Source organism: Colletes latitarsis, chromosome 10, assembly GCF_051014445.1.
Source record: "Colletes latitarsis isolate SP2378_abdomen chromosome 10, iyColLati1, whole genome shotgun sequence".
NCBI classification, from domain to species: domain Eukaryota; kingdom Metazoa; phylum Arthropoda; class Insecta; order Hymenoptera; family Colletidae; genus Colletes; species Colletes latitarsis.
The window spans coordinates 7,763,998-8,809,795 of NC_135143.1; the positions used below are offsets into that span (position 1 = coordinate 7,763,998).

The 1,045,798-nt window shown below is 35.1% G+C and overlaps 22 protein-coding genes and 1 long non-coding RNA gene across 50 annotated transcripts; 11 read left to right on the forward strand and 12 right to left on the reverse strand.

The window, feature by feature from the left end:
* Positions 1-13,633: 13,633 nt before the first annotated feature.
* Positions 13,634-36,376, reverse strand: Cad (homeotic protein caudal). Its single transcript, XM_076774164.1, has 3 exons — positions 35,691-36,376; positions 15,697-15,842; positions 13,634-14,665 (listed from the first exon to the last, which is right to left on the reverse strand). The coding sequence occupies exons 1-3, from the start codon at positions 36,307-36,309 to the stop codon at positions 14,378-14,380; spliced, it is 1,053 nt and encodes a 350-aa protein (XP_076630279.1). The 5' UTR covers positions 36,310-36,376; the 3' UTR covers positions 13,634-14,377.
* An 18,494-nt stretch (positions 36,377-54,870) lies between these two features.
* Snap29 (Synaptosomal-associated protein 29kDa) lies at positions 54,871-58,439 on the forward strand. Its single transcript, XM_076774449.1, has 2 exons — positions 54,871-55,495; positions 55,833-58,439. The coding sequence occupies exons 1-2, from the start codon at positions 55,211-55,213 to the stop codon at positions 56,349-56,351; spliced, it is 804 nt and encodes a 267-aa protein (XP_076630564.1). The 5' UTR covers positions 54,871-55,210; the 3' UTR covers positions 56,352-58,439.
* Positions 58,440-58,593: 154 nt separating this feature from the next.
* LOC143346394 (uncharacterized) lies at positions 58,594-60,642 on the reverse strand. Its single transcript, XR_013080410.1, has 3 exons — positions 60,285-60,642; positions 59,310-59,481; positions 58,594-58,767 (listed from the first exon to the last, which is right to left on the reverse strand). It is a non-coding gene; the product is annotated as an uncharacterized LOC143346394 (long non-coding RNA).
* Positions 60,643-61,540: 898 nt separating this feature from the next.
* Fkbp59 (FK506-binding protein 59kD) lies at positions 61,541-64,323 on the forward strand. The gene is made up of 6 exons (XM_076774448.1): positions 61,541-61,680; positions 62,139-62,494; positions 62,581-62,701; positions 62,775-63,022; positions 63,099-63,611; positions 63,878-64,323. The coding sequence occupies exons 2-6, from the start codon at positions 62,159-62,161 to the stop codon at positions 64,043-64,045; spliced, it is 1,386 nt and encodes a 461-aa protein (XP_076630563.1). The 5' UTR covers positions 61,541-61,680; positions 62,139-62,158; the 3' UTR covers positions 64,046-64,323.
* Positions 64,324-76,377: 12,054 nt separating this feature from the next.
* LOC143347045 (hydroxylysine kinase) lies at positions 76,378-490,474 on the forward strand. Of its 2 annotated transcripts, XR_013080542.1 has the most exons (3): positions 76,378-76,723; positions 78,569-79,715; positions 490,461-490,474. XR_013080542.1 is itself a non-coding variant. In XM_076775881.1 (2 exons), the coding sequence occupies exon 2, from the start codon at positions 78,582-78,584 to the stop codon at positions 79,656-79,658; it is 1,077 nt and encodes a 358-aa protein (XP_076631996.1). In that variant the 5' UTR covers positions 76,378-76,723; positions 78,569-78,581; the 3' UTR covers positions 79,659-80,259. The 2 variants fall into 2 exon arrangements, 1 of the variants encoding a protein (XP_076631996.1); XM_076775881.1 differs by lacking the exon at positions 490,461-490,474 and having other exon boundaries at positions 78,569-80,259.
* On the reverse strand, positions 81,610-662,890 carry Nolo (ADAMTS-like no long nerve cord). 2 transcript variants are annotated; one of them, XM_076775875.1, is made up of 24 exons: positions 662,380-662,890; positions 331,893-332,009; positions 255,320-255,372; positions 245,920-246,019; positions 181,673-181,999; positions 155,851-155,992; positions 153,103-153,235; positions 129,821-129,923; positions 123,793-123,891; positions 103,313-103,454; positions 103,072-103,165; positions 94,125-94,516; positions 92,786-92,915; positions 91,835-92,048; positions 88,878-89,188; positions 88,074-88,201; positions 87,831-87,998; positions 87,297-87,466; positions 87,019-87,108; positions 85,419-86,454; positions 84,989-85,071; positions 84,365-84,751; positions 83,791-83,944; positions 81,610-82,722 (listed from the first exon to the last, which is right to left on the reverse strand). In XM_076775875.1, the coding sequence occupies exons 1-24, from the start codon at positions 662,401-662,403 to the stop codon at positions 82,622-82,624; spliced, it is 4,698 nt and encodes a 1,565-aa protein (XP_076631990.1). In that variant the 5' UTR covers positions 662,404-662,890; the 3' UTR covers positions 81,610-82,621. The 2 variants fall into 2 exon arrangements, with proteins under 2 accessions (XP_076631990.1, XP_076631991.1); XM_076775876.1 differs by lacking the exon at positions 87,019-87,108.
* Positions 662,891-714,988: 52,098 nt separating this feature from the next.
* On the reverse strand, positions 714,989-718,156 carry Gata (glutamyl-tRNA(Gln) amidotransferase subunit A, mitochondrial). The gene is made up of 2 exons (XM_076775877.1): positions 716,213-718,156; positions 714,989-716,158 (listed from the first exon to the last, which is right to left on the reverse strand). Exons 1-2 carry the CDS (start codon positions 716,739-716,741, stop codon positions 715,128-715,130), a joined length of 1,560 nt encoding a protein of 519 aa, XP_076631992.1. The 5' UTR covers positions 716,742-718,156; the 3' UTR covers positions 714,989-715,127.
* A 146-nt stretch (positions 718,157-718,302) lies between these two features.
* Drat (Death resistor Adh domain containing target) lies at positions 718,303-742,898 on the reverse strand. 3 transcript variants are annotated; one of them, XM_076775880.1, is made up of 3 exons: positions 742,734-742,898; positions 721,705-722,430; positions 718,303-720,519 (listed from the first exon to the last, which is right to left on the reverse strand). In XM_076775880.1, the coding sequence occupies exons 2-3, from the start codon at positions 722,418-722,420 to the stop codon at positions 720,084-720,086; spliced, it is 1,152 nt and encodes a 383-aa protein (XP_076631995.1). In that variant the 5' UTR covers positions 722,421-722,430; positions 742,734-742,898; the 3' UTR covers positions 718,303-720,083. The 3 variants fall into 3 exon arrangements, with proteins under 3 accessions (XP_076631995.1, XP_076631994.1, XP_076631993.1); XM_076775879.1 differs by lacking the exon at positions 742,734-742,898 and adding an exon at positions 722,804-723,172 and having other exon boundaries at positions 718,303-720,501; XM_076775878.1 differs by lacking the exon at positions 742,734-742,898 and adding an exon at positions 722,804-723,172.
* A 1,826-nt stretch (positions 742,899-744,724) lies between these two features.
* On the reverse strand, positions 744,725-751,400 carry LOC143346536 (uncharacterized). Its single transcript, XM_076774701.1, has 4 exons — positions 750,955-751,400; positions 750,745-750,807; positions 747,981-748,143; positions 744,725-747,714 (listed from the first exon to the last, which is right to left on the reverse strand). Exons 1-4 carry the CDS (start codon positions 751,023-751,025, stop codon positions 745,129-745,131), a joined length of 2,883 nt encoding a protein of 960 aa, XP_076630816.1. The 5' UTR covers positions 751,026-751,400; the 3' UTR covers positions 744,725-745,128.
* Positions 751,401-751,899: 499 nt separating this feature from the next.
* Positions 751,900-753,879, reverse strand: Rps30 (ribosomal protein S30). The gene is made up of 5 exons (XM_076773976.1): positions 753,809-753,879; positions 753,314-753,395; positions 752,388-752,523; positions 752,243-752,298; positions 751,900-752,089 (listed from the first exon to the last, which is right to left on the reverse strand). The coding sequence occupies exons 2-5, from the start codon at positions 753,386-753,388 to the stop codon at positions 751,958-751,960; spliced, it is 399 nt and encodes a 132-aa protein (XP_076630091.1). The 5' UTR covers positions 753,389-753,395; positions 753,809-753,879; the 3' UTR covers positions 751,900-751,957.
* A 2,252-nt stretch (positions 753,880-756,131) lies between these two features.
* On the forward strand, positions 756,132-766,150 carry Eif4a (eukaryotic translation initiation factor 4A). Its single transcript, XM_076774407.1, has 7 exons — positions 756,132-756,282; positions 757,465-757,582; positions 758,307-758,454; positions 759,106-759,215; positions 761,494-761,769; positions 763,896-764,347; positions 765,009-766,150. The coding sequence occupies exons 1-7, from the start codon at positions 756,260-756,262 to the stop codon at positions 765,151-765,153; spliced, it is 1,272 nt and encodes a 423-aa protein (XP_076630522.1). The 5' UTR covers positions 756,132-756,259; the 3' UTR covers positions 765,154-766,150.
* Positions 766,151-768,480: 2,330 nt separating this feature from the next.
* On the forward strand, positions 768,481-769,935 carry LOC143346736 (RNA-binding motif protein, X-linked 2). The gene is made up of 4 exons (XM_076775150.1): positions 768,481-769,158; positions 769,251-769,403; positions 769,482-769,611; positions 769,700-769,935. The coding sequence occupies exons 1-4, from the start codon at positions 769,145-769,147 to the stop codon at positions 769,820-769,822; spliced, it is 420 nt and encodes a 139-aa protein (XP_076631265.1). The 5' UTR covers positions 768,481-769,144; the 3' UTR covers positions 769,823-769,935.
* A 182-nt stretch (positions 769,936-770,117) lies between these two features.
* Kat60 (katanin p60) lies at positions 770,118-773,436 on the reverse strand. Of its 7 annotated transcripts, none has more exons than XM_076775148.1 (11): positions 773,320-773,436; positions 772,407-772,675; positions 772,198-772,333; positions 771,937-772,081; positions 771,770-771,860; positions 771,574-771,695; positions 771,324-771,503; positions 771,010-771,152; positions 770,802-770,938; positions 770,591-770,717; positions 770,118-770,500 (listed from the first exon to the last, which is right to left on the reverse strand). In XM_076775148.1, exons 2-11 carry the CDS (start codon positions 772,672-772,674, stop codon positions 770,302-770,304), a joined length of 1,548 nt encoding a protein of 515 aa, XP_076631263.1. In that variant the 5' UTR covers position 772,675; positions 773,320-773,436; the 3' UTR covers positions 770,118-770,301. The 7 variants fall into 7 exon arrangements, with proteins under 7 accessions (XP_076631263.1, XP_076631264.1, XP_076631262.1 ...); XM_076775149.1 differs by having other exon boundaries at positions 773,331-773,428; XM_076775147.1 differs by having other exon boundaries at positions 773,184-773,421.
* A 961-nt stretch (positions 773,437-774,397) lies between these two features.
* Positions 774,398-777,371, reverse strand: LOC143347168 (uncharacterized). Of its 2 annotated transcripts, none has more exons than XM_076776116.1 (3): positions 777,011-777,371; positions 776,747-776,858; positions 774,398-776,677 (listed from the first exon to the last, which is right to left on the reverse strand). In XM_076776116.1, exon 3 carries the CDS (start codon positions 776,569-776,571, stop codon positions 774,874-774,876), a length of 1,698 nt encoding a protein of 565 aa, XP_076632231.1. In that variant the 5' UTR covers positions 776,572-776,677; positions 776,747-776,858; positions 777,011-777,371; the 3' UTR covers positions 774,398-774,873. The 2 variants fall into 2 exon arrangements, with proteins under 2 accessions (XP_076632231.1, XP_076632232.1); XM_076776117.1 differs by having other exon boundaries at positions 776,743-776,858.
* A 173-nt stretch (positions 777,372-777,544) lies between these two features.
* Positions 777,545-781,038, forward strand: Tasp1 (Taspase 1). Of its 7 annotated transcripts, none has more exons than XR_013080559.1 (10): positions 777,545-778,153; positions 778,242-778,309; positions 778,379-778,650; positions 778,724-778,803; positions 778,864-778,931; positions 779,005-779,121; positions 779,258-779,448; positions 779,564-779,715; positions 779,776-779,870; positions 780,910-780,928. XR_013080559.1 is itself a non-coding variant. In XM_076776123.1 (10 exons), the coding sequence occupies exons 1-9, from the start codon at positions 778,114-778,116 to the stop codon at positions 779,866-779,868; spliced, it is 1,071 nt and encodes a 356-aa protein (XP_076632238.1). In that variant the 5' UTR covers positions 777,545-778,113; the 3' UTR covers positions 779,869-779,870; positions 780,910-781,038. The 7 variants fall into 7 exon arrangements, 6 of the variants coding, with proteins under 6 accessions (XP_076632238.1, XP_076632236.1, XP_076632240.1 ...); XM_076776123.1 differs by having other exon boundaries at positions 779,258-779,438; positions 780,910-781,038; XM_076776121.1 differs by lacking the exon at positions 780,910-780,928 and having other exon boundaries at positions 777,545-777,916; positions 778,008-778,153; positions 779,258-779,438; positions 779,776-780,874.
* Sotv (exostosin glycosyltransferase sotv) lies at positions 781,013-784,716 on the reverse strand. Its single transcript, XM_076776115.1, is given in 9 exon segments — positions 781,013-781,409; positions 781,480-781,608; positions 781,839-781,982; positions 782,066-782,232; positions 782,329-782,810; positions 782,899-783,038; positions 783,223-783,406; positions 783,483-783,689; positions 783,769-784,716. Coding segments are annotated over 9 exon segments (2,202 nt in total). The 5' UTR covers positions 784,296-784,716; the 3' UTR covers positions 781,013-781,187.
* Positions 784,717-784,760: 44 nt separating this feature from the next.
* On the forward strand, positions 784,761-788,530 carry LOC143347170 (GDP-D-glucose phosphorylase 1). Of its 3 annotated transcripts, XM_076776119.1 has the most exons (7): positions 784,761-784,833; positions 785,152-785,305; positions 785,751-786,031; positions 786,288-786,390; positions 786,627-786,933; positions 787,693-787,829; positions 787,902-788,530. In XM_076776119.1, the coding sequence occupies exons 1-7, from the start codon at positions 784,808-784,810 to the stop codon at positions 787,974-787,976; spliced, it is 1,083 nt and encodes a 360-aa protein (XP_076632234.1). In that variant the 5' UTR covers positions 784,761-784,807; the 3' UTR covers positions 787,977-788,530. The 3 variants fall into 3 exon arrangements, with proteins under 3 accessions (XP_076632234.1, XP_076632233.1, XP_076632235.1); XM_076776118.1 differs by lacking the exon at positions 784,761-784,833 and having other exon boundaries at positions 784,843-785,305; XM_076776120.1 differs by lacking the exon at positions 784,761-784,833 and having other exon boundaries at positions 784,843-785,305; positions 785,751-785,923; positions 787,902-788,377.
* Chchd3 (Coiled-coil-helix-coiled-coil-helix domain containing 3) lies at positions 788,518-790,444 on the reverse strand. Of its 5 annotated transcripts, none has more exons than XM_076776132.1 (4): positions 790,068-790,283; positions 789,291-789,509; positions 789,011-789,149; positions 788,518-788,818 (listed from the first exon to the last, which is right to left on the reverse strand). In XM_076776132.1, the coding sequence occupies exons 2-4, from the start codon at positions 789,423-789,425 to the stop codon at positions 788,643-788,645; spliced, it is 450 nt and encodes a 149-aa protein (XP_076632247.1). In that variant the 5' UTR covers positions 789,426-789,509; positions 790,068-790,283; the 3' UTR covers positions 788,518-788,642. The 5 variants fall into 5 exon arrangements, with proteins under 5 accessions (XP_076632247.1, XP_076632243.1, XP_076632245.1 ...); XM_076776128.1 differs by having other exon boundaries at positions 789,011-789,509; positions 790,068-790,125; positions 790,209-790,226; XM_076776130.1 differs by lacking the exon at positions 790,068-790,283 and adding an exon at positions 790,317-790,444 and having other exon boundaries at positions 789,011-789,509.
* Positions 790,445-791,123: 679 nt separating this feature from the next.
* Positions 791,124-794,648, forward strand: Rpp21 (ribonuclease P protein subunit Rpp21). 2 transcript variants are annotated; one of them, XR_013080560.1, is made up of 6 exons: positions 791,124-791,826; positions 791,906-791,967; positions 792,045-792,136; positions 792,321-792,615; positions 793,607-793,972; positions 794,437-794,648. XR_013080560.1 is itself a non-coding variant. In XM_076776133.1 (5 exons), exons 1-5 carry the CDS (start codon positions 791,819-791,821, stop codon positions 792,930-792,932), a joined length of 474 nt encoding a protein of 157 aa, XP_076632248.1. In that variant the 5' UTR covers positions 791,124-791,818; the 3' UTR covers positions 792,933-793,001. The 2 variants fall into 2 exon arrangements, 1 of the variants encoding a protein (XP_076632248.1); XM_076776133.1 differs by lacking the exons at positions 793,607-793,972; positions 794,437-794,648 and adding an exon at positions 792,912-793,001 and having other exon boundaries at positions 791,124-791,822.
* Positions 794,649-798,152: 3,504 nt separating this feature from the next.
* On the forward strand, positions 798,153-816,586 carry LOC143346661 (uncharacterized). Of its 4 annotated transcripts, none has more exons than XR_013080458.1 (6): positions 798,153-798,319; positions 798,616-798,860; positions 799,186-799,563; positions 799,646-799,840; positions 814,507-815,211; positions 816,372-816,586. XR_013080458.1 is itself a non-coding variant. In XM_076774977.1 (5 exons), the coding sequence occupies exons 1-5, from the start codon at positions 798,279-798,281 to the stop codon at positions 814,629-814,631; spliced, it is 984 nt and encodes a 327-aa protein (XP_076631092.1). In that variant the 5' UTR covers positions 798,153-798,278; the 3' UTR covers positions 814,632-815,227. The 4 variants fall into 4 exon arrangements, 1 of the variants encoding a protein (XP_076631092.1); XR_013080459.1 differs by lacking the exon at positions 816,372-816,586 and having other exon boundaries at positions 814,507-814,921; positions 815,006-815,227; XR_013080460.1 differs by lacking the exon at positions 816,372-816,586 and having other exon boundaries at positions 814,507-814,917; positions 815,006-815,227.
* Positions 799,953-806,184, reverse strand: LOC143346663 (uncharacterized). The gene is made up of 4 exons (XM_076774978.1): positions 805,995-806,184; positions 800,920-801,261; positions 800,620-800,840; positions 799,953-800,542 (listed from the first exon to the last, which is right to left on the reverse strand). The coding sequence occupies exons 2-4, from the start codon at positions 801,144-801,146 to the stop codon at positions 800,367-800,369; spliced, it is 624 nt and encodes a 207-aa protein (XP_076631093.1). The 5' UTR covers positions 801,147-801,261; positions 805,995-806,184; the 3' UTR covers positions 799,953-800,366.
* A 245-nt stretch (positions 816,587-816,831) lies between the features above and the next one.
* LOC143347202 (radial spoke head 1 homolog) lies at positions 816,832-820,491 on the forward strand. Its single transcript, XM_076776199.1, has 6 exons — positions 816,832-816,996; positions 817,617-817,836; positions 818,644-818,870; positions 819,281-819,397; positions 819,631-819,777; positions 820,336-820,491. The coding sequence occupies exons 1-6, from the start codon at positions 816,937-816,939 to the stop codon at positions 820,489-820,491; spliced, it is 927 nt and encodes a 308-aa protein (XP_076632314.1). The 5' UTR covers positions 816,832-816,936.
* A 65,186-nt stretch (positions 820,492-885,677) lies between these two features.
* On the forward strand, positions 885,678-889,582 carry LOC143347203 (uncharacterized). The gene is made up of 3 exons (XM_076776200.1): positions 885,678-888,072; positions 889,139-889,405; positions 889,524-889,582. The coding sequence occupies exons 1-3, from the start codon at positions 885,678-885,680 to the stop codon at positions 889,580-889,582; spliced, it is 2,721 nt and encodes a 906-aa protein (XP_076632315.1).
* Positions 889,583-1,045,798: the final 156,216 nt, after the last annotated feature.

Below are 1,045,798 nucleotides of genomic sequence, written 5' to 3' on the forward strand. Positions count from 1 at the left end.
CGCCGAAAAATTTAGGCACCTACCCCCTGTCGATTTTTCTTAAAAATTCCTTTTTCATTTTTTGTAATTTTGTTTGACGCCCTACAGAAAAGTTGTCTAATACTTTTTTGTAGGTACCTACGAGCTCTACTTCAGAAAAAAGTTTCATTGAAATATATTCACAATTGTAGGAGTTATGGCTGTTTGAAAATTGGACCATTTTTATGGGGTTTTTCTCATTTTGCGGGGTCAAGAACCAACTTCTCGAATATTTTTGCGATTTGTACATATTCTCCACCAAAATACGCGTAGTTTGCTTTTTTAAACATTAAAATCGTCCAATCCGTTTACAAGTTATGACGTTTTAAAGATTCGCATGAAATTTCGGGGTAATATTTCTGGCCATACATTATATTTTCGGTTAGGAATTTTTTTCTCGAAAGTGCGTAGGATTTCGGGGATATGTCTATTCACCAAAAATGATTGTAATTGACCCCCGCAATCGAAAATAATTTTTTCAGGATGATTGGAAATTTTTTTTTTTCGTCGAAAAATTTAGGTACCTATCTGCTGTCGATTTTTGTTAAAAATTCATTTTTCATTTTTAATAAATTTGTTTAAAGCTGTACGGAAATGTTGTCTAATACTTTTTTGTAGGTACCCATGAGCTCTACTTCCAGACTAAATTTCAATGAAATACATTTACTATTGTAAGAGTTATGATCGCTTGAAAATTGCGTTTTTTAATCTCTTCCATAGTCAACTCACATGTATTTACGCGCACACTACGGCTGTCTGCCCATCAATACTAATTCAGTGAATAGTTTCTCAACTGACCGCCATCCAATAGGAAAGAACGCTAAAATCACCTTCGAATTTTCAGGTCGGTATGGCAGTTAGATTGGGCCACGAAAGTCCATAAGATTAAAGGTCTATTCGTATACTTCCCTTATTTCCCATAGTCGCAAGATGCGCAAAAGCTTAACACGCGATTGAATTTATTTCTACAGCCTCGGTAAAACTCAAGAATCCTATCTAGATTTATTTTCTTCAGTATCTAATCTTGAGAATGAATTTTTTGAACTCGTTAGTGAAAAGCCATGTCACCCATACATGGCAGTCAATGCGTTAACGTCGAAGTTTCGTCATCGAAAACGAATCATGGAAGCGGTCGTTTCCTATTTCCCAGTAACTCAGCGGCCAGGAACAGGGATTCTACCTGGGGGCCCGATGCGTAAAGTAAGGGCGCGCGTACTCCAAAAGGATTTCAGATACGTACGCAGAGAGGACGTTTTATTACAGTTTTCATCCGCAGATTAGCCCCTTTGGAACCATCGATACTCGATTCAGGACTTTTATAGCCCCCCATAAAAGTATCTATTTGGTGTTTTCGACTGGACCGAGCAACTCGAACAAAAAGGTATCCCTCCACCCCGCTACCAATGTATCCTCCGGAATTTCTCGGTATACGTGAAACGTTGTTGCGTCTCGGGGTCCAATTACGTACGGGTTTGCCGACCCGGCAACGTTCTTTCAGAATTCAAGACGCCGTGCATCCCTTTCTTTCATACTTTATCTTCGTTCTACTGATCTTGATTCTCACCAACCCCGCCGCGACGCTGTAACACGCTTTACAATAACAAGTCGCTCGTTTCCATCGGAGTAGAAGTGAAAAACACTTTTTGAGTTCTTTGTCGCAGTTGTCGGTGTCGTGGATCGGTCAAGATCCCAGTTCGCGCTCTTTTCTGAACCACTTCCTGCGTTCGACGTTGTAAATCCTATTTCATCGCACCTCTTTCCCCCACGCATTCTTCGAAGTTGTTATAACTGCCTTCCTCTTGACGTTCGTCTTCTCACGCCATACTTGTTCGAACGCCATACTTCGATACTTTTGCATTCTATTTCGAGCAATTATTTAGAAAATTCGTCGATATCAGTGATATTGAAATATGTAATGATGCAATGTAATTCCTATCATGACATGATAATGGCCCTCGAACAAAGAGGGAAATACTTAACACTCAAATACGCCTTAAAAATTTCTACCACTCCGAACAACCCGACCTTCAACCGTATTTTCTCTGATAGTTTCAATAAATTATACTCCAATAAACCAAAGCTCCCACAACCGCTTCGTATTAGACTCAACAAAATCCTGAAACCTCCCATCGAATGGACCCCTACCATTGAACGCAAAGTAAAATAGCTCCTTGGACTATTAAGACACCACCCATCAACTTGAACCTAGCGGACCTGCCAAAAAATCAAATAGACCGAACAACACATAAAACCAAATTCCTAAATATAAAACACAGCTTCTCCCATTGTAACCAAATCTATACCGACGCTTCCAAATCCGATTTAGGAGCAGGATACAGCATCGTCATCGAAAATATGACAATAAAACAAAGTCTCCCCAAAGCGACATCAATCTTTACCGCCGAGGCATACGCAATACTTGAAACCCTGAAGCATGCCAGCATCAACAACCTTAAAAACGTTGCCATCTTTTCGGACTCGTTGAGCGTGATAAAAGCCCTAGAAACCTCAAACAGCAACAGTAGCCATGAGATCATAACAAAAATACAGGAAGCATACACAGAATTAGACAAAAATTGCAACACCGATATAAATATTATTTGGGTTCCCTCACATTAAGGCATAACGGGAAACGAGGAAGCAGACGTGACAGCAAAAGAAGCAACAACCCTAAGACCTCATAAACCATATAAAAAAAAACTACAAAAGAAGAATGGAACAGAATTTGGACCACAACAAAAAGAACAAAAATACACGATATAATACAAAATTTCTACCAACCAATTCCTACCTGCAATTTAAATAGGAAAGAAAAGTCCATAATGTCTCGATTAAGGTCAGGTCACACAAAGATAACGCATGAACATCTAATAAAAAAAGCTGATCAACCTTACTGCAACTACTGCCCTACTGAAACTCTCACAGTAGACCACATCCTATACCAGTGCAGAAGAACTGAACTTCAAAGACAGAAATATAGTATAAAACCGGACACAGCCCTTACAGCTCAGGACAGCATAAGAGACACTATAAAATTTCTCAAAGAAACAAACATGTATAACCAAATATAGCGCTGAAGCACACATCCGCCGCCAATGACCTTACAGTCGACGCGGCGTAAAAACACCCATGAAGAAGAAGAATGATATAGAAAAAATTGTAGTTTAGAAGGAAAGATAAATGCTCGAGTTTACTACACCTTAATGAAAGAAGTAATAATTCCCAGAGGAAAAACGACTTGTATGAGAGGATAAAACATTTAGAATGGTATCCAAAGTACTCAGTTAACGTATTAAAAGCACTGTTATGGCTGTATCTCAACTTTTACGCACTCATGTGCTTCTACCTTATAATATACACCTTATTTTCTATTGTCGAGTAGTACAAATGTTTATTATCATTATTATAAAGTATAGATACACATTAGTCCTTAAAAATTAGAAGACTGAATAAAAATCGAAGGATTAAGATTTTCGACATCTATTGTGCAAACATCATAAGTTGCTCAGTACCCACAAACTTTTTAGCAAAGGGATGAGGGGATAGGTAGCCACACCCTGTGGCTAATCCCCGCTAGAAATCTCCATTTTTAGATCCTTATCGATCACGCTCAATGTTTCTTTTTCGCGACTTTTTTCGTGCGATATAAGTGACTTAATCAATACTGACAATCTGTGTGACTGGAGATGGTACAGCTAATTTGATTTATTGGTAACTTAAGATCACTGTACATTAACATAAATGTACCAATAACTGACCAAATAATGCCCCAATACTTGATTTTCAACTTTTGATCTCAATGAAGTAAAGATACAATGGAGAAATTTGTAGGTCTCCATCTTCACCAAATAATTACAGTGATCCCTTGTTAATGTTCGCGAACGTTATCGAGGGAGCTACTATTCCAGGAATTGTCGACTCTTTGTTAGGCTTGATCGCATTGCAGACGAAAGTGAGAAACACTCAAGATGAGTGAAATGGAGAGAAATGTTCAATGTTTGTTTATTCTACAGATTCTAAAATCGTTCAGAAAAAGTACGTACAGTTGCGCACAAAATTAAGTGGACAGGTAAAGGAAATAAGTATAAATTAAAACCAAAGTAGTATAACTATAATGCACTTAAGTTTTATACATATATTATACAAGGTGTTCGGCCAACCCTGGGAAAAATTTTAATGGGAGATTCTAGAGGCTAAAATAAGACGAGAATCAAGAATACCAATTTGTTGATGAAGGCTTCGTTAAACAGTTATTAACGTTTAAAGTTCCGACTGTACTGAATTTTTTTCTAGAAAGTGGGTAGGATTTCGGGGGTATGTCTATTCACCAAAAATGATTGTAATTGACCCCCGCAACCGAAAATAATTTTTTCAAAACGATTTGAAATTTTTTTTTTCCGTCGAAAAATTTAAACACCTACCCCCTGTCGATTTTTCTTAAAAATTGCTTTTTCATTTTTAGTAATTTTGTTTGACGCCCTACAGAAAAGTTGTCTAATACTTTTTTGTAGGCACCTACGAGCTCTACTTCAGAAAAAAGTTTCATTGAAATATATTCACAATTGTAGGAGTTATGGCTGTTTGAAAATTGGACCATTTTTACGGGGTTTTTCTCATTTTGCGGGGACAAGGAACAACTTTTCGAATATTTTTATCATTTCTACATATTCTGCACTAAAATACGCGTCGTTTGCTTTTTTAAACATTAAAATTGTCCAATCCGTTTAGAAGTTATGACGTTTTAAAGATTCGCATGGAAATTCGGGGAACGATTTCTGGTCTGAAATTAGATTTTCGGTAAGGAATTTTTTTCTCGAAAATGCGTAGGATTTCGGGGGTATGTGTAATGACCAAAAATGATTGTAATTGAGCCTAGCAACCAAAAATAATTTTTTCAGAATGATTTGAAATTTTTTAATTTATTTTTGTTAATAACTTTTTAATGAAGCCTCAGTCAAGAAATTGATATTCTTGATTTTTGTCTTATTTTGGCCTCTAGAATCTCCTATTAAAATTTTTCCCAGGGGTGGCCGAACACCTCTTATAATATATAAAACTTAAGTGCATAATAGTTATACTACTTTGATTAAAAATTCATACCTATTTCCCCTAAGAGTCCATTTAATTTTGTCTGCAACTGTATGTAGTTTCTTTTACAAATGGCACGATTCTCGTATCGTAGCTCAATATTAAAATAGCGAAGGCTAATTTTTTAATAACATTACACCTTACAACATATTCACCAACCATTGTCAGTCTTTGGTATAGTATTTTCAATTGCATTGCACCTTTTCAGTGCGTTCAACGTTAGGTCCTTGTGTATTTCGTCTTTCTTATTTTCGAACTTTGTTTTTCATTTAATATTTAATCGCCAGGATTGTAACGTTCACCTCGTCGATACAATTCCAGGAATTGGCGAGAATGGCTCCGCGAACAATATCGAGAGAAAAAGTAGCGAACATTAGCGAGGGACCACTTAATCCTTACGCGAAACATTTTTAAAAACACTCGAACGAACAGAGTTCGTGAGACACACTGTTTATTTAAACAAAGGAACGCTTATTCGCAACTTGCTCTCATTATTGTTACATCGAGATAACAAAATCCAAGCAAGCTTACTCCATAGATCAATTCACAACTTCTACGGCATTAAAACAAACCCCACATTCAATAGAAAACAGCAAGTAGCACTAACGCGGATCTGAACCGGCCACAGCAAATTATCACATGAACACCTCTTGAACAATAGTCCACATCATCATCGAATGCAGAAACTATGCGCAAACAAGGAGAAAACTGAACATCACGGCTAACCTCGCGGAACTACTTGCATCGCCATCACACCAAGACGTAGTGATAAATTTTTGCAATATCATCGGATTACTAGACAAACTATGAAGACTCTTTTGGCATCACAGCACCCAATCGCCTACCCCTAACGTCCCGCAATTCTTAGTACAGTCGCTAATAACCTTTGCAGTTGATGCGACTACAAACTTTCAATAAAAACAAAAAATCCAAGTAATCCGTGTAAAAGAAAACGCCGACAATTTTTTTTATCGATTTTGACAAAATTGTGGAACTGCTACAGGGCTGATCTCGTTCGCGAGTGCAACTTGACGCACAAAACAACCGTTTCTTTCGCGTTTCCGGTTGCCGTCCGACTTGCCCAGACGCTGTTGATGTCATCGTCAACGGAGTACGTTAAATTCGCGAAGTTGTTCTCCGATCGACGGTTCAACAACGTTTGGGGGGGAGGGGGGTGAAGTTGGCCAAGGTACAAGCTCGGTTGCGTGCAAGTAGCAGGGGTTGTTTTCAGGAAACGAAGAGGGGCTGGGGTCGGACATCGATCTGGTAGTTAAGTTCAGGGCTCCCGCGGGACTCGTTGCCGCCGTCGCAGCTTCGTCTCCTCTTTATCCGCCATTGTGTATGTGGGAGTCCTGCGGATCCGCTGGCATCGGTTACACGGCCCGACTCGCTCACATAAACCGCATTACACGTTTTTATGCTCGCATTTATGTACGATCTAACGAGACCCATTCGAGCACCGTTCTCGCGAAGACATCGAGAAACTTTTCCCCGAGAAAGGAACGGCAAACAAATCGCGAGAACCGGCTCGTAACAGTCTCGCCCCCGAACCGTTCTAACGATTTAATCGTTATTGCACTCTCGTACAATCTTATCGGTCTTTATTGTTTGTCGTTTATGGACGATTCGCGCGAATATCGCGAAGAGTGAAAACCAATCGTTTGAGTACACTGTTTTCCTCCATGATCGTATGGGGAAGTTGTTTTGAACGGAATACGAATGCTCTGGATTTATACATAGTCTACCATGCAACCGGAGATAAGCTATTTAAAGCCTATCTACATTTGAAAACAGTATATGTGTCACGAAATTAACAATCAATTATTTCATCCTTTGCGGCCCACTGGCTGTTTCATTTATGATAACAGAAATTGAATTTAGGAAATGTATGAATAAAATTTAAACTGTAGCTGTTTATGAATTTTTGTGCTAAAGGGAATATTTTTCTATTTTTAGGAATCGTATCACGAAATTGCATTGGTATTGTTAATCGTTCGTATTAATAAACATTCTTAGAGTGCAAGGGGTTAATAATAAACTAAATACACTATTTATAAAACAAAGATAAAGAACTAGTAAAATATTAGTTTTATTTATTTCAACTAATTGAATGTAAAAATCAATTATAAAAATAATCGTTTTAACATGTTAACTGTCAGACTAAAACTTTTATTATAGACAATAGTAAACTACATAATTAAAAACTTGTCTTAGTACTTATTTTCGTAACCCCGTTAAAAATAATATTTCCTTTAACATTTCAACGTGAGAATTAATTGCTTTAGTTCCATAGTGAGAAGTCCTGTTACCCTTTTATGTAGATGTGACGTAGCAATTAAAATATTAAAATGCTTATAGAAAGAGAAAAATGTGCTTAGGGGGATTCTCATGTAATAGGTCTAAAAAATCAATTTTGCTTTCTTCTTTAAAATTTAAGATCTAATTCGTGAAAGAACAGTGTTACAGGTCAGTTTCTAAGACGTGTCAAAACGTTCATTAAAAATTTTAAACACATTTTTCTCAAAAACATATTCTTCGAATTAAAAAGTATCTTTGGTTTAGTCTGAAGCAAATGTCTATACAGGGTGTTCGGCCAACCCTGGGAAAAATTTTAATGGGAGATTCTAGAGAGCAAAATAAAACGAAAATCAAGAATATCAATTTCTTGACTGAGGCTTCGTTAAAAAGTTATTAAAAAATTAAATTAAAAAATTTCAAATCATTCTGAAAAAATTATGTTTGGTTACGAATATCAATTACAATCATTTTTGGTGAATAGACCTACCCCCGAAATCCTACCCACTTTCGAGAAAAAAATTCGGGAATGTGCCTAAATTTTTCGGTGAAAAAAAAAATTTCAAATCGTTTTGGAAAAATTATTTTCAGTTTCAGGGGTCAATTACAATCATTTTTGGTCAATAGACATACCCTCGAATTCCTACGCGTTTTCGAGAAAAAAATTCCTAATCGAAAATATAATGTATGGACAGAAATGTTACCCCGAAATTTCATGCGAATCTTTAAATCGTCATAACTCCTGAACGGATTGGACGATTTTAATGTTTAAAAAAGCAAACGACGCGTATTTTAGTGTAGAATATGTAGAAATTATAAAAATATTCGAAAAGTTGTTCCTTGACCCCGCAATATGAGAAAATCCCCATAAAAATGGTCTAATTTTCAAACAGCCATAACTCCTACAATTGTGAATATATTTCAATGAAACTTTTTACTGAAGTAGAGCTCATGGGTACCTACAAAAACGTATTAGACAACTTTTCTGTAGGGCGTCATACAAAATTATTAAAAATGATAAACGAATTTTTAAGCAAAATCGACAGGGGGGTAGGGTAGGGTGCCTAAATTTTTCGGCGAAAAAAAAAATTTCGAATCGTTCTAAAAAAATTATTTCTAGGTTCTAGGGTCAAATACAACTATTTTTGGTGAATACACATATTCCCGAAATTCTACGCACTTTGGAGAAAAAAATTCAGGAAGGTGGACAAATTTTTCGGCGAAAAAAAAAATTTCAAATCATTCTGGAAAAATTATTTTCGGTTGCGAGGGTCAGTTACAATCATTTTTGGTGAATAGACATACCTCCAAATTCCTGCGCATTTTCGAGAAAAAAATTCAGTACGTGCTGAATTTTAAATGTTAATAACTTCTTAACAGAGCTTCCATCAACAAATTAATATTCTTGATTTTCGTCTTAGTTTGGCCTCTAGAATCTTCCATTAAAATTTTTCCTAGAGGTGGCCGAACACCCTGTATAAAGCTTGCTATTTCTGGTGTTTTCTCTCCGTCAATCAAATTCTAATTGAAATAGATATTGGTATCGAGTCGAAGGACAGAAATGAAATAAACGATGTAATTACTAAACATAAGACCGTGTATTTTGAAATTTAAAATGCGATCACATATCGATATAATACTAGGCTTAACGATCGTCTAAACACCCATAGTGTTAATAATATTACTAGTTAATAGAATAATAACTTACGGATTGCGGTACTTATATATATACAATTTTCACGTGAGATTTTTCGGTGTTGGTTACGATCTGTTTTCGTTCACATCCACACACGTTCACAAAGAAAATCATAATTCGCGTGTTACGGGTTGGCAACGCTCAAGGCACACGGCGCGAAAATAAAACACTGGCTCTCGTTCTACATTTCGCCTCGTAAACGTGACTTTTTTTTGTCCTTTATTGTCATTAAAAATTCGAAAATCGAAAGAAAGCTTTGCACAGCGACGCGGCCGCGAGAAATCGTGTTTGCACCGCGAAGGAAAATGGAAAACAGAGAAAAAAGAAACACGTTCAGAGAGCAAGCCTAGAAACGACAACGAACATTCGAAGATTACAATCGATACGATTAAAACTCTGACAGTGCGCGATGACTTTCTTTCTGGTCGAATAAGGCATACTTTTTTACGTACAATTTTCGTTCATCTAACTATAATACTTTAACACGAACGGTAAATGTACAGGTTCTGCGCTCTAAATTAGCCCTTTCACAGATCAAATTCACCGTGTGGGTGACTCAAAAGTGAAGTCATTTTGTTGTTTATTTTGAATTAGTGCTCAAAAAGCGACCAATTCATATTTTGAAACAATAACTTTACATCGAATTTTATTTTCATTATAATAGTTAAAAACGCATTTCTGAAAAAAGCTTGATTTGCAAAAATTGAGAGTATGATCTGCAAAAAGGTCAGTTTGCAAAACCTGTATTTCTTCCTGTTTTCGCAACTGTAAAACTGCAGCTCTAAATGACATCGTACAATTTCACTTCGATCTTTTATATACATATATTACGTATATACAAATTAGGTGGCGGTGTAGTGTTTGGATGACAATAGAATCGCGATTCGAATGTCTGTTCGTGAATTATACGTCGCTCGAAGGAACCAAAGTCGAGAGAAACCCATATTCTCGTACTCTTGCATTGCGCCCGCGCAACAATAGCAATTGGGCATTCGGCGTAGACGATTTTTCAAAAAATCTTCGCGCGTGTTCGAAGCACGCAAATCGATCAGCGTTTTCATGTGAACCTCGAATCATCGTAACGTCGGGAACGATTTCCTTTCGATTGTCGAACCGACGGGCTGCAATCGTGAAAGAAAAGGATGTTCGTTTCCATGAAAGCCTCGTTTGTTTTGAAAAATCGATTCTATCGCAGCACAGACACGCTTCGAGCCTATATTTCACGAGAACGATTAATTCTGGCGTCTCGTTCACGCCAAAAATCGCGTAAAACGCTTGCACCGCGAACCATCATCCAGAATGCCTTTTCCTCGCCATAGTTTATGCTATCTCCACGATATATCAGTTGAAGTGATTAACTCCGCTTTTTGAATTTCCTAAAATTTTGGTGTCCAAACACTTGTTATATTTAAAATTGTATTCAACGCTATAAACTGACAGAAAGAAATTACAATTTTAAAGGGAACCTTAAGAAAAAATATATATCATTTTATCAATTTCTTTCCTTTTCCTGTTATGGAGTTAATTGATTTGGAAAATGAGCACATATGGCAGGCTGAGAATTATAGTGGTATATCTTACACTCTTTTGCTCTGAATTAATTAGAAATAAAATTGCTTCGTTATCGAAAAGATAAACCATTCAGTACAAGTATAGTAAATTAAATATCAAATGCAATAGGGAGCATCAATCGAAATGTTTAGTCAAACTTGTCGATGAAAAACTTCACGATAGACTGTGTGAAATAAATAATCGAAAATACAAGGATATATCGTCCCTAATAAATCACTGATCCAACATTCCTACTTCAAAACTATTAAGAGATGGTCAACTTTCTAATAACGAGATACACGATTGCGTGTAAAAATGAATAGCTCTGCTGTCATGGCACATCAAACTTTTAATATCGATGCTATTTTCTGCCGTTTTGCAATACCAACAAATTTTACATTAATTCACGAAAAAGAAATTGAAAATTTCTTGAAAACACCACAGTACTTTTTATTTGGACTTACCAAAACATTCAGGCACTCAGTGATGTAAGTTTATCTTAATCAATTCGCTTCTAGATTGCAGTAAAATCCTCTTCTGTATTTCAGATTGCGCACACAGACAGTTTTAACGGTTTTCTGAACCTATAAACGCGTGTTTGCAACTTCTACAATTCTCAACCCGCCGTATTGTCCTCGAAATAAAGCTTATCTCGCGATGCCTTAGCAATCTTCAAGATTAACCCTCGTATAACGGATACGTAGCCATTTTAACCCAAGCGAAGATGATTCCATATATTTCGTTCGCGTACGAACGAATGTTTACTCCAAAAATGCACAAGATACAGAAGTATCTTATTTTTACTAGACCTGTATCGTCAGTTATTGATAAACGTATGGAATTCTTTCAGTATTCCACAAACCCAGCTCAGGATCTATTCAACGACAGCCGTTATATACATGTTGTTGTATGTAAATCTAATATATTCAATTTAAAGTATATACTAAATTTTATTTCAATATGCCCTCTCAGCCATTCATCCGTCGGGACCATCTTAAACCATCCGCCATTCGAGGGTTAACGGTTACTGAAAAATCTTACGAAACGAACGAATTTTCTACGATACTGAAAAGACGAACGAAAAGACATTGGTTACCGATGAATTGTTGCATCGAATAACATTGTTGTTCGCGAAATTGTCGTTGAAACGATGCAAAGAAAAATTGAAATTGAACTATAGCGGAGAGTTCGACGCGCGCATCGACGTTCGTAGCGCGAATTCCGATTATGAAATTTTCGTTTTTAATCCCTTACCGTGCAATGACCAAACGAATCTGATCTTTTTTGTGTGCATTGCATGTATGAACAAATTCAAACAAAATTAAATAGTATATGTTCGAAAAATTGTTATTAAATCGTACATCAAGGGGTTTCATTAACACATTCCGTGCCAGACTAATTTTCGACGACTTTCCGTTCGCGCCGCCGCGTAGGTCTTGTGCGATCCACGCTCTCAAATGTAATGATTTTACATACGATATTCGTGACTGCAAAAAATCATTATTACAAAAAGAAGGATGCAACTGATAACGTTACTCTTACCGTTATACTTTTGCTTGTCCTTTGGTTAAAATATTTATCATTAAAAATGTATAAACGATCATTTACAGAATCTATAAAACAATGAACTTCTATAGTACAATTTTTTGCTCATGACAAAATCTTGAAACCTGAAGAAACATAAGTAAATCGAAAAAATTCTGTTCTTAGATCGAAAATGAACTCATTTATTATTCATTAGTTTGTAAGATCATAGCAAATCAAACTAGAATTTAATTTTTCATTTTAATGACCAGTCTACTCCCAGTAATTAAAACATCGATGAATAAAATTCTAACAACGAATTAGTAATACAGTTTTTGAAAATGGATCTGATCGTATTTCTTGTTCTACGCTGAAAATAATGATGACAATTATTTCTCAAAATTATAGTGCCTTCGAAAGCTATGGTAATTTATACGATACGTTCGATAAAGAAAATATCAAACGGCGCGAAGGAAAAGTCCACCGTGGGTCGTGTGTGACCCACGCGACAGCAAAAGTGTTAACAGGGAACTCGTGAATACTAATGCAGTACCAAGGGGTTCCAGCGTCATATACTTTATTCTATTTACAATTCGTAACGAAAGTATCGCGTTTCGTGTCGTTCCTCGTCCAAGGACTGCCTTCGAAAACGTTTCGAAAATACTGCAACATCGTAATAAACATTATCAACACGCTTTTCGACAACGACGAACGAACGAAACGGAAATGAGATCTTCGTGTCGCGATGCTGATCGACGCGTGATATCGGTGGATTACTTTTGCATTTGTCCCTTCCGGTTGAAAACACGTCGCGTGGTCGCGAACTCTACGAATTTTTTTATACGTATACGTTTAAAGAGAATATACAGAGTTGTTCGATACCATCCGACGTCATTCCTCGTCGAAAACGGTTCTGCTGGAAAACTTCTTTCCGTCTTAAACGTTATATTTACAGTAATAATCGACCAACCTGCGCTTGTAAAATCTCCGAGACGCCTTTGTTTCTCGACTCGACACACCGAAAACGAAAATCACGTTTCTCCGACAAAATCAATATCGGGACATCTTAATTTATCTAATTTGTACATGCTACACTTTAAAAAAATATATAAAACAGTCTGCTATGGCGCCCCCTTGGATCGCACGAGTGAAGAAGAACCTTAACCGAGGAAAATATTTCCCCCTCTCTCTCTCTCTCTATATATATATATATTTATATATTTTTCTTTTTCTTTTTTCACCTTTTTAAATCTAACTTAACTCAACCGTTAACTTTCGCTATTCGTATTCGACGCAACCACTCGATACTAGCGGTTTAAGGCAAAGATTGCACGTTTTTTTTTAATGTTCTGTTTCAGTTTGTCTTCATAAATATCTGCAAATCGGAGATCTCCGATTGTTGGTCGGCGATTGTGTGAATTCGCCCGTAAAGATCGTCCCCCGAAGACGTTTAAAATTAAAACTATATATATATTACAAAAAAAGAAAACAATTTGTAACCAGAACTTCGTTCCAACGAAACTGAAAATAATACTGTATACAACATTTATCGCAAACTCTCGAAAATAGTCGCGCCGCGCTTAATAACGAAAACTACGTAACAAATGATCTCAACAGTCGATCCAAAACAAAACAAAAATTATCCGCGTCATTCGTCACTGTTACCGATCTTCGAACGTTCGAGGCCTCGTCGCAGTTCGCGAAAAAATTTCGATATACGGCGGTGGTTCTTTAATTTCAATTACAACCGTACGGACGATTTATCGTCTAAAAACCGTTTGAAAATGCAGAGCAACTCGTTCACTTCTTCCCTGAGATAATCGATTTTGAGTATACGCGGGACTCGCGAAATAGAAATACTGATAGCCTGTCGCGATTAGAAAATGAAACGTTTTAACAAACTTTCGGTTTATTTTCAACGTCGATTATCTGCAAAACGGAGCCACGCGTAAATTATTTTATTCCACGTTTTCGCTTTATTTTTTGACATAGAATCGTCCCCTCGTTCGGTTGTACCGATAATTAGTGAACACCCCGTAATTACCACGGACAATAGGCAGGAGATCGCTCTTAAACGATCGATCGACGACGATGATCGAGCGTGGTGTCTCTGATCTTCTCGTGATCGCGGATTCAAGAGAGAGAGAATTAAGCGTTACGAGGTCAGCCGTGGCTGGACCACGTTTCCGTGACCGGTTCCTCAGGTCACAAGCCTAATACCGTGTGAGGATGAGCGTGTTGATGGGCGTGCAGATGCAAAGAACTCGGACCATGGCTCAAAGACAACGTGTGAGCCGAATGACCGAGACCAAGGGGCGGTGAACCGCCATTGTGCATCAAACCACCCAACATTCCCATCTCCTCGATCGTCAGATTGGCCATCGCGCGAGTCGGAACGTTCTCCAGCGTCTTCGTGTCCTTTTTGTCTAGCTCCTCGCGTTTCTTCATCTGTTTCCGTTCCTTCGCCCGTCGGTTTTGGAACCAGATTTTCACCTGCAACACGCGCAACAAAACATTCGGCTCCGTTAAACACTCAGCTCCGTCGATGCAGCGATTCTCGAACGAACAGTTTGGTAACAAAATGGCGGACGTTCGAAGTGCCTTTTCAAGCAAAGGAAGCGACGCATATTTTGGAATACTGCGGTCCGTTCGCGTTTATAAGAGTATTAAACACTGACAATTTTATATAGAATTTGTGTGATCAATGATGTTCAGTAAACAGCATAATTAAATGTTAGAAATCTTTTGTACATATACAGTAATGAGCAAAACTGAACACACTTTGTACAATTTCGTAAACATAATATATTTTCAAATTGTAATATTGTAATATGGATAGTTAAATGATCCTGCAGGAATTAGTCTATGAAAACCAAAGTAATAAAATAACAGGAAATAAAATAATTTACAAAAATAAACGTAATGCAAAAAGTAAATTAATAATTCTTGGATTTAGTTAAGTTTCGTATTTTTCCTAAAATTAATATTTACAAGGTATCCAAGTTGAACTGCTCAAAATGGAGAAAATAGTCCAAATTATATAAGCTTGAATTATTAAATATAGACTCATGTCTTGCTTCTAATGTAGGTATCGCGTAATTGATTTAAAAATATATTAAAAAGAAATTTCAAACAAATGTTACTTTTTCCTTTGTCCCTAAAATGCATTCCTGATGAACTGATAAAAACGTTTTCCAAACAAAAGCTAATCCGTAATTATTATGAAGACGTTAATTTTGTTTAGTAATCTTGTATCTTTTCCTCCATAAATCACTTTTACATATTTTTAAAAAAAATATTAGGAGCGTTAGGTCGAAAGCGGAATAGCTTAGAAGTTATGAATTTTATTAAATTAAAAATGTTATGGAGCAGTCTTCAAAGTTCGCCACAGTTTCGTATACAATTTGAAAACTAATAAAGCGAAACGGAGCATACGTGGTCTACGAAACGTTGACCTTGACAATGCATGTTAAGGACCTATTCTCAATTATGTATCAATTAGCGTATTTTTCTTTTAAACTTACCTGTCGTTCAGAGAGCGCAAGAGCGGCGGCAAGTTCAGTCTTACGACGAATTGTGATGTAACGGCTGTAATGGAACTCTTTTTCGAGCTCCAACCTCTGTTGATCTGTGTAGACCACTCTGTATTTGTCTTTTGTTCGAGTCTTTCCTGAGAAAAAAAGAAGACAAAGATAACGCTCGACATTATTACACGTTTAATATCTACTTCTCTAATTCTCTTGTCAATAACGCGTTAAAGAGATAACGCTTTTGACGATCGCACTCGTAGGCACATCTCGCGATGGTATTAATAAAGTAACTAAGCGAGATTTAAAAAACATTACACAGCACGACACAGAACAAGCATCAAGACGAACGAAAAATAAACGATGCGACGAAAAATAAGACGAAAATTCGACGATCCTTAACACCAGAACTACCAGCCTCGGGTGTATAGGGTGAGAAAGTATTTGCTGTATGAAATAATGTTCCAAATAAAAGTTACGTATAGTACAATAATCAATCTTCTGTCGCTTTGCTTCTTTATCGAGATACAAAGACCACCTTCAATTTTCTAATTGCCCAATATTTCTTCTAAAATTTCGACAAATCATTAAATTCTATATATAAAAATATTATACCATGTATGGTATAAAATGAATGGTTATTGAGATATTATTAAAATAAGTTTGTTATTGGAAAACACCTTCAACGTGATCGTCAACGTGATTTGTAAATTAACTTTGTTTACAAAGGATGGTTACGTTAGTAAACACAGTCCTTATTAAATTTTAGATATTATCAAACATGAGACAGCTATTAAATCTGGTAAAAGTAGAAGACGTTCACGAGGAAAACACGTAAGAAAATTATTTTAATATCTCAATAATCGTTAATTTCAGCTCGTATATAATATGATAAATTTTTACGTAGAATTTGATACTTTATCGAAATTTTAAAAATTAAAGATGGCCGTCAACTTACTATGGAAAACAATATAATGAAAAACTGATTACTGTATTATGCGTCTTCTTAAATAACATGCAAACTTCATTTGAAACATTTTTTCATACAGCAAATATTTTACGAATTATTTGATATCATCGCGTTACTCACTCCTCGATTTGATGGGAATTTGAAAAACATTCTTTCACATAGTTTTTTTTTAAATAAAAATTATAAATGAAAAGATTAAATATATTAATATATTAACTGCTTAGACGCACCTATTTGCTGTTGACTAGTCTAATTCAAACACTTGAAAGGAAAAAATCAAGAAATAGTACCGTTGTTCCATCTTACTAAAAGTAATCATAAATTCCTACATTTATACCAGCACGGTATTGATAATTTTAAATAAAAATATTTGAAATCCGTCATTTCAATGGACTTGGCAGTTTTAGTGTTGTGTAAAAGCACACATAGAGAAGGAGAAATGTTCCAGCCATAATGAACGATCTACTAAGCTGTAATTAATACGATCAGTCTTCGGTTTTATGTTTATCGTGACACGATCGTTCGTATTTTACCGCGGGTTCTGTAATAGATAAGAGAAAGCTATAATAACGTCTAGCATAAGCAATCTCATGCATCAATTAGAAATTACCTGTCGACGAGCAAAATGGACGACGTAATTTGTAGGGACAAACATGTGTTTAATAAGAGACAAAAATACAGGAAATTATAATGTCAGGATCGTTTGTTCTGAACAACTCGGAAGGATTTGTATAAACACAGCTGAGAAAATAGATCTGCTGTTTCATTCTGGCAAACAACGTACAACAAAGCCAACTCATAGTGACTCGATTAACAGAATCTGTAACCTAGCAAATAGACTCGATCGAAGCACGAATTGTTTCTCAGATCCAAAGCGTTTAAACATTAATTAACGCTATTTTTATGCATAGCTACTTATATTTTTATAAAGTCAAACAATCAAATAATTATATGTAGAAAATAACTTTTAAAAGCTGTCTTTTGACACCTTTGGTAGAAATAGTGTTGAAGTATACCAATATTAATGATTCGTAAACGTTTAAACATAAATAGAGGTGGTGTTTTTTAAAACATTTTGCTATTTTTAATGAAAAATGAAATTTGTACGGCAATCTTCGACGAGAACGTTGCTTGAGAGATCACTGATAGAGAAACACCACCACGATGGTACAAAAACCAAATTTATGTTCTTGAAAATTATTCTATGCCTTTACTGGGATCGTTAAATCCTTTTCTATTTTGAGTTGTGGTTAACTTACTATTACGTGTAATAAATATGTATATTCTTTGAAAATGAACTCTTATCTAGGTCCTATCGATATTATCTTTAATTTTAGATTCCATATAAGCGTTTACATATGTTTGTAAGATCCAAAAAGGGATACTTTTTTATAACTTTTTTTTACAGCAAGGTTCATTTTCGTAAATAAATTATACACAGATTACCGAGGAATCGGTAAGGAAACATAAATAAGAAAAATTCTTGTCTAAACAGAAATGGCGAACAACGAGCAAAAGATAAATATTTATCCGCAACTCGTTAAATAAAAGTAACAATGTCAGTGACAAAACATAAATGGAAAAAATTCTTGTCTAGATACAAAAGTGGAACAACGAATGAAATGTTTATCCGGTGACTCGTTGAATGAAACTAAAAATTTCAATTCCGGGACGAAAAACGTTTCGTAACGGACAAAGAGAAATTCGTTCGATCGGAATACGTTTGTCTTATCGATTATTTATTGTTCGAATAAAATTTCGCCCAAGTCGGCAACAAAGGAACTCGAGAAAATGGCAAAAGGAACCGACAAGCGTATCGGCGATGGTGTGAATTCAACGTGGCATTCGGAACGATTACACGCGTACGAAATACAAAATGAGAGGGAACGGGACGGAACGAAACCGTGAGACGCGGAGGGGAACGGGGGGAACGGAACGGGAGAAAGGAAAACGATTAGATAAGGCTGGCCGGCGAGATCAAAGGCGTGCACGTTAATCCACCACTCCTCGATAAGAGTGCTCGAGGCCTTCGAGACATCACGAATAAGCTTCGACCTTAGACTTTTCGATGGTATATACGGCCAGATCCAGCATGGCTGGCAACGAAATCTCGAAGATTACCCACGCGTCGCACGAAAGAGAAAACCAATTTAAAACAAAAAGAAAAAATAATAAAAAAAAAACCGTACGTTACGACCCGCGAGGAATCCGAAACGTTAACCGTTCCATAAAACGAACCAAACGATATTAGACCGTACGCGTAAATTGAGCCACAACTATCCGTCGTATAAATACGCCCGTGTGTGTTCACGGGATTTGGAAATACACGTATCATGTCTGTACAAATATTAGAACAATATATTATGTTCCGTCGAATTTCGAGTTTTCGTTCGCTCAGATTGCAGCCGATCCTTATCGGCTGAGCACTTCTGGCTTTTCGCACCTGGAAATCAAGCGTTCGTTGTTGCGAATATAAGGTATCGTTCTATGAAACCGGACACATTGCAGTTAGATATGAAAATCAGTTACATCGCTGATGGATTCTATAGAGAAATTAGACCTGCATACGTTCCTCGATGAAATTAAAAACTTAATTTAAATTAACTGTTCGGTTATCTTTAAGCTAACCGATCTCTATGCTACTTTTCTCGCGAAATTTCTAGAAAAACGCCATGATTTACAACCGCTCATTTGTTCGATAGATATATGTTAACAACCTTATGAGCACTGCTGTTCGTTGCATTATTATCGTGGAACAGTGCATGTAAACAAACTCACGTGTTCTCGCTTATGTATATTTGCCTCGAATATAAGAAACATTATTTTAAAAAGAGTTTATGTCGAAATCGATATACAAAATTTTATAATATTGAAAACAGTTCCTTTTGTATCAGAATGTCACGAGAAAATAAACGATGCAGGATTCTCCGTTAATAGATCGAGTGTTTTCGTACATAATTTTCCACGATTACGTGGCAAATATGGAAAGAATCACTATGTAGGTGCGTGCTCGGTCTCGTATTTAAACAAATATAACGATTAATAATAAAACCGCTGGTTGCAAGTTGCACGATTGCGTATATCTATGTAAATTATCGATGAGCAAAAATTTAATTTACACGGTTCTGATGAATGGTTTACGCAAAATTGAAACCTTAGACATAAATAGAAAATTCTACAAAACGTTTTGATTTGTTTTATAGAAGAAAATCATGAAAACTCAAGAGTGATTTGAATAAAAAAGTTTACCATTTACGAAGTAAGCATTTTCCCAAACTTAATCCAATAAAAAAATGGGTAACATTTTTATTGCGTACAATATACAATAAGTAGGGGGGAATATAACGATATTAAAGGGCTAGAAATATGCTTTGAAGAATATATAGATCTCTATATTAATTCTATTTTGTTCTATGCGTATTTCTGTATTATATTGTTTATCTATTGTTCTCTGCCTCAATTTTAAAAACACCACTATATTTTCTCTTGTACACTAATGGGTTTTTACCCGTATAATAAATTAATAAATAATCGTAAGGAACATATTACACTTACTTAACGATTTAGAGATACACGACAAATCAACAATCCGAAGTTCCTCTTCTACTTGATTTAAAAACTCACTTCCCGCGTTGGATTCTAATTCAGATATTACTTCCGCGACACATATCATGGACACCAACTGGTATTTTTGTTTATGCTATATTATTATAATCAATCATTGTTCGAAGAAACACGTAAAATTACGCTGGAATAAATTTTAATTCGCGATCGTAGAAGTCGACGATACCAGAGGTTCCGTGAGGCGATAAAAGTCGACGATCGTAAATAAAAAAAGAGTCATCGCGATCGCGTATATGTAGTTCGTTTCCGACGTGCCGCGCATTGTTTGCGTCCGCAAATATTTGCCATGCTAAGCATAATCGCCGTTCAAACCCAATGCACGTAAACAAACATAAAACATCATTAAATCTTATCGACAGGCATTTTATCTTTCGAGATTGTCATCGAGTCAAAAAAATTCCAAACCCTATGGCGGCGTAATTTTAATTGCGACAGATCTTCCTACGCACACAAAACGTTTTAATCCCGATGATAATTTCGCGACGCGTCGCGACGCTTCGTGATTCGACGAAACCGATTCGCGACCGATATCGTTCGAACCAGCCTTTTTTTTTCGGCGCTTTCGAAAGACGACGGGGACAAAAAAGTTTCACCCCGTTGTACCGTCGAATCGAACTCGCCGAACAGTGTTCCCGGTGTAATTCGACGTGTCTTGTCTGTTCGATTTTTAGCCGCGCCAGTTGTAACCACTCCAACTTCTCGATCCAAAGAAGTCTATCCCGGAATCCCTGAGGAAGGCGTTGTTTGAAGGGGGAGAATGGTCGGTTTCACGATCAACGAACCGCGTAGCTGTGTGAGTCGGCAAGGATTACCGTCGGCCTTTTTCATCTCTCCGATACCGGAACTCGCACCTACGATTATCCCGCCAGGCACCTTGTCAACACTCGATCTGCTATAATACTCTGAATAACGTAATTGTTACACCAGGTCAGTCAACATGTCAGGCCAGTGGTTCTTAATCTTTTCAACACTATACTGACATTATTTTTACAATTACAACCTGAAACTTTATAAAAATACTTTTTTTTACTCATTCCCGCCACAGTTATTTGTATATAATTTGGCAACTCCATTGAATTTTTCATTTTATACAAATATTTTCTTTCGATAATTCTTTCCATAGTTGTTTACATCTAAATGCAAAGGTAATCTGGTAACTCCTTTGAATTTTTGACTTTATAAAAATACTTTTTTTTAACAATTCTTTCCACAGTTATTTGTATATAATTTAGCAACCCCATTGAATTTTTCATTTTATACAAATATTTTCTTTCGATAATTCTTTCCATAGTTATTTGCATCCAAATGCAAAGGTAATGTTCATTTATTATATAGGTAAAAACCCATTAATGAACAAGAGAATATATAATATTTTTACAGTTGAGGTAGAGAACAGTATTATATAATATAGAAATACACATAGAATAAAATAGAGTTGATATCGAGACTTATAATTTAATTATAAATTGTAAAAAATAGTGAATAGTAAAAATAGCGTTAATGAAATGTATTTTACCTGAAAGCTAACTTTAAGTTCTGAACTCTCTTTCGTGACCAACCATTCTTCCCTAAACAAACTTATTATTGTTTAAATTAACCGAATTGTAGTGTATGGACCACTGACAAACACCAATAATTTAAAAAATTCTGATATCCATACTGTTAATTAATATATCAGTTATACTCCAGTGGTTCTCCAATGGATTTAGATCCCTGGATCCTGGGTCACTGCATTAACTAAATATTTCTTGTTTCAAATCATTGTGTAGTTGGGCTTGAAATATAAACGCATTATTATGTTGTAATATGCGTTTTAAACGTTGTTCACACTATCAGACATTCTCCAAAACGCTAATGTGTATAATCCCGACACTCGTACGCTACCGGTGTAATAAAATTATTTCGATAATCGTAATACAACTTTATTATTTTAAGCATTAAACCTTCGGTTTGATAGCGTTCGAATGCTTTTATAAGCCCGTGTATCTATTAATACATTAATGAAAAGCTCTTTTTGCGCTGATTACGAAAATCTGGTATTTATTTATATTTCGTGTTTATCTCGCTGCTACCTTGAATCGATTCACTTTCGAGCAGTACTTTTCCATGGTAATTGTTCCAACTTATTTACATTAAAAGTTGACACTAACGAATGATTTTTAAATCACAATATATAGACATTTTCTTCTCGAATTATTGAAAATTTAAAGTAAGAGAAAAATTTGATTCTTTACGACGAAGTAATTTTATCCGTCCCTTGAAATTTATTATAACCAACTTTAATCGTATATAGTTTGCTTTTTACGATATTCGTGTATAAAAAATTACTGTTCAGCAAAGAGAAAAGTCGAAAGAAAAAGTTTCGCGAATACGAATCATCCGGTGCAGCGTTCGGCAAGTGGAAAACTTCGGATGCAGCAACGTGTCGTAAAATATTTGTACAAAGATTACAAGGAACTTATTGGGAACGTTCTAGTTTCTACGATACGCGAAAGCCGTCTAGATCGCGAGATCCCGTCGCCAGAGTTCACTTCGTCGCGGAAGATCTATACACATTCTCTACATAGGCATAGAACTTCATAATTGAAATAAATAAAACTCTAACTTGTAAAATTTTTAGGCGTTTTCGACTCGAACGTGTACTTTATAGTGGCTTTTAACTTTTTTTTTTACTACAGACTTATTACGGACTGGATAAAAATCGTTATAAATTTTCATTTCAGACGTGCAGGAATATTTCGAAAACGACACGTTTTCAGGAACAATATTAAAACTTTTTCAGTTTCAAAGGGAAACACAACGGTCCTATTTGTTTTTTACTTGTCGAACGTTTACAAGATTATCTAGGAAGATTTTTATTTCCAGGTTCTTATTTTAAATATTTCGAAAAAAGAGCAGAAAATTTTGTAGGAGACATATTTTTAAGAATCGTTGCGATTTCATATCGGTTTCGATGAAATTAACATGGGGTAGGGAGGGGGGAGGGTGACTGTACACGATCTTCCGTCTTTAATCAACTGAAACGGGTGGTTCTCCGTTCCGCGACACAATTTCGTCGTTTCGCTCGCCTATTTCTCTCGGGTACGTATCTGCATGTTCGGGGGAGCATGAGACGACGAATATTTTGCGTACGAGCCGTACGGGAAGAGAGACAAGAACCGGAGCAAACCAAGGGAGCAAAGAAACTGGACTCCTGGGACTCGTTGCCACCCCATTACAGCATTTGCTCTTCCATTTCGCGTGGTGAAATGGTGAAAGCGCGTGCCCCGCTTTTTCCGTCGGTGTGCGACGCCCTCGAACTCCTCCGCCAACCCCTAAACCGACAACCCCACACAGATTTCACCCGCTCTAACCGACGCTTCTGAGCCCGCGCGGGTACCATTCGTCAGTGGCATCACAATTACCTCTATTGTGCCGTGCAACATTTGTATATTGCATATCAAGTATCCACCGTACGTCTCGCGAGAAGAAATCTCGTTTGGCTGCGACTGGAAACCGGATGCAAGGTAACGAGTAATGCAAAATATCGTCAGACTCGAGGTACGAGAGGAACGTGCCACCATAAAACGTTTTCTCCGGATGTATACTTGCAAACGTCTCGTTTAAGAGATATTACTATACATAATAACATCGATATATCTTTATTTTCATCATAAAAGGTTACTAGTAACTGTAAATAAAGCTGTTTTCTTGTTTGTTATCGAGAGATGTAAAGCTTGCCTGGCTGGAGGCAGACATTTTCCTTTGATTCTAAATTGATTATAAATTCGATTATGGAAACTGAGATACGTTTTTTGATGTTAGTCATTCCTAAGTCTCGTACAGTAAAATTCAATCAAATATTTTGGATAACTGGACTATATATACCTACATATAAAGTGATAAAAACGAGGAATATAATCACAGACGAGGTATACGAGTAGACCTTACATTCAATGTATTTTTTCAGCCCATTTTTCTCGGGCTCTAGAGTCCCATTACCATTTTCGTGTTACTCGCAACACTACCAACAGGTTACAGAAATTAACACAAGAGGAAGTGAGACAGAAATTGAAATTACGGAAACATATCAGGCGTCAGATTATATTTTCGGCAAGGAATTTTTTTCTCGAAAATGCGTAGGAATTCGGGGTTATGTCTATTTACCAAAAATGACTGACCCCTGCAACCGAAAATAATTTTTCCAAAATGATTTGAAACTTTTTAAATTTGTCGAAAAATTTCACACCTTCTCGAATTTCTTTCTGGAAAATGGGTAGGATTTCGAGGGTATGTATATTCACCAAAAATTATTATAATTGACCCCTGCAACTGAAAATAATTTTTTCAGAAAGATTTGAAATTTTTTTTTCGTCGAAAAATTTCACACTTTCTCGAATTTTTTTCTCGAAAGTGGGTAGGATTTCGGGGGTATGTCTACCCACAAAAATTTATAATAATTGACCCCCGCAACTAAAAATAATTTTTTTAGAGCGATTTGAAATTTTTTAATTTTGTCGAAAAATTTCAAACCTTTTCCTTGTACACAGTATTCTTTCACAAAGTTTCAAAATTGCACGATTCTTTTTGTAAATAAAAGACTTTAAATCAGTGTTCCTCAACACTTCGACACTTTAAATATTTTTGTACCCCCATGTCCGTATGTGAGAGTCTGATATGTAACCAAGTTCTGAGAAAGTATAATATAAATAAACGTTTTAAACAAAAGAAGAAATACATATAGGTAAAATCGCTTTTAATTTGGATATAAATTTTATATTATCTTCAAAACAAATTTTGTGGCGACCATTAGTGTTTAATTCCCTTTACATCTATCATATTTTTATTCAAGGCTCTTTTGTCATTTATAAATTTTTCACTCCACATATCGTTGGTGAAGTTAAGGAATAGAATTTTCTACCCCTCGAATAATAATAATTGTCCATTCGTTGAGAAACGCTGCTCCATACAAACATTGATGTCTTATAATTCTTGAATTGCTATAACTATTAGGTTTAGGTAGTAACTAAGTCTTCCACGAGAAAAATGCACAACGTGTTTACATCCCCACTCCTGTTGCAGTCCGTTGACTCTCCTATTATCACAGATATTGGTCGAAAACGGTGACGAAGATCAATGACAGCCAATTCGCGACTGAGTGAGTGAGAATACTCGCCAATGCTGCTAACAATGAGTGAATATTTTGTCTCACTCAATCTCGATATGACGGGTGTCGATCTTCGTTACCGTCTTCGACCAATAACGGTCATGATGGGAGAGTCAGCGGATTGCAGCTGAAGTGGGGATGTAAACACGCTGTGCCTTCTTCTCGTGGAAGAACAGTACCTTAATACTCTTTTGCAAAGATTAAAAAACTCCATCGAACGGTGTAATAAAAACTGTGAAAATAATACGTGAAACTACATTTAGTTTATCAGCTATTTCTGGGCGAATTAGTACGTAAGTTCCGGAGTATGATTGCACTCCTTCGACAATATCGACCTCTGGAAGTTTCTCATAACGCGTGCTGGTACACGTGCGAAATAGAGATTTGAGCAAACTACCAACACACAACGAATCGTAAAAAATCATTCGTTATCGTGACGTGTTGCAAGTTCTACACGAGAATGCACTATTTATCTCGGTTACCAACACTAACCAGATTCAGATATCAGTGCGATTACAGTTTATAGAAGTTGCATTGGAACTAATCTGAAGAAAGTTTAAACAGGTATAAAATGAAGAGCATAATTGGACCGATACGGATTCTAAAAAGAAAGAATGGATGAACACGTATGCAAAGAAGCTAGAGAGATACATCTATGCAAGATTGATTGTAATCATGGCCAGTTTAAGTTCTGCACTGATCCAGATCTAAACCACATAGAAAATCTATGCATAATATTAAAAATAGTTTTGTATTATTCCAGCTATAGGGGCTAGCTTAAGAACAATAGCATTTTACCTTTGTAAAATGATGTAAAAGCCTAGTTCGAAGTATATCAAAACAAATCACAGCTGTTATAGTTGCTGAGAGATAACTGACGAATAGAATCTTATAACCAGCATAAAATAAAACTTGTACATTTTTTAAAACAAAGTGGGAGTACAATTTTGTCAAATCTTAACCAACTATTCAAACAAATTATTTTTTAGGAAAGTATTAATATCGATTTTGTTTTTCGCCGTGTCTTCAGCGTTACACGCGCGCTTTATGATCGTTAATGATCGTCTCGTGGAAAACAGGTCAGGATTCACTTTTATTGGACGGTTTAGAAAGAACGGTTAGTCTCGTGACGATTGACCCGGGACAATATTCCGAAAATGCGTACCTAGACGGCTAGAAACAACGTTTACCCCTCGAATCGAGAGGGGTGCTCTGTCTTGTCTTGTCTGTGTTCGCTTTCGTAGGTATTCAGAAAAGTCCCCGAATCCTCCTTTCGCCTTATTATTATATTACCTTGCGACAGCCACTTATATTGTGGGTCTCTCGAGTTGCGGGCAAAACCGATCGAACAATGCAAAAGGGTCTTGGGACAGCGCGTACCGCATCAGAATCGAAACGATCGTAACCGATTTGCTGGAAACGGAGGCGTTCTTCCTGAAATAATCCAAGCACACGAACGTTCCCCGGAAGAATTGGCCGCGTCGAGGCACCCTAGGCAGGCAACTGAGTTCAATTGTCTTTTATTGTTGGCAAAACAAACCGTAAGAACTTTTACGATGTAATTGTAGTACCCAATGAATGAACCCAATTCCTTCCTATTGACGTTACACTTTGCCCTGGAAGAACTATCTCGGTTAACGATTGTTTTCGAATATGGGACATTCCTAATGATCTGATTGCCGAATAAAATAAATAACGTATCTGAACCGGTTCACTGGACACTTTGCGACAAACAGAAAACTTCCTTGACTGCTGCAACGTAAGATCACGGTACAAACAGTAGCCCAGAAAGTTCTTATTGTATTGTGTTAAACGGTTGTACGGTTCATATAAAATAAAAATGGCAAAACATTAAAATGGTAGCCGTCGTAAGAACAAAATTCGTACAAATGGCGGCGAAACGGCAGGATATTCTTTGCAAAATAATTTTCGAAATAAATTCGTTCGAATCAAAGAAATGGAAGATCGCAGAGAGATCGTTTCCGTCTCGATCGCGATCCGCCTTCCCGCGCGGAGTAAAAGCAACCAAAATGGCGGCGGCAATAAAATCTGGAGAAATCGCGTGCCGCCATTGCGAGAAGCGAAGCAAACGCGGTCGTTCGAGGGAACACCAACAAATAATGACGAGAAAAAAAAAGCCGCACGCCTGCACGCCGACAGGAATACGCGAATAACGTGGCTTTCGGCACGAAAATGTAATACCTAGTCTGAATCATGCGAGGTCGTCGTTATACGAGCAGCGGCTGCCTGCAATATAACCATAAAATGCAGATAATAGCCGCTAGAAGGTATCGGAGGGTCGCACGGTCGCGAAACGGTATAAGAAAGAGCAATACGGCGTGTAACTGAGCAGCAGGAAGGAAAAGGGTGAGAGAAGTTTAAATACTTGCCGCGCAAATACCTGAGGAATCGTTTCATTGCCATGTTATCGCGAACGTTTGCTTCTAATTAGATAGAAACGAGATCGTTTCCACTCACTTTCAGAGTTTCCAATTAAAAAGACGCGCATAAAATGGTAATATTGACATTAAAACGAAGATATTCTTCGTAAATCGAAGCTTAGTTCCTTTGTAAATTCTGATAGTGGGACAAGTTGAGTGAGACAAATTGTTTTTTTATTTACGCAGGCACGCAAAAGTATTCGAACGATGACGTGTTTATAATTAAAATGGACACAGATAATATTGTGGGGTGGATATTATTAAATTGTTGCACGTACGAGAAACATACAAGAATAAAATGTAGAAAGTACGTTAAGATCGATTTCTTTTAAAATGGATTGGAAACAAGCAAGTTGAAAAGATAATCGCTGTTCTGTCTGAACTGTTTAATTCTTTAGAGAATAAAAGTAAATAACTGTGAACAAATTTGTACACAGAACTAACAACATCAAAATACACTTGTTTTCCATGGTTTTCTTATCCATGGCTGCCATGGACAATAAAAAATCGAAATGTGTTCAAGTTATCGCTGAGGAATTTGTATTATTTATCGAAAAATAAAATGTTTTTGCAGTAAACATGAACATGTAATTGACTAAAAAAAAATTAAAATTTTGTAGCGATGCACCGAACGGCATTTAATCATGCAGAAACAATATCGTCGATGTTCTAATTAATAATTGAAATTCTATGGAAACGACATGCCCAGCTTCGTATGCGACGCGCGACAGTTAACCGACACTCGGTTATCAATCAAATATTTGCATGCTTCAACGATAATAGACGAACAATTGTCGCATGCAGACCACTGAACAATCCAAGATATCACATACACTCATCACGAATATTAATATAACGTAGGAATGACAGTAATCGAGCGATAGTAATTGTTATCGTACCAAGGGCGTCGAGGGTGCAGAGCTCGTGAATCGTTGAACCTGCACTTGCGTTGCAGTTTGCAGTTATGTTGCACGCTGCAACAGTAGAAAGAATACGAGTGCTTAATCAGACTATTTTCGTGTTTACTTTCGTTTACTTCAATCATATATCACATTTTCGAAACGACACTCAGATTTTAATTTTCTTGAAAACGAAGGCTCAAACGAATTCTATTTCCAATTTTTAGTCTATCTTTTCGCGAGGAAAATTACTTAATTTTGAGTTATATTGCTTTTTTGGGGGTGTTTTTATACACTGTGTAACGTGAATATCTTCAATTTTGCTATTGTAAAGTATTCCCGTTCGAAGCCGTTGCTTTTAGAAAGATTTTTTATAAGTATGAATCAACGTACTAGGTCATGTTTCTAAACAACACAGTCAAATATGTATGCCATTATCTTTATTACTATTTAAATATTCGCATGTAGCCTGCGGTTTGGTATTTTAAACGATTGCCACCGATTTGTGTTACACTCGCCTAAAATAGAAAATTCGAGAACGATTTTAATTTATGTAACAGTCGATATTGTCTGAATTAAAAGAAGGTAAAATTTAAAGTCATACAAAAACAAAAGTTATACAATTTTAAACGTTTCCATTCTTTTTAAATATCATGGCACCTATTCGAAGCTACAGACTACAGAAATGCGATAACTCGAGTAATAATACAAATTATTTAATAAAAATTGTACTGTGTTACTTTGAAAAACAACTAAATCGTTGCTTTATAATTATATAGTGATTCTTTACTTACAAAATTGCCTAAAATCAGAGAAATGTGACAAATATATTGAGAAAATAAGACTAACAAATTTCAGTAGTAAAAAGTAATAATATAAAAAGATCCAAATAGTGATCCCCCATTTTGTAATCTTCTACGTTCGAATAACAGTCTTCGTCGTTGTTTTCGACACTTTTCTTTCCGATAGGACCTCTCCCGAGAATCAAAACTCACGTCACAGTTTTCAAAGCCCTATAAATCTTTCGTAATGTTCGAATAGTAATACGAAACTCAAACGATAAACTGTACACGAGGAATTAGCACATTTCGGGAACGTTTACCCAAATAATCAAAATCCAAGTTAAGGAACGTGCTTAAACTCCGTAAATCCACATTTGCCAATTTGTACGACGGAGATAACCATAATCGGAAACGTTGTTTCGCTTGTTATTCGATAGTTTTTTTTTTCTTGGAAATTTAAGCGCACAGCCTACACGGCACGGTTTGGAACGGTTGAAAATTCGAGACGACACCGAGAGGACGCGGAGATTATCTCACAAATATTTGAGAGCAATTAGATGTTTGCTCGTCTGTTACCGTGTTTACATTGTTCACCGTATCTAGACCGCAGAGACGTGTTTATAGTCGGAGCACGATGTAGCACCGAAATCTCTGCACGGTTGTTTCTTAAAAATGCTTTTCGTCTACGATATTTTTCGACGAATTGAGCCACGGTCTAAACCATCTAGATTATTCTACGCGAATCAGCTGTTAATATTACGTTTGAATATTTTCGGTACTCCGAATCCAGAATTATCGATGTCTCCGAATACGCGTCGACTCGAACTGAAATTATCTTTCTACCTCGAAAACTGTATTAATGAACGAACAGCTTTAATTTATCATGAAACTGGATATTAAATGCACCTAATTTCAATACTAACCCATCGATTTTATTAATTTTACCAATACGGTCGTTTACAGTTTGATAAAAGCATTGTTTCCTATTTTCAATACACCATATAGTTCGTAGTAGCATTCGCGACAAAATAGAAAATTTCAAGACGCAAACATAGTGATCTTACTATATAATTAATATAATTACTATGTATCTTAGTACGAATAAATGGTGCAAATGAAGAGAAAATCGTACAATAAAGTCATTACAACGCTCAGTTTTCGAGAAGATCGGATTTAAACTGTGCTACGCGGTCGTTTTGCTAAAATTCGGTTCAACTCGAGTACAAACGAATCTTGTTCCATAATATTTATTTACTTCACGATATGTCTGTTAACACATTTTACAAGATTCTAGAAAACAGATCTATGCGCGAAAGACGTCCATGTTTTTGATTTGCGAATAATCGCCCAAAATCTCGGTTCTATCCGTAATTGCAGCACACCCTGTATAATGTATACTTGAGATAGTTTGGTCAGAAGGGTACAGACATACTCTTCGAGTTATAAACAGAGCATGTTGGTATACACTAAATCAAACGTCCTAATATCTCACGATTCTCGCATGAGTTTCGAAATCTAATTCCTCGCGATTCAAAATTCGCAGATCATAATTTTCCAGAAATATTTCAATCGATTCTTTGTTACGACAGTCGTGAATTAGAGCACGTTTGTTATTCGTTGGTCAGTGAATGGTTGAATCGCGATCGAACGTTCATCGAAACGAAAAACCTTATCAGTATTAACAAGAAACGTTTTAATTCGTCCCATCCATCACGCGTCGTCAACCAATTTAATGCAGGGTAATTAGAATTTTGTGTTCGACTGGCTGAGTCGCGAACACGGACCGAATTAAACATCGAATTTATCGCGTTTCTACGCACGCAATCGTTCCCGACATTGTTTCGGCTATTATTATTGGATTTCTGTTTTAGATGCAAATCTATCGATAAATGGTATTAAGATTTTAACCAATAACTTTACAGGATCGTTTTGTCAGCGTTTCCTCGTACACGCAGTGGACGAAATTTTTTAGGAGAATATCATACTTCACTACCGAAAGTTAATTTATTACATATTACCTCGGATAATCGAAACTTTACTGTACGTATTTTTTTTGTAACAGAAATAAGACTTTTCTTTTTAATTCCACGTATTGGTTTACTACTACTTATTATTTGTTAAAAATATTATTAAAAATATTGCCAGTTTTGTACAAAATAGTAGCGTTTTTTCAGAAATTTCATCTACTGTATCTACATGAGGCGATTATTTATCGATGCTTTCAATTTTTTTTCAATTTCAATTTTTGCAACTCGATTTTAAGATCGAGATCTAATCTCCAAGATATTATAAAACTGTGGGGTAGCAATAGAAGTCTGATATCGACGATCTGGATGTGGTCTTAATTAATAGCTTTCCGTTAAATGAAAGATCCCAGATTGGAATTACCATCCAACGATCGATTCTTTGTTTGTCTGCATATCTTATTAACGTACTAAAAGTTCTGTTTTAGTTCGTACTTTCAAATAATCTGGAAACGCGATCTCTTGATTCAGAATTTCCGAACCACCATACTTGGAAGCTGGTTGTACTATACCATAAATGATCGACAATGAAATTAATGGGGCGTTGAAATTCTTTCTTTGACAGTCTTTATGTACAATTGTTACGATAACTTTTCCTTGACTTTTTTCCTTTGCATTGCATTCTAAGCATAACAAGATTTAGAACCTTCAATAAAGTTTGGAAGATAGCTTGAATGAAAGGGTGTGGATCAAATCCCTCAAGCTTCATTTACTAATAACGTAAAATATTCAACCTCTTAGTTTCGGATCTTCATAAATAGTAATATTAAAATCGACAATTAAGAACGCATAAGCAAAAAAGAATGTGAATAAATGTTGTCGATGAGTGTGTTAAATTAATAGAATAAAGTAAATAGCGTATTTAACAACCCTGTATTGTTTCAATGTTGCTCTATTCCTATATTATCGCGAAAAAGATGTAAGAGAGATCGAAAACGTTATATCGATAGCAAAAGGGTAAAACTTGTCAAGACAATTTGTTCAAACTCTTATTATGAATCTTCTTTAAAACTAATGTGAACTTTAAAATATTAAAAACCGTCTCTGTTGCTTTGTTTATTATACTTAAGGGTATAAAGGAAATTTTAATGTGTTTGAATATTACTGGACGCGTGAATTTTTAACAGTAAATATCTTGATGGTTTAATTAATTAGTTTACAGGTAACATTAGAGCTTTTTCGGTAGCTGGTGATTGGTTTCCAGAGTACGGTCATACATTTTCTATCTTCGAAACGACAAGAAAACGTAAGATAGAAAATGAATGTTACCACCAGTCATCAGACTGTGAACTCATCTGGAAATATCCCCAATTTAAAGTTTGATGCGCCCCATAGGCGCAATTAGACAGCAAGTGGTTCACGTCACAAGAATTTACTTATTATTGAGAGCGTAATTTAACGATAAAACGATTTTAAACGCGCTAAAGAAATTAATTATTTAATCTTGTTGTTAGATATAAAATTTTGCGAATAAAGATCCTAGAACTTGCACATAGAAATTTTAAATATTTATTTTTGTTGCGTACATTATGCAAAATTTCGTTACAAATCAATCTATCCTTCAAACACTTGCAATTGGTTTCAAGGACGGTGGAAAAATTACGATCTACGAAAAGAATTCTATACTTGCTAATTTTTTAAGAAATTTCTTTACGTAAAATTAGATTCTTTATGTTATTGTATAAAAATCAGAAAATTTTATTCTCCATTTCATAAATTAATACAATATTCTCGATATTACCTGTTGGCTTATAATAATTTCGTTGTCATTTGAATAATTGAAACTAAATTAACTCCAGAGTCAAAAAATTCCTCCTCAAGTGAGTAAAGAAGCGAAAACAAAATGGCTCCAAAAGAGAGATAAAAATCACTATAGATTTAACTGGAAATTTATCTTTAATACGTATAACCGTTTTCAGAGGAAGAAACAATTTTCTTTTTTAGCTAATTTGTGAGTTTATAAATTTAATGATACCTTTAATTCTATCGATCGAATAGCGATTTCTCCCATTTATGAGCAAACCAGAAGATTCGATAAAAGGAAACAAAGAAGTCTAAGGTGTTCAAAATTCTTAAATCCAGATCTTTCATTTATCAAATAGCATTTTTATTGATTGATTCATGACTTTTTCCGTCAAATCTACCTCTATATTAAGGGTAGAAGTATCTAATATGGCTACTCGTAATATTTTGCAAAGTATGAGTTAAAATTTATCGTTTACGAACTAAATCATTATTTTCTGAAATAAAATTTGTATCGTAACCGACCCAGAGTCTGGAACGGTTGCAACACTTTCCACATTTCCCATATTTTATTAATAATTTGGACATTCTTTCATGCAACAGTAAAATGACTCAATAATATCAAATGAATATGTAACAGGTTCATACAAAAATTGTTATTGTAAATGCAATAGTTTTTGTGTAATCATCAAAGTCTAAAATCAAAGTGCTACTACCCATTTCCTAGATGTTTCGAGAATTCTCGATCGAATATCAAAATTCAGGTTGTTTTGCGCAATTGGATCAATAATAAACCAGTATTTTATACTTATAGACAGAATGAAAACATCTCTAGAGCATTTTGGATAAATATGTACGTTTGATGTCCAATAGATTTACTTTATTCTAAGATCAGTTTCACTAATTTTATTCTTGTATCTACAATTTTAGTAGACTATTGCTGGAAACTAAAGTACTAGGTAAAGGGTATTAACAAAACAACTTTAACTTTATGCAAATATAGCATTTTTAAGGGTTATTTAAGTCTCAGATCTTATAATTTGTGATGGGTTAACAGTAGGGGTGTACGAGGTCTTGAAAATATCGAGATCTCGAAAATTCAAAGGGTTTAAATGAATGGTAACTGGAATATAAGAAATAAATGTCAGACATGTAATTAACTATATAATATTTTATTTAGAATTTACATATGAAAGTGCTAATTTTTCTATATTGCCTGATAATGGCATATGTATTAGAGAATCTCGATATATTCCAGATTCTCGAGATTCTCGGTATTTTCGATTAACAAGATACTTTCGAGATCTCGTCTCTATATTTTCGAGACCTCGAACACCCCTAGTTAACAGTCAATGTCATGAAAACTCTATATAGCACATTGAAACAGAAAAATACCTTTTATTTTAACCCACGCATATTTTAATGTACTGTACCTCGAATTAAATAAATTCAGACTTATGTTGTTCAAACTACAGCTAAATAATTGTATCCTTTGTTCCTTCTCATCTTAGTATACATAAACAAATAGAAAAACAGTTTAATGGTAAAGAATACAAACTACTGTTTACAATTCCTTAACCAGTAACAGTCGCTATTGTCTGAATTAAAAGAAGGTAAATTTTTGAAGTTGTACAAAATCAAAAATTATACAATTTTAAACGTTTCCATTCTTTTTAAATATCATGGCACCTATTCGAAGCTACAGACTACAGAAATGCGATATCTCGAGTAATAATAACAATTATTTCATAAAAATTATACTGTGTTACTTTGAAGAACAACTAAATTCGTGAGAGAAGTTGTAAAATCGTTGCTCCGTAATTATGTAATGATTCTTTACTTCAAAAATTGCTTAAAATCAGAGAAATGTGGAAAATATATTGAGAAAATAAGACTAACAAATTTCAATGGTAACAAGTAGTAATTAAAAAAAATCTAAATAACGATTCCCCATTTTGTAATCTTCTACGTTCGAATAACAGTCTCCGTCGTTATGTTTTCGTCACTTTTTTCTTTTGATAGAACACAACAAATTAAAACAGAAAAATATCTTTTATTTTAACATACGTATATTTTAATTCGCTGTATGTACCATAAATTAACTAAATCGAGACTTATGTTGTTCAAACCAGAGCTATTATTAAATTGTATCCTCTACTACTTTCCATCTCAGTCCACATAAATAAACAGAAAAACAGTTCAATCGTAAGGAATACAAACTACTGTTTACAATTCCTTAATCAGTCGGACAATCGACGTTCTGAAGTATTCAAATAAACATTCCAATCCCCCCTTTGGACAAACTACCAAATTCCTTCGTATCAAAATTTAGCAATAACCATAATAAATCAGTACCACTAACCTGGATTCGGTTGACTCTGATACGACGTCTTCTTCATCCACTCGTAGGGGCTCCTCATCTGCGTGGGTCTCATGGGCGTCGTGTTGTTGTTGTTGGCGGTGGTGGTGTTATTGTTGTTAGCGGTAATAGTATTGTTATTGTTGGAGGGTGGAGTGGAGGGTGTTCCGGGGTTGCTGATCTCGCTTCCGCTGACGGTGATCGGCGGACTGGGCTCGCCTGCGCCGACCGCGGGATTAGCTTCGTCTCCGCTCCAGTCCGTCACGCCGGTCAGCTGCTGTTGCTGCTGTTGCTGGTAGGCCTGATGGTGCTGATAGTGGAGGTGCGAGTAGTGGTGAGCGTGCGGATGGGTCCAGCCGGACAGAACGTCCGCGTGATCCAGATACTGTTGGGGTCCACCGGATTGATGATGGTGGGCCCCGTGCGTGTATCCGTGCGGGCAACCGTACCAGTATTGCTGGCCGCCCTCCGCGGCCGCGTGTTGCTGCGCCTGTTGCGCCTGGGCGTGTTGCTGCACCTGCTGCGCCAGCTGCTGCTGACCGGTGGTCGGTTGCTGTTGCTGCCGGTACATCGCGAGCGGATTGTAGTAAGAAACCATACCGATACTGCTGATGTCCGTCATGTGGCCGAGCGATACCGTGCACCCGTCACGGTTGCACGTCACTGTCGACGACTGATGCGCAATACGAAGAGGGTGGACGTCGTTGAACGGGCGTAACGCCGAGGTCCTCGGCCAGCAGCATGCATAGACACTCGTAGAAAACTGTCGCGACGTTCGACGCGTTGGTTTCGCCTCAACGGAGCGACGCGCGGATCATGACGGAAATGTCTGCGATCGGATAGTCTCCCCACTGTCACCGGGCACCAAACGAAGAACGTTTCCGAATACACGGGACACTGACGGGAATCAACGAACGCGCGACGAATACGATTCTCGGTCCTTTTCGACCCGTTCACGGAAAGATACTGACGGATCGACGGTAACGGCCGGGCGACGTGACTCGGATATTCGCGATGTTGTACCGACGACTGCTCGCTCGTCTATGATTACGAAGGGTGCGACCGCTCGTCGACGTTGCGTCCGCCTACGACCCGGCCGTTCCCCCACCATCGGTGTCGGTCCGCCAATCGGCACTCGTCTCGTCGCTCGGCGGCCGTAATGGCGCCCGACGAGCGTCCCGACCGCCAGAGATATCGCTTCCCGATAAAAAGAACACGAAAAGGCGTCTCTCACGCCCCCGTAGACGCGATTCCCGTGTAAAAGGCCGCGAAATAGACAACATTTTTCGCACTTGTCGCGTTTTACTCCTGTTATGAAAATATATCTTCCTTTCTGCGTGTTCTTCAGTCCGCGTCGGTGCTGACGTTCGAAAGACTACAAGGGGGGATGTCGTGACGATAGTATGCACGTAAGAAACTCGACTGTATTTAATTACTGTTCCGATTTGAAAATTTTATTTTCCGTCGCTCGATGTTGTAATGCAATTTTTTAATCGAGAAATGCGTCGGAGCCAGATATAATTTCAATGGCCGTGGATGGAAAATTTACGCCATTCTTAGAATCGATGCGTTTGATCGTTAATTTCGTTCGAACGACGCATATTAGTGTAATTGCACCGAAAAAAATCGAATTATGCATTTAAACCTTATTTCTTAATTTGATATAGTTACCTATACATATTTAGTGCAAAATAATAAATAAACGTGATTTAAAAAATTTCGTTTGATTAAAAACTTATGAAAAATAAGAAGGTTACAATTTTAATTATAGTAATTTCATCTTTGTTCCTCGTATTTTTCTAATTAAATTTCATCCTCTGCTTTGTTTTCTGAACGACAACGCGAAGTTTTGAAATTTTACAGAATCTTTTAAAAGGAGTTGCTCCAATTTCGAATAATTTAAGTATCAACTATTTTACGAATTTCTAAAGTCTATACAATTGTTCAATTATTCAAAAAGTCTTTATCCAATCATAATGAACCTGCATCTTTAAGGGTTGGAGCAACGAGAAGTAATTTTCTACAAAAGAAGTATAAAGAAAGAACGAACAATTCAGTTACTCATGTATAAAATTTTAAACATAACACCTTCATTTTTAAATTTTGTTCTTATATTTTACGAGACGTGATATTCGACTCTCGATGCCTTGTGATCAAAAAATTAATGCGAATAGCCTTGATTTTTTCCAATGGCTGTGCCGTATATCTTCTAGAAATGTTTACAGATTTATTAATAACTGTTAATTACTAAAGAATGTTTTCGAAGCCGTTCCTTTCAATTTCTAAATGCGATTGAATGAAATCCAATGATTTTGTATCCCAAACACGAATTAAATCGAGGAAAAGGAGTACAAATTCACCTACTTTGCCCGTTAATATTCAATTGTATATATTATTTGTACTAAAAATTCATTTTATGTACTATTTATTCAAATATTGTTCAGATTACATCGTTCACACTGTAATAGTTACAGAGTCATTTACACGAATAACTTTATTGTTCAAAAAGAATTCAATATTTAAAAATCAACAATAATTTATTTAATCTATATTAATAGATATTTAAATATCTATACATATAGTAGGTAGAGTAATATTTTACATTTGGTAAGTATATTATTGTATGTCCAACACACGGTACGTCGTTCATTTATGATCTTTGATTTATGTTCCTAAATACTCTGCAATGTAATCCCCTAATTATTTTGGACCTATTTAAATATGTGATCGAAATAAATAAATTGGAAGCAATTGAACTACTGTTGACAATAATAATATTATTAATAATTACAGTAATAGATCTTTACTATATCACGCTTGTAAATATTAAGAAATTAGTTTGAGCGAATAGAAGAAAGGGGAATAAAAGCGAGGTACAACTGTACGCTATTATTACCCTAATCTTGTAGAATGTATTACTATCGTAGTATCTTCGGCAATTAAAAACAACAAAAAACATCGTATCTGTACGTGCATATTTTTAAAGTACGTTATAATGTGCATCGCGTTCATTGCACTCGCACAACAGACTTGTGCGATATTTAACTGCCTCTTCGTGACAAAATCATAATTAACAATGTATAACAATTATAAACTGCACCATCAGCAGTCCATAAATCATCCTCGCCACGGAAATGATTTAAAGCCAAAAACTCAAGCCTGCCTCGTATATGATTAAGATCGATCGTCGTCATTTATTGCGTTTACATAAGTGTAAATGAGAATTAAACATTTACACGCAGTGATTAAACCTAACCGCGGACAACACTCGGAACTATTCTAATACTAAGCAATAATTAAGATACTCTGCTTATCAACTCTTCTTTCGAATATCTTAAAACGCATGTTCGTCACGCTTCTCGCGTGTGCGTTTTTCGTTTAAAAATTTTGAAATTTCCAACTAAAACTATTCAGAGAATAATTCCTACGTTCTAGCTTTAACCTCTTGCGATGCTGATAGATTAAAATTTTTTTTAACGAAATACATTATATTTTTAAAATAGCGACACAACATTTACGAGTAATTTAAAAAAAAAAGTTATAATAATCGTCGGTTCGCGAACTTCTTATTTTCAAGATAGAAGCGACTTAAGTTTCAGTACGAACGCAGCTTATCGTAATTGCACAAATAATCATACGAGGTGTTCAAAATGGCCTCCACACGAGCATTCGTAGATACATCGTATCGACGATCGTTCAACGAGTTTAATTCCTAATAAATATTCCTCGTGTTTTTAATTAGTTACATACATATTAAATAAGTATTTGTAACGCTTTTCGGTGGTCTAAAATACGATAGCATTAAAACGACGAATATATAGATTCGAAACGACTCCACAAATAATCCAAGGTATTTAAATCGGATGATCGAAGCAGCCATGCAATTGGTCCACCACGACCTACCTCGACATTTCTTATCTGATATACTTAAGACGTACTTTTCTGCGTCAACATATGGGCACGGTGAAATTTAAATCTACTAGATATATCGTGAATAGAAGTTTGGGAACCTATGTTGGTTAGAACCTTTTCTTAAGTTCAAGGTACTGAACAAACTTATGAATTGTGTCGCCTTATACATTCTGTATAAGTTCGTATCATCGATAACATCGTTGATTATCAACAATTAATCAGAAAACATCGTTTCTCGAATGGACACACCCCAGAATGATTTAACATTTCGAAACGTAGCAACCAAGACCGTAAGGCCGGGGGCACACGAGTGTTAAAACGACATGCGTTGCGACGGACGTCGATTTCAACGGCCATTACGACAAGTCGACGCTCGTGTGACCTGCTGCGATAATCAGTAATCATTTGCTTTAATTGTAATCTTCCTAGCCTAAGTTTACCTTACGAAATATCATGGTGTTCGAATATTAATGCCAATCAGTGGAAACACAAGCGAAAGGAGCTCGTTTGAATCGTCGAGGATAAGATGTTCCTAATTTCAACGTTCGAAACGGACCAATAAATTGTTCATAAATCGATGGAGGACCCTTCGAATGGGTATGGTAATCGTTAATCGCAAATCAAATGCTTTCGCGTAATTCGTCAAGTGTCAATAAGTTGCCAGGAAATCACGCTGACGATGACCCCGTTGGTCGCAAGGTCGATTATATGGGTAGAAGGCAAGGATAATCTCTCGACATAATGGCAGCTGCCTGGGGCCCACCGACGGCGACGTGTGTCACAATATTGACTCGTTTGCAGCCAACACTCGTGGTCCCTTTCGTTCGCCGCTTGGAAACGCTCCGCCTACGGATAGGACGGTCGTATTCTCTCTCTCTCTCTCTCTTTCGCTCTTTCTAGGTTCGTTCTCTACCATGGACTTTCCAGTCTCGTCTTCTTTCCCAAGCTGTTCGCCCTGAACCCCATTTTTAGTCCCGATGTTCCGTTCCAGCGCGCCAAAATCAACGATGGGGCAACACTTTTCGTAATAGCTCGCGAAAGTAGTCAAACTCTATTAAAATTTTTAATAAGAAAAATATGTACAGATGCGGGCAAAATTAAGTAGACAGGTAGGGGAAATAGGTATGAATTAAATTTAATCAAAGTAGTATAACTAGTATGGACTTAAGTTTTATATATTATACAGGGTGAGACACGAACTAGTCCCCGCGATTTTTCAATCGCTTTCGATAATCTGACAAAAAAAATGTTTCCTATGGAAGCTAATCAGTATTTAACTGACAAGAAATTACAGTTATATATGGGTGACAGAACTTTTAACAATGGAACTAAAAGAATTAATTCTCAAGTTGAAATGTTAAAGAAAATAAATTTGAATAGGCTTCATAAATTTTAATGAAGTTACGAAAGTAAGTACTACGACAAGTTTTAAGTTATGTAGTTTACAATTGTCTAAAATCAATGTTTTGGACTCGTAAATAATTTTACGGTTTTAGACTGGCAGTCAACGTGTTAAAAAAAAAATTAAAGTTACCGTTATATTTTTAAATGGAACTAGATATTTTTAACTTCATAGTATTCGAGACGAATTCAACGACCTGCTATACTATGACCTTCAGATGACATTGAAAGAAAAATTACCATGAATCGATTACCACAATATTTGAAATTATTCAGCGATACATAACACTAAGACCTCGCATTACGACGTAAACAAATGAACGTAAACATTACGAGTGCTTTATTAATAGCATAACATTTATTCAACATCAGAACTTAACACTCAAAATAAAAGAAAAGTTTATACAAAACCATACTGAAAACACGCATATTAAAAAGGTGCATGTAATTGGTAATTACAAAAATGTCTTCCTATGTTTCACCATTTTCGTCATAATTGTTCCAATATTTTTCGGAACCCAAAGTAAATGTTTAAACTTTTAAAAACGGAATTAAGCCTATGGAGCAATAATGAGTGGAATACTGCATACATATTAGAATACAACTAATTAAAAAAATACGTATGTATATATTTTGCACGTCGAAAAGTAAATTTTTCTTCGATCAATTGATATAACGCGTAAAATAGAATGGCGACGCGCAGCTTTTAGATTTTGAAAAAGAAAGAAGTCTCGTTATTCCTTTACGATCAAAGAAACGTCCAGCAATAATTCATTCTTCCATTCACGTTGTGATTTAGGTACGTAACACCGTGCAATACCATTTGCGTTGAAAGATGAATGGCGTAAGTACGCAACAAAAGCCGTTTGTCGTTGCTATCGATGGCCAATGAATTGCGCAATTTGTCAAAGGTGTCCTCGTGACGCTTCTTGCAAGAAGCCCTTCAGTTTCCCTAAACCCTGCTGATCGGTACTTTGGGTCCACAGCGGCTGCGGTAGCCGTAATTACTCGGTTAGTTTACGACTTTCGAGATGCGAAAACGCCGTGGTGTTTCGACAATGACAAACTGCCGAGAAGAAGATGCCTTAATACACGGGCAAACCGCGTCTTTTCTTCGGCCAGTCAACAATCCGTGAACCTGGCATGCATCAACGCGTCGATTGCCCACACTAACCAACAGCAAATATGCATTTAAGTAGCCAATTCCCCATTATGTCTCCAATTACCAAAATAAAAGTTAAACGAAAATATTAGCTCTAGTTTTGTCGAAACACAAGGGCCATTTTAAATACAGTATTTTCAGCTCTGTTATTTTAGTAAATTTATGATTGGGTTAACAAAGTAAAATTATATTTTTCAAACCAGAACCAAATACACTGCGATTAAATTTTAATCCTACCCTTAAAAAACTTAGTCTCGGAGCCGTTAATATCGTCGACTTAATACCATTGACTTTTTCAATTTTTACAGTAATCGAATAAAAGTAAACACGTTACGTGTTTCCCCATGAAAGAAAAAAGAGAAATCTCAGTTTTCAAAAATGGGATATCCGGGATATTAAGAATATTAGCGACAGCTTGGAAATGGGGTACTGGGGGTGGCCCTAAAACGTTACCGTTTTAATTAAAAACGGGACGGAAATAGGGCTGTTATTCAGGACAGTTTGACCATTTTCCCTCTTTGTCTTGTATTGTCTGCCAGCAAGGCTGAAGCACGATGATTGCTCCACATTGTAGTTACCTCTTTAAAAATTTCAGACCTAACTGTAGTGAGATTGCCCGCAATAGAACACTCATAAAGACCTGTAAGAAAGTGGCCCAGCACCTCTTCCAAACGTTCTGTAATACCCATCATGGTTCACTTTCGTCGTTGGACCCCAACCCCCATCCCCCATATTTCCCTTCCTCGACTTTTCACCATTCGGCAATTCCTTTTGTTCTCTATTTTGTGTTCCCTTTTTTCCCTTCGACAATGTTCGTTTTTGCAGGATGAAAAAATGTATCAAAATTTGTTCGATACAATAAGTATTATATTAATTACACTTTGTCGAGGAATATATTACAAAAGACATGGTGAAATAAAGTTATATTTGCGGACCAAAAATTCTTCGCAACGACAAATGTTTTTTGGAATGCAAGAAACGATACCATTTGCAAATTATTAAACGTCTCCTCTGTACAAGAATAAATTGTTGTGCTGACACAATTAGCAAACTAAACAGTATACATCCAAAAGACTTATTAGAATCATAATATCGATATATGTACCTACATATATTTCATGTAACTTATTCTACTCAGACTTCGGTATCATTTATTTTATTGTTTGTTACGCAAAAAGCTATGTGCACGGAATAAATAAAATTTATATTTCTACTAACTACGATAAGTATTTAAATATCTTAAAAAACAATCTCTTCGATACCTTTGGTATAAGCAAATATAGAGAGCAATAATGTAGTGTCTTAGTAAATTACATCGATTTGAATAGACTCAGCATTGGTTTGAACGTTTAGGTTGACGAGTTTTCGCATAAATTTTCCTAGATTTCGATCGAAGTTTTCCCGTCCTTTAAAACTCGGGATCTCGGGGAGGTTGTTCGAGGATACGGCCATAATGGTCGGGTAACAGCGATATAATACAATGTTCGCTACGTCGGGAGAACAGAAAACTCTCCAACTTAATCCTCAGTCCCGTTCCAACTTTTCGGAATTTTTTTTTATACCGCCATGGGCCCAGCACACTCCTTTTCTTTTCGTCTCGCGTTCCTTTCCAATGCCGAACCACGCTTTCGAATCTACGCCCGAGGCTCCGCCAAACGATAAAACCCATTTTACTATTCCGTTATCGATACTACGCGCGGAATCGTTTTACGGTTAAAAGTGTTTCTCTGCTTACGATTCGAATCACGATTCTCGAATGTAGATCAAAATCGCGAGGAAGATTTACGATAACACCGAAAATCGTATACTAATAACAATACTAATAAAAAAAAACTGTGAAAGGTATACACGTTGAGTAAAATGCAGAACAATTTCCTATTGAAGACGTCGTTTGCCTGAAAAAGTTTCGCGAACCGTAATGGAACAAAAGCGTCCAATAATGGCGGCCCGTTTTACGATAGAGAAACAACTCAGGTAAACTAGTGGTGTAGCAACTAGACTCGAACGCAGACAACAATGAGAATTGGTTTAACGCAATTTTATTTAATATTTGAGCGAGCAAACAGACGATCGAAGCTTGTTAGCGTGCAACAAAGTTTCCGTTATATAATTATTTTAATTCATAAAATGTAACGACAGTAAGAACAGTGACATAAAATTTGTTTGTTTCGTTACCTGGATAAAATAAAATTAAATTTTTAAATATTCTTTACCCGATTTTAAAAAATTTTGTCTTAGGGTCCACGAAGGTTTAACTATTGTTTAGACTATCACTATTATCGAGTGGATAGCGTGAAAAAAGAAGATATATCGCGCAAAGCACATAAGTAAGATATACTCCTCTAAAACGCTCGTAAAAATGACGAAGGCTTAATTTCAAAGTGAACGCAGCACCGCGTGTGCGTAATAAACTCATTAATAGATCACTTACAGCGTACAAAGATATCTAACTCTTTTACCGAGCTGTCCATATTTTTTACGAGGCTGAACCGACACGTTTCGAAAACGCTTCGAAAGGGTTCGAACGGGCAGAAATTTAGAATTTATTGACGCCTATAAAAATGGCGTCCGATACTCGCGGACGATAAACAGTTGATTTACCATGCAGTTGTCCCGTTTACGAACTTTATTAAAGATCCACCTTGAAGATTACAAAAAAAGGAAATACGAAAAGAAACGATAGAAATCGAGCGTTCGAAATTTTTCAAAGCGTAACGTTTGCGTCAATAGTTGATTTACGTAAATTACACGCAATCGTTCCGAATACAATTAGAGAACGATATCTACATGCATACTTACATAGGGTGTTCGGCCATCCCTGGGAAAAATTTTAATGGGAGATTGTAGAGACCAAAGTAAGATGAAAATCAAGAATATCAATTTGTTGATGGAGGCTTCGTTAAAAAGTTATTAACGTTTAAAGTTCCGCCCGTTCTGAATTTTTTTCTCGAAAACGCGCAGGATTTCGGGGATATGTCTATTCACCAAAAATGATTGCAATTGAGCCCCGCAACCGAAAATAATTTTTTTAGAATTAATTAAAAATTTTTTTTTTCGTCGAAAAATTTAGGCACCTACCCCCTGTCGATTTTTCTTAAAAATTTCTTTTTCATTTTTAGTAATTTTGTTTAACGCCCTACACAAAAGTTGTCTAATACTTTTTTGTAGGTACCCATGAGCTCTACTTCAGAAAAAAGTTTCATTGTAATATATTCACAATTGTAGGAGTTATGGCTATTTGAAAATTAGACCATTTTTATGGGGTTTTTCTCATTTTTCGAGGTCAAGGAACAACTTTTCGAAAATTTTTGCAATTCGTGCATATTCTCCACCAAAATACGCGTAGTTTGCTTTTTTAAACATTAAAATCGTCCAATCCGTGCAGAAGTTATGACGTTTTAAAGATTCGCATGAAAATTCGGGTAGACATTTCTGGCCAGAAATTATATTTTCGGTAAGGAATTTTTTTCTCGAAACTGAGTAAGATTTCGGGGGTATGTCTGTTGACCAAAAATGCTTACAATTGACCCCTGCAACTAAAAATAATTTTTCCAAGACGACTCGAAAGTCTTTTTTTTCATCCAAAACTTTCAGCACTCACTCGAATTTTTTTCTCGAAAATGCGCAAGATTTCGGTGGTATGTCTATTCACCAAAAATGATCGTAATTGCCCCCCACAATCGAAAATAATTTTTCCAGAACGATTTGAAATTTTTGAATGTAATTGTTAATAACTTTTTAACAAAGCTTCAGTAAAGAAATTTATATTCTTGATTTTCATCTTATTTTGGCCTCTAGAATCTCCCATTAAAATTTTTCCCAGGGGTAGCCGAGCACCCTGTATGTTTGTCGGAGTGACTGGCGACTTTTATTGGAAACGAAACTTTAATATCATAATAGAAGTATATTTACCGCTCAGGATCGAGAGAATAAAGAAGACGAGAGACGTTCGTTGTGCTATTTTTTCACCCACCGTTTTGTTTTCTTCGTTTTCTTTTCTCTCGTCCGTTTTTGTACGCTCGGGAATCATAGTCGCGCGAACCAGCAGACATTAATCGACGGACATCTTCGTTTCTTTCGTCGAGTCGACTTTAACGTTCGGGCAGCGTAAAAATGTTTTCTATTTTTATTTTTTTATGGCGCCATAAACTCGTCGCTGATGAAGGCGTTCGCGCGCGTGCGCTCGCGCTCGCTCGATGCACTTTGTGCAGGCTCCGACGGCGATTTACACTGTTCGAAGCCAAATTGTAAAATACTTAGACATTTTTTTAGCGGTAAATCTATTCGAAAGATATAGGATTTTAGGATTATCGTATTACTCGCTGGACTATATTGCTTCTATTGGATGAACCGGAACCCCTTCTCATTTGCAAATAGAAAACTTTATAGCATATTTCATTAGTGACTTCAAACTGCAGCATATTTGGAGTAAGTTAATTCACAGCGAATTAAATGTGAATTACTTTCTATTGGTGAAATATATATCGTCTCTTATCGGTTCTTATTCATAAAATATATTAATATAGTTAAACTTTATCTAATCAATATTATTATGCAAAAGATATTTTCGTTCTATTTATTTACTGCTAAAATATATATTAGTAATTCCTTTCCTTATCACTAGAACTACCGACACTTGTGGTGTATTTATTTGTACCAAAGAAATGAAAACGACAGATTAAAGAAATGTATAATGCAATGGAAATAAATATTTATCCATTCTCTTATAGAAAAGTACAGTAAATTGTCGAAATTCCAGTCGAGTAAATTTTTATTAGAAATTAGTAATGTGTAATTTTGACCACTTCGGTAGTTCTAGTGTTTTGACTGTATATTTTATAAATTGCATAAGCAATAACGAAATTGTGGGAAAATGAAAACAATGCAAAAGAAGAGGAAGAAGAATATAATTATAGTTCAAACTCTAGTCCTGCACACAAAAGTATCTATTGATTCGGAAATAGTTTTAAGATGATTTGAAGCACAGAAAACATGGCTTGCGAAATAATAAGAAATTAATTGGTGAAAGGTTTAACGTAACGTGATAGGTGTCATAAAAATCAGGTTACGATTCACAATATTAAATTGCAAACTACTACCAGTGGAAAGTATAATATAAAGCGTTTCTCTTACAAAAAGAGTAACTCTGATGAGTACGCATGGATCATTTCGCCTAATCTTTCTGTTAGATCGCAGTCAATTCGAGCGTCGCGAGCGAAATACAATCGACAGAGACGGACAATACGCCCACGCAAGGGATTATCAGCGAGTCGTTTGTCGCTTTGTTCGGTGGAATAAAATATGCTTAGCCGCTTCGTTTTCGGCTTAGTACCTTTAGGCGAGCGCAGTAAAAACGACCGAGTGACGTCGACCGGGACGGCAGAAAATGTTCTTTCTCCGGGCAAAATCGGTCATAAAGTTTTCGAGCCTTACCTGCAGACTGTGGAGACGGAAAACCGAAAGTACGTCGGGGCCCAACGGTTGCGAATTACCGCGCAATAAAATTAATATTGTTTAAATGCGGTTTGAAAGCGTACCCGCGCACAACTCGGCCCCCGGAAACGCACGAAACGTGGCGGGCTAAGCCCCGAATAAACAGGGCTTAATCTTTTACCCCTGAACGCGTAGCTTTCACAAATTTCTTTCGGTCGTTTTACCTAACTTTTTGTTTTCTTCCACCTTGCTGTGCCCAGCGACATACGCATGGCTATTTTCACCCAAAACAAAAACGGAAGGAAACTTATAACGACTATAATTATACAGGGTGTACGGCCACCCCTGGGAAAAATTTTAATAGGGGATTCTAGAGGCCAAAATAAGACGAAAATCAAGAATACTAATTTGTTGATGGAGGCTTCGTTAAAAAATTATTAACGTTTAAAGTTCCGTCCGTACTGAATTTTTTTCTCGAAAATGCGCAAGATTTCGGGGGTATGTCTATTTACCAAAAATGATTGCAATTGACCCTCGCAAACGAAAATAATTTTTTTAGAATTAATTAAAAATTTTTTTTTTCGTCGAAAAATTTAGGCACCTACCCCCTGTCGATTTTTCTTAAAAATTACTTTTTCATTTTTAGTAATTTTGTTCAACGCCCTACAGAAAAGTTGTCTAATACTTTTCTGTAGGTACCCATGAGCTCTACTTCAGAAAAAAGTTTCATTGAAATATATTCACAATTGTAGGAGTTATGACTGTTTGAAAATTAGACCATTTTTATGGGGTTTTTCTCATTTTTCGGGGCCAAGGAACAACTTTTCGAATATTTTTGCGATTCGTGCATATTCTCCACCAAAATACGCGTAGTTTGCTTTTTTAAACATTAAAATCGTTCAATCCGTGCAGAAGTTATGACGTTTTAAAGATTCGCATGAAAATTCGGGCAGACATTTCTGGCCAGAAATTATATTTTCGGTAAGGAATTTTTTTCTCGAAACTGAGTAGGATTTCGGGGGTATGTCTGTTGACCAAAAATGCTTGCAATTGACCCCTGCAACTAAAAATAATTTTTCCAAAACGATTCAAAAGTCTTTTTTTTCACTCAAAACTTTCAGCACTCACTCGAATTTTTTTCTCGAAAGTGGGTAGGATTTCGGAAGTATGTGTATTCACCAAAAATGATTGTAATTGACCCCCGCAACTGAAAATAATTTTTCCAGAACGATTTGGATTTTTTGAATTTAATTGTTGAATACTTTTTAACGAAGCCTCCATCAACAAATTGGTATTCTTGATTTTCGTCTTATTTTGACCTCTAGAATCCTCTATTAAAATTTTTCCCAAGGGTGGCCGAACACCGTGTATTAACTTATGATAAATAAGAAAGCTGTTCCTCGTATTCTTCTAAATGAATTTCATCCCCTTCGTTTCTCGTAAAAATAATGCGACCATTTCTTTCTTGTGAATAAGGTTTCACTATTTATAGTAGTAATATATTACTTAATTTGTTCATTTAAATAAATTCGCCAGTAACAACTAGTATTCTTCATTTTTAAATAAGGCTTCGCTATTTAAAGTGCAACCAATACCATTGAATTCCACTGAAATTATAATTAAAAAATTGAATGGAAATTAAACATATTCATATAACTGCATCAAAGTCACTCATGTAATTTCAATCTAATTTCGATCTAAACTGTGTTGCGTTGGCATTGCATTCAAATACTTAGAGAATAAAAAATAAGACTTTTCTTTATAAACGCAAAGAAGCGATGAAATCGAACGTTTACAAGGATTTAAATATTTATAGAATAGTCAAATATTTTCCAATGGTTCGAAGCAAATTTTGAATATCTTTTCTTTGTTTCTTCTCTTTTTAAACACCGCTAAATACAATTGTTTTAATATCACATCGCGTAATATTATCGAAACAGTTGTAAATTACGATCGCCGAAGGGACTTCGTGTTGATGCAATGAAACATTTCTCCTTATACCTGATTTTATAATCACGTCCATAAATTTCCTCCAGATCGATAATCCACTCGATTATCTACCAACAGATTGTAATTCAAATTGCATTTAAACTTAAATAAATAGTGTACCAACGACGGACTCATCAGCATTGATGCTTTTACGATTCTATTGTTTTATTTTCTTCGCGTATTCGTCGCGAGACCCTCGTAATTGTATTGACCACAGTAGGTTGTTATTTGGGAATCCAATGTTTTCTAATCTTACAAATCTTTAGGGAAACAAACGTAATAGAAATGGAAACGGAAGCTCTAAAAAACGAACCAAATGCTGGGAAATTTAACATTCTTAATACTTGTAATTACCAAGATTTCAAAATGTTTGTGTCGATGATTCTTTAATTTGCATTGATCGATACCTTTCATGTTGACGGTTACCTTAAAATACGATTCTTCTTTTAATTAGAATATGCATTCATACCATTGCATCAAACAAATTCAACATAAATTGTTAAAAAATAATATTTACGCGTTCTGTAATTTTAAATATGGAATCTGACATCCGTCAAATTGACGGCTTCCGTAAATCTAGTATTAAATAGTTCGAGCTTTGCTCAATATTTAATAATGATCCGTGGTTTTAGAATACTCGTAATGTCGTTTCTGTATTCTCGACTGTAGTTTGTTAAAGACAGCTTCAACTTTGGCATAGTAACGATAATTTGGTGTCTCCTGTGCTTTGGTAATCCAACGTCGAATCGTACGTTTGCCTGATTTAATACTAATGTCCTTTGATGAACTGTCGTAGCCGGTGCGTCGTAACGCTAGCCTGGCCACGGTTATTTCATGGTCTCCATGAAGACGAAGAGCTTTTAGGTACTAATTTTATGTAAAGTTACGAGACGTTGCGGTGCCCTGATGTGCTATCATGCTTCCCGCAGGTACCATAATCACGAGGTTGCGATTCACAGTCGCCGAGCTGCAGTATAACTAAATGTTCTGCCAGGAATTCCGAGTAACCAATTCTTTCGCCAACATGTTTTCTCGCGCAATTAACTAAGAAAAAATAGGCTACCCGTCAATTTTAATTGTAACAAATACAATTACAAAAACAAAGGAACGTCCATGCACGTTAACGAACGAGAACATAATTATGAGTTTAATTCAAGTGTTCTGTTTATAATATACAAAACATCCGATAAATAATTTTTATCGACATGTTTTTGTAGACTTTTCTTAAGATTGTACAAGTGTATTACATTATTAATGCGATAATGTTAATATTGATTTAAGGGAGTATTGCTGTCTAGGCTGTCATTTATTCGGCCTTTTTTTGTAATTTTGTTTTTAACGACAGGTAGGTTGTTTTGTAGTGACATTTTGCAGATATATTTATTCGTCTTATAGGTATGTACAGTATTTTTTTCATCAAAAAATATTAAAAATTGCGACAGTTATAGCTTCTTGTTTAAAGAAACGCATTTAAACTGGCTTACATGATATTTCAAGATCTAGCAAACCGATTGACTTCAAATTTTGAGAGAATATTCAGCAGACACGCCTTTATAGCTGGAACTAGAGATTTAAAAAAATATTGAGTTTTACTATTTTTTTTGATACGCTAAAGACAAAAGAACGATTAACAAATAGAAATTCGAAACTTGAAGCGTCGCCATTTCTTTATTTATCAAGATTTTGACTTCTCCCTAGTTCCTGTTATAAATACAACCTTCCTTATGAAGATACTTTAACTCCCTCTGTTTCAAATTATCTGGAATCCTGGAAGCCATTGGAGCACCTTTTCCAAAAGAGCCATTAAATAAGAAGTTATAATTCCCACGATTTTTAATATTTTTCCATGAAAAAAATATTGTACGTGCTTATAAGATAAATAAATATATCTACAAAGTCTCAGTACAAAATAGCCTACCTATCATTAGAAAAAAAATCACAAAAAGGGCCGTGAAATTGACAGTCTAGACAGCAATACCTCCTTAATAAGGATAGTTAACGAATGAAACGATGATCCTTTGACCCGTAAATTGTGTAGTTTCTTGATCATAAACATTTACTACGAGTAGTTAAAAGGAATAGTATAGATTTAACACATCTCATCCCACGGTAAATGCGAATAAAACGTAAAAATATGACATATTTAGAGAAATACAAACATCGTATTACGATCGAAGATAGAGTTCTTTGGGCGAAAAATTATCAAAGGGCATAGACGAATATAAATGATGAGATAACTCGTCTTCCCCTGTTAATAGGTTAATTGTTATCTAAGGCGCGATTATATTTATACAGACTTTGCATACCTGTTGCACTCGTCTAAATAAAATACCACGGTGTTACGTAAATATTGGTCTAAAAACCAATGTTTCACAGATTGCAAGGTACTTTTGTTACGTCTTATTTATCAGTGTTTAGTCGGTTCTTTATTTTTATTATTGTCTATTATTTTTATGACTCGATATCGCTTATTACTTTTACTAACATATTAATAAAAGATTCTGCAAGGAGTCAAAATACCAAATATTGATACTAATTAAATTATATTAAGACAATAAAACTGTACTTTGTATGGTCACAAATCATAGTTGTTAAAACTGTGTACAAACGAAAGAAAGAAACATGTTTCCTAAAATTTTTCTCGGTGTCGTGTTCTGCCCAATAAATGTCCCTCGCGCTTAAAAGAAAATTCATGCTGCAAAAGGGTTAATACCCTTGGCCGTTGGAGCCAAAAAATGCGGCCATCCCAAGCTCGATTTGATCCGAAGCTCGTAATAAGACTATCCCCTTTGATTTATATTGACGTTTTATGTTTTGAATCTAAATGCATACACGAAACGAGCCACAATATCGGCGGATCGTTTTTAAGATGCGAGGAACTGTTATTGGAGGCTCTACCATTTCGCTCCGCCTATGAGGACACAGACGTTAGAAGATCTTTTGATCCTTTTTGCCCGCGTACCAGTGCAACGCCACGGGAATTTCCGTGATGGGCAGTCCTAAGCCAAAGGCATACCCCGGAACAACCGGTTCGACCACTCTAAAACGAAACCGAGACTCGTCCACGAAACCCCAACCTCGCAATCGCCACGGAGGATCAAACGGGACGGATTCAAAGATGGCGGACGGATCTTAAACGATTCATCAGTAGTGCATTCGATCGTTCTTTTGTTACTTACGTAACTTTTTGTAACGGTTAAACTAAGATAATTGGAGCTAATATTTAAATATTTATAAAACGTTGAATTTAAAAATTTCGTGTAGAAAACTGATCAGGGAGCTTTTACCTGATCGAATCTCTCGAAATATTAAGCCATCGATGATTTTCTTTTACAAAATTTTTGGTAAATATTTACTCCGTATTATGTTAAAATAAATTTAAAAAAGTATGTAATACGATATTTCGACGAAAATCACGTTTCGGATAGTAATTTATGCTTGTAAATGAATCGTTCGAATATTTTTATCCAATAGTATATAGTATAGATAAACGTACTTTATGCATCGCAATACGTAGATAAGTACGAACCTTCGTCTGATCTTTACGGCATTAAATATGCTTATTACATTACAATGTAATGTATACTTTGCAATGAAATCTCTTTTAGATACACGTTATTTTTCTGCTTCACTTTCACAATAACCGACATGTTTCAAATATGAAACGCGATAAAAAAACTAGGTACACCTTTTTAACTCAAGATGGCAGAAAAATACGAGGACTTACCGATAAATGGTAAAAACTTTCAGCTTTAAAATTCATCTAACAATTTGCCATTTTTTTTTACAAATAATTCAATATATTAATGATACCTTAGATGAAATATAAAATAGACTATGCATCTTATAGGAGTTTGCGTCACACCAATTAAAATACCGACTTGGTAAAAAAACCAACCGTTTTCGAGCGAGTTTAAAGAACGGAGATCTTTAGAACTATAGCCAATTGAACCTGTCGTTGCATAATCACAGACGAGGTATACGAGTAGATCTTGCACCTTATGGACTTTCGTGGCCCAATCTGACTGCCATACCGACCTGAAAATTCGGAGGTGATTTTAGCGTCCTCTTCTCATGGATGGCGATCAGTTGAGAAACTATTCACTGAATTAGTATTGATAGGCAAACAGCTATAGTGTATGCGTAAATGCATGTGAGTTGACTATGGAAGAGATTAAAATTCATTTCTGAATCTGTTGGTAACGTTGCGAATGACGCGAAAATGGTAATGGGGTTTCGAGACCCCATAAAAATGAGCCGAAAAAATACATTGGTTGAAAGATCTACTCATATACCTCGTCTTTGACAATACTCTAGAATCTTTGATGAATCAATGGGAATCAAAAATAATCTAGCGAAGAAGCTCTATATTTATGATGACCTATACAAAGCGGATCGCAGCCAATTTGCTAATATTATTTAGCTTTTAATTAATAATTGCATTACCCAGCTAAGAGTGATACGATTATTAATTAAACGCTAAATAATATTACCCAGGTTTCACCACGTGGAGATTGCTGCTAATGGAGATCCGCACTAACCGATTCCCAACCACCCTCCATTAATAAAGATCTTCTGTGACCAACGATCGTTGGTCGAAGAAGAAACAAACGAAAATGCAACCAATGAAAGATGCACAACCAACGAAGAGAGTTGAAAGAGTTTTCAAAAGAATTTGTCTTCAAATAAAAATAACCTGCCTAACATAATGGCTAACCAAACACCTGCCTAACTATAAATCTAAATTCGTTTATTATATCAAGAAACAATTCTAAATTCGCAGCCATTAGCTCGGTGTCACCTACGAAGAATAACTTTTCTATCATGGGTGCCACCGATTACCAGGTCTCACCACGAGGAGGTTGCTGCGAGCAGAAACCCGAAGGGAAATAGATGGAATTCAAGTTTCATCGATCTCTCTTTCACATTCTTATAATCTAGATTACTAAACTTACAAGATATTATACATATATATAAGTCATTTACAATTCAGAGTGATTAGTTCCACTGTTAGAACTTTTTAAAATTTTGTTAGCTATTTTTAAGCGGCAAGAAGACTGTGCGCAGTCGTCACTAATACGGTACGTTCTTGACATACATAAAGGGATATTTACATGCAACAGCTGCTACACCTCGTCTGTGCCATTGCATTTTCACAAAGTTGGTACATCAGTTTTTCTCATAGAACCTTAATAAGATGTTATAACTATCTTATATCTCATCCGTGACCGAACAATGGAACTCAAATAAAGCTTTGATGTTTAAACAACATACATCATTTTAAATCATTTTAATTTCTACGAGAGTTAAAATTAATGTCGATCATGATTTCTTATCATTAAATAATTTTCACATTTCATAAAAGAAAAATAGTAACCGCTTAAGATAGTTGAAGTCGAAGTTATTGAAACAATCTTATGGCGTCTACCCTACGTTGTTCTTTAATAAATGATTTGAGAGTCACTGACGGTATCTCTTGTACGTGTAGTGTATCTAGTGTCAGTTGATGTCTGTCAGTTGCGAAGTACTTGCATGTTGACTTGAGTTTTACTAGTGTTGAAGTGTCGCGTGATTTTAATCAGACTTTTTAACAGTTTTTACACAAAAAACCTTAAGTTCACGGTATATGCTACAAAAAATGGCAAGTCAGAATTATTTAAATAACCCAAAGAATCCGTTTTTCTCTCTGGAAGACGACATCGACGACGAAACCTTTCTAAACAGTGCTCCACCGAGGTCTTCTGGTCGTACGACTTACAATCACTATACCAATTTTGACAATGAGATCGAACAAAAGCATCAACAATTATTGCAACGAAGAAGAGATATTGAAGAACGTACGTTACAATCGTCAGAAAGATCTATCTCATTGTTAAGAGATTCTGAACAGATTGGAGCCGCCACTGCCGAGGTAATTCTTAGAAATGATCATTCAATTCCAATGACAGCTAATAAATTCAATGATTCTCGATTATTTATTGTGTCACCGCCTCTAGTTAATAAATATCAGTTTATTACATTTTGTAGAAAATATTACTATTTTTCATTGAGAGTCTTCATGTAGTCAGCAACTACATTAAGATCAAATTAAACATCTATGATTAGTTTATTATCTAATTAATGTATATGTATATACATTGTTCTTATGATTCTGATCATAAATAACAATATATATGATATATTGATTTTTTTGCTATTTGCAGTATCTTTATTAATTATTACACTTTCATAATTTTATTTTATTTCAGGAACTCATCAGACAAAGAGAACAATTAGAAAGAACAGAAAAAAGATTAGATGATATTAATAGTACTCTAAGATTTAGTCAAAAACATATTCAGGGAATAAAAAGTGTATTTGGGAGTCTTAAAAATTATCTCAGTGGTAAATCATTAGATGCACCCATACCGTCTACTAAATTATCAGAGTCGTCTAGTTCTGAATCTATGACATCTCCCGCATTATCTAACTCTTTAGAACAAGTACAGACTAATATAGCTAATACTAGTCCAGCGCTAAAGTTACGTGGCCTAGATGACGAAGCAGAGAGTAATGTTCCTGTGCGTAATAACACGAGTAAAATTTTTGAAAAAAATTTAGATGAAATGAGTGGTTCATTAGCTAGATTAAAGGGCTTAGCAATAGGATTATCAGAAGAAATAGATTTACAAAATGATTTAATTGATAACATAACAGATAAAGCAGAAAAGACAGACGTAATGCTTCAGAAACAGAATAAAGACCTTACTCATTTACTGAAGAAGTAAGTAATATGTGCAATTCGTATGGTAAAAGAAATGCTTATTAGGTCAAGTTTCTACATTTTAAAATTGTAAACATATGGGTAATGAAATGAAAATTTTATATTGCTGTATTTAGTTGAATCTAAAAAATGTTACATCTATCATTTATACTGGACATTTATTTTATAAGCACTCTGTAATATATAATTTACAAACATTGTAAATTACAAAAAATTATAATGCCATTATTGGTAAATTTAGTTATTTGTACTTATACTTAAAATGCAATTTAAGTGCAATTTAATTATAAGTAATTTGTACTTATACTTAAAATACATGGTATAATATGTTTAAATCTAAAATTAAATTTAATATCTCTTTTTTAAACAATCAAATTACCTTCAATTTTTCCTAAAAAACAATTATTAAATCAAAAATTTTTAATGAACTGTTCTTCTATTAAAATAAACTAATTTTTATATATGTTCTTCTTTTTATACCTTTTTCTAATTGGACCTAAAATGATGAAAAATGTTGTAATAAAAATGCAACTACATTTAATATATAACACTGATATTTTAAAAAGTATAATATTGTTATTGAAATTTATTAAAGTTATGGAGAAATACGAATAATTAAGAAAGATACTGTTAAATTTAAAAAAGGTTTGTAATATATAAACTGATTTTCATTAAAATTAATGCCTAGAATATATGGAAATATCTCAATGTTTACACTTAGCAGTGTAATATAATTTATTGAAAAATTTATAACAACAATATTCAAAAATAATTATAACAACAATGTTCTTTGGATTCCAATTAATTGCTTTAAATGTAATAATTGTTCCAGTAATATTATCATGCATTTTATGTTACCCATAAATATTACAGTATAAAAATATGTATAGTAATGTACCATCCAGAAAATTGTGTTAGTAAAGGATACTTTAGAAATAAAGTATGTTTATTTTCATTTAAATTAATACAATTGAATATAAAAATATTACTTCTTTGACCTATACATATCTTTCTCTTATGATAATTGATTATAATAAAAAATGTACAAATATTTATACAATGTATAATGTTATTTATACAGACATACGTTTTATTGTTTCCATTAATATTCAGGGCTGCCATGAAACTCTAAAACATTCCCATTGTTTATGGCAATATGAAAAGAGTTAAAGGAAAAAGAAATATTTGATTTAAAGAGTCACATAATGTAAGATCATTTCTTCTTCAAACATAATTTTCAAAACTTTAAGATCACTTACATTTTTTTTAAATAGAACCAATATTTTTATTACATAAGGTTATTTACCATTGGCCTTTTTCACACCACCCAAGATACATTATTTTGAAATCAAACCTTGTAGTTACTCATTCTATGTATTAAGTTACAATAGATAATTGTAAGGTAGCAATAATAATAAATATAAACATAATAAGATAAATTGTATCATTTATAAATGCAAATATGCATTATTACTGAAAAAAGTTCCATTTAAGTGTTTGATACTGTTTTATATCTAATTAGTATAATGTAAGTTACAATTTCGTATAGGCACAATATGTATAGAAAACAGGATTAATAAGCAGGAATACCACTATCAATGTTGTTCAAAATAACTAAAATATATGTATGTGTAGTTACGAAACTTCATTTAAATTATAAAAATTATTGTTATTGAAATATTTCATATAAACTGGAATCTCGCTATACATATATATTTATATATCATTTAATAACGTTGTATCGTTAGTCAGAGATATACAAATGTATCAAATTGGCATATACTCCCCTGAAACGATAATCTGCCCATACTAATCAATTGTACGGAAGGCGATAAATACGTTCTAACTTCCGTTTAATGAAATCGAACGACGAAATCCGTGTAGCATTTCCCGTGCATTTGTGTAGTATCGACAGAATAGTTTTAATTGAGTGCACTATTATGTTTAGTTCGTTTTAAAAAATTTCGTTTGTTATAATGTAAAATCAAATTATTCAAATTTTTAAATGTTTCCATTTTATTTTGTGTTTGAAGTATGTACTTATACTTTTGTTTTTATTCATTATTCTTCGTTAATTTTAATACGCTTCTAATTTGTTATGCAAGAAATACTTATGAAATATTAGAACAATTGTAAGTATGTAATGTATTGAAATATAGATATTGTGCGAATTCGTTATACTGTGTAACTGGTGAAACAGCTATAGATTAATTAAAAGGATTGCTGACATTCACAGAAATAAAATATGAAGAAATAATACAGTTTTGTTATTACATAATGCTTTGTTTTTACATAAAAATATAATTACACAAAGTATACTTTGAAATTTCTTAATTATTGAATTTCATTATGTTAAATATATTTTTTCTGAATCATCTTTGTCCCAACACCTGATTATCTTTGTCCAGTTTATCCAGTTCCTGCATTTATTCAGACAAACAAAAAATTTATACATATATTTACATTTGAAAAACTAATATTACATAAAAAAAAAAATTAAATTCAGATATCAAATATTAATTTTTTGTCGTATAATGACATGTCCGAAACGTTAATAAGTTCTTTGTACCAAATTTTATAATGGCGGGGTTACACACGTCATGACGTCTAGTTGTACACACATTAATATTTGGCAACATTAACATTTGGAAGGTATTCATAAAACAAATCTGTTTTTTTTCCATCATTACATATATGAACAAATTTAAACAAAATTAAATAGTATATATCTGAAAAATTACTGTAATTAAATCGTACGTCAAGAGATACAATAGTGTAAATATTCTCAATGTTCAAATACAATGATTTTATAATAAATCAATTTGAAACATAGAAATACTTTCGATGAAATTCATTTTTAAAAATAACGATGATATATTTATAAATGTAAAAAAAAAACGTAAATATTGGAATTCCTTAATTAATTTACTATTAAATTCTGACGTAAAAACTTTCAACCCACCTGATTGAGTACTGTTTGATCCACTACCTCCAGTATTTCCGTTACTGTTTCCACCATTGTTACCGTTATCGTTTGGTTGTCTTCTTCGACCACCTCGACATGCTATTCCTGCTTCTGTATTATGACGTAGTCCAAATTTGGCAGATTCAATGTTTATGGACATCACAGATGTCTATCAATTAAAATAAAACATTTGAAAGTTTATTGAATACAGAATAGAAAGTTATTAATATTATAACGTGATCAACTGTAGCACATTATAACTAAAAAAATTCAAAGTGACCTTTGTATCTTGATATAATTTCTAATTTTTATGTACAGGGTGTTCGACTACCCCTGGGAAAAATTTTAATGAAAGATTCTAGAGGCCAAAATAAAACGAAAATCAAGAATACCAATTTGTTGATCGGGGCTTCGTTAAAAAGTTATTAATGTTTAAAGTTCCGCCTGTAGAACGACAATCTGCGAACAGCTGCGTGTACGAGATAGTGGTTCTCACTCAGCATGAGAAACTCTACTTAGTGATGTATCGGCAGCTATACAGTTTTGTGAGTGAGAACCACTATCACGCGTACGCAGCTATTCGCAGATTTCCGTTTTACAAGCGGAACTTTAAATGTTTTTAACGAAGCACCGATCAACCAATTGGTATTCTTGATTTTCGTCTTTTTTTGGCACCTAGAATCTCCTATTAAAATTTTTCCCAGTATATAATACGAAAATGAAATAAGAAAATAGTTTCTACGATAAAAATTGTAAAGTTTACAATCCTGAACGGAACAATCAACGTATTATACATCACTATGATTATAATATCAGTAATAAACTAACACTATCGCTATCGCTGACTATTTAATTTAAAAATAATTTAATAATATTCTACGTATTCAACATTAATGTTAATTAAGAAATAAAACAAAAGTAATAATAATTGACAAATTATACGTGATCGTAAACTTGTTATTAAAATCATACCGCAAAACAAAATATTAGGAGCAAAAAGATTTGAATGTTAAACAACTTCATCTTATGAGAGTTGTGTTAAAGAAAAACTGTTGTATTCTGAATGCGCCTTTATTTATACTCGTTACGGTGCTATTATAATTTTTATCTTAAATCAGAAAACTACATTTGTGCGGTAACATTTCCTGTAATCTTTCAGTCATAATAATTGTTATGTTTGCTTAATTGTAACATAATTCTAGGACAATTGTGAAAATACGCATTAATTTCTTTGTCATACAATTTATTCTCAGTAAATACACATTCCTCTGACGCATCGAAATATTTTCACAAGAAAAGGAAATTACACTTTAATTTGGTTTTGTTTTTACATTTTCAAATATCATCATTTACAGCTATAAATTGATGTATAAAATGTGAAAAATTTACAATTCCAAAAATAATGTTATTAATCTTACTGTGCTTTCCATTAATTATTTTTCAATTTTTTACATCTCATTGTATGTAATTACAATTGCAACATATAATTATGTTGTTACAAAGTTTCTACTTTGGCATCAATGAATTCTTAATTGGATTATAAAATAAATTAAGATTTAATTGTAATTACTCGTTCAAATTTGTCAAGCTACATAATTATTAATTTTTTACTATATTTTGTATGGTTATAGGGCTATATTAATGAGGTTAAAACATTTACTTAGGTAGTAAAACAGAATTAAGTTGTGGATCATAGGGCTGAAATTTAAAATAATATTTTGAATTAGCCAATCAAAGCTCAATACAGTCCTTGTGCCTTTTCGTTTTTAAATTTTTTAATCAGAGGTGTTGTAAGTTAATAACAGTTGCTTGAATGCTTTAGCGACATTGAAAGATGACATTGCAAAAAGCACCTTTAAGTAATTATAATCAAATTATACAAAATTTATGTAATACTATATTATCGAAACAATTTTTAATTCCATCTTTATTTAAATGTTAATTTATTATTTCAACCTGATTAGTATTAGTAACGTACGATATATATTATTACGCAAATGGTCTATGAAAATGATTCATGTATGTAATATGCAATGAAAAATTAGTAATATTTTATATTCAAATATGTAAACAGAAAGTTCTGATATATGTTTAACTCTGTTGATAGCCAAAAATGTGGTATCAATTAATTATAATAAAACATATCGATATTAAAGTCGAGATGTACTAGTTAAAAGCCGATAATCGATATAGAAACGATGTCTTAGCATTTGCATGCAATGATTTGCAATCTATATAGATAGAAGCAGGCAGAGTGCGAGTTGCGAGCGAATTTCTGGAATCATCTATGTGAATTTAAACGGACGCTTACAGTGTACACATAAAACGTTATTTTATTACTGAAATATTACACACGAACATAAAAGATGTACGTATTTTTTAATTGTATTATGAATTAAGAAATATATTTGTATTAATATTCTTGCTTTCTATATTAATACGTTTGTTAACCGTATTAAAATTATTTTCATTGAAAAGCGAATGATAGAAATTACTTTATTATGTTTTTTCTTCTCTGTATTTTGAATAACAAATTGTTATCTATTTTATATTTATTTTTCAATTGTTTTTATTGCCATATTCATTATTTGCGGTAGAGTAAAATACTACGAAAAAAATAAATTATTATACAAGACCATAAAAGCGACAACCAACTAACCCAGAAATTTTTCATATACGAGTTAGTGAAATAAAATTAATGTAAGTTTACGAGTTTCTGAAAACATCGTATTTTTACATGTGATATCACTATATAGACCTTACTAATGTAAATGTTGTAAATGATTAATGCAAAGAATGTTGTTCAATAATCATGTTCATGCTTAGTTTGAAGCGACAATATCAGAATGGCAGAAGTGGACATATCTCCCAAGAAGGATGGAGGTGTATTGAAGGAAATTATTAAGGAAGGTATTGGAGATGATACTCCACCACCTAGAAGCAATGTAAAAGTACATTACACTGGTACCTTGTTGGATGGAACAATATTTGATTCAAGCAAAGTCCGTAATAGTCCATTTGAATTTGAATTAAAAAAAAGAAACGTCATCAAAGCTTGGGATATTGGGGTGGCTACAATGAAAAAAGGTGAAGTTGCGCTATTAACTTGTGCTCCTGAATATGCGTATGGAAAGGTTGGTAATCCACCTAAAATTCCACAAAACGCAACACTTAAGTTTGAAGTAAGTTACTGTTTAATCCAGTTAACTTAATCAAATAATTATTCTTGTTCAATATTGCATGTACATTGTTTATGTCCTTGCTTCAGATTGAAGTAATCGATTGGACAGGAGAAGATTTAAGTCCTGACAGAGATGGAAGTATCGAAAGGTACCAAATTATAGAAGGAAAAGACAATAAGACACCACAGAGTGAAGCTTTAGTAAATGGTAAGTGTAATTGTACGATGTTTGACTTTTAATATGATTGATACTTAAGATTAATTTTTGTTTTTTTTTACAGTACATTTAACAGGAAAGTATAATGATAAAGTATTCGAAGACAGAGATGTTCAATTCTCTCTTGGAGAAGGAGAGTTATGTAATATTATAAGTGGTGTGGAGAAAGCTTTAGAATCCTTCAGTACTGGAGAAAAATCAAGACTTATAATTAAGAGCAAACATGCATTTGGAAATGCGGGAAAACCAGAATTTGATATTCCACCAAATGCAACTGTGGAATATGAAGTAGAGTTGAAAAGCTTTGAAAAAGTAATTATTTTAGTAAAGACTAAACAATAAGTTGAAAATATTTTATCTTAACTAACATTTTTTATATGCGTTTCAGGGTGTAGAATGTTGGTTATTAAACAATCCTGGAATTATAGAGCAAGCAAAGATTTATAAAGAGAAAGGAACAACTTACTTCAAAGGAAACATGTACAATTTAGCTATTAAAATGTATGAAAAGGTCATTTCGTGTCTGGAGTTTGTAGATTCTCCTGAAAACACCACAATTTCTGAAACAAAAAATAGCCTTATTTTATCTGCTCACTTAAACCTTGCTCTATGTTACTTGAAACTAGATCAAAACTTTGAAGCAAAAGATTCGTGTAATAAAGCTCTAGCGTTAAGTCCCCAAAATGAAAAAGCACTGTTCAGAAGAGGACAAGCCTACCTTGGACTAGCATCGCCCGAAATTGCAATTAAAGATTTTCAAGAAGTTTTGAAAATAAATCAAAAAAATACAGCAGCTGCCACACAAATTGGAATTTGTAGTAATCTTATTAAGAAACAGTTGGTAAAAGAAAAAAAATTATATGCAAATATGTTTGACAAATTTGCTCAAGAAGATAAACAGGTTTGTGGAAAACAACAATAACCTTACTTTATACTGATGACAAACATTTAATTTTTCATTAGTGCACATTTATTTAATGTTTAGTTCTTCGTTATATAATTTTAATAATTTACAGTTTGCTTTTGTTTGTATTATATAATAAATAAACCATATAATAAATAATATTGTTGATTTAACTTACATATGACCAATATATACTTAAAAACTAGTCTTCTATTTCGTTGTCGCACAATATAGTTTATCATACTTTGTTATTAATGTCACAGAAGGAGGAGAAAGAGATGCAAGCGCAACCAGATGTAATGAACGTGGCTCTAGGTGAATGGGGGCAAGAAGAACGACCTGGAGGTAGAGATGCAACTGCTTTTGAAAAGGAGAATCCTAACATACTTATGCTCAATGCTAATGGTACTGGTGAATTTCAGGATATGTGAAAAACTCTTTCTTTTCCTTGCACTGCCCCCATTTTTAACTGCCAATGATTTGAAACATCATCAATTATTATTTTCTAATGCCTTCTAAGTCATTATTTTCATAAAATATCACATAAATGATTATTAGTATTCTATGACATACGATACAGCCTAGTCATCAAATTTCATATCTCATGCAAGTCATGAATTTTATTAAATAAAACTTCTATCTTCAGTGTATTCGTGTTTTCTATAAGCTGAAATCGTTTATAATAATAAAAAGATTACAATAAAGTTTATCACTATGATACGTTTATTTTATACTATTAGTTAGTGTATTTAATAATAACGTACATTTAAAATTGTAATGCTTTTATTAACAATACTACAAGAATCTGCATACATACATACATACTTCTTGAATAAGTAACATCCTTTGTTTATTTTTTAGCAAACATCTGCAATACAGATTATTATTATTATTATATACTAAGTATGCAACAAAACATGTTGATTATATTTTTATATGTTATTTTGCTTAATTAATGAAATTCCAAATTAATGAAAAACCAACACTTTTGATTATAAAAAAAAACTTATGAAGCAGTAAAGTCTAAACCCTAAGTAGGTCACTTGAAAATCCAAGTGTCATTTCCTTTGTGGTATAAACTGCACAGTGCTAAAGTTGCTAAAGTTCATTCAAATGTAATTTCCTAGTTAAAATGCAAAGTTCATAATTTTACAAAATACCAGTTAAGAACTACTGCTTTACAGGATTCTTCCCTCTAAATCTTGTACAATGTTAGAAAACAATAAAATAGTATCTGTGATTCTTAAATAAATATAACCAACAAAATCTGTAAAGTAATATTTATTAAACGAATGTTTACGTATTTCTGGTAAGACAATTACAGGATATCCCCCTATTTATTACAAAATTTTAGATATGTATTCATAAAAGTGTGTATAGATAGGAAAAATAATCAGAAATTAACTAATATGCATTATGTTTAGTCTTTGTTCGTTGTTAAACCGTAGCCGAATTCGAAATTGTAACTTGCAACCAGTGTGACTAGATTTGGTATAACTGAGTACATCGATAGCAATACTAAACCCGATTCGGGTTTAGTCATAACCCGATTCAACGAGAACTGGCAGGAAATATAAACAAAAAGTTCACGTGACACATGCTCTCTTTCTTGATTCTCCGAAGCTACCCGAAGTAACTTCGGACCGTCTGTCTCATGGGAGTCGAGAGAGCCTCCCAAGTTTGCGTGGAATAGTTCGTTATTTTCAACGATAGATGGCGCTTATTTTCGACCTCAAACCCTCTGGTGCTAAAACGCCCAAGTTTGTAGTGGAATAGTTCATTATTTTCAACGCTAGATGCCGCTTATTTATCGACCTCTGGCCCTCTGGTGCTAAAACACCCAAGTTTGTCGTGGAATAGTTTGCTATTTTCAACGATAGATGGCGCTTATTTTTCGACCTCAAACCCCCTGGTGCTAAAACGCCCAAGTTTGTCGTGGAATAGTTCGTTATTTTCAACGCTAGATGGCACTTATTTATCGACCTCTATGGCAGACTTTGTGCCAAATTAAATAGAGACGTTAATTAAACATTAAACATTGAACATTTATTAACAACAAATGTATATGAGCTTGTACATCGAGAGCTTGTGGTAGACTGAATTCAAACTTTTATTTTAATTAATAAAAAAGAATAAATATCAAACAGGTGAAATAAATATATAAATCTTCTTCACCAACAGTAACTCGTAAAATCCTAATTTCCGCAAGTTTGTATAGATGCCTCCAGAATCATTATTTTTTTTTTTTTTTTTTTTTATTAACGACAGCTAAGCCTCTCTCAGGCTTATGTGTCCCTTTGGTTGATACATTGCTTATACATTGTTTTTAATGTTTTAGTAATTGCACTTATGAATGTATGTACATGCCTTGAAGTATTAGCCTACTTAGCCTAGTCAGTCTTAGATTATTTGTACTTATTTTACTACTTATGTCTAGATTATAATAACAGTCTATGGTGGAGTAGGAACGCATCAATAATAAGGAGCGCCTTAATATTGGGTTGTTGTAAATATGTTTGAATACGGTGAGGTGGTTTCCAGGTGTTATATTCTAGGTCTCTTGTCATGTTTTCCCTCTGCTCTTTCGTCAGGGGGCAGTCCCACAGAATGTGATTTAGGGTCTGCTCACTATACCCGCAGGTGCAGGCCGAGCTTGCAGTGATGTGGCACCTTGCGAGAGAAGCAGCAAGATTGTAGTGACCAGCCCGAGTTCTGTTTACCCAGACTGTGGTCCGTCTTGGGAGTCTCGTGTTATAAAACCAGGGGTGTCTTGATCTGTGGTAAAATTCTCTGAAAAATAGGGTCCCTTTATAGATTCCCTGCGCTTTCCACTCCTCCTCTGAAATACGGTCAATTTTCTCTTTTATGTGTTGTGTGATGTCTGTGTATGGGATGCAGCAGTTTGATGGGGAGAATGAGGCAGTTTTGGCAAGTGAGTCAGCAAGCTCATTGCCTTCAATTCCGCTGTGCGAGGGAACCCACATGAGTGTGATCTCCCCCTTTTTTGTTTTTTCACTGAAAGTTTTGAGTCCTTGTTTGATTTCTGCTATATATTTGTTGGATTGAGGTGTGAGCGGAACTTTTTGCAGACTTTGTACCAAACTGAGCGAGTCAGTGCATATTAAATATGACTTTGTCGGGTTTCTGAGCGCATATTTCACTGCCATTTTCATGGCTGCACATTCTGCCGTGAAGACGGAGGCAGACTTTGGAAGTGTCGTGGCTTCGCTGTAGCTGTTTTGTGGCACGACGCAGGCGGCGCCAACAGCGGGGCTATCCTCCGATTTGGACCCATCAGTAAACATCGCTATGTGGTTTCTAAAGAAGGTATTTATGATATCCAAAAAGACTTCTGCCGCTCTTGCAGTGGTTTGAAGAGATCTGGAAAGGGAGGTGGCTATTTCTGGCTGAAATACAAGTGTGGAGTAGTCTGTTGTGTTAGGTAGAAAGTCAGGTAGAATATCTATGAGAGGTATAAAGTCTTCTATTGCTTTTAGGCTTCTTACTAGAGGTCTGTCCTTATGTGGGTGCGGGTTACTTCTACGCTGCTGCATTCTGTAGACCTCGCAGAATTGCAATGCAATGCTGAGGAAGGGGTGTGAGCTGTTCGAGATATATTTAGTGAGGTACTTGGCCCCTAGGAAAGTAGCTCTGTCTTTTAGATAGGCTATTTTGGTTTCTGCCATTATTACGTTTTTTGGAGTTGAGATTCTGTATCCCATTGCAATTCTTAAGGCACTGCTTTGGATGCACTCTAACTGTCCTCTCGTCTTCTTATCGCGTGGATAGTACCACATGATGCCGTACTCTATTTTGGCACGTATTAGTGATCTGTAAATCATAAGTAGGGTTTCAGGATCACACCCCCACCATGTTCCTCTCAGAAATTTTAGTATATTTAGCATTTTGGAGCCTTGAACGAGGATTTTTTGTGTGTGTGCCTTGAAATTTAGGTGCTGGTCAATATATACTCCTAGAAATCTTGCTGCCGGTTTACTTGTTATGGTATGGTCGTCTATGGAAATATCAGTCTGTAGAGGTCTCGCTGGGGAGTTGTTGAATGATAATATTTCTGTTTTGGCCAGTGAAAGCTGTAGTCCTATTTTCTCCAGATTGTTTTTTATAGTAGTGATGGCTTCTGTCAGTCGTTCTTTGGCACTTTGAAATACGGTGTCCTGTGTGACTATTGCAATATCATCTGCATATTGGGTGATGAACACACTCTCGTGGAGGTTGTCCATGATGCTCCCTGTGTACAGGTTAAAGAGCAGGGGACTGAGAACCCCCCCCCCCTGAGGGACGCCTTTGTATACTTTCAGATTCTTGAAGTTTTTTTCCAGGTATTCGTTTCCAATGAAGCTAGTTCTTCTCTCATACATCCACTGTGAAATAAAATGCAGAGTGTTGCCCTTAATATTATGTTCTGCAAGTTTATGAAGGAGGATGCTTCTTTGCACGTTGTCAAATGCACTGCTGACATCCAAGAGTGCTGCAAGGGTATATTTTTTCGTCCGGTGTCCTATGTCTGCTAATGTGGTGAGTATACCTATGTTGTCGAGACAAGAGCGACCTTTTCTGAAACCAGATTGATAGTTAGGAAGGATTTTATTGTATTCGCACCACCAGTGTAGCCTATTGTTGATAAGTCTTTCAAAGAGTTTGCAAGGATTGGAGGAGAGAGCGATTGGTCTTAGACTGTTGCTGTTTGGTTTAGGTATTAGGAGTGTATGGGATTCTTTCCAGTCCTCCGGCACGAGCTGGTGTCGAAAGAGTTCGTTGAAAATGTCAAGCAGGAGCAGTTTGCATCTGGTTGACAGGTGATTGATCATTGTGTACTCAATTCGGTCTGGGCCTGGAGCAGACGCCTCTTTGCATTGACTAGCTGCAAGTAGAAATTCCGTGAAGTTGAAGGGTTGGTCAAGAAATATGTTTTCGGCTGGGCTGTAGTCATCCGGAGGTCTATCTGGAACCCATGGTGGACATAGTTTCTGAACGGCAGCATCCTCGTTTATCCTTATCTGCTCACCTGATACGTCTGAGGCAGTCGCGTTCACCCATCTGTTTTTAAAGTTTTTAACTATTCTCCAGAGATAGGATAGATTGGTTCTATGGCTTAGGCTGGCTGCAAAGTCCATGAATGACTGCCTTTTCTTGCTCTTCAGAACCCTTCTGGTGACAGCGACTTGTTTTTTGTAGCTGACCCAGTCTTGCAAATTTAACGTGTGTCGCCACTTTTTTAGGGCTGCCTTCCTTAGTCTGACGGCCTTGTCGCATTCTACGTCCCACCATTTGGCAGGGTTGCTGCGGTGAAAACGTGCTGCTCTTTTTGCTGGGGTATGGTTGATCGTCGCTTGTTTCACGTGGTTGAAAAAAATGTTGTATTTTAGGAGTGCGTTAAGAGAGTCAAACTCCTGACTTAGGAAAAAGGGGAAATGAGAATCCATTTCCTCCTTATACCCTTCCCAGTTGGTTCTGATTGAGGAAATTTTATTGCTTTTGGGTCTGTAGATTGCCTTTTGTATATTGATTTGACAGCTAATTGGGAAGTGGTCTGAACCGTATGCGTCTTCTAGTTGTTTTGCTTGGATGAGGTATGTTATTTCCGGATTTGTGACGATCAAATCTAGATTGTTGCTATATTGATTAAAGCCACCGATGTGGGATTGACTGTCTACGTTGTGGATTACTAGGTTGTGGTCGCTAATAAGTTTAAATAGTTTTTCTCCTGAGGAATTGGTGTCCTGACAGTTCCACATAGGGTGATGGGCATTATAGTCACCTCCGATGACAAAGCTTCCTCTGCTGGCTAGCCTTTGGAGGAACTGGTCCCAATCCTTGTAGGGGAGGTTGTCATAAGGTGGTCTGTAACAGGCCGCTATTGTCAGTTCTGTAGAAAGGTTAGTGATTTGGATGACTAGTGTCTCTGTGCTTCGATCCTTGCATTCAATGTCCCTTAGTGTGTTGAATTGAAGGTTGTCTCTGACAAGCAGGGCCACACCACCACCTCTGCGACTGCCTGCTCTGTCTTTCCTTATCGTTGTAAAATTCTTTTTCTTCAGTGCATGGTTTTCCCTGAGCCAGGTCTCTACTAGAATTATGACGTCGTAGTCATTGATAATTCTATCGAGATCGTTGGTCTTATTTAATATGCTTCTGCAATTCCACAATAGAATTCTGAGATGATCCATTGTTGTTTTTGATCTTCGCTGATCCTTTGTACTGCTTTAGGTTAAGAGTGGAGTGTGATTTTGGCATTACGGTAGGTGAGGTTGATAGCTGGTTCTTTAGAGAGTCGATTCTTACAGGATTGGAGGACGTTGGTGAGGTTTTTACCTTGATTGGTTCCGTGCGCTTTAGGCTTACGAGTTTTTGGAAATTCAAGCCGCTGGTAGCAGCTCTTACCTCAGGTATGTTTTCTTTGTCTTGTTGCTCAGTGTTATTCGAGCTATGGATACTAGTTTTGGCTTTGCTACTTTTTATATTAGATTTTCCTTGTGTCCATGGTGTGTTTGTAGGAAGGGGCCTGCATTGGCCGCCAAAAGATTTGAGGTGAAATTGTTTATTCTGTGATATTTCTTTGAGTTGGGGAAAGCTGGCTGCAGTTTCTGGAAAAAATGGAGAAGTACTTGCCTGTTTGACGGTGTGCTTAGATCTAAGAGAGTCAAGGGGCTCGTCGACTAGTTCTTTGGCCTCCCAGAAGCCCAGGCTGTCGTAGGCCATGATTTCTTTAATCTTTTTGTTTTTAAGGTAGTTGGGGCACGACTGATCAAAAGTTCTATGATCTCCTTTGCAATGGTGGCATACACTCTCTTGGGAGGTAATGGGGCACTCATGTCTGTCTTCTGTGGCTTGCTGGCCGCAATCTCTGCATATTTTATGACCTCTGCAAAACTTGGTGGAATGACCGTACCTGAGGCAGTTCCAACAGGTTTTGATGGGTTCTACATATGTGTGAACTTTGACATTATAGAGACCGAACAACTTAATGTAGTCTGGGATTCTCACACCCTCAAACGTTACCAAGATGGTCTCGGAGGGGGTCCATTCCCATGCTTGGGTTTCTTTGTTGACGATTTTTCTGTTCATCCGGTGGGCTTTTAAGATTCGGCAGGGTGAGATGGACTGCTCCATGAACTCCTCCATGGTGACATCCGTTGGAACACCTCTGACAAGACCTGTTTTTTCGATTTTGAATTTGGGAATGAACGTTTGAAATCCTTCATTGGCTAGTGAATTATTGAGCACAAAGTCATTCGCGAGGTCTTTATTCGGAAATTTGAGTTCAACACCTGCTGGGCCTCTTGATTTCAGGTCAATTGCCCCAGCTTTGAGAGAGCTCACCGCCCTTGCGATGAAAATGAGGTTATGTGCCTTTGTGTTTACAGACCTTTCCTTTGAGATTTTTATTTCTACTGTGGCGGTCCCTTGGTGATTTCCAGGATATAGGTTCGGTGTAACGTTTGACCTGGGGCCAGTGTTTACTAATATTTTTTTTTTCTCTTCGCTGGGTGTAGGATCAGCGTCAATAGGAACTTTACGTTTCAATGCAGCACTGTGCTTCCGTGGCTCCTTTCCGGGGCCTGCTTTCCCCCTCCATGTTGGCGGGTCGACGTCCATGATGGCGTCGTTTCTATGATTCCCCAAGCCCAGAGGGCTTAGGAATGAAAAACTCCCCTTATCCTGAATAGACTCTATTCTGTGCACCAATTTAACCGTGAAAATACTCCTCCCCCTTGCCTCCAGACGTGGCGAGTCACAAAGTGTACTTTTTGAGTATCTTAATTAAAATAATCAGGAAACACAGACACAAACTCTGGCACGCGTGCAATGAACCAGAATCATTATTCTAACAAGCACCACACCTCTCGCCCTCTGGTGTTAAAATGCCCAAGTTTGTCGTGGAATAGTTCATATCGTCCACGCTAGATGGATTTCTCGACAAGCTTGGACGTTTTAGCACCAGAGGGTTTGAGGTCGAAAAATAAGCGCCATCTAGCGTTGAAGGTAACGAACTATTCCACGACAAACTTGGGCGTTTTAGCACCAGGGGGTTTGAGGTCGAAAAATAAGCGCCATCTAGCGTTGAAGGTAACGAACTATTCCACGACAAACTTGGGCGTTTTAGCACCGGGGGGTTTGAGGTCGAAAAATAAGCGCCATCTATCGTTGAAAATAACGAACTATTCCACGACAAACTTGGGCGTTTTACCATCCGGATTTCCAAAGTGCCCGGAATATTTCGAAAATGCTGGCGGCCTTGCGAAGAGGTGGCATGTATCTTATAGCTAAGGGAATAATGGGGAGAAGAAAACAAAGGTAAAAATGGGGAGAACACATAGAATTCTTTGAAATTATATCATTTATTGCCATAGATTTACATTACTCAGAGTTTCCGATTGTCCTTTATATTCTTCAGTAATTAAATTCACTTTCATAATTGATTTGACGACTTTGGGTACCTTCGATATCGAAGATATTATATAATTAGATATAGATATAATTGGAGTAACCAATCGATTAAGATTATTTAAAGATTTCAATATTATTAAAATACGTAAGGATGTACCTCAGTGATAAGTACACCGCAAATCCTCTATTTTTTATTTTAAATTGTAATACATCATTTATTTAAAAAATAACTCGGTATGGCAATCAGATTTGGTCATCAAACTCCATAAGGTGAAAGGTCTATTCGTATACCTTGTGTGTGTTTCGCATAGCATCAAAAGAAAAACGGTAGCTGGGAATATTTATTGTATTTCTTTTACAGTTGCGATTTCTACATAGGGTAACCTCGACAAATGAACAGCATCGATAAGGAGTCGTACGTATACGTCATAATACACGCTGATAGCGATACGCACTTTCGTTCGAGAGGATGTCACCTTCCGATAGGTTGAAATCTGTCTATTTGCTCGTAAAACGCGATTTCACGATGGTAATGCTATTAAACATTGATTCGTGCGATACGAAATCTTGACAAATATTTAAATAATTTTTTACGAGAATGCCAATCGCTGCATGTGAACACAGACGAGGTATACCTCGTCTGTGGTGAAAGGTCTACTCATATACCTCGTCTGCGATTTAAGTGGGCAAGAATGCAGTTACTTATATAGATATTACTGTAGTTATTATAATAATAATAAGCTTTAGATACTGTTTATTAATTAGACTGAAGTACATATAGTCTCAAGTTAATGTGTATTATGCTACAAATATGTCTTTCTTTGTAAGCCTAAGATCTCTATTCGTTTAATAAATACAATGCAATAGTATCCTCGATATCTAATTATTTGATCCAACAAAACAGTATCAAAATACTATAATCAAGCTGAGTCACTGGCCATTGTTAAAATCATATGGGATTCATCATGCAATGTGTAGAAGTTCTGTTCAATTCTCATAATCCCAAAAGGACTAAGTAACGTATGATTGTCTCGCGGTTACTTTGTATTCTAAGGGATCAATGACTTTTTCTAACAACAAGTTATAAAAATAGGGATAACAAACATTCTGTGTATATAAATTCCAAGCGTATAAATTTATTTTAGTTCTGGGGAGGACGTATACATATATATATTTACAGTGTATATATACAGTGCATTACTTTATTATTATAATAATATTAATCTTTAGACACTATTCTTGTCAGAAGACACCGTTAACCTGTGTTTTAGGTTAGCGATGTCTTCTGACAGGAATAGGACTGTTTCTAGACAAGTTTGGGCCTTTGGCGTTAATAGTGAAGCATTTACAAGTGATCTAAATTATTGAGTACTCGATTGTTGCATTAATAAATAAATTAAAGTTAAATTTCGATCGTAAATAATTGGGACGCCATCTAGCGTGCAAAGAGGTGAATTATTTCTCGACAAACTTGGGTGTTTTATCGTAGATGTCGTCTTGATATATATAGATATACAGTGAATTACATAGTTATTATAATATTAATAAACTTTAGACACTGTGCGCCTACATAGGTCGGAAAGTAAAAATGCCTGGGCAGTCGAGAATCTCGACTCGAGACTCCAAATAATATGCCGTTGACGATAGGTCGGATTTCAGTTGTTCAAGAGCGAGAAGGCAAATGTGAGCCTTGCTCTCTCGACTCCCACGAGACGGTTCGAAATTGGGGTAGCCCCGAAGAGTTGAGAAAGAGAGCATGTGTCAATTTGCCTTTGTCGAAACTCTACGAGCTTACGTACGCATGATTTGGTATAGTGTGAGTAGTGCACCCGGTGCTCAATCTAGCATCTCCGTAGTTTCCTCTACTATCACTTTAACGGCCTTTAATTCCACATTTGGTCCGGTAAAAAAGATGTGTAAACAAAACCACGTGTCTGTACAATAGTTACAATAACGAAGTTACACAAACTACTTTTTATACAAGTTTCTGAGTGATTGCATAGTGCCCAACAATTCGTTATATTACAATACTTCCTTGCTTGCAAGTGTAAGTAGAATTTTAGCATGGCATAGAGAAACTGAATCACCTCTACCCCTATTTATGTTTGTTAAACTCAAATGACAAGTTGCATCTTGCAGCCAACAGCTGTGAAACTAAAAAGTCCCTGGCTTAATGTAAAGCATATACATGTATATTTAGTGTGACAGCCAGGGCCGTTTCTGTATTGTTGGCCACCTCGGGTGTAAAAACGATATTGTCGCCCTAATTAATATAATAGTATTTAATGACGAATTTAATATTCAATACCTATATATACATAATTTTAAATAGTTATTATACAGGGTGTTCGGCCACACCTGGGAAAAATTTTAATGGGGGATTCTAGAGGCCAAAATAAGACGAAAATCAAGAATACCAATTTATTGATGAAGACTTTGTTAAACAGTTATTAACGTTTAAAGTTCCGACCGTACTGAATTTTTTTCTCGAAAATGTGCAAGATTTCGGTGGTATGTCCGTTGACCAAAAATGATTGCAATTGACACACCCAACTGAAAATAATTTTTCCAAAACGATTTGAAATTTTTTTTTTCCGTCGAAAAATTTCACACCTTCTCGAATTTTTTTCTAGAAAGTGGGTAGGATTTCGAGGGTATGTCTATTCACCAAAAATGACTGTGATTGACCCCCGCAACCGAAAATAATTTTTTTAGAATTAATTAAAAATTTTTTTTTTCGTCAAAAAATTTAGGCACCTACCCCTGTCGATTTTTCTTAAAAATTCGTTTTTCATTTTTAGTAATTTTGTTTGACGCCCTACAGAAAAGTTGTCTAATACTTTTCTGTAGGTACTCATGAGCTCTACTTCAGAAAAAAGTTTCATTGAAATACATTCACTATTATAGGAGTTATGGCCGTTTGAAAATTGGTCCACTTTTATGGGGGTTTTCTCATTTTGTGGGGTCAAGGAACAACTTTTCGAATATTTTTATAATTGCTACATATTCTACACTAAAATACGCGGCGTTTGGCTTTTTGAACATTAAAATCGTCCAATCCGTTCAGAAGTTATGGTGTTTTAAAGATTCGCATGAAAATTCAGGCAGACATTTCTGGTCAGAAATTATATTTTCGGTAAGGAATTTTTTTCTCGAAACTGAGCAGGATTTCGGGAGTATGTCTATTGACCAAAAATGCTTACAATTGACCCCTGCAACTAAAAATAATTTTTCCAAGACGATTCGAAAGTCTTTTTTTTCATCCAAAACTTTCAGCACTTACTCGAATTTTTTTCTCGAAAATGCGCAAGATTTCGGTGGTATGTCTATTGACCAAAAATGATTGTAATTGACTCCCGCAACCGAAAATAATTTTTCCAGAACGATTTGAATTGTTAAAAACTTTTTAACGAAGCTTCCATCAACAAATTGGTATTCTTGATTTTCGTCTTTTTTTGGCTTCTAGAATCCTCTATTAAAATTTTTTCCAGGGGTGGCCGAACACCCTATATAGAAAAATGTTTTCTAATTATTGTATTCATAAAATGACACATAGTTACATGGTAGACTACTGAAATGGTATTTAAATTTTATGCTAAATTTACATTTTTAAACATTTATATTTTACATATGTTTGCTTTATAAAATATATATTTGAAATATGAGCTGATCGGTCGTACAGTGTTAGTAATAATGATATTATAGTTGTATATTAATTATATATTTTTTATTTAAATATGATTTAAATAAATTTAAAAATAGTCCGTATAAAGTGCTGTTTAGATTTTTTTTCACCGGAATAAACTTGTCAGTCGATTAATATTACTGTATATAATAAAGATATAGTACAAAATATGAATAATTTTAATATGCATTAGTGTTGATACATCGATACTTTTACGTTGTTCTATCTCGCTCGTACTCGATGTCGTATTCCATTTATTGGCGTCTTTGAGTTCGACCATTTACGAGAAAAATTTTTGTACCGACCTCCGATTAATTATAACTGGCGATTCTAATTTTCGATCTTTAAGCAAGGAACTACGTGTCATTTATTCTGCAATGTATGAAATTAAAATTCTTTTGTGCAAAGTTTCAATCGATAATTTCATTCTGCATTTTTTATATATTTCTGATTATTACCGTCGATTGTTCTATGAAATACCAAACACCTTGCGTGAAGTTAAATTAACCGAAAATGTTAGGAGTAGGAAAAGGAAAACAATCTGACAATTAATAAGAAGTATCGATTTAGTTAATGGCTATAAGATCAATTTTCAAATGCCTTTGCTTTTGTTATCATCACGATAAGAGACTATTTGCTGTTCCGTGGTAACAATCTACGTATGTACATAAAGAGATATTTTAAGACATTGTACTCGAACACAGGCAATATAAATTTCAATCATCGTGCATTTACGCCCTACCAGTGGAATTGGTTGAGTGTCAACTGCATTTATTACGTACACGATCCTACAGTTCACTTCCCGATCTTCATTCGTGTTGCGGTGTCACAGCGTTTCTATTTTCGGAGCAAAGTTATATACTCTGGGAATTTTCCTGATATCGATGAACAAATTATTTTTTTTATTTTTAATGTAAACGAGAAATATCGTTCTAACGATTATTCGGTCAATTTTTCGATCTCGTGATTGTGAATTCGATGCCGTTTGTGATTTTGGAGTAAAATACTGGATCAGGTAAGAGGGAGATATACATACATTACATCATATACATATTTTATTATGTACTAATGCTAATATACAGAGTACTAATATATTAATATACAGAGCACTTCAAATAAAGTGTTACAAGCTGTTTCTTTGAAAAGTACTAGTCATGGAGATAAAATTCATTTTTATTTTGTAGGGTTCTCGGGATTCTTTTACGTGATATTATGAGATATAACTGGACACTTTAAAGGGGACAGTGTGGAGGGATGTCGTCTATAATTTTTTAAATCAATTATTTTCATTCTATTTCATAGCTTTTATTTGATATTCTTGTAAATATTTAGTAAATAAAATCGTCACTGAGAAATGGATGCCATGGCAGTCAATGCCTTGAAACGTTTCCAATAAATCAGATTCTCTCCTATGGATTTATGCGAGTTAACCATATCCGGATGAAATGGAAGTAACTATGTAAAGGAGGAGGGGTAATTGAATCAGATAATTTTTCCTTCACGTGGATACAGTATTAGGATATCTTCTAAATTACTATTAACAGTCAGATGGCGTGGGTCATTTCTGACCCACGATTACAAGTTTGTACGTTAGAAAATAAGTTTAAACACTTTTCTGTCTTTCTACTAAAATCCACATATTTATGAAGTATAAATTTAAATAATAAATTTTCAGAAACAGGGTGTCTCCTAAATTACTATTAACAGTCATTTCTGACCCACGATTACAAGCTTGTATGTTAGAGAATAAGTTTAAACACTTTTCTGTCTTTCTACTAAAATCAACATATTTATGAAGTATAAATTTAAATACTAAATTTTCAGAACCAGGGTGCCTCCTAAATTACTATTAACAGTCAGATGGCGTGGGTCGTTTCTGACCCACAATTACAAGCTTGTACGTTAGAGAATAAGTTTAAACACTTTTCTGTCTTTCTACTAAAATCAACATATTTATGAAGTATAAATTTAAATACTAAATTTTCAGAACCAGGGTGTCTCCTAAATTACTATTAACAGTCAGATGGCGTGGGTCATTTCTGACCCACAATTACAAGCTTGTACGTTAGAGAATAAGTTTAAACACTTTTCTGTCTTTCTACTAAAATCCACATATTAATGAAGTATAAATTTACGATTTGTTTACAAAATTATACTTTATGTTTACGATTTGTGTGCAAAGTATTCCGAAGTTTTGATTGGATAGGATTGAAGGTTTCAAGCTCGTTTTAGGTACTCGATTACTGGGGGCATCTTAGTTTTTCTAAAAAAAACAACTGTTTTCAATAGATGAGTATTAATGGTAGATATACAAGGTGTTCGGTCACCTCACGGAAAAATTTTAATGGAAGAATCTAGAAGCCAAAATAAGATAAAAATCAAAAATACCAATTTGTTGATTGAGGCTTCGTTAAAAAGTTATTAATGTTTAAAGTTCTGTCTGTAGAACGACAACCTGCGAACAACTGCGTGCGCATAATAGTGGTTCTCACTCACAAAACTGTATAGCTGTCGATACATCACTAAGTAGAGTTTCTCATGCTGAGTGAGAACCACTATCTCGTATACGCAGCTGTTCGCAGATTGCCGTTCTACAGGCGGAACTTTAAACGTTAATAACTTTTTAACGAAGCTTCAATCAACAAATTGGTATTCTTGATTTTCGTCTTACTTTGGCCTCTAGAATCTCCCATTAAAATTTTTCCCAGAGGTGGCCAAACACCCTGTATGTGTTCCGGGGTCTCTAAAAGTTAACCGTTCGATTATTAAGACTGCTATCGTTATCAGATTCCTATAATCATCGCAATGTTCTATTGTTAAATAAAAAACTCGGTTTGACAGTTCTTTAAAACGCTTTCAGAAATATACCGAGAATGGAAGACTTGGTGCTAACACCTGGTCAACGTATACGACCACCAGGCAGCGATCGATTGGCCTCGGACCTCCTGGAGAAACTTTACGGCCTGAAGGCAACACGCGTGATCGAATTGAACGCGTACGATGACAGAAACTACCACGTGGTTTGCGAGAACCTGTCCCTGAATCCTCACGCGACCACCATCAGCGAGCACGGTTACGTGCTGAAGATCGTGAACTCTTTAGATTCCCGGAAGGGTCACGTTATAGACGCGCAGACCGAGATGTTGATCTTTTTAAACCAACGGAATGTCAGCTGTCCCGATCCCGTAAAAAACGTGAACGGGACGTATCACTCCTTGGAGAAGTTGGACGTTGATGGTTTCACGGGCAGCTATGTCGTGAGATTGCTCGTCTATCGTCCAGGCGAGCTTCTACATCGCGTGCCTATCACCGGTGAATTGCTACGAAACGTGGGCAGTTTCACCGCCAAGCTGGACGACGTTCTCACAGGCTTCTCTCATCCCGCGTACGACGACCATAACACGTTATGGATGTTGACTTCCGTGCCGAGGCTGCGTCAGTTCACCTATGCCGTGAATAACGCGCTCGAGAAGACGTTGGCGAACCAAGTGATACAAACCTTCGAGCAAGATGTTCTGCGGGTGACGTCGCAACTCGAGCAAGGCATCATCCACGGTGACCTGAACGAACAGAATATCGTGATGAGCCCGAATGGCAGGGACATAGCCGCGGTGATCGATTTCGGTGATGCACATCGAACGTGTCTGATCTTTGAGCTGGCTATCGCTCTCTGTTACATGATTCTGCAGTCTGGTGACGTGGCGATGGGCAAACACGTCATCGAGGGCTACCAAGTCGTCAGGAAGCTGACGGACTTGGAGAAGAGCATCCTGAAGGTCACTGTATGTGCGAGAATCTGCCAGAGTCTCGTTATGGGAGCTTATTCTCATATTCATGATCCGCAGAACGAATACCTGCTGGTTACTCAGAAATCTGGATGGAGTTTATTGAAGAAACTTTGGCCCCTTGATCGGGATGAAGTGCTACGTATTTGGGGTTTGTCGGATTGAAGGGAATATAATTGCTTATACGAAGAACATGAACTTTTAGGACAATGTCAAATGGTTGTTCAAGATTACTTCTTCCTTCATTAATGATGCTAGTTTCAAGACTGAATTATTTCTGTACCTGTAATTTTTTGGTGAAATTACAGTAGACATTAGTATAACGCAAAGATATAGAACTGTATAATTTTCATTGAACTATTCGATGCAGTTTTATAATCTCTACCTAAAAGTATTAGGTGCTTATGCTCTAAATCTAATAGTTTACGAATTATACTTAAAAATTTTTAAGTTTTGAGAATCCTATGATTATTGACATTGTAAATATCCCTATTAAGAATCTTCAGAAAGGAATAGGATTAGGTATAAGGGGAATATGATTTCATGTAGATGATTTATTTATTATTAACAAGTCTAATGTGTTCGAAAAGTCAAAGATATATGGTATTTATAAACTTTCAGGAAAATCATTTGTCTACTTTATATTTTCATTTCTGTTAATATTTTCATTACTTTATTTCAAGTATGAACTAAACAACGTTAGGAAAGTAGTCTAATGTTACGGTCGGGTGACCTTGAACGGCCAATTTGCTTTAATGCGACTATAGCAATATAAGTATGGATTTATTGTAGACATAACGTAACGTAGAACTGCTGACTTTTTATACTGTTTATATTGTTATGGTGAATCTTATATTGTCAATTATTGATGACCTTCAAATACCATTGTCAATTTGTCGAGCAATAAATATAGATTGTACACAAGTTATTTGCGGTTCTATTGAATCGAAGTTGTCGAGAAATTATTTAAGGTACTGTGCAGTGATATATCCTCTGGTTTTATTCGTATTTAGGCAGTTACATATTTACATAGATATAATGAACAATAATGCTCTTCGTATAATAGTGTGAAATAATTTTACATAACTATATCGTGGTATATACAAAAATGTAGGTATAGGAAATCAATTCTCGGAAAATCGTGTTACTGGCAGACGACATTACAAAAATGCATACATTGTGTGTAATTGGATCGAATAACAATTACCGTGGACTTAAATACCGACTAAAATGTTCGTCGAAATATATCGATAATGTACAGAATTTGCACGTAAGTATACCGTAAGACAATATATTTCGATCCTGGATAATACGCTCATATCTGCGCTTAAGGTGTAGAATTTTAATTTTTTTAATCCGCGTGCGCTTTCATCTTATTTACGTAGCTTGTAATATATATATATATATTTTTTTTTGTTTAATCTCGATTTCAATAATATACTAATTTATTTATATCTCATTTCATTTACGTCAGCTCGTTTTGGCAAACTGTCTAGCTGTGTTGAGGCAAATTCGTTGATAGCGAAAATCTGTTTACAGTACCGTACGACCATGACTCAAATAAACGCAAGAAATAATCGTATGGATTTGAGTTTTATATTTAAACAAAGTAGACATATCTTTTTTTTAAATATATGTATATTCTCGCTGACATTGAAGAAAATTAAATAGCACAAGAAGAATCAGATTATTATAATCAATTACAAATAAATGCGATCGTTCGCGCGGTTAGCCGCGCGCGACCAGAGGCACACAAGTAAAGTTGTTTAACTGTTTCGATTAACAATGGAACGTCATGTTAACGAATTTTCGCCAGAGGTTATTAACAAAATAGTATATTACAGTACCTATATAATTTTATTGCTTAGAATCTATTGGCTTACGTTCGCCCGACGAGGCGTTCGTAGGCGCTTAATAATTCATTTATTAACTTATGTCGTTAGTAACTTCAATAACTTTTATCATCCGTTAACTTAACATCCGTCGATCATTAATATAATTTATACTTTGCATCGTCGAAATCAGAGGTAACGTCGCAATAAATACGCATACATTTACTCCGAGGAAATGTAACGAAGTAACAAAAACATGTCCAAAGAACGATACGCGCGGAATGTATGAAGACTCTTTGGAAAAATGAAAAAAACGAAACAGAGAAAATATGGTTTTTGACATTCGCTGGTGCCTGATGGGGAACGGTGAACACCGAGAACAGTTTACAGAAGAAGCGTAGCGTTTCAGTCTTCGGGTAAAAATGATTTCACCGCGCGTTTTCAAAAACCTAACCGAGCGGATCGATCGATCGATCGTGCGTGTCGTCGAAGTGTACGTAAAAAAATAAAGCCTCGAAGAACGAATTTTTTGTGCCGTCCTTTACGGGAGCGCGGTCGAGAGAGAAACTGTACCGTTCAGCGCCTCAACCCCTCCGTAACAGTTTCATTCTAACATTTGAATAGCTTCAAAGCTCGTCTTTCGAAACACCAACACGAACCGCGACGATCTATCGTTCGCGACAGCTTCCTTTCAGGATACAATTACGTTTTCTACTATTCCGCTCTCGTTGAACTTCAACAATATAATTTCTGAAACTTCTTTTTTTTTTGTTCCGTTTTGGACGAATGCCAGGATTCTCTCGTTCTCCCCTGGGTCACGAGCATGGACAATTAGGAACGGTGCCAAACTAACGCGTTGCGCACGTTCGAAAATTATAGCTTTAATTAGCACACAATTAGGAATTAGATTCTTATTGGGGCACGAAGAATCTCGGTGCTCAGACGCGAGTAGGTTGCTTCGAGAGCACAGAGAAGCGCGAGAACACGCGGGAAAGATTGGGGTGGAGGGGGATAATTACCAACGGAAATAATTTTGGTCGCTGTTAAATGTTTCTTACGTATAGCGAGACGAACATGCTCGAAAATTCGAACGCGTGCGTGATCTCCCCATTTTTCTTTTCTCTATTCGTTCGATTGACAAACATGCGTTTCAGGGAGCGTTCCAACAAACGACGCGAAGGTAATCTTCGGACTCGTTGCCTCGACCGACATATTTCCCACGCGTGTTTCTCGACGCATCAATTTCGACTTAATTTTATTTTTCGTGCAATAACAATTGCTAGCAACTTATCGGGCTTAGCGACACGACTGACAGCACTGCTTCTGATAGAGGGGTACCCTGCACATGTTTAACACCTTCACCCTGCCGCACAGCTGTGAGTGGTCCTTGCAGTCGTCTGAAAAATTGCAAACAATGTTAGTATATTTAATGTTGGGCATTAACTTTTAATTCTAAGCGTGATGCGTTTTAACATTTATTATATATTTAATATGTAACTTACAATTATATATTTGGATTAATAAACACATTAGTACGTTTTACAAAATATATCAAACCGGAAAAGAGGGTAACCAGCGCGGGGTATCGTTGACAACTTAAACTATCTCTAACATTTAATTTAAACAGCCCAATCTTTCTTGGTTTGCAAAAGCACACAGTAGCTAATGAAAGTATTCGTACGCTTAGATTTATGATTTTTAACACATTAAATACAATGGGTGAAATTTCTATAAGGGCACTACTATTTTTAATAAAAGTGTTATAGTCCAAATTATGTTTGCCTTCTGAAAACAATTATACGATATTTCCATTGGTAGACACTAATAATAAGATATAAATTGAACGGTTTCAATAAACACTTTACAACTGTTTCCACCCTAGTGCAAGATGGTGTAACATAGTTGTATATTGAATTTTCGTAGGTTTGTCATTGCTGTAAAATCACAATTAATACACATTGGCTGTTGATATATTGGAATACAATGTTGGTACCACTTGTAAGAGACAGACTTGTAATCCTTTCACATCCATGTATGTATACATAAATACGGAGTGCATATTCTAAACCATCATTGGCAATAAGATTAGATCAGATTTCAAAGATTTTAGTCTTGCAGTTTTGTGCTTTTTCTAAGATATGGATAATGTTACTTGTACTTGTGATGAAGCAAAACTGAGGAAGACATATTCTTTTTATACGAATTTTGTTCTAACTTCGGTCAACATTTTAATGTTTCTCTTTCTAAAGTGAGAACACGCGAGTTTGTTCACGTGCATTATTTTGCATAGACTTTTGACAGTTTTTATAGAAATTGTGTCCATTTTTCAATAAGTAAAGAGATAAACGTTTGTAGTTAAAAACATATTTAAATGAGAGGTTCGATACGATTAAAATAATAAATTGACATCTTTGTCATCAATTTAAATTATTGGATGACCTCATATTTCAGTAGGAATATCTTACCAGGTGTCTGAGGACACGGTGGACCTCTACACGTCTTCATAACAGGTGGTCGCGGAATATCTCTGCACGCGTTGCCAGCTGGTTTTTTCGTTCCGAACCAAACGCACTGCAAGATTCTATATTTGATGCCATCTTCCTCGCAGGATGCTGTGCACTATTGAAATTGGCAAGTGACAATTTTAGCAAACTATACATTTTATAAATGTCTACAGAGCCAAGAAGATTAAACTCTTTAAGCACTTAATACCAAATATTATCCATAATTGTGAAATCAGAAACGGTTACAGATCAGTAAATATGAGATGCTGGAAAGTACCTAATTTAAGTAGATGAATGTTACCCTTAATCTAAGCTCGGCTTCCCTTACCAAGGTGACGAAAACGCGCAGCGCTAATCGGTGGGAGGATCGATCAAGCCAATCCTCAAAATCGTCACCTTGGCAGGGTTACCTATCAAGCTGATCCTAAAAAATAACCGTAAGTCACATCCGCATTGTAAACCCCGCGATGTTAAGGTTCCTTAAGAATCCTTAACAACAATAGAACTTAAAATGTAACGATCACATGGAACATACATCGGACCATTCGCCGACTCTCCACACTCCCTTGCAGGCGTCGTTGTAGCACTCTTGCCTTTGCAGAGGTTTGGTGGTATCGTCGCATTCGTTCAAATCGAGCAGTGTGACGTTTTGCTGACTGTCGTTTGCGTCATCCATTAAACGACAGGTAACGTCGCGTTTTTGCATCGCGGTTTTCCAGTTGAAACATCTGGACGTCTCGCAGGGGGTCCATTCGGTCGTGTGCCATTGGGGGCATTTGCCGAAACCGCATGGTCTGACTTTCTGAGGTACAGAATGTCCTGCGTCCTCACACAGTGTCGCTCCTATCACTGTTCGCGGTGCTACGCGAGAAGAATTTCCAAACGGTTTTGACGAACGTACCGTACACTGGGCCCCACGCATCTTAACACACGCAAAATAATTTTTTTAATTAGCTGTAACGTACTTTAGGAGGATAGGTGACGGGTGGTTGGTAAAGTTACGTATACGTGATTGCGGTTATCAAAGTATTAACTCGGGTTTGATCTTTCTTTCTCACTGAGTTGATGGATGTAAATGCATGTTAAGGATTGAACTCGAATAGTTCTAGAAATTCACATAGAATTCTGGATATAAAAACCTAACCAGGAATTTCGTTACCTGAAATCCACTTCCTCCGCAAGTCAGAGAGCACTTCGACCAATCTGTCGTCACCCACTCGAACACGAGATCCTCGGTAGTATCTGTTTCGAATAACATGGTAAAGTCAAGTTAACTACGCTTCGATGAGTTTGCATTGCTCAGATATAAATTTTGAAAACAGTTATTTCAAACAAAAATTACGCCAAAAAAGAAGTACAAGTACTACAATGAAAAAATTGTAGAACTTGAAATTAACTTACATAAACGTGAACAAAATTACCAATATAATTCATAAAGAGTATGAAACTGTGAATTTTGGATCATACTACAAGATCGTATGGCTTGAACGAAACGTGGTATTAATGTATAATTGACTCAACTTTGCTGCGTTTTTCGATGAATTCAATCAATTATTTTGCACAAGTATACACTTGTTTGTTGTACCCACCTAAAATAGTGAGTGACGCAACTGTAGAGTCCACGGTGTTGTTTGGTGCAATCGTCGTATTAGCCGTAACATCCAAAGACTTGTTCATTTTCTGTGTTTCTTCGTTCGTTGATTGCTCTCGAAAATCAATCGCGTCCTCGGACGAGTTGTCGCCATCTTTTTTGTGCAAGTTTTTCGAGTACTCATCCTTCTCCGTTGTGGTGGATTCTCGGTTTTCGATCGATGTCAATTCGCTGAGATCTTCCTCCACGTCTCTGGTACTTGATGTTCGACCGACATCATCAACTACGGTATCATTTTCCATGTGGACCCTCCGTTTCGTCTTTTCCTCTTCTAACATTGTCCCGTAATCTTCTGTCCTGTTCAAAATCTCCATTTTTTCGTCTTTGGTATTCGGTTTCCTCGAAGCGTCGTTCAAACCTTTCAGCGACATCGTAGAGAAAACGTGTTCAGTTTCAGAATTATCGTAATTTCTACGATTGGTCCCTTTCCTGAAAGATTTCACGGAGCTGTCGTGGTTGGTATTCGACTCTGGAATATAATAAACCTCTAAGCCAATGTTGTCCGAAGTGGTTTCTGGTTTTGCGGTTTCTTTGCTTTGATCTTTGGACGTGGAGTTCCAACGGCTCTTAATATCCGGGGTGTTCTGCCATTGTCTTTTGACGTTCTTAAGGGATTCTTCGATGTAGTCGTTGTCGAAGTTCGTAGACGTTCCCGGATCGTTATAGCTAGCAACAGGTGTGATCTTCACTGGGTTACTATGCTGGAGTCCGAATATAGATTCGTCCAAATCGTAGGGATCAACGTCTATGAATATCCTTTCCTCGTCTGGTCCGAAGGTCTCGTCCGGAATGACGGTGTTGCGGTATAAAGTGTCCAAGTTCTCCTCTACGTTTTGGTACCTCAAACCGGAAGTTTTGCCTGGCATGGTACGTTTTGTTACGATTGTTTCCTTTCGCGTGCCATCGACGAACGTCAACGGTGCGGTTTTGTGAGATCTTCCGGCAGAATTTTCACTGTGGAACGGCCAATATTCCTGTTGGATAATTAACAATTAAAACACTCATTCTGCGCTTTTCGTTAAATGCACGACTACTGAATAGGAGAGATACGCGTGTTTTCAGGTGAGAGAATGATTTGTCGAGATATGAAGATGTTCGGTGATTTCATAAATCTTTACGTATTTAATTTCCTCGATTTTTAAATTTTTTATTTACTTATACTTAATGTAAAAAACTAATACGTTAGGTTATAAATTACAGATTTGTGTGAAGAATACAATACGAATTATTATTAAAACAAGTCTTAAGTGTTTCTTAACTTGCTTTTTATTTTATAGACTGGAGAAAATCATATAAGAAGCTGATCACTATGTGAATGGTTGATAGTTTGTATGCATCTATAGATATTTTCCTCGAGTACAATTTACTTACCTATAAATACACAAAGACTTATGAAATTACTTTATAGAAGTAATTGCAAGAGACAGTTAAGAAAAATATGAAAATATTTTGAGTTTCATTAAAAGAAATCTGGAAGAAAAGGAAACTTAATGTTCGACGATTAATTCAGCTGGTAAATGTGGCGCAGATTATCTCACCTTTAAACTCGATATAAAATAAGTTAAGTGCGGTACGAGAGTAGATGCACTTGACGATGCAGTCGACTCCACAGATTCGTGATATCCTGGCTGATATATTTACACCGGGAATATCCACCATCACATAAAGTTAATCCATACATATAGGTAGCAGGAAAGTAAAGAGTTGTAGACGAAGAATTAGTTCACCATGCGTTCATCCAGGTTTTCAATAATATTTTTCGGACAGCGGAATTGAGGAAAGAGTACGGCTCGGATTTTTGATCTGGTGATCTTACCTGGTTTTCTGAGGTTACAGTATGCTCTTTGTGTATGAGCGTCGAATCTGGTGGTGTCGGGCTAGTTTTTTGTTTCCTCTGATGCGGCTTCGTCGTGGGTTTACTTGGGAAAGCTCGTTCGTGGCTTAAATCTTCGCTGTCTATAGGTACGAAGAGGTTCCCGTAGGCGGCTGTAGGAGATTCAAAGTCGTTTATGGCAGTGCTTCCATGTCAATTTCTAATTTCTCTTATAGAGTAAATATTTTATTATATTAATATTAAGGTAAAACTTATTAGGAATAAATTTTGTTCTAGTTATAACAAGTCATTTAACGAATGGTCGACAGTTTCTGGTCATCACCAAAACTATCAAAAAAGAATATTAGAAATGAAAGAGAAGAAACATAAGTTACATAGTGAGAAATTACTGAACAGAGATGTACATATGTGTTCAATTAATTCTAAATATCTTTCTTCTTGTTTTGAATTTAAAATAAAACAAAAAATAAATTGTGATCGTATTAATTCCATAAAAATGTTAAAATACGCTTTTACCCGCGCGATCAGTGTAGAGACTCTCTCCAGAATTCGCCGGCGCGGAGTCCAAGTTTGCGTTTCGTTGAAAGTGGACGGAATTGCTCAGTCGTAAATATTCCTCGCTGCTAATCTGTTCTTTGGAACGAAATTTTACGATCAGCTGCGTCTCCGCGTGCGAATTTCCCGCTGAAACAAAAATTTATACGATACTCTATCGTGTTCGATCAAGTTCGTTCGATAGGAGACATGCTTGACTTTTACCTATGCACGCGTAGATACCGGAGTCCGCGTCCGTTATGACGTTTATCTTCAACGCTCCCTTTTTGCTGATCTTGTACTTCCTTGATCTCCTTAATTCCTTGTTATCCTTGGTCCATTTGATTTGCGACCTGAAAACGTTTCGATTTTAACAGAGGCTCGTGCAATTTTCATGTTCTAGATATGGAAAATCTCCTCCTTTCATGTTAAGCTGTGACATTTGCATCCACCAATAACGATTCACAACTTGTTGAAACCGACGTTTTGTTAAAGGTTACGCTTCTGTATCGAATAGTTTTATTTTAACGCTTTACTAATTATATTATAAATTCTCAACCATTGCTACCAGTTTAGTCTCAGTTTATAATAAATAGTTTCAACAGTCTTAAACTTTCATTGACTCAACAAAGCGTATCTACCTCACAATAAAGCAGCTCTATTAAAGTAAAACATAATAGAGCTAGAAACAAAAGTGTTGCATGGATTAACCAACAACTCTTTGTCATCATTCAACACGATAAATGTTTTAAGTTATAGGTGTCCACATATACTGGCGATTGAGTAAATGCAAAAAATAACGATGCTATAAACTTTTCTACACGATCATGTTTCCGAGCAAAACAGACAGTGTTTTCTTTACTTGTTTACAAGTACTTTAAGTTAAGCAATTAAGTGGTGTATTCTTGTAGTGTGTTTAGAGGCATCGATTGGCATTAATTCAGTCCTGGTTAAGTCTATAAATTAACAGAAACAAAACCAGGTCCATGACCCGGATTAGTGTTACATAACAGTGAACAGTAAACTCACTTGTCGAATTTCCTAACGGGACAACGGATTTTGATGGAATGCGTGCCTTGGAACACCTTTGCGACGCCACCGATTTTCAGATTCACTTCCGCAGTTAGGTCCGTCTGATTGTACGTCGTGTTTTGGCTAGAGATTATCGGAAAAAGACCAGCCCCCATGTCGGGACAAGCTCTGGTGTTGCAGGGCATCTCCGTGGCGGGCTTCTCCGACATGCATTCACGATCCTTGCGACTCTGTCTACGTCCCTGGGCCATTACTTGCTCGCAGACCACTTTGCGCCTCATCACGCCCCCATTGCAAGTCTTCGAGCACTGCAACACGTCGTCGATCGTATCTAAATCTCTTTTCTATTTTCCGTTTCGATTTTTGCCATTGTTTTTCGATAGCGAACGAATTCCATTAAACTAACGCGATTTGTATTTGTGATAAAACTTCTTTCACTTCAAACTTTTCATTTACAAAACATATCAAACATATTACATTATTGGCTTCCAGTTCTCTTGGCTTTATCAGAAGAATGTCAACACATTTCAAGAACTTTAGCACATTAAATATCCTCTTTAACTTTCTAGTCCTTTCTAATCTTGAATATTGTTCAATAATAAATAAATTCCTACGCATCGTTTCTTATAAGTTGGACAGTCCTATTCCAATTACTTGTTATCACTACGACCCAATTTTGTCAAGATCAGGATTTCTTACGCTTGTACTAGTTTGAACTAGTTTTTAATGCTACGACAAGAACTACTTGAAATACGGAATTATTCTATATTCTATCATTTAAATGTCATTATACATACAACAATTGGATTAATCGGATTCTTGTATAAGTTAATCTGTTTAGCCAGCGTCTTAATTTCTTTAGCGGCTCTCTGTACTTCCTCAAAAAAAAAAAAAATCGCTAGTGTTGCACGCATCGTACCTTACAATATGTATAATTGATGCAATTTCTATACATATTGTGTAAGTGTTTTGTAACAAAGGGTGATTAAATCCATAAATAAATAAATAAATAAGATGAAAAAATAATATGAAAAAGATCCTGTTACAAAAAATTTTTTTTTAATTTTATATTTATTTACAGAAAAAAACCGAGTGATTTACAAAAATGATTAGTCCATCGTGCGTAAATTATAAAATTACATAAGATTGTTTGACCTCGAAATTTCTCTAAAGATACATTAAAAAAGTCACCAGATATAGAGTATTTATTAGCAGTAGTGCTAGTGCGAGTAATAGTACCTGTATTAAGAAAAGGAGATGTATAGTGCTTTGAGACGAAAGTGCGAGTAAACCTGAAGGATTTTAAAGAAAATTATGATAAAAACAATAAAAATATGACGCTTACAAAGTATTATAATTACCGTAAAATAATTGAATTTTTCCACATTAACGTTTAACACTAAACCTGCCGACACTTCATATCTTTCTCTTTTAAGTCGCATATTTTTAAAATCTGTACAAAAATATCCAATACTTTTACTCAAAATATGCATGCTTAGTACATTAACTTAATCCAGAAAATTTACGAACTACCTCGAAATTTTTATCGGGTAGAAGATAAAACGCCCTAGAAAACGATTTTTGTTTCAAGTCGATAACATAGTTAATTCCAGAGAAAACAATTATTTACAAAAGAATGGTTGGATAGTAATTAAGCAAACATCCTGTATTTAAATTTATTTTCGATTAAATAAATAATTTATAATCCAGTTTTATCGCACACCAGTCATAAATATCAAAATAAATATAGAAGACAGCATAAATTATAGAAGTAGCTACATGCATTAGATAGAGAATGAAGAGCCCTTTAAAATGAAACTTATTTCAAGTCGATAGCTTAATTAATTTCAAAAATATAACGATTTTTATTTCAAGCCGATCGCGTGGCTGGTTCCGGAGATATAAGGGTTCGAAGCGTTTGATTACTTTTCATTGTTGACATCGGCGGGAGGTCATTGACCTCACGCGCTCGAAGTGGTCGCTCGGTCACGTGCGGGAAAGAGAGGTCCGATGCGTTAGACGGAGATAGAGACAGTTAAATTAAAAAAATTACCCCTTCACATAAATTACGATATCTCCAAAATGGAAAATCAGATCGACATAAACCAGAACCATTTCAAAGAGGAAGCGTTGCCGCTTCTAACAGTAGTTCAGTCATGGACAAAATACTAGTCATTTTGGAACTGCACGCGTGTAAAATTTTAATATTTACAATACGTGTTAATAGTCTTTCGTTTAAATTACGATATTTCCAAAACGGAAAGTCGGATCGACATAAAACGAAAATCATTTTAAAGGGAACCCTTGCCACTTTTAACAGTAGCTCAATTATAGAGAAAGTTTAACTATTTTTAATATGCGTTGTTAGATTACGTACGTAAGACAGTAGAAACTGAAAATTCTCTCCTTTCATCTTTGCTATATGTATATTTTCCATTTACATCGGGAGCTAACTAGAATTTGATACCAAAGTTTGTTCGGTATTTTACAAAAAAATATAAATCGTTCAACTAGTTAGATGACCGGTCGTGGTAGGCAAGACAAACTACATATTTTTCTCAGAAAACAAACAATAAGAATAGAAGTGAATATTGAAAAATTCATTGTACGTATACTATAAAAAAAGTCGTGAAGTTAAATGACGCTAAAATAACATTGTATGCTAGAAATTCTAAACGAAATTTAAAATACGGTGATTTGACCGGTCGTGGTAGGTTTAGTGTTAATGTAAAACATGAAAAATATTTTTTAAAAGCTTATTGTATGTTTTATTCGTAGAAAAAGATTCTTTTTATTGTTTCCTGTAGGTTTGTGATAAAAAATTGATGAAAATACCCTCTGCTTTGATGTCGCTACGGTGATATAACCCCTTAAGGCGAAACCAAAGGTAATCGCGATAATTCGATTTCGACGCTCTTTCGGATCGTTTAATTCACTGAGCAGAGAGAAAGTACCTTGCCCCAGTCTCCCGCACTCCATTCAACCGGGCAATCCAATACGTTGCAGTATCGTCGGTCGGTTGGCTGCGGCTGTGGGCACATGTGGTTTGGCACAGGGACTGCCTTACCTGTGGAGCCGCGTGTCACTTCGTGTATGCACGTGACATCGCGTGTCTGTATACCGATCCCGCATGGGCTCAAGCATTGCGAGAATTCACTGTAATTCCATCTGCAGATGGAAATTAATTGCAATAATTAGCCTTGCATCTAATGATGCTTGAAACGATACGAACAAAGAATTTCTAGAATAAAAGACATACAGTTAATCCCACAAGTATTCGTACTTTCATTGCTTATGGGAGAAATTTGTTGAAATGAAACGATGCATATCAAATTTTGCAATAAACTTTTTGCTATAAATGAATACATGTGTAAAGGCTATTTATATCAAATTATAACAAAATTGATTAACTGATAAAAAAAATATATCGATTTCACTCTACATAGTACGTAGTAACAGTCCACAAAAGTATTCGTATCATTTTTAGCAAAATCAACAAAATAATTTCTACAGTTCACAATCGGTTTAGTGAGTTGTTATACATTTATAAAAATTTGTAATATTCATTTCTTTAAATAAATATAGTAAGTCATAAACGTTAATCCCTAAAACCGTGTTTCATTATTCAATGTATGACATTAAGTGCAATTTTTTCCCGTAGGATGATTTTGATTATTGTACTGCAAGATAATTGCAAATAAAAAGGATTTTTAACTTTTCTTGAACATTCGAATTTTATACTTTTAAATTACATCCTTGAAAATATTATACTTATATTCTCGAAGTATGCGAAGATAATAAAATATTAGAATGTATACCCGTATATGTATAATATTCTAGAATTAAATGAGATAATTTAAAATGTTGTCAATGTTAATTAATTCTGTGATCGATCGTTGCGTTACCTAGGAGGGCAAGGATGATCGTTGCAGACCCTTATCCTGGCTTCTGGTTTCGTTTCAGCAGTGCACAGCAACGGCATTACGGTCTTGCCTGTGTCGTCTCGTACGCAATTTATTATCAGGTTCTGAACACCTAAAACATCAAAGGAACATCGATATCGTGATCCTCGAATCGATCGTCGATTCGTATGTTGGGATATCTCTATCTCTGCTTTGGGCTAAATCGACGACGTAATCGTTTGACTTTAATCTATTGGTTCGATGCAATTCAATCGGCTGACTCGTTGCTAAGCACTGCTAATTACATAATCGCGTTTAATTATCCCGGATAATTAAACGCGCTATGCAAAACGAACGCAGATCCGTTCCGTTGATCCTTTCTGATCTGATCGTTGATAATTCCCTGACTTATGCTTGCAGCTGATTAGCGTCGACTAGAATGCAGTATTCACAGATTAGAGATTGGCAATATATGGCTACGTATCAAGTAGATAAATCCATTAAAGGATTCTTTAAATGTTGATAACGTCTCTCGAAGGAGTACCTTGCGATTCAACGAATGGTTCATGAAATTAATAATAATTCGCGAGGCAAAATAAGCTCAAAATGTGGAATGAAATTATTTCTTATAATGCTTTGTTTTTGAAATAATTTAATTCGAAAATTTGTCGTATATTTCAATACGATTTGCCTGGTGTGTACGTTCTCTACTCTGTTTCTATAAGTTCGTGCCGAGTTCTGTAGTAAACGGATAAATATTGTTTTTTTAGTGATTAACTCTACTATTTGAACTTTCAAAATGTTAGTGTCAAAGCATTTGATTGATACAAATTTTATATTTAAAATAAACTCTCTTAATAATGATGCTTAACACTAAAATTTGACAAAAAGTATCCAAAGAAATAAACTCATGTCTGAAAGTGCTTTGTTGGATAGATATAAGTTTTTAAAGATATTTATGATTTATCGTGACAGTTATAAGAGATGTTCGAAAATTCTCCTTCTGCAAGAATACAGGCTTCCATTCATCGAATTGGACGAACTCCTTCAAACATTCTATCTGTATTGGAAATAGTAGTAAATGTATTTTGAATACGATCGAACATTTCTTACAACTGCCACAATAAATCATAAATATTTTTAAAAGCTTATATCTTTTCAATGAAGCTTTCTCGAACGTAATACGAACTTTTCTTATCCATTTGACCTCAATAACACGTAGTATCAATTTGGTCCCTTTTTGGTCACCCTGCGTATAATTACAAAAATTTTCGACGAAGCATAGTTTACGAGATAGTTCATCTTGTCTCATAACGAGACACTCTGTGCTAAGATCTCTTACCTCCGAGGCAAGTGGCGCTGCAAGGGGTGTAACCAGACTGCTTCCACGAGTAAGTGGTCTGCACGTCGCTTCCTGGGGCGACCTTGATGCCACCGTCGTAACTGCTCCCACCGGAACCGCCAGCCGAAGATCTGTAGGTGTCCGTCAAGCTGGGTTCGGCGTATCCGCTGTCACCGACTGTGTCGATGCCGTAGGACAGCCTGTTCTCTATCACGGGGCATGGCTCCATCACGCACTTCTCTATTTTGGTTGGTTTCGGGCCCGAGCATTGTCGGTCCGGCAGATTGGCGATGGTCCGACTGAACTCGAGGAATATCTTGCAACGGACGTCCCGATGCCTGGTCCCTTCTCCGCAGGTGACGCTGCACGGCGACCATTCGTCGGCGATAAACCTGGAGGGTCGTTCGTTTGATGATTCGCGTTTAAAATCTCGCTCCTTTCGTTCCTGAATTCCTTTCGGAGCTCCTCGGTAACTCGCGGGTTCAACTTGGGGCTTATTCGGGATTCGAATTATTTAGAAGTCTTCGATACTTCGATAGTCGAGGAGTCGATCGAGACTCGAGAATAGACTTCTAGATTAGATTCGTGGCAGAGAATATTGGTCAAGGTCACTGACCGATTATCCCTCGTTTTGAAGCTATTTGACTGCTGTGCGTTAAATCTATTTGCACCGTCCCCTTGTTGTATTTAATTTTATTGTAAAATGGTGGAGAACGGTTTAACCCACGATCAATATGGATTATTCAAAATATACAATATTTTCTACCGTATGCAAATGTTTGATGTATTACAGTAAGATATAATCTTAGTAGTCTAAATCAGGAGATTTAAACCTAGGATTTTCATAACTGAGTTTAAATAAATTAGTCCAAGAAATATTACGTAGAATTTAGCAGATCTCAAAAAAAGTCGTGTTACGATAAGGTTAAGAACTCGTATTCTGTAGACGGGACTCCAGAAGTCGTTCAGAGTTCAAGAAGTTCTACGGCGAATGCAAAATGCAGATTCGAATTCCGGACGGAATAGTCGACCAATTCTTTCCTTTCCAATGGTCTGACAAGACGAGGCAAAATATGAAGGAAATTTGTACGAACGAATCCGGGTATCTACGTTTTCTTTCTTTATTCTCGAATCAAACGTCGCATAAGATACAGAATTTATCGGATTCTTTAGGTTATTCGTAGCTCATAAAGCGACGTGCACGTCTGTCCAGTCATCAATTGGATCGTATAAATAACGGTCGATTATTTCAGAATTACGTCCGAACCTTCGTCTTTCGTTCGCTTTCCCCTCAACGCGACTCGAAACCGGACTATTCAAACTTATTCACGAGCACCCAATTTCGTCTACCAATCAACGATTTCCTGCCGGCAACAACGCTTTCAATTTGCTTCCGCCCGAAAGAGTGTTTCGACCTATTTGTGCGCCATTCTGATTATCGTAGATATTGTATTTTTGCAAAATAAACGAACGTAGATGATAAACGTGTTTTTTTCCACAATTTTGCTGGGGTCAAGGCCACGCAAATCAGATCATTCACCACCCACAGTGCCACGACACATGATTAAAAATAAAAATATGTTTTAATATGTAGGGTGTTCGACCATCCCTGGGAAAAATTTTAATGAGAGATTCTAGAGGTCAAAATAAGACGAAAATCAAGAAAATCAATTTGTTGATTCAGGCTTCTTTAAAAAGTTATTAACGTTTAAAGTTCGGTTTGTAGAACGGCAAATTAAAAAATTTCAAATCATTCTAGAAAAATTATTTCACGTTGCGGGGGTAAATTACAATCATTTTTGGTCAATAGATATACCCCCGAAATCCTACGCACTTTCGAGAAAAAAATTCCTTATCGAAAATATAATTTCTGGCCAGAAATGTCACTCCAAAATTTTATGCGAATCTTTAAAATGTCATAACTTCTGAACGAATTGCACGATTTTAATGTTTAAAAATGCAAACGACGCGTATTTTAGTAAAGAATATGTAGAAATTCGAAAAATATTCGAAAAGTTGATGCTTGACCCCGCAAAATGAGAAAACCCCCATAAAAATGGTCCAATTTTCAAATAGCTATAACTCCTACAATTGTGAATATATTTCAATGAAACTTTTTTCTGAAGTAAAGCTCATGGGTACCTACAGAAAAGTATTAGACAACTTCTCTGTAGGGCGTCAAACAAAATTACAAAAAATGAAAAAGGAATTTTTAAGAAAAATCGACAGGTAGGTGCCTAAATCTTTCGACAAAATTAAAAAATTTCAAATCGTTCTAGAAAAATTATTTTTAGCTAGAGAGGTCAATTACAATCATTTTTGGTCGATAGACATACCCCCGAAATCCTACCCACTTTCGAGAAAAAAATTCGAGTATGTGATCGAAGTCGACAAAATTAAAAAATTTCAAATCGTTCTGGAAAAATGATTTTTAGTTGTGGGGGTCAATTACAATAATTTTTGGTCAATACACATATCCTCGAAATCCTACGTACTTTCGAGAAAAAAATTCTTTACCGAAAATACTCTGTGTGGTCGGAAATGTTTCATGCGTACGTTTAAAAAATCATAATTTCTAGACAGATTGAAGGATTTTAATGATTCAATAGTCAAACAATGCGTATTAATGGAGCTCTAGAGCTCCAGAAAAATGGGGCGAAAAAATGCATTGGATGTAAGGTCTACTCAGGTGTTCGCGGATTGCCGTTCTACAGGCGGAACTTTAAACGTTAATAACTTTTTAACGAAGCCTCAATCAACAAATTAGTATTCTTAATTTTCGTCTTATTTTGGTCTCTAAAATCTTCTATTAAAATTTTTTCTAGGGATAGCCGAACACCCTGTAAACTATGTGTTAACTATTCAAGCTTGGGTAGTTTTTATACGTCTTTGAACGTAATTATTAACCCCAATCTGTTCTTTATGTTATTTTTCACCAATTTGCGCACCAATGTGACTATCGTAGATATTGTATTTTTTGCAAAATAAACGATCGTAGATGGTAAACTGTTTTTCTATTCAATTTTGCTGGGTGTCAAGGCTACACGAAACGATTCTTCTTGTCGAACCAAAATTTGATTTTGACTCGCGTACAATTCTTCTAGCAAGTATAGAGACGGGACATTTCTACGCTATAAATTATGCATGCTAAGCCTAAAGAGAGGGGGGAGCGGGTTATCGAGGAATAACGGAAACCGGAAAATTGGGTAAAGGTGGGCGGAGAAAGGAACGATGGTAACCGTCTACGTAACACTATCATCGTAAGTCTATTCTAATGCTTGTTCTATGGCATTCGCGTTATGTGCTAATTAAATCACGGTAAATCTCGTGATCTCGTAAATGCATTAGGAGCAAGAGCTAGGAAAAAGTTAGCCAAAAGAACGAATAGGGATGGAGAGGGATTAAGTTCCCTCGAATTTAAGCGGGGACGAGATTCAACTTGGAAAACTCTCGTGCATCAGCAGAAAATGGAGCCCCGTCGCCGCTGGTGAAACTATTTTTCGCGGATCGTGGAGATTCCATTCGCCTCGAAACGAACGAGGAAGAAAACATCGCTGGCGAATTATACATCGCTGGCTAATCGTGCTCTAACAATATTCTTGCTGACGCACGACGCGATACCGAGAGGAACGAAAATGGAGACGCTTCGTTAAGAAGTATTCGTTTTCCTTCGGTCAAAGAAATCTGTAATTTTTCTTTAGAAATTCAGCACTTTTTTCAGTCGTCTTGAACATGTTCTATTATTGTCCCTGTGATATATTATCGACTTCCAATTTTTTAATCGATGAAATATGGCTGACAAAACATGGAATTTGGTGAGCTTTCGTATAAATTTGTATTGTATTAAAATACTTAAAAATAAATAACAATCCAAATGTATTAAAAAAGCAAAGAAATTGTATTTGCTTCTACGCACCAAAGTTTTATGAAAAGAGCAGTATGAGTCGCGGAAGGCGACATGCAGTTTGACTACTTATTGAGTATTAAATAATAGTGCGATTACATATCATGAACAAGAGATTAAATCCATAACAAGTTTCTGTACTCGTTACATTTAGTTACAAAGTGTTATTAAATGATGTTGTTTTACTTACGCGTTAATAAGGAATCTTATTACATTTGATCCTAATCTTACCAAGAAGTATAACTTTCGATCAGATAACAAGTTTGATTAATTGTAGGGTCTTTTAGTAAAATATATAAATGATAGTTTATGTATTAGATTGTAAAACATACATCAAATGCCATATTATTGTATAAACTTATTTACAGACGCCACAATTAATCAAACATTCGGTAGCATTAGGATTAAGAATAATTTTCAAAGTAAGTTATTGAAGTAACTCTATCAGACATGGCTGAATTATTCTCAATGTCATCCACAATAAAGAACAGAATAAATTATATGATGTCTTTTAAGCGAAGCTAAACCTGATTTTGTATAGAAGAAATAACATTTTGGCAATTTTTAATATTGTACCTTATTGTCGTGTATTTTGTCAGATTATAAAAAGAAATTCTACTCGCATTTTTCTCAAAACCACGTTTTAGAAAATGATTTTATCCAATGGTTTTACCCCAATCAACTTAAAATTGTATACTTGATATTTTATGGATATCCCTTTGCAGCCTGAATCAGGATTATAAATATACTTGTCACAGTTCATTTACAGTAACAAATTATAATTGAAAAATCTATATTTATTATATTATATACATGTGTAGTATTTCATTTTGGTTAATGATTGTGGTTCTCGCTATAAAGACAATTTTATACGTTAGAAATAATTTTGTATCATTTATTGTAAGTAAATATTAATTTTCGTTTAATATAAAAATTTGTAAATCTTCTTCGAAGATGAATAAATGTGTAAAGAAAATTATATGTCAATGCATTATAGTTTCTTAAAAAAACTAATCATGAGTATCAGTTATTTTGACTTCAGAAAAACGAATACCACTTTAATCAAAATATATACGATGAATAATGAAAGTAGAAATTGTGTAATACATTATCTTTTATTTGAAAAAATTGTATATATATTAGTAAACATCTATTGGCGATAATGTATCTAACCTTTCTAATAAATTGAATGCTAGAGGCAAGATTTATAAAATACTCGTTGCAATATTGGATTCATAAAGGGTAACGAAAGTATTCGAACTTTATATTAAAACAAATCAATGATTATTTTAAACGTAAAATGCCACAGATCATGTGAACTAAAGAGGTTAAAAAAAAGCATTTTTTCAACTGCAGAGAGTTTACGTCTTTTTCGATATTAAAAAATTTAATATAAAATGACATAACAAAAGAAAATCACATAGAAGCGTCGTAGATGTTTTAAAACAAAGCTAGTCAGCATTTCATTTCATACCAGAAAAATACAACGATGGAAATATTACAAATAGACTAGAATTTGGGAGGCAAGAGTACATAATGCCAAGGGACGATATATTTATTGTATACAAAATAACAAAACAAATCAAACGTCATTCGTGTTATTGGTAAAATAGAAATTTATTGTATTCACTCCACTAAATGGTGGTGGTCACTTAAATGATTTGTATTAAAATAAAACAATGAGCATTATCTTTTATAGTTTTCACTTTATTTCAATTCAAAGTTCTATTTTATTGGAAAATGCTAAAAATTTTTTGAAAATCCGAGAAGAACCTCTAATGTAAATATTTTCGTTCGACCACAGCGATTATAAACTTTCACGTAGCGTGGCTTTCTTTATGTCGTTCGAATACTGTCGTTTTGCATTGCGAATGTAGTGGGAAAGGGTGCGAGAGCAAAGCTTCAGCGTTCGATGGAGAGTCAACCTGAAAACTGGCGAGAATGTGACGGGCCAAATGCTTCTAAAACTCGCTTAGCCCTGATTTTGCTCCAAAAAGAGGAGCTTCGATCGGACTTTGCTGTTCTGCGGTGAATTACACAAGCGTGCGGGGAATCTACGAATCTATCGACACGCGGTGGAGGAAATGGGAGGGGATTAGGTAACAAAGAAAAACAAAGAAAAATTCGCAAATCCTGGAAAGGTGGAGAGCAAACGTCGGTGTGCTTCGCACCGTCTGGAGGCAAGTGGCGTTAGGAATTCGGGGCGGGGGTGGAGACACAAAAACAGAGCGAGACGAAAGTAAAAGAAGAACAGAGAAAGTGAACTGGGCCGGATTTGGTGCAAGTGAGAGAGGTATCAAAGAAGAAACGAAAGGTAGATAAGAAAAAGAAGAAAAAGAAGAAGAAGTAGAAGTTAAAGTGATAGAAGAAAGAGACACAGTAATGGGATACCTCAGATACAACCAGCCACAGGCAAAGTAGTTCGTATATCTGTCAGGACAGACCAATTGACGTCAAGAAATGAATGCTTTTAAGACTGAAAGATGTCTATCTAGCTGTTTGAACGAGTTTCGTGTGTAAGGGCAAGCGATGGAGAAGCTCTAAGACGTCTATGCACGACGGTAAGATGAGCGTATGTCGCGTAGCTATGTGTGTACAGGGCGAGTCGTTTCTACCGATCCCTTCGAATAATTTCGAAAACGATTTTTGGAAGCGAATCCGTAGAAGACGTCGAAGGTCATGTTCGATTTTTAAATGGGTTACCATTAAATGGTAATTTTCTATAAAAAAATGTTAAGCTGTGAAAAACGTAAGTGTTGAAAAACCATCCGTTTGGAAGGTATTGGGCTGGTCAAAAAGTATATGCATGTCTTTAGACGTTCTGAAACGTAACTTCAAATCTTAAAAGCACATGGTTATTCAATAGTTAACATTTAACCATAAATAGTAACAAGAATATATTATACATACAGGGTGTTCGGCCACCCATGGGAAAAATATTAATGGGAGATTCTAGAGGCTAAAATAAGACGAAAATCAAGAATATCAATTTTTCGACTGAGGCTTCATTAAAAAGTTATTAACAAATTAAATTAAAAGATTTCAAATCATTCTGAAAAAATTATTTTTGGTTGCGGGGCTCAATTACAATCATTTTTGGTGAATACACATACACTTGAAATCCTACTTACTTTCGAGAAAAAAATTCCTTACCGAAAATTAATGTCTGACCATGAATGAATGATTACCCTTAAATTTCATGTGTTTCAAATCGTTCTGGAGAAATTATTTTCGGTTGCGGGGCTCAATTACAATCATTTTTGGTGATTACACATACCCCCGATTTCTTACGCGTTTTCGAGAAAAAAATTCCTTAACGAAAATCTAATGTGAGCCCACAAATGCTACCCTGAAGTTTCATCTGTATCTTTAAAACGTCATAACTTCTGAACGGATTGGACGATTTTAATGTTCAAAAAGCCAAACGCCGCGTATTTTGGTGGAGAATATGTACAAATCGCAAAATTATTCAAAAAGTTGGTCCTTGACCCCGCAATATGAGAAAACCCCCATAAAAATGGTCCAATTTTCAAACAGTCACAACTCCGACAATTGTGAATATATTTCAATGAAATTTTTTTTTCAAGTAGAGCTCATGGGTACCTACAAAAAAGTATTAGACAACTTTTCTGTAGGGCGTCAAGCAAAATTACTAAAAATCAAAAACGAATTTTTAAGAAAAATCGACAGGGGGTAGGTGCTGAAATTTTTCGGCGAAAAAATAAAATTTCAAATCGTTCTGGAAAAATTATTTTCGGTTGCAGGTGTCAATTACAATCATTTTTGGTCATTAAACATACCCTCGAAATCCTACCCACTTTCGAGAAAAAAATTCGAGAAAGTGTGAAATTTGTTGACAAAATTAAAAAATTTCAAATCGTTCTGGAAAAATTATTTTTGGTTGCAGGGATCAATTACAATCATTTTTGGTCAATAGACCTACCCCTGAAATCTTGCGCAATTTCAAGAAAAAAATTCAATACGGGCGGAACTTTAAACGTTAATAATTTTTTAACGAAGCCTCCATCAACAAATTGGTATTCTTAATTTTTGTCCTATTTCGGCCTCTAGAATCTCCCACTACAATTTTTTCCCAGGGGTGGTTGAATACCTTGTATATTATACAAGAATAGATTATACGATATTATATTATATATATTGGTAGAGATGACTACCGTTCACTTATCCAATAAAAACTCGCAGTGATCCAAGCATTCCTATACTGATACTAGTAAAGTACAAAATTTTTTAAGTAAAATAATGTTACAATTTGCACCGTAAACTTAAGCCAAGACTGTTTAAAAATACGATCTTCAGTCTATGAATGATCCATCAACTGTTTCTAGAGATAGAAAGGATTATTTTTCTTGGTAAACTCTTTAAATATCCCCACAAAAAAATCTAAGGGAGTGATATAGGGTGATTTCGATAGGAATTTCATATGACTAATCGAGCAATTGGGAGATTTCTCATTTAATGTAGCTCGAATTGCACGATGATAGTGAACTGGAGCACCATCCTGCTGCAACCATGTTTGTTATCTGGTTGCTAAATCGACGCCACGCAGAGATACTAGTTTATTTCGAATGAAATCTTTGTGTTTTGTTCTAGCGTACTATCGAAGGAATTTGGACCGATAATGTACCGATTAAGAATATCACAGATATCCAAGCTTGCAAGTACAGAGCCAAACTTAATTTGAATCGTTCAAACCAAATCAAATACTTGACTATTCAAGTAATATTAATTATTCATGCGAATTTGTTCGTTGATGTTAAATATATTACTCCGAGGAAGGTCTTTTTTTCATAGAAAGCAGCTGAATCGATTGGTGTATTAAAAAATACATTCCATTCAAAAAAATAAATATGATCATCGCACGTTTTCCACGCGTTCACGTACAAAAAACCAAATTACACCAAATTAGTGTAACTTTTATTTAAGACACTTTTTGTTATAATTAACGGTTTCGAAGCTTACTTGGGGGAGGATCGATTCAAGCGACTTGTCTTGTATGTTTAACGATTTTCTTCAGTTACTCACGTGGATTCCGAAGGTATCGGTTGGTCTATCAGCTTCTCGGACACCGGAGGTGGCGGGTATGGCTGCATCAGGGGCTGCGTCATTTCTTCGCTATCTGAATGGAAAGGTTCGCGTAATCTCGTTCGAAGCATGGTTGACATTCGCGCGAGAACTCGATGGTTCCCGACGAACGCGCGTCTCGAATGGGCATAGGAATGGCGCTCGACGCTGGTGCATGGGAATTGTAACTTATAGAACTTACATATCGGACAGATGATGTTTGTCTTGCACTCTTGCTCGGTGTGGGGCCGTTCGGCGGGATCGCAGTCCTTCGAGGTGGAGCCAACCGCATCCCTGCACTCGATCGTCCTTGTTCTGATACCGGTACCACAGGTCACAGAACACTATCGATCACACAAAAGAGAAAAGTAAATTTCATGCCGGCGATGAATTGCTTTTAAACGATCGATGGAAACATGACACGGTGGAAAATAACGGGGAGCAATTGAAATCGGAAAAATCGGTCGGCGTTGGGCAAAATGGAATTTGATTAACGACCAACGAATATGGTGGTACCATGTAACCAAACCAGTGATTAATGATTATACCGAGTAATTAGTAATCGTAATAAATGGATAATACAACCATCGTTTGTAAAAGTAATCGAAACGCAATGTAATTATCAGAAACAGTTAAGTTATTTATCACAAAATCATTCTATTTTTGATTGGGATTGAATCAATAAAATAATTACATTTTATAAACAACGCGAATTAAGCGTGAACTGGAATTTAACGAATTATAAAACGAATGTAGAAATATAATTTGCTTTTAGCATGACTCTTATTTCGAACATTTTATCTATTGAAAATAAATTTAATATATAAAGAATATTAAAGAAATGTCGGATAAAGGTTTAGTTACAAATATTATTAATTTTATAATTGGAAAGTGATCCAAGTTTGATTGGATTTTGCATCTTTGAATGTCGTTAGATAACAATGGTGATTATATTCTAAACTTGGTTCATGAATGCGAGTTATTGTTTAGTTTAACAATTTCAGAATTCATCGAATTGCACGTCTATAGTTCTGGTATAAGCACGATACGAGTTTCTATAATAAATCATTTGACTGATTCAAAATAATCGATAAAATATATATTTCTTTAATAAATTGTATTTAACGAGAGTTATTAAAAAAAGATTCGTTAAGAATACGGACATTAACGACACTTATCTTCTCAAACAATTCTTCATCCCCGAAAATGGTCCAAATTAAATATCTCGAAAATGAAACATTGTACACATTGTTCAATTTTCGACCCTTTATTTCGTTTAATGTGAACAGTTTAACTCGAGATGTATCTTGTAAGGAACGGTCGAGTAAGAAGGACAAGGGATGAGAAAAGAGCCAAGATAATACATTCGATACAAGATAAAGTCTATAGAAATAGAGTACAGTAGAACGTAAAGAAAAGGCAGAGCGAAGAAACAATACATTTTCGCGACGCTTCTGCGGAATCTAATTTCGTATACTAAGTGGTATTTGCAGGGTTCCATTCTAACATTTAACAGATTTCAAAGATCCTTCCGGGACAACTCGAAACTTCGGAGATCATTATCGTAGCGAGTCATGTCGAGGGAAGTTGAAAAGAAACAAGAAAGAACATAGAAAAAGCAGAAACACGAAACTTACGCTCTTGTAGTTATTAAACCACGAAGACAATATTTAGCAATTCTATCTTAATTTTTATAATTTTATTTTTAGCAAACGAGTAGCGTATTACTTTATTTTGATAATAAAATCAACGACACATTATATAATTAAGTTCTTCCTTTTACATTATTTTATCTTTTGTATATAATTTTGTAGAATATGAAAAGGGCTATCGATTATCAAAGAGTTGATATTTATTATAATTCTTTACACAAGTTTCGATGCGCTGTTGCTATTTGTACCAAAAATACATTTTTCATTTATCAAGAAGTCTCCAAGAAAGCAAAGAGAAATTCACATCTACTTTTTACAAATTTATTCTTAATTCGAGTTGAATTTTCGTTCCTCGGAAAATAATCTTCCAAAGAAATTTTCTAGTTTAGAATGTTAAAGGAAGGCGTCTTTGCATGAATTTTTTTTCACATATTATTGATAATAACTTTTCAAAACTTAGCAAATTTAATTATGTATATTTTTTAGAAACATGTATTTTATCAAGAAATTAATTCGTTAAAGGAACCAATATCACCTATATAATTATTTACAAAGACGATGTATGAACAACAATCCGTCAGCTTTTCTCATAGAAGGCAACAAATTTTTACCAAAATGGAATATATAAGCTTGCATTGTTTTGGGAACAGGTTATCGAATATAATGACGATTACAGAGATTGAACATTGGTATTAAAATTGTTTCTAATATACAGAACAAGATGCAGAAAATTGCATGAACTTTTTGGTACACTTAATATATAGGATGCTCGGCCACCCCTGGGAAAAAATTTAATGGAAGATTCTAGAGGCCAAAATAGAACGAAAGTCAAGAATACCAATTTGTTGATGGAGGCTTCGTTAAAAAGTTATTAACGTTTAAAGTTCGGCCTGTACTGAATTTTTTTCTCGAAAGCGGGTAGGAATTCGGGGGTATGTATAATGACCAAGAATAATTATAATTGACCCCAGCAACCAAACATAATTTTTTTAGAACGATTTGAAATTTTTTAATTTTGTCGAAAAATTTCACATCTTCTCCAATTTTTTTCTAGAAAGTGGGTCGGATTTCGGGGGTATGTATAATGACCAAGAATAATTATAATTGACCCCAGCAACCAAACATAATTTTTTTAGAACGATTTGAAATTTTTTAATTTTGTCGAAAAATTTCACATTTTCTCGAATTTTTTTCTAGAAAGTGGGTAGGATTTCGGGGGTATGTCTATCGACCAAAAATGATTGTAATTGACCTCTCTAGCTAAAAATAATTTTTCTAGAACGATTTGAAATTTTTATTTTCGTCGAATAATTTACGTATCTACCCCCTATCGATTTTTCTTAAAAATTCGTTTTTGATTTTTAGTAATTTTGCTTAACGCCCTACAGAAAAGTTGTCTAATACTTTTTTATAGGTACCCATGAGCTCTACTTGGAAAAAAAATTTCATTGAAATATATTCACAATTGTCGGTGTTGTGACTGTTTGAAAATTGGACCATTTTTATGGGGTTTTTCTCATATTGCGGGGTCAAGGACCAACTTTTCGAATAATTTTGCGATTTGTACATATTCTCCACCAAAATACGCGGCGTTTGGCTTTTTGAACATTAAAATCGTCCAATCCGTTCAGAAGTTATGACGTTTTAAAGATACAGATGAAACTTCAGGGTAGCATTTGTGGGCTCACATTAGATTTTCGTTAAGGAATTTTTTTCTCGAAAACGCGTAAGAAATCGGGGGTATGTGTAATCACCAAAAATGATTGTAATCGACCTCTGCAACCGAAAATAATTTTTTTCAGAAAGATTTGAAATTTTTTAATTTAATTTTTTAATAACCTTTTATCGAAACCTCAGTCAAGAAATTGATATTCTTGATTTTCGTCTTATTTTGGCCTCTAGAATCTCCCATTAAAATTTTTCCTCTATAATATTTTTCATGGTCCATTCTGCAATTGTAATTTTCATCCAGTACGAAACGCTTCTTTCCTTAATTTCTTTTTTACTCTCTTTGGAACGACGTAAATAATAATTTATTTACGACTCGTCACAAACGTTCGAAGGTCTAGAAAAGGGGGAAATTTTCACAGCTATGCCGCTGGAACATATTTTTAAGCATCGGGACATCCGCGCTTCCAATATCCGTGGAACGTGCGAGTCTAACGTATATGCGGGACGTGACATGCAGAAACATCGAACACAAATTTCCTCCGCGGTGTGTTGTAAATCCGGAAACAAAGCGCACGAGAGCCTGACCTCTTTGCTTCCCGTCACGGAAGACACGAAGTAATTGCTTCTGTTGATCGCCTCTGACATAGAAACTCTTCTTTTATGTCTTCGAGTTACGGTTACGAACTTTGTGAAACGGAGCGGCCCGCGGTTAAACATTCGTTTGCGGAGTTGGGGCGACTTTGACTTATACTATTTCCTATAAAAATTGGGATAAATACGGTTTTCCGTTGTTCATGGAACCGAGTCTCCCATCTGCTAAGATATGGGCAAAATTATTTCCTAAATATAAATTTGTTGAGCCGTTCATAATCTCGCGGCAATAAGCACGCGACCAAATGGCGACACCTATAATAAGGCTGAAGATCGCGCGGGGATTTCGGTGCTTTTTTTCGAGTTGAGTCGAGTCGAGTCGTTTGTTCTAGCCGCATGGTCGGCATCGCAGTTATTGCAATTTATTTATATTAAACTATGTAATACCTAAAGAATAATTAAAGTGGTTGTGTTTAACATTTAAATATTGTTTATATATATTTATTCAACCAGTTCCTATGCAAGAGGACCTGATATTTTTCAACAAAATTTCAAACGACAGATAGAAACAAGTAACTTCTAATCTACAGTTTGACATAATTTTGCATGCCTCTGTATCTAATTCTTCTCTTTACTGTTACGGTCACGATTATGTAGACTGTATTTCTAGGTTATACTCATTCTTTTATTCCAATCATAAACTACAATTAGTATGGTTTCAGGAAAAAATGAGTGCAAAATGAAATTTAAGGTATTAAGGTAAAACTTTAACGAGATTATTTTTGGAGCTAGATACTGAGACACTAGGAAGAAATAAACTATTTTTGGCTACTTATCTATTTCGATACATCAAATTAAAATTAATATTTTTATACCATTTAATATAAAAATTCGCAAATTATGTAGGTTCTACTTTTTGTCAGAACATGAAGAGCAACTAAAACAAAATTTCACCCGGATTATAAAAAGATAGTAGTAGTTATAGAAAAATCACAAACCCACAGATTTTTAAAATTAACTTTCATTCAGAAACGGGAAAATTTTATTCGTAACAAATGAAAGTTTTTAATTTATTCGTAAGCTAGCTTTCGTTCGCCATATTGTTCGTTTGGACGTCACATTAAAAAAGTTAATTCACAACTGTATAATTGTTATTCGTTATTCGCAAACACAGCCCTGTCCTGCCTTTGACCGATTGGAATACTGTGCACCGTACAGAACTGTAAAATTATGATATCGAGCAGCGTCCGACATAGGCTCGGAATGGGTTAATACAATGAAAAGCCTCTGATTAAGTTTCATCGCGTGCGGAATTAACAACCAGAAGCCAAGTAAATTCCAATCGGACGGAGCGTTCCGCGTGTCCCGTGTTACGGTCGGAATTGATTAGCATGGAGGAAGGGCGATCGAAATCTTCCAGCGACATACTGATTCCCCGGTACCGTGTGCTGTTTTATCGGGACCGATCAGATTCGCTTTTATGTCGAGCAGAATCGGAGTCGAATCTCGAGTGGCAGGGTACCATTTTCAGCACGCCGGTTCACCGGTACCGGGACCGTCTTGTGCGAGACGCGTCCTGGCCTCAAACTTCTCTCAGCCAGAATAAAGTCTGCTTGATCGGGAAAGTAGGAACCGAGGGGTGGGCTGAACGGTTTAGAAGCGAGCAAGTGAGACGGACGGCGAACAAAAAGCCCGGATGCCGGAGCTATCGTTCAAGACGTCGAAGGTGGAAAGGTAACATGAACGGAAAAGCAGAAACCCTACTTAGGCACTCTGCCCTCTCTTTTACCACTTCCATCGCTGTTTGCTTCCCCTCTTTTCCGTTCTGTCTCTAACCCAGATCAACCCTTTTTTCTCTTTGCCTATCTTCCTTTCGATTTCTTCTTCTCCACACCGTCTTATCTTCGTCATTTTATTTCTATTTTATCTGTACACAGTGATATGGGATTTGAAGCATTTCGAATCGGTTACATGATTCAATATCTTGAAGGTCTAACAGATTTGGAAATGTTAAGATTTCCCATAGAGCTATATATTTTTAAAGAAGAAGTTTCTTTTATATTTAAACCACCCTTGTATTGTACACAATCATTCTTTAAGACAATTATATATGTCTCTAATCCAGATCACCTCTTTTTTCTCTTTGCCTATCTTTTTCCTGATTTTTTCCTGGTTAAAATATAATTTAATGCTTAGAACTCTTGAAAGTCTTGAGTCTTGAGCAACATATTTCTAACACTAAACCTACCACAACTGGTCAAATGGTCGTGTTTATAATTTCGGTTAGAATTTATAACATATAATTTATTATTTTTCAATATTCATTTCTACTCTTATTTTTTGTTTTCTGAGAAAAAAACTATGTAAACCTGACTACATAATAAAAGTATGTAGTCTGTCTTGTCTATCACGACCGGTTATATCACCGATTTATAATTTTTTGTAAAAACCCGGACAAAATTTGGTATCAAGTTTTAGTTAGCTTCCGATGTAAATAGGAAATATACATATAGCAAAGATAAAAGGAGAGAATTTTCAGTTTCTACTGTCTTGGAACAGTCGAACAACTACGAAGCTGCTACGTGTCAAGCGTTCCATGAAAACCATATACCAAAGAAGTAATATTGTTTAGCTCTTTTATTTTGATTAGCTTTGAAACCCGTGTCTGCCACTAGGGCTTCATCTACATTTAAACAGAGAAATAAATCTTCCTCGTTCAAATAGTCACTATTACAAATTAATTAATTCCAACTGTTCAAAAATTGCGAGTACGGTTACGACGAACACTTCTTACTTCTTTACTTCGCCAAACGATTCGCCCTCCTTTTCAATCTCTATTTTTGCCTTTTCTCTCTCGTTTCCTTCCACTGTTTTTCAACTTTCATCTCAATGTTTCCCCTGATATTCCCTCTTCTCTTCTTCGCCGTCGTTCCTTCTTCTCCCACGTCTTTCTCAGAGCTACCCATTCCTCAGAAGTTTGAGGAGGAGGTCCGATATCGCAGGGAGTGCTTTAAGGAGCCCCGTGCTTTCAGTTCAATATTTGCATGGCTCCTGAGCTCACAAAAGAGAGAAATCTATCAATTCCTGTCTTCCGGGGGCGGTTCTCCCCCTCTCTTCGCAGCTTCGGATGAAATCATTACCGTGCTGACGGGTATAAGAGGCTGCCTTTATGTATCGCTAGCAAAAGGATACCGACGCCATCTCATCGCTCCTGGCAGCCTGCACAGTTTCCTTCGTCAAGAGGAACGGTGGACCCCATTGTGTATCGATCAAGTGCGAGATGAGCCGTAAATCACACCACGCAAACTTTTGCTTACACGTGACTAGGGATATTTTAGTACCCTCTTCCAAAGCATCCTGTTTACTACCTTTGTTATCGGACCTGATAAAAACGAGGATATCGTCGAAAAGTCTTAGTCGCCAACTTTCGAAATGCTTAAAACTTCGCTTCTCGAGAAGTTATTAGACACTGGTTAGTTTATGATACTTTTCTTTTCTTATTTTATTAACAAAAATATGATTTTTCTATGTATAAAAGTTCATCATAAAAATTGCAAAACAGAGACGCATTATACCTTGCAACAAAGTAGAAGAAAATGAGATTTACATCTGATAACGTAATTATATTATAATTAGTTATAACGTATCTTTCAGTTTTTCTTTCGTGTTTCGTACATTGTACATTCAAGCCTCTGAGAGTTTTCCTCTCTCATTGCAGCCCTACACTCTTTTAATTATTTCAACTGTTCCTCCGTCTTTTCGTCCAGTAAATGCAATCTCATTTTTCTCCTGGACAGAAAAGTAATTTTTGCGACAGAAGTCTAACTCGCGAGTGCGTGTAGCGAAAAGCAGGTCTGTTGCTGGTATCCGTCGAAAAATGAAACGTCGTAAATCAAACGTACCGCGCTTCCTTCGTACGCGACTAGGATTTTTCAGCATCGGTGGCTATGCGCGTGATAAACCTCCGACGTTCTCCCAGTGATTTTATTACGAGCATCGTCGCACGATTTTATTACTGTTCCCGTTTCGCGGAATCAATCTTACCTTCAATCAACTTTTTCGAGCCCCTTCGATCGAAATTTGCATTCTATGACGGGTGTCATCTTCGTCGCAAAGTTCTAGTTAACTGGAATTGCTTGAAATTTCTGCAGAATCTTCAGCAGACATACTGCTGTTCTGTGAAACACGGATGTTTAAAAATATTGAGTTCTTATTTTAGTACGCTATATACTAAGAAAGATAGAGAAAGTCGGTATGGAAATTTTATTCCATTCGCTGTCAAGCCTAAATTATATGAAATTATTCCTATTGCCATTTCTGTTTTGAGAAAGTACACATATTTTGTTATAAATAATTGTTTAGATGCATAAAATCAAACACGAGTATACTTGTGCTTGGCAGCGAATGGGTTAACGTGGGTTATTTTTAATTTGAAAGGATAGGTTTTGGGATAAAAAGTTATCAGTTTCTAATACGTTAAGGAATTTAATATTTTTCGAACGTGTTGGAATACGTTTCAAGAAAGAACTGTATTGTTTATATGTATTAATATTTACTATTATTCTATTACATGTACAGTGAACGCGTTAACGAGCGTATCAACATGTACCATGGGCGATGCACTTTACGAGTGGAAAGTCGGGGGAAAAATGGCGTGGCATTCGACGCGTTAAAGCAGGTTTCTCGCTAACAGGAGAAACAAACTGCTCGAGGCGCGAGCGGAGACCGGTAATCTCCCAGCGGGCGAGGGAAAAAAACAAAATTTAACTTTCAATTTGCAGGCTGAATATTTCTTTCCCCCGGTTTCTTTCCGATCCCGTCCCGTTATCGGTGGTCGTGGATCTTAAAATATTCCAAACCGTAGAATGGACGACCACGATCCGTCGTTAGGCGTCGCATTATGAGTCCGCACGATCCGCGAAATACCGGCATTGGTTTTTTACGTACCGCGGCATAACAGTAATAAATACGGTATCTGGGATCCACGAGTGCATTTAGCGGGCTCATGAATAAAGCATAACTTCGGGGTTGGATCCCGCGGGAATCTCCCGTTGATTTTTCCCACTCGTCGTGTACCAGTTGGGAAAGTTCGCTGGTCCTGAACGAGGAACGAGAGGTTGCTTTTTCGGTCCCGACCTTCTTCTACAACTTGTTCCTTATTGTTGCGTCTCTTTGCACCTCTTACTGCAGCCTCGGTCCCTGCACCGCTGCGAGGTTGCATCAACAGCCCGGGACCACGAGTCACTTTTACCCATTGCTCGTTGCATACGGAACACGCTTCCCTTGTTTCTCTCGTCCGGGCGGCTGAGATACGATGCTGTAAAATTTTATTGTTCCCAGAACTTTCTTAGCGTTTCCAGTTTGTCCCTGAATATAAAGGAAAACACGTCTAGCGCGCCAAGTTACAGAGAAGTTACTTTAATTCCTTCCACCGAAACACCGTCGTGCCGTTCTCGTCCCAATGATGATGGTTTGTTCTCGGGGACGCGTCAGAACGTCTCGCGGAGGATCGCGTAAACTGTACACCGTTATGCTAAATTAACCGTGGGCGACTTTTTACGCGTTGTTGCTTGCTAACAATCGCACTCGTAGACACCGACGTTTCGTCTTTGACCATTATTGTCAGCCGTGTTTCCTGCTTTCGTTTATACGGAAAGCAGTCGCAAAAATTGTAGTTTATGAATCTATTCATACTGCAGTTTCTTTTTATGAAATATAGAAGAATGATATACGATGGTTAATAACTATGTTCAATGTTCATAGGAAGTGTATCTACATCAACTATGTAAGAGCCACAGCCTGAAGCTTAGGAATTTAAACATCTAGTTCAAATTTAACAATACTTAATCGCTATTTTTGTAAATAATACTAAAAGCGGATTATACCTAGATGATAAGAGTATTTGTGAAAAAAAGACAAGGAAAGATGAAGACCTATTAAACAGTCAGGTCTGTTTGATGACTATGTCCGTCATGGAGAAATGGCAGTATTTTGTGTCAACGATTACTCCCGTCATGCATAAAATTAGTTACCATTTGTTATTTAAATTGTAATTTTAGCGAAAACTAAAATATATTCGTAAATTTCAATATGTTTAGAAACATTGGAGGCCAAAATGATATAAAACAAACAAGTGCGCGCTCTGAAAAGAGATCGCCATAGCTGATTGATTAAATATATTTTAATATTTTAAAAATCTATTATAAGATGGTATACGGGCTCGGATTGTGAGTCCAGCATTTATATTTTGTTTATCAGTTGAGTCATTGTTATTATTGTATACTTTGTAATTAGATCTATGGGCTCGAAATGAGAGCCTAAAATCTTTAATTTTCTTTCATTCATCTGATGTGAAAGTTGTAAGTATTGTGTGTCCGCGAAAAGTTAACTAGTGAAAGGAATGCAAGCCTCATTGGTTCCCCACTCTAGTTTAGAGTTTAGCGAATCCATCACACTGGTGATCACTGAATCGCTGGAACGACGAAAGTGGAGATAAGTGGAGTAAGCGAAGTACTCCCCCCCCCCCCCCCTCCTGCTAAAGCTAACACGTTAACTACCGGATCAAAACTTTGATTGTAAACAACTGTAGACTACATAACTTAAAATTTGACTTGGTACTTATTTTCGTAACCTCGCTAAAATAGATGAGTCCTATTAAAATTGATTTTCTTTAACATTTCAACCTGAAAATTAATTGTTTTTAGCGAAAAGTCCTGTCACTCATGTATGGATGAGGTGGCAGTTAAAACGTTAATGTGCATTCAGTACTCCACTATACTCCTGTGCGAGGAACAATATTATTCTAAATACTAGAGTAAAAGAGAAAATATAAGCACTCTAGGTTTGTAGACGCTTTTGTAAGGCATTTCATTTCTTTCTATTTTACATACATTTATAAATAAAATATCAACGAATTGTGAAAAGATTCAACAAGGCGAATTCTGAAAAACTGTTTATCAGAAATATCGTTTATTTCAGTTGCATAAAACTCTTTCCTGGAGTTAATAAATTTTTTAAAGGTATTTTCAACAATGCGGGTTTCCTTTGAGAAAATTTTCCAGATATTTAGAAACATGAAAATCTGTTCGCTGCGAGTCCAGAATGGACGAGATGAAAATTTGTAACCAAACTGGGTTATTCTCTGAATAGTGATGTGTGAGATGGGTGGTCGAGCGTTTGTTACAGAGTAATATAGATCCTGTTCTATTGTCCAACGCGGGTTGTATTTAGCTTAGTTTTTCATATATCTGGTTTAACAGTGCACAATGCATACACCAGTATTCAAAAAACTGTAGTGAATAAACTTCGATTGAATTTCACCACAGAGAAACCGTAACTAGTTTTTGATAAATTTTCGGTTTCGAAAAATGTTTGTGTTGTTCTCGTTCTTCTGCTTGTTGTGACGGTCGATTTTTCATCGTACGTGCGTAATAATTCGACCCGGAAAAAGATCGTTTTCGAAAAAATAATGCGTCAAGACACGCGGGAGTTATCACACTAAAAATGGTGAAGAAAATCCACAAAACGGTATTAGACGATCGTCGACTAAAAATGCGCGAGCTTGCAGATATGGTAGGCATTTCAAAAAGTGCTGTACAACGCATATTGATTGAAAATTTGGATATGAGAAAGTTGTGCGCAAGATGGGTGCCGCGCTTGCTCACAATACAACAAAAACAGCGTCGCGAAGATGTTTCAACCGAGTGTTTGGCGATGTTTCACAGGAATAAAGCCGAGTTTTTGCGTCGATTCATAACCATGCATGAAATCTGGGTCCTTCACTTCACACCTGAGTCGAAGGAACAGTCGAAACAATGGACTGCAAGAGGAGAACCAGCTCCAAAGAAGGCGAAGACAGTTCCATCTGCTGGCAAGGTGATGGCGTCAGTTTTTTGGGATGCGCTGGGAATAATTTTCATTGATTATCTTAAAAAAGGAAAAACAATCAATGGCGAGTATTATGCGAATTTTTTGCAGCGTTTGAGTGACAAAATCAAGGGAAAACGGCCGCATTTGGCGAAAAAGAAAGTGTTGTTTCACCAAGATAATGCACCAGTTCACACATCCGTTATCGCGATGGCCAAAATCCAGGAGTTAAAGTTCGAATTGCTCCCTCACGCACCCTATTCGCCAGATTTAGCCCCCTCGGATTATTTTCTCTTTCCAAACTTGAAAAAATGGCTCGGTGGTAAAAGATTTTCCAATAATGAAGTGGAGTCTGGAGTATCGAAGCTATTGAACACCGCTGGGAAAAGTGTACCCAGCTAAAAGGAAATTATATTGAAAAATAAAGATATTTGTTCCCAAATTTCTTGTGTTTTTTTTGTTAGATCGGATACTTCTGGGACCATCCTCGTACGTGTAAGTATTCGGTCACCGTCCACTATAACGTTGAAAACGATTTGCACAGAGTGCATCAAAGCATCGAGTAACTGGTGCATTCTCGATGCATCGAGCAGGAATAAAATAAAGAGGGGAAAAATCTAAGAGTCTCGAGTGAGCTTAAATTTCCATAAACGCATGAAATCGGACGTCCCCAAAACCAAATGTCTGGAACGTTTCCAGCAGATATCGCACTTTCCAGGACACGGTCGTCCGGTCAGACAAGAAATGGCACGAGCGCGAGTCGGTCATCGAGCATCGTGCCAAAACGAGCGCCCAAAACTCCCACGGGCGCCACCGAGTCGTTCGAAGCTACCCGCGATGTGCATCCCCTGTATCTCAAATCGCATTCGTTACGACGACGCACGCGAAAATTCTGAGGAAACGTCGACGAGCTGCATGTGCATGCTGCAACGAGGACGCACTTGGCGGCAAGCCTCTTGATGCCGCGTTTCGAATCGATTTGCGTTCTTCTCCGCGAATGTGTGCGACCACGCTCGTCCAACAGTGTACACCAGTGGTGCCCAAAGTCCAGACACGTGGACATAAATTTTATTTACGAACGACGAATACAAATTTTAGATTCGTTCGTAAACTAATTTCCATGTTTCTTATTTTTTGGGCCTGCCGTTCCGAGCTGGACCCTTGCTATCGGTTTCAACAGGCGGAGTCAAACAGCGCAACAATAGGACCGCTTTTATGAATTGCCACTCAAGCCGAGACGTCTTCGCTGAAAATCAGTAAATTTCTAAGTGTTATATCTTGAAAACTAATAAAAATTGTTATATCGCATGATCCAAAAAACAATATATAGTTCCATTTAAAAAACGAAACTTCACCATCATATCTTTTAAATTAATAACATAAACAAAATTTTCGTTTAGGCCAAAATAGAGATCCTATTTCATCCTGCAATTTACATATAAACAATTTTTTCGTATCATCGATAGTTATTGAAATATCGCGACTGTCACACTTTAGCGTGGACACCCTGTATACAGGGTGTCCCGTAAATAGTGTAAGAGCCGGAAATGTGGGGTAGCTGAGACGATTCTGAACAACAATTTCCTTTGCAAAAATGTCGGATGGAGCTTCGTTTTTGAATTATTAACGAAAAACACTGACGAATCACGGCGCGCGCCTGCCGCGCGCTCAGGGCCGTCCGAACTAAGAGAGCCACCGTGTCGGGTAGGTAGCAAGATGTGCATCGGAGATACGTCGAGGAACGAATACAAATAATTAAAAATACTACCACTGCAACTGTTACCTCTACGGATTGGATAAATCAGCCAGCTAAATCGAATTTATTAATTATTTGTATTCGCTGTTTCCAAGGAAGAAGGAATAAAATGTGGGAAGATGCTCTCGGAATTTTTAGGAAATTAATTCTTCGCACCTGAATGACGCTTCTCGCCAGAGTGTGTTAAAATTAAAATAAGAATTATTTTCAGAAAATTAAAATAAATACGGTAAGAACCATTTGTAATCGTTTGTTATTAAAAACTGTACTGGAAAAGCAGGCTGGATTTGTGCGTACCGAAACATTCTTCGCATGCAAGGGATTAATAGAGAATTGAATTAATTGAAATTCGCCTTACCCATTTACTTGCAAGTTGCAATAGGGCCGGTTAGTGCACCCCTGTCAATCATGGAAAGGTCGAAGACCCCAATAAAAATCAGCTGATGGGACGGCCCGGTCACTGCACTCGCTTCTTACCCCGAAAACACTTCACAGCACGGTCACTAGCACTTTTCACTTTTACATTTTCGGGGTAAGAAGCGGGTGCAGTGACCGGGCCGTCCCATCAGCTGATTTTTATTGGGGTCTTCGACCTTTCCGTGATCGACAGGAGTGCACTAACCGGGCCTTATTGTCAGCGCAGCAGAGCAACTTGCTAGTAAATGGGTAAGTCGAATTTCAATTATTTCTCTATTAAAGCCTTTGCATTCGAGGAATGTTTCGGTATGCACAAATCCAGTCTGCTTTTCCAGTACAGTTTTTAATAACAAACGATTACAAATGGTTCTTACCGTATTTATTTTAATTTTCTGAAAATAATTCTTATTTTAATTTTAACACACTGGCGAGAAACGTTACTCAGGTGCGAAGAATTAATTTCCTAAAAATTCCGAGAGTATCTTCCCACATTTTATTCCTTCTTCCTTGGAAACAGCGAATACAAATAATTAATAAATTCGATTTAGCTGGCTGATTTATCCAATCCGCAGAGGTAACAGTTGCGGTGGTAGTATTTTTAATTATTTGTATTCGTTCCTCGACGTATCTCCGATGCACATCTTGCTACCTACCCGACACGGTGGCTCTCTTAGTTCGGACGGCCCTGAGCGCGCGGCAGGCGCGCGCCGTGATTCGTCAGTGTTTTTCGTTAATAATTCAAAAACGAAGCTCCATCCGACATTTTTGCAAAGGAAATTGTTGTTCAGAATCGTCTCAGCTACCCCACATTTCCGGCTCTTACACTATTTACGGGACACCCTGTATACATATAGCAACCGAGGGCTTGTGAGAGCGCGACCCCTCTGGTGGCGAGCATGAGAGGCGACGCCACAGACTTATATGAACCGTTTGTCGGGTTCATATATGGAGAGAATTTTCTCCTAAGATTACGTTGTAATAGAGGAAGGTACAGCCTAGTTTTTTACATAGAATTGATCTGTTATTGTTGGAAAATTTAGGTTTTACCGCTGTCAAAATTTTACCAAGCAAGATTAGATTTTACAGTGTGTTAAGTAATTTTACCCTATGTTCCACTCGAATATTTACTAAATAATTCTCTCAGTGATAGAGTCCATTGCCTAGTTTTGATTTTATTTCGCCCACTGAAGAAAATAGTTGTGCACCACTGGTGTACACCGTCCACCACGAACGCAATCGGCAACGACGAATTCGTTGAGCGTTTTCCGCGAGAATGCACTCTTCCGACCTCCTCCTTGCTTTCCACCATGCTCTTTCTTCCGCCTCTTCTCTCGAACCTCTTATCGCGCTTGTATTTTTTTCTACACGCCCATTTGTCTACTACTCGGTCGTAGCTTTTGTAAAATGTCCCCTTGAAGATCGCAAAATTGCCTCTTGCGCGTCGAGATCCCACGGTCCCCTTTCAACGTCGCATTCCATACCGCGCTTTGAGCTTCATATTATGATTTCGTGTTTACGAAGCGGAACGATGAAATTAAATTACTTTAGGTCACTTGTAATTTCAAGTATCTTTAATAGCGCCGATCTCAACGCGTTTCATCTCATTTTACGTATACGCTTTCACTATATGAAATATAATTTCAGTTTATATAATAGACTTCTTGTTTCTAATTTGCGTCTAATTTTTTTTCGTTGTTTCACGTCGTGTAGAAAGTTTTTTATTAATTTTTGTTACGACCACGCAGTAATTTATAAGGAAATGCTATAATTTCGTGGATAAATCGTAGATCCGTTTACATGCCAAAATGATCCACTGTTTGAGCTTTTTTAACATTTTAGTGACGAAGCACTTGTTTGGTATATAATTTCTCATTTTTTAAATAAATTTTCTTGATAATTATATTCGACACTACAAATTAACAAGAAATTTAAATTTTAAAAGGAACCTTAAGAAAGAAGGTGTATTATTTTATCAATTTCTTTTTTTTCCTTTTGGAGTTAATCGAATTGGCAAATGAGCAGCACAATTAATACTTCATAAATATGCGTGTTTTAATACAAAGATAGAAATTTGCTGATAGTAGAAGCGATCCGGCTTTGCCGTTTGCTTATCAGCCATTCAATTGTTAAGCAACAGTTCATATCAAGAAATTTTCGCTTCTACGAAGAAACTCACGAAAAGATAATAATTTCTAAATTCAGATACAATTATACATTCCACCTCAAATCATGCGCAAAGCATATGCAATTAATATGAAACAGACATGTTTCCAGTAAAATGTTTGAGTATGTATGAAAACAAATTTATTTGTTTGAATTCTATCAATATTTCAATAAATATAAACAAATACTGTCACGAATTCTAATTTGTTCCGATATCTCAACGTAAGGTTTGGTAATTGACGCGTTTCGCTATTAATCCATACAAGATAAATTTTCATGCCCAACACAAACGAACAACATCCGTTCTAAATGGGATAAAGAGTATACTGGATTGGTTCTGTCACAATATGTCTGTCTTTTGTGCAAAAGAACGAATAGGCGATGCGTGTGAGACGGGACCGCAGGAAGCCGGATACGAACGAATGGAGGCTATAGCGGTTGTTTGACGACCAAATTATCCTGTTTGATGTCGACGATGTGGTTGGGACTTCCTCAAAGAGCACGAACGGAGGCCCGGGGAGACGATGAGAGGAATTTCACGTAGACACTTCGAGATGAAAATTAAACGAGTAGACGCTGCGAATGGGCGCGTCGCGATCGTGAAAATCTATCCCCATTTACTCCTTTGTAGGTTCACACGTATGTGTTGCCTTTCCTGTGGGTTATTGGTGCGGTTTTCGGAGCAGCAGTTATGCTTGGTCGATTTCTTCCCTTCGAAAATCTGATTTCAGCGAGTCTTAGACGTTTTGGACGGGGGAGGAGTTTTGGGCTCGCTTTTTGGCTTCAGCGACGATCCAGTAGAGCGTTAACGTTATTGAAGAGAGACACAAATGTTTGGGAAAATTAAGAGCTAGGTTAGCAATACAGAAATACGACGGAGAACCTCGATTATCCGAATCGATAAACTGGGATCTCAATTAACCCCTTGATATACGAATAAAATGTAATTTGATGTGACTCTTAAAAAATAACTATTTAATTTAGCTCGATCAATACCAACGGGTAATTATTGAGTAACATTATGCATTAAAACATTAGGAGTTCAGCAAAGTATGAAATTTTGGAAAACATTCTAGTAAACGTAGGGAAATCAGACATTTTTTACACTGCCAAGTTGTTTCGTTTCTTTTACATACTATTTTTTTATATTCAATATTTAAATCGTCGCTTGAATAATCTTCTTTAATTATTGTATTTTTCAAACTGAGCTTCCACGAATATGATAGTTGAGGTTTGCAAGTTCTCAGAAGGAAAAAGAGAACCGTATTTTATAGAGGAGTAAAGAAAAAAATACTCCTCGTAGTACTTTATTTTTATTAAAAAGCCAGATTAAAAAGTTCTCTGCCGTCAGTGGTAATACATTCAAAAAGAAACTAAAATCTGACAAGCTGAAAGATGTGGAACGACTACAATTTCCTATTCATTATTATTTTTCATCCTGTTTCTATTGAAGGCTGAATTTATCGTTTGCAACGAATCACTTTTACCAAGTTTTATTTTGTCGTGTACATGTAAGTAAATATAAAAATTGTCTAAAATATGAATTGTAAAAATTGAGTGCTTCGAAGACGTGAAAATTTATTTTTAATTTCAGTTGTAATTTCGGAACAAAATAATTTAGTACGCGAGCGGGGTTAAAAGGTGTCTAAATTATGAAAAGAAAAGTAGAAACTACGGGACACTTTCCCAGTGTTATTCTCAGGAACGCAAAGTTCTGGTACCATTGTTTACGTTTATGATTCCTTTTTTGTTCGCAAAATTTCTGACACCATTTTAGGGACAGCCTATATAATCGGTCGTTTACACAATAATATTGCGGAACATCGTCTTTATTACAGTTTTAACGGTAGCAATATTAGGAAGTAGCGAGAAATTTTCTTCTTTCCGACGTTTCAGCTTCGCGAGTTGTTCCTTTCTACAGAGTGCACGAAGTTTGTGGAATTACTCAATTGCTGAAGTTTGCTGTCGACCTTAGTTGGCGAAGTTCGGTGCATGTACAGGTACTCGACGCTTTGCCAGACTTACCAATGCGACAATTCAAATTTTCTTCAACATCGATACATCCATTCTTGAACAGTGTCGCAGTATATTATGCGAATGGACGAACGCGACAAAATAACGGAACGGAAGCTTCCCACTGTATTTTCGTTGGGCTTCGTACGGAAGAATACAAAATGGCTATGTTAAATTCATACAAATTTTAACACTTTGACTGCTACGCCATCCATATACAATAACTAAAACAATTAATTTTTAAGTTGAAATATGGAAAGAAATAAATTTGAGTAGGATTTAGAAATTTTAGTGAAATAAGTATTAAGACAAACTTCAAGTTATGTAATTATATTATCTACAATTGTCTAAAATCAAAGTTTTGACAATTGTAAATGACAGTCAACGTGTTAAAAATGTAAACTACGTATACATAATTGGATCGTAGATTTTTATGCACCCAAGGTAACCGAAAAATATAAAATTCATAAAATACATAAAATATGCAAGTTGTAACATTTTGTTGTATAATATTTCGTTTTCGAGAAAATGATATTTGAAAATTTCTCGTATATTTATTTATATCGATGGTGACTCGAAATCTTCGAATGAAAATTTCATTTTCTTCCATTTGCGCTAAATCTGAATATAGAGTTCATTTATTTTTGCATTTTTCATTAATCCTGCGTGTGATATCGATGCTTTTGCGCGATCCCACTTTCTTTTTCGACCGTGCCCGAGCATATCATGCATCATTAATTCGAAAGAATCGTCCTCGTTGCTAGAAAATGACAAATTTTATTTCGACAGTTTCGAGTCCTCGAGCTCAAAAATTCTCCAGCGGTTAAAGAAGAAACGGAAAATTGCATTCTGCGGTGTCTGCGCGGGCCGACGTTAACCCCGACGAAACGCGATAACAAAACATCCACCTCGCACAAAGCAAATTGTAGAACGAGTTTCATTTCCCTTTGCAACAATCAGCCCGACCTGTTTACTGTTCCCAGAGGAAATCGGATTTCCTGATACGAATAGACAGATATAACTGGATAGAGAAACGTTACGCGTTCGTCCGCCTCATCCTCGAAACCCGTTAACGTCCTTTTAAGAGACAAAAGGTACGTCTGAACTCGCGTAACGCTGTTAACCCCTGCCGGATAGAAATTGTTACTCGCTGTTTATCCGACGCGAAATTGCGCGGGAAAGTGATTAATTGAGTCGTTCATTACGAAGATGATGGGAGGTAAGTGCATGAATAATTCACCATTTAACGTATTGTTGACTGAATAAGTATATTACAAATTATTTCTGGCTATTTTCTGTTTAATCTGTTTACTCACGTTAATATTAAAACATCTGTGTAAATATCAGTAACTTCGACATTAACCTGGAAATGGGAATTTTTGTTTTACTAGCACACTATACATTGTTGTTATTCAGGTGTGCCGTGATTTGCGTATATTTACACACATTTTTACACCAACAGAATTACGTTGAAGTATGCAATTTAAATCCATAAAATTCGAATGTTCAGAAAACATCGAAGAACCATTTTATTTGCAATTATTCTGCAGGAATAATTGCAGTATTGAACTTTTGATTTTACAATGTATCGTATCACTCTACATATTATTTACTATCTTTGGTGGAATGTTCATTTTATTGGAGAACTGAATTGAATTGGACTGAACTCATGTTCGCCTCTTTCGTACTGCAGTTTAAATTTTCATAGTTTTTCTTCTTCCATTTTATTCTTTCTTACCCTCTTCAAGTCATTTTTAAAGGATTGAATTAGAAAATGGAAATAAAAGAAAATATAAAATTACATTCTACACCGTGATTTTTAATTTTTAGGGCCTATGTTAATTAAGCATTTTTTACACCTCTCGATGAGAACTGTAAACCTAAAAAATTTTAAATTCTCTTTATAAGTGATTGCGAAATGTCCACGAACTTCAAAGGTTAATGATATGTATAAGAATGCGCAAAGAGGTGCACCTAATTTTCGTAGAAATTAGAGATAGAACCCAAGTTACAAGATGACACAAAAAATTTGATGGATCTGGGTCGATTCGTTTACTTTTATTCCAAAAACTGAAATATACGAAGTAAACAATTAGCTACACGTGAATCTACTTTAAAAAAAATCGCTGGCTAGTAATAGCGCGAACACTCTATATAGACTTCTTATATTACCCTACTCAAAAAATTTTCATAGGTAAATGGCATTTCATTTCTAGACCCGTAGGCATTTAGAACCTTAAATAAGCTAAAAACTAAGTTGGTAAGCGTGAGAAACAAGTTCAGGAGTCCACGATTCCAACGATTCAGCGACTAACGGAGGATCTATATAAAACAATAATAAATATTGGTATCCAGAACCCAGTCGAGGGACCGTCACATTAGGCAATAAATACTTCTCTATTCCCCCCTTGGTATCTCGTAAAGGCCTAAATTCCTGTGTCAAATGTATGTCTCTTCCATCTGTCTGTACGTGCAATTCCTAGTCCCCGTTTTGCATGTTCACGGGCCGCGCAAGGATCGTAGTTCCTGTACTTGAGATTGCCTTTTACTCACCTCGCTCCATTTATTGGTCTCCCACATGGGACAGGAGATGGTGTTGCAGGTCTCTTGGTTACGTGGTTTGTGTGTGTTGCTGCATTTATGGTCGGACAACTGTAACGAGAAAGATTTAAGGCTTTCGTGCGATTCGTCTTGTTGTCGAGACGTTGCACGCCCCGTGTGTCTCAGCACATTGATTCTGAATATTTTTAGGTCCACGGCATAGTCCAGGACAATGACGAAACAATATATAAAAATTTTCAATCTCAATATTTAATAAAAATTCAATCAAGTGTCATTTTTTGCATATGCGAAAATTTTCATCAAAATTCGAATATTGTTTGCATATGCAAAATGTAGTTGTGAGAATTTATATAGAATTTAATTTAAAAACTGTTTTTTGTAAGTCTTTATTGCTTTTTATAGTAAATTATATTGGCCCAACAATTTTTTTTTTGGCACACTCCTAAAAAAGTTCATCACAGGTGTAGGAGAAACATAGATCTTTTTGGAAACATAGTTTAAAGCAGAGATAAGTCAATTTTTTTTAATACTAAACCTACCCTCAATATTCATTCTTACCATGACATATGAAATATCTTTTATAATATAGAATGGAGATAGCAGCCAATTTGATAGTGCATAATATATACTTTCTTTTATTTAAAAATAAATAATGTATATTTTATTCCTTGTCGCCACATTTGTTAGAAATTACAGGCTTCGCGATTGCACATTTTCCTCATATGTAGTTTTATTAATTTCAGAGTACCAAACTATCCAAATGGAACTGAAGATTCTCTCATTTCACCTTTGCTATGTATTTGCTATTTACATCCGGAAAATAACGAGAATTTAATACCAAATTTTGTCTGGTGTTTTTACAAAAAAATATAAATCAATTGATCGACAATACAAGACTATATGTTATGCTCAGAATACAAACAATAAGAAAAAAGTGAAGATTAAAAAATTCATTGTACGTATATTATAAGGAAAATTGTGAAAATGGCGTTAAAATAAAATCGTATGTAAAAAATTCTAAATGAAATTTTAAAAACGATTTAAGATAGATTGAATGATGCAATTGTTATACATGTATACGGTGTGTTCGGCCTCTCCGGGGAAAACTTTTAAGATGAAAATTAAGAATATCAATTTGTTGATTGAGGCTTCGTTATTAAAAAATTAAATTAAAAAATTAAATTAAAAAATTTCAAATCATTCACGAAAAAATCATTTTTGGTTCCTGGGGTCAATTATAATCATTTTTGGTGAATAGACACATCCCCATAATTCCACGCACTTTCGAGAAAAAAATTCTTTACCGAAAATATAATTTCTGGCTAGAAATGTCACTCCAAAATTTCGTGCGAATCTTTAAAATGTCATAACTCCTGAACGGATTGGACGATTTTAATGTTTAAAAATGCAAACGACGCGTATTTTAGTGAAGAATATGTAGAAATTGGAAAAATATTCGAAAAGTTGGTCCTTAACCCCCTGAAGTGAGAAAAACTCCATAAAACTGGTCCAATTTTCAAACAGCCATAACTACCACAATAATGAATATATTGCAATGAAACTTTTTTCTGAAGTAGAACTCATGAGTACTTACAAAAAAGTATTACACAACTTTTCTATAGGGTGTCAAACAAAATTACTAAAAATCAAAAACGATTTTTTAAGAAAAATCGACAGGGGGTAGGTAGGGGTGCCTAGATTTTGCGGTGACAATGAAAAATTTCGAGTCGTTCTGAAAAAATTATTTTCGATTGTAGGAGTCAATTACAATCATTTTTGGTGAATAGACATACTCTCGAAATTCTACGTATTTTCGAGAAAAAAATTCAGGAAGGTGGACAAATGTTTCGACGAAATTAACAAATTTCAAATCGTTCTGGAAAAATTATTTTTAATTGCAGGGATCAATTATAATCATTTTTGGTTAATACACATACTCCCGAAAACCTGCGCACTTTCGAGAAAAAAATTCCTTACCGAAAATAAAATTTGTGGCCGGAAATGTTTCTATAACTTTTTAACGAAGTCAACAAATTAGTATCCTTGATTTTCGTCTTATTTTGGCCTCTAGAATCTCCCATTAAAATTTTTCCCCGGGGTGGCCAAACACCCTGTATAAAACAGTATTTTACATGGTTAATATTCCAGATTCCAACAAGATAGAGGATGTACTTAACTCAAAAAGTAACGACAACAAAATAAGGCATACTTCCCAAATAGGACCAACTTGAACGTTTGTGCAAAGTATCATTTAAGATTTAACAGTTCACTTTGAAGTTCCATCTTTCCTGCAGTGTGCATCTAAATCTTCTAAAAGCCAGCACGTTTCGCGGTACATATATAGTTTAGGTACATATATTTTATCACAAAGGTGTCAGTATCGCGCCTTCGTCTTCTAATAATTACCCGAGCTACGAAACATTATTACACATATTATATCCTCCATTACCGTCTCGAGAGTTATCCAACCGTTTCTCGAGACCGGGGCGCATAATCGAGGGAAGATGCAAATCCTCGCTATGCACGGTACACGTTTATACAGATTTCTGTCGTACGCGTGTTTCAGGTGCTCGGAGAGTCCCGGATGAGAGGATTTTACGGTGGCTGACAGAGAACCGCGAGCGGCTCTCCCGGTTTAAACGAACCGAACTGGGTTAGGGTTCGTGGGTTTTGCGAGGTTACCGTAAGCACGGAATGGATGGACGGATGGATGGGCCTGTATCTGTACGACAGTTCTGGAGACACGAGCACGTCGTAAAGCCTCAAAGATGGAGGAAATTATTAACCCATTTATGCGACAAGTAACAAGGGGGACAGATTCGACGAGGTTTACGGAGGTCGCAAAATTATTGCCACAGGCAAACGTCTGATAGTATTATGTGAAATAAAAATAAAATAAGTAGGTTTTAATATCTTTTGTGTTAAAAAAGGAACCATGGCAAACTTCAGTCACTAGTAATTAGTGAGACGAAATTTTAAAAATGTTCTCTTTTATGTAATTTTTTAACGAGCGTAAAAGAGAACGAAGATTTGAATTTTTCCGCCAGTTCGACGAAAATAATATAGCGCGTCCGTGCGGGGAAATGATATTTCTGTTCTGAACCTATGTATGAAATTTGTGCAATTTATTTGTAAACTAAATAGTGCGGAATAATTGTATTCTTGTAATGCAGTTTCGTATATATCGGAACATTTTTATGTATATGTAGAAATTATATATTTATTAGCCAAGAAGGAAGTCCAAAGTAAGGTTTTTAAGAAAATTAGATAAATGTCTCAATAATTAAACAATTTATTTCTACTTTAAATTTACTTTTGTGTTGAATACGAGCAACTTGAAAAATCGAACGTTCGGTATTTCTTAATAATTTGGTAAAAAATTTGCATAGTGTTTCAGAGGTATAAAACGAACAAAATACAATTGAAAAGATTGTATAAACCACATTTCCAAAATTTTGTTTTAATACCTACTGATAAATGACGGTTATTGTAGTGTACTCTTTTAATTGCTCTAAGAAATTAAATCTAGGATTAATAAATTAAGGTGACGAATAAGAAAATATATTAAAAATTTCCTTATCGTCTTTTTATTTTGCCTGATTCTATCAAATTATTGTCTGTGTCAATAACTCTTGCAACTAACAAACTATGTATATGCAAACGTATTAACAAATTCGAGCGAGCACCAGATTATGAATCGTGGAAGTTTGAAATTGTGAGACGAACAAATTTTCGATTATAGTAGAACGTCGATTATCGGGGCATCCAATATTGATCTTAGGAGAGTCTATTATTGGAAAATTATTGGAACTAACGGGTCACAAAGTCCACTTGATCTACTTTTAATATGTTTGAGGTTGAAAAAAATCAGTTTTCTATGAACATATGCAATAGATATGAATCCATATTACTATATTATGATTTATAAAAGAAATAGGAATCGTGAAGCTCATATAGGGTGGTTCATGTAATTTGTGCCCCCTATAACTTTCAAACTATGCGTTGCTCAAAAAAACTATAAAAATTTGCATGGTTTGAAAGGGTACACTATGTAGTGCATTCGTTTTTTTTACAGGGGAAGACGTATCGGAGATTTGAAGGTCGACTTCGTTTTTGTAAATGGAATACGATACTTTTTATAACAAAATATGGACAAATATTAAATCCTGAGTAAAAAAGTATTGATCTATATTACATTTAAACCTGATAACAAATCAGTAATTTAACTTTATTTCCTGACAATTTTCACTGTTCTGTAGAAATCCATGCAACTTTTTTACACAAAAGTTTTTTGAGTAACTCATACTTTGGAAGTTGTAGAGGTGTACAAATTGCATAGACAACCCTGTATAACACAGCGCATCAATGATTAGATATAAATCTTGCATAGTTATTTCAATATACAGGGTGTTCGGCCATACCTGTGAAAAATTTTAATGGGAGATTCTAGAAGTCAAAATAAGACGAAAATTAAGAATATCAATTTGTTGATTGAGGCTTCGTTATTAAAAAATTAAATTAAAAAATTTCAAATCATTCTAGAAAAATTATTTTCGGTTTGAGGGGTCAATTACAACCATTTTTGGTGATTAGATATACCCCTGAAATCCTACGCACTTTCGCGAAAAAAATTCGAGTAGATACTAAAATTTTTCGGCGAAATTACAAAATTTCAAATCGTTCTAAAAAAATTATTTTTGGTTGCGAGAGTTAATTACAATCATTTTTGGTGAATAGACATACCCTCGAAATCCTAACCATTTTCGAGAAAAAAATTCCTTATCGAAAATATAATTTCTGGCCAGAAATGTCACTCCAAAATTTCGTGCGAATCTTTAAAATGTCATAACTTCTGAACGGATTGAAGGATTTTAATGTTTAAAAAAGCAATCAACGCGTATTTTAGTGTAGAATATGTAGAAATTGGGAAAATATTCGAAAAGTTGATCCTTGACTCCGCAAAATGAGAAAAACCCCATAAAAATGGTCCAATTTTCAAATAGCTATAACTCCTACAATTGTGAATATATTTCAATGAAACTTTTTTCTGAAGTAGAGCTCATGGGTACCTACAAAAAAGTATTAGACAACTTTTGTGTAGGGCGTTAAACAAAATTACTAAAAATGAAAAACGAATTTTTAAGAAAAATCGACAGCGAGTAGGTGCCTAAATTATTTGGCGAAAATAAAAATTTCAAATCGTTCTGAAAAAATTATTTTCGATTGCAGGGGTCAATTACAACCATTTTTTGTCATCAGATATACCCCCGAAATCCTTCGCATTTTCGAGAAAAAAATTCAGGAAGGTGGACAAATTTTTCGACAAAATTAAAAAATTTCAAATCGTTCTGGAAAAATTATTTTCGGTTGCAGGGATCAATTACAATTATTTTTGGTCAATATACATACTCCCGAAATCCTACGCACTTTCGAGAAAAAAATTCCTTACTGAAAATATAATTTGTTGCCGGAAATGTTTCTATAACTTTTTAACGAAGCTTAAATTAACAAATTAGTATCCTCGATTTTCGTCTTATTTTGGCTTCTAGAATCTTCCACTAAAATTTTTCCCAGGGGTGGCCGAACATCCTGTATACTACATATTATACCCAGTACAAATGAACTACACAAATGTAGTCGCTACTACTCCAAAATGTGACATAAAATAAATGAATAAAAAAAAAATTGTTGCTATTCCTCGAATGTTTAACCTTTCCAATTTTATTTTCATCGATCGATTATATGAAAATTCGTTTCTTAGAAACGATAATTGATAGTTATTATGCAAGTTTTCGAGAAATTGAATCGAATCTTCCAGCGGCGCGATAAAATTAAATGATGGTAATTTGCATGAACGTTTTATTTTTTTTTCCTCGTTGTCCTATACACCGTGAGTCGGGAAACACTGTGCCGTGATTTTCACGGTAACCAAATGGGGTCGGTTTCGGGTCGAAATCCCAGAATTTAATATAAGGGGATTCCGCGTATTTAAATTATCTCTGTTCCGCCCCTTATTTACCTTTGTAGTCTCATTGCCATTCTCCTCGGTGCAGAAAATGGCTCTGGTCCTGGATCCACCTCCGCAGCTAGCGCTGCACATACTCCAGTCGCCGGTTACCCATCTAGAAACGTAAAAAGAATCAATTGAAACGCAGCGCGACAAGAGCATTTTCGTATCGTGGCACAGAGCCACGATGTTACGTAACGTCTCTTGAACTCTGGATATTTCTAGCAGAAAATATCCGGAAAAAATAAAATGAATCGTCTTTTTTGCATCTTTTTTGCAGTTTCGTGAGCTCTTTTAATAACCCTTTAACACTAGATTTACGGTTATTTATTGCACATACACCCTTTTACTTCATTATATAAATGCTACAAAACAAATAATACTGTATTACTTATTTATACTGCGTTTGAAGAGAACCAAAATAAAATTTTCGGAACGTAAAAAGTGCATAAAGTGACCTTATAATAAAATAAAAAATATTTTGATGAAAATTATAATCAAATTTATCGATTTTTTTATATTATTTTTATCGCATTTTATATATAATGAAATTATCTTTATATACACTATCGTGTATAAGTATTTCGACACTAGGCACGATACGATTAAAAGTTTTAGAACTTTATTTTATTTCTATATACTCACATACAATGAACATTTATCAATTCTATTAAAGCGTTGATAGTGTGCGACGTAGATTGATAAATTTCGTAATAAATTAGTGAAAATTATTAAATATTGCATTCATCTATGTGACCGTCTCTCTGAGCGATACAGTAATGATTCTTAAGATGAACATCGCATCAGAGTTGACATGTTCATCTTTCGTACAGCAGAGACGAAATTCGACACCAGGAGATATTTATATCGTTTTTTAAATGTCGTCTTTCTTTGAAAAGGATAGACATGTTCAACTTACGAATCACGTGTTCATTTTAAAAATCATGACTATAGATGGCGACACGTTAATTTACAGAATACAAATGTATGCATTATCTAATACAAATGTACATGTGTTAAATATTTTTTGGCGTTGATAAGCATCGTACGACAGTTTAAAATGAAATCTTGAACCAAATTTATAGTAGAGGTTTGTATTAATATTATAATTTACATTTTTACAATAATGAGCAAGTGTTCCAATACTTATGCACGGTGGTGTATTTTTATTGAAAGCTTTCACGTTAACGATTAATAGAGGACTCATAAACTCTATTTCCAAGTTTTAATTTCTGTAAAATAATCAATTTATCAAAATTCGCCATTTTTCGATTCGTTAACCTTGTCTGGCTTATAGTCCTTTATCTCGTTTTATAACCACTTGAACATAATACACAATCCAATACATTTTTTGTTAGTTTGACTTTCTTTTACTTTCATAATTTGAATCATTATTTTAACTTTTCCGATTGCACCTTTTCATTTAATAATTAACTAAAACACGTTTAAATATACTAGGTTCAACAACATGCCATCCGTTTGTTATTAAAGATAAGAAAACAAATATATTTTTGTTACTGTAGAGTAGTTTTCCTTGAAAAGTTACGTGCGACAGAATTATATTTTCGTTCGTTGCGGGTTCCTCCGTCGCAAAATCGCGCGGTTCGATAAAAAGTTATTAACTTAGTGACCCCGTGGCAAAGAAAAGCTTACGAGCGCTTGTTGGGAATGCTTAAAATTCATGTATGCCCTCGGTAATCCTAATATTTGCATGCCTTTTTACGGAAAAACGAATATTTTCATCGGGCGGGGATCAAAGAACCGTGGAACAACCCCGACAGACATCGTAATCGTTTGAATATTTTCGAACCTTTCTCCCTTAGCAATCCGGAAATTACACAACTTTCACGAGGTTTTCGAAATCGTTCCATCTGCTAATTAAAAGGGAGCACTCCGCTCCGGCAAAAGTCACCTTTGACACCGACAATCGAACTCCACGTGGTTTGACCAAATTAGTGAATAAATTCTATCGGTCAAAGCAGCCATGTTGAATTCATTTTATCTTGAAGGCCAATTTAGACTTTGCTGGTATGTTTCGAACCTTGTACATACAATTATTTTACAAAAATCAAAATTAATTTATCTTTCGGTTACATCAATTTGTATGTTACCTAGACCAATTATTTCATTATATAATTTCTAAGTAGAATACTCATTTTAAAGCTACTTTTAACGTCTTATAAGACAATCTCCTCATTTTACTACCATCAATTTCAGTGAAAACGCAGAAGGAGGCTGTGTTTCTTGATGTTTTCTTCTGTAGACAATTCAACATTCTTGCGAGACGAATTTCTGGTCATGTTAGACTCAATGAAGAAGGAGCACAGATAAACGATCGCCTCTTTATAGTCAAAATGATGTCTTTTATTTATAACTAGCTCACCCACATTTCATGATGTGCTCATATATGCGTGGCAAAGCCTGGTTATTGCATACATGAGCCAATTTTTAGTTTAACCAAGTTTTATGGGAGTTTTGAAGATTAATTTTAAAACGAATTATCTCTATTTACACTAGTGTAGATTGGTTTACAAAGGAAGGTGGTAAAAATAGGCCGATTTTGGACCATGCTACCAACGAAAAATTTTATCAGGGAAGTCATGGGAAAGTTATTAAAAATAAGCGTAAAGTGCCTAATCTCCGTAATACTTACCCAGTTAATGCATTTCGATATTTTCTTTTTTTGATGATGGTTCATCATCAAAATAATCATTTAGAAATTTAGGGGGCAAGTTCGTCGTGGATTTGTGTCAAGCAGATTCAAAAAACCACAAAATATTTAACAGTGTTCGAATTACGTATAGTATATATATCGAAACATGTATATTTTTAAATGAGTTAAAATTAAACAATATTACCTTTTAGTTAAACGTTTAAACATTGCATAATGTTGGTGCATGGGTTGACGATTCCTACTCTTACGTAACCATAATTTTATAATTTTTATAATATACTTGACACTAAATTATGAAGAATTTACCTTCTATTATTTAAAATGATTATTGATAAATCACCTTACAAGCAAGAAAACATCAAAGTATTTAGTGAATATTACGGACGGCAATATTTCAAAGTTTACGTTTATTTTTAATAACTTTCCCATTGCTTCCCGAATTTCCGATAAATAATTGTGTATTTCATATTTTTTATTGGCAGCACGGTCTAAAATCGGCCCATTTTTACCATCCTCCTTCCTGTCAAAACGTTTACAAACCCCAGTTTAAGAAACGCCATTTCAGAGTACCACATTCTCATTCTTATCTTTATTAATCACTATTGTGAATAGTCAATCGTCAATGTTTGAAAAATCATTTATTTTGACGGTCTCTGTGAGTGAAATGTTTTGAAAGTACTCAGACGTTTATCGAAGGCCCAGAAGTTTGATCGGCCGTCTTTCTCGTGAAAAAGATGTATGAAAAAAGACGGTCGATCAAACCTGTCGGTTGACTTTCAAGAAACCTCTGAGTGAACGGAGCTACTTAGAGAGATGCCACGCAACGGAAACAGGAAAAAGGTCTTCGAGCCGATCGAAGCAACATTAATCGTCGTGGACTGTTACAATTTCCAGTAGGTTGCACAGTTTCCGGATGAAAGTGTTCCCAAGTCACCGGACAAATCCATCGATCTTGTCACAATGTCATTTGACAATTTTGCCCGATGTTCGGTGATACGTGTGCACACAATAGGGTGGCCCCTACTTATAGATTATGAGTAATTTTCTGTCGAATTGTTTTTTCCTTTTGCTCCCTAGGATGGTTATGATTCATACAAAAATAATATATGTGAAACATAGGCTCGATCGAATAACGGGAAAATTAAAATTTCACATGTTAAACCCCTTAACACGTTGACTGCCACGGTGGCCACCGGTGACCGGCGCTTCGAGTTTAAAACTTTTCTGTTAAACACTTACAAGGTTACGAATTGCACGACTTCGATTTTTGCTTTTGTAGTCCTTCAAAGCGGAACAAAATATTAAGAAGATTGTGCATCAAATTGTAAGGGGATCCTTGCAACAAGGCTTTAATCTTCGACTTTGTGATGGGTTTACTGACTTGTGAGTCATTCGATGGTCAAGAATGGTTGGATTATAGTCACAGATAATGAAGTTGACATCAAGGACAATGATCCAGTGAAAACCAGGAGAAGATAAAAACAAGTATCTTTATTCCTTTGTGAAAAGAATTGTTACATTAACCCACAATGAACTCAATTTTTGTTATATGTAAGTAAAAATTGTTTGAAGAAAACCTAGCAAAAATTTACCTTCGAATAGGGATTAATAATTAATATAGAATTTTTAAATATTCTATTATGACAACAATGGTTTGTAATTTTGAAATTACATGATCATTTATAATAATATCATTATGAATTATAATTTCCTATTTTAAAACTTGTTAACTACAGGGTGGGGTAGTAACTATTAGCACCTCAGATATCTTCGAAACTATAAGTTTCACAGAAATATTTGCTAAAGTAAAATGCACAGTACGAAGGGCGCTATTGGGTGGCGATAATAGTTTTTTTTCAGGTGGAGGTACTTCGGACATTTGAAGGTCACATCCATTTTTTTAAATGGATCGGTATGTTTTTGCTTCCGTATTACGATAGAGGATCTTAAAACGAGTTCAACGACCTATTACACAAGGTCATTGAAGGTCATAGAAAGTAGAGAAAGGCGATAATACTTACGGTTTTGGTAGTAAATGAAACATACGTATTGCCAACAGTAGAGGAATGCGTAATGCTTACCGTTTACTTTACTGAGAATAAACACTGCTTGAAGGACACTTTAATAGTTTGCAGAGTAAGATAAACATCATAAGATTAGTATCGATAAATCGGTCAATCCGGCACGATGTATCCGTTTGAAGAGCAGGTTGATATGCTTCTTATTTATGGCGAATGCCAACAAAATTCTGTAAGGGCGAAAAACTTGTATGCTGAACGATATCCACATCGGTCTCAGCCTTCGCGTCAAACATTTAAAAATGTGTATGATAAACTTAGGCAAACCGGTAGTTTAAGTGTTCGTAAAAGTGAATGCTAGAAACGAGTAATTAACGAAGAAATGGAAATCGGTGTGCTCGCTAGTGTGTCTAGAAATTCTCATATTAGTTCGCGACAAATTGAACGCGAATCTGGCATTAGTAGGAGGAGCGTACTTCGCATTTTGCACCGTCACAAATTTCATCCGTATCACGTTAGTCTTCACCAAGAATTGCATGGGAACGACTTCATGAATCGCGTTGAGTTTTGTCGATGGGCTATACGTCAGATTCAAAACAATGAGTTTTTTTTTAATACCGTCTTATTTACTGATGAAGCAACATTCACAAATCACGGGAATGTTAATTTGCATAACATGCATTTATGGGCAGCGGAAAATCCACATTGGCTGCGACAGGTTGAACATCAAAAACAATGGTCTGTGAATGTATGGTGCGGTATCATAGGTGATAAAATTATTGGACCTTATTTTATCAATGGAAATTTGAATGGCAACGTCTATGCTAATTTTATTAAGGATACATTAGGTCTTTTGCTAGAAGAGTTACCTTTATTTACACGACAAACCATGTGGTATCAACATGATGGATGCCCAGCACATTATTCATCGATTGCGCGAAGGGAACTCGATGAAAAATTTCGAAATCGTTGGATTGGACGCGGCGGTCCAATATCGTAGCCAGCTCGTTCACCAGACATAACACCTTTAGATTTCTTTCTGTGGGGAACACTGAAAAAGAAAGTGTACAAAGAAGTACCAACTACATCTCACGATATGCAACAGCGAATTATTGCAGCCTGTGCATCAATAAGTTCTGACGCTGTAAGACTTGCAAGTCAATCAATCGTAAAAAGAATCCAACGGTGCATTGAGAGTGATGGTCATCATTTCGAACACCTACTATAAACATGTTTCATTTACTACCAAAACCGTAAGTATTATCGCCTTTCTCTACTTTCTATGACCTTCAATGACCTTGTGTAATAGGTCATTGAACTCGTTTTAAGATCCTCTATCGTGATACGGAAGCAAAAACATACCGATCCATTTAAAAAAATGGATGTGACCTTCAAATGTCCGAAGTACCTCCACCTGCAAAAAAACTATTATCGCCACCCAATAGCGCCCTTCGTACTGTGCAATTTACTTTAGTAAATATTTCTGTGAAACTTATAGTTTCGAAGATATCTGAGGTGCTAATAGTTACTGCCCCACCCTGTATATTAAAAACCATACTATTTGTAATTCTTATTGACTACAGCAACTATCTACAGTTTTGAAGTCTGATTTAATTCTACTGTCAATATATAATATCAATTGTGATTTCAACATGTTGACTACCATGGTGATCACTATTGTTTATAAATTTTTAAATAATGCATATCAATTTTCTATGAATTATAGCCATTCTAGATGAGAGTGAAAAATTACATAATGCTCGTAAAAATCTAAGAAAACTATCGACTTTGAGATTACATATCTTATTTAATTTCAAAAACAAGAAAACTCTTATTTTCACATAGAATATAACATATTTCAATAAAACGAAAACTCTGACACGCAGTACAAAGGCGATTGATTTGCTTTGAAGCGACCTATACACGGATGTCTCGATACGTCCGGCCTTGCTGATTATTTTCCCTGATGTTGTCTCGACGGAAAAGCTCCTGGAATACCAGGAAAGCAGATGCTCGATGAACGCGTCCCATTCGATAAAGTCTCGTTATTCCTGTTTTTCGTTCCTTCACTGCAATTTTCTGACGCTCATTTGTCGTCCGGAGATAATTGGGACAGATCGTTGCTCTTCTAAAGAGCAACATTCGTGAAAAGGGAAGCACAGAAAGGTACAAACGAAATAAGTTCATTGGCATAAGATGGACCATGGTCAAAAGTAACGGGCTTGACTTTGGAATACAATTTCGTGAGAACTGTTACAGTTAGAATAAAATTATTTATACTTCAAGTTAGCTCACATCTGTAACAAATTATTCAAATCGTAAGATTAGTCTCGTGATAATGAAAATGAAGAAAAACTAACCCTTATTTTGGGATAGTCGTAACTCTGAACATGTCTCTGAACTCTGATTAAAAACGTTCACCGATGAAATGCTTAAAATTGCTATCATTGTAATACTCGAAAAGGCTAGATTAAAAATTGCAAACGAGGAAAAGCATATACTGGCAAATTAAATTATTTTTATTGCAATTTTAAGTCGCTAAAGAAGAGAAACTTCGTGTATCTAGGTTGTTAGAATATCGATGTTTATTAATTGTATTATTTATTCTAGAACCAACAGTTGCCCGAGCATTCATGATATATTTTTAAACCTTTAACGGTTTAGTCTACCAACAAAATGGTCTAGAATGATATTGTTTCAAAGGAGAGTATCGAATTCCTCTGATAGAAACAGAGCTTTGTTAAGATTGAATAGGAGAGTTGGATCGCAAGATTAATTACCAAATTTGTTGGGAAGGTGTTTAAGGACTTGGGAATATGCCATGCAAGTCGTACCCGCCCCTTTAAAGCGAGAGACATTAGCTTCTCGCATGATTTAGTACAAGATGGATTGCTGGATTAATTACTGAATCTGTTGAACAACTGCGAGTATTATGTATAAGTAATGACAATACACATTTGTTTGGAACACTGCAAGTGGAAGGATCATGTAAACATTTAGAAAAAGTCGCAGAAAAGTTCCAATAATATGAAATAACAGCGTGTTGTGCATTTTCTTCTTTTATTTATTAAATATTTCTCAATGCCGACTTTATAAAAACAGTCTTAAATAAATCTTGGCCGATAAAATTAAATTTTTTCTCAACACTCAACAGCACGCTTCTCCATTTCTTCGTCCAATGCACATGTTGCTTCACAAATTGCCACTTTACCTTTTTATGTGTCTTTATTAAAGGTGGCTTCTTCTGTAGTTTCTTTCATTGAAAATGTTTACATTGTTGCAGGGCACGTTGCACATTTCTAACATTTGTTTATATCCCAGAAATTTCAGCAATCTCCCTTGAATTCACCTATGCATTCGATGCTGCTTTCATAATTACACGTTTATTGCGTGTTGTTAAAGGTGTCGGTCGTCCAGAGCGACTTTCTTTTCCATAACTTTGTGGATTTTTCAGTGAATTGTGAATAAACTTTCCGGACTTCTATTATCAGCTCTGAATATTTCCGAAACTAAAATTGTTTATATTTCTGCAACTGTTAGCTTTTTCCACGACCCATCTTTCACAAATATTTCAAATAAACTATATACTATGTGTACTACACTTTGTTACAAACGATTATTCACTGTCACTTGTTCATGTTCAATTGAGAAGTAAAAACATGTGACGTGTGTTATTATTTTGTTCGATTAGTTTACTATGAAATGTACAATCACAATATCAACAAAGAGGGGCAGTAGCTCACATTTACATGTTAATAATAATTGAAGAGGTATACGGAATAGTTTTCTCATGAATATTACTAAATTTACAAAGTGCTATTCTTGTGTCGCGGACTGTAAGTGCTGTCTTAAACGTTGGGATATTGAATGGGCTGGCAAGGAGCGTATAGCATATAGAAATAGGTGGTCGATCTGTACAAAGCATAATTAAATCAAGTTATTTGCCTACCAGGCTCTGCCTTAGACGTCGAGACATCGAGAGATCGGTGGAGGAATGTGTATGTATATGAGAGTTGGTCGAGTACTTGTGAGAGAGCGTAGCGCTCTGTTGGCGAGTGCTGGAACTGTCTCCGCGCGCGACAGTGGCTGTCAAAGTGTTAATGTGAAAATTAACACGCTTGACGCCCTTTGCTCGCAGCACAATGTCACTAACATCTAGACACGTATCCGTTTTCTTTCAATTCCCGTGACAGGACGGTTCTGAATACTGTTTCGATCATCGATTCCGCGCTGTCAGATCGCAAGATTAACCGTCAAATTTGCCGGAAGGCGGATAATGGAATTTAATTGGGAGTGTATCTCTAGCGCGACACGGAATAATGGCCGCTGAAATATTTAGTGGCTTAATACACAGTTGCGGGTAGGCAGCGGTTTAGGATTCCCGGCCCTCTTGGGGGATGGCTGAAACGCCGACCACTTGCCTGGCCTGCCTGAACCAAATTAAACTAAATTCTCGGCCGTGGCAATTAGCGCCAATTTACCGTTGACGAGCCCCACTCCACCGGTGATTTATTAACGGTCGTACCCGTTAACGTTGCAATCACCTCCCGCAACGTCTGGATTTTTAAGTACCGAACACCGATCGATCGCGGTCTTTTGCTTTGCAACGCAAATATTCGTAATTAACGACGAACACCGGCTGTTCAATTATTCATATTCCAATTACGACTATTGTAGCGGAGTAATCTTATTTCGTGCAGCGTTTCGGGCGACGTTTTTATTTGAACCCTACTGCGCATTCGGCGGCCATCTTTCACTTTCAGACGCGTTCAACTCTCTCGTTCTTACTATTTTTTCTAGACTATATCGAAAAATGTCATTCAATAGAGAAAGGCAAGCTCGAGGATCCTCAAGGGGATATTCTGCTGTAAAACACAGTATTTTTGAGTCTTTGATCATTTTTTGGCAAAAAATACAACTTTCTTTGTTCGTATTCCACAGACATAGTTATTGATGTTTATGGAACGTGCAGAAATATTTTCAAAGTAAAATGATCGTAATTCTGTGTGTTTTAAAACATAATAATAGAACAAAATCTTATGGTATTCATGGTTTCAGTTATTCTATGTATTGTAAAATTATGCAATAATTTTTACAATTCTTTTTAACAATTATATCACGTACTTGGCAAAGTAATAATTCTTATTCTTAACCTTAGGGCACATATACTTAGATTTAACTCGAGTAAAATTTTCGTGGTTAGAAATAACTATTGTTTATACTATTCCAAAAGGCAATAATTTGTATTGAACAGCAGGTCATAAAACATCGATTTGCTAATTCCTTGTGCGCTTATTTAAGAATTGAATAACATAATGAAGATTGACAAGGTAAACGATAGATAACAATGAAAACACAAAGAAAGTTTTCCAACATGTTTCGAGTATACTCGTTCAGCAAACGAATCGACTTCTGCTTGTTCGAAAAGCTGGCGATCTCGGTTGACCAGCTCGGCGCTTCAGTCAGTACACATCGTGTACCAGCCACAACTATACTAATTAATTATTCGAGCTAGTATTTGTGTTTCAAAGGTTTCGAAAAGCATCCCTGGAAATTCGACCGGATAAAGAGGAAAATGTGTCGCGAATCAGTCGCGTGACTTACCTTTTGCAGAAAGTTAAACGAGAGTTCGAGTAAATTGAGCCACTCGAGATTCTGGCTGGAGCGGTGTTAATGTAGGAGTTCTTGGATACGTGCGTTATCGAAGTACCAAAGTTTTCACGCCTTGGACGCATATAATAACGTTAAAGAGTCGGCGATAATAGAGAACTTCTACTTTGTGGAATTTTCATACATCAGTCTGCCAAGTCTTTGTCGCGCGCTGTGAACGTATTCTAGTGAGAAGTGCGTGTTTTTAAACTTTCTTGGGGAATTTTTTGTAAATTAACATCTTTTATTAAATTTTATTCACGAATAACTAATAAAAATTTTACATTCAATTTATTGAAGGTAGAGGTGTCCAAGTGCCACTTGAAAATACAAATCGAATCAGGCTTAGCTTAATTGTTTAAGCAATCTCGATTGTTCAAAAAAACTTGATCATCCAAATAAATTTGATTATTCAAACAAACTTAGTAAATAACTCTAGAAATTAAAAAAATATCTTTTTATTTAAATAACTTGGGGAGGTTTGATGTTTGAATAATTTGTTTGCTGGAAAGTGAGTAAAAGTTAAAAAATGATTTAAAATTTTTAATTTCTTTGAGTTTAGAATAAGATGATTTTGGAACAAGGGTGAAAATCACATTTTGTATAAACAATCAAGTTGTCCAAACATTTGAATAGATTGAATTTTCTCAAGATTGATCAAATATTCAAACTGCTTGAGTAATAAAATACTTGACTTGGTTTGAAGAAATGAGTTTTATTTTGGTTTAAATTTCAAGTACTTGGATAGTTCTAATTCAAGGATTTTTTAAATCCCCATCTTATCGTAACTTTTTGAAGATGTGTTCTCGTTTTTCGAGTCCATCTCTAGGTCATCTTTGGGAATATTATACATAAAAATAAGCTTTTAATGTAGATAATTGGTCATGTAAAATGTAATATTCATTCTTTAACAAAATAATAATAATAGTAAGTCACATTTCCTTTTAATATCTGCAAACTTTCAAATTAATCGGTTCAGCTATGCTTGATAAATCCGTGTCGTCATCTCCAAGAACATAATTTAATAGAAAAATGTATTTCAAACATTGCATGAAGTTAATCACCGTCTCGATACTGCGTTTTCTGAATCTGTGTAACTTAAAAAATTTCAGAATATTTATCTTAATATTCCACCGAAATATTCGTAAACTCTTGAATTTTTCCAGTATGTAATAAAAAAAATCGAGTTTTTCGTCCCGAAAAATGGGAATACTTAAGAAGATCTTCTAGAGTCAAGTGCGTTTTTTAACACTAGGTTTACGGACACTCGTTGCGCATATTTTTATTATAATTCGCTACGTTGACAGTTGCATTAAAATGTAGGTTTTCTTTTAATTACAGGATACATCCATATCATTACATCAATTCAATTCAACATAAATTGCTAACAAATAATATTTATGAGTCTTATAACGTTAAGTTTAGAATCTGAATGCGTCAAATTGACGCGTACCGTAAACCTAGTGTTAAACTTACTTGGAGAATCTTTTGCAAATAATCTATAACACTTTTTGTAATCAAATATACAAGATTTATGTATACATATGTTTTAGTGACGCTTAAAAATTTGTTGAGAGAAAGAAACTTAAAATTGCTAGCAGTGCATATTTTTTTTATCTTTCATACGAGTACTCAAAATAGATCACTTTTTTTCCATAATTGCTCTTCTACAGCAACAGAGGTTTATGAGTTCTCTATTTTTGTTAGATCTTTCACAGGCATTCTGAACGATTTATTGAACAAATTCTTCAGAAATAAGTACGTGACCGACGAAAACAAGAACGATTAGAACGTGTTCGTTACAACTTTTCTACGCGTCGATTAAATAACTATTGTCTTCTAATTATAAAAAAAAATGTCAACAGTAATTTTTTTGGATCGACGTAGGGTTATTACGTGACGCGAGCACCTATGTCAACAAGATACATACTAAAAAGCAGGGAGAACACAGAAACAAATTTGTTTTCCGCCTCTCTTGAAATTCTCCAACGCTCTGAAAAGCACGAATGCGAATTGATAACGGAAATTTCTACCTCGTAGAATGAAAATGTCTGCTTCTCGTTTGTTTCGTTGTGTTTCAGCCTAGGGATTTTAAATTTGAGGGAATGGAGGAACATAACGACCGTTGATTATAACTTTTCGGTAGAAACTCGTGAAATTAGAGTCAACATTAACTCGAAATTAACATCACGTGCAACCTGTTTTATTAATATCAAAAATCACTGTGCCATGGCCCATTACTCGAATAGCAATCTCATATCTATTTAAATTTTGTTTTGCTAATGATGCAAGTTTCACTATCGATAAATTTTCTCTTAGTATGTCCTGTTGTCTTAAACATGGAACAGGATGGTTCAAAATCGAAACATCTTCTATATGGCTAATTTTTCAGCGATTGTATCTGTCTCGATCTTCCTATTATTTTCAGATAGTCATTCTTGCATGTTAAGTTTATGAGTATGAACGAATGAGATTGTTTATTAGTTGGAACAAGGATTAAAAACTCATTAAATATTCTATATATTAAACATAGTTTATATTATAAAGTAAAGGATTATTTAAAAATTCCATCATTTTCTGGCATTTTTCCCATTTACTGAACACTATGTATTGCAACAGATTAAAATTTCCCCTCTTCCTTACTTTTCTTACATTTCTCTACTTTTTGCGGAGCCTTGAGTAATTTTCAAAATTCTCTTTATACAGGGTGAATCACCACAAATTGCCATCTAGAGTCACGTCATTCTTATTAAGGGTAGCAAAAAATGTTTCAGATAAATTTGAGTGGTTTTGCGAGGGGCATATTCTGACGTGTAAAGTTAACGTAACAAATGTTAGTCATTGCAATAGTCGATGCATCTTGATATCTTTGATAAAACAGTATTAAGAGTTTAGTAAAAAATCGTATATTTACTATAGGAATTTCTCCACACGAAGCATTGAAATTTTTGGAAACAAAATTTAAATTAACTGTTTTCATTAATGGATTATCAAAAGCGAACAAACTCGTCAGGAAAGTTCTGCGTCGATCAAACGATAGAAAGATATTTTCGAGATAAATAAACCTCACGTGGATTCCCCGAAAATAAACGTCGAGGCTGATCGGCGAGACTTTCGTGGACATCGAACCATAATTTCGATCACAAAGGAACAGGTCCTATATACACACGCCTCTGTACGATTCAACGACGTGCTGCGTTTTCAGCGCGGCTGTATATCCAGTAAGAATGGTTTGCGGCGAGTTTTTGCCCGAACTTCGTCGCCGACGTAGTGTCTGCTCGTCCGGCGAACGATTCTCATCGGGAGCGAGCTTTAAATCGTCGCTTTTTATCCCCCTTTCCTTTATCTCGACAAAGAACAGGCCGTATCGTTCGGAGAACTAAGATTGTTTCTTCGAAAAAATATCCTCCGGACGTATACCCCTTCCTTCTCGTTATACCGCCCGATCGTTACGTTTTATCGAGAACGGTTTAGTCGACGACGACATTCGCGTTATAAATCGGGAAAACACGCTTTTTTCTCGAACACTGTGTATAATTGGGCAGCAAGCGATTACTTTGCGACCACTTTCGAAGTTTATTATTAAACGTAAACGCGACAAACTTAACCCTTCAATTGTTTCTTTATTAAAAACACAGTACGCTCATGTAGGATTTAACGAAGAGAATTGTATTTGGAACAAATGTACAAATGATATAATTATGCAGGGTGTTCGGCCACCTGTGGGAAAAATTTTAATGGAAGATTCTAGAGGCCAAAATAAGACGAAAATCAAGAATACCAATTTGTTGATTGAGGCTTCGTTAAAAAGTTATTAAAATTTAAAGTTCCGCCAGTAAAACGCTAACTTGAGAACAGCTACGTGCGCGTGATAGTGGTTCTCACTCAGCATGAGAGACTCTACTCACTGACGTATCGACAACCTTACAGTTTTCTGAATAAGAGCCACTATCGCGCGTACGCAGCTGTTCTCAAGTTGCCGTTCTACTGGCGGAACTTTAAATTTTAATAACTTTTTAACGAAGCCTCAATCAACAAATTGGTATTCTTGATTTTCGTCTTATTTTGTCCTCTGGAATCTTCCATTAAAATTTTTCCCACGGGTGGCCGAACACCTTGTATAAACGAATTTGACACACACGAAGCACACAATCTTTTTATACAAATTAATATCATACAAGTTTCGTTCTTCCTGTTGTCTCGCTGTCCCTGATTACCCATTCCTTCACGAACAAAACACTTTCAACCCGTTTGCAGATAAATTAACATTCAACAAAACTATAGCGCGGCACAAATATATTCAATACAAATCTCCTACAGTAACAAATATTAATTTCACGTAATCTAATCGAATTGAAATGTTCATCTTTTATTCGATCGAAATTTTTCATTCCTTTCAATTTTCATGAATCTTTAACATTTTCTGATCTTGAAAACTTGCACCTGGCCTTGCAAACAGATCCTTAAATTTCTATGGAGCAAAAATTAGACGAGTTTTTATATCAGATCAATTTATCCTATTTTCTTGAAAATGCTGCTGCATAAATTTTGATATGTTGCATGGAGTTCTGATGGAAAATTATTTCGCCATTAGGCCAAATTATTTTGAAATTTTCGAATCGTGTAAAATTATTAAAGGAATTAATCAATTTCCAAATCCTTCGATTATAAAAGATATACAAAAAAATATATAAAAAAGAGCTATTAAAAGAATTATAGTAAATGCACGAGTAGTAACAACTGAATTGTAAATTTGTTCGTAGGGGACTAGAAATTTTAACTACAAACATTTCCATACATTTTGACTTACACAATGATTCAAAGAAAAGTACAATATAGTACAAAACTTCATTTATTTCTTTTTTTGTAAGATTTCTATATAAATTTCCAAATACCAATTTACGTGAATTTTAATTTTTGTACACTGCCTTTTTAGTATTGCACAAATATTCGTTTATTCTACAAATATTTGCACTTCGAGATTCGTTACTAATATGAACGACTAGCAAATGCAATTTTATAATGTGACTTCTAAAAAAAAAAAAATAAATTATAAATACCTATAATTTAAAATTTATTTATATATTTTCTAAATTCAATTTGTGTTATTGCAAATGAAAATTGATTCCTGCTATAGTATGTATTATGTTTGTTGTCATAGCGATACCAGTGGAGTGCAAAGGATTAATAAAATAGATTAAATATTTTTGTAAGTAAATGTTAAAATTTAATCTCTTATTTTTATTATTGCACATAAGTTCTACGAACTAAATACTGTTATTTGAGTATTTATACAAACTTATTTTCAGGTTCATACTTTGAAATACCTAATTTAGTTCATTTTGTTCACTTTTTTGTTCATTTAAATTGTATTGTGTTTCAGTACATTTAGGTATTGATATTTTATAAAACGAGTTTGTTTCTGACAAAATAGTTTTTAAAAACACAAGGAAAAAGTAAATATACAGATTTCAGTCTGCGTTAGATTTGAAACGTCACGCGTTGCTGAAATAATAAATCATTAGAGTTGTCCCCTTGCAGCTACGTAAGAGTTCACGATTGTTTGAATTTTCGGGGTTGGAAATCATCCCTCATCCGCCGTAAATTGCCGCGAATTTTCTGTACCGCGCGAGGATCGAAGGAAGAACAAAACCATATTCCGCGGGCGTGGGAGATAAACTGTCCTGGTTCTTGGCTGCAACCAGTCGTAATTTCCAGTCGGAATGTTACAACAAGTATCATCGAGTGGAACAGGGAGTTGTTCTAGAGCCATGAATTCGCATTTCGGGAAACAGTAAAAGTCGAGGAATTCCGTTAAATAACTTTTTCAGGAGCACGATGCCTCGGAAGAACCGGTGATATACCTTTCCCCGTCCGATCTCTCCGTGACTTCTACTTTATGGCCAGCACATCGTTCCGCAGAGTTTTCTTACGACGACTCTGATCGCAACGAGCGTAAGAAGCAGCCTTTACGTCCTCGTAATCCATCCCCTCGGAAAAAGAGTCATATCGTCGGACGAATTGTTTGTCCAAAAGTCAGCCAGTGCTCACTCGTTTCCTCCGGCAGCTCTTTTGCCTTTTTTTCGGTGGTACGCGAATCGACCTAGCGATAAAAAATGAAAAATGCGCGGAATAAATCGCGGAACACGCCGCTAATACGGAACAGGGAGAAAACGTTCCGTGATATACACTTTTCCATGTATTTCCGACGGGATTTAACGAGGATCCAGGAGAAGATGGAGTGTCACGATAAAAGAACAGATTTTTCTAATTATTTCTAATATAATAATAATAGTGGAAAAGTGGCATAAAGGAGAAGGAAACGTCGATCAACTATCAGAGAGATTTTCTTGGTTTTAATGAATTTAAAATTTTACTCGAGAGGATGTCGAGAATCTAAAGTGGTAATTTGAAAATTTTTTAAATATAATTTAAGAAATTATAAAATTCCTACGGTGAAATTAGATTACTATTTCGTTGATATATTCTACAATTTTGTTTTAGACGTGTATATTTGGAGACGTGTAATTTAATTTAAATGATTTAATGTTTTTACGAAAGGAATGTACAGAAATTACATAATACAATTACATAAATATTAGTAAAAGTTTTAAGTAAGTATTTTGTTTTACATGAAAAATCCAATTTGAACATGTTGTCATTTATGATGTATGTTATTTTGGAGGTTAAGAATTATAAATTTTATTTATTTTTAATCAAGCTGAGCAATTTTCATAAATTTGTCTATCTTGCAAAAATTAACATTTCTGCACAGATTTTAAATTACTGTGTCTCTTAAATACAAAGCGACCCCCTGGAGGAATTTTTACGACCATGATCTCTACAGAGTTAATTTCGGTATGTTCACATTCCAGAAAACACCAAGTATGACCTGCATTTCTACTTGGTTGAGAGCAATAATAAAAAGCAATAATAAAACGAAACTCGAGAATATCAATTTCTTGACTGAGGCTTCGTTAAAAAGTTATTAAAAAATTAAATTAAAAAATTTCAAACCGTTATAAAAAAATTATTTTTGGTTGCAGAGGTCAATTACAATCATTTTTGGTCAATTGACATACCCAAGAAATCCTACGCATTTCCGAGAAAAAAATTCCTTACCGAAAATATAATTTCTGGCCAGAAATGTCTGCCCGAATTTTCATGCGAATCTTTAAAACGTCATAACTCCTGAACGGATTGGACGATTTTAATGTTTAAAAAAGCAAACTATGCGTATTTTGATGGAGAATATGTACAAATCGCAAAAATATTCGAAAAGCTGGTCCCTGACCTCGCAAAATGAGAAAAACCCCATAAAAATGGTCCAATTTTCAAACAGCCATAACTCTTACAATAGTGAATATATTTCAATGAAACTTTTTTTTGAAGTAGAGCTCATGGGTACCTACAAAAAAGTATTAGTCAACTTTTCTGTAGGGCGTCAAACAATATTACTAAAAATCAAAAATGAATTTTTAAGAAAAATCGACAGGGTGTAGGTGCCTAAATTTTTTGACGAAACAAAAAAAAATTTCAAATCGTTCTGAAAAAATTATTTTCGGTTGCGGGGGTCAATTGCAATCATTTGTGGTCAATAGACATACCCCTGAAATCCTACGCATTTTCAAGAAAAAAATTTATTACTGAAAATATAATGTCTGACCATAACTGTCGGTTACCCTGAAAATTGAAAAATTTCAAATCGTTCTAGAAAAATTATTTTTAGCTAGTGGGATCAATTACAATCATTTTTGGTTAATAGATATACACCCAAAATCCTACCCACTTTCTAGAAAAAAATTCAGTACGACGGAACTATAAACATTCATAATTTTTTAACGAAGCCTCTATCAACAAATTGGTATTCTTGATTTTCGTCCTATTTTGGCCTTTAGAATCTCTCGTTACAATTTTTCCCGGGGGTGGCCGAACACCCTGTATAATCACGTTACAAGTTACAATCAGGGCACTTCAAGTTACACAACAACATTTGACACTTCAAGTTGCATAAGAACATTTGACACTTCAAGTTACACAAGAACACTGAAACGTTAACACCTGTACATATATTTGTTAATAAATTTAAAGTATTTGTAATTAGATATTGGACTTATCTATTACTAAATAACGCGGCTCCACGAATCTTGGGGGAGCCTACAGATAAAGACAGTTTTATTGCTAATAGTAAAAATTTTCTTGACATCACATTGTGGTGGATATAACTGAGATTTTGACAGCTGTCTAGTGAGTCATGGTGCTTACAAAAACAAACCATTTCCGATGCTCATTTTCGATGCTACGTGCGCCAGGTCTTGGATTTTCTAAGGACTTATTGGACGACCCTCGTAGCTTGATAACCAAGCGAGCATATTTCTGTTAATACCAAAGGAAGATAATTTGTTTCGATACATCGTCGTTCCAGGGTGCATCAACTACGACTAGTATGACTACCCCGCCGTTAACAATAATCATCCAACTTGAAAACATGGGTTGCAACGGGTGAAAAAAGCTAACCGAATACTAGAAACTCGATAGGGAAACGAGATAAAAACAACATAACCCGTGTTCCGCTGTTACGAGGCGATCGATGCCTCCAGTGTTCAATAATTTCGGTACACCGACATTCCAGGAAGTGCCAAGTACGACCCTCTTCGATATTCAGCGAGCGATTGTCGCTGCCAAAGTGTTCGCAATCGGTGCTCTCCACGGCGCGGAGCGGGTTGTATCTCTATAGAAAAGGACCGGGCTTGTTTTTCCAGGTCTCTTTCAGAAAGAGGCCCGCCGGGCTTTTGCTCTTTCTCTTCCGTTTTCCCGACTAATGGCCGTTCAGTCCGCTTGAAAGCTCCGGCCCATCGTTCCCAGCGAGCGTTTCGAGTCTACACGGCCACCGTATCCATTTCTACGCGGTTTCGTGCACCGCTCGCGCTCACACATACACGGCACCGTGTACACAGAGCGCCTTGTACAACAATAATCGGGACTGGGTTGCTTTGTTCGCGGCCGTGCGAGGAAATTGGCCAGAGAAGATTGGCCGGCGTTAATCCCAAAAGTGGGAATTCCGATTTCCATGGCGGAGAACAGGCCAACTCCGAGTACCTGTGCGTACGTGCGAGTCGAACGCAAGATGGGTTTCCTTCGAGGAACCGAAACACGCTCGATCTCGACGATCTCACGATTAAACAAACTTCCAACTAAGTCCGAACATCCGAATGTTAATTCTTTTTGATGCTATAGAAACTACGAAAAATAAATAACGTTACATTTTTGCTTTAACACTAAACCTATTGCGACTGGTCAAATGACCGGTTGAACGATTTAAATATTTTTGTAAAAAACTGGAATAAATTTGGTATCAAATTCTGGTTAGCTTCCGATGTAAATAGGAAATATATGTATAGCAAAGACAAAAGGAGAGAATCCACAGTTTTCACTGTCTTAGAATAGCTAACAACGCGTATTAAAAGTACTAAAACTTTAGATGCGTACAGTTTCGAAACTACTAGTGTTCTATCCATAACTGAGCCATCATTGGAAACGGCAAATCTTCCCCTTTAAAATGGTTTTTGGTTTTTGTCGATCCGACTTTCCATTTCGAAGATATCGTAATTTATGTAAAAGGTAATGTAGGAGATTTGTATTGAATATTTGTGCCACGCTGTAGTTTTGTTAAATGTTAATTTATGTGCAAAAGGTTTGTAAGTGTTTTGTTCGAGAAGGAATGGGTAACCAGGGACAGCGAGAAAACGAGGAGTTGGAAACGAGTGATGGTGAAAGAGAGACGTGATTATAAGTTGTGTTGCCAATTAATGTGATTTGAATTTGTGTTGTTAATTGTTAATTGCTAATTTGTGTGTTCCTAATTCGTTTATTAAAATTATATTCTTTGTATATTTGTTCCTCAAATATATTCTCTTCGTTAAATCCTACAGTAATATTTTTAATTCGACTAAGATCTCGCTCGGCGCCTCAGAAAGACCTATTAATGCGTAATAAAAATCATAAAACTTTAGACACGTGCAGTTCCGAAATTATTAGTGTTTTATTAATTATTGAGGCACTGTTAGAAGTGGCAAAGCCTCTCCTTCAAAATGGTTTTTGGTTTTTGTCGATCCGACTTTCCGTTTCGGGGATATCGTAATTTATGTAAAAGGTAATTTTTGTAATTCGACTAAGATCTCGCTCGGCGCCTCAGAAAGGCCTATTAATGCGTAATAAAAATCATAAAACTTTAGACACGTGCAGTTCCGAAACTATTAGTGTTTTATTAATTATTGAGGCACTGTTAGAAGCGACAAAGCCTCCCCTTCAAAATGGTTTTTGGTTTTTGTCGATCCGACTTTCCGTTTCGGAGATATCGTAATTTATGTAAAAGGTAATTTTTGTAATTCGACTATCTCTGTCTTCGTCTAGTGGAGTCGGACCTCCTTCTCGCACGTGCGTGGTGCTGACCTAGCCCGCGTACGTGACTGTCGTGACCTAGTTTCCCGTAGTATTTCCAAGAATTCACTACGCACTGTTTACTATCTACGCGCGCGGGGGATGAATGAACTCGCGCGAGCGCAACATAAAACGTAAACAAACCCTATCTCCGAAACTAGCCACCGCATCGACTTGAAATTAAAATCGCTATATCTCCGGAACTAATAAAGCTATCGACTTGTTCGAACGCTCGTTTTAAAGGGCATTTCATCCTCTACCTAACGATCATATCATCTACTGTAATTATTGCTATCTTCTATGTTTATTTTTATATTCATTTTGACACTATGCGAACAAAAAAGTTTCAGCAATTTCTATCGATTAAACGACTTGTGTGCGATAAAACTAGATTATAAATTGATTATTTAATTGAAAATTAATTTAAATTTGTATACAGGATGTTTGCGTAATTACTAGCCGGCATTTTTTCGTAGATAATTGTTTTCCCTGGAACTAACTACTGATTTTTTTGCTTATTCTGATTTAAAATTTGTTTATTTTGAAATTTACTTTGACGCTACATACCCAAGGAGTTTCAGCAATTCCTACTGATCGTACGACTAGTGTACGATAAAACTGGACCATCAATCGTTTATTTAATTGAAAATTAATTTAAATACAGGATGTTTGCGTAACCACTAGCCAGCACTTTTTCTTAAATAGTTGTTTTCTCTAGAACTAACTAAGGTATCGACTTGGAACAAAATTCGTCTTCAAGGGCGTTTATCTTCTATCCGATGAAAATCAAAAAATTTTTTAACATAAAAGAGACGGATACCTTACGAATAAACATCAAAACACAACTTTCTATACATATAATGCAAAAATTAAAAGTACGTTGCCTCGTAAAAGAGAAAAATAAAGACTAGTCATTTGACCAATCATGGTAGGAATGGGTATACATGAAGTGTCGGTAGGTTTAGCGTTAATGGAATCTTCTTCAGGTAGAGATACGAGGATCGTTCAATAAGTCCTTAGAAAATCCAAGAGCTGGCACTTGTAGCATCGAAAATGGTTTGTTTTTGGTAAGCATCATGACTCACTAGACAGTTGTCAAAGTCTCAGTTATATCCACCATATAGTTTCATTTTTATTGTCGATTGAAGCAAGAAACTTTCTCTTGCATCAAGACAATTGACGGGTGCACACCTGTGCAGTTTCGACGGTCAAATTCATGAAATTACAGCTCGAATTATTACAACATCCATTGGGTTTGGCCCCCAGTGACTCTTTTTATTTCCAAACTTAAAAAAATGGCTCGAGGGGGAGGCCATCGCTCAAACAGATACCTATTTTGAGGACCTTCCGAATTCTTACTTTTTAGATGGCTTAAAAAAGTTGGAGAGCCCCTTGGAAAAGTGTATAGAGCTAAAAGGAGAATATATTAAAAAATAAAAAAAAATCTACCTAAAATAATTTGCTTTTCTATCTTTTTTATCTAATGATTGTGTACGTATTTAGTAATAATTTGGGCAGCCGTTAATAGTCTCTTATTTATGTGTTGTAGTTATAAAACTGAAAATTTTGCAAATGGTCCTAATTCGATTGCCAGGGGCTGTAGTACATAAAAAACACTAAATAACGTAAGGGTAATACTAGTAATGAACTAAAAACTTCTATCGTTACATATAAACTTGATCGATGTGGTTTAGCGCAATTGTGCAAAATCCAGGTCGTCGACTTTCAACATTCTTCGCTGGTAAATAATGGTGAAAAGCCTGCTGACGTCGTCGGAAGTAAGACCTCGTCTTCTTTCCACGACGACGTCAGACAAATGAATAGAAATCACCATCACTAGGATAACCGTCGTTCTCGATGGAGTCGAGTTCTTGCCAAGCGGTGATTCGTGAAAAAAATCTACGAGCGATCGCATCTGAGTCGGGAAAATTTCATTCGCGACTAACGAGTATCAATTCCAGATTCGTTCATAAATTTCAATTTTGCGTATACCATGATTTTCCAATAATGAGGAGGTGAAGTCTGCGGTTAATGGCTATTTTGAGGAGCTCGATGGTTCTCACTATAAACAGGGTATTGAAGCTATTGAACACCGCTGGGAAAAGTGTACCCAGCTAAAAGGAGATTATGTTGAAAAATGAAGATATTTGTTCCCAAATTTCTTGTGTTTTTTTTGTTAGATCGGGTACTTCTGGAACCACCCTCGTACATTATGTACCTCTTCGAACCATGTAACTTTTTTATATAAAATTTTTTTGAACAACGCATACTTTGGAAATTATAGTGGTGCACAAGTTGCATAGAGCACTCTGTATAAAATAACGATATATTATTATTACTATTATTGTTATTTTATTCATAACCTATTATTCGAATGAAAGCTTGCCCGTCTCTGCTGTCCGCCGGAGTTCGATGGGAAAATCCGCGCCGCGAGCGCCAGTAGTTTAACGTTCTTTGACGCGGATAATGTGCACGCAGACCCGATGGAGTTCCGTTTGTCAGAAAGTACTCACTTTGCAGTGCAGGGGTGCGTGTTGCACGGCATCCGGGTCTTCTCCGGTCTGCTGTCCGGATCGCAATAGCTGTCGTCCACCACATTCTCGTCTGGCCCGTTGCTCTTGCACACAGCCATCGCCAACTTGAAGCCTAATGGAAAAAGCCGTCTGTTCACTTTGTGATAACGATTAATGTTTCTGTGGAGATTTCTCTTTTTTAATTCTTCGGGTATCCTTGATTCCTTCTGTTGTGAGATTACTTTCATATGATATATCTATACAGGGTGTCCGGCCACCCCTGGGAAAAATTTTAATGGGAGATTCTAGAGGCTAAAATAAAGCGAAAATCAAGAATATCAATTTCTTGACTGAGGCTTCACTAAAAAGTTATTAACAAATTAAATTAAAAAATTTCAAATAGTTCTGGAAAAATTATTTTTGGTTGCAGGGGTCAATTATAAGCATTTTTGGTGAATTGACATATCCTTGAAATTCTACCCACTTTCGAGAAAAAAATTCGAATAGGTGCTGAAACTTTTTGGCAAAAAAAAATTTTTCAAATCGTTCTAAAAAAAATTATTTTCGGTTACAAAAGTCGATTACAATCATTTTTTGTCATTACTCATACCCCCGAATTCCTACGCATTTTCGAGAAAAAAATTCCTTACCGAAAATCTAATTTCTAGCCAGAAATGTCACTCCAAAATTTCGTGCGAATCTTTAAAATGTCATAACTCCTGAACGGATTGGACGATTTTAATGTTTAAAAAAGCAAACTACGCGTATTTTGATGGGGAATATGTAGAAATTCCAAAAATGTTCGAAAAGTTGGCCCTTGTCCCCGCAAAATGAGAAAAACCCCATAAAAGTGGTCCAATTTTCAAACAACCATAACTCCTATAATAGTGAAAATATTTCAATGAAATTGTTCTTTGAACTAGAGCTCATGGGTACCTATAAAAAAGTATTATACAACGTTTCTGTAGGGTGTCAAACAAAATAACTAAAAATCGAAAACGAATTTTTAAGAAAAATCGACAGGGGGTAGGTGCCTAAATTTTTCAGCGAAAAAAAAAATTTTTAAATTGTTTTGGAAAAATTATTTTCAATTGTAGGGGTTGATTACAATCATTTTTGGTCATTACACATACCCCCGAAATCCTACACATTTTCGAGAAAAAAATTCCTTACCGAAAATATAATTTCTGGCCAGAAATGTCTGCCCGAATTTTCATGCGAATCTTTAAAACGGCATAACTCCTGAACGGATTGGACGATTTTAATGTTTAAAAAAGCAAACTACGCGTATTTTGATGGAGAATATGTACAAATCGCAAAAATATTCGGAAAGTTGGTCTTTGAGCCCGCAAAATGAGAAAAACCCCATAAAAATGGTCTAATTTTCAAACAGCCATAACTCCGACAATTGTGAATATATTTCAATGAAACTTTTTTCTGAAGTAGAGTTCATGGGTACCTACAAAAAAGTATTAGACAACTTTTCTGTAGGGCGTCAAACAAAATTACTAAAAATCAAAAACGAATTTTTAAGAAAAATCGACAGGGGGTAGGTGCCTAAATTTTTCGACGAAAAAAAAATTTTTCAAATCGTTCTAAAAAAATTATTTTCAGTTGCGGGGGTCAATTACAATAATTTTTGGCGAATAGACCTACCCTCAAAATCCTACCCACTTTCTAGAAAAAAATTCATTACGGGCAGAACTTTAAACGTTAATAACTTTTTAACGAAATCTCCATCAACAAATTAGTATTCTTGATTTTCATCTTATTTTGATCTCTAGAATCTCCCATTAAAATTTTTCCCGGGGGTGGCCGAACACCCTGTATAGCGTAATATTGTAATGATATTTATTCATACGTGTTATCACTACAACGGCTCGATCGGGAGTGGAACCGTAGAACGAAGGTGTCGCATGCGCTCTTTAGTGACGCAAGGGCTATCTGTGGTAAACTACACGTAGTCGTTGGTAGAAAATACAGTAGAACTCTATTTATACGAACCTAATGGGGAACAAACAGTTCTTATAACCGAGTAGATTCGTATAATGAAAGACCATCGATTGTCTCACTATTTTTCGTTCATATGACATGAGCTTTAGATCACATCTATGGCTCATTCGTCAGAATATAGCAGCATTACAATATTAATGAACTTGAAAATTACTTTTGAGGACAGTAATTTGGTTGAAAAGTATAGATAATAAATATAAACATTATTAGAATCTTGTTAGTTATACAAACTCTCTTGTTAGTCTAATACCATTAATATTTAAAAATGATTAATTAATACTCCGAAACATAGCATACTATGTCTAAATAGAAGATTTCAACACGATTGCTTCATCCATTCCCGATGTATAACAATATCGAGTATTCACATAATTTTGTAACGGTTTGTATAAGGCAGAAAGATAGAAGTTCTATCGTCCACAACTTTCTGACTCGGGTCTCCCCTATTTTCTTCGCAGAACAAATAGAGACCAGAAAGGGAATTTGTGTGGTATTCGGTTCCAAGGAGCAAAGCAATCTCGACTCAAAGTGCAACAACCCGATAGGTGGAAACCGACCCGGTCTAAGTAGTCGTTATTAATTTCGGGGAAAGGGCCTGGGGAACGTTTAACGATTCGCGGGCTCAAAGTTCATTAGAATTCATTGCTCCCAGTGCCGATGTAAATGGACTAGCAACGCGCGCGCACCTTCAGAACCAAACGCTTCAACCAAATGAACTTGGTAACCGCTACTAACCTCCGCCGCATGATTTCGAGCAGGCGGATATCGATTCCAAACTCCAAGAGTACCGGGATTGGCAGCTCGATCCGTTTCCACCGCACACGCCGCACGCGTCCGTGTTCTTGTTGCTTCCGACTCGTGAGTCGCAGCCGACCTTCTGAAACAGAAATACCGTACGCTCGATTAATAAAATGTTCCCATCCCCTCCACCTCGACGGTACAAATGACACTTTTAACATACCCCTGCCGCCATCGTTACTCACGTCACATTGAATTAAGAGAAAAATCGAGTACCTATCAGCAACGATCGAAGAAAACATGTTCAAATTCGGTGGACCATAAACTGAAAATTTCCTTCGATGGTAAAACTGATAAATCTATGACAGGCATACGTTACTTGAATTATAAATATACGTTTGATGTTGATCGATACTTTCTCAGTGTACTTTTACTGACGCCATTATTCACGTTGCCTCAGAAAATTAATTTTTCTCTGTTAATTCAACTTAGAAGGATTAAAGGAAACACGTACAAACGTTAAATACTTTCTATTTAAATATAATACAGTAAATAATTTGCATTTGGAAAAAATTGTTTCTTGTTTTTTTTTAGTATTACAGGAAGAAAAATTCAAAGACAAGTAATAGTTGCTTAAAATTAGAAACGAGGTAGATGTTGCACAGGGTGTTCAGCCAACCCTGGGAAAAATTGTAATGGAAGATTCTAGCGGCTAAAATAGAACGAAAATCTAGAATACCAATTTTTTGATAGAGGCTTCGTTAAAAAATTATTAATGTTTATAGTTCCGTCGTACTGAATTTTTCAAAAATGATTATAATTGATCCCTGCAGCCAAAAATAATTTTTTTAGAACGATTTGAAAAATTTTTTTTTCGTCGAAAAATTTAGGCATCTACCCCCCCTTGTCGATTTTTCTTAAAAATTCATTTTTCATTTTTAATAATTTTGTTTGACGCTCTATAGAAAAGTTGTATAATACTTTTTTTGTAGGTACCTACGGGCTCTACTTCAGAAAAAAGTTTCATTGAAATATATTCATTCTTGTAAGAGTTATGGCTGTTTGAAAATTGAACCATTTTTATGGGGTTTTTCTCATTTTGCGGAGTCAAGGATCAACTTTTCGAATATTTTTTGAATTTCTACATATACTCCATCAAAATACGCGTAGTTTGCTTTTTTAAACATTAAAATCGTCCAATCCGTTCAGGAGTTATGACATTTTAAAATGAAATTTTGGAGTGACATTTCTGGCCAGAAATTATATTTTCGATAAGGAATTTTTTTCTCGAAAATGCGTAGGATTTCGGGGGTATGTTAAATGACCAAAAATGATTTTAATTGACCCCTGCACCTGAAAATAATTTTTTTAGGTCGATTTGAAATTTTTTTTTTCCTCGAAAAATTTCACACCTACTCGAATTTTTTTCTCGGAAGTGAGTGAGATTTCGGAGGTATGTCTATTCACCAAAAATGATTGCAATTGACCCCCGCAATCGAAAATAATTTTTCCAGAACGATTTGAAATTTTTGAATTTAATTTTTTAATAACTTTTTAATGAAGCCTCTGTCAAGAAATTGATATTCTTGATTTTGGTCTTCTTTTGGTCTGTATAACCTCGCATTAAAACACCCTGTATATTTCGAAAGTGATAATTAGTGTAAATTTGATGCAAGGAATACCAAAGACAAGTATGCAAAAAATATTCTATATGAAAATATTATTTATGTATACACTACAAAGACTAGATATTGTTTTTTATATTTTTCTTTGTACATTGCTTATGTTCTATTTCAATTTTTCTTTATTTTATTCAAATATTGTATTTATTTGTGTTATTAAAAATAACATAGCAAGTTCTATAAATGTATTAATTTAAAAGTATTATTTACTATACCATACGAACTATAAACTCGACATTTATTCAAAATATAATGTGAAAAATAAAAATATTTGATACTTCAATGGTGTACCTATTATTTTATAGCATTTTCAATGACTTCTTTCATTGTAAACGATCTTGTAACACGTAAGTTTAGTGTTGGTTACCATTTTACAAAGAAAAGTAAGATTTTTACAAAATGAAAATACTTTTATTTCATAAATTTAACCTCCGAATCACATTTAAACATTTGATAAAATTTTGTCCTCGTTTTGTGATGTTTCTCATTTCGATCGAGCTTTTTTAATTCCTTGTCATTCAAACTATAGTAAAGGTACTACGGCAAAGGTCGCGATGCGTCCCCAATTTGGATAGACAGTTAATAACATATTATTTTCCTGTAGCAGTTTGCAAATGCTAGGCGAACTCGTACTGTTGGCAGATATTTCAGTAAACTTCAATCGTATTGCTCGAGCCGAAGTACGCAGTTATTATTACGATCCACCCGTTTGTTACATATCATAAAATAAATTCAGAACTTTAGAAATGTAATTCTGTTATAACCTCTGAAGGATTTAGATACCACAGCGGTGAATTTATATCCAGGATATTTAATTTCATATTTGCGTAAATTTAAATATATTTACTTTTCACAGTTCAAATTATAGCTTCTAAAATAACATAATATAGCTAACCAAACACAAACACGAATAATATATTAATATAAGTTTCAATGTACAGAAAAGTATAACTTTTTCTAAATACAAACTGTATTTAGGAGCAAAACTGAACACACATATGACATTTTAACAAAAATAATTTTGTATTCAATATTTGCACGTAGAATACAAAAGAAACAAAATACTTACAATTAGTATTATCTATAATCTTCTGGCTTCTCAAACCAAATTTAACATTTGTGATATCGTTATTATTTCATTTTGTATAATTTTTCTTCGTGTAGTCGGTTTTGCATCGCATTAAGATTCTCGGTATTAGAAAGTGTAAACACAGATTTTCTACCTTGATAGTCCATCACTGGTTGTTAGTTTATCATTGTTCGCGCAATAACACGCATCAATATAACATCATAAAACCATTATTTAAAGATATAAAGAATAATATTCTTCGCTTTTCAGAAAAAAATGAAAAAATATTTAGACTCCAATGAAGGACAATTTGACAAATTTTGTTTCTTTCTTACTAATTTACAAACTTAGTCCTCGTCAATTTAAAAATGTCAATTGGCACGAACGAGACAATCGAATAGATATTTAGAAACATTATACAATACTTTAAACATTACCATGAAATTATAGTCATCGATTATACTGATAGAGGATTAGGGATAAAAGGGGTCTCCGCAAACTCTCGAACAACAAATAGGAGAAGTCATGGTACGATTTGAGGGCGTTATCTCGTCCCACTTTACAAAGTGATTTTATAGCGACATCAATCAGTAAACGATCAGTGTAAAGATTTATCCGAATCGACGTCGTTCCGCGAAATCTTGGATTATCTTTATACGACAGTCGGTCGTTCCAAGGATCTCGTTAGACTCGTGTTTTTCCTCTCTATTCCTCCCCTTTCTCCCTCTTTGTCCCATCCATATCCTTCTTTGCTGGGTCCCCTCTTCGCTTGGCACCTTTGCCACCAGTTTGGTTCACTCTTCTCGCCCGGATAAGGGATGAATAATGTACTCCCCGACCTCGGAGCAAACCTCCATGCAGCCTGAATGACAAATCAGTTTGCCGTCCGAGCCAGGTCACGAATCGACGTCAGCTTCTCCTTCTGCCTTTTTCCATCCTCCCAACGAGGCTTCTGAATTTGTACAGAACGACGACGAGTTCTGTAGTAGCCCACATCCGGATTCTACGTCAGCGAGGTCGAGTGCCTCCCACTCCTTTTTTCTTTCCCTTGATTAATCTTTAACGCTTTGACGCTTTGGCACTCGAAGTACGCGAGCCTTGGAATTATTTGTTTGTTTTCAACGAAATTTGTTTTCAACACACATACGACATTTCAACAAAAATAATTTTTTATTCTATATTTTCACGTAAAATACAAAAGAAATAAAAAACTTAGTATTATGTACAATCTTCTGGCTTTTCAAAACAAATTTAACATTTGTGATGTCATTATTATTTCACTTTGTACAATTTTTTTTTTGTATAGTCGGTGTTGCACAGCAACTAATTTTTAGTAAACATTTTAGATTTTGGCACACTTAATACTTCGTCCTTAAACCTTTAACCTTGATAATTGTTGCAATACGTTTATACATACTTAATACTACATTTTCGCAATATTCTGATGTAATAGAATACCATTGTTCTTGCTCTCTGCCCCAAATCAGTTATCGTTGTTTGTGGAGCATCATATTTATTTTCTAACTTTATTTTTGAATGTGATTTTTGATTCGTCGGAAAAAATTACTTGTTTTCATTGCTCCACATCCCAACTTAACGCTAGAAACTATCGACAATTATAGTGTATTTATTTGCACCAAACAAAATAAAAAGATAGATACTTGAAGAAATATATAATGGAATGAAAATAAATGTTCATTCATTCTCTTATAGAAAACTACGGTAAAGTTTTAGAAATCCAGTCGAGTAAATTTGTAACAATTTTTATTAGAAATTACGGATGAGTCATTCTCACAGTTTGGTAATTTTAGTGTTAAGTTTTTTTCTCAATTGCTGTAAAACTAGCTTCCTTTAAGGCACTTCCAACTGTTCTTTTACTAATTTTCTTTCCAACATCGCTTTCTAATAGTTTTGTAGCCACTGATGCTGTTGTTGCAATTTCTGAAGTAATGTATCTTGTCAATCTTCTCTTATTCTGGCAAGACAACAATTTTGGGTGGCTTGCAAAAGATGCAGGGACTTCATTATAGCATTTTTTTCCGTATTTTATGTGCAACTCCCTGACTAACAGTCTACCAATTACTCGCGTTGATAAATCCAATTTTAATTGAAAAATGATCAAGTTGTTCACAAAATCTATGTTCACAGTTCCTAATCCTGAGAATTTTAATGCGTTGTAAAACCGATTACACGAAAAAAAATTATACAAAGTGAAACAATAATGATATCACAAATGTTAAATTTGTTTTGAAAAACCAGAAGATTGTAAATAAGTATTTTGTTTCTTTTATATTCTACGTGTAAATATTCGATAAAAAATTATTTTTGTTAAAATGTATGTGTGTTCAGTTTTGCTCTTTACTGTAGCATATGTATACTGAGATATGTCCTTTTCTAAAATTCGAATGCAATATACGAGGTCTATAAAATTAAATTAAACAAGGAAGACTCATAGATTAAGATATCTGTCATCTTTTTTAATACAAAAAATCGCAGTCTACCTACGCTTGGCTCGTTTACGGGCGACTATTTCTTTTACCGGTAGACATTGGAGTGATGTTCTCCACGTACCTTCTTCAAATTTTACATCCGTGAAACGGTACTTCGCGAACTCGAAACGGTTAATATTAAATTCCCGTGCCTTTGCGCGGGAATATTTCGAAAAATTGTGTCAATCTTCTGTCTGGCTTTGGCGAAGGCGCATCGCCGCATCGCGTTTTTACATCGAGAACACGTTCGACTCTTCGTCAGCGTTTAGAAACTACGTTTATACTTCAGTGAAAATTCTTCGACAGTTGGAAACGCGCGCCGTCTGCGGAATTTACGTGGGAAGTAACTTGGGTGAATCATGCTTCTCGACCAAAAATAAAAAAAAAAAGAGAAAAAGAAAAAAGTGAAAAAAGCGAGCAGAGAAGAAAAACGTATAAAAGGGATTTGAAGTTTACTCACCTGTGCGAGCTATGATTTAACGGAGCCACTGACAGCATAATAATTCCGGGGATAAAAGTAGCTCGTAAAGCCTCGAGAAATCGAACGAAAAGCGTGAGGCGGGAAGGACGAATTGAGATTTAATTTTACACGAGGCCGGATTCGTTTCGCGACGTTTTTCTTTGTTTTATGCACCGATACACCCGCGCAACCGTTGCAGGCGTGTAGAAGGCCCGCTTCGAGTGCACCGCAGGGAGTTCGAATGGAGTTTAAATCTGAGATATACGATTTTAGTAATGAGTCGAAACAACGCTTGTAGTTTTCCTTTGCTCCCTTTTTTACGGCTTGACTCTTTAATCTCGTTCCCGAAACAAAAAAAATAATCCTGTGGATTCGTTATTTCGGAACAGTTTCGACGAAGGATTCGAATGTCATTTCGGGAAAAATATGAGAAGCGTACGTTCGAGGGTGAAATTTGTAATAATTTTTGTCTGCTCTGAAAATGGTCGAGATTAAATAAGCTGCACAGCTTTAGTTGGAAATATCATAGGATATTTATATTATAAATCTGAGATATACGATTTTAGTAATGAGTCGAAACAACGCTTGTAGTTTTCCTTTGCTCCCTTTTTTACGGCTTGACTCTTTAATCTCGTTCCCGAAACAAAAAAAATAATCCTGAGGATTCGTTATTTCGGCACAGTTTCGACGAAGGATTCGAACGTCATTTCGGGGAAAATATGAGAAGCATACGTTCGAGGGTGAAGTTTGTAATAATTTTTGTCTGCTCTGAAAATGGTCGAGATTAAATAAGCTGCACAGCTTTAGTTGGAAATATAATAGGATATTTATATTAAATGTACTGGAAAGGAGACAACAATAAGCATACTAGGAGAGTTCATAGAAATATATACAAGGTGTTCGGCCACCCCTGGGAAAAATTTTAATGGGGGATTCTAGAGGCCAAAATAAGACGAAAATCAAGAATATCAATTTGTTGATGGAGCCTTCGTTAAAAAGTTATTAACAATTAAATTCAAAAATTTCAAATCGTTCTGGAAAAATTATTTTTGGTTGCGGACCTCAATTACAATCATTTTTGGTGACTAGACATACACTCGAAATCCTGCGCATTTTCGAGAAAAAAATTCAGTACAAGTGGAACTTTACTCGTTAATAACTTTTTAACGAAGCCTCCATCAACAAATTGATATTCTTGATTTTCGTCTTATTTTAGCCTCTAGAATCTTCCATTAAAATTTTTCCCAGGGGTGGCCGAACACCCTGTATACATATACAGAGTGATTAGGAAATTTCTAATTACGGAACATTTATTCCACTTCTTTTATAATATTAGAATAGAAGGTTCAGAAAAGAAAGTATAATGGTTCGACTGCGGATGTTTATGCATTTATGAGAAATTTTTATTCTCAAAAAGCTACAGTATGCACTTAATATGCAAAAATATAAGAAACACGAATTATTATATTTAGGGGTTGAGACAATCCTCTACAAAGCTCTCATTTCATTAACTCTATTAATAAACGTATAAATTTGCATAAAGATCCGCAGTCTAATGAAGGTTTGATTAAGGAGTTGACAATAAATGATGGCTGAATGTATAGTACATTTAGAGGAGAGTAGAATTAAATTATATTACTCTATTAATACACATGAATGCGATTCATACGACGACATTTTCAAAACAAAAATAATCCAGCGTATTTGGGGTAAAATATGAGGGGTCTATAATTGAAACGTACGTTCGACACGAGATTGAAGTTCGTAATAATTTTTGTCTGCTCTGAAAATGGCTGAAATTAAATAAACTCTACAGCGTTGGGTGAAAACATCATGGTGTACAGGGAACTTATCTTAAATTGTATAGGTTCGATTATTTTTTAAGTAGTTGAAGGTAGAGGATTGGAAGGAAAAATACAATGATTCGATTTAATATTTTACGAAGTAGATTTTAACATGAAATGGTAGATGAAAAGCGCATATCACTTAATCCTTTCGAATTCAGCAGTAACGTATTCATACGTCTGACAGAGAGTTGAATGAAATTAAATAATTATTTTATTAATACGGTGGAACGCCATTCATTCAAACCCGTCGGGACAATTCGTATAACTGGATCGTTCATATAATAGGAGCGTACTAATTCTTCCCGCTATCTATTGATTTTTCGTTCAAATAAATTCATGTTCAGATAAGTGGAGTTAGTTAACCACGTACTGAACTTATACCAAACCGAGTTCTACTGTATATTTTAAAGAACTATACATGTTTAGAAATGACGAGCATAAGAAATTGTGTATTATGATTTTTCTAATCTTACATTTCGATTATTAGGTAGCGTGACCTTTCAGGAAAAATTAAAAATATATTAATAGATTTTTCCTTTAATTTTCCAAAAAATAAATTAGAGACGCTGTTTAAAAAATATATACTTATTTAAATTTTAACTGGTATTGTGAGGTACTTTGATACCCCAACGACTAAACTTTATTTTATTTGTAATAAGACAGTTGTGCAAGGAGGTTAGCTGCTTTTTATTTTTAATAGTATGTTTTTGACTAGAGAATTGCCCCACGGTGCAAGTTATTGTGAATATACGATAAAACGGTTGGCATTTTGCAAAGATTAGGAAAATATTCAACCACAAATGGCGTTTTTCGAGAAATATCATTTTTAATATTGGCAATTTAGAGGCACATATAGTAAGACTATAAAAATAAATCGTATTGTATAATATTAAAAATAATCAGGATAATGGTATGTATCGAGAAAGGCCAATAATACGTAGAGTTCACAGTTTAACGAGTATATAGAGAAAAAAATTAATTTTTCATTAAGATAGTCTTATTTACATATGATTGATATGTTAGTCACATTTATACACTGCAAATTTAATTATGAACATAAAATAATTAATTAAAATAAATATGTCCCTGAACATATAATAAAGGCGAAACAAACTATACATATTTTTAAATACATTTAAACAGAAACAGATAACAAACAGATAAAACAATTACAAACAAATAAAATTCATTGTTTAAATAAATTATCTCAAGAAAGGGCACTCAGATGTAGATGAAATTTATACCAATTCAAAGTACATAAAAAGAACTAATTTTAGTACAAGAATAAAAGAATAAAAATGTTTCATTTTTTTGTAATCCTCTCTGGAATTTGAGGAATACGACAAAAAAGTAATATGATTAGAATCATTGGAAATTATTCATATCTTTAAATGCGAGAATTCTCATTATTAAAACTAAAACAGAACATTTTAAAGTTATTTTTAAAAAGAACACAAAAATAATAACTTGTAAATGCAGCAAAAATATATTAGATAAATATATGCTATCTGTTAACTTGGTGGCTTTGATACGTCTTTGAATACAATTATTAATCCCAATCTGCTATTTATGTTACCAAGTTACGATGTTCACACACTAGAGGGGTATGTACTGATCAATTTGATGAAGCAAAATACATAATTAAAACGTTCGATATTTTTATTTTTGATCACTGGTCGTGACATTGTGGGGCTGCTCGGTTATTGGAGGAGAATCGCGTGTATTTACGAGCCAAAAATTGAACGGGGGTGTTTTTCGCGCGACGGGAAAAGGGGTAGCGGGATAAATCGTTCTTATCTCTCGAAACCCCATTTCAGATTTGTAAAAGATTCATAGAAATTTCCTGGTCGGAGTGTCTCGACGGGCTGGACGGTTTTTAGATCCTGTAGGGATCAAAAATGTGAAAAGGGACAACCCGCACATACGGCTGGCCTGTGTCCACAAGCACAGGGTCGCGCGCGCGCAAACAGAACGGAAGAGACACACAATACGGGCGTTCAGGATTAGGTTTACTTTGCCCGAGAAGTGGAAACCTGCAGCAGAGAGCTCCCGTAATTGAAGGATAGGACCATCGAAGCAACCGGTTATTTCTCTAGGTAAACAAGCCAAGAGAAACGGGCAGCCGGTCGGGCGTGCAAAATGAAATATCGCGGAACTTAACGGTACCGATCCTCTTGGTTGCGCGATCCCCAACTGTCCTCGCCCCGATCCGTACAAATAATACCTCTGCATCCACTAAATGCCTCTCCAAGACGAACAGCGGCTTACGTGCGAACGGGGATGGTTTCCACCTTCGAACGCCATTAGTTTTGGACGGAGGAAACGCTGGCAGGGAAATTCGTGAATAAATTAATTCCACAAACGATGCTTTTGAAAGAATTAAGCTCTCCCGGACGAACAGAGGATAGAAAATATTGCGTTTCTCTCAAAATACAGGGTGTTCGGCCATCTCTGGGAAAAAGTTTAATGGGAGATTCTAGAGGCCAAAATAGGACGAAAATCAAGAATATCAATTTGTTGATTGAGGCTTTGTTAGAAAGTTATTGACGTTTAGACCTTACATCTTATGTATTTTTTTAGCCCATTTTTCTGGGGCTATAGAGCTCCATTAATACGCGTTGTTTGCATTTCGAAACATTAAAATCCTTCAATCCGTCCAGTAGTTATGATTTTTTAAACATACGCGTGAAAATTCGGAGAAAATTCTGGCCACACAGTATATTTTCGGTAAAGAATTTTTTTCTCGAAAGTACATAGAATTTTGGGGGTATGTGTATTCACCAAAAATGATGGTAACTGACCCCCACAACCAAAAATAATTTTTTCAGAATGATTTGAAACTTTTCAATTTGCTGTTCTACAGACCGAACTTTAAACGTTAATAACTTTATAACAAAGCCTCAATCAACAAATTGGTATTTTTGATTTTCGTCTTATTTTGACCTCCAGAATCTCTCATTAAAATTTTTCCCAGGGATGGTCGAACACCCTGCATATTAAAATATATTTTTATTTTTAAACACCCTGTATACAGGTTTTAATGTTCAAACTTTGTCGGTCTATTCTATGGCAATAAACGATGCAAAAATATTTATAAACGTAGGTCGTTTAAAGCTTTATTAAAAAGTTATAACACAAATACGGAATGATTCTTAAAATGAACGTCGATTCAGGGTTGGTCTGCTCATGTTTCGCACAACCGAAGAAAAGGACAGTTAGTAAGGGAGAATGAGAAAAATGCATTGTCCTTTATTGTCGTCTTTCACGCTTCGCTGACTCGAAGGGGAATGCTACCAATTGGGTGGGATAGAAATGTTCAACTTACGAATCACGTGTTCATTTTAAGAATCATTATTGTATACGGTTTTCGATTAGAGCGACAAAATTTTTGTTCGATTCATGGTTAACACAATTCGTCGTTTAATGGAAAAATTCTATAAAAAATAACGTTTTTGTTTTTTTTTTATGTGGAAAACGCCCTTTCTAATGTACAAGATATTAAAAAAGAAATCGTTACATTTGGTAATTTTATTCCTACATGGAGCTTATTTTGAAAATGAGCGAGGAGAAGATGTACTTTTGAGCAATTATGGTTTATCGTTTTCTGTTTTGAACATTTCCTAATATAGTTTATTAGATTTCCCAAAAAGTTATATGTTGGGGATTTGGAGTGTAGTCGGTGATAATCGCTCTAGTAGGCTTATCGAGTTTGGCGGCGACTAAAGATCCATTGTAACTGAAGATAATCCACGTTTTACAACACTGGAGATTGCTAGGACATAGGAAATATTGATCTACAGCGTTGAAAATATTTACTCCAACTTACTTAGTTTGGTTTCTAAATACGATGTTTTAGATCCGCATAATTTGAGCGAAAGAAATTTAGTTGATCGAATTTAAACTTGAAATCCTTTTTTGAAACGTTGTATTAATAAAACATTTTTTAATTAGATTATTGAATCGTCTCACGGGTGAAGATAAATGGATTTATAATAATGTGAACAAAAAAACATATTGGAATAAGCTTCAATGATTTACAAGTACGATAACACATCAGATACACAACAATTATCGTGTAATTACAATCTTATTACAGTGTAATTATTTTGTAGAAGTAATTGTGGCGAATGTAATCAGATTACATATTGCACAACACTTTTAAATCTCCATAATGTTCGCTCCTAAAGCACAGTTGTTTCGACAAATTTTAATAATAACGAGTTTCGGGTTTGAAATATTAAAACAAAATTTATTATAATAATTAGGTGGCATTCTGTTTGGAGTTTTGCCATTTCGAAAAACATTAGCACGATGCTTACGACTTGATGCATCAAAAGTCAAAGATCGAATTTCGATTTTTGTGAGAATTTTGTTTTGACCTAGAATCCATTCTTATTAAAATTTATCAGAAATATGACTCTGAAGCAAAAAAAGGTTAGGTAAGATCTGAAGAAGGTAGTAACCTACGCTGTCCTGAATTTTTCTCTTTGAGCAAAGAAAACATTCTTCACTAATAAGTTACCTGGGGTTTAATAAATGCTGAATTAATGAATTATAATTTCCTGTGAATTTTTTAGATTGCAGTGACGTTTAATGATAACATAGACAATAATTTTGCAAAATAACAAACACACGTCAACAATTTTTTTCATTTCTATGTGTATATTAGGTTCAATACCCATTTGTGTTTTTATTTACACGGAGGAGCGATAGTAATAAGAAATCCGTAGATATGAGACAAATTGATAGAGATAGAAGTAACGATTTAAAGAAATTGCAAACAGATATGAAATTTCCATTACGAGAGCTAAAAAGATACGTGACAAGTACAACAAACATGGCATAGTATATAATTTGACAAAAACGGGTAAAGCAAGGGAAATTTCAAGAAGAGAAGAGAGAATGATAGATTCTTCCATATCAGCACGAGTACTAATATAACTTACTAATATTCGTGAAAGGACAATGAGGAAGGAGGAGACTTAATGAAACTGGTTAAAATATGATACAGCAAAAAAACGCTTCATTAATCCTAAGTATCAGAGGAAACGTTTACAGTTTGTTAAACAATAAATAAACAAGTCACTGTCATTTTGAAAAATGAAACCTGGTTCCATCACATGTTTAAAATATTGTTACAAGTTGTAACACAAAACTCAGTATGAACATGTGGCGCGACCTCATATTTACCTACAATATAGTGTATTCCGAGGGCACGAGTAGTAGGATAAAGAATAATAAAATAAAACATCCTCCCTTTATTAAGCCCCTCCTTATCGTGTCTTCTATTCAGCAGTTAGATAACAAGATCCCAGTTGAAAGTAAATCGACGATCTCCGCGACTTTCCGTCCCTCGGTTATTTCGTTACGTAAATTTGACTGGCATTCAATTATTCAAACTGGCTTTCAAGGTTCCATTCGACAGTCGGTACACCTTCCGTAGACCTTACCGCCCGTCGGAGTTAGCCCATTACGTTCAATACATCTTTCCACGCCACGGTTCCCCCATCCCTTAACCCACCTTCAACCCTCCTCTCGGCCTTCTTTTTCTCTACACTCGTTTCTACCTTTTAACATAGTTCCTCGAAGAACAGGATTTGCCCGGCTACGAAGAGGGCTTTGCCTCCCGATCACTTTGTCCGCCTTATTCCGGCTGTTTTCACTGAAACGACGGAACCATATTGCACAGCCGCCGAAGCTCGCTGTACCCCTAATTTTTTGCGTACTTTTTTCCGGTATCGAGCCCCTACTTCGAGAGTCGAATGCAAGCGGATATTACGAGAATTGTATTACAGCCGGGTACCTGAAAGGAGCCGGGGATAAGGAGGTATTTTCATCGATCTCTCCAAGGATACTCCTGGATTCCCGTGGAACGATTATTTACGACGTTTGGGTATTATATTTATTATGTTCCCAGACGTTGCACGAACAAGCGAAAATAAATACTCGAAGCTACGAGAGAATGTTGAATTTGCTAGGGATACTGTGCACGATAAAACAATCGCGTCGTTTCTAATAACGTTCAAAATTTACTTGGATGCAACTACTAAATTAATAATCGGACCCAAACGTAAGCTCGTATCGTATTGTGTTTTTGTTTATTTCTACGAGTCGTTACGTAAACATTATCGTGTATGCGAAACTCTGAATGTTTTTGTATAAAAAGATTCATGTAACTTTGGAAGATGCGTGCAAACAATGGTGCAAAGTGTCAAATCAATATTTAAATAGCTTTTTTTTTAATAAACTTCCAAAGATGCACTTTTTCTGCTTCCAGAATAGATTACCCCTAAGGGGGTATTCTAGAGTTTCATTTCTTTGGATTTTTTTTTACAAAGAAAGTATAAGTTTCTCAATTTCGACATTTTGTGTACATATTTATTTATGTTTTAGGAATGTTCACAATTTTTTTCAAGCAAAAATAGTTAAAACTGATTGAATTAAAAAAATATGTCCTACTGGTTGAAACGATTTCGATCGTTCTGCTTATCTGAAATGATCGAAATCATGTCAGCCAGTAAAATATTTTTTTAAAAAGGAATCTTGCTCAACAATATACAATTCAATCAATTTTTATTATTTTTATTCGAAAATAATTATAAACATTCTTAAAACATAAATAAGTATGTATACAAAATGTCGGAATTATACCTTTTTCGTAAAAAGGTACAAAAGAATGAAACCCTAGAATACATTCTTAAGTGTGATATTTGAAGAAAGTATGTTTCGAAGAATTTTGCATAATCGTTACGAAAAAAGCAAGTTGTATTTAGGAGTCCTTTGATAGCTTTCGATCGCTCTGAACAAGCAAATATATCGGAAGGTGCTCAAACAAACGCCGTTTCGAGATACATGCCATCCGATGGCACAAGTGGAGAGGGCCACAGAATGAAACAGTTGGAGGAATTTCACGGGGAAGACAAACTCTAACGAGTCGTGATAGTACAAAAGCGTTGCCCACTTATCGAGCGTGTCCGACGCGAAACGAGAACTTGCCCAGTTGGTTTAATAATGCAAAACCAGTTTGCGTTTGCCGGTGCTCGGTTAGTGCTTAATTACGTGGACTCGTCTGCTGATTAGATATTGTCCTTCCAACTTCACCGTCACTGTCGTCGCTATGAAATCTCGTTAATTATTTCTTGACACCCCAGCGGACATTCCCGCGAATCGTTCGTGCTCAGCCAGTTTCTCCTATGTACAGCATACACCCACCATACGTACATTGTCTTTCGTGGTAATTGGTAATAAACCTCGATAATTGCACAAAAAACAAAAAATGTTTATACGATACCCTCGAAACCTTAAAATTTCTTGAAATTCTGAACTTCGTGCTATTTTTGTAATTTGAAACTCTTAAAACTTAGGTAAATAATAATTTCTATAAATGATTTAGGAGAATATTGTGTTGATATGGAATCATCAACTATATAGAGAGACTACTTAATACATATCAGGCATTGTTGATAAAACAAAGAGTTGGTTAGACGAGAAAAGAATTTGAATGTTAGAATTTTTAAGAAGTACATAAACGATTTATTGTATCGCAACAGAGTTACCTTCTAATTGTTGATCCATAAATATTCTAAACTCGATGTCGGATTTGGTAATTATAACTATATCTGATTCAATTATATGGAATAAATCATTTAATTTTCTGCAAAAATTGGTGAAAATTTTACTGCAGTTCCTATGGAAATAGATAATCAGAAATAAAGAAAAATATAAGAAGTCTAGCTTTTGTATTCGTTATATCTTGGTTGTAAAGTGTAGAGCAATAAGTTAAAAATAGATTTGAATCGATCCTTTCCATTTAAAATAAAACTCCAACAAAATTTAACATATGATTATAAGTGCAATTAATATAATGAAAAAGGCAATTTATTTGTCATTAATTTTTTATATGGAATAATGATCAAAGCAACGTTAATAATTTGTCCAGATATATGAAATTAAATTAAAACAATGGATTTAGGTACAGGATCTTGATAAGCACTTTCATTGGATCGTACTAAGTGATAGATTCAAGAAAAATTTACTTCAATTTTTCCCATTAGAGTGGTTATGATATAGATTCGAACCAAGGGTAGATCGGATACAAGATATCGTACAACGTAATTGATTGAAGATTGAAATCAAGTTACGTCGAAGGAAGGTGGAAAAGCGTAGCGAATAGCAAGGCGTTTCTTGGAACCGATGGCGAGTTAAGATATCTGGATAAGTACAAGTAATTGAGAAACGTTTTCCATTGAAGGCCACACATTTCAAGCTAGAGCCATGCAATAATAACTATCCGATGTTTGCAACGTGTATATTTATTTCGTCAGGTTCTTATTACCAGTTTAATATCATATATCAATGTATATGATACTTTATGCTAGTAAATGTATGTTTTCAACTTCCTATATGTGCACTTTGTAATATAATTTCGTTTCAACTCTGTCAAAATAAACAACTAAGTATCTTTAATTCAATTCTTAGTCGTCATCTTTGACCAGGAAAAATACTAGTTTTTAGGAATAACTAGTTAGTTAAATAAATCACCCTTTCTTAGTCTTTCTAAGGGTAATTCCTCATTAAAGATTGTTATGATGGAATACGTTTTCTAATATAAAATAAAAAATAGAAACAACACACGTAAAATTCAATTTCGTTTCGTCTCTGTCAAAGCAAATATCTACATATAATTTAAAAAATATATACTTTGCCTAAGAAAATGTTCCGATGCAACCATGGAGGATCGATTCGCGGTGATTGCAACCCTTGGTCGTCATCTTTAATTGTGAAAAAAAGTTTTTAGAAATTATCTAGTCGGTTGGCTAAGCCACCTATCTTTAATATTTCGAGGGTTAATCCCTCATTATAGATTGTTAGTAGGTTTTGAATTTGGAACCATGGAGGATCGATTCGCGGTGATCGCAACCCCTAGTCGTCATCTTTAACCGTGAAGAAAAGGTTTTAGAAATTAGATGGTTGGCTAAGCCACCCTTTCTTTAATGTTTCGAGGGTTAATCCCTCATTATAGATTGTTAGTAGGTTTTCAATTTGGAACCATGAAGGATCGCTCCGCGGTGATCGCGACACTTACGATGTTAATCGAGGAAGCAGGCCTTTAAAAATTCCTTGTCTCTCGGTACACAGAGGCACTCGCGGTGTAAAGTAAGATCGAATTAACTTAATGGACGAGACGTGCGGGCGTCGCGACGCACCCACGGTAAATATTGGCGGAAGACGACCGGACGCGCGCCTCGTTAGCTCGCATTTTCCATGGCCCGAAGAAAAACGCGGTCGCGCTCAATCGTAGCAGAAACCAAAAGTTATAAATAAGTTTGGACTAGTCTGTCGGGGAACAAGGGCAAGGGGGCTCTGTGTGCATCCACCTGAGTAAATCTACGGGCCTCGAGTTCCCGACGGAACTTTCTTCCTCGAGTGGCGACAAGGGATGCAGCGATTGCGACTTAATTCTTAACCAACGCTTTCGTAATCCTCGGTCAGTAGAGGACGAGCGTTTAAGGATGCTTCCACGATTTAATGGAGACGGAAGATCGATTTAAACAATTTCACTCTCATTGTTTGTAAATCTTAAGAAGACCTCGGTAAAATTTTAGGTCGAGATTCGAAGAATTGACAAAGTTAGAAAAGTTTGAAGAAGACAATGTTCCGCGATGGGACGGCGATCTTTATTGAAACTTTGAACCCATTTTTCTCGAAACTACTTTGTTCAGGTTTACGGAAGCGATATCTCTAAAACTAATAACGCGATCAGCTCGAAACTTTCCTAGTATGTGAATAACATATTTGTCCATAGATTAAATTAAAATTATAGCGTTAGCTGTCATCGTTCTTTTGTTATTAATTAAAACATTTGTTCCTTCTTGTGCCTTCAAAGTCATTTCGTGAATTTTTATTTTTTTTTCATTTCATTTTAGTTCGATGGATGACTATTGGCCAAATTTTATTTTATTTTTCTTCCAGTTGATTTATTGTCGAAATTGAAACTATTAATTGTATTGATCTACAAAAATTTTTTATTATTGACTCGTGATGTCTGTCAACTTTGTAACAATATTGCTGTGTTATATCATTCAGAAATTTAGTTAGAATATTTTTTCACAGTTATAGTGATAGCGAATAAGTCGAAAACGTGGAATAAATTTCGTTTACAATAGTGTAGATATACAAAATTGTAGAGGAAAAGTTTGTAAGATTTAATGATTTTTATAACACAATGAATTAAGTTTTCTTTTTCAACCTATTTTTTATATCCGTAATTTAATTTTTGATCATTATACAAAAAATTTTTGTATAATTCTATTTTAGATTTATATTCTACGTTGAAACATTTATCATTCCAAATAATAATATTCCTGTACCGACTATTTTCTTCCTCGATTAGGTCTTGCAATTTCATCTATAAACTCTAATTTTAATTTGATAATTTCGAAACATCGAAATATATTCGTGGAATGTGAAGAAGTTTTTAAAAAATGTACGATTTAATGAAAAACACAAGTCTCCTGTTTGCGTCCCGTTTTATATTTCAAATTCACGAGCTGGTTGGCGATAAATTTCGCAGACACCCACTATTCGGTGAGAAAATAAAGTCCAGCTTCGAACACAATTGAGCCACGTATTCACACATACATGGCTCGTGTGTTCGTTAATCCCGTATTAACAGCGCAATGAAACGTGCAAACGAAAACTTAAAAATTTCATGGGTGGCCCACGAGCGTGAATGCAAAATCGAGGGGACCAATGAAAAATATTTTTCCGCGTCGAAAATTTCCAGGAAACGGGTATTTTTTTTATGAGCCATCCTGGTATCGTAATTTGGTGTCGTGTTTCTGAAATTAACGAGTCGAAATTGGTCCGGTAATTGAGTCGGTTGTTTTTGGAATTGGCTGAAACGTCACGCGCAATGACCGCTTTATACGCCTGATTAGAGACCGACCTCTATCACTAATGAGAGCAGTTGCAGTATTTTTGTTCGAATATATCCGACAAAAACGAAATTACTATTTATTTCCTGGGAATATCAACTGTTAGAATGTGTAATTGTTTCGTAGCACTCGTTTCAGCTTTGGAATTAACGAAAGACAGAACTAGAATCGATAAAAATTTAGCAATATAGACTATAGAAGAATAATGAAGTTGTATTATGTAAAAAAATTAGACGTTTTGATTCTAGTTTTGTGACTTTGTCGGTATAATAAGAATTTATAAAAGAGAGAAATATATTTACAATTAGTAATTGAATAAACAAAAGGACAGATTTATGATTGAAACGTGAATTTTGTATCTTCTTATTGGACTCATATGTATATTAAAAAAATTGTTTTTATTACAATTTTATTATTGTTTTTATTGTTTTATTGGAAACATTTATAGAAACCCCAATAATTGAATTTCAATTTTTTTCAATACGGTATTTAAAGGACAAAATGTATAATCAGGCATTTATTTTTATCAATGATATTAATATCAAAATTAAAATTAATTCCTTGAATATAACTACTATACAAATTAAATATTTAATGAAAAGTGACGTAATTTTTTAACAAAAACAAATATCTCAAAAAATACTACGTTCAAAATACTCGTAATATCTTTATATGTAAAACAATGAGAAAAATCGATTTATGTAAAAAAATGTTCTCTTACAAAAAAAGGTCCATACTTCAGTTACTCGGTTGCACACATAAAATTATGTGGTCAAAATATAGTCTCCCTTGCAGGATTCAACTTTTTCCTTTAAATTATTAAAAATTGTTTTCTTATAAAGATTTTCGAAATATCCAGATTTTCTATCTGTACGATATTAAATTCTTGCATATGAATTATCAGATTTTGTTCAGGAACTATAAATTTCTGTAACTATGCTCCAAATGAACTTATTTAATCAACGAGATAAAATGTATTTATTGCTTGGAACTTTATAAATATTTAATGAAATATAAATAAAGTGAAAGAACTGAAACGTCATTTCTTGGAAGAAGAAAATATTAGAGAAAAGTTCAACTATATAGAAATAGTCCAACATATTTGGCAAAGAGAATAATAAACTAATCAGTATTAAATGAAGTATTTGATCAAATTCGTTTGTTGAAAGACTTAGTCTAACATTTCTGGTTATATTATATTTCCAACACAATTGTTCTGTCGAATCAATAATTCTCTTTGCAGAATTATAAAAATATTGTTAAGCAGAGGCGTATTTAATTTAAATTAGACCAATTAAGAATATAACACCACACTTTACTAATAACACACTTTATCTGAATATTAGTATAAGTAAACATGTGAGCCAAAAATTACATAATGTGAAATCGGACAGTTCTCGTTCTAACATAAAAAAAGAGGATAAAATAAAAGGAAATACATGTACAGGGCGTTCGACCAATCCTGGGAGAAATTATAATGGGAGACTCTAGAGGCCAAAATAAAACGAAAATCAAGGATTCCAATTTCATGATGGAGGCTTCGTTAAAAAGTTATTAACGTTTCAAGTTTCGCCCATAGTGAATTTTTTTTCTTGAAAATGCGCAGGATTTCGGGGATATGTCTATTCACCAAACATGCTTGTGACCGACCCTCACAACCGAAAATAATTTTTCCAGAACAATTAGAAATTTTTTAATTTTGTCGAAGAATTTCACACCTTCTCGAATTTTTTTCTCGAAAATGATTAGGAATTCGGGAGTATGTCTATTGACCAAAAATGATTGTAATTGACCCCTGTAATCGAAAATAATTTTTCCAGAATGATTTGAAACTTTTCAATTTCGCCGAAAAATTTAGGCACCTACCCCCTATCGATTTTTCTTAAAAATTCGTTTTTGATTTTTAGTAATTTTATTTGACGCCCAATAAAAAAGTTGTCTAATAGTTTTTTGTAGGTACCCATGAGCTCTATCCTAGAAAAAAGTTTCATTGAAATACATTCACTATTGTAGGAGTTATGGCTGTTCGAAAATTGGACCATTTTTATGGGGGTTTTCTCATTTTACGGTGTCAAGGAACAACTTTTCGAATATTTTTAGAATTTCTACATATTCTCCACCAAAATACGCATTGTTTGCCGTTTGAAACGTTAAAATCGTCCGATCCGTTCAGGAGTTATGACATTTTAAAGATTCGCATGAAATTTCAGGGAAGCATTTTTGGCCTCACATTAGATTTTCGGTAAAGAATTTTTTTCTCGAAAGTGCGTAGGATTTCGGAGTTATGTCTATTCACAAAAAATGCTTATAATTGACCTCTGCAACTAAATATAATTTTTTTAGTATGATTTGAAATTTTTTAATTTCGTCTAAAAATTTCAGTACCTACTCGAATTTTTTTCTCGAAAGTGAATAGGATTTCAGGGGTATGTATACTCACCAAAAATGATTGTAATTGAGCCCCGCAACCAAAAATAATTTTTTCAGAATTATTTCAAATTTTTTAATAACTTTTTAACTAAGCCTCAGTGAAGAAATTGATATTCTTGATCTTCGTCTTATTTTGGCCTCTAGAATTTCCCACTAAAATTTTTCCCAGGGGTGGCCGAACACCCTGTATATTGTTCAGCTGGTTAGTGTATCAGCCACATATGTATAACATTACGAGTAGTATATCCACGTTGATACATTATTTTAAATACGTGCATCTTGTACCGCATAAATTTGAGTTCGCGCTAACAAATATATTATTTCCTCAACTGAGCTATCTCGTGAAGTAGAATAAGAACAATGCATTGTGAACTTTAATAAAACTATATAGTTTTATTGACTTTCTGTTTTCTTTTTAATCGAAAAAGCTACATTTTATATTTGTAAATGCAAGTGGAAGTTCTCTTTTGTTTTTTTATCGAGCTTATTATTCTTGTTTTACTGTTCAATAATTTCTAATTTATATATTAATTTATTTTATTATTTCTGTATATAATTATTCCTGATAATTTTATTAGGCTCTTCTTCACAGTAATAATAACAGTAAAAATAAATTGTGTATCGGTACTTCCAATGTCAGCAATTTTTTCAATTATTTATTGTCATTGTTGATTTTTTATACTGTCAAGACGCATACGGTATGTCAATCATTTGTAGCTTGGAATATAATTAATTAACTAATTTCCATTCCTTTTCATAGCTAATGAGACTTTTACTAAAAACAATTCATAAAGAAACCCTGATTGTTTAGTGTTAAAGTTAGAATATAAATAAATTATTACGAGAAATATTTTCTCTATTTTACGATGTAATATGCTGTTTTCCCAAAGGGCATTTATTAAAAAAAGATCATTTATCGGTTAGTTTAGCAACAACAGTATTAGATGGTTGCTTCAAGAATCTACAAACTTGAACGAGAGATTTTCATTAACAATATGGCAGGCACGTTATTCATCAACCGTAATAAATATTTACCAGGAAATGAATTGTCTCCATATGTATAGAACAACGTTATATAATTTAGCAAATTGAAGTGTTCGCTAATGTTTCGATGCCATAAATAATATTTCAAGTAGAGAAGAGAATTTGTATCGAGCGATTGTCGCACGAAAACATTTTTAACACATCCTTCCCTTCCTCTCGATATCGATTGTTTAATTCCTAAAACGAACGAGCGGATGTACTTTCGGTTAACGAACGCCGGCAGCTTAAAAAGTCGACGTTATTTGTTTGTGTAACTTTGTTTCTGTAACAAACGTAGATCTTCTAACAATGATACTGCACGTGCCGGTCATAATTTGTTCATAACAAAATTTAATAAAGTACAATAAACGCGCCCATAGGGGTTGCCCATTATTGTTAATCAATTTGAAGATTATAACACGCTTCAATTAATACGATATGAAGTTTCATTCCGTCAAAGTAAATTACATCGAGCTTTAATGGAGAAACGAGAGATCGATACGAGAATTTCAACGTGCAACGTCATCGAGAAGGGTTGCATTCGTTATAAACCTTAAAATGGAACTTCAAGGCTCCAGATATTCCAGATTACGAGTATCTGGATTCCTGTTTAATTAAAATCACTACTCCACAGCTTTTTATTTCACCCACATTCGACCGAATATTTAACGAATCGATAATTCTGTTTAATTATGCGATGGCAGTGAAGTGCTATTTATTTATGCATGTTGAATAATTTTTCGTTTATCATTATGCAACGCCAATAACGAGTCGATGAGAGGAATCAAAACATTTTGTTAATTCATGTTTTTATCTCCGCGTAGATCCATTTTAAAATAGGAAAGATTAATTTAAATCTATAAAAACATGTACATTATTAATTGAGTACATTTTCTCACCCACGAATATAATAAAGAATATAATAAATTTGTAACCTAATGTTTACAAAGCAGAACAAAAATTTGTTGATGCCAGCATATGTTTTTTGTAGAAAAAAATATTTTGAACGTCCTAAAACAGTCAAACATGGAAATGGAAATTGGCGATTTTCATATTTTATGTTTATCGTCGCATTACTATCTGAATAAACTGAATTCAACATAATAATATATACACATATATTTCTGTAGTATAAACATTATCATTCAAAGAAATCTCTGGGTAAGATTTCTTCTTGGTTATATTGAAATATTTTCCAATCTGTTTTATGAGTGCATTAATCCGGAGATATAATCTTATAGATTATTTTATTTTATGTTTGTTCGTCCTAAAAAAATAAATAATTTCATTCATATTACATACATGCATTAAATTAGATTAGATTATATTCAATTTATTTGATTTAGCAGTGCAATATTAAATAGAAAAAAGCATGGAAATTACCAATTTCGTGTATATACAATCAATCATTTTTTCGACAGCAAACACTACGTGTAATTTATAACTATAATGAAGTTTTATAAAATACAATAAGGCAACTAATAATAAAAATATCCAATACTAATCTACTTGGATCCTTTTGCAGGAATCCTTTGTAAAAACAACAATTTTGTTTCCTCCGATTTAACTAATTATAATAATATTGTAGAGATTTCAACGCCTCTATAATCATTCGTATTCGATGATTTTGTTCTTTAATCCTCGAACGGTGGGCCGTCTAGGCGACAAAATGGCGAGCACAACGTCCATTTTGAACTTAACCTAAACTTCCTTATTTCGCGTTTCAGTAAATGTTTTTGATTTAAGTTTCGTTTTATTGTATTTGTAAGCAGTTTATTCACTATACAGGGTGCACGGCCAACTCTGGAAAAAATTTGAATGGGAAATTCTAGAGACCAAAATAAGACGAAAATCAATAGTACCAATTTGTTGATTGAGGCTTTGGTAAAAAATTATTAACGTTTAAAGTTCCATAACAACCGGAAAATTTTTCGGCGAAAATAAAAAATTTCATATCATACTGAAGAAATTATTTTTAGCTAGAGGGGTCAATTACAATCATTTTTGGTCAATAGACATACCCCCGAAATCCTACGCATTTTCAAGAAAAAAATTAATTACTGAAAATATAATGTCTGACCATAACTATTTGTTACCCTGAAAATTGAAAAATTTCAAATCGTTCTAGAAAAATTATTTTTAGCTAGGGGGGGGTCAATTACAATCATTTTTGGTCAATAGACATACCCCCAAAATCCTACCCACTTTTGAGAAAAAATTCGTGTAGATGGACAAATTTTATTAATAATTTTTAACCATAATTTTTTTAATAACTTTTTAACGAAGGCTCAATCAACAAATTGGTATTCATGATTTTCGTCTTATTTTGGCCTCTAGAATTTCTCATTCAAATTTTTCCCAGGGTGGTCTAACACCCTGTATATTGTAACAGTAATATATATTTGTATCGTTATTTATTAAAAATTAGAATATTGCAACGCTGAAAATCGAGTTCTCTGGGTGAGGGTTAATCTACATTATTTGTTTCCCTTTTCTCTTTTTTGATCCGCAAACCGCGGATACGTGAAATCGCAGTCACTAATCGTGGATACGGTGGTTTCACTGTAATTACTACTTCTTTCTTTCCCTTAAGTCACCGCTGACATTGTAACGTTCTTCGCGACCATTTTGTCCACGTATTCTATAATTAATTTGCATAATTGAATGTCTGTCGGTGCCCGTGATGCACTATGCCCGATTAAATGTGAACCCGAAAACGACTAGGGTGGGAGTAAAACACAAGATTGGATGGAACGAGGTTTGGCAGACCAAACTCACGAACTTTCGCGCGTGTTACAAAATATGGCGCATCGGAAGCTATACCGACGCAGCGCAAAAATTACGCTTTCCCAAGAGATGAACGGTTCCCGGCTCGTTGGCGCCAACTTCCCTCAAATCGAATGAAGTACGGTTCACTTAACAAATTGGATTTTTAACTGAATTTTTCACCGGAGCATCTTTCTTAGTTTGGCGCTTCGAATTACAAGCAACAACAGTTTCTCGTTGACAACGACAGATTAGGATTACGGAACAAACATTACAGCATATAGACGCACGCTTTATTTGTTTTGCGAAGAGTACGTTCTGTTGTCACAAAAAATATCACGTTTCCATTTTCTTCGCGAAAAAGACACGGTTTGCTACGAAAAGAAGCGTGTCTTTTGTCACGAAAGCTAATAAGTTTGAATGATACGAACATATTTAATTTTATACCTCAACAATCGAGATGATTTAACTTTTCATATAGGTACAAAACTAATAAAAAATAATATCTTGTTGTTGCTGTTATGAAGACCCTTGGTTAATCTTATATATGAGATTTCTTTTTGTAATTTTTCGATTTTCTTCATCGATTAATTTAGTAATTTTATTGATCAGATTATTCTATTTGACAACAGTTAAAAGACTAATCAGAGTCAGAAAATAATCGTAAGAAACAGTTTCAAGCGGTGGGCAAAGAGTGTAATTTCCCATTTGAAATTTAATAACGCAATAAACGTCGTCGAAGGAAATTTTTTTCATAAACTGGTTGAAGTTTTTAGAATACCGAACTATTAGATGAGAACGACATGGCTCGAGTGCTATACATGCCAAACTTTAAACGCGTTTTCTACGAAAGTACGTCCACACGTACATTTTGTTTCAATGGTAAGCAAAATAACCAATTAACAGCGTAATTATTAATACCAAATTTGTAATTTGTGTTTCATCTTAATTATAAATAAATCATTTCTACCTTGCCACCCCATTTGCTTAACTTTAATTAAAACACAGTCTACGTCAGTAGCGTGTAATGCATTCCAGTGGGAGTTTTGATAGACTTTGGCAAGCCTATTTAAAGGTTAATTAAATTGGGTTGTGACAGAAAGCGTATATACCCACCATACATTCTCCGGTGATGCAAACGTCGGTGCCATCGGTGTAACATTTGGTGCCGTCTTCGACTTTGTCCGCGAGTTGGACGACGATGGTCTCGTCGCTGTCGAGCTGCAATGCCTCGGTGGCGTCGTGCGGAAGTGTCTTTTCGACGGACGTTTCCTCTCTGAAACGATTGCCAGTGTTCTCCAGGGATTGCTCGCCACGACAGATCAAAGCACAGGGCTTCGCTGGATCGTAATGCGGATACCATTTGAGTAGCTGCCCGCTGTAAGGTACGTCGTCGAATGCCGCGCATTGCTCCGCCCGGAAGTCGGTCGGTTTCTCGCAGGGCTGAAATCAAAGGCGTGGATTCCGTCTTGAAAAGATCCGATCGAACAACAGGGGAAGGGAAGATTACAATCGGGAATTTTGGTATAAGTTGCTTTACTTATCAACCCTCGAACGGTGATGGTCGAGTCACTTTTAATCATAATACAGTAAGGAGCAAAACCGAATACAGAGGAAAGAAAATAATTAGTATTATGTACAATATTCTGGTTTTTCAAAACAAATTTAACATTTGTGATATCATTATTATTTCACTTTGTACAATTTTTTTTCGTGTAGTCGGTTTTGCACCGCATTAAAATTCTCAGGATTAGGAACTGTAAATATAGATTTTGTGAACAACTTGATTATTTTTCAATTAAAATTGGGTTAATTTTAGTAAATTTGTAGTAAACATTTCAGATTTTAGTACACTTAATATTCTGTTATAAGTTGGTTATAAGGCCCACTGAAGGGATATGGACTGTGAGAAAAATATTGTTCAATGTCACAAGTGAATATTTCAAACAAATTACTATTTAACAGTGTTGTAACACGAGCTACAACTTCTCTAAAATGTAAAGATTAAAATTTGATTAATTTATTGAAAAATTTCTTGTTTAAGAATGTATGTTTGAAGAAAATGAACATCGATTTTAAAAAAGTAATAGATCTTCGTGGTTGAGAAGCTTTGAAAGTTTCGTGATAATGAAAGAGTGAGACAATAACATAGCCAATTCATAATACAAATTGAGTGCTATTATTGATTGCATTTGCTACGCCATGATCCTGAGTGGGGTCAAAACATGTCACGCACAGGCAGTGACGTTGCTTCAAAGTTACCCTCGCGCAAAGTGGTTGGTAAACGCTTTGGCTTCTGAATTGTGGCAGATGTAAACTTTAACTTTTGCAAGCAGTATTATTACAGCCATTGTTGGCGATAGAAAAATTAATATTCCTGTCGCCAAAAATAATTCTAAACTTTCACAAAAATGAGAACAATAATTAATACAAAGAATTTCTTGGATGACTATTTTCAACTTATCAGATTTTATGGAGGATTCATAACAGTTTATCCATGAGACAAAATTGTATGAAAAATTTGTTACGAGTTTCAAGTAATAGTTTAATCCCGAAACAGTTTAAATCTCTATCAATTGCAAAATTAATTTGTATAATAGTATGATGTCAAAGTTAGAAACTTTTCAAAATACGATGAACACTGATCTTGTTTTATTAACTCTTATACGGAAAATTTAACTCGTAACAGATAGATTATCATATTATTCGAGAGTAACTTGGAAGTAACAATATCTGGTAAATATACTGAATCGTTTAATTTGCTTTTAAACTGTGTTATTGACGTGACTATAGAATCATAGTAGATGGTGGAACGAAATTTTAACTAGTCTAAATTATTTACAATTAAAAATAAATGACATTCAATTCACCAATCCACTTTTAATTATTAATTTTCTATTGAATATCGGAATTGTGGCGCAATAACAACATTCCGCGATAATTACAGATATTAGTCGGTTTTTATTAAATAAAAACAATATTTTATCTCCCGTGTCTACCTCTTAGATCAGTCTAATCAGACTTTATACCTCTCTATCCTGAATTGGAAGTTGTAATTATTTGTAAGAGAAAATGCGTGTGTAATTTTGTGTAACTATAATATAAAATCGTTTTAACAGTATTAAAATAATTTCGTCCGACCGTTCGTTGAAATGCACACGAGTGCTTCGCCATTATTTCCGTGTTAGTTATCCGTAAGCTGTTAAACGAAGCGTGCCGGACGGCTTGGAAATCGCTTGAATTTTCACAAGGACCAAAAGCAAAGGCGTAGATTTCGTCGGAGCAGATCATTAACCAATTAGGTCGAACCGTTATCGATATTTTAAGATGTCCGCTTTCGCCGCTAACCGTAATCGCGTTTATTAATGTTCCATTTAAGTTACTAAAACGATAAAACGCTGATGGCGTCCCGGGCGGACTATGTTTTCCGTGTAATTTGCAGGCCGCCTGTAATTTAACCTCAAATTATTTAATTGGAACGATACGTGCTTCCACTGAATTACTTGCACGGTTCGCGTGCTTCTGTTGCATTTCGAAAACATTCCATTCTGCACCGTTTCGTCATTTTATACTCGATGGTTTAATTGTATCACCGATATTTCTGCGTTATCACTGTTTAATTGGCTTATTTCCACGATCGAAATAGTTTACTGAATTATATTTCAATGAAGACCCTTCGTTTCACTTACGTCTCAACTGTATTTAAATTCTGATTATAATTTCGTATTAAAATCCGTCGCTTCAAATAAGTTTGGAAGCACATTTTCAAATCATTTTTTTAATTATACAGGGTGTTCGGCCACCCCAGGGATAAATTTTACTGGGGGATTCTAGAGGCCAAAATAAGACGAAAATCAAGAATACCAATTTGTTGATGAAGGCTTCGTGAAAAAGTTTTTAACGTTTAAAGTTCCGACCGTACTGAATTTTTTTCTAGAAAACGGGTATGATTTCGGAGGTAGGTCTATTCATCAAAAATTATTGTAATTGACCCCCGTAACCGAAAATAATTTTTCCAAAACGATTTCAAATTTTTTTTTTCCGGCGAAAAATTTCACACCTCGAATTTTTTTCTAGAAAGTGGGTAGGATTTCGGGGGTATGTCTGTTGACCAAAAATGATTGTAATTGAGCCCCGCAACCGAAAATAATTTTTTCAGAATTAATAAAAAATTTTTTTTTCGGCGAAAAATTTAGGCACCTACCACCTGTCGATTTTTCTTAAAAAATCCTTTTTCAATTTTAGTAATTTTGTTTGACGCTCTACAGAAAAGTTGTCTAATACTTTTTTGTAGGTATCTCTGAGCTCTACTTCAGAAAAAAGTTTCATTGAAATATATTCACAATTGTAGGAGTTATAGCTATTTGAATATTGGATCATTTTTATGGGGTTTTTCTCATTTTTCGGGGCTAAGGAACAACTTTTCGAACATTCTTGGAATTTCTACATATTCTCCCTCAAAATACGCGTAGTTTGCTTTTTTAAACATTAAAATCGTCCAATCCGTTCAGAAGTTATGACGTTTTAAAGATTCGCATGAAAATTCGGGCATACATTTCTGGCCAGAAATTATATTTTCGGTAAAGAATTTTTTTCTCGAAACTGAGTAGGATTTCGGAGGTATGTCTGTTGACCAAAAATACTTGCAATTGATCCCTGCAACTAAAAATAATTTTTCCAAGATGATTCGAAAGTCTTTTTTTTCACCCAAAACTTTCAGCACTTACTCGAATTTTTTTCTCGAAAATGGGTAGGATTTCGGAAGTATGTGTGTTCACCAAAAATGATTGTAATTGACCCCCGCAACCGAAAATAATTTTTCCAGAACGATTTGAAATTTTTGAATTTAATTGTTAATAACTTTTTAACGAAGACTTCACCAACAAATTGGTATTCTTGATTTTTATCTTATTCTGGCTTCTAGAATCCTTTATTAAAATTTTTCCCAGGGGTGACCGAACACCCTGTATAGGATTTCATGATAACAATTCTTTTTTGGGGGGAATTATTTACTTTGTTTATTACTTGTTTACGAACTATTAACTTGCGAACGTATTATACTTCGTTTCGATGTGTTGTATGTTTGGTACAGGAATCTAACGTTATGCCTGTAAATTCGAAACTTTTCAAACATTAATAGCACGAGTTAAATTACAGGCTGATTTACGGTGGTATTTTCAAATTAAACGTTTATCCACTTCAAAAGAAAGAGAAGTAATTTAAAAGGAATAAAAATATTTACTAATTAGGTTCCATAACCAATAGTTGAAATTAGGTTTAAAAATAATGTTTAGCTGTATTTTACCCCTTATCTTATTTTCTTATTTTAATCTTATTTTACCCCTTATCAATATCTTGCACACTCCTGTACTTTATTTTCTTTTATTTCTGTACACATGTACATGCTTTCTTTAAAGTGCAATGAAGATGAATAAAAAAATAAAATAAATGAAACGAATGAAACAAACGAAATTAGTGAAACAAATGTCATAAATGAAACAAGTGAAGTACGTGAAACGAATAAATCAAACGGAACAAATAAAATAAATGAAACATATGATAGTGAGACAAATAAAAAATCAAAAACAATGAAATAAATATTCGAATTCAATAACGTGTGGCTGATGTGTTTTATTTTCATTAATTCAATTTACTGCTTACGCGCGTGATTATAAATATATCTTTTACATTAATGAATTATTTACGGATTTTTATTCTGTTGTCAAGCTAAATTGTTGCGACATTTTGTACAAAATTCTCGTAATTATGGAACGTATTCCCGACATTGCGTTACTTATCGTTTGAAATTAACGTAGAGAGTAAGGAAGAAGAAATTATTGGATGGGAAAAATAATTTACAACATTGTGTAATGAGGAGCGTACGGAAAATAGAGAAACTAGATTAAATCGATAGGTGTCTCCTTTACGCTTTCAAATATTCGATCATTCATAGTTCGCAGAGGTGAGTCAGTCAACAAACTGAACCGAACCAATGGCCGCTAATTATCGATGTAATTAACGGCTTCGTAATCAGATCACATATAACCTGAGGGCATATCGATTGTACGTTTTTCCTAGCATCCCGAGTTTACCTGGTTCGCTATCAAGTGAATGTTCTACAATGTAAAGTGCCTACGGTGGAGTATAATTCGACAGTTTCATCCATTTTCCCAGCCATTCGAACGCCAACGGATGCAGTAATTTTAAAACTAACCGAAGAAGCTTCGGTTAATTACGCAACTTAAAGTAATTTCACGGCAACGTAGATTAACGACGAATATTGTTGGAAGGTTATTCGACTCGTGGCAACCTTGAGAATTTTCCACCAAAGGGAGAACTTAATTAAAATTTACATTCTTTAATTTTATATCTGATTGCCTTTATCATTGAATTTCTTATTCCCGAGTCCCCTTTATTACTCTCCGCTCCAGTTATTTACTCCCCCTATTTATGTTAAACTTTTTATTTCTTAATAGACCAAACGGGAATTCACTTTTTTCTCTTTGATTATTTCCTAAAGTAATATCTAGAAAAGAAAATATTTCAATATTTCGACGTTCCTATCTTGCAAATTCTTTTCGGAAAATTATAACATATTAAAGTATTTTCTTTTCTATTGAATTTAGTACCAATCAATTTACTCACATGGATAATTACTCTCAAGTTTTTATTTTATTTTTCCTTATTTTAAATTCTTCTTTTCTTTATATTATTTTCTAAATTTCTTTTCCTGGGTGGATTACATCGCTCGAAGAAGGAAATTCTGCAGTATTACGGCACCACTTTCGAGCGATTAGTTTAAAGTTTATTCCCTCCTGCATCAATACTTTCCTCCGGGCGGAATTTAATAAATATTTCGAGTCGTAAGCTGCGCGTTAGAACGAAAGAAGACGTCGAGAAAGAGGATATAATTCGCTCGAAGATAGGATTAAAATAAATTTTACGCGAGATATGCAACGGATCGACGAAATCACGACAAAGTCACTGGTCGTGTTCACGGATCGGACGGATCGCGCGTCTGCAGTTTTAATTCCATTACAGAGTATCGAATTCTCTCGGGATACAATTAAATTATCCACCGATAGATCTTGATAGGGTGACAAGTTTCAGATTCGTGGAACAGAACTATGTTGCTATTCGTGTACAGGGGGAAACTTCAATCCATAGACGAAGTTAAAACTTTGTCAATGGATGTAAATACTAATCCGAGACAAATCTCTTCGAACTCGTGTACGGAATATCTCAACAAAAAACTAGTCACTTTCTCGTAGCACGATTCTAATAATTGTTGGAATCGATGGTAAAGAGAATAATTGCTGTTTTCGCTATTCAATTTCAATAAATAAATGTTAGGGTAATGTTCTTTCTTTGGCAATAATTTCTAACTTTCTTTCAATTAGTATTTTTACCACCTTCTGAAATTTACAAAAATTACATAATTCATATTTATTTCTAAAGATCAGTTATGTTATTTCTATGAAATGAGACTATTGAATTTAAAACTTGCCCTCTTTCTTTAGTCTTTGGCATTGTGATATTATTTTGTAAATAATCCTACTTCTTATAGAGTGGAAACACTTGAAAGTTTGTATTTATAATATTTGGAATATTTCAAAACTGTTAATTCTGAACAGGATGTTTTATTAAATTGTTTATTTAAGTTTGTTTCAATCGGTTGCCTCGTTTGTCGAATCTATTATACATACACAGCAATGTCGATACTAATTTCAATTATTCATTGAATATTCTATGCACCACGATAATATAAATCAAATTTAAGTTGGCGCCGATGTATACATTTTGATTAAATGTTTGCAATACGCGTTATCATATCTCCACTTGATACTGTCCTTCGATTAGTTGCTTTATTCGTTAAAAACAATTTACGTGTTCAGTGATGTTAACGTTATAATGCCTTCCATTGGACGGAAAATGAATTCCAATGTATGAATACACATTTTTCAAATTAAGGATGTAATTTTTCGAGAAAAACGTCTGAGACAAAACTTTTACATTTTTTGCGTAGAAACCGAATATGCAATAAAAAGTACCAGGTCCCATTAAAAAAAAAACGACTTCTGGTTTGAAAGTCCTATTTCCGGTTAGTACCATTCCATCATCATTCGATAGAGCGTACTCGAATTAGTTACTAAAATTTGTTATGTTTTCAAAAAATCACTCTCCAATATTTTAATAGGGGTGGACGGGTGGTCTAGGACACCCTGTATAATCGAAGATAAAATTAAGTGGACAAATGGTAGAAACGTTTGTCGAAACGTACTATCGGTGTAAATTTCAATTTTATTTATTGTACAATATGTATTCCATTGGTACGTAGCACGTTCAATTACTAATTTAAATTAACGTTAACATCACTGAGTACGTAAATAGTTCTTAACGAACAAAGCAACTAATCGAAGGACAGTATCAAGTGGAGATATGATAACGCGTAATGCAAACATTTAATCAAAATGTATACATCGCTGCCAACTTAAATTTGATTTATATTATCGTGGTGCATAGAATATTCAATGATTAATTGAAATTAATATCAACATTGTTGTGTATGTATAATAGATTCGACAAACGAGGCAACCGATTGAAACAAACTTAAGTAGACAATTAAATAAAACATCCTGTTCAGAATTAACAGTTTTTAAATATTCCAAATATTATAAATACAAACTTTCAAGTGTTTCCACTCTATAAGAAGTAGGATTATTTACAAAATAATATCACAATGCCAAAGACTAAAGAAAGAGGGCAAGTTTTAAATTCAATAGTCTCATTTCATAGAAATAACATAACTGATCTTTAGAAATAAATATGAATTATGTAATTTTTGTAAATTTCAGAAGGTGGTAAAAATACTAATTGAAAGAAAGTTAAAAATTATTGCCAAAGAAAGAACATTACCCTAATATTTATTCATTGAAATTGAATAGCAAAAACAGCAATTATTCTCTTTACCATCGATTCCAACAATTATTAGAACGACCGTTTTGAAAATGGGTGACAATATCTGTATCAAGTGATTATTAGATTCGATGAAAAACATATAGGCAGAGGAAAATCGGAGCATCGGAGCCACGACCTCGCGGCAACCCGTGAAACACGCGCGTGCTTCGATGTTGACATAGCCGGTCGATTTTCAACAACGGGGCCATCGAGGTCCCGTGTCACTTTCCGTGTTCTAACGAAGCTGATTAGCAACGGTGCCAATGGTAATTAATTAACGCGATGCGCCGGCTGTAATTTAGTTGGATCAGCAGCCGTGTGTTTCTGTTGCGATTACACAACGGCGCGGTGTTTCTTTTTTCGCGGTGGCAATTTCAAAGCAAACTGCAAATCGAGTTTGACACTCGATTATAACTTAACCACTCGCGTTTCAACGAAACGCCGTGCAACCCGTTGTTTGTTTGTCCCAGAATCGAAAACGCCGCAGAATGTCTTAATAAATTGCTTAATTGACCGAATTCAAACATTCTACGAAGTCAGTTTTTATTAAATTGGAACTAATATGAGGTTTTGCAGACCCGTCCGAATTCACGGAATTTCGTTCAGATTTATATTTGTCGGAGAAACAGTTTTATCAACCATTGCTTTTGAGCTACTTCTATCAGATCTATTTTAATTTATTCCTACACAAACCCTTAAATATCACAAATACTAGTTTTAACAACAACAACGGCTCAATTCATAAGAAACAAGTTCTTTTTATTTACAGTGAATCATTATAGTGTACGAATACAAGTGGGCAAATATTCTGGTTTTGCCCTTCACAGGGATCAGATTCATTTTCAGATCTTTTTCATTTACTTAAATATGCAGATATGAATTTTAGCTTCTAACACAAAATACAGATATTTTTAAATAATCGTACTTTACTTGCAATTTCTGCGAATTAATTTTACAAAACTGTGTATTTTTTATGTTTCCATCATCCCATTATTATTAGTTCTTTTAGTAAAAGAATATGAATTTGAATATTCAATTCAAACATTCAATACTATATTTTACAATTTTGTCTAAATGTAATCTAGAAGTTTGCGGACAATCTGTGAATCAATATCGTCTGTTTGTTGACTATACGAGACTATCTGCAGACTATCGGTGGTTTACATGTGGACATACGTCTATCAAATTTGCAGATATTTAACAAAGGAGTCGCTTCAGATCTATTATATGCACGTGGAGTTAGTCCAAAGTAAATGAACGATGTAGAATTCGTTCACCAAAGAGAAACGAGAGTATGGACTTTAGAATTTGGTATTTACATTTTACATCTAGGGATTGAATGCTTCGAGTGCATTTTACACTTCGTATATAGACTTGAAGCCGAAGATCTGATGGGCGAAAAAACTGATAGAGCAAGTGGATAGCAAGAAAAAGCTTTCGAAGAGAAACGAGTTCATTAGTCGACGTTCCAAAACCTAGATCTCGTACAATGAATGATGGTGATACATTTTACAGATTTTTTCACAATATTTTACTGATTGCAAAGTTAATAATTAAAAACTCTCGAGTAAAAAGAAAATACAGCAAACTAATATTTAAAAACGTATCTTCCATGCAAATAAAAGTTTAATATTACTTGTAACTGTAAAATTTTAGGATAATTTTGATTTAGACGCATAGTTTATATTATATCTAAGAAGTCCCACATTTTTAAAATTGGCATTTCTGTTTGTTTATTCCATGATAATTAAAGTTCTACCGAACAGTCATTACTATTTTGTTTCATATAATTTTTCACCTCAGATTCCAATATATCCTGTTCTATGCACATTTCTTTCTTTGAATAGTCTATCTTAACGAAGATCCTTTTTTCAATTTTATTCGTATCTCTTTTACCGAATTACAGTGACAGGAATTCGATAAAATGATTTAAATTTCAGCTTATTCGCGCGCGACGAAAATCGAAGGATGCATTTTCCGTAGCATGTTTTGTCACGCTAGCGCGCGCGCTATCGGTATGACAAAGGGAAGCGTGTTTATGAAATCGATAGCTCATAACATTTCCGACGGCACAGGAATCGACAGATTGCCAGGGGCAATATTTTTTTTAATCCGACACACGATCGTGTACTTCACGCTCGGCAAAACAGTCACCGTGTTTTTTCGTGTTATTTAATTTACTACGGATTCGTTCCCAACGAACCGTCTAATTCGCGCGTTCGCTGCACCGTTGCATACATTAAAACAGTACCTACTTTCGTCATTGTTATTATTGCGAGCGAAACGCAACTTTAGTATACTAATTCCTTAATGGTTACGCGATTCCAAACAACTCGTAAACAATTGACAATTGAAAGTACCATAGAGGTTAATTAGATTCCCAAGTATAGAGAGAAAACATTGGATATCTATTACATACATTAATATATTTTAAAAAATAATACTACTTCGATATCGTTGCAAAAACAAGCCTTTGTTGAGAAAGATAGAATTGTACGAGGTGCTAACGTATTTTTCCGTTGTTATGTGGCATGTCTCCCATGCTCGCCACCAGAGGCGCTCGACCCACCGCTCGGTTGCTATATGTATATACAATCTTCGATCGACTTCCCAATATCCGTTCGATGTTCGTACGGTTAATGCACGTACTTTACAAAATGAATGGTATTCCTAATTTTTGCTTAAACAAAGCGATTGGATTCTTGTTTATGACAAGAACCAACGAAACGAAATGTATTCTGTGAAATGTATTCTCTAATCCCCGACTGTCCTTTCTTTCTCCCTGCAATACTTCCATTCTGCAATTATTAATCGCTCGATCCCCGAAGTAGCCGAATAAAACTTATTCCACTGTTACGGTGAACATTTCCTGATGAAATTGACTCTGTCAATGGGAAGCCTTTTTCCCTCTGGCTCGTCGTAGAGTACATAACCTGGACTGTGCCTAGTCGACCGGCTTTTGCAATTTTTTCGCTGGTTCGTTTTTCCGCGGAAATCCCTCTCGTTTTATTCCTCTCTACATCTGTCCTTTCCAGCGTTCTTGTTCCCTCCCGTGTACCCCTCTCGCTTTCCAACCTATAACTTTTCCGCGGACAGTGCCGTTGAATTACCCGGCGATCCATCATTTCTCACGTCCGGAATGCAAAATGCTACTTACGGGACACCTGTTACTGAACACCATCCACCGATACAAAAACTCGATATCTCGCCGAAAAAGTTATCGATACCGCTTTGCACGGGATACGGTTAATAAGCACTAAGAACAGACCACGGATGTGCAAAATTCTTATCTGGATACAGTTTTCGATCAACGAACAAAAGGTGAACAACTGTTTATTTGTTGCTCGTTAACCGTCGCCCAAACGTAATTCGAGTCCATTTTATCGACAGTCTGTTTACACCTCACACTAATATATTTATCTCACACTGTAGAGATCATGTTGAGTTAAGGAAAAGAAATGCTTTAAACACGAACTAAATTTGTTTATTAAACTTCAAAGAATAACGAAATATATCACTGCACAAAAATGCGGCACACACACATATAACAAAATATATATATTTTAACTTAAAGACTGTATTTTAATTTAAAGGCATATGTAGCGCCATCTCTCGAGGCCCAAAGCAAACCGATAACATGGCGGCTGATTTTAAAATTGAGAATCGCGATTGTAAGTCACGTGATAAATGAAATCGAGATTGTTAATTGTTACGAACCAGGACAGCTTTATCTCGCCGGAACTGACTCTACATTCCAAAGGGTAGATAAGTAAGTAGCAAGGTGATTTCCTAATGCACGTAATTGGAAAAGGAAAAATTGAGAAAACGAAAACGTTCGGCATACCTAACACAATAAAGAATAAAAACCGAAGGAAAACCTCAAATCAGTTGTAACAATTTTAATCCTATTATTTCGTCAATTCTATTAACAAAAAGAGAAATATTTGTTTTTTTCGCCTCTATATAATATAAAAAATTCTTTTTATATTATCTTCATTCTTCTATAAAATATAAAAAACCACATACTTGCAAAGGGCATTGTTTTATTTTTAATCTCCAGGGAAAAGAAATTTTATGACATCGAAAAGTTACTTTGCTAACTGCACGTATCTACTATACATCTAGACTATTACAGCGTATTTCAAAGTTTTAGGTCTCCGGAGCCCTTTACATTTTCAAAAAATTATGCGAAGCCCCCGAAGAATATCAATGACCTTTCCATGTCCGTTTACGTTGAAATTGATCGATCTATTCTTCACAATAGATCTCCCAAATGTGTTTTCAATTGTATTCAAGAAATACCCTTTTCTAATAATTGAATATAATTTGTAAAGAGAATCATGGAAAATATGAGCCTTTGTATCTCTTCACAATTTAATTTTCAAAATATATGGCAGATTAAAATTAATCATATAAAAAATAATTAAAGTTAACATTGCGTCGAGTATTACCTTTTTTAAAAGTTGGTCCGTAAAAATGGTAAATAGAATTACATTTTTAATATTTTTTGAAATTTTCACAATTTCTTCAATTGTTAAAAGGAAATATTTTTAAAAAATAATGGTAAAAGAATTTTTACCTTTGTTGACTATCACTTCAACAGTAATAATTTATTAAATAAGAAATATTACAAAGAGTTGTCAAATAAACGGTTCCCTCTAAATTTAAACAACGTTACAATTGGTACGCAACGACCAATTTTTAAGATGGACTTTCTCGAAAACAAAAACCCCTGTCGAGTCATTTTTGCACAGAGTTAATTTCTGTAAAACAACGCAGAAACGAATTGAACGTTCTTTGTCGCACGAAATTTATTCCGAACTCGATTCCCGTTCGAGATTGGAAGTCTCGAAGGGACGAGAAGAATGTTTGGAGGGTAAGAAAGTCTCGACTCTCCAGGAGGAAGATATTTCCATGCCCGAGCGAGGGGACAGAGAATATTCGTGGATTAAACGCAGTACACGAGCGTTATTCAAGCTACGTTTTCTAGATACAAACTCGCTATACCCCGTGTTATCTTTCAGCTGTTATTTCAAAGAATTTCCGCTCCGAGGGCGTTGTTATTTAGCTCGCGTCAGCGAAAGTAGTTTTCGCAGACTGAAAGAGGGTGACTGACAGTCTCCTCCTTCCGGTCGTTCGCTTTGCCTGCGTTTACGCAGACACGCTACTGCTATTTCACTGCGGTCGAGACGCGAGAGCTTTAAATTCTTAATCTCCTAGGATTACATCACAATTACGACAATGGGATTCAAGCCGCTTTTACTCCCTGCTAACGTACTATTAACATCACCGCCAGGATAATTACTAAATACCAACATGACAGCGCGAAACGAAATCTCACGAGGTCGTGCAAACGTCAAATTAAAGAGGAAATAAAAGATCGCATGAAATTATTCTCCGTTTCAGCGCCGTATCCGGTTTTCAGAAGCTAGTTAATTTTGAATCTGCCAGCAAAAAATCATTCTAAAGATTATTTTTTAGTACTTCAAATTCAAATTAAGGCAAAAGTTATTTTTTCAAACCAAGTCAAGTACTTAATTATCCAAATAGATTGAATATTTAATCAAGTTTAAGGAAATTCAATCTGTTATTAAAATTCGATTAAAAACTTATATGTTGATTATAAGAATTATATTTATACAGGGTGTTCGGCCACACCTGGGAAAAATTTTAATGGGGGATTCTAGAGGCCAAAATAAGACGAAAATCAAGAATACCAATTTTTTGTTGGAGGCTTCGTTAAAAAATTATTAACGTTTAAAGTTCCGATCGTACTGAATTTTTTTCTCGAAAATGCGCAAGATATCGGGGGTATGTCTATTCACCAAAAATGATTGTAATTGACCCCTGCAACTGAAAATAATTTTTCCAAAACAATTTGAAATTTTTTAATTTTGTCGAAAAATTTCACATCTTTTCGAATTTTTTTCTCGAAACTGAGTAGGATTTCGGGGGTATGTCTATTCACCAAAAATGATTGTAATTGAGCCCCGCAACCGAAAATAATTTTTTCAGAATTAATTAAAAATTTTTTTTTTCGTCGAAAAATTTAGGCACCTACCCCCTGTCGATTTTTCTTAAAAATTCGTTTTTCATTTTTAGTAATTTTGTTTGACGCCCTACGGAAAAGTTGTTTAATACTTTTTTGTAGGTACCCATGAGCTCTACTTCAGAAAAAAGTTTCAGTGAAATATATTCACAATTGTAGGAGTTATGATTGTTTGAAAATTGGACCATTTTTATGGGGGTTTTCTTATTTTGCGAGGTCAGGGACCAACTTTTCGAATATTTTTGCGATTTATACATATTCTCCACCAAAATACGCGTAGTTTGCTTTTTTAAACATTAAAATCGTCCAATCCGTTCAGAAGTTATGACGTTTTAAAGATTCGTTTGAAAATTTGGGCAGACATTTCTGGCCAGAAATTAGATTTTTGGTAAGGAATTTTTTTCTCGAAACTGAGTAGGATTTCGGGGGTATGTCTGTTGACCAAAAATGCTTGCAATTGATCCCTGCAACTAAAAATAATTTTTTCAAGACGATTCGAAAGTTTTTTTTTTCACCCAAAACTTTCAGCACTTACTCGAATTTTTTTCTCGAAAGTGGGTAGGATTTCAAATTGAGTGTCACATCTTTAAATTGAAATGAAACACAAACTATTTGAGATATTTCAGGTTTCTTTATTTTAATATGAAGTCCACTTCATAACATTAATCATGGAACACAATGTTGTTAAAACGATCGCCTCGACTTTCCCTTTGTTTTACCCAATTTTCTATTACACTATTACATAATTGGAGTTCTATTTCATTAATGGTGTCTATAATATTGTTTTTTAGCTCGTCAATTGCTTGTAGTTTATCGACATAAATTTTACTTTTTATAAAACACCATAGAAAAGAGTCTAACGGAGTTAGCTCGCGCGATCTTAGAGACCACTTGATGTCTGCTTGAGAAATCAGGCGTCACAAACAAGCTCGAACAGAACTAGAATGTTTCTAATAATTTTCAACAATTTGTACACGTTGTTGCATAGTGTAGCGTTCCATAACGATTTCTTTATGTTTAGTAATGACGTGTGTGAAACATAACAAAGAACAATCAAACCGTTTAGCTCTTTATTCCCATCTGTTGAAAGGTGCGACACTCAATTTGGATAACCCCATATTACGTATTAAAGTGTTTATTCTTATTACAAAATTATCTTATTCTAAACTCAAAGAAAAATTACAAATAATCATTGCATTCATATTAATTCGCACAATATTAGCTCTTTAAGGTACACGTATGGTGTATAGCGGAAGGATTCTCGTAGAGGGTTCGGAACGGATGTGCCCTATGTGTTTAATTCTGTTGGCGAGGCTTCGGGGGAGATGACGCGGTTGTTCACGGTGAAAACAGAAAGGGGAAGAAACTATGCGAAACGCTGAAACCGGTGAGGAACCACGAAAGCCGCAGCGCAGAGTTCAGACGCTCCTTTAACAAGGAATCTCAACTACTCATTACGAGAGAACGTTTCTACATCTATCGTTTCCTGGGATCCCCGGCGGCCATTTACCAGACGTTTCAGCCGATTGCGGTGCCGACGCCAGGAAACAATGGATTATACCTTCCTTGCGACGTCGCTGTCGCCATTCTTGTCAAAAAAGTCCTTGACCAATGGCGCTTGTCCCAGTTTAGCCAACATTATCTATTACAGCGTTTCTCGAACTTCACTTCACCGTCGATCACTTCGATGGAGGAATAGCTTTGGTGGACGCCAAAGTCTAATTTTGGCACGCGATAAAATTTTACCGACATATAATTTTTACAATAAATTTTATGAAACCAGAGACTTCATCTGTGCGTGGCGATTTACGTTACGTCAACCCCGCAAAGACCGGCGACGCTAACAAATAATGAAAAATGAATACGGACACGTTGAAGAAGAAAAATGTTACCCAAGGAAAAGCAACGCGAGAGCAACCCTATTTTTCCGTTATGAAATAACGTATAAACCAATTATTCTTAAAATTGACAATATTCAAGATTTATAAAACCAGATTGAAAGAGATGGATTTCGTCGATTTTGAATAAGTAATAAAATAATAATTATTCTTATTTCAATGTGGGTCGGTATCGTAGCATTTTTATCTTTTGTTATTAAAAGATCTGTCACGAATTTTCTGCAAGAATTTGAGGATAACTCGAAGCATTCTGGAACTGATTTTCCTATTTGTGCGGTCTTTTATAACATCATTTTTCTAAAGTTATGTCTAACGGGGCTCGTTCGTTTCACATAGATCACAAGTCGTCAAACAGATGTTCTAAGATCGTTGTAAGACTATTACTGAGACTTACTGACCATATCACAAGACGTCATGTAACGTACACAGTACAAAGATTGCCAGTTCTGTTGCTAAATGAAACAAAAATTGCTTTCTAGTGATATTTCTGTAAATGAACAAAATGATACTGACTTATACATTTTAGTTTAAAATTCATTTTATAACTTATCTTAACCCTTAACGTGGGGTATTTTAACACCCCAGTCACTACATTTATTTTACGTAGAATTATTATTGTGCTGTATTACTTTGCAGTAAAATGAAGACAATTATACAAGAAAGTCGTAGCTTTCTACAGGCGGAACTTTAAACGTTAGTAACTTTTTAACGAAACCTTAATCAACAAATTGGTATTCTTGATTTTCGTCTTATTTTGGCATCTAGAATCTCCCATTAAAACTTTCCCAAAGGTGGCCAAACACCCTGTATATTAGGCAAATAATTAGTAATTAAAACATTTGAAAGAAACAAATAAAGAAATGTAACCATTGTTCCGTTTCATTAAAAGTCATCATAAACGACATTTATTCCGAACATGTCGTCCATGATTCTGTTGGCTCCCACAAAATTCGTGGAGCCGATTGATGTAGCAAATAGATAATTATAATAACTATTTACAAACACATTAAATTTATTAACAAATATATATACAAAGATAACGTGTTAACAGGAACTGTAACAATTATACATATACATATAACTGGTTCGTAAATTTCTTGCTATCTAATCCGTTCAAATTGTGTCCTATTGCACTCTTGTATACTGTTCGTAACTCTTGTAACTAGTGTAACTGATGTAACTATTCTCCTGTAGCTATAACTGGTATAACTGATGTAATTGTTCCCTGTTCTATTGTAGCTGAGTTCGTCCGGTTCTGTGGCTCCATTAAATACCGAGTTCAAAAATAGGAGGTGATTCTATTTGCAAATCAGAAGTTTGCCCATCCCTCGAGGGCCAGTCCTCCCGAAACTTCAAATCCCACCCATTGAGAGTTTGTACGGGGGTAGTTGTCCGTGGTCCCAAGGGGCAGGTAGATGGGCCCAAATTACCCCTTGAAACTCATTAAGTATGCGTTGGTTTATCGCTATGGCTATGGCTTTAGGGTACGGCAATTCCTATTGTCAAAACAGGTACAGTTGCCAGATGACCAAATTAAGTAATTTAAATAATATTGAAAAGAAATGACGCGTCCTACAATATACTACGTTTGGAATTTCAAACAGATTCAAAAGTCCATCGTCTTGACTTTGGAGTTCCAGCGTTAAAAAGAATAACTAGCGCGTGCCGAAACAGATTCCTCCGTGGCTTTTAAGGGTTCGTTTTAAAGTACACACAGCTTCCGAGCGGACCGCAGCGAAAGAGGACGCACAATCGCGACGTAAATTACTCGAGGAGCGTCGGCCATCAAAGCGCGGGAAACTGCAAGAATCACGAAAACCATCGTCCAGGCGTGTGCACGGCGTAAAAGAGAAAAGAATATGTTTCACCTTCGACGATGTCAAAGTCGCGGAGCCGCTCATGAATAGCCAGCTCGTTGAAGCGCGGCAAAAATAAAGGTTGGACGGTCGAGGGCGCGTCTCATCCCGAGAATCGGACCGTATCTCTCGAGATGATGGAAGCTGGTCCGACGGAAGGCCATTTTCTCCATCCGGCGACCAAGTGACGTCTCCACGGCGACGGAGTATAAAGGAAAACACACGGTCGCGGTCGCCTTATTCCCGCGATAACACCGGCGCTCCTTTTTCCCAAGGATCGAGAAGAACCCGTGGCAGAAACGGAGCGAGGGACGCGAGGCTGTTGGGAAAACGCTCCGCGAAAATAACGTTTTTGAAACGTGGACGGGACAAGTGGCCCGAGCAATCCTGTTAGGTCGCGGGGATGATTCGGGAAATTTGCGGAAATACGGTTTCCTTCGAGTGGCCCTCGCCCGAGCACCGTACACCGCCGGAATTTCGAGGTTGATTTTACGCGGTCCAGGAATTTCGACAGCTGTATTCCGGGGCAAGCTCGCGAAAGAATTTTTAGTTTTACCCTTTGTCCCGCGCCGCCGTATTCCATTTCCCATAATGCCTCGCGAGGGAAGTTCCGGCAATTGATGCACCGCGAAAAATCTGAATTTTTGCAAAAATAAAGCAAGTTTGGAATTAGTCACGTTGGTTTCAATACGATACAGAGATATCGAAAATGATCCAAAGTTAGGTCGGGATATTATCAGACTTACAGGTAGTTTAATTATCAGATTAACAGGTAGAAAGACACATCTTAAACTGTAAATAATCAAGACAAAATTTAACGAAGGAAGTTCAGTAACCCGTTTCAGAATTGGACACTCAAAATTAACACATTTGTATTTGATGTCGAAAGAAGAAAAACCAATTTGCGAAAACTACAACTCGACCCTAACAAACGACCACAGTTTAACCGAAAGTCAAAAATACGAAGAAGCAAAAACAAAACAACATTAAAACTTACATAACTCACGGATTCAATAATTCAATATAAAACTTAAGGTACTAGTATAGGTAAATATATACATTCTATACAGTAGAAACGAATAAAACGATAACATAAAATAAAATAAAGAAATAAAAAATACATAAAATCAAACTGTAAAAGAATGTTTCTTTTCCGTTGCGTTGATATAGGCAGAATTTGCCTATTTTTAATACTGTCTTTCGATATCGTTTTCGTTCCATTTCCCGAGACACCGAGTCCAAGGCAAGATCCTCGAAATAGCTTCTAAAAAAACGAAACAATGTCGATCACCAGCATCGATTCGTCGTTCGAAACAAGGAGATCGAGCTTTGCTCGGAAATCCTCTTCGACGACCTAGATTACGTCCTGCGATCCCGGTCGTCGATCGATAGTCCACGACGTGGAATCCGTCTGGCCAAGAAGGGGATGGCCCCGAGGAAGAAAGGGAAACAGAGGAAACCGGCACGTTTCTCGATTATCCGTATTTACGGAAATTCCGTGCACGTTACACCCGATAACTTTCGTAACGGATTACTCGTCGAAAGTTTCTCCCGGTTGGCTCACCCCGACAAACTACACCGAGCGAATCATCAATGCAGTCAAATGGACCCTGAGGGTTGCCGTCGGCCCGAACGGATGAAAACGTGTCCGTTCTCTGGAATTTTCGTTCACCGGAATTTCCCAGCGACTTTGCTTCCGTGCAGTTTACACGGGCACCTTTCTCCTACGGAAGGGTTGTGACTGCAAAAACCTTGACTCAGAATGTTTCTCTTCGGTGAATACGAGAGTCGCCTTCGATTACGGAATACGAAGCCACGTTTCGTACGTTTCCGGCCTTTTTCGTCCTGTTCTTCCCAATACTTTTCGATCAGACGCTTATTTTCTACCCTTAATAAATAGAGTGTAATCTTCGCGGGAAATATTAAGACGCGTCTATAAATATACAGGGTGTTCGGCCATCTCTTAGAAAAATTTTAATGGGAGATTCTAGAGGCCAAAATAAGACGAAAATCAACAATATCAATTTCTTGATCGAGGTTTCGTTAAAAAGTTATTAAAAAATTAAATTAAAATATTTCAAATCATTATGGAAAAATTATTTTCGGTTGAGGGGGTCAATTACAATCATTTTCGATGAAGAGATATACCCTCGATATCCTACGTACTTTCAAGAAAAAAATTCGAGTAGGTGCTGAAATTTTTGGGTAAAATTAAAAGATTTCAAATCGTTTTAAAAAAATTATTTTTAATTGCATGGGTCAATTACAATCATTTTTTGTCAATACACATATCCCCGAAATTCTACGCACTTTCAAGAAAAAAATTCTTTACCGAAAATATGTTATGTGGCCAGAAATGTTTTCCCGAAATTTCATACGTATGTTTAAAAAATGATAATTTCTGGACGGATTGAAGGATTTTAATGATTGATTGATGAGTATTAATGGATATAAGATCTACTCGTATATCTTGTCTATGATAAGAACTACTATCATGCGCACGCAGCTGTTCGCAAATTGCCGTTCTACGGGCAGAACTTTAAACGTTAATAACTTTTCAACGAAGCCTCCATCAACAAATTGGTATTCTTGATTTTCGTCTTATTTTTGCATGTAGAGTCTCCCATTAAAATTTTTCCCAGGAGTGGCCGAACACCCTGCATATGTAATACTCAATTGTATTATTGTTATAAATAAATATTAAATCACAACAGTAACGATGTAGACAGTGTTAATAGTATTACAAATTTAACACTAGATTTACGGACGTTATTGCACATATTTTTATTGTAATCATTCATATTGCATCAGCTAAATTCATCATAAATTGCTAACAAATAATATTTATGAGCTCTGTAATGTTAAATTTAGAATTTGAAACCTGTCGAATAGACGCGTCCCGTAGACCTAGTATTAATAAAATATGAAATATTGATATTTATAACTGTGCACAGTATTTACAACCGGACCCGGAGAAACGTAAGAATATGGCAACGACAGAGTTTTATTTATAACTTTGTCTATCGGTACGATGCAGCAGAAGTCTGGACAAGATTGAAAAACTTCTGGTATCATACCTGTCCGACTTGCTCCAAATAAAACAGACGGTCGTTACAAAAGTAAAATGTTGTTAATAAAGTTTCCACGAGAAGACAGAAATGTGTATACTGGTTCTACGATATTTTTCTCGAACGTTATCGTATGAATCGACCCACCGTGGAACGAACAGGGTTGTCGATATTATCGCGCCGAACGAGTAGGACAAACATTATATAAGGAACGAACATACAAGGAAGGAAACGGGGCAAATTTATGCATTTACGTAGAACGCAATTTCGTTATCGTTGATTTCGATGCCGATCGCTCGACCTTCCACGTTTCGGCTATTACGTATCGAAAAGTTCCTTGTGTCGTAGCAATATCCGAAAACGACACTTATTGCCCAAGGATTGAAGATCAGAACGTGCAAACCCTCCGCCTGCTATTAAAGCTACTCGACTGGAAAAGGAATGAACTTCTACAGAAGACTGATCTCCACGGTTAACAAAATAAAAGGTGGAAACCCGTGGAATAAGACATTTTATCCCCTGTGTATGCCTCAACTTTTGTTTACTCTATGACAATTTTGAAAAAAAGACATGCACGCTGCACGCGCCCCCAACGGTGAGAGTGGGTACCTGGACCTGACATGGCGTCTGTGTTCGAAAAGTTCGCTCTATGTAAAATGTGCATTGAGAAATGATGAGATATTTCTCTTTTGTAAAGTTAATATTTAACAAGTTGAATTCACATGTATCGCGTGATAATAGTATAACACGTGTATGAGTTCTGTGAGATTTTAGTTTCTTCGATGTGACTCAACGTGACTCCTTCCTGCTACCGTAATAGGTTATGGGTTTAGAAGCCACGTGCTAAATGCGCAGCTCCACACAACTAACAAGTTTGTATATTATTAAGAAATTTTCTACCACTTAAATAAATTTCTGTTTATACTCAAGTTAATCTTACATATGCCATTCAAATAACCAAGAGAACTCTTTCTTTTGTGGATGTGCACCGTATACTTGGAATTTTTAAATTAATAATTATATTCTCTACTTTTTTTTATAAAATATTTTATACGATTTTAAGTTTATTCTTCCATCCTGTAGGTTGTCATACTACTTGCAACTTCATACTAATCTAGGCAGGAAGAAAGTTAATTATTACATTATTTTCCTAGACCCAACAACTACTTCACTACATGTTGAATTGCAAATAATTTGGGAAATCTTTTTGAATAAATTTTGAATTTTAAAAACTTAACAATGTTTTTGCAATTAGCATAGGGCACTATTCATCTCCATCGTCTTAGATGCCAGTATTGTGTTTCATCTTATCTCATTTGATGGCTAGTTGTTGGTTTTAAGTTTTTATGTCTACTACAATGACTCTGGATACTTAGATCATTTTTATTTGAATACATATTATTTTTTTCCAAGTTGAAGTATCACCTTATACCCCAACTCATGGTTTAAACATTTATATTGTAGACCTTAAGAGAAAAGTGTTTTAATTTTTGACAATTACATCAAAGAATAAAATCCATTATCTGAAACTATATGAAGTTCTGAATTGATAAGTTTTATTTCTGTTATTATTTGTTCCTATATTTTTATACATTCAACTAAGTCAATCTTACACATATTTTACTCTTATTTATTAAGTATATTCATTATATATATTTAATTTATTCTCACAGTATTACTAGGACTTTGTATTTATATTTTAAGAATAATGCAGTATTGAAGTAGACAGAACGTATGTTTCTACTTTTTGCCTAAAACAAAAGGAACATTTCTTTTGATTTCTTCTACTACTGTGTATTACTTTCATCAAAACATTTATTATATTTTCAACAAAAGAAAATAACAGTAGGTTGTAAACTTAAAATAGCATTCTATTATCAATTACGTTCAGTAAAAATTGAGTTAATCAAACAAGAATATAGTATTATATAAGTACTATACAGTACTAAGTTTATGCCCTCCCTGTTACAGTTATCTGTTATCATATTCTGGTTTCACGACCCTTAATAAAAAATACCGTTCGTTCGACAAAGATTTATCCTCACAAAATATCCCTACCAAAAGAAACAAATATTTCATCCCTTAAAAAATAAAGGGAATCCACGTATTGTAATTCAACAATTAAGAATCTCGAGACAGTTGCAATAACCGTGAAGTCTAACGAAGGGTATCTACATTACTCGGCAAACAAGAAACAGAACGATGATGCATCCAGCTGGTGTTGCTAAGTTTACACTAGCGAAACGGTCGCGTTAATTCCAAAGACAGATCCCCTCGGATAACAAGAATCGCCGATGCAGACCGTAACACGAGCTGCCAGTTCTTCCGTACGCTCAGAGGTTTCCACGATTTTAATCCTGAAGGCCCCCGGATTCGACTTGATCCACCAATTCCCACCGGCAGCTCGCTACCCTCAGCGCAAACAGATTCAACCCCGTTTTCGGCCACGTTCTAATGGCCGTCCTGCTTTTCCTCCAATCTGACCCGATTCCGTCCAGTGATCTCCATTAACTAAGTACTTACTTCGTGCCGCGAAAGATGTTTCGGTCACTGACGTTGGTTAGGTCCGAGAAAGGATAAAATTTTTGATAATACTTTGTAAAAACGCTTCGTAAAAACAATGGTTCGCCTTATGTTGAAATTATCTTTCACCTGCAATGTACCTACTGCTCTTAAGGTGCCATTCCACCTTGTAGGCAAGAAAAAAAGATGTTTCCTTGGGATTTTTTTTGCGGGCTATTAAAGAGCGATTAATTCCGGATTTTGTGGATATATTTATTATACAGGATGTTTGGTCAACCCTGGGAAAAATTTTAATGGGAGATTCTAGAGGCCAAAATAAGACGAAAATCAAGAATATCAATTTCCTTGACTGAGGCTTCGTTAAAAAGTTATTCAAAAATTAAATTAAAAAGTTTCAAATCATTTTGGAAAAATTATTTTCATAATATCATGCATAATATCTATTGATTACGCAGTTTTTGTTGATTAACAAACAACAGATTTTACGTACAGCGCCCGACGGATGCGTGTAAGATAAATCAACGAAAGCCAAATGGAAATGAGAAGTTACGAAGAAAGGATAAGGTATTTGCGATCGAAAGCAGATTGGGTTACAGGGTAGTTGAACAAAGCTTTTTAATTTATGGCCCTTCAGATTCGTCGACTGGTGTAAGAACACTGTCGTTAATGAAAAATCTCAAGGAACATAATCCTTTCATTCTTAGATACATGTTTTTTAGAATATTGTCAAATGTCATCCAAATACGGGTTTGTGACGCGTAAAAACGCGAGGAGTGGAAGTTTTATTACTGAAATAAAATATAATATACTTGGCAATAAAATGTAAAATATTTTGTAGAGTATCATGTCTTCGATGGTCATATTTTACAAATTCTATACGTATGCAAAATGACAAGAATCGGTTTATGCGCATTGCACTTGTATTGTTCCATCAACGATACATAAAACATGTTGATATAAATGTAACTTATCGTTCATATTGTTATATATTATTTATTGTTTACAAAGTATGTGGATTTATGGAGATTGGCATTTGTTGGTTGTACATCGGGCAACTAATAAACCGAATTAGAGTCGCTTTTGTTACGAGGGGTTCGGACGTGTTCTATTTTTTTAAAAAATCTGTGTCCTTTATTAAGTATATTATTCTTCAAAACCTTGATGTACGATTTTATTACAAGCAATTTTTTAAATGTATAGTATTGAATCTTTTTTCAATCTGTTTATGAAAAGGGAACAAATTTGTTAAATTTCATTGTGCAACTTTGAGTAAATCATAATATTGTCGAAAAATAATCCCCATCGAGGGATGCAACATTTGACTTTAAAACGTATTCGTCTCTTCGTTTAGAAAAAAGACGATAGCTCATCCCAATCTTTGGAATCACAGTGCATAAATTGGGTTAGAAAGAGAGGCGTGATTAGTTGCAAATTTAATCTCGTAAATCACTTCTTCTCCAGCTCGTTGGCTGGTTCACGGGTTCAGATTTATTAATTGGATTAAGAGGGTCGTGGTGCAACAAGTTCAGCCTCCATTTTAGGCTGCGGTGTAATTGCCCCTGGTTTCATCGAATTTGACCCGATTCGCTCGATACTCTTCCCCAGCTATTGACGTCAAACGATCTACTGCGTTTCGATTATGTCAATTATCTATCAACCGCAGGACCATTTGCGCTCGAATCCTTCAACCATGAATCCCTCTCGCGTTTCCTCTAAATTTCACTTCCCGTTTCGTTTATAAAACTGCTTCGTCGATTGAAAACAAAACCAATTTCTTTTTTCGAACGATTATTCGTCGAGCTTTCACGAAAACTTTTTTTAATTCAAAACTTTCAAGTCGACCACAAACGCAATCGGTTTCGATCGATCCAAGTTTCCGGTGCTTTATTTTTCGAAAAACAAAACTGACTTCCATTTAGTTCTTCTTCGTTCATCGGCCGTGACAGGATCGTTTGTTTCCATACATGCATCGTCGGTTATGAGAAATTCGTTCCCTCCGGTGCTGCGAATTTTATTTGCGGATAAAAACTGGAAACTCACTTCCATAAATTAGAAACCATTATCGGATATTTCAAATTGGCATCCATTATTCGACAGTAAAAATTGCTCGACTCTGCTTTTAGCTTCTGACCCACGCGTCAGATGTTTGCACAAATTTGGGACGTCGTTAAGCGGCGAAAAGTCGACCAACGAAATCGATCTCTAATTAAAACTCGAGGACGTCGATTAAAAGATACCCACATTAATTCTGAATGCAACTTTATTATTGACCGGTCAGTAGTTGGCCTTGGTTCTATGGAGACTGACCTGATTTTCCATCGCGTTCTTCGTCAGGTATTGACGTCAAGTGACCTTTCACGTTGCACCGCGTGGATGCTTTAATAGTATGTTTATAGGCCGTGGATGCATAAATAATTTTCCTGGATCGATGCTGCGCCAATCCCATCAGTTTTAATCAACAAAAACTGTCAAATACGAACGTGTTACAAATATAAGTCTCCGTACACCTGACGTTGCAACTTTAATCTAATTCGTCGTTTAATTTAAATCGCGCAATAATACTTGGTTCCAGATATTTTACCTGGTTTTAGTTGAGGCTGTTCATGCTTCACTGATGTCAGATTACCTCGCACGAATCAACGAAAAAGTTAACACGGACCTAATTTTTCCTCCGTGGAAGTCGATCTTAATCGAGCTGAGAGTATTTTTGGTATAAAGCCTGCATATTTAGTACGTTGGCCTTGTTATTTCGAGTCAATGAGAATCCATTTTATGACGAATATTAATTAGTGGGAATTCTGTTCATTGGACGAGGACTGTTCTGATGTACGGATGTCGTAGATGAAATTCCTATTTTGATAGCGGAACCTTTTCTAGTATTTTCAGTATTATTTTGATTTAGTACAATGTAAAGTATAAATAGTGGAGAATTGAAGATTTAATTTTACTTAAACTTTACTTTAGAAAATGTTACTGCTTTCTTAAAGTAGATTTACTTATGCGTTTTCATGTTTCCTTGTGACCTTCTTGCGAGTATAGAAGATAAGTTTTATAAGAAAATTGTGCATTATTTGGTTTCAACAGTTTCAACAGTTTCATTGTACATCATTAAATTTTGTTATACCTGAAGGTCGTGATAATTAAGTAAACTATAATAATTTTCACTCTTCGATCTTCACTTCGTGAAGATGTACAATTATCATAAATCTCAATACATCCAATCATCTTCAAATTAGCAACAGTCATTATTGTCAATTTTAACTTCGATTCCTTAATTCTTCAATTACCAACGCTAACAATTATACACAAACTTGAAGATCTTTTACCTTTATTTACCTTAATTTTACATTTATTATTCTATCTAGAGGGTGTAAATAAATATATTTTTCATAGCTGTCAGGAGTGAATCTATAGATACGGATCAGTAAACGTTATTAAAAAAAAATTTGCCACAAAATTCACCTTTATTTTAGAATTTAAGCTTCACGTTTAATTCTACGTATTTTTCTTGCCAAGAAGATAATGAATTCAAGAGAATATTTAACTTCTTCGTTACGTATCGATCAAATTTTTATTTGACACATGTTATACCTACTACAAATTTTAGTTGGGTGATTTGGAAGTCACTCAAGAAGGTTGTCCTCATTTGATGAGTGGATTTTGTTGAAGTTTGTTGATGCTTAAATATCAGATTAAATTACAGCAAAGAACTAGCTGATCTAACGACTCCTTCAATTAAAATAAAATAAAGTATTAGTGTATCAAAGTGACAATAACAGTTGTCCTTTGCTTGGATTTCAAAATAAGGAGCAATAATGGCGTTTATTGAAAGTTATATAAGATTATTATACAATCCTACTGTGTTTGTGTCCTCATGCCATTACAAGAGTAACTCCGAGTTTGAAAATGTTTATATCTTCATATTCCTACTTTCTGCCCTATGGGTTGGCAAGTATTTTTGGTTGTCACACACAGAGAACGTTGTAATTGTTTTGAAAGACTTCTGTTAGTGTTACGTTTCTTTCATTTTGACATTTGATATCAATCACATTTAGGTTACTTTGGAAGCAAGTTGTGCATAATTTTGTTTGTAGTTGTTAGTTTAGGGTCAATTTTAACATGGAGTGTAGAAACGAACATTTTCGGTATATTTTACTTTTTTATTTCCGTGAAAGAAAGAAAGTTGCTGAGGCTCACAAAGAGATATTAGAAGTTTATGGCGTTGATTGCATAACAGAACCCACGTGTTAAAATTGGTTTAAAAAGTTCCGTTCTTGAGATTTTGTACTCGAAGATGACCAACGTTCTGGCCGATCTATTGAAGTTGATGACCAAATTAAAGCCATAAGTAAGGAGAATCGTCATATAACTGCTCGAGAGATTGCAGGGAGATTAAATGTATCGCACACAAAAATTGAAATTTAAAATGTCTTGGACTCGCTAAGAAGTTCAATATTTTTACAACGAATCAATTTCAAATTTGCGACATATGTCAAGTGCAATGAAACTGATCTTTTTTGAAAAGAATCGTCACCGGTGATGAAAAATGGGTCATCTACAGTAATACCATTCGAAAACGATCATGGTGCAAGCGTGATGAACTAGCATAAATCACATCTAAAGCTGAATTGCATAAAAAAAAGGCCATGCTGTAAATTTGGGACTACAAAGGTGTTGTGTATTTTGGGCTGTTTCCAAGAAATCAGACGATCAATTCAAACGTTTACTCTCAACAACTAATGAAACTGAATCGAAGGCAAATCACAAAGGAATTTGTGCTCCATCAAGACAATGCATAGTCTCACACATCTTTAGTAACTCGTGGGAAATTATTGGAAGTTATTTCGAAGTTTGCAAAACTCTTTGAATAGTAAAACTCTCACAAATAATGATGATCTTAAATCGCACTTGGTTTAGTTTTTTTGCTGATAAGGACCAAAATTTCTATAAGCGCGGATCTATGAAGCTGCAAGGAAGATGGCAAAAGGTCATTAAGCAAAGTGGAAAATATATAATTGATTAAAATTTATTCTTTGCATAAAAAAAATGAGTTTTGTTTCGCACTACAAAACTGAAATAACTGTTTTGCCAACTCAATAGTTACCCACGTTCTTTCGCGTTGAAATTTGTTTCGCAAAGACAACCAAAGCGCGCAATATTTTCTGGGGCGTAGGAGTATAACGCTACATCGAAGAACAATTTTCTGGAAAGACGACGAACGAGATAGGCTCGGTCAGGATCCCGAATCCGCGTTTCATTCTGACAAGCAACGGTCCCGTGTCTGATGGCAATCACAGAAATGCATTCAGCGAACCGTGCGGAGTGGTGCATTTCCGTGAACCAGACGTTCGCGTTCTGCCACGTGAATATCCCTTTGTGCGTGCATGCGTACGTGGTCGATTGCATGGGAGAGGCGCGTGTGTGCGCACCTGCCCGCACGGGCGCAGCCAACATCATCAGCACTCAACAAAGGACCGAGAGCGCGAATTAAACGGGAACTGAAAGAAAATGACCGAGGCCACCCGGTGAGCCAAATTGATTCCATTTGGAACCGATACTGGGACGATTCTCGGAGATTCTCAGAAAATGTGCGTATAACGCTCGACGTTGATTGTTCGAGAATCGAAGGTTCAATGGTAACATTAACTTTAACCCTCGGGTGGTCCTCTGTTTTAGTATACAGTAAGCAGCAAAACTGAACACATATAGACTGTTCGGCCACCCCTGGGAAAAATTTTAATGGGAGATTCTAGAGGATAAAATAAGATAAAAATCAAGAATATCAATTTTTTGATTGAGGTTTCGTTAAAAAGTTATTAACGTCCAAAGTTTCACCTGTAGAACGGCAATTTGTCCACCTACCTGAATTTTTTTCTCGAAAGTGCGAAGGATTTCGAAGGTATGTGTATTTACCGAAAATGATTGTAATTGACCCCCGCAACCGAAAATAATTTTTCAAGTGAATTTTAAGTGAAGTGAAATTTATTGTAATTTGTAAAGGTGATAAGTATGTGGGGTAACAAATATAATACATCAGGATAGGTGTACATTTATTTATAAAGGAAAACTATCGTGACACTGGTCTTATGACTATGACATGAATCACACGTTAATGGTTACTTGATTTACTACAGGAAAATAGTACTTCGTTTGTATTTCCACCTTCTCTATCTGTTTTGGTTATTGGACAAAATGGTATCTGATTACATTTCCCAAAATTAATTTCACAAAGTAATTATACTGTAACTAATACATCGTAATTACACGATAATTATCGTATAATCATAATCGTACATCGTGAAATCCTATAATTATCGTATAACCATCGTGTAATAACGTAATTATAGGGAAGTAATATAATTACTTTGTAGAAATAATTTTAGCAAATGTAATCAGATCAATGATAGACCAAAAAATAAAATATTATGTACAAAAATTTAAGAAAAATTTGTAGTATTAACTTTTCCTTTCTTTTTCAAATGACGTTTGAAATCACATTACCTAGTAATACTATTAGTGGGTTAACATGGATCGATCCGAGTAAATTAATCAGGTTGTCCTTGACGTTTTATTTTCTACTTTTCTGAGCTTATTTCTGGCATACGGTAATTATGTGATCGAATGATAAGTTCGAGTTGCGTGTCGCACATGATAGGGCTATTATTCAACATATGCGAGTGACTCATTTTGGCATGTCCGGATCGTATTCTAGCTATTACGACTCGCTGCTTAAGAGTTAAATTTGCATATATGAACGTTAAACCACAGAAATTAGGTATTAGTGAAGTGATCTTGGTTTGCATGTTTTCTAAATTAGATACCATTTATATTTGTACATTAGTTCAATGTACTTATCAACATTGACACTTATCAATGAAATTCTGTTGTATTTAGAATGATAATGTGTCTGTAGTTGTAGAAAGTTTTGCTTTGAAATCGATCATGTTGTTCCTATAGATATTTTTGCAAGATGAAATCCCAATGATAATGCCTGATTTAATGCCTTCTTATATACATAATTCTTAGATTCTTTTAATAGTTGAAAAGAAATTAGAAAATATTATAAATATGGCATCATTAAAATCACTATCAATTTGAAGGACAACGGCAGTTTTTTCTGATTAACTATAAAAATTTGTGAAAAATAGTAATATTTATGACACAAGATTTCGGTTATAATCTAAAATTGTAACTATATGATTTTATTTTATTTACTACTTTCCGATATTTTATATTAATTCTTATTTTTATTTTGACATTTTTCTTTATTCTAATTACCAATATTTGAATGATCAGCATATTCAGAAATTATTTTTCGAAGACGTCCCTAAGAGATTGAAACATCGATAAAAAAATATTTTGCTGAATATAAGCTGCTTATTATACGATCTATCTAAGAATTGTAGATCTATTTCTTCCATCGAAGAAATCATTGTAAATTCAAATTGGGTAGACTCATTTACTTCGTAAATTACAAATGTTCAGTTCATTTTCTGCCAATATAAAGTAACTTTTTTTTAACAATATAACGTGTACGTACATTTATATATTTTACTAGCATATTATAATCTACAGGAAAATATTTTTTAATATCACATATTGTAAACTGCAGAGTAATTTCCAATAGCGGGCTATTATGATATTTGTTAATAATTAAAAGCTCTTTGTACCAGTTTATAAAGTTACTGTCAAATTTTTGTTGGCTTTGAAATAAAGAGACACAAAAATATTTGTAGAAGCATCGTTTTGTCTAAATAATTATTTTCTTCGCGTGTTGGAAAACATTGTGATGTATTCGTCCCTGTCAATTCCTTCCAAGTTTGTTTCATTTTTTTCATGTCTCGTTAATTTATACATGTATTTCTAATTCTGTACTCAGTGGGTTACTTTTGGAAAGTATCGTGACGCGATTACCTTTGTCAATTTATCTTTTCGTTCCGCGGGACCACGCAGTTTTAAAAACAACGCGTTCATGGCGGAATCTGTGGCTCTCGATTCAGCGATGACGCGTCACGGTGCCCCTAAAAATGGTTGTTTATCGATTTGCCGGACGGAAATGTTTGACGGGACGCGCGGCGTCCCCGTAGGAAAATAATATTCGTTGTTTGTGCACGGGAGAGCGCGACGCCGGTAAAATATTTATTTTCGTCGGGCGGCGTGGCGAAAATATGGGGGACATCCTGGAATATTTTCCTCGGACGTGCATAATAATATTTTGGCGCACGGGGCGGTCGCGAAACCCCTGCGGATATACTCGAAGCAAAATCGGACCGTTTGTCATAGTAACGGCCGAGTTTCGCGCGAAGTAGAACGTTTCTTAGTGTTTGTTGAAATTGTGAATGAATATTTTGCATCGATGAGAAAAGAATACGTTGTTTTTCTGGGGAAACGAGTCGTTTCCAAATTCACAAAAGCCAAATTTCTTATTTTATAGACGATTAAATGTTGCCTCGATAAGTATTAACACAATTAACGTAAGAATATAATCGAATTGTTCAACGAAGGTTATATTTTAAAAAGAAAATAATTATGGAATTCAAATTTTTGATATATTATTATAAAAAATGGTATTTTTTCAAATTCCTTCAGTGACTGAATTGTCCATTCAAAAACATACAATTTAAAAAAAAATCGTGCCTTTAGTTACTGAGATATTAAGAGAAATATTATTTCAATCCTCAACTTTGAGGGCTGTTTTTTACTTCTGTATTGATGATTATTAATAAAAAGAAAATACATTGTATTATATAAATTATAAATTTTATTAAAATCGACTTGTACGGGGTGCTTTGTTAGTTCGGATCGAATTCTTGTTTTTCTTTCGAACTCTTCCACATACAATATATCTTCTTTCTTATTGCAATATGAGAAAGTACTTTTTATCGGAATTTGTACGAGTTTTTCATTGAAAATTACGAACAAAATTATTGGAGAGATTATATATATGATTATTACTCATTTTTCAAAAATAAAACCGCGAGTCTCTTAATAGTACTGATCTACCAATTAAATTATAAATAGATCTAATTTTATCTTGTACAGGATGACGAGACTGTAGGTTTGTAAATCAATATATTAGAAAAATTGAAAATATAAGTAACTAATATATCAATTTTGTCTTTGAGGTTGTTGAGGAATGATTATTGCAAAATCGAACAAGATGGAGTAGATGTGAAACGGAAGGTTACCAGTACAGTTCCACACAAAGTGTTGCGATATTCAAATGTTATTGTTTATGCCAGTTATTTACACTTACATACATGTCGTACAGAATTTCAGCAATGAAAACGTTTGAGAAAGCGGAGTTGATTTTGGTACGGTTTGATTATATTTAGAACACGGTAATCGCGAATTATTTCCTTTACTGTTAATTGTAATGAGAATTTTATATTTTGATAATTATATTACATGACATACGAAAAAAATAGAACTTATTTCAAAGCATACTTTAATGTTTCCAAATTTTTGTTATTTCCTGTATTTAATATCCAGGTTAAAAAGTACAGTTTGTAAAGGTTGTAAAGTTATTATACCAACCTAATATTGAATATATTAATATTAAATTTTCTGTACCTTCTCTAATAAAATTGTTTAAAGTGTCATGGAGCATTGAGACGTATTCGTATCTGTTAATTTTAAGATGCATTTCCTCTAATTATATTTCTACGCCAAAGGACTATTAAGAGTTAATGTCAGGGCTCAGGAAACCGTACTGCAAGCGGTAGCTAATGAACCTTCCATTAGCATCCGTAAAATCGCAAGGCGATTACGGTGCTCGCAAAATTTTGTTTAACGTACCACGCATGCTGACCGTTTGCATCCCTTCCACCCACAGCATAAGCCCCACAGGCCATCGACCCCGAGCAGTTCGATATTATAAAGTGGATAATTACCAGCAGTGTCAATTACCATTTCATTTGTAATGTATCGTACTTCCGATATTTTTAGCAATTTTTCAAGGACAGTTTAGCCTGGAACTAATTCCTGGTGTTTTTTAATTTTGTCAACTTTCGAGTTCCAACTCCAAAACAAGGATTAAAAGTGCCAAGTATGGATAATTGCTAGTACGGTCAATTACTAACATTTGCAATGTATTTTCGATATTTTGAACAGTTTTACACTGTACGTGTCTAAAAATATATAATAAATATTAACACAAATTTCAGGTCTATAATGTACAATAATATTAAGAACACGCTTGTTCTTTTGGAATAGTTCGTACAACGAAACTCTGATAAAGAAATTAACAAAATCATAGATGCATATAATCATATAGAAAAAAAATCGATTATCTATTCGAGCCAAAAATATGATTTATGTCGCTATTTCTTTCAGTATACTAAGAAAGGTCTCAAAATTTAAAAACATGGCACTAATATACCTGCAACAATGGGATACAGAACATGGAACAAAATTTTTCACGACAGAGCAAGTAAATTCCACTGCAAAATATGTAATGAAAGTAATTGTTTCCAATGTTCAGTTTTTGTTTCTAATTGTTTTAACTTTCTATGTACCAAAACATTAATTCTGTCTCTTTTAAGTGCACTTTAATTCGATAAATATCTTGATTTTCTATAATTAGACTCGCGTGTACTATCGTCCTTATGTTATACTTTAATAGAATTAATTAAATAAGTAAATGATGAATCTTGAGCGAAAAAAATGTTCGAAAAGTATACTGCGCGTTGTGGTAATAATTTCCCGCGAATGGCGATGGTTTCGACGAATTTCCTGACACCGCAGTGCCCTTGAAATCTAGTCGAGCCAAACCGCAATCTTCTGTCGTGACCGAAATTGCGGTTTCGCGGCATGCATGTGCCTGCCCCAAATCCGTTCCTGACGGCGCTTGTACACGTTAGGAAAGACAAAGGCGGTCGATTATCGAGCTATCGATGAAAAATACGGTCGGGCAACGTTCTCGACACGGACGATGCCTCAACGTCCCGTCGATGCGTGGGCGCCATGTTTTACCGGGATTTAGGAATCGCCAAGTCGCTGAAACGCGTCAGTTGCGATCGTTTCATTCCTCGCCATCTTTCACGTCCGAAAACCTTCCTTTTTCACTCCTATTAAATCCTCATCTCCACTTGATTTTGCTTCTCCAAGAAGTTTGTTTACCTTCCGTTTCGCTTTTAAGTGGCATCATTTTCAAACTATTCTTCGAGATACTTTATTTGTTACGAAATAAGATCAAACTAAAACCGATAACATGCTGTATCGATAATAAGTTGAGTCAACCATTTGATTTTTTATTTTTAAAAGACGTAATTTTCAAGCTATTTTCGAGAAAGACAGATTTAACAAATTTGTAAATTTCTGTTTAGCTTTTTGAACCTATGCTTTCCAAATTATTTTTCGAGTTTATATTTCATTTAGAAAATACAGTGGAAGTGGTTCGATTATAACGTGCATCGGGGGATCAACAAAATTTGCTCGATAGAACCATTATACCGGAATTTCCCAATGTGGTAGCGCTCTCTAGGGGTGTTCGAGTCTTTTAGGGGACGTTAAAGTGGCAACAAACTTTAGAGGGGGTTTAACATTGTAAGCCCAATGCAATCAAAATAAAGGTTTGGTATTATCAAATACGTAAAAAGTTACTTTAAGCACTGTTTACGAGAATGTATTTTAAAACGGGCGTTGTGACATAAAATGAAAACACAAGGAAATGTATATCAAAATTTAATGTCGAAAAGTTTATTATATTTTGAGAAATCGTGACAAAGTGCTTCATCCATCTGTTATCCCTTTTCCCATATAAACTAAAAATTGTTAGAAATCTTTAACATTAAAAGCAAAAAAGATTTGATATTCGATATTTTAGAGACGTTTTAAATAAGTCTTAAAGAGAATAAAATTTTGTCTATTTTGTTGCTTCGATTCTAGTTTTCTACGCTTTCTATTTAGACTTCGTTTTTTAAAATTTGTAAACCATGGATGTTTTATTTAACACTTAAAACAATTAATTTTGAAATTAACACGTTATACGTAATAGTAAATAAGTACTAAGATAAATTTTAAGTTATATAGTTTACAATTGTCTAAAATGAAAGTTTTGGTCTCATAATAAATTGTACGATTTTGATTTGGCAATTAACGTGTATTTGTCTCTGTTAATTTTTAATTAAATCTCCTTCCTTCGGACGTGATGTAAGCAAAATTTGTGCGCATTTATCAACTTCGAATTGCACGTTCCTCTTCAGAAATTCACATTAGCTCTTACGAAGTTATAAATAAAATAAAACAGAGTTTCAAACGCCTACGCGACGACGCGACGGCTCTTTTTTCGATATCGTAATTCAGCGATCGTTTGAATCCCCGGAGAGAGTCAGAGGTTACATGTAAACGGGTCAAAAGTCGTCGCCAGCCTCTAGACATATCGGATTCGATCGTAAAAAATTAATCGCCCGGAAAGCGGAAGTACGAGCACACAAGTCGGTCGTAGTCAGTCCTCGCGGAATAGCTAGCTATACGCGACGTGTCGATGTGTTATCGGGGTTATTGCACCGATTCAAAGCCCCGTTGACGGGTGTGTTTAGGAATAATTTTCAACCGTATTCGATCGACTGTTTCGATATATTCACCACACTCGCGAAAACAAACTGAAAATGTGAAATTCGCACTACCTTTTCTTCGTGACTTTTTGCTCGATAGCTAACGCGAATAACGTTATTCCGTTTCAAAGGCTATGTTGGAATTTAATTACAAATTCGATAGCATTGGGACAGCTTTCGTTTTTGTATTAAATTTAATCGAACTTTATCATTTCTCGATCAGCAACGCATATTTGACAATTTTCGCTTTGAATAATAACAGAAAAGTTTAGCTATTATTCCTTGCCTGCATTATTCTATGTGAAGGTTATTTCGAAATAATTATAAATTTTATTTTCCTTAAGACCTGTAGAAACGTATTCTATAAAATACATAGTTAGTCAAGTCCTTTGCCCTCTTATTGGCACAAGATTCATAGAAATCATTTTGACGGGTTTCAGATTCTATATTTAAAATCACAGAACTTGTAAATATTATTTGTTAGCATTTTTAATTAAAAGAAAAAACGTATTTTAATGTAATCGCCAACGCGAAAGGTTTCATCAAAAATATGTAGAAATTCGAAAATCTAGTGTTAACGTAACGGCTTGTGCAATGATTCTAAATAATTTAACCAATTTCAGCCAATTAGCCAAACGAAATGTCGTTTTTGCCGCGCGGAAACAGTCGAACTGTTTAATTAGCAAAGCTCACGATTCGACGATTTCAATCATCGTTTCGCGTAGCGGTCGTTGATTGACAATAAAGATTAACCGACAAACAGCATTCTAATTGAGTGAAACTAGTACTTTGCAAATCGTACGAACGCCGTGCGACCTGGCGCGGGTATAGTGAACCGTCTTCGTCCCTCGCCCCTTGGCGTGAATCAATATGTCGATGTATTATTATCAAGGAGACGAGTCGTTCATGGCTCATTATTGTAAAGCCGGGCGAACGTTGTCATAAAATCATTGCTAACCAAATTACCAGCACTCGATAATGCTCGATTCCGCGACGTTGCGTGCACGAGTACGAAATTAATTAATGTCTATTGCGTCGTCGCTGGCTTTTGTACGCGTCGGTTTATTTGTAATTCTCGCGGTCTCATAAAAGACGATCGGTGAAACAAAGCGGGAAACGCAGAATGTCGCGCGAAATATTATTCGTTCGCGATTGTTCCATTTTTCGGCCGCAATTTCACCGTTGACCCTTCGATTATAATTTCGTGCTATATATTTTTCGAACGTCACGGAATTCCGGGATTTCCATAATGTATCTCTCGTTAAACGCGCTTGTTTTCTCGGGGACACTTGAGAACGCCGGTGATTTCAATGCCTGGCGGAAAACCGCGCGTGTTTCATTAATCGCGCGTCGACGTTTAATTAATTTCTGGCAATCGAACGTTTCTCCTCGCAGTTTCTATACGAGCTGCCGTCGCGAGGGACACTATTTCTGTAAATGTATCGCAAACGTGTCTCTGCGAAATAATATTAACATAAAATCCCTATTAGCGCGCAGCAGTGTTTTCTATTATTGTTTCAGTCGCTGCGATGTTTGTCTGAATTTTGGGTAAAATTAATGTCACGGTTTACGAAAATGATTCGACACAATAATCGGTGGAACGATATGTACCGAATGCATTAACGACAGATGTTTTAGAATTGGTGTCCGAATAATTATATAAAAAATTCGTTTTGATCCTAATAAAGTTTAAGGAGCGAGGCGGAATGTAACTTTCGTGAAAACTAGAAAATGTGTTGGTTGAAGATTTGTATTACAAATGAAAAAGGTGTTTGTAATTTTAATTAACATGAGAACAGTTTTTGAATTCGTGTTTTCACTCTTTTGTTTGAAATCTAATAAGCATGAGCCTCGTTTTTCATGTAATAAAGTAAGTCAATTTTACGAACCGCATCCGAGAGTTTCGTAAAAATTTCATTCACACGGCGCGGTGGGAGCCGGCTACTCCAGAAACTGCTTTAATTTTCCTTTAAAATTCATACACTAAATTTCCCGCTACTAATTACGAGTTACGTACACCATTTCGCGAGAACCTTTAGTTCCGCTTGACAAGCTCCTCTCTCCTATCTCTGTGAACCATTTAATTTGAATGAACTTTGTAAATTATAAATTATCAAGCATGCCGTAACGTTTCAACACCATTTTGAATATGGATTTAACATACAAGAATAATTATTATATATCTTATCAGACTTTATTCACAAATATGCTTTAATGACATACGATTAAATAAATTTCAAAAATTATTTCTCAATGATTAAATACAGAGAACACTTTTCTACTATTGTATTATCGTCTAATATTACAGAGGTGAAAAAAATAAAAATTTCTAACCTGTATATCTCTTATCTTCGTTCCATTGTAGAATGCATATTTAAGAGCAAAAACAATGGTCGAAATGCAGCCAGTCTACGAGTAAATAGTCGTACGCTATTTTCGCTTGATATCAGAGGGCGAGATAAGTGAAAATTTTATTCGGATATTAAATTATTCAAATCGTCCCGGTTTTTAGCGAAGGTGCACCACCGTTTCACGGAAATATTTACTTTTCTAAAATCTCTTTTCGTTGTTTATCGTTTTACGCGCGACGTTAACAGAGATTGTCGTAGATTTTTGTTGTGGGGTCGCAAACGAATTTCCCCTATTTTCACCACGGGCAAAGTAGAGGGGAAGTACCAGTCACCACGACGGTGAAATACACACTGGGCCATTACGAGTGTTAACGGAGTACTGCTCGGGACTGGAGACAGAGGGAAACCAGAGGGCTTGAAATCTGAATTCGCTGCACGCCTCTCCGTTTCGTTATGCTAATGGTGTTGTGTTCCCCTTTCTTGCCGCTCGTTTCATCCCCCCGTGATTCTTCCGCGAAGCGGAGTTATTCGGCACTTCCTGTCTGCACTCCGATGCGTATTTACGCTTTCGACTTTTGTTAGAACTGTTTAACCCTTTCCCCGTCCAGATTTAACTACGACAATTTGCTAAAAATTTTTAAAAAGTTTAAGAACTTTCTCCAAAGAAATTAATTTGTATTATCGAGTTTGCACTACTCTTCTCCATTTAACCCACCTTTCAATTTTTATTTCTTTATATTTTGGATTTACCAGTAATTGATTTCCTAATCTCAATATTGAAATGTTAATTTTTTCGTTTAGTATGGTTTGTAAGTAGATCTGCTTTTTGATAGTTCTGGTCTCGTTAGAGTTATGCTTAAAATAATTGTTTCGGTTGCTGAACATATATTTTATTTTAAAAAGTAAATTGTAAATTTGTCTGCATTTTGTCTGTATCTAATAACTATAAGTTTTGTTTCATTAGTTTTATACTTTTATTATCAATGTATGAAATGGACATATATATCTTATATTTGTTCTTATTTATTAATTATTTTTTAATAATTATTATTAAAATTATTATTATTTTATTTATTATATTATTTATTAATAATTTACACTTTCATCGAGAATGCGAATTTAGGTTCATTTACAAGGGAGTAATGTGAATTGTCAAACGTTAATTTTCATGAAACTTGACACAAATGTTCATTTATCATTTTATTAAGAATTATATCATATTTCGTTAACTTTACTTCTTGATTTTAAGGGAGAAATCACCTACATAATAATTTTATTATGACAAACATTAAACTGTTAGTTGTGAATTACATCAAACTCGTTTAAAAACATATGATTAAAATTAAATTTTTAGGGAAAAAATTGATTTTTCAACACACTTTCCTAGTACTTCACAGACCTCCAGAAACAGTACTATTTGCATCATTCTGTAATATTTTTTATAATTTAAAATCTATACATAAATAAGTGAATACACAATTTAATTTTTTGTTTTCTGCGTTCTGTCCATTGATATATTACACACAATTTGATTGGTCTACAAGGTAGTAAGTATAATTGATAGTTGTTTATTTCAATTCTATACTTTCTTATACCTTAATTGTTATATTTATGTAATAATAGATCCTATGTGTTGGAAAAAATTCATTCAAAATTAATTTACAAATGAAAATTTATTCAAAATTTATCTTTTTAGGCGAAAGTTTAGATAATGAATAATGTTCCATTAGAATCCATATATCAAGTTTTAGTAATTATAGGGTCTGTAAAAAAAAATGAGTATATTAATAACATTTTATGTATTATTAAGTTTTAATGATTACTATATAAACTTCCAGGCCCTATAATTACTCGATCTTGATACGTGATCAAAAATCACATACCAATATGATTAGGGTTAATGATCGATCAAAAATAAAGGATGGTTGTAGGAGCACTTTACATAAATCGTTCCCTTTATTCCAGAACCATGAACACAAAAACTATTACCTTTCTCGGTAAAGCTGTATTTTGAATCGTTGAATGTCTGTTTTTGTTTCTAACTTTATACTAAAATCGCAAATGTGTACGTTGGATAACAATTGTGATCATACTCTAAGCTTGATTCATGAGTGTGAGTTATTGTTCAATTTAGCAATGCAAGAACTTCGAATTCCAGAATTAATCCAATTGCTCATTCATGGTTCTGGCATAGAGGCCATATTAGGAACACCATTACGCTTCCGCAAATTTTGTTAAAAAGGCTTTCCTACACATTTCGTAATTAGTTTCTTTAACGAAAGAAAAGATTACTTATTAAAAGTTATCATTTTTCTAACCTTTTCTTCGAGGTTTCGAAACGTAGACCTAATCGTTGCATGTATTGAAAGCATGGTTCATTTTCTGGAATTTTTATTAAAAATTTCGAAGACGTAATCGTGTTTCTAATAAAAAAAACTCCTACAGTCATTTCTTCTTTAATTTTGATTTTAAAAGATAAGTACTGTATAGAGTCAAAGGCTATGTAATTTTTGATTACCTAAGAAAATGTTTAACTTTGTAGAATATTTTACAAATATTTGTTTAACACCGAATGTCATTGCGTGCGTAACATTCGGGCTTCGAATATTAATGGCTGGAAATGTGTTTTTCGGCCATTTGTACCGTTTTCGCTTAATACTGGCGTCCTCGAGTGTTTCTGCTCGTACGATTGGGATATTTCAATGTTATTTATGGGATTGCTTCGGAAGAAAGTTTGAATATGAAATTTAAGCGGTAGGAAGAATATAGATGAGAGTCTGATGCTGTGGACGTACTTGCGTGACACGAGACGCAGTTTTCAAAGTTATTTCCGAGGGACAATGCGAATTGGACGCGTTGAATTTGTAATCGCGAACAGGCTAATGAACATAGAATGCTCCTTGCGACTGAATATTTCAGTTTATGCTAATTTCTGCACGGGAATCTCTGTTAATGAGATTATATTTATCGAAGAAGCTTCGTGACTAGCTTCGATTCAACGATAATAATAAATTCAGTTACTAATAATTATTTTAACACATTTCACAAAGGGTTATAAATAGAGCTGGGAGAAAGATGACCACTTCTGACCATTTCTGACCACTGATGACTCCTTCTGACCGCAGTTGGTCACTTCTGATCACTATTGATTACTGCTGGCCAGTGGTAAAAACTATTTAAAAATCCTTTCCCAACTTCTATTTTATTGTTTGATTTCAATTTACCTTTATTTAACTGTCTAACTGCTTTTGTTTAACTTCATTTAACCGCCTAACTGCTTTTGTTTAATTTTATTTAACCTTCTAACTGTTTTATCGTAAATATTTTTTTATGTTGCAGCTGAGTGTAACTTGATAACTGTTTGCTGACAATAAGTAGTAAGTCCACTCTACTCGTTTATATTATCAACACAAAATTTACCTGTTTGTATTACTTGATTCTTTGGTCCAAATTTAACTTTATCTAATTGTCTGAATTTTCTGAGTTTTCTATTTCTACTTTCGTATTATTCTTTGAATTGATACGACTGTTTTAGTACGAATAACATTAGAAGAAAATGATATACAGGGTGTTCGACCACCCCTGGGAAAAATTTTAATAGAGGATTCTAGTGGCCAAAATAAGACGAAAATCAAGAATACCAATTTGTTGGTGGAGGCTTCGTTAAAAAGTTATTAACAATTAAATTCAAAAATTTAAAATCGTTCTGGAAAAATTATTTTTGGTTGCGGGGGTCAATTACAATCATTTTTGGTGAATACACATACTTCCGAAATCCTATCCACTTTCGAGAAAAATATTCGAGTAAGTGCTGAAAGTTTTGGGTGAAAAAAAAGACTTTCGAAACGTCTTGGAAAAATTATTTTTAGTTGCAGGGCTCAATTACAATCATTTTTGGTGAATAGACATACCCCCGAAATCCTACTCAGTTTCGAGAAAAAAATTCCTTACCGAAAATATAATTTCTAGCCAGAAATGTCTGCCCAAATTTTCATGCGAATCTTTAAAAGGTCATAACTTCTGAATGGATTGGACGATTTTAATGTTTAAAAAAGCAAACTACGCGTATTTTGAGGGAGAATATGTAGAAATTCCAAGAATGTTCGAAAAGTTGGTCCTTGGCCCCGCAAAATGAGAAAAACCTCATAAAAATGGTCTAATTTTCAAACAGCCATAACTCCTGCAATTGTGAATATATTTCAATGAAACTTTTTTCTGGAGTAGAGGTCATGGGTATCTACAAAAAAGTATTAGACAACTTTTCTGTAGGGCGTCAAACAAAATTACTAAAAATGAAAAAGGAATTTTTAAGAAAAATCGACAGGGGGTAGCTGCCTAAATTTTTCGACGAAAAAAAAAATTTTTAATTAATTCTGAAAAAATTATTTTCGGTTGCGGGGGTCAATTACAATCATTTTTGGTCAATAGACATACCCCCGAAATCTTGCGCATTTTCGAGAAAAAAATTCAGTACGGTCGGAACTTTAAACGTTAATAACTGTTTAACGAAGCCTTCATCAACAAATAGATATTCTTGATTTTCGTCTTATTTTGGGCTCTAGAATCCCCCATTAAAATTTTTCACAAGGGTGGCCGAACACCCTGTGTAGCGAAATGTTGTTGACTCGTGTACTATTTTTGTTCCCATATTATTTCATGAATTTTTATGACACTAATTGGAATAAGATTTTTATTTTCACATTAATTCTTAAATTTATATAACATTTTACTACGATACTTTGTTTAATTCTTTAGTATTTATACTTTCCTTATTATTTTATAAATTTGACGATAAAGTTATTTTTAATACCTTTAGATTTAAGTTTAGTTAAGTCACGAATGTATTCTGACAGGGAATTATCGAATCTAAGTAACTTCTTTTTTGCTACTCGTTTTCTGGTTCCTAGGCTCCTAATTTTGCCTAATTTTCGTTGACGAAGTAATTGCTTGGCAGGACTAAACGAGGAGATCGAAGGAGCTTTAATTCCTTCTATCTCCTTAGTTTAGTCGTTTCTGTTCGAGGTGCAATGTATGTAAAGCGAAGCGAGATCGAAGGAACTTTGGATTCCTTCTATCTCCTTAGTTTAGTAAGTTCCATTGTAAAAGGGAGATCGAAGGAACTTGGATTCCTTCTATCTCTCTCCGGGTCTCCGCCAGCAGCAATCTTCAGCAGTAACATCGAACTAATGGTTGTGATTTTTGTAAAATATAAAAATATTTCATGAATGTTTCGATAAATTCATTCTTATTATTAGTAACGCGAATCTTTATTCTTTCTTTGCCCTATATGACTCTAAATCGCGTGGAAAGGAAAATCTTACTGTACTACAATATTTCGTTCCATCGTTCTTCCATTAAAATATAACAGAGTGAAGTAGGTGAATTGTCCATATGGTATATTTAAGATAGAAGAGAAAATTTTATTCTGTAAATTGTTAGAAGGTCGAGGAATACATGGAGCTTTAAATGCATTAAGTACACTAAAAACTCTGCGTATGTCTGAATGTTTCGATAAAATTCTTATAAGGAGAGTCCACGGGTATGGAAATTGTTTTTAGTATACTCAGTCACTGAAGTCGTCAAATAGGGTATTTGTTCTTTGTTTTTGAGAAATTTCATTTCAAAATTTTATTATAAATATAAGTAATGTTGAACGTAGACATTTTGTTAGTCGTATGTACAGAGGTACATTTCCAAAGTTTGTTGTCCGTGCTTTTATAATATTTATTATTCTAGTAGTTGCATGGAATTCTCCAAACAGTTGATCTTTTTCTTTTTAATTTGATAATAATTGCACAGAAACATTGCAAGTAATAGTTCAATATCCACTTTTCGCGGGCTAAGTTATCGTAATATTTTGACCCCGCTGATAATTGACAGATACATAAAACAAAAGCATTAAAAGAATGTTCATCGCCAGGAAGAAGAGTTTTGTAGTTTTACGACACAACGATGTAACGACACTCGTCGTTACGATACGAATACTGAACGTGACATTTATGTCCCTATAAAGTTTCGATTGCACTAATAAAAGTTATAACGATATCACTTTCGCGTATTCGTACAATTTTATTTGAAAAATTACGAGTGTTTGCAACGCGTCGCTTTCGGTGAATCATGTTGTTCATCGCGATGATCGCACATTCTATTCCAAGTATCGAAACGTGGGTTTTCTAAATAATTCATAAGCCAGAGTTTCATATTATGTCATTTCATATTCCTCATTTAATGTTTTGGCATGTTTTAAAGATAATTCTGCAGTTTAGCTGCTTTACTCAATTTTCATTATTTAGCTCTGTTTTTAAAAGTAAACTTTATTTTACTAGTAAAACGAGAAATCAATAGAGAGAGTTAAAAAAAGTACTTGTTTAAAGAAAAAACGATAAGTTTCAAAATTTTTTTTTTATCGTAGAAATAAATAAAAATGTAGAATTTGAATAATAATGATAAACGATGGTCTTACGGAGATCGGGATTAAAATCTAACCCAACAAATTCATGCAGTACAATTCGTGCCAACCCTCTTTATTAATCCATTTTCCTTTGCGTGTACGCCACTATCAGATTTTTTGTTATTTTTCTCACTATTCCCTATCTTCCAATAAATTAGATAGGTTGGATAAAAATGTTTCCGCCTACGCCAGACTCTCTATGCTAAAAAATCGAAATACAATATATATTCTTAAAAATGTACATCTCTACAAATATAATATTTTTTCAAGCTCCCCACTTATTTCTCGTTTTAATCACAAATTGTAGAATTACCATTTTTAATTTTCAAACAATTCTAATTCGAAACGTACATTTTCTTTGGCTCTAAATATAACACGAAATAAAATATTTAAGAATGTTTTGCATTACTAGGTCAAAGGAAAACTTTGCTCTCAGTTTGCAGTAAAGTGAAGCAAATTTTATTCACGAGTGACGAATACAAATTATAGATTTATTCATAAACTAGCTTTCGTCCTGTGCTGTAATGGATTCCAATTTACGAACGAAACCTAACAAATCTAACATTTTTATTCGTTAATCTTGAATAAAACTTGCCCGACTCCGAATCTAGGGCAAGATCCAGGTTATCTGAAAATATAATGGCGAGAAACTTTCCAATCTTCCTGGGAAAATATACGAAGATTGAACGTTAAATTGCAACTTGTACGCAAGTATATGGCTACTAGTGTACGTTGAAGCAGGTGACTCTGAAAATTACTATCCATCGGATATCAACGAACGATTCACTGCCTCGAGGTTCGCGTTTGCGTCGGTTGGAGCACGTGGGGGCGATTGATTCTATTTTTTTTTAAGTATCCACCGCCTCCGAAGGCTCGAGGAGGTCGAAGATAAAAATCCGCGTTTTATTGTGGCACGTGCGAAGGAATCGAAATGTTTAGAGCGTACTCGCTCGGCTACGGGACCTCCTGCACGCTTTTGTTTCCTTTTATTTTATGAGGTGGAGGCGGCAACCCTTCACCGAAGCTTCAATTTACACTCTTCAATATTCTTCTATGTTCCTTAAACGAAAGATCGCGACGCTGCATCCCTGAAACACTACCACGATTCAGAATAATTTATCGCACATACAACGTAGGTCCACCATTTTCTATTTTTTATTCATATCTCTGTACAGTCTCATAATATTTTAACGGTTGCAATCACAACACACAAATTTTCCAAGTTGCTTTTCTCGATAACAAAAGCTCATACGAAAGATTACTCTAGATTCTGATTTGTTTTTGAAAGGATCATCCACTTCTTGATTCGAATATGATTATTGTAATACTTTGTACCTCGCTTTTTAAGTCTACATGTTATTATGACGATACATTTAATTTTAACTACACGCTTATATACTCACATCCAGAAATTATAAAATGAAAACAACAAATGTTCTTATCAAAATTTGAAGATTCTTTCCTTCATCAATAAAGTTTGATTATCTTTGTAAAGACCTGTGTTAAAGACAGTTGTTTTATAAAATATGATATTTCGTATAGAGTAACTTCTTACATTTGCTGCACTCGTAGATTTGTCACAGTCGAAGCACGTATATTGGACTAATTTTCTAACTAGAACTCCTAACAATTTAACACAAATGCTGTTCACGCTTGGCGTAAAGATATGAGGCAAAGCAAACGGAATGAACGGTGAGAGTATGGATCAAACACTTCGATACGACTTTTCACTCGATCAGCTAAATTCTCCGAGACCTGGTTTACTCAAAGGATGAAGTATTCGAGCAGTCTTTTTTTTCGAGCCCCTTATTCGTCGATGAAAAAAAGACAAAAATAAAGCACGAAAGACCCTCTGGATAGACGGGAATAAAGAATTTGGAGCAATTTGCGGCTGACTTGTGAAAAGGTGGAAAATGGAAGGCACTCTTTTATTCTCTCGTTTTAACTCATATTCTTTTCTCTTGTTTCTTTGATTTATGGGTAGAAAATACCATATTTATATTACATGTATAAGTGGCACAATCAAAGATGTCAGATTTTTTATCAGAAGGGTAATAGTTTTTTCGTACGAAGCACTATTCCAAATTTACTTAAGGTACGCGCAAATTCTATTAAAATTTGATTTAATGATTATTGCTTCAGATGTCTGGTATATAAACTTTTATTCGAACAACTGATAACTAATAACATCAATATACAGGGTGTTTGGCCACCTCTGGGCCGAAAATTTTAATGGGAGATTTTAGAGGATACAATAAAACGAAAATCAAGAATATAAATTTTTTAATTGAGGTTTCGTTAAAAAGTTATTAACGTTTAAAGTGCCATACCGACCGAACAATTTATCGGCAAAAAACAAAATTCACATCGTTCTGGCAAAAATATTTTCAGTTGCAGGGGTCGATTACAATCATTTTTGGTCATTACAGATACCCCCGAAATCCTACGCATTTTCGAGAAAAAAATTCTTTACCGAAAATCTAATGTGAGGTCAGAAATGGTTCCTTGAAATTTCGTGCGTATCTTTAAAACGTCACAACTTCTGAACGGATTGAAGAATTTTAATGTTTCAAAAGGCAAATAACGCGTATTTTGATGTAAAATATGTAGAAATTCCAAGAATATTCGGAAAGTTGTTCCTTAACCCCATAAAGTGAGAAAACCCCCATAAAAGTTGTCCAATTTTCAAACGGCCACAACTCATATAATAGTCAATGGATTTAATTGAAATTTAGTGGTGATGTAGAGCTCATGGATACCTACAAAAAAGTATTAGACAACATTTCCGTGCAGCGTTAAACAAATTTTATTAATAATTTTTAAGAATTATTTTGTTAATAACTTTTTAACGAAGCCTCAATCAAGAAATTGGTATTCTTGATTTTCGTCTTATTTTGGCCTCTAGAATCTGTTATTAAAATTTTTCTCAGATGTGGCCGAACATCCTGTATAACAATTTGTTCTTAAAGTTTGAATAGTTAAATTTTGATTCATTAGTTGAGAAATGTTGAATTTCATGTGCTTCCAGATTAAATGGCCAAATTTAAAAAATTAGACATCCAAAATTAAAAAAGATTTCATACGAAAGTTTGCTCGCAAATGATTCATTCTGAGGATATTAACTTTGAATGTTATAACTATAGGAATAATGTCAAAATAATTTAGGTTTATCCCATTTATTGCTGTGCAAGAACGAAGTATAATTATTAAATATTTTGTTTAAAATGATAGCCTGGAGTAGTATAGTATTATGTCTCTATGCGTCAGTAATTTCTTCTCCATTTTAATGATTGAAGAGCCTGACAGGCACTCGATACGAGACACGATTACAATCAATTTATTCTACAAAAATATTTAACTAACTAAATCAGTAATTTTCAATGACACTTCCAAAAGAAATTTCATTTTACCTCGTGGTCTTATAATTCACATTTTAAGTTTGGCCATTTAACCCAGGCGTACACTGTATAATAAAAATTTTACTTTTTATTTAACGGGGACAGGATAAACATTTGTTTGCCTTTTATCTATCATTTGAAACGTATATCTGGATAAAAATATTTTCTAATAATTGATATTTAAAATTTCACTTTTCGTGTAACTAATTTCACAAACTTCATGTATGTATTAGTTTAAAAAAAAGTAATCTTATCGAGTTGTTTTTCTCCAGTTTATGATTCTTCTTACTCTTCTTCAAACTCGGAGCGAGCTGATTTCGCTCGGACCAGGAAATCGTGGAATTTCACGGTTCGAATTGCGTCATCAATGAACGTCGAACGATTAATCGGAATTCTGTTAGATTCTTTTTATTGGCCACGATTATCACGGGCGCGTATTACTCGTGAAAATGAAACAATCCTATCAATATTCACCACGACTACTTTCATTTCTTCTATCTTCTTTTTTTTTTTAGGGAGGGGGGGGGGTCACATGTGGATCTGCAATATTGGAATTTAAAAATTCACTTTCGCCGTTACGTCGCCCCGTAGATTTCATATAACCGACAGTCAGCTAACGCTGAAGCACAAAAAACAGCGAGAATTATTTAACGGACCGATATCTGAATATATACTTTTATGTCTTTTTATTCGGTGCGAGACTTCAATGAGTTTGTGAGAGTCAGCCTATAATATGAATAATTTTATGTTTCATTTCTATTTCGTAAATTTCATAAATTTCGTTTTCAGTTGACAATTACCTTTTTCTTTGTATATTTTATATTTAAATTTCATTTTATATCAAGATTTCGTAGAACATTTTTAATAAAGTTCTTCCAGAAATATTGTGTACGTCAAAATCTTTATTTATTCAAGCATAACGATCGTTTCGAAAGCAGTTACACGCATCAATTCTTGTAGATATTTTATACATCCACGTTAAATATCGTCATCATTGTGAAAAATCACAAAAGTCGAATCAATGGAAAGTTGATTCAAAGTTTGAACTCTACGCTAAAAGAATTAATACAATTATATTTTTAGAATTGTAGTTTTATTTCCAATTATGTAATTCAATCCAAAAAATACATAAACAAATATACGATATACTTTTGTAATTAGCACCAAATAAGTTTTACTTGCAATAAGTGGGTTCACGCACATCGAAAGTCAGATACTGATTTCTCTGCGATTCATTTTCAAAATAAACGAAAGAAACAGAAATAATGTAAACGAATTCCAGACATATCTTCGTAATTACTACGTATTAATACGTAGACTAATGTGTGTAGAGTTTCGATAACCTGTAATAAGAGCGACCGAAACCGAATCAAATCGTCGAGAACATAAATTAGTCGGAATGAGAGATATCGGTAATCATATCGTACCAGATTTCCATTAACGCGATGTTTCGCTTACAATGAACAGAAATCCAAAGGAGATGGCTCGAGTTGTCGAACGGATGGAAGTTCTGTTACAGTACTGACATACTGCTTCGTGACTAATTTTTCTGAACGATTGCAACGTAGCAAAAGTAATAATAATAATATTACAACCCACAGGTACACGACACTCAACAAGGAAAAGAGCATTCTGTCGAAAAATGTGAATAAAAAACCGTAGAATAAAATTTTGTACACTTCCGTTTTCGTATTCCGTGGAAATCGATTTTAAATTAGCTCGGAGCACGTATGTTTCATTAAAATTTAGTTTTATTCCTGAGTCTTTGTTCTTCAAATTTAATCTATTCTTAAATTAGTCCAATAATATAATAGCACTCAAGTGACACACAAGTGACAGTGAGTAATCGTTTGCAATAAAGTGTAGTGTTAGTGATATTGTGCTAATTTTCCCATTAATACTTTGACGGCCACTGTCACTCATGGAGACACTTCCCGCGCTCGCCAACAGAGGGCTACGCTCAATCTGTAGCTTTCTCACAAGTACTCGATCGTACCACCTATTCTTATATACAGGGTAAGGCACCAAATTAATCCCTACGATTTTTCAGCCCCTTTCGATGGTCTGACAAAAAAATGTTTCCTATTGCAGTTCATTAGTAGGTATTCAACCGACAAGAAATTGCAGTTGCTGAAATTTAAAAACAAATTGATTTTCTATAAAAAATTAAGGTTGCTGTTATAATTTTGAATGAAACTAGATATTTTTAATTTTCTAGTATTATAGGCGACGTCGAGACGAATTCAACGTCCTGCTACACTATGACCTTTAGATGACATTGAAAGAAAAATTGCCATGAATTTTAAAAACTTCGATTTACATACATTGATAATAAAAAAATTATTTAAATAAATAAACTATTTCTAATATTTTTTCTCCCTATTCATTTTCTAATTAAATAATATCACACAATTACACACTGTGTCATTTTAATTGTAATTCGTTGCATCGAAGTGGTCAAAATTGTTTTGGCCAGCTTTTCCAGACAAATAGTCCACTGTGCATCGAAAGGATGCTGAAAAATCGTGGGGACTAATTTGTGTCATCGAATGAAGGCAAGGTCTGGTAGAGTTGCCTTTACTGATGACGAGTCCACTAAGAAGGTCCAGAACAAAACGCTCCCCTTCCACCAAACTGCCACAAGACGATTTATGAATAAAACCAATATTACTTATTTTCTGTCTTTTGACAGTTTCCTCGCTTCGTCGAAAGAATAATTCATGAAATTATATGAAAATTGTAAGAAGTATCTAGAATGCAAAAACGCTTTGGGGGCTCCCGGCCCACCACGATGGCGTAAACCGTGAAGGTATGTAAGACACGCTATAAAAACGTGCGGAAGAATAAAAACGTCCTGGAGTAAAATGAAGAAAGAGGGATCGGAAAGAGAGGAAAGTTTGGAAAATGCAACGCACAGGATGATTGAGATAGGAGAGCTTGAAAGAAGAGGGAACGGCGGTGGAAAGAGTGGGGAAAAACAAGGCGCGAATAAAAGTTTCCAGCGGCAACCCGCGGACGTAAATTCTTCCCGGCTGGATTTTAACGTGAAATTTATCGTTGCGCTGGTAAATTATTGTCCGTCACGAGATCGCGGAGGACTGTCGGGGTTAGGAGAGCCCGTACGATCGAACCTCTGCACCCTATTAATATTTCGCCAGGCTAACGTGTCTTTGATTGCTTTATAAATACTCGACGGTACTGGTCCACCGTTGCGAACGGACGGTCAGGTTTTCATAAATTTTCCAATTTCGCGGTCGTCGGTCTGCGTAATCCCTCCTTTCAGCATAATCCTTCCCTCGGTTCTGTATTAACCGGTGGCCCGGTCAGTGCTTCGCGAGCCAAATTTACATTCGCGGATTGATGAGTCCGTTGAAACGTATAGCTACGCGGAATCGTGCTCCGCGAGTTAAATATTTTCCATTTTTCTTTACTTCTACCCTTTTTTTTTTAATATTTCTACTCCCTGCAACTATCAATGCTCCGTTACTCTTTGTTTTACTTGTATCTTCGCTCGTTTCCTTTTTTCAGTAACGAGCTTCGTAAATCTTCCCGGGTTCACGAGTCCACGTAATCTGGCGTTTCATTTGCCGTCGTGACGATGGATTTATTTCCCCATCCCTTTGATCTCGAGCTTTGCTCGCGTTCAGATGTTCCCAGATTCTTCAAATATTTTCGATGAACGTATGTGTTTCGATATTTTTGATATTCATTTTTTTTTCTCCATATCTCGACTGCCGCGTTCTTTGTCGCTTTTGTAATTTTTTTTATTATCAGTGTCAAACGACTATTATTGTAAATAATTAAAATTTTTTAATTTTGTATAAGCTTTAGTTTGTATTTAAATGAGAAACCAATTACTTTTACTATATGCCAAGATGCATATTTTTCAACTCTCCAAAGTTATTAAAAATTTAAATAAAAAAATTTCAAATCATTCTTACAAAATTATTTTTGGTTGCGGGAGTCAATTACAATAATTTTTGGTCAATACACATACCCCCGAAATCCTACTCACTTCCGAGAAAAAAATTCTTTATTGAAAATCTAATGTGAGGCCAGAAATGTTCCCCAAAAATTTCATGCAAATCTTAAAAATGTGATAACTCCTGAACGGACTGGACGATTTTAATGTTTCAAACGGCAAACAATGCGTATTTTCGTGGAGAATATGTAGAAATTCTAAAAATATTCGAAAAGTTGTTCCTTGACTCCGTAAAGTGAGAAAAACCCCATAAAAATTGTCCAATTTTCAAACAACCATAATTCCTACAATTGTGAATATATTTCAATGAAACTTTTTTCTAAAGTAGAGCTCATGGTTACCTACAAAAAAGTATTACACAACTTTTCTATAGGGCGTTAAACAAAATTACTACAAATCAAAAACGAATTTTTAAGAAAAATCGACAAGGGGTAGGTGCCCAAATTTTTCTAAAAAAATCGTTCTAAAAAAATTATTTTTAGCTACGGGGATCAATTACAATCATTTTTGGCGAACAGACATACTCTCGAAATTCGACGCAGTTTCGAGAAAAAAATTCAATAATTGGTCGAATTTTTCGGCGGGGGAGAAATTATTTCTAGCTAGGGGGGTCAGGAAACGAAAAGATCTCGGAGGTTCACAGAAATTTAGTGACTCTGTATCTCCTCCGATTAAATTGTAAAGAAAAAATTATACAAAATGTCCGTTGTTAAAGAGATACTTGTGGTAATCGTCTAATGTTAATCGCGATTAATTTTGACGATTAAACTTTTTTTAAATTAATTATTTGAGATGTATCGATCGATTAATATTCGATTATGATTTTACCCATGAATTTTTAAGTCCTCGTTCGCCTCGCTGTTTCGGCACGATTTTACGATGTTGCGCGAGCAGTTCATTTTTCACGCGTCGCTTGCTCTCGCACGAATCGCCGTGTATACGCGTTTGAAAAATGACGCGATAATAAACGGAGAATAAATTCATTTGACCGAGTCACGCCCCGTGTAACGATGCATGCGATACGAAATGCAACGAGCGCAGACTGCCAGCATCGCAACACCGATGGGATGTGTCAATTACGTTTAGTAATATCCGTTCTTTATTTCGCGGGGGCCAAATCGATCTACGCGTCGCATGAGTGATAAATCTCTCTCAAATACACGACGAAAACAGCCAAACAACAATACAGATTTTACTTAAGAACAGTTACACATTATCTATTATCTAAAAAATTTATTATACAGAAATAGCGTATCCTTGATTAAAAACCAAGTTGACTGTTGATTTTTATTCGGCAGGTTTCCTGTAATCGCCCGTAGCAAAATAATTAATTCATGTTGAAAATTGGCAAAATGGTGAAAATTTAAATAAAAAATTGTAAAATTCTGTCATTTTTTCCGCAACTGTTTAATACAAGAATATGATAAACTCATTATAAAAATATAATTTTGGTTCAGGCGAGAGCTATTAGTATGTGGAACAACGTGTAAAAATTTCAGAGCAATCGAAGGTATAGTTTTTGAGATTTTACCTATGCCAGTTACGAAAATAACATTTCGAGAGAAACATATTAAAGTCTGCAAGATCATACTAATTAATCCCAGCTCCATACAGAATTCCTTCCAGAGTGTTGGCACCCAAATGGTACAAACGCTAGAATTTCGACTTTTAAAAACAGCAGATGTCTCTTGACCCTGTCGTAAACCTTTCGAAACAGTAACGTCTGGGCTGTACAAGCTAATCACCCGAAGTAATAAGTATACAAGAAATGTTCTACAATCCACAATACTTGACATTTATTTCTAAAAATTTAACAGTACATTCTTAAATAATATACTTTCAAAAAATGAAATAAAAAAAAATTGAATTTTTGAGGTCTCACATGAAACTGCTTCCTTAAACGATGTCGATCTAAGATTTTATCTCTCAAGCTTTAAGAAATGCACTTCTTGCTTTAGAAAATCTAGAAACCTTCAACCACCAATGTTTCCAATCATCGTTGTGGACGCGGCCATAACTTTCCCGAAACTAAATCGCGTAGAACCGTGTGTAGCGATATCTAACAACGAACGGGACGGATAGGAGGATAAAGCTGTTACCGATGGAACGAGCCTCCGTTTATTTGGGGTCCCATCTCCGAGGATCGTTGACAAAATTGGCGGAGACCTTTTTCCGCGGGACGGCGTAAAAACGTGTACACCCCTCGTTATTTCCTCTATATCGATAGAAATCGCTGTCGATGCGCCGGTGTCGCTTTTCTGTAGCGTTGGGGGAACGAATCGATGGGATAAAGGGCGACGTTCGGCGCCGTCAGATTTCGTCAGGCTCAACGTTGACTCGTTTACACCACGAAGAATGTGCGCGTCGATCACCGTTGACCAATCAGGGCCGCCAGATTGGATGCGACGTCATAAAAAGCTCAGAAGCGGACAAGCACTTATCGCGGCCCACGGAAAATTGTCCATCGTGTCGAATGAGAGATGTCGCGAGAACGTTGGAAATCCGTGTCGTTTTGGCGCCAGCGAGGAAACGTGACGAAACTTTCCAACGAATCTAGTCGAGCGCTTTTTCCGTCGATAAACTAAAACGAACCCCCTCGCGGGAAGTTTGAGACCGATTCGTGAATCTCTTCGATTATAATCGAGGGGCTTACGAGGAGGGCTTTCTCGATGAGTCCGCAGATATTCGAACGAACTTTTTGCGCAATGACGAAGCTTGAAATGCTGGAGGTAATGATGCATGATTTTATGTGCTTTGTGTGAATAGTTTAGAACATATTTAATGTTAAAGTTTCGGGGGAGTCACGACGTGGGTGGGCAGATGGCTTTGGATGTGCAGCATTCTTTTTAACACTAAACCTACCGACACTTCATCTCTATCCATTCCTACCATAACTGGTCAAATGGCTAGTATCCCAAACAGATGCCTATTTCGAGGACCTTCCAAAATCTTACTTTTTAGATGGCTTAACAAAGTTGGAGAAACGCTTGGAAAAGTGTATAGAGCTAAAAGGAGATTTTTCTAAGGACTTGTTGGACGACCTTCGTAATATAGATAACCTAATACAGAACGACAACAGGAATTCCGTCGAGCGACAATTTCGCAGAATTAATTCCGCCATTGTGGAACGTTCCAGTGGCGGAGGATTTCGTGCGTTTATCAGAAAATTCCGTTCGCGGAATTCCCGACGAGTCGTACTTATTTCTTTCCGGCTTCTCTGTTCGCCGGGTATAATGGACATCACGTTTGCAGGCCTGGCAAGAGTAAGCGCGGGAAAGAGAATCGGTCGGTGCAGCAAAGCCCCAATAAAGCTGGTTTCGGGCCGGTTAAGCGAAAGATATCGCGCGTTACGTATGCGGCCGCCGTAGCCGGAGAAAAAGGGCGGCTGGATCGACGTTGCCTTTGTGAAGGGAACCTATCGACAGCTTTGTTGGCGGCGCATTTACGAACCGTCGTGTGCAGGTCTCCCTTCTCGAAGGAGAACGCGGCGACGCGACATCCGCCCCCACAGGCGAAATGTCACGTCGTTCGCACGGGGACGACGAAAGCGTTCTCACCTGGGACTGAGCGAGACCGATTCCGCGACCCTGCACAAACTCGAGACGCAATTTTGCACCGCGTGCCGTGTCCTCCATGCAGGAAACGGGCCAGAGATTGTTGACAGGATCCGGAAACGACTATCGTGAAAGCATCCAACACCAAATTCGTCCGAGTTCGACGGCCAGAGCAACGACTTTTGCAGACTACAATAATGATCAGACTGCGGATCTTTGTACAAATTCATGTTTTTTATTAACCCCATGACGTACGATTTAATTTCAAATAATTCATCAAACGTATACCATTTAATTTTATTTAAATCTGTTCGTACAAGGAACGGCCACGAGAAAGAATAGATTTGGTTTACAAATACCTTGTGAATGTTAAAATGTGTTAATTTCAGTATGTAAGACTTCATGACGAGTGAGTAGCCTCGTGATCGTGAAATTTTACATGAAGAACTTTTAACGAGTCAGACTCGTCATTGTACGGCAAGGATAGAATTGTTGGTTATTACTTTATTTTTGAAAGTGCAAATGGTTGGTTATGAATACAATGTATAATGAATACTGCTCTGTATTTGGATGTTGTCTGTACAGAGGTAAGGATTCGACTAACTCATACGATGTGTAATGACCTGCCACGGTATACTAATTATGTACGAAGGATGGCGTTGGTGCTTCCTTTTTTCAATAAGAATTAATGAAAGCGTTGTAGAGGATTGTCTCTCCACCCCTAAATATAATAATTCTTATCTTACTTTAAATATTTCTTACATTTTTGCATAGTAAGTGCATTCTCTAGTTTTTTTAGAATTATAATTCCCATAAATGCATAGAAATCTACAGTTTAGTAATGCTTCTTAAAATGAGCCCCATACGTGATTCGTAACTTGAACATTTCCATTCCCTTCAATTAGGAGGATTTCTCTTATTGTTAGAGCCCAGTGAAGCGTGAAAAACAATTGTTTGTGAGAAGTTTCTTTGTCAGATTTCGCAAAATATGCTATTCAATTATTTAATAATTTAATAATATGATAGTATATGGTGAATGTGTATGCATTAAATTTTAATTAAATTAAAACAAATAATTACAGTAAGGTTTTTTCAATGTTATATAATTTATAAATTTTTACTAATACATATTTATGGATTTTCCGGAAAGAAATATTGTTTTAATGATTGACAAAAATCACGTACTCTTTCAAACATAATATAAATTTGAATTTGAAACCTATGTCTTACTTTTCTAATAAATGCAATTGAAATCATTACCCAATTATTTCACAGATGTATCATTATTCGAAAAAGCCACAATCACGATTATTTTGTTATATTTATATTAGTTTACTATCATCTGACGTGTTGAGTTATATTACTGAGAAAATTAATTATGAATTACTCGTTTCAACGTTAGTAATTATTTTCATGTTTATGACATTTTAAATAACTTAAAGAGTAAATACGCACATATGTATTAAAATCTTTGAAAGGACTAAGGTATGCAGTCGCTGCTCATTTTTAGATAACACGACCAGAACTGTGTTGAAAAAGTCGTTTTATCCAACGGTTACATTTGCTACCGTTTTTATCGTCTTGGCAAAAAGTTAAGTACTATTTCGCGTGGTTTCTAGGCGAGAGTCCAACTGAAACTTTCGAGCCAAATATGTGTTCCCTTTTCATCGTTCACGCGAGATAATAAACTGGTACACTACAGAAGAATATTCTGAAAATATTCATAAAGCATGCACAAATACTTGCTATTAGATTTTACAACAGACACATTCCATTCAATATTAGCGTTTAAAAAATGTGTTTAGTAAATATTTTCTCACTTGTTTAGGAACGTATTTTTTAGTTCGTAAAATAATTAGTGTGTTTCATTTTGAACATCTTTCATAGTCTTAAATCCAGAATTGTAAGAAATATATTGCATCGTCTTCACAAACGAATATCGTCAATTTTTATGCCCAAAGCACTCGAGACCAGTTATTCAGGAATTTAAAGAACAAACAGTTGCGCGAATGATTGGTCACGGAAATATAAACAGAGGCTCGAAGGGGAGAAAACGAATATCGAATCGTGACGTGCATCGGAAGTGACTGATTAACCATCGAACAATGATAATTTCCATCGAGCAATATTCCGCGGGTAAAAGTACCTCGTTTCATTACGCAATATTCATGAGACGATCGATTCAGTGGAAGGAATCGAATGAAATACAAACAACTGAATGTAGGAATCATAAATAACGAATGATTTATTCGTTCTCCAGTAGAATAAGACCATTCAGCACTCGCAGTATAGACTGTAACAAAATATTTGTCATTGCTTTTCAGAGAATAGTTTATATATCTGAATTGATGGATGTTTAGAGTTTTATTTTGTCACATTCATACTATGCTAGAAAAGAAGATAACAAGTTTAAAAGCAACCATCCATAGCAAAGGAATAATTTCTTCATAGGAAATTATCAAAATTTTAACGCAAACTTGATCGTAGAAAGCAGATTTTGACAAACTTAATTAGAGTTAAACGAAATACATCGCAAAAGAACAGAGTTTTCATAGGAAATTATCAAAATTTTAGCACAAATTAATAGCGGGAAGCAGACTTTGATAAATATGACTCTACTTTAACAACATAAATCGCAGGAGAACAGGTTTCTATAAGAAATTATTAAAATTTTAGCACAAATTTGATTGCAAAAACCAGACATTGTCAAGCTTGACTCGACTTTAACAAAATCAATCGCTGAAGTATAGTTTTTCATAAAAGACTATCAATATTTCAGTACAAATTTTATTATCGTAAGCAGACTTTGGCAAACTTGACTCAACTTTAACAAAATAAATCGCAAAAGAAGAGTTTTCCATAGGAAATGATCAAAGTTTTAGCATAAACTTGATCGTAGAAAGTAGACTTTGGCAAACTTGACTCAACTTTAACAAAATAAATCGCTGAAGAACAGTGTTGCATAGGAAATTATCAAAGTTTTTGCACAAACTTGATCGTAGAAAGCAGACTTTGTCAAGTTTGATTTGAGTTGAACGAAAATTACGTAAACGGCAAAAATATCGTCAGGGATAAAAGGATAAAGGTGATACATTTACGGCACGCTAAGCGGAACAATGGGGGGGGGAGATCGATTTTTAGCCTCGAATTTACGATCTGCAGGGGAGGGCAACTGTTCTGCGGTTGGTGCCCTTTTTTCTCGTTTTTTAGCCTGAGGAAATCGTGTCGCCCGCCGCGGACAGAGGTAACAGGCAACGAAAGACAATGCTGGCTGTTCGCGGGAGGATTTCGAAAATAGCGAGGGTAAATTCGGAAGAGGGTGGAATATCGAGTTGGCAGATATCAATGGGGGTTGGCCACGTGTCCATCGCGCGGGTCGAAACTCGGCCCAGATCCGAATGTGGGTCGGGTCACCTGCATCTCTACATCCCCCGGGGGTTGCGTCCGGGTGCACCGGAGTGCGGGCGTATTCGATGCACTTGCAGCTTGGGACACGGTCGTATGTGACAACCGCAGCTGACCGTCAAGCGTCGAATTTGAATTGATAATACGCGTAATTTCTGACCGTCGTGTTGGCAGCCGTGATAACGGTGGAATAATTAATTACGGAGCCGTGCCGCGTGTTGTTCTTTGACGTGGATAACCGCTCGTCGTGTTGGCAGCGACAGGCCGTGTGTTCCGAGCTTCTTCAGGCTTTGGTTTGTGCAAACCAGGAAGCCTAATGGCCTTGGCTTTTCATACCTTTCGTTAATTATTTAGTCATTTATTTTGCGATTATTACGAACGAAAGTACAGTTCGAGTTACGCTAGGTGTAACAAGTATTCGTACAGCAGTCAATTGCAACAAAAACTTTAAAGCACTTTGTTTATTATAAAAAATATATACATATTCTTAGAAATATCAAGAACAAATTTCATTAAAAATGAATTGTTTATTTAACGAAAGTAGAGTTCCACTTACGATAGGTGTAAGAAGTATTCATAAAGCAGTCAATTTCAACAAAAACTTTATAGAACTTTGTTTATTATAAAAAATGTATACATATCACCTGTCCACTTGCTTTTGTCCTCAACTGTATATTCATAAAAATTACTTTTATTATAAAAATCTTGAATATTTGCACTAGATCGTACAATGAAACATCAAATTGGTCCAATATTCCGTAACGTTTCCAATAAACCGGAGAACATCGTATCGCCAGAAAATTATCATGCTTCCTCCAAGACTTCCTTTTGGCGTAACATCAGGAGAAATAAAAACGTTTGCGTTTTGCATAATTTGGTGCAGTTTATCGGAAACTGGTGGTTCGGTTGGCGAAAAGGCTGACGAAAAGAGAGACGTCGCGACGGCAAACTGGCATGGCGCCTCCCGTTTCCAGGACCTGAGCGAACCGCGGCAGACGAAGCGAATCGAGGACGGCTATCGCGGCCGGAATACTGCGCGGCAGCTTCAAAAGTTGTCTGTTAAACGACGGAGTTAACTTCGTTTCGTTGTTTGTCGGGAACCACAAATTTCCTCCAGTTACTCAAACCCGGGTGCCGTTATAATCACGCAGATGTACGCGTTGCCAGGGCGAGCGAGAGGGGACGTCGTTTCGTCGTCTCGTTTCTCTTTGCGTGACAACTTGCTTGCCGTACGCTTCATTCGTGATAAAGGATAGCGGGAAACACGGGGCACAACTACGCCGCGGCTCTACAGTTCTATCTCTCGGCGTGGTTGTTTCCTATAGACCACTCTGTCTTCCACCAGCGAATAGAATTATATTGATAAGGGCGTTGCTTTCAGTGGAATAATTGAATTTAGGATGTACACGAACTTCAACGGATATTCCCTTACGCGATCTTACGGCTGTTCTTTTGTTATTTAACTTTAGACGCGATAGGGAAGAATGGGATAGGTACGATTGGTGGTTCCTTATTTTTCATTCATTTTCTAGTCTATTTTCAATATCGGTAGTGATACTCCTTTAAAGTATACAGGGTATTCGGTCACACCTGGGAAAAATTTTAATGAGAGATTCTAGAGGCTAGAATGAGACGAAAATCAAGAATATCAATTTCTTGATTGAGGCTTCGTTACAAAGTTATTAACAATATTAAATTAAAAAATTTCAAATCTTTCTGAAAAAATTATTTTTGGTTACGGGGCTCAATTACGATCATTTTTGGTGAATACACATACCCCTGAAATTCTACCCACTTTCGAGAAAAAAATTACTAAACCAAAATATAATGTATGGCCAGAATGTACCCCGGAAATGTTATATGAATCTTTAAAACATCACAACTTCTGAACAGATTGGACGATTTTAATGTTCAAAAAAGCAGACAACGCGTATTTTAATAGAGAATATGTAGAAATTACAAAAATATTCGAAAAATTGCTCCTAAACCCCGTAAAGTGAGAAAAACCATATAAAAATGATCCAATTTTCAAATGTCCATAACTCCTACAATAGTGAATATATTTCATTGAAATTTTTTTCTGAAGTAGAGCCCATGAGTACCTACAAAAAAGTATTAGACAACTTTTCTGTACAGTGCCAACCAAATTTAATAAAAATCAAAAACGAATTTTTAAGAAAAATCGACAGGGGGTAGTGCTGAAATTTTTCGGCGATAAAAAAAATGTTCAAATTGTTCTAAAAAAATTATTGTTGATTGCGGGGGTTAATTACAATCATTTTTTATCATTAGACATACCTTCTAAATCCTACCCACTTTCGAGAAAAAAATTCGAGAAGATGTGAAATTTGTCGACAAAATTAAAAAATTTCAAATCGTTCTGGAAAAATTATTTTCGGTTACGGGGGTCGATTACAATCGTTTTTGGTGAATAAACATACCCCGGAATCCTGCACATTTTCGAGAAAAAAATTTCAGTACGGGTGGAACTTTAAACGTTAATAACTTTTTAACGAAGCCTTCATCAACAAATTGATATTCTTGATTTTCATCCTATTTTGCACTCTAGAATCTTCCATTCAAATTTTTCCCAGGGGTGGTTGAACACCCTGTATACTTTTTACTAAACTGCGGAGCATAACTATAGCATCATTAGAATTTTCGAGAATTACCCAAATCAGGCTAAAATGAAATTATAGTGACGAAAAAAGGGCGAACATAATATTTACTTAAGACAAAATATAACAATAATATAAGTATTTTACTCTATTAGCTGCTGCCACAAATACTTCCAATTTCGAACCATTTTTCTGTAAAACGTTATGTTACAGCTACCAATATATTGCATTAATGAATAATGAAGTAAATCAAATAATAGAATATGTCCTCCTCCTTATGTAACAATTTGCCCTTTTTTATACAGTTACTCTCATATTCGTGCACTATAATACTTCACTATAAATGAGAAGAAACTTATTTCTGATGAATTCGTTCTACTTATTCTTACCAAGTGTTATTTATTACACTGTGTTACTTTTAAGCAACCACAGATTATGCAGAAGAATAGGTGTCTTTAAAAAGATAAAATGATTTATATTTAATGTATGTAAATATAGTAAAGAAATTTTAAATATACGTTAGAAAATCGAAACTTCGTAAAGAGCACAAAAAATCATAGAATATAAGTTAATTTCGATATTTCGTTCACTTTTGTATTGCTATAATTAATTCAAATATGTGCGTTCTTTATTGTTACTACTGATGTAATTTACAATGGTTAGTTGTAACCAAAATCGATTAATTCTTACGCTATAACTTAAAAAATTCTAGTTATGGTCTCAGCACGAAAGGCAAAATTATAAAAATGCAGGAGTCTTTTAAATTGCCTCTTGGAAATTTCGCTCCTTGGGAACCGACTTAAATGAAATCGGCCAAAGGGGTCAACAAGTAAGAGGTTCAAGCTTTAATTTAGTTTCTGTTGCAATTTCGGATAAATTTTAACAAGGTCGTGGAACTTCTCATCCCAGAAAATGTTGAGCATTTTAAAACTCAAAATTTAGTAGTAGTAATTACAACGATATTTGCTTTCCTATCATTTTTCTCAGAGTAATTACATTTCATTAGGACTATAAAATTAATTTTCAGTCAGCGTACATTTTCAAAATATAAATTAAAACATGATAACGACGATTTTAATCAACAGAAGCCCCAGTATAAGATACATAAATTAAATTTATTTAATTTATTGCACTGTAACACCCTGCGGGTTCTTTGGATGCAAAAAACTACGAATTTGGTGTTATCATAATCTTTATTATAATTGAAAAGGTGAGTACTGGTCTACATACCGGGCGAATTAAAGATTTAATTATAAAATTAGTTTCGTTAGTGGTAAAACTTTGATTTTTGTGCAACTTTAAAACAGAGGTTCTCAAACCTTTATAATTATGTACCACTCTGCATTATTTATCTCAGTCGATGTACTATGAATGATCAGCAACTTCGGTGTAATGGTATTAATAAAACATTAAAGCATTTAACAAACGAAAGAAAAATACACAAATTGATCAAAAGAAAAAAATAAGAGAACAATCGAAAAGCGATCAAAACTCAAAGTAGTCTGAGGGACTTTAATGCGAGGAGCGTGTTGGTCTAATTAAATATAATTTTTCTACTAAAATACTATGAATCTACATTTAACCTATAGCAATTTCTTTTCGCTGTTTAAAATTGCTTATCGGAAGTGACGTAATTAATTTATCCAAGTGTTCATCAAATGTTCCATTTCCTGTTCGTACCATTTGTAATTTATGCTCACCTCACATATTGTTGCATGCGTTTTCATCTCAAGTTCGTCATAGAGTACGATACAATAACAATTTAATATTTTTACCAAATTTTTAATTTTCTTCACAATTTAGAATAATCTACTCCTTTTTGATCTTCTTAGTATTTAGTTTTTATTCTATTGATATGTATTGGACCTGAATTTTAACTGTTATTATATTTTTACCAATGTATAGCTTTGTATTATACGAAGATTTCAGCATTTAAAAATTACGAAGAATGTTTTTACTTTATTTTTGAATTTATCGATTTTGTTATCAAACTAAATTTTAAGGACCCTTAAATTCGAAATAGATTTGTCTTTTCTAGTCGAAATATCACGTTTATGGTTTCAAAATAAATATTTCTTCCTAGAAACAACGTATATCAAATAGAAGATTCTTTTATATATTTTAAATATTTGTCAACAATTCAAGCCATAAATTCTTATTCGTCATGAAATAAAAGATCGTAAATTTTTATATTTGATTTCCTACCACATTCTGTACCATATTTCGTGAAACCATGTTCTAAAAACAAATGAAAAGAACAATGAAAACGCCCAGGAAATGCAAGATACATTTTCACAATCAGCACAAAAAGAGTTTTTCAACGTTCTATAAATCCCTCGCCGTAAGAGTTTTTCAAACTACCGAATAAAAAATCACGAGTACGTACAATACGTATATTACAGAACGTTGGAAAAATGTTAAAATCGAGGTTTGAATAATTTAAAGAGGAAATGATTGAGTTTTAATATAACATTACTGTTCCGTTTTGTAAATGGGAGAATTTTATGATGTCAATGGTAATTGTATAACAAATGTAAAAATAACCAGAAAGTATAACTAAAATGTGCGACGTTTTCTGGGACAATTTAACAGTAGCAACGATCTCGTAATAACACCGAGGCACAGAAAGAATTTTTGCATCAGTGTTTATACTTTGAAAATAATTAAAAATTCTAACGGTCACTTTGCGACTCACCTCGGGATTGCAGATCTTGTATTTCGTGCTCCACGGTCTACCTTTACAAGGTTTCTTCCTGCATCGCCTCTGCTGCCGAGAAATTCCACCACCGCAGCTCCTGCAAAGTGGGACGGGCATAATTAAAAAAACAATAAACTATGCACTAACAAGGAGCATACGTGAAATTTCTAACGCCGGGCTTCACGCAGCGGGCGAAAATCACGGGATACGAATTCCTTCGCAATGACGAGGATTTTAATAGAATGTGTTCAAATTTCTCGAAAAATAGTAACGAACACGAATATCACGCTATCTAGTGTCCTTATTAAACGATTAATTAAATTACAAAATTTGGAATAGCAAAGTCAACAACACTGAGGGTAAAGTGTGAGATTTGATATCCACTATAGTGATTATGGCGACTTACTATCAACGTCTTTGGGACACTAGAACACAATACAGATATTTCTATATCAGTGGAACCTGTTGGCATTAACAATCTATTTCAGTACGATATCAAAAATTCGAGAATCACAGAAATTAAGGCACATATTCTCCATTGTATAAGACACAATTTCAGATTCATAGAAATGCATGCAGTATACAGAGTGTTCGGCCACCTCCGGGAACAATTTTAATGGGAGAGTCTAGAGGCCAAAATAAGACGAAAGGATACTAATTTGTTGATTGAGGCTTCGTTAAAAAGTTATAGAAACATTTCCGGCAAACACAGTATATTTTCGGTAAAGAATTTTTTTCTCGAAAGTACGTAGGATTTTAGAGATATGTGTATTCACCAAAAATGGTTGTAATTGATCCTTGCAAATAGAAATAATTTTTCCAGAACGATTTGAAATTTTTTTTTTCGTCGAAAAATTTAGACATCTACCCCCCTTGTTGATTTTTCTTAAAACTTTGTTTTTCATTTTTAGTAATTTTGTTTGACGGTTTACGGAAAAGTTGTTTAATACTTTTTTGTAGATATCCATGAACTCTAGTTTCTCCAAAAATTTCAATTAAATATATTCATTATTGTAGGAGTTATGGTTGTTTGAAAATTGGACCATTTTTATGGGGGTTTTCTCACTTTACGGTGTCCAGAAACAACTTTTTCAATATTATTAGAATTTCTATATATTCTCCACTAAAATACGCGTTGTTTGCATTTTGAAACATTAAAATCTTCCAATCCGTTCGGAAATTATGACATTTTAAAGATTCGCATGAAATTTCAGGGAAATTATTTCTGGTCAGACATCGTATTTTCGGTAAAGAATTTTTTTCTCGAAAGTGGGTAGGATTTCGGGGGCATATCTATTCACCAAAAATGATTGTAATTAACCCCCGCAACCAAAAATAATTTTTGCGTGAATGATTTGAAATTTTTTAATGTAATTTTCTAATAACTTTTTAACAAAGCTTTAATCAAGAAATTTATATTCTTGATTTTCGTCTTATGTTAGCCTTTAAAATCTTCCATTAAAATTCTTCACAGGAGTGGCCGAACACCTTGTATATATACGAATTCTTGTGACTTCCATAATATTTAATATCTGGACAATTCTGTGATCTTGGAAATTCTGAAATCCTACTGATTCTCAGAATTTTAGTGCACTCGTGATCTCAAGAGCTTCTAAACTTTTGTAGCCTCTAAATACTTGTGTTCTCTGGTAAATCTGAACCCTTGTGACTTCTAGGATACTCGAACATTTGTGGCATCCAGTTTAAATAATTATTATCTTCGATGAAAATGGTATCAAAGCGAGGGGCTGGAAAATATTGTAACGTATTCGTCTCTGTTAGTTTGATTTCCAGATCTTCTGAACAAGATGTATCGAGATTCAAGGGTCGTGGCGTCTGTATTTTAATCTCCTTGCTTTCAACGTATTGATTCTCACGAAGTGCTTTCCCCAAGAAACCATCATAGTAGTAAAGGAGCAGCGACAAATTAGAAGGAAATTCAAGGCACCGAGCGAAGTTACGTCATACGGTTTTCTTGATCACGAACGACTCGCTACGGGAGTTTAAGTGGCACTCATGTTTTCGGTATGTGCAGCTCGGTAGTTCGCAGTAGTGACGTTGCTGCTTAAAATTTGTTTCAGATGCAGCGCGTTTTAATATTTAAAAGCGACGTAATATAGGGAACATGCATAACGAAGAGCGTTGACTAAACGAGGAGGATCCTTGAGTCTGCGACAACGAAACGTTTGTAAGAAACTGCTTTCAAAAACTTCGGTCGGTGCATGGAAACTTTATTTCCAATTGCCGTTTGACGGTCGTGCTTGCCATAATTTTCAAATTAAATCAGGTTAATGGTAACTGGTTGACATTTATCGATGTAATATTATCAAAAAAATTACAATTTCATTAAGAACTGACAGAATTCACGGAAAGAATATCTTAGCTGTTTAAAATTATCTACGTAATATTAACGACACTATGCAATCTCGACAGCAACACTTGGAAATTTCCAAGTTGTCTTTTCAGCGCCGAATAAACATCGTTTCTAATTTTCACCGTCGAGTTTATTAAATTCCCGAACAAACTCTGGCTTATCCGATAGCGAATAACATTCGCACCGTTCTTCAGCGAATGCGTTGCAGTTTGCGAAATCCTGCTGAAGTTTCGATTCGGTTCCCGTTTACGCTTGAAATTAAAATCCGAAATTTTGTCTTTCGCACGCATAATTTACGTTATTTGCAGTGGCACATCGTGGTCCAAATTGAAAACACGATATAAAGCAAATCACATTGATTTAAGAATTCTTGGGATCGCAAGAGTTAAACTCATAAAAATACTCAGGAATTTTGGAAATAAAAAGGGTGAAGATTCTTCTATAGATCGCAAGTGTTGGAGGTTCGAGAAATCATGAAAAGTTGACAAGATCTGGAAATTATGAGGGCTCAGATTTTTTGGAAATTAGAAACATTCAGGGATTTAAAAAATTACAAAGGTTGAGATTCTCTAGAAATCATAAAATTTTGGAAATTCATAAATCGACGTTTCAATCTAGATAAATGCTATATTATTAAGTTTAGTAATAAGACAAATAATATACAGAGTGTTCGACCACCCCTGGGAAAAATTTTAATGGGGGATTCTAGAGGCAAAAATAAGACGAAAATCAAGAACACTAATTTGTTGATGGAGGCTCCGTTAAAAAGTTATTAACAATTAAATTCAAAAATTTCAAACCGTTCTGGAAAAATTATTTTTGGTTGCAAGGGTCAATTATAAGCATTTTTGGTAAATAGACATATCCCTGAAATCCTACCCATTTTTGAGAAAAAAAAATGGGTAGGTATTGAAATTTTTTGGCAGAAAAGAAAATTTTTCAAATCGTTTTGAAAAAATTTTTTTCGTTTGCAAGAGTCGATCGCAATCATTTTTGGTCATTACACATACCCCCGAAATCCTACGCATTTTCGAGAAAAAAATTCCTTACCGAAAATCTAATTTCAGGCCAGAAATCGTTCCCCGAAATTCCATGCGAATATTTAAAACATCATAACTCCTGAACGGATTGGACGATTTTAATTTTCAAAAACGCAAATGACGCGTATTTAGATAAAGAATATGTAGAAATTGCAAAAATATTCGAAAAGTTGATCTTTGACCCCGTAAAACCCAATAAAAATGGTCCAATTTTCAAACAGCCATAACTCTTACAATAGTGAATATATTTCAATGAAACTTTTTTCTGAAGTAGAGCTCACGAGTACCTACAAAAAAGTATTACAAAACTTTTCTATAGGGTGTCAAACAAAATGACTAAAAATCAAAAACGATTTTCTAAGAAGAATCGACAGGGGGTAGGTGCCTAACTTTTTCAGCGAAATTGAAAAGTTCCAAATCGTTCTGGAAAAATTATTTTCGGTTGCGGGGGTCAATTACAATAATTTTTTATGAATAGACCTACCCCCGAAATCCTACCCACTTTCGAGAAAAAAATTCTTTACCGAAAATCTAATTTAAGGCCAGAAATGGTTCCCTGAAATTTCATGCGAATCTTTAAAATGTCATAATTTCTGAACGGATTGGAGGATTTTAATTTTTCAAAATGCAAACAACGCGTATTTTAGTGGAGAATATGTAGAAATTCGAACAATATTGAAAAAGTTGATCCTTGACACCGTAAAGTGAGAAAAACCACATAAAAATGGTCCAATTTTCAAACGACCATAACTCCTACAATAATGAATATATTTCAATGAAATTTTTGGAGGAACTAGAGTTCATGGATATTTACAAAAAAGTATTAAACAACTTTTCCGTACACCGTCAAACAAATTTACTAAAATTCGAAAACAAATTTTTAACCCATTAACGCTCATATTTTTCGGGTTAACCAAGAATGATCAGTTTTCTTTATTGGATTTGTTTCTAAGAATGCAGTTTTTGTTATTTACAATGTTGTATCCAACGTATAATTTGAAGGAAAACAAATATTATCATCCCTTAAACCATTAGATTAAACAAATATCGTTTTTCAAAGCAGTCAGACTCGGGCATGAACGTTAAGGGGTTAAGAAAAATCGACAGGGGTGTAGTAGGTGCTTAAATTTGTTAAGGAAAAAAAAAATTTTAAACGACATGGTTAATAACATTCTTGAATATTATTATCCTCTTACTTTTCCATCGACCCAACAAAAAGAAACGCTTTATTTCAGGTCTTTACAGTGGTCTTACCCCTTAAAGTCGCGCCATGAATAATGGCCCATTTTGTGGGTCGTTGCGACATCGTCGTGTCGCGAACAAATTTCCAAAGCGACAAACGTAAATCGACGGCGCGTTTGCGGCAGGAGGAAAAAATTTTAATAATTGTATCAGGTGAACGCGAACGAAGATTTACCGGTTGGTGGGGTGGCTCGAAGCGTCGAATGTACGGCCCCGTACATCATACAATAAGCTTCTCCGGTGCAATGGGGAGAGGGAGGGGAGTGCAGTTCACCAGTAGTAAGCGTCATAAATTATTTGCCGGCACAGTCTGCGCCCGTTTCTGGCCAGCTGAAAAACGAGCTGGCCGCCATCGGAACTTGCCGCTACCGAAATGAGTTCTGAAACGCTTAACATTCCGTCGGTGTACCAACGACTCAATATTAGACACTGCGAAACGACTCTGTAAACGGAATACCGTGGTATCGAACCACGATTCTGACGCGAATTCCTTGGTTGAAATTTTCGCTCTACTGCTACACCCCCGCGCAGTGGGCTGGATCGAAAACTTTAGAGACGTTTTACCAAAAAATGAACTTTCACATATCGATTTTTAATCAATTGCTATTACCTTTCAAATATCTACTGGCCTTAAAAATGAAAGAATTGGTTAAATTAATTATAAATTATAGCTGTATCGAACTGTTAAAGTTTAACATTTTCAAACGTACGTTTGACGCTCGAAAAATGTACTTTCGTTTTTACAGTATTTTGACGATCTCGTTTAATTTCTTTTCTACAATAAACAGCATTATTTTCCATTAAAACATTAATTACAGCTGAAGTTATTGTATTTACTGTACTAGGAACGTAACGTTGAATGTACTACAGAAAATTGTCAATATTTTTACAATTGACAAGGAATATCTTTTGAGTCCCAAATTGTTCCACGTTCGAACGTATCACAATGTTTTCAGGATGCTTTTTTTTTAGATAATATACAGGGTGTCCCGTAACTGGTGATACAAGCGTGATTCTACGTGAAAAATTGAATCGAAAATGTGAAATGAAATTTTTTCATATGACTCGTTATTTTCGAAAAAAGTAAGTTTGAAAATTTATCGAGTACGCGTGCACTTGGACCAGCTTCAGCTCGACGGATTTCATTGTAGATCACCTCCATTCTTGTACGTAAACGTTGTCAATGGATCGATGAACAGATTTCCAGAATTTGTCTAATTTATGAACTGTTGGAAGTGATGTCCACGTTTAGAATTTCTAACACGCAATATTATTTTAGCGCCGTTTAACTTCACGACATTTCTTATAGTATACGTACAATGAATTTTACAATATTCACTTCTATCCTTATTATTTTTTTTCTGAGAAAAATATGTAGTCTGTCTTGCCTACTACGACCGATCATCTAACCGGTTGAACGATTTATATTTTTTAAATAAATAAAAAATAATTTAAATAAATAACTGTAAATAGGAAATATACGTATAGCAAAGACGAAAGGAGAGAATCTACAGTTTCACCTGTCTTAGAACAGTCTAATAACGCGTATTAAAAATAGTTAAACTTTAAACGCGTGCAGTTTCAAAATTATTAGTGTTCTGTTAATAATTGATGCATTATCGGAAACGGCGAAGCTTCCTCTTTAAAATGGCTTCAAATTTTTGTTGATCGGACTTTCCGTTTTCGAGATATCATCGAGTAAAGACAATCGTAATTTTTAAAATTCTGCTACGTCTGACTTTCCGCCTTACGAAAGCCTATTAACGCTTATTAAAAATACTAAAAACTTTAGATGCGTGCAGTTCCGAAACTACTAGAGTTTTATTAATAATTGAGCCACTGTTAGAAGCGGCAAGGCCTCCCCTTCAAAATGGCTTTTGGTTTTTGTCGATCCGACTTTCCGTTTTCGAGATATCGTAATTTATGTAAATAGGTAATTTTTAAAAAATTCTCTTATGGCGCTTTCCGTGTTACGGCAGACTACTAACGCGCATTAAATTACTAAAAACTTTAATTACCTGCAGTTTCGAAATTATTAGCACTTTCTCCATGATCGAGCCGCCGTTAGCAGCGGCAAACCTTCCTCTTTAAAATGGTTTTTTGATTTTGTCGATCCGACTTTCCGTTTTCGAGATATCGTAATTTATGTAAAAAGGTATTTTTCTTAATTTGACTATCACTGTCTCCGTCTGACGCGTCGCGTCGTACCTCCTTGTCGCGCGTGAGTCGAGACAGTCTCGTGACGCGGAAGCGTAGTATTTCCAAGAATTTACTACGCACTGTTTACTATCTACGCGCGCGGGGGATGAATGAACTAGCGCGAGCGCAACAAAAACGTAAACAAACCGTATCTCCGAAACTAGCCACCGCATCGACTTGAAACTAAAATCGCTATATCTCCGGAACTAATGAAGCTATCGGCTTGTTCGAACGCTCATTTTAAAGGGCATTTCATCCTCTATCCAATGACTATACCAGATACTATAATTTTTGTTATCTTCTATGTTTATTTTCACATTTACTTTGACGCTATATACCCAATGAAGTTTCAACAATTCCTAGCGCGAGAGAAACGCTTGTGGTATTTAGAAATCGGTCGATTATCTCATTCGTGTAAAAGTTTAGACCGTGGGATGCTCTCTGGAATACTATGGATGCTAAGGAACATTTGAATTCTAGAATAAGAAAATGTTCTAGTTTTTAGTTTCGATTCAAAATTTCAGTCTTCGTCGGTACTGCGAATGAGAATATTAATATCGATATTACACAAGATTGTTATAGAGACAAATTAGTTTATCGATTATATGAGTGGTGTGCGATAAAAATGGATTAAAAATTGTTTATTTAATTGAAAATAAATTTAAATTTGTATACAGGGTGTTTGCATAATTACTATGTCATTTTTCGTAAATAATTGGTTTCTCCGGAGTTAACTACGGTATCGACTTGAAAGAAAATTCGTTTTTGAGGGCGTTTTATCCTCTATCCGATGAAAATTAAAAAATTTGTTAACACAAAAGAGAAGGATACCTTACGAATAAACATCAAAACACAACTTTCTATACATATAATGCAAACATTAGAAGTACGTTGCCTCGTAAAAGAGAAAAAGAAAGTCATTTGCATAAATTATTTACATAATTATTGTTTACATAAATTATTTTGTCCGTATGAATTAATTGTAATATTAAATAATTAAGAAACTATAATCTTGATATATACCTACATCATTTTAAAGTATTTTAACTTCAAAATATGAAGTCAAAGACGTAACAAAATTTTAAAAAATCACTATAAATATCTTCGTTATTTATAAACATAGAAAAAAATGTTATGAGTAAAATTTGTACTATTTAACGAAATAAATATAATGCGAAAAAGTATATTTTTGTTCCGCAATAAATTTTTGAAATTTGAGAAACGCGATTTATAAAAAACAAAATTCAAAATTTTGTTTCTATACACTTATACAACGCAAAAAGATGAATTCAAAGATGTGCTAAAATATATGATAGCGATACACTTTAATGGAGAAAAACGGGTTACAAAAATACGAAATTTTCAACTGCGATGTGCCATGTTTTCCCGTTATCCGATCAATTTTAGATTTGTCACAGGTTATTTTTTCATTTAGTGTTATAATTTCAGGAGGTGTCCCAAAAGAAATTCGAAAATTGAAAAATAAGGTCCACCCTAATGCACACGGAGCCGCTAGAATGAATTATGCGAGACCACGACAGAGCGTGTTAATTAAGGGTCCGGACTAGTTTGCAAGGCTGAAAAAATATAATTTGTTTTCTGCATAATTTGGGAGCCCAAAGCAGAATATCGTGTTGAAGTCACAAAGCGTAACTCTGAAATGTGGAAACGTTATGAGAGACCTAAGGTAGCACGAGTCAGTAACGCTCGACTCAAAACTTTAAATGTGTTTTTCTTCAAATCATGCTTCATGCTATTGCAGGCACGATTGAAAAGAAAAATTACGAAAAATATTGAAACTTGATTTACTTGTACAAGCTATAAACAATAGTACTTTCTTTAAATACAAAAAGAAGACAATGCATTTAGAGATGAATTGTTTGGACTTTAAAACCGTCTATTTATTGTTTGACTTCATAAATATTCTAATACGAAAGTTCTTCATCGTTTTCGGTCATATATTTACAAGAAAAAAAATGTTTAATGTTAAAAAATATATAAAATTATAGTGAAATGAATTCACAATATACAAATATTTTCTTTTATTTCTACAAATTATAACTTATATAAATTCATACACTGAATTAAATAGTATTCTCTTAACTATTAGGTCCAGTATACTTTATAATTTCATGCATTTTTATAGATTTAAAAATTTGAAGATCGAAAGCTATTGAAATTCGACATTTTTAAGACAATAAATACATAGATTCTCGATGTGCAAAAGAATTTGTCTCAGATTCTAATTGTTATGTCTTAAAAAGATAGAAAGTAGTTAAAATTTAGAAAATCAGTAATTTTTCTATTTTTAAAATTGTAAGCAGCTAAAATTTAGCAACTCCCTGCAATTTTAGTTACAACAAAGTTTTTCCAAAATGATGAAACAATTTTTTGTTTCTCTTGTAAGCCTTTCTTGGTAAATCAAACTTACTCTACGACTAATTTTCAAGCCCCTAAAATCCAACAACAGGACAAATTTTTAGATTTATTTATACGTAAAATTTACGAATTAACTGGTAAAAGAAAAATGTTGTGTACTTACTTGGAGCAACCGGACCATTTGGACCAAGGTGACCATTCGCCCCACGCGATGCTCTGAAAACAGAGAACAATTTGTCATGCGATTAAATTGTATAAATAAAACACTGTCCTAGAAACGGCGGCGCGTGTTTGTCACGGGACGCAAAAATTCGGACATTCAATTATCCCGCGTGCTGAATTAATCAGAGATAGTATTTGCAGAACCACCCCGTTGGTTCGACGCTACTTTTAACGAAATTGGAGAATCCGCGCAGAGCGAATAAATTTGTTAAAACGCCGCCCAGAGGAGAAATATTCGAAAGGTAATTGAACCTGCCTCCATGAAATTGTTGAACGATTTGTTTGTGTAATGAGAAATTTCATATTTATCGTGTGCATGGATTTGTTAAACAATTCACTGCTGATTCAGTATTGCGTATGTTCTTCGTTCGATAGGACAGCTTTTTGAAAAATAATTAATTATTAGGTTTCAATGTTTATTTACATGTGTAATATTTAAACGGTTTATAATCATACAATTCTTAAATCTTATGAATCGATGAAATAGAAATAGCGGATAGTTTGAAAATGCAAAAGTACTTTCAAATGTTTGCTTTCGGGAAGTTTCAGTCGAATACAACTTTTTCATTGCATGGATCTTTCCTCAATAAAACGCTTGTAAACATTGACAAACCGATTTCTACTTGGTTGTATTTTATCCGGATATCTTTGACTGTACATCAATTTATTTTGCCACTTACTTTTATTACACTCAAAAAAAATATTTAATATATCTTTTCCTGGTTGGAGTAATGATAGATAGCTATAAAATAGTATTGGACAATTTAAACATAATATTCTTCGCTGTATCATATACAAATAGGTATTGAAACTATGCATTCAGGATAAGGCTTACGTCTGTAATACGAGAAATGTAAATAAACATTGAAACATTCAATAGAAATCACATTGAACATGATACATATGTAGTTTCATCAATACAACAAAGCAGTAAAAGCACAATACTCAGAATTTTTCAATTTATTTTCTTCATTCCTGACCTTGTGTGACCTTAAAGGTCAATGACATGTTTGAATTTGTCTTGACAACCTCTTTCATGCCGAGTAAAAACATGCATATCCCACAATTTAAAAAATTGTCACCTTCGTTTTTTGAAAAATATTACGCATATACAAAATCGATATCATTCATCTTACAGTGCATAACAAATATTAAAACTTTTCCCTCTTTCGTTTTTTCCATATACTGTATATTGTTAGATTCTCGTGCATTAGTGTTTCGTTGTACCACTTTTGGCGTTGATAACTTGGGAGAATGTTAGTAATAAAGTGGAAAGCTCGAAGATAGAACTGCAGCGGTAAGAACGTCGATATATCAAAGTATTTAGCGGTCCTGCGCTATACGGAAACAGAAAAATCTCGTCCGAAGGGCGGAATGGGGGTTGGCTTGCACATCGATATCCCTCTCCGTGCAATAAGTTCGCCGTGAGACGTGATAAAAATTTCGGCGCCCCTTCAGGACCCTCGGAGAATGCTCGGCACGTCCGCCGGCCGAACTGAGCGGATTTCGAAAATTCACTTTTGCCAGTCGGCTCGAGACTCGTCGAGCTGAATTCCTGGCTGGATTTTTCGCCACGCAGAGGGGTGGCCACGATGACGACTAGCCAGCATTCGAGAATCCATTAAAATAAACCGAAAAGATTGATGAAACTGGTAGAGGGATTAATTACGTAGCTTGATAGATCCTCCGACGATCTTGGGGGCTCTGTTCTTCTTCAAAAGGAAAACGTTAGGTTCCTTTTATGGGCTTCTCCGAGAACAGAGGGTGTAAACTGCGTTTGTCTTGTTACAAGGGATGTTAAAGGACAAGAAAATTGAGAAACTTTAGTATCGCGTGTCTACGTTGCAATGAAATATTATTTTTTCTTTGTCAGGAAGAACTCTTATCTAGACAATAGAAAGATGACAGAACTGAGAAAATTGTGTAATGTATATTTAACATTGCTTTAAAACGTTGGTTATTTTATTTATGCGTATGTTACTGTGTTTAATTTTATTTTTTACTGCGCTACATTTATAATTATGCAGAGCTAATGAAAATATGCTTCTTGTTTTTTCGAACGCAGCTTGTTTGATCGAGTCAGTCGCTTTAAATTGCATTCAGTTGCTTTCAATTATTTCACGACGATCCATTTTCAATTTCCAAAAAAACTTTCACGCTCTCCAATCCACCCTTTCTGTTGTCGCGCAGTTTTTATTTAACGAGAAATTCGAAGCAGGTAACGAAAATAAATAAAGGGTATTCCCAATTGTCCGTGCGAAATTTAAAAATCGTACGTCACTCGGACGAATTTAATTTCTCCGAATGGCAAACAAAACGACAATCAGAGAGATTTTTGTATCGATAAGGTATGGACAGAAAAATATATTGAAATGGAGCTGTGGGAGACAATTTTACGAATGTTAGTTATTTTCGTTATTTCTTTGGTCAGCTTTAAGATTTATTCTAAATTGTAAAACAAGTGTTTACAAATGTGTAGATATTCTGTAAGTTGTGTTTCATTTAATGTTGTGATTCTTCTTTATTTATTATTTATTCTTACCATTAGAAGTGGCAACGCTTCCTCTTTGAAATTGTTTTTGATTTTTGTCGATCTGATTTTCCGTTTTGGAGATATCGTAATTTACGTAGAGGGGCAATTTTTTTAATTTGACTGTCACTGTTTCTGTCTAATGCATCGGGTCTCTCTCTTTCTCACACACACATGTGAGTCGTGACTATCGTGACCAAGAACGTAGTATTTCCAAGAATTTACTACGTACTGTTGCACGTGCGGTCAATGACCTCGTGACGTCACGAATGAAAAGTAAACAAACACTTCGAAGCCTTATATTTCCCGAACTAATCACACTATCGACTTGAAACAAAAATCGTTATATCTCCGGAACTAATTACGCTATCCACTTGAATGAACAATACTCGTTTTAAGGGCATTTCATCCTCTCTCCAATGAACATACTAACTGTTATAATTAACGCTGTCTTCTATGTTTATTTTGAAATCAACTTTGACGTTTTACGCCCAAAAAAGGTTCAGCAAATCCTATTAATTATTATTAGTAGTAATAGGCGTTAATTGCTTCGTAGAAAGGAACATCCTCATCTATATTAGTCTTCTAATGATTCTTAAACGATAAATAAATAGAAATGAAAATTCTTTACATGCCCCCGTAGCGAAGCCTTACATTTTCTAAGGTATATATTATGACATCCTAATAGCAGAGCCTTTCGACCGTTAAGCATTAATTATAAAACAAATATTAATTTATTTTATTAATATCTATCAAGAAAGAATCAGTAGCAGTGGATTAAAATTAATTTGTTGTACCAGATTCGGTACGCTACAGAGTTAGTTTTATTTTGAATACTTTGTACAACTATTGTATGCCATAAACTTCGCTATGGTAACATTATCTGAAGGTGTAAAATGTCGATATTATAAATTCCAAGATGTTATTTGATATCCGGGCATAAAACTATATACGATACTAAACAAATATTGATTCGACATTTTGTACTCCTCTCGTTGAGTACTGTAAATCCTTAAAGTCTCGAAACACTTCTTTTCTAATAGCATACTCAAATGATGTTATTCGTATAATAAATTAACATTATCATTATAAGAATATTAGAAAGAAAGAATATATTAGAAAGTGCCGAAAATGTACCAATGCTGGTAAATTTCGACTATCACAAGATTTAATGGAAGTAATAATAATAATATAAATGATAGAATGACAATACGTGTATTAAAAAATAAATAGTGCATGGTATTAATACCATGAATCCATGCTTTTATTAGAAATCTTCCAATTATTTATGGTACTAGAAAAAGAGTTTCGATAGTTTGAGATACAAAAGGAACGAAAAGAAAATTTTTTAAATTCTAGCAATGCAAGAATGTAGGATTCACAAACTTGGAAGAAGACTGTTTGTATTACTTGTTCACTTCGATTGTTATTAATTTTGTTAGTTTACGTTGGATGCAAAATACTCGATGTAGAAGAAATAAATATTCTGCTATTCGAAAATTCGATATTAATGGTGGCTGTGTCGTATACCTTTTTGCATCGCAATTGAATCGTCGTGTATGCTCCGTTCTGAAACTATTTGTCGTTGTGAGTGGATAACTGCGACTTATGATATTCACGGTCCCCGGGTGGCTGTACGGGACAATTTCTGAAGCACTGCAAGCTCCAACTAACCCAGACCAGTAATTCTTGAATTTTAGGGCGAGGACAAGGCATCTGAGAATGACGTGGATAGTCGCGTTGGCAGATTGTTGTCCGACCAGGGAAGGATTTAAACTCTGATCCAACGACCCTGCCAATTTTCCCCTTCTACGGGGAAAATTAAACCTCGACTGCTGGAAAACCTTCCAGTCTGATAGTGAGATATCAGATTGTATCGTTGTACGACGCTGCTAAAATATAAACGGTTAAATTTTTCTACGCAAATCCATTCAAGTCGATCCAAATAATTTATTGATGCTTAGTCTTTGACTGTATTTCGAGTTATCTGCGATATAACATTACTTATCGTGAAACCGATTATTTAGCAAATAGAGAAGATAAAAATACCTATTTAACAACACAATAATTTATAAACAATTCGAATATATAAAGATAAAACGTGTTAACAGGAAATGTTCAGTGCGGATGTGTAAACGGTTCAATTTTGTACAAGTTCTTGAAATTCTAATCTAATCCTTTAAATCTTGTATTCTGTTGCATTCTGCATTCTCTTTATTGCTGACAATGTTGTTTATGATGCACATCGATAAAATAGGGATAAACATAGCTTTTCATCTTTTAAAATTTAATGTGTATTACTTAGAATTATAAGTCAAATTGAAAATGATGCTTTATTTGTATGTATATATGTATATTAGAGAATATATCAAATTATGATATATCAAATAATACATTTTTGTTTTATGAGACATGTTAAAACATAGCTTCAATTCTTAATAAATTATTTTTATTAATACGGAATAATTACGAAAAATAAATTCCAACACCGATAAAACTGATTAATGTAAATAATAAGTATGCTATCGAACAATTAAATATTGGTACCTGTAACACAATTTATTTCAGTAATTTATATTTCGATTCACTGAAACAATCCTGTATGTCAATTTCTATTGTTGAACTAACTACTAAGAGGTAAAGTTGGAGGTAGTCGCCAGACGACCAAATTCCGTGCAGTTAAGTAATTTGGATGGTCTTAAACCCAGTTAACTGTTTCTGACGAGTATACTCGTCATGAAAAAAGTGCAAAATTTTGTGTCATGACGAGTATATTCGTCACGAGTAATAAGTAGTGACAATTTAGTAGTTAATGTGTTAACTGTTTCTGACTACTCGTCATGAAAAAAGTGCAAACTTTTGTGTTATGACGAGTATATTCGTTACGAGTAATAAGTAGTGACAATTTAGCAGTCAATGTGTTAACTGTTTCTGACTACTCGTCATGAAAAAAGTGCAAACTTTTGTGTTATGACGAGTATATTCGTCATGAGTAATAAGTAGTGACAACTTGCAGTTTATATTGCAATTTTAGTGAAAACTAAAATATATTCGTAAACTTCAAGATGTTTGAAATATTTTGAGGCCCGTCGAAATAAAAAGAACAAATAAAAATTTATAAATAATTAATATAAAAAGAAACCGCATATAGTATGAATTATTTTTCGTGAAGCTAATCCTACACGAAGCTGTGCACATTGGTTTAAAAATAATATTCGGAAAGAATCGCGATATTGGTGTTCAACTTCCGAAATTCCACTATGCATTGTACCATGCTTTGCTCAATACCATTCTCTAACAGAAAATTAAAGTAAGAAATTGATATTTCATGCTTTTTTTCGATCGTATGCAAAATATTTATGTTAATTTAAGTGTGAGTAATGAAATAGAAAAGTAAAAGTCATTTTATTACAGGCTAATTTCATATTACACATACTCTTTGTTTGACGAGTATACTCGTCATCGCTAAATTTCTGCGACGCAATTTAGATACGGATTTTCCAAAGAGGTCGAATCAGTTAGCTGGTTAATATTTCAAAAATAAAAGACGCGTCCTAAGCTGTCCGATAATAAACGATGTTTGGAAATTCAAACAAGCATTGTAATACCAAACACGATCAGAAGGCGTTTGAATCTCGATGTTCCCTCAAATTCTGACTTGCGATTCCAAATCTTGAAAAAATCAATTTCTTTTACCAAAGACACCAAGAAACTCGCCCCAAATTGCGTCATTATACACCGATTAATCGTAAGTTGCGCAGAACGGTGAAAGAAGAGGGAAAACACGACAGAAGTGAAGGATCGGCGAACACCGGGCGCCGAAAATAAATTTCACCGTGGGAGTTCATGAAAAGCACCAACGGCCATTAACGTTACTCCCGATCACTTTTGCACCCATCTATTCTAGCTTCTTTTTTCTGTAACTTCCATTCCTCCGTATTTTTATTCGTTCCTTTTTCAGCGCATTTTTGGCGTCGTTCCGCAACTCTCTCGCTATTTTCCCCCGGTCCTCTTTCCTTTTAAGGGGTGCTCGTTCTCGCTGAATCTTTTCCATTCTTCCTCGTTCTCCCTCCCTCCCCAGGGACGGTAATCGGATAAAAAGGATTAATTGCCAGCCTCGTGGACCCCCTTTCGGCGGAAAACCGATACAACAGCTCATTATCAGGCAGCCCCGGGTAAAGAGAGCGAACGAACCGCGTACAATCGTTGGGAAGGAATTCCATATTTTATTCCACCCCGTGCCGCTACCCCTCGAACGGCAAGAGTGTTAACGATTCTGCGTGGATTTAGCGGATTGTAAATTTTAATAGTCGCGCCGAGATAACCGTGTCCGTTAATTGGAGGTAGCTGGGGTTTCTTTGTCGGGAGCTGGGGTTAACGTAATTTGTTGAGAAACTATGCACTACTCCCGAGTTTTGAAATATTTAACTTTCACGGCTATAATCCAATAAAGAGTTATAATGCTGAAAAAGATGTTTTCACGAGAGATTATGGTACATCGAGTTTCGTATAAAATTACACTCATACTGGTGGGCACAGAAATTTAACAAGGTGTAAATAAAAATCAGCAGAAGCTGTTGGAATATGGAAATTCGAGTATGGGGGTAATCGCGACATTTGTTATCATAAAATAGATATTGTATCGGTGCCCTCTGGGCTTTATGAGTGCTGTGCTCGTTGTCGGCCTCTCTGTACAGTCTTGTATCGATAGCTAAAGCGAGCACGTCTTATTTTGTATAATATACAGGGTGTTCGACCACCCCTGGGAAAAATTTTAAAGGGAGATTCTGGAGGCCAAAATAAGACGAAAGTCAAGAATACTAATTTCTTGACTGAGGCTTCGTCAAAAAGTTATTAAAAAATTATATTAAAAAATTTTAAATCATACTGAAAAAATTATGTTCGCTTGTGGGGCTGAATTGCAATCATTTTTGGTGGATACACATACCCCCGATATCCTACTCACTTTCGAGAAAAAAATTCGAGTACTGAAATTTTTAGACGAAATTGAAAAATTTCAAATCATAATAAAAAAATTATATTTAGTTACAGCAGTCAATTACAATCATTTTTGGTTATTACACGTACTCCCGAGATCCTACGCATTTTCGAGAAAAAAATTGTTTGCCGAAAATCTAATGTGAGGACAAAAATGCTTCCCTGAAATTTCATGCATATCTTTAAAACATCATAACTTTTGAACGGATTGGACGATTTTAATATTTCAAACAGCAATCAACGCGTATTTTGATGTAGATTATGTAGAAATTGTAAAAATATTTGAAAAGTTGTTTCTTGACCTCATAAAGTTAGAAAAACTCCATAAAAATGGTTCAATTTTCAAACAGTCATAACTTCTACAATTGTAAATATATTTCAATGAAACTTTTTTCTGAAGTGGAGCTTATGGGTACCTATAAAAAAGTATTAGACTACTTTTCCGTAGCGCGTCAAACAAAAGTACTACAAACCAAAAACAAATTTTTAAGAAAAATCGACAAGGGGTTAAATTTTTCGACGAAATTAAAAAATTTCAAATCGTTCCGGAAAAATTATTTTCGGTTGCGGAGGTTAATTACAATCATTTTTCGTGAATATACATACTTCCGAAAGCCTACCCACTTTCGAGAAAAAAAATCTTGTAAATGCTGAAAGTTTTGGGTGAAAAAAAAAGACTTTCGAAACGTCTTGGAAAAATTATTTTTAGTTGCAGGGGTCAATTGCAATCATTTTTGGTGAATAGACACACCCCCGAAATCCTACTCAGTTTCGAGAAAAAAATTCCTTACCGAAAATATAATTTCTGGCCAGAAATGGTTCCCCGATTTTTCATACGAATCTTTAAAACGTCATAACTTCTGAACGGATTGAACGATTTTAATGTTTAAAAAAGCAAACTACGTGTATTTTGATGGAGAATATGTAGCAATTCCAAGAATGTTCGAAAAGTTGGTCCTTGACCCTGCAAAATGAGAAAAACCCTATAATAATGGTCCCATTTTCAAACAGTCATAACTTCTACAATTGTAAATATATTTCAATGAAACTTTTTTCTGAAGTGGAGCTTATGGGTACCTATAAAAAAGTATTAGACAACTTTTCTGTAGGGCGTCAAATAAAATTACTAAAAATGAAAAAGTAATTTTTAAGAAAAATCGACAGGGGGTAGGTGCCTAAATTTTTCGGCGAAAATGAAAAGTTTCAAATCATTCTGGAAAAATTATATTCGGTTGCGGGGGTCAATTACAATCATTTTTGGTCATTACACATACCCTCGAAATCCTACCCACTTTCTAGAAAAAAATTCGAGAAGGTGTGAAATTTTTCGACGAAATTAAAATATTTCAAATCGTTCTGAAAAAAATGTTGTTAGCTGTGGGGGTCAATTACAATCATTTTTGGTGAATAGACATACCCCCGAAATCTTGCGCATTTTCGAGAAAAAAATTCAGTACGGACGGAACTTTAAACGTTAATAACTTTTTAACAAAGCCTCAATCAACAAATTGGTATTCTTGATTTTTGTCTTATTTTGGCCTCTAGAATCCCCTATTAAAATTTTTCCCTGGGGTGGCCGAACACCCTGTATATAAATATGGACCGCGCTGAGAGGAATGTTCCAGAAGAGAAGTGTGAACCGTAGTCCAAGCGAAGAAGTAATTTGTAATAATCTGTTAGTCATCTAAAATAAAACCCTAATATAAAATTAACAACGCCTTTCTTTAAATTACGATATCCCCAAAACGGAAAGTCCGACCGACACAAAACACAAAATCATTTTTAAAGTGGAAGCTTTGCCACTTCTAGTAGTGTTACGGAAAAAACACGAATAGCTTCGGAATTGCACGCGTGTGAAATTTGTGTGCTTTCAATTTGTATTGCTAAGACCGCCCGTTTCGCTGATCAAATATGCCGACAAGGAATCTCCAAAAATCGTTCAACGTTTCCTCCGAATTCCCATCGCTAAATCTTCGTACGTCGCGTCCCGATCTGATCGTTGATTTATGCGATCGGTTCGAAACGAAACGAGATTCTTATCGGGCACGCACACGTCGCGGCTAACGGTATCACCTCGAGCTGCGAATCTCTCGCAAATTGGCAAACGAAAGAGGAACAGCGCGAAAGGGTTGAGCCGCGAACAGAGACGGAAGATAGGAACAGACGGCCAGATACCGAAAACGAAACGGACGGAGATAGACGAGCAGAGAGGACAGGCCAATAGGCCGATAGACGATCTCTCATTCCGCAATGCGGGCTTCTGCATTGCCCTATATGTGTATGTAGGTGTACACTGACGACAAAAAGCTTCCGATCACTTACATACTTGTCACAGATCTGTCGAATAGTCAAAATAAAAATCAAATCTGCACGGCCATTAACCAGTATCTGATTTTCCCACCTCTTTTTTCGTCCCTAGAATTTGAGATAAAATGTGACAACTGAGAATTTTTCTAGTTTTCACGTAATATATAAAATTCGTAGTATTTAATTCTTTAAGTAATTTTCTCTAATGATACGAAAAGCTTGTCGTGTAAATATTAATGATTTTTAGAGGATGTTCGACTTTCAGCTCTTGAGCTATACAGGATGTTTACGCTATTATTAGTTAGCAATTTTTTTGAAAACTACTCTAATTAAAAGAGAATGAATCAGTGATTTTATATTTTTTAAATGAAATGTCATGTGTTTTTTTATATTATCTGAAATTTGAATTCACTTTGAAATTTCTAAATATGATTTTCCTTAATTAATAATTAATTTTCTTTTGGTTATGGACACTTCACTGCATTTTCGACTCATTTTGCAATATTATTCGATTATTTCAATGTAATAGCATGTACTAATATCAAATATATTATGAACTTTGAAACTGTGTAATGGACGTTGGAAATTTCTAAATATTATAATTTTAAGTATATCAATTTTTGTCACATAAAATCACTGGAGATTTGTTTAGATTTCCAATTAGATGACAATGAATTGTGATTTTCTAATAAGTACATCTATAAGTATATAATTCCAAGAATATTCGGAAAGTTGTTCCTTAACCCTGTAAAGTGAGGAAACCCCCATAAAAGTGGTCCTATTTTCAAACGGCCATAACTCCTACAATAGTCAATGGATTTAATTGAAATTTAGTGGTGATGCAGAGCTCATGGATACTTACAAAAGAGTATTAGACAACATATTCGTGCAGCGTCAAACAAATTTTATTAACAAGTTTTAAGAATAATATTTCAGGTTTATTAATATCGGATGAAAATGTAAGTAAATGCCAAGAAAAATATTAAAACTCAATGTCAGAAAGTCTGTTACACTTCGAGAAATCTTGACAATCGGTTCGAAAGACGAGGTTTCGAGAAAAACTCGTTCGAAGTTGTTGAAAAGTGAGCTTCTGCCATCTGTCAAGGGTTCAACAATATTCTGCATATATTTTGTCGTTTCCTCGAATTTCAAAGTCGAATTTTAAGAATATATTTTCACATAGTTAAACTTTAAAAAGGAAGTGTAAATTCATAATAGAGTTTGGACGTTAGGTCGAAAAGGGAAAATGGTGGTCTAGGATAAATATTATTATATTTAAGCTCTTCATCTTTTGTTTGTGAACGTCTTGTGTCCTACAGGGGATCGTTTTTGAATTGTACGGCAGCGCTATTATAGTTCATCACGCTACTGGGACCCTGTTATATTTCGTATCGAAATCAATGTGAAGCGAGGTTCCTCTGCGTGCTCGTTTGTTTGTAGGTAGATGTACCGGCGAAGCTAGGTACATTGTTCTCTGTGAACCCTTAGCCTCTTAACGCTCGTACTCGAGTATACCACGAATACGTATATCTGTTCTCTGTATGTTCGTTGTTAGTTGTTAGATTATTGCAGCTGACGAAACGAACGGTTGGTTTAATACTTTATTCTCTTTGCATTATATTTTATATTTTAACCCTCAGGCTCCTCTGTTTTATTATACATTGACGGTCTTCGGGACAAAAATATAAATATATAAACAAAAATATGTTGTCAAAGAAAGGAAAATAAACATACTGATATAAATTTCGTTATTCCTTTGTTCATAATTGCATTCGTTCCTAAATAAGAAGATACGTCTTGGGTAGAAAATGACCGAAAGAATCCCCGAGGGTTAAGGAATCCTTTGAAAATTGGATTCTATTGACTTGGAACGATTAAAAGGTATAAATATTAGAAACAAAATGGAATCAATTTAGTTCGGTTTTAATTATGCACTCTCTAGGTCCGTGGGAGATTACCCAGAGAGAGATTATCTAGAGAAGATATATGGTGACTTATTACATAATTATTCTTCCAGATTTGTAATATTATTTCAATGCCACTAACGAAGTTTCGACTAAAGATAATTTATATTATACGTCGTGAATTTCGACAAGGTTACAAAAATAACTAATTTTAGATTGTGTTGTTCCAAATCAAAATTTTGGCCTAGTAGAAAAATTCATAAATATTGTGCTGGCAATCAATGTGGTAGCATATTCTAAAGGTTTGTTTCTAAGAGGTACAATTACCGAAGAAAGTGTCCATACACCGCAACACGTTCAGTTTAAACAATAAAAACTTTGATTATAGAAAGCTAGTTAATTATGGAAGGCACACATGCAGTTAGGGAATTAACTCACCTTTCAGATAGTATGAATTTTATTGTAACTTAAATAAAAATACAAAAGACAAATCTCAAATGCAGAATGAAGTAAGAAAATCAGCGAGAAAAAAGTATTCATACAGAATTTTGTTTGTATGTGAATCAGTCGTATTTATAGTAATTAATATTTTGCAGGATATCCGTTATTATCAATAATCGCTTGTAATCGCCTGGGCATAGATTCAATTAAATTATTTGTTACATTTCCCTCCATTTTTTGCCATTCCTCTTGCAAAGCATTTGTTAAATCATTTTTATTTGAAATTTTATATTTTTGCAAACGATGTTTCAATTCTTGCCATATATGCTCAATTGGATTTATGTCCGGTGATTGCGGAGGAGTTTCCAGAACGTGAGGCATATTGTATAAAAGCCATTCTCTAATTAAATGATTCTTGTGGATGAGAGCGTTATCTTGCTGAAAATAGTAATTATCAGAAAGACCTAACTTCCGTGCGCTGTCTTTCAAATTTGATTTTAAAATATCTAAATATTTATATTGGTCTACTATTCCATCAACGAGATGCAAGTTTCCCAGGCCATTTGCGGCCATACAGCCCCATACCATAAGGCTACCTCCACTATGTTTGACTGTAGGTTTAATATTTTTGGGCCTTAAAGATTTAACCTTTTTTCTGTACACTAATTTTCGTCCATCTGAACCCCAAGTATTAAACTTGCTCTCGTCTGAGAAAATAACTTGCTTCCAAGAATCTAACGATTTATTTATGTAAATTTTTGCGAAATTAAGTCTTTTTTCTCTATTCACCTTATTGACATAGGGGTTTTCCTCGCTACTCGTGTGAAATACCCTGATTCTTTAAGTTTGCTTGATATCGTTTTTGGACAAATTTTGTTACCAGTTCTTGCTTCTAATTCTGCTGCGATTTTGGGTGCATTTTAAAATGGATTTTCTTTTATTTTCTTTGTAATAAATCTTTCATCCCTTTCAGTTAACTTACTCGGTCTCCCGGAACGACGCATATTTTCAATCAATCCTGTACTTTTGTACTTATTAACTATATATTGTACACTAGCATGACTCCTTTTTACCATTTTATCAACCTCGCGAAGTGATTTCCCACTTTTCCATAATTCAATTACAATTTTTCTTTCCTCTATTGTAGTTTCCTTATTTTTAGCACTCATTATGATACAAACTATGATTCTTTAACAAACCACGCTAACAATTGACGAAATGCTATGAAACAAAAGAAACATTTCCCAACATTTTGAGTTTTATTGGTATATTTCGCCAATAGATATCACGCATACTATCTGTAAGCTGAATTAATTTTCCAACTGCATGTGTGCCTTTCATAGCTAACTAGTCTTCTATAATCAGAGTTATTGTTTAAACTGAATGTATTGCGGTGTATGGATACTTTTTTCGGTAACTGTATAATCTGCTAGACCTGCTAATAGGTCTCATTAATATGGCTTAGCAGACTCTGCCTTTGATGCACTTGGATTATAGTTAGAAACAGTTTCCTATACGTGGAATTTACAGATATATTTTGACAAGTTATCAACTAAATTATATTTCATATAGACAAATACAGCCCAGTTTTCTCCCGCAGAATTTTGCCAACATATTCTACAAGCAAACTTAAGAAAAAAGTGTTCAAAAAATATAGGCTTTCAAATGCTTTATTGTAACAAAAAGACAGCGTACGAACACAGTGTCGATATTTACGTAACATAAATTACGTTTTACATAAACTGTAATATTTACTTGTGATTTCGACGTTCAGGGCGGAAATATGTAAAATATGCTTATGCACACACAAGCAGATTTCGTTTAGTTATCATTTCATATTTTTGTTACAATTTCCTAATAAAACATTCAAGAGCCTATGTTTATATAAGATTTTTTCATTAATTTTGTTCGTAGAATATATTGGTAAAGTTTTGTGGGGGAAAATTGGTAAATCCTGCATATATTTTTGTTAATAAACATACGAGCCCATAAATTCAAATACTCCAACTCCATTCAAACTCGATAAACTTTTTACTGAAATAATCCTCAAGTGCAACTTGACATTGCAAATTCGTTCGTTCAGATTTTACAAGTGAATATACGAACGAATCTGTACAGAGTGTTTGGTCACTTTCGGGAAAAATTTTAATGAGAGACTCTAGAGATCAAAATAAGACAAAAATCAAGAATACCAATTTTTTGATTGAGGTTTCGTTAAAAAGTTATTAACGTTCAAAGTTCCGCCTGTAGTTCGGCAATCTGTCTACCTACTCGAATTTTTTTCTCGAAAGTGAATAGGATTTCGGGGGTACGTCTATTCACCAAAAATGATTTCAATTAACCCCAGCAGCCAAAAATAATTTTTTCAGAACGATTTGAGATTTTTTAATTTTGTCGAAAAATTTAAGCACCTACCCCCTGTCGATTTTTCTTAAAAATTCGTTTTTGATTTTTAGTAAATTTGTTTGACGCTGTACGAAAATGTTGTCTAATACTTTGTTGTAGGTATCCATGGGCTCTACTTCAGAAAAAAGTTTCATTGAAATATATTCACTATTGTAGAAGTTATGATTGTTTGAAGATTGGACCATTTTTATGGGGGTTTTCTAATTTTACGGGTTTAAGGAGCAACTTTTCAAATATTTTTGGAATTTCTACATATTCTACACCAAAATACGCGTTGTTTGCCGTTTGAAACGTTAAAATCCTCCAATCCGTTCAGGAGTTATGATGTTTCAAAGATTTGCATGAAATTTCGGGAGAACATTTTTGGCTTCACATCAGATTTTCAATAAAGAATTTTTTTCTCGAAAGTGAGTAGGATTTCGGGGGTATGTTTATTCACCAAAAATGATTTCAATTAACTCCAGCAGCTAACAAAATTTTTTTCCTGAATGATTTAAAATTTTTTAATTTGACTTTTTAATATCTTTTTAACGAAGTCTCAATCAACAAATTGATATTCTTGATTTTCGTCTTATTTTGACCTCTAGAATCTCCCATTAAAATTTTTCCCAGGGGTGGCCGAACACCCTGTATAAAATTTACTCGAGTCTGAAAGGATATTTCTTAGTTTCGATAAATGACGTCCACTGGCATCGTTCATATAAAAATGTTCTTCCAAAAATGTACTTCGAGACAAACGGTGCACCTTTGTCGACATTTCAAGCCTCGATTCATGTTCTGTATCGTCGTCTCACAATTTGACGAGTGCAACCATCTCTCCAGCAACAAAAGTCTCGACGATCCAGGGGGCTGTCGTTTCGTTCGTCGCGCCTTAAAACCACTCGCGGCACAACTAGATTGAAACCGAAAGAAATAAAAAGGCTATAAGAAAGAACGTGGCTCGCATCTTTAATCAGCGATTCGAAAAGCTAGAAAACGCCCGGGAACATTTAACAAATGAGCGCCGGACGCCCTTGTTTCATGCCTTTTTAATGGACCAACTCCCAACGAATGTTAAAGCGGGGCACGTATCCACGACCGATGTCACCGTGTTACCTCGTTGCATCCTAGAAAAGTTGGTCCAGTGACACGAGCTTACGCGAAATAACCGCGGTAGAAGATAAACGAGGCGTTTTTTCATCGTGAACTCATCAAGAACGAAGAAACTGATACTCGCACGACTATGGTTTTCGATCTGGACCACCCCCAAAAGGTAAACGTCGAAACAAAAGCTAGTTTCGAACAATTTGAAGGATTTTTAAAAGAATTCCTTTCCTTTTAATATATTGACTGCCATACCAAAACTGTAAAATTGTTTACGAGACCGTATCTTTGATTTTGTGCAGTTGTAAAGTATGCAATTTAAAATTTCTCGTAGTACTTATTTCCGTAAGCTTATTAAAATTCATGAATCATACTCAACTTTATTTCCTTTAACATTTCAATTTGAGAATTAATTGTTTCAGTGAAAATTTGCTAATTTTATCATTCGAATCAAAGAAGCAGGTAGTATATTTCAGTGGACTTTAAACTTGTATCAGAAAGTATTAAGTCTATAATTTAAAAAAATAAATGAAACCTCTAACAAATATTATAAAGCAAAAGAAATTGTATTTTATTTATTTTCGAACGCTTTAACCGTTAATATTCCATATACGAAATTCACTATACCGAATTTTTGGGTTTTCATAAAAATAATACGAACAATGTCTTCAAACGTTTGCGAAAGGTCAAAGTATTTTCGTATGTAAATTGATTGTTTGTCATTTAATATGAACGAAAATACAAACAAATATTTTCCCCTCTGACTTTTTAATAATTTGAGATTGAAAGGGTTGAGAATTGTTTAAATGTTCTGCTATTCCTTTGCTGCGAGACTTTGCGAGGGAGTCATCATAAACAATTGTATATTTTAATACGTATAAAATATTCTGACATTTCGAAATAAGAAGAAACATATTCCAAGTTCTTAACAAATTTCTACAACTTCAAAGAATTTTAACTCGTCCCCTGGGGCATCGCGACTCATAGTTTGAGGAACTCTTCTCTATTCCAGTGTTTCGTAAACTTCGCTTTTCTGCAGACATCTTCAATAATGGAAAAGTTTCGACGATCCTTTATGGTAGAATTAAATTATTCTTCAATATATTTTTAAACTGTTTTTAAATTTACGTTTTAAAAATTTCAATTTAATGCAGATGGTTTCGTGTCTTTTAAAGTACACTCTGTATACGTATTTTAGTAGAGAAATGCACAAAAATAATTTCATGGAATCATTGTTCTTCGTAAGATTGATTCAGTCCTACTTAAGAACAAATTATTTTTCGTATTGAATGTTACAAAATTCTTATTACTTGGATTTCGGGCAAAACTATTTCATTAAAAACGAAAAAATACAATTTTGTATAGTTTACTTTGGTGTAATGAATATATTATAAATAGAAAATTAATCTTCGTTTTTCTACGCAGAAAATTGAACAAATGTATATGTAATGAGATGGACGATGTTTCTTCTCAAATATTAAATGGGGTCAAAGTGTAACTCTGGAAAGTAGTAGTTTCTATTGCATAATGAGCCTGATCGAAAACCTAATTACAACAATCCCTGTAAAGTTCGTTGAGGAAGTTTCATGGGATTTGCATATAATGTCTTCTTATGGAGCCACTTAACAAATCTGTAGATTCCAGTTATTTGTAGTTCAATTACTAATTAATCCACGAACGTACAAATAACTAAGAAACAATTTCTTTTTTGAAAGAGAACATTGAAATTTTCTCAAGCTATTTATTACAACGACTACAATCGTAATTTTAATTCTTTAGAATAAATAATATAGTTACGTAATACAAACTCGATATCGTTACACAATTTTCAGTTCAAACATAAGAAATTAGTTTGAACAATTGTAATAGAAATCACACGTGTCCAGTGAAAACTGAATTGAAGTGCTATTGCGGAAATAAAAATATAATATAAAAAAATCGTAGCTATATAAAAAAGAAGTTATCGCTGAAGTTCTCTTCCATGGAACAATATAAACAAGACCAAGCGAAAAAAGAGTTAGTCATAAAGAAAGTATAAAATGAAATTCAAACAGGAGGTAAAAGACTAGCTTGTTCTTACGCTTGGAGTAATTTATGGAACAGTGGAGGATTGTTACGTTGTATGTATTATAGGAGAAAGAAAAGTCAGTCCTGAAAGAAATTGTGAGTTTTACTAGGTCAGACATTTTAACCACTGTTTACTTTTGCTCTATAGATATTAAAGAAAATTAAATTTTACATAAAGAAGTTGAATAAACTGTTCCTTTATTTTTTCTGATAAAAAAAATTCAACGAAATCTCACTCATTATACATTTAAATAATAATCTACATCATAAATGTCTTGATCGATGTATTTATGAAAATATCCTTTTGCTTCGATTAAAATAGTATTAATACTTTGACTGCCACGTCACTCATACATGGATGTCAGGATTTTTCACTATGGAAATAGAGAAATTAATTGCAAGTTGAGATGTCGAGGGAAATAAATTTGTATATGATTTGCGAATTTTAGCAAGGTTACAGAAACAATTACTGAAACAAATTTTAGGTTATATAGTTTAGAATCGTCCATATTTTAATCTTGTAAAAAACATATAATATTAATAAATCTCATACTTCAAATAAAGAATATCATTTCTGTTAAATATATTCCGAACTAATCGTAGAATTTGCTGAAGTTACCTGGATCACTTAAATAAAATCATAATTGTATAATAATGGAATAATACGAATTAAAAGTAAATCGAAATTAAAAATAAAATAAAAATTGCACTGTTAATAGAAAGTCCTCTTGAAACTCCACTATTAAAGCGACGCGTGGTGAAAGTATCGCGACGTGTTCGTCCCTGTTAATGTATGTTTTTATATTCCGTGCAAGAAGGGGTAGCTACCCTCGTGCGTGTGTTGTAGCTCGAACAGCTTGTTTCACGCGAAGCAGATTGAAACGTTACAAGCTAGAAGAGGAGATGTGAATCAGCGGTAATGGCTAGTAGGTAATTCGGTAATTAATTTGTAACTTCGCCCGTAACCGGAAGAATGCGAGTTACTTGGCGCGAAAGCAAACATCGCTCTTCTTTGCATATTGCGCGTACGCCTCGGCCGCGCGGTCAGCGTTTTGCATCTGCGGCCGCGATTCCGCGTGCAGTTATGCATGCGAATCTTCGCGGTGGCGTGCAACTGTGCTCAGTTTTACGTCTGCCGTTTGCTATTTTGCATATGCATGCGTAAACGTGGCTACGGCTCGGCGTGTTAAATATACGGTTAGCCACTGATATATTTATTATGGGAAACTCGTTTACGCAGTTCAAAACACTCTTTAAAAATTTTAGGCTTTCGTAGTAGCCGGAGGTCGCCTCTAACAATTTTTTAGATAGATTCTACGCAAGAAAACAGTAACAAAAGTTCGTATAAACGACGGTCCTACCTGACATTGTTTTCAAGTTATAGCGAGTTGATTCTTGAACACCTTTCACCTTTACAATTGTCCTACATTGGCTCTCTTGCACTCTCAGTTTATCAAGGTATTATTTATAATAAGCTCATACTCAAGGTTCATATATCTGTCATTTGTTGACTGGATGACTGGGCAAATTTCCCATTTTCACACATGGCGTATTATAATAATTTGGCATACTCTAAGGTTCACAGGAAGTATTTACAGAATTAAAATCCAGGGTTTAATATCAGATAAAAATAAAGATAAAGAGTTGAATAGAAGTATAGTTCAACTATCTTCAACTATTGAAAGAATTATTTCCAACGCTAACTTTGCTATAACTTGAAAACAAAGTCAAATATGATACATGTTTATATAAATGTTATACAGGGTGTTCGGCCACCCCTGGGAAAAATTTTAATGGGGGATTCTAAAGGCCAAAATAAGACGAAAATCAAGAATACCAATTTGTTGATGGAGGCTTCGTTAAACAGTTATTAACGTTTAAAGTTCCGACCGTACTGAATTTTTTTCTTGAAAATGCGCAAGATTTCGGGGGTATGTGTAATGACCAAAAATGATTGGATCGACTCTTGCAACCGAAAATAATTTTTTTTAAAATGATTTGAAATTTTTTTTTTCGCCGAAAAATTTAGGCACCTACCCCCTGTCGATTTTCCTTAAAAATTCGTTTTTTATTTTTAATAATTTCGTTTGATGTCCTACAGAAAAGTTGTTTAATACTTTTTTGTAGGTACCCACAAGCTCTACTTCAGAAAAAAGTTTCATTGAAATATATTCAGAATTGCAGGAGTTATGGCTGTTTGAAAATTAGACCATTTTTATAGGGTTTTTCTCATTTTGCGAGGTCAGGGATCAACTTTTCGAATATTTTTACGATTTCTACATATTCTCCACCAAAATACGCGTAGTTTGCTTTTTTAAACATTAAAATCGTCCAATCCGTTCAGAAGTTATGATGTTTTAAAGATACGCATGAAATTTCAGTGAAACATATCAACGCTATGGTCAGACATGAAATTTTCGGTAATGAATTTTTTTCTCGAAACTGAGTAGGATTTCGGGGGTATGTCTGTTGACCAAAAATGCTTGCAATTGACCCCTGCAACTAAAAATAATTTTTCCAAGACGATTCGAAAGTCTTTTTTTTCACCGAAAACTTTCAGCAGTTACTCGAATTTTTTTCTCGAAAGTGGGTAGAATTTCGGAGGTATGTCTATTGACCAAAAATGAATGTAATTAAACCCTGCAACCGAAAATAATTTTTCCAGAACGATTTGAAATTTTGTTTTTCCGCCAAAAAATTTAGGCACCTACTCCCTTTGTCAATTTTTCTTAAAAATACGTTTTTCATTTTTAATAAATTTGTTTGACTCTCTACAGAAAAGTTGTCTAATACTTTTTTGTAGGTATCTATGGGCTCTACTTCAGAAAAAAAGTTTCATTGAAATATATTCACTATTGTAGGAGTTATTGCTGTTTGAAGATTGGACCATATTATGGGGTTTTTCTAACTTTACGAGTTTAAGGAGCAATTTCCCAAATATTTTTGCAATTTCTACATATTCTACGCCAAAATACGCGTTGTTTGCCGCTTGAAACATTAAAATCGTCCAATCCGTTCAGGAGTTATGATGTTTCAAAGATTTGAATGATTTCAGACCTCAGATTATATTTTCGGTAAGGAATTTTTTTTCTCGAAAATGCGTGGGATTTCGAGGGTATGTCTATTCACCAAAAATGATTGTAATCGACCCCCGCAACTAAAAATATTTTTTCCAGAATGATTTGAAACTTTTTAATTTCATTTTTTAATAACTTTTTAACGAAGCGTTCTATTTTGGCCTCTAGAATCTCCCATTACAATTTTTCCCTGTGGTAGCCAAACACCCTGTATATATGAACATTACATGATAAATTCGGAATACCTTGTACATTCAAAAAGCCAACGATTCAAACCAATCGAGATCAGTAAAAACAGCTTAATTTTGATCTGTAGTGGCTCGCTGTTTTAGAAAGAAGTGAGCGAGATAGCACGAGAAAAGTGGCCGAATAATATTTCTAATATATTCAATTATTTCTATAAAATTTATTATTAACATTGAGCAAAAATATTTTAGAAGTTACATTGCTTTAATTTGTATAGCTGAATATTTAAGCCATATACAATGGCCGCTCGAGGAGTGCATTATCGGTGGAGCACTTGTGAGAGAGCGTAGCCCTCTGTTGGCGAATACGGAAGGCGAATTAAAATAAACGTAGTATGATTGTTTTCTTATAGAGAGAGCTTCCAAAAACATAGAAAATTACCCCAAAATAAAACTTCTTGTTAAGTCTTATAAAAATATCTATTGCAAACGGTTCTTCATTTCTAACCTCGAATCTAACGAAACTCTACCATATTCGGGCAACGTCGAAATAATTTAATAATACTACGATACTAATGCGAGAAAATGTATATTTAAATTTTCAATTTCCCCCGTGAACCGAGCCATTTCGAATTTCCCAGCTGCTTCTTCGCTAATACGATATTAAATTCCGTCACTCGGCGCCGCGATTATTACTTTCATACAATCCCAACTAAAATATCACGTTAAACAGGATTGAAATCCCACTAGAACCAACGCAAAACTGTACGCAACTGCGTTGTACATGCACTTCGGTCTTTCACGGAATCTTTTAGCGAAATGATTTCACGCATTCGCGGCTCCTTCCAAAGCATTCCACCAATTTACATGCATACAAGCTCATACCGCTGGCAAACGGGAACTTTAATAAAATCAACCACCAGGGAGATAAAGGCATAGAAGTGGAAAGAAGGGAGAAAGAGAGAGGGGTGGGAAAAGTGTGTTGCCAGAGAGTAACGGGCCAGCTATTCCCAATTCCCACCCAATCTAAAATCAATCTTAGTTCGTGCTCTTAGACGAACTGGAAGTAAGATTCTAAAGGGAAACCGGTAAGGCTACGAAGGGGAGGGGGTTGGAGCGATCACTTTTAAGCAGGCTTGCAAGTCTGCATTATTCAAACTCCACCGCCAACCAAACTAGAGTTCCTAACGGCACCCTCTAAGGAACCACCTTGTGTCTTTCTGCGAATCCCCTTCCATCCCCTCGACGTTCCACACCCTCTCTTTTCTTGCCATCCATTTTCGTTCCGGTAACGCGCGGGACTGCGTTTTTAATCGCTGTTCCATCTCTGTCGAGGCTGTTGCCTTTTCTCGAAAGATGTTTCGGTCTCTTCGTCAATTTAAACCCTTAACGTACGTCCATCGTTATCAACTTTTTTTTAATTATTTTTCAGTAATTTTTATAAATGACCATCAAAACTTCCAGTAATTTTGATAAATGAAATAACTCCTTCCTTCCTCCGTTGATTTCCTTGTGGAGGTTATTGAAATGTTATTAGATCATTTGGTTTGCTCCTCTTAAGGGGGTATTGCTGTCATTTTTTTCGACCTCTTTTGTGGTTTTTTCTTTTAATGATAGGTAGACTGTTTTGCACTGAGATTTTGCAGATATATTTATCCATTTCATAAGTATGTACAAAAATATCAAAAATTGTGAAAGTTATAAGTTCTTGTTTAAATGTGTTTTTTTTTTAAACTGACTTCCATGATATTTCAAGATTTAGCAGATCGATTGACTTCAAATTTGGAAACAATATTCAGCAGACACGCCATTATCGTTGGAATTAGAGGTTTTAAAAAATATTGAGTTCTAATATTTTTTTTAATATGCCAAAGACACAGGATAGATCAAAAAATAGAAATTCGAAACTTGAAGTGCCGCCATTCCTTTATTTCTCGAGATTTTTACTTCTCCCTACTTCCTGCTATAACTACACCCTTTCTAATGATGGTACTTTAGCCCCCTCTGTGTCAGATTAACGGATTGGCTGGAATCGTGGAAGTCAGTGGAGCATCTTTTGCAGAAGAGCTATTAAACAAGAAGTTATAACTCCCACAATGTTTAATATTTTTTGATAAAAAAAAATACTGTACATACCTATAAGATGAATAAATATATCTGCAAAATCTCAGCACAAAACAGCCTACCAACCATTAAAAAAAAATCACAAAAGCGGTCGAAACAATGACAGTCTAGACAGCAATACCTCCTTAAGTCTTCTTGTATTACCATTATCGTTGAGTAGTTTGTTTGACAGTTCGTTGGGGTGAGATTGCAATCTATTTGTGCGTAATTTGGCATACTGTTTAATTATCGACCGCTACAAATATTTTAAATGCCTATATTGAAACAAGAGAGTGAGTAAATGGTATTTTCTTTATTTTTTCTCAATCCTCAGGAAAGTAAGCAGTTTGCTACTCTAAAAGGGATGTTAATAATAAGAAAAAAGAAGTTCTCGTGTTTTTCCTCGTTTTGAAACTCATCACGTGTAATAAAATGTATTTCTTTTTAAAACATATTTTCCAAAATAAAAAAAAATTCCAAAAATAAAAATATCGTTAAAATCGAGAGAGTTGGATATAAGTCGAATTAAAAGTTCTACGAGATAAAAACAAACGATTCTATTGCCCGATTTTTCCAAAACGAAAAGAAAACTTCATATTGACTAAAAGAGAATTTTATAGGCATCGATACTTTCGAACCTATTTTCTTCCGAGAGCTTGGAAATTCTAAATTTGAAGAACCTTCCATTAAGCAATCTTCCGTTCGGCCATAGTTTTTTTTTTTTACAAAAACTCAGTTTACTTTGACCCGTTAATTTACTCGCACAAATGGAGTAGAGTTCCAGAAATACGCATGTATTATTTTCCCCCCCGGCCACTCTACGATCCTGCGAAGTTTCGTCGAAATCAGAACAAATACTTGGCGGATGCTCTTTGTCCTCATCATCCCCTTAGACTCTTCTGTTGTCGACGCACCTACCGTTTCTATCTGATTAAAACGAATAGTCTCGCTCTACGACAATTGCTCCTTCAAGCATATTCAATTATTCAACCAGTGAATTGCATCGCGCGGGGCGTTATACCGTGTGTTTCGAAACAACGCGCTCGTCGCGTCGAGTTCAACCCCGAGAGAGTTCTCGTCGTCGACGGCGCTAGGCGTGGTTGCGAGAGGCGCGAGCTACTCGTTGCGCTTCGACGCCTTTAAGCGCGAACTCGAGCGAGTTGTTCGTATGCAACGGGGTAGTATTCATTATTCAATGTTCTTGCGTACTCTCGGTTAAGGGGGTTGCGAAGGGAGCATCTCCGACAAGTCAACGGACACAGTCGGGAACTAGAAAAAATTAGAACGAAAGGAGAAATATTAGGTCGTCGTGAATTATTATTACTTATTACTCTTTCCATGAGTGTACATAGAGTGGAGGTAGGGGTTATAGGTCTATAGTTTTCAGCTTTGTTAGGTTTGAGAACAGGGATAACCATGGATTCCCTCCATTTGTCAGGAAAAGATTTAGATACCCACATCTCAATGATTTCAAATATTTGATTTTTGTTGATGTTTATTAAATTTCTTATATCCAACATTGTCACGATGCTAAATTTGTTAAGGTCTTAGTTACCGAGCAGTGGATTTTGTTTGACTTAAAATTAACGAATTGTAGTCAAGAATGAAAGATGTTTACGTAAGAACACGTGTTAAATAGAGGCTATCTTAAATATTTATTTAATAAGAATATATAAATATTTAATTGTTATTACTTAAGCATGATTATCAATAATTATTTAGAGATTTATCAAATCAATAATTGATCTACTATAATATAACTCCCAATTAATATAGATTGAAAGAAGCTTCTGACTAAATTTTTTTTACTAAAGAAAGAAATTAAGGAAATCTTAGTTTTTTCATGTATTTTCTTAAATTGATAAGTCCCAAACACAATTTGATTTACGTTGTATTTTGGCAGGTAGAATTACTACTTAAAAGATTCCCTGTAAATGAGTACACTGTACATGATAAGTATTCTTTTCAATTTCTTAAATTTTTAGATGCACATTAATTTTTCGTAGAATTGTGGTTGGTACTTCTATTTTCCTGCATTTTTATAAATATGTTGAAACACAAAATGGAACACACATCGAATGTTCGTCTCAGTTTCGTAGAATTTAGGGCCTAGATGACAGTTAATCGAGGTTTGGATAATCAAACTTTCGGATAATCGAACGCTCGGTTAAACGATACTCGAGTAATTGTGCCTCTACTGCACCACAAATGTTGTGTGGTCTGTGGTGAACAATGTTCCAACTGAATGGTGGTAGCATGTGTTAACATGTTGGCTGTTACATCGCCCAACCTGGGTGACACGTGATCCTCCGCGGAGGTCTCATCCCCCAAATTGTGGGCGACAGTTTCACTTATCCGACTGGACGTATATTTACTAAATACTTATAAGTAGACTGCGGATATTTATGCATTTTTGGGGAATTTAAATTTTCAGAAAAGTACAGAATGCACTTAATACACAAAAATATAAGAAATTAAAGTAGGATTATTGTAATACACAAAGCTCCAGTTTCAATAATTCTATTAATAAAAAATGATTCTATTTACTACTTAGAAGAATTCTCAATGAAAATGACAAATTATTATAAAATTGATACAACAGGTTTTTTAAAACTATAATTACTTCACAGCTATTTTAAATATTTTTGGAAATAGGTGGAAACTGTGGAACTTAAATTGTAATTTTTTTGATACTTTTCTTCGCTTCGTTTTCTTTCCAATTAGAGAATACTTTATATTTTGGAGCAATTTTTCTTAATTTTATTCTCTCTTCCTCCAATTTTAATTGAAACATTTGCGTTAGAAAATCAGTTAAAGAACTCAATTACAAAAGATTTTAATTCCAAAACCAAAGCTTAAGCTTGACCAACATAGTCGAGCATTTTTAAAAATTAACGAGCAATCGATATTTGTTAGATTTCCTTTTGTAATAGATAGTTTTGAACGAGGAAACGTAGACTTTATAGCTTACACACTGATTAGGATTTGATTGCGGTTCTAGCATCGAGTGCGCGAGGGATAGAATGTCTGAATGCAATAAATCCTTTTATTAATTAATCCGACTGCACGTACGTCATACGCGCGTGTAGATTCCAGCAAATTATAGTCTGATTTAATAACGTATCAAAGGGATCGAAATAGTAACGCGAGTTACGAAAGCAAAAGAAAAATTTGCCAAAATTAACGGAAAATATATCGTGATATATATTATAATGTTTCAACTGCAAGATTTCTTTTGTCTGTGTGTTTATTTCTTCACACGAAAGAAGATATTTCAGATTAAACTTGATAAGGATTTTTTTTATTCTTCAGGACTGGCAAATCTAGTTTTACTTTTGATTCAACATGAATATGCAAGGAATTTGAACGAGTTCAGTGATCGTTTTTTACAAGTTAAGGGAGTATTGCTGTCTAGGCTGTCATTTCTTCGGCTTTTTTGTGATTTTTTTTTTAACGACAGGTAGGTTGTTTTGTAGTGGCATTCTATAGATGTATTTATTTGTCTTATAGGTATGTATAGTATTTTTTTCATCAAAAAATATTAAAAATTCCGGGAGTTATAGCTTCTTGTTTAAAAAAACGCATTTAAATTGGCTTATATGATATTTCAAAATCTAGCAGACCGATTTACTTCAAATTTGGAGAGAATATTCAGCAAACACGCCTTTATCGCTGGAACTAGAGATTTAAAAAAATATTGAGTTTTACTATTTTTTTTGATACGCTAAAGACAAAAGAACGATTAACAAATAGAAATTCGAAACTTGAAGCGTTGCCATTTCTTTATTTATCAGGATTTTTACTTCTCCCTAGTTTCTGCTATAACTACAACCTCCTTTATGAAGATACTTTAACCCCCTCTGTTTCAAATTATCTGGAATCCTGGAAGCTATTGGAACACCTTTTCCAAAAGAGCCATTAAATAAGAAGTTATAATTCCCACGATTTTTAATATTTTTCCATGAAAAAAATATTGTACATGCTTATAAGATGAATAAATATATCTACAAAGTCTCAGTACAAAACAGCCTATCTATCATTAAAAAAAAAATCACAAAAAGGGCCGTGAAATTAACAGTCTAGACAGTAATACCTCCTTAAAGCTTGAAAGCAGAAACTATCAGTATTTTCTCTTTGTCTTTGAGAAACTGGCTAAACATTGTCGCTGCAAATCGAGCATTATTTTAATAAGAGAAAATTAAATATTATTTATTTGCTGAATTTTGGATTTTTTTTATTTTCTTCATTTTAAAGGAAATAGATTTGGATAGAATTTATGAATTTTAATGAGGTTAAAATAAATAATACTTCAAATCTTAAGTTATATGATTTTCAATTACTCAAAACTAAAATTTTGGACTCGCTTGACAGTTAACATACCAAGGGACGTGTCAAAGGAATTATCCCGAACTAAATATAATAATTTAGTTTAGAAACAGTTACTTATTCGATAAGTTTCGTCGAAGTAGTTGAAGTCGAACGTAAAAGTTCTCACACTATAAATTCTAATGGAACGGATAAACACAATTTTCAGTTTAAATAAAATTTATGAGAAATAGAAACAAAAATAAAAGTTCTTATTTAACAAGGGCAGATAGTTTCTAAATTATACTTTATTAAATATTCCAAGGCATTACAAACTACGTCTTTCCACTCATTCTATTTTAAGAATTCTAAAATATCTGTTTCATAAGACCCAGTATAAAAAAACTTTTTCCCTCGAAGGTATCGCTAAAAAAATTTTTTTAAAAATAAGTTGAAACAGAGTTTTCTAAACACAGAAATTAGTAGTTTATACGGTCACTGCTTTACAAGCAATGTGATAGCCTAAGATCCCAGTCCCAAAGCGTTTACGGCGATATTTTCTGCTTTTTGGCGCGTCGTCGTGCGTAAAGAAGCTTAGAGAGGCTCTTGGGGGATGCGCGTCGGCGAAAAACCGCGCTGAAAACGGCAAGGGCGAAATAAGGGACCGAGACTTTGAAGGTTCCCGTGACCGTGGTGATTGTAAAATATTTGTATTGGCCCGCGAACGCGTGTGTTTGTTCTAAGGCAACGATAATCCGACGACGACGTAATGCGCGGCGAAATTTCTACCGACTGGAGCGCGAGGGCAAATATTTGAAGCGCGACACGCTTTAACTCGTTACTTCCACGGCTACTTTTTTCGCGAACGACCGAAAACATTGGAAAGGGAAGTAAAGCGCGCTTTAAACGACGACTCTGAATGCGCTAGACATTCCTGCTTCAAATCCTCTGTCTATGATTGCACAGAAAGAGAAAGAAAAATCGTTTATTGGGGGGGGATATTCTAGTTTAGAGTTTCATTTTCTTGGCCTATTTTTCTATAACAAAGTATACGATTCTTAATTTCAATATTGTGCATACATATTTATTTATGTATTATCTTTGCAATTTTTTTCGAGTGAAAATAATGTTTCATTTAATCAAGAAACGCAAACTCGAGAGGTTCCTTAACATTCAATATATTTGAAGTCAAGGTTGACGCCATTTAGGTACTTTCTTTCGATGATTCATAGTGGAAAAAATTGGTAATTATGAGTCATAAGCCTTTGATGTTAGAGTGACTATGGGACGGATAATATGTTTCTGATCTTTCGGTCAAGTAATTATAAGATACAGTAATTATTCTTAAAATGAACATCACTTCGGTGTTACCATGCTCATCATTCGTACAGTGAAGGCGAAATTCGATACCAGAATCACTGGTTCTAATAGGGATCCCCCTAACTGGAAGGGATGGAAGTGTTCGACTTACGAATCACGTTCATTTTAAGAATCATTATTCTACAAATCTAGATACACTGAGCGTCGCTATGCGGTAAAACATTCACTGCTGATGGAACAGTATGGATCTAATGGAAAATTGTCTCTACTCACAAATAAAGACTCAAGAAGTTTGTTAGCATCAAATATACTTGGAGTCAAAATTGACGCCATTAGACTACTTTCTTTCGATGATTCATAGTGGAAAAAATTGGTAATTGTGAGTCATAAACCTTTGGTATTAGAGTGGCTACGGGACAGATAATATGTTTCTGATTTTTGGGTTAAGTGATTATAAGATACAGTAATTATTCTTAAAATGAACATCACTTCGGTGTTACCATGCTCATTATTCGTACACTAAAGGCGAAATTCGATACCAGAATCACTGGTTCTAACAGGGATCCCCCTAACTGGAAGGGATGGAAGTGTTCAACTTACGAATCACGTTCATTTTAAGAATCATTATTCTACAAATCTAGATACACTGAGCGTCGCTATGCGGTAAAACATTCACTGCTCATGGAACAGTATGGATCTAATGGAAAATTGTCTCTACTCACAAATAAAGACTCAAGAAGTTTGTTAGCATCAAATATACTTGGAGTCAAAATTGACGCCATTAGACTACTTTCTTTCGGTGATTCATAGTGGAAAAAATTGGTAATTGTGAGTCATAAGCCTTTGGTATTAGAGTGGCTACGCGACAGATAATATGTTTCTGATTTTTCAGTCAAGTAATTATAAGATACAGTAATTATTTTTAAAATGAACATCACTTTGGTGTTACCATGCTCATCATTCGTACAGTGAAGGCGAAATTCGGTACCAGAATCACTGGTTCTAATAGGGATCCCCCTAACTGGAAGGGATGGAAGTGTTCAACTTACGAATCACATTCATTTTAAGAATCATTATTCTACAAATCTAGATACACTGTGCGTCGCTATGCAGTAAAACATTTACTGCTCATGGAACAGTATGGATCTAATGGAAAATTGTCTCTACTCACAAATAAAGACTCAAGAAGTTTGTTAGCATCAAATATACTTGGAGTCAAGATTGACGCTATTTGGGTACCTTTCGTGGAGGCGTAATATGTACAAATAAACCTTGTAAATTTAACTGCAAACCGTTATACAGTATACTTGCGAATAATTCCCGAAGAAAGTCTTAAAAAATGCCCCCTTAAAGCAGTAAACTATGATAATCCCCCTGCATGAACAATGTGAAATTTAAATTTTCAAATAAAATGTCTCCCGTCAGTTCGAAAACCGTCTCACCGTGTCGGATACGAGCATCCAGGTCTCCTCATTTCCGCCTGCTCGTTTAAGATCTGTATTATCCTCGAATCCTCTTTCGGGATGAATGAGTCATTAACTTATGCGTGCGCCAAATTTACGGGCCGTTTCCTTTCCACACCTCCAATATTCAGACTTCTATTGTTATTAAAATCATCCCATTATCGTTTACCGTAGCGCCAATTTAAATATCACCAAGCCGAAAGATCCCCGTCACGTTTAAACGGTCGAGCAAACGACTCCGTTATCTACTATCGAGGCATTCATTTTCAGACACCCGAGACTCATAAGCGTTTTCGAATATCATTACGCCGGATAACCGGTCCCACGGAACATCGAACGGCCTCCTTCCTCTCGAGAACCGACACGAAATGCAGCGAGATTTATTTCCGCAGCTTATTCCTTATCCCGCTTAAGACATCAGTCTTTTTAAGCCTATTACGCGTCCCTTTTAACCCGACATCGACCACGAACGACACTCGACTCTTTCACCTTCGTTGCCGTCTTTCGGTGAACTTACGTTATATATACACTACCATAATCCCTCGTTACTCTCGACGTCGTTATTCGTCTCCGACAAAGGTCTCTGAAAATAGTCTGGCAATACATTAACGTTTTTATCTGGAAACAAACGCCCGCGCGGTGAAACGGTTGATTCTAATTGAAAATGGCCATTTTTGATACTCTGAGGAGAAGAGAACACTTTGACTGTCACGTTATCCATATTATTGGTTTGGCAACTATATAATTGCGGATTTCTTTGACAGATGGATTTAGTTGAATTGTTAGGTATTTGTATCTATTCGAAACGTCAAACCCACATTGTTGTCTGATAGTTAGTACTCTAGTTGTCATTTAGAAAAAATATTGTATCGATCGATTGTATAGTTTTTTTTTTGGCGTCGGTTGAACAATGAAAATTTAAAACGAACATTTTCGTCATTATTGTTGCATTACTTCCGCAAAGGAAAAACGCATCGTGAGCTCACAAAAAGTTATTTGCTATGTGTGGTGACGAAGCCTTAAGAGAACGGCATTCTCAAAATTGGTTCGCTAAATTTCATTCCGGTGATTTTTCACTCAAAGATAAACAACATTCAGACCGTCCAGTTGAAGTTAAATCATAAATATGACTCCAAGTATATTTGATGTTAACGAACTTCTTGAGTCTTTATTTGTGAGTAGAGACAATTTTCCATTAGATCCATACTGTTCCATGAGCAGTGAATGTTTTACCGCATAGCGACGCTCAGTGTATCTAGATTTGTAGAATAATGATTCTTAAAATGAACGTGATTCGTAAGTTGAACACTTCCATCCCTTCCAGTTAAGGGGATCCCTATTAGAACCAGTGATTCTGGTATCGAATTTCGCCTTCACTGTACGAATGATGAGCATGGTAACACCGAAGTGATGTTCATTTTAAGAATAATTACTGTATCTTATAATACTTGACCGAAAGATCAGAAACATATTATCTGTCCCGTAGCTACTCTAATACTAAAGACTTATAACTCATAATTACTAATTTTTTCCACTATAAATCATCGAAAGAAAGTACTCTAATGGCGTCAATTTTGATTCCAAGTATATTTGATGCTAACAAACTTCTTGAGTCTTTATTTGTGAGTAGAGACAATTTTCCATTAGATCCATACTGTTCCACGAGCAGTGAATGTTTTACCGCATAGCGACGCTCAGTGTATCTACATTTGTAGAATAATGATTCTTAAAATGAACGTGATTCGTAAGTTGAACACTTCCATCCCTTCCAACTAGGGGGATCCCTATTAGAACCAGTGAATCTGGTATCGAATTTTGCCTCCACCGTACGAATAATGAACATAGTAACTAGTGATGTTCATTTCAAGAATAATTACTGTATCTTATAATCACTTAACCCAAAAATCAGAAACATATTTTCTGTCCCGTAGCCACTCTCATACCAAAGGTTTATGACTCATAATTACCAATTTTTTCCACTATGAATCATCGAAAGAAAGTACCTAAATGGCGCCAAACTTGACTCCAAGTATATTTGATGCTAAGGTACCTCTCGAATCTTTCTTTCCAACCGGTGACAATTTTCCATTAGACCTGCGCGACTTCCAAGAGCAGCAAATCGATCAGATATCGATCTTCGTTCTCCATCTTTTATGGCTGGCTCTTAATCGAAGTTCGCCGTGGTACGATCGGCGCTAATGTCGCCAAGTATTTTCTTTTTCGGGTTCTCTTCGGCGACGGGGCTCGAAACGCTGGGAATAAAACGGATGATCGGACTTTTAAGCAGGGATCCTCGCGTCGACTGCATTATTCAGGCTCCTCTTCCTTCGTCGATTCCTCCGTTTTCGCGTGCAGGTGTCAATTTGTCTCTGTCCCTCTGCCCCGCTGTTTTCGTCCACGGGCTGCCTTTCTCCTTCGATCTTCGATCTTTCGTTCCACCATCGAGACGACCGAAACGCCCTTCCCCGTGACGGCAGGCCTGGGGCGCATTAGACTCCCAAATTATTGAAAGCAACAGCAGGATAGCGAAAGATCTTCTCTGTATGTCTCTGATGCTCGCCTCCTCCACCATCACGGTTCCTTTAAGCACGCTTGTCCTCCCGTCATCTTAGCGATTCCATCTCCGTCGGTCCATTGCTAATGGAGGTTCCAACACTGCGACCGAATCCGTGATCGGTATCTTCGGGGGCGCACTTTCGTGGCCGTTTCCAATAATCGCGTCGCTGGAAAAGCCAGTTCGTGGGTGTGACTCGATGAACATCCTTGCTGCGGTCGATTCTACCACCTGTCCGTTCGTTATCGATACAAGAGCGTGTGACCGACATAGCTTCCCCATCGCCGTCGCTAATGCTTCGAGGATCTACTCCGAGAACAGGATTCTCGAGATCCTCCTGCGACGACGTTTGTAACGGACGCAAGAAAATTAAGGTAGGATTCTGGTTTATAGACTCAAAGAAAAGTAAAGTAAAACAGACCATGTGGAGATTCAGAAGGACTTTCTATTAACAATGCAATTTTTATTTCATTTTTAATTTTAAATTTCATGTAAAAATTTGGGATAAAATAATTTCTATAAAAATAAAAATTGCATTGTTAATAGAAAGTCCTAAAATTCCACATTGATCTTCGTTTTATTTTCATGATAATAAGAATTATTGTATTATTATATAATAATGCAATAAAACGAATTAAGGGTAAATGAAAATTAAAAAATAGAATAAAAATTGCATTGTTAACTGGAAATTCTCCTGAAACTCCACATTGGTCTTCGTTTTATTTTACGAAAATGCAAGGTCGATTTTTGTACAATTATAATTTTATTTAAGTGATCCCGATAACTTCCTTTCAGCGAATCCTACGGTTACTCCAAAACATATTTAACACAAATGATATTTTTTATTTGCATATTCTAGTTCATGAGCAATTCCAAGTAAATTAGGAGTTTTATTAATATTATTTATATGTTTTTTAATTTTATATATTTCTTTTTGTTTTATATTCCCATACAAATTCGTTTCTGCAAAATGAAGTATATTGACACATTCACTGCCAGATCAAAACCGTGCAATACTCTGCAAAACTGAAATTTTGATTTCAGACCATTGCAAACTAGATCATAAATTTATTTTTATTTATTTCAGTATTTTCGTAACTTTGCTAAAATTCATTTCCCGCAACATCTCAACTTAAGAATTAATCTTTCTACACCCACAGTGGAAAATCCTATCACTCGTATGATTGTCTGACGTGGCAGACAAAGCGTTAAATTAACTCCGAAGTACACTCGTTACAGCAAAAAAAAATCCCACTGCTAATTATTCTATATTTAATTTAATTTTTCAAAAATTGTGAAATCATTTCTTCGTTATTCACCCAATACGTAAACTAAACAATATGGAGGTTGAATCTGCAGACCTACTAGGTGTCTCCCTAAGAAAACATACGTAAATTCATTAAACTTTACTCTTTAAAAAATTCTTTTCGTGATTCCCATACTGAAATTCTTGCAAGCCAAGTATATCTTCAAAAATATTTTAAGGGGGCAGTCTCATGTGTACGTTGCAAAATTTAACCATCTTTATTAATTTTTTTCAACTAAATGTTACATCTAACGCTATAATTTATTTTTGCAATTTACTTAACCATCCTTAGGGAATACAAAATAAATTTCTCAATAATTTTCATTGACTTCTCATGTTTTTATTACACTCACAATAAACATGTGTTTAAACCACTGGCGTAGGAGATTACAGCTCTGAAAGTTGACTAAATCAAAAAAATCAAAAAGATTTTTATTCGGTAGGTTTCCTGTTATTGTCCGTAGCAAAATAATTAATTTATGTTGAAAATTGGCAAAATGGCGAAAACTTAAATTAAAAATTGCATAATATTGTCATTTCTTCCGCAAACTTTTTAATAAAAATATATGATATATTCATAATAAAAATATAATTTTGGTACAGGCGAGGGCTATTAGTATGTGGAACAACGTGTACAAATTTCAGAGCAATCATATCGTTATAATTTGCGAAAGACCACCATTAACACGAACGTATTTGACGTAGTTATTATTACTTTAATAATGCCTCAATACTACATAGTGTAACTTTTACGGAAATAAAAAAGGGGCGTGATGTTTCACCATATTTATCATATATTTTCAAAAAATGATTTTTCTAAGATCTCACATGAGACTGCCCCCTTAAAATCTCCAGGAGCTGGCCCATCGTCAGGAATGTATGTTTGAAAGTATTATTTCGAACATTAATTGCCAGCCGTAAATCAAGAAAGTAATTAAAAATGTTCCTTTTAAAAAGTCCATTAACAGTCGACGGGAATCTCCAGAATTATCGTTTATCAGAGAGAAGCCTGGTTGCTAGCGCAATTTCTAGCCGATAGGTAGGATCGACGAGTCCATTCGGTGTCTAATGGAGGCTCTAACGAGCATCGAAGGACGAGCACCGTCGCGACGACGTAAAACACAGATTTTCTTCCAGTAACAGATACGATACGGCGGAACAGGGTCGACCAGGTGCATGTACGTTAAATACAAAATGATTCTCCAACGAGAAGCTTTATGGGCCGATAAAAACGAGAGGGCTGCGAGTTTGCTGGTAGCTCAGGATTAACGTCTTATATTTATGATTATTCGTAGCTGCTTTCCATTACATCTGCGATCTCGACTTCGTTAACTTTTTTCGACGATCATTCTGCGTCGAATAAAGAAGTCTGGGGGCCATTGAATTTTTTCGTGGCACTGCTTTAATCGGAGATAATATCTGATACTAATTAACGTTTGGAAGAAATTCGCGAAGAGAATTGGAGCACCGAATGCAACGAAAAGGAATCCCTATAATGCTATGTGGATGATTAACCAGTTAACTGTTTCAACCTCTTTGGAAAATGCGTATCTAAATTCTCGTCAAACACAGAATATGTGTAATATGAAATTAGATTGTAATGAAATCACTTTTATTTTTTTATTTCATTATTCATATTTATTTATTTACTTAAATTAACATAAATACTTTGCATATAAACGAAAAAAAAAACATAAAAAACGCCGCCTTTTGAATGCATGTAAAAAGGAAACGAAAGGATCTTCATCTAGTTTTTTAGCGTTTGGCATAGTTTAGAACAATATATGAATCCGTAATTGCTTCTATAATGACTAATAAAAGACAACGATACATTTACGAAAAATAATTCATACTATATTTTTATATTAATTATTTATGATCTTTTATTTGTTCTTTTTATTTCGACGGGCCTCAAAATATTTCAAACATTTTGAAGTTTACGAATATATTTTAATTTTCACTTAAATTGCCATTACTTATTACTCATGACGAATATATTAGTCATAACACAAAATTTTGCACTTTTTTCATGACGAGTATACTCGTCAGAAACAGTTAACTGGTTAAAGCAATGCATTGAAAAATATCTTAAACTAGCTTTTGCTCGCAGCTACGTTTCTGTGGATGATACTTCCTGTAGAATTTGTTCGTTCTGAGTTAATGTAATCATTATTTGAAGCATAAGATCATATTTAAAATTTTTAGATGTGTAGAACAAAACCTAGAAATTAAATAAGAAGTGTGTAGATTATTAGTTCTGGACAGCATTTGTTGTTAATAATCTAGATTATCCAAAAAAAAAAAGTTTTCGTTTGGTGCTGCATTTGATACATAGTTTCTGTTTAAACTAAGAGCATAAACTATTTAGCAGTCAATGTTCTATTAAACGAACGCTTCACGTGTGTTTACGAATTGGTTTTTTTTTTTAACAATAATTTATCGAAACACTGTAATTGCATTGATAATTTTTATTTCATAAAATTCTGCATCAATTGGGGTGAATTCGAAACGTGTGTTACAATAATTAATTATTAAATTACGTTTCGAATTATTCAGTCACGTTCGTCGATAAATTATTAATTACCGCAACCACGTTCCAAGATTATTGTATTTCAACAAACAAGATCTTTCGGGAAGTATATATTTATTTTGTGGCGGATACTTCATAAAGGTACGAAACAAAATATACAGCGTGGCTTATTACGAGCAGAAAACTTAATTAGATCCCTTGAAGTCGAAAATAAAAATTTTCCTAGGCTAGTTTCTAGACGAAACGACCGAGCTGCTGCAAATAATTTTCTTGAAAAGTAATTCCTCTCGAGGTGAGCGAGGTGAGCAGTATTTTTTTTCAAACTTTCATGCTAATTTTCTTCCACACAAATTCAACCTGAAGAGTATACATTTTTCAAGAATCTTTTCTGCGATTAATTCTTTATCATCAAATTTTAGCAATGAGAAGTGATAAACATGTATATGTATAATGCATATGTATAAAGAATGTTTACACGCAATTACTCTTATATTTTATAAACATTTTATACACAAAAACAAATAAACTTTAGATGACATGATATAATTTTGATAAGCATGGCAATTTGAGGCATACTGAAGTATAAAATGTTCTTGTATATATTTTGAAAATCTATAAATGTGTGTGAATCCTTTACAGGGATTCGAACAATGAATCGAAAAAACTATGTTTTAATTTTCAATGTTCTGTAAGTAAATTTTAAGATCAATTTAAACGTTTCGATTTGAAGTTAGAGTCTTCTTCGGTTCTACGATTAAATATATTAACAGAAAAAGTAGACAAAGTTATTATAGAGTCAGACAAATTAGTTTAGTGTGGATCATCAAAATTAATCAAATTCAAAAAAGAAGGTTTGAGAATTCTTCGAGATTGTCAAAGTTTAAAAAAATTCATAAATTTTTACAAAACGAACTGAATGTGACTTTAAGAATAGTGTTAAACTCACGAAAGATGAAACAAATTGTACGTCTAAAATTTTTCTCATATAACTTTAAATTATAAATCAATCTAGCTTAATATAGAACCAAGAATTTAATCTACTTGGTATTTTAAGTAGACGATATGGAAGAGCAACACCCTTTTTTTGATGATATTATGAAGTGTGGTTTCGAACAAACAAAAACAATTTAAAAAAACGTTTTTGTAGTGTAACAAAATGATCTCCTTTATAAATTTAGAGATATAAAATGAAACTACTCCCAGAAAAATTGTAGCCTTTTCTACTTTAATTGAATTAATTGTTATCGTTCATAGGCAATATTTATATCATTAACACTAAACCTAACGACTCTTCATGTATACCCCTTAGGGTGGTCTTTATTTTTCGTCTTTCGATTATTTTTTGACGCCCCAACCCCCCCGTTTGTGACACTTGGTGAAAAAGAAACCCAGACCTAACCCATTTTTTACCATAAGTGATGCAATAAATGGTAATAAAAAACGGGATGAGGATCCTTTTGTTTCCTTTTTACATGCATTCAAAAGGCGGCGTATTTTATGTTTTTTTTTCGTTCATATGCAAACTATTTATGTTAATTTAAATAAATGTGAGTAATGAAATTAAAAAATAGAAGTCATTTCATTACAACCTAATTTCATATTACTCTGTGTTTGACGAATATACTCGTTATCGCTAAATTTCTGCGACGCAATTTAGATACTCATTTTCTAAAGAGGTTGAGACAGTTAAGGGAGTATTGCTGTCTAGGCTGTCATTTCTTTAGCCTTTCTTTGTGATTTTTTTTTTAACGACAGGTAAGTTGTTTTGTACTGACATTTTGCAGAAATATTTATTCGTTTTATAGGTATGTGCAATATTTTTTCCATCAAAAAGCATTAAAAATTGCGAGAGTTATAGCTCCTCGTTTAAAAAAAACACGTTTAAACTGGCTTATATGATATTTCAAGATCTAGCAGACCGATTGACTTCAAATTTGGAGAGAATATTCAGCAGACACGCCTTTATCGCTGGAACTAGAGATTTAAAAAAATATTGAGTTTTACTATTTTTTTTGATACGCTAAAGACAAAAGAACGATTAACAAATAGAAATTCGAAACTTGTCGTCATTTCTTTATTTATCAGGATTTTGACTTCTCCCTAGTTTCTGCTATAACTACAACCTCCTTTATGAAGATACTTTAACCCCCTCTGTTTCTGATTAGCGTTGGAATCGTGGAAGTCATTGGAGCACCTTTTCCAGAAGAGCCATTAAATAAGAAGTTATAATTCCCACGATTTTTAATATTTTTCCATGAAAAAAATATTGTACATGCTTACAAGATGAATAAATACATCTACAAAGTCTCAGTACAAAACAGCCTACCTATCATTAAAAAGAAAATCACAAAAAGGGCCGTAAAATTGACAGTCTAGGCAGCAATACCTCCTTAACTGGTTAACTGTTAATCCAGTTTTATCGCACACCAGTCATGTAATCAACAAACTCATTTGTCTTTGTAACAATCTTGTGTAATGTTAATATTAATATTTTAATGTTAATATCATAGTATTCCAGAAGTTATACTGTGACCACATGCACCTTGAAACTATCCCACAGAGCATCCCACGGTGTAAACTTTTACACGAATGAGATAATCGACCGATTTCTAAATACCACAAGCTTTTCTCTCACGCAAGGGTGTGGGGAGTTAGCTGACCTGATTACATTTGAAACATAATTCCCATCGAATATCGCGTTCCGCCGTTCAGATTGCTTGATTAAAAGCCGTAGTTTCCACGGTTTAATGAAACGCGGGGGAGCAGATATTATACCCTCGCGCTTTTAAATAATGGTTTCCGATGTTTTACCCGTGAAAAGCACGATGGCGGTGAACCGGTAAGGGAGAGTAAGACTCGTAGAAACGGCCCAGAGAGAGAGAGAGAAAGAGATAAACTTTCACCCCCTCCATCGTGAGGTTAATTTAACTTGTTCCCATCGAGACACGCTCGGTGCCTCGAGAAGGACGGAGGAAAAAATGGCTCCGCTCCGGGGTTAATTTGTAAGCGGTGCTTCGGTTAAAGGTAGAATCGATGTTCGGGCATGAATTCGCGGCGGTTTGAAAAGCGTGGCGTCGGTGCCAAGGGGTGGAGAAATAGTCTCGAAACGGGGCTTGCTGGTGGCACCGGGTTATTACACGTCAGTCACACCTCTCTCAAAATTGCGAAAGTTTTATAAGACACAACGATCCTCGTCCGATTACGTCCCACGCGACTTATGACCAGGACTTTATTATTGCGCGGAGTTTCGTCTTATATTACAACGCGAGAAAAAAATTGCTGCAAGGTCGTCGCGTACCACGACGAAGAAATTTGAATCCAGAAGCTTAAGGAGGTATTGCTGTCTAAACTGTCAATTTTACGGTCCTTTTTGTGATTTTTTTTTTAATGATAGGTAGGCTGTTTTGTACTGAGACTTTGTAGATGTATTTATTCATCTTATAAGCATGTACAATATTTTTTTCATGGAAAAATATTAAAAATCGTTGGAATTTTCTTTTCTGCCAAAAAATTTCAATACCTACCCGATTTTTTTTCTCGAAAATGGGTAGGATTTCAGGGATATGTCTATTTACCAAAAATGCTTATAATTGACCCCTGCAACCAAAAATAATTTTTCCAGAACGGTTTGACATTGTCAATTTGACGCATTTAGATTCTAAACTTAATGTTATAGGACTCATAAATATTATTTGTTAGCAATTTATGTTGAATTGAATTGATGTAATGATATGGATGTATCCTCTAATTAAAAGAAAAACTGCATTTTAATGCAACTGTCAACGTGGCGAATTATAATAAAAATATGAGCAACGAGTGTCCGTAAACCTAGTGTTAAAATTTTACTCAGGGGTGGCCGAACACCCTGTATAGCAAGTGGGCATAATACTTCGCGGCCGAAAGAGAAACAGACGATTTATAATTTTTGAGATATTTAACGTCAAAGTTGTTATCGATCTGTATTTGATGAAATACTACTTCATGTCTTGGGATTGAATGTAACAAACTTGATACGCTACTTGCCTTCAAATACTGTGGTAGGTTCGAGTCCTGATCAAAAAGTTTCTCACAAATTTCTTTCTTTTTGTCCTTTGGGTTTAATTTTGCATCGACTGCAAGGTCATTAGCGACGGGTTCTATGCGGTTATTTTTTGGGTCATTAAATTTTATTGTATAATTTCTCTCAGATAGTTCAAGGTGTTGTTGACGTGGTCCTCTGAAGTCAACGATGTTTCTGGATGGAGTTCATATTTTCTCCTTTGAACAGCAAATCTTTGGCATTCGTACAATAGATGGTGTGTTGATAGTTGGTTACAAGGATTGCAGATTGGTGGGTTTGATTTTTGTAGCAAGTATTCGTGAATAATGAGTGTTCGGTTCTGATTCTTGCTAGAATTATTCTATCTTTTCTGGTGACGTTTCTGGTTGGTACTTGTTGAAAGAAGTCCTCTATTATATTGTGTATTTTCGTACAGTTTGTCGAGTTCCACGTTTCACCCATTTGTTTCTCTCTACTTCATGGATCGATTTAAGGAGGTCTGCGTAAGGAATTGGGTGATTGGATTCGATGAAAAGGGTGGTTGTTGCGCCTTTGGTATTAATATCAGCTCTTTCGTTTCCAACTATGAGGGAACCCAGGTCAGAATTATATATTTGTTTGATTTAACGTGTTTCTTTTTTGCTGTTGTGATTTTTATAGCTTCGATTGCACTCATCGAGTTGGATAAGTGAGTATTCTCACGAAATTGTTTCTCAATTTATTTTCATTCGTAAGCATCAATATAGTGTACTGTTTTCGATCGATGTTAAAATATATTTTTTTAGACAATGAATTTAGTGTATACTTTGAGTACATATGAAGTGCATGCTTGCATGACCCAGATTTTCTTAGAGGGGGAGGGATACGCACGAGCAAATATTGTTTTGCAAATCTTTTTAATGAAAATTTTTACGGAAGTACAGTAAAAATGGCGTGCTCGTACAGGATTTAGAAATCTAAATTAAACGAGATCTTACGTGTACGTATATGTGTGTGTGTCTGCGCGCGCGTAGGTGGCTGTTAGGCGACGAGTGCTCGTATAACGAGAAGCGAAAAAAGGTAGAAGAGCAGTAGAGGAGTAAACACTCGTGACGCGATCTTCTTTTTCTTCGTAATTCTGTCAGATTCTGCGAGAGGGCTGATTAACTAAATACTCCTCCAATTTGAATTTTTACTTTAACAAAAACGCGTCTGAATATCCGAGTTTCGTACAGTTTACGCGTCCAAAGGTGATCTTTTTGGAATCTCGCGCGGTATTTGCGATTTTGATTTTTATTCGTTAACGCGGAGAGGGTGTCCTGAAAGGGTGTCAGAGGCAAACGGTGCTCCTGAAGAGGATGGATGTTACAAGGTTTTACGACGGGTAATGCTCGAGTTTTTCCTTGCTTGGTCTCGTTTTCTCCTACCCAACACATGTGCTGCAATTGACTTTTATTGTACTATTTTTTCGACACATTATTTTAACCGTGTCCGAATATACCAGACGAACTTAATAATAAACTGATCAAATATCAGACAAATGTAATAAAGTATACTTTTAAAGGGTTGGGTAAGGTCCAATTTCGACTTTGACACTGTCGGTGACATTTTTAATTTCTTTTATCAAGACGATTATTAGTAACGCGAGAATGACATTATTTTATTTTTTGTGAACTCTATATTTTACAGTAATTGATATTGTGAACATCGAGATCATTATCAGTAAAATAAATTTTGAATATCAACATAGTAATCCATTTATAATAAATTATATAAATTGATTGTATACTTATTAACTGTGCTAATTTTAACATTAGAGATATTTAAAAATTGATATTACTTGTACTCCATACAAAATTCTGTTTTTTGTTTTTATATACAGGGTGTTCGGCCAACCCTGGGAAAAATTTGCATGGGAGATTTTAGAGGTCAAAATAAGACGAAAATCAAGAATACCAATTTGTTGATGGTGGCTTCGTTAAGAAGTTATTAACGTTTAAAGTTCCGCCAATACTGAATTTTTTTCTCGCAAGTGGATGCAGATTTCGTGGGTTGGTCTATTCACCAAAAATGATTGTAATTGATCCCCGCAAACCGAAAATAATTTTTTCAGAACGATTTGAAATTTTTTTTTTCATCGAAAAATTTAGGCACACCCCCTTGTCGATTTTTCTTAAAACTTCCTTTTTCATTTTTAGTAATTTTGTTTGACGCCCTACAGAAAAGTTGTCTAATACTTTTTTGTAGGTACCCATGAGCTCTACTTCAGAAAAAAGTTTCATTGAAATATATTCACAATTGTAGGAGTTATGGCTGTTTGAAAATTGGACCATTTTTATGGGGTTTTTCTCATTTTGCGAGGTCAAGGACCAACTTTTCGAATATTTTTGCAATTTGTGCATATTCTCCACCAAAATACGCGTAATTTGCTTTTTTAAACATCAAAATCGTCCAATCTGTTCAGAAATTATGACGTTTTAAAGATATGCATGAAATTTCAAGGAAGCATTTCTGGCCTCACATTAGATTTTCGGCAAACAATTTTTTTCTCGAAAATGCGTAGGATTTCGGGGGTACGTATAATGACCAAAAATGATTGTAATTCACCCCAGTAACTAAATATAATTTTTTTAGTACGATTTGAAATTGTTTAATTTCGTTTAAAAATTTCAGTACCTATTGGAATTTTTTCCTTGAAAGTGGGCAGGATTTCAAGGGTATGTGTATTCACCAAAAATGATTGTAATTCAACCCCGCAACTAAATATAATTTTTTTAGTACGATTTGAAATTTTTGAATTTAATTTTTTAATAACTTTTTAACGAAGCCTCCATCAACAAATTGCTATTCTTGATTTTCGTCTTTTTTTGGCCTCTAGAATCTTTCATTAAAATTTTTCCCAGAAGTGGTCGAACACCCTGTATTATGATGCAGGATAAAAATAATACCCGAAGTTTTCCATTAGCATTCAAATTGACAATTATTAATGAATGTGTCATTGATTAAGACAGGTGTTTACTTTAGCATCTGGAAATTCTCAACAAATCTATAAATGAACAAAATGTTCAATTCAACTATTTATAGGATTAAAATAAAGCTGACATATTGTCTAACGTTCTTAGTTAATCATAAAATTAATTGTTCAAAATATAAGTAATATATCACAAGTAATGATATGAAGAATTCAAATTTATGTATGTAATAAATAAATATTGACTTATTGACTGCCTTCAGTGAAGTTTAAGTATTGAAAATAATCATGTTTAGAATGAATAGAAATATTTTTGAATAAACTATCAGAACAAAAAAGGTAGATTAAATTGACAATTGTACAACATTTTCATACTTAGATAATTATTGTTTTCTCTTGGATTTGTTTATTACTTTTTACCATTTCGTCTCCTTTAAATACAAGAATTAACTTTGTATAGGACAACAGCAATGTAGAAAATGTAAAATATTCTTGAGTACTATTATTTCCTTCCATCATTTCTGTCTAAAGTTTCTAATTACTATTCAAATTTCATATAATTTTATTTTAAAACGTACGAGCCGGAATGTTGCAGAAAAATAGCTTGTTCAAGACCCACAATCGGTGGTCTCGATGCATAAAAGTTTGCAGATACGACAAACCGTTGCCTAGCTGAAAGGTTCTTAAGAATAAGATAGTTACCTCTCCCTCAAGATGAAAGTTCGCGTCTTTGAGAGCTTGTCACATTTATTGTCGTGGAAAATTGCGAAGTGGCTTTAACAAACCGTTTAAAAGCACGGCAGAGCTTTAACGATAAATGTTATACTGCTTGGAAGGGAATCGCTTTGTATTCAGAAGGATGAAGACGATGCAAATAATAGTCTCTTTGTCAAACTACAATTGCTCATAACGTATACATGTACACATTCAGTACTCGCATCCAGGAACTGAGAAAGATATAACGGATATAGCGTGTGCATAGTACAGCGAGGTTTATCGTTCGGTGATATGAACTTGGCGTACGTGAAGTCTGAAAAGAGAGAGCAGACAACGTTCGACTATGAAACTTGAGAAAATTGAAAGCACCTCGAAAGGAAAAGTAGCGAAACGATAGAATCATGCAAACTGATACGACTTGAAACGATGGTCTTCGATAAAACATACCTTAATTGTCTCTTTTGCCCAGTATTTAACCTTTCGGTACTCGTGCCCTATTTTGCAACTGTTTTCCCTTGGAATTTGTTTATTCTATTCGCTCAAGTTGTAGATTATTTGATTGATAGAGCAGAAACCGAATATATTGAAATCGAGATGCATAGAACCGAAGATAAGATTTTTATTTTCGAGTTTATTCAATTAATTTGTTTGATGTTTATTAATTATGCAATTATATGAAAAATATTTACGTACGAGTAATTCACTTAAAGTCAGTGAATATGCATATGGTTAAAAAAGTAGTCAGTATTTGTATGGCTAGAATCGTAAAATCTGAAGCAAATTTTTTAAACCACGACTAAGAAATATTGATTTTTAATTCGATATTCAATATAGTTCACACAGTAAAATTATCGTTATAAAAAAAATAATCATTAATCGTTGTTAGCAGTAAATCAAGGAATAAATTTGGCACTTTGTGATTTTATTACTGTTATTCTAACATCTATCGAATGAATTAGCAATATGTTTTATAACACCTATTTAAATTTAAGTCTTTTCAAACTATCAATATCCATACATGGTGACACAAAGTTTGCTATAATGAAAAATCAAATAACCTATTTCTGATTTTTTGCTAAAATAAAACTTTCCACAATTTTTAGTAATACATATTGTCACTTGATACATTTACCTACATGTAATATTTTCTATTACATTTTTGATCGTAATATTTTCTCCTGCTACCATTACAAAAATTAATTCTGGTATGTAAAGGAGACGAAATGGTAAAAAGTAATAAACAAATCTAAGAAAAAACAATAATTATCTAAATATGAAAATGTTGTACAATTGTCAATTTAATCTACCTTTTCTGTTCTGATAGTTTATTCAAAAATATTTCTATTCATTCTAAACATGATTATTCTCAAAACTTAAACTTCATTGAAGGCAGTCAATAAGTCAATATTTATTTATTACATAGATAAATTTGAATTTTTCATATCATTACAAGTGGTATATTACTTATTTTTTCAACAATTAATTCTATGATTAACTAAAACCGTTGGACAATATGTCAGTTTTATTTTAATCCTATAAATAGTTGAATTGAACATCTTGTTCATTTATAGATTTGTTGAGAACTTCCAGATGCTGAAGTAAACACGTCTCTTAATTAATAACACATTTGTTAATATTGCACCAACACAATTTATAGAATCGAATAACAATTACAATACTTCGAGCCATCGAAAAGTAACTGTAATATATTCGACGCGACAGCGGGCCTCGTTATTTAACAGAATCGAAATAAACTGATGAGAGAAAACGTTACACGGGGCTCTTCAAAATTCAAGGAAAATAGATTCGCGAGGCAAGTGGTCCGCGTTGACGTTAAATTAGTAGATGTACACGAGAGGCGGTCGTCCATATCCGCTGGCAAATTGCAATTATTCCGTGGAACGAGGCGTCGTGTGATTCGCAAAATTATTGGATCGCGGATGAACCTGTCGAATCTGCTCACCGTAACCTCTGGCCCCTTGACACTCCCAACTCTTTTCCGGTGAGCGCGCGAGCACTCGCCCTAAAATATAATTAACCCTTAACCCTTCGCAGTCCTTCGTCGAACTGGACTCGACATCGTTTTTATTTCGATTTCAATATATCAACGTGTACGTTATTAGAAACATTTTTACATTTCTGCAATTATACAGGTTGCTCCGCATTTTCCGTACACATTTTAGCAGTGTGTTTTATAAGTAAAACTAAGATTAAAATTTTATATAACAAAAAATCCATGAATGTTAAGAAGTTACGACAAAAATATGAAATGTGATGTAAACGCTGTTGAATATACCTATGTTTCCACACTTTTGGCATCGACGTACTATTGAATTTATTGTTGAATTCATATTGTATACGAAATGAATATCTCCATACACGAGATTTGAGAATACTTTTGGTATTTTGAACACTTTAATTCGTTCACAAGACACAATGAAACTAAAATTACGTAGTACAGTGTATGACTTCCCGTTATAGAGACTCAACATTACAAAAACAGTAAACATATCCTAATCTACATGTTTATGTTATTAATATCGACACTATATACGTATCACGTCTTGTCTTGTATGAAACTGAGAGAAATAGCGTTATCATATCTTTCACAGTTCATATTTTAACTTCTTAATAAAACATTTATGGATTTTTTGTTATACAGAAATAAAGTTTTGTTATACAAAAAAGACGAAAATCAAGAATACCAATTTATTGATGGAGGCTTCGTTAAAAAGTTATTAACAAAATTATTCTTAAAAACTATTAATCAAATTTGTCCACCTATACGAATTTTTTTCTCGAAAGTGCGTAGGATTTCGGGGGTATATCTATTCGCAAAGAATGATTGTAATTGACCCCCGCAAACAAAAATAATTTTTTTAGAACGATTTGAAATTTTTTAATTTTGTTGAGAACGTTCATATCTTCTCGAATTTTTTTCTCGAAAGTGAGTAGGATTTCGGGAGTATGTCTATTCACAAAAAATGATAGTAATCGACCCCCTCAACTCAAAATATTTTTTTCAGAATGATTAGAAATTTTTTAATTTAATTTTTTTAATAACTTTTTAACGAAGCGTCAATCATTAAATTTGTATTCTTGATTTGCGTCTTATTTTGGCCTGAACACTCTGTATAATATTTTAGGCTTAGTTTTACTCGTAGAAGATACTGTTGAAGTGTGTACGGAAAAATGCGGAACACCTTGTAGATATTATTCATTGCGTCCAAAGATGATTCATACTTGATTGAAATTATTTATATGTATAGGAATAATTCACTTAAAGTCAATGAAGCAAATTTTTCAAAACACAACAAATATCGATTTTTAAACGTTTTTGTTGTGCAGCACTCATTATTTATGAAAGATATTTTCTTTGGTTGCTCGTAATATAAATCGACGAGGAAATTTCATTCGGTTGCATTCGACCAATCAAATTTTTTCTTTCGCATTGTGATCCATGTTTTACTAAGTCTAAAGGATTAAAATCTGATTTCTCTGTTGGCAATATGCTTCCAAGTTTCTGAGAAGACTATAAATCGAAAATTCTGAAATGTGATTTATTAAATAACACAATATTGGTTTGCAATATTAGAAGCAAAAGAAAAAATTGTGTGTAAAATGTCTGCTTTAAATCCATAGAATTTTCTTTTAATCTTGCTGTTTTTCTAGCATCAGTATAACGCAAGATGAAATGCAAATATTGTGTTTCGTAATATTTGTTTCTCATATATTTTTGGTGTTTCCCTTTGCCTATTTCGAATTGTTAAAAAATACCAACGAATTAAAAGGTTCACAAATGGGTACAAGTAACTCATGGAAACAGCAAGATTAACACTATTTATCAACGTCTAAAGAACGAAATGACTACCATTATTGTTCTCTAAAATCGACACGAAGGCAAGCCATCCTGGAGAATTGAATAACCGAAGAAGTATAGCAAATAACCCATCTGTTGCAAGTTACTCCATTCAACGGCACCGATTTAAATTCCAGGCGGCTTTCTGTATGTAAAATAAGCACTTCCGGTAACGACGTTTTCCGTGTGATTTTCATATACAGCTGTCCCTGGAATACAGCAACCCCTGCGTTGGCGTTCGTAATTTTCAGTGGTACGCTGAAATATACTGCAAAAATTTTGACAGCGCGCTATAAAGTCAATGAATATATCGTGAAAAGTTCGCACTTTTTTTAAACTTGTTGCTAATAAAAATACCAATAATTAGTAGAATAAAAGTATAACTGAAAATCCACATGCTTTTATGAAATATATTCATAGATATTTTCTATTTTTTTTTTTTTTTTTTTTTTTTACAGAAAGAAGAAACTCAGAAAAATCGGTACTGAAACATTAAAGTAAACTTCTTTAAACTTGAGAGATTTCTGCTTTTCGTGGTGAATTCATACTGATGAAGATGTTTTTTGATTTTTGTATTAGAAATATTACCTAAAGTATCTTTAAAACAAATATTAAGAAACACAATATCTATGACAGTTTAAATTTGATTTTAAATTCTATAAACTCGAAGACAGCAGCAGTTTTGATTGTTTTTGAAAAACGAAAAATTATGAATATTGCGTAAACGTTCGAAAACTCTATACTAAAAAGTTTTACGGTTTCTTTGGTAAAAATTCTACAAAAACCTGATTGTCTGTTCACTAAACAATTTATGTCTCTAATCATTCACTAAATAATATTCTAAATTTACTAACGAGACAAATTGTACTTTAACTAAAAATTCTATAATAATTTGCGGTGCAAAGTTTGCTCTTCACTGATCAAATGACGCACTAATATCGTTTAAAACTATTAATAATTTATTGGGCGAAGAATTGAGTATTCATACTCGATTGGTAAAAATTTGTAAAGCGAGATCGAAGATGCACGCTCGAGTAAGCTTTGTTGCGAATCTGGCCAAGTTTCATGACAGGACAGCTGGACGAGAAATTATTCAATGATTTTCCGGATAATGCAATAACGTAGCCCGTTCACAGCCCTGAGAAATTAGCGACATGAATTATGAATGAGACCGTACTTCACCGACCGTTTATCTTCTTCAATGTTTCTTGGCGTCTCTCGGTGGACGAGCACTCTCTCAGTATTCGGGTATCCGACTGCACGACTGTGTCGTGATTTTCGTGTTCCTCCGCTCGAGGTTTCGAGGATGGAACCAGTGATTGGACGAAGAGAAACGATGAATAGGGAAAAGGGTAGTTTCATATCGCGACGCGAAGTTTTATTTAAAGGGGGATGGTAAGGCAAGATGTTCGATGATTTTTGAGCGGTTAATATGGAAACACGAAAGACAGAGAGTGAACTATCGCTTATACTATACTTTGAGATGGGATTTTTTTAATAAGGGAAGGTCTTTCTCTGATTTTAATCTGCGTCGAACGCACAACTCTAAAGTAATAAGGGAAATTCGGATAATACGCTACAAAAAATTTGAAATTTTGAACAAATGAAGTACATCTGAGCCCAATCACATTGATACTTTTCGTTTCAATACAAAAGTGGTTCTAAGGGTGTTTCCACCCATCAAAGAAATTGTGATAAAAGATTACAGAAAAATCTCATTCATCACAAACTTAATTTCGAAAAATTAATATTATCCAGATTGTATATTTATAATTTCTTCTTAACAATTTTCATTTTGCTTTCAGGTATAAAATAAGAGATGTTAATTTAGAATTTATAATCACATTGGTCTTTTTAATTTTTACCCAAAATATTGTTCTAGGGGTGTGCTCAACCCATCAAAGAAATTGTGATTTTTCAAACGTTTGCTAACGTCTTTGAAACTAAAAGAGATATTGGAAAAGAATTAAATACAAAATACTATAGAGTCTAATGCTGTACAATGTGTTGTGTGTAATGTGTTGTACATGATTTCTAGTAGAATTAAAGTTATATCTGTATAAAATGAAAGAAAATAAATTTTAATATTACTCACATCGTACATTTATAGTGTCTTCTTATTAATTTTCATTTTACTTTCTAGGTATAGAATAAGGGATGCCAATTTATAATTTATAATTTACTTTATTGTATTTTCGGATATTAAGACATTGATATTAATATTACTCTTTGACAAAATTATGACAATCAATTTATATACACTATTGTAAAGAGTTTAAATAAATCTTCCTGTTTTATTAATATTAAGCATACAATTTTTCGAAATTAAGTGTGTATGATAAGGGAGAAAGTATACAATCGAAATCTTTTATCAGAGTCATATTTTCTGTTTTGTGTTTAGTAACTTTTGGTACTTTGTAACTAGATCACTTGTAGTTACAAAGATATTAACAAATATATGAAAAATCAAAATTCTCTTCGAAGTAGTGATAACACTATCAGAACCGTTTTTGAGCTAAAATGAACAATATTAATGTAATTAAGGTCACATGTATTTGATTTATATAAAATTTTGGATTTTCTTGAGTTTATCAATTTCCTTGTAAGGCAACAAATTTATTTTCGCGTTTTAACCTAAGAAATAAACAAAATTATAGATTGTAATCTTGTAACATTGATCAAATCACCCTTTCCTTACAATAACATTTTAAACTAAAGACGGAGATGAATTATGAAATTAATAATATTATATTATCCTATGAAATTTTCAAGTGTCAAATGTAACGAGTTTTTTTAATATTAGAAAGAAAAAAAAACTATACGAAGTGTTCGATAATTGAGTTGTCTGATTATTCGGATACGTATCGAAAATAAAATCTATCGAAGCTATCGAACTACGTATATTTCTAGAATTTTGTTCTATCTTAATTCGATGAATTATTCCGTACGAATTAGAGAAATGAATCTTTTATGATTTCTGGTGACGAGGTTGTAGAGAATTTCTTGAAGTTCACAACGAAAGAGTATACTGATTCTATAAAGTCGATTTTTAACCATTTGCTGAATTTTAGCTCCAATGTAAGTTTAAGCTTAAAAATTAGGTCAAGAGTTATTCACGTTGACCTCCATCTAATTTCATTTATAAAAAATGCAGAAAAATAGCACATCGAAGACTGACAAATTAGTTATTTCTTACATTGGCAAACACATTCTTTGATACTTCATATATTACTTTTGGTATACTATTTATTTTATTTAGCAAACAAATTTATGGTTAAAATTACTTTATCCAATATATAAATTGTGTTTTAATTTAATAAATCGCCACATAGTATTAGGGAAATATAGTCAATTTTTTATCTCTTTCCACATCGTTAGAATTTCATCCCTCTTCTATAGTATTTTATTTTTAATGTAGTTTTAAGTTTGCTTAAAAATTACAGGATGGACGTTGCGGAATATTCGATCTACTTTTTATTCAAGTCGTACTACCTACTTTTTATTTGCATTCGAACGTACACGAAGTATGCGATCTTGGGGCGTTGCAGAATTACCGATCGAGCCTCGACCAAGTGCCACTCGAATCTTTCAATTTCCCTCTCCCTTTCCCCGACAGGCAGTTCGCGTTTGCCAAAAATGCTGAAAATCGATATGCTCTCGTCAGGTAGCTCTCAGTCGTCGAACTCTGTTTCTCCGAAATAAAACAGAATGTTCCTCGAGAAGCGAGTGGTTCGTTTAACGACGCGACGCTCGCTTCCGAGCAACCGCTCTGGGAACAAGTGTTGTATACATTTTTACGCTCCTGGAACGATTATTCGAACCGTAAACGTAATCGAGTTAGCGAGTGTTAAGAAACACTGGCAGAGATCGGGCAACGTTTCATTCGAACGATGATTACGTATAAAAACAATTGTCACGTTTAAGGAAATAAAAGATACAAGTATGGTATAATATTGTACTATTTTAAATGTTCTTGTTCTTGGAAAATAAGTTTTTAAAGTTAAAAATCCGCAGTGAACTAGATCTTTTAAAATCTTGTTCCCTGACACCGTAAAGTGAGAAAAACCCTATAAAAATGGTCCAATTTTCAAACGACCATAACTCCTACAATAGTGAATATATTTCAATGAAACTTTTTTGTGAAGTAGAGTTCAAGGGTACCTACAAAAAAGTATTACACAACTTTTCTGTAGAGCGTCAAACAAAATTACTAAAAATAAAAAATAAATTTTTAAGGAAAATCGGCAGAGGGTAGGTGCTTAAATTTTTCGACGAAATTGAAAAGTTTCAAATCAATCTGGAAAAATTATTTTCGATTACAGGGTTGAATTGCAATCATTGTTTGTGAATACACATACCCCCGAAATCCTACCCAATTTCGAGAAAAAAATTCGTATAGGTGGACAAATTTTATAAATAATTTTTAAGAACAATTTTGTTAATAACTTTTTAACGAAGCCTCCATCAACAAATTGGTATTCTTTATTTTCGTCTTATTTTGGCCTCTAGAATCTCCCATTAAAATTTTTCCCAAGGGTGGCCGAACACCCTGTATAAATAAAACTTTATTAACTAGACCTTATGTAGTAATAGATTCAATATTTTCTTTCTTCGTCGTGAATAAAATTACAATGCGATGATATAAAAATTGTATAGTGTCCTAATATTAATGTTACTCACTGTACATGTCCCTCCTTTTTGAACATAAATGTTGAAGTGTCTAGCAATGGAGACTGACGATGCAATGTATCAAAAAAGACCCAGCGTTCGTCTGTGGAGGATCAACCGTATGCGTCGTATTTCTCCCCCGTGTCAAGGGGTTTGTCTTATGCAGTAATAACGAGAGGCAAAAAAAGGAGAAATTAGCTGGTCACAAAGAAAGTGCAAGAAGGAGGACCGCGAGCGTCGAAAGGTCTACGACGAAAGACCGTGCGTGCTGTGACAATGAACAGTCCTATCTCACCCTTGGCGTCGCGACGCGGAACGTCGGTCGGCCGGTTGTAGTGGCGCTCTCGAAGAACAGAAGGGTGAAAAGCGTCGACGAAGCACTCGCTGGCTATCGTGCTCCCGAGGCTAATTGTCTAATTGCATTTAACGGGTGTTCGAATTCAAAGGCGGCTGCTTACAGACAAAACGTACCTCGCTGTGGGTACGAGCGTTCCTATACGTAATGGCGGCCGTTCGACGCGAGCTACAGGTCACAAACACCATTGGAATTATCGTAATCCACGCTAATGTCGTTTACCGAGACAGGGCCGATTTTACGCGATAACAAACTATCGTATCCCGGACGCTTCGCGAGACAATGAAGACAGAACGATTGAACAGTTCCCTGAAAAAGGGATATTACAAATTTTCGAACGTCATTTTATTGTGGAATTGTGGTCTGCACGATGTGATGTTTAGGACTAGATTTACGGAAGCCGTCAATTTGACGGATGTCAAATTCCATATTTAAAATTGCAGAACACGTAAATATTATTTTTTAACAACTTATGTTGAATTTGATTGATGTCTTGGCATGAATACATATTCTAATTAAAAGAAAAATCGTATTTTAAGGTAATCGTCAACATGAAAGGTATCAATAAATATACGTCCTATCAATGCCCGTAAATCTAGTATTAGTTAATCACTTTCTCCATAGTGGATTATTATTTATTTTTTAAAATGAAAATGTGACTTATTAGTGAGCAATCAGGATTATCTGATGAATTGATGCACTATAAAGTCTGAAATTTTGTCACTTTATTGTGGAATTGTGATCTGTACGATGTGATGTTTAGTTAATCACTTTCTCCATAGTGGATTATTATTTATTTTTAAAAATGAAAATGTGACTTATTAGTGAGCAATCAGGATTATCTGATAAATTGATGCACTACAAAATCTGAAATTTTGTCACTTTATTATGGAATTGTGATCTGTACGATGTGATTTTTAGCTAATCACTTTCTCCATAGTGGATTATTATTTATTTTTTAAAATGAAAATGTGACTTATTAGTGAGCAATCAGGATTATCTGATAAATTGATGCACTACAAAATCTGAAATTTTGTCACTTTATTATGGAATTGTGATCTGTACGATGTGATGTTTAGTTAATCACTTTCTTCATAGTGGATTATTAGTTATTTTTTTAAATGGAAGTGTGACTTATTAGTGAGCAATCACAATTATCTGATGAATTGATATACTACGAAATTTGAAATTTTGCACAGATCAAATACGATCTGAATTATACAACCAAAATATAAGTTTCATGTTAAACAACTAACCATAGATGTTGCACATAAATCCTTATATAGAGTTCTTATTTGGTATTTATTATTATTCGAATAGAATTCTGCTCAAAACTCTGCCTGTAGCTGAAATACTATTTCCACCCTAAACACAACAATTTAAAATTTTTACTTGAAATTGTTTCCTAGGTTATTCGTTTTTCCACCCGTTCAGGAGACCAAAGGCCCACACGTTGATTTACTATACGATTTTGTAGTCGCCATAAATAAATATCATAGATATAAAAAAACATTTAAATCCATTAACTTTCATTTTATATTAAAACAGAAAACGTCTTCGTATCGAACGAAAAAAAAACGCTTTACATTTTCACTAAAAACCATACTGTGGAGCACGAAAAACCATTGAATAAATAATATTTTAAATTTATAAATGACGCTGATTGTACTTTAACTATCAGCACAGGTACACAGAGAAGCTATTATTATTTTATTTCAAACGTACGTTATCGTGATTTCTACCTCGGAATTAGTTAATTGATGGCACTTGCTTCGCAAACGTTTGATAGAATAGATTTAAATGCCGTTGAAGTTTCACGTAGTAAAAACTCCCGGTGGAGAAGAATTCAGTTCAATGGTTACCTCTCAAGCATCGATTTTGAACGTTGATTGCGTTCTGCGAGAGTGCGTCGAATTAAAATCGCGATGAAAGAAAAAGTAAACGGGTGATTTTATGGGAATAACACGGAATAATTCACAATGCGAAGCTAACGATAATTTATTAACTGAGCCAATTACGCAACCATGATATTCAGCAATGATCGGGTGAAATGGAGAGAATTGTTATCGGGACGAAGAAAATTTAATCGAGAGGGTGGTACGTATAATTATCGTCTTCTCGATCGATTATTTATGTTCTAACGAAGTGCTCACCGCATTGCGCAATGGTAACGAAAACGTAGCTTCATTATTGTTTTATAAAAATTCAGGTCCATTCGTTTTATTCGCAGATTACGTTTCATACTTTTATTGAACTACAGCGTGCTTAATATCCACGTTAGAATTATTATATATTAATTCTAGAATATCACGCTCCATTTTTGGGTTCAACAGACTTATTGTAGCATAGTTGACCATTTAAATTCGTTTACAATAGAAAATTAATTCGAAATTAAATACATTCAATATTTTTTCTTTAAAAATGTCTAAATCGAATCGATACGAGTAAAACACTCGCGTACGAAAATTTCAATTACAAATTACATTTTGCTCGTTATAATTGTTTACACAAAACGTGAAAAATTAAAGAAATTAACAAATTTCAAAAGTCATTGACTTTTAAAATTGATCACGCATAGTAATAGTTCTGCCTCGATTCTGCAATAAATATTTCCAGAATGTTTTGACCTGCTATTTTCGTTTTCCATTTTCCAGGTTACATATAACGAAAACTGTATATTTGATGATACTCAATATACCGATGGCAAAGTTCGATATGCGATCGTGCCTAAGATTTAAACGCGATATCTTATTTAACCTGAATAAATACAACGTAGAATGCAAACAGTTCCATATAAAATGTCGTTTCAGTCACATTTTGAAGTACTATGTATTTACGCAAGATTCTCTGACTTTAAACAATACAAGAAATGGTACCGAGTTCCAATAATGTCTGTGTACCTTCACGTATCATTCCTTTTCGCTTTCAATAATCGAAACTTTAAACAGAAAGTATTAAAACTGCAAAGAATTAACTTTTGTCGATTTTTAAAAATTTATTCGAATTAATACCTCGCATGCAAAAATCAGATTTTTCGATAAACTATTCAAGAGACAGAAATTAAAATAGATGACAACATACACATAGAAATATAAAATTCTTTATACAGGGTGTTCGACTACTCCTGGAAAAAATTTTAATGGGAAATTCTAGAGGCCAAAATAAGAGGAAAATCAAGAATACCAATTTGTTGATGGAGGTTTCGTTAAAAAGTTATTAACGTTTAAAGTAACGTTTAGTTAATCGTACAATTCGTAGTTTATAGTCTTGCATAAGTTTGATACGAACGGTGATAGTGATTATGGAAAAATTTTTTAAATTATTATAGTAGTTTACAGATGCAATAATTAAAACTATGACACAAAGATAAAAGACTTGCATCGTGTAATAAAATACAGACACAAATATTAATTTAATAGAAACATTTTACAAATAGTTTAACACTTAAAAATAAAATGAAAATGTATCGAAAATGGTGAAAGTGTGTCTATTGTCGGAGGATTATGCTCGTAGCTCGACAATGAAGCAATTACAAATTCGACGCGGGTACTTTTATCGAAACAATTGCCAACCAACGGGCAACTACTCCCATCGATAACTATTCTGGCAATTATCCAAGTAATTCGTGTTAACGCGGACGTTCGTCAGTACTTTCGACGAAGTTCGAACATTCCTCCTGGGTAAGTTGGATAAAATCATAGCGAATCGGACAGTGAAACGTTACAATTCCAATTACGATTTGCTATCCTTTTCTATTCAGTTTTCAGACTTGGGAGTTCTGAGCTTTGAAAATTTTCCCAAGCTTAAGATAGCTCGTTGGAAAAATTGCAGCCATTTGAGGAATGAACCATAGCGATTCCAATTACGTTTTTTTTTTCTCGTTTCCCCTCGCGAACGCGTGTCTATACGGTTACCATTCAGAATTCTGCACTTTCGAAGCCACGTATGAGGGAAATGGAGTTGGCAAATTTTCCAACCTTCAGGAAGTTCGCCACGAACATTGGCAATCGCACAATGGACCATTGCGATCCCAATTATGTCCTTTTCCTCCTTCTCTCCGCTCGTATCTATTCTTCCGGTTTCGTTCAAAATGTAATGGCTGGATATCCCACAAATGTTAATACATCAGATATACATTTAAGAAGATGCAGCTCATTTCGTGACGTAGGGAATTTAAGGAAATCCAATAACTACGTTCATCCTTTCCATTTGTGCAAGCAATGTTAACATAAGCTTTAACAAATTAAGTAAATTAATAAATCGATCTTCGGTGGTTTAAGATGCTAGAATGCCAAAGAGATTTAGAGCTTTAAGGTTTTTTTTTTTCATTGCGAGAGAGCAAATAGAAACTATTTTTATTTATCCGTTAGTTTAAAATAAACTGTTAAAATCGTAGACTGAAAATTATACAGGGTGTTCGGCCACCCCTGGGAAAAATTTTAATGGGGGATTCTAGAGGCCAAACTAAGACGAAAATCAAGAATACCAATTTGTTGATGGAGGCTTCGTTAAAAAGTTATTAACGTTTAAAGTTCCGCCCGTACTGAATTTTTTTCTCGAAAATGCGCAGGATTTCGGGGGATGTCTATTCACCAAAAATGATTGTATTTGACCCCCCTAGCTAAATATAATTTTTTTAGAACGATTTGAAAAATTCTATTTTCGCCGAAAAAATTAGGCACCTTTTCGAATTTTTTTCTCGAAAGTGGGCAGGATTTCGGGGATATATCTATTCACCAAAAATGATTGTAATTGACCCCCGCAACCGAAAATAATTTTTCCAAAACGATTTGAAATTTTTTTCCCCCGTCGAAAAATTTCACACCTTCTCGAATTTTTTTCTCGAAAGTGGATAGAATTTCGGAGGTATGTATAATGACTAAAAATGATTGTAATTGGCCCCCGCAACTGAAAATAATTTTTCCAGAACAATTTGAAATTTTTGAATTTAATTGTTAATAACTTTTTAACGAAGTCCCCATCAACAAATTAGTATTCTTGATTTTCGTCTTATTTTGGCCTCTAGAATCCCCTATTAAAATTTTTCCCAGGGGTGACCGAACACACTGTATACTAGTAATTTAAAATTCAAAAGCTAGATGAAATGCCGATTTTTCATTCTTATTTTCGTAACTTCTTTCATTCAATTTCTCAAATCTAGAAACGGAATACTTAAGATTTTGAGAGGGCGTGTGGTACTTTTGGAATTTGATGTAATGCTCTTGAAAGCCATTAACTCTTATAATAATAATAATTGTTAAAGGTACAGAGATATGTCGATATAGAAACGAACCGACAAAGGCTCGTTGTCAATGGCTGAATGCACTTCAGTAAGAGTTAATGGAGTTTTAAGGGTTTTGGAGTAGGAAACTAACAGGATAGGGTAGAAGTGGAGAGCCTTTTGATATTGGAAGGTCGCATGTCGCTTCACAGACTTCTCACAATGCTGCACACTTCATGTGCAGTTGATTTTGCCAAAATTATAAGTTGGTAAAATTGTAAAGAGACACTTAAATATAAATTAATCCCTTTTTAGAAATCCACGCATGAACGATTTTTTTTTATACATTTTGTTGACGAATCAAATACGAAATTGATGGAAACACTAACAATAGAATAGTGAAAAAACACGTAAGATTAACTTTTTCATATTGTGTTTTTTAAGTAAAGTTCTTTCTCTTTCAATTAAGATTAATATTCTATTATAGATCAATATCTATATATTTTTTGTTCTTAATATTAAGTAAACAGTGAATTTTGCAATATCTGTGGGTTTTATGGGATAATATAATAATATTAATTACCACTATGTTTAAGTATTTTTAACGATTATAGTATGAGCGTCTCAGTTTACTTTGATTACTAGGATATATAAGAATTCTCTGATTAAATTAATTTTTTAACAGCAGAATTTTAACCAATTGAATGTTGAAATGTAATGTGGTAAAAGTGAAAGTAAAAAGATGAAAGGTAAAAACGATTCCTTTGATTAATTTTTATGAAACAAAATGTCCCATTGCATAAAGTACGCAAAAATATGCGAAAAGAACGTATCGAACACTTTAAAAAGTTGCAGATTCATGGCAGAAAACTTTCTGTTCATCTCTTTCTCGACTACTGACGATTTTAAACGTCTTACGTTTAATATTACTGGACAGTTTTAACACGGCGTTATTTGGAACATTATTTTACTCCATAAATATTGTTGAAAATACAACCGTGTTACAAAAGTAGTAAATAATATGAACACAGTTGTTCACAATGCCGTGTAAAACAATAAAAAATTTGTTTCTAGGAACATTTATTTCAGTGAAAAATCATAAGAACGTAAGATAGAATTTATATTATTGGTTAAACTCTGAGAATATTTTGGATCAGAAAAGTCAAGTAAATAATTATCGACTACAATTTTTCTATTATTCATAATATATTACAAAAAACATTGCACAAAACTGAAGTGCATTCTATGCGAAACATTGGTACTTGAACCTTCTTATGCGCATGACCTATATACGAGATGACAAATTTCTTTGTAACAGATCATCATACATTTCCATAGAATATTGTCCTGTACTCTAAAAATATATTAAACTTTACCCAACCATGCCCAACAATCTCAATTATTTCTTTAAAATAAACTAGATGCCAAATTTCTTTGCAACAGACCCTTCAAATCATCCCCAACAGTCTCAATTATATCTTTAACACTAAACCTACTGGTACTTCATGTATATTCATTCCTACCATGACCAGTCTATATTTATTCGAAAGATATCCTTCTCTTCTATGTTAAAAAATTTTTTAATTTCCATCGGATAGAAGATAAAACGTCCTTGAAAACTAATTTTGTCTCAAGTTGATACCGTAATTAGTTCTAGAGAAACCAACTATTTAAGAAAAAGTACTGGCTAGTAATTACGCAAACATCTTGTATTTAAATTAATTTTCAATTAAATAAACAATTTATGGTTCAGTTTTATCGTACACTAGTCGTACGATCAGTAAGAATTACTGAAACTTCTTTGGGTATGTAGAGTCAAAGTAAATGTGAAAATAAACATAGAAGATAAGAAAAATTATAGTATCTGGTATAGCCATTGGATAGAGGATGAAATGCCCTTTAAAATGAGCGTTCGAACAAGTCGATAGCTTCATTAGTTCCGGAGATATAGCGATTTTAGTTTCAAGTCGATGCGGAGGCTAGTTTCGAAGATAGGGTTTGTTTACGTTTTTGTTGCGCTCGCGCGAGTTCATTCATCCCCCGCGCGCGTAGATAGTAAACAGTGCGTAGTAAATTCTTGGAAATACTACGCTTCCGCGTCACGGGACTGTCTCGACTCACGCGCGACAAGGAGGTACGACGCGACGCGTCAGACGGAGACAGCGATAGTCAAATTAAGAAAAATACCCTTTTACATAAATTACGATATCTCGAAAACGGAAAGTCGGATCGACAAAATCAAAAAACCATTTTAAAGAGGAAGGTTTGCCGCTGCTAACGACGACTCGATCATGGAGAAAGTGCTAATAATTTGGAAACTGCAGGTAATTAAAGTTTTTAGTAATTTAATGCGCGTTAGTAGTCTGCCGTAACACGGAAAGCGCCATAAGAGAATTTTTTAAAAATTACCTATTTACATAAATTACGATATCTCGAAAACGGAAAGTCGGATCGACAAAAACCAAAAGCCATTTTGAAGGGGAGGCTTTGCCGCTTCTAACAGTGGCTCAATTATTAATAAAACTCTAGTAGTTTCGGAACTGCACGCATCTAAAGTTTTTAGTATTTTTAATAAGCGTTAATAGGCTTTCGTAAGGCGGAAAGTCAGACGTAGCAGAATTTAAAAAATTACGATTGTCTTTACTCGATGATATCTCGAAAACGGAAAGTCCGATCAACAAAAATTTGAAGCCATTTTAAAGAGGAAGCTTCGCCGTTTCCGACAATGCATCAATTATTAACAGAACACTAATAATTTTGAAACTGCACGCGTTTAAAGTTTAACTATTTTTAATACGCGTTATTAGACTGTTCTAAGACAGGTGAAACTGGAGATTCTCTCCTTTCGTCTTTGCTATACATATATTTCCTATTTACATTGGAAGCTAACCAAAATTTGGTACCAAATTTTGTCCAGTTTTTAACAGAAAAATGTAAATTATTTAACCCGTCAGATAACCGGTCGTGGTAGGCAAGACAGACTACATATTTTTCTCAGGAAACAAACAATAAGAATAGAAGTGAATATTGTAAAATTCATTGCACGTATACTAGAAGAAAAGTCGTGAAGTTAAATGGCGCTAAAATAATATTGTGTTAGTTTAAATTTTAAAAACGGTCATTTGACCGGTAGCAGCAGGTTTAGTGTTAAAATAAAATAAATACCAAATTTTTTTTGTAGCAGACCCTTGATCTTGATAGATATTGTCCTATTCTCCAAAATTGATTAAACTTTATCAAATCATCTCCAACAGTCTCAATTATTTCTTTAAAATAAAATAGATGCCAAATTTTGTTTGCAACAGACCCTTGATCTTCATAGGTGTTATCCTATACTCCAATCATCGATTAAACTTTATCAAATAATCCCTAACAGTCTCAATTATTTGTGTCAAATAAAAAAAATGCAATCGAACCTTAAAAAAAAATAAAAAGAAAGAAGCCAAATCGGGAACCGAGTTCGAGAAATCAACCACGGCTATTCCAATCGCGCGTTTCCCGAACGCGAAACATTTCGTCTCGCCCCTTTCTGTTGCGTGTATATTCGGTTGATTCGTTCCGAAGTCTAGCGTCTCGAGGCCGTGTATCGGAGGAATCGAGTTGCCAAATTTTCCAAGCTCGCGAAACTTTGCCCAGACCTGCCCTCATTCGGTATTCGCAATGCGGCAAAAGGAATTCTTGAAAATACGCGCGGTCCCGAGACAAACGTTATTTCGATACTCTCGCGACATCCTAATTCGCTTGCAAAATCCGGCGTGCATAGCCAGCCGTAGGGGAGAGGGAGGATCGTACGGGGATGAGAGGGTAGGGTGTAGGGCGCACAACTGTATTCGCGAAGTTAGTTTTACGCTCGGGGCTGGTGCGCAATGCAATCACCGCGAAACAGTGAAATATCCGAAAGGAAATGTACAGTAGCAAAAGATATATACGTCGAGCACGATTTCCTATACAGGATATGACCTTGTTCGCCTTATCCACTATTGCGAGCGTGGTATGTTCCTATCAAAGATATTTTTCCATGCGCCTGCGAAAATAAGTTACGGTTGTCTTGGTGTATCGGTCTTATTGCTCGCCGAATTTCCCTGGTCCATTTTCTTGGGGAAGGACCTGTACCCTCAGATTATGCTGAAATCTGATCGCTGATACGTGACAGCCAGCGAAACGAGGTCCTATGTATTTTCTTTCCATCGAAAATATTCGTAGGAAATTTTGTTTTCCAGGTAACGACTCGGTAACGCCATCGTGGAATGTATTTTTGTATATCAAGTGACAATCATCGAATTATATTTGAATATCAAATGAAAAATATATCAATAATGATGAATACTTAATATGTGAACAATAATGTCGACAGTATAATCATTGTAAAATGAATGTAATTAAAAATAAAAATATTTTCATTTTCGATTCGTACCATTAGAAATAGGTGGTGGAATAAAAAAATAAACAATTATAAAAGGAATAACTTTTAACTAAGCAATAGGTCAGTGACGAAAAATTCGTACCGTACCCTCAGACCCAATCGGTCCTATACTTTGTCTAAACAAGCCAAGCTAGGGACACAGTTGCACCCTCTTGACTTGTATTTCGAGACGCTAACCCAAACCAACACGTACTATAAACATTATTGTGTAATTTTGTTTCAATATTACTTACAAGGAGTGTTTTTTAGGTGTCCACCTCCGATTGTTTTGAATTTTGGATATGTTTTAAAGGACCGAAAAATAAGATATGCGTATTTTTTTTATACCGGCCCGTTTTCATATTTAGGAGATGAAACGACCCCCTAAAGTTTCAGCTATAATAAGCTATCTCAAAAACTAGTAAAAACTAGGAAGTTTTCCTGCATAAAATATCGGAATTTCTACACTATGTAAGATCTTTTTACATTTAAATTTTATTAATAGTGTAATATCGAGTTCATTTATTTGAAGATATACAATATATAAAATATTTAATCCTTCTCAACGAAAGTGAAATTTGTTTTCTAGATAAAAATTTCGAATAGCATGTAAAAGATAAATAATTTCTTATTTTGTTACTCGACGAATAACAATAAATATTTGAATTTTAGAATCTAGTATTTTGCAATGAACGAATAAGAATATAATCTTTTAGCTCATATTTCACTATTTTTTATAACAGTTAATACATTTCATTTATCATACTTAAATAAGTCAAGATTACATTATTAATATAAAACACGACACAAAATTCAACTATTTTCACAACATTTACCCATACCATACTAAAAACACATAAAATTTTTAAATTAATTTACGATATTTAATTTATTCGAAATTAAATATTTTCAATCACAATACTTAATAAAAAATAAATTTGTTCTATTATGTCGCAACGATTAAAAATTAAAATTTTTGGAGAAAATATTATTTAGTATACGTACGTAGAAACAGGTTATCGTTTACAAAACCAGTTTATTATATTTGTACGGACGTTTGCAAAATTGGCTGGAAAAGTTGCATCGATAGACCACCTGGAATGCTCTTTTATATTTGTATATTTGAACGTTAAGATCGTGTAAGTAATGTTTGGAGGAGAATGGAGGGAAAATAGTATCGATGAATCATACGAATATACGCAACCCAAAATTACTCTATTTGTACTGTTCTCTACAATGTCAGTTCATATACAGTATTATATGCGGATACGATCCAGTTTCGAATACGATACATGCATTCGTGATGCGTTTCCACGAGTATCCTACGGTCATCTTCGAGAATAGTATCGCTTCTTACAGAAAGCCCAGTATCGCGATACGAATCGAATTCATAAATTTTGATTTGCGTATTCAAAATGAGATAACCACACATTTTCGACGATGCATGCACGCTAAACCGGATATTCGGAATTTTTCGTAATCCGTAGTTGCGATCTAGTTTGAAACTTGCGATATTATCGATCCTTTGGGTGCAGTTCTTTTCCGTGATATTTATCGATACGATTTGATTAATTAAAAGAATTTCAGCCATTGCAAAATAAACGTACATTTTGAAAATCTCAAGAGGAGCAACATTTTTGAAGCAACCATGAATAGTCAGGAAATTTTTTACATTGAATTGTGCCGAGTTTCTATTAGTCACGATGACTCTGCGTCTTTTCAACGGGGAAAGAATTCAGTCAACTAGCGAGGGAATACTCATTTTTTGAACTGAAAGCCAATACTGTAATCTAAACATTCATAAACTTTTGATTCATATCGAACTGCACGATCCACGACCTAGAAATATCTCTGATATACAGGGTGGCTCGCCACATATTGTCCAAAATATTACAGATGAAATTGAATAGTTTCAACAGGGGCACAATTTGATAATACTAGTTATCTCGTAGGTGGAACATTAACGTTTTCTAAAATGGAATCATATTTTATATCGCATCAGTCGAAGCACCTTGATATTACAGGAAATATTTTAATTTCAATGTTGTTAGAAAATCCTTCTTTGTTAGTATTATTATGACCATTCTGTATATATTAAATAAAACTCTTTTTCTATTCTTTCTCGCCGAAGGAAATTAATTCCAACTACCACAGTTATCGACATCGTCCCCCTCGTAAAACAAAGACAAAGAGATCCACCGTCATCGAAATTTTACAACAGTATTGTTGCAGTATCGATAAAAAAACAGTTAACTGATTGTCGATAAAAAAAATCACCGTAAAACTGTGAACACGTTGGGGGAATCGAGGTTCACCAGGGGTTCTCAACAGCACTTGGGGATCCAGATCGTTCCCTGGAAACGATCGCGAGGACGAGAAGCAGCAGTTCAGCGAGTTTTACGCACGACGCGGAGGACTTCCGGGGCTGGCTGGCGTAGAAAATGGCGGGTTAAAATAAAATCGTGGAGGCGGGGAGCGGTGGTAGCGATCCTCGGCCCCCCGGCTGACGGGGCCATAAAATCGGTTGCACGTTTTTCGGGCGTTTCGCGTCGCTTCGAGTATTTTACGAATGCACGCCGCGACGCCAGGCGCCGGGGAACAGCGTCCGCGACGACTCTCGACAATTTCCGGCCCGAGGAATTTCAGGGGAATAACAACGATTACGGGTTGAAAAAAATCAAAAAATTCTTCCATTTATCAATAAATAACACGATAAAATACAAGTATAGTTTATCTTCATTTCTATTAAATGTTTTTCAGTAAAATAATTGCTTATCTGTCATTTTCAATAATTTACTATTTAATGTTTTACTGTTTTATATTATCTTTGTTGTTTCTTTATACTACATTTATTATACTCGGATTTATTCTAAAAATTATATAAAGATTTAACAGGAATTTGGTTATGTTTGTATATAATAGTAAAATCTATTTTGTCAAGTTACATATTGGTCGTTTGAAAAAACATGTGTTTGTTAATAATTTCATCTGTTTACAAGTTCAGTAAAATAATTGCTTCCCTGTTATTTACAATGTTTTATCATTTATTATTATTTTTCTCAACGTTATATCTAATATTTTACTACTTAATAATGTTCTTATTGTTTGTTAATGAAACTTGAAATCTAAAGATTTAACAGTAATAATGTTAAACTATGTTTGTATATGATAGTAAAATCTATTTTGTGAAATTATATATTGATCGTGTGAGAAAACAAGATTTTGTTAATAATTTCTTGCGTTTACAAATCTCGTGTAAAATTTAATATTGCGTTGTTCGTATAATTCGAACTGTTTTGGGTGGTTCCAAACTACTGTCTTGAACAGTTGCGTTATAAATTACTAAAATGCACCAGATTCTCCATGTCCGATCTGGGACATCGTCTTAAAGGTTAATCGCGAGTGACATCGATGCTCGAGTGGGTTGCACAGGAGCTTTCTCGCGAGGCATTCTTTTTACTTTTGATACAGCCTGGAGAACGTGGAAAAGTTTTTATTCATTTTTCCGACGGATCGAAAATTGGTTAAGCGCCTAGCTGTTAAGATAGGGGAAGTTTTAGCGCGAAATACGCGAAGGGGAAAAATTGTTGGACTGACCTACATACGGACGAGTGTTCTCTGTTTTTGCTTCGTATAATTTTATTTTCCGCGCAGCTGTGTGCGTGCGCGTATTTTTTTTCGAACAAGTGTGTTTAATTAAAGCAACATTTTCCGGAGAGGATATACATTAATTAACGGTATGAAGAGACCATAGTTAGAAAGTATTATCTCTCGCGTAAATTGAAATATGAGTTACGCTCTTCCCCTGTAATTTTTTACTATACATCTATTGCTTGTTATTAAAGAGAATTATATAATTTTTTTTCTGGACCCCTTTAAAAGGCAAAGTTCATCCAATACAGCGAAAAATAGAAAATAATATGAAAGTTTAAAAACTAAAATAAAATTAATCAGATTTCTTTTTGTACCCAGGATACCCGTTAACGATTAATAACACGAAATAATACAAACGCGCGTGAGTTTTACGCCCATTAATTTTTCGAAACGTTACCCACACAAAATATCAGTTTTCTTTACAAAAACATTTTTACATTGTGCTCCGAAGAGAAACAAAATATAAATGGTTGAAACATTTAATAAAGACGTTAAACAGTGCTCGTACAGCTATGAATTATTGATGCTATGATTAATCTCCTGTAATTTCGTCCGCGTGAACAATTACCGTCGTTTACGAGTAATGTGTTTCTGTAAGTATTTTTCTTTCTGCTTTACTCGCGCGTTAAACGTACGCTGCTGTGTGCTCGTGATCGATGCACTGGCTTCCTGTCGTCGACGCTGCAGGAAATAACAGCGACGAAGTTTATGCGTCGAAAGTGCTGAAGTTAAGCGTCACGATTTTTCTGGTTTTATTTTTTTCGCGCGCACATATTACGCGAAATTACGCGCGAAAACGCTTTGAAATTTTAGGATTCCACGACAACGATGCGCAAAATGGGAAAGAAGCGAAACAGAGGGAGGAAAAGAGACTACCCGTTGTATAATTTACAGTACATTCGACGCGGAATTGAGCGCAGACGCGCTTAACTTTCGTGCTCGTCGATGCATTCACAGATGCACGCGGTGAGAAAATTTTTTCAGGATCATCGAGCTCGCCCAGTCTCACGCTTTGCAGTTTTATAAAAGCCAAACAACCGAGCGCCGTTGCAAACTGTGTTTAGCAATAGCGAAATCGGGCTTTAAACAGCGGGATACGGAATAAACGAACAGCGAAACTTGGAAAATTTCATCGAGAACGTAGAATAACCGATCTTGATTTTTGAGTTTTAACTTGACGAATTCTCTGCGAAGTTTATTAGAAAGAAATCAATGTTTCTACTCTCGCTTAAATTTTTTAAACGTCTAAAAAGAATTTTGAGCCAAGAAAATAATTATTTTAAGAGATCAATTCTTGAAATAAAAGTGAACGAAGACTATTAATTGTGAATTTATGATAGATAGAAATTAGTTATAAAAATTTTCCTGTTACAGATACATACGTGATTTTGTTACATAAATGTATGGATTTGTTACAAAGAAAATTTCAACTTCTTTGAGAATATTTATATATTGTTTAATTTCCTTCTTTATACAGTTATGTATTTTACTTTTAATTAGTATTCGATAAATTTTTTGAAGCTTCGGAAGTTTTATTTAGCTTAAGCTGAAACATCAATAAATGTTTCAATATGTTATAAGGAATTATCCACTCTTTTTTTTATTTTTTATTCATTAAAACGAATATTATTCAAAATAGTAAAGATCGGCGATACCAAAAGTACAAAAAAATAATTTGACATCAACGGGATATAACGGATCACAATAAAAACGATGCAGTCAAGAGCATTTAATACAATGATTTTATCGTGAAATGTGTCACGTTTTATATGAAACGTCCAATTTATTCAACACACGAAATTTTCATTCGTATTTTGAAATGTGTTAATCTGCATTTACATGGACTTTTGCATAGATGAATAAGTCAATGAATATCATTGTAATTATTAATAAATTACAGCTCAGTTATTACAATTTACGTATATACTGCAATGTTTTATTTCATTTATATCCATTGAACTCTAAATAACTTGTTTTTTTTTTATATAAATAAACAGTTCGAGATCGAAGAGAAAACATGTAGTTTCAAAATCGAATTTCTTGAAAATTAATTCTTGCACAAAAGAAGTTTATTCTACATGTTCGATTTATTTTTGTTATAACTTATTGGTGAGGGTATTCTGTGCAGTCTGAATCGGGGAAGGCAATTATTATAAATGAAAGTGGAGGTCTTAGAGAACGAAGTATCAAAATATTTTACTTTGTATATTTAAATGAAAAATTTAAGATCAAAGAAATAAAAATTCCCTAAAGGAACAAGTAATTTCGAAATCTGGTTTTTCGAAAAATAATTTTATTCTACGACGTTCTGTGTAGTGTGAATTGAAAAAGGTAATTATTATAAATAAAAGTGAAAGTAAAGAGCTAGGAAGACAAGAAAATTTAGAAATTTTTCCATAATCTAATTACGGTGGAAAATTGAAAATGATCTATAAAAAGGGATCAGACTATTTCCCGATTATAAATGAAATGAAAATGGAGATTTTAAAGAACGAAGAATCAAAATACTTTACTTTGTATATTTAAATGAAAAATTTAAGATCAAAGAAATAAAAATTCCCTAAAGGAACAAGTAATTTCAAAATCTGGTTTTTCGAAAATTCATTTTATTCTAGATAGTCGATTTATGTTTATTATATTACTTAATCGTAAAGAGCAAGGGAGACGAGAAAATTTAGAAATTTTTCCATAATCAAATTACAGTGGTAAATTGTAAACGATTTATAAAGAGGGATCAGCCCTTTTCTGGATTTATTGTTTCAGTAGAATTAAAATGGAGGCAAAATGAAATTCGCAAGAGCGTGAACTTTCCCAATCGAATCGTTCCACACACATTAGTCGTCGTACTTTGAAAGCAATCTCGTGTAAGTCTTCAAGGGTATTGGAAAAGTGCGCTCTATCGTCATTGCGTAATGTACCATTATAGCCGCACCAGATGCCAAAGCGTATCCACTTTTCTCGCGCGAAAATTTTCGAGCCTGTTTCGTTAAAGGGTTTCAAATTACGCTCAAGCGTAATACGGGACAATACAGGATGTTCGGCCACCCCTGGGAAAAATTTTAATGGGAGATTCTAGAGGCCAAAATAAGGCGAAAATCAGGGATACTAATTTGTTGATTGAGGCTTCGTTAAAAAGTTATACAAACATTTCCACACAGTATATTTTCGGTAAAGAATTTTTTTCTCGAAAGTACGTAGGATTTTGGGGGTATGTCTACTCACCAAAAATGATTGAAATTGACCCCCACAACTGAAAATAATTTTTTCAGAATGATTTAAAACTTTTCAATTTTCAGGGTAACAGACAGTTATGGTCAGACATATTTTCAGCAATGAATTTTTTTCTCGAAAATGCGTGGGATTTCGGGGGTATGTCTATTGACTAAAAATGATTATAATTGGCCCCTGCAATCGAAAATAATTTTTTTAGTACAATTTGAAATTTTTTAATTTAATTCAAACAGATTGATATTCTTGATTTTCGACTTATTTTGGCCTCTAGAATCTCCCATTAAAATTTTTCCCAGGGGTGGAACTCCCAGGGGCTCCCAACTCAAGATCTCAGATTATATCTGCAGTCGTAACACCAATGAAAGTCAATTTGAGGTCAATTTTTATTTTATTTTTAACAATTCTCACTGACATAAAAAATGAATTTAATCCCCACGCTGTCTTTCGATAAAAGAACTCGTCAAAGTTTCATCGGTAGAGTGACAATCGTGATCGATTTATTCTTTTGAAGATCAAGTAACTTGATATTAAATATTAATGTAAAGATAAGGTAGGAGACCTACAAAAATAGTTTTACAATCTCATTTTATTCTATTCTACAATGGTAATAACGTTAATAGCCAACTTTGATATACTATCTGCAAATAAAGTATATTATAAAATTGAACAGATTTAGAGGCAAAATACAATTAAATTCGAAAAATATATTAAGTAGTAAAACTTTAAATAATAGTAAATATTTTCAAATTTCCAGAAAAATCGTGAAGACATTTTATTACGGCGTTTTAACTGTTTTGTTTGTTGTCCTAATAAGGCAATTAATTTTATAGTATTTTGTAACTGAATATTGTGGTACACGGAGCCGAAAGAAATTGCAAATTGACAAATGGGGTCTGACCATCATATACAGGGTGTTCGGCCACCCCTGGGAAAAATTTCAAGGCCAAAATAAGATGAAAATCAAGAATACCAATATGTTGATGGAGGCTTCGTTAAAAAGTTATTAACAATTAAATTCAAAACTTTCAAATCGTTCTGGAAAAATTATTTTCGGTTGCGGGGGTCAATTACAATCATTTTTGGTGAATACACATACTTCCGAAATCCTATCCACGTACGAGAAAAAAATTCGAGTAAGTGTTGAAAGTTTTGGGTGAAAAAAAAAAGACTTTCGAATCGTCTTGGAAAAATTATTTTAGTTGCAGGGATCAATTGCAAGCATTTTTGGTCAACAGACAGACCCCCGAAATCCTACTCAGTTCCGAGAAAAAAATTCATTACCGAAAATATAATTTCTGGCCAGAAATGTCTGCCCGAATTTTCATACGAATCTTTAAAACGTTATAACTTCTGAACGGATTGGACGATTTTAATGTTTAAAAAAGCAAACTACGCGTATTTTGGTGGAGAATATGTACAAATTACAAAAATCTTCGAAAAGTTGGTCCTTGATCCCGCAAAATGAGAAAAATCCCATAAAAATGGTCCAATTTTCAAACAGCCATAACTCCTACAATAATGAATATATTTCAATGAAACTTTTTTCTGAAGTAGAGCTCATGGATACCTACAGAAAAGTATTAGACAACTTTTCTGTAGGGTGTCAAACAAAATTACTAAAAATGAAAAAGGAATTTTTAAGAAAAATCGACAAGGGGTAGGTGCCTAAATTTTTGGACGAAAAAAAAAATTTTTTATTAATTCTAAACAAATTATTTTCGGTTGCGGGGGTCAATTACAATCATTTTTGGTGAACAGACATACCCCCAAAATCTTGCGCATTTTCGAGAAAAAAATTCAGTACTGTCGGAACTTTAAACGTTAATAACTATTTAACAAAGCCTTCATGAACAAATTGGTATTCTTGCTTTTCGTCTTATTTTGGCCTCTAGAATCCCCCGTTAAAATTTTTCTCAGGGGTGGCCGAGCACCGTGTATAATTTTTATTACATAAAATAGAGGTAGATTAAACTTTTATCTTAAACTATTGTGCATCGAATAAATAATAAAGAACGCATAAAAATTGGCGTTTTGCCTTAGATTTAGTCCAACTTTTCCCTACATATTCGACAAAAGTTTCAATTTACAGTCAAAATAATCTCACGAAATTTTCTTTATTCTTCGTGTAGCAGGTCACAAAAATTAATAATTAAAACAATAAATTAATAAAAAAAACAAAAAAAAAAAAAAAAAAAATTCTTTCCCCATTTTTCTCGATTACAATATCATTTCTTGTCGTTCGAGAAGTAAAAATGACAAAAATTAAGATTCAGAAAAGTATTGGAGCCCGATTTTTCTTGCTTAGTGCAATACAACCGTCCCAGAAACCTAATCCAGAACGGGGATCCATTACGCCATATGGAGCAACGAGACGCTAAAAGCGTCGGTGGACCATCGATCCAGCGAGTTCGGGCACGACGACGATATTCAAAATGCGTTCCCCATCTAAGAGGAAATATGAAGAAGTGTTACACGTGTATCGACTGCGATGCATCGCGGTGCATTCGTGTCTCGCCTTACCGCCAGCAAAAGTAGGCCAACGGAGCTTCCTGGTCCGCTCGTACTCAAAGCTCTCAAGGAAAGTGGAAATTCCTCGACGACGGGGTGAAACGCCCTTCACTGCTGGCAAAAAAATGTTCCCGGGATCGCGATCGAAGGGGAAAAACGAAACTACTCGCGAATTTCTTTGGGCAAAAAACAGAAATTACTCGCGCAAAACTCTGGTGAGTGGAGATCAAAGAAAAATTTCGAGGGGAAACGCGACAACGATTAACGACACTAGAGGTGTCCGACTGATTTTCGCGAGAAGTTTGTCAGCCATGCTTGAAGAGAGGAGGAAGATGTTACGCGAGTGTGTCTCAACATGTTTAAAAAGTTTCTTCTCGTTAAAAAGTTGCAACGAAAATGTGAGACGAGAGAAAGAGGAGGCTTGCTCTTTAGCTCAGTACAGGGTAGAAAGGTAGAGCATGCAATTTTTATTTATGTTTAAATGTAAATAGTATTCCTTTCAAACAAATAATGTTTTCCTCTGACATATTGTCTGTGTTTTTCATTGTTTATAGAAATATTTTTTATGTGTTCTGACTTTTCGTGACTGATTTTATACAAATTATTTCCTATTTTGAATAATTTTGTCAGAAGAATATACAGGCTGGTTATAGTAATGTTGTTATAATATAATTGTTGTCGCATTTTCAAAACTTTCAAGTTCATATTCAGTTTGTTTTAATACAACATATTATCTTCTTTTCGTTTTTCTTTCAGCTGTAACCCACTATAAAATGTTTTCGTTTTCTGTTAAAACTTTCTTTATCTAAGAAATAACGCATTAATAACAACTATTAATAATCGTTCCATAACACCGTCCAGTTTTATAAATATCTTGTCAACTGTATTAAGAATATTCTAACTCTATAGAATTCTGTAATTTTATGAAAATATATTTCATTTATTAATACAAGAATACCTTTCAGAATGTTTAAAAATAATTTTGTAAAATATTTAAAGAATATTTTATAGAATAATATAAGAATACTTTACAGGAGATAGCAAAAATATTTGAACAGTATTCTATGAAAGTATGTTTTACAGGATAATCTAAGAATATCTGATAAAAGTACATGATACTCGAAGGACATTTTAAACAAATTTAATCTACAGAGTAGTTTGAGAATATTTTATGCAAAAATATAATACTACATCTATAAAAAAAATGAATTAAACTTTTGCCTGACACTTTTAATTTATAAGTTTCAAGTGTCTCAGCTGACGCTGATATTTGTTGTGATACAAATTTCGATATAAGCAATGGGTTTAAGCTGTCGGCAGACTATGCAGACAATGAGACTAGCGATGGATCTAAACGAAAACGCGTTGTTTGTATTTTGAAATATTAAACTCCTCCAAACTGTTTAGGAATTACGATGTTTTAAACATACGCATGGAATTTCAGGGGAATCATTTATGGGCAGGCATTATATTTTCGGTAAAGAATTTTTTTCTCGAAAGTGACAAGGATTTTGGGGTATGTATATTCATAAAAAGTGATTGTAATCGAACCCTGCAACCAAAAATAATTTCTCCAGAATGATTTGAAACTTTCCAATTTTCAGGGTAAGAGACAGTTATGGTCAGACAATATAGTTTCAGTAATGAATTTTTTTTCTCGAAACTATGTAGAATTTCGGGGGTATGTCTATTCACCAAAAATGATTGTAATTGACCTCCGCAACCGGAAATAATTTTTCCAGAACGATTTGAAATTTTTTTTATTCGTCGAAAAATTTCAGCAGCTACCCCTTGTCAATTTTTCTTAAAACTTTGTTTTTCATTTTTAATAAATTTGACGCCGTACGGAAATATTGTTTAATACCTTTTTGTAGGTATCCATGAGCTCTACTTTACAACTAAATTTCAATGAGATATGTTCAGTATTATACGAGTTATGGCCGTTTGAAAATTGAACCACTTTTATGGGGGTTTTCTCACTTTACGGGGTTAAGGAACGACTTTTCGAATATTCTTGGAATTTCTACATATTCAATAACATTTCTGGCCACACATTATATTTTCGATAATGAATTTTTTTCTCGAACATGTTCGAAAGTGATTGCAATTGACCCCCGCAACCAAAAACAATTTTTTCAGAAGGATGTGATATCTCTAATTAAATTTTTTAATAACTTTTTAACGGAGGCTCAATCAAGAAATTGATATTCTTGATTTTCGTCATATTTTGGCCTATAGAATCTTCCATTAAAATTTTTCCCATGGGCTGACCGAACACTCTGTATAAATTATGTTTAGGGCTAAGTTATGCAAAGCAAGTCCCGAGAGAGTGGTACGAGTGGCACCAGGGTGAACGTCCACGAAGAAGGGTTGGCGCGTCAAGTCACGGACCCTTTTCGCGTCGTTTCCGCGACCGAATCCCGGAAAAAAGAGTTTCCAAGAGCGTCGTCCGCAACGTCATCTTGAGATTAGTCGAGTCGCGCGGAGACCGAGCAAGACGTCGGAAGTTGCGCTGACGAACCGCCGCGCCGGGCTAAACAGAGCACGAAAGACCAACGAGGAGGCCTCGCGAGGCGTAAAAGACTTTGCACGAGTCGTGCACAGTGTTTTCCCCAGGAGAAAAAAAAATAAAATGGTAACAAAAAGAGAGATGGGGAGGGGGGAGGAAGTTGGTCGCCGGTGTAACGATTTCCGCGACCTATTTCCGGCTGGCTGGCACGAATGAAGGTGTTTATTTCTCCCGTAACTCCAGCCTTATTCGTTTTGAAATCCACAGGTACGAGCCTGGAAACCGGCGAAATACGAGGTGTGGCTATTAAATAAAGGGGCTGACGCTGTAAAACATATTTACTTATTATTACCTTCAATATACACCCCTCCTTTATTCCATCGTTCAAAACAGTGCTGGAAGTCTTCTTCCGTCAGCTCCTTCAGGACGCGTGCTGCTTTTGCTTTCACGGCTTCAACGGACTCGAATCTTGTTCCTTTTAATGCAGATTTTACCTTAGGAAACAGATAAAAGTCGCAAGGCTCAAGATCCGGCGAATAAGGCGGATGGTCTAACATTGGGATGCTGTACTTAATTAGTTGTCTTGGTGGAGAACCCATGACTTGCCCTTCCACAATTCGGGTCGGTTTTTCCTTATTCTTTCACGGAGTTCAGCAAGAACGTGAAGGTAGTAATGTTGATTAATAGTTTGATTTTCAGGGACCCAGTGAAGCTACACAATCCCATGAATATCGAAAAGCAATCATCGTTGCTTTGAATTTTGATTTGCTCATTCGTGCTTTTTTGGCACTCGGTGAATTTGGGCTCTTCCAGTGCATAGATTGGTGCTTCGTTTCAGGATCATACGAATATCTGTTTCCTAAGATAAAATCTGCATTAACACTTTGACTGCCACGTCATCCATGTGGATGACAGAACTTCTAACAGTGGGATTAAAACAATTAGTTCTCAAGTCGAAATGTAAAAGAAAATGAATTTTAATAGGGTTCATAAATTTTACTGATGTCACGAATGTAAGTAGTACGACAAGTTCTAAGTTATGTAGTTCACGATTGTTTAAAATCGAAGTTTTAGGCTCGTAAACAATATCACGGTTTTCGACTGGCAGTCAACGTGTTAAAAGGAGCTGAGAGAAGACTTCTAGCACTGTTTCGAACAATGTAAGCTTCGCATGGAGCGTTGTAGGGATAAATGAGAGGTGTATATTAAAGGTGATAATAAGTAAATATGTATGAAATCAAAATAAAATGTTTTACAGCGTCAGTCCCGTTATTTAATAGCCACATCTCGTACACAGACCGTAACGTGTGTGAGACGTTAGCGCTCGGATGGGATTGATGCTTCAATTTGCCTCACTTCAGCTGTGAGAGGGAATTATATTGGGAGTCGAAGGGTTCAAGCGATCCCCTGTCGTTCAGCTTATCGAGTGGCGATAGGGGTGGTTTCGCTTGGAACTTGGAATTAAGCTTTTGACTCGGCGGGAACGGTTAGCTTATCGTTTTTGTGGTAACTGTTTGTTGGATATAGCACGCTGTTGCTGTTGGAATCGTGTTTTCCGCGGTGCTGGTGTTTATCTTTTATCAATGACAAACTGCATCGAAAAAGCAAATTATGAATTGCTACTGATAGAAAAAATGTTGACTTCTGTTTCTGCGTGAAATTTATTCACCAATATGGGTCGAGTTTGACTGTCATCGGATAAGAACGTGGATTGAAGAGAATGCCAATTTCAATAAATTTTGAACTTAACGTTCTTTTGTAATCTTCCATGTGTGCTTTTTATTACTGGAATAGAAAGGTGGAATGTTTAAAATACTCTTACCTGTTCTCCTGAATCTGCGTCAGGGTTGCTGCCTGTATTCGTGACCTCTGAAACGTCTTCGATGACCGAATCGTCGATAGTACTGTTGTCGCTTACGACGAGGCCCAGTAGGCATATCTAAAAGAATCACACAAAAATAATTGTTAGTGATACGATACGATATTTTTCTCCTCGAACATTTCAGTTAAACTTTGCAAGTTCTTTAAACCAGGTATATACAGGGTGCTCGGCCACCCCTGGGAAAAATTTTAATGGGAGATTCTAGACGCCAAAAAAGACGAAAATCACGAATATCAATTTCTCGATTGAGGCTTTATTAAAAAGTTATTAACAAATTAAATTAAACAATTTTAACTAGTTCTGGAAAAATTATTTTTGGCTGCAGGGGTCAATTATAAGCATTTTTGGTGAATAGACATATCCATGAAATCCTACCCACTTTCGAGAAAAAAATTCGAATAGGTACTGAAACTTTTCGGGGAAAAAAAATTTTTTAAATCGTTCTAAAAAAATTATTTTCGGTTACAAGAGTCGATTACAATCATTTTTGGTCATTACACATACCCTCGAAATCCTACGCATTTTCGAAAAAAAAATTCCTTACCGAAAATCTAATTTCAGGTTAGAAATCGTTCCTCGAAATTTCATGCATATCTTTAAAACACCGTAACTCCTGAACGGATTGGACGATTTTAATGTTTAAAAAAGCAAACAACGCGTATTTTGGTGTAGAATATGTAGAAATTCTAACAATAATGAAAAAGTTGTTCTTTGACCCAGTGAAATGAGGAAAACCACATAACAATAGTGCAATTTTCAAACAGCCATAACTCCTGCAATAGTGAATATATTACAATGAAATTTTTTTCTAAAGTAGAGCTCATGGGTACCTACAAAAAAGTATTAGACAACTTCTTTGTAGGACATCAAACAAAATTATTAAAAATCAAAAACGAATTCTTAAGAAAAATCGACAGGGGGTAGGTGCCTAAATTTTTCGGCGGGAAAAGAAAATTTCAAATCGTTCTGGAAAAATTATTTTCGGTTACAGGGATCAATTGCAATCGTTTTTGGTGAATAGATATACCCCAGAAATCCGGCATATTTTCGAGAAAAAAATTCAGTACGAGCGAAACTTTAAACGTTAATAATTTTTTAACAAAGCCTCTATCAAGAAATTGGTATTCTTGATTTTCGTCTTAATTTGGCTTCTAGAATCTCCCATTAATCACTTCCCGTACCATTTAACTCGACGAAATCCGGGCTCAAACGGCAGACGTCAACGCGCGGTAAACAGACCAGACTGATGCTAAACTGCTGTGTATACATATAACAGAGGTTATAAGAATCGTGACCGACCCTTGTGGCGTACCGATAGGAACTAAAACTCAATCACGATCGTGATTTGCTGCCCGCGAGTCTGGCTCGTGATGTTTACGTTTGGGTCGACTTTCTGTTCGCGAGTCTGGCTCGTTATATTTATGTTTGGGCCAAAGTCTTTGTCAGGAGTCAGACTCGTTAAAGTACGGAAAGGAGTTAAAATTTTTCTCAGAGCTGGTCGAACGCCCTGTATAGTTTTACTACTTAAAAAAGATCCTTGAGGATGTGACCCGAGTGTAGTGGGGATGACTTTCTGCTGTGAAGTTAAAAAAAAGTGGATTTTTAAGAGACATGGTTTTAACAAAATTACAAAAATAAATACTGCACTAAGTGCAAAATTTTAGAGTTAAATAAATATTATATATTAATCCAAATTCCATATAATACAAATCATGTAAATCATGTTAACTGAATAATAACAGACAATCAATTATCAATAACACTTTGGTTACTAATGAAATTACTTCACTTGATACAATTACACGCACGGATTATAAATTCGTTACCTAACACAAAATGAGACATTGAAAAACAAAAATAATAAAACTGGATTGAATTCATGGTTTCTATAAAGGTACAAAAATACGTACTGCAATAACTGCAAAATGAGACGTTGAAAGAAAAAATAAAACTGATTCATGGTTTCTCAAAATCAGAAAAATAATGTCTTTGATAAATGTTATGTTATGCTATTCTCAATCGTTTATATATCGTCGATCGTAAATAAAATTATGACTTTTACAATCTAATAATCTCCATCGTCCACCAAACGATATTTTTAAACTACTTAATTTTTAACTTTAAGTTATTTATAATAATTTTAATCTACAATGTATCGGTACGGAGCTAAGAATAAGCTGGTACTAACATACTATGATTTTAATGCTGATTAAAGACTAAGTTACATAATTCACAGTCGCTCGACTAATGCGAACAAATCCCGCGCAGCGTCAGTCCGTAGGGTGTTAATTGAGGCCATGAAGGGTAAAGCAGACTAAGCCTGCAAGCGTTTACTTTCAGTGATGGCGTAATTCTTGAACAGCTTAACTCTATGCATTAATCAACCGTAACATTTACATTACCAACTACTGTCATTTAAATAGTAATTTTTAAAAGATTTCTAGGTACCTGTCGTGCAATACTAAATATGTCTACTTCCATTCGCAGGTCTCTTACGTCGACGCTGAAACTTGCGATATTAATGGAAAGAAATCTCACGTTTGACTTTAATTTTAGAAGTTTTCGAAGAAATTTTAGAACTTCGAAAATGTTGAGAAAAATAACCTTGGGACTAAACATTCTTTTTCACCATTAAAATTGTCTATAAAATACCTTTGCTATCATTACAAATGAAAGAAATATACAGGCGTTAATATATAGGTTAATATAAAAAAAAGATCCAATAAAGAAAAATAACCAGTGTTGGTAGGTTAGGTCGAAAACTATGGGGATTAAAATGTTTTCAAGAATTTCTTACAGTATACGTGCAATTAATTTTTCAATATTCACTTTTTTTCATATATATCATATATCATATATCATATTATAGGGAAATATATATACAGGATGTTCGGCCACCCCTGGGAAAAATTTTAATAGGGGATTCTAGAGGCCAAAATAAGACAAAAATAAAGAATACCAATTTGATGATGGAGGATTCGTTAAAAAGGTATTAACGTTTAAAGTTCCGCCCGTACTGAATTTTTTTCTCGAAAATGCGCAAGATATCGGGGGTATGTATATTCACCAAAAATGATTGTAATTGACCCCCGCAACCGAAAATAATTTTTTCAGAATTAATTAAAAATTTTTTTTTTCGTCGAAAAATTTAGGCACCTACCCCCTGTCGATTTTCCTTAAAAAATCGTTCTTTATTTTTAATAATTTTGTTTGACGCTGCACAGAAAAGTTGTCTAATACTTTTTTGTAGGTACCCATGAGCTCTACTTCAGAAAAAAGTTTCATTGAAATATATTTACAATTGTAGGAGTTATGGCTGTTTGAAAATTGAACCATTTTTATGGCGTTTTTCTCATTTTGCGGGGTCAAGGATCAACTTTTCGAATATTTTTGCGACTTGTACATATTCTCCACAAAAATACGCGTAGTTTGCTTTTTTAAACATTAAAATCGTCCAATCCGTTTAGAAGTTATGACGTTTTAAAGATTCGTATGAAAATTCAGTGAAACATATCACGCTATGGTCAGACATGAAATTTTCGGTAATGAATTTTTTTCTCGAAACTGAGTAGGATTTCGGAAGTATGTGTATTGACCAAAAATGCTTGCAATTGACCCCTGCAACTAAAAATAATTTTTCCAATACGATTCGAAATTCTTTTTTTTCACCCAAAACTTTCAGCACTTACTCGAATTTTTTTCTCGAAAGTGGATAGGATTTCGGAAGTATGTGTATTCACCAAAAATGATTGTAATTGACCCCCGCAACCGAAAATAATTTTTCCAGAACGATTTGGAAGTTTTGAATTTAATTGTTAATAACTTTTTAACGAAGCCTCCATCAACATATTGGTATTCTTGATTTTCGTCTTATTTTGGCTTCTAGAATCCTCTATTAAAATTTTTCCCAGGGGTGGCCGAACACCTTGTATAGTAGGCTATTTCCCTACAAAAGCACGCACACGACACCTTCGTTCTATGGGCCCATTCCTGAACGAGCCATTGTAGTGATAACATGTATTAATAAATATTAGTACAATATTACGTTCTATAGATATATCATGTGTAAGTAACCCCACAACAGTTAACTTTATATTGACGCTCGCTGTATTTATGCTTAACCAAAGAATAGAGAAACAGCTTCGCCTGGGTAAAAATGATCTCTGTTGTCGTGTACATCGCGACAACGTTGAAATGGTTGGCTCACGACGAAGTAAAAAATGCTGGTTGGTTTAATAATTTATTTATTTGTGAAGCGCGATTGAATTTAGTCCTCGACGAGGACCTTCACAATAATCTGTCTCGGATTTTTAGACTAATCTCGCTCGGAGTTTTAGAGTAAACTATGTCGGATTTTTGGAGTAAAAAAATCTCCCTCGTTGCTCGCAGTCACTTTATATATCTAATTTTAGTGGGTGGAGACGCCGGAATCGGAATGGAAAATTGGGAGTGGTTAGTTGGGCATTGGCTAGTTGGGAAAAATGTAGGCTGGGGCCTGGGAAAAGGAGTGGAGGTACGCATAAGGCTGTTTTGGAAAAGGAAAGTCGGTTGAGAGGGCACCAAGGTGAATCTAAACATATTGGAAATATGGGTGGTCGAGCGGCGCCTTCAACCACCTAGCAGACGTCTGGCCTTAGGAATACCATTTGCCTAGACGACGAAAAATACCTAATAAATAGGCGAGCAAGTGGTTGGGCCTACCCTAAGTGTTATATTGCAACACCTGTATTCGCTGTAGCAGCGTCGAAAGGTATAACAACAACGAAACGGGGCATAATTCTTGGGTTGGATCGATGAACGTTTGTGCAAAGTTTAATCCGAATCGACGTCTGACAGTTCGCAGGGCTCGTCGAGAAAAGCGGGGCTCGAAATTTCCCGAAACGAGGTGCACGTGCGCTGGGAAAACGACCGGCAGGCGGGCTTGTTATAAAAGTTCCGCCTCGGAGCGGTAACGCCAGAAAGTGGGTATCCGTTTTCGGACGGAAGTGCGGCTACAATTAAATTGCGCCGTCCCCGTTCTCCAGAAGCGCGGCGTCCCTTTTATTTCGACGGTGCAACGCGAAACCGCCCGTCCGATTTTCGGTCCCATTGTCCCGCGATCGATCCTCGAACGAGCCGTTTCTCCCCGCCCGAATTATTTGCCCCAGTACTTTTAACCCTTCGCCACAGTTCTGCGATTCGTCAGTATCACATTTTATATTTTACTATTTTAGATATTCGACTATTGTTTTTAAAACGATCCAAGGGACACTCATTTATTTATTCGTTTGTCGAAGAAACAACTCCATCAACTATTGCGGTATATTCCTAACAAACGGACCGTTCACCGATCGGGGTGAGTTATACGTCATTCGATTCGTCTAATTCAGTACATTATTACAGTGAAAACTCGATAAATGTTACTACTCCAGGTCTGGTCAGGAACACTTATGGAATAGGAGAATCGTTTTTCGAATTTGATCGTAGTTTGCCGACGCCTCGAACATAGAAAGAGTTTAAATATTCGTTACACGTTACATTTCTGAAAATATTTCAGTTTGCACAAAATCTGAAATTGTGTGCCAGAACGTGTTCAATTTCGAGTGAAATGTCTCAGTGAAGTTAGGGAAGGTTATTTAATGGCACCTCCGAAACATGTACTATATAGAGATGACTTGTTGGCTAGGCACGCTGATTGGCCGTAGCGTAATTGCATAGTATATTCCTTACAAACGGACCGCTCACCGATCGGGGTGAGTTATACGTCATTCGATTCGTCTAATTCAGTGCATTATTACAGTGAAAACTCGATAAATGTTACTACTCCAGGTCTGGTCAGGAACACTTATGGAATAGGAGAATCGTTTTTCGAATTTGATCGTAGTTTGCCGACGCCTCGAACATAGAAAGAGTTTAAATATCCGTTACACGTTACATTTCTAAAAATATTTCAGTTTGCACAAAATTTGAAATTGTGTACTAGAACGTGTTCAATTTCGAGTGAAATGTCTCAGTGAAGTTAGGGAAGGGTATTTAATGTCATCTCCGAAACATGTACTATACAGAGATGAATTGTTGGCTAGGCACGCTGATTGGCCGTAGCGTAATAGCAACGCCCATCCTCACATGAATTATCGTTATTGGCTGGGCCGCTCACAACTACAATTCCATCGCGTGACAAAGGACGTGAACGAAACGTATAGGGACAAAGTAAGATAGGACAAGACTGAGAAGCATTGGCGTAACCGTACGCTCAAAATACTAGCCATGAAGAACAAAAATGTATCCCTCGTGGTTATGGAGACCCTACTATGCAACGTGACGTCAGAACGGGCCTCTGTAGTGGGAATAAGGCAGCGCGGATATCTCCTCTCCTTGCCCTTGTCCCGTTTAGTTTGTAGGTGCCTAGCCAACAAGTCATCACTGGATAGTACGTGCTCGTATCTTCGCAAGGTCAGTGGATAGTAAGTAGATTTATCAAACAGAGGTAGCTAACGAAACCTCCCTTCTCATAAGTGTTGCAGTTTCTGATCACTTATGGAACAGTGGAAGCGTTCCGTTTGAAAATAGCTACCTCCTATTCGATAAATGTACCTAGCACCTCGATCCGTCGTTCTTTGATGTTTCCAAAGATAAAAAAGGACAGCACAAAAAGGATAAACAAAGAGAGAAAGAAATCGAAACTATTGAATACCGCTGGAAAAAGTGTACCCGGCTAAAAGGAGATCTTGTGTTTTTTTTGTTTGTTAGGTCGAGTACTTCTGGGATCACTCTCGTACAGTTATTAAATTTACAGGTTCGTTTCAGTTCTCGCGCGAAGGAATATATTCGCAGGTGTGAACGTCGTTTCGACGGCGTCCTGCGACCAGCAAGATAGAACCTAGAATCTGCCACGCGTTATTAGCGATAAATTTAGACGCCTGGTCCGCCCTGTAATTAGAGGTTAACGATAGACGCCTGGGGGCACCAGAAAATGAACTCGTACAGGTTGGGATTACTATGACGAACTAAACATACCTACGGCTTATAGATTTTACGATCACGACGCTGTGTTTACAGGCTTGTTATTAGTCGGCTCGATTAGATTCTAAGCTGCGTCGAAATCATTTACTGTGCCCGATTTCTAATCGTGGCCTCGCAAACAATATTAAAACACGCGTCTAATTAAATAAATCTGCGACAGCAAGTTAGTTTAAACGATGCAACATGAAATATTTGTAATTAAATCAAACTAAACGATTCAATCCACATATTCATAATTTGAAACACTGACATTTGTCAATAATATTACTGCTAGTATCATAAAAAAATTGTTGCATTTAAGAGTATTTAAAATAATATTTTTAAATTTATAATTTACGTATACCATTAATTCATAATTTGAAATGTGCTAGCCTGCAATTGTAACAATTGTACAATTTATAATTGACGTAGACTCGTAATTTGAAACGTAAGCTAACACATTTCAAATTATGAATTAATGGTCTACGCAAATTATAAATTTAAAAATATTATTTTAGATACTTTTAACTGTAACAATTTTTTTTTGCATATAATTATATGCAATTTTATAATTGATAAATATTACTCGAAGCATTTGAAGAATATATTTCTTTAATGAAAGAAACTTCAAGAAATTTTATTACTTTATTGCAAATATTTCTTCTCGAAGCAAAACTGTGTCAATATTTTCAAAGCTACTGATATGTACGTGTATTTTAAAAATATTTTAAATATTATAACATGAAAGCAGGCGAACAAATATTTACAATTAAATCACTCGATAATATATAACTCGGGACCATCGTTGCAAGATTGACAAATGTTATTGATCAACATCAGCTTTGATTTTTGTCGATAACAAACAAAATAATTTATATGTATACGAGATTCAATTCATGTAGTGTAACAGCAGTCTACCGGGCAAATATTGGCGAACGTATTTTTTGATTTCGATTCTTTGGAGTCGCCGTGTTTGTCAGCTAAATAAATTAACTACGAGGATGATAATATGACTGTGAATATTCTTACAAATTTTATAGAAAACAGATAAAGAAGTGGATTTCAAACTGAAATTTATTTCGTCATTAGAGAGTTTAAAAACAGATTTCTTATTTTACATATTTTTTCAATATGTAGCGTATTTGTTTAAAATTCAGAAATCTCTAGCAATTTGAACTGTAAAAATGTAGAAATGTAATAAAAAAGTCAATTGTAAATTATACTTATGAGTATACTGTCGATCTTTAGGCAAATTCATATTTTTATTAATAGAATTAACGAAATCGGAGCTTTGTAGAGAGTTGTCTCAACCCCTAAATATAGTAACTCGTATTTTGCTTTAAGTAGATTTTTGAGGATTAAAATTTCCCATAAATGTATAAACATCCGCAGTCTACTAACTATTGAATTATTCAAAATATCCGGTGATGTAAAATGTTTCTGTTCAAAATATAAAAAGAAATATTTTGTGATTCAAAAAATGTAATTGAATTAAAAAATTACAATTGATACGCGAATTTTTAAGAATTACAATTACATTTATTGACCAACTGCTTGTACAATAATTCATCTAAACATAAAAGCATTCAGAGATCAAATTCCTGTCACGTGGAATTTATTATTTTAAAGGCATAATAAAATTAAAAAATATTATTTGTCACAAAATTCAATTCAGAATAATAAGTGTCTTGAATATAAAAATTTGATTGCAACTGCTACGCTATTCGTTCGAATAAATTATTTTTAAACGAGAAGCAGAAGATTAAATCGAAGTTTGAATTTCAATCGTTTGGTTCCTCCTACGCAGAGTTTGATAATTATTAATTACCGTTCGATGAAATCGTCGAGATTGCGCAAACGAGCACAGATACTTACGCGTAATCGTACAAGCCGATCATTAAAGAGCTATCGAGCGAGAAAGTTTCAAAATATTCGGGATCGTAATTCCTGTGAAATTCATCAGACCTTAATACGTGGCGGGGCTTCCCATTCAAACTGGAAAGTCGTTACTCATTCTCTAGTACGATCATTATGATTAGCCAATCGACCACCTAGGGCGTTTGCCGGCGAACCTCTGCACCGTGGCTATGAAAAAGGAGAAAATTATAGTGATCGGGGCTGTTGATCGATTAGGTCGATCACTGTTATTATCTCGGTGGTAATGCGTGCGCCTAACTGTCGATATCGTTTAACCGCGACAAAGTACTCGTTGTCGCCAGCCTGTTTAGAAAACTAATTATATCGAACAAAATTACCTATAAACGTATCAATAATTCGTTCACTTTTCAAAAGTATTTACGGAAGTACAAAGAATAAAAAAATAGGTAAAGGATCTTTCCTTTTTGTTCAATATTTATCGCAAAGCATATTGTTATTTTGACAGAAATTCTATGCAAAATTGATATATTCGAGGGCTTGTTAGGAACAGCTAATGCTCTAGTAAATGGCGAAGATTGGCAAACTCTAAACAGAAAAATTTCCAATAAAATATAAACGATTGTTTATCCGTTACTAGTTAAATAGAAATACAAAATTATAGAAACAAATATTTCGTAACGAACAGATCATTTAATCGATTGAATTAAGGTCAGGAAAAAATTGCAATACGTCTTATTAAACTAATTAAATTATTACACTTCAACTTATTTCTAGTGAGTGGAGATGTCATTGAACCATCACGTATTGCTATTGATGAATTAAATAACTCGTTAAATAAATATTGTGAATGAAAATGATCAAGTAATCAGAAGAAAAGTATAGACAAATATATACAGGGCATTGAAATAAGTTGCCAGCATAGGATTAGGATATGGATATATGTATAGGATGAAACTTGGACCAAGCGCCATATCACTAAAAGTTTTAATTAAAACATTCAAAGATGGAAAGAAATTTCAAAAGAAATAATGAAATTGTTCCAAATGACGAATCACATGCTACAAGTGTATTTTCCATAAATGTTGTTTCAAAGATTATATATTTTTCATGTACCAGTCGATACGTTGTTCTATTCTCTACAAAAAAGTACTTGTGTCGAGAAATGATTAATCTGAAGAATATTTTGCGAGTAAAAATATAAACATTCACATCCAGATTTGAAATACAATGTTGTCGAATCAAAGCTAAAATATCTTTCGAATCATTTTTCGGCCCAAATATTTTAATGCATTGTTTTTAAGAATGAAGAAGTGTTTAATGTATAAAGAAGATGTATTTAATTTTATTTTAAAAAATAGAAATGACAGGAAAGAGTGTGATGTATTATTCGATTTTAATATTTCCTAATGAAATTTTGTTTACCGTTTTAACGCAATGGCTTGGCCTGGTTTCAGAAGACAGGCTGCACATAATATCGATATCTTTGGATTTACTACTCTCGAAACAATTGTATTTGCATTCCTCTGTTACGTGTTTCTTCAATTCTCCTGATTGGCAGTTGAATCTTGGAGTATTTTCGGAATTCGACAGAAGGTTTATTATCTGAATGCCCTAGTATCCTATTTTATCATTTTAAACGAGAATATTCTAGCGGAATATCCATATATTATGGAGACATCCGTCTATAACGGTCGAAAGTAGGTGGATAATAAATTAGCCTCTTCAGGGACGGATTATTTTATTTAAGATGAACGGAAACTGAAATTGATATTGATTCTAATATTATCGATCCTCTGACAACAAGGAAAAATAGATAAATTTTATATTGTCGGTAAATTTGGTTTGGAATATTTATTCACAATTTTAGTTGTTATTTTCATGTTTCAATATTTAAAATAACTCAAGCATCTAAATATAATTAATGTCTACATTATCGTTTCAGTCATTTATTAAATCATATTGTATTCATTAATTTTATAATAACTACTGTTATATTCAGATTTTCTGTTTTGTTTTAAAATTATCTTAAAAATTAAAATGAATAAGTTGCCAAGAATAATATATATTCCTTCTTAGTGTTTACAAATTCAGCGAATTATCTTTATTTTTTATTCAATGTTTCGGCCATTAGGATTATAATATTGAAATTAAATGGCTAATATTTATCTTTTAGTATTTTTCTTAGCTGGAATAGTGCTAAATATATAAAAGGACATCAATTGAAGGATGGATAATAATAACACAATATGAAACTTTTTTATTTTCTATTTTTTGCTAGTGGGACCGTTATCGATATATTCATAAACTTTTTCTGATTAAAATAGAATCAAACAAGATATAATTTGAATTATATTTGCATACTAAATGATTGGGATAAACAATTAATATTAATCTGTAAATATTATATAAATTATATCGCGTTTTTTGATCATTTGTATCATTTTAAAATGAAGTATCTCATAAATACATTAGTAAAAGTTTCATTAAGAAAAAAACAAAAGTAAACTAATTTCCTAATCTTTTTTAGATCATGCCACACCTCAAATATTTTGGTGCTTAATCAATATAGCTCCCAAAATTAATAATTTCGGAGTAAAATGTAATTTTATATTTTCTCGTATTTTCATTTTGTTTAATTTTGTCTTTTCAAACATTAAGAATATCAATTTCTCGACTGAGGCTTCATTAAAAAGCTACTAACAAATTGGATTAAAAAATTTCAAATAATTCCGAAACAATTATTTTTGGTTGCAGGGGTCAATTATAAGCATTTTTGGTGAATAGACATATTCCTGAAATCCGACCCACTTTCGAGAAAAAAACTCGAGTAGGTACTGAAACTTTTTGGGGAAAAAAAATTTTTTAAATCGTTCTAAAAAAATTATTTTCGGTTACAAGAGTCGATTACAATCATTTTTGGTCATTACACATACACTCGAAATCCTACGCATTTTCGAGAAAAAAATTCCTTACCAAAAATCTAATTTCTGGCCAGAAATGTCTGCTCGAATTTTCATGCGAATCTTTAAAACGTCATAACTTCTGAACGGATTGGACGATTTTAATGTTTAAAAAAGCAAACTACGCGTATTTTGATGGAGAATATGTAGAAATTCCAAGAATGTTCGAAAAGTTGGTCCTTGGCCCCGCAAAATGAGAAAAACCCCATAAAAATGGTCCACTTTTCAAACAGCCATAACTCTTACAATAGTGAATATATTTCAATGAAACTTTTTTCTCAAGTAGAGCCCATGGGTACCTACAAAAAAGTATTACACAACTTTCCTGTAGGGCGTCAAATAAAATTACGAAAAATAAAAAACGAATTTTTAAAAAAAATTGACAGGGGTGCCTCGATTTTTCGGCGAGAAAGAAATTTTTCAAATCGTTCTGGAAAAATTATTTTCGGTTACAGGGGTCAATTACAATCGTGTTTGGTGAATAGACATACCCCTGAAATCCTACCCACTTTCGAGAAAAAAATTCGAGTAGGTACTAAAAGTTTTCGGCGAAAATGAAAGGTTTAAATCATTATGAAAAAATTATTTTCAGTTGCGGGGGTCAATTATAATCATTTTTGATGAATACATATACCCCCGAAATCCTATCCACTTTCCAGAAAAAAATTCAGTATGGGCGGAACTTTAAACGTTAATAACTTTTTAACGAAGCCTCCATCAACAAATTAGTATTCTTGATTTCGTTTTATTTTGGCCCTTAAAATCTTTCTGCTTGACACCTACTCGAGTTTACGACCTCGCTATATCGTGGCCCTGATTATACATTCCTCGACCGACTTCCTAATATCCCAGTCGTCTATGGCAGGGCCTGCTAGGAAGCCTTACTGACAAGTCCACTAGTAGGCCCGGACGAAACGCGGCCCCCTCTCTTTCTTTTCTGTCCTCCTACGGTGTTTGGGCTTCGGTGAGTCGACCAGATTTATGACACAGGACCGCGTTTGTACAATTTAGTCAAGGCTAGCATGGGCAAAAAATGTAGAGTTTTCGTTAAGCAAAATACAAAGTGTCATAAACTTGGTCGGCGAAGGCAGTCTCGAGTGGTTGCAAGCCCAACGGACTGTCGGATGGCCCACACGTGCTTGGTTTCGTATACCTGGGCCTCCCTTGTTTTCGTAGCTTGTTTGGAAGGCAGGCCTAGGGACTGACGCATCCGGTGGAAAATACCCGAAGTTGCCAAACATAGCACCTCCTACTTTGAACGCCAAGCTACGTTGACGTTGTTGCAACCCTGCTCCGAAACTCTTGGTGGAAGGGGGTGTAAAGTCAAGGCGAAAGAAAAACGACGACCACCATCAGATCAGTTTTAGACGTCAACCAAAATACGCCTGATTAGATTCATTTAGACAGCTCGACTCGAGCACGCTCATGGATATTGTTACGTTTTTAAATATAACACAGACAGAAATTAGTCTTTTTGTCCCCTGAATAAGGGGTGGTCCTTCGAGCTAGTTAGTCGGCACACTTCGTGCAAGTTTACCGATCAATCGAATCGATATACCTCTTGATTCCGGATTAAACATACGGGATTTCTCGAGTTCCTACACGCCACAATGCAGCGCCACATGTCTCCCCTTTAGTCGAGCTTCGTCGCGTGTCAATGGGCGTCCCCTGTCAGTAGTGGAGATGAGTACTGTTCACTTGTACAATTGCAAACGACTCGCAGTTATCCGAGCAATGCTGTATTTCGAATAACGAAATTCGAACTTGCAACTCTGTTCGTCCTCTCTGTGCCAATGCTTGAGCAGAAGACACAAAAGCGTAGCGTATGCGCGTCACGCGTGCGAGCGTTCGACGAACAATAATATCGATGAATAACCCAGATTACAATTGAAATACGCGCTGCTCGAGAGATGCCTGCCGATACGGAATTCCATAGGACATCGGCGCAAACGCGTTCCAACGGGCCAGCTTAACGCTGAATTTATGTCCGACACGGTACGACTAACGAGGCGTCTGTTCGATACCATTTAATTCTTATCTGGCACCTTGATTGGCTCGCGTGCCGTGCCTGGATTAACGCCGCCGGTCCACATTAATTCTGGTAATTAACTTAGTAACGCCTCGACACGACTTGAAACGCGGCATCGACACGGGAGTTCAGAAACTTCCGCGGTTCGGGTCAAAAACGTTGTCATGATTTAATTAATCACGCATCGATTGCGGCCATTGATACAGTTTCCACGGTTTCGCGAAGAAATGGATTTTGTAAGTTTCCAAACCTCCATAACTGCATTCAGGCTTTAATTTGATGAATAGTATTTCCCTGTTGACTGAACGAAATTCTATTTTTTTTTTTATTTCAAGCAATTTTAATCTCGCTCGAGACTATTTTGCAAATTCGATTTAATAATAGCACGGTCTTGTGCTTGAAAATTGATCTTGTTGGTTAGTCCTCGCTTGCAATAATTTATGGAGAATTGATTAAACTAATTTTTTAATTTGCATGAAAAAATGAAATTGTGTATTGTAATATTTCTTATTAATATACTACCTTGAAATAGAAATTTTGATCAAACGTAAATGTGGATTTTTGGCAATTCAAAAAAATGTGCAATCTTTTCTAGTTTTCTAATAGAGATTTTCATTAGGGTTGTATGATATAAGATTTACGTAAATAAAATTAAATAAAATCATTATTTTTTGGGCCAGTTTATACCTGTGTTATCTACCATCATGCTAACAATTAATTTTATTTATTTATTTGTAAGAAGTCAATTCTACATAGAATACTAGGTATTTCGAAACGTTGGGAGAAACTAAAACAATTATAATACAAAATTAGTTTTTTGAGCTTGGATATATATTTTGAAAATATAGGAGTTGAAAACATTTGATTTTGAATAAATTTTCTATTGTAAATTAATGTTAAATGAATGTTTCCTGAACATAGGATTTAATAGGTTAAATATCCATTTTATTCATACAGTTAAATTATTATTAAACATGTTTTAATTTCAAAGATTCTTCAGATGCTATAAATCAATTGCCATTAAAATAGGAAATTGTCTTAAATAATAATGGAGATTATACAACCAATTCAGCATAATTCTGTCACTTGTTGATAGATTTAAAAAAATATTCAATATGACTGAACCAATTTATGTTACAATCAAATATATTTGGGGCCTTTAAATTAGCCAGAGAAAAAGAAATTGAAATAACAACCATCTAGTGACTGAATTGTAATTAAATATTTCAACAATATTTACGGTGAGAATTCAGGACAATTTGGTAGCAAGAAAAGATGCTGAAGATGGCCATTTAATGAAGATAAAAGGGATTCAGAGTTTTAAAATAAACCTGAGAATGAATATAACTACTAAAGATTTCTCATCCATGCTTGAACTAGACAAAAATTAATTTCATACATTTGCCTGTCATACAGCCACTAAATCTTGTATATTAAAATTAATATTCTTAATAATTCATCTCTGTATTGAGTTTGATTTAAAGCCATGTATACATTCTTTTTAAGTTCTTTCCAAAGCCACTAAATCTTGTATATTAAAATTAATATCCTTAACCATTCATCTCTGTTCTGAGTTCGATCGAAAGGCATATTGTATATTCCTTTTAAGATTCTTCCAAAGGGGAAGAAAGAGAAATTTCACTGTATATTTATTCATTTTTAAGACTAAACGGACTTCTTATTGTCCTCGGAGCTGGGAGTGCTTTTAATTGTTCCATCTATGGAGGCGCCTCCCATCTTCGCCACCAGAGGGGCAGCGCTCTCACAAGCGCTCGACCGACCCCTCGGTTGCTATATACAGGGTGTTCGGCTAACCCTGGGAAAAATTTAAATGGGGGATTCTAGAGGCCAAAATAAGACAAAAATCAAGAATGCCAATTTGTTGATGAAGGCTTCGTTAAACAGTTATTAACGTTTAAAGTTCCGACAGTACTGAATTTTTTTTTCGAAAATGCGCAAGATTTCGGGGATATGTCTATTCACCAAAAATGATTGTAATTGACCCTCACAACAGAAAATAATTTTTTTAGAATGATTAGAAATTTTTTCTTTCGTCGAAAAATTTAGGCACCTACCCCCTGTCAATTTTTCTTAAAAATTCGTTTTTCATTTTTAGTAATTTTATTTGACGCCCTACAGGAAAGTTGTGTAATACTTTTTTGTAAGTACCCATGAGCTCTACTTCGGAAAAAAGTTTCATTGAAATATATTCACAATTATAAGAGTTATGGCTGTTTGGAAATTGGACCATTTTTATGGGGTTTTTTTCATTTTGCGGGATCAAGGACCAACTTTTCGAACATTCTTGGAATTGCTACATATTCTCCACCAAAATACGCGTAGTTTGCTTTTTTAAACATTAAAATCGTCCTATCCGTTCAGAAGTTATGACGTTTTAAAGATTTGCATGAAAATTCGGGCAGAAATTTCTGGCCAGAAATTAGATTTTCGGTAAGGAATTTTTTTCTCGAAAATGCGTAGGACTTCGAGGGTATGCGTAATGACCAAAAATGATTGTAATCGACTCTTGTAACCGAAAATAATTTTTTTAGAACGATTTGAAAAATTTTTTTTTCCGAAAAATTTCAGTAGCTACTCGAATTTTTTTCTCGAAAATGGTTACAATTTTGGAGCTATGTCTGTTCACAAAAAATGTTTATAATTGACCCCTGTAGCCAAAAATAATTTTTCTACAATGATTTGAATTTTTTTAATTTCGTCGAAAATTTGTCCACTTACTGAAGTTCTTTCTCGAAAATGGTTAGGATTTCAGGGATATGTCTATTCACCAAAAATGATTGTAATTGACCCCCGCAACCGAAAATAATTTTTCCAGAACGATTTGAAATTTTTGAATTTAATTGTTAATAACTTTTTAACGAAACCTTCATCAACAAATTGGTATTCTTCACTTTCGTCTTATTTTGACCTCTAGAATCCTCTATTAAAATTTTTCCCAGGGGTGGCCGAACACGCTGTGTATAGTCCAGGCCACGATATAGCGAGGTCGTAAACAAAACTCTTGAGAGTTGGGACCGACTACTAAAGACTTGAGTAAGACCTTTACTTGTCATGATACCTCTAAAAATGGCGACACTAGATAAAACATTTCTTCGTACGGCCCTGATTATGGTCTAAGGCCCTTAGATGCTCGTATTTCTGTCAATTCACCTGTTTCGGGAGCTGATACGTGTAAACTTTGACACCTACTCGAGTTTACAACCTCGCTATATCGTTGCCCGGACTATACACTCCTCGACCGACTTCCCAATATCCCAGTCGTCTAAGGCAGGGCCTGCTAGGAAGCTTTACTGATGAATTCACTAGCAGGCCCGGACGAAATGCGCCCCCTCCTTTCCTTTTCTGCCCTCCTACGATTCTCACGAGTTTCCACACCGCAGTGACGCAATGCCACACATCGAAGCTCGAAGTGTTTCAAGATAAGTGTCCATTATAAAAATTTCGATCTTTCTAGACGCTCTTCACAGATGCCAATATTCCTATTAAGACATACGTGTGTCATCAACGATGTCAAGAATGTACCGATACATGCATACTCCTCCCTCACCGAATATCTGCTGCCCTGTTTGTCCAGCCCCGAGGGAGGAAAGCGTGTCAGGATAATTATGATGAATGTGAGTGGCCTGTAATTATATTTCGCGTTAACGGAAATTCGACGCGTCCTGGTGGCAAAAGGACTATTTTTAGTTGTCTCCGCCATTAACTAAATTCAGTTCTTCGCGACTGAATGTCGAGGTCAACTTTGCCACTTGCAGCACTATAGAAGACGAACTTTTTTAATATTTTAAAACTATAATAGAGTATAAATTCTATTCCCATTTTTCCGTAACCACAAAATTAAAATTTGTAAAAGTTACTCGATGCTAAGAGTTTATTAATCTCTTCAGGAACGAATTGATTTGTTCGAAGTAAACAGAGATTCTTTATATGCCATCTATGTTATATCACAGGGATACTTAATTATGAATATTTATCTGCAATTTTTTAAAAATATATAATTCCATAGCGACGTTCGAGACAATCAAACTTTTTAAATATTTTTAATAACGTTTAAAGGTCGCTAAATATTTCAGGAAAGGAATGATCCGAGCGTTTAAAAAATATTTCTGAATAATGGTTTCCCCTTCGGACCACAAACTAGACGTTTTGTAAATGAGCTTGAATTCTATGAAGAATCTCTCGAATATTTCATAAAAATATGATAACCCGGAGAAGGAAATTTTCCTTGGAGGCAACTGATTCGCGTTAACGCGAATGGAGGAACGTATGCATTCGGGACGCGCCAGGGATGATCGCGGATCGTAAACGTTCCACGGACAGAATCATTTTTCAGTCTCTGGGAGGAAGCATCGCGACGATTTATTCTGTCAATCGAGGTGTCGCTTTATCTCGCGAGAAAAATTGACGTTCGATTACGTGGCTCGTGCTCCCGGCGAGAGTACTTTCGTTTCGAACGTTTATACGATTTCGTCGGCGGCCGAGGGGGAAAGGAAAGGGCCCGGGCGCGGAACACGAGACGCTACTTTGTGACCGAGTGTGAATAAAATTAACTTTCCCGCCCGTTAGAATTAATATCGAAGTGTTCCGGGTGGGTTTACGCGGCGATGTGTGAAGAGGGGCCTCGCTAAAAGGTGCGTCGTGTAAGCAGATTAGAACCTCCTCGAGCGGCGACCTAATCTTCCTTCGGGGAGATCTCTGGACAACGCGTTGAAGCCGATATACACGGTGTATCGCTTAAGATAACTTCTTTATTTATGATCCCGGAGCCTCCGCGTATTAGGTAGTCGCACCGGTGGTCGTATATTTGCGTCGGGGTTGCTGAACGACGTCAAACTTTGACGGCCGCCATATTTCTTCGCGGTGATTTTCGTAGACCCGTAAAATCGCTGTTGCGTGGAACCTTGACACCTCTCGTTGTGCTCGCGAGGATTATCACTTTTAATCTATCGATTTCTTCCAAAAGATAAGTCGAAATACGTTATTTATCAAAACTGTTAGCATACGTAATCTCGAAACGACAAGTACGTGGGGTTAATCCGAGCGAACCCGAGTGAAGCCGAGTGAAGCCGAGCGAAGCCGAACGAAGTCGAAGAGAAGTCGTTGCACACCGAATGCCCACTATAGTGTTACTGCCCATAAGTTATAATAAATACTCAAGCCCTAAACCTAGTAATTCGAGAGTTATACCATTTTAAAGTTTACTGAACTATTTTGGTGTACTTTACGGATTTTATGGTATATTCACGCCACAATAACTGTTCAAATGGTCTTCCATTTCAGTCTGAACATTTTTCCAAACATTTGTGCAATGGAAAGGAGAGTTTTTAATAAATGAACGCGGTTCCATTATTGTTTCTTTATTTCACCCTGGGGCAACACACTTACTAAATAATAAAACGTTATATTTGCGTTCGCATTCCTCGCGTTTTATCAATTCAATCACGAATACGGTACAAAACAAAACCAATTGCATTATGTATTGATGCATTCGCTCGCTCAATTCTGACCTAATTTTTGGACAAATCAATTGATTAAATCATGAAACCAGGTCCCTCGAGTTCTATAGCAACGAGCTTTAAAGAAAATGAGAATAATCCGACTTTACGGCCATAAATTGTGTTTTTATGACAGTAATATGACCGGTTCCATTGCTTCACCGGTAAATGACGAATATTCAATTGAAATTTTTTATCGGTAATTATGCATTACAATACCGTTAAATGCAAAAAATTTCAATAAACAATAAACAATTATCAAAATTGCAAACGTTTTGTACGTGTTATGCGAAATAATATACACGTATTAATATTATTATTTATCATTGCATTTGTTATATTATTTTGTATTGTTCATTTGTGTATCCATATACAGGGTGTTCGACCACTTCTGGTAAAAATTTTAATGGGATATACTAGAGACCAAAATAAGACAAAAATCAAGAATATCAATTTTTTGATTGAGGCTTCGTTAAAAAGTTAGTAACAATTAAATTCAAAAATTTCAAATCGTTCTGGAAAAATTATTTTCGTTTGCGGGGATCAATTACAATCATTTTTGGTGAATAGACATACTTCCGAAATCCTACCCATTTTTTAGAAAAAAATTCGAGTAGCTGCTGAAATTTTTAGGCGAAAAAAAAAATTTCAAATAATTCTAAAAAAATTATTTTCAATTGCGTGGGTTAATTACAATCATTTTTGATCATTACACATACCCCTGAAATCCTACGCACTTTCGAGAAAAAAATTCGAGAAGGTGTGAAATTTTTCGACGGGAAAAAAAAATTTCAAATCGTTTTAGAAAAATTGTTTTCGGTTGCGGGAGTCAATTACAATCATTTTTGGTGGATAGACATACCCTCGAAATCTGGCGCACTTTCGAGAAAAAAATTCAGTACGGGCAGAACTTTAAACGTTAATAACTTTTTAGCGAAGCCTCCATCAACAAATTGTTATTCTTGATTTTCGTCTTATTTTGGCCTCTAGAATCCCCCATTAAAATTTTTCCCAGGGATAGCCGAATTAAATTCATATAATATAACATAAAAACGATGACATTTTTTGAAACGATAGTCTATTCGATTGGAAAACTTTTCTGTGTGATTTCAGCCTCGAAACGGAACATAAAAGCGGAAGTATTTCCTTTACGACCATGTATACTTTTTGATAGTATTTGTTAAGCAACAGGTAGTTACGATAGTTTGTAAAAACTAATATATTTGACTAAATTTTCAAGGTGGGGTATCCTTCAGGATGTCGTTTATAACTGAAAGAAAGTTTTACAATTTGAAATAAGTAATAATCGAAGTCATTATAATTATATTAAATGTAAAATATAATGAACGTTTTTAATATTTGAGAAGCTGTATTGGCTATTAGATTTGAAACTGTGCGAGGATAATAAAATAGAGACGATGTATATTTATATTAATGTTTAGCAACGTATTTCAAAGAGAATATAATCGATTCCGCAGATTAAAATAATGTTGCTCGTATGATAACTACGGTGTTTATTTAGCGCGTTCTGTGAAATACTTTGGTCGCAATAACAATCCCGACGTTGTCTCGCATAATGAAGACGTTATTTCAACATTTGCCGACGAACAAAACCGTATTGAACGGAGAAAGATAATATTATTCTTTGTTACTTTTCATACCTTCCTATTGAATTGATCGCTCCGTGAACGACAAAAAAGGAGATCATGTTTCGCGAATCAAATACACAGAGACGTTTTAAACCGACGCTTTTCCATAAAGACTGGAAAGAGTATTAAAACAATTCCTCGTGAAACATTCGAAACCAATATTATTCTTTCAATGTTGAAACATTTCTTAACGATATTAAAATTTCTTTGAACGTAAAAAGATTTCTATTAAAAATAAAACTGTAGCTCGAATAAAGGATACTGTAATTTTTTGTAACCTCTATTAGACAGGGTGTTCGGCCACCCCTGGGAAAAATTTTAATAGGAGATTCTACAGGTCAAAATAAGACGAAAATCAAGAATACCAATTTGTTCATGGAGACTTCGTTAAGAAGTTATTCAAGTTTAAAGTTCCGCCGGTACTGATTTTTTTTCTCGAAAATGAGCAGGATTTTGGGGGTATGTCTATTCACAGAAAGTGATTTTAACTGACCCTCGTAAACAAAAGAATTTTTTTAGAACGATTTGAAATTTTTTAATTTTGTTGAAGACTTTCATACCTTTTCGAATTTTTTTCTCAAAAGTGTGTAGGATTTCGGAGGTATGTGTAATGACAAAAAATGATTGCAATTGACCTCTGTAATCGAAAATAATTTTTTCATGGTGATTTAAAACTTTTCAATTCCGCTGAAAAATTTCAGCACCCCCTGTCGATTTTCCTTAACAATTCGTTTTTCATTTTTAATAAATTTGATTGGCGTTGTACAGAAAAGTTGTTTAATACTTTTTTGTAGGTACGCATGAGCTCTACTTCAGAAAAAAGTTTCATTGAAATATATTCACTAGTGTAGGAGTATTGGCTGCTTGAAAATTGGACCATTTTTATGGGGTTTTTCTCATTTTGCGGGGACAAGGACCAACTTTTCGAATATTTTTGCGATTTGTACATATTCTCCACCAAAATACGCGTAGTTTGCTTTTTTAAACATTAAAATCGTCCAATCCGTTCAGAAGTTATGACGTTTTAAAGATTCGTATGAAAATTCGGGCTGAAATTCTGGCCAGAAATTAGATTTTTAGTAAGGAATTTTTTTCTCGAAAATGCGTAGGATTTCGAGGGTATGCGTAATAACCAAAAATGATTGTAATCTACTCTTGTAACCGAAAATAATTTTTTTAGAACGATTTGAAAAATTTTTTTTTCCGAAAAATTTCAGTACCTACTCGAATTTTTTTCTCGAAAATGGTTGCAATTTTGGAGCTTTGTCTGTTCACAAAAAATGATTATAATTGCCCCTGTAGCCAAAAATAATTTTTCCACAATGATTTGAAATTTTTTAATTTCGTCGAAAATTTGTCCACTTACTGAAGTTTTTTCTCGAAAATGGTTACAATTTCGGAGGTATGTCTATTCACCAAAAATGCTTATAATTGACCCCCGCAACCAAAAATAATTTTTTCAGAATGTGTTGAAATTGTATAATTTAATTGTTAATAACTTTTTAACGAAGCCTCCATCAAGAAATTGATATTCTTGATTTTCCTCTTATTTTGGCTTCTAGAATTTCCAAATACAATTTTTCCCAGGGGTGGTCGAACATCCTGTATACATAGATACACATTGTTTATACGTTACTTGTTATACAAAACACTATAATTTTAAAAGTTTGGAAATATTACAGGCTTCAGGATTAGACTACCAGGCTTCGAATAATAATAATACGTAAGATGTATTATCCAGAGATCATAAGTTGCCAATATGTACTATCTAAAGATCGTAAGTTGCCAATATGTACTATCTAAAGATCGTAAGTTGCCAACAGGTCAAATTAGTTATACCACTTCCAGTTAGATGGGTCGTCATTATTAGTTAAATTGATTAAATTCACGAATATATTATATGAAAAGGCCGAGAAAAGCAAATATCGAGTCAATGTGATCGTTAGGACTCTAAAGTTGAGGTTTTCTGGAGAGGATTAAGCGAATTCAACAACTTGTACCCTCGCTCCCCCGAGTTGAATGCAGTTGGCAGCTTATCCTTTGCGCGCAATAGGTGTATTTCTGTTTTTAAGAAATTTAAAAGTTTCCGTGAACATAAATTTACCTTTAGTGTCACTATTCAATAAGTTCAAAATTGAGTTAACGAAATCTTTCTATGTGGTTACATTACGATTCCTGAAGAGGATCCAATGTAGGCTCAAACGTCGAAAAAATAAATACTCCATCCAGGATGGGAAAACAAAATTTCTATATTACTTTGAAATTATTCACACGAACAAAAAAAAAATATGTAATAATAGAACAAGAAACGATCCAACGATACTTAGAAATAAAAGGAAATAACGTTTCTCATATTCAATACAAAAAGTAAGAATATTAAACGAAGTGGATAAAAATAAAAATAGAGAGGGTAAGTACGAAGCAAGGTAATAATGCACCATGCAAATGAGAAATATTGGAAGGAGATGTTGAAAGGAGATACAAATTGTCGATTAAGAAACGGTGCAGAACGTGAAAAAATAGTGAAGCGAAGATGAAAAGATAGAAGAGTAAAAAGATTGTGAAAAGGGATGACGAAGAAGAAATGACAGATAGGGGTAATTTGGGAAAAATAATATTACGGAGGTTGGAAAAACGGGTTAAAGAAGGTAAAGATTATTAAGCGAGAAAAAGAATCAACTGCGAAACTCCCGCGTCTATGTGGAAGTGGGAAAATTGGGTTGACGCTGGGGGAAAAACATGGGATAAGAGAAACGGAGGGTGAACATTATTTAGATTAGGTTTCAGATTTTAACGATAGCGTTTTAGGTGTACTTCACATTTTTGTATTTCTTGTTTTATTTTCTTCTATTCGCTTGTTCGTAACACATACGTAATCAAGACGTTTCATAATAATTATTGTAAAAGGAATCAGTAGTTTTTTAGATTCGTTGCTCGAAACCACACAATTAAAAATTAGAAATCGAGAAAGAATTCCTTTTCTATTGATATCTTCGAGCAATAAACTTTAAAAATCTATATATTCGTATTTACCAGTCTTAGATGCTACATTATCGATAGGTTATTGCACATACAATATTTACATACTTTTATATCAGTCAGTACCATTTTACCTGAAGAGGACTCAAGCAAGAGAACCAAATGTTCTTCTGCAAAGTTTACTGGTCGAAAATATAAATAAAAAACGAACTGACGACTGTTTGATCTCTAATCCTTTAATAATAATTTCTATTATTATTAACATGTGCTAGGAAAGTCTAATTAAATAGTCAAACCAGCAGCTCCAAAACGAAATATAGTAATATACCTCCTTGCAATCGAATAAATATTACTTAAATGAATCTTTGTCGATAATTGATATCATTAAATTGAGAATACCTGTTTGAAAAGAAATGATAAAAGACACGAGAGATCGCAATAAAAAATAGTGGTTAGGTTGTGGAAGGATCTGAAGATTGTTGACTAAGAAGGCGTATCTAAGACGTTAAAAAGTCACGCAAGAAAGCGAAGATGGAAGAATAGAAAGACTCTGAGGAGGGGTGATGAAAGAGGAATGAAAGATGTGGGTAACTGAGAATTAATATTTGTAGGAGGGGAAGAGAAGCAGGATAAGAAAGGTGAAAATTATAAAGCGAGAAAAAGAAACAGCCGTGAAATCCTTTCATACCCTAGCAAAGTTGAGGAAAAAGGGGAGGGGGGTTGTGAAGGTGGATGACGCTAGAAAAACCGAAAGACAAATGAAACTGTGGGTGAAACATTATTATTTTAGTTAGGTTTTAACAACCATATTTTAGATGCATCTCATTGGTTCCTTGCGTACCTTTTCTTTTACTTTTCATTCCTATGTAAGAAGATGTTTATATCATACATATATATTGAAAACGTTTAATAATTGTTGGTATACTCAATAATAATAGTCCGTTGCGACTAACAGTAAAACAAAATCTGTTGGGAGAATTTTTCTATGTAACCATAAAAATGGATTAGGTTGTAAAATAGGCTCATTTGCTGAAACTCGCCCTTTCACCCCATTTAATATATTTCTATGTATACTTATACTTCTTTTCGTTTTTATTTCGCAATTAAAGTCATTAAATAAATAAAATGAAATATATATATCCAGTAAAACTAGAAACATTGATTATTTATCAACTACAAAAGTTTCGACCATCATGGTGCAAGGTTCTTTTCAGATACAAAATATAATTAAATAGAAAGATGTTTTAAAATAATTAATTTTATGTCCCTGTTATTGTTTAATACAGTCGAAAAAGATTTTGCTTCTCTATCGTACGTACCTTGGAAGAGCAAAAAAATTCAACTTGTATTCTGTTGTTTTAAAAAACTATTACTTAAATAAAATCAAAAACGGATTTTGCTCACCACTATTTCAAATAAAGCAAAATTACCAGCCTAGCAAACTTAACATAATATTCACTGACAGTATAATTTATTACATTAACGTTTTCCACTTTGAATAAGTTACACATTTATTATCTACATTTACATTTTACAATTTTTTCTTTGTATTATCTACATTTTTATTTTACCATTTTCTGATTAAATTGTCAGTATGTATCAGTTGTGGTTTCGAAGCAATAATATAGGTCACAAATAATCTGTATACAACCATTTTGCAATATCTCCGAGTGGATACAGTTGAAAATTTGTTTATATTAAAGTTATATTCCAATATATAATTATCACTGTGATATAATTTTCTTTAAAGGTTTCATGTATTTAATAGTAAAACAAACTTAGTTTTTAATTGTATTTAATAAGATATATACGATTCTATTCAGTTACAAATGTCGAAAAAGGAAAAAGGATTACCTCCTTCGCTAAAAACTCGTATATTTAAATCTAATGACTGTGACATTATACTTGGGGTAGATCCGACAACTCTCTTCAGAAGTTAAGCATGATTTAGGTTTTACGGATACAATAACTATAAAAAAATATTAATTGCACAAATTTTCTATAGTCTCAATGAATATTAGACAGAGCTTCAAGGACCAACAATTTTGTTTCGCGGCCAAAATCATTTTTTTCTAGTAATAACTGTTATTCTTGAAAAAAAACTACAATATAGAAAGAGGAGTGACATAAAGTCATAAAATAAAAAAAGAAAATGTAGATCCGACAACTCTCTTCAAAAACTATGTATAATTTAGGTTTTAGAATGACAACAATTTTGTTTCACGACCAAAATTATTTTTTCCTAATAACTATTATTTAAAAAAAAAAACTATACTATAGAAAGAAGAATGACACAAAGTCATAAAATAAAATAAGAAAATGTAGATCCGACAACTCTCTTCAAAAACTATGTATAATTTAGGTTTTAGAATGATAATAATCACCTCTGAATACAGTAATATTTAAAAAAACACCAATGAAGAAAAGAAATATTAATTGAATTTTTTTATAATCTCAATTAATATTGCACAGAGCTTCAAGAGCCAACAACTTTGTTTCGTGACCCAAATTATTTTCTCTCAATAATTATTATTGACAGAAAACTACAGTATGGAAAGAGGAATGGCACAAAGTCATCAAATAAAAAAGTATAATAAATATTAATTGAATTTTTTTATAATCTCAATCAATATTACGCAGAGCTTCAAGAGCCAACAATTTTGTTTCGTGACCCAAATTATTTTCTCTCAATAATTATTATTGACAGAAAACTACAGTATAGAAAGAGGAGTGACATAAAGTCATAAAATAAAAAAAGAAAATGTAGATCCGACAACTCTCTTCAAAAACTATGTATAATTTAGGTTTTAGAATGACAATAATCACCCCTGAAGACAGTATTATTTGAAGAAACACCAATAAAGAAAAGAAATATTAATTGAATTTTTGTATAATCTCAATTAATATTGCACAGAGCTTCAAGAGCCAATAATTTTGTTTCGTGATCCAAATTATTTTCTCTCAATAATTATTATTAACAGAAAACTATAGTATGGAAAGAGGAATGGGACAAAGTCATCAAATAAAAAAAATAAAACGAAGTGGCGCTACGAAAAAGTGCTTCTAGAAGTAAAAAAGATAAATTAGCAAGAACCTCAGGAAACGTAAAAAATGGCGAAGCGTGGATCAGAAATCAATGTTCGTTGCCCATTATTTCTCCCTCCTGTTCTTCGCGCGTTCTTCCTGCGGAGCGTAACTTCGAACGTTACAACGATTTGTGCGTAACGAGGAAGATCGTTGTCGATAGGGACTAAGAGCTCAAAGTCCACGAACGTAGTCGTTATCGTGGCGGATCGGTCTGTGTAACAGACGAGATAAACCGATTTTATCTGTACGAGGATCAAAGTTCCCCGTTCTTTGTCTTCTTCCCCGCGACACGCTGTGAAATTTATCGCGGGTCTCCGAACACATCCGTTTCTCGTCGAAATTTCCTCGCCTTCCTGTCTCGACAGAAGGATCCTGACCTTTCGAACGATTATCTCCACGAAAGGGTAGCGCTCGAAATTCGCTGCGGTCATTCCAGTAACGTAAAGTTTGCCCTCGTAACGTAATGAAAACCGATACTCCTTGAATATCATAAATTAAGCGAGTTTTCTTATCCCCGGCACGTCTTCTTTTCAATCTCTCCCACACGGTCGCGAGGGCTTCCCTTACGACTTCTTGGTTCCGCATCCCCCTGAATAAAGATTTCTATCTCGCTGGAATTCTCCTCCCCGACTTATCCGCTATGCAGAATTCGTCTAGATAACCGAACCAAAGCGGAAACGGCGTACTCTTATTCCGTTTTCGCGCTGAAAAGCCAGCTAGCGACGTCTCGCGAAATCTTTCGATTACTCCGGTTCGCGGAATAAAAGACACATAGAGATTACCAGCGAAGTTATAATCGCAACCTGGCGCAAGTATGAAACACGATTCCACGCCTTTGGATTGGTGGAGATCTGTTTAAAGGGATGTTCCAGCGTGATGTTTTCAAAAATTTTTAGCGAGGAATTTTTTACAAATAAACCGTAACACCTTTTACTGTCAAATTTACAAGATTTATTTATGCATGTTTCGATGACATTTAAAAAAAAAAAATCGATTTTCTCAAAGGATCACACTGGAATACCCAATTTAAAAACTGGTGGCAAAGTTATTTTTGATTGATCATCCATGGATCGTAATTCGTCAGTTTCCTTGAAAATGGATGTTGAAGTTTTGATAATTCTTAATTTCATTTTATTTGAATCATTTACGAATTGACACTGTCGAAAAACTTGCCAAGATTTTATGTTGATTTATAGAAACTTGTTTTCTGTAATTTAAGGATGGCTTATAATTTAAAAAAATTAAAACCAAGCAGACCTAGCCGCTTCTAAAATAACGCAATAAAATATGTTATTTTTACAACACAATTTCGAAAATCCGAATATTATATTTAATTTCACAATTGTTTCAAATATATATGATATAAAAGAACATATTATTTAAAATAATGTTATTTCAAAAGTGACTACACCATGGAAATAATTATGGAACAAAATAACATATTATGTAAAATACTATTTTATTTCATAATTATTTCCATGGTGTGTTCACTTGAAATAACATTGTTTCAAATAACATGTTTTTTTATATCATAATCACTTGAAATAATTAGACCTGTTTCACAGTCTTTCGGATTATTTCTTTGCGAAGAAAGCATTGCATTAAACAAATTGTTATAAAGATTTCATAAAATAAATTTATTTGTTAATTATTATTTTCAGGATTATTTCTTTTGGCCAATCTAAGATAAACTGAATTCGTTTTATTTCAAATGAATCGCTATTATTTTTATTTTCAGATAACGACACTAAACATGACGGTCGAAAATACGTTATTTCAAATAGTTATTTTTCGTTTGATTTTAAAACGAAATTTGCCACACGGTATAATAATTTCCTACGCGAAACGTAAGAATACTTTTCTCATAGGACACAGGTCACACGTGAAAAGGCAGAGACGAGCAAAATGTAAGCTGATTACATTTCCTGCCATACGATTACACGTAATCGCACAGTAATTGTATCATAATCGCGTGGTAATTACACGTGAATTAAATAGTTATTACATCCTTTAAAGATTTACGATTATGACTCCGCCGCAATTAGACGGCAATTACCGTGTGGTTACAGCGTAATTACAATCTGATTACATATAATCGTACAGTGGCACATGTAATCAGATTACATTTTGCCCAACTCTGCGGAAATTTCAACCAGAACCAATTGTCACGAAAGGCGAAAGCCTTAAATATCTTAGGAAGTGTTCACGGTTATTCTTTTTATAAATTTACATATGAAAGTTTTATGTCAAGGAACAAAACATCAACAAAAATATGCTCCACAGGTGGATTCTTTGTTAAAAAATCTGTAGTTTCCCAATTTACAGTTTGTTTACACTCGTTAATTTTCGAAATGTTACATTGTATACCAACTCTAATTTTAGGGGCGGTGTACACTTATTTTTTACACTTCTATCTAAGAAAAACTTATATTAAATTATGTGCTCTTTGAAACTATTTAACTTGTATCTAAAATATTTTGAAAAAAGAAACGACGAAGATACTCGTCTAATTTTTGGATTGCAAATAAAATTACATTTTTATGGTTTGTTGAGAGGGGCATTCTATTTATTCTAGTAACTTTAACTCCCCCAACAAGAATTTTCGCCATCGCTTTACTGGTTTTCGGAGAAAACATGAAATTACTTTCCCTTTGACATTTTCTCGGTTTTAACAATCTTGATGTGGTATAAGTATGCAATTTTATTCGCCAATTAAAAAAAAAAACAAAAAAGGATTTCTTCGCAAATATATATAGATTCTTAATATTACAAAAATTATTCTCGTTAAAGTCTCTGTAACCTTTGCAAATTATCACAGATTTCTTTGTCCAGAGAATCTCAACGTAGAACCAAGTGGGACGAAACGCATGTCCAGACACTATAGACATGGGACCGCAAAGGGTTAACTTAAATGGATTAGGACAAAGGTTCTACCAGGATGTGACTTTAATTTACATACCAAGTTTGAGTAACCGTGGGGTTTGTAAATAAATTTATCTAGTAATGACATTATCTCCTTTCAGTAATACGCAAATTGTCATTAATATAGAAATTGTCTGACGGATCCTATAGTTATTTGAACTTGGTATATCACAAAATGGCATCTAGGTAGAATTAGGGTCAATATTAAATAGATTATATTGTTCTTTGTTGCACAAATTGACATTCTCAAGATTCTTTTTCTTGAATCTGCGTTCGAGATCGCCTAATAAGACGCAAATAACATATATATAAACATATTTCATTCAATTTAACTTAATCTCTGTGTCTAGCGTACCTTATATTTCTATGTTAGCGTATAAATTTTGTCATTTAATTTAACTTAATTCTATATCTAACGGTTGTAAAGCATTGTAGTTGCTAATTACCCTAATGGGTTGATGCAACAGTAAAAATTAAATAAAAAAAAACAAAGACGCAAATAAATATACTGTCAGAGAATTAGTAATACAAAAGGGAGTAAAAATCTACATGAAAAAATAATTTAATTTAATAAACTTGACTGTTGTAAACTAGTTTGCATTTGAGTTTATAAACAGTACTAACGACATAGGGCGTTATCATTTGCCAAGTAGGAATTTAATTTTTCAACAAAATGGCGCATCGCCACATTCGATGGGTCTGTAAGAAATTTGTTCAGCATTAAATATTTCAGTCAGATCGGTCATGAAAGTAAAGTAACGTGGCTAGCATGATCTCCTGACTCGATGCCAATGGTTTTTTTTTTATTTATGGGTGCCATATCGTCCCCTTTATGCCAGAACCATGAATAGGAAAACCTTCGTGTTCTGCAATAAAGACGTATTGCGAACGGTCGAGTGTCTTTCTTCGTTTCTAACTTTGTGCCAAAATTATAAACGTGTATGCTAGATAACAATGGCAAGTATACTCTAAGCCTGATTTATGAGTGTGAGTTATTGTCTAGTTCAGCAATGCCAGAAGTATGAATTCCGGAATTGATCGAACTGCACATTCATGGTTCTGGCATAAAGGGAACGATATCAAGTACCTTGTTTACGATGAAATTACGAACATGGAATACTCCAAACAGAAAATACCCTACAAATCGTTCACGGAACAATAATACACAGTACAATTATATTGCCAAACACAGGAGACATTTGTCACAATGTTTAAATTAGTAAAAAATTCTTGATCGAAGAGAAACTTTATTTCAATGTTCATCCCTCAACCCTTAGGCCCTGTTTTACTATACGCAGACCGGTCTTCGTGATAAAAATGATATAAATAAATAAACAAAAATATGTTGTCAAAGAAACAGACCAATATTCGTTATAGTCTCTTTCGTAATTCCATTCGTTTCTAAATAAAAAAGTTTTGGTTAGCAAAAAAGGGTTAATGTAAGAAATCGAAACAGCAATTCGAACGCCACAGTGATATGTTTCAAACACAGACACGAGATCGTGCAAGCGTATGTGTGCTCTATGAATATTTCAAACATCGATTTATTCGAGAAAGTGTCGCTCTACATTTTTGATTGATTTTTTCATGCAAATTCGACCCCTTTCGGCTTGTACCATCAGTTCGATAACTCCCTGTATATTTAAACAACTTCCCGCCGGAAAGAATTACATTTCTTTCGCGATCATCCCCTCAGAAACGATGATTCTCACCGACAGGAATGGCGGATTTATTTTTGGAAAATGTCGCGCATATTGTCGAGAGTATTAGAACCCGATCGATACCAGAGAATCCAGACGCAAGAATGCCAGGAAGTTTGACAGTGAATAGACAACGATCCCCCCCTTCCCCCTCCCAAATGTATTATTCAGAGCGAGCTGGCTCAATTGACTGTAAAATTCACATGCCACTTTAATTGGCTTAGTCTGAAGAAAGATAAGGGTAAAGACATAGTCGAGGAATAACCGGGATCATTGCACGTCTCCGTGGAATAAAGATTTCTGCTCATTCCAAGATTAGAATCGAATAAATCATACGGGAAGTTTCGTGCGACACGTTTCATGGATTTATTTGCAATTGAACGGAACTTCGAAACTGTGGCCATGTTTTGAGAAAATATTTCAATTCTCCGTTTAATGCAAAAAGATATAGATGGGTTCCACTCCAAAACGCCGTTTTCCCCCGATGTCTGGGATTTTGTTCAAAATTTAATATTAGGGGTAGTTTAAGTCATCACTTTGCTGGTTTCGAATTTGTTAAAACAATGGGCAACTCTGAAGTTACGATTTACGACTTGTTTTGAAAATGAAATCCTTTTCTCAGTTTTATTTGAAAAGGATTGACCTTACTAAATAAATTTTGTCTCGAATGAAAGATCGATTTTGCATCTATGAAACTTGCATTCTCGTTTATTAAAAATGATTTTTGACTAGATGCATTCAATTACCGTGGAGAGTGTAAGTAATTTTCGTTTGTTTTGCTTCGAATGTGTCGTTTAATTTTCACTCATTTACCTTTGATTACATTCAATTTTATTTTCATTTTGTTTGATTTTTACTGTTTATATTTCATTTTCTTAATCTGGTATTATTCTTATTCGAATTCTGTATCATATTAGATACATCGATCTTACTTAATAATCTACCTGTTCGTATATTTTTCCTTTTCAAACGTTACTCCCAAGATTAACTTTGTTTGACGATATTTAGAACTTGTATACTCTTCCTTAATTTATTATTGAAAGTAAGTTTCTATTTTGACTATCTTCATTTTCACTATTACTTGAATATTTTATTTCTCTTTTTGTAATCATAAAACAACAATCTTTTTCATATTTCAACATTGTTTTACCATGTCTAACCATTAGAACCTTTTATTGTCCTATCTTTCCATAACAGCAAAGATTTATTACGATAAGAATTTTCTAGAATGATAATAACATAAAAATGATGTACTGGCAATGATTACATTTAAAAATAAAAATTACAAAACCGCTATTACGGGAATTAAAAATATCTTTAGTAGAATCTCCATAACAATCGTTGTATTAGAAAAAAGCTTCAGATGATTTCAAGTATTAAAGGAATTCCAATCCATCCAAATGTATCGAACATAGCGCACAAAAAGATGTTGAATCTATGAACTTTCAAGAAAATCGAAAGTTAAGAATGTAATTGCTCTAGGTGCATTGCATTCTGTTTTTTTATTTGCTTTAAAGTTTATACATTTGTACCGTGATTGCGGATCTGAAACTCTCGTCAAGATTTCTCAGAGCACACGTATGCTTCCAATACATTAACTGATTGGTTCCGAGTTTGGAACATCAAATCAAAATATTGCAAAAATAAAATGGACTTGCACAGAAAATCTGTTCTTAGGCCCAAATAGCTTATGACTGACTACAACTTTAGAGTAATTTAATGAAGCTTCAACGAACTAAAAATCCACGAACATGCAATTTAATAGTTAATGTATTAAACAGAATAATTTACCCAATTATTGATATGCTATGATTTTTGATATTGTATTATTCATTGGATAATCAATTAGATAATAAACCTTTAATATTAGAAGAGAATCGTCCATTTATAATACTCTTTTCTTTTACGTTATTATTTTTGGGATTTTATCTTATATCTATATGAAGTTCTCGAAGTCAGAAATATTTTGCATTTTGTTAGTTTTAGTAGTAAAATTCTATTGTATATTTGAAATACAAGAACAAAAGAATTCAACCTTTACATTGTTATAATCAGATTTTCATAGTTTATTACAATTTTGACTCTAAGCCCTTCGATGTCAAGAATTATACATGTTATAGTACATAACAGAATCTTTAAATGAAAACTGAGACGTTTAATATTTTCAAAACGATTAATTTGTGGATCAACGTTCATTTAGACTTTCTTCTTAGCTCTACAAATTTTATTAGCCAATTAAGACTTCATCTATGTATAATTCTGATACATCTAGAACATATCCTTACAAAAACCATATCTGATGGAGTTTTCAGTCTCACAAAGCTAATACTTAGCTCTTATGATTAGTATCAATTATACTTTATACTGTGTTATAATTTGAGATATTATTTAAGTCTTTTTCAGTACACACTTAACTAAAAAAAGAATAGTAAGGCAAACAATTTTGTATACTATTAACGAGAAACAGGGGAAACAGTAAATGTGAATTTAATATTTAATTAAAACAAAAATTCTTTTTCTTTTTCTCATTCACAAACAGAAATTTAAATAAAATACTTCGCATATCTTCATTTTGCCATATCTATACAGGGTGTTCGGCCACCCCTGGGAAAAATTTTAATGGGGGATTCTAGAGGCCAAAATAAGATGAAAATTGAGAATACCAATTTGTTGATGGAGACTTCGTTAAGAAGTTACTCAAGTTTACAGTTCCGTCGGTACTGATTTTTTTTCTAGAAAATGAGCAGGATTTTGGGGGTACGTCTATTCACAAAAAATGATTTTAACTGACCCTCGTAAACAAAAATAATTTTTTTAGAACGATTTGAAATTTTTTAATTTTGTTGAAGACTTTCATACCTTCTCGAATTTTTTTCTCAAAAGTGTGTAGGATTTCGGAGGTATGTGTAATGACAAAAAATGATTGCAATTGACCTCTGTAATCGAAAATAATTTTTCCAGGGTGATTTAACACTTTTCAATTCCGCTGAAAAATTTCAGCACCTACCCCCTGTCGATTTTCCTTAAAAATTCGTTTTTCATTTTTAATAAATTTGATTGGCGTTATACAGAAAAGTTGTTTAATAGTTTTTTGTAGGTATCTGTGAACTCCAGTTTCTCCCAAAATTTCAATGAAATATATTCGCTATTGTAGGAGTTATGACTGTTTGAAAATTGAACCATTTTTATGGGGTTTTTCGCATTTTACGGGGTCAAGGAGCAAGTTTTCCAATATTTTTACGATTTGTATATATTCTCCATCAAAATACGCGTAGTTTGCTTTTTTAAACATTAAGATCGTCCAATCCGTTCAGGAATTATGATGTGTCAAAGATTCACATGAAATTTCGGGGAACCATTTCAGGCTTCAGATTATATTTTCGGTAAGGAATTTTTTTCTCGAAAATGGGTAGGATTCCGGGGTTATGTCTATTGACCAAAAATGAATATAATTGACCCGCGAAACCAAAAATAATTTTTTCAGAATGGTTTGAATTTTTTTAATTTAATTTTTTAATAACTTTTTAACGAAGCTTCAGTTAAGAAATTGATATTCTTGATTTTCGTCTTATATTAGCTTCTAGAATCTCCCATTAAAATTTTTCCTAGGGGTGGCCGAACATCCTGTACGTATGTGTATGTATATTTAGAAATAATTTTCCAGACATGGATCAATGAAATTAATTTTATCTTACGTTATTATAATCGTTAAAAAGAAATATTTGCAGTAGTTTATAGTACAGTTGTTTGATGAATTCCTATTTATAGCACATTTCGTAATTTCGAAGAGAATTTTTTTTCCATAAAAAAATTATTTTACTTATTTAACGAGGTATTTTTAAGTACAACGTTTTGAACACAAAGATTAGTTTCGAAGAAATTGTAATTTGGTTCGTAACGGGATTACTACAAAATCATTTTTCGTCTTTAAACACGTTTCTACTTTCAAGATGACCAAAATTCTAAAATTGTTCAAGGAAATGATAATAATCGAGTGCTTCTGGATGAAAAGTAAGTGTCCGAGCATCGTTATGGAATTTGTTTCGTCTTCAACGAGATTGTCCGCAATCAGTTCGACGACGAGGAGGAAGTGGATCGACGTTCCTCGAGCTTCTCCAAGTTTTAAAAGTCACCGGAAGTCGGCAACGGAAACTACGTCGAAATTGTAGCGTCGTTGCTGGTCTTTTCGGACCGGAGGACAGATTTTCCCCAGAAGATTGTCCTCTTAAAACGACATCGACGCCTCCCGAAGTCGCAAAGAACACTTCGATAACTCCAGACGGTTTATTATTGAAGAGTTTTGACAAAAATGGCGGTCAGTGTGAAACGACGTCAAGCGTGAGACGTTCGTTTCTTTTTATAACTTCCTACCCGTAACTTTTAGGTCTTTATCGGTAAATATAACTGATATAAGATTTTAATTAAAATATTAATTTTGTTATATATGTATGTTTCTTTCATCCCCAGGCTCACATCTTTTTATCCTTTCTGTTAACGTCGTGATTATTTAAGTTTGCATCGACTATTTCCCCAGAAAAATACCTAAAATTTATAGTCGAAAGTTCGAATAAAATACGTGTAAATTAATTTTTAACATTCCTCCTTAAACTCGCGAGTAACGCGCAGACAGTTCTTTCAGAAGATATCAAAATGGCGTCAGGGATTGAAAGACACGAATGAAACCACGAGGAAAGATTGTTTCGACCGTAGATACACAAACTGAGAGATTACTCTTCCCTTTGATACTTCGTTCATCGTTGGACGTCTTTATTCGCGGCAGTGGAAAAAGCGGTACTCACATTTTCATCCCAGTTTTTAATGAAATATCGTCGGGGAAAGTTAATCCGCGGTTACTTTGCAAATTCTGTCTGGCCTACTTTCTCGTCGAAATTGAAATTAAAATTAATCAAATCGCAACGAAGCACGTTAGAAATAATTTCCGAAGACGTTTCGAAGGAACAAACATTTCGACGTAAATTGGTACTGTTTGGACGATTTTTCTTTTGAAACGTTCATGTTCGTTCTTTAGAAGGAGAATAGTTTTTTAGTTGCGATTAGAGCTGCCCATCAGCTTCTTTTACCGCGAATTTATCAGCGGAAAGTCTCTGCCAAAGAAATTCGTGTTCCAGCAACGAGTCATAAAAGAAGATGGCTCTATTTACTCGGCATCATGGCAGTTAGATACGCGCTCGTATTAAGGCAATGTATGCTAAACTGCGTCGATGTTTGTCCACCGTAACCACCCAATAGATGGGCGATAAAATCTAAAACGTGGACCACCCACAAAGGTGTTTTTCTCCTGCTTAAATGAAGCTAAACTCGCTCACCTATCTGCCAGTCGTCTACAAACCTAAACACTTCTCACTCCATAGCCCTCATTGGTTCGTCTGGGGCCTAAGTTTAGTCAGACCTTCCTTCTAATCTGCATCAAAAATAATATTTCTTCTCCAGATTCTCCTTTCGCGTTCCAACTTCGCATTTTCGAATTTAGTTAATTGAAATCGCCAGTATCGCTTCGTTTTATATAAATATGTAATCTTTAGTAAAAATAACAAAACATTTGTGGGACAAGGATTCTTACGCGATTTGCAAGGTTAACGCATCGAATGTTCTGTGTCCTTTTGTGGAATGCTTTGCAGGATTTTCGTTATAGTCTCTTGCATGTATGGAATACTGCCATAACGCTTTTATGGCCTCTTCATTTTGTCCGAGGATCACAATGAAAGCACCGTGTAGTGTAAAGTCGGAATATTTGAGTCTGCTAAGCTCCAACATTTGCCTAAATTTTTCGACAGAAAAACAAAATTTCAAATCGTTCTGAAAAAATTATTTTTAGCTGCGGAGGTCAATTACAATCATTTTTGGTGAATACACATACCCCCGAAATCCTATCCACTTTCGAGAAAAAAAATCGGATAGGTGTTGAAATTTTTCAAATCGTTCTGGAAAAATTATTTTCGTTTGCAGGGGTCAATTATAAACATTTTTTGTGGACAGACATACCCCCGAAATCCTACCCACTTTCTAGAAAAACATTCGAGAAAGTGTGAAATTTTTCAATGAAATTAAAATATTTCAAATCGTTCTGAAAAAAATATTGTTAGCTGTGGGGGTCAATTGCAATCATTTTTGGTGAATAGAGATACCCCCAAAATCCTGCGCATTTTCGAGAAAAAAATTCGGTACGGTCGGAACTTTAAACGTTAATAACTTCTTAACGAAGTCTCCATCAACAAATTGGTATTCTTGATTTTCGTCTTATTTTGGCCTCTAGAATCTCCCATTAAAATTTTTCCCAGGGGTGGCCGAACACCCTGTATAAGAATTTTGTCTGTCCTTGCTTCGCAACATCATACGTCGTGTTTCTCCACTTCTGCACCCTTTCCGGCCACTTTCCACCCTATTTTCTATCTCTACTCGTTCCTCACCGTCGTTGCGCACGTCCGCCTGCATTTTTCATCGCTTCAACCTGCCAGCGCGTTATTTCTCCGCGATGGCGCTCGCACGTACCGGGGTCCGTCTTTCTTCTTCAATCCTCTTCTGCCTCACTGTGTCTATGGACGCGGTCGCGCGGAGAGAGTGGAACACCGTGGAAGAAAAGCGTTCCGTTTAATCACGCTGGCACCAGTAAATTGAATTATCCCAAGGAACAGGGGGTGTGTGTGTGCGCGCGGAGTGTGGAGAAAAAAATGGACAAGAACGTCGGCCGAGGAAGGTTTGCAAGGGGTAGGTTTATCGAGGAGGTCGCGCAGACCAGATCCGCTAATGATAGGTTATAATGGACCTGCCTACACCACTGGTTAACCTCGAAAATGGAACGACGAGGAATTTAAGTGGAGCGCCCCGGTACGGAATTATTTCTCGGGTAATCGGAAGAGTCAATTCCAAAGTCTCGGATAATGTAATCGATCGTCCGTTGGAACGAGCCCTGTTTTTCAATTTTTTTTTTTTCTCTTCGCGGGCGTCGTAACCGCAATCCAGGTTCGAAGCGAAAGAAAAACATTATGTCGGTTAAAATTTGACGTCAGATTTAGTAATTGCGTTTATGAGTTTTCTCAAAAACTAACGAAGATATTGATTTCATTTTTTTTTCTATTTAAATTATCCGAAAAGAGAGGTTAATAATCATATACAAAATATTCTCAAAAAAGAAATAACGTATAATTATACCACCCATGAGGGAAGTTTAACTTTCCTCACACAGAAGCTCGCCATTTCCAGATTTATGAACTTGTCAGGTATCAACCGATTTGTCCAAATCTCATCACGACATATTTTTTTTGAAGTAGTAATATCGTCAGTTGATGGACATTGTGACTTTCGAGTTGCAGAGACTTCCTATAATTCTTGAGCCATATGATTTGACCTCAACAATAACATGTAGGCCCGAGTTTTGTGACCATTGAGTCTTAAGTGTCTAATTTTTGTGACCATCGAGTTGTCAATTTGTTTTCTAAACATTCAAATATAAAAAAGACGTAATACTATTTTTTTTTAATTTAGTAGTACTGTCAGTTGATGGACATTGTGACTTTCGAGTTGCAGAGACTTCCTATAATTCTTGAGTCATGTGATTTGACCTCGACAATAACATGGAGAACCGAGTTTTGTGGCCATTGAGTCTTAAGGGTCTAATTTTTGTGACCATCCAGTCGTCAATTTGTTTTTTAAATACTCAAATATAAAAAAGACCTAATACTATTTTTCTTTTAATTAGTAGTACTGTCAGTTGATGGACATTGTGACTTTTGAGATACAGAGTCTTGCTATAATACTTGAGTCATGTGATATGACCTCGACAATAATAGGGAGACCCGAGTTTTGTGACCATTGAGTCTTAGGGGTCTAATTTTTGTGAACTTCGAGTCATCAACTTGTTCTCTAAACATCCAAATATGAAAAAACAGTTTACTCAAAAATTAACGAGGATATTGATTTCATTTTTTTTTATTTAAATTGACCGTAAAAAAGTGTTAATAAACTAGTGCAAAATATTCTTAAAAAAGAAAAAACCTATAATTACACCACCCATGGTGGAAGTTTAACCTTCTTCACCCGGAAGTTCGCCATTAGCAGATTTATGAACTTGTCTGGTAACCACCGATTTGGATGTTTGCCTAACCCCGTTCAATGTCGCAATCTTCCGTCGAGGAAATCCTCGGCGAATTTCGTTTCAAAGTCCAAACCTCATCGCGACCGTCGTAATTACCGATTCAAAGTCAAGATTCAATTTCGTACCGTTTAAAAATCGATTTCACGCTGCGTCCGACGTTATAAATTTCTCCAAGTTCGAGGAACGATTTCGTCGGTGGTCCGACCGTAAATTTCGTAGCGACGGTATTTTGAGGGATGCCGTGAGAATCGAAACAAATCTTGCTGGTCAATTAGGTGTCCGACCGAATCCATGAGACGTTTCGGTCTCCTTTTGTCCTTTCACAGTGTTCTCAGTTTCCGCTTGGGTCGGTCGGATCCCCCACTTGGATTAGAAATTTATTAGAGCCCCTTGGCACGAGGGCTCCGCGTGGGCACTACGACGGGTCTTTTACAATTTTCGGGAAGAAAATGGAGGGCGTGGCGCGAGTCGCTTCCTTTGAGTGGACTAGCGGGGGAGAAGAAACGCGGTCGAATTTATAACCTGCCCTTTTGTCACTTTTCCGTGCAACAGGGTGGGTCCGAAGAATGCACGGTGGGCGTCTAATAGCTCTCAATTTTATTTGTTCACTACTTTTCAGAAAATATAAAAGTACATAATTTTACGAAAGTTCATACCTGTGTCTAGAAATTCCGAGATTGCAATTTATACCATGCCATAAAATTATTTTCATTTCTCTTTTTCTCGGATCGGTCACATAAACACACGGTGAGCGTAAAGGAAGTTGAATTATGTATCTAGTCGAAGAATAAGTTATTAATTCTTTTCAAAATTTACTGACATATAATTTTAATCCAAAAATGTTTCAAAAAATATTATTAGTTTTAGTTTAATGTTTTACTCACAATATAGATTTTCAATTTTGTTGAATTAGATTAACATTTATAGTTTATTTCTTCATTTGGCTTACTAATTGTATTACTTTACTATTACATTCTCTACTAAAATATCAAACGTTAAATATATGTTTTTAATGTACTACCGATCAGAAAGATTAAATAAAAAGTAAAATTTACGTCTTAATTATTTAAAAATCTTCGAGTAAAAAAGCATATCATTATTTATTTACATTTTATGAGAATTGCAAACTAATGACAAAATTGAGAGATGAATTTCATTACAGAAAAGAAATATATTTAACAAATAAATTAAGTCCTAGAAGCATCAGAAAGGAAAGTTGTACGGATACATGCCAATCAAACTCGAAAGGAAATCAAGTACAAGAAATACAACTATAATCGAATTCCATCGACTGATCGAAGTACGATCGAAGCAATGTAAACTAAATATACCAAAACTCTTAATCTAAATTTATGAGCATCCGAGTCTGTCGCAAGAACATCTTATTTATGAGGATGTCCCCTGCTAGGCTATCGAATCGACCCCGAAAAATAAATGGCCGAAATACCATGCGAGTGGCTCGTACAAGAATCCCATCAGGATAGGTTCGAGGCTAGAATCGACTTAAATACGAAAAGGTGTTAAGGCGCTTAAGTCATCAGGCTTTCGTCGAGCGATCAGGGCCAAATCCAAGAACGTTTTGTTCGAACCGGAGATCAGATAAGGTAGAACGATGAGCGCGGTATTGCTTTCAAATTGGTTTTCGATTCGAGCGTACGATAGTACCGACCCACGCCCCCGCTAAACTCGCGTCTATTCATCTACTCGACCTCACGTTATTAGAGCCTTGTCCGTTTTTCTTCCCCTCTGCCCCCTTCTTTTTTCGGTTCGTGCTACGATTCGATTCATCGCACTGGTCGATTAGCCGGCGGATCGATCTCGCCGATCTGCTCGACTCGTTGGCGATCACTCGTAGCGAAGAGTAACGCTGGAGAAAGTGGGCTATCACTGTGAATTTTCTGCCTCGACGACTTCCAGCTCTCTATGCCGTGATTTACACGACCTTCGTTCAACACGACCATCAGGCCGCCAATCTGCAAATAATTAAGGACAGTGGATTTCCTCGAAGACCATTCAGTCGTGAAGGTCTAATTTTTGTGATCTTCGAGTCGTCTATTTGTTCTCTAACCATTAAAGTATAAAAAAGACGTAATACTGTTTTTTTTAAATTAGTAGTACTGTCAGTTGATGGTCATTGTGACTTTCGAGATGCAGAGTCTTCCTATAATTCTTGAGTCATGAGATTTAACCTCGACAATAATATGTAGGCCCCAGTTTTGTGACCACTGAGTCTTAAGGGTCCAATTTTTGTGACCATCGAGTAGTCAATTTATTTCTTAAATACTCAAATATAAAAAAGACCTAATACTATTTTTCTTTTAATTAGTAGTACGGTCAGTTGATGGACATTGCGAGTTTTGAGTTGCACAGTCCTCCGGTAATTCTAGAGTTATGTGATTTGACCTCGACAATAACATGAAGAACCGAGTTTTGTGGCCACTGAGTCTTAAGGGTCTAATTTTTGTGACCATCGAGTCGTCAATTTGTTTTTTAATTACTCAAATATAAAAAGGACCCAATACTATTTTTTTTTTTTAATTAGTATTATTGTCAATTGGTGGACATTGTGACTTTCGAGATGCAGAGTCTCCTATAATTCTTGAGTCATATGATTCGACTTCGACAATAACATGGAGACCCGAGTTTTCTGACCACTGAGTCTTAAGTGTTTAATCTTTGTGAACTTCGAGATGTCAACGTGTCCTCTAAACATTAAATCACAAAACAGACGTAGTACTATTTTTTTTTTAATTAGTAGTACTGTTAGTTGATGGACACTGTGACTTTCGAGATACAGAGTCTTCCTATAATTCTTGAGTCATGTGATTTGACCTCGACATTAACATGCAGGCCCGAGTTTTGTGACCTCTGAGTCTTAAGGGTCTAATTTTTGTGACCATCGAGTCGTCAACTTGTTCTCTAACCATTAAAGTATAAAAAAGACGTAATATTATTTTTTTTAAATTAGTAGTACTGTCAGTTGATGGACATTGTGTCTTTTGAGATACAGAGTCTTCCTATAATTCTTGAGTCATGTGATTTGACCTCGACATTAACATCCAGGCCCGAGTTTTGTGACCTCTGAGTCTTAAGGGTCTAATTTTTGTGACCATCGAGTCGTCAACTTGTTCTCTAACCATTAAAGTATAAAAAAGACGTAATATTATTTTTTTTAAATTAATATTACTGTCAGTTGATGGACATTGTGACTTTTGAGATACAGAGTCTTCCTATAATTCTTGAGTCATGTGATTTGACCTCGACATTAACATGCAGGCCCGAGTTTTGTGACCTCTGAGTCTTAAGGGTCTAATTTTTGTGACCATCGAGTCGTCAACTTGTTCTCTAACCATTAAAGTATAAAAAAGACGTAATATTATTTTTTTCAAATTAGTAGTACTGTCAGTTGATGGACATTGTGACTTTTGAGATACAGAGTCTTCCTATAATTCTTGAGTTATGTGATTTGACCTCGATAATGACGTGGAGACCTGAGTTTGCTGACCACTGAGTCTTAAATGTCTAATCTTTGTGAACTTCGAGTTGTCAACGTATTCTCCAAACATTAAAGTATAAAAAGCCATAGTACCACTTTTTAAGGAAATTAGTAATATTATTAGTATCCCATAAATCACTGTATCCGCCGATATGATAACGTTGATAATAAATATCCAAAATTTGTCGATAATTGGGACATTTATGTAGCTGCTATTTAAAAGAGTAGAAAAATTGAACGAGGCTTGGTCGTTTTATGGAAGATTACAATTGTAATTTTCTGGCTAAGTTCTGTGCGCAATAAACCGTTCATTTTCATTGTTTCGAGGCTGTACCGTGGCATTCGTGCGAGGTATCGATAGCTTTATACCGACTACGATCGAGAAAACTAACGAGCGCTTTAATTGCATATCGACCACGGAATTCTTCGGAAAGGTTACGGAAAGCAAATAGGCTGCAGCAGACCGTTTTCCAGCGTTAAAAAAACTGATAACGATCTAACGAGGTACGTGTCGTTGATATGTGCTCATCAATGTTCTATTGAATTCCCCCCCCCCCCCACCCCCCTGTCGACAAAGGAATGTTTTTTCATTGAACCGAAGAATTTGTCTTTGGCGCAGCTCGCGCGTTTTGCGATTTTCTTCCGCGCGGAAACGCGTTCATATAGCTGTTAGCGATACGTGTGCAGTTTTTATCAGTTTGCGGATTCTGTTTCAGAGGACAAAGGCATTTTTCATCCTCAAAAAGGAAAAGCTTCAACCGTATTGTCGAGAAACGGAAATTTTTAACTGATCAAATTAATGTCTACGCGGATATCACGATTACAAGTTCCTGTAAGTTTGATTTCGCAACATATTCGTATCAAATTAGAAGAAACACGCTGAAAGGAGTTTTACTGTAATTAGAGTGGCTTGAATATCGACCAAGCCTAAAAGATAATTTAATTCTGAATAAAGGAAATGATTACTGATGGCAAGTATTAGAGTAGAAATAAACTGAACAGATAAAAGCCAAATATAAATAGAGAATAATAAATATCAAATGTAAATTGAAATATTCGCGAGTGAATAATCTTGTAATTCATTTACTACAATTACATTTTAAGCAAAAGAAAGTGAATATTTTATTCGAAATGATAGAATATGTCTTTTACCTAATTTAATATACATATAATTGTACTGATATAAATGGGTGAATTAATTTTTCATAAAACGATGAAATAGAAAATCAACGTGAATAATTTCTCGTGAACCGCTTGAATTATTTGCACGATATCTTGTAATTCAGCTATTTGCATCAACAATATCTCGACAAAGGAAATGGGACATTTAATTACTTCAGAACGATGGAACGTTCCCTTTACCCAACCGATTATATAATTATACTAACATAAATGGTGGATTAATTTTGCGTGAAATCATAGAATATTAACGAACCATTCTAGTTACTAGTAAAATATCTCGAAATTCAGACGATTTTATTTCTTCAAAAAGGGGAAATTTTCCCCATAGCTAAATGGGATAACTTTTTTGTAAATAAACCATTCGCGATATTTGTTTTGACAATACAAGCATACGTACTATTTGCAAAAAACTAAAAAGATAGATTGCACAAAAGTTCAATTATCAGAATGTGAATTATCAGAACAATTTAAAACAACAGAATCATTGAACATTCATTGAACCCATTTTAAAATACGGTTTTCCTTTCAATTAATATATACGTTTAAATCATTACATCAATGAAATTCAACACAAATTCCTAAGAAATAATATTTATTAAGTTAAATTGGAATCTAAAACCCATTAAATTGATACGTTCCGTAAATCTACTCTTAACTCCATCGATCGAAGATAAAGTACGAATAGATTCGAATGGCTGTTCAAGGCCACCGTCCCCACCACATCGTTTAACTACCCCCACTTTACTTCTGCGCCACCTCCGTTGCTCTACATCTTGTCTCGCGACGCAAACTTGCAGGCACACTCCATTTCTCAGAGAAGCCAGCATAACATAAAAGTAGGAGTCGTCTGGCGTAATTCCTGAGTAGAGAAAGTGGTCTCGAGCCGCCAGTTGATTCTAGTGTCTTCACAGTAAACAAACGTCCCATTCTGGTTTCGTTCTTTCCAACTTCTACACGATGTTTCTTAACCCTTTCAGAACCCGTGCAAATTAAAATGTACATAAAATTCGTCGAATTAACAAACGCATGTATTCCATGCATATACAGGGTGTCCCGTAAATAGTGTAGGAACCGGAAATGTGGGGTAGCTGAGACGATTCTGAACAACAATTTCCTTTGCAAAAATGTCGGATGGAGCTTCGTTTTTGAATTATTAACGAAAAACACTGACGAATCACGGCGCGTGCCTGCCGCGCGCTCAGGGCCGTCCGAACTAAGAGAGCCACCGTGTCGGGTAGGTAGCAAGATGTGCATCGGAGATACGTCGAGGAACGAATACAAATAATTAAAAATACTACCACTGCAACTGTTACCTCTGCGGATTGGATAAATCAGTCAGATAAATCGAATTTATTAATTATTTGTATTCGCTGTTTCCAAGAAAGAAGAAATAAAATGTGGGAAGATGCTCTCGGAATTTTTAGGAAATTAATTCTTCGCACCTGAGTGACGCTTCTCGCCAGAGTGTGTTAAAATTAAAATAAGAATTATTTTCAGAAAATTAAAATAAATACGGTAAGAACCATTTGTAATCGTTTGTTATTAAAAACTGTACTGGAAAAGCAGACTGGATTTGTGCGAACCGAAACATTTTTCGCATGCAAGGGGTTAATAGAGAATTAATTGAAATTCGCCTTACCCATTTACTTGCAAGTTGCAATAGGGCCAGTTAGTGCACCCCTGTCGATCATGGAAAGGTCGAAGACCCCAATAAAAATCAGCTGATGGGACGGCCCGGTCACTGCACCCGCTTCTTACCCCGAAAATGTAAAAGTGAAAAGTGCTAGTGACCGTACTGTAAAGTGTTTTCGGGGTAAGAAGCGAGTGCAGTGACCGGGTCGTCCCATCAGCTGATTTTTATTGGGGTCTTCGACCTTTCCATGATCGACAGGGGTGCACTAACTGGCCCTATTGCAACTTGCAAGTAAATGGGTAAGGCGAATTTCAATTAATTCTCTATTAACCCCTTGCATGCGAAAAATGTTTCGGTTCGCACAAATCCAGTCTGCTTTTCCAGTACAGTTTTTAATAACAAACGATTACAAATGGTTCTTACCGTATTTATTTTAATTTTCTGAAAATAATTCTTATTTTAATTTTAACACACTCTGGCGAGAAGCGTCACTCAGGTGCGAAGAATTAATTTCCTAAAAATTCCGAGAGCATCTTCCCACATTTTATTTCTTCTTTCTTGGAAACAGCGAATACAAATAATTAATAAATTCGATTTATCTGACTGATTTATCCAATCCGCAGAGGTAACAGTTGCAGTGGTAGTATTTTTAATTATTTGTATTCGTTCCTCGACGTATCTCCGATGCACATCTTGCTACCTACCCGACACGGTGGCTCTCTTAGTTCGGACGGCCCTGAGCGCGCGGCAGGCACGCGCCGTGATTCGTCAGTGTTTTTCGTTAATAATTCAAAAACGAAGCTCCATCCGACATTTTTGCAAAGGAAATTGTTGTTCAGAATCGTCTCAACTACCCCACATTTCCGGCTCCTACACTATTTACGGGACACCCTGTATTCTTTCACTATGCGCTCAGGTGTTCGGTGTATATTATATCTGAATTATTGATTACAACAACTAAATCGCTTGAGACCATATTTCACTACCGCAAAGAAAGTGACAGGACTAAAAAAATGTTTGCTATAAATGGATAACTTTTTATTCCTTGAAATTTTCGTTCACCGAGACTATATTAAAAAATATTTCAATCAGTCTTATTCATGGAAGATCAGGTTCCATCGAAAACATCAACTGTCGTGTCCATTTTCAAGGAATCAAAATTTCAACCAGGGAAGATATTCATCAATTCCATTACTTCTTCAGGAAATTCGTTTCGACCTTCGCGTTTGGCAGTTCCGGGGCAGAGGAACGTCGATAAATCGGGAAAAGGAACAGGCATTGTTGCACGTACGTAACAATGACTACTTGACAGCAGTAAAGATTCGAGAAGTTTCGCAGCTGCAGTCCCTCCAGCTTGCTGCTCTTTTTTTCGTCCCCCATCCTCGCAGCCGTTGGTTTCTCCTTTTCATTCGTCGAGGAAGTTTCCGCGTAAGACCTCGAGAGGGGGTCGGAGATCCGGGAGCCGATGCTTCTCGTCGAAAGTCTTAACGATCTCCAAGATTCTGGACTCCGAGTTCCTACGGGTTCCTCCGGGCTCCTCCTCGAAGGTGGTTCCTGCACAAAACTGGAGAACTGCCACGTTCCAAGTTTTTTTTTCTTCTGCTATCTCCAGCGCTGTTTAGTTTACAGTGGTCGTGACTTCAAAGCGACCGGGATACAGCTTTCACGGGTTATTCGAATTTTCGGATCGTTAACGACTTTGCTGAGACTCGTTCATCCATCCTTTATTCAATGACGGATGATAGAATTTTTTAAACGTGTGCAGTTCCGAAACTATTAGTGTTTTATTAATTATTGAGGCATTGTTAGAAGCGCAAAGCCTCCCCTTTAAAATGGTTTTTCAATTCTTATGAAATTTCTCAATCTGTTTTCAAATATGATGTTTTAATATTTTGGCAGGAAAATATCTTGTCATTCAGAAATGGTTATCGTTGGTTTCCATTTGTGGATCGCCAAGTAACGTCTGGTTGATCACGTTTGGTCCGTATTGAGAGCTTCAAATGGTTATACTATATCAGTTGAGGTAAACTCAATGAAATGAATTTCATATTTTACATCTTATACCATTTTCTCCGACGGTGACCTTGAATGACCTTGAATAATTATAGTCACTGAATTCCTAATCAAAGAGACTATCATTGTAAGTGTTTCAAAAAGGATGATCCCATTTAAAAAAATGAAGGTGACATTGATTTCTTTAAAAGAAATTACATAGAAGTAAAAATATTTTCGACATCGTGTGAGCCCCATTGTACCATTCAATTTTGTCCTCAAGACATTTGACATATCTTTAAAAACAAAAAAGATATTTAAGGGGCAAACCTTAGGTGACACACCCTGTATAATAAATATATCAACAAAACCCAAAATTAATCGCTCTTTAATAGCCCGCAAAAAAAAAAGTCACAAAGAAATATCTTTTTTCCTTGCCTACAAGATGGCCCCTTAAGAAAAATCTTGAAAATTCTAATGCGATCAAATAACCGAAAAGATCACCGAGTAAATATACAGGGTGTTCGGCCACCCCTGGGAAAAATTTTAATGGGAGGTTCTGGAGGCCAAAATAAGACAAAAATCAAGAATACCAATTTGTAGATGGGAGCTTCGTTAAGAAGTTATTAACGTTTAAAGTTTCGCCAATACTGAATTTTTTTCTCGAAAGTGGGTAAGATTTCGGGAGTATGTCTATTCACCGAAAATAATTATAATTGACCCCCGCAACCGAAAATAATTTTTCCAGAACGATTTGAAACTTTTCAATTTCGCCAAAAAATTTAGGCACCTACCCCCTGTTGATTTTTCTTAAAAATTCGTTTTTGATTTTTAATAATTCCGCTTGACGTCCTACAGAAAAGTTGTTTAATACTTTTTTGTAGGTACCTATGGGTTCTACTTCAGAAAAAAGTTTCATTGAAATACATTCACTATTGTAGGAGTTATGGCTGTTTGAAAATTGGACCATTTTTATGGGGTTTTTCTAACATTACGGGGTCAAGGAACAACCTTTCGAATATTTTTATAATTGCTACTTATTCTACACTCAAATACGCGGCGTTTGGCTTTTTGAACATTAAAATCGTCCAATCCGTTCAGAAGTTATGACGTTTTAAAGATTCGCATGAAAATTCGGACAGACATTCCTGCCCAGAAATTAGATTTTCGGTAAGGAATTTTTTTTTCGAAAATGCGTAGGATTTCGGGGGTATGTGTAATGACCAAAAATGATTGTAATCGACTCTTGCAACCGAAAATAATTTTTTTTAAAACGATTTGAAATTTTTTTTTTCGCCGAAAAATTTGGGCACCTACCCCCTGTCGATTTTTCTTAAAAATTCCTTTTTCATTTATAGTAATTTTGTTTGACATCCTACAGAAAACTTGTCTAATACTTCTTTGTAGGTACCCATGGGCTCTACTTCAGAAAAAAGTTTCATTGAAATATATTCACTATTATAGGAGTTATGGCTGTTTGAAAATTGGACCATTTTTATGGGGTTTTTCTAACATTACGGGGTCAAGGAACAACCTTTCGAATATTTTTATAATTGCTACTTATTCTACACTCAAATACGCGGCGTTTGGCTTTTTGAACATTAAAATCGTCCAATCCATTCAGAAGTTATGGTGTTTTAAAGATTCGCATGAAATTTACGGGAAGCATTTTTGGCCTGAAATTATATTTTCGGTAAGGAATTTTTTTCTCGAAAATGGTTAGGATTTCGAGGGTATGTCTATTGACCAAAAATGATTATAATTTGTCCCTGCAATCAAAAATAATTTTTTTAGAACAATTTAAAATTTTTTTATTTTGTTGAAAAATTTCACACCTTCTCGAATTTTTTTCTCCAAACTGGGTAGAATTTCCGGGGTATATCTACTCATCAAAAATGATTATAATCGACCCTTGAAATCGGAAATAATTTTTTTAGAACGATTCGAAAAATTTTTTTTTCGCCGAGAAATTTCACCACCTACCCGAATTTTTTTCTCGAAGAAGGGTAGGATTTCGGGGATATGTGTATTCATCAAAAATGATTGTAATTGATCCCCGCAACCGAAAATAATTTTTCCAAAACGATTTGAATTTTTTAATTTAATTGTTAATAACTTTTTAACGAAGCCTCCATCAACAAATTTGTATTCTTGATTTTCGTCCTGTTTTAGCCTCTAGAATCTCCCATTGAAATTTTTTCCTAGGGGTGGCCGAACACCCTGTAGATAAATACACCGATATTAAAGAATTTCGAATAAAGTTACCGGCGTTATTTTACGATAAGCATCCCTGCTCTTTAGACGTTTCCCGCTATTAGCTATCTAACGGAAAATTTCGCGATCAACATCGACCGGCATTCGACGCATTGAATCGCGTATCGAGTTTCGAATCTCACGGAAGCGTAATCAAACGATCGCGGTGGTTAATGGCATTCGAGAAACAGGCCTTCGGTCTACGAGAGTCCAAGGATCGAAACGCGGGCCAGCTATAGTTCCCCCGTTCTAGCGATGCACGCCGTGGCAATAATCGCGGCGTCTGTATGCACGGTTTCGCATTGATAACCGGTACGTGTGCACACGTGCGCGTACGGGTACATATGTATTGGACGGGAAAGGGAAAATAATCGTGGGACCGCGTACATCATCCAAGAAACTAGAATAGGAAGGCAATGCTCCCCCGTCGGTGGCGCGCCGCTGCCTACTCGACTCGAAAGCTAGATGTTCCATATTTTTATCGATTTCGTGTAAATCCAGCGAAACAATGGCCGTGCTTCTCGTAAAAACCGCGAGCATCGTTGCTATGACATTTGTTGTACACGATGGAGGCGCGTGCTCCACGATGGATCGTTCTCGTAAAAGCACCCGGCTGACCCGACGTTTACTTCCTTTTCTCCGTCTCCCTTTTACTCTTTGTTCGTTGCATTACACTCGTAAACGCACGGTTCCCAGATCCATTCGCGGTAACGTTCGTTGCTGGGTTGCCAAAATGAACGTTCCGACTGTCGATCGCAGCCGCGAAACGCTCTGTCCCCCTTGGAAGGTGCATTGTCGACGAATTTTCCCCAATAGGGTGTTCGCCCACAGGTGGGCGATCTTCCACGGGGCTAACTCTTCGTGTCGATATAAGACGAAAATCAAGAATAAGCAACGGGCGAGAGACAAACAGTTACGAGCGATAAAAGTATAGCAGTATTATTTCAAATTAATTTTATTTTTAAGGGGGTATTGCTGCCTTTAGCGCATTAAACAAAATAGTAAAACTCGATATTTTTAAAAATCTCTAGTTCCAGCGATGATGACGTGTCTCCTCAATGATCTCTTGAAATTTGAAGTCAATCGGTCTTACCAGCTAAAAAAGAAACGCATTTAAACGAGAAGTTACAACTCCCACAATTTTTTATATTTTTTATAGAATAAACCTATGTAAAGGAAGAATACTTTCGATATACAGGGTGTTCGACCACCCCTGGGAAAAATTTTAATAGAAGATTCTAGTAGCCAAAATAAGACGACAATCAAGAATACCAATTTGTTGTTGGAGGCTTCGTTAAAAAGTTATTAACAATTAAATTAAAAAATTTCAAATCGTTTTGGAAAAATTATTTTCGGTTGCGGGGGTTAATGACAAACATTTTTTATGAGTACACATATCCCCGAAATCCTACCCTCCTTCGAGAAAAAAATTCGGGTAGGTGGTGAAATTTCTCGGCGAAAAAAAAATTTTTCAAATCGTTCTAAAAAAATTATTTCCGCTTGCAAGGGTCAATTATAATTATTTTTGAGGAATAGATATACTCTTGAAATCCTACCCAGTTTGGAGAAAAAAATTCGAAAATGTGTGAAATTTTTCAACAAAATTGAAAAATTTCAAATCGTTCTAAAAAAATTATTTTTGACTGCAGGGACAAATTATAATAATTTGTGGTCAATAGACATACCCTCGAATTCATAACCATTTTCGAGAAAAAAATTCCTTACCGAAAATATAATTTCAGGCCAAAAATGCTTCCCGTAAATTTCATGCGAATCTTTAAAACGCCATAACTTCTGAACGGATTGGACGATTTTAATGTTCAAAGAGCCAAATGCCGCGTATTTTAGTGTAGAATATGCAGCAATTATAAAAATATTCGAAAGGTTGTTCCTTGGCCCTGTAATGTTAGAAACCCCCCATAAAAATGGCCCAATTTTCAAACAGCCATAACTCCTATAATAGTGAATATATTTCAATGAAATTTTTTTCTGAAGTAGAGCCCATAGGTACCTACAAAAAAGTATTAAACAACTTTTCTGTAGGACGTCAAACGAAATTATTAAAAATCAAAAACGAATTTTTAAGAAAAATCGACAGGGGGTAGGTGCCTAAATTTTTCGGCGAAATTGAAAAGTTTCAAATCGTTCTGGAAAAATTATTTTCGGTTACGGGGGTCAATTATAATCATTTTTGGTGAATAAACATACTCCCGAAATCTTACCCACTTTCGAGAAAAAAATTCAGTATTGGCGGAACATTAACCGTTAATAACGTCTTAACAAAGCCACCATCAATAAATTGGTATTCTTGATTTTCGTCTTATTTTTGCATCTAGAATCCCCCATTAAAATTTTTCCCAGGGGTGGCCGAACACCCTGTATATCGATGCTCAACGTGGGAGATAAAAATATAGAGAGATGACGTAAGAGAGCACATGTGCAAAGATTAAAGTGATAAATAATTAGCGATAAATAAAATAATAGGTCTAGGAGTAATTGAGGAGAATAGACTTTAATTGTCGTTTCTCTTTTTCTTAGGTAATTAATAAACCATGTTGCATATCTGTAAATATTGTATATACATCATGTTTAAATTATAATCTCTTTTAGAGCAACACATTTTGGTTATTTTCCTGGAAAGTCCTCAATATTATCCTTTGTCTCATTATATCTGCAAAATCTCAGTATAAAATATCCTACCTATCATTAAAAAAAAAATAACAAAAATAGCCGAAAAAATGACAGTCTAAACAGCAATACCCCCTTCGTTTAATTTATTCGAACGATGTATCAAACTACTTGATAGCATAGCTGTTTCTGAGAAAAATAGTTTGTCAATGATAGCTTTAAAATTGTGACCAACGAAACGATAAATTCTTGACAAATTTTATTTTACTTGGGTAAATATGATGAATTTTCTTTGATTTAATAATTGAGCCAGGCAAAATGTTTCTATTCTTTTTCTAATACAACTCTATAAACTTGGTATCTTCTAGAATAAATGCTATTAATTGTTCAAACTTCTGAAAAAAAAAAAAATGCATAACCATCTCTTCTCATATTTTCTTATTCGATGACTTTACTTAGAAAATGAAACAAAAGTAATGTGCACAGGAGAAATATACCAAGAAAACATTAGAGGTTCAGTGAATGAGGTTGCTTCGAATTCTAATTTAAATTATATGGATAATTTTGTTTCCGAAAAATTCTGTGGTAATATTTTTACACGTTTTTCTGGTGGGCGCCACGCGTTACTATGCCCCCTGTGCAGAGTCGATTATGACGAACCATGAAATATTGAACGAGCCGCGACTTTACGATTTCCAATAGGATTCCCAATAGGTGGGATTAATATTGCCGGTTATAAAGCGGAACACGCGTTAAAGTGGATTACACGCACGCAATAACCGGCCGTTTATCAGCTGTCCAGCGAGAATGATGATCGTCGTTGGGGGATTATGGCTGACAAATAACGTCGAACGCCGAGAATCGGAGATGACTCCTTGTTTGAGATCCTCGAAGCCCTTTCATATTAGGCGGTTAATGTTCTTTGACACTACGGACCGCAGTCTTGTCCTGTTGGAATTGAAACTGGAATTGCAACTGGCTTCCTCTGATATCTCTGGTCGCGCTAACAATTGAAACGTCGATCGAAGCGTTCGCGCCATCGATTACTAACCACGAGCTCTGCCTTTCGACTAGAAAACTAATCGCGTGTGGGGAAATTTAAAAGGTGAAAGACAAATGTTTTTAAGTGAACTGAATATACAGGGTGTTCGGCCACACCTGTGAAAATTTTAATGGGGGATTCTAGAGGCCAAAATAAGACGATAATCAAGAATACCAATTTGTTGATGAAGGCTTCGTTTAAAAGTTGTACAAACACTTCCACGCAGTATATTTTCGGTAAAGAATTTTTTTCTCGAAAATACGTAGGAATTCGGGGGTATGTCTATTAACCAAAAATGATTGCAATTGACCCCCACGATCGAAAATAATTTTTTTAGAACGATTCGAAACTTTTCAGTTTTCAGGGTAACAGACAGTTATGGTCAGACATTATATTTTCAGTAATGAATTTTTTTCTCGGAAATGCGTAGGATTTCGGGGATATGTCTATTCACTAAAAATGATTGTAATTGACCCCCGTAACCGAAAATAATTTTTTTAAAATGATTTGAAATTTTCTTTTTTCCAAAAATTTAGGCACCTAATTAGATTTTCGGTAAGGAATTTTTTTTTCGAAAGTGCGTAGGATTTCGGGGATATGTGTAATGATCAAAAGTGATTGTAATTGACTCCCGCAAACGAAAATAATTTTTTTAGAATTAAACAAGTAATTATTCATTGTTTTATTGGAATAATGCAAAGCTAATTTATAACAAGTACTTTGCTGTCTGTTTGCGCCAAGAATACATCTTTTGACCTACAGAGATTATTCGTAAAATGAAGCTGTTTTGAGCCGTTGAGCCGACCGCTCCACAGTTTTTATCCAACTTGAAGTGATTTTCATCTTTTTGGCCCATTGAACGAAAAGCCGTGAGGAAGGAAATTTAAGTCCAATGAACGAGTAATTGAAAGCAAAGTTAGCTAACCACGAGGTCGAGAAGTTCCTTCCAAGAATTCGAAAGCTTGTTAAAAGAGGAACAATGTGCATAGGAGTAGAAGTAATTATATAAAGAAATTACGAACCTTTTTTAAGTATAAATAAAAATATCGATATCTCAACCGTGAAACACTGATTTTTACTTCAGGTTTGACACAATTTCTACACATTTTGAGTATGTAAAAGATCCTTTAAAAATTCAAAGAAATACATTCAAGCATCCTGTTTAAGATTGCGAAATTCAAATATGAAAAAAAAAATTGAAGAACTCAATTATTTACATTTGTAAATGTTGTAGAAAAAAAATGCCGCTTAAACAAAGTTTCAAAAAATTATATTCGTTCGAGAAATTCATTCTTTAAAAGAAATGAATATTATTTAATAGAGGTGCAGGCATGCAGCCATGAAATGCCCTGCAGTGTCGTTCCAGGGTCCCTTCGTTTCTTGACTTTCGCTGGTAGATTATGGCTTTGAAATGCGTAATATTTTCTGACACGCCTTAATATTCCTCGTCGACTATCATTAACAGCGATTATTTGTCCATCGCGAAACCGTTACCGCTTCGAAATTCGATCGTATCAACTTCCACGCAAGCTAGAACGAGACTAGTTGCGCGCCGTTCTAAAATAAACGCGCCTAATTGTCGCGTATTGAATATGTGGACCGGGCAAATTCGCCCGCACGGCGTCGAACGTATAAACACTAATTAGACCGACGCGTCAGTAAATTAAGGGTAATTAAATGGTAATAACTATCGCGCGATAACTGCCATTAGGTATGCATGGTTTGTCATCGAACCGCCAATATCTGGGTATAACGAGCGCTGGTAACAGTTATGTTGTCTTTATTGATGTTTCCTACAGAAGAGACAGACCTATGTTGCCACCACTGCTACGTTTACGTTTGAAATTAATAATCAATCTATTCTAAAAAATGTTTTATACTATATACAGACGAATCACGCAAATGGGACAGATATACAGGGTGTTCAGTCATTCCTGGGGAAAATTTTAATGAGAGATTCTAGAGGCCAAAATAAGACGGAAATCAGAAATATCAATTTCTTGATTCATGCTTCAAAAGTTATTAACAAAATTAAATTACAATATTTCAAATCATTCTGGAAAAATTATTTTCAGTTGTGGGGGTCAATTACAATCAATTTTGGTGGATAGACATACCCCCGAAATCCTACGCACTTTCGAGAAAAAAATTCGAGCAGATGCTGAAATTTTTCGGCAAAATTAAAAAATTCCAAATCGTTCTGAAAAAATTATTTTCGGTTGTCGGGGTCAATTACAATCATTCTTGGTCAATAGACATATCCCCGAAATCCTACGCATTTTCAAGAAAAAAATTCATTACTGAAAATATAATGTCTGACCATAACTGTCTGTTACCCTGAAAATTGAAAAGTTTCGAATCGTTCTAAAAAAATTATTTTCGTTTGTGGGGGTCAATTGCAATCATTTTTGGTTAATAGACATACCCCCGAATTCCTACGTATTTTCGAGAAAAAAATTCTTTACCAAAAATATACTGTGTGGCAGAAATGTTTTCCCGAAATTTCATACGTATGTTTAAAGAATCATAACTTCTAGACTTTAATGATTCAAAATTCAAATAATGCGTATTAATGAAGATTAATGGAGGATACAGGCAGAACTTTAAACATTAATAACTTTTTAACGAAGCCTCAATCAACAAATTGGTATTATTGATTTACGTCCTATTTTGGCCTCTAGAATCTCTCATTAAAATTTTTCCCAGGGGTGACCGAACAGTCTGTATAGAATTTAGGAAATGTTAATAATTTTTAACGCATTGACTGCCACACCAAACCCCTCAAATTGTTCACGAAATCGAAACTTCGTTTTTAGACATTTTGAAACTAGTCACAATTTGTCATAGAACTTATTTTTATAGCCTTGTTAAAATTCAAGAATCCTACCTAGATTTATTTTCTTTAACATCTAATCTTGGGAATTAATTTGTTTAGTTCTTTAGTGAAAAATCTTGTTACTCACATGTGGGTTATCAGTCAATGTATTAACAAGTTCATAAGAACGTCCAATAATGTACAATTTGTACAATCCAAACGTTAGATTATTTTTTAACAATTCTCAATTTTATAATATCATAATTGTGATATGGGCAGAAACTCGATTGACAAATTGGAGCTTAAATTCTTCAGGGTCCTATCAAATATTGGAGAATCAAGAATACACGAAAATTTTGCATTGTTTAACACGATCTTTGTCGTGCTATTTTTTCTGGTAATGTATCGATGCAGTTGCAAAGTGAAATTATGTTATTTTATTTGATAGAACTTTAGAAGATATTTTGTTTTGTTTCAAATATTACAATGTTACTTAAGCACTCATAATATTAGAAGTCCTTTCAATTAAAAAATTTCCTTTTACATGTTCGTTCGATGTAAGGAAGTCGAAAAATAAAAACTTGTTTAATTTTAATTTTACTAATTTAATATAAAAAAATTCGTAAGTTTGACCAAGGAGAAAAGTGCAATTGTATTTTGTAATTGCACCGATGCACTTCTAGAAAAAATTACACTCAAATTAAATCAAATAGAATTTTCATATTTATCCTGTATATTATATACAGATGATTTGTCAAAATATTTTTGATAGCTTTACTTTAAAGTGTTTGAAGATGGTATACAAAATTTTCCAACCTATTTAGAAACTATTACTCCTTGCAAAACTCATAGGATACGACCCAGGTTTACAAAGGAAACTTTTACACGATATGGTTTAAATTCATAGATATTGGTTGCAATTGTTTCTCAAAAATATCGCGTATTGAAGTCTTTAACACATTGCTCTGACAACGTTTTGCACACAGAAAAATCGAGATTCTTCGATGGTTGTTTTGTAACTTATTCAACTGTTTGCTCCCGTTGTTCTTTCATGTCCCAAGAGATTTTTTCTCGACACCAATCTGTTCTGATAACAATCCCCGACGCTGGTTGAACAGATTGAAAACCAGTCTCGAAATCACAACCCGATTCAGTTCCATTTCGAAACGATAACTATTATTTACGTGCTCGTCGGCGGCCTCCGACGGGAGAAAAAAAGGCGAAGCCACGCGACGCCGGCCGAGCGAACGTTCATCAATTAACAGGTTCACAGGGGATTATCGACAAACCGCAGCGAACGCATCAGCGTTCCTCCTAACTCGTATTGACAAACCATTTCAATTTCATCCGGTTAGTCTTCCGTGTGTAGGCTGTAACATAATGCGTCGAACCCGTTTCGAAAACGAACTTAACGTTAAAACAAACGAATTTTAATCTTTCCCGATCTACCAGTAGTGATTCTTAAAATGAACATGTGATTCGTAAATTGAACATGTGCTTCGTAAATTGAACATTTCTATTCCTCCTAGCTTGGGGGAAGACGACATTTTAAAAACGATACGAGATGTGTATAAATGTATATAAATATTTGCTGGTGTTGAATTTCGCCTCTGCTGTACGAAAGATGAATGTAACAACACCTTGGAGCGATGTTCATATTAAGAATCACTGCTGTAACGTTCAGACACGATTTTCGACCAGTTTACACTAATAATTGTTTCATGAGCAATTTTAGACAAATTGTAAATTCAAGATGTAAAATATTAGATCGTTGTACATGATCTCTTGTTGAATAGACGTCATCGTGCTCTCATGAATAAAAATCGTTAATAGATGCAAAATTAAAGCTTACAGTGTATTGTTTTCCGTAACGAAAAAATAACGTGCATTTGAAAATGCATTGATTTTCATGCATTCAAATACTTTCTACACTGTAGAAGTACAGATTCAGTTACAAAAAGAATTAAATTCACTTGTGACTGTAAACTATTTTGATTAAGAAAATTCTAGTAATTCAACTATTTACTTATGGATACGCAATTTCACGTGTGACAGCCTAATACATTAGGAAAGATGATTAGTTACTTTCATGATAATTAATAGACTTGTAGCTTGGGCTAAAAAATAATAACAAAGGAAAGTTTTGCTTCGTATTTGAAAAGGACAGAAATAAATTGCGAAAACGTAAACAGTGTGTAAACGACCTTACAATAAAATAAAAAATACTTTGGAGAATATTATAGGAATGATTAGTCCCATTTAAATTACAATATGAAGCACAATATACACATGAAAATGTTCATGAACTATCTGAGATGTATCAGATATTTTAAAAATTATTTCCCACTGTTATATTTTGTTGATCCGGCAATATAAATAAAAACAATTATATAAGAATGTGCATTGTTACTTTGGTCTTTTATATTATTATTTTTATATTATATAAGCGTGTCTAGACTCGTGTGACTGAATGTACTTAAAAGGACCAGTATATTACACAAATGCTATCGCAAATTTCCAACACGCCATGCTCTTATCAACAGAACTGAAATGATTCATAGAGTGCTGTAAGTTAGTGTTCAGAAAATAGCCAACAAACCCGTACCTGAGATATCGAGCGTTGTGAACAGTGAAATAGAATTAGAATTCCTAACAGTATTAATGCTACACGAACCCACTCTAACTCGAAAACAACGTGAAATCGGACATACGCACGTTTAAACGAGTCAATTTATTAATTTTCAACTGTTTTAATATACGTCCGTGAAGCAATAGTAGAGTTCCGTTTTCGAGTGACAGAATGGAGACTGCCAATTCGCGTGAAAGCGAGTTAAATATTAAATTTTATTAATGGTGAGGTTTGCTCACTAACTGAGGAAACCAAATAGCAAACAAATAGCGATCCAAGCAAAAGCTGAACTTTACTCGTTGAACGGTTTGATCCTTGTTTGAATATTCACGATAACGTAGTAATTAATTATGGAAACCAAGGGCTGAATTTAAGATGGGGATGAAAATGAAAATAGTGAATATTTAAAGAGTCACCAAACACACTTGCAATATCATATATTTGAGTATTAAAATGTTTCTGTTGGCGTATGAATAAAAGAAACTTCCAACTTTATCCAAAACGAATCTTTCGCCAAAAAGCCGAGTTATTTTATGCGATATAAAGAAAATGATTCTTTTATGAGACACACTGAAAAAAACCTGTACGTTTTAAATTTACTTTCAGTACAACAGACAGTGATCTCTATTCTTACTTTGGCTACAAAGAACACAGTATTTACGAAACTACTTTAGAATTTTGTATAGATACCCATAAAACTGTTATTTAAAAGTTTATGGTAGGATATTATAACTAAGAGCACACAACCTCGGTTTCCTCCATATTTTCCCATTAGCCTTAGAAAGACTAGGAAGTGGTGGGGAAAGAGAAGATTAGCTAACAGAGCACACCAGCCAGGAAGATCTTGAAAATATGCTTTTTTCATGCTGATAAATATTCCCAAAAAATTATTTATCGACACTTATGTATTTAAGATTGATGTTTAGAAATCAGTTTTAATTCAGTGAAAGTATTAATTTACGTTCCATTGTTTCTTAATGTTTAGTTTTGTCTCCTCGATAAGATAAGATCATCTTAAAGATATTCTAAAAATTATTCTTGACCTATATCGACGAATAATTAATTTCCCTTTGAATATCTAAAATATTTAAAAATGACTAGATAGTATAAGGCTACAAAAATCAGAAACTAAATATAAACTAGGAAAAAGTGAAATGATGAAAACCGTTTTCATGGCTCACGTCCGTCGGAAGGTTAATTAAAAAAAAAGTTCCAAGTTCCCCGTTTAACCCTCGGGCAGTCGACCCTGAGTTATTTTCGACCTATCTCTTATATAACATTTATGCACCGCTGCATAGTCGCTTGTATACACATATACACAATGTTATATTTTTCGAGATATTACTTCCATATATACAGGGTGTTCGGACACCCCTGGGAAAAATTGTAATGGGAAATTCTAGAGGCCCAAATAAGACGAAAATCAAGAATACCAATTTGTTGATGGAGGCATCGTTAAAAAGTTATTAACAATTAAATTCAAAAATTTCAAATCGTTCTGGAAAAATTATTTTCGGTTGTGGGGGTCAATTACAAGCATTTTTGGTGAATACACATACTTCCGAAATCCTACCCACTTTCGAGAAAAAAATTCGAGTAAGTGCTGAAAGTTTTGGGCGAAAAAAAAGACTTTCGAATCGTCTTGGAAAAATTATTTTTAGTTACAGGGGTCCATTACAACCATTTTTGGTCAACAGACATACCTGCGAAATCCTACCCACTTTCGAGAAAAAAATTCCTTACTGAAAATACAATTTCTGGCCAAAAATGTTTCCCGTAAATTTCATGCGAATCTTTAAAACACCATAACTTCTGAACGGATTGGACGATTTTAATGTTCAAAAAGCCAAACGCCGCGTATTTTAGTGTAGAATATGTAACAATTATAAAAATATTGGAAAGGTTATTCGTTGGCCCCGTAATGTTAGAAAAACCCCATAAAAATGGTCCAATTTTCAAACAGCCATAACCCCTACAATTGTGAATATATTTCAATCAAACTTTTTTCTGAAGTAGAGCTCATGAGTACCTACAAAAAAGTATTAGACAAGTTTTCTGTAGGACGTCAAACAAAATTACTAAAAATGAAAAAGGAATTTTTAAGAAAAATCGACAGGGGGTAGGTGCTTAAATTTTTTGGCGAAATTGAAAAGTTTCAAATCATTCTGAAAAAATTATTTTCGGTTGCGAGGGTCAATTATAATCATTTTCGGTGAATAGACATACTCCCGAAATCTTACCCACTTTCGAGAAAAAAATTCAGTATTGGCGGAACTTTAAACGTTAATAAGTGTTTAACGAAGCCTCCATCAACAAATTAGTATTCTTGATTTTCGTCTTATTTTGGCCTCTAGTATCTCCCATTAAAATTTTTCCCAGGGGTGGCCGGACACCCTGTATTGCGTATTATTAACCATTTAATCTAATATTTAAAGAAACTATTCTAGAGTGAAAATTCGCAGCCATTAGTTCGGTGTTTCCCACGAAAAAAAGTTCTTCTTTTAACACCGATTTCCAGGTTTCACCGCGAAGGGGTTGCTGCAACCGGAAACCCGAAGGGAGATAGATGGAATCCAAGTTTAATCGATCTCCGTTTCACATTCTTAAATTACTAAACTTAAAATAAAGTTCGAAGGAACTTGGATTCCATCTATCTCCTCGTTTAGTTCTGCCAAGCAATTATTTTATCAAAGAAAACGAATTGAAATTGGGACATACGCGAGGCGATGCTGCACCGTACTGCGGGTCTTACGATCGAATCGTCTGTTTATTGGTAACCCGATTTCCATAGAAAAATGAGTTTGCGTCCCTGAAACTGATCTCCATTCCGTCGGTGAACCCCGCCGGGAGCCAAAAGGGTCGACATCTCCCGCAATATTCTCGTAATGAATCCGAAATCAAACACCTAATCTGAAATCTAATTTAGGAGTATAGAAAAATAATTGTATTGAACAAAACATCACATTACAAGTCTCTTAATATTACCCAAAATGAAAAACACATGGAAAAATAAAAGTTCAATTATATCAAACGATATTAAGCAAAATATCACATTATAAATCTCCTAATATTACACACTATGAAAGTATACAACAGTATAGTACACAAGAATTTCTAAAATAACATGAAAATAGAAGTCTTCGGAAGAGATCAAACGAAATATTCTATCTGTACCTCTGCAACGAGAGATAAAAATTTGCAGAATAATGTGAAAACAAAATAGTTAAAGAGATGGTCAAAATGGAAATAGTAGGAAAGTGAAGAGTGAAAATATCAAAGGATTGAACATGGTACCTCAGCAAAATGTTACAAGAATACAATTTTATTCTAATTAGTATCGTCAAAATTCATGAAATAATATGGAAACAAATATGGTACACGAATAGAATAAACAGAGAAAAGAAACATTCATAATGAACAAATAAAATTAGATAGACGGATAAAGCTAAATTAACACTAAACAATCAAATAAAATAAACAGGCAAATTTTCTGTTAATAACATAAATGAGTGACAGCAGAAGTCCGTAGAGGTCAGTAGTGGACAGCAGTGGTCAGTAGTTCACTAATGGCCACAGGTACACCCCACACAGTAACGAGGAATTCGGTGACAGTGGCTTTATATTACCCCTTTGTAAGATAATGAAAGTGGGGATAATGGGCAAGGAAACGCAAAGGCAAAGTTATCAGTTAGGACTATTTGGTATACGAAAGAATTATTTCGGTTAATCATATCTGTTGACCATTCCTGGATCTTCACTGGACCACTGATCTTGATGTCAACCTCATTGTTGGGCATTGATGACCATAATGTGACCGTTGTTGGACATTGATGACCATAATGTGGCCCTTGTTGGACATTGATGGCCATAATGTGACCATTGTTGACCATAATGTGACCATTGTTGACCATCGATGACCATAATGTGGCCATTGTTGACCATCGAATAACCTATTAACCCATAACAATGACCCATTAAGACCATCACGAAATAAAAAATAAAGGTCTTTTCACAATTTGACGGATGATATTTTTACCATTTTGTTCCACTTTGAAGGGGTGTATTTTATGATCCTTGTGGTCACTATTGATACCAACTGACCACACCTAGCTATTGTTCATCACTGTTACCTCTTCTTTTTGTTTAACTGTGGTATATACTCATAGTTATTTGTTTCTTTAATCACTGAGTCCTGATTTAAATTTGTTTAACAAATTGACTCGTTCGTTATGAATTATTATGAACGCCTTCTTACAGTAATTGTAATACAGTAAGTATTACATCGAACAAAGATAATTTGTACCATCGTATTTAATGTAACCATTTACTATTTCTTTTCTCCCTTATTACACGAGGTTCTACAGTTCTTCCGACAAATATGTTTACTTTGAAACAAAATTAATTAGAAGAAAATATTTTATTTTGTAATTAGCATTATTTCAATGGTTGTTCATTAGTGTACATAAGTGGAGGGTTAGTTTCCTCTAGACACCCATATGTCGTCTGGTAACACTGAATGGGCCAGTCGTTATTAAAAGTTACGGGAGATCATACCAAGAGTGTGACAGAGAGAGTAAGAGTTTAAAAAACAAAAACATTTAATGCGTATTAATTATTTAATCATTGTATAATATCTTAAGGAAGATCATTTAACACTAGAACTACCAAAGCAATCAAAATGACGCATTCGTAATTTCTAATAGAACTTGTAAAAAATTTACTCGACGGAGTTTTTAAAAATTTACCGTAATTTTCAAAAACCGCTTCAATTCCTTTGGTACAAATAAATACACTATAATTGTTCGTAGTTCTAGAGTAAAATGTACCAATTTTCTTGCATTATCCACCAAGAATAACTCGTTTAAATCATAAATCTGTTGCTTTAAAAAATGAGTTTCGGTGTTCCTGTATTCTCGTCCATCGTGTAGCATAGCAACGATACATCAACGGTGTCCTGCGAGCAACGTTGGCCTGAAAACTCGCGTCTCCCAGCATTTACCTGATTGCTCGAACCGGCTCGTATTATACCCGCATTGAATTCGGTATTACTATCTACCCCTTCGCGTTTCCATCTCCCAGCTACGTGAAAAGCGTATCCATACGTGTATCGATATCAGTCGGCGCGAGAACGCGACGAGAATTTCGTATATTCCGCTAGATACCTTAAAAATTATATTCGACTCAATTTACCAAAATTGACGTCGTTCCTGGACCCGTGCAGTAGATGTGCCGGTGTGTACGATTGCAGAGCATCTCGAGATTCCTTGCTGTCCTCCTCCGCGGTATCCTTTTGCAACCCCCGTCGCTTGGTCCTTTTCTTACCCCAGCGGGGATCCCATCTCGCGCGCTGATCAACGAAACGCGCGCTCGCGCACCCCCCCCCCCCCCCCCCCCCCCGAAGCTGTTCTCTACGTGAACGATTTTCGAAATGAACGGGAACGCGTTAATTCACCATCCGTCTCCTTCGCTGGAATCGATGATTCCGATACCCACGAACGAGGAAAAATTCCTTCCGAACGATTTCTTCCCGTAACTAGATATTACGTGCCACGGGTTGATGCGAACGCTGTTGGTTTCTCGCTCTGAATCGACTCTCGGTCTATTTTTAACTTTGCAATTTTATTTAACTGAACCGTGAGTGATTCTCATTTATGAGAAATTTTACTTCTCAAAAACCTATGGAATACACTTAATACGTAGAAGTACAAGAAATACTACTTCAAGTAAGATACGAATTATTATACAGGGTGTTCGGCCATCCCTGGGAACAATTTTAATGGAAGCTTCTAGAGGCCAAAATAAGACGAAAATCAAGGATACTAATTTGTTGATTGAGGCTTCGTTAAAAAGTTATACAAACATTTCCGGCCACAGAGTATATTTTTGGTAAGAAATGTTTTTCTCGAAAGTGGGTAGGATTTCGGGGGTATGTCTGTTCACCAAAAACGATTATAATTGACCCTCGTAACCAAAAATAATTTTTCCAGAACGATTTGAAAAATTTTTTTTTCGCCGAAAAATCGAGGCATCTACCCCTTGTCGATTTTTCTTAAATATTCGTTTTTTATTTTCAGTAATTTTGTTTGACGCTCTACAAGAAAGTTGTATAATACTTTTTTGTAGGTACCTATGAGCACTACTTCAGAAAAAAATTTCATTGAAATATATTCACTATTGTAGGTGCTATGGACGTTTGAATATTGGACCATTTTTATGGGGTTTTTCTTATTTCGCGGGGTTAAGGATCAATTTTTCGAATATTTTTGCAGTGTTTACATATTCTTCGCTTAAATACGCGTTGTTTGCTGTTTGAAACATTAAAATTGTCCAATCCGTTCAGGAGTTATGACATTATAAAGATTCGCATGAAATTTCAGGGAAGCATTTCTGGCCACTCATTATATTTTCGGTAAGAAATTGTTTTCTCGAAAGTGCGTAGGAATTCGGGGGTATGTCTATTCACCAAGAATGATTGAAATTAATCCCCACAATCAAAAATAATTTTTTTAGAACGATTTGGAATTTTTTTATTTTGCCAAAAAATTTCAGCACATACTAGAATTTTTGTCTCGAAAGTGAGTAGGATTTCGGGGGTATGTGTAATGATCAAAATTGATTGTAATTAACCTCCGTAACCGAAAATAATTTTTCCAGAACGATTTGAAATTTTTTCTTTTTCGTCGAAAAATTTCAGCACCAAACCCCTGTCGATTTTTCTTAAAAATTAGTTTTTCATTTTTAGTAATTTTGTTTGACGCTCTACAAAAAAATTGTATAATACTTTTTTGTAGGGACCCATGAGTACTACTTCCGAAAAAAATTTCATTGAAATACATTCACTATTGTAGGAGTTATGGCTGTTTGAAAATTGGACCATTTTTATGGGGTTTTTCTCATTTTATGGGGTCAAAGAACAACTTTTCGAACATTTTTGGAATTTCTATGTATTCCTCATTAAAATTCGCGTTGTTTGCATTTCGAAACATTCAAATCCTCCAAAGCGTTCTGGAGTTATGATGTTTTAAAGACTCACACGAAATTTCGGAGAACCATTTCTGGCTTCAGATGATATTTTTGGTAAGGAATTTTTTTCTCGAAAGTGGGTAGGATTTCGGGGGTATGTATATTCACCAAAAATGATTGTAATTAACCCTCGCAATCAAAAATAATTTTTCCATAATGATTTGAAATTTTTTAATGACTTTTTAACGATGCCTCTATCAACAAATTCATATTCTTAATTTTCGTCTTATTTTGGCCTCTAGAATCTCCCATTAAAATTTTTCCCAAGGGTGGCCGAACACCCTGTATATCATAAATTGTAGAAATACAATATGTATGTAATTTTTATATTTATTTATTCCATGATTTACTTACTTATACTCCGGCAAGAGTCTATCTTATTATTAACAATTATTAAACACAGGTAAGGTTTCCCTTTTAGGTAAGGTTTTAGTCAAATTTCATTAAAATGACATTAAAGTCGGCGATTCTCACTTCCGAAGCTCCTGATGCTTCCGCTGTAAGTCATTCGACTAATCGCAATTGATTTAGGTATCGCTGTAATGTCGAAAAACAGATTCTACCGGTAAAAGTTGTTCTATTCGGGATTGACGTCGATCGGATAGTCGTATTTTCCTGTTTTCATTCTCACGAACGCATCATTTCGCAGCTGGTGTCCAACATAAAGGACCGCAACGTGCTCGCGAAACATCGAACCGTTGGCGATCGATTTCCCGTGGCCGCGGTTTGTGAGCCGGTGGGAATTCGATATTAATCCAAGATGGAAGCCTGCGGACGACAGGCTTGATCTCGCGTTAATCAACCGCGTGGAGCGGCCGTAGAGCATCGACGTCGACGATCTGTGCGGGATATATGGCCGATATATCAACGAGCATCTGCCCGCGCGATAATGTAGCCTTAAGCCTTCGCATACGATTCTACGTGGACGCTGGAAGGTGCAGGGAATTGGGATTCTAACGTGAACGCCGCGTGCGAACCACTGTAATGCGTCCTTAAACCTTCGAACTGTGTTGCGATTCATCCGTGGATATCGACCGGCTGATCAATGTAATTACCCGGACCGGCCGTTATTTGCGTTGTTACCTGTCATGCATCCCATCGATGATAAATTCGCCGGAGATCGCGTTCTGGTTAATTGGACGAACGAATTATCGGAGACGAACTCCGGTGACGATCGGCTGAACGCGAAATGCTTGAAACCTGGCTGGCTTGTATAAACGAAACTGCGCGTGTTTGGGCATTTGATTATCGGGCCTTTGCGTAAGCAAGAGTATGCGGAGAACGGACGTCATCGGAAGATTCGATAAAACGTTCAGGACTGTGTGGGCATGTTGACGTCTTAAAAGCAATCTATTTCAATTTACAAAAGTTCGTGGCTGTGTCGAGAGCTGAATAAGTATGTTATGCTTGAAATGAGCTTGTGTGTGAAATTTGCAGTCAAACAGTTATAGTTTTTAACAATCCTTGGTCGATGAACGTAGGATTTCGGGGGTATGTGTATTGACCAAAAATAATTGTAATTGATCCCTGCAACCAAAAATAATTTTCCAGAACGATTTGAAATTTTTTCATTTTGTCGGCAAAGCCCATCTACACGAATTTTTTTCTCGAAAGTACGTAGAATTTCGAGGGTGTGAATAATTTTTCTAGGTTGATTTGAGATTTTTTAATTTAATTTTTTAATAACTTTTTAACGAAGCCTCAATCAAGAAATTGATATTCTTGATTTTTGTCTTATTTTGGCCTTTTCCCCAGGGGTGGCTGAACATCCTTTATAAGCAACGCAAACTGCATTAATACAAACGTAAATTATGTGACTAGTAATGTGGCTAGTATGGGATTGAAGTTTAATCCCGTACCTACTGAGATGTGAAATTAGGTGTTTCCGTTGCCGCAAATGTTTTCAAATACCTCGGCCCGTATATCAGTGACACGTCCAATGAAATAATTTTTGCCATTTTGCCAAGTTGAAAAATTCCATTAAAACGTTCGTGTTAGAAGTATTTTATGAAAAGATCTATTTTAAAAAAAAAGTGTCTCTGAAAAAATTTAATGGGACTTTATACACCTTCCACGATCCGCCAAAAAATTCTCGTGACCCAGATATGGTTGAAAAATCCTGCCACAGACCCGCGTTTTCCGAACTTCTTTGTTCCCGGAATATTTTTCATCGCACAATACATTTCCGAAATACTCAATATTTTCGTAGATATTTTCACTTTAAAATAGAAACCCAAATGAACTTCATCTTTTAATAACAAAATTAAAATATAAATATATTTATGGAAACGCTAAAATCAGTCGGAAAGTTACTTGCGTAGTAAAACGGTATAAATGATTTTTAAAAGTAAATTAATTAAATATATTAGTTTTTACTATATTAAATGTTAGCTTTTTTCAAATTCTGATAAAACATTTATATCTCTATTCATTCTGTAATTGAAAATTCTTATTTAACGAATACCAGAAAAACACTTGTCTATCTTTTATTTGGTATCCGAAATTAGTATCCAGATAAGAAATTTGTCCATTGATTTCCGCACGAGGCTCGATCGCTTCGATTAACGTCAGAAATTTCGAGAAAATTGACCGTTGAAGTTTCGACAGCCGTCAGTCGGGATAGCGCGCGAAATTCAATGAAAAACATCGGAAAAAAGATACTGCCTGGAATTCCATTCGACGTATGTAGTTGCATGCTTCGAGATATCGTTTGAAGCGACGCTAGCGATAATAAGATTTGCCGCAGTCGATGATTCGCGATGACTTCTCGCGTTTTCATCGAGTTCGAGCCGACACGCCCGGCTTCCATGCAGTTTCGTTGTCGATAAATCGATTAAAAATGGAAACTGCGTTTAAAAGGTGCAGACGATGTCACGGAATTCGATCGAATCTCTAAAGTTTCGTTCTTTGTACTGTTTTGTACCGTTAAAAGCTTCGATTACCCTCTGACGCCCTTTATTTCCATTTACCCTCGAGAAACGTATAATTTCCGTTGACAAATCGTGCAGAGTACCGACACTTGGGATTAAATATTTTCGTTTTGAGGGAGTTTCTCTCTGTTATCCAAGAGCTACGTAATCCGAAACCTGCGTCACCGAATTCTGATTCATGTTTCGTGACACTTTGAGTCTTAGTTTATCTTGTTACCTTAGCTGCTGCTCCAGCCCCAAAGAGCTTCTGCAAGGATATTCTATCTCTATCTTTATAACTTTGTTTATGTATGAGCATTCTACCTCTTGTTTTATATTCGATCATTTGGCCACTAAATGGCTGCCACTGAATCTCAATCTTTCAAATTCGTGTTATCCAATATTCATTTACGAAGCAAACTATGAGCAATATTTTTCGGCCAAAAAGGAAACATTCGTAAGTTTTAGTATTTAGTGTAGTTAGCACAGTTTAAAGATGTTCTAATCAAAAATCAAATTTATGTATTAATGAAGTTCGACGACAATTTCATGTTGCTCGTTTTTATTAATGAAAACAGATATTACAGAATGTAATATTATAAACACTGTACAAGTAATATAGAAATAAAAAATTAGATTAGCTAACAAAAATACCGTAGTTTCGTTTCTATGAGCAACGATTAAATTATTAAATAAGAAACTTCATGAATCATTTTATTAGTATTACTATTATGTTCCCTAATGTTTCTATAATATGAAAAAAATTACATTATATATATACAGGGTGTTCGGCCACCCCTGGGAAAAATTTTAATAGGAGATTCTAGAGGCCAAAATAAGACGAAAATCAAGAATACCAAATTGTTGATGGAGGCTTCGTTAAAAAGTTATTAACAATTAAATTAAAAAATTTCAAATCGTTCCGGAAAAATTATTTTCAGCTGCGGAGGTCAATTACAAGCATTTTCAGTGAATAGACATATATTCGAAATCTTACTCAGTTTCGAGACAAAAATTCGGGTAGGTGCCTAAATTTTTCGGCGAAGAACAAATTTTTCAAATCGTTCTAAAAAAATTATTTTCGGTTGCGGGGATCAATTACAATCATTTTTGGTCATTACACATACCTTCGAAATCCTACCCACTTTTGAGAAAAAAATTCCTTACCGAAAATATAATTTCAGGCCAAAAATGCTTCCCGTAAATTTCATGCGAATCTTTAAAACACCATAACTTCTGAACGGATTGGACGATTTTAATGTTCAAAAAGCCAAACGCCGCGTATTTTAGTGTAGAATATGTAACAATTATAAAAATATTGGAAAGGTTATTCCTTGGCCCCGTAATGTTAGAAAAACCCCATAAAAATGGTCCAATTTTCAAACAGCCATAACTCCTATAATAGTGAATATATTTCAATGAAACTTTTTTCTGAAGTAGAGCTCATGGGTACCTACAAAAAAGTATTAAACAAGTTTTCTGTAGGACGTCAAACAAAATTACTAAAAATGAAAAAGGAATTTTTAAGAAAAATCGACAGGGGGTAGGTGTCCAAATTTTTCGACGAAAAAAAAAATTTTTAATTAATTCTGAAAAAATTATTTTCGGTTGCGGGGGTCAGTTACAATCATTTTTTATGAATAGACATATCCCCGAAATCTTGCGCATTTTCGAGAAAAAAATTCAGTACGAGCGGAACTTTAAACATTAATAACTTTTTAACAGAGCCTCCATCAACAAATTGGTATTCTTGATTTTCGGCTTATTTTGGCTTCTAGAATCCCCCATTAAATTTTTTTCTAGGGGTGGCCGAACACCCTGTATATGTATACAGGGTGAGTCACCTAACGTTTGCACCTGAAATAACTTTGTTATTTTTAAAGATACGTTAAATGTCTTGATGGCAAAATTGAACGGTACAATAGACCTCACACAATGCCAAAAATATTTTTATTTCTATGTCATTTTTTTAAATAGAATCACTCTTTTTGAAACACCTACAATAATAGGTCCTTTCATTAAAAATTCAGTGACTATAATTATTCAATGTCATTCAAGGTCACGATCGGACAAAATGATATAAGATGTAAAATATGAAAGCAGAATAAATATTATTATATATTTGTATTTTATGCACATATACGAATACATACGTTAGAGTGAAATATGTTAGATGTAACAAGAACATAAATTTATATTGTACCAAGGAACTTTTCCAAAACTATATACTTATTTTTCTCAAAATTGGCCGACCATCTACAGCTAAAAAGTTACGCTTACATTAGATATACATCTATCATCCTGACAAATTTCGTTAAAATCGGCGACGATTACTTGCAAGGCTCCCCTTATTAGTTTCAAAGTTATGGAAATGAGAAAACTGGGCTCGCTCTAAAAAAAAAAATATTAATATTGCAAAGAAATTCGTGCACGACAAAAATTGATTAAATAAAGAAAGCATGGAAGACGCGACGATTAAACTCGAACATAGCCGTTGACGTCGTAGAGACGAAAGGCGGCGCGTGATAATTCCGCGCGAAGAAGCGTATCGTTTCGACTTTTTTTACAAATCAATTCGAGGAATCGTCGCATCGAACGGGATCGCGAATTAATTAGACGGATTGCGAGGTCGCGTTTGTCGGGTAAACTCCGTCCCGTGCGATCCAATTAAAAGTTAAAAACGGTCGCGCGCTGGCAGCTTCAATTTGTTTTCTTCCGTAGCTAACGAACAAAATGTTATTGTACTTCACGGCGTAGCGCGCGCGCGGCATTTTAATAAGTCCACCGCTTCCCACCCTCCCGCCCACGAACGATAATACGCTCACGCGTTCTCGTAGCGTGAACCACCACGTCGCATAAAACCGAATGCAATTAGCAAACGTTTTTCTCGCCTCGAAGCGTCTGCAATGGCGGCCCGTGTGCTCGCCAATGGACAACTTTACGCGGAGAATCTATCGAATTCCGAACGAACTTCGAAGTGCAGCGGAAACGGAGAACGTTGGAACGTAAAGAGCGCGTGAAATGTACAGAGTGTTGAGAAGAACCTATCTAACGGAGCCGATCTAAACTTAATAGAGGTCTATCGAGGCCTAAGATCGATGTAACAGATTCTAATATAGAGTCGACCAGACGTGGATAGGCATAACTAGACCGAGCATGGATCTGGCAGACCCTAACATAGATCTGACATAGAATTAGTCAGACATAGATGGACGCGACCGAATCTAAAATAGATTTAACCCAAACACAGTCCAAATGTCGTGTACACCTAATTTAGAGCTAACGTGGATATCGGTTGGACGTAACCTAGTTCTATCCACTTATGGTCATATGTCTGGTCTCAGCTATTATGCTCCTTGACAGTGTTTGTTCAAACAACGGAAGATTACTTCAAGTTTTATATTTAACATTCTTCTATTAGTTCGTTTTAAATTAATATGTAAATTTTATTCGTTAATCTATTTTTCACTTACTTTTAATTTTTCTAGATTGGAAGCTGTGATTTTATCGCGTATGCGGCGCTGGTCGTTCAGAATGGCGGATCAAGGGACCCAAGATTCCGAAATTTCTGACAGCTGACAGAATTCTAGAGGGCGACAGTGGTATGGACCGCCCAGGAATTCAAATTGAATAATCCTTCAATATCGATCGGATTAGCTGCAAATATGCAGTACACGCGCAGCCTCGTTGAACACCTCATACTCCGCGTTGGTACACTTCTACTGACCAGTAAACTGATAAACGCTGTTTGGTGTCCACGGTCCGAAGGGGATTGACGATCGATGCCAATAAGCCAATGTACACAACGATCAATCAGTTTGGCGATCACTCGATAATCTACTTTTACTTTTTGTTTCCTGAAATTCGACGTTACGTTTGCCATCGTCCAAGCGATACTTCGTTTCATTGAGTTTACTTCAATTGATATAGTATAATCATTTGAAGCTCTCAATACGGATCAAACGTGATCAACCGGACACAATCGGTCCACAAATGGATAACTATTTCTGAACGACAAGATATTTTCCCGCCAAAGTATTTAAAATATATTTCGATATCATATTTGAGAACAGATTGAGAAATTTCATAAGAATTGAACTGGGTTAGTTTTGTTTAATTATTTTAGAAATTTTGTTGAAAGATGGGCATATTACTGCATTTCTTCCATCATAACGACAACGATATCAATACAAATTAAAAGCATGATTTTTATATTCCATATCATTTGGTCATTAGATATTTTTCCTGTTAAATCAGACGAATGACAACATGTGATTGATCATACGTTTCTATATAGTAAATTTCTTTTACATCTTCAAGCAAAAAATTTTTAAAATCTATTGTATATATTCGTATTTACGAGTCTTAGATGCTACATTATCGATAGGTTATTACACATACAATATTTACATACAGGTGTGTTTGGCCACTCCTCGGAAAAATTTTAATGGGGGATTCTAGAGGCCAAGATAAGACAAACATCACAAGAAACAAGACAAGAATACTAATTTGGTGATGGAGGCTTGATCAAATTAACGTTTGAAATTCTGCTCGTATTGAATTTTTTTTTCTCGAAAATGCGCAGGATTTCGGTGGTATATCTATTCACAAAAAATGATTGTAATTGACCCCCGTAAACAAAAATAATTTTCTTAGAACGATTTGAAATTTTTTAATTTTGTTGAAGACTTTCATACCTTCTCGAATTTTTTTCTCGAAAGTGAGTAGGATTTCGGGGATATGTGTATTCATAAAAAATGATCACAATTGACACCTGTAATCGAAAATAATTTTTCCAGAACGATTTGAAATTTTTTAATTTTGTTGAAAAATTTAAGCACCTACCTCCTGTCGATTTTCCTTAAAAATTCATTATTAATTTTTCAAAAATTTGTTTGACGGTCTACAAAAAAGTTGCCTAATACTTTTTTGTAGATACCCATGAGTACTACTTCAGAAAAAAGTTTCATTGAAATATATTCACTAATGTGGGAGTTATGGTCGTTTGAAAATTGGACCATTTTTATGGGGTTTTTCTCATTTTGCGTGGTCAAGGATCAACTTTTCGAATATTTTTGCGGTTTCTACATATTATTCGCCTAAACACGCATTGTTTGCCGTTCGAAACATTAAAATCGTCCAATCCGTTCAGGAGTTATGACATTTTAAAGTTTCGCATGAAATTTCAAGGATCCATTTCTGTCCTCACATTAGATTTTCGGGAAATAATTTTTTTCTTGAAAATGCGCAGGATTTCGGGGGTATATCTATTCACAAAAAATTATTGCAATTGACGCCCGTAAACAAAAATAATTTTCTTAGGACGATTTGAAATTTTTTAATTTTGTTGAAGACTTTCATATATTCTCGAATTTTTTTCTCGAAAGTGAGCAGGATTTCGGATGTATATGTATTCACAAAAAATGATTGCAATTGACCCCTGTAATCGAAAATAATTTTTCCAGAACGATTTGAAATTTTTTAATTTTGTTGAAAAATTTGTCCTCCTTCCTGAATTTTTTTTCTCGAAAATACGCAGGATTTCGGAGGTACGTCTATTCACAAAAAATGATTGTAATTGACCACTGCAACTAAATATAATTTTTTTAGTATGATTAAAAATTTTTTAATTTCGTCTAAAAATGTCAATACCAACTCGAATTTTTTTTTCGAATGTGGGTAGGATTTCATGGGTATGTGTATTCACCAAGAATGATTGTAATTGAGCCCTGCAACCAAAAATAATTTTTTCAGAATGATTTGAAATGTTTTAATAATTTTTTAACGAAGCCTCAGTCAAGAAATTGATATTCTTAATTTTCTTCTTATTTTCGCCCCTAGAATCTCCCATTAAAATTTTTTTCAGGGGTGGCTGAACACCCTGTATATGTCCTTGTATTTGCAAACGGAGCAACGAGACACTCTTCGAACCTCCATCCCAGTTTCTATCATCAACACCGACATTCTACACTCTATTCTGGTGAAATCGTACGGCGATATTCTTGCTCGCGTGCAAGGCGGCATCCATCAGGCGCGATGTCAGCGCGGTACAATTCGAAAGAAATCCCATCCCCTATTGTCCAGGACGGAGAGGGTCGCGAATCGCGGCAGGAAATCGGATCTGCGCGAATTCAATCGCCGTGGAAAGGGTCAAGCGAACGGGATCCAAGAAGCTTTTCATGGGTCCCGCACGTACGATGCAGGGATGAAACGACCGCCCCCGCGTGGCCGAAGAAACTCGAGAAGCGTACGGGCTTCTCGCAGCTGCAGGTGCAACAATACACCCGTATACAGGAATCGAGACGAAGGTTAGCGAACAGTATTAATCGCAGGAAAGGCTAAAATGGTTTCTTTCCGTCGAAACGTTTTCCCAGTCAATTATCGTCGACCGTTATCTTGGCTATTTGACGTGTCCAGTCGCGAGGGTAAAGGGTAAAAAAAGGGTGCAACGTGATCTCAGAATACTGTCATACACCATGCTTTGCATTGTACATGAACGCAACATTGGAAGCTTCTGTTTCATTCGTTGTTTCGCGTAGATTGTATTCATCGTGATAAAAAATTAATTTTTTCTATTATTCAGTAATCTTTTTACGAATGTAACAAGAAGTAAATATATTTTTTTTGATGCAATTTTATATTCTTATTTACTCGAATCGGTTCCTCAGGTCATTCTGTGTACAAAATCATGAATGAAAAAATGCATTGGATGTGAAGTTTACTCGTATACCTCGTTTGTGGTGAGTTGTTCGCAAATTGCTGTTCTACAGGTGGAACTTTAAACGAGAACAACTTTTTAACGAAGCCTCAATCAAGAAATTTATATTCTTGATTCTCGTCTTATTTTGGCCTCTGGAATCTCCCATTCAAATTTTGCCCAGAGATGGCCGAACACCCTGTATAGTAATTTGTATTTAGGAAGAGGGTGGCATTACTTTCATTTTTGTTGTTTTTATTACAAGAGCAACTTCTGATATTTAAACTATCTTTTATGAATAATGCAAGGCCAAATTTATCCTAATTATATAGAAACTATAAAATCGTATAAACTTCAGTACAAGTCGCGAAAGTCTAGACTTTTTTTGCATCTTTCACACATAACAACGAATTATCGAGAAAATTAACGACCGATTCAGTCAAGTTGCTCAATAGCGTGATAGGTAGCGATTTTTATTTTCAACCAAGCTTAATAAGTAGGTAATCCACAAAGCAACACTTGGGAAATCGAGTAGAACATCACATCATCGAGAAAAATAATTCTTATCTTCAACCGAGCCTAGCAAGCAGCGGAAAGTCATTCTGTTTCTTGAATCCGGGGTGAAAATTCAGTCATGAAAACGGGTAATACTGAACCGAAATACAGAACCATAAGGTCCCAGAATTTACAAACGAAACTCAGGCTACATCTGTGGTTCCCAGCTGCCAAACATACAAATTATAACGTCTCATAAACATTAGTATGAATCGCGAAAGTGTGGACGATCGAAGTTTGAAGACTTCGTGTCACGGTGCTTCGTTCACGGAACTCCTGCATCTTTCAATCAAGGAAACGACACGCGGCAAACCGAGCGGAACATCGAACCGTCGAGAAAATTGGCCTCGATCGATTACGTTTAAACGAGAATTTCGCTGGGGTCACGGGTAGTGTGGGTGTCGATTTTCGTGGAATCGGTAGAACGCTTTGGCGCCGGTCCTTTCCGTTCTCCTCGAGCGAGCATCCGTGATTACGCTAAGCCTGAGTTCGCCTTAAAACACTGCCAGTCGCTGTGGAAACCTTTGAACGACTCCGGGGGAAAGGGGGGCTGTCTGTCCCAGGCGGAATACGACGAACTGCAACGAGAAAAAGACATCGGGGAAATCTTCCGAGATGAGCCCCTTTTCTCCGCTTCGCACGCCTGGACAACGAGTTTAAAGACGAGATTTCCTATCAGCGCGAGACGCATTCGTTTCAGAGCAACACGTACTGGAGAACCAGCTATTGTTTTCCGATATTCGTCTAACGCGCTCGGTTAGTGTAATTTCATTAGCCAATCCGAAATGATTTCGAGCGAGAAGAAAGACTCGGGTAGCTTTAAAATTGACAGTGATTTATTGGCGACGATAATAAACGAGCTGAAATCGTCTGCCATCGTTCATGACACTGAAGGAAATTAAGTTAGTTAGGTATGTTTACACAGGGCAAATTGCGCAATTGGGACGGGTTATAGATAGAAAAGTGTGTACAAAGAAAAATTCAATGGTATAATAGTGTCTATTTTTTTGTGACTTTGTTTCTTTGAAACAGATGCATATTTTTATATTTACTCTAATCGATGCATAAAAAATTATTAAGGCATAAACGCGGTGTACGAGTAGACCTTGCATCTTATGGACTACCGTGGCCCAATCTGACTGTCATACCGGCCTGAAAATTCGGAGATGATTTTAACGTCCTCTTCCCATGAATGACAGTCAGTTGAGAAATTACAATTAGTAATGATGTACAGACGTATATTATACATGGTGTTCGGCCACCCCTGGGAAAAATTTTAATGGGGGATTCTAGAGGCCAAAATAAGACGAAAATCAAGAATACTAATTTGTTGATGGAGGCTTCGTTAAAAAGTTATTAACAAAATTATTAATAAAATTTGTCCACCTTCACGAATTTTTTTCTCGAAAATGCGTAGGATTTCGAGGGCATGTCTATTCACCAAAAATTATTGTAATTGACCCCCGCATTCGGAAAAAATTTTTTCAGAATGATTTGAAACTTTTCAATTTCGCGCAAAAATCTCAGAAAAGTTACCTAATACTTTTTTGTAGATACCCATGAGTACTACTTCAAAAAAAAATTTCAGTGAAATATATTCACTATTGTAGGAATTAGGGTCGTTTAAAAATTGGACCATTTTTATGGGGGTTTTCTGATTTTGCGGGGTCAAGGATTAACTTTTCGAATATTTTTGCGATTTCTACATATTCTACGCCAAAATACGAGTTATTTGCATTTTGAAGCATTAAAATCCTCCAATCCGTTCACGAATTATGACATTTTAAACATACGCGTGAAATTTCAGGATAACATTTCTGGCAGATTATATTTTAGGTAATGAATTTGTTTCTCAAAAGTGCGTAGGATTTCTGGGGTATGTCTATTCACCAAAAATGATTATAAATGATCCCTGCAACCAAAAATAATTTTTCCAGAATGATTTGAAATTTTTTAATTTCGTTATTATCGAAAATCACAAAAAATATTGGTTATTTTTTTTAAAAACCGTCGATCAAAATCAATCCCTATCATTTCTGACAGAACCGAAACCGAAACCGACGCTAACCGAATTTTCAAGCTGGACTTTTTTTCCTCAGTCCGGCCCACGCGCGGGGAATATTTCTAAAAGGATGGCTGCACTTTTTAGTTTGCGTTGATTCAACGTAAACATCGATACGTGGTGAGTGCGGGGGAGGAAGGGGCAAAACGAGTTCTCGCAACAGGCCGAACAAAAACGAGATCGAGTGCAATCGAAAACGTTTCGGGTTCCGACGAACCGAGAACTACTCATTCGAGCGTCCTTCGCGATTATCCGAAACTTGTGCACCGACAACAACGTGACACGTGCCAGATGCAAATCGCTTGAAACGAAAATAACGGTCGTCTCTCGAAAACGCGGAAGTGGACGCAAATTTTCATTCGACGGGACCGTGTCCAAGCTCGGGAGCCAATTTCACGCGTTCCCGCGTCGCGTATGTTAATCGATCCCGATCGACCTATCGCGCATTGCCGTTCGATAATGCGGACAGTCGATCGTCGATCTATCGTATGTGTCCGGGAATGTTCTGCGTCGGTCCTTGAAATCGAATCGTTCGATGTTACGTTTCATAAATTTTCTATGAAATGTATTAAGTAGCACGTGAAGCGGACGATTTTTTTAACACTAAACCTACCGCGACCAGTCAAATGACCGTTTTTAAAATTTCGTTTAGAATTTCTAACATACAATATTATTTTAGCGCCATTTAACGTCACGACTCTTCTTATAGTATACGTACAATGAATTTTACAATATTTATTTCTATTCTTATTGTTTGTTTCCTGAGAAAAATATGTAGTCTGTCTTGCCTACCACGACCGGTCATCTGACGGGTTGAATAATTTACATTTTTCTGTTAAAAACTGGACAAAATTTGGTACCAAATTTTGGTTAGCTTCCAATGTAAATAGGAAATATATGTGTCGGAATCCATTAAAAAGTTTTTGTTTTATTGTTCTTAAATTGTATATTACTTCACGTTGTGCAAATAAAGTTATATTGGCTCTAATCGATATTTAAATGTAATCGATGCAAAGAATGTCACCGAAACGCAAACGTGCGTCTGGTTGGCGTCGACGTTTGGATGTGGCCTTTGAAGGTAGTCGAGTTGGTTGTCTGGTTACCGGAACGTTTGAAAGAAGAAGGATTCGAAAAAGAAACGAACAGATTTGAAAAGGTTTCCAGACTGTAAAGACGTGCGGGAAAACAAAAATTAGTTAAAGAATCCCTGCAAAGGACTCATCAGTTATCGTTGCACATTCTTTCGTATTGTTTAAGTGTTTGTGTTTGTGTTATAGTTATCAATTATAAAAATTTATTTAGCTAAAAAAGAGTTTTAAAAAAAAATAAGATATGCATAGAGCGACGAGACAAAGGCTTGGTCGCCCGAGAGGACCTAATGCTAGTCGCACTAGGGAGATTGTGAACGATAATGTTTCTCCGACATATGTATAGCAAAGACGAAAGGAGAGAATCTACAGTTTCACCTGTCTTAGAACAGTCTAATAACACGTATTAAAAATAGTTAAACTTTAAACGCGTGCAGTTTCAAAATTATTAGTGTTCTGTTAATAATTGATGCATTGTCGGAAACGGCGAAGCTTCCTCTTTAAAAGGGCTTCAAGTTTTTGTCGATCGGACTTACCGTTTTCGAGATATCATCGTGTAAAGACAATCGTAATTTTTAAAATTCCGCTACGTCTGACTCTCCGCCTTACGAAACCCTATTAACGCGTATTAAAAATACTAAAAACTTTAGATGCGTGCAGTTCTGAAACTACTCGAGTTTTATTAATAATTGAGCCATTGTTAGAAGCGGCAAAGCCTCCCCTTCAAAATGGCTTTTGGTTTTTGTCGATCCGACTTTCCGTTTCGGAGATATCGTAATTTATGTAAATAGGTAATTTTTAAAAAATTCTCTTATGGCGCTTTCCGTGTTACGGCAGACTACTAACGCGCATTAAATTACTAAAAACTTTAATTACCTGCAGTTTCGAAATTATTAGCACTTTCTCCATGATCGAGCCGCCGTTAGCAGCGGCAAACCTTCCTCTTTAAAATGGTTTTTTGATTTTGTCGATCCGACTTTCCGTTTTCGAGATATCGTAATTTATGTAAAAGGGTATTTTTCTTAATTTGACTATCGCTGTCTCCGTCTGACGCGTCGCGTCGTACCTCCTTGTCGCGCGTGAGTCGAGACAGTCTCGTGACGCGGAAGCGTAGTATTTCCAAGAATTTACTACGCACCGTTTACTATCTACGCGCGCGGGGGAAGAATGAACTCGCGCGAGCGCAACAAAAACGTAAACAAACCCTATCTCCGAAACTAGCCACCGCATCGACTTGAAACTAAAATCGCTATATCTCCGGAACTAATGAAGCTATCGGCTTGTTCGAGCGCTCGTTTTAAAGGGCATTTCATCCCCTATCCGATGACCATATCAACTATTGTTATTTATGTTGTCTTCTATGTTTATTTTAACATTTACTTTGACTCTACATACCCAAAGAAGTTTCAGTAATTCTTACTGATCGTACGACTAGTGTACGATAAAACTGAACCATAAATTGTTTATTTAATTGAAAATTAATTTAAATGCAAGATGTTTGCGTAATTACTAGCCAGTACTTTTTCTTAAATAGTTGGTTTCTCTAGAACTAATTACGGTATCAACTTGAGACAAAATTAGTTTTCAAGGACGTTTTATCTTCTATCCGATGGAAATTAAAAAATTTTTTAACATAGAAGAGAAGGATATCTTTCGAATAAATATAGACTGGTCATGCTAGGAATGAGTATACATGAAGTACCAGTAGGTTTAGTGTTAAAGATATAATTGAGACTCTTGGGGATGATTTGAAGGGTCTGTTGCAAAGAAATTTGGCATCTATTTTATTTTAAAGAAATAATTGAGATGGTTGGGCATGGTTGGGTAAAGTTTAATCTATTTTTAGAGTACAGGACAATATTCTATGGAAATGTATGATGATCTGTTACAAAGAAATTTGTCATCTCGTATATAGGTCATGCGCACGAGAAGGTTCAAGTATCAATGTTTCGCATAGAATGCACTTCAATTTTGTGCAATGTTTTTTATAATATATTATGAATAATAGAAAAATTGTCATCAATCAAATGAAAACCGATGTTTTCAATATACCATGACCATAGACAAGTTATGTTTTTAATTTTTTCCAATTTGAACAACAACGGTTTAATTCATAAGAAACAAACTTTTTTTTCATTTTTAGAAAATCACCATTGTAGTGTACGAATACATGTGGAAGTAACTGTATGTATCATATTTCTTTATATATCTTTATTAAATTATAGTAACAGTTTTAAAAACTGCAAGAATTAAAAGGTCTGCTGGTAAATACTCACAATGTTCCATATTTAAACCAAAATAAATAGAAGTAACAATGGTCATGCGTGTCAGTCATGTCATATTCGATCGCACGCTCCCCAAACGTTCAAACTCAATTTTCTTAAAAACGAAGCCTCGTACCAAAAAATTTATTCTACATTTTAAACTTATTTTTAAACAAAGAATGATCCCTTTTCCGGTCGTACAACGAATTCAATTACTATATAAATGAACCTGACCGAAGTTTTAAACAATATAGAAAAAGGTACAATCTTTAAATTGTTAAAGTTTGAATCTTTCATAAAATATAATATTTCCGCTATATTTCACCACCATCCATAGTTCCGAAAGATGTATAACAATTTATAGGAATTATTTAACTACTTTTAATAAATACAAGACGTTTAGCAATTGCAAGTGGAGTGTACTGATAATTATTAGTACGAGAAACAGGATTATGGAAAGAAAATGTGTAAATGTGAGTGGAACGGTAGCATGTTGGGTTGGGGCAGCGTAATCAGTAATGGATTATCAAATAATCCCGAAAGGGAAACCGGGACTAAGCACTGGCTGTGATTAGACAACTATCTGTCTTGATTTATCCTACGCCGTCTGTTTCTCCGATTCAGCTGGAGGCTACTTCGATAATTTGGATCGAGGGTAAGACCACGATTGTCCCAGGATCTACATTACCGCGATACAATTATCGAGAAGTCCATCCTGATGGATACGTAATCGTTAGTTGTAGTAATGCCCTCTGACTTTGCGTCGTCAAATCCGCCCACCCACCTAAGAGTTTCCGATACGCTGTCTGCGTGTCTATCGACGAAAGCAGAATAATTATCGTTGTTAATTAAATGTTATTGATTTAACGAGATTCGAAGTTGCAACCTGACCCAAGGTGAACATGCCCCAGGGTAGTAATTGTATGATATCTGTAAATAAATTTGTAATTGTGTGATATCTGTAATAACTGTGTACAGTGTGGCCTAGTTAACGCAGTCGAAAATACTGATATTGCCGCAGGTAGAGTTGGACAGAAATTGAACACTTTTGATAGGGATCTTGCATAATGAATGCGACTTCTGCAAATGGAGCAGAGAATAACTTATTCAATTACAAAGATATGCATAATTGCTGTACAGTAGGATTCTATTATTAGAAAGTCTATTATTGCGGAGTGTTCCTTTTCTCGTTAAAACACTTTTATATAACGATTAAAAATTAATGAAATTAAATTCTAAAATTATTAAATCCAATATAAAAACAAATACTTTTCTATCGATTTCTTCTATCATTCTTCTGTTCTCTTACCTATTAATCAATCATCCGAGACTCGGTAAGTTAGAAACAAAGGCCTCGAAGTTTTCGTTCGAGAAACTTCGACAGGACTTACAAACAAGGATCTGTTACACGTGTTCCTTATTTCTTCAGGTACTATCATAAGTAGTTTACGTTCCACTTCTACGCAGCATGAAATCTCGGATTATGTTGCTACTCGAGGAAGCATTATTATCTTCTCGTCAAACTAATATACGAGACAAAATAAATTTCACTGTCTTAGGAAGAAATAATGAAGAAACACAGTTCCATTACTTTCTCAATTCTTCTCAATCGATCAGAATATGTTATTTTAATCACACTTAGCTTCTGCTGTAAGATCTCGAACAGTACGTGGATTATCTTAAACGCATTTTTTTTAAATGGCGGTATCAACGAGAGAAATACGTTCCCAAACTTCTTTACTTTATTTATATCTTTACTAAATGCTTAATAGCATGATAATTCTGCTATCTTATGTGCCAATTAGAGCTCTATAAAAATATTATACGAATTTACTTTCCTTCCATGATTACATTTATTGGTTACACTCACATATCTATAGATGTACTATGAACATCTAATAAATCTAATTTTTCAATAATGAATCTATCAATAATTAGATAGAGACACTTAAAAGGAGCGAATGCACAGAAATTGTCACAGCCAAGTTAAAAGTGATCCTGCATCCCGTAATGCGAAGGTTAAAGTTCTCTTAAGGGGATAGTCTCATGTGTACGTTGCAAAATTTAACGATTTTTATTAATTTTTTTTTAACTAAATGTTACATCTAACAGTATAATTTATTTTCGCAATTTACTTAGCTATCCTTTGGAAATAGAAAATAAATTTTTCAATCATTTTTATTGACTTTTCAAGTTTTTATTACGCCCACAGTAAATATGTGTTTAAACACTGGCGTAGGTGATTGCAGCTCTCAATGTAGACTAAATCAAAAGAATCAAAAAGATTCTTATTTATACTTTCAAAAAATGAAATAAAAAAAAAATTGATTTTTTTTAGGTCTCACATGAGACTACCCCCTTAAGACTAAATCTACCGGCACTGCATGTATACTCATTCCTACCATGACCGGTCAAATGACTAGTCTCCCTTTTTCTGTTTTACGAGGCAACGTACTTCTAATTTTTGCATTATATGTATAGAAAGTTGTGTTTTAATGTTTATTCGTAAGATACCCTTCTCTTTTATGTCGCACAGTTGTTCTTAAAGCATTGAATTCTAAGAACCTGCATAAAAATATTCAATACTTTTACTCTAAACGTGCAATAGTACTTCAATAGTATCAGTAAATTAGTAATTTTCATCATTACAAGTATTTAGAGTATGATACTGTTGAAAATTTAATCGGTTGAGGACGAAAACATAGCATAAATTCATACGATGATAGACAAATTGTAAGAGAAACTCAACGTAATCCATCGATATCACGAAATATTGTTCAAACTCTACAATTAAATATTTCTTGAAGAACTGTGAGACGAAGATTAAAAGAAGTAAATCTGAAGAGTTGTTTAGCTAGAGGCAAGCCACGCATTAGTAAAGTGCATAAAAAGAAACGTTTGGCTTTTGCAAAAAAATATGTGAATAAGCCATTATTATTTTGGAAAAAAATTATATGGAGTGACGAGAGCAAATTTGAGTTATTAAATAAAAAAAAAAAGAGAACATGTGTGTGGAGAAAACCAAATGAAGCTCTCAAGAAGGAATATGTATTGCATACTGTCAAACATGGAGGGGGATCCATAATGGTATGGGGTTGGAAATTTAGCACCCATCCATGGCATCATGAATGCAGATAAGTTTATTGACATTTTAAATGAAAATATGGAAGAGTCAATCCTAAAAATGGATCTCGATGAGGGATGCATGCTATAACAGAATAATGATCCTAAGCATACGGCGAAGAAAACGAAAAAATTTTTACAAGATTGTGGGATAGATGTTCTCGATTGGCCTCCACAAAGTGCAGATCTTAATCCTATAGAAAATTTATGGAGCTTATTCGAAAATACCATTAGAAAAACGTCATAATAAAACAGTATTTTTAAACGAATTGCAATTAACTTCAAAAACTTGTGGAAAGCATCCCACGACAATTAGAAGCAATAAGTAAAGCAAGAGATTATAATACCAAATACTAATTGCTTTTTTTCTAAATATTTATAAAGTGTCCACTTAATTTTGACCATCACAAAATGTATACAATTTTGATTAATGATGTTATTGTTTATTTCATTAAAGTACACTTTGTTAACTTAAATGTTCCATACAATTCTGGTTTATTAAAATTATGTTTTAAATTGCATTGATTTTTTGTTGATCGTTAAACCTGTCCACTTAATTTTGTCCACGACTGTCTATTATAAGAAAAGTCGTGAAGTTAAATGGCACTAAAATAATATTGTGTGTTGGAAATTCTAAACGAAATTTAAAAAACGGTCATTTGACCGATCGCGGAAAGTTTAGTGTTAAAACAAGCGCGAACGAATAGTTGCGTTTATTTTGGGATGATCGCTAGGATCACGGACGCCATATTGACTTTGGAAGCATGGGACAATGTTGGAGACTCAGCGTTCCTGGCTACGATTTTGAAGTGCGACGCAGCGACTCGCGGTCTGCACGGCTCGGAACGCCGAAACGGAAAATTGAGAGTAAAGTGAGGAACGACAATGGTGCTCGACCAGGCTGTACACATCTCTCGAGGCGAACGAGTGGAAGGAAAATGGCCAGGCGGGGTTGGAACGAGGACGATCGAGAGAACTTCGCGACGTAGGAAAGTTTGGATCGGACCGGATATAGGAAGAAAGGGGCACGGACGGTGGCTTGGGTCGGAGGAAAGACTTTTGGAAATGAGGGCGTTTGAATGCCGCCCTGAAAACGGGTTATCTCGTTATCTTTAGGAGGTTGTTTCACAACCTTCTCCCCACCACTGTTCTCTGCTCACGCGCGGAATAAACGGAGGACGAAAAAGTGTATTAGTTCTCAGCCCCTGTTCCTCAGCTTTACGGTCGGAGCAGCCAATCTGAGTAGATCCGGAGGAATCTTCATCCGTAGGCTGCTCCAGAATGGTATTCTACCCTGTTTTCTCTCCCGATCCGCAGATGTAAATGTAAACATTGTCGTAAGGACCGACTCGTCCGAATTCAGATATTTGCAGACTCGCGCAGGTGTGCGCTATCGTTTCTGTTTTCCCTTTCTTTCCTCCGCGTTTTGGATTCTCCGCGAGTTGCAGAACCTTTGAACGCTTGCAGAGTCCGGGGAAGAAACGGCCATAGTCTGTCCCAAATCGAAATTGAGGTTTTGATATTGCGAAAACATACAAATTTATTCGAATAATCAAATCCACGTGTACAATTTTCTATATTAATTCCAAAATCTCTTCGCTTTTACTAATAATGAGTAGGGAAAATCTATCTCTGAATCTGATCAAATTTTCTGACTATAAACATTACTCTATGAGACCTGTTTCGAGATAGATTGAATAACGTATTTGTCTGCATTTGCAAATGACTCGAGTGTGTGCTTAGTTGTCGATTGAAATTAAACTATTCGTTAGTCTGTAGAAGCGTGCCTTTATTTTCACAGCTTTCGACTACAGTATTTTGATCCTCTTTGGCGAAATATAAGAATAATATAGCCTTTGGTACTATGAAAAAAGGTTATATTATTCTTATATCATACTCGAAGAGGACCAAAATACTGTGAACGAAAGTTCTGAAAACAAAAATATACTTTTATTTTCTAGGTGTATGTTTATCGATTAAATTTTTAAAGCATTTATTAATTTTGTAGACGATGAAAATATTTAAAAAATAGTGCCACATTTCGAATTATTAATGCACAATAAGGCTTCTGCGGTAACTTTGTGTTAGATCTGATTATTTTAGGAATAAATTCTGCATGCAAGAATGCTTGCTTATTAATATCTTTAGCATATTATTTATGTTAACTTTTTCTAGAACTGCTTGTTTCGAGGTTTATAGCCTAATACAATATTCCAAATGTAATTGCATAATGAAATAGAATTAATGGGACAAACCAAACAGAATTAGAGGCACGAAATGTTCCCGTAATTTATAAGGCCAACATTGCTTTGAAAATTTAATGGAATGGAAATTCGATAAAGGCGTATTACAACGTTGAGGGAAATAGCCGTACAAAATTCCAAATATTACTGTCTGAATCAATTTGGTTTACAACAAAATGTGTTTTTATTCATTAAAAGAACCTAGTCGTATCTTTGAATTTTTATATATTTTTCTTTATAATTGTTTATTGCTATGAAAATAATTTTAACTCCTAAAAGAATAGTAATTTAACTTTTACTGCTTTATCAAACGTACTTTCAAGCAATAGTGTGTACTTTTAGATTTATGTGTTATGTTCGCTTATGTAGAATATATGTAAAAAATCAATGGGTTCAGCGATTATGCGCTTTATTTCGTAATTTTTACAACTTATATCTCAACTGGAGCCGTGAAATGTTCGTAAAAGATGGGAAACGATTTGACTGAGGCAATTTCAATTAGCAGAACAACCTGAATATAAATTTAATGTTAAACTTAAAATTCTTCATTTATACTTAATCTTAATTACAAAGATTAAGCAGCACTGGGAAATTTTAAGTTTATTCTGAATTATTATTTTCGGGAGCATACTCTCTCCAGACCAATTTAAACTACTAATGGCTGTTTTAAAATCACAAGTTAATGTATTCTTGTATATACTCTTAAACAATTAAATGAATTTTTATATATTATCAGTGCTGGATCGTCTGTATTTCTGAAGAGTCGAAAACACCGAAACCGCGTTTGTATCGAGTAAATTACAAATAGAAACGTTTGAAAACCGCTAACGTGTACTTCCATCTACTTCTTTACATTCTTTTTAAAGTCTTCATTAGTTTCAAACTAGTGGCTTTGAAGCATACAAAACAGCTCATTTGTGAAAAAAAATATAAAAAACGCAAGTTTTATGCGGGGAAAAATCATGATCATGGTCTTTTGAGATACAAAACATTCTATTCATATCGAAGTCCTGGCACAACCATAAACTCATATAATGCATGATTAAAAAGAGCTTTCGAGAAATAAGAAACAAATTTTTGAAATATACTAATATTTTCACTCATCTGGTTGCGCGAATACTTATTTCGAGACAAAAATTTTAAGTTCTTTCCACTGTTTTCCTTTCATATTTTTTTATATTCATGTAAAAAAACTGTTTTTGTATAAATATTGCGCTATAGTTTTAATTCTAGAGATTCATTAATTATTCGAGGTATCGAGGAAAGTATGTCTTTCATCCACAACTTGGAGGGTTATTTTTTTAATAGTGAGTCTTACGACAGTAGCATAGAAAATATTAGATATGAATTTTAAATTATAAAAGAGGAGTGTAATAAATATTTCTCTAAAATCTATTCTATATGTAAATTTAGTAACAATTGATGCGTACACTGAAGTGATATTAGTCACCAAAAAGAAATAATTTATTCATGACCTCTACTAATCCTAAATTAAAATATTTTGATTTTTATAGAAGTTGATTTCTATAGAAGCTGATCTCTCTTAATTCTGCATCAAAATATTATAGTTTTCATAGAAGTTGACCTCTCTTAATTCCCTATTACAATATTTTGAGTTTTGTAAAAGTTGACCTTTTCTAATTCTCCATTAAAATGTCTTGATTTCTATAGACATTGATCTCTCTTAATTCTCCATTAAAATACTTTGATTTCTATAGAAGTTGATCTCTCTTAATTATCCATTAAAATGTTTTCAGTTCTATAGTAGTTGACCTATTTTAATTCCCCATTAAAACATTTTGATTTTCCTAGAGATTATAAACTTTGACATGTTATTATTCTATTTGATCTTGATACGATTTAAAGTCGAAACAAATCTTTTCGATGTACTTTTCGGCCCTTTTGGTAATTAATTTTTGTTCCGTGCAGCTACATCTCGTTTTTTCCTTGTTCTTCGTCTTATTTCTTTTCCACTCGACGCAACCATCGATTCGCCTCTTTTTGCGCCGGATATCACAGTCTGGTAGATTGAAATCGTGGACCATCCGCTCGATTATGGTTGAAAGGGATGCCGTTTCTCGTCCCGGCCGATCGACGCGATCGATGCCAGGAATCGTGGAACTGATTAGATTTAAGGCCGTCGCGTGGGCGTAAGGCGAATAAATTTTGGAGGCGTTGTTTTTAAAGCAGCGGACGGATTTCTTTTTATAGGGAGCCGTGTTTTTGCGAGCTCGATTCCGCGGAATACCTTGTTTCGAGGATTTATTTAATGCGGTCTCTTTCGATTCGGAGTCCGTTTCGGCGCCCCTTTTTTCGGCTTACCGACTCCCGAACGTGACGAAAATAAATTGAAACGAACGTTGGAATTCTAAATCTAGGGTATATCGTAAGGGAACATCGCGGAGGAATTACAAATTTTGAAACGTAACGTAAACATTTATGTACCTTGAATTGATAAATATTTGGTTGAGAAAATATTACACGTTCTGAAACTTTGATTTATTAATCGACGATCAGCGACAATATTTAGTATAGTGTTCGACCACCACTGGGAAAAATTTTAATGGGAAATTCTAGAGGCCAAAATAAGACGAAAATCAAGAATACCAATTTGTTGATTGAGCCTTCGTTAAAAAGTTATTAACAAAATTATTAATAAAATTTGTCCACCTTCACGAATTTTTTTCTCGAAAGTGCGTAGGATTTCGAGGTCATGTCTATTCACCAAAAATTATTGTAATTGACCCCTGCATTCGGAAAAAATTTTTTCAGAATGATTTGAAACTTTTCAATTTCGCGCAAAAATCTCAGCACCTACCCCCCGTCGATTTTCCTTAAAAATTCGTTTTTCATTTTTCAAAAATTTGTTTGACGGTCTACAGAAAAGTTGCCTAATACTTTTTTGTAGATACCCATGAGTACTACTTCAGAAAAAAATTTCAGTGAAATATATTCACTATTGTAGGAATTAGGGTCCTCTGAAAATTGGACCATTTTTGTGGGGTTTTTCTCATTTTGCGGAGTCAAGGATCAACTTTTCGAATATTTTTGCGGTTTCTACATATTCTTCGCCTAAATACGCGTTGTTTGCCGTTTGAAACATTAAAATCGTCTAATCCGTTCAGGAGTTATGGCATTTTAAAGACTCGCGTGAAATTTCAGGAAACCATTTCAGGTCTCAGGTTAGATTATCGGTAAGGAATTTTTTTCTCGAAAATGCGTAGGAATTCGAGGGTATGTCTATTCACCAAAAATGATTGAAATTAATCCCCGCAATCAAAAATAATTTTTTTAGAACGATTTGGAATTTTTTAATTTTGCCAAAACATTTCAGCACCTACCCCCTGTCGATTTTTCTTAAATATTCGTTTTCGATTTTTAGTAAATTTGTTTGACGGTCTACAGAAATATAGTCTAATACTTTTTTGTAGGTATCCGTGAGCTCTACTTCCAGGCTAAATTTCAATGAAATCCATTGATTATTGTAGGAGTTATGGTCGTTTGAAAATTGGACCATTTTTATGGGGGTTTTTTCATTTTACGGGGTAAAGGAACAACTTTACGAACATTTTTGGAATTTCTACGCATTCTTCGCCTAAATACGCGTTGTTTGCATTTCGAAACATTAAAATCACCCAATTCATTCAGGAGTTATGATGTTTTAAACATTCGTATGAAATTTCAGGGTAACATTTCTGGCCACAGATTTTATTTTCGGTGATGAATTTTTTTCTCGAAAGTGTGTAGGAATTCGGGGGTATATCTATTCACCAAAAATGATTATAATTAATCCCTGCAACCGAAAATAATTTTTCTAAAATGATTTCAAATTTTTTAATTTAATTTTTTAATAACTTTTTAACGAAACTTCAATCAAGAAATTTATATTCTTGATTTTCATCTTATTTTGGCCTCTAAAATCTCCCATTAAAATTTTTCCCAGGAATGGCCAAACGCCCTGTGTATAAAATTACTTGATATACAATTTAATGCAGTCCCAATAAACAAATAAAAAGTTTAGTCCTGCTCAGTTTAGATGAACTGTAATCATTATAACAGAAAATAATACAATTCTTAAATTAGACATTGCATAGAGGATCTGATAGATACTATCTGGAAAAATATTACAAAATAATTAAAAAATAGTTGATGTAACGTCAAATATTTTTAAATTATATACGTTCCTTGAATCTATGATTTAAAACCATGTGAATATTCATCTCAGTAGTCTTGAAATAAAATAGTATTCGTACGAGTCGAAATAATGACCTAAATAAAACATACGCTTAACGTACGTCATTACCTTAATTTTCCGCAGTACATTATCTTAAAATTTATCTACTGATATTATAAAGTTAAAACAGGTAGAATTTTTATTCCCTTTATCGTTCATTTTTTAGCTTCTTTTAATGTGAAATTTATAAGCAGGAAAGACATCTTCTTTAATTCAGAAACCGCTTCGTTAGCACACCCTTTCATCCCTTGAACGCGAGAAATATAAATTAAAAAGGATCTCGAATGAATGGGAAAATTTGGCCGTTCGCGGGATCTTGAACTACAAAGGGTATTGTTTGAAGAGAACGTATAAAAGAAATATAAATTTTGGGATAAGATACCGTGTCTGTGAACACGTTTATTAAAGAAGTAACGATAAATTTTCCCTTGGTATAAAATTCGTATTCAAAGAAACATCTCATAATTTCTATGATGCTAAAATTGGATAATAATTGTTTCCACGACGTTACTGGAGAGTCACCAATGATCATACTTTATTATTTCTTCTATATTAAGTCCCTTTATTTATATTTATGTAAAAATGCTATTTTTGTATAAATATTGTGCTATAGTTTTAACTCCCGAGATTGAATAATTATTCGAGATGAAGTTATACACTTTCAGAATTTAGTTTTGATTATTTCAAGATAATAAGTTGCTTTTCAAAAAATTGCTCAAAAAATTTAAGCGATAGTATACTAAAGGTTTAAACATTTGCCTACGAATAAACAATGTTAATTTATACAATAATTATTTGAAAATTTTTTTTTCTAGTTTTCTTCATGAAGAAAATAGTAGAACAGATATTATAAATAATAATCGATTAACTAAAAATCCTTGTTTGTTTATTATTTATGTCTACGTCTATAATATATTGTAATTTTGCTCGTTTGTACTCTTCTTCATTGTACAGTAATGGGTTTTATGCTCATTTAAAAATAAATGAATCTATGTTATTTGTTTTACAATCAAGTTTCTTGTTAATTCGGTATAAAATTATTTAGAGGAAAAGGGGAATGAAAAGTATACTCGTCGATTGGTAAATTATAGTCGTCCATTGTGTCTCGAATAACGTCAGTGAATAAATACCCTTGTTTCTCGGTCTAATTTCGACCGATGGAGCTATTCTGTAAGATTATCGAAGTTCTCACGCGGACGGGGCAGACTTTTTGCTGGAATTAAGTGGCGCCGCGGCGTTTGTTCGTGGGCCAGGTACCAGGAAGAGAAACGACCGAATTTGCATTCGATCCACTTCTTCGTGGAAATGCGTGGTAAGAATACGGCGGCGGAGAAACAATACAGAGGAAGAACGAAAGAGGTATCGAGCAACATTAAAGAGGACGACTCCTAATGATACGGCCCTGTAGCGCAAATGGCCAGTATCGGAAACATCGATGTAATTTTGTTACGCAACTGGTACAAACAGCTCCCCTAATTGCTGTTATGGAACAGAAATACTTTAACGAAGACTCGAGGATTAAATCGAACGTCTCATTTTCAGAATTTCGTATCAATTTATGCACCGTTATTTGCAAGTGATATTCCATTTTAAATAAATTATAAGATACAGATACGGTTAATACTTTCGAAACTGATCGTTGAAATTGTCAGTAGTCATAATAAAATTCTCTACTGATATAATAAGGGTACAATTGTTACACGATTGATAAATGATATTGGTGAATGTTTTATTTTTATTGCAGATATTATAAAAATTCGGCAGTGAAGGGGTTACGGAAAATTAACCAGATTTTAGTGTGGTTATACTACTGATATAATAAGGGTACAATTGTTACACGATTGATAAATGATATTGGTGAATGTTTTATTTTTATTGCAGATATTATAAAAATTCGGCAGTGAAGGGGTTACGGAAAATTAACCAGATTTTAGTGTGGTTATACTACTGATATAATAAGGGTACAATTGTTACACGATTGATAAATGATATTGGTAAATGTTTTATTTTTATTGCAGATATTATAAAAATTCGGCAGTGAAGGGGTTACAGAAAATTAACCAGATTTTACTGTGGTTATAAATTCGAGTCGATTTAAAAATGTTTTGAGATTGAATGGCATTTGGAAATATTGAGATATTCTGTTATGTTGGAGGTTGCAAGACAGAACATTACCAAGCAGTATTATTAAAGATTAAAATATCGCATGAAAAATATGAATAAAGTATATTATGAAGACTTTTACATTAGTCAAAAAATTAGAAATAGGTTAAAGTGCTTATTTAAATGTCACAAATTATCACGCTCAAATATTTCCTCTATAACGTGTCTCAATTTCATTCGTTATTAAATTAATTATGAAATATATTATGTTTAAAGTGCACCTACAATAAGGCTTTTTTCTGTCTGAAAAAAAAATTAAAACTGGTACGATACTTTACTATTATACTAATGGTACTATGAATTTTCACCCACATACTATAATTATAATAATATTGTTCAAGTTGTAATATTGGAAATACAACGAAAACTGAAATTATATTCTCTTTAAAACACAGGATTATCTGTAGGAAAATTAAATAGAGTAAAATTTAATTAATAAAACGATACAACAAAATTTCTCTCCAGTGAATTCTCACCCTTTTAAATTAGGCAAAATTCTAACCCTCAACGGCCAAGCAGTATTTCAAGTTCACTCACTATTTAAAAAAAAAATGATCTACTACATATTTTTCATACCAGGTATAGAATAAAAGATATTTATTTTCAGTGAAAACTCTTGATGTATTTAATAATAAATATTCGACATAATAAGCAGTTTTTGTATAAATATTGCGTTACTGGTTTAATTCTAGAGAATCAATAATTATTCGAGATACTGAGGAAAGTATGTTTTCCATCCATAACTTAGAGGGTTGCTTTTTGAATGGTGATGATCCAACTATTATGATAGTAGAATAAAAAATATTAGATATGAACTCGTATATAAATTTAATAACAATTGATACGTACACTTAAGTGATGTTAATCACTAAAAAGGAATAATTTATTCATGGCCTTTATTCATTGAAAATTAAAATATTTTGATTTTTACAGAAATTGACCAATTTTAATTCTTAATTAAAATGTTTTGATTTCTATAAACGTTGATCTCTTACTTTGAAATTAAAATATTTTACTTTTTATAGAAGTTGATCTCTCTTAATTCCCCATTACAATATTTTGAGTTTTGTAAAAGTTGACTTTTCTTAATTCTCCATTAAAATACTTTGATTTCTATAGAAGTTGACCTCTCTTAATTGTCCATTAAAATGTTTTCAGTTCTATAGTAGTTAACCTGTCTTAATTCTTCATCAAAATGTTTTGATTTCTACAGTAGTTGACTCATTTTAATTTTTCATTAAAATATTCTAATATATTAATAATATTAATATACTTATAATGATAAATAATTATATATTAATAAAAATTCGTCATAACAAGAAAAAGTACTACTTACATGGCGAAATTAAACCGTTAAGGGTTAATTATTCCCGATAAAAAATTAAACTCAATTTCGATCGAGATATTATTTTCTACAATATTTTGGGGGTCGGTTTCAAGACCCACGTTGAATAGACGTAATAAGAGAAAGTGTAGTGTACATGGCGAAATTAAACCGTTAAGGGTTAACTATTCCCGATATAAAATTACACTCAATTTCGATCGAGATATTATTTTCTGCAATATTTTGGTTGGTTTCAAGATCCACGTTGATTTAAGCCTTGGACCTTGCCTTTTAAACACTTCGTACGACCTTCCTATTGACCTGCTCGCTAAATTTCAGCCGTAGTTCGCCACACTCGTCTCGTAAATATCCTCCCCCCTCGGAAAGAAGTAACCGTGACGTTGAAGCTGGTCGAAAACCCAGTAAAATCGAAGGTGTTAAGAACAGGCTGGCAGGGTCGTTTCGCGTCCACGGTTCCACGGGCGTGAATTTCAGCCGGTGAAACGAACGACGGACGCGAATAAGGGAGAAAAACGAGCACGAGGGAACCGGGGCTCGTCGATGCCGACGAAGGAGGTGTCTGCGGTCGGCGATGCATCGCCGCGAACGGCGAAGCCAACGAAGCGTCAAAGCCCGAGAACAGCCTCGAATTCTCTAGCACGCGGCATCGGTAATGCCGTCTGCCTGCCGGCCCATCCGTATTACGATTCGAAAAGAAGGAATCCGCAATAAATCTGACTCGCGGAGGCCCTCCCCCTCCTGGGGTTGCTTCACGCATGACCGCCGACTGTGGCTCCTTTTCGCCCCCAGACCGCGTTCCTCCGCCTCTCGTATTGTTTCTCCGCTCTTTCCTCTATTTGTGGCTAGGTGGAATGGATTTTGGCCACTACAGACCTCGTTCGCGGTTTGTCGAGTGCAGAGATTCATCGTTAGCTTTCGAGTAATAGCTTGGCCCAACGATGGGGAACCCCTAATTCCGAACATCGACTTCCTTTGAAGACGCTTAGCTATCCTTAAACGGCAACGTTACTCGCTTTTCAACTTAACTGTTTGATTCTTTAATCATTCTTTATTCTTTATTCCTTTCAAACATTAATAGCACAGAATTTACCGGACTTATTTTAATTTAAGGAAATGTAACTTTACCACCTCACTGCCTCACTCGACAATAGGAAATTTACATACCAAAGCCATTTACGCGACGCACACAATAATTAGTTCTCAAGGGGTATTTTGTTAAATTTTTTAATTTTGTATCTGTTCATAGTTCAATATTCCATTCAAAGTTTTGTTCAACGAGAATAATGGCTACAGGTATTACAACCTAGTCAGTAAACAAACACATGCTTCAGGCATACCACGATACATCGAAACAGAATTTCAGTGTGCACAATATATGTATAATAAATGAAAACTATTTAAGACTTGATAAAATTTGATGATAGGGGCGTGTTCTTCATTTTTTCATGTAACACAAAGGAGAAATCGGTAGAGATCGGTTCAATTTTCCGTTAATGCTAATAAACGACGTCGAACCAAACAATAGAATCACGTGCCGCGGAACAACGTCCAGCCACCCACAGGGAAAATAAGAAGCCCGGCGAACGATAACAAAGTCGAACCAATCATCCGCAAACAGCTTAACGAACTGACTAGACGATACGCGGAAGATTGCTTCGATAATCTTGCCAATAATTGCCCCGACGATTCGAGAATGTTCTAACATAAACGGTGCACCGTAAGGGGAAGGAACGAAGGTACTTGCAACGTGTCGAGCAGAATATCTTAATTGCTGGCAGGCAGAAATTGCAGCGCCCGCGAGCGCCGGTAGATCGCGAAACAACTGGTTCAGCGTTGGAAATTTGTTTAGCCCGCAGTGGCATTAATTTCTAGAACAGAAAGCCAGGAACCGGTGCTCCCGCCGGTTTTCTTGTTCTCCTTCCGGCGTCGTCTGGTTACGCACCATGTAGGACGACGCTAGATAAGAACTTCGCAAATTATTCAAAGTTAATGCAGGCATAAACGCCGCAACTTTCGGTTGTTATTGCGAGCTAGCCGGCCGCGAGCAGACAGAAAAGAGCTTTGGGGCCGCACGCCCGAGCCCAAAACCGGAAGACATCGAGAGAATTATGAAGTAGACCCGCGAGTCTAACGTGGGTCGCTGCGGTGCGTCAGGAACTTTGCTCGTTCCGCGATGGAGATTGTTTAACGAGAAGGCCTGATGGTTATTGTCTCAAAAATGCAACGGGTCTGGCCCTTGAACGAGTTACTGGAGTAATATAGCAATGCTTCTTAAAATGAACGTTGCTCTGGGGTTGACACATCCATTTATCGTGCAGCGGAAGCGAATTTCGACACCAGCAGATATTTATACAGAGTGTTCTAAAAATTTTAGCGGATGATTCTAGAGGCCAAAATAAGACGAAAATCAAGAATATCAATTTTTTGATCGAGGCTTCCTTAGATACTTATTAACGTTTAAAGTTTCATACCGATGAGAAATTAAAAAATTTCGAATCATTCTGAAAAAATTATTTTCAGTTGCGGGGGTCAATTACAATCATTTTTGGTGAATAGACGTATCTCCGAAATCCTACGCAGTTTCGAGAAAAAAATTTCTTACCGAAAATATAATGTCTGACCATAACTGCCTGCCACCCTGAAAATTGAAAAGTTTCAAATCATTCCGAAAAAATTATTTTCAGTTGCGGGGGTCAATTACAATTATTTTTGGTGAATAGACATACCCCTGAAATCCTACTCAGTTTCGAGAAAAAAATTCGAATAAGTGTTGAAATTTTTCGGTGAAAAAGAAGAATTTCGAATCGTCTTCGAAAAATTATTTTTAGTTGCAGGGATCAATTACAAGCATTTTTGGTAAATAGACATACCTCCAAAATCCTACGCACTTGTGAGAAAAAAATTCGTGTAGATGGACAAATTTTATTAATAATTTTGTTAATAACTTTTTAACGAAGCCTCAATCAACAGATTGCTATTCTTGATTTTCGTTTTATTTCGGCCTCTAGAATCTCCTATTAAAATTTTCCCCAACATATAATCTCTACTAGACTATCAAGGGGTATCCACTCAAGAAGAAGATTAAGAACAGCTATAAATGGAGATTAATGACGATCTATGTCTAACAAATTCACAATTTGCTAATATCCTTGTACAAACAAACCTATATGATTTTATGTTTATATAAGCTCTTTCATACTATCAAGGGGTGCCCATGCAAGGAAAAGGTTAAGAGCGCCTATAAACAGGAGTTGATGACTATCTATCTCTAACAAATCCACAATCTATCAATACTCTTACCAAACTACTCTACAGTTATATAGAAAATTGCTGACTTTCTCAAGACAAAAGATATCTATCATCGTCGTACGAATGTTTCAACTAATTCAAATCTGCCACATAGCCGTGAGATTATAATTTTTGCATTTGCTCGTTTATTCGCAGCGTGAGAACACTTTCCGCCGCTGTAACAATTTATTCAAGAATACTTTGGTCGTGAAGAGAGTTTAGATAAACGCGATCCGGGAATATAAAGAGTGCTGGTTGCATGGTCCCACGGTTTCGGTTACGCGGAGCTTGTAAAGCTCTTTCCTTCCCATAAACTCGACGCTCTCTTTCGGTCATTGCCGTTCCTGCCATTAAAACTCCCAGGCTCGTGTCTTCCCGCGACGAACACTTGCATTCTCGTCGAAGTACCCTGTACTCGGCGTGGTTCCAATCGAACGAATAGTTACTGTTATCGGTAAACGATGCTGTAATCTCCGTCGCCAAAGTATCGGCGGGCATAAAACAAATGGATTCCACGGGGGGTGGGACACGACGCCTTAATGGGGTATTTACGATATTGTTTTCGACGGAAACTGCTGGCCCGCAGTCCTTCGCGCGACGCTGCGCATCCCCGATGAGACAATTGCTCCATTTTCGTACAGAATGTAGTGGCAGGAATCTTGATACGTTCAAACAATAAACTGCGATAATCGTTAAACGAGAGACAAGGAAAGATAGAAACTCGACATGAGTGTCAGAGAATATTTTGATCAACGCATTCGATCAGTAGGATATTGAGAGGGTGGATAAAAGTGCCATCGAGTGATTTACTAAAATTCAAGAAAATTGTTTTAGACTAACAGCAAATGTATTGAGCTCTTAGGACTTGCACTTGGGATTTGGTTATTTGGGTAGGTTTGTAATGTATTTCTCTTGTTTTTGTCTTTGTCAACGCATTCGATCAGTAGGATATTGAGAGGGTGGATAAAAGTGCCATTGAGAGATTAACTAAAATCTAAGAAAATTGTTTTAGATTAACTGCAAACGTATTGAGCTCTTAGGACATGCACTTGAGATTTGGTTTTTTGGCTAGGTTTCTAATGTATTTCTTTTGTTTTTGTCTTTGTCAACGCATTCGATCAGTAGGATATTGAGAGCGTGGATAAAAGTGCCATTGAGAGATTAACTAAAATTAAAGAAAATTGTTTTAGACTAACAGCAAATGTATTGAGCTCTTAGGACTTTCACTTGGGATTTGGTTATTTGGGTAGGTTTGTAATGTATTTCTCTTGTTTTTGTCTTTGTCAACGCATTCGATCAGTAAGATATTGAGAGGGTGGATAAAGGAAGATGCCATCGAGTGATTTACTAAAATTAAAGAAAATTGTTTTAGACTAACAGCAAATGTATTGAGCTCTTAGGACTTGCACTTGGGATTTGGTTATTTGGGTAGGTTTGTAATGTATTTCTCTTGTTTTTGTCTTTGTCAACGCATTCGATCAGTAGGATATTGAGAGGGTGGATAAAAGTGCCATTGAGAGATTAACTAAAATCTAAGAAAATTGTTTTAGACTAACTGCAAACGTATTGAGCTCTTAGGACATGCACTTGAGATTTGGTTTTTTGGGTAGGTTTCTAATGTATTTCTTTTGTTTTTGTCTTTGTCAACGCATTCGATCAGTAGGATATTGAGAGGGTGGATAAAAGTGCCATTTAGAGATTAACTAAAATTAAAGAAAACTGTTTTAGACTAACAGCAAACGTAATGAGCTCTTAGGACTTTCACTTGGGATTTGGTTATTTGGGTAGGTTTCTAATGTATTTCTTTTGTTTTTTTCTTTGTCAACGCATTCAAGCAGTAGGATATTGAGAGGGTGGATAAAAGTGCCATTGAGAGATTAACTAAAATTAAAGAAAATTGTTTTAGACTAACTGCAAACGTATTGAGCTCTTAGGACTTTCACTTGGGATTTGGTTATTTGGTAGGTTTCTAATGTATTTCTTTTGTTTTTGTCTTTATTAACGCATTCAATCAGTAGGATATTGAGGGAAAGGGCAGAGGGTGACTGTTAGAATGCATGTCCCATTAAAAGATTTAGTAAAATTAAAGAAAAATGTTTTAGGCTAATAGCAACCATACTGGGCTATTAGCACTTGCATTAATGACTTGATTATTTAGGTAGGTTTCTAGCGTATTAACCATTTGTTCGCTGCAATGTTTACTCTAATGAGCATTTGAGAACGATGTATTTTAATGAAGTCTTTCATAGCATTACAGAAAGTAAAACTCAATGAATTCTCTATTTATTTTTAAAAAATGGGTCGAGCGTTGAAGTTTTGTTTACCTTCTTTTAATTGACCTATTACCCGTTCACTGAATTATCGAATGCGCTGTTTAAAAATTTAGAATTTGTTCACAGTGACAAATGAAGATTAAATATTCTAGATACGTTTCTCCATTGAATACGAGCCAGAGAAAGATGAAGTTTTATTAAATTTTTATTTTTTAAATTTCAAGTTTCATGCAATACTTTGATACAAAATAAACTTTTCTAGGTTAGTGTAGTCAATGTTTTAAATTAAATTAAAAATTAGATTTTAAAGAATTGAAAATTTTTTTTCCTTTATCATATTTATTATTAAAATAAATTATTTTAAATTTAAAATAAACCACTCCCACTCTTAAAAAAAGAGAATTTTTATACCCTAGTTAAATAACTTTGAAAAAGAGTTTAGTTTCCGAATAACGAATGAAAATTTTACACTCATTCGTGAACTAGCTTCCGTTTACGTTTCATTCGTGAATTAAAATCTATGATCCAATATCCAGACGAGCTGCGAGAAAAGGTCAGTTCGCGTGTGATCTAAAAATTTCTCTCATTGCTCGGATATAAAATTTTCCCAGTTCTGGTTTAAAATGATAAAAGTTAAATATACTGGAACACGTGTTAAAATTATAAAAAAAATTGAAAGTAACGATGAAAAATATAAAATACGATAATTCAAATTTGCAAGTTTGTAGCTTATTTAATCAACTGACACGAAAATTGAATATATCGAAGAATACTTTGTTTTGGCGAGTTTTGCGTAAACTTTACACATTGTAATAATGTTAAAAAATATAGTGTAGTTTGTAAAAATTATCATTTTTAATTTGTTTCCAAAAATAAAAACAATTTTAGAATTAAGTACGTGTTCTTTAAATTTTATAAATATATTCGTAATACGAGACGAGAAGAGCTTCGTGATTGAACAATTTTGGGTTGCATTACAACATCTAAAATTTTGCATACACGGTAGAACTTGATACGATCGAGGTTCATCCGATAATTGAGGTAATACTATCGTAGTATCAGTTACGCTCCTCCTCAGCTTCAATCGTTGCGAAGTAACCTTTCCCTTTACTAACAATTATAATAGAAACACTTACCCTATGTTATTTGGATATTATTGAGACTGTATGAATTGTCATATACGTACCTGCAACAGAAATAGAAAATATGATTAAAATCAAATACTGATAAATAAAAGCACAAAGAGCGTATTAATTAGACATTTACAATACTAGCCAGCATTTTTTCGTAAACAATTGTTTTCTCCGGAATTAACTACGCTATCGACTTGAAACAAAATTCGTTTTCAAGGGCGCTTTTATCTCCTATACGATGAAAATTAAAAAATTTAATTTGTAAATTCTAAGTATGCACATTTAGAGTAAAATTATTGAATGTTTTTGTATAGATTTGTTAAAAGGCATGCTTTAAGAAAGAATATGTGACATAAAAGAGAAATATATCCTACGAATAAACATTAAAACACAAGTATAATACAAAAATTAGAAGTACGTTTCATCGTAAAAGAGAAAAAGATTGATCATTTGGTCTTGGTAGGAATTAATATACATGAAGTGACGGTAGATTTAATATTAATGATAGCTTTCATAAGGCGTATAAGCTTGGCTCAATGAATACTTACTGCTCTTTAACACATTTGAGAATGTCGAAAACTTTCTGCCGTAATTATAATGCGATTAATGCTACAGAAATCCATTGAAGACGTCACGAAAGTGATCAAAAATAAAGAAAACTGACGGGCATGTGTTGGAAATAGCATCGACAGTTTGGAAGCTTAAATCAGGTCACAAAACGTCAGATGCACGACAGGTATATTTTACAATTCAGAATTTGATCGAATTATCGTATTTCCTCCAGCATGTGTTTCTGTGACTGATTCGATTACGCAGATTCCAATGGAAGCGAAATCTAATTGTTCAACTTAGTAGAAAATAAAGTCACAGAAACGATACAGCGAATTTATCCTCCACGAGTTCCAAGAAGAGACTAAGCACATTTCTGCATTAAATACTGTTCATCAGTGCCTTGCAGAGAGTACGTGTGTCTTACGTAACTTAATATAATTACACGGACGAAGAAAGTGGATAAGCGAGCTGGCTCGCGTCCAATTGGCTACCTGAGAAAGAAACGACATTTACCGATACTTTCGAGTGTACTCGTTGCCTGGTCGATAAATTGGACAAACCCTTAATTGTGAGTCTGAATTGCAAAAACGAACACGTTAATCCTCTTGAGTATCGTTACACAGTATTTTAGATACAGCTTTCAACCCTTTTGCAGTGTAATGGAATGCTACACTAGTTTTTAATTATTTCAACGAATTTCATTAAATTAAGCAGTGGATTCTTTGTTTTTGTAGATCCTTAATACACGAAGGCGTGCACAGTGGGCCAGGAGTCCCCAAAACGTGTCCAAAAATGAATTCTCATATTCTCTTATATTAAAAATGTTACTGTATTCTAGACTCCTGAGAGTAACTTAAAGTTTGTATAAAGTTTCGTGAATTATTATTCTTTTTATAAAGAGTCAATACATACGCTTAATATAATTTATTCAAATGATAACAATTGTCATATTTTTGTTAAATATATTCCATTCGCATTTATAAAATTCAAATTTTGAATTTAGAATCTATTTGGATTTACAATTCATGTTTTTAAAAAATTAAAGGAATTTTTAATCTACTATATTGTCTTAATTTTGTATTTATTCGTTAAAGGATAATCATTTATGATGTTTGTAAAACTGGCGCAACAGTTGGAAAAATTGAAAGAATTGCGATTGGAAAGCAAGAAACGCAGTATCTCTTCGCGGCAAAAAGATTAAAATCCAATCCAGCACAAAGCTAGAAATCAAATAAAATTCGTACGTTTTCCGATGTACTTGGCAATCCAATTTGAAAATCGACACAAATTTTCAACCAGATTGGAGATTTTCATTCGCTCTCGCTTACTCAATCCGATTCCTGCATTCCGAAATACTGGGTATTATACAGGGTGAGCGACCACCCCTGGGAAAAGTTTTAATGGGAGATTCTAGAGGCCAAAATAAGACGACAATCAAAAATATCAATTTTTTTTTCGCTAAAAAGTTATTAAAAAATTTCAAGTTCTACTAAAAAAATTATTTTCGATTGCAGGGGCCAATTATAATCATTTTTAGTCAATAGACATACCCCCGAAATCCTACGCATTTTCGAGAAAAAAATTCATTACTGAAAATATAATGTCTGACCATAACTGTCTGTCACCCTGAAAATTGAACAGTTTCAAATCATTCTAAAAAAATTATTTCCGGTTGCGGGGGTCAATTTCAATCATTTTTAGTCAATAGACATACCCCCGAAATCCTACGCATTTTCGAGAAAAAAATTCATTACTGAAAATATAATGTCTGACCATAACTGTCTGTCACCCTGAAAATTGAACAGTTTCAAATCATCCTGAAAAAATTATTTCTGGCTCCGGGGGTCAATTTCAATCATTTTTGGTGAATACACATACCCCCAAAATCTTGCGTACTTTCGAGAAAAAAATTCTTTACCGAAAATATACTGTGTGGGAATGTTTCTGTAACTTTTTAACGAAGCCTCAATAAACAAATTAGTATGCTTGATTTTCACTTTATTTTGGTCTCTAGAATCTCCCATTAAAATTTTTTCCAGAGGTGGCTGAACACCCTGTATATTAAATGCCAGTCTACGTAAACGAGTACTTATGCATTTTCAGATCTAAATCACGAGCAGTGGAAATCTGAACTACATGTACTCGATGTCATGTTCCAACAGTCGAACACAGAACCCTGTTCTACACGTCAATTTCGAGTAATAGTGAAATTCAATCAACACCGGTCGAATTATTCCCCAATCACTCCAAATACTAAAAAATACCTTGAGAATTCTTAGAGCCCATTAACTTCTTCCGGGATAAATTATTTCTTTGCAATGAGTACAAACAAATTATTAAACTGTAAATTACGTGTTGATCGATCTTGCGACTATACTGCTGATATTCAATGATGAATATTTTCGCAAACAAAATATTGTAAAGGCAACAACATCGTCAACATTTTTTGGAAACTAGTATTATAAACTGATGATCTTGTTAATTATGATATATCGCTACGACATTTAAGGACGAGTATTTCAGCAAACGAAATATTTCTCCATAGCAAACATCATTGTCAACGTTTTTTAAACCAGGCATCGAAGCAATCATAGAACTTTTTCAACAAGTTCCATCGAACTAGTTTAAATGGAATTTTTACAACAAATATTTACAGAATATAATTTCCAACGAAAACGAATAAATGGAATCCCTAGTTCTAAATTTATGAGAAAAAGGATAACAGTTTATATTCACTGTAGAAAACGACTGAAAAAAATACTAGGAATTTAATTTTTCGCGTATTAAGACACTGGGAAACGTTTCCCTTTGTTCTTTGTAACTTCAAAAATCCAACGGAGAAACGAATCGTATAGAGAATGTAAATGTGCTTTTGTGGTATTCATCCAAGCAGCCTTCGTAACATTGATAAAGGCGGACGAATTTTCATATTACCTTGCACCACGGTAAATTTGTCTCGAAAGCGATCTCCATACATTGTCGGTGATATATTAATTCAGAGAAACGGAAGATAAAAGCTTTATTACATCTTTTATAATATAATTGCTTTAGTACGCATGCTAAGTGCATTGTAGTATTATCGCAAGTAGAAATGTAAGTTTGTCATCCCTGAACGTGCTCAACTTATTCCAATACGTTTCAAGACTATTTAAATGCTTTTCTGAATTTCGTTTTCTTTCTTTAATAACTGTGTTGTACTAATATAGTTACATCATTTATTAATAATTTTCCGTCGTGTTGGTTCCCGTTTTTGCAAACGATGGTAATAATATGAAAGTGAAAAGTGCAAATGAATGGGTAAGTCAAATTTCAATTATTTCTCTATTAACCCTTTGCATTCGAGGAATGTTTCGGTACGCACAAATCCAGTCTGCTTTTCCAGTACAATTTTTTAATAACAAACGGTTACAAATGGTTCTTACCGTATTTATTTTAATTTTCTGAAAATAATTCTTATTTTAATTTTAAAACACTCTGGCGAGAAGCGTCAGAATTTCCTAAAAATTCCGAAAGCATCTTCCCACATTTAATTCCTTCTTCCTTGGAAACAGTGAACACAAATAATTAATAAATTCGATTTAGCTGGCTGATTTATCCGATCCGCAGAGGTTACAGTTGCAATAGTAGTATTTTTAATTATTTGTACTCATTCCTCGACGTATCTTCGATGCACATCTTGCTGATTCGTCACTGTTTTTCGTTAATAATTCAAAAACGAAGCCCCATTCGACATTTTTGCAAAGGAAATTGTTGTTCAGAATCGTCTCAGCTACCCCACATTTCCGGTTCTTACACTCTTTACGGGACACCCTGTATATGATATTGGTAAATATCTTTGGGAGATTTCGAGAATCGATTAGCGCTAAAAAGCTCGAAATTTCGCTGTATTTCAAAGTAGGAAGACTTTGACTGATCTACTTTTGGGTTGCTGGGAACTAAGTTGGAACAGCTTCGCGCGAATTCGTCGATCCTCCCGATGGAAAGATTATAACTTGCACACCGCGAAAAAGCATCTACACGGAACCTCGAGAGGCGATTAGGTTACGATCTACTTTCAAAACTGCTAGCCATTAGTAAACCGATTTACCATCCAATCAGAATATCCATCACACGGGCCGGGGATTATAATATAATTTCGATCCATCAGGTAGATAATATCGATGGGGAACTTACTCCGCGGCTGATCAGTGATTCGATATTTCTTGCACGGAACGAACTCATCCACGGGTTCGTCGCTCAGGGAACTTCTATCCTCGAATTTACGTCGACGGAACGACGCCAAAATTAAAGCTCGCTCGCGATTCCGACGGAACGCTTGTAAGCGAATTGCTTTCGGCGCTTTCCAGCCTCGATTCCTGAATCAATTTCTTCGCACGCGATGATCTATCGTTCTTCCGCTCGCGAAATGCTTCAGACGATCGTTTAATGAAACCTCGACGGTTATGAAACCGCGACAGAAATAGAGACAGACATCGCGTTAAATTGTGTTTTATCATAATAGTCTTTCCGTTGTAACAACTCGACCTGGATTCGATAATACAACTTTTGTTTACTGTTATACGTGTATACAAGGTGTTTGGCCACCCCTGCGAAAAATTTTAATAGAAGATTCTAGAGACCAAAATAAGACATAATAAGATAAAATCAAGAACACCAATTTGTTGATCGAGGCTTCGTTAAAAAGTTATTAACGTTTAAAGTTCCACTCGTACTGAATTTTTTCCTCGAAAATGTGCAAGATTTCGGGGGTATGTCTATTCACCGAAAATTATTGTAATTGACCCCCGCAACCGAAAATAATTTTTCCAAAACGATTTGAAATTTTTTTTTCCCGTCGAAAAATTTCACACCTCGAATTTTTTTCTCGGATGTGGGTAGGATTTCGAGGGTATGTCTAATTAAATTTTTGAATTTAATTGTTAATAACTTTTTAACGAAGCCTCCATCAACAAATTGATATTCTTGATTTTCGTCTTATTTTGGCCTCTAGAATCCCCCATTAAAATTTTTCCCAGAGGTGGCCGAACACCCTATATAGGAATAGGATAACGGTCGAGCACTTGTGAGAGGACGTAGCCCTCTGCTGTCGAGTGAGGGAAACATCATCACAGTTTCGAATAAAATACAATTATTCCATATTGAAGAAAAATATAAAATTAGTGCAGTATGAGTTAACAACGATGTTTGAAGAGGAAGAAGAGAAACGTGTAAGTTCACGTTGAAATGAAAGTTGACTTTAAATTTGTTATAAAAATTAAACTGCCTTCGATGTTATAGTCTATCAGTATATAATTCAATATAGTAAAAAATATAGGTTTTCGATTAAACACTGAGTCTAGAACTTATTTTCCACATATGTCAATTCAACAAGTGTCTCAAGTCATATTAATGTATACATTGCAATTGTTTAAATATCGCGTTAATTCGACAATCGAAAAACGTTGGTTAAACCATCGCGTGATCGATAGAAAAACGGGCCATTTCTTGTACGGTGTTGTTCCTAGTTTATGCGACATTCCTGAGTCTTCTCTGAGGCGTAATACGTTCCGGGAACAATACTGCATAGAAAAACTCCGAATTTACTTTCGATAACAGTCACGCGATCGGCCCAGTAACGGTTCCTAGAGAACAGGTCTTACTACGCCGAAACGAAGAAAGGATACGACGATAATAAGTGATAGACAACGAAAATCTGGCAACGCTGCGAGACGACAATTTTCCCTCTCGTGGCCGCGATTAAGAATGTCTGTCTCTTCAGACACCCGCTATTTGGTTCTCGACGAGAGCGGACCTCAAACGCCGACCTCGTCTGAAGACGGAGACCGATTCTCGACAGGTTAGTTTTGTCTAACTTGTAGAATCACGTGAACGAAGTTGCACGGAATTGAGACTGCAGCGGATTAGAAATAATCCTGCCTTGAGTCGAAATACACCGGCCATACGTTCACGTGCAGAAATCGATCACCGCGTCGAACGAACCATTTTGGAAAGTAATAAAATCAAACTGATTTTCTTTCCACTAAATTACAAAGCAACCGATGGCTGACTATTACCAAGTTTACACTCTTATAGTGATTGGTTACAGCCATCGGTGCTAAATAAACACGTACCGCTTCAGTCAGCGATCGTGTAGAAGTGGAAAGGATTAAAATCAGACTGATTATCTTTCCAAAAAATTAAATAGCAACCAGCGGCTAAAGATAAACGAGCTTACACTTTTATAGTGATTGGTTACAGCCATCGGTGCGGGGTAAACACGTACCGCTTTATATTTCTGACAACGTATAACGATTACTACTGACTTCTGTCTGCCTCCGCTGGACTCTGCTGACCGCTACTGACCACTCCTGATACTTCTGACAACGTATAACGATTAAAACGTGCTACTGCCTGCCCCTGCTGGACTCTGCTTGCCACTGCTTGCCACTGCTAGCCTCTACTGACCACAGCTGACCACCCCTGATGCTTCCGACAACGTATAACGATTACTACTTGTTACTGCTTGCCCCTGCTGGACTCTACTTGCCTCTGCATGCCGCTGCTGGCCTCCGTTGGCCTCTGCTGACTGCTGCTGACCACTGCTGACCACCGCTTATATTTCTGGCAACGTACAACGATTACTACTGGCTACTGCCAGCCTCTGCTGACCTCTGCCAGCATTTCCCGACCTAAGCTGGCCTCTGCCAATATCTCCTGACGTCAGCTGACCATCGCTGACCACTGCTGACCGTTGCTGACAACTTGTGACATGATGTAATATAATATAATATGTTTATATGTATTAAAGTTTTGTATAACGTAACTCTATGGCAATAAATGATATAATTTCAAAGAATTCTATGTATTCTCATCATTTTTTACCCTTCTTTCCCTCCCCAAATTTCCCGCCGCGAGGAATTTCTGCGAATTCCTGGAAATGACGTCATTTTTAAGAATTCCTGAACATTCTCGGAATCCCTGAAACTTACTGGTGTCCCTGAAACTTCTCGGAATCCCTGAAATTTCCAAGAAGTTTCAGGCAGCGGCTAAAATTCCGGCCTGAATTTTTCGGCAAAAAATGTAAAGAGCTATTACGTAATATTACGTAATATTATATAACATTACGTAATAGCTCTTTAAAATTTTTCGCGGCCGGAATTTTTCGGCAAAAATTACGTAATATTACGTAACATTATGTAATATTACGTAATATTACGTAATAGCTCTTTAAAATTTCTTCTGTCGGAATTTTTCGGCAAAAATTATGTAATGTTACGTAATATTACGTAATAGCTCTTTAAAATTTTTGCCGAAAAATTCAGGCCGGAATTTTTGCCGTTGCCTGAAGCTTCTTAGAAATTTCAGGGATTCCGAGAAGTTTCAGGGACGCCGGTAAGTTCCAGGGATTCCGAGAATTTTCAAGAATTCTTAGAAACGACGTCATTTCCAGGAATTCGCAAAAATTCCTGGCGGCGGGAAATTTGAAATCTTTCCAGGGAACTTAGAAAATTTTAAAAGATTCGGAGTGTCTTATAACTAAGGGAATGATTTCGATAGGAAAAGAAGGGTAAAAATGATGAGAACACATAGAATTCTTTGAAATTATATCATTTATTGCCGTAGATTTACATTATACAACACTTTAATACATATAAACATATTATATTATATTACATCGTGCCACAATTTGTCAGCAATGGTCAGCGATGGTCAGCGATGGCCAGCGGTGGTCAGCTGTGTAGTAATCGTTGTACATTGCCAGAAATATAAACGGTGGTCAGCAGAGGCCAGCAGTGGCAAGCAGAGACTACCAAGGGCGAATAGTAGCAAGTAGTAAGCGTTATTTGTTGGCAGAAGCATCAGAGGTGGTCAGCAGTGGTCAGCAGAGTTGAGCAAAGGCATGCAGTGGCAAGCAGAGATCAGCAGGGGCGAACAGTAGCATGTAGTAATTGTTATACGATGTCAGAAGCATCAGGGGTGGTCAGCAGTGTTCAGCAGAGGCCAGCAAAGGCATGCACAGGCAAGCAGAAACCTGCAAAGGCACGCAGAGACTTGTAGGGGCATGCAGTAGTAAGTATTAATCGTTATACATTATCAGAAATACCTGCAGTGGTCAGTAGCGTTCGGCAGAGGCCAGGAAAGTTCAGCAGAGACAAGCACACGCTGACAGAGATCAGCAAAGACCAGCAGAGGTTAGCAGAAGTCAGTAGTAATCGTTATAGGTTGTCAGAAATATAAACGATGGTCAGCAGAGTCCAGCAGAGACAAGCAGTAATCAGGAGCAGTCAGTAACAGTCGCTGTATGGTGTCAAAAGTTGTCGGGAGTTCTGTACTTTTGTCAGCACTGGTCATCAGAGGTCATCAGAGGCAAACAGAAACCAGGAGTAATTTGCAGAGTTCAGTAATGAACTCTAGGAAAGGCAAGTAAAAATACCTGGGCAGTCGCGATTCCGAATCGTATGCCGTAGACGGGAGGTTGGATTTCAGTTGTTAAGAGCGAGAAGGCAAATGTGAGCCTTTCTCTCTCGACTCCCACGAGACGGTCCGAAATTACTTCGGGCAGCTTCGTAATAATCGAGAAAGGGGGCATGTGTCACTTTACCTTTGTCGACTTTCCGAAACTCTACGAGCTCACGTACGCGTGATCTGGTATGTGTGAGTAGGGCACCGGATGCTGAATCTGGCATCTCTGATCCCCAGAGGCACGCGAACAGTCGCGAATCAACCGGACAAAAGATACTCGTCCGGAAGCATCACCTTCGGGAAACGCACATGCGCAATAAACCACGGATTAGCGCCAAAATTCAACACCTACTATTCAAAGAAAATGGACAAATTTAAATGAATGCAGTAATAAAGACGGATTGTCATTATTATAATTATTATATTTAACAACCTATTGCTCTAAGATGAAAGTAAAGTCCCCAGATTTTTCTACTCCGCGATGATGAAACAATGTTTATAACTTTCACTTGTATCGAACATGTTACTCTAAATTATAATTCCATTATTACAATAAAAGAGTACACATAAATAAATGGAAATAGCTGGGTCGTTTATAAGTCTGTTAAAACGAATTTTCACAAATGTCTCAAGCCACAGAGGGTTAAAACATCCGCGAATTCGAAACGCAATTGTTATTAGAAGATGAGATATGCATCTCATAAATAATTCAACGATTTTCCAATAGAAAATTGCACGTAAAGGTGCACCTGCGGTTGCGTGGCCGGGTAAAGAAAAAGAGGCGAAAAAATGCTGACAATAAAACGAGCTTTATCTTCGAACTAGCTTGTAGGAAAACAATTTCGCGTGGGTAGTGGGTGCTCGACCCTGATTACGATACAAGCATAACACCGTACTTACATGAATGGCTCGTACGAGGAAACGGCTGTCGGTCGTAGTTCGAATCGATAAGTCGATTTGAATATACCCGGAGACGTATAATGCGACGCGCGTGTAACCAGCTGTGAACGCTTCAACTATTTCAAAATTTGTTAATTTTACGCCCCAAATATTCAACAGCCCATTTCTGTCTGCGCAAGCTCCTACGGGGGCTCGTTAATCCGAAAATGGCATAAAAATAAAAGAAATGATTGATGACCAACGATGACCATGCATTTCCTACAAAATTGTTCAGTAATTCCTAAACACGATCGCGTTTTTGATTTTCGACGACAAACGCGAAGTACAAAATTTACGCGACGTTTTAAGTAAATTCGAAATACGTTTTAGCTGCTCCTGCGATGAACGTGCAGCGTTTGTAAGATAAGAACGAAAGGTTGCTTAACGAGACGCGTATACTTTTAATTAAGCGTAATTTAATCGACTGCTTTCGGACGCCATGTTGTTTCTATTCGATGAACTTTTGCATTATGAAATCTTTACCCGAGGGAGCGTTTACGAACGAACGCGGCGATATATCGCGTGGTTTTACGCGCGAGCGTCGTGTAAATGTCACGAGTCCAAGGAAATGAAAGCAAACGAAACGAAAACGTGTCCCGGCAATCTGTAAATGGCGCATATTAGAACGGAGGAAATCGAAACACCTAAATCGAGCCCCTAAAATATCTTAAACTCGACTGTGCTAGCACTTGGAAGAAAGGAGAAAGCACTTTGTATCGAGGAACGAAGAAAATGCTGTAGTATTTTATTCTTGTTAGGAACACTACTTAAAAAGTTTTTGTTGTCAGCAAGAACACGAAAAAAAAACTGGAAAGCAGCTTGAAAGGTTTAGAACAACTGAAGTTATTTACTACTTTTAAATCTATTTCTGTTAAGAGTAATGAAAAAGAAACAACTTTTATTACAGCGATATTATCTGCTAAATAATAAGGATTTCTCAATTTTATTCTATAACGAGACATTTATTCTATAGGAATAGAAAGTTTGAAACCTCTGTTTTATTCACAATTATTAAGAATTTTCATATATGAAACGTACATGTAAGTTAAAAGCACAAATCCGCAAATTGAAATACTGAGAATAATTTGTAATTAGTAGTTTGAGCAAAAATAAGTCAATTAAGTGTCCCAATAATGGAGCCTTGCATAACACAATTTCATTATGTATTGTCAATCCATTATTTGACGAAGATTCTATAAAATTTGCAGGAAGAATGCAATTACAGAATTCTTTTTAAGTAACGTCTAATTATTTTTTAACGCAACACGTATTAGATGAATTATACGTAAAAAAAAATATTTTTGTATCAGGTAGAGACTGTTTCTTCCATTCTTGGTACTCGGTTTGTTTTACAGTATCACACCAAAAAGCAAAGTGGAAATGCTAAATATAATATGTTAAAATTAAAATTCCAATTGTGTGAGTAATTATTCCTTATCCATTGTCCTATTTATAGGACACTTACTGTTATAAAAATTTACTCAGACACCAAGTGCTTTCCGTAGAAAATAAATATTAACTTGAACAAATACTCTTTTAAACTTAGAGGATTAATATCCAACGAATTAGAAATATTCAGTAAATATTATGTTAAATATGCAATTTTCTAGTATCTATTTTAATCTCCAGAATTTATCGACTAGTTTATTCTCCAAATACACTAATATTTCGATCAGTATATTTTCATCACTGTTCACCATAATTTTTCCACATTTTTCTATCGTTATTCGACATTTTTCATTAAATAAAAATAAAAGCAAGAGTAGAGTAACTATTTCAAAACAATCTGCTCCACATTCGATACTAACCGCAAATATTTTACTTGGGACGTGAAAAAGATACCATTATACTATTTTTACCGAGAAAAACGAGATAAGCTCGATCGCTTAAACTCTGCCTCGCGTTTCGATTGTTCGGAAGACAAAGCTGGGCAACGTTCTTTTCGCGAAACACGCCGTGGTCAATCCTTTAAAGTGGACGCGCGGAAATAACCGTGTTCTCTGTCCATTTTTCGATATCCTTGAAACGCCAGCTCTTTTATTCCCGATTGTCACGGTCGAGGACAACGGGGTCCCAGGGAAATTAAATCTCCGTGACTCGTACTTTACCAAGCAGCGAAATGAATCTGTCGTTAATCGAATGAGAGTTCCCCGATGACTTGCTTTTTCTCAAATGAATCTGAACGTCTGGATTCGTCTTTGCAAAATGGCAGCTCACTTGTGGCCGTACACTATCGAGAGCTCGATCCAGTCAAAATAAATTGGTTGCTCAAGGTCACCTGAGTTGTTGATATTAAATAAAATAAAATTTGTTGTGAGCTATATTCTGGACGAGTAGTAGAACGAAATAATGTATTTCCATTTCACATAATATCGAGTCTTTCAATATACAGGGTGTTCGTACACCCCTGGGAAAAATTTTAATGGGAGATTCTAGGCGCCAAAATAAGACGAAAATCAAGAATACCAATTTGTTGATTGAGGATTCGTTAAAAAGTTATTAACGTTTAGAATTCCGCTTGTAGAACGGCAATCTGCGAATTTTTTTCTGGAAAGTACGTAGGATTTCGGGGGTATGTGTATTTACCAAAAATAATTGTAATTGACCCCCGCAACCAAAAATAATTTTTTTAGAACGATCTAAAATTTTTTAATTTTGTCGACAAATTAGTCCACATACTCCAATTTTTTTCTCAAAACTGGGTAGGATTTTGGGGGTATGTCTATTGGCCAAAAATGATTGCAACTGACCCCCGCAACTGAAAATAATTTTCTTAGGAATATTTTGAAATTTTTTTGTTTGCCGAAAAATTTAGGCACCTACCTCCTGCCGATTTTCCTTAAAAATTCGTTATTGATTTTTAGTAATTTTGTTTGACGCCCTACAGAAAAGTTATCCAATACTTTTTTATAGGTACCCATAAACTCTACTTCAGAAAAAAGTTTCATTCCAATATATTCAATATTGTAGGAGTTACGGCTGTTTGACAATTGGACCATTTTTATGGAGGTTTTCACATTTTACAGGATTAAGGAGCAAATTTTTAGATATTTTTAGAATTTCTACATACTCTTGATTAAAATACGCGTCGTTTGCATTTGGAAACATTAAAATCCTCCAATCCGTTCAAATGTTATGATGTTTTAAAAACACGTATGAAATTTCGGGAAACGATTTCTAGCCAGAAATGATATTTTCGGTAAGGAATTTTTTTCTCGAAAGTACGCAAGATTTTTGGGGTATGTGTATTCACCAAAAGTGATTGAAATTGACCCCCGGAGCCAGAAATAATTTTTTCAGGATGATTTGAAATTTTTTTTATTCGTCGTAAAATTCAGGCACTACCCCTGTCGATTTTTCTTAAAAATTCCTTTTTCATTTTTAGTAATTTTGTTTGACGCCCTAGAGAAAAGTTGTCTAATACTTTTCTGTAGGTACCTATGGGCTCTACTTCAAAAAAAAGTTTCATTGAAATATATTCATAATTGTAGGAGTTATGGCTGTTTAAAAATTGGACCATTTTTATGGGGTTTTTCTCATTTTGCGGGGTGAAGGACCAACTTTTCGAATATTTTTGCGATTTATACATATTCTCCACCAAAATACGCGTAGTTTGGTTTTTTAAACATTAAAATCGTCCAATCCGTTCAGAAGTTATGACGTTTTAAAGATTCGCATGAAAATTCGGGCAGACATTTCTGGCCAGAAATGATATTTTCGGTAAGGAATTTTTTTCTCGAAACTGAGTAGAATTTCGGGGGTATGTCTGTTGACCAAAAATGCTTGCAATTGACCCCTGCAACTAAAAATAATTTTTCCAAAACGATTTGAAATTTTTGAATTTAATTGTTAATAACTTTTTAACGAAGCCTCCATCAACAAATTGGTATTCTTGAATTTCGTCTTATTTTGGCCTCTAGAATCCTCTATTAAAATTTTTCCCAGGGGTGGCCGAACACCCTGTATAAAGTTTGTCGAATATATTTTTTTAAAACGTGCAATTTTTCTTGTGATTTAAAAATGTGAAGTTAGACTTTGAATCTTACGTTGAAAAGAATTTAAAATTGTTAAACTAGCAAAAGGAATTACTACTACTAGCACTATATAAAGTTTTTACAGTAATTTGTAACTTATTTTTTAAAACATTAGTAATGTGGTATGAATCTATAGATAAATTTGAATAAACTTAACCCTCCAACTACATTTACCTTGGGGTGAAAATTTTTACTCGATGAATATTATAAATAGAAAGTTAAAGTTTTAAAATCACATTTACAGATATTAATAAAATAACGAAATCTGATTTGAAAAATACATAATACACGGTTATGTAAGCTTGAAGTTAGAGTTACAGCTATATAGTTATATGTCTATCATATTAATAGCGAATTAGGATGACCCACAAACGAGTAAAAATTCAATTCTCCGTAAGAACAGTAGAAAATAAATCGGAGGGTGGGGGATTGAATAATAGGCCAAAGTAAAGCTGAAAAGATATGTAACCTCATTATTGAACAATCGCGATTCGTCGATTGAGAAAACAAACCCAATTATTCGCCCACACTTTCCCCTTCCCCGAAGAACATGACAAATTAGTCGTTTTATATGCAAATCAAGCTTCTTTACGTTGCAATCAGTCTACGTGCTTGTAATGACACGTGTCACTAAACCGGAAGAATTGTTTGCAACAGGATATTCGGCTCTAAACTTTCAACATGCTTGATTGCTCGAAGCAAGATCGAGTCGTATTCTGAGTAACATTTTGCATAATGCGTATCTTATGAGTACACAGACCGCGTCTAATCAGATACAGACACTGTGAATCGTACGTAGGAGACACTTATGCATCATCGTATTCTTAATGATCTGTCTTTCTAGCTGGAACAAGATGAACAAGTCTAGTTCTGTTGTTCCAGGTACACTTCAAAGTACGCGTGGTTCAATTCCTTGACTCTATTATTCTATTGTCTAATGGAATACGAACGCAAGTCTCATTTGCTGCTTTCCAGAAATCCTGGCTGCAGAATCTTTAATTCGAGGAACTCTACTCAGACAACCTTATTATTCTGTTTCTGCGACAGAATGTAATAATAAATCAAAAGAATTTCCTTCGTCGCTTTAGAGAATTCCCATTGTTTTAAAGTGGAATTTCACTATCCTATTTCATCATCCCAGTTTTTTATAAAATTTATCAGTTTAATATATTTAATAAATAAATCTGACTACAGATATTATTTCACAAAAAGTTTTAATCATTCTATTATTTCTATCCATATCAAATCCTATGTATTGAGAAAAGCTTGTTTTAAATTAATTTACAATAGAAAATTTATTCAAAAGTAAATATTTTCTATTATTTAGTCATTTTTTTACGTATATAAAACTATATAATTATTAGGTGAAAAAATGTTAGGTACGATGTTTGAAAAGTCAATATCTCGTGAAATGTTCCACACATTTCGTACGATAAGTTGTAAACATTTGATAACAAAAGAGATGAATAACAGTGTAAAAGCTGAAACTCTAATGATCGATAAGATTCACTTACTTACTGACAGTTTATTTCAAATATCCTTTATAAAGGAAGAAGCTTATAAAGAATATAAAGTGACTTCAAACAATAATAGCATACAAAATACGCGATTCCAATTAAAAAAGTGTATTGGAACCTTTCTGCTACATCGTTTCAGTTGTCTAAAAAATGAAGCCGTAGAAATACGGGTACCATAATACCATTCAACATTTCACTGTACAGTTTTTTTTTTACCATTCGTCAAATTGAAATATAACCTGACTCAATTGCGTAACTCACCCTGCATACGTTACTTTTAATCGCCTTTTATTTTAAATAAAATTTTACTTTATTAAAGGGCATCTATGCCAATAATTTTTCAGCATTCTGAGGATTCGTTGATGCCCTGTGATCTACAGGGTGTTCGGCCATCCCAGGGAAAAATTTTAATGAGAAATTCTAGAGGCCAAAATAAGACAAAAATCAAGAATACCAATTTGTTGATGAAGGCTTCGTTAAACAGTACTGAATTTTTTTCTCGAAAATGCGCAAGATTTCGGGGGTATGTCTATTGACCAAAAATGATTGTAATTGACTCCTGTAACCGAAAATAATTTTCCCAAAACGATTTGACATTTTTTTTTGCCGTCGAAAAATATCACACATTCTCGAATTTTTTTCTCGAAAGTGGGTAGGATTTCGGAAGTATGTGTATTCACCAAAAATGATTGTAATTGACCCCCGCAACGGAAAATAATTTTTCCAGAACGATTTGAAATTTTTGAATTTAATTATTAATAACTTCTTAACGAAGCCTCCATCAACAAATTGGTATTTTTGATTTTCGTCTTATTTTGGCTTCTAGAATCTCCCATTAAAATTGTTCCCAGGGGTGGCCGAACACCCTGTATATTGTATTTTATTCAAATTGTTTTCTCTGAAATTATGATAGCTAATCTCATTGGCTGGGCAAACTTTGTTTTTAGATCAAATCATACTTCTCGCTTAGATCTATTCCTCTGGAATTACTTAATAATAGCCCAATCATCTAATTTCTAAAATGGACATTGCAATATGTGTTGAAGTTTTCAACGTAATCTGTTGCCTTATTGTTTACAAAATTTACGCGGTTTCACTGACCCTATTTGAATGTTGCAATTTCATACATGGTGAAGTACATCGCTTAATTTGGAATCTCAGAAGGTAGAAATCTGTGACCTATTCCTATAATTCCTTCTCATGAAAGCGAGAGATTTCATGTAAAAAATTATAGACCGATTGCAACCCTTAAAATTACTTAATATTCAATATTAGTACTTTATTTTATTTAATATTTAATATTAATACTTTACTTTTATCTTATTCGTACATAAATTTCTTTAGAAACCGTGGCAAACTTATACACAATCGGCCAACTGTGCAATAGAGTTCATAATAATATGGCGTTGTTACAATGAAAAGTGCAGATGATAATGGGGGCGATTGCGTGACAATGCAGGTAGCATACCCGTAATAGTACGTCATTCTCGTTATTCTATCGTGTATAAAAGGTGTTTGTTACTTTCTTATTATATAAAAGTGTTTAACTTTTGCATCTCGTATAAATTTTTAATTCTTTATTTGAATATTCTGTAGAATCCAATAAGTTCTTTAAAACATTATCAACGATATATTAATATTATTTCAATTTCTCTCATCCTATTTACAATATACAACGCATTTTTTATTTATAGTAACTGAACGAATACGGATCTAATAATATTTACTAAAATTCTCAACGTTTAATGCTGAATAACTGCTAACAAATTGTCTTTTCGAATTTCAGAGGAACTTTCAACACAGCAAACTACACTATTCCTATTTAACTAGTTATATTTCATTGGTTTCCCAGGTGATCCTTTGTCTTAACTACGCAGCTGTATAAGTGACAGGACTCCCGGTTGTTAGGTTTCTTAATCCTTACTCCGATAATTTCAGCGCTACTTCAGGCTTGCGCGAGTCTCCCATTTAGAACCATTACACTTTCTCTCGCATTCATTAAATTATTTCATGAACAATTATTTCCTGTGTAAACGATCCGTCGTGCGACGAGAATTTAAAATTATTCCTCAAAGTTAGCGATGGGAATTCGAAGTTCGAGTGCTGGGGAATTCCGATTTACATGTACTCGAAAACTTAGCGTAGAGTTAAGAATCTTCAACCGAACATATCTAAGTGTCATGTAATGAGATTCTGTCGTAACTTTAGCACCTACCCCTCTATCTTTACGCTACAGGTGATGACACTCCTTTCATCCAGTGTCAGCAAAGTAACCAATCTTGGCACGGACTCTTCTGACATTTCATTCGACCTTCTTCTATCGGATCGTCAAAATCTGTGTATATAAATCTAGAAATTTAGGAGTTTCGATGTAGTTACTAATTATTTTTCTTATGGATGGCTGCATACAGGGTGTTCGGCCACCCCAGGGAAAAATTTTAATGGGGGATTCTAGAGGCCAAAATAAGACGAAAATCAAGAATACCAATTTGTTGATCGAGACTTCGTTAAAAAGTTATTAACGTTTGAAGTTCCGTCCGTACGGAATTTTTTTCTCGAAAATGCTCAAGATTTTGGGGGTACGTCTATTCACCGAAAATTATTGTAATTAACCCCCGCAAGCGAAAATAATTTTTCCAAAATGATTTGAAACTTTTTTTTTCCGTCGAAAAATTTCACATCTCGAATTTTTTTCTCGAAACTGAGTAGGATTTCGAAGGTATGTCTAATGACCAAAAATTATTATAATTGACCCCCACAAACAAAAATAATTTTTTCGGAACGATTAAAAATTTTTTTTTTGCTCGGAAAATTAAGCACCCTGTTGATTTTTCTTAAAAATTCGTTTTTGATTTTTAGTAATTTCATTTGACGCCCTACAGAAAAGTTGTGTAATACTTTTTTGTAAGTATCCATGAGCTCTACTTCAGTAAACAGTTTCATTGAAATATATTCACTATTGTAGGAGTATTGGCTGTTTGAAAATTGGGTCATTTTTATGTGGTTTTTCTCATTTTACGGGGTCAAAGAACAACTTTTTCATTATTGTTAGAATTTCTACATATTCTACACCAAAATACGCGTCGTTTGCTTTTTTAAACATTAAAATCGTCCAATCCGTTCAGAAGTTATGACGATTTAAAGATTCGCATGAAAATTCGGGCTGACATTTCTGGCCAGAAATGATATTTTCGGTAAGAAATTTTTTTCTCGAAAATGCGTAGGATTTCGGGGGTATGTGTAATGACCAAAAATTATTGTAATCGACCCTCGCAACTGAAAATAATTTTTCCAAAACGATTTGAAATTTTTTTTCTCCGTGGAAAAATTTCACACCTTCTCGAATTTTTTTCTAGAAAGTAGGTAGGATTTCGGGGATATGTCTATTGACCAAAAATGATTGTAATTGACCCCCGAATGCAAAAATAATTTTTCCAGAACGATTTGAAATTTTTGAATTTAATTCTTAATAACTTTTTAACGAAGCCTCCATCAAGAAATTGATATTCTTGATTTTCGTCTTATTTTGGACTCTAGAATCCCCCACTAAAATTTTTCCCAGAGGTGGCCGAACACCCTGTATATGTTTTTTGAAAAGTGACTACTAGTAATATTTATTATTCTTAGGATAAATCATTGTTTTACCAGTTCTGTTCCAGAATTTTTGTTGGAATTTGTTTGAAAGATCAAACAGAAGTTCTTTCTTATGTGATAGTTCGCTGTTGGGGGAAGAAGTAGACGCCGGAACATTCGATGACCGATCGAGGTGTATGTAGAAATAGGTAAACGGTCAAGCACTTGTGAGAAAGGTACAAAAAGGGTTGAGCGCGTAAGACCTCTGTTGGAGAGCGCGGGAGAGATCGCCGTGACTACCCCCGTACGCACCCACAGTGGGTGAAACTTAAAATTTAGGAAGGACTGCCCCATAAAGGATGGGCCAGATCCAATTTGCTAATCAAGACACTTCCTATAATAGAATTTTTGTATTTAAACAACGACCGAACAGGACGAACGCATTTCAAAATTGCAAGATTGAACTCCGTATTATATTCAGATTTTCAAAAACTTGTACGAATTGAACTGTTTATACAGGGTGTTCGGTCACCCCAGGGAAAAATTCTAATGGGAGATTAAGTATAATATTATTATAATAATAATACTATAAAATAAAACAGTAAAAAATAATATACGATCTGAGTCAAAAAAATGCTTTTCATCGTGTTTTCTAGTTGACATCCAGTGACACCTAGTTTCAGAAATTATGTTTCGTATTCAGCAAATACCATATCGATTCGGGGCTACCATTTCTCATTTACCTTCCAAGGTGGGTGACATTTCCGACAAGGGTAGTTCTCCCCATTTCGTTGATTCCCCATGCAGGACGCAGTAGACGGATTTCTTGCGGCGAAAACGCCAATAATCGTCGACAAAGAGAAACAGAACGAGACGCGAGAAGCGTAAAGGCGGACGTTCAATAACGAGGAAGGGCCATGGCAATAAAGTGCAACGATGGAAAGATATCTCTTCAGATGTAGCGGAGCCTGTTGGTCGTAAGTAACTGCGTCGTAGGAGGAACGGAAAGATGAGAAAGAACCCCGAGCCAGAAGTCGGATATAAAAGAAGAGGGCAAACGTAGAAACAGACGGTCGGATAAGGACGGAGTCGAAAAGATGGGGATGGTGCGTGGAGCGAGCGAAAAGTGGAAGAAGGAAACGGGGGGACAACCGGCGCCAGAACGGCGGTCGCGTCCTCGTGCGCCGTCGGCGAAACGCGACGACCGAAAACCAAAGGTGCATTAAACTTTGGCAACCGTACCGGGGGTAACGTCGCCACCCCCTGCCCCTCCGGTTGTGTGTAAAGGCGACGCGGAGCCGCTGTACGAGCACCAGAGCAGACGACCGTGCACACCGTGAGACACGACTTTGCTCGTTGCTCTTCTGGGGGCTGTGACCCTACTTCTCTGCTCGCGAGAACGATCTTACCCCCTTGGCGATCGTTTCTCCGATACGACACGCCAAGTAATTCCGCCCCCCCCCCCCTACCAACCATTCACCTCTACCAAGGACGTTCTCTCCAGGCTACCGACTGACCTATCCGATTAAACGGCTCGTTGGTTTACTCGTGTCCGAATCTCGAATCGGGGAGCTCTGTTAATCGCGACCAGAGGGTAGATACAACTTCCACGATGCTCGTCAGGGGACGGGGAATACTTGGCGAAAAGTTTGATGGGTATTTTCAGTAGCTTCTTCTCGGTTAGTTTGCCTCCAATTGTGTTGTTCTCCGGATGATGGCTCGCGGGAAGATTTTTTAATAAATTTATGGAGGACCTAGCCACCAAAATGTGTTTATTCGTAGGGTTCTTAATTTTACCAAGTATATTTTTATATTATTAGGTGTACAACTTTGCTTTCGCCGTTTTTCCCCGACATCTCTCGGCCTCGACTCGTATGGCACCCAATTGTCTTGCTTCTGAATCATTCCCATGGCTCTGAGGCGTCTTGAAATGACTTGTTGACTCACAATGATCGTGCCAATTCTTCTTAACTTTGACACGAGTCGTAATTGAGTAATGCTTCCAATTCTGCATCTTCGAAAATCTTTTCTCTTCCATTGCTATACCGCTTCTCAACGTCAAAATCACCGTTTTTTCACTAATAGCGGCCTCCCCCTAAGTATTTGAGAGCAGTCGATGAGCCCAGAAAATTAAAACCTCCCGCAAATGACGAGAATTAGGCTCGTAAACTGACATTTTCAATCGAAAATAGCTTTATGATGGAGACACAAATCGAATAATGTTTCGACTATTTATTTCGACCATCACTTGCCGCTAAAGTCAGTTATCAGAAAACGGCGGAAGCAAAGCTGTACACCTAATACAAAATCAGTAATTCGAAAATATTGAGATACTCTAATGTAGAATCCAGTCGAGATCGACAAATACAAACCGTGGAAGAAGTCGTTAAATTCAACACAAACTATATGAACAGTTTAAAAACACATCCGAATCTTCAGCCTATTGGACAACAAACGACAAACGAAACTTGGATCTGCCTTGTTGTTCTAGTAACAACACTACATAGTACACAAAGAAGAAGCACGCTTTTATTAAAAAGTACTGTGCGTCCCCGGGAAGTTGGCTAGCTAAAGAAATGTGGATCTTATTGGTTCCTCACTCTAGTTTAGTCCCATCACACGCCGCTATTGGTCGAAACAATAGACGGGGCCAGCAAAGTACTCCCCTGTCCCCTGTGTTATCCCGCTAGCCAACTTCTCGCGGACGCACAGTACTTACAGCTTAGATTGAAAATATACTTGGACGTTATCATAAAAACATCAAAGAATTGAGGTTTTCTCGATCTTTGCTGTCCACCTTGTCCTCTACATTTGTTATTTTTGGTACTCTTCGACGATTGCGACGTGCAATCTGAAATTACTTGACACTGATTGCTAAGAACCATTCTTTTTTTCTGGCAGCCCCAAGAAAGTTTTTGGACTTCTTCGGGAATAATAATACCTGGCACAGTCAGTAAGTTAATCTCTCATAAAAAAGTATTCCAACAGACTCTCACATCGAACTACTCGCTAACGCAGTTTCAGATTGCGTCGTTAGACAAATAAAAAGCATTTACTCGAACGTTTGCGATAATACGTAGCGTTCATCTCGCCTTAAAATCGAGAGAACGTTAAAAGTGTCTTCGTAGCGTTTCCGTCTCCGTCTTCGCCTTCTTTGCATTTACAAGCGTACGTGCACCTGAACGTCGGTTCGTCTGCCAACACTCGACCTCGGTAATTTTCATCTCTGGCGCTCGCTCGTCGTCATCTACTTCGTAACCGGCGTCGTATTTACGATTCCTCGCCGATTTACTCGGCGAAAGCGCTTTGTAGAAGCCCCACGCGATGTGTAACGTCGGGCCGAGTGGGCGAGGTACTCGTGTCGGGATACCACGAATACCCGCGTACTCGACGGCACGAACATTCGCCGGCTATGTCGGACCGAGTCAAGGCACGCGTGAACATCGATTCCTGATCGTTTCGGTGCCAGACACCAGAAGGTCCTGTCACGTGATCGTATATTGCACGGAAGAGGCGGACGGCGAGAGAGGACAGGGTGATTTCCATCGTTCTTGATAGGCGTTCGTAACTCAGCCGAGTCCTCGATACGATATCACATATCGAACAATGGTTTTTCCCTTCGTTACATACGTTCGAACGGAGTATTGGACGAAAACCTGTCGGCGGAATTCGGCGTCACTAAATCCGGAATCGATTACATGTATCTCTAATTTTCAAATCCTCCAGAAAATTGCCTATTGTTTAGACTTCCAAACAGTGTTATTGTCGAACAGTTTAAGACGCGTTCTTTATTCCTTTCAAATATTAACAGTACGAGGGTTTAAGACTCCGAATTATTTAGTAGCACAAAATGTACCGGACTTATTTAAATTTAAGGAATTTGCAACTTTACTATCTTCCTGCCTCACGCGACAATAGGAAATTTACGTATACTAAAGTCATTAACACGTTTTATGTTTATATATTCGAATTGTTAATAAATTATTGTGTTGGCAAATAAATGTTGTTTTCTTTTCTATTTGCTAAATAATCGGCTTCACGAACTTTGTGGGAGTCAACACCTATATAAAACTTTATTCTACTACAGAATATAGTACTCCATGAAAAACGTACAATTACATTCATCGTACAATGCAACTCTTAAAACTATACACTGATTAAATATTATATTTGCAATTTCAAAGGGGAGAAATTTCAGATAGTATGTCGAATTTTCTTATTCATAGTGTCCTCTGTAATAAAATTTATTTTCACGCGGAGGAAGCTATTGAGAAAGTCTTAATTGTTGCAGCGATTACTTCGACCAGACAATTGTTAAAGAGACAAAAGATTCGCAAGAAACAGCACGGACGAATCTGAGGAAACGTGCTTCGGGATGCAATCGTGTCCACTTAACCTGAACCAATTTCCATTGCGTGAAATAATGCATAGCGTCTGAACTGTTACACCTGGACCGTAATGCATCGTGTTGTTAACCCCTTATAGAGGTCAGCTCTAGATCTGTCCGAATCTATGGTGCTCCAGGGACGTTTACTTACGATCCAAACGAAAACGATCACGTCCGCAGGGACTGAACTATGTAACAGTTGATTTTAGAGAATCAATGACACGATTATCCGTTTCGCGTTGTGGATTCCTAGCAACGAGTAATTGGAGCTCACTGCAAATGTACCAGCTGAACACAAATAATTACTTTACACTGCAGTATCTGAAGTTATTCTATCGTAGATAGAAACAATTGGTGAAATCGTCCAGTTGTTTTTAATATTTAACCTTTTCGATATAGTTTAATTTTTAAATTTGAAAGGGACAGAAAGTGATTTCATGATAGGTAACGATCCAAGTGCTAATTTTTCGACTTTGCACAGTATATCGACCCAATAAGTGACACTGTTCATGTGTCTGGCTCAACACCGCTGTAACAACAGTGTCAAACATTCTAATACAACGTAGAAAGTCTACCTCTCTTGTCTCTCCAATGATCCAAGCGTCAACTTTTCAGCTTTGCATAGTACATCGACCCAATGAATGGCACTGTTCATGTGTCTGGCTCAACACCGCTGTAACAACAGTGTCAAACATTCTAATACAACGTAGAAAGTCTACCTCTCTTGTCTCTCCAATGATCCAAGCGTCAACTTTTCAGCTTTGCATAGTACATCGACTCAATGAATGACACTGTTCATGCCTATGGCTCAACACCGCTGTAACACGGTGTTAAACATTCTGATGCAACGTAGAAAGTCTACCTCTCTTGTCTCTCCAATGATCCAAGCGTCAACTTTTCAGATTTGCACAGTACATCGACCCAATGAATGGCACTGTTCATGTCTATGGCTCATTCTGATTCGACGTAGAAGATCTCTTTTTCTTTTCATAATACAGGGAACACGCATCTGTGAGGACTTAATCTAGAAATTTCAGACGCCTATCAGCCTATCCACGCGATTCTCAATTAGAATTCGATGTCCCAGTTCCCTGGGCGGGCCCGTTGTCGTTGCAGGCCGCGTTTCGTTCGCACGAAACTTCCCCGGGGCAAGATAATTACGTGCAATTTTCGAAGTTCTACTGGATATCCATCCAGTCCCATCATCCCACGTCGTTTTCACGTAGAGCGTAAGTTTCCGTAGCAGCACGAAAGCCAAGCAACCGCACAGGCAGCAGCAGCACCAGCAGAACCACCAGCGGGTTCCAGCGCATTATGGGGTCCGAGCACTGTCAGTCGCACCTTCCGGCTGCACGCGATTCGACGACGTTTACAATTTCCGGCAGACGTCGTGCGGCTCGGCGTCGATCCCCCTTGCCACCGCCACGCTCTGCGGCGGCAATCGCTTGCGCAACACGTTCCAGGTAAACGGGTTCTACGCAATCGTGCTGTAATAATCCGGAAAGCCGAATTGACAGAAGACGTCGGTTACCGTGTACGTGCTTGTTCGTATCGACGTCAATGTTAATGTGACGGGAACACTCACAGACCATACAGAGACCCCGCCGAATCTCTAGAATTTTGATCCTGACCTTCGTTACTACCCCGACGGGACGGTCGTTTGGGTACCTAGGAGAGTCAGATATCTAGACTCGATGTGTCCATTCGAGAATTCTTTGGATGGAGTATCTGATACTGCATGGTGTTTCAAAAAAACATGGTCTCTCAAATTAGTGTAACTCTGTCCCTTGATTGTATGGTCTAAACCTTGTGTTGTAGATATTTACTGATAATTCACTATTCTAAAAGTATCATTAGGACTTCCATAGAGAAGACATCCTCCACTTCTAGACGTGCTTGCTCGTATAGACGCCACTGTTAATTTGACGGGAACACTCACAGACCATACAGAGACCCCGCTGAATCTCTAGAATTTTGATCCTGACCTTCGTTACTACCCCGACGGGACGGTCGTTTGGGCACCTAGGAGAGTCAGATATCTAGATTCGATCTGTCCATTCGAGAATTCTTTGGATGGAGTATCTGATACTGCATGGTGTTTCAAAGAAACATGGTGTCTCAAATTAGTGTAACTCTGTCCCTTGATTGTATGGTCTAAACCTTGTGTTGTATATATTTACTGATAATTCACTATTCTAAAAGTATCATTAGGACTTCCATAGAGAAGACATCCTCCATTTCTGGATGGAGTATCTGATACTGTATGGTCTCTCAGATTAGTGTAACTCTGTCCCTTGATTGTATGGTCTAAACCTTGTGTTGTATATATTTTCTGATAATTCACTATTCTAAATATTGAATATTTAATATGTCTAAGTATAGACGCCACTGTTAGTGTAACGGGAACCTACATGAATCTCTGAAATTTTGATCCTGACTTTTGTTATGGCCCTGGATATCTTGCTACCACCACAGTCTAGACATTCACAGAATTTAACATCGATGATGAAGAAAATGACGGCTAAATAGGTTCTACCTTAGGCGATGAGACATTCAATGGTCAAAGAGTGTATACATATGTAGGAATAGCAGGTTCGCAACCATCGACACATGTGACACATCAAAAGACTAGATTTATATTTACAGTTATTTTAATCGTGTGCAAATAAACGTCTGCAGTATATTTTGCACAAATTGGAACAATAAATTCGTGTTGTTACCGACTGTTATGGCTTTATATCTGTAACCATTTCGTCTCGCGTAGTTATCGTTAGGACCAGATCGGTGATAAACATACACTTTCATTAAGCAAAAAAATCGAGAGAGAATCCAGGCTGGTGAATAGATCCTAACTTAAATAAATTGTTGAACGTGAACAAATAGAAATGCGAGTTATTAACCTGTCTTTACTGTTTCATTATTCATTTCTGCTAATATATAGCAATACAAAACCAACGAAAGAATAAAACAACGATTCTCGTCGGTTAGGACATATTCATAACCCATCGTTTGGAGAAATCGTAGCCCTGCTACTGAACACCGAATACCAAATACTGATGTTGGAACACCGTTCTGCTAGACTGGGACGAAATAACTTTATGCAGGAGTACGGGACGCACTAGGTCCAATTAACAGAAGACGACAGCTGTCAAGCACACAGAGGACTCCCTGCCGGTGGCGTGGGATGCGTATCAGAAGCGATCGATGAATCATTAACGTACAGCGCGTGTTCGATTGTCGTAGACAAGACCTTTGTTCGTTGCTTAATTGATAATCCTCATTCGATGGCAGCCAAGTCGGCCGAAGTGAGCCACCTGTGCGATAGTGGTATGACAGCTTCTCGCTGGGACCAGCTTCCGATGAACTAAATGGGAATCACGCGTCACAGTGTGTAGCCTTTCGTGCAAGATTATACGATATCATGTCTGGCTGCAACGTGTTCCGGTGGCTGGGCATGACTTGTGCGCGCGATGATCGACGCGAACGAGTTTACGTGTCCCGTGCGACGATATGGTCGTCCGAATTCTCCCACGGTTGATTGAACGACGCGGTCTAACGAAGACAAGACGGACGATCCAACACACAGACAGGTAATATTTTTTTAAACTGTGTCGTTCGACGGCAATTTTTGTCTTGAGAATTTCCTTCGAGCACGCGATTCTTGAAGGTTATCCTAAAAATGAAATTACGTCACACTGACAGATGCAAACGGCCGGTATTTTCACGAATTTTTCACAGGAGACGTGTGCGTTCGGTTGGAATGGCCCGTTTGCCATGTATGGAGCATTTCTTAAACTTATGAAAACAATTTTCTTTTAATCTTTATGTTTATTCGTAACGGAGGAAATGGCGTTATTCCGAACCATGTATGGAACGCTGATGTATGTGATACCCCAAAAATCGCTAGATTAAAGGGAATAGTCGAATAAAGGAGTTAAATGTGCCCTTGAACCGAATTTGACATATGACCCAGACCTAACCCAAACCAATATTTGGATGAGCAAGCCTAAACCAAAAACTAGCTTACGATCGAATCTGATATTTTTATTCGTTATTCGAGAAAAATATTTCCCCAACTCTGCCACTTTGAATATCTGTTTTCGTTTTAATTTTAAGAAAAACAACCTACTTTGAATTTCCTTTAAGAAAATTTGATACATACATTCTCAATAACATTCTCTATAGGTTGACCTGCCAATTTTTTTTTTTTTGTTTACTTAATTCTCGAGATATCGAAAAGAAAACGTCGGTGAAAGTTCCAGTTTTATTCAACTGCTATAATTTTTACAATTTTTACAAATCAAAAAAAGAAACAGATATTCAAAGCAGCAGAGTCGGGCAAATATTCTCGAATAACGAATAAAAAAGATTCGATCGTAAACTAGTTTTTGGTCATAGACTTGCTAATCCGAATATTGGTTTAAAGAATTGGTTAATAGATTTTAATTTATAAATGAATTTATGAATGAAACGTACATGGAAGTTAGTTTACAAATCAGTCTTAAATTTCTATTCGTTATTCGTGAATAAAATTTGTCCGATTCTGCAAAATGGTATAATAGGAATTTATTGGTTGCTTGATATATATTTCCTTATTCTAATAAATATTAATATTCAATACTTGACATATACTCTTCAATTTTATTTGATATTATTGTATATTTTTTTAAATACTGGATTTAATATATATATATAACATTAAAAGAGTAAATCAAGGACGTTGGTATATTATTTATATGATTTGTTTTTTAAACTTGAAGAGTGCTAAGAATACTCCTGAAACCTGAACTGTACAATTAATATACAGGGTGTTCGGCTATCCCTGGGAAAAATTTTAATGGGAGATTTTAGAGACCAAAATAAGACGAAAATCAAGAATACCAATTTATTGATGAAGGCTTTATTAAACAGTTATTAACGTTTAAAGTTTCGACCGTACTGAATTTTTTTCTCGAAAATGCGCAAGATTTCGAGGGTATGTCTATTCACCAAAAATGATTGTAATTGACCCCCGCAACCGAAAATAATTTTTCCAGAACGATTTGAAATTTTTTTTATTCGTCGAAAAATTTGGGCACCTACCCCCTGTCGATTTTTCTTAAAAATTCCTTTTTCATTTTTAGTAATTTTGTTTGACGCCCTACAGAAAAATTGTCTAATACTTTTTTGTAGGTACCCATGAGCTCTACTTCAGAAAAAAGTTTCATTGAAATATATTCGCAATTGTAAGAGTTATGGCTGTTTGAAAATTGGACCATTTTTATGGGGTTTTTCTCATTTTGTAGGGTCAAGGACCAACTTTTCGAATATTTTTGCGATTTGTACATATTCCCCATCAAAATACGCGTAGTTTGCTTTTTTAAACATTAAAATCGTCCAATCCGTTCAGAAGTTATGACGTTTTAAAGATTCGCATGAAAATTCGGGCAGACATTTCTGGCCAGAAATTATATTTTTGGTAAGGAATTTTTTTCTCGAAAGTTGGTAGGATTTCGGAAGTATGTGTATTCACCAAAAATGATTGTAATTGACCCCCGCAACTGAAAATAATTTTTCCAGAACGATTAAAAATTTTTGAATTTAATTGTTAATAACTTTTTAACGAATCCTCCATCAACAAATTGGTATTCTTGATTTTCGTCTTATTTTGGCCTGTAGAATCCTCTATTAAAATTTTGTCCAGGGGTGGCCGAACACCCTGTATATAATAATGTAATAAATGAAATATAATTATTTTCGGATTGTATCACTCTTTATATTAATAAATAAAGATGGACAGTTGTTAGTTATCGTTCAGATATCTAATAATCTGTTTTGACAGTTGCTCTCAAAGATACAATTACGATAAACATGTTATTATTTATTCCTTATAAATTCAGTTGATGTATCTCGACCCAATTTGTTACGATTTTGTATTTCCAAAAATTGACATACGTAATATGTAAAACTTCTGAAAAGGTTTCAAAAAATAATCGAACAAATTGTGCTATTACAATGTTTTAGTAAATAGACAATCGGAGCAAAATATAGTGTTCTAAAGTAAAATAATTAACTTTAAAACAAGTTAAATCTGATGAAACGGAGTTTATCGCGGAGACAAGTTTCATTAAGTGATGCAGCCTGTATATTTTTACGCGAATCGTGTATTTCAAAGGAACAATGAACCAATAACGCTATCCTTACTTTCCGGTAAAACGAGTAGCTGTAAGCAATTTAGTTTTAACGAAGTAGCCGCAAAGGGGTCCCGAGTTTCGTTTTATGCAGTTTATTTTGAGAAAGATAATATCCCGTAAATGAGGAACATGCAAGCATCCTACGTATCCTCTTCAGCGCGCAACATCGTCGAAATTAATTTCATTCTCGAGCTAACTTATACGTGCCAACAATTTCTAGTTTTCTCGCCTACTCTACTATCACCTCTCTGCAATTTCCTTTAATAATATTCTAATTCCAAAGGAAAGTGTCCAAAACGTTAAAATGCCGTCAAAACATTTACATTAACCGCAATGTTAGGGGACAAATCTTAGAAGGGCAGATCTGAAAGATCTATCTAACTCTGCTTTATCTAAAAAATGACCAGATATTTAGTCTTACTAAAAACTTAAATTAGTTTAAAGTTCAGAAAGTTCCTTTTTAAATTGTTGATCTTGATAAATAGTAGTCCCTCGTGTAATGGTCGCACTTCTTCCCCTCGATATTGTTCGCGGAGCCATCCCCATCAATTATTACAACTGCATCGACGAGGTGAATGTTATAAACTTGTTAAATGTTCCTACATAGGACAGATCATACTTCCTCGAAAACATGAAAAATGAAAGTCAAAAATAAGGAAGAAGAAATACACGAAGACTGGATGTCGAATACATTAAATAGATTGGAAATAATTAAAAATATGATACAAAAGAATGGACAGATGGTCTGTCGCTTGTGAATGTGTTACGAAGCATGAAGTTATTAACAAATCAGTCTTCACTATTTTAAACTTAAGAGAATCATGCAATTCGTAAAATGAACTATTGCATATACATAGAATAAACAAACATTGAACATTTGTCTTTATTTCATTCACTTTCGCGTGAAGTGTGGTCAATCCTAATAGAGATAAGAGTCATTAATTCATAGAATAGTACACATCCTTCGATAACTAAAGAGGGTTCACTGTATTATTAAGTGGAATTGAACTCCTCTTTTCATGTATTTTCATATTACTAACAAAAAAACTATAACATTCCCTTAAAAAATGAAAACAATGGTTTGAATGGTCTCCATTGGAGATGGGGATGCCACCGTAGTCTTTACAATGAAATCCAGTATGGTAAATCCTAAAAATCTCGATCCATTCATCGTCATGCGTTACACATACAGGGTGTTCGACCAACCCTGGGAAAAAATTTAATGGGAGATTCTAGAGGTCAAAATAAGATGAAAATTAAAAATATCAATTTCTTGACTGAGGCTTCGTTAAAAAGTTATTAACAATTAAATTAAAAAATTTCAAATCGTTCTGGAAAAATTAGTTTCGGTTGCAGGGGTTAATTACAATCATTTTTGGTCATTACACATATCCCTGAAATCCTACGCATTTTCGAGAAAAAAATTCCTTACCGAAAATATAATCTGAGGCCTGAAATGGTTCCCCGAAATTTCATGCGTATCTTTAAAATGTCATAACTCCTGAACGGATTGGACGATTTTAATGTTTAAAAAAGCAATCAACGCGTATTTTAGTGAAGAATATGTGAAAATTCTAAAAATATTGGAAAAGTTGCTCCTTGACCTCGTAAAATGAGAAAAACCCCATAAAAATGGTCCAATTTTCAAACGGCCATAACTCCTACAATAGTGAACGCATCTCATTGAAATTTTTTTCTGCAATAGAGCTCATGGATACCTACAAAAAAGTTCTAAACAACTTTTTCATACAGCGCCAACCAAATTTATTAAAAATCAAAAACGAATGTTTAAGGAAAATCGACAGAGGGTAGGTGCCTAAATTTTTCGGCGAAAAAAAAAATTTCAAATCGTTTTGGAAAAATTATTTTCGGTTGCTAGGGTCAATTACAATCATTTTTGGTGAATAGACATACCCTCGAAATCCTACCCACTTTCGAGAAAAAAATTCAGTACGGAACTTTAAACGTCAATAACTTTTTAACGAAGTCTCCATCAAGAAATTGGTATCCTTAATTTTCGTCTTATTTTGGTCTCTAGAATTCCCCATTAAAATTTTTCCCAGCGGTGGCCGAACACCCTGTATATTTTATTTTGATTATTTTCTTCTTATGCGACAAATGTTAGTGCATATATTATGTGAACGAAGTTATTTTACCCCGCACAAGGAATTTGCTAACACACTAAAAAATAAAAGAAAAGAATTTCTTTTTCCCTCTCAGATTCTACGTTGAAAATGTGGAAAGTCTTTCGTATCAAATTGCGTTTAACTTGGAACCGTATTTTCCACACAAGCAATCGTGCTTGTAGATCGAATACGACTCAAGGGGATCGAAAGGTGCATAATAAACTTACGCCTGTTCAGACTATATTTGCTAGAAGATTCGAAATTCATGAGCGCCAGATCGTTAGTATTTCCTTAACAGTGCGTTCCAAGATAGCACCTGGCAAGTTTACGGCGTCACAATGCTCGCGAGGACATTTTGTTCCGTCAATCATGCTCGTTAATCCTGGTGGGAGAGGCAGGTGACGCTGCATCTTCCAATTTCTCATTGGATCGGTCTTCCTTCCGGCTTTCAGCGTCTCAGATCGAATGGCGTCCTCTTCGGGTTCGCGGTCCCGGCGCAAACACTCGTTCCACCCCAGACCAGACCCTATCTTTTTCTTCTCAGCGCGCCCCACCGACTCTGACGAAGCAATATCATCAGAGAACAGACGCCGCGGCGCCAGGACACGCTTGCACATCGTCGCAGGGTGGTTCCACAAACGCGTCGAGAGAAATCCTCCAGACACGCCCGCGATTCACAATAACTTTATCGATATCTATCCCGGGCCATCCATCTCTACCCTCTGAGTTTCCCAACAAGGAAGTGCTGACTCTGTATTAAAGGTTGCGTTAAGAAGCTTTCCCCGTGTTTCAAGCCAAAAAATAAGCAATACTTGGGAACATTTTTTGAGAAAAGTTCGCGACCTTCCTAAGGAATCTCCCATGAATCAAATTTATCCGGAGTGTCCGAATAACTGGCATATTTACCCCGACTATTCTTCGGTAAATTTTACGGACTATATATTTAATATAAACAAAGAAACCGTTGACGAATAAAGCGTAGGAATTTTATATATTTTATTTTTTATCAATAAATTGTATTACTGCATCAGCCATGGTTGTGTTTATTAAAAATGAAAAATAAATTTTTAACAAAAATCGACAGGGGGTAGGGAGAGAAGGTTTTCGGCGAAACTAAACAATTTTAATTAAAAAATTACTTTTGGTTACGGGGGTCAATTAGAATCATTTTTCGTAAATAGACATACCTCCGAAATCCTACGCACTTTTGAGAAACATAATTCATAATTTTTGGCCAGAAATATTTCCTCGAAATTTCATGCGAATCTTTAAAACATCATAACTCCTGAACGGATTGGAGAATTTTAATGTTTCAAAATGCAAACGACGCATATTTTGGTGAAGAATATTTAAAAATTCTAAGAATGTTCGAAAAATTGTTCCTGAACACAGTAAAATGAGAAAACCCCCATAAAAATGGTGCAATTCCTCGTTTTTGTCACTTCATATGTAGATATAGTCCAATTATCCTGCATATTTGACTTTTCGAGTATGCCGGATAATGCGAATTTTACTGTAGTATACTTTCGTTTTATAGTTTCATAATGTATATTTAGCATCAGTCAGAGTTAAAAAAACAAAATTTCTCATTATTATATTATGCATACAAGTATACAAACAACATGTTCGGATCTGTTTCAATTGCCTACAAATCTTCATTAGTTGGCGACACTTGACCGTGTACTTTTATGTTCACGAATCAAATTTTACCACCCAAAAATCATGTATCTATTTTTTAAACATCTTTTCTGGGATTTTAAATAATAAGCTTTATTAAAAAAATTTTGATTTTCGGCTCTTGAACGGTTTGTTAGAAGTGCTAAACGAATTTTTTGCAAGACAATGAAATGCTTAAAACGTCTAATCAATTCAATAATGTTTTTAAAAATATTTTCTCTTTGCAACTACTACAGGCTTGATTTCAATAACGCGTGAAGTTTAGGAAACATTTTTTAAAATAAACTATTAATCGTTTACTCCTTAAAAGAATGATCCTTGGGAAGATCATTTCGTTTGCACATTACGCGCAGATTTTTGGTGATGTTCGAGAGAAGAAATTTAGCAAAGAACATACTTGACACTTCGCGAGGACGAAGACTTCCGGCCTAGCGTGGTCGTGAGAGTAATTTTCGAGAATCGACGCCTGGTTTAGGGACCGGACGCGCGCTCGTAAATATAAACGAAATTTACAGTTTACACGCGACAAGGGAAACTACGACGCGCGACAATGTGGAAATAAAACTGTAGGAAATACGAGCCAGCCGGACGACAAATTGCAAATTGTGCGCGACGAAGAAAATGAGACCCGACGATGGGCAGAGATTGAGGGACTAATAAATATTTACTTTAATAATGTAGGAATGTTAAAGGAAGACGCTGAGATATACTTGACGAGAAAAGAGTGGCCACGATGAATAATTAAATTTGTTTTCTTGCTCTTTTAAGTATCAAGAATAATGTATTTTCTTTGATGATAGACTAACCTAACCCAGACCAGAGGTTTCTCTTGTAAGTTTCACTTGTCTTTGCCAATATCGACGCTTTCTTTTTTTTCTAACACTTGTTTTTACAGATCTTGTTCAGACATTTTGGAACTCTGTTTTGGAACATTGATATCCACAAATATGGCAAAAGCTAATAGCGAACCGCTCATAGATTCAAAACGAACAAGCTTCGAACTGTTCTCTCCAGTGTATTCCCGGTATTACTCACTTGATTAAGAATAGATACTCTAAACTGTCTCTAAATTAACTCACTTTCTATAGAAATTATATTAAAATATTAATAATAAAATACGTAATAGAAAATGTTTAGGATACAGTAATATGGGTCAACAAGAAAATCTGCACTATGGCTGTATAAATGACAAGAATTATAACACATCTAACAAAACCAAAAACACTGGACAAACTATAATTAAAAGGAAACATTAACTTACTAACAATATCAATCGATTTAAAAAATATGAAATTTATAATATCATCGTGTACAATTTGGAATATAAATAGATTTATGCGATTATTTATATATTGAATTTGTATAAGAATTATATTGAATGTTAAAATGCAACTTTTATTGATCGCTATTGGCTTTTAAACCCATGTGACATTAAGTAAATAAGTTGAAAAAGAGACTCGATTTTATCTTTTGTCATTTTTACACCGTTTTTACGGTTCGAAGGAACGATGCTGGCAGTTTCGAGAGTCTGCATTTATGTCGTGTTAATGTTTAGGTTGATGGGCGTTAGGGTTTGAGTCACTTCAGTTTTATCGTACACTCGTTCAGTTTTTATTCGATCTTGTAGCATAAAATGGCTGTAGGGATAGAGTATGCACCCACTTGGGTTGGGGATTATTTATGCTTGAACCAAAGCGGTGTCCATTCGGGAAATCCATTTTGTGGGCATAGAAGTGAGTGAGAAACTTGTAAATCTTGTTAGGACTATGTTGACGCTTCGACATGTAGCGTGTTCACTGCTAGGTTTCGAAATAGCATGTTTAGACATAAACACAGTCTATAAATTAGAAAATAAAGAAACCTATTTCATTATAATAATACTATATAATATAACAAATACTGCACACGTACAATCCTATGCAACAAAGGGGTTAATAAAGAAAAATTCACGGAATACACCCTAGTCGCTTCAATACTATGCAATAAAGGGCGTTGAGGAGTTGAGCAAAATAATTTTAATTTGGTGAAAGAACCTTTCTGATATGCTCAACTTCACATCGTCAACTTTAATGACGAGTACTTATAGGATACGGAAAGTAATATACTTGGATCACAATTAATTATAGTAGCAACCAATAACTATTTTATTCTTCGTCGGAGAGCCGAAGATATACAAGATATACTTATGAAGTATAGAATATAATAGTGACTAGAGTCAATTTGAATCTAGTCTCTGAGAAGATTGTTCGATGACCAACTCGACACATCACACACATTACTCATCCAAACATCCTAATCACGATTTCTAATCCCTACTCAGCCTGAACCTCGCACCCTTCCTGAGTCACACTGCCCCTTGACCATCATCCCTACCTCTACCTATCTCCAGCAGTAGTATATAAAAGCTTGCAATATTGAAGAATCGTCAGAAAGAGACTAGTACTTAGTCGACCTAATACAAGTTGTACGAGTTTCTTAAGAAAATAAAGTGTTGTCAATTCTACTGGAATCTAAGAACATAATTTTACGTCATTAAGGAACGCTGTTCACTATAAAAATAAAGATGGATCGAATATATTAAGTAATAATGAAACCTGTTTAATAGTAAGTACACGTTAAAGATACATTTTATGTTAATCGTCAAACATACCATAGATACTTATTAAATACATTGTTGGATGACCAACACAACCATATAAACAGCACTCGGTTACATCACAAACGTTACAGACTCATCCCCATCCAAACATCCTAATCACAATTTCTAATCCCTACTCAGCCTGAACCTCACAGCCTTCCTGAGTCACACTGCCCCTTGACCATCATCCTTACCTCTACCTATCTTCAGCAATAGTATATAAAAGCTTGCAATATTGAAGAATCGTCAGAAAGAGACTAGTACTTAGTCGACCTAATACAAGTTGTACGAGTTTCTTAAGAAAATAAAGTGTTGTCAATTCTACTGGAATGCAACAAGATCAAGGAGGTTACTCAAAAAGGTAACCTTGCCATGGGAGGAAGCATCGATCGCAGATTGATTAAAAATGAGTTTAAAGGCGATGTTGGTCGGTGAGAAACGGCACGTAACTGTGATTTTTACTAATTTTTACTCGTCCAGGTTTTTTAGCGAGGCGGCCACGGGCCCAGGTCAGCGCTTAGTGTCCAGATGTTTCCTGCAGTACCTGACTCGCCATAAAACATCTGTCACCGGTTTTCGATGTTATTGCAGGTAGTAAAGTCATAGAAAGACTGGATTTGAAGGGGCCATGCAGATTTGAGTGAATTTACTAATTAAATAGCCGCCTTAGTGACACTTGGTTGTAAGCAAAAACTTGTATGAAGGGCGTGACTCTACATCCGTTGGCTTTATGAGTTTACTGTTACGCTGCAACACGGAATAAATCCTAATTGTTATTTCGCGCCGTAAGAAAGGGGTTAATGAAGAAAAATTCACAGAATACACCCTAGTGGCTTGAAATTTAACCCGCGTTAGTTCAATTATTCCCGTTACAACGATCAGTGACCCAACGATGAGAACACAGCGGAGGAACGGAGTCCATGAAAAAGGGGTGGTTGGGGGTAGATAGCAGGAATCATTCCGCAAGATTGATGACGCGGATCGCGCGATGCTCGCGCGTACAAGACTCTGGGCGACGGAATTTTGAGACGACGCGTTTCGAAAGGCGAGGCTGCGCGGATAGGCATCGGTCGTAGGAGAGAGTTGCGCCCCCGTCCTCATTTGAATAAGACGGCAGTTAGTTGTGTTTACGGTGTACACTGGCTGACAAACGATTACAAATTGTCCCCGTGACAAATCGCCGGGCATTACTCGTGCACTTTTGGCGCGGCTCGGCTACCGCCCGCCTCGCTGACTCCGCCACCCACGCGCGTTCAACGCGGAACGACATGTCCGATGCTTCAACAGGGATACAAAGTGGCGCTGCGTGAGCGTCCTGTTCCTGTTTTCTAGCGTACGCCCGCTGACGCCTCGAGCCCGACCCTCGGAACATTATCGCCGCGTGTAACTCCACGCTGACAATGTCCAAAAAATTTTATTCTCAAAACCTTATCGAACGAGAGCAAACGGATAGTTACGAGAGCGGATTGAAAAGTTTCCCGAATAGCAACCAGGAGTTTATATATTTGCAGCTGGTTTTATGTCGTTAGGTTGATACATCTTTAATGCGCATTCACTCCAAATATCAAAACAATCTATCAAATAGTCTAGTTTTTACAAATATTTGTGTAGCGGTATTTTACGCTTTTTACGAAATGGATAGAACCGAAATTCGAGCGGTTATCAAATTCTTTCATTTGGAGGGAATGAAACTGAGTTACTGCTATTCGAATAGAACAAGTTTCGTATAAATATTATATACAGGGCGTTCGGCCACTCCTGGGAAAAATTTTAATGGGAGATTCTAGAGGTCAAAATAAGACTAAAGTCAAGAATATCAATTTCTTGACTAAGGCTTCGATAAAAATTTATTAAAAAATTAAATTGAAAAATTTCAAATCATTATAAAAAAATTGTTTTTGATTGCGGTGGTCAATTACAATCATCTTTGGTGAATACACATACCCCCGAAATCCTACCTAGTTTCGAGAAATAAATTCGTTACCGAAAATATAAGGTCTGATCATGAATGAATGATTCCCCTGAAATTTCATGTGTTTCAAATCGTTTTGGAAAAATTATTTTTAGTTGCAGGGGTCGATTACAATCATTTTTGGTGAATAGACATACCCTCGAATTCCTGCGCACTTTCGAGAAAAAAATTCCTAAACGAAAATATAATGCAAATATAATGAAAATATAAAACTTCTACAATAGTGAATATATTTCATTGAAATTTTGGGAGGAAGTAGAGTTCATGGATACCTACAAAAAAGTATTACATAACTTTTCTACCGGACGTCAAACAAAATTACTAAAAATCAAAAACGAATATTTAAGAAAAATCGACAAGGGGTAGATGCCTCGATTTTTCGGCGAAAAAAAAATTTTTCAAATCGTTCTGGAAAAATTATTTTTGGTTACGAGGGTCAATTATAATCGTTTTTGGTGAACAGACATACCCCCGAAATCCTACCCACTTTCGAGAAAAAAATTTCTTACCAAAAATATACTCTGTGGCCGGAAATGTTTCTATAACTTTTTAACGAAGCCTCTATCAACAAATTGGTATTCTTGATTTTCGTCCTATTTTGGCCTCTAGAATCTCCCATTACAATTTTTCCCAGGGGTGGCCGAACACCCTGTATGCTAATTTCAAACAATAATTTCAATTTTATTGCATATCTTTAAAAGTAATTGTATAAAACTAAAATTGCATGTCCCGCAGAAAATTTGATCAATGTGTTAATGCTAAGATTCCACAATTTTCTAATAATTTTGTCAAGAATTTTATGAACAACTTCTGCTAAGAAAACTAGAGAGAAGATGGTCTACAGATCTACTAATAACATCGATAGATGACTTCTTCCTCCATAACATACTCTGTCGAATAATTTATTTATTGCAATTACGCATTCCGGCTTGGAGGCAAAAAAAAGTAATTTACTCGTGTCCTCTTTATCGTCGAGGACAGCGACTTCGAGTTTATGGTACCCATCTGACTGCCTCGTTGATTGTACGATCGAGAACTTGGACGCATGTTTACTGGTAACATTTTGAACTGACTCCTTCGTAGCCAGAAGTACAGTTTCTAATTAGGACTTGGCGAACTTGAGAGTTTCTTGCTGTTAGCCACTAGCACGGTATCATTGTGGAGCTACACGAACATTTGGGAGGATGTAGCGCGAGATGGAGGATTCCGTGGGTTGGTTTTCTAACCGTTGGGACGTATGAACGTACAGTACTGCGTACAGTGTTACTTGTAAGCGATCGTTCGCTAAAAAATTTCTGTTTCAGCCCTACGATTACTTCGCGCGATAGAGTTTGCTTGAAGTTGCTTGAACGTTCGAATTTTCATAATTGACGCACGTACTTTCAGAAGTCCAACGAAATTGTTTCGAATAAACATTTTCCATTACAATAACTTGTTTTATAAATTATTCTAGAAATTCTAATTATAAAAAAATTTTAAATCTTTATCTAAATCCTCTCAGAAAGTCCACGACAGGAACCGTTACTGTACTTCATAAATTATGTACGATTAGAGTGTCCAGACACTCGTTAAGATTAGGACTCTGTATGAAATTTGTCAAGTTGAATTATTACACTAAATCGATTAAGTATGTTTTACTAAAATCATAATTTAATCTCTCTGAAGATTCTCTTATACTTTTATTTGTGTTATAGCTATTTCCAAGTTAATGATTAATTTGTGAGAGAACCGCTGGAAACAGTTAGGTGTATAGTTAGCTGCGGCCTAATTCGACGACACTGGGTTAACTAGCAATTCACGAAAGTACTAATTAATAAAATTAAATCAAGGATTCAGGCAATCGAGAATTGGATAATTGATATCACGCGATGTTTGCAATATGCGTATCTACATATAATTATGCAAGGAGAGGTAACATTTTCCCGTACAAATGCGTTCACCATGCGGCACCGTTATTCGCATTCATTTGCTCCATTTCGCTGCAATATTTAAACGTCGTTTAGATAATTCAGTTAGCCGGTCCTTCGAGCATCGTTAGCGAAACTAGCATTAATTTACACGAATAAACTTACGAGGACAGAACCAAACACGAAAACGGGCTTTTTCAACGAGTTTCAGCTCAAATTGGAAATCTCGAGAAGGTGTCGGTTCTTCACTGGCATAAAAACGTCAGAATTTTTATCATTAATTTTTTTCCTAAACCAGTAGTTAGGTAACAAAATGTTTATTAAAAAATTATTATAATTAGATGCATTTCAAGTTCCAGTTCCACCTCTTTTATTATAATTATTACATTTGACTATTATTAAAACGCTAAATGCTCCGATTCATTAGCCTGGAAATAGACAAGCAACATTAGAATGTTTACTAAATCGTGGTAAAAAATGCATAAAACAGAAGTTTCCAAATCTATTTCCTATATTTAGTTCATGATTTATTTGTGCCCAGTTTCTTGTTAATTTTAATATTATCCTTTGAGGGTTATGTTGCCAATATTAGAAGATGGGGTTTTCATATCGATAAAAATTAAATTTAAATTATTTTTCACTCAATACGCAATAATTTCACAAAATTTTCGAATCTTTCCTGTATTAAATTTATCGATATCGTATACAGGGTGTTCGGCTATCTCTGGGAAAAATTTTAATGGGAGATTCTAGAGGCCAAAATAAGACGAAAATCAAGGATACTAATTTGTTGATGGAGACTTCGTTAAAAAATTATAGAAACATTTCCGGCCATACAGTGTATTTTCGGTAAAAAATTTTTTTCCTCGAAAGTGCGTAGGACTTCGGGGTATGGTCTATTCACTAAAAATGCTTGCAATTAAACCGTGTAACTAAATACAATTTTTGTAGTATTAATTGAAATTTTTTAATTTCGTCTAAAAATTTCAATACCTACTCGAATTTTTTTCTCGAAAGAGGGTTGGATTTCATGAGTATGTGTATTCACCAAACATGATTGTAATTGAACCCCGCAGCCAAAAATAATTTTTCTAGAACGGTTTCAAATTTTATTTTCGTCGAAAGATTTAAGCACTATCCCTTGTCGAATTTTCTTAAAAATTACTTTTTCATATTTGATAATTTTGTTTGACGCCCTACAGAAAAGTTGTCTAATACTTTTTTATAGGTACCCACAAGCTCTACTTCAGAGAAAAGTTTCATTGAAATATATTCACTATTGTAGGAGTTATGGTCGTTTGAAAATTGGGCCATTTTTGTGAGGTTTTTCTAACTTTACGGGGCCAAGGAACAACTTTTCTAATATTTTTAGAATTTCTACATATTCTCTACTAAAATACGCGTTGATTGCTTTTTTAAACATTAAAATCCCTCAATCCGTTCAGGAGTTATGACATTTTAAAGATTCGCATGAAATTTCAAGGAAGCATTTCTGGCCTCAAATTAGATTTTCGGTAAGGAATTTTTTTCTCGAAAATGCATAGGATTTCGGGGATATGTGTAATGACCAAAAATGATTCTAATTAACCCCTACAACCGAAAATAATTTTTTCCGATTTGAAACACATGAAATTTCAGGGGAATCTTTCATTCATGATCAGACATTATATTTTCGGTAAAGAATTTTTTTCTCGAAACTGTGCAGGATTTCGGTGGTATGTGTATTCACAAAAAAAGCTTATAATTGACCCCCGGAACCAAAAATAATTTTTTCAGAATGATTTGAAATTTTTTAATTTAATTTTTTGATAACTTTTTAACGAAGCCTCAATCAAGAAATTGATATTCTTGATTTTCGTCCTATTTTGCCCTCTAAAATCTTCCATTACAATTTTTGGTTTATGTATTGGTAAGTTATAAAACACATTTATTAAGTTATGAAACACATAGAATGTCGTTACTATGTAAATTTAGTTATTCTAACTTGCTTGCATGACCCAAAATCACATTCCTGATAAGGATCAATTATTTCTTTACATATAAATGTATTTGTTTTTCTATACAATGTTATTATTAATAAAATAATATCAACCAATAATTCTATATACTCATTGACTGTAAGTGCAGATAAACAATAAATACGTATAGATTTCTAATGAAATATGTCCATAATAAGTTAAGGAAAGAAGACCGTTTTTATTCATCTACATACATTAAGTAAACATACTAGTTTCGATGTTTCTTGAATAAAATGTGCATAGACCGACTATAATCGGATCACATATACATAAAAATGACACTATTCATTTTATCAATGCAGGAATTTGTTTTTTTATTTCATTAGCGAAAATTAGTGTAACAAGTTAGATCACACACCGATGTTTTTTGTAATCGAAACATTGAAGGTATTGTATAAGTTTCTATTATAATTATCAACGCTATATTCGAACAATTGCCACCAAAATTAAAACTATTAATTTTAACCATATCGTTTCGCGGATCAAAAATTCTATTATTATTTTATCAAAGTATTTCAACGATGACTCCAGAGTCGAAAGTATTAATTCCAGCCCCGATTTCATGCGCGACGTTGGATGCAGAGTTATGGTTCCAGACATGTCGTTTTAGGAGGCAACGATAGAAATTTCTGTGCGACTATTACGACGGGATCGTATAGTAAGCAGCTACTTTCATTTCGTTGGATTAAATAGATTGAGCTAGATTCGCTGGGAGCTATTTGATATTTTCGTCGTAAACCATCGTATCGCGTCTAGCCGACGTATCTTTCCATCTTCGCGAACACGCTGACGCGTTCTCCGTTTCGTATGTGCGACGAGCGCCACTCGACAGCGTGAAAAGCACAGGAGTAATGTTGGTTGCATCAATACTCGTGTCCGCGTATCGCGATGTATCTATCATGCTGCGGGTTTGAACGCAAAAAGGAGAGATCCCGTAACGGAGGATCGCGCCACGAAAATTTGTCTACCTTACATGGATTCCGATGTTAATGGAAGATAAATGATATTGCGTTACGCCCCGGAATGCAAACTAGTGGGGGTCAGGCCAAGGGTGGCTTGGGGAAGATTGATATACTGCTTCGTGAACTTTCATAAGTATTCGGGAAATGTTCGATATTTGTATTGAGATTCAGAAAACACGTTTATATTTTGAGTGGATATCTATGTTACGAAAAAACTTTTAACATCCAATTCACTTAAGAGCAGATTTCGGTTTAGAATTTTTAAAAAATTACATTCTTGTACGTTTTTCATTGTTTGAATGTTCGAAGAATATGTAGTCAATAGGAAATTTAAAAATTCTAAAGATTCACAAAGTTAGAGGTAGATACATTTTAATTGGATTTGTCATCATGTAAAACTTTAAGGGGCGATTTTGGTTTAGAATTTTTGAGAAACTCTGTGTTTTTGTACGTTTTTCACTTCTCGAATGTTTGAAGAATATGTAGGCAATAGAAAATTTAAAAATTCTAAAGATTCACAAAGTTAGTGGTAGATACATTTTAATTGGATTTGTCATCATGTAAAACTTTAAGGGGCGATTTTGGTTTAGAATTTTTGAGAAACTCTGTGTTTTTGTACGTTTTTCACTTCTCGAATGTTTGACGAATATGTAGTCAATAGGAAATTTCAAAATTTTAAAGATTCACAAAGTTAGAGGTAGATACATTTTAATTGGATTTGTCATCATGTAAAACTTTAAGGGGCGACTTTGGTTTAGAATTTTTGAGAAACTCTGTGTTTTTGTACGTTTTTCACTTCTCGAATGTTTGAAGAATATGTAGCAAATAGGAAATTTCAAAATTCTAAAGATTCACAAAGTTAGAGGTAGATACATTTTAATTGGATTTGTCATCATGTAAAACTTTAAGGGGAGATTTTGGTTTAGAATTTTTGAGAAACTCTATGTTTTTGTACGTTTTTCACTTCTTGAATGTTTGAAGAATATGTAGCAAATAGGAAATTTCAAAATTCTAAAGATTCACAAAGTTAGAGGTAGATACATTTTAATTGGATTTTTCATTATGTAAAACTTTAAGGGGAGAATTTGGTTTAGAATTTTTGAGAAACTCTGTGTTTTTGTACGTTTTTCACTTCTCGAATGTTTGAAGAATATGTAATCAATAGGAAATTTAAAAATTCTAAAGATTCACAAAATTAGAGGTAGATACATTTTAATTGGATTTGTCATCATGTAAAACTTTACGGGGAGATTTTGGTTTAGAATTTTTGAGAAACTCTATGTTTTTGTACATTATTCACTTCTTGAATGTTTGAAGAATATATAGGCAATAGAAAATTTTAAAATTCTAAAGATTCACAAAGTTAGAGGTAGATACATTTTAATTGGATTTGTCATCATGTAAAACTTTAAGGGGCGATTTTGGTTTAGAATTTTTGAGAAACTCTGTGTTTTTGTACGTTTTTCACTTCTCGAATGTTTGAAGAATATGTAATCAATAGGAAATTTAAAAATTCTAAAGATTCACAAAGTTAGAGGTAGATACATTTTAATTGGATTTGTCATCATGTAAAACTTTAAGGGGAGATTTTGGTTTAGAATTTTTGAGAAACTCTATGTTTTTGTACGTTTTTCACTTCTTGAATGTTTGAAGAATATGTAGGCAATAGGAAATTTAAAAATTCTAAAGATTCACAAAGTTAGAGGTAGATACATGTTAATTGGATTTTTAAAAAAATAAATATTACAGATCCCACATTTCTTCTTGCTTAATTTGGTTTCTTCCTTTCTGAGAAGTTCAAAGGTACAATTACAATTTCCGAAAGCTATCTTATTTTTTTGTTTTGTTACATTTCCTTATTTTAAACTACCGTTCTACTGTAGATTGAATAACACGTATGTATAATATAAGTAAATATGTAATTGATAAGATTGTACGCAGATGAAAATTTTGCAGATGCAAATATACGAAAAAGAAACTGAGACCACAGTGGGGAACAACATGGAGCAACATTGCTCGCCTACATAAAAAAAATCTCACAGACAACACCTACCAAACAATCACAAGTTCTACAAACTACTGATGATTCAACCAGCAGCAATATTTAGACTCAGAATCGATCGTACAAACTTCACTACTCGCCTACAAATAAACAACCTTATAAATAACATCTACCAAACAATCACAAACCCCTACAAACTACTAAGGATTCAACAAGCAGCAATATTTAAACTCAAAATTGGTTATACAAATTTCACCAGTTCGTACATGGTGATCAAAACCCCGACATCTAACACCATAACATATAATTAACATGACATAAGTTACATGTCTAATAATATTTAATTTTCTACTTTGTATTAATACTTGATGTATGTTACGAGCTTATTTTCGACGTCCAAGATCATGCGATCTAACTCAGTTAGACATTTTCAAACGACTGACGAGTTAAAAATCAATATTATAGCCGTCATTAATAAAATAGAACCCGAATTATGTAATAGTGAAATAAAAAATTGGGTAAAACGAGCGGGGCTCGCGCAAAAAAGACGGTCATTCCAATGACATTGTGCTCCACGATTAATGTTACGAAGTGGACTTAATATTAAAACAAAGAAACCTGAAATATCTCAAATAGTTTGTGTTTTATTTCAATTTAAAGACGTGACACTCAATTTGGATGACCATATACTAACACCACATACCTGTACGTATACTATCAGCACCAACATTTGCAAGCGAGAGACTGTGTATCGTTCTGTTGTTAAGGAGGAAGGACGTAGTCTCACGTACACAACACAATAAGAGTTATTTGCAAACTTACTGGCACTCGCAAGCGACACTAGACACGTCTGATCCGATCGACTGCTTGGAAGTAACTGAACCAATCTAAGTTCCTATTTTGCCAATAAGGAAACCTCAGTTGTCCCTAGCAAGGTGACGACGACAAACATTGCTCACTGGAGGGAGGATTGGTCAAGCCAATCCTCAATGGTTTCTAATATTTGCAACATTCCCGCCTACCCTGCTACCTGGTGTCCAGGTAGACCATGCAAGAGTGGGCGAAAACGCTGCATTTTTACTAATAATTGGGGAAAGCCGCCGTTGGGTCCCCAAGTCCCCGGTGTTCCGCTATCGCTATTGAGGCTAGGAAGAACTCCAAGGATTCCAAGTCCCAAGTGTTTCGGCCACGAACAAATATTCGTGTTGATTCAAATGTTGCTCGTGGTCGATGCTTATTGCATAGTCACTCTATGCTCCTAACCTTGTACCTTGACCCACAGAAGTTGTTGCTTCTGATACGCAGAAATAGATTGCTGCGAGCGACACTAGACACGTCTGATCCGATCGACTGCTTGGAAGTAACTGAACCAATCTAAGTTCCTATTTTGCCAATAAGGAAATCTCGGTTGTCCCTAGCAAGGTGACGACGACAAACATTGCTCACTGGAGGGAGGATTGGTCAAGCCAATCCTCAATGGTTTCTAATATTTGCAACATTCCCACCTACCCTGCTACCTGGTGTCCAGGAAGACCATGCAAGGGAGAGCGAGAACATTGCCTCTTTTATAAATAAACATTTTGGGGGAAACCAAAGCCCCCAAGACCCCGGTGGTCTGCAGCTGTGCGCCAACGTGGGTTTATGATACGTCAATGGCTACTGAGGCAAGGAAGATCTCCAAGGATTCCAAATCCCATGTGGAGTTTGGAGATTGCTTAATGAGTGTAACGTAATTTCCAAGTAATAATGTCTCGATTCCTAATCCTCAAAAATAGCGGAGAAGTCACGTCCGTATTATAAATCCTGCGATGTTAAGGTTCCTTTAGAATCCTTAACACCAAGTGGAGTTTGGAGATTTCTCTAATAACCGTAACGTAGTTTGCTAAATAAAACTGTCTCGAAATTCTAATCCTCAAAAATAGCGGGGACGTCACATCCGTCCATATCACAAGAACTCGCTGAACCGATCCTGAATATAGTCGTTATTTCAACTCTTCAACCGAGCAAAGATTTACCAATCGCAAGTATTTTCTAAGTTCATGAAGTTTATTACTATAATCCAACGAATGAGGTAAATGTAGGAATAACTCCACTCGTTTGAACAAACGGTTTTTCGAACAGAAATAAGTAATGGGTGGGGTTCCAGCGTATCTAAAAATGCAAACTCCTCGAAGGGACTTCGTCCGTTAATAACAATTCGCGAAAGTAACAAGTCGAGGGACGAGCGTTTACTATTTAAGCTTGATTGTCAATGATTGTTCGGTAATTCCTCGCAACAAAAACGGACGTCAAATCGCGGCAAACCCGGCCGGAGTGTTTCTCGCGATAAAACTTTGGGAAACACCGGAGTTTGCCAACTAAAATTCTCCGTCGTCGCGTTGCCTGAAAGCAACAATTCCGATGGGCAGTCCTATCCACGGATCAGCCAGCTCTCGACTCTGGAGCGAAGACTATGGCCCATTAATCGATTCCAGGGGCAGCTCAGCCGTCGCGCATTCAGCTCGCCGACCCACTTTCGCGAGATAATAGCGGCGTCGGTCGGTGAGTACGCAAAACTGGTCTTTTCAGCGCCCGGGAGCGAACGGGACCGCGTAATTTAGCAAGACGTACTACCAGAGTCGGGGGAAGATGATCTGCGATATTCAGCGATGAAATGCGTGGTTATCGACCTTCTTGCCAGGGGCTCTTAACCTAACGTAAAATACCAGTATTACACCGGTAAATATCGGTACCTCGACTTTATTATAGTCTATTCAATTCAACAAATATTCATCACAATCATTCAGAGAATCTAACAGTTTGGTTACAAGTTCTTCGAGTCTTGCTAGATTCTACCTGAGGATCAATAAAGATTTTATTTTTACTGCCAAGGTTCTTACTCCATTTTTATCTTCGCATCATACTCTACTGCACAATAATACTTGTTTTTACACTAGATGAATTTATTATTGTATGCTGAAGGAGGTCATACTCTTCCAGTGGCCAAAACATCATCGATTAAATAAATTACTATATTACTATACTATACACAATATCAATGTTTGTCGTTGTCAAAGAAAAATATATCAATTTTGCAACACAATATCTTGTATACTAATGTGTGCGAATCTTTAAAACATCATAACTTCTGAAAGGATTGGACGATTATAATGTTTTAAAATGCAATCAACGCGTATTTTGGCGAAGAATATGTAGAAATTGTAACAATATTGAAAAAGTTATTCCTTGACCCCGAAAAGTTAGATAAACTCCATAAAAATGGTACAATATTCAAAGAGTCATAACTCCTACAACAGTAAATATATTTCAGTGAAACTTTTTTCTGAAGTAGAGCTCATGGGTACCTACAAAAAAGTATTACACAACTTTTCCGTATAACGTCAACCAAATTAGTTACACATGACAAACGAATGTTTAAAAAAAATCGACGGGGGGCAGATGCCTAATTTTTCGACGAAAAAAAAATTTCAAATTGTTCTGGAAAAATTATTTTTGATTGCAGGGGTCAATTATAATCATTGTTGGTCAATAGACATACGCCTGAAATCCTGCGCATTTTCAAGAAAAAAATTTAGTACGAGCGGAACTTTAAACGAAAATAACTTTTTAACGAAGCCTCCATCAATAAATTGATATTCTTGATTTTCGTTCTATTTTGGCCTATAGAATATCCCATTGCAATTTTTCCCAGGGGTGGCCGAACACCCTATATATCCGTACTGAATATTTTCTGTTAACTCGTTTTGTTTTACAGGGTGTTCGGTAACTCGTGGTACAAGCGAAAAGGGGGTGATTCTATATCAAAAAATAAGTCTAAAATATAGAATAACAATTTTTGATGTACGGCTTTGTTTTCGAGGAAATCGACTTTGAATTTTCGCTGGTTATTATTGCAGTTTAAGTTTGTTTTTATCGTAACAGAAAATTGGAAACACATACTGAAATAAGATGTTGGAGTAATAATAAAGTTTAGTATTACAGAAATTTTTGAAAATGTTGAAAATGTACAATAAACAATTCCGTGACACTGGAAGTGTTTATCAACATAAACTTCAATCCAGACAATGATTTACAGCAAGATCCGTTATAACAAGACACGATCAAGTGCACGCGTTCCCGTCGAAAATTCAAAGCCGAATTTCTCGAAAACAAAGCGTCACATGAAAAATTTTTATTCCATATTTTAGACTTATTTTTTCATGCAGAATCACTCCCTTTTCGCTTGTACCACCAATTACCGAACATCCTGTATATTCGAATTGTTAACAAATTGTTGTGTTAGCAAATAAGTGTTTTCTTTTCGATTTGCTAAATAATCGGCTTCACGAACTTTGTGAGAGCCAACACTATCTGTTGTTCGAATGAGAATTTCGTCGATCTTTGGAGAATGGTTGGCGACTACTAGGTTAGGGGTAGCCGTTCTGGCGCCTAAAAGAGCGCTCGGATGCTACACACCCTGGGAACCGGGTTTACGGAGGGGGTTGGAAGCTGGCTCGGTTACATCATCTGATAGGCAAGTCGGTGCTCGGGCAAAGTCGATGATAGCCGCATGTTCTTTAAAGGAACCATCGTCGGGAAGGCTCTATTATACCGACGAGACGCGACTGTAGCTTGTGAAGACCCGTCCGTTCGGGCTTTATGAAAACCCGTGAATACGTGGTCCGTGAGAGGAAGGTGATTTTTTTTTTTTTTTTCTTTTAACGTCCGCGTTTTCATGCATATTTATGTATGTCGAGGTCCGGTGGAGAAAGGGCTCCGCGAAATGTTTCCGAGTGGAGCAATCTCTTCCTGTTGCGGACGGTCCCTTTCGTCGCGTTGTAATCGGTTCGAGTAAAAACGATCATCGACCATTGATCGATACGTCGAGACGAAAAGAAAAGATTGGTTCTGGTTGTTGGTGCCCGGCACCATCCGTGAAATAATTGAGTAGCTTTCAGAAACTTGGAAGTATCTGTTCCTTCAGGGGATGGAAGCTCACGTTTCGTTTCGAACGTCGACAATAGCATACAATACGATTCTAATAATCGAGTCAAAATTTTAGAAGAGAGTTTTGGGTTGCCCAATCATCTCAGTTATTCTGTGACACGATTATTTTCTCGAGTATCATCGACACGTTCGCAAAGTGTACTTAAATTTGTTTTTAATTCAAATTTTAGTTGGATAAATTTGTATAGTAGTGAAATTTTATATCTGTGTGTACATATTCAAAAATGTATATTCCTTCTCAGACGACAATGACTCTAATTATTTTTCTTTGGTTTTTTCCAGTTAAGGAAATAGGTTTGAACATTTTATTAACAGACTCATATTTAATCACCACAATTAATTTCAAATAAGTGTATACATTTGCTGTATGTATACAGGGTGTTTGGCCACCCCTGGCGAAAAATTTTAATGGGAGATTCTAAAGGCCAAAATGAGACGAAAATCAAGAATACTAGTTTGTTAATGGAGGCTTCGTTAAGAAATTATTAACGTTTGAAGTTCCACACGTACTAAATTTTTTTCTCGAAAATGCCCAGAATTTTTGAGGTATGTCTATTCACCAAAAATGATTGTAATTGACCACAAAAACTGCAAATAATTTTTCCAAATCGATTTGAAATATTTTTTGTCGCCGACAATTTAGGCACCTATTCGAATTTTTTTCTCGAAAGTGCGTAGGATTTCGGGGGTATGTCTATTCACCAAAAATGATTGTAACTGACCCCCGCAACTGAAAATAATTTTGCCAGATCAATTTGAAAAAATTTTTTATTGCTGAAAAATTCAGGCACCTACCCCCCGTCGATTTTTCTTAAAAATTCGTTTTTCATTTTTAGTAATTTTGTTTGACACCCTACAGAAAAGTTGTCTAATACTTTTTTGTAGATACCCATGGGCTCTACTTCAGAAAAAAGTTTCATTTAAATATATTTATTATTTTAGGAGTTATGGCTATTTGAAAAATCAACCATTTTTATGGGGTTTTTCTCATTTGCGGGGTCAAGGAACAACTTTTCGAATATTTTTAGAATTTCTATATATTCTTCACCAAAATACGCGTTGTTTGGCTTTTGAAACATTAAAATCTCCCAATCCGTTCAGGAGTTATGACACTTTCAAGATTCGCATGTTTCAAGGGAACATTTTTGGCCTCAGATAATATTTTCGGTAAGGAATTTTTTCCTCGAAAATGCGTAGGATTTCGGGGGTATGGCTATTCACGAAAAATGATTATAATCGACCCTCGCAGTTAAAAATAATTTTTTCCGAACAATTTGAAACACGAAATTTCAGGGGATTCATTCATTTATGATCAGACATTATATTTTCGGTAACGAATTTTTTTCTCGAAACTGTGCAGGATTTCGGTGGTATGTGTATTCACAAAAAAAGCTTATAATTGACTCCCGGAACCAAAAATAATTTTTTCAGAATGATTTGAAATTTTTTAATTTAATTTTTTAATAACTTTTTAACGAAGCCTCAATCAAGAAATTGATATTCTTGATTTTCGTCTTATTTCGTTTGAGATACATTTTGTGATGTTACTAAGAAAAAATAATTTTAGTACAGTTACTATAATTTCTTCTGTCGAAAAATTCATCGAAGGGCTCATTACAGCACTCTTCAATAACAAAAAATTTGTTTGATGATAAGTAAAAGGAAATTCTAAATTATGTTAAGTACAAATTTAAAAAATTAAACATTTTTAGTCTCAATACTTAATATAATATTTTAGTTGAACGAATTATCATTTTTCGTTATCACTTTCAAACATCTCGATTTAACATACTGTCTCTAAAGCATATACATAAGTAATAAAATTCAATTAGACTTCAGAAATGTAAATGCAACTTCAGAGTCTCGGAGAGTCACAGATGGCATAAATTAATTTTTCATCTGTTTTAGAAATTTATTCAGTCGGTATATGGGAGAGAAAACATAAAAAACAAATGGCGTCTCCAAACAGCTTCGACTACCATGAATATTTCGCCAAGAGCGATCTATTCGGCGAATTTAACATTGTGCGTTTAATTACCACGGGCATTATGTTCGAGTGACTTTGAAAAATGTGTTCCCGCGGGACGCTTTAAATTACTACAAATCTCAAATGCGCGTTTCAGCTTATCTCCTGTCCGTAGTTCAACGATGTACGACCTACGAAGGCAGTCGTGATTTACGGTTTGATTTAGGTAGGCACTGGATTAAGGCAGCGTCTTTCAAGAGACCGTTCTGTCAGATTTATTACAGTTTCTTTTTTTTTTCTCGCGGGAAACAGCAAACGAGAAAGAGGAAGTTGGTCAACGATCATTTCTCTGGCTCGTTGTTTCCGATGGAACGAAATTAGGTCGAACTACGGGGATGAACGATGAAAATGAAGCACGACGTGCACCGAAGTCCATTTTATACCGGCCGTCAGCTATTTAAGACATTCATCGGACGAAAAATTATTGCTGATATTACGAAAATTGTTCGAGCTTTTCAACGAACAAATTTCGCTACGGGTAGAGTTTGAATTACGGATTCAGTTTCTCCTCTGGGCGATTTTAATCGGGAAATTTCGTTCGGAATTATTTTACGTGAAATTCGAAGCACGCTTGTGAATCTGCAAAAAGGATAGGTTAAATGTTCTCAACATTATCGCATAAACGATATAACAAACTTCTTAAAAGACGCTCTTCCAAAGAAGAGCATTTCCGCTAGGAATTTATAAATACAATATTTCTTACGTTCATTTTATTTAGTTCAAAAATTAAGTTGCTTTTATTTACGTGGGTTTGTTGTATTTTTAGTAAATGAAATTGTTAACAATTATTTGCATAGTACAATACAAAACAAAAGGATTGTGACAAACCAAGTGAAATCGGCAGACGATTACAATTTTAGATGCAAGTATGTATTTTTTAGTTTATGATTGATAAACACTCAAAAAATTCTCTGGTATCTACTTTTACATTACATTTTATGTTCATCTTTTTTCGGAATGTTTCTTTATAACTGCCATATTATAATTAGAAGAGTCTCGTAGTTTTGGGCACTTGTCCTTAATTTCATTTCGTTTTGTTTTTAAGCATTAAAAATACATTGATTTATTATAAATATAAAATTTATTGTATATAAATTGTGGATTATACGTTAATATATAAATTATACAGGGTGTTCGGCCATCCCTGGGAAAAATTTTAATGGAGGATTCTAGAGGCCAAAATAAGACGAAAATCAAGAATACCAATTTGTTGATGGAGGCTTCGTTAAAAAGTTATTAACAATTAAATTCAAAAATTTCAAATAGTTCTGGAAGAATTATTTTCGGTTGCGGGGGTCAATTACAATCATTTTTGGTCATTATATATACCCCCGAAATCCTACCCACTTTCCAGAAAAAAATTCGAGTAAGTGCTGAAAGTTTTGGGTGAAAAAAAAGACTTTCGTAATCGTCTTGGAAAAATTATTTTTAGTTGCAGGGGTCAATTGCAAGCATTTTTGGTCAACAGACATAGTCCCGAAATCCTACTCAGTTTCGAGAAAAAAATTCCTTACTGAAAATATAATTTCTGGCCAGAAATGTCTGCCCGAATTTTCATGCGAATCTTTAAAACGTCATAACTTCTGAACGGATTAGACGATTTTAATGTTTAAAAAAGCAAACTACGCGTATTTTGGCGGAGAATATGTACAAATCGCAAAAATATTTGAAAAGTTGGTCCTTGACCCTGCAAAATGAGAAAAACCCCATAAAAATGGTCCAATTTTCAAACAGCCATAACTCCTACAATTGTGAATATATTTCAATGAAACTTTTTCCTGAAGTAGAGCTCATGGGTACCTACAAAAAAGTATTAGACAACTTTTCTGTAGGGCGTCAAACAAAATTACTAAAAATGAAAAAGGAATTTTTAAGAAAAATCGACAGGGGGTAGGTGCCTACATTTTTCAGCGAAAAAAAAATTTTTCAAATCGTTTAAAAAAAATTATTTTCGGTTGCAGAAGTCGATTACAATAATTTTTGGTCATTACACATACCCCCGAAATCCTACCCATTTTCGAAAAAAAAATTCGAAAATATGTGTAATTTTTCGACAAAATTAAAAAATTTCAAATCGTTTTGGAAAAATTATTTTCATTTGTAGGGGTTAATTACAATCATTTTTGGTGAATAGACATACCCCTGAAATCTTGCGCATTTTCGAGAAAAAAATTCAGTACGGTCGGAACTTTAAGCGTTAATAATTTTTTAACGATGCCTTCATCAACAAATTGGTATTCTTGATTTTCGTCTTATTTTGGCCTCTAGAATCCCCCATTAAAATTTTTCCCAAGGGTTGTCGAACACCCTGTATATTCGATAAATCCATAGATAATTATACATTATCTGACTCTTAATATATTTTAATAGATGTATATAGATCTCAAGATTAATAGATCTATATATTTAATATAACATGTTTATTAAAAATAGTATTTATATCAATAGCTGATTTTTCATATTAAGCTGAGATGTTCTTTGAATATGCATTCTACTTCAATTTTTATTTTCCAAATAATTCCATAGAATAGTTATCGGGTTACAGAAGGAAATTTGTACGAGTAGGATAAAATTCGCAGTTTATTTTCCAGGTTGCTTTCGAGTTTCCGCAAACAGGCAGTTAAATCTGAACATAAACCTAACGAAAGCGTCGCGAAAAGTTCGGGCCGCGTACGCAGCTGCGGTTGGAAAGAAAAACTCTCGCAAACCGGATATCGTAAAAATTTCTGGAAGCTGATTTTCTTTCCACATTTTCCTCCGCATTACCGCGGAAGAAAAATTGGTTGACTGACGCGCGCATCCCTCCTGCGACGTCCCCGTTAATGGATTTCCTATCAAAATTCTGGAACTAATTCGATCGCCAATAAATACTTGAACGCCGAACAACCTGCACGTGGCCATCGACAACCATTATTAAAGACGAAGCTTCGATTCTCGTTTCCCATTTACTGCATTTTGTTCGATTAAACTCTCGAAATTTCATCGATCTCCCACATTTCTTTGAAGAGTGTATTTAGTTTCTGAAATGTCCGAATTTATATCCTTTTGTTCGTGAATTAATTTTGAGAACGGTACTGAACCTATCAATTTCAAATTTTGTACACATTTTTGTACAAACAGTAGGTGCTTGTATAAATTTTATCGAAAATTAATGATTATTCGTTTTTGTATTGTATGAAAAATGATTCACAAAGACGGATACGTCATATTTTCCGATACATTATTTTGATACTATTGCGATTGGAGGAAATAATTCTTTGGAATAAACAATGTTTTTTGTAAATAAAAGGTCGTTATCATTTTCATGTTCCAAGTATTTGATTTGAACATTAATAAATGTGATTTCAATATGAAATGAATATGATTTAAATAAATTTTTTCTTTACCAATGGAGAGAGACAGTTTAATTTTTCTATGCAAAAATTTGTTTCTTGTTTAGATTGATTTCAAATACTGTTTACGATTGCTACAAATAACGAATGTATATTAGAAATAATATAACTGTGATAACGGACCATAATCAATACATAATTTGTAAAAATACGTGACGAATAAAATTAAATTTTGATTATTGTATGCTTTTAAAAATGATTCATATAACCGCACTGAACATTTTCTGTTAACTAATTTTAAAATTAAAATTAAATTTTATGTTTATATATTCACATTGTTAATACATTATTGTGTTTGCAAATTAGTTGTTTTCTTTTATTTGCTAAATAATCGGTTTCACAAACTTTGTGGGAGATAACGGTTTGAATAATATTATTTCGATAAATATGATTTTGAAGTTTAGTATCAAGTACTCTAACTCTATCAGTTTTTTGGATTTTTACAATTCGTTTGTCGATGTGTCATTTTTATACCTAAAATTCCAAGAAATTGCAACAAATAGTCGACGTGTTTAATGTCTCTGAACCAGACTACCTCTTTACTCAAATACGGTGGAAAGATTAATTTATCACCGGTTACACAGAAAATCCGTATCCGATAAACTGCAAATAATTCTGTTCTGTTTGATGAAGTATTAAAGAGGGTCGTTCAAGGGTCAGATATCATTTATTTTTATCGAAGAAGTTGGTAAATTTGTTACATTTTTATACAGGGTGTACGGCCACCCCTCGGAAAAATTTGAATGGGAGATTCTAGAGGCCAAAATAAGACGAAAATGAAGAATATCAATTCCTTGATTGAGACTTCATTAAAAAGTTATTAAAAAAATTAAATTATAAAATTTCAAATCATTCTGAAAAAATTATTTATGGTTACAGGGCTCAATTATAAGCTTTTTTGGTGAACAGACATACCCCCGAAATCCTACCCAGTTTCGAGAAAAAAATTCGTTACCGAAAATATAATGTCTGATCATGAATGAATGATTCCCTTGAAATTTCATGTGTTTCAAATCGTTCCGAAAAAATTATTTTCGGTTGCAGGAACCAATTACAATCATTTTTCGTGAATAGATATACCCCCGAAATTCTACGCATTATCGAGAAAAAAATTCCTTACCGAAAATATTATCTCAGGTCAGAAATGCTTCCTTGAAATTTCATGCGAATCTTTAAAATGTCATAACTCCTGAACGGATTGAAGGATTTTAATTTTTCAAATGCCAAACAACGCGTATTTTGGTGAAGAATATGTAGAAATTCCAAAAATATTCGAAAAGTTGTTTCTTGACCCTGTATAGTTAGGAAAACCTCATAAAAATGATCGAATTTTTAAACGACCAAAACTCCTACAATAGTGAATATATTTCAATGAAACTTTTTTCTGACGTAGAGCTCATGGGTACCTGCAAAAAAGTATTAGACAACTTTTCTGTAGGGCGTAAAAAAAAATTACTAAAAATCAAAAACGAATTTTTAAGAAAAATCGATAAGGGGGTAAGTAAAAAATTTCAAATCGATCTGGAAAAATTATTTTCAATTGCGGGGGTCAATTATAATCATTTTTATTGAATACACATACTTCCGAAATCCTACGTACTTGTGAGAAAAAAATTCTTCACCGAAAATATACTATGTGGCCAAAAATGTTTACCCGAAATATTTAGTATTCTTGATTTTCATCTTATTTTGGCCTCTAGAATCTCCCATTACAATTTTTCCCAGGGGTGGCCGAACACCCTGTATATGATCCGATTATAGTCTGTTTGTGCATATTTTATTCAAGAAACATCGAAACTAGTATGTTTATTTAATGTATGTAGATAAATTAAAATGGTCTTCCGTCCTTAATTTATTATGGACATATTTTATTAGAAATCTATACTTATTTGTTGTTTATCTGTACTTACAGTTGATGAGTATATATAATTATTGCTTGATATTATTCCATTAATGATTCAATTTATACAGACTTCGCTAAGAAGAACATAAATACAGTTATATCTACAGAAATATGATTTTGGATCATGCAAGCAAGTTAGAATAACTAAATTTACATAGTAACGACATTTTATGTGTTTCGTAACTTAATAAATGTGTTTTATAACTTACTGACGCATATACCACTATGATTGCATAAATTTACTCACGGAGGCTCTAACTTTCAACTCAAAATTATATCTCAGTAAGAGTAAGATTAATCCCCTCGCATTAATCGTTGGTATATTTAATAATAATGCTTTATCGACAAAATAATCTAGCGTGAAATTGAGAAACCGAATAAACGATATCAGTTTGTATTCTGTAGAAGGATATAAGAATGATAGATTGTGTGCCGCGTGAAATACCATAAATTGTCCGCAAATTAATCTATCTGGGTCGATCACGCAAACGGCCGCGTTTGCGTAAAATGACATTATTAATTATACCGTTAAATATAAATTACACGTTCGAGTAACAAAGTGTTGTGAAAACGACCGGCGATTAATCGCCGTATCGAAGGAGACCCTAATGGGCTCGCGTCGACAAACCCGGAGCTCAAGTGTTTGCGGCGAAAAGTGCGAATTCGTTGAAAAACGTGATTAATCAATAGCACGTTATTAATTACCAGGTGTACGAGACGTGCACGCGAGCGAAACCACGCGAAAGAGCGCGTGCGTACGACGAAATCGATTCGCGTGCACGCGGTTTACGCGATATTCGCGTAACAATGACAGCGAAACGTTCATGAGCAAAAGAGAAATATTTCTAGGTCGACGTTTAGCTACGACATCGATCGCGACAACATTGATCAGCTCGATATAACGAGACAGGTTTATGTTGCGCACTATTCGCGAAAGAAGAATGGCTATAACACGGTTGGTCGTAGGAAAATGGTGGACCTAAGTCGAGGATTCGATCCAACAGGTACGTTGAGATCTATCGATTGTGGAGATCGTTTTCATATTATTGTGATTTGACACACGGAGATTAAGACTAGGTTCTATGATAGGTGAAATATTAGTTTTTGGACTGCTTCGATCAAACTTGAAGGTTTCCTACTTTACATGGAGCGTTAGATTAATTACAACTTGGACTGTCTTCTTTTCGCTATCCGGGCCTAATGGGAGCTTCTGTGTAATAGATTCTAGACCCTTTTAATTAGCAATCCAATTATCTTAATGCAAGTGAAGGATTTAATGGAACTGGATTCATGAGTTACCAACGCTTTCTTTGGATTATTGTGATCTGACATGAAGATTCCACTTAGATACTTCTGAATTCCCGAGTTACTGAGAAATTAAATCGTACCAACTAATCAAACAATACTTTCTTTTTGCTATTTGGATCTAAGAGAAGTAGATTTTCAGTAGATATTCAGTAGATTCTAGACTCATTGGATACTATTGGAGACATACTTTCTATAATAGTACAACGTTGTGTGAAAATTCAGCCAGGGAATCGAGAAGAAGAATGATATTAATCCAATATGATTTATTGGTCTTTTTGTACTACCTTATTAAATGTAGTTCCCTGGAATATAAATAAGTAGAGTTCGAGAAATTCGAGTATTTCTCAATAACTTTCAACCTTTGTCTCCAACAGTTACAAAGTGCGTTATATTAACCTAATTGAAGGATTCGATGCAACACCTCCGGAGGTTCACAAGTTACCAGAACTTGCACCATTGTGGTTTAACTCAAGGATTCCATCGAGCAACTTCTGAATTTGAAAGCTACTCAGCTGTATAGTTGATCGTAACCAGATATAATACTCTCTTTCTACTATTTGTGCCTAATGGAAACTTCTACATAACAAGTTCTAGGCTTAATAATTGTATTATTTCAATATGGTTGAAGAATTCAATGTATTACTGTTTAAGTTTGTGAATTACCAACGATTTCCTTGCACCATTCTGACTGAAGCATTTTAACTTCTAATAGAATTCTAACTTCTGAATCCCTGAATTGTTGGCATGTTAGAGTAGGTGAATCACAATTACACACCAATTCTTAGGATTAGGTCAGGTCGATCACAACTAAGAGATCAATTCTTAGGATTTGGTTAAGTCGATCATAGCTAGATATTAATTCTTTGTGTCTACTATTTGAGCCCAATAGAAACTTCCATATAACAAGTCCTAGGCTTAATAATTGTATTATTTTAATATGGTTGAAGAAATCAATGGATTACTGTTTAAGTTCGTGAGTTACCAACGATTTCCTTGCACCATTCTGACTCAAGCATTTTAACTTCTAATAGAATTCTAACTTCTGAATCCCTGAATTGTTGGCATGTTAGAGTAGGTGAATCACAATTACACACCAATTCTTAGGTTTAGGTCAGGTCGATCACAACTAAGAGATCAATTCTTACGACTTGGTTAAGTCGATCATAGCTAGATATTAATTCTTTGTATCTACTATTTGAGCCCAATAGAAACTTCCATGTAACAAGTCCTAGGCTTAATAATTATATTATTTCAATCTGGTTGAAGAATTCAATGTATTACTGTTTAAGTTTGTGAATTACCAACGATTTCCTTGCACCATTCTGACTCAAGCATTTTAACTTCTAATAGAATTCTAACTTCTGAATCCCTGAATTGTTGGCATGTTAGGTTAGGTCAATCACAATTGGACACCAATTCTTAGGATTAGGTTAGGATTAGGTCAAGTCGATCACAACTAGAGATCAATTCTTAGGATTAGGTTAAGTCGATCAGAACTCGTCAGCAGAGGGCTACGTTCAACTCTTCTCTCTCGCGAGTACTTGACCGATTACCTATACTCATATACATATACTCATATATACTCGTATATACTCATATATACTCCGTCACAAACTTATAATTATAACCAGGTCTCAAATGTTTCCCAAAAAATGTACTATTGTAGAACAAGTGGACATTTCCATTTAATTTTTCCTGTTTCTTCTCTATCTCTTCTTAAATTTATGATATAACCTGTTCCATTTGCCAGACTCATCCTGTATCGTAACAAGAATTAAAACAATATTTCTACCTAAATAATATCCTACGCTTGTGAGTAGACTGCGGATGTTTATGTCAATAAAATAAGTAAAAATATGTAAGTGATATATGTCAAATAATATATTAAAATATACAGGAATATCCAAAATATATTCAAAATATGTTCAAATAATTTTATTACTTAAACATAATAATAATTAATTATAATTTAAATTACAATATGTTACGAGTATTTTTTCAATATTGTCAAGAGTTAGTTGATGACGTTTATCGCTTAAAATCAATTTATAGGCTGAGAAGGAATACTCAACATTATAATATGTGATTGAGACATATTTGAATTTGCTGAAGTAGCATGCTTTAATTGTTTTAGGTCCTTTAACAATCTGACCTCATGGAATTCGTTTCCGTTGAACCTATCTGCCAAGAATACTTCAAAATAACTGCTTAATACTATCCGTAGCATCTATGAACTGTTATCGTTAATGATTCATTATAGGTAAACACGAGATATGTAAATAGCTATGTTGACATTTCTGCCATGACTATCGTACAAAAACGTTGAATTAGTAGACTGAAATAGATGTTCGAAAGTATATAAGCATAGAAGTATTAATTTTATAAAAAGAAATGCAATAAATATATATGACATATGTTTTTATAAAAGGTATGTGAAACATGCCATATGCAAAATAAAAAATATACTTTTAAGAACCTCTAGCGATGAAACAAACTTCTATTTAGGTTTCACTCTTGTATCTACATCCCAGGAATATATGCATTTGCATAAACAACCGCAGTCTACTTGTGAGACACCAAGATCATAGGATCGTCCGAATCAAGTCTTGCCCGAGCACTTTCGTACCTATAAAGTCTCCAGGATACTTAGAACATAACCAGAATTCTTGAGTTACAAACCAGCCATCAGCCATAATTTTATCGAAGTATCCGGTCCAATCGCTGTCCAGCGTTACCAGTTTTCGTTTCAACGATCGACGTCGAATGATCCATCCCGTTTTATTTACTCTGTGCTTTTCTTCTCGTAGTCGATTATTGCTTTTCCGTTCGGTTTGCTCTTATTAACCAGCCTTGGGAAATATTCATCGAGCCAGGCGGACGATTTTTCCTCGTTCTTTCAGTCGATTACGAGGAGAGACCGGGTCTCTTTCACAGAAAAGGTAGCAGACGCAATAATCGGCCGAACTGAGCTCCGGTTAACGCGCAAATCGAATTCCCCCAAGCGGCAATAATTGATCGTCGCCTTTGATGTTCACCAACGAGTGCTCGACTCACGGCGTAAAATATTGTCCATAACGATTAATTATTTGCCCGCCATTGAAGCGATCCCTACTGTCTACGCGGACAGAGAAACTGCAGATCGTTTCCTTTCCGTTCAGTTTTCTTTACGTTTGTCGCGGTCGGTGAATAATGAAGTACTGGCGGCCGCCGTAGCTTTTCGCTTCGTGAAAAGCTCGTTGCGGAACGATTAACGTCGAAGCTCCGTTGAAACTCCGGGGAGAAACACATTGGCGGGATGAAAAGTATTACGCGGCTGGAAAGGGAACGCGCGAACGCGCGGTTGTTTCCGGTACTTTTGCTTCCCGCGAAACGTCGCGCGTTAGTTTACCAATGGACAAACATGCTCGTACACGCGACATAATAGTTGTCTGGTTAAATCCTACTTTGTCGAAACGCGTAATTGATATTACGCTAATGAACTCCGAAAATTTCGACCCCGACAATGACCGTACGAGGAACACGGTTCGAGTCCTTCTGTGAAAGTTTGTTAATTGGTAGCCCCGTGTCGAGCAATCTCCGAATCGAGCTTTACGCGCGTTTCGACGAACAAAATGCGTGCAACGATGCGTACCATTATCCACTCGTGAGAACAAGTTGGCTCTAAAACTGTATTGTATTGGATTGTAAATTAAGTTTTAGCACCGTTTAAAATAAGTGACAAATTACAGGTAAAATAAGAAGCAAGACAAACGAGATTTGAAAGATCTTAATCGGTTCTCCGCCCAAGTCGGCCATTCTTCTTCAGCGTTTTTGGAGGTAATGGATAACTCGATGCTTTCTAGCGCGTTTGAACGAAAACAATTTCTTCGCCTCGTAGTGTGAAAAGTCAGGATTTGAGATAGGATCAGATATTAGGATTGCTATCTTGTATCGGTGCAATTTAATCTGGTTTAATAAGGTGTCTGAAAACAGAGGCTTTTGCACATTTTAATGCATGCAAATTGTTTGAACCTCCAAACGGTATTATTGTCGAACAGCTTACGGCATTCTTTATTCCTTTTAAATTTTAATATCACAGAATTTACCGGACTTATCTATTTAAATTTAAGGAATTGTAACTTTACTACCTTACTGCCTCGCTCGACAATAGAAATTAATACATCCTAAAGCCATTTACGCGACGCACACGATAATTAGTTTTCAAGGGGTAGATAGATACCTGCACCCTTGAAATCGCGGTCGACTACTATGAAAACATTTCTTGAAGAAGTAACGCGCAACACATGACGAAAATTCATCTTCTTATAACGGAAAAGAAATGTTAGATTCATGGATCTTTAACATGGAGTTAAACTAATATCTGATGTAGCGAGTGTTCTTAGATTCCAAGTGACGTAGATCTATGTCTGATCTATTTCTGGATTATAAACATTCAGATATTAGCACAACAGTTATTATGTATTCAGAGGGAAGAAAATAGAATAAATGAAATATAATAATTATTAGGTTCCAATAAAGGGATTGTTGATACTGATCTTCGTCAATTCTAATGAAGGGGAGGCTTCCTAAGTAGAAAAATTGGAATTGGAATTATAGCCAGTTATGAAAAAAATTACTGAATGATTTGAAAAATCTGCTTAGTCACAATAGAAACTAGGGCAAAATATAGAATCAAAATAAAAATTACTAACAAAAAACAAAGCAGGATGAAGGTTTATTGGATGATGAAATGAGTCATTTTCAGAAACACATATAATATTTTAGAAACGAATGCTCATACGAAATTCAAAATTGATGTTATAATCTGTTTTAAATTAAAAATATACTATAACATATTTTAATTAATTTAGATATTAACTGTGGATGGTAAAGAATCATACCACAACAGAAAATTAGGAAAATGTTTTTAATCTCAATAAATATGGTTGTCGTCGAGAATGGAATTATTTAAAGAATAGAAAATAGGAAAATGGTGGCCTTTGGAAGAAAAAAATTCGAACTCTGTCTAAAAATTGAAGCAAATTTTTATAATAGAACAAAAATACTCGTAAGTAATCAATATTGGAATAATTTTACTTCCAATCATAGCTATATTATTCCTCATATATCGTAGTTTTTATCGACGCTAAATCGAAAAACTGTATTTCGAAAAAAACGATTTTACGATTTTCTTTAACAGACTAGAACTTTTTCAAATTTCCGAATTAATACAAATGTTGACTTTTAACATTAATGCACGTTACTTTTACCTGTTATCTAATTGATAGCAAGATTCAAATTAGCAACGTTGCATTAAATATTTTCTAACAATAAGACATAATTACATGTATAAATAGATACTGTGGTAATACTGTGATCATTCGAGCCAATTCCCTTTAGTTCATGCCAGTGAACAGAATGGGCGTATTGTTTTAAAATACGATTGATGTTGCTGCACGTATCTGAGCCTGTTACAGTCGCCTACAATGCCAATGAATTATTTTAATGCCCCTACGGAAGCACTATTACGTCGAAAATGTAACTGAATGACGACCAGCAAATTTAACGAGAACAAAGTGACAATATGTCGGTTTTCGTGTAACGTTAAGCCACTTTTTTGAATCGTAAAACTGTTATCGATAATCACGGTTGACAAGACAAACAATGGGTTGTTAAATGTTATTGCGTGCCATTATTCATCATAAAATCCAATCACGGCCATTATCGTTAATATCTAGATAAATAAATTAATTGTACGAAGGCGATAGACAGAAATACTTATTTATTAGTATGTTTGTAAACGATGATAGCAGCTTCTGTATATCGACGAATTAAGGGACGTTTCTATTATAAAAAATGCGTTTGGTAAGTTGCGTTCGTTATACTATTTTTTTTGAATAAACCAACTATACACGTCTATACTAATATTTCTATTAATTAGAAACTGTTACGAACATAGATGTTCTGTGATAATTGTAATTTCCGAAATAAAAGCTGAAACACCCTATGGAGAAGACGAGAATGCTGCAAACTAATTAGGTTAATTTTATTCGCCATGATATTTCGATATTTCTATCAGATGTTGGTTCGTTATTGTTTCCTGATTCCTTATTAACTACAGATGCATTTTACGGATAAATGTTTCTTTTCCCACAATTATTAAAACGCTTTATATGTATTTATTACAACTTTTCCATCGCAAGTTGATACAATAAATGCAGTCTTTTAGGTCCTTAGCATTTATAGATATATTTTATGTTAAAATATTTCTTTTCCAATGAACATTAAAAATGGCAATTTTCTATATTCTACTATATTAGATTCTAAATCGTCAAACTTAAAAAAGATTACATCAGTCGAAGTATTGGTATTTGAATATTATTTTCAAATAAAATTTGTTCTTTCGATGGAAATAACAAAGCACTAAATTATTTTCTAGATGTCTTTTATATATGATTATTAACTGATTATTCCTGAATTTGTAATGTATAAATAAAGGTCTTAAACCCTCGTACTATTAATATTCGAAAAGAATAAAGAACGCATCCTAAGCAGTTCGACAATAATCATGTTTGAAATTTCAAATAAAAATTGTTTTCCCAATGAAAATTAGAAATGGTCACTTTTGAAAATTAACGTTTATTTGTATTTCTTACAACTATCTCATCGCGTGTCTATTAAATAACTGCGATTTCCTGATTTTATAGAATCTTCGAAAGCGTGTAACAATGGTTCTCTTCCAACAAGTACCAATAATGGCAACTTTACTCTTTATGTATATTTATTTTAAATGTCTTGTCACCTTAACAATGAAATAAATCCTACACTGTTTCCTTATCACGTACATATTCATGTGACATAAAAAATTCTTTTTTCAATAAATATAAAAAATGACAATTTTCAAAAATTCTTCTTCTCGTGTACTTTTCACAACTATCTTCTCACATACCGATCGAATAACTATTATTTACAACTCATTAACATTCACAGATGCATGTCACGCAAACATTTTTCATTTCCAACACACAACAAAATCAGCCACTGTCATCTTTCTATTAATGCACAATGCACGCGTGACTAATCAAGCAGTAATTATTACATCGCGAATTCATTTAATTAACCTGTACAAACGACCGAATCCCATGTCAACAATTTTCCTCGAACGCGACACAATTACACGTTCGTTATTTCTATCCACGACCAATTAATTCCGATGCACTCGACGTCTTTACATAATTTAAAAGCCCGCGACGCGCAGGTGGCGGAAAAACACGCGGGAAAGGTAGCCCCTTTCGAGGGGGCAGGTGCATTGTTTTCGCGTGGCGTCGTTTCTTCGTAAGGGATACTGTTGGGAATACCAACATTTTATATTATCGGACATTTCATTTATTTCCCATATTACTTGTGGCGTCGCCTCCCATGCTCGCCACCAGAGGGGCCACGCTCTCACAAGCGCTCGACCGACCCCTCGGTTGCTATATATACATTCCTCGACCGACTTTCCAATATCCCAGTCGTCTAAGGCAGGGCCTACTAGAAAGCTTTATTAATGAGTCCACTAGCAGGCATGGACGAAATGTGCCTCCTTTCCTTTTCTGTCCTAACAACAGCATAGCAGCGCCACATACTTAAATCACTTAATTTGGTCATCTAACAATAGTACCTTATTTTACAGAAGGAATCGACATACCCCAAAGCCATTAAGCCATACTTAAATTAGTTTCACCGTACTTTGGGCTCATTTACCTGCCCCTTGGGACCGCGGATGCCTAGCCCCGTATAACCCCCTCAGTGGGTGTGAGATTTCGAGTGTCTGGAGGACTGGCCCACGAGGAAAGGGCAAAGTTTTGATTTGTTAATAGAATCTCCTCCTATTTGTGAACTTCGTATATAATCACCATAGAATAGAACAGAACTCAGTTACAATAGGAACACACTTAAGAGTATCAGAACAGTTCCAGTTACACAAGAACATTGAAACGTTACAATCAGAACATTCACAAGTTACATAAGAGCAAGTTACAAGTTACAGCCAGGACATTGAACAAGTTAGAACAGAACTGAGTTACACAAGAACATTAGAAACTTACAGAACAGAACATTACAAGTGACAGTCAGAACACGAGACCAGTTACAATAGAACAGAACTCAGTTACAATAGGGGACACTTAAGAGTATCAGAACAGTTACAGCTACACAAGAACATTGAAACGTTACAATCAGAACATTTACAAGTTACACAAGAGCAAGTTACAAGTTACAGCCAGGACATTGAACAGTTAGAACAGAACTGAGTTACACAAGAATATTGGAAACTTACAGAACAGAACATTACAAGTGACAGTCGGAACACGTGACCAGTTACAATAGAACAGAGAACAGCTACCGATACATAGTATACGAGAGTGTAATAGAACAAGTACGGATTATATGTCAACAAATTTACGAACCATTTATACATATATAATTGTTAACGCGTGTGTATATATTTGTTAATAAACTTAAGGTGTTTGTAAATGGTTATTGGACTGATCTATTTACTAAATAACTCGGCTCCACGAATCTTGTGTGAGCCAACAGATGCGAAAATCCGTAGTGAAAAAATTAAAAACAACGAGCACGTTTTGTACCGACGGACGTTCCCATTCGCGCGCGATTCTCCAGGCGATAAATGTTCGACATTCGACTTCCTCGAGGAGGAGGAAAGGAAGACGCGATTGAAGGCTCGACGCGATCTCGGCAACTCGATAACGAGGGAGGAAAGGGTATCAAAAAAATCGAGTTAAAAGTTTGCACAGGCTGCCGACCGGGTGGTTCGGCTTTTAATAAAGACTTTACGGCGAAGAAATCCCAAAGAATAATATCGGCGAAGTAGCCGTGGAGAAGAGAGAGAGAGAGAAGAGTTGGCTGACTAACCGTTGCTCTCGTCGGCCACGCTCGATTTCTTCTATTTTTCCTTTCCAGAATTATCGATCGCCACGGCTCGTGGAGGCGAAATCACGTTACCAACGGGAAGCTTCCCTCGGTTACGAGATAAAAACCGTTTTAGACCGTTTAGCGGCCGTTTCGAAAGTGGAAAACGGTGTTTTCGGAGGGGCGAAGGATCACACGAAGGCGATCGTGCGTTCGGCCCGAGCGGAGTGGCTCCCTTCGGCGAGAAGTCACGACACGCTCGTAAAATCGTGTTTGAATTGTTTTAAGCCGAGCGACACGAACGCTCTCATGTTTTCGTTTCTCCGTTAAAAGCGCGGCGAATCGAACCAGCGTACGGGCCACGGAATTTCTGTACGCGGCTTAATCCTTTGACCCTGCAACCCCTTGGGCGCACCAGTGCCCCAGGAGCCTCCACAAATTGTTCTCCAGAGTCTTAATACTGCGAAAAGTCAAACTGCAACTATTTTTTTCAGTTGCTTTCAAGGTAATATGAGAATTCGTCAGCCTTTATCAATTAATTCAATTAATTTATTCTTTACAATATTTTGTTTGCGAAAATATTCATCACTGAATATCACAGTAATGTAACACAACAGTATAGTCGCAAGATCGATCAACACGTAATTTACAGTTTAACAATTCGTTTGTATTCATTGCAAAGAAATAATTTATTCCTGAAGAAGTTAATGGACTCTAAGAATATTCACGGTATTTTTTAGTATTCGGTATGACTGGTGAATAATTCGAACGATGTTTGTAGTATTTCACTATTACTCGAAAGTTCTCATGTGCTCGTGATTTAGATCTGAAAGTGCATAAGTACTCGTTTACGTAGACTGGCATTTAATATATAATACCCAGTATTTCGGGTTGCAAAATGCGGTTTGAATAAGCGAGAGCGAATGAATAATCTACAATCTGTTTGAAAAGTTGTGTCGCTTTTCAAATTGGATCCCCAAATACACCGGAAAATGTACAAATTTTAATTGATTACTAACTTTCTGCTAGATTAGATTTTTAATCATTCTGCCACGAGAAAATACTGCGTTTCTTGCTTTCCAATCGCAATTCTTTCAATTTTTCTAACTATTACACTAGTTTTACTTCCATACCACTAGGTGTGGAACTTTAAATGTTAATAAGTTTTTAAGCAAGCCTGAATCTTCTTACTCTACAAAAACTTGCTCGTACGACTAATAATATATTCTATTCTTACTAAAAATTTGTATTCTTCCCTTCGTGCTTTTAAAACAGAAATAATTAATGATTCCTCACGAATTATTTAACATGTCCATCACCATCAACCAGTTGAAATTTCCACACTAGTAATTTTATTTAATATAGAGCATGCATTTAACTATGTGAAAATTAAATGTGTTTGTACCAACGTTAAATAAAAGTATTATGATGTAATAATTACATCGATTGTATATATTTTTATTGAAACTCTTTCATCAATAATGATTGCAATTAACCCCAGCAACCGAAAAATAATTTTTTCAGAACGATTTGAAACACATGGAATTTCAGGGAAATCATTCATTCATGATCAGACATTAGATTTTCGGTAAGGAATTCTTTTCTCGAAACTCGGTAGGATTTCGGGGGTATATGTATTGACCAAAAATGATTGTAATTGGCCCCCACAACTGAAAATAATTTTTTCAGAACGATTAGAAATTTTTTAATTCCATTGAAAAATTTGTTCACCTCCCGGAATTTTTTTCTTGAAAATGCGTGGGATTTCGGGGGTATGTGTATTGACCAAAAATGATTGTAATTGACCCACGAAACCGAAAATAATTTTTCCAGAATGATTTGAAACTTTTCAATTTTCAGGGTAACAGACAGTTATCGTCAGACATTATATTTTCAGTAATGAATTTTTATCTTGAAAATGCGTAGGATTTCGGGGGTATGCGTATTCACCAAACATGATTGCAATTGACCCCCGCAACCGAAAATAATTTTTTCAGAATGATTTGAAATTTTATAATTTTATTTTGTAATAACTTTTTAACAAAGCCTTAGTCAAGAAATTGGTATTCTTGATTTTCGTTTTATTTTGGCCTCTAGAATCTCCCATTAAATTTTTTTCAAGGGGTAGCCGAATACCCTGTATATTGCAGATTGAATACAATGTTGTCGTTAAGAAAATTGAAGTGTAGAAATGTTTTAAATGAAAGTCAGAGAATCTGACGATAAAAACGATGCCAGATAATATTATATTGACTATAGATTATTTTGAAAAATATCGCAAGCATTGGAAATTAAACGCAAAGGCAGTAGAATCGAAAAATATTGATCGGATATTTTCACATTTCTGAATTAATCTTTTGCTCCTTATAATTTTAAAAATAGCTCCTGGATGATAACGCGTCACGATTAAAACTAAACATGGTACGTTTCAATTATTTATTTGTTCATGTATCAGATTAATAGGACAATATAAACGTTTTCGAGGAAAACTTTGTATGCAAAAAGATGTCAATCAATTAAATAGTTATTTCTTTTAGTAATTCATAATTTGAATTTAAATATTGCAGGAGTGAATTGCTTCATACGAAGCAAACTAAAATTCTAACTAATATTGACCCATGACATTTATAAATTTTCCAACGATGACGATACAGTTGGAAAATTTAAGTATGAATACTTTTTCATAATCATGATGGTCAATTCAGTGTTACAGTGTTTAAAGTAATAAATAAATTCAACATTTTTATACCACTGATCTCATTTAACAAATTCCTTTGATAGTATTTTGTTTTAACCGTTAACTCCATTCTGAAATTTTAATTCAAGAAAATTATACAAATACGAAGTTGGATTTTTGTGATTCTTTCAAGAAATTTGTAAGAATCTAATTTGATCTTTTCTTAAATAACCCTTGACACTCGACGAACAACAAATTCAATAAAAGCAATTTAATTTACAACTAACTTAAAAACGAAAGCACTGAACGCAAACGAAAGCTCGCGAACGAATTAAAAATTTCTATTTCTTGAATAAAATTTTCGCAACTCCGGGCTGGAAACTTCCCGACGCGTCTCTTTGATTCTCCGGACGCCGCGAAGCATCCCCCTAGGAACCACCATTCCGCGATAACGATTCGTTTCGCTCACCGATCGGATAGCACGCGCGGAATATTAAAATTGACAGAGAATGAAACTTTTAAAACGTCCACCGTGAGCGTTCGTCGTGGCAACAAAGCGGGTGGAGCTCCATCCGACCGGGGATAAAACGTCCAACAGGCCCTAACGGGGCCATTTAAATTTCAGAAGCAAACTTTCCGAATCAATAGGAGAACGAGAACGGTCGATCTTTTTGCCTTGGCGGTGCAAAATAAAACATTTCAGCCAAAGAAACAGGGTGACTGGAGAGGGTGGCGAAAAAGAGTAAGACGGAGCCGCGGGGAGGGCTAGAAAAGGGGTTTGAGGGAAGAGAAAAGTTGGATGGCTCGGTGGTCGCCTTGCCAAATGGCGCTTAGTATTCCGCGGGACGATCGGACTTCGCGAGTACCTGGACCCAGCGCACTGTGACGGAAGTGCCAAGTACCTCCGAGGAGGAAGCGCCCAGCGAGAAGTGACTAAGGAGCGGTTGGCTGACTTGAAAATAGCCAAAGAGATGTGACCAGCAGTTTTAAAGTAGGGTGGAATTAAGCACGCTAAACGAAAGATTTAGACGGCTGCCAGGCTCGTTCCTCGCGAAACTCGCGATTAAATTAACTCATCGGACGAAGCAGTGCCGAATTAAGGTTTTTCTATCCCCTGGTTAGGCAATCGGAGGTCCTCTTGATGAGAAAACCAGGGAACGAAGAGATTTCGTCATAGTTTTAACTTCATTTGTTAAGGAATCTAAAGGAACCTTAACATCGCGGGGTTTATGATACGGACGTGACTTTTCCGCTATTTTTAAGGATTAGGACTTCGAGACATTTTTACTTGGAAATTACGTTACGGTCATTAAGGAACCTCTAAATTCTACACGGGACTTGGAATCCTTATCGTAAACCCATGGTAGCTGCAGACCACCGGGGTCTTGGGGGCTTTGGCTTCCCTCAAAATGTTTATTTATAAAAGAGGCAACGTTCTCGGTTACCCTTGCATGGTGTACCTGGACACTGGACAGCAGGGTGGGCGGGAATGTTGCAAAGGGTAAGAAACGCCCTGCCAAGGTGACGTCTTTGAGGATTGGCTCGACCAATCCTCTCACCGGTTAACGCTACGCGTTTTCGACACTTTGGTAGGAGAAGCCAAGCTTAGGTTAAGGGTAACATTAAGATTTAGGATTAGATTCGTTTGATCGAGCCTTACAACCTCGAGTCGACTCTCCACAAGTGTAGAAATATTCTTGTGCAACTAAAAAGAGCAACGGGCTTCAAGGTTATCGGTTTTCCCTCAAATAAACGCGCAGTACATAGCACGTGGGCATAATACTTCGCGGCCGAAACACCACTGCGACTTTACTTCACTCGAGACATACTGATGTGGTTTGCGTATGTATTGAGACAAAATCGAAAAACATTATAGAATCGGTGCGAAACTATAGCACCATTTTCTAACGTAGACTAAAAATTTCTTTACTATGTTTACACACACTAAATATGAATCATTTTATGTTTTTAAAGACATCTATTCTGCGGCATAATTTGTAGTTGCTCAAAAGTAACACAATGTAATAAATAGACTGCGGATGTTTATGCAAATACATATGATTCCAGGAAATAGATAAAAGAGTGAAACTTAAATACGAGTTTGTTTCATCACTAGAGATCCTCAAAAATATGTTTTTTAATTTGCATACTTTATACAAAAACATGTATCGAAACATACTGCATATGTCATATAAAGGGTGTTCGGATACCCGTGGGAAAAATTTTAATGGGGGATTATAGAGGCTAAAATAAGATGAAAATCAAGAACACCAATTTTTTGATTCAGGCTTGCTTAAAAACTTATTAACATTTAAAGTTCCATACCTACCAGAAATTTTTTCGGCGAAATTTAAAAAATTTCAAATCATTCTGAAAAATTATTTTTAGTCGCGGGGGTCAATTACAATCATTTTTAGCCAACAGAAATATCCCCAAAATCCTACTCAGTTTCGAGAAAAAAATTCCTTACCGAAAATATAATTTCTGGCCGGAAATGTCTGCCCGAATTTTCATGCGAATCTTTAAAACGTCATAACTCCTGAACGGATTGAAGGATATCAATGTTTCAAAAGCCAAACAACGCGTGCTTTGGTGCAGAATATGTAGAAATTGCAAAAATATTCAAGAAGTTGATCCTTAACCCCGCAAAATGAAAAAAACACCATAAAAATGGTCTAATTTTCAAACGACCATAACTCCTACAGTAAGGAACATATTTCAATAAAACTTTTTTTTGAAGTAGGGCTCATGGGTACCTACAAAAAAGTATTAGACAACTTTTCTATAGGGCGTCAAACAAAATTATCAAATATGAAAAAGTAATTTTTAAGAAACATCGACAGGGGGTAAGTGCTTGAATTTTTCGGCGATAAAAAATTTTTTCAAATCGATCTGGAAAAATTATTTTCAGTTGCAGGGGTCAGTTGCAACCATTTTTGGTCAACAGACATACCCTCGAAATCCTACCCACTTTCTAGAAAAAAATTCAGTACGGACGGTACTTTAAACGTTAATAACTTTTTAACAAAGCCTCCACCAATAAATTAGTATTCTTGATTTTCGTCTTATTTTGACCTCTAGAATCTCCCATTAAAATTTTTCCCAGGGATGGCCGAACACCCTGTATAATATAAAAAAGAGTAATATAAATTCCAAAATATAATAGTTCCTTAATAATCAACTGAATAATACTGGTGCTGTTTCCTTGTGATAGAAATGCACATAATGTACGCTTCAGTGATCCCGGTAATCCATAAAATAACTTAATTATATTTGAAGCACGATTAATTAGTATTACACTGCAATAAAGAACATTACACTATACGTGAGAAAAAAACAAAGAGCTTCATTACAGATGCATTGAAAATTATGTGAAAGTAAGGAAGTGGATTTGTGAGCGTTAAAATGTGGACATAATTATCATAAAATTATACTGAGAGTGGAACGTACCATTAGAGCCCGACGAGTTAAAAGGGAGAGCGATATCTTTGAAAATTTCCACGATAATATTTCCAAACAAGCTTTTAAAATATATTAAGTTCCATTACGGAAAAAATGTCATTTAAAATTCAACCATTTTAGAAGAAATCCTGAGTTACAATTATCTAATATTAATATCGAAGCAAGATATATTTATCTACAAAAGCTTTTCCTAAAATCGATACAATTATAATATATTAACTTTCTTTTACACTTTTAAAGAACATGTCCAGAGGACATTAAATCTTTTATTAGAAACAGCCTTGCATTTATTTTTTAAATTCAAAATGCAGTTTTTAATGTTGAAGTTTGAATTGATATTACTGTAGGATTTTTGCCAGAATAAAAAATCAAAATCCCTCTCCTTTTTCTCGAAAAACCCCGCAACTTCAAAATCACATTAGAAATCCTTTATTAGTATGATGAAATGGCAAATTTTACAAAAGTTGCTTGGTGTATGAATTTTTCAGATTTTAATTTTCCTTGCATCATTGATATTTATCGAAAATAATGATTTAATTTATTCAGAAAATATTGGTAAATAGAAAATAGTTCTTTCAGGCGTTCTCAACGATGGACAAAACTATAGTAAAAGTGTTGAAAAAATATCAGGTCCCCTTGCATAGGAACTGATTAAATAAATATATATATACAATATTTAAATATCAAACATAACCACTTTAAATATTCTTTAGATATTACATAGTTTAACATAAAATAAATTGCAGTAATGTCGACCATACGGCTCGAACGAAAGACACGGGAATCCCCGCACGATCTTCAACCTTATTATAGGTGTCGCCACTTGGCCGCGTGCTTATTGCCGCGAGATTATGAACGACTCAACAAAAAGTATCACTATGTTTGTTGTTCTTTCCCTAATAAAATATTTTTATTTATATATTTATATCATTTTTTACTCGAAGACTGTCAGTGTAAAACAGAGAACTGCCTGAGGGTTAGTCTAAACCTGGGACGATGATATCGAAGTGTCCCCAAGCTTGGTTAACGTTCCAGCGACGCGTAACCGGTCCACGATATCGATCTCCATGCACGCGTGAAACCAATCTCCATATTTATACACGTAGTGGGTCACTTATGAAATCATCGAGTAATCTTCAGGCAGAGGGACGTTTTAGTGACTAGTGTATTAATTAGCGAGAATGAGCAGCGTATATTGGACGGGAATAATAATAAACATCGTGCTACACTGTACTCTGCCAAAAGGGAATGATATTCCGGGAATATCAAGTCATGTAAATAACTCTAGAAATGCTTTAATTATGTTATTCAAAATGTTGTCGATAATGGCAAAAAGCTATGTGTGTATTGACATAGCGACGTATGTCTTTATTAAACGAATTATAATAATTCGAAAATGATTAAATTCAGTATTGCGTATTCCAACAATTACATTCGCAATGTAATTTCCATTTATTTTGCTAACTTCTTTCCGATCTTAATAACAAAAACACGAACTGTTCATAAAATACTCGTCTGTTTAAAACAATTGTATTAGTAAACAACAATATCTATATATTTTATAAAAATTGGTCACCAAATAATAGTGCGATGTCAGAGGAGTTTTCGAAACAATTCGTGCAGTGTCGATGTATTAATCAAAATATGATTTTTGAAGATCATGAAGTAAGAGTATTTATGCCATTAATTAAAGAACTCAATATTGTACTGACCACTTTTTTCAATCAAGTATGTAATTAATTTAGGAAGTTCCTATTTTCAAATAAAAACTTTTTCATTCGCAAAATACGTATTTTTCAAAGCCTAGATTAGTATTGTAAACAACCACAGTTACACAATTTTTATTCACATAAGAATAGTACTACACGAAATAATGTTCACAGTGCGAAAGGAAATCTATCTTTTCCCTGATAAATTACGTTTTCACGCTAGTATTGCCATTAATCATTAGTTTACGCGAGATCTAGGCCAGTAGCGAAATAACCTTTCCCAAACATTCGAATCACTGAATCTGAATCACATCCAGATGCAATCCCTCTAGTTTCCCCAGGTATACAAATTCGAATTTCATTTTAATTTATCATTTTGTGCTAAAAGGATCAATGGAACGCGTACTATATCATTTTCAGTCAGCTTCGAGCTTCAAACCAACAGATAATAAATGGCATTTTGCAGAACGTTTTAATTATCAAACTGTAAGAAACCTGACGTAATTATGAAATCAACTTTTTCCTAAAGTCGTTTCGATATTTAATTTTTATGATTACTGTGCAAAGATAAGTTGGCTAGTCAGTCTCAATATGTTAGTATAACCTCCTTCCAGTAGGCATGAGAATGTAGGAAGGAGATTGTACTGTAACTAATCAGACAACTTCTTATTTTTGCACAAGCAGACTGTTTAGTTTTTTAAGAGTGGAAGTATTAGATTATTATTGATGAAATAAACGAATATTTAACGAGTATTTTAACCTTTACAGTTTTTCAACAAATAATGTTTATTAATCCTTGACTATCGTGAAATAAGTGTATTTGTCTTTGATTAAAGGAATTTATAATTTATTAACTACTTCTGTTAATTGCATAGTTGGTCACATATTTCATTTTGCAGGTCTGTATCTTGTAATCCAAATTTTTCCGAATTAATGACGAGCTGTTTTTTAATAAATTGTATACTCCTCGAAAGCTGTAACCCAACATAAATTCTCATAAGAACAATACAATATTTTCCTTATATCATTTGAAATCTACAGTTATTTATGTTTTAGAAATGAAAAGAATTTCTGTTTTTAACCCTTAAACGACTACGCCATTTTTTTTACGTAAAATAGGCCCCCCTCCCCCAAACAAAAGGATTGTACTCTGAGAATCTCTTTGGCATATATTGATTAACCAATATCATTCACTGGAGGAAAAAATATGACAAACACTCTGGAATAAAAATATTTCTAAAAGAGATACGTAAATTATTACGTGCTTGAATAATTGACTGGAAACATACATATCTACTTAATCTATTTTCTGAAAATGTAATTCTTAATTCTACTTTTTCAATGTAATATATAAATAAATGTGCCAAGCATGTGAAATGTGAGACACATACCTAAAATATTTAATTCCAGTTATTTTTATAATTACTAGTTATAATTTAATGTCGAGCGACAGAATTATCTAAGATGTCAATCATCAGTTATTAATCTCCACAGCCGACTAAAGGTTATGGGGAAAGATTTGCAAGAAAGTTTAAAAAGCTACTACTGTGGAGTAATATAAATTTTTCATTCGTTGCACTTTTTCTATACAACTAACAACATCAGTACAACTATCTAACCAAAGTTCTAGTACAATTAAACTAATCTCCAGAGTCGACCAAGGATTGAAGATCAAGTCTTTCAAAAAATTTATAAGCTACTGCTGTAGAGTAATATAAATTCTTCACTCGTTACACTCTTTCTGTTAACATCATCTTTGAACACAAATGAACACATTATTCAGGTACAAAACACTAGGATTCAAGCTATATCAGAAACTTTCAGCTGTACACTGTAACCTTTTGTAATTCAACCTAATATCATCTTTGAACAAAGATGAACATATCATCCAGATATTAAATACGAAGATTCAAGTTGTATTAGAAGCTTTCAGCTGTACACTATGTCTTCTTTTGTAATTCAACCTAATATCATCTATGAACAAGAATGGACATATCATCCAGATATTAAATACGAAGATTCAAGTTGCATTAGAAGCTTTCAGCTGTACAGTATATCCTTTTGTAATTCAACCTAATATCATCTTTGAACAAGGATGAACATATCATCCAGATATTAAATACGAAGATTCAAGTTGCATTAGAAGCTTTCAGCTGTACACTATGTCTTCTTTTGTAATTCAACCTAATATCATCTATGAACAAGAATGGACATATCATCCAGATATTAAATACGAAGATTCAAGTTGCATTAGAAGCTTTCAGCTGTACAGTATATCCTTTTGTAATTCAACCTAATATCATCTTTGAACAAGGATGAACATATCATCCAGATATTAAATACGAAGATTCAAGTTGCATTAGAAGCTTTCAGCTGTACAGTGTATCCTTTTGTAATTCAACCTAATATCACCTTTGAACAAGAATGAACATATCATCCAGATATTAAATACGAAGATTCAAGTTGCATTAGAAGCTTTCAGCTGTACAGTGTATCCTTTTGTAATTCAACCTAATATCACCTTTGAACAAGAATGAACACGTCATCCAAGTATTAAATACTAGGATTCATGCAACTTAGAAGTTTCCAGCTGTACACTATGTCTTCTTTTGTAATTCAACCTAATATCATCTTTGAACAAGAATGAATATATCATCCAGATATTAAATACGAAGATTCAAGTTGCATTAGAAGCTTTCAGCTGTACAGTGTATCCTTTTGTAATTCAACCTAATATCACCTTTGAACAAGAATGAACACGTCATCCAAGTATTAAATACTAGGATTCATGCTACTTAGAAGTTTCCAGCTGTACACTATGTCTTCTTTTGTAATTCAACCTAATATCATCTTTGAACAAGAATGAACATATCATCCAGATATTAAATACGAAGATTCAAGTTGCATTAGAAGCTTTCAGCTGTACACTATGTCTTCTTTTGTAATTCAACCTAATATCATCTATGAACAAGAATGAACACATCATCCAAGTATTAAATACTAGGATTCAAGCTACATTAAAAGCTGTAAACAGTCCTTTTTTAGTTCGATCTAGCCCGACAGAGAATACCCAAAAAGAATGTAGTCGACTAGGAAAAGTTGCCTCATTCTTTTGCATAAGCAGGGAACTTTGCTCAGCTTTACGCGACGGTGTCCTTGAACCGGGAAGAATAATATGTCCTGGGGGGTTCCGAAAGACGTAGACGCGACGCCCAGGACGAAACAGAAGACTCAAGTTTGCCAGGAGTTTGGATGGACAGTCGGAGGAACGAATGAAGGGATGATCGAGGATGAAAGAGCTGGAGAGAAGATCGAACGTGGGTCGTGGGAAGTTCGGAACATGAGTAAGAGAACCGTCGTGTCTCTCAGGAGAGATCTTGTGTCCTAGTTGGACCGCGTCGGCTGACTCACAGGTTAGCGAGATGGTCCCAGGACGGATCTCTCTGCTTTTAACTACGTCCCAACGCTGATTGCTTGCAAATTGCCTTCCTTTACTGGCGCACCATCTTTCCCATAGACGACGCGATCGTGCCGCGACGCCTTGCGATCAAAGTCTGAACTCAAAGGTAATTATAGGATCCCCAGACTTCTGTCGATGTCGGACGAAGAAATTGAGAACTCTTTGGTTAAATATCCGTTTCCGACATAGCGACGCTTTATTCCGAGTGCTGGGTTGCGACTGCTTCAGCGTCCTTCGCGGAAGTCGATACTCGGCGAAGTTTTGGATTTAACTTAAGAGGAAGGATAAATATATTATGCAGCTAATTGCTCTTTCCGAGAAATATATTACCGTTCCTTTTCTGTTGAAACTTTAGAGCAGCAATGGGGATGGTGGATATACTCCTCAACAAGGAGTATATCCACCCGTCAAAAAATAGATTTACACCCTGTTAGACGTCTTCCAAGTATTTCTGACGATCTTGAAAAGTGTCCTTTTGGGGGTGTTTTCGTGAAATGCGGTTTCGATGATTAAACTTACTCGAGGACAAAATTTTATTTACCTCGATAAATTACAAGCGTCGATGATAGGCTGTAGTGGGCGTATTAATCAAATAATATTATCAAATTCCTGCTGGATTCTAGTTAATAATTAACCAAGGCAAATGAAAATTATCATTATTATGCTTTTGCTTAAAAAGAATTGTAACCTTGATGTTCGATACTTGCTAAAATGAAATCTATTCGAGTATTGGTCAGACAATAATGTGTTTCGTAAATATAGTGTGAGTTGAGAGGAAAGGGTTACTTGACTAAAAATGTTTGGAAAAGGTTAGTTTAAAATGTTTGGAATATGCTACCATCGAGGCTCATGGAATGATAGAGGTAATTGATCCAATGAGAGAAAGCCCTTTACAGGTATCTTCACTATTTATAGCCACTAGTATTAGTTACGTTCCCCTCCCACTTTAGTCGTTGCTACGTGATCATTCCCTCCACATGCAATTATGATAGAGACACTCACCCCATGTTATTCGGCATTATTCAGTCTGTATAAATTGATATATACGTACCTGCAACAGAAATGAAGAATATAATTAGAATTAAATAATAAATCAATATTTTGTGAGTCATTTATTGCAAATTCTATTTTTATTTACATTTTAAATCAGCGTTTATACTTGTATATGAAATATATTCACTACTGTAGGAGTTAAGACTGTCTGAAAATTGTACCATTTTTATGAGGTTTTTCTCGTTTTGTGGGGTCAAGGAATAACTTCTCGAATATTTTTGAAATTTCCACATATTCTTCACCAAAATACGCGTTGTTTGTATTTATAAACAGTAAACTCGTACAATCCGTTCAGGAGGAAATTTCAGGGAAGCATTTCTGGCCTCACATTAGAAGTAATGACCAAAAATGATTGTAATCTACCCTTTGAACCGAAAATAATTTTTTTTAGTACGATTTGAAAAATCTTTTTTTCGCCGAAAAATTTCAGCACATACCCGAATTTTTTCCTCGAAAATGGGTAGGAATTCGGGGGTATGTGTATTCATCATAAATGATTGTAATTGACCCCCGCAATCAAAAGTAATTTTTTCAGATCAATTTGAAATTTTTGAATTTAATTGTTAATAACTTTTTAAGAAAGCCTCAGTCAAGAAATTGATATTCCTGATTTTCGTCCTATTTTGACCTGTGGAATCTCGCGTTAAAAATTTTCCCCGGGGTGACCGAACACCCTGTATAATGTGTACATTTATGTCTTATGCAGTAACAATATGTTGCAATCTTTAATGCGCAATATTTATTTTATATTGTGACAACACTTTCCGTACTGGCCAGTACACGGATGTGCTCAACCCGTATCTCTCGTACAAACGTCAACGGAAATTGATTAACCCTGAAGGAAATTAAATATTATAGATTGGTTTTGCAACGCGGACTCAACCAAGGATAAGATCGAACCGATTTCGAAGCCCGTCTTCTTCGACGAACGACTTCCATAATTATAACTTCCGTCACGTACCAACAGCCCGCCGTACACCGTATTCTTTGGCAAGTTGTAATTAAACGACGCCCGTCCACGAACTGTCGCGGCCGCGGTGACAATCTGCGAGCGGAAACGTTTTGAATGCAATTAACGTGCCGCTTTAACGAAGTTCCGTTTCGGGCCAACGTAGTCCCAGTTCCCTCGCGGAAAGAAGCCAACCCCAACGTTCACCAAAGTAATTCCGTATCGATTCGTTCGCGTACACCTCCCCCCCCCCCCCCCCCTCCAAAAAAAAGTCACTGATCAAAATTTACGCGTCAAAAGAAGCGTTTCGTACCCAAACTTTACATCGATTCGTGTCAATAAATTTCACGTCGAAACTGTTTTGTGAACTAGCAGCGTACGGTCGAAAACATTCTACGTCGCAGTTTTCCATCGAAAAAATTCTACTCATCAATTTTTTCACCGATTCGCGGTTCCCGTCGTCGAAACAATATTCTATACCGGAATTTTCTATCGTTTCGACGCTCGCGCTGGGAAAACATGGCCTCGCGATTTTGCATAGGGTCGTCATCCCCGGTGGTTGAACAATTTTCTGCGTCGAAAGTGTTTAACGAATCGTTGGTCGAACGGTGTTAAGTATCGTTTATTTATTAAGTAATTAATTCGAGTATATTTGAAAGATCTGCTTTTCTACCAAAGTAGTGGATTCGGAATCTACCTCGTAAAGATTCATCGATTTATTAAAAAATAAATTAGAAACAAAATGGTCATTTTGAGCTCATCAAGAGCTTTCCAAATAAATTGTACGTTGGTACTGTATAAAATTTTTTGTTAGACTTCTCAGTCACGTCTCTGCTTGCTCTAGGTCTTTATATAACCAAATAAAAAGAAGAATCAACAAGTAAATGTGTTTTATAATCTAATAATACAAAATTAATTATAATAAGGAGGCTAAAACTTTGTGAGGTAGTGTTTCATCGATTAAACTTAAAAAACAAATGTGTACCTTATTTTTGGTTGATCCATTACTATTTTTTGTAAGACGAAGTTTGCTGCAATAGTAGTACTGTTTATTTTTTGAGCAAAATCTGAATGCAACGATTGATTTCTGTAACCTTGTCACTTTATGTTCCAATTTTGAAATTAAATTTCGAAGACTCAGGTCTCTGAAGATTTCTCATTACACAATAATAATTCTTCGCCATTCATAACTTTTTTAAAACAAACTTTACGTTATGGAAAAAAATCTGGTTTGCAATATTTGCAACAATTGCAAAAAAATCTGAGTCACAATTTCGTATCGAACAGTCATTTGCATGTTCCACAATTTTCTACGTTAACATTTTCACATCCCATTTGCGCGTTTCAAGAATTCCGCGATCCGATTTTGCGCCGACTTGACATTTTCATTTCGAAATTTGCGTCGGAATATTCTAGCCGTTCGGACGATTCTCTGCGAACCGGGAACGTTTCCATAAAATAATAAAAATATCCCGACCAATTTCAGAATTCAACAAAATTGTTTGTAATGGAGAATCTGGATGGCGCTTATTCCGAACAAATTTCAATTGAAAGTTTCAATCTGAAATTTGATCGCGACGAGAGCCAACTAGATTCACTACTGCTATTTGATACAGCGGACGATAAAAATTTTTCCGTCGTCGAAAGTTGTTTGTAGTAGTAACGAACCATTTATTGTTTAACTTTTTCGACCACCAGTTTGCGAATATCCGTGGATACTTTTTAAAATAGAAGTTTTAGCTACAATTAGCCTTTTATGCATTTACAGATTAGGGTCACATACAAAAGTACGAAAGAAAACAACATACAGGGCGTTCAGCCACCCCTGAGAAAAATTTTAATGGGAGATTCTAGAGGCCAAAATGAAACGAAAATGAAGGATACATTTCCGGTCACACAGTATATTTTTGGTAAAGAATTTTTTTTCTCGAAAGTACGTAGGATTTTGGGGGTATGCGTATTCACCAAAAATGATTGTAATTGACCCCCACAACTGAAAATAATTTTTCCAGAACGATTAGAAATTTTTCAATCTCGTCGAAAAATTTGTTCACCTTCCGGAATTTTTTTCTTGAAAGTACGTAGGATTTCGGGGGTATGTGTATTGACTAAAAATGATTGCAATTGACCCCCACAACCGAAAATAATTTTTCCAGAATGGTTTGAAACTTTTAAATTTTTAGGGTAACAGACAGTTATGGTCAGACATTATATTTTCAGTTATGAATTTTTATCTTGAAAATGCGTAGGATTTCGGGGGTATGCGTATTCATCAAAAATGATTGCAATTGACCCCCGCAACCAAAAATAATTTTTCCGTGAATGATTTGGAATTATTTAATTTAATTTTTTAATAACTTTTTAACGAAGCCTCAATCAACAAATTGATATTCTTGATTTTCGTCTTATTTTTGCCTCTAGAATGTCCCATTAAAATTTTTCCCAAGGGTGGCCGAACACCCTGTATATTTTGGAATTTCAATCGCGATTTTCCAGTTTTGAGATCGGTGATAATGCTGGGAATGCTTCTAAAACGAATATAGTTTTTTTTTTAAGTTACCTGGATTGATACACTATCTTTTTAGTAGTGTGCATCCATATTCTACAATTATAGTTTGCTATATCTTTTTGAGTTCAATTAAACAACTAAGTTCATGTTTAAATCGTCAAGTTTCTTTTCCTTTACCCAAAACAGTACATACAATAAAGAGATGCAAAATAATATAGATCAAATACAGTGTTAATGTATTCATTGTTGATTCTAATGTGTAGAAACCCTTACTGTTTGTAGAAATATTTGTCTAACAAGTTTATGAAAGACATGTTTCCTTAATATTTAAAAAACCCATATAATTTTGTTGGTTCTACAAGCTTCATTTTTTGTAATATCAATTTCTCTTTTGTCACTTTGGCGACATATTCGTAAGCTTATAAAATAAATATTAATATAAACTTTATTCCTTTTAATTTAAAATGTGAAATATATTTACAAGGTAGCCCTTTGTTAATTTGCTGTAATATACGACCAATATATTTATAAAAGAAATATTCATTAATATTTGAGCAACCCTATAATTTAAATTTTTCTCTTCAATAACCTTTGTTCCTACTAATTTTATGATTTTAATATCATGTTCTACAAGCTTCATTCTTTTTAATTTTAATTTTTAAATATAGATGCAAAGGGACCTTTGTTATTGAAATATTCGTCCAATATATTTATCAGAAAAAAAGATTCGATTATATAATATTTTAACCATACCAGTAATTTTAATTTTAATTTTTCTGACGAAATAATCACTCAAAGTAAAATCAAAGAATCCCTGATATTTGAAATATTTTTTAAATTCTAATTCGTCTGTTCTGCAACCTTTATTCTCTATAATTTCAATTTTGAAATGTAATCGAAACGCAGACCTATGTCGGCTTGCCGGGATATTAATCCAATAAATTCATAAATTAAATTACTCGATTTTATTTTAACCACTCTCATTTTTAGATTTGTACAAAAAAGTGTGTATTTGTCAAGAACTAAAACCTAAACTGATTTTTCCAGTATATGAAATTATTTATTGAAATATAATTAGATGAAAATTAAATGTAGCTATAATTTAAATAAACGAACCAGCGAAACTAAATGAATCTAACATTGTAAGAAGTTATAGAAATGGATACAAGGAATAAATCTGAAAATAATTTTAAAAAATAGTTAAATTTCAACATTCAAATTCGGTAACTCTTGAACGATTGTTTATAAAACAAATATATTGTTAATATTTTAACCACTGTAGCAAATTTACGTTCTCTACAATCTTTACTCCTTTTAATTTTATTTTCTAAATGTAACTGAGAAGTACATAACTCATTATTACATTTGTAATATAAATATTTATATTTGAACCATGTTATTTCAATTTCTCTGTTTTACAAATTCTTTCCTCGGTCGTGTTTGTCCAATAAATTGATAAAACAATAATATGTTTAACGTTTGAACCACTCTTACAAATTTAGTTTCTCCGTGCTACTTTATTTTTTCTAATTTCAGTTACATACAATTCTACATTTCGAGCTTTCGTAGAAATACTGTACTGCATATTGCGAAAGTTGCTGACAGAAGACCGGCTGTTTTGCAGTTTAACAATTAACTGGTAATTATCGGTAGTTTTGGTAACATTTCCCGCCAAAGACATAGTTTCTTCACAGATCTCCAAGACCGCAAAACGAAAGGTTAATTACCGAGCTAACTAACCAACTAAATTGCAAGTCAACCGAATCCTCTCCGAGCCCCTAATCCTGGGCCAACTTTTCCAGGAGGTCGAGTCGTAACGCCGGAAAAACAGAGTTTGCCTAAGTGCGCGCTTGCTCATTCGGGACGCATTCGTCGATGAAAATGGCGCTTAATCGCGGCCAAGATCCTCCAGGACCAGAGACGTAGAAGTAACGAGAAAGTAGAACTTGGTTTCCCGATGCATCGGTTCGAAATTACTTTCCAATTGGAAACTTGGTACACCTCGAGCACCCTTGACTCTATTATTTCTTTGCTTTGTCTGATATCTCTAAAACTGTGTTCAATTAAATCGCGTAGAAATAAATAATAAAACATATTGGAAATAGGTGGTGGAATAAAAATAAAACATAGAGTTCAAATACTTTTTAAACTAAACTTTGTCTTTACTTGGAACACTTGGAAGGGTACGTCTGTTTAGTTCGGAGGAAACTGCCAGAAAAAAGAACGGTCAGTGACGAAAAATTAAATAAATAAGCCAAGGAAGGGACACGACTGCACCCTCTTGACTTGTGTTTTTCTAAATGAAAGAAAACTTTCTCTTTTTGAAAGAGACAAGCCAACAAAACAGTTACAAAGAATGTTTGTGCAATCGTGGTACAACTGTGAAAGGGTGATCATGAATAAATAATTGGCTCTCTCCAAGATAAATAAAATCGAAATAATATTTGTATTTCGGGAAATTAAATTCGTCATTTTTTATCTTGGTAGGGCCTATAGCCACACTCATATTTTAATAATTCATTCTCTATCCATGGAACGACGTCAATCAACACTTTTGCTTAGATAGCGGTTGCATTCCAGGTTAAAATGTGTAAGATATCTGTTATAACGTGATAAAAAAGTTTAGGCAGAACATTTCAAAACCACTAAATATATATACAGGAGTTTATTTATTGAATATTTATTTATTTAATGGGAATCCCTCTTTAAACGTGCAAGGTATATGGAAATTGATCCAAGTGGAAAATTCTAAGTTTTTGCAAATTAGTATACAAGATATTGTGTTGTAAAAATTGATACATCTTTCTTTGACAATGATAAACATTGATATTGCGTATAGTAATTTATTTAATGGACGATGTTTTGATCACTGGAACAGTGTGACCTCATTCAGGAAACAATAATAGATCCAACTGATATAAAAACAAGTATTATTGTGCAGTAAAGTATGATGCAAGGATAAAAATGGAATAAGAACCTTGGCAGTAAAAATAAAATCTTCTTTATTGATCCTGAGGTAGAATGTAACAAGGCTCAAAGAACTTGAATCTAAAATCGTAACTCATTGTCAGAGATTCTGCGATGAATATTTGTCAAAATTAAAACACAAGGTCAAAAAAGTTGATCAATATACAATAAGAGAAAACCACATGTCACATTATATAAGGTCTTAATATTTCATATATCTTCGATTTTTAATTTCGACAGTTTGGTTATATTATTCATTCAAAAATTATGAATACCTTTTCCAGGAAGGTATTCACAAGTTTCTTGTCAAGTCCACACATACGAATTAATGAAAATAAATTTCCATTGAGATCACTGCCACGATTGAAGCTATAGCTTTAACAAAATATTCGTGATTGACTCTTCGAGAAACTGCTCCGTAACAAGCATCGATAGATTCTCGATAGTCGTAGAAATAATTATTCGAACGTCGACCGAAGAAAGAGATTGAAAAGCTGTCTGGTTTCCCCGCGTTCCTTCGTGCCTAAATCTCCATAGTGGAGAACAAAGCCGCGAAAGGACCGCGATAGACTCCCGACAAAGCTAGAATCCGGCGTGGAGGCCACAAAATACGAATCGTTGGCCCGTCGAGGCTCATGAAACATTCGACGAGCTACGGCACGGTTCCAAAGCGGCGGCCCATTTCTGCTCGTTCGAGCGTTAAGATCGCCCGCTCAATTACGAAGAGAACGAACAGACCACGAGGAGAGAAAACGAGCATGAGCTCGAAGGGAGTATGCATCGACTTTCCGTGACGCTTTGCGACCCCAAAGGGCAAGGACGCCAGATATCTTTCGAAGCTAACGTTTCGTGCCCTTCGAAGGGGCGGATCAGTCGAAAGTTAAACGGAAAAAAGAAACAGGTTTATTTTATCCTGCTGGAAAGAAAGTGTACAGTGTTGCACACACACAGGGTGGCTCCAAATAGTCGAACAGGGCATACAGGATGTTTAATAATTAATTAGATTTAAGAAACACATAAATTTGGTGTCAGATTCCGTATTTAAAGTCACAGAACTCGTAATTGTTTTTTAGTAACAATTTAGGTTTGATTCATTTAACAATATGGATATACTTTTTAATTAAAATTGCATTCTACTCTAAACGTCAACGAAAAGAGTTTCGATTAAAATATGTGCAATCGATGTACGTATTGTCGCTTTCGATTCAACGTTGGCATAAACACATTTAATTTTTAGATAGTTAAATGCATACTCTATCTCAAATAAAATTACTAATGTGGAAATTGCAATAGATTGATAATGGTGGACATGTTAAATAATTTGTCATTAATTATTTCTGTTTTAAAATCACGAAGGGAAGAATAAAAATGTTTAGTAAGAATTGGATATATTATTTGTATGAGCAAGTCTACATACAGGGTGTTCGCCACCCTTGGGAAAAATTTTAATGAGAGATTCTAGAAACCAAAATAAGACGAAAATCAAGAGTGTCAATTTGTTGATTGAGGCTTCGTTAAAAAGTTATTAACGTTTAAAGTTCGGCCTATAGAACGGCAATCTGTGAACAGCTGCGTACGCGTGATAGTGGCTCTCACTCAGAAAACTGTAAGGCTGTCGATACGTCAGTAAGTAGAGTCTCTCATGCTAAGTGAGAACCACTACCGTATTCACGCAGCTGTTCGCAGATTGCTGTTCTACAGGCGGAACTTTAAACATTAATAACTTTTTAACGAAGCCTCAATCAACAAATTGGTATTCTTGATTTTCGACTTATTTTGACCTCTAGAATCTCCCATTAAAAATTTTCCCATGAGTGATCGAACAGCCTATATAATTTAAGACTTTCGATCTTTAAAGATTGGTCGTTCATAGCAAAAGTTAATAGTGTATCTATGAAATGAAAATATGAATCTCTTAAATAGGAATATATAAATGTGTAATATATGTTAAAAACTACAATAGTATATTTATAAATTATGCAGTTAGAAAAGGACCAATATACAGAAAGTTTTCAATTAAATGAAGTATTGCTCATACAAACTAATAATACTTATAATTTCTTGTTAACGAAACATTCCCACAAACTATAAATGTTTCATAGTAATTCGAGACTACAGCATGTTAGTGCAAGTCTCTTGGACGTATTTGTAATCTCTATAAGTGATGAACCGAAACGTTTTCGGTTGAATTCCTAACCATCTTTAGTATGTAATGGTCTCTAATAATAGTGAAATATACGAGAGATAAATCCTCTTAGTCTTATCATCTATCTCTTGTACACTTCATCATTATTATAGACCATTGCATACCAAAAAGGGCAGAAAATTCAGTTGAAAACGTTTTAGTTTACAGCTTGTAAAGACTAGAAATACGTCTAACAATAAGAGATAAATATTTCATAACATAAATTACTCTTTTCTAGTAGTTTTGAAAATATCCACTGACTCTTAGACGAAAATTGTTGAACAGAACATAATACATAATGTATTTATTTTTATTTGTCCACATAAAACGCCATTAGAGTTAGGTTTAAAAATACGTCTCAGTGCTGAAAATAAAATAGAGGTATAAAATATTTCCATCCTTGTAAAATTTCTGTATTTAAGTTTGAATAATAGAGATGTTAAAAAAATGAGTAAATAAATAGTGGAATAAAATATAAATTCAAGTATATGGAGACGTAACAGATCATACGAAAAGCAAGGTGAAAGATCAAAGTTCAGCCAGTTAGCATTTTACTACCTAACCCTAAATTTTATAGCTGGGAATCCTAAATGTACTTCGTTTCGTTTATGCTTCATAAATAGTCGATTATGATGCTGTTATCTCTTCCTCTATTTCAATATAGTTCAGTTGTCTGAACTCACTGCTAACGTTTCCCGTAGAATTATATTTGTATTTCATATATTCATTAAAAAGTGTCAATAGCGATATTTGGAATAGCTGAAATTTTTCAAAATAAAATACAGCAAACGTAAACGCATTTTTGCGCGTGAAATTACAGAATTCAAACATATTCAAGTAACGTTATTTCTTCATACTATTCATGAAAAACAGAATTTATTTATTGCAACACAGTATTAATAAATCTGGAAAAGTTTCATTTGTTGGATACATTTTTACATATATTTTTTCGTATGTCATGAATAAATAACGTATAAAAATTTTTAATCAACAATGAAATCATCTAAATCAAATAAAACCTTTCAAAATGTGAATATGTTTTATAAAAATTATTATTTAAATACATTTAATAAATAGTAATTGAATTGCACCCGAGGAATCTGTCAAAAGTATTCCTTTGCTATATAAACAATTTTAATTGTAATGTAACAAGCAAAATAATGAAAACACACGATTCCATGTAGTAATGATATCTAAAGGAACATTTTAATGAGTGTTCATGCCCAAATCTATTTTGGAAGTTCATTAAGAAATGTGTTAAAATGATCAAATAATAATGATAAGAAAATTTTATCTGCTTGTGACAAAATACGAGATAGAAATATAACTTCTATTATTTGAAGGTGTCCAAAATTAACTCATTTTTCTTGTATATAATGTTGTATTTTTTGTTAATATTCTGGTAAACTATACACGAGTTGTATGGCCTATACTACATACACTCGTCGATGATATCGGTTTATGCTTTACGAGAATAGAAGAATCGTTTTATCCAGTAAAAGATGCATACTTCTGGTTACAGGAAGTGCAACTGCATATTACATTTGTATCAGGTTCTAGTCAAGAGAAGAATCGTACTGTAGGTAAAGTCTCATTAGGTCATTTAACTTTTCTTCTATCTTTACATAAAGTACTATAGACTGTTCCAGTTTATCGAACGATCCTGAACAGAACAGTGAATAACTCATGACGGTTACAGGTTGCAAGCAATTTTACCGGAAGACTGCAGAAGTCAAAATGTAACAATGGATCATAATTAGCGTTGAAATGTCGAGGAAAAGCAGCTGAAAATAATTGTTTTCCAAGAAGCAGTCAAGCTTCTACTGAAATAAAAACTTGAACTGGAATAAACATTATCGATGACTAACGTTAGCCACTTTTGCTCCTATTAGTTCTACGATCTCTTTCGTCAGCTAAAGAATTTTCTCTTTGTTCAACTGACGCGATGACAACGTACCAGAGTCGGAATAATGCCAAAAAATTTTAGATTCCTTCACAAATTAATTTCCAATTAATCTTGTTAATTCGTAAATTAAAGTCCGGTAACAGATTGTTATTTGAATATTTACAAAGAAGGCAAATATAGACATCAAGAAAAGAATCGACAAAAAACGACTGATTGGGATTAAATGAGACTTTATATGTAACTTGAAATATTGTAATTTTTTTATTTCTCTGATATACATACAGGGTGTTCAGCCACACCTGGGAAAAATTTTAATGGGAGATTCTAGAGGTCAAAATAAGATGAAGATTAAAAATATCAATTTCTTGACTGAGGCTTCGTTAAAAAGTTATTAAAAAATTAAATTAAAAAACTTTAAATCGTTCTGGAAAAATTAGTTTCGGTTACAGGGGTCAATTACAATCATTTTTGGTGAATACACATACACCCGAAATCCTATCCACTTTCGAGAAAAAAATTTAGTAAGTGGACAATTTTTCAACGAAATTAAAAAATTTCAAATCGTTCTAAAAAAATTATTTTTAGTTGCTGGGATCAATTACAATAATTTTTTATGTATAGACATACACCCGAAATCCTACTCAGTTTCGAGAAAAAAATTCCTTACCGAAAATATAATTTCTGGCCAGAAATGTCTGCCCGAATTTTCATGCGAATTTTAAAACGTCATAACTTCTGAACGGATTGGACGATTTTAATGTTTAAAAAAGCAAACTGCGCGTATTTTGGCGGAGAATATGTGCAAATCACAAAAATATGCGAAAAGATGGTCCTTGACCCCTCAAAATAAGAAAAACCCTATAAAAATGGTCCAATTTTCAAACGGTCATAACTCCTACAATTATGAATATATTTCAATGAAACTTTTTCCTGAAGTAGAGCTCATGGGTACCTACAAAAAAGTATTAGACAACTTTTCTGTAGGGTGTCAAACAAAATTACTAAAAATAAAAACGAATTTTTAAGAAAAATCGACAGGGGGTAGGTGCCTAAATTTTTCGGCGAAAAAAAAAGATTTCAAATCGTTCTAGAAAAATTATTTTCGGTTGCGAGGGTCAATTACAATCATTTTTGGTCAATAAATATACCCCTGAAATCCTACGCATTTTCGAGAAAAAAATTCCTTACCGAAAATATAATTTCTGGCCAGAAATGTCTGCCCGAATTTTCATGCGAATCTTTAAAACGTCATAACTTCTGAACGGATTGGACGATTTTAATGTTTAAAAAAGCAAACTACGCGTATTTTGATGGAGAATATATACAAATCGCAAAAATATTCGAAAAATTGGTCCTTGAACCCGCAAAATGACAAAAACCCCACAAAAATAGTCCAATATTGAAACAGTCATAACTCCTACAATTGTGAATATATTTGAATGAAACTTTTTTCTGAAGTAGAGCTCATGGGTACCTACAAAAAAGTATTAGACAACTTTTCTGTAGGGTGTCAAACAAAATTACTAAAAATAAAAACGAATTTTTAAGAAAAATCGACAGGGGGTAGGTGCCTAAATTTTTCGGCGAAAATGTAAAGTTACAAATCATTCTGAAAAAATTATTTTCGGTTGCGGTGGTCAATTACAATCATTTTTGGTCAACAGACATACACCCGAAATCCTACTCAGTTTCGAGAAAAAAATTCGAGAATGTGTGAAATTTTTCGACGAAAAAAAAAAATTTCAAATCGTTTTGGAAAAATTATTTTCGGTTACGGGAGTCAATTACAATCATTTTTGGTCAATAGACATACCCCCGAAATCTTGCGCATTTTCGTGAAAAAAATTCAGTACGGACGGAACTTTAAACGTTAATAACTGTTTAACGAAGCCTTCATCAACAAATTGGTATTCTTGATTTTCGTCTTATTTTTGCCTCTAGAATCCCCCATTAATATTTTTCCCAGGGATGGCCGAACACCCTGTATATCGGAGAAATTAAAAAATTAAATGATTTCAAGTTAAATATAAAGTCTTAAGGGGAATTTAATTTCACATAAATGATCTCCATCTTAAATAATATTATATTCCATGCATGCTTAAACCATATTAATAAAGTTCGTGTTTTAGTCCATATATTTCTAAGAATATTATCATTTAAATAATGATTATTTTCGATTAGAATGTTAATGGAGTGACATGTCGAAAATGTTGGGAAATATTCGTTATTTGAAAATGGAACTGAGCCCGACGCTGCTACCATAATGTAAAGGACACGGTGCATTCAGTGTCCATTGCAATGGTGCATTCTAAGCGGCCTATCATCGCAAACAGTAATTTACATGTTTTCCACCAGCTAGAAGCACACGTGGTAATAGCGAGCCATTTAGTTCGCGTTGGCAAATGGGCTCACCTGTTTGCTAATGTTCTCGAGAATCTGTTTACTCGTCTCCATCTTTTTTTTCTCGAACGTAAACACAGCATTCTACAAACTTTTGATTCGTAAAACTTCGCTGGGAAAGTTGAGTGGAAGTTGCGTCAAAGAAACGACTTCTCGAAACGCGGTGGAGCGAAATTTATTTTCCAGACGAAGGAAACGCGAAAAGATAGATTTTTCCACGCACGTGTCCCGCGCTTCTTTTATCCTATCTTTCGCCATTATTTCTTCCCGTTTCTCAGGAGGCGCCCGAACAGCAAACTGCCCGAAGGATAATTGCCGAGAGGAGCGTGTTATTCGAGACTCTGGCCGGGAGGTGAAGAGGACAAAGGTGACGCGGAAGTGGTCAATGAAGAAATGATGAGGCCAACGCGAGAGAAGGAACGAAGAAAGGAGCGTCTTTTCATTAAGGGTTCTAGGCCACAGGACGACCATGAAGCCTCCGCGTACCCAACCAGTCAGGTACAAAACGTTAAGCCTGATTTACGCTCTAAATTCTACTCTGGGAAAATATTTATGGATACTAATATTAATATACAGGGTTAGCCTTACACGCTTAACACTAGGTTTACGGACACTCGTTGCGCATATTTTTATTATAATTCGCTACGTTGACAGTTGCATTAAAATGCAGTTTTTTTCTTTTAATTAGAGTATACATCCATATTATTACATCAATTCAATTCAACATAAATTGCTAACAAATAATATTTATGAGTCCTATAACGTTAAGTTTAGAATCTGAATGCGTCCAATTGACGCGTACCGTAAACCTAGTGTTAAAGAGAGATTAATATTACTCTTATTATTTTAACAGGTAATGCCCTTTTTTACAAACTTATACAGTTAAAATAGAATAAAAAATACTAAAATATTACAAAAATATGGTAACAGACATGTAAATACAAAAATACCTACATATATTATATCTGCTTGGATATTATTATAATAACAATTATAATAATATTATATCCATTATTTCCATTATTACGGAAATTTTTATCCGTTGTTCCACATACTAATAGCTCTCGCCCGTACCAAAATTATATTTCTATAACGAGTATATCATATACTTTTATTAAAAAATTTGCAGAAAAAATGACATTTTGTCAATTTTCAAAATAAATTAATTATTTTGCTACGGACAATAACGAAACTTACCGAATAAAAATCTTTTTGATCTTTTGATTTAGTCAACCTTGAGAGCTGCAATCACCTACACCGGCGTTTAAACACATGTTCACTGTGTTGTGAACACACATTATTCGAAAATAAGTTATAGCGTTAGATGTAACATTTAGTTAAAAAAAATTAATAAAGATGGTTAAATTTTGCAATGTACACAATGGCGGGCGCTTATGGAATCGGAGTGCTCGAGTTCGCGTTAGCGAACGCGATTCAACGAGTTTTATGTCTTATAATGCAACCTTCCGCCAGAGTTCGATGCAGAAAAACTACGAGAACCCAGGGATGACAAGACGAGGACGCTGGCTCGGTGTCAAAGGAAGGAAAACGAACCGAATAAAACGACGGGCAGAAATCCCGTCGAAGAAAAGAAAAAGGCGACGAGCGGCAGCGTTCACGGTGAAAAGGCAGAAGGCTCAAAGTGTCTCGTTCGCTTTTCAAAAAGTAATCGGCTCGTCGAAAGGAATTGCGCTAATCTCAGTCGGCAGTGACTCTTTCTTTTTAAACGGCGCACTCAGACGACGAGAGTGCCGCGTCGTCGGCGAAACTCCGCGATATCTTTCATCGTCGTTTCTCTTTTATGCCGCCATTCTTCCCTCTCTCGTCCTCTTCGCGCCTTTCAAACATTCGGGGTATCAAGAAGGAGGGGGCGCCACTAGGATCGGAAGAGAGCGCTCCAACGATTCGAGTGGCCGATTCAAAAGACGCGCGTCGATTACCGGGGGACACCGCCACGGAAATCGATCTCTCCGTGCGTTAAACTCTTCGTCTCCGCTCGTATCGTCAACGCACTTCCGACTACTATTCTTACCTCGTGTTAATATAATTAGAAACTACATAACGTAAATTTGTAGGACTCACTTTTGTAACCTAGTAATTCATGAATTCAATTTCTTCGAATCTTGGGCAACCGCGAGGAATCCATCAGGACCTCAATCTCGTTCTTTCATTAACTTAATTGATTCAATATTTGCCATTCTAGGTAATTTTAATCTCTTCAATTCTATACAGTGGTTATCTGTTTCTTAGATTGATTTAAATTAAGTAGTTCAAAGCTGGAGCTGGTTGAAATTCTTACGCTCTATATTTAATGTATTGTACAGCGATTTAAAAAAACAAAATTACAATTATAGTTTTACAGAATAAATTAGGCAGAGACGTATAATTTTAGTTGATTAATTCGTCGTTTGAAAAATAAATACATTCATACTGATAATAAGTAAAAAGACTTATGTCACTTGACTCTTTTATATATGGTACAATATATTGCAGTCTCCATTGTGTACTTTACATAGAATACAAAATTTGCATGATCGTCTAAGGGTGAACGTCTCACATTTTCAACTTCTCAGTGAAAAGCCTTTCCTAGAGTGCAAGTCGAAAAACAATAAAATTTGGAATACTTTCTATATCCAAAATTTCTCCAAAGTTCCATAAAAATCCCTTATCGATTTTCTAGTTCCTCGACAAAATTTTCAATAAACTATTGTTTAAAAAAAATGACTATGGTCGGAAGTACCAACCTTAAAAATCTCAAGTTTTAAGATTGAAGACCCTACATTGTTTAGTATTTGTTTGACAGCCATTAATAGTAAACGCTCTCAGTGAATTTGTAAACATGGAAGAAATTGATCATCGTTATGTGATAGAATATTTTCATTTGAAAGGTCTCAGTTCAACCAGAATCTGCTCCTTGATTTACAACAATAAAATATTGGGTGGCAGAATTTAAACAAGGCAGTACGAGCTGCCAAGACGAACACCGCAGTGGTCGACTAAATGAAGTGACCACACCGGAAATGATGAAGAAAATCCACAAAACGGTATTGGACGATCGTCGTCTAAAAGTGCGCGAGCTTGCAGACATGGTAGGCATTTTAAAAAGTGCTGTACAACACATATTGACTGAAAATTTCTGCCGCAAGATGGGTGTTGCGCTTGCTCACAATGGAACAAAAACAGCGTCGCGAGGATGTTTCAATCGAGTATTTGGCGATGTTTCACAGGAATAAAGCCGAGTTTTTGCGTCGATTCATAACCATGGATGAAACCTGGGTCCATCACTTCACACCTGAGTCGAAGGAACAGTCGAAACAATGGACTGTGAGGGGAGAACTAGCTCCAAAGAAAGCGAAAACAGTTCCATCTGCTGGCAAGGTGATGGCGTCAGTTTTTTGGGATACGCGTGGAACAATTTTCATTGATTATCTTGAAAAAGAAAAAACAATCAACGGCGAGTATCATGTGAATTTATTGCAACGTTCGAGTGACAAAATTAAGGAAAAACGGCCGCATTTGGCTAAAAAGAAAGTGTTGTTTCACCAATTCACACATCCGTTATCGCGATGGCCAAAATCCAGGAGTTAAAGTTCGAATTGCTCCCTCACGCACCCTATTCACTAGATTTAGCCCCCTCGGATTATTTTCTCCTTCAAAACTTGAAAAAATGGCTCGATGATAAAAGATTTTCCAATAATGAGAAGGTGGAGTCTGCGGTTAATGGCTATTTTGAGAAGCTCGATGGTTCTCACTATAAACAGGGTATCGAAACTATTGAACACCGCTGGGAAAAGTGTACCCAGCTAAAAGGAGATTACGTTGAAAAATAAAGATAATTGTTCCCAAATTTCTTGTGTTTTTTTTATTAAGTCGGGTACTTCGGGGATCACCCTGTATAACATACCTTTCCAGTGTTAAATACGAAACAGTTCTACAAACCTTTGACAATGCCAATGATTAAATTGTAGAAGGAAGAGGTATCGATGAAAATCGGGGGGTTGAACGATTCGAGTGATCGAATCGAAAGCCGCATTAATTACTATGGGACACCAGCGCGTCAGTGAATCGATCTTTTCCGCGTTGTGGTACGCGTTAAAGGCCCGGGGGTCGTGGACAACCTACAATTACCTCAGGCGTCGTTTAATTTCATTAACGGCGCCGTGGCGCTCGTCGCGCGTTTCGCCGAATTCTAATTGATTTTCCGTCCGACATGGTCAACATTAGGATTCAATTAGACACGCTACCATGGACCCTCCTGGATTGAGTTTGCAAATTCGACGCGAAAAACCATGCTCTCCCAGCCGTTGGCCGGGCAGAGTCGTGTTTATTGATACACAAATGGAACTACTGCTGTGTGTTTGGTTTCGATATTGCGCTTTCAATGTTTGAGCCGTGTGTCAGAGCGTTTGTTTATTTCATCCAGTTAAAATAGAGGCTACAATTTCGAACCTGCATTAAAATACATAATATATATTTTATTTTATAATCCATCAGGTAGTTTCACGATCTCATTCTCAAACAACTTTCATCGTTTTCAGTGATGAACCTTCCAAGTGCTTTTGCAATCCTTTCTCGAATTTAATTGTTTTCCATTAAAAAAAAATATTTGAAAATGTTAAAAACTTCCAGTTAAATTACAATAACATTTGTTACTTCATTGCGGTGTGTTAAGCATTATTGGAAAACGACACATATTAATCAATTTTAACTGTATTTCCTTGATTTTTTCAATAAATAATCTCTGCAATTTCTGAACAACCCGATATACATATTTGGTAAAAAGCTTTATTTAATTAGTTCTTTAGTTTTTTAGTTAGTTGTTGGCTATTGTTACAATTTTCCTTATATATCGACCAATACCATTCATATACCAAATTGTACGAATTTTACAGTTATTATAATAATTTAAAAAGCATGAATAATCAATGATCACATCTCGAAAAAACTCGAAATCCATGTTCAATATTCAATAGAAAACTCTTTGTGTACACCGTATGTAATAGAATCCCTGCAATGACACACCTATGTTTGTATAGTAGTTCTAATTATACAGTTAAATTATTATTAAATGGTTTTATGTTCCTAAAAAAATTACTAAATTTTATATTTCATACTTAAGTCTTTTCTTTACATTATTATTATTATTTTTGTTTTTAGTAATTCATTATATAGAATTATTTAAATTTGTTTAGAATAGAAAATTTATTCAAAATTAAATCAATTTAATTAAATTGAATTTTCTAAATTTTTTTACTTTGGAGACACGATGAGTCAAAGATTACACGCAACGTCGACATCGAACGAAAAACAATACGTTACGAGAACTTTTTGTTCGAGTGGTTGCAGAATACAAACGACTCTCCGTTGTCTTAGGTTCGACGCGGGGCGTTCGAGCGGAAGGTTAAAGGTGAAATTTTCAGCTCGTCATGCATCGTAATCTTGGCCTCGTCCCGCGATGCGGTAGCAAGTTCCACGAGCGTCACCAAGACAAATGGAAGTTCGCGGCGGTCCAGGGAAAAACACGCGACGAATACGCCGCGAGACGCGGACCCAGTCTGAAACAACGACAACTTGGGGGGGAATTAAGTCTCGGGGACCAAGAGTTCGCGTCACGCTAATCCGCGCAGGAACGCGAACGCGGGCAAATTTACTCAACGCAAGGCAAACAGAGGAACTTACAGGCTACAATCTGCGCTTCAAAATTTCACGACGTCGTCCAGGTAACGCGATCTTCCCTCCCCATCGAGGATACTCAACTATTAAACACGATTTCGCGATGCTTCGAAACTCCAAGAAACCTAACAATCGTCCCGCGATCATTAAAAGATTTTATGTTAGCGCGAATTCAAATTTACGCAGCACAAGAAGTACAAATGTAAAATAATGTATCAACGCGGACATACTATTCGTAATTTTATATGTAGCTGATATACTAACCAGCTGAACAATATTGAACAGGGTGTTCGACTACCCCTGGGAAAAATTTAAATGGAAGATTCTAGAGGCCACAATGAGACGAAAATCAAGAATATCAATTTGGTGATTGAGGCTTCGTTAAAATGTTATTAAAAAATTAAATTAAAAAATTTCATATCATTCACGGAAAAATTATTTTCAATTGTGGGAGTCAATTACAATCATTGTTGGTCATTAGACATATCCTCGAAATCCTAATCAGTTTCGAGAAAAAAATTCGAGTAGGTGGACAAAGTCGACAAAATTAAAAAATTTCATATCATTCACGGAAAAATTATTTTCAATTGTGGGAGTCAATTACAATCATTGTTGGTCATTAGACATATCCTCGAAATCCTAATCAGTTTCGAGAAAAAAATTCGAGTAGGTGGACAAAGTCGACAAAATTAAAAAATTTCAAATCGTTCTGGAAAAATTATTTTCGATTGCAGAGGTCAATTACAATCATTGTTGGTCATTAGACATATCCTCGAAATCCTAATCAGTTTCGAGAAAAAAATTCGAGTAGGTGGACAAAGTCGACAAAATTAAAAAATTTCAAATCGTTCTGGAAAAATTATTTTCGATTGCAGAGGTCAATTACAATCATTGTTGGTCATTAGACATATCCTCGAAATCCTAATCAGTTTCGAGAAAAAAATTCGAGTAGGTGGACAAAGTCGACAAAATTAAAAAATTTCAAATCGTTCTGGAAAAATTATTTTCGATTGCAGCGGTAAATTACAATAATTTTTGGTGAATAGACATATCCTCGAATTTTGAACCATTTTCGAGAAAAAAATTCCTCACCTGAAATATAATTATAGACCAGAAATGTCAGTTCAAAAATGCGTATCTTTAAACCGTCATAATTTCTGAACGGATTGAAGGATTTTAATTTTTAAAAGGCAAATAACGCGTATTTTAGTGAAGAATATGTAGAAATTCTAACAATATTGTAAAAGTTGTTCCTTGACTCCGTAAAGTGAGAAAAACCCCATAAAAGTGGTCCAATTTTCAAACAGCCATAACTCCTTCAATAGTGAATATATTTCAATGAAACTTCTTTCTGAAGTAGAGCTTATGGGTATCTACAAAAAAGTATTAAACAATTTTCCTTTTCAACGCCAACCAAATTTATTAAAAATAAAACACAAATTGTTAAGAAAAATCGACAGGGCGTAGAGAGTGTCCAAAATTTTTAAATCGTTTTGAAAAAATTATTTTTAGTTGCAGAGATCAATTACAAACATTTTTGGTGAATACACATACCCACGAAATCCTACGGACTTCCAAGAAAAAAATTCTTTACCGAAAATCTAATATGTGGCCGGGAATGTTTCTACAATTTTTTAACGAAGCCTCAATCAACAAATTGATATCCTTGATTTTCGTCTTATTTTGGCCTCTAGAATCTCCCATTAAAATTTTTCTCAGGGTTAGTCGAACACTCTGTATATGTATTTCTTTTTGTTTTATGCTCTTCCATTATGATATAACGAGAACTGTCCGATTTCACGTCATGTAATTTTTGCTCATATGTTTACTTATATCAATATTCGGATTAAGTGTGTTATTAGTAAAGTGTGGTTTAATATTTATGATTGGCTTAATTTAAATTAAATACATCTCTGTTTCACATTTTAAAACATTGTTGCGTTTATTTAGTTAATTAAATGCTCACGAGAATGTCAACGGAAATGTATCGACGATAATGGGCACTTCTAGCATTTTATAAAATTAATTTTCTTCGCCATGGTCTTCTCATCGTAATTATTTTATGAACCCTTGAAACGTGACAGGTATCATGGAGCAGCATAATATATTTCAGTTCCCTAAAATGGACTATTGAAAAATAACAGTCCTTTCATGTATAATTGTACTTATATTATGGATTTTGTTAAAGAAAATAGTAGAGCACAGTATTAATTATGTCTAAAATAAATGCTGACGCTGGGTTGTCCACATACCTTGCATTACGGGTTAATTACGTCTGTAATTCCTTCATGGAAGAAGGAAATAAAATTATGGGGCATTCGAGTAAAAAATTCTTACAAATTTCAACTAACAAAATTATAATAAAATACTCTATATTTCGTAAAGTTGCACAGAATGTTATATTATCAAAACAGTATATAAAAATATATTCAAGACATTTTGAAAATGAAGGTGTTGAATTTCAGACGAAAACTGCAAATAGCAAATTGATCTTCGACGCCTCCAAAAAAAATAAAATGGTAATAGCAACAGAAACGTACCAGGCAACCACTCCGTTTCTCATAGTTCAAAAAATACATCTCTGTCGATACAACTTCTCTTCTCTTGTAATAACACGGAAAGATCGAAACAAAATCGACCAAAGCGTTGTTCGACAGTTTCAACGACTGAAAGTAGTTGGACCGTCAGTGTCGATCGATACTTGGGGTAAGAGGAGATTGTTTAGGGTCTTTCTAACTTTTGCTCACGCTCTACTTAGTAGAAACAACACCGTTTCCGTCCGCTGGAATCACAGTACCACCGAGTCGTTCGTGAAAAGCGACCATTCCGCGAAACTGTTCCCCTGAATGTCGAATCGTTTCGCTCGCGATGACGAACGCAACCCGCTGGCGGTGTATTCTCGTTTTAGAGGACAGGCCCTATCTCTGGCTCGGGGCGCGTTGAAGAAGTCGAAAGAACACGCGCGGAACCGGATGGAAGTCGTTTAGTCGCGCGGTTGAAACCGCAGAGCCTCGTGCTGGACGGATTCATCTGATCGCATGAAAATCCTGGAAACGCCGCGAAAATATCCCCCCAGAAATTTAATATGCTCCGGGCGAGCTTGGGGAATTGAGAGGCGGAGGGGAAGGGAGAGAGGAACATGTAGGTTTCCGGGTCAGGGGGGATCGCAGAGGGTGGAAAACGGATAAGACAAAGTAAAGCCTCTCGTTACGATTTCGATCTGCCGGAGGAAAATGGAATCGCGTAACATCTGTAGTCCAGTTTTGACCGAGATTTTCATTCCCCGGTGCTTTTTATCTGGCCGTAGTTGGGATTACGCGTAAGGGAGAACACGTTGGAAAATATACAGGAACGTTTCGTCGAATCTTTTGAAGATTTACTGCTCGACGATGTATGGAAATGTTTCTTTCTGCTGAGTGTTTTTCTTTGAAATAAAATAAATTGAAACTGGCTTTATCTCGTGACGTCTATCGACCTTGTATCGTTGGGCGATTTTATTACGGAATATTTATTCGCTATTTTAGCAATCGCTTTCGTGTCAAAATATTTACATCAGGAACTAAATAACGTTTCGGGAGTTATCGAAGTTGTTAAATGGTAGAAATAATTTCTTATGTTGAACAAATTACGTCTATTAATTTTATAATAGAGGATTCATTAAAAATGAAGTATATTTAACCACGATATTTAATCAAAAATTAATTTTTTGCTGTTATTTAATAATTTTAATATGAAAAAATTTGATAAAGTCCATAGTGTACATTTTAAACGTTTAGTGAGTTAAATAAGAGATTAGAGTGTTTTATGACAAACACATTGTTTAATGGAAGCTGATAAAAAACATATTTCCGACGAAACTAAGTTGTTTTTATCTGAAAAATTCAAAAATATAACTTTTCATACACTGTATTAACACTAGAATTATTGACAATTATGGTGTATTTATTCGCACCGAAGAAATTAAAACGGTACATACTTGAAGAAATGTGAAATGCAATAGAAATAAATGTTTATTCACTGTAAAACTATGGTAAATTTTCGAAAATCCAGTTGAGTAATTTTTTTACAATTTTTATTAGAAACTACGAATGGGTCACTTTGGTAATTCCAGTGTTAAATCGTTAAAATTTATGAAATAGTTTCTCAAAAATAATAATTAGCATATTTTCCATTTCATTACTGTACACTTGTGTAATCAAAATAAAATTATTCCAGTAATACTCACAATCAGATATATATAAAGGTTCCATCCTCTCTATTATTTATGCTTCTTTCGAGTCTTAATACGAGATAAGAAAGAATAAATTTGTGTCCAACGACGAATATATGAAAATATGTGATGCCAATTTTCCTCGTACAGTCGAACTCTATTATAATACTTTAGTAAAGAAAATAGAAGATTAGATTTTCGAATAGCAAAAACAGATTTTCCAACGATATGCACGAAGAATTAAATTGAAATTGGTGGTTATTCTGATATTTGATAAGTGATGCCAATTTTCCTCATATAATCGAGTACTATTGTACCTTAATAAGGAAAATAAAAGACTAGATTTTCGAATAGCAAAAACAGATTTTCCAACGATATGCACGAAGAATTAAATTGAAATTGGTGATTATTCTGATATTTGATAAGTGATGCCAATTTTCCTGATATAATCGAGTACTATTGTACCTTAATAAGGAAAATAAAAGACTAGATTTTCGAATAGCAAAAACAGATTTTCCAACGATATGCACGAAGAATTAAATTGAAATTGATGATTATTCTGATATTTGATAAATGATGCCAATTTTCCTGATATAATCGAGTACTGTTGTACCTTAATAAGGAAAATAAAAGATTAGATTTTCGAATAGCAAAAACAGATTTTCCAACGATATGCACGAAGAATTAAATTGAAATTGATGATTATTCTGATATTTGATAAGTGATGCCAATTTTCCTCACATAGTTGAGTACTATTGTACCTTAATAAGGAAAATAAAAGACTAGATTTTCGAATAGCAAAAACAGATTTTCCAACGATATGCACAAAGAATTAAATTGAAATTGGTGGTTATTCTGATATTTGATAAGTGATGCCAATTTTCCTCATATAATCGAGTACTATTGTACCTTAATAAGGAAAATAAAAGACTAGATTTTCGAATAGCAAAAACAGATTTTCCAACGATATGCACGAAGAATTAAATTGAAATTGGTGATTATTCTGATATTTGATAAGTGATGCCAATTTTCCTGATATAATCGAGTACTGTTGTACCTTAATAAGGAAAATAAAAGATTAGATTTTCGAATAGCAAAAACAGATTTTCCAACAATATGCACGAAGAATTAAATTGAAATTGATGATTATTCTGATATTTGATAAGTGATGCCAATTTTCCTCACATAGTTGAGTACTATTGTACCTTAATAAGGAAAATAAAAGACTAGATTTTCGAATAGCAAAAACAGATTTTCCAACGATATACACGAAGAATTAAATTGAAATTGATGATTATGCTGATATTTAATAAGTTAAATCCGAGTGCGGTTGCATCCAGATTTCGTCGTCGTCAACTCGTCATGAAAAATTCGACTTGACGGAGCGTACACCGTTCTATTTCGAACTCTATTTGCCGCGGCTCTCGGAAAAGTTCATTCAACTGTCACGATTCCGGAATTCACTTCTGGGAGAAATTTATAACAAAAGCTTTATGCAGCGGGCGACTTTTAACGTTACTGACTGAAACAACTCGTTCCCTTGTCGGCCGTACCAGAAGGTCTTTCAGAGGGAAGTTGCGCGAAAAGAAGACACAGAGTCCCGCGGAAAAGTGAACAATCAACGTACCTCTGCAAACGACGAAACTTGATTACACTTTGTCGCATAAATTCGCCGTGAAAGTTAAGTTACATTTTCATCCGACAAAAGGGGACCGACGAAGGAGAAGAAATAATCACCGAGCAGACTCTGGGAATAATTTCAACTTTATGTAACGTGTTTTCCTCGCTAGGGTATACCATCGTTGCACGAAGAAAAGAACAGGAACGAAATGGTCGATGGCTGGGGGATGAAAGGAGAAAAGAGGCGAAGAGGGTGGGGCGAGATGAACGATAGTTTACTCAGCTTAACCCGTTTCCATTCCATGCAAATCCTTTGAAGGTTACCGGAGGAACGCGTCACGGTTTTATTTTAGCATCGACGTTTACCCTGGATCCGCTTGTTTGCGCGGCTTACCCCTTTGTGGCCAGGGTTTGCAAGGACGAATCGACTGCAGCTCTCGCGAGAGGGTCGGTTCCTCGATGAGAGTCCAAGGCGATCCTTGGTGGAAAAGGGACCACGCCAGAGAACGTAAATAACCCCGAGCCTCGATTATTCTCTCACGTGGGAAGATGTAGGTCGAAACGACGAGAAGTCTCGAAGAATAATAGTTGCAGTCTTTATTTAGAAACTTCGATGCCCTTGAGTTCTTCTAATAGATCATAAATACGCTTTGCGAGCCGCGTCTAAAATTACCAGCCATTTTCTCAACATTTTTTGCCGTAAATAGGAAAACCTGTTAGGTATGGATATACAGTGAATGAACAAATTTTATTTCACGTTTTCGTCTGTTTTTCGTGTAAAATTATCCAATTCTCAGTTTTTCCATGATTACACCCTTGTTTTTCTCACCCCTGTGAAGACTCTTTAATGATTTAGTATTTAATACAATATAATAACATTTAATAGTATATAAAAAACGACGAATAGTTTTCTATAAAAACGAATGAAAATTAACCCTTTGCACTCGGTTGTACCCTCTGAAGGGACATCCAGCAAGGAATTTGGATGTACCCACTAAGGAAAGACAACGATATTATTGTTTTGAAGTGATTATACAGAACCAAATACATAAGCGGAGAATGTGAAAAAAAGATTTGTTTACTTGGATATTTGCTATCTATTTCGTAAGATATTGTGTTTGAGTTAATAGTTAGGTGGTCGAAGAAAAGTCTCCGAGTGCAAAGGGTTAATGTTTCGAGTAACATGTGTGGAAAGCACGGCACTCTAAAAGTAGTCCATCTGTTTTTATTTGCAAAAGTTAAACATTGACTTAAAATTTCAATTGACACAAAATTTTAATCTTTTTCGAATACATTGCAATGTAGTTCGGTTTGTATATACCATTTTTTTTCTTTGGAAGATCTCTTGATTATAGAGAAATATTTGATGTTTCCGTTGTTTTAACGTTATTTGCCTTTTCCTATTTTCTATTTTTGCTAAACACGCTTAAAACGTTCACTGAAATTTAACTTGACACATAATGAAGAAAATGATATTAGAAAACAAATGACATTTTTTAGTTCAGGAGATCCCTGAATGCAACCGATGGACGACTTCTATATATTATTATGTTTTACATAGAATCACTAAATAAAGCACGTAGTATATTTCTGTACAGGTTATAACAGTTCCATGCTTATATAAAATATTCTAGAAACAAAATTAGAAAAGAGTCTTTACAGGGGCGAGAAAAATAATGGTCCAAGAATTATGATAGAAATGACAGTCGAGTGGTTTTATGTGAAAAAGAAAGTCGAAAACGTGAAATAAAATTTTTTCAGGCGAGGCTTCGGTTTCACAGTCGACTTGGACAGCAAAATAAGTGGAAACAGTGGTCGTACTCAGTCACAGCTAATAAATTTTCAAATTCAATTATTCACATAGAAACCACGTTGAGTCTCAAAGAATAAAATTTGTCCTTGAATTTCCAAACCATATACATCACTTAGATTTTTATCTAAAATAACAGTCGTTTTATAAACATCGCTTATCATAAATGGATCGTGGGATTTTACGTGTGGATATCTCGTTAAATAAATAATTTTTATCGCGTTTTCTAGGAAGGAGTGGTCGCACAGAGTGATTCGACGAAGTAAATAATAGGTAATCGTTTCCTGATCGAAGATATGAATCGAAACGACTAAAAATTTTGGGAAATAATAGTTGTAGGCTTCGTTTAATAAAAAATGTGATCTCTGTTTAATATTAACATGAGCAGTTAAAGAAATATCATTCAAAGGTTTCGACTCAAATTCGAGGCATCTTTGGTCTAAAAATAAAAAAAAAGAAGGCATGTATAATATAAGAATTAATATAAAACTCTAAGGTTAAACGTAAAAAATTAAATAAACAAATCAGAATACGATATTAACATTCTTAACCTATTTCCTTAGGAACTAAAAATAAATGAAATTTAAATAACTGTTAAAATTGCTGTTCAAAAAAGTCATACGAGGATAGAAAAGACTGAATTGTGAAAAACTGAAGTTGAAAAATCAAAATTAAATTTAAATTTAATTTTCTCCTCGTGTTTAGACTAAACCAAGAATCTATTTTGAAACTCGGCTTAAGTACCAAATATAGCGGATAGATTTTTATCTCAAATTAGTAACCATTTTATGAACCATATTTATCATAAATGAAGAAGATAGGTCATTACGCGCGGATCTCTCGCTGAATAAATAATTCATAGGGTTTCTTATCGCGGTTTCTAGCAAAGATTACAGGGTTAGGAAATATAAAATGGAATAATACAGTTAACAGTCTAAATGTTACAGAATCGATTTGCATACTCTACAGTGTCGATTATTCGCCCATATTGGAAAATATAGATAAAATATACACGAAATAAAAACTCACGATAGAAGAATGAGAGTTGTAGTTTTTATGTAGATACTCATATAACCTTGAACTTCATAGTGAATCATATATTGGACAGATTTTTATCTAAAATTATCAGCCATTTCCTAAAGCTCGTTTGTCATAAACAGAGGAGGCGGGATATTACGTACGGATTTCTCGCTGAATAAATAATTCATAGGGATTCCTATCGCGTTTTCTAGGGAGGCATGGCCGCCAGGGGGTGAGAAATATAGAACGACGGGGAATAATGCGATTCGACGGAGTAAATATTAGAGAATCGGTTCGCGTTCGCGTTTTCAATCGCCGTCGCGCCAACGTAGCGGCAATAAACATTTTTACAAGCACGCTTGAAAATATTTTACGACCGCGATAACCTCGCGCTGTTCGATGTCTAACGATCTACTTCTATCGCCAGGGATGAAATGGTCGAAATCAAAGGAGAACTGCGCGCTGGAAACACCAATTTCCAGCGATAGGAACGTATACGCGTTCGTCGATCGCTCGAGGGAACTAGGGGTTGTTTAATGCTGGAAAACAGAGACTCACCCTTCGAGAGATCAAAAGTGGTGTGTGTGCTCGACAACTCCATTAATTGGAAATTCTTCAAAATATTTTTTATCAACTGGCATGGAGACTGATATTTTCACTGGAAATAATACAATGTTCTTATGGAGAGCTAATTTATTACAATTGTATTAACCCTTTGTGGTTCTATGCCAATCTGGACTTGACATTTTCTAGTTAATGGTTCCAGTTAATATTGTAATTCGACGCAAATATCTGATAAACAACAACGTTTAGACGCAAGACTGAATATAGTTAATCTACATTTTTTTTTATTTTATTTTATTCAAGGTCATGGATATCGATCAATAACTTGAACATTCTTATTTTAGTTCATGTTATATAATGTGCTTCAAACAATTGATAAATTTCATTATGCTTTCAATTGAATTTCGTACCTCGCTCATATCATTTTTAATTTTGTGATTTCGTCTACTATGTTGAAAATCATTCAAATATAACATGTTTCATACTGAAATTTATGTTATAGTTTGGACATTTTGGAACATTTTACTTTGTTATTAGGTGGGAATGAGTTAAATACGATTTAAAAAGGACAATTCTTAAAACTATCCTTACAGAATATTGCACAATACTTTTTTAACTAACTTTCATAAACGACAATATTTTCTCTCGTATAATTTTTACTTTATTTCTCCTCGCATATTACTTCCGTTTGCACTAACAGTTCTTCCCCCTGAACGATTAATAATAATAAAATAACGATTCTAAAATAAATAATATTCACGGTGTTCGGTGGGTCAAGATTAATGCGGTTTAAATAGCGTGAAATTGTCGGAAGTTGATAGGATAGTTTGTTGATTCCGCGCATGGACCGTTCAGTGGCCAATAGAAATGTTTTCGAGCCGAGTATCATTGATCTCGATGAAAGTTTGCGGGTCAGAGAATCGGCTGGTTAATCTTCCACGAGTAATTCAGAGTCGCATCCCGGCGCGTTACAATCGGGAGTTTAATTATGATATGTACGCTTGCAAATTCGAGCCGTGTACACATCTGGCCGTGGCGCAATCACAGGCCCTGGAGTCCCACCGATCGATTTTATTTAGCGGGAACGCGACATTAGCAGCGTAGGGGAGGAGGGTTGTCGTATAGAAACGCGGCTGAACGAACCGGAGTCGACGTTGGCTGATAAATCTTACGGCTGTTTGAACACCGGTAGCCGATTACTGTCACACTTCGCCTGGCGGAGCAGGCCGAAAAAAATAACTTGTTGCGTCCGTTGCACGCGTCGGTCGAAAAAAAAAATTCCCTGGAAACATCTAGGCGTGAAAACATTTTTATTCGTTGCGGTTGACCGCCTTTGGGTTTCGCGTCTCCCGAGCATAGCGTTCGTTCCAACCGTGAATTTGATGTCGAACCGATGGAAAGTGTTTTACAGTAGACACGCTGTTTGGTTAGATTGATTAACGGGGTATTACAATTTTGAATAAATCGAGTTTTTGTTTTATTTTCTTGAACTGTGTGACTTTGAAAATATGTGTACAAAACTATTTGTTTTTCAAATGGAAATGCCGATTTTAAAAATGTTTGGACATACAGGGTGTTCGGCATGGGAAAAATTTTAATGGGAGACACTAGAAGCCAAAATAAGGCGAAAATCAAGAATACTAATTTGTTGACGGAGGTTTCGTTAAAAAGTTATTAACGTTTAAAGTTCCGCTAGTACTGAATTTTTTTTCTAGAAAGTGGGTAGAATTTCGGGGGTAGGTCTATTCACCAAAAATTATTGTAATTGACCCCCACAACCGAAAATAATTTTTCCAGAACAATTTGAAATTTTTTAATTTTATCGACAAATTTCACACATTCTCGAATTTTTTTCTCGAAAGTGGGTAGGATTTCGAGGGTATGTCTAATGACCAAACATGATTGTGATTGACCCCCGTATCCGAAAATAATTTTTCCAGAACGATTTGAAATTTCTTTTTCTCGTCGAAAAACTTAGGCACCTACCCTTGTCGATTTTTCTTAAAAATTCTTTTTCCATTTTTAATAAATTTGTTTGCCGTCCTACGGATATTTTGTTTAGTACTTTTTTGTAGGTATCCATGAACTCTACTTCAGAAAAAAATTTCAATGAGATACGTTCACTATTGTAGGAGTTATAGCCTTTTGAATATTGGACCACTTTTATGTGGTTTTTCTCATTTTACGGGGTCAAGGAGCTACTTTTCCAATATTTTTATAATTTCTACATATACTTCACTAAAATACGCGTTGATTGCTTTTTGAAACATTAAAATCCGTCAATCCGTTCAGAAGTTATGGTGTCTTAAAGATATGCATAAAATTTCGGGGAACCATTTCAGTACAATGGAATTTTTGCAAATTCGCAAGTACAGTTGGCAAGGAAGATTTTGTCCAGTCAAGGTCACTTTTCTAACGATAAATCACCTTACACAGTATTCTCATTTTCGTGTAGTTAATTTATCTCTCTATTTTTAAAACGGAGCTCCTATAAATTTCCGTTTTTGGAGGTTTAAAGTGGCGTATCCAACAGGGACGATATAACTTTCTGAGATAGCCAAACGATATGGAGAAGGGATACTTCAAATACATAGATCTTTCGCGCAAACATTGAACATCCCCTCTTCGGTGGAAAAGTTTACTAGATAGCTTTCTTAGTACTTTCCTTGAATACACTTTTCTTCTCTTTCATACCGACGCTTTATCTATTCCTTCAATCGTTTGTAAAGTATGAACTAACAAATTACCTAACATAAAATATTTTTCAAATCGTTATTTTCTCGGTTCAAATAACATAATACTATATTTTTTAAAGAATAAAAAAGCGTTTCAATAGGTAAAGAAAGTAATGATTCCATTACAAAAAGATATCAACGATTTCAAAACCCTATAAAAAGGTCACCTGTAGAAAAATTTCATGGCAAAAGTTACAATATGGTGATTGTCTATGAGAAAGTGAATCCAAAATAGACGTTAACATTTTCTCGTTCGATGCTTTTTATTTGGCTGCGTGTCTGACTACCACTCGTTTCTTCTACTTATATTGCTTTAACATTGATTATGATAGAATATTATTAATATTTTATTGATTTTACAGTCTCCTGATTAAGTAGAAGCACTTGAAAGAAATTATAATCGACATCGATGCTCAGTAAACGCCAATACAAGTAGAAAGGATCAATAATGGCCAGACACATTGCTCAACTTGGAGATACGTACGGCCATAACGCGTTGATTTTACTTAAATTAGTGTTCGACATTGATTATGATATTATCCAGATTTGAGCTTACAGTTTTCTGATTAAAGGGAAACAGTTGAAACACTTTATAGTCGACATCCATGTTTAGAAACGCGAACACAAGTAGAAATAACCAATAATGGTCAGACATATTAGCAAGTGCTTAACCGTGTGTATGTCTGATAAATTTTCAATGACAATTACCTTGAAAATAAAGGCCTGTATAAAAAAACCTCATTGTATACTTTCGTTTCATTTTTTCATCTAGAATGAACATAATATTGTCACTTGTATCATCAGCTACCGTGGATCTTATTTACGTACACACAATCTTAGAAAATATGACTGAATTATAGGTACTGAAATTTCTAAAATATATAATAAATTTTGAATAATAATAATTAAAAGTATCGATAAAAGACTACATTTCGTACCAAAAATCGATTATTACACAATTTTACAAGTAAAACCAATTACTATACGTAATATTCCGAATCCATTGAGACTAATTAATCCATGGAAGAATCTGGGTATCTTCAAATAAAGAACAAATATTAATGACAATTAATAATATTATAAATATTTACTAATCTCTTTCTTCCTGAAGAAGGGAGAGGGATAAATAGAAAATCAAGTATTCAATTTTTATTAATGAATAGTATACAAGCTGTTCGGCCACCCTTGGGAAATATTTTAATAGGGGATTCTAAAGGGCAAAATAAAATGAAAACCAAGAATACCAATTTGTTGATGGAGGCTTCGTTAAAAAGTTATTAACAATTAAATTCAAAAATTTCAAATCGTTCTGGAAAAATTATTTTCGGTTGCGAGGGTCAATTAGAATCATTTTCGGTGAATAGGCGTACCCCTGAAATCCAGCACATTTTCGAGAAAAAAATTCAATTAATTCGAATCATAAAATTCAATTCAAATCAAATTTAAAATATTTTTAACAAAGCCTCCGTCAACAAATTGGTATTCTTGATTTTCGTCTTATTTTGACTTCTAGAATTCCCCATTAAAATTTTTCCCAGGGGTGGCCGAACACCTTGTATAACATTAAAAAAATCAATATTACATTCAAGTTATAGTATCTTTCATTTGAATGAGAATGCTACAAAAATTAAGTTTCGAGCACTTACATCTGGCCTATCGCTAAAATTGAACAACCAACAATGACTGCATGTTAAGAGTCAGTTATTGAGTTATTCGCACAAACACAAAGTCAAAACATAATGGCGTTCAAGAAATGCTATCTACTGAAAGAACAAGACATTTTATTCGGGCAAGTAATTACTCGAATATTAAATTTATTTTCGAAACGAATAATATAGTTTCTGGTGCCTTGTCCGTTTCAGCAATATCTTGTTTCCCAACTTCAACCCTAATTTTCGATCAAGCTCATCGCACAATTACTCGCCTCAATACGTCCAAGTACATCGCTAACTGCCGCTGATCATGAGCAATCAGGCTTGCGCTAATGACAACTGTTCGTTATTAAATAACGAAACCTCGGAATGGCACACGAGATGTTGCAAGCTCTGTGAACTCGCCTCCCTACGAAATATTTGACGATAAATGTTTGCATCAGAAATGGAGCTCGATGTATTCGCCAATAATCAGGCAAACCGTGTTAATTGCGTGATGACGTAAATAATTGCGTCGGGATCGTCTCAGGCCGGGAATGTTTGTTCGCAAAAGTGCGAATGTGAATTTTGGGAAGCCCCTGTTAGCGCGATTCAAATTATTTCCCTCCCAATCGAGGGAAATTCGTTTCGCGCCATTCGCGAGAACTCCAAAACGATTTTCCCTCATTAATTTTTATTATCGCTTCGAACGTTCGCATTCCACTCGAAACAGGCAAATATAAAATTATGGCGCTCCAATTAAAATGCGATTTTACAACGCGAACAAAAATCAAAGGTTTCTGAAGAAACTGTAGCTCGCGACATGATGTTTGTCACTTTAACTGCCACACAAGCGTTCATAAAATTTCCTACGAGATCACAATTTTATAGAAAAATATATAGGAAGAAAATTCATGAACTCTATTTAGATTTATTTCCTTTAATGTTTCGCCTTGAGAATTACACTTTTCACCCCCATTTTCTTACATTTTCATTTTTCACATTTGATGGGTTTGTCGATATACAGGGCGTTTGGCCAACTCTGGGCAAAAATTTCGATGGGAGATTCTAGAGGCCAAAATAAGACGAAAATCAAGAATACCAATTTGTTGATAAAGGCTTCGTTCAAAAGTTATTAATGTTTAAAGTTCCGCCCGTACTGAATTTTTTTCTAGAAAGTGGATAGGAATTCGAGTGTATGTGTAATGACCAAAAATAATTGTAGCTGACTCCTGCAACCGAAAATAATTTTTCCAAAACGATTTGAAATTTTTTTTTTCGCCGAAAAATTTAGGCACCTTCATGAATTTTTTTCTTGAAACTACGTAAGATTTCGGGGATATGTCTGTTCACCAAAAATGATTGTAATTGATCCTCGCACCCGAAAATAATTTTTCCAGAACAACTTGAAATTTTTTTTTTCACCGAAAAATTTAGGCACCTACTCCCTGTTGATTTTTCTTAAAAATTCGTTTTTCATTTTTAGTAATTTTGTTTGACGCTCTACAAAAAAGTTGTCTAATACTTTTTTGTAGATACCCATGAGCTCTACTTCGAAAAAAAGTTTCATTGAAATATATTTACTATTGTAGGAGTTATGGCTGCTTGAAAATTGAACCATTTTTATAGGGTTTTTCTCACTTTACGGAGTCAAGGAACAACTTTTACAATATTGTTAGAATTTCTATATATTTTTCACTAAAATACGAGTTATTTGGCGCTTGAAACATTAAAATCCTTCAATCCGTTCAAAAGTTATGACATTTTAAAGATTCGCATGAAATTTCAGGGAAGCATTAGATTTTCGGTAAGGAAAATGCGTAGTATTTCGGAGGTATGTGTAATGACCAATAATGATTGTAATCGATTCTTACAACCGAAAATAATTTTTTTAGAACGATTTGAAATTTTTTAATTTAATTTTTTAATAACTTTTTAATGAAGCCTCAGTCAAAAAATTTATATCCTTAATTTTCGTCTTATTTTGGCCTCTAGAGTTTCCCATTAAAATTTTTCCCAGGGGTGGCCGAACACCCTGTAAATCTAAATTTCTAATTTCTCATCGAGCATTAATATCTTGTTAATTAAAGGGTGCATCGTTGAGCCAGTTCAGCTGACATTAATTCCGCCCCGCGCGTAAGACATCAAATATTATACATATTAATTAGTTCCGTACGTGGATTAATCGTGTTCTCGAATGAAAGAAGGTTAATAAGTGTCCAACGACGTTAAAGTCAATGGCCGTAAAACACTACCATTAACTGCAATAACCACAAGCGTGACGAAAACTTTCGTTTCAGTCTTCCCGGACACGAACAACCAATTCCGTCTCGCCGCAAAATCAACGCGATTTAATTGCTTAAAACTGGCCCGCACGGCGATCCGTGATATCCAACGGACGATGAAATCCGCGTTGAACAATCACACGTCGGCTTAATTGTATTTTAAGCTCCGTAGCTTTTAATAGTAGTTATTAAAAACGCTTTTTGCGCGCCAGCGTCCGTCGTTCGCTGGTCGATGCCGAACTTCCGCGGCATACATTACCAAAACTCCGCTCAGTTTTTTCAACGAGGTTAAAGCTCATTCTAGATTTACGATAGAACCACTAATACCGCTTTGAACGTCTGATACGTCGTAGCGCCGGAAACTCTACACTGGAGGCTCAGTTTCCGCTCGGTCGTTTGGAACTTGGCCGATAACACTATGTTGCGGCGGGACGAGCCAGTCTGCCCCTTCCCGTCGCAGTTAATTTACGCTTAATCTCTCGATGCCGCCTAATTTCCCCCCTTTTTTTGTCGGTTCGTTTTAATACCTGTATCGGGGCGTTGTCTCGCCCGACTTCCCGTGCACAGGTACGAGAATCGTTCCTTTTTATTTATTTCGTTTGGATAGGTGCGCGTCGAGTCTCAAACAATAATTCTAATTGTAAGTTTACAATCTTTTTCACAAATCTATACTATGGAAACGAAAGTTTCATCCCAGGCCTACTAGTAGTAAAATAATATTTCAAATAGATTCAGTTATTGCTATAAAATTCATTCAGAATAGTACAGAATATTTTAGATGTCACTTTAACTATTATTACAGCCCTACCTTAGACGCCATGATATTCAATGCTTGCTCGAGGAGTGTATTATACAGGGTGTTCGGCCGCCCCTGGGAAAAAAAATTAGTGGGAGATTCTAGAGCTCAAAATAAGACGAAAATCAACAAATTGGTATTCTTGATTTTCGTCTTATTTTGAGTTCTAGAATCTCCTATTACAGTTTTTTCCAGGGGTGGTCGAACACCCTGTATATCATATTCTTTTATTTGAGATTGCAATTAATGAAAATTACACAATTTTCTCTTCACTTATTAATAACATTATGTTTCTCAAATTTTATGTATAATTACATAATTTTCCCCAGAATGTTTTAACTGTACATAATAGTAAAAAAAAACTGTTAAAAGTAAATGTTACTCGTTTCAACTTTCTCTCCAACGAACGTAGAATTTTTTAAAGCGTGAAACAGATATATCAATAAGTATGTGACAGCAGCCACTGGTACTATTTATTTTCGTAAAACGACACAAATTTCAAATATATTTTCAAACGTTTAAAAAAATCATTACGACGCCTCAGGCGGTCAACAAAATATTATATTCTCGATATGAAAGCGAAAAAATTACAAAAAAATTCAACGAAATTGTGCAGCAGCGTAGTTCGGTGGGAAAGACTGACGCTTATTCGCGTGTGCTCACGTCCAGGAACGGTCTCGAAACGCTTGACCCGGAAAACGAGCGTGAAAAAACTTGTCATCGGTTTGCGTTCGAGCACGCTCGGTGTAAACGAACGGGTTTTTGTATCGATAGGAGGAAAAGAAGCTCGGAGAATTCGTGGCAGCTGATTCAACTTCTGTCGGCGCACGTGCCTTGCGCCGCGAGAGAGACACGGGCGGCATCTCTGGTAATTTTGAATCTGTATGCAGCCGAAGAGAAGTCCACGGGCCAATAACGCCCGCGTATTATTATGCAGATTACATCGTAACCCGTATTAGTTCGTTATCACGCCTACATCTTGAGCAGCTAGCGCCCCACGCGCCGCGCCCCCGGTACAGATTGCACCTGGAAAAAAGGAACGCCGGGGTCACGATGAAGACACCACTGTGCTACGCGATCAGCATTTCAACTCGTTCCTGGTCCAAATCGAACGAGTCGCTGGAACGATTCTTATTCCCAGCAAATTACACCTTCCACGAAGATGTCTGATTAAACGTTGCTTTTGACAGACGAAACTGACGCGTTATTGGAAAAACCATCCTTAAAAATCGGTCGTGAATCTATGTATAACTAGGATCATATTTTCTAATTTTGTGTTTTGTTGACTTCGCGTTTGCCCAAACCAAAATTTGTTTATTTATTCGATTCCTTTACTGTCATTTTTATTCATATTTATTCTTCGTTAAATATTTTGTTTAATATCGATCCGTCTCTTTTTTTGTTATTATCATTATTTAACTATATGTTTTCGGCATAAAAAGATAAAGCCACCTTACCTAACTTAATTTATCATTTTATGATTATTATTTATACATTACAGGTTTTACTCAAGCTCTAATGATTGCGAAAGTAATTGGAATGTATTTTATCGGGATCAAAGGGTAATTCGAGTTGCCTTTTGCTATTTGCTTTTTTCAAATGTTTTGTGAAAAGCAAATATTATTGGCCACCTTCAGTTTTCTAAATGGAATGAATTGTGTTTATTAAATAATATTTTCTTAAAAAATGTTGATTAAAAATTTTTTAAATCAGTCACGTTGACTAACAATGAGTGTAACTATTTATTAACAAAACTTGTAGGACCTTTATGGTAACCTTTATGGTAACTGTTTCGTCGCGAATCTTCCTCAATTTTGATTTGGACTTCGCGACACACCGAATTAACGTTGTGCGAATATTTAATAAATATTAAGATATCTTAAAGTAGTGAACTGTATGTTTGAGTGATTTGCAGAATACAAGTGAATTTACGGTGTCTGAATATGAATATTCGGAATAAAAAAATATAACTGAAAATGAGAAATCATAACCTATAATTCATCAGAATGATTCTTGAATTATTTCAATTATTGTAAAATTAAATATCTTTGAACGTTTGTTAAGAACTTTTCTATTTTATTAATAAATTACTTCAATATATGTGAATCGATTGTTTTATACTGAATATTCTTGTATGAATATTTGGTTAACATCGAAATAGGTTCGAACGAAATATAGATATTTATTAATATTTTTGACTGTTTTTTCGTTACAGTCAAATGTAAATACACTTGCTAGTCCGGATTTCATTTTTCTCGGGACTAGCAAGTGTCTCGAGTCCACACTCCTGTTCCCCGTTTCCTTCCATAAGGGTGAAAAACTATAATTTTTTCCTGTCGATAAGTGGTTGGACCAATGAGAACTGTGAATCTTTCCAAAATGGTCAACTCCCACAACCCACTTGGCAGTCCTCTGAATTGTTGGAGCGATGTGCACGTCACGTTTATAACACATCATTTACTTTGGGGTTAGAGGAGAACATTCTAAATTAACAACTTCAAATTCCTTCAAATTAAGAGTTCGACGTAGTCATAATCAATGCGAAAAATAGCTAATCTCTCAATAGCAATTCATGTCCCTGCCATAAATCTTGCTTCCAACGCTTTAACAGTAGGGATCATATTAGTAAACAGAATTCTTGTTAAGTGTTACATATCGTCAACGTGAGATACCAATTAAGCTACTAAAGGTCTCATGTTTCGGCAAATGGTTGTCTAACTATGTGAATCATCCTTTACTGGGAATTTTGCATAATCTATTGCAGTATCTAGCTATGGTATCGTTGGAAATGATGTATTTTCGTTTAATATCTGCAGCTTTACTGTTCTACCAAGTGTTAAAAAAGTATGCAGACTTCGTTCCTGGAACTTTGACTCCAGCATTCAAGTACACTACTGTTTCTATAATTTTACTAAAGAAGATAATCGGGACTCGTAACGTTATTAACGAATCAGCCTTCGCTATTTTCAAATCGAACTACCATAAAAAAATCATGTAATTTCTAAAAAAGTTAGATACGTACTTTAATTTCTGAACGATTTCAGAATCTATACATAGAATAAGCAAACGTTCAACATTTCTGCATGAGATCAAGTCTAAAAGAGGTAAGAGCCAAAAAATACCTGAAATAATTCACCTCCCGTTACTATCTGTGGTTTATATCTCACTTCTCGATATGTTCTTCTATTAGTAATCTCAACTGCTTCTAATTTCTGGTTTCTATTTCCAAATTTCGAGTCCTCAGCAATAACCTGCCATTTCTCACCAAAGTGCAACGGACAAGGTTCACCTGCAAATCTAATTGGCAACTATCGAGTTGGGTCATAAGTAATTGCTGGTGTTAAGGATTGGAACCTTAACATCGCGGGGTTTATGATATGGACGTGTCTTCTCCGCCATTTTTGAGGATTAGGACTTCAAGACATTTTTACTTGGAAATTACATTACAGTTATTAAGGAAGCTTCAAACTCCACACGGGACTGGAATTCTTGGAGCTCTTCCTTGCCTCAATAGCGATTGACGTATCATGAACCCGTGTTGGCGCACAGCTGCAGACCACCGGGGTCTTGGAGGCTTTGGCTTTCCCCAAAATGTTTATTTATAAAAGAGGCAACGTTCTCGGTTACCCTTGCATGGTGTACTTGGACACTGGACAGCAGGGTGGGCGGGAATGTTGCAAATTGTTAGGAACCGCCCTGCCAAGGTGAACGACGATGAGGATTAGCTTGACCAATCCTCCCTCCGGTAGGCAATGTTCATCGTTGTCATCTTGGCAGGGGAAACCGAGGTTTCCCTATGGGAAAAATCAGGATGGAGAATTAGATTAATTTTAACAGAGTTATGCCTTCACATTTAATCTCCGCAAGAATTCATTCCTACGTAACAGAAGCATCGTCTTGTATGAGTAAAGATCAAGGATACACGGTTAAGGAGCACAGAGTGGATGTGCCATAAGCAACGACCACGAGCAACAGTTGTAAAAACATATCGAATATTTGTTCGTGGCCGAAATACTCTTTTAATGAAGAAATGGAATTAATGCGAAAAAACGGCAATTATTTATGACTCAACCCAATATTTGAAAACGTTTTATGTAATTTATTATTTATTGGACAAAATGGAGATGTTCTACGATAGGATGAGCGATATTTATAAGGCTGTAAGTTTATTCAAATTGAAAGTTTGAAAAACTCTGCAACCTGTGCGAGGCACGCGAGCTCGGTAATAAAATTGGTTCATCCCTTTGCATTCGTGTTAAAAATAAATTAATCGTTTCATCTCCTCTTCGCGCGGAAAACTTTGCCCGTCCGATGGAAATCATCCGCTGTATTCACCGGCACTCGCTCATTCCGCTTAAAAATCGAACTGCCCGATAATTGTGTTTCGATTAAACGTACTTTCGCCCGGTTTTTCGTCCCGATTAAACTGCCAGGAACATTCTTCTGGTGCTAGGTTGCGTAACGAAGTGAACTTTTAAATTAGTTTGATATTTCTAGTTCCGGGCTACGCGCCGTTGTGTACACAACCCAAAGTGGGTTAACAGAGTTGGGCATTTTGCGAAAGCCTGGCCGGATTTGGGTTATGAAAACACGATGACGGATCAGTGTGTTCATAGATGACAGTACCGTTCCCTCCACAGTTGTCTGAGTACTTCTAAATCAAGAAACTCAATTTTTCAAGCACTCGATTATCCAAGTTGAATATTTCATCAAACTTAAGAAAATTCAATCTCTTCAGATGTTTGATCAAATTAAAGTCCCATCATTTGAATTTAATTTTGAAATAATAAGTACAGGTAACCCTCCTATAACACGGTAGATAGGTTCCTAGAAAATGCCGTGCTGTGAGAAACCGTGTTATGTGAGATCCAGAGCCAGTATAAAAAGGGGAGTTACGATCCGAAAATTTATTAAAAACAAATACTTTTTTTAATTCTACATCAGCAGGTTAATTTTTATGAAAAATATAAATGTATGTATGACGCAAAAAAAGAAAATTATTTTAATTTAACGCAACCTTAATTTAATAAATTATAATTCGTTTATATTTTTTCATGTAAAGCCACTACAGTTCATTATTCCTTCGCGTCATTATTTTAAAGTAATTTAGTTTTTAAATATGTTAAGCAAAAATCATGTTATCCATTACTGTAGAAGTACAGTGTTGTACGAAGGTTTTCGCAATTTTCTTATCGTGTTAAAGCGAAACCGTGTTATAGGATGTCGTGTTCTAGGAGGGTTACCTGTATTTCTTTCTTTGTAGCAGCAATTATGTTCTAAAATCTAGTAATTAAAATAGAGAATACAGGAAAATTAAATATCTTTGAACGTTTGTTAAGAACACTTCTATTTTATTAATAAATTACTTCAATATATGTGAATCGATTACTTTATACTGAATATTCTTATATGAATATTTGGTTAACATCGAGATAGACTCAAACGAAATATAAATATTTATTAATATTATTGACCGTTTTCTCGTTACAGTCAAATGTATAAAAATAAGCGATAGAAATGCATTACTGTGGAGGATATAAAATTGAATTGCTTTATTGAGAATGATTTCGAAGGTTTGCATAAATAAGTTACACATATAACGAATTTTATATTATATTATTTTGCTTTTAAACATCCCATCGTAATTATCGTTGAATAAAATCATTGAAAAAAGAGTTAAATGCATGGTTTCTTGCATACTGTTTTATCAACTAGTAGGATTACCAACTTTATTTGTTAATTACAAACAACTAACTGTATAAAAAATTAATGAACAGAGAAAGAGGAGATTGTAGTAAGAGTATTTTATAACGATTTCCAATTTAGATATTAATAATCTTCTTTTTCTCAATAAACGAGTAGACCAATAATACAAAATTAACTTTAGTATTTGCTCTTTTTACCAGTAAAGTAAATTAATTGATCCTTTGAGAGCATTCCGTTATAAAAACGAAATGATCTTTCATCCAAATACTGCAAATGAACTCGTCAGTAATGCAGTTTTCATTTCGTTAATGCGTAAATTTAATTTAATGTATGGAATTTACAATTAATTTAATTGCAGAATATAAATCAAAACACAAATTAGAATTGATAACTATATACATTCCAACTAGTTTCGTAATCATTAGGGCTTGAATAATACCTGTAATGTGTAAATAATAATCATAAAAGAATAAATTAAGTTAGGTAAGATGGCTCTATCTTTTTATGTCGAAAATGTATAATTAATTTTTTATTATAATGTATATAATGGATTTTTTAATTAAAATTTTTCGCATGCACTGTATCAAATAAAGATAATAATAAAAAAAGGGACGAAACGATACTAAACGAAGTATTTAACGAAGAATAAAATTATTGCTTTGAAAAAATAATGAATAAAAATGATAGTAAAGGAAAAGAATAAATAAACAAATTTTAGTCTGGACAAACACGAAGTCAAGAATACACAAAATTAGAAAATATGATCCTAGATATAGATACAAATGTTCAATCTGGAGGAACGAATATTGGGTACATAGTAAATCAGAAATAGAAGTGCAAAATATTTCTAGCGGCGGAGATAATAATTTTGAACCAACTAGAAAGAAGAGCTACGACTAAAATGCGTATTTACTTTCTGTACACTTATTATATTCGTTTATTTTGCTACCAATGAAGTAATCGTAGAACAAACAAATTACAACGTAGACGGGCTTTTCTTTTACATATCTTTTGTTCTTACTGACAGATCCTATTTACGCGGTTTTCTACCTTCGCGTAAATCGAGGGATCAGTGTACTGTTCGTATTACAGGGAAAAAGAAAGAACAGTTCCGGATTAAAGAGAATGCGGTACTACGAGTAAGTAGAATGTAGAAAGCGTCAAGTAATTTTGCCTCACAAAGGCTGGCTATAATGTCTGATGTAACACGACTCGCCACGGACGTTAGTTTTTCTTCGAAGAATAACTCTCGTAACAATCCATAAGTTCCTTTTAATGATCCAGACAGCAAGTCAGAATTACAACTACCGGTACTTTTGCCCTTATCGAAAGAAAAATCAAATACTACTACGATAAGTCATCAGCGCGGATATTTATGCATTTATGGGAAATTTAAATTTTCAAAAGACTACAGAACACATTTAATGTGGAATAATATAAGAAATACTTAAAATAAGACACGAATTATTATATTTAAGGATTGAGATAACCCTCTACAAAGCTCATGTTTCATTAATTTTATTAATAAAATTATGAATTTACATAAAGATCCGCAGTCTAGTCATCAGACACCAAGATAGTAAGATTAAAAAATTCTGGAATTACTAGAGAAAAGCAACGATTAAAAACAAACGATATTCTAAAATTTGATCGAATTAAGATTGTTGGTATGTTTCAAATAAAGTCGATGGAATTAAACCACAAAAGAAGAGAATCACAGGATCGTTGTATTCAAAGTCAAAAAGGTTCCAGTTCAAAAATTACAGTGTAGTTTTTAAATTTTCGCCAACCTATCTCATTTGAAATTTGAGAATGTTATTTTGTAATTTTCAAGATGCAACAGAAATTCAATATAAGTCACCTAAATATTATAGTTTCATCAGTTCTTTCTACGCAAGTTATCGTTTAACACATTTTATGTCTCATGGATTAATATCTTTATAGTTTTAGTAGAATAAATTATTTCTATGTAATTTAATTTCCGTTCGAGTCGTCTGATATTTTAGTTATAATTAGCACCGAAATCGTGAAACGTTATTCATCTTTCGGCGTACAATAATTGTGTACATTACGTTATTGGTACCATGGATCATGGAACAAGAAGTGAAGAAGCTCATAATCAAAGAATTAGAAGACATATTTCAAGCTATGAGACTTCTCAAACAAAACATAACCAATACTAATTCGACCATGAATCGAAACTTACAAATTAACAAAGACTTGGTCAAGGTACTATATCACCACATGTACAAAAATACGAAGAATGGCTTTCCATTTCAAAATCTATAGACATTTAGAAACTAAAATGAACTGAAAATTAACACTAGATTTATGAACTGAGCCAATTTGACTCATTAAACATTTGATTACTATATATGTATATATACAGAGTGTTCGACCACCCCTGGGAAAAATTTTAATGGGGGATTTTAGAGGCCAAACTAAGACGAAAATCAAGAATACCAATTTGTTGATGAAGGCTTTATTAAACAGTTATTAACGTTTAAAGTTCCGATCGTACTGAATTTTTTTTTCGAAAATGCGCAAGATTTCAGGGGTATATCTATTGACCAAAAATGATTGTAATTGGCCCCCATAACTGAAAATAATTTTTCGAGAACGATTTGAAATTTTTTTTTCCGTCGAAAAATTTCACTTGCTAATATGTCTGACCATTATTTTGCAACTTTTTCAATATTGTTAGAATTTCTACATATTCTTTACTAAAATACGCGTTATTTGCATTTTTGAAAATTAAAATCCTTCAATCCGTTCAGAAGTTATGACGTTTTAAGGATGCGCACGAAATTTTCGAGTGACATTTCTAGCCTGAAATTATATTTCCGGTAAGGAATTTTTTTCTTGAAAATGGTTAGGATTTTGAGGGTATGTCTTTTCACCAAAAAAGATTGTAATCGACACCTGCGACTAAGAATAATTTTTTCAGAACGATTTAAAATTTTTCAGTTTTCAGGGTAACAGACAGTTACGGTCAGACATTATATTTTCTGTAATGAATTTTTTTCTCAAAAATGGTTTGCATTTCGAGGGTATGTCTACTCACCAAAAATGATTGTAATTGACCCCCGCAACCGAAAATAATTTTTTTAGAATTAATTAAAAATTTTTTTTTCGTCGAAAAATTTAGGCACCTACCCCCTGTCGATTTTACTTAAAAATTCCTTTTTCATTTTTAGTAATTTCGTTTGAAACCCTACAGAAAAGTTGTGTAATACTTTTTTGTAGGTACCCATGAGCTTCACTTCAGAAAAAAGTTTCATTGAAATATATTCACAATTGTAGGAGTTATGACTGTTTGAAAATTGAACCATTTTTATGGGGTTTTTCTCATTTTGCGGGGTCAAGGACCAACTTTTCGAATATTTTTGCGATTTGTACATATTCTCCATCAAAATACGCGTAGTTTGCTTTTTTAAACATTAAAATCGTCCAATTCGTTAAGAAGTTATGACGTTTTAAAGATTCGCATGAAAATTCGGGCAGACATTTCTGGCCAGAAATTAAATTTTCGGTAAGGAATTTTTTTCTCGAAACTGAGTAGGATTTCGGGGGTATGTGTATTCAACAAAAATGATTGTAATTGACCCCCGGAACCAAAAATAATTTTTTTAGAACGATTTTAAATTTTTCAATTTCGCCGAAAAATTTAGACACCTACCCCCTGTAGATTTTTCTTAAAAATTCCTTTTTCATTTTTAGTAATTTTGTTTGACGCCCTACAGAAAAGTTGTCTAATACTTTTTTGTAGGTACCCATGAGCTCCACTTCAGAAAAAAGTTTCATTAAAATATATTCATAATTGTAGGAGTTATGACTGTTTGAAAATTGAATCATTTTTATGGGTTTTTTCTCATTTTGCTAGGTCAAGGACCAACTTTTCGAATATTTTTGCGCTTTGTACATATTCTCCATCAAAATACGCGTAGTTTGCTTTTTTAAACATTAAAATCGTCCAATCCGTTCAGAAATTATTACGTTTTAAAGATTCGGGCAGGCATTTCTCGCCAGAAATTATATTTTCGGTAAGGAATTTTTTTCTCGAAACTGAGTAGGATTTCGGGGGTATGTCTGTTGACCAAAAATGCTTGCAATTGACCCCAGCAACTAAAAATAATTTTTCCAAGACGATTCGAAAGGCTTTTTTTTCACCCAAAACTTTCAGCACTTACTCGAATTTTTTTCTCGAAAGTGGGTAGGATTTCGGAAGTATGTGTATTCACCAAAAATGATTGTAATTGACCCCCGCAACCGAAAATAATTTTTCCAGAACGATTTGAAATTTTTAAATTTAATTGTTAATAACTTTTTAACGAAGCCTCCATCAACAAATTGGTATTCTTGATTTTCGTCTTATTTTGGCCTCTAGAATCCTCTATTAAAATTTTTCCCAGGGGTGGCCGAACACCCTGTATATACATTTTACATCCATAAATCTGGTGTTGAGTAATAAGAAATGACCAAAATTATGAATTTTTATTAACTAGATTCGCGTTTGATCACAAGATGGAGCAATCACGGGCACGTTTCTGCCGAAAAATCCCTGTCCACGAACGCAAACTACTCTGCTGGACGAGCAAAGCGTCGCTGGAAACGATAGGCAATTGTTCCTGGTTGCAGTTGTTTCCACGGGCGTTGTTTACACTCGCCGCGCGTCGATTACGCCGCTGCGTGTTTTTCGATTAATGAGACGTGGGCAACGCGCATCTAACGAGCGATTCCGCATATTTGTACGGAGATAACGTCAAACGGGCGCAATCGTGTTGTGTAAATTTGCCGCGCGAACGTGCAAATAAATGATCGTCGAACGACAATTTAAATAACAGGCGTCACGACGACGCATCACCGTTGGACTCGCAGGAACGAGTGAAAATGCTGTGATTTTAAATATTTTATATGGACGATGTTTTCAGCAATCGTCGAGGATCTGTCGGTGTTAAAAGTTGTTTCGACACTGGTTGTTCGTTTGTAGCGATAAAACTGACAAAAAGAACTTCCTGATTAAAACTTTCACTTCTCAACACGTTGACTGCCCGATTAACACTAAAATTTTTTACGAGACCAAAACTTTGATTTTAGGCAATTGTAAACTGCATAAATTAAAGTTTATCTTAGTTTTTATTTTCGAATCCACACTAATATTCATGAATACTATTAAAATTCCTTTAACATTTCAGCTTAAGAATTAATTGTTTCCGTTTCAAAGGGTTATTCCTCTGTGACAACAAAATATCGTTTCTTTTCCTTTTTATTTTTCAAAAGTACATATAATTAAGAATGCACTGTTAAATTTTTAAAGAAAAATTTGAAGTTCAAGTAACAAACTCGTTTTTCTCGAAACGTAATTTTTTCACCTGACATAGATAAAATCTCAAAAACTACGTAGTCGATTGCTATGAAATTTTTAAAGGTTATTCCATGCAGTACTAGGGTTGATATCAGAATTATATTTTTATTACCGAAAAAATTACCGAAAAAGGTATGAAATTCTGTAATTTTCACTTTCAACGTTCATTATTTTATCAATTTTCAAAATAAATTATTTATTTTGGACGACAATGATAAATATTCTAATTACGAATTTTTCCAATTTTCTACTTTTTGGCCATCCAGAGAGCTCCAATCCATTCAGAGCCAGCAAAACGTGATTTTTAAATATGTGTTAATTGCTTGTGTTAATTTAATAACAGTAAAAAACAATTACTCAAAACTGTACAAAAAACGTAAATGTATGACTAAAATATAGTTAAATAAACTACACAAAAGAATCACATCGTTAGACGTAGAAATTTGTTTTAAACCATACGAATTGCAAGTACAGTCGATCAAGTAATCAAGACTCGAATGAAACTAAAAGAATTCATATTAGGTTAGTAACATAACTGATCTTTAATATGTACACTGCCGTTTACAAATCACTGGACATTTTGCTCGTCTTGGAAAATACAAATTAAGGTACAGATACAATTTTCTAAAGCAGTCTTATCATCTTCCTTTGTCACATTTATTTATTTAGTAAGAAAACAAATTTTGAAGACGAACGCGTTTAAAATCAAAGAAGATCTGGTAGAAAATGTTACAGAAAAATTAAAATAAAATTAATGAAAATAATAGTAAAAAACAATTATCGAGAGAATTACCACCATTAATTTGAACAATTGACTTCAAACGAAGCTGATACACTAACGAAACAAAAATTTTAAATCGTTCGTCAACATTTTGATAAAGTTCATGAAATACGATACGAGTTAGATTTCCTTTATAATGCAATGAATTTTCAGTAAATAAATGAGAGTTAGTTTCGTTTTATAATATACGTCGTTTCACTGAGTTGTCATTTCGTGAGTATATCAATTTCGTTTGAAAACAATCCTTCATATTAACGGTGGAATTCTCTTTAATTGTTTTTTACTATTATTTTCATCAATGAAACGATGTATATTATGAAACGAAACTAACGTTTATTTATTTATTTAAATTTATTCACTACATTACAAAGGAAATGTAACTCTTATTTAGTCTATTCGTTCCTCTAAAATGAATTTCAATATTTATCGGAGCAAGAGCAATTATTTCAATTTGTCGTGTCGCTATAATGTTTCTGGCCCCTCTAGAAGATCGACCAGTATGAGAATTCGTTCCCCATCGACATATTCCAGCTGGAGGATACGTTCAACGTGTCCCTATCACGCACAGCGTATCGAAAAACTAGGAGAGCGCCGCGATAAAACGGAATATAAATTTTCCGGCGACGAGGCCATTATATTTCAAAGCGGGTCGTTCAATCATGATTTAGATATTCCCTGTGTATCACCCGCGGGGTCAATGAAAAATTCAAATCACAGTTTCGTCGCTAGCAAACCCGCCGATTTCCCGACGAAACTGAAAACGCCGTTCAAAAATTCCCGCCAAGAGACTGCTCGAGGATCGATAGCAAAATTAGTGGATTCTACACTCAATTGGCCTCGCCATTTTGGAATTAACTCTTTGCGATCAAAGTGCTTAGTGTTCATTCACTTTGCAGAGTCTAAACCACAAATCTTCAAGTTGAAAGGAAAGGAGGAAGTTATTAATAAAATAAAAAATGATCTTAAAACATAAGTATTTTAAGACTAATGGTAGTATGTTAGGAAACAGTACAAAAGTATACTAGTTCGTTTAGTAAACTTTGCTATATTATCATTTTTTAAATTGACACGTGGTAACATGGATTGGACCTTTTTAATAAATTGTTGGGGACACCTTTTTAATTTATAAAACATAAAATATATCGATTTCTAACGTTATATTACTTTATTTTAAGATTTTAGAAATTTTAGAAAGAATACACATAACATAGTTGTAAGTAGATATAAGCAAACTGTTAATACAACGTAGTAAAATCAGTTAGTATAGTAAAAATGAAAGCAAGACTGAATGAAAGTAACATATCCAACAAGTACGATTTTCAAAAACAGGTTTTCTACTACACTTATCATGTAAGAAAAAAGATATTCCTTCAATAGAACATATATATTTTTGGGTATCATACTGTGATAACTTTAAAAGAAAAATTTATATTATATTTATGCTGTTCCATAAGGAAAGGTAGAACCATAAATAGAGGTAGGGACTTTCAAACATCAGATAAGAGGTAAAACTGTGTAAGTTGAACAACTGTTAATAAATTTTATCTTTAATTTATTCAATCTGAATGTATGAAGGAATTGATTTATACCAGTTCCAAAAACGATGGCTGAATTTATAAAAAAAAAAGTTTTTTTCATTTAGTGAAGTGAATCACCATTATAGTGTGTGAATACGAGTGGGAGTAACTCTATATTGTCGATCAATATTCACTTTCTTGCATAACCAAATATGTTTATTATAGAATAGAAAGTTATGCAAAAGTTCCTGAATAAATCAAAGACAGACATTTAGTCAATACAGGTCAAACCATATCAAGTTTTGAGCGTAATTTAATTTTATTCTCATTTCAACGTGAAGAATGAGTCGAACAAATTATCCTTTCTACTATCTAACATTCTGACTTCTCCATCACTCATATATGGGTGACAGAACTTTTTACTATAGAACTAAAACAATTAATTCTCAAGCTAAAATATTAACGAAAAGCAATTTGAATGGGATTCATGAATTTTAGTGTAGATTCGAAAGTAAAAATTAAAACAAATTTTAACTAATATAATTTACAATTGTCCGAAATCAAAGTTTTGGTTTCGTAAGAAATGATAGTTTTGCTCTAGCAATCAACGCGTCAAGGTAAAAGAATATGTCTAAGAGGTTTCGTATTTGGCACAGAATTCAGTTCCAAAATGGCCAGCCGAAAAGTTGGCGGTTCGTGCGGTCACACTTTTAACAAATTGGCCTAACTGCGGTCTCAGTCGTTCGCCAATAGTTTCGTCGGGTAACACCGACCCCGAAGTCGTTTTCTTTATTTTGCAATAACTTCTGATCCAGCGAGCGTCTGGCGCGCATACAGAGATGTTCAGTCGTCGCTCCCGGGACTCGTAAACACCGCGATACTTTGTATTCCGCGGTTCGTACGCGAGAAAACGCTGTTATGATGATAGCCTTTCCCGCGGGAACTCTTGAGAACGAGAGATAGAGATAGAGACAGAAGTAAGGACGAAGATAGACTATCGCTCGCTGATACACGGTTTTATTAACGTTCCCGAGTTAAAAAGTCGAGGACGAAGGTTCAAGGCGACCACTCCGACTGTAATTAAATGTTTCCAGACCCGGTGCAACGATAATTCCTGCGCCGCAAGCTCCTGTTTTTCTTCCTGATATTTAATTGCACTCGCTATATTCGAATTTTTTTCTCGAAAGAGCGTAGGATTTCGGGGGTATGAGTATTTGCCAAAAATAATTGCAATTAACCCTCTCGAATAAAAATAATTTTTTCAGAATGATTTGAAATCGTTTAATTTCACCGAAAAATTTCTTTACCTACCCTGTCGATTTTTCTTAACAATTTGTTTTTCATATTCAATAAATTTGTTCAACGTTCTACGAAATGTTATTTAATACTGTTTTCTAGGTATCCATGAGCTCTACTTCACAAATAAATTTCAATTAAATACACTATTGTAGGAGTTATGGCTGTTTGTTTTCTCATTTTGCGGGTTTAAGGAACAACCTTTCGGAAATTCTTAGAATTTCTAAATATTCTTCACCAAAATATGCGTTGTTATACGCATGAAATTTCGTCGAAATATTTCTGGCCACACATTATATTTTCGGTAAGGAATTTTTTTCTCGAAAGTGCGCAACGAAAAATAATTTTTTCGGAATGATTTGAAATTTTTTAATTTCGCCGAAAAATTTCTGCACCTACCCCCCGTCGAATTTTCTTTAAAATTTGTTTTCCATTTTTAATAAACGCAACCATGGGTGATGTAGTAGTATAATTTATTAATACAAAATAAAATATATAAAATTCCTACACTTTATTCGTCAACTGTTTAGACGTCACTGTTGGATGTATGTGGCTGTAACTTATAATTATGAAATATAATCCGTAACATTTATCAAATAATAGTCGAATAATCGGAACATTACTGTATTTTGGTTCAAATTCATATATCAATTATTAGGAGTAGCTCCAGTTACTCGCATTCGTATTCATACACTGTGGTGATTCACTTATGAATGAAAAGACACTTGTTTCATACGAATTTTTGCCGTTTATTTTTACACCAAATGTTGTTTTTATTACACTGTGTTACTTCTATTTACGAAATTGTGCTACTTTTATTCATGAAGTAGTTTTGTGTTTCTTCTTATTTACGTAGTTTTGTTTTTTATGAATTTTTTCCATTTATTTTTACCAAATGTTGTTTTTATTACACTGTATTACTTCTATTTCCAAAGTAGTTTCTTTTTTAATATTAACGGGTTTGGTGATGTCCAATTATAAAACGGACAGAGAAATTTAATGATACAAAGAGTATTACAATACTGTCAACAATAAAGATATCAACAATACGTGGTGTTTTCCCAAGCGGTCACCCCATCGTAGTGCTTGGTCGCGACCAACGCAGCTTCACTTCAATAATCAAACAAGAATTAATGTTTCCAACATGCCATGACCGTAGACAAATTTTCTTTTTTAATTTATTCAAACATAAACCCTTAAATATCTGAATGTATAAAAAAATGGATTTATACCAATTTTAAAAACAATGGCTCAATTCATAAGAAACAATTTTGCATTTAGTGAAGTGAATCTCCATTATAGTCTCTGAAAACGAATGGGAGTACTGCATGTACAATATTTAGGTCCTGGTTTGATGTAATCTTGATCGATGAGCAAATTTGTGTCGCAAAAGATTGCATTTTAAATGTATATACAATAGAAATGCTTAATGTGGAACAAAAATAAGCAAGGAGAGAAATAATCGAAGTAATTTCATGTCTAACTGACGGAGAGGATGAAGATGAACTCGACAAAATATTGAGGAATGTTGACAGAAAACGCAAACAGATATAGATCTATGACGTGATCAAAGCATATTTATTATGCACCAGTCAAATTACCAATCTCTCGTAAGAAATAATAATTTGTGACCAAAGAATATAGTTAAACAATAACTTCTCTTATAGAAGAACTTTTAATGATTCATGTATTGAAAACTACTCCATAATTTATTGCACTTGGATGACATATAAGTATTACTTTTGAATATAGCAAGATGATTGAATAATTATGCATTCGTCAAACTTTGCACATTATTTTTACAGACTTTAACGATTTATTCAGAATAATACCGGCATTAGAAATACTTATAATCTTACATGTATCGTCCTTCCACGAGAAGAAGGCACAGCGTGTTTACATCCCCACTCTTGCTGCAATCCGCTGATTGGGGATGTGAACACGCTGTGCCTTCTTCTCGTGGAAGCACGGTACTTCCAGTAGCTATATCTATTCATATTTATTAATTACATTAGATGTGCACTGAATCAACAACGAGTCCCATAATAAAACCTAAAGTTAAACTCGAAATATAGAAGTAGCCATTACAAAAATTAGTTTCTAACATTTCTCAAGTTTCGAAAATTATTAAAAATAAAATAAACTATTAATGGTTAAATAACAGCTTCCGGATGTAGAAATTGTTCTTTTAATCTTTTTCGACAATTTCTTGAAGAATCTGCATACCATAAATATTTCGACTAATATATTTCCACGGCAAATAATTATCTTTTTCAATTAAAATAATACTCTGGCGTATTCATCCGTGTTAATTTCTCTCCCGGAATCCAATTATTGGGAATAGTTACAGCTTAAATTTCAGACCATGTATAATTTTGACGATCTTCAGGGTACCACTCTACAAGATCAAATAACGTGTACATTGCGATATTGAATTCACGAAATTTTGGTACGGATCCATTAATTGAACAGCCTCGTCATTGGCCGCGCCCGAAACGGAGACGGTGGCCGATAAATGTTGCACCCGATGAAACCAACGCTCCAGTTCCACCGTTAACTTTATCGGAACAATACTTTAATACGAGTGTCGTAAAATTCAAAGCCCGTTACTCGCGAAGGACCGCAGCCAGTGCTTCTATTAGGGAAGTTCGTGCTTAACGACGATTATACAGAATTCTCTCGTACTACGAGAACTTGCCACGATTTCCGAGATCCCCGTACAACGAGATCGATAAATATATTCCCTCTGCAAGATTCAATCGTCGAAATTTGGCTCGGAATCGTTCCGTCCATTAACCTTCCGGAAACTTTTACCACGAAATGTACACGCCAGAAACGAAGATGGCGGTCAATACACGTTAAAACCATTGGTACCAATGTTACCCTGTTCCTAGCGAACTTCGCTGCAGAAACTATCGACAAATAATTTGTCCATCGCGAGATTCAATTGTCGACGTTTCGCCTGGAATTGTTCCATCCATTAATCGGGCAGGTTTCCCCTAAAATATCTACGCCAGACACGAAGATAGCGGCCGATAAATGTTTCACTCGACGAAACTAACGCTCGCGTTCCCTCGTTAACTTTATCGCAGAAACCAGCGACAAATAATCTTTCGATTGCGGAATTCAATTGTCGACAATTTACCCCCAGAATCGATTCGTCGATCGGTTTCGCCAATGGCCGCGACGGAAATGGCGGTCCTTGCTACCGATAAAATAACATTTACATTTCATTTTAGACATACTCCACGAGTACATGCAATGTTGTAAAATAATATTAAATTGCAAGATATTAGCGGCAGTACTTCTGTAGCTGTCCTACTTAACGCCTGTTAAATCTGTTAGTAAAATTCAAACAAAATTGTATATCAATGATTAGTAAAAGAAAACAACTAAGAAAGAACTGCTTGAAACTTTGTTAACAGTTATACAGGGTGTTCGGCCATCCCTGGGAAAAATTTTAATGGAAGATACTAGAGGCCAAAATAAGATGAAAATCAAGAATACCAATTTGTTGATGACTGAATATTTTTCTTGAAAATGAGTAAGATGTCGGGGGTATGTGTATTCACCAAAAACGATTGTAATTGACCCCTGCAACCGAAAATAATTTTTCCAGAACAATTAGAAATTTTTTTTTCGCCGAAAAATTTAGGCACCTACCCCCTGTCGATTTTTCTTAAAACTTTGATTTTCATTTTTAATAAATTTGTTTGACGCTCTACAGAATAATTGCATAATACTTTTTTGTAGGTGCCAATGAGCTCTATTTCAGAAAAAAGTTTCATTGGAATATATTCACAATTGTAGAAGTTATGGCTGTTTGCAAATTGGACCATTTTTATGAGGTTTTTTCACTTTACGGGGTCAAGGAGCAACTTTTTCAATATTGTTAGAATTTCTACATATTCCTTACTAAATTACGCGTCATTTGCATTTTTTAAAATTAAAATCCTTCAATCCGTTCAGAAGTTATGACGTTTTAAAGATGCGCACGAAATTTTCGAGTGACATTTCTAGACCGAAATTATATTTCCGGTAAGGAATTTTTTTCTTGAAAATGGTTAGGATTTTGAGGGTATGTCTGTTCACCAAAAAAGATTGTGATCGACACCTGCGACTAAGAATAATTTTTTCAGAACGATTTAAAATTTTTCAGTTTTCGGGGTAACAGACAGTTATGGTCAGACATTATATTTTCTGTAATGAATTTTTTTCTCAAAAATGGTTTGCATTTCGAGGGTATGTCTATTTACCAAAAATGATTGTAATTGACCCCCGAAACCGAAAATAATTTTTTTAGAATTAATTAAAAATTTTTTTTTCGTCGAAAAATTTAGGCACCTACCCTCTGTCGATTTTTCTGAAAAATTCCTTTTTCATTTTTATTAAAGTTGTTTGACGTCGTACAGAAAAGTTGTCTAATACTTTTTTGTAGGTACCCATGGGCTCTGCTCCCCCTCAAAATTTAATTGAAATATATTCACTATTATAGGAGTTGTGACCGTTTGAAAATTGAACCATTTTTATGGGGTTTTCCTCATTTTGCGGGGTCAAGGACCAAATTTTCGAATATTTTTGCGATTTGTACATATTCTCCACCAAAATACGCGTAGTTTGCTTTTTTAAACATTAAAATCGTCCAATTCGTTAGGAAGTTATGACGTTTTAAAGATTCGCATGAAAATTCGGGCAGACATTTCTGGCCAGAAATTAGATTTTCGGTAAGGAATTTTTTTCTCGAAACTGAGTAGGATTTCGGGGGTATGTGTATTCACCAAAAATGATTGTAATTGACCCCCGGAACCGAAAATAATTTTTTCAGAACGATTTGAAATTTTTGATTTTAATTGTTAATAACTTTTTAACGATGCCTCCATCAACAAATTGGTATTATTGATTTTCGTCTTATTTTGGTCTCTAGAATCTCTCATTAAAATTTTTCCCAGGGATGGCCGAACACCCTATGTAGATGTAATAAAAGGATTTTGATTTCTTGTAAACTTCTCTTTCAATATCTCTCACTTCTAAAGATATTTCACGACGTGGAAATATATTTTTCAATTGTTGTTGTTATAGATAAATTTGAATAGATGTAAATTTATCTATAACATAACAATAATATAAATATGTTTTTCAACTGTTATGTTATAGATAAATTTACAATTATTGAAATTTATCTATAACAACAACAATTGAAAAACATATTTAATTGACTAATTTACTGAATTGGCAATAATTATATGTTATTGATAAATTTAAAAAATTGTCAATTCGAAAAGTTGTAAATTTATGTATAACTAAGAATTGAAAAATATATATCCATGTCGTGAAATATCTTCAAAATTGAGAGATATTGAAAAAGAAGTTTATACGAAATCTAAATCCTTTTATTATATCCATATAACTGTCAACAAATTTCAAAAGAAAGAAAAATGCGCATTTTTGTTGAAGGGGGATTCCATGACCTCAAACTTCAATTCTCAATGAACAAAAAGTGACTTTTTTTTATTAAAGATGAGCTACATTATTCGTATACAATTTATCAAAATTTTCTGAATTTTCCCATTCTCTTGTTAACAATTACGGAACAATAATACGAATGTCATAAAATATAAACTCCTGCTCGTAATATTATAGGCTAGTTTCTGTTAGGGAATTTGTGCTAAATGGTGTATTCGGAATTTCCTCTGACCTCGCAGACTTCCTACGATTTTCGACACTCCACTTTAGGAGATCGATAAATACACCGCTCAAACTAATTAGAGGATCTTGTACAGAATTGCCCGATAAATTACCTGTACTTTTAGAGTTTTAACTATATTCCGTAGGAAATATTAAAATATTAGGTAAAATTAATGATTTAATTTAACCTCTATAGTCTCAATTTATTTTAAACCTATAAAAAGTTGAGTAATTATAAAATGCTGATATGAAACTCCAGATAATACGAAAATAATTTTTAATAACTGTCATAGATATATTGTTTGAAGCGAGTTAATTAACTACTGAGTTATATTAAGACGAAAACAAGACAAATAAAAAATAACAGATAAATATCTAAATAAATAACTAAATACTGGCACTAAATAGTTTTACATATTGTACATTTTGATTAATTTTAAACATGTTAATGCACAAAGTGCAAAATCAAAATAAAATCTACGAATTTGAAGGGGTTATTTAATTTATACGGCGAACACTTATATTATTACCTTATTTTACCATATTTGTTTATTTTCAATTATAAACAGTCCTTCGTAAATCGAAGTTAAAAAAAAACAGAAAAATATTTAATATCTGCATATAAGAAATTCAAATAATGATTTAGATTAAGAATTTAGTACATTTTTTAATATAATTTTTTAGATTTGAGACTTTCTAATTCATAAAAATGATTGCCTGCAACGACTGATAATAAAGCGACATACTGTGATTAAAAATTTCGATTATCTTGGTTTACTTGAATTTTATAATTTGAATCAGTCAATAATTTCGATTCTTTCAAAAAAAGTAAAAGGACTTTACAGGATCTTCGAGTGTATCGAGTGTAGCTTCAATATCATATTGATTTTATAGAAATTATAAAATTAAAAAACGATGGTCAATTTTTCAATAAAGTCATATAGACCATATAATGTATATTTTGAAAAGAAGAATACGTACATAAAAAAGAATTAGTTTACTATTATTTAAAGTTGCACAATCTATTGCAAATTTACGTCCATCTTCGACTTTTCTAAAATTTCTATGAAACGATATTTACATTCTCATACAAGGAGGTATTTTTAAACCGTGTTTAATAGTTTCAGAATTTTTAAATAATCGCTTTAAGGAGAATTATCTAAATAGTATTCGGAAGTTAAAATCAACCGTGATCTTCTACTTTTTATATAATTTTGAAATAAATTAGGTCACAAATTAATCCAAGATAATGATTCGGAAATATACCCTGATCATTTTGTAGAATATGCGATAAGAAATTCGATCCCGAAAATTTGCAATAAGATCGATTGCGTAAATCAGTCGTTTTCGCAATGAGCCACGTAGGAAACCGAAACGGCGTAGGATAAATGGCTGCACTGGTCGAAACTGACGTTCTCGTCCTCTCTGCTTAACTTTGCTTTAGGGTCAATAGTCGATATTGCGACTTGAACGCAACCAAGGAGACACGCTACCGTCGCTAACGATATTTCACGGCTAACAGGGGATTCCTCGATCCTCGATAGGGAAGTTTCGCCGCATATTAAGCCAAGAATGGACCTCGACTTCGCCGCAGAGCAGCGGTCTGCGCTAGCCTGCGTGAAACTGCATGCTGCACCGACCGGATGTGCAGCGGGCGACGGCTGCAGCCGCAATGCAACACGCGCGCGCGTCGAAAGCGTACCTCCGCACCGCCAGGAGGCTATACAGGGTGTTCGGACACCTGGGAAAAATTTTAATGGAAGATTCTACAGACCAAAATAAGACGAAAATCAAGAATACTAATTTTTTGATTGAGGCTTTGTTAAAAAGTTATAGAAACATTTTCGGCCACACGGTATATTTTCGATAAAGAATTGTTTTCTCGAAAGTACGTAGGATTTCGAGGGTATGTGTATTCACCAAAAATGATTGTAATTGACCCCCGGAACCAAAAATAATTTTTCCAGAACGATTTGAAATTTTTTAATTTTGTCGAAAAATTTAGGCACCTACCCCCTGTCGATTTTTCTGAAAAATTGCTTTTTCATTTTTAGTAATTTTGTTTGACGCCCTACAGAAAAGTTGTCTAATACTTTTTTGTAGGCACCCATGAGCGCTACTTCAGAAAAAAGTTTCATTGAAATATATTCACAATTGTAGGAGTTATGACTGTTTGAAAATTGGACCATTTTTATAGGGTTTTTCTCATTTTGCGAGGTCAGGGACCAACTTTTCGAATATTTTTGCGATTTGTACATATTCTTCACCAAAATACGCGTAGTTTGCTTTTTTAAACATTAAAATTGTCCAATCCGTTCAGAAGTTATGACGTTTTAAAGATTCGCATGAAAATTCGGGCAGACATTTCTGGCCAGAAATTAGATTTTCGGTAAGGAATTTTTTTCTCGAAACTGAGTAGGATTTCGGGGGTATGTCTATTCACCAAAAATGATTGTAATTGACCCCCGGAACCAAAAATAATTTTTTCAGAACGACTTGAAACTTTTCAATTTCGCCGAAAAATTTAGGCACCCTGTCGATTTTTCTGAAAAATTCCTTTTTCATTTTTAGTAATTTTGTTTGACGCCCTACAGAAATGTTGTCTAATACTTTTTTGTAGGTACCCATGGGCTCTGCTCCTCCTCAAAATTTCATTGAAATATATTCACTATTATAGGAGTTGTGGCCGTTTGAAAATTGAACCATTTTTATTGGGTTTTTCTAATATTACGGGATCAAGGAACAACTTTTCGAATATTTTTATAATTGGTACATATTCTTCACTAAAATACGCGGCGTTTGGCTTTTTGAACATTAAAATCGTCCAATCCGTTCAGAAGTTATGGTGTTTTAAAGATTCCCATGAAATTTACGGGAAGCATTTCTGGCCTGAAATTATATTTTCGGTAAGGAATTTTTTCCTCGTAAATGGTTAGGATTTCGAGGGTATGTCTATTGACCAAAAATGATTGTCATCAACCCTCGCAACTAAGAATAATTTTTTCATAACGATTTGAAATTTCTTTTTTCGCTGAAAAATTTGTCCACCTACTCAATTTTTTTTTCGAAAATGGTTAGGATTTCGGGGGTATGTCTGTTCACAAAAAATGATTGTAATTGCCCCCCCCCCCCCACAAACGGAAATAATTTTTCTAGAATGATTTGAAACTTTTCAGTTTTCAGGGGAACAGACAGTTATGGTCAGACATTATATTTTCAGTAATAAATTTTTTTCCCGAAAATGCGTAGGATGTCGAGGGTATGTCTATTCACAAAAATGATTGTAATTAACCTCCCAAACAAAAATAATTTTTTCAGAATGATTTGAAATTTGTTAATTTGATGTTTTAATAACTTTTTAACGAAGCCTCAATCGTAAAATTGATATTCTTGATTTTCGTCTTGTTTTGGCCTCTAGAATCTCCCGTTAAAATTTTTCCAGGGGTGGCCGAACACCCTCTATATCGGCCAGGTGGACGAATCTGCAAGGAGAACAGGTAGAACGAGGTGGACGATTTGCCTCTGTAATGTCACGGGTGATCCAGAAACAGGGATTCGACCAGAGACACGATGTCGAACAGAAATAATAATATCGATTTTATTGCAGTTACTTGAATTATTCAACGTCGAGGTCTCCGTGAATTCTATTTGAATCTAGAAATTATTTTCGTTCTTCCTGATATACAGGGTGTTCGGCCACTCACGGGAAAAATTTTAATGGGAGATTCTAGAGGCCAAAATAAGACGAAAATCAAGAATATCAATTTGATGATTGGGGCTTCGTTATTAAGAAATTCAATTAAAAAACTTTAAGTCGTTCTGGAAAAATTATTTTTGGTTACGTGGGTCTATTACAATCATTTTTGGTAAATAGACATACCCCTGAATTCCTACGCATTTTTGAGAAAAAAAATTCATTAACGAAAATATAATCTGAGGCCTGAAATGGTTCCCCGAAATTTTATGCGAATCTTTGAAACATCAGAACTCCTGAACGAATTGGAGGATTTTAATGTTTTAAAAGGCAAACAATGCGCATTTTGATGTAGAATATATAGAAATTCAGAAAATATTCGAAAAGTTGTTCCTTAACCTCGCAAAATGAGAAAAACCCAATAAAAATGGTCCAATCTTCAAACGTCCATAACAGCTACAATAGTGAATATATTTTAATGAAACTTTTTTCCGGAGTAGTGCTCATGTGTACCTACAAAAAAGTATTATACAACTTTCCTGTAGAGCGTCAAACAAAATTACTAAAAATGAAGAACGAATTTTTAAGGAAAATCGACAGGGTGCTGAAATTTTTCGACGAAAAAAAAATTTTCAAATCGTTCTGAAAAAATTATTTTTGGTTACGAGGATCAATTATAATAATTTTTGGCGAATAGACATACCCCCGAAATCCTCTGTACTTTCGAGAAAAAAATTCTTTACCAACAAAATTTTCTATTTAGTGTTTCGAAATAACACCAGTTCTATAAACGCAGTATTCTATAACTATGAAATTTGTAACGTAAATATTTTAATTTCAAATTGTGAAGCGTCTGTCATTAAGGGTACGTTGAAGTTTATATTGTGTAATTTTTAACACTCTAACTTGTAATTATTCATGATTAAGAACTGTGTCGGTTGCTTCTTCTGAACCATGCTAAGAATCCAAAAAGATTAAGAACCTTCTTAGAAACTATGTCGTGTGCTTAAAAAGTTAAGAAACATCGCCTCAAGCTATTAGAATTGGTAATGCTGGGAGTTTATACTTTCAGACGATCCAATTACTCCGAAGGAGCAACTAAAATTATTCTTTTTAATTGTTTATAATTGAAATTGAAATTGGTGAATAAGATTTCGTGTTTGCAATTAACGTTAACGTTTCTAAAGAAACAGAAAATAAGTACGTGAATATTTAAAATAAAACTCATGGAATTGAATAAAGTTTGATGGAAAAACGTTTATTTTAATTTCAGCATTTTTATTATGATTAATTTTTTTATTTTATTTTATATTTATTATATTCTCACTATACATATAATTTTCAGTATCATCCACTATTAGTTATTAAGCTGTATTTGTTTTAAAAAAACTGTACCTTCTATAGTGTTCCAGTAATTCTATGATATTTATTTCAGATATAAAGTATTTATTTTCTGAAGAGGGTCTATTAAACATTTGTATTAATTGTCATAATTGATGTTGAAGAAAATTCTTGGATTCTCAATATGGACATGAGTACTCTTAAAACTAATCAATCTTTATAATGTTTAAAAATTATACTTCATTATAATTGCAATAATTTGATGTCCACGAAATAGGATTCTCCTTTCAGCTATTCATCCATCTTAATATAATATTTTTATGCAACATATTTTATTATGGTAATAATTTATATGAAATCACTACTGCTGACCAAACAATAATTTTATTTCACATTTTGAATAGTGATATAAAGTTTATACACTTCTTTTTCAACGTATAATTTTTATTTACTATCTACATAATTTAAACCAAATTTAATTTAAAAAAAAATTACAAATATTTGCATTCTTCTGTTATATTTATCGTTTAAATAAAAATTACTTGAAAACTCGTTTTACTTCTGAGGACATTATCCATCATGTATCCAAAAATTACTTTTGGGCTAGAAATAAACATTTTACTGAAACTCGTAAGGTATGAAAGACAGGAATGATTAATATCTTAGTAAACATTGACTCTACAGAAAATTTGTGTAGAACAAAAATTTAATTTGCAACGCGTCCTACAATTTTATAGTCAAATTAACGAGTATTAGGAAATATTTTCGTTTCATCTTGGTTGCAAAGACAGAACAATCTGATGTATTTTGCAATTCAATAGCAGGAGATTGACTTTAATATTGATCCTCTCGAATTCCTGGCTCCCCTAGTTGCGACGCTGCGGTTTAAGTTGTTCCTTCTCAAGAACGAACTACCTCGGAACTATGTAATCCAGAATGTATACGGTGTACGAAGGTAGTAAAAATGATAGTTCAATAAAAGTTGAAGAGATTGCAAAAAAGCTGTTTGCATTTTGAAGGAGTTTTTAAAGAGGCTTTCCATCGCGAGGCGCTCGCAACCAGAGTTGCAGCCTCTTGCGAGAGAGAGAGATATTGATTTTTGTACTTTTAATTTAATGGCGATTCTTCTGGCATAAGGTCTTCACGCTGCTAATCATTCAAGAAACTTGGCTAATTCCTTTTCCTATACGGCTATTACGAAACTTTTATTATCTTTCAGTCACTCTTTTCACGCTAAGTTTATAACGATCGCGGAGGGCAGAGTTGGACAAATTTTCCCTGCGAATAAAAATGTTTAATTCATTCGTAAACTAGCTCAACGTTGGTTTAAAAAAATCCGTTAATGAATTCTAAATGAATCAAATTTGCCTTCCTTTGGCAGGTTGTGACGTTTGTAGAATTATCATGAAAGGAAAGTAGACCGTCTTCATTGTTAAAATTGGATGCATTTGCTACTAATAATTTAGAAAAACATGTTTTATATACTTTCTCGTTCGTTTTCTATTAATTATTGAGTACGATAAATTCTAAAGAATTGGATGCACAACCCAATATGTTTTCTTCTCTTTTTCTTCTTTTTAAGAACACATAGACATGGACATGCAATACAATATATCTGTAAATTTGTGTCATGTTTATAATATGTCGAGTGCAATGGTGCTTGAGTTACGTTTGGTTTACGTATTTTAATTACGCCTGATAAATTATAAACGAATATTTTATTCTTTGTTGGCTTTTTAAATAAATGAATTTCAAATAGTTTGATCTATGATATGTATACATATACAGGGTGTTCGGCCACCCCTGAGAAAAATTGTAATGGGAGATTCTAGAGGCCAAAATAAGACGAAAATTAAGAATATCAATTTCTTGATTGAGGCTTCGTTAAGATATTAAAAAATTAAATTAAAAAATTTCAAATCGTTCTAAAAAAATTATTTTTAGTTGCAGGAGTAGATTATAATCATTTTTGGTGAATAGACATACCCTCGAAATCCTATGCATTTTCGAGAAAAAAAATTCCTAATCAAAAATGTAATTTATGACTAGAAATGTTGTCCGGAAATTTCATGCGAATGTTTAAATCATCATAACTCCTGAACAGATTGGATGATTTTAATGTTTCAAAATGCAAACAACGCGTATATTGGTGGAGAATATGTGAAAATTCCAAAAATATTCGAAAAGTTATTCCTTGACCCTGCAAAATCAGAAAAATCCAATAAAAATGGTCCAATTTTTAAACAAGTATAATTCCTACAATGGTAAACGTATCTCATTGAAATTTAGTTGGGAAGTAGAACTCATGGATACCTACAAAAAAGTATTAAACAACTTATCTGTACGATGCCAACCAAATTTATTAAAAATGAAAAACGAATTTTTAAGAAAAATCGACAGGGGTGCTAAAATTTTTCGGCGAAAAAAAAATTTTCAAATCGTTCTAAAAAAATTATTTTTGGTTGCGGGGGTCAATTACAATCATTTCTTATCAATAGACATTCCTCCGAAATCCTGCGCATTTTCGAGAAAAAAAATTTAATACGGGCGGAACTATAAACGTTAAGAACTTTTTAACGAAGCCTTCATCAACAAATTGGTATTCTCGACTTTCGCCCTATTTTGGCCTCTAGAATCTCCCATTACAATTTTTCCCAGGGGTGGCCAAACACCCTGTATATTTATCTGATGTTACAATTATTTTCACATGAAAACATTGTTTATTAACTTACGACGTGTCATAAATAGAATGCGTCAAATATCAACCATTTTGTTTTTAATTAAATATCACAATAAAGAAAGGTGGAATTATTTTATAAACCAAAATCGACGAATAACCCAGAGTAGAATAATGAAATTAGTATTGAATATAATACATTTCTAATTCACAATATATTGATAAAGAAAATTATAAAAAAATTGCAGTACCCTTTATTCAAGTTTCAAATTCATACTTTGAAAACCATATGATATCCCAATAAATTATAATGTCAGTAAAAAAAATATTCTTCCAAATGTTTTTCAAATAGTACAGTTATATATTTAATGGATAAATAAAATTCCTCTTCTTGTTCTCGCTGACGTAGTTTGCTATTTCAACGCAGTAGTGCCGACAGAATTTTGCAAATATCTTGGAAGCTAAAGCTGAGCGAGGGTTAGGTCTGGGTTCGAACTACGAGATTCCCATAAACAACATCTATCATTAAATTTCTGATACAATTCGTATCCATGAAACATTTGCTACGTATTGTTCTTATAAATTTTGCATAAAAATAACATAACGATTCATAAATCTTTCCACGCAAATTCAGTATAACATTAATACATACATGTATTGCAGCGCCACCTGCAAGAACTATCGTTTCCTAACCACGTATTTCTTGAAATCGCTCGAAATAGAAATTATATTAGATAGATGTCGTTTATTATTACCTCTATGAACAATTAAGGAACTCATATGGACGTTATTTTTACACTATTTCTAAAAATTAGTAGTGAAATAATTAAAACAATTTCACAGACCACAAAAATCGAAATTAACGCGTCACTCGCTAGCAACAACGATTGAATGGCAATTAGTAATACTTACAAACGAAGTTGGGGGCCCAAATATTGTACACTTCTTACAGCCAACGATAATAACACAACACAATTGTAAGAATAAACAATTGAATTAACGTGAAACACTCTAAAACACATAAAGACTCTCGATATTAACCACGCGAAACACAGGACACGTTGTTCTACCACGCGGTCCCCCCACCATTGCTTGTCGCATGGCAGCCAACCTCTCAACATAAACTCACTATGCTTCTTTAACAAAGCAACTTCCTAGATCACTTTCCCTATAACTTTAATGGAAGATAATTAAAATTTTTAATGCGTAATAATTAAAACTCCAACGTTTTAAATAAAAATTGTGTTTGTATCCATGTTCTTCGTTACGTTACTTAATAATCTTATTATTTTTATGCTCAATTTAAACAGAGTGTTCGGCCACACCTGGGAAAAATTTTAATGGGAGATTCTAGAGGCCAAAATAAGACAAAAATCAAGAATACTAATTTGTTGATTGAGGCTTCGTTAAAAAGTTATAGAAACATTTTCGGCCACACGGTATATTTTCGATAAAGAATTTTTCTCTCGAAAATGCGTAGGAATTCAGGGGTATGTCTATTTACCAAAAATGATTGTAATTGACCCCCGTAACCGAAAATAATTTTTCCAGAATGATTTGAAATTTTTTAATATCTTTTTAACAAAGCCTCAATCAACAAATTGGTATTTTTGATTTTTGTCTTATTGTGGCCTCTAAAATCTCCCATTAAAATTTTTCGAAAGGATAGCCGAACACCTTGTATAAACGTAGGAATCTTTACACGGTGACATTGTTCAAAATAAAAACGTAGCGTTTAATATTATTAACTGCAAACACTTTATCGAGCGATTGCAGTTATTAGAAAAGATTACAAAAATTCAAGGAAAAAGCTTGAAACAATGTTTAAGATATTAAAGAGTCACCGAACATAACATGTTTTATATATGAATTATTAAATAATGTCGTAGACATTTGAATGTCAAAAAAAAAAAATTGCAACATCTTCCAAAACAATTTTTCGCAGTTCGAGCGCAATATGAATGGAGCCTCTAAGACAGACTTTCGTTAAATATAATATGCCAACATTATAAAACTATAAAAGAGCGTAACAATATTAAAACGTTACGACAAAAAATGGAAAACGTTCGACTTCCAGCTATTCGTACAAACAAGTGCAACGTTTTTTTAATAATTCATGTCTCTCGAACTCTACTATTTCAAAATCAAACTAAAATTCTCGCGACTCCCAGAACGAATCAATTCCCAGGATTCTGCGATCTGTCCGACAAAAAAAAAACAATAGGCAAGTACATAGAGCAGATTTACAGAATATACGTCGACAGTGGCAAGAGTCGGTTCGTGATCAGAATCCACACGACCGTGCACTTCCGTTTTCCGCGAGATGACGCGAGGTCGAACGCGCTCGTGCCAAGGGACACCCACGCTACCGGAAACGACGGACATTTTTCCTGGTCGTTTTCGTCCCCTGGACGTCCATTCCTTTCGACGCAGAGCGCTCAATGCCCCAGCATCCCCGACGCCGACGCGCCGTTGCAACGGTTGCGTTTCGACTGGTCGCGAACCCCAGAGTAGACGTCAAATTTGCCTACAACACAATGGCCCAATCGGAACACAAACAACAGCCGTTTAGGCGTGCTTCGAATCGAACCGTGCTCTAACCCCTTAAAGTAGCCCCTGCCAGGACGGTAGCTATTGCAACAGCTCACCACCCTATGAATGAAATTCGAATATCCAAGTACGAGTGACCCTTGCACTACTCTTGATAAAAATAAAAACATCCTGAATTTATGGTCGTATTTAACTTTTATTATTACTGAAAAAGTACTCTACTCAATGTGATAGCGTAAAATAATAAGGGAAATTAGAATAATTTTATTATTTTTACCGTGACAGTTTTAATTTAAAATTTTTTAATGCAAGATGAAAACAGGCAAGTTTCGTACAAAAATTTCTTAGCGAATGATTTTTATGTGTAGTCTGGATAGATGTTAGAAAATTTTATCGCATTACCAATTACGAATTTAAAATATTTAATAAAATTTAAATAATCTTAGATAAAAATTGTTTTCATAAATTTTGACTTCTGTATTATAAAATAGTACATCTAAACATAGAAACATAGTCTCGAATTATCATGTTTTCAATATAAAGAGTAATAAAGAGAATCTGCACGAGGGTTGCTAAAAGAATATTAGGTCATATTTCATTTTTATTGTTAACGAAAACACTCCCCATCTTCAGTTCTTTTTTCATATTTTGAAGTGCTTTGACTACTGGCAAAATGTTTTCGACGGTAATACGAAATCACTTTAAAGTATTGTAATATACATATAAATTGCTTTTATTATCCTTTCCCTTTTGTTAGCTTTGAATGGTATTATAACCATATAATATGCCAGCTTTTCGTACCCAATTTTGTTGTATATCATTACTTTGTAAAATGAAGGAGACAGATATTATTTCGAAGAGCGTTTATCATGGTATTACGGTAATTTAGTATTGCACTTATATGCAGTAGAACCTGATACGATCGAGGTTTACGGAGTAATCAACGTAAACGATCCAATGGGAACAATTAATCGATAATATTCGGTTACAATTTGCAACCTCAATCGTTGCTAAGTGATTATCCGTTTCGCTTATAATTATTGCAGAAACACTTACCCCATGTTTGAAGATTCGGTAAATATGGTTGGGAATATATGAGTATATACGTACCTGCAACAAAACCAAAGAATATGGTTAAAATCGAATAACAACAACTCCTATTTTTACTTATGTTTCGAGTCATCATTTACATTTATACTCTATACAACTACATTTGCTTCAAAGGTGGATTGAAACGTAAATCACTATAATTAATGTAAAATCAACAATTGGTCACAAAGCAGCAGAATCAGTTTCTTTTTTCTGGAGTATGTAAAATTGAAACTTTATTTTCTAATTAATTTTTCTAAGTTGATTTCTGATAGAAGTCTTCACGAAATTTAGCACACCTATATAGTAAATGTATCTTTATCGCCAGGAAAGCAACCAGTATATCTGCATTGATTTTTCCACTATATTTAAAAACAAAAATGTTTCATTCTTTCTAGCCATTTTTAGTATTTTTCTCTAGTATGTTGTCAATCCAAAAATTTTCAATTCCTTTTTCGTTGAAGTCTCGACCATAGTACACTCGTACTAAAAGCGACGCAATATCACAGTTTTGTTTCGAAGCGCGTGCTTTTTTCACCTAACCCAACGGTTCATGTATTTTTTCAATAGATTAATATTTTTTTATAAAAAAAAAAATACGTATGTCGTCGCGAAGTATTTATAAATTCGTGTGCACGGTTCGAAGAAACAAATGTCGCACTCTTTGGAAAGTTCTTAATTAGAAAACTCCGTAAACGAACTCGAGTACAATTAACTGTCGACGAAATTATCGCGAAATTCATAGAATGCAATAAATTTAAGAATATTTTTGTAATAACTTCTGCTCGTGTACACTCCTTCCAAAAGTCACTGAATATTTATATACGTATACGTATAAAGTTTGGTGAAGTTAATCACGAAAAATTGTTATTATATAGTAGAAAGCTAAAAATAAACATTTTTTTAAATATGTAGACCATTTGTTAAAGCAAAAATCTATCCTACGTACAAGAATCATGGTTATGGAAGCTATTCATTACGATTAGGTTGGCGCGTTGGGTCCATTATTTATTATTTCCACTTCCACTGACGTCTAAATCGAATTCAATTTTCTCAAAAATTGAGCTTCGTATAAGAAACATTTCATTCTTCCTTTTTTACTTGGATTTTCATTACCCCACATTTATATAAAGCCTGCAACTACCTAAGTCGCATGTCGAAAATTCTTTAAAAAAAGTACCATACCAATAATTATAAATTACAAATAATTATGAAAAATATCTTATAATGATTACTTCGTTCATATTAAATAAATTATTGTAAATTGGTCTTCCAATACTAAAATAGAGAGGCAGATGTAAATTGTAGAGCAATCCTTTGAAAGAAAATACCATTCAATGAATTATAAATTAAAAATAATTTTGAAAAATATGTTATAATGATTACTTCGTTCACATTGAATACAGGGTGTTCGGCCAGACTAAGAAGAAATTACAATGGAAGATTCTAGAGGCCAAAATAAGACGAAAATCAAGAATAGCAATTTCTTGATTGAGGCCTCGTTAAGAAGTTATTAACGTTTAAAGTTCCGTTTGTAAAACGGCAATCTGCGAACAGCTACGTACGCGTGATAGCGATTCTCACTCACGAGACTGTAAGGCTGTCGATACGTTAGGTAGTAGAGTTTCTCATGTTGAATGAGAACCACTACTACAGGCGGAACTATAAACGTTAATAACTTTTTAACGAAGCTTCAATCAACAAACTGGTATTCTTGATTTTCGTCTTATTTTAGCCTCTAGAATCTCCCATTAAAATTTTTCCCAGGGGTGGCCGAACACACTGTACATTATTGTAAATTGGTCTCCCAATACAAAAGTATCATACCCACTATTTATAAATTACAAATGATTTCGAAACACATTCTTATAAATGATTACTTCATTTACATTAAATATACTATTGTAAGTTGGAGTTCCAATTCTAAAATAGAGAGGTAGACGTAAATTGTAGAGTAATCCTTTGAAAAGATACCATTCCATGAATTATAAATTACAAATAATTTTGAAACGTATTCTTATAAATGATTACTTCGTCCATATTAAATACACTATTGTAAATTGGTGTTCCATTACTAAAAGCAAGGGGTAGCAACCCATGGGGTACAAGTGATCCTAATTGAATTGACCACGGACGTACTGGAACCAAATGTTGAAACTGTAGCGAGTCGCAAAAAGTATAAACTTTTAAAAAACGTGGAATAACATAGATTTCTTTCGCGAGTGACACGTGGAAACCACTTTCTGGTGGTAAATCTCGGTGCCAGCGTCTTGCATTCCGCGTCGATCGTTTCAGCCACCCCGATGATCAGTTTTCCACGCAGATCAACGGAAGCATCGTTGAGGTTAAAGAAGATTTACGAACGGCGCGCGCCTGGCGTTTTCCCGCTCTCGGGACAGCGCGAGTTTTTACAGAATTGGATTGTAGCGAGATTTATGCGCGAGCTTTCATCCCCCTCCTGCGCCGAGTCGAGGATTAATTAAGGGGCATTAATTAAAATTCACCGGGTAAATGTAAATCAGCTTCCCTCTCGCGTTGTTGTCCGCGGTCCCGTTGATCAGCACCGGCATCGATTTTATTAATTTCGGTATTGTTCCCATTCCCCGCGAGATATTTCCCTATCGAGTTAATCGTTGAGATCATCCGCTGGATCGGACAGCGACACGACGCTTTGCAAACGCACGGAAACTTGGATTTTTCTAGAATTTTTCACTCTGTCTCCATGCATTAATCAACAGCCTTTCGGGACGACGAATTGTACAGACTCGAAGTTTACCATAGCGCAAAATTTGCAAGTAGGATCTTGGAATTATTCTAAGAGTCTCTGGACTTTTCAGGAACTGATATTATGTTTCTTGGAGTCGTTTTTTCGAGATTGTACGACCATGGCGAGTTCTAAGTATTTTGCTCCGCGTTGAAACTTTGCGTACGTGTAGAATATTGAAAAATACTTGACAATTTTTCTTATTTTCGCGATTGGGGGATGAAACTTCAAAATTCATAAGAATTACAAAAGTTCTTATCACATTGTTAGCTTAGACAATATTATAACTCACCATACGAATGATGTCGTCAGTAACCCTTAGCAGGAGATAAACTACCTCTAATTATTTAAATTCACATAGACGACGTTAAAATAAAAACCTGATAGTTTAATATATAAATTTGATAAATAAATTCAGTAAAAATTATATGTCGTTAACAATTCTCAAAAAAAGGAGCAAAGTCAACTGATACCAAAGATAAAAAATGTAGAATTTAAAATGTGTAATTACTGATTTCTTATATCAATAACCGATTTGTAATTTTAAAGAATATTTCAGGCTTTATATTTTGAAATAACAGGTTTATTATTTATTTATATATTTACGTTTAGTTATTTATATATATATATTATTACATTTATTTATATGTTCTTCATCCCCTCTCTTCATCCCCCAAATATGATACCTACCAAAAATAAAAAAATACGAGTTAAATATTTTTCGATGTTCTACACGCAAGCAAAATTTGACTGTTTTATTTATATACATCTTTCTACGTTAAAAGTGTTTTTTCGTGTCCCACCCGGATTGTAAAACGCCCTTTCGGAAACCATTGGCCTGAGATTTGTGACTCGTCGAGACAGTCGCAATGAATTATTGAAATAGACAAATCGAGAGACAGAGTCGCAATCGTGTACGAGACAGTTCTTTCACCGGTGCTTAAAACTTCCTTCGAACTTGATATTCATAAGCGTTCTCGATTCCATCCACCGAATAGCCACGATCAAATTTCTACCTGAATATCACGAATATCCGATCTAACCGATTCCCTCGTTATAACCGATATTAATTCACCGATATTAGAAGATTGCCCGGCGTTCTGTGAGCAAAGTTATTTTGCCAGAGCACTTTATCGAATACTTTGCATTTAATGTAGACCTTGTTCTAAATATATCTTCCATATTTCAGGCTTCTTCGGATGCTATGGAAACCGATAAACAGGAACGTTCGTGCTTATGGTTCGAAATTCAAATTCAAAGACTCATCGTTCATATTTTACTTTCGTTTGGACACATTTCATAGACGATATTTAAATAAAATAGTCTTGGCAAACATTGGATACAAGCATAAGGTGGTACGAGTACCAATGTGGAGATTCTATATGAAAAACTGGATCGAAAATATAGAATAAAATTTGTCCATTCGAGGTTTTGTTTCCAAGAAAAACGACTTTGAAAATTTATGGGACACGCGTCGGTATTCTAATTTCTTAAGTTTAGAAAAAAATTAATGTAAAGCAATATCGTTGTTTGTTGAAACATACTGAAAAGAGGACGATTATGTATGCACCGAAACGGACAACATTTTGAGGAATATCTTAGGTGATAACAAGTAAATTAATAAAAGAATCTGTTTCGAAAGTTCAATTTTTTGTGTAACCTTAAATACCGATTAAAATTAATTCGAATAAATCGAAGCATTCTGGTGTGCCATATCTGATAAATTTTCAAAGTCGTTTTTCCTAAAAACAAAACCTTGGACAAAAAAATTTACTTTACATTTTCAATTCATTTTTTCATTTAGAATCGCCATGTTGCTATTTCAAAGTACAAGAGTTTACAATAGATAAAAAAAACTAAAATTAAAAGAAGAAGATTAAACGATACTTAAAAAAATTTACTAAAATTTCAGATAATTGAAAATATACAAACTCTAGTAAAATCAACTGTCGTCTAAACTTAACAGTACTCTTTTATTAAATTCTTGCGGAATTTTTTAGATATTGGAACGACTAAAAAGATGTTCTACATTTCAAAATCTTAATTTAGTATAAAAATATAAGTTCAACAAGTCATTGCGTTCGTTTAACAGGGTAAACAAAAAAAATGTGAGAATCCACATCTCGTTTAAAAAATATATTATTATTTAGGGAATGATGATACAAAATCTAGATTGTATCGTGAATAATATTTAATTATTGCTTTGTTTATAAGAAAAGTTCTATCTGATTCGAAAAATAAATAAAACCCAATCTAAGCGATATTAATACACGGATGCCACGGCGATCTACGGGCGAAGCTATTTTTCCCAGGCACTTTATCGAATATTTCCCATTTAATATAGAGCTTGCTCTCAACATATCTTGGTTATTCATCGACCAGCCTTCTTCGGATGCTTGCGATTACGACAGGAACGTTAATTTTATCGTGGTTCGATCCGCCACGAATTCCATAACTTCATACAGCGCCGCCTCCTCGAACGCGAGGCCACGAAAACCACCCTTTTTCCAACGGCCACTACCACCCCCTCGCCTCAGGCTTCTTAATCGATAACTGATTTACGGGACAGGCTGATTGGAAGAAACGGGACCGAATCACTCGGAAGGAACTTATCGAATTAACCGCGTAATCGTTCTAATGTTTGTCTAACGACATTATTTACAAGGTGGAAAGGGAAACGCGAAAAAATCCAGTTAGCCGTTTTCCTCGTCGACAATGGCGCCGCGGGACTTTTTCGCGAACATTTATTCGCGGAATGGATTCGGCGCTACTTGAAGGAAACACCTTTATCCCCTTAAAGATGTTCCCAAAGGCTCGCAATTACGTTAAAGTAGCCTTAACAATGAAGGGAAAAAGGAAGCCTGCAGCACTTCGAATTACAATTTGCTGGCTTAAGCCCGTTACTAAGTCGCCCTCGATTACCCCGGAACGACGGGAAAAGAATTGAACGCCGCGAAGCGAAGTAAAATATCGTAGACATGAGAATTTGAAAATTTTATTCTGGCTCGTTCGATGAAATTTATAAGAAAGGTTAGCAGGGATATATTTAACAGACGTTTCCTTTTCTAGAAAAAAAAAAAAATCGAAACCGTTTTAGTTCTCAATTGAATTAGCAGAATTGTAAAATTGCATTCTTCGATAATTTAAATCATTTACGATAATAAATTACTTTTAATTACTTTTAAATTATTAGAAAGTGTAATAGATAACAATGAGAATTTTCAAATTCTCTTCTGGTGCTTTCGATGAAAGAAAAGCTTAACTGGGATATATTTAACAGACGTTTCATGTTCTAAATAAAGGATCGAACCCGTTTTAGTTCTCAATATGGATTGACCGAATTGCAAAACTGCATTATTTTATGATTTCAATCGTTCACGGTAATAATAGATGATGGCTGCGAGAATTCGAAAATTCTATTCTGGTACTTTCCATGAAATTTAGATAAAAGATTAACATGATACGTATAACACACGTTTCCTTTTCTAGAAAAAGAGATCGAAACCGTTTTAGTTCTGAATGTGGATTGACAGAATTGTAAAATTACATTATTCGATAATTTCACTTGTTTAAGATAATAATAGATGGCAATGAGAATTTCAAAATTCTATTCTGGTACTTTCCATGAAATTTGCAGAAAAGGTTAACAGGGATACATATCTATAACACACGTTTCTTTTTCTAGAGAAAAGATCGATAACGATTTAGTTCTCAATTGAATTGGCAGAATTGTAAAATTACATTCTTCGATAATTTAAATCATTTACGATAATAATAGATAGCAATGAGAATTTTCAAATTCTCTTCTGGTGCTTTCGATGAAAGAAAAGCTTAACTGGGATATATTTAACAGACGTTTCATGTTCTAAAAAAAGGATCGAACCCGTTTTAGTTCTCAATATGGATTGAAAGAATTGTAAAACTGCATTATTCTATGATTTCAATCGTTCACGATAATAATAGAAGGTGATGAAGGTACAATTATATGAGAGCTGTGAAGAAAGTAATATAAGAAAGATTAATACGTGTCGTAAATTACATAGTATTGTATAAAGTGAAAGTGGATGGAAAAGAGGTCGAAATTATAAGGTGACTTGTCTCTATAAGAAGCTTTGTTTTTTAGAAGAATATCTTAAACAATCTGCAGAATGCACTTACATGCTGATTATTAAATTCTTTCCTATTGTATTTAACCTTGCATAAATCATAGATATAGAATTTTAAGATTTCTCTGTATTTTGTTTCAGTATATTTTATTTCGTTTTTAACAGACAGGGTGTTCGGCCACCTCTGGGAAAAATTTTAGTGTGCGATTCTAGAGGCCAACATAATACGAAAATCAAGAATACCAATTTTTTGATTGAGGCCTCATTAAAAAGTTATTAACGTTTAAAGTTCCGTCTGTAGAACGGCAATCTACGAACAGCTGCGTACGCGCGATAGTGACTCTCACTCAGAAAACTGTAAGGCTGTCGATACGTCAGTAAGTAGAGTCTCTCATGCTGTGTGAGAACCACTATCGTATGCACGCAGCTGTTCATAGATCACCATTCTACAGATGGATCTATAAATGTTAATAACTTTTTAACAAAGCCTCAATCAACAAATTGATATTCTTGATTTTCGTCTTATTTTGGCCTCTAAAATCTTCTATTAAAATTTTTCCCAGGGGTGGCCGAACACCCTATATATAAATAATAATAATAACGATTTTAATATAATTTTTTAAGGAAACGATCGAGTTGCAGCATACGGTTCCTACCAGACTTTCGTTCCTTATAATTACTAGAATACGATGCAATCGTACAAAAATTTGATCTTGAAGAAGTCTATCAAGGAGAATTTTGCAGTCAGAATTTTTGGTGGTCGTGACATACAATTTTGTTAGAACCTATACATTTTACGACTCGTTATCCAAGGACGAACTACCGAGTATTTTAATATACAGCACGTTCTCCTCTTCCTAATTAGAACGGAAACGGAACTTGAGCGCAATTTAAACACCATCAACGACCAAATACAACGAAATCGCACAGTCTTTGAGGGAATTTCGTTCAGCGTGTTCGATCGCCAATGGTAATCGCTTGTCTCGTAGAACTCGTGTCCTCCCGCCGAGGCAAATTCGCCAGAATCGAGAAAGAATCGACCCAGATGTTGGCTTAATCGGTTGCGATTTACCTTCCCGGAAACGAAAGTTCGCGTTGTACAAGGGGACGGAAATGCGTATAAACTCTCCTTGTTTCCCTTCTCCGTCCAGCCGCAACTTTATCGTCGCGTTTCGCGAAATAATGATAGGGGCTTCATCGTTTTAACAGCTTTATCGCTTCTTCGGTCACGGCTTATCGGATCTAGATCCGATTATCATCGTGGAAGAAACGGCGACGCTCGAACTGTGAGCTTAGATTTGGAAAAAAGCTATTATTATTTCAAATCGTTATTATATTTAATCAAGCAATTTAGGTTTTGGATGATCCTTTACGTTCTAGATCGTTGGTCGAGAATTTATTTTTATTTGTACATTATAATTAAAAGTGTTAATTTTAATCTTTAAACGATAATAGCTTTGGAATAAACTATAACAATGTTTGTAATTTAATGCTGAACAGTCACCATTATTCTCTGAATCGGTGAATTATAAACTTTCCTGACCAAATTGTTTATATGGAAAACAAACGAAGTGGCTTGTATGGAAACGTTCAAATGTTGGCGGAAGTGCTTTAACAGGATGAAATTCAGATTCAAAATTCTCTGTTAACTTCTGTGAAAAATGAAATCTACAAACACGTGAGAATACTATAGAACTTCGTTTGTTTTTATTTAAATGGTTTAGTTGAATTTTAAAAACAGAATATTTTTCAGATTATGCGTTGATCGTAAATTGTCGTTTGAGGCAAGGTTATTATAATTTCTTTATATTGATTTAAGAAAAATTTTCCAATTATCGGCACATATTTAGACAATCGTCATTTTGAATGGTAATAGAAAATTCTAATATTACTTCTCCCATTATAAAATAAAAAGGTACAGCATTCTGTGTCACACTAACATCTTTTCTTTACAATTATAATATATTCATTTTATTTTTTAATTCCTGTTGGGTTAAGGTAATGAAACTGAATGATTCAAACACACAAACTAAACTTATTTATTAAACTTGAAGAAGGTATAACGAAACATGTGATTGCACAATAAACGATACGTACTCCAAAGCATAAAAGAAAACTCTCCATTCTTTTTAAAGTATGCTCAGCGCTCTAAAAAGTTGGAAATCGTGATTGAAATTCCAACAATTTCTAAGGAACAAGTTGCTAATATCTTAGAATTTGACAATAGGTGTTTTTGTTACAGTAACTATTATTTCAAATTGTTTTATTATATTGTTAGGGTGGTATCTTGGACAGAATACTTCTTCCAAGCTGTTAAATATTTTGAACAGTGGTTTCCTTCTCATTTTGACCAAAATAATACTTATTTAAACGAACTTGATACGAAATTTAACATCACTACTTACTTTATGTTGTCATTCGTCACATTTCCCGAGTTTGTGTCTTAAAACGTACTATACATATTAACGTGCTATACTTTAAACGTATTATACATACAGTTATTTTAAAAATATCAAATGACTAAAATCTATAAAATTTAAAAAATCTCGGAGAAAAAGTTTGAAAGTTAATAGATTTAAACAAAAAACCGTTATCCGCATTTTTCCAGATTAAAAACGTTCTTTCATACCAACGTTGAATCATAAGGCGCCACGTCTCCCCCGCTTTGATCCAGACATATTTCTTCAAATTCTGACGCTTTCCTTAAACCTCTTACATTCACGAAGACGTACTGTCCAGTCAAAGGAGTTGAAGAACGTCTCGGAACTAGCTTTGCCCCTGAAATCTATAACTTAGCCGAAATTGGTTCCCAGAGACTATCAAATTGCGAGTTCGACAAAAGTTCGAAAATACGAGGCTTCCCGGTACGCGATATGACTCATACAGGATGGAATGCAATCGCATTGCAACGAAAGATCGTTCGAGTGGAATCGATCTCATTTGTAGCGGCGGAACGCCCGATGGAAACGCGTCTGACTATTTCGCAATGGGAATCGCGGAACTTTCCATCGCGCTTGTTCGTGGAAACTTCGGATTGGTTCGTTCCAGATTCCGCGTTCGGTGATCATCGCTCATTTCCCGAAGTTTTTCTTACGGGAGAAAAGAATACGAGCGCGGAGTGGTTCTCCGACGATTCGTTTCTGTAAAAATGAAAATGTCTCCCAGCTCGGACAAGGCTCGAGAGATGAGAGGATTCGAGCTCATACGAGAAAACGATCCGAGCGTTTCGTCATCGAGGATCTCGAAGATCCTTAAACTCGAAGTTTTCATCGGGACCCGGTTAGGAACAGAAATTGATATTTGTTCTGGAAATATTATTTCTGTCTGCGACGTTCGTACAAAGAAATTCCTCTTATTTTCTTGTCAATGAGTTAGACACGCGCCGAAACGTTTCCCGTCGACAGGGTTGGCTGTTACGTTTCCCTGTGTTTGAATGCTCGAACAATCTTTAGGGATCGATACGTATTCGGCCAATATAATACAAACACTATTTCTTCAATTCATTTTTCTCCAATAATTCTCCATTGCAAAAAATCTTACAATATTGTTATAACAATTACAGATAATATTTGCGAAAATTAAGTACCCCCTAATTACTGTCATAGCATGAAGAGCGATTGAACAAAATTTCGTCTGTATTGAATAAAAATCACAAAAGCTTCGTTAAAAAGTTATTAAAAAATTAAATTAAAAAATTTCAAATCATTCTGAAAAAATTATTTTTAGCTGCGAAGGTCAATTACAATCATTTTTGGTGAATACGCATACCCCCGAAATCCTACCCACTTTCGAGAAAAAAATTCGTTACCGAAAATATAATGTCTGATCATGAATGAATAATTCCCCTGAAATTTCATGTGTTTCAAATCGTTCGGAAAAAATTATTTTCAGTTTCAGGGGTCGATTACAATCATTTTTGGTCATTACACATACCCCTGAAATCCTATGCATTTTCAAGAGAAAAATTCCTTACCGAAAATCTAATGCGAGGCCAGAAATGCTTCCCTGAAATTTCATGCGTATCTTGAAAATATCATAACTTTCGAACGGATCGGGGGATTTTAATGTTTTAAAAGGCGAACGACGCGTATTTTGATCAAGAATATGTAGACATTCCAAGAATATTCGAAAAATTGTTCCTTAACCCCATAAAGTGAGAAAACCCCCATCAAAATGGTCTAATTTTCAAACGGCCATAACTCCTGCAATAGTAAACGTATCTCATTGAAATTTAGTAGGGAGGTAGAGCTCATGGATACCTACAAAAGAGTATTAAACAACTTTTCTGTACAGCGCCTACCAAATTCAGTAAAAATGAAAAACGTATTTTTAAAATAGTACGTGTTAAACGTTAATAACTTTTTAACGAAGCCTCCATCAACAAACTGGTATTCTCGATTTTCGATCTATTTTTGCCTCTAGAAACACCCTGTATATAATTTGTAAACTTCTACGTCACGAGACTTCTTTCGTCAAGAGATTAACCAAGCGTCACGTTTAATTATAAATTATCTGTAAATTTTCAAATACAAGAACAATATAAATTGGAAGTTCCAAAATATTTAATGAATTAATATGTCTCGTGTACTTGGTATATTTCTTTTACTTCAATCTAATTATCTACTTACTATTATTAACTAAGTTTTGTGTAACATTATTGATGTTCTTATCGCAAAGAGGAATTAAAAACGAGAACGAACCCTTCTTCCTTGCACAAACAGACATCTACTCTCTCTCTCATATTTTCTATATATACATTTATCAATATTAGTTTAGTTTTATATTTTTCTAGAGACGTATCGTTTCTTCTACAATCAATTAAGAAGCTTTCCATTTTATTTTGTTGACTTTCAAAGTGACTCTTGCCACAGATATGAATCAAACTATAATTAATTTCTCACGTTCAAGTGGAGAAAAGTTAATTTATTTTGACGGTATATTCCTCTTTTAATATTTCGTATGAATAAATTTATTCGAACAGTATGCTCGATAGTATAAATCTGAAAACTAAAATATTCCATGTTTATTTGTAAAATTTAACAAAATATTGGGATATTAAATAATTCGAACAGTACCAGCCCCAACTCGTCGTCCAACTTACCGACGAGAAATATTGGTCGACTGCTCGCGGTTTAAATATAAAATGGGTTCTCTTTGATTGGGCACGGTCTTCCAACAAGTGGAGATTCGTTTGGAGAAAGCAAATCGGCGTTCCTTTATATCCGCGTAATCATACTGGCGGAAAATCAATAGTGGCCGTTTCGGGGGAGGTTCTTAAACCGTCGGGGAAACAGTTAGCGAACGATATTTCTCCGCGAGGAGGTCTGACCGAGAAAACGAAAGAGAATCTTACGCCCATCGAGTCGCCAATCCCTCTGGAGACAGGGTAACGAAGGGCTTCTTGATTCGAAACTCATTATTAGCCAGCTACAGAGTTTATTTAACTGGCTTTATTACGTTGTTTCGCAATTACGCCCCTTACTGCGACAGTTTACCAGAGATAGGCACTCCTACAAACTCGACAAATCACAACACGATTCAACCACTGAGAACTTTCTTATCGATAGTAATGGCGCACAGTGGAGCAAAGTGATGTATAAAAATCGAGAAACTTTTGATACAAACGAGATAGACCAATTTTAAGGACCTTGAGGTTGAAATGTAGAATTAAGTAAGCTAGAAAAAATCTGATACGAATATTAAAAATCTATGTTAAACTTGAAATATTTAAATAATTTTGTGATTTATCCAATACATCACTTCCCGTAAGTTTGTGTAAACATCAAAAAACTTTTGATAGAAACGAGATAGTGCAATTTGAATTTTCAGGAGCTTAAAGTTGAAATGTAGCAGAGTTGGAGAAAATTAAAGAAAATCTGATAGAAATATCTTTTAACCTTGCAAATCTATGTTAGACTTGGAATATTTCAATAATATTGTGATTTATTCATTACATAATTTCCCTTCAATTTTATCACGCTGATCTCAAATCCGATCACGAAGCTTACTGCCTTTGAAAACATCGATTTGTGTGAAAAGGTAATGTGAAATCGTGAATTTTTCATTGAAATGATTTGATGACTCGCTCGCTTGTCGAAAACAATTAAATCTAAATGATAAAGCAAATTTTCTTTTACATTTTGTGACAATTTAATACATCGCTGTTATTGTCTTTGGAAACAAGGATATCGAGAAATTCTGCTGGGAAACAAATTATTTTATTTAAAATAAACTAAAGTTCAAATTAATGCTAATCAGTGATATCTACTACTCTCGTGACAATGTTATCATATTATAATATTGGAACATTTATTTTCGAGTATTTATTCAAAATTCAGGTAGTTATTTATTCAAAAGTTTGGTAGACGTTTAAATTATGAAGTAATATATAATTATGTGTTGTTATTAAAAGTATTTACTATGCAAGTTGCAGAAATGTATACGTACTTACATTTTCATATTAGTAAATGTTCAGTGTACGTCGAAATTTATGACGCTACCCAGAAGAAGGTGTGAAACTAAATTGAAAATGGGAAATAACATTTTTTCATACTCTGTTTTCGAGAAAATCGATTTTAAAAATTCATCGTGTAATTATGAGTTTCAGTTTGATTTGGCAGTCTGACCAGTACTCGTTATTACTACTTGTATTGCTGTTTATGAATTAGTTTCTTATATTCAATGGAAGAAAAGAGATTTTATGTCAGTTTTGTATTTTTCTTTTCATGCTTTGCACAATCATATTTCTGGATTGTTGTGCAATAAATAGCGCAGAAATCGCGGTCGAAAATTTTCTTAATAAATATCAGGCAAAGATCAAATAAGCTTTCATAATATTTCAACATTTAATTATTCGAATACTATTATTATTACAACTTGTATTGGTGTTTGGAAATACAATTATAGTTTCATTAGGCACTTTCGATTGCAACCTCGATCCACTTCTGTAATCTATACAATCATCTACAAAATATTATATATACACTTTCAGTGAAAACACTAAAGATTAAATTATAACTAAACTGTTTTAAAAACGGTCATTTGACCGGTCGTGATAGGTTTAGTGTTTACGAAGAAAACGATGCATAATAAAATTTATACATAGATATTAATATAACGATGAATGTTAAAGCTCGTTAAGCAAGTTATTATTTCAATATTTAATTATGGTATTGCCTGGTTCAGCTGGTTCTGATTAGTTAGAAGACAATTAGATTGACGGAAACAAGATAATGCCACGTTGCTATCAATGTTTACGAGCGCCAACGCAAGTAGAAACAGTGAGTAATGGACAGACACGATAGCCACGTTCAAACGTACGTGTGGTTGCAAATTTTCGAAATCGATTTTCTGAAAAACGAAACTTCGTACAAACAAATTTTGTATATCTCGCTTTTTATTTATTTTTACACAAAGAATAATTCCTGCCCATGTTGTATATTAGGTCCTTTTAAAGCATGTTTATTCTAATCAAATTAGGCACGATTATATCTGGTTATTAAATTTTATATAAATTAATATCATATATAAAATCTCTTTTGCTCGACTTTCTATCGTTGAGAAAATATTTCGAAACAAAATGTTTACGAATATATGAAATTTCATTGTTTTACTCTTAAAAATATAAACACTTCTGACTGGTAAACATAATCCTAAACTGTTAATTTAGATTTGTTTTTACTATTCATACTTTAAAGAGCAAGACGAAGGAATTTCATACATCCGTAAGCATTTTGTTTCGAAGTATTTTCTCAATAATAAAAGGTTGTACAAACATATTTTATTCTATATTTTCAATCTACTTTTGCACGAAAGAACTATCCTCTTCCCAATAAACTAAGGAACGTTTCCAAAATGTCAAAACGTTTCTATAAATCGGTTATTTAGCGTCTAATGCGCAGAAAAATAGAAGTAAATATTTCTAGTCTCCACAGGTTTGAAACAATTTGAAACCTACGATTTCTAGGGTCTTTGACGAAAGATCAACGGTCGTGGCCAATTTCAGTAAAGGTAGTCGAGCCCGATACCTTTTTCCCCCGACAATGCCGCGTTAGAAAATTTTAGCACGCTTCGAATAACAGTTCTGTAACAAAGAGCACCGCATCGCTTCTGTAGCAACTTGTTAACTCCGACAAAGAGCTCGCCTTTGCCGCCGGAGTCTGTGCAAACGAATTCCCCCCCTCCGTCCGTGTCTGGCGTTAATTTCGCGTGTTACTCGAACGAAAAGACAGCAAGTATTAACGTAACGCAACCAACAGAAATAATTCCGACGTTAACCGCAGCCACGCGTACTCACGACAGGGACTCAAGACGCATTCGACAGAACTCGTCTAGATAGAAACCAGGTGCTACGATGCCCCGAGGTATTTCGCGTCTAAGAACGTGACACGAACAGCCGAGTGTTCCGTCAACATCGATAAATTCTATGCGGTTTAGCATCCAGGCTGCTCCTGATTCAAAGAACCCCTGTCCTCCAAGATGCACTCGAAATACGCTCGCGACGTGTTCAAGTTCACCTGAATCCGGATCCGGAAACAGAAAATTTGTATCATCGTTTGACCACGCCACTCACTAGGGGCAAATAGTACAGTTGTTGGCCCTATTACCGTAACGGCGCCATTAGAGTGCACAGGGTTATCAATTTTAGTATTCTTTAAAATGCCATCGTCAAATTGCATTCAAGTAGTCAGTTACTTCTATTAAAATGTATTCTTGGAATGCATTCCAACAGAACCTTTGCATTCTAAGAACACATTTCAATAGAAGTAACTGACTACTTGAATGCAATTTGACGATGGCATTTTAAAGAATACTAAAATTGATAACCCTTTTGTTACGGTGACATTCATGATATCTATCACAGCTGGATTTAAACGATTGGATTGAATCGATTTAAACGATTGAAACTAATTAAAACAAGCGAAGAAATTAGGGGTAAATAGTACAGTTGTTGGCCCTATTATAACCCTTTTCATTCTAAGAATACATTTTAATAGAAGTAACTGACTACTTGAATGCAATTTGACGATGGCATTCTAAAGAATACTAAAATTGAGAACCCTTTTGTTACGGTGACATTCATGATATCTATCACAGCTGGATTTAAACGATTGGATTGAATCGATTTAAACGATTGAAACTAATTAAAACAAGCGAAGAAATTAGGGGTAAATAGTACAGTTGTTGGCCCTCGTATATCTCTTTGCATTCCAAGAGTACATTTTAATAGAAGTAACTGACTACTTGAATGCAATTTGATAGCATTTCAAAGAATACTAAAATTGTTTTCTTGCCCCAGAAAGTTATAAATGTTTGTAATTTAAAGTTTCTTCGTTTGTTTCAATTATGTATAGCATAAATCTTAAATCGAGTCGTGATAGATATTATGAATGTCACCGTAACGGCACCATTAGAGTGCAAAGGGTTAAAAACGAAAGAATATTAAGAAACAACTTCTTTTATAACATTTTCTAATGTCATATTCAACATAAATAAAATGATTCATTGTGACTCTTTTGACTTGTACATTCGAATGAAAAATTGTAAAACTGTAGTTCATAGTTCATAGATATTTCTATGCATTTAATACCATTAACGACACATGTAAATCTCAGATTGACTTGTACAGGAAATAATAAAAAAGTTAAAATCGTTTTAAAACTGTTTATATTTATTTAATTAAATAAAAGTATGATAGTCAACAACTGTCACATAAATTGCATTCAACAACTAATTATTTATTCGTCGGGTGGCCAATGATAGCTTTGAAGTTATATTCATAATAAGATAATTATTGGCCTTGTCGTTGTTGCAGAACATTGTTATATTCATTCGTGTTTATTTAAGAGTGTTTCAGAGATTTCCCTCTATGTAGTGGAAATTAAAGGAAAAAGAGAAACTCTTCAAAGAGAAAGTATAAAGGAATCAGAGAGAAACAAACAAGCTGGAAAATAGCAGAGAAAAATAGAGAGATAAAAAGATTGAAAAAAGAGAAGGAAAAAGAACAAAAGAAGCAAAACAATTTAAAAAAGTAATAAAGAAAATTGTAAAAAGGAGTCAGAGAAAAAAGAAGCTTAGCTAATTTTGAAAACTAAAATAATCATTTTGAAAATGATACTCTTTTAAAACAGAAACCCGTAATTATAAAATTTGAGAAATGTTCAAGAGAAGTTATACATTTTAATGCCAAAGATAAGCATGAACTAATTATAAGTTACAAAATGTAAAACATATATTATTATTTTATATTTATAATTTTTGTTATTTACATATGTCTACTTTTAAATAGGTACAAACGTGCACATAAGTAATAAATTTATTTTTTCAATCAATTTAATTCTATATTTATTGCTAAATAAATTCATTTCTTTCTATCAAATTATATATTGAACAAGGTGCGTAGAATAGTACAATATTAAAATGTTTGTATAATGAATTAATCTGACCAAAAGCAGCGATTAATCACTGTCGAATTAGTGGGCAATCATTATGTTGACCTAAACAATAAGTATATTTATCTATAATTTCTTCATCATTCTAAAGCTTTTATTGTAAATCTCTAACTTTTTGTACAAATTCTATTAATTTTTAGTTTGTTATATTTTTCTAGGACTGTTTATGTTGATTTTATTTTCAAATTTACTAAATTGAAATTAATATTTCAAGATTTCAGTGACACTCTTTCTTGAAGGGCCAATCACTGTACTGTTTACCCCTCCCTGTCGCCGACACAAGGATTACGGACCGGTTGTTTATGTGTTATTTTATGACGCAATCGGGTGCACGCGTGGCGTGCGAATTTACAAAGCCAATTTCTTGGAAGCCAAACCGTTTCCCTTTGGTAATATTATTTTTCCCACCCCTTAAACCACCTTCCGTCCGATTGGGGTCTACAAGCTGTCGGGAGGAAAACGTGGAACGAGATAAAGGCTTCTCGTAATATTTTATACTCGTTAAGGGAGTCTTCTGACCCCGAGGGCTGAAAAATTAACGTTTATGAATTTTTAGTTCAAACAATTTTGATAATCGACTTTATTCAAATTATCTACTCAAAGAATACGTTTACTTTTCAATTCTTATTTACTTTTATTGATTTTTCAAGTCTTGCAAATACAAATGAAAGAATTGAAAATAGAATTAAATAGAAAAATTTAGATTTGTGCAATTGTTTTTATAGTTTTATTACACGAATAACAATAATGATTTTTCAAACTGCTGAAAAGAAATATAAAACAATAAATTTTACAGAATTCCTTGTCTGTGGCAAGACAATTTTATACTTTTATTAGAAAGTCTGAAATTGAAAATTTTTTATAATATCGTTCGATAAAAACTGTATTAAATGAATCTCAAGAAAACCAATGTGAAACTAATTATTTTAACACATATTTTTCAACATTATTTTAGTGAACATAATTTTTAAATTAGAAAATATAAAACTCATAGATACATTTTTTTAAAAAACAGTTGTAGGTTGTATATAAAAAGTAAGAATTCAATTCTTCTCTAACAGATTCGCAAAAAATTCTTGTTTATCGAGAGTCTTAAACCATCTACGTCTAAAGTAACAATTTAAAACTTCGGGACAAAGTAACTTTCAATATTTGCGTTTGTCTAAATTGGGGAACAAACCTTCTCGCTTATCTAAGTTAAACATACCGCAATTGAGTAATATAATTTGTAAACAACAACCCCGTATCTATCAAATAAATTTTCCACTTTATTTTTAAGATACAAATTGCCAAAAGCGTTTCGCTAATTGGCATGTTTGCCTCGATTCCGAAATATTTCGCGTGCTATGTTTAGCCAACCAGAAACAATACTCCCGTTCGATGATTCCTCTCTTTCCGATCAATTTCATTTTTTTGGGAATCGACAAAAGACTCCGTACAATAATTTCCACCCGGATGCATTTCCTTTTGATCCTAGCACAAACATAACTACCAGTACGCGCGCGAGCGAGAACTACTCGAAATTGTATAGTTGAAAGCGGAACCGACATTGCTCGCGACAATTCGTTGTATAAATGAGGCTAACTGGATTGGACCGACAGGATGCATCAAAGGCATCGAAAATTGCGAGGTATTCCGAGAGGCGCGAGTCCATGAGTCACGGTGAACAGGTATAATAAAATCAATTCGAATGTTTATTTTCGTGTGGCGCTCGTACGGTGGTCGTTTTTTTCTCCCCGTTTGGGGAAAATTCGCCGCGGACCGAGCCATCCCGCGATTGGTGACGGCTGCCAACTAGTTATTTAACGGGCGCAGCCACTTCCGTCCAGGAATAAAAAAAAAAAATATTTCCATTTTTTTTTTTTAGTGCCGCGCGGCAGTAATATGAGGCTGCCATTTTTTTTCTCGATACGACGAATCGGTGAAATCAATGTCGAGAGAGCAAGTAAAAGGAAAAAGAAGAATAAATATAGGCGACGAGTTGAACGGCCTGAATTAAAAAGCAACGTGACTTTCCTGTCAAAGTGTTTACCGAGGAATCTACGCTACGTTTCACGCGTTTCTTCGTCCATCTTGGAGAGATTGAATGCCAGGTCTCGAAACGCTTTTAATGGACACGGAACAAGAAACAATAGTACAGACCATATACTTTCAAATTAATTTTATTTTTATAAATTTTGTTAATCAGAGAATATAAAAGTCACGAATCGCTCGGTTTAAGATGTCTTGGCATTTTCTTATTGAATGTTTACGATTGATGGTATCAAAGAATTCTATACTGTGTTATCTTTGTTATGTAATCGTAAGTGTTTTATCACAAGAGAAGAATAGTTAATTTGAAAACAACGTGGAAATAAATTTTATTATTTTCCCGTTTTAATGCATCTGTATTTTGGTAGAAATTTGTATTAGTTTCATTAACAATAGTTCGATTCATAAAATGTTGCTGTTTGACCCAACTACTCCATTTCGAAACTCTTCGACTCAACGTGAAGCATGAAGTTTAATTTTGAACTCGCTTTCAATTAAATTCAATACGATTTCCTGATATAACTCGTGCTTCTTCATCCATATCTAAGGATCATATCAGTCAAAATGATTTCCCAGATGTAAATTTAGTAGATTCGATTTTTAAAAAATTGTATTTCTCGTGTAAACTTTATGTTAAACAAAATTAAAGATAATTTCCAAAAGCACTTTTACTTTTTATTGGATTAAATAACAATTTAATAGATTAAAATTGGTAATTGATAAATAAATTTATCGTACATGTATGTACTTGCTTGCTTATATAGTATGCCATACTTCCTTGTAACAATAATAAATAAATATGTAATTAATTGGTCTCTTACATACTGGGTATTCGACCAACTCTGGGAAAAATTTTAATGGGAGACTCTAAAGAACAAAATAAGACAAAAATCAAGAATATCAATTTCTTGACTGAGGCTTCGTTAAAAAGTTATTAAAAAATTAAATTAAAAAATTTCAAATCATACTACAAAAATTATATTTAGTTACAGGGAGCAATTACAATCATTTTTGGTCATTATACATACCCCCGAAATCCTAACCATTTTCGAGAAAAAAATTCCTTACCGGAAATATAATTTCTGGCCAGAAATGTCTGCCCGAATTTTCATGCGAATCTTTAAAACGTCATAACTTCTGAACGGATTGGACGATTTTAATGTTTAAAAAAGTAAACTACGCGTATTTTGGTGAAGAATATGTACAAATCGCAAAAATATCCGAAAAGTTGATTCTTGACCTTGCAAAATGAGAAAACCCCCATAAAAATGGTCCAATTTTCAAACGGCCATAACTCCTACAATTGTGAATATATTTCAATGAAACTTTTTTCTGAAGTAGTGCTTGTGGGTGCCTACAAAAAAGTATTAGACAACTTTTCTGTAGGTCGTCAAACAAAATTACTAAAAATGAAAGAGTAATTTTTAAGAAAAATCGACAGGGGGTAGGTGCCTAAATTTTTCGACGAAAAAAAAAATTTTTAATTAATTCTAAAAAAATTATTTTCGGTTGCGGGGGTCAATTACAATCATTTTTTATCAATAGACATTCCTCCGAAATACTGCGCATTTTCGCCTTATTTTGGCCTCCAGAATCTCCCATTAAAATTTTTCCCAGGGGTGGCCGAACACCCTGTATATGTATAAGAAAAACTTGTTCAGGATGTCGAGTTCTACAACATATTTGAAAACCATCGAAATCGGTGGCATATTCGTTTGTATCCCCAGATATTTTGTTATATATTTTCGAATTGTAATCTTGAAATTTCGATGAAGTCGAAATGATACATTTTTGTTTTAGTAATGGGTTTAAGTCTACAGCTCCCATAATGTTAGAACATGAAGTGACGATTCAACGTCGAATGCGTTGTTCGCTTAGATCCATCACTAGTGCCACTGCCTGCATGGTCTGCCGGCACCTTAAACCTATTGCTTGTATCGTAGCAAATATCAGCGTCAGCAGGCTGTTTTATATGGAACTCGCGTAAAATAATGGATTCTCTACCGATCGATAAATAAATAAATAAAACGTAGCGAAAGAACAAACGAAAATGGTGACGTTCTGGGCCTCCTGGGCGAGGGGGCTGTCTCTTGAGTATCTGTGAGCTAGAAAACGGTAGAAGACGGATCGAATTTGTCCGGTGAAAAAATTGCACCCGCTTCCGTGGCCATCCGCCCTTGTTTTCCAGTCTTTTAAGCAGGCCTGAGGGTGGCCAGGAAGCGTTCGCCCGTAGCCAATCGGTCGCCATCGCGTACTCTCCCCTTTTGCTTTCCTATCGAGCCGCTTCACCAGGGAGAAAAATGCCTATCGCAATAGATAAATTGTTCGCGACGTCAGCAAGTGTCGCGCTGCCCTACGAATTACTCGCGATTAAGATCGGTGGCCCGATAATTAATCTCCCTCGTCGACGAACCCTCTATTCTGATCGTTTATGCATCGAGCACGCGTCGAAGAGAGACATGTTCTTTCGCGTGCCGGGTCCTAGAGAAAGAGTCCTCGTAGATACTTTTCGGGATTATTTCGAGACACGGAAAAGTACCACGACCGAGCTCTGGAGTCTTAAAGGTATGATTAATCTTTTCTAGAGGAAGGAGGATAGACGAAGAACGTCGGAGGCACTGATTAATCTTTATCAATACGAACGCCGTTGGAGCACGTTCCGATATTTTCTTTGAGGACTATGATCCGGTTGAATTCAAGTATAAATTCTCAACTGAGGTATAATCTACTTAATTTCATGCGTTGTAAATATTACATTATCGCGGAATAATAGTGTCGAATGATCGAAGCAATACGAAAGAGACGAATTGAAATTACATTTACCCCTTATAATATCGAGCCTGATACATTAAATTCATCTTCAATTAATCGATTATAACTGCTAATTGATACATGAATTTATCGTACATGTATGTGCTTGCTTGCTTATATAATAGGGCATACTTCCTTGTAATAATAATAAATAAATAATTAATTAATCTCTTAGATATATTTGTCTGATGTTACAATTATTTTTACATGAAAACGTTGTTTATTAACTTACAACGTGTCATAAATATGATGCTTGTAAAACGCGACAAATATCAACCATTTTTTTTTAAATTAAAAATCACAATAATGAAAGGTCAACTTATTTTTATAAACCAAAGTCGGTGAATAGCCCAGAGTAGAATAATGAAATAAATTAGTATTAAGTATAATACATTCCTAATTTACAATATATTGATAAAGAAGGTTATAAAAAACTTACAGTACACTTTATTCAAATCTCAAGTTCATATCGGAAAAAACAATTGTTTACAAAATACTAGCATAGTAATTATGCAAACATCCTATATAAAAATTTTAATTCATCTCCAATTGAATAAACAATTTATAATCCAGTCGTGTGATTAATAGGAATTGCTGAAACTTCATAAGGCGCATAGAGTTAAAATAAATTCCAAAATAAATATAGAAGACAGTATAAATAATAATAGTTGTTATATTCAACGGATGGAGGGTGAAGCGCCCTTTAAAATGAGTGCTCATTCAAGTCGATAGCGTAATTAGTTCCGGAGATATAACGATTTTAGTTTCAAGTCGATCGCGTGGCTAGTTCCGGAAATATAAGGGTTCGAAACCTCGCGTGTAAATAGTAAACAGTGCGTAGTAAATTCTTGGAAATACTACGTCATTCAGTCACGATTTTGGGGTAGGTCAACACGATGCACGTGCGCACAAGAGAGAGTGGTCCGACTCGTTAAACGAAGACAAAGGTAGTCGAATTAAACAAATTACCCCTTTACATAAATTACAATATCTACAAAACGGAAAGTCAGATCGACATAAACCAGAAACAATTTCAAACAGGAAGCTTTGCCGCTTCTAACAGTGAGTTAGTCTTGGAGAAAATACTAATAATTTCAAAACTGCACGTAATTAAAGTTTTAGTAACTTCAATACGTGTTAGTAGTGCGTTTTAACACGGAAAGAGCCATGCAGAATATTTAAAAAATTACGATATCTCCGAAACGGAAAGTCCGATTGACATTAACCAAAAATCATTTTAATGGAGAAAACACTAATAGGTTCAGAACCGTACGCGTCCGAAGTTTATCTATTTTTAATACTCGTTGTTAGATTATTCCAAGACAGTGGAGACTGAAGATTCTCTTCTTTCATCTTTGCCATGTATTTCCTATTTACATCGGAAGCTAGCCAGAATTTGATACCAAATTTTGTCCAGTTTTTTGCGAAAAAATATCGTGGTAGGCAATGTCGTGGTAGGCAAAACTGACTACATATTTTTCTTCGAAAACAAACAATAAGAATAAGAGTGGATATTGTAAAATTCATTGTACATATACTATAAGAAAAATCGTGAAGTTAAATGGCGCTAAAATAACATTGTATGTTTCTTTGTGTAAATTCCGTTTTGCAAAAATAATAGCGACTATCATACAAGCTGGTCATAACAAACAATTCTAAACGAAATTTAACAGACGGTCATTTGATAGATTTAGTGTTAAGTACACTCGGGCATCGAAAACTGTTGATTTGCTTGTAATAGTTCGCGATTTCCACGTTCGAGGTGCGAGGAAATGAATGTCCTCCGCTCTCAAGATTCTTCGATCGGGAAAAAAGCGATAGAAGACCTGATAGAAGACCGCGACGCTCGTGCGACATCGACGCCCCACCCCGCCTATGGTAAATCTCGCTCCAAAAAAGTCCTGTCCTCGATCGAGGGACGCGCCGTCGACGCGATTGGACAAAACTTGCACGACGACACGTTTCGCCGCATTTATCTAGATGTATCTTCCAGTTCGCCGCGAGGTAAAAATATGGGAAAAGGAATCGAGTTTGGTGTGGACTCCCCCGATCATCCCTCTGCTCCTTCACCCCCCTCTCAACACGCATTTAGCGGCCCCGCCAACCATGCGTCGCGACGATAACACTCGCTGCGATTCCTGCTGTCAGGACGCTTAACTCGCCGTGTCAATCAGCCGCGAAACGTGTTAATTTCCTCGAAACTCTCACCCTCGGCGTCGTCGACCGCACAAACCGAGTCTCCTATTCGTTTTAGCGAGGGGTGAAGCGAATCCACATGTCGATTGGCTGAACAATCTCGACGGTCCAACATTTGAATTTAAGGGGGCAGTCTCACGTGAGACCTCAAAAATATCAATTTTTTTTATTTAATTCTTTCAAAAGTATATATATTTAAGAATTTTTAGAGATAAATGTCAAGTATTGTGGATTGTAGAACATTTGTTGTGTACCCCTCGCGATAATTACCGGAGTTATTGCTTCAGGCGATTACCTTGTACAGCCCAGACATTACTGTTTCGAAAGGTTTACGACGGTGTCAAGAGACATCTGCTGTTTTTAAAAGTCGAAATTCTAAGGGAGGAATTCTATATAGAGCTGGGATTAATTAGTGTAATCTTGCAGACTTTAACCCCTTGACTTACGATTGAATTCCGAACAATTTTTCAAACATACATGTACTATTTAATTTTATTTGTTCGTACAATGAGCACGAAATAACTAGACTTGTTTTACGAATACCTCGTGCATATAAAAATGTGTTGATTTTAATATATAAAACTTGATGACGAGTGAATGGCCTCGTAATTGTGGAATTGTAAATTAATTATTTTGCTACGGACGATAACGAAACCTACAGAATAAAAATCTTTCTGATTTTTTTTATTTAGTCAATCTTGAGAGCTGCAATCACCTGCGCCAGTGTGTAAACACATGTTTACTGTGGGCGTAATAAAAACATGAAAAGTGAAGAAAACTTATTGAAAAATTTACTTTGTATTCCCAAAGGATAGTCAAGTAAATTATAAAAACAAATTATAGCGTTAGATGTTACATTTAGTTAAAAAAAATTAATAAAGATGGTTTTATAACTTACACATGAGACTGCCCCCTTAACCTTCGCGTGACTTTATTTTTGCAGATATAAAGGGTGATGAATCTGAAGTGGAAAATGAGAAGAAATTGCTTCAAAACAAAACTAATAATTTAATAAAATAACACTAAATTCAAATTAATCCGTTACGCAGACGATCCGGTGTTATACGAGAATAGAACTTTATTATGTATAAAATTTTTGATCACAGTTATCTCGATAGTGATTCATATCATCCTTCCTTCGTTCAATTGGAAACGCAAACTTTTCATGAAAATATCCGTAAAAATATTATTGAATTTCCAATGAAAACTGTTGCGGTTTTCTCGGCTATACTACAAGCTGACCTCTTCGATATAAGAAAACAAGATCTCTGTTATTGAAAATGCATAAAATAATACAGTGTAGCGGAATTTATTTTATAGAGTACAATTGCATAAGTCGTATGGCAAAATTTCATTTTCTCAAACTTTCTTAATGGCAACATTTTGCAATAATATTGATGTTATTATTACGGTAATGTGTCGAAGTTTTGCCTTATAACACGTCCAATCGTGAAATTATTACACTTCATGCGAGCAAATATTGCACACAATTTATAATGTAACAAAATTAGACGAAAATGTGGAATAAAGTTTAATCGTACAAGACTTTGTTTTAAAAAAAATTGACATTGAAAAATAATGAGGTACGCGTGTAATTATGACGTGGACGTCAGCGTAAGTAGAAACGATAAATTATGGTCAGACATGCCAGGCAAATTCATTTCTCTCGAAAATGAATTTACGAAAAAGTTTTATTCTACATTTTCGATTAATTTTTGTGTGTTTTCTACCAACTGTTTTGTACATTCACAAAATCATTTAAGATGACTTGTAATCAAATATCTATGCAAGTGTCAAGTTCGATAAATTTTCTAATCGTTTTCTTCTGAAAGAAACTAATTAATGATATTGTGAGTGAAAATAGAGTAAGAAATATCAAACACTACTGTCGATGGTTGATTTCACGTAGCTGAAAGATTCTTTAGAAAACTGATGTAGTTCGATGTACAAGCGTAGGAAGCGGTGAAATTTGTATCGCGCGTTTATAAGGAAAAATGTATGTTGATTTAAAAATTGCGGGAGAATGGGACGAAGTATTTTCATGCAGTTCACACAGCTCGACAAATTCTCTGGCGAGTTTACTCGAGTTACGTATTGGTATTTCTATTCGAGTACGTAGAAGCGATTTCGAGAACTTTTCCCAGACAAACAGGAGCAAAAGGAGGATAGCGCTGCGACTAGAAAGAAATTGCAAATAGAAGGCAGATCCACGGTGCTGTTTTATTGCAACTTTTTATTTCTTCGTGCGCCAAAAAGAGGACGAAGAAACAACAGACACGAATATAAAGAAGAACATCGAAATCGTAAGAAAACCAATGCAATCGAAATCTCGACAAAAACAACGCAAAATTATCTTACGATAACGTAATGATATAAAAAAGAGAAATAAATATATAATAAAATTCGATTTATACAGCAAAAAAATTCTTTAGTTAATAATTTTATAGCATCACTAATTGATCGTAAAAATCCTATAATTCCTAGTTTATTTGGACCTTTCCGAATTTATAAAGAATGTAATAATTGTTCATTGTTTTTATTTTATATAATTAGTGTTTCTCAACAGATATGTAAAGTTTTTTTTAAAATAAAGATACAGAAAGCCTAATAATAAAATACGACATACAGGAAATAATGTATTTGGTGTTTCATTTTTAAGAAATTCCTGCATAAGACGAAATACTGAATCGAATAAACGAATTTCAATGCTCCGACTGGTCAACAAAAATGCTTCGAAAGAACGGATACATCGAGAAACACGATTCCTCGTATTTTCATCTTTTCATCGATTAGAAAAAAGAAAAAAAAAGAAACATCGATATTGCCAGAGACGCGAAAAAGGAAATCACCATCGACGCGTTCAGTTTGTCCGCATTGTGCCGCGCCAACCGTAGAATTCGAAGTTGTGGACACGGTTGGAAGATGGGATGAGAGAGAAAAAAGGGCCGAAAAGCCGAGGGGGTGGCTGGGTGCAAACAAGTGAAGGAAAACGGGGACAGAGAGACGCCGATTAAACAGGCAAAAAAGTGGAAACGCGACCGGAAAAAAAGCGGGGAAAAAATATAAAAGGAACGTCGAAAAATAGAGAGAAGAATCTGACTAGCCGAGTCTGCAGAAAGCTGTATAAACGAAACAGACGGATGGTACGGGGTCCAGAAGGGAGTAGGAACAAAATCTGGCTTGGTCATTTGCTCGAAAGAAGTCTTTCATTTTTTTTTGCTACCCCTCGCCCCCCTGGTACAGAGATCGTCGAGCCACCCCGTTCGCGGAAGAGACCTCCGTGGAAATTAGCTCGAGATGCCACTTTCGAAACGTTTCGCGGCTAAATCGCGGCGACGACGCGTTATGTAAAAACCAATCGAGCCGTGGAAACAATGTGACGAGCGAACGAGCAGCAAACCGTGCAGCTTTGTCGATCCCAGAACGGAAGCATCGAATCGAAGCGCCGGGGGTAACTTCAGTCAATTCGCTCGATCAACATTCGTTCCGACGACCGACTGCTCCGTCAAATATTCCGTTCGAACGAGTGCTCGCCCGCTCAAATGCAGAACAGTTTCTTCGTGCTCGTCGTGGTTCCACGGGACGACGTACCCCGACACGCTAATCCAACGATATCGAATTCTTGATTTCCGCCCGTCTATTCTCATACGTCGGTAAACACCAGTCGCGACTACTCGCAATCGCTGTACGGGATTGCTTCGAGAAACGAAGGAAAGAAGGACTCTCGTAAATCGCGAAATATCCGGATTTCGATCGAGGCAAATCTATTACTATGGAACGTCGCTTATAGTTTAAAGGCTATTGCTGTTTAAACTGCAATCTTTTTCGACCTCTTTTGTGATTTTTTTTTAGTGATAGGTAGGTTGTTTTGTACTGAAATTTTACAGATATACAAATTTTAATAGGAGATTCCAGAGGTCAAACTAAGACGAAAATAAAGCATACTAATTTGTTGATTGAGGCTTCGTTAAAAAGTTACAGAAATATTTCCGACCACACAGTATATTTTCGGTTAATAATTTTTTTCTCGAAAGTGCGTACGATTTCGGAAGTATGTGCATTCACCAAAAATGATTGTAATTGACCCCCGCAACCGAAAATAATTTTTCCAGATCGATTTGAAACACATGAAATTTAAAGGGAATCATTCATTCATGGTCAGACATTATATTTTCGGTAAGGAATTTTTTTCTCGAAAGTGCTTAGGATTTGGAGGGTATGACTACTCACCAAAAATGATTGTAATTGACCCCTGCAACCAAAAATAATTTTTCCAGAACGATTTGAAATTTTTTAATTTAATTTTTTAATATCTTCTTAACGAAGCCTCAATCAAGAAATTGATATTCTTAATTTTCGTCTTATTTTGGCCTCTAAAATCTCCCATTAAAATTTTTCCCAATGGTGGCCGAACACCCTGTATAGTTACGGAAAAAGTAAGTGGACAAGTAGAGGAAATAGGTATGAATTAAATTTAATTAAAGTAGTACAACTATTATGCACTTAGGTTTCATATATTATATATCTTTATGGCACATAGATTATTTAGCGAATATTTGAAATTAATATTTACATTTCTATTGAAATGAAGTATACTTAACGAAAATGTTGGTTGATTGTCGAGGGATAAAAATGTAAACAAGCGTGAAGTATCCTTTTCACTCTTACACAGTAGTCTCAAATAAACTATTTGGTTGATGCTGAGGCTTTGCATAAAACAGATTATTTGTAAGAAAACAGCAGAATGTCAGTATGAAAATAATCTTCAAATCAAATTCGTAATTTCATTATAGCGACTGTCGAAATAAATTAAGTCACTGTATAGTAGCAATAAAAGTACAGTTTTTCTAAAAGTACGGTCGAAAAAGTTTATAGAAAATATTTATACATGGTACCGTTGAAAATTGAAGAGGCCGCGAACGTAAACGTTGTACCACTGAGAAAGAAGATCATCAAATTACTCGTAAATGTCGACTAAATTCAAGAATCCCAGCGCGAAAAATTAAAATGTTAAAATGAAGCGTGGCATTGAAAATAGTATGACGAAGGTTGCAAGATACGGGGTTAAGATACTATAAGTCCAAACGTAAGCCGCACATTAACAACATCGACGAAAGGAAACGTTTAGCTTTTGCAAAAAACAGATACAAATATACCAGTATCATTCTGGAGAAAAATAACATGGAGCGATGAAAATGGAAAAATACAAACGAAGTATACAAAAAGCTGTTTTGTATTATTACGTCAATTGTTAAAGGAGGAGGGTCATTAATGGGGGGAGGAGGGGGGTGTTTTTCGTAGAATGGAGTTAGCAATTTGGCACAGTTTCACGAAATAATGAATGCAAACAAATATAAAAAGACAAATTGACTATGACTCTATAAAAAGGCAAAAGAAAAACATGCAATTATATATTATACAATCAATTGCCAGTAATTAATTTTAGCCATTTACATTTGTTGAAAAGAAAGAAAAATATGAACAGCGTATTATTTTTTTCCTAGAAATCATTTCTTTGTCTTGTGTGGAAACAATGTCCAGCAACTATGCTACCCTGAATACGTAACAGAAGACAAAAGATCACTCATACGGGATGATAGAATACCATACGTAATAAGTAACATAAGCTTATTCAAAGACACGACAGATGCAACAATGGAAACGATTTATTCAAAGCGATATAAATCCAATTTGCAAGCAAATAATTGTTAAAGCTAATTTCAACTATAAATAAACAGGATCTGTTTACTTTCAAACAATTTCTAGTCGGAATCTTACAATATTTCTATGAACTAATTGATAAAAGTTTATTTTAAGACGAATATAGAGAAAAAGTTTAAAAAGTACTTTATAATACTGAATATCGCGAATAAGAGCATATGACCTGTTTACGATACATATTTGTGGACGTAATTTTAACATTATCTGTGTAATCTCAGGAATAAAAAAAACTTTCTCAAGTAATATTCAATTGTTTAAACTAGTTTCTTTATGATATTATGCAATTTTATTTTTCCAATCTTTTTAGTCAATCTTTTATTAAACTTAACATGTTCGCTACCAGGGCCTCATTATTTAAATATGATACCGATTGTCATCAATTTTTGTATTTATAACGTTCTAAATTAGTGAAATTAGCAATTTTGAATGACACAACTACGAACTAATAACCAAAAAAAAACAGAAATAAAATTTTCATATTTTCCAAGGCTAGAAATGTTGCCCTGCAATTTCATGCGTATGTTTAAAAATCATAACTTCTGAACGGATTGGGGGATTTTAAACTTTCAAAATGCAAACAATGCGTACTAATAAGGCTTTAGAGCTCCAAAAAAATTAGTCGAAGAGATACATTGGATGTAAGGTCTACTCGTATACCTCGACTATGGTTCTCACAAAACTGTAAGGCTGTCGATACGTCGCGTCGGTAAGTAGAGTTTCTCATGCTGAGTGAGAACCACTATCGTGCGCACGCAGCTGTTCGCAGATTACCATTCTACAGGCGAAACTTTAAACGTTAATAACTTTTCAACGAAGCCTCGATCAACAAATTGATATCCTTGATTTTCGTCTTATTTTGGCCTCTAGAATCTCCTATTAAAATTTTTTCCTGGGGTGACCAAACACCCTGTATACTTTTTTCGATAGTAATGTAGACAAGCTGAGAAATACAATTAATGAAAGAAATAATACTACAATACAAATATAAAAAAATGATTATATACAACAGATACATAAGATTATTTTCAATAATAATGATCTATCAAAACCTTGAAAAAAACTTTTAAGAATAGGAAATTCTCGAGAATAGTACCTCCCTCGATAACGTTCGCGTCGCGAAACCGGGCCCAGCAAACGTTAACGAGGGATTATTATACGTTGCATTTTCTCTACCTATTCCTCTAGTAAAAGAAACACCTTCACAAGCCACAAAAAATCCGTCGGTTTGCCGACTTCCGCGGTAAATAATCGCGCGTCGATTTTCACGCGGAAGGAATTGGGTTAGGAAAATAGAGAAAAATTCAAATGACAAGTCGATGGTCGGAATTGCTCGTTCACGAGGAAGTTACACAGCGAGCGCAAGATCCTCTAGAAAGATACGATGCACACCACCACGTACTCTCAGGCGTCGCGTAATTTCCAGCGCAATCTCTATTCACGCGGCGTGATTGCAGGCCCGCGGACTATTTTCTAATCCGTGAGACGGACCCGTCCCCGTCGTTGGTCCTCGTCCCCCGGGGGTGCAGAAAGACATCAAAGTGACGTCAGTTCGTCTTCGTCTTCGTCGCCATGACGACGCCAATCAATGAATGAAATTGCATTTGCATCTCTCCCGGCGTCATCCCGCGTCGCCTTTCCGAGGCCAGCTCCTATATAGGCCAGGACAATTTATCGGATAAGGCAATCTGGGGATCACGGCGAGCGAATAAACAAGACTCTCCCGGAGCGGGAGGGTTGCCCCTCGAAATATAGACGAGCGCGAATTCCGGAGCACCGAGCGAATAACGAAAATATTCGAACACAAAGTATATAGATTTATTTCGTTATATCTCAATAGTTTATACGTAAAATCAATTTATTGTTTTTCCATAAGTTATTTATTAGAGTTATAAAATACAGTTAAGGACAGAAGTAAGTGGACAGATGATGAAAATGAATACTAATGAAATTTAATTACTCTAGCATCATAATTACAAGTTTAAGCTTTATTAACATTTAGAGTGAGTCACGAAAGTATTCGAACGCTCCGAAATAAAAAGTTTGGAGCTTAAAAAATACGAGACATATTACGAATTACGAAATACTTTTATTTCTATGATAACATATAAGAATGCTGATTACATATATTAAATTTCAAGTGTCTTTGATAATATTAACACTAGTCATGAAACATTTCTTGGTAACATCGACTAAACGAACATCACAAAAGTATTCGAACGACGAACCTCGCAAAACAAAACAAACCTTAAATATGATAAATGTAAACATTGGCAGCTCAGTTAGTATTTCATACTTTCCGTGTTCAGTACTGTAAACATTAATAAGATTGCAGAAATTTTAGTAATAATATGCCCAAAAGAATCCGAATCAAGCATCATTGACAGGAAATTGATAATTAAGTGGCATAATGAAGGCAAGAGCTATGGCGAAATAATTGCGGCAAAAGGTGGCAATACTAAATATTAATTAGTAGTTATTGGTAGTGTTCACTTACTTCTGTCTGTCTGTAATTGTTTGAGTTTTTGTTTAAACCTAATTTGGGTTTACACCGATTATTAATATTTATTTTAATTGTCATTCAAATAATCTGTATACTATAAAGATGAATATTAAATAAAGTTTAAACATGTAATTTCAATGCTATATTGGTTACATTGATATCCTTTTTCATCATTTGTCCACTTACTTTTGTCCCTGACTGCATATACACTTTTCTAACAATTTTGTAAACATTATATTCCAATTGAGAATAACTGAAAAGATAATTGTAATATACGTACTGATACAAGATACTAATACAAGTACCAATTTTTTCGAAAAAAATAGTTTCCATGTTTCCAGTCATGCTACAAAATATTAAGCTGATTTATATTGTTATCTAAGACGTTCGAATCAGTTTTTTTAAATATGTCCGAATATTTTTGTAACACAATAATTACGTGCCTATTTAGTTACTGTCAATTAGAATGTTCATAAAATTGTTAATGAAAATTTATATATTTCTATTAACTCTAAAAAATGACTTGGAAAATTCCTTATCGCAAGGAAGATGAATAAATTGACTTTATGCATAAACAATTAAGAAATAAGAAATAAATCTGTCATAACAATGGCGAAACACCCCGAACGTGGTAAGAGGATTTCGTCGGCAGACGAAGATTGATGGACTTATCCGTGTAACGGTTTGCATGATGCAGCGAGAATAGAGCTACCCTCGGATAAGGTCGAAGAAATGAACTGTTTGATATCGTATCGGGGCCAGAAACCGGGGCGCTTTGCTATCGACACTTCGCGGCGAAAAATGAAATGCACCGTGCAACGGAGGCGGCACGCAAAGAAGCTTGCAGTATCGCTGCAATTGATGGCTGGACATTTTTCAACGTTCACGGGAAGCACGCCTCGTGGAACGGGATCAGATCAGTTTCCGCTACGATGAACCACGTAAGGTGAAGACGGTTGACCAGCACTTGACACTTTTGCCAAAGGGTATTTTCAAAATAGCCACTTCCAAAGCAAAGTTTCTTAATTCTATCGAAACTGAATTTCTTTAGGAATACCAACGCTCTACGAGGCAAGAAGTATCTTTAATTTTTGGTAATTGTTTAGTAATAAAAACATGTTGCCAGGGACATTTAACAATAAATTTACCTCAACCATCGAAGTATCGTTTTTAAAATTTCATTTAGATTTTCTTACACAGAATGTTATTTCAGCACCATTTAACTTTACAATTTTTCTTATAGGATAGCTGCAATTAATTTGTTAATATTCGCTTCTTTCCTTATTGTTTGTTTTCTGAGAAAAATATGTACTGTGCGTCCGCAAGAAACTGGCTAGCGAAAGAAATGTGGATCTGATTGGTTCCCCACTTTACACGGCCTCATCACGCGTCGCTATTGGCCGAAACGACGATGAGTAGAGCAAGCGAAGTACTCACCTATCCCACCCGCTAGCCATCTTCTCGCGGACGCACAGTAGTCTTGTGTACCAGGATCGATTGTCTGACCAATTGAACAATTAATATTTTTATATAAAGAATCGGACAAAATTTGGTATCAAATTCTAGTTGGCTTCCGGATGTAAACAGCAAATCTATAGCAAATATGAAATGAGAAAATCTTCAGTTCCACTTGAGGAATTGTTACTTTGAAATTAGTAGAACCATATAGATACCATGAAAGAATAAAAATACATATATGAAAAATGTGCAATCGAGAAGCCTGTAATTTGTAACAAGTGCGGTGAGAAGGAATAAAATATACATTATTTATTTCTAAATAAAAGAAATTATATTTTTGTCACTATCAAATTGGCTCTTACCAGCATTTTATATTATGAAACATATGTTTTCTTAAAGATCGGTTATTTGATAGTAGGAATGGGTAAAACCTTAACTTTTATTTATTAGGTCCAATGTTTATTATTATAAATTCACTATCTCATAACTTCAAAAATATATCTATGAATTTTCACTAAAAAGATAAATATCTTTTATTCTATATCACTTTGTATGAAAAAAGGCTCAGACCATGCGGTAAACTCGAAATTATCGTTAAGAGCGAAATCTTTGAGGCTTCAGAGTGCTCTCTGTAATTTGGGATGAAATCAATTTCGTAGGGGTGTGCAGCCCCTATGAAAGACCATATACAATCGTGCTTGAAATTCCGTTACGCTGTAGTTATCACTCAATAAATTAAAGGTTTTAAAGCGCGCAATACTTTCTGGAGCACCGTAATAATTTCGCGGAGGGAAGGAAACCGGCGTTCGAGGTGCACGCGCTTGTAATTCAAGACGCTGAGTCCAGGCTACGTAACACGTTATTTGCGCGAAATTCAACGAACGAACTGTACCGGGAACTTCGTGGCCCGTTTATAATCCCCCGCCGCGTAAGAGTATTCGCGCTCGTACAGGCTGATCAATAAACGGCGCCTCTCTCGACTGGTTGATCCGACCGAGAGAGAAAGAGAGAGACTTAAGGTGGAATTTAAAGCGAACTCGCGGGAACCATGGAATAAGGATATTCGCGCGCACAAGTGGTTCCCCGGGAAAATACACATCCGTGGGCAAAATAACGCGGGAACGCGTTAAATTTCTCTACGCCAACCGTTTTCGAGAGACCGCTACGACGCGAAGAACTGCATGTTTATTCCCCGAGAGGAAAGTTCGAATATTTCCTTTTTTTCCCCGAGATGGGAATATTTTTTGCTCGCTCGACGAGTATACGAAATGGGTACGACTATACAAGATTATGTTTATTTTGCAAGTTACTGAGAACGACCTCTGAAGAATCACGAAAGTACAAGCCTGGACAGAAAGTGTATTGTGATAATTTACATTTCGTTCGTTCGACGAAAATTGGAATTCACGTAACAATTAATGATGTAGCGATCTCGTTGGACATTTGGAGAAAATGTAATAAATTTACTAAATTTCTGTGAGAGTTTAATTTACTTTTCCCTTCAAAAATATCTTAAATGGAAATACTTAATACAATTAAGTTTAACCTTAATATAGTATAATAACATTAAGTGTTTACATTTAATATTATTATATTATATTAAGTGTTTCCATTTAAACACTTTATTTATTTATGTATTATTTATCTAAATAAATTTAATTAGATAGACGCTTCATATAATAAATGAGGCTTCAAGATTTTTTCTATTTTATCCCCGCTATCACATTAATTGCAATTACTTGAAAAATAGTACATATTGAATTTTGGTATAAATTATATATTAGAAAGTACGTACGTGCCGATCAAATATGAAAAATATAGTTTACTCTGAAAAGTTCAATTATCTTTAACCTTATTGTATTTTATACAAAACGTTATCCTAATCTTATTATTATGGTACGAACGTATAATTGGTTAACACGAAGTAAGTTATAGTCAGGTACCACGCTAGCTCGCCGCTAAATTAAGGGTGGCGCGTGTTCAACGTAATAAAAGATCATGATCGGGCAATAATTCATACTCTGACCAACGACTCCAGGGGTCGTTTCTGTATATCAGGCACAATAGATCTATAGACTTCTGTATGAGATCCCACGAATCTGCGAATTTCTGTATAAAGTCGATTCCATGCTCTCCACCATTCAACATGTTCTATATCAGGACTTGTACATCTACAGATAGCTGTGTCAAATCCCATGAGTTGTACGCTTCGTGCGCTACGAATTTCTGTTGATATTCGATAGCATCTGCGATGGAACAATATCTTTGCAGCTCTTTAAATCTTAAATAATTACGCAGAAGTCTAATCGACCCGTACTGGAATACATCACTGCTACCTGATTTACATAAATTGACTACTGTGTAATTTAAACAAAATTAAGTGCACTACTTATAGGCCAGATAAGAAAAAAATGATATTTATTATTAATTATCCTTCTCTCTGGATTTCTTTCATTGGTTAAAATAAATATTTTCCCCGATATACAGTGAGTTTTGCAAACTCCGACCATTCAAATATCTTCATAAGTATTGATGATATCGGAGAATATTTGAGACAAAAATTGAATTGTTTTAAGGGGTGCATAATTTGTTGTAACTATTTCGTAAGTAAACGCGTGGGGGACATATGAAACTTATCAATGGTTTTTTTTTAATGGAATTATAACATTATGTAATTAGTTATTTCCCGTGGAAAATTATTAAGTCATGTATAGTGAAAAATAATTAGTTTAGAAGAGATTTTAACGTAAATATTGAAACTTTCAAATCATTAAGTTGAAATATTTTTGAAACTAATGGCTTCTTGTCATAAATAATGCAGTAATTGTTTGTTGTTTTTCGTCATAAATGACTCAATACTTTTCTATAAGAAATAACGAGCTGCATTTAACAGTGGATTACAAAAACTATGATTCTATTTTAAAAAGTATTACTGATTTGTACATGTCTTCTACGTATCATTTGATTCTAGTATGAAACATTTTTCAATATCGTCAACAACTTTGAAGGTATTTTTATGGACAGAATTCGTGAGACACACTCCATATATATACAGGGTGTTCGGCCACCCCTGGGAAAAATTTTAATGGGAGATTCTGGAGGCCAAAATAAGACGAAAATCAAGAATACCAATTTGTTGATGATGGCTTCGTTAAGAAGTTACAGAAATATTTCCGACAACACAGTATATTTTCGGTACATAATTTTTTTCTCGAAAGTAGGTAGGATTTTGGGGGTATGTCTATTCATCAAAAATGATTGCAATTGACCCCCGGAACCGAAAATAATTTTTTTAGAATTAATTAAAAATTTTTTTTTCGTCGAAAAATTCAGGCACCCTACCCCCTGTCGATTTTTCTTAAAAATTCGTTCTTCATTTTTAGTAATTTTATTTGACACCCAACAGAAAAGTTGTTTAATACTTTTTTGTAGATACCTATGAGCTCTACTTCAGAAAAAAGTTTCATTAAAATATATTCACAATTGTAGGAATTATGGCTGTTTGAAAATTGGACCATTTTTATGGGGTTTTTCTCATTTTGCGGGGTCAAGGACCAACTTTTCGAATATTTTTGCGATTTGTACATATTCTCCATCAAAATACGCGTAGTTTGCTTTTTTAAACATTAAAATCGTCCAATCCGTTCAGAAGTTATGACGTTTTAAAGATTCGCATGAAAATTCGGGCAGACATTTCTGGCTAGAAATTATATTTTCGGTAAGGAATTTTTTTCTCGAAACTGAGTAGGATTTCGGGGGTATGTCTATTGACCAAAAATTATTATAATTGGTTCCTGCAATCAAAAATAATTTTTTTAGAACGATTTAAAATTTTTTAATTTTGTTGAAAAATTTCACACCTTCTCGAATTTTTTTCTCCAAACTGGGTAGGATTTCCGGGGTATATCTATTCATCAAAAATGATTATAATCGATCCTTGCAATCGGAAATAATTTTTTTAGAACGATTTGAAATTTTTTAATTTAATTGTTAATAACTTTGTAACGAAGCCTCCATCAACAAATTAGTATTCTTGATTTTCGTCTTATTTTGGCCTCCAGAATCCCTCATTAAAATTTTTCCCAGGGGTGGCCGAACACCCTGTATAAGAATTTCAATAATTACGGTAATATTTATTCATTTATTTCTACTGTAAAAATTCATCTAAATGTAAATTAATACTTTTGAGATTATGAATAAAAGTGCTGTACGATAAAAATATTATTTTAAATTCTCTCACAATATTATAGTTGCCCAATTATTTGTAATGTTCTTTGACAGATGTCACTACCACGAGTAGCTGTCAAATAAAGATCAATTATGCGTCTGTGACAGTTATTATTTTAACAAAGTAATTATTTTATAGCAAGAAATATATTATTCCTAAGAACACGAGAGTAGCTTTAACCATATACAGCAACGTGGTTATATTGGTCCAATAAACAATTCTGCAAGCTTCAAATTCGACCTGCGCTTGTCACCTAGTTTTCCTTGTAGAATATATCGAGTCTCACAGGTCCCAAACCGCCTCCATCAACTTCCACGAGTCCAAACTATATTCCTACGAATACGAAGTCTTCAGTATCCTCTCCCACGAGTCCGAGGTCTTCGATATTGTACCTCGCAAGATTCAGAATCGCCTACAGTTACTTACCACTTGCATTTGTACACTATATTAGTGATCCATTATATACGAAAAGAAACTTGTTTCTTATGAATTTTTTCCATTTATTTTTGACAAATGTCGCTGTTCATTACATTATGTTACTTCCATTTACAAAGTAGTTTTGTATTACTCCTATTTAAGTAGTTTTGTTTCTTATGTATTCTTTTTATCTATTTTCATCAAATGTTTATTACTTCAATTTACGTTGATTTGTTTCTTATGAATTCTTTCCATTTATTTTTACCAAATGTTATTTTTATTATACTACGTTACCTTTCATTCACAACGTAGTTTTGTGTTACTTCAATTAACATAGTTTTGTTTCTTATGAATCTATTTATTTTTGCCAAACGTTATTTTTAATACACTATGTTACTCTTCCATTTACAAAGTAGTTTTTCTTTTTTTTAATATTACCGTGCTAGTAATGACCAATTAAACCCCCGATAGAGAAGTAAACAGTACACAATACTGTCAACAATAAACAAATCAACAATAACGTGGTATTTTCCCAAGCGATCACTCATCCTAGTACTGATCCCGAACCAACGCAGCTTCACTTCAACGATCAAACAAGAATTGATGTTTCCAACATTTTTTTTTTGTAACGAACGTTTATTGTGCCAAAGAAACAGTTATAAATATATATGCAAAGGAGTACAATAAACCTAAACGTACAAACGGCTATCTTATAAGTAGGACTACAATTTAGACTAACGATTCAACAATATTTCCAACATACCATGACTGTAGACAAGTTTTCATTTTAATATATTCAAGCATAAACCCTTAAATATCTGAATGTATGAAAAAATGGATTTATACCAGTTTTAAAAACAACGGCTCGATTCATAAGAAACAATTTTGCATTTAGTGAAGTGAATCTCCATTATAGCGTACGAATACGAGTGGGAGTACTGTATGTATGTAGACCCTGGTTTTAATGTAACCTTGTTCAATGAGAATATTTGTGTTACAAAAGATTGCATTTTAAATGTATATACAATGGAAATGTTTAGCTTGGACTAAAAAGAAGCAAGAAAAAAAGTAAACGAAATAATTCTAGGACTAACTGGTGGAGGAGATGAAGATGAACTCGATAAAATATTGAGGAATGCTGATAGAAAACGCAAACAAATATAGATCTATGACATAACCAAACCATATTTCTTATGCATCAGTTGAATCGCCAATTTCTCGTAAGGAGTCATAATTTGTAACCGAAGAATATGGTTGAATAGTATTTCACGTCTCGACTAGTAAGGCAAGACTCTACTGCTCTGTAAATTTTTCTCAAGCTACTATATCCATCAACCCGGGAAACATTAAAATCTCTTCTTGTCAGATCTTATCGAAGTTGTATAATACCTGTCTTCGTACGAGATTCACGATCGATTAACAAGATAATACTGTACCATTCCAAACCGACATTAAATCAACAAAGGACGACGAATGGTTTGAGTTAGGTCTGGGTTTAACTTATCTTGTAGGAGAACTTTTATCGATTCATGTATTGCAAACTACTCCATAATTTTCACTATCTCGATGTATGAAAAAATGGACTCATACCAAAAACTCAATTCATAAGAAACAAGCTTTCTTCATTTATAACGAATCACCATTATAGCATACGAATACATGTGGAAGTGATTAAACATCAACTTCCTCAAGTTCGAGGTCGTCCACAATAGGACCTAACAACCCTCTAGGACCCTATCATCCGTTTAAAATTCCGTGAATCCAGAATCTGCATCACGCCCTATCGCTGTTTAGATACCGAAATTCAATACCCTTCGCGAAACCGTTTGCAAGTTGAAGTTAAATAGTTTTCACTTCCGTATAACTCTTACACCGATGAAATTCGACCAGCCTTAGAGAGCTCGTCTCCGTTTCGACGAGATATTTCCCGTTGATTCGCAGGGGTGGGAAAACCGTTGGTCAAAAGTTGTCGCGTGAAAAGGACACGTCCCCGAAGCAGACTACGCGCGCGTAAATTCTATTTAGCTACGGAGGACGCTCGAACGCGCGCGTGATTTACGTCGCCCGCGAATTGCTTACGTGGAACACTCGCAAAAGGCATAACAGAGTGGGAGGGAGGGGGGAAGAGGAAATGTACGCGGAAACGGGGAAAAAGGAACGCGCCTCGGGGTGTCTCGTATCTCACAAATCTCATTAAGTGGCGGCTGCACTCTTCGATGCTCGAGAGAACTGTGAAGTCAGCATCGGCGCGTCGCTGCCTGATGGAGATCCACCATTCTTGAAAGCTTGTGGCCGAGGATGCGCCAGCGTGCCAACAGAACGACAACTTTGGACTGATGGGTTAGAAATTGCGTCGATACTGCGTCCAAATTCCAAAATTCGGTCACTCGCGAGCCAAGATTTCTTGACAACGCTAAACTTAAAATGTCTCCCAAACTAGTCACTTTTTAATATGAGTAGGTTATATGATTCCATTTTAAAAATCGTTAACGAACTTCGTTACTAATTAAACTTCATACAAAATATATTTCGCTACGCGTAATAATATTGGTGTAAATCTAAATGACAATATGTAGCGTCGCACCCAATACACTAATTTTATTTGTAGAGGCTATTAGCTTTGAAATAGTATTCGATGGAATTTTATGTCACTCGACCATTACATTTTTAAGTAACTATTTCATTTTCATGTTTAACCTTTTTTCCACGACGTTTTATCTCCTTCCATAAATCTCTATTGGATTAAGGTCCAGGAATCAAAACTTTTTTGGTAGCTTAATTACTAAATAATAGAAAAAGTAGATTTTTAATTAAATAATTACTTACACTCGTATCTTAGACTTTTTATTTGTTACACGCTTTCAAGCTCACTTAATTAGTTTTGTGTTGTTAGATAGAAACTTATAATTTTATATGTCAGGAGTAACAAGACAAAACATGATCGTGAATCTCACTTGTGTCGATAAAGTAGAACAGATAATCGATCGTAACACGCTTCGTACAGCTAATTGTTTTCTCAATTCTTGTTATAAATAAAACATATATAATTAAAATAATACATTGTGCAGTAAAAACCTCAATATCATATTCTACGCAGAAGGAGAACAAACTTATTGCGTTGCAGAAAGAACGTACTTATAAAATCTTAAAAATTGTCGAGTACTTCTAAAATTATTCTGCAAAAGCACATTAAAGTCGAAGTCAATTCGAGAGTGCTTCCCTCGCCAACGTGAAACTAATATCTCCGTGTTTTTTACTCCGAAATGTTGGCGATATTTATTTAAAGTTGGCGTAACGACATCGAAACGCGCGATTCAGTTCGAACGCGAGGGTAAATAGAACGAAAAAGCAAACGGACTTTGCTCGTCTTCCCAGTCGACCGACTGAAAACGACGATTCAGGATAGTTCGAACGGAACGTAGAGCCGCGAGTACGTTTCGGTACCTACGCCTGACAAATTGATGCGAAACTCGAACAAGTTTTCTGTTTTTTCGACGCCTCTCGTCCCGATGACACGAACTTGGAGCATTACTTCGCGCAACTTCACGACTCCGCTCGCTCGACGTCGCGGGCTCCCAGTTATTTCGCCGTGCCGGACCGTTTTCGGTGCCCCGTTCGATAAAATATGAGAAACGCGGAAAACTTGGAATTTCATATTGTCGAAAGTTGCGTGCCGGTCGAGACGTCGCAGAATATCGGACGAAAACGATAATAAACGTCCTCTTCCTTTCGCCCCGATCGATCAAACTTATACTACAGCGAAAAAGTTTAGGATCGCTTAGAATGTTCACTATTCTTGGAAGAAAACAACTGCAATAGCATCTCGAGATTAACTTTTCTTACGATATCTTAAATAAATGATGACAAATTTGATTCTAATGTAGTAAACTTTTTGAAGTATACATATAATACATACAGAGTATTCGGCCACCTCTGGAAAAAATTTTAATGGGAGATTCTAGAGGCCAAAATAAAACGAAAATCAAGAATATCAATTTGTTGATTGAGGCTTGGTTAAAAAGTTATTAAAAAATTAAATTAAAAAAATTCAAATCATTCTGGAAAAATTATTTTTGGTTGCAGGGGTCAATTACAATCATCTATGGTGAATAGACATACCCCCCAAATCCTATGCACTATCGAGAAAAAAAATTCCTTACCGAAAATATAATGTCTGACCATGAATGAATGATTCCCTTTAAATTTCACGTGTTTCAAATCGTTCTGGAAAAATTAGTTTTGTTTGCGGGAGTCAGTTACAATCATTTTTGTTGAATACATATACCCCCGAAATCCTACGTACTTTCGAGAAAACAATTCTTTACCGAAAATATACTGTGTGGCCGGAAATGCTTCTATAACTGTTTAACGAAGCCTCAGTTAAGAAATTGATATTCTTGATTTTCGTCTTATTTTGCCCTCTAGAATCTTCCATTAAAATTTTTCCCAGGGGTGCCCGAACACCCTGTATATACCAAAATACCATTTTTAGATTAATTCATTGTTGTCACTTGTGTTTTATTTGTAAATTAGAATCTTTTGACTCGACATTCAGGAAGATGTAGGCAAAAGCTAGTTAACGATCGAATCGAAAATTCCTAGACCTCAGTCACGAATACAATTTGTTCAACTCCGCTCTCCAAATCATAAGGATCCCTAATTGTTCGAGACACCTAGCCTAAGTAAGGCACACGAGATCGACGTGAATCCCAACGTTCGAAACGTCGTCGATAGTTCCACAGCGGTTAGAGTTGCGCGCCACGCCAACACGAAGTCATTTGCGTAAGGGTAATTAAGGTCGGGCAAACGAGAAGGATCGGCTGCGAAACTCGATTCGCCTAGGGATTTCAAAGGGTAGCAGCGCGGGTGTAAAAGAGGAACGTCTGTCGCTAATAATTCCAGCAAACGAATTTTTTTACTAATTTTTTTTTAGTAGTTTTTTTTAATTAAAAGCGACGAATTGGTCGGGGCGACAAGACTCATCCGTTCATTCTCGTCGACGTGACGAATGATAAAATTGTTTCCGCGGATCGATCGTGTGAGCTTTGAACACGATTCAAGATCGTTAAAGCTGTCACATCTATCAACAAGGTGTCCATGTTTGTTTGTTTGTTTGTTTTACGACACACGTTTGAAATTCTTGACGACCGCTATGTTTCAATGTATTTTTACTGTCGACGGTTGTTACGTGAAATGCGGTAGATTTGTTTTTTGAAAAAAGAAAACTTTGCTTTAGAGAATTTCGTGACTGGTTTTAATTTTAACTCGAGAGGGGATATTGGCTTTCGAAGCGATGCGCATCAGTTCGTTTCACCTTCTGTTACGCATTAAACAGTAATCACTTTGCTTTGACGGCAAGTTAATTTATCCTCCAATCATCGTGTTTTTGCGTATCAAAGGGGTAACACAGTGTGAAACTTGTCGCAAATTTACATTCCTAAAATTTGGTAGTAATAAATGTTGTATCCATACGACACTTCGATTAGATACAACCATAATATATCTTTCAGTTTAATTTCACCCTTAAATTAATGTGTGACATTGTTGGTTTAAAATATATTATGGCTAATGAACAATTTGTTTATGATAACTATTATTACAATTACTTGGACCAGCGTCAATACAGTTCCCCTTATAACCCAAATTCTGTTTGAAGAACATCATTTTGAAAAATTAATAAAACAACACTATTATAACATTTTTCGTTTTCTTTGCCTTCCTTTCCCTTCTTCAAGCTTTTAGAACAAATTCTTCGCCATAACTTTGTAGCTACCCATAATCAAATAAAAAAGCCAAGAACTAATTTAGACCACCTTTTAAATTTAATGAAATAATGAATAAAGAAATTTAAATTAATGGAAATTTAATGAGTAATGAACAGTACAAAAATGTATCATTTTCTTTCGCTTCAAAATGGCCTCAATATTCTCATAAACTTAATACGTAATTTTTAGCAAATATTTTACACGAGATAAATAGGATGCTTTTAACAATTTCTGCCTGGCTAGACGTGGCCTTGTGGTCTTTTTAGGGTTACACCAACCACTTAACAGAATCGTAGTCTTCTCCTACCCTCCGAGGAATGATCAGACGAGGGAATTAGATTACGCAACTTCCATTTTCAATTTCCAGGTACACGGCTGGCCAATTCCGATCGGGGAAACTTTCCACTCACGAAAAGGATGTTTCCAGGAACGGTTCGATCGGACAAGATATTCCAGATAACGAATCAAACGCGTCTGTAATTAATCTCCTCGGGTGCTCGCAGTTGGCTGGCTGCCGAGGAACAACTCGATGACGCCCGCGATCGCTGGGAACGCGAAGAGTTCGAAGAAATTTCAGCGTCGAGGCGAAATTATATCGACGAAAGAGGGACAGAGGCGGTCGAAGAGGCCACTCGAATACCAAGGTAATGGGGAATCTCTTCGCGCAAAGATTGCTCGATCGTACAGTACCGGCCAATTTCGTCCTTTTCGCGAGCGCTGGCCATTTTTATTTTCGACGGTAGTAAATTGCATGATCGACGGGTCAAAAGGTCCGATACTCTAAATTCTTTCAAGGTATCACGATTTTTCTTTTCGTAATGTCGCAAAGTGACCACTTCCTAAAGCTGCGAAATCAGATAACCAATTACTTACAGTATTTTAAATGGCAATTAAATACTCGATTAAAAAGCAAGAACTGAAAGAAATTTAGTTGTTCTGTTTTGCAGATTAGAATATCCAGAACTACTTTGTATAAAATAATAAATAAACTTCCCCTAGAATTGTGAATTACAACTTTCAAGTTTATTGAAATGCTTGGATACAGAAAGTAGTCGATTTGTTGTTGAGTGTCTCAAGTGCAAAGATCGTAGAATTCAACGTCTTGTATTTTTTAAATAAATAAAGTACCAAAAAAATGGTAACTTAAACCCTCCTTAATGTTACTTGAATTATACTATTAGAAAATTTCCAGGGTATCCAAAACTACTTTGTATAAAATAATAAATAAACTTCCCTTAGAATTGTGAATTACAACTTTCAAGTTTATTGAAATGCTGGGATACAGAAAGTAGTCGATTTGTTGTTGAATGTCTCAAGGGCAAAGATCGTAGAATTCAACGTCTTGTATTTTTTAAATAAATAAAGTATCAAAAAAATGGTAACTTAAACCCCCCTCAATTTTACTTGAACTACTTCATATTTTAATTTGACTAAAATCCTTTTCATCGAATTTTAAAACGATCAGTTTTAGGGTGAAACCACCCCTAAGCAAAAATTGCAAAACTCACAAAATTCAATATTTTGCAGTTTTTAAATAAATACAGAAAATAAATGACTTAAACCCTCATTAATTTTACTTGAACTGCATCATACTTCAATTTCACTAGAAACCCTTTCATCGAATTTAAAAACGATCGATTTTAGAGTGAAACGACCCCTACGAAAAAGTTGCAAATAATACAAAATTTAACGTCTTCCAGTTTTTAAACAAACGCAATGCCAAACAAATAATGACTTAAACCCTATCTAATTTTACTCGAATTATATCGTATATTACTTTTACCAAAATTCCTTTCATAGAATTCAGAATGTGATTCATTTGGCTCGAAATGGTAAACATAAAACTCATAGATAAAAATCATAAAATTTAACGTTCTGGATATTTTTAATAAACGCAAACCCAACAATATATGTAAAGTTGTTAACCCAAGTAAATGACTTAAACCCTACTAATTTTATTTGAACTGCACAGCGTTCCTCTAACAGTGTCACAATTTGGTCCCGTAGTTGTAACACTTTGATAGTGTTCCTATGGGAAAAGTTTGTACTATCTATGCAAGGAAACATATTTGTAAAAAATATTGATATATTCCTGTTTGCAACAAATGAAGGTATAAGAAGAATTAAATACACTCGACGGACCGTACAGTAAAATGTTTAAAGCTGAATTTTACGAAAGAAACTTTCTAAGTAATCTTTCAAAACAAGAAACTTGCATCGCCAAGGAAAAAAATGACTTAAACCCCGGCTAATTTTACTTGGCTACACAGTGTCCCTTTGATTCTGTCACGATTGAGTTCCGTGTCCGTGACACTTTGAAAGGAATCAGTGTAATTTCCTGTTTTGTGTCCCGTGGTGAGAAAAGGCGCTATCGGTTCGCAGCCTTTCGCGTCGATGTTACGTGGATATATCGACCAAACGATTATTCGTCGTTGTTTTTGTCCCGCGTCTGGCCAAGCGACACGAACGATTCTCGGAACCCTCGTGTCCAAGTAATTGCTCGAGCGACGTTCTTGTGTCGAGAGATCGGGAACGAGCGGGAAACTTCCTAATAACTATATAGTTAAGTAGCCGCTAATGGTGCTTCACGGTTAACCAGTTGGACAACTCAATCGAACGGACCGGCGCTCGCTCAATCCTGTTTACGCGGTAATTGTTTTTGCGGATTAACGAGGCCGGGAACAGAAAGTCCTAATAGGAGAAAAAGTGACTGTTCTCGACCCTTGGCGATCCAATTATTTTGCCGCGAGCAGACTCGCGCGGCCACGATCTGTGTCAGGTGGTTTTCCCCAGACTTACCTGGCTAATTCGCTTTTCATTATGATACTAAACAAACGCCATTTAACCAACTACAAAATTATTACTTGAATTTCAAAGTTTAAGTTTAGTTTCTGTGTGTTCTACTGAAAGTATTGTACGAACCCTCGCATACTTCTATAAAATCGAAAGTTGTCGAAAAAATACAAAACTATCAATTGTTACCGCTTAAGAGGCCTCTCTACTTTATGGGATTAAAAAAACGATTTTTTTTTTGCGTTTTCTTTTAACATGTAGTCTCGAAAATATATCTACCAAATATTAAATTGAAATTCGGAAAATTAACGAAGTTATAGCTTGCTGAAATGTACCACGCGCAGGTATGATAAACTGGACGTAAAACTTTAAAGTTGTTTTTCTCGAAACTACATTTTTCAATACTGCGTAGACAATAACATGAAAATTATTCAAGATATCAACACCAAATTTATCCAGTATCTTTAGAACTGATCTCTCTATAGCATGAACTAAGATAACTGCGATATATGCAATACTTTTTCTTTTATTAACAAAAAGCACCCGAATATATGAAAATATTCAGTACCTTTTTGTAAAATAACTACCATTATGCCATTTTTTGTTTATTTGAAAAGATCTTAATTCATAATATAACCAAATTTATCTATATTAAGAATATCTTTGGTTTTTGTTTATCTACGCAGTCGGACGCTGTACGTAAAAACTATTATTCGATGATCAACAAAAACTGCGTAATCAATAGATATTATACGTTACAAAAATTTGTAAATATAGTTAAATGTATAATAATTATATCCACAAAACCCGGAATTAATCGCTCTTTAATAGCCCGCAAAAAGAAATCACAAAGAAACATCTTTTTTTCTTGCCTACAAGGTAAAATGGCCCCTTAACACATTGACTGTTACGTCATCTACATACAGGTGACATGATTTTTCACTAAGGAGCTAAAAAAATCGATTTCCAAGATTGGATGTTAAAGAAAATAAATTTAGACAGAATTTTTACATTTCAACGAATTTAAAAACAAAGTATCGTTTTCGTGGACAATTTAAGAGGTTTGGTCTGACAGTGAACGCGTTAAGGGTATGTTGAGGTCTAGAATTTCAAAAAATAGATTTTTTTTTTATTTTCTTAAAATGTGTGGCTTTGAACAAATGTGTACAAAACCGTTTCCTTCAATTCGTGAAAATCCTGATTTTGCAGATGTTTGATAATTTCTAATACATTCACGTATTGAATCTTGAACTTTTTTTCTGTACTTGTAATTTGCAAAACATGCAAGACTAATATAGAATTTTCATAAGCAATAACTTGGGGTTCAAACAGTAACTATAAACATATATTTTTCTATGAAATTGACAGGAGAAATATTTAAATACATTTCTCTCGAAATCTTATTTTTTAAACTGTCTTCCATTGATATCTTAAAATCTAGTTGACCAATTAACTTCATATTTACAGAAACTCTTCAACAAATACGCCATTATCGCCAATATTGAAGATTCTTAAAAATATTGAGGTTTATTATTTTATTTTAACATAAAAACAAGAAAGAAATAAGAAATATATGTTCAGAATTTAAAGTTTCGCCATTTTTTTACTTACGAAAATTTTTACCTCTCCCTAGTTCCTGCTACGAGTAGCCAATGGAGTATCTTTTTTTAAAAATCCATTAAACAAGAAGCTATAAGAGCCACAATTCTTAATATTTTTGGATGAAAAAAATACCGTACATACTTGTAAAATAAATAAACATATCTGGAAATTTTCAATACAAAATAGCTTTCCTGCCATTAATAAAAAAAATCACAAATTAAACCAAAAAAATGACAGTCTAGACAACTGTCCCCTTAACGAGCGTCGTATCTAAATCAGAATGAAAATATTTCTCAATTGTTTCTTACTCTGTTTCAACAAATAGTGCCACTACTATCATTTATTCAAAAGAACTTAGCATTTTTTTCATAAAAAACCGTATATTAACAATTACGAGAGTACACTTGATCGATTTACGAGCAAAGGTAGCAATTCCAGAATTGATAACAGCAGATAGAACAGAAGTGCTGTAACGTTCTCCCGATATGTTCGTCAAACACACCTGACAGCTACGAGTTACACGCCAACTCCAATTGACAGCCAACGATAAATCGAATGATCGAAAGCAGCTATTCCGTGGCGAAACACTCGCAATCCACTTTCTGATAATTTTATAAACAGCGCGATTTGTTTTACCAAGTGACAACGCATACGTTCCTCGCGACAGATTACTATCGTCGGTTATCACACGGATTGTTAACGTCAGCGTGCAATTCATTCCGCTGAAATAAATTGTTTCTGCCTGTACGGAATACCAGGTGACATTCTCCTAAATTTTTCGCATTTTCTGCTGTCGTATCCTTAATAAACTTCGCCTGTTGCGTGACAAAGTGCCAATTTTAGCTGTGCGGCATTTCAAGCGCGTAACCGATGTTTGCGGTAATAGTTCGCATACTGTGAGGGAATTATGGAAAACCATAGAACCCCATATTCGCACGCTGTCGCGTACCACCGAATACGGAAGTGTTTCTAAGCGCGTTCGACATCTGCGCTGTGATGGAATTCAAACTGTTCCGAAACAAACTGGTAACGAGGTAACCTGCCTCTCAAGATGGCATTTCAATCTTATCCAATTGGACAAAATTTGTTCAAGAATTTTCTATCCTCTCGTCAAGGAATTTATATCACAAGAGAATACAATCGGAAGAAAACGAGCAGGAGTAGCGCTAACAAGGAATATTTTTATGAACCTTGATACTTCTATTATTTTTTTTTTAAACTATTGAAATTAATATTGTGAAATGAGTTCGAAGATGAAGGAAAACTTATCTAATTTATCCGATACTTAAAATCTGTCTGTTCACTTTGATATAGTTTCTAAAATATTAGACTCGTATTTTTTATGTGGGCTGATATTGAGACCCAGAAGGAAACTGTCTTCAAAGTTCTGGATGATATATCTTAAAGTCCAATGGAAGTAGACAAAAATATTTGATTTTTAGTGGGAAGTGCACAAAATCTAAGTAACAATTTTACCAAGTAAAATGGTCCAAATGGTGATATTTTTAATCAGATCTGTTGGTCTTATTCTGTTATTTCATTTTGCATTCTTATTGTGTTTTTGGGATTGAGTTAACAAGAAAACTTCAATATCGCAATGTATATAATAAAAGAAAAAAGTTTTTATAATTTTCCACTACAATTCGTAACTGCTTTTTCTTTTTCTAATTTATCTTAAAGGTACTTTACTTTATAATATACGTTCTAATTGAAATTATCTTTGGCCTCCGTTTTGTCATGTCCTTCTTATGTTAATACGTTAAAAAAAGTTTGTCGTATTGGTCTTACTATTAATTTCATTCTATAATATTTTTATAAATCCAAGAAAAACGACAATTGTGTTCAATAAATAAAATCAATGTAAGTTTAATATAGTTCTTAATATCTGCTGCTAATACCATTCTATTACAACTAATTTTTAATGTAATGAAGTAAAGAATTACATCACTCAAAAAAAAGGCCTATGACATAATTTCATTTAAAATGGTCGTTAGTTTACTTTAATTATAATATTAATTATCTTTTCCTTTTTACTCGATATTTAATTTCTCCAAAAATGCACTTGTGACAAAGTAGAAGTCTTATTATTATTATATAGCGATACAAAATTGGGGTATCAAATCCAACCCTCTTATGAAATCAACCCTAACCATAATCATCCCCTGTGTGTAGGATTTCTCTCCATGCATGGGACATAGGGGGATTTCAACCCTGCTGATTGCTTTGTGAGAGGTTCCAGCCTCTCCTCGTGCAGATAGCTCTTCACAAAAAAGACATCAAGTATTTAACGCGCCACTTTCGAGCACGATCTAAGGATTCAAAGTTGAACATTTCTCTTGTTCTTCGAGAACAAATTTTACTACGTGTATCAAATAAAATCGTCAGGGTTGGATAGGCACACGAAAGTGTATTAACGTCGTAAAATGGTCGTTCAATCAAAAATTCCCTATAAAAATTTTATGCCAGGTCGACGTGCTCTCTTCGAGACACTTTTGCCTTTGCTGCGTCATGTAATCAACTAGCTTAACCCATCAACTTTCGAATTATTAGAAAGGCGCAGGAAAAATATTTGTCATCTTACACAATATATAATCGGCTTTTAAAAATATTTTTATCGCAGATACGTGTGATAATTTTCATTGCAAAACTCTTGTAGTAAGCTACGAAGGTAATCTTGTTGCAGTTTTTGAAACTTATATTGTGTTTTCTTTACTTCATTCGTGACTCGTGCGGGAACCTCTGACAAGCAACAGGTAATGGCAAATATAATTTACACCCCTGCTTTCTCTTTTCTCGGATTTTCCCAGCTTACTTCTGTTTTTTTGTTTCCCATTGTCCTCTTATAATAATAAACCTAGCGATAATAATCATTTAAGGGAAAATACTGCTTGGACGTTGCACGTACACGAAATATAAAATATTAAATAATGCAGCATATTTGATTAACCTTTTAACGTACACCAACGTCTATCGTCATTATCAATTAATACGAACATTTTAGATTCAAAAATCAATCGTTGGGTTTCCGCTCCAAAAAGGATAATGAGAATAAAACCAGAAAGCAGATATTATTGTAGAAAATTTAATATTCATTCCTTGTTTTGAAATGCATCATATCCAGTTAAATTTTAAGTTACGTGTAATATGTAAAAATAAATGTTTGAGTATTTCTTTTTGAAACGTAAACTGTTTCGTAATAAAAAAAATTGTTAATCTTTTATTTTATTCTACAGAGACTTTATCGTCGCATAAAAACAATTGAAGAAATACACCAACTATAGTAACTATAGTATTTTTTAATCGATTATTTAGCTTCCATCAATCTAATATATTTATGTAATTCTTCCATTTCGATCCATAGCGACCATACTCGAGGCGACAACGCTTCGAGAAATTCCAACTATAAACGGCTCGTTGCGCAAACAAAATTTTCCGCGTTCTCGTTTGTCGCTCAAAGTACCATGAAACCGCCGGAACGAACCTCCCACGAAAGCAAGTGGAAAAGAATCGAGGAGACAGGAGGCAGAAAGTAATTAGAAGAAGCGTGCGGCAGTTAGAGACGATTATCGCGATCGAAATATCTGGAAGAGTAATCCCGAGATTCGAATCGAGTCGGACGATTTGCATAATCCCTCAAAGACAAGGCAGAACCCGACTCGTTGAATTATTCTTTCCATAACTAAGACGGCATAATCTGTGAAATTACCTGATCATAGGGGGAGGCATTGTGTCCGACTCCGTCACGACCGATGGAGAACAATGGGCGACCGATAAAGTATCTTTCGAGACAAATATTTTTCACTGTCAAACGGTTCTCCATATTATTATTTTTGTCTCTCAATATCATGTCTTTCTGATTTTACAATACGATTTTAATGTTCTTAATGTTCTTAAACAATACAGTTTTATTAGTTATAGCAAAAGTTATTTTTTAATTCGTGGTATAGTTAAATTCGTTTATGTTGTGAACGATCTTTATGGATTTACGTAGATTTTCACTTGGCATCTCCTCGTTTATGAATATTTCATTTTCCATTCTTATTTTTTTAGTAAAAAATCAAATCAAGTTTTTTCAGATAAACCGAATTTTATATTTTCGTTTTGCCGTCGTTCATGAATATTTCACTTCATTTTTCATTCTTGTTCTTTTAGTAAGAAATCAAAATAAGCATTTTTCAAATTTTGTAGAATTATTGCCGCAAGCTTATTTGTCTTTAAATACTATATGCATGATTGTTTTTATATTTCTTCATGAGATGGAGGTCGAGAATATCGAATTATTATTATTAATAATATATATATATAGACATTGTATTGTCATCCACCACATTAGACGTAAGAATTTTATTCTATGAAATTATACACCATTTGGTTTATATTCTATAGAAAACCACGACATTAATGGCCCTCGACAACTATTCAAATCATAACATAAGAAATAAAAATATTCAATAATTAATATACTTGTTACGTTGTACTATTCCTAATGTCAGCAAAATTATTCAACAATTTACAGGTATTTTATTTAATGTGTTAAGGACCTAAACAGGCACGTTTCATTAAGTAGTTTTGCAACGATCTTTTAATAAAGTAAAAATGAGATTGAATCAAATTACAGTTTCCCAATTAAATTCTTTAAGTTTCTTTCGGATCATAAAACTCACACGCAATCAAACGTCGACTCAATGAAAGGCAACTCCTTCACAGTTAACGAGGTGTGGGCGGTTTTCCTTGGAGCATTCGTTTACACGTGTCAATCGTTAACGATAAACTTCGGAATTTATAGTCTGATTTGGTTGTAAAAACTCGAAATAAATTATCCCCTGTAGAACCCATCAAGCACGATACAAATATTGAGAAATTTAGTAGTATAAACTTTTTCGAATTTAAGGATTCTTTTTTGAATGAATATGAATATGGTTCTCTCCTGATTTGCGCCATTTTAATACTCGATCCAATTTGCTCCCTTCATTTAATAAATGCTGAACTCAGATATCGAGTTTCATTATTCAGTTAACTATATTAACAATAAGTAAATGAAGCAATTCAATTTTTATATGAAAATGATGCGACAATTTATGACAATTGTAAATCATTTATGATTCTTCAAATCTCTTGATCGAAATTTTAAAAACCACATTTGGGGAAAAAGTACCATAACTGTATTGTTAATGTGAGTATAGTGTCTCTCTGATACTCATAAATCGATACATCTCGAATATACTATAAATCAAAATATGTAGATGATGTTTAGAACAAAAAGACAACCGGAAATTAGAAAATATAATTTACAATATGGAGTAATTCTTCGGTAACGAATTACTCTCCTATGACGATAAAGCCAGCATTATTAATTACTTTACAGAATATGTGATTTGAACGTAACACGTATAGAAAATAGATAGTATTTGGAAAACCGCCCGCCGCAGGCCACACTGCATTTATAGTAATTTTATTCATTGTCCATGCTTTAAATTATGTACAACTAAACTATAATAGGCCAATTGAATATTTTGAATGAAACGTTCCATATAATGCAACAATGGTCGATAGTTATACTATATTTCATACAGATACAAAATAGACAAGATATGTGACTCTGGCAGCGAACGTGTTAAATAATGATTCAATTCTAAGTAATATGTAATAGTAACTTTTTATTATACGTATATAATATACTCTACTATTTGCATATAATAATTAAATTTTAACTATGTATTAACGTCAACAGAACTTATAACCAACCCTTAAAATTACATAATTCCTTTTGTAGTTCCTTACTGAATAAATTTCTAAAAACAATACACATAAAGTCGAAACATAGAAATGAATCTATATAAAATGAATTACGTTATAAGACGTTATAGTAACAGCTCGTAAAATACGCAAGAACTTTACTTTTGGTCCAATATTAGCTATATGAAATGAATTTCGGACGGATATAAAGATACAGGTTATAAAAATAAAAAGTTATAATCGGAAAAACCCAACAAAATACTAAGATTTAATTCAAGCAACTCGTTAATTATTTTTTAAATATACGATTTTAAATATGAGGCGTTTTTCAGACTTTATTTTTATATACAGGGTGTTCGGTCACCCCTGGGAAAAATTTTAATACAGAATTCTAGAGGCCAAAATAAGACGAAAATCAAGAATACCAATTTGTTGATGGAGGCTTCGTTAAAAAATTATTAACAATTAAATTCAAACATTTCAAATCGTTCTGGAAAAATTATTTTCGGTTGCGGGGGTCAATTACAATCATTTTTGGTGAATACACATACTTCCGAAATCCTACCCACTTTCGAGAAAAAAATTCAAGTAAGTGCTGAAAATTTTGGGTGAAAAAAAAGACTTTCGAATCGTCTTGGAAAAATAATTTTTAGTTGCAGGAGTCAATTGCAAGCATTTTTGGTCAACAAACATACCCCCAAAATCCTACTCAGTTTCGAGAAAAAAATTCCCTACCGAAAATATAATTTCTGGCCAGAAATGTCTGCCCGAATTTTCATGCGAATCTTTAAAACGTCATAACTTCTGAACGGATTGGACGATTTTAATGTTTAAAAAAGCAAACTACGCGTATTTTGATGGAGAATATGTACAAATCGCAAAAATATTCGAAAAGTTGGTCCTTGACCCCGCAAAATGAGAAAAACCCCATAAAAATGGTCCAATTTTCAAACAGCCATAATTCCTACAATTGTGAATATATTTTAATGAAACTTTTTTCTGAAGTAGAGCTCATAGGTACCTACAGAAAAGTATTAGACAACTTTTCTCTAGGGCGTCAAACAAAATTACTAAAAATGAAAAAGGAATTTTTAAGAAAAATCGACAGGAGGTAGGTGCCTAAATTTTTCGACGAAAAAAAAATTTTTAATTAATTCTAAAAAAATTATTTTTGGTTCCGGGGGTCAATTGCAATCAGTTTTGGTGAATAGACATACCCCTAAAATCCTACCTACTTTCTAGAAAAAAATTCGAGAAGATGTGAAATTTCTCGACGGAAAAAAAAATTTCAAATCGTTTTGGAAAAATTATTTTCGGTTGCAGGGGTCAATTACAATCATTTTTGGTGAATAGACATACCCTCGAAATCTTGTGCATTTTCGAGAAAAAAATTCAGTACGGTCGGAACTTTAAACGTTAATAACTGTTTAACAAAGCCTACATCAACAAATTGGTATTCTTGATTTTCGTCTTATTTGGGCGTCTAAAATCCCCCATTAAAATTTTTCCCAGGGGTGGCTGAACACCCTGTATACATAAAAAAGATTATTGATTTTTGTATTACTACAAAATAAATATAGATATATTTTCAAGGTACGTATGTATATTTATCAAATCTATCTTCCTAAATTATCTCTAAAATTTTTTATTAGACGAAACATTTTCTGATTTGTGCTGTACGATTTTTACTGTTACTGTAAAAACAAAAGAATAATTAACAAATCCGTATCAACAGGATTTTGGACGGATATTAAGAATACAGCTGGTACAAACCTATGATTTACTTTCATAATTATTTACTGTAGACACAGAAGTTATAAAAGAAAAACAAAAGAATAATCAACAAATAAATTACGTAATAGGAAGTCAACTCGTAGAATACGCAAGAATTTTCCTTCTGACTCAATATTAGCCATATCAGAAGGGTTTTTGGACGTGCGTAGATAGTATTTCGAGCACTTGAAAGTGGTCAATGCCTTTTTAATACTAAAATTGGACGAAAATTGGACAAAGTACGCGCGCGACGCGGACACAGACGATCCTTAGAATTAATTCAGGCAACCGCGAGGATAACGGCGATGAAAGCTTTTTGTACACATCGCGAAGCGGTTGCGCGATAATAATGAACCCCGGCCGTTGTAATCGCGGACCAGCGTGTTATGGTTGCTGGATTGTCGACGGCACGAACCGTACAGCCTCCGAGCGTTAATAAAGTGCAACCTTACAAATAGGTTCGCGCGCGAGCATGTACTTCTGCATACGCTGCGGCGCAAGTTTGCGAAAGCGAGGACTCGCGGTAAAATTCGATGCAATTACCGCCCCGCGACCATAATCGTTGCGGAATTGCTCGTCCAGTGACGTGCTTTGAATCATTCGATGAAAGCTGGGCGAGGAATTTCTAAATCGTTCCTAAACGGAAGTTCTTCGAGCGTTAAATTCAAAATCTCCGCTCGAACGGAGCTCGTGAATTACACCCAAAGTTCCATATCCTTTATGGGCAGTCGATTTTGTTTATCTTATACAGAGATACGTAAATATGATGTTGCGTCTCTGGGATTTTTTTCTACTTTTTGGTCCGCGTTGTTTTTATGGGGTAAATAATACAAAAACAAACAACGTTATCCCAGAATTTTAATCGTTCAGTACAGAGACACGTAAATATGACTTTGTGTCTCTTTGGGAATTTTTTTTACATTTTTGTCTGCGTTGTATTTATGGAATAAATGATACAGAAACAAACAATGCAGAATTTTAATCATTCAGTACGTGTTTTCTGGGTTCTAGTAATTGAAAATTCTAACTATGTAAATACGTGTTCGAGAACATGTTTAAGCTGAATACGTTTCGTTATACAAAGAATGATTTACGTTATAAAATGAAAAAGAAGACAAAGTCTGATTTAGTTTTGTTTTTATTTAGTTTGATTATTAGTTTCCCATACATATATTAAAGTCGTTATACCCATGAATTTCTGATATATTACGCTTTAGATATAAAGCAACTCAGAGACCAACATTCGTACATACACGTTTATAACTGTTAAATTAACAATTTTTTGACTCAAAGGGTTGAAAAATTAAATTTTGATCGCTAAGAACCGGGAAAATAAAAGAACCCGTGATCATAGAACAACGAATAAATCGTTAAAGCTATTGATCTTCTTAATAATTTTATTAAAAACGTATCCGACATTAACTTTCTAAATTCGTCCAGTTTTTTATAGAAACATTTAATAAGCCTGCAGTTTCAGGCACTTATTGTTTATTTTCAGTACTAAAAATAATTCAGAAAATAATTGTTTTGTCGTATTATAGTATAAAATAAAAATCATGCAGTAACGGGTTAAGGTGGACGTATGAAATGTTCTAAAATTGATTATACGGGGTGTCCCAGCATCGGTGGTACAACTGGAGAAGGGAGTGATTCTACATGGAAAAACAAATCGAAAATAAAGAATAAAATTTTTTCATTTCAGGTTTCGTTGTTGAGAAAATTAATATTAAATATTCACTTTATTAAATTTATTTATGTTTCCACTTTTGTATATTCATGTTGACGTAACATCTTGAGCACACATAACAATTTCATTTATTGTCTCAGTATGTTATTATTTTCTATTTTGAATGTCCCCAGATTTGACACAGACTTTTATCTATGTATTAATAAAGTAAGTTTAGTAAGTAAATTTATTTTAAAGATAAAACAACATAGAAATTCTTGGAATTTAGAGTGTCTAGTTTACAATATTTTCCCCAACCACGAAAGCAACTTTTTTGAAGTACCTTTATTACAGTTGTCGTAACTTCTACTTCTACTTCTACTATAATATTGAATATTTTTATACATAAAAAATTGTGGATATTCTTCAAATATAGATGTAAATATATGTATTCAAACATAATACAAAAATATTTCAGCATTTGCCCCCAAAAATTTCAAAATACCACTAATGAATTGTGTCGTAGAATAGAATAACCCCTTGAGGACAAAACATGAAATTTCGTTTCAAACATCTGTTGGAATAAAATGAAATACATCCTCATTCTTTTGTTTCAAACCATTGATTTCTAGTACAATATCTACCAAAATTCCACGAGTACTATACATACTCAAAGTATGGAACATCACCTCTAACAGATATATTCATTAAAATATTTCCAAATAATAATACATATTACGTCCTTGTGCACCGATAAAATGGAAGAATTTCCAGGGATACGTAAGATACGAATCGATCAAAACTCGATCGGGGTCCATCCCTGTCGCAGCAGACACAAGTGTTATAACCGGGGCCGACTATTTTTCGCTGTCCCATCGATAAAATCGAATCCGTAGTAATTCGAGCGCTACGCGGCCATTACAAAACCAATTTACTCCGTTTCACGCCCAATCGCGCGCAAAATGGCAGAGGCCGATATAAAAATTTTAATTCCCCGGTTATAGGCTCGTAAAAGGCTCGTCCTGGCTTGTAACCTGCCGTATGTGTGTACGTACTTGCATGAATATATTCATACCTCGATAGCGATCCTACGGGAAAGTGAAATTCCGTCGGTGGCTTCGCGCCTTTTTCATCGATATGGATTGTATATTAATTACGTTCCGGTAGAGGTCCTACGGAAAATAGACAGCATCTCGTATCGTGTCAACGTAGACAGCAAAACACCGAACGAAGTCGTAGCAAAAAGTCCAACGTAAAAGCTGCACTGGCTACGAAACTTTCGAGTTAACCGCTCCGTCGACAGATATTCGTATCTGCTCGCGTAAGCTGGCAACGCGTTCATGAAATCCTGATTTTACGACGTAATTCTGTTCGCAGCTTCGTACTTTTAGCGATCAGGACATCGGCTATATTTTGTCGCGCTTAAAACAGCGGGCGAGTACTCGAAGATGATGTTATTGTCAAATTGACAGGTCTATTCGATAACTATCGGTGAACATTTGTCGATAATGGCGATACAAGCGCTGTCAATGCACATTTAGTACGCACAGTACTCTCGTATAATCCAATACTTTAACAAGAATTCCCAGTAATTAAATTGTAACGCGACGATATTATTCGAAACGTTCGAAACAGACTTTTATTAAAAATGTTCGAAGAACGATTTTTTTCATTGAATTTACGGAACGCACGCGAACCTGGAAAATATGTTGAATTTTACATCGATATGCAAACAATTATAGAAGCTGCGATTTTAAGTGTTGAGTAAACGAAAAAGCATACCTACATCGGAACTTTAACATTTTAATCGGAATAACCGGAGCGTGGAATTGGAAAAATCGAAAAATTTATGGTTTTGCGAAGTCTGACCATTTGACAATATATTTGAAAAGTTTAATTTGAAATGCGAAAAATAACGATGTCGTTGAATACTTTTTATAGTGTGTCAGATTGTTCGAGCACACTGTCTGCCAAGTTTCAACGAGGTTTTTTTCAAAACCATATTTTTGTCGAGTATCGACACGATATTTTGGGATTTAATGAACTCGCCGATGTGAAATTTCGGTTGCAAGTGAATTGGAACCGGAGTGAATATTCTTTAAATATTCTATTTTGTGTTAAAAATTTTATTTTCTAGTTTAGTATACTACCATATCTATATATTTTTATCATTTGTTTCAGCTGTATTCTATCAAATTTAAATTTTCAGAAAACTATGGAATGCACTTAATGTGCAAAAATGTAAGAAATACTTAAAGGTACGAATTAATATATTAATTCCCTTTATAGAGCTCCCATTTCATTAATTCTATTAATAAAAATACGAAATTGCATAAAAATCCGCAATCTAATAATCAGCGATCCAAAAACCATCAGGTATTAGTTCTCATAAAATCAAAACGTGAAGTCATTATAACTTTTTCGATTCTCTAAAGGTTAAAACAGTAATATTGTTTAAAATAAATATAACCTGAACAAGGATGCTTCCTTGTATATGTATAAGCAACCCTCAAACTTGGATCCCCTTCGTTGTACAAAATGTTTCTTTTCTTTTATTTTAACGCAGTTTCAACCTTCAATGGAGATTATTCTGCGACGTAATACAAAGGTTTCCTACATCGATAGATTACATTTTTTTAAGAAGAAATATACGCTACTACGAACAATTGCTGTAGTTTTCTGAAGGAGGATATTAATCGAATATGGAAAGGGAAACCCCTGTTTCCTCAATGTATCAATTAATTTAATCCTTTAACCACCCAGTAAGGGATATTGCCATAATACATGGTTTGTGTCCCGATTTTTATTCCCGCAAACTATCTATTCCTTATATCTAGAACTGTGCAAGTAATTAAATCGACTGACTCTAAAGGAGCAAACGTGGCAGAACGAAGACACGAAAAACACAATGGCAGATTAATCAAGCAGTATAATGGGATTCCTTTCAATGATCTTGAGAAATCAAGATATCGCAGTACACCCCGAACGTGCTACACCGAAATTAGCAACCTAGCCGTCTAAGATATCGGGAAACGATTTCCTAATGAGGGAGCAGGAATAAACGGTTGTACAGAAAGCTGAACAGTCGCTGGCCCTACGAAACAATCGAAATAACGACCCTGTCGATAGATAAGGAGGGTTTGTCCCGTCGATAAAGGTGCCATATACAAACTATCGACCCGGTAGAGCATCGGTGTGGACTCGATACTCGTAGAAATCATTTCCTCGAACTTCCACCGCGGTGTGGCTGCTACGGAATACTTGTGTACACGCGTCTTATCGCTCGTATCGGCCCGAATAACGTGACACCCTCGAGGAATCCTCATCGCGTGAGATTAGGTCTACCAGTTACGTACGCAAACGAGAACTGGCTTTAAGTTCGCTTTCTCACGACAAGACTGGGTCGCCATCGAGACTCGGTCGTCGTCCATTCACGACCGAGAATTTACGTCGCGATCGATGGCTATTGGGACTTGAAATTTTTTATTCATTTTACTTATTTACTGAGTCACTTTTGACTCAGCTGATTTTACTGATAAATGATACAAATATTCTAAAAGTGACAACAATATACAAACATATAAAATATAATTTAAATGTGAATTGTGATCGCTTGTCCCTTCTTTGGGTCGACTATGACCCAGTGGTAGATAGAAATCAGAACCGTATAAAATGTTCTACAATTTTTTTCCATTTCCATTTTTCAATTGCCATTAACGGCTAACAGGACTTGAAATTTTTTATTCATTTTATTTATTTACTAAGTCGAATAGTTTAACATGGAGAATAACACATGTTAGAGAACGGATTGAAACAAGAGGAACATAAACAGTAAGATACAAGGAAAGTTATAATAATAATTTATCTGTATAAATAAAACGAATATTTAATCCACCTGATATTCTACGTGTTGAGGGAAACTTACTTTAAATTAATTTACAATAGGAAATTTATTACAAATTAAATATTTTCAACCAGATTATTTAATTAAAAATGAATTTAAAAGAAAATGTATTTAAACACAGGGGGAAAAAACATAATCGGTTCAAAAAAGAGAATAAAGTTAGATCTATTGCAGAAGTGACAGAGTTTAAATATAGAAAAACACCGAAGAAGTGGACGACTTTGCAAAATAAGAAACCTGAGTTTCCATGTTTATTTGATAAATACACAGATATTAACTGAACAAGCGGAGACAGAAACTTAAATATAAATCGCTACTAGATAGATCATCTAGAGAAGTCATAACAGTCATAAGAAAAAATAGCTTCACCGTAGATAGAACTGCATTGCCAGTGATCGTGACATCAGCAAAATATCTATGTTAAAAGGTCATAAACCAAAATCCTCGAACTATATCTGGATCATCACCAGCAGTAGAACACTGCTAAAAATATTGCTGCTGCAAACTAAAGATTGTAATCTACTTCACCATGTTCAGGATGATTTTACTAATCGGATCAAACTATAACTGTATTCTAAACGAAGACATAAAAAGATCCTGGAGGAAAATTTTGTACAGTTTAACGATCAATATCATCCTAACATGACATTATCCCCAATTGGTGCATCTGTAGATGAAGTTACCCTAGAACCGGACCGTGTTTTTTAAATTATTAAAAAAATATAATATTTCATGCCTTCCATACTGTTTTATTTATAATTTAACAATATTAGAAACCAATATAAAGCAACAAGACAAGTAATACTATTATAATAGTTAACTGAAACTTTGATTAAACTTTGGTATAGAATTTGAACAGATCATTAGGTGTCCCCTAGTACCGGACATAGCATAAGTTTAGAACGTAACTCAAAACAGTTTCAATGTAATTTACAGCGATCGTAAACATAGTCATCCGGACATTCAGGGGCATCGGCACAAGCTTCCTGTGCTCATTTTTCAAAGCTACAATACTGAATCCAGTCTTCTTCGTTGCTTTCTAAACAAACCACGTACTTACAAGTATTCTAAAAGTGTGAAGAATTGTGATCACTTGTTACTCCTTTTGTAGCTAAAAATCAAAACCATACAAATCTTCCCACAGTTTTTTTCGTTTTCATTTAGATTACTAAGATCGTTGATTAGTCCTTGCATAATTATTTTTGCTAAGTCATTTTTAATCCAGCTGATTTTACTGATAAATTATACAAATATTCTAAAATCAACCATAGTATACAAATACAATTTTTATGTGAATTGTGATCACTTGTTTCTTCTTTGTGTCAAATATGACCCAATGTTAGTTAAAAATCAGAACCATACAAATTTTCTCTCTACAGTAGACCTATGACTCAGTTATTAGAATCCCACTAGATGGCCTCAAATGGAATCTGCATTAAAGGTTAATCTATTCAGTGGATAAAGTAATTTTGCAACCATTTGATTATTTGCTTCTACAAGATTAAAATATATATACGTATGCTGAACAGAAGTAGACAATCTCGAATCGATGCGGTCAGAATCGACGTCAATAACGATTTCTAGGTTAATAATAGATGGCAACCCCGAGTATCGAAATTATTTCCATTTTAAAATCGATAACCCTTATTCGTTTCCTCGAGGTGTCCCCTTCCCATTTCGACCGACCGGAGCAAACTATCATTTCATCTGCAATGCGTGACATCGATGTAATCGATATCTAATCTTGTACTCGTTACTGGTCGCGCGAGGGTTGAAATTCCGAATTCCGAATCCCGGTTGGCTTCGATCAATCATACAGAAAAAATTCTATCGGAAAGTCTTCGAAAAAATCTCGGACGCAGTGTGGACATACTGCTACAAAGATGCTACGTACAAATTAAGTTACGAATACGTTGAACGATTGTAAACAAAATAAAAAATATACTCGCAGGATATAGCATAACACGCGATGGCTACTTCGATGGTCGATTGAGAACACAAAAACAATGAAAAAGTTTGTACAAACATATTCTCTAATTGACCTAATTCTGGAGTTACAACAGTTTTTACAGCATAAATAAAAAACAAATTAATAATAATAATCGTTATTACTTTCTTTCGGGCCACAGTCTTGGAATTTTGCACACTGAATTTACTAACCATTTTTTTATCTAATTTCAAAACAAAATCTTTACCCAGTTTCATTAAAATCAATTTTTGAATTGGTTTGCAAATAGCAAGAAACTGTGTTTTAAATATATTTCTTATACTATATTATGTACACATTTTTTTTTCAATAATCAACCTATAATATACTTTATAACAAGTATAATATATTCAACTCTCAACTATACATTTTAGGTTTTGATACGTTTATAAATAATATTTCAGGCACATTGTCTAAATTACACAACACAAAACATGACCTAAAAGAAGCTGATGAGTACATGTAAATAATATTCTAAAGATACGGATTTTAATATTAAATCAACCCCAATAGTATCGTGCCATTTTGATTTCATTCTGTTATTTTTAAATTGTATATCGAAACAAAGTATACGTATTGATACATTATTGGAAAGCTGATTTTGTGCGGACGAAAAAAATACATTTTGCATTCGTTTAAGTTTCTTTTGCTTAGTTTTAGAACGAGATACAAGTGAAATAAATATTTTATACATTGTGCGCCATTACTGAAAACACAACTGTAATTTTCTAATTGAAATTATAGTACACATAGTGTGTATTCAGACGTTGCTCCGTTCGACTATCAGTTTTTTCGATCAATAATACACTTTTTGACCAAAAGGTGATTCAACAATGATGACCACGTCAAACGTGGATTAGCGGAGTTTTTTGCATTCGGAGAACCAGTATGGTATTGCAGAGGTATACAATTGCTTTCAGGACAATGGCAGATGACCATAGATCAAGCATGTCAAACTCATTTTTGCGAGAGAACCAATTTGCACTTTGCTACTATATCGCGGCTGGCCGATGCAGTTATTTTACCGGAGTCAAAAATATTTTTAAAGCAATTTTACAGTCGCACAAATACCAATCGTTACACCGTTATGTGACTGTATAGCATTGAGAAAAACAACAATTTCTAAATAAAAAGATATATTCACTAGTAAGAATACATATGTGCTTTTTTAATCAAATTTTTTGTCTCGAATATTATTATTTCATCTGTTTTAAAGATACTCCATATCGTTTTGTAAATATTAGTCGCAATTGCTCTAAAATCTTGAACCAAATTGAATAATTAAAAAAGAGCATTGAATAATTAATTTACCAATGCTCTTTCCATAAAAATCAATCGACTAATTTAACAAAAATATTTCTTCACTGTCAATTTCAACATTATTAAAAAATCTGATTTCGTGAAAATTGTTCTAGCTTTGGAGTAAACGTTACTATAAGTTTTGATGGTCAGTTGATCTTGATCTTTTTGTCACTTGGTTGCTTTTTGTTAGTGAAATAAAAGCCTCTCACTCAAATATTTATTCCCAAACACAGTTGCAATATGAGCTGTTTGACACTTCGATCTTTTTTTATATTAATAAACATGGATATAATCAGTCAGCATTGTTGTTATATAAATATTAATAAAAACTTTCATGCAATTTCATAACTTATTTTTCTCTAAAGTAATACTAATATAAATTTCATGCTACTGCTCGATTTTTAAATTGCCAGATTTCGACTTTCTTTCAAAAAGTTAATAAATTCCATAAAGTCTATAATACGATAGGAAAAATTCCCCATAATATTACATTTTATTTCTTTATGTACGACTATTCTGTGTATCCTTAGGGACAAACACAAAATGAATATCTCATGTTCCTACCTTCTCCTCCATGCTCAATAAAATTGAGATTCTGGAGAGGGCTTTCAAAAGGGTCCAAATGTAAATCGTAATATTTTTATGTGCAATTTATTTACATTTATTACCGCCCAGTCTTTTATATTAGTTTTTTGACGAGCATTAGCTAAAAGCACCTATCCTACTTATTCACTAATAACGATGTTTTTCATTTTATTTTCTTTGTTATTGAATACAACAGCGAAGAAATTTCTGCATTTCTTTATAATTTTAAGAGTCTAAAACTGCAATAATACCAATTATAAAATTCTGTGTCTATAAATATGTGTATGTGTGTATGTTAACCTTTGTTTTGCTTTATAATTAGGGGTTGTTTGAGAAAAAATATTGAAATTTACACTTTGGCATTAAATTAGAACAAAAAGGTTACGAAAGTCTGTATCTATGAATGTTGCTCTCTGTTTTACTTTATATTACGCCCGAAATATTGATAAACTCAACAAAGTTGCTGTGGCAGAACAAGCAGGTGCATAGAAGTTTATAAAGCATAGTCTAGCATGTATATTTCATAAATATTTATTAACACGATATAAGCAAAGATTTAATTTAATGAATATACTCGTTGATAAGTTGATTCAAACTTAATTAAACTTAAGAAAAGGCTCAAGAAAGGAGAACAAATTATAATTTTAATAGCACTTTCAATACGATCCCCAAAGTGACAATTTAACCGAAAGCAATTATCATCCCCCTGTTTTGCCCAACTCGTTCAAACTTCGTATGAAATATCGTGGCGGTTTTTTGACGCACGATACCTGCCGCTGTAGGCAAAAATCTCCGCAGACTCGAAGATTTTGGTGTTCTCCGGTGGCTTTGGGGTAACCTAATCTGAGGGATGGTCGCGGTGGAAGTTAAAGGGCTGACTCGATCCGGACGCGCTCGAGGAAAATTCCATTTTCATAATACTTTCCTCCGAGGGGTTCCCGGAGCGGGCAAACATTTGTCCACGGACGTCCGGACAACTCGCCTTTGTAAATACAACGAGTATTTTTACAACTCACGCCGATCGTTACGAAAGCCACTGGCCGGCCATTCTTTATTTATAGACAGTCCTGTATCCCCGCGAGATGAACGTAGGTGGTCACCGGTGCCCGAAACAGTCGCAAGAGTGTATAAAGCTGAGTAAGACTATCAATCACGCTAGAAGAAGCTGGCGGGGGTGGAGTCCTCTCTTCTGGCTGGGTTTTGTTCCCTGGCTCGCTGACGTTTACGCGGGTAATTGCTTTCCCGACACGTGTGCTCTGCGACGTCGTGCCGGACGATCTTCTGAATACGGGACGAGAGAGAGACGGTGTTTAATCGCGCGCGATAAATCTGCCCTATGCATGCAAGAATCGCTTATTGTTACGTTAATAGGCAACGTTAAGAGAGAATGATGGTGTGTTGGCTGCGAGTGGATACCGCCCGTCGACAACATGCGCTCTTACACGCGTGTTTTGGCAGGATTTGAAAGCATGATTTCGCTCGTGTATACCGTCAACAATCCAATTCCTGATCGCCTAAATACAGAGCAAGTTTCCTAACGCAGCCACCTTAAATTATTTAATAAATATTTACTGTAGAAAATATTTTCTTTCGAGATACACCTGTAATTTTTTAAATGGAATTAACAATGTCTTTTAAATTTCGACTAAGCTTCAAATTCTACGTATAAAAATATTACACCATTTATAGGATACGGTGATCAAAGTTTTGCTATTTTACTCTTTTTTATCAGGACATGAAGTTCATCTCTAATTTTTTAAGTGGAATTCTCATTATTTCTTGTATTTCGACTGAGCTTCAAATTCTACTTATAAAAATAGTACAACATTTATAGGTTATAGTGATCAGATTTTTGTTATTTTGCTTTTTCTTTATCAGGACATGAAGTTCATCTCTAATTTTTTAAGTGGAATTCTCATTATTTCTTGTATTTCGACTGAGCTTCAAATTCTACGTATAAAAGTATTACACCACATATGATGAAATAAATGATTACAGAGATATTATTAAAATATTTTTCTCATTGAAAGAAACTCTCAAACGTGATTGTCAACGTGATTGATAAATCAGTTTTGCCACATTTCACAATTTTTGTTAAAACTTCTTAACAAAACGTTCACTTACAGAACACACTACTGTAGTATGAACGGAAAATGCAGGACAGCCTATATAAATAACTTAAAGCAAAAGATTACTGAATAAATACTTTTTAAATTTATACTTTGTCAGCACACAGTGAGACTTATGATAAAAAAATTTTGAATTCCTCTTTATGTAATGTTTTTGAAGAGTTTTAACTAATATAAATTCAGTCGATTTATTTGATACTTTTTTTTTTTATGCAACAGTAAGCAGAAATTTTTCTCTTTTATTTTAATACTTGTCCAGATCGTATAATCGCGACTTGTATTTCGATGAATTGCAAAGAATCAGAGTCGGAAATACTAGGAATATTTTCCACTCATCCGAGCAAACTGTACTCTTGATTGTGCAGGTGTTAATAACGAAGAACTGCAAATTTTGAATCGTCATTGTTCAGAGGCTAACGAATCTATTACACGAAGCTCGCCGATTGAATGATAAATTGTACGCTGTACTTATAAAATAACTGGGGAAGGAATTACGCGAATATTTTATCGCGCGAATGATACTTCCATGAAAATATTAATATTTCGAAAATTCAATATTTTGTTTGATCCGAGTTAACATTATTAGATCTTTGACTGAATGCATTCGGTAGCTATTGGGTGTAGCAAAAGATTTTAAATACTATAATTTTGTATTTTTTAACAACTATTTCAACTATGTAAGAAACTTTTTTCTCTGTCGCCGGAACTTTTTGCAAACTTGTTCATTGAAATGTATAAATATAGAGCACAAAATTCATTACAACATAATAAACTTAACTGATTTTTATGAAATTTACAACATTAGGATTTTCAAAATTCTCTTCGGCTTGCCAATAGCACCACGTTGGTGTCACCGGAGTGAAAGTATTAAGATTCTTCAATTCATACAAAAGTTACAAACCGTGGTCCGAAATTGGTATTAATTTGTTTCAAACGCAAAAAGTACATTTCTTCCATTTTGGAAAAATAAGTTCTTAAAAATGACGAACATAATTGCACGGAACCTATATCTATAAAATATTTCTGACAAAAAAGAACTCTATACTTTCATAGTTTTCGATGACTGAAATTTTCTAACTGTTAAGAATAATTTATTCCTCGAAAGTGAAATCTTGCTTATATCTAAAAAAAAACAAATGGAGGAGAAACTCGAACCACATTTCAATCCTTCCTCTGATAATACAAACAGTTAATTGTCATAAACAAGAATAAAACAAAAGCCTAGTGTAACTGTAAGCAATCTAGAATTCGGTTTATTCCCCAAACCATCAAAAATCTTGTAATTCTTTCGAACAGCTTCGATTTGTACAACTTTGCTCTACGCATCAATCACAAATATTAGATAGCTAATGTTCCATATACGAGAGTCGTAGAGAAGAATACAAGTTGGCCAGAAACGTAACATTCCATTGAAACGTTCCCAGCAAACAGCAGACGCCAAATTACTGACCAGCTCGGCAGTCGAAGGACTCTAGAATACAATATACAGAGTATCCCGACGGTACCGGCCCATTACCAGCTCAGAATGATGAAAGGAAACTAGGCACGACCACTGTCTCGCTTGGTGGTTGGGATGTACTCGGTTCACGTCACCACAAACGTCTTGGCCATATCGATTGGTGCTACAGAATCCATAAAACGCGAGAGTGGCTATTACCGAGCGAGAGCATTGTGCTTCTTTGGCACGTAAATCGGTCACAAAGTTAGACTCCTCTATATGCATTTTGCTGTGGCGTTAATCGTACTGTCTGCATGTCAGTCTTCAACCACCTATGAATTTCAGCATCGTTTCTTAACGCTTAACACACGAAAGTACAATACAGAAAACAGAGCTTCAAGATTGATCTCATCTATAAATCTTAGGAACTATTCTGTTATACTTCTAACAGAATATACAGGGTGTTCCGCATTTTTCCGGACACACCTCGGCAATGTGTTCTACAACTAAAACTAAGACTAAAATGTTATACAGGGTGTTCGGCCAAGATTCTAGAGGCCAAGATAAGACGAAAATCAAGAATATCAATTTCTTGACTGAGATTTCGTTAAAAAGTTATTAGAAAATTAAATTAGAAAGTTTACAATATAGAAATACGTACAAGAGATGAATTAACTGTAAAAATCAATATCACGTGTGAAGAGATTCGACAAAATCGCAACCAACTAAAGTCAACAATAAATTCAATAGTACGTCGATGCCAAAAAAGTCTCAACAAAAGCGTGCGTCGCTTTATAATCGAAACATAGGTATATTCAACAGCGTTTACATCACATTTCATATATGTATATGTCATAACTTCTTAAAGAAGCATTTATGAATTTTGTGTTATATAACACTTCCGTCTTATTTTTACTTGTACAACACACTGTTGAAGTGTGTAGGGAAAAACGGAACGTCCTGTATAAGTGTTCAAAAAGGAAAATTTGTATATAACATTCTTTAAAGCTAGCTAACGAGAGAAATTTCCCCAACTCTGATTACCACGGTACGATTTTCCATCGACAAAATTCAGAGAACTTGGCTGCAATGGAGACTCAACAAGTTCCTCCTCTCGAGAAGCCAGTCCATTCCTCGATCGATCGGTCCTTCGAAAATCATTTCGACTACGAAATAGAGACACAGCGTTTCAAGTAGTATTCACCGGGACCGGTTCAAGAAGCCACGCGGAGCCACTGCTAAACGGATCCGCGTTATCGTTCGCGGTGATTCATAGATCGTTCCGTAATCTCGGAATCCACGGAACATCTCACCTGTGCGCCATGGCCGGCAATTGGCAGACGACAGAATCCGTAAAACTGGAGAGCGGTCGTTAGAGAGATAAGCTCGTGGAGCTTCCACAGTTAAATGCTCTCTCGCGCTTGGTCACGCCGGTCGGCCATAATCCTTTTAGGCTGGCAGCCCTTCGGTTCTTAAAACATTTTCTGTACAGCACGGGCTTAACGGCTTACTACTTGAGGGCAATCTGTAAAGTGCCCGCTAGGACCAGCAGAGTTGCTCCTCGACCCATTAACAGGCCACTTACCGCCAGGGCCCAGCAGAGGCTGATCGAAGGGACGACCACTCGCGCCACCGATCGCTCCGGCCTCGAGGACTCCCATAATGAGCGCATTTTTTATCGCCAATGTGCTCCCCGGGACTCCCCGATACCTTCAATTTGTATTTGCACTCGGGGACGAGTGTCCCCGGTACCGTGCAGCGTGAAAAAGTTCTCGCCTTTCCAGCCACCCGTTGCATCGGATAACGATAACGACGCCATACTCTCGCGACGACTTCCATTCGGTGTCCAAAGCTATTAATTCGTATCGGGAGCAATGGTTCCTCCTGGTGAAACACCAAATCGATCTAACATGTTTCGTTATTTTACAAAATTCGACACAGAAACAATGTTTTCCATCTTGTGTACGATAGTATCTCGCTGTATGCGAAATATTAGGTCCTCCCATAAGGAATGTCGTTTTCTGACGTTGATCGTGAGTGCAAGAAATTAATATTAGGTCGTCCATATGTCCGTGTAGAGTTTTATACTTCAACTTAAAGCAATATTTCAAACGTCAGAATTCTATGAAAAACGATAAACCCTTTCTCGTTTGACGATGAATCTAATTATAATAATGAGTATTTGTTACAATATAGTTCAACACTATTCCTTAAAACGTTGACATTTTGAAATTGTTAAACTAATAAGCCTGAATTGTTGATGTCGATATGTTTCAAATTTTGGAAATCGCTTGAACTGAGTAATTTTGTTTGTTTTCTACTAAATTACATATATAATTTCTATTTAATTATATGAGACGACCTAATATCTTATACTATGTCTTCTATTAATTAAAATCACCGTATATTTTGAAAATATACGAAAACTGAAAATTAGTTTTAAAGTAGTTGTGAAATGTAATTACTTTCAGAACAATGATAGAAAATTAGATATCGTCGTAATTACTACTATGAAAAATTAAAGTTTTAAAATGCTCAACATTTCATGTGATACAAAGTTCCACAACCTTACTAAAATTAATCCGAAATTGAGTCAGAAAACTTGCATTTATTATCAGTCATCGTTATTATTTTTTTTTCTGCTACTTCTTTCATAATTAGATAAGATTAGAGTCTTTAATCTCTCATCATCTAACAATGTAGGTCGACCTTGGTTCATTAGAAAGATTAAAATCACCATTTTGCAATTTCGATAACCACCTTTGACACTTTTCCAAGTTTAAAGCAAACACCATACGCTTTCCAAATATTTTTTTCACTATCTATAGTTGTAGTACCTTTTTCAAATTCGTATAGAATACCGCAAATGGATTTCACTCACATTCATTTTTAAATTTCCTTTCAGATAAAAAATATCGATCTAACTGCTTCAAATGCACATTAAAACAGTCGAGAGAGCCTTTTTTAAAGGACATAGGACAAGATTTTTATAAACACATCACCGAGATGTGATTTAAATGTTTATTGAAAGTCAGGAAAGGCATTAGTTATGAGATCACCTAACACAGTGATCCCTCGTTAGCGTTTGAGAGTCTACTGTATATACAGAGTGTTCGGCCACCCATGGGAAAAATTTTAATGCGAGATTCTAGAGGAAAAAATAAGACGAAAATCGAGAATATCAATTTTGTTGACTGAGGCTTCGTTAAAAAGTTATTAAAAAATTAAATTAAAAAATTTCATATCATTCTGAAAAAATTATTTTTGGTTGCGGGAGTCAATTACAATCATTTCTGGTCAATAGACATACTCCTGAAATCCTACCCATTTTCTAAAAAAAAATTCGAGAAGATGTGAAATTTTTCGACAAAATTAAAAAATTTCAAATCGTTCTAAAAAAATTATTTTTGGATGTGCGGATCAATTATAATCATTTCTGGTCAACAGACATACCTCCGAAATCCTACTCAGTTTCGAGAAAAAAATTCCTTACCGAAAATATAATTTCTGGCCAGAAATGTCTGCCCGAATTTTCATGCGAATCTTTAAAACGTCATAACTTCTGAACGGATTGGACGATTTTAATGTTTAAAAAAGTAAACTACGCGTATTTTGATGGAGAATATGTGCAAATCGCAAAAATATTCGAAAAGTTGTTCCTTGACCTCGCAAAATGAGAAAAACCCCATAAAAATGGTCCAATTTTCAAACAGCCATAACTCCTACAATTGTGAATATATTTCACTGAAACTTTTTTCTGAAGTAGAGCTCATGGGTACCTACAAAAAAGTATTAGACAACTTTTCTGTAGGGCGTCAAACAAAATTATCAAATATGAAAAAGTAATTTTTAAGAAAAATCGACAGGTAGGTGCCTGAATTTTTCGGCGAAATTGAAAAGATTCAAATCGTTCTGAAAAAATTATTTTCGGTTGCAGGGGTCAATTGCAATCATTTTTGGTGAATAGACACACCCTCGAAATCTGGCGCATTTTTGAGAAAAAAATTTAGTACGGGCGGAAATTTAAACGTTAATAACTTTTTAACGAAACCTCAGTCAACAAATTGGTGTTTTTGATTTTCGTCTTATTTTGGTCTTTAGAATCTTCCATTAAAATTTTTTCCAGGGGTGTCCGAACACCCTGTATATAAAGGGGTTGGACACGAATTCGTTTCTATAATAAAATCGACACTATCATGCTAGTCTTCCTATAAACATGTTTAGTTTGTATTAATATCCCTACAGCTTCGAATTTCAATCGTTCGAGCCAAATAAACATAAATAACGGAGGGTATAATTTGATAATGCAGATAATAATTCGGTCTGAAGTGCTTGAAGCTTTTCTGAGTCTCATTGATGCACCCATCAAGAACACCCGAATAAAACGTCATTAAAATCCTATAAATTAAATAACATTTTTATTTTTGAGACTTTCAAACCCCAGAATTCGTTATCGAAGGACACGATTGAGTTTTCTGAATGAAAACTAATCTTAATCGTGTTATTGTTAGACGACGTGTGATTCCATTTTTTTCTACCCGTCATCTTCGACGTTGATTTTACCGACGTTCGCGGCCAATCGCTCCGGTAGATTACCTCCGCGGACATCGAGAAAATTTAATCGAAAGACTCGTTCGACCAGGACTCTAGACCAGAATCCATTCGCGTCCGCGTTGCAAAGCAAAGGAGTAATCCGAGGAGACTCCTGGAAATTCTCGCAGCCATTACCGATCTCGGTGCACCAGTCACTCGTAGACATATCTATAGAATGTTTCCTTATGCCTCACGAGTGACTCAGGGGCTGCTGCAGAGTCGGAGATGCTTGCTGAGATTTCCCATGGGTAGCCGTGTAACTAGGACCCACGGAACAAGTTGGTTTGTAGGCCTTGAACGTGCTACTTTACATAGAATCGTGTCATAAGTCTGATTCCGGGCGCGACAGGGGCTGTCAATTACGAAGAAGCAATCGGATTTGCATAAATTGTCATTATTAGAGACGAGGACTGCTCCAATTGTATGTTAATCTGTCTGAGAATTCTACATTAATTATTCGAAATCCCTTTTTGAAATTCCTCGTAACGAGTAATGTTACGTCAAAATGTTTCAAAAATATATAATAACGTTTCTTCGGGCGATGCTTCGTTCTTGTGTATTTTTTTCATAAATGCAACGATGCACCAGAAAAATGCAGATGCTTATTTTTGTTTATAAGCAGCCATACTGCAAAGAGCCAAAGGAATAATATAAATGCATTCAATAAAACGGGATCAGATTCCAAGAATTCACAGTGTTCGAAATGCAACCGTTAAAAGAGAACGATGGAAACGGTTCACCTCGGTGTGAAGCCGGAAGTGATATCATATATCCTGTGGTACGAGTAATGCAACCGCGCGATGCAGCTTGGTTTTCTCCGGGAATGACTGATAGCTTGGCAGTAACATTGTCAATTCTCATCGTCGACCTCTAATTACCACGTTTCATCCGACGCTTCGATCGGTAAAACACAACAGGTTGCGAAAGAGGGAAGACAAAGCGGCGGAGGGAGAGAGGAAACGAGATTGGCGAACGGATATCGGCGCGAGTGGCTACAAGCCCTGTCGCGAGTTCGGGCGCTTGTAATTCCGTTGGTAGCCTGACGTTCCAGCTCGTTAGAAAACGAACGTGGCCGAATTCATCGGAATTAGTCGACAAAGCGTGATCGCACTTGGCCGACAACCTTTACAGGTTCTGCCAAAAGCCATGAACGAGACCCGATGAACACCAGAACTGCGCGAACAAACCGTACTACAGGCCGCAACAAGCTGTCTCGAAACACACGGGGAGAAATTGGCACGTACCGTCGCTCTCTGTCGTCGTACCCACGCACAAGGGGTTCGCAAACTCTTCTGGAAATACCTCTGTAACCCACTCGTCGCCATCCATAATTATTGCCATCGAAGCAACGAGAATACTATTGTCAGGACATCGGTACATCGTACAGTGTGCCCAGCAATGGACAAAAGTCAAAAAACTAGAGTCTATGTTTTATAAATTCTTATATCCCAAAATGTTAATAAAGGAACGTAGACTTTAATACTATCCATATAGACACCATGAATGCAATTCATAACACTATCCATATATATCCTGTTGTTGAAAGTGATGCCAGAAATTTATTGCAATTTTCGGTGCATTTCTTAAACATGTACCATTTACCGAAAGTTTGTGTTTTTAATTTGATTTTTCCAAGATGTACAGTATTATAATACCTTCCAAACTGTTAACAAATCTTTTTACAATATTAACAATTGGTCTCAATTTTTTATGTTAAATATTTATCAATTTTGAATTGAGTTTAAAAAAAATACCAAAAAATTCCTTGAGGATTTTTTATATATTAATTTAGGGCACATTAAACTTTAATTTAACGCCAATTTTAACTGCCTGAATTTGCCCGAAACAGAGGAAATGATAAAAATTAATATTGCAAGTACTGATACCTGCTCCGAATTAGAATCGAAATTAATCTAATAAAAAATGTTCTTTTATTTATTTACAAGATAAGAAATTGGTTCTGTATCTATTTTATATTGTAATTAAAAAGAAGTAAAAGAAAAACATTACACAGATGCAAAGTTACGATTTTCTTCACAAACACCCATACAGGGTGTTCGGCCACCTCTGAGAAAAATTTTAATGGCAGATTCTAGAGGCCAAAATAAGACGATAATCAAGAATAATTGTAATTCCCATAACAAAGTTAATTAGCTTATTTAATTTAGTTACGTAAAAATTATTCATTTCGAAATTGATTTTCATATTAAATATGAATAATGAAATATACTCGATAATATTTTTTTTTAATTTTCAATCCTAATTTCATAAAATCCTAAAACAGTGTTTCTGAAGCTTCTGATCATCTAAACAAAGAAAAACTGTTAACACCCTCCTTAAAGTACAATTCAATTATTACTTCGTTAATATATTATAAAACTCTTTTTAAAAAAGTATGTCTTAATTGTATAAAAATTGGCAACGTACAAGTGGGTTATTTGAGATTCATTTAATTCTATTTATAGTATATACGTCTCGCAAAATTTATATTTTATTAATACGTATGAATTATTGTTACGAGGTGACAGTTATATTTAATTAATAGGTAGGAATTACATTTGCAATGTGTAAATTACATTTTATTCGTAAATACGAATCATATTTACAAAATGTGAAATACAATACATTTCATTATTGGCTTTACTATAATCTCTATATAAATCAGGATAATTATTTGTCGCATATGCATGAAAAACACAAAGCTTCATATATACGTAATGCATAAGGCATCCAGCTTAGACTGGGAATGTTATAGAAATTTTTATATAATACGTAAATGTAACTCACACTTGTAATAAAATGTAATTCATACTATTAAAAACCTATTGTTTTAATTGTCTTAGTTTTTTAATGTTTAAAATGTTGCATTGATTTCTATTCTGCCAATTATTGATCTTAAATTATTGATATTAAAATATATCGCATTATTCTAAACTGTATAGAAATACAATTCGTTACTGTAATTATATTAAGAAAATATGTAATTTGTAAAATGTTATGCATAAAATGAAATTATCTAGAGGGTAAATAAATATTATTGTATTAATAGAATAATTCGTCTAAAGATAGGTCAAATTAACATTACGTCATCACTAATGATATTAAACAGGTGGTCACTACTTGAAAGTTAACTTCAACTTTAAGTAACTGCAAAATTGTTAAACTCACGGGTCATAAAACTATCAACAGCTAACAGCACTATCATTGTGCAAAAGCTCATTGCAAAACGTTGTGCCAAGTCTCATTCCTTGCAAAAGCTAACGGAACCTCATCGACAACCCACGAACCACATTTCAGAAACACTGCTCTGGACTATAAACAAATTTTACGTGAGATGACTGGTCAAGAAAACAGTACTTCCCACTGCGTCTATGAATCATTTCGGGCCTACACGGTCGCAAGATGGTCGCTATCTGCCTTTAAGGATATTTATGCTTCCTGCAACTCCAAAATTCCTGCAGCTCGTTCGTAGTCAGAGCCAAATAGGTCACACGATTACACGAACTGCTTCTATTATCTTTTTGCCCTGATTCCAAGGCCCGAGCGCGACGCTCACTCGTAATGACACGCCCCGACGTGTTTGTAGACCGTTCTCGAAACACGTGATCAATACGGGAGGAAAAAATAATTTCATGTCAAGCGCCATTTCCCATCTGTGCAGCTAACGTCCGCGAGAATCTGCAAGCGTCGGACCACTCGTGATCCCAACGGTGTCGTCATTAACACGACAACCACTTCATCGCTTTCTTTTTCACCACGCCATCCCGCGAGCATTCTATGTCCGCCCCTGTCTCCCTTCGACTTATCCGCGTTCACGCCCCCGCGTTATCTGTTCATCACTTCCTGGCTCGCGAACTTGTATTTGTCGGATGTTTCGCGGCCGGTTGGCTCGTGCTGATTCCGACTCTATTGTCCAAGACTTATTTTGTTTTCTCGAGCCCTTTCTAGCAGGTACAGGGGCGGGGGAGAAGAGACAGGTCTGCGAGAGACCTTACAATGGTCCCTCCTCGACGAAGAGGGCTGCGCCCACAGGGGTGGTCATGCAAAATCGACAGGTAATAAGGCAAACTTTTGTCGAAACGAGGGAGGTCTTCACACCTGTACCGAAAGGTGAGAAAATTCCATAACAGAGGCAACAGAGATCTTTGCATAGTCCTCGACTGGTTTGCTCTCGCTTACCGGAGGATCGAAACAGGGTCAGAAATCTTTGGGGCTGAATTCCGCGCGATAGGAGTGAAGACTGGAGTGTCTGTAAAGTATCTGTGAAGTTTGGAAACAATGGGCGGGGAGAAAAAGGTGAAATTAACTAAAAATTTCAACGAGTCATCTTTAAGAGAAAATTGTATTTTGCACTTTTGATCTTGAAGCTCCTCACTTCAAGAAGATTTTAATGATCCCTTAGGGTGGTTTGCAAGTCATAGTAAAAATGCTATGTTTTTTAAATTATTGTTTCGATCCAAACACAAATATAATTTAAACTGATGCCGAATACATTCACACTTTTTTAAGGAATGTATAGAATTTCAGTTACAACGAATTTGATTTTTTTAATTATACGTGAGCTAACACGAAACACGATCACAACACACTGAATTAACACCATTTATTCAAATAAACGAAGATATTTTAAAATAGTAAGGGGCATTTCGAGTTTTCGGTTATTTCTTAATATTTTTTGGTTCAAACTTCGATATTTTTTATGGTTTTAAAATCTTGGCAACGGTATCTTGAAAACTAAGTGCAACTTATTTTGTATGCCAGAACACACAGGAACCTCCTACATCGTAACCATTGAAATCTGTGAGGAATTCCCTATAATATAAATATAATTAACTATTTTTTTTTTTTAGTTTAAGATCGCACCTATTTGTTGAGTTATAGAGACGACTATTATATCAACTAACAACGATAGTCTGGATGAAATGGAGAGCGTTTAAGAAATTAGATATATCGACTACTTTTTGTTCCTAAACACCGATTGTAAAAAAATTTGCTCCGACGAAAATATCTCGACAACCGTTTCACTTTAGAAATCGGAGTCATCGAGGAAGAGATTCGTGTTGGAGCCAGAGGCACGCCATACGTTAGATATTTGCACATTCACGAGTTCTTTCGGTACTCTCCTACCAAACGAGGAAACGCTGGAAGAAGCTCTTTCCTCCCGGCACTGTACGTCGCTCGTAAGTTTCGGCTAAGTTTCTGCAGCGTCAAACAGCAACGGCCCAAAATTCGTACACTACGATTCAAAAGGCATATAACTTTCTTCGGAAACTGAGGATACAGCTACGAACGGCTGTGATTTCGTTGACGCGAGATCCGCTACACCTAACTTCTCGACACTGACAAAGATATTAATTAGAACGCGCGGAAAAGCAAAGCTTAGAACGATACGGTGTCACGCGTTTCAAGAGGATAATGTTCGAAAATAATCATAGTGAAATGTATCCGTACATCCTGGAGAATCGGGACACAATTAGTATTATTTGTTTGTTCGTTCGATTATGTTATTGATAGTCTTGTATTTTGAAATTCAAAATACAAAAGCAGTCATCATTGAATTCAGAAAAAAATCTAAATGTTACATGAAACGTGTAAAGTGTAAAATATTCGTACGTAAATAAACTGACGTTATCTATCTATAAACTCTCTTAGATAATAATATTATTTCGAAAATATAAATCTGGAACATATTCCTCATTTCAGCCAGTTTTTCGAGGGTTAATCGATACGTAATGGAATATGTCGTGTATAATCAAAGTTTCACAACCAATAATTAAGTTGCAAGCAGCGTCACTACCTTATTATTAGACTAATTTCCACTCTTCTAAGTAAACAAGACGTATTCCACTTATTTTCGAGTTTCGATAATTAGATCTTTTATATTTTTAAAAGAGATTCAAATGCTAATCAAATTAGACATATACATAGAAAATTAAAGAAAAACCTAAGCGATTCAGACGAAAAATCTAAGGAATAAAATAAATGTATTTTAAAAATATCTATGAAACGAAGCATCATTGTTATTGTAGCTTTTGTGTGTACGAACACTATATGTTTTTTAACGAATCGTGTTGAGATTTTGTGCAAACTAACAAGTTTTATACTTTTCCATCATGAACTTTCCCCCATCACGCATAAATGAAATAACTATTATTTCCTAGTTGCTCAGGGTGTATAGACGCATATTACACGAAAATTTTTTTCATACGAATAACAAAACTAGCAATTTTCAAACATTGTACTGTATTTTTCGTTGTAAATGTATCTAAAAGGAACTACAATACAATTTAAAACACACGTCACAAAATTGAAATTTATCACGCGAAATTCAATAGCAGGTGATAATGTTTTAAAATCGACAGTAATTTGCATCGTATTCGGATTGTAATCAACGATGACTGGTTTCACAAAACACCCCCTTTATCCGTAGATTTATCTCCCATTTTTACCTTGTTACTTTAGTGCGACAATTCGAGGTATAACATCGTGTGCACGACCCAAATATTGTACAAACTCGGAAAATTGATCATTCCAAACCTATACAACTGTGCTTTCAAATTCTGATTTACCGTAACCCAAATTTCTAACCTCAAACATCAACGCTGAAAAATATTCTGCGTAGCTAAAATTCAAGTTGTCAAAGCTGTTGCAATATCAACAAAACGTATTCAATCACATGAAAAATACTTATAAAAGCTAAAGAAAAATGGGGTGGTAACTTCCCTCGTATAGATCGTATTTCAGATTATCACACTATGACAGACACACTTTTTTAGAAACGAAATATGTTTAAAAAGAGTTACACTCGCTTGCGTTACTTGCTCTTTTTCATTTCATAAAATGAACTCTGAATAACAGAATAAAATATTATGACTATGTTAGGTCAAGAAAAATTAATCACTCTCTCGATTTTTACGGTAGCTACGAAAATATATTTGAAAACTTCTCTTACATTCCTCCTTTGCAACTCGCTATTTCAGTCGCAAACTTTGGTTTTTCTGACAACTAAGTTATGAATAGATGATGATGAATAAGCGGTTAAAGAAATTGAATAGTTTTCTACGCGTAGTTTTTACGAAAATGAGTCGATCATTTACGTCGAGCTAGGAACGAACATTGGCCCACTGCACGATGGCTCGAACCGATCTCCCAAGTGCCAATTTAAACTTCATCAACGTTAAGCTGAATCGGTGATACGTCTCCAGAGGTCTCAGGTGGCCCGTTTGAAAAGGTTAAATTCCGCTCGTAAAACTTCCGCGCGGATTTCTTCGTCCCCGAAAAGTCTCGAAATCGACGTTGCACGGGTCGCGTGCACCGACTGACCTCATTCGAATGGAGAGAATCACGTGGTCTGTTAATTTCTGCGTTCTCGGATCGTAGGGAGGACCGAGGCAAAGGGTCAGGACGCAGGACACGGAATCACGTGCCCACGGGACGCGACGGAATTCGAAAAACGAACCGTTCTCTCAAAGCTCGAAAGAAAACCGTGAAGGAAAGATGCGACATTCCGCCATTGGCAGATTAAAGCGACGTCGGTGGTCTTTGATCATCGTCCAAGGAGCAAGAAAGAGCCAAGAGGAGCGTGAAACGCGAGCATTCGCGCGCTGTAAGAGCGACAAATTCTCCAGAGAATACCGACTCGCTTTTACTGTCGACTTGCAAGCAACGACAATCGGATGAACGGAGGATACGACTGTCCTGCGACGACGAAGGAAGACAGAGCCGAGCAAAGACGAAGAATAAGTCACGCGCTAAAGAGACTACTCCAATCAGACATCCGGTCTTTTCAACGCCAACAAAAGGAAGAAAAAAAATAAAGAAACTTTTTCAGATACTCACGAAAACGAGGTAAGATTTCTTCATGGTCCCCGTCGTCGTCAATCGCCAAAGCTGTTATTCGTGTAGTTTCCTCCCTGTGCGCTTATTCAACGCCGCGACTCCTCCGTTCGTTCGTGCTCTGTCCTGTGAGCTTTCGTCAAAGGTCCTCGACTTCCCACCGCGTACAGACTGCGCCCTCCAAGGAAGGGCGCATCGAGGAACCGGTCCAACTCTTCTTCGAAACGAATCACCACCAGTGTTTCACTTAGCAATCTTCATCACACTAATTCACCCTATTGCGCGGTGCGATTTACACATCACCACTTGGAGACCGTACCTGTCCCGCCACGTGACGGGAAAGATCAACGAATGATTCGAAACGAGAACTCGAAACGCGAATCGCGCGAGACCGTGATCGTTGAAAAGCGAGGATTCGAATGACCTCGTGGCGCCGACGTTGTCGTCGATCCGCGAAGGGGATGTTCCGAACGCACGTGTCCAACGATATCCCGGCCGATGTCGTCGGGCCGAAGTGCGCCGCACGAGTGTCGGCCTTAACGTCTCGAAAGCGCTTGACGTTGGCGCCCGTGCGGCCAAGGTGGGGGCTGGAGGGGTTCGCGGAGAAACACCAGTATTCCCTTCTCCCCCGCCCCACCCCTCCATTCGCGTCTAACCGACTCCAACCCTCGTACACCCCCGCCGCTACTCGGTCGCTCTCTCGCTCCGTCTCTTTCGCCCCTTTCGGGCGTACCCTCCGACCCCGCGTCCACCCATTTCGCGTTGGTGCCGAGGTTGAAATAAAGTGCTGCCGTAGGGGTGGTTCGGCTCCACGACCAACGGATAAGAGCGTCGAAGAAGGACGATCTCATCGAGTCACTGAAATGAGAGAGACGGGGACAATGAGAGCCCGCGAGGTTGCGGCGATCGCGCGGGACGAACGTTCGAGTTCGGTTTACGTGCGCTCAACTGCGAACTTTTAGTGTTCCTGTTTGAATATTAACGTTACTATTTCCACTTTGCTCTTGTGAGCACACTAGAAATTCCAGTTATATGAATCAATTCGGAGACACAAGTGTTTCTATGAAAGAATTTTTGATACGATGCAACGAGTGTTTGGCACTCAATTTGATTTAATAATCGGGGCAAAAATAAATGTAAATTAATGCAAATTGTATAATGCAAAACAAAAGAGAATATGTTTCAATTTTTCTTCTTTTATTTTACTGAAATCATTTTAATACTTAACAGAGACGATCTATTAAAATTAAACATCGTCGTTTGGATCTCACGTTGAAGATCCTCAGAAGACTGTAAACTTCCGTTTGTTTAACACATTGACTGCCACGATACTCACATATGGATAACATTATTTTTCACTGAGAAGCTAAAACAATTAATTCTGAAGATTAAATGTTAAAAAAAATAAATCTAAATATGACTCTTGAATTTTAATGAGGCTGTGAAAATAAGTTATATGACAAATTGAAGATATGCTAGTTTCCAATTGTCTAAAAACAAAGTTCTGTTTTCGTGAACAATTTGAGGGGTTTGATGAGTATATAAATTAAGTAATGTATATAGATCAGGGGATGATATGCATGTCATTATATTAAAATTAATAAACTGTTATAATGAGTATATTTTTTTAACATTAAACAAATTCATATGAATCGATGACTTCTTACACTCTTTTTAATATGGATCCCAAAAGTTTTGGAATATTTTCAAAACCAATACTCTATCACTTCTTTCGTAATATTACAAATATATAATTCGGTTTTTTTGGATCTGTAACCGTAAACGACAAATCTTTCTGTGCTGCCTAATTGTTCTCTTTTTAGGTCAACAATTTTTATCACATTGTCTAAATTTCCACGTTGAAGAAATTATTTTTTCTATCAAATAAACAATCTTCTTCAGAATGTCTAAACGTCGACAAACTATGGATATCAATACCCCCTTTGTTAAGCTGTCGATAGATTTTTTCTTTTCAAATTTTTTGTAAATTTTTGCCTAGTATTTACTTTTCCTAATTTATTCGATTTCGCTTCATCCTAACTAGAGTTACGTAGCAAAACTGCAAATTCTAATTCTAAAACTCTAGATCTATCGTAACCTAGCATAACTGTTTTCGTAGAATGTTTAAAAGAGTCGCATTTTGTCAAGAATTACATGGAGACACTGAAGGAATATCACTTTATTATATCTGCGTGGTTCTTTCGAGAAGTTTCCGATTTTTTGAGGAAAAACACGGGGATGGCCACAAAAGAATCAAAATGGTCCTCCATTCGTCGGACGTTTCTTAAGTATGGCGAATGAGGAGCCAGCGAGTATCGAGAGCACCGTGATGATCCTCGCTAGCATTGTTCAACGAAATGATCGCGGGCTTGCGTTTCAGAGAATACAGGTTACAGTATGGTTGTACGTAATGCGCTTCGGGGGTTGTTTTTTTATTTTCTTTGTTTTCGGAACTAGGAGAGGAATTTAATTCTGGAAAATGTCTCGAGAGTCTTTGTTCATCGTTTGGATGGCGCTTCACGGTCGTTTACTTTGTTAGAAACTTGAATGATTGTCGTGAGAACTTTCCGGGAATAATATTTTTTTGCAATTTCAGATAGAACACGACGGGAGAAGTTAACGGGAAACTTTCTTCAATTGTACAAATAAGAGAATAATATTATGTTGAGCCAAGTACGTCTGAAAAATCCAAATATATGTCTCTGAATATTTAATATTTTATACGTATTTAATAGCCTTTTACGAACCGTTATAATAAATGTTTTCGGCTCTTTGAGTATAAGTAAATTGATATTTAAAAATAGAAATGTGGAAATGCATAAAATAACTGGAACGTGATGGAATATTATGACGTCTCCTTAGAACACACATTCATAATAAAATATACCTTGAACGCGATATTTATCATTATTTAAACAGGGTATTAGAAAAAAGAAGATTTGAAGTTTGATATTAACTAAACATACGAAAGAAAATTATGACCCAGGCGAGACATTTTTTAAACGACACTGAGATTAAAGTCTAATTGTCTCGCTATTCATGCAAAAGACAGTTTCAACTGAATCGCGTTGATTCTTTTGTTGAGCGTGATTGCACGATAAAACATACAGGGTATTCGGCCACCTCTGGGAAAAATTTTAATGGGAGATTCAAGAGGCCAAAATAAAACGAAAATCAAGAATACCAATTTTTTGATGAATGCTTCGTTAAAAAGTTATTAACGTTTTAAGTTCCGCTTGTAGAACAGCAATCTGCGAACAACTGCGTACGTGCGATAGTGGTTCTCACTCAGAAAACTGTAAGGCGGTCGATAAGTCAATAAGTAGAGTTTCTCATGCTGAGTGAGAACCACTATCGCGTGCAAGCAGCTGTTCGCAGATTGCCGTTCTACAGGCGGAACTTTAAACGTTAATATCTTTTTAACAAAGCTTCAATCAAGAAATTGGTATTCTTGATTTTCGTCTCATTTTGGCCCCTAGAATCTCCCATTAAAATTTTTCCCAGAGGTGACCGAACACCTTGTATACAAAATTTTCTTATACCAGCATTCTAGTATCAGTATTTTTATTAGAATATTGAATTTCTGTCATTGTTTGATTGTGGATGTATGAAATAAGTTATATGCAGATGAGATACGTTGAACATGTAAGCGTAGTGTATCAATGTAATCAAGAAATATAATGTATAATATAAAATAAGAACTTTAGAAAATATTTAGAAGACACTTCCCTTCGTTAAATACAGCGATTTCTAACGATCTACAAACCTTAACAGCTTTTGACCAACGTCACGTACGCGTGACAACGACAATTGTTTACATCGTGTCCATATAATCAAATGGAGTACGGTATTGTCGACAATTGTCACATTGCGTGGAACACCACATTTAAAATACTCAGGTGGCCCGTTTAATGCATTCTATTAACATACAATTAAAAGCAAGCATTACATTGAATAAATTTACTGCAAATATAAAGTTATTTTTGTTGCTTTATTACTCTATTAATTTCCCTACACTTTTCATTGTTCTGTTTTTCATACATTCGTCATTAAATTGTCTCATACTATAATAAATATTAGATCGGCCTATATGTTTGTACCAAGTTTTGTACTACAATTTAAAGCACCATTTCAAACATATCATGAAACTCCATGAAAAACATTAAACTATATCATCGCTATAAAACTTCTTTGGTTATTTATTAAAACGCAGTTCAACGCTGTTCCTTAAAACGCTAGCATTATTAAATTATTTATGCTTCATTTATTATTTTCAATTATTATGTGGCTTACGAAAGGTTTGGTTATATTATACAGGGTGTTCGGCCACCCCTGGGAAAAATTTTAATGAGAGATTCTAGAGGTCAAAATAAGATGAAAATCAAGAATACCAATTTGTTGATCGAGACTTTGTTAAAAAGTTATTAACGTTTAGAGTTCTGCCTGTAGAACAGTAGTCTGCGAACAGCTGCGTGCATGCGACAGTGGTTCTCACTCAGCACGAGAAACTCTACTTACTGACATATCGATCAGCCTTACAGTTTTCTGAGTGAAAACCACTAGGACTGATCTGCCTCAACCTATCGCTTGCACGCAGCTGTTCGTAGATTGCCGTTCTACAGGCGGAACTTTAAACGTTAATAACATTTTAACGAAGCCACAATCAACAAATTGGTATTTTTTATTTTCGTCTTATTTTAGCCTCTAGAATCTCCTATTAAAATTTTTCTTAGAAGTGGCTGAACACCCTGTATACTAACAAAAATATTTATGCAACCGATCTCAAACATGATCAAGAAAATTTCATTCCGTAAACCAGTGTGAATCTCATGCTTCGAATTTTGACAAAATATATATTCGTTTCAAATGTTCATGAATTTTGATGTTGGAATGTTTTAAAATTTTGGAAATCCCCTAAGGTGACTAATTTTGTTTGTTTTCTATTGAATTACAAATTTTATCTTTGTCAATTTAAGATTATCGAACGACACGACGTTGGGACCACCTAATCTATTGAAAAGATTCGTTTAGCGATTGGTAAAACTCTTTTCCGACGCAGTCTACGAAACGATCTAATTACATTTTCAACAAAATTTGCATCTACGCGATAAGGGAGAAACGAGACGACGGATTAACGAGTTCAGAATCCCCTGTTCGATAACGTATTGACATCACCGACAGGTGGATAAGAAAAAACGGTTGTAAATAACCTGGTCCCGCGGTATACGAACAGAATTTTATAGCTCGGCGAATTTCCTGATTTACCAAGAAAATATCTTTTGTGTAACGGCCCGGGGAAGATGGATTCCGGCGACGGAGATTGAAGCGGCTCGATGGAGATTTATCGACGTTGAAAATCCAACGGGGTAACGTCGGTATCCGGGACTATTATTTGAAAGCTTGTCAATGCGTCAAAAAATCGGTCAGCGCAGAAATGATTACTGTCGTGTACCGCGGTGCGTTCGTTGTTTGATGAACGTTAATCGAAACGTTGACCCGGTTCCTGTGCGTGTGGGTGTGCGAACGCGCGTACTGTACGCACACGCGCGATAATCGAACGTCTATTTGTTCTGTGTGCGGACTGTGTACGTGAGAAATGATGCGTGCGATCTGGGACCGCCGACGTAACAAGGTATATTGTTAAACGTTTTTTCTTTTTCATTTTTTTTTTCTATTTTTATTTTTTTACCTCGAAACAGGAATTTCTATTGTATTAAGTCGTGCCACATGAAATCACCAATATTTGACCAGTTGAAAATGGATTGCAATTGTTATAGTAAAGTACTATACTTTTTCTTATTCAAAATTCAAAAGTATATCAGCAAATTAATATTACTATTCAATGTGGAAAGTATTACATGAAACAATTCTATATTTTTTTTTTGTTTTTATATTTGTCTTAATCTGTGTTGTATAAATTAGTACTCTAATTTTCAATTTTCTATTAGAACAATATACAAGAAATTAATCAAAAGTAATGTAAAAGAAAATTTCAATACTGTCGAAATAATGCCATTTATATATACAGGGTGTTCGACCACCCCTGGGAAAAACTTTAATGGGGGACTCTGGAGGCCAAAACAGAACGAAAATCAAAAATACTAATTTGTTGATGGACGTTTCGTTAGAAAGTTATTAACGTTTAAAGTTCCGCCCGTACTGAATTTTTTTCTCGAAAATGCGCAGAATGTCGAAGGTGTGTCTATTCACCAAAAATGATTGTAATTGACCCCTGCAACCGAAAATAATTTTTTGAGAACGATTTGAAATTTTTTTTTTCGTCGAAAAATTTAGGCACAACCCCCTGTCAATTTTTCCTAAACATTAGTTTTTCATTTTTAGTAATTTTGTTTGCCACCCTACAGAAAAGTTGTCTAATACTTTTTTGTAGGTACCCATGAGCTCTACTTCAGAAAAAAGTTTCAGTGAAATATATTCACAATTGTAGGAGTTATGGCTGTTTGAAAATTTGACCATTTTTATGGGGATTTTCTCATTTTGCGGGTACAAAGACTAACTTTTCGAATATTTTTGCTATTTGTACATATTTTCCATTAAAATACGCGTAGTTTGCTTTTTTAAACATTAAAATCGTCCAATCCGTTCAGAAGTTATAACGTTTTAAAGATTCGCATGAAATTTCAGGGAAGCATTTCTGGCCTCAAATTAGATTTTCGGTAAGGAATTTTTTTCTCGAAAGTGCGTAAGATTTCGGGGGTATGTCTATTCACCAAAAATGATTGTAATTGATCCATACATCCAAAAGTAATTTTTTTAGAACGATTTGAAATTTTTTAATTTTGTCGAAAAATTTCACACCTTCTCGAATTTCTTTCTAGAAATTGAGTAGGATTTCAGGGGTATGTCTATTCATCAAAAATGATTCTAAATGACCCCCGCAACCGAAAATAATTTTTTTAGAACGATTTGAAATTTTTTAATTTAATTTTTTAATAACTTTTTATCGAAGCCTCTGTCAAGAAATTGATATTCTTGATTTTTATTTTATTTTGGCCTCTAGAATCTCCCATTAAAATTTTCCCTCGAGGGTGGCCGAACTCCCTGTATACAAGAAATTTTAGCGGTTGAAAAATTTGTATAAAAATACATCGAAAATTAGACAGAACCCTTTGACTATACGACGTTTAGTGACCATGAAACTATAATATGTGATTTGGATAAACAAATACACTTTTGATGAAGTTTAATTAGTCATTAATTGACACGTCATAAAATTCTCAAATAAACCTTTGATAAACATTTCGGTGACTAAAACTTCGAATTTCATTCAGAAGTATTCTCTCCTAAATTCTCAATAAACCCTTCATTTAGAGCTTGTCGTAAGAAACGAAACTTTCATTCGATCAAAAACAATGTAATTACGGGATTTAAGCAATTTACACAGTTTAAAAATAACGAAGTTTATAAATATGGAACACATCGTTTAATACCCCGTTGAGAGAAAACTGTTGATGCTAATAGTATATATTTAAATGCAATAAAATTTAACTTTTCAAAAATATAACGTTTTCCTGGTGACTTATGAAAGCATAAATTTTATCTGGTAAAACCTAATAATAATAATAATAATGTTTACTCTGTTTAATCATTTAACATTCGACATTTTTCACGATTTATCGAATCTCTATAAACACACAAGTTCAATAATTGTAAAAGCCGACTTGTTAAAAAGACCGATATTATAGTATTGGAAATAAATATACTGCTCGAAATTGAAGCTAACCTGGATCCGTTCATAGAACTTGAATCTCCAATAAACTGTCCAATATTGTAAACGGCGATGCATTATTTACAATGTTGGTAGCTATTGTTATGCTTCCATAACACTTTTATGTTTGTACAATTATTTACAAGTTGAACAAATATCAATATAGGGTCATATAGCAAGTCGAATATCATCGATAGGATCTATGTTACGGACTTAAACAAAATAATATTTGACAAAGATATTTTTCTATTAAATATTGTACAATTTAGAAAACAGTTATTGCAATAATCTAAATTGCTTTGGAAAACCTATTGCTTTGCTCCAATTCCAAATAAATAAAACAAGATCTATTGTAAATAGTTTTTTAACATATACAGGCTGTTTTCTTTAAGCATCTATAATATTTTTGTTTCTTTCAAGATACAAATAAAATCAAACGAAAATGTTGTTAGTTTCGAAGGAATAAATATCTTGATAAGTTTTTATTTAAAATTTTCGTTAACGGTGTGGCTATGAAAGAAGAATAAATTCAGCACATATGACTCGTTAACGTTTTAATGAATTTGAATAACAAAAATCACGTTTATAAAAAGAACAATAGGAAATATGTATTCATTTTATCCTGGCAGATGATTAAAATGTTTACCTTTAATTTCCATACATTTTCGAGCACGATATATATCCTAAATTTTATATAGTCTATAATATATTAAATTATATATTATACTGGAAATTTTTTCCCGCATGTTTGCTAGCATTGTGGATATACCATCCCCCTTATGCCAGAACCACGAATGTGCAATTTGATAAATACTAGAATTCACAGTTCTGGCATTGTTAAACTGGACAATAACTCGCATTTATGAATCACTGTTATCTAACGTACACATTTTAGTACAAAGTTAGAAACAAAAACGATTCAAAATATATTTTTACTTGAAAAGGTGAAAACTTTCAAGGTTCTAGCAAAAGGAGGGATTTGATTTTATTAAATATCTCTGAAAAAATCAACTAGAAATTAACAATAATCATTTTAATCGTCTTCTAGAACAACGTAAACAATTATTTATATTGAAATTCTTTTTTGTTTGAACTTATGTTTTTATGAGAAACATCCCTGCGTTACTGAGAATTTGCCACCCCATTAAAAAAAATCTACATGCACATTAAAGAAAATATTTTGCATTGTACATTTCCGTATATTAAAAACCACGAATTTAATTAATCGAGTTAAAAGAAAACGGATCTTAGTTCCCAGGGAGTTTTAATCGTTGATAAGAATTCTCATCGTTTAATTGTCTTAATGTGATTATTCGTCGAACAAAAATGAAATATCTCGATGCTCAGGACTGCGTCGAATCGATTGGCGTAACGCATACTCGAGTTTCCGGAGGACGTGTGCTCAATACAAGACAAGGTCGTACGACATACCGATAGAAGATCCGTATACTACTTCGGATAAGCCGTGTTTGAACGATCGTCGTTTTAGATAAACGACATCCGGATAAACTGGATCCCACTGTATCTTAAATCGAACGTGCACTTTGTACACGCTCGTTGTACGACATTTTTTCGGTGGCTTTCTCTTATTACGAGGGACAACCGCGACATTATAAGAAGAGGACATGCGAGAAACGCAGAAAGTCGATCTTTCTTCCCACGGAGAACTTTCTTCCTGCGATTCCAACGGTTGATCCACGCAAGTAACGGCAGATACGTAATATCCGGTCTTAGGATTCCGTACGCGCGTACGTATGTTTGCGTATGTTTTGCTTTGAATCTCAGGGAATTAGAGATGGCGAACAAAATCACCAACCGTTATTTATCATAGTGATCGCGAAATCACGATCATGGTCGTGATTTACAGAGAGTCACGAAAGTATTCGAATGCTCCGAAATAAAAAGTTTCGAGTTTAAAAAATACGAGTTATATTATGAATTACGAAATACTTTTATTTCTATGATAACATATAAGAATGATGATTACATATATTAAATTTTAAATGTTTTTGATAATATCAACACTAGTTATGAAACATTTCTTGGTGACGAACCTCGCAAAACAAAACAAACCTTAAATATGATAAATGTAAACATTGGCGTCCTCAGTTAGTATTCCACACTTCCCGCGTTCAGTACTATAAGTATTAATAAGATTGCTAAAGTTTTAGTAATAATGTGCCCAAAAGAATCCGAAACAAGCATCACTGACAGGAAATTGATAATTAAGTGGCGTAATGAAGGCAAGAGCTATAGCGAAATAACAAAATTATTAGGAAGAAGTAAATCTACTGATTACTTCATAATAAAAAAGTTAAAAACTACTGAAATCCTTCAAAATAAAGTCTGTTCTGACCGACCCAAAACATTAACGAAGAGGGATAAGAATACAATTGTGCGTGAAATCAAGAAGGATTCAAAAATTTCTGGTCCACAACTTGCAGTACTAGTTGCTGATAATTTTAAAAATACAAGTTCATCCTGAACTTTGTCGAAGAATTCTTCATAAAAATAATTTTCGTGGTCGGATTCCTCGAAAGAAGGCATTTATTAGCAAAGTGAATAAGCAGAAGAGACTAACTTTCGCCCAAAAGTATATCCAACAAAGATAAGGATTTTTGGAAACGCGTTATTTTCTCGGACGAGAGCAAATTTAATATATTTGGTTCTGGCGATGCATGCAACCGCGAAGAATGGAGGTGGATCCATAATGTTGTGGGAGTGTATGGGAGCCTGTGGTGTCGGAAACCTCGTCATTATCGAAAGCATATTAGATAAATATAAATATATACAAATATTAAAAGATAATTTGATGCAAAGTGCGGAAAAATTAGGGTTAGGAGAAAATTTTTTGTTTCAACGAGACAATGATCCGAAACATACCGCACATATTGTAAAACAATGGATCATATACAACGTTCCTCACATTTTAGGACCACCCCCACAAAGCCCGGACATTAATCCCATAAAATGGGCAATAATTGGCAGACAAATTAGTAAATATAATATTAGCGCGAAAGAAACATTAAAAACCACAATTTTGGAAATTTGGAGTAATATAAAAGAAGATATTACTGAAAATTTAGTTGACAGTCCCATTAAAATTTTTCCCAGGGGGTAGCCGAATACCCTATATATTAAAATTAAGAGAACTCCGTGTAATACAGTATTGTATAGTAACTATATTATTATATCTGTATTAAAATCATTTGCATTTCAAACAAATGTGATCGGCTGGCCATTACACGGAGAAATATTATTTTCCAAATCACGGATAAAATATCGGCAAAAATGAAATTTAAACTGATACTGATCCGTGTTATTTAATAATATTATACCAATTTTATCGTGTTATGTTATTGGAAAATTCAATTATGAATTTATTCACGATTATACTGATCGCCTGCTTATTTCAATATTTAAAATTACACAAAAACTGAACTTAGACATGTACCTTCCAGGAGTCTAACGATTTTGTAATTCTACAGCTATTTTGGTACTCGATCTGGGAGAATAATCCTGACATAATTAAACAATAATATAATAGTGATCTTTGGCAGTTCAAGCGAGTCTCTGAACTCCAATTTCAAGTCCAACTACACCAATGGGACAGATCCAAGTTTAGCTTCGCGTTACCTATGAACTTTGTCATGTAGTTATAACAAGCTTTCTGTATTACTATTTTCTAGTGAAACTGTGCCAGCATGTTATAGCAATTTTATTTTATTAGCTTAGAAACTTAAAATATGAAAGAATTTAATACAAACATTTGTTTGGTTACAAGGTGCGTAGAAATTAAAATATATTTAATATCAAAGGTATTAAATTACAAAGATTCAAAAACTTCAAGCAAACAATAAGAGGCTAATCCGGAAATCTGTCAGATGTCAGCGCAACAAATTTGACAGGAATTATTTTTGAATTATTTTTAAACAAAACTGATTTTCACGTCACAAATTTCTACTTTGGTCGAAAATGGTACCTTTAATTATTTACGATCATATTACGTCGTCGTGTCTCAGATAACAATTACAATTCTACTAATTTAAACAAACTTGAAGTATGTAGCTTACAGAATGTTTTAAAAAATATAATACTTTAACAAAACTATTTAAAATCCTATTAATGAAATAAATGGAAAAAGTCGATGACTAGGTTAGTGAAGTTAGGTACAGTGATCATACATTTTCGAATTCTTCCTACTCCAAAAATTGCACCCTTGTACTACAATTACCGAGACACCCTGTATTTTATTTTTCAAACACAGAATAAAATTTACGTTGAAGGGATAATTTGAGATAGATTAAAGAAACATCTTAACAGCGATCTATAAATAAGGTAAATGACGGAATACTTGTATTCTCCGAGCAGTGTTAATGTCGGGGCGATAAGAAGCACGGAAATCGAAGCGCCTTAAAGTCTTTGACATCCCCTAAGGTGCGAAATCCCAGACGCTCCCTTCTTTAGGGCGGGATAAGCGCTTAGCAAAGGCTGAAGGGGTCGCCAATTTCGTATAAAACCTTCTTTCTTTTTCCGGTATATTTATTTCGATGAAAGGCAACGTGTTACGGCTCGTGTATCCCGGGAAGGAAGGGGTGGAAAAAGCGACGAGAATAGAGAAGCGTATATTCAAGATCGTTCGTCGAGCAACGCTGTAGCGAGAGAACATCGAACGGGGCGAAATCTTGGCGCTAAAACTGCCCGAAGTTTATTATTTCGGGCTGAAAAACTTTTCTATTAATTCCTGAACGGCGAAAGAGAGAAAGGGAAGAAGGAAGATGAAATCAGAAACTTTGAAGTAGCTTCAATTACCGAATAAAAATGAAAATCTCATTATACCGGTTCTCCTACCGCAACGTTTAATATCGAAGTTAGTGCAACTTCTTGTTTTCGGGGCAGAAATTGCCCGGTTTTGCAATTAGCGAGGGACGATACCAAATCGTTTAAAAAATAAATAAACGATGAATATGTGTTGGCATTTCTTGTTCGTTTGTCAGCGATCGGTGTTTTTGATTTTTGTTCGAATTAAAATTCGTTCCTTTGGTTTGGCAAACGCGAAGCCGTTCGCGTAACCGCGTTGCTCCTGGAACGAATTCAAGAAATAAATGAAAAATTCTGCACGGGGATGGAAATGTACGAAAAAAATGCATATTCTTGCAGCTGCAAACGATCCGCGCGCCCGCGAAACACATACAACGCAAATAAAAGCATGGATGGTGCGCCTATAAAATCAATTTCTATCCGTGCAAAACCTCCAACTTCCCGTCCGCGAACCACAACGGAGGCGTGCAAATTTCGCTACGAGCTTACACGTAACTAACGATGGAACCAATCCAACGACGCATTCATTAGCCAACCCTCTCCACTGCAGGCTTGTTCAATCAGTCGTTCGCGATCTACCGGTCGATCGCCATGCGCAATTTGCTCAAATCGATCACTCTGTGCGCTCGAGATCAAGGAATTTGATGAAATTGAAATATGTTGTGGTCCACGCAAAATTAGAGGGAATTTAAGTAATAATTTTGCTGGTATTCGTTTAAAAATTTTTATCTCCGAAATTATCGTTGGTATTCATTTTAAAAATTTTATTTTCATCGAAAAGGTACTTTTCGCAATAAATTTTCTATGGAGTCGTTTTTACAACTTAAATTATTTTTATAATTCTTAATTTTTTAAATTTTAAAAATAGAACTTTTATTTTTATAAATTCAGAATCTAAGAGATTTCTTGAAGCTTCCTGTGCAAAATACGAAATTTTTCGATTTGGGCGTATCGTAATAAACGTCCCAATTAGTTGTTAAATGTTGTACGGTGGACCGTTTCGAGTAACGAATAACATTATATTTTTCCAATTACAAATAATTAAAGAGTGTAATAAAGGGGATGTCAAACTCGATGTGATTGATACACAGTTAGAGACAAAAGTAAGTGGACAAATGATGAAAAAGAATATCAATGAAATTTAACCAATATAGCATTACAATTACATGTTTAAGCTTTAATTAATACTTATTCTTATAGTATATAAATTACTTGAATAACAATTAAAATAAATATTAACAATCGGTGTAAACCCAAAGTAGGTTTAAACAACAAATCAAACAATTACAGAGAGTTGCCGTAATTACGGCAACAACTGCCGTAACAATTGCCGTAATTACGGCCTCTAGTCGTCGAGTTAGGGCATACTGTTCACAAAATTTTCTATGTAATGTTTATCAATAGTACCGAATGCTGATTTTAAATTATTAAAAAATTCCATTTTACCTGTTCGCTTGTCCAAAGGAAGTTTGGTATCCAATACACACCACAAATTCTCTATCGGATTCAAATCAGAAATTTGTGCTGTCCATTCAAGTAACTTAATATTCGAATCATTAAAAAATTTAGCCTGTAGCCTGAATAAGTACTGAAAAATTTGTTCGATACCGTTGTGTGTAAACACGAGTTTCATATAATGTTTATGTACATTTCCTGTCTCGCAATAATACAGAGTATTCGACCACTCCTGAGAAAAATTTCAATGGAAGATGCTAGGGACCAAAATAAGACGAAAATCAAGAATATCAATTTGTTAATTGAGACTTGGTTAAAAGGTTATTAACGTTCCAAGTTCTGCCTGTAGGACGGCAATCTGCGAACAGCTGATGAACAGAATGAGAATCACTGTCGCGTGTACGCAGCTGTTCATAGGTTGCCGTTCTACAGGCTGAACTTTAAACGTTAACTTTTTAACGAAGCCTCAATCAATAAATTGGTATTCTTGATCGTCTTATTTCGGCCCCTAGAATCTCCCATTAAAATTTTTCCCTGGGGTGACCGAACACCCTGTATATCAACTGAGTGTCCACTTACTTCTGTCTCTATGAAATTGATTGATTTTTTGTTTAAACTTAATTTCGGTTTACACCGATTGCTAAATATTTATTTTAAATGTTATTTAAATGATCTATATACTACAAAGACAAATTTTAAATAAAGCTTAAACCTGTAATTATGATGCTATAATAATTAAATTTCATTGATACTTATTTTCATCATCTGTCCACGTACTTTTGTCCGTAACTGTAAATATCGATAGGGTAGTGCCCCAATAAATTACTAATTTCAATAGCAAATGCATCGAGAGTATCAAAACACGTCTCAGTTCCATCAGTGTGCGTAAATCCATTATTTAGTAAATATACGTCGAAATACGCTAATAATAACGTTTAGATGCTTGTGAACGAGCGAAAACGCAGTTGTTTTACGGAGAAACATAATAAAACTTAGTTAAACGTCAAATGCTATCACTTCTATTCAATTAGAAGCAGCTCGATGCATTTGTTTTCATTGTATAACAGTTAAAATAATGGATAAATCCCCGTTATAACTGTTATTATTGGCGTATAAGTGCAGTAGCTATCCAAGTATGGCCGTGTGCATTTTTACGCGGTTCTTTCGTCAGTGGCTCGCCGTAGATAAAAGCGGCGGTGCATCCAGTTTCCGGTTTATTTTATCCCGACCAGGTGCGCCGGCTAACAGCCTTCTTTTTTTCCTTCCTTTATTTACCTACGTACACGTATTCAGAGCAATAGGTTCAGGGCGGAACAGGCATTACCTGTCCTCCGTTACGCTCGCGCGAGCAAATAAATTATCTTGTCTCCAAGGGGACGAATTCACGCGGGGACATCAAGGAAAATTTATGTACGGGTCCATTGGTGTTTCCAAAATTCGTGAACCCCTTTGAGGTAGCGCGATCTACACGCATCTCATCCTCGCAAGAATAGTGAAGGAACGCGAAAATTTTCAATCGTCGGCTTATGCAGCCATTATGTAGAAAATACAGTGACTCGTAAATTCGTTCACACAGTTTTGCATTCAAGGAAGTACGAGTGTATCTTTCTTTATCGTAAACTCGGGATACAAACGTTGCAGTTGTCACGTCTGCTTACATTGTACGAAGCCCTCTGCTACGTTTCTTATACTTATCTATTCATCGGTTTGCTTTTTATTTTTACTAAACTACATACTTTAAATTCATGGATTACACTGTCATCTTATTTAATACACAGATCAATATAGTAATACGAGGAGTTGAGTGATTGCGGAATCAAATGTTATTGAAATGATAAAATTAAAAATGCAGTTATCATATTTTCCATTACACTGATAGACACTTTCACTGGGACTTCTCCTTTAGAAATTCAAATATAAAATAAATTATTTTTTTCGTTTCTTTAAGTAAAAAAAGTTGTATTCTTTCAATATGACTACTGTAAAAGAGTATGTTAATAATTGGAACATTTACGTTAAACAAAACGGTAGGCAATGTAATTCACAATAAAGTCGTATTAATCAGTCTTAGGTGAAAGTTTAAGTGAGGTCTTTGATCAAAATACGGAAAAATTGTAATATTTTCTTTTCCTACTTCTGTCAGGTTAACGTTTTTTAAGTTGCGATACTCATAATAAATGAAATTTTATTACAAATCCATTTTGTCGAATAAGCATTTACAATCGATTTTAATGTTGGCAAATACCAACTCTGAACTCCAGTCAAGGATGATTATATATCCTTAAAGGGTCAGTTTATATGCAATTATATTTTCTATATTAATATAAAAAATGTATATAGTTTGTTGCAGAATATATCGCGATTGGTTTACTATTAAACGTTTATTGAATTAATCCACTACTTGCATATAAAGAATTGGCATTGCATAGTAAATTTTTAACATAACTAAATACATTAAAAAACAAAATAATTAAATGTATAATAATAAACAGCTATTTGCGCCTATAATAATGTCTGCCTGTACTTTATAAGCCATATTGCATATTAAATGTTGCACCTCACTATACTACAATTTATTTATATACATCGTTGAGTACAGTTTACACTCAGATTCAACCCCAAAGCGCTCATCCAGATTATAGGATTTCCTTGTTAATTGCAAGTATTACAAAAGGCCGACTAAAACGTTTGACCTAATACAACTCGTAATTCCCTCTAGGGTTTTCCTTCACTATGCGATGCTGAGGTTAGGTTGAAAACAGCACCTTAGTTGAACCTTGCCTCTTTGCATAATTGTCCTCATAACATTTCACGTACGCCCTTCCAATTCAATAAAATAAAATATTATATATTGAAGTTTATTATAAACGTATCTCGTAGAAGGTCCTGTGCTTGACCTTAATAATTCGAATTGTAGCTTGGAAGATTAGTTTAAACAATGTAATTTCAAATATTTTCTTTGAATTTGTTTTAAACATTTCTACCATTAAGTTTTACGGTACCAGTAACGAAAATGTTTGAAAATTGTGACAAAGATATTATGAATCTTTTGTTACCGATAGCACAAGATTTTATGAATCATAATTATTTACTTTATTCAGAAGCTAATATCTTACAAAAATTAATGACTGTAATAAACAAAGAATTTTACAAATACAATAACGTAAAAATAATAGAATTCAAGTTCAGGCATAAATGAATTCTCACTGAACATACCATAAATTTAATATCTTATAATAAAATATAATAAAAGAAAACAAAATAAAGTGAAATTATTGCACGAAAACTAAAAAATAAAGGTATTAAGTTATAAGGAAAAGTTACTCAGAGTAATGCCTCTGATAACATCTGTAAAAATATATAAAATATTATCATTATGACAAAAATCAATAGAACATGAAATGTGTATTTTGATGAGGTTTTCAACTTTTATGTGAAATATTTTTCAAAATTCCCATTATTTACGGAAGTAAATAAAAATGAAAATAAAATTTCCGCTATAAAAATAAAATTTGTACCAAATTTCACTGTCGTACACGTAATCAGCACGTCAGAATACGTGAGAATCCAGAGTATTAAAAAAATCGGAGATATGTACTTTTCGGAAGTACACCCACACTTTTTAACCCCAACTGCTTTACTTTCGCATCAGACGTTACCGAGTCCCTTTATCTTTTCGTTACAAAACATTCGCGACGTCTGCTTCTTCCGGTACCAAAACGACTGTATCTTTGTAACTCCATGAATAAAGTCACCTGCGAAAATTCACTTACGCGAGCAAGCCTCGACCGTTTACAGAGACGGTGGAGTGCGTTGCCAGCGCGAGGCACAATGAACAATAGACCTCATCTCCTTATATCTACACGTGTAAGGACGCGGTCGCGTGACACCACAGCGTGTTTCGGTTAGGTAGGAAACGCGAGGTGCGCGTGTTCGATCCACGACGGCGCACCAAGACACGCGACTCGTTCGTATAATGTCGCCGTTTATGCGGCGCACGTGCGCGAACAGCTGCATTTTAAAATCACGAATTCCGGCGTGCAATTTGTCAGAAAATTCGCGCGGCCGTCGACGTCTACGGTGGAAAGTCGGCTGCAAAACGGTTCAACCCTACGGTGGCCCGACGCGAATCGCTACGACCTCCGACCCCACTTTGACGACATCAATTTTACCCGTGTAAGGACAATCGATTCCTGCCCACGAAGATCCCGACGACGACGAGGAACGAACAGGCGCTGAGAAATCGTCGACAGATTTTTCTGTGACGGAAATACGACGGCGGACGGTGAACGGTGAACGTTCGATTATTGACGGCTGAAGAATTTTATACCCGTAACGCGTAAGGAGAATTCTTACCCCTTCCTGACGACGGATGACGATCACACGTCGAACAGTGATACGTACGGGGGGGTGGCGCGCGAAATGCAGATTTCAGATCCGTTCCTCGATGGCTTCCGCGATCGCTAAATCGAATTTTCGTTTTAGAAACGTTTCTCGAGAAATTTCCCTGCTGTTACGACCGCGACTTTCCTCCGTATCAAAGCGGTTCGTATTCCTTCTACTGTTATTCTTTTAAATTAGTAACATATACACGGGCGAACAAAATTGTAAGTTCAGTTGATTTTTATCGTCGTGGTTAAAACTATTGCTTTTCCTTATGCAGAATTCCAAAACAATTTTTTGTTCGCAGGGTGGACAAGAATATCAGCTCAATTGCGAAAGACTGTTTATTTATAAAGCAATTTGTAAATAGCTGATTCTTTGCAATAAATAATATAATATAATACAAACTCGAATTTTCAGTTCTAACGTAAGAAATCAATTTGCACGCGTAGTAAATATCTGCCAACAGAATAGAAACGCAAAGTTAGATCAGTTGTAAAAGAAATTACACGTATCCAGAAAAAACTAAATTAAAGTACTATTGGGAAAATAAAAGTATAACATGAAGAGAACGTAGTTATACAGGGTGCTCGGCCACTCCTGGGAAAAATTTTAATGGGAGATTCTAGAAGCCAAAATAAGACGAAAATCAAGAATATCAATTTTTCGATTGAGGCTTCGTTAAAAAGTTATTAAAACATTAAATTAAAAATTTCAGATCATTCTAAAAAAATTATTTTTGGTTGGGAGATCAATTACAATCATTTTTTGTGGATAGACATACCCTCGAAATCCAAACCATTTTCGAGAAAAAAATTCATTACAAAAAATATAATGTCTGACCATAACTGTTTGTTACCCTGAAAACTGAAAAATTTCAAATCGTCCTGAAAAAATTATTCTTAGTTGCGAGGATTGATTACAATCATTTTTTGTGGATAGACATACCCCCGAAATCCTAACCATTTTCGAGAAAAAAATTCCTTACCGGGAATATAATTTCAGGCCAGAAATGTCACGCCAAAATTTCGTGCGCATGTTTAAAACGTCGTAACTTCTGAACGGATTGAAGTATTTTAATTAAAAAAAATACAAATAACGCGTATTATAGTAAAGAATATGTAGAAATTCTAACAATATTGAAAAAGTTACTGCTTGGCCCCGTAAAGTGAGAAAACCCCCATAAAAATGGTCCAATTTGCAAACAGCCATAACTTCTACAATTGTGAATATATTCCAATGAAACTTTTTTCTGAAGTAGAGCCCATGGATACTTACAAAAAAGTATTAAACAACTTTTCCGTACAGCGTCAACCAAAGTAATTGAAAATGAAAAGTAAATTTTTAAGAAAAATCGACAAGAGGGTAGGTGTCTAAATTTTTGGACGAAAAAAAAAAATTTGGCATAAATGATTTCTTCGTCAAGTGTCACAATCTACAGGGGTGCGTGAAAGAAAACTAAAAACAAATTTTGACCCCTGTAGCTAAGGACCACCCTACTGTGCACACAAAAAAAAATATTAATCGGTTATTCGACTTGAAATTAGATTCCTCTTATGGGAAAACCGGATAACGTACGCTCCGGCGCGTGTTCGCGTTGATAAAGCTCGAGCATTCCGCATAATTCGATCAGAGGCGAAGTTACTTGCCGGTTTAATTACATACTGCTCCTACTTCAACCGGCATAATCATGAATTTCAGATTAGACTCGAGCAGACTCGTGGCCCGTCCCGGCGAAACGTCCCATCCGCGAGACGCGCGGTTCTTTCGAATACGACCGATACCATCGATAATTAAAATCGAACCAACGGCGATGCTAGTTGCGCACGAATATAATCCAAGCTATGGATCGGTGACAAGCGGTGAAAGATGAGAGAAAGCAACGGCTGAATGCTAATAACCGATGTAATTGAATTTCAATATAAACTTTCCATTCGTTTCGTATTCAAAGCTGTTTAATCGTTTGAGAGGAGCCGGTGCCGCGGGGACCACCGAATGGAGAACGAAGAAAAGAAAGGACGAGGGATAGAATAATACGAATAACCGAGGTCGGTACACCGATTACATTCCGGGGTTAAAGACCCGAGTCTCAAAGTTCCCTTCGTTAGTGGAGTCGGTAATAAAGGACGTCTTTTTTGCATTGAAAGCGTTTACTGTTGCCTCAGCTAGTCTTTCTGAAAAGCCTGAGACCCACTTACGCGGCGAGACCCTTGAATTCGCTAATTAACGCGGCTGAGTCATGATGTCACCCGTCAGGTATACACTCTACCGGAAAGGTCACGTCCAGTTGTGTGAAACACTTGACCGACACTATGTCCCGGCATTATTCTCCGTCAGAGCTTTTCCACGTTCCACGAGTATTCTCCGTTCCAGTCGGGCACATGACAAGGGAAACATGGCCTGGCGCGATCGTAAAGTACACAACGGTATGCCAAGAAACTCGAGACATCGTCATATTTCTGGTTTCTCCGGCTCCGAGTACTCAGGCGTTCGCTTAATTCGTTCGTGCTCCGTTCCTGAGCGTTGATACCCTCTGAAAATCATCCACCCGCGACCCGTGTTTGCCTCGAACGCTGCCCGGCCGTGAAACTGGTGTAACCAAGTACCCTGGCACTGTCGTTAAAATATGACGTATTATATTCGCGAGAAACAACATCGGAATGAACACTCAGTTTGACGATATTTGACAAGGAAAGTTCAACAATTGGTACGCTCAAAAAATCTCCAATTTTGTGCATGGATATTTTTCATTTAGCCTAAAAACGATTCCAGGGGTGTTTTCACCACTTCGATGTAATTCTGATTTTTGTTTTACGATGATCGTTCAAATTAATGGTAGAATACTAACAATTTTTTAAAATTTTTTTCATTAATACCGTTCCAATCTTTCTGTGATATTTTCTACGAATTTTCAATTTACTTCCCTGTACAATGTTGCTTATACATAATTATTTTATTTTCATACGAGCGTTGTAAAATTTATATTAACACTAAACCTATCGACACTTTATCTATACCCATTTCTACCATGACCAGTCAAATGATGCCTTTCTTTTTCTCTTTTACGAGGCAATATACTTCTAATTTTTGCATTATATGTATGGAAAGTTGTGTTTGGAAGTTTATTCGTAAGATACCTTTCTCTTTTATGTTGCATATTTTGTCTTAAAGCATGCATTTTAAATTAAACAATTGGTACGTTCAAAAAATCTGACATTTCACACAAATCAAGTGTACGCGAACCTAATCAGATGGATATTTTTCATTTAGCCTAAAAATGATTCCAGGGGTGTTTTCACCTCATCAATTCTGATTTTTTATGTTTCGTAATATCTCTAAAACTATTTGTAAGAAATATTGAAAAAAAGTCAAATACAAAACGTTATAGTCTGTACTCTTTTCTATGACTATGATAAAAGATTCCAAAAGAAATTTTTTTTCAAAACATCTCCCACATCACACACTTAGTTTCGAAAAATTTATATTACTCACATTGTATATTTATAATTTCTTCTTTATTTTTATTTTGCTTCCAGGCATAGAATAAGAGATATTGTAATAATTTATAATTTACTTTACTGTAGTTTTGGATACTATTAGGACTACAAATTAATTTTCGGTCATTCAATGGAAATTTTAATGCATATGTATTAATAGTCAAATTAAATTTGAAGTGTAAAAGTAATCTCCATTATCATCTATATATTTCTGCAAATTCTCAAGCTGTCTAATCCCTTCTCTAAAAAAAATGGTGATTTTGCGCCAACGTAGTTGACAATGTCTTCGTCAAATTCTTCTACAGTATTATGGTTTTAAAATTTGTTCATTTTGTACTATGCATATTTCTATATTATATATTATAATATATATTGTTTATCTAGAGGCATTGTTTTCTATCTCAACTGTAAAAACACCATTATATTTTCTCTTGTGTGCACTAATGAGTGTTTACCCGTATAATAAGTTAATAAACAAATACATATGCACTTGATTTATACAAATCAATTATATTTCAGATTTTTTTTAATTTTGTTTCTTAAATCAACATTAGGATTGCTTGTCGAACTTTTCTGTATTCTAATATTAAAAGATTTTGGTGACTCAAATATTTTGTACATTGATCGAGTTTGGATGTTTGTAGAACTCGAATACTTTGTGCCCTGATGTAGTATCTAAACGAGTATTCGAATATTTATAAAATCGTACTATTAAAATAGTGAAATATTCGGAATTTATTCGTAACATCGATGAGGTATTTAGAAGCAGTAAATTTTTAACTAAAAGTAAAGTCCACAGAGCACTTTTTCAATATTTTTCTTCGATGCCAGTAAAATTTTATAAGGATGAAAACAAAATATTGCCCTCAAAAATAACTAGTATACAAAAATCTAAAAGAAACGTGATTTTGTGGAAGGTCACATGTTTAATAACGATTCCACCGTCCCTTCAAAATAATTTTAAACTCGGAATCGTGTGGGCGGAACGATTCACTCATCATTATATAATATTGATTCATCACACTCCAATCAAATTTCCATATTCATTAGGACATCGATTCAAGCTAAATTCCATGTTTTCTTATACCTTGTAATTAGCCACGTCCGCGTATCGCAATCGAAAATTACTCATCATAGAATCCCCGGGGCACATTTTCATTAGCATGTTAAAAAAGAAACCCGTATCATTTCGTATCTGAAAAACTGCGTGCGCCAAACGAAGCGAAAATATGGACTCGTTTTATTCGTAAATTTATGAAAATCCTTCGATTTATATTTGTAATATGCCTGTTGCAAATTCGAAGTTATGACAGCAGCCGTTCTCCGCAAATGTCTTGAAGAAACTTGGGAAAGCTCGGAACTGGCTGCACTGGCCAAGACTAATTTGAACTTTTCCCCAGAAGTTTCCGGTGACAAATTATCCCCGGCGAAAATGGAGTGCCGCTTGAGATTCAACGAGGAATTTTATTGCGTTACACTCGTAAGACCCTCCTGCACGTTCGAGAATGCAACGGAAGCAAAAACTGCGTGTATACAAATAGGAGTGAAAAATGAAAGCTTTAACGACGACGCAGAAACATCCTAACGTGAAAATGAATTTGCACCAACGTAACGGTCAATAATAGCGCGGGCAAACATTTACTTCGCGCTGGTTTTGTCGTTACGCGACACTTCGTGAAAGAGCGCAAACTGTTACACAAATATTGTCGCATCGAATGAAAATTAATGTTTCCCGTTATATTTCGGTCCTCGTTCTACGAGCTCTACTTTTCAAGTACTGAATTTTATCGTCGAAGTCAAATCTTGTTTGAAGTAATCTTTCGACTCGCGTCATAAATTTCTCTCGTTAATTTTTAATGCAAAAGTATTATATACTATCGATTTTTCGCTCTGGTAAACCTGCAATACTAATACATACAGTGGCGATCAAAAGTTTCGGGCCAGGCAGATTTTTTTTTTTTTATATTTTGATTTTTTGAGGAATGAACAAAAAAAGAATTTAACTTTAAATAAAATAATATATTTTACTGTAAATAATTATTGGTAGTGATTAAAAAAAAACATAATACACTTTTTATTTAACAAAAAGCAAAAGATGCCTGATCATAAATATCGGGCCAGGCACTTTAGGTCTCTTCAAATCACAGAAACCAATTGAATCACTGGAAAATACTTAAAAAAACAATAGTAATGTTTAATATTTGATTGATTGATTGACGTGGTATTGACTCAATTAAACGACTGATTGTGTCTCGAGGGATTTTATTCCATTCTTCACTTAAAGTCTTGAATAAATCCTGTTGACATTATATTGGAGAATTGTGTACTCCAATCACGTAAGTAAAAGTAGACTTTCAATGGTTAATGAAAATCATTTTAACAGTTTATCGACAATCGATGGGCATAAACACACTTTATGGGAATTGCAAGTATAGGACTCCAGGCTTAAGTATCAGAGGTTATTTCACTTTTCATATTTCGACCAATCCTTCTAGGTCCTCTTTAGAAATTACAAATTTAAAATGATCTTTATGATTAATTATTCCTGAAAGGATATCCTCATTACCCTGGAGAATTTGTATGAATATTCGCAAATGTAATTTTATTTCATTCACAATTCGTTCATAATTCTCTGGAGGCGCGTTAATGTATTCTACAAAAAAAAAGCCCTGATTACGGGCCGAAGCGACGTTTCATAAGCTTGTAATATAAATTTCATCCGAACCGTAGGAAAGTAGTTGGGAAGTTAAATTAATTTTAGTATAAATATGCAAATTCCGTAATAGTGTGCGAGCTACTTGGTTGGCAGAGTGTCAAGTAATTTGTCAAAAACTTTGACCAAGTATCACCGACATTAACTGTAACATTAATTATACAACTTGTAACCCCTGAGTTTCGTCGTTCTTCTGCGTTCTTTAAACGCGAGCTAGAACGACGCAATTTTATTATCGGAATTCTTTTCGGTAACGATACTTGCCCCCCCCCCCCCCCCCACGAAAAATTAAACTTCCCCGCGAATTTCTTTCTTTTTATCAACTCTGCTTTTATCCTTCGCCGGGAACTTTATTGACAGAAGTTTACTACAAGCCCGCTTCGATCCCAGAGGAAAACATAAACGAAGAAACTCGACTGGAACGGATCGCATTACTTTTCGACGAACGAACGTGTGTCTGCTGGATACTGGCGGAAGTCAAAGCACGAAGCAATCACGGCACTAGTTGAATCGAGTTTCGGACCAACAGTAACGTCTACATGTAATTCGACTTCTGTAAATGAGCTGCGCGTTAACTTGCACCTGCAGCCTGGTAAATTGACATCTGATTGAATGGCTCATTCAGAATCCTTGAATATCGTCTGAATCGATCATGTTTCGCGTTCATTTTTAATGCATCGCTGCCGTTCTCATTCGGTTGGAACGTCCCTTTCAATAGAAACAGATTTCCTTGCTGACTGGGAACACGGAACGTAAAAATTAAAAGTAATACCCCGAAGTGTAAAGAAAGAGCACTTTGATCGTATTGATCCATCGTCTGGTATATTCGTAGTTTCAGAAACCAATTTAACGAAAAAACAACCTATACAATATACCGTCTATGATTGTATTTCAAGATATTTTAAAAACTGGCATATAATCAAATAAATAACTTTTTAGTTTGAAGCATCAAGTCTAATCTCTGAGGTACTTCATTTGACACAATTTTGATAATGTTGACAGCTTCAAATAAGTTACCGTTAACCAGTAATATTACAAAAAATCAGTAGAACTACGTACATTCCCGTCCATAAGTCATTAGACACTTAGCGAACGTAGGATAAAGACGAATTAAAATCAAAGCGATGTAAATTATAAAATGAAACTAATACATATTTATTTATCATTTCAAAATAAACATAAAAGACAGCATAAATAATAATAGTTGGTATATTCATCAGATAAAGGATGAAGAGTCGTTTAAAATGAAATTCGTTTCAAGTCGATAGCATAATTAATTTCGAAAATATAACGATTTTTGTTTCAAGTCGATAGGGTAGTTGGCTCCAAAGATATAAGACTTTGTTTACTTTTCATTGTTGACGTTGCGGGGTCAATGACCGCACGTGCTCGTAGTAAATGGTAAATAGTAAATTCTTGAAAATACGATGTTTCCAAAATGGAAAATCGGATCGACATAAAAAAAAAATCATTGTAATGGGAAGACCTTGCTACTTCTAAAAGTGACTCAATTATGAAGGAAACACTAGTTTCTTAATGTGATTATCATAAGGATAAAAAGTTTTAAAAGAGTTTTTCTTGATACTATGTTTTCCAAAACAGTGTCCATGATACAGCAAAATCTACTAGACCAATTCACTTAACATTTTAGATGCACATTCAGTACATGTATTGCTACAGCCCCTTCCAAGATTGACTCAAAATTTGTTTATAGTTCAAAGAAATATGAGAAAAACGTTAATCTAACTTAAATGTTGCTATCTTTTTAATTATCGACCTTTTTCTTTTATTTTGCTACTTGTTGTTGCCAAACTCATATTAATTAAGAATCTTTCACGCTTTTTTATTTCAAACAAACAGAGTGACCGGAATTATGGACACTGTGAAACGACCTTTTCTAAAAACGACTATGTTTGAGAGTACGCAGTGCCACCAATTTTAACTTTCTTTCATCCAGAAAATTTAAAAATATCACTATAACATGTATAAATGAATCTTGTAAATTTGACTGCAAAAGGTGTTAAAGTTTGTGCACAAAAAATTCTCAAAGAAAGACTAAAAAAACATGCTTTACGCTAGAAGACCCCTTTAAGAAGAATAAGTTCTAGTACAAAACTAGGCACGAATGGGACGAACTAATAAGAAAACACGCTTGGAAGTTGATCGAAGAAAATCCCCGATCGATCTGAAATATCACCAAAGCCATCAGGGGTATTCGGTTGATCGGATAAGCGGACCAAAGTCGTCCGACACACGGAGCGACCGAAAGATAAACGGCTCGTCCTAACGAAACACAACGCGAAGCCCTAAAGGCAGAAAAGTCTCGCGCAAGACGGTCGGGAATGGGGTGCGATCGCGGTAAAATCACTTGGCCGTTCTGTAACGAGAACTGGCCGTGCCGCAGAGCAGTTTCCGGGTTAAAGATCTCGTTGAAGCCGCGGCAAAAAAGTCGTGGCGAGTGGTGGATCGATGCCACAGCAGCGACAGCGTGGCTCCAGCCAGCAGACGTCGTCGCCGTCCCGTACCGCCGCGTGTATACACCCGTACACACCCCCATACCCCCTAACCGCCCCATTGCCATTCCCATTCCAACGATCTCCTCATCTCCATCGCCATCTATGTTCATCCCCCTTTCGCGTTCCACTCCTTTACCTCCGTGCTCCGAGGGCATCCTCGTCGCGTTCCACCCCCTCAACCCCCCCCCCCCCACGTCAACCTCCTCCTTCCACGCTTACCCCACCCCCCCATACCCCCACCTCCCCACCCCCACACCCCTCGTCGTTCACTCGTGGGCGCTCTAATACGACTACGAAGCGCCACGACTGTACTTATGAGAATGTAACCCACATTTCGACCTAACGTTACTTCCGGTTTGCTCGGGAAGCGTATTGTGAGTTACGCTCAATGCCGTTTCGATATCTGTCACCGTTAATGGTATTAGAGGGACCGTGGACCGTCACTCGATAAAAAGTTTCTGTATAACTCGAGGGCCGACCGACAAATCTGGCGAATTCTACAATTTCGAAATGGGAGTTGCAAAATTATGCGATAAATTACATTTCAGCATACACTTGGCGACATAGAGATACCACGCTATATAAATTTTGAAACAATATATTGATGTTTGTATTGTCTTATAGTAAGAGTAGATTATGTAAGGATATTTCAAAATATTTGTTAGGGGAAATAATAAATTTTAAATGGCGTTGTATGCTGCCTGGAAGTATTTGTAACTATTACTGACTATACAATTTTATGGACCATCGAGATCATTGAGATCCACTTTGTTTTTTCATCTTGCTATTTTACGTTAATTGTGTATTCATTTGAACTTTTTTTCGAACAATGCAGTTTCCAAAATTTGTTAATGTAACTAATTGTAACACATTCCATCTGAAGTATGTATTATGTTTTAATTGCTTTTATAACCTATGTACACTAATGGGATTTGCTCCCGTTTACAATAAATAAATCAATTTTATTTTATAATGTTGGCAAATAATGAAAAATCGGTTAAGCCAGAAAAATAGCGAATTTCTAGTAAAAGATTTAATATTCGGAATTATGCTTTAATGTATTTTCTTTAACGTTTCGCTTTGAAAATTGATTTTTATGGTCCTTAGTGCAAAGTCCTGTCTCCATTGAATGGCAGTCAATGTATTAAGAATGATTGACGGTTCGACGCGCGTACATAAATGGCCGTACACTGACACGCCTTCGTCTGCATACTACATAAACATATGTATATTTACAATTTTAGAATTTCTGCGAATTAAAGAAGAGTAATCAAAATATGGCAGTTTCTTTGATAATGTACTTTCCAAGCTGGAATTAATATTGTATATTATTCTTCTGTGCCTAAGAAAATCTCGACAACGATAATAAAATTATCATTATTGCCAAAAAATAAAATTATTAAAGAAACGAAGAATGTGACATTCACAGGCATAGTTTATTTTACCAAACATGAATGTACCAATTTTAAGTTCAATAAATTAAAAGAGAATTTAGACGTTAGGCCAAAATATTCGTGTGAAATAAAATAGCCTATGTAAATCCTACTTTCTCCGATAAATATTACATATTGAATAAACCAAAAATAAAGAAAAGCCCCTAAGAATATTTTTATTCGCTACATAATTGTCTTCGAAATTCTTATAAAAAATTCTGAAAGTTCTGAATTCAGGGAATTAAATCAAAACGATTGGAAAAATAAAATGTAATTGACCTAAAAAACCTTGCCTTAAATGCGATTATAAATGACAATAATGTTGATGTATCGGTCACATATTCCATTAACCAAATTAATGGTATTCATCGTTATGCACGCGGTTCCGGGGCGAAGTTACAAAGCATCGTGCACGTAACAATTTTGCAACATCGTCGTAGTTCTGTAATTCGGTATACATTAATCCAATATCTGTACGTTTGTTGCTTAATTTCAAGAGACGTGAACGTGCTGCCACAGAGTGATGGCTCCGAATACCGTTCGAAGTTTCATACCGTCCCTGGCTACTCTATTACGTCTATATCGTGTTCCGCTAGATGCATTGGGAATAGAAGTGCAATACACATTCCATAATGTTACATCCTCTCCTCCGAGCACTGTCGCGAACACCAGCTGTCTTATAAGACCACGTTCAATGTTATCTTGTCTTGTTTCGGCTGCAGAGTGAAACTTGCAATTCTGAATAGAAGCGAAAAGTGTTCGACGAAGAAAGCACTCCCTTGACGCACCACGACCGTTAACGTTCAAATTCGTTAACTTCCACGACCATTACCGTGTCTACCGTTAATATTTAAATTCAATATTGTCTAACATCTATATAAAAAGTAATGGAATTTTGTTTGTTCTGCTACACAGTTCTGTAAGCGATAAAAACGATAAAAACCAATTCTTAACAATTCTAAAATACATAAATAAAATTTGTTTTATATCCTCTCCAGGAAATGTTACATTTAAAACTAATGATTTTCAAATTGAAATTGTTCTATATTACTATAATAATTTTCCCCTTGCAAATAATAGCTGCTTCGATATGTGATCCTTTAATTTCAATAGAATTTCTTAAAGAGGATTTAAAACTAAGCTCGAAATGTGGAAATGTTCGTAATTATTTTAATAACCACTTTTTTTCACGGACCCCTTTTGATAGAGTTCCTCAAACTAACGTTTTAAGATATTAGTGAAATTAATGCTCTTCGATTTATATTAAAAATCCTAACTTGCTTAGTGAATAAAAACTTGCACAGATCATTTTACAAGACTATTACAAGGAACATCGTTTCTCCAAAACTTCTTTTAGTTTCAATTCTATCAAATTTTTGGTCTCAGTCATCCACATTTTGAACTACCTACCACTGACAAATTGCCATTCTAAGTAATAAATAACCACAGTCTGATATTCCAAGTCATAATTAATTCTGCCTTGAAAGACTTGTCTTGTTTATGAGAGAACTGTAATTACAATATCTCGAGAATCTGGACACGATGACTCCAACAATGTATCGACAATCTGTTTCTTAAATCTACGTGATTTGTTCTCCGAAAGAATACAACCTAATAGCAAAAGTATTTATCGAAGAATAAGATCTCGTCTCCGTTTCTATCCGCCCCCATTCACATCTCTTGCACCCCTCATCCTTTGTAGCCAGAGTCCTCGTCACCCCTACCCTTGCGTAATGCGGTCGTAGTACGTGCTGGGAAGTGTTCCTGGGAGAAAAATGTAACCCACATTCCGTCGGAATGTTATTTCAAAGCCGCTCGATAACGACTGCCTGGAACGAGGATGATTCTGAATTCGAACATTCCGAGTGTAATAACAAGAAACGGTACGTTGAACATAAAATACTGTTTAACAATTAAAACACATCGTGGTCTAGAGCAGTGTTTTTCAAACTTTTTCGTGGCTCGTGACCCCCGTTTGAATTTTATTTCATCTCCACGGAATTATCTTCACAAAAATATTTTAGCGGCAATAATAATAATTTTATTATCGTTGTCGAGACTTCTTTTGGCACAGAAGAATAATACAATATTATCTCTGTGAAAACATTTGCTGTTTATTTGTGACATATGCTACTTTATAACGGAGTGCATTAATGGGATACAATATAAAATAAGTTAGTAAAATACAATAATATAGAAAATATTATGCCCCAATATTGCCACTGTTCTAAGAAATTGTAACGTTGTTATAGATAAACAGAGATCATTTCAATGGAATAATTCAGAATTTATAATGACTGAAAAATTGTTTTTTCAAACTCAATATTGCACCCTCAGATTTCAAGTATCAAAAATATTCAAACATTCGTTTAAAAAAGATTTTGCTTGATTTTTGCATAAACGCCTCACCCTAAACTGAGAACAGGAAATTAAAAATAAATTTATTGCTCGATTTTCTATGACCCAACAAAGTCCACAGTCACCCGAGTCGTACTCCATGAACTCGAAGTCATTTTTATCGTGTCCCACGAGTTCAAAGTCACCTTTATCGTATCCCATGAGTGTCATGATTCACAAGTTCTAAATTCTAGGTTTTACAACTTGTTAAGTATAAACGGATCCTTAAAGTACCGCTACGTAGAAACTCCTTCAAAAAGATCTCAAGATTTTATAAAGGTAGCACTTAAACCGAAAAATAGAAACCTCTAATGTTGCTTCAATCGTAACAATTGCTTTCTGTATCGTTAACCCAAAATCACGAGTACCATTTCTTTCGAAATTGGAACAACGAGTACTCGTATCTACTTGGAAACAATCGTCCTGAGTTTATAGTGTGATGAAACGTATATAAACAAAATTTAGTGGCTTTATTTGTATTTAAATTTATAATAATAATACGAATAGTTTCATAACGAATTTAATTCAATAAGTAAAAGATCATCCGTTTGTATTTAAACATCATGTACAGACGGAAAATATAATAATTTATATAAAAGTATATTTTCAATTTTTAAAAGGCTTTTATGTCTTTCTTCGTAATGTTATACAGGAAGAAAATATACAAGGTGGTCGGTCACCCATGGGAAAAATTTTAATGGAAGATTCTAGAGGCCAAAATAAGACACAAATCAAGAATACCAATTTGTTGATTGAGGCTTTGTTAAAAAGTTATTAACATCGACAGCCTTACAGTTTTCTGATTGAGAATCACAGACGAGGTATACAAGTAGACCTTACATCCAATGTATTTTTTTGGGCCATATTTATGGGGCTTTACAGCCCCATTAGTACATGTTGTTTGCATTTTGAAACATTAAAATCGTCCAATCCATTCAAAGTTATGATGTTTTAAACATACGCATGAAATTTCAGGGGAATCATTCATGTCTCTGGTCAGACATTGTATTTTCGGTAAAGAATTTTTTTCTCGAAAGTGAGTAGGATTTCGAGGGTATGCGTGTTTATCAAGAATGATTATAATTGACTCCCGCAACTAAAAATAATTTTTTTAGAATGAGTTTTCAATTTCACCGAAAAATTTAGGCACCTGTCGTCCCCTGTCAATTTTTCGTAAAAATTAGTTTTTCATTTTTAATAATTTTGTTTAACGCCCAACAGAAAAGTTGTCTAATACTTTTTTGTAGGTACCCATGAGCTCCACTTCAGAAAAAAGTTTCATTGAAATATATTCACTATTATAGAAATTATGGTCGTTTGAAAATTGGACCATTTTTATGGGGTTTTTCTCATTTTGCGAGGTCAAGGATCAAATTTTCAAATATTTTTGCGGTTTCTACATATTCTACGCCTAAATACGCGTTGTTTGCCGTTTGAAACATTAAAATCGTCCAATCCGTTCAGGAGTTATGACATTTTACAAATTCGCATGAAATTTCAGGGAAGCATTTCTGGCCTCACATTAGATTTTCAGTAAACAATTTTTTTCTCGAAAGTGCGTAGGATTTCGGGGGTATATATAATAACCAAAAATGATTGTAATTGACTCCCATAATCAAAAGTAATTTTTTCAGAATGATTTTAAATTTTTTAATTCAATGTTTTAATTATTGAAGCCTCAATCAAGAAATTGATATTCCATATCTTTGTCTTATTTTGACCTCTAGAATTTCCCATTCAAATTTTTCCCAGGGTTGGCCGAACACCCTGTATATAAGATTATTCCTCGAAAACCTATGGAAGATAAACGTATTGCACCTCAATTTCCATTCATAAATCGCTGATACGAATCCACTAAATTTCGTTTATATACTCCATAGAAAGAAATTTTCAACAAACTGAAACGTAATATACGGAATTCTATTAGACGGGCAAAAATACTTTTATCTCTAAGAACCGTTTCATCATCACTTTGTACAACGTCTACATCTTTATCTGCGTGTACCATCTGAAATTAAATTTTCATAAGAAGATTGCAATAAGATTGCTAGCGCAATATAAGACGTAAGTCTCGGAAGACAAGTAAAAAAGAACACTAAAAGCTCTGTCTCCTACCCCTTGCTACTCCATAAATATACACATTTCGTCAGACTACAGTGTCTTTCTACGGACCTCGTGGATGTCCCTTTTCCGTAATAATCTTTTTTCTCTCTCGGTTCTACACTCCTCTGCTTCTGCGTGTCCTCGCGCGGGAGAGAAGCCGGTGGAGTTTGTAATTAATTTTCACGGCCCGACAACGTAATATCAACCCTTCTCGCTAGAGTGTTCTCTGTTAATCTCCCGACGAGAGAGAAATTTTGACCTTCATGGTTACCGTGCCAGCCCCGTTTTCCGTCGGCCTTTGTTCCCGCGCTTTATTACTGGAAACTTACGTACTCGCCGCAAGACTTTTTGAGTTCCTATGGAATTTACGAGCCTCGTCAGATTTCCTTTAATTCTGTGATTCAAAGCAACCTTATTGAAAAAAAAAAAATGGTTACTTATGGTGGTCTTCTACTGCAAACTGCCAAAAAATTCGATTTTTTTTCTTTTTTTTGCATTTTATTAAATGATATAGTTTTAGAAATATTAACTTAAGGAAAAGGAAATCCATTATTTTCACATTTATCTCAAGATATATATATATATATATATATATATATATGTATAAATGTTTATGACCGATATGGTACCAAAGAGCAAATTAACCCTTGGACCATAATGAGTTTGACAGATTTGCTCTAACATGTCTCGAAACAGTGACTGAATCATCAGTTTTGTTGGAAATATTCATATTTCGTAAATAATGTACTACGTTTGAACGATTGACTTTGAACACGTTATACCTTTCGAAAATGAATAATAATTCAGACGGTGTTAATAATTGATAACACCATTTTGATCGACAAACGTTTCACCGAATCGATAGTCTTCAATAGTAAATGGTTATAAGTTTAAATTGAATGAAACGGAGATACAGAATAGATTCTTTTATCGGCAACATTTCCTCGAAATAATGAATGGAAGCGAGATTTAAAGAAGATGGAGACGGAGGAGGAAGGAGGACGAGCAGCAAATAGAAATCCTATGGTAATCTTAGCATGTTCTAGCACACTGACGTTATCTAGCTGGATCGCTATTTCGCGCCTCGCAGTCGGATAATTTATTATTGCAGCGTCGTTGCATGTGTTATCGATCGGTGGTAGTGCTTTTAACGTTCAGCCGAAGGCGTGCGATTCTGGCAAGCTTGTTTCACCGATTCGAGACTGTCGCACAGTGTGTCCAACAATGGACAAAAGTCAAAAAACTAAAGTCTATTTTATACATTTTTATATCCCAAAATGTTAATAAAGGAACGTAGATTTTAACACTATCCATAACTTGTTGAAAGTAATGCCAGATATTTATTGCAATTTTCGGCGAACACAATCACATTATTATTTCTCATTTTAATTGAAAAACGGTTCAGTATTTTCACCTCTTTAAAGAGAATTCTGATTTTTCATATCTTTGCTAATATCTCTGAAACTATTTATAAGAAATATTGAAAAAAATTAAACATTAAATATTATAGTCTTTAATATTATATATGACTGTGATAAAAGATTCGAAAAAAATTTGTACAATAATGTGTATGAATTGACCGTTATAATTTTTTCAAAGAGAAAAATTAATCCTTACTATCTTAATATTCGAAAATACAAGTAAATTATAAATGATAAATTATTACAACATCTCTCATTCTATACCTGGAAGCAAAATGAAAATAAATAAGAAAAACTTATAAATATATCATGTGAGTAATATTAAAATTTATTTTCTTTCATTTTATTGTATATAATGTGTTTTACATGATTTCTATTACAATTAAAACTACATCTATATTTTGTAATCTTTTGTGTTAGAGACTATAACGTTTCGTACTTAACTTTCTTTCAATATATCTAATAGTTTCAGAGATATTAGCAAACATATGAAAAATCAGAATTTCTTCCGAAGGAGTAAAAACACCCTTAGAACCGTTCTTAGGCCAAAATGGAAAATAGCAATGCGATTAGATTCAATTGTACTTGATTTGTACAAAATTACAGATTTTATTGAGTGTATAAATTGCCATACTTCCTTTACGAGTCTAACATTTTAGGTCACCTGCTCGTTCCAAGAAGAAAGAAGTGATAAACGTAAAAACATGTACCATTTTGCTTTCATGTTCAAAATTTTAGAGGAAATTATAAAACAAGCCCGCCTTTGACGAGAAATGCAGACAAAATTTAGTTACCATTTCCAACTACGTATCTTTACGAAAAGGAATTTTCAAATTTAGTAGCAATTAAAAACAAGGAAAGAAATAAACTTGATCCTGGAACACGATCTGTGTTGCGCTCTGGTCATTAACGAAGGCAATAAAGAAATCTATTGCAAGCAGCTTAAATTACGTTTCTGTGCAATTATTTTCATAGAATGAATTTCTTTATTTCCGTTAATGCTAATTTTTAATTATACGATTACGTACAATGAGCTATACACTTGCATCTTGGAACTATAAATTAATTAATGTAAAATGGATCGCCACTGGAACTTATTTTGCAATTTTGGGTCGTAGGAATCTCTGTTCTAAAATAGAAAACATACAAAAAATACATACAAAGAATTCAGAAATATCGAGATGCCCCACAAAATATTAAAGAAACAACAATTTCGCTATTAACAAATTTTGTAGAAATTGTTACTTTATTGACGACTCTAGACTAAACGCCAATTTGTATTTTTGGAATTTTTCGTTTGAGATTCTAAAATATGAAACTCGTCTAATATATTAGAGGTATAGTTATACATATAATCACTTCACAACTTAAAATATTCTTACAACCATTAGTCTTATAATTTCGATTGACCTCTAAACAGTAAAACTTGTTTCTAATAATGCATGTATTCATTTAAATAGTGAACGATCGACAATCTATACTATATTGATTTACAAAAACATTGTTAACACGTTGACTTGCATGTCTAGAGATATCTTCGTCATTTGTTTAAATTATAATAAAAAAAATATAAATATTCGGTAATTCAATGATATGATTTTTGTAGATTTATTTAATATTTTACAAAACTTAGTACCTTTGCAGTAAACAATTTGGTAAAAACAAGTTACAATTCAGAATTCCATAAAGAAAGCCTAAAATAAAACCTACTATGGCCCTAATTTATTTAACTTTACTCGCAACTCAACGAACCAAAAGGCCCAATTCGTTTAACGTTTCCTCGAATCCGTAAGACTTTTATCCTACAATTTTCAGGAAACGAGAGTCGTCGTAGTTTTGCACGAACGCGAAACTCGTGCTTTTGTATTACCAGGGCGAAGCACTTTTGCTTCTTTTCTTTCTCTGTACCTTTCATTTTTTACGTCGTTACTTCACAACGTACGCGAAAGCGTTAAATCATTTCCCTGTTCTATATCGTCGCAATCGGATGCCCAGAGTTCTTCCGCACGAACATTTTAATGAATTCGGATCCTCCGCGCGGCGGAATCGTGCACTTCTCTGCCTACAATGCGTTTCCCTTGCCCCTCTCGTGCAGCGCGCTTATTTTTGCATTTCGAAAAAAGAAAGAGCCCGAGCCAAGGGAGGCGGAAAAAATCATCGACGACGACTCTTTCAGTTCCGCGGGTAAAAAGATAAAAAGCACGATACCGAAACTCGATAGGCGAGCACAGGTATCTGTGCAAACATCTGTCACAGATAAAAGACGAATAAGATTAAAGAATCTCGTTGTACCGCGAATCGTTCCGTTTTGTTCGTTGGGAAAAATCGATCACAGAGAAATTGTCGATTTCGAGAAAATTTTCGAGAAACAAAAAGTTTCAACGACTTGGACGCGTAGAATTTAAATTTTTGATCCAAGCATACCGACCTTGTTGGATTTCACAAAATGAACTTTAGGAAATGTCTATCATTATATTATGATGCAACGGAAAAATATGATGCATAAAAGAATTATAGAATTTTGTTATAAAATGCATACAATGCAACTATACGTGAATATTCGCCATATTCTGAATTGGGAAACAAATAATTTATGAATTATTTATATATAATTCAATTTATGAATCGTCTGATAATACGGAATCAAATTAATACGGATCAAATTAAAAAAATTGTTTAATAACATACGCGAAACTTTAACGAATGGCTATAATATTTTATATTATTATATTATATTATTACTTAATAAATTATATGTTTCTTTAAATACGAAACTTAATATTTCATATGTAATGTTTTGGTCCAGATTAGGATTTCAATATTCTAAACGTACGTACTCTCAATTTTTTTAAATAAGCCTTAAAATTTTATTCAAAGAAAAATTCCTTTGCGTCGAGTAAAAAATACAAAATGATGAGAATATTTCCGATTTGTTTATTGCAAATATTACAGTTTATGAAAATGCTGAAATCCAATTTAGATAATACTGCTCTAATTAGCGAACTCTTGCTCAGCTTTTTGGTATTTGTAAAATGCGAAAAAATCGTGAGCGCAATTTGTCATACGTGCGAATGCAATTCGAAACTGCTACCAACGAGAGAATCGTGTAAAATGTGAAAATTCTCGTCGTCTCAAATTCATTTTCGTTCCACAGGAAGCAAGATTTACGCGTCCTGTTAGCAACTTATCGTCTCGATTGAGCAACTCGAAACGACCTGAATAAAAATGACGGCTGCGTTTATGTCAGCGCAAGACTGATGTCGAATTTATAATAGATAAAATCTACCAAAAAAGAAATTTATGAAAGTATCTCGTAAATTAGAGAAAGAGAATCAATCTGTTTATTGAATACTAAATCTTGAGCGTGGTTGTGAATGTGAACGATTCACTGTTATTTTGCAAAATGGAATTAAATAAGGTCACAGATTTAATCGCCGTTGTGTTAGATTGAATGGCAAAAAGTAGAGTGATAAAAGTGGAAGAAAAACTAAATTTTCATTGTAGCAGTGTTAATGGCAGAACTCAAAACATTAAATTTTACAGGATAAATGTTTTTAAAAAACAAATAAATATAGAAATAAGATATTTTACATGATAAAAGAAACGTATCGATGAAGTTGAATTCCGTTGTTTAATAAATAATTGCAAAAAACGACGGTCCACTAGAATAAATAATTACAATTTCTGTAAACTGGATGCAATAAAGACGAAAGAATATACTAAAACACCTCACCAATTGCTTAGAGCTACTCAAAAAGAATGCATCCAACAGTTTTTCAGAAGCAGAAGGATTACTGTGTAAACTCAGAAGAGTTAATCGAGGATAAAATTTAAAAAGCCTTATATTATTAAAAAAAAATGTTATCTGAAAACTTCTCTTGCGTTTCTCTGGAAACCATGTTTCCATCAAGGAATCTCTAGACTAAATCTATTCTTCTTCAAACTAAGACTATTTCGATAATTATAATTTTTTATTTCTGACAATTCAATTATTGCCAGATATTTTACCGTTTAGAAATTGGATAATAAAGTTGAGACTTTTACATTCTCTGAAAAATCTAAACATTTAATGATTACCTACGAAGAAAATTCCTCTTAAGTGAAGTACACAAGAGATCCCTGTCCAACGGGATCCTTTTACAAAAGGTGGCGAAGGAGTATGCAGAAAAGAAGATGTAGGGTCCTACGAAGGGGTTGTCAACTCTTTCCGTCAACTGTTCTGAAGAGGGTACATACCGTCGGACATTAAGTACGGATTCGTACCGAATAACACACCAGTTTTCGGTTTCGTTTATTTTCGCCATGCAATTGTGCTTGAACAACAATACAGGAATCACTGTCGTCTGCAGTGTAAGATGAGAACGTCGTGGGTTTGTCGATTAGAACAAAATCGAACACGCAACCCTTCCAATCGCGCGAAAGGATAAGTACTATTGTTAAGCTTCGACACGGTCCTTCTATGAGCCTCGTCTGTGCCGGATATAACGACAGAAGTGTCAAAATTCAAAGCTCTCGAACAATGAGCATAATGGCACAATGATGGAAAGTGAGCGCGCTTTTGTATAAAATATCTGGAAACCATCAATTTCTGCCTGGCGTGTAAAGAACTTTATCGAATTTATTTTGCCTCTACATTCATTGTATTTAAATCGATTATTGTACTTATAATTATCCGACAAGTTGTCCGCATAATTTTACCGGGTTTCGTCCGTGGGAATATTGAGTAAATAATAGATTCTATTTGAAGAAAGAAGATCCAACCTCTTGCATAAAGTATCTGAAAACCATCAATTTCTACCTAGCGTGAAGAACTTTACCGAATTTATTTCTGATCGAAGATTCGACAATAGAAAGTTTAGACAAATAGTACTTGTGGTGCTGCGTCGCTGCGATGTGGGAACTCATCAGAATCGTAGCAGGACAGAAAAGAAAAGAGGAGGGGACGCGTTTCGTCCGGGCCTGCTAGTGGACTCATCAGTAAAGCTTTCTAGCAGGCCCTGCCTTAGACGACTGGGATATTGGGAAGTCGGTCGAGGAGTGTATAGCAACCGAGAGGTCAGTTCGAGCGCTTGTGAGAGCGCGACCCCTTTGATGGCGAGCATGGGAGGCGACGCCACAGTACACTTTCTTGTTTAGAAAGAAGAATCTAAGACAAAAACATCCTTACAATTAATAATAATCGAATAAACTTGGGTAAAAAATAGTCCTTGTGTACCTGGCCTATAATTCGAAAAGATGAGTTGGTTGTTCTGAATCTAATAATCTTCCGAAGATTATAAGCTACCAATCTGAAAATGTTCGTATAATTTATCACGATAATTTCGTCCGTAAATTCTCGAAGAAGCCTCGATCTCACATAATATTCTTTATTTTACTTTCTGAATTCCCAAATATGTATGTCATTAAGAATACGTATATAAGAATTAATTTTTATACTGCTATTCTTCAATCGTTGGTGACTCGATAAAGAGGTGTTTCAATTAGTGCAGTGCAGTTCGAGATATAAGCAATTGAAAATTGATGTATTTACGTTTGTAAATAACGTACTCGATAGTTACAATTATATTTTTACATTTTTTGCTCCACTTTACAAATTAAATAGTTCTATTAATTTGCTAACAGTCGCACAGTGGACAATTTAAACGATCTAAGTGGACAAATTTCTCAAGAAACATGTTCATGAATTTTTTGTCACTATCTGTTGTTTTATACATATTTACGATTTTTAATGATAATATAAACACATTGTAATATAATAATAATGATGATGATGATATTTTTAATAATAATAATAATTATTATGGTGATGATGATGACGATGATGATATGGGATTTTGAAATTATACAGGGTGTTCGGCCACCCCTGGGAAAAATTTCAGTAGAGGATTCTAGAGGCCAAAATAAGACGAAAATCAAGAATACCAATTTGTTGATGGAGGCTTCGTTAAAAAGTTATTAACAATTAAATTCAAAAATTTCAAATCGTTTTAGAAAAATTATTTTCGGTTGCGGGGGTCAATTACAATCATTTTTGGTGAATACATATACCTCCGAAATCCTATCCATTTTCAAGAAAAAAATTCGAATAAGTGCTGAAAGTTTTGGGTGAAAAAAAGACTTTCGAATCGTCCTGGAAAAATTATTTTTAGTTGCAGGGGACAATTTCAAACATTTTTGGTCAACAGATATACCCTCAAAATCCTACTCAGTTTCGAGAAAAAAATTCCTTACCGAAAATATAATTTCTCGTCAGAAATGTCTGCCCGAATTTTCATGCGAATCTTTAAAACGTCATAACTTCTGAACGGATTGAACAATTTTAATGTTTAAAAAAGCAAACTACGCGTATTTTGGTGGAGAATATGTACAAATAGCAAAAATATTCGAAAAGTTGGTCCTTGATCCCGCAAAATGAGAAAAACCCCATAAAAATGGTCAAATTTTCAAACAGTCATAACTCGTACAATTGTGAATATATTTCAATGAAACTTTTTTCTGAAGTGGAGCTCATGGGTACCTACAAAAAAGTATTAGACAACTTTTCTGTAGGGCGTCAAACAAAATTACTAAACATGAAAAAGGAATTTTTAAGAAAAATCGACAGGTGGTAGGTGCTTAAATTTTTCGACGAAAAAAAAAAATTTCAAATCGCTTTAAAAAAATTATTTTTAGTTTCGGAGGTCAATTACAATCATTTTTGGTGAATAGATATACCCCCGAAATCCTACCCACTTTCTACAAAAAAATTCGAGAAGGTGTGAAATTTTTCGACGGGATAAAAAAATTTCAAATCGTTTTGGAAAAATTATTTTCGGTTGCGGGGGTCAATTACAATCATTTTTGGTCAATAGACATACCCCAGAAATCTTGCGCATTTTCGAGAAAAAAATTCAGTACGGTCGGAACTTTAAACGTTAGTAACTGTTTAACGAAGCCTTCATCAACAAATTGGTATTCTTGATTTTCGTCTTATTTTGGCCTCTAGAATCCCCCATTAAAATTTTTCCCAGGGGTGGCCGAACACCCTGTATTTCTTTTTTTAATCATTCCGCATTGTTATTCAAGAACCTCTCTAGATTCTAGAGGCCAAAATAAAACGAAAATCAAGAATATCAATTTCTTGACTGAGGCTTCGTTAAAAAGTTATTAAAAAATTAAATTAAAAAATTTCAAATTATTCTAAAAAAATTATTTTCAGTTGCGGTGTCTAATTGCAATCACTTTTGGTCAATACACATATCCCCAAATTCCTACGCATTTACGAAAAAAAAATTCAAGTAGGTGGACAAAGTGCCGTTCTACAGGCGGAACTTTGAACGTTAATGACATTTTAACGAAACCTCAATCAACAAATTGGTATTCTTGATTTTCGTCTTATTTTGTCGTCTAGAATCTCCCATTAAAATTGTTCCCAGAGGTGGCCGAACACCCTGTATATGAAATAAATTTATAGGATTTGGTGCTGTTTCGATAATATTAATATTTTCATTTTGTCCATCTAGATCTATGAAATTAGCCACTGTGAGTCGTTTCGAACCAAAAACTGAAAACTAAAATAATCTGATATTAGTTATCTTTAAGAATGTCTATTTTATTTAAAATGCAAGTATCGCATCGTTTGGATGTTGAACATTTTCTTGGTTTAAATTTTTCCTTGTCAAGATTTCTCTACCAGTTCCGACAGCACGATGTACTGCTTCAAAGAAGAAACGTCGAGAAAAGCATTATTATCCGATTGTTCGAGTAACCGACTCATTCGTCTGTTTGCCCTGGAAATCCATTAGACGGATACCCGATGATCCACAGCTTCGAACAATAAAATTTACTGACCACTTTCGGTCGCCAGGCATGTAGAACGTAAAGTTGAGTCGCGAGATTAACCCCGTGCGTATCGTGAAAATGGACCCCCATAGATACGTAATATGTCTGTGTCAGACGTAACAATGTGGCCTGTGGAAGAGCTTCTATTCGTATCAAATTCTTTGAACCGCTGCGACATGAATGCTCGACCGAAGATACATTGTACCGTCGCACAAAAAGAACAAATTCTAAACACTGAATAAACCAGAATGATTTTCATCAATCTACGGAACAACCTGTAACTGTTAACAGAAGCGAACAAAACGCGAGCAAATCTTTTCTCGTTTGCATTAACCCCCTGCTGATCGCGACAACATGGCGAGAGAATTGTTTGCAGAAGAAGATAAGCGATCGACAATATTAATTTGCTTAACAGCAGGGATGTTGTTCCGATGTAATTTGCAACATGATTGCTTTTTTAATCTGACAGATTGAATTTCCATAGGAGGAAGACTGATTTCTGCGCGAAATAAATACTTGTACAATAGAGAAATATTAAAATAATTTATATATGCTAAACTGTTGGTATGGATTGAAAGGACGAGGGAAAATTCGTGAAAGATATATAACGGTTTTCCTTTTTAATTCGATCGAAATAATATATACGAATAAGTTATGCTGCACTAGTGTTACGTTAATACATAAATTATAAGTTTCGATGTAAATAAGAATCGCTTTTAAATTATATTAGTTCATAAGATAATTTTATAATTAAAGATAGAAGGAACGAGCGAAAATTTCTGAAAAATATATATATTTTCTTTTTAAAATCATATTTGTAACATAAAATTATACTCGTGTTAAGCTGATAAATGAACCATTAGTTGGGCACAAACGGTTATAGTCGAACGACTAAATAAAAGAAGTTTTACTACGAACGTCACTAATGGTGGAAAGCATACTTCACACATGAGTAACAATTCAAAGTGCTTGAGCCAGTGCTACTTCACATTTTATCGCCACGGAAATTCCTTCGAAAAAAGATTTACCTTGAGTGTAAGCATACAAACGATTCGTTTCAAGATTACGGTATCATTAAAACTCCATTCATGAAGTAGTGAATACTGGTAACGAATCATGAATACCAACCAGTGAAATGGAACGAGGTCAGAAATTGATCACCAGGCGCGATGACGGTTACAAATATATTTGAGTTAACAAATTCCAATATTTACTAAAAATGTACCATGCAAACAAAAATTAGAAGATTATTAGTAATAAGAGGAAACTATGAACAAATCTTATATTAATAAATCGTTGTGGCAAAATATTACTGAAAAATGACAAATTTTGAAAATCCGTATGTGAAAAAGCATTACATATATTGCAATTTTCAATGGAGTAGAAAGTAAGACTTGTGGAGCCTCATAGCGGCAAGAAACTAAAGTACTTTTTAGACGATATACCGACGCGTATATCAAATGAAAACTTGCCGGCTTTGAACATTGATCATAGCACGGACGAGGTATACGAGTAGACCTTACCACAAACGAGGTATACGAGTAGATCTTTCACCCAATGGCTTTTTCGGCCCATTTTTCTGGGGCCCTACAACCCCATTATCATTTCGGTGTCGCTCACAACATTACCAACAGGCTGGAGAAAACGACTATAGCGCTCCTTGTGGCAGAAAATGAAATTACAAGAATTCTTTTGTTTCCTAACGGAGTGAAAGAAAACAGGCTGCGGCATTCACAGCTGATTCCTGAACCCTACCCAAAATATCAAACGCGAAAAAATAATCACAACACTAAAGACAACTACGATCAAATTCATATTACTTGCAACTTGCAACGCGATTAATATTCGTATTTCGCAACTCTACTGCAATTCGAGATTAATGTTTATACGTAACTCTATACTGGAAAAGCAAACGCGAACATTTTCATTATTCGCAACTCCAAAGATAACTATAAAATTAATTATAACACTAATGCAAACCGCGATTTACTCCAATAAAATTGATTGTTGTGGTACAAGTATCATCTGAAAAACTACAACTACTACTACTACTACAGTTAAAGGCGAATTCAGTGACAAAGTAGTAACAGAGAATGACTTTCCATCCTCATCCGAAGATGAAGATGAAGAGCCATTTGTTGTAGCCCACTCTTGAGACAATTTGTCAGGGCCTCTTCGACTCCGCAGAGCCTTTTCTCTCTTCGGCGGTCCTGCCGAAGCCTGAAACTTAATACTAGGCTCGAGATTCCGTGCAACATACAGTCCTTTAACGATTCTAGGAATCGTTATCAGAACAGATGTGACGAAACTCGAGCGGGACGAGCGTCTCGGGGAAACCTACCGCGGGCGACCACGAGCGCGAAGAGCGACTGTAAAGTCACGCGATTCCAAGAATCGAAACTAAAACCAAAACAAACGATACAATCCGCTTGTATCGGCAAACGTTTCGACTCTTCAAATCGAACTACAGGAATAGGTCTGCCACAGAAATAAAATCTGTAACAGCTCTATCCTGACCCTACCTACTTACAACTAACACACATACCAGAAAGTTAAGTTACCTACTTACCTAACGCTATATTTAAAAAATTCCAAAACTCATTCTCGCAAACAACCACTCCACGGTTCTCACACATAATGTCCGGGCGCAAGAGCCTAAACTAGAGAGGATTCCCCGGGGTTCCTCCGACACCCGAACATTGTAACAACATTCATACTCTAAGGTACGTACCATTTACTGAAATCGGCTGACAAAAGCTAACGACCATTGCGTGTTTTTATTATATATATATATATATATGTATAAACATTTATACAGAACGTTTTAATATTGTCTTTAATAAAATATAATATGTGTAACATTGGGAAGTTAATCTATTAGGTATTTTATATTATTACTGTTGTGTATGCAATATCAACTATTGCCAAATAAATGGTAAATAGAAATTTTATATTATTATTATAATTGATGAGAATCTAGTGCTAGAAAATTCGAAACTACAAACTAATGAATTTTTGAAACGACGCACTTCCACAGCCTAACCACACACACATGTGGAAAGTACGTCGTGCACGATACACTAGCATTGCCAGCCGCACATATGTATATAGATTATTCTTAAATCTAAGTCATCGTGCCCGTTGCCTTCACTCACCCAAGTAGCACCTGGGCACTTGAGTGAGAGTAGGCAACGAACACGGAAAAATAGCCTAAAAATCCTAACTAGAAAAAATGGTTAGAATCTAAATTAAAATCTATAACGGACTAGATTTTCTTATTTCATTTCAATATATATGAAATTGATATTTAATAAATGTATAATTCTATAAGAGAATTCTACTAATCAAAATTGAATTGTATATAACAAATGACTCTAATCATAACTTTAAAATAAAATAAATTACTTTGAAAATCAAAGATAAAATATCTAAGTGAATTGATAAAAATATGTAACCCTCGGGCGATTCCGTGGTCAAAGCATATTTTTAAAATGTAAAAATAGTACATAGTGTATGTTGCTTTGACTCCAGAATCTATCCGTCGCGGAATATCTTCTTGCATATTAATCGAATCATATATTTTAATAAGCAAGAAAATACTTACTTATTAAAAATCAAATTAATTATAAAGTCAAATAAAAAAAAAATTGTTCTTACTATGACATTTGTCATCTTAAAAATCGCGGAGTGCAAGAAAATTCTAATTTTAAGCAAAAGATCCTAAGATAAAACAATATATGTACATGTGTTACTACTCGCGGGTATGATTCATACCCGCGGTCACTAAATTCGCCAAAAATACTAAGTATACAACTGGTCACCCGTGTTGATTCGGATATTTCATCCTACAACATGGTTGGGGACTAGAGGAAACAAAATAGCATGCGACTCACCAATTGTAGAATGCAAGCACTCGGACGACGATGTTGGCTAGTAGTAGTCATCAGCGAAGTCATCAACGAAGTCAGCAACGAGATCATCGTCGAGTTTCTCTGGACCCACAAGTACGATGATAAGATGTCAGGATCCTGTAGATAGAAAGAGTAAATGTTTTAACGAAAAGGTTTCTACTGTATTTGAAGACTTGACGTAGGAAAATTCGAATCAAACAATTTTTTTTTAAGCGTACTCAGAACAAAATACGAAGGATACTTACATTTTTCAAATACTCTTTTTCGCATAGATACAGATTTCCTGACGAAATGTGTTCAAACTCTCAAAGCTTTCTGGCGTCGCGTCTATTGCGTGATGGTAGTTTGACCGTAGTTGAGCGTCCCATGTGTTTGAATTGTAATTACGGACTGTAGCAGAAATAAAACACAAATTTGTTAACAGACACTCATTAATATTGTATAAATGCATCGATGGAGAATGACGAAGAGAACAGAAACAGTTAAAAATAAAAAATGCATACCTAATTAGACGCGAAGCTGTCAACGCACTTATCACACCACTTTCCAAACGAAGAATGACGAACAGGATCGGACACGTCTACTGCGCAAGGAGTGGGGAGTGGGGTGAGGGAGTCACGTACTCCGTCTCGATTCTTAATGTATACTTCGAAGGAAAGATTAAACCTTATATTTCGAATAATTGAAAATAAAGTATATACGAAAAATAAATAAAATAAATACAGAAAGATACCAAAGAAACAATTAATTACTTAATTGACGTTATACTCTTGTGACGTCAGAATGCAAGCTTCTCATTGGCTATGCTTGAGCACTGAATATCGACCTGTTATTGGATGCACAAGTTACTAGATCGATTGAAATATATTAATTCTAGTCATAAAAACATATAATGCGTTAATATTAGTTTTCAACCTAAACTTCAATCAGTTTCTTATATAAATGTTCCTTTTTTGTACAGTATATTTTCTAAAGTTATTTGTCTCTATTTTCACTAGATCTACATAAAAGCCTATCGCGATTCTGTGACAATACAATTGGGTAATCTGTTGTGCAGGCAGATGTCAGCAGCAATAATTTTTTCGTGACACACGGATTAACGTCACAGACAATGCATCGTGTAGACGTGTAAAAAACACAGTTTCCCGTGCCACGCTCCAAGGTGAAGTCGAGAGGCCGGCGACCAAAGATATAAACACGGACCGATCGAGTTTCCAAAGCACAAGTGTCACGAACCACTGACCCTGGCTTGCGAATGCTAACAACGGTAGCAATAAAATTACTTTTAAGAAATATTTTAGAATACACAAGACATAGGTACAAACGAGTAATAAATTAGAACAGACATTTAGTCAAATATTGTGAATATTAATGTTTTTGTGTATTCTATACATAAACTACAAAATTTACATGATAAGCCTTGATTAATTTTTCGATCAAACATTAATATATTTACATGTTATTAAGTAGATATTTCGATCGACTTAATTACCCATGCATAGTATGATACATCGATATGTCATTTTTAAGAGACACTATCAAATTTATCGAATGTATCGATGTTCAAGCATAGCCAATGAGAAGCTTGCATTCTGACGTCACAAGAGTATAACGTCAATTAAGTAATTAATTGTTTCTTTGGTATCTTTCTGTATTTATTTTATTTATTTTTCGTATATACTTTATTTTCAATTATTCGAAATATAAGGTTTAATCTTTCCTTCGAAGTATACATCAAGAATCGAGACGGAGTACGTGACTCCCTCACCCCACTCCCCACTCCTTGCGCAGTAGACGTGTCCGATCCTGTTCGTCATTCTTCGTTTGGAAAGTGGTGTGATAAGTGCGTTGACAGCTTCGCGTCTAATTAGGTATGCATTTTTTATTTTTAACTGTTTCTGTTCTCTTCGTCATTCTCCATCGATGCATTTATACAATATTAATGAGTGTCTGTTAACAAATTTGTGTTTTATTTCTGCTACAGTCCGTAATTACAATTCAAACACATGGGACGCTCAACTACGGTCAAACTACCATCACGCAATAGACGCGACGCCAGAAAGCTTTGAGAGTTTGAACACATTTCGTCAGGAAATCTGTATCTATGCGAAAAAGAGTATTTGAAAAATGTAAGTATCCTTCGTATTTTGTTCTGAGTACGCTTAAAAAAAAATTGTTTGATTCGAATTTTCCTACGTCAAGTTTTCAAATACAGTAGAAACCTTTTCGTTAAAACATTTACTCTTTCTATCTACAGGATTCTGACATCTTATCATCGTACTTGTGGGTCCAGAGAAACTCGACGATGATCTCGTTGCTGACTTCGTTGATGACTTCGCTGATAACTACTACTAGCCAACATCGTCGTCCGAGTGCTTGCATTCTACAATTGGTGAGTCGCATGCTATTTTGTTTCCTCTAGTCCCCAACCATGTTGTAGGATGAAATATCCGAATCAACACGGGTGACCAGTTGTATACTTAGTATTTTTGGCGAATTTAATGACCGCGGGTATGAATCATACCCGCGAGTAGTAACACATGTATATTGTTTTATCTTAGGATCTTTTGCTTAAAATTAGAATCTTCTTGCACTCCGCGATTTTTAAGATGACAAATGTCATAGTAAGAACAATTTTTTTTTTATTTGACTTTATAATTAATTTGATTTTTAATAAGTAAGTATTTTCTTGCTTATTAAAATATATGATTCGATTAATATGCAAGAAGATATTTCGCGACGGATAGATTCTGGAGTCAAAGCAACATACACTATGTACTATTTTTACATTTTAAAAATATGCTTTGACCACGGAATCGACCGCGGGTTACATATTTTTATCAATTCACTTAGATATTTTATCTTTGATTTTCAAAGTAATTTATTTTATTTTAAAGTTATGATTAGAGTCATTTGTTATATACAATTCAATTTTGATTAGTAGAATTCTCTTATAGAATTATACATTTATTAAATATCAATTTCATATATATTGAAATGAAATAAGAAAATCTAGTCCGTTATAGATTTTAATTTAGATTCTAACCATTTTTTCTAGTTAGGATTTTTAGGCTATTTTTCCGTGTTCGTTGCCTACTCTCACTCAAGTGCCCAGGTGCTACTTGGGTGAGTGAAGGCAACGGGCACGATGACTTAGATTTAAGAATAATCTATATACATATGTGCGGCTGGCAATGCTAGTGTATCGTGCACGACGTACTTTCCACATGTGTGTGTGGTTAGGCTGTGGAAGTGCGTCGTTTCAAAAATTCATTAGTTTGTAGTTTCGAATTTTCTAGCACTAGATTCTCATCAATTATAATAATAATATAAAATTTCTATTTACCATTTATTTGGCAATAGTTGATATTGCATACACAACAGTAATAATATAAAATACCTAATAGATTAACTTCCCAATGTTACACATATTATATTTTATTAAAGACAATATTAAAACGTTCTGTATAAATGTTTATACATATATATATATATATATAATAAAAACACGCAATGGTCGTTAGCTTTTGTCAGCCGATTTCAGTAAATGGTACGTACCTTAGAGTATGAATGTTGTTACAATGTTCGGGTGTCGGAGGAACCCCGGGGAATCCTCTCTAGTTTAGGCTCTTGCGCCCGGACATTATGTGTGAGAACCGTGGAGTGGTTGTTTGCGAGAATGAGTTTTGGAATTTTTTAAATATAGCGTTAGGTAAGTAGGTAACTTAACTTTCTGGTATGTGTGTTAGTTGTAAGTAGGTAGGGTCAGGATAGAGCTGTTACAGATTTTATTTCTGTGGCAGACCTATTCCTGTAGTTCGATTTGAAGAGTCGAAACGTTTGCCGATACAAGCGGATTGTATCGTTTGTTTTGGTTTTAGTTTCGATTCTTGGAATCGCGTGACTTTACAGTCGCTCTTCGCGCTCGTGGTCGCCCGCGGTAGGTTTCCCCGAGACGCTCGTCCCGCTCGAGTTTCGTCACATCTGTTCTGATAACGATTCCTAGAATCGTTAAAGGACTGTATGTTGCACGGAATCTCGAGCCTAGTATTAAGTTTCAGGCTTCGGCAGGACCGCCGAAGAGAGAAAAGGCTCTGCGGAGTCGAAGAGGCCCTGACAAATTGTCTCAAGAGTGGGCTACAACAAATGGCTCTTCATCTTCATCTTCGGATGAGGATGGAAAGTCATTCTCTGTTACTACTTTGTCACTGAATTCGCCTCTAACTGTAGTAGTAGTAGTAGTTGTAGTTTTTCAGATGATACTTGTACCACAACAATCAATTTTATTGGGGTAAATCGCGGTTTGCATTAGTGTTACGAAATACAAATGATCGCGTTTGCCTTCTAGATAGCGTTGCGAATATTATAAACTTGTCGCGATTCGATTTAGCGTTGCGAACTGAATATTTTCGTGTTTGCTTTCAGAGTAATGTCGCGAGTAAGCACTGACCGTGGTTTGCATTACAGTTGCGAAATGTAGGTATTATCGCATTGCAAATATCCCGATTTTGATTACTTGTAGAGTTGCGATCGGTTATATTCCTCGCGATTGCTTTTGGTGTTGCATTGCAAATAATCACTGATCGCGTTTGTTTTAATGTAGAGTTGCGATATAGAGAATGCCTCAAATATGTATAACACTGGTATATACCTACCTACTTCAGCATCAATTCATCCAGCTTGGAACGGCTGTCCTCGTTAATAAAATTAGTGTTGCGCATTATTTATAATAATTCGCGATTTTATTAGTGTCGCGACATATGAATATTAATCGCGTTTGCTTGTAGGATAGCGTTGCGATTAATATCAATATATCACGATTACTGTGAGAGTTGCGAACAATTAATATTTTTCGCGTTTTTGTTCAAAGTAGAGTTGCGATTAAGAACAGATAGCGGTTTGTTATTAGCGTCGCGAAGTATAAATTATTCGCGTTTCTTTGTCTAGTTAAAGTTGAAAATAATTTTTATTAATTGTATAGTTCCATTTAGAATTGCGAATAATGACAATTTTCGCGTTTATTTTTCCAAAGTAGAGTTGCGTATAAACATTAATCTCGGTTTGCAGTAGCGTTGCGAAATACGAATATTAATCGCGTTGCAAATTGTAAATAATATAAATTTGATCGCAATTGTCTTCAGTGTTACGATTATTTTTTGATTTTCTGGGTAGGATCCAGGTATCACCTTTTCTTAAAAATTCATTTTTGATTTTTAGTAATTTTGTTTGACGCCTTACAGAAAAGTTGTCTAATATTTTTTTGTAGGTACCTATGAGCTCTACTTTGTAGGTCTACACGTAGGTGTTATGATCGTTTGAAAATTGCGTTTTTTAACCCGTTCCATAGTCAACTCACATGTATTTACGCATACACTACAGCTACTGCCCATAAATACTAATTCAGTGAATAGTTTCTTAACTGACCGCCATCCATGAGAAGAGGTCGCTAAAATCACTTTCGAATTTTCAGGTCGGTATGGCAGTCAGATTGGGCCTAGAAAGTCCATAAGGTGAAAGGTCTACTCATATACCTCGTCTGTGGCCTTATATGGATACGTCCAATGTATTGTTTCGGCCCATTTTTATGGGACTCTAGAGTCCCATTACCAATTTCGTGTCACTCGCAACATTACCAACAGGTTACGCAAATGAACAAAAGAGGAAGTGAGACAGAAAATGAAATTACAGAAACATTCCTGACCACAAATTATATTTTTGGTACGAAATTTTTTTCTCGATAATGCGTAGGATTTCGGGAGTATGTCTATTGACCAAAAATGATTGTAATTAACCTCTGCAACTAGAAATAGTTTTTCCAGCATAATTTGAAACTTTTCAATTTCGCCGAAAAATTTACGCACCTACCCCCTGTCGATTTTTCTTAAAAATTCGTTTTTCATTTTTAATAAATTTGGTTGGCGCTGTACAGAAAAGCTGTTTAATACTTTTTTTAGTATTGAGACGAGCTATTAGCAAATTATTATTATTACTTAATTTACAATGAAATTGTTTAAAGATTAAGAACAACCGGAAAAAAATATTAATATGTAAGAATCCATGTAGTATATTAGGTCTATATTCGAGTATTAATACCGGGCAACAAGCTTTTCGTAAAAAATGCATAAATTTAGTATAGTTACTAGGCACTTCGGCACGTATTCAAACTTTGGCGGTTATTTGCAACTATGTAAAAGCATAAAATATGATAATTATGAATACTGACATATTCAAGAATCTCTCCTTTATCATTTAAGTTAAAGTAGACCTTTCTAGCGAGTTTAATTTTTACGTAATACCTTATTTTTGTTCGAATTCGGGGAGTTTACAAAAATTTATGTTTTTCGGAAACATAGGGTGATGTACGGAAACTCTATCAGCATTACCCAATGGATATTACTAAACAGAAAAAAAGTTTTAATTTGTTGAACAATGTTATTAATTTGATACAACTAATCGATATTTTTATATCACAGTACTTGTTGACTAAATTAGTACATTAATAAAGAACTGTCTCATAAATAGAAAATAAAACAACATTCGTGTAAAGTGTTTTATTCAAGCAGAGACAGATGTTTCAGTTCTAATCTTGGAAACTTCACTTTTTGTTCAATCCACTTTGCTACCATAAGAAGTCTTTCCTCGTGGAAAGGTGGTGCCATAAGTTGCAAAGATAAAGGTAATCCATTTTCGGAAAGCTTAATTGGCACATTGATTGCTGGTATACCTGCCATATTAGCAGATTGTGTGCAATAATCTTGAAGTAAACACTGTGTTTGATTATCCAATGTAACAAATTCATTGTAATTTGGTGCTTCTGTCAAAGTGGTAGGAGTAAGTAAAAGATCAATGTTATTGTTCCATACTGCATCAAAATCATTAGATATTAGTCTTCTCATCTTCATGGCTTTCACATAATATTCTTCATAATTTTCTTTTAATAAAAAATAATTTCCAATTAAAATACGCTCCTTAACTACATTGCCAAATCCTTCTGTTCTAGTTTTCGTGTAAGATTCTTCGACAGAACTCCACTCGTCTGCTCTATAACCATACTGCATACCATCATAACAAGCTAGATTACTAGCAACATCGCAACGATTCAGGACTGCATAACAAGATATAGAATAACTTGTGTGTGGCATTGATACTGTAGAAACTGATGCACCAGCTTCTCTCAAAGAATGAGAAACTTTGTCCCAACATTCTTGAATATTTGAACTTATATTTCTAAGTTTATACTCTTTTGGTATCCCAATTCTAAGGTTACTAATATCTATTGTGTTTGGTAAATTGAGTGGCACATATTCTGTTCGTACAGTGGTAGAATCAGCTTCATCCGGACCAGCTATAGCATTTAGAATGAATGCTGCATCATCAATGTATCTTGTTAGAATACCAGGAACATCCATAGAATTTACAAGCGGAATAAGTCCATAGCGTGACACTAATCCATAAGTAGGTTTTAATCCAACAAGGCCACAGTATGATGCTGGATTTCTAGTAGATCCACCAGTGTCTGAACCTAATGCAGCGTAACAGCTTCCAGTAGCAACAGCCACTGCAGAACCGCCACTACTTCCACCTGAAAACTCATTATTTGCAAAACATTTAACAAAAAAAGTTTGATAAATCCTACCTGCTATATGCCATGAATTTTCATTAGAAGATTCTCTTGTATGTTCCTTTTGACAATGATTACATGAATAATATTTTTCTGTAACAGCTGAATTCCACAAGTTCTTTGTTGGACCATAATGTGAATCAATAGTTCCAGAACCCATAGCAAATTCATCAAGGTTAGTTTTGCCAATTAAAACTGCTCCGGAATCTTTTAAACGTTGATAGACGGTTGCATCATATACAGGAAAAAAATTTGAAAGCATCTTGGATGCACAACTAGTTAGGTGACCATTTGTACAATAATTATCTTTAAGTGCAACAGGGATTCCATCGAGCTTCCCCAATAGTGCATTATTTTTCTGTCTCACGTCTGATTTCTTAGCTTGTTCTTTTGCTGTATCATCAGTTACAGTAATATAAGCATTTAGTGGTTTAATAATTGTTGTTAATTTGACAGCTGCTTTTGCAATCTCAGAAGGGCACACATCACCGGCATGTATTTTCTGACTTACTTCTTTTATTGATGCCGAGAGTAATTTATTCATTTTTCTTTAATTTACAATTTCTTCAACGAATGGATTCAGCATGTATTTATAACCTTCATGCAAAACATAACCTTAATGTCTTTACTGATACGGAAATATTGAACAGTTATTGTTTTCATCGTTTTATTCAATAAAATTAATCTTCTTGTTAACGTATTTTCATTTTGTTTAAGCATTTATTAAATATAATATTCTGCTCGTTATTATTAGCTATTTTTACAAAAAGAAAATATCTAGCTTAAATTTACCTACATACGTATCTATTCAAATTAATTCATGTAACTCAATATAATCTTATAGAAAATACAATATTTATTTTGATACATAAGAAACAATTACACACTGAAATATAACGTACAAATTTATTTATTTACAATTGCCAATCTCTTTATAGTTGAATCTTGAAATTTAAATCACTTGAAAGTAAATAATTATTACTTATTTCCGAAAGTGCTAACTATCTGTGACATCAGTTAATAACATCATTCAATAAATTATTAATTATCTATAGTTATTTGATACATTTTTGCGGTTGCAGTTTTAAATATATTACTATGCCAATCAATTTCGCGTTTAAATGTTCTCAATACATATTTTTTTTAAATATGCATATATACACAAAATAAAAAAATCATACATAATTACATGTTGCTGTATAGTCTACAACCACTATAAATAATATTTCAAAGATATTTAATAGCATTGGTTTAATAGTTATAAATGAAAAATCTTTGCATTCGATTGCAAACTATTCATATTTGTTAATCAAAGTTCACGCAAATAACTGTACATGAGGGCGCAAATACAGACGTTTGTAATTAACTAATTAGTGATGGTAATATTGCGAATGCCACGAAAATGGAAATGTGGTCTCGACAACCCAGAAAGATGGGCCGAAAAAATGCATTGGGCGAAAGACCTACTCGTATACCTGGTCTGTGGTGAAAGGTCTATTCATATTCCTGGTCTGTGGCGTAAGGTCTACTGGCATACCTCGTCTGTGATAATGCCTGCTGTTCTATTAGCGCTGCAGTTTTATTCTTTTCTAGATTAGTAACGTCGCATGTGACACTGCAAATGAGTTCACATTAGAATTCGAATTGAGCACTCGTAATATTTGGAATTAAGATTGAATATTGGGAGAATTTAATTATATGTATTCCTATGAATTCTTAACAATTTCTCTTCGTGAGTTGTGAAAAATAATAAGAAAATTTTGTTCAGCTTTATTACATATATTTTATAAAAGTATTAAAATAAACAACGTTTATTGAGCTTTTTAAAGCTTGACATGTATGTGTAGTTTTGTAAACAATTTTTGTAAATTTCAACGTTTCAACTTATCGTTTTTCCATCCGTGAATTTTATTGAAGAAGTGACAATTTGTATTATAAACTGTCTGTTAATAATAAAAAGCTGCTGTCATTTATCCAGAACACAGCTCGGGTTACATTTCATACACATAAGTTGTCGAAATATTGCACAATTTATATGCACAGCAACGTTTTAGTTCAACTGACAAACGTTTAAAACAAAAGATTGTGTAAAAGGATCACAATGATACACGGAACAATATCTTTATTTGAATATAACAAACGTATTTGCTGTATTATCATCGTAATATAATACAATTACCGCTACAATTAACAGACGATACAATAACGTGACGTGTATCTACTTTGCTAAATTATCGCTTAGGACTGCGATACAAATGAAAAGAAACGAAAAGAGAAATACACTTAAATAAAGAAAACAGTCTTTCGAGATACAGCGACTTAACAACTACGAAGAAATGCGATTAATTAATCGTACTTGTACGTATAGCACGCAAACAATCGATAAACTTATTCTAACTTCGATTACGTGAAAAAGGAATACTGATATCTAACAATAATTCACGAAATACTCCCGACACGAATATAGACCTAACATAAACATTTCAATTATGCGCATTCGTTTAGCATAAATATTAAATTATTCGTAAACGCGAATCAGGTTTACTACTACGAGTAATTGTAAAATAGTAATTTTCTTCGCGTCGTTACAGTTTCATTCGCGAAACTGTTGGCAGATATGATGCTTACGTCCAATACAAAATACCATATTTAAAATACATTCTCTAAACGAACCGAATTTGCTTTGAGTACGCATTCAAAATACATTCTCTACACGATCCATGTTATTTAAATACAGATTGATTACAATCATGGCAAATAAAACTTTATCCCTTCCATTAACACTTTCTACAGGCCGCGTAATTCCAGGTCGATATCTTATTTCAGAAACATCGAACTAACAGTATTTATCATTCAATTGACATGTAATATTTAACGTTACGATTAATTTTTCTCCTGGTGTACTGAACTTATATTTCTTCGCATTATCACGTAAACATTATGATCTACCCCAGAGGCTTAACTTAGCGAATCATTATTCAACGATCGGATAAGTAATGCGAAAGATATTCAAATGTACTTTGACAAATTTCGCAAAAAAGTAAATTCATTGCTTTGTCCTGTGATCATAAAGAACCGTTATCCGACCAAGAAACTTGAGTTTTTAATGTGTCGTTCTCGTAGAAAAGAATGCCCTTGCTTTCGTTCAAAAATTTCGTTCTCTCGCGGGTCAAAATCTTTCAACGTCGAGAAATGGAATATTATCATTATTTGGTTCTATTAGTGGCTCTTAAGTGAAAGCAATACAGACCGTGACAATAGCGAAAGAATCGTGGAAAAGTTAATCTCGTGCGCGACCGCGACGCTATATCGAATTTAACAAGAACTTTCTCCACGATATTCCCGAAATTTATATGACATCATCGTTTCTTTAATACTTCACTATCCTACGGTAATAAGTACATCACAAAAATGCGCGAGCCACCTCGTTCCAACCGTGATTCTCATTGATTCCCGTGAAAGTTAACTTTTGAAAACGGAAAATGTAGTAAGTGCTCTAATCGATAACGTACGGAAACAGCACATTCTACAACCGTTCCGGAAAAAATTGTTATTGTACATAGATATATATCATCGATAGATACGCAGTGATATATACATGCATCGTCTAGATTGGTCGTCGTTTCGATTCGCTTCCTTTCGACGATCAACCATGTCGCTTCGGACATCGTTAACGCTCCTATCGAACGATCGCCGTAAGACAAACTCTTTGTCTCGTTTGTAAAATCTTCTGTCTCGACTATCTTGAATATTCAACCATATTGGTCACAGCATCTATCAACCGAAGATAATTCGGTCCATTAATTTTTCAATCATCCCCCGATCATATTCGAGCTTCCGTCGTGCCGAACCGCGCGGCACCCAATCGTTCGCTTAGGAAATCCCCTTAATCCGCTGGGTAGAAGCGTAAAATCGCGCGTCCTTGTATCTCGGAGTGGCACAGCTTCTGCACGACATCGAGAACTTCTTCAGCGGGATAGACTGTGTGCGGTGGCGGCTCGATTTCACCGGAAGCCACTAGCTGAACCAGTTCGTGGAGCTGTTCCAGGGTTCCAGGCTCGACTGACTTGATGCTTTGCTGCCACTCCTCCGCGCGTCTACTGAACTTTGGCAGTAGCCGATCGGCAACTTCCTTGATGATGAAAACAACACCACCTTTGCTCAGGCATTGCATACTGCGATGAAGACTGCGGGAAGTTATGCCAAAGTCTATCACCACGTCTACCTGACCGCAACAGGCATCTATGGTACGTTCGATCAATTGCTTCTCATACAGGTCCTCGCTCCACTGGACCACGTTCACGCTGTATTGAGAAAGGAGACTGTTGGTGAATAAATCGAATGGACTACTAGGTGGACACAAACAAATTAAAGATTCAACGATCTATCTAGGTACATAAATCTACTCTAATTTGCAGTGGAGAATACGTGTTTCTACAAAGCACCAAACCAAAGCACATTCAAACAATTTACAACAGAGAGGAAAAGAATCGATCGATCGGATTTACTTTGGATTTGAACACAAATTTTCAATCACAAAATTATTATTTCCCATTATATTTTACACTGTATGTTTATAATTTGTTCAAAACTGTTACGAAAAAAATTATTAATTAGCAAAATTTAATCAAACCCTGCACCTATACTGCCGGACAAAATGATAGGACATTTGATGTATTTGTATATTTCGTACAATACAATAGGCTATATGTACATATCTTGATACACTAGTTACACATTAAGTCGTAAAATTACAATCTCAGTTGTAAAATTTTTAAAAAGTTCCCCACAAATTGCCCTATTCGATTGGTCGACGTCGACAGATTCTTCCTCTTTATGTTACGGTTTGAAAATGGCTGCCGCGTACGTATGAATTTTACGACTTCAGCTGGTACTACAGTGCAATCACAATACGAACATAAAAGTGCATTGATAATGAAAAATATAACGTATACAAACCGTATTATTTTTTATCAGATTAAATGATATTTACGTTCGTGCCGTATCGCATATATAAAAGTACACGGAAAAAGACTCGCGATACGCGTTTACATAATACTTATCACGGTAAAGATGTCTCAAGTACAAAAAATTATCGCGATGAGTTCATTGTTGATACGTCGATACTATCAATTTACTGAATCAATAAAGGCAAATTGATTTTGATAACAGAAATTGAGAGGGAAGTGCTAACTTTTAAATTCTAAGATCAACGAACGTATATCTAGTTATATACAATTTAACAAGCGTCATGCATCTAATAATAATAATTAACCCTTAATGTTTAAAGAAACGCAACGTAACTCCAAAAAATGATCAATATTTCGAGTCGAAGAATAGCTAACGAAATTTTCCGCGCCCTAATAACACGAGTACAATTACGTTATTTTTTTATCTGATTATGACTGTTCCCAAAGTAACGTCACTTTTCTCAACAAATCTACTTGAAACGCCCTAAACCTACACAACATCGACATTGCAATCGTCAAGTCACTAAAATAACTCACCGTTGAAACTCTTGGGCCATGATCAGTCCGTCGTCCTTCAACGAGGCGATAGTAATAGTGACTCGGTCCTTCATGTTGCTGAAGTAATACGCCGCGATCCTGAGGGCCCAGAGAGCGAGACCCCCGGTGCCGACGATTAGAATCTTGCAAACGTTGCCCTCGCCCCGTTGCTTGAGCAACATTTGGACGTGTTCGTGGGCGGCGAAGACAGTGTTCATGGCCAACAAGGCACCAGCAGGCAACATCGCCGCGATGCTAAGGCTTATGTTATCGGGTATCTTTATAAGGTATTTCAAATCGTGAACCACCAGATACTCGACGTATCCGTTCGGTATGCCTTCGTACGGGTAAAGGATCACCCGATCTCCGACCGCGTAGGCACAATCTTCGGGCACATTTGCGCCGAGAGACTCGATTATGCCTGCGACCTCGTAACCGGGAAACAGTGCTGCGTCTCGGACTCCGTGATGCGGCAAAGACACCGGAAAATCGCCCTCCAGCGAGACTTCCGTGGCCAAACTGCTGCCACTGGAGACAGACGTTAAGCTGGACAGGCTGGGCGAACGACGAGGATGATAACAGGCACCGGCGCACATCACCCGAACTCGAGCACCGTGTGCTGGAACATCCGGGACAGGAACGTCGAAACTGAATACCCAGTTACGGCCCGTTACGCTCGGGCTCTCGATGGACACCTGTCTGCACAGCTTGTTCATGTTCTGTTTCCTGAAACAGGCGAAAAACCCGTTGAGATTTTGTTTCGTAACAACTGTGCGAGTGCTCTCTTTACTGCCCATAATTCACGGTAAATGGACAAAGTAGGAAACCATCTAGCAAATAGGGGCAATTGCGCCTACGGATATTAACGATGAGCGTAGCGCAAGTTCCGGTGTCGATCACTAAAATACTTTGCAAGGTTGAATTACTAGAGTGAAGCTTCGAGGGGACATAACGAGCCGAAGCCAACCATTAACTCATATTCGTTACGACTTAGTATTCATATAGCAATTAACTGATGCCTAGTTTTCATAGGCATTGTTCCTAATTTGGATATACTACGCGACACAAGGTGGTTCAAGCAGGACAAAACATTGCGTACCTCTTACAAGGTGCAGAAGGCTTGTGCGAGGTGATCGGTGTCACTGTTTCTAATTCCACTGGCATTCTGTATTGTTCAGTAGTCGTTGCTTGAGCACGATACTCAACAAAAGACTACAGTTATTCTTCTGTCAATCAACTATTTCCTCCTGTGTGTCGGAAACTTCACGAATTCAAGACTTTCTCCGCGCAATGAAATCTCGACTAACACATTGCTCGATGCTTGCACGACTCTAAAACTTTTCAATCGTGACGCAAGCTCGATCAAATCGTAAATCCAGTTTATGAAGGAAGGTAACGAATGTATGCTCGTAATAACCACAAAGCTTCTCGACGATCGCGTGAGACGCACTGGCTGAGCGCGCCAGATGCTCGTTCACTTTTATAGCGTCACGAGCTTTCCCGATGAGGCTGCGTTAGTCATGGCAGCAGGAAAGGGGCACTGGTAGTGGGGTGGAAGAAACAGACCATGAGCAGGTACGAGCATTCACGAACCACGTGCAAACTCTGTTTTTCTCCTATAGCGACACTCGCACATTCGCCCAGCGCATCGTGATATGCGCATGAATAAGGCACAGATAGACCGTGTATTTTTACTTTTCGACGCCGACCCGGAGATTTAATGCCTGGTAGAGATATTCTTAAAAATTGTACAAACAAAAAATATTTCTTTTTTTTCGACAGTGATCCAAACAGCGTTCAAATTAACGCGAGAAGCGTGTTTGGCACAAGAACTTGTTTTATCTTACTGTTGTTTTATCAACAAAATTTGTACTAAATGTGAATAACATTATTAAATATTCTTTGTTGAATTTATTTTTCTGCTTCATTAAGTTATATCATCTCAGAAATTTTATAAATAATTATTGTATATTTAGATGCCTTCGACAAAGAATAAAAATTTAAATAATTTAAATATGAAATGATTAGAAAGATATAAATAGCATTTTTAGCGTTTGTATAGTATTTTTTGTTGTTCAATTTACTCAGTTCGGAGAATGTTAATGTTACGAAGTAATGTTTCATTCAATTATACACATCTTTTGGTTAACTGAAATAGTCAGTTGAGAGAAACTGATATTCAAATAGACATTTGCAATATATTCAAATTAACTCAAGCGGGTTAATTAATTTTGGTAGCATTATGTAATCTCTGTTTATAATTAACTTATACAGTTTAGAGGCTCTCCGTGTTTCAAAGCTTTACGTAGCCATGGAATTATACTTTATTCGTCATCATTTAGAAGTTACACCTTGATCTTTGCATAATAATTGTACTCGTAAAAAGCAAACAACGCGTTAATTTCTGTAGTTACAGTAGCTACTGGAAATATGAAAACTTTACCATTGGTCGATAATATTTTATCTACGTAATGTTTTATATACAAGGCTGTAAAACAATAATTATTATTATTAATTCATATTTTGAGAAATTAGTACTTAATCAGTTTGCTTAACTTGCCCATATTAACCACATTAATGAATGACATGATCTTTTTATTTTTGTCTCAATTTGATCATGATGTTTTGATTACCTTCGTAAAATTATGTATGTACAGGGTGTTCGGCCACCCCTGGGAAAAATTTTAATAGAGGATTCTAGAGGCCAAAATAAGACGAAAATCAAGAATACCAATTTGTTGATGGAGGCTTCGTTAAAAAGTTATTAACAATTAAATTCAAAAATTTCAAATCGTTCTGGAAAAATTATTTTCGGTTGCGGGGGTCAATTACAATCATTTTTGGTGAATACACATACTTCCGAAATCCTACCCACTTTCGAGAAAAAAATTCGAGTAAGTGTTGAAAGTTTTGGGTGAAAAAAAAGACTTTCGAATCGTCCTGGAAAAATTATTTTTAGTTGCAGGGGACAATTTCAAACATTTTTGGTCAACAGATATACCCTCGAAATCCTACTCAGTTTCGAGAAAAAAATTCCTTACAGAAAGTATAATTTCTGGCCAGAAATGTCTGCCCGAATTTTCATGCGAATCTTTAAAACGTCATAACTTCTGAACAGATTGGACGATTTTAATGTTTAAAAAAGCAAACTATGCGTATTTTGATGGAGAATATGTACAAATAGCAAAAATATTCGAAAAGTTGGTCCTTGTCCCCGCAAAATCAGAAAAACTCCATAAAAATGGTCAAATTTTCAAACAGCCATAACTCCTACAATTGTGAATATATTTCACTGAAACTTTTTTCTGAAGTAGAGCTCATGGGTACCTACAAAAAAGTATTAGTCAACTTTTCTGTAGGGCGTCAAACAAAATTACTAAAAATGAAAAAGGAATTTTTAAGAAAAATCGACAGGTGGTAGGTGCTTAAATTTTTCGGCGAAATTGAAAAGTTTCAAATCACTCTGGAAAAATTATTTTCGTTTGCGGGGGTCAATTGCAATCATTTTTGGTGAATAAACATATCCTGGAAATCCTACCTACTTTCTAAAAAAAAATTCGAGAAGGTGTGAAATTTTTCGATGGAAAAAAAAAATTTCAAATAGTTTTGGAAAAATTATTTTCGGTTGCGGGGGTCAATTACAATCATTTTTGGTGAATAGACATACCCCCGAAATCTTGCGCATTTTCGAGAAAAAAATTCAGTACGGTCGGAACTTTAAACGTTAATAACTGTTTAACGAAGCCTTCATCAACAAATTGATATTCTTGATTTTCGTCTTATGTTGGTCTCTAGAATCCCCCATTAAAATTTTTCCCAGGGGTGGCCGAACACCCTGTATAATATAGTCAAACAAGTTTAATATTTTTACCTTCTTTAAAAGTTGATAAAAAATATCCTCGTACAAAATTTTAAGATTTTTAATTGAAAAAAGAAAATATAATTTTTTGTAATTTTTTTTATTATCATATTATTGTTATATAATACGAAAGAAAATAGGAATATATTATATTTAATCATTATTAATGTAATATGTGCCCCCTGACACGTACGCGTGTCGAGATATCCATACATATGTAGATTCTATTTGCATTCCCTTAAGTAGTTTCTTACGCACAATGCGCGTCTGCACGTCGCGTTGGCATGTTTACTATCAATGGAACGCTGACATCATTCTTATCAATGCAGTATTGAACCTTTGACGTCCGACAATGGTCCACCGATGTACTCACATTTTTATCAAGTTCCACCCAAGACTATGAACAAATTATTGTTGGAAAACATAGATAACCTGTACGTTCACCCTACCGATTTGAACTTTCTTCTGTTAGTCGTGCGAGTTAACGTATGTACTTAGTCGCGTGTGAAACAGTTACCAACTGTTTTGTATTTGCCATAACTTTTTATTTGTTTCATGAACTCTTTTTAGTAAGATAAGATCATAATATAAATTATGGAAAAATGTATTCTTAGAGAATCTGAAATACTTCGTAGAAATTATTTTTCACAGTAATTTATGGACATTTCTTCTAAATGGTCCATTTAGAATATATCCATTTTCTACGTTTGGAATAAAATTTTCTGGTAATTTTATCTCAAATTCTTCTCTAAACATAGCACTTTCGTCGTGAACCTATCAAGAACGTAATCCAGAGAAAGTTTTACATAAATGTTAAGAAACTAAACATATTTACTGATAAACGGCGGTATAAAATATTTTCTCGTATCGAAGATGATATGTTATTAACTTAAAATCGCTTTAAAACTATGAAGAAAAATGTCGGAGTGGGTGACATATGTTAACCACTACTAACGAAGACATGTTCAAATTCGTGATGTTTCATATTCTAAATTACTATAGATTACCCGACAGACTTTAATGTTTGTAGGAACAAAGAGATAAATAAACAGAACATGTTAATTAAATATATAAGTATATAAATATATTTGAAATAAGTATCGTTCACTAATAACTCGCAAATACTTTGTTTCTATTTGCTTCATAATGTCTTCCTATCATACTTTTCAATTTTTGTCTTTCTTTCAGAACTTATATTGAACATCTTAAATTCGACCTTGTTAGACTCATTGTTGACAACTCACACTCATTGTTACTCAATCAACCATCACATAAGCACAACTCTCATACTTTACTTCTAATAAAATCAATCACAATATTTTCTAAAAGAAATCGAATCTTCAATATCGATAAGATTAATAGTGAACAATTCATAATATTTATAGAAAATGAAAACGTAAACAGACATTATCTAAATGAAGTGTAATAAAAACATGTTTACCTCAAAGGGACTAGAGATAATGAAAACTACTACATAAATCGTTTAATAAAACTGTTTACGGTGAAAAATAAAGTAAACCACAGAATTACAGCTTGTTTATCAGCTATCGTCTTTGATACGAAACTATATATGAACATTTAAAGCAAGATGTTATAATAGTTGTCGTTAAGATGTTATCATCACTTAGGTTAAGTATTTGTCACGAACAAAATTATTTTAGTTACTCGGTTTATGGTAACGAAGACTCGAGAGCTAATTGGAAGAAATTGACTCCAAATTTAATTAATTAATCTTCCAGTCTTTCTTCAGAGTAGGGACAATGAAATTCGATCACAGTTCAGTAGCCTAATCGCACGATTAAATCGTTGCGGAGCTCGTATTATGCAAAATGCGGTTCATTAGGTGTTGCGGCTCGCGGTATCCGATGAATCTAATTGTCATTTAACGTCGAGCTCGCGTCTTCCGAAATAAACTAATATACCGGATGGAGGAATAGAGAGGTTTTGTGAAAGATTTGTGAGTTTATATGTTTATGTCTGTAATGAATGCGTAATGAATGCGAAAAAAAGTACACTAATTGTAAGATATGGTTTGTTCGATGATGTTTAGCTACAATTCTAACGCGTTTGTAGAGGTTTGATTGATGCGTGAGAATTGGCGTACTAGAACCAAGTGTCGATTCCTTCGTTGTTTGGTATTAACGAAAACTCCATCGCCATCTCCTCCCTTCCAAGAACACTTACAATGATGCCCTTGAAAGGGGGTGCATGTCGCATCAGAACGAAGACGTCACTCGAGGACGTTGGAGGAGAAAGTTGCCGCTTTTACGCGTCAAAAAATTGTTACCCTACCATAAATTTTCTCTTGAGCGCGAATCTAAGGGGTAGTCGATTCCACGCTCAACATTAGGAAACGAAAATCTTGCTACTACCTACTAGTACTAAAACAACAATAATGTTACTTAATATGTAGTAAATATCAATACAGTGAGTCCTTGAATTGCGTAAATTCATAAATACGCAAGTGTGTCTCTATTCGGACCCTTGTACATATTTTGTATGTGTCTATATAGTTGCATACAAAATGAAACTTTTTTTAACTTTAATTAATTTTTTGTTAACTTTAATTCGCTTTTGTAACGGAAATTGTATACCAAATGTGATGTAAAAAGGAAAGAAGAATACATAGTCAGACATGTTAATCAGCCTTTGAAAGAATTACTTGTAAGATACGACTCGAAAATACAATGATATTTTGTGTGAACGCTGAGCTCCGCTCGATGTAACGCAGTCAGACGTTCCGAACGAAGTGCAGGCATTTTCCCGGCCTGGGAAAATGCTCGTCTGCCCTGGCGAAAAGGTCCTCAAGTGTCCGCCCGTAATTTACGATGGGCCTGGCGCCGTGTAGGCCAGGGCCTGTCGTCGCCAAACAGCCCTTCGGGGCTCGGCCGCTGGGCCGTATTCAGAGCAGGAAAGGGGGTGTCGGAATTTTCCAACATACTGATTGTAAGCAAACGCAAACATTACTCAACAGCAGGACTAATATACAACAACAAATATACGTTCAGAAATTTTTCCTTTTCAAGATATAAATATGTTTGTTTACATCGAAATTATTCATGAGTGATGTCGCATAGAATTATGAGCACTGTCGATATTTTGTTCTATTACAAGCAAATAATGTAATAAAACATGTCATCCTGACACTGAAAACGACATGTATCGTAATAAATCAGTCTGTCACTAAACGTTTCATAATTAAGACAATATTATCGGAATGGCTTATATTGATATCGAGATGGTAAATATTTTGTTCCAAAAGGATGGGTGGTACTCTTGCTCAGGGGATGATCAATTACATGATCTGTACATCCTCCTGACTTAACTACCTCTAGATTTTTATTTATAGAAACACAAGTTTTTTTTTACTTCGAACTGCACAGTAAAAGCATAAACCGACAGTGTTTATTATTTTCATCAAAGACCGATAAGGGGTCCGAACGACCTTCATCAGACTCTTTAAATACTAGGCCACTTATGTGCTTTAATACTGCAAGATAAAACATACAACTTGACCAAACCGTACCAATTCGGATAGTTCTAGTCCAAAAACAAAAATATAAAATTAAAGATTTTTTTTTCTTAGCCTTTCTGTTATAAACTGAAAAGTATGTACCTTGCTCTGACAATTGATTTGCACTGTCAACATCATTTACTAAAAGAAAAGGAGAAACTGTTGACTTCGATGTATCTATTGCTATACTTAAACGATTTTTATAAATAAATAGTAATGAAATTTACAACTTTCAGAGATTTCGAGATATTGAAATTGTAAGGTTATGGGTTGTATAATTAGAATCAAACTTCAATATTTAATATGAATATATGTATAGTCTTTGTTATAACCGTTGAAGATATATCTCAGAGATCCGTTCAGTAAGAGATCGGTTTCTAAAACTATACGATTCACCCGCCAAAGAAAGGCGAGAATGAAGAACAGTTCGTAGTTTCGTTATTGTTGTATAATAAACACCATGAATTCCTAGAACCCATGGCCGAAACAAGAAAGAAACTCTAGACATATACATTGTTACTGGAGATGATTTTTGTATCATGAGACGGTTACGAAATTCAACACGAGACATAACAAAATCAGAAGTTGTGTAATAAAATACATGTATGATAAAAATTATGACTTTTTCGTGGTCAGTCGCGCATTTTAAAACATTGTGCGCCGTGGCTCCAATTAATAGTAATCTCTAACAATCCATAACCGTTTGACAAGAAGGTTAATTAAGGGGTTAATGAAAAGGCGTAACGCATTAAGAAGCATAACGCAACGCATTGCAATTGTAAACTACGAGATCAATCTATTGTTTGTCGTTAAACAAACTGCGACGCACCCGTCCTATGGTAATATCAAACAATAACGAACGTCGACGCCTACATGTACTCGGTTATCTAACTAATTCTATTTGTTTAGCATTCATCTATCGTATTCTGCTGCTGCGTAAACATCAGTTGGCTTGCATCGTCGTTATCTATATAAAATTTGCAGTTATATCGAGCGAAACAAACTGCGACAGACAGTTTGTCTAGATTCCGGAAACGTTTGTTTCGTACAACAACAAAACGAAACGAGACTATTAGACGATGCCACAGACCTACTTGAGAAATTATTTTAGGGTTGGTTTGAAAGCGTTTTTATATGCTTTGCGCAATGAACAAAGCTCCATTTTCTTCGGACGTACTTACTCGTCACGCGATTCAAACGGGCGAGAAAGTGCTGACTTCATTAGCAATCCACTCGATGCATCGTCGTACAAGAACGAGACGAATTATTTTATTAATTTATTGCGAACAAAAAGCCTACAAACTCATGATTTGCGAGGAAAATTGATTTTTACCATACAAAAATACAGTAGAGCAATTAATGGCGTTATGATCCCGTCCTTGGTTCCAAGGAAGAGCACAACGCGTTACGCGACTTCTGACGCGTACGGAAACGTTTGTTATTCGCGGGAGAGAAAAACGCACCGTTATTTTATTCTCATTCGACATTCCAATCATGTTTCGATCGTTTATTGATCTTGCTCAGAACAAAGTGCATTTCTTTTATCGTCTCATTTTCAGCGAATCCACGCTTTGTCCAATTTTCAACTATTATTGTCGTTTAGAGTATACAAAACCTCAAAATGAAATTAAACTGGACAATACCTTCTTTTCGAAAAAGTCAACGAACCACCTATTTTTAAATATTACGTTTTAGATTGATTTTTGCGCATAGAATCGCCTTCGTCTTGACTGTATTACTTATTTTGAGACATCGTGTACAGAAATGCAAATATAATTATTAATTATAATTATACTTGGAATAAAATGTCACTATTAACGAGAAAAATTAAATTTCGAAACAAATACGATTTAAATTTCTTTCATGATAACGATCACCTGCTCTGAAAGTGTTATATCGGTACTTGAAAGAAAAAAGTCAATCGACGATACAGATAACGCGTTATTTTCATTTAGATAGTGGAACTTGCCAGAAGCAATGCGCGTCGAGGGAAAATACTTTGTAATGATCATAAGAAATAAGAATTACTGTGAGTTGATACTAACAACAGTTATTTGTTAATAATTCTAACAAAGTAGATATTTCACGTTACGGGTACAGATGACGAATACGGGTGACGCAGTGAGAGTGGCTTGAACTTGAAAATATTTGTACAGATGACAATTTATGTATATAATAGGTACGAGTGGATACATTACAACTTTGTACGCGACTTTATGTACATAGAATTAAAATTATGCTTATTTATCTTTCACCGTTAGAGTTGACGACAGTGTCACAAACAGGTGTTCGTGCAAAGGGATCCAATTAGAAATCTTGTGCAATGATTACGAGCAATTTTTCCGTGCAGTGTGTCATTTTACACAAGCATGTTTCTATTACGTGACTGATTCAACGAAACCCATTGTCAATTGTCACATTAGGACAATTTATACGCCTTGAAACAGTAACCGTTTTTAACGTATGGACGTACAAGATTTTCTTACTAGCCTGTGTCCTAAATAGCCATTACAAACATCGTTAATTAGCAGGAAGCGCGTGAAAGTATAAAGAAACTGCAAAAGTTCAAAGATGACTATGATAAAATTATCGTGATTTAGAATAAATTGAAAATAGTGCTGCGTGATAAAAATGTATAGCCTATAATGCGTATTATAAGCGAATGAATAAGCACAGCACGATGTAATCCCAACAGATTTTCAAAGAACAAAGAGTTTCCCGTGACGCATTCAACGCTACTCGAAACAAAGCGATTTCTTACACGGTTTATCAAATTACAAAGCACCTAGGCTTCTGCTGCACCAATGCTGTAAAAATAGCTTTAATCCACAATTATCGATGTACGTTAAAAATATCGGAACAGCACTCGCCTTGTGCACACATGTTGTTTACCAGACTATCACGAACAGATTTAGTTCCTTATCTTATATCCTATTTTAGTTCCACTACGTTCCACTACATGTTTACGATGTTTTATTTAGCAACTTCGTTTAGGAAACGTCGTTTATTTTCAAAAGTAAATTAATATTTTTCTGTGATCCTATAAGTCAAAAATTTGAGCAACTACCTACTTTCTACGTGGAACGCGATCGGAAATATTCAATCTACTGGCGAATCGCTTTGTTAACAGGACTTTCTACCTTGTTGATCGAAGAAATAGATCATATTTTCATATATACAGATATATTGGTTAACTTTTCCTTTTATTACATGTAACTTTAAACTAAAATTCTGGAAACCAAAAAGAAAGAACGCTGACGGCGAATGTTTAAAAATAAGTATCTCGATTGCGCCAATTTATTTAGGTGCCTTAAAAATTTCAATTAATTTGAAAGTGGAAATTCTTTTTACTAGAAATACAGCTCTTTTTGCTTATAAAAAAACTATTGAAAAAATGTCCAATTCTGTTCCTTCAAAAGAAAAAACAATTTATTTTTAATATGTATATTTACGCATGTGCATGGAATCTTCAATGAATCTTAATTGGAACGCCTAATTAGATTCTGATCGGTGAACTGTTACACTTCCGATCAGATTCCAAATAAAACGGAACCGATTACAATTGGAACCCAAAGATTTGTCCACACAAGTAACGACTGTGACTTTACTGTGAGATTCGATTTGTAATCGCGCGTCCTACACTTAAAATAACTGTATTTACGAATTTTTAATTATAATATTTTAAATGCATAGTTTCGAACGTCAACCTGCAGTGTCTTTATAATTTCTATTTATTATACTCGTACTTTCCCCGTTCGGCGTGTGAATATTTTTACATAGATGTTGAACGACTCGCAGACGCCTTCTTTTACTTACTTTATTGTTATGTTATCGTGATATACAAGCATAAATCAATCGCGTGAAGGAAAATATATCGTATCGCTATATTCTACGTTTCTACCGAATGATATCAACGTTTTTCTCTTGAGATTTAATCATATCTTTATTTTACTAAAAATGAAATAACACGCGTAAGAACAACAACTTGTAAAAAGTCCGAATTGGAAATGAATTCATACACATAATTTATCATATCAAGAAATATCTTACTCTTAAAAGTGTACTCTTTACATCGAAAATACCGGAAACGAGAAGTTCAATTTACGCGTTATCTTTAAAATGAACTTTTATAAGAAAAAATACAGAATTAACTAAATAAGTAATTTTATTATTTACTTTACATTAAACACGATAAACACGATTGTGTAATACTCAATTCATCATTAAAGTATAGGTGTATCTGTATAGGTATATCTTATCCGATATTAGTCATACAAACGTTTATGTATTTATAGACTATCTTGTACGATTAACATGAGTTAAGACTGTTTCAGTGTTTGAACGCTGAATTCTCGTTGCCAGTAAACGTTACGAGGCTACTAGAATCTAGTCGCTAGATAATACATATGAATATACAGTAGGTTGTGTAATAAATCCGTTCGTGCATTATTTAACAAATTTTATATTATGCATATTTTGGACCGTTTTGGAAATAATTTTCTTTTTTATTTCTATGTTATTGACCCTACAATATTGACTCGTATTTTCATAAACTCGATTTTATAGCAGTAACTTAATATTACAAATATATCGGACCGTGCATGAACAGTGGTTCCAAATTGTTATCATACATTTCACGTACAATGCATAAATCATGCATACGTGAATTAGTATTATCTACAATCAAAATGATTGATAAATCAAAATAACCTTTTTACAATTCTTTTTGTGTAACACACACAATACGATGATACTCAAAAGTATACAAAAATTGAAAACATTGCACGCTGCTCAATGCCAGCTCCATTTTAAATGCATTTATCGCTTCTTTAAAACAGACAAAAACGTTTTATAACATCCGCTTTAAAACCATATACATTATGAAGGAAAAACTATTCTTTAAAAGTAAGAAAATATAAAACTCAATGATAGCAAATAAAAGTGACCGTAACCTAGATTCGTTAAGCACGGCCCTGTAGCAAATACACAGTTTGTACCTAGCAAGGGTATCGCTTAGAAACTTCTCGAGTGTGTCTCGAACATCATGTTATATTTATACCAACTGTGATACTAATATATACAGGGTGTTCGGCCACCCCTGGGAAAAAATTTATTGGGGGATTCTAGAGGCCAAAATAAGACGAAAATCAAGAATACCAATTTGTTGATGGAGGCTTCATTAAAAAGTTATTAACAATTAAATTCAAAAATTTCAAATCGTTCTAGAAAAATTATTTTCGGTTGCGGGGGTCAATTACAATCATTTTTGGTGAATACACATACTTCCGAAATCCTACCCACTTTCGAAAAAAAAATTCGAGTAGGTACTAAAATTTTTAGACGAAACTAAAAAATTTCAAATCATACTAAAAAAATTATATTTAGTTACAGAGGGCAATTACAATCGTTTTTGGTCAACAGACATACCCTCGAAATCCTAACCACTTTCGAGAAAAAAATTCCTTACGAAAAATATCATTTCTGGCCAGAAATGATTCCCTGAAATTTCATGCGAATCTTTAAAACGTCATAACTTCTAAACGGATTGGACGATTTTAATGTTTAAAAAAGCAAACTACGCGTATTTTGGTGTAGAATATGTACAAATTGTAAAAATATTCGAAAAGTTGGTCCTTGACCCCGCAAAATGAGAAAAACCCCATAAAAATGTTCCAATTTCCAAACAGTCATAACTCCTACAATTGTGAATATATTTCAATGAAACTTTTTTCTGAAGTAGAGCTCATGGGTACCTACAAAAAAGTATTAGACAACTTTTCTGTAGGGTGTCAAATAAAATTACTAAAAATGAAAAACGAATTTTTAAGAAAAATCTACAGGGGGGTAGTGCTTAAATTTTTCGACGAAAAAAAAAATTTCAAATCGTTTTAAAAAAATTATTTTTAGTTTCGGGGGTCAATTACAATCATTTTTGGTGAATAGACATACCCCCGAAATCCTACTTACTTTCGAGAAAAAAATTCGAGAAGGTGTGAAATTTTTCGATGGAAAAAAAAAAATTTCAAATCGTTTTAGAAAGAGACTGGGGCGATGTAAATAAATGCCGTGGTACATTATATAATAACCAATATTTAACAACTAGAGGCGTATGCTTCGGATCTTTATCCTGTTGGATAAAGATTCATTCATTTTCTATGCCGAAACATTCAATTGAGTTGGCAAATTATCTCGCAATATACTTAAATATTTTAGGCGATTCATAATACCTTCTACAAATATTATATTTCCTGTTCTGAATGCCGCAATTGCACCCATAGCATTAGATTCGAAAATATTATACTATGTATCATCTATAAATACAACTTTTTTCCAATATTCAAAATCATTATTAATATATTCTTTCGTAAATCCTGGTCGTTTTTATTGATTTACTCTAGATATAAACTATTTTCTTTCCTACATATACATTAACACAAATCATAGTTATCATGTGTTAATATGCAAATGTAAACAATTCTTCAATCTTTCTATTAACTTAGAGGTAGCAAATTTTGTGGGTGTACGAAGACTTTCGTGACAGACTGTACATGTATTTAACGTAGGTGTGCGAAGATATTCATCGATTCAACTATACTTAATCATGATAAAAATCATAATCCCGTTAGTTCTTGCTTTGTTCAAAATTTTCTCACCGAGAAAAAGGGAAAACAGTGCTTTTACCGTGAAATTGATGTACATAAATAGCGAGGTACGAGTCAGTGTGACTACATCGGTGTATAACAAAGAGGGGGGAAGTCGGTCGATGCCGTAGAACCGTGGCACGCTGGAATCACGTGCACATCAGTAGGCAACCGCGTGTTCGGCCAACCCGATCCACTCGACACGCTCTCGCGCCATTACAGAGTTCTATGCCCGCCGTGTTTTGGGCCATTTTTATCCCCTAACGCCTGACGTCGTACGCATTATAAAATTTCACCGACGATATCCTCATTCTGCACAACTAATTTGTAAGCGCTTAGAATATCGTAACACGTTCCACGCCCAGAAAATGGCTGATTAACTTATCGAAAATCGTCGGAAAAGAGTAAACACATAAAAAAAGCAACACCTAGACGGAACGTCAGTGAAGAATATACATTGACGTTTGTAAATATTTTTGGTTGTTCAAACATATTATTGGAACAGTTAAACTTGCATAATTACCAGAGCTTATCTAAAACAAATCGGTGTCTCGCCCCAAAAAAATTACACATCGGTTGAGTTTTATTGCATTATTCGTGTTATCGCATCCACTTTGCAAGATTACTGTAACGTAAGAAAATCGAAAAATCCATAAATATAATTGAAATATGAATTGATATAATAATCTTGCCATCGAAAGATGAATCGATATCGATAAGTGGATCTTAACATTATTTCTGTGGCGTTTAATTCGTTTTGAGACATCATTATTTTAATATTACTTTCTAATAAAAAAGCAAGATAAAACTATTGTTGGATGACCATTTTTCTGTTGTTCCTGAATTATTACAGAACCATATCGACAACAGTAAATAGTCGTCACATTCAAAATAATTTAATCACTTCGTTTTCAATTTCCGTACAAAGTTCAGAAAACTCTAGATTCTACTTTAATCACCTTGTAACTAAGGGCTGTGATCGTCTTCACTCCGCCAAACAACTAAATAAAATCCTTTGAAATTTGTTTGCGTCAGGTAAGGGAATTGTACAAAGAACCGAAATATGCTTCTTCGTGTTTTTCATCCCGTGTATACAACACTATTTTCAATTTATTATCTATCTTAATTGTGTGCTTAAGAATTCACAAAAGAAAATCTTATCAACTTTATGGTTTAAATTATTTGTAAAGAAAAATAGTAATTATAAACAATATTAAAAGTACAAATAATAACAGAGATTATTGAAACCCAAAGTGGTATTAATCAGAGTTGGGAAAAGTTTAATCCGATTACATTTGTCATGATACGATCACACTGTAATTACCATCTAATTGCGATCTAATTATGATTGTAAATCTTTAAAGTACATAATAACTATTTAGTTATCATGTAATTATAGTACAATTACAGTGTGATTACATGTAATTATTTGGCAATGTGCCCAATTTTAATATTGGTGAATGAAAAAATAAGCGTTGTTTTTTGGAATTAATAACCATAACGTGAACTATAATTTTAATAACGGCTCTTAATACCTTGTGAAATGCTTTTCAGCATAATATTGTAACTCGGAGAGTTTGCCAAGCAGATTTGTAAAATAATCGTTATAAAATGCATTCGTTAGAAATCGTTGTTTAAGAACTGCGTTCTGCCTTGCTAACAATAAGTCCTACTAAGGATTGCCTCGTATAAAACAAAACAACTGAGCGAACATAACTTATATCTGAACAAAGCCATCAAGAATGGAATAGGTAAGAATTTCAGTAAATCCAAGGTTTTACCTATAGCGACAAAAATAACGAAATTAAAACATGTACAAACGTCATTGAATAAAACTTCAATCAATAATTCCAGCCAGCTGCCATTGAAGCTATAAATATACATAACTCTAATGTTTGTTTAAAAGCGGTACACCGACGCAGAGTGATAATGAATCCCAACGAAGGCGTTAAAAGGAATTATGCGCATCTCGTTCAGTATGTAGGCGATGCATCAGCAGCATCTAGGACATTAACTCCGTAGAAGCTGATAATGAGTCAAATTACACATTTGTTTTCGCGCGTGTCCCCGAGACACGAGACCGCTTCGTGGACACTTTCAGATCACTGTACGATTTGTTATCAAAGAAAGCTCAAACGTCAAGAAACACGTCAGATCATCATTCTCCGGCGTGAAAATGAAATGCATCCTCGGCATCTCCCTTTCGAAAATAAACGAAGCGTGCTTTACTTTCAATTATTCAAGGCCTCCCGTGATGTACATCTATTCATCCCAAAGTGACGCAACTTTGTCATTTGAAGGCTCCTTTCATTTTTCTCAACATTTTCGCGACAGGATCCTTGCAATAGTTTTCAATATACAGGCGGTCCCAGTATCTAATGAAGCGAACATGTTGATGAAGGTCTATGATCTTTCAGAAGAAAATAAAGCAGATTATATCGTGGAATAAGAAAAATACTTCCCGTAATATTTTTTTTCTTACTAACAGTAAGATTACTCTATTCTAAGGGATCGGCCAAAAGTTGTTCTTTATTTAAGAAATCGGAGCGAAATGAAGTTTGGGAAACACCGTCTTGTAACAATTCGCAACACAACATCTTCGTCTATAAATAAAGCAACTGCAAATACTATTTGAACCGACACCGATATTTCTCTAAAGTACCGTGCTTTGAGCAAAAATTCGCCAATCTTTGTTATCGGATAGGCAGGGTTTTTCGCGCATGCGTGTCGAAAATAACATCAGTAGAGTACTCTAATCGCGTGAAAAGGGGTATCGCATGGTCCCCTGATCGGCTGTTTTAAAAAGGTTTCTGGGAAAATAAATCAAGAAACTAAAAGGGAAAAGCTATGTTCGTGTAAAAACGCTACATCCAGGGTCGTTCCTAGTGGGGATGTAAAACGTACACCCACATATGAACGATCAAACCCAATGGCGACCGCAGACCATTCATTATACTATATCAAATTTCAGTTAATGAGCATAATAATTAACACTTCTTTTATGATTATTAATATTTTATACAAACAAAATTCAATTAAATTAATTTGAACCTCACATTGGTTCAACTATGCTCTTTATATTTACAATACTAGTCAAATACTAGTCAAAACTCATTTTGAGATCGATAACAATTAATAACAAGATAAACTAACCGAATAGGTAAATTACTATACTACCTACGATGTTGTTGTGGATAATATTCATCACTTTCAGGACGATCCTATTGTTTACCAATCTATAGACTGTTACTTGAAAAAAGCCAATTTTAAACTGTAAGTAAGCTGTGTGTGGACTTTTCGTTTTCCACCACCATTAATGTGTCATTATGTCTGATGTCCATTGGAGAGTTTTGATCTCAAGCTAGACTCGACATACTATTTCGTTTCAACTAGTCTCATATCGAGCTTAGCTCGACGTAGAATTAATTGGTTGATTGGTTGTAATCACGATCATTTTAGGTCTTAGTTAGACTGGTTCAGATCTAAACTCCATAGAAAATCTATCTGTAATACTATAAAAAAATTGCAGAATGCATGTTATTCTCCACCGTCTACATTACATCAGCTATGAGAACTAGTTTAAAAACAACGACATTTAATTTTTGAAAAAATAATTAAAAAACTAATTCAAAATATATTCAAACAAATTGCAACTGTTATAGTTGCTAAACGTGGGTGGACGAAATGTTACATTTATTCAAAATTGTTATTTACGATTGCGATTTGCATATAAATAAAATCTTATAATTAATTAATTAACATAAAATAAAACTATCATATTATTACCAACAGGTTACAAAAATGAACATAAGAGAAAGTGAGACAGAAAATTAAATTACAGAAACGTTACTGGCCACACATTATACTTTCAGTAAAGAATTTTTTTCTCAAAAATATGTGTATTCACAAAAAAATGATTGTAATTGACCGCCACAACCGAAAATAATTTTTCCAGAACAATTTGAATCTTTTCAATTTCGCCGAAAAATTTAGGCACCTACCCCCTGTCGATTTTTCTTAAAAATTCGTTTTTCATTTTTAGTAATTTTATTTGACACCCTACAGAAAAGTTGTTTAATACTTTTTTGTAGGTACCTATGAGCTCTATTTCAGAAAAAAGTTTCATTGAAATATATTCACTATTGTAGGAGTTATGGCTGTTTGAAAATTGGACCATTTTTATGGAGTTTTTCTCATTTTGCGGGGTCAAGGACCAACTTTTCGAATATTTTTGCGATTTGTACATATTCTCCATCAAAATACGCGTAGTTTGCTTTTTTAAACACTAAAATCGACCAATCCGTTCAGAAGTTATGACGTTTTAAAGATTCGCATGAAAATTCGGGCAGACATTTCTGGCGAGAAATTATATTTTCGGTAAGGAATTTTTTTCTCGAAACTGAGTAGGATTTCGGGGGTATGTCTGTTGACCAAAAATGATTATAATTGATCTCTGCAATCAAAAATAATTTTTTTAGACCGATTTGAAATTTTTTAATAACTTCTTAACGAAGAATCAGTCAAGACATTGATATTCTTGATTTTCGTCTTATTTTGGCCTTTAGAATCTCATTAAAATTTTTTCCAAAGGTGGCCGAGCACCCTGTATATTATATGTATAATAAAAGCACTTCTATTTAACATTTTAGCAATATCACTATATGATTTATTATTATTAAAATGATAAATCACAATCACAAATCGTTTGTCTCATATTTCAATTATTATTTAGTCGAAGAACCGCTTTCAACTTGTACAGTGATATTCGACTGAAGCCAATAAATCGGGAAACAAATAAGAAGCAAAATGTTGTGTGACATTTGTTCAAACAAACGCGAAATTATTATGCAGTACGATTTCGAATGTGACAATGATTTAACGCATAATATTGTTATTGTTTTTTTTCATCAATAAAGATTAATGTTTACTTTTTTATTCTTCGTATGAGAAATGACCAAGCATTAAGCTATAGATTACTAATTTATTCTCGACCAAATTCCTTATCGCATAATTATACCGAGTCAGTACTTCTTACGATACAACCTGTACGATTTTCATTGTGAGTGACTGTATACCGATTGTTCGGACATTACGGATAACCGAGTGCCGGATAATCAGAACTCTACTGTATAAAGGAAAAAGATTCTCAAAATCAGGCATGTAAACAACACCGACAATGTGAAACAGATTAAGATAAAAAACTGTGTATCTGGCAAACAAGTATTTTTGTCGAATGAAAATGAGTGGTCGTTGTATTCACCAACGTTAAGCAGTCGACGACCTACCGCAACAGTAGAAAGTTCGAACGATGTTTGAATCCGCTCAGTCTGCCAGAAATAATTAATGAGCCGATTGAAAAGATGACGCCGCGTATATACGACTAAGAAAGTAATTCACATGATTGCTTATTCATGGTCTTCGTCTGTAACGATACATCGTCAGTTCAAATTTCTTTTATACTCTTCTTTGAAACTCTTTTTAAACGTAAAGTAAAGTCTACGCTTTTATTAAGGTTCATACGAGTAAACTGACAAGAATGCATCGAGCTTGCACATAACAACGAATTTCAGTGTACCAATATCGTAGAACGATGACGAACTACAGTGACGAACAAATGTATTCAAACGTTTTAAGTTATGATTGTTAGCATAAGAAACATGTATATTAAGCCATAACATTTAGAACAATATGATGTGTACAGCAAGCGGAAAGTCTCAAGATTGTGATATGAATTTGTATATTATTAAATATTTATTTCTGTTACATACGTTACGTTTAAAAATATTAATATAACCCTTTCAGTGGTTTAAAGTGACAATGACTATTAGACTGTAATAAATCCGTCAATGTCTTGAAGTCTCTATTATGTCTTGTACCGACGAAATACTGCTGGAAGTGTCATCAAGTCTAGATAAAGCTACCAAGATGTAGTTGGAATTCAAACATAATGATAAAATGTAACAATGAATATCATAACAAAGAAAGATTGTTGATCAGGAAACAGCAGAATATCTGATTTATATCAACAGTTGCTATATTTTAAACACAAATACAACGATAAGCGACAATTCAATTGTTTATATTATGCATCAACGCGAATGCTAATAAACTTTTAAATAGGCCGCCAAACTGATAAATCCGAAGATGTCAATTATGCACGACAGTTTCCGTATCCTTAGGAAGGTTCAAATGAGAAAATTCATTTCAAAAAATCGATGTACAAAAAACATCGCTGCATTGTTGCTATTTCTAATCTTATTGCATACGCTCCCAAATTGACAAATATAATTAAAAATATTTGGAAGCAAGTTCATCCCTAATTATGTTTATGGTTATTGTAGGAAAATAATTATCACGGCAGAGTACTAAGAAAAATGCCTCATATTATTAGTAGAATATGTCAAAGAAAAAGATTACATTTTTATGAAATTATCTATAAAGAGTATCAAATACAGATGATCACATCATAATCGTATATAAAAAATATAAATATAAATACTTATTTATATTTATTATATTTATAATAAACTTATAAATTATAAGTTATTTTACAATCATCGACTAAGCAACAGCTTTAGTTATAAACGGAATTGTAAGATGTTAATACAAGTATATCAACTAAATTTCTTACAAAGTGCACTGTCTACGAAACGTCAGCAGAAATTTTCCGATCGAGGTTACCATTCGGAACGAGCCGTAAAAGAAACTACCGAAACATTTTCCTAGAAGACGATTATGAACAGACATACTACTTTCTTACAAAATCACAATTCTTATTTTTCACAAATCTAATTTAAAATTATTTTTTAACTGTACACGTTTGTGCGTTAAATGCACATTATTATGTAAAACCACTTCATCGCTACAAAACCGGAACGTTGTATACAATCACAATGTTTTAGATGTGCAACGTCTGTTGCAATCAGCCTTCGCTAAGAAACATCAATCTTTTTCAGACTTGAATGCGAAATTGTAAGCAAGTGGTATGAAGGATGAATCAAAGATGCCTCCTCACCTTATAAGTTAACTCTTCTGACAGCGTCGTTGATAATCTCTAATAACAAAACCGAGAACAGCAACGTTCACTAGATATAAAGGTGATCGATTCAAACTCGTATAAAAACTTGAACACGTAACCCGTATGATCGCACACACAAGCCCCTTCGTCGTATTCTGAAAGATTTGTCGGAGGGCACATTCGTGTCCAGCGAGGGCGCTTCAAGGGGAACTATCATTGCGCCGACTCCGAGAAGTCTGCAAATCCGACGTCGAACTGTAACCTACGGAAGGGATGTCATCGATCGTATGTCACACAGGGGGTCCATAACCTGTAAATAACCACCCCACTACCTCATTTTATAATTTTTTAACGAAGTGTTACTTTTATGAATAGAGGACTTCAACAAAGTAATTTGTTACTTAGGTATATTCCTAGCAAACGGACCGTTCACCGATTGGGGTGAGTTATACGTCATTTGATTCGTCTGATTCAGTACATTATTAATATGCATTTCATTATTTGCGGAAATTCGTTATTTTTGTTTAAACTTGTCGGAGAGTTGCAATAAAAAAGTAAGGTTAAGTATATTTTGATAGGTTCATACAGCCAATCGACCATTATTTGTCCTATAAAACAAGACCATTGCAAAACAGTATTTTTATTTAATTTTAGTTATATAATAATATGACATTGCTTATAATTGTATGTTATCATATATGTTAATTTTAAGACATCTGTAACTGAGTTAGGTCTCTGTTAGGTTAGAAGACATTTGAGGGGAGGGGGGCAATATTTATTACTGTTGCTGCACATACTGTCTATCTGACCTACTCCTGCATAGTATGTGCATAACAAAATAACTTTTATGCATACATGTTTAACAACTAGGAAGTTACGTGGTGTAGGGAGCATGATGTAACTTCCTAGTTACTCCCGCAGATGGCGCAGTTGGCGCCAATGCCAACCGTCAAGATAGAAGCCGAGGTGCACTAGGGGATTTGTCTCTAGACACTCCCTGGTTCTCGCGAGACAGTCACTTTTTTTTCATTATAAGTACTTTACTTATGTGCGCCTAAAAATGCCTGGGCAGTCGAGAATCTCGACTCGAGATTCCAAATCGAATGCCGTTGGCGGGAAATCGGATTTCAGTTTTTCAAGAGCAAGAAAGCAAATGTGAGCCTTTTTCTCTCGACTCCCACGAAGCGGTCCGAAATTACTTCGGACAGTTTCGGAGAATCGAGAAAGAGGGCATGTATTAGTTTGCCTTCGTCGACTTTCTGAAACTCTACGAGCTCACATATGCGTGATCTAGCATAGTTGAGTAGTGCACGCGGTGCTGAGTCTGGCATCTCTGATTTCTGCTCCCTGGTCCTCGAGAGACAGTCAGTCAATCAGTCTTCTCCAAGTCAACCTAAGAAATGGACGAATAAAGAGTCGCAACGCGAAGCCACGTGTATAGTTATTTCCTAGGCCCCGCATCCCTGTACGTAGGTTGCAGCCTACAAACAAATTGCATTTGACTACCTGGCATTTATAATTTACATCATGAACACAGTAACGACAGTCATTTGTTTCTACCTGTGAACCTGTTAAAATATACATAACCTCACCTGTACTTACTAAAATATACGTAAGTTAACCTTACGTTTTTACTGCAACTTTACGACAAGTTTAAACAAAAATAATCAATTTCCGCAAATAATGAAATGCATATTAATAATGTACTGAATTAGACGAATCGAATGACGTATAACTCACCCTGGTCGGTGAACGGTCCGTTTGCTAGGAATGTTCCGAAATTAATTTGTTATAAACAAACTTTTCTCAAAATAGTTCTCTTAGTAAAAATACATAACCTAACATTTCAACATTAATTTATGCACTGTTACGATTTTTGTATAACATGTAAGTTCCTTATAACATTCTCCAACGATTTTTCTACGGATTCTTTATGAAATTTATTAATTATAAACAATTATTATGTTCAGTTCAGTTTATTTATTTAATACGGGTGAGTAAGTTGCTATTTGCCGCCTATTACATCATTACAAAATTCTGTACATTTGACTTAGTTTTTTACATTGGAAACTGTTAGTTTGCAATATACTCTTCTAATCAAACTTAAATAGAGTGGCGAACAAAAGTATTCGTACAGCGGAGAAATAATAAAAAATCTCGTTATGACTCGTAAATGAATAATTTTATTTTACTAAATATTATGTAGTATTTATACTAATAGTTAAGAGAAATAAATATACATATAATTTTATTATATCAGATTAAAATTATATTCTAGACAAATCTACTTTCTCTCTCTCTCTAAATGTATGTACATACATGTATGTATTATACATTCAGAAATGAAATTTTCAATCAATTTCATTTAAAGCTACTCTACAGCTACTACGTTCTAATTGAAATCAAAATCACTTTCCGTATTTGAAGCATTCCGTTCTATTGTGCTATCTGTATCGGAATCTAATAAAGACTTTATTACGTCTTTCTTTTTCTTAAACTCATGTTCGGTAGATAATTTTTCGCTACTACTTTGATTCTCATCTTGTTTTTCCAAAACCTTTTCTACTTCTTGATCCTTCAATTCCTCCTGTTGTTCTTTACTTTTTTCATTTTGTTCGCGTTCTGTCTTATCTTGTTGCTCGTGCGAAAGATCTACCTGATTAGATCCGCATTGTTGTTTACAAGTAGAAGAATATTGTTGATTCAAGTTTTCTTGGTACTGAACGTCAGTATCGTGTTCATACTGATTTTCGGGATTGTTAGCCAACTGTACATTCGATTCTTCTGCGTGGGTGACATTTTGATCGTAATTAAATTCCTTGTTTAAATCGGCAGACGCTGTTTCGACATTGTGGGTATCATTTTTTTCTTCATTGTATTCTTTGATATAATCATTACTCTCTTTACTCGATGTTATAATTTCCTGGCCATCGTTTTCATTTACACAAAATGCTTGACTCGTTTCACCATATTCTTCTTCCTGCTCATTATCGTGCTTTTTCTGTTCATCAAATTTATTCGGAAGAAATTCTGCACTTTGAAGCATATTATCGTTAGTAATACAATTTTCACTTTTACTCTCTAATTCTTCATATTGTGAAGTAACAATTTCGTTTTCGTTCGGAAACGATTTTTCTATATCAAAACATCCGTCATACTGTTGCTGTAATTGATCTTCCACATCATTACAATCCAATGTTTCTACGTCCTCGTTTCCTTCAACATTTTGCTCAGCTGCTTGACTTTCTACAACGTTTGCCTCATTGGAAAGTTTGATTTCCTCTATATTAGCATGGTTTAACTTAAATTCGTCAACAGTCGACTGTTTTTCCACGGATTGCTCTTTAATTTCATCGATTAAATCTGTTAGTTTTACTTGTTTCTGAATATCATCGAAATTCCATGGCTCTAATTCATCGACAACTTCGAACAAATATTGCTGTAATTTAGATTGTTCTGCAAAATCAATGACATCTCTTTCGTAGAGTTTGTCCTCTCGTTTATCTGCAAATATAGTGTCATTACCATTTTCTTTCATGCCATTATCGTTCGATGAAACAATGAAAGGGACATGTTCGTTATCTTGTTGCACTTTAGATAATTGTTCGTATTGGTTTAATGTATCATCGGTATTCTGTTTTTCACATTCTAATTCGTTCGTATCGTCTTTTACTTGTGTCATTTCCTTCGAAATTTCCTCCGGTGCGTTAATTTGCGTGCTTTTAATCAAATCGAAAACTCTATTTTTATTTTCACCATTTTTCGCATCGTTTGAATTCACCGGTCTAAATGCAACGTTTTCTTTTAGTTTATTTTCCGGTAAAAATTCTACTTCGTCATCCGACAAAGTCACATTAAAAGTATCTTCACTTTTATTCTGATCCTCGTTGACTCCTACCAAGCTTTCTACCTCAAGATCGCTATAAAGTTTTCGAACTCTATCAATGTATCTATCCAGCTCGTTTGTTACGCTATTATTTTCTTCTGGAAGAACTTTCCGAGCAAAGTTTTCGTGTCGTTTCATCATATAATTGTCGTGCGTGCCCCTTAACGAACGCGTACGAGCCTCCGACACTGGATTTTCACAATATTCAGATATTCCTAAAGAATGGTCCAAGTAACTTGAAGGAGATCGTTTAGGAAAATTTAACTGAGTATTCGACGTGTACGTATCCGACAGATTATACGACATAATCATCGGGGTAGTTTCAAATCCTATCATTTCGTTATCGTTCTTTGTCAGCGTATGTGAATTATCTAACAATATTTTATTATTTTTCTGTGGAAAATATTCCATCATCGACGATGGATTAATACAATTCTGTGAAGTTGACGATGTAGCTCGATTTTCAACTACGCTCGTCCCTTTATACTGAAATACACAGTCGTTAGAACGTTCAGGTATTACGAGACGTGGCCTAGTTTGAATCATTCCCATTCGCTGCGGCGACGATTTATTGAAATCCTCTATGGTCCTTTGGTTTAACAAATTCATTTCTGAATATGAGGATGCATTTGGAATATGTAGATTAGAATGAACTTGAAAATTATGAGAAACAAGATTCATGTTGTCGTTACAATATTCTTGATTCTCTCGATCATTTTGCGACGACAAATCCTGAAATGATAATCGTTGAACGTTTAAATTCGTTTGCAAAGAACTCCGACTTTCGCTTCTTCGTTCGTTCGACACTCTTAATTGTATATTCTGTTGGCAATTATTAGAATACATATTTTGCATCGATTTAGTTAATTTTGACACGAAAGGGAATGCGCATCGATTCGTTTCAACATTTTGCTGAAACATTTGTGGCGACGAACTGCTTTTGACTTCGTTAGGTAAATAAATCTGTTTCCTGGTGTTATTTCTTTTCAAATGTCTGCATTCAATTGGACCAGTCGTATTACCGTTATCGATAATACGTCTTGGTGGATTGTGAACTGCACAAATTTCACGAAAATAAGCTTCGTATTGTTTCTGAAAAATAATGAAATATCATTATATCACTATCCATCTGAAATTGGTAACAAAACAAGAAGAAAAATAATTCTACGTTAAAAACTAAAGCAGAAATATAGAATAAATTCTTTTTATGCCAGACTTTGTTCTTGATAAAATACTTAATTTTCGACTTATTCTGATTTGTAGAATAATCCCCTCAAAGGATGACTAATGCTGACCGAACACACTGCATATACGAACTGCACATTACTAAATCATAGGATAAAAATACTGTAATTCACCCTAAGAACATTAAGTCTGTTTGTTTTTGAGGTCATCGATGCAAGACTATTGTCTACTCTATCCAGTGCTTCGAGAAGTTTATAATTCCTTTCATCCCTTGTACGTTGTGCTCCTAAAGATTCTATGTACTTGGAACGCAATTTATTTATACACGCATCGTGCCTGAAACATTAATAATTTTATGAAATGGTCCAATTTTCAAACAGCCATAACTCCTATAATAGTGAATATATTTCATTGAAATTTTGGGAGGCAGTAGAGCCCATGGATACCTACAAAAAAATATTAGACAACTTTTCTGTAGGGCGTCAAACAAAATTACTAAAAATGAAAAAGAAATTTTTAAGAAAAATCGACAGGGGGTAGGTGCCTAAATTTTTCGACGAAAAAAAAAATTTCAAATCGTCCTGGAAAAATTATTTTTAGTTGCAGAGGTCAATTGCAAGCATTTTTGGCCAACAAACATAACCTCGAAATCCTACTCAGTTTCAAGAAAAAAATTCCTTACCGAAAATATAATTTCTGGCCAAAAATGTCTGCCCGAATTTTCATGCGAATCTTTAAAACGTCATAACTTCTGAACGGATTGGACGATTTTAATGTTTAAAAAAGCAAACTACGCGTATTTTGATGGAGAATATGTACAAATAGCAAAAATATTCGAAAAGTTAGTCTTTGTCCCCGCAAAATGAGAAAATCCCCATAAAAATGGTCAAATTTTCAAACAGCCATAACTCCTACAATTGTGAATATATTTCACTGAAACTTTTTTCTGAAGTGGAGCTCATGGATACCTACAAAAAAGTATTAGACAACTTTTCTATAGAGTTTCAAACAAAATTACTAAAAATGAAAAAGGAATTTCTAAGAAAAATCAACAGGGGGTAGGTGCCTAAATTTTTCGACGAAAAAAAAAATTTTCAAATCGTTATAAAAAAATTATTTTCAGTTGCGGAGGCCAATTACAATCATTTTTGATGAATAGACATACCCCTGAAATCCTACGCAGTTTCGAGAAAAAAATTCAAATAGGTGGTCAAATTGTTCGGCGAAATTAAAACATTTCAAATCGTTCTGAAAAAATTATTTCTAGTTGTGAGGATCAATTACAATCATTTTTGGTCATTACACATACCCCCGAAATCCTACTCAGTTTCGAGAAAAAAATTCCTTACCGAAAATATAATTTCTGGCCAAAAATGTCTGCCCGAATTTTCATGCGAATCTTTAAAACGTCATAACTTCTGAACGGATTGGACGATTTTAATGTTTAAAAAAGCAAACTACGCGTATTTTGATGGAGAATATGTACAAATAGCAAAAATATTCGAAAAGTTAGTCTTTGTCCCCGCAAAATGAGAAAATCCCCATAAAAATGGTCAAATTTTCAAACAGCCATAACTCCTACAATTGTGAATATATTTCACTGAAACTTTTTTCTGAAGTGGAGCTCATGGATACCTACAAAAAAGTATTAGACAACTTTTCTATAGAGTTTCAAACAAAATTACTAAAAATGAAAAAGGAATTTCTAAGAAAAATCGACAGGGGTAGGTGCCTAAATTTTTCGACGAAAAAAAAAATTTTCAAATCGTTCTAAAAAAATTATTTTCAGTTGCGGGGGCCAATTACAATCATTTTTGGTGAATAGACCTACCCCCGAAATCCTACCCACTTTCTAGAAAAAAATTCAGTGTGAGCGAAACTTTAAACGTTAATAACTTTTTAATGAAGCCTCCATTAACAAATTAGTATTCTTGATTTTCGTCTTATTTTGGCCTCTAGAATCCCCCATTAAAATATTTCCCAGGGATGGCCGAACGCCCTGTATAAAGAAACAAACATATGTGTAGAGTAATAAAAATAAGTCATTGGTGCAAGTTCACACAGTAGACGAGCACAGAATGATGGTAATTGGGAAATATCCGTGGCCATAAAGGCACTCGCAGGTACCCTGAATGATATTAGATCAATAAATTTATTTTAGTATACATTTATGACATGTATATTATAAAAATAACTCGTATTATCCTAGAAGCAAATTATTCGTTCAAATAATAACAATAAAACAATTTCCTGGATCCCAAGGACAGAGTACAGTTTATAACCTATATCGTTCGAATATTTATGAGCGGTACGTGTGGGGGTGGGTGTATGTACGTATATATTTCTATAAATGTTAGTTAAAAGGGTTCATCGAGCCGTTTTGTGTTTTCAATGCGTTATTAATGAAAAGATCGTGAAAAAAGCTTTTCGTTACTAAAATGTCAATGCTATAAAGTTCCCTCGATGCAAAGAAATATTTATGCGACTTTAGCATTTAGTGATCAACGGATCATACTGTATATAATTACAGATAAGAAGTATTTGAAACATGAACTTTTCTGTATGAAATTGAAACGGCGTCTATGCAGTCCTCTCTGTGCTTACGATCGATACTTGCTCGAGAATATTATGTATATATGTACTTAAAATCGTCAACACAAAGGATGTAGAATTCGTGTTCGAAAGAAATTGTGACATGTGGCTTATATTTGCATTATTGATTGTGACATTCCCTAAAACTAGGTCGCTATCAAATCGATATATAATTACTAAAATGCTTTCAAAACGTTGAAATGATACTAGCTATCATATTGTTAATTGTTCGTTACAGTTTCGTGAAACATTGTCAGTAAATTTTGTCATTTTGAACGAAAAGAAACTCTTCTGGTAATTATAGTATACAATAGGGTCAGGAATAATTTAATTTTAAAAACTCACCTATTACGAGATTCTTGCACAAGTACCTTAAATCTCTCGTCTAATCTTATCCTTCTTTCCTCACTGTAATGATTGCAATCGTGCATTATATATCTTTTTACTTAAAGAAAAATTTTGTTTTTTGTATACTATACGTTACTATAGTATAGCAACTATACTTTGTATACTCTAGTATACTATACTTTGTTAACAAATATACGCCAAACTCACCTTTTCCGTAATTTTTCTTGTAATTCCAACATTTTTTTGTGATAATTATAACCGTTATAAAATGACGTCATAATGTGAACTTGAACTTTTAACGAAGCAAAAAGAAAGTCGATGTAATCAATTATAATCTAATCTGATAATTGATATATCGACGTTCGATATTTTTCACTTCAACGAAAACTAGTGTTTAAACAATGTTTAAAAACATGAATGTAGGAAAATGCAAAAAACAATGAATTTTCCATAAATATCGCGCAATGCTTTGTAAACAAATATTGTTTCCAAGAATTATACATATTTCTGATATTTTGAAAAACTATTTGAATTAATACTGTTACTGTTATGTGTAATAATATTCGAGAAAATTTAGTTTGCAAAAGCACGTAATAATAACAATTCTTTGTATCAACACAACGAGCAACTGTGCTATTTGACGTCAACCGACGTACAGTAAAGCTGGGGTTGTTTCATCAAGAAAACACGCAGATGTTATCCCTACTCCTGGACTAATATCACGCAATAGTAATAAAATAGATATACAAAGAACAATACTTCAATTTCAGCTACAAAGTTTTTCCTTAAACTGGTCAATAATATACTCTATAATTTGAATATTACACAATCTTTAAAAATAATCTTTCATTTCATTAAAAATAAAGTGTATTACTTGAACTTGAAATATATTTTATCCTTTTATTAACTTGGGTTTTTTTTCCAAGCATATTTACTTTTTACAAAATGTGTTGATTGTACTTTGAATATTAGTTACAAAACTCATTCCAACTTACTGCACTGTGACAGTCAATTTAAATAACATTCCTCATCAAATAATATACAAATCATGATAATTCATCTAACTTTTATTTTTAGAAATAAAATAAAATGTATGGCTCAGGAAACATGTCAATTATTAGAAGGTATAAAGAATAAGAAATAAATAAGTCATTATATTTAACTATTATTTTATTTTCATGATCACGAAACGTGATATATACATTTATACTTATGAATTAGAATTAGCATTTGGTCCACGTCGACGACCAAAAGTTTGAACAACATTCACGAATCTTCGATTATACTGAATTCGTCGTTTGGCTCGACCAGTTTTCTTTTTGCTTTTTTCCTGCTTTTCTACCTATACAACGAACAAACGTAATTAAAATAAAGTTAACAGAAAGATGAGGACAAACATTAATACAACAATAACACAAAAATGATAGAACTATTAAAATTTGCAAATAAATTAGGTCCTTTTGTGTGCAACAAATTAGCTAAAAAATTTAATCACCTTTGGAGTTTGTGCTTTTACTTTTCCAGCACGAGCTAAAGATCCATGTACTTTACCTAAAATATTTAAATAATAACATTACTTCCGTTTCACTCTATTACTGATACTTCTTTTAAATTATCTATTTAAATATAGAAAGTCTTACCTCCAGGAAGAGAAACAGTTAATTCTAGAGAATTTGACGCAAGTTCTCCAACTAACGTTTCATTTCCTAACAAAATGCCAGAACAATACAGATTGAATTCTGTGTTGATAGCACCCTCCAACTGCACTATTTTTCTCTAAAAAAGAATTGTGAAAAATTGATTTTATCTTGTATTTAATAAATTTTAGGAACTATATCTAAATAAATTTTTTTGCATCTTTCATAAAGATTTCGTAAGATATTAAATGACAATTTATTTAATATGTTCAAGAAAGTTGATAATTAATTCATATTAAAATTCATAAGTCTTTTACATAATGCAGTTGTACTTTAGTAGTTACAATCAGATCTATTAGCGAGTAAAGTCTGTATGAACATGTTGAAAAGAAAGATATAAATACAAGAATGTGGATATTATATTAGAAAACAAATTTCATAATTATTCTATCGTTTTCTGCATACTTTTTCAAAAAATAAATGTTAACGAGTGTTGCGAATGACGATCAATGGAAATATTTCTGATCACCAGCTCATAAATTCGTTCTTTAATATTGCGTCGTTGCTCCTCCCAGAGACAGAGGGTGCTGACTCTAAGTTATCATTATGACGCAGTTATTAAATAAATTACAAAATATTATAAGCTACTAATAATATTAAGAATATGTAACTAAAAATTCTAACTATAAAAAATGTATAATAAATTATAATTTCAACATCTAGTTTCAGTGATTTTAAGACAAACATTATAATCCTTATTTAATGTTATTATTTTCTCACCATCGAAATTATTTGTTAATCCGATGTTAACACGTTCGCGACAGGCCAAAATTTGTACCATGTACAATGGATCCAAATCACAAAAATTAAAATACTTATTGTTATAGACGTAATTAAGATAAAATAATGTAATTACATTCTTATCATACCTTTATCTCCCCAATAGTTGCATCTTCGTTTGATTCGACGATAGTCGTACGATCCCCTCTAATGTGTAACTGCATGTTTGTTCTAAGTATCAAATAAATCCATTAAAATTTTTTAACAAATATTTGAATATTTATAACGCTTTTACTTAAACGTTGGAACTATTCGTTTAAAATTTTGAATTCTGTTATCTATAAAAACAAAATATAAAATGGAGTAAAATTATATCAAAGAAAATAAATATTTAAAAACTTTTACAAGTTAAATAATACAATACGTAACGAAAATGTAAAATCTTAAGGAAGGAATTTATGAATGAAAGATGGACAATTAATATTGACACGTGTTATTATACCACTTTTGAAGGCACTTAAAATCACCTTTTTTTTTATTTTAATCGTACAGGACATTGTTTTAAAAGTATTTTATATCAAATAATCAATTACACAGCAATACTTATTAGATTTAAAGTTAGAAACAAAAACAGATGTACGTACCAGTAAAGCAACAATGACTAAAAGGATCTTCCACAATCTTCAACCATAGAATACCTAAATCATCTAAACTACATGGGCGAAATTCTTTTATTGTTCATGGTCCCTAAAGTAGGTGGCACTACAAATTGTTGCGTGGGTTTCCAATAAATCAAAGTTTAGGGCAGAAATCAATAGATTTAAGGAAATTAGAACTCAAAAATAAAAACTTAGACGGAACGAAAATTGGATAGATCTTTACTTAACGGACTCTGGTTAAAAAATACAACAACGTACTGATTTTCAGTTTCACGTTACTAATGTAAATAAGACAATTTTGTTTTACATCGATCGCATAATTTCATGGATTTGGATATTATTCATTTTATAATAAAACAATATCGCAGCTACACGAAGTGTTTTCAGATTCCCGTTTTTCTTCAGAATTAAACATGGAATGGTTGCACAATTTAACCTAACTATGTTCACATAGGAACAAGGACAAAATATGTAGTCGAGTCGGGAATCATAACACATACTATAGTGAAGACAAGAATCGTAATAATATATAAATTTCAATTTCTTATCCTGTAATTTTATGAATTATTTATAAGTTTGTCAAAGAATTTTATATTAACTAAACTATGGAGATCAATTTCATATTGAAGTTGAAGTTTAGTAACTTATTTAGTTAGTTTTAATTATTTTTCAATCTTTGATGACCATATTTTTGGTAAAATATAATACAAATTTAAATAATAGATTACTAAGTATAAGAATACTAAAAATGATATATTAATATATATATAAATATAAATTATTGTAGTAAACAGATTCAGAAAAAATCACACCTTGTAATTTGATACAGCTAGTGACATTTATCTAGTTACTTTGATTACTTTCCAATCTTCGGTGATTATATTTTTAGTAAAACATACTAATAAATTGTCGATTATAGTCCACAGTTACAGTTCACAGTATTCATTAGAGATAATGTGCAAAATCACTGATTGTTTTTTATCATAGTGTTCACAAAGTCATGATCATAGATGTGAATGAAATTAAATTATGATTTAATATTAAAAATAAAGTAAGTTTTAATTCTTTTTCTCATATCTTTTATCAATATTTTGAAGAGTAAAATATTAATTGTTCTTCTTAATGTCAACATCATAATATTGTTCATTTAAATAGTATAAAAGTACGAACAATTTCTGCTATGTTTAAGCGTGTATACTATGCTATGTATAAAGTTTTACAAAATGCTAATGCGTTACTTAACAATAATATAAAACGCATAGTAACAGTTTTAAAAAAGTAGATCGTCCTGTATAGAATCATGGAAAATAGAAATTCTCTATGTAGAGTATAAATTTCTTAGGAACGTATTTTCGACTGCACGTAAGAAATACTTTTCTCTCTTTTGCATTTCGTAGAAGAGGAACAAGGAATCAAGGTAAAAATAAAGAAGAAACGATCGCTCAGAATCGGGTCTCCTCTACGTTATAACTTATGTTTCCTTTCCGATCCAAGCGATCCTAATGAACTTTTACTGTATAGAATATATGGTGTATTTCCATTTAAACTAACGATTCTGACGACACATGTAAAGAAGATTTATGCTCACTTACTAATCAAACGAGATCACGAAAAATTGTAAATCACTGTGAAAAATCACCGTGATTAGGAACAAACGTGATCGAATCACTTGCGATTCGTAAGTAACAGTTCTAGCCATCTCTAGTATTCATAGCAATTTTTACAGGAATCAACTATAGAAGAGGTTAGATTCAAATAAGGAAATTCATAGAAACAATATCAATTATTTCGATGGTATTGTTTTCCAAAAATCATCATTTTATGTACTTAGTTATTTATTGCTAGGGCCTTGAATACTTCAAATATATTTCGAAGTAATATATTCAAAAGAATTCGAAATATTTTGGAATAATATTTTGGAAACATTTCGAAATATTTTAAGTATATTTTAAATATTTCGAAATATTTCGTATATATTTTTAATATTTCGAACTATTTCCAATATATTTCGAAGAAAGAAACAAGTATGAAGAATAATCACTATTGTCCAAATTCCCCCAGATTAATAAAAAAATAATTACAAAATAGAAAGAAAATGCCCGCGGTTTGGTGTGTTTGCATTTGCCTCACCCCACCAAAAAGAACTCGCAAAGGATTATGGATAATTGACGCACTTCCCTTGTGCGCAACACCCATATTTAAAGAGAAATTTTTGAGAAAATCAACAAATTACTAAAAACTTTCTTCCGTACTCGCTAAATCTCGTTCCTCTTAGTCCTTTGTTACTTTTTTCGTCCCGTCTAGCGTGTTCAATTAATTGTAAAGGTTACCGAATTTTCGAAAACCGTTTGCAGCGCCATTGCGCGGCGCTCGCAAGAATATTCCTTGTGACGCAATAGGAACTCGTCCTTTCCGTTGACCTACCGTGAGTGGAACATGTCGCATACGTCTGAGCGAAAGTAAGTTCAATTTTTTCCACCCGTAAAACGACAAATACGTTCGATTTCCTCTAATATACAAATTCCTCATTTCCATTCCGTATTCACGAATATTGGACACGCGTGGTCGAACATAAACAGTGAACATTGAATCGTTAAAAGACAGCACGATCGTGAACGAATGCACGGACGTGAGACTGACAACATGGCGTGCGTTCGTTTTTGTCACATTGTTTCTAAAATTCGAAACCCGAGGCCCATGGTGTCACCAATTTTATCGAACATTCCTTTCATTCTAACCATAAACGTTCTAGAATTATTTATCCGTCAATCGTAGAGGTTCAATGTTTCGCAATCTTAATCGGAAAAACAACCATGCACTTGACCGTGTTCTGAACACGTTTTTATTTTACGGGGCGAAATTACGTAATGGAAAGTGGATTTTTACGAAAATTTTGATTCTAAAATGAAATTGGTGATTGGAGGTATATTTTCTAAGATTGAATGTCGAGTGGTCAGGCATGCTTTCACGTGAGTCACTGTCAACGCATGCTTCGAATCATCGATAAATTCGTCATCCTATTTATCAACTAACAAACTCTTATTTCTATAATTACTAATTATTCAAATTAAAATGTCATATTAAATTTTAAATTTTTATGTTCAAATTCAAAGTGAAAATTGTTATGATTTTGGTTCCTTGGAGTCATCGATAAATTTTTCATAGTATTTATCAACTAATAAACTTTTAGCCCTACAATTATTAATTATTTAAATCAAAATATCATCTTAAATTCCAACTATTGAGGTCTTTCAAACCAAAAATTGAAATTAATCCATACAATTTAGCTTCATACACATAAATAACCAAAACTGAATAAAAACTTACTTTTCTAATAAAAGTGATTTATGCAGTTTAGCATTGAAAATCTTATTTTGTCCATATTCCAAAAGTGATGTAAATAAGTAATACAAATCCAAATAGAAATTTTTAGTTAATTAACTATTGTATAAATAAGTTATGTAAATCCTAATAGAAGTTCTTAATAAAATGGAATCGCATACTTTCTTTCTTTCTTTTGCATTTTAGCAACAATATAAATAACCATAACAGATCCAAATAGAAGTTTTTCTAGCAAACTTTATTCATACAGTTCCGTTTTTCTTCTTGAAAATTTTGTCATTTTTTGTTTCATATTTCAGAAACGATGATCAATGGCAAGAAGATTCAAAAAATGACCCTAGTGAAAGTGAACAGGTATCGTACGATGGCCCCTCCGGAATGGATCCGAATGGGATCATTGTCACCAACTGGGATCATGTGAGTCTATTTTTTTAATAAATTGGAATAGAGTCAATACACAGGATGTTACTGGATGGGTAGTACCATCGAGTAGTGAGTGATTCTATCTACAAAAATGAGTCAAAAAAAAAATATAATTTGTTCATTTAAAGTTTCATTTATGAGAAAATCGAATTTGAAAATGTGTTGATAATACGTTTATTATTATTTGGTATTAAGAACTGCTGTATCAAAATTTACAAATCTTTTACGACCACCAGATTTATGGTAATTATGAAATGTACCGCACTCAATTAATTTCTGCAATACTTAGCTCCTGTTGTTGCGCTCCCATTACTAGCTCCTAACGCTTTCACCATGTCAACGTATTCACGATTGCTGTAGTAAGACATGATTACAATTTGTTTGATACAAACAAACTAACAATATAAGTAGCTGGTAGTTGTACTACTGGAGATAGAATGTAAACATTACAGACGACAACAAATATGAAAGTGTAAACGAAAATGATCATGTTACGTGAGGGCTTGAAACAATTTTCAAACTCGATTTTTTCGTAAACAAAACTTTAAACGGAAAAATGTTATTCCTTTCTTCGACTTATTTTCGTACGTGGAATCACCCTTTGTCCGATAGTACCAATCGTCCGGTAACACCTTGTATAGATATTGAACAAATAATAATACAGACTTCATATTTCAAAACTTTTCATTTCGATGGAATTTTTGTTAATCAAAACTAGGTCGTCGACAATTTCGACGAAATGAGCCTAAAAGAAGAGTTGCTGCGTGGTATTTATGCATATGGTTTCGAGAAACCATCTGCAATCCAGCAACGAGCTATTATTCCGTGCATAAGGGGACACGATGTGATTGCGCAGGCACAATCAGGTAGAAGAGTTGACATTTGTTTAATAAGAAACATGCAATTTGAACAGACAAGACCTCTGGTCATTAGAATTATAAAATTAATAATTTAATTCTACCGGTTATTATTCAAACAATAATTTAAAAATAATCATTTCAAACAATGTTAATTGTTATTTCATAAATAATGTATTTGAACTGTTCTTAGGTTCTTCATTTGATCAACTAATAATAAATTGAAATACTGCTTATTTGACAAAATAATATTCATTTTTTACATGATACATTTTATAAAAATAAAGAACATAATAACTATGCATTATGTACTATCTATCAGTGGTATTGACAGACTTACAACATTATTTATTGTAGGAAAAATTTGTTATGGTTTTTAACAGAACTCTATTAAGAAACAAATTATTTGCATCAAAACCAAATAATAAATAAAAGTATCGAATAAAAAATAATTTATTTTCTGAAGTTGCAAATAAATCATTGAATTGAAGTTTATTTACATGAAATAATGATGTTGTTCCAAATAGATTATTTTTCAAATGACTCTGAAAATTAATGTTAAAGTAATGTATTTCGAAAATTTCTCAAAAACGCCCAGGTCTGCGTCTATTGTACTTATGGGAAATTTTGGAAAATTAATTTCGAGTGGATGTTTGATAGGAACCGGAAAGACTGCTACATTTTCCATCTCCATTCTACAACAAATTAACACCTCCATCAAGGAATGTCAGGCCTTGATCCTAGCACCGACTCGTGAGCTTGCTCAACAAGTAAGTAGAAAATCACATACTGTACAGTTATGAAAGTATTCGAACGCTTAAAGTTATGATTTTTAATACATCAAACGTGTTTAACATTTTTTAAATTGATACCATTGAAAGGATAGAATTTTTATAGCAAGGAGGGAGTTTCAAGATGGCATTAGTAAAGGGTGTAGCTCATAAAGGTGGTCGACAGTGCTCCTAATCCAAATTCAATTTGCGATAAACAATTCGATAGTTAATAAATAAAAACCAATTTGTTTCAAGTTTCAACTTTGAATCTCGACTCAGAGGAGGGGATGGATTAGTGGGCTAAAATAAAAAGTCACGTTTTGGACCAAATTCTTGTATTTTCCGATCGTATGACAAATTTTGAAAAAAAATCAAAGGCATTTTAGTTGCCGAGATAGATTTTTAAATCGAAAATTCAAGTTGTAAAAAATATAAAACGCGTGAAAATGTTGGTTTTATATCGAAGTAATCGCGGATTATTGATTATACTTTTACAGAAAATATATATTGTTGTTATTATTCTGAATTTTTTTTCAATTTTTTAATTCTGTGCGTTGTAGTTAAAAGAATTAAAAACCGATATTTTCGTCGTTTTTTGTGTGTTAGAATAACCTACACATCGAATTTTCGTACATTCTTTACCTAGTATATAATATTTAATATCTAGGCATTCAAGAAAACATCGTAGTAATAAAAAAAAATAAATAAATTCATAAAATTAAAACTATGCCATACGCTTTACATTTAAAAGCATCTGCTGTATCCTCAACGATGTCGATAGCGCATTGAGTAGTGTTCAGACTGCTAATCTGTGAACTTTTTAAACGTATGTTCAAGTATCTTTGTATATATTCTTAAAAAATCAGTTTTCAATACAATTGTTTAGTGTAAACGTGTCGCGGATAGAGAAAAAATAAAATAAAATAGAATTTATTTAAATAATTGCATGATGTTGACGCACTAGCGATGTTGGGATGTTGAGAGTAGTTGGCAAGAATGCCGTAATATAATTTATATCAAACTCGCGGATTCTATAAGGTTAACAATGATACGAAAGGAAACTAGCTCGATTTCACGAGATGAAACCAGTTTTTTGAAACGTAAAAATGCTTGGGACGAATTTGGGAGTACATCAAAGATTACCATATTTGATAATGTTTGTTCGTTACCAAGCAGCTGCATCCCGTAGGAACTGACTTTGTACATGACGAAGGTAGATAAGAGTAGGACGCTTTCCTAATGAAAGTAAATTTAAGAGAAAAATGGAAGAACGACAACGTACAGCGTACGTAACATTAGCATCAGAAAAGTTTCAACAACGAATATCTGCGAAAATCATATTCCTATTTTTACTATTCTATTCTGATAATAAAATTAATATCCTATTAGATTTTAAATCATTTAAATTTGGATGGCTATACCTCTGATACCAACGTTCCAATTTTTCATTGGAATTATCCAATGCTGTTGCTGCCTTGTGGTTGATATTATCTTCATTGAGACATCTTCATTGAGTTGCTCTTCTCGCTTTGTTATAACAGCTATTGTACCGTCGACATGCCTTACCAAAACATCATGTATTGTTAGTTTAATTTTATTTGTTACGCCACCATATAGATTAACGTTCATACTAATATTATCTATATAAGCAGACGTAGTCTAATGTTCAACTGCGGTATATACTTTACATTTTTTATTGTGATTTGTAAAAGAAAATTTTTACTACATCAAGGTTTCAGAGAGTCCCACTAGTTCCGTTAAGGGGTGTCTATTCTCCTAATACCAGGGTTTCGACTTGCTTAATTTATTTAATACATTTCTTTTAACTTTATTAGGTGAACTATTTCTGATGTTGATGGTAGTGTCTACTAGTAATTTTAAATATTCGTTTGCTATCTTTCAAATTATTTAAAAAAAATATATTCTGATATTTACATTTATCGAACGTCCCCGTCGATAAATACTTAAAACTAGTATATAATTATAAATACTTATGATTACTGTTAAATAATTAATCTATTTTACATCTTTAAATGTTTTTCAGTGGATCTATTTTTAGAATTAAAAGTACAAGTACGATAATTTTTGTAAATTAATGGGTTTTCCCCATTTATAAATGAAAATTAAATTAAATAAAGTTCTTTTAAATACTTCGTTTTAAAAATGCAACACACGTCCAGTAAATTGAAAAATGATAAAATGAATAAGCGTTTGAATACTTTGATAAGTATGTATAAAAGAAATGAAATTTAATCGAAGCTTTTTCGATTTCTAGATTCAAAAGGTTGTTATTGCTTTGGGAGATTTTATGCACACGGAATGCCATGCATGCATTGGCGGTACCAACGTGCGCGAAGACATGCGGAAATTGGATCAAGGTGTTCACATAGTGGTTGGTACACCTGGTAGAGTCTACGATATGATCAGCCGGCGGGCATTGCGCGCCAATAGTATCAAACTGTTTGTACTGGACGAAGCTGACGAAATGCTCTCTCGTGGTTTCAAAGATCAAATTTACGATGTATTCAAGTTATTACCACATGAAGTACAGGTAATTAAACTTTTTTTAATTACTTTATTTTATCGTATTTCAAACGTAAGAACCTTTTTTTTCGTAAATGTATATATAAATCATATGCAAATATATTATTTGATTGTAGTCGCGTCGAAAACCACTTCCATGACCGCTCGTTTCATGTAAGACTATTGCGTACCATTTTGATATAATGAAATTCTCAAAATTGTTTCTCAGCCTGAAATTTAAATTCAACATTCCATTGGATTGACCAGAAAGATGGTGCGTTTTTATTCCAAATAAATTCAACTGATTCATTTAATCAACGACATAATTTAGTTTCTATCACTTTCTTACCGTTTTATGAGTTTTTTGTGTATCAAAATTCGATGTCGTGAGCTCATTACGATATTCCCACATTCATAATTCTTCATAATAATATTCCTGGCATGCTCGTATGTCTCGCTTTAGTTTACAATGACAATATAGAAAACAGTTCCAAACTGTTCGTATGAAATCGATTGACGAATCATTTTCGAAAGCAGATTTATATTTTCATCGACGGTAAATCTATTGCGATGAATCGCCTAACTCGCAAGAAGAGGTTGTGAGCGTGGAAGTCGCTTTTAAAGTATCACTAGTAATACATACTTAACATTGCAAAATCCCCATTTCGTTCGTTGTGGCGAGCCTTCATTTCGGAAATAAAACTTGAAAATGTTTGATTCCTCTAATAATGTAGTTGTAGGATTAGAAGTAACTTAAGAAAGTCGTGGCAGAAGCGTTATAGTAATCAACTACAAATCGAAAAAATTGTTTAACATTTCACATTATAACTGTAAACGAATTTCTTAGTAAGTTACACGTTTTTCGTTCTACTTCAATATAAAATGACGCAGACAGTTTAAATTTAAGCTGAAACAAAAATTGATATTTATATTAGTGATATATGAATCCTCTTCAGTCGATGCATTGCCTATCTAGAAAGGGAAAAAACATCCATAATAACAAAACAAAAACGGGTAAATCTAACAATATCAATTTTTTGTCAAACGATACTCAAAAATAAACGAGTAAAGCTTGCATCAGTAAAATGAGAGAAGGGGGTAAATTAAACAGTTCTTACTACTGGTCAGCAAAGAATGATCTCGGAATGTGCAAGAAGTTATGAGGGGTTCGCCTTCCCTGGAGTTCAACAATAGAATAAGAAATTTCGGTTACAGCAAATGTCACGTATGCCTCCTCTAAGATGATGGAAGAGTGGGGAGAGCAGCGTCAGCCATTTTAACCATCCATTCGATGTCCCGACAAATTATTTCGCGAAAAATTAATATTCACGTAAACTGATAGGCCCTTTCATTATTCGTATACCACATATCGTTAAGAATTGTTTAAACTATTACGTTGTAATGTTAAACAATACTAACCTTTATTTATAATTGTTTAATCCTCACATGCTTAATTCTGTTCCCTGATATAAATGAATCAAGATAGTGGCGATTTAATAAATACCACTTTGAATGTATATTAATTCATTTATTATGTAATGTCATGTGAACGATTAATAATAATATATATTACTTTACTAGCAAAGTTTTTAAATATACGTACTATTACCATTTATGTCAAACTAAAAGGAACTAAGAAAATTTCACACGCATGAAAACATAGATGACAGTAATGTTTTAATTGAATAATTCTAGCATGTAGCTCGGTTTGCAGTAGCTTTGCGAAATACGGATACTAATCACGTTGCAAGTTGCAAATAATGTAAAGTATAGTGTAATTAGTAGAATTATATATTTTTTAATACATCATTTGGTACACCGTGGCACTTCCCACACAAAAGATATCGTAATTTTAATATTGTAGGCGGTAATATTAAAATTAAAATACTTTATATATTAATGATTTTTCACCATAAGTGGCTAAGTACTTTTCTGCTGGGAATGACAAGTTGCACCAAACGATGCAGTAAAAAACATACGATTCCATTTGAGAAAACGAAGTTGAGCTCCATAAAACTAATCAATTTTCTTCCGAAACAGTTTTTACTATCATTAACAGTTCCAAAAATACATGCGAATCTTTCGATTTAACGATTTCACCCTTTATAAATTGAAAACGTAAAAATATAATTTGATAAATGTTTCTCGTTTCAGGTCATATTGTTGTCCGCTACAATGCCGCAAGATGTGTTGGATGTGTCGAAATGCTTCATGAGAAATCCCATTCGTATTCTGGTTAAGAAAGAAGAGCTCACGTTGGAGGGTATCAAACAATTCTTTATTTACGTCGAACGCGAGGATTGGAAATTTGACACTCTTTGCGACCTTTACGATACACTGAGTATCACGCAGGCGGTCATTTTCTGCAATACACGACGCAAAGTCGATTGGCTAACGGATAGTATGCGATACCGTGATTTTACTGTATCCGCCATGCATGGAGATATGGAACAGAAAGAACGAGATTTGATCATGAGACAATTTCGAACCGGATCGTCGCGCGTCCTTATAACTACCGACCTTTTGGCCCGTGGTATCGACGTTCAACAGGTTTCTCTTGTCATCAACTACGATTTACCTTCCAATCGTGAAAATTACATTCACAGGTGAGCCTACTCTCCGTTTACATTTCGATTTATACTAATTTTCCCACATTTATAACCTTCTATTTGCAAAAAATTAAATATGAATTGAAAATTGAATAGACCATTGTTAAACTCAACGTAATTTATATTTTACTAATGACAAATGGCTCACATCATAGCCTTTTGTTTTATACGTGAGGAAATCTTCATGGACACCGAAGCTCGAGCCCTCCTAAAGGGACCCAAAGGTAGTGCTGGAGTCTTATCGGTTAAAATCCTACGATGACTAGCCTCAGGCGCCTCAACGGAGGACTGGGAACTCTAGTGAGACATCATAGAGTACCCCGCTTGAAAAAATTAACTCATCGGCTCCAACATTTTTAGCACATTCTTGTTTAAAAATTGTTTGATCAGGTCGCGATCTTCCTTTATTAGTATTCATTTTCAATAGAATATTTTTCTTAGTAAGTTTGTAACAAAAACTTTAAATATAATACAGTGATATGTAAATAGATTCAAATCCTCAGTAAACATTCACAATTTTTCAACAATTACAGTCAAGAAACTTACTAAACGTTCAAAGAATGTTATGCTTACACGTTTAGAGTTGAAAATAACTTGCCAAAAATGTTTAATAAATGTTATATTTACACGTTTAAGAACAACAAATATTATATTTCAGAATCGGTCGGGGTGGTCGTTTCGGTCGCAAAGGAGTGGCAATCAATTTCGTAACGGAGGACGACAAACGGGCTCTGAAAGATATCGAAGTTTTTTACAACACTAGCATCGAAGAAATGCCATTGAACGTCGCGGATTTGATTTAAATCCGATCCCGATTACTGGCTAATAACAAAAATTTCATTATAATTACACACACACAACAACACAACAAAAAAAAGATTTAAAAAATAATAAAAATAAAAGTAAGTGAAATTACTACAAAATCGGAGCTCTCAGCTGATCTCTCATGGTGTGCAAGTATATATAGAGTGGAGTCGGTGAACTGTAATCGCTTATGTAAAACGCGATTATACCAAAATAATTCCAAACGTTTCTCTTCATCTACAGTTTTCATTTTATAACCGTAGAATTTACAAGGAATATATATAGTTAATCGCTAACTTTAGAAAAGGAAAGGAAAAGAAAATTAGTAATATTAATAATTATACGGATTACTTACTATACCGCTATTTCTACCACCGTGTTGCTCTTTACTATAGTTCTTTCTATACTCTTACACTTCTTTCTCTCTCGTTCTATATTTATTATCTCCCCCCTCCCTCCCTCCGCGGTAATAATATTTCTATTATTTAAAAAGCTATCGGTAAACCCTGTTATAACTATAAATACTGGAAAATTGTTGCAATTATTGGTACGGATTTAGTAGTAGGTAATATTACAACAATTGTTGCTATTGTTAACGCAAAAGCAACGAAAAAGAAAAATAATAAGCTGATTAATTCGTTTTGTCCTAAGTCGGGTGATTTTTATAATATTATTCTAGAATGGAAGCTAAGTGTCGAAATTTTATTATGAGTTTGGAGTCGTTTATATTCGATCATTTTATTTCTCCTTGTTTGATACGAGCGTTTTCGAATTGGATGATTTATTCTGTGTGCCGTGGACCCTGTTCAACGGTTCTGCCGCCCCGATTGCAACGCGTTTGCCTAGGAAAATGTTTAGTCGGGTATTGGAAGGGGTACTTTAATCACAAGCGTTGCAGAAGGAGATGTACATTCGAATTTACACGATACGAATTTTTGTATATCCCAGAATCCCAAGTACATACCTCCGTTAAGAAATAAAGTGTTTGACCTTCTATTATGGTTTTCCTTATTACATTATTAATTAAAATGTTAATTAAGAAACGAGTCGAAGAAACTTTACATTTAAATTTCTTAAAAACTAAACATTTTGAAGGAACACGTTAAATATGCAAAAGTCTCTGTTTCAAAGTGGAAATGCAACTGTAATATTTATTTTGTATTTGTTAAAAGTTTTCAGTCATTTGAAGGTCAACTTTGTTTTCTTTAAATAGAAACCTATATTTCTATTCACGGATTTTTATTCTACGAAAAAAAAAAGAAATTCTCATAGGGGACATTTTTTTGTCAAACGTTTAAAATGATATTTAATAAAATACAACACTCTTTAATTTCAAGGGGGAAACACAACTGTAATCTTAAATGTTTAATAATTAAAATCTGTGACGTCTTACATATGTACTGTACATGAATTTCGTCTCCGATTGATAGATTTAATGTGTTGCTATTAACACTACGATTTTGTTAACCAAGTTATAACTTTGTGTAATACCGTAGAAAAAAGAACTACATTCTTTGATTTCATCGCGGATGAGGTATAGAATAGAGGTTGAATGTTGCATGCAATGCTTTATTTTGTCATATGGATTGAAGACAGTGTTATCAGATTGGGCACCGGAAATTCCTCATTCTACTGTCACACACAATGCCCGATCACGTGTAGGTAAGCTCGTAGAATTTTGGAATCAAGGAAGACAAGCACTCGCCCAGGTACTCGGAAATGTAAGCCTTTCTTTCTCGCTCTTGCATCACCATCTGTTCAAAATATTGGCCAACAACAACGGCGGTCGTTTTCTCGAAAGTAAATTTCCTGAACGCTTTTTGGAAATTCATTGATTTTTCACGTCAAAACGACCATTTGCTATACATGTACATATGTATTTGTGTTGAAAGAACCGTAAAGTTGTATTAGCCCCTGTCGTGTAGCAATCTTTTAATAGCAGAGGAAAATTTTAAAATCTGGAAGAATTTGAGAATACTGTCTTATTTATTCCCTTTGTTTAGCAATTTAAAAAAAATGCTAATTCATCAAAATTAAATGGAAGTTGACACTGCCCCGGCCGTGCAGTATTAAGGACCAGGCCTCTTTACCTGTCATTATTATACATATAGAGCATGACACTAGTGCATATTATAGCCTGATTATTTCGAAATAACATTGCTGAAAATAAAAGACTGAAGTATTTGCACATGATTATTCCTTATTTTTACTTTTTTTAAATCTAAGTACTCTGAAACTGAAAATTAATAAATTAAAATGAAAGACCACTGTTTGCCAATAACGTATGAGCTGTAGTAGTTTTCTCAATAGCAAATGTTTTTATTTTTATAATATGATCAAAACAGAAGAACTAATTGTTGCAGAAATAAACAAATAATGATTTTCCTCGATACCTCTCACCGCTCCCTTACTTATCCGTAAGCGCATAGTCCAGCACCCGTGACTGCGGGACATAGGATCGAATCGCGGCCACAGAAACTTGGCATTAAAGTACCTTAGGACCAGCACAGATCGGGTCCCATCGCAACCCCCCCCCGTTTTTGACACGGAAAAATCCTCATGGACACACCGAGGCCCCTGTGCAGGGGCTTCTACCGGTTAAAACTCCGTGGTAACCGTCCTTCAGTGCTGTGGTGGGGGACCGGAGATTAATAAGACATCACAAAATCTCCCGCCGCGCGTGTCTCTACCCCCCGATTTCTCCGTGAATGCCAGGGCGTTCGACGCCCACGACCCCGGAGCTGCCTTCTTATCTTTGGTGCTCCCCTGAACCCATAACGTAGAAGCCGAAGGAGAGAGCTAAAGGGCCGCACCACCTCCTGGAGGTCCATCAAAATCCTGAATGGAAGGGGAAGGATAAAGGAGGAGGAAAAGCAGAAAACACATGGAACCTCAGAACTGTTGTTCAAGCACGCTATGCCGAGCGGGATCCGCGGGCCGCTCGGCGGTCTTCTTCTGCGACATAACTACTTCACAGAAGGAGACGCCAAGTTGACCTGGAGGAGGATGAACTTGCACTTTCACGGCCTCCTCCAAGACTTTCTTCTCAGGCCCAAGCCCCGCGGCGGCCTCTTCAACCTCCATAACGAAGAGGCACTTAGAGACCTCCCTCTTTTGCATTTCAAGGACCATAGCTCCTTTCGCATTTTCAACCAACTCTAGGCAGTCCTACCTGGGCAGGGAGGAAGGCGCTCCCCTCCCACCCCATGTCCCGTGGATCTCCCCGGTATATCACCCGGTGAGTACACTACTGTGTAACATGACATATCTCTAGGTCGCACTCCACGCATCCGTTTGATTTTCCAAACGGTAGGGGAGGTGAACCCCTACGTGGCGCGTCCCCAGGTGGCGGATAGGGGAAGCCGCTGGGATAGCATGCAAGGATGAGGTCATTCAGCCTGAGAGAGCTGATGGTCGCATCCCCACATGGTATTCCAGAGGTCGGAGCGAAAGCTCCCGCGGACCAAACACCAGTATGAATGAGTGTGTGAATGAGCTGGGATGTGGGACGTTTGTCGCGGGTTATACCTAATGGCCCGGGCAAACTCAGCAAGCCATCTCATGGCTTGCAAGTGGAACACTTGTGGTTCGTGGTTCAGTCCCATTTCTTATGGGAAAACTAAAAAGTCATTACACATACTATAATAAAGACAAAAATCGTAACACTGTAACCCAACTTTAAAAAATATTTTTAAAGACATTTTCAATATTAGTTTTCAAAATGACACTAAAAAGGGACCTCTAAAAGTTAACTTGTGTTTATTAGGTAATCAGGCTCTGTAATATATTTTAGTACAAGGGACGATAACCAGACGTCGCACGTTGTTCATTTTCAAAGATGGCAGCCATCATATTAACTTCATTGGCCAATGGTCAATGATGCATTCAATACATGTTTATATAGAGATCGTTTATAGTTTTTATTAAGTAAACAGAGTATCAAATTAAATATTATTACATATTATTATCTTAGTAATTAAATGATAGGCCATGAATCCTTTAACGTAAGCATCGTTATTCTATCTTCAAAATATGAACATCAATTGTTTAAAAGTTTAAGAAAAAGTTTTCGTTATATCGTGTACAATACTTTCAGGAATGTAAAAAATATACAAAAGCTTGGGGAACTAGAATTATATGGTAATAGGAAAACATCCTGGCACAATCAGTATAAAGATAGTGCTTGGATTTTTGTTGGTGGTTTACCATACGATTTAACAGAAGGTGACGTGATAACAATATTTTCTCAGTAAGTTTAGAATATATATTCAATCTAATATCTATTAAAATACATATGAATGTATTATAATATATAGAGATATTATAGGTTTGGAGTAATAGTAAACATAAACTTAATTAGAGACAAAGATACAGGGAAACAAAAAGGTTATGGTTTTTTATGTTACGAGGACCAAAGGAGTACCGTATTAGCTGTTGATAATTTTAACGGTATTAAGGTACAAATATTGTACATTAAACAATGTAATTACATTAAAAATTACAATCATAAAAGTAAACACAATACCTGTTTCAATTATACTTTAGGTGTTAGGTAGAACGATACGAGTTGATCATGTAGCAAACTACAAAGCACCAAAAGATTCAAAAAATATTGATGAAGAGACTAAACGTTTGAGAAAAGAAGGTTGTGCTCCAAAAAATATATAAGTTGTATTTTAGTAGTTTTCATGTGAAATAAAGAATCATTGTGCCTAGTATAAATAAAATTTATATAAAGTGTATATTGTTTTTACAAAATAAATTGATTATATTTTAAAATGAAGTACGTATTTTATGATTTACACTAAAATTAGTGTTGTTAATTACTTTTATTCATTTTACATTCTATTTCTATGGTACTTTGTATATTTTATGTTTTACATGCATAATCCTAACCTTTTGTTCGATTTGCCGAGAATTATAATTATTGTTAAAATAAATAAATAAAATATTAAGAACTTCATTTTTAAATATCGTTAATTAATATTTATTACTTTTATTAAAAAACTGTAACTTCGACATCAACAAATCTATTTTAAGCAATTATTTATATTGTATATATCAATATCGAGGTGTATAAAATTTCACAATTCTAATTCGAATGAATGAGTTCTTCGTAATTATTAAATTTTTTGAATGAAACGATATCAAGATGAACCAAATTCACTCATCCATTTTTCATATTTTTCCAAGTCCTCTTGAGAAACGCTTTTATTACACCTTTCCACGGCTTCATCAAAATCTGCAGCGGATACGGGTAAATCTAATTCTTCTTTCGGCAGTTGTCTGATTTGATCAGGTTTTAGACCTGCAATTTTCTTTCGCATAGACATCATGGATGCATCTCTGTATAGAATATACATACATAAACTTGAATATGTTTAGAACTTTAATATAAACAAAAATATAGCAAATCTTGTATAAAGTTTTACTTACCTACAAACATTTGTAATATCTGCACCAGAATAACCTTCCAACTTTTTTGCAATAATTGCTAAATTCACGGACGAATCTACTTTTACTTCGCGTAGATTAATTTTTAATAACGCTTCTCTACCTTCGTCTATATAACACATACATACGCGATAAAGAATTAAAATACCTATATAATATAAAAAATTTACAACCGAAATTGTGTAACACTTACGATTCGGTAATGGAATGTAAATACGTTTTTCTAATCGTCTACGAAGAGCTTCGTCGATGTCCCATGGAAAATTTGTTGCTGCTAATACCATCACCACTTTACTTGGGTCTTCACTACAAAATATAGTCTCCCTTGTTCTCGATTCGTATGATCAAATGTTATTCTTGGCATACATAATTAATTTATCGAGCTTATATTATACCGTTACCTATTCGAGCTTATACCATCCATTTGAACAAGCAGTTCAGATTTCACTCGTCGAGAAGCTTCATGTTCGGATTCGGATCCCCTTCTAGAGCATAGAGAGTCAATTTCATCGATGAAGATTGTGCTAGGTGCATAAAATCTGGCCTGTATAAATAAATATATATGTACATTTAATAAAGCTAGTAAAATAACACATTGTAGTTTAGAAAATTAAAAAAAAAAAAAAAAAACAGTATTGTGTTAAATGTTGGTGATAAGTAATATTTATCCAAATGCATCCACATTATATAGAAATTGTATGTTTGTTGGAATTACCATTTCAAAAAGAAGACGAACAAGTTTTTCTGATTCTCCTCTGTATTTTGAAGTTAGAGTAGAAGATGATACATTAAAAAATGTTGTCCCACATTCGGTGGCTACTGCTTTTGCAAGCATTGTTTTTCCAGTACCTGGGGGTCCAACCATAAGTACTCCTTTCCAAGGCCGACGAATTCCCTAAAAATACAATACATATTATAACAAGCGTCATAATAACATAAACCCTACAAAATATTTGCGTACATACTTTAAAGAAATCTGGCATCCACATTGGAAGAACAACAGCTTCTTCCAATAGTCGTTTTGCTTCGTGTAAATCAGCTATGTCATCCCAATGAATATTCGGATTTTTTTGAACAATATCTCTCTCTATAAAATGAGAGTAGCTACATAGTGAACGATTTAAATTGAAAATTATTAATTTACACAAACAGGTATATTACCTAACAAATCTACTAGATCTTTATCATTGCCAGATGGCTCAAATTTTCGCTCTTCTACTTCTACATCAACCTTTTCAGTTTCTGACTTTTCCTATAAAAAGTATTTATACATTGTAATGATATTACATTGTATATGGAATGGTCTATAACAAAAAAATAAGACCAACTTTATTTATATCGTCCTTTCTCGACACTTTTTTCTCATCTTTCTTAACAATTGTTTTAGCGTCCGATTTCTTTCCTGTAACAATTGATTTTCGTACACTCGTCCGATTTTGTTGTTTCGATTGATGTTTCAGTGGTCTAATATTTCTACAAATATATTTCTTTGTATTAATACCTTACGTAATATAATGTAATCGTAATTTTTGATTAAGACATTTTTTTTTACAATCAATGTTACAAAAGGTGTTATATGGGTTTTTTACTTTTGTTCTACGGGTGTCAAAGGTGGCCATACATCTGGATCTCTTCCTAAAGCCTGATTCCATGATGCATCCGAATTATTATAGCTCCATAAAGTTGGATCTCTAGTGGGTTCTTCGAATGATAAACATGAAGTACCTAAATTAAAAAAGTTTACTATCTTATATTTGTAAACAATTTTAATAAAAATTTATTATAATATTAATAATACCCAATAATCTTTCTCCATGTGCTTCTACTTTAAAGAGCTGTAAGGTATTCGATGTTGCCTTTACTTTTTCAAATTCTTGTACAATTTGATGCTGGACAAGTTGCCATTTTGCTTTCCGCGTAGCATCTGCAATGCTTGCGAGCAATCGATGAATTTGTTGTACAACACTTTGATAATAAACTCCAGATGTATCATAGTTTCCGGTTAATGCCATTTCACGAGCCAACTTTGTATTTTCACAGATTTCATTGATTGAAACTGCCATCATTCTGTCAAAATGTATGTTTATGTACATATACATATAATAGGTGCACAGAAATTATAAATTATAGTATGTTTATAAAAAATATAATTGTAAAAATATTAATCCTGATTCAAATTTTAAAACTTCAAATATAAATTTAAAATAAATAATTTTTAAATTACATATTAGCAACACCTCTTAAGTTGAAAAAATAATAATTTATAATAAATTGCATAAACATTAGTTAAAGTGTATAATGAAAATAATATGATTAAGTACATGTCTTTTTAAACGGAATTAAATATTTTAAGCATCGTGTATTGAATGAATTTTATAACTAGTAAACAGGACACGAATAAATACTTATTGCATTTTTAAATAATAATTCTGATGTCGTATGTATATGATGTATACGTATAAGGCAAATTAGTTTTTACAGGGTGTTTTAAATATTAATTGTTATATTTATTATAATCAAATACGAACATTAAGTATTTGTATGTACCTAAAAATTAATAATACGAACTATGTACCATTAAAAAAAACAAATAAAAGTTGCTTATAATTAATGTACTGTAAATCGATAAGAGGAATTAACGAGAATGGAAAGAGTCTATTACACACAAATATTTCAGATATAATTCACTTTAATTTGTTAATCACAATCACCATGTTATTACCAATCAATTTTATAAGTCGCAATTTTACAAAAATATTAGGTTATACGCTAAGACGATTTATTATGTACAGTGTATGCATTTTGTAATAGTTCGGTAACATGATGTTACGATGAATGTAAGAAAACTAAAAGCACAACAATTTTTGAAGTAATATCTACATATTTGTATAATTTATATTTCAATATTATGAAATATTTCTTATCATTATACATATTGTATTTTTGCTACAAATTATTTAACCGATATTAAATTTGTTTTTATAGGCGCATACAATTATTTTAATAAAACATTCTTCTTCTTTTTCTTAAAAATGAATCAATTATCAATGCACAAAGTATTTAAGTCTTTAATGTAATTTGGTGAATTTTCGACAATTAAACCCTTTATGTACTGCAAAAATAATATTTTTGAATCGATTAATCAAACAATTTCGAGGACAAACTTTAGTACAAACAAAGTATGTCTAACATTATTGTCATGTAATTTTGAAAATTACTAGTATAGAGAAGTAACTGAAATAAAAGTATTTATAACCGTTATTTCAACTTCAAAGACACTAGAATTATAAGAACACTTATATGAAAATTATATTAAGAAATGTTAGAAAATTACATAAAAAAAATATGTTTGCTACATAAATAGTTTTAAGCATTTTTGATCGATCAAAAAATTGATTTTAATGTAAAAATTCTTAAAACTTTGAAAATAATTATACTTATAATTATTAATTTATTAAACAAGGAGAAAAGTGACATTATAAAATAATTATAAAAATATATTTTATAAACGTTATCCGGATGGTCAGAAGTATTGATATACAATACAAAATACATTTTATTATTATTGTTTCCGGAAATATCTAGTTGCCAGTTTAAAATAAAGATAAGGGAACTATCAATGTTATTTAATTATTCGAACAATTAACTAAGGAAAGTAATAATCAAACGATAATGAAAATTTCTAGAAAATGAAAGAAATAAAAACTATGGATACGAAGATAGATAGATATTTCATTATACAATATTAATAAATTATATAACGACAACATATATAGTTTAAAAACAATAAAGTATACAAATAATTATATTTTAAATAATTTGAAAAATTTACATTTATTCGCGATAATGCATTATAGTACATCACACTTATTTATTTTTTATCAAAAGTATCAAGTATTTAACTGTTCTATATCTTATAGATGAGGTTTATCATTAAACTGAACTCAAATATTATCACTAAAGAAAAGTATTTATTACAATGTTATTTTTTTATTAACTTTAATGGAAAAAGTATCGATTTATTATATTCAATAAAACATTCCACATCCAAGAAAAATATATTTTTAATAGTACAAAAGAAATCATATCGCGCAACTCTCTGTTTAGTACAATAGTAGCAACATCAATAATATTGTTTCAATATCAATACTGCATTTTGATGTTTAGAACATTCTACACAATGGTAAAATTATTTATGTTCAAATATTTTGTTGTTTATGGAAACTACATCAATTTACTTAGGTTTTTATAAAATAACATTTATTTTATAAAAGCTTGCGTTTTAATATTTCGTAAACCATTTTGTTCCGAAAATATGGCATATCCTGTTGAGTAAATGTGATTTTTTTATTTGCACAAATATATTCTGCAAACATACAAGAGAAAACGCCACAATCGCTTCCATTCATTTGATGTGGAATTGTTTTTACACATTCTAACTTCCAATTATTAGTATTGTATGTTTGCTTCTTCTTGTCCAAGCTTTCGTCTTCTAAATATTGTCGTAATGCTAATAAACATTTTGAATTGTTACCGCCCATACTGTCATAGTAACGAATAGTTTTATCTCTAAAGTCAATTACAGACATACACCAATGAATACCTAAATGTATAGGAATGACTATAAGGTCTTGCGCAAAAATATCAATTTTCCTTGTCCACCGTTTCAAGGATGAGTGTCCACCAGAGATTAATTTTGGATAGAAAAATGTATTCATAGCATGTACTTTTGGATATTTGTTGTTGGTGCTTCTGTCTATTAATAAATTCATATAAAAATTGATTACTTCGTCGTTTAACCAATTTAGGTCAGCTAATGTGTGAATATCTTTTCTTGTAATTCTTAGTCCAAAACCTTCGATAAGGACCTCATCCGGTGGTCGAGGAATAAGAGCATGTTTTACATTCTGTAGCATTTCTTCTGTCAAAATATGCAGTGTCTCTTCTGATTCTTCACTTTCATTCAAGACAGCCTCGCATAATTTCATAGATCGAGCTAAGTGCTCTTCTAAAGCAGCTTCTCTCGCTAAACGATTATTTTTAGATAATACGTACGTTAACTTTTCAAGTTCTTCTACTTCTTTGTAGCGTAACTCTATTCGCGCATTATACCTTTTTGCTGTTTGAGAAACAAAATCATCCTTAATTATAGCTTTTGTTGCTAATTTATCTCGTAATGTATTTGTTGATACCTCTTCATCTTTAATTCCAATTATATCACTTATATTACTACTTTTTTTACACAACAAATTTGTTTCATCATGAATGGAATGTACTGTCTCATTCATTTTATCGTTGTCTAAATACTTAACTATTGCTTCGTCTTGTTTTTCTTTATTTCTTTTTTCTCTGTAGCGATTATTCCAGAGCATTTGTAACATTGTACTGTGTTTTCTAGAAATTGGCTCAGGTTTTGGAGTTGAAGATTTCTCTAGATCTATTATTTCTATCACTTCCTGTACAGGTCTTTTTTTTTCATGTTTATTACATATAACATCTATCCTATGCGGAAGAAAATTTTGTAATAATTCATCATATTGACGTTTTTCTTTCAATCGAGTTGTGTTGGTTAATGTAGGACATTGTTGACGAGCATCGCCATTATGTGCTCTATCATTTTTACTGCCAACGTAACTTGTATTTAAATTATCACAACATGGTTCACGTTTACGTTGAGGCGAATAATAAATATATGTTTTACCCTTACTATTACAGCTACCATTCATTATTCTACTAGATGATGTAATGGGATAATGTATACGTTTAGATATACTTTGGACATTGTCACTATCGCTGTCATCTTTAATTTCAATAGATACATCGTCCATGTCTACACTTTTATAATCACTACGGTTTTTTTTTGAAATCACAAATTCTTCTTCTATACTTAATGAGTCAGCTTTACGTTTTTTGGGTGAAACATCTACCCAATTAAAGATTTTTTTTAAAAAATCAAACAACATGGTTATTATAAACAAACAACTGTTTGCATCACAATGTCCAAATGTATTTTACTGGTGTGGCCATCTAATATATTAAAAATTTATATATTTTATTCTTCATGTAATCCTAGAAATGATGTTACAGTTCTGTCAGACAACTAAACCAAAGAATAGTTTTTTAAGTACAAATACTTACATCATTTATAAATATATATATATATATATATATACATATATTTATATACAGAAATATTTATGTATCCAACTTTATGAATTTCGGATTAATGGCTACACTGCGTCGCAATTACCTAAAATAATGTTTATAACAATTCATTATATTTTAATAATAAGACATAAAAAAAAGTTAGACACAAACTATTAATCGAAATTATAATCTATGATTACTGTAAACTAAAAGATGCAGATATACGTTAAAAATAAGCATTACAAAGGCACTAACCTGATATGATTTCGTAAATCTTGTAATTTTTCACTAAAAATCCCAATATTTTATATTTGATAATAATCTACGGAAAAATAAAAAAAAGGTTGCATATTACAAATTTTACATACTTATTTAAATATATCAAGTAATAAACCGTGCGTTGAATTCCATAGGTAGTAATGTTAAGCTATGGATTGACAACTCCCGCGTATTTTATGAAAACATTTTACGCCTATCGGTGTCAATTTTAAGAACTACTTTAATACTAAAGTTAATTAATTTATTATAAACAATGAATGCAATCCAATATATATTTTTGTATTAGCCTATTATAATTAAGATTCAAAAAGACGTATATAGTAAATTTCACATATGCTTGCACCGCTTCCAGTTTGCACGTAACGTATAATAAATTGTACAATGCATGAAACCACATGAAACTAAAGTGCAGGGTGTTTGAGCGTAAATGTTTTAGTTTGTAAAATATTAGTATAATGTGCTAGTCAATATTATAATCAGGACATAGAATATGTTTCAATTATTGTCTTTACTATAGCTTGTATTATGGCACCCAACTATGTTGCGCGTTATAATAGAAAAATTCTGAATCAAAAAGGGGTTTGCACCCGTGGTATCTATAACATTAAATTGGAATTGACAATTGAGTCAATTTAGTCAATTATGCCAAATCTGGTCACACTGGTTCGGAATTTCCCTATTATAATGTGCAACAACACTACATATCACTTTTCTCTCTAATATAAATTCTTACTTAGCGGAGTATTGGTTTAAAAATTACTAATTTAACTAATATTTGAAAACATTATTTTGAGAACAGGATCCATTAATGTTAGCCAAGGGATCCTAGAAGAAAAGGGTTAAAAACCAAAACTGAATAGTTACCTCTTGGGTAAACAATCGGTAAAGAAAATAGAAATAAAATGCACATATTATTGCATATTACTAAGCTATAAATTTAATGAAAATTTACAATTATACTCGAATTTTACAGTTTTGTGTATTTGTAATCGATAAATAAACTTAGGCTGAACGATATTTCTATTGAATATACATAAATATTACAGAAGTTCAATAAAAATAAAAAGTAATTAGGGCTAATGAGTAATATTAATCATGGTTTTATTGCTGTGCATGTGGGTATGTTATTCATATTTTAGAAAGCTGAATGTTACTTTGATAAAGAATTAATTATTAATTAAATCAAGATTGTTGTATATTTCATTAGGAGCAGGACGACATTCAGAAGCTCTTAAGGAAAAGTATCAAAAATTATGTCGTCAAGCATGCAAGGCAGTAAGTTATTTTTCTTTTCTTACATGTATAAAGTTTTCTGTTTGACCAAAAGTGAATTTTTTTTCTTAGGGAATGCAGAATTTAAAAACTGGTGGTAGTATATTAGATGCGGTAGTAGAAGCAGTGATTATATTAGAAAATTCTCCACTAACAAATGCTGGATTTGGTTCTAATCTTACTTTAGAAGGAACAGTAGAATGTGATGCCAGTGTTATGGATGGTACTACATTACAATTTGGAGCGGTCGGTGCAGTTAGTGGAATAAAAAATCCTGTTATAGTTGCAAAACGTCTTTGCGAACAACAATCTATTAAAATTGCATGTGGTAGAATTCCACCAAGGTAAATTTTTACAATAAAAATTATGATTTTATTTAAGATAATAAAATAATTGTTTATAATCGAATCATATTAGTTTTCTAGTTGGAAACGGAGCACATGTATGGGCTCAAGAAATGGGAATACAAACTTTACCTCCAGAACAATTAATTTCAAGTCAGTAAAATATAATTGTATTTAAATCATTTTTATTAACATTACAATAATGTATTTTAGTGAAAGCCCAGAAGATATACAAGCACTATAAAAGAAAAATAGAAGACTCTAATATAGAAATTGATAATGTAAGTTTTTTTTTCATTCACACTTTTGTGGACCATTTTAATGATATTATTTTAAAATAACTTAATAATATAGTGTTCTAAAAAACGAATGGACACGGTTGGTGCAATATGCGTTGATAAACAAGGAAATATTGCTGCAGCTTGTTCAAGTGGTGGTATAATTTTAAAGTATCCAGGAAGAGTAGGACAAGTAAGATAGTTTTTGTTTATTTTGAACATGTTTGGGCGTTAATAAGTATAATGATTGTTCGTCGCTTTTACGAATATCAACTGTTTACGTTTAATTGAAAAATGTAAACTTAACATTATCGAAATGAAATTTCAAGGCTGGAGTATGGGGATGTGGTACTTGGGCGTATAAAGACAAGTATTCGATAGGAACAAGTACTTCGGGCTGCGGAGAACATTTGATTCGTACTTCGTTAGCACGCACAATCGCAGAAGCTATTTCGGATAACTCTTGTCCCACTACCAGCGTACACAATGCTATGAAAGTTGATTTTATCGGTGAAAATCTGTAACTAATTTGTTACTATTATTCTCTATCATACAAGAAGTTTCCTACATATTTAAAAACATAATGTAATGACTAAAATTCACAATTATAAATTAATAAAGATATCTGGTTTTAGATTCAAAATTTTTGTACGGACTCGATCAGAAGCTTGGAGGCGTTATTGCTATTCGGTACTCAGCCCAGGAAGGACTAGGAGATTTTCTTTGGAGTCATTCGACCAATTCAATGATAATAGGCTACATGAATTCTAGTGAACAAACGCCAGTGGTATGTCTTTTTAATTTTCTAAATTAGAAAAATATAAATAATATGTTCACGTTTCTGCAGAGTCACATGTCGATTTTACCGTCTCACGAAGTTGGTAAAAAAGCAGTTGTCGAAGGGATATGTTTTAAAATCTCTGCAAATACTGACCCTTAGGAATAGTATTAATGAATATACGTGACTTTCAAAGACAATATTATTGCAATAGTTAAAACACGAATACCTTCAATGTCTTGTATAAATTAAGGTGTCGCGTTTATAATTCCTACATACTGCGTGAAAGCTGAAATAAAACTGCCCTAATAAAATAAGATCACAAAAAGACAACATTTCGTAAGATACAATATGAATATATATTTTATTATTCTTGATAAGTTTATTAAAATAATGAAAAAAAAAAATAAATCGATTCGTAGAAATTCGTAATCGATAGTATCGATTTCGTTACAAAATGGTGTTCCTGATTTATTCCTTAAATTTTTTGCCTATAGAGGTCATAAAAGGCAACAATTATACATGAAAAATGTGCAATACACGTATTGTTGAAGCGTGCATACAGCCAGTGCAATTTGTAAAAACCCCGGCAATTTATGACAGGATTAGCTGGCGACAAACAAGGCTCGTGGATGAACTGTCGGCCGTGCCTACAATCAACCTTCAAACTCTTGTTTGCCAAATTCACCGTTAGAGTCAACAGTGACCATAACTTGGAGTTTTTGGACAGCTGAAATGCACATGCGAGGCAAGCAGGCACTTTCTCAATCATTCGAAAGGATTATTAACGCTGCGTCCAAAAACTCTAGGTCAGCCTCGGAAAGGGCATCCTCGTACAGTGTTTTTCTTTTCTGCTAACGCCAACTAGCCGCACCTGTACAGAAAACTAAACCAATCACTCACAGCCATAGTCACTCCTTCGATACACAAATTAGCCAATAGGAATACACACCACACAGATATAAACAGCAATCACACATCCAATCTATTTCATTTTCATACATTTCTAACGATCCCGATAACATTAATTTGTTCTTCGGGAAGTAAAGTCTGCGAGATATTCCAATTTAGCGTTTCTCGCCGACCGTCAACGCAACACGTATTCATGGATTCGTGTGTAAATAACATCTTATTTATGATAAAATATTAATCATAATTTTTCACTGCAGTGATTTGCATTAACAGTTGAGTATAACGAAACCCATTTTTTTTTATAATAACATTGACGAATCGTATTTTATTACTAGCAGGTACTTTAATCGACAAAAATTGACATTTTCTTTATTAAATGCAATAGCTTTTTTTATATACATAATTACATATTAAGTGCAGTATTTTCTTCTATTTTTAGACAAATAATTTGATATATACTTATGTATACAAATCGTTCGTATATTTTTATAAGATATTCTCTATAAATACATGTAGAAATAAATATTTTTCATCAAAAATTTCATTAAGTAATTCCAGAATGAATGTATTTACAAGCTTCCAATATCGTTGAACCTTTTGAGTTTTTCGGGAAATATATCTTTAAACAAAACTGGATCTGCACGAAATTCGATCGATTGCAATGGCATCGAGCCGTAAATTGAAGAAAATCTGTTTATGCATTGCGTACGTTCCATCATATGTGTCAAATCTGCTGAAAGCATTTCAGTGTTTGTACATTCGGGACACCGAAACTTCTTTTTCGGCGTTACCTATAACAGAACCGATTATTTGATATTTAGCGTATTATATAATATTTAAAAGGAATTTTAATGAACATACTTTTATTGGTGCTTTTCTTGTTATATTTGCCACTAAAAAATTCATAGCTATATCTTCACAATTCATATGTTCATCAACCCACTCTCTTATATCACCTGGCATAGCAGTGCTATACATATAATTCCAATACTGAAATATGAATTAATAAATACAGAATTCGAATTATTTCACTCAATTTGTATTAAGACATTTAAATTGTGGATATTAGGAAATAACAGAAAATCTTTTGGGAATACCAGGTGTAGCTTTCAGGAAAGAATTATTTTTCAGGAATTAATGGACTGTATTTTATGATCTGAAATGGAAATACATTCGATATTAAAGTTTTTTAAATCAAGAGATATACTATGTTTTATTACTTTATGATGAAACGCAGCTCCTGTTAAAACCATGGAAATACTATTAGTCCATTCACTTTCATATTTCCAACAATTAGTTGCATTGTCCCACATGTGAATTCGAGATGGAAAACCAACTATTCGATCCGGAAACTCCCTCCAAACCTGAGATTATTTCTCTTTTTTACTTTTACTTTCATTTTTACATTCTTTTTGGGTTATTATTCGTATAATTATAATAGACATACCTCGTAAGCAAATTCTACTTCGTCGGCAGTTAACATTATAATATCGTCGTCTATCGATAATACTGCTTCAGTTTCAATTTCATCATATGGATAAAATCTGTTGGATAATTTATTTTCCTTCGTTTGTATAACTTTTAATGGTTTACTCAATTTGGGCCATTTGGATGCTGTGGCATACCAATTTTTTAAAATATGTTTCTTGTTTTAATATTTAAAAATTTAGCAATATTGAGCGGAAATCCGTACTAAAAGTTTACACCTACATTGCGGTGGATTTTTATGTTGATTGTTCCATATTATTAAAACTTTAGATAAACTTGGTACTTTAACAAGTTTATTAATCAAAAGAAATAGCAATTCCAATCTGTCGTACGTTAAAATTACTGCAGTAAACCCTCGAGTTTTAGATGCGGTAGTAGGCAAATAAAGCGGCGACGTAGTATCCTATATACGTAATATGAAAATAATTATTCGCTCAAATTTTTAAATATTTTCTTAGCTATTATAATTTATACTTTCCTTCCGAGGCGGTACATTCCAAAATAAATAATTTCTAGCTAAATGTGGAAATACACGATCCGTAAGTATTTCCAGCGTAGTTAGCATTATATTTTCCATAGATTTAAAATATTTCTTGTAAAGCCATGCACCTTGTTCTTGAAATTCTATAATCCGTTGTTTAGATACTTTTTTCAAAACCGATATTATTGACAGCATATCTACTTCGCGTATAAAAATAGCAGCCCTAAAAATATACAATAGACGTTTATTAGTCATAATTTATAAAAGCATTTTTATTCGGTTTAAAAACTAGTGACATAATTGATTTCTACCTGGTCCAATCAATTACACCGTAAAAAGGCATTATAAGAGAATCGGCTATAATTACAGGTATACTACCCGCTGCCATACATTCTAGAAGCGTACTTTGACCGAGTCTTGAGCCACGAATCACTAGGCAAAATGTTGACATCTAATAACAATAATCTTGACATAATAATTTTTGCTTTATGCTCTACATTAATAATTGCTACAATTCATGATTAATTTGATATCATTATATCGTATTTATATATCGTATTTGATATCATTATATATATTTTAATTTTGTATTTTGTATTTTAATAATAACGATAAAAATACTATGTACCATATACCTGAAGTATATTAGGATATTTATAAACATCTTCTCCAGCACATCGTACCGTAATATTCATAGAATTATAATGTAGACACGGACCTAATATTAAAATATCTTTTGGCGACGTAGATTTAATTTCCATTAAATCTTGTTCAAAAGCAGAATTAATATTAATTTGAGATGAAATAACTAACCATCTTCTAAGAAACATAAACAATAAAATAAGATATCGTAAATTACTAAGAGAATATACATACATATATATAATTATATTACCTGGTATCGTTAAAATATGATTTAAGGTTGTGCATAAGGGAACTATATACTGGCAAACTAACGTCAAAACCAAATCTATAAGTTAATGATGACATTCCTGCACCTGCAATCATTGCTTTTCCAATGGGTACATCGATGATTGTATTATAATCAGGCACACTTCCTGGTACCATGTTAAGTATAAGATGATTCTCTCCACTATTCCAGCTAAAATTGAAAGAATAAAACAAACATATTATACATTATTTTTTAAATGCAATAATATATAAAATGAAATGGTACTTACAATGGCAATGTCTTCAAAACTTGTGAAATTTCATGTATTTTCAATCTATTTTGATTTAACGTATCTATTGAAGGAATAAAAATGCAGGCCTCGTATGGATTTGGTGTATAAAATTTACTCGAAATAATACTGCTTAAAACTTGATAAAATTCTTTTGACATTTGACTTGTTATAGGTCTTCCTGAAGTGTCTACATACATTTTTGGTGGATAAATGTATACTAAAAGTTTATTTCCTTGACTGCCACAGCGATAAATATTAAAACAATCAAAATATGTACAAGAAGAATTGGTGGTATCTGCTATCAAAGAATCTGTATTCAATATTTCTAGGTGTAAAGAATTTAAATCGTCCAAAGATATGGCATTATGTACGGAATGTTTTTGAGTATTTCCAAATTTAAAAATATAATACGTAGCGGTTAAAATAATGAACAATGTAAATATTAACAAACATATTACAAAAATATTGTGATAATGATAAGAGATTCTATTAGTTTTATGTGACATTCTTGTTAAAAGTACCATCACGATTTTTTTTTATTTTATACGTAATAACTTGTACTCGTTCAAAGTATATTATAATGCACAACGTAAATTTTATATTAAAATTCAGTTAAGTATTATCAATTTTAATTTTTCATAATTCTATTCTTAAAATTTGTTAGATACTGCTGATTAAGTAGTAATAATTTCATTTATATAATACTTATTTTTATGAATTATTAGGAAAAAAAATTATTGACCCAATCAACTGCCATTTGTTTATAGCACTGAAAGTTGCGACAGTGCACAGATCGAAAACACAGATTTATGTATTAAATATTTTAATTTGTTTCATCAAGATAACACTATCTTTATTTATTTCCACGTAGATACATAAATATATACATTCATTAAAATATTCTCACTGATCCGAATCATTTTCAAGGTTATTTTTTATAATAATGACAGAGACAGAACTTTTACGCGTATGAGCGGTAATAACAGCAAAGTACTTATACAGGTCTACTAGTATTACGAATAGACGTATACATCCAATGTATTTTTCGGCCCATTTTTTGAGGTTCTAGAATCTATCTAATCATCTAATAATCTTCTTTGATTGAAATAAACTAAATTTTAAAAATATTAGATTTAAATAAGTTGTTAAATAAAATATAAAAAATTAATATTATCATTAGTATGGTACGAGAAATATAAATTATATTTCATGTTTTAAATTGATAATAGATAATCTTCAGATTTATTTTATTGACATTTGAAAATTACTTTAAATAATGTTAAAGAATTTGAGAATTAAATTCTATTTTTAATGATAGAAAATGACGGCTGAAAATTCTAATACTCTTTCATTACTTTCTATGATTGGAAAAAATGATAGTTTTATTAAAAGTATAAAAGACAGCAAAGAATCGAATTTTGATCATGTCTTAAAAGAAAAATGGAGAGAAGCTCAAACGAAAGGAATATTTCGTTATATATTAAACATTCAGGATTCAAAAGTATTAGATGGAAAATTTCAGTTCATAGCCCAGGTAGTATTTCAATTTTTAACAAAATCTTATGCTCTATATTTATACATAGAATGAAAACTTTGGTACAGTAACACGCGATTAAAAAGAAAAATTTAATTATTTTTCTCTTTCAAATAATGTAATTATAATTTATATAAGATTAACATAAAGTTTATTAATTGAAAAATGAATAATAAAAAAGCATCAGCACTATTAGATTAATATATTTACCAATAAGAAAGAAGGGGTTTTATTATGAACAAGTTTTAATCTAATATAACATAGAGTAAACTAAAAACATACATAACTTAGAAATAAAAAAACTAGAAAAAAGTAATGGCATCTATTAAAGTTATTTAGTATTTTGTGAATTAAAATAATCCTTTACTTTATTACAAATACTTAAAATCAATTTTTTCTTTCATAATAGCATATTTACTTATTTAAAACTTTATATTTATTTCAGTTGAACACTGATCGTGGATATAATAGAAGAACTCCTGAAAATATTATTTCAATGATGCAACCTTTTAACGAGAAGTGTTTTAACTTTATGCAACTTACATCAGAAGAAATAATGATGGATTTAAATAATAAGGATGAAGAAGACATAATTGCAGTTAACATTAGTCCGATAGAGTATTGCCATTCTCTATTATTACCACAAAGATGTAAACGATTACCTCAAGTTGTAACAAAGTATAGTCTATACAAAGCTATTGAAATATTTTCATTCAGTTGTTCTTTGTAAGTGTGCTTAAATTATTTTAAAAGTACGAATGTTAAAAAGTTTAATGCCTAATGTATAGATGTATACATCTTATAACAATTAGTTATAATATGATAATAATTAGAAAGATGTTTGTTCGTCAGACTTATAAACTTGTTTATTGTTATTCGTACTGCTTGGAGTAATCTTTCTTTGAATTGCCTACGATCGTCCTTCAATTTTTACCTATGTAAAAATATTAGAAAACATTTTAAGAAAATACCATATTTTCAGATATCTCAGAGTGGCGTTTAATAGTCTCTGTGCTTATGCATCCGTGAACCATCTTCATTGGCATCTGTACTACTTGAACCATAGGATGTTATTGGAATATATTGTAAATAAACATTTTCCTTTTTTCTATTTCTAGTAATTCTAATTAATTTATTTATATAAAGGTATCAAATTCAAAGTAATGTATAAAGGGCAAAAGACTATTTTAGCAGAATTTAATTTTTTACAAAATTATCTTCTGTTTTTTGGTACGAAATTTTTAATTTATGAGCATTACCATGTACTATTAAATTGTATTCATTTTGATTACTATTCTTGTTATTGTTTTTATTTTTTTAGGATCTAGATGAATTTGCAGGTCCTGTACAAATTTTAAGAAATTATCCAGCAAATGGATTCTGTATAAAACGGTCGAATGTGCAGAACATAGATGACTTAGTAACTTGGGCATTTTTAATAATAAATTATTTACAAGAAGCAGAAATAGCACACAATGTTTATATTACAAGGGCAAAAGGTGGTTCTGGAAAAGAATATGAAGACTTGAGGATTTACATTTGGGCTAGAAAGTCCAGCAGTGGTATAAAAGATACCAATGCTCTTATTATAGCTGTTTGTGAACTATTTGGTCATTTATCAATAAAAGGTAAGAAACTGTTACATATTCAGTGATTGGGAGCATAGCCAAAAAAATAAGCTAAATTCCATTTTTGAGGAGTGTGAAAAGATAGCATAGCATGGGAGGGGGGAGCACCACTATCTAGTTTTTTAATTCTATTGTGGTGCTGAGAGTTGGAGATAGTTTCCCTGCCTAGGTCAGACACTCAGACCAATATTATAGCAGTATTCCAATAGACAAGCATTAGAAGGATAGATAACGCACGCTTCTTAATAGCTATGTCTTGCTTTTTCTTGATGGCTGAAGCTTCGTTTTGGGCCTCGGATCATTTCTAACCGGGTCCGGACCGCCCGCCCAGTGAGGCAATTCGCTATTAAGTACTACAAGATAATTGAGTGTGAAATTTCAAATGGAACCTTCTGCATTATCTCATTCATATTTTTATACTATTATTTTTCATAGTATATAATATTCATAGGTACTAATATTTTTGTTAAGCCTGCTTTTTTATTCCATATTCCGTATTTGATACCATTCTCGCTGAAAAAATCTTAGTAATTTAATTAAAATACTTTCATTTCTATAAAATTACAAAGTATAAAAATGTTATTTGTATTTCAGTGAAATATGAATAGTTGATTCATCGATTCGAAGCAATTTAGGAATTGGTTGAGATAGTTTCGCGACAGTTATGCGTGCAGAAAGTATGACAGTTAAATGCGCACTACTGTGATGGGATAATTTTTCCCCCTATTTCACATTTATTATGTTTTATGTATTTTACAGATGCAGACGAATATAAGAATCTATCAGAAGAATATGTAGCTAACATTCTTAAAGATGTTACCGAAGAACCTTTTTCATTGGTTCTCGACAAAATAAGAAATCTGATAGAAAAATGCATAATGTTACCAGAAATATCAGTATGTGAATCTTAGCTCAATAAATGAGAATATAGCTCCCTTTGTTCCTATGGCTATAAAAATTAATTTCAGCAAACACTGTGTCGGCGCACCGCGAGATGCCGCACAGTACAAGCGACGAGGTGGCTATACCTGCCATTGTTTTAGAGGATATGCGATCATCACTGTAGGGTTCAATACGGTTAATATTTATAATACTATTGGGAATTTAGGAACTCACTTTTTGTTGGTGATACTAATTACTGCAAACATTTCTGTGCTACTATTTGAAGAAGTTATTAGAATCATGCCCGGGAAAAAGATTTCATTTATATTAAAAGAGATGATTTAAAAATGTATATTCAGAACGTTTAATTTTAAATAATTTAAGGGAACTTTATTCACTTTCCAAACAAGAAAGTTCGCCAATAAAAATTGGATTCAGTAAATTTGCTCAACTTCGTCCTGAAGAGTGTGTGTTAGCAGGAATCAGTGGAACTCATTCTTTGTGTATCTGTTTCACACATCAAAATGTGAGGTTAATGTTTACTGGAACTAAATTGCAGAAGTTAATTCCTCCAAGCTCTTGTTTATTGGACCAATGATAGCTCTGAATTTAAGTTATGAAGTTAATTAATGAAGTTAAGACTAATATTGCTTACAAATATTTCTATTAGCAATATAAATATGACAGAATAAATACTTAAAATTTTCTGATGTATTACGTAATTTATTATTAATGACTAAAAATTTTGTTATTAAACAATATTAAATTTCATAATAGTTTTGACTACTATAAAACAATAGAACTACAGTGTTCCATATTGAAAGATATTAACAACGTGCTGCAATCACACAGGCACGGCGTTGATCTACACAATCAGAAAATTCTTGGACTAGATTAGAACACATCAGAATTTCTTTGGGATGTTCTTGGTAACACTTTAGTACTTTTGCAGAACTCTCTAAACATGGTTGTACAGCATCTTGAATATTCACATTCTTTTGATCTGTAAAAATGGTAGTAAACAATTAACATGAATAATTTATATTATTTTATGCTTCATAATCTATATAAACTATATTTATAGCTTTCTGGTTTCAAAGGAAAGTATAATTTGATGTTGGTAGATTCTTTAAAAGTTAATAAATACTATATAATAGTTAATAACAATATTATGCAGCAGTAATTTTATGCATACCACTTATATATAATTCTTCTGCAGCTTTTTTGTATTCCTGATCCATAATGCTATTAATTTTTAAGTGGTGTTTTTCCAAATTTTCTAAACGTTTTTGCCAATATTGGTCTTGATTATGAAGTTCTTGCTCTTTCTGTTGCTGTATTTCAAGAGCAGTTAATGTTAATTGTGGGTAATAATAAACAGGATATCCAGAGGTCATTGGTACATTGCCACTCTGAGGTACTTTTGAAGATACAACCATATTAGGAGACGATTGTGACAAAGTAGTAGATCTTACTTTATTTATTGGTTCGGAAGCTGTTTCGTTTGCTTTACGAGTCAATTGTTGTACAACTGCATTTGATACTTTGATAACATCTATGTCTTCTTCATTGTTAATAGTAAGCTTGCGAGCACTTTGTCCAGCTCCCATTTCAATAATTTCTATTTGTTTTTTTAAGAAATTGAAACTTTTTTTATTTCAATGGGTCAATTAAATATATGTAAAGCAGTTAACCTGAAAGGATACGTAACACTGTGATGAAATAAACTATTGATTTTACATCGATAACATAACATATTTATGTTTGATTATAATTCGTATAAAGTTTTTCTCTTAAGTCGAAGAAATTAAATAAAAGTACATTTTAAGAATATTTCTGCAATTCGTGTTAATAATTATTATTTCAAAACTACGGTTATGTTCTCGCAACTAATAGATTTAATCTAACAACTATATTACTGCTAGATATATTTTAACGAATTTAAGAATACTTTTCTTCTTATTATAGAATTATTGTCAAGAAACTACATGACCTTATTGACGTAATTCTTTATCATGGAAGCGAATACATTTTTCCTCGTGTTTTTCTTGTTGTTTACATTTCCAAAAAACTTTCAACAAACCATATACATGTTTAAATACTTTTATTCTTTTAATATTATTAAGTATTAATGAAAACGTAACATCGATTTGTTATATGTATGAATTTTTCTATATAATGTGTTACAAAACTATCGAGCTATGCTTTATGGTAGATACTTGTTTTTTATTATTTAAACTATTTTTACTCACCAATAGTGTTCTTACAACATGCAGAACACACAATTACAAAATCCAACGTGTATTATTTCTAAAAATAAAGCTTTATAATACCCGTAGAATTATTCTATCACACAGCAGAAAAAGATTCAGTTACGTTTCAAGCATATATACCATGATACATCAAAACACATTTGCAGATCCATAATAATAAGAAAAAGTTGGGAAAAATGTAGACATGGTTTAAAGCTATATCAATTCAGTGAGTTTACATTAATATACATTGTCACAGTTGACTCTAGTACAACAAGCCATGCTGAGCGAGAGGCAGTAACACTGCGAGAATTCGATTTTGCACTGAATAAACAGAGACGCACAAATATTACGTATTCTTTCTATCAAGTGCAAAATCAGACTCTTGCGGTTTTAATGTTTCTCGTTAAGCATATACTGGAGTCGGCTGTGATATCGTATGCTTACATACGTACAGTGAGTCACAGACAAAATCGTACACCACATATGAAAATATGTTTCATTCGAAAAAAAAAGTTTAGGAATAATTTGGAAAAAAAATAAGGCAGATATATTATTGTACATATATCTGTATTTATTGTGTAATAATGACAAAAGAAATGAATCTTGCTTAACATAACAAAAATAAAGTTACTATAATACGGTGCAGAAAACATCTCACAGCTAAAATCGTACACATTAAGAATATTGTTTTATATTTAAATTAAATTAAAAATTAGTATTTGTAGGGTATCCTCAGCTGCATTCTACGGCATGTAACTTTTATAGCATTGATTTTACTAGGTTTTGTGTAAAATCGGGTTCATCTCGCAAACTCTAGTCTCCTTTTCATATTTTTATCGCTGACAAATGGTTTATTTCTTGTTGCACGCCCATGAAAATCATTTTTTCTTAGTACTCTTCTTACAATTTTTGGATTAACAGATTTTTGCAAATATTTTTCCACTTTGCTCGACAATTTAGGTGCACTCAGCGTTGGATTTTCTTTGATTTTTCTAACTATCCATCGCTCATCGTACGCATTAATTTTTTTGTTCAATGTTGTTCTTAATTTATTTGTAATTCTATTTTCAGTGCTAATTCTTCTACCAATAATTTTTGCAATTTCTCGATAGCTTTTCCCATTTTGAAAGTTCTTCGCAACAATTTCTCGAACCTCTAGTGTCGTCTGCTTCATTCTTACTATTATTACGATTTATTTCCTTACTTCGATACAATACCACATTTACTAGTAAGCTAAAATAATGTGATCTTTTTTTATTCGATGTTCTACCTTTCTTTTCGGGGATTCCTGGAGGGGAATACTAGATAGGAGAATAGCGTACGATTTTAGCTGTGAGATGTTTTCTGCACCGTATTATAGTAACTTTAATTTTTTTATGTTAAGTAAGATTCATTTCTTTTGTCATTATTACACAATAAATACAGATATATTTATAATGATATGTCTGTCTTATTTCTTTTCCAAATCATTCCTAAACTTCTTTTTTCGAATGAAACATATTTTCATATATGGTGTACGATTTTGGCTGTGACTCACCGTATTTTACTTTAAGAGTCACTAGGCTCCATTATATTCTGAGTGTTTATGAGAGTAATTGATGTAACCTATAATTCCGTCAGCATTAAACCTTAGAGTATTTCAAAATCAATTTCTTGAAAACTTAGTTTCTTTTATTTTTGCAATAAAAGTACACACTGAAAAATTTTAAGGCGAACAACAATTTTATTGTCTTGATTCAACGGGAACAATGAGTTAGTAAGCCATTTTAAATTTGTGATATTTTGAAGATTTATCGTATAAACGTAGTTAAATATATATTTTATAATTATTGTAGATACAGACACAAAATTATGTCAAGGCAAAGATATTTTCGAAAGAATGAATTATCTGTATCAGGTATTGGTATTACTCGATAGATTTTTGTAGTTGTGTTATAACCGTTGATAAAATGATTGAAACAAATTTTTATTTAGGTAAGCTACCTAATGGCGTTAAAAAATAGAGTTGCAGCATCGTATTACGGCAATACAATGCTAGGATGTGCGAAGAAATCCGTTTTACGAATGTAAGTTGTTGGTTTGAATTAATACGTTTACTGTCGCAGTCCTTTTTAACGAAATTATTCCGGTTGAAATTTTTCATACAGTCGCAATTTACGAAACGACTTGATACTCATTTCACTTTTTTCATAAATGAAAATAACAAAAGTTTTATTCGAATACTGAAATATATAAATAACTGTTTTTCAGGGAGTCGGATATAAAAAAAACAATTTGTAAGTGCTGCCAATGTCCTCTTATACCTGGTGAAACGGCAACAGTACGATTAGTGTCGAAACCATTAAAGGGTGTGAAATGGACATGCTTGGCTTGTCTAAGTGTTAAGAAGTATCCTACAAGAAGAGGCTATAAATTGTGGACTGAACAGCATAATTCAATAGTCCAAACTTTCAATTATGTATCAAAAACGAAAGATGGAGATTGCAACTCGAAGGAAGACAAGCATCTAGATAAGGATAAGGGCACAAGTACAGAACCAGAGCAGGTTTGAATATTTATTTTTATAAACTTTTGTAAACTAGAATACTCATAATTAAAAGCATAGGCAGAATTTCATTTAGGGGGCAGAAATAGTAGATTAAAATTTTTAATTTTATATTGATTATTTAGTTTTTTTTATAATATACGATATTTAAATAAAATCTTTTATAATATTTAAACAAAATATTTACACAGTATTTGTAACAATTTTTTTATATCATACTTGAGAGAATCGAAAGAAGTTTAGGTCAAAATCAGTCTCCTAACATTTGTGCCATTTTTTGACTCACTGCAATGTAGAGGAAGATCTTTGGTGTGTGAAGTACTTGACTGTGCCAGAACAATAAGAGTCAAATTTTTTGTAGCAGATAAATATATTAGCCTCATTCAATATTTCTGCAAAGTCAAGTTTTTTTAGGGTTTCTTTCTTAATATTTTTATTTTTCCAAAGATTATGTCATAATTCAGTTAATAAGATTTTCTATGCTGCAATATTGACAAAATCATTGAAGCTTATTCCTAAATTCATCATATACCATGCTTTTTCATGAATTCCATCTCTCGATTCATAGATTCTTTCCACATTTTCCAGTTATCCATTCCTTTGGCATTTTCTACAGTTTTAGGTATTGTTTCATCGAACACGGACATCGTAAAGCTTTTGTTTTTTACTTTTTCAGACCTTCTTAAGATTTTTGAGTCTATTCTTGGTTTATAATTTTCTTTGCCTTGTAATCTTTGGGCGTCCGTCACTTCTTTTGTAGTTCCCCTTGGTCTTTCCCTTTTTCTAGGTCGTACTGGTTCTTCTTGTCACTGAGTATCTTCTTCAATTTCCTCTTTATCATCCCTTTCATTTATTTCCATATCATTTTCTTCTTGAAGTCCTTCTTTAATTGCATCTTTTCAATTACTGTCTTTTGTATCACTCGTATTTGTATTTATTTGGTGATCTTTTAAATCTTCATTGAATTCTACTCTCTCCTCTTTTTTATCAGAATCTGAGGGGCATGCGTGTCCCTCCCCCGATTTCTCCGCCGTGGACGCGATAGGACGCCGATTCCTCCAGACTAAGAGCTCCAGGAGACTCGTCAAGGTGGTCACCGCCTCATGAGAGGTGGTGCAGTACCCTCTAATCAGCCTAATGGTCAATCAATGGTTTATACGGCACAGCATATCGGTTCTGCGCCGGTTGGCCATCAGCTCCGAGGCCCAAACAGGGGCCCCATAGAAGGTACTTGACCGCACCACTTCCACATAGAGGCGGCGGATTCCAACATTGAGTTTTCCAATATTGGGGAGGTGGGCAAAAGCGGCAGTCGCCTTCTTCAGTCGGGAGACCAAGCAGTCAAATTGCTTTTGACGTAAGTCACCCTTCCGAGCAATCTCCTACCCTAGTCAATTGGATTACATTAATTATATTACAGAAACAATAAATTAAGTACAATAAATATATTTTGTAAATTAACAGTTAACAAAAATACAATAGTTTGAAACTTGTCAAAAGTCGCAATATAAATATAACAATGCCTTTACTGAACTTGATTACTAAAGGGGGTGAGGGGGCTGGTGGTGAAATAACGACAACCCATAGCTACTTTTTGGAACTAATAAATTTAAATTGTCGCCGCAAATTTAAAGATAGTACATATGTGTCATTATTTTTTTTTGGAACTGTATAATAGTTGAAAATAAACTATTATATTTTAACTATTGAAAAAAAAAGAAATTTTTTTTTATTCTTCCTATGTATGAGCGTACATATGTATATTATTAATACGATTTTTCAAAATCAAAATACTTTAAGTATTTTTGTATTTTCCTACAGGTCTCTGCTGACCATTGCTGATGACTGCTTGTATTTCTGACAACGTATAACTATTACTACTGACTTCTGCTAGCCTCCGTTGGCCTCCGTTAGCCTCTCCTGGCTCCTGATGACCACTGCTGACATTCGTTGACAACTACTGACATGATATATATGTATTAACGCTTTGTACAATGTAAATCTATGGCAATAAATGATATAATTTCAAAGAATTCTGTGTTTTCATCATTTTTACCTTTCTCTTCTAGAACTACTTTTGTCGTGGAATAGTTCGTTACTTTCAATGATAGATGGCGCTTATTTTTCGACCTCAAACCCTCTGGTGCTAAAACGCCCAAGTTTGTCGTGGAATAGTACATTATTTTCAACGATAGATGGCGCTTATTTTTCGACCTCAAACCCTCTGGTGCTAAAACGTCCAAGTTTGTCGAGAAATCCATCTAGCGTAGACGATGCGAACTATTCCACAACAAACTTGGGCGTTTTATCATCCGGATTTCCAAAGTGGTTGGAACATTTCCTAAATGCTGGCGGCCTTGAGAAGAGGTTGCATGTATTTTATAGTTAAGGGAATAATAGGGACAGGAAAAGAGAGTTAAAACTGATGAGAACAGATAGAATTCTTTGAAATTATATCATTTATTGTCATAGATTTACATTATACAAAGTTTTAATACGCTGGTCTCTACTAGCCTCTACATGTCACTGTTAACCATTACTGACCGTTGTTGACAACTTCTGACATGATATAATATAATATAATATATTCATATGTATTAAAACCTTGCATAATGTAAATCTATGATAATAAATCATATAATTTCAAAGCATTCTATCTGTTCTCATCATTTTTAACTCTCTTTTCCTCTCCACATTATTCCCTTAACTATAGAATACATGCAATCCCTTCTCAAGGCCGCCAGCATTTTGGAAATGTTCCGGGCACTTTAGAAATCCGGATGATAAAACGCCCAAGTTTGTTGTGGAATAGTTCGCATCGTCTACACTAGATGGATTTCTCGACAAACTTGGACGTTTTAGCACCAGAGGGTTTGAGGTCGAAAAATAAGCGCCATCTATCATTGAAAGTAACGAACTATTCCACGACAAACTTGGGCGTTTTAGCACCAGAGGGTTTGAGGTCGAAAAATAAGCGCCATCTATCATTGAAAGTAACGAACTATTCCACGACAAACTTGGGCGTTTTAGCACCAGAGGGTTTGAGGTCTAAAAATAAGCGCCATCTATCGTTGAAAATAATGTACTATTCCACAACAAACTTGGGCGTTTTAGCACCAGAGGGTTTAAGGTAGAAAATAAGTGCCATCTATCGTTGAAAATAACGAACTATTCCACGACAAAAGTAGTTCCAGAGATGCCAGGAAGGCACCGAAGGTGCTCTCTCACACTATGTCAGATCACGCGTACGTGAGCTCGTGGAGTTTTGGACAAAGGCAAAATGACACATGCCCTCTTTCTCGATTCTCTGAAGTTGCCCGAAGTAATTTCGTCCGTCTCGTGAAAGTCGAGAGAGAAAGGCTCACGCTTCCCTTCTCGCTCTTGAACAACTAATATCCGACCTCCTGTCAACAAGTCTCCACTGGCCTCTGCTGACCGCTACTGACCACTCCTGATACTTCTGACAACGTATAACGATTACAACTTGCTACTGCCTGCCCCTGCTGGACTCTGCTTGCCACTGATTGCCACTGTTAGCCTCTGCTGACCACAGCTGACCACCCCTGATGCTTCCGACAACGTATAACGATTACTACTTGTTACTGCTTGCCTCTGCTAGATTCTACTTGCCTCTGCATGCCTCTGCTGGTCTCCGTTGGCCTCTGCTGACCGCTGCTGACCACTGCTGACCACCGCTTATATTTCTGGCAACGTACAACGATTACTACTGGCTACTGTCAGCCTCTGCTGACCTCTGCCAGCATCTCCCGACCTAAGCTGGCCTCTGCCAACATCTCCCGACGTCAGCTGACCATCGCTGACCATCGCTGACCACTGCTGACCGTTGCTGACAAATTGTGACACGATGTAATATAATATAATATGTTTATTTGTATTAAAGTGTTGTATAATGTAAATCTATGACAATAAATGATATAATTTCAAAGAATTCTATGTATTCTCATCATTTTTGACTCCTCTTTCCCTCTCCAAATTTCCTGCCGCCAAGAATTTCTGCTAATTCCTGGAAATGGCGTCATATCTAAGAATTCCTGAAAATTCTCGGATCCCTGAAACTTACCGGTGCCCCTGAAACTTCTCAGAATCCCTGAAATTTCCAAGAAGTTTCAGGCAGCGGCTACAATTCCGGCCTGAATTTTTCAGCAAAAATTATGTAATATTACGTAATATTACGTAATATTATGTAACATTACGTAATAGCTCTTTAAAATTTTTCGCGGCCGGAATTTTTCGGCAAAAATTACGTAATAGCTCTTTAACATTTCTCCGGCCGGAATTTTTCGGCAAAAATTATGTAATGTTACGTAATATTACGTAATAGCACTTTAAAATTTTTGCCGAAAAATTCAGGGAATGATTTCGATAGAAAAAGAAGGGCAAAAATGATGAGAACACATAGAATTCTTTGAAATTATATCATTTATTGCCATAGATTTACATTATACAACACTTTAATACATATAAACATATTATATTATATTACATCGCGTCACAATTTGTCAGCAACGGTCAGCAGTGGTCAGCGATGGTCAGCTGACGTCGGGAGATGTTGGCAGAGGTCAGCAGAGGGTGGCAGTAGCCAGTAGTAATCGTTGTACGTTGCCAGAAATATAAGCGGTGGTCAGCAGAGGCCAGCAGTGGCAAGCAGAGATCACCAGGGGCGAATAGTAGCAAGTAGTAATTGTTATACGATGTCAGCAGCGGTCAGCAGCGGTCAGCAGAGACGAGCAGAGGCATGCAGTGGCAAGCAGAGATCAGCAGGGGCGAACAGTAGCATGTAGTAATTGTTATACGATGTCAGAAGCATCAGGGGTGGTCAGCAGTATTTAGCGGAGGCCAGCAAAGGCATACACAGGCAAGCAGAAACCTGCAAAGGCAAGCAGAGACTTGTAGGGGCATGCAGTAGTAAGTATTAATCGTTATACATTATCAGAAATACCTGCAGTGGTCAGTAGCGTTCGGCAGAGGCCAGGAAAGTTCAGCAGAGACAAGCACACGCTGACAGAGATCAGCAAAGACCAACAGAGGTTAGCAGAAGTCAGTAGTAATCGTTATAGGTTGTCAGAAATATAAGCGGTGGTCAGCAGAGTCCAGCAGAGGCAAGCAGTAATCAGGAGCAGTCAGTAACAGTCGCTGTATGGTGTCAAAAGTTGTCGGGAGTTCTGTACTTTTGTCAGCACTGGTCATCAGAGGTCATCAGAGGCAAATAGAAACCAGGAGTAATTTGCAGAGTTCAGTAATGAACTCTAGAAAAGGCAAGTAAAAATACCTGGGCAGTCGAGATTCCAAATCGTATGCCGTAGACGGGAGGTCGGTTTTCAGTTGTTAAGAGCGAGAAGGCAAATATGAGCCTTTCTCTCTCGACTCCCACGAGGCGGACCGAAATTACTTCGGGCAGCTTCGGAATAATCGAGAAAGAGGGCATGTGTCAGTTTGTCTTTGTCGACTTTCCGAAACTCTACGAGCTCACGTACGCATGATCTGGTATGCGTGAGTAGGACACCGGGTGCTGAATCTGGCATCTTTGGGTAGTTCGGTAGTTCATGCTAATGCATTTTGAGAGTTGTGTTCTGTGTCAAGTAATTTATTAGATAATAAACTTATACTTATTGAGAAAGTTATAAAATAATAAAAGTATCAAAATGGAGGAAAAACTACGCCAAATGGAAGATGAAATGAACAGGTATTGCATGATTACAAATCATATAAATATTCTAACCTCTACGGACTTTTTATTTCATTATTTCTTTTAAATTTATGCATGTGTTTCTATTAGCACATAATACATTTCATTGCAACTATCATATTTTTAAAAGTATTGTCTCAATTATTGTCTATACAGTAAATTATGTTAAATGGTTCATCTCTTAGAAAGTAAATAAATTAATAAAAATTCATATATAAGTAATCATATTATCGAAAACATGTCTGTGAAACATGAGCAATTTTAATTAAGTCTAAGTTTAAATAATTTTTTAGATTTGAGGCTGAAATTGGTAGTCAATTAGTCACACCAATGGTAAGGCCTGTAATCGGTGCAAATACATATAATCAAGTAGCTAGACAATTGGAACAACATGAACTTCCAACAACTGTTGTTGCTGCTGCAGCGGCTACGTTAGCTTTTCCTTCTATGATAGGATTTCCACCTCCACCGCCTCCACCACCACCACCACCACCGCCACCACCACCAATGTTAATACCACAGCAAGTATCAAGACAAGGTAATTAATCGTAGAATATGTTATTATCAGGGTTGTGTGGGATTATCAAAAATTTCAGGTCGGGATAAATCAAAAAATTTTCGTATCTTGAAAAAGTGCCCAAGATTTTCGACGATATTCAGGAGACAGTTCGGGAAAATTCACGAAAATTTGAAATAAAAGATTTTATACTCGTTATTTCCTTGATTTATTATTTTCACTCCATCTTTTACAATTTTTTAAATTCTTAATAATTTTTTTCGAGATCCTGCATACCCCTGGTTAATATGTGAAAGCTATATTTAATTGCGATACATTTATTACAAACAACTATTATTTATTATAGGTACGGTTTCTTCTATTACAACATATTCATCACCCGCACAGATAAGTAATCCGTATTTACCAAACATGGTGGACACGTGTTTAACCGCTACTCCGAAAACATACGAATCTGCATCTGCACCAATGATTCATCCAGAAATTATTGAACAGATTATCAATACAAAAATCCCCGAAGATGACAGCAAAAAGAAGCCAAAGGTGAAAGGTGTTAGCACAGCGGCAGAATTAGCAATTAGTCAAGGAAAGGCTAGTTCTATAATGGCAAATGCTAGTGCTGAAGAAACTCATCCAAAGGGTAAAGGAAAGAAAAATAAGAAAATCGTACGAATGGCTGGCGGACAGATATGGGAGGATCCTTCTCTATTGGAGTGGGACGAAGGTTATTAATTTAGTTACATTTATATTATTTATAAGTTTTATTTCATTTTAAACATATTGTACAATTTTTTTTGTATGTGCAGATGATTTCCGAATATTTTGTGGAGACTTAGGAAACGACGTCACGGACGAAATGTTAGTAAGAGTGTTTGGTAAATATCCAAGTTTTCAAAGAGCCAAAGTAGTCAGAGATAAAAGAACAAATAAAACGAAAGGATTCGGATTTGTATCGTTCAAGGATCCTCAAGACTTCATCAAGGCAATGAAAGAAATGAACGGTGAGTCGAAAAATAATCCGCTGTTACGATAATATAAATTAATTCTGTTTTATTCTAAATTTAAATACAAAGGGAAATTGATTTTCATTTTTCTAAGTTGGTATAGAATAAGTAAGCTTTTATGGAAAGTAAAAATTTATTTCGTTATGTTACTTTGAACTAAAAAAAAAGAGAGAAAATAGGTATAATTAAGAGATAGGTTCCATAGCTAGGATCGATGTTTAAATTAAATTTAAATATAGTCATTCCTCATTAACGATATTAACTAAATAGACTAAAATAAGTAATTTAAATAATATTTACAAAATGTTATAACAATGAATAATTTGAAAGAAAAAGAAAAAAAAAATAATCGTTTTATGGTGCAATTTATATTAATGAATACATTTTATTCAAATAGAGATTTTATTGGAGTATGTCACTGTTTTGAAATATGAAAATCATAATTTCTATGGGTACTTTATGTACCAAAATTATGAGATCGATATTCCATTTATATTGTAATATTTCAAGTGGTCGGTTCTCTTTATTTTCCAAATGGGCCCCATCCATATGATATGAATAACTGTGGTATTATTGAATATTGTCTTCTTGGCTGCGAAGGAGCACCATTGCGTATCGCGATGCGATAATTAGGGTGATCCACAGACGGTGCTGAAGTCTCAGCCGTTTTTGCCACCTGTTGTTGCTGTTGTGCAGTGCCTTAAATAGTATGCACGTTTATCTGTTGCAGCTCTTCTACGATTCGTATATCGATATTTTTTTACTGGCATAATTACCCCGATGACTGTGTTGATTCATATATAAAACAGAAAAGGGCATTCCAACAGCTCCCCTACTACGAGACATAAGTACATCCTTTTTCGACATTCCATTTCCAATTTTTTTGCTAATCGTTGACGATGACCGAACTCTCTTATCTACCGTCGGATCGTTATCGTTCCATGATTCTATTATTGTATTTGGATCCCCATGCAATGCTTCTCGTCGCATTTGCATTCTGAAAATCGTAAAAGTGTTATTTTACGATGTCGTACAGGATAAAATCAAATTACACATCGACTGAAAACAGTAAGTACTTCGGTAGTGGAAAGTCTCCTGGCAAAGTAGCGATATTTCCACGAACTTCTTGTACCGGTAGCCATTCCCAACAGCCTCCATTGGGCGAACACCCAGACGCGATTACAGTATCTAACGCATCCTGTTCCAATGTATTTTTCAAAGCGATCAAAGGTATACATTGACAGGACGCGAAGATAGAGACTAAAATAACGATTGCAAATAACATTTTTTCTGCGATTATCATTCAAATAACTTCTCGTTCGATATCGATTTCTCGTGTTCGTTCTACGTTTCTACTTCCGTGAAACGATTCGTAGTTTCAATACAGCGGCGTGGCGTTCCCTTTCTCTCCTTTGATTCTGAAAAGCATAAAATTCTAATTTATCTAATACCTTCTTTCTTTTTCTTTTTTCGTAGAGAATAAAGAGAGGTCGAATCGATAAAAAATTAAAATAAAAATATAACTGATCGGGCGACAAATTAAACAACGATCTTCCTATCGTTTGTTTGATCTAGCGTTAATTCGTGACTGCTGATCAATCAAAATGCGTCACGTTCGAACGACCCAATGACGATTATTAAACAGCTTGAAAATTCGTTGTTTGGCGACAGGCAAGCATATTGTTTACATTTTCGAGAAATTTCTGCAATGGGTACGCCTATTCATACAACATTCTGTGCTAAATTTAGCACGACGATATTCGCATACTTGCTAATTTTAGTGATCGTGGAATCAGGCTGCGATGGAAATAGATATTGTCATTCTTTGACAATGAAAATAGCGTGCGAACAATTTGAAGAACGCTGATCGATCGATATTTTGTATATTTTATATTTGCATTACGCTTGTATCATTAAGTACTCGCGTCGCAAATAAAATTGTTATAAATTACTTGTAAAATTCTGTTCGACTGGACGAAAGAGAACCATGAATGGGCGGTGTGGCGTTTAACGCGGTGAATAAAATTATTACAAAAATCGCGGTATGTGGCGAACAGTTTTTCAACTGAAATGGTAATGTCGAACGCGTCGACGCTTTTGATTTCATTATAGACTATTATTGCAACGCAAGCCAGGCAGAAAATATACATTTCCAGTTATGTAGGATTCGCGTTCTCTGCATTTTTACGGTAATTGCCGTTTGAATAAATTTGTACAATGTACGTACAATGTCTAACAAGGACGCGCAAGTATTATTTGGATCGACAATGGAGACAGAAAAAAGAATAGGATATCCCACGTGACAAAAGTTCTGTGCGCGCAAAGCCTTTTTATTTTCTAATTGCGTGGAATGTATTGTTTTAATTAGAAACTACGTGGGTTTTCTGGAGTCGTTAGTAATTTCTGAACAGATGTGTAAACTGACCGTAGGAACGTTAAATGTCTTGGTCTAAATTTTTTTAAACCGTTTCAATTTCATCAAACTTCGTGATTTGCGAAAATAATTTTTCTTTTGCAAACATGATACTTAAATTAAACGGGGAACAAATAGTTGAAAATTTACTTGCAAGATGGAACAAATATATCGAAGATGTAATTGATACGTTAATCATAATTTTATACACACTGTTTAACTCTTAAAAGACGTTCGTTAATTCTAGTTAAAAAATTAAATTTACTTTTCAAAGTATCTCTCGTTTTGAAGATTTGAATAATTGAGTACCTCGTTTTGAATAATTGAGGGGTAAAATTTAGAACGTTGATTAAGGTTAACGTTTGACGCGTAACTGTTAATAGGTTCAATTCAACCCTTAATTGGTACCGTGTATTTTCAAGGCGAAACTAGTATCATAATACCGAAAACTATACTTGAGTATAATAATTGTCTTTTATTTATGTGTCTGGTTCCATAAAATAATGGAGAACAATATTAGTTGTAAATAAGATAAATATAGTTGCTGGAGCGTCAAGACGTTCCATGGTACAAATTAAGGGTTAAACAATTAATGTACGAGTAAAAAAATTAATTCTGTCGTTTAGGAGTCATCAATAATTATGTCTACAATTATTCGAGTATGAAGTTTCTTTTAGAGAAAGTCTTTCAGTGATAATATTTAGAAGAGAATTCTATTCTGTTATTATTAATTATTTTTTGCATTGTTAATGGAGGTTGTGAGTAAATGCCAGGTTTGCGTTAATAGCAGAGGGAAATTGATTATTACTGCTATTATATGGAACGTTTAATTTTGTAATTTCCGCTATGTCGATAGGCAACTACTCTGAAATGTCTTATTGAGGAGTACCGAGGAGATCTAGTTTCAGTGTGTTCACGATATTATTATACAGGGTGTTCGGCTACCCTTGGGAAAAATTTTAATGGGGGATTCTAGAGGCCAAAATAAGACGAAAATCAAGAATACCAATTTGTTGATGGAGGCTTCGTTAAAAAGTTATTAACATTTAAAGTTCCGCCCGTACTGAATTTTTTTCTTGTAAATGCGCAAGATTTCGGGGGTATGTCTATTCACCAAAAATGACTGTAATTGACCCTCGCAATCGAAAATAATTTTTCCAGAACGATTTGAAATTTTTTTTTCCGTCGAAAAATTTCACACCTTCTCGAATTTTTTTCTAAAAAGTGGGTAGGATTTCGGGGGTACGTCTATTCACCAAAAATGATTGTAATTAACCTCCACATCCGAAAATAATTTTTCCAGGACGATTTGAAATTTTTGAATTTAATTGTTAATAACTTTTTAACGAAGCCTCTATCAACAAATTGGTATTCTTGATTTTCGTCTTATTTTGGCCTCTAGAATCCCCCATTAAAATTTTTCCCAGGAGTGGCTGAACACCCTGTATATGGTGTTTTTACAGTTTAACGAAGTGTGAATCTATGTTAAGTGTGTTTTGATTTTAAAAAGAAATAGTTTCCAAGATTCCAAATGCTTAGTATTATTAAAATAAAAAATTCATCAAGGGAGCTTGGGAAGGTAATGTATCTTTTGTTACTTTTTTAAAAGAAAGACTTTAGATTAAAAAATTTTGTTATATCGTAATTATTTTGTAAGTAAATTTTTCTTAACTAATTGAATTGTATGTGGGACGATGTAGTTTTATTTTTATTTTCATTGTGATGAAAAACCTTCTAACCGAAAAGGTCGGAATTAGTTTTTAACTCATTCAATTCCCTCCAATTTTCTTCATTAATCCATTTCCCTTTGTTGTGTATGCTACCATCGATTCGATAGTATTTTATTTTTTTCAAAATCACTGGGATCCGACTGCTTTGTATTGTTTCCTTTTTAATTGTACCTTGTCTCTCGATAAATTGGTTAGTTTAAATCAAAGGGAGCCGTTTAGAACAGAATCGAAAATATACCTCTAAATGTAGTATATTTTCATGCTCCAGTAATTATTTTAAGTGATAAAATAAAGTTTAAAAAGTAGAAATCAAATCAATCGAAATTGAGAAAAATCACTAAACCGGAGAATTATCTTGGATTGTAATATACAAATTTTTAGAAATGATTTTCAACATTACAAATATTTACAAGAGTAATAAAAAGTATATTGTTCATAGCACGCTAAAGTGCACGTATATTTAATGAATAATATTTTTATGTTTGTACAAAACAGTGTTACTTTACCATTTTCGATTTATCTTTTCACGTGGATTCACGTAAGTTCGGAACCACTCTGTACAAATGCTTCGGTTATGCATATAGAGGGTGGTCCACGCAACTTGTGCAGCTCTGTAATTTCCAAAATATGCGTTACACGAACAAATTTTGTGTACAAAAGTTGCATGGTTTAAAGGGATACATTACGTAGTATATTTATTTTTTTATGGGTGGAAACGTTTCGATGATTTGAAGATCAATCAATATGGAAGAATATCGAATTCTGAGTATAAAAGTATTGACCCTTATTAGCTCTAAACCTAAGAACTAACGAGTAATTTCACTTTGTTTCTTGATAATTTTCACTATTCTGCAGAAATCTGTGATAAGGTTGAGTCTCCAATTTGATATTACGTGAAGAAAATTGTCAGGAAATGAAGTGAAATTATTCGTTAGCTATTAGATTTAGTGCTAATAAAGGTCAATACTTTTTTACTTCAGAATTCGATATTCTTCCACATTTTCATACAAAAAATATAGTATTCTATTTAAAAAAACAAAGTTGACCTTCAAATCTCAAAAATGCCTCCACCTATAAAAAAAATAAATATACTACGTAATGTATCCCTTTAAACCATGCAACTTTTGTATACGAAATTGTTTTGTGTAACTCATGTTTTGGAAGTTACAGAGCTGCACATGTTGCGTGGACCACCCTGTATAAATCAATTTCACTTTCGAAATGTAATTTGTTTATCGTAAACAATTTTCTTTTTTCATTTTTTTATCTCTTTTCGACAATTACATAATTTTAATATTCCGATCAAGAGGATTTGACGGTTCCCTATAAATTGTTTGCTCAAACACTGTCGATGTTAGCTTTTTCAAAATTTCCTATCTGCTACTGAGAACACGTAACTTTTCAAAATCAAATATCAATCAAGCGGTCAAAATAACCCATTCGTAATTTTTGATAAAAATTGTAAAAAATTTACTCGACTGGATTTTTGAAAATTTAACGTAACTATCTATAAGAGAATTAATAAACATTTATTTCTATTCCATTATACATTTCTTCGCGTATCTAATAAATACACTATAATTGTCGGTAGCTCTAGTGTTAAAAAAAATCAGTTCTTTTGCGTTTTTCACAGTCGATTATTTTTTTTTTTCATCAATGGAGTAAAATTTGATATTACGTCTGCTCTTACTTTTTTCTTTGATGGACTTTTCATTTCTTACTACAATGCCTTACAAGAGAGCTGGAGCACGTATCAAAATGATAGATCATTTTAAAGAACTCAGAGATGTAATTCGAAGAACAAGTCATCACCATAAAATATCACTGAATTTTGAGTTGACCGATATATCCGATACAAAGAAAATTTCACCATATCGACCTAGATTATTACCGTTAGTTATAACAAGTAATCGTAATTATAAGAAAATCAGTTCTTTCGCGTTTTTCACCGTCGATTATTATTTCTCTTTTTATCAATGGAGTAAAAGAAAAAAAAAAAAAGACTCACCGTCGGAACACACACGATCGTCTGTTCGTTTCGTCGTCCTTTTGGTTCCTCGTAGAAACTCGTCGGGTGCACGTTTTCAGTTCTTGTCGAGTTCGAGTCGCAGGCTACGGAGCACTCGGACATCCGTTCCCCGTCAGGGTGGCTGTGACGGAGTGCGTTGCGACGTCGGTCGTCCCGCTACTCATTCAACAACCCCTACCCGAATCGTTCTTTCCCGTAACCCCTCCACTCGATGGTAGAGAGCCAATCGTGGACCACGTCTTCGATTGTCGGACGATCGCGCGTCGTTTTCCTCGCCGTTGGTAGTCATCGCGATCGTCATCGTCGTCGTCATCGTCGGTATCGTCGTCTTCGTCCCTGGTCCTCGCATTCTTCCGTCAATCGGTTTTTCTTCGCCACCGTTTCTGTGTCCCACTCGGTATGAATCCGAGTCGCACGAATTTTTGCGCGATCCACGCTGGCCACGCGGTGGGTGTTAAATAGCGCGCATATTTCCGTCGATATATTTATTGCACGTCGAGGGACACGTTCAATTACAAAACAAACATATTGTCTCTCAAGGTGCTCGTACATTGTACAGGGTGACGGTGAAACAGGGAACATGTTCTGTGTACGTAGTAACAAGCTCGTAGGAAGCACCATTGGAAAAGTCAGAGTTCTCAAAATCTCCATTTTTTCATATTTTTTGCGATCCCATCGCGCAGTGTAAATAGCCATGAAAATTTGGATTTAACTTCTTCTTTATAAGATTAAAATTCGGAAATTGTTTACGAGACAAAAACTTTGATGTTAGACAATTGTAAACTGAATAACTGAAAACTTGTCGTGGTACTTACTTTCGTAACTTCGCTAAAATTTACGAAGTTCAAATCTATACAAAGTTGTTTTACAGAGAAACATAATAAAACGCAGGTGAACTTCAATGCTGTCACGTCTATTGAATTTATTGTTTTAGTTTCACGGTTAAAAGTTCTGTCACCCATATATGGATGACGTGACAGTCAAAAATAAATTTTTTCTATCAGCTAGTCATTTTTTTACGAATGTAAAACCATCGTCAAAATTGTTTTATTGCTAGAACTACAAAAGACGCGTTTAGAGTATTAATACACCCCTGGGAAAAATTTCAATGGAAGATTCTAGAAGCCAAAATAAGACGAAAATCAAGAATATCAATTTTTTGACTGAGGCTTCATTAAAAAGTTATTAAAAAATTTCAAATCATACTAAAAAAATTATATTTAGTTATAGGGGTCAATTGTAATCATTCATGGTTATTACACATACCCTCGAAATCCTACGCATTTTCGAGAAAAAAATTTTTCGCCGAAAATCTAATGTAAGGCCAGAAATGCTTCCCTGAAATTTCATGCGAATCTTTAAAACATCATAACTTCTGAACGGATTGAAGGATTTTAATGTTTCAAAAAGCAATCAACGCGTATTTTAGTGAAGTATATGTAGAAATTCTAAAAATATTGGAAAAGTTGCCCCATGACCCCGTAAAATGAGAAAAACCCCATAAAAGTGGTTCAATTTTCAAACGGGCATAACTCCTACAATAGTAAATATATTTCAATGAAACTTTTTTTCTGAAGTAGAGCTCATGGGTACGTATAAAAAAGTATTAGACAACTTTTCCATACAGCGCCAACCAAATTCATTAAAAATGGAAAACGAATTTTTAAGAAAAATCGATAGGGGGTAGGTGCCTAAATTTTTCGACGAGAAAAAAAAAATTCAAATCGTTCTGGAAAAATTATTTTCGGTTGCGGGGGTCAATTATAATAATTTTTGGTGAATAGACCTACCCCCGAAATCTTACCCACCTTCTAGAAAAAAATTCAGTACGGGCGGAACTTTAAACGTTAATAACTTTTTAACGAAACCTCTATCAACAAATTAGTATTCTTGAGTTTCGTCTTATTTTGGCCTCTAGAAACTCCCATTAAAATTTTTCCCAGGTGTGGCCGAATACCTTGTATAGATGCGCTATACATATAGATACACTATTAGGCGTGAATTAATATTAGTAGTTTAAAAATTTTTTACGCCCATAGTAGTTACTAAAATATTTGCATTATCGACTTCCCAACCGCGGTGCAACAACGACCTTTTCTTACCTGTAATTTTTTCCCGTTGGAGTCTAAAATTAGATGAAATGATATTCGTTTAGCCTTTGTTTTGTCTGTTAATGGAGAAAAATAACTAAAATTAAAAAGAGAGGAAAATGGCCCGGAAATGTCACGAAGTCGAAGCTAATTGAAAAAAGAAAATTTAATGCAGAAAAAAAAGATGACAATCGGCTGAAGGAAAGCGAGGAAAACGGGAGGAAGTTAAGTAAATAATATAAAGGAGAGGTGCATGCAATACCATAATACAGATCAGGAAAACTTTAATTATTTCACGCGTGATATTTATAAAAATATGTTTTCAGTAAAAATGTTTTACCGATATTTTCTAGCAGTATTCATCATTTAACCAATTTGTTCTTCTGCAAGATTATTAATTATATACTATACATTTTTACAAAAAATTCAACTGTAATAGTAGAAAGTGCGGAGCATTGATTTCTCAATAATTACTACGTAGTTTTGTACATAAAAAAAAAATGGATTCAACTGTTATGAACATTTTTTTCGATATTTTTCACCGTTCCAGAAATATTTCACGAGAAAGAAAAATGTACACTTTGATCTCACATCCTCGAACCCACGATTCTGCACCAACGAAAAAAGTTCTTTGAATTATGCGATGTCATATATCTGCGTTGGTCAAATTTTTTTTTCACGAATAACGAATACAGATATCGGATCGATTCGTAAACTAATTTCGTTTATAAATTAGAATCTACCGACGTACTTTTTAAACCAGTATTCAGATGAGCAAAGCCCCGGGCAAAAAAACTAGTTTACGAGAGAATCTACCATTTTTATTCGTTATTTGAGAATAAAATTTGCCCGACTGTAACACGTGTATATGTCGAGGGGAAAAGTTTTGTCAACAGCGTGAGTTACGAAACGAGTTTGCCCCCTCTTTTTTTTAAGATAAAAAAACGAAATTGATCCCAGTTATATAGGGAGATGTTGATTGGATAGCCAAGTTAGGACATCTTTAGGAAGAGTAGATTCGTGCTTTACGATGGCAGGCAAGATCGATCGACAGAAACGAAGAAATACAGTTGAGAAGTACATAAGAAAGATAGTTGAGTTTTAAGAAATTGAATAGTACTCGTTTAATCATTTGATTCGTATAGTGGAAAAAATGACAAAATTCAACCAGTTATTTCAGAATCACTTTGTATAAGTTGCACATCACTGGATTGCAAAACGTGTGCGAGTTGCAGCCCAAGGCGTTTGTTTTAGTCGAGCAGCATACTCAACAGCTTACGAATACAATGATACGTAAGAAATTTACGTAATACGCTCCCGAAAACCTAGATTCGCATATTTTGTATAAAGTAGAAAATATATACTGTCGAGCGCGAGTCTTAATTTTTTTGTTTATTCTACTATCGATATTTTACATTGTTTTACAGTTACACTTTCTACCTGCTCCCATCCTGTTGTATTCTCTTTCTTTTACTAATTTTTCCTCTGCACGTTCTCACCAATTTACCAGCATCTCCTCGTATTTTTCCCCCGTTTTCGTCCTCATCTTATTCCTTTTTCCCTCTTTTCACCGCGTGACCCGGTGTTCTCTAAATCAACCCTAACGTCCATCTCATAAATTTTGTCCTGCAACCTTTCCACCTTACCTTTCCGCTCCATACAATTCGATGCTTCCAAGACTGTCAAAGAGCTTCATTTTCCTTGGTATTTGAATAATTTTATCTCCTATCTTTTCCATCTTACGTTCGTCCATTCTTCCTCTCTTTCTGAATATCATTACTCGATTTTTTTTTTCTTTTCTGCTTTCATCGTTTTTCCATTTTTGTCTTCATGTTTTGTCAAGAGACCCCTTTTGTCCTTACCAGCAGATATCTTAAATAAGATATTTCCTATTCTAAAGAGTTACGAAATCTTTAATAAAAATAGTTTACTCGTTTTACTCTGCTCTAGATAAATAATTTACGGAAACTTGATTATTTATGACAGTCATGCGATTATTGATCCTTCGTTGGAATACACTATTACTTATTAACAGAAATTAATACCCCTTTACATACTGTTTGGACTTATTTTGTTTTAGAATGGTACGTCCATCTAATTTATTAAAAATAAAAAAAGGTAAATATTGGATTATTATAAATATTATTGATATTAAGGTATAAAATATAATGCACTTTAGATCTTCATCCTGAGAAGGATCTATAGTACAAGTCGAAATTCGTGTTACAATGTTAAAATAATTTTCTTTGGTATTATTCTTCTTCGTGCTAAAAAATGTTTACACCAATAAAGCAATTACATTTTAATTAAAGTTGGACTATTTCGTCGGTTTGTCGAAGCACGTTATCAAAGCGTAAAAGTAGCTCTCAGGAATTTTCGAGTTTGTTAGAAGATTGATAAAAAAACGTCCAGAACGCTTTATATCGAAGTCCAATGCGATTACTTCAAATATTTTCTTTGAAATAAGAGTTCTGTAAAGAATCTTCAGCTTGTAACGAGAATTATTGGAAATTTGTAATTTTGGAACAACATCAGACATTTTCTAACAACGTTTAAAATCACATTGATTGCTAATTGGTTTATACATGTAAATAAGTTTTGACGTTTAAATTAATAAACCAATACATATATAAAAATTGACAGATGCATTTAGTGTAAACCATTTATTCAACCACTGTGAATAATTTTCAAATTTCTTGGGAATCACGGTGTACATACTTAAATCTGAAACTATACAGTACCTAATTAGAAAATATAACACGTTGTTATAACACTGTCAGTCTAAATCCGTAAAATTGTTTACGAGACTAAAACTTTCATTTTAGACGATTGTAAACTACACAATTTAAAACTTGTCGTAGTACTTACTTTCGTAACTTCACTAAAATTTATGAAGCCTATACAAATTTATTTTCTTTAACATTTCAACTTGAGAATTAATTGTTTCAGTTCCACTAAGCAGTCAAAGTGTTAAGTAACAGCTTAAAAAAAAAAAATGATTTATAAGAAACTTATAATTGTTGGTACAAGTTGTGTTCTTGAATCGGTCCCGTCGCCACCCATCGCTTATATGTGAATAGCGTCAGCTACAAGTGGCGCGTCGAGAATTCGGTCAGACGCAACAAGTAGTTGGAACGTACGTACGAACGGACGGCCACGTGTGAATTATATCTTCGAGAATCGATTCAGACGCTAACGCGTCGTAAGTCGGGGGAAAAGAAACGACGAACCTCTCGACCAAATTTCTCCGAAAAAACAAACTTCTGGAATTTATAGAAGAGTTCGAGAGTGGGTGGGTTAGAAGGTGACGCGTCGGAAAGGAAAGAGAAAAAGGTGAAAAATAGAATAACTAAAATCTTTAAACTTTGTCACTCTTATTTCCAACGGATCCGGATCATTCAGTTTGTGGCTTATACACGGTGACTCACAGGTTGCGTGCTCCGAAACGATTCGTCGTATAAATGTACCCTTCTCTTTTCGAATTTGAGAAATTCATTTTTAAACGAAATTGAATGACTTTTAAAGAAGAATTCAATTATCGCCTTTTGAATATATTTGAAAATTGTTTTAAAAATTTAAGTGGTTTCATAATTTTTGAGTGTAAATTATATAAAGTATATACATATATTGATATGCGTAAGGGCAAGTCACAGAAATGATGAGTCTTTGAACGGATATATGAGTGATTGTTTGAGGTATCTGTCTCGACGTCTCTCGTTGTCCCAGGTGTAACCTTGCAATTACATTGACCAAAATTACACAACTGATCCGTGACTTTACCTTTATTGCTAGGTATTTATATTAGCATATTTTTTAAAACTTCATTTTACTTTATTTTAGCAACTTGAAAATAAATAATTCAAATAAATATCGTTCCATTTAAAAAAGAGTTATTCTAATAACAAAAATAATATCTTCCATGTAAAAAAAACTCTTGGCCCTACTTTTTCCTCTTAATCATCCTTAGAAAAAGAATTTGTTGCCTATGACAAAATTAGCTCCCCCGGACCATTTAGCTTATGAAAAGAAAAAAAGGTCTATATCTTCAGTATGGTATCTAAGAAAACAGCTTACAACACTTTATTTGGACCACATGGGGTGTTTGAGAAATATGCGGTCGTATTTCAGAGGGTGAGTCAACGCGCTAAAAAAGGTAAAAAGTGTCGTACGAACGTAGGTTCTTGCATACTTAGTTTTCGAGTTAAGGATTATTTTAGAAAATGTTCGAAGCGCATTTTGGCCGGTTTCGCTGTATTAAAATTTTAATCCTGAAGGTAGTTCTGTATAGACCGGAACTGGCGATGGTCCAGTGGTGCTAAATTCGGCGGATGAGGAAGAATATCCCAACTTAAATAGCTCCCGGATTCTTTTTCTGACTTTGCAACGAGACATGCGGTCTCGCGTTATCCCGCCGAAACTCGGGAATTCGAGTCGCTTCTTTTTAATTACTATAATACATTTGTTTGCTCTAATTGCGAACAATATGTGCATGTCTCACAAAATTTACGAAAATTTTATTATACGCTTCATTTAATGGCCAACCACGTATCGTTGGAAACGTACTCGACGTATAAGTTGGATTACTACGTTAATAACTGGAATTATGAGCGAAAGTTAATTTGTAATTCTGCTATTCTAAATTAATTACAGATACCTATTGTTCTATTACAGTGAGTTTAAAATATAAAAATTTTATTTGCCTTCAACCACTCCCTTTGTATTCGTCTTAAACAAATTAGTATTACAAACTCTATCGTATTAAGCTACGCTGTGTCGTTAGTGACTGCTTGTCGTCGCGTTTCGTGTTTCCAAAAGGGACGGAAGGTGATAAAAAAAGATCGAGGCGTGGGCGATTGAGAAAGAGGTAGGAATTCTTGATTCTTCCGAGGTCGTGTGCCTCTGCGAGATATCCACTTTTATTGATGCATCTCGCGGAATATTTTTAGATCCTCTGTTGCACTGTTCTTTGATAGCTAATTTCTTAGAACAAGCATCGTTCGTCGCGTACAATGTTAGCCAATTAACGCTAGAACTCGAAACGAATTAAATAAAAATCACTTGCAATCATTTTGCTCACCTTCGTATTACGACACGTTCTTATCAGTATTTCGTCCAATCTTCAATCCAGATTTTCATTCTGAAAGTATAAAAGCTCTTGTTACACGTTGGAACAAATGCATCTAATGCAATAGAGGTTATTTTAATAAAATAAATACATTTTAGATTAACATTAACGTTTACAAGCCTGTGTTCAAAATCGCAATTAATTTCTGGAAAATTTAATAACATATGCATATCAATATCGAACTAATATCATACTGGAATTGACATATTCGGTTCCCTAGATTAACGAGGGTTTTAGTTAAACGCTAATTGCAATTTTAAGTTAATCGATCAATTACGATTGAATTTCGTGTTTTCTAGGAGCGTTAATATATTATTGAACATTAACTTATAACAGTAATGCAGTTAATTCTTGGCTATTTCACAAAGTCTATCAGTTACTTTGATGCTATGACATAAAACAAACGTAGCAGAACTTCGTGGATGTGCTCGAAACGAGGGAGAGTAATTACAACAACGCGTGGGTGGGTCCTATCATTCAAGAAAACAATGAAACGAACCTTGAAGTAGTACACTTTGAATATCCACCGTTATCGAAGGCAATATTACCCTTCTGTCAAGATTTTTACGCACGATCGAGGGTGCCTGAGATCGTAATTTGTTTTTTGTGAAAACCACTCGACGAAGGGTTTATTTATCTTTCTTCCGTGGTCCAAGATATCGTTTCCCCGTGTGCATGATCCCCGAATTTATTTCGAAAGTTGGCCCTCGTCGAACGCGAGAATCGGAATAAATTTTACACCGAAAAATTAATCTACCGTGCGCCTATAAATACGCGTTGTTCGAGATAATTTCTAAACAGTATTTTCGTAATTTTCTCTTTCATCTTTCGAGATCATATTAACAACACTTTGCGTGGTTTTTTTTTTTAAATTAAAAACTTTGTTTTTGTTCCCGTACCACGAATAAATAAAACAGATAAATTGCCCAGCCAATGATCCTTTTCTTAAAAGAGTTGGTATGGATCTGTTTAACTTTGATCGAACATCTATTATACGTTTTTAGCCTTCGAAAAGCCTACGTCTAAGCAAATATTACTCGACAGTGTTCATATTCTCTTTACCGATGATAATACATTATTCATAATCCTGATTTTTCTTTCTCCCTACGATACATCTTCCATAATAATAAATAACAAATTAAGACGATTCAGCGCAAACGTGTTAATTTACATGATTTTAGCAACCACAGAAAATTTTACAGTGAATTATTATAATTTTGTCTAGTAAATTGCGCGACAAGGAATAATTTAAATTAAAAATGTTTGTATGTTTTAGGACGATACGTTGGTTCGCGACCTATAAAGCTGCGGAAAAGCTCGTGGAAGCAACGGAATTTGGAGACAGTGAGGAAGAAAGAAAAGGAAAAACAGGCGTTGATCGGTTTGTTGACGGGTCGGTGACGTGGCTTCGTTCTTTCCCTCGTCCACGTTGTCGTATAGATAACATACCTGCGATCGTTGGTTCTGTTAAAACAGTTGCTGCAAAGCATTCGTACACCCGGCATAGAAAATCTTTCCTTATTAAAAACGAGTTTTCCAAAGCAAACTGCATTCTATCAATCGCAGACAAAGTTTCTTTTTGCGCCGGTTGTACACGAACAATTTCCTTTACGGCGAAAGCTTGACAACTAGCTGAATGTTGTTATTAATACAAATCAATATATCCAGCGTCTGCGAGTTTTGTCATGTAGGTACGAAGATACGATTGGCTAATATGTAAAAATATATACAATAAGTGCAAATAAATTCTTATCGTGTATTACCGTATATTATAGTTAAGGCGTGAAATGCAGCGAGCATATATGTATCTCCAAAAATGTGTAAAATATAAATAACATTACTATTTTGTTTCGCTAAGAAAAAGACAAAAACATTGAGCACGATAATAATAAAGAGCTTTCTACCAGATCGAACATAAAACCAGAAAAGAATCGCACATTATAATTCTACTGTGATGCTGCAGACACGTTGGATCGATTAGGTAAATGGGTATTTATTTTTAATTGTTGAAGCTTGATTCCTTAAAGTATTTAATAACGATCGGTTTAATCAAATACAGGGTACTCGGCCACACCTGAGAAAAATTTTAATGGGAGATTCTAGAGGCCAAAATAAGACGAAAATCAAGAATACTAATTTGTTGATGGAGGCTTAGTTGAAAAGTTATTAACGTTTAAAGTTCCGCCCGTATTGAATTTTTTTTCTAGAAAATGGATAGGATTTTGGGGGTAGGTCTATTCACCAAAAATTATTGTAATTGATCCCCGCAACCAAAAATAATTTTTTTAAAACGATTTGAAATTTTTTAGTTTCACCGAAAAATTTAGGCAACTACCCCCTGTCGATTTTTCTTAAAAATTCGTTTTTCATTTTTCATAAATTTGATTGGCGCTGTATGGAAAAGTTGTTTAGTACTTTTTTGTAGGTATCCATGAGCTCTACTTTCAGACGAAATTTTAATGAGATCCATTGATTATTGTAGGAGTTATAGCCGTTTGAAAATTGGGCCACTTTTATGGGGTTTTTCTCATTTTACGGGGTCAAGGAGTAACTTTTCCAATATTTTTAGAATTTCTACATATACTTCACTAAAATACGCGTTGATTGCTTTTTGAAACATTAAAATCCTTCAATCCGTTCAGAAGTTATGATGTTTTAAAGATTCGCATAAAATTTCAGGGGAGCATTTCTGGCCTTACGCTAGATTTTCGGTAAAGAATTTTTTTCTCGAAAACGCGTAGGAATTTCGGGGTATGTGTAATAGCCATAAATGATTGTAATTGACCCCTGTAACTAAATATAATTTTTTTAATATGATTTGAAATTTTTTAATTTCGTCTAAAAATTGCAGTACCTACTCGAATTTTTTTCTCGAAACTGGGTAGGATTTTAAGGGTATGTATATTCACCAAAAGTTATTGTAATTGACTCCCGCAAGCAAAAATAATCTTTTCAGGATGATTTGAAATTTTTTAATTTCATTTTGTAATAACTTTTTAACGAAGCCTCAGTCAAGAAATTGATATTTTTGATTTCCGTCTTATTTTGGCCTCTGGAATCTTCCATTGAAATTTTTCCCAGGGGTGGCCAAACACTCAGTATAGTTAACACTGAAACGAGAAAATTTTTTTTCTTGCATAGCAAACCAACCAGTGGCTGGCAAGAATTGGAGCGAGCGAGGAAACAATAGTCAGCGAGTAATACCAGTCAGTGAAATATTTAAAATATGGCTTTCTTTTACACCAATCGGTATTGTGTTGTCCGTTACTCTCAATCCAATCAATTAATACCGAGTAATTCGCAATTGCTTCATTCATCCGTCCTATTACGTTTTACAAGAGGTAGAAATTGTTTTTATGATTACCCTTAAATAAAAGATATTGTAATAATAATTATTGGTAACTTCAAAATTGTATTTCTCTAATACAAACTAATAATAAAACAAGACACATATCAACCTCATAATTTTGAAACAACAGTTTAAAGGTTTGGGCGTTAAGGGATTAATTTAGAAGAAATCGTGCAACCGTAACAAAGAGTAATTGCTAAATCTAGTTTTTAATGCAACTATCCAATAAAATTTTATTGAAATAATAATTCAAAGGCAGTAAGTTATTCGTATCGACTCGAATAATCGATTATGTGATGTTTGAACATTCTATTTGAGTATTCGTAAAATATAACAAAGCGTCTTTTTAAAATAGAAATGTCAGAGTTTCCACCGATCGTAGGTGAACGCGGAGAAGAAGAAGTAAATCCACTCGGGGTGAGCGTTTCTCTTTCATGTTCTGAAATAATTGGCTCAATTCGTCTTTGATATTACAGTTACTAACCTCAATAATCCTTTCTGACGAATTTGAACCTTTTCCATATAACGGGTAAATTTTAATTACAAAAGTGAGATTTAATCTTATCGCGAAGGCGACGTGTTTCCAACTTTGAGGGCGCAGACTGTTTTTATAAAAGCTCGTTAAATACATTCTTTGCATCCGTTTTTCTTCTGTGAATGCAAAGGAAAATATGAAAGGCACGCAAGAATTTTAAAAATATGTAAATCTGTTTCTTATCTCTCGTGGAAATGTATCAAAAAATGACAGTTTTTACGTCAGCATTCTTAGCTTCGTTATTTTTTCTTTAGCAAAGGAAGCTAAGTCTAATTAATATGGTTGACAAAATTTCCATATAACTGTTATAATCGATGATAGTTTTTTTAAGAACAGGCGAGGAGTTTTCACAATTTTAACAATCGTGATTTGACTCACTGATTTTAAAGATTATCCGTGGGACGATAGAATACATCTTTCTAATAATGCATGGGAAATATTAACCGTAATTAGTACATTGAATTAAACAAGTTTTATCGTTAATGTCGAATGAATATTGAAGGTGTACGAAGGTGAAAGAAACGATAAAGGAGATAGACATGGACAGGGTAAAGCTTTGCTCCCCAATGGCGACATGTACGTCGGTCAGTACTGCAAAGGATTGAGGCACGGCAAAGGACTTTATGTGTTCAAAATCGGTGCTAGATACGACGGCGAATGGAGGCACGGTGTGAAATATGGTCAAGGAACTTTTTGGTATCCCGATGGAACACGATATGAGGGTATGAAACCAATGTACGAAAATAGAATCCGATCCAAACTCGGAAACGTCGTAAAGCGGTTGAGAAGATATACAATAATCTATAACACCGAAACGAGTTAAAACAATCATTTTTATAATTAATTTATTAAATTAAAATTCTATTCGAAACAAATTAGATCGGTCAGAAAATACCAAAATTAATCGGTAATCGGACTGGTGAAAATCATAATAAAACAAAACAATATTATGTTTTATTTATCGCGTTCGTAACATTCGAAACCTAAATATAACATGAAGAGATGTGGTAAAAGATTGAAGAAGAACTAAATATACAGTAACGAGCAAAATTGAACACAAAAACGACATTTTAACAAAAATAATTTTTCATTCAATATTTGCATATAGAATACAAAAAAGACAAAATACATAATGTTATCTAAAATTAAAAAACCGATTACACAAAAAAAAATTATACGAAGCGAAATAATAATGATATCAGAAATGTTAAATTTGTTTTGAAAAGCCAAAAGATTGTAGATAATACTAATTATTTTGTTTTTTTTTTGTATTTTACATGCAAATATAGAATAAAAAATTATTTTTGTTAAAATGTATGCGTATTTAGTTTTGCTCCTTACTGTAGATGAGCCTTTATAGCGTAGAGATGGTCCTAAGAAAGATAATTCTGTATTTGTGGTCGTACTTGTTTATTAAAGTTTCAAACGACCTATGTTTATATAACATTTTTTTTTTTTTTAATCCTACATTGGCAAACTTAGGCTATTAAAGCCTGTGGACACCCTGTAGACAACTGCATTTTTCACAGGGGAGTGGAAGAGAGATATGAAACACGGTTTCGGTGTATATTATTACGTAAATAACGACGTTTACGAAGGCTCGTGGAAGAAGAATTTTCGACACGGTATGGGATCTTACTTGTACGCTGACACGAACACCAAATTTATGGGTACATGGATCGTGGATCGTATGCAAGGACCCGGGCAATTGATTCATCCCCGGCACCGATTCCACGGATTTTGGGAATTAAATTTGGTGAACTAATTACGAAAGGTTCCGATAGGCTCATTGCAAGCCAAATCGGACACTTTTCGAAACAACGTTTCGGGCTCGACTGAAATTTCAATATGTTGTAATGTTTAGCGATGTTTTAAAACAGGATTCGAAGGAGTTTTAAACATTTTTTAAATTGCTAATTTCACAACTACTTCTTGTAAACTGTTCCGCCCACAAAATATATTTTAACAAGAGCGGTAGCGAATTTTTCATAGTGCATTGAAACATTTTTCAAAATGCTGAAAAAAGCATATCTAAGTTTCAATCAAATTCAATACGTTACTCCAAAAATTGTCCGATTTGGGACGGGGTGACCCAATAACTAACGAAGGTTGGAAAAAATAGGCAGAACTATAGAAATACATTATTGACAAACAGCATAATTACAGCCTTATGGTCGGGGTTGCTTCACTTTCGAAAATGCTTGCATGCAACATGGACACTATGTACATGTTGAAGACGTGGAATTCGATGAAACGCAGGATGAAACCACGGAGGTAAAAATTGTGATGTAAAATATCGATTTTGATTAGCATGCTACATGATAATTGCAAATAGAAAATAACGTTGAATTTTCTTTTTAAATGTTTGAATTTTATATCCTTAAATCACACGTTTTAAAACATTTTTTTTTATGCATTAAAAATGGTGTGCTACTTCACATTACCAGTAGATCTTGCATAGAAAGATCCAGTGACTATTTATAATATACCTTAGAACGAATTATATCGCTTTGTAGGAAATAACAAAAGATGTAAAAAGTGAAGCATTGGAATTGGAACCGCTTCCTTTGAAAAAAGGCATTATTCCATTATGGCGCGCACGTTGTATCACACCATATAATCCTGATCTGTTACCACCAGAACCAGTTCCTTTGCAAGAGGAGGTAATACACAATATACTTGAGTGTTTTCAATTTCGTAGGTAAACCTGTATGTGTTTGTTGGTAAAAAACATATCAAATATACGCTTATTGTAGGTGATGTTAATAGTTGTTTTAATATATACTAAAAAGTTCATTGATTATCAACTACCAAAAACAGGAAGCTCGTATTATTACCCAGAAGTGAAAACATTTAATATTACTTAGTGTCTGAAATAAATATTGGAAAACTATCCGACGATATCCGGTTTTGCAGTTCGACAAATTTGTTCGGACGTCCAGAATATTACGCAAAACGGAAGTGGATGAGATGAGCGATCTAAATTGATTGCTTTCAGTTTAATGAGAACTTCCGGTTCCTTCCATTCCGATTTGACAGAGCTTTAACTATGTATTCATTAATAAAATTACGATATCCGTATCAAAATCTCTTTTGCTTTATCTATCGCGTCCTTTCTTGTATAATCGAATAATCCAATGAGTTATCTTCGTTGATAGTAATCAATAAGCATAATCTTTTATTACATTAAAGCATTCATTATCATTTTTTCATATTTTCAGGATTCTCTGGAGTCTATTGTAGAAAAATGTTCAGAAGAATTGATAGAAAGAGAACAATACTTAAAGTATCCTGGAGAGTATCATGGAGAAGGCGAAGAGTATTACGAAAAGAACGATCATGTTAGACCGTCTATCGAAACAATTTATGAGATATGATGTCCGATAAAACAATTAATACTTTTTTCATTGTATTAAATTTTGAACAATTTACTTATAAGTTTAATAAACGTGACTGAATAATCAATTGAGGAAATAAATGTTCCACAGCTTATCAACTTTTTAATAAATTATTTGCAATAAGTGTTTAATGAAATATGATTGATATACTTTAATAGAGGGAAAGGAAGAATACATTCAACTTTTAGTGTGGCGTGAAAAAGGTTAATAAACATTAAACCGAAGATTCAATTAGAAGTGTGGGATTATTAAAAATTCTCAAACATTATTGGGAACATTCCTAGCAAACGGACCGTTCACTGATCGGTGTGAGTTATATGTCATTCGATTCGTCTAATTCAATACATTATTAATATGCATTTCATTATTTGCGGAAATTCGTTATTCTTGTTTAAACTTGTCGTAAAGTTGCAGTAAAAACGTAAGGTTAAGTATATTTTGACAGGTTCACAGGTCATCGAATGACATATAACTCACCCCGATCGGTGAACGGTGCGTTTGCTAGGAATATACTCATTATTGTATATAAAAGCTGCATGTAAAATAGGAGCTTTTTATTAGAAACTTCATTTTACTTCATCGATTTAAGTAATTCAATTGGCTGCAGTTCTCAAGATCACCGTTCTTTAAACGAAGAGGTCGCTCAAATCCACTGGATTTTTTACCAGGTCGGTATTTCAATGCGTGTGACACCACAGACGTGGTATACGAGTAGACCTTTCACCACAGACAAGGTATACGAGTAGATCTTTCACCCAATGTATTTTTTCGATCCATATTTCTGGGGCTCTAGAGCCCCATTACTATTTTCGTGTCACTCGCAACATTACCAACAGATTTAAAACTGAATTTCAATCCCTTCTCCATAGTTAACTCGCATGTATTTACGCACACGTTACAACTGTCTGCCCATCAATACTAATTCAGTGAATAGTTTCTCAACTGTCGAGGGCACTAAAATCACTTCCGAATTTTTTGCTTGGTATGGCAATTGACACGTATTAACAAAAATTAACGAATAGAAAATGAGTAATACTACAGATACGGAGGTTATACATATGTGTCTTGATAAATCTAAAAATTGATTTATAACAGTGTTATCAGATGGCAGACCGGTGTCCAGAGTAAGCTTACCCCTCCATTTACACCAATCCACAGCCATGTGTACGTGAGCTTAGGTGCTTTGGACAGCTTCGGGAATTCAAGTAAGAAGGCGAATGTGAGTCTTTCTTACTTTCGAAACAGCTGAAATCCGATTTGTGTCAACCTGCATACGATTTTGAGTCTCAACTGGTCAGACATTTTTATTTTCTAACCCATGTATACCTATTGCACATAAACGAGGTAAAGAATAGACCTATCGTTAGTGGGATGAACGCTATCGCTGTACCATGAGTGTCTTACAACATGAGATACATCCCAAAGTGGAATAAAATGTTAAAAAGATCATGCATCAAATTGTAAGGGGATCCTTGTAAGGAGGTTTTAATTTTCGTAATGGTTTTAATGGATCGATGATCAACAATGACTAACTTATGACTTATGGTCACTGGTGGTCAACAGTGAGGTTGACATTAAGGTCAGCGGTCCAGTGAAGATTCAGAAATGGTCAAGAGGTGGGACCAATCGAAATAGTGTTGTTCTCTAGACCAAGCGGTTCCTCACTCTTCCCGTTGACACTGTCTCCCCACTCTTCGACTTCCCCACTCGAAGACTACCGCTGGACAAATTCTTCAGTACCCCTGGAGCATCCAGGGGAATCGGGTCTCGCGGGCCTAAGCCAGGCCATTCGTGGAGCGTTGACCACTGGGGACCAGGACTGACCAGGACTGACCAGAACTGACCAGAACTGACCACTACTGACCAGTGCTGATACGACTACTGACCATTACTGACCACTGCTGACCACTACTGACCAGTGCCGGACCGTGATGACCACTGGTAAGAACTATTTAAAATTGCTCTCCCCACTTCTATTTTGTCGTTTGATACCAATTCAACGTTATGGAACTGTCTAACGCTTTTGCTAAATTACGAATCGTTTCTTATGTTACAGCTGGACCTCTGGTGCTGCTTCCTTGGTAATGGTAACTAATGCTCAACAAGTAGTAAGCCCACTTTACTTATTTATATTATTATCACAAAATTGACCAGTTTATTTTATTTGTTTGGACATAATTCAGTGTTGTTTGACTGTCCGGTTTTATCTGGTTATTATGTTTTCCTCCTCTATTTCTACTTCTGCCTTATTTTTTGAATTGGCATAATTGTGTTGAATCATGTACCATTTTCATTTGCATATTATTTTATGGAATTTGTTTGTATATTATTTTATGGATTTTGATGTCACTAATTTGAATAAGATTTTTATTCTTGTTCTATTCCGCTAAGATATTTTGTTTAATTCTTGGATATTTTCATTCTTTGATTTCATCGTTGGATTTTCAATTCTGCTCAATCTTTGTTTCTGTTCGTCTTCGTTCGTATGGTTCTTCAGATAATTTTTGTAATCGTTTGCTATTTTACTTCGACATTATACCGTGAATGTTTATCTCTCGTTAAGCAAGTATAGGTAGAATACTTTGTTTGTATCATATGTAAATTTTGTACATTTCCTTAGGTAGGTCTAACATCGAGAATCTTATAGATTCTCACTTTTCGGTACATCAGCACGACAAATTATTCCATCGCTTTGTCTAGTTTGCATGGTGTTTATTAAATTTCCTTTCACATGTCACTAATATGGGTATCAATTTTAGTTTCAGATTATTCGCAGGGACATCGAGGGAGTACGCCACATCCGCCGAGGGACATTTAATTCTAAGTCGGTTAGATTTAAGCTTCGTCGCGAATCTTAAAATTAACGTCGAAGATTTCTTTATTCTACTTATTTCTGCGTTCTACCAAGCAATTATTCAATAAGTAGCTTCTCGTTTCCTCGTTCCCTCGTTCCTAGCTTCGGTCACCACTGTTTCATCGATTGAAACACGTGATCGACCGTGTATCTGGTCCGAAAGATCTAATCGTCTTCCCATGGTAAGCTTGATTGAGGGAAAACGGCACTTCGCTGGAAGGTGTGGAGTTTCCGTATTCTGCGGAAACGCATACCTTCCAGCGGAAGTCGACTCTGTTTCAGGTACTCTCTCTTTGTCAGACAACTTAAGTCGGGTCCTTCGGGCTCCCGGCGGGTTGCGTTGGAGAAATGGAGACCTCGATTCGGGGTTGCAGTTATCTGTTTTCTTGTTGAGATCAAGTTAGCAAGGGCAGTAGGTTCGATCCTCGGATTCGCTGCACGGTTCAGCGTCGCGTCGCGTCGCGTCGCGTATCCCACGATTTAGCTTCATCCCTTTTTTTAACTACGTAATTGCTTGGTACAATTAACATCCAAGGAACTTTGTTTCCTTCTATCGTCCGAATTTTAGATTCAACTTGACTAGACTTGAGCTTCGACGTTAATTTTAAGTCCCTATTGTATGCGTCTCCCAATGTTGCCAAGTAATTATTTAACAAGTAGCTTCTCTCGACTCGTTCTCTCGTTTCTTGCTTCGGTCACCACTGTTTCGTCAAACGAAACATGTGATCGGCCGTCCAGTTTGTCCGAAAGATATAGTCGCCTGCCAATGATAGATCGATTTCTAGAAATAGAAATCAATCTACCAAGGGCAGTGTCGATTCGATCCGAAGATCTGCTGCACGGTTCAGCATCGCGTCGCGTCGCGTCTCCCATAAGTTAGCTTCAACCCTTTTTAAACGAAATAATTACTTGGCACAACTAAACTAGAAGATCGAAGGAATGTTGCTTCCTTCTATCTCTCTAGTTTAGTAATCTAGCTTGTAAGAATGTAAAAGGGAGATCGATGGAACTTTGATTCCATCTATCTCCCTTCGGGTCTCCACTCGCAGCAACCTCCTCGTGGTGAGACCTGGTAATCGGTGTCACCCACGATAGAAAAATTATTCCTCGTGGGTGACACCGAGCTAATGGCTGTGAATTTAGAATTGTTTCTTGATTTAATAAATGAATTTAGATTTATAGTTAGGCAGGTGTTTGGTTAACCATTATTGGCTGTAAATTTAAAATAATTTCTTTAAATATCGGATGATATTGTTAATAAATAGTAATCCTGTATACTTTGCTAAGTTTATCGATTTCAGTAGTTCAATTGACCACTTGTTTTTTTACAAAGTCAAAGTTCTAAAGTCAAGGTATTTACGTTGTTCTAGTACATACGTAGGCCTAGTATCTTCGTTCTTTTTCTTTTGTATCCGCGGTTACTACCTGAGGCATCCCTATTACTTTTCATAATACGAACTTTGCGAGTTACCGATTACAGTTACGTGATAAGACGTATCAAGATGTGTAACATTTAAATTATTATAACAAGTAACATACATATTCATGTTGATATATTTTTGTTTACTTATTGAGTTGTCATTTGTCGCAAACATGATACATAATTTTATAATCGGTCAGTGTTAAGATGAAAGATAAAAATCGTTAACAAGCTCTTTATCTACTTCTATATATATCAATGTATGTAGAAATGGCGGCGGTAGACATTAAAGGTAAATTGAAATGGTTTGTATTTAACGAGTATTATTTATATTTATATTATTTATATTTCAAAGTATTATCTATCTCATTGATCGTTTGTAATTCTGTTTTTATGATTTGTTTAACAGTTATCAAATTGTTATTACACTTAGTAATTATATCGCGTTGATTGCATCACATTTCAGATCCGATACGAGTCCTTTTTTTCCTTTCATTTTTAATATTATCCGGTACGACTCGAAATAGGGTAAAAAATTGCTTTCTGTAATTCTGTAGGGAAAGGTTGTAAAAGGGAGGAAATCATTAACACAATCTATACGCCTGCAGAGTTATTAAAAAAGCTATTTGGAAAAATTTCATCGCCAGACAATCGTATCTATATTTGTACATGGTACTCGATATTCAATATCCGAGCATATCATTCTTAATTAAATTTTCAATTTCGTGGCATTCCTTTTCGCTTGTTGGTAGACACTAGACGGAATATTGAAATATAGGGTGGAACATGGAACGTGATCAGCTTAGATTATATCGCTGCTAGTCGGTTGATCTGAAAATGTTTTGTTTAATATAACATGGCTTCGAATGAGCTTTAAGACGACCAGAGTCAATATTTTGTCAACTCATTGTCAGGTATTTTGTCTATTCTGTTGGGAAGAAACTCTTCTTACTGTTATGGTTGATGGTATTTTGACGAAATAATTCTCGTGTGCGATTCATCGATATTCATAAATGGTAGTAATAGTAGTATTAATTAATATTATTGACGAGAAGTAGGATAAAATTAATAACATTGTTTTTACTCATAAAAGACACGTTGACTTTAGAAATTAATCTTTAGAAGTAAAATGAAGCACTAGTGAAATAAAATTTACATTTTGTAACAAGTGTTTCACAGGTGTCCTTTCAATCACATTCCGAACGCGAACATAAATTGCTAGAAACTGTTTTCTCGTGAAATATTGAACGATGAAAACCACACCAATCAACGATACATTATTTTCCGTAAAACAAAGAAGCTTTTGTCTTGTGCATCAATTTGAGAATATTTAATTTCTGTGCATTTGTTCGATACAAAACCATCTGTATGTTCTGCGGCAGAATATTATAACCTCGTTATAATTGATACCCACGTCTGCGTGGTAATTAGACGCCTATCATATCGCTATGAGGATAATGATCAAAATATACATAAACGTTAGCAGCTGCATTTGGGGATTATTGTGCGTTCCCTAATAGAAGCTAATGAGTCTCAGGTTACTATTCAATCAAGAACTACCCGTAAAGCCCACCTCGGATTTTATATTTCAGCCAGGCCTGCTCATTAAAGCGAATTTTGTGAAAATCTGCGCATACCATAACCAATTCTGTGAAAGTTTGACGAGGGATTATGCGGAGGCATTGCTTCTATAATATCTGATTGGTAAACAACCCTCTCTTTACTTTCATAATTATGTAACATGTTTTCAATGCAAGTTTTACATTACCGGAATTTAAGGGCTCCCTTTTAATCCTACTAAGGTTAAGCTCGTGGGGTAAAAATATAAATTGTCGCATTTGTACTTTCATTTTCGTACGTATAGTTCACTTCTTTTTACGACATTCGAATAACGAGACATTTGTTTGTAATTTTGTCTAAAGATCTTTCCAGATTTTTAATGCTTATTCCCAACTGTTTGCACGCTTTGCATAATATTTTGGATTTTTTTTTATCATTATTTTGAACAACAAAAATTTTTGTTTGATTCATCGCTGTATTCTTTGGTTGAACTTTCGAATGTTTATTTTATGAAACGATCGACAGTCGAGATTCGTATAGATGCGGGCTATTTCTTAAACGCGTAGTGAGATTAAAAACTTTAGTGGAATTAAACGAACGTGCTGCGTGATTATTAATCTTCGAAAAGGTATTCAGGAAAGTATGTTTCCCAGAATCGTATCTTGTATAGTTCGTTTGTTTATTTTGACATGTAAAATTATTCGTAAGGGAACTATTGTTCGACGAACGAGTTGCTAATAATGCATGTTCCCAAAGCTTGGACAAAATATCTTTTTCTTCGTTCAAGGATACTGTGTCTTTATCTGTTTTCGTTAAGGTGAACTTAGAAATCTTGTTGGAATGTTTGCAGTTCGAACTGCATATGCTTTTTTGAAAGTCAATGTTTTCGTTGTCATGTATATCGTCAGTATTACTTTGCAAAAATTCTTTAGATTTATTTTGTATGTCTTCTTCACAGGATTTACACGAATCGATCGATTCGCCAGATTTTCTTGATTTCCTGATATACATCTTCGTTTTCTTTGGAATACGATCCACATTTGATATTTTTAATTTTTTATCCTGAGAGAAATACATTTAAATTATTACTAATCTCTTCCAAAACAAACGTTCGGTTGAGAATGGGTTAATTAACAATTTTAATGTGAATATTTGTATTCAGTATTTTTCTATCAAACAGATAGAAAAGTTAGACTAATTGACGTTTTGTTATTAGGAGAGTTTTAAATTAATAATAATTAAAATGTTAAGCTTTTAAAGAAGGATCAATTTTTCTCTTTCACGGACGAGAAACAAATTTGCACAGTTGGTTGTTAAATGGAAATAAGAATGAAGGTGGGTCGGAGAAAAGTTGACTACAAATTTTGCAATACATTGTTTATCATACTTATGACTTGTACGATAAATACGTCCGACGGAAATAATATTTATTGCTCTCGCGAACACCACGGTTCTTGATTTTAGAATTCTCATTTCTCTTTCAATGTACCTCGTTTACATCGTGGATGCCGTTTTTAAGGAAGATAGATCCTCTGAAATAAGACTTCATCGCGTAAGAGTCTTCTATGGATCTCAATTTTTCTTTATTACAACGCTTGATATACTTTAATGGCAACGATGGTCGCGCGCCAGGTACTTCATCCTGCATGGATATTTTAGACAACGTTCTTACTATTCAAAATTTTGTTTAACTTCGTGTCGAGCGTATGATATTCCGTCGTAAATGCCAGTAAAATTTTTGGATAACTTTATGAACATTGAGAAAAGAAACTGTGTTAGCCGTGTTCGCTTTTCGGAAATTCTACATTTAAATTCTGTATTAAATATGGTTTTTTCAAATTCAACTATTCACAACTAACTTTCTACGATTTAATAACTACTTTCGAAATGTACTGCAGAAGATATTGCACTGATAAAATCCTGTATTTTATTTTTTAAATTCTCTTACTAGACACACCATTACGTACCATCTCATTTGCATTAATAAGGCGTTTCCCGAGCAAGTTTGATCCTTCATAATTCGATATTTGGTTATGAAAATCTTCAGATAAGTTGTCCATGACGTCTAATGTGGATTCGTTAGCTCTAAGTTTGCAGGACTTAATTAAAGGAGCATATCTAAAACCCTCTACAGGTGATGCAGGTGGAGCAGTAGGGTCATTGTCTTCATCCTATATATGAGATACAGTGAATTGAGAGAAAGAAATTCTGTTATGGAAAAAGAACATTACGGGTAATCTTGATTTTTTTGCAGAAGAAAAATATTGTTTGCAAATTGCGATTTCTCGTCGATTAAATGACTGATAAAGTTTTGTTGGAAATATTTTTTTTGTCAAATTATTAGTTGACATTAATTTCGACATTATTTTCAAGTAGCATTGTACTTTTGATTTACGCAAAAAAGAAAAAATTAATTACCTTTAAATAAAAGAGAAATTTATTTTATTTAATTTACTCTGTATTCGATAAACGATTGCATTTAAGTCGTGTTCGTTTTTGATCGAGATCCGCCAGTGAACTTATCGGTAGAACTATACTGGTAGATCTTGTCTTGGACGCGTCTCTCAAATGGAAACTGTCTTCTTATAAGAGTCTTTGTAGCAAACTTCGTCTGCGAGAAAAATACACTATCAACTGTCTGAGATGCTAATCTAAGTTCGAACAGTATCCGTGGACTGGAGAATTCAGAACAAACTTTTAGCAACCCGATCCAAGGGAAAACTTTCGATGTATGATAAAATTTAAAAAAATGACTATCGAAGTTGCGCATTCTAACTAAATAACAACAACCTTTTAAACGCAATTGCTTATGGAACATGTTTTAGAATAGTCTGACAACGCGTATTAAAAATAGTTAAACTTTACATAGATTCAGTTCCGAAACTACTAGCGTTTTATCCGTAATCATTGGAAACGAGAAAGCTTCAGCTTTATAATGGTTTTTGGATTATATCGATCCGACTTTTCGTTTTGGAGATGTCGTCGTGTAAAGGAAAATGTAATTTTAAAAATTCAACTATCTCTGTCTCCGTCGTACATGCGGATCTCGACTCTCGCTCTCGCGATGTTCGTCTTACGAAAGCCTACTAACGCGTATTAAAAATACTAAAACTTTAGACGCGTGTAGTTCCGAAACTACTAGGGTTTTATTAATTATTGAACCATTGTTAGCGGCAGCAAAGCTTCCCCTTTAAAATGGTTTTTTGATTTTGTCGATCCGACTTTCCGTTTTCGAGATATTGTAATTTATGTAAAAGGATATTTTTCTTAATTTGACTATCTCTGTCTCCGTCTGACGCGTCGCGCCGGACCTTTCTTTTTCGTACGTGACTCGCGACCGAGTAGTAATCGGGCGTAGTATTTCCAAGAATTTACTACGCACTGTTTACTATCTACGCGCGCGCGAGTTCATTGATATCAATGAAACGTAAACAAACGCTTCGAACTCTTATATCTCAGGAACTAGCCACCGCATCGAAGCGAAACTAAAATCGCTATATCTCCGGAACTAATAAAGCTATCGACTTGTTCGAACGCTCGTTTTAAAGGGTATTTCATCCTCTATCAAATGATTATACCAGCTACTAAAATTTCTGCTGTCTTCAATGTTTATTTTCACATTTACTTTGACGCTACATACCCAAAGTAGTTTCAGCATTTTCTATTGATCATACGACTGGTGTGCGATAAAATTGGATCATAAATTGTTTATTTAATGGAAAATTAATTTAAATTTCTATTTAGGATGTTTGCATAATTACTAGTCAGCTTTTTTTCGTAAATAATTGTTCCCTCTGGAACTAACTACAGTATCAACTTGAAACAAAATTTGAGTAAATGTGTGATATCTTACAGAATATTGATACAAAAATAATTTGATGATGCTTACCGAAAAGGATAATTGACTATATAATTTACAAGATATGGTGTCGTTAAATTCTAGTTCCAATTTCCACGCCATGATATTATATTTTCACATTCGTTAATTTCTTGAACTGTATCGAATATCGGATAATTACAATCAATTCTTCGTTTCTATATTGTGTGCTTTTCCTTCAGATATCACATACAATTCTGATAAAGTAACAGTCCGTAGCCAAGTAAATTTCAAATTTATATAAAATTTGTTTATAAACGCATCGAAGTGTATATGCAGTTGACTTCATGGCTTGTCACGCTGTTTTTAAATATACAAAGTGGCGGTATGCAGAGGAAAATTTAACCTGTATTAAAGCGGACGCTTTAAATCTGTCTTTCAATCTTTTTTTATTCGAACGACAGGTTAATTAATCTCTCTGATTATCTTCGACGTTTGTTCACTACGTTCAATAATTTCTTTTCTCTCTTGTAAAAGCTTTTGTACGAACACAGACTCGTAATAACGGTTTTGATCAATTGTAATTCGAAAATAATTCACATCTCGATGCAAATATAGAAAATAATGATTTTATATTTTAATTTAGTGAACATTTTTGATATCGAGAATAAAAATCGATCGATTTACCGTAGTTTAGAGCTCTTTTCTATCTTACACTGGTACGAGATTGTAGCAGAGGGATGTTTAGTTGCGCGTGTTCGCGAGAAGATGTCGCATCGATCATAAGCCACATTTTTAAAAAATATCGAAGATTACCATAACTTTCAGATCTAATTTTCTCATCGGTGTACAACATTCTTGGAACAGAACACTATTAATATTTTAATTTTCTATACTATAAATACTGGTATAAAATTCTGTTATTCCATTATATAATATTAAATGGAATATCTAGAGGTACCATTTAGTAAAATGGCGTTGATTTTCAAATCTTCATACCTATGCTTCCCTCGCAAAGAAATCTGTTATCGCTCGTATTACGTTTCCCTTGAAATCCTACTACTAAAACTGGTAAAGAAATTAGAGTGATCTGTTTCTAGTAGAATACTGATTAAAGATTTCAGTTACTGTGGTGATATCGATTCCTTTTGATTCTTTAAGGATGTGTGTATATCGCTTTCAACGATCTCAAACGATCATTGAGGGCACAAGCATTATTGGATCGATGCCACGCGAAATAAGAACTTACAATTAATACAACAATGTTGTTCCAGTAGCGTAGATAGACGGGGGTCGAAAAGAAAAGTCAATCCAAATAGTATTTTTCGGGCACCGTGAACAACAAACGGGGAACTCGTTATAATGTTAGTGGCAAATTAGGAGTAGAGGAAGAGGGAGAGAACACGTCGAACCAAGCAGAGGTGGACTGCGTTTATTTCTCTCAACGATATAACATACTAACGAGCACGAAGCTTCCTATGTACGTTAAAATAGTACAGGAATAATTAATGCGAGTTCATGAGCAAAGGGAATCGGAAAACACACGCGGATCGGCTCGATGAAACGCAAGAAACTGAGCACCAGCTAGGCAGCGAACAATCGAATTATCAGGCTGTTGCAAGCGGAACGAGTACCATTTTTCTGCTTCGTTTTCTCCCGTGCCCAGGGCTTGTAAAACTTTCAGTACACAGGTGCAACTCTTTTTCTTCCTTCTTTCCTTCGTTCTGTCCGTTCCCCAATGCTCGACCACTGGAACCGAGGATGCGGATCATGGTTTTACCGAAAAACTGAAGACACGACGTCATTAACCTAACAAGCTAAATTCGTTGAATATCTTTCCGAGCGTATTGTGGCCGTGTAATCGAAAAAACAGATTTTTTTCTTCATTTTTTCCATGTCGTTTTAGCGTAGTAGAATGGATGAGGGTCACCTTTCGTTACTATTATTATTTGAATTTACTTTATTGAATGAGGTTGAAATACTTGTCGCGAATTTATTCGATAAAGGGATTCTCCTGAATTATATTTCAAAGCTACTCAAATTTATAATACAGAAAGTGAATAAAAATTCATTGAAACGATAATTATAAAAGAACACAGAACAATTTTGACGCGTTTGTTAAAATTTTGAGTCCCTTCGACAATTACTGGTCCCGATTTAATCATTTATCACTTATACGTATGATTTTTCATAATATTAGTCATTAACGAATTACTACTTTTATTCGAAAAATCTTAGAATTGTATAGTTTACGGCATATTCAACGTTACTGTACGTACAATTTCACGTGGAACGTATTTAAATCAGCGAAATGCATGTACAATATGATTTAAAACAGAATGTTTCCTGCCCCTTTCAATCTCATTATTCCCGTATAATTATCGTTTCTTGTAACGAGATAATATCAATACGATTCATCAATCGCTTGCATAACAGTTGGTGTAATCGAATTATATGAATTAATTATAATCCATTGCCAGAAGCGGACGAGACGTTAAAAATCATTCATACAGTCGTCATCGTAATTATTAGGTAACGGAATGTGCATCCAGTGATTATTTACAATGGCTAAATTCGTTTTTCGGTATTTACATACTCTGGGTATATTAGAAATACGAATGTTGGAAATATCATTTTTCTTTATATTAGCGTCACTTTTTAACCAACGGTGGGAGAAAGTAAAAGAGATCAATAGACATTACGTCATTGATTAAATAAATCACTTTTTCTAAAAACAATATAGTTGAATTTATTTCACCAAACAGTAATATCGAATTGATTATTCAAAGTAATACGTTATTAAACAAATACATTATAAAAGATTATTATATTACTTTCAATCGCGATACGAAACAAAGTATTATGGCGAAACAAGTTTGGCAAAACATACTTGTGTATACGTATACTTTATTTTCCACGCGAATTACGGTCAAATCTTCTATTCAAAAACCCCTGTTAAGCTCGACGTATTAAAATTGATGTTAAAATTTCATAATATCGAATATAACATTCACAAAATATTTATAATAAATACGCGGAAAAATATTGAATAACATTTTATTCCCATTTCGTTTTTATATTATATAAAAAATATTGTATTCTTAGGAAAAAGTGTGTTTTGCAGACAAGTTTTCTGTCGGCTACGTACAAATTCAGAACGTTATTCAATTCTACATTCCGGAATAACTGTTTTTAACAGAAAAATATTTATGTATAGTAGTTCACAGCAGTATCTACAGAAAGAAGGTTTCGTCAAAATTGATCCTCGTATAGACAAATTTTATCGACGTTCTTTAATGCTTGGAAAAAATCTACACTATGCCCGTGAGGTATGAAACGTTACAACAATGGTATTATTTTTTAACAAACAAAGTGAAATTTACCGTCGATATATTGGATTGGTCGAGTACACCCGAAAACTGAAGGAGATAAGCCGCGGGCAGGGATCGGTTTGTAGCGCGCACTACGACCTTTTTACGTCGAAACAATAGATCGTAGATACTACTATTCTCGATATTTTCAGGACGGATCCTTCTATTCTATATGGAATTGAAGGGTTTACCCCTCTTTTCGTACTATATCGAAGGGGTTTACCCGCGGTTCGTGGCACAACGAAATTGAGTCGTTCCAAGGGATTAAGTGTGCCCCGTTATGCGCGGGAAACGTACGTACACCATCGAAAGAAATTCGTGGTTCGTCGAATAGATAACAAACATCAAGAAACAGTTACGTATCAACTGAAATATGTTCTCTGTATTCATAAATTTCTTAAAAGTCATGGTACATTCCTCCAACTAAACTGTTCCAAATATTTAGCTATACCCATAATATGTTTTTCTATATTTAAAAGAAGAAAATGTATATTTTATCACACGTGACATTTACTATATACCGAACGAGTCAAATTTTGCAGAAGTTGGAGAAAAAGACGTTTAGTCAGTTTTCGATTTTTATGATTTCTGTGAGATACTAAAACAATTATAAAAGAAGAGATTGGGACAGTTATCGAGACAACGCTGTACTCTTTTAACTGTTTCGATGGTATCGTGATACGACAAGGAACGAAACAGTCATCCAAGTTGAGAGTTTAAATGATCAAAAGTCTATCTGAAGAGAATTAAGTTTGATTGCTACCGGCGCTCGCTTAATTCTTAACTGCTTTCTTCCTCCGATGAAACGCTTAACAGCAGGATTTAGGTCTAATGTTGGTCTAGGTCTAGATGTTCATTGTCGTAAAAAATTCTTTAATATTGATAGCCTGGGTTCAACGATAGATTTATATTAATTCTTCGCGAATCTAGTGTCAATAAACAACGCTAATGCTTGGTGAGGATTTAACCTAATAGACAAATTTATGCAAGATGATTGGAAAACTTTCTTAATTCTGATAACTCTTCGCGGAAAAGATTCTGCAGTTTCTTTGATTACACGGCGTCTTTTTTTCGCAGACTCGCGTCGTTAAACTTGACCACTCGGGCGCGACGTTTAAGAGTGTTTGCACTTCTCTTATCTTGGTTTTTTAAGCAGCCTCTCGAAATTTTGTAACAGACTGACCATAAAATTCCCGGAAGTGGTACTCGGGGAAATTACATTCCGGTTTCTCTTCAACCTTCGCCCGAAAACGTGTTTCGTGTCTAATTTGAATTTGCAGAAACAAATTTATTAATTTTCTACTTGGGACTCCCATTCCGAATTTCTCCATTTTACCATATTTGAAATAAAATTTGGGTTTAGTGTTAAAGATGTCTCCTTGTAATTTTAAAAAAAAGTTCAACTTAGTAGTAGTTTTTTGGGCAGAAATTCATAAATATGAGATACTTTTAGAGTCGTTACGCGAGAATATTCCTATAACGCGTCACGGGGCCCTGTTTCGCTCATTTATCAATCGTAAAAAGAGCTTCGCGTGCATCGCATCCGTCGCGTGCCGTTCGGGAAATCACGTGCTACCGCAGACGATCAAGTATTTAAAGGATGACGTACGTTATCTACTTTCAGCTCGCTCGTAAAAAAGATTTTCGTCCTTCCTTGACGTTCCCGTTCAATTGTTGACGCCACCGCTGGTAAATAATGAGAACGATACTGAACCGTAGAATTACAAATAACATATTTTTTAGCGTACAAATCGTACGAAAGTCGATTTTGGTTTTCCATATCTAAATATATCTTTATAGATGCCTTATGTAATTTTCAAATAAGTAGAACAAAAAAAATTGTTAATTTAAAATAGAAAGAACGAGTTATATCTGTAATTTGTATTACTGTTCTCAGCATTAATCGTTCCCATTGCCGTTGTAAATCTTTGTCGATATACACGTGTAAGTAATAAAAGTGGTATACAGTTAGGAACTGTTCGTACAAATCACAAGAGCAATTTCACAGCGTGTAGATGAAAACGTGTCGTTCCATTTGGTGGGATATTATGAACGCTTAGGTTACTCCTTTCGTGGTTGAACGATGATCCTCTTACAGTTTCGACTTTATTGGGTCGTAGTCGTACGGTACTAGGCACTGACTAAATATGGACTGCACCACGGTATGGATTGTAAGCCGCTTACAATGTGGTTATATGCACATTTTAATGCAATGCGGCCGGTTTGTGTATCATTAGCGATTATAAAGTAATTCGAACTCACGCGACCAGATTGCAGATATTGTTACCTATAGCGCGATCCCTGCTTGTCGTCAAAGAGAAAATGGAAACGAGAAGATTATTTAAGTCGGATACGAATGGCCATTAACCGAGGGATTCGTGTTCTTGGTTAATTCATCGTGTCTTTCGTTCTTGGCTCTTTCGAGCTCCAACCCCTCGCTGTATATTAAATATTGATACCTGCTGCACTAACATAATTGAAATAGGATCAATCGTAACCGCTATTGCGCTGCGATTTTCAACAAATGCAAAATCAGTAATAAGTTGTTACATATTTTAGTTTACATATTTATATTACACATTCACTATTTACTTAATTATTAAGTGTAATATTTATTATTCGCTCAATGTTTTTGCCATGTCCAGTGTTTTAGAACATAGTTCTCAATAATGTATTATAATCGATGTAAATTTTGACAGATGAACAATTTTAGGTACAATTTGATCGTAGTCAAGAACCATGAATAATCTTGTTGCGTTGTAAAGTAGATTTGGAACAATCCATTAATACAATTATACTCTATAAATGATACAACCGATACTGTGCAAAATCATACTTACGCGATTATCGATATCATTGTATCACTATATCGTTGTATTTCCTTTTTTTTTTTTAATGTTGATAAGAAGAAAGAAACTGACGTTACGGTTTTTCACGTGAAATTTGTTCGGAACAACGTGATCTCCGCATCGATGAATTCCAATGATGCGTTTGCCTCTGGTTTCAACGCCATTGACCATTTTTCTCATGCAGGCACTTTATAGAGCCACGCGTTTAACTATGGACTCGGTTCGTGGCCATATTCCGCTACGTGCTGTAAGTTTGCAGCACGGAATTTGAGTTTGTGCTGGTCTTAAAACCATACTCAGATGTTTACGAAAGAAACTAAGACGATAAAACATGGCACCAAGATACAAGCAATATATAATACATTCAAAATAGCTGTAATATCACTCTCGAGAACGAATATACATCCTTAATTTCTCATATTTCTTATTTTATTTATTTTTATATCCACGTGGCTATTTCCCTATAATCGTTTTAAAAAATGTTAAAAACATTCTCCCGACGCTTTGGGTATCAGATGTTTGAATCTCAAGACTGTCGTTCGTTCAATGTTTTGCAAACCATCTCTCGAAGTATTTTCATCGTGAACCAAAAATAACAAACTATGTAAAAGATCATTAAGAAAAATTTTTCTTTTTCAAGAAGAAATCTTGCCGTTGCAACTTGACTGTAGCTCTTTCTAATTCGAGCTTAGCTCTTAGCTGCCCTTAAAGGAACAACGTTAAGTTCGCGTTTATATTTACTATACGAAGCGTGGATTATGTATAAGAAGCGCTGCATTCCTGACATTGTGTGATATGTCAATGTCTCGGTTCGTCGTAAGCGTTTCTAATTTCACGGTTGGTATATCTACGTAGCATCGTCGGTAGGAGTATTACTCTTATTAGAGAGTCCTTTTTTATTGTCGAGGTCTTTCCTACAAAAAATCGCGGTTTAATTAATTGTATTCTCACCGTACCCTTTCCTTGTCAATTTTAGTCAAAATAATAGTTTACAATTGCAGTTTTGAGATCAGATGATCGCGGTGCTTCTAATTAATAAACCTGAAATTTCGACATTATCAGAAATTTGATGTTATTACCGTAACTATAATTAGCCTGCGGATCTTCATGCAAATTCAATAGAATTAATGAAATGGGAGCTTTGTAGAGGGTCGTCTCAACCCCTAAATATACTAATTCGTATCATATTTTAAGTAGTTCTTATATTTTTGCATACTATGTGCATTCTGTAGTTTTTTGAGAATTAAAATTTCCGCAGTGTAATCATGATGTATCAAGATATGAAAATATTTTTTTTTTCAACCTCAAAGGGTGATGCATATGAAATATGTTATAGTATGGTCTCATTTTAGGGTGACAATGGCACGGAGTATGACGGATTTAATTAACAACGAAAAGCCTCTTATACTTAATAATCTATACATACGTGTACAGAGGTATGCTAGGTACCGTAGATTACGTTGTAGAGGAAGGGGCGTTCAGTTTCGCGTGAAACCGGCTAGGTAAATTGACTCTGCCGAGTTCTGGGGATCCAATTCCGGGATTTTGCTGCTGGTCGATTGGGTCTCACTTCCGCCGCGATTCCCTTTGCGTGTAATTTGCCTTCGAGCGACCGACATTCGTAAATATAAATTACCTCCTGCGGAGTTCGGATTTTTTGCTGATTGCCCAAGGAACGGGCAGAATAATACTAGCTATTCGCTTATGAAAGTAACTCGATGCGAAGAATTCATGCAAAACTTGAAAAATATTTAAATATACTCGTTTGTTTTTTGTCATTTTTATACTGGCTACACTTTCTAGTGCCTGTTCAAACTTCATTGGTAAAAAATGCAATACTTATATAAATTGAATAAATTTTCTACTTTTTGTACGATGGGGGATATTTACTGCTCTTCGTAAAATGTGCGCGGATTAAAAACTTTTACGTTCGATAAGCGACGAAATATTTTTCCATTACGTTCGATAAACATTTTGATCGATGCCACTTGATCCATCAAAATCGACGGATAAATTTTCTCATCCCTGGTTAAACGGTTGAAATTACGTCGCGAAGGTATCGATTTGTTATAATTTAATACCAAATTAACAATTAACGCAGCATCGTTGAAGAGGGGGATGGGGGGCAGTAGTACTTTAGCGAATCAAAGTTGTTTACTACTGTATAAAATTCGTGGAACGGAATTCCAAACAGCACTGTTGCTTTACCTGTTAACATTAAAGTTATATTGATTGAAATTTCAACCCCATTTGAAGTCATGTTCATCTACCGGTATTAGATCAATGGATCTTTTTGCTCTTTCATGGTAATATTCCTGTCGAGCAATTCTACAACTCCGGAGCGATCTTTTATTTAATCGATAGATATTTTGATATCGAGCCACTTTTTCATTTTGTTTACCGGGAGGTCAAAGTGACGCGAGCTACACGCGTAACTTGATCGATAGAACAATGTAATTGCCGTACCATTGAAAAACCAATTTCACGTCAAAATTGCAACACCACGGCTGACCTGAATTAGATGCAAACGGTGAAAAAGCACTCAGCCCGGTGCTTAGCGAGTCCGCGCGCTCGTACGCAATACAGGGTGCTCGGCCACCCCTGGGAAAAATTTTAATAGGAGATTTTGGAGGTTAAAATAAGATGAAAATCAAGTGTATCAATTTGTTCATGGAGGCTTCGTTAAAAAGGTATTAGTAATTAAATTCGAAAATTTCAAATCATTCTGAAAAAATTATTCTTGGTTGCGGGGTTGAATTCCAATCATTTTTGGTGAATACACATACCCCTGAAATCCTACCCACTTTCGAGAAAAAAATTCGAGTAGGTATTAAAATTTTTAGACGAAACTAAAAAATTTCAAATCATACTAAAAAAATTATATTTAGTTACAAAGGGTAATTACAGTTGTTTTTGGTCAACAGATATACCCTCGAAATCCTAACCACTTTCGAGAAAAAAATTCCTTACGAAAAATATCATTTCTGGCCAGAAATGATTCCCTGAAATTTCATGCGAATCTTTAAAACGTCATAACTTCTGAACGGATTGGACGATTTTAATGTTTAAAAAAGCAAACTACGCGTATTTCGGTGTAGAATATGTACAAATTGTAAAAATATTCGAAAAGTTGGTCCTTGACCTCGCAAAATGAAAAAAATCCCATAAAAATGGTCCAATATTCAAATAGCCATAACTCCTACAATAGTGAAGATATTTCAATGAAACTTTTTTCCGAAGTAGAGCTCATAAGTACCTACAAAAAAGTATTAGACTACTTTTCTGTAGAGCGTCAAACAAAATTATTAAAAATAAAAAACGAATTTTTAAGAAAAATCGACAGGGGGTAGGTGCCTAAATTTTTCGGCGAAAATGTAAAGTTATAAATCATTCTGAAAAAATTATTTCCGGTTGCGGGGGTCAATTTCTATCATTTTTGGTCAATACATATACATCCGAAATCCTATGCCGTTTCGAGAAAAAAATTCGAGAAGGTGTGAAATTTTTCGACGGAAAAAACAAATTTCAAATCGTTTTGGAAAAATTATTTTCGGTTGCGGGGGTCAATTACAATCACTTTTGGTCATTAGACATACCTTCGAAATCCTATCCACTTTCGAGAAAAAAATTCGAGAACGTGTAAAATTTTTCGAGAAAATTAAAAAATTTCAAATCATTCTGGAAAAATTATTTTCAGTTGCACGGGTCAATTACAATAATTTTTGGTGAATAGACCTACCCCCGAAATCCTGCTCACTTGCTATAAAAAAATTCAGTACCAGCGGAATTTTAAACGTTAATAACTTTTTAACGAAGCCTCTATCATCAAATTAGTATTCTTGATTTTCGTCTTATTTTAACCTCTAGAATCTCCCATTAAAATTTTTCTCAGGGGTGGCCGAACACCCTGTATATCAGAAACAAATTAAAATATTATTTTTAAGAAACAACATAAAAAACATACAAGATGCGTTGCATTGTTGGAACACGTTGTATCTCAAATTTGGCAATTAGCAGAAAAATCTGTAGCGAAAAATATTGGATGTTAATGTCTATTTGTTTGCAACTTTAGTTTTTTCAAATTTATGAAACAGTAAGAAAGTGAACATTATTTCTCAAATTCTTGTTAGTGTCGTTAAAATTCATGGAACATTATGGAAACAAAAATAGTACGTTTCATTATTGATGACCATCGAATAATCAATAATAAATTAAAGTCGATCGAAACCTTTTTGCAAGGCTTATCCTTTAAAATTTGACGAATAGTTTTTTCAAAACTTAATTCCACTTTGACCCTTTCGGAATTGGCGTCGTGTAAAAGTTGATTGAAATTTTCCTACGACCGGTTTCCTTTTGCGTTAATGAATTATTCCGTTGGCTTTATTCGCAAGAAGGATGTTGACTGCGACGACGTGAATCGGCGGACGTTGCAATGCGTACAAGGTACAAGGTGCAACAACGTAGCACGGCGTACAAAGGCGTTAAGAATAAAAGGAAGACCATCGTAGATGCTGATGCCGACGGTTCTGAGTTTGCCTGGTTGTCTCCTGTTTCTGCAGGTGACATAAATAGTGACCCAGTTTCCGTCACTTGCGACGTAGTACAACACGAAGAGAAATACAAGAACCGCCTGTCTGGGTTCATGGGTCAACGCGTCGCTACATCCAGTCGAAAAGTCACCGAAGAAAGAAATCCCGAAAGAAAGACACTACTAACTACTCACTTTTTTGTGTAACCGCACTTCGCTTCTGTTTTATTTTCAACGATGGCTTTTTGTTGGTCGAAACTTATACTCTTCCGTATTGCATAAAATTGCCAGAAGAAAACGGATATTCAGAAACTTGTATAACTGCCAAAATAATGAAAAATATAAGGCTTCTAAAGCCATTGTAGCCACGAACACGAGGGAATCGAGTCAGAATATTCGTTTCATCAAAGACGAAGCACGAGGCAGAGATGTGTAGAATCTTATTCGAATAATGGATGAGCGATCAAATTTCTGAGATGGACTTTGGAAGAAAAGAACATTTTATCTTTATATCGATCGATATCGAAAAGGACTTTAAAACGATATGGAAACACAGAGCTTTGAATAGTCTAAAATCGTATAATATTTATGGTCACTGGCATTTATTCAAAACTTTTTACACGATCGAAAAATTACAGTAGACCAACTTTATGATAACAAAATTAGAACCATCGATCTGCAATTCTTGCAATAAAATACTCACTGTGCAACCCATGGAACAGAATCGCGGACATTTAAAATAATAACGACGCAAACGAATCCTCCAAATTACTAAACGTATTTAAAAAAGAATCGTTTGTAATTTTCAAAAAATTGTAAATGAAATTTACGCCTATGTAGTGTATATTACGTTGCTTGAAAGATCGCAGAAATTATAAGCGACGACAGAGAACGATCGTCAAAGTTTTCGCGGGAACAATAAAAGTTCGCAATTCGGGTCATTGCCTGACATTGCTATTTAGTTAAAGGGAGCCTCTTGGTGCCAGTGTAAAGAGAAGGATCGTCACGTATAAGGACGGTGGTCGTTTGCGAAACTGGAAGCTCAGTTATCGAAGTCATTAACCAGCCAGTGGGGTAAGTTTTATTGCGGCCGATAATTCTTTGCGCCGCGTCTCGTAGCGCGGAATTAAGGGCGCGTTGCGGTTTATGGTGTTGAGTATGCGGCTCTTTTCTCTTCGGTCTTCTGCCTGCGGTTTTCCTTTTCGAACTTTAAGCTCTTCTAACGTTCCGTAGCTCTATAAATCGTGGCCGTCCTTATCCAGTGATATCGTAGAAACTGCATCGAGAATTTATAGTGACCTTAATTGAGAAATTTGTTAATCCGATTCCTTTCGTATTTGTCCCTCTTTTACCAGCTTTTCGTTTTCACGCGTTTCGCCGTCGGTTATCACCGTTTTCAATTTCGTTCCTTTTTTTTATTTTAATATTTTGAGATTCGTTTATCTTCTGATGTTCATCATTTGCAAAGCATCGGTGTGCATGTTGTCATTGTCGGTCATCCAACTTTTTCGGAAAATCGTGCTTCCTGTTTTCTTGGAGTTGAGTACGGCGATTACAAGTTTCGTCAGGGTTCTTCATTCGTTATACGGGGATTCTAACTTCTCAACATCCGCGTCGCGCTTTTCTTGTTGGGATTCCAGTTTTCTTTCGAAGAATATCAACTTCTTTCTAAGTAGATGGCCGCTCGAACGAACATCCAATTTCAGTTTGCATAAATTATGAAATAAAACTTAGAAAATTTGTCCGTTGGATAAATGACTTTTGTCACGATCGACCCAGATTCTTCTTCCTCTGCTTGTATTTTCGCTTAAAATTTGTTTTCTATATTATTTGCTGTTTCTTCTGGACGTATCCTTTTGCAATTTCTATTTTGACACGCATTCAGATATAAATTATGATACGATTATGATATTAAATAATTAAGGAACGGTTTGAGGCCTGTTACAAGGACTACATGTTTTTGAATAAATAATTCATTAACTGACCTTTTCAGGATGCATATTCAATGAAAAATACGTGTGAAAAAAAGGCACGAGCTATTTTATAATGCCATTGATGTTCCTCTTAGTATTCTATAGCGAACTCTTTACCCGCTTTAATCCCCTCATTTGCAATTTTGCAACTGAATGTTGCGTTTGAAATATATAAATGTACAATTTAATTCGAAAGTCCTGGTATGTTATTTTTGCAAAGGAAATTGTTGTTCAGCCATTACATCATTTACGGGACACCCTGTATAACAGCCTCTAATGAATCATATCGCGCATTCGCATCGTCTGTAAATACGTACGTACGTATAGACGAGCGTACACAAATACGAATAATTAGGTATAACAGGTATGATGTTGTTAATGACGTTCATCGTATCATTACGAAAATGCAATATAATATACCGATGAGTGGCCACGTGTCTGTCAACCTTAGTGACAATCGCGCAGCGTTATAATGCTGCGTCGCCTTAACGAGGACGCGTCCTTTGAAAATTCCGCCCTTCCTTCCCTTTGGCAATCCCTTCTACTGTCCGTCAACTCTCGAGAAGGGCTCTGAATTTAATGAAGCGTCCTTTAAAACGCGATATACTGCATCAAATGAGATATTATTCGAAATTTCGTTCCGATAATATTCGACGCTTCGATCCTCTCTTTTTCACCGTTCCTTCGCGATAAACTATTACCAATCGTTCGGACAATATACAATAAACATGATTAACGTTTCTTCTTTCTTGTTAGTCTAGAACGCGCGAAAAAAAATGATTAAAATGTAGTTGCACGCTCGATTCTTGTTGCAACGTGAATTTCAAGAGCACAATTATTCTTACATTACTTTTTTTTTTCTTTCCATTCGAGTATCCAAGTTGTTCATAATAAATTCGATTTCCTTTTCGATAGAAGGTCGAAAAAAACAAGGTAGACGCGTAGCTACGCATTGGTGGTGTAGCGCCCCTCGTAAATGGCTTTGCGTTGTCAACAAGAGGTAGACAGCCATTAGACAGAAAACCCGACAGAATTGCATTAACAATAACTGCATTAACGTAAAAGTCTTTCAAAAGGGGGGTTAGAAGCGAGGGGCGAAGACAGAGTTCCGCTGTAGAGGAAACGCGGTGACCAATTATTCAACTAATTGTAAGTAGAAAAAATACACTATTCTTCGAGCGGGCCACTTTATCGCCATATGTATTTTGTTTTATTCTCATCGACAGAGGAGCGTTCGAAACATGGTCTATGATATATCGTTAATCTATAAAATGGTAAAGCTTTTATAAAAAAAAAAAAAAAACGAACGAGACCCGCGTGGATCGTCGATCGTAACTCAAACAATATTACACTCCTCTCTCTCGAACAACAAGCATACAACGTGCACGGTCCGAGTAAAACGATTTTAAAATGTATAAATTGTGTTGTAAATCACACTAATCGTGACATTTTCTAGTAATGAATGTAAACTCTATGTAATGTGTCAAGTGATCTCTGAATTATTTCCAAGATTCCGATTTTCAGCTTTGTAATGTTCTTCATTTTACTTTCGTCTCGTCAGCCGAGTTGTAAACACAACAATGACTCATTGTGTATAATCTAAACTGTGTTAAATAAATTCCTTTATAATAAATCAAAAATATAACAAATTACAACGTTGTTTTGTTCCGGTATGCATGCAGTATGCAATTTAGTAATATTTGACTTTTCAAAAAATTATACCTTGAATCAGGAACTCGGGGAATATTTTAATATTTGTTCGATTAAAATGTTTCTGATCACAAGTAGCGATTACAAATGACCGACAATTATTATTATCGAGAAATAAAATATCGAACGAGAAAATAAATATAAATATACAATACTTTCAGTTAATTCGATTAAATATTTGAATGGTGATGCGGGAAATTAATTTCCATGAAACACGAACCGGAAATGTTGCGAATATGTCAAGAATTACACTTGGTTGATATCGAATTCGACGTAGAACTATTCTACCTGGAGCGGAGTTTTCGATTTCACGGTAGTAATATTGATAATACCAAGATTCTAGTTCTACCGAGGCACGCTCGCTTTGTTCGCCCTTACTTGTCGCGAAATTAAGAAATGTTCCGAGGGATGGTTCCATCGCGGGAGACAGCCAGCACCAGGGAACTCTGAGAAAAGCAAAAGGGGAGCGTAAAAAGAGGCGAAAGGAGACGGCGGAGGCGAACGTAAAAATAGTGGAACCGGGTGCTAGGGGTCACCGCGATGGAATCGAGTAATTTCTGGAGAAAGCCGAGCGTACGTTTCCTCTTCTCTTTATTTCTCGTCTTTCTCCTCGTAGCTTCTGGGCCAAAGGAAAAAAAGAAGAGATACGTGGTCGAGTATGCGATGCTGGTAGCTGTTCCCTCTTTGCTCTTCAAGTTGCAGTCCACTTAAAGCTGAACACCTTAGCCGTCACCCTTCGCGGAAAGCCTACCTTTGACGATTTCTAAAATTCATGCATCCGACATTGAAACTCGCTCGACCCAGCAGTAAAAATTCCACGATAATCGGCTGAAATTTGGTTCGACGAATCAAACCGGTGTACCTTATCCTTGAAATTCAAACCGTTTAACAATGTTCGAATAGTTGGAAAAATTTTTAGACCGTCCGTCGAGTAATCGTTTTCTGGTAAACGTATCTGAACGAACCATATCGTTTGTTTGTAAAAGGTTTGTTTTCGCGAACGACACGATGCAGAAGGTCTTTGCAAGCTTCCAATTTTCCAAGTTTCTTTTGTTAATGACGCAACGTTAGAAAAAGTGTAATTCGTCTACAGACTGACTAATTATCTTTATTGTTTTTTTATTTCTGTTTCTGTATCGTCTCGTTTCCACGTGCAATCGGTTAAAATAACCAGGACTAATATTCTTCAATTTGAAATAAATTACTCGACGTAGAAAATACATTTTCCCGCCAAAGGACAATGTGATTGTAGCGTGAGGAGGGGATTCCTCATCGAGAAGATGTTAATGACCGCCAGGTATTCCGGAAGTACCAGTCGGGCCGTGCACAGAGCGAAATTCCCCATTGACTGGCTCGGTCGTGGTTCGCACGGAGATTTTCGGACGGTTCGGGGAATCAGTAAAATCGACCTCACGCCAGGAACGCGAGGTGGAGGATCAAATCATTGTTCCATATAAATGCAGCTTAACAACCGCGGCGTATATTTTGAGAGTTGAAAAATATGAAGCGCGAACCAGATTTTTGCCACGGATTTACATCTGTTTTCTATGAAAATGGTAATAATGTTGATAGAAAGTGGAAAATCAAAATTGTTATTTATGTCGGGACATTACTTCATCAATTTATTTAAACGTTTCACTATCATACAAATAAAAAAGAATTATTTGTAAATTATCATTTGTCTTTTATTTTTGATAGAGCTCGTGAAAAGTATTATAGATACATAGGTGTAAAGTAATATTGAAATTTAGAAGTCAGACGACCGGGGAAATGATCTGTAATTTGTTGTAACATTGCTCAGGACTTACATGTCTTTTCTCTCCGTATGATTGATCCGGAGAAACTCATTTTCCTTTATTTTGTCGCTACGTCGTGCGTTGAGCCTCGAGATACGAGGAGAAAGAGACTGCTACCACCGTCTGTCGATCATTCGGATGGACGTTCGACAACGAGTTACACTTTTCGCAACAATGGTTCCGATCCACGTGGGAGACGCTAGGCGTCTTACGGAAATCGACGTATCGGGAAGGAAATCAAGGAATTTCTGGCTTTCTGGGCTTTTCCTTCTGCATCCGTCGATCACCGATGAATCTTTAACGCGACCGTCATTTGGCTTTCAGTCTTATTCGTCCTAGTACGATTGGACTAATGAAAAAATAATCGATCGGAGTTTCTGTAGTTTTTACAAAAAATTTATGTTTCATATGTTTCTATGATGCACATTACTCGAGGCATTGTAAAAAATAACTAAAACAACAAACAAATTTAGAAAGAAAAATATAAAAATAATTCAAAACGAAACAGAAGAATGAAAAACAAAAAATATTTTTATTGTGAGTTTCCAAACTAGAACCTTGGGTTACGAATCAATTGTCACCTGGCTGTTGCAAAACCTGCTCTCGAAAAAATGCTACGTACATATAACAATCCAAAAGTTAAATATCTTTGTAAATAATGATTACTTAGTTTTGCTTGAGAATCACTAGAAAAGGTTAGAATAAAATCGACGACTCTACAGGTGCTTCTTCTCGTTAGTGTGTGCTAATATCATATGATATTTCATTGAAAAAACAGGCAAGTTATAATCAAAAACGAGGGTGACCATCAAAATGTGCTTATTACACTGTACGTTCGTCTACAGTTGTTTGTTTCTTGTAAGTTCTGTTGCCTAAATAATTCCTGATCTACGTTCTTGAAACGAACCGCGTGGCACAGATATTTTCTTTTATTTATGCTTTCAAGGTCTAACTTTTTTCTTTTTGAATTGCTTGCGATTATCGGGTTATTTGGAAGTAGAATCGTCGGTGCGAGAACCGCCCTTCTCCGTGGATTTTGAACCCGTCAAATCGTCCCATCATTAGGGACTGTGGTCTTATCCGTCGTGTGATATAACCAGCGCGAATTCGACGGGACAATCTCATTACGGGACAACCCATTATCCCCGTGTTCGTCGGATAATTCAATATAAACGCACTAATTGGAAAACTCCCTTTGGAACGCAAGTCGTGTTACAGCGCGTGCCGAATATCCTTCGCGGATTATTTCGCGCAGCTAATTACACAAAAAGAAAGATATTCTTATTACTTTGATTTCTCGACCCGTTCAGAGTACTAGAAAGAACATACGCGCCTTGTTCGAGTATTACATCGGTTAACGAGCAAAGGTTACCAAACAAGGTAATTTGTTGCGACAAATATTAGGTCTACAAATTCATTTTTGGCCATTTTGCGATAGTTTTAGAATTTAAGCATCAAATAATCTTCGTTAGTATACAGGGTGTTCGGCCACCCCAGGGAACAATTTTAATGGGATATTCTAGAGGCCACAATAAGACGACAATCAATGATACTAATTTGTTGATTGAGGCCTCACATTAAATTTTCAGTCAGGAATTTTTTTCTCGAAACTGCGTAGGATTTTGGGGGTATGTTTATTCACAAAAAATGATTGTAATTGATCCCTGCAACCGAAAATAATTTTTTTAGGTCGATTTGAAAAATTTTTCTTTCGCCGAAACTTTCAGCACCTATTCGAATTTTTTCCTCGAAAGTGGATAGGATTTTGGGGGTATGTCTATTTACCAGAAATGATTGTAATTGACCGCCGCAACTGAAAATAATTTTTTCAAAATGATTTGAAATCTTTTTTTTTCGCCAAAATATTTAGGCACCCTTTTTTCTTAAATATTCATTTTATATTTATAGTAATTTTGTTTGACGCTCTACAGAAAAGTTGTTTAATACTTTTTTATAGATACCTATGAGCTTTACTTCAGAAAAAAGTTTCATTGAAATATATTCACTATTGTAGGAGTTATGGCTGTTTGAACATTGGACCATTTTTATGGGGTTTTCCTCACTTTACGGGGTCAAGCAACAACTTTTTCAATATTCTTAGAATTTCTACATATTCTTCACTAAAATACGCGTTGTTTGCCGTTCGAAACATTACAATCCTCCAATCTGTTCAAAAATTATGACGTTCTAAAGATACGCAAGAAATTTCAGTGAAACATGTCAATGGATGGTCAGGCATTACATTTTCGCTAAGGAATTTTTTTCTCGACAGTGCGTAGGATTTCGGGGATATGTCTATTGACCAAAAATGATTGTAATTGACCCCTGCAACCGAAAATAATTTTTTCAGAATTAATTAAAAATCTTTTTTTTCGTCGAAAAATTTAAGCACCTACCCCCTGTCGATTTTTCTTAAAAATTCGTTTTTGATTTTTAATAATTTTGTTTGACCCCCTACAGAAAAATTGTCTAATACTTTTTTGTAGGTACCCATGAGCTCTACTTCAGAAAAAAGTTTCATTCAAATATATTCACTATTATAATAATTATGGTCGTTTGAAAATTGGACCATTTTTATGGGGTTTATCTCATTTTGCGAGGTCAAGGACCAACTTTTCGAATATTTTTACGATTTGTACATATTCTCCATCAAAATACGCGTAGTTTGCTTTTTGAAACATCAAAATTCTTCAATCCGTTCAGGAGTTATGACGTTTTAAAGATTCGCATGAAATTTCTGGCAAGCATTTCTGGCCTCACATTAGATTTTCGGTAAACAATTTTGTTCTCGAAAATGCGTAGGATTTCGAGGGTATGTGTAATGACCAAAAATGATTGCAATTGATCCCTATAACTAAATATAATTTTTTTAGTATGATTTGAAATTTTTTAATTTCGTCTAAAAATTGCAGTACTTATTCGAATTTTTTTCTCGAAACTGGATAGGATTTCAGGGGTATGTGTATTCACCAAAAATGATTGTAATTAAGTCTCGCACCAAAAATAATTTTTTCAGAATGATTTGAAATTTTTTAATAACTTTTTAACGTAGCTTCAGTCAACAAATTGATATTCTTGATTTTCGTCTTATTTTGGCCTCTAGAATCTCTCATTAAAGTTTTACCCAGGGGTGGCCGAACACCCTATATATTTCCGCCAATTCAAACGAAACATTTAAATCTTCGTCAACAAACATCACAAGATACGAAAATTGTTTGAAATTCGCTGTTTTCACAAGCCACAGTCAAATCAATTTTAATGAACGACAAAACGCGTAATTCATATTACCCGTGTAAAGGAACGATAAGAAGAATAATTATAATATTTTGAATCCAGGAAAATGCTCAAATGTTTTTGCGCGTGCACCTACCGTTGTACCCTACAATTAATTATTCCCTGTTCAATTAAAGTATTCATTTTAATTGCCGTGGTATGAAATCTCTTTGCTACTTTTGATGTGATACAAGTTCCATGCAATAATGATTTAAGTAATATTTAATTTAATTTCCCCGTTGTACAAATATTCGAGCACTTCGGATATAGCTTGCTTTGTTCGTTACATTAATTGGATTCGTTCGAACTCTTACTTTTTGTGTAAATACAGTACGGGTATCGTGCGTTAAAAAATCACGCGTTGCTGTGGTAATCCTTATAATTGTATTTGTAACGTGTTAAAATGACGTGTCGTAAAATTGGCGATACATAGGCGATGAGTTTTAGAAATATAATGTAGATGTACCAGAGAAGGATAATTCAATTTAATGCGACTTTCAACTCAATAAAAAAACTTTTCGCGAATCACGATCGATTACGATGGCTCGATAAATTTTGATATTTTTTAGCCAAAAAGAGAACCGATCGTAAGCTGGAAATCTCAATATTACGTACAATGAAGGATCATAGCTTTCAACGAAAAGTGTAAAGTCGGACGTCGGTGTAACTTTCGGGAGCTTTCGATTCTCCAGTCATTTTCATTAAAAATCTCGAATGAGAGTCGCTGTGAACATGAACCTTCGACAAAATGAAACGTAAATATTGGCCGAGGTACTCCGGTAGGCGAACTTAAAACTCGTCCCAGCGCACCCTCGTATTAATAAAGATGAGCGCATTCTGTACACCCGGCACGCTGTACCAACTTTTGGATGCGCCAACTTGCGAGATCGTTTAAGTGCGACCAAAATACTCAAGTTTCTTTGCTGTTCTCTCTTCGCACATCAAATTTCTGTTCGATTCCTTTTTTTTTTTGTTTTCTGGGTCGCTTTTAACGAGCGCCGTTATATTTCGCGTTTAATCTAAACTGCGAAGCGATTGTCAGGTTACTTTGACAGTGACGCGTTTCGCGTTTCGCGCACTCGCCATATTAAATGGCAGACAATCCTTCTTTGTTACGACTCAAACAAAAATTACGTTGTTTTCGCGCTTGCGTGTGCACAATGGGACAAACTGGCCAAATTGGCGCAAACATGATAGAGCTCTAGCTAGATACGAAATAGGGAGATGATTTTTTGTTCGAACTAGGCCGTGGAATTTTTAACCTTGGAATTATATGCTAGAATTGAATTTAAAAAAAATTAGAATTATTCAATACCTTTAGTTCAAAGTTGATTTTTCTCGTGCAAATTATTTAGCAGCATTTTTCTTCGATTATATGAAATGTATTTTGTATATAGGAAATATAAAAATGTGAAATTATGTAACAGGATGATTAATTAAACGTGTCAGGAGAATTCGACTTTGCAAGATAAGTAAAATAAAATATTTATACATAGGATACGATTTAAATTGCATTTAATTGAATATTTTTTTTACACATTGAAAAAGAATCAACAGGTGAAACGTCCACGACTATGGAACAAAAATGAAGTGACGTTTCTTATTTTCTGCATAGCAACGCTTTTTAGTGGGTAAAAGATATGAGAATACGAACCACGTTTAACAAAAAACAAAGTAAGGTTTACAATTACATTATAACGGTTTTGTCGGAAAAATAAAAAGAAGTTATCGAACGGAATCAATAAACAAAATTTCACGTTCGAACTTAGCATTTCCTAAGTACGCTTCCCGCACGAGTATCAGTTTGCAAAATTTTCTTTTGCTCGAACAATGTACGGGCGTTCTCTCGTTACCGTGTCCATTCCTAGTCCGTTTTGTTCCCCCAACGTCCAGTTCCTTGGAAACTTCTCACCTTGGGGAAAATTAATTAACGTGCATATAAACTGTCGTAGACGGCTTCGTGCCGTAGAAGTTTAACTTACGTACTGATTTCTTGAGTACACAGTAAATAGGAGTAGGGGAGTAGTTCGGGTTAACCGCTGACTAATTGCTCCTTAACCAAGTTAAATCGTACTCCAGTTATTGCGGGAAACTTGGGATGCTGCGTGGCGCAGCTTTTGATCAAAGAGATTTGCCGAACCTGCTTCTAGTTTCCGCGCATCGTGCCCGATTTTGAAATATAGAAATTGATAAGTACCAATAACTGCTCTCGATCTCGACCGCCCGTGAATCTTGAACTTGAACTTTGTTCGCAATTACTTTGCTACGGAAATGATTTTTTTAAGTTTTCGACGATTAGTAACTTTCTAAATAAGTTTCCGTAAATGAGAAATCGCTAGATACATGCAAGATGTCGACACGGTTAAGAGGAGAATAACGTGACAATAATTATGGCAAATTCTATGAAGTTTCAATAGAGACGATGTTGAATTCGACTATCTTGCAGCGAACTCATTGGTAGCAAAGCATAGATACACGAGTACTTTGGCTTTATCGACTGCTTTATCGCAAAATCCAGTATAATTGCGCTCGTTGTACGATTAGAGAGACGCTGTAAACTACTTGCAATTACCAGAATACGATTGTGCTGCGCTGTTTAGATGTTTCAATCAGAATTTAACAATGCTTACGAAACAGAATATGCAAATAATTAGTGAACGATCTGTTGAGAGTTCTTTACCTTTCAATAGGATTTTGCTATTTTTGAGCAAGGTCCTTCGAACGTAGAAAATAAAAGGACAAAGAACGAAGAGTACGCACGTATTGCGAGGTATCAGGTAAAAAATGTTGGTTTAGGGCAGTAAAATACCCAACCGTTCCTGCACTCGTAAATACAATTAGGGTAGACTGGATGACATGAATTCGTTCTATTGGGGTACAAATGGCACAGTTTATGATACTCGTTCTTGGTCTCTGGCGTGGAAGGTGCAAATACGTATACAATTTAGTCACAATCATCGTAACAGTTAATGTCAATGTTAATGTTTCAAAGTGTAAAATGATTGCTCGTTCTTAGCTTTCAAATTATACTTATTAAAAACTTGTGTTTAAGGTTGGAAATTCGGTCCAAATCGTATGTTAGAACTCGTTAAAAAGTAAACCCAATCTAGCAAAAGTGAAAAATATTTCGTATTCAGCAGACTATAAATATTATAAATTGGTTCTAAAATTTTGTGCCGCGGAATCACTGTTCCCCAGTGCAATTTATTTCAAACTTTAAATGTCGTAGAAATGATTGATAGAACGTTGGCATGTATTTCACAACTGGAACTCGTTGCGTATAAGTTAGTTGCATTTAGATTTGATCTTTGGGAGGTAAAAATTGCTCCGTACTGATTCTGTGCACGTGCAATGGTTCACGAAAGTATTCGAATGCCCGCTATTAGAACTTCCAGCAATACAAATATGCACGTTCCACAGAAGTTCTGAAATTATATTCTAAGTATTACAAGACACACAAAATTTAATAAAATTTAAGAAATGTAATAATAGAGAAGAGAAAATTATTACCTTAACACTAAACCTACAAGGACCGGTCGAACGATTTATATCTTTTTGTAAAAAACTGGACAAAAGGTATCAAATTCTAGTTAGTTTCCGATGTAAATAGGAAATGTATAGCAAAGATGAAAGGAGAGAATCTACAGTTTCCACAATCTAACAACGCATATTAAAAATAGTTAAATTTTAGACGCGTGCAGTTTCGAAACTACTAGTGTTTTATTTATAAATGAGCCATCGTTGGAAGTGGCAAACCTTCCTCTTTAAAATGGCTTTTGGTTTTTGGCTATCCGACTTTTCATTTTCGAGATATCGTAAGTTATGTAAAAGGTAATTTTTTTTAATTTGACTATCTCTGTCTCTGTCTGACGTGCCGGGCCTCTTTGTTGCACGTGTATCGTGTTAACCTACCGCACGAACGTGACTGCTGTGACCTAGTTTCGACGTAGTATTTCCAAGAATTTACTACGTAGTGTTTACTGTTGTCACGTGCGCGAGTTCATTGATCTCAATGAAACGTAAACAAACGCTTTGGACCCTTCTATCTCCGGAACTAGTAACCGCATCGACGCGAAACTAAAATCCTCATATCTCCGGGATTAATAAAGCTATCGACTTGTTCGAACGCTCATTTTAAAGGGCATTTCATCCTCTATCTAATGACTATACCAGCTACTATAATTTTTGTTGTCTTCTATGTTTATTTTCATATTTACTTTGACACTATGCACCCAAAGAAGTTTCAGCACTTCCTCTTGATTAAACGGCTTGTGTGCGATACAACAGGATTATAAATCGTTTATTTAAATGAAAATGAATTTGTTATTTGAGCGATCATGGTAGACATAGGTACACATGAAGCTGTCGGTAGGTTTAGTGCTAAATAAAGTATAATAGAAAAATTAACGTACATTATTTAGATCTCCTTGCATGGTGCAAGTAGTTACAAATAAAAAAAATTGATTTCATAGATTATTTCCATGCAAAACGCCTTAGAAACAGTTACTTTCTTGGATTGGCGCTTGTAAAATTGGTTTCGTCTTGCGTAGTTTATTGATCACTTAACTGTGAACCAGTAATTCGGTAACATAACTTTGTTTACAGACATCTAACGGAGACGCGATAAATTTCGATGCGCATGAAAATTAATCCCGCCTTTGTAATATTTTTATTATCTACGCTCGCGGAAAGACTTTTATCGCTTGTCATTTTGCACGATTGTACTGTCGTAAAAACTGTACATTTCCTGCGATATCGTACAGCGTGAAGGAGGTAAAAGTCCGAATAAAATGCAAATGGGATATTACCCGATCTCTCGAGGAGGCGAATACGAAGCAGTCCGAAAGGTACTTACGAAACGACGGTTTGCTATCTATTACTGAACGACGGAACGTCCTCGGTGCTTGCACAATTACTTGTCGACTGTTTGATGATCTACTCTAGCCAGACAGGCAGACAGACGAAGATAAAGATAGATTAAAATACCGTTGAAATATCATTAACGAGGACAGTTTGTCTTTCGACCCGATATAACGAGGAAAATTAAAACGGTAAGAATATCGCACTTCACGGTGTAATTGAGTTGTTAAGAAATTAATGAAACACTAAACCAACCCTAAATAATGATTATAAAATATCTCTCGTTTTCTAACAACCGTGGAAATTTTTTATTTATCCTTAAGGAGGTTTTCTATTCTAGAACAGAGTAAGAAAAAAATGTTTCTTGGAGAATTACATTTTTTCATACAGAAATATTTCAGAATAAAAGTATTACCAGTGTTCCTGATTTTGTAAATTTTATTAGTCCTAAACAAAGAAATTAACACGGTTCTATTAGCATTAATATAGTTATAGCCAGAACAACGAAACCAAAAATTTATTGATAATCGTCGAAACGACGTCTTAATAAATGAACGAACTATTTTATTATGCAATGGTTTCATTATTGAATCACAATTATATTATTTTATTTAATAAGTTTACGACGATACGATCGAAGGAAATTTTCTTCCATTAATCGAGCCGAAATTAACTTTACAAGAGTGAAACTCTGGTTTCCCCAACACGCACGAGCGTCAGATTTAACAATGTCGAGGGAAATAAATGACATCGGGGATTTCTTTATAAGCCATGCTTTGTACCAATTGACCAACCACTTTTCGTCTACCCCAAGACATTTCCCAGCTTCGAGTAATCCCATTGCATGAGTTTCTTTCTCGATAGAGGTGCTGCAAACTGACGTGCGCGGACCTTTCTACAGAATCCGTATCGAAGCTAGTAACATAAATATATACCACCACACACTATCGCGCGTTAGACCTAACACTATTGCTGATTCCACCTACGTGCATGCAACATGTACAACGTATACACTATATAAGTTTCAAATAGAAGTCGACCACCTTGGTCCAACGGCACAAACAATACTCTCATTCTTCGGTATCGCTACGTACAATCCCTGGAGAGCTGGTTAGCGACAAAAGCTGAAATAAATCGCGCTCCGCAATGTTATTTCTCGTTCGTTCTTTTCCGCCAACATCTTCGCCACTAATAATAATAATACTTGACGATCACGAGAATGATAATGGGCGAATCCTGCTACTAGCTTTCTTTTATGTTCTTCCTGTTTTTAACTTCTTCGACGAGAAATTATATTGTCCAAAATAGACAAAAAGTTAAATTGAGATTCACCCGAGACATCTATCAATCTTACGACGATCTTGCTGTGTTTTATCTATGGGAAATATATTTGTGAAGATTTATTCCGAGTTTTAGAAACACAAAAACAAAGTATTATAGAATCAGATACCTATACAACTTTTCTTATCGAAATGTCTTGCACGTGTTAATTGATATTTACGAAATACGTAGAAATTCTTTCAAAATAATTCATGTTCTAAAAAATAGTAAAAAAAAGTAACTTTGTGACTTCCATGGTTTCCAGCTATTTCACATATTTGAAATGAAAAATGAAAAGATTCCTGATTAAAATGCATTTGGCTGTAGCAGATATTAATCCGAAAGGGAATGGTCGATAATTAAAATATGGAAGCACTTTGAAATTTAATTATGCATTTTTTAAGAATGCATGAAGAATCGATTTTTTAAAGGTTTTCAGTAGAATATTTCCTCACTGAACGAATATTCGTTATAAAAATTGACACACTGTGGATACTGTTGATACATAAAAAAAAAATGAACACTAGTTTTATCGCGTTTTGTTATGCGTATGGGTATTGTAAATAATTTACTCGTTGCACCATCTGAGTATTGTATCGATATTAAAAGTGTGTTCCGGACTTTGTTCGTGAAAATGGTTTTTCCAGAATGATTTCGCGTATTCTTTACTGCTTGCCAGGTTAGAAGGACTACAGTCGTAATGTAGATATAGAAGCTCGACTTCTGTGACGGTAACACACTGCTCCGGAGCTTTATCGTTCCAAACTGCCTTGTGATGGGTAGTAACGGAAAACATTCGATGCTGGTTTACTAGTGGTTCAACCAATGGCGAATTTCCACATAGGTCAATGTCAATAATCGTATTTTCACTCTTGCAACATTTATTGTCTATGAAACTGTACTTTATCGGAGTTCCGATATAAATGTAATGCTTTAATATTTATTCATGATATTCGATAATTTAACGGATCATCGATACCGAAAATTCAAAATTTAACGATTAATCTCGATGCACGCGTACATTGCAAAAATGAACATCTGAACATGGTAAACTAAATTAAAAATAAAAGTGGCGAATTCCATGTGATATATATAATAAAAATTAGTTTGAATGAGTTTGGAATTTGGATTAATTTTTATCAGACAAATTTTGCCAATCTATTTATAATTAATATTGGAAATACTACTTAAAATAATATATTATCTTACGGTTATCTAATTTTTGAAACACGATTGTTACCTTGTTTCACGAAACGTTTTATAAATAATGATTCTATGGTTAAAACGATGAAAGATTTTTATTTAGAATTTTCGTTTAAAATCGGAGCGTTTAGAATATCATTCAGTATTTTAATCATCTCGAAAGCCCTGCTTTTATACAATGTTTACCTTAAGAGAATTTCCTTTCAAAGGAAGAAAGTGAGAAAGTGACTGAGCTACAATATTCTTTGATGCGTAAGAATATTCAATCTGGAAGTAATTTAAAGTAGTTAATTTACTGCACACGTAAGCTTCAAGCTTTTTATAATTAGTTGAGACAGGCTAGGAGTTTCACAGAAAACGCTAAACATTTAAACATCGCATCCATTTTTCTTTACATCATGCATTTTGAATGTTTCTAAAGCTAAATGCAAAAAATTTGAATTGCAAATAATATGAATTGTAATGTTTAAAATGAAATTGTTCAAAATTGACAAATTAAAATCTATCAATTCGCTTCTTCTTTACTGCAGTGAAAATTCCGAGTTAAAGCGATTCCTAAATCTTTGCTAGGCGCTGGAAGACTTATTATATATTACTTTTCAGTCATATTCCTCTATATCTCGAGCATGACCAAAGACCGTCTGCGTATTTTCAACGGATTTCCAGATAGATAAACCTTTCTTTGATAAGACTCAAGTGAGACCCGGCACATAGAAAAGAGAGATTTTATTCGCAGAATTTTGCATAAAATTTTGGCATTACTAATTCACCATTCGCTGAAACATACATTTAAAAATTCTCTTTTTTACGTACATTTATGTAAAAATAAAAGATATTTATATTAATTCTATTCTGCTTTTAGCTTATAAATTATCTCTACTCGAGTAATCTTTTATTTTTACTCGGAGAGTCCACTTTGATATTTTTACTTGAAACACTGACATCGTGTCAATTTCGGCGGCCCAAACAGATAGTGTTATTGTTGAATAAATAATCTATTAATCCTAGACGAAGACAATATAATAACACAGTAATATAGAAGGATTTATTAAAGTGTATCTAGCGTTGGTTTTAAATTTAACTTCAATAGAACATACTCGAATTAATAATGCATCGATTCAACGATTTGGTGGTTGGTCGATTTACCCTAAGTTAAAACTCAGTAGCAAATCATAGGAGATCTTCCATGTATTATACTAATAACAAGAACGGAATGTAGACCATGAATCTTCTAAAGACGAGGGAACGCATCGATGTTAATTTTAAGATTAGAATTCCGTTTCATCGAGCAGTTAGGGTTAATAAAATTGTTTTAAAAGGATGAAATTGTTGGTGCACGTCCGTAACAAGATACGAAGTACCAAACGAATGATAAGTCGTATCTTTCTGGACATGTTTCCAGAGTTCAATTATTTCTGACGCAGCGCACACGTCACAACGAAATCACTTGCACGCCATTTGCAGAGCCCGTTAAAATTGGAACCGCATAAAAGTGTAACATTTGTCTGCCTCTATAATACGCTTCCACTGCCGGTCTACCTCTCAATGGATTAAACATTGACGAGAGAACTTTTCAGGCCGGGGTTCGGCCGCATGCTGGCCACCAGATGTAAAATCGCGTCCGTCGCGTCGACGAAAATGAATAAAATGACGGGACAAGGACAACGTGACCAATGGAAAATCGTCATCAGCCACGGCCGCTTAATGACTGATAATGCTGGTATTATATGAAACGAACGATTATCACCATCGATCCAGATGTGAGCATCGTGACGCGTGATTGCATTAATCGGCTTAACGACCACGCGTACACCGCTCAAACAAACTGGCCGCGACCAACGACTCTGTTGTAATCCAGCTTTGACCAATCGACCATTCTTCTCTGTTTTCCAACTACTGGCTTACTGATCGCAATTTCTCCCTGTAAAGGATTTCATAAAGTTCTGACGGATGATTTTTTAACCGTCAAATACGAACAAATCGGTCCAAACGAGCATTTGTTTTAAATGAACTGCTGAAAGACATAAATGTCTGTTGTGCATGGTGTAACATGCCTTACGGTGTATAGTAATGATTTTTAAAACGAGCTCTGGACGTGATTTGTAAATTGAACATTTATATTCCAACTTGGGCAATTTTCCCCGATTGAAATTAATTTTCAAGATTAGATATTGAAAAAAGTAAATGTAGATAGGATCAAATTGTGGATATGATAGTTTCCAATTATCTAAAAACAATGTTTCGTTTTCGTGAACAATTTGAGGGGTTCGCTCTGGCAGTCAATGCAATAATATTTAATAATACCGTAAACAATTGTTATTTTTTCGTACATTGAAAACGCGCAAGATCCTCCCTATCCTTGAGAAAGGCAAGCCTCCAGCAGAACCAGCTAGTTATAGTTTGATAAGCCTCACCCTTGACATCGGCTAGTTATCGTCCGATAAGCCTCACCCTTGACATCAACAAAATTTATGAAGCTATCATAAATAATTTTGTCTTTCCACAGCGATAACAAGATCACCCCGAACAACCAATTTGGGTTCAAATTCGAACATTCGACAACCCATGCCATTCATAAATTGCTTGCTGACCTCAATAAACACGTATACGAGCATGTAAAAAGCATTTGAGTCAGTCTTGATGAATGGCTTAATTTACAAACTTCACAAAAAATCATTCCTACCGTGGCTTATTTATTTAATTATTGATACGATAATAAACAAAACTTTTAAAATATGAGACAGTTACTATCCAAGGCACTATAAATTCGCTGATTTTATTTAAAATTTTCACGAATGAAATAAACCTTTTCGATTTAAACTCAAATAACAATACGTATATATTATTCTGCTGAGAAAATGAGACTTTTCGGGTAAAATAATATAATAAGCCTTCGCTGACCGTGAAGAGGAAAATTCACAAAAATAGCGTAATTTTTTATTATAGGACGACGTTTCATATTTTTCATTCAGATTCTTGAAGTTTCTTTGCTTCGAGGTACACTCTAAACGAACAATGGTATATTGTATGACGTGGGTACCCAAGGCGCAAGTTTGAAGCACTACATATTAGTTGCGAAAACTCATTACTGGTGAATGCCAACAAATTTCAATGGAATTTCTTGTTACGTAATTTACTAAACTGGCGTGGAAGTACCTTAGATTGGCATCCAAGCTACTCTTATGCGAATAATCGCTATAACTGTAAATGTTGATCGTTAATTAACGAAAATTGTAACCTTGCGCTCCTACGATAGAGCTATAACTATAGCGGTTACATTGTTTGCGTTCCCTTGATGTCAGGACGGACCCTTTCTTGAATTGTATTGGAATTTCTAGGGTTTATACGTATAAAGTTACGTAATTGATGGTTTACTTAGATTCGACTCGCATATTTCGATGTCTGGAAGAACGACTCCCGGGTCCAAAGATTAATACAAATTAATATTAATTTATCAAAACTCGAACGTTTTTAACGAATACCAGGTAACCTTGTAACGATCTACTTTTCTTATATATCATAGTTATAGGCAATGTCTTTGTAAATTTTGAAAGATTAATTTTTAAACGATAAGCTAAGAGCTTTAGTTTACCATTGGGCGTTTAATTGACTCGTGTCTCGCGTTACGTGTCATTATAATATCGATTTCCGGGGTTGCAGCTGGCATCTTACTAACGGAAATTTATAAAGACTATAAAGTATTCGTAAAATTTATCGACAGTCAATAAAGTAATGCTAATAGGGATCCAAGTTAGAAGTGTCACATGCGTTAGAAAACAATTAATCACGTGGACGAAAATAAATCGGTACTATAAGGAAAGGGATTAACACCGTAAGACGCGAGAGGAAGACTAGAATGATAAATTATTCGTCTTCTTCTCGTTTTCCCGAGCGATAACCATTTATAATATTGGATTACACTATCCATCGAAGTCACCTGTTCATCCGGAGATACACAATCTATCTTTTTACTCGTTTTGCTTGCGAAATCGACAGCGTGTCTCCTTCACTAATTACTCATAAAGAGCATTTGTTCCAAATGTTAAAGCACTCATTCACATTTATTATTTGATTTTCTCATTCGAATACTATACATTACACTACATTTGTACATTTGTAGACAGTAAATATAGAGAAAAGATTATCATAAAATAAACGTTTGAATAAGTTCTTAAATAATAATGTGAAACCCCAGATTATAGTGATGTTCGAAAACACAATAATCGTATGTTTCAAAGGTTGTTTCGTTTTGTATAGAAACAAACAGCGCACAGAATTTCATCAAAAATGGAAACTACCGTGATTTGCGAGTGTTCTAACCCATGTAAGTTGAGTCACACGCAATTTGGGACAATTTCAGGTTTAATGGTTTCTGCTATTTGTGCGGGAAATTGTGCCTGCTGATGTCACATCCGTTAACTCTCCTCTCCATAGAGCATCCAATTATTCAGTTAGCAACGCCGGGTCGATTCTGGATAAAGTATTTCGCTCGAGTGGTTTCCCGCGATTCAAGAAGTAAAACGGATAATTTTTGGGAACTATTTCACCGGTATCGTAACAACAAGGATATATTTATTACGTTTAAATGATCGTAGTAGAAGGAAATCGTAAATAAATAATATTGAAAATGTCTGTGTACTCCTTTCGTCGTTGTTTATTTTTGTTTCTTCTATAAAATTATAGAATATAATTTCTCTCTTTGTCTGTTTCATTCATACAAAATAAATTATCGAATAAGTTGATTAAAAAAATAGAAAACAAAAAGTTTCACGAAAGGAAGATAGAAGTAATAGTCTTAATATACGTAACAAATATTGGAAATTTGCTTTCGTTCACTTTGCATTTATAAATATGTAGGTCCTACATCTTACGATCTGCCTAATGCATAAACTCGTTTGTTTTTAAATCGTGACACGCGGTGTTTTTCTTTACAGCCATAGAATATTCATTTCGATTCTAAAAACATGAATATGCAATATGCATGTATATTTACGAACGAAAAGAAAAATTAAAGATATTAAAACAACTTATTATATTGCGAAAGAAATTCACATCCATCGTCGTTTTCCCATGTTTTGTATTCGCTTAAAAAATTATACGTATATTCATATTTGTGACTATCGATAATGCGATCCTAATATTTATTTTTATTTTAAACTTTTTTACCAAACTCTTTGGTAAAAGAGTTTAAAGGAGCAGAGCTAATTAAACTATTGTAAGAACGACGTTTTGCGTGCATAAACCTAATGCAATGTCACAGAAGTATCGACAGTCCCTGGTTCCAGCTATTTTTCAGTTCTTTTCATCGACGTCTCGCAAGTCACGGATACACAAGTTCCACCCAAGAGGGATAACAAATCATTCTTTTAACGATGAAATATTGTTCGGTGTCCCGTAGCACAATTTTATGCAACGAATTCGCAGAATGCATATATCCCGATGCATTAATAGCAATTTCGTTGCATTCATATCCAGCTGACGTAATGGGACGTACGGCGGAGTAGCGAGGTAGGATACGTATTCCCTGTAAGAGAAAACCGGACAGAGAACGATGAAAAGTGAGAGAACGACGACGTAGGAGGAGGACGGGAGTAACCGAGGGAAAGGGACCGACAGAGAATTCAATTCCATGGTCGATTATGCAACCAGTCTACCGGATTACTGCCGGTACACGCTTCCGTTTTGCGCCGATGAAGGGATTACTCTGCGTATATCCTGTATGGATGTCTTTATATGTGAATGGGTATACCAATCATATCGGTAGGATGTGTTCTTCCAGCAATTAAACGACTCAAGATATTGTCGTATTTTATGAGCATTCGCGAGCATACGTGGCAACCGGCGAGCTCGCCTCTAATCCTCCGTGATTACGTGTTCCTTTTGTTTTTAATTATTCAACCTCCCCCCCCCTCCCCCTCCCTCGTCGTTCAACAACGATGAATCGCGAAATTGTACGGCGAAATCTGGCTAATTTTGCCCCGTACGTTACCTCGTTTCCCTCGCGATCGTGATTTTATTAATTCCGACGCAATGTTTTTTAATCTTTTTCGGATCAATTGACAAGGGACATCGTCCAAACGTTGTACTCCAATTTTGACGAAACTTAGTGTACCGATAGAGCATTGAAAAATATTAGACGCGTATTTTTTTCAGCTGCTGATATTCATCTTTAGGGGGTATTTTCCATCTTCAAATTTAGGGGCTGTAAAACACATTTTCTTACGTATCTCGAGGACGTGTGTAAAGTTTTGAGAGATTTTAGAGTCAATATAAATCGTGTCAAAAATGATGATCTTCTATTTTATTGCAAGCTCTTATCTATTTTGTTGTACTTGATACCTTTCATAATGCAGTAATTAGCATTTCTCTTCAGAAGATTTAACGGATTTAGAATGCATACAGATAAAGGAAATATTTCTAAAATAATAGACAGCAAAAAGTATAGTTGTGGGTTTGAATAGTTCAAGGGATCCATTTGGGTAGATAGAAACTCTGATTCATTACTGTTAAATCATTTCCTGTGAGAAGTGCGTTCTATTAATACGGGTAATATGAAATGATCGCAAACAGAGGAGACATTCATGCAGCAAGGCATGAATAGTGAATACGGACCTAATTACCAAAGTATGGAACCAGTACGTATAATTTCAAATTAAACAGTCCTATCATATGCGAGCAGTTTTACTTAATAGAGATTGAAACCACATTCGCTCGATTAGACCATTCACTTAGGAACAGTACAAGCAGAGTTGGGCAAGTTTAATTCTTTTATTCTTTTTTATCCGTTGTTTTTTACTTGAAGATTTGTCCAAGTTTATATTCTTAGCTTGTTATTGCTACTGCTGTAACAAACTTAGTCATTATATACGAACTTGTTTACTTAAAAAGCACTCAATCGTATCATTCATGATAAAAACAAACTTTGATCCGTTCAATGGTTACAGAAATAATTAAGTTGGTTAAGTTTGGTTCACTACGAGCATACAAGATTAAAAAAAACACGCGTTTCTATACAAAAAGATTATCGACGATGTCAGAAACACTGAAATAAATTTGTCGTCGCAGAGTCGCGCGTCGCCTCGTAGGACCATTTTAGCGTCCGAAATATATTTTAAATTAAGTTTCGCGTTTCCCAGCGGTGTATACCGTACAGTAACGTAAATTGTATAGTACGCATTAATTGGCCCCGAAAATTCGATGGCGCAACGTTATGGCCGCGCGTTTGTTGGCTCCGTTCGCCGTGAAATATGCAGAATAATTTTTTTTTCGTTTAAACACATTTCGGGCATAATCAAATCACGAATCTAGTGTAACAATTCTCTTCTACGGGAGTTCAGCGTGGTAACATAATTCGCCGGCGGCACAGTATCGCGGAAACCCCGCGGGGCGCGTCGCGATTTTGCATTTGTACATTACGTTATGCCGCGGGCATTTCTGCGAGAGGAGAGGAAGAGAGAAAAAATTAGATCCATTCGCGGTGGCGAATGGAATCCCACCGTCGAAATGGCGTGCTTTATCGCATTCCCGAAAATTTATTGCCGTGAAATAGCTCCAACGGATATCTCGATCGGCCGGACCGGGGGGTACAAAATACAGGATTAACAATTATTATTGGCTGCCCGTTCGTGATACACGAACGCGATACTTTTACCGCGAGTATCCTTCTTCAATGTTTGCGCGCTTTAGGCGCATTACGTTCTACCTTGTTAACGAAATTGCGATGCAATGGAAACGCCGTTATTCACGATAAATTAAAAAATTTGCTAACGAGAGTACGCGAATTAGTAAACTCGAGCTAAGGAAGAATAAGTAGTAAGAACACGTTTTGCGAATAATATTTTATTCAAGCTCTGTTTGACGAGTTCTCTCTTTAACGTGTCGATTGCCAGACCCAATCTCTCGAATCGTCCATGAAAAAGAAACTTTGTTTTTAGATAACTGGAAACTAGCATACCCACATTTTGTCATAGAAATCATTTTCACAGGCTTGTTAAAATTTCAGGCTCCTATCCAAATTTATTTTTTTTTAATATGTAATCTTGAGAATTAATTTTTTTGGCTTCTTAGTGAAAAATCATTGTCAATGTGTTAAGAAGATATTTTATTTTGGCTAGGTTTCTATGCAATTTTCTTTATTTTTTTCATGGAAACACACGTGGTAGTAGTATCGATTCAGTGAGTCATCGTTTAGTTTACATAATAATTTAAATAACTAAGAGATTTTAAAATTCAATTACTTCAATTGAAAGAATCTACAACCTTTCTTGAGATTTTATTTTGTACGTGAACGCATATATCAATTGGTAGCAAAACACGCGATAACAAGTATCGAAAGAATTATTGCGTGAATTGTATTACAATATTACGCATTACAGAAGAGAAATAATTTTGTTATTTAATTCTTCGCTTTAGGTGCATATAGTTGGTGTATTTAAATAATTGCCACTGTTTTTCCGTTTCTTCGTGCTTTTCGCATTCGACATTATTTATGAACAAACGCGCCGTTATAAAGAAAATTACAAGTACATTATTTTCGCCATAATTAGAGGAAACTTCTTTCCATAAATATTATTCTTTCGCGTGACATCTACATAATCCCGAGAAAAATTCACCGCGGCAAAACGGTAAAAACTTTTTTGCAAGAAAACTCCTTATCTCTAACGAACTCCTTCTGAGAAAACTTGCACCGTACTAGCTGCACGTGTTTAAATTTAGTTCCACCACAAGGTGTGGTAATATAAATTTGATAAAAAGGATGCCGTGATCAACCTTAAAACGCCTACTAACTTTTGTAGTTATAACTTCTTTAAATACCCGAGCATTATCGAAATAACTATAGTATCTTTGTGTTTGCCGTCGCGATTTTTGATAATGTTTTTTATACCATACAAATTTTTAAATTGAAAATGTTCTAAATAGTCATTTCGAAACTTAAACACAGACGAATGGTAATTTTAAATCATTTCATTTATTTGTTTATTTTTTAGTTCGTTCGGATTCGGAGATCCATTAATGTTTTCTGGGATTTAAGGTAATAAATAAATCGAGAAAACGAGTTTTGTACGAGACAAGGAATAATCGGCTAAGTCTGGGATGAAGTCAGATAAAAATATCTCGTTAACAGCTCGGGGCGCTGTAACACAAGAGAATAATACCAATTAGGACTAGCTGGTTGGCAATACCGGATGAGATAAGGTTATATATTTGGCAAGTTAATTTATTCTGGATAAAGGGAGCTTAGTCCTGAGACACTTTCCTGAGTGCAGTGCTTCGGGCTAAAACCTGCAATGCGAATTTGCAGTTCAAATAGTGTTCGGCTCGTTCATTACAGCCATTACGATGCAAGAATAAACGATTCTTAAACTCTTCGCAAAAGTATTGAGCTTGGTCATAAATAAAGTCGTTTTCCAAGTAATTGTTTAGACATTTTTTAAGTTTTTTTAAAAATTGTTAATATATTTTTAAATTGTTAATATACCGGCTACCTAAAAACGATGGGACAAACCGAAATACATAGTTCTCCATCATTTTGTGATCTGAGAATTGCATTGGTAAAATTTAATTGTTACTATCTCGAAAATTCAGATTGCAAAATGGTAAAGGATCTTTCGGTTTATCCTATTATTTTGAATCATCCTGTACAATGTTCTGCATTATATACAATACTTCTCTATCGGTCTACAAGCTTCTCGATGCTCAATTGCTCAATTAAAAAATGTCAATGCACGTCTCTGATTACTTTCATTTGATTTAAACAATTTTCCATTAAGGCTATTCTGGAGAGATCTGAAAGGTGGTAGTCAGTGGGTGCCAAATTGGGGCTTAATTTTTGATGTTTTGCCATTGCAAACGTACGGCCGGGACATTATCACAAAATTTAGGACTCCTTTCGCAAGTAGCGACGTCATTTTCCCGACGGGTGGATCCCTCGAATTGCAGAATCACACAAATTACAAAGCCTCGCACAGGTGCACACAATTATATAGTGGCGCTCATCAAACCTGCGTGATTCAAGTTAGTTATTACGAAGCGAATCTGTTCTGACCATACAAAGGGTATAGCTAAATAAGCCCGCTAAAAGTGCCCTCGAACCAAATTGAACTTGATGTCTATCAATCGATAGAACCCTTTCAGCTCGGTGCCTCTTTTAGGACGGTAATTTGCAGTTTAACCCTAATATTTTTTGCTTTACCGAATAGAAATTTATTAAAAAGAATTTGAAATATTTAGAATTTTTATTATACTAGTATTAAATGACTTATTTAATTTATTCTTGATACATCCAACATGCCTAACTTTTAGATTAACTATTTTTCATTGTTTGACATTTTGAGAATGTACAATATTTTGTATTAATGATATCTCTTATACGGTCAGCCACAATTAACCACAATTACTTAGAAAATCACTCATGAATATAACAAATGTGAAAGATATAGAGGTTAGGATGTATAATTTTATAGAAGTTACATTATATAACTTTGTCCATATTGAACACAGCCACAGTAATGATTCTTAACTTGGGGGATCCCCCTTGGAGCCTAACAAAGCATGAAACACAATGCTTTACGATGACGTTTATTTTAAGAATCATCACTATAATTTAGAATTCGGAACTACAAACACAAAAAGTGAAATATTTATCGTCGTCCCCGCACGAACAACATCGTTTCAACGCAACGCGTTGTCATCGTTGTAACGTGATCGATTCCGTCTTTTAATTCGTACGCTCGACAAACGGTCGGTCGATTTAGCGTAACGAACGAGTCTGTGCGCAATCAATGTTCGTTTTCTTAATCATTTATTTGTAATAGGCGGCACACTCGAGTAACCCGGGTGTCGGTGAAAAATCGTGCCAGAGCGTCGGTTTTTGAGAGTGTCGCGTAATCCGCGATTCACGGTGTTTTTAACAATGTTAACTCGAGCGTCGGCGGAGCGCGTGCATGCACGTTAATTCGATATTCCATGTGTGATCGACTAAAGTGTCGATGTCGGATACGGCCGGCGCCACCTGTTGCGGACAATTAACGAATGTGTCACAACCTGACACTGGCTTTATGAAAAGTAAACGCGATCTTTCGTCCCGCGGTTGAAAACAACCGAGATTCAGTTTTCTCTCGAAACAAAGAAACTTTTCCAAAGAAACGTATTCAACAAATGTGTACAGCTCCATAAAAAAAAAAAAAAAACTAAAGGCACAAAACTATAACCTATACAACGCGATTGTACCGAAGAGCGACAAAGAAAATTTTTTGCGAATAGTCATCGTACGAATTCGCGTGTTTGCTCCCGTTTTCCCTTTATTGTGCCCTCGGACGTACTATGGCAATAGAGGTGATCCGATAAAGTTTCGAGCTATGGAATAGTTCGTTCGTATTTGCCATACTTCTAGTTGCAGGGCCGTCGTTGACGACAAAGCCCGTGACAGGTGTTATTGCTTTTCTGAAAGCATGGCGAACCAACGCGGTTGTACCGAGAAATCAATGATACTACTTCCTTTCCCTCTATCAGCCTGTTTCCCCGCTGTCTCCATTCTTCTTCCTTGCTCGCCGTTGCAACCGAACAATCGATAACCCGAGGCATAGCTTCGAGGCAATGTGATTGGAACTGATCTTAAATGGCCATCTAACGATAACCACAGACTTTCATGATAATAAATATTGACATTGAACTCGGCCAAGGAGAATAGAAAATGAAATTTAATTTTAAAATGATATATTACTGTCGACTACAATTAATACTTTGACTGCCACATCATCCATATATGGGCGACAGGACTTTTAAAGGAAATAAATTTGAACAGAATGCATGAATTTTAGCGCGGGATTTCGAAAATAAGTACAATTATCTAAAAGTTCTGGTCTCGTAAAAGAGATATTCATACGAAACACCTTATACAAACACGCTTAATTCTTCTTCAGATTTCACATTCGTTAATTTAATCAATGTTAACACGACTTGAAAAAGTAACAAGGATAACGAAAGAATTATCCATCACGATATAAACGAGCCGGTGCAATGAACGAAACAGGATAACATCGCTCAATTTATTATATCACTGTGGCTAGAATATACGCGTAATAATTATATTCATAATTGTTAACGGACTATTTTAATTCCCGGAGTAGAATGGAATAAAATAACAAAACTAGTCTTCCCATGCGGTCGTAAAAGTGAAAGCAAATGAATCCGTGAGAATGTTCCATTCATTTACGATGCTTTTCAAAGCCGGTAGTAAAGTCGCGGGCGACGGAAATGACACCTATTTTATTCGTCCGGGAGTAAGTTTCTTTGTAGCTGGATAAAAACACGATGGCTTTGAGAGTTTATAAGAAAGCAGCACGGTTACGACTTGTTGCGCGCACTTGGTACTTACACGGGCAGCAAAATAAGAAAAAGTAATTAAATCGGCGAGCGAAATTTTGTAAATTTCACCAATTTTACCAATCGACGGTGAACAATTTCTTTTCTGTTGGTAGTTATGATAGGGATGATCGCGAACTTTGTAGACAGTAGACGACGAATTGACTCTGAAGTATTAAACGTTTCTTACAAGCGAAATATTATCGTTTATTACAGCCCCCAAACTCTGGATAATTACTTCGATTACCACGTTGCTTTATATAGAATAGATTTTATATACAGGGTGTTCGGCCACCCCTAGGAAAAATTTTAACAGAGGTTTCTAGAGGCCAAAATAAGACGAAAAACAAGAATACCAATTTGTTGATGGAGGCTTCGTTAAAAAGTTATTAACAATTAAATTCAAAAATTTCAAATCGTTCTGGAAAAATTATTTTTGGTTGCGGCCTCTACCCACTTTCTAGAAAAAAATTCGAGTAAGTGCTGAAAGTTTTCGACGAAAAAAAAGACTTTCGAATCGTCTTGGAAAAATTATTTTTAGTTGCAGGGGACAATTGCAAGCATTTTTGGTTAACAGACATACCCCCGAAATCCTACTCAGTTTCGAGAAAAAAATTCCTTACCGAAAATATAATTTCTGGCCAGAAATGTCTGCCCGAATTTTCATGCGAATCTTTAAAACGTCATAACTTTTGAACGTATTGGACGATTTTAATGTTTAAAAAAGCAAACTACGCGTATTTTAGTGTAGAATATGTAGCAATTATAAAAATATTCGAAAAGTTGTTCCTTGACCCCACAAAATGAGAAAACCCCCATAAAAGTGGATCAATTTTCAAACGGCCATAACTCCTATAATAGTGAATGTATTTCAATGAAACTTTTTTCTGAAGTAGAGCTCATGAGTACCTACAGAAAAGTATTAGACAACTTTTCTGTAGGGCGTCAAACAAAATTACTAAAAATAAAAAAGGAATTTTTAAGAAAAATCGATAGGGGGTAGGTGCCTAAATTTTTCGACGAAAAAAAAAAATTTCAAATCGTCCTGGAAAAATTATTTTTAGTTGCAGGGGACAATTGCAAGCATTTTTGGTTAACAGACATACCCCCGAAATCCTACTCAGTTTCGAGAAAAAAATTCCTTACCGAAAATATAATTTCTGGCCAGAAATGTCTGCCCGAATTTTCATGCGAATCTTTAAAACGTCATAACTTTTGAACGTATTGGACGATTTTAATGTTTAAAAAAGCAAACTACGCGTATTTTAGTGTAGAATATGTAGCAATTATAAAAATATTCGAAAAGTTGTTCCTTGACCCCACAAAATGAGAAAACCCCCATAAAAGTGGATCAATTTTCAAACGGCCATAACTCCTATAATAGTGAATGTATTTCAATGAAACTTTTTTCTGAAGTAGAGCTCATGAGTACCTACAGAAAAGTATTAGACAACTTTTCTGTAGGGCGTCAAACAAAATTACTAAAAATAAAAAAGGAATTTTTAAGAAAAATCGATAGGGGGTAGGTGCCTAAATTTTTCGACGAAAAAAAAAAATTTCAAATCGTCCTGGAAAAATTATTTTTAGTTGCAGGGGACAATTGCAAGCATTTTTGGTTAACAGACATACCCCCGAAATCCTACTCAGTTTCGAGAAAAAAATTCCTTACCGAAAATATAATTTCTGGCCAGAAATGTCTGCCCGAATTTTCATGCGAATCTTTAAAACGTCATAACTTTTGAACGTATTGGACGATTTTAATGTTTAAAAAAGCAAACTACGCGTATTTTAGTGTAGAATATGTAGCAATTATAAAAATATTCGAAAAGTTGTTCCTTGACCCCACAAAATGAGAAAACCCCCATAAAAGTGGATCAATTTTCAAACGGCCATAACTCCTATAATAGTGAATGTATTTCAATGAAACTTTTTTCTGAAGTAGAGCTCATGAGTACCTACAGAAAAGTATTAGACAACTTTTCTGTAGGGCGTCAAACAAAATTACTAAAAATAAAAAAGGAATTTTTAAGAAAAATCGATAGGGGGTAGGTGCCTAAATTTTTCGACGAAAAAAAAAAATTTCAAATCGTCCTGGAAAAATTATTTTTAGTTGCAGGGGACAATTGCAAGCATTTTTGGTTAACAGACATACCCCCGAAATCCTACTCAGTTTCGAGAAAAAAATTCCTTACCGAAAATATAATTTCTGGCCAGAAATGTCTGCCCGAATTTTCAGGCGAATCTTTAAAACGTCATAACTTTTGAACGGATTGGACGATTTTAATGTTTAAAAAAGCAAACTACGCGTATTTTAGTGTAGAATATGTAGCAATTATAAAAATATTCGAAAAGTTGTTCCTTGACCCCACAAAATGAGAAAACCCCCATAAAAGTGGATCAATTTTCAAACGGCCATAACTCCTACAATTGTGAATATATTTGAATGAAACTTATTTCTGAAGTAGAGCTCATGGGTACCTACAAAAAAGTATTAGACAACTTTTCTGTAGGGCGTCAAACGAAATTACTAAAAATGAAAAAGGAATTTTTAAGAAAAATCGACAGGCGTAGGTGCCTAAATTTTTCGACGAAAAAAAAAAATTTCAAATCGTCCTGGAAAAATTATTTTTAGTTGCAGGGGACAATTACAATCATTTTTGGTGAATGGACATACCCCCGAAATCTTGCGCATTTGTGAGAAAAAAATTCAGTACGGTCGGAACTTTAAACGTTAATAACTGTTTAACGAAGCCTTCATCAACAAATTGGTATTCTTGATTTTCGTCTTATTTTGGCCTCTAGAATACCCCATTAAAATTTTTCCCAGGTGTGGCCGAACAGCCTGTATAGAATTTATTTGTTATTATAATATATCTTACTATTAATAGATTAAAAATATCACGATGTTAAAATTTCTGGAAAAATTCATTAAAAAGAAAACATATAATCTCTAGTGATGAGAAGAAATTCAACGGTCTGATAACTTCATTTAATACTGGCAGAATTTAAAGAAAGGTCATGTTGCGAAGAACTCAGAGAGGTAAATCTACCATGATTTGCTGTAAAAATGTTTGTATATGAAATAGCTTTCCTCAATGGTAGATTGGATGCTATTGGTTATCGACAGATGTTGGACAACTATTTGTTATCGTTTATAACAGTAACAGAAGATGACAAGACCATTTTCCAGTTGGATAATTCTCCTATCCTTACAACTTTCTCTATAAAAAAGTAGTTCCAAGGGTTCGAGATCGAGTTATTACCACGACTAACAGTGAATCTTGATTTTAGCCCCATCGAGAGTATTCTTGGTTAACATTTATAACGAATAAAAAATAAAGGAAATTTTAGTTTTATTATCTAATTTCAACTTTAAAAGAGACAAGCATTTAACTATGGTGGAAATAACCTTGTAAAGATAAAAATTGATTGTTATTTACAAACGACATAAGTAAAATCGTTACTTGCTTTTAAGGCTATTAATACAACTTGTACGAAACCTTGTGTCTATGTATCTGTAATCTCACAGTCAAAATTTACGGTACTTTCCATTGTATCTGTTCTCAGCGTTTCTAAGTACTTCAACAATTTACTACTTCATAGATAGTTTCGTACTATCTAAACTATTATACGCTGTTCCGCTACATTGAATTGATTCCATTATTAAGAGACTATTTAGATTAGCGATTCCTTCATTGTATGGTCGTTTAATATTAGACTGAAGTTAGTTAATTGGTACAGACATAAAAATAGTATCATCCAATTACATCTTTAAATGGTAAGTATAATAATTATTACATAATATTCTATTAGAGATACAGAATAATTTGAAATATAGAAATAAAAAATCAACGTAACTATCGCGTTGGCCATAGAAGACTTTAAAATTGTATCTTCTTTCATTTTCTTCTAACGTTTACTGCTTACGAAAAAAACGTTGACTAATAATAGCGTGAACACTTTGTATAATAATAACATCTTACATAAGTTATCGTATTTCAACAGGAAATTACGGTATTATACATTTTCTCCTCGATGATGTATGTCCTGTTTGCTCGAACGCAGACGGTTCCGTTGAAAATTTAGAATTTTCTGACAAATATATACGAGGCCTGGCGTAGAGAAATGTGAACAAGAGACGCATCTAATGTTCTTACACGCGTTCTATTATTAAGCTCTTTGTCCTGCCGTGAATAGAATTGCCGAGGTTCTAATGACACGTACAAATACTTATATAAAGATTATAATGTACCATAAAGTTATGCCTTTAACCATTAGCTACCAAGATATAGAAATGGTATCCTATTTCAGCTGTAAGTAAAATCTAACTCGAATAAAAATTTAACAAACAGTACATAAAAAATTGATGTAAACTATTAAGAAACTGATAACACGTACACATTTTATATGTATTATACAGTAAAAACATTTTGAATATTAATGCAAGTGCTTCAGATAAAATAGTACTTCCTTTTTGTCTTTTATTTCTCTTTGGTAACGATTATTTCCTAAAAGAATATTAAAAACTAATAACAGAAATCCCCATATACGGTGCACTGTACGATACGATGTATGTCCGATCGTAAATAGCTTATTACGACTCGAGCGTGATATCGTATTGCTCGTGTCATTTTCTTCCGTTCACCTCAAGTCTCCGCATTCTTGACAATGTGTTGGATTGCTACGGAACATTATGAAACGCGCGAAGCTTCGACTTGTTTTGCCCGTTTTTGCTGGCTCCGTACCGGATTCCTGTTCGCGTAGGTGTTATTTTCACCGAAGTTCCTTTCATCCTATTTCCGTTGCTCGCATTACTAGTTACATAGAAACTTGTTTGTAGTCAAAGACGATGTAGGTGCATGCAAGATCGTGTGTCTGACAATGAGCGTGAACGATAAGTATTTAAGACAAAGTAGAAGAAATTTTGTTTATTTTATCCCAAAGACGTATATAAAGCAAACAGATTAAAATTAACTTTCGTTCATTAGAAAGAAACGTAATTTTTTATTTTTTCATATTTATAAGATTCCTTTTTGACTTATGAGAATACAAAGCTAATTCATAATCTTTGGTGCGTTACTTATTCTTCAGACTCATCCAGCATCACATTTTGAAATTTAAAACTTTAAAATAACTACTTCTTTTTAAGTATTTTAAACGAACCAATTATTATTTTACCAGTTTTGTTTTGCATCTTTATTCCTGGAAAATGACATCGACCAATTCCGCATATCCGTTTGCCGATTAAGACCGGTAAAAACGATACTTTTCATATTTCGTTTATGACAATCGACTGCATACAAATTGTGGGAAGTTGCCGAAGTGCAGACTTCGTTACAACCAATATTTCCATCGTTTCATTCTACATTAGGGAAACTAATATCTTCGTAAATTGACAATATCGACTACGGATCAAGGATCCTCCTCGTCGCTCGACACGCGCTACCTGCCCTTCTAGTTTCCATGCAATCTTTCAACTGGGGAAAGACGTCAGTCTGCCTTATTTCCGCGCACTTGATTCCTGGGATCGATGGACGTGGAAATGGCGTAGCAGTTGGTACCCAAGGTTTCAATACGAGAAAGAAAATGAGCGTGTAATTAATTCACTAGATACGAATCGATTCTGGGGGGATGGCTGGTTCACTACACCCTATGAACCATGAAGACACGTGAGAAGGGTTCAATACGTACACGTACTGGATACCAAGGAATTCCGCTCTCTCTGGAATCTCATTCCCCTTTTCTAATTGTCAGAGACGAACTAATCGGTCGAGCCTCGTAACTTATGGATGTGTTCGTGCCGCTTGATACCAAACCGTTATTTCTTCCCCGTAAAACTTAAGAAACAATTGCGAAATGCTTGCTCGACGTTCGGTTGATGCACACGCAGAACTTGGCCTCTGCAGTTTTAAAGATGCAATCGAGCTCGACACAAATACTGTTTGAAATGTGACCATAAACGAAGGCGCTTATTGAATTTTCTTTTCCCTGATAAATAGAAAGGATGTATATTTATATTTATATGTATGCTTTTCGAATAGAACGGATACGACGTCAGCTTGATAGTGGAAGCTAAATTACGAAGGCGGGAAATTTGAATTCTGAGAAAGAAGGGTCCATTTGCAATAACCTAATATTATTGGTAACGTAGGAAATTGTCATTTCGCTTCGTTCACGAGTGACTGCATGGAACTTGATTTCAATAGTCGATTTTCATCATGACGTAACGAGGGTTCGTTTAATAATTCCGTATCGATGTGCCCTTGAACGAGTCGAATCGCCTGGTGCCGTTCAGTTTGCTGATAAGGTTCTACGATCGGCCAAATGCGTGATAAAGAAGAAGCCGATTAACGATCTCGTTACTTTGTACGACGTCATAGCGTTCAATGCTTACGAGAAGCTAGAGATGTTGGGCAATGCACCACCTAGACGATATCATGATTCACGATAACGATTACTGCGCGGATGCCGACACGATGGCAACCATATTGAATCGCAATATTCGGAAATAGCTTCTTGGCATTACGACGCGTAACCATCTTCGAAAATTTTTTATCGACGCTCCTTAACAATTATAAAACGTACCATGTTGCCCGTTGCAAACTGTTTCCTATTGGAATATATCGTTAGAATACCAAATGTATCTTTACATTGTTTATTCTACGTAAGTAGGATGACTAAATAACAAAAAGATTAGCCACGACATCGTGTAACATTAGGAAGGTTTAAGTCTTTACTATGTTTGAAAAATGCAAGAAAATGAATTTTGCGATCAATATCTATACAACGTTCTAAGAAGAAAATTGCAGAGAACTCTAAATCAATTAGACTTCCAGTCACTTGAGGCTTAATTATATTTCAGTCCTCGTCAAATTAATTATGACTAAACTTACGATAATTATCCACGCGGCCTGAATACTTATATTCCACTTACAGTCGGGGTTCAATAAACTTTCATGCAAAAACATTTCAGTTTTCATTAGCGTCCGTGTAACTCGTCATCTTCGTCGACTCCTTCGTATTAATTTGTGGTAGATATCGGTGTAGGAGTAAGTACGACCCGTTTTCTAATTAGGTTAGAGGAAAGTGTTGCTTTCTGATCGCGTGACGAGCTACTTGCACGTTTTAATTGGAAGGGTGGCCCCAGCATTTAGGTAAGTTTTGATAAGCGGGCGGGGCCGAATGAAAGGTGCGATAATTGGTACTAGGAGGCTTGCCGAGGCGAAATACACTTGCATCGGATAACGGGTTAAAACGATACCCTTAGATTGAGGCGGCGTCATTCACAGGCTCGAACAGAACAAATTTACAAATTGTTTTATAGAAAATGTTATGTTCTACACCAGCGTTTTACAACTATTTTCGGTAAGCGTAATGACAATACCTTATTGCATACATTGTATAATTTTCTTAACAGATTTGTTCATTCATCTTTTTGAATTACTTCTTATAAATTTTGTTAAAAACCCCCATACAAACCAGTGAAAGCATTTACTGTAATCAAAATACGCAACGGTTAAACAGCAACGTTGTCCGCGTTCGTAAATTCCCATAAATTGCCGGGCTTTTTATTCGTGCGTGTCGCGCGGGTAAGAGTTTGCAAAAATTCCGAGAGTCGGAATTTTCTCGCGACTTTAGCCAGCGCGGCCGACAATAGTAACAGTTACGTCATTGTCGTCACTCGTCAAAGCGGCGAGAACGGAAAGAGGGAAAATTTATTTTCGTGCCTTTTGAATAACATTTCCAGAGGCAGTGCCCTGGGCTAGATTCCGCCACCTGATTGACGCTTTTAATTTTCCATTCATGCGGATGTAGTCGAGCCCCGCGGGCTAGCCAACGTTTGACGTGCAAATCTCACGACTCGTTCGCATGAGGCATCCTGACCACTTAATAAAATTCGAGAAAAATCATGAACGTTACACTCGCGTTCCTCTTTCGCACTAACGTCCATTGTAGCACGATTATTTCCAAGACGCGAAACAATCCAAAAATAATTAGCTCTAAACACGTGCTTATTTTGTCACAAAGAATTCATTTAAAATGCATCCTAGTGAATAGCATCGAAGGAGTGCATTTCTGGTGGTCGTTTCATTCTTTGAAACTCTGAAGAAATATGTTTCCCTTGTATTCCATTTCTCTGGAAACTTAGTTTCGTTATAATCGCCGGACTATTCGCGGGAGCTGCATGTCAGACACGCAGACGACAATGCTGCGCATGCTAAGTTCGAGATCGAGGAACGTATCTTGTAACATGCAAGTAACATGCCGAGTCATGGATTGTTCGGTTTCCAAAATCGGCTAACGCGGCCACGTGCCAGAATCACGGGGGGAAGATTTTGCGCGCGACAGCGGATGCCATAGGTCTTCGTGGAGATGAAAATTCAAGTAGTCGAGGAGGACGCGCATCGCGCTGACGGCAACGACAACGTCGACGTCTACGAGGCGTCAAGGAATACGTCGTTGGCTAATGCCACGACTTTCACGAAGCGTAGGTAATACGTATTGTGGCCGGAGTCGTGTCGTGATTTTCACCATACAGCCACGTCGGTGTTCCCCGGGGCAGTCACGTCTTGCGCGAGATTCAATTTGCCGCCAACTCCCACCTCCCTCCTCTTCTCCTCCCGAGCCACCCTTCTTCGTCCAATTCCTACTCGAACCACCCTCGAACCGTACCACCCTCCTCTCGTTCCGTTGCCCCTTTATCCTTCGTTCTCCTTTTTGATCCATTCGCTAACGCGACTCCCTTTTCTTTTTCTTCGAGCATTCCTTTTCCTCAGTTCCTCGAGCAGCGACTGGCGAGCACAAACGATCGACAAAGGCCATGGAAACGGGCTTCTGTTAGGCCGCCGTGACGAGGATCCGAGATTTCTATGGGGAGTCAAAAATTCATCGTTATCCGCCTCTTGCGGCACGTGGCATCGCAACAGAATCGAGTCAGCCACGGGTCTCCCGAGGATCCTCTCCCCGAGACTCGTGGGCCGCTTCACGTTTTCCTTTCCTACCTTCAACATTTTACAGGATTCAGTAAAATGAGTTTACGTGACGCGGTAATAGCATTCGTTGTACCGTTTGCTGGCGAATCCTGTAATCGATTTTCTAATCATGCGTTTAGACGATCGATCGTTTAATTTTTGGAGACAGAATTACGGTAGACTTCCGGTTATCCGGTTCTATTTTAATCGGTCACCGTTTATATTTAGGTGGAAAGAATTGATCAGCAGAAAGCACTTATTTTATTTGACTCGGAGAACTGTTTTTTAAAATATTTACCACCAGTCAATGCATACCTTGTATTTTATATTGTGGCGACGTTCAAGTCTTTATCTCTTCATCTCTATTTTAATGCATTCAGAAAGTATCATTAAATTTCGGGTGCCAGAATAAAGATATGTTCGTAGATAATGACCCAATTTCAACGTGTACGTTTATTCTTTAGATTAAAATGATAAATTAGTAACTAAAACTGAACAGTTTTGCGAATACATTGAATCATAAATAAATAAAATACGGTTGAAACCACTAGACATTTTAAAATTTCAAATTCTCGTGAAACTAGGTCGATTGTTACTTCATTGTAAAAAATGTTACGAAATATATTCGATACTGATATTACACAATGCATTAAAGTCGATGTTATATCATTGCATCGTGAATGATAAAGTAAAAATAATTCCAATAGAACGACACGCAATATTTTATGCGTTGCAGTAGCGCATAAAATGAAATAAAAAGTAAGTAGTAAATAGAACAGTTATTTTAAAAGTATTTTCTAATATAAATTGACAATGAAGATATGAAAACAGGTACAGTTTCGTAACTTTTTGCAAATTTACTTTATGGAAAAAGTAATTGTAACTTATATTAAAGTTTTTATTTTTAGTAACTTAACGTACAATTTCCGTAGAAATTGTAATACTGAATAAAGAAAGAAGCATGGGAAATCCTTCACCCTTCCGTCAGATTTTCGCGTAACGGCTCACGGGTTCGGCTCATATTTCTAAGATTAAAACGTCTTGTTAGAATTCGAACGACGCCAACCGAACGCTGATAGTGTCCCCGGAACGGTACCGCTAATGGTCTAAGTGTGGGTTTCCCTAACAATAAGTCAGTCTCAGCCGCCGTTGCGCCATCAGCAAACACGCTTGGCTGCAAACAGGCAGCGAAAAAGGAAAAACGCGTAGGAAGAGAAGAGAATAAGAAAAAAGTGTGAATGCTGCCGAAATGGTCGGACAAGGTTTCGCTAGTTGCAAGGGTCTGCGCCCGCTCAGACACGCGCTATAACCTCTCACTTTCGGAAGTTCCCGACAGTTTAGTCCAGGACGAAGTGATTACGTTAAAAGCACTTTATACCTATTCGCCTGCTGGTATTACAGTTATAGTGCAGCCGGTGATAAAATACAAAGTAACCCCTTAGCGCAGCCCGTGACTTCTTTCCTGACTTCCCCCCCCCCCCCCCATCCAGTTTTACCTTTATTTCGCTCTCTTCGCTATTTTACGCCTCTTTGAGCGTTTTAATGACGTCGATGTGTTTACTCTCTATTGTTCTTCTCGTTTCCCCTCGTTGTGAATGACGTAACTCGCCTTCCGGTTTTCCAAAATTGAAAGATAAATCGTTTGCATTCGTTTTCCATTTTCTGCACGTTTATTTCTGTCGGCTTTTATCAACGCAATCGTCCTTGGCTCTTCTCCATCCTTACGCGAATTTCTTGGACGCGTTTTCCTTTCTTTAGTTTTTGTATTTCAATGCTCTTGGCTTTCTCGTCCTTCAGCGTATTGTTCTTGCAGCATGGCGAGAAATTGATTCTCCTATTTTTCTGTTTAATTTCTCTCCAGCAACGAGCGGTAGCGAATATCGTATAGCCAGCTGCTCCCAACCGTACCAACCTTTTATCAACCTTATCCTGTTAGCTTCTGCTTCTGTTTCATCGCGTTCATCGAATTCCCTTTCCGCTATCGTTACTTCTTTCATTATAGCCGTTTGTATACATTTTCCTCCTTAATTGCATTCTTGACGTACTTGACAAGAACCTTACTGTCTACTTCACCTTGTCGCTCAACATTCTTCATTTAGTTTTCAGTATTTCTCCCGTTACTTTCTTTGAGTTTATGTCCGATTAAAGTCCCATTTGTTCCCTTCAGATTTTATACTTTTTATACATTTTGTACTTTCCTTGCTCGAACTTTCTTTTTGCTTCGCTCTTCAGATATTTCCTCGATATTCTATTACGTTGAATATACTTTGTTAAATTTGCAATACCGTAGCAACAACGTTGGCTTCCTTTCTCCTCCATTCTTTCCTACCTCGTATCGCGTGTCAACAATACGTTAACTATGGCTTTCCCATTTTGTATCTCGTGTGTGTACTTTTCCAATGAAACTTTTGTGTTTTAATTATTCTAGAAGCTCCACGAGTGTATAACGTCAGTTAATTTATTTCTTTTGGTAGTACCGTGCCATTCTGCGTTTAATAGTCAATATAACTTCGGCGTAAAAGGAATACGCACATCTTGAGATAGTTTTTATCTACCGTAATGAAACTGTGTCAATGTACGATAAGAATTTGCATTTTTGGAAAAAGACAGTCGAGGGTCAATTCTAAAGAAGAGTACTCTTGGGAACACCTTTGTGAGACGCTGCTTGGTAAAACTAGAAGTGAAATATCCTTTATAACCGCGTCTACATTCTTTTCGTAGGTAGAAAGTACTTTTTCTTGCTGAGTTTTCACACAATATTTTCGTTTTATTACTGTCTTCGAAAAAACCGTTTACGTTTGCAATGGATGACCAATAAAGTATTGATACTATGTACATTGAAGTGATGTTTGTGAATTGAAAAGCATACGTAGGCCACAATTTTAAGCAAATAAACAAAATAAAATAATCTCTTATCTCGTGAAAATAGTTCGCCAGTTAATATTATTCCTTCAACCAACGTTCAATACATGTAAAAATCCTAGACTTTTTTAAAAATCGGTTCTTGAATAAAAACAAGATCCGCGCGCGTTCCTTGGCGACTCGACCGTCACCGAAGCAAATTGACGACATTAATAACGAGCGTATAACATGAAAAAATAATTATGGAGTAATGATGACGCGGTAACGAAGCGCGGTAATGACAGTTTTATTGAATCTGTAAGATCTCTAGATGAATCGGTATCGAGAAAAAGAACTCTTTCACGCGAGCAAGTGGAAGATTCTTCATGCAGGGAGTTACCTCGTTACTTGTAAGGTTGACTCCCGCGTGAACCTGTGAAAGAACTTTTCCAATGCTGTATCCGCTGCAAAGATTTACTCTTGAGAGCAAAATTTCCCGTGTACACACCAGGAATTACACTAATTGACCGTGTGCCTATTTCGCGATTCCGCGCTAATCCTCTCGAACGTACAGGTAGCTAGCAATTATGCATCAGATCGTGCTATCTACCTATTCGTGTATCTTTATTCCGTTCTGGCTTAGGTGAAAACATAGTGATAAATCGGCGCGTCAATCTTTCTGAACGTTATCGCGCAAAGATAACGTTCGTGCAACACCGCTTACAATTCTTATAATGATCGACCGTGTCTATTATACTTCGCAATCTTGCGCCTATTCAAGAATATTCCGTTATATTACTTATCGCTCTGGACATGTATATAATATTTAGAACGAGATCATTTAAATGCTACACAGACGAGGAACAGGTGAAAACGTAAACATAATAGACGTTGATGAAGAACCATCTACTTCAGGTCAGTTTGACGTTTTCCTGCTTCTAACTGCTTTAAAGGGGTACGTAAGTCCAAGTAAATAAAAAGTAAGTCACTGTTCCGAAACATTTTTTAAAGAAAATTATATTATTTGCCGAACTTGGTAGTACTGAAAATGATTCGAATGCTGCTAAGTTTTAACAGTAGTAGATGTTGATTCACACGTTAGTACATGGAAACTAGTATAAGATAATGGAATCAGACGCAATATGATTAGAAAGGTACTAAAACAGCAAACGCACAAAACAAATTTATTATTTTTTACGTCCAAGAAAGGAAATATATGTCGAAAAAAGAATGTATCTTTACTTGATTGTACAAAATGCGATATTCTCTTTGGGTGTCCGATTTTAAGGCACATCCCAGTTTCGTGTTTAACGTTCGTGAATTTATTCAACCAGCCGATCTGAAAAAGTTTCCTTGCCTCGAGAGCGAGCTGTTCGTTCCGTCCGGGCGACGTCTCGTGGTGCACTTTAACAAGAGAATCAATGTCTCCACGCTTCGAGCACGTTCTCTAAACGCGCTCCCGTTTAAACCCTCGCCTAGATATATCCAACGTGTCAATTACAGCGCAGCCGGCGTACCCCTTATTACGCCTCGGCGTTCGTGACCCGCCTGTAAATTTATAAGGAGATACCGTGCAGTCTGCGGAGAGTGCGGCCAAGGAAAAAACCAGAGAAGAGAAACGGTGACCCGTAGGTACATATGCACGCTGAAAATTTTTATCCTGCATTCCGGAGTCGTTCGACGTCCTATTTAAGGTACGTAACGCGCGGAAAAACGTATACCAAAAGATTAGAGGAAACTTAAGGTAACGTTTTCTAGGTTCGTTTTATAATACTTTTTTTTAAATGGTTGTTAGGCTATCTTGCATCGAGATTTTCTAGATACGTTTATTTGTCTTATAAGTACGTACAGTATTTTTTTCATTCAAAAAAAATTAAAAAACTGTGGTTGTTATGTAGCCGGAATACATGAAAAAAAATTCAATGTTACAGCGAGAATAAATGTGGATGAGTTCCATACATTCAGCAAGAAATGGGTTTAACGTTAAATGTGTTCACAGAGAGTATAAGGAAACGAGAATTAAGGGGTTTGCATTGTCTCAAATTATCATGTGTTTTTGGCGAACGTACGCTACTTTACTCAGTCTGTCTTTCAAGAACAATAGACGCCGTAAACCGAAGCATGAAACTCGAGTCAACGATAGCGCCAGATGCCACACTAGGGCTTAATTTACCTGTGACCCTCCACGCTATTGACCTACAGCTCCCACACACTTCGAGTGGGCGGGTAATATTCACCTACGCCAAATGGTTCAGAATGTTCATTTCTCGGCATTCGATTGTGCAAAGTAGCGTTTCCCAACCTGCTTTAAATTACGTCCCACCTCAATGCTTTAAAGATTTTAGTGATATTAGAAAACGGTAGCATGAATAATACTGGTGATTGCTTACCACAGTAATGACTCTTTAAATGACTCCCAAACGTGATTCGTAAACTGAACTTTTCTATCCTTCTTAGAGCCCAGTGAAACACAATGCTTTCGTGCTGTACGAAAAGTAAACATGTAAACCGCAGAGCGATGTTCATTTTAAGAATCATACCTGTTTATCAATAACAAGTGCAACGTGACATCTGTAAAAATAATTTTTTAGGAACGAAATAAAAATTGAAATTTTATTTTTCATGTATCATTTATACGCAACCACGACGATTGGAGGTTGTATAGTACCAATTAATCATTGAACGAGCATCGACTATTGTTTAAAGATTTGCATAATGCCGAGCGATTGTCCTCGGCCGCGATTACCGTTAATCCTGTTAACGTACAATTCGAAGGAGATTATCTCTAATAAGATTTGTACAGCAAACAGTGATAGAAAAACGCGTGTATTACTAGTTTTTCTGCCATCGGTAACGGCTCATTACCTTCGATTCGAGTGTGCTAACGGTGTTGATGACGTCAGTACCGTGCGAGAGTAGCGCGTAGAGAATTAGACAAAGATCGACTGCCGAAATTTGGACAGCGCCGCGGAACGGCTAATTGGAGCAACGCGGCGACGTTTTCGGCTGTCAATCGACACAGTCTCACAACGACTTCTGAAGAAGGCACATCGGCTCCCGATCGTGTCCGAACAGATTTCGAGCGAATCTCGAGAGTGAAATTCTCGAGATAAAGCTAGCAGACAATTAACCAATAAAGGGTGCAACGAGTCGATGTTCAGTCTGGTGCGGGTCCTCTGATTGACCTCGCACAGCTGAGAATTCATTAAAACTCAAACTAGCACTCATTAATTTAGTCTTTGCTTATCAAACGAGTCGACTCTCGACTCGAATAAAAGCATTCAGGAGTTTCGTTCGGGAAAGTCCCAAACAAGCTCAATTTCTATTTTCTGTCTAGTTTGGAGGGCTCGAGAATACACCAATAAGGTGCTCGACCCCCCTCGTGCAGTATTATTTTGTCGTTTCAAGCGTATAAACGTTTGAAACACAGAGAAGTGGGCGAATACCGTTCAAACTTCTCTGTGATTGTCGTTCGGCTTAGGAGACACCGAAGGGAGGCACCTACGTGGTGAACCTCGAGGTGGGCTCACTGGAGTCAGGTCAGCGTCCACTTCGGACGCTTGACTTTCGGTCTTCGATTCCTTCCCTCTACAGACCCCGCCGGTGTAACGCTTAGAGGAGCACCTGTGCGGAGAGGTCAAGGAGTCGCGGGTCAGGCCCCCACGTAGTTCAAATACTGTCACGAATCACATCGAGTGGTGCATTCGTGCAGTGAACCACGTGCTGTCGGGCTTCGCAGTACAATTCTCGACCAACAAGTCATCTGTTGGAACGTTAAAGAGAAGCCGCAGATCGACGGTCGTGCCGTTGTACTGCAGTGCGACTCGACGCACAGACTCCGTGGGCATACTCACGGGATCAGTGCATTTGGAGCCTTACAACCTCCACTTGCATCCCCGTCCACTAGACAATCGACTCAGTTCGGCGTCGAAAGGAAATTTAATTCTTTTCACGCCAGATATTAAATACAGTCCACTTGCGAGCTCGTATATTACGAGCGAGCGAAATTCTCCGCTCCTATACATTCGAATATCGAAGCCAGGAGCGTGAGGACACACACGCGGCGAATATACGTGTAACGTGTTTACGTGTCTAACACATTGCCGTGTTTTTATGTTCACAGAATCTTGGCCTACCTCAACGTGCCGGTTCCGACCAAGAAATCGTGGAAAACAATTCAATAAGCATTTTCGTTGTTTCTAATTGTTTATTTTATTTTTATTTTTATTTTTATAATAAACAGTTTTTGAAAAAGAAAATCTTAAGTTCCCAACTCACTTCCCACAATAAAAATCCGATCCCTCTATCCGGACTTCGTCGTTAAAAGCATCAGCTTTTTAACATAAGGTCCTTCGAGCCGGATACTGAGGTAATCGGTAAAGGGAAGTGTTGGACATAATACACGAGAGTTTCTCCCGTGTACGGTTGTTTCGAAGTGTTTAACCTTCAACAGCCATGTCCGTTACTAAAGATCCCAAGTGGTCTGACCTTGAGGCACACCTCGAGGATTTGACCAGAGGGATGGAACGGATAAACAGGGCATCCATCAACCTTAAAAAGATGGGTCGAGCCAAGTACACAGAAAAAATTCTGGAGGAAAGGCTCAATTATGTAAACAGTCTGTGGCAACAGATGAACGATCAGTATAAGGTCGTGTGTAGGCTTCTCCCTCCTGGGGAACGACACTCTTACGAGCTGTTCCAACGGGATTTTATGGGGGAAACTGAAAACGAGTTTTTGGATTTTCAGGCTTATGTGTCTACGGAAATAACCCGTATCACGACTGGTCCAAGATCAGTAATGCCGGAAATCCAGCAATCAATACCGATCGAACTCCCGAAGATGAGGTTGGAGAAATTCGACGGGGATTCTTCGAAATGGGAACATTTCGAAGATCTATTTACCGCCGGAGTAATCAACAACCCCACTTTAACGGATGTACAAAGGTTACAATACCTGAACACCTGTATAACCGGGAGAGCCGCAGCCGCTATCGCATCGCTTGCGATAACGGATAAAAATTTCTCAGTGGCGTGGACGACCCTGAAAACAGAATTCGGGCTCCCACGCTTGGTGCTGATCAAGATTCTTGATCAGATACTGAGACTATCAAAAATCCGAAAAGGCGACCTGGCGAGTGTTCAGCAGGTCACCATTGGCTTTCGGCAAGCACTCGCTATACTTGCTAAAAAAGGAACTGTGGAAGAGCAGCTTAGCTGGCTGCTAACACACGTCGTAGCAAGTCAATTTGACGCTACGTTGCAAGGGGAATGGGAACGATCCCTCAAGATGTCAACGGAATATCCGTTGATTGAGGAGATCCTGAGATTCCTTGACCAGGAAGCACGCGCTATGACCGTCATTGACGAACATAACCGCAAAACTGCCTCAAAAAAGGAACATAAGCCACGAGTACGGAGTCATAACGCCGTCGTGGGCTCCCCCCCTGCGCAGCGGAAGTGCATAATTTGCGGACAAACGCATGCACTGACCGAATGCGGTGCATTTAAGAGTTTTTCCACAAGAGTGCGGTACCAGCTCATAAGGGACAGACAAGGGTGTATAATCTGTCTGGCCCTAGATCATGACGCAAAGGGTTGCCGGAGCCAACACGTCTGTTCGAGATGCAGTGGCAGGCATCATGCCCTGTTGCATTTCGAGCAATACGAAAGAGAGGCTCCTAGCCAAAAGCCGAAAACGAAATTTTCGAACGGCAAGCGTGAGGAGCGGCGGGATAACGCCCCTCCACAGCGCCGTACGGCTAAGGCGAGAGCCGCCGATACCTCGACGACGCAAGCAACGACGTCACGGGCTACTACGTCACACTGTACTGCGAGTACAGACGTACCGAGGCCGGTGCTGTTAGCTACCGCGATCGTACGAGTGTACGGAGAAAACGGCGCGTCGCGTTTAACTCGCGCGCTGTTGGATCAAGGGTCCGAGACATCCTTCATCTCGGCGAGATTGAGGAATGACCTCAACCTCCCGAGGAGGAAAACCTCAGCCACGGTATCGGGCTTGGGGGGTGGTCGAACCCAACAAATTAAGTACAGTGTAGGGTTAAATCTGGGAGCGGCTAACGGGGTTACCCCGATGGTTTCGGCCAGAGCATACGTCGTGTCAAAAATCACGAACTATGCCTCGCCGTGTGTAAACGTGTTCAATGACGACGCGTTACGAAACCTTATGCTCGCAGACCCCGAACCCGCGTCCGGACAAAACATTGAAGTTTTGATCGGCGCGGATCTGTACGCCCAAGTTATTCGATCGGGATTCCGACGAATAGCGCCCGAAGGGCCAATTGCACAAGAAACTGCATTCGGCTGGATATTATCCGGACCAATAAATGCAGCAAGCAAGGCCCGGTGTCACGTGCGAACGTTGCATTGCAACGTACTTGAATCGCTGGATTACGCGATTCGACGGTTCTGGGAAATTGAAGAAATTCCCTCGACCTCAGTGCTTACAAAGGCTGAGGAAGAGTGTGAAACTCATTTCCAAAAGACTGTCGCACGGGATGCAACGGGACGGTTTATTGTCCGATTGCCGTTTAACCATCCGAAACCGGAAGAAGCGCTGGGAGATTCACTCCATATCGCTCTCTCCGCGTTGACTAGGATGAGAAGGAAATTGGACAAGGATCAGAACCTCGCACGAGAATATGAAGAATTTCTCGCGGAGTATGAGTCGTTGGAACACATGACTCGTATAGAGCCCTCTGAAAAATCCAGACTCTACATTCCGCATCGAGCGGTTATCCGAACGGAGAGTGCAACCACCAAACTGCGAGTCGTGTTTAACGCGACCAGCCGTACGGTGGTGCGGACAATCCCTGAACGACATCCTACACGTAGGTCCGAAACTGCAGAACGACATCACGTCTGTTTTGACGAGATGGAGGCTGTACGAATACGTGCTGGTGGCCGATATCGAGAAAATGTTTCGGCAAATTCTCGTCGCCCCGCAGGATCGTCGTTTTCAGTGCATCTTATGGCGCACACCCGAAACCGAAGTGCTTAAAGCATTCGAGTTGAACACCGTTACGTACGGAACGGCGTGTGCACCGTATTTATCGATGCGTACTCTGCTCGAGTTGAAAAAACGGGACGGTGACAGATTTCCTCTCGCCGCTCCGATACTCGAGAAAGATATATACGTTGATGACGTATTTATGGGGGCACCCGACACGTCCTTGTTGGAAAAAATTCGTATTCAAGTTTGCGAACTCTTACAGGGCGGCGGGTTTAAATTGAGAAAGTGGGCTGGTAACTCGCAGAAATTACTACGAAACATCCCACAAAGCTCTCACTCCCACGCTGTCGACCTCACCTTGTTCGATGATTCCGAACTCAAGGTGCTTGGATTGCGATGGATACCATCGGGAGATTATTTCTATTTCAACCTGCAACGGTTCCAACCGGCTGCAGGCCCGATTACAAAGCGAACTTTGTTTTCTGAAATAGCCAAACTATACGATCCGCTCGGCTGGTTATCACCAGTCGTAATTCGCGCGAAGATTTTGATGCAGTCCCAATGGCTGGAAAAAATCCAGTGGGACGATCATGTCTCCGCGAATACGCTAAAAACGTGGAACACGTTTTGCGAGGATTGGAGCAGTTTGGAAAAAGTAAAATTTCCCAGATGGATCCGTTACGGAGCAGATGCAGTTTCGGTGGAATTACACGGATTCTGCGATGCTTCACTCGGAGCGTACTCGGCCGTCACGTATTTACGCGTGACGACCATGACCGAGGAAATTTTCACAACCTTGATCATGGCAAAAACGAGGGTGGCTCCGATTAAAACGCAGTCAATTCCGATTCTCGAATTGAACGGAGCCGTACTGCTTACCGAGCTCGCAGTGCACGTGGAACGGTCATTGTCCATAAAAATTGACCGTATAATCTGTTGGTCAGATTCCACCATTGCACTAGCTTGGTTGAAAAAACATGCTTCGACTTGGAAGGTTGTGATAGCCAACCGAGTCGCGAAAATCCAGACCATGCTTCCGAAAGCTGAATGGAGACATGTTCCCACCCGCTTCAATCCCGCGGATTTGAATTCGCGCGGTGTCGAAGCGGAGGAGCTCATTCAATCGAAGCTGTGGATTTCTGGTCCAGCATGGTTAAGACAACGAGAGGAAAATTGGCCGAAAACGCCTGATTCCATCGATACGACCGAGGGCAAGCGCATTCCGCACGCCCACGTCGCAACTCCAGACAAGGAATGGGAATTTGTATTCCGATTCTCAACCTGGAGTAAGCTACTTCGCGTGACTGCATATTGTCTCCGATTACGTAGACCGATGCAAGGTGAGCGAAGGTCGTTCGATGCCAACGTTGTCGAAGCATCAGAATTGAAGCTGGCCAAGGAAAGAATCGTCCGCTACATCCAGCGAACGCATTTTGCGGGCGAGTACCAGTGTTTAAAAAAGCACAGGGAAATTCCCGCAAAATCTCCGTTAAAAAGTCTGAACCCTTTCCTCGACACGAATGACGTTTTGAGGGTCGGTGGACGACTGGAGAATGCGACGCTGGCATGGGAAGCGAAGCACCCCATAATTCTGCCAAAACACCATGTGTCTACCATGATAATTCGGCAGTGCCACGTAAATACGTTGCACGGGGGCTTGCAGCTGACGATATCCATGGTAAAGCAACAAATTTGGATCCTCGGTTGCCGAACCACGGCTCGCAAGGTCATCCATCAATGTATGAAATGCGTAAGATGGAGGGCACAAACCTCCACGCAAATCATGCAGGATTTGACCCCAGAACGCAGCCGTGCAGCAAGGGCTTTTTTAAACTGCGGAGTCGATTATGCGGGACCGTATAAAGTCCGCGACTCCGCGGGCCGAGGAAAAACAGCTCATAAAGCGTATATCGCAGTTTTCGTCTGCTTCGCTACAAGGGCCATACATATTGAACTCGTCCATGATTACACGACGAGTGCATTTTTGGCTGCATTGGATCGGTTCATGGCCCGACGAGGAATCCCGTCTTGCATACGCAGTGACAATGGGACAAACTTCGTCGGTGCAGATCGTGAATTGAGAAAACATTTCAATAAGGTGTGTAAAACGCCGGAAATGCAAAACCAATGCGGCGAAAAGGGCATTCGGTGGCAGTTTAACCCACCCAGTGCCCCCCATTTCGGTGGGATGCAGGAAGCCGGAGTCAAATCTGTGAAGCATCATTTAAAGCGCATCATAGGAGAATTCACTCCCACGAGCGAGGAATTACAGACGTTACTCTGTAAAATCGAAGCCAGTTTAAACTCGCGACCGATTGCCGCTCTGAGTGATAGCCCTGATGATTATGCGCCGCTCACACCGGCACACTTCCTAATTGGAGGGCCCATGATGGCACCCCCAATGGAATCCGTGGAAAATGCTAATATTTCGCATCTGACTAGATGGAGAACTATGCAAAAATTCCACGAGCAGCTCTGGAGGCACTGGACAAGAGATTATCTCATGCACCTCCAGAACCGCTACAAATGGCAGACGGAAAATACACGCCTAAAAAAGAATGATCTTGTTTTAGTGCAGAATCCTCTCCTCCCCCCGAATCAGTGGGAAATGGGAAGAATAGAGGAAGTATTTCCGGGAAAGGATGGGCATGTACGTGTAGTTAAAGTACGCACAGCCAAATCCACATATACGCGACCAATTACGCGATTGTGTACGCTGCCTGTGGCTGAGTCTTTGTTTGAGTCACCTTCGGCGACGGTTCCCGAAGCCGAGCAGGTGATCTAAACAAAACCGTTCGAGTTCGAAAAGGCAAGGATTTTGGAAGGTGAGAACGGTTGATTCTCACCGGCCACTTGTCTCCTGTGCGAAAACGAAGAGTAGGGGGAAAAATCCGCCAATCTCGTTATCGCTTAAGGACGGGAACAATTAGCTTAAGCTAACGCCCCTAAATCGAAATTCGAACGACACTTTACCGGCATAGATCAGTCACTAACAAACCATGGAGCCAGAGAGTGCACCAGCTACCCCGGAAACCGGTATGTCTTCACCCGGTTTCGACATCGCGTTTGAGCGTATCCTTCAGCTGGGAGCGCTGGCCGAGGCCCCCCAGCCGAAGCTCGAGCAAGGTGAACCGACGCCCACAACGAGCGCGTGTAGTGACATACCACTGGTATTCCCAGTGGGTCGCCGAAACATCACGGTGCCGGCACACATACCACAAACCACAAGGCGGTACAAGTGTTTGGTACCAGGTGGGCGCTACGTCCTCCGGTGGGCAAAGGACGGGTCTTTAAAGTCCTGCCTGTTCCGAGAGGACGTACCCCCAAAACCGGAAGGACCTCTGCCCGTCGCGTCGACATCGACCGCTGCACCGGAACCAGCGAATACGCCGGCCACAACGCCGGTGGAGAAGCCGCGGCCCGCCAAGCGGAATCGACGCCGCACGCCCTCCGCGACGGAAAAGTTGGAGGGAAAGCAGAAAATAAAGAAACCGGAAACGAGAAAGGAAAGAAGGAGGAAGCGGCCTGGCAACCGACGTGAGGCACCGCCTAGCGATGATGCCCTACCAAAGGCGGCCATTCAGGCCATCCTCGCTTCCCTGCAGATGCTGCAGGGAAAAAAACTCCGGCGGACCCTCCAAAAAATGTAAGTAATTTACATATTTTCCTTACTGTCTACGCGCCTACTCTCACTCGGATCTTGGCCGATCGGTTCTATCGCTCCCTGGTTCATTGCACGAGCCGTGCAAGGGGGGCGGTATGTTTAAAGATTTGCATAATGCCGAGCGATTGTCCTCGGCCGCGATTACCGTTAATCCTGTTAACGTACAATTCGAAGGAGATTATCTCTAATAAGATTTGTACAGCAAACAGTGATAGAAAAACGCGTGTATTACTAGTTTTTCTGCCATCGGTAACGGCTCATTACCTTCGATTCGAGTGTGCTAACGGTGTTGATGACGTCAGTACCGTGCGAGAGTAGCGCGTAGAGAATTAGACAAAGATCGACTGCCGAAATTTGGACAGCGCCGCGGAACGGCTAATTGGAGCAACGCGGCGACGTTTTCGGCTGTCAATCGACACAGTCTCACAACGACTTCTGAAGAAGGCACATCGGCTCCCGATCGTGTCCGAACAGATTTCGAGCGAATCTCGAGAGTGAAATTCTCGAGATAAAGCTAGCAGACAATTAACCAATAAAGGGTGCAACGAGTCGATGTTCAGTCTGGTGCGGGTCCTCTGATTGACCTCGCACAGCTGAGAATTCATTAAAACTCAAACTAGCACTCATTAATTTAGTCTTTGCTTATCAAACGAGTCGACTCTCGACTCGAATAAAAGCATTCAGGAGTTTCGTTCGGGAAAGTCCCAAACAAGCTCAATTTCTATTTTCTGTCTAGTTTGGAGGGCTCGAGAATACACCAATAAGGTGCTCGACCCCCCTCGTGCAGTATTATTTTGTCGTTTCAAGCGTATAAACGTTTGAAACACAGAGAAGTGGGCGAATACCGTTCAAACTTCTCTGTGATTGTCGTTCGGCTTAGGAGACACCGAAGGGAGGCACCTACGTGGTGAACCTCGAGGTGGGCTCACTGGAGTCAGGTCAGCGTCCACTTCGGACGCTTGACTTTCGGTCTTCGATTCCTTCCCTCTACAGACCCCGCCGGTGTAACGCTTAGAGGAGCACCTGTGCGGAGAGGTCAAGGAGTCGCGGGTCAGGCCCCCACGTAGTTCAAATACTGTCACGAATCACATCGAGTGGTGCATTCGTGCAGTGAACCACGTGCTGTCGGGCTTCGCAGTACAATTCTCGACCAACAAGTCATCTGTTGGAACGTTAAAGAGAAGCCGCAGATCGACGGTCGTGCCGTTGTACTGCAGTGCGACTCGACGCACAGACTCCGTGGGCATACTCACGGGATCAGTGCATTTGGAGCCTTACAACCTCCACTTGCATCCCCGTCCACTAGACAATCGACTCAGTTCGGCGTCGAAAGGAAATTTAATTCTTTTCACGCCAGATATTAAATACAGTCCACTTGCGAGCTCGTATATTACGAGCGAGCGAAATTCTCCGCTCCTATACATTCGAATATCGAAGCCAGGAGCGTGAGGACACACACGCGGCGAATATACGTGTAACGTGTTTACGTGTCTAACACATTGCCGTGTTTTTATGTTCACAGAATCTTGGCCTACCTCAACGTGCCGGTTCCGACCAAGAAATCGTGGAAAACAATTCAATAAGCATTTTCGTTGTTTCTAATTGTTTATTTTATTTTTATTTTTATTTTTATAATAAACAGTTTTTGAAAAAGAAAATCTTAAGTTCCCAACTCACTTCCCACAATAAAAATCCGATCCCTCTATCCGGACTTCGTCGTTAAAAGCATCAGCTTTTTAACAACTATAATCGACGTTAATACTCACGACTCATTACACGGTTGCCAACTATAATCGCCGCGCCGGTAGGAATGAAAGGATTAAAGCAACTAATTACGCGTATCGATCGACTAAGAACTGGAGAACGAGACAGAAGCGCAAAAACTGGGGCAAAGTAGGTTTATATGACCTTAGCTAGCTAATATTTTTAATCTTATTTATAAACGTTATTAACAAAAAGGCACGTTTAAGCTGAGCCAATTCTCAACCTGTTAGATTTCAATCAAGAACACGACAAAGAGTCATTTCGTAAGTTTTTCTGTATTTTTGTATTACAAGAAAGTATGTACCAAGTAGGAATTCATGGATATTGCAATACTGTAGCAATTAGAAGAAAGGCAATTCTCCTAATTGCTACAGTACTGCAACATTGATAAACTGCTACATACTTTCTTCCAATACAAAAATTGAATAGCGTGACATGTAAGTTATAAGTGAAATCAAATCGAATATCTATTTTAAGGATAGCAAAGCATTTAAGCTTCGAAGCATTTAAAACTCTTTGGATATTTTAAAACCGTTCAAAACTTCAAACCCAATCGAGACGTATAAAGACTAATGAAGACCTGTCAAGATGCTCGAAACCGTCTGGCATTACCACAATTGAATCCGAATGAAACTCTTTAATATCCCGATCTAAACTATATAAATTTTATATTTTTATCTCAAGATCTGATTAGATGTTAAACAAATTTCGTTTATAGACAGATTACTACTTGCAATTTTATGGTACTGTTTGTTAAAAAGTCGAATACATTAACCCTCAGGTGCTCTTCGAATCTTTTTCTACCCAAGACGTCCTTATCTACTTAGGAACGAATGTGATTATGAATCTATAATGAAATTTATATCAGTAAGTTTGTTTTCCTTACGACAATATATTTTCTTTCGTTAGAACTTCAAATATTTGCATTTTCGAAACGCCATTTCGAGCGGTTATTCACGGTGACTGAAAATACTGCAAGGCTTCGACGAAACGTGTTTCGTACACTATTTTTGCGGGACAGTTACACGGTTGGATAGTTACGACAATTTTGCTGATCGGGGATGTCCGTCGAAAGAGAGACACGCTATTAAAATTGATTCTAGCGTGTCTATCGCGACGTTTAAGTCCCTTTGTTAACGGGAATGCCTTCGTGCCATGAGCCGGGGTTGCATCCTAACGAATGGATCTCGTCACGGCGATCGTCGAATTTGTGTTCCCGATTTATTGGAGTAAAACGTCAGACGATATTCGCGGTGTTCTATCGCGTGGCCGACACGTGTTCCAGGAACAGACGTGCAAGCGCTGCCGCAAATTCATTACGCAGACGGAACCGTCCGTTACGGATCGTTCGATTTCACTAACGACATCCTATAAAGTATTCAGTGCGTGCCCGTTCAAAACGATGCTCCGTGCGTCGCCGGCCGCGGTCTGTGCACCATTTAATTGCTTCTGAACGAACGGGGCCACGTGACCACGATTACCGACGTTAATGCTTTACACACAGGAGGAGGAACGACAGAGGAAAATGGCGGGAGGGTGGCTTTTGCACGCGACTTGATCGACGCGGCGATTGGCCGCCGTTTCAAACTAACTCGATATTCCGGTGGGCACGTAACGATCCGACCCATCGAAAAACAATTAGTGCCGATCGAAACGGCGCTTAGAGGCCAACGTTTAAAAGAAGCACGATGCGTGGCCGGGCTACTCGATTGTTTTCGAAACTCTATTAACCACGGTGGTCTGATTTTTACGAACGAATCACGAGCGACTTTAACATTCTACCTTGCGTATTCCTTATCCGTTCCTTCTGGATTGTCTTAAATTTTACATAGAAACACTGGACTATCGATAAAGTAATCGATAAACGTCGGTAATATCGATAAGCTGAATGAAAGCGATCGAGATACAAGGTGTTTGGCCATCCCTGGGAAAAATTTTAATGAAAGATTTTGGAGGCCAAAATAAGACGAAAATCAAGAATGGTAATTTGTTGATTGAGACTTCGTTAAAAAGTTATTAACGTTTAAAGTTCCGCCTGTAGAACAGCAATCTGCCCAGGGGTGGCCGAACATCCCGTAGATTGTAATGTATTAATTCTAATAAAACAAAGTTATTGCGACTGTAGTATTGTTTTCCTAATTCAAGGAATTTACAATGCACGCTTCTAAGTATATATAAGTATATATAAGAAGTATATGCTTCTACTATATTATAATATTCCCAATTGTATCATAATAATCATCACAATAATAATCGTAAAGTAAAAAGCAAGTTTAATAGGTATAAATTATTTAAAAGTTTGAAAGGGAAAGAAAATTGGAAGATTATTTTTCAATTATTACGGAACTTAGCGTGTCTTGTTTAATACTTTTTAGCGAACGTTTGTCCCTTTTTCTTTTTCATCTCCGCACGGTTTCTTATATTTTCTATTTACGTTGCAGGATAATTTTGTTCCATTCTTTTTGCGCGCCACTCAAAGCTTATTCCGTCCTCCGCTTTATTTCTTTGGCTTTGAGGTTAATGGGGACCACAGTTTCGTTGAGTACAACACTTTACAAAGTACTTCTTGTTCAACAATCATTATTTCCTTCCTTCATCCTTCAAACGTATAAACGAAGTAGTTACCTTTATATCGCGAATCGTTGTCAAGCAATTTACAATGATTAAATAAAATAAATTAGCAAACATAATTGCAACTATCGACGACATGATTACGTATTTAGAGAAGAAGCTTCGAATATATTGCACATAGTGCAATAACTGTTAAAAAAGAGACAGATTCTTGAAATTACATCGTTTCTTCTGTAGTTTCTTATAAAATAAACATTTGAAAAGCCTTCACAACAGGGTCGAAATACTAAGGAATATTAATTTCAATTTTCTTATACAAGTAAAGCTGCTGTAATCGTTACTTATTATACTGAGAACACAGGTAGCTAAGCTCTATGATTTAATAATTATTTAAGATTATATTTTAAGCGATTGTGATATACAGGCTACTTTGGGCAATTATAATACCTCGAACATTCTAGACACTATCGCTTTTAGAATTTATTAAACCGTGGCATCGATCTCGTTACTTGGACGATCATTTCTTCGTAGTTGGGCACGAAAGAACTTATCGTTCTACTTTAAAAAATCCACCCGGATACTGGACTATCGAAAATCCTTGGTTGAATTTATAAGAGGGAATTTCATTGATAGCCAAGGGACTGCGGAATCGATGCAGTCGAACGAGAAGGTATTGTTAACGGAGGCCTGGTAAGTACCGATAAATAAAAGATCGTAAGCTTTCACGGAATTTATTGTCGCGATTTTTGGAGTTAAAGCGTAGGAGGATTGCATTGTGATCGCCAAGAACGAAGGAAAACGTATGGAGATATTCTGCGTGAAAAATTTCTGATCTGCACGATTCTGTCGCGAATGGACCTAACGATATGGGTGAAAAAGATTTATTAATACAATAGTAGAATAATAACTACTCGAAGGAATAAGAGATTTCTACTTGTCTTACGTAATTCTACTGTACCTACAACTATTATATATTTATTACAACAGCTATTTTTGTTACAATAATAACATCAACAAATATTTTTCAAAGAAAGAGATTTTTTAGTCATTATTATACACAGACTATTTACATAATATGTGTAACACTATGTGTAAACAATTACATCAAAATATTTTCAATTTATCATATGAATTTATCATGTTGTTGAAATAAGACGAAACAATAGAGACGGAGTTTAAAAATTTAGAAAGATACTTTTTTATTAATAGCATCAACTTTTTAATATGGACTAACTGAAAAGATTACATCACCTGCTCTAATTATTAAACGTCCAAGACGATTCGATCAACCTAAGCGAGGAATTAGCAAACATTACCATATTTGCGTAGTCGTAATCGGGCACCTGTTGCTGAAACAATGTACAGCTCCTTCGATATACAGTGTGTTCCCGTAGAAACAGGCTGCATTATTATCTTCGTTACGCCAAGAATCAGAAAGAAATATACAATTCACAATAAAAAGTTTCATGTATCATAAAATTGAAAATAAATCTTTTAATGATAACACTGGTCATAGTAATCCTGATTCGAAATGCCATTATTTATAAACTACTTCAAATAATATATAATAATATAAATAATATGTAAAGCTCCAAATTGAAAGTCTTACATATTGCCTATCATTTTAACTACAACAATTAACGTTTCAAATGTCTTAACTAAATAATAGAAATATAGAATATTATATTGTTTCAAATTAGAATCTATTAGTGAATGCTCTAAATCAATATTCAGACGAGAAAAATCGCGGGCGAAAGCTTGTTTACGAGCGAATTTTTATTCGTTATTCGAGAATAAAATTTTGCCCAACTCTAGGAGTTGTCATGAAATTGTTGTTGATCACGGACTCTTTTGGCGTCTTATTACCTTAACTACTACATCACCCTCAATAGCAATCGGGGTATCATAAATTCGTGGCACAACCCCTGCAGTCAATAACTGTGACAAATGTGCAACCCTGTTCCCAATCCTTGGCACTCCTTCAGAAAAACTGCCCATAACAAAAAATTCGACAACAATTTGTCAATCTTGTGGCCATCTATCTTCAACGATTTTATGTGTAAAGCATACCTAGGCGCGGTATAGGTCAGAATTTTTCAGGACTTCCAAAACACTGTAAAATGACGTGGACTCTTTTTATTTATTTTCAAATAACTTTTGCAAGTAATACTTGTTCTTATAGTTTAAAATAGCGAAAATATTAACTCGTTGTTTATAACAATTATGTCATTTTAGTTTTCATTTGTTCTACTATTGGTTTAAAAAATTGTTATTATTTAAAATGGAATAACCGATAACCGATACGTGCAATATAACCGATATAAAACCAATATAATATCGGTTCTGCATAATAGTTATTCGAAATAAAAATTCCTTCGTATATTATAAATATTTTCAACCCCTGGCAATAAGTTGAACTCTTCCTGGACGAGACGCTGTGTTTTCATCGACGTAACTTTGTTTGTAGGTTACTTCTACACGAATATTTAATTATGAGCACTCGAACCTCCGAAATGGAAATTAATGTAAGGGGATAGGTCGTGCGTAGGGTATCGTTAAAACGTTTTGTGGGCAAAGACATCGGGAAAGCGATCGTACCTAGAGCAAAGGAAGGTTTACAGGAAAGGGAATCATGGGATGGTTCCAGGGTTGGGGCATCCCCCGAAATGGACTTGCCATTATGCCCAAACTAAAGCTGGGTATTCAGCCATCCACAAGCTTATTAGTATGCAAGCGAGCTTGTTGCCTTAGGTGGCTTGAAAGCCCCGTGTGTCACATTCACGACGTGTTTCCCGAGACACGCAACATACTGCACCGTAGCACGATATACTGCTGGTAACATCCTCCTCTTGTCCTCTCTTTGTTTCGCCCCCTTTCGCAGCTTCATGGCTCCTCACAAGCCGACAGTACGTCTCCATTGCGTTGAGCGATATGTGAATATGTCTCCTCTGCAGCTAGGTTACCTTCCCTTTCTACGCCGACAATTCGAAGTTAATTCCCCTAATTGGCTCCTCAGTATGCTCTGTTTACGTGCATGCTCCGTCTCTGTGCACTCGTGAACACCGCATGAAGGATGAAGTCTCTTTGGATTCGTGGATTACGTTACACGGAACGGTTTCTGAATAGAAAATGAGCCATTCTTGCTAACGTTTGTCGTTGTAAAACAATTAGCAATGTTGTTGGAGAAGGTGTATACAACTCATCCCATGAAATTTTATTTACGTTTCGTCGGGTCCGCAGACAAGTATCACCGGAACTTTAAAGACGCGTATCGTCGTTGTACGATTATCTTTCTGTCGTTTCTGAGTCGGTAGGGTAATGATTCTTAAAATGAGCCTTAGACGTGATTCGTAAATTGAACATTTCTATCCCTCCCAACTTGGGGGATCTATCTTAGAGCCCAGCGACTTCGTTGGATCTCGACAATTGGCATTTAAAGAGCATAGCTTATTAACAGCTTATTTGCTTCCTGTGAATTTCTTTTCCTTCAAATTCTTGGTTTTTTCTCTTCAAAAAATGTCAATCTCACTCTCGTCGGTAAATAACATTTCAAAATTCAATTGTTTTGCGAATTGTAATTGATCGCGACACTAATATTATTTTTTAAGGCAAATTGTAGTTCAAATATAAAGTGAATAATATTATTTTCTTAATCATCATTAATCTATATAATTATTTTATATTAAAATATATAACGTTCTATTATACTAATTTTAACATTTCAATATATATGTAGATTTATGCAAAATTATTGTAATTTGTTTACTACTCGGATATGTTAAATATATGGATTAATAATTGATCACGTTTGACGTTGGCTGCGACAAGTACAGCTTGAATAAACAGTAATTATTTTAACAATTTCAATTATCTTTACCCATTAAATTAGATGAATAAATGAAACAAAATAAGAATATTTATATTAAGAAGAAAGATAACTAATATTGTGACTCGTTCTTATTTTGAAATAAATACTACATTTTATGAATGCGAGTAGAATATTCAACTAACAAGAAATTAGTTGTTCTGGTTAGTCAGTAAAAGGTCTATTAACTGTATAAGTTCTCCAACAATGAATACGTAAGGCTTTTACGTTAATGAAATGAACAAGTAACTCAAAACCTGGTAAAATGTTACAGGATGAAACTGCATATTCTGTTAACTGGACACTGTTCGTGCTAATGTAATATGAATTGAGATAAAAAGATAATTACTCAAATTTGTACACAGTTGGCATAAATATTTTCGTGTTGTTTAAAGATCTGAGATTTTCGGTGTGTCTAGAAATTAATAGCTCAATGAACACGTTTTGGCTAACAAATTATACTCTTTAAAAAAATTAAATTCTCGTGTCAGTCAGCTTATGTCTGTAATTAATCTCATAGCTCTTATCCTGGATAAATTCTGTGCTTTTTGGCACGAGTTTACGTATCGCCTCGTGCGTTTCTTGACGCTGACAAATAGTATCAAAAACGAGAAGTTTCCTTTGAATTTTAACGCCCCCATAAATATTAATGATTTCCAGCTCAACGATCTGCTGGACAGAGAAATAGATGATTACGTTTAATATAGCAGTTCCACGATAGGCGGTCAAACTTGGACAAAATGTAATCTACGTAATCAACGATTAAGAATTACAATTACAATTATAATTACAGTTACGAAATGTTTAAATTTGAAACTTGAAACCAGATATTAAAAACGAATATTCTTCGCCCAAAAAGAATATTTTTAGGCTCTTCAGCATATATGCTCTTGCATTATAATTGATATCGAACCAAGGGATAATATGAGAGGAATAACTTCGTATGGAAACAATGAACCTACGTAATCTTAGTTAATTTAACTGATGTATAAGGTTTGAAGATAACAGTTGTGATGAACATTAGCATTTACCGTCTACGCTTAGAGAGATGCTACGTAATCCAACTAATGTCATTACGTAGTACCATGGGCTTAAATCCTTGCTACCGTTTATACCAAAGTCGTATCATAAACTTTGCATTCGTTGTAGATGGAAATATCCTGTCAAGAAAGTCACTTTTAGCTATTAGACACTTAGTCGTAGCGAATATAATGTAACTGGTCTTAAATGTTCTAAATAAAAATGTCACTATGTCAAATAACTTTATATAAGTCACAATTTTATACAAAAATGTTTTCTTAAACTTGTTTTCACTGATTAAATATTGTTTCAACTGTTTCAATATATTACGATCATTTGTGAAAATATGCGCAAAAAGTGACTCGTCATATCAATATTACAAATAAAGTTTATTATTTTGTAGGTTCTTCGCCATACTTAATAACAAGATTGATTCTGTTTACCATCAACTGTATCAATATTACGCTATTTCATAATGCGCGAATTGCTGTTTTCGATGGCTCGATAGTGTTAAATTATCGACAGTCATCATAAACATCATGCACAAGTCCGCAAGTTTACAATCGGATGAACATCGGGTGATCTGGCTGACTAAGCTACAGTATTGATTTTATTCGTAATTAGCCACTATTTCGTAGATTTATGCATCGATGCGTTATCGTGCATTAATGCATGATTGACAGGTGAAAAGCACTGTATAAATGGAAGTAAATGTTCTTGCGCCACTGATCGATCCTGATGAATTCATTCGCGTATTAATGAAATTCAAAGACGTTTTCTTAAAGGCAGAAGTATGAAGAAATCTCATGTGGTGGCATCTAACCCGGGAACATCCTATATAATATTAACGAGCAATTAATATAATGTTATTTTTACCAACAGCAGCGTACGAAGGGTCATAGAATTAAACAAAACTCAAGATGGCCACGATCAAAAAAATAATTGAGAAATGCTGCTCTAGTGGGTACATCATTGAGAATAAGGGTCCTTTTACACGAACACGTAGAACTGATCTTACGAGAGGCGTGACAAATTTCAGCATGAAGCCTCCTCCGTTTGCTCGCACGAAAGAGCTCTTATTCTCAAGATTAAGCCTCTGGAGTGGATACTAAGCATTACGTCCATCTCATGATGCCGGATCGCACGATCATTCACGATGTCGCGATACTTCAGGAAAACATTCTAATTAGGAGAAATTTTTATTCCAATATCAAATATTTGATCGCGTTAAAGTCGTCTGTATACCTTCAAACACAATTATACTAATGCTTCAAGAAAGCGTACGCACGAATAATAAATTCTGATTTGGATTAAAAGTCAGTGACAAATAAAGAAATAAAGTAATTTTTGTATTTTGAAAGTCATTCCGTATCTTCGAGTATTTATATGGATAATTTATGTGTTCGAAACGTTCGCATGAAATATAAGAAAGCGAATATTCGACAAGAGCTATTCTGCCTCTACAGGTTCGCCATTATTGAACTGGCGTGGCCAATACAGTATGTTTTACCGACAACCATAAAATGCAGACGCTGTTTGCCGCGTTGGATGATACTTGTACCTCCGTTATATTTCGCGTTACGGTTCATTCCTGAAATCCTCTCTGTGCGTTAGATATTTGTAGCGCGGTGTTTTGTTCCGCATTCGTGAAGTGCAGTAGAACTTTTTTGAGATCCCTTGTACCTCTAAAGCTCGCTACATCGCTACGGCTTTAGAATCGCTTTACACTTGCCGTACTACAAAACTGTAAACGAATAAAGCGAGAAAGACAATGCACACAACATGAATGGAACGGGAATGAGAGTGCAATAGTAGCTTAACGGAGGATTCAGAAAACGAAGCGAAAGGTCTTCAGATTTGATTGGATAGCAATAACGGAGAATCAAGCGCGTTTGAAAAGTATATTTTGAGCGTGCGTGTTTTCAGAATCTCTAAAAAATTTGAAATTTCATTTTTAAATGCTAACGAGACTTGCTACTCTCTTTGAAAATAATTTGGAATTCTATAAAATATACAGTTATTAGCCAATCGCGGTTAAAATCAAATAACGTGTAGCGTGATAGCAGAAAATATTGTGTTAATTAAATCATAAAATGGGTATAAAATATTATGTACGTCCGTGCAATCGACATAAACGAAAAGATTAATTTAAAAATTGTCGATTTCAAAGTTGAAGCTTTGTTTAGCACAACAGGCAGAATAACCGATTAATGGTTGCTTTTCTCGTGTAACATCTATCGATTAGAGTCGTTGCAAACTTGTATCGATAGCGTCGATCGAGATTGTAGGAGACACGCCGTGGCTCTTTATTGCTAAACACCCGAAACCGCGCAATATCGGCCGGACGTTACACGTGCCAGGAGTGGGTGTGTTTCGTGTGATGTGGCAAACCATCGGCTCTTTGTCGAGCTTCGATATTTGCATCGTTGATTTCTGCTATCGTAGACACGCGATTTTAAGGAAAATCTACGAACCGTGCACGTGTTATTTCGTTAAGACAATAAAAATGTTAGAAAGCTAGAGCATGCTGTAAAATCGAGGAGACTTGGATTGTTTGGGATGGTCGGACAGCAATCTTAGCCCCACTAAAAATAAGTATCTTATTTCTTTAAGGCGTGGTAAAATTCATGGTACAATCGAAATAAAAGGGATTTTTCGTTTGCTCTGTCCATTTAAAATCGTTAACATCTACGACAAATCGATCCTCTAAGTTTGGGGTTTATAGAAACGTTCAATTTACGAATCACGTCCGATGAGGCTCATCAAATAAATATTGGAATACCATAATGGTTACGTCTTGTGACCACACGATACCAGTTAAGGGTTAAATATTGTTAAGGTTCAATTTCTCAGACGTCAGTCGCATAATGAATCACGAGTTCGTTAAGGTGAAACTTAATTTTTGCGGAGTGCCGAACCAATCGATTTGCCGTTTACTTGAAAAATGGCAAAAAGAAGAGAAAGGAAATATATTTAGAGGTAGGAGAGAAACAGGATGCTATGTCTGTGTATTTCCGTAGCCTGGAGCGTATCAATGAAATACATCAAATTAGCTCTTCGTCGAAATAAGATTTCCCAGCGGCGGAACGACCAGCATCCAGGTCGCCCCGAGGGCCGATGTGGCCACGGTATTCCTGGAGGAAGGATGGCCGGGAAAAGGGGCAGTCAGGTCGCACGCAACATTGGCAATATCCTGTTTTTCCAGGACTGCAGAATTAAATATTTGCCGCAGCGAAACAAAAGTTACGTCGCAGTTTGTGGCCGTCTCAGGGGAATAGAAGGATACCCAGGCCAACGATACTACTGCTTTTCGAGTGCCTTCCAATGCGAGTCAATATACGAAGAAACTGCCAATATCTGCGCTTTTTATCCCACTTCGCGTCCAACTTTCGAATGACAAACGTTATAATCTATTTGAGGCTCGATGCATTGCAGCTACCACTGCTTATGGATCTTTCGACCAATAATTGAATTTATCCCATATATTTAAAGCAAACGATTCGCTATTAACGAGTAACAGAGGGCCACCTAAATGAAATCACAAAAAAAGAAGAAAATTACTTTAGTTAGAAAGAATTTTATTTTAGTTACTCTTTTGTAGATAAAATCCCATTTTCTTATATTTTGATGAGGTACAAAGAAACAAATTCAACGACTTTCTAAACTATATAGCTACGGGCATTTGACCTCGCGATATTTACTTCCAAAGAGATATAAAATTCTATTTAAAAAAATTTCGAAGACTCTGCTAGCAATAGGAGCTTTTCTTCTCCTGCACTTTGAGGGGTGGTTCCACCCCCCTAAATATGAAAACGCCTCATGCAACGTTTCAAAGGGATCAAAGAAACCTAAACACCCTCTAAGAAAACTATATTTCGAGGAAACTAGAAACTATGCCACAGTGTGATCGATTTCGTTGGTCACTGTGTGCATTAAACCATCGTTATTCCGCGGAACGCGTTCGAAACGGCAATTCGGTAAATCATTTTGTTGGTCTTGCGGGAAATCGATAGGGCCTATTTGGTGTAGAGCCGGGGCTATAAAAATTCTCTGAATTATAGGGTTTTGTGCATGTCGTGCGGAATACATATATCGTGCGATCTTTGACCGTCCCCCTCAATAACGTGTCTACATTGAAATGTACGAAATACTTTTCGGGATTGTTCGGGTTATTCGAGCGCTGGCCAGCTGCGACCGTATACCTGATTTCTCCATTAAAATTTTACTTCGCAGGAATTTTGTTCTGCACCGCGTTTTCCGGCCAATTCGCTGCACATTCATTTATATATAAAGGGTGAAATAACGGTCTGAATAGCATCGGCAGACCGAAAAGCACCGACAATGTTGTCGACAATATTAACGATAATCCATGATCTGTTGATTGAAACGAGCCATTTTCGCCATTAATTTCCTAACGACACTGCTTTTGTTTCTGGCTTAGACCCAAGTTAGGTTGATGCGCTCGAAAGTGCGTACGTATAATAATACAAACGGTAATTGCAGTCATTGCGGTAATTGCGGTAATTGCAAAGTCTCATATACGTAATTAACGCAATGACCACGGTATTTCTGTAGTTAAATAACGAATAATATGTGTATGAATACACGAACATAAAAAATCTAATTGTTTAAATACTTTATACTAAATAAAATCGATTGATTTTAAAACTAAAATATCGTGTAATTTCATCTTTGGCTAAAATGATTTTCAGAAAATCAGCTTAATTGCAAAGGGAGCAGTGCTTACTATTTTTTACATATAATAAGACAAGAGAAATATGTTTTCTTTCAATTTTAATATATCATATATTAATATCACATAAACTTTTTCTCCACTTTAAAATCTCGCAATTTATTGTATATTTTACTCATCCCTCGATGATTTCTATTAATTCTTAGTCGCGCTAAATTTCTGAATTCACCACAAACGCATTACACGCGTCGATTCGAATCGCGTGAACGTTCCTCGACCGAGCGACATCTTTTAATTCCGTTGATGCAAGTTTTTCCTTCGCGAGGCCGTGAATAGGGGGCCGATTAAACAATGCGTCGCGTTCGCCGTCGCGTTTCAGCGCCGATCGCGCGAAATTTTCTAAGAGAATTGTTGCCTGTCGAAACAAAAAAAGAAAAATATAAAACAAGAGTAATTCGTGCGCGCGAGGACGCAATATCTTTCGGAAAATGAAAATGGATTTGCCCCGGCACGCATTTCGAAAACAACGTTGTATCGAGTGATTCGCATGCAGCAACTGTGCGCCGAGCCGATGCGAGTCCTCTTTGATGGTCGGCGTTGTTATTGAACTCGCGAGTGTTTTCGAAAACACGATAGTTACGATAAAGCGTTTCGTTAAATGCGCGAATGCGATTGAACACCGTTCGATGGTCCTTTGCAACGATTTATAATATTTTATGAGTGCGCTATATCGCGCGGCGCGCATTATTCTTCGATATTTTGCACGACCACGTTTTTCGAGAAGGGGGGGGGGGCAATTACCGGAAAGCGTATCGTGCATGTCAAATTTTTCCGTTGATAAAATTTTTTCCACGCCCGGTATACGCGTATAATGAACAATGCTAGTTTCATGTATTCATTCGTTACCCATACAGAATTTCCGACTACGAAAAATGACCGCGCGCTCAAACTCACGTCAATTGATTTACTTTGAACAATAAACTTCCAGCTACAGAATGAAGACCGTAATTATTTTAACTGAAACAGTATTGTTTACCTGTCGGCATAATACCAAAAAGTGATCAATTACGAAAGCGTAGTTGTTGTTGTATATTCAACTGTGTATGTATAACGGTAGTCTGAATGCTCGCGTTGCATCTACTGCATTTAATAAAGATAATAGACAATCCGACGTTGTAGAATTTCCGTGATAAATAACGTCTTTGGCAGGTCTTCTTTTGTCGAGCGACGCGACATAATTAAAATCGAATATTAATATTTATTTGAACGTAAGAATGTCGACTTAAAGATTAAATATATAAACTTGTTTAAAAACTTGAAAATAATCATTAACGATATTTGGTCGAAAAAGAAAAGAGTTGATCGTGCATCGGGAAAAAGTTTAAAAATCATAGTTTAGTTATTGTTGTACGAATCGTTTTATTTCTGCCAAGATCATATTGCGGGCATTGCCAAAATAATTAGAGTTCAGGATAGTCGCAGCTGCATTTGGGGTGGGAAGCAAGTGTTGTATTCGTCTTAATAATCTATTCAAAATCAGAATACTAACTTAAGGACTAACGGTGTGGAATACAAGAGACTATTCGTGGGCTAAATTTAAAGCGTTCGAGTAACTGTTAACGACGAACACAATGTTGGTTTGTAATATGGTAATTGCTATTGAGACACGTGGGAGTAAAGTCCCTGCAGGGCACGTGTTTCTAGGAATTGAAAATTGCTATTAGTTTAGCTTTTAGAGCACTTTACTCTTCATCTATAATCAAGAAATTAAATAAATATAAATATTAAGGTCTCAAAAATAGCTAGTTTCGTCAGGCGATCATACAGTAAACTTATTCATCGAAATAGCGATTGAAATCCTAACAATGGCCCATAGATGTATGCACTTAAGCAAAACACCATTGCGATCGTGGTTTCCCTTACTGTATTTCAAGTTGATTTACATGAAAGTTATATACCTCTTTTGGTAGTTTCATAGTTTCTGAATGTTTGCCTCCGGTACGTCTAGAAGCAGGTTCCTCCCTTTTGCGGAGGTCCCTACATTTCCTGTATATCACTTCCACCTCGTTATACACAGATTGGGGTGATGCTTTTCCAGTCGCCTTAGGACGATTGCCAATTTCTTTGACGGACTCGAAACTCAAAATACTACTCGGTAAGGCTTGGGATGAGTGTTCCGGTCTACTAACGTATACTCCTCAGTTCCTTTGATATATCGTTAGCTTCACTTTCAGGAAGGAGAGTTATGGTACCAGAGCTCAGGATCCTCTTGGACTTTCTAAGTCGTTTTGGAAAAATTTTTATCAGAGAGATTAACCGTTGTGGGCGCGTTTAATTACGACTATCGTCAGACCTGCCGTCTGCAATTGGTTGGAGAGAACATTTTGAACGAATAGAAAGGACGAAGGGAAAAAAGATATTTGCACTGCTGAATTACTGATTTCTTGCCATTACGGGGAATTTAAGGCTCTATAAATGCAAACTTTCAATCGTGCAACAGGTCGTGAATTCAGTGCTAAGAATTGAGATAGGTCGTTGAACTACCATATATTTCCAGAATTACTAAATTCATATTCAAATCGTAACCGTTGCAATCTCATTACTATCTACGAATCTCTGTTATTTGTTTCTCTGGATTTATAGTCACATCAAATTATCTTCACATATAATAAGCAATTTAATTAATGCAGTTCTACGTATTTATAAATGAGAGTGATTCTGAGACATCTACGAAAGCTTTGAGATTAATCCTCGTTGCAAGTTTTAAAAATTGCAAAATAAGTTTTAAGCCCGTAATAAGAGATTCTAATAATTTACATTTAATTAGAAACCAATATTGTTCATACAGTTTTTGATATTTTCATAAAAAACATCTTATAGGTTTAGATTTCGCGAGATAAGTATCTTTTCTACGGAAATCATAAAATACGTGCACTTCTCTATGCGCAACAGGTCACGAACTTCCTTCAAAGAATGTCACGAGCTCGTTAAACTATTATCCAGTCCATGAAATTCGTATGCATAGAGAACTATGGAGAACGAACATTGGAGGAATGAACATCCAGAACTTGCAAATGCGTTAGAGTTTGTTAAACGAATTAATGTGGGTGTTTGGCAACTGTCCTCCCAGGATCTCCGCTAGAGATACAATTACTTCGTAATTGAAACAAACGCGATATGTCCCCGCTGAAAATGTCACGCAGAATTACTCCAGTCGTTTTCAATTATTGCGACAGGTTCGAGTTATTTAATGATAACCACTGCAGATGATCAACGTTTGTAACCAATATTTTAAATTTTCCAAAGACAGTGTGTAATCCCTCGGTCCATGACACAATAATGACTTCACGACATTAAAAGATTCATTATACATAGATAGCTATCGTATGTTTAAAGTACCGAAGGGGTAAAATTAAATATTTTTGAACGTAATGTACACATTCTTTGTATAACTATAAGGATCCCAGGCAGTTAGGTATGGTCCCTAGGTTAAGAACCACTGTTATAGACCATATAGAGACAACCTGCTCGTTCAGTATACGTGACTTTCGGCGAGCAACAGGTCGCGTACGTCTTCCAAAGTCTAGTAGGTAAGAATTCCGCGGTAATGCAAAACTATGACCTTGCAAATTTATACGCGTGGTAAGCTATGGGTGCATAAGTTAGATAGAACCGTGGATAAGGCTGGCGAGAAGGTGAAGTTCTATTATTTTACGTTAACGTAGCGCGGGTCTAGGTAAAAGTTCGCGGTGGCGTTACGGGTTGCAGTTCGCCGTGTCATGCTAGGAAAGCTCGGTGACTCCTAGCTGTTACGGTGGTTACAAGTAGAATATAGAGGACGCGGATAACGGTTCATTTGCATTCTACGGCGGATGCGAGCGCATCGAGGACGACGTGAAAAGAGTGATGTTATTCGAGGTAGGAAGAACCGAATCACGGGGACGGAAAAAGAAAGAACGATATAGAGGAACGAAGAAAAATATCGAGGAAGAAAGCCAGCTATTTCTCGCAGTTTCGGAGCAAAAATCGTTCGGGAAATGAATTATACTCGGCAAAGGAATTCTTTCCCGGGATGAATTATGGAGAATGCGCGGAGAAACGAGAGGAGAAATTTAGGGGAGATGAAAAGAAAGAAACTTGGAACATTAATTATTGAACTGCTTCTTCTAAAGGACGACATTTATATATTATACGGCGCGAGTTTCGGGCGTCGATATACGTTTCTCGAGCATAAACTTGTACACAACATATTTGGAAATTAGAAACGAAAAATATTACGCGAGAAATGGGTCAATTCGGCTCCATTATCGAGATATGCATTCAAATACCCATACCTCTCATAACTGGATACAAGAAGGAGCAAATGCGTGGAATTTTAACATCAGTATTTAAATAAATGTCATTTTTGCAGCATCCTTTGCCACATGACAAAAGCATTATACTCCTTTACCAATTTCATTTTTAAATATGCTCAGAAATGTTTTATCGAGAGATTTGGAGAACACACTGAATTATATAAGTGTCTTTTAAAAGAAGTCGGTTGAAAGAAGATCCTTTTTAAAGTAAAAAATTATAATTGAATTAAACTCAGTGCTCGAAGAAGGGCATTACGGTAGATTAGTTATTCATTTGTACCGAAAAATGGTTTTAAGGAATTAAAATCGCCACCGGTTTCCACAGTAATTTCTGCTTTCGAGCGAAAATTTTTACACCGGATTCGAGCGACGGAATTATCCCTCTTCGCTGCTCATCTGATTCAGTGCGACCGACCCGTCGACTCAAGTGGTCGCTGACAAAAGCTATAAAATACGCAGACGGGATCGAATTTCACCATCTAATGCACTATTTGCCAGAACGAGGGATGACAAATGTTTAATCTATAAAAATCTGCACGAGTTTCACGTTTCTTTTTATTGGTGCATCGATTATCGAAGTTTAATTGCTGCAAAAATATATTTCTCTTGTACTATAATGCCTTAACGCAAGATTTACGGAAAATGTACAACAACAACTTCCAACCATTTTAGAGCTCTTAAATTACGATTTAGTCAAGCACCCTTATATCGCGATGTTAACGCCAATTAGATTTACCTTAAACAATATAATATCGTTAAAATATTTCAGTAATATTTTCCGTAACCCATTCAAAAGTTACGGCTTCCGATTTTCAAGTATCGTTCGTAATTACCCTTCGAATACAAGTTTTCTCGAGTTCTCGACACCTGCAAACTTTAAATTTTCGAAACTTCAATATCGTTCGTTATTTTCAATTTAAAAACCGATCGAAGTTCTTCGTTCGCGATTCGATAAACATTAATGGAACGCGCTGGGGTGCTCGGTGTCTCTTACGATGTTTCTCGGCGATCGCTTCAAAAATTCGCGGCCCCGTCGCAATTTTTCGGCATCTCTATTATTTTCAACGGTACAATCGCGCAAAACACCGGCCATAGTTTGTCACGCTCAGGGCTACACTGGCGGTCGCATTTAACACAGCGAAACATGTGACACAGATTGCCGGTTCTCCATCCCTTCAGGACAGCACTGACAGACAGACAGCAGAGATGAAATGGAGCGAAGGGGGCTAAGAGGGTGCACGGTTACGCGAGCGGAGCGGACGAGGGCGCGAGGACTCGCTTCGTCGACCGCAACTAAAACGCAGCCTCGACAGAGAGTTCAGTTGCCAACCGGTAATGGAATTCCTCTGTTTCTCGGAACAATGATACGCTACGTCGCGGTATGAACTACGCATAATATAGCACCGGCCCGTGATCCTGAATTGCATACGAGCGAGAGAAAAGGACGCCGGGGCGGCGCACTCCGTTGGAATATGAAATTCAAAAATCCTTAGATCGAAACAGCTCGACCTACCGATCTGTAACTCCCCCACACCCTCCATCCCCCTTTCAGCGCTGCCTTCTCGCCACGCGATCCATTCGAATGCGAAAATCGCGCCTCGAAGATTCGTGTCGTTCGGAATCATCGATCGAGCCGTCATAGGGACTGCGTCTAACTTTTAGAGTGGGATTCGTGGTATCCTGCTTATCTGGCTCGCGTAAATAAAATTCGAGGGGGAAAAAAACTTTTTTTTCTCTCTTTCCGGCCCCGTGGCCAGGGGAGGGTTCATTACACGGCACGTCGAACGAGACTTTTGAAATAAAGTTGGGATTGGCTGCATACTGGCGGACGCGCGCTATTGTTGTTGCATCTTCCGCGCGGTGGAGCGTACGAAATAACTTTCATAAAAAATTTATCAGCATACCGTAAACGCGCGGAGTATTTCTGTTTTATTTGATACGCTTTCTGGCCCCGTGACTTTTAAAAGTGATTGCCCGCGGTGATGTTTTCGTATTGGGACGAAATATTGCGGATGAACCGTCCCCGTGGCAGGTTGTAAGTAAATTGCACGTTGCACGTATATTGAATATAATCGACAAAGGAAAGTCAATTCATAATATGAATGTGGTGTTTTGTTTTGTTTAAAAACGACTAACATTCTCAATATCGTTCTGTACGTAATTATTTTTGCAGAATGGTAAAATATCTATTATCATTCCCATCAATTCTTGTCGCGTTTTGTCTTGCTCCACCCTTTGTCGTCATTAATAATAACGCGGGAATAAATTGACCTCCTCGATGAAGGAATCGCAACAGACTTGCAAATGCACGAGAAAACCGAGGCATAATTAAAATAGGTTTGTCGAAGGGAAAAGGTATATTGATTCTTGTGTAAAGTGCATATTTTCCGGGCTCAATATATATAAAGCACGGTTGACTTGTAACTATGCGTGAACGCGCGGATAAGATAATAACAGAGAGAAAAAGAGTGCACGCATCGGCAGCTCCCTAGGGAATTTTCCTCATGATGGCGTATACGTGCGTGTATACATATAAGCGTTGGAAGTGGAGACCTGTGACACGGAGATAAGTTCGACGGGTTAGTAATACTGACCTTTGGACCCTACACCGTGTAAACTTACGCGCGCCTATCACCGCCTTTTATCAAAATGACTCGTCCCTAAACCAGACGAAACTTTATTAACACCGTTAGATATTTGTCCCGTTCGGTAAACGGGACGATCAATCTTGTAAGTATATGATTTTCTAATAAAATCGTTTATAGTAAAGTTATTTACTCGTTCGAGTCACATGTCATTTGTATTCAGAGTTGGTCAACGCTTTGAAATTATTAAAATTTATTATCAAAATTCTTGAATTCCTACAATTCTGATTAAGGACTTTTAATTCAGTGTCAGTAGTTATCGTAGTTGAGTTAATCGCCTAGAAAACATCACTGAAGAGAAAGGAAAACGAGATCAACAGAATCTTGGGATTTTCAAATTTGTGGAAAATCGGATTTTACGTGTCTTGTATTCGTAAACATACAAATTATATAAATCAGTTATACTGCATTTGCGTAAATGTGTATATCGAGTATTGATCACTAAAATTACAGTTACAGTGTAGGAATCCAGGAAGGGTGCCGTAAATAGGGTCAACAAATTCGGAAGCGTTCCAAGCGGCATCGCGTTCAATTCGGTTGTGTCTCGTTTTCCAGGCAAATCGACGAGTATTGACGAGTATCGACCTTCCTTTGACGATTCCAAAGCACTCGAGCTTTCACCAGGTCACTCACGAGACAGAATGACCGACATGGGACAAGGCCTATGCACTCGATATACAGGGATAAATCAAATGATGACACGTGACTGATCGCTAAGAGAGGATCATCGTCTACCGTGCCTGTTATCGACGCTGCAACCTATCGACAAGTACATCATCCATGATAATCGCCCTTAGTAAGTTTGGTATGTGGTAATTGAATTCGAGACACGCGTAAAAAGGACGGCTACACGATTAATGCGAATTTTGTTTCCTTTTCTCGAAATCTTATTTAAAAATTGTCTGAACGGAAGAGAAGGAGTTGCGCCAGTAATGCATACTATTCTAGGCATTCGGGACAGTAACGGAAATACGTCCGTTGTACGGACGGGGATGTTTTCTCTGCTTTAAACTGTTAGAATTTCTACGGAACCTTACGTTCCTTCTCAGCGACAGATTTCTATTCTCTATACTTTTGCTTCTTCTCGAGTGGCTGAAGCATTATTTTCGTTCCGATCTAAAATTTCCAGTTAATTGTCTTTTGAAGTATAGCGAGACAATTTCCTATTTCTGGAGACACGAACGGAAAAGTATTTAATTAAACATCTACTTTTGTCGAAATTACGCTATGAAAAACATTATCGTAAAATTTCTCAGTAACAGTGTTCGTTTGCACTTGTGCTCGATAAAATATTGCGGGCTCTATCGTAATTTGTAATATGAAATATATTTTTAGAGAAAAAAATTTGTATTAGGAGGCGACGTTGCAAGGTGAAAGTAATTAAATAAAAATCGTTTGTTTCGTCGTCGTTTTTCCCGAGCACGGAGCTTACCGCATCGATAAAGGAAATTCGTCAGACGTTGGAGCGTAATGTGCTTTACGACCTGTCACCTTCCACCTTACGCGTTCCCTCTGTTGCTGCGGGTTATCGACGAAACAATCGGCATTCAGCATGTTACACGCTAACAAAGGAAACTCGAATCTGTGAATGAAATCAGCGCATATCCGAAACGCCAAAATCTCGTTATAGACCTCACTGTTTGTGCAATTTCGACACCGAAGTTCAATAGATTCCAACGCATTAGTTTCACCGTAAATCCCCTCTGTCTAGCCCTTGAAATATTAGGTTTGTTCGTGCGAAATTTTCCCTATTAATATCTAAAATATTCACGTATTCCTCCAAGTCAGATTGAACGATATAAATAACTTTTAAGAACATCGAACATCAAATCAACATCGATGCTTGCCAAAATATTGCTTGGCTTTCGATGAAACATATTGCTTCGCGAGAGTGGGAATAAAAAGGAAAACGTTTTGAAATGGACAAAGTATAGACTGAAGCGAATGGGCGACAGACGTAACAAAGGCCGTATCAAATATTCAGATTCGGCGTAGAAAGACTACTGGCACACGTCTGTAAGATAAGACGGTGCACTGACCGATAGATGACGTTTTCTTTAGATCTTACTTGTTGTTAGCCGTAGGCATCGACGAAGGAGACGCAAAGTCACTCATGCTATCGACTTTCCCCCGCACAAGATCTGCCAGAGGTGGTAAACAAACATTGTCCTATACACAAGGAACTGCCTTTTCGTCAAAGGGCAATCTCCATCTAAAAGCTCCTTGCAGGAGCAACAACTCAGCTCAGCATACTACATATTATTAATAGTTAGATATACGTTTATATCGTACGAAAGATTATACAATATTGGATATCTAAATAAAAAAAAGAATTTTAATGTGATATCATGCATACCGAAATCATTCTTGTTCAAGATACCAGACTGCATAAGGAAATATATGTGCAACAGAAAGTTAAGCAAAGCTGTACAAGGCGAGAACATATTTATAAATCAGCGAACTTGAAATTTAAATGTTAGAATATTGAAAATTTTGCCCAGAGGTTAAATCAGAGAATTTCAAAACTCTCTATCGATCGAAAGCTTTTCGTCGATCACTCGGAAACTGTGTAATTCGCGATCACGTTGCACTTCAGGAAACATATTGCAGATGAAAGCAGCGCGTACGATGCGCGTGGCACACATATAGTCGACCATCGTGTATACTATCGGACTTTGATATCAGATATCATGCAAATAAATGTTCTTTCCAGGTGTATGCAGTATTTGCGTTTTATGGACGTGCTTCCACCGAATTTCGTTGCTCTAACAAAAGCGGGGCCGCTGTCGGAGTCAGCAAATATACGAGTCGACCGAACTGTGTGTAATTTTTTATGATACATCATGCACCGTTGGTAGATGACAGGTAGAACGAACCTCGTTAGAAATATTGAGCCACGCATAGCCAACCTGGTATTGTCGATGAAGCTAATACGCAATACGACGAAGCGCTACGATTTCGATTCTAGTCGGCGTTTCAACGAAAACGATCAACTCTGTGAATCAAACAAATTTCAAGTGGATGTATGTACCTATAGAGCGAATCGCGAATACGGTTATCACCTTATCGTAATACAAAACCCAGTCTTTTTTATTTTTGACGAGTAAAATATTTAAAAAATTAGACATTGAATTTTAAGGTCAAAGTGAATATCGCAGCATGAAACCTTGTGATCATTAATTTTGTTATAACCTGTACGCCTTCGATTAGGGAAATTTACTTGAAGTCTAATCGATTGCTTTGTTAACGCCTCGTTGATACCTGTCGCGAACACGAACGGGTAAGAACATGGGGATGTGTATAACACTTATGCTACGATAAACTAGCTTCTATGTTCGTTCGAATGACAAGTTTCGCCATTGGCAGCTAATTAAATTCGAGTATTCTTTTTTACCAACAAACGAGAACCGTGTGCTCGAAGATAATACAAGTTTGTTTACGTAAACATTTTCAAAAATACCTTCTGCACCGTTTCCATTGCCTGGCACTGCCGCATCTAATGGCACACGCTGCATTAAGATCTATTTATTTCATAAATACGCAAATACGTATAAATAATTCTTGAGATATCGGGCAAAAAACGTCAAACGTTCTGTTTCGCACGAAATACCTGAAATAAAATATCAGAGTACGATACTATGCTATCGCGCCTGTTATGCTCTTCTTTCAGAAGTTGATGTGCATATTATTTATTTATAGCGTCCATTCGTCGTTACTCGATCTTTAAAAAATACAGAATCGCGAATGTCAGTTAAGCACTCGTTATGAAAATTAAATATAGAAATCGGCTTCTTAATAATTTAAGAGGGTTGTGCATACATGTATAAAAACAAAGAACTATATAAAGGGGAGAGAATATTTATGCGACTAAAATTTCTTATATAAAATTGCATTCAGATTTCTGGAATTATATTTCAATTCAAGTTGAATAATTTCATCTATTAAATTTAAGTAAAATTGGGTTTTCTATTTTCCAGGAATATTGTTGGGATTAACACGAAGCGTCAGGATAACGTAAACGATGCTTCGCAGTACACAACCGTCGCAAGCAAAAATAGCGTAACAAATTGAATAAAGCGACTTAAGTTTCAGAGTGGTTGTCAAAACACAATTTCAAGGTCCATCGATTATCCCGGGACAGTCTTTTACACGAAAGCGGTAAACCTCGGGTGACGTGGTTGCAATGGATTCCGGGCTTCGATCGTCCCAATATATTTAACCGTCTCTCCCTAGTAACGTTAGCACGTTCCAAAAAAAAAGGGAGAAATGGAGCCGCGAACAAAAGGCAGAACGGGGGCGGAAGGTAGAAACGGAAGAAAGGGATCAGGAAGGGGCGAGCGTGAGACGTTCTCACGTCACTCACACGAGAATACCTTAGCGACTCAATCCTGTACGAAAGAGCGTGGTCGGACAGAAGAATGGATTTCAGGGAAGGCGAGGGTGGCTCGTCTTGGACCCGAAGAATTTCAATAACCACTTTTATTTCTATTACTTACCGTCGCGATGAAAACTTCTCGTTATTACGGAAGTCTTCGACCGACGTGCACCCTCGGCAAAGGAAAGGGAAATACGTGCATGAAAGGGGGTTGTTCCTTCCGCCGCCTCGTCGTTCCCATCCTATCTTTTAGTCTTTACTATCAGTCTGTCGTAAACATTTTGCTGGCCTTTTCACTCTCGCAACAAAGCAACAGCGATTGCCAGCCACGGATGTCGGTTGGTCGAGGATTTTTACGACAGTCCTGCTGTTATTATCGTTTTATACGAGTAACATCTTTTGGACGATTCTTTACTAAACAGCGAACGACCCTTTGCTCGATCAATTCCGTTTGTTTCTCCGAAACCGGACAATCGCTCCATAATTATTGCCGAAATTTCGAAACCTTTTTCACGTAACCGATACTACCACGGATTCGAAGATCAAAGTTTATACTTTACAACGATCCCTATAAACTGGTGATATAAGATCTTTTTCGCAGTTTTATTCCATTTTTTACGAGCAGCAGAATGTACAGAGGACACTTCTTCTATAAGGAATAATAACAAAAGAGCAATATTTTATTTGAAAGCTTTAATCAGTTTTAGTTTCTAGAGTAATTTATTTTATAAAATTTGAAAGTTGATCACGAATAAGAATGGCTCTTACATGTCTGTTCACAACACGTTGTTTCTACTTATGATGAAGTTCAAATTGTACTCTATTCCACTAGAATTTCTCTTTATAGAATGTTTGTAATTCATTTTACAGTAAAAGAATCACTTAGTATACGTAATTATAACAATAAAATCAATTCAGGAAATTGCATCTATAACTTGTATTTTCCATTTGAGTGGCAGTGTATATATTTTTATTCTTATAACTATGATTTTGATAGAATGCTGCTTTTATCGAGTACATCAAATTCCTCGATATCTATAAAAGAAATACACCAACTTTCCGGATATCGATAAGAGATTGCATGATACGAAGGTGTACTTGAAAGGACTGTTGTGTCATGTGAATTCTTTATTTGTAGGAAATCAACGTGATAGAGAAGTGGTTTCATGTTCGAGTCGAACTCTCCTTTGTCCAGAGAACGGACACGAAATGGTATTATGGTCAGATGACCGGAAGTAGAGCCTTCGATACAAAGGAAACATATTGTTGCCAAATAAACATATCTTATTCTGTGCTGTTTTTATAGACAGCAGGCGTTCAATAATTATTGCATCGATAACTTTGATTGCTTTCGAAACAAAGAATGACAAACGAGCCTTTCAAAAAACTAAAATATAAGACGTGTCAAATATTTATTACTTTACGTAAACTTCTGTTGAGAAACATCAATATAATGTTTTTATTTTTGGCCACAAATTACCACTCTCCAGACCACTGTGCATCACCGAGAAAGGGAGTTTCTGCCTATACTTGGAAACGACAAAATAATTCGACCGTCCTCCGTTCTGACCACGCGACTATAAGCAACTTCGAAACGTTTGGATATTGCCCACATCTCTACCCCACACTCTCCTACTCCACATTGTGCTACTCCAAGGCTCTTGGATGTTGCCCACAATTCTAATGCACACTCCCACTCACACACTGTACAACTCCAAGGCTCTTGGATGTTGCCCACATCTGGCGGAAGCTCAATCTACCCCCAACTCGACCAACTGAACGAGCCTGAACGTCATGAGCTCCATGTACCGCTGCTAGATGACGCATCTCGCTGAACTTGCAATTATATATTAACAAATTACATCCAATTTATCTTTCGGCCTACTTTTCTGGGGATCTAGAGCCCCATTTCGTCCGATTATGTCTGATTAATATTTATTCTTTTATTTCCTAGTCTTGATATACACTCCTTCAAAGTGGAACAGAATGTTGAAATCAAATTGTAAGGGGATTCTTGTAAGAAGGTTTTAATCTTCGATTTTGTGATGGTTTTAATGGGTCAGTGGTTATTCGATGGTCAACAGTGGTCAGCTTATGGTCGTTGATGGTAAAAAATGAGGTTGATTTCAAGGTCAGCGGTCCAGTGACGGTTCAGGTATAACCAACAGGTAGAACCAATCGAAATACTTCTGTAGATCAGACGATCTTAACTGTTAACTTTGACTATGGCTTTGACTTTGAGTCTCCTCACGCTTCCATCATCTTAGAAAGAAGTACGAGCAGGCTCATTGCTGAAGTTATCCTTCAGTTTCGTCGCGATTTCGAGAGCGTACACATGGCAAGAAGGGAACCTTCGAGGGTTACCGACCGCTGTTGTCCTCAGATGACCACTGGTAACCACTGGTGACCTCTGCTGACCATTAGTGACCACTAGTGGCTAGTACTGACCACTGCTGACCAACGGTAAGAAATGTTCAGAAATCCCCTCCCCACTTCTATTTTATCATTTGCTTCCAATTTGGCTTTACTGCACTGCCTAACTGCTTTTCTTGAAATATGTACTGACAACAAGTAGTAAGTGCACTCTACTTATTTATATTATTAGTACGAAATGTACATGTTTATTTTATTTGATTGTTTGGTGTGAATTCATCTTCGCCTGTCTATCCCGTTTTATTTCATTATTATGCATGTTTCTTTTCTATATTCCTAATTTTGCATTATTTTTCGAATTGGTTTGGTTGTTTTAATATATATAATATGGAATGAAAATAATAATTTTGCTGTGATACTTTGTTTAATTCTTTGATATGGAATTTTACTTAATTTTCGTTTTTGTTTTTCTCTCAAATTTGCATGGCCCTAGGTGATGAATAATTTTTGTAATCGTTTATTATTTTACTAATATGTTTATTATGTGGAATATTAGGAGATCTGTAATGTGATATTTTGTTTAATACTGCTTGATATAATTGAACTTTGATTTTTCTATGTGTGTTTCATTATTTAATATTGTTTGATATTGTAGGAATTATTTGTATTAAATTCCTTGTAGATGGGAATCGAGGTAATTCTCACAATTCTCACTATTCTCTCTTTCTTCCAAAACCCACGAAATCTCGCGAAAACTCTCTCTTTTGCTGCGCGCTTTTCCCGAAGTTGTTTGTTCGAATTCATTTTCTTTTACTGCATCTTTCATTTTCTCTTTCACTTTATTTCGTTCATTGTCATCAGCCATTTGAAAAACGCATTCGGTCAGATTCGGTCAGATAATCTCAAGTGCTCTGTCTCAAACACTTTTCTTTCACAATCTTTCCAAAACACGTTGCGTTCGCTCTGCAATAGATTCACTCGAAACATTTCTCAGCCATACCAATCAATAAACATTCACACTGCACATCCATTTCTACAATATAATTTAACTTTTCTGTGTTTCATTATGTGTAATATTAGGAGATTTGTTATGTGATATTTTGTTTAATACAATTTGATATAATTAAACTCTTATTCTTCTATCTCCCTAAATTAAATTTCCAGACTCACTTTTAGATTCATTGCGAGGACATCGTAGAAGACATCGTCATCCACCGTGGGATCATCAGATGCAGTTTAATTTTGCTGCTTAATTTCCATTGTTGTTCGTCTTCGAAATTTTTATGGTCCTTTGATTAGGTGATAGATAATTTTTATAATAATTTACTACTTTATTTTCACATTATTCTGCAAATTTGTATCTCCCGTTGCATAGGTATAGGTAGAATACTTATAGTTAATTCATCTAGTCCTCTACGCACTCCCATACAGCGCCACAATATTTCACTACTTATTAGTCGATGGATTGCATCGTGTTTATTAAATTTCTTTAATAAGTTACTAATGTATGTGGCAATTTTTGTTCCAGCTTAATTTCAGATTAATCTCAAGATCATCGAGGGAAGACGCCATAACTGCCGAGGGACATTTAATTCTAAGTCTCCAGTGTATCTGCGCATCCTACCAAGCAATTATTAAACAAGTAGCTTCTTTTCGTCTCGTTTTCTCGTTTCTCGTTCCGATTACCACTACTTTAATGTAGAAAGCAAGTGATCGGTCGTTTAGCTGGTCCGAAACGTCAGTTGCCATCTTCTGGCGAGACGATCCAAGGGAAAGAGTATTTCGGTTGCACAGGGGATCAGGGACTGTTCCTGTCTGCGGTAGCCCCGACTCAAGATTCCTTTCTCGGTCAGACATCCCGATTTGGGTCCATTGGCTCCCAGCAGGATGCGAGGAATAAATGGGGAATCTCTGAGTCGGGTGCGTCGATTCGCTTCCCCTTCGATCGGACTCGTTAAGAGGTAACGGAGCTGACCCTTTTGACCAGTCACTCGGTTCGTGTCGCGTATCTCGTTCCTTACGTCGATCACTGCTGATCAACATCGTGTCATATCGCGTTGCGTCTCCCTCGATTTACTTTCATCCCTTTTAAATAAAATAATTACTTGGCATAACTAAACTAGAAGATTGAAGGAACTTTGCTTCCTTCTATCTCTCTAATTTAGTAATCTAGTTTCTAAGACTGTAAAAGAGAAATAGATGGAACTTAGATTCCATCCATCTCTTTTCGGGTCTCCTTAAGCAGCAACCTTCTCGTGGTAACACCAAGCTAATATGCTGTGAATTTCAAATAAATAATAAAGAATATGAGTTTATAATTTGTATTCAATTGTTTAAAACATTGGAAAATCAATTTTCACGCGATAGATTTAGTTTTATTTTGCGTGAAAAAGAAAATAAAAAGCAGCCGACCATTTAAGGCTCAATTTCTACACCTGGAAGTGAATTTGGTATATACGCTCTACACGCTTCCAAAATTTCAGAATTTTCTGAATTTCCGAGTCGAGGATCATCCCCTGTGAGAAAACGCCCACGAGATATAAAGAAAATCAAAGACCGACGTACATCCAGAATATTGCAACCTGTTTTACTTTCTATTTTCGAACCCGAGGCGCTTCATAATATTGAAAAATGCAAAAACCCGATTGAAGGAGCATCACGTATTTACGAGGAGTAAATATTTTCTGTTCTATTCAATGACAACTCGTGCAAGTAATGTTTTTCGTGGAAGTATCAGTTCCAACGGAGGTAAATCAAAACCGAGTCCGCGATATTGTAATCTACTGCGTGTAAACCTCTTGACAAGAACGTTCGTAGACGTTCTCTGTTTAAAATTCATCGATCGCGCCCGTCTGAACGAGATTCAGGCTGGCGTGGCTGTGCACAAGCGAGCTTTTCGCCGGCGGATGCAGGCGAACGTGCGATGCAACGGAACGCAGTCGATCGAGGAACAGCTCACGGATGTAGCAAAGATTATCGCATAAAATTTATTCGATCGGGCAAATCTGCGACTGTCGTGCCGCCCTAAACTCCCGTAGACGGTACCAGCTTATGTTCGTGCGCGCTCGCGATCCGCATACATGACGACAAATCAATCGAACCGTAACAACTGTCACGCCCTGCGACGTAGAAAATGCATTATAATGCATCGCGAGACGTGAGCACGATTTCAATCGACGAGCCTCCCCTCGCGCGAATTTATAGCGGCCCGGGATTGCATTCGCCCACTTTAAATTGCTTTTCCCAAGAACAACAGACTTGCCCGGTTCTACTCGTGTTGATCTTTCTTCGGTCACATCCCTGCCCTTTTACCTACTCTCTTATCCGTTTACCTTTCGTTTTGCTTTTTCTTTCGATCGCGAACATTTAATATACACCTGACGGAACAAGTATAGTAACTCCCGTAAACGCAGCGAGAAGCGAAGACGATACAACTGTAAATCATCATTTCGGAACGACACGCGGAAAGCTTTTTCGCGGTTGTGAAAATTTTACATGGACAGCGGCAAAAAAAAATTTAGTTTCAAGGAGACAAATAGTGGGTCATCCCGTAAGTTTGCGCCGAGTTTTCTACCAGAACTCGAAGCAATATTTCAAACGTACCATTGAATTTTATGAAAAACCATAATCCCCTTCTTCTATATTTTCATTAGAAAAAAAACTGTAAATAACAATCTGTGATTCTCACTCTTTGGTAAATACAGTTTATTACAGATTTTAACATATTTTCCACACGCGTGGATCCTTTTGGATCATCCGCGCCATCTATCTTTGTACTCTCAAGCACACAAACGCAGTAATGCCAACTCTCGAACAACATCTTTCCCTAATTCTCCATTCGTTCGTCCTAACCTAGAATTTACACATTTTCAACGCGTCGCTATGAAACTGTTTTAGTTTTTCATCAAAATGTTGTGTCATACTGTTTTCTTTTAAGTGGATATTTTCAAAAGTTTTACTAGAACGCAATTGTGGTTCGTAAACATCTGAATTACCCCATGAGTGCCAAAAAACAAGGATCTATTTAAGTTTAATTATATTTTAACCAATTTATGAACAAGCAAGCACGATCATTGCAATAAATAAACTTTTACCGTAAAGAACGTTCTAAGAAATATAAAAGTGGACACCCAGGTATCTGATGGTTAACATAAGAGTTAACGAATGCAGATTATTCTGTACAAAATACAAATTAAACACGAACCGTCTAAGAAGAATAAAGCCTCGAATCAGTTGTTTCGAAACTGTTGTAACGAAAAGTTTCGTTATGGAATGACATTTTGAGTTCCTAGCTACCAGGATCGTTTCTGTACCTCTGTATTTGTTTTCTTAGTGTGCACGCTCACTGACACAGATGCGATGTTCCTATGGATATAACCTTGTTGCCCGGCATCCCCTTTGAAGTATTCGCCCCGACTTCATTTTATCAAGAAACATGCGGTAAGGGATCTAATATTGCCGAAGCAATAAGTATACCCGTGGCTCCTCTGTGTTCCCGTTGACGTGAACCCGAGTCCGATCAACGACGTATGGTAAGTATGAAGGCGTTTGAATTTTCGAAGAATCCTCAAGGATATCCTTTGATTTTGATATACCTTGAAATCAACAGCGTCAAATAATACCGGGCGACTTTAACGTATTCTTCATTTTCTTTTTGTCTTTTTGTAAGAACAATCTCCTTCCGACGGCACAAAAAGATCTTTACGCTTTTCTTAAATGCAGGATCTTGTATTGTATTCTTGAACGTTAGCGTAGTGGCACACATAAGGTATTTCGTTTCCGCTAAGAATAGCTAAGAGTGGTGAGGGGGAGGTGGCTGGTGATTAAAATAACGACTCCACGATCTACCCCACAATTATTAACTGTTTATTCGGAAGTGTGGATGTGTAGCTACACGTAGGTTAATATTACGAACGTTTTTACCAGACTGCGTTACGATACGTCTTTAACAGACTGGCTATCTAACACGACGACGTCTTTACGAGACTGATGTTATGAACGCGTCTTTTCAGACTGGCTATAACAATGTCTTTCACAGGCTGCTCGTCTTTCTTAAAACTCCCTTCAATATACAGGGTGTTCCGCCACCCCTGGGAAAAATTTTAATGGGAGATTCTAGAGGTCAAAATAAGATGAAAATCAAGAATACAATCGTACCATGGCAAGGGCGTAGTGGCAATACAATGGCCGCTACAGTGGTAAATAATAAAATAAGGTTAGTTTTCATCTATCGAACTGAAAAGTACGATGGATAACTAGAAATAGCATAGAATCCGAGATGGAGAACGAGGGAATGTCGAGTGCAGAGAGAAGACGTATTGTTCCTTCTTCGCGCAGATAATGGAGCCCACCTGTCAGACCAAGTTATGTCTCTCGTGTTGGAAGAATGCGTTATGCTTTTACCTCACTTACATCACCCGCCCTCTTCTCTCTCCTTTCCTTTCACGGTGATACGGATATGGAAGAAGAAATCAATGTTCGGATGATCCAATGTTTGTATTTGACCTGGAACTAGTCGCCTGGCATTGAAAGCGCAAACGTTCAAACACGAAATCGGTGCAACTTTTAGGTCAGTCCTAGAAAACCAGATTCTTCTTCTTAAGCGAAATTGAAATTTTTTATATAATGGATACTTTACGAATAATTTTAGATAACTTTTTTGACAAATTCAGACATTCAACAGATGCAGGTCAAACTCTAAGAATCCCAGTACAAACGATACAAATGTTTAAATCAGAAAAGAAATTCTACCTCGAGTGAAAAATTTTATCTATCACATTTACCATTTTGCAACAATGGAGATATTAGAGGTTAATAAATTAAGCGGAACATCCTGTAGATTCATCGTTACTATGTTTAAATGTATTAAATATTGCTACAATACGTGAACATTGAATTTGTATCACGCCATATACCACACTAATTCAATTAGGTATCGTGACATTAATTTGACGCGAGAGTAGCGTACAGCGGTTTCGAGCGCGCGAAAAGTGAAAAGTCATTAAAAATTAGAGATACCTCTAATAAGCTTGAAATAATGTTCAATTGGTATTCAAGCATTTTCCAGCGCGCCAGTAATTTTGCAGGATTTCTAAATGCAATGGTAGTTCAAATTATACGAAATTATTGTAATTATACAAAAATTTTTTAAATCTAATTGAAAATTCCACTAGATGTTGGCGTATGGAAAAATGTAAAGGACTGAAAGTTTCCTTTTTGAAGATTACAGAAACAGTGGCCTCGCAACGTAGGGAATGCTTGCAGAACTTTGTAGGTAAAGATATTAAAAATCTATGGATTTTAATCGTGGTGATACTTATAAGAGTATTAATCGCTAAGTTGTAAATTTCATATAAGGTAAACAATTTCGTCCCGAATGTACGTTGGGATCGAAGAAAGAGGCGACGGTCCGGAATCATAAAATAGAATCATAGTTGCAATAGACGTGGCGTAGAATGTCGCGAATCAAATTGCGACCACCATTACCTGTGGTCACCCAGGCGGGTGGCGCTTCCTCGTGTCGCATACGAGGGTCACGCAAACAAAACGAATAAAGCGTGGCTCTTTATGCGTGTCCAGTCGGTATATACCAGCGCATAGAACTGCATTGCGGAAGCGACGAGGTTCGGTGCCACGGAAGCAATGAATTCTGCTTATTACACCCTTGCACGCTTTTCTTCATCTTCGCTTGCTTTATCAAAACCGCTTGTTTGGCGCGTTGCATATATATGTCTTGGAAAAAGTTACCTCGTGAACTGAGTAGCTGTTTGCACCTCAATTCCGGTGTCAGAGTTAACGTTTCCTCGTTTCTGGTACTTTTCTTTTTTTACTTAAGCACCTGAAAACTCGAGGGGTTTATGTTTGCTTACACGAACTTATGCGGATGTATAATAATATAAGGGTGTTTCATAATTCATGCTACAAATTGGGTCCGGTAGAGTCTATGGAAATAAGACGAAAACGAAGGATAACGAAATTGCGTGGGAGGCTTCGTTTTCGAGAACACGATAATTCGTTGTTTTAAATGCAACAGACTCGTGATATTTTCATGGATATTAAGGTGTTAGGTCCGGATTATATCGATTATTAATTTGTTTCTATAAATTAATGCTTCCATATTTTTTTCAGACTATCACAATTTCGAGCCACCTTACGACGAAGCTAAATATAAAGCTTTTCCTTTTTCGTTCATCCCCGTATATAAGGATTCGTATTCTGGTAGACAAAGAATGACGTACCACCATCGTCTTATTTACCAGACATCTTTGACGTTCTCCTCCTGCGTTCGTTTCAATGATGGAGGGCGCCTGTCAATTTCTGAAGAGTGGATGGTCGAAGTATTGCGTGGCCAATCCATTCTTTTCTTATAACGTGTTCGAGTCTACGCATACCACTGTGCAACGTACGTGACCGTTTATTTATTTAACCGTTGTTTCCTTCCCGTTTCATCCTGCTCTTGTTTCAGGGATCCGGAAAGTTCCCTTTGATAGTTTTTCGTTGAAACGGTGCTTCGGTACATAAAGTATTCAATGAAATATGTTTTCAGTTTCCCGTTCACGTATTTCTTTCCTCTCGTATAACTTCCTTCATTCTCTTGTGTCTCTTGTTCCGTTTAAGTTTTCGTAGACTTTGCAGAATCGATTATTTAACACGCAACAAAAACAATTGCATGTTTTCGTAAAAATAAAACACTCCTATCCTGCTATGTTGCAATTAAAATTTGAAGTTTTCCCGGCCATAAATGAGTCAAATAACAAGCATGCAAAAACATGTTCGCAATTGTTAATTAACTTTGCTCGTGATTTCATTCGATAATTGGCGGTTTCGCAAATACAGACTGCTTATAAAATATTTATGCACGGAATAGTTAACATATGGATACTCGTAGCGCGTTGCTTGCTAACGTTTAAAACGGTTCAGCGAAACAACTACACGCGTATGTACATATACAGGATGTTTCTTAATAGCAATCCTTTCGAGGGATTAATCTACAGGTCAGAATAAGAAGTTATGCTCAAATACTAAATAGCAGTAGTTATTTCCTTCTAATTTCGAAATACTTCTACAAAATAATATAATATAGTTGGAGAAATATGATATTAGTTGTAATAGTTACTTCCTACAATTTATTGGGACTTTATATGGAATATTACTTGGATAGCTGAATTTACAAGAACACGTTGGCTTTAACAGATGTTGCCCAAAGCCGGCGAAGATGAAATTTGCATGAGACGATTCGCGTATCCATATTCTAGGCCGGTTGCGAGGCATTTTAAAATTTGCCAACTTTATTTTGCCAACAAACTTTGCCAACGAATACTCTGAAAGTGCCCTTACGCGCCCTTCCCTCTTTTTCTGTGGCACCTTTTACTCCGTTTCGGCCTCCATTCGTTCGGTCGGCTTCAATCCACATGTGGATACGGATGTATACGTAACGCGGAAGATCTAATCCTAAAAGTTACGCCGTAAACGTGCCACGTGACTACCAACCCTGTTGGATTAACGGATTTTGGTCGGGCATGTGGTCATACGTGAGCACATCGTCATCTACGAATGTTCTAATAACTTCCGGAAACTATCGATTAATCCGCGAGAACCTTACCGCCATTGCGATTATACAAGGGTGTTCGGCCACCCCTGGGAAAAACTTTAATGGGGAATTTTAGAGACCAAAATAAGACGAAAATCAAGAATATCAATTTCTTGACTGAGGCTTCGTTAAAAAGTTATTAACGTTTAAAGTTCTAACCGTGCTGAATTTTTTTCTCGAAAATGCGTAGGATTTCGATGGTATGTCTATTCATTAAAAATGTTTGTAATTGACCCCCGCACCCGAAAATAATTTTTCCAGAACGATTTGAAATTTTTTTTTTTTGCCGAAAATTTTAGGCACCTACCCCCTATCGAGTTTTCTTAAAAATTGGTTTTTGATTTTTAGTAATTTTGTTTGACGCCCTACAGAAAAGTTGTCTAATACTTTTTTATAGATACCTATGAGCTCTACTTCAGAAAAAAGTTTCATTGAAATATATTCACTATCGCAGGAGTTATGGCAGTTTGAAAATTGGACCATTTTTATGGGGTTTTTCTTATTTTGCGGAGTCAAGGAGCAACTTTTCCAATATTTTTAGAATTTCTACATATTCTTCACTAAAATACGCGTAGTTTGCTTTTTTAAACATTAAAATCGTCCAATCCGTTCAGAAGTTATGACGTTTTAAAGATTCGCATGAAAATTCGGGCAGACATTTCTGGACAGAAATTATATTTTCGGTAAGGAATTTTTTTCTCGAAACTCAGTAGGATTTCGGGGGTATGTGTAATGACCAAAAATTATTGTAATCGACCCTCGCAACTGAAAATAATTTTTCCAAAACGATTTGAAATTTTTTTTTTCCGTCGAAAAATTTCACACCTTCTCGAATTTTTTTCTAGAAAGTAGGTAGGATTTCGGGAATATGTCTATTGACCAAAAATGATTGTAATTGACCCCTGCAACTAAAAATAATTTTTCCAAGACGATTCGAAAGTCTTTTTTTTCTCCCAAAACTTTCAGTATTTACTCGAATTTTTTTCTCGAAAGTGGGTAGGATTTCAAAAGTATGTGTATTCACCAAAAATGGTAGTAATTCAGCCCCACAACCAAAAATAATTTTTCCAGAACGATTTGAAATTTTTGAATTTAGTTGTTAATAACTTTTTAACGAAGCCTCCATCAATAAATTGGTATTCTTAATTTTCGTCTTATTTTGGACTCTAGAATCCCCCATTAAAATTTTTCCCAGGGGTGGCCGAACACTTTGTATGAAACAGGGACTTGATGGGAATTCTTTAAGCAATCAACGTCCACCAAGGAGGATATAAGAAACGTAAGATTAAAAAAATTGTAAAAATTATAAAAATTATTAAAGGGGGAGTCTTATGTGAATGATAGAAAATTGAACCATTTTTCTTAATTTTTTTAAAGGAAATGTTACATCTGACGTTATGATTCATTTTAGCTATCCTTTGGGAATACAAAATAATTTTTTTATTAATTTTTATTAACTTTGAATGTTGTGATGACAACATTACGTCCACAGTAAACATGTGTTTAAACATTGGCGTAGGTGACTGCAGCTCCCAAGGATGACTAAATAAAAAAAATCAGAAAGATTTTTATTCGGTAGATTTACAGTTATCGCCCGTACCAAAATAATTAATGTATGTTGCAAATTGACAAAATGGTAAAAGCTTAAAGTAAAAATTGCAAAATATCGTCGTTTCTTTCGTAACTTTTTAATAAAGAAAATGTGATAAACTTATTATAACAGTTTGATTTTGGCACGGGCGAGAACTATTAGTATGTGGAACAACGTGTAAAAATTTCAAAGCAATCGAACGTATAGTTATTGAGATTTTATCTACACTAGTTAAGAAAGTAACGTTTCGAGAGAAACGCATTTAAAGTCTACAAGATCATACTAATCAATTCCAGCTCCATATAGAATTCCTTTCAGAATTTTGATTCCTTATAGAATTTCACAATACTTGACATTTATCTCTCAAAATTTAACAGTACATTTTTAAATATATATACTTTCAAAAAATGAAATAAAAAAAGAATTGATTTTTTGAGATCTCACAAGAGACTCCCCCCTTAAATCCTTCTAATCAGGTGTTACGAAGTAATAGGATACAATACGATTGATAAAAGAAAATGAGATTTGAACACGGGACAAAATATTATTGACTTGAATGATCTGTTACTAGAATATATCTGATTTGACGATTGTTGTTGATTTAATAATAAGCTTGCAAAATATTAAAATTGGTGAAAATTAGACCTAATATTCTCCTTGTTAGACGTAGATCGAACAAAATTAAAAACCTAACGCGTATCAGTATTATTATAATAAATATTATTACACTACATTTCTGTTACCAAATTAATCTGTGTTTCGAACTACAGAGCTTCCGCCAATTCTCAGTCGGAGTGATGCTATAAATTCACTGAATAATGGCGTAATGATGTCATATCGTATTACATCTGGTATCAATCGCCCTGTAGCTGTATGGATTGCACTAGAAGTGCTATTACGCCCCTGTGTTCAAGCTTCCGGAATTATTGGCCGTGTATGGCGATTGGATTTCGTACGATGGTTATATCTCAAAGTCGCAAGTTTATTGAACTATCAACTAGCATTCGATACTAAGGTCGCAGTCTTAAATCTAGACACGATTCCGTAATGACTTCATCTACACCGAAATATGGACTGGACTACATTCAGGTAAATTGAAATAAAATTCAATGAATTTTCAGCTATCGTAAGATCAATAACTGATTTAATTTACAGTGTAGATGTTCAGGTATTTAGCGAAGAGAGGTCTTTGATTTGCAGTCACTAGGTGTGAAGAAAATCGATCTTGAAACATGATCGAAGTTGCAAATTCCACCTGTTCGAAGAAAGAATCCTTTAGTGAATGAGAACGAGGAACAGTAAATTGATAATAAGAGAAGGCTAGTTATTCGAGAATATGCTGACTTTTTGATAGAGATTGACACTAATTTTAACAGAGTACCAATTTATAGATATGAAGACTCGAATGATGGCAATTTTAGCGTGATCAGACCTTTAAGATCACATCAATTATTGTTGCCGAATAACACTGATGATACTAATTGTGATTGGAATGGCTCGCAGAAGTTTTAATAATCTCTCAATGAGAAAAATTGTGGATTTGACTAGTTTTCGTCGCGTTTGTATTCATAAACATTACCAATGTCATGGCTGATTATCATTTCCGTTTCAGACTCTCAGTATTTGTCGTTCTGTTGATACGTCCACATACGGTAATCGAGAGTGTACGGACATAATCCACGTGTTATGTTAGGTGCGTGTGAGGGAACGCATACGCGATAGCTAGTTACTGCAAAAATCAGTAGTCGTATCGCTGACATCCTGATAAAAGAGTCATCGAGATAAAAATTTCAGTATGGACAACGAAAAATCGTTGATCGAAGATGAAATACAAACGTTTTTAACATTAACGAAAGAAAAGTATCACAAAGCAATGTCTACGCATAAACGGAGTGAAATATAAAGTCTACCTGACAGGAGATTAAAGAAGAAGTCTAGATCGAGGGAAACAGAGAAGTAATTTGAGTTTTAAGCTGAATACCTATGTGCTTTGTAAAACCAACATTATCAGGAAAAAGATCGGTTTTTTACTACGGTGCAAACAAACATGGTAGTCGAATAAGGTAATATTTTGTAAGTGGATCTCAGGAAGTTGAACAAGTGAGCTTGCTTAGCTGCAACTTAACATATGCTTTCATTGGTTCCACCGTCGCGTAAGCCAGAAGTTCGCTTATCCAGCGGCAAGGGTGGTTACGAACTTAAAGTCAATCTTGGGTTATGCAAACGCTTATGCTTAGTAAAACGCATGCTTCGGGCAAGTCTTTGCTAACTTAAAGCACTGTAGAATGGAGCTTCGTGTCCGCTGTTCCGCGTTTTCCGAAGTTCATGAATCCCATTTGCTTGGGCATCTGACTTTAGAATATGTTGACCGATACTAGATTCCATTTTATTTTTACGTCTTTAGGCCATTCTAAATCCTATGCATTATGTATCTAGAATGAGTCTACGATGCCTTCGTACAATTTACCGTTGATCGAAGTTCTTTAACATTGAATTGTTCAAAATAATTACAGCTAATGAACTCAAATGACTCTATCGTTTTGTAAGCTTATTTACTTACTGTATGAAACAGAACGTTTCTTACGTCTTTGATATTTTATCGTGTACTTTCTGAATTAGTTGGGAACATTTGTTTAAATATTGTAGAATACATGAATTGAAAGTATTATTCCTTCAAACGAGGTAGCTATTATTGGGGAAAGAATTTGTTACGGTTAGTAAGATGAAGTTGGAATCTTTAAAGGAACCAAGAAGGCAACTTCGATGGCTTTGTGCCAAAAATCTACTTTTACCTTTCAAAATGAAATATATTTAGTATACGTTTTTTATGCGCGATTTTATGAGGAAATTAATACTGAATTTACAAAGTTGTTTAACGATTAAGAACAATAATTCTTATGTCTACTACAATACATAATTATAGTAAGATATATTAAATTGCAAAGTGTACAATAGTTATGCATAATGTATGCGATAGTACATAGAATATGTTTCACCTCGTAAATAAGGAGGTATTCGTAAGGAAAGAAGGAAATTATTTTATCAAACGAAATCTTTCATGACCCTATAAGGTGTTTTTTGAAATACTCGAATGATTTCTATATATGTGAAACTTGTCTCTTCAAAATCAGATCCATTTAATCTAAAATGACTGCATTAAAGAGCATGATAACTCGTTCGAGAAGTTCCGGCGAAGCGTGTCTGAATCAATTTCGTAATGTTTCCTCGTTCTCTAGTAACTTCGAACGTTGACTATCCTCTACGAGATAAACTCATCTGTAATGAAAGACTTTTATGTTCGGCGACGTCCTAACGAGGCAAAAACTCGTAAAAGCACACGAATGTGTACCCACCACAGATTGCGAGTATTCGTTTCGTCATCAAATTACACGACGATTTGCATCCCTTCTTTCCGGTATGCTAATAGAACGTTTTACGAAATGCCTCATAAAAACACTTCCGCCTAGTTTTCCGATGATTCGACTGCTATCCCGTGTTCTCTTTCAACAAAATCGTGATGGGTCGTTCGAAAGAAATGCGAAAGATCAAACTTTAAATTTGTGTCTGAAAAGTGTTCAGTGTTAGTCTATTATCTAGTGGACGTTCAATTGGATTTTAGTTGTGACACAGACGAAGTATGTAAGTAGACGTTACATCGAATGTATTTTTTCGATTTATTTCTCTGAAATTATTATTAATTATCATTTCGGTGTCACACGCAACATTACCAACAAGCTATAGAAAACGACCATAGCGCTTATTGCGGTAGGAAATGAAATTACAGGAATTGTTTTGTTTTTTAATGGAATGAAAGCTTTGGGCAACAATTAATTTTATTGGAGTAATTAATCTGAAACCTGAAAAGCTACTACAACTACAAGTACAGGCAAGTACAACGACAAAATACTAATAAATAGACTATGGATGTTTATGAATTTATGGGAAATTGCAATTCTCAAAAAACTACAGAATGCATTTAATATGCAAAACTATAAGAAATACTTAAAGTAAAATACAAATCACTCCACAAAGCTCTCATTTTATTTATTCTATTAATAAAAATATGAATTTGCATAAAAATAGACAGTCTACTAATAAAGTATGACTCTTCACATTTATCTTCAGATGAAGTTAAAGAGCCCTTTGTCGCAATCCATTTTTGAGACAAAACATTGTATGTGACTCACCAATAGTTGACTGTGATGAAGTAGCGCCGTCGCGATAAATTGACGACGAAACCGTTGCTCTGTGGAAATCAGCGACGAAGTCGTCCAAGCAGTTCTCCTCGTTTTGAATATGCAGCGATGAGATATAGAGAAACTGTAGAAAACACGAAAAAATAATTATATAAAAATAACATAAATTATAAAAATTATAGACGTTTTTATAATTTAATATAAGGGACTCTACGTTCAAAACTAATTACAGGTTTATGATAACTTTGAAAATTTTAAACAGATAGCAAAATTTGAAAATATAATTTTTTTAAAAAATGTATAAAATCAAGTAAGATGATACTTACATTTTTTGCTCATAGACTTTCGTCCGGTACATATATCTCTTCAGTGATGCATTGACTCTAATACCGGCAACGAGTAATTTTAATTTTCAAAAAAGAAATTGTAAAAATTGTTAAAAATTATTAAATGATAATGTATTAACGCGATCGAAAATCAACATCGGTGAACAAGTGAATCTACTGTCGCGATTCGTAAAACAAAAAGAGCCCCGACAATCTGGACAAAATTTACAAACGCGCAATATACACTGATTCGACTTTCGCGTTTCCCTAAACTTCAAACGATAATCTAATCGAAGCCACTGTGCTTCGAAAAACAAAAAACTATTAGACGAAACAAACACAGACTCTATTGACCGCATTGCGCGCGGTCATCAATAATTTCTGGAAAAAACCTGAAATTAGAAATAAGAAATGATTAAGTAATCGCAGAGGCCTGTCTATTTATTGATTTAATATCAAATTTAATCGATAAAATGATAAAAATATGTAAACATATATAGGTACATACTCACTTGTTACAACAAAGTAGATTTTGCCTATATCCAACTTCAAATTCCTTCGATTCTAGATTTGCAAGCAACATGGCGTCGATTAGATGTCGGTAGCGTTCCTTCCAGTCGAATTGCAGCAACGAAAATCTGTAATAGCAATAAAACACAAATTACGATCACATGCATTGAAATCAATGTATCTATACGTTAATTAAGTATCAACTGAGTTCGAAATATGGTCTATGAGTTGATAATTTTATTCAGACATATCGTAATTGACGACGATAACACATGGAAGAAAAAACGCGAAGCAGATTCAACTTTTTTCGCGATTCCGAATGAATGTATAATAGAAACGAGTTCAAATTAAACAAAAGTACCAACACAGAGTAACAGAGAATAGTAATAACAATTATGAATATTTAGATATCAATAATTAGAATATACGTACCTCATTAGATGTGAAACCTGACAATGTACCTTATCCTGCCAATTTCCATAGAACGAATGACGACCCCCGAGGACAGCGGAGGAGTGGGGAGTGGAGTGAGGTGATCACGTACATATGTTTCATATCTCGATTCTCTCTCGATTCAGTCTTCTGAATAACTGAAAATAAATAAATTAAATACAGAAAATAAATAAAATAAATACAGGAAGATACTTGACAAACAATTAATTACTTAATGATTTATTATCTTTGTACTATTGTGACGTCACAATGCGAAGCAGCCATTGGCTCTGCTTAAGCATGGAATATCGATCTATTATGCGATACATAAGTAACTAGATCGATTGTAATATATTAATTCTAACCATAGAAACATATAATGTATAAATATTAACTTTCAATCTAAATGTCAATCAGTTTTTTATATAAATGTTCTTTTTGTTTGTAATATATTTTCTAACGTTATTTATTTTAATTATCACTAGATTTACATAAAAATGCTTCTTGATTCTATGTCGATAATATTGGGTTTGACACATTAATGGTAAGAAGTTTGCAGTACAGGCATAAACAAAGTATGGGATAGATGGGTAAGCAGTATTTTTTTGTAACACGTGGATTAAGGCCACAGACAATGCATAGTGTAGATGTCCAACGCAATAGTTTTTCGTGTTACACGGATTAAGGGCGCAGACAATGCGTAGCGTAGACGTGTAAAGCAAGAGTTTTTCGTGTCACTCGGATAAAGTATTCGTGAGCTCAGCTTCAAGGTGAAGTCGAGCGGCCGGCGACTGAGATTGTAAACACAGATTGACTGAACTTCCAAACCATTTCAAGTATATCGGATCACTCTCCCTGGTTTAGGAATGCTAGCAATCGTAAGAATAAAATTACTTTACAAAAATATTTTAGAACACACAAGAAATAGACACAGGCAAGTAATAGACGGGAACAGTCATTTAGTGGAGGAGTCAGTGTCCTACGAATACAATAAAACATCGTGAAAAATTAAAGTTTTTATATATTCTGTATTTGTTGTCTACTACGTTTAAGAAACTGGATTTGGGAAACTAAAAATGAATATATTTACATATTATTAAGTGCATATTTCGATTGACAGTGTAACCTACGAATAGCATAATAGATCGATATTTCCTTTTGTAGAGATACTATCGAATCTATCGAATGTATCGAAAAACGGATGCTACGCATTGTGACGTCACAAAAGCATACGGATAATAAAACATTTAATAATTAATAGTGTGTCTGGCATCTTTATGTATTCAGTTTCTACGTAGAACATCCTCGATTACATACAATAATAACAGTATTCGAGAAATAAAGTTTAACCTTTCTTCAGAGATACACATCGACAATCGAGACGTTGGACTACGTGACACCTCATCCCCCCCCCCCCCCCCCCCCCCCCCCGCTAAGCGTGTCCGTTCCTGTTCGTCATTCCTACTCTGGAAACTGGTGTGATGAGGTACGGTGACAGGCTTCACATCTAATGAAGTACGTATATTCTAATTATTGATATCTAAATATTCGTAATTGTTATTACTACTCTCTGTTACTCTGTGTTGGTACTTTTGTTTAATTTGAACTCGTTTCTATTATACATTCATTCGGAATCGCGAAAAAAGTTGAATCTGCTTCGCGTTTTTTCTTCCACGTGTTATCGTCGTCAATTACGATATGTCTGAATAAAATTATCAACTCATAGACCATATTTCGAACTCAGTTGATACTTAATTAACGTATAGATACATTGATTTCAATGCATGTGATCGTAATTTGTGTTTTATTGCTATTACAGATTTTCGTTGCTGCAATTCGACTGGAAGGAACGCTACCGACATCTAATCGACGCCATGTTGCTTGCAAATCTAGAATCGAAGGAATTTGAAGTTGGATATAGGCAAAATCTACTTTGTTGTAACAAGTGAGTATGTACCTATATATGTTTACATATTTTTATCATTTTATCGATTAAATTTGATATTAAATCAATAAATAGACAGGCCTCTGCGATTACTTAATCATTTCTTATTTCTAATTTCAGGTTTTTTCCAGAAATTATTGATGACCGCGCGCAATGCGGTCAATAGAGTCTGTGTTTGTTTCGTCTAATAGTTTTTTGTTTTTCGAAGCACAGTGGCTTCGATTAGATTATCGTTTGAAGTTTAGGGAAACGCGAAAGTCGAATCAGTGTATATTGCGCGTTTGTAAATTTTGTCCAGAGTGTCGGGGCTCTTTTTGTTTTCCGAATCGCGACAGTAAATTCACTTGTTCGCCGATGTTGATTTTCGGTCGCGTTAATACATTATCATTTAATAATTTTTAACAATTTTTACAATTTCTTTTTTGAAAATTAAAATTACTCGTTGCCGGTATTAGAGTCTGTGCATCACTGAAGAGAAATATGCATTGGACGAAAGTCTACGAGCAAAAAATGTAAGTATCATCTTACTTGATTTTATACATTTTTTAAAAAAATTATATTTTCAAATTTTGCTATCTGTTTAAAAATATTCAAAATTATCAACAAGCTTTGCTCAATTTCAAGTATGTGGAGTCTTTTATATTAAATTTAGAATCTCTATAATTTTAACAGAATCTTTTATTAGTTTTAACAAGATATTATAATTTTTGTCTTGTTTTTTTTCAGTTTCTGGTTTTCGTTCCTACATTTTGGAAACCAACAGGATCATGCAGACGACTTCGACGATGATTTCTAGAGGACAAGGGCGTCATCATCGATTCATCATGACGGCATTAATTCATCATACTCAACGATCGGTGAGTCGCATTTTATGTTCCTCCAGTCTCCAATCATGTCGAAGGACGAAAGGTCTGAATCGACATGGGTAACTGGTTGTATATGTAGTTGGCGAATATAGTGACCGCGGGTATTTTTTATACCCGTGAGTAGGAACAGATATTGTTTTATTAATTAGCTCAGGCTAGGGACTTTTTGTACATCATGTTTTTTTAATATGATAAATGCTTCATATAAAGTGAATATGAGCATGTAAATGAGTAATATTAAAATAAAATTACATAATAATTTTTATAGTATGAATCCAATATGGAAATATTTTTACTTTTGATTACATTTACTATATAATGATGATTCTATTGATAATATTGTTCATATATTAAATATTGATCTTTTTCTATATTTTTCTGATTTCACATTAAAATATAAATTGATGATTATTGAAAATATTATAGACCGCCATTAGTCGTTCAAAAATATAATGTTGATTTCATGTACAAAAAGGCATTTCGTGATTGGTAGATTTCCAAATCAAACTAACCAGTATTGTTTACTATTCTTATTTTTTAAATAAATCACTTTGACAACGAGATAGACCCAAGGATAGTTAAATATTTTAATTAATAATTCAGTAAATTTACTTCAAAGAATTATCTTAAATTTCCAAAGTAATTTATTTTGTCTTAAAGTTTTCCTTAAAATCTTTTCTTCTAAATAATTAAATTTTAATCATAGAAATTTTCTTTGATATTTTTTAATATTAATATGTACCAAATTTTTGCTCTTGATTTATTACAAATAAAAAGTCCATTCATTGCAATTGAGAATAAAATACGAAAAAATAAAGAACTATTATATTATCTTGTTATCATTTACTAATCGATTTTTCTAGTTGAGGATTTTCAGCATAATTTTCCGTGTTCGTTGCCTAAGTTCATCCACGTGCCCAGGTGCTACTTGGGTGAGCGAAGGCAATGGGCACGATGACTTAGATTTATAATAATAATCTATACGTGTGCGGCTGACAATGCTAGTGTATCGTGCACGACGCACTTTTCACATGTGTGTGTGTGTGTGGTTAGGCTGCGGGAAGTGCGTCGTTTCGAAAGTTATTATAATTATAATTTACATACAAAATTTTGCAACTTTAGATTCTTATCAATTACAATAATAATATCAAATTTCTATTTAACATTTATTTGATAATTATTGACATTGCATTCACAACAGTAATATTATAAAATGCTTAATAGATTAGCTTTTCAATCTTATATGTATACAATATATTTTATTAAAGACTATATTACATGCATTAAAACGTTTTATATAAATGCTTATATATACATATAATAAAAAGACGCAATGATCATTAGCTTTTGTTAGCTGATTTCAGGAATTGGTACGTACCTTAGAGTGTGAATGTTTACAATGTTCGGGTGTCAGAGGAACCCCGGGGAGTCCTCTCTAGTTTAGGCCGCGCTCGAACACTATGTATGAGAACCGTGGAGTGTTTGTTTGCGAGAATGTGTTTTGCTATTTTTTAAATACAGGGTTAGGTAGGTAGGTCACTTAACTTCTGGTTTGCGTGTGTTAGATCTAGGCAGGTAGGGTCAGGAGAATTGAAATATTGCCAATTCAAATCGAATATATCGTTTGATTTTGGCTTTATTTTCGATTCTTCAAATCACGCGACTTTAAAGTCGCTCTTCGCGTTCGCGATCGTGAATAGGTCCCCTCGAAACGTTCGTCCCGCTCGAGATTCACCACGTATGCTCTGACAACAATTCGTAGATTGTTGAAGAACTGTGTATTGCACAGAATCTCGAGCCTAGACATAAGTTTCAGGCTTTGGCAAGACCGCCGAAGAAAGAAAAGGCTCAATGAGTCGAAGAGGCCCTGACAAACTGTCTCAAGAGTGGGCTGCAACAAATGGCTCTGCATCTTCATCTTCGGATGACGATGGAGAGTCATTCCATGTTCCTACAATGTCACTATGTTCGCCTGTAGTTGTAGTACTTGTAGCTTTTCAGATACAACGATCAGTATTTTTTAGCAAATCGCGGTTTGTGCATATTAGTGTTGCGAAATACGAATAATCGCGTTTGCTTCTAGGATAGCGTTGCGACAAATATCAATGTATCATGATTACTGTTAGAGTTGCGAACGATGAATATTTTTCGCGTTTTCTTTCAGAGTAGTGTCGCGAACAAGAACAGATAGCGGTTTGCTATTAGCGTTGCGAGGTACGAATTATTCGCGTTTCTTTGTCTAGTTAAAATTGCAAATAATTTGCATTAACTGTATAGCTCCATTTAGAGTTGCGAACGATATTTTGCGGTTGCTTTTCAGAGTAGCGTTGCGCGTAAACTTTAATCTCGGTTTGCAGTAGCGTTGCGAAATACGAATATTAATCGCGTTGCAAGTTGCAAATAATCTCAATTTGATCGCGATTGTTTTTAGCGTTGCGATTATTTTTCCGCGTTCGCTTTTCAGAGTAGCGTCCAGGAATCACGAAGCAGCCAAATTAGATGCATCAGCTGTTGCGATTTTCTGCATCCTGAAACGGTTATTCCTGGTTATTAATCGCGACTTTCTTGCGATGATTAAATTTTCAATCGCATCCAATTTGACCGGGAATTCTGTTTCCCTATGTTTTTAGTGGGTTCCTCTCGCGACTTAGCTGAACTTTTAAAGCACTTTAGATATGAGACGATACTGCAGAGATCTGGCAGCGTTACAAGTACTTACATGTTACGTAGTAAATATAAATCAAAACAGAATATTAAACATTTTATTTCTCTATTTATTTAACAGCGAGAATTGTATTAAACACAGAAAAGATACTAAATATTATTTGTATGAGGATTATTTTGAATCGAAAGATAAAAAGGACATTAATTCACTTCTTAAATGAAATTAACAAAGGGCTTTAGTATGCTTTGTAATCCGAGGTTTTCAACTTTTTACTGATTCTTCTCCTTCATTCTTATGTAATCGTTTTAACGTATGACATGTAATTTTTCCCTTGCAATTTTTCTAAATAAAATGTTTCTAGAGAGTTACAAATCAGTCGAGTGTCGTCACGAAACATTCATTTTTAGTATTTCTAGGTTGTGAACTAAATATTTGACAAATGCAATACAATTTTTTCATAGTTCTTCTTTTGCAATAATTTGTCACTGTTTCCAGTGATCTGGTTTTATAACAAGTCTTGTACCAATGTTAATAAGTCAAACAAAATCATTTAGATTATCTTAACTTCTTTTACCACTTCTACTTCAACCCATGTCATATTTATATAGGGTGTTCGGCCAACCCTGGGAAAAATTTTAATGGGAGATTCTAGAGGCCAAAATAAGACGAAAATCAAGAATACCAATTTGTTGATGGTGGCTTCGTTAAGAAGTTATTAGCGTTTAAAGTTCTGCCAATACTGAATTTTTTTTCGAAAGTGGGTAAGATTTCGGGAGTATGTCTATTTACCGAAAATGATTATAATTGACCCCCGCAACCGAAAATAATTTTTCCAGGACGATTTGAAACTTTTCAATTTCGCCGAAAAATTTAGGCACCTACCCCCTGTCGATTTTTCTTAAAAATTCCTTTTTCATTTTTAGTAATTTTGTTTGACGCCCTACAGAAAAGTTGTCTAATACTTTTTTGTAGGTACCCATGAGCTCTAGGTCAGAAAAAAGTTTCATTGAAATATATTCACTATTATAGGAGTTATGGCTGTTTGAAAATTGGACCATTTTTATGGGGTTTTTCTAACATTACGGGGTCAAGGAACAACCTTTCCAATATTTTTATAATTGTTACGTATTCTACACTAAAATACGCGGCGTTTGGCTTTTTGAACATTAAAATCGTCCAATCCGTTCAGAAGTTATGGTGTTTTAAAGATTCACATGAAATTTACGGGAAGCGTTTTTGGCCTGAAATTATATTTTCGGTAAGGAATTTTTTTCTCGAAAGTGGTTAGGATTTCGAGGGTATGTCTATTGACCAAAAATTATTATAATTGGTCCCCGCAGTCAAAAATAATTTTTTTAGAACGATTTAAAATTTGTTAATTTTGTTGAAAAATTTAACACCTTCTCGAATTTTTTTCTCCAAACTGGGTAGGATTTTCGGGGTATATCTATTCATAAAAAATGATTATAATCGACCCTTGCAATCAGAAATAATTTTTTTAGAACGAGTTGAAAAATTTTTTTTTTTTTGCCGAGAAATTTCACCACCTACATGAATTTTTTTCTCGAAGAAGGGTAGGATTTCGGAGATATGTGTATTCATCAAAAATGATTGTAATTTACCCCCGCAACCGAAAATAATTTTTCCAGAACGATTTGAAATTTTTTAATTTAATTGTTAATAACTTTTTAACGAAGCCTCCATCAACAAATTGGTATTCTTGATTTTCGTCTTATTTTGGTCTCTAGAATCTCCCATTAAAATTTTTCCCAGGGGTGGCCGAATACCCTGTATACAATGTCTCATTTTCTTTTGTTTCTTTTTGTGCCGTTTCCGTAACATCCATATTACTTAACAGTGTTTCGTAAAGTCATATGTAAATTTTCCGTATTTTGAAGCATATATACAGGGTGTTCTTTAGTCATTCTAGGGGTTATTCACAAATCAAGGTAAGACAAAAATCAAGAATGACGATGTTTTAATAGAGATTTCGTCTTAAAGTTATTAATAATTAAAGATCCGCCTGAATCGTGGCAATTCGCGAACATCTACGTGCGCGAGGTAGGTTACTCGTACGTGTTTTCGTTCGATACACTCACACATACAGATGCGTTACCATGGAACAGCGGTGCAATAAATAACGTGAACATCAATGGGGCCTACCATGTGACAAAATCGATTCCAGTGATATTCCTACATTTCGTGTTATTTTTCTGTATGTTTTAGTCTATTTTAATTAGCGGATCTAATTTCGGTTGTGATTTCAAAATTCCGTACGAGTTGACAGCCGGGTCGGTTCGCGAAGTGACACGCGCCGGATCCCGCGACGTTTATAGAAAATATAAAGGAGGCTACCTGTTCGTGACAAGGTAAGTTCAACGAGAAACGTGATTCCAATTGAAATTCTTGGTTAACCTCGACGCGATCATTCGTCTTCGTCTTTGTCCTGGGAAAACAGCGAGTCACTCGTAATCGAAAAAGAATCCTAGCTCTCAACGGCGCGGAACGGTTGCTGTTAAACGTTTTATATCCGCCCAGAAAAATGTTTCTCGTCGTTCTTACACCTAGGGCAACGAATACTTGCTTAGCCTGATTTAACGTATTTCTATTCATCGCAGACTATAACAGAAAATTACAAAAATTAGTCAATTTTTAGGGGATATGTTTTTAAGGGTCTGTAGAGGATCGAAATGCATGATTATTTACCGTGGAGGTAATAGGAAAATGATAAAAAATAAACGGAAGTTTCGAAACGTCATCGTTAGTAAAATACATTTTTAGTTTTGGGCCCAACAATACATATACAAAATATTGGGTTTATATTAATATATCGATAAGATAGATAATATCAATTTTATAATTACGACAGTTAATAGACCAAGATGTTTATTCTAAATTCACAATCATAATTTTCATTTGTCTGAACTTCACCTATAAATTTTGTCTCGATTTATTTCGGTAGTAGGTAATAACTTTTTCTTCCTTGAAAACTACTAAACATTTGTGCAAAGTCTTATCAAAATCCGTTTGTGTCGGTTACGGGTGTTAGTTTGATATCGTGGAAGAAGACGTCGTGAAGATAACTTTCGTTGTATAAAACCAGCTTCACATATTCGGCTATTTGCCAAATACCTGATCGTTTATCGACAAATATTGAATGTGTGAATGAGATGCACAGCACTTGCTATGATTTCGGTATAGCCTAGTTCGTTGTCGGTAGACGACGCCGTATCAAAGCACAAGAGTATTCGACAAACATTGCTCGTTCACATACTCAGCAAGTGCCACGCCGCTAGTTGGTAAATAGATTTTGTCAAATATGTGGATCAAGGTTTCTCATTTACTTGCCAAGCATCGAGGATTTCCCATCCGTTCTCGGTAAACGATACATCGAAGCACATACATAGCCAACAGCATCTTCGATCTACAAATTCGTGAATTTGGATAGTGTGTCGTGTTATTTAAAAATGGTTTCGAGCAGAGCTGTCCAGATACTTGAAATTCAAACCAAGACAAAACTCATTTTCTCAAGGCAAGTCAAGTATTTGATTGTCCAAGTAGCTCGAATGTTTGATCAAACTTGAGGAAATTCAATCCGTTCAAATGTTTGACACTGACATCAAGTAACTGACAAAACAAGTACAATTTACTAAATCTTAGTTTCAATTTTGAATGTTTTAGTCAGGTCCTTCAATTAATTAGTAAGTTAGTAAATTAAAATACTCCTGATTGCATTAAACAGTTTGCAATTATCAGCTTATGATTTATAGGCGACTTTCGCGGGTTTAAAATTTATTATGGAAACGGCATAGTAAATGGTGCATAGAGATCATAGATATATGTATTATACAGACTGGAGTATCGGTATTTTATGCATGAGTTCTTAAGAATGGCTAAATGTTTCGTCGTTATCGCGTTTATTGTGCTAATTAGTTCCTAATATTTTGAATGTTTTATCAGACTAATTAGGGTGCTTAAGTTGAATTTCGCGGTGACAGACGATAATGCGCGCGTCGTGCTTTTAACGTTTTGACGCCTGGTACTGATTTCGACTATCAGTTAATGTCAGATGGCAACAAATTTTATGCATCGGTGAGTTTTTCAAACAGAAACAAAGCATCTCACCCAGCAATTAACTGTTCCCATATATTTTTTGCATTGTCGGTATTGTTACGCAATTTTACGAGAGTAGTTCACATTTAAACCGGAATTGTTTCTTTATTAAATTTGTTTCTAAAGCTAAATCACAAAATTAATTTTTACATAGTCAACCTTTAACAAATCATCACTGAAATTCTGTAACATTACATTTAAATAACGTGGTATCAGTTTATCGCTATTGTATCATGCAAGTTATAAACATTGTTATTTATTTAAGAAAGTAATCGACGAGAGAATTTTACAGAAAAATTCGAAAGAAATTCAAATGATACACAGGCGAAGAAAATCGTTTTTAGAGGCGCGCAATTATGAACGACACCATTAAAACTGTTCGCAAAAAACTCGTGAATTACTCGCCAAATTCAAGTAGGAAGTGTTCAAGCATCCTCTTTGCTCTCTTGGCTCAGCTTCTTTCGACTACTTGTTTTCGAACCTGACAAAATTTTTAGGTAGCTCGCGTTTCAGCATCGATGCGAAAGTTCAACGATCAGCACTCGATCGCTTCAAGAATTAGGGCAGAAATTGAAAAATTACTGGATGTAATCGGTGTTTGGATATCCAAGGAAATTGCGTAGAAAAATAATAAACGTTTCAGCTTATTTTTTATTTGTTAAGATACCTTTAAACTTAAAAGACTTTTTGGATTTCGTATTTAAGAAGAATAGAATAATTTTTCGGTTGAACATTGTTGTTATTTAATCGATCGAACTCCAAATTATACTCGAGCTATCCTCGTCGAAAGTTTTAACATCGAAATGTTTCTCCGCATTTCGACTCGAGAGTCATTTATAGTTACAGAGTTCTCGTTGAAGGGTAAACGGAGAAAACTTGAGCTTTATTTTTTTTCTGCTCTTGACGCATTAGTTTCTGATCGTCCTAGCTTATCATGAAAGTCAGACAAGTTTAATTAGTCCGGAAGAGTTACACGAGCAATTTAACATGTAATAGCGTAAGTGGAAGTAATCTGATCTAGTTGTTTGCTCGTTTAGTTGTCGTTTTCGCCGCATTTATTTTTGTCTTTCACTTTTAATTTATATTGCCATGTACTCGTTGTCCTCTATAAGATCTCTTTTAGTTATTTGCGAATATTAAATGCAATTCTGCTAGAATACACGTTTGTTGCATGTTTTATTATTCGTTGTAAATACTCTACGATAAAATATCCGTTACACAGGTAAAATTTGGACAGGTATTATCATCATTAGGATTTATATAATCAAAATTAAAAGATTCGGCGACAGTCCAATACTCGTCATTATTTTCGATAACTCACTTAAGTTTTATATGGGAAAAGGTGTCTTTTGGAGGTATGCTTTTATACCAATAAATTTTTCACTCGATATAAATCTTTTGATCGAAACATTGTTTTGTTAAACCGATAGAACCAGTAAATATCATGGCCTCTGTATTTGTAAGATTCGTGGAAGTTGATTTACCCGTTCGATTGTTTGTGTTGTGTTAGGGTAGATCTACACGATTGGTAAGCAACGTGCTAAGTAAGTGACTGCCATTGACAGTTGACAGAACCGACAGTGGCTCGAGAACTTGTGGGAAAGGAATCAATTGGACGGTGATCTCTGGTGGCGAGTAGAGAAATTGTCGTTACATTGCATTCTCTGTTAACTATTACATTTTCCGCTTGATGTATATTTGCCTAACCACAACGATGGATGTATTTGCGTTTGATTGGAATACTTGTGTCCGTGGGCGTGATATGCTTGAATGGTGTGTCTCGCAGCAGAGGGAATATTTGTATTTCACTTCAAACAACTTGCACGTATTGTTCTGGGGGTTTGGGAGCTTAGCCTGCGGGATAATTATTAAACTGTCCTACGGTCAGAGTTTCAGTATACAAGATGCACAGTTGTTCAAGAATCCAGGTCATAATAGCCTACAGGCGCGAGGATTAATCCAGGTAACCCAGACGCGCGAGCAAAACACGTCTTTTTCAGTTCGATGCGAAACTATACCTTATAAAAATCAAATAAAACATCAACGTTTAATTTTTATAAATGCATTTGCAATATTAAATAATGGCTAACTAGATCACGCGTTTTCTATCTTTGGTTGTACATTTGTGTGGTTCCTGATTATATGTATGCAGTAAGATACATTCGGGACTCGAGGATTCGTATGTTGTCAGAAATCTTTCGGGACCCGAGGATACGTAAACTCTCGAGACCTGACCTGATCCCGATCGATGTTTCTCAACTCGACCCGAGCGTCAGGTTCCTGAAAACATGTCCATCTCGCACACCTTTGGTAATCTGCCATCGTTCGTAAACGTGATCACCTCTTGACAACAGCGTACTAGAGCAAGGCATAAGTAATGCCAAAGACACAAAGAGAAGAAATTCTATAATAAAAGTAAATTATCTTACGAATACCTGCACCTCGTGTATTACAAATCTATCCTACTTTAGTTAAAAGTAAATATTTAATTTAAAGGTAGCTTGAAATTTAGAATTTTATCGAGTTAAAAATTCTCCAAACAGAATATAATAATTTTACAAGATTTGTACAGATGTATGTTGTTTTACTTGTGTTTTTTTCTCTAGGAGACAAATTTAATGGAATAAGGTATCTTGTTTCGTTATCAAAAATTAATCAACGTTAGATAACGCACAATACTATTTTAAAATGTACACTTGGAAAGAATACTGTAGCAAATACTTAACGAGATTCTTTAATCGGGTTTAAGGCAAAACTACTTTCGTAGTACAAAAGAATTCGCGTAAGTGGTCGACGATAATGGGTTCAATAAAAGCTTCCTCGTATATCGAAGCTCGAGAGAAGGCACGAGCAATCACGGATACTCGAGAGACAACCCCACACCCCTTCCAAATTCCAGGGCTAGTCAGAACTTAGTGGAACGAACAGTTAGTATCGGAGAATTAGCAGACGTTTGAATAATTCATCTAATATTGCTACGCTATCAGTATCACGCTACACAATTTGACAGAAACGGTCCATTAATTTGACACTTGACGACTGAGATATTTAGTCTCCTCTATTATGCGCCTCTCATATTCTCTGTCATCTGTGTTTTGTCGTCGTTCGTTGTTGGTCCGTTCTAAACTGGTGTCGAATCTTAACAAAATCTCGATCAATTTTACTGTTTCATATTGTACACAAACAAAGTTAACAAAATGGAAATTTGTTTGCCATTTTACTAAGTAAATATGCGTAGAACTATGGTAATTATTAAGTTTAAGTTTTGACTTTCAGAAGGCGGGTAATTTGAGATCTATTGCAATCTCGTATTGAAAGAAACAAACAAATATGCGAAGTATAGAGTCTAGCAAAATTAATAAAATTCTTTTGGGCTCGCGTTTAAATAGATTATTTTTATTTCATTTTTGAGCACAATATGTATTATAACAATTTTAATAGTAAACGTCAGATAGCTATGGATGATTAATTGTTACTTTTGTTCAAGTATAAATCTTATCGTGGCATTAACGTGTGGCCGATACCCACTCACCTGTGATTGACATGGATTGATGAAAAATAGCTGAAGACCAACAAGGAAAGCTTCAACAAAGCCGGTACAGAATTGGTCGAAAATCAATTGTACCAAACTTTGTGCAGTACCTCTACAGCAGGATCTTGATTATACGAACCAATTGGGGGACGCGATGTTTGAATAATTGACGATTGAATTGTCACAAAGATAACGATCATTTATACGAGAATATGCTACTGTCGAGTTAAAATTAAAACAAAATTTCAGTTATATGGAAAATTAGCAATTTTCATCTATCTCCAGTTTCAATCCCAAATAGCTATAATTAATATGTTCTTATAATTTGTCAAGATTTTCTCGAAAACAAAGCCTCGTACGAACAAATTTTATTCTATTCGATTTATTTTTTCGCTTCGAATTACCCTCTGCATAAAATGTTCGTTTTTCTAGATTCTTTGGATAATTGAGTGCTCGAATGATAAAATTATTTGAAATTAGTTCGAACATCCAAGCGTAAATCCAAAGTTTGGATATTCGAACAATCAACCGTCGAATCGTTGTTCGGATAATCGAAGTTCCGATGTGCTTAAATTTATATATACTTCAACAATTTCACTGGCTGCCTCGATGTCCGCGATACAGTTATTGGCCGCAATAACCGTCGTCTATCGGGTTCCTTCGGTAATCGATTATCGTGCTGTCTCAAAAATAAACTATACCGCCATTACGGCATTGTAAAACAATCCATTCGGAATCGCGCAATTTCCCGTTTCGTTTTCTTCGCCGTCACGATCCGAAACGAACGATCGAACCGATCCAATCGTAATTCGGACGTGCCCTTGGTGCGTTTGCGGGGACACGCACGGCGGACGCAAATGAAATTCCCACCCCGTCGAAAACAAGTTTTATTTCGCGGCACTTCAAGTCGATAGGAGTTGCGGACCGTTGCACTGGATGATGGGCGACCGAGGGGCGGCAGGACGGGAGGGAATGGAGAACGGCCGGGACAGAAAAGAGAGAAAGAGTTTCCATTCTTCGACAAAAGTTCTCGACAACTCGTTTGAACACCACGACCGAGCCCTTCCACTTTCTTCTGCCCCTCATTTTTCCTCGCTGCAGCAGCTCGTGAGAAACTTTTCTCGATTCCTCCGAGGTGTAACATAATATTTTCGTGGCTGGATCGCGCGTGGGAGGGGCAGGGGGTGGAAAAAATAAAACATATCCCGTGTAACGTCGTTACCCGTGTCTTTCTGTTTCAATATTGCACCGCGAGATCCCGCGAACCGACGATCCGTTCAACCGAACATATTCAGATTTCTACGGCTATCGCGGGGCATAAAGAAATACTTCTACGCGTCAGACATTACCCAATTACAGTTTTCAACACATTGTTGGTAACATTAAAAATAATTAGGAATGTTGTGCTTGCGATTGTAAGAAGATTCACCAAATTTTAGATCGACAAAACCAACTTTTAAGGACATGTAGATTTTTATAAACGAGTAATACGGGTTATGAACATGACAATAGAATCGACCAATTTTTTTTTGTATTGTCTAATACTTGGATCACGATATGCAACATTTGGCAAGACTTATTTTTTGGAGTTGGTGACCTCGCGATTTTTAAAGAAAGTGTTAATGGCTCTAGTTAATGGCTCTTCCAGGTTCTCTGTTCGGTTGAGGGTTCCTCAAGAACCTCATTTGGGACCTCTACTGTTAAACTCCTTCATTAATGATGTTACTGACGAATTTGTTCGTAATAGATTCTTTCTTTCTGGCTTTTTTTTATGAAATAGCAAGTTACTAATTTCTTAGTAATTTTATTACAATATGATCGATATAGATGTACTTCAGTCTTTTAAAAAATTAATAATTTCCATAAATAGTCAGTGGGTCCTAGGTTGTTACTAGCCTTCGGTATGTCTTGTCTCGTAACCTTCGCCTTACTCGTAATTTGTATATCGAAATTGACTTCTATACGACGGAGATATTTGCTTTTAAACAGTATGTTTTACTTTGATATTTATACTCGAGCCTCTAAGTAGCATCGCTGGATCAGTATTTGCTTAAACCTGAACCCACAGGTATATTAAGTAAATGACGCCGTCATATAAGAGTCAGTTTCGATACACAAATCGCGTCTACTGCAAGAGTCGTTGAAGACGTCTTACTGAGAACTTTAGCAGGAATGTGAGACAAAATGCTCTTTTCTGAAAACTGTTTCCATAATTACTTCTTCTAAGTTAGTTTAAATATTGTTCAAGTTAACAAAAAATAATTGTTTCATTGTAGGATGACAGATTTCTGTTAGATGTATCATAGGTTTTTTCTATGTCATTTAGATTTAGTTATATTCTAAATAATCGTTATTTAGAAGATGGTATTTTGTTTTAATAAAATTTTTACGAAATTTTGGATTGATTAACAGAATCGAGTCATTCATTAAAGTGTACAAAATACTAATATTTGTGTAATAATAAATACAGTTCAAAGTTCAAGGCAAAGGGTGCAAAAGACAATGTGTCCTAAATGTTCAATATTCTAATAGTTCACACCGTAAGAGTTTCTTGTGTACCGTGTGGTATAATACTATTGCGTTAGGATAAGATATTAAATGTCTTTAAATGGAAATTATCGTAAGTTAGGTGCTAACACGATTGGCAAATCGATGACCGAGTTCTTCTCCGTGGGACAATCTTTCCAAAAAGTCAACTCCCGTTCACCTTGTCGAACGCAGGAGTTGCTAGACTGCGATAGGCAGGCGATAGGAAGTTAGGTTCGGGGTTGCACACATAGCCATGCTACTACGTACGTGTGTTGTACCATGGATTTACTACACATCAGGGGTTGGCACACATTCTCAAAGAAGGGGCGGATAATACATATTTTAGGCTTTGCGGCGTTAAGAGGCAAAATCGAAGATGGTATTATAAGTTAGAGAACAGAATTTACATATTTTTTGTATCCATTCAAAACGTCCACTCCAACGATTCGGAAAATTTAATGACATATTTTCGGGAAAAATACTTGCTGCATTTAATTCGGGAACAAAGAATGGTCTAATTATTTTAGTACCAAGAATTCTTAAAAATCGCTGCAAACGGATAAGTTTCATTGACGAGTTTCGCCACATTCTCCATTCGGCGAAAAACTGTTTTCTCCCGATCCGATTCTCGTAACAGTAATGAAAAGAATAATAGACGAAAGGTGCGAAGGCGCGAAAACACATTGTCTGAGGACTAATTAAATTTCTGCATTATTACCAGCCAAGCCCGTCTCCGCCACTCGGCCGAGTTTTAATCTGGCGAAGTAATATCTTAGGCTACATTAGGTTTTACCCTCCACTGTAGCTTGGGTGGGCGGTGGGTGGATCGCGAACAGGGGTGATAGAGGGATGGTAGGGGTGAGCATAAGCCGTCTGCCTGCCGGCTAATCAATGATTCACCTCGCCAATTACTGAGGCGCCTCGAAAAATATCCTCCTTCTAGCCCTTTCCCTCCGATCCCTGCACTTCTGGCATGCCTGAAATATTCAGGAGCCGCACCTCGCTTCAATTCTATCCTTTTGCCTTCGCTGTTCTGTTCGTTCTTCGCTCCTACGCCCCCCCCCCCCCCCCCATCTCACATGGTCGGCCCGTCTCCTTTTAAATAACTCGCTCAGAGATTTTCCCGCTCTCGTGCTCGAGCGTGTAGACGAAAACTGCACGCGGGATTTAATTAGCTGTGAAAAATCGTCTGGATATTAAACAGACCATTTTACTCGGTAAGGGTGGGAACGAAGAGGTTTCAAAAGTGCTCGAGAATTATACTATATCCTGCATACGTCAACAGTTGAATTTTTGTCTAATTTGAGCCAGTAAATATGTATCAAAATATTAGGTTATCCTATAAGCTGGTGCCATTCGTTCTTAGACTGAGAAGAATTTTGCATCTTATAAGGGAGGGTTTTTGGATGTTCCGTCACTTATTGTTTTGAAACTTTGCATGCATCTAGAAAATCGAAAAGCAGCCCTCAAGACTTATATTAGGATATTGTGTGGGAACAAAACTTGATGCAAAGTTAATTTACGCCATACGTTACTGTACGAACAATGCTCTTGCTGTCACTCATCCTTATCAAGGTGGTAAACTATTCCTAATCTTTAAATACATGCATAGAAGAAGCTAGAAAAGTGCAAAAAAATTGATCAAATTTATAGAAACTAAGACGGAGAATAAAATTCATAGAATTCTTTTGTTAACGATACACAGAACACAATTGAATGTAAACAGACTTGCGGAACGTTGGTGAGAAATATAGAGTTACTTCCATGAGATACAATTTGGTTTGTTATATTTCAGTAATTGAAGTTGGGTTCTAATAACAGTAATTTTAGCTGCACATCGTCTCATATTCGGTTGCGTAACTTAACACTATGACGATCGGATAGTTTCGAAAATGGCTTCTATTAGAAACTGGTGGTTCCTACCGAAAATTGGCAATATCTGATGTTTGCTTTGTACAACGAAAGTGCAGTACGTGTAAAAACTGAGAAATAAGTGGGTATGGAAAAATAAATAAATACGTAGACGTATAAACGGAATTTTAGAATTAATATAAACAAATAAATTATAGTTATACTATACTACTGTATATACAGTGTGTCCCAATAGGTCGTAAACGTAGAATAAAAGTTTTTCATACGGTGCTTTGTTTCTGGGAAAATCGACTTTGAAAATTCATCAGGTATGCCAACAACATAATGTAACTTGGACGTCAGGACAAGTAGAAGTAGCCAATAATAGTCAGACGCACCAGGCAAATCGCGATCACTCGCACTTGTATCTGAACAATTTTAAAATTAAATTATCACGAAAACGAAGACTCTACGAAGGAATTTTATGTTACATTTTTGATTTATTTGTTCATATCAAATCATCCCCTTTCTGGTTGAAATATATATGTACATATACATAAGTACCTAAATCTATTATATTATTTAATTTTATCATAGAGAAGCGTAATCGGGCCCTTCGAACCTACTAAATCTTTCAATTCTTTCTCCGCGGTTAATTGTCTGATCAGTAGTAGTTCATACTATTGAAAACCGATATATGAACGAAGGATTGAGCTACAGTTTCTTCATTATTTTTGTTCTATCTTGGATCAAAACGTATTTATCTCAGTTTGTAAATAACTTTAATACCTATAACCGACAATTTTTAAATTTAGCCTCCGATCTAGCTTTCATAAAAGTTTCGGCTAACACGCGACCTCTATTAATTTTCTAATTATATTTTCTGGTGAATCGTTACTCGCGTCTTTCGTCGGGTAAACTAACAAATCAGCCACGAAGAAAATTAAAATGTTTCAGACGCGTGGTGACTGATACACTTTGTCCTATTAAAAATTTTAAATTTTTTCAGGAATTCTTAAGAAAGTATTTCAATTAACGCCAGAGTTTTAATTGCGCGATTTCTGAGGCAGAGAACCGGTTCCGTGAAACGATTGTTTGCTCTCGAGTCTGAGATTTATTTGCAACGTAGCCTGCCGGTACTAAATGAACTCGGTTCGATCTACAACCTTATATTCTCATTTTCTTAACCATTTCCCCGTTCCACATTTCTTCCTCCTCCAGACATTCCAAATGAAATTTTCCTCGGTCCTGACGTCCAACTTTCACGAGCGACAGAAAAAGGACGGTGACAAGCAAGAACAGAACGAGAGAGGGGGGGGGGGGGAGGGACTGAAGAGTGAAGGACGGAAAAGGAATGGTACAGAAATAAGGTCGACGAAAAGCAAAAACAGAACTGTCATAAAAAAATATACGTCTACAAAAACAGTGGCGAATCCTTGCTTGTGCCTTCTCTGAGATATGAAAAATTCATCGGTTAGCATATCCTTTATTGCAACGTTCGTTCGCAACATTTTCGCGAAATTTGGTTGCCCGCAAGCAGAAACCCTCGTGGATAGACAGCTTTTCCTTTTGTCCTTGGAGCATTCTGTGTTCCGCGAACTGTGTCACGAGCATAAAACATGATGCCGTTTTGTTTCGGATGATTTTATTAAATTTTCTCTTATCATTTTACCAAGGTGAAACCTTCGTGTCAAAACAGCATCTATTTTGCGGACGAAACATGACGCTGAACATCAAATTGTCCTCTTTTCGCAAGGACTGCGCGAACGGGAATATATTCTGTCGTCAGTTTCATCCTTGTTACCTTCACAATAGAATGTTTGTTAAGCTTAAACGTTGCACTATGGAATTGTAAAGCCAAATGCATTTGGAAATTGAAGACTCCAATGCTGTGGAATATGTTTGAGAAAAGAGAGAATAATGAAACTGGTCATAAAAATAAAGTAAATTTTTTTTTTTTTTATATAAAGTTTTACGTCGCATCAACATCGTGGTCATTAGCGACGGATTTCTGTGTTGGTTTTAGATTTTGTGGAAGAGGTTGGTTTCTTTAAGAAATTCTATGGTGTTTCTTACATGCTCTTCGGACGTAAGGGCCGTGTTAGGATTGATTTTATATTTGAGTCGCTGAGTAGAAAGTTTTTGGCAGTCATATAAAAGATGGTGCACTGTAAGTGGAACTTCGCAACAGAAAGGAGGGTCTGTCTTCTTTATGAGAAATTCATGTGTTAACTTGCAATGGCCAGTTCTCAAACGAGAGAGTACGATTCTTTCTTTTCTGCTCATGTGGCTGTGGGGGATATCTTGAGAAAAATTTGTAACTAGACTATGGATTTTTGATAGCTTCGATTTCCATATGTTGTTCCATTCATCTTTAATTTTTTCTTTTTCATGATACATAATTTCTTGAAGTAGGATAGGAATTGGGTGTTGTTCCATTTGGAGGGTGACTGCTTCTTTGGCCCTCGAATCAGCTTATGTGTTGTCAGTTATTCCTTGGTGTGAGGGGATCCATATGATAGATATCTTTTTGTTGGAAGAGACAAGTTCCGTATATAGCATTAAGCTATTTTTAATAATTTCGTTTTGGTTTCTTTTGGCGGTGTTTGTTAAGGCTTGGGCTACGCTCATGGAATCAGTGTAAATTGCGTGGTTTTGAGAATCAGAGGTGTGTATATGTTTAAGTGCGTCGTGTATTGCGTAGACTTCAACGGTAAAAATAGATGTTTGAATAAGTAGACGTCTCTTGATAACGTTATCATCTGTAATAATGGCGTATTCTACTCCTTGTTTAGTTTTAGCTGCATCGGTGAAAAATTTTTTGCAAGATGCGTATTTTCTTTCAGTCAACTAGAGTAGTGTCTATTTCCGGGGAAAGTAAATTTGTTATACGTATGTTTATCATTTTATCAAACGCTTTATCCGTTATTTTTATTCCGTCGACGAAGAAACTTTTAGTTTATCGCGTGCAGCATCATGCAAATGCAAATGTTGACTTTTCAAAAGTCTGATGATGTCAGATTGGGATTGTACAGATGATGCAACTTCTCAGCGTTCAAAATTTTATTACTTATCCATTGCTTGATATGCGACTCAGAAGTTGAACTCGTGATAAATGACGCTGTTATACAACGACGCTCGGAAAACTGAAAGTTTCCACGTTTCGACTAAACATTCGAACTTACCAAATGCAAGATAGAATTGTTTCTTTTTTTTATTGAAAGTTTGGAACAAAAAATAAGTAGACGATTTGGTGTCACAGGAATTAACTGAAAAGAATGCATCAGGTAGATATTTAGCCAGAGATTCTTTATTAAAGCAGCACGAAGCTAATTCTGTGTTCAAGCAACAAGTGACTGGGGATAAAAGAATGGATTTACAACGGAGAGAAGATTGATCTGAACCATGGCTGCGATCATTAAGCATTCCGAAAGCTAATTTGCACTCCAAGATAGTATTAGTGTATAGCTTGTACGCTGGGATTGGAGTGATGTCCATTGTTAGAAACTTTTATTCAGCGAGTAAAGTCAGATAATCACTATAGAAACACATTACTCAGTATTAGTCTCTACCACATATTCTATTACATATAGTACAATAGAACCTCGATAATTGAGGTAAAATGGGGCTGAAAATTACTGTACGTATTAAGACTTACACGATGATTACGCGTTATATTTCCAATATCTATTGTCGCTACTTTAGAATTGCACTCGTCATTAAATCACCATCCCTTCTATTTGTTTATACAATATTCCTCGAATAAGAAGTTTCATGTATTTTATCTTTGTAAATGTTTTCACGCAAGTAAATAGTGTCAAATATTAAAGTATTTCTGAATATTTCTGAAATTGAACGAAACGAAATTTTTATTTTTCAAAAGAGAAGGAATCATTAAAAAATAGTCGTTTTATTTATTTCTTTTAAAGTGGTGTGCATTTCCTGGTTTTCCCTTATTATTCAGTGTCGAAATCGGTGTTATATCAGCTTAAAAGTAGAAGAAATGGAAATAAGTTCCACATCCAGGTCGATTGCGAGTGTAGGTTAATGAACGTATTTAAAATACTTGATTTTACCGTTTTCCAACATCGCTCGACGCTCTTGAACTTGTTAAAAAATATAGTTTGAAATAGTAGACCGTAGACTGAGAATTTCAATTCGAGTTCAACTTTCTGTACATGAAATATTAGAATTCTGGAAATTATTCTACAAAGTCGGTCGTGCGTGGCAATACGACATGCATGGATTTCTTTCGCGTTTACAAAATTTTTTGAACGTGTTTTCTTATAGTAATATTACCTAAATTTGGGTACGATCTTTACTCATGCTTGTTCTCTCTCTTTTGTGTTCCAGTTTTCCCGTAACTATCGTACCTCGTGCATTTGCCCGTTTGCCCCAACAAATTCCAGTCACGTGTCGTTTAAAATCATTGTAAAGCGCATTTATTTAATATTTCTGTTTTTAAATTGTTCGGGTTCGGTTTTGTAAACTCGAGAAGCTCGTGATAAAAGTGAAACACCTTTGACTGCGTCATCAGACACGCGACGACCCTAATTATTTTTACGAGAAACAGCTGTAAAGGTAAGCGTAGATTTTAAAACTGCCATTCAGCTTGTTTTTAACTGTTCCAATGATAATATTTACATCTATTCAGACTTTTTGAATGCTTTACAAGTATTATGCAACAATTCAGGCAGTGTTAAACCCTCTCACACTCTTCGTAAATTGTTTAGAATCAAGCCGAATACAAGGGAAAATTGTGTGCTGATTTTAATATTAGACTTTATTTATTTAAATCATCGCGTATTTACTTCTAGTTTCGAAGTTTCTGTTCGATGTATGCATTTTCTCTATTTATTTAAATAGTTCTGGAATGCAAAGAGGTGTTATGCATCAAACGATACGTTCAGAACGTGCCTTATCTTTGTTCTAAAAATATTGCTGCCGTTCTACGTGATTCAATGCCTAAACTGTGTTTAACCAATGAGTTATTACGCAAACAATACGCACAGGGTCCAGTTTTATCGATCCAGTAATCTAGGACGAGTATATGAAACAAAAATTAACAAATTTTTTTGCTCTAACGTTAGGTAGGTCCAGTATAATAAGAAATAATAATCAATAATAAATTTATTGAACACTCGAAATACGTGACGCAAACAATTTATTTATAATAATTTTATCGATAACTATACAGAGTTTAGTTTAATTTATTTCCTCCTAACGCTCTAAATTTTGTTTCGTTTTATTTGTCCTAGACCAAATAATTAAATAAAAAATAAATTTCGAATGAAGAATGTAAAGAAAATAATTGAAAAGGTACATTCCTTTCGCATTTTAATTACAAACACGAATAGAAACTTTGGTTCGTCTATTAAATCTTCATTTCCTGTGCCTTTATTTCCCATTTTTGTTTTAAATCCTGGCGTTTCTTATCCTTAACAATCTCGCGTTCGTGTCTGCGTTCTGTTGCATTCTCTCACACCTGTCTCTCTTCTTCTCTCTCACGCCCCGTTCGGCACGTGCCGAATTCGATCAGCTGTCAGCTTATCTTATGTGTTTACCTTCCTATATATCGCTTCCTTTATTTTGCCGTCGAATCCTGTATGCTACGTTACATCATTCCCTGCCCCCTGTGTTGCCTGTCTTTTTGCCCTCGCCTTTGTGTCGCGTTTCATTACAATGTTCAGACCGCTTTTCAACTTCGAGAATTTATCTTCAAACTGATTACAATGATTTCGCTATGTTTTAAAATTTTTGGAAACGAGTATCTTTTTCTTTTAGTCTGATATGCTTCGTCTTCTCAGTCTTTACAAATCCACGAATCATAAGTTCGTTCCGAATTTTATATTAAAATTTGAAGTAATGTTTCAAACGTACCATTCAATTTTACAAGAAAAAACATTCTACAATAACCAAATAGAATTTTATAATAAAGCATTTATCTAGATGGAAAAAAACGCATTAAGAATACGTATTTCAGTATATAATTGTAACTTAATATTTAATCGATTAAATGCATTGGTTGTACTCGCTCTTCGGCAACTAATTTTAAAATTCGCGACTGTGTGTTCGTTGAAGCCAATTTTACGCCATATTGAACACAGAGAGTTTTTAATATTTCAAAAGTATTTCTTTCTTTCATTTAGTAAATATCAGTGTTACGTGGAAATAAATATTCAAAGGCTTTGTGACGAAATTCTCAATAAAAGTAATTGCAACCCCTTTGATGGTCGCTTTCTACAAAATCAGTGAGCCATAATGTGGTCCGTAATTTGACTAACATTATTATTAACATTTGCGATCTCACTGTATAATTAATTTAAACATAAACCTCAGTCCGTGTAACGATTTTTTATATTTATTTTATCCAGGATTCTGTGGATTATATTCAACAAATTCCTTGCATTCGATATCCTTCTTCTCGATGAAAAACGAGCCTCATTTATTCAATTTGTAAAAGTAGCAATTCATACAATATTTTTAATTACCGGCCAATTAGTAATTAGAATGCGATATTAAAAATTCTGATTAGCATATTTTCACGGAAACTCTTCCCTTTTTGTAAAAATATTATTGTTGAGGAATAGAAACAAGAAGAAATATGACTGTATATGTTAGAATTTTGTTGTTAATAAGTAATAATCTACAAAGTATGTCGTAAACACAGTTGACAATATAAGATAGCTACAAAGCGAGAGGTATTCAACGATAGAAAGGAAAATGGCGTTGGGTAAAAAGCGTGATGGTCTTAAGACACGGAAATTGAAAAATGGTTGGAAAGTTTGTCGATGAATATGCAAATGACGCATTAAAGTCAAAAATACAAACTGCTTGGGGAAAAAATATGAATCGTCTGAAATACCTCCCATTATATAAACGGATAGCTTGTGTCGTAACGAAATAGGGCGATATTTACAATATTCGGAAAGTTTATTTTAATTTAGACAGTATTATTTTGAAAAAGTTTTCATCAACTTTAAGTCCCGATGATATTGTTCCTAAGATTGAAAAAACGATTTACGTAAACTTCGTAATTATTTTTTGCTAGTTTTTCTACAATTGTCAAAAGCGAAATAAAAGAAAGGCGTAATGAGTATATGTTTTTACTTCCGTTGCTATACAAACTATCGAACTATCGGAGTTCGAAGAAAGCTTGTAAAACCTTTCGAGCTTAACAACAAAGATGCTTTCGATTACCAAAGAAATTGAAAACTTAGTCCGGGAGTTGCTACCCGTCTTGGAGAACGAAGCTGTAAACAAATAACAGAAAGATCTACCCCAGATGGTAGCGCAAATAGTTGAGAGCGAAGAGAAAGCCGAATCAATCCGTTGAGGAATCGAAGCAACCCAAGAAGCAATTCACACTAAAGGAAATGATAAAAGCGTTTAATAAAATGCGAGAGTGCATACTCACGTTTGTTGAAACGAATTAAAACGTTGAACCTCTCATGAAAATAGAAAGGGACGTTCAAGATCGCTCGTCGGTTTATGGCGAAATTTACGAAGTGGAAAAGCAATAGTCGAAGATAAAAATTTATATTGCACACTATATCTCTTACTTTTCTCCGAGTCTTTCTCTTACAACATTTATAGGATTGGTCTTTCTGCAGAAAATTTGTTCCGAAAGATCAATTTTGCAACATCGAGAATTATAAATAAATTGTTCCTGAGATGTTAAAACTATTTTTCCGTTCGAATCGCGCATCAAAGTTGTCTTGGGCTGCCATTTAAGAGCAACACCCACAGAGAAAAGCTCGATAAAAAAAACGGCGCGCGTTTTTGTCTAAACGTTTACGTCAGCTTGTTTGCGGTTGTTACACGTTAATCTTTCCGCAACGGATACAGCCTCTTTGTTTTATTTCCTTTTCACTTGCTCCAAACTCCGTCTGCTTTTTTCCCTTGCCTCTTTACATCCGCGATGTTAGCTACGCAGCCCGGTCGCATGGAAAAAATGCTAATTTTCGTTGCAAATCTCCTGCCACCTCCCTTATTCCCTCCTCTTTCTCCCCAAACCCTGTGACCGCTCCCATGAACCTGCTACGGTACGTTCACGGACCGGTATTACGCCGCCTCTTTACGGTCGAATATCTAATACGGGACCAGCCGCTTGTTTTCCACCACGGAACCGAGACAACGACGAAGGGAATTGCGTAGAATAGAAAGGGAGATGGGTCGATTTATAAATAACACGAAGTGGCTTAATATCGAAAAAGGATACGGCCGGCCGTGAAAAGCGATGACAGCCCCATACGTAATAATATACGAATTCTAAACACGAGTGTTGAAAATCGAGAAGAACTAGTAGGCAAAAAACTATCCGACACGGTCTGCGTAGTTGACAATTTTATATTTTACGGTACCAGTCATTTTATTTATTTGTAAAGGCAATGGAAATCATGGTGTTTCGTTCTAGATCGGCTATAGTAATGATTATTAAAATTAATAAACGTGATTCGTGAATTTATCCCTCTTAAAGTTAACAAAAAATTTAAAAAGATTAAAGAAACGATACCACAATTGTTCGTAAAATAATAGAGGTAGAATTTTTCATTCTAAAAACAACTATATCATATACACATAACGTCTTTGACGATCAACGCAAAAATTCACTATCACAAAGAGTGTAAAATACTTTGAAATATTTTGTATTCGGAAAAACATTCGGATAATCTCTAGCTCTTTAATATTAATTTTACACGAAGAATACAGTTTCCTCATGCGTGGCACCGTCAGATATTTGTATTGATCGATCGGTTGTTAAAGGCTGAGGTGAAGATAAGCGAAGAATATAGAATTACTACGCAAACAGAAGACTAAGGAAAAGCTTTTTCAGGTTATAATGTAAACAAGCTTCAGGGGAAAAAGTTTTAGTCTAAATACGTCAGGTAGTAGTTACGTAAAAATCAAAACCTTTTAAGGAAATAACCTTTTAAGGAAATATTTAGACTCGTAAGGTTTCGGTTTTTCTTGGTTTACAACATTTTAAAGTATATTGAGAAAGAAAAACAAATATAAATATTACACCTACAAATTATTAGTTCGATAAGTCGGCGCGTATATAAATTTATTCTATTGTTCGAGGATATACTCTTGCATATTGTACACGACGAAAAGTTGACTGCAAATATTTACAAATGTTGTATATATTTCCGACGCAAACGAGTTAATATCACTGAAGTATTTATACGTATAATGTTCGTTGGAATATAATGCTCACTTTGTGAAAACCGTTGCATACATCAAAATAGCATGTGGGATGACGAATTGTATAAGTAGGTAAACGTTTTACGCGACGTTCAATGTGGTAACAATCCCTCGCGAATATACACGGCCGCAACATTTACCATTGGCCGACATTTAATAATTGATTAATCGAATGATTACTGGACAGACCAAATGGTAATGGTGCATTATTTAAGGTAATCAACTTGCATTATTGAGTGTTAGGCCAAATGCGTTTAACAGAGTGCAGGTTTTAAGAGAATCGTGTGGCACGACCATTGGAGTAACACGGTAGACTCGATTTATATCAAATTCTTCGTTATCTCGTTTTTATTGTTTGTACAGTATACACCGATTAAAATTTTTATTTCAAGTACCATTGTAGAATAAATCACGAAAACATTTTTCTGATGTTGTTTTAAAGTACGAGTAATTTTTGAACGCTTCAAAGCGTCGTAACTCCTTAAAGCTGTCGAATATCCGACCATGGACACTCTTTTGACTTTAATTCGATTTGATTTAGATCGGCGTGTACACTCTGACCTCGAGCAAAGAAAAGACGTTTCTCCGTCACGTTCGTCTCGATCGACAAAGGATCGTTCGTATCTCTTTGTATGATTTAAAAGCAGCTACTCGACTGGACCATCGTCCTTATATGCGCTATGGACGAAGCAGAAAGATGTATACTGTTGGTCGCGTGTGGATGATACGGCTTCCATTGTCCTGACCCCTTGTCATTCTGTGGAATATCTCTTGATACCAGTGGGAAACGAACAAATGTTCTCGAAGAACGGCTCAATGTACTATACCAACGGATGCTTCGTTCTTTTACGAATCGTATGGTCGACATAAACGATGTCCATCAATCATTCTATGGTTAACTTACGATTCTTGGCAGATGTTATTCGGTGTAAGAAAATCGATACCTGTCCGTGCGTTAAGTCGTTTTTCTTTTCAAAGTACAATAGAACGTTCATTATCCAAACTTATAGGGAAACGTACACTCGCTTTGGTATTTATGTATCATAAAAACGGCAGCATTCTAAGAACGTACAGTATTCTTTTCTTGCAGCGTTATTTGCTCTCATTCCTCCAATTTCTTTACACATGGATCGGACTTAAACTTTGATAATTCAAATGAATTTAGAAAGAACTGTTCGAAAATTTTTATTTTGAATTGTTCAAAGGAGATTGACGTAGGAGTTAAAGAAAAATTCGTCTCTAAGAAAACACATTCTAAATTGATATTATAATCAAATTTATAGTAGCAAGAAGAACGTAGTTAAAATTACGATTGCTAATTATCGACCGTTCGTTAATTACCAGACACTAAACGACATTGTTTTGAAAGTTGGCAGAGTTTTTCGTTCGGTTCGATCGTTTGCTCGATACTTGCCCGGCTACTCTATCGTCCTTGGGGGTTGCGACCATTTTACGGTAAATCGCAACGATCTTTCACTCTGTCGCCTGAAAAAAATGGCTGGCATAACCTGAACCATATATTTCCCGGGGACGGTCTCAAAACTGCTCATTTTCAACTCGCGCGTTGTAACTCAATTCAGACAAAACATACTACAGGAACATCACCCTCGTTGAAATAAAAAATTTTCCTGTCTTTATTACAGGAAAATTTCCTTTGGCTTACGCGAACAAAATGCGTAAAAGAAAGTCCCGTTGACGATATTTATATAAAATCTTTTCTTTATAATACTGTTTTTATATTACTATTAAATAAAATAAACATTAATATCAAATGTACTATGAGACTAACGAATTCAGAATTCAGAATTTGGAATTCGTTTTCATATTCTGTACGTTATTATGGGAAAGCATACACGGGGTGATGTATTTGATAACAATAGCAACAATAACAGTAATAATAATAATAATTCATCTTTATTGGACCAGAATTGTAAACAAGAGCTATTACAATACTTCTCAGAACATTTTCATAAATATATTAATCACAGCATTTAAAGTGTAATGAATGAAGGTTTCATTTAATTCGAGAGAAATAAGCGAAATCTAAAGTATTTATTTTCCTTTTCCGACATTATTTATTCATAAAACGAAGACTTTTCGTTCAAACAAAGAAATTCTTCAAGAAGTACGTTTGAAATTTCATATAAAACATACCGTACATGTAAAAACGGAATTTAAAAAATTTGCTACTAACAAGTTAAAACAAAAATAAATTACATCTCGTTACGAGGAAACCACTTTCTCGATTTGTAATAACGAATGGTTGGAAAGAAATTTCTCATATCCAACTGCGATATTAACAGGAATTCCATTCTCAATTAATATGAAATCGACAATGCCTCAACAAGAACACAGTCTCCGTTGTGCGTATCCATAAAGGAAAAAAATTATGTTCGCTTACTTTATTTTCATTCAAACAGAATCATTAATATTGAATTTACTGAGAAACCGATTGAAATAGACAATCTAAACTGTTTGCCATAGTAAGAAATATTCTTTTGGATTTTCACCACAATATTTCCATTATGGAAATACAGAACTTTCCGCTGATATAACGAGGATTAATGTTTCATTAACAAAAAAGGTTTCATACTATATCACAAGTAATTTTCTCCATCAAAAATTCGAACAATATACTCAAGATACCGCAAGAAAATTTATAATGGAATATGGATGGTACTGCATGCTAGCCTCTGTGCGCAAATTGCTCGTACACAAAGTAGATGTAATAAACTGTGCTCTAAGACTGATTGGCCAACTATCTAAGGAAGTACAACAAGCACGATGCAAAGATTCCTAAAAACGCAGTAAAATAAAAATATTTCACAGACTGTTACAAATGAAGAATTTAGTCAAGAATAAAATTATAGAATAAATCATTGGATCCGAATGGTGCAGAGCTTATAATTATACAGGGTGTTCGGCCACCACTGGGATAAATTTTAATGGGGGATTCTAGGGGCCAAAATAAGACGAAAATCAAGAATACCAATTTGTTGATGAAGGCTTCGTTAAACAATTATTAACGTTTAAAGTTCCGAGCGTACTGAATTTTTTTCTCGAAAATGCGCAAGATTTCGGGGGTATGTCTATTGACCAAAAATGATTGTAATTGACTCCCGCAACCGAATATAATTTTTCTAAAACGATTTGAAATTTTTTTTTTCCGTCGAAAAATTTCACACATTCTCGAATTTTTTTCTAGAAAGTGGGTAGGATTTTGGGGGTATGTGTATTCACCAAAAATGATTGTAATTGAGCCCCGCAACCGAAAATATTTTTTTTAGATCGATTTGAAAAATTTTTTTTTCGTCGAAAAATTTAGGCACCTACCCCCTGTCGATTTTTCTTAAAAATTCCTTTTTCATTTTTAGTAATTTTGTTTGACGCCCTACAGAAAAGTTGTTTAATACTTTTTTGTAGGTACCCACGAGCTCTACTTCAGAAAAAAGTTTCATTGAAATATATTCACAATTGTAGGAGTTGTGGCTGTTTGAAAATTGGACCATTTTTGTGGGGTTTTCCTCATTTTTCGGGGTCAAGGATCAACTTTTCGAATATTTTTGCGATTTGTACATATTCTCCACCAAAATACGCATAGTTTGCTTTTTTGAACATTAAAATCGTCCAATCCGTTCAGAAGTTATGACGTTTTAAAGATTTGCATGAAAATTCGGGCAAACATTTCTGGCCAAAAATTATATTTGTGGTAAGGAATTTTTTTCTCGAAACTGAGTAGGATTTCGGGGGTATGTCTGTTGATCAAAAATGATTGTAATTGACCCCCACAGCCGAAAATATTTTTTTTAGATCGATTTGAAAAATTTTTTTTTCTTTGAAAAATTTTGGGCACCTACCCCCTGTCGATTTTTCTTAGAAATTCCTTTTTCATTTTTAGTAATTTTGTTTGACGCTCTATAGAATAGTTGTCTAATACTTTTTTGTAGGTACCCATGAGCTCTACTTCAGAAAAAAGTTTCATTGAAATATATTCACAATTGTAGGAGTTATGACTGTTTGAAAATTGGATCATTTTTATGGGGTTTTTCTCATTTTGCGAGGTCAGGGACCAACTTTTCGAATATTTTTGCAATTTGTACATATTCTCCACCAAAATACGCGTAGTTTGCTTTTTTAAACATTAAAATCGTTCAATCCGTTCAGAAGTTATGACGTTTTAAAGATTCGCATGAAAATTCGGGCAGACATTTCTGGCCAGAAATTATATTTTCGGTAAGGAAATTTTTTCTCGAAACACAGTAGGATTTCGGGGGTATTTATAGTCACCAAAAATCATTGTAATTGACTTCCACAGCCGAAAATAATTTTTTTAGAACGATTTGAAATTGTTGAATTTAATTGTTAATAACTGTTTAACGAAGCCTCCATCAACAAATTGATATTTTTCATTTTCGTCTTATTTTGGCCTTTAGAATCCCCCATTAAAATTTTTCCCAGGGGTGGCCGAACACCCTGTATAGCAAGAAATCGTTATCAGTCAAAAATCTGTAACCGTCCCATAGGAATGAAACTAATTTTAGCATTACGAAAGAGGGTTTAAAGTAAAAACGGATGTCGTAAACTCATGGAACGCATTAATGGGGTTGAAATATCGTATCCATTGGCAACACAGCCACGAACGTTGTGTGCGTGCAGTCAGAACGAGCAGAAAACAGTAAGAGTTAATGCGTTGGAGTTAGTATTCGCGGACAGTGGATACGTGATCTACCGTGAGAGTGTTACGATACGCTGATAGTAGCAACTGTACTTGTGAATCAATTACCGTGCAAAGCTGAAAAGATGATTAGCAGAATGGCGCAGGGGTAAGAGGGATACTCCACACGCTCTAACCAATCCCAAACTTTGACGCTCCTTTAGCTATCACCATTCGGTCCTTGGTGGTACGTTCCGACATAGAAGTAGGCCTGGGTTTAACAGATCTAACCACTTCGACCAATGAAACGATGACTAATCCGTTATAGCCAATTGTACGCACATTCCCTCCACTTGACATCTTTGTAGCTCTGCACAGTATATACGTGCTTGAACCGGTTTGCACTGTGACCTACAATTATCATGTAAATTATAAAATGGTCAGCTTAGATAGATCTGCAAAAGAAGGACTTGTTTTTAATTTGTATATACTCCAATCGATTCGGGTACGAAGACACTTGAAATCGGAAAAAATTCCCCACTTAAACTTTATTGTATGATATCAAGAAAATTCTCAAAACCGATACAAGCCATAAGTCCACTCGAATGTGATAACAACAGCGGCTATAAATAATACAAAGTGACTAAATTGCCACTTTTTTAAAATAAAAGCTGTTATATCTCGGAAACAAATGATCCTACGGGAAAGATAAAAATTGCTAGTTGTAGGTATTGAAATTACCTATGAAATGAGGTGCACTATGATATTGATCAAATTTTGTTTTATTTTCTCAAGTACTTACTCTGTTATATTTAACTAATAGCTGGATGTATTTATTGGATTAAACGATTTTTCGATTTTGCGGAAAATTGAAATAATTTTTAAAAAATTTCAAACATCTCGCAACGAGTCGAGGACCACTCTATTGTACTTCTGTTTTACGAATTTTGGAAAAACGTGTTTTCCAAATATACTTTATTTAAATATGGGCGGACCAATTATGGAAATTCCCTTGTTAGCATTTTTCCAACCCTCGAAAACATGTTACCTTCAAACGACTGCTGCTCCAAGAACCTATTAGAGAATGGATATTTTCTTTTATTCAGATTAACTTACACAAAAATCAGAGTTAAGAGTTAGAGTGGATAGTATTAAAATCTACGTTCCTTTGTTACTATTTTAAGGTACAACAAGCTATCGATTTTAGATTTTAGTTTGCTCCAATCGAAAGACTCATGTTTTCATTGCCAATAAATATTAGAAAGTATGTCACAAAATTAAAATATTTCATTTTACGCTTTAGATTGGAAAAATAAAAATTTATTCGAGCCAATACTATCTATTTAAAATAATATTTGAGATATTGTTTCTATAAATTTGACTCATCTCCGGAGTTTACGAACGACAAGACACAAGTAGCAATATCTGCTGGCTTTATACTTTCATTCGCGGACTACGGCTGGCTTATACAAGTTATCATTGATCACCGGGCAATCGTTACGTTTTACAATGGTCACCGACATCCGATTCATAATTTAATACGTATTACGATCCGCCTCGACTATCCGGGCGTTCAATAAAGCTCATCCGTATTGGCCGGCCTTTTCGCAATAAGCCAGAAGTGGGTTGCCAAAGGCATCTTTTATTACAAACGATATTGCTCCCGGAATCGCCGTATCCGGGAATATTCCTTTCGCGGGTCGCGGACAGACCGTGGTCGAGTTTTTCCACGGCCTCCATTGTTTCTGTTCGGCGGGTGTATCGATTGGCATCGCGCTGAACTGTCCGCATCGCGGGAGAGCCCGGCAAGTGTGATAAAGTCAGCACGCGCGCGATCCATGGGTGTTGTGTGAGTGTGATAAATTAGTCGGGCCTTCATAAACATTTCACAGCTGCCGCCGACACATTGGGCCCACCCCAAACTCTGCCCGACACCTCTGTGTTCCAGCAACCGATGGCGATCCTCTTTTGCTCCATTCCTCTTCTCCTTCTCCGACTCGTTGACGGTTCCGCGTTGTGTCCTTGCCCGGGTTGTTGGCCACCAACCAGCCAGTAGGGAGCGGAAGTGAAAGAGCACTCAATACTTTACCGCGTTGGAGTTTCGCGGTTTGACCAGTTAATTTTTTCCACTCGACCCGTGATATATACAACCGAATCTCGATGGCATTATCAATGCCTTGGAAATTTATCGTCCTTAACGCTCGGGAATGCCAACGTCCAACTAGATCGTCCTGTGTATCGGTGTGCCCCGTAATATAGTGGTTTACGTGCCGGTTCATTTTTTTGTAATGATAGTCGAACAGCCTACTAATTCACGAAAGCTTCGTTGTTTGGAAACCTGGTCGCGTTTTTGCTAATTTATAGACTCGATCGGGATGACAAAGACTCGAGAGAAACCGTACTTACGTGTAATAGTGCCTTGTTTTTAATTAAGAAACATTCTCAATGGACTCTCCGGCGCTCTGGAGGGGACGTATCTACTTCAGGCGTGTTGGGGGGGGGGGGGCACCACGGGAATCCTGAAAGTATCCTCCCACACCTGGCTTTTCCTCCAACTCGAGGAGTGGATAGATATATTCCCCCAACTGACGATACATGGGGTCACGCTTTGCTGGGCCCCCACCATGGTTTCTGTTTAGAGTCCCTCGGTCTTCCCCTCTTTTCTCTTTTATTTGCCCCACTCTTCCCGCTGACACCGTTTAAAGCCCAGACGTGCCTTCCCATTCAGTCTCAGACGGTGTCAGGTAGACGAGTGAGAAAGAGAAGTGAAATCAGTGGTGTTTGAATCATAATAAATGTTCAAATTATAGTCTCTGTTCTCTGTAAAATATTTGTGTTATATTCTGCGCGTCCTACCAATGAGTTTTTTAATTCTTTCTAATTTTCTATTAAAACTGTACTTCCATTGTTAGTTAGAAAAATATTTATATACAGGAAAAACTTTACTTTTGACTGCAATCCTATTTATTGTTATAGTTGTTTCGCTAATTATACGTTTCTACTATAAAATTTATTGCTTTGTTTCGAGTATTTGACAATGGGACATTCCTTTCCAAGCATTTATATTTTCCGTGTTATTCATCTGTTTCGACACGGCAAAATTTTTCATTTTCGCGTTATTAAACGTTTCTGCTAATATCAACGGAATGCATTTAATTCTATTTGTGAAATTTACTTCCTAGAAATTGATATCCGAATTTTAGATGTCCATGATGTTTTATGAACTTCCTAGAAACATATACCTATCATTCATTTTACCAGCATATTCTCGTTTTACTTTATCACTTGTTGTATTAGATTATACATAGAAATAAATGTCAATCAATCGTTAAGATAGTGTATACAATATTCGTGGGTTATAAAATTGGATGTTTCTTGTTCGATTTAAATTCCTTTTTTCTGTGTTAGAAAGGGTTGTTATTTTTTTACTTTATTAAATTATTACTTTAAAGCTGATATTTTTATTCCTTATGTTATGTTTGGTACAAATTTGGCGTTACATTATTTCCCATTTTTAGTGCGTTTGTTCAAGCGTGACGTATTTTTTAAGTCGATGACTACTTTCTAATTTTAATCTTAACTTAAGTTAAGGTCCACCTTTAAGTGGACGGTAATTAATTACAAGATCGCCAGGAAGGTCAAATGAGCGTGATATGCGGTCACAAACACTAAAGTTTCTCTTAAGACCGTCACGAATGCCGAAGTGTATAAAATAGTAATCGTCACAGTTTAAAGTTTCTGCTAATTGCAGCCGTACCAAAGTTTGAAGTTGATGATTATGGCTGTACCGAAGGCGAAAGTGTTCTTTCCCGCGGCCGAGGGTATTCTGTTCTGTGTTTTTCTTAACACTCGGACGTCTGGCGTCACTATGCTTTTACTTTGACGTTTATTGAACGAAAATGCTCTTACCTTGACCTGTGGCGTTTGAATGTGACGATAAACTCATATTATACAGAATATTGTCGCGTGCTTTATAGAAAATGCCAACTATATTTTCAAGCCTAAACATCATTTATTCAAATAATTACTTATTGGAACAAACTTTTATTCCAATTAATTTCTCTTGAGAGTGAATAAAAATTCGTTCGTTATTTACTAATGAATAAAAACTTACATATTCATTAATGAATATTCATATAATAAAAGTTTGTGCTCCAATAAATATTTGTTGGAATAATTATTCCAATAAATCACACACGATACCTGCCCGATAAAACATTTATAACATCGTTATTTTTAAAATATTCGCTTAAGAACTTCCAACACAAGTTCTTTTTCTTATGCCAAGATTTTCTTTCATAGTCCAAAGTAATTTGTAAAATAACATGTTTTTTAATAGTTATACGATCTGTAAGTACAAGTTTACTCATAATTGTCTCGAATATTGCAATATCCTATCCACTTTATAACATAATGGTGGGCTGGTATTCCATAGAGGAACAATACACGAATGATGTCTGAGTTACGATAATTCGGGAAACCATTCGTAGTACTGCACCGTGGAATTACAGTACGCTATTGAGAGGCAATAAGAGACTCCAAGGCTTCCAAATCCTAATTAAAATTTGGAGTTTCCCTATTTGCACAGATATACCGTACGAGTTCCACAATTAATAGTTCATGGGAACTGTTCAATCTTGGAAGTAGCAAAGAAGTCATGTTCGAAACGCCACAGCAATCTTGATATTTTGTTCAACGGTATAGTAGTAGAGAATCAGATGTAGAAACCTGCAAATACGAACTAATCGAGGAATATTAACGACTAATATCTATTCTTTTGTGCCAAGATTACGTTAAACCTTACAACTTTACAATCGTCGAATAAACACATAAACAAATGTAAGTGATAAATTTCACACTGTGTAAAGGAGAAGAATTAAAGAGGACGAGTCATAAATCAACATTACGCAAATCAAAAATTAAAAAATGTGTCAACTGATTTAAATTCATCTACCAAGAAGTGGTAGAGACAACCATACGAATCTTACAGAGGGAACTGACGCTTTTACCAAGGATCGATTGTACTACGGTTTGTAGATCTTTAAGTCTAATGATCAACAATAAGAATTATTCTCAGAAGTTTCGTTCAAAGCACTCGAACTAATTTAAGGACTCATTGTGGCTTGGAAACGCGGTATGTCGAGTGAAAGAAAACGGTGATCCTTCAGGCTCAAACATTGTGATCCTTCAGGCTCTTCAGTGGCACTGACCAACTGGTTTGGATTAATTCCATTTTCCTTGGCCGTCAAAACGAGGAAGAGGAATAGAAGAGGTGGATAACAGCGCAGGAGAGTGTAAATGAGAAAGAAAAGGGAACCGTGGCAGGAGTAGAACTTTGTCGTTCGAAATGGAGGCGAAAGTTCTGTCGAAACTGGGTCGTAATTCTTGCGAGCCATCTGCAAAGGCAGTGAGAAAACAGGCAAGTCGGCTGCCAAAGAACCAAGGGGAATAAAAACTTGACTCTTCGACATCCTTCGCGAGTTACATACCATTTCTTGTTCTTAACGATTCGATCTCAAGCGATCGAAAGAACGGATTTTACCGTAATCGGTTGAAGAAATAGTTGCGCCTTGCTGTTAGTCGATTCCCGTTCTCTCGTTTATCGATGGGTCTCGAGTATTTAGAGTTCGAAATTAAGCTTCATCGATTGAATTAGTCATTTTATTGCAATCATGAAACTCGTTAATGGAAGAATATTTCAGGCTTTATCGATAATCGATTAAAATTTAGTTTGAGAAACAAGTTCGAGCGAAGAAGAGTCAGTTGCAGACAAAACGTTAGCAACGTATTACTCTACCAATATTTATATTTTGGAGATGACAAGAACACAATGATTAAATATGTTCGAGAATAAATTGATTGAATTAATTTACAATTTTTAAGAAGCATCCTGATGAAAGGATTTAGAAATCTATCGTGTTGGATTAACTGATAAACCACGGGATCAAGGCTCCAGAGGTTGATGTATTAGCACATGCTTTCCGTATTTAAATAGGCCACATGCACTTATACCTGTCTTAACGTCCTTGATGCATACTTCGTCTTCAATAGCGATTGGAGTATCAGAAACCCGCAACGTGGCATGCGCAATTAGTAACCCTAACAAACCAGTAGCCGTTTCATCTAGGTTTTTGCGTTTCTCGGGTGTTTCATAATGTTAATGACGTTAACTTGTCCGTTGATATACATACATAGCTATAAGTGTGAATGTAAACAACTACTTTTTGTTTAAGTTCATGCTGTAGAAAAAAAAGAAATTATTTTTCCATTGTACCTACATCGAATTTCATACATATACAATGATAGGGGAGAGACGATAGTAAATATTCTTAATGGATAAAAATTACAATCTAAATTATATAAAATTATGAGTGCTTATGTACATCGTGAATAAGGTGTCTTGAAGACGAAAGAAGACAAAGTGACAATGCTTCGCCTGTCTTCTCTCCCTTGCTTTTAATCCCTTTGACTCGTTCTTACTCCATCTTGCTCTCGCGTACGCGGTATAAAAGTGAATAAGAAATAGCGAAGAAAGCGCTGAATTGAAGGGCTTAAAGGATGAAAGGATGTGTTAGTTAAATGCGTGTGTTATCTTTTTACGTTCTCCGTTTGATGTCTTTTTAAGCCGTTTTTTGTTGAACGTCGAACGAACTTTATTAGATATTATGGATGGGGATGATAAATTTATGTAGTTTTGAATCGACGAAAAATAACAATATTAATTTATCCGTATAACGCCAAGTTACGCGTGTAAGTGTACGATTCTAAGAATCGCTGTGACCGTTCGTTGAGGGTCGGTGTATGAAAGGGTGAATATTGCAGGGGAAACCGCGCGGCGATTGTAAAAGATGGTTGAAGATTGTAATTTTTCTGTATTATTATAAGACCGCAGCTTAACGCTCAGGATTCAGAACACGTTCTAGAGCTTAGTGCGTTTCATGAAACAACGCTGAACGGGGCCATTTTAACCGTACAATAAATACAGACGGGTGAAAAACGTAAGCATAAATACAACGATATTTAACTTTATTCAACCGGTTTAATTGCAGTTTTGTGTTCTGGGAAATACCTCTTTCTTGCATCGTAAAATGAAATTTCTTTCCCAGGAAGTACATAATCATTTTATCAATGCTATGAGAATTTCAGTTTCAAGATTCTTTACAACAATGTTCTTGTTAGATATGTCATGTTTCATTTTATACATTAAATGGATGCAGATAATTGGAACAATTCAGAACAGGTACGAAAATAAATTGGCGTTAATGTTCCTAGTGAAATCGACACAAATCAAACGACAAGTATTATTGGGACTTGAACGAGACTCCTGCCAGAATTGCGAATCATTCGAAAAACTTTAAATAAATGTTTATCTAGAGCAGCGTTTCCTAACGCGAGAGGAAACGCCCCCTGGAGTGTCTCTCAGGAGAGCGTTAAAGTGACAACAAAGTTTACGGGCGCGTTTGAGCACATTTAGGAAGTGTTAACATTGTAGGTCGAATGCGATCATTTCAGCATTTAGGTTTAACTTTACCAAATACATAATCTATTAACTTTGAAACATTGTTATCCGTAGTAAGAATATATGAATTTTAAAATAAATTTTACAATATCAATTGGAAACAATTGATAGCATAAGAAAAATCTAGAAATAGAATATCTGAAAATGTACTATCAAAATTTAAAATCAATCAGTTGAATACTCTTCGAAAAACACGTTTAAATTTATCAAATGGTGTGCTTTAGCTTTTAATTTTTTCAAATTTCAGAATCAAACTTTAGAAACATTTTTTAAAACTTAGAACATGTATTGTTGGAATAATTAATTGCAAGAAGTTCAGAGAATCAGGGTTTATAACACTTGAAATATGAAAAACAATCAAGTCATGATTTAAGCACAATTACCCTAGATATTGGTAACTATAGAGCAACTATACATCTCGTGTATCCCGTTAGTAAATTATTCCGTTATTTTGACCTTCCCAGTAACGTTTTACACGTCGTGTTACGCAGGTTCGTGATTAGTCGTTACGTTGGTATACAATGCACCATTTTATATGAAAATGGCCCAGAAACGGTGTGAATTTGTTATTACGCGGGTAGTTTCCTTCGGCGTAAACTAGTCTCCACTCTCCACATATTAAAATATAATTCTGGAGATGTTAAATTCAGTTTGCTGGCGTTCCGGAAGCTCGGTCAGTGGTAGTTGTCAGTTCGAACATTTACTGAAATACACCGGTAAAGCTTGGCAATTAATTACGAGCGGAGGGTTTCAAATTATTTTTCAAAATTAAATTGAACGCGTTCTGAAAGGGAAGTAATGAACAATACCAGGAAAGGTAGTACTTTTTATGGCGAAAACAGTAAGATATACATTCTTCTACGCAGGAATGTTCTGTCTCATTGATATTTCTAATCTAAAGTAAATCTGTTCTAAAAAAGTAGTAAGAAAAACATAGCAAGATAAAATAACAAACAATTTATTTCGTGAAGCAATAAATAAATCATTCGATTAGAAATACGTTAATTCATCTGAAACATTTCCTGAAACAACGGTATTATTTCTAAATAGATTATTTTTCGAGAAACTTTGAACATTAATTCTAAAACGCCCAGATTCGGTGGAATCACGCAGACTGGTTAATTGCAAGCGGTCGCTATAATGGGTTGCACGATTTAAAGAAACGTAATCGCCCCTTAACTAATGAGCACCCCCTAAATTTGAAAATCGTACCGAACAAACGAACAAATTACCGACCAAATAGCAGCTTTAACGACACCGAGTTATAAAGGAAAAACTCGAATTTCAAAGAGTTGTAGCATCCGCCGGCATTCTGACTTTACCGTTGCGCTGTAACAAAGGTAAAATGAGTTTCCACGTTGTAAATTATACTTCGTGCATGTACACAGTCGCCCGGAGGGTTAAGTCTGGAATTAATTAACTTGTACGCTACAGAAGAGCTAAACCCAATTCCAATTTCCAAAGTATCGCCCGCACGGTACGGGAAACTCTTTTCTTGTGCAAATACTTTTCTACGGGAACCTCTTCGTTCCGTGCGCGTCTACGACACTCGACGCGCCGACCGATCGACAATTCAATGACATTTTAGTCTCCCCCGGTGATAATTGCATCATTTCGGTCCAGGCAAATGCGATAAGTAACGCACTTTTCATGTAATATGGCCAGGGCGGTGGCGAGTAGAAAGCCGGTAACGAAGTTTTCCACGGTTGCTTAAAGCGCAGAAGGGACGAAATCGCGAGGGTTGACTGTGCGCATCTGCCGCAGACTCCGTTATCAAATCATTCCGCTGACATCCGTAGACGCTCCGGCAAATAATTCGAGGCACCGTGTCTTCCTTGCCCTCGTCTCGTCTTTTCTCTCTCGTTTCTGCCATCCTCTTCGACCCTATCCGCCGTTTTCGTGCGTCCTCGCGGCAATCTCGCGACGTCAAAGTTGGTTCGCAGCTGCTTGAAGACGAAAACGGCCCTTTCAAGATATTCCGCCAAACAAGTTTCTTAAGTACGGGATGCGCCCAGCGCCGGTACACTCTCAGAAGGGTTCTCGATGCTTTTAGAAGATTAATTTGTACACTACCGTTTTGCCTTCCGTGAAACGATAAGAATAAGCTTCGCGCGATAAAATCGAAAATTTCTTACCAAGTTTTCGGAGCATTGTCGCTCAGTGAGATGGCAATTCCGCTGTTTAAATTCAATCGATCGAGTGGTTCTCGTTTTTTAACCGCATACTTTTCGCGAACTCCAAGCAGTATGGTTTAACTCGAATTTTTGTAATCTCTAACATGTTTTTTACCGTTCAAGAATTATATTTCAAGAAATATCACGTTGTAATAGTAGTTCCAGATCGTTATTAAAATATTCAATTTACTTCTTCGAATGTAATACAATTTTATCAATTACAAAATTTAATTTTAACAACGTTCAAGTCTATACGTGATCTTGGCACATTATTTGATTCGATACTGAATTTTTAAGAACGTTGTAATTATTTGAATAGTAAATCAACTAAAGAACTAATTTTTCTGAGGTTCCCTACAAACTTCGTGAATCTGATATCCTCAAGATACCTGTAGTTTTATTATTGTAAGACCAATCAGTAAGATCTGACATAATTATAATGATCATAATAAAAAAAGACGTTATTTTCTTTCCCTATATTTCACAGTGTAATTCTACATATAAACCGAGATAAACGGGTAGTTCATATTTAAGCGAATATACAAGATATGCATTTGTTTTTAAATAGAACTCTTTATATAACTTAACCAACATAATTAACCAACTCTTTGCATAAATTGACTCTTCTCATCATTATGCTTCTAAATATTAAATATATAACACTTTATAAGTCATTTCGTATATTCCAGCAGATGTTCAAATATTCCACTGTGAATATTTAAACATTTTATTACTCGCTGCTTTGCATATTTCATTACCGTCTTAAGTTGTGTAGCAGTTATAAGGAAATATAGGGTGATTCCAACCATCATCTTCTTTATTATCCTCGCTATGAGAATAAATAATATTTGAAGGGTCCACGGGAAAAAGGGGAAACGTCAAGTTTCAGCAGTTACTCACAAAACGAAAATTTATTTTTCAATATAACGTCACAACTTCGTATTTTCTCATATACAGGGTGTTCGGCCACCCCTGGGAAAAATTTTAATGGGGGATTCTACAGGCCAAAATAAGACGAAAATCAAGAATACCAATTTGTTGATGAAGGCTTCGTTAAACAGTTATTAACGTTTAAATTTCCGGCTGTACTGAATTTTTTTCTCGAAAGTGGTTAGGATTTCGGGGGTATGTCTGTTGACCAAAAATGATTGTAATTGACCCTTGCAACCAAAAATAATTTTTCCAGAATGATTTGAAACTTTTCATTTTCGCCGAAAAATTTAGGCACCTACCCCCTGTCGATTTTTCTTAAAAATTCCTTTTTCATTTTTAGTAATTTTGTTTGACGCCCTACAGAAAAGTTGTCTAATACTTTTTTGTAGGTACCCATGAGCTCTACTTCAGAAAAAAGTTTCATTGAAATATATTTACAATTGTAGGAGTTATGACTGTTTGAAAATTGGACCATTTTTATGGGGTTTTTCTCATTTTGCGAGGTCAGGGACCAACTTTTCGAATATTTTTAGAATTTCTACATATTCTCCACCAAAATACGCGTAGTTTGCTTTTTTAAACATTAAAATCGTTCAATCCGTTCAGAAGTTATGACGTTTTAAAGATTCGCATGAAAATTCGAGCAGACATTTCTGGCCAGAAATTATATTTTCGGTAAGGAAATTTTTTCTCGAAACAGAGTAGGATTTCGGGTGTATGTCTATTGACAAAAAATGCTTGCAATTGATCCCTGCAACTAAAAATAATTTTTCCAAGACGATTCGAAAGTCTTTTTTTCCACCCAGAAATTTCAGCACCTACTCGATTTTTTTTCTCAAAAGTGGATAGGATTTCGGAGGTATATCTATTCACCAAAAATGATTGTAATTGACCCCCGCAACTGAAAATAATTTTTCCAGCACGATTTGACATTTTTTAATTCAATTGTTAATAACTATTTAACGAAGCCTCCATCAAGAAATTGATATTCTTGATTTTCGTCTTATTTTGGCCTCTAGAATCCTCTATTAAAATTTTTCCCAGGGGTGGCCGAACGCCCTGTATGTATATTAAAATAAATATTACGTAGCATTCGGCGTGAGTGACAGCGGTCGAACGCTATCGGCTGGGGCTGAAATACCCCCCCTTTTTACATTGTTTTTCTTTGACATTCCCCATTTGTTTTCTGTGCACATTTCATTGTACGCTTCAATTTCTTGTGACTATAAAACTCAGAAAAATTTCGTATATATCGCAAAATATATTTCAGTCAACCAGGTCTGAATATAAATTATTATATACCATAATAAGAAATGATGGTTTGAATCATTTTTCATATAATTGCAAGGGAAATGATCATTTTTTAAACGTCATAATTATTGGCTTTAATATTTTATGAAAATAAACTCTTCAAATTTTCTGTGGATAATACAATCCTCGCTAGATTGCAACGCTTACGATGTAATTTTACATTAAATACAAAACAGAATTCCATACAAAACGAATAGAGGATGTTTAATTTAAATTGTTGCCACGTTTCGTACGTTCAGGATGTATAAATATGCCACTACTTTGGATGGAAAGTTTCTTCCTATTTGTCGATAACAATCCCCAAGGAATGCCTGGTAGACGCAGGTTTTCGAGCAAGTGTTTCTCGGGTGATACTTTAGTGTTTGTGAAATGATAGGGGACGGATTTTCATGGATTTTGGGTCGCTTTAAGTTGCCTTATAAACGACACCTCGGTGGCTAGTAGCACAAACCGATTCTACCCCGACCTCTTTCCTAGCACCCTAAAGTGGCTTAAGTTACATCGATACACCATAAGAGACAATCCCAAAGCGGCCTGTTCTCCAACTATATTCCTAACAATAATTGCACCATCGTTGAACACTGGTCAAAGTATAATATCGCGTCAGCGTAGAAATATAAATTACACAATCTGGTTAAAAATAGAGTAGTCGAATAGATACTCAGTTTTGCAGTTTCTATTATTTGTTTAAGTATTTACTTTGTTAAAACGTAGAATTACTCGTGTGAAAATAAACGATTGTGTTTAGATCGGTATAAATAGGTCAAAGATTGACAATTCCTCACAGTTTTCGAGCAATGGAAGTCGAAAATAGAATAACTGACAGTAAACTAAAATTAATTTTACTGAACGATAAGGGTGAAAAGCAACAATAGTGTATTGTTAGTATTTATACTCCGTCAAAAAAATATAGCACATTCCAAAAATTTAATATTTTTATTACTCGTGCATAATAAATATAAACGTATCTGGTGCTGTTAGATTTGTATTATGCAGTACAATTCTGTTGCAGTAAAAAGTTAAAAGAAAAAGTGCTCTTGTTAACAGAAATAAGGACAAATCGTACGAAAGACCAATGCATGTTACGATTTTCGTACAGTCGTGTCGAATTTGGTTTGAGCTTGGATAAATATTTTAAATTGTTAAAACAGCATCGAAACAGTACGAACTTCCTTTTTTAATTCTCTGGTATATCAACGTTAAAGAATTCATATACTTTATTTCAAATACCACATCTTAAGAATTAATTTCAAAAAATTGTATAGCATAGTTTGACACCGTTTTTATTTTGAGAGGATCGTTGAATTTGCCTGACAATTGTATTCGTACGATAAATAAATGTCGTTTAAAGTATTACCTTTCAACATAAAAGTTTGAAAACTGGAATTGACTAGATTGTGTCTTTGTATTCAGGACTTTGTGTCCATTTACTTAACAAACGAGGGTCTGACTTTTTTTACGACCTTTTTAGCGTTTGGAGTGCTCGAACCTGAAAAGGAACCCTGTTTTTGTGCATTTATATCGCCGGGCACTTAATCGATCGCGTTTTTCGACGTAAGCCTCTTAACATGCAGAATGAGTCGTTTGGCTCCAATTAGCGTCTGCGAGACCGACTGCGCTACTGTCTGTATCGACGAACATTCTATTGAAGTCTCGAAACAAGATTGAGTATGTCAATGAATCTCGAAGAGAAGTGGACGAACGCAAGACGTAACGAGAAAGCAAGGGAGTAGCTTAAGACTCTTATAATTTTCAAGGGCATTTTAAACGACATCTTCAGGAAGATTGATCCCATTTTAGCTCGAAGTGAATTTGAAAATTTGTTTTATATTTTCAATTGAAAAGATCATCGGGAAAAAGTTTCCTTTTTCAGTGTTCCTCTAATCGATTGTTTAACAAATAAATCTATAGAAGAAATATAATTGGAGTTTATGAACTCGTTATTGAACTCGTTAACGTATAAATACATTCTAAAACATTTCTTGTTTAAAACGAATCGGATAATAATTAATAAATACCTGTGTAGTTGCCCAAAAGAACAAATACTATTTGAACATATATAAATACGTGAAAGTTAATCCTTTCTATTTGCTATAAAGGGTGTTCTGCCACTCATGGGAAAAATTTTAATGGGAGATTCTACAGGCCAAAATAAGACGAAAATCAAGAATAACAATTTGTTGATTGAGGCTTCGTTGAAAAATTATTAAAAAATTAAATTAAAAAATTTCAAATCGTTCTGGAAAAATTATTTTCGGTTGCGGAGGTCAATTACAATCATTTTTGGTGAATACACATATTTCCGAAATCCTACCCACTTTCGAGAAATATTTGAGTAAGTGCTGAAAGTTTTGGGTGAAAAAAAAGACTTTTGAATCGTCTTGGAAAAATTATTTTTAGTTGCAGGAGTCAATTGCAAGCATTTTTGGTCAACAGATATACCCCCGAAATCCTACTCAGTTTCGAGAAAAAAATTCATCACCGAAAATTTCATGTCTGATCATAGCGTTGATATGTTTCACTGAAATTTCATGCGTATCTTTAAAACATCATAACTTCTGAACGGATTGGACGATTTTAATGTTTAAAAAAGCAAACTACGCGTATTTTGGGGGAGAATATGTACAAATCGCAAAAATATTCGAAAAGTTGATCCTTGACCCCGCAAAATGAGAAAAACCCCATAAAAATTATCCAATTTTTAAACAGCCATAACCCCTACAATTGTGAATATATTTCAATGAAACTTTTTTCTGAAGTAGAGCTCATGGGTACCTACAAAAAAGTATTAGACAACTTTTCTATAGGGTATCAAACAAAATTACTAAAAATGAAAAAGGAATTTTTAAGAAAAATCGACAGGGGGTAGATGCCTAAATTTTTCGGCGAAATTGAAAAGTTTCAAATCGTTCTGAAAAAATTATTTTCGGTTGCCGGGATCAATTACAATCATTTTTGGTAAATACACATACCCCCGAAATCCTACCCACTTTCTAGAAAAAAATTCAAGAAGGTGTGAAATTTTTCGACGAAAAAAAAAAATTTCAAATCGTTTTGGAAAAATTATTTTCGGTTGCGGGGATCAATTACAATAATTTTCGGTGAATAGATGTACCCCCGAAATCTTGCGCATTTTCGAGAAAAAAATTCAGTACGGTCGGAACTTTAAACGTTAATAACTGTTTAACGAAGCCTTCATCAACAAATTGGTATTCTTGATTTTCGTCTTATTTTGGCCTCTAGAATCTCCCATTAAAATTTTTCCCAGGGGTGGTCGAACACCCTGTATACTAACGAAGATTATTTGATGCTTAAATTCTAAAACTATCGCAAAATGGCCAAAAATGAATTTGTAGACCTAATATTTGTCGCAACAAATTATAATCAATCGAATCAATCGAATTAAGTAAATTAACTTAATGGATCTATGTTAGGGCAGGTCGCTTTTATATTCTTTCTTGCGATCTGCATGACGAAAATAAAAAGGGTAGGCATGATTTTCATTTACGGTGAATGTTGTAAAATTACAAGGGAAGCAATTACACGCGTGTAAGGTGAAAACTCTTTTTCCCGCGAATAAAATATTTTATTTTTAAAAGCACATGTATGGTATAAAATAAATTTTCCAAAGACTTAATCCCTTCATAATTAGTCAATAAACAAGCGAACAGGTCTATGTCTTTGAAAATCAGTGAGTTTCCAGGATTTCTGTCCTTTGATATATCCTAACAAACGATATCGACCAAAAATGAGAAGTCTAATTCTGAACGGAGTTATCGAAATTCAGTGACACGAATTCGGGGAAGTATGATTTTCTATGGTTAAAGAACACGAATGACCTACTTCATATCATTCCCGCGGTTATTTATGACTTTTACCAGAGGAGGAAGCAGTCGACTGGTAATTGAATATGATACCCAATGGTCGTATACTATTCAAGCGAATTGGACTACGAACACTATTAATATTTCATTATGATCCTTCGGTGAAAAATAGAAACTTATTTTTAAGGAAGTTTCTGCTACGTATAAAAATGAAATTTAAAGTTTTCTCAATATCTAAAGTTCAGAAATAAAACTGTAGATTCGTAATAAAAATTCGATGATACCTGCAATTTTGGTCATCTTTTGTGAAAGTTGATATTCAATACCTGAAATAACTATTTCCTATTTCGTATAATTTTATAACCAAAATAATCTTACAAAATTATTTTCCGTATAGAACGTATCGCGAATCGATTTCGACGCGTCGTCTTCCAACTTCGACGGTGACCCGTTAAGTTTTCGACCAGAGAACGAAATAAAACGCATACAAAATCGGCAAAGTTTGTTCACGGTGTTGGGAGGTGGCGTTGTGATTATCGTGATCAAGCCGGAGACGTGAATGCATGCACTTTAATCTCGTCGAAAATCCAATTAAACTACTTTGCGATTGCGGCGCGTCCCGACACCATGTTGGTTTCCGACATCTACGAAATTCGTAACCCGCGCTGTAACTTGTTTGGCTCTGCTCTCGGTCGCGCTTCCATCCTATTACGTTGAAATATACGACCATTCGAACGTCAGCTGCTCAGTTAACTGCTGCGAAATGTTATTTAAATCCTAATAACGATGTTGCCGTCGCTGATACCCTCGCTTCGTTTTGTCTATTTAAATAGAAGATCAAGGGCATCACTTGAAAGTTGCACGGTTTATCGTTATATTTGCGACGTTTGCAATCATAGGAAACGATAAGTCAATTATTATTAATTAAATCGTACGAGTTACATTACGGTTCTTTGCTCCTGATGATAATATAAATTCCAGGAACGTTTCGACGTTATTATTAATATAGAATTTTTCAGTTGTTCTTGATTTTAATATAGAAAATAATTTGTCGAACCAGGATTTAGCGTATATGAATTTTTATGAAAATTTCTTTTAGCGAAATTGTATTATTCGCCTTTATGCAATCGTAACTAGGTATCGTTCTAAAATGTTGATTTTAGTTAATGGAACGAAACTTTATCTTTAACTTCGCCGAAGGAGACACGTAGCCGCGTTTTGTACGCGAAAGAGGACATGCATAATCTGACGAAAGCTTTTATTGGATTCGGAATGAAAACCCTCGTCGGGACTATCTCTAAATCTCGTCTATATGCGCATCGCCCTGCGGCACTTTTCTTTGAGGGTCTCGTGTTTTCCTACCGCCGCGTGGCTCGGACTTTCCTGCTTCTTTCTTCTTCTCGTTTTCTCCTTACACTCATTTTCCATGTTTTCTCTTCATCATGTTAAACAAATAGAATAATTGTTTCCCGATTCGGATCTCACGGAGTGCAGTATAAACACGATTACTTTCATTCTTCCCGTCTGACCACGCGTTGATACGTACCACTATTCAGGGTTTAAGTTGACGCGATAAAATATCTTGCGGACAGTTGATCGTAACAAAAGCTGGAGGGATTAAAATTACATTATTATTAGTATCGTACTCTTGTCCGAAACGTATTTTTATATAACCTTTAATTTCAATCGATTCAAAATTATTTAATTTGGACATATATTTCGAATGGGTCGAAGAGTTAGCAGAGTGTAGGGGTTTTCCAATAGCTCCGCGAGCCAAGCAAGCGGGACCAAGGGTTAAATACAGCCCACGGAGCTCCGGTTCGTCGTCTCTGTCACGCGCCATTGCTCAGAAATTATTTGCAAGATAATACATTTAAACATTTCGTCGAGTGAACCGAACGAACTCATTACGCGATTCAATGTTTCCTCGGTACTTGGTTTCAAATGGATTCGACCGTTCGAGCCCATTTAATTTCAAGATCGCGAGTAAAGTCCCCCATTAAAAAAAAGAGAAAAATGCATCGAAGTGTACGGGCGATTCCTTTAATCGAATTTAGCCCTTTGAAGACGACAGAAAGAAACGGCAAACCGTTGGAACACGAACCCTCGAACGCAAAAGGCTTCGTTATAAATTCAATCATCGTTGCGGGCCTAAACGATCCTCCGATCGAGTAGCCACTTAATCAGTTTCGTCCGATGCGAATCAGCGAAGGAAAAACGAAGTGGCTTCGGCCCGACAAGAACCGGAACTGGTAAGTACAAGAGCGTTGCGGTTAAATCGAGAAGAATAGAGTGTCGAAACGGGGCGGCGGGAATGGGATGAACGCGGAAGCTCATGGTCCTCGAAATTTCAAACGTTACTGCGTCTCCTCACGGCCGCTTAACTCACGAAGTGCGGGTTTACCTTGCACCTTCCGGTTCTTGAGCGAACTACCGGGGCGTTAGTTTTCCAGCAGAGCGCTAGGAAATAAGGAGAAAAAGAGGAGATCGATGAAAGTCAGTCCGACGGATGGAAAGGAGCGAGGAGGATCGAGCCACGGAAATGAAAAATCCTCCTTACGAAGTTACCTCGCGTCTTTCTCGTTTCACCGGCGGATTCCATTTAAATGTTTCTTTGTAAACACCCGACGAAATTATATTCAAAAGATATTTCAACGTCATGACTCTCGGTGCCTTTGTCGTTTACCATGAAAACGTATAACGGTCTTTTATCGGTCAGAATGTTCGAGGCTTTTAGTAATATCATAAATTCACGTCTGAAATGCACGTGATGCAAAGAAATTACATGTCACGACCATTACACCGGGATTCTACCTATTTGAAACGGCGAAGGTCCGCGAAATAACGTTATCTAAAGTCTAGAGAGCCTTTCTATTATATTTTTCATATATTTGCATGTTTTAAATTTTAATTAAAATACAAATAAAGTAGACAGTTAACCGAGAAGTTAGATTGTTTTCACTTTCTATTGTATATTACATGTTCGAACTTGAAACTTAAAACAGAATCTTATAATTGATATACAGAATATTATCTCAAGCTGAAAGTGTAGAATCAGATTTGGTCGTACAATGCTTGGTTTTCGAGGTAATTGAATAAAAAATTGTACTGGAAATACCATTTGGCTGTCGCGTCTGACCATTACTCACTATTTCTATTTGCACCGTTGTTCAAATCGTACTATATGGCACGCGTACCCAATAAATTTTAAACATCGATTATCTCGAAAACCAAGCGTTACATAAACAAATTTCATTCTTCATTTGCCACTAATCGTTGCGTGTAATATATTAGCAATATTTCATTCTCTAAAGAATTCGTGCTAGAACAAAATAATCTCGTACTTAATTTAATACCTTACTTAATTTACAAATTATAAAGTATTCATTCTCTAATTCGGAATGTATACTTTTTACGAATGAGCGGTGTAATATAAATAGTGAATGCAAGATGGTTATGAAGAATGAAAAATTTATGCTACGAGGTCTAAATAATACATAATTGATATTATGAACATAGCGAGCTCGTATGTCGAAGATTTTTCGAGCATTCTATTAGTTATATATATACTTGTATGGATATTTTCGGCATCTTGAAAATTCGAATGGCACAGGATACTCTCAGGATCTCGAAATTTATACATGACGATATACATTCGGAATCTCGATTCGAGATCGAGCAAAATATCTAGCTACTCGAGTCGACCCAAACCGACTCGAACGGCATCCAGCGCTCCTATAATATAAAACGATTTAACTTCCAATCGTAGTAACATACATTTTCTATGTTATGTAATTTTATATTCAAATACACACTCTTTTCTACAAATTGGAGGATCGTAATATAATAGTACACGTGGCACGGGTATTTTTATTTCTTCTCGAAAAATATATCTATTATTCTGGTTACCTGATTTTAAAAATGATTTCCATTGCACAGTCGCTAAGCTTGTCAATTTTAATCTCAGCGTAACAGCATCGAGTCATAAGAGATTTCTATTTTTGAAACGACGGATATGTGCGAAATTAATCTATTATTTAAATTTATTTATTCGTTGATAAATATCGAGAAAAGATCGAAACATTAACATTTCTATTTCAATTTCGTGGAGTTGGATTCTCTTTAATATCTACCTACGTATTAAGTGAAACCAATAAATGTTTAAATGTTTTATTAAAATTTTTAGAGAAGGAACTAATTAAGTATTCCGTTTCCGTTAATTTGTAAATTCACTGATATTTAAACATTTGCCAATCCTCTTTTCTGCGTATACTCATCGAATAATGTTGACAGACGTACAATTTGATATGATCCACTCGTCGAAAGCGCACTAGTAATTTCAAACTCCTCAGGTTTTTCGATGTTCTCGAAAGATGTGCTCGTACCTTTTCAGCCATCGGAAATCGAGAAATTATTGTTCCCCTTCCTTCGTGTTAGTACAAGGAGAGAGAAGTTCCGCTCTATAGCGAAAGAAAAATAGATTTCACCAGATACACTCTCGCAAAATATAACTCCTGTATTCTTCCAAAAAGAGCAACCAAGCGTATTGACGTTGCCGTATATTTCTTTTGAAAGCAGGTTAGAGAGTCGACAAATATTGGAAACGTCTGTATCGTGTTCGGTGCACCGCGAAACGCGTTACCAACGATGCAACCACGACGGGAATCGACGGATAATTCATTGACGAGAAACAAGTTTGCTAAACGTCGAATATTTTAGCGACTACCTGGCGTTCGACGGTGATAAGCGGCCGACGAAACCTTTTTAAAGTTGGACGTAAAAGGTTCCATTCCGACGAAAAGAATTTCACGCTCCGGCCACTGTACGTCCAGACGGTGAATTTATGGAGTGTTAATATTACCGATCAAAAGGGAGGCGTAAGAGGCAGAAGAAAGGACTCGATTATTCGGTCTCACGATTTCTTTACTGGCCTTCCACGGTACATCATCGTTCGCTCCCGATTTTTCTCTCGGACGCCTGCAGAATGCAACGAGACCCGTAAACAACGACGGTCCGTGCATTTACATATTTGCATTAACAAAACGGATAGTCTGATTTGCATGTTGAGTGCTTTCACCTTTTTTATTTAAACGAACTGGCATGTATAATCCCCTCGAAAATGTTCCGCTCGGTACGGTTACATTTTTTCGATAGTAACGACTACTAATCGTACTTCGACTCTCTGCTACATTGATAGATTCAAATAGGACGTTCCCTTGTTTCTGTTAAAAAGAATTGTTAAATTTATGAAACGTGTTAAGAAATCGTGTAAAAAAAAAAGAAATACCGTGTAAAAGTAGTCCCGGGCGTATAAGGTGTTTCGCAGGCACGAAACCTCATACATCTGTTTATCGTGCATTTGTTACGAACGTTATGCATCTCAAAAGTTTTCGTAACAACGCGAACCAAGCTGAATGGTCGCATCAATCAAGTGCTTCAAATGTGCCTTTTTCACGAGGTACACTTTTCAGCGACGATCGATCACAAGTCAATCCATCAAGACTTTGTGAGTCATGGGAACCGAAGCAAACAATATTGTTGTAGCCAGGGCGCTGGCCTGTCTAACAATGAAATGGACAGTCACTCTATTTCTACATTTCGCGTTAATGCAATTTTAAAAAACAGATCGATTATGGAGCGTGAAATTTTTTAGTATTTTTAATAGAAACTGTCAGGGTTCCTTCGACACTGACGATGCATTTAAGTTAAAATAACCATTATTTCAAATTATGCTTTTTCGCAAAGTAACAGCTTTCAATAAAGACTAAAACATGGTTTTTGACCACAATATTTAATTAAACGTTACACGAAATTTTAATTAAGAATACATATTATATAAAATAGTAGTAAAACGTTTTGTAAACTGAAATGTTTACAGTAGAAGTAGCTTTACAATTAACTACTTTTTCAGTGACGTCGTATACACGGTTACTTTGTATCTTTTCAATCTTTTTTTCCAAAATTTTTCTGGATACAGTTACGTGGTAAAAGGTCAAAACGTATTATTTTATTCATATGTACAACCGATGTGTCGAAAGCCGCGTATAAATTTAAATATTTTGCTCGCTGGCATGTAACTTTCTATTTCCAGGTAGCGTCGCAGTAACGTATAAACTGCCATCTACTGTGCACTCACCCAGCCTATTGTTTTACATCGTTTACACAAAATACTGTGCTGCGTCAACCCGCGTCATCTACGCTCCAATATACGACTAGCTTAATACTCAACCTCTTGTCACGCAATATACGCGAATAGGGCTACATCGCGGAATTTACCGCCATGTTTCTACCACGGGTTTTCGATGCCCGCAAATTAAAAACTCTTGGTCGAACGAGGAAAAATCGACGAACAAAATACCATAATTTCTTTAAACTTTCTGAGATTCGTTCAATTATTTTTGCGTTAAAAAAATTGTCCATGTAATTCGAAGAGATTCGGTCCTTCAAATCATAAAAAGACTAATGATTGTATTCATATACAGTGCGCAAATAATGCACAGTTTTTACACGAAAAGAAATTGAAAAGTCCTAAAATATTTTAATTTCGCGCGTACATAATTCACAGATTACGAATTGGTTCGTTCACGGTTTACTTAAATAATAAATTAATAAATCAGAACGTCGCCGAAGTCGAAGTAGTTACGAATACTTCTGTGACTCGCTGTACATATTTCGTTGCGATTCAATCTTCCCGACGAGTTCCAGAACCGACCATTTCTTGTAATTATCCTTTCTTTTCCGCGGGTCTGCTCGGGTTTCCAGAAAGTTATAAATATTTTTCAAATGAAACCTCGTGTTCAGGAAAATTTTAACGCTCTGCGTTTTGCGGAGCAGCCATAACAGTTGAAAGATTCGGCCGTGCGGAAAGACATTCCGGCGAAAGGTTGCCCGCAGAAACGAGCCGCGCTTATACGGAAGCCAGAGGGGAAACCGCGTTAATGAAATTACCAGGGCAAACATGAACGTAATCCAAAACCGCTGATACAATATTTAATTGAATATTTAATTGAATTCTTAGTGAGTGAAACCGCCAAGCTGCTGCTAGTTTTCGCTCGTTTGCTTATTCCGGAAACGTATCGCGGACATAGCTCGGCTGATACAGTATTATTGCGTTGCATTACGCAAATGACCACGCTCTTCGACGTGTATTCTGTCAAATAAATGGAGTGGCTTGAAAGCGCGAGACGCGCGATACACCGGACAGCTCTTGAACGAAACATTTTCATTGCTATATCAATCGCTGTTTGGAAAAACCTGTTGAATAAAGATGTTAAAAGAAAGAGTATAGTTTGAACTTGGTACGCAACAATCGATAGGTCCCTCGAAGAAACCTCTTTCTGCCAAATTTTAACCTGGCGATCCGTTGAAGATCCGTATCTTTTGTTTACTGAATGGAAATTTATTAAAAAAAATTGAGAGTATTTTGTTCCATTGGATATACATCTTTGAATTTTTTTAGAATTTTCTAAAGTAGTCCTCATACACCTTGTCATCTCCAAGGTAATCGTTTCGAAAGACTTCACAGTTAACAATCCACGCATCAAAGTTCCCTTTACTTTTTTCCAAGCAGTCGTCATTATTTGCTCCGTAATACGAGTCCAAGAAACAGCAGAATATTAGACGTACAAAGAAAACTTGCGCTCTCTGCTAATGGGATCGAAGGGTGTACCACGATTTACACAAGTCGCCAATCTATCCTTGCACAGCAAACAAACCTGCAAGCAACATATTTCCTCTTTTCCTGGTAATGCAGAAATAACAAACCCGTGGCACGAGTCACTTTATTTTATATCCCGAACCTCTTTGAACTATCGCAAGCTCGTTTGTGCTTTTTGAGGACGTAAAAGGGACTCAAAGGTGACGAGTGGAGAGAAGTACTCTCTGGTAAAAAGGACGCCGCCATAAATGCGACCCTCGTTATGTCAATGTAAATTTGAATAGCTCGAATTGAGATTGCCGACCAATGGCGTATAAACATACAATCCAATTGGTTTGTGGAACTACAATTTCGGCGAGGCACCCTTTTTTATTGGAACAACACTTTGCAAACTAATACATAATTTTACAGCCACCATATATTTTTAAAAGTATAGCAAAGTTAACAGCTATTAATCTGTTCGTTAATAATCATTCTTGTTACAGATATTTTATTATATAATAGATTCATTCGTACTCTAATTTCCGATTATATTACATTAATAAGCTTTTTTAAACCGATATCTAGGCAAATCTAGTTTATGAAAGAATCTAAACTTTTTTTCGTTTTTCCGCGAATAAAATTAGTCACAAATAAAACAAATATTGTAAAGCAAAATCTTACCTCGAAAGCATATTGTTATTTTATCGCGGTTATTTATTTGAACCCTTACTAGTGAATGATAAACATTTCATAACAAACAAGGCACGGTGATGGATCCTAGTAGCATTCTGTTGACATGATTTACATTCTCCTCATCTTGCGCTTAGATTCTCCGTTGAACACTGAATACTTAATGAAGTCGCACCATCGTAAGAGGATTATTATGTTTCGCGGTGCACATAAATGCGTACAAAGATTTAAGCAAAGGAAGCGGAGCGGAATAAATAACAAAATAGAGCAAGCTCGGTGGAAATGTTTATCACACGTTGTCAAAGAAGCTACTAAGTCTAAACTTGATAAATCCCGTACGTTTATAATATTGAGAAAGATTTATTTAAAATTTGAAATATTAGAGTGTCGAGTCTTTTTACTTTGTGAAAAAAAGTGTAGAAACGTATAATCTTTCCGGTCGATCGAACAAACTTTAATCGTGAAATAAATTTTGCTAATGTTCCGACGATGAAAGCGACCCTCTTTGAAAGAATTAAAACTAATTAAAATATAAGTTTTACATTTATTTTTTCTTCGTTGAATTTGCAAAAATTAAAAAGATACGTTTAATTTATTTTGACACGCGATACACGCTTTGGAAATCTTGTAAACGACTCCGGAAGCATATCAAATCTTTTACTTTTCCGTTTTTTTCTTTTCTAGCTTCGGTTGCTTTTCCCCTTTTGTATTTTCTACTGCTTTCCACTGGCTGGTAGTCAAGGCACGAGCATTCGTGCGAAAAGCTCGTGTGGAAGGACTCGTGGCCTGTATAGCTATCGTAGTCTTGATAAACAGCCGACGCTTGCTACTGCTAGAACCATTATTGGAGAAATTAAGAGGACCATTCATCCCATGGTCAGCCGTTCGCAGTAGTCGCGAAGTTTTCCGTTTTCTTTTCCTACTGCTTCACCGACCACGAAGTAATTGCAACATGATCGCACCGATATGTCCATTTTTTCATATAATCATTCCAGCGAACGTTTTTAGAAAAACTTTGAACCGTTCGAAAAAAGTTTATCGAATATCTTTAAATACTGGGTCATTTTATAAAATACAAGGCATGAATAAAATAATAATATTTACTCGCTTTTCTCAAGAACCAAATAAATCAGACATCAATCGATCCGAATAATTTTAAAGAAACTAAAATGTAACTTTGTACATATATGAAAGAATTACACAAGATGAACTATTTACACAAAATAATATTAAGAAGAAAAACGATTATCTGATTATGAGGTACTCAAGTGAATACTAAGTACTTTACAGTTACATGATTGTTTTGTTTTTAAATTATTACTATCTAAAAGTAGGTAGATTATCTCAGGATTACATAATCACTTTTTTCATATATACAGTTATACTTTGTATTCTTTAACATTAATCAGGGTAAGAATAAAGATCGAAACGTTTGAGGTCCAGAGAAATTTGTACTTCAACAGATAGGCGATTGTCGAAATTTTAAATTAAATATCTCGTAAATTACTGACCATATATGCCCAACAAATCATAGTAGCGGTATCAGTATTTCATGCTTAATCACTGTGAACAAAAATTACTGAGAAGTCGAACTAAAGTTCCCTTACGAGCGTTAGCTCAAGATACAAATTGCTACCTAACTAACTTTCAAGAGAACTGGCAGTCTGATTTTATTACATAAAAGCTGGAATTACCGTACTTTAGATTGTAATTGTTCTACAAGAACAGAAGTTAGAGGGAATAATACGTTATAAGATTCAAGGTCACTTCAGGGCCACTTTGTTACCGGTGATTAAACTTGTCTCTTTATTGTCTATAATAAGGTACTAAAAAAATTCGAAGAAGAAAAATTTAAATCCCAGAATGAGTTTTTGAAGACTTCGAAAATGTACTTAAAAGTATTTCTCGAGTCCAGAGTATTTTCTACTTGGTAGTATCGATTACAGCATAGGGTTAAAACGACTTAAAAGTATCGCTTTCGTTCGTCAATGAATTAAGGGTTCGAAACTATGAAATTCGAATCCGCTTGTAATATATTTGATTTCATATCTAATATCGATATTTTATAGAACCACCGTTCACCTAACGCAGAAAAAAGAGATAGAGGGATAGCTTTACCCGAAGCAGACTGCTCATAATACATGAACGTAAATCCTGCATAATGTTTCGGAACACATAAAAACACCCCTACAATCGTCAGACATAAATCTAATAAAACATTTATGGGACCAGAAACGTTCTACCTGAAGCAAAAAATTCGATCTGATCATATTACATTGGAAAAAGTCTAATAAAAACAGTTTTAGAATTGTGAAATAAAATTTTAGGTACCGTGTATAACGAAGAATTTGTTAAATTTAGCGTCACGAAATATATAAAGTCAAAAGAGAATTTCATTAAATATTGAAAAATTCGATGAATTATATTTTTTGTTTTTAACTAAATCTGAAAAACGCTTTTGTCGTGTCTATTATCACGGTGGATAATCCTTTAATTTCAGTCGCGCGAAGTTTATTCTATAGACTTATACATAGAAATGTACGGAAATTGTTCCATTCAGAAAAATTCATCAACGGACGAAATTATACGAAACTTTCGTTAAAATCATTCGTTGCACGAGTAATTTTGATATCCGCTGTATATGCATGCACAGTCCTGCTGTAAATTTATTTCAATTATACCAGAGAGATTTTTCAACGGAATATTGAATGCGTCAATGGAACTGTGTGAGATGATGAAAGGGACGGAGGATCGAGACAGTTTTTATTTTCTACCATTTGCAAAGGTAAATCGACGAAATATTCAAGATAAATCTTTGATGAACGGAGGTCACGTTTTTCCGTCTCAGCACGCAGCGCGCACATAATCGTGAGATTTTCACCTTGCTGAATACAGATGAATCTGTCAGCGCATTTTCTTACTTTCTATCTCACGTACAATTTCTCCTACTTTTCTCAACTTGGAACAGAATTTGTGAATATTTTAAAGCTATTACATTTTTTCTTCTTTTTGTTTAAACGGTAAATCCCATTTTAATTATTGCCCTTATTATTTCGTTTAATATTATCCAAAAATTTACGTGCCCTTTGCTATTCGAAGCTATTCAATTTTCACATCGTTAAAAGTTTCAAATTCAGATCTACGTAAGCGATTTACACGAATTTATATTTGAACTTTGCGAAAAAGCGTATTGCGAATCAATAATAAATAACGAATCGTTCGATTATGAAAGTTCCATCGATTTCTATTACTGCTCTGCTACCTTCGCTTGTACCTTTCAAGTTTCAAGACATCGTTTCCTTTCATTGATCTCCATTATTAATAAACCCTTGGCTGCGTTCTTTATAACGTCTTCAAGGTATTATGGAAAACGTGACAGATCCATCGACGCAATTTGGTCTTCAAAGGGTTGAATCTTCCTTACGCAACCCTTTATTAAATTTCTAATAATGAAAATAATCGTTATTGAGATTGAGTCTGGGAGGATGATATTCGGTTCTACTCAGCCATGAACGGAGACCAATAGCCGAGTAAGGAATGGTTGAAGGGTGAATGGCGGGAAGACATAGACCCTGATAATTTCATTTAGTGCCTGCTGTGTTCTTGTCGTCAACGGCGGTCACGTCTCTTCTTAGACATTAAAGCGTCCATTAATATTATCGTGCCCGTTACGACCAATTATAATTTATTATTATAACGTACTATCAAATAATATACCTCCTATTACATTATTAAAGCAAAAATTACATCCAAAATATACGTCCAATTATTTTGTTCTTCGTTTCGTTCTCTAGTTACATTCATCACTGAGCCGGAAATAATTATTTTCGTGGAAATCCAAAAAACAGCACTCGCATGTGAAAATTATACGAACCGTTGAATTTACAATAAAATTATATTATAATTTCAATTAATTCTTTTGTCCGGATTATTTGAAAAAGTATTTGGTACGTTGTACGTGCCATGAATTTCAGAAAAATATAAAAGGGGTAATGATCTCTGCATTAGAGGATGTTCAAGTACTTGAAAATATAAGTCGAGTCAAGTTTAGATTGTTTATATCGAATCAAGTATTTGATTGTTTGAACAATCTTGATTATCCAAAGGAATTTGGTTATCCAAGCGTACTTGATTATTGAAACAAATGTGATTGTATATTCTTACTTAATTATAGTACACATTATTGATTGACAAATTGAATTTACTCAAGTTTGATCAAATATTCAAACTTTGAATTATATCGTAGCCATTCTCACATTTTGTATAAGCAATCAAGTTGTTCAAACATTCAAACAGATTGAATTTTCTTAAGTTTGATCAAACATTCAACTTGGACAATCAAATACTTGATTCGGTTCGAAAAAATGAGACTTGGACAGCTCTACTCTGGTTGTAGAACAATTTTTTTAAAATTTCCAAGCATCGTGTAATTCATATGTGACGAGTCAAATTACGACACACACAATCCTAAGTTAAATCGTACGTCAAATCATTAAGTTTGGAAAGTTTGTAGGCGAAGTCTACAATTGTATTGAAACGCAACAGAATGCAATCAATGCTGATTCTTGAAAAGTAGCCATCGCGAGACGTGAAGGAGCAACCGCAATCAAAGTGTTCGCGGGCACCTATCTCCTCACGGCTATTGTTTCATTGGCATTGCAGATGACAAATCGCGAGTAGCATACAGCGAAGTCCGAGATCACGGTAAACACAGGTTGCGGCGCGCCATTAGCTGGTTAGAGAGGGATTCCATGTTGCTCCATTCTAATCAACCAACGCCGGCATCGGCAAGCGGCGGTGGCGTCGCCAGCGCGCCAATCAATTGCACACCCTGAAATATCCCTAGTGGCACCCTCCGCCGCTCTTCGTTCTCTCATTCCGTCTACTCTTCCTTTATCTCTTCCATGGCCCCGCTTCCTCCCTTGCGGCACTGTTTTACCCTCCAGAGGATTAGCTAATGGTCCATCCGCTGTTTTATCGGACAGATTCGCACCGCTCCAGGCTGAAGGACGTGAAACGTCCTGTGAAAGGACATGGAACGAACGGAAAATCCGAGCTACCGAAAGCGTCGACGGACCCTTTTGCTCTTCGCGTCCCCTTCCACCATCGTCCCAAACCTCGTCGCCATACTTTTGCGCGGTACACCCAAAACAGATTTTATATCCTTTTTGTTTCTTCCTTTTACATACGCATAGATACTTCATTCTTCTCACTGCAATTGCCTTTGTTGTTTTCTTATTCTTCTTCTTGTGTATCTACAATATCTCTATACTTATTGTACGAAATTAAATCTAGTTTATCAGAAATATTTGAATACATTTGAATATTCTTCAGATTTTATATTTGTATTTCATTTTTTGCACGTTCAAAGGTGCCCAAAATGGTTGGGACCAAATTTACACTACATGCTACCGAGGTTAAATACATAAAAAAAGTTCGTGTAAACTTTACTTTCATAGATTTTATAGAAAAATAATTAATCTTCTCCGATCCTCTGTTTTCCTTTTTTCTTTTGTAAACGTCACTTTTATTTTTCTATGGACATCTTTTAATTTTGTCGCCGACTTCATTTTATTTCTTACGATATGAGGGCTCTGTGTTACACTTTGATCGATAGTACTTTTCAATATATTTAAATTGCACTTGCTCTTTTGATCGTCTATACACTTTGTAAAGTTGGAAATTGCACGAAGCAATTTACACTCATCTCGCAGCGAGAGCAAATCGGAACGTTTTGCACGCTTCTTTTTGCCATAATTTCGACGTTTGCTAACCGAGTTTCTAATAGAACTCGTCCAACGTCCAAATTTTTTTTTACAATATGCGCGTATTCTTCATCCTCTATTTCTTATCGGAAAATGGTTCTCCACGAGGTTCTTCCGTATGGAATTATTGTAAACGACACTTCTAACTCTAACGACGTTAGAACCAAAGAAACAAGAGAGAAACGAAAGGGACACGATGAAATTGCGAAAATTTTTACAACTAAATTTAACACGTGCATCGTATTCATTGCTTTTAATTTTCAATTTCCTGATTGAAGGAACATATCTGATGTTTGTTCTATTCTTTACGAGCATCTCTTTATAATCAAACATTTCCTTTGCAATAACTGGCGAAAAACAGAATGCAAAACAAACGGTTTCCTTGAACGACGTAGAATCAACGATACGGTACAAGGAAAGATTAATTATTCCGTATGTAAATCCGACAACTCGAAAATTAAACGGATGTTACGAAAGATCATCCGGATATCTTCGGAGCATATTCTTGGGAGTAACTCGGAGATTCAGTGTTCGAGGTTTCAACCCTCGATCGAAAGAACCTATGTACTAACGCACCGTTTTATGTATTCTATCCAAGTCACGTACGACCCGGCAGAATAGTAGGAGGAAAAGCAGAGACAGGCGTTAAGAGAGATGGAGGACCGAAGGATTGAAGAAACGGGGATGAGAGAAAGGGAGAGATTTCAATGGCAAGCAAATAGCATGAAGCGTGGCCAATGGGCTTTCCCTTTGATGAAATGTAAATTGTGCGGGAAACGCGATTAGTATTGCTGGCACTTTGTTCGCGATCTTCAATCATTCTACCTATACCCTCGGCACTTCTTTATAGGTGCAATGTATGCGCTGACGTGGATTTCGAGCGTACCGGTGGTGAAATAAATTTAGACTGACCGCCATGTTTCAAAAGACGACGGTTTACGCCGTGGTTTCTCGGAAATTGGTTTGTAATCGCGGGGTTCCTCGTTTGCTGGCTTAAAGGGAACCGTTGCACGATCAATATTATCGAATCAACCTATTTTGACAACAATATTATCAATCTACTTTAATTCTTCTCATTTTATTTTACTTGTATAAGGTAGCCAAGGTGCTTCTACTAGTTTAAAAACGGAGTTAACAATTAAAAGTGAGCTTAATTACGAGGCGTTTAATAATCCAATTTTGGTAATTCTTTCAAAAAAAGGCACTGTAAGGGAAGCGGACTAAAAAATTTAAAATGCATGAATTTCGAGGCTTAATTCAAAGGGGCACGATTAATATCCAGGTGCGTTACTACGCGCTTTATGAGATTCGATCAAAACTTGCTGCAGTCAAGAAAGAAAAAGGCGAAAGAAAGTTGAAAAGTACTCTTGGGAACCAACACCGACGGAATTTACATTTAAATCGTATTTTTTGACGGGAACACGAAGAATCTTTGATTATCTTGGTAACATTATCGTTTCTTGTTGTTGAAAAATTCTTAAATTGGTTGTCGGTGGACGGACTGAATTTTATTTTCCTTTGGAATTTAATTTAGAAAGCCCACCAAAATATAATTTATTCGTTACTCGATCGAACTTTTGAGCAACATTGAGTAATAACAACGGTCGTTAAACTATACAAAATTTTCATCTCCGAGTCTTGTTTACATTCATTTAGAATATGCAATGTTTACAAACTAATAACACCCTCTTTGCAAATATGTTCACGAGCGTGATTTCTTTTCGCTAGTAAATAAATCTTTACTGCGAGTATTTTCATGTAAATTTTTCAAGCGTGTCTTGATTATCTTGCGCAATTTAAGCACGAGCGAATCGGAATAGGGGCGAAAAACCATTTTAATCGTGATAATGTCTCCGATTTGAAGGAAAGAAAACGGTACCTTAAGCATTTGCGACTTAATACAGTCATTAAAGTGTCGCATGATTTTAGAATAATCACCCACGCAATCTGGCCTGTCAAGACCTATACCAATGTCTCTTTTATTTCGAGATCGGAACGTGAGGGAAACGAAAAAACAAGCAAACAGTCTCGATAGGCTAGTTCGCGTGACGATTGTAGTTCACCGTGTATAATACGACAGTGTGCATAAAGTAGTATCAGACTCGTATTCTGCATGTAAAAGGTAATACTTCAAAAACTTTGTCAACGCTTTTTGATAAGAGTCGTTGCATTTTCGCGCACGAAACGTCAACGTGCTATGTCAATGTTTAATTTGAAACGTTTAAAAAGCGCTCTGCAAACGAGTATGTGCCGCGTGAATATTTGTACATTACATTTATAACGGATAATATATTTGTATAATGCTTCGGTTTCATTGCACCTTTTTAATCAATACACTCGCCAAAATATTTGTATTAAAATATTTACAAACAAACATGGCTACTTCGACGGGGATTTTATTATATATTCTGCAAGTAATTTATTTTGTCCAAGTGTTTGTACGCCGATGCTCGACGAATCTAGTTTTCAATTTAAATTCTCGCTGCGATGTACGTTAACCGTATCCACACGTAGAAATATTTTTTTTCTACAGTAGGTATTATCAAACTCAATTCAATTGGTCATAATTCTTAATAACAATATTTGTGAAATTATGGATGTATTGTAATATCGAAGCGATAATATAGAGTAACGAATGAATTATTTTTACTGTTAGAAATGAATTTTACTGCATTTGATTTTATTTTATCGCAGTTCGATCACTACAGTGAACATAATTTATTTAAGAATATAAAGTACAACAAATAATATATATCATAGTGTAATATTGTATTAGATTATGTGACAATATTTAGGACCAAATACCAAAACTTGGAATTTCAAAATCTATCGAATTGCAGACAAGGAAACGTTGTGTTGTATATTCACGGTGTTTTATCATGCAACGAAGAGTTAACAGGATATTGTTATACAAATTTTACAGAGAATATTTCGAAGAAAAAAATTTCATCGCAATGGAAAAAACACACGCCTGTTGCACGAAGCGATGCTATCGATCCCGCGTGGAACTTGACTCGTCGAACTTGAAACGCCTAATCTGATCAACGTCGCGGCAACGACGAGAGGAAAAATGCAAAAGGTGGATCGTGGACGAAGATATCGGACGATATCCCACCCTTCGCGAAAGCTACCGAAGAAATCGAGAGAGATAGAAAGAAATAGAAAAAAAACAACATCGAGGAGAGCTAGAAAAATTGCGGAAATTGCTAGAGCCTCGCTAGACTTAAATTAATTCGCTCGGACGGAAGAGCAGTCTACCTGGGGTTTATATTGGCACAATCTCTTCTCTCTCTCGCTCTTTCTCTCACTTATTCCCTTTTCTAGCTTTCTCGGTCTACGGAGTATTTCTGCGAGTGCTGACTGACAAGGTTTCGCCATTTCCGTGACGCGTCCGGTAACGAACTTCGACCCCTATAACTGGCAAAACACCGCGCCCATTCCCGTAAGGGGCTCTGCCGTTTTCCTCTTATTATTTTATATTTTTCATTTTCCTTCGTCTGAGGAATGCTCGCTTCCGGTTACTGGAACTTCGATACTTTCGAATGTCTTCTCCCTTGAATTCTGCATGCATCCCGAGTTCTCTGTATTCCGTTGCGAATTCAGGCTAGATCTACAATCGTGATGGAACTATAATAGAAAAAAGGTGCTTATTCTTCACTTTGAAAATCGATAGTCTTCGTGTACATCGTATCGTAAATTGTCGATCAAAGTCCACAAGATGTAACCTCGAAAGATTTTCATTAGCCCATTTCTACGAGTTTCTATCGTATTAATTTCTTTGGTACAAATAAATGTACCATAATTGTCGGTAGTTCTAGCGTTAAATAATTCTATATAGGCATCCGTATGGCTACAGTGGGAACCAAAGGGTTGCACAATAGTAACAGAATATCATAAGATGAAAACGGAATTGACTCTCCCGACGTACGCCGCGTGTCAAACTCGACCCAGTAATTAAAGTTATGTTTAGCTGCGTGGAATTTCTGAAAACGCGAATTCAACGTAGCCGCGCGGGGGGTCAAGTAATTCAATTAACACGGTCCGTCGACGGCAAAACATATTTCCTTGTTCTGAAAGATGCGAGTGGCGAGAACAGAACCGTAAATCCGAATTCCAATGCGATTAAAATCAGCGCGTACGTGAAATCGAACGAGGTCACGGGTGTGTCGGAAAGTTTCGCGCCCGTGTGCGATAATTTGGTCGTAAATCATTTAATTGCGAACTCCGTTGTCGGCGGCGGCTTATTGGGACGCGTTTCCCTGCCTAGCGCCTTCGGCCAGCTTCTCAGCACCTCTGCTCATAAGATAACAGGACCAGGTTAATTGTTTCAAACTTAACGCTTCGCTCTGCGGGGCGCGCTCACTATTTACTGTACATAATTAATTTATACTCGCGCGCGGGCCGCGCATTGTAATTGCATGATATTACAATGGCTGAGAGATATACATATGTCGAGAGAAAGAGAGAGCAGAGGCGTACAGTGCATACATTGAGTTAAGAATTGTTGTACCATTCCTCTTAACGAAGCTTGAATTAAATTGTTTCTAAGAGCTGGGCTCCCTCAAACCTTCAGCTAAATTACTGGGAGATTTTTATCTGTCAAAGCAACCACATGACGTATATTTCTTAGATTTTACCTCGAGAAGCTCTGTGAAAGTCATATAAAAAATTTTTAACGGAACGTTATATATTGTAGTTGACATCGAAACATTTTCAAAACAGCAGAGGGCAAAAAAGATGTAGTAATTATTAGATATTTCTGCATGTATTGCCTTGATCGTATTTATATTTTTTGAATTCCTCACGCCCGGGAAATAAGAAGTATTGTCGACGTAGTTTCTCGATCGAAATTGGAAATTCTTTGGTAATAACCATATATATTGCGTCACGTACCGTGCCCCTCGGGCTTTTAATGCTGCCTCAATTGTTCAAGAAATATACAATGAATGTCACGAGCGATCGTACGTGTCAAAACACAAAACGTGATTTCTTTTGGAATCTAATACGAACAAATATACCGAAAACGTTAAGTTTAAGAGTTGAACGTTTTTAAGGCCCTCGCGTACACTAGATAGAACAATTTAAAAACGAATTTTACAATGTAGCGCGGAGTTATCGCGGTGTGGGAAACCATAATAGTATCTTACATTGTTGACCTGAATTCAATAATCCGTGATCACGAAAATCAGTTTGCTATGAAATGAACAGAACAGATTCTTGCGAGTTTTAAAGCCGAGAATAAAAGTTCAGTATAATGTACTTATTTAATGCCTTTTCGTTTTAAACATACGGTTCCAGTAGATTTTATTTTTCTTACGGATCACGGAAAACGGTACCGGGGCTGGATTAAACCGATGAACGCAAAATTGAAGATGGAAAAGGGCGCGTACGCAGAAATACTATTTTGAGGATATTAGATATGTTGTAACTTATATTGCGTGTATTATAAATCGATTGACTTTACTCAAGTTCGAGGTTCTGGTTATTCGTCTCGAAATCTTCTATATCCGAAATTCCCGAAGTTTTTTTTTTTTTTTTGAAGTACGACGTCTTTTTAGACTAAGAGTCACAAACTTCCAACATAAGTTTTCCTAACCGAGTGACGGTAGTTTCACCGGCAGATAAGGCGTTCCTCATAACCGCACCGGGATTTCACGAATTGAAACTTTTTCCCCGAGAGCAAATCCGTCGACGTCCTCGGCTCGTGGTCCTCTTCTCAAAGAAGTTGAAGTTTCGGGGCTTTCAGAGTGCTGGTTCGATCGAATGGATTATTCGACCGAGTTACTGCTTCGCTTTTGTGCCTCCGGCAGCTGCACGCATTTCTATATTATCGAAAAGAGCGGCGCGAATTGAAAACAATCAAAACAAAATAAAGAGCACCGTAACTTCGAACGTCGTCGGACGATAGTTTTCCTTTTAGATTATATAAAGTGTTTTACTTTTAAATTATACTATCACAGATACATGTTGCAACAAAGTTTTAGCTAGCTAATATAAATCAGATGGTTGGAGAAGAATCTAAATGCATTAACCTACAGAAATAAATGTAGTCATTAGATAAATTATTAACAAAGTATATAACTCTTGACTCTGTGCAGAAAAAAGGTTAACCTAAGATGTTTTAAGTGTCTTGTCACTTTCATTTTTCTTTTTTCTTTATAAATAAGTAACTGTACTTTTAAAATGAATTTCTGAAAATCTCTAGAAGTTGCAAAAGAACTTGATGGAAAATTTGTTGGTAGTCAATAATTTGAAAGAAAATATGTGTTGAAGAAACAGGACAATGTTTTTCAACAAGCTTCGATAATCTCTGTCGTGTAACGTAAGGATGTCCGTGTTGACACGGGGTTGCTTCAATAACAAACAAGGATCTTCTTATTGTTAAAATGAAACTAACAGATGCAATCTACTAGTAAAGGTGTACAAATATAAGAGAATATTAGGTAGATGAAGAATTTTTCTTCAGTTAGCTAACGTATTTATAAAAAGAAGTTTGAAAATCAATAATTCAAAATAGTGTTTTAAACGTTAATAATGTTTTAAAACATTTGCTTCGTTGCTTAGACTGCGTCGCACGAATTCTCAGCTAATATCAGCATCAATTTTACTTTCAGCGCACGATGCTTTCGAACCCAATTCTCTCACCTTTAATACCAACGCCTGGCATTTTTACTGTGAGAATAACTTTCTAAAGTGACTGTATAGTTATGGCAGCAGTTAAAAAGTTTTTCCTCGAGAAATAAATCCGAGAAGTTTGCCGAGCCATAGTTCTCGCGAATGTCTTCTTTTCTCTAGCCCCCTTTATGTGAAAATTTAGGGGTGTCAGGTTAATTGAACGAATTGGATGATTGTCTTTAAAATTGTCTTCAAAAGTTTCACGTTCAATGGTAAATTGTTCGTAATCTAAATTACCCGTTATTTAAAAACAAATAACATTCTTAATAATTAATATTGAGTTCTATTTTATGATTTAATCAGTTTATATTTTGGACACTGGAAATTTTGTTTTTATTTATTACTGATTTTTAATTCTTGTATGTCGTACTTATCGTTAAGGAAAAAAAACGCCTTTAATAGACGAATTAGACAAAAATTGACATGCTATATTAGAGTAAATACGACTAGAAAATTTGTTTAAACGAAAATTCAATAACTTATTATGTTGTGAAATGTTCCCTTGAATTCCAAATTTATTTAGTATATAATGCTTGTACAATTAAGACTGTAACAATGGTTTCGTATTTCTTAAGGTTTCGAGAAACTAATAAAAAAATTACGCATTATTCTTCAAGAAGTTTTGCTCTTAGGAACTTGGAAACTGATAAAGTATAAAAATAGAACCCTTTTGGAATGTGTACCCAATTTCTCTTTCAAAGTACTATCGCAGTCCAGAGATTATTATTAATTATAAGACTGTTCATAGTAGATAATATTTAAACTCAGCAGTTACCTGAACTTTATACTCCGGAAAATTTCAAACTCTGCTTCATTAACGAGGTTTACACATTAAATACTTAATTTCCATCTTATCTTCTTAACACGAACTTAGTTGCCAGTAAAGAATCATTGTTCCGTATTGCGTGGAGATGTTTAATTAAGTTTAAGAGGTCTTACCCATTCTTCGGATTGAAAAGATTGATACTTTTTTACGTTTTTTTAAGACTCTAAAGTCTTTAAAATAAGACGCATTTCGTAGATTCTAGTCGATAATTCGCAAGACCTCTATTTAATTTATTTTATTTGTGTTTTCAATATATTGAGCTTGTACTTTAACAATCAAAGAATTTACATGTTCCATTTATTTCATACGAACAAATTAATTTCTCCATTGTAATTTATACAAGATCTAATGTAGAATCGTCACTAGAACGACGAAACCTAAAATTGAATTTTAACTTTAGTACAGTCTGTATCGTATTTCACTTGGGTCAACCTTTAACGGAGAGCTTTCCTGTTGTACCGAGCATTAAGTACATTAAGATTATATTAAGTTACGTGTGAGTACGCAATGAAGGTTTAATAACAGACATTCTTGAAAACTCGGAATAACATTCTATCCTTCTCAAAAGGAACGAGTCGACTTCCCGCGAGGAAAATGTACTTAAAAAGTTTCGTTCGTCGGCTCGTTTATTAAAAATGAATTAGCCCCAGCCTCCTACGGGAATGAATTTGTTCAAACTTCTCTCAAAAGCTCTTTTAGACCGACTTTTAATTACCTCGATATCATAATAAAGCGCGTTTTATTGATGGTTCATGTTAAAGTAAAGAGAAAAATAAATTGCCATTATGATATCTACGTGAATCTATATGGCGAGTAACACACGCGGCTACTTTAATTATTAATGGTTGTTTGCCTTTTTCCTCGCCGGTGAAATAAATTTAATTTTGAACAAAGTTTCGTGACATTCCAGAAATGTATCGTCCAAGGAAGTAAAATTCTTATCCTCTTTCTGCGAGGAGATCATTTCAGTTGGGTTGTGAATTTTAAGAAATTTGATTTCTATCACGATTCAATATTTTATATCGAAAATATGTTTTCTCCGTTCGAAATTAAACTAAAAAATTGCATATTCCAAGCATTTTTATCGCCAAACCCTGCTTTTAAAAGATCTTAATCTCCCGTTATTTGTATTTGCTTGTTATAGAGGATCATAGTATGCCATTAAAATCTACGAACGAGAACCGAATCAAAGTTTAAGTCCCACTCGAACACGAGAACGTTAACGGGCACAGTTTAATGAGAGAGATTGGAGAGAGCATGAGTGCAATTCTTCTCGCGATATCCCAATCGACTGAGGAAACGAACGAACCGAAAGACGACTATTTAGCCAATCTTGAGAAGTTTTCCAATGCATTGCGAAGGACACTTTATTATTCCGAAGGAAGGACCCTTTTCGAACAGTTTGACTCCGTCGGGCTTCTTTATCCCTTTTCAGCACCTGCTTCTCATCGATTCGAATTCTGGCTCGTCTTGCTAACGAGATACATCGATTCAATTCAAGAATGAACTTTCTTCGAGGAGATTCGTCAGGCGTGATTAAAGCAGGGAATTACAGGGAGCACGCGATAAGAAAATTTAATTCTTCATTAAGCACTGCTGTTTCTTCTCGGACAGTTAATTATCGTTCGTTCGGAATAATTGGGTTGCCGGGGATAGTATAAGTTATAACGAGACGTATTCGAAGGAATCCATTAAAACTCATCGGAGTTATAAAACCAATAGCTTGCGAACAAACTTTGCAGTTATCGTCTAGAGTAATTATCGTTGTTTGTATACATCTGTAAAATTGCTTAACAAATATTTTTTATGCCGAAAACAATTTGAGCTTGTCATTGTATACCGTGAAGAACAAATGATTAAACTCTGAACGATGGTTTACATATTAATGAACAACGATAATAAAACTATTGTCTCGTTAGATAATCACGGTTGTAGTATTCGTAACTTACAGTCTCAGAAAATCCTAGAAAAGCCCAGGTCAGGTGAAATAGAATAAACCTAGAGACATTTCACTATAAGGAGCTTGTAATTCGCTGTTTTACCTTTATACGCACTTATGGAATTTTAAAACTTAGTTTCGCCGCTTTGAAAATCGAACACTGAGCCAGTTTGAATTGTTATTGGAGTTCCAGAGCATCTCGTTTTCGTTTTACTTCTCGTTTAAATCATAACGAAGGTAGTTGCCAAAGTTTCTGCTAAAATTGTTGATTCAGATTTAGTTCGTACGGTTTGGGGGTTATAATATTTTTTTTCGTAAATGCGGTTTACTTTGTTATATATTATTGTCTATTCTATATGATAATAATTAGCAATGTATTAAGGTAATTAAGGTTCTCGTTCTCGATGTTAAAATAAACGTATAACAAGACCGAAAGTAAAAGTTTTCCAGAACTTGTGGCACCGTTTCTGCTTTCAAAAAAAATAAAATGACTTTCGCTAGGTTCTATACAGACAAGTTTCATTTGTCAATTTGGTACAGCACGATTGGTCACAAATGGCATAAACCCAGCTCGTTGACTGCAGCTTAACACATCGCCGGGACGGTTTACCGGATGGATTAACTCGAGGGTTTGTCGAGAAAGTTCTTAATGTCGTAATGAAAACGGAGGGGTTGGTTCGACCTGGCAGACTAGACGCATCTGCGAAACGAGGGGACGAGTAACTGAAAAATTCGACTAATGTCTACGACTATCGTATTTTCCCTTCGTTCCTAAAATACATTTAATCCAATAATAAGAAGTAACCCGATTTCCAAACAGAATGCATTTATATAAATTAACACTGGATGAAATCATTTCTTAATAAAACGGTAGCCTTATAAAGTGTGATTGTCGATTTTTTGTAAAAAGTTTCTTGTTTTCTCGACCTTATAAAATCGAAGAATCGTAGATACGATTATAATTTTAATATATACGAAATTTTAAAAACTTTAAGAACTTTCAAAATATGCAAAAAACAATCAATTCTTTCATCTCGATTAGTGGAAGTACCACATTAAATCTTTGCTATAAAAAGTAACGTAATCTTATAATTTTCAATAGTACTATACAACTGAAAGTTTGTCGTCAACAAAAATTACTGTGAATGTTTTGTTGAATAATTTTACAAATTTTATAAAGAATTAAGTAAAATCGCTGCATTAACCAACAAGGGAATTACGTTGAAACGCTTGGTTACTAAACCAACGATGCTTTTAACTTGTTGGACACTGCGAGTGAAGAAATAATGACTTCGAAATATTAACGTGGCACTAAGTTCTCGGACGCGAAGGATTACAATCTATGCTTTCGAAACTCGTCAACCCGCACTTTGTTCTTCTACCTTCCAGAACTTTAACAAAAGCTACTTTAAACGGCTTTATCAATATGTCTATAGAGCGGATTTCGAGCCTTTATAATTTCATGAATCCAAGCAGGAAGGGTGCGTGTTAAAGCTTTAAAGACCCGTAACTCTTTAGGCCCGGTACAGACGAGTGCAGTAGAGCACGCATCTAATGTCTGGTCATATTTAGATTATGCATCACATTGGTTGCAAGCCTAGATTTTATAGCAGCCTATCGCTGAATCTCTTTAACATTACAGATAAATTCTAAACAAAAATTAAAATAATGCAACTGTAGCGTATTTGGAATACTGTTGACTTTTTGGAATTACCTGTTAACCAATGACGAAATATTAAATGTTTTCTCAAAATGTTTATTTCTGTCACAAGCAAATATAATTTTATTATCTGCCTGCTTTTTCAAAATTGTATGAAATGGAAGTAAATTGAAATATTGCTATTTCAAATTACCTGCATCGTAACAAAATTGTTACTTTGCGTTATTTTTCAATCAGGCTAAAGTTAAGGTACTTTTTGGTTTTCGTTATTACTGCAAATTTTAAATATAAAAATTTATTGATTCTGAGAGAAATATAAATAATAACTTGTATTTACAGATAATAGAAAAGATATGTTATTATTACATTATATTCTTGAAAACTACAAATCGTTTTAACTATGTATTATAAACGCGTTTCAACGCATACGGCTGAAAATTGGTTGTGCAACACACTTTGGAGTAAATCGAGTCAATATTTGGGCCATAATGTAACAGGCTTAAATGAAATTGCAATAGCAGGACAATGTTTCGTCGAAACATTTGCATTGGATCCGACTGACGTTCCTTTTTACCTGCTACGTCAAACGAAAAGCAATCCACGTCAAATCGATCCCTTTGCATTCGATGTTAACAATTTGTTTAAATTTAATATACGGGTTGCATATTACATTCAATATATGTTACAGTCTATGGGAAATCAAAGGAGGTGTAAGGCATTTTTTACTGTTTTCTAAATTTAGAAAAAATAATCTCAAAATTGATAGCATTTTCAGATTTTTTATAGATAAAAATTTATAAATATTGTTTAAAATTTTCCTTTGAAACTATATGTGGTGATCAATTGTACACTAACCAGTATACAAACCTGGAATTCGAAGTTATTGACTATTCGTGGAACCGATGGATTTAGCGTGGAATGGCCAATGCTGAAAATAGTGTAAGCAAACGTGTAACGTTCAATCTATTATTCATACTGACGTCCTTTAATTCGCTCGTCCAGTGTTAGGCAAACTTTGATCGAGAGTATCGTTTCACGATTACGACTGAAATAGATAATCGTTAATCACTCACAGCGGTTGACGATCAAATTAATTGTAAATCACTTACAACAATTGCCAATTAAATTGATTATTAATCTAACGATGTTGCATTATTCATATTGAATTACCTATATGATCGGTGTAATTCTTAGGTAATCTAATGAATCAAAAGTTTTAAATACATTTCCATTTTATCTGGGTGAAATTTTCATCCCTCCTTCTCGCTCTCTTAAGCGAAAATTCATGATAACTACACAAATCTACAAATATACAAAATTTGAAACAAATCCATCGAAGAAGGAACGATTGTTTCTAAATAGGGTCCTTCGAAGGCCAACATCGTTTCATTAAACAAAACGTCACACTTTGAATACTCATATTCGAAAAAATGTCGACCTCCAAATAAAAATGTGTTGTCTTTCATGTTAGCTCTGAACTTAATAGTTCCTCTTCGTACATTTCATATTTTTCAATACACGAGATTCCTGGTTAGAGTAATGATTCTTAAAATGAACATCGCTCCGGGGTTGGCATGTTCATTTTAAGAATCATTACTGTGCTCATCAGTATTTCCATTGTCATACGGCGCATATTTGACGGCGACGGTGTGAAAGAAAACAAAATTATGTCGCTGGTTGGCACGTAGGAACGGTGGAACATAATTTTTTGAAAATTCATGTAAATAGATGCGTGAACGTGAGATAGACTGCCGAGAGGTTATCGCCGCGGCTGATCTGCCAAGCGACGTCCCCAATTTATGTGCTCCGTGCCCGAACCTCGCCGATGTGTTTATGGTGAGAAGATATACAGACACCCCCCGGGGTGAAAACGATCCCAAAACGTTTGTCGGGCAACGAGCAAGGCGATCTGCTCGCATTCACAAGTCCACACCGTCGTCCTCATATGCTATCGTTCTGCAGCCAAACTACCAAACACAATGGATGACACATGTTGCAGGAATGATTTAATCCTTCTTCACTTCTGCGACTCATAGATAAGGGTGACGCCGGGCACATTGTTCTTTCGGTTATGTTTGATCTCGTCGGCTCTTGATTTTTATACGCGTCATACCACCTGTCGCTATGTGCGTTAGTATACATGTCGCACGCGGGCTCCAAAAGCGACTGAAAAAGGGTACATTTTTCAGGAGAAGCTAAAAACTGTTAGTGGAACATGCAAACAAATCATTTAGCAAATTCATAATATTAGAAAAAAGAATAGGTTCTAGGAAACATTTATCAAAATTTTTTGAATTCATTAATGATTCGGGTTTACACTATAACATTAATAATTAAACGATTTAGAACTAAATAATTTCAATCATCGGAAGGAGTGGAAAATTTTATATGGAAAATGTCATTTCTGACGAAAATTGAGTTTAATACACTTCGAGGTCCAGATTTATATACGTATACAACGGTTTTTAAAAAAATTCAATGAAAAAGTAAGTTGAACACATTTTTGTGAAGAAAATCAATTTTATTTTTCAATACAGTCTCCATCGAGAACTATGCACTTGGACCAGAGAGTTTGCAATTTTTTCATCACGACGGGAAAGTAGGTTTTGCCAAACTCTGACATAATAGTTGTTGACGGCATCGATGTCGCCCTTATTCGACGAAAATTTCTTTCTACCGAACTGACATTTTTAAATTCGGAAATAGGAAGTTCCACACGGGGCTAAGGAATCGATTCATCAGATGCATTAAATTCTGACTAAATTAAAATAAATAACGACAATGTAAAGTTGTTTCATCGTTAGAGTAGAGTTTTAATTATTCGGCACTCGGTTATTCGGAATGTCTAAATCATTTTTGGTGCAGAAATTTTTCGGCGAAATTTTCAAAATTTTCGGTTGCAGGGGTCAATTATAATAATTTTTGGTTAATAGACATACCCCCGAATTCCTACGCACTTTCGAGAAAAAAATTCTTTATCGAGAATATAATATATAGCCAGAAATGTTTCTTTAATTTTATTTTCTGTCTCACTTTCTTTTGTGTTTATTTCTGGTAATGTTGCAAGTGAATGATGTTCATTTTAAGAATCATTATTGTAATGAGATGAGGAATTGTTCGCGTGATCGAAGTTGTTTAAAAATCGTAGAATTCCTGTCACCTAAGAAGGTGCTGCCAATTCCTCCTTCTTGGTCCTGACTTCCTCTTCCCGATACTTCACAAGCAAGGTAGAATCTATCAGGGGATTCAGCGCAAGCGCTATCACTTTTCCCGTCGGCATCGTCACCAGGGATCAACGGGATCCCGTAAGCCCTCTCACCGCATCGAAGTGTCCATCCATCAAGAAGGAGGTAGAACACGTCCTATCGATCCAAGATCCGGATATCAACTCCATTCTATGATTGTTTATTCAAGTTATTTTCCTTGGCTATGTTGTTTCTCCGATCGGCTTACAATTTTCCTAAACTGTAGTAGCATACTTTATTGATTTCCAAATTTGCAATGTTCCATTTCCCACACTTTAGACCACCATAATAATTTCTAAGCCAAATTCATGCAATTTGTAACATTTCACAGAGGGGAAAAGATCTGTCAAATCGTTCAGCGTTCGTGAAGCCTGTGACTAACCGTATTCAAATCACTGTTTAAATTCCACTTGCTTGCAATACCACGTTTCCGTTAGCCCCGGTGACTGATCTTTCTTTTTCCCTGTAAGTACTCGTAATTCCGTCGCTAGTTTGACGTTTCCGAAGTCACGAAGCGTACATGGCTTCATCGTTCACTTCTCGAGATTATCGAGTCTTGCCAGTATGTATGTGGATTCGTTCGGACGAAAGGGCGGGTCGCGAAGAAGTAATCCTTCGTCCAACAACAAATTGAAACGTCGGAACGTGCCGCGTGTAGATTAGACCAACTGGTTACTCTTGCGATCCCTTTTGCCCAGCGACGCGTCTCTCGTTGTCGTCGATGTGAACGTACACGTTCGCACACGTGGTCGGGCACGGCGAATACGCAGAGCGCGAATGAAAGGACACGTGACATCGAAAACCATGAATAGTTAGGGACGAACCCTTTCGTTGAATCAATAGTCATTCTGGTACGGTCTCACGGAGATGGACGCAACGCCGAGTTCGTTCAACGAATGGCCGCACTCGATCGAGTTTGCCGATACACTCTGGCTACTTCTGATCGAATTATTCATTATTATTGTTACACTGCGGCGGCTGGATCGAGAGAGCAATTTAGAAAGTTGCTCGAAAGGGAACGATCGTCGAGCGTAAAATGAAGATAAGGACATTACACGATGCAACGCAGAAGTTACCAGCGGTTTTGAGTAATTGCTCGAGTAATTATTAATAACTGTTTTAACTCTGCGATACTTACGGTGGGTTTTGCAGCGAGGCTGACCACAAACGAGGATTGTTTTAGTTGACAGATTTGTTGTTTAGTACTCGTATGAAATAAACGGTTTTTAAAAATACAAAACAGTATCATCAGAAATTAGAAATAGCAAGGTGAAATATCTATGATTATTTAAATGGAGTAGTTTTGATGATTCAAAACATACTCTGTATAGATTTGCTTCAAATTGTTCTTATTCATAGAAGGGAATTTGGCACGGTCAAGGATATACATTGGCAGAAGAGATTCTACTTGAGTTCTGTTAATCGCGAAAGTCAGAATTGGAATATATTATACTATGTACAGGATGTTTTAAAAGTTCCCACAAAATTTTCTTTGGTTGACTCTTTTATTCGTAAAGAGGATGAGAGTTATTAACATATAGACAATATTTCAAAATCATGTTTAACTTAGTTTCGTTATCGAACGCTCCTTCTATGAATCCACAAAACAGCGCCACCCTAAATCAATTAATAACGCTCTCTTATTATTAAAGTAGAGTATAACGAACGACACTAGACTAACAGTCGTTAATTTAAGAAACCTCAATAAAGTTTTATTGCTTGTTTGTGTTTATTGTACCTATTTCAATCGTATAAAGGAGTGATTTGCGGTTGGATTGCACGCATCACGATTGTTCGTTTCTTTTCCTCGACACGCGACCGATATCATACTCACTTAACACGAACGCAGTCTCCCAAAAGATGATTAAATGAGAACCCCAACGAAGTAGAACGTACAGCACACATAACTGATCAACATACACTCCATGCCGTGGATGCGAGTACACATTGGATGCATTAAAAAACTCGGACAATGAGACGAGTAAATAAAGCGGGCGCGCTCACTGTTTGTGGTTCGTCAGGCGTGCAGTTTGTTTTTCATTGTCGTACAACATGTTTAACGGATAAACTCTTTCAATTACTTTAAAATAAGTATATTAACAATCCTTTCATGTGCTCATCTTCGTCCCTTCTATTTTATTATTTTCCCCCCTCGATCGATATACACAGTGTACCGCTCGAAAAAGACCACCTAATTACATCCTTTAATTGTGGTTGTACGAAAAACTGTTTCGCCGATAACATTTTTAATTTAAAGTCTTCCGCGAGAAAAATCTCGGTTTTCCGTTTTATCGTGTATTTAGTCGTTTTAGAAATACAACTGTGTTCGATCAAAGTAATTTAATTATTTCTCTAACGGTAGTGCTTTTATTAAGTTTCTTTTCTTTAAAGATTGCATTATAGTTACAAACTTTTTCAGATAATTTCAATTTATTCTCCTATTTTCCATTTTCATACTGCCACGGTGGGCATCCGTATCCGTGACAGTAGGGGAGACGTCCAACCTATGTATATTCGTGAGCTGACTGATAATGAAATCTATATGCATCGATAGTCGTCCATACTTTTTCGATTTCGTCAAAGGTTAACTATCCGGCAGACGGAGACGACATATTGCGTTTTCTCTCTTTAAAACAAATAATGGCCGTTTTAAACGCTGAACGACTAAAGAGCAAACGCGGGATAAAGAATTGGAAGGCCAACGGCATATTGGTTACCTCTCGATAGCTTCGACAAAAGAGTTGGAAACGACGATAAACGGCCATAAACGTAACGCGTAGCAGAGTTTCTTCCTTCCCGTTGCACATTATTCTCGTCCGGGCAAGCAACACTTACAGTATCGTACCGATAGCATACTTTTGAAAAATAAAAGACACAATATGCTCTCAGTTGAGAAAGACACGACTAAAAGAGCGGTAAATCGTTGGTCCTTGCGAGCGCGATTTGAATGTCGGTCCGAAGTGACGGCGTAGTCGCAAAAAGAATATCCACTGGACAAAGGCGAATGTAATGAAAAGTGTCCAGCCCTACGGTCGGCGATGCAATGGCTACGGGGGCTGAAGGATACCATCTACCCTTTGAGACCGTCCACTCCCGGAATTCAGCCCAGCTTCCTCTGCGCTTTGTTTCCGTACATCTGATAACCGCTATTCCTCCTTCCTGTGGCTGATTCCTTGTTGGCTCTCTTTTCCTTTCGAGAGGCTGACGGGTTCGAGAAGCAAAGGGAAGAGGGTCCAATGAATAGCGACGACGAAAGGAACGAATGAGTTTGCCCCTTGAAAAACACGATTGAGCGATTCGTATGAACAAAAATGTCGTAACTTCTGTCTTCTTCCCTTCCTTTCTTCTTCGCTGCATATTCTCGCTTGTTTCGGTTTCTTGAATTTTGAAAATGTATTGTATGTATTTTTTCTATGATTACAAAGTACGTCCAATTTTAACATTATAATGGTAAAAAGATAAATAAACTTAAGTGTGCGAATACTATTTTTACAAGTTATAAATTTTCAAAGATGTACATCAAAGAAAAGATCCTAGCATCGAAATGAATTGTACAGGATGCAAATATTTTTCGATGTTGCTCAAACAGACTAGTGAAATCTAAACAATTACAGTTGGACGTCGAATAATATTAAGAACACAGAGTATACTTTAAATATTTTTTCGAGAAAGTAACATTGAAAGACTATAACTTGAGAAGAAAATATTTTTATTTATATGTGAACTCTTTCTACGGACAAGTGTCTTGGTTGGTGCAGAAACTGATGACTTTCTGTTAAAGTAGTGATTTTCAACGGAAGCCATATATCAAGCCTTCCCCTCTCCTAGCAAACTACGGCTGTATTTCTTAGGGAACACGAGTAAAAAATATAAAAAATATGGCAAGCCATAACTTCTGAATGGGTCACGAAAAATATTACCAAAATGGTGAATGAACGTTTGACCGAATCGCAGAGTGATCTTAGAGCTCAAGCTAGGTTAGAAAATGCTAGAAAAATATTCTGGGTTATATTACTAATTCTGAGAAAAAGTACTGCAATTTTGGAAAAAAGAAAAATGGCATTTCATTGGATTTCTCCACTTTTTACTTGGATCAATATTAGCATAATTTTTCATCTACTACCAAAAACTCGTAATTGTGTTATTAATATTATTAAAAGATCTTACTGGTGGTATACTCATAGATTCAAAATTTGCATTATGTTTGTTAGTGTATTTTATTTCATTACGTTTTGTACTATTGCATCGTGTTGCATATTTCGTACTAGTGTATTTTGTTATAATATATAATATTAGATACCAAAAATGAGCTATTAGTACACTATTATTCTTACGAATGAACAATAATTACGAGCTGTGAGTTTCACAGAGAATAATAAAACTCAGAAGGGGCTCACAAACTAAAGATAGTGAAGAAACACTGTTCTAGAGAGCAAGAATTAATACTCCCCGGTGTACATTGATGTTATAACATCGTCGTAAATCCGGACCGTGTGATCATGGTCGTTGGGGAATGTTTGCCTCTTTGGTCTGTACGTGACTGTACAAGAAGACCATGATTCTAGCCCACGTGTTTTTGGTTGCATTCGCTCTTACAAGGGAAACTCTGCAGCTGTAACTCAAATGATTTTTATATTTGGGAGACTGTATAGAATTATAGAATATTTTATTTAAATGGACTGGCTAGTTTACAGACTTATACAGTTCTGGCTTTGTGTAAGGTTCATTGTTATTTAATAAACTCCTCCTAGACTGTACAACGCAATCCTCCCCTTTATCTCCTTTTTTCGCTTCCATTCGCTTCAGCCCCAATTCTCCGGTATCTCTTTCGTTTCGACCTCCCTTCGAACAATATGTAAGTTCCGGCAAAGCATCAGGCTCACGTATTCGGCTAGGTTGATGGACATATCGCACGCCAGCAGAATCGCCCTTCTCGATAGGATACACCGATTTACTCTAAAGCAATCTACTATCCCTTGTTTCCTGCCTCGCTTTAACGCGTGCTCGTTGTCTTTCGCTGACAGGAGTAACAGCGAAAAATAATAGCGGAGCGCCGTGATTAAAATACAAGACTGTTAATTATTCAGTGTTCGCTTAGGCGGTAATAATTCTGCCCGGAGAGACTCATGGCGGAACTCTAGCTCAACCTTCGTTGCAAACTGTAATTTTTGAGTGGACGGTTAGAGCGAGAGTTTAAGGCTCATAAATTTAATCTTCAGCGTGTAGGTCTCCCTACTTTGTATAACGCATTCTTGAAAGTACAAGACAAGAATTTTGTTTTCGCGCTATTAGTAGAATCACTTGTGCTCAAGATTGTACTTCCAAACGACTCTATGGAACTTTGCAAATTAAATTGTCGTCTGTAAGTATATTGTCGACGACGAAATTGGTGTACCTCCGCCTAGAGGACAAGATGAAAATACATATCGGATATATCTTTAATATTTAGAGACAAATCGGTTATCGAGGGTAGTTTTACAAATTTGTTTTAAACAAACGTACTGAAACGAATACTTTCGTCTTGTGCATTTAAGACTTATCGTCATTCCTTACGAACACAAAAGACAATTTTACATCTTTGCGGTGCTTTAAACACAATTATGCCGTATATTGTTAATCCTATGGCGTGTACCAGAACACGAATTCATTCCGTTATAGGAAACAATGATAAGAATCGCATACTTTATAAATTGTTATAAATTTCTACGTTGAGTTCGGCTCAACTGACGATCGATCGACACGAAAGGGGACGTCGCGACGCGTACAACTGCAAAGGGCTAACGTGCACACAAAGCATTAGACAACAGAGCCTATAGTTTCCTGACGTACAGTCTGTATCGCTCCAGCGGATATAAACGTGTAATTCATTTCTCAGGTAGCAACCGGTACGGGTTTCGACTGTAATTTGATTTGCAAGTTCTCTTTGCCGTCGCGCGATCAAGTACCTCGACTCATCGCTCGTTATTCGCCGCAGAAGTTGCTGCAAGTACGTAAGAGGCGTCTAACTTTTCCCAAACAGCGCCGAAGAACCGTACACGCGTGACGTCGTCGTGTACGTATCGTTTCTCGTCAGTGAAATTCAGTAACGTCGAACGTTACGATGGTGCATCGACGGAAAGAAGAAGAAGGAGTAAGATCGCGTTCGTGGCTCGACGTTTCGCGTTCTATCATCTCTTTCATGTCAATCCGACTTGCATTTTCCGCTCAAAAGTTTCGCGCGGCAGAGATCCGCAGCAGGACCTCGAATTTTCAAGCCGTCACACCTAAATCGATGTACGTAACCCGAGAGAAAATGGTATCGATGCGATGCATCCTGAGACGCCGTTCTCCGTACGCTCGATATGCGTTCAGGACTGTTTTGTCTGCAAATCGTTTACATTAAACGACCAGAAAACACTAGTGAAAACTTACAGTCTGTAGCACAAAAGTAGTAACCCAACGAGTGGAAAATTGAATAACGAATAACGAAAATATTATATGACTTTTGTAGTCTCAAGAATTTATTCTTGTTCAGAACTTTGTCCAGATGATATTGATCCTTGGGTAAATTACCTTTAACGACAAAACAACTTTTGCTCGATCGATTCTGGGACAGAAAATGTAATAAACACGTTCTTCCACGTGTTTGAAATATTCCGAGCTCTGAAACCGAACAATGTTCGATGCGTTGAACCGAAGTTTCTCGTTGGAATTAAAAGAGACTCCTAAATTATTTCGTATGTGAACCGAGGCATATGGGAGAGATTGCATGTCGCGTGCTCGAGTTTTTGAATGACATAAAAGGTTAGTGAACGTTGAGAGGACGTGGAAGATGATGAAACGAACGGACGCCAGAGCACATAAGAGACTAACGAGAGTATGGACAAAATCAATACAAACGTTCAAAAAGGTAGACGACTGTGTATATTCGAATGCTAGTAGAAATGGCGAACTTTGATACAGATATTTCCACACCAATTCTACATGATAAAATCAATATGACAAAGGTCTGCGCCGAAGTTTCACGCTTTTGCGTTTACAGTGAACAATTCTTTATTGATAAAAGCACAACGGCGAGATAAAAGAAAGAAAGAAATTTTGGAAATCAAGAATATATCTGAGCGACTAAAGTGTAATGTACATTTACGTTAACATTCTTAAAGTTCTTCGTAACTCCTACGCGTTAAAAAAGATGTCAATTATTTTTATACTAACAGAAAATCTGCGCTATTCTTTCGATCAATTTCCATACATGTGTTTGACGTTTCTACAAATATTTCGCTATTGAAAAACTCTTCGACTGTTGGATTACGTAAAACTCGATTTTTTCTTTGAACGTGTACCGCGTCCAAAGCCATCTATGCACACGGCAAAGATTGATCTAACTCGGAAAAATAATTGAAAATTTTTGTTTGCTGCAGTACAACTCTAAAGTTTTTGCAAATTAAAACTTTCGTTTTACGAATGACTATGCACTTTGCGCCGCGGTGTGCGTTCGAACGATATTTAATCAGAAAAATAACGAACAAGAAAGAGTTCTGCAAAAGAATTATGGTTGTTATTCGTAGTTCGTTTCCCAATTTCATAACATGTGCATTGTCGAGAATGAGGGCAGCGTAATGTAATTTTATACTATTTTAAAAAATTAACGTTAATTCAACTTTGTATCTCTTTCATTCTGCATCATTCACATGCTCTGGCATTCATTTGGATTTTAATAAAAATTTGCTTTGTATTAATTCTGATAAAATTGCTAATACGATTTTATTTAATTTGGGACACTCATTAATATAGATCCTAACCAGTGTACAAAATCTCTAGACTTTGAACTATTTTTTAAAGCAAAAAAAAAAAATTGTCGACGTTTTGAAATTTTCACACTGGTATATCTCAGGGAGAAAGCATAATTTACCAAATAATTTAAACGCCTAGAAGCACGGAATTCCACTAAACTCACGACCTCGTTCCGAATCCACTCACCTATTAGAATCCTTGCGTAACGATACTAGACGATTGATGCTTTTGGATCGATCGATCGCGTCCTACCGCGCTCATAACATCCCGCCTTGTTATCATTAGTCGGCACCGATATCGTAATCCAGCCTCGTTTCTGCCTGCCCCGATACGTGTCCCGATTCATTTTCCCGTTCGGAAAATAATAATTACTGTCCCGCTGGCTGCGATAATTCGAGCGTAATGTCTTTATAGCCTCTTCCGACACGTTGCGGTGCTCTCTGCGGGTAGCGAGCGGCCGTCATAATGAGAATGCAGCACAAATCTATCTCATCGCGGAGGAAACCCTACTTGGAGCACTCCCCGTGTATGGCATCAATCTCGGATATCGCATCATCTCCATCTGGCCATAAAATCTGCCGTACCTCGTTAGCCACGCTTGTTATGCTCCGCACCCCAAATTCAGACCGCTTCCACCCCCTCCTCTCTCTCTCTTTCTCCCTCTCTCCCATCATCTAGCCCTTTCCATGCCGCGGATTCGCCTCTCCCCGTGCGAATCCACGAGCCAGTACACCGACGTACGCTGAAACGATCCTATTCCCATGCATTCGTACGTATCGTCTGGTACCTCTAATTATTTCGAGTCGAACTTAACAAGAGCGCGGGTCGAGGGTATCGGAACAGGGAAATATACGCGCGTTGCACGCGTTACCGCGCGTCATTAGTTACGGCCAAGGACGCTGCGTTGCAAGCGAGCGTCATTCGAAACCGGATATCCGCAAAGAGCAAAATCTCGCACGCATTTCGCGGGATATTCCAGATTTTTTCCCGCAAAACTGTTCGAATACAGCGATGACTCGTAAAATGAATCATACGCGATTCGTAAATTGAACGTTTTAAAAAAGTGCTGAGTCGAGATACCATATCGTTTTTTAAATATCATATGTAACGCTTCGCTAGCTCCGAAGGAGAGTTAGAAACATTCAACTTACAAATCACGGTTCATTTTAAGAATCAGTGTTTCTGTCCGGAGAATTTAACCACGAAGTTAAAGCTGTAGAACGATATTAATATATTAAGAGCAATCGAATATTTCTTAATGAAAACGTTTCTTGCTCGAACCATTCACGAAACCCTGCACTTCGTCCTTTTACGAGGCGCATAATGGCAATATAGTATGGAAAGAGGATGGTCGATTAATTTTGTTCAGCGTCTACGGCGATACAGGACGCAACGAGGGGATTGGAACGAACGTTGCTCACCTAACGAGCCCTTCGCGACGACGTAGGTGGCATTTTTGCGTCTGGCGCATGCACGATGCACCGACGTCAACGGTACTCATCTTTAATGACCGATTGTGCCACGCTGAGTCGACAAATTGAATGTGAAGCATTCAAGTACATTTGCTTAAAATGTATCGCGAGAATTACCCAACAGCGTACCACCTGCTACTCCATTATAATAATTATTGTCGAGCCGCAACAATTCATTTCGTCGGATGCGCCACTTTGCCGCAGTCGCGCGACGTATTAATTACACGGAGACGCTCGTCGAAATATAAACAGTGGAGGACAGTGGGGTATTCGCCGCGAATAGCCGGGCAAGTGTCGATTTACAAAATTTTAACAAAATCATAAAGTTTTTATTCCTCTCGGCCGAGTGTTTGAGATGTATCAACTTTCTTTTATATTTTTATAGTTTGTAAACACGTTTATATGTTTACGATGTTTATAGTATGTCGAGGATAAATCTTTTTTATTGTATATAGTTACATTCAAGAAAAAAAAGGAAACAATTCTGGGTTTCGAATTTCGAGATCTTGCAAAGTTTCGGATTCAAGTTTGGCGAACGTAAAAATTAGGTTTCGACCTACCTCTGCTAGTTTCTCATACAATTTTAAGAAACGCAAGTTGTCGCGCGAAGTTTACGTGGAGACTCACGGCTGTGTTCGGTAAAGATAAGTTTATTCTTCGCGTTGAGTGTTCTACCCGCGTTGTCGATATAATCTAAAAAGAGAGAAAGCAAATGAAAAGAGAGTCGGACAGCTTTTATCACGATTGCGATCATTTCCCATCCCTTGCGACGATCGGTCGCGTGACCACGCAACTTTCGGAGCAAATCGTTCGTATCTTGAGGGTACCCTTCCTGTTGTCGAGAACCTTTTTGTACGTTTCTCGTAAAAATCAAGTCATCTTTTATCACGATCGTTTGCGTTGATTTCGCCCGGAGCTTTTCACTTGACGCCCAGAAATTTACTGCTGACTCCGATGAAGCAGCCAAGAGACTGAACGCACGATGACGTTGAGGGAAAGAACGTTTTCTCGTTCTGACAAGCTTCTTTTGCTATTTGTCGTTGAAATGGAAGCTCGCAAATAAATTATTATAAGCATTACAAATTACAAACTGATTGCTCGGTTAAAATAAATTTCGTTAGACTTTCCACAGTACGATCAATTCCGAATTCTTGCAAACGATTCAATATTTAAAATGAAGAATTTTTTTATTTTGTTTGCTAATCGTTATAGATTTTCAACCTGTAGGCATTATCAATAGTATAATCGATAATCATGGACATATAAATGTGACGACTAGTTTAATTTTCGATACATTAGCCAACGCTATTACTATTTGTTAATTGGTATATTCTATCCATACGTATCGATTCGAATCTAAGCAGAAACGTTTGAACTTGGTACATATAAAAAGTAAACAGCAGTCGACAGATCGATCAAACATATCGTTCCAGTCTTTTCTCTTAAATAGAGCAGCCGGCACCGTCGAGATTCTGTCCTGCTTCTGTTTATTCTTCTCTTATAAGCTAGCGAAAAAATAAACAGTAGCTGGGAAAGTTGGTAAATTCGCGAAGGTAATTTCAACAAACACAGCCAACCCGACCGTCGGGTGGGCTACGTACACGGAATGTGCGTGCTTTTCCAATATCAGTAATGCGTTTCCCGGACTGTTCAATCTGCGGCAACGCGACCTCTCTACACAAATGACGAAGTTACGCCAAAGTGCGCAAGTCGTGGCTTATGGTTCGACAATTATCCCGATGGTACGTCGCGTTTACAGCTTTACCCAATGATTGACGCGTTGAATACACCGTACAGCGAATTCAATTACTTTTTTCGACACGGTGTATCGGAAACCGGGATTGTTCAACATTAATTCCATTAATTGTAATACTTGATCGATAAACGAAATTACGAGTACAAAAAAAGTAATTATTATTATGACATTGACCGCGAGATGTCGAGGACACTGAGAAACTCTTCAAACGCTCGTAGTTGTCGCTCGTTATTTGTGAAAATGTTATTAAAAATGAAACACACGGGGAGATTTATTTCGCAATAAAGTTATTTTTACATTTAAATTTTTACCTTTGCGCGTATGCGTGTGTTCTGTTCCAACTGATAAAAATAAACTGTATCAGAATTAACGATAAAAACCCGTGAAGCGAGTAAACTTGCAACGTGAACGAATCTTGCCTTCGTTTGAAAACCAAAGTTACGCTTGGATTGATCGTCCTCGTGAAACGTGTAATTTTTCAATAAATTTATTAAAATTCTTTCCGTTTTTCAGGTAAATATTTCCTACCATTCCGTCGGAAAGATTCGATAGATAGAAAAAGGGGGATTGACAAGAGAACTGGCAGTCAACGATAACAAAGAACGTATGTATTTAACCCGAATCGAGAATCGATCGTCGCGATTACATTTCGCGAGATTTAAATATGAGAATTACTATTTTTTCCTTGGTCGGAATCCCGAATACTGTGTTTCGAAATGGAACGCGCGGCAATAGCATGTGAATTATATTTTTCACACTTTCTTCGGGAGTGTACGTTTCGCGTGATCGATGTATCCATCAAATGCACATTTTTTGGGAGCGTAGTATTGAAAAACGAGTTCGAAATTGTTGGAAATGGTTCCGAGCGTGTACGCGGCAATTGTTGGAGCTCATTTGTTTCGAAAATATTTTCACGATATCGACGTACTGTTCGCGTCTATCGCCCGTATATGAGCCCGTATGCGAGAAAGGGACTCTAGCGAAATATCAAAAAACCAGTCCATGCGTCGAAATGTCAAAAGGATCGCTCGATAGATTTAATAAAAATTTATGAGTGACGGTACAACATCTATAATCCGAATGCTTTACTAATCAAACAATCTGTTATCTGTACCAAGCATATTCTTTTAGAGTATCCTTCCTTTTTATTATATTATAAATAATCTGGTGTGAACTATGTTTTAATTATATTTCTGAAAGTATCGTTTTATGTAACTTGTCCGTCTGTATTAATTTGTTTTAGTAATAGAATTCTCGTCTTTTCTACTTTTATACTTTTAGTTCACTTCACTCGGATAATTTAAATTAGAATGTTTCTTCTATTTCATTGTTAATTCGATCGTTTTTAAGAAAATTTAAAAATTTTTCTCGAAAAAGTTCGCTTTTTTCGCTGTTTTGACTCTTGTTCGGTTCTGTAATTTCGAGATACAACAGCTCCCAGGAATAGGTCAAAATGAGGTTCAATTTCTGTCCTTTTCTCCTTTACTCAGTCTCGTTCGCATACTTGCTTGTACAGTGCCGACCAGTGATCATAATGCTTCTTCCCTCGAAAATTTGAACACGAAAACAACTGTAATAGCTGCGGAAATATGGTCGTACCTAGTATGGTTATTACACTATGTTTTTTGGTAAGGAGTTACAATGGCCACAGATTTACCTACATTGTGCAATGCATATCTGTTTCCCTCTGGTCAAAATGTGCTGCTGAATTGGAATTGTTCAGAAAATCTTGTATTTAATGAAAATTCTATGTTGGCTACCTGTGATTTATAAAGTTCAGAATTATAATTTCTGACAAAATTGTATCTGCTCCAAAAACTTGTACTCGAATCAAGCTAATGAAAATGGAATTGAATTTTTGTTCGAAACTCTTCATGATAATATTAAATTGCATTAACAGAGTTGGAGGCTTTCTTAAAAAACAGAAAAGGAAAATAAAGATATTTGGTATATGTAAAGAGCGAAATGTTATACTTGTACTAAAAAAGAGCATAACGATTCTTTCGTATTTCATATTTTTGTCATAACGATAACGAAGCGTTTGCATGCCCTGCTTGTATAACTTTTCTTACTTATTTGTACTTATGGACAATATTGGAACAATTTCGCTGACAAATCCAGAAATTCCGTTTCCAGAAGGTAGAAGTTACATTCTTCCTTTAAGTCGTTTTGTTGCAACGAAATGAACACAATAAGTGATCGAACTTTGCCATTCGTTTGTCGTAGCAAATATGTATCATCAAATACTATATAAATACTTTACAACAATTTTACAAATTTTGTATTCGAATCCAGGTTGCATTAATCGCGAAATTTCGACTGCAACCGTTGAAAAAAATTTCTTTCGATATTAATTTCTCGTAAGCGCAGCGACTGTTATTGGCACGGGGAACCAGTCTCTATTATTAGACAACGATGTCTCGCGACACATTCTTCTATAACGATGCAAACTAATTTTGATCGCAACTATTTAATATGAAGCACGATGTATTCGCGTTTAGAATAATGACAACAAAGTAAAAGTACGGTGTTAACCATAATTTCTAATTAGAGTCTCTATGGTGATAAAATACGAGACGACTAATAAATTAAAGAGGTGTGAACGTTCCATGAAATTAACAAGATGAGTGATATTGGAAAACGTGATGCCGCGTGAAAAATTATTTCTTCGCAAAAATTAAACTTCTACATTTTATTTTCCCTGAAATATCAAATCATTCGAGTCGGCGAAGCAAGCATTCTTTTGTTTGTTCTTCTTGTTGTTGTTTTTTTGTTCCAACATTTTCCTATCCGTGCCTATTAATTCTGATAACGAGTGCCTCGGTATACTGTGAAATACTGCGTCGAACCGATCTCAACGTAGAATCACAGATCTTGAGCTCGCGGCGGTGCTTTGGAAAAGTAATTGGTACTCGAAAAGACGACTTTCGCAACTGATTGTGCGAAAAGAAACAAAGAAATCTTTCCTTGCCCGTTTCCTTTGATATTTGCAATCGCGTCGTCGATTATCCGGGGCGGGGGAGGGAAAAAAGAAAAAATTACCAACGTTACAGGAGAATTCGTGTCGTTTTTCAATTGAATTGCACCATTACCATATGCCCTCCGATATCGTTACCGTGTCACCGTCTCCTTCCCATATCCGGATCCAACGGATGTACATACAGGGTAGGAGGAAGGAACCGATAGAATCTCTCGCACCCTGGGTTTCTTCGAAAGAAAACGTGGCTCGCTTTCTTCCCTCGTGAATTCTACAGGGTCGTACATTTCCCGGGGAATTTCATAGGTAGCACGTGTCTTTATGGTTTATGCGTCTGGCCGCGCCATAGATGAACCCCAAAGAAACAGTACTGACGTCGCTGGCGATATTTTATTGTACTCCGAGATTCCAGAATTCGGTGCGGCGATAAACTACGTCGATGCTTCAACTTTTTCGAGATCCGGTACTTGTGCCAATTAAACATTTTTATTCGTCCCATTTATTCGAAAGCAGAGACTCTCGAGACATACAATTTCACCTCGACTCAGTGCTTCTGCATTATAGACTATAAAATCCCTTTTTCGTCAGCTTTTACTTATTATTGACTGCACGTATGAGTGACGAGCAAATATTAGTTGTTAAAGATTTGTTAAAGATATTAAATTTGGAACAGGATTTCGACGAGGTTACAAAAATAAGTGTCACGATAAATTTTAGGTTGGATAATTTTTCATTGTTTTTGGAAACAAAATTTTACTCCTTATAAAAGGTGTTAAAAGCGTGGCTTATTTCTCTTCCACGGGTCTGCTCTTTCCACTGAAAATCGTGCTCGTGCGAGTATCAAGTAGAGCAAGCCTGCTTAGGGGATATTGTTTCAAAGTTGTCAAAGTGTATTTCTCGATGTATCCGATATCACAAGAGATAGTTGCCGTTGGAAATTTGGTGAAACGGTATTAGCGTAGCAATTTTGGAAAAGTTCGACGTCGAATGAAATGCAAAACTATAGTTTAAATTATATTTTGAATTCAGTGCATTCCGAAATAAGTTTGAGAGAAGTTGCTTCGGAGTTCGTTAATTCATGTTTTTTAAACATCAAAGTTTTAATTGTTTAAAGACTGTCAATTTTTAATTCTGTGCCTTCGCTTAGAAAGGAGGTACAGTTTGCCCCAGTTTCTAAAAATAACCTGTATACAGGGTGTTCGGCCATCCCTGCGAAAAATTTTAATGGGGGATTTTAGAGGCCAAAATAAGACGAAAATCAAGAATACCAATTTGTTGATGGAGGTTTCGTCAAAAAGTTATTAACAATTAAATTCAAAAATTTCAAATCGTTCTAAAAAAATTATTTTCGATTGCAAGGGTCGATTATAATCATTTTTGATGAATAGATATACCCCGGAAATCCTACCCAGTTTGGAGAAAAAAATTCGAGAAGGTGTGAAATTTTTCAACAAAATTAAAAAATTTTAAATCGTTCTAAAAAAATTATTTTTGATTGCAGGGACCAATTATAATAATTTTTAGTCAATAGACATATCCTCGAAATCCTAACCATTTTCGAGAAAAAAATTCCTTACCGAAAATATAATTTCAGGCCAAAAATGCTTCCCGTAAATTTCATGCGAATCTTTAAAACACCATAACTTCTGAACGAATTGGACGATTTTAATGTTCAAAAAGTCAAACGCCGCGTATTTTAGTGTAGAATATGTAACAATTATAAAAATATAGGAAAGGTTGCCCGTTGGCCCCGTAATGTTAGAAAAACCCCATAAAAATAGTCCAATTTTCAAACAGCCATAATTCCTATAATAGTGTATATATTTCAATGAAACTTTTTTCTGAAATAGAGTCCATAGGTACCTACAAAAAAGTATTAAACAACTTTTCTGTAGGACGTCAAGCGAAATTATTAAAAATAAAAAACGAATTTTTAAGGTAAATCGACAGGGGGTAGGTGCCTAAATTTTTCGGCGACAAAAAAAATTTTCGAATCGTTCTAAAAAAATTATTTTCAGTTGCGGGGGTCAAATACAATCATTTTTGGTCATTACACATACCCTCGAAATCCTACCCAGTTTCGAGGAAAAAATTCCTTACCGAAAATATAATTTCAGGCCAAAAATGCTTCCCGTAAATTTCATGCGAATCTTTAAAACACCATAACTTCTGAACGAATTGGACGATTTTAATGTTCAAAAAGTCAAACGCCGCGTATTTTAGTGTAAAATATGTAGCAATTATAAAAATATTCGAAAAGTTGTTCGTTAATACCGTAAAATGAGAAAAACCCCATAAAAATGGTTCAATTTTCAAACAGCCATAACTCCTATAATAGTGAATATATTTCAATGAAACTTTTTTCTGAAGTAGAGCCCATAGGTACCTACAAAAAAGTATTAAACAACTTTTCCGTAGGACGTCAAACGAAATTATTAAAAATCAAAAACCAATTTTTAAGAAAAATCGACAAGGGGTAGGTGTCTAAATTTTTTGGCGAAATTGAAAAGTTTGAAATCGTTCTGAAAAAATTATTTTCGGTTGCGGGGGTCCATTATAATCATTTTCGGTGAATATACATACTCCCGAAAACTTACCCACTTTCGAGAAAAAAATTCAGTATTGGCGGAACTTTAAACGTTAATAACTTCTTAACGAAGCCACCATCAACAAATTGGTATTCTTGATTTTCGTCTTATTTTGGCCTCTAGAATCTCCCATTAAAATTTTCTCAGAGGTGGCCGAACACCCTGTATAAACGTAACGAAGAACACTCTATATTCTATACTGTGAATACCTTTCAAAGTATTATGTTCTTTTCTTTTTTAATTGCAAAGTTTTAGTTATCTCGTATCAGTGAGCTTCGACAGTTATGTCAATTATAAGTTTATTGATCGGCTGTTTTCGTTCTACGGTACAACTTAAACGAGCCTTGGCGTTATCGTTTGTACTGGCATCACGCTTCGCTCGTCGCACGAGAGTACGGTGTTAGCAAAAAGTAATTCGAATCTCGTATGATATCGTTACTGCACCATAGATAAGATAGAATGCTTCGTCAGAATGAATCGCTTGTCGTTTCTTATCGTGAGCAGACATAACTTGGCTAACGTTCCCTTCGTCGCGTTATTCCACTTACCAGTAGTTCGACTGCTAAAATCCCTAACTCTTACTTCTCTATATACGTCTCTATCAAACTAAATACACTTAAATACGAACGAACGTCCAGTGCATTAACCGTTAATAATCGTTAGAAAGTTCTCGACATTTTATTTTTAATTTTCACTTTTCAGAAATTTTAAAACCGATTTAAACGTTATTAAAAATTTAGATTTTCCGGGTATTTTACCTACTACGAAATGAATTATAGATTTTATTCACAGTTCAATTAAAGCGCCTATCCAAAGCTATTCATAATATAATCTGATTTAATACATAGTTACGATAATTTAATTAAAATATATTTTTCGGTACAATAGCATATCCTACTGTTTTTCTAGAAAGGTAACATAATAATGTACATATGTGCGCCAAAGATTAATGAAACTGCTCTCGATCGAGTTTCCATTCTTCATTACAGAAAATTAATTTTCCGCGAACAAAGTGTGCATCCTGTGCCATCGTTTGTAATCGTATTGCAGGCCGGAAAGTACAATTCGATCGTATCGTTTTTAAATCCAAACGTTGATACAGCCTTAGAAATTGAACGGGAACAAGTATTGGACGTAAGATGAGCAGCTTTATACCAAACGATATCAACGATATCTTGGACGACTGGTCTTCCGAAGATTCGTGATCCCGTTTGAGCTTGTATCGACATCGGTTTGTACGGAGCTAGACTATTTATAATTATGATTGTAAAACGTACACGGGATCGATCGATCGTGAAATAAAGCTTCGCGTCCAATGGGAGATCGACTCCTGAAAATTGCACGAAAATTTAGTTGTCAGTCGTTCGGTGGCGAATATTCGCGCGAAACGCAGAGAAGAAATTCCCGACGGTCCGCGCGTTGTGGCCCTAAATTACGTATCTGGCAACGAATCAAGGAAGGCTCTTGTAGTCATGCCACATTATTTTCCGCGTCCAACGAAGTACAACGACACGAAACGAATAGCCGCGGAAGTTCTAACCGGTAAATACAATGAAAACGCTTTCACATAAGCGATTTCCAATAGTGACATGTGCAACGAAATAGGTTTATGATGATCTAAAGCCGTGAGAACTAGTCACCGGCCGACAAAAGAACTGCTGCTCGATATATAACTGTCAATACGTCCATAATCTTGACATGAAAAGATATTATGTAAAACGAGAAGCGATTTTCTTTCATGTTATGACGAATACGTCGATTCGCGCTGAGAAGGTATTCATAAAACACGGGATGCTTTTCGAACATCCGATTATGCTTCGTTAAAATGCTGCTTGTGGCGATGGAGAAAGCGCATCGTGTGTGTTCATAACCAATAAAATGATCGATGACGATTACAAACAGGTCCCGTGCGATAATTCCGATTGTAAACAACGCTGAGTAACACGGAGCGAGCTTTTAAAACTACAACATACCGAAACAAACGATAACGCGACGATTCTGGGGATTACAGATTTACATCTGGAATTAAAATATTTTGTATAATAAATTTCCCTTCTTGTTCGAAGGTTGTTTACGAGCAGTGTCTTAAATATAATATTTGATTACGAATTTAATCAAGAGATAATTGCATGTGAAAATTCGAATAAACTACCCTGTATATCTGCGTGATAATTATAAATAAGGTCTAAACTATAGTTGTTGGAGGGACGTGAGGTGGGGGGGGGGAAGAGAGTTTAGGTGGTGGTAGGGGTTAAGGGAAAAATGATACGATGCTAAGGGTGGGTTAAGGAACACGGAATTAAGAGGGGATAGTTGGAGCATAAGCGAGAGGGAAAGGAGTGAAAGTGGGAGTGAAATAACGCGAAGAGGGTTGTAAATGTAAGAAGAGGGGTTGTAGGAAAGAAGAGGGTAGACTGCTCGCCTCTGTCAGCATCCCTTGGTAGGACAAGATATAGGATAAGGGAGGGGAACGGAGACCGCGGGGGTTGAAATGCGAGCGAGCTAAACGCGTGCGTGCGTTGCCAACGTGGCAAGCAAGCGGCGTACGAAATAAGTTACGATGAGTTAGGAATAAGGTAGCGGATAAGTAAGTAGGGTAAAATTGCTGAGGTCGTTACATTTTCAGTCGGAAAGTTACCGAATAAATATTATAATTATTACAGTTTTAGTATCGAAAAATATAAGAAAAACGTAACGAAATTTTTTCTGCATATATTACTGGATAAAATGAAAAACGAAATTTTTGTTTCTAGATTAAGCTGATTTCGAGATATCGAAGAAAATATGTTTTTCATCCCTGATCCTAAGGGTTTACCATTGGGTATGCGCATCCTAGATATAGATCAAATAAAAGAGTATACATGTCAAATATTTGTCTAAAAACTGTCTCTGTATGTAAATTTCATAAAAATCGGCGCGTTACACTTAATCGATATCCCTTGTTAGACGACAGTCGCTACCCCTGATCTAATGTTTTATTCAAGTTGTGGTTTCAGCCCCGATCGAAGACCCTCTTCGAAATAAAATCCTATCATATTTTAAAAGAACAACTAAAATGTAACGAAACATACCTTCTACAATAATATATATCGGTTTTAATTATTTAAAAAAGAAGAAACAAAAAGAGAATAACATGGTCTGATACATTCGATAGACGCGACACTAAAAAAACCCTTAAATGATAAGATCGGAGAGATATCGTTCCCCGATCCTTACATAACAATTAAAATTATGTACATTTCCAGTCAACGATTACATTTTGATAAAATAAAAAGTATAGGGTATTTGATCGATCTCGCGAGTGCTTGTATTATAGAAAAGTAATAAACGTCTCTCGTATTTATTTATCGCGTTCTTATTAGATCGTTTCTCTAGAGGGAGGCGACGAGAAAAAGAGAAATGCATCGAACACGTTGTAATCAGTTTGAGGTATGAAAAAGCTGTACGTACCGCTGAGTTTCTCTCGGTGTGGTCCAGAGTATGTCGTTCGAGCGTCGTATGATGTTTACTCGACCGTAGCGATAGCTATGCACATGCGTACATATAATGGGAACGATACGTTTCCTCGACACGTAACACGAGAACCGTGCTCCGTTACATTATTTATCACTTCGCGGTCATTTGTACCGGTTTCGAATATCCCCTAGCCCGTGCTTTCTCCGCTAGAAACGCTTCATCGAACCGATTTAAACTTTATTCACATACCGCTACCGCGACGTAAACCGAATAAACGCCGAACTGTCTGCATGTGGTAGACGAGGCTCGTTCGATCTGACAATATTCGCATGCTAGGCCGAGTCATTTCGTTCGCTACCGGAATTTACTGATAGAATATTTTTAATGCACGCATAAACGACGGAGGCGCGAACACTCCAAAGTTAATTTTGCCACGATGGTTAGAAATCTGTGTAGGATGATTCTAAAGGCTTCAACCTTGAACGTTTAACGGGTAAATTTATTCGAAAGAACGTAAACGTTTTCAAAGTAGAATACCCGTTTCCGTTCGAACTGGAACTTCTTCCTATTTCCGGGGGTGGGAAAAAGTTTCGCCGGTTAAAAAACTGTTTCCCCGGAACAGGGAAGTTAAAAGTAAAGAAACGACTGTGTACGGTCGTACCTAATTGGAAATTTTAATAGTCTGGTTCGAGCCCCGCCGAAATGTATGAAACTTGCAAACTCGGGGAACACAAGTACGCGTCTTCGTCCTGTGAATCTATCGGGAGATCGTTCCTTCCTATGAACCCGCCGCCCTTCTTTCCTATACTTCCAACAGGACGTTATCGATTTCACCCGGTATACAAATCCACCTTCAGGTAACATTAGTCACTGACGCCTCCACTGACACAGAGCGGCGCTCCGAGGTAGCGGACCTTAGATATCGTAGATACTAGACGCCGGTAGAAGACGAGACCGTAGGTAGCTAGAATGGTTCTGGCCGCGTGTGTGAGGCGTTGCACGCGTGTGCGAGTTTTTGCCAGCCCTCTTTTTCTCGTACAGGAAGTCACCGGTGAGTCTGGCTCCTTCTAGACGCTGTCTTCCGGGAGGCTTATACGTATATGTATGCACTCACGTAGGTAGAAGACCGTCTCTCTTCCACCTCGGTGACAGTTACAAACGACGCGTTATCTATAAGGATTGTACGCCGAGAGGGGCGAAAATGGCGAGCACCTGCTCCGCTCTATGTATTTTCGTCGTCCCGTGTTAACTCTCTAGTCGTTTCTACCCGGTCTCCGTTCTCGGTCCCTCTCCGACCTGTGCATCTTCGACTACTCTATAAACTCGTGTCAATGGGAACGCAATCGCCTCCAACCCTTTTTCAAACAGTCACCCTTCTGCTGTTAGGGGTACGAAAGGTGGAGCCGAGAGAGCGGAACGAGTCCTGTATACAAATGGGAGGAGCCGTTTCTGTGTCGAGATTAAGTCGAAACGTCGCGAGCAAATTTTCTGAGAAATCTCGCAAATCGTTTTCCCGCGGGCATTCCTCCGCGAGAAATTTGTTTTCTTCGTCTTTCTGGGGGTCAATTAACCCATCGACCTCTTCGTGGGGGACTGTAGGGTAACATGGGACGGTAAAAAATAAAAATAAATTATTTATCGTATTTGTAAAAAATATTTAACTTGTGCCTCGTAACCACAAATATATAATGTCGTACCAAATGCATCTACTAGTACTAGTAATCCTTCATTTCATTTACGTTTTGAATGACACATAATTTAATGAGACCTGTCATTCAAATATGACTGACGTTCCTTACGAAGAAACGTTGATGTCATTCATATGTGAATGATCGGATAGTCAATGTGTTGATATATCTAGACATGTTATAAATTAAATTAATCTATTTTCAACAAGGAAGATTTATTATGCAGATAGTACACACAAAATGATACATATTATGTGTTGTCGTTTCTCATAAACGAGACAAAAATAATTAATAATGTCATTCGATCATCCCTTAGAATTAAATGGCTTGTTGGTACCGATGGTTTAATATATTGTAGCATATGTTTGGAATTTAGTTAAAAAATTATTCTTTCAATCGTTCGTAGAGTATTGTCCTGATAATTGAACAATGTTTTCTTGAGAAACTGAAATAAGAATTACACTTATTTCTGAATTTCGTACGAGAAATACGGTAACTGAAATCTATTGTTAAAGATTGCAAGATTTTTTAAAATACAGTAGCGATCTAGGATAAATAAATAGACGAATAAAAAATTGCGCAATGGTGTTGTGAGATTAATTTGCAAGCTTGTTAACTGATAATCGTGAACGTTTAAAAATAGAAAAGTGTGGTAGTTGAGTTGAATTTATTTTAGATAATTATATTTACCTTTGTTATTTATTAATGAAGGATTTTATAATATATTGAGAAATGCCTGAAATTTAAATTTCTTGTTCCCTCGCTCAAAATGTAATGGAATTTAATAGCATTGCTAAACGTATTCAAATAAGATGGTCACTACGAGCGGACAATAATATTCATAGCAAGCATTAATTAATGATGATATGCACTGTCTCAAACATTTATTAGTACATTGGCTGTTATGGTTAGTTGAACAGCATTCTCTATGTGTCAGCATAGCGTTAAAGCCCTCATCAGCTAATGAATTCAATTCGTAATGACACTTAACAAGCCTAATCGTTTCTGCCACTGCCCCTAAAATGTCAACATGATTTACCTCTTGCAACGTTGTTTCTTTATCGTACACACTGAACTTAGTTACGTGTTGCGACATTAAACATATAATTTGTTAACAAGAAAAAAACTTTCTGTGCTTTGTAACGTAGAAGTTTGTTTAATTTTCAAAAATTGCTTAATGTTCATGTGCTTCCATTGAACAGACACAGATAAGTGACAGTATAAAATTATTAATTGCTTTCAATAATTCTGGGTGAGATGGCCTGCTTTCTTTCAAGGTGTCAACATATAATAAATGTAACCATTATACAAAATACAAAAATATATTTGTGAAACTAAATACATAGAACAATTATAACAATAACATAGAACTGAAAAATAATCTTGAATTAAATGTAATAATAAGTATAATTGCATGAAAATTATACCGTGTTACCATGAAAAATAACTAAATACGAGAATAATTTTTTTAATCCTCACCGTATAATCACATAATAATTCTTTGTTTTAAAAATCCGAAAGGGAAATAATCTGAAAGACGAGAAGGAATTGAACGAAAATAAATTGGTCGAGCGAGAGACAGTGAACGCGTAGAAGCAATTCGTAGAGAAACTTGGGTAAAACACGACAAGCACCGGGTATCGAATGTCGACTCAAAATTCGTCGCAGCCCGAGCGTCGTTCACAAAAGTTTCCAGTGTAATTATCGCCTCAGAGTCAACAGATCCTCCTCGGTAATGATCGCGAGCAAACGATACCAAAAGTGTTTTCCTAAAAGCGGCAACAACGATAGGAGGCGAGAAAGCGAAGCAGGAAGCCAAGCCGATGTGAATTCCCGGCGTTAGTGTACTCGAGTAAATATAAGCGTGACGTGAATCTTGGCAGCATCCGACGACGGTTTTCTCCACCCACGCTTCATCCATTACTCGGCCGAAACAGGTGTGCGTAGCGGAGCAGGCCGAGCCAACTGTGGAATCTCTCTCTTCCTTTTTCATTCCTTTTTTTTTCTTTTTCGTCGTCGCGCGTTTCTCTACAGCCGCAGCCACTGCCCTTGTGCAATTCCGTCAGATCGAATCCGGCGTCTCCTCCTCGCGGTCGGTTTAATTTGCCGCCAACAACGTGCCTTTCTCGTCGCAGCCTACCACCCCCCGACGCCGACGCCGACGCCAAGCTTCGCGGCTGTAGGTGGCCGGCTGACGAATATGAAATCGTGGACAGAGCTCGCCGATGGGTAACTCCGTGGGGAAATCGGCCGGAACTGATGAGACCATATTTTTTCGTCTTTCGGTCTATTTTCCCCTTGAAATGGGTGTCCCTTAAAGTTGCGCCACCGGTTCCTCGTCAACCGTGAGACGCGTAAACTGACGAACGCCTGGGGAACTGCCGCGCCGGGGTGATTTCGGGGGAAAATAGTGCCTGTAAGCGTCGAGGAAAATGGAATATACAGAGTTCCCAACGAAACAGAAGTAACAATAGAATTGTTCTCCTTGAATCTGTTGCAAGATTACACGTATCGTTTTTAGAAAATAATTTTCAAGAGCTCGTTTATCGATTGGCACAAGATGTAAATGGGTAAATAGGGTAACTTTCAGAAATTTTATCAAATATTTATCTAGTAACCCTTTCTACTCAAACTACGACTCACGGTTATCACCTAGTGTAATTGTTTAAATTCAGAAAAATCTGCTTGAAATTCAAATCAGTGCATAAAAATACATTGTTTACAGCAGCACGAATATACATTTATTGGAAAGTTTGTCTTCAGGCTCGTGCCCAAAAGTCGAGGTCACATTATTTAAAAATTTTTACATAATTTGTATGATATTTTCTTTTCACAAATTTCTATTTTCTTAATATATCTTATAATATATTTTTGTTAACGTACAAGGTACGTCCGGAAAGTATCCGACCCTCGGCGCTGCAGCAAGAGAAAGAGTTAATCTTGGTCAATAGCGATGATGTCTGCTTCAAACTACACTCCTTTGGGAGCCACAACCTTCTTCCAGCGACCTTCCCACTTCTGGAAGCGCTCCTTAAAGTCAGTTTTCGGAATAGCCTACCTTGTCGCCTTCCAAGTCGTGTGCTCTACGTTCTCAAATTTTTTTCCCCGTAAAGGATTTTTCAATTTGGACCAGGTCATAGGTCTGTACGAAAGGCTGTGTTTCGCCAGAAATTGCTGGATAAATTACGATAAATGCGCGAGTGCGTTATCGTACCGAAGCACGCAGTCGCCACTTTTCCACAACTCGGGTCATTTCCTTCTCACTGCGTCACGTAATCGCTTTAGAACTTCCAGGTAATACTCCTTGTTCACCATCTTGACTTTTCGGAGCGTACACATAGCGAGCATACCATTCCTGATCGAGGAAAACACCGAGTTTTGCTCCGAATTTGCCGCGCTATCTTGGGTCGTTACTCTTTAGGCGCTTTCTATTGCGAAGATTAGGTTTTTACCGGGAGTCATAATCATAGACGCATGATTCATCAACGACGATGACCTTTTCAAACGTTTCTGGTCAATTCCAAGTTCTATTAAGTTTTATTGATCTTCTGGGTGTTGTACCTTGATTACTAGGATACCTTGTATACATATAGGAATTTTCCAGTGGTTAGAGTTATTGTTATTGCAAGGTTTGATGAAAGATCTACTCGGATTTGGAGTCGCTCTATGTAGAAATGTTTACTTTAATTCGCGAAGTTCGCCGTTCCGACATCTGGTAAACTTTTAAAAGCTTCCATTAAATTTTTTTTATCGCGCTATAAGAATCAGGGATTTTTAAACGTGGCACTTCTGGCTCTTGTAAGGTTAATTGATAATCTTAATAAACACCAAAAAAACTCGGGGAGCACTGTATTTGTGGCGCTGCGTCGCTACGGTGTGGAACTCGAGAAATTCGTAGGAGGCGTGAAAAGGAAAGGAGGGGGAGCGTTTCGTCCGGGCGAGAGAGAGGTCGGTCGAGCGCTTGTGAGAGCGCAGTCCCTCTGGTGGCAAGCATGGGAGGCGACGCCACATATTCATAAATTATTTTCTCCACTGATTGCTATATTAGCCCTTCTGATATAATTGATACGTAGTCCGTCGTATAACGAATTGATTAACAATTCCAATTCGATAAATTATTAAGATCTAGCGTAATCAATTACGGGGAATCCATCAATTTCTCGCGAATCCCACATCGGGATGAAAATCATTGACGCGAACCGATGTCTACGAAACCGAAGTTTCTTAATTAGTCCGATCAGATCGGATTGTTCTGATAAAATTTCAGCTTGATTTAACGGGAACCCCGGCGTGGAAGTAACAGTCCGTTCTTATTTACGAGTTAATTCGTTTCAAGAGATATTCGCGAACCGAACGTCGGTCTACGCTGGGTTCCACGGCCATGGCTGCAGCCCTTTCGTGAAGTTGAAAGGAAAGATAGCTTCCACGCTGAACGAAACTTTCACTATTAAATACTAATTCGGCTTGCAATCTCTTGGGTATTGCTCCGTTACCGTTCGAAAATGGAAGACGTGGAAGTTCGTTCGCGGTTTCGCTATTCCGCCCTACGTATTTCTAACTCTATATACACCCGAGCATCTTATCGATCTTAGATACGTGTACAGCCATCGGTAATTACTCGCGCGTTGTTTCCAATCTGACGACAGATCCAAGTAGGTTATAACTTGGCTAATTTCGTCGCAACCTGGATGAACGATCACTCTCCGAACACTAAGATTAGATATTTATTTCTATCTGTTTCATCTCTGATTTTTCCCAATCTACTCAGTAACTGTAAATCTCGTAAAACGAAAATTAGATTAATTTCAAAACGCGTTGTACTTTTGTTCCGCGGCATAGCGTTTCGAGTTTATTTTAATATATGCGAGTAATTGGATGTTAGTACTGTAGCGATATTTCCCACGTTCTCCAGGGGAGGGCTACGCTCTCTCGCAAGTGCTCGACCGCCCACCCATTTCTATATACACGCTCCTTGACTAATCAACAAATGTCCTGACATCTAACAAGCCGATACTGTGTACTTGACAATCCATTTAATAAATATCCGAATGCTGATCCTGCTACGTACGGAGTTTCAAAAGTTACTTGACGCGATACAAAACGGACAAACGAAGTTGCAAGAAGTTGTACCAATAACTTTTCAATTAATTTAGTCGTGAACGAAACACGATCTAACGGTTTCCCCGATGCCAGTGATATGCGTGCAGACATTTTAATACGTTCCTAATGAAAAATACACCGTCTTCTCGTAGTTTGAACGACCATGGCGGTGGACCCCTTCCAAAATTGTTTTAATAAAATGTTTAAAAACGGATCCGTTCGCAAGGGGGGAGAACTATGAAAGGATTTTCATGTAAAAAGGACACACTCGGGGCTCGCGAAGTAATTTACGTCGTGATTACGAAAGACGGAGAACACACTGTATATGCTGTCGTCCCGTCAAAGCGACTCGTCGCACACAGGACTGTCGCGAATGAGAGTCCACCCGATGTCGTATTGGGGTTTCGTACAACACGCCGATAAATATCGATCCTCCGTCGCGCTATGTGTGCTAGACAGAGGGATTATTTGACTAGGAAAAGTGGGGGCAGCGACAAGGGGGTTATTTGGGGAAATACGAGTTGCGCGGTGCAACCCTTTTACTAGGGGCACGGACGCCTTGATGAGAATTGGTCACGGTATACTTGGATCGATATTTCGATTGCAATAAAAATTAGTCCGGTCAGGAGGATTGCCAGGGACAACTAAATGGTTGGAAATTGAGAATTTCTGGTCTCGAAACGCGCCGACGAATTTTCCGAGCTACCCGGATCGGGGCTTCCAACTCTGACAAACGATTCCGTGCTTTTCAGAAATTCAGAACAGAGCTTCACTAATTTTTAAAGATATAGAAGCCAGTACCAGGTGGATGGGAAAATCGTACATCCGATTGAGGAGTAATTCTGCGTGAAAAAATAAAGAGAAAATGTGGTATAGAATTTTTGTATCGGGGGCTTCGTTTTTGAGAAAATCGAATTTGAAAATTCTTGGTGCACGAGTAAAAACGGTGAGCGATGGACAGACAAATCATATTCTATCGCAAATACAATTTTCTCGAAAGTGAAACGTTTGAACAAATTTTATACCGTATTTTCGATTTATTTTTCCACGTATAATTACCTTTTTCCGGTTCTACCACGATTATTGAGACACCCTGTATTCCCTAACCTCTTCGGTACGAGCGTCGACTATAGTCGACAGCCGCCAAGTGCACCCCTATGGCTGAACATCGATTAAAGTCGACAATCATCAAAGCATACACACAGTCTACGGTTATCTTTAATCGACTACTTACGTCTATATAATCGCTCAGGACATTTTATTAAAAGAATTCGTTCAGTTAAATAAGTATAAGTTCCTCCAAGTAAGTATTACGGTTGTATAAGATCCTGCATAAGTAGGATTACTCCAAAATTAAAACGTGTAAAAGTTACAAAGTAAAAAGAAACGTGAAGGAGGAATAAAAAAAATGCAAATCTAATTGCATAAAAGGTTAATCGCTCCTCTACTGAGTAGGAAAATGAGTCGGATCTACGCGAAAGTCATTCGTTTGTAGGTATAGAACGAGGATAAACAGTTTCAGCAGTAAATAGTGTTCGAGCCAATATTTCGGTTTGGTTGGATCGGCAACCCCACTTACAGTGCGTTTCCATGATATTATAATTTAATCGAAATATCAGCATAGCCACTAGCGATGTAACTGTTTATGTTTATTCAATATCAGTTAATAAATAATACTCTTCGTGGGTCACGAATGTTGGTACTGCCATTTTGCTATGGACCGTTTCGGTGCCATATGTAAAATGGCCAGAGGGACAGAAATGGAGAAAGTTTGAATTCAACGAGAATCTGATCAACCTTACTTTAATACATATTAACTAATTATTTTTTAAATAATATTTATTACGCGATTCGATGATTTTTTATAAATGTTGAAGCCTATAAATTACGACTTGCATTGGACCTTGTCAAATTGTAAATTCGCACAGTGAATTTCTTGTTTTCTTATTACTTTAATATCCGTAGATTGCACTAGCCACCTTTTAATCTGTGCACTGTACATACCATTCGAAGATGTTTACAGAGTATATTTCTCCTAAAAAATAAAGTCATTTAAGATGCTAATTCAAGATGATGTAAAACAAGAAAATTTTCGATTAGAAAAAATAAATATTAATTCAGAACATTTTATGAAGAGAACAAAGTGAATCAGAAGAACCGAATTCGTTCGACTGTTTTGTCATTTATTCTCCTCGGAAAATAAATTCTTACCGAGTTTCCTCGAATCGTAAAAGGAGTTTATCATCGAGATGAAGGCAGAGATGTGTTGATTGATCGTAAAGAGATTCAATCGATGTTTTTATTAGGAAAGAGAAGTCGTATAAAGGTAAAACGGTTTCGCGGGGAGATGATTTGGTAGAAGCAGAGTCGATCCGACAGGGACAATCGTTGAAACCAGTGATTGAGGGAGGTCGAAGGAAGACGATAAAGCACGTCTTTCCGTTAGTATCCCAGCGGACAAATATTATTTTCCATCGTGGATGCACTCGGTTGGATGCACAAGGAGAGGCTTAAGCGACTGCGGTATACGTTTTCCTCGACGATGCGATCCTCCACGGTTCACTTAATTTCTCATCTCTCTTCGTGGCGACACCAATGACGTTACATTATTCTCTCCCAATATTCCGTCGAGATGCGGAACAGATTTGCTTTCCCTGGCGACCTTCCTATACATTGTCTGCAAAAATGTCGCTGCTCAATTCGCGTAGAGACTGACGCATGGTTTATATCTTTTCCATCGTTCTGCTTGAAATAATCTCTTGGTCCTCGTAACGTTAGGAATATTCCATATTCGTAGACACATACGTGGATCGCATGCAGTTCTATTTCATTATTCGAATACAGTTTTCAACATTTTGCGTTACATGAAAATAGTAGCTTTCGTACAGATATTAATTAACATGAGAAAATTTTCTATTTCTTTAACTCGTGTCTCTAAATTTGAGTTTTATTTGTGCCTTTAGCGAATCGTTTACTTATGATATGTAATATTACGAATTATGCAATAAAATATTTTTAACGCTCGATAAACAACTTGACGAGAAGCAGAAATCCGATTAAAAATAATTTTGCTTTTCATGCGAAGTGCTGAATTTATTTCTTTTGCTTTTATAACGATTAAAAAATTTATTAAGTTAAAAAACATAAACTCGTACGACACTGGCAGCGTTGTATAATGTAGAACAATTTATTTTATTTATTTTTATTTAATAATTAGAAAAAGTTTGAAGCTAATCGGTTTAGCTGTTTTAATTACCTTGCATTGCAAACAAAAGCATAATGCTCCAACTTATTTGTGAAAACTGCTCTAAATTATAGTCTCAATCGTTGAAATCTGAGCCACATAACCCACTTTTATCAACTAGAGAATAGTATAATCGGAGTACAACGTGTGCAGTATAAATTAATTTGAGATTAAATTTCCATATTTAATTTTCATCCTGACCTGGCAAATTGGGTATGTGCGTGTCTGGCGCGAACACACATAATATTATATGCAATGGTCGTCAGTAGTTCATTTACTTTAACGATCGAAATGGACGATTTAATTAGTTAGACCTTACACTGAAAAGTGTATAACACACTATTAACGGATTTCAACGTATATCGACGAATAAACAACGATGATTTCAACAGATATTTTTACTAATACATCTATTAGAGTTAAGTGGACTTTATTTTTTGATTACTAAGTTGTAATTCACGAGAACTGTTGCATTTCGCCCCTCTTTATTGATTCCTAACAATCATTTCTGTCGATAGGTACGTGTTATTATGTTATTTCATAACAATAAATTATTAAATCCATAGAAAATCTGTTTTTTATTTTCAATACCAAAAATAGTACAATACAATGATTAAATTTTCAATTATAACTTTATTTAACTCAAGTATAATTACTAAAGTTGATTTATTTTTTTTATTTTTCAAACTTTTGTTTATAATATGGACCTTTGTAACAGGCGTTCCAATCAATTTAACTCTTTGCAAATTTCGAACATAAATTCTTCCCACGAGTAACTAAGGTCCATCTTATTTTATTTTATAGAACGCGCAAAATCTTACGACAGAAAAATTACTGTCGCTCGAACATTATTTCGGGTTACTTTTATAGCTCCTTCTAGCATATGTTCGTGCATCGTAGTTGTGATTTTCACACAGAAATATAAAGAAACGCGTGCTAAGCGTAGACTTGTATCGTCGGTTTCGACAAACAACGAAGTTTGTAGTCTTCGTTCCGTGACATTAATTAACACAAACGCGACCATACGACGGAGGAACAAAAGATTTCCTTCTCCGTTTCTGTCGAGAGATATCGGTTCGTTCTGGTTTTGTTCACCGATCTGCAAGTCGCGTCGACGAGACAGAAACGTTCTGATATCCTTTTCCTACTTCAGCTTTTGTTCCGTCCGCATTCTGCACTTCGGTGGCCAAACGATCGATGAAAATTTATAGTAGATCGATTTTCATGCATACTTCGTACGACGGTGTAGGCTGACATTAACGCTGTCGATACCACGTTTGTAGCGTGAAATTGCCTTTAGCTGCGTGGAACTTTAGTTGTGACCAGTTCATGCTTTGAGTTCAATAATTGAGCTTTTACATGAGCGCTTTCAAAGATCAAAAAGTTAAATTTATAACGCCCGAGCGAGGATAATGACAGCCTATTATTTTTTCTTTCGCGTCCATGATGTTCTCTGCGCGCGTACGAAATGAAGATTATTCTGATTCCAAGCACAAAGTCTGTTGCAGCACAAATTCACGTTTGAATGCGTTTAACGGTCGCATACCTTTACTCTGATGCAAAATTAATATCGTGAGAATGAGTTTGACTTTGAAGATTTGAACGAAACGTCATTAACATTATGAATTATTTCTCTGTAATTAATTTTGAATGATTGAAAAGCGACAACTTCACTTGTCCAACACCTTCCAACGTCTTCCAACAACCATCCAGTCCAAGTAGACAATTTTTAAAAGTCCCATCGACAGATGGAAAGCTATTATAATTCGCTATAGGACATACATTATTACTTTTGTTTGACGAAAAGGAGGCAAACGGACGCGTGTTTGGGAACACAGATATAAAAGTGGGTAGCGAAAATTTAATGTTGATCGTTTCAGAGCGAAGGGGAGCGTTTGTTCTTCGCTGTCGTCATCGAAAAAATGTGTCAACATAAAAACACCCGGGAGCTTTCAAGCGTTTTCGATTTTTCCCGCGGCGAGACTTTGGAAAACTTTGATGCTCCGTGGTCGACTTTCGTGAACGACGATGATGGGGAGGATTCGTCGATGGTTGAAAGCCGGAGGAGGGAGTTGAAAAGGCCGGCAAAATATTCCGTCGTAAAGAGACGACCAGAGTAGTGGGGGTGTTGTCTTCATTCTCCCCTTTCTTCGCTCGTCTATTCTTTTTTCGTTCGCTCTCGCAGTTATTCTTCCTTTTCAGCGTCGTCCATCCTCTTTCATTACCATTTGTTCTTTCTCTCTTTCTTTCGCTGCTTCCTTTGTTACGCTACCTTTTTCGTTTCACTTTCGCTTCCGTTTCGTAAACACGACTGTCTTCTTCCAACCCTCGTCCTTACACCTGACCAAAAGCCTTCTAAAAGCCGTCGCGAAGCTTTTGAGGCGTAGAGAAATAGCGCCGTAAAAAATGTTATTAAAATGTGTTTAAAGTTTGCCACAAGGGAAGACGTTATGAATATTAAACGGGCTTCACCACTGTCGCGTGAAACGTAGGCACACACCTGCATTTGTAAACAATGGCGATCGTATGTGATATTGAGAAGCTGATATCGTTCAACGAAGACAACAGTCATTGTCGAGACTGAGCAATACCTCTTACCTCGTAGTTATTACTTAAAATATTTCCTCTCGTTCGTTCGATGTATTCTAATCAATCGATCAGAAATTGTGGGACGGAAGTACCGAAAGCGCCAACAATAAACAATATGTAAGAGTTCTTTTCTAAACTTTCAAACAAAATTTCCAACCACTATTTTTATAGGAATTTTCGTTCGAACAGATTGAAATAAATGTGTTTCCACATAATTTTTGATTAAAAATTAACTTTTACTTTTTGGTTCATTAACAAACATAATGCAAGTTAGCAAAAAATATAAATTTAATTTTTGCTTTCAATTGTTTTTAAATAGTTCCGTGATCCTCTTTTGGTATAGATTTTCATGGGTTGAGAAGCACTGTATTAAAGTAGGAAAAATGAAATATACGAAATGCAATATGCATCATTTATATCACGGTATATGTATACTTTTGCACAGTATTACTTTGTACTTAAAATATAGGCAGACCTCGGAATATCTGTAATATGCAAAATATATTAAAATATGCAACGTTTCGATATTATTTTGTATCTTTTAATCTACGTATTCTAACGTGCTTTGCATATTCCAATATGCGATAAGCTTTATGTACAATTTGTAACTTCGCCTTTTCGAAAATTTAAACGCGATGAAATTATTGACACAGCATTGATGTTGCATAAAAATTCATGCGTGTCGTTGCAGAAAGATTATATGTTCTGAAAATAACGGTTTTAAAGGAAGCAATGTTTGTGCACGCCTTTTCATGCGCTATATTTCAATTTATAAGTGAAAATAAATTAGACTATTATTAATTGCGACTCTTAGGAATTGGTTTCTTTAAAAATTCGAAGTAATCAGAAGAAAAACTGATTTATTTAGGTAAGAAAATATAGGTTCGAGTTTCCAAATTCCTAAGGATCTTCAATTCAACTGTTATTTATCTATAAAAATTATTAAAATAGGATAACAAACCGATCGCGAGTCGTAAATAGTTTCTATACCGAGATGAATTTAATAATGATAAATACCACGGATGCACGGAATCTACTATGCACTTCCGAATTCCAATTGGTAGAACAAAATTCATAATTTTTGCTGGAATAATACGGCCAGGATCATTTGAACCGAGTGTAGTACAATACAGGCGTAAATTGAGTCGGTCACCAAAGCACCGATGAATTATTCAAGTTTCGTGTGTTCGTCCGTGTGGAATTTTATAATACTTTTCATAAATCACGGCGAATAAACCAGCCAGGTCTCCAGGATCTTTTGTAAAGCGAAATGCAATTTCGTTTATGAATAGTATGGCTAGCATCGCGATGTCTGTCATTAAATCACGAACACCAACCAAGTTCAGTTATCAATGCAAACGTTAAACGTGAATTTGTAAACGTTAGTGAAAATTTAGTTAGAGTATAAAACATGGTCGCTGCGGACTATTTCGCGTCACTCTGTTGAGGAATAAAAGTTAATGTTTCTATCGTGTCTCGCATTTCTATACAGCTTAAAAATTATAGTTCACTTTAGCAATATCAATTGAGACTTTGCAATGTTCAACAACTTTTCAAAGAAAAGATTTTGCTTAAACGTTTACTGAAGTTTCTGGTGTATGTGATTCGAATACAGAAAATTATGGTACAAAAATACTTCGTCGTTTATATTTAATTTCATTCGAAAAGGAGTGTGAAAATTGTTTCTATTCGAGGAAATGGGAATCGTGGAGCTCGAAGGGTTAAGCATGGTTGGTTTTGGCTTCAGAAATTTCCATATATCGGTCAATGACACGATCTCGCGACAGATTCGAGAAACGCAGCGGCGTTCGATGCTTTCCACGGTAAGACATTTCTGAATTCTACTCATTGTACACCGGAAACTCTAATTCCCCAGGGCTAATCTCCGCGCCACTCCTCGAGGCGAACTTCTAAAAAGTTCCACTCGAAGCGGTAACTTTCCCGTCAGCGGCACGCTCCTGGGGGTTAAAAAGACTCGTGCGAGGGATGACGTGCGATCGACAGAATTCCGCTGGAAACTTGTAGCCGCGGTCGTAGAATCGATACTTGGAAAAATATTACTTTGTCCGATGCACCGTTCCAAGTTCCTACTTCCATTTTCACTCGGCTTCGCGGCGTTCATCGACATTCCGTATTTATCCGGTTCTTCGTTTCGCGTTCTATTTATTTGCAGCTAACTCCTTAATTTAAGCGTCTTTTCTCTAAAAGATTTAAAGGGCCAAGTTTATACTTTCGAGTATCGAGTGTTTTCTTAGGCGACACGATGTACAAGGCGAAGCACTCAGGATCGCTCTTTCGATCGCCTCGGTTATTATTTTTCTCGCTAGGCGGCATGAGAACGGAGAAAGTTATGGGCGAAACTTGAAAAGTAAAACTCGTCTCGCGAAATCGGATTTAGCTTCGAACATCCGCCGTCGAAGTCACCTTTA

Coding starts and splice junctions, on each gene's coding strand:
- Cad (XM_076774164.1), bottom strand. CDS start 36,309: ATGACGGACATCAGCAGTATCGGTATGGTTTCTTACTACAATCCGCTC. Junction 15,843..35,690: donor TCAGAGTCAACCGAATCCAG/GTTAGTGGTACT, acceptor TTTTTTTCTCAG/GAAAGACTCGAACAAAAGAC. Junction 14,666..15,696: donor TTGCGCTCTCTGAACGACAG/GTAAGTTTAAAA, acceptor CGCGTGTTGCAG/GTGAAAATCTGGTTCCAAAA.
- Snap29 (XM_076774449.1), top strand. CDS start 55,211: ATGCTACAAAAAATGGCAAGTCAGAATTATTTAAATAACCCAAAGAAT. Junction 55,496..55,832: donor TTGGAGCCGCCACTGCCGAG/GTAATTCTTAGA, acceptor ATTTTATTTCAG/GAACTCATCAGACAAAGAGA.
- Fkbp59 (XM_076774448.1), top strand. CDS start 62,159: ATGGCAGAAGTGGACATATCTCCCAAGAAGGATGGAGGTGTATTGAAG. Junction 62,702..62,774: donor GAGTGAAGCTTTAGTAAATG/GTAAGTGTAATT, acceptor TTTTTTTTACAG/TACATTTAACAGGAAAGTAT. Junction 63,023..63,098: donor AGTTGAAAAGCTTTGAAAAA/GTAATTATTTTA, acceptor TATGCGTTTCAG/GGTGTAGAATGTTGGTTATT.
- LOC143347045 (XM_076775881.1), top strand. CDS start 78,582: ATGGAAGACTTGGTGCTAACACCTGGTCAACGTATACGACCACCAGGC.
- Nolo (XM_076775875.1), bottom strand. CDS start 662,403: ATGAAGAAATCTTACCTCGTTTTC. Junction 92,916..94,124: donor CAGCGCCACTTGCCTCGGAG/GTAAGAGATCTT, acceptor TTGATGTTTTAG/GTGTTCAGAACCTGATAATA. Junction 87,467..87,830: donor TCTCTACACTGATCGCGCGG/GTAAAAGCGTAT, acceptor AATCTCCTACAG/CCGCCTACGGGAACCTCTTC.
- Gata (XM_076775877.1), bottom strand. CDS start 716,741: ATGAATAAATTACTCTCGGCATCAATAAAAGAAGTAAGTCAGAAAATA. Junction 716,159..716,212: donor AAATTCATGGCATATAGCAG/GTAGGATTTATC, acceptor ATGAGTTTTCAG/GTGGAAGTAGTGGCGGTTCT.
- Drat (XM_076775878.1), bottom strand. CDS start 722,868: ATGCCAGTGGAATTAGAAACAGTGACACCGATCACCTCGCACAAGCCT. Junction 722,431..722,803: donor CCTTCTGCACCTTGTAAGAG/GTACGCAATGTT, acceptor CGCCTGTTTCAG/GAAACAGAACATGAACAAGC. Junction 720,520..721,704: donor ATGGCCCAAGAGTTTCAACG/GTGAGTTATTTT, acceptor ATTCACCAACAG/TCTCCTTTCTCAATACAGCG.
- LOC143346536 (XM_076774701.1), bottom strand. CDS start 751,025: ATGACGTCATTTTATAACGGTTATAATTATCACAAAAAAATGTTGGAA. Junction 750,808..750,954: donor CAAGAAAAATTACGGAAAAG/GTGAGTTTGGCG, acceptor CAATCATTACAG/TGAGGAAAGAAGGATAAGAT. Junction 747,715..747,980: donor ACAGACTTAATGTTCTTAGG/GTGAATTACAGT, acceptor ATTATTTTTCAG/AAACAATACGAAGCTTATTT.
- Rps30 (XM_076773976.1), bottom strand. CDS start 753,388: ATGCAGTTACACATTAGAGGGGATCGTACGACTATCGTCGAATCAAAC. Junction 752,524..753,313: donor CAACTATTGGGGAGATAAAG/GTATGATAAGAA, acceptor ATTCTTTTTTAG/AGAAAAATAGTGCAGTTGGA. Junction 752,299..752,387: donor AACTGTTTCTCTTCCTGGAG/GTAAGACTTTCT, acceptor TAAATATTTTAG/GTAAAGTACATGGATCTTTA.
- Eif4a (XM_076774407.1), top strand. CDS start 756,260: ATGTCGCATACGTCTGAGCGAAA. Junction 756,283..757,464: donor TCGCATACGTCTGAGCGAAA/GTAAGTTCAATT, acceptor TTCATATTTCAG/AAACGATGATCAATGGCAAG. Junction 761,770..763,895: donor TATTACCACATGAAGTACAG/GTAATTAAACTT, acceptor TTCTCGTTTCAG/GTCATATTGTTGTCCGCTAC.
- LOC143346736 (XM_076775150.1), top strand. Junction 769,404..769,481: donor GTGATAACAATATTTTCTCA/GTAAGTTTAGAA, acceptor GAGATATTATAG/GTTTGGAGTAATAGTAAACA. Junction 769,612..769,699: donor ATAATTTTAACGGTATTAAG/GTACAAATATTG, acceptor ATTATACTTTAG/GTGTTAGGTAGAACGATACG.
- Kat60 (XM_076775143.1), bottom strand. CDS start 773,322: ATGGTGATTGTGATTAACAAATTAAA. Junction 771,861..771,936: donor GAAAGGACGATATAAATAAA/GTTGGTCTTATT, acceptor TACTTTTTATAG/GAAAAGTCAGAAACTGAAAA. Junction 771,153..771,323: donor TTCGTCTTCTTTTTGAAATG/GTAATTCCAACA, acceptor TTATTTATACAG/GCCAGATTTTATGCACCTAG.
- LOC143347168 (XM_076776116.1), bottom strand. CDS start 776,571: ATGTTGTTTGATTTTTTAAAAAAAATCTTTAATTGGGTAGATGTTTCA.
- Tasp1 (XM_076776123.1), top strand. CDS start 778,114: ATGAGTAATATTAATCATGGTTTTATTGCTGTGCATGTGG. Junction 778,154..778,241: donor TTTTATTGCTGTGCATGTGG/GTATGTTATTCA, acceptor ATATTTCATTAG/GAGCAGGACGACATTCAGAA. Junction 778,932..779,004: donor CTAATATAGAAATTGATAAT/GTAAGTTTTTTT, acceptor TTAATAATATAG/TGTTCTAAAAAACGAATGGA.
- LOC143347170 (XM_076776118.1), top strand. CDS start 785,093: ATGACGGCTGAAAATTCTAATACTCTTTCATTACTTTCTATGATTGGA. Junction 785,306..785,750: donor AATTTCAGTTCATAGCCCAG/GTAGTATTTCAA, acceptor TATTTATTTCAG/TTGAACACTGATCGTGGATA. Junction 786,391..786,626: donor GGATGTTATTGGAATATATT/GTAAATAAACAT, acceptor TTATTTTTTTAG/GATCTAGATGAATTTGCAGG.
- Chchd3 (XM_076776130.1), bottom strand. CDS start 789,425: ATGGGAGCTGGACAAAGTGCTCGCAAGCTTACTATTAACAATGAAGAA. Junction 788,819..789,010: donor AGAAGAATTATATATAAGTG/GTATGCATAAAA, acceptor CCATTTTTACAG/ATCAAAAGAATGTGAATATT.
- Rpp21 (XM_076776133.1), top strand. Junction 791,968..792,044: donor GAATGAATTATCTGTATCAG/GTATTGGTATTA, acceptor ATTTTTATTTAG/GTAAGCTACCTAATGGCGTT. Junction 792,616..792,911: donor CAAGTACAGAACCAGAGCAG/GTTTGAATATTT, acceptor ACTGCAATGTAG/AGGAAGATCTTTGGTGTGTG.
- LOC143346661 (XM_076774977.1), top strand. CDS start 798,279: ATGGAGGAAAAACTACGCCAAATGGAAGATGAAATGAACAG. Junction 799,564..799,645: donor TCTATTGGAGTGGGACGAAG/GTTATTAATTTA, acceptor TTGTATGTGCAG/ATGATTTCCGAATATTTTGT. Junction 799,841..814,506: donor GGCAATGAAAGAAATGAACG/GTGAGTCGAAAA, acceptor TGTATGTTTTAG/GACGATACGTTGGTTCGCGA.
- LOC143346663 (XM_076774978.1), bottom strand. CDS start 801,146: ATGATAATCGCAGAAAAAATGTTATTTGCAATCGTTATTTTAGTCTCT. Junction 800,841..800,919: donor GGAGACTTTCCACTACCGAA/GTACTTACTGTT, acceptor TACGATTTTCAG/AATGCAAATGCGACGAGAAG. Junction 800,543..800,619: donor GAATCAACACAGTCATCGGG/GTAATTATGCCA, acceptor ATACTATTTAAG/GCACTGCACAACAGCAACAA.
- LOC143347202 (XM_076776199.1), top strand. CDS start 816,937: ATGTCAGAGTTTCCACCGATCGTAGGTGAACGCGGAGAAGAAGAAGTA. Junction 816,997..817,616: donor AAGAAGTAAATCCACTCGGG/GTGAGCGTTTCT, acceptor TGAATATTGAAG/GTGTACGAAGGTGAAAGAAA. Junction 817,837..818,643: donor CGATGGAACACGATATGAGG/GTATGAAACCAA, acceptor CATTTTTCACAG/GGGAGTGGAAGAGAGATATG.
- LOC143347203 (XM_076776200.1), top strand. CDS start 885,678: ATGTCCGTTACTAAAGATCCCAAGTGGTCTGACCTTGAGGCACACCTC. Junction 888,073..889,138: donor CCCTGAACGACATCCTACAC/GTAGGTCCGAAA, acceptor TCTGTTGGTCAG/ATTCCACCATTGCACTAGCT. Junction 889,406..889,523: donor TTCCATCGATACGACCGAGG/GCAAGCGCATTC, acceptor CCGATTACGTAG/ACCGATGCAAGGTGAGCGAA.